Here is a 1,146,606-nt window from a genome sequence, read left to right on the forward strand (position 1 = left end):
AGAAGCGCTGGGTGCCCTGTCTGCCTGTCTGCCTGTGATCTGTTTACACAGTGACAGAAGACAGAAACACTCCCTTCCTTGTGGGCTTCTCGTCCCTTCCTCATGGGCTTCTCTCTTCCTTGTGGGCTTCTTCTCCCTTCCTTGTGGGCTTCTTCTCTGGCCCAGGAAATGGCTACCAGCACCCCTCCCTTTCGGGGAATCTCTTGCTTCAGAGGTCCGCCATGGTAGACCTGGGATCTCTACAGCAGTCACCTGAGGCTGCCCCAGCTGATAAAGATGGAGGCAGATGAAGGGGTACCAGGGAAGGCTCCATTAGTGTTAGTGGGCTGACCATGTTAGGGTGTAGGGGAGAGATGGGGGAGGGCTGGACACAGCTCTGATAGCGGCAGGGAACACTTAGTGAATGGACTTTATCTTGGTCACTTTTTTCCTGTCTCTTTTCGGTCATTCCTTATGAGTCTTAAGCTTCTGGGAAACAGAGCTTCCTCCAAATACCACACCACCCTCACTCCCGCCCCTTGCCCGTGCCTCCCTCCCGGCTGCCCTCTCCCTTGAGTCCCCACTCCTAGCTTCCCTATGAAGGGGTCCTGCCTCACAGGAGCCCGCATGGGAACAATGGTGATGAAGCTGGATCCGCTGCTGCCGGCCATGTGCTCCACCACGAACTAACCCAGCCTCAGGTGCAACTGGGAAATCACAAAATAAAATTCTTGTCACATTGGTGTCTCTGTGAGTGACACGCGCTGTTCATGGGTGGGAGCATCTGATATGGAAGGTGTGAGGGCATTTATACATAGGATTTGTGTGTGTGTTCACTTGTGTGCGTGCATTCAGGGCTTTGAAACAGCTCCCTCTGGAATCCAGGCTGACCTTGACTTTGAAAATTTCTTGCCAGGCTGAGGCAGCCTCCCTCGGGCTGGTCTTGGACATGGACCACCCGGCTTTGAACCAGGTTTGTTTGTGTATGTGGGGGTGGAATGGGGGCCAGAGTTTGATGTCAGTGTCTTCCTCAACTGCTCTGCGCAGGTTTTCAAGACTCTCTGCCCTGTTTGGCTGAGGTTCCAGAGATCCCATCTTCCCAGCACTGGAGTTACAAGCATTTTTTTTCAACCTGGCTTTATTTACTTGTTTGTTTGTTTATAATATAGATTCTGGGGATTGAACTCTAGGTTCTCTCTTGCTTGTATAGCAAGCACTTTGCTGACTGAGCCATCTCTCCATCTCCTGAGCTAAGGTTTTTTTTATTTTTTTAAAGATTTATTTATTTATTTATTTATTTATTATGTATACAACATTCCTTCCATGTATGCCCACGCGCCAGAGGAGGGCACCAGATCTCAGTACAGATGGTTGTGAGCCACCATGTGGTTGCTGGGAATTGAATTCAAGACCTCTGAAAGCATAGCCAGTGCTCTTAACCTCTGAGCCATCTCTCCAGCCCCCAAGGTTTTTTATTTTTATACCCATCCTGTAGCACCAATAATAAAAACCCAGAGACAGATATTGGGGTTCAACCTGAACATCAGAAAAGCAAAGTAGCCACTGGCTCTTATCTCTACCTCAGACCCAAAATGGGTGATCGTGCCTTCACGAATCCTCAGATTCAGAGTGAGAGAGATTTCCTGTCTCATCCCGCCTTATATTCATCTCTAGTGCTGGGATTAGAGGCGCGTACCACCGCCACCTGGCCTCTATGGCTAACAGTGTGGTTGCTTTGTGTTCTTGTCTTCAGGTAAGCTTTATTTATTAAAATACAAATGAAATATCACTACGCCATCCTACTAGATTCCCTCTTCTACCTGTAAGCGCCCCTAGTTAGGGTCACGTTCTGGTGGTAGTTGGTTTCCTACTTCACCTTGGTAGAGAAGCCAGAAACACAGAGCTCCAGGAGGGCCCTACCCATGCGTGTACAGATGTGGACAGCACTTCTGTCTCTAGAGGCCCCAGTCACCCACAAGCTATGAGCTCTTTCTCTTATTGCATCTCAGCACCTGCCATTGTCTGCAGGCTGCGGGTGCCTAGGGTACAGGATTGTCAAGAGTGATGGGCAGCTGCATGGGAGGCTGATGTGGTCATCAAAACCAGCTGCTAGGGCTGGAAGGGAAACCAGCCTGGGTCCAGGGCTGGCATGGTGCATGCCTTTAAACCCAGTCTAGGAGCCTGAGGTACGGGGCTGCACAGAGAGACTCTGTGCCCTAAAACAAGAAAGAAGAGAGAAAGGGGGAGGAGAAAATCCCATAGAGTGGCTAAAACTTAAAGCAGTTTGACATGGGAGTACCCCAAGATTTACTGATGTGTGTGTGTGTGTGTGTGTGTGTGTAAAACGCACTCACTCAGAATAAACTAAGTAGAAAAATTAGGATACAGTTGAGGCTTTCGTAAGAATGAACATTGGAGGTGAGAACTCACTGATCATGCTGTATCTTTTTGTAAAAAGAATTTATGTATATATAAATATATATATATATATATATATATATATATATATATATAAAAATGTATGTGTGGGTGGGTGGGTGAGTATACATCACACGTGGCAGGTGCCCACCGTAGAGGCCGGAAGAGCGTGTCAGACTCCCTGGAAGTGGAGTCGCAGGTAGTTGTGAGCTGCCGGGCATGGATGACGGGAACCCACACAACCAGGAGAGCCTGAAGTGCTCCTAACCACAGAGCCATCTCTCCAGCCCACTGTGCACTCTTCATACTATTAAGCATTTGCAGTAGGGGCTAGAGAAATGGCTCAGTGGTCAAAAACACCAGCTGTTTCAGAGGACCCAGGGGGTCCCCAGAATCCATAGGGCAGCTTACAACCATCTGGAACTCCAGCTCTAGGGGATCTGATGTCCTCTACAGGCACCAGGAACATATATGTAGTGATACATACATGGAGGCAAACACTCTTACACATAAAATGAAAATAAGCTAGGGCTGTTACAGAGAATCCCTGTCTCGAAAAACCAAAAATAAAATGAAATGAAAATAAATCTTTTTTAAAAATTGCAGTAATGCTTTCATAATTTTTTTCCAGAAGCCGGGGGCGATGGTGGCGCACATCTTTAATCCCAGCACTTGGGAGGCAGAGGCAGGTGGATCTCTGTGAGTTCGAGACCAGCCTGGTCTACAGAGCTAGTTCCAGGACAGGCTCCAAAGCCACAGAGAAACCCTGTCTCGAAAAAAACCAAAAAAAAAAAAAAAAAAAAAAAAAATTTCCAGAAAAGCAGGTTTTGTATCTGCTAAACAAGCAAGCCTTCTGCCAGTGTACCATGGCCCTGCCCTCAAAGCAGCTTTATTTTAAATAATACATAAATAAGAAAAATGGGGAGGAGAGAAAGGCATCCGGGCTCAAGCTTCTTGAAAAGCGAACAAGCCCTGGAAAACTGCCAGCTCCCCTTGCCACCTCTTAGACAACACATGGGCCAGTGCCTCTTCACCTGCAGGGTGTGTGTGTGTGTGTGTGTGTGTGTGTGTGTGTGTGTGTGAGAGAGAGAGAGAGAGAGAGAGAGAGAGAGAGAGAGAGAGAGACAAGGAGGGGAGGCCAGGGCTCAGCTCAGCAGTGAGTAGGGGCCATTTCCCTGTGTCTGTCTCCCTCCCCTTTCCTCTCTTGTCTGAACTTTCTTGGGCTCTTCTCCCCCACGCCCCCGCCCCCACTTGTGCATGTGGGGAGTTCCCCACAGCCCCTGCCTGAGGTCTGTGTCTCTGGTCAGAAGTGGCCATGCCTTCCCCTCTGCAGCTTCAGGCTGCCACAGTCCCCATGGTGCTGCGTGGAAACCTCACCGAGAGTCACCTTCCTTTCCAACAGCCTGTTTCCCACCTCAGTGACAGACTTAGCTGGGGACCAGGACTTGTCTTAAGCCCCTAGGGAGCCTGAGTGTCACAGCAGGCATGCTGGAGAAGTGCGGGAGTAAGGGTTTTAGTAAAATCTACCATTTGTTGAACATCTTCTAGATATATGCTTGCATAATGTTCTGCCCTCTTCCTGTCATATAGGTTAAATGACGGATTATTAAAAATAAATTAGCGTTATTCATATTCAAGCAAAGCTTTCATACTTACTGAATTTTAAGATAACTTTTTAATATGGGTAACATGGAAACGGAGGCTCAGGGAGCATCAATGGCTTCTCTAGGCTTCCACTGTCTCCATGCTGAATCACCAGGCCATCCCTTCTGCTCTTCCTTTGGGTTTGTGCTAACTAGAAATAGGAAGGGCTCAAGGCAGAAAACGGCAGGCTTTTGCTCATTTCTTTGTCTCTTCTCCCTGAGCACGGGCCACTTCGATTGTGCGGTCCCAGGCGCTTTAAGAATTTATATGGAGTCACGGGGCTTCTCTCCTGTTCAACTTGTCCCCACCCAGCTGCTTGCAGGGAAGCAGACCTCAGATCTCTGTGCAGACTTGTAACCGATTACAGCCGTCAGAATGTGGGGTACATTCAATCACTCAGCTTTTGATAGTTACTTGGAGCCAGGGGTTGAGCATACACTGTGGGATGGGGGGACAGTTCCTGCCCTTGGGAACCTGGTAGGAAGTACTGACTTTGGGGAAAGCAGACAACAAATATATAATAAATTCAGAAGGCCTTAAGTGTGATGAAGATAGACTCTACAGAGTGACAGGTGTCCAGGGGAAGTGTGTGTGTGTGTGTGCGCGTGTGTAGGGGGATTGGCTCCTTAGATGATGTGACCTGATGACCTTTGACATTACCTATCATCTGAATACCGAGAAGCCAGCCATACAAAGACCGGAAGGAAGAACAGTGGGGAGGCTGAACTGAAAATGGAGTGTTCAAGAGATAAACTAGAGTCAGGTGAGTAACAACATCGGGTTTGGAAAGGTGATCTGGGTGTGGCTTTGTGCCCCTGTGATTGAAGGATGTCCAAGCAGAAGTTAAGAACTTCCGCAGATTTTACAAGTGTTTAGGTCAGGAGAGCCATAAGGGCCCCTGTAGGTGAGACCCAGGGATGGACAGATGCTGCAGTTGGAACCCAGAGCCTCACACATGCTCGGGAAACACTCTGTCAAGTCCAAGGAAGTCACTACAGTCCTGCCTCAGCTGTCCTAGCCTTCAGCAGTAGGCATGGGGCAGCTGGAAGGAAAGGACCGGAGTCCACCGGGCCCACTTCCTGCTGCACCTCTGCATAAGGGGTCCTTCAGGGATAAACAGGAGGGTAAGCTGAGGGCAGGCTGGCATGAGCCAAATGTCCTAGTTTCAATTCATGTGTCCTACAACCCCAGGAAGCAGGAGGCAGCTCCATGAAAAGTATGAGAGTCATGGACATGTTGTCCAAAGTATGAGAGGGCTCATCTGGAATCGCTTTAAAAACAAAATCAACAAATGACTAACTGCAGCCATGGAGCAACGGGGCACTCCCTTCCCACAGGAGGCATTTGAGGAGAATGCCTAGCCGGTACCCGCAACCACATGGGAAGGCGTGTCCCATTATCTGGTCTTGCTTTCTGACAGTCAGCATGACTCTCAGGCCGTCCAGAGTCACCAATTTTGCCTTCCGGTGCTGATGCGTTAGGGAGGGCAAGCCCTCATCGTCCATTCCTGGCGCCCAGAAGACACAGCTGACAATCTTTTCTTCCACTTACCGGATCTTGTTTGGGTTTGTTTGTTCATTTGAGACAGAGTCTCACAACGCAGCCCTAGCAGGCCTGGAACTATGTAAACCAGGCTAGCCTTGAACTTAGAGATCTGCTGGCCTCTGCCTCCTGAGTGCTGGGATGACAGCACTAGCCAGGCTAGCTTTGAACTCTCAGCAACCCTCTTGCTACAAGCCTCCCGAGTGCTGGGGATATAGGTGTGGACCTGCACACGGGCTCATCTGGGTCCTGTCTTTGTTTGGAAAAAAAAATTAGCTAATAAAAGTTTGTTTTGGGGAGGTTACTGTTTATTGGATGGCTGGATTTGGTTGGGGACTTTTGCATCCATGTTTGTAGGTGAAATTTACATGGCTTTTGTTTTCATTATGTTATACCAGACTTAAAAACAAACAATTCTTTAGGCCATAAGATAGTTCATTATGTTAAGCACACACGTGTTGCCCATGCATGTAGAGGCCAGGGGTTGGTGGCAGACGTCTGCCTCTATTTTGGAGACAGTCTCATTGAGATATTTCTGCTGGACCGGCTGGCCAATGGCCCTCAGAATCCAGCCGTCTCCTGTAGCACAGACTGGTCTCAAACTTGCCGTATAGTCAAGGATGACCACAAATTCCTGATGTTGTTGTCCCTACTTCCTCCCCCAAATCTACAGCTACGGGCATCAGCTGCCACAGTCAAGTGTCCTTTTACTTACTTATTAAAAACTTGCCGAGTCTTACAAAAGATTTGTTACTCTTTAAAAAGAATTTTGGGCTTTGTGAATCCATTTAGCCTCTGTTGGTGTATCTTCCTTTGGGCTTAATCCTTTCTGATCCCTTTTGATATACACTTACATAACTAATCTAATTATAATTCAGGTTAAACTTCCTGTGATCATGAGTTAATTTTATTTATTTATTTATTTATTTATTTATTATGTATACAACATTCCTTCCATGTATGTTTACATGCCAGAAGAGGGCACCAGACCTCATTACAGATGGTTGTGAGCCACCATGTGGGTGCTGGGAATTGAACTCAGGACCTCTGGAAGAGCAGTCAGTGCTCTTAACCTCTGAGCCACCTCTCCAGCCCCATGAGTTAATTTTTAAAGATAGGGAACACACTTCAACCGGTCTTCTAATTTTGGTTCCTCGCCTAAGTGTCCTATGCTTGGAGTGTGTGCTATAAGGGTTGAATTTTTAAAAAGTTTCACATGTGGTCTGTGAACACAGCTCCGTAACAGCATTTGCTAGGGCAGGACCCAGGTTCAATCCTTGGTGCCAGAAAAAAAAAAAAAAGGTCTCACTCATGCTCAAAACATACATTTAGCTGTGAGATGAATCCCCACAGCATCCTCGTAGCAAACACACTGAATGCTGTTTCTTTTACGTACTCACCAGCTTTCCGTTGTTCAATCTCTGGTAATCATGAAGTTTCTTAAACTCCCATTATGATGTGGATTACTTGTGTTTTCAGTTTTTCATGTATTTTAAGGTGTTATTAGGAACACAGTAATTTAAGGTCTTCATAGTTTTCTGGGAATGGGTGAAGTCACACAACGAGTCCATGTCTATGGACGTTTCTGCTTCAGTACCTTTCCAGGGCCGCTGTGTTACCAACGCCAGGGAGGCATTCACACTGCAGCTGGACCGATGGGCTACTCTGAATGTCCCTCCTTCTGAGGCTTGTGGCTTCACCAGGCTTGTTTTGGTTTATACACTACCTGAGAGAGCTTTTGAGAAAGGCTGGATTGGACCTGGCTCTGTGGCTGAGGATGGCCTTGAATCTGGGTCCTTCTCCTCCACAGCCTTCCAGTTCACATGGCACCGCTATGCTGGGCAATGCATTTTTATATTGAAGGCCACCCATGTCTCTCTCTCTCTCTTTTTTTTGGTTTTTCGAGACAGGGTTTCTCTGTGGTTTTGGAGCCTGTCCTGGAACTAGCTCTTGTAGACCAGGCTGGTCTCGAACTCACAAAGATCCGCCTGCCTCTGCCTCCCGAGTGCTGGGATTAAAGGTGTGCGCCACCACCGCCCGGCCCACCCATGTCTCTCTCTTTTTTTTTTTAAATATTTATTTATTATGTATACAATGTTCTGTCTGTGTGTATGTCTGCAGGCCAGAAGAGGGCGCCAGACCTCATTACAGATGGTTGTGAGCCGCCATGTGGTTGCTGGGAATTGAACTCAGGACCTTTGGAAGAGCAGGCAATGCTCTTAACCGCTGAGCCATCTCTCCAGCCATGTCTCTTATACTCATATACTCCACCCATGTCTCTTATACTCAGCACATAGCTCAATTTCCTTTAAAAATGCAATTAAATATTTCTTTTCTTTCTTTTTTTTTTTTTATGGTTTTTTGAGACAGGGTTTCTCTGTGGCTTTGGAGCCTGTCCTGGAACTAGCTCTGTAGACCAGGCTGGTCTCGAACTCACAGAGATCCGCCTGCCTCTGCCTCCCGAGTGCTGGGATTAAAGGCTTGCGCCACCATCGCCCGGCAATTAAATATTTCTTAGAGGAACATAGAATCCATTTATATAAACTATGCCCTGACTTAGGCACACTTCTCTTTTATCCCACTGGACAGCCCTAGCTGTCCTTGAACTCAGAAACCCTCCGGTCTCCACCTCCTGGGTGCTGAGAGTCAAGTCAGGAGCCACCATCAAACCTGGTCACGTACCCTACCTTATTTTGATATTCTACTTTTCTTGCTATTTTCCCCCATCCTGCCTTCTTTTTAAATGTTTAGTACATGTTTATTATTGTGTGTCATGTGTAGGGCCATGTGATGTGTGTGGTTAAACACAGACATGCACATAACATTCGGAGGCCAGAGAACAACTTTCAGTTGGTCCTCTCCTTCCACCATGGGGCCTGAGGCCCGAACTCACTCACGTCAGGCTTGGCCAGCAAGCACTTCTCAGCAGAGCCATCTCAGGGGCCCGCACTGTCTTCTGTGGACTGTCTGTGTTTTCTTACTCTGTTCGCCCTTGGCTGGGAACTACCTTACATCTATCCCAGGAATCCACAAAGTTTAGCATCTGTGTTAACACACCAATACCTAAAATTAACACTTATATCTTCTTACCCAAATGATAAGACTTTCAACGAGTCAACCCAGTTACCTGCCTCTCCAGCTATCTTTATGACTTTGGGGATTTCTTTTTTTTTGGGGGGGGGGGGGGTTTGAGACCAGGCCTTACTGTGTAGCTGGTCTGGGCTTCCTTGTTTTAGTTTTCTTTTGAGCTCTGTCAGACTGGCGGGTCTGATTGTCTGGATGCCGCTATGCTTAGCAGGCTGTGCTCTCTGTTCACTGATGTGTTTAAGGATGCACGTAAGGATCACCTCCTTCTTTGGGGAAAAACTCAATTTTTCTTTTTCTTTTCTTTTTTTTTTTTGAAAAAATGTCCTTTATTTCATCCCAATCTTGAAAGGCAGTTTAACCGAGTACAGAGTTCTAGCTTTTGTTTTTCTCAAACATTTTTATTTGTTTTGTTCGAAACAGGCTCTTGGTCTCAGTCCATCCTAGTCTGGAACTCATCAGCTGACCTTGAGCTCTTGGCAATCCTCCTGACTCAGCCCTTCAGTGCCAGCGCCACTACCCTCCACCTCTCCTAGCACTCCCAAATGCACTCCAGGATTTCTGGTAAACGTAGTTAAAATGAGAAGGTAGCTGTCAGTTTCCTTGGCCTCAGTTTGGAGGTGACCCGAATTTTCAGATCTGTGAAGGGGTGACTATTACCCTAGACCAGCATGACTCGAATGCTGTGCACATACTGGCTAAGGTCTGAGTCTTTATCAGATTTGACAAACATCCCCTGCTAGGGCTAGGAACAATTGGGGAGCCACAAAAATCAGGGACGCAGACACTGATGTAAATGCTACATGGAAGCGCTGCTCAATGTTCACTGAAACAGATACAGTCTGTTTGCCGATGCTCATTAGCCCCTAAGGCCAGACCCATCAGAGGCCGCACCTTGAGAGAGACACTGGATCTGGGTGGGACGATGGCAGGGACACAGGCTCTCAGATCTGCAGAGGCCATGAGGATAAGGGTGGGCAGGCCCAGGATGGGTTGGATCCTGCAGGAAACCCTGAGCTCTGACCCTGGTTCTTCACTTTGATGAACCTCCACCATTGGCTGATCCCTTTGGAACTAAATACACACTTCTTAGAGTTTACAGATCAAACACGCTGGCTTATTCTCATTTAGCAAAGTATTTTATTCAAAAGCTTCTCAGCACCATCAAGTTATCAGAAGAAGGAGCATCGCTTCCTCTCCCCACCCAACCCCCAAGGCAGAGACACAAGTTAAACCTGTCAATGGGGCGCCCCAGTGACCACAGCTGACCCCACAAGGTTTTCTCTAAACCTGTTTAACCTGACCCAAGCCAAGCTGTGTCCCACAGGAAGGAATCATGTCAGACTGATCAACCTTCCCTTCTTGGGCTATCAGAATCACATGAAGCAACCCTGCAAAAGTTGAATTAGTGACCACAGTGTAGGAAGGACAATGACCTGTGAGGCAGCATGCAGCGCTGAGAGTTCGAATCCTAGCTAACCCTCCCCCAATCTACTCTAGAAACGAGGAGCACGGGTCTGTTTGTTCTCTGCACACCTTGGCGGCTCATCTTATTCTCTTACTACAAACACAAAGACCACGACAGTTAGGAGAATTACATCTGGTTAAAATGCTAAGAGACCCTGAGCCGGCAGAGATGAGGAGAGCAAACAGTGCTCTCCCTTTTTCTTTTCTTTTTTTTTTTCTTATGAATATTTGTTTCAGCATAAAGCATCTTTCCCAAGGAGGTTCCTGGAGGAGACTGGGAACCCAAGAGTCTGCCTGTGTCCTGTGGGAACAGCCACCCATGTAACTTTGGTTTCAGTCCCCGGATCTGTCCTTGGCAGCTATATCCGATCCCATGGGAGGAGGAAAGAGCTGGAAGCAGTGCCACTCACTCAGCCAAAGCCCCCATGGGGTCCCATGCCGGCAGGACAATGGGCTCCTGCTCTAAGACAGCCAGCACCTCTTCTGGGACATGCTTCCTGTCCACCACCACCTCGTAGACGTACTCGGAGAACCACTCATCAGTCATACATAGGTAACCTGGAAGAAGAGAAGAACCTCTGAGTTCCGAGGGCAGGCAAAGAGCAGGGAACCTCCTGCGGAAAGATCTTTTACCAAAGTGTTTTCCAGCTTTAATCTGCAATCGCATTTGAATCCCAGTCTTACTAGCAATTCCGTGAAGCAGACAGGATAGACATGGCTGTACTTTTACCAACTACGAAACGGGGACTCAGAGGAACTGATGTCCAGTACTAGGGAAATTTGGTTCAGAGAGGACCAATGGCTATGCAGGTCCATTCTCACCTCACCCACACTCCCAGTATCCTAGCTAAGCTGTTCCAGGCATGTAGATGGGCCACGTCACCATGCCCTCACTCACGCATTTGCAGTTGACAGTGAGTGATCACACAGCCCTTGCTTCTCTGAAAGGGAATGTGTAGTGCCCAAACACCGAGACAGCAAGTGTCCCACATTCCCCAGCAGGGCCCTTCCATGGAGAGCTGCATAGAGGCCCCCATACTAGCAGCCTGCCTCTTCCCATCAGAGAGATTGTCTGAATCTCAGCCTCTACAAGGTCACACAAGTTCCTCTTCAGGACCATACTTCCAGCAAGCTCCTGTGGGCAAATAATCCGCCTAAGCCACCAGCAGTATGAAAAACAAAGTGGAAATGAGAGACTGCTAAAGCGTGTGTTAAAACATGTTAAAAAGCATGATTATGAGCTACGGAGGGATGCACAAGCATACACAAAACATGTACCTAACAGGAGCACGGCAGACACATCAAAGGATTCGCAAGAAAGAGCATCCACTAGCTACAAGATGCAGCTGGCACCTGCTATAGACACTTAGCCACCTCTCTCTCTCTGTTTCTGTAAATCTGGGTTTGTGGTATTAATTCCCACGCAGGACCAAGAGTAAGGGAGAAGACACAGATGTTTCTTCCAAGAGGGTTCTCTAAAGTCAGGTATGATAGCACACTCTTATAACAGCAGCATTTTGGAAGAGAAGGCAAGAAGATCAAGATTTCAAAGCCATCTTCTGCTACATAGGGAGCTCAAAGTCAGCATGGGCTCCATGAGACCCTGTCTCAAAAACAAAGCAAAGCAAATAATACACAGAAAGATATATAGAAACAAATACACACACACACACACTCCCAAAACCAAGAGGGTTCTCTAGTTAAGCGGTTTCCAAACTTCTTTGGCCTCAAGATCTGTTTATACTTTTAAAATAATTAAAGATGGCTAGAGGGACGGCTCAGTGGTCTAGAGCACTTGCTGCTCTTGCTGAGGACCTAGGTTTGATTCCTGGTACCAACATGGTGACCAGCACTTGTGCTCCCGTTCCAGGGCATCCAATGCATTCTTCTGATCCCCAAGGGCACCAGATACATATGCAGAACACACCCATGCCTGCAGGAGAAACTCTCACACACAAAATGAAATAAATAAACCTAAAAAGTTAGCTTATGTGGGTTATATTACTATTTATTATACTAAAAATTAAGTTTAAACAGTTGAATTGGCTGGGGAGATGGCTCAGTGGGTAAAGTGCTTACTGTACATAAGGATTTAAGTTCAGATTACCAGCACCCACATAGAAAACTATGCATGATGGTAAGCTCCTAAAACCATGACCCGGGGGTATGGAGAGAGGTGGATCCCAGGGTCTTACTGGCAGTCACAGTAAGTTCCCGGTTCAGTGAGAAACACTGCCTCAAAAAATAAGGGTGGAGATAATAGAGGAAAATGCAGCTTGCTCACATATGTATACCAGCAAGCTCACCTCGTCACCTCATAAGAAAACGTTCTAATAAGCACTTGCTAGTTACTATGAAATGGTCTCTGGGTTCCTTTCCCCAGCATCACACTGGCAAGTACACACACGAGTGATCTCAGGGGTGCTGAACCAAGCCTTGTCAAGGGTTGCTCACCTGGTGAGTACCCTCTTGATGCTGGGCTGCTTCTTCCAACAGTGGGTAAGGAGCGAGCACAGAGCGTGGCCTGTGCTGCTTCTGATCTGCCCTGACACTGATTACCAACATCTGTATCAGTGCACCCAAATCCGAGCACTCCTGAGAAACTCACATTCGCCTTGTCAAAGACATGCACTGGCCAATGCCTGCAATCCTAGCACCTCAGAGGCTGAAGCAGGATTACTACAAGTTTGAGGTCAGGCTAGGCTACAGAGTGAGAGCACCATCTGAAACATTAGCCATTGTCCCCTACCACAGTGCAGCTGCGCATGTCTTGGAGCAGCTGTGGCAGTGAAGCAGGTAAAGGACGGAGCAGACTCCGTTAAGAAAGCTGAGCCCTAACAATACTATCGCACACAATCAAATGAGTCTCCCAAGACTGCCCCGAGAAAATGGACACAAAGTACATCTGCACGATCTTGTTCCAAAAGCAGATCAGATTAAGTCCTCACAAATTAAATCTCCTATCAATTGTAGCCCACCCTTTCCATGTCCCTGCAAGAGGACCGCCTTGATTAGCTTCTCTCTGCAGGATATGAGTTCTTCGAGGCCCACGACACCCTCACAGTGTGAAAGCTGCCAAGTAATTGCACCCTGGGAAGATAACAGACGTGGCAGCTCCAATTGTTGACACCGCATGTCTCAGAGTTTTACCAAGATTAGGATCAGTGAGGCTGAAACCAGGAGGGCTGACACAGTCTGGAGCCCCAGGGTGCTGTGGTGCACTCGGCAGCAGATTGTGGGTGCAGGGCTCTGAACTTCAGTTCCCAGCCCAAATGAGAACAGCAAATTAGGATCCCAAAGTTAACATTTAGGAAGACAGACAATGCAATGTATAATGAAGTCAACTTCAGAGATAAAATTTCACTGAAGCATTAATATCTTATTTATATTCTTTGAGCAAATAAAATAAAATAAGCAATTTCTAAGTATCTGGCAAAGTTTCTGAGTTTTGTATGGGGAAAGGTCAGGCAGGGTCTGGGATAAAGGTGCAGAGCCAGGTGCTGAGACTCACACGTGAAGAGCCCTGATCGGCAGCTTTACAGACAGGAGCGCATACCTGAGTTTCTGATTGCCTGCCGGGGTCTGAGAATTAAACCTTGCAGACTATATTAAAATAACAAAACATTATCATTTATTTTTTAACTGACTAATACATATTTTTAATTATTATTTTATTTCTAGTTATATGTATGTAGTAGGGTGTGTAGACGCAGTGTAGACCTATGGAGCCAGAAGAGGAACTTGGACGTCCTGGAGCTGGGGTTACAGGTGACTGTGGGCTGTCTGTCTGTCTGATCTGTAGTGGGTGCTGAGAACTGAACCTGGGTCCTCGGGAAGGGAGCCTGTGCTCTCAAGTTCTGAGCCAGCTCCAGCCCCAATACTGCCACTTATGAATTAGAAATATTTCCCAGTTTTTCTCATCTAGTTCTAAGACATACTGCACCTCACTGACAATTTGTAGTTAATTATTATTTTGCTATTAAAAAGGTGTGTGTGGCGGGGAGGCTGGAGAGATAGCTCAGTGGTTAAGAGCATTGGCAGCTCTTCCACAAGTCCGGAGTTCAATTCCCAGCACCCACATGGTAGCTCACAACCATCTGTAATGAAATCTGGTGCCCTCCTTCTGGTCTACAGATGTACATGTAGATAGAGCATCATATACTTAAGATAAATAAAACTTAAAAAATTCTTAAAAACAAACAAACAAGTGTAGGGAAAACGAAGTCATTAAATAGGTGTGGTAGTGCACACCTGTAATCCCAGCACAAGCAGCCAGACAGGAGGACCACACAGTTGAGGCTGTACATAGAAATAAACAGTGAGACATTGTCTGCTCAGCTCTGGTGAGTGTGTTCAGCTGCACTGACCTAAGGAAAGCAACTGTGACTCGACACCCTAGCTCAAGGGTGCAGCTAGGCTTCCAAACTGTCTAAGACAGAGTGAGAGACACCTTACAGACGCTAGCCAGCCACCGCAACGACACTGCAAAGAACACACAGCAACTGAGAAAGTACTTAAGAAAGCACACATAAGCGGTCTGTCATCTGAGGGCTTCACACAGTGCATGCACTGTACACACACAATCCAACACATAACAGTAACTAAACAGCATGTCATGCCGTGAGCTAATCCATGTTCTCTCCCAAGTATTTGAAATGTTCTATTATTTTTTGGCTCCTTTAAAAAGTTACCCAAATAATTCAAGTTTATTATAAGAAAATATTTTTAGAAACAGTAAGAAGAGAAGAAGAGAAGGAAGAGGTAATTTTAAAACGATCTGCACCTACTAGAGGAGCCTGTTACTTTTACATCACAGCTTCAGTAAGTCTCTACCTGCAGACTGCATCCTAGGAGACAAACCGCAACAACTGTCATCATAAGCGCCACCCCTACCACTGAAGTCTGGGCTGTTTGTTCATCTCAGGACCAATACTGTAATACTAACAATAGTTCTGGGACTGACTCTGGATCTGCATTCTCAATCTCCAGGTGTCTCTATTATTAAGACTTGTGTAGACAATTGCCAACTTTCTTTTACGGTTTGTCTGAGCCATTTTTAAGTTTTCTTTTACCTGATGCCTCTCAAGATGGCTTTTTGTGGGTAAAGGCACTGGCTGCTCAGCTCGGTAACCCAAGTGTGATACCTGGAACGCACACGGTAAAGGAGAGAACCAAGTCCTTCACGTAGCTCTCTTCCTCCCATATTCTGCCTGTGGCATGTACGCACACACAGATAAAAGTATGGAGAAACCGAAAGAGAAGCAGTAGAGGCTGGAGAGATGGCTGAACAGTTAAGAGCCCTTGCTGCTCTTCCAGGAGACCCGAGTTCAGTTCTCAGAACCCATGTTGGGGGGCTTACAACCATCTGTAACTAGCTCCAGGGGACCCAATACCCACCTTCTAGCCTCCAAAGGCACCTATACTATGTGCACATACACAGGACACACACATATTTAAAAACCTCTAACAAAAGGAAAGGCAATAAATTATCTGAGCGCTGTCTTACCCCTCATAAAGAGTTAATGTTTCATAAAGAAAAGGGGAGGTGACCAAATAACCACTTATGACTGTCACTTGGACAGTGATTTAAGAAGCTGCTTCTCCTCCAGACTAGACACAGATGTCTGGCTGGGCTGAGGACACATTCATGGTCACGAACCTTCGCTGATAACAGCTGAGATATGCACAGAGCCGGATATTATGGGTGGCCTCTCTCAGACACAAAGGCTAGAGAAGGTGAGGCGGCCCTGCTAAAGGCACAGGAAAAACGAGGCATGGTGAAACAGCAAACACAGTAAAGGAGGGCTGCTTGGGTATTTTTAAGTGTTTAAATTATATTTATTTGAATGTGCGAACATGCCATGGTATAGGAGTCAGAGGGCAACTTGTGGAAGATGGCTTTCTCCTACCACATGGGCCTCAGGAACCAATCTCACGGCGTAAGGTTTAGAAGCAAGGTCCTTTACCCAATTTCACTGCCCCATTCATACTCTTCCAACCCCATTTTTCTTGTTTTTTTTTTTTGATTTTTGAGATAAAGTTTTTCTGTATAGCCTTGGCTGTCCTAGCTGTCCTGGAACTCACTCTGTAGACCAGGCTGGCCGCAAACTCACAGAGATCCACCCGTCTCTGCCTCCTGAGTGCTGGGATTAAAGGTGTGCACCACCACTCCCAGTTTTCATTTGTACTTTTAAAAGCCATAACAAAATTCAAGAACCAAAAGTGCAGTCACCCCAAGAAGGTGCCCTTCCCTAAGTGGTCCAGAGACGGCAGCTTACTGCAGGGCTCGAGTCTCTTATCCCCAGAACCCAGGCAAGCCTAGACTATACATGACTGGGTCAGGCCAAGGTTTTTCCTGCCCAAGGGCCTGACTTCACAGGGAACTTTTCTCTGTCCCCCACAAACCATCACTCCTTGTTCTAGGGTAAGATCCTTGGATGGCAGGCCACGTTACTTCTTGGCCACACACCTCTTGTCCAAAGCATTCTCCAAATGCCAAGGACTGCTATCTGAGCTACCAACTCCCTAGCTAGCCTCTCTTTAGCCTTGGCAAGAAGCCCTACCCTTTATCAAGCTGCTTTCCTGGAGAACTCCTAAGTGGGGGCACAGTTCACTCTCCCTGCTCACCATTCTGTTACTGCACTTATTCTTGTATTTGTCACACACACATACACACACACACACACACACACACAACACACACACACTGTACTAGACTAGAAGACACAATAGTGAAAAGCTGGTTTGGCACAAAGGACACAGTGCTGGCACCCCGGTCTCCTAAAGTTTCCAAAACCACCCGTGTATCTAAGCCCAAAGCTCTTGCCTTGCTCTGACTGCTCCTTCATTACATTACTATGGCCCTCCCCCAATCTCCCACACCCTGACACCTGGCTGCTGAGGTAGGCTTTCCACCCTCACCTTCTCAGGAACCTCAGCCCTGCTTTCCCACATCCCCACACTGAGGGGCCATGCCCAGCCCTTCCTCTCTCCAGTCACCAGCCTTTGGAGCAATCACCTTTGCTCTTCTCGGTCTATTTGTCCTGTATCTTACAGTCTGAGGAGCACACCGTGAATGCCACTTCTGTTACATCACAGCCCTCTTCAGATCCTGTTCCCATGTCCCAGGAGATTAAGTATAAATTCCTCTGAGGGTCGGGGACATTCATTCCATCATGGTCTGTGCACGGGTCTCTGCATCCTGTTGATAAATGGGAGCTGACGCCACTGCTAATGGCTTTTCCTCAGCACTGGGTTTACCCATCTTCACTGCCTTTTCTCACGAAACCAAGCTTACACTGTAACTGTGACGTAGTAGCAGTCATGCTGAGAGCAGTATTCTCAAAGCTCTGAAGCCGTGGCAAGTGAGACAGTCCTTTCCAAACGAGGAAGTGAGCTCCCCGCTCCCGTCAGTCTAGAGCACTACCGACAGCAGCCAAGGCTGTGATGTGCTTCCTTTGCACTTCACACAACAGTTACACACCAGCCTTATAGATGAGAAAGTCACACTCAGACAGGCTCAATACCACACAACACCATGCACAGCCAATGGACGGTGGGACACTTGGAGGCGTCCATACAGCCTAGCTCCAGATTCTGTGCTTAACCATCCTTAAAATGGCATAAACATGCCTTAGGGCAAAGTAGAGTCTTTTACAAAAAAAGCAGAAATATACATATAACATTTTGTTAACTAGGAGAGGGATTCTCTCAGAAGCTGAGCCTGTTTACAGGTTTGAAGCCTTGGATCTGGAGTGTCCCTGTGCCCACACAGCAGCTGTCTCAAGTTCTGCATGTCAATAAAGACGCACCACTGGCCCCGACAGCCTGTGCTCCCTCTGCTCCACTCGCGTACTAGTTTTCAGTTAACAAAGATAAGCAGTGAAAAGTCCTTCTCAAAGAACTGCACTCCCAGGTGTCCCTGGCAAGAGCTGAATCGACCAATCGTGGGGAAACATGAAACCCTCTGCCATAAAGTAACGAGCTCTCCAGATCAAGGACCCCTCTGTCTGCTGTAAGCTATAAAACCACCCTTATTACAGCCAGTTCAGCTCACATCATTTATACTATTTGAGTTTCTAGCTCTCCAAGTGAATCCTAATCACACCAGCAAATACCGGTGGTTCTCTGTAAATTGTATATGACTAAGAAATCCATGAGATCTGAATCCCAACCCTGCCCCAATCCCGTGCAACATGCACACATCAAAATCTCTCAATAAGCTTCAACTGCTTCCACACACAGCACTGGCGCAACCACACAATCACATCCTGCCGTGACACGGTGCTGTGATAGGAACACACATACACATCAGCAAACCCATCTTGGGTACCTCTGACAGCTAACTCTGGAGAGTTTGAACGACTGTCACATACAGTCTGAACAAAGCTTTATGGGAAGAGCAGCAGCTGTGCTGCCGGGAGGGCAGCACAAAGGCCAGCGAGGCCCTGGGGGATCTATGCCCGGGAACCGATAAGCAGGCTTTCACCACAGCACACCAGCTTCCACGACAGAAAATCACAGGAACGGGTTTTGTACAAAACTCCGAATATACTGTTTTCAAAATTATGTGCTATCTGGCTAGTGAGAGACACTTATTGGTCATGATGTTGGATATAATAAAGGATGTAATATAAATTGGCAAGGAAGTTTCTTTTTGATTAATAGCCAACATGCTGATGTTTCTCTAACCAGAAACACAGAGTTCTTTTTTTGGAGGAAGTCTAGACATTTTACTAAAATTAAATCAGAAACAGGCAGATTTATTTGTAAGATAAAAATATGTGGTTTGGGGGCTGGAGAGATGGCTCAGTGGTTAAGAGCATTGCCTGTTCTTCCAAAGGTCCTGAGTTCAATTCCCGGCAACCACATGGTGGCTCACAACCATCTGTAATGAGATCTGGTGCCCTCTTCTGGTCTGTAGGCATACAGACAGAACATTGTATACTAAATAAATAAATAAATAAAATAAAATAAATAAATAAAAATAAAAAGGGCTTCATTTAAAAAAAAATATGTGGTTTAAAATCATTTTAAAAGCTCATGTACCTGAAAGATGCAAAACAATCTGAATGTGCAAAACTCATCTTGGCTCAAAACGAAAAATAAGGGATTTTTTTGTTTTGTTTTTCAAGACAGGGTTCTTTGTGTAGTCTTGGCTGTTCTAGAACTAGCTCTATAGACCAGGCTGGCCTTGAACTTGTAGAGATCCACCTACCTCTGTCTCCTGAGTGCTGGGATTAAAGGTGTGTAACACCACTGCCTGGTTAAGAGACAATTTTTAAAAGATAAAGATTTTTATCCAATGAAGAAAATTTGCAGTATTGGAAATATCCCCTCTCAAAAGTTACATTATCCTCTTACTTTCTCATGTAATCTTAGCTTAACAACAAAGAACAGAGTCTTATGTCCCTTCAGCCACTGTTTCTGGTCACCAAAGATCAATGAGAGCTCACAACTACCATGTGGTAGGGAGCACGGCAGCAGACAGCAAGGTGCTAGGGCTGTAGCTGGGACAACTACAAGGCTGAGAGCTAACTGGGAATGCTGCGGACTTCTGAAAACTCAAAACCCAGAGACACATCTTCCCCAATGAGGCCATACCTAATTCTTCCCAAACAGTTTCACTAACCGGAGACTAAGCATTCAAATATAACTGAATCACGCACTGTCTTGTGACTGGGCCAGATGCTTCTACAACATGAGTTCAGAGAAAGCATTGCTTACACTCAGGAAGCCGGTCTGCAGTCAGGGTGAGTGTGATCTGGCTCTGTCACACATCACTGTGGCCTGCAGTCATTCTGGTCTAAAGACTACACTCTCTCAGATAAGTTTCTGACTAAGGATGAGTGGAGTCAAGGGCGATTTCCTCTATTATTTTTTGGGGGGTGGGGGCTGATACTAGGTCTCATAAACACAGGATGACCTTGAACTCCTAATCTTCTCACCTCCACCTCCCAAGTACTGGGTTACAGTGTAGGCCACTATCCTCAGCACTACTTCCTTGAACTTACACTTCTGAACAGCTTCTAAAATATTTTATAAGATCACCTTTTTAAAATAAGAAATAAGGTAGCAAATCCCACAGCCTCTTTCTTCATATCACTATGAGATCCATTTCTGATACAATCCATAAACGAGGATCAAACGAGGCAGGATTTCACACAGGGCAGGCAACAGCTGTGGGATGCCTGCTCTACACGCGCTCCATTTCTAGTGCAGCAGACTGCCAGGACTCCACCCACCCACATATCCAACTTACCCTGGGCAGAAAATGCCAGGAACATGATCAAGGGAGAAGACTGAGGCCGAGCCAGGGCAGAGAGCGAGGACAGCCTGCCTAAGTATCTTTGCCTGTTTACCTCCAGTTTATACGATCAAAGCCACTTTTCAGAAATATGGATCTTAATGGACAGAAATCCCAAAGAGAACAATAATAAACTGTTAAAAATGTCTACAGAAACAAGACCCCAGGAGCCCACTTCACACATATTACAAGGTCTGCCTCCACAGGCCAGCCATGGATGACACACGAAGGGCCTTGCTGAAGTAAACATACATTGTCACCAGAGTAACACATTAGGTGCTCTCCAAAGGCCAGGCCAAGTGTGCCAATAAAATTAGATCATAGTTTCCTTTCTTCCTGTTAAGTTAGAAAGGACATTACCAAGAAACACATAAGAGTTATTTATTTTGGCTTTGAATGAACTACTCCTTGCCCATCTCCAATTCAATCTCTTATCTTTGTGGCTCTACAACCTCAGGCATTTTAGCTATTTGAGAATAACAGACAAAACAGTATTCAGCTTTCTCGAGACAGATTCCAGAGAGTGTGAGCATCAAGACCCTGGTTCTCTCAACATGACAGAGGCAGTGAGACTGAGAAGGTAACCTGCACTGCACTGGGAAAGAGGAAGCCAGCAAAGCGGCCAGAATCCTCTCTGGAGCAAGTATTTAGTTTTCGAGCAGTAACACACAAGACACAGAGCCTTCTCCTAGCTTTATGATTGTCCGGCCTTCCTTACAGCTGAAACCCAGTGACGTCACAGAATGAAACTGCCAAAAAAGCAAGCTGTATGTAACTTTAGTCCTTTTCTTGGACAAAGATGAGACAGAAGCCAGAGAGGTTCACCTGAAGCAAGAGAAAAGTAACTTGAACCCAGTATTTTAGATTTGCTACAAGTTATCCAATCCTTTAAAACATAAGCATCCCTTTCTTTTTTAAAAAATTAAAACGGGAGAAGCATGAACACAGTAAGTTTTCTGCATCTGGGGAAATTGGCAGCGGGTCAACACTGGAGGACAATGGATAAGTCTCACTCTGGGAAACCACCTTCATGCATTTCCCTGCCAGGTAACGTAAGTGCTCATTTGTTGCCAGACATTTGTACATTGTGTGAACATGTATTGCTGTGATTGGTATAATAAAAAGCTGAAAGACCAAATAGCTAGACAGAAGGTATAGGCGTGATTTCTGAGGAGACAAATCAAGATGAGGAGGAATCTAGGCATGTGGGAGGCATGGGGAGGAAACAGGAGGTGCAAGATAAAAGAAAGGTAATGCCACTTGATAGAACATAGATAAATATAAATGGGTTGAGGGGCTGGAGAGATGGCTCAGAGGTTAAGAGCATTGCCTGCTCTTCCAAAGGTCCTGAGTTCAATTCCCAGCAACCACATGGTGGCTCACAACCATCTGTAATGGGGTCTGGTGCCCTCTTCTGGCCTGCAGGCATACAGACAGAATATTGTATACATAATAAATAATAAAATTTAAAAACCCACTTTTTAAAGGCTGTTTATGCTTGAAATTTTAGAACTTCAAGCTGAAATGTGGTCTGGGGATACAGCTCAGTGGTCGAGTGCCTGCTTAACAGGCATAGGGCCTGAGCTAGTCAATCCTCAGTATGGACAGAGTGGGGAACAATGAAGAGGGAGAAAGAGAGGGGGAAGTCAGGTATAGTAGCACAGCCCTGTTACCTCAGCTGAAGGATTGAGAGTTCAGTCAGCTAGGGCAATTTAGTGAAGCCCTCTTTCAAAACAGAATTCCCAAAGTGGGCTGGGGAATATAGTTCAGTAGTAGAGTGCTTACCTATGCATAAGGCCCTACCTAGGACAGTCCTCAGTATCATTAAAAAAAAAAAAAAAAAGCAGTAGCTACAGTCACATGTGATAGGACCACATACATGTATGGACCGGTGTTTTGTGGTCACCTCTTTCTCAGCATCTGTCTTCCTTACTTTGAGAAAACATGAACCACACAGCCTACTAGACTAGTTATAAGAATGAAAAGAGTGTGGTGTGGAAGCCAGAGATGCAAGATAGACACTTAGGACCAAACTGAAGCATACATCTCACCCAACAGGGATCAAACAGCTGGAAGGAGGGACAAGGTTTGATCTCAGCCTTTCTTGCTGGGGCCCCATCTCTAATATGATGGTGCAGGGACAAGAATGTATGAAATGTCACATACCAAGGTCACTGAGAAGGACTCACCACTTTCATTCAACCTAGATGCTCTGTTACAGTCCTAACAACACATGTTGGTCTCAGTGAACTTGGGAGTTTAGGTACACATAAGGAACCAGTTTTTCCTGTAGAAGAGCTGAGCCTGAGGGATCAGTATTGACAAATCCCCTACACTGGAACACTCTTCTACCCAGAGAGGCAGAGTACAGCAGGTCCCAGGTTCGCTGAGTTAGTAGTTGAACCTTACCTTTGTGGCCGTGGTCTTCACCCCATGAATTCTCTACTCTCCATTTCACAAATACACCATCCTGATCATCCTGCCAGAAAGTGAACAACAGTGTAGTCTGAAATGAGAGTCTGTTAGCTGGTGTCACATCATCTAACTCATTGCAAGCTGCTTAGAGAACTGTAGAGCAGGGCCATGTTACCAAGACACTCGAAGACTAGGGGAATTTTAACCTCTTGGAAGTAAAAATACAGTAAAAAAGGAAATACTACTTCCTTTTTTATTTCAGAGATCTATGTTTTATTTACGTGTGTTGGTGTGCACACATGCACATACATATATGTGGGTGCTGTGAAGGCTAGAGGGTGTGAGGCCCTCTGGAGCTGGAGTTACAGAAAGGTTTCTGAGCCCCCTGCCCTCGGTGCTGGGATATAAAATCTTGTCCTCTAAAGAGCAATAAGCTCTCTTAACCACTGAGCATCCCCTCCCCATATTTCCTCCTTTATGTTCTACTCTATACAGAAAGAAAAGGCACCTAGGGCTGGCTGGAGGGCTCAGTGGGTGAGGTACCTGATACGCAAGTCTGACTACCTTACTTGGGTCTCTGGAACCCAGCAAAGGTGGATGGAAACAGCCAACTCCTCAAAGCACAAAGCTGTCCCCAGGGACTCTTGCTTTCACTCAAATTCTTTGAAAAGGCATCCCACTGCTTTAATTTTAGGAAATTCTAAGACCTGGTCAAAGTTTTTATAAAGCAAAACAAAAATACCCAGTTTTCTATTTAAGGAAGCTAAGTAATGATATCCTCCAAATATGTTCTTTTACTGATTCAGCTACATAAATACTGAATTTAAGAGATTGAATGGCAAAGCAAAAATAAAAAGCGCAATTTCATAAACAAAGCTCAGCCAGTTCAACTGTTCTCCCTCTTTTGTCTTCATTAATAAAGTAAATTTGATTTTCATCTTCTTAAAGAGGCAGTGATACTCACCATGATAACCCTCATTCACAGTCTTTATTAGAGACACGGAGAGGGACAAAAGGCAAACTCCATTTGGGAAAAAGGTTTTCCTCTGTGTCTACCGAGGACATTGCTGCTGTCAGAACAGCTCCCATCTCTGACCCTGTGTCATGCTCCAGTGACTTCACATGCCAGCTCCCACCTGCATATCACTGCCTGATGAGTGTCATCCACGTGGGATTCAGTTTCTTTTTTTTCTTTTTTTTTTTTTTTTTTGGTTTTTCGAGATAGGGTTTCTCTGTAGCTTTGGAGCCTGTCCTGGAACTCCCTTTGTAGACCAGGCTGGTCTCGAACTCACAGAGATCCACCTGCCTCTGCCTCCCAAGTGCTGGGATTACAGGCGTGCGCCACCACCACCTGGCGGGATTCAGTTTCTTCTGGCTTTGCCCACCCAAACATTTGCTATCTGCTCTTAGCAAAGGTTTCTTAGATCTCAGATTTAGCCAACAAACAAACCCACATCCAACACCTGTACTAACACCACCAAACTATCTATACTGGGTCCGGCTCGTTAAGTGTTAGCTTTTGTTCTCTACCCTGCCCACTGCAATGCCTCTTCTCTTCCTCTGAAACATCACGGCTACCATCACATCTGTTCATCTGTCAGTCTAAGTCTGATGATGTTTGCCATGGATTCCCGTGCAACCTAGATCAAGCTGTCCTCTAGATCACATACAAACTGAGAATGACACATGGTCCTGCTTCATAGAGAGTCCAAGAAACCACCAACACAGCAGGACCTTTTGGGAATTATCATTAGTGTGCATTTACCTCAGTATGACTATTAAAATAGAGTTCAAACTAGTTTTAGTGGCCAAAAACTTGTAGTGGTAGGAAAAAAAAAATTTTTCTTTTTTTTCTTCGAGATAAAGTCTCACGCTATAGCCAGGCTGGCCTCGAACTCATGGCAATCCTCCTGCCTCTATCTCTTGAATGTTAGAATTATAGGAATGAACTACAATGCTTGGCAAATGTTTTCCTTCTTAAAAACAAAACAAAAAAAAAAAACGTCTAAAGCTGTGTTGCTGCATGCTGCATGAATAGCTTTCCCAATCTACAAAGGCAACAGCGACTGTACTCCATCCATCTGTCTGTATCTTGGTGTGGGAACCTCTCTACCTACAGAGTTGAGAAGATACAATGATGAAGAACAGCTGCCTGGCTGTAAGACCTCACCTTCTAGCAATTTAGGAAAAGTACCTGAGGATCAGAAATGAGCACTGGCTGCCTAGTTAGTTCAGGGTGCTTTATACACCACAATGGGCTTGAACTCACATAAAACATCTAAGAGTCTTATTACTTAAAAGCCAAACCCTATAACTTACATAAATGTAATTAAACCAGTAAGATTAGGTTTTGGTTTTGGATTCTTCTGTTTTGAGCAGAGTCTTGAGATACAGACCAAACAGGGATCTAGCACTCAGCCTTCCTGCCTCAGGCTCCCCAGGGCTGGGACGGCAGGAGTGCACCTCTACAAGCAGCTAAGATCTGGATCTGAGTAAGAGAGCACAGGGTTCTGGAGCACTGTGAGGTCAAAGAATATCCTCTAATGAAGCAGCTGGAAGGGACGGGAGGAAAGCACAGTGAAAACTCCATCCCACTCTCAGTTCTGCCTAGAGAACACACAAAAAGATTCAGACAAATGCCTCAGAAACGTCAGGACTTCTAGGAGGACAGTTAAGTCAATATGCCAGCTATTTCTAAATGCTTTAGTGATCATAAATCTGGCAGGCAGCATAGCAAACCCAATGTAGGTAAGGGAGGGAGTGAGCCTGAGCGCCTTTCTGGCGAAGGTGCTGGACAGAGAACACGCTTGCTTGTGAGGGCAAAGGCCCAGCGCAGCTCACGCCTCCTCTCTTCTGTGCTTCCTGACCACTCCACAGCCTAGAATGGAGCTTATTTGTGAAAGGGTTCAAACAGCAGTTCCGCCATTGACAGGGAGCCTAAAGCATTCACATCCCAATTCCTACCGCTATGTATAAATCCAGTGATGGGCACAGAGGCCACAGTTATCGTGGACCGCAGCAGCTTGTGAATCGGAATGACCACAGCAAAGAAGGTGAGCAAGGCCATCAAGATACTTACTCTAAGAGCCCATTTCAGTTTCTGACATCTTTTCCTAGGTTCCTTTCCTAACCTTCCAAACCACGGAAAAGAAGTTACTGCTTTGCTTCTTGCTGACCCAAACTTTTATAAGTTTTAATTCTGTTTTAATTACCACTGAGCAAGTAGCCAAACACCGCGTGACACAGGAACATCTTAGTTGGAAGCTAACACTCAACAGAAATCAAATACAGAATGTCCATGGCTCTGCTGGACTGGCAGTCTGAGAAACTGAATTCACCTGTGCATCAGTGGACCCTTTAGTGGCATGCCGGGGACCTACCTTCTCTGAGACAGCAGTGAAGGTCATGGCGTGGGTCATGAGTGACTCACCGAAAGCCAACCTCTCGGCTTTATTCATGTTCTTCAAGGAGACACCAAACACTAACTCATGGTCGTAGCTGTAAAGAGAATGAGAGAGGAAAGTAAGGAGAGTGTAGCCAGCCCAGCAGCTCCAAAGGAGAGGCTGTGAGAGCACTGGCACACACAGAGCCAGTGCCAGTGGGCGCCCACTCCTTTCATGCCACTACAGCATGCAGGGCAAGCTCAATTTGTACTGTTGTTTTGGAAAGAAAACTTAATTTTTTTTCTTTGTTTTTGTTTGTTTGATCGATTTTATTTGAGACAGGGTCTCTCTACATAGCTCTGACTGTCCTGGAACTCACTCTGTAGCCCAAGCTGCCCTCTAATTCAGAGATCCACCTGCCTCTGCCTCCCAAGTGCTGGGATTAAAGCTGTGCACCTCCACATTAGGCAAAAAAAAACCCCCAAAAAACAAAAACAAAAAACCCCTTTATTTTAAGAAATTAAAGCTTTTGAAATAACTTCTTTACTATGAAAATGGTCTCTTTCAAGTTGGTAGACCCTCCTAGTTACTGAATCAAACCACTGACTGTGGAATTAATTAATTAGAGGCAGGGTCTTATATAGCTCAGGCTGGCTTTGGACTCACTATATAGCAGAGCTTCACTTAAACTCTTGATCCTTCCTGCCTCCACTCTCCAAGTGCTGGGGTTACAGTCCTGTGCAACTACACTGCTCTGAATGTGAAATTTAAATATATAAATGTTAAAACAATGGTGACTAATTTCAAATATAAAACCAAAAAGTTTAACCATTAGAAGTTCCTTTCCTTTTGTTAAGTATCAGGATATTACTCCTACTAGTAACAATTACTTATGAATAAATCTAAAAAAAAGTATTTTATTTTATTATTTTTATAAAGATTGCATGTGTGTGTCTGTAAACGCTGATGGAGGTCAGAAAAGAACATCAGATCCCTTGGAGCTGGAGTCACAGGTGGTTGTGAGCTATCTGACATTACCTGGGAACTGAACTCAGGTCCTCTGCAAGAGCGGCAAGTGCTTTTAAAACCATGCTCAGCCATCTCTCCAGTCCCTAAAACCTAGGAATCCTGCCTGATTCAGCTTGGAAATGAACCTTCAATGTCAGCAAAGATGAAGGAGAATGATTTAAGGTAAATATATAAATTAGCCTAACTGTCCTAAAGGAAAATATATAAGGCATCAAAGTAAGGGAAGCATTGAAAGAAAGATCAATAGAAGAGCTCCAGAAAGCCTCTTATTACACCGCAATGTGCTGAGCAGCTTTCCTGCCGGCCCGCTGCATGTTCAGTGTCTCTCCCACATAAGCCAGCATCTTAGGAACTCCAGTGAGTTCTGCTAGTGTGATCTTGGTTTCCTGGGTTACAGCAGTTACACTTGTGCGGCCTCTGCCAGGAGTCACAACTTCACAGATGCAGAGAAAGACCCACCCTCAGGCCAACCTCAATGTCTTGATGAACCTCAGCAGAGGATTTCCAACAGCAACAACCCACAGAGAACTTTCTATTTTGGATTCCGTGCACTCACACATTCATGTCACTGAGGCCCAGCTTGCCATTGAAGTGTTTTCCAACATCACAGCCAAACCACACAGCCTAGAAATAGAAGAAAGTCAACATAAACCAAAGCAGTGAAAAGGAAAGCAGCAGCTGTGTTCACACCCACGTGGGAGACAGAAACGTAAGGCAGTACTAACCTCTCCATCTTTGATGGAGGCAGCAACCATCTTTTTCAAGAAGTCAATGGGCTGGTTGTTATACAGCGTTTTTCTCCCTCCAACCATATTGCTCAAGTAGTCTACTGTGTACAATTTATTGTACTTGTGCTGGGGTCGTGGGTCATTCACAAAACAAATCTTTTGAGATCAAGAACATGTGTATTAGAACACAAGACCAAAGATGTCAAGCAAGACACAATCTTCACTGATAGGTTGCTATGGTTACAACAAGCTCATCACCTCTAACTACAAGAAGAAACACTATAGTCACAAGTAAAAGTAACAAATAAGCAAAAACTGGTCAAACACATATAAGGAAGGGTACTACGTATTCTAATTAGCACAAAGAGCACACTTGAGAGCTGTCTCTACCTGTCTCCCCTACTGGTAAAAACTGCCCCCAAATTAATTCTGTCATACTGCACATAACACATGAGGTAACACATTGTCACACACCCTTCCTCACAGTGCAAGAGAGGCTCAATGTGCAGCAATGCAATGTCTTGAAGAGGGTCAAAAAGCCCATTGAGGGAGGGGGCCCTGGTCATCCTGCTAGGCAGACGCAGAAGAAGGAAGCACAACACTGGATGCCTCCTTTAACAAGAAAGCTCCCAGCAAAGCCAGGAGATTGGGGTGCTCTAAGCTATTCATACTATCCAATATACCACCATCTATGTACCTGAGATTGATCTGGACCTAACTTATAGGGAAGAAGGGTGGGATATGGGAATAAGCTGACGCTTGGCCTAGAGTCAGGAAGCCTCTGAAGAGACACACTGAGGGAAAGTGACCCTGCTGTGCCTACTTCTGTCAGGTGCATATAAACTTCAGAGAATGAAAACAAAAAGTTTCTAGCATCCAGTTTGATGGATGTGCACATTAACCTGCGACTCTTACGTTCTCCATGTAAACAACAGACCTTAACCATTTACATAGTCAGCGGCTGCCGACATTAGTCTCTAACCTTATCTTCCATATTGAAGAGTGGCTTCACGTGTTCCTGGTAAAACTGCAAGGGAGTTATGGGGCCAATCTTGTGGTAGTTTTTGTCTTTGTCCCGATACTCCCAGGTGAAGGTCTCTGGTGGGTTACCCAAGCAGATGCACACCACTCGGAAGATCTGGAAGAGATGGGTGATTAAGGGCTTCATTTCCACAAGCCTCCAAAGTGCTCAGGAATTAACAGCTATGTTTCAACCCAGAAACTGCAAGAGAAATCTACTGCTGCTCCAAGACTCAAAAACTATCACAAGTCAACATCTTGTTCTCGAGCACTCGGAACAGCAAAGCTCTGAGATGTGAGTATATCAATATTCTTAGCCAAGTGCTGCAGATTTCCTTAGCTAAGAAACTTGTCCACACCAGGCATGGTGGCATGTTAACAATTAGAAGAGCAATTAGTGGGCTGGAGAGATGGCTCAGTGGTTAAGAGCACTGACTGCTCTTCCAGAGGTCCTGAGTTCAATTCCCAGCAACCACATGGTGGCTCACAACCATCTGTAATGAGACCTGGCGCCCCCTTCTGGCATGTGGGCACACAGGGAAGGAATGTTGTACACATAATAAAATAAATAAATACTAAAAAAAAAAAAATTAAAAAAAAAAAAAAGAAGAGCAATTAGTTTTAATCTCAGCACTTGGAAGGCAGAAGCAGGGGGATCTCTGTGGGTGGAAGGCCAGCCTGGTCTACATAGTGAGTTCCAGAACAGCCAGAGCAAACAGTAAGCCCCTGTCTCGAAAGGAAAGAAAGATAAATGCTCTAACACTAAACAATACCACCAATCCCCAAATAATGTATTTTTAAAATACTTGCTTACACTTTTAATCATGTGTATTTGTGTGTGTCTGTGTAGGGAGGCACAGGTGCTGGAGAAGACCAGGGATGCTGGATCCCTGTGAAATTGGTGATATAGGAACTTATAAACTGCCCCATATGGATACTGGGAATCAAACTCAGGTCCTCTGCAAGAGCTCTTAGCCAGTCCCAAATGATGTATTTTCTTTTTCTTTTTCAACTTTTTGAAAAATCTATTTATTTATTATGTATACAGTAGTCTCAGTATTCTGTCTGCATGTATGCCTGCAGGCCAGAAGAGGGCACCAGATCTCATTACAGATGGTTGTGAGCCACCATGTGGTTGCTGGGAACTGAACTCAGGACCTTTGGAAGGGCAGGCAGTGCTCTTAATCACTGAGCCATCTCTCCAGCCCATGATCTATTTTCTTAAAGTTATAAAAAGACCTTTGTGTTTGAGTTAATAAAATTGTAAAATATGCTTGTATTATTTTTACTTTATACAAAAAAAGAGGAATAAATACTTTGTACAAGGCCAGAATATACAAAATACTTCCTTTTCTTTCTTTCTTTTTACTTTGAGAATACTATTGTGGTTGTTTGGATAAGAATGGCCCCACAGGCTCATACATTTGAACACTTAGTCACCAGGGAGTGGCACTATTTGAAAGCATTAGAAGGATTTATATGTGTGGCCTTGTTGGAGGAAGTGTGTCACTAGGATTGGACTTTCCAAGGTTTCAAAAGCCCATTCCAAGCCCCAAATCTCACCTCTCCCTCTCTATGGATGAAAATGTATTTCTCAGCTACTGCTCCATGTCTACATGCATGCTGCCTTGCTTGCCATGATGATAATGAGCTAAACCCCTGAAATTATAAGCAAGCTCCCAAATAAATGCTGTAGTCCCTGGGCGTGGCAACTTCACAGAAATAGAACAGTGATGAAGACAGCTATTTTGGGTTCAGTGGCACACATTGTTAATCCCAGCACTTGGAAGGCAAGTGGATCTCTATGAGTTCAAGGCAAGTTCCAGACCAGCCAAAACTACAGAGTGAAACCCTCCCTCTCACTCTCCCTCACACACACACACACACACACACACACACACACACGCTCACAACATAACAATATGCCCCTTCTCTCTCTACCCTACTGTCACTACCCTGTTCCAGGCTCATCTCTAACTCAGCTTCACTGCTCGTTACACCCAAAAGAAGTGAGTCTTCTGCCTACTAAGTTTGTGTTGTGCCAGTGTCTATACACACTTACTAGGTTAACTGTAACACTCTCAAGGTAATCTACTCCTTCCCTCCTTTTTTCAGATGAGATTGTGACCCAAAAAAATGAAGTAACCAACTTCAAATCCTAGAGCCAGTGACTGTAAGATCAGGATCTGAGCTGAAGTCACGTGCTATTAAAGGAAAGCGTTCTACTGAGCTTTAAAAGGGGACCATCGGGGCTGGAGAGATGGCTCAGCGGTTAAGAGCATTGCCTGCTCTTCCAAAGGTCCTGAGTTCAATTCCCAGCAACCACATGGTGGCTCACAACCATCTGTAATAAGGTCTGGTGCCCTCTTCTGGCCTTCAGGCATACATGCAGGAAGAATATTGTATACATAATAAATAAATAAATATTAAAAAAAAATAAAAGGGGACCATCTACTGAAGGCCTACTCTGTTGTGCTATAATCTACCTACTGTAGCGCTCAATCCTCTCAACTAAGATGGCAGCTGTTACTGTCACTTGAGAGATAAAGTCCACAGCCTCAGGAAGTAAGCAGCGTGTTGGAAGTCCCAGAGCAAGTAAATGGCAGATCGGAACTGAGCTTAGACTAAACTTTCCAAAATACTGTAAATTCAGCTCATGGCTTTCTGGGTTTCATATAACTTTTCTCCTATAATGCAGTACAAGGCTTTTAAGAATAAAGGCCAGCAAACTGTCCTCTGACCTCCACACCTATGTCATGGGATGTTTGTGCCCACATGTTCATGTATGCGGCAAATGCACATTTTTGTTCTCTCTTTCTCTCTACTAAAGAAGAGAGGAATGACCTGGCTATACCAGCACACCTGGCTCATTTTCCACATCACCTCAGAGTAAATAATTTTAGAAGTACTCTCTTTGAGTCACTTCCCTGTTGAAAATTCAATAAAAGTTGCCTATTACTTCCCACAACAAATCCAAATTCCATGACCTAATTTCTTTTTCTTCTGTTTTGTTCATATGTTCAGGAAGTATAAATGTACTACTCTTAAACGTACAGCTCAATTCACTGTTTTTCACATACATGGAGGTAACCACCATCTAGAACAGAATATATTAAAAAGGGTCCCTGGTTCTTTTTTAGTAAATAACTCACATACTTGGCCAAGGTGACTATCATTTGACTCCTGCACTCTTGTCGATATGCCTGTGGGCTATGCTCACGTTCCCATGCATATAAGCGGTGTGCTCCTAGCTGCTGTGACTCCACTGTCTACAGAAGAGGCTCTGCTTGCCTTTCACCCTGCTCTGCTGTTTTTCAAGAGAACTGTCCTTTAGGAGGATTTTCTGTGTGCTTTATGAGCTTACACGGCTAACATCAACCACTGTCTTCTACTACTACATTCTCAAGCTGGTTTCCGCATAGCACAGAGAGAGGCAGAGCAGTTTACAAGCAAACAAGCAACTGTAATCGAGTTGTCCAGCCATGGACTATGATTTTTGCTTGGGATTCACATAGACCATACAGTGTCTTGGATTTGCTATAGAAGGCAACTTTAGGACTCTGTCGCCATGAGAACACTAGCATTGATGACTAAGGTAGAGACCACGATTTGTATGTTCAACTGTTAACTGTTAACATACATGTATGTATACCTATCAGTGAAATTGTTCTGGTCCACTCCAAATTATCCAAACGTGGTGAATCTACCAAGCTCTGGCCAAATAAAACAGAATGAAAGTTTAACACAACTTTCTGGTTTCACTTTCCTCTCTAAGGTGCACTGTACCTTATAGTATATTCTGTTCCCTTACCTGAATATCCAAAGCAAAAAGTATTAAATTACTACCTCCTCCCCAAAGCTGAACCTAAGGTAATACTCACAAATACACAATACACACACACACACACACACACACACACACACACGAAAGCATCAGAAGAAATTGGTACTGGCCAGATGGCTCAGCAGGTAAAGACACTGGCTGAATAAGCCTGAGGAGTTGAGCTCTGTTTTCAGAACCCATGTAAAAGTGGAAGGGATCAACCGCACAGAGCTGTCCCTTCTGGTCTCCTTATGTACACCATGGTATATGCACACCCACAAACACGCCATGCACAGAAGTAGTAATAAAATAGTTTTTTTTTTTTTTTTTTTTTTTTTTTTGTGGTTTTTCGAGACAGGGTTTCTCTGTGGTTTTGGAGCCTGTCCTGGAACTAGCTCTTGTAGACCAGGCTTAAAATAGTTTTTTAAACTTTTTAAAAAGAAACCTGCATTTACATATCAAACTGAATTCTCTAGTAAACCCCTTTGCAAGACAATAGTTGCTCACCCCTTATAAATCTAAAGATTTTAATCAAATATACTTGATATGGCTGAGAGCTCTTCCTTTTAGATTCTTCAACTTAAGACGCATAGTTTTGCAAGTCAGGAATAGCACACACTTTAATCCCAGCACTGGGAGGCAGAAGCAGGATATTTCTGAGAGTTTGAGGCAGGCCTGTTTTACACAGTGAATCCTAGGACAGTCAGAGCTACACAGTGAGAACCTGTCTCAAAAAACAAACAAACAAAAGCACATAAAGTTTTACTACTTAGTCATTACTTTGGATAATTTATAGCCCATCTATACCAATGGGCAGGGGACATCTGTCCCCAGTCAAGTAAGGATAAATAATTTTAAGGATTCCCAAGGTTCCTAAGACTGCATTTTCTTGAAATGTAAGAGTCTCTATTTTGAAATAACACTATTTTCAAAGGTACAAAAATGTTAATGTTGAACATCCAAGTCTGCTCTCTGGTGGACAAAACAGGAGTGTCACCTGATTCTCACAAAATTTAACTGACATTCATGACACGGAATATGCACAAAAGCACAACCATATCCCTCAGAATATAACTACATATGAGAAGCCACCATTAAGTCCCTGGGGAAATGCACTGGTGACCTTAGGGTTCTCTCTCTCAGCCCAGCACCTCTGCTCCTCCCTTTTCTCCACGGGAGATTACACTTGTTACAAACTACTACTATATGTATACTACTACTAGAAAGTAAATACACGGAGACAGGAATCCCTACCTGATTTGTTCACTGCTAAATCTCCAATGCCTAGACCGTACTAGGTACAGGTAACTTACTATTTGTGGCTTCTAATTGTGATTTCATAGTAAACTTAGTGTATAGTCCAACCTGACTTAAAACAAAACAAAACAAAACACTAACACAGTCAAGGGAATGAGCCTAGGCAATGCTGGCTTTCCAAACACTGCAAAGCCACAAGCTTTCCACACAGACGTCCAAGATTTGACTCTCCTTTCCCAAATCCCCAAGCCAATAATTACATGGTCTTGTTGGTTTTTATTTTTTTTTAATTTATTTATTTATTATGTATACAACATTCTGCCTCGATGTATGCCTGCACGCCAGATGAGGGTACCAGATCTCAGTTTAGATGGATGTGAGCCACCACGTGGTTGCTGGGTATTGAACTCTGGACCTCTGGAAGAGCAGCCAGTGCTCTTAACCTCTGAGCCATCTCTCCAGCCCCCTGGTTTTTATTTTTATTTTTAAAAAGAAGCCAATGCTTTTTAGCTATTCTCTCCTGTCTGTGGCCCACTGAGACCCTTTTCCCTCACAACTTTGGAAGAAGGCAGTCTAGAGAAACCATGCTGAGCATGGCTACACGTGCATCCTAGGCCATCTGGCTTTTAATTCTTGATTAATTTAACTGTAATTAAGTTGGAAATTTAAAGTACTCCTACTTTGGGAATGTGTAATCTTTGTCTACCAACATATAACCCTTCAGAAAAGCTGCAGTCTGTATAAGAAAGATCTAATTCCTATCTCTAGTTAAATACATCTTCTAAGGGGGCTCAAGAGTTGGCTCAGCGGTTAAGAACATTGGCTACTCTTGTAGAGTACCCAGGCTCAATTTTTAGCACCTACATGGCAGCTCATAACCATCTGTAACTCCAGTTTCAGGGGATCTGACACTCTTACACAAACATACATGTAGGCAAAACACCAACGCACATATATAAAAATAAACTAATTACAAAATACATTTTTCTGGGGCTGGAGAGATTGCTCAGCAGTTAAAGAGCACTGACTGTTCTTCCAGGAGGACTCGGGTTCAAATCCCAGTACCCACATGGTAGCTCACAACTGTCTGTAACTCCAAGATCTGACATATTCACAGACATACATGCAGGTAAAACACCAATGCACATAAAAAAATAAAATAAAAATATTTTTAATGATACATCTTCTAAGAAGACAGAGTCTAAGTTTCAAGTTTACTTTTGTTAAAAAAAAAAAAAACTATTTTAATTGGCTTCTAAAACTATTTCCCCTAGCAGAGATTTATTGATTTATTTTCATTGACTTGTCAAAGTCTAACATGGCAAATGGCATAAACAGCATAAGGAAAGGAAAAAGGAAACAAGGCACAAAAAGCATGGGATTCAGAACAAAAGCAAAGCCTACCTGGCCTAATTTAAAGACAAACAAATGGAGAAAGTCAGTTCTCACGCACATGACTATTCTGGCTTCATCAGGTGAGGAAGAGAGAATTTAAAGCCAGCCAGGGGTAGACAAGAAATGAATGAAAGGTTAGAAGGAAACAGCAGTTCAGAAAAAACGGGTAAATCTGAAGATTCCAGAGGTTAGAACTACATAGAGGTGGCACAATCTTAGAAGCAATGGTTGTTGAAAAAAAATTGAAAAAATCTAAAGCATGGTAAAACTTAGTTACTTCCATTGTTATAAAGGACAAAGCTACAATGCTGTTTGATTTTGAGATACTGTCTCACTATTTAGGCTAAAGTAGCTCAAATCTGTAATCCTCCTGCCTCAGCTTCTGAAGTGAAGAGATTACAGGTATGGATCGGTGTCCAGCTAGCTACAATGTTCTTAAGAAATCAATTACCTGAACTTCCTACTTTTACTGATGGAGAAACTAGGTTTAAAGGTAAAATGAACCACTGACCAGTCTGGCCACAAGCATCTTCATAAAAGCAGTGAACTCTGAAGGCAGTTCAGGAGTTCAGTGAACTAACTTCTGGAGAGGTATGTTATAGACCTTTATGACTGGGCTACAAAGAGAAAGGGGACAGGAGGAAGGCACTAGCTACGGCTCCCTGGTGTAAGATAGAATAAGATGCTTAAAAACAAAAATATCTCCCTAAGTAAAAAGGACAGATACATTAAATCTATCTTCAGACAGGAAAGGCATGCAAGGTGCATGCCGGCAAACACAAGGTATGGGCTGCTCTGAGATGCTAGGAGAGTGCGCTCGGTAACCGCAGTGTTCTTGAGATTGTTTCTAGAGTAATGTGTGAATTAAGGAACCAGAAATGCAGACTTTCCTTCCCATCTCACTGCAGACCCTCTTGACCTGTATTTTCTGTACTGCTTTACATAGACTTGAAAAGTCTGTTAAGTATTTCACTAGACCCTATCTTTCCCTCCTCTCAAATCTTCTCAATTATTATTTCTTTCCCACAGTTTCCCTACTCCTGATTGAACTGATAAAAAGCCTTTCCTCATATCTACAATCTTCCCTCAAGACATCATGACATCACCAAGATATCTCTCCTTCCCTGCCTTCCACAGAGCTCACTGGCAAGTCCTAACAGCAACCCTTCCAGATAAACCCAGAGATGTCGCTGCTCATGAGTCTCTCTAACCTGTGTGCTAACAACTAACTTTCCATCTAGTTTTCTGCTTCTACAATCTGTTCTTAAAATATCCAGAGTGAAGATGTCTTTCTGTCCTTGCCTCTCCGACCAACACACACACACACACACACACACACACACACACACACACACACACCTACCTTCCTTGAAACAGGGTTTCATATAGCCATACTGGCCCCAATCTTGTGATTCTCCTGTCTTAGCCTCCTTTGCACTACAATTACAAGTGTGTTTCACTACGCACAGCTTCAGAGTAAAACAAAACAAAACAAAACAAAAAAAAAACTAAGCAAAGTATTAGTTAAACTCCCTAAAAGCTACCTTACTTAGAATAAGATGTAAACTTTCACCACAGTTCTGGGCCCTGCATTAAGCCGGTTCCCATTTCATCTGCTTTCTGACCCACTCGCCCCCATCCTCCCTTCCCAGGCTCAAGCCACAGTGCCTTCTTTCTGTTACTCAGGAATGCCAGCTTCTTCCACCATGGGGCATTTGTCTTTGCTGTCCCCTGCCTGGCTCACTCTTATTATTCTTAGCTCAGTTCAGATTTTACCTCTGAAGACCTATTCAAAACAGGTAAAGTATGAATCCTGGGACTGTAAAGATGGTTCAGTGGTTAAGAGTGCTTGCTACACTTACAGAGGACCTGATCCAATCAATGGCTCATACCCACATGCAATGGCTCATGCCTACCATTATCTCCTCCAACACCCTCTTCCGGTATCCTCAGACACTGCACTCTTATGCACATATCCACACACACGGACACACACATGAACACATAATACAGTTTTTAACTAGTAAATTTTAGGACCTGGGCAGGTGATTCAATGGTTAAAAGCACTTGCTGCTTTTATGGAGAACCCCATCACTTCTAGCTCCTGTTTTAGGGGATTCAACAGCCTTTTCTGACCCCTGCAGGCTCCTTTATATACATGGTACACAAACATACACTCAAACACAGATACATACACATAAAATTAAAAATATATATCTAAACATGATTTTAGGATATTAATATAGTTCATAAAAATGCTCAGTCTCACTCAAAATCATATGTCATGAGATAATATTATTTACCTATCAGACTGACCCAAATCTAATTGTCACTGATGATAAGAATGGACATTAGTATAACCCCCAGATAATTTGGAATGTGTTATCAGCTCCTTCCACTTCCCCTCCTCTGGACATTAAAGACCTTAAGCATGTTACGCAAATACTATACCACTGAGCTATATCCTTAGCTCAATGTTTTATTTAAGGTTTATTTATCTTTATTTATTTATTTATTTATTTTGAGGCATCTGTGTAGCTCTGGCTATGCTGGAACTTGCTCTATAGACCAAGACTCTGGCCTCCACCTCAGAGACCTGCCTCTGGGATCAAAGGTGTGTGCCACCACTACTTGACAGGTTTTTTTTTTTTTTTGGTTTTTTCGAGACAGGGTTTCTCTGTAGCTTTGGAGTTGACAGGTTTATTTATTTTTATTTTATGTGCAGGAGTATTTGCCTGCATGTGTGCCAGATATTCAGAGGCCAGAAGAGGGTGTAGGATCTCCTGAAACTGAAATTACAGATGTTATGATCCACCATGTGGGCGTTAGGAACAGAACTGGGTCCTCTGGAAAAGCAGTCAGTGCTCTTAACCACTGGGCCATCTCTCCACTACCATTAATGTTGTTTTTAAGAACCCTGCTATAGAATTTCCTAAGCCATCAAAATTACTTCCTGTCCCTTTTCACAACCCTGACAAGTATTGGCTTTGGTCTTTGTTTCAGGGTTTATTTTTAATAGAGCATGTTTGGAAGAGTACACATTAGTAATCCTAAGGGATCTGGAGGCCCCAAGAGTGAGCACATGGACAACACCTGTAACTGAAGCAGCTGCAGGATTCCAGAAAGATCTGCTGAGTCTCCCACATCCACAAACCGCCTACGTTCTTCTCTGAAAGAATGCCTTTGGCATAAACAAGTTCCCTTACGCTACCTCGGCTTCACGGTTACTCACTGAGGTCATCACTGAGACTTGCCCATAAGGCTAGGTAAATCATAGGTATTAATTTGTAGCTTTAAGTAAAGCTAGACTCTTCATTACAAAAGAGTCAGGTTCAATAATAAGGAGTTATTTGGAAGATTGTAAAAATGTGAAAACCTACCACAGATTCTGTAGTAAACAGATGAAATAAGTCCCTAAGTAAACAACCCTACAAAACACCTAGACTCAGGACATGGCAACGTATTATCTTTGGATTTCAAGGCAGGGGTAGAAGAAAACAAAACAAAATGTAAAAATGTATAGCTATAATTCTGAGTCATTTATTGTCCCCTACTAATCTACGGTTAGGACATAAATCTTAAGACTATTATTAATTTGAGGAGGATCACTAAAACAATACCATAGGCCATGATACTTATGGTCTATAAGCAGAATATCTGGGGGCTGGAGAGCTGGCTCAGGCAGTTAAGAGCATTTGTTCCTGCAGAGCACCACGCCACCCACATGGCAGCTCACTAATGTCTGTAACTCCAGTTCACGGGATCAGATGTCTTCTGGCCTCTGTGGGCACTGCACTGCACTTCCTGCAATTTCATACAAGCAGGCAAAGCACTCAGAAGTAAAAATAAACCCTAAGAAAAAAGAAAGCAGGGAAGTGGTGATGCACACTTTTGATCTGAGCACTCAGGAGGCAGAAGCAGGTGGATCTCTGAGTTCAAGGCCAGCCTGGTCTACAGAGCGAGTTCCTGGACAGCCAAGGCTACACAGAGAAACCCTGTCTTGGGGAAAAAAATATACTCCTACTCCTACTCTTCCTACTGCTCTCTGGACCTTTTCATTAACCATTAGCACACAATCTCTCTAAGTTATTATATTCACTTATTTCTTTGTAATGCATGTGTAGAGGTCAGAGGATAACTAGCAGGAATCCATCTTTCCCTTCCACCACATGGGTCCCAAAGACTGAACTTAGGTCATCAAGCTTGGCGGCACTCAGTCAGTGCCTGCTCAATCACTTGTCGGCCGACTCACAGTCTTCATCCCTGCTACATTCCCATCACCTTAATCTAACCACAAGTTAAGGCAAACTGTCAGGAGAGATGGCCTCAGCAAGAGACACCATTCCAAATGGGAAGAGAAGTCAACAAACGACACAGGGCACTAGCACCTGGCATTCTGACATCAATTCCTTATTTGACATCCCTCCACCCCTGCCTCCTTACCATTCCAGCGAGGGAAGAATTTTAAATCCCAAACTGAGTCTCAGGTTAGTGAGCAGATCTCAGGATGAAGGTAACTAAGTCAGAATGTAAATCCATGATACATCGAACTCTAAAGTCTCTTTCCCTCTGTACTAAGAGACTGTTCTTTGATAGAATATTTAAGAAAGTTGAATATAATTTAAATGCAGTTAGCAAATAAATGCTATGCTTTCATCTATCCTAATGTATAAGAAACAGTTACCATGTCAAACACTAGATATGGAGCCCATGGACAAACTGAGACCTGAAGCAGTAAGGAACTTGTCCAGGCATGCAGTCAAGCAGGAAAGGTCATCGTTCTGACTGTAAACACGCTCCACTATGCTGCACTGCCTCCCTTAAGCAGAATTTTCCACTGAAGTGACAAAATGTGAAGCCACTCAGCTCCCATCTTAACCGTGGTCTCACCAATGTGCCCACAGGCTGAAGAAGGTAACATATGTTCTTTTCTCAGAGAATTTCTGCTTCATGTCTACTAGTACTGAACATGGAGATTACTAATACTTATCTGCCTTGATTCTAAACACTTATTTGGTGACTTTTCAATTTTCTAAGTGTCTCACACATATTACTATTAACAGATACAACCATCGCCAGCTCCTCATTAGAGAAGAAACCCAGATGCTCTGCTGTCCATCCACCTGCGTACAGTTTCCTACGCCTGGGGAGGTAGTCCCTGCTAGTCACACGGTAAATCCTACCGCTGGTTCAACTCTTCCCTGAGTTACTCCTTCCCTCCATGACCACAGAACTCTGTTACACATCTAGAACACAAATTATTATCATTATTCATGGTTTTCCTTTTGTCCAAAAGACCACACTTGTAAAGCCAGGGAAACAGCTCAGTGGCAGAGCAAGAAGCGCTGAGTTTCACCTCCAGTACCGGGAGAGGGAAGACAGGAGGGAACGCCACACAAAAACTGAGCTCTCTGAAAGCAGAAACTGCCTTCTCATCTTTATTCCCTCAGTGCCAAACTCACAGAAAGCGGTACTTATGAATGCGTAAAAAGTGGTTTTTATATAGAACCTAAACTAGGAATTAAGAAAGCTCAGTACAAGTCCTTAAAACGCAAGAAAGTGTATATTTAATTTTTTTCAGCTTTAAAATAAGTAGTTTTTGTTGTTTTCTTGAGACAGGGTTCCCTGTGGCCAAGGCTGACTGTGAACTCTCAATCTTCTGTCTCTACCTCTGAAGTGAAAAATAAGTAGTTTTCATTCAATTAAATATCCATGCAGTGACTGATTCCATAATCAGTTTAGTAGGAAATTCTGAGTGCTTTTTAGACGAGTCACAAAAAGTCCAAAGATTCTTATTACCTCCTCCATCATGGCATCTTGCGTAGATGAGATTTCCCCTTTGGTTGCTCCACTGTGTACCAGGTTCCGCAGCCGTATACAGAATTCTCTCATCTACAATAGAAACGTAATTCAGCATTCCAGTAGCTGCACAAGCTGTTAATAAGCCCAACAGATCATCACTAGCTATGCTTGGAAGTGTAACACAGCCAACACCCTGGGCAAAGTTTATAAAAACAAACTGATTTTCCCCAATCAGTCCACTTAAACAGATAGTGAAAAGTACTTTCAATAAGAGCACGGGATTACTCCTAAAGAACACTGGACAGAACTGATCTTCTGCAACTGACAGCCCGCTCTGCGCGTGCATGGGGCAATGTTTCCACCATCCTTGGAAAGTAGGAGACGGAGCATAGGAGCACTAAACACTTGCATACATCTCATTTAGAACCCTATTTGCTGTCCACTTGGCCTTCTCTGCCAATCACTGTGACTATACTAACCTCCAACATGTTTTTCTGTTTCTTTCAATTTTGGGAGAAGTCCCACGTTAAAAAGATTCTGAAACTGAACTTCAGTGCTAAAATGACTTGTTCTCAATCAGAATGAAATCCAAAGCTAAGATTCACGATCTTCTAGCCTTTGGATAAGAGACCCAAGAGTTCCCTAGGTAGGAAACAGCCTACATCCAATATTGGGGAAATAGAGCTATGCTTATTTTTAAATGCATTCTTTTCCTTGGAGATAACATCTAATTTCAGTCTTGTAGATGTGGGCGGCAGATTTTGGCAACGTCCAGTTCTCAAAAAAGAGATCTGGCAAGCAGAACACCACCGCACAGGGCTTATAATCATCCCTGGGAAAATGTGGAGGAGAAATGATTCATTAGGGTAACTTAAGCCATAAAAACAGCGCAGTGACTACATCAAATCCTCAGTGGGTGGCTAAACCACACTGATGTGGTCTGGGTAAGCCTAAGAACAAAGCACACTTTTAAGGAAGTCTTACAAATTGCTCTGCTGGCTTCTGCTAGTTCATGAAGTGGCCTCAGCACACCTCCACTAGAAGCCAGTGGGCAGCACAGAAGCCTGTGTGTTCAAGACCCAAGTTAACTGAACCTAGTACTTTTTTCCTTGAATATCTGTAAGAAAACACTAAAGTCAACAGAAACAAAACACAGTAATCTTAACGATTTCTTGAGGTTAATAATGTATAGCCACACTGCTTTTGATAGACCTTGACATCAATAGTTATCCTGTCTCTGTAAAAAGCCAGTTAGTTTAATGTCAAGTATACTAACCCAGTCCCTCCTACTCATATTCTGTACCTTGTGATTCAGAATATCATTCATTCTTCTGCTTGCCTCTGTCGTATGAGATTCAGGGAAGCATTTCTTAGGGACAACACCATATTTTTCTAAAAGACAACAATTTTAGTGTTCAATAAAGTGAAAATAATTTCTAGTATTAGAAATTCTGTCCAAACTATTGGCTACTTTAAACTAGGCTGTATTAATGAGCAAGGGTGGGGTTTGGTTTATTTGTTTGAGAAAGGGTGGCCTCAAAGTCTCTATGTAGCTAATAACCTTGAACTTCTAGTCTTTCTGCCTCGACCTCCTGAGTACTGGAGTTAGGGGCACATACCGGGCACAGAACACTAGACCTGGTTTATTCAGCGCTGGGGACGGAACTCAGAGCTCTGTGCACGCCAGGCAGCCCTCTACCACTGGACTTCATCCCCAGCCCTTACCAGTGTTGTTGGATTGTATGATTCTAAGGACTGAACCTAGGGCCTTGGGCATGCTGAGAAAGTGCCTTACTTCTGAGTTATCCCTCCAATCCCTTCAACAGACTTTTACCATGTAGCTATCTGCCTCAAAATTCAGTGTACTATTCCATCTATCGTAATCTATAAAACACTCAGCACGAGGTCTCCCACAAGAAAATGTTTGGATAAAGACATTTTCACACAGACGCAGGGTTTTGTTTGATTGTGTGCTTGCCCTGCTGGCTGGCTGTTGCTGTTTGCAGTGCTAGGGATCAGACCCAAGTGCTCGCCAGGCAGGCACTCTACCACAGATCTACAACACCAAACCACTTTTCTTTCCTTTTCAGATTTATTTTTGAGTATTTTCCCTGCATTTATGTATGTGCACCATGCGTGTCCCTGAGAAGGTCAGAAGAGTGTCTGTAGTTACGGATGGCTGTAAACCACCCCACAGGTACTAGGAACTTAACCTGGGTCTTCTGTAACAGGAGCAAGTGCTCTTAACTGCTTGCCTGTCCTTCAGTCATATTAATGTGCTTCTTAATTTCCGGGTGCTTTAAGATTACTTTAGTATGGGGCTGGCAAGATGGCTCAGCAGTTAAGAGCACTGACTGCTCTTCCAGAGGTCCTGAGTTCGATTCCCAGCAACCACATGGTGGCTCACAACCATCTGTACTGAGATCTGATGCTCCCTTCTGGTGTGCAGGTGTACATGGAAGAAATGTTGTATATATAATAAATAAATAAATCTTTAAAAAAAAAAAAAGATTACTTTAGTATGTATGGTGCTTTGCCTGCAGGTATGTCTGTGCACCATGTAAAGGCTAGAAGAAGATTTTAATACACTAGAATTGGAGTTACAGATGGCTATGGGCCACATCTAGCTGCTGGAAATTGAACCTGGGTCCTCTGAAAGAGCAATCAGTGCTTTTCAGTCACTGAGCCATCTCTCTAGCCCCTCAGTGCTTTTTATGAGACGTTACTTCTAATTAATTCTCAAGTCTTCATGGTATCTACTTCCTTATCAGTTATTTAAAGAAAGGGACTTCACATTGAGAATGAGAAGTAAAAATTTGTAGAGCTAACTATGCAGTCTTCTTGGAAGTCAGTTCCACTGTGTACATAACCACATAGAAATGGCCTATTCCTAACTGCAGAGCTTGCGATTCATTCGGGACAAGCTCTTACCAACGATGTTGACAAGCATGTCCCATTGTCCACCATCATTTGTAGGGTTCATAAGCAAATACTGCACCAGTCTCCCATCTTCAGGCTCTTTTTTCTGGGCTGTATCCACGAAAGCATTCAAGAAGAAATAACAGCGTTCAACCTAAAATAAAAGAAGATAAATAAAATTAAAGGCAAAGGGAGTCAATCACATCACTGGCATGCAAGATCAGAAGAATGGGAGCCCTGGGACAACTAAGAACGAAATATATAAGTTTTTTAAAACTGGTAATTAAATATCAGTACTTAGCTTCAAAAGAATATCTGGTCTTGTCTTATATTTGCATATATATTTAAACACACTGCATCCATGTACTGCATATACAGTCTAATGTTTAAATAAATCCTATTTTAGAGTCTTTACTCAGTAAACATCTAATGAACAGTTATATTTTAAGGATTTTTAAATGAAATAAAAATATTTACTGCTATTTTTTCCCCCAGAAAGGTGCTATCAAAAGAAACTGGGTGCTTAAAAATCCAACAACCTAAGTAAAGATGCTAGACAGGCAAACTGCTGAAAACAAAATTTTAATTTTTAAATAAAGAAAACACAAGCAGTGAGTCAATAAATTTGTTACTTCCTCAGAGAGCACAGCCACCTACCAAACAGAAAGCAGCTGCGGGGCTAGAGTTCAGGGTTAGAGCTTTGTCTGATCCTAGCCCTAGCACCACAAAAGGAAGGAAATATACTTCTGCCTTTGCTAAGATAGACTTCTGATTCTTGGGAAATCAGAATGGTATCACATCTGTAATAAAAAGGTACACTGTAACGAGAAAAGCAAAATAACATAAAGGCTGCCCCTAACTAGGTTCTATTGAAACAAAAAGAATCATGCAAGGTCAGTCCCCTACCTTGTCCCAAAAAAACAGGTAAGATTGACTAAACTCAAATTCTTCAATATTAAATTTTTTCATGAATGGAAGTCTCATAACATTCAAACAAGAAAAGATCCAGCATCGTCCTAAAATGAGAAAGCAAACCGAGAAGTTTATGACTATTTATGGATTACACCGCCCCAATTGTATTTCCAAACACCAAATCCCTAAGATCTGGACATTAAAGACTAAATAAGAAATAAAAGAAACATCAAATGTATTTGTTTTTGAGACAGTCTTATATAGCCCACTATATATAGCCAGGGTGGTCTTGAACACCTGATCCTCCTGCTTCATGTCTCAAGTATAATATAGACATATGTCACAATATTTGGTGTTATTTGATACTAGGAATTGCACCCAGGAATTTGTACATGCTAGACATTCTACCAGCTTAACTACATCTTCAGCCCAGAACAGAAATATTAAAAACAAATCAAAACAAAAGACATGTAGTGATTGCTACTATATAGTACACACACACTCAAAAACAAAATCACAACAAACGTAACAAAAAACCAACCAGAACCTTTTAGGTCGGGCATGGTGGCTCATACCTATAACCCCAGCACTTAGAGACTAAAGCAAGAAGACTGCTGTGAGTTCAAGGTCAGCCTCGATAATATACTGAGTTCTAGCATAGCCTAGAAACACTAAAAGAAAATGAACAGAAATCATGAATAAATTGTGTGATGTCCAAAAAGGACACAGAGGATAAAAAACTTTTGCTTTTTAAGTTCTTCATAAGACAGTAGTGAAGTGGGAGAACGTCCTTTTTCTTATCGATAATGCCCAGACTGGCAAGGACATGGAAAAACAAACATCCCCTTCTAAACAGGGAGCTGAGGAAATACAAGTCACCTGAGAACAATTCAGGAATCAAAATCTTAATTTGAAATTAACAAAAACCTTAATTTAGAATGGACAGGGCATCGACGCTTCAGTGAATGTGAAGATTAACATAAAGCTCTTGCCTACACTCCCAAAAGGAGTTGTTTTTAAAGGAGGTATTTGACTAACCAAGGTACATAAAAATTCAAACACAAATGAAAAGTTTGGGAGAGCTGGAGCAGGAAGATCACTTCAGCTCAAGAGTTAAAACACATATAATTTAAAAACTGAGACATAAATAAAACAGCAAACAGCCGGGCGGTGGTGGCGCACGCCTTTAATCCCAGCACTTGGGAGGCAGAGGCAGGCGGATCTTTGTGAGTTCGAGACCAGCCTGGTCTACAAGAGCTAGTTCCAGGACAGGCTCCAAAAAAAAAAAAAAAAAAAAAAAAAAAAAACAGCAAAGTGTTTTCCTCTTAAAATCACGTTAACACAGCAAATTAACTACTGTTCCAGGACAGAAATGTGGCTCGGTTGGTAGAATGCTTAATTAGCATGCAATGACCCTGGATTCATCCTCAGCACCATACAAAGTATAGTACCTGCCTGCAATCCTAGTCAGCACACAGGAAGTGGAGGCAGAAGGACGAGAAGTTCAAGGCCATTGTTGACTGCAAAGGAAGGACCATTTTTCTACTCTATTTTCACAGCTTCACTCTCTCCATACACCTGGCCATCAGGAGCTACGTTTCAAGCACAGCCCACCATCATTCTTCCATTTAGTATGTCTCTGACAGAGCGATGTTCTAAACCCAAGCATGATGCTGTCCCTCAAGACTTTATGACAAACAGTAAGGACATAAGCATGTCTTCATTTAAATGCATGACCAGAGCTTCTGTAGTTCCATACCAATGTGGGTTTTTAGAGGTCTTTTTCCAATGACACCAACATTTCTATGTGAGGTCATGTCCAGGACTTTCAAATGTTTTGCCTCTCAGAAACCGATGGAATCTAGTATCTGTAGGCATCCAAACTAGCGTGGACTAGAGCAGCTTCAGACTGATGCCACTACCAAAACACGGCTCTGCTGTAAGATAAACCCAGTGTGTCCATCCAGACCTTTGAGAGCCGAGACTAAAGAGAAATGCTCTTCAGGAGGAAAACGCAGGGAAATTTCCAACATATTTGGAGATAATGTTTTTACAGATATGAAACCATTTCTACAACATACAACAAACGAAGGTTTATAAAAAGGCACATGTAAAAATTCTTAAAGTATGATCTCATATTAAAAGCAATCATACAGGGAATAAAGACTTGATGGGTAAACAAATCTACTCTATGTACTTCACAGGTTTTCTACACTGGACAAGAACGTGTCTGTAACAAATGAAAAAACTTAAGTTATTTTTCTGAATAGTGACATCTTTGTTTTAGGCTGGCTTATTTGTACACTAGCTGTCTCCTGCACACTATTTCTGTTTCTGGGTGAACTCTCAGGATGAAAACATCACAAGAACAAACTACATTACTCATGCACTATTAGTATTTACAGTAAAGAGATACATCACATAAGACCTGATCTGTTCCAGGTTAACATTTCCAAGCTTACCCTAGACCACTGGGGCGATACTGTGATACATTAACTAGGTAAGTCTGTAGCCTGACAGACCTCACCATTCCAAACGCTTCTGAACTAAGGGCCTAGGCATGCTAGGTAAGACCTTTCTACGACATAGAAAGATTTTTGCAAGGTCATGATTTTTTTCCTTTAAAATTTAAAAAATCATTCTTACTAAGGTATAATTTACATACAGCAAAACATTACTCATGTTAAATGTAGCCTTATGAATTTTGAATTGCTCTAAGCAGCAATAATGTGTTTTCTGTAAGTACACATGGGCTTGGAGTAGTAGCAAAACAGCGAAAAATAATGGAAGGCCTCTTTAGTTCAATTTTCTTGTGAGACTATTTCTCCTCCTTGGATTCCTGGATAACCAATCTCTCAGTGTAGATGTATTTCTAACAGTGGTAAGTGGACAGCATACAGCAAAACAAGAATTCTCAGCCAGCAAGGAATGAGAACTCAAGAGTACTACGAAGGGACCTATGAGCACAGTAACTCCGGCTGTAGCCATGGAGCACATTTTAAAATAATAGCCAACGACATTCTATTGTAACCACATTACGGTTTTTGTTTTATATAGTTGGATTTTAGCACGATTTTGGGAAGTCTTCTAGAGTAAGGATATCTTTGGATGGACTACTTGTGACCAAGGGCATAGCTCGTCTTTGCTTTAGGTTTATCTGTATGCAATCTCTCTCCACATCTGTTTCTAGCTTCTGCTACTTCTAGATGAACTGTTAACATAAAAATTGCATGGGAACAAGTCACATATACCCAACATCACATAACATCAAGACAATATGGCGATAGGCATCCATTGGCCATCATCCATCTGTCACTTTAGTGTTCAAACTAATCGCTAACAGGCCACCGCACAAGCCTTGGGCCTGCGTTTTCTTGTGCCTCTCCTCTGGTTTATTATGACTTCTTTCAAGGTGTTACAAAGCTGCTCTCCCAAGGCCATTTTTAGGACAACAAAACAGACTGCTGTCAGTAAAGTAGGGAAGAAGTCGAAGACCTCACCAGAGCTCTTCTGGTTGGTAACTGGCTTGCCTTCCTGAGGCACAACGTGCTGGAACACATGCTGAGCACCCTGGACCGTGGCCCTCTTCAGACAGATGTCCAGCAGATCATGGGTGGTCCCGACATTCTGGGCAAGTACGAACTGAGGGTCTGAATTTAGTTTCTGGATCAGAGCAGTTACCTTCTCCGTATTCAGTCCTGTGGGGAGATCAAATGCCATTATAATCATAACATACCCCTTCCAAATAAATAAAGAGGCTGACGAGGGCAGCTTTCGGATAGGATCACTGTAGATCCTAGATTTAACTTCGCAAGAGCATCCTAGAGAGTGCAGAAGCCAGAAAGCCCTCCCACAGTGTCCTGAAAGACGCCGTCTTACTCCGCTCCCAGCCCCCCCGAAGAGCTACATCCCCGCCCTCGCCTAGGTCTCCCCACCACCACCACCACCCCCGGCCTTTCACCGCAGGGCCTCACGGTCCGCGGAGCCTGGGAGAAGACCCTGGAAAACATTCGGGGAAGAGCGGCGCCTCACCCGCGTTGTTCATGGCGCCCACGCTTCCTCGTGGGGAAACGTTAGTTTTCGGGGTCCTCAGGTGAGCTCTGGGGTTACACTACAGCCCGCTGCCTAGCTGGCCGGACCAAGTTCTCGCACCCGGAGAGCCGGAAAAAGGAAACCCGCTCAATGGTGGCCGAGAGAAACGGGGTCCGCGGAGGGACAAAACTCCCCCCTCGCGTTGCTGAGTCAGCGCCGTCGGGGGCTGGCCCCGCCCGGGGGAGGGCCAACGGGGGGCGGCCTCGCTGACGCTAGGGCGGGCATCCCAGCTCGGGCGCGGCCCGGCGAAGCCACCCACGTTGGCAGCCCCGGTCGCCAGCATTGCTCACTCTTCATCCCAGCGGCGCCCTCCGCCATCTGTGATCCCTCTTCCTTGCCACAAGGGCGTCCTCCCGGGATCCCAGGCTCACAGAGGAAGTAGGCTGAGGATTCCGTGCTGAGCCCAGATCCCTCACATTCTAACTTTGGGGAAACTAATGCCCAGAGGTTTTTTGAGAAGCCAAAGGGAGGCTCCAAGAGATGAGAAGGAATGAGGGTTCCAAAATTTGGCATGGGACCTTGGAATGGGTTGGCAGGTCTCAAGAAATCCACCCGAAAGCTTTTCCTGCGGACACTTATCTGACCAATTTGTTCATTTTTCAAGTGCAACTTGTTGCTTGGATTCTAGTGAGAACAAAGTTCTTGTATTTGAAAGGATTTTTGGAACCGATCTCTTTCCCACCCACCCATAAGCTACAACCACGGTTCTACAAATGCACATCTGCTCGTTTCATCTACACATTCTGGGCATCACAAGGCTCAGGAGCAGCTCCCACTCAGCCTGGCTTGTGCTAAGGAGAATGACTAGGTCAACTGTGTGCACCATCCCCTCGCCAGTATCTACAAGACCTGTGAAAGAAACACACACCCCTCAAGATAACTAATCAGTTTTCCAAGATTCGGTGGGTGGAGCAGTGCATATAAAATAAGTTCAACCGTGCCCTTACTAAGCTGTTTCCGTGAAGCCTAGAATCTAATTTTTTTGTTTTGTTTTGTTTTTCAAAACGGGGTTTCTCTGTGAAACAGCCCTGGATGTCCTGGAATTCCCTCTGTAGGCCAGGCTGGCTTTGAATTTACAGAGATTTCCCCTCCCTGCCTCTTTCTCCTGAGTGCTGGAATTAAAGGCGTGCGCCACCACCGCTCAGCCTAGAATCTTCGAGTCTTAAACTGATAATCGACCGTGGTTCAGAGGAATTCCAATGTTTGGAAAAAGTCAAATGCAAACATCCATCTGTCACTTGAGAATGCAGTCTCTGTGTCCCTGAGAGACTTCACTGAAGGCTGGCAACGTGACAAAGCCACCATCTTCAAGGGAGCCAGCCCATCAACTACCCTAGTCTGAGATTTTCTTCCCATTTTCTGAAAAAGAGAAACAAGCTAAAACTCAGGCTGAGAGAAAGCATCGCTGGTCTCACACAAACAAGTTCAAGCTTCCTGCCCAACGCAAATCATAAGCGTTTACTCAACATCTACCACAGAACAGATCCTTGGAAAGCTCCCGATGATATGAAGATTAAAAACGTTAATCTTGTCCCCAACAAACTCATGATGTAGGCCTGAGAGATGACTCAACAGATAAGAGCACTTGCTGCTTTTCCAGGGGACCCAAATATGGTTCCCAACACCCCAAATCACTCTGGGGGATCCAACACTCCCTTCTGGCTACCAGGGGCACTCTTCATGTGTGTACATATATACGCAGACACACACACATAAAAAAAAAATAAAATCTTTTTTTTTAATGTGGTGGGAAAGACATTGGACTTAATCTCTAATAACCACACGATAGAGCTCTATAAGTAGCAGCTAGTAGTTAGAGCCAGATGCAGGGAAGAAAAAAAAGGGGGGGAGGGGTGATAGGGTTAGGCTCAATAGTAGAACATTTGCCTAGCATGCATGGGGACCCTGGGTTTAGTCCCCAGCACCACAAAAAGAAAAAGGGGACAAGTGATCATAATTTTGAAGAGTGGATGGGATTTTACAAGACAGAGAATGAGAGAGATGGCATTCAATGTAACAGTGAAGACAAGGCGTGAACTGCACGACGCCGTCAGACTGGGGCCTCTGTGCATCACAATCTGATGTGGTTAAAAACAAAGGCTGTGTTGAGATCAGAGGCCAGATGCATACCCAGGAAGGTAGGTTTGGGCTGAGATGTGAAGGGTTTTATATGACACACCTGAGCACCTGGACTTTATTCTGGGCTTAATTAGGAATCAAAAATAGTTTTAAACAAAGGAGCAATGTTCTCAGATCTGTGTGAAGAGAAATCTGGTGGCTAAGGGAAAAGGAGAGACCTAGGTTCAATTCTCAGAATGCACACTGTGGCTCACAACCATCTGTAACTCCAGTTTCGGGGGATCTGATGCCTTTGTGGGCTCTCTGCTGTGTGACACAAAGACATACATACAAGTAAAGCATTCGTACACATAATATTTTAAGAACCAAATCTTTTGTTTAATTGGCAATTGCAAAATCCATTCAAAATCCAGCACTCAATGAATTTGAGATGCGTCTGGCAACACATACCTGTGTTGATTCATATGACATCACTGCAGCCTGGTATTTGGATACAGGATACGACACAAACATTGTCCTGTGTTTGCTGTCACACCAGGTAACATCAATGACACTGTCTGAGAAACCTCAGCAATAGATTATACACTGTTGTATTCTATGAATTGCAGTGTGCTGTACATACAAAATATTCTGCTTTTATTGAAATATAATGGTTTAATTACAAAAAACATTTTAAACATTTCCTATCATCATTTTCTTCATGTAAGTGTCAAATAGTATATCCTTAGAATATTTGATTTTAAAGACCGCTGTTTGAGTGGCTAACTTATGTTTCATTTTTAAAAAAAAAAATGCTGGCTGGGCAGTGGTGGTGCACACCTTTAATCCCAGCATTTGGGAAGCAGAAGCAGGTGGATCTCTGTGAGTTCAAGGCCAGCCTGGTGTACAAGAGTTAGTTCCACAACAGGCTCCAAAGCAACACAGAGAAACCCGATCTTGAAAAACCAAAAGAAAAAAAAAATTGCCAGAATTTTCTGACTTTTTTTCTTGGGGGGGTGTGCATAGGGTCTCACTATGTAGCTCTGGCTGCCTGGAACTCACAGAGATCCTCCTGCCTCTGCCTGGGATTAAAGGCCGACCCCCTGGCTCTCCCAGCAATTTCTGAAAAGGTCCTGAATGTACTTCTCCCATTGAAAGTTGTTTTACATTTATTTGTTATAGGCTTTTGTATGTGTATTGCATGCACTTGTCTGCTAAGCCACCTCACTAGCCCACTTCTGCCATTTTTCATTCTATATGTATGCAACGCATCATTCTCAGCATTGAAGATTATAAAACCAAGCTATTGATCAACTCTAAGAAATGCTGAGGATGGTTCATGCCCTGCAATATCGAGTTTTCATTCAATATTTAATTCTTTTGTAAAAATAAACAAACATCTCCATCTTCTCAGTATGAAAATTCACCTTGGTCTTACATGTATACCAAAGAGTTATATTAAAATAGCTTTATTATTTATTAATAATAAATTTTTGGCACATATACACATACCCCTGGGGTCACATAAAAAATACCTAGGTAACAAGGGACTGTAAGTGAAAAAAGTTTAAGAAACCCTGAATCAAGAGAGGGAATACAGAAAACCAGCCAGTTTGGGGTGTGGGGATATGGGGGTGTGGGAATATGGAGGTATGGGGTATGGGGGTATGGGGTGTGAGGGTATGGAGGTATGGGGGTGTGGGGGTGTGGAGGTATGGGAGTGTGGGGGTGTGGAGGTATGGGGTGTGGAGTATGGAGGTGTGGGGGTGTGGGGCATGTGAGTCTGAACTTTATTTGAGTCATGGCAACTTTGAGGTTCCTACAGGAAAACAAAGACAAGAACTGCAAAAGACATATGAAAGTCTAGAAACTAGGCAAGACACTCGAACTAGAGTTATAACCATGACGTTTGCAGGAGAGGCCAGAACCAGAAGGATCAGGGCCAAGGTAAGCACCGTGGACCTCAGCATATAACTGCACAAGGTGTTCAGGTCCTGAGGGCTCTAGGCTAAGTATGCTCAGACGGCTGCAATCCATTCTAAGCTCTGTTTGCTGTACCACAGCCCAGGGCTGTGCCAATCAGGTTATGACAAGTCTTTTACTGTTCCTTATAAGGATGCCAGTGGGCAAGGGGAACATCGGTGAAAGCCAAGGGGCTGGGAGAAAAGGACAGCTCAGGAAGTTGGAGATGGCCTTGCGAGTTCTATGCTCAAATTCCAGAAAGGCCAGAGGTGATGGCCATGCTTGTTGCCAACTTGACTAACACGCCAAGCCAATGAGACTGCTGGTGCTGGAAACTCTGTGAGATGAGAGGGCAGCTGCAGAGATAGAGCGTGGGGGAAAGCCTCACTGTAGCAAGTCGAGATGGAATTATGTCTGCTGGGGTTTGTGAGGAAGCAGCCAGCACAGATGAGAGACAGGACTCTGTGTCAGAAAGTGCAGTTGCTAACACACACACGCAGGACAAGAGAAGATGGGATCGGAATCACCCAGGAGGTGACAGGAACTTGGTTTACAGCTACTGCCACCCCTTTCCTGCCAGGAGTTCTATTTCTCCGCCCTATGCCTAGAGATTCCTATCATCATTTCCTCCCAGATCTCCTGCTCTGCCCTATTGTCAGGGTGACACCCTTTGTACTAGCTTTCCACCCATACACTCAACCCTCGTGTGGGCACGGAGGGGAGGTACACAGTAAACTGTTTTCCATTCCATCCTCCCCAAGGGAACCACCCAGGAAGACAAGTTCCCTCAAATAAAACTCTTAGGATTTCCCCCCTCTAACTCCAGCCAGAAGAAATGCAGTGGGGCCCAATGACATGTCGTGGTGGGACAGAGCTAAACCCTAGGGAGCAGCAGAGTGTGCCACTGCATTAGACTTTCTGCCCAGTGCTTCCATGGCAGAGCAAACAGGGCCAGTCTTCAGCAAACTGTCCATCGGGGCATATCTGCATGCCAAACTCTTGGCCAGCCCTCCCGGCCTAATCAGTGACTGCGAGCAAGGTTCAGTAAGAGACTGAAAATAAGGCAGGGACTGCTGTATGGGCAAAGGTGCTTGCAGCCAAGCCTGATCACCCAATTCAGTCCCCAGGACCTACAAGAGAAAAGGAAAGAACTGACTCTCACAAGCTGTCCTCTGATGTTTACATGTGTGCTGTGGCATGAGAAATACATGAAAAATAAAACACGATACAAACAAAATTTAAAAAAGAGATGAAGAGTGACAGAGGAAGGTACACAACATTGATCTCTGTCCTCTGGGTGCATGCACCCAGCACGGACATGTGTAAACATACAAAGGCATTCCTCACATACAAAATTGTCATTTTCCTCCAGAGAGTCCACATTTACACACACGCACATGCATGCATGCACACACCTGTGTGTGTATAACTTGCTTCACATTTATTTTGATGGCCTGTGGATCTAGGAGTTTTTTCAGTGTCTGATGCAGGGTTTCCTAAATGAATTATGGAGGCATTACTTCCCCTTTCCATCCTTTTCCTTACCATCATCCTTGGAACGAGAAAAACGACAAAGAACTGACGCTTGGAGATGCCGCACCTGGAACTTTCTGAGACAACAGAGCTTATATCCCTTCCCTACACTTTCTAGTTTCGTTTCTGTATTTTGAGACAGGGTATCATTAAGTAGCCCCTGCTGAGCTGGAGTGCTCTCTGTAGACCAGACTGTCCTCAGACTCACAGAGACCTGCCTGTGCCCTTCACTACAGTTTCAACACTTGAGCACAAGTGGACTGCTTTCTTAGGAGTTTTATGCTCCCTGCTTCTCCTAAGTCCCTTACAAGTTTAACCCAACACTTGACCTTTCTCTCCTGGCCCAAAGACTTGGCCTTTTGGCAAATTCAACACCAGTTGTAAATGATGTCTGGGTTTTTGCTTTGCTCTACTTCCTGAAAAATCGCCCAAGGATCTCGAATAAGGCTGTCCCTGCAAGTGTTTTCCCACCTCTGTCTAAGACACTGCTTGCAGCTGCCATTCTCCCAGGTGCTAGCCATCCACTGAACAGTCTAGAAAGGGGCGCATACAGAGACAGAGGCCTGGATGAATCCGGGTGTAATGCGGGAACAATGAGACAGTCTGGTCAAATCAGAGGGCAGCCCTCGGGTTCCACAGGGATACATCACATACGGGAAGGTCTCAAATGCTCAGGATGCTCGCTTCCTTTGTGTAACATCGCATAGTATTCACCCACCACCTATGCAATCCTCCCAGGAAGATTAAATTAGTTTAGATTGCTGATACTACCTAATGTAGTACTAGGTAAAAAGTTGTTACATCATATTGCTTAGGGAATAATAAGCAAAGCTGGTACATGTTCAGTAGAGGTGCATTTTTAAAGATTGTGTGTGTGTGTGTGTGTGTGTGTGAGTGCACACGTACATGCGTGTGCTTAAGTGCAGTGTGTAAGGATGTCAGAGGCATCAGATCCCCTCAAGCTGGAGGTACAGGCAGTTATGAGCTACATGACATGGGTGCTGAGAACTGAACTCAATTCCTCTGCAAGAGCAATACACTGTAACTGTAACTGTTGTGTCCTCTCTCCAGCTCCCAGGTGCACTACACACTGTAACTGTAACTGTTGTGTCCTCTCTCCAGCTCCCAGGTGCACTACACACTGTAACTGTAACTGTTGTGTTCTCTCTCCAGGTGCATTACACACTGTAACTGTTGTGTTCTCTCTCCAGGTGCATTACACATTGTAACTGTAACTGTTGTGTCCTCTCTCCGCTCCCAGGTGCATTTTTTAAAAACATTTTCAATCAGCAATCAGTTAAATTTTCAGATACAGAATCTGTAAATATGGGTGAAGGACCAACAATATTTGATGCTTCAGTAGCTATGATTGCTTGTTGCTCTTCTGGAGGAACCGAGATCAGTTTCCAGTACCCACATCAGAAGGTTTACCATTTATAATTCCATCTTCAGGGGATCTGATACGTCATATGACCTCCACTAGCACGCATACACGCCTATGCGCACGCACGCACACACAAATAAAATAAAAATAAATTTTAAAAGAAATGCATACTTTTGAAATTGGTAGTGGTGAAGTGAACTAGAAACTATCTGTGCTATTGCCACACGGCAGAGAATTTTAGCTAGGGAATAGTATCTGCTCTTCAATAAACTTATGCTTATTGCTAAGAGGAAATAGCCTTGAATTAAGAAAATTTTGTGTGGCGTGTGCGTGTGTGTGTGTGTGTGTGTGTGTGTGTGTGTGTAGGCTAAAGGTCTTCATCTATTGCTTTCCACCTTATTTCTTGAGACTGGGTTTCTCACTGAACCTGGAACTTACCACTTTAGCTAGTTCCCAGCCAGCTGGTTACCAGGAATCCCTCCTCCTGTCCCAGTGTTTGGGTTACAGGCACGCACTGCTACATCTTTTATGTGAATTTTAGGATCAAAACTCAGGTCCTCACTTGTACAGCAAACCCTATACTCGCCGAGCCATCTCTCTGGCTCTTGTCTGAAGGTTTAGGACCATATCCTTTCTATAAAACCAAATGCTCTGGAATTACTGTGACGAAGTTAGAGGAAATGGTGGGAAAAAGAAAACATTTAAAAAGTCAGAAATGAGGTTGAAGGATAGTTTATAGTCATATCATAAAGACTTTGAGGCATGTACACTTTTTTTAATTTTTTTATTCTGTGTGCATTGGTGTTTTGACTGCATATATGTCTGTGTGAGGGTGTTGGATCTCCTGCAACTGGAGTTACAGACGGTTGTGAGCTGCCATGTAGGTCCTGGGAATTGAACTCAGGTCCTCTGGAAGAGCAGTCAGTGCTCTTAACTGTGAGCCATCTCTCCAGCCCCTGGGATGTACCCTTTATTCTTTGGGATGTTTCTTTTCTGGTTTATCTTTTGTTTGTTTGTTTTGTTTTTGATGCAGGGTTTCTCTGTACATCCCTGGCTGTCCCAGAAATCTCTCTGTAGACCAGGCTAGCCTCAAATGCAGAGACCCACCTGCCTCTGCTTGCTGAGTGCTGGGACTAAAGGCGTACACCACCACACTCAACTCATTGGGATAGTTCTATCTGTACAAAATCTCCTAGTGAGAAAAATTCTCAAATAATTGCCGGAAGCAAAGACCTGTATTTTGAGGTCTGTATTTTGTTTACAGTCATTTTAAACTCACAAGATAAGTAAGATATTCGCTTTTGCAGGGCAAATTCCGGGCCTAGGAAATCAACTTGGTATCTTATCTCCTAGTGAGACCTGCAGGCCCCAGACTTTTAGAAACAATTAGCATTTCCTTTGTAAGTCAACAATCACAGAGCCTCAGTATTTCCTTATCAGCTAGGGACGGCTCCGGCTCCGGACCTGAATTCCAGCAGACCTGAACCCTCTCCTCCTCCTTGCCCATTTACTATATAATAGCTTCCAAGGAATAATAAATGTGCTTGATCAGAAATCCTGTTTCTTGCCCTTCCATTCCTCTCCTCCAGGTTTATCAGAGACCCCCCCCCCCCCGCCCCGGGTTTGTATCCCGCTGGCCAGGATAAATAATGTTGTTGCTGAACCAAGGCAGTTTTATCTGCTGTGTGGTGTGCCAACTGTTGAAATGACTTTTGCAAAAAGAGAGTTTAGGTACTGGAAAAACAGCTTAACAGCCAAGAGAGCCTGCTGCTTTTCCAGAGGACACAAGAGTTCCGATGCCGCTTACAACTGCCTCTGACTCTAGCTCCAGGGGATATGACATCCTCTTCTGGTCACACAGGCACCTACATACACATGACATACACACACCTATGAAAAAAATAAATGTTTATCCCCCCCACTCCCCTCGTGTGTGTGTGTGTGTGTGTGTGTGTGTGTGTCTGCCAAGTGGTCACACATGGAGACCAGGTAGCAAATTTCGAGTCTGCAGGATAGGGGTTAGTTTTGTGGAGTTTGTTTTTGTTTGTTTCTCAAGGTAGGATTTCTCTGTATAGCCCTGGCTGTCTCAGATTCTCCATCTGTAGACCAGGCTGGCCACAAACACAGAGATGAGCCTGCCTCTACCTCCTGAGTGCTGGATCAAAGACGTGTACCACCACCGCATGACAGGTGGGTGGTTTTCAAAGGTCAACTAAAAGCAGAGGAAAAGGGTTGAAAGAACTCTCTCTAGTTCCCCTCCCACCTCCACAAGCATGCGAGTGCACACATGTGTCCATAATGAATAAAATAATTAAATGTAATAAAAAATTTAAAAATAAGTCAAAAGAAAAAAGGTACCAAGACCTAAATAGGCAACACACAGAAAGGAAACAGATGGCAAGAATGATAGAGCTACAAATCAAAACTGAAATAAGATTTTATACCTCTCTAATAAAACAATTCAAAGAAAGAAACAAGCAAAAACAATTCTTTTTTTTAAAATATTTATTTATTTATTATGTATACAATATTCCTTCTGTGTGTATGCCTGCAGGCCAGAAGAGGGCACCAGAACCCATTACAGATGGTTGTGAGCCACCATGTGGTTGCTGGGAATTGAACTCAGGACCTTTGGAAGAGCAGGCAATGCTCTTAACCTCTGAGCCATCTCTCCAGCCCCCAAAACAATTCTTATACGCTGCTCATGAGAGCATAACTTAGTACTGTCAGCTTAAGAATACCCGTCAGTGCAGTCTCTGCTGCTGACCGACAGGAGTGCATCCTGACAACTGCATTGTTGACTTTATTGTTGTGCAAACACACAGTGAGCTTACACAAGCCTGGGTGGCATATGTCAATCTTTTGATATGGCCCTTTGATAAGATCAGGATGAGGTAAGCAGTAAAGAGGGGACCGACGATGCTAAAGCTAGTATACCACGGCATATGGTTGGGCGGTAAAACGTTCTACGGAAGTGGAAGGGGCATCCTGCAAATGAAGTATCATATCGTGAACAGGTAAATAGTCATGTGTCGTCAACCAGCATGTGCTGGCTCTGCTATGCTATCACGATGGCCTCCCAGCAGGCTTGCTCATAGCAACACCTCAGAAACTTGGACTCTGTTGTGCTGTAGCACTGGGGCGTGCGATCACTAGGCCATCGGAACTTTCCAGCTCCACCAAAATCTGGTAGAAACACTTTCTTGCACACTACCTGTCACTGACAGAAGCATCCTTATGTAGCACACGGCTATATTTCACAATATCCAAGGAGCACAAACTGTCTTACCCAGCCAGTCCAGTCTAGAGTCACTCTGGCTACTAGGAGCTTGTGGGCTACTTAAAGTAAAATTTCAAATGTAGATTAGGAATGTAGCTCGGTGGTAATCGTGAATGCCTCATAAGTGTGGGGCTCTGAGGTCAGCCCCTCGCAGGAAAACTAAAACAAAAATTCAGTTTTTCAATGGAGTAGTCACCTTCTATGTGTTCAATATCTGTATCTGGCTGGAGGCAAGGCCACTGGGTCAAGTGCTGTACAGCAGAAGGCTTTCAGCACCACAGTGAGTTCTACTGAACAACACTTCCCAGGAGAAACTGCTGCACTAGGAGTCATGGTTTATTTTAGCATCGCTGGTGATTGCATAAAATCCCCCCAAAAATCCACTAGTTCATTCATAGACACTTGCATAAAATACCACACAGAACTAAAACATTATTAATGCACATAGCAAATTATGAACACTATGCAGCCATTTTTAAGGGTTCAAAAACAAGACAAACTAAAGAATGAATTGGTTAGAGAGACATACAAAATGGCAAAATAATGAGGGTATATGTAGTTTGGTTGATCCCTATCAACACACACACAGGGAAGAGGAAGAGGGAGAGACAGAGATGAGATCCCAGCACATCAAAGGAGCCAAACAAATAGATAAAAAAGATAGACAAATAGACAAAGCAATGTTAATATCAAGACCAATATAGTTAACAAAGAGGAGACAATCTGAGCTTCAAAGGTATTTGTAATTCTTTATTTCTTTCTTTTTAAATTTTTATTTATTTACTTACTTATTTACTGTTTGTTTGTTTTACAAGACAGGGTTTCTCTGTGTAGTCCTGGCTGTTAGGAAACTCACTCTGTAGACCACGCTGGCCTTGGACTCAGAGATCCACCTTTCTCCGCCTCCGGCCTGAGCCATCACCACCTAGTTCTCTGTTTCCTAAGTCAGCTCACAGGCGCTCACCGTACTCATTATAACTAATTCTGTGCATTGTCTGAATTTTGTATAAGTGAAGTCTCTCTTCTTAAAAAGGTCACTGTGGCTGCAGTATAAATAATAAGTCTAAACAAAGGAAGGATTATAAGCTGTGTGTGTGGTGTACTCACTACTTAGGTGTGGGAACCAGAGTATTCTGAGTCAAAGCCAGCCTGGGAAACAGGGAGACATGGAGAGGAGGAGATGGGAGGAGAAGTGGGAGGGAGAGGAGTAGAGCGAGGGAAAGAGTGGGGATGGGAGGGGATAGTGCAGGGGTTGAGAGACATTTTAGGAGACAATTTTATCCAGACAAGATCAAGAAGGCAGTCCTATTTGGGCATGGTGGTGTAGGTAGGTATTTACTTCCAGTACTCAGGGGGCAGAAGCCGGAGGATCCCTGAGTTCGAGGTAAGATTAGTCTATGTAGCACTTTCCAGGCCAGCCAGAGCTACATAGTGAGACCCTGTTGTGGGGGTGCAGCACTGGAGGTGGAACTGGATGGAGATGGGACACACACTGGCAGTCATGTTTGCCTGATGTGACATGGAGCACGGAGAAAGAACTTCGAAGTCAGACTGGGAACTTTGGGGAGAGCTTTTCCTGGGAGACAAAGGACCACCACATCTAGTCCAACTTGGAATTCGTCAAGTGACAATGTCAGGGGGAGAGGAATTCTAGTTTGTCCAAGTTTGCTTTCGGCTCCTGGGATAAAACACCGACCAAAAGCAACTCTGGGAGGAAAGGGTTTGTGCTATTCCCAACCACAGCCCATCCTTGATGGCGGTCAGTGAGGGAATGTGAACAGGAGCAGAGGCAGGAACCGAGGAGGAAACGAAGGATTCACTTGGCCTCCAGGCTTACTCAGCCTTCTTTCTTGGTTTCCTTCATATATATATATATATATATATATATATATATATATATATATATTTATTATGTATACAGTGTTCTGTCTGTGTGTATGCCTGCAGGCCAGAAGAGGGCACCAGACCCCATTACAGATGGTTGTGAGCCACCATGTGGCTCCTGGGAATTGAACTCAGGACCTTTGGAAGAGCAGGCAATGCTCTTAACCTCTGAGCCATCTCTCCAGCCCCCTTGATTTCCTTTTTATGTGTAGGGGTGTTTTGCCTTCGAGTATGTCTGTGTAGGTGTGCATTCAGCACCCATGGAGGCCGAAGAGGGTATCAGATCTCCAGAAACTAGTTACAGACTATCGTGAGCTGCTGGGAACTGAACCCCAGTCCTCTGAAAGAGCAGCCAGCACTCTGAACAGCCGAGCCACCTCTCCAGCCTCTCATTTTCTTTTCTTACACAGCCTAGGACCACCTGCCCAACCCTATCATGTGTAAGCTGGGCCCCCCACATCAATTGTTAACCATGAAAATACCCCTCAGTCATGCCAATGGGCCAACCTATTGGAAGGGGATTTCTCAGTGGAGGTTCCCTGTTCTCAGATGTCTCTAGTCTGTGTCACACTGACAAGAATTGACCGGCACATGGAGGTTCCTTATGAGAAACAGGAAAATGGAGTGAGGATATAGCCCCATCAGTACAGCCCTTGCCAGCAGGAGGACCCGAGTTTAACCTTCAGTGCCCAGATAGAAAGCTACTAGGTGGACTTGTAATCCCAGTACTGAGGAAGTGGAGATGGGCGGGTCCCTGGGGCTTGCTGGCCAACCAGCCTAGCCTACTCTGCCAGTACTAAGTCCCAGTGAGAGGTTCTGCTTGAAAAACAAGGTAGATGGTTCCTGGGGTACACCACTATAAGAGAAGTCGTCTTCTGCCTCCCCGCAAGGTGCCCACCCACACCCCAAAAAGGAAAGGAAAACAGGATCAAGCACGTCCTCGGTATTGTGGGGATCAGGTAGAAGGGAGCCCTGCGAACGGTTCATGTATGAGCCCCTGAGGTAGGATGAGGTTAGGGGAGCACCTAATTCCTTGAATTAAATAAAGTTAACTCCCTGCTCTTACAAATCTCACCTACAGTCACCAAGACAGAAATTTTATTGAAATATAGAAAAGTTGGACTGAAGATTAAAAAGAAAAGAAGGGCAAATCACAGGAGCTAATACCGGAGAGTTTTTGACCTGTGGGAAAACAATAACTCGGTTCCACTGGAGACCACAGTCTTTGTTCCCTTTCAGGAATGCTGCTGGACTGGCTTTGCTTGGCTGCGGGAGCCAGGGTTTTAATTCTTCCTTTGATTATGAAGTGGATGCTCTCTAAAGCAAATAAATCTCCCAGAGCAATTACCATGTTGCTGTTTTCTTCCTTTCTTGGGACAAAAAGTGAAAACGTTACTACATAAAGCACACAGGAGAGGGTGGCTGGGTCCCACGCTTCCCAGCGTACGCCATTCTGCTATTTCCCCTGCGATGTCTAGCTTGCCTTCTCACTTTAGTTTCTCTTGTCTTTGTTCTACAAAAGGATGATTCATCAGATAGAAGTGAAACTGTGTTCATAGCCCAAACGAAAACCAAGAAAGATTTGCAGTATCTCACCCTGAAAGGGAAGGAAAAATAAGTTTCTCTTTTTAGGACTAAAAAAGAAAAAAGAAAAGAAAAGCAAAGAAAAGAAAAGAAAAGAAAAAAGAAAAGTAAGTGGGCTGGAGAGATGGCTCAGGGATTAAGAGCACTGACTGCTCTTCTAGAGGTCCTAATTGAATTCCCAGCACCCACAGGGTGGCTCACAACCATCTGTAGTGAGATCTGGTGCCCTCTTCTGGCCTGCAGGCATACGTGAGGCAGAACACTGTATATATACATAATAAATAAATCTTTTTTTTAAAAAGAAGTATTTCCTAAAACCCCTTAATTTAAAAACCTTGAGTTGCCTCTCAGTGGTGAGTGATCGCCCAGCAAGTCCAAGTCCCTGAATCGGTGGTCACGTGGTGAGAGGCCAGATTTCTTAAGGAATGCAGGCAGCACCCGGAGAGCTGGCCATGGTGGTACAAGCCTGTAATTCCATCCCTCAGGAACTGAAGCAGGAGAATTGCAAGGTTTGAGGGCTGGGCTACAGGGAAAAGGTCTGTCTCACAGAACAGCACCAGAAGGAAAGAAGCAGAGAGATAAAAAAAAAAAAAAGTCAATGTTTGAAATCCACTCAACCTGGCTTTTCCATTTAGAGGTGTGTACAGTCCGCTTCCTCATTCCTATTAAACACAAAATATCACGAGTAAAATGAGTCCTACACTAACTCTGTCACAGGCTTTGCTCAGTAGTCTGTGGTCATTTATTCCCCATTAATATCCCTATGCCAGAAGTGGGTTTGTCACTGATCCCACATCTTAGTTAGGGTTTCTATCGCCATGAAGAGACAACATGACCATGGTAACTCTTATAAAGGAAAACATTTAACTGAGGTGGAGGCTTAGAGTTTCAGAGGTTTAGTCTGGCGGCTGGGAGCATGGCAGCGGCGCACAGGCAGACGTGGAGGAGCTGAGAGTCCTCCATCCCGACTCACTGTGAGTCAGACCACTTCTTGCTGCCTGCAAGTCAAGATGTAGGCTGGCTCTCTGAATAGTTTAGGTTTCCGGATGCTGCTTCTCCAAGCTTTGACGGTCAGACAGAACACTGCTATCATGAAGCTTAGGCACGCGTGCGAAGCTGTGAAGTTCTCCCATTCATCTGATATAGGTGGAAAATAAGGATGGCCAGTCAGTGTTCACACAAGGAACACACAGCAGAGGCGTCAGTTAGAGAGTAGTGACTGTGAGATCAAAGAGCATCCTCCCCACCTTTGCAGCGATCAGAAGAAACTGTCAATTTAGCAGAAAGACAAAGCTGGCAATAAATCAGTCGGGATTTCCTTAGAAACAAACGCAACTCACATCTCCAATTGGAACAAAGTCCTTCAGCCAGGTGATTTCCAGGTGAGCCAAGTTTCGTTATCAAGCCATTTTATGAAGTCCCATAATTATAAAATCATTTCTGGAACTCAAGGTTATGGTGCCTCAGCAGCAACCAAGTTTATGCCCTCTTTGATGGAACTGTTTAACGATGCCCTTGAGCTGCCCATCAGACCCACAAGAGAAATGCCCTGCTTGGGACTGACACTTTGTTTTGGAAGGAACATGCAGTATGCAAAAATGACATCCAAGGGGGCAAAGCCAAGAATCATTATTGCTAAATACATACTTTTTAAATCGTGTAATACGGGGACTCATGGGACTGAACAGAGAATATTCCTGAATGGTCCGTCCGTTCTGAATCTATCAGAGATGATAGATTCTGTGCGGTGCAGTCAGGATGAGCGTCCAGCTTTTCAAAGCATCTGCTCATGTACTATACGTCATGAATGTCTGTCTGGCAGCTACAGCGTTCCCATGAGCGTTGTTGGCTGAGCATAACGGCGCAGCATGAAACCACGGGAATCTGGCTGCTCACTTCAGTAACCAACCTGACCAAAGCTCCAGGAGGAGCTGTGCCTTCCCTAAGGACAAGATTCCAAGACCCAGGGGTGTAAGTCAGCTTTCCACCACTGAGACAGAGTAAGTAAGATTCCTATCAGCTCACAGTTCCGAAGTTTCAGTCTGTGGCCGTTGCATCCTGTTGTTTTAGGTTGATGGCTGTGTAGAAAGGAAATTGCGATGGAGCGGTTGCTTTCTTCCACGATTGCTAAAAAGCAAGAGTCCCACAATTCCATTTGAGGACACACACCCCCACTGACTAAGACCGCCCACTAGACAGCACATCTTAAAGGTCCCATCACCCTCCAGTAGCCCCACAGGCTGGATCAAACCCAGGTACTAGGCAAGCACTCCATTGACCCACACCACTTGCGTTCCCTCTACAGCAAATCCTTGAACACAAGACTCAGCCTCAGTTCATGATCTCCTCACACTTTAAGAACCTTGAAGGACCCCAGCACCCGCTAGGGGACATAGTCCTCTTCTCACTCCCTTCAGGGCTCCCATTCTCTGGGTGAATGGGCGGAGCCTAGTCCCGGGCCTTTAAATCTTTCCATACCGCTTCGCCTTTTCTCTCATTCTGCGCTCCCTGTCTGTCCACATCTGTTTTTCTATTTGATGTTAAAAACATCGATCCTGGGTGTTTCCTTATATATCTGCGACACAGGAAGTACCTTATAGATGGTCATTTTTTTTTCTGGTTTTTCGAGACAGGGTTTCATTGTAGCTTTGGAGCCTGTAGCTCTTGACAGGCTGGCCTCGAACTCACAGAGGTCTGCCTGCCTCTGCCTCTCAAGTATTAGGATTAAAAACGTGAGCCATCACCACCCGGCTTAGATGTTCATTCTTGATGTAGGAGGCAGATGTGAACTGAGGTTTCTGTTGTCTGTATGAAATAAATATGCAGACTGCCCCTGGCTGACTTGTAGACAGATGGAACGTTGTAAGTTGAGATCCAAAATTCTCTTGATCTTATCGTGGACACTTAAAAACCTAACGACACCAAATGGAACAATTGGTGCCTATGTGTCATAGTCAAAATTTTTACTGTCTGTCTCCATTCCTCCTGCCAACTTGCCAAAGAGCTGAGCATCCTGTAAAACCAAGAATAATTGTGGTATTTAGGGCCCAAAAGGAAGTGATAGAATGGACTGGCCCTCCTTCCTAGTTGTGTGGCCTTGGACAGATCACTTCACCTTTCTGAACTTTAGTATCTCCAATCATAAATAATGCCAGCATTACCTACCAGAGTAGCTATGTGAGTCAAAAGCAAGCAAACAAACAAACAAGCAACCCCTCCCCCCAAAAAAACAGGCGTGAAACGTAAGAGGTTTTATAAATTACACGGTAACATGAAAATACAAGTGAAGGCCCTTCCTAACTTATTTAAACAGGGGCTAACATTTGCTGAGCGCATCGGAAGAAATAAAGGCCAGCAGTAAGTCATGAGTTTCCACAACAACACTTTCGGAATCCGACCCCGCCCCGAGCTGTACGCGTAAGTGTAGAAACCGCTCTGAGAACTACATGTTTGACAGCACAATGGAAGTGCGAACAACCCATGGTGCATGTCGGCTACACACCCACCTTGACGCTGTCAAGATAAACTCTCCTGCTGAGACACCTGTGCTTAGCGGGGAGAGCATGTCCTCGGCGGTCCCCGGCATGAAGGACCTTTGTTTTTCATAACATGAAACAAGCAGCTTGATTTTAGTTGGGCTCGCATTATTGCTGCCCTGTCTCCTCAAAGGTGTTCCTAATAGACATAAAACTACTCAAGGAGATAAACCTGATTTTGTGGCATGTCAGTCAGCACTTTCTATGACTCAGAGTCCATGGGGGTAGGAGACATGGGCTTATTAAGAAAACTGTCCTTGGGTTGGCAAGATGACCCAGAGGTTAAGGACACTTGCCACCATGCCTGATGACCTGAGTTTGATCCTTGGGACTGCATAGTAAAAAAGGAGAATTAATCCCTGTAAGTTGTCCTCTGATATAAGCAAGCTACCTCCCAACACAATAAATAAATATAATTTGAAAAATTAAAAAGAGGGCTGGAGAGATGGCTCAGTGGTTAAGAGCATTGCCTGCTCTTCCAAAGGTCCTGAGTTCAATTCCCAGCAACCACATGGTGGCTCACAACCATCTGTAATGAGGTCTGGTGCCCTCTTCTGGCCTGCAGGCATACACACAGATAGAATACTGTATACATAATAAATAAATAAATATTTAAAAAAAAAAAAAAAAAAAGAAAAATTAAAAAGAAACTTGTCTTGGAATTAAACATTATTTTAATTAAACTATTTTTTTTATTTGATGCACTGTTTTGATTTGCTTCGTTGCTGGAGATTGAACCCAGGTCCTTACACATCCTAGGAAGTGCTCCACCTCGGAGCTACACTATCCCTCTTGAGTTCTTATTGGGATGGAAATACCTGTATTAGTCAGAGGTTAATTTGTGTACAGTAACAACAGCAAATACCTCCCTAGTCTGGTGGCTTAACACAGAGACCTAGTTCTCATTTGCACATGAACAGGAAGCTCTGGTCCGGGCAAGTTATTAAGAACCTCAGGGTGGCAGGTGTCCTGACTTCTTGCCACAGTGGCCAAATCTGGGGACAGAGCCTAAAAAACTCATTCTGCTTTGCTATGCCCAGAAGTGGCCGTATTCAATTCCCCTCTAACCCTTTGACTAGAAGTCATGTAGACGGACAGACAGGAAACATGATGAGCACAGACACTCCGGAAGTATCGTTGCCACAGTCCTCAGCCCCCCAAAGGGCAGGAGGCTCTGGATAACTCACAGGCCTTCATCCTCATCTTCACACCACGGAACAAGCTTCTCTGCTTTAGACGCCCAGCTCATGCCACTTGCATGACTAAGCAAGTCATAGCCTCCATTTCCACACCTGTGGAGATTCCAACACCCACCTCTGCACAGGTGCAGGAGACACTTGATTGTCACCAGGAGGACACAGAATACCTAAGGCAGCAATTCTCCCCCAACAGTTCCAATTTGGCAGCCTATCTCAAATACTATGGTGACATTTTCCAAAGACATCATGACCTACCGATATTACTGTAAATTACTTAGAGATTCTCGGCAAGTCATAGGACACATCCCGATGCAATTCTCGGTATAATGGGAAGTGTAGTTTTCTGCTGTTGCCTTTTTCCCCTCTGTGACACGGTCCCCACTCCAGTGCCCAAGCTTTAGAGCAGCCTGGGTGTGAATGCCAGCTTAGTCACTTTCTTTAGTTAGCAAGCGTTCTGAGCCCAAGCGTCCTCATCTTTTTTTTTTTTTTTTTTTTGGTACTGAGATTGATTTGGGGCCTCTTAACACTGGGACAGTCACAACCGTTTCACAGGGCTGTCTCTAAGACTAAAAACATCATTCAGATCAAGTCCCCAGCACAGTATAGCGTAATTTTCTATCTTCTGATACATTCTACCTAACATTTCTGCATTTGGTACGAGAGCTTTGTGACAGAAACCTCAGTGAGTTGGTGAAAGCCCACGTCAACGCCAGGTTAGGATCTCTGTCAGGAAATGGCTCTGTTAGCAGGAGAGAACACATCCACTCCTAGACATTAAGGATCAAGCAAACAAACAACAAAACAAATTAAATATGGAGACTCAGACATACGAATACACATTTCTGACTTCTTTTAAAGAATCAATTCTCGCTGGGCGATGGTGGCACACGCCTTTAATCCCAGCACTCGGGAGGCAGAGGCAGGCGGCGGATCTCTGTGAGTTCGAGACCAGCCTGGTCTACAGAGCTAGTTCCAGGACAGGCTCCAAAGCCACAGAGAAACCTTGTCTCGAGGGCTGGAGAGATGGCTCAGTAGTTAAGAGCATTGCCTGCTCTTCCAAAGGTCCTGAGTTCAATTCCCAGCAACCACATGGTGGCTCACAACCATCTGTAAAGAGGTCTGGCGCCCTCTTCTGGCCTTCAGGCATAGAATACTGTATACATAATAAATGAATAAATATTTAAAAAAAAAAAAGAAACCTTGTCTCGAAAAACCAAAAAAAAAAAAAAAAAAAAAAAAGAAAAGAAAAGAATCAATTCTCTCTCCAGAGGTCAAAGTTAGCTTCTAACATACAGTCCTTGCCACTCCAAAATAGGGGCGACTGAAGGGGTAAAACTGGCAGGGAGGGGAAGCCATCTTCAACTATTCAGCCAGGCACTAATGATTATATTGGATATATATATGTGTGTGTGTGTATGTGTGTGTGTGCTCTTCCAGGGTTTTTTTTTTTAAATATTTATTTATTATGTATACAATATTCTGTCTGTGTGTATGCCTGCAGGCCAGCAGAGGGCACCAGACCCCATTATAGATGGTTGTGAGCCACCATGTGGTTGCTGGGAATTGAACTCAGGACCTTTGGAAGAGCAGGCAATGCTCTTAACCTCTGAGCCATCTCTCCAGCCCCCTCTTCCAGGGGTTTTGAGTTCAATTCCCAGCAACCATCTATAGTGGGATCTATGCTCTCTTCTGTCATAAAGGTGTACATGCAGATAGATAACACAAAGAAGTCTTAAAAAAAAAGAAAGAAATCCACCTATCTCTGCCTCCCGAGTGCTGGGACTAAAGGCATGCACCACTACTGTCCACTATATTGGGTATTTTTGCTGCTCCTTTTATTTTTAATTTTTTAATTCTTTGAAAATTTTATACAGTATATTTTTATCATAATGTTTCCCATCTCTATCCCCCAACACTATTCCTTTTGGGGTTTGGTAGTTGTTATTTGACATAGGGTCTCATCTAGCCCAGGCTACCCTCAAACTTACTATGTAGTTGAAGTGGACCTTGAACTCCTAACACTCCTGCCTTCATGTCTCAAGGACTGGAATATAGGCATTTTCTACTACCCCTGGCTTACACTGTTAACCTCTAAAAGACTGTAGAATTTAAATAAAGTACCATTTTCTTTGCTTTTAGGTGGAACTATATCGAATAGGTAATTGAATTATCCTAATGCAAATTCAGACTAACAAGTAAATATCATTGATAAATGTTTCTAAAGTTCAGAGGAGAGATTACTACAATAAGTAGAATTTGCTTGATAGATTAATTCTGGCAAAAACATGATGGGATAAAGGGTATAGGTTATTGGTGGAGCACTTGTCCTGGTTTCAATCCTCAGCAATGGGGACAGAGAGAGAGAGAGAGAGAGAGAGAGAGAGAGAGAGAGAGAGAGGGGCTGGAGAGTTGTTTCATCAGTTAAGGGCACAAATGCTCTTATAGAAGACCTAAGTTCAAGTCCCAAGACCCATGTTAGGTCACTCACAACCATTTGTAATGCCAGCTCCAGGGGATCTGATGCCCTTTGCTGGCCTCCATGTGCATTGCATTCACACACACACGCACACACACACACACACACACACACACACACACACATGCATGACACAACATTAAAAATAACAACAAAATCCTTAAAAAAAGAATGAAGCTCAAAAAGAAGAAAAATAACAATACAAGGTGTCCACGCTTATGGAAAGACAGAAAGGAGCAACTACATCTGTCTGTTCCACCCGAACTGGATCTCAAGTCAAAACTAGAAGTCTGAGACAGCCCTGGGGAAGAGACAACAGACGGGGCCTGCTTCTGAAGCCTGTAGTCTCATGGCCTAGGCAGGCTGACCGTGACTTTAACAGGAGACATAGTATTACTGATGACTCTGTCTTCTCTGAACAGAAAGGCAAATGAAGTGCAGTGTCCATTTGTGACTTTAACAGGAGACATAGTATTACTGATGACTCTGTCTTCTCTGAACAGAAAGGCAAATGAAGTGCAGTGTCCATTTATGACATTGCTGTGCGTGTGTAGGTCACGGTCTTGGTGCCAGTGTGCAAGGTCACTGTACTGTACACGGGTGAAGAAACTCTCTCCCGATGACCTGCAATTCTCAAGGATTGCTATGTGTCCTAGAACGTATTGTGATTCATAATTTTGCTATGTGGGGCAAAGGCATTACCTTTCCAGACCTCGTCGGCTCTTCCCCACATTTACCTAGAGCATGTGGAATCAGAATTGTCAAGCTAGTGAAAATGTAGTAAAGCTCTCCCAGTCCAGCCTCCTTGTTTTCCAAATGCCCAGGGAAGGGAAAAGGACTGCCCAAGACAACACAGTCAAGACCAGAGCCAGCTCTCCTGCCTTTGCCTCCATTTCTTTTCTTTTTTTTTGTTTGTTTGTTTGTTTTTCGAGACAGGGTTTCTCTGTGGCTTTGGAGCCTGTCCTGGCACTAGCTCTTGTAGACCAGGCTGGTCTCGAACTCACAGAGATCCGCCTGCCTCTGCCTCCCGAGTGCTGGGATTAAAGGCGTGCGCCACCACCGCCCGGCCTTTGCCTCCATTTCTATAAGAACATTTTACTTCCTTTTCCTTCTCAACCAAACTGCCGCAAGCACTCACTGCCTGAGACCTGTTGTCGCTATACATTCTAAGCTCCTATCTAATCACCCAAGCATTCCAACTTATCCCCAGTCCTCCTCCTTTACCCTTGTAGCATCTTACCAGGGCTTCCAGATTCTACTTGGAGAAATCCTGCAGGAAGCCAAATCATCTCTCTGCCCACCCATCCCTCTCCCCCTCCCTTTTCTGGTATATTTATTACACTAAACACATTCTGAAAAGGGGAGAGGCTCTGTTTCTTGTCTGGGATGTAAAGAGCACTAGAGTTAACGCCAAGGACTTAAAAATACGCAAAGGAACAAAGCAGAAAAGAAATTTCTTTCTATTAGAAGTGGATTTCTATAAAAATACTAAAGATGGTTCTGGCCAGTGCTGTCTCTTGCCTAGCTCACTCCGGTTGTATGGGAGAGGAGCAGAAAATTCTTATGAGGAAGAAAAAACCAGGAAGGAAAAGAATGAAAGTGGAGGGAGTCAATGATGAGCGGGAACTGAGTGATACACACAGCCCTAGCACAGGCTGAGTCCTAAGGAGCACAGAAAGAGCAAATGACCGCGGGAGAGCAGACAGAGGGCCGCCCTGCCCTTTGCACACTCCAGGCCTCACAGCAGTTTTATGACAGCGTCAGCCGTGTTGAGATAAGGAAAACAAGGACATACGCTGGAAATTTCATGATACTAAATTTATTCCATTTGAAATTAGATCCGGACTTCTATAGTCCTAAGACATTAAGGAGAGGGACGCTGAAATCGGGAGATAATTACAACTTCACGTGCTCCCTGGCAACCCAGGAATGTCATCCTATGTTGTTCTCTACTTTGATCTTCTTGATTTTTTTCTTTTTTTTCTTTTTCTTGGCTAATGCATTGATTTGGAAAACCCCAATGTCAGTTAGTCTCCTATCTAGAAAAATAAGTCAGATAGTAAATGGCTACCAATCTATTAGGAATAAATCACAATTAATTAACATATTCTTAAGGAGAGGGCTTAAACAGAATCTTCATTTTACAACCTCTTGCATAAAATAGCTCCATAAGTAGCTTGAATTAGTCCTAACAACCACTGTTCAGTAATTAATTAAATGCTTCTTCATAACCTCTGACAATTGGACCCCAGGGAATTTAAAAGCAGCAATAAATACAGATGTCAGTACACAAACTGAGGTGGTCCTGATGCAGAACTCTTCATGTGTCAGGTGGGGGCTCAACTTTCTCATCTGAAATGAAGCAAGATATTAATTCGAACCACGATTGTAGGAATAAGGGAAAAAAATCAAAACAAAGTCCATCCTCTCGGGCGGAACGCCTTGGTTTGTTGCCCACTGCCCACTTGCCACGTGCCAACAAGAGGTAACAGCATGGAGGGTGGGGCCATGTGCCCTGGCCTTGCTGTGTGAACAGAGGGCAGCAGTGACTCCTACCTGGACAAGCTCCCTCAGCTGCTTGTGTGGCAATGCAGTTGCGCAAGCCTTGGCCAAACCTGCTTAGAGAGTAGGCAGAAAGCCCCAAGGTGTTCCTGCTCTAGGCAACCTTCCCAACCCTTCCTCTAAAGTGGGGGTAGGTTTCTCCCACCGTCTGTTCTCCTCTGAACCCCTCTATCTTCCTGCACCCCCAGTCTCTGGAGAAGGTGAGCCTGCTGCCCCCCCATCCCCCACTCCCACCCCCCACCCTGCTCCCCCCATCCCCCACTCTCACCCCCCACCCTGCCAGAGTACTTACAGAGCTGTCTCTGAATTCTTGTTTTTCTCTTTCACGCAGAGCTACAAGGCAAGCACAGGTTCGTGAGTTTGCATCCTTTTCTAAGGTCAGGAGTGAGCATTTTGAATGTATCGTCATGGCAATGGGTGCTGCAAATAGATTTTAATGAATGATTTTATTGATCTTAATCAGAATGTTTCTAAAGTTCACAGTTAGGTTTTCATTTCATTTCATTATATTAAAAAAATCTTTGTGTATGTGTGTGTGTACACATACATGGTGGAGAAATATCATGCCATAGTGCATATACGGAGGACAGAAGACAACAACTGTAGGTTTCTGTTCCTCACGTGGGCTCTGGGAATTAAACTCAGATAGTCAGGCTTGGCTGCAAGTACCCTTACTTGCTAAACCATCTCTCTTATTCTCTCTCTCTCCTTCCCTTCCTCCCTCCTTCCCTCTCTCTTTCTCTTTTCCTCCTCCATCTCTTCTTCCCTCCCTCCCTCCCTCCCTCCCTCCCTTTCTTTCTTTGGAAATATGTTTTGGATTGGAATAGAGGGTGGGGCAAATTTCTCTTGGGAAACACTGTTGCCCTGAATCAGATCTAGTTACTGTTGAATGAAGAATGACTTGCTGACTGATGGATTCAACCTAGGGCATTCTGTCTCTCTTTAAAGGTTTTCTGCCACATGTGTGCCCTCTTTGGCTCTGAGTGATCTGCATGGCATTAACCTAAGCACGCACATATATTCTGAACCACAGTAAACAGCAATGCCAACCGTTGGACGGCTCAAACTCCAGCCCACAGGTACAGAGCATGTGGCTGTATTCAGGAGCAGAGAATGCAGGCATCTGTTCCTCCCCGGGTTTATTTATTGTACCAGGGGCACCATAGCAACAATGAAAGGGGAAGTTATTGATTGGGGCTTTTCTGCTTCCTACCTCTCCAGCACTGGGAAGACAGGTGTTCACTGCCACACTGGGCAGGAGAAATATAAAAGGAAGAGAAACCAACTCCAAAGCCCCCGCCCGTGATACCATAGGCATTTCCACCCCAGCTTTGTCCACATGTACTTCTCTTCTTGTAAAGCTCCACACAGGATAGATGCTGGAGCCTTGCGCGTGTGCTTCACAGTCTCTGCTAGAGCCTTGTGCATGTGCGTCACAGTCTCTGCTAGAGCCATAGCCCTGGCCTCTTAGATGAATTTTCACCCCAGTAACTTAGACTTAGGTACCTTCATTATTCTTTTTCTCCTAGCAAGCAGCCCAAAACCCAAAGTCAGGAAGACCACGACACAAGCAGCAATGATTGCCTCTATTGGGACGGCTGGAACTTTGTCTGTTGGGAAAGCAAACACAGGGAAGAGCAGCCAACTTCTAACTTACGTGTTTGTAATAGGAACATGGTCCCTTATATTTGCACACACCACTCTTTTAATTAAATCTTTGCAACAACCCCAAATGATGAGGAATAGGGGTCTTTGACAGGTTAGATTACTCACCCAAAATGTCAGAATTAACAAATGGCCCGGGGAGATTATGAGCCCCCTCCTTTGTGAAGGGAGTTTCTGAAATGTGAGTACCCCACCCCGAGTAGCCGTCCAGTCCATTTTGTGCTTTCTTTATTTTCCTTTATTTATTTTTTCCACAGAAAGCAGAAGCAAATTGAAGTCAAGACCTTTTCAAAAGCACAAAGGTTTTTAGGAGGACTCTCAGAAGAAGACAGAGGGAAGGAGGCTGGGAGAGCAAGAAGGCGGAAAGGGCTCCCTAGGCTAAGACAGATGGGAGACATGGCCGGGCCCAAGGAGCAGTGTGCACAGTGGTCCCATCTGTCCATACTGTGCTAGTGCCCTAGGCAGACAAGACACATAGAGAGTGGCTGCTTGGTGTCTGTCAGGAAGTAGAATTTCAGGCATCAGCCTTCCCACCCTTAGCAAAGATTTCCACAGTTCTCTAAATGACGAGGAAGGACAGTGAAGGAGCTGTGGCAGCCATGACAGCTTGGAGACAAAACTCACTAGAACGTTACGTTTACTTATTTGTGTTGCACTCCTTCACTTGTGTGTAGATGTGTGGGGTTCGGAGGATGACTTGTGGGAGGTAGTTCTCTCCCTCTTCCATGTGGGAAGCAGGGGCAGAAGTCAGGTTGGCAGGCTTGGCAGTGGGTACCCACTGAGCTTTCTTACTGGCCCAACCAATTATCTTTTAAATATTTTCTTCCAATTATATCCAGTTCCTGCTCAGATTAATTGCAGAGGGGACCTGGGGGGGGGGAATGGATTAAATATTCCTCATTTTGTGTGTGTGTGTGTGTGGGAATACTAGGGCTAGAACCCAGGGCCTAACACATGCTAAGCAGAAATTCTTTCTACCACTGAGCTATACCCTAAGCTCCAGAGTGTCCTTCACTTCTGCCCACTCCTAGCTCTTCCCCCAAAATTATTCTCATGTGTGTGGGAATACTAGGGCTAGAACCCAGGGCCTAACACATGCTAAGCAGAAATTCTTTCTACCACTGAGCTATACCCTAAGCTCCAGAGTGTCCTTCACTTCTGCCCACTCCTAGCTCTTCCCCCAAAATTATTCTCATGTAGGTGTGGGTAGGGTCAACCCTCTGTGGAGGGTGGCCTGAAGAGCCTTCTAGAAAACCCCAGCTGTATATTAATTAACTCTGGGATACATTGCAGTCTTTACCTTACTGGAGACCTCCACTTGCACATCAAGGAAGGCTATTATATTGGGACAGAGAGGAAGGGAAGACCGGGTGACTAGGAGAAGAAATCAGGGTGCTATCGTAGATAGGAAATATCTTTCACCAAACTGAAAACCGTGAAACCACATGTTACAACTTTCCTTCCACAAACCAAGCTGAAACAAACCGGCTGACCTACTGGCTCCCCTTGCACTTCAAGTTTCTGTTGAAAGTGACTCTGACACAGGCATCTAACTGCCTGGACTCCTCCCTTTGTCCTGTTTTGGTGGTCCTCTCCCTCGGACCATTCTGGTAAAATAGTTTTTAACACGTGGGCTGACTCTTGTGCTGGTGAGGGGCTTCAAGCCATTCCCAGCGCCTCGCGGTGCTTTAGAAACCGCCCCCACGGAGCAGGGGCGAGCCTGTGGGGGATCAGGCACCAAGCCCCAGGGAGCAACAGGAGCAGAGCAGAGCACATGCGCTCTAGAAGGCGAACGGGCAGCCTGGGAAGTAACGAAGCAAAAAAAGAAATAAGAAAACAAGCTGGTTTGGCAGACCTCCATCCGAAACAAGTTTCTGCCCACCTAAAAGGCAATTTGCTGATTGCCACAGAAGCCGTGTGATGTTTTTTTGTTTTTGTTTTTGTTTTTTAAAAAAAACATGGTCATAGAGCAATTATGCTTTCTTCCTAACCAAGAGGGATGCTATAATCACTCAGTCTCCGAGTGTGGTCTTATAGTTAATTAGAATAGTAGCACATGTGGCTCACTGTACCATGTTTTTGTAAAGGTTCTGGGTAAAGTCTAAAAAAAAGTCACAAGCGTCAAGGTGGTGTCCCTTCCATTGCTTCTACCCTTTGGACACAGGCTCTTTGGTAGGGTTTTGTTGTAGTTGTTGGTTTTAATCACGTAGCCCTGAGGCAGACTGTTTTTCTCTGCAGGACAAATTACTGAAAAACCCAGTAACCACAGTGATGGGGCAGTCAACCAGTAGCCACTCCCCCTCCTCATTGGCCACTGACTTTGTATCCTTGGCTCCCTAGTGTGGGGAGAAAAGAAACTACTGATGTCTGGTGACATCAGTCCGTTCAAGCAGGATTTGGCAAGCAGGTTGGTTTGTTTCCTGGGAAATGGCAAGGTTGGCAATGAATAGGTACAGTGGAGAATGTTCTAGCAGGATGCAGGAGCCTCAGCTTGTTTCCCTGCTCCCTGAATACCCGCCCAAGAGCAAATGTGCACGAAGGAATGGTGTACATTTGTGGCATTGGGCTTTTCAATTTCCTTTTTGTCTATGCAAGAAGCCCAAGGAGACTCATGCCTACAGGGCACGCATATGCATTCAGGCAAACACTCATACATGTAAAGCAAAATGAAATCTTTCAAAAGGGAATAAAATATCAGGAGAACACTTCAAATCTCACTGGTTCTCCGTGATCACAGGGGGATGAGCTTGAGCGAAGAGAACACAATGCTGAGGGAGAAGGCTCTGTGATTTACCTTGTTTCCCCACTCCCTCTGCTGATCAGGTAACAGGACAGAAGTCAAGAATTACGAGTGGACCGGGCAGTGGTGGCGCACGCCTTTAATCCCAGCACTTGGGAGGCAGAGGCAGGTGGATCTCTGTGAGTTCGAGGCCAGCCTGGTCTACAAGAGCTAGTTCCAGGACAGGCTCCAAAACCACAGAGAAACCCTGTCTCGAAAAACAAACAAACAAACAAACAAAAAAAAAATTACGAGTGGTTTCAACGATCTTTTCTTTTTTTTTTTAAAGATTTATTTATTTATTATGTATACAGCAGTCCTTCCATATATGCTTGCATGCCAGAAGAGGGCACCAGATCCCATTATGGATGGCTATGAGCCACCATGTGGTTGCTGGGAATTGAACTCAGGGCCTCTCTGGAAGAGCAGTCAGTGCTCTTAACCTCTGAGCCATCTCTCCAGCAGCCAAAGATCTTTTCTTAAAAAAATCTTATCAACATTTTTCTTTTGTGCATTTGTGAATTATCTTCTGTTACAGGCTGTGACTCAAATGGCTAGTTCCTACACATCGATGCTGAAGGGAAGTTGCGGAAGTTTCTTCAACAAAGTCACACCAGAATTGCTTTCTACCTTGGTCCCAGAATCTCTGCTCAAAAGTCAGAGGTCTATATGGAGTGAGTATATTCTTCTATATTAAAAACTTTTTTTTTGATAAGGTCTCACTGTATAACCCTGGCTGTCCTGGAACTCACTTTGTAGACCAGGCTGGTCCTGAACTCACAGAGATCTGCCTGCCTCTGCCTCCCAAGTTGTTGGCATTAAAGGTGTGCACCACCACACCAGGCTTAGATTTTTTTCTATTTAGAGCAAATACTCTACCTCTGAGCTATCCCAGCCCTTCTCAGTGTCCAGAATCAAACTCAAGACCCCCTGCACACAAGGAAAACACCACAGAGCTACAGCCCCAGCCTCTAGCCCTTTTTACTTTTTTATTCTGAACATGATCTCACTAAGTTACCAAGGCAGGACTTAAACTCACAACTTTCCTCCCCTAGCCTTCTGTATAGCTGATATTATAGGCTTGTGGTACCAAACCTGACTCAGACTAGAATTCCTAAGGAAAATTGTCCTGGATGGGGATAATTTTCCAATGAAAATCTTAGCTACAAAGCATAATGGTCACCACCAGTGGTTAGCCCTGATAATATTTACCAAGCCCATCTTCTGACTTATGCATCATGCTGAGCAATTACTTAAGAAGAATTACCTGTAACGACCAGGTGGAAGTCCAAGGTCTCCACTTTGAGAGTTGAGCTAGCAATACAGCTGTAGGTTCCATTGTCGGATTTCTTGACTTTGGTGATTGACAACTGAAAAGACTCACTTGTCTCTTGGATTTGGTGACGGCCTTTCTCTAAAACCAGGAAGTTGTTGTCTTTACGCCACTCCATTTGAGCTTGGGGGTTGGATTTCACGTTGCAAACCAAGCTTACGTCGCTGTCTTCCTCTACGGTTTGGAAGTTATCTCCGCTTAGAAGAGGAGGGACTGTAAGACTCAAGCATTTAAGATTAGTTAGAAGTGAACAGTAGTTAGTTCACGGTCAACAATTCAAGATCTCCTTTCCATCTTTCTCGGAGTATATTCACCCCATAGACAAAAATGTGTGGAGTGCTAAGCACACAGGCAGTAACCAGGGACATGAAAGTAAATGACGAACATTCAGGTCTAACTTCATAAGACTTGGAGGCTATAAAGATAGACCATGAGGGGCTGGAGAGGAGCTCAGTGGTTTAGAGTACTAGCTGCTCTTCCAGAGGTCCCAGGTTCAATTTCTGTGGCTCCCAGGGCAGCTCGCAACTTCCTCTAACTCCAGTTCCAGGCATTTAATGGCTTCTTCTGGCTTCTGTGGGTACTAGGCACATACAGTACACAGACATGCATGCAGGTAAAATATTCACACACATATAGTAATAAAATAAAATGATTTAAATGTAAAGATTTTTCTTAAAAAAAGATTATACCTAGCCGGGCGGTGGTGGCGTATGCCTTTAATCCCAGCACTCGGGAGGCAGAGGCAGGAGGATCTCTGGGAGTTCGAGGCCAGCCTGGTCTACAAGAGCTAGTTCCAGGACAGGAACCAAAAGCTACAAAGAAACCCTGTCTCGAAAAATAAAAAAAAAAACAAAAAACAAAAAGATTATACCTAAAGCTGTATAAGATAAGGAACATAATATATATAATAATAGCTGGGCATGGTCGCACACACCTTTAGTCCCAGCACTTGGGAGGTAGAAACAGGCAGGTCTCTATAAGTTTTAGACCAGCCTGGTCTACATAGCAAATTTCAGGTTGGCCAGGGCAACATAGTGGAACCCTTTTTCAAAAACAGTCCTTGCTCTCTTAGCGTATTATACTAATCCAATTTGTACAAGGGTTGGCTAAAACAGCACAACACTAAAAACAAGCATGGTAGCTAGCTCCAATTCCATACATGCCCTCTGTTGTGACTCTGAGACAGATACTCAACTGTTAAAGTTTCTGTTTCCTCTTTTAAAAAAAACAGAAACAAGGATTGGGATGCTGATCCCATTCTGCACTGTGAAGATTAATTGTGACAATGCCTGTGAAGAAGCTGGTAGCATGCTGACCACTATTACGAATGTGGTGGCGGTTTGGAAAGCTTTTCACACCCTCGGGTTTTGTATTTTGTCTGACCACATTTGCCTGGGCCACAAATTTGCATCGGCCCAGTGGCCTTTTACAAAGAAGGTCCTGCCTCAAGAAGTCTTCTAAGTGTGGTAAATCTTGCCTCTATGGGAGCTTAATAAATCCCCATGCCTCTCCTCTTACGTCCTCCACAGTGAGAGCAGTTGTAACCGGGGATAGTCGGACACATTCATATTCATCAATGATTCCAATCCTCCCCCTCCCCTACGTCCAGGAGGAGAAATGACCAAGCCATGTTTCCCTTCTCATCTACGCCCCTTGTGTTTATTGGCAGATGTTCCGGAAATTAATAAACAGCTAGAGTGGGCAGTAAGGAAGGAGGGAAACCTGGAGAAGGAGGGAAAAGGAGCTTGTCTCATCTGCACCCTGAATAATTAGACCCTGAGTGGGCTGTGTTATTAATAACTTTTGCAGAAGAATGACATTTTGTGAATTCTGTATCCATTTCCAACAAGGGTGGTGTGTGGTGTTCAGACACACAGGAAGCTGCTGGAATAGAGAACAGGATGGCCAAGCACAACAGTTCCATTTGTGGAGACATCCTATTAACCATTCCTTTAAACCATTTAACGTTAATAAAAGTTTAAACAAGTCCTCTATTCAGGGACACTGGCCCTTTAAGAAAAATTAAAATAAATAAAATAAAAATCAAATAAAGCTAAAACCTTCTCTTTGACTTGCAACCTAGTCACTTCCTGAATCCCTACTGCTTTTGTTATTGTTGCTGTTTGAGATAAGTTCTTTCCATGTAGCCCAGGCTGGCCTTTAACTGACAAGCCTCCTGCCTCAGGCTTCACACCAGCGCCAGCATTATGTAGCCTTGTACCACGGGGCCCTGTTGCTGATACAAATACCCAAATAGAAACATAGTTATAAGGCATGGGCAGACATCTCACAGAGAAAAAACATGCACGAAAGGGTGAATATCCTCATTTTTAGTTGAATAAGCCAGGTACAGTGGCTGACTTTGAAAGACTGAGATAGACCAACCAGTTGAGCTCATAAATCTGAAGCTAGCCTGGGCAACATTGTGAGATGAGAGACACACGTGTGGGAGGGTGGGTGTAGAATGCTCAATGTTACTGGCAGATACTTGGTGCTCCCGAGGGGATGGGAAAATTGAGGCATTCTGATGTTTCATATGGGGACATGAAATGAACAGTGTAGCCAAATCAAGATTGGGACTTCAGTTGTCACTTAACAAAATGCAGATGCCCAAGACTGTCAGCTTCTTTTCCCTCCACTCACAAGTAACATTCAGCACCACGGAGACCGACACTGTCTGATCCCTCTGCAGCTTGCAGGTAAAGCGAACTCCATCGTCATCTTCTCTGATGGGAGAGACACAGACAGAGCTGCTGTTGATTTTATTTCCAGTTTTCAGATCTACTATTCCATCTCCTCGGTACCAGAGAAGTTCTTCATCGCTGGTGTGGTTTTGAACTGCGCATTCCAGAGAGGCTTCAACACCAGATGGGGTGTCCAGGACATAGTTCTCAGTTCTGCCATTTACAGTTATAACAGAACCTGCGGATATAGGGGGAACAAACGATTAAGGTAGGCAAATGTCTAACCTAGATGTCCACCAGCAGAGGACTGGTTAAATGAATTATGTTGCATCAGTGCAATAAAATATACCGTCAACAATGAAAAGCTATTATATCAATTGACATGATTTTACAAGGAGTTAGATATAATGCTTTTCGTTTGGTTGTTTGTTTGGTTGGTTGATGAGTTGTTCTCAAACTGAAGATCCTCCTGCCTCAGCTTGCCAAGTGCTAGTATTCCTGTGTGAGAGCATGGCATAATGTATTATTAGCTAAAGTGAGAAAAATGGTAAAAAAAATTATGGCCACCAAATTTTGCTGCACATTGAAACCACCTAGCGACCTTTTATCTTCTAATGCTAGGCTCCTGGCCGTCTGATTGCTTGACAGGAGTACAACCTGGTTATTGGGCTATTTAAAAGTTTCCTGGGTGGTTCAAATGCACAGTGAAGTTTGACAACCACCAAGTTAAAAACAGTGTGTACAAAACAACTCCAGAATGAGCTGATAGAAAAAAATGGGGTTCTCATTAAGAAAAGCCTTGGGAAAATACCATGCATTTATATAGACTAGAGCTGGTAAATATAGGTAAGATGTAGAGAATGACCAGGTTGATGCGTTTGTTTTGATGGGGGGAGGGTAGAGTAGGAAAGCAAGAACCTGAAAAAGACTAGCAAAATGAAAAATTACCACAAACTTCAAAATTGAATATGTAGCCGGGCGGTGGTGGCGCACGCCTTTAATCCCAGCACTCGGGAGGCAGAGGCAGGCGGATCTCTGTGAGTTCGAGGCCAGCCTGGTCTACAAGAGCTAGTTCCAGGACAGGAACCAAAAAGCTACAGAGAAACTCTGTCTCGAAAATCAAAAAAAAAAAAATTGAATATGTATATGGACAAAAACTGACTTAAAATACCTGTTTGGTTAAGTGATAGGAATATGGATGAATCTATTCTTGTATGTCTCATGTTTTAAATTTGGACAGTAGAGTAAAATTTAAAAATGTTTAAATGATTATGATTCACGAGGTAGACAAGATTTTGTGGGGTGTAAAATATCTTTTGTCGTTTGAGTTTTTTTTTTGTTGTTGTTGTTTTGTTTGGGTTTTTGGTTTTCTGAAACACAGTTTTTCTGTGTAACAGCCCTAGCTGTCCTGGAACTTGCTCTGTAGACCAGGCTCAAACTCACTGAGATCCACCTGCCTCTGACTCCCAAGTGCTGGGACTAAGAGCATGTGCCACAACTGCTTGGCTGTTGTTTGTTTTTGGAGGCAGGGTCTCACCATATGCCCCTTGTTGCTTTGGAATTTGCTATGTAGACCAGGCTGGCCTCAAAGTCACAGAGATCCCCCTGCCTCTGTCTTCTGAATGCTGGGATTAAAAGCATTCACTCCCATGCCCCACAGGTTTGTTTTTTTTGTTTTTTTTTGTTTTTTTGGTTTTGCCTTTTTGCTCTGATTTTTTTTATTATGTTTAATGTTTATTTAACTTTATTTTATGTGCATTGGTGTGAAGTATCAGATCCCCTGGAACTGATCTTCAGACAGTTGTGAGCTGCCATGTGGGTGCTGGGAATTGAACCCGGGTCCTCTGGAAGAGCAGTCAGTGCTCTTAACCACTGAGCCATCTCTCCAGCCCCCTTTGCTCTGATTTTTAATAAGTTTTTTCTCATTACATTGTAACATACTCCTGAGTTTCCATTTTTATTTTCCTGATTCAGAAGCAGATAACAAAAGATGGAGCTTTGGCTGCTGCTAGGCCGTCCTCCCAAATGTTTGCACAGCCTCTAACTTGAATGTAAGTGTGCCAGTGCCTGCAACTGTACATACTCATGCAAAGGCCGGAGGACTCCAGGGGACACCCTCTATCTCGGCACCTTATTGCCTTGAGGCAGAGCCTTCCACTTCGGCTCTGCTGGCCAGTGAGTTCTCAGTCTCCACCAGTGTCCATGCCCCAGTGCTGGGGCTACACAAACACAGAGCCTTGCCAACTTTTACAATGCATGCTGAAGATGCCCATGCTGAAGATGCCTATGCTGAAGATGTCCATGCTGAAGATGCCAGCTAAGCCAGCAGCCCAGCCCCCTCGTCTTGTTTTCTGGCGTTTCCCATGGAACCCGGAGCCTTTAAGCTAATTAAACATTCACTTTACTACCAAACTACAGCTACAGCCTTTGGCCTAATTTGTTTTACCATGAATAAGTATTTTAAAATGTGAGGGAGGCCTTAAAGCCTCTTTAAGGCCGATATTGTCCTGTAGCTGACGTGTTCAAATAAACAGAGGATTACCTCTCTTGAAACTGGTACCTGAATATTAAAATTCGAGAAAATTCTGACTACAGCTCTAGAGACAACAACACACTTCATTCTCTTAGACAATCAGAGCCATAAAACGGTGTTATATCCCCCCCCCACTTTTTAAAATGTTTTCTGACTCCTATACCGTGAACCATTCATTGTATTGGGTAACCATTCCAAATGGGTACTTAAGGCTGTTTCCAATGTCCATAAATCATTATTTTTTTAACCTAAAAAGAGGTCATAGAGAATATTAACTTACTTGTCCTCCCCCGTGGCAAAGATACAATCACTAGGAGAAGGTTGCATGCTTGCAGTGGCCCCATGATCTTCCACACCATCCTTAATGAATGCAGGCTGGGTCTCCTGGAGGCAAAGAATGCAGTTGCTTCTGTACTTTGATCTACAATGAGTTTATGAACTTTCTTCCTATTAGACTCTTAAAAAAGTCCCAAGTGAGTCACCCCAGCTGTAACTGTACACTCTTTCTAGTTTTCAATTAAACATGTCTGATTAAGTTCTTTTAATTTTTAAGAATTTTTTTAATGACAACAAAAAGAAAACTACAATGATATAGACTAGTATCAGGTAGTCTTGAAGAGGGGGAACATGTCTTTCCTGGAAACAATGAGAAAACAGTCTCTAACCGAGAGAAATGAATTCTGCAGTCTCAGGCGTCGAAATGAGCAAAGCCACTCTCCTTTGAAAGTCTAACTTGGATCATACTTGGAAAGCTGTTCTCCACTCAGAGAAAATCTTTATTTTATGAATTTGGGAATCTTGCCAGCGTGTATGCCTGCACCACTTGTGAGCCTGGTATTGAAGGAGGTGAGGAAAATAATGTTGAGTCCCCTGGACTCAGAGCTGCATACGGTTGTTAGCTGCAGTGTGGGTGCTGAGAATTGAACCCAGACCCTCTGCATTAGCAGCAAGTGCTCTTGACCATCATGGAGAGTTCTTGAGATAGTTACAGATACAAAGGTGTCTCCTTGTAGCAAATATGGCCTCTTGTCTTAATATTCCCTCCCCTGGTCACATGTGGTCTATAAAGGCTAGATAATCAAAGCCTTCCTTTTCCCTTCTGCTCCATCCTTCTGAGATATTTCAGGTCTGTCTGGGAAAAACATGTATACACAGTTTCCCTCAGAGCTAGGGGCAAGGAGTATGGTAGAGTACCTGCCTCAAGTATGCAAAGTCCTGGGTTCGATGCCCAGAACTGCGGGCAGATGGACAGACAGAAAGAAAAAGGGTACTGTTGTGCTTATGTCAGAAACACATCTGGAATGACTTCTAGACTAAGTGACGTCTAAACACATCACATACATTTGTTCAATCACAGCTGAGCCCTATGACTTCCTATTTGTTTTGTTACTGAAACAGACTTTCTTTCTTTCTTTCTTTCTTTCTTTCTTCTTTCTCTTTCTCCTTTTTTATTTCCTTTATTCTTTCTTTCTTCCTCCCTCCATCCCCCTCTCGTTCTTTTTCCCTTCCTTCCTCCCTCCCTCCCTCCCTTCCTTTTTTCCTAAAGATGGGGCTTCTCTTTGTAGCCCTGGGTGTCCTGGAACTCCCTCTGTAGATCAGGCTGTCCTTGAACTCACAGAGATCCACTTGACTCTGCCTCCCGAGTGCTGGGAATAAAGGTGTGTACCACCACCCCACAATGCTGAGCCAGAGTCTTTGTAGATAGCCCAAACTGACTATACAAAAATTTATGATGCTCTTAGCTCAGCCTTCTAAACACTGGGATTACAGGTGTGTGCCACCATACTCAGCAACAACCAACCTGTTGATGCAATGACACAATTTGCCAAATACATTTGCCCAACATCAGTAAATGTTATGGTCAGTATTCAAACCCAAGACTGCCAAGGCTACACTCACAACCACTCTTCTGCCTAAATAAATATTCTTCCCCTTCACAAGATGCTTCTTGTCTCTTCTAGTCCTTTGTCCCTCCGCTAGCCTTAGCGACTTGGTATTTTGTCCCCTTACCATCAATATTAACTCTCAAGAGCAGGAATATATCTCTGACTAATTTGGGGTTCTTTCACTTTTCCCTTGCTCTAGTCCTGTCCCAACAGGAGCAAGAGTGCTTCCCACCAGACAGGGAGGCCCCTACCAACCTTAAGATGCAGTTTCTACTAAACTGAAAAATTTGTCATTGAAATCTTCTTGCCCAGTATCTCTTGGCAAGTGACAGTATCTCTGTCACTCTATAAGAGTGATGACCTCAGCCAGGCAGTGGTGGCGCACGCCTTTAATCCTAGCACTTGGGAGGCAGAGGTAGGCGGATTTCTGTGAGTTCGAGGTCAGCCTGGTCTACAAGAGCTAGTTCCAGGATAGGCTCCAAAGCTACAAAGAAACCCTGTTTCAAAAAACAAACAACAACAACAAAAAAGAGTGATGACCTCAGCACCAGCGAAATGATGGCTCAGCAGAGAAAAATGCTTGCTATGCAAAACTGACATCCTGAGTTTGATCCCATGTAAGAGAACAAACTTCCAAAAGGTGTCCTCTGACCTCCGCATGTGTGCCGTAGCCTGCATGAGCCCACTCCCCTCCACACTAATAATAAATACAATAAAAAGAGTGATGATTAGCCGGCTGGTGGTGGCGCACACCTTTAATCCCAGCATTCCGGAGGCAGAGGCAGGTGGATCTTTGTGAGTTTGAGGCCAGCCTGGTCTACAGAGTAAGTTCCAAAACAGCCAGGGCTGTTACACAGAGAAACCTGTCTCAAAAAAACCAAAATAAATAAGTTATTTAAATTAAAAAGTGGTAATTTCAGAATCTGATCACTAGTGGAGTTTTCTTAGCAGCTCAGTGAGAGAACACTGCCATAGCCTGCAAGATGCTCCAGCTTCAATCACTAGCACACCAAGGAAACAAGGAGGGTTAGAAAAAAGATGATAAAACAGTAACTTTTTTCAAGCACACCCTGCTATAGATCCTGAATAAATAAGTACTCAAAGGCGGTGGTGGTGCACACCTTTAATCCCAGCACACGGGAGGCAGAGGCAGGTAGAGTTCTGTGAGTTTGAGGCCAGCCTAGTCTACAGAGAGTTCCAGGACAGCCAGGGCTACACAGAGAAACCCAGTCTTGAAAAAGCAAGCAAGCAAGCAAGCAACCAACCAACCAACCAACCAAACAAACAAACAAACACAAAACCATCAAGAGTGTGAGGCTTCACCCTATTCTGTGAGGGGGATGAACACAAAATACCAATATCTCAAAGTCAAGCCCCCTCCCCTCACTGGATTTCACTTTCCATTAAAGACAAGCATGTCACTCACCTACTGAGCTCCGAGCAGCTGACCTCCTCAGCTGACTCTTCCTCTGCCCAGGAACCCTGAATTATTTCCCTGTTATGAACCTTTATAATGCTTGGATTTGAACACTTTATGACAGCGGTGTCAAGTAACAGAGATAAATTGGGTGCAAAGTCTGTTTCCCTTTCTGGATTCTTTGAGAAGACAGTAATTGGGAATGGCATCTTCACAAGATCTCAGCTTTTCTGTGTACCTAGGTTACTAGGTGGGGCCGGATATTACTAACAGGGGTGTATTGCTCAAGGGAAGCCTGAACTTGTGCAGAACCCTGTAGCCCATCTCACCTCACACGGTCACTCTCGACTGAGATGGCAGAGCCTGACGATCTGATAACTGGAGAACTGTGACGGGACACGTCTAAGGAGAGGTTTGGCTTTCACAATCGTCCTAACACTCGGAGAGTTCACATAACTTAATTCTGGAAAATTTTTAATCATCAGTAACCTGAGCCCAGTGCTGGAGCTGTGCCAAGCAACCAGAGACGGTTTTAGCACCTCGAGGCTCTCTCTGGATGGAGGAGCCATTGCATGAGACATCAAGAATGAGCTAAACTGATTTTATTCATGAAAATACTCAAGTTGGATTCAAGAAGTGGCTCAGCGGGTGTTACTTGCTGTGTAAGCATGAAATCCTGAATACAGCTCTCCAGAGCCCACGTAAGAGCCTGACTTAGTAGCTGTAACCCAGCACTCTGCAGGGAGATGGGAGGTTGAGATGTGGGGAAGAGACCAAAGAATTCCAGAAAAGCCCCTGCCTCAAACAAGGTGGAAGATGGGGACCAACACCCAAGGCTGTCCTCTGACCTCCGTACGTGCATGGATGCTCATGCACGTGCATGCACACAGCCCCACCCTCATACACTCATCTTTTCTGGTAGTATTACTAATGGATATTTTATCTGCCAAGTACTATTGTTCCTATTCACTAAAAAATAGAAGGATGTTTATGATTATCCATAACCCCTTTCTCTGTTGCTGGGAATCAAACCCAGAGTTTTATATATGCTGGGCAAGCACTCTACCACTGAGGTACACCCTCAACTCTCCTCATCTTTGTTTAGTGGTCGTTTGTTTATTATTTTTAGGCAGGGTCTCACATAGCCTAAGCTGGCTTTGAACTCACTATGTAGCTGTGGTTACTGTCACTCCTGTTTCTCCTGGCCCCACTCCAAATGTTAGGATTACAGGTGCATTCCACCACACTTGGCTCTTTCCCCGTATTTTAACACATTGGGTAACCACACCAGAGACCTATTTCTTACTGACTGTGTGACTCTGAAAAGGTATCTAACCCCTAGGAGCCTTTTGTTCCTGATGAACACAGTAGAATTACTATCAGCACCCTCCCTGTAGAGTCACTATGAGGATTGAATGAAATGGAGCATGCAAAGCTGCTGTACAGTAGCCTCTTCATAAGCTGTAATTATTATTGTTATGAAGATAGGCCGGGCATGGCCCAGCCTTGCTCCGGCATTGTTCAAGCAAGGATCATCATCGAGAATTGCTCCTGTGGGCTGGGTACAACCCTCTCACCCCAAGCAGGCGTGGAGTCTGTTCTCAATGGAAACAAGAGCAAGTATGTTCTACTATTATTATCTAAAGATGGTTCTCAGCAGTGCTGGAGAGGTGGTTAGGCTAGAAGTGCTTGTTGTTCTTGCAGAGGACCTGAGTTTGGTTTCAAGCACCCATGTCAGGCTGCTAACAATTGCCTTTAACACTAGCTCCAAGGAATCTGATGCCTTCTCCTGCCCCCACAGGTACCTGCACACATCCACATAGAGGCATAAATAACCCTTAAAGAACCATTTTTTAATGATTTATTTATTCTTATTCTATGTGCATTGGTGTTTTGGCTGCATGTATGTCTGTGTGAGGGTGTCAGATCCCCTGGCACTGGAGTTACAGACAGTTGCAGGTTACCATATGGGTGCCGGGAATTGAACCTGGCTCCTCTGGAAGAGCAGTCAGTGCTCTTAACCTCTGAGCTATCTCTCCAGCTCAATATAAATAACTTTTAAAGAGTGACTTTTTGCAAAGGTCTAATGCCTTTGGGTTTGGGATCTTAGGATAAAATAAAGCTTTGAGAGCAAATAGTTCATCTAACAACCATCCTAGGAGGCATCATAAGTAAGATGGGGAGAGAAGAGAATTCCAGAGGCCATGCTAGTGTGCAAATGACTACCGCGGAGCCTTCAAGGAGCTCTGTGTGACACAGTCCACAGTCAGTTCAGGCAGGGCAAGGAGCCTGGGCCACTATCCATCAGTGTCTTTCCATCTTTGGTTGGGAGGCAATGACTCCCCAGCACTTCCAGCCTGCCTGGTGAACCAGCTTAAAGACACACAAGAAGTTACTCGCTCTCTGGGAACTGTTTGTGGGTAACTACTATGTAGGCCATGAGGACATGGGTAGGGCACTATCAACAATTTCTATACCCAGATATTAGATAATATTAGGAAACAATAGTTGATTATTCATAGGGGTGATAATGGTGTTGCGGTAACATAGAAAGCATGCCCTAATTCTCAAGCTATGCCTGCAAACCATGTAGGGGTTAAGCGTCATGACAATTGCAGCTATCAAATGAGTCAGCAGAAACAGGACTGGGGGACCTGGCTCAGTGGGAGAGTGTGCTTTGGTTGCACTCTTCAGCAACACAAACAGTAAAGCAACAGAATGAAACGCAGTAAAAGTTAGCTGACATTTACTGAATCCACCTAGGGTTATACAGATTACCCTTTTAACGGCTATCCTTTTAACTTCTGTGTATGCTTGACAGTTTTAATATTAAAATGTTGAAGCAGTGTATTAAGCAAGTATTTATTGAGTAGCTATTGTATACTAAGTATTTGAAATACCAGTTCCATCCAAGCCAATTATGGTGGCTCCATCCTGAAAGGTGTCTTCTCAAGTCCCTCTACTGCCCTCTATGGAAGACTGTTGAAGTAACTCTACAAGGCTCCAATATCTCCTGGGGCAGGGGGCGGGGGAGGAGCGGGCTGCTCTGGGGACAACTCTCCCAACTCCAAGGTCGAAATGGCTCTAGTCATTCTAGAGAAACTAATAAGGAAGTTGGTGAACTCTGTAGAGGGCCTTCAGCCGACGAGGGATTCCCAACAAGAAAATGGTAGCATGGCGGTGTCCTGTTTGGAGAATCGGGGAAGTGATGTGACTGCCCAAAGTCATCTAAGCCCCTAGACCAGTCCCCGTCCTAGAACCAGGGAAAAGGAAAATTATCTTCCTGCAAACAATTGAGTCCAGCAGTTAACCTAAGCCTAAGCATATGGCTGCCCTGGACTGTTAGAGTTCAGGGCTTGGGGAGCGCAAGCAGCAGATCCTCTTTTGTATGCAGAGGATCCTGGATTTCATCGCAAGCCCTGAAAACATAGTTTAGTACACCGCAGCTTTCACAAGTCTCTCGGGCCCAGAGGAGAGGTAGTCTTAGTTTGAAAGTTCTAAGAATAGTGACCCATCTGCTCCACATTCCCCAGACACAGGCCTTTCGGGAAAGGTGCCAGAGAAGAAGTAAAGGACCAGGAAGTCGTGGCTTTCTCATTAAGGTGAGTATTACGGGGTTGGGGTGGGCAGAAGTGTGGCTTATCACTAGAAAGTATGCACTTAGCACAATCCTCAGTGATACACACACACTTACACAGACACATATATTCCCTACATACATAAACACTCTCTCACACATTTATATACCCCAGGCAACACACATATATGCCCCCATACACACATGCACACACACATACACACATGCACACATACACACATACACATACGTGTCCCCCACACCTTCCCATCCACATATTACACCCACACTCACACATACACACTCACTCAGGAACATCTCTAGGCACTTTTCCTTCGTCAGCTCTGAAGAGACGCGGGAATCTTACTTGAACAAGCCTCTCAGGTATCTCTGACACAGTGGCTTTTGAATCTCTTGAGAGCCATGGACTATAGAACGAGGTCTAGACCAGTGTGATAAGATGAAAACCCTTACCAAAGAGGAGGATCTGGTACAGTCTCCGCCGCGTGGCAGCCACTCAAAGACATGAGCAAGAGGAAGGGTCGGCAGGATGTTCATTCCGGAACCAATTAGAGGTGAGTTGGTGCCCTGCCATGGCATGGATGATAGATTCAGGGCTATGCTGTAGGTCCACAGCAACAGGGTCGCAGGTCAAGAGGGTTGCTTAGACAAGTCCCTGGGGATGTCACTGACTACTGTAGCGTGACAGAGAAGCAAGGAATCTGGCAGTCACACTCTAGTGACCAGAGAGCAGCTTTTGGACCAACACAGGGACCCAGTGTGTTACCCTTTCTACCCAGAATCCAACAGGGCCCACTAAACTGCTTTAAGTTAGTCACAGGAGTGATGTACATCTATGAGCCCTGCTACCTGAGGCTGAGGCCAGCCTGGAGGACATGGTGAGTTCAAGGCCAGTTTAGGCAAGTTAGCAAAGTCCTGTCTGAAAATGAAAATGAAGGGCTGGGCATGCAGGTCAGTGGTAGAGGACCTGCCTAGCCAGGCCCTGCTTCAGGCCCCTGTAGTGAAAAAAAAAAGTCATATGACCTCCAGAATTTCTAGCTTAAGCAACTCTCCATTCCCCATTAGGACTCCTCATCATAAAAACTATAGCCCTTGAATCAAGGCCTGAATTGCCACAGAGCTGTCGTTCAGTGGGATTAGAGAAAAAGCTTAGTCGTTGGAAGGCCCTTGGTTCAGGTCCTAAGACCAATGACCAACAATAACAATGCAGAGGTGGCTGGAGAGATGGCTCAGAGGAATAGAGCACTGGCTGCTCTTCCAGAGGTCCTGAGTTCAATTCCCAGTACCCACATGGTGGCTCACAGCCATCTGTAATAAGACTGGTGTCCTCTTCTGTACTGCAGGAGACAGGAAGGAAGAAACCTATATACATAATAAACAAAAATCTTAAAAAAAAAACAATGCAGAAAACGAGGACTTGAGGCTCAGATTCCGTGCCCAGCACCCACATGGTGGTTTACATTGGTCTGCAACTCCAGTTCTAATGGGTCCAGTGCCCTCTTTCGGCCTCTGTGGCACTAGGCATGTACATGGTGCACAAACATAAGTGGAGGAAAAACATTCAAACACATAAAATAAAAAATAAATAAATCAATAAGAAAAAAAAAAAAAAAAGACCGGGCTGGAGAGATGGCTCAGAGGTTAACAGCATTGCCTGCTCTTCCAAAGGTCCTGCCTGAGTTCAATTCCCAGCAACCACATGTTGGCTCACAATCATCTGTAATGGGGTCTGGTGCCCTCTTCTGTCCTACAGGCATACACACAGACAGAATATTGTATACATAATAAATAAATAAATATTAAAAAAAAACATTTAAAAAAAAAGAACAAAAAAGACCAAAGAAACCATGTGTACGGTTTCCAGATCTAGCCAGTGAAAAATACAGAACACACCCCACTGAATTTAAATTTTAGGTAAATAATACTTTTAAAATGCAGTTATGTCCAGTATAATGATTAATGTGCTAATTCACAAGGTCAACACTTGGTGTACACTAATACTTTAAAAAAAATCATTGTTTCTCTGAAATACAAATATAGTTAAGTTTCTTATCCTGCATCAGGCAACTTTACATCAGTTTAACCTTCACCTTTTTTTTAAAAAAATTGCTACTATTTTATACTTTATGTGTACGGGTATTTTGTCTGCATGGACGTCTGGGCACCACATGCATACAGTGCCCAAGGAGGCCAGAAGAGGGTGATAGATCCCTGGAGTTGGAACTACCCACAGCTACAAGCCACCATATGAGTTCTGTGTACAGAACCCAGATCCTCTGGTAGAGCAGCCAGTGCTCTTGACTGCGAAGCCACCTCTCCAGGCCCTCTTCACTTGTTTTTTGAGACCCAGTTGCACGTAACTCAGGTTGACCTCTTTCTCACTTCGTAACCAAGAATCACTGTGAACTCCCTTTAAAAATATATGGAACGGTTCACAAATTTGCAAGTCATCCTTGCGCAGGTGCCAGGCTAATCTTCTCTGTATTGTTCCGGGTTTTGTACATACGCTGCTGAGGTGAGCACAGTGTCAACTTCTGATCCTCCTGCCTCAGGCTCCTACGTGTTGGGATCACAGGTGTGGGCTGCCACGCCTGGTTTATGCCCGGCTGGGGATCAAACCCAGGGTTAGGCAAGTGTTTGAGGGACTGAGCCCCGCCCTCAGCTCCTCCCTTGTCTTTTAAAAGAGAGAGAGAGAGAGAGAGAGAGAGAGAGAGAGAGAGAGAGAGAAGATAAAGGAAAGGGACTTGTCTAAAGGGGCACACCTCTGTTCTTTTAAAAGAGAGAGAGAGGTCTGGAGAGATGGCTCAGAGGTTAAGAGCACTGACTGCTCTTCCAGAGGTCCTGAGTTCAATTCCCAGCAACCGCATGGTGGCTCACCGCCATCTATAATGAGATCTGGTGCCCTCTTCTGGTGGGCAAGCATACATGGAAGGAATGTTGTATACATAATAAATAAATAAATCTTTAAAAAAAAATAAAAAATAAGAGAGAGAGAGAGAGAGAGAGAGAGAAGATAAAGGAAAGGGACTTGTCTAAAGGGGCACACCTCTGTAGTGACCAACTGTGGACAGAATCCATTGAAAACTGCCCTCTGCACATATTTCTCAGATGTATTTAATTTTTCTTTAATTAAAAAAATTACATTTATTTTTCTTGGGGAATGGCATGCATGTGCCATGGCTCACATGCGAAGGTGAAACGATTTCTCCTTGTACCATGTGTAGCTGGGGATTGAACTCGGGTCTTGAGGCTTGGTAGCAAGTACCTTAATATGCTGAGCCGTCTCGTTGTTTCCTAGCGTGACTTCTCGAACTACTACAAACGAGTTTAGAGCACTGGGAAAACTGCCAGACCCGTAGGCTGTGTGTACACGTGTGAAGGTTTGTGTGAGGGAGTCTGCGTGTATGTGTGTACAGTTTCCTGGGAGATGCTCTCTCATCCTGGGCTGAACAGACTTAGACGTCACCTTACGCTCCACAGCCTATCTATACTAAAATCCAAACTCAGTCTCCCCCATCGGTCCTATCCCTTTCTTCCTTCTTCGCCCTCTATACATTTTGGATCCAAAGGAAGGACTGAGAAGTGATTTTTATCGAGGACCAATCACTTGCTGACCCTCTCCTTACACCTAACGCATGCTCTTTCAACCCATCTTTGCCTCCTTTTAAGAAGGTGCCCATGGGGCTGGAGAGATGGCTCAGAGGTTAGGAGCATTGCCTGCTCTTCCAAAGGTCCTGAGTTCAATTCCCAGCAACCACATGGTGGCTCACAGCCATCTGTAATGGGGTCTGGTGCCCTCTTCTGGCCTGCACACAGACAGAATATTGTATACATAATAAATAAATAAACATTAAAAAAAAAAAAAGAAGGTGCCCATGATGGTTACCGTTTCATTCGTAAGGATACTAAGCTTAGTGGGCTTTGGGTTAAAGATGATAAAACTAAGACGGTGCAGCGGCTGTGGCTCAGTGGCAGGGAGCTCGCCTAGCATGCATCGGCGATATAAAACCAAAACCAAAACAAGACCAACAAACAACAATACTAGAAACCCAGAAACCCAATTGCAAATGTTCCCACAATGCATGTCCCCTAAAATAGATAACATAGTAGTAACCACGCCAGTCTCCTTTTAATCATCTCTCTCTCTCTTTGATGTGTGTGTGTGTGTGTGTGTGTGTGTGTGTACATGCGCACATGCACGGATAGACGTTGGGTTTTAATACCAGACGTCTTTCTCTATCTTTCTTCACCTGTTTGTTTTGTTTTTTTAAGATAAAGTCTCCCTCTGTAGTCACAACTAGCCTAGAACTCACTGTGTAAACCAGGCTGACCTCAAACTCAGAGATCCTCTTGTCTCGTCCCAACCCTCAACTCCCTGTGCTGGGATCAAATGTGTACATCACTAAGCCAAGCTTCACGCTATTGCTGTTAAACAGCATTTCTTGCTGAATCTGGAGCTCACAATCACTAGCTAGACAAGCTAGTCAAAGAGTCCCCAGAGATGCCTGCCTCCCCACCCACCCAACCTTTGAGTGACAGGCGCATTCTTCACCCCTTGTTTTGACCTGGGTACTGGGGGTCTAAACTTAGGTCCTCACACTTGTACATCAAGCGCTTTACCCACTGAAGCATCTCCCTGCCTTTATCTTATCTTTGACAGAGGATCTTACTGCGCAACTCAGGCTGGCCTCCAACTCAAAACCTGCTTTGGCTACCAGCAACACTCTTCCTCCACTGGAGGGCGGGCACTGGTAAGAGCCATAGTACACCGGTGACCTTTGCGACTGACCACTAGAGGTCACTTCTTACCCACGTTGGTTCTTCCTCACAGGTCTCTCGCACTGGCCGGACTGGTCCAGTCAGCTCGAAGAGGGGAGGGGTGGAGTGGGAAAGGAGATGGGGGAGGGGACTGGGGATTTCGGGAGTGGAGGCCAGGGCACAGAAGGAGCAATGCAGAATAAAAGGAGGGAACAATGTCTTCTAGTATCAGTCTTGAGAGAAATGGAAAGAGCATTCTAAGACTTCCTTATCCAAAGGGGGAGAGGAAGAGGAGGTGGGGCGGCACCTCCTGATAAGCTAGTCCCCACCTGTAAACAGTCTCCTTCCCAGAACTGCCTCGTGGAAGTGGGTGGAGCTCCAGCCCAGGGCCCTGAGCACTAGTCGCTGAATATTTGTAATTTTGTACTCTTTTGTTTAAAGGGGCCTCTCCACATAAGCGTCAAGCCCCACAGGACCTGGCTTTTAGCCCCACTGGCTCCAGTACAGAGGATTTAAAGAGAGAGAGAGAAAAGAGGTCAGGAGTTCCAAAGGAAAGCACCCGCCTCAAGACTAACAAGGGAGGGTTCCCTGTTGGGGTAGGAGGGTTCATTCAAGGGCCAAAGACCCCCGATGATGAACTCCCGCCGCCGGCAGTCAAAGGTGAAGGGGTCCTTCCTCCTGCTGGTCTAAAGGTTCCTGTGGCTGGTAGTAGTTTGCCTGAATCTTAACAGACAGGTCTACAGCATCCTGTTAGCTGCTTTCTGAATAAACAGTGGTCTTGCCAACCATTGTGTCGATTTTGGAAAGGGAAAAAAAAAAAAAAACAAAAACCCAACACCGAAAGGATAGTCCCAGAATTCCTGTGCTGTGAACTTTGCAAAGAGACAAATGACAGGGTAGCAGGAAACCACCTGCTCACAGTTCCTGAATACCTGCTTTATCAGTTCTTGGTTAGCCGCCTCTCACCTTTCCCCACACACAGCCCCAAATCCCACCCTCCCAGAAGTGGATTTGAAACCTGAGTTCACTGGCTGCCCTGCCAGTAATCTCCTTTGGCAAAACTTGTCATTTTAGAATTTGGTATACTGTGTTGTGGGCAAATGGCCCTGGTTCTGTGAGTTCTTGGGGAAGAGCCCATGGCAGGAGGGGCCGGAGGGGAAGTGCTAACATTCCCCCATAACAGCTGAACTGCTCTGCTGCGGAACTGCTGCCTTCCGCGTCTCCCCGGGCTTAGGGCTTAGGGCTTAGGGCTTAGGGCTTAGGTCGGGGGCGGTGAGAGAGAAAAGAGGATCAGAAGAGGAGAGGGTCCTAATAAAAGGCCAGTCTAGCGCCCACTAAATGTTCTGCCGGCTCTGGAAACCCCACCCTTCCTGGCAGGGTGCTCTCTGCTTCTGCTTCAGTAAACACCTGTCTTCAGCTCTCCTGCGTCTTTACTTCCTTTGTACCCGGACCTTCAGTGCTTTATTCATCTCTGGAGAGACCTAGGATATCTGGGAAGCCAGCATGACTCTTGGTACAGTTCCATATCGAGATAGACAGTTCTATTTGGGAGATGTGATGGGTTCTGGGATAAAAGTTCAAGCAGTACCCATAAGGGCAGATGACATGAGGAACCTGGGTTTTGAAGCTCCCAGGCACTGCTGAGAACTGACTTCTCTCCCAGCTCCACATCCAGCAACTTCAATCGGGTAGCTTGAAATTGACCAAGGTGGAAGTATTTATATAATTGAAATTGGCAGCCACTGCAAATCCAGACCCTCCTGTCCGGAGCTGTCAGACATCTGCCAGAGCATTATTGTGCCACCCCTAACACACGTACCACACCGACTGCCTGCAGCCTCTGTGTTTGTCTATGTATGGGCTCACAGAGGAGACCTGCCAATGGTCCCCGGCAATCTTCCTTGTTCTGTTATGCAGATATTTTAAGTATTTTCCTGTTAATTACATCCCGATTCCAGACAGTTATCTCTTTTCTTTCTTTTATAACACATAATTGTTCTTGCGCCTCATTTGGAGGCCCTCCTTGCCTTAGGGATTAAATGCCTTCTTGTGAAACCTGGGGCAAGGATGCAGCCAGGACAGCAAATCACCCTTTCTTTCCAGGAGTGAGCAGTACAGCTGCCATCAACAACTGCACAGTACAATCCAGATGTACGCTGTGTCATGATTCGGTGTCTGTCTGGGCACCTTTGCAATGGTAGAGACTGTGCCATCCAGCTTCATCCTGGTAGACACGTGATTTACCAAGCTCCATCATGTGCCCTGACCAGTGTTCTTCCAAGAAGCTGGAGCTCCTTCCAGAGGTCCCATAATGAAATCCTGTCCTTTTAGGACACCGGGGAAATTTTATATGAGCGTATTTGCATCAGATAGAGAGAAACAGGCAAAGAGAAGTCACCCCGATGATGGAGGTCTCAGTGTGAAGACCATTAGCTGTAAGACATACCATGGAGAGATATACAGGAGGGAGAGGTCACCCACATGCCTACTTCCTACCAAGTTCTCCTATAATAAATAATTTGAGGTGCCAGAGGTACTTGGTGGTAGAATACTTGTCCCTAAGTTCAGAGTTTAGTCATCAGTAACACACACACACACACACACACACACACACACACACACACGGGTGGGAGGACACTGGGTGTGATGATATATCCCTAGGGGGCACTGGGTGTGATGGCACACCCCTGTAAATCCCACACTTGGGAGGCTTAGACAAGGCTAGTCTAAGCAATGAAGTGAGATGCTGTCTCGATAAACTAGAAAAAGAACAAAAAAAACCCACCATACAGCTCATAAATAGTTAATAATTTAAAATGTTTAAAACTTTAAATCAAGGTGCACAGCAGGACTAGTGAGGAAAAACAATCCCAGGCCACACCTCTGGCCATGGCTCCCCTCTTCTAAACCTGCTCCCCAAGGCATGTCATCGTCGTCGAGATTTGTTACCGTAATGACAAGTACAGTCACTTTGTTTTGTGTTCTTGGCGTATTTATATCTAGAACAGTGTTTGGCACATCGTAAATATCTGTTGAAAACACACTGTCCCTCCCATCTGGGCTGGGGTTTGAACCCAGTGCCTCTAAGCCACACTGCCAACCCTAATAATATTTTTACTCACTTATATATTAACCATGTTTCCCTTTTATGTCCTCAACTGCTTCAAGGTTTTGCCAAGGTTTATCACTTCTCTGTGACGCCGTTTACACCTTTGTTTCTTCTTCCACAGCTACAGATAATATCTCTGGACTCTTATCTTGGTTTCTGAGCCAATCTGCGTGACTTGAGGGCCATGCCCTTCCACACTACACTCAACATCGCACGCCGAGCAATCCTGAGCCAGAGCTCCTCTGTGTCATTAGGGGAAACATGTTTTACAACAATGCACAGGGGAAATGGATTTTGGACTAGCACATACCAAGGAAGAACAGAAAGAAGATAATGGAGGGAACCCTACTTAAGTTATTAAAGTAAGGTCAAGTGATAAGATTGAGGATATAGCTCAGTGGTAGAGTGTTTCCTTAGCATTCATGAGGTCCTGGGTTCAATTCCCAGCCCTGCATTAAGTATAGTTCAGAAGCATTGAGATATCAGCATATGTCCACAGCTCAGGGGCTGGGGATGGAGTTCAGCAGTAAAGCACAGGCTAAGCATGCACAACCTCCCCCCCTGTTAAGGGTCAGGGAGTTACATCAGTGAGTAGGGGTACAGTCTTCAAGCCTGATGACTTGAGTTTGGTCCCTGGAACACACATGGGAAAAGTTATGGACAAACTCCTCTGACTTCTACCTTCCCACGTAACACATGCACAGCACGCACACACACATACAAGCACAGTTTTTAATTTTAAAAAGCTCAGATTTTTACTAACAGTCTCCTGTTACCTAAAGTGCTCTCCTGACCTTTCTACAATACAGGACCTGCTTCATACAATAAGAATTCTTTGGGCCTAAGAAACTGGTAGGCACCTTGGGTTCACCTCTGCTATTGTTGAATCCTGCAAATGCCATCTGTGTGTTCTTGGCACGCCGTGAAAAGGAGGGTGGGAGGCGAACACAGCCCTGGCATAAGCCTGAGTGTGGGTTACACTAACAGCACAGGACCAGAGGAGAAAAGAAATCAGGCAGGGCTTTGTTTGCCAGGAGCCCCTGGCTAGCACTGTGCACACAAAGCAAACACTGTCCACATTGGTGCCTCAATACAGATTTCTTGTCTTTATCCTTTCTCCACCTACTTCCAGCAGTAGAAAAGCATCTCTTGTTTTTTATTGTACTTCCTCATCCCCAGCCCCTCCCACTCTTTGTTCTTAAAGGCACACACTGCCTCTGTGGATCTCAGGCCTTTGGACTCAGGCAGCACTCAGGACAGATAGCAGGGAATCAACAGCTTCCCATGGGGCTCCACATGTTGAAACCATAAGGATTAGCCCTTACTCTGCCTTCTACCCAGATGCTTCCCTGTGGCTCAGTAGGGGCATCTGGCTCTCTGCCAATTTCCCCACACAGCCAGCCAACTGCACATCTTGAGTTCTTACCCAAGGCCAGTGTTTGCTGTAGGAAGTAGTAGGGCTGCTTGGGCTATGACCTAGCTAGATTTGAACTGAATAAATTTAGCATTTGAACTTAAACAAAAAAACAAAATTGATACTATATTCTACTGGGAATAACAGAAAAATCGTAAAGTGGCTTTAGAAACTTTTTTTTTTAGTTATAAACTGATTGGTCCATTTGCTCAGGCTTCTTATTAACTCTTATCACATATTAGCCTATTATTCTTTTCTATGTAATTAGCCACATGGCTCGGTACCTTATTTTGTGAGGCAATCTCATCTTACTACCTCAATGGCCCCTTCATTTTAATTTTTATGTATTTATTTGTTTTACTTAATATTTTCATCAGTTTTAAAATATGTGCACATGTATGCATCTACGTATGAGTATGTACATGTGTGTGAAGGTGCCCTTAGAAGCCAGGATATACTGGAGCTGGAGTTACAAACAGTTGTGAGCTGTCATGTGGGTGCTAAGAAACAAACCCTGGTCCTCTGCAAGAGCAGCCAGTGCTCTTAATCACAGAGCTATCTCTCCCACCCCTGTTTATTTGCTTTTGAGGCAGAGTCTCACTCTGTAGCCCAGGCTGGCATGGAACTTATTATGTAGCCCAAGCTAACCTCCAACTCATGGCAATGCTCCTGCCTCCCAAGCACTGGGATTACGAACGTGAATCAACAGGTCACAGCACCGAGAGGTAGTTCTGCAGTGAACTACCTTACTGTTTTCCTGAGTTCTAGGAGCTACTTCAGAAGATGAACCAAAGATGAGAATGAGGCTAGGAGCTCTTCCTTAAAGTCTATATCACAAATGTAACAGCCTGGGAATAGTCGCTGCAGTGGGGGAGGGTAGCAGCATGGGGCATTGAGCCCGTGAGCAGTGAGTGTGGTCTAGCTACCTGGAGCACAGCAGAACCAGAGAATGTCTGTTACAGGAAGGAGCATTTGCTTGGTGTCTGTGAGAGAAAACCCAAATATGTGATCACACAACTCTTTCTTCAGTTGACTGTTGAGTAAGAGTAGAGGAACTGGGTTTGTTTGTTCCTGTATGTTCTGGGTGTCTTCACCCTGTGAGCTGTTAAACTGATGCAACAGCTGAGACTGTCATAAAAGATTTCAGTTCACTTTCTCCTCACACATGAGTCCTGTCTGCTTTGTAAACAGACTTATGCCATTTCAACAATAGACCGATTTACAGCCTTGTTTTGTCTTAATAGAATCAAATATCAGCGACGTTCCAGTGGTTTTGGTATTTACTAAGTCCATTAGTTAGAAGAATTCTCTGGAAAGCAAGATCTTGTTCTAGGAGGGGAAAAACATTTCCACACTAGACAAGTCTCTGTGGTTTGTTTGAAAATGACAGTAAAACAAAAACAAACAAACCAAGATGAACAGCCACGGTGGCACCCGGGGTATAGCTCAGTAGAAAACAAAAACAAAAACCTGGGCTCTATCTTCAGCACAAAGATAAAAGAATAAGAAGCAAAAGAGAGCCCAAGTGGTGGTGGCGCACTCCTTTAATCCCTGCACTTGGGAGGCAAAGGAAAGAAGACCTCTCTGAGTTCAAGGCCAACCTGGTGTTCAAAGTGAGTTCCAGGACAGCTAGGACTATTACACAGAGAAACTCTATCTCAAAACCCCTTCTGCTCCCCCCCCCAAAAGAAGGAAAGGAAAGAGAAATATAGATAGCTTCATGCTCATATTAAAATTTAACAATATATATTCAGAAATAAGGACAAATAAATTTTGAGCCTAGTATATCTGTCAGGGTTCTCCAGAGACATAGAACTAATAGTTTCAGTCTATGTTCCTGTCTATCTTTATCTGTCCGTGATGAGACTTCTGGGATTGGCTCATATCCCATGAAGGCCACCGAGTCCCATCGTCTGTTACCTGCAAGCTGAAACCCAGGAAAACTGGTACTATAACCATTCTGAGTCCAAGGTCCTGAAAAGCAGAAGAGCCTGGTGCAAGCAAGGAGGAGGGGGATGGTGCAGCCCAAACAGAGAAGATGGGGGCCTTGGCTGCCTTTGTTTCCTCAGTGGGTTGGATGATGGTCACCTGGATAACGGTAGGGACTGAGGATGGCTGGTCTTTTTCACTTGGTCTACTGATTAAAACTTTTCCAGAAGAGCATCTCCTAGATACCCTCAAATAATGTTTTTCCAGCTCTGTGGGCATCGACTAGCCCAATAACAGCAATGCAACACACAGGGAAGTGCAACTGTTTGTTTACACCATCCTTCTGTTATCTGTACTGGGTTTTTATTGCCTACTTCTGCATAACAATCACTTTTTATATCCTTATATTGAGTCACATTTCATTTTAACAACATCCTCTACACTATTTGGTTTTAGAATGCTATTCTGTTGTGTGACTTTTGCATTATGATAGCTATGATTTTATAAAAACTTTAATAACAGGTTTGATATACCATTCATATAAAACCGACCCTTTAAAATTACAGTTTTGTAGGGCTAGAGAGATGCCACAGAGGTTAAGAGTATTTGCTTTTGCAGAGGACCAAGTTTGGTTCCCAGCACCCTCACTGCAGCTCACAACCATCTATAACTCCATTTCCAGGGAATGTGACGCCCTCTCCTGACCTTCATGAACACCAGACACATACAAGGTGCGCACAAGTGCATGAGGGCAAAACAACAAACTTTTAGAAATTGTAGTCCTGTGCTGTTTGGTGTCTTCACAGAGCTGTACCGCTGTCACTAGTGTCTAATTTCAGAACGTTTTCACTGCCCCAGAAGAGATCCTCAGCAGCCAGTCCTTATCTCCTCCAAGTTTTCCAAAGCTGCTAATTGACTTCCTGGCTCTTTGGTTGCATACCTGAACATTTTAGGTGAGCATAACCTGCAAAATGGTGGATTTTTTGTTTTGTTTTTCAAGACAGGGTTTCTCTGGGTAACAGCCCTCACTGTTCTGGAACTAGCTCTTGTAGACCAGGCTGGCCTCAAGCTCACAGAGATCCGCCTGCCTCTGCCTCCCGAGTGCTGGGATTAAAGGCGTGCGCCACCACCGCCCAGCCCTAAGTCCCAGTTTTCTAAAGTGGAACTATTTTTATCACATCATCAATGTATTGGAGTTGCAATTTTTCCACCAATCTAACAGGCGAAAAGTGACATCTCAGTATGTGTGTGTGGGGGGCGGGGAGGTGTAGGAGGTCGTAATAGCTTTACTGAACTAGAGTTCACTGAAGTATAGTTCACCCTGGAACAGTCACAGCTCAATTTCTCTTTGGTTGGTTGGTTGCTATTTTTTTCTCCATTCACAAGTCCTGGTTGCAAATGCTACAATCTACTCCACAGCATTAACACTGCTATTCTCAAGGTGGTTTTCATTTGCTTTTCTTCAGTGGATAATAATACTGACTATCTTTTCATGGGCTTATTGGTCATTTGTATATTATTTTTCTTTATGGAAAATCTCTGTTAAAATCCTTTGCCTGTTTTTTAACTGGGCATTTAAATCGAACCATGAGAATCTTTATATATGCAAATTATATGTCCCTTATCATATATATGATATGCAAATGTTTTCCATCAGTTTGTAGGTTGCCTTTTAATTTCTTTCTAGTACTCTCTATGGAACAAACATTTTTAATTGTAAAGAAGTCTAAGCCAAGTAGAGTCAGGTGGTGCATGCGTATAGTCCCTGCCTACAAGGAAAACTGAGACACCTGAAGCCCATGACGCTCAAGATGTCCATCAGAAGACTTACTTTTGGAAAAGTCAGGGTCTCCTATGTAGCCATGGGTGTTCTGGAATTCACATAGACCAGGCTGACCTCAAACTCTCAGAGATTCGCCTGCCTCTGCCTCCCGAGTGCTGGGATTAAGGACACACGCCACCACACCTGACTGACTATTTTTTAGGAGAAGGGTGACGCAAAGACAGTTCAGAGGTCAAGAACACACAGGGCTCCCAGAGAACCCAAGTTCTCCTCCAGTACCTTGTCAGGTGTCCACACCACCTGTAACTGCAGTTCCAGGGGCTCCGGTGCCCTCTGTCCTCTGCAAATGTTTGCACTCACACTCCTCCCCGCACACATACATGTACATAACTTAAAATACAAAATAAAACAGAGGGCTGGCAAGATAACTCAGTGGGTTAAGGTGGTTGCAAGCTTGACAACCCAAGTTGGTTCACCAGAATCCACATGGAAAGAGAGAAAGGACTCCTGCAACTGTTTCTGACCTTCACATGTGAGTGGTGGCATGCGAGTCCATCCTTGTACACACACACACACACACACACACACACACACACACGTGTTTTAAAGGTTCAGCTGTTGTGTGGCTTTAGTGGGTTTGTATGTGTGTGGTGTGTGTGCTGTTTCCACCCTCACAGCATTCTGGTTGCCAGCATTCCTGGATTTTTATGTGGATTCTGAGATTCCAAACTGAGGCCCTAATGCTCGCACAACAAACAGTCTTATCACTGGACCCTATCCCTCCTAAGCCCTGTTCTAATTTTCATTTTGAGACCAAGTTTCCTGTAGCCAAGCTGGCTTTAGGCTTGCCAAGGAGCTGAGGATGACCTTGAACTTCCGATCTTTCTTTCACTTCCACTTCCCACCAGCCATTGCTATGGGTTTGTGAGACCATGCCTGTCTATTTTGTGTTACTTGTGGTTCTGAGGACATATCTAAGGCATTATTTTGTTCACCATCACAAAGTTTATTCCTATGTTTTCTTCTGAGAGTTTTATGGCTTCAGAATTGTGGTCCATTTGGTTGTATATAACATGAGATGGTTCAAATTCATTATTTTGCAAGTTACCATCTAGTTGACCCAGCACCATTTACTCAAAGGGCAATTTTTTCCCTTAGTGGTTTTAACAGCCTTGTTAAAAATTGGTTGACAAAAATTGGAAGCATGGGGACCATGGGAGAGGACTGAAGGGGAGTGGGGAGGAAGGGAGAGGAGCAGAGAAAACATATGTATAACTCAATAAAATCAATTAAATAAAAGAAAAAAGAAAGAAAGAAAATTGGTTGACAAGAACTGGGAGGGCTTTCTGGACACACAGTTCCAGTTCACTGATATCTATCCCTAGGCTACAGCCATTCTCTCCTCCGGGATTTAATGTACCCCACGCTGACCTCAAATTCACCACATATTTGAGGGTAACCTTCAACTTCTGACACTTCTGCTTCCACCTCCTGAATGGTGGAATTATGTGTGTGCACATCATGCCCAGTTTATGGAGGACTAGGGAAGCAAATTCTCAGTTACCTGTGCTTTTTCATAGGTTTGGTAGGTTTTAATATTTTCCAGATAATTTTGGCTATTTTGAGCCTTGCACTTTTCTATAAATGGTAGGAACAACTCACAAACTTTTGAAAGAAAAAAAAGAGTAAGAAGAAGCAGCCAAACATTAAGCGGCTGCTGCTGCTGGCATTTGACAGAGGTTGCACTGGATACAAAGAGGTTTGGAGTTAACACTATCCTGTCATTTCTCTGATCAGGAGCATGGGAACACTGTCTGTTTAGGGCCCAGTCTCTTTCAGTGAGGTTTCAAAGCTTTTCAATGTAAACATCTTGTACTTCTTTTGTTAAATATATTCCTAATCATCTTATTCTTTTGGACGCCATTATAAATGGCTGTCTTCTTCATTTTCTCATCCTACGAGTCGAGAGCACAGAAATACATTGAAACCAAGTGTGGTGGCACAGGTCCATAATCCCTGCATTTTAGAGGCTAAAGCAAGAGGATTGAGAGTTCAAGGTTAGCCTGGGCTACATAACAAGGCCCTATCTCAAAACAGAAAATTTAAAAAGTACAACTCATGCTCCTCTTGTTTTGTGCAGCCTTGCTGAACTTATTCTAGATTTTTAGTGGATACCTGGGCTTGTCTATTTAGAGATCAGATCATGTCATCTACAAATAGAGGTAGTTATATCTTTTTTTCTTATTTAGATGCCTTTTGTTAGTTTCTTTTTCCTCATTTAATTACCCTGACTGATGGATGTGCCCCCACATCCAGCTTTAAAATATGGAATGCCTCATGAATGTGCACAGAGGCCGTGCTAATTTCTGTATCATTCTGTTTTAGTATATGTGCTGTCAAAGGGAACACTTGTTTCTTATTCTAAGGAAAAGACTTCAGTCTTTCACCATTAAGAACCGTATTAATATAGTTATGATGCTGTAATAATCCATTATATAGGGATGAATTTAAAAAAAAAGATTTATTTATTGCATGCACAATGTTCCACCTGCATGTACGTCTGCATGCCAGAAGAGGACATCAGATCTCATTATGATCACATTATGGTTGTGAGCCACCATGTGGTTGCTGGGAATTGAACTCAGGACCTCTGGAAGAGCAGCCAGTGCTCTTAACTAACCTCTGAGCCATCTCTCCATCCCAGGAATAAATTCTTTTAAAGTTTTTTTGTTGTTGTTCAATTTTATGGCACACACGCACTGTGTTAGTAGCACGGAAAATGCAAAGTTGACCCTTGCTTAGCCTTGATAGTTATTACTATCAAGGAACAGAAAGTGACCCTCATTTATTTAAGCACAAAAGTGATCCACTGAAGAGGTACGGTTGAGGAAGATGGAGCAGCAGGCTCTGAGAACAGGTGAAGAAGAGGGCCCTGACAGCACCTAGACAGCAGTCTACATAACGCGTAAACCTGAGTGAGCAAGAGGGCTCTGTGACCTCCACTGCTTGGAGGAGGGTGACAGTGACTTTGGCTGTGTTATACTGTGGAAACTGAAGTTGCCCTGGGAATGGGTGTTTCTCTCGCCGTGGCTGCGGGTGGACACCGTCATTAGTTTTCCTCTCAATCTTCCTAATTGCTGTGAATTCAAAGTTGGAAGGGCTGAGGGTGTAGCTCAGTGGGTGAGTGCTTGCCTAGGTTCCGGTTCAGCCCTGCCAAACCAAACAGCAGAACAAGAGACTGCTGTTCTGGACTTACGGGTGCTCACGCTGGCCTCACTGTTGGCTGAATTCACGAAGACCTTTCAAGACTGCTGTAGGGGGAGGAAGGCTGGGATTTAGTAAAGCACTTTGGGTGCATTTGGTGCTTGTAACTAAGAATATTCTTCTCAGCTACGATGGCAGTTAAGACCTATTTTTAAAAATGAACTGAAATTAGAAGTGTACATGCGAGTTACTGCCTCACAAGTTGGCACGCCGGTGTGTTTTGAAAATAGCAGATGCTTCTCGATTATAGAAAGAACAAATAGTTTTGACCCCTAAAAACTAAAAAATGAAAATTAAAACAGACTGGGTATATAGATCAGCGATAGAATGGGACAGAATGTGATAGAATGAGGTAGAATATCAGAGGCCTTGGATTTACTCCTCAGTACTGGGGAGAGGGGAGTGTTCACTTTCTATTTCCTTTTAATTTCATGTTCATATATACGTGTACCTATTTTGTAATGTATATGTTTAGCCATCCAGGTACATAATTTAGAAATATATAATATGTAAAATACATATATGATACTAGAGATTTATGCTCAATCATTTTTATGGATACAGTATGCTTCGCCAAGGGTTTGGAGAACACTGCCTCAGAATAGCTCTGTGTCTATGTTTGAGAGAAGAGAGGAGGCAAGGCAAAGAGGACAAGAGGAGAGGGATTACCTCAGCAAGGCAGCATTCCAGGTCCACAGTAGGAAGAGGCTGAGTTAGGGTATTGGCTAAAAAGGAACAAGTCCCAGTGAATGTGGTAAAGGGAAGACAGAACCATCAACAGCCAGCAGTACATGGGCTAAGGAATGACATAGGATCAACTACTGGACTGAGAAGAAGAAAAAGTCATTAGGAGATAAGGAATGAATTTTTCTTTAACTATGTTGAATCAAAATGCCTCTGGGGACATCCTGTGAATGGACCCGTGGTGCAGTTGAGAAAGAGAAGCTGGATGGCAGCTGCCAAAAATTACTTTTAAGAGAAATTTAAAAATCCATGTTTTACAGTTCTACAGTGTGATACTAGAAAGATGCTGTTGTGGAATACTCTAACTGTGTAAAGGTGTGCTACATTTGTTTGTGCTGCAGAATACTACGTTAACTGTGTACAGGTGTGCTACATTTGTTTGGGCTACAGAATACTACGTTAACTGTGTACAGGTGTGCTACATTTGTTTGGGCTACAGAATACTCCTTTAACTGTGTAAAGGTGTGCTACATTTGTTTGTGCTGTAGAAAACTACGTTAACTGTGTAAAGGTGTGCTACATTTGTTTGTGCTGTAGAATACTCCTTTAACTGTGTAAAGGTGTGCTACATTTGTTTGTGCTGTAGAATACTCCTTTAACTGTGTAAAGGTGTGCTACATTTGTTTGTGCTGTAGAATACTCCTTTAACTGTGTAAAGGTGTGCTACATTTGTTTGTGCTGTAGAATACTCCTTTAACTGTGTAAAGGTGTGCTACATTTGTTTGTGCTGTAGAATACTCCTTTAACTGTGTAAAGGTGTGCTACATTTGCTTGGGCTACAGAATACTCCTTTAACTGTGTAAAGGTGTGCTACATTTGTTTGTGCTGTAGAAAACTACGTTAACTGTGTAAAGGTGTGCTACATTTGTTTGTGCTGTAGAATACTCCTTTAACTGTGTAAAGGTGTGCTACATTTGTTTGTGCTGTAGAATACTCCTTTAACTGTGTAAAGGTGTGCTACATTTGTTTGGGCTACAGAATACTCCTTTAACTGTGTAAAGGTGTGCTACATTTGTTTGGGCTACAGAATACTACGTTAACTGTGTAAAGGTGTGCTACATTTGTTTGTGCTGCCTCTACCTCTTTGCTGTTCCAATGGCAAACCCAGGTACACTTTCACCAAAGTTCACTTATGGAACACAGAGTTCATTGGGCTTACTTACAAAGCAATGGGTGAGACGTTAGTTACAGTACTGTGGGTGCTCCACCCCAGAAGACCACACTGGACAGTCTTTATATGGCAGGGGAAATGGGGTTCCCATAGCTGCCTAGATGGAGCCCCCTCCCCTAGTTCTGCCCCACTTATATCTTCTAACCCGTCCCCCAAGTCCCATTCTGTGTGCAGAATTAGGGCAGAATTGCATACAGCCAGTTGGTGGGGGCAGCTGGATACCCAGATGAGGGTCCCATGACCCAAACTGACCTCTCCTATGAGGGAAGGCAAACAGTCAACAAGCTCAGGTGAGATGATATTTGTGGAAATACCCAACCAAACTCCCAAAGGGTAACAGTTTGACTTGGGGTTTCATGCTATACAATAGGCATCTTGTATCACAGTCTACCTCATCATATCCTACACAATCACACTCACATAAGCTTACAAAGTAAAAGCAACTCACAGGTTCTTAGTACCCAAGACCTCAACTAACAAAGGGGATAAAGATCTCTATTCTTGGATCATTCCTGTGATGATAATTATCCTTACATCTATTAGAATTTGACAGTCACAAATATGAAGTGACTGAATATCATGAGCTAAGTAACTAATCCTTTAGGGTTATAGGCAGAAAACACCAGTTACTTATAGTAGGAATAGGTAAAGGTGAGTTCCAACCTAAATCACAGTAACAGTCAGTGATGTTTACCATTGAAAAGAGAAACTATTATGACCCAACAGTTTTATACCCAGCTAAATTTCCACTTGTGTATAAAGGCAAACAAAACACAATGTCAGAGCTGGGGAGATAGCTCAGACAGTAAAGTGCTCCTGATGCAAGCGTGAGGATTTGAGTTTTGATCTCAACCCACATAAAAAGCCAGGTACAACATGTGCCAGCGCTAGGGAGGCAGAGCCAGGAGGATCCCTGGGGCCTGCTGGCCAGCCAATTTAGCCAAGTCAGTGATTGCAAGTTCGATGAGAGATGCTATACTAAAAAATAAGACAGAGACATCTAGAATTGACTTCTAGAGTCTATACACGTGTGCATATGTACCTCTACACATGAGTACACACACACACGAACACACACATACACTTATATACACCTTTTCAAAAAAATCAGTTTCAAGCTCTTAAAAGTTTATACTGAAACACTTTTTGAAAGTTGTCTGATGGTGAAGTCCGGCCAATGAAGAAATTATAGGATGAAAAACTGAAGAATACAGAAAACATAGCCTGTCATGAAATGTCAGACTGCATAAATCTAGAAATGAGGGCAAAACAATTATAGATAACTTAAATTAGGATCCACATAGTTAAACAAGGAAGATCATCTACCAAGCAAACTGAGGTAGATTTCCATGTGGTGATGAGGACCAGGATGGAGCCTTCGAATCTAAGGAGAGAGAAGGGAACATTTGCTCAAGGGAATAGCTCAGCACAGGGTACCAGGGTCTGTCCCCATCCCTCTGTTGGAAGACAGCTTCAGAGTGGGGCGAGGCGATGTAAAGTAGTGGCGGTGGCTCAGTGTAAGATCAGAGTCTGAGTCAGATGAAACAAGTGTCTACACGGAAGGCAATGCTGTCAGGGCCTTGGCAGGGTAGGCATCCCCATGGGAACGTATCCTGGGCTGGAGCAAGACAGTTTGAGAAGGGTGACAACAGTGACGATGATGTCCTTGGAAAGGGGAATGAAAAGGTTTCTTTTTGTTTCATTTTTATGGACTGAGGTGGGGATTGCACTTGACTAGACTGTGCAAGGCCTTGGCTCTGATCTCTAGCATTATAGTTTTTAAAAGTTTCTGCTATTTCTTTGCCACTTTTCTTAAACTATAGGACTGATTTTTTAAAAAATATTTATTTATTTATTATGTATACAATATTCTGTCTGTGTGTATGCCTGCAGGCCAGAAGAGGGCACCAGACCTCATTACAGATGGTTGTGAGCCACCATGTGGTTGCTGGGAATTGAACTCAGGACCTTTGGAAGAGCAGGCAATGCTCTTAACCTCTGAGCCATCTCTCTAGCCCCTAGGACTGATTTTTAAAATATGCCTTGGGCTGGGGATGGGATGTATCTTAGTCGGCAGAGTGCTTTCCTGTATAAACCAGGTGTGGTGGCACTTACTTGTGTTCCTAGCACTAGAAAATCCAAGGTAGGAGGGTCAGAAGTTCAAGGTCATCCTCAACTACACAGTGAGTTCAAAGACAGCTTGGGATACATGATGCTCTTTCTCAACTAAAAAAAAAGTCTTGAATCAGCAGATATTTGTTTCTTCTTGATATTACAAATAACTATCTGGGAAAAAAACATTAATATATACCTAAAGTGCTATTTGATGCACATGTATAAAAATGCAAGTTATATTACATTATTAATACTAATTCCTTTCAACTTTGTCTTGCTTCCCTAATACATAATTTTAGGTGCACCAATGTGGAGATTTGTTATAAGCATTTAAAAACTACTCCAAGGGATCAAGGGGATACAAATTGGAAAAGAAGAAATCAAACTCTCACTGCTTGCTGATGATATGATAGTTTACATAAGTGATCCCAAAAATTCTACCAAGGAACTTCTACACTCATAAACACTTTCAGCAATGTAACAGGATACAAGATTAACTAAAAAAAAATCAGTATCCCTCCTATACACAGATGATAAAAGGGCTGGGGAAGAAATTAGAGAATCAACACTCTTCACAATAGCCACAAATAGCATAAAATATCTCAGAGTAACTCTAACCAAACAAGTGGAAGACTTGTATGACATGAACTTTAAACCTTTGGAGAAAGAAATTAAAAAAGACACCAGAAAGTGGAAAGACCTCCCATGCTCTTGGGTAGGCAGAATTAATATAGTAAAAATGGCAATCTTACCGAAAGCAATTACAGATTCAACGCAATGCCCATCAAAATCCCAGCAAAATTCTTCAACGACCTCAAAAGAACAGTACTCAACTTCATTTGGAAAAGCAGAAAATCCAGGATAGTCAAAACAATCCTGTGCAGTAAAAGAACTTCTGGAGGCATCACAATCCCTGACTTCAAACTCTACTACAGAGCTACAGTACTGAAAACAGCCTGGTACTGGCATAAGAACAGACAATGAAACAGAATAGAAGACCCGGATATCAATCCACACATCTTCGAACACCTGATCTTTGATAAAGAAGCAAAAAATATCAAATGGAAAAAAAGAAAGCATATTTAACAAGTGGTGCTGGCATAACTGGATATCAACATGTAGAAAAATGAAAATAGACCCATATCTATCGCCATGCACAAAACTCAAGTCCAAATGGATCAAAGACCTCAACATAAAACCAATCATGCTGAACCTCATAGAAGTGGGAAGTACACTTGAACACATTGGCACAGGGAACCACTTCCTAAATATAACCCCAGCAGCACAGACACTGAAACAAACAATAAATGGGACCTCCTGAAACTGAAGAGCTTCTATAAAGCAAAGGACACAGTCAACAAGACAAAACGACAGCCTACAGAATGGGAAAAGATCTTCACCAACCCCACATCAGAGAGGTCTGATCTCCAAAATATACAAAGAACTCAAGAAATTGGACACCAAAAGATCACATAATCTAATAAAAAAAAATGGAGTACAGACTTAAACAGAGAACTCTCAACAGAAGAATCTAAAATGGCTGAAAGACACTTAAGGAAATGCTCAACATCCTTAGTTATCAGAGAAATGCAAATCAAAACAACTCTTTGAGTCCATCTTACACCTGTAAGAATGGCCAAGATCAAAAACACTGATGACAACTTATGCTGGAGAGGTTGTCGGGGAAAGGGAACACTTCTGCATTGCTGGTGGGAATGCAAGTCGGTACAACCCCTTGAATGTCAGTGTGGCGATTTCTCAGAAAATTAGGGAACAACCTTCCTCAAGACCCAGTAATACCACTTTTGGGTATATATCCAAAAGATGCTCAATCATGCCACAAGGACATGTGCTCAACTATGTTCATAGCAGCTTTGTTTGTCATAGCCAGAACCTGGAAATAACCTAAATGCCCTCGACCGAAGAATGGATAAAGAAAATGTGGTACATTTAAACAATGGAGTACTACACAGCAGAAAAAAATAATGACATCTTGAATTTTTCAGGAAAATGGATGGAGCTAGAAAACATTGTTTTGAGTGAGGTAACCCAGACACAGAAAGACAATTATCACATGTATTTACTCCTAGGTGGTTTTTAAACATAAAGCAAAAAAAAAAAAAAAACAACGAGCCTACAAACCACAATCCCAGAGAATTAGGACAACAATGTGGACACTAAGAGAGACATACATAGATCTAATCTACATGGGAAGTAGAAAGTAGAAAAAGACAAGATCTCCTGGTTAAATTGGGAGCATGGGGACCTTGGGGGAGGGTTGAAGGGGGTAGGGGAGAGACAGAGAGGGGAGCAGAGAAAAATGTAGAGCTCAGTAAAAATAAATAAAAAAAAAACCCTACTCCAAGGGTATGGAAAGACAGACTGCACATACAGAACCTGAGATCTCTCAGGCCACCTCAGCCTGCCATATCCAGTTACCGAGTTCCTTGCCACTACTAATAGACACACAGAACTTAGTCACTGTGCCAACTTTCAGAATTTCACGGTTGAATGTTGGAACCAACTTTTAAATTCATTTGATTTCACACTTGTTATTTTCTTTCTTTTGTGGTAGAAGGCATCAAACCCAAGGCCTGCACATGCTAGACAAGCATTGTACCACTAAGCCACATCCCCAGCCCCCGCACTAGCTTTTCGTGCTACCTTGCCACCACCACATAGATGGAGCCCCGAACCTGCATCAAACTTGAGTTGCTTCATTTCCTGGCTTCTCGGAAGCCAAGGTTGCAAGGGCTTTGGCTGGGGAAGCTGGTGCCACATCAAAGGCACACACGGTAGACTCTAGATACAGGATAACCAGACGAGCACTTGTCTAAATGCTTTAGGCAAGAATGACCTATTTCCCCAGTTCTTACTCAGCGTCTGGAAGGGAGGCCTCTGTCTTCAGTCTTCCAGTAGCTGTCTGTGGGACAGTTTTGCATGTTTTTCTTCTATATCTGAATGAAAGCAGCTTCTAGGACATGGGGGAAAAGATACTTTGGGTCAAAGTCAAGTCCTACGGGCTCAGAATTTTTAATTGGTGGTAGTACCATCAACTCACTTTTTAATCTGTAATGGTTCCAAACTCTAATTCAAACTGAAGCTGATTGGAAAGATTTTTTTTTAGATTATTAACCTACAATGAAAAACAAGCAAACAAACCCAAGACACTGTAATAACATAGGAGAATATAGAATATATCCAGGTATATTAGTCAGGGTTCTCTAGAGTAACAGAACACACACACACACACACACACACACACACAAACACACATATGATGGGAATTTACTAGAATTAATTACAGACTGCAGTACAGCCAATCCAAGAGTGGTTGTCTTAAGTGAAAGTCCAAGAATCCAGTTGTTGTCCAGTCTGTGAGGCTGGATGTCTCAGCAGGTCTTCAGGATAGACGGGAATCCCAAAGAAGCAGACTCTAATGCCAGTTAAGGACTGGACAGATAGTGAAGGCAGGAGTGAGCCGGCAAAGAGCGGCTCTTCCTTCTTCCACTTCCTTATATAGGCTGCCAGCAGAAAGCAGGCCCAGATTAGAGGTGGATCTTCCCTCCTCAAAAGTTCTGAACTAAAGGTATGTCTTCTCACCTCAAAGATTCTGATTAGAAGTGATTTTTCCACTTCAAATGATTCAACTAAGTAAAAATCCCTACATTTTTTTTCAGCCATTTTTAAGTTTTACTTAATTCCAAATGTGACCAAGCTGACAACCAAACTAGCAGTCACACGGGGTGTCATTGGTAAGGAGCTACATTTATCGTGAGGCTATGTCCTCTGTATGTTTTTAGTATAAAAGACATCCCTTGTGCAATGAAATATAGGTAGAAGATATTGGGCGGACTGCTTCTGGAGTCCTCGTCCAGCAAAGTGAAAAACAGGCAAGCTGACCTTGTCCTGTGCAACTGCTTTTTAGTACTTTTTCCAATGTGGTAAAAATACACACAACTTAGAATTTTCCCTTTCAATCCCATTTAAGTATACGGTCAGTGGTGTTAAGTATGCATACATTGTTGTACAGGCTTCTCTACCACTTGTTTCCAAATTCCCATCATCTTGCCAAATCGGAAGTCTCTGCCTTCTGCTGGCAGCCTATATAAGGAAGTGAAAGCAAGAAGAATCGCTCTTTGCCGGCTCGCTCCTGCCTTCGCTATCAGTCCAGTCCTTCACTGGCATTAGAGTCTGCTTCTTGGGGATTCCCGTGTATCCTGAAGACCTGCTGAGACATCCAGCCTCACAGTCTGGACAGCTGCTGGATTCTTGGACTTTCCGTTAAGACAGCCACTCTTGGACAGTTGTGCTGTCTCCATCCTTTCACCACTGAGAATAACCTTGCTATAAACATGACTACATGAATACTCTTTTTTTTAAGACTGGACAATAATTTATATATACTCAAATGTATGGATTCCTTTCTTATTTCTAATTTGTTTGAGACAAGGTTTTAGACAGCCAACTGGACTCAAATTCCTGATCCTCCTGCCTCCACTTTTCCAGTGCTGAGCATGTTGCCATGTCTATCTAAAACATACACATGAGGAGTTTGATGAGTTTTGACACAGGTATTGATCAGTTTAACTGTCACCCAGAGTACAATACAAAATACCTAAATTGTCCTAGGAAGCCCCCTGGTGCCTCTTTTCAATCAGTATTCTCTCCCAAACAACCATGGTTATGACCTTTGTCACCGTGGATCAGTTATCTTGTTAACTTGCTACAGATGGAATTATAACAGCATGGAAGTACTTTCTTGAGTCTGGCTTCTGTAGTGATATTTGTTTGTATTTTAACAAATAAAGCTTGCCTGAGAGATCAGAGAAGCAGGGTGGCCAGCCACTAGAGAACCTTTTGCCTCTACCAATGTTCAGACCAAAGGGGCAATCCTGTCCTCAGACTTTGTACTCTAACTGCAGGGCGTTCCTCAGCCTACAACTGTCTCCATCAAACCTTACACTGCACTGAAATCCTGTCTCCTTCCAGTTTATATTCCTCTCTCTACCCAGTCATATCACTCCCGTTTCCAGCTCCCTAGTGCTGGGTTTAAAGGCGTATGAGCCCAAGTGCTCACCTTTGTGTAAGCTCTGTTTCTCTTTGAGACAGATTCAATCTTGTGCAGTCCAGGGTGGCCTTGAACTAAAAGAGACCTTTCTGCCTCTACTTCTGAGTCCTGGGATTAAAGGTGTGTGCAACCTTTCCCTGGCCTCTAGTAGCTTATCTCTGCACTCTGATCTTTAGGCAAACTTAATCTGTTAAAACATAAAGTATCACTACATTTCCCCTTTTTTGTCTAAAATAAAAAAGAAGGCTATACCTAATAAAAGAAAAACTATATATAGTAACTATATATAATATATAAAGCAATAAGTACATCAATAATGTCTAGTCAATTTGCATTTGTCAAATTCAGAGAAAATGCTCCATCATCTATCCTATCTTGATGAGTCCAAAGTCTTGTACCTAATTTGCTTTCTATCATAACTTGTATTTCCATCCAACTATGCTTTGATATCTCTCAACCTTGTACACTTTAGTGAGTTTCTTTTCTGCGTCTGATAAACAAAGAAAATTGTAACTATAACTATCTAGTCTTCAACTCCCTCAGAGACCCAAGAAGTAAATACTATTAACTGAGTAAGCAGGAAGTGCAAACAGTTAACTTCCAAAAAAAATTGAGAAATGACAGAAACAGATGGCTGCCTGAACAGTCACCCAAGTTTCCTCTGCAATGTTGGTGCATCCATATTCAGCCTACTGGCCTAGAATATTTGACAGACTTTTCTACAAAACAGGATTTAGGAAGGACTTTCCCACCTTGTCTTGGCAAGGTTTTGTAGTCATTCTCTTGTGAATTTTGCTTATCCAATTTGGACAGCATATCATCAGCAATTGAGGCAAGAGTACTTTCTTGCTCAATGACTTACTTTTGTCACAAAGAAAATAAACTCCACGTGGAGTTTTTTCAATGCCCATTATTCTTGCTGAAGTAGATTGGTGCTGCCAGAAACAGACATGTCTCATTGTCGTAAGAAAAAGAACCTAAAATGCCAGGCGGTGGTGGCGCACGCCTTTAATCCCAGCACTCGGGAGGCAGAGGCAGGCGGATCTCTGTGAGTTCGAGACCAGCCTGGTCTACAGAGCTAGTTCCAGGACAGGCTCCAAAACCACAGAGAAACCCTGTCTCGAAAACCAAAAAAAAAAAAAAAGAAAAAAAAAAAGAAAAAGAACCTATGTTATTAAAATACCTTGAATGTCATGTTCTGATAACTTTGAAGTGTTTGAAGATGATCTATTTAAAATATATGTCTGTTTGACCTTGTAAACATACCAAATATGACTTCAGGTTTGATTATTAATAGGTGACTAATTACTAGCCTGCATTTCTTATTATCCTAAATAGTTGGTAATAATAACTTTCAAGAACTAGAAATCTGCATTACATTGTTAAAAAAGTTGTATAGGTACAATACCTTGAACAAGAGTATAAATGTATGTATAGTGTGCTCTAACAAAATTAGTCTCAAATTTGTATCAATATATAAAACTTGTATACAGTATACAAAAATCCAATCCAATGTAAAATATTTAAAACTAGTAGTTGCTTTCTTGAAAGTAGATTCAATAATCTACCCTTTTTTCCTATCATATCTATATCATCTTTTTCCTTTTCAAAACAGAAACTCTGAATCTATTCTCCTTTGTTTAGTCTTTTTCCTGACTATTAACAATAACAACTTGTAATCAATCTCCCTAAACAATCACAAATATTTATAACCCAATGAAAGACCAAAAACCACCCACCCCACTTCTTGGGAATGTGGGTGTCATGTTCTTAAATTTACTTCCTTCTATCTGTGGGTGACAGCATCTTTAGGAGATCCTGAAAAGAAAAATTTGGGTTGTCAAGTCCTGGGAGAGGTAGCTGTATCACTTATTGTCCAGTCTCTGCATAATGGGAAAGTACTTGTCTTAATTCCTGGTTAGAGTAGTCTGTGAGGCTGGATCATCTCAGCTAGCTACCTTGAAATTGCTCTGAGAAGTTTGTAGTTCAAAGTCAATCTTTAGGTGGTGTTTTCCAGCTTAATGGTGTTATCACAGTCCTGGAGGAGTCATCATTGTGGGGCTCCATCCTTCTTTTGGGGACTTCAAAGGTCACTGTAGGCATGGTCATGGTTCACTGCAGAGAACTGATAGAGACTCAAACCCAAAGTAATGTACAGAAAGGTAGATGAAACCTTGTTTTAGAATTAGTTAGTACTCTATATGACCATTAATATCGTGACAAAAAGTTCAATATTATATATATATTAATCTTATACATTTTGAGATAATATTTATACCTTAAGGAAAGCTGTTAAAAAGTTGAAATAAAACCAAAAGTTTATGAGATTAGTGGTAACATAATAGCCCTTAAAATTTTGCTTTTCTTCTGTCCCATATCAGGTGACTCTTGACACTCTTTAATGTTTTTTGGATTCAGCTTCATGGTTATAATTCATACCTCCTCATTGAACACCATTTTTAAAACTCCATCTCATTTTGGTGGCTTCAGGGTTCAAGATATTATAAACTATACAAACTGTTTTTATATGTTAATGTGTGTGTGTCCACGTATATTACCACTGATTGAACCTAAGCACATGCTCTACCACTGAGCTACATCCCCAAACATTCTTGTAGATCTTTTTTTTTTGATGTATTTATCTTATTTTCTAGATATGAATGTTTTGCCTGTATGTCTTTAATTGTACCATATGTGTGCCTGGTGACAGTGGAGTTCAGAAGAGGGCCTAAAGTAGTTTTTTTGTAATTTATTTATTTTTATTTTATGTATACTGATATTTTGCATCCATGTATGTCTGTATGAGGATGTTGGATCTCCTGAAAAAGGAGTTACAGACAATTGTGAGCTGCCCTGTGTGTGCTGGGAATTGAACTCAGGTTCTCTGGAAGACCAGTCAGTGTTCTTAACCACTGAGCCATCTCTCCAGCCCCTAAAGTAGTTTTTTAAATATTTATTTTTAACATTTTAAAATTATGTGTGTGCCCGTACATGCCCATGGAAGCCAAAGGCACTGGATTCTCTGGAGTTGGGATTACAGGCAGTTGTGAGCCACTTGGCATGGGTACTGGGAACTGCATTTGGGACTTCTGCAACAATACTGCATTCTCAGAGTAGAAGGTCAAAGTAGTACATGCTACAGCCATGAAGCCTTCTCTCCAGCCACACCATTTTTTTTTTTTTTGGCGGGTTGAGGGGGGAATCTCACATAGTCAAGGCCAGCCCTGAATTCACTATATTGTCAAGGATGATCTCGAACTTCTGATCCTCCTGCTTTTACATCTTAAGTTCTAAGCTTACCACCATTTACCACTATGCCTGGATTTAAGCAGCACTGGGGTTCAAATCCAGGGTTTCCTGTATGCTACACAAGCACTCTACCAACTGAGCTACATGCCCAAACCACTCCAAAGGGCTTTTGTTTTTACCCGTTTATTCTCTTCTCGCCCAATTATAAGTAAGAATCTCATCCCCCTCCCCAAAGTTCACAATTTGGTATTGTCAGTTTTTAGAATTTTAACCATTTCAGTGTGTGTGTGTGTGTGTGTGTGTTTATTCCTGTGCATATTTTTATTGGTTTGCTCAAGTAATTATAAAAATAAATCTAGGGGATTTGCTAGAAAAGAACTCTTTGGACAGAAGTCAAAGAATCACAAATTAGTTTATGTGGAGACCAGAACTATTTGTCTCCTCAACCAAAGAGTAGAGGAGACACAGGCTTAGATGGTCTCTCTCTCTCTCTCTCTCTCTCTCTCTCTCTCTCTTTCTCTCTCTTCCTCCCTCCCTCCCTTCCTCCTTCCCTTCCTCCCTCCCTCCCCCCCCTCACACACACAGACACACAGACACACACACACGCCACTTCACTTTACCCACAAGCTCCATCCATATAAGCTCAGTTGGCTCCACGATCCTAGAAGCCTGTCTTGGGGGCAGGGCTAGGCTTTCTTCCACACGGTCTTCCACCTGCACAGAGAGGAGAGCTGCCCCCTCCACCAGTAATAGCTGGAAAACTCTGATTACCCTGGCCTAGGACAAGCTCCGAGTCCAGCATTTGGGGTGAAGGCTAGCCTTCAGCAGTCCTATTGGGAACTGTGTATAGAAGGTTCCCAAAGAAGTAGCATACTCTCTGAGGCAGGCAAGACAATAGATTTATTTAGCCTTCCTGTTGTTTTTAAAAAGAGGTTTTGTATTTCTGCAAACTCCAAAAGTTTTAGAATCTTGTTCTTTAATCCACGGGTCAGGGATGTAATGTGGACACTTGTAATCGCAATACAACATCTCAGCCCTGAACTTATCTAAACCATCCACAGACATGTAAAGTTCTGACTAGGATAACTTAAGAGCAGGAAAAGGAGCCTGGAGAGATGGCTCCTAGTTAAGAGTGTTTGCTGCTCTTCTAGAGGACCTGAATTCAGTTTCCAGGGCCAATTGAACAGCTCACAACCACCTGTAACTCCAGCTCCGGGATCCAGTACCCTCTTCTGTGACTCTGTTGGTATACATGTACACACACACACACACACACACACACACACACACACACACACTTAAAGAAAATTAACTGAGGGGAATGGCTACTCTTATGCAACATTTTGGGGCAGGGCTCTGATTCCATTGGGAATCAGATTCAAGTTTCAAGAAATGACTTCTAATTCTGGTGTTCTAGGTTACAGTGAGCAAGGACTCATTAGATGGAGGTGTAGCTTCATGATTTGGGTCCTGTTGCCTCCCAACTTCTATATTCTCAAAAGCGTTAATGAAAACTTTGACTCACCCTAAGGTGAAGTTCTTCTGTCGTCCGATAGTTCAATGATCTCAAAATCTTTTCCATTCTTGAAACACAGCCAGTAAACATCTTGCAGCATTGATTTTTGTCGTTCAGTAAACCGGTCCCCTTTTAAGAAAAGTAATTCCACCTCCTATTGCCACCTCTACTCATTAACAGCCAAGGTGGCTACCAGGGATTGAGAAAAAGGACAGCCAGAGTGGTCAGAAAGACAGAGTCCCCAAATTTGTTATTTGAGACGGGGTCATGCAATGTCGCGTAGTCTGGCCTTGAACACGATCCTTCTGTCTCAGCCGCCTGAGTGCCGGGATTACAGATGTGTGCCATCACGTCAGCTCCATGAGCTTTTAGTTCATTTTTTCTTCATGAACTTTTTCTAAAGGAGGGGAAATGTCTGTAGCTGGCCATCCCTTGAGGGAGAAAACAAGCGTGACAGAAATGCTTGTCTTTAAATAAAAAAATCTCAATTTCATAGCAGAGAAAGAAGTTATTTGATTTTAGCATATAGGTAAGTGTTTATGTCATCCTCAGCATAGCCGCTTTATCTAGAATGCGTTTGCTGGGAAGGGACACCCCCATCTTTACAGTGCGGAAAGTCCAAGGTTCTAATTGACCTGTCTTTTCTTCACTTCCATAAGCCCACAGAGAGACTGTGCTTACTGGAATCCACTGGGTGAGCCACTCTGTGGACGGGAGACCTTGTAGGGCACAAGTAAGAACCAAGAAAATGGTAAAGACAGAGCTGGGGAGCAGGGTGGAAGCCAACGTTGGAGACTTGACCGGAGCCTCAGTTGTCCCTGGAAATCTGCTACAGTTTCTGCCAATCTTGTCTTATCTTTGGTTTCACCAGTTTTCCTGATTTTTATCTAGATTCTTTATCTGGTCAGAGTTCCCACGCATAATGAGCAAGCAGGCAGTAATTATTTCCTATGAGGTACTTTGGCAAGCCTCTGCCCTGCTCTGGGAGGGGGTCTCCTTGGGTGCCCGGGCTCTCATGCAGGCTTGTGGTATGTGGGTAACTGCTTTCTCCAGGGCTCTAAGCATCACTTTTCCCCAGACCTGTGACAGAGAGGTGGCTGCAGAATGTCCCCATAAATAGCATCTGTTTCTTCACCTTCTGGTGCTTCAGCCTGTCCTCTTGAGACACAATCCAGCTGGCTCAGGGTGTGACTGTGCTTTATGCCAACTGAGTCTCGGCAAGCATTTTCATCAATGTTGGAGGCAGAGATTTTTGCCTACTGGAATATCAGTAGTAACTGAACTTTTTAATTTACTTATTTTTATTTTTTGGTGTGTGTAGTTTAAGGGTTGTGAGTCGTACTCTGGGTTCTGTATGCAGCAGAACACAGTTCTGATTTCTTGTCATTTTTCTTTCTTTGGAAAATGCCTTTGACTCTGGGCATACTTTGTTATATGTGGGCAAGAGAGCAAACACTTGGGACCATTTGAATTTGCTGCTAGAATCTAGGGCCAGTCTTTGGCAAATGTATAAAATAAATATAAGATACAACTGAAGTTGTAATCTAATTGCCTTGAGTCCTAACAGGAAAAGTCACATATAAAAAAAAAAAATCCAGTTCCACTCCTATAAAAACATTGAAAACTAAGTGCGATAGATGTTCACTGTGGTTATGTTCGGGATATCAAGAAGGAAGCTCTGGGGCCATCGAGATGGCTCAGTGGGTAAAGCCACCTTGCCTAGCTATGCCGGCCATTTTAAAGAGCATGATCCCGTGACATTCAGTATATTCAGACTAGCCCTACCAGGCTCTATAAAGTTTACCATTGGAACAGGAGAACTTAGGTAGCGTTGTCCCTTTATCTCCGCTTTCATTTTCAATAGTTTCAGTTACCATCATGAAGCAAGATTCAAAAATATGAGATGGAAAATTCTAGAAATAAGCAATCCACATGTTTTAAATCGCATGCCACCCTGAGAAATATGATGGAATCCTACAGTGTCCTGCTCTGCCCAGTGTGGAACATGAAATATCCTTTGTCCAGTCTCCACGTTGTATATGCTGCCTACCTAGGAGTGAGTTGATGGCCGTCTGTCTGGGTTATCAGATCCACTGTTGCAGGATTAAGGTGTTTGGGTCCAATAAACTTTTATTTTATTTTATTTAGTAGTTGTCCCAGAGCATGAGAGTAAGGACACTGGCATAATGCTTTAGTGAGGGAAGAACAAAACAAAAACAAAGAACCATCCAAAGCCAAGTGTGGGGAGATGGCTCAGTGGATAAAGCCACGCAAACAAGAGAACCGGAGTTCAGATCCCCAGGACCCTTGTAAGAGCTGGGTACAGCGGTATACATCTGTAACCCTAGTGTTGGAAGAGGCTGAGACAGGGATCCTGGAGCTTTTCTGGTTTTGGGCACCTACCAAGAGTCTTAGGATCTCTTTTTCAAGAACAAGGAGGACTAACCACTGAGCTGTCACTGGCCCACTGAACCTGGTTTTGTTTGTAATCACTTGATTAAATTCTCATGGATAACTAGGATGAGCACTGTCACTTGACAGTGATCTAGTCCGCCCCACCCCAGCCCACCCCTGGAGCCGAGGACCGAACCCAGGGCCTTGTGCTTACTAGGCAAGTGCTCTTCCACTGAGCTAAATCCCCAAACCACACATTTTTGCCCCCACCCATCCCTTACAATCTAGTCTTCTCTGAGGCGTTCCTACATAGAGCTCCACCCCTTTTCCGGACGATGGCCAGCCAAGCCAATGATCTACTTTAGAAATGGCAGACAAGTTCTGCTTGCCCGAGCCTCATAAGTAGCCGTGGCAACCAAACCCTTCTCCTTTTAGTATTTTCCCTCGTTCTGTGCGCTCTCCCTGCAGTCTACTCTCAGGGCTCTGGCTCCTATGCAGTCCATTAAATCCTCTCTGGGGTCAGAGGACTTAGAGGAATGCTGTCTTCAAAGCTAACCACCAGCGTTTCTTCATCAGAGGCAGCCGCGACTACTTGCCAGCACCCAGTCAAGATCCAGCCTGTTCATATGCTGGCATAGAGGCTTGGAAGAAGGGTGGGAAGGGTCATGACATCCTCACCTGAAATTCCTGACACCCCGCAGCTTCTCCTGTTCAGGCGGAGATAGTTCTGCCACAGCTGTGTGTGGTCTCAGGGTCTCAAAGAGGCTCGGTGTATTTTAAGTACCTGAAAGAGAGACTCCATCTACTCAGCTTTAGGAAAGTCATTATCCACACGGGGCTGAGACTTGGTGTATTGCCATTTGGACACTATCAGTAACTGCTCACCCATGCTCTGTAATTAAGCCCAACAAACTTGCTGTTTTACGACCTAGTGGGTTCTTATTAGAGGGTAAGTGGCTGCTTGTTCACACTTCCCCATTGAAAGGTCAAACGCAACACCGCATCCCTAGATATCAGCAGTCACATTCTCAGTCCCCGTGGAGTATTTGCTTCCCCCCTCCACCACTAGACAGGGTTTCTCTGTAGCTTTGGAGCCTGTGCTGGAACTCTCTCTGTAGACCAGGCTGGCCTCGAACTCACAGAGATCCACCTGTCTCTGCCTCCTGAGTGCGGGCTTAAAGGCTTGCTCCACCACTGCCTGGCCTTGCTTTTTTTAATAATATGTTTAGATTTATTTATGTGTGTGTTTTGCCTTCTTGTATGTATGTGCACTGTGTGCTTGCTTATTGCCCTTGGAGGTCAGAAGAAGGTGTCAAATTTCTTGGAGCAACAATTATAGAGTTGTGAGCACCATGTGGGTGCTGGGAATTGAACCCTAAGAGTAACAAGGGCTCGGACTGCTGAGCCATCTCTCCAGCTCATTTCCTTTTCCTTTTTTTCAACATAGTACTTTTATTGATTCTTTGGGAATTTCATATCATACACCCTGGTCACACTCATTTCCCAGTTCTTTCACGTTCACTCCCCCTCTCTTGTCATCCCCAATAGAAAAAGAAATAATAAAATAGTCCAATTTGTATTATCCATATACATGCCGGAGCATAGTCAACCTCTCAGTGGTCTGCCCCTCAAGCAGAACTGAGTCCTTCATCCTGCCCCCCGCCCGCCAGCAGCCATCAATTGTGAAGAGCTACACTTCGGCATCCTTACCATACTTTTAAACACTTCTCTCCAATGGCCTCTCATTTGCTTTTTTTTTTTTGGAAGAAAAACTCCAGAATGCTGAAGCCCTTTCCTAATGGTGGGCTTAGGTACCAGACAGACGGTGCAGCTAGGAAAGGGTGCTTTTTGGAAACAAAGGATCCTGTCCTGTTTACTCTTAACCTTGAGCAATGCATATGCTTAAAAAAAAAAAGAAGTGATGTCTGAAGTTTCCAGAGAAAGGTGACAAACATGATCCTAGGTGCCAGCTATTAATATCGTAGAACCTGTACTCTCTCCTGAAAAGTGAGACTAATTCAGTCCTCCAAGGATTGTGTTTCTGCAAGTCGCAGCCCCAAGAAACTAGTTCTGCTGTAAAACGCGTCCAGCACAAAGATAATGGCTGGCTGGGAGGTGGCCCTGATAGAGCACTTGCCTGGTATGCACAAGATTTGGCACTGCCCAAAAGAAGATAAAACATAAGCAAAATTTGTTTCTCTGTAAGTGGCCTGAGACGATCTGCAAAGAATACTTCACTATTTACTTGACTTGGAAAACCCCACAAAAATATGAATATCAAGAGGTTCAAATTATCCCTGAAGAGAAGGCTGCACAGGAAAAACACAAACAAACAAACATTCCAGAAGAAACCAAACCTATGGCAAGGTGTGTGTGTGTGTGTGTGTGTGTGTGTGTGTTAGCTTTTCATTGCTGTGCAAACTGAGGTTAAATCAGCCTAAACAGAGGAATGTCTCATTTGTGGCTCACGATTTCAGTTCCTGGTTGCCTGGGCCCTTGCTCTGGGCCAGCGGTGGTACAGCAGGGGCCTCTGTCAGCTCTTTGCTACTAGGGAACAAGAGCAGAAGAGGTCAGTGTTCCCATATCCCTTTTAAGGACAAGGCCTCAGTAACCTAGCTTTGTTCTACCGAATCCCTCCTCCTAAAGGTTCTGTCAGTTCCCAGCAGTGCTTCTGTCTGGTGACCAAGCCGTAACACATGGGACGCTATTTATGACCCACACTGTGACCACACACAAACACATCCAGCTGGAAATAAACACAAAGAAGATCAGAAAGACACTGACTCATTCATAGATTTGCCAGGACGTTGGACAGATTATACACGGATCAGAACAGTCGAAGTGGCCGAATTCAAGACACTGCGATCACTAAGTGCCATCTGTTGCGGCTTGTCCCACCATCACCTCTGGCTCTGGAAGTCAAGTGTCCTGTTTTCTGTGTTGCCCCAGAAACCGGATTTCTGCCTTCTCCATTCCACCCCAGCTAGAATTAGCCACAGCCTCTGCTTCACTGTGTCCCCAGCTCCCAATGTCAACTCTGTCACAGGTTCATCTGCTTGGCCAGAAGTAGGCTAATGAGCCCTGCGCAGGCAGGGCAAGCCTGACCTTTGCAGTTTGAGGAGTGACAGAAGACTCCTGGGGGGGGGGGGGCATTGCCTCAGCCGGGGAGGGGCCCAGATATTGAACAGCCAAGAACAGGACACTTGTTTCCTTTCAAACTGTGGCAATTATCAAGACGAACTGGATGACATGCAGATTGCAAACTAAATTGCCATGCGGGCCCTAGCTGTTAGCATTTGTTCTTATCGTTGCTAACTTCGCTGCAAGGCTCACTTCTCCGGTCCTTCGCTCAGTCACCCTAACCTCCAATCCAGGCAAGGCATCCTGGTAGATGGTCCGTGAAAAAGATGCTCTGCAGGTCGGGGTTTACAGGTGGTCTCCTCAGATTCTGCTCCCTGATGTCTCCTTGCCACAATCTTGATTTCCTCTGTGGATCCAGGTGGCTCGTGGGAATTAGACACCATCCCCAAGGCCCTCAAAGGTTACAGGTGTCTTCCCCTTGGTCACAGTGATTGCTTCATGGGTAGCCTAAATGAAACCAGATATTTGGCTGCACCAAGGGCACGATCTGTTTTTCTTGCCAGGTATGAATGAGAAGACACGTGGCACTGGGAGCTCCCAGCAACCTTCTTGGAATCACGTGGGGAGCCAAACTTGGAATAAAGTAAGCACTGTAGAAAGCAGGGCCAAGAGGCGAAAACAAACTGGGTGCTTGGATAAAGCAGTGCCTGGAACCAGATTTCTCCTTTGGACTTCTCAGTTATATGAGCCAATAAATTCCATTTATTATTTGAGCAAGACTGAGTCAGGTTTTCTAACACATACAACCGAAAGGGTCTGAAACCTGCTTGCTTTCCTGCCTGTCTTACAGAGACAGTACTGTCCCTGTTGTTGGCTCACAGTCTTTTGGAAATAAAGATCAAAATCACTAACCTGCTTTCATGATTCAGTACCAATGACCTATGCCCTAGACACTAGTTCTAACAGACATTTAAATAGGACTGGGAGTCTAGCTCAGTGGCAGGGCATTTGCCTAGCTCACTACATGGCCTTGGCTTCCATCTCCAGCACTGTAAAGAAAAAACACCTTTTAAATAGAACAGTACTACCTATGGTTCTGTTCTAGTGGTTTCAAGACCAGCCTGAGCTACAGTGTGAGATCTCGTCTCAAAACAAAACAAAGGAATAAATAGAATAGACCTACTTAGCCAAAACCAAATCTGAAACTTCAATAAACATATTTCATTTCCCTTTGGCACAGAAGGAAGAAGAATCAAAGAAACTAAGAATTCTGTAAAGCAAAAAAGCTACAGAAGCATAACATCACTAAAATAGAAAACAAACAAAACAAATTCCAGTTTTTAATTCTTTTACATGTATGAGTGTTTTCCTGCATGTGTGTACGCGTCCATGCACATGCCTGGTGCCAGCGGAGGCCAGAAGAGGGTGTTGGGTCATCTGGAACTGGAGTTACAGGCAGTTGTGAGGTGATAGGTGGGTACTGAGAACCAAAGTCAGGTCCTCTGCAAGAACTCTCAGCCTGAGCCCCCTCTCCAGGTCCACATGGGGCTCCCTAAATGCAGGTTCCTTAGAAGCAAATCCTGAGACAGGAAGCTGGCCTGAGGGATTTGCTGGGGGGAGTGTCTTGAGGAGAAACCTGTGGAGTTCTAAAGGAAACAAGCTAAAGGAAGAAGCTAAGCTAAAAGAGCTCTAAGTACAGTCTGGTCCCCCCAAAAAACAAGGAGGGGAACTGTAACCTGGAAGAAAAAAAAAAAAAGGTAGGTTGAAGGCAAAAGCCGCTCCTGTCAGACAGGAGAAATTTGCCTGCGAAAAGTTCGGGTGGAGCGAGGAGGTTGGTAAAGACAACAGCTGCAAGAATTGCAGCCCATCGTGAGTTTTTCCTTCATTAACACTTAACCCTCTGAATTACAATCACTTTATTTTCCGACTTGTAACATTCTGGCAAGTACATGAAAATTCTAGCTGTGCTGTACGGTTTCTGCCAGCTCCCCTGCTTCTTTAAGCTAGTGGGCCTCTGGAGTCCCGAGTCATTCTTCAGGTTTCTTCCTCCACAGGCTCTAACCACATACAAGCTCACCTACAGATTGTGTTGCATGCCTTTGTTAGCGATCAGTGAACCTTAGCATTACTCACACGTAGTTCTCCCGACATGCATCTCTGTTCTAGGCTTGCTTGTGACTATCCTTCACTTTTTCTCACCGTGAGCCACACACTTGTGCAATGTGCATGTGCCTGTGGAACAAAATGCAATGAAGTCCATGCTGCCATGACAGGAGCTTCGGAGAGTCTCCACAGATGTGGCAGTCTGCAGCTCCACTGGGTGTCTTGATGTATTCCTACCTGAGCTAGAGAGTGGCAACTTAAAGCTAGGACCCTCCAGGGTGACCCGCCAGCCTTCAGTGTTGCTGTGAGCATTGCTTGAGATGATGCACACAAGAGCACCATAAACATCAGGGGATGTTACTTTTATTATTATAAAATTTTTTATTTATTTTTACATACCAACCACACTTTCCCCTCCCTCCCCCCACCTCCCATCTACCTGCCCCTTTCTTTTCTCCTCCATTTTGAAAGGGGCAGGCCTCCCATGGCAGTCAACAAAGCATGGCATATCAAGCTGAGGCAGGACCAAGCTCCTTCCCCTGCAGCAAAGCTGTCTGAGGTATCCCGGGATGGAGAATAGGTTCCCAAAAGCCAGCTCAAGCACCAGGGCAGGCCCTGATCCCACTGCTAGGGGCCCCACAAACAAACCAAGTTACAACAGTCACCCACATTCAGAAGGCCTAGGTCGGCCCATGCAGGCTCCCTAGCTGTCGATCGGGAGTCTGTGAGCTCCCAGGAACTAGGGTCAGCTGTCTCTATGGGGTCAAGAGGATGCTAATACACAGACTATGACTGACATGATATTTTTCTTTCCTATCCCAAATTTGCTTTCAGACAGGTTGTTACTTATGGAACTACTTATCGAGTTTGAGGCCAACCTGGGCTACATGGTACCCTGTCTCATAAAACAAAAACAAAAGAAAATTCACCAGTAGTCTCTGCTTTGCTAAGCTCAATGACTGAATCATGGTTGAACCTGGCCCTGAGTAACATTTAACACAATTCCTTCTTTCTCCTTGTTTCCCCGATCCCTCTCCATCCCACCTTTTCTCTTCCTTCATCCCCCCCCACCTTTCTTTTTCTTTTCTGAGACAGGCAAGCTCTCTCTATCCTCCTGCCTTACCTCCCAGACACCCAGGACCACACTTGACAATGGCTTTCAAGAACTCCTGTTCTCTTGACCTTTCGCCCACTTACTGACCACCCAGAGGCTTTTCCTCTTTCATTCTTCTGTTTCCCACCTGCACACATCAAAAGGCCCCAGGGGGATAGGACCCAGTGTTCACATCTCTGTTTCCGGCTCTCTTCCTTCTTTCTTGCTCCTATGGTGATCCTGCCTTCCTGTTTAAATATTTCCTACCCTGAACTCAGATGAAGATCCTCCGCCCCGACCTCTCCTAGGACCTCAGATCTACATATCCGACTGCCTATTTCACCCCTTGGATGTCTAGTAGGAATCTCTATAAGCCCTGCTTCATCTATTTCTCCACAAACCTGCTCTTTCCCCAAACCTTCCTCTTCCAGTAAACAGTAGCCCTCTCTTTATTGTTAGTCGAGCAGCTTAAATCCTGGACTTAGCATCAATTCTTCTTGTTCCGTCACACTAATCCATCAGTGAGTTTTATCATTCTACTTTGAAGATATATTTAGAATACATCTACTTCTCAGCCACTCGACTTCTACCATGGCCTGTTCCATGTCATCCTCTGGCAGGGACCCTGTAGAGAAGGAGGAAGTGAGCTGAACACCGGCATTCATTTCTGCTCCTTGACTACAGTGATGACCGCTTTGCTCACACACATCTCCATGCCACCACCCCCCCCCGTGACAGAATGGATTCCTCTTACAACATCAACCCAAATAATTAATTTTTTTTTTCAGATGCTTCTGTCAAACGTGTCACAGTGGGGAGAAGAATAACTAATACGCTGTCTGAAACCCGTTTATTTTGAATATTCACTTTCCATCTGTTCATATTCATGCCTCTTGTATTATATAAGCTCTCCCAAAGGAAGGGATCGCTTTTTGTGGTGATGGTGATGAAATTCAGGGCCTCATGCATACATGTTAGGTAAGTACTCAGCCAATCAGCTGCAACCCTAGTCCAAGTATTTTCTTCTATTTTGCTTCTTGCTGTTAATTATGTCTGGCATGTCCATTTAAATATGCATAATCAATATTTATTGAATAGATGAATATAGTGTCTCACATTTAAGTTGAGAATTCTTAGATTGCGGCTTTGATCTGTAAAGAGATTCATTTGCATTCAGATGGGCCCCAGTGCTTCCTTTAGGGCCTCGGCTATGCGAGCTCAGATATCATCCAGCCTTACTGGAAGACAGACTTCTGGGATGCTGCTTCAGAAACTGTCCCCACTGCCTCTAAGTCATGGTCACCCCTCTGAGACCTGGTCTCACACACACACACACACACACACGTGTATCAGAAGTTAGAGGCAAGAAGAATAGGAGCTCAAGGCCATTCTCAGCCACATAGTTAGTTGGAGGCCAGCCTGGACTGCAGGAGACTGTCTCAAAAGGAAGAGCATACAATGACAGGCATGCCCACTCTGGATTTCACACAGGCACCTCAGATCTGAAAGGTCTCCAGCCTAAGACCCAATCCTTTTCCCTCACCCCAAGATCTGCCCACTTAGCTTCCTTTCTTCTGAAGTTTTTCTTTCTGATAACAGCAAAGCCACCCACCTGGTCACCCCCACTGGTTGTCATCTCTTTTTTCCTTCCTTCCTTCATTCTTATCCAGGCATTTGTTAAACCTTGTAAACCCGACAACCTAAACATCCTCCAAATTCCCCTCTCCTTCTTAAGTTTTGTTAATTTTATGTGTATGAGTGTTTTGCCTCCATGTACGTCATAAGGACACTTGTGTGCCTGGTGTCTGGGGAGGTCAGAAGAGGGCATCAAATCCCCTGGAACTGAATTTATGGGTGGTTGTGAACCACCTTGTAGGTACTGAAAACAGACTCATGTCTTCTACAAGAACAGCAAGTGCTCTTGGTTGCTAAGCCATCTCTCCAGCCCACTCTTTTTAAATTAATTTTATGTGCATAGGTGTTTTGCCTGCATGTAGTTATATACACCATACGCATGCAGTGCCATTGAAATCCAGAAGAGGGAGTCTGATTCCCTGAAACTGGAATTAAAGACAATTGTGAGTCACTGTACTGGTACTGGGAATTGAATCTGGGTCCTCTGAAAGAGCAACAATCTCTCCAGCTCCAAATTCTTTTTTCGTTCTGAATTTAGCAGAATCAGCTCTTGTCTAAACAGTGCTTTTATGCCCACTCCACACACTGGGCCCGCTCTTGCTAAAGCACAAATGTTGTCTATACCACCCTCACATAGAGCTCTGCAACTCTTCCATTTGATGTAGAATTAAAGAAACTCTTCTAGGCATGACATTCAAGATCGTTCATTATTTGACCATCCTACCTTGTGGTTTTGCCTTTTACTGCTTCTCCCAATGTGCCTTCTGTTTTTCACGTTGTTCCCTGCATACCTTGCTGGTCCCTCTCCCTGGAGTGCTTTTCTTCATCTTTTTTTTTTCTGTTTGAGATTTTTTTTATTACTATTAAAAACAACACTAGGCATATGACTTATTGGTACAGCATTTGTCTAGTATGCACAAAGCTGTGGGTTCAGTCCCCAGAGCACGCATGCACACATACAGAGAGATGACTTGTTATATAGTGTACACGTAAATCATCTCATTTGATTTTCATAAAAATAAAAGAACTTACTAAAGATGAAGAATCTAGAAAATGATTGTTGGAGGATAGAATCTCAGTACTGACATCAAAACCAATGGACTAACCACATGATGGAGGCTTTCTCTGACTCTTCATAAACGTTTTTTCTTTAGGGCTCCAAAAGCAAGCATTTGCTTTTCAGTTCATGACATTGAGACAATGTTTGTAACAGAGGTCAAACGCCCAGATTCTTGAAACAAGATTTCTAGAACTTGCACCTCACTGTCTTCATCTTGGAAGTGGAAATAGTACCTACCTCCTGAGTCCACCAGGGTTGTTGCAAAGTACGTGTTACTAGCTGGCCCTGATGACATGTTCTTGTCATTTGCTATGTCTGTGCTGGTCCTTCAGTAGATTCTGCCTCTGAGAGAGAAGAGATCTTCCCCATTCATCTCCCAATCCTGTTGTGACCGCAAAGCAGGACTTTCCTTAGCTTGTGAGCTCCATAAACAACTGTCACATTCAGTTTCTAAAAGTGTAGGTGTTATACCAGACAATGAGAAATTTACAAGTGCATGATTATACTGTTTTAATTATCTATAAATCTTTTGAAGAAAGTGGATTTTGACTAAGGCTGGCTGTCCACTGTCGTTTATTCTGTTTTTTTAAAAATCCAGGGATGGAGAGATGGCTCAGAGGTTAAGAGCACTGCCTGCTCTTCCTAAAGGTTCTGAGTTCAATTCCCAGCAACCACATGGTGGCTCACAACCATCTGTAATGGGGTCTGGTGCCGTCTTCTGGCCTGCAGGCATATACACAGACAGAATATTGTATACATAATAAATAAATAAATATAAAAAAAATAAAAATAAATAAAAATCCAGATTACTACTCAGTTACTGTAAACGGGAAGCCAGTTTTTTAAAACCTTTTTAAGCGTTCCCAAAGTTTGCTTCTTTGTGAGCCATTGCTTTTGTGGGAGGTGGGGTAGGAAAGGGACACCTGTCCCAAGCTCCTAGAGTCCTGGAACAGAGGGCGGTATTCAGCTGTGGGTAACTACAAAGCCAGCTCTGCACCCTACTATTCCACTTCACTGAACAGTGGGTGACCTGGTCTGCAGCTTTGAGTTTCATGACAGACCAAGCTGTACATGAAAAGAAAAAAGCTCCAGCCCTTTCAGAGCCCAGAAGTGCATCGTGGGAGGCCTAAGGTTGCCAGGGAGGGCACTGACTCAAGTTACATACTATTATTTCCTTGACACTTGTTAACTATGAAAATCAATTTACATTCTGTTATTTCACTGACACTTGTGGTTCAGCCACCCTTCCTAGGTGAAGCTGCTCTGCCAGGGTGAGGAGCAGTCAAAGAAGCCTGGACGTGCTAAGAGAAGGAAGCATGAGATTCGAGGTTAATGTGTCCCCTGGGCTCCTCCAATTTGGGCGATTGCAGAAATGCACAGTGGAATGATTAAGCATCCCCAGGGGAGAAGAGGGTCTCTGCATGCTGAGGGGCTTTATTTCTGAAGAGCTACAGCTGTTGCACGTGATGCAGTGTACGTGGGACATGGAGAAGAAGTGTTCCCAGAACCTGGATGATAGACAGTGTGTTGTGTAGCAGCTTCCTCTGAGATTAAACCCTTCCATCTTGGAGGAAATCTGATTAAGATGCAGAACGTCAAAAGGAGAGGAGAAACTTTCCATCCTGCCAGGAAGCTCCATTAGCTCCAGAAGTAAGCACTTCAGTGGCTTCAGGAAGGCCCTGAAACTGACCAGATTCAGTAGATTCCTCCCTCCCTAAGCATGTAAACCATAAAGACGGCTGAGAGAAACTCTTCAAACCTGCTGAGTTGCCTCAAGGAGGCTCAAAGCAACCGAAAGAGACAAAACACGGCAAGTTGTATCGTGCCCTCGTTTTCCAGTTTATGAACCGGCACTCAACTGTTGTCTTTGAGTCATTTCTGCTCCTGTAAGTAACCCCTCACCCATATTCCTGTAGCCTCGATAAAATTCACTAGTTCACCATGTTGTACTTTGGTGGTGTCCTTGCTTTGGCCTATCTTTGATTCCATATTTGGGGTGAGCAGACATTTGTTCATGTGTCTGTAGGAATAGTGTCACCCAATGCTTTCGTTACCATGGCGAAGTATTAGTTCAGTTTGGAGCCAGCCTACCATCCTCTCTGGGTTGGCAGGACCTGTCCCATTTCACTCCTTTGCATCCATTCCATTTTCCCCACTTTCACCAGCTCTGCCCTTGTTCAAGGCCTCATCATCTTCTTGGATGATGTGTTTCTTGCTGATCTCTCAGCCTCAGCTCGTAAGATTGCCTCTTCCATTCTCCAAGTTACTGCCAGAAGGGGATTTTTCTAATTAGCTTCAAACCCCTCCTTTGCTCTCCATGGGCTTCTGGACCAAATATAGTCCCCATGTCCTGGTTTGCAGGGTCTTTCCGTTTTGGCCCTACATATCGTGTTTGTTGTTTACTTCACATCTGGGAATCTCTTCACTAGTAACCTGGACTCACAAACAATTCTAGAACACACAGTCTCTGCTCTCAAACTTTGCAACCTTGTGTGTTGGCTCCTCTTTCTACCCAGAATTCTTTGCTTCTCATAGCGTCTTCCTTGTCTTCCTGTTTTCCTCCTACTCAGGCTGAATGAGTTTTTCCTCAGGAATGCCCCCACAGATGTACCGCAGCATTTATGACAAACTGCACGGAGTCTCTCCCTAGGCAGAGCTACGCACTGTTTCCCAGAATCCAGCACACACTAGTTACTCAATAGATATTTGGTAATCAGTGAATTCCACTGGTCCCGTGAAGAGTCAATTATACTTCAGAAGAGAGATCGTGAGATGTCCAGCACTGAAAGCAGGGGATAATGGTGATAATAGTAGTAGAGTAGTAATAATAGCTATCACAATTATGTTGTTAGATGGCTTAGAGATTCATTCTTCAAACTTCTTCAAGCTAAAGTGATTAACGTCTACTTAGAAGGATAGGTTTTCTGGATTTACCCAAACACCAGATTGGGGAAATTACGCTTGCCGAGCAGTTATTTCTAGAAATGCTAAGTCTATCTCTTAAAAACAGCATTCCAAAATTACAGTTAGAGCTGTACAGAGGTGATCCGGATGCTCCTACTCGAAAGAAGTGTGCGAGAAGGGAAGGATTACTAATAAAATGGTCTCTCCTCTATGAGGGTCGAGATCAGTACACACAGAAGACCAGTGGCAATCCAACACTTGCGGGTGTCCAATGAAACAGACGACATTACCGCAGGGGGAGCCTACTACAGTTTCCCCTTCAGAAAGGAGTCATCTAGCCACGCCGCAAATCAGAAATAGAATGAATTTATGCTTCATGAGGTATGCCAGGTGTTTCATTCTCTTCAATGGCATGCCGGCAGGTGGGCTCAAGCCCAGGCAGGAGGGGGGAAAAGGTGCAAAGAAGCAGGAACTAAGGAGGTCTTTGATTCTTCAACGTAGGTTCTTCCTAATTTACTAATTTTCTCAGGAGTCTTTTGCACTTTTGGAACCATTTAATTCTTTCGATTATCGGCTCGAAAGCGTTAAAGTGTAGCTGAGAAACGCTGCAACAAAGAAGGAGGCTAGTAAAAGCTCTCAGGGAAAAGGGGGTAAGAATTTTAGGTAAGAAGCCATAAAGAAGAGACTGCGCGAAAAGAGAAGCCCAAGAGCAGATGTAGAAGAAGAAATAAGAAGGAGGAGAACACAGAGAAGAGGACCTTACTGAAAGAAGGGAAAGTGACTCAAGTCCCTAGGGATTGGAGTGGAGAAGGCACGCCCAGAGGGAAATCGAGCACTTTAAGGAAAGCCCCGCCCCCTAGCCTGACGTCCAGACATTTCGGGCCACGATTGGCTGAGGCCGGAGGGCGGGATGGGGTTGCTAGGCGCGGAGGGGATCCGGCGGGCCGCCGCCGCCCGGAGTGCGGAGCCGCTGGAGCGGAGCGGTGTTAGCGGCGCTGCTGGAAGATGGCGAGCGGCAGGGATGAGCGGGCGCCCTGGCGGCTGGAACGCCTGCGGCGGCGGATGCGGTTGCCACCGCTGCTGTTGCTGCCGCTGTTGCTGCTCCTGAGGAGCTCGGCGCAGGCCGCGCACATCAAGAAGGCTGAGGCGACCACGACGACCGTCGCCGGCTCCGAGGCGGCCGAGGGCCAGTTCGACCACTACTACCACGAAGCGGCGCTGGGCGAGGCGCTGGAGGCGGCGGCGGCCGCGGGGCCGCCCGGCCTGGCCCGTCTCTTCAGCATCGGCAGCTCAGTGGAGGGTCGGCCGCTGTGGGTGCTGCGCCTCACGGCCGGTTTGGGGCCGCCGCCCACCGCCGCCGCCGCGGGACTGGACGCCGCGGGGCCGCTGCTGCCTGGCCGGCCGCAGGTGAAGCTGGTGGGCAACATGCACGGCGACGAGACGGTGTCGCGCCAGGTGCTGGTCTACCTGGCCCGTGAGCTGGCGTCGGGCTACCGCCGTGGGGACCCGCGCCTGGTCCGCCTGCTCAACACCACCGACGTGTATTTGCTGCCCAGCCTGAACCCTGATGGTTTCGAGCGCGCCCGCGAGGGCGACTGCGGCCTCGACGACAGCGACCCGCCGGGGACCAGCGGACGCTACAACAGCCGAGGCCGCGACCTCAACCGCAGCTTCCCGGACCAGTTTAGCACCGGCAAGCCCCCCTCCTTGGATGAGGTGCCAGAGGTGCGCGCCCTCATCGACTGGATCCGCAAGAACAAGTGAGTGTTGCCTGACCCTGCTCTCTCACCCGCGTGAGTGTTCAAGGGCAGGAGGCTGATTCCTGCACCCAGTAGGCGCTCAAGCAATGCTTGCCATCCTAAAGGGTGGGGGGCAGTCAGGGTGGAGAGTGACACCTTGTAACTGGAACGGAGGCCGGGCTGCAGTGCATCCTGGTCTTGCTAATTGTAAAGGAACCTGCCTGGAGCTGTCGTTTGTGCAGGGCATAGCCCTAGGGGAGACTTTCTGTCATTCTGTCCCGATTTTTGAAGGGCCGTCGTGTAGGAGCCCTGGGTAAGATTTGAAGGATTCTTAAGTTAGTACCTTGATTATGTAGCTAAGCTATCAATGTCATCACTAGAGACAGTGTGGCAAGCACTTTCTGTGACTGCATTATATCACTTGATGTTGACCACAGCCGGGCGACCTAGACACCACGCATATCCTCTAGACACTCACTCATACTCTTGTTTTGCATACGGGGAAATTGAGGGCAAACTGGTTAACTAGACTCAGGTAATCCAAGCCTGGTTCCTCAGTGCTCCACCGCCAGGGAGACAGAATGTAGCTCCGAAATAGCAAATGACACCTCCAGTACTTCTGATATTGGAAGGGAACAGTTCTCCTGTCTTTACTTCTGATTCTGCTTCGGGGAGAAAGGGATAAGGGCGAACTCCCACAGGTCGGAACTGTTTCCTTTCTGCGCACCTTCTTATTGGGGTAGCACAACTATTCATTTACATTGATCACATATTAGCCTTGTGTGGGATTTTAAAACTTAAGAACTGGAAGGACCTTCAGAAATTAGTTTCACTCGGGAGACAGAGGCAGGCGGATCTCTGTGAGTTCGAGACCAGCCTGGTCTACAGAGCTAGTTCCAGGACAGGCTCCAAAACCACAGAGAAACCCTGTCTCGAAAAACTAAAAAAAAAAAAAAAAAAAAAAAGAAATTAGTTTGTAACAAGAGCATGTTATAAATATATATGTGAGCCAAAGAGTACCTCTTGTGGAGAGGCAGAATGTGGTGTAGGGAGAGGAAGGAGAAATGAAGGAAGATAATACTCCAGCTGGAATCGGATCTGAGGTGAAGAAGGTGCCTCTTTCTCAAGCATCAGCTTTGCCAGCATGCTCCCATGCCTGTCTTCATAAGGCGTTTGAAGGCGTTAGTTAACGATCTTTGTGTCTTGAGTTAGTTTTTTTTTTTTTTTTTTGACTGGCAGATGAGGCAAAGGTAAAAATGAACAAAGAAGTTTCTCTGTGAGATTTGGAATCTTTTCTTATGTAGCCCAGGCTAGCCGCGAACTGACTCTGTAGCCAGGTGTGCCATGAGCTCCTGATCTTCCTGCTTCTGCTGTAGCTGGAATTACAGGCATGTGCCACCACCCTTGGTTTACACGGTGCCTGTGACTGAACCAAGGCTTCATGCATGCCAGCAAGCGGCGCACCAGCTGAGCTTCATTCTACCCTACTGAAATAATTTTTTGTAAGATTTCAGTCATATATTATAAGACCTAGAACATTTGTGGACATCTCGATGATTCCAAATGTTGTAATCCTCTGCCTTCCACTTTACTAGCATTTAGAAGGTCCCTTGTAATTCCTAATTGGTTTAAATGTTCTAGGACGATTTCCTTTCCTTGACCATGTCAGATCTCTGAACAGCTATAGAAATCTGATTTTGATATAATACTGCCATAAGCTATAGTGAGCAGGGATTTTTATTTTATTTTTTTTATTGTTGTTTTAAGACAAGGTCTCACTATGTAGCCCTGGCTGTCCTAAATTCGCAATGTAGACCAGACTGGCCTCAAACTCACAGAGATCCTCTTGCCTCTGCTGGGATTAAAGGTGCTTGTCATTGCCAGCTAGGACTTTTTTGAGAAAATGTACCAGCTGCACTGTTTCCATTGCTTGGGTTTAAACATGTCCCAGCATAACTCTTGTAGGGGTTTTTGTCTTCGATTGTGACCAATATGAAGAATTTCCCTTGGTATAAGTTACCTTAAAGTTGTCTTGATTTGCTTTGGCTATAGCCTAGGCAGTTTGGATGCTCACCTTACTAAACCTGGATGGAGGTGGGCGGTCCTTGGACTTCCCACAGATCAGGGAACCCTGATTGCTCTTCGAGCTGATGAGGGAGAGGGACTTGATTGGGGGAGGGGGAGGGAAATGGGAGGCGGTGGTGGGGAGGAGGCAGAAATCCTTAATAAATAAATTTAAAAAAAAAGTTACCTTGAGGCTATACTGAAGGTCTCAAACCAAAAAAAAAAAAAAAAAACCAAACCAAACAAAAAGAAACAAAAAAAAAAACAAAAAGTGAATTTTTTGCTTAACTCTTCCAAATTATTAGTATTATTTAATGATCATGAGTTACATCATGGTTTTGTAAAAGCTCATGGAGTCACCTGGTATTTACAGAGTTTTTTGCCTTGTGGCAGTGGTTTGGTTACTTTAGTCAATCCCCAGATATGTAGCTCTAGTCAAAAAGGAAAATTCAGTTATAAAAATTAACTCACAATATATGTTCATTAATGATTAATCAATAGCAAAGAATGTTGACATGTAAATAAAATTAGAAACACAATTAGAGATTGATGGATGGGAGTGATATTAAGAAAAACACAGACATTGTCTATATGAGAAAACTACTCTTTTGTTTGATTTTTGAGACAGGGTTTCTCTGTGTAGCCCTGGCTGTCTGTAGAGCAGACTGGCTTTGAACTCACAGAGATTCTTCTGCCTCTGCTTTCTGAGTGCTGGGATTAAAGACCTGTGCCACCACTGCCTGGCAAGATTCTTATATTTCATATTGTGTATTTAGCATTTTTTTAAAATCTAAATTAGCCGGGTGGTGGTGGCGCACGCCTTTAATCCCAGCACTCGGGAGGCAGAGGTAGGCGCATCTCTGTGAGTTCGAGGCCAGCCTGGTCTACAGAGCTAGTTCCAGGACAGGCTCCAAAAACCACAGAGAAACCCTGTCTCGAAAAACCAAAAAAAAAAAAAAAAAAAAAAATCTAATGAAATTGAAGTCAAGTATGAGAAATACTTGAGTATTTAAATGAAAATTTTAAGCTATCTTCCAAATAGGATTGGAATTGATACACAAAACTGCTTTGACAAAGATACTAAAGAGCAGTTTTACAGCTGCTGTGTGACCGATTGCTTTGTTTTGAAACTGGCCCCAGAAGAGTGACATTGTATTTTAAGGCTATGTAATTAGAATACAGAAAATAAAATTTAATCACGATCAGACACTACTATTGTTTCCCTGCTATAAAAGTAGTTGAAGTCTCAGGTCCTCTTTATGAAATTTCTGAGAAGTGTTGCAACAAATGTTGAACAAAATGATCTCCCATTTAGTGGAGTTTAAATTAAAATATATGAAGTGGCATGTCCACTTACACAGACTATTCAGAGCCTTTTCGTTGTTGCTCATAATGTATTCTTAGTGCCCACAATAGCATTCTGCTCACAGTTAATACTTTTAAAAAAATGCTTGTTGCTAAATGAAGTACCTGGCCTGGAAGAGCCTTTTTATAGTTTTCCCAAAGTAAGTAGAGGGGAAAAAATGCTCGAGTTGTTTTAGAAATGCAACCAGAAAGGAAAGAGTTAATACATTAGTGTAGGGAGGGTAGCTAGTGGAGTTAGGAAGCTGGAGTGTGACCTTCATTGTTGTTTCTGAGTTGCTCTGTCACTCAAGAGGTGGCAGTGAAAGTCAGAAGCGGAAAGTCAGCATGGAAGTTATTCTCTGACCAGGATGCTAGCGAGCTCCAGAGAAATGAGCGTTTGTTGAGAGGCTAGCAGGCAGTCATTGTGATCAGTGTTTCACGTGTGCTGTCTCCAGTTGTAACAGTCCCGAGTGGTAGGTAGAATATTCCCATTTTATAGATGAGAAAGAAATTGGGATTTAGAGGCAGCGACTTCTGATCATGTTACTGTTGGACAACAGCTCTGGGAGACATTTGCCCATTCCAGAGTTTGTACTAATGCCACTACACCAAACAGCAGTCTCTGGTGTCTGGAAGGGAGCTAATGAGAATTATAGTCATTAAAACTAATCTCCCTTACCATCAGCTGTTGTCTTAGTCATCACTGGCTAAGTTAGTTCTTCTGTTATAGTTTCCGTTGTTTGTTCACCTCAGAGATGGTACTGATGATGGTAAAGTGGCCTTTCAGATTACACAGATGATAATTTTAGTTTTCTGTCAAGCATATAGAGAGAAATGTGTAGACTCTCTAAAGGTCAGTTTATTTCAACTACAAGTAAGCAGGCACAGGAGAATTCTAGTTAGAATGCAAAGAGAAAAAATTTAACGTCAGTTTTAGTAATGGTTTGACCTGTTACATAAAGGAAAGATGTATAACTGGAATGTATGCCTTTACTTTTAGTTTTTTCCACAAAAGGAGCTCTTGTGATTTTTCCTCTATCTAGAAACTGGACCATATAAGTGGTTCATTTAGACATAGAAATGAAGCTGTGGTCATGGCTCAGTGTTAGGGCATATGGCTGCCATGAGCATGGAGTTTGAATCCCAGAGCCCACCTCTGCCTCAATTAGAAACATTTTAATAGATGCAGCCTTGTCTGTTGGTCAGTTGTTTTTTTTTTTTTTTTTTTTTTTGATTTTTCGAGACAGGGTTTCTCTGTAGCTTTTGGTTCCTGTCCTGGAACTAGCTCTTGTAGACCAGGCTGGCCTCGAACTCACAGAGATCCGCCTGCCTCTGCCTCCCGAGTGCTGGGATTAAAGGCGTGTGCCGCCACCGCCCGGCTGTTGGTCAGTTTTTTATTCAGTGGCCCAGTCAGCAGCCTTGGTGTAGCAGAGGCGGCTCTGTGGGGCTGGATTGGTTTGCTCTGAAAGAAGCTCACTGTATCATGTTCGTTCTTCCATTTCCTTCCCTCCTTCCTTCCTCCCTCCCTCCCTCCCTCCTTCCCTCTTTCTTTCTTTCTTTATTTCTTTCTTTCTTTCCGTTTTCCCTGAATATCTTCAACTTTGAAAATATAATTTGGTATAAGGATTTTATGAAATTGGAATCAGATAGAAAACGTGTTTTAAATTAGATGCCTTAATCTAAAATTTTTCTTTGGGCAGTAAGTATATAAAGCATGGTATTATTAACTTATCTCTTCTATTTATCAAGTATTTATTATGTTAGCTACTTCTCCTATGAAACTGAAACATTGTGAAACATAAGTTTGAGATTATGCTATATGGAATTGTCAGTTTTGTAGTTAGAGGGGAAAGGTTAAGTTCTGGCAAGCTCCTGAAGGTCAATCTAATTAATGAGTTTGAAATTCCTTATGCAACAAGACACTTCCTAAAACATTGGTTAATGCTGTATTATTCAGGAACATGTTCAGTAATAGAAAACTCTGTAAAGTACTTGTGTAAAGTGGAACGCACTTGAAATGTTACAGCAGCTTTATTTGTTTGTTTATTGGTTGATTGCTGGGGATCAAACCCAGGGCTTATGCATGCTAGGCAAGTACTCAGCCACTAAGTTATATCTTTAGTTCTGAAATTTTAAATAACTTTTTATATTTATTTATGGGGGATACATATGCCAAGTGTGCACGTGGCGGTCAGAAGACAACTTGTGGGTCTCAATTCTCCACTTCCACTATTGTGAAGGGCACAAGGCTCGGTGGCAGGCATTCACTGAGCTGTCTTGCTAACCCAAGATAGGTATTTATTTCATTTTTGGACCTGGAGGATGGAGTCAGCATTAACAACATACCTAGTATGTGGCCTGGCCCTGGGTTCATCTTCAGGATGGATGAATGAATGAATGAATGAATGAAAAAAAATGAAGAAAGAAAAAATTAGTTCATTTATGAAAGATCCTGTGGAATTTTTAAATGCTTAGTATTTCTGTATTGTTTAAAGGTGATATGTAATTTGATTGTGTTTTCAAAGGTTTGTGCTTTCTGGAAATCTACATGGTGGCTCAGTGGTAGCAAGTTATCCTTTTGATGATTCTCCCAAGCATGTGGCCACTGGAATCTATAGCAAGACCTCCGATGATGAAGTCTTTAGATACTTGGCAAAAGCTTATGCTTCTAACCACCCTATAATGAGAATTGGTCAACCCCACTGTCCAGGAGATGAAGACGAGACTTTCAAAGATGGCATCACAAACGGTGCACACTGGTACGATGTAGAAGGTATGCAAAGCCCTGAAACTGCTGTATTTCCCCTCGGTTGCTTTAGCTTTCTTATGTGTATTTTGAATACAAGACAAAACTGTAGCATTCCAATTTTTAAAAAGGTAATTTCTCTGTATTTTTGAGGTTTCCAAAGCTATGGTAAAATCAAAAGATGACCACAGAAACATGTATATATTCTTCATTTAAGTTCATCCGTTGTTCGTTGTCCCATATGCTCTACCTCCCCACTTCCATATGCCCACACATGCCATCTTTTCCCATGTCATCCAAAAATAAGCTGCTGACGAAGTATCTCTAAGTTCCTCAGCACTTATCTTACCAAGCCCAGAGACTTTCTTCTGTCATGCACCATTACCAGAACTGAGAAATCAACGTTCACTCAGTATTATCATCCACATACTGTCTATAGTTCGCTTCCCTCCTGGTCCCCAGTCATCCTCTCCACCTTCTTATTCTCCGAGTCCAGAATCTGATCCACGCTCAGCCATTGCATTTGATCTTATAAAGAGTCCAGGCTGGGATTAGCAAGACGGCCCAGTGGATAAAGGCTTCTGAAGCCACCAAGCCTAACACCTTGAGTTAGGTTTTTAGGACCTACATGGTAGAAGGAGAAAACCAACTCCTGAATGTTGTCCCCTTAACCTCTACCAAATGCACTGTTGTGTGCATGTAGCTACACACACACGAATAAATGTAATTGTAATTTAAAAAAAAGTCCAAGTTGCTGTCCAATAGAACATTTCAGTTTTTAGGTTTATCACTTTCCATATTATAATTCAACTCCAGTTTCCCAGTAAGATTATTCTATAGACCACATCACGTGTCAGAAGACATTGAAAGTCAAGTTATGTCTCTAAGTTGTTGGGTTAGAACACTGACCACCAATCTCACCTCTTACATAAAGGCACATTTGCTGTTGTGGGTTAATGGTGGAATTCTGGCTTGCTTTTTAGCATTTATCAGGAAGTTTGCCATATTGTTTTTTTTTCCTATTCCCATGCATGTGGGTGTGTGTTTTTATTATTTTTTTTGTGGTGCTGGGAATCAAACTCTAGTGGCCCATGCGACCTAGACAAGTACTTTACTACTGAACTACTCATTAGCCCAAGCACTCTAGCTTTTGTTGTGTTGGTTTTGAGGTAGAGTCTCACATGACTCAGGGTGGCCTTGAACATTTTATCATCTTGCCTTCAATCTTCTAAATACTGAGATTATGAGGTTATACCACAAGTCTGGCCAGTTTTCTAGGTGTAAGACTCCAGCGTTAATGACAACATTCACAGTGTATGTAACCATTACTAACTGTCTATTTTCGAAATATTCCCCTCACTTCAGACATTCTTTGATGATCAGGTAATAATTCCTGTTATTCCCCTCTCTCTACTTTCAGGAAACCACTAATCTATTTCTGTCTCTGTGACTCTGCCTATTGTAGATATTTTACATAACTGAAACCATAAAATATTTGTGCTTTGCATTTAGTGTGCTTTACTTAACATAATGTTCTCAGGGTTCATCCTTCCTTAGCATAGGTCAGGACATCATTCCTTTTTATAGTTATGCATATTCTCTCTATATAGAATATATGCATGTATGCACGGGTATGTAATAGATTGTGTCTATTCATTCTCCTAATGGCACTGAGTCATTCTCCTTCACTGTTGTGAATGATGCTGTAGTGAACACTGTTGTGTAAGTGAGTGTCTGCATCCTACTTGTCAATTCTTGGTATATATGGCTAGGAGTGGAATTGCTGGGTTGTGTATTAGTTCTTTATTTAGTTTTTAAGGGGACATCAAACCATTTTCCATAATAGCCATACTGTTTATTTTCCTAGCAGAAATGTGTGAGGCTACTATTTTTCATAGGATACTATGTTAACAGAATTATTAAGGTCTGGGTAGATGACTCAGTGGATAAAATGCTTGTGGAACAAATGTGAGGACTGGAGTTCAGATCTCCAAACCCCCCAATAACCTAGATGGGTGCCGTGGTCCATCTATAATCCCAGAGCTCCAGAGACATAGAAGGGGATTCCCTGGGCTAGCTAGGCTTGCTGAATTGGGTTCATCGAGAGACCCTTCCTCAGTAAATAAACTGGATTATGATTAAAGAGGACACCTGATGTCAGCTTCTGGTCTCCACACACATGCATGCACACCCACAGACATATGCACCCATATGCATGTCTGTCTGCAAACACATTTGCCTACGTGGATGCGCACCCCACTCTCCCAAAAAGTTATTAAAGCAAGCTTGAATTGATTGCCTTTCTTTTAAAACTCATGAAAGTGGGGCTCACTAAGTAAGAGCACTTACTGCTCCTCCAGAGGTTCGATTCCTAGTCTCTACATGGCAGCTCACAACTTCCCACAACTGTCTGTAACTCCAGTTCCAGGAGATGTGTAGTCCTCTTCTGGTCTCCATGTGCACCTGACACTCATGGAGTGCAAACATACATGCAGGCAAAAAAAACCTATACTCATGAAAGGTAAATACAAAAAAAATTTAAAAGTCCTGAGAGTAGCTATTATCTTAAAAACTTCAGTATACTATGAATAGTAAAGCATAAACTTAGAATTTTTTATTAAGAATATGCAGAAATGGGTCTAGGAAGTAAGAGCACTTTCTATGAAAGCAAAGGTACCTGAGTTCAAATCCCCAGCACCTACATAAGAGCCCTGCATGGTCATGTGTGCCTGTGACCTAGCCTTGTCAGATAGAGGCATGCAGATCCTGGAAACTTAACTGAAGAGTGAGAGACCCACTGTGGAGTGCTAGGGAGAAGATACTTGACATCCTCCTCTGTTGTCCTCATGCATGTACATGGGTGTGTACACCCTCTCTTCACACATACAGTGGCATACATCATACCCGCACATAAGTAATATGCAGAAAGAAGCTGGGCATGGTCGCACACATGTAATCCCAGCTCTCAGAAGACCAAGGCAGCAGGGTCACAAGTTTGAGGTTAGCCTGAGCCAGACTCTCTGAAAAATTCTTTAAATAGTAAGCAGAAGGGACAGGTGAACCTATAGGAATGTCATTAGACCCAATGGTGAGATGCTTTGGTGTCCTTGACCTTCCTGCTGGCACTCTCATTGTGAAATATCCCATGACATACCTGTTAACACACCTTTATTTAAGCCTTTGTTTTTTTTTTTGTCTTTGTCTTTTGTTTTGTTTTGTTTTGATACAGGGTCTCACTGTGTAGCCCTGGCTGTCCTGGAACTCACCAAGTAGTCCAGCCTGACCTCAAACTCACAGAGATCCACCTGCCTCTGCCTCCTGAGTGCTGGGATTAAAATTGTGTGCTGCTACCTGGTTAATTACTTATTTTACTTTTTATGTCCATCTGCATATACTAAAAATGAGTCCAAGTCTGAGGACTGAATTTCCTCCCTCCCCTGTAGTTTCTGTCCATATTTTATTTATAATAAATGCCCAGAAAAAAGGCTTGAAATATTCAGGAGCTAACCTTTGTCCACATTAGAGTGATTTTTTAAACCACTAACTTTTGATAAGGGGCATACATTAATGTGCAATCCTTACATTTCAGTCTTTGGTAAATATGTATATATTAAATCTAACTTTATCAACTAGTAGTTTTGTGAATTGGTTAAGTTACTTTATGAATGAGATATGATTTAAGATAATAGGATAAAAGATAACTTATCTTTGGGAAAAAATACCTTAAAAGGTTAAAAAATAATTTCTAATTGACCATTGATTGAAAAATATACTGAGACATATTGTTTAAAATTACCCATCCTGACTTCAGAGAGAAGAAGTGTACTTTGCTACATAGTCACAGTTTATTTGGTTAAACCAATTATTAAATTTTTCTGTTTCCTCCCACATCTGATGAAGCTAAGCTTTGTTGCTGCCATTGTTCATTGTTTTGGGAGCATCAACTCCACTCTTGTTTTAGCTTAGCAGTCAGATGTGCTGTGTTGTTTCTACAGTAGCTAGCTTCTCTTCCTGCCACAGCAACTGCTCCTTAAAGAGAAAGCTGTGCTGGCTCCAGTGGCTTGTACAGGCCAAAGTCATCTTGTTTATCTCACACAAGACTGCAGTGTGATATAAAAACCTGTGACTGGGCATATTTTCAAAGCCGATGACCTGGAATGATTTTACTAATACTCTATGTGGGATATTTATGAATTCCTGCTCAAGGAAGTTTAGATGTCTTAGAGCTGAATGAAGAAGGACGCTAAAAAGAAATGTCACACTAGCTCATAATTGTCGTCTTCTAGAATTACTTCCAGCTGTCATGGGGGCAATATTCTTTCTATAGGATCCTATGAAAGTAAAATGATGGTTAAGTTCCAAGATTACTGTCTGGTATAATTGCAAATAGTCTCTGAGTATTCCGTAGGGTTGTTTTTTTTTTTTTTTTTTTTTTTTTTTTTTTTTTTTTGAGGTTCCTATTTAAAGTTCTGGCCCGAACTTTGTAAAAAAAAAAAAAAAAAAGTACACCAGTTCAGCTAACCAAGTTGGAACCCATCTTGAGCAGCTGGTACCCAAAACAGGTCTTATAGTAGCACTATCAGCATCATGACGTCCTATCAACCAGGTGGAGTTGTTGTTGTGGGGCCCCATCTTCTTCCTAGAAACTTCAAAGATTACTACAGGAAAATTCATTTTTCATAGTGAAAAACTTAAACATTATTTATACAGACATATATTCAATGTAAGGTACAATAGAGACAAAAATATATATGAAGAAAAGTAAAAATTTTTTCTAAATTCCTTTTTTCTTTCTGTCCCATATCATGGCTCCTGATATAAGACAGAAACTCTGAATTTTTATTTTAACAGCATGTTTGGATTTAGAGAAGGGCAGAGCCATTGTCCAACCCCAAAGCCAGCTTTATATATTCATAAATATATATCTATATTTTTAAATTTATATGTTTTGATTATATGTCCTTATAAGTCATATTCCTTTTTCTTGATGATCCTTATTGGATAGTTATTTTTCCTTCTGTCAGTATCCAAACATCCAGGCCAGGGTCTCCTGAATTTTTGAAGATGTGTATTTTCCTTTAAAGACAAGAGCAGAACCCTGCCACAACCCTATATGGTTTCCTTAGCACCTGTATGGTTGTCACCTCTGTGGATGAGCTGGCATTTCTTTTTATCAAGAGATTTCTCTTCTTCAAACCGAATCTTTATTAATTTTGATAGTATCCATAACTTTTCTTCTCCTGTTGAAACAAAAGCAAAACCCCTTCCCCAAAATAGCACATCTCCTGGTTTCCATTATGAGGTCAACACATCCTTGAAATATACCGGCTGATTTAATTCAGAAAACTTTTCTATTAAATCCCAGTGCCTCTCTGCTACTGTTGTCCCTTTCTCATTAGTGTTAAGAAAATTCAAGGTCAATAAAGCATTATGTAATCTATTTTGGGGGATATTTTCCATCCCTTTATGTTTAACAATATCCTTTATAGTTTGATTTGATCTTTCTATAACTGCCTGATCTGTAGGATTGTGTGGTATACCTGTAATATATTTTATATTATAATAAGCAAAAAACTGTTTCATTTTCTTAGAGACAAATACTAGACCATTATCTGTATTTGTGCAGGTATACTCAGGATGGCCATAACTTCTAATAAACGTGTGATTACTGAATCAGCCTTTTCTGAGCTCAAAGCAGTTGCCCACCGAAAACCTGAAATAGTGTCAATGATGTGGTGTACATATTTTAACTTTCCAAATTCTGCAAAGTGAAACACATCCATCTGCCAGATTTCATCCCTTTGAGTACCCTTGGGGTTACTCCCTGGAGATAGCGGTGTTTGGTTATAGAAAGAGCAAATAGGGCATCTCTTAATAATCTCCTTAGCTTGTTGCCATGTAATACAAAACTCTTTCTTTAAACCTTTTCTGTTGACATGATGTTTCTTATAAAATTCTGAGGACTTCAACACATTTCTAATCAATAATTGATCAATTTCTGCATTATCTTGTGCTAGAGGACCTGGCAGACCCATATGGGATCAGATATGTGTTATGTATATGAGACAGAGCCTATTCCTGATTATATCTTGAAGATGTATAAATAATGAAGTCAATTCTGTATCATCTGGTATAAATTCGGCAGTTTCAATATGCAAGACAACTCTTTCTGCATATTGTGAATCAGTAATTATATTAAGAGGTTCCTTAAAATTCCTTAGTACCATGAGAACAGCATATAATTCTGCCTTATGGACAGAATTATAAGGGCATTGTTGCACTGTACTTAAATCTTCTGATTTGTAACCTACCTTTCCTGATTTATTTGCATCGGTATAGAATGTATGGCTCTAGTTATTCGTGTGTCCTGTACAATGCAGGGAAGGATCCAAGTAGCTCTATATGGTTAAATTTTATCACTTTTGGGATAATTGCTATTGATCTCTCCTAAAATTTAGCACAAGCTCTTTGCCAAGGTTCACTGTTTTCCCCTAATTTTTTTTTAAAATTTCAATCAGTAGTAAAAGGCACTATAATCTCTACTAGGTCTATACCTGCTAGTTGACAAAGTCTCAATTTTCCTTTTATGATTAATTCAGAGACTTTTTCATCATAAGTTTTTAATTTTTAAATTTGGTTTATATGGTAAAAAGATCCATTGTAAGATAATACCGTCCCTTTGCATTAAAATTCCTGTAAGAGAATATAGTAGGAGCAGCAGCAGGTTGCATCCCGCCACCCGGCTATCTTTACCTGAAACAATTACACAAAAACTGTATTCTTTTAAACACTGCTTGGCCCATTAGCTCTAGCCTCTCACTGGCCAACTCTCACATCTTGATTAACCCACCTCCAACAATCTGTGTAGCACCAGGAAGGATCCTAACCTGCGTCCATCTTGGCGAGGAGAGCTATAGCGTCTGCTTGGAGAGGAGAGGCATGGCGTCTAGCTCACTTCCCTTCTTCCCAGCATTCTGTTTCGTCTACTCGGTCTACCTAATTTTCTGTCCTATCAGGCCAAACAGTTTTCTTTATTAATTAACCAATGAAAGCAACAGATAGATACAAGACCCACCTCCATCAAGAGAAATTCTGGAAGGCAGTATTACTAAAATGCAATTAAGATTTGGATTCACCCTATCCACATGTGCCTCCTGTAATTTTTCTTCAACAACAATCAATTCCTTTTCCACTTCAACTGTTAATTCTCTGGGACTATTTAAGTCTTTGTTACCATCTAAGGTTTTGTTTAGATCAAGTGTTATCCCAACAGCTGGTTGTAGACTGGAAATGTCTCCTAACAATCTTTGAAAGTCATTCAGAATCTGCAATCAGTTTCTCCAAATTGTGCCTTTTGTGTTCTAATATTCTGTCAACCTATTTTATAACCTAGGTAATTGACAGAATCTCTTCTCTGTATTTTTTCAGGAACAATTTGTAATTCTTATTTTGGCAAAACTTTCTTTACTTCTTCAGACATTCTTCCTAAAATATCTATGTTTGAATCAGATAGCAAAATGTCATCCATGTAATGGTAAATTATAGATTTAGGAAATTTTTTATGTATTATTTCCAGTGGCTGACTTACAAAGTATTGGCATAGGGTGGGGCTATTGAGCATTTCCTGTGGGAGGAAAGTCCACTAGTATCTCCTAGTAGGTTGAGAATTATTATAAGTAGGCACTGTGAAGGCATTTTTTTCTCTGTCCTTTTCTTGTAAAGGTATAGTGAAGAAACAGTCTTTTAAACCAATAACTATGAGAGGCCATCCTTTTGGTAATAGAGAAGGCAGAGAAATTCCAGATTGTAGAAATCCCATAAATTGAATTACCTGCTAGATCTGTCACCATTCTCCAATTTACCAGATTTCTTTCTGACAACAAATACAGGAGGATTCTAAGGGCTGGTTGATTCTTCAATATGGTGAGCATGTAGTTGCTCCTGTACCAGCTGTTCTAACGCCTGCAGTTTATCTTTTGTTAACGGTCACTGTTTAACCCATGTTGGTTTCTCAGTTAACCATTTTAACAGTAAAGTAAACTTTTAAAGTAAGTTGGTACCTCTAAAGGTTTGCTTTGTGTTTTTGTACAGCCTGAATGGCTAGTGACCTTTGTGTATAGTACCTTATAATATTCTTCCCAGAATTATGAGTTTCTGGGACTGCAGAAATGTTAATCTGGGTATTCCATTGCTGCAGCAAGTCATGACCCCATAAACTCACTGCAGTATTAGCCACATATGGCCTTAGCCTTCTTCTCTGTCCTTCTAGCCTTATACATTTAACCCATCTCATGCTTTGTTTCACTTGAGATAGGGTTCTAATTCCTAGTGATTGAACATCTGACTCTTGAAGAGGCCAATTTGGATGCCAAGATTCTGGAGTAATGATATTCACATTCTCACCCATGTCTATCAAACCCACAATTACAATGCCATTTAAATGCACTGTTATCTTTGGTCTTTGATCATTTATAGAAGCCTTCCAGAATATATGTTTCCTATTTCCTATTGAAATTTTTGATTTATCTTCCATGTTTATTCCATCATCCAGAACAGTATGGTTTTTTACAGAAGGCTCTAGATTTTTTAATTTTCCTTATGAGACACTTCCTCCACAGTGACTGGGAATGACTGAACTACTTTTGACTTGTGGGCCTGCAAGAGGCCCCCCTCCCCCTGCCAAGGAGTTTCCCAATGTTATCAGGTTGTCTTGTCTGTCTTTTGTTGATCTGCATTCATTGGTCCAATGTCAGCCTTTGCCATACCTTCTACATATACCCGAAGGCTGAGTCCTCCTATTCTTGCCATTCCCAGAGGAGACATTATTCCTAGTAATTCTTTGTCTACAGTCCCTTTTCAGATGTCCTATTCTACCACAATTAAAACATTTGACATTTTGATGTCTCCTCATACGTTTGGAAATTGTTTCTCCTACCCAAGATTCAGTGTTATAGTCAAATATCTCAATGTTCATTGTATGCAGGATCCATTCATCCATAGGTGCTGATCTACCCTTTAAAGGCCCAAGTATCTTTTTGTATTCTAAGTTGGCATTTTCAAAAGCCAGAGATTCAATAAGTACTCATCTAGCATCTGGGTCTGTTACTTCTATTTGTACAGTCTTAGTTAATCTTTGTAAAAGGTCACTAATGGGTTCTCTCTGGCCCTGCTTAACCCTGGTATATGATTCAGTTTGTTTTCCTAGTTCTTGATTCCTATCCCAAGCATTTAATGCTGCTTTGTGGCATAGGGACAAGATTTGTTCATTGTAAATAGCTCGAGACTGTGGGTCAGCATAAGTGCCCTCACCAAGAATTTGATCTTGGGAAGTCTCAAGTCCTTTTGCTTTTCCCTGTTGTTCTAAAATTTTAGCCTCTTCTCTGAAATAGCATTTAAACATCAGTTGAGGCCCATCATCCTGAACTGCTGAAATTAACTGAAGCCAGTCGTGTGGTGCGGCTTTAATGCTAGAAGCCCATGTCTTTACCATCTTCCTAACAAATGCAGAATGCAAGCCATAAGTTACTACAGCTTGCTTAATTTCTTTTAGATCATTCATTCCTATAGGTATCCATCTACCTTTTTTGGATCCTTTTGGGCCTTTAGAACTTGATGCTTACTCAGAGTAGATTACAGAGTAGGAAGCTAAAATCCTGGGTAAATCGTCTCTGACAGCTACTGGTGATGTTAAATCCTGTCCTTGTACCTTCTTTCCCTACTCATCAGCTCCAATAATTTCCTCAATCTTTTCAAAACTTTTTACTGCTGTCTTTTGTAAAGCCTGAATCTCCTGACATGTATATATTTCTAGTGATTTCATTGAGGCACCTAACCTCTGGTCCTCATTCTGCACATGTGATTCCAAGGTCTGAAGTTTTTCCTTTAAAGATAACATCTCATCTTTGGACATTATTTGGATAATGTGCAGATTGCCTTCCTGCAGACATACTCTATCTGCTAACTTATCATAACTTTTTAACAAATTTTGATTGTCAAATTCAATGGTATGAATTCTTTCAGATAATTTGTCAGTATGAATTCTTATGATAATTTCTCAGTACCCTTAGACATGGATTCAATTTTGTCTGTCAAATTAATGTTACCATTTTCAATAGTATTAATTTTTTCAGGTAACTTTTGATTTTCGATGGTATTAATCCTGTCAGTTAGCTGTTCATTTTTAGTCTGTAAAGACTGTATCATTTCTAAAAGTGTCTCATTCTTGGCTCTATTATCAAACCTTTTTCTTAAGGATATAATATGAAGAAAAAACTGAGTCCCAATATCCAATAACTAGATGTATTACAATAACCATATAAACCGTTCAGAATACAATCCATAGTATTAGCAAAAAAGTTACTAAAATTTTCCATGGTAATGTTGTCTGCCATTATATATTGATTTATTAATTACCTGTTATAAGGTCTGGTAAATTGTTTTAGGTGTGATAATCTTTATGTCCAACATGTGTCGTGGTTGCAGAGTCATGACTAGCAGCAATGCAACTGGTGGTGAAAGGTACTGAGCCACTTTTTTTTTTTGCCTTGGTGTTGGTTACATACTAAGAAATATGCTTTGCTTCACAAATTAAAAGCAGTTAAATCAATTCTGTACATGGAACAAGAAGCCCTGAACTCACGGGCAGAAAGCACAAACTGGAAGCTGTACAAATTGCCATGTGCCAAGGAACACAGCAGTTGGGTAGGGGATGTGCACGAGCTTGGGAAATTTCAAAGTCGCTGCATGTAGTTAGCAGTTAGCTGTGGAGGAGGTTTTACCAAAAAAAAAAAAAAATGCTTAGGTAAAAGCAAGCCAGTGGGCGGGGTTGGGAGATTTTTCTGGGTTGTGAACCAGTTAGGTCCACCTGGTAGGTGTAGAGTCTGGATCCATGTGGGTGCCAGATGAAGAAAGACTCTAAAAAGAAATCCCACACTAGCTCAGAATTGAGTTTAATAAAGGATTATTTATTTAGGGGTAGACTCACAGATCACAATCCTCTGTACAAACGGGGAACAGGAACCGAATTACACTGCTGGAAGAGAGACCAGATACATGCTTTACATCGGTATATATAGTGTAAGAGGCCACGCCCAAGTGGATGGGTAACTTAAAGGCTACTGGCTGGAGGAATTCCTACAGCAGCTGAAAATGAATATAATGATCGAGTTCGGTTCTTTTTGCATTGTAGAAACTCAGGGACTAAGATGAAATAACTTACACAGTCTGACTATTCCCTTAGCAGATGGTTCTGACTATCTGCCACCTCCCATATTGTGCATTAGCTGACAGGGACACAGTAAGAATAGGGCAGAAACAGTTGTGCTTGCAAGGATCAAATAGCAGATAAGTAGTGTGGGAGTGGATGATTTGGCCACTGACACCTTTGCCTTCCTTGCTAAGGCTGACTCAACTGTCTAGCTGCCCAGGTGTAGTCCTTGCTTCTCTTAACATGCCTTTCAAACCCACAGGATCCAGTTAGGGAATGTCTGTCCTAATAGCCTGTGAATGGTTATACGCACCTGCCAAACCCTGGTGAGTGAGAGTCTAGCCAGAATGTCATTTTTAGACAGCACCATGCTGACTTCTATGCCTTTTGCATACCTTTCCCCACTCTTCCTTTGTTTTTCTGTTCTTGTTGCTGGACTGTGTATTTTTTCCAAACAGTACTAGAGATTGGAACCTCTTGTGCTTGCTAGCAGCATTTTGCCAGTGAGCTACATCCACAGCCCCTTTTAAAGTTTTACATTTTTTAAAAATATTTATTTCTTTATTATGTATACAATATTCTGTCTGTGTGTATGACTGCAGGCCAGAAGAGGGCACCAGACCTCATTACAGATGGTTGTGAGCCACCATGTGGTTGCTGGGAATTGAACTCAGGACCTTTGGAAGAGCAGGCAATGCTCTTAACCTCTGAGCCATCTCTCCAGCCCCCAAGTTTTACATTTTTTAAAGAAATTTTTGTTCTTTGTTTTTTTTTTACGATTTATTTATTTATTATGTATACAACATTCTGCCTCCATGTATGCCCACATGCCAGAAGAGGGCGCCAGATCTCATTACAGATGGTTGTGAGCCACCATGTGGTTGCTGGGAATTGAACTCATGACCTCTGGAAGAACAGCCAGTGCTCTTAACCACTGAGTCATCTCTCCAGCCCAGTTTTACATTTTTTTAAGATTTATTTTTATTTTATGTGTTCGTTTGCATGTATGTATGTGCACCACAGGCATGCCTCATGCCTTAGGAGGCCAAAGAATGAGTTGGATCCTCTGGAGCTAGCGTTGCGACAGTCGTGAGCTACTATGTAGGTACAGGGAAGTCAACGTCCGTCCTCTGTAAGAGCAGCAGATGCCCAGATCACCTCTAGCCACCTCTCTAGCCTCTAAATTTTATTTTAAAACAGGTTCTTACTAGGTTGCTAAGGCTGGCATTGAATTTGATCCTTCTATCTCTGCCACTTGAGTTTTTAAGACATAAAAATTAGCTGATGGTTTGGTATGTACATTCCAAGTCATAGACTGTAGATTATGTCACCTTTTAAAGAGTTTCCATCTTTAAGAACTGGGGAGATAGCGTGAGCCCCCGAGGTTTGTGTACTGGTGTGTGGCTTATCATCCCAGCATTGGGAAGACAGAGACAGGATGATCCTTAAGGCTGGCTGGGCAGCCACTGTAGCTCAGGTGGTGAGATCCAGACCAGTGAGAGACCTTTCTCAAAGAAGGTGGACCATGTTTTTGAGAATGAACTTGAGATCATTTTCTGGCCTCCACATATGCATACACACACATGCATGCACACACATGAACAGTTACTCAAATGTTTACACACACAAGAATCTTCTCTTTACATATATGAAGTTTAGAGTTTAGGAAAGGCAAGTAACCTGAGACTGTAATTGAAATGATATTTGCTAAAGTCACAATTCTGTATGCATTTTAAAAACAGTCCAGGAGCCAGGCAGTGGTGGCGCACGCCTTTAATCCCAGCACTTGGGAGGCAGAGGCAGGCAGATCTCTATGAGTTCGAGGCCAGCCTGGTCTACAAGAGCTAGTTCTAGAACAGGCTCTAAAACTACAGCGAAACCAAGAAAAAAAAAACAAGCAAACAACAACAAAAAAGAGTCTAGGGCAGGCATGGTTATATTTTATTTTCCTGCAGACACAGGCATAGAGGCTAAGAGCAGAGCCTTGGAATCCAACAGCTTAGGTTTGAGTCTCAGTTCTGTGTGTGCATGCGTGTGAGAGATTAGTTGATCTTGAACATGTTAATGAATTCTTTAACCCTCAATTCCTATATATAAAATAAAGATAAAACTATATGATCTACTTCATAGGAATGTGAGGTTTGACTCAGAACTATTTTAAGCACTTAGCTTTGCATTAAGCACTGAAACTATCTCTGCTAGAGTTTCCACTTCCTCAGGGCAGGGCTTGGATTTCATTTGTCTTTCTAGTCCCATGACTTAGACTCATGCCATGGATAGAGAAGGCAAACAGTACATTTCTTGTGAATAGTTGAACAAACAAATTCTTGTTATCACAAAGAAATGGGTACATAGTGTTTTTTTTTTTAAATATTAGATACAAGAACTTTTGGACTCAAAATTTATAAAAATATTCTTCCTTCCTTAAGAAAATAAGTTTGCCTTATGGTAGGCCACTGTGTTTTTAAAATTTTTAGTAGTATCCTGTAGTGTGAAATGCTTTTAACTTTTAAAAATTATGTGTATGCCTACGTGTCTGTGCACGAGAGTGCTATTGCCCATGGCGGCCAGAGAGAGTGTCTGGTCCCCTGAGCTGGAGTTACTGGTGGTTGTGAGCTGCCTGGCATGGGTGCTGGGAACCAAGCTGGGGTCCTTTACAAAAAGCAATATGCACTGTTGGCCACTGAGTATCTTTCCAGTCCCCTTTCTGGTTGCTTATATGCATTTCATCATGTGTATACATGTTAAGTCTTTATTTTAAACTTCATGAGACAAGCAGTGGTGGCACACACCTTTTATCCCAGCACTTGGGAGGCAGAGTCAGGGGGTTTCTGTGAGTTCCAGGCCAGCCAGGGCTACACAGAGAAACCCTGTCTCAAAACAACAACAAAAACCCAACCAATTAAAAAAAAAAACCCTTCATGAGCCAACACTTAAATGTGGGGCTAGGAATATAGCTCAATGGTAGAGCTAGCACACGGCAGGCCGTTGGTTCTGCTACAGAAAACTGATAAATGTCTATCATTGCAGAGAACTGATAACTTACCATTGTAATGTGTATGGTATTGTTTCTTCTAGTCTGCTCTATTTCATTTTATTTTAAAAGTATAGTAGTGTATCTTACAGCCCAGTAATAAGCAATGGCCTGCAGCTTGACACAGCGCTGCTCTTGATCTCTGCTACTATAGGAATGAATTTCTTTCAATTTTTTTCTAATAGTAACAAAACATCTTACAATTTGCATGTGATAGCTATTTTCTTTCCTTTTGTCCTGGCTTGTTTATATACTTCATTTATAGTCATTAATAGTGAAGACTGAGCTATAACTTATCATGGGTTGCTTTCCCTATAATTTGAATGAGTATGGACAGGAAATTAGTCAGCAATACAGCCAGCAGCCCCATGTGTTGTTCACTGTCTATGAGTACTGTTACTAGTTAAGACAGCTGGATGATGCTTTATATTTGTGGGGTTTTGTTTTGTTTCTTAAGCCGTTGCTAACATGGAGCTGAGCCTTTTCCAACTGGCAATTACATTTTTTTTCTTCCTTTAAAAGAAGGAAACATTCTGTTGATTTATCAACCCTTCTTCTCTATCTTTTTATACTTTTTGCAGAATTATGAAATGTGAGCAGATAGCACCTCATGTAACCAGAGCAGCCTGTGTAAGTGTGAGCTCCTATGATCATGTGGACATCATTCTTCCTCTAAAATGGCCATTACTGAGCAGCACTAATGAGCTCTCATCCTGAAGTGCACTGGCTTGAAGAGCTTGCTGCTGTGAGGAGAAGCACACAGAGAGTTTGTATTTCCTTAAATAGGGCATATGCCAGAAAAGTGGAGTCTAAAACAAGGAATTAAATAAGCAATGCATAACTGAAAAAAATCCACAGTATTTTATAGTAACAAAAGATGAGTTAAGTCGGGCAGTGGAGGCACACGCCTATAATCCCAATACTCTGGAGGCAGAGGCAGATGGATCTCTGTGAGTTTGAGGCCAGCCTGGTCCACAAAGCAAGTTCCAGGACAGCCAGTGCTGTTGCAAAGAATGAGTCCTTAAGGATGGTAAGGAGCATAGAGAAACCTGAAGACCTCGTGCAGAGACCTCTTCACAGCTTGTTTCCTGAAGTCTGTTTGCTAGTGGGTACAGTTGTAGGGCTTGGGAAAGGCGTGTCAGGGTCTAGTAAGTGTGACTTTGTTTTTTAAAACTATGTGGTAAGCAAAAAAAAAAAAAATACATGAAGGAAATGTTTAAGCGTTCCTCTGGCTCTGCTGGTTGCACGTTTCAGTAGGATCGGGTTGGAGCGGCAGTGGAGTCTCCGGGCTTTCCTGTGCAGTGGACGCCTTGTCCTTCCTGGGCAAACAGGACCTTTATAGGTCACTGCGCCTCTAGAAAGTCTCCCGTTTAGTAATTCTCCTGAACTCCTAGGACATTCTCTTCTTTTGAAATCAGAAATTTAAATCTTGCCCATGCGTGTTGGGCAGGGTGGTACTGCTTATTTCAGAGTTGCCTTTGTTTAGCATATGGGAAGGGACAGAGTCCTAGAAGGAAGGGTTTTTATTGCTATTTGGAGTGTGATCTCTTGATAAGGGCTTTAGCTACAGGTATATATGGAAATATGGAAACAAAAAGGGAATATGAGAGGTGTGAGAAATTGTGCAAGAAGAATCAAAGGACCAGCTCCTGTTAAGTGTCAAGGAGAGCCCATAGAAAAGACCCCCCACCCCGCGTTGCTGTGGAGAAGAGTGACAGCAGAGGTAGTACTTAGTGATCCAGCCACACATCCCAACAGAACTGTTAAGAAACAGCTTCTAGAGCTGGGTGGTGGTGGTGCATGCCTTTAATCCCAGCCCTCAGGAGGCAGAGGCAGGCGGATCTTTGTGAGTTCGAGGCTAGCCTGTTCTACAAGAGCTAGTTCCAGGACAGGGTTCAAAGCTACAGAGAACCCTGTCTCGAAAAACAAAAACAAAAAACAAAAACCCCGAAAAAAAAAAGTAATAAAGAAAGAGAAACAGCTTCTAGAGCATGGGGGGATCAAAGTGAAGAGGCTCAGGGTTATGTGACATGTGAAAGGCTTATGTTAGTCCACGGGTTTGAAAATTGACACTGTTTCCTGGAACAATTTAATTGCTTAGAATCACAATTCTACTAGAAAATAGTTGAACAGATGGGTGATTTTTCACCTCCAGAGTGAAAACGTTTGCAGCATTTAGTACCAGGATGTTTTCTTGAAGGAATGCTGACAATTCAAACAGTAATTCTGAGCCTGTTCATATTTCACAAGTACGACTGATAGTGAGGTGTGATGTGTCTTACTTCATCCTGGACATTAAAGACCTGGTTGAATTTTGCTTCCTTTTTCTTTCCCCTCTTTAGTCTGAGTGCTACCTAATGTTAAAGGTAAAGCCCTGTTCAAACAGAGCACTTGCTGCTGCTTGAATCATGAGTTTGCTTTTGTGAGCTGTAGTTCATCCTAGCATAGAGTTTGACCTTTAGGCTCAGCACACTTTGTAACCTGATGCTGGGCTCAGGAGAGCCAGATATGATAGTTAGGGTTCATTCATGTCTCAGGTTTTCAGAGCTTATAATTACAAATTAAATGTTTTCAGTCCATGACCTCTTTTCTGTATAATTCAGATGATCAAGAATAATTTTATAAGGATAAATACAATTCAGAGATGTGAGATGTTGACCAAATGGGAACCGAGAACAGGCAGAACTGTGTAATTAGTTTTGTTCTGTAGAATCATATCACTAGCAAATATATATCTAGTGGGAGTGGTGAGGAAACGGATGTTCACAGGAAGTTACCGGAGCACAAAGAACAAGTTCAGAGAGGAATTAGACAATTTGAACTTAAAGATTTAAGACTGGGGGTGGGGGTTAAGACCAATTTGTACTTTCCACTCATTTGGTTCAATGTTTCTCCTTAAACTTTTTAATGAATGTCATGTTTACTAACCTTTTAAAAGTAGCTTGGAGAATGCATAATTATTATTTATTGTACATAAAGAAATCAGAAGAAATAGAAATGAAAATTTCTTGCAACCTTTTGAAATGCTGAGAAGCCTGTCCTTCCTTATCTGAAGTTATGCTTCCTGAAGTTTCAGTTACTGGCTATCAATCATAATCTGAAAGTCTTAAATGGAAAATTTTAGACATAAGCAATTCATAAGCTTTAAATTATGCACTGCTTTGCGTAGCATGATGGAATCTTACATCATTCTGCTTATATCTTGCCTGGGACATGACTCATCCTTTTGATGAGATTATATACACTGTGTATGCTACCTGCCCAACAGTGTCTGGTTTTCACAGGACTTTTCAAATATTGTAGTGCCCTAGTTAAGTAATGCTCACATGTACACCAGCACTGTATGACATCTTATTACCTCCTCACAAGAGAAGTGAGTTCCAGAAGACACTGTGAGGAGGCCGCACATTCCTGTGGCTTGCAATTTGCTATATTGTTATACTTGTTTTAACCTGATGCTAATCTCTTATAGTATCTAACTTAAAAATTAAGCAGGTACTGTAAGAGTAACAACAACTGGTAAAATAAACCAAGTACAATCTTCTGGGTTGTTCCTTAACCCAGGAACTTGGAAGAGAAGGAAAGTTGTTCCGTTTTTTGTTGTTAGGGTTTTTTTGTTGTTTGGTTGGTTGGTTTTTCAAGGCAGGGTTTCTCTGTGTTGCCCTGGCTGTCCTGGAACTCACTCTGTAGCCCAGGCTGACCTTGAACTTAGATATCTGCCTGCCTCTTCACGTGCTGGGGTTAAAGGTAGGTGCTATCACATCCAGCTTTAGATAGTAGTTTGAACATGGAAGTTTTAACTGTATTCTTTCCATTAGCTTTCTGCTTAAGGTAGAAGAATATCTCCTTCCCTGCTCCCATATCCGTCCTTCATCTCAACCCTCCCACTCCCCAAGCTCTCCCCTCTCCCCTTCCCCCCACCCCACCCCTACCCCTATGCTCCCAACTTTTGCCTGGCAATCTTGTCTGCTTCCAATTTCCAGGAGGATCTATATATGTTTTTCTTTGGGCTCACCTTATTACTTAGCTTCTCTAGGAAGGAGATATCTTAATTAAGGGAGCCATTTTGGGGTTGGCAAGAGGCTTGGCTCTAGAGGGGTTCCCAGGTGTCCATGGGGATGTCCCCAGCTAGGACCCAGGGCAGTGCAGGAGAGGGTGCCTGAACTGGCCTTGTCCCATAGTCAGACTGATGACTATCTTGAATATCACCATAGAACCTTCATCCGGCAACGAATGGAGATAGAGACAGAGACCCACATTGGAGCACTGGACTGAGCTCCCAAGGTCCAGTTGAAGAGCAGAAGGAGGGAGAATATGAGCAAGGAAGTCAGGACTACAAGGGGTTGGTCCACCCACTGAGACAGTGTGCCTGAGCTAATGGGAGATCACCAAATCCAGCTGGACTGGGACTGAATGAGCATGGGATCAAACTGGACCCTCTGAATGTGGCTGACAATTGGGGCAGACTGAGAAGCCAATGATAATGGCACTGGGATTTGTCTCTACTGCATATACTGGCTTTTTGGGATCCTATTCTATTTGGATGCATACCTTCCTAAGCCTGGATGGAAGGGGAAGCCTTGGACTTCCCACAGGGCAGGGTACTATGCCCTCTCTTAGGACTGGAGGGAGAGGGGGAGTAGGAAAGTAGGGAAGTGGGAAAAGGAGAGGAAGTGGAAATTTTGATTGGTATTATTTATAAAGTAATAAAAAACAATCTGCTGAAAGAAGATATATAAAGCATAAATTATAAAAAAAAGGTAGAAGAGTAAATTGGTAGTGTCTTTCAGTAAGAAGTTGACCATATTGAAGTCTCTCTTCTCTTTAAAGCCAGATCTCTGTGCTAAATCAGTAACAAGGGCTTGTTCTGTTATAGAGGGAACTGAGTATCTTAAAGCATATGAAGATGAGTTGTGAGACAGTAGTGATTTTGAATAGATCATTTGATCAGAAACTTTAGCTACCTATAGCAATTAATACTGATATTGATAACAATTTGTTGTAGCACTGGATAGTTACTTTGGAGTCTGGAGAGATGGCTCAGTGGTTAAGGTTGTTCTTCCAAAATACTTGGGTTTGGTTCCCGGTCCCCACACATCAGCTCACAAACAGCATCCTCTGCCTCTGTGGGTATCTGCAATCATGTGATACAGATATAGATGAGCAGACACTCATATGTCACATACATTTTAAAAATTTAAGTTTCAAAAATAAATAAGTTGTTGAAAAATCAATAAAATAAGAGTCTGGGTAGATGACTGAGGGGCTAAGAGCACTGGCTGCTCTTCCAGAGGATCTGAGTTTCATTCCCAGCATCCACATGGTGGGTGGCTCACACCTGTCTATAGCTCCAGTTCCAGGGGATCTGAACTCTCTTTCCTCTGTGGCTTTGATTGTCAGCACCACAAAAACCAATAAATTGTGAGCTGCTGCTTAATTTTTAAGTTTAGTGTGAACAAGTTGAAGATCATTGGCTTGGATAGCTCCCTAAGAGATTAACTGATTATAGAAGCTTGCTTATTTACAGTTATTAATAAGACAAATGGTAGATCCCTTTTACTATTGTTAAAGTGTTTTATTACCCTGAGGAATGCCTATAGCCGACTATTTTATTTCCCAAATTAAAATTTTCCTTGCCTATAGAAGATGTTATTGTAAAGTCTGACATTTCTCCTTTATGTTGAGCCAGATTACATACTAGCCTAAAAAAAATACGTAAATGTCTCAACTGAATTTGGCAGTGACTGCTGGTGGCAACGTCAGATCTGTTTACGGAGAAGTGGTTGCTTCTTGTTAGAGTGAAGTCAGCCTTGTGTGGATCAGTATTGTGTTGCTGAAAAAAAATCAAGACAACAGATCCAAGCCAACTGCTTCTATTTCTCAGTTACTTTTGAGGTCTTTGACATTTAGTACTGGAAAAACAAATGTTAAATTTAACATAGATGTCAACTGATGCCTACTTGTGGTAACTCACAAAAAAAATTCTTAAATTATTCATGTCAGACAGTATCTCCATTTGTTTCTAGATAATTTTAGAAGAATTTCTAAATTATGAATTGAAGCTGATGGCTAAAGACTTTGATTTTTTTCTAAAGGTAGGATAGCTTTTGTGTTCTTTTACCTTGTGAAATAAGTTTGTTTTCTGTTTTTTTTAGCTGATAAATTATGAGTTTTAGAAAAATGTAGATTAAGGTATGGAATGCAATCCATGAATCAGCTTCTGAAGGCAGTTCTTAAAGGAAATATACTTTACTTTTATGAAGTTTTATCCAAAAAAAAGATACTTTCTTAGACCTCTTACTGGTTTCACACTTCCATCATGGCCAGAAAACATACTAGCCAACATTTTGTGTCCTTAAACCTGTGTTTGTTTCATGACCCAGGATGTGGTGCGTCTGGTGAGTGTGTGTGCTCTGCTGCCATTGGGTGGGGACCATATAAAGAGCCTTTAGACCTGGTTAGTTCCCATTGCTGTGGATTCCTGTCCTCTGCTGACCTCTGCTCCTTGGCATTACTGACAGATGCCGAAGTCTGCAACTGTAACTGTAGATTTGTGGATGTCTCTCCTTATTTTATCAGTTATTGTTTCCTTTATTTTGAAGACCTGTTTTAGGTACTCATGCAGTTAGTGCTATATTGTCTTAGTGAGGTGGCCCTTTTATCATTATATGATCTTATGCCTCACAATTTTCATTTCTGTGAGTTAATATAGCTGACTTCATTTTTCTTTTTCTTTCTTTTGTTTCCCTTCTCTCCTCACTCTCTCCCTTCCTCCCATTTTCTCTTTTTTCCCCTCTTCTTTCTCCTGTTCCTGTTCATCCTTGTGGTTCTAGGAATGTATCCTAAGGCCTTGCACATGCTCATCAAGTGGTCTACCAGTGACCCACATCTCAGGCCCTTCACCGCTTTTTCTTTCCTTCATCACTCTTTAATTGTGTCTACACGGTGTCTTTTTTCCAGGGTTTTTTATTGTTGTCATTTTGTTTTTACTTTAAACATATCTTTACCATATATATGAAGTGATCTGATCACCAACACTGAATGTTAATTAACTTTGACAAAGGTTATGGGTTATATCAACTAAAAGAAACTGTCAAAATGAATTATCCTAAGTTATGGGTTACCAGGTGTTACTATTGTTTTTGTGCTGTTTTGTTTGCAACATTTACAATGAATATATAATCACTGGTAGGTTTGGATTTCAATTTTAATTAGTTTTCCTGTTATGCCTCTGGTTTTGGGAGCTTGGGGTAAATTTTGAGATAGGATGTTTTTATGTAGCTCAGTCTGGCTTTAAATTTATGATCCTCCTGCCTTTTTGCTGAGAAAGCAAACTAGTCTTTCGTGGGTATGCCTACTGGGAACTGAACCCAGGGCCTTGTGCTTGTACTTGCTAGGCAAGTGTTCTACTGTGGAGGAACTTTCCTAGCCCTTGGTTGTTAAAGACAGGGTCTTCCTGCCTCTGCCTTCTGAGGGCTGGGATTACGGCATGTGCTACTCCACCTGACTAAAAATAGTTTATATAGTTATATAGTTACCCAGATAGTTACATCTACTGCTTTTTATTTGTTCTTTAAATACAACATCATTTTTCTTTTATCTGAGGAACTTTCTGGTTAATTTATGTTAAGGTCAGTTTGTTTAAGTAGATTCTCTGCTTTTGTCTTATTGGTTGTCTGTTCTTTCTTCCTGGAGGGTATTTTTTTATTGGATATTAAACCTCAGGCTGCCAGGTGTTATTGGTGTTTTGTTCTGTTTTCTTTAGCACTTTAAAATGTTTACCTCCTGCCACCTGACCTCTGTAGTTTCTGTTGACAAAGCCACAGTCACTTAAACTGTTCTTCCTGAACATTCCAGAAAACTTCCCCACATTGCTGCTGTCTGCTTTCAGGGATTTTTTTAAAATTTATGTTTAGTTTTTAGAAGTTTAGGAATAGATTTTTATTTTTTGATCTTTGCCAAATTTGTGAAGTGTTTGGCCATTATTCTATCAATTTCCTTTCCAGCATGGTAGTTTCTCTTAGCTGATACTCCAGTATAGTAATATTTTATTTGTTTTAATAAATAAAGCTTGCCTGAAGATTAGAAAGTAAATCTAAACCACTAGAGGCCAGGTAGTGGTGTCACACACCTTTAATCCCAGGATCTGGGAGACAAAGGCAGATGGATCTCTGTGAGTTCAAGGCTACCCTGGACTACACAAGATCAGTGCAGAAACAGATCCAGGTGGTGGTGTAGGAGGTTCTTCTGTTCATGTGTTGCTTTTTAAAATTATTCATTCTTTAATGAATAAAGAAACTGCTTTGGGCTTGATAGGGCAGAACTTAGGTAGGTGGAAAAGACAAAACTAAATGCTGGAAAAAAGGGCAGAGTAAGAAAAGCCATGGATCTTCTGCCTGAGATGGATGCTGGTTAGAATCTCTGGTTAGCCACTGGCATGTGGCGATACACAGATTAATGGAGATGGGTTAAACTAATATGTAAGAGTCAGCCAGCAAGAAGTTAGAGCTAATGGCCAAGCAGTGTTTTAATTAATACAGTTTCTGTGTGGTTATTTCTGGTGTAAGCTAGCTGGGTGGCCAGAACAAACAAGGGGCCCTCTCCTTGTAACAAGGTGGTGGTGGCTCATGCCTTTAATCTCGGTACTATGGCGTCACACACCTTTAATCCCAGCACTATAAGGGAATATAAGACAGAAGGAGACAGAGGCTCAGAGCTCAGTCTGCAGTCACTCAACCTTGGTAGACGTAAGACTTTTTTAGTAGCTTGGCTGTTTTGCTTTTCTTATCTTCAACTTGAACCCCAATATTTGTGTCTGGGTTTTTATTATTCATGCTACACTCCAGCAGCAACACTGCTTAAGCCTCTTGACCCATTGTCCATAAAACTCCCTCTCTCCCTCCCTCCTTCCTTCTGCTCCTTCTACCCTTCTTCCCAGCCTTGTTTATTTGCTTGTTCTAGCAGGAAGTGGCCTCATTAGACTTAACTGTAAGTTCTGACCCTCCTTAGGTGGAGTGTGATTCCAGTCTCAATTCAGTTTTCAAAGGCTGTCCTCTGTATCGCTCAAGTCAGTCTTGAAAATATTCTGGACTTCAGTTTACAGAGGTTTGGGTGTACTGTTTCAGGTCAGACAATACACTTCCGGAGTCTCGTTCAGGAGCCAGGACTTGATAGATAACCTTAGGAGACCCCTTTGTGAACATCCTCATATTTGTAACATTTCCGAGTCTGGCTTCTCAATTTTCTCAATATAAATGATATAAATGTAAGTGAAAGATGTCTCTTCTTGGGAAACGATGTGCAATTGTATCAGGGAAATACTAATTAAAATCAGAATGAGATACTACTACACATTCACGTATCTCCTAGAGCGCTCTCTACATCTGTACATCTACACATCGCCTAAGCTATTTAAAATTGGTCAGTGGCTTAAGAACTTGTCTAGATAATACAAAGCAGTTGAATATCTACCCGTTGCTTATGGGATTGTGAAAACAGTACTGCCACTTTGGAAAACAGACTTTACATCGTTAAAGTTATTTTATGATTTGTTCATGCCGTTTGAGGTTATTTACCCAGAGGCATGAAAATACTTCCACTATAAAATTGGTGTATAACTTTTTAAAAATTCATTTATTTTATGTATATGAGTGCTCTATCTGCATGTACACCTACACACCAGAAGAGAGTTTGAGATCCCACTATAGATGGCTGTGAGCCACTATGTGGTTGCTGGGAATTGACCTCAGGACCGCTGGGAGAGCATCCAGTGCTCTTAACCACTGAGCCATCTCTTCAGCATCCTCTTTTCTTTCCTTTTTTTTTTTTTTTTTTTTTTTGTTAAACAGTCACACACACCAAAAAAAAAAAAAAAAAAAAAAAAAAAACCAAACAAATTTGGACTGTTCATCCCTCACATGGAGACTGGGTAGACATATATCACTGTATTTACAAAATTGTTATTTTTATGCTAGTATTTTTAGAGATATTTTATAGGTTTTAGGTAACTAAACCTATTGTTCTTTAGTGATTTCATATTTTGATATCATAACTGGAAAGACTATTCATATTTTTCATTTTGGCTTCTACTTTTGTTTGTGATTTAATTTTTACATTAAATGCTATATAGATTAAGGCATTTATTTGATATGTTACAAGCTTTCATGCCTTTTGGGTAAATATCTTCAAACACATGTGAGAGAACATACGTTACTTCTGAGATTGTGTGACCTTGCCTGATATTATATTTAATATTTGCAAATTAAATTTGGAAATTTTTATATCTTTACAAGTTAGTTAATAAGCTTAAGATCTATGTCATTCAGTAAATTTCAGGATAATGATATGTGTCATACATTTTATTATATTTAATCCTACAATTTTTGTTGTTAGCCTTTTCTTTTTCATTTTGGCAGAAATGCTTACAGTCGAGCTTAGTCCCCAAAGTCTATCACAGTCTCTTAAAGGGTCAGGATAGACCATTACATTCCCATCTCTTTTTTATAATAAAAAAAAAAACAGGAGGTTAGGTACAACAGGTTAAAGGAATTGGAGCCAAGGATTCTCAAGACTGCTTCCTGCTTATTTGTGGGCATCGTCTTGGGGGGGTGACCTGAGAAAGCTGGGTGCTGGTCACATCCTGGGGTAGCTAGTCTCTTTGTTCCTGTCCAGTGTTTGTGGTTTGGAAATGTCTGATGTCTCTTATGCCTGTTTAAGGTATTGGCAGAACAGAGGACACGGTTAAGTTTAAGAAAAAAAAAATTAGGACCAGGGAATTGAGAGGGGTGTATCTGACCTGTTTAAGGTAAACTCTTCAATTCGGCTCCCTGGAACTCAAAAAATTTTTCTGGGTTTGTGAAAACGTAAGTTTTAGCATATTTATGTCAGAACGACTGTGACAGATGTTTTTGCACAATGAAAAGTTTAAACTGACAAAACCTGCCGGGCGGTGGTGGCGCACGCCTTTAATCCCAGCACTAGGGAGGCAGAGGCAGGCGGATCTCTGTGAGTTCGAGGCCAGCCTGGTCTACAAGAGCTAGTTCCAGGACAGGAACCAAAAGCTACGGAGAAACCCTGTCTCGAAATATCAAAAAAAAAAAAAAAAGGATTAAACTGACAAAACCTCTTAGCTGTCAAACTGCATCAGAGATCTTTGATAAGGAAAAAATTTTACTTGAGTTATTGATTAAAAAACGATGGAGAACTTACTTGGCTGGTACCTAGAACTACTCCTCAGGGTCCTCCATGGTCACTGAGGGTCATATTTTTCTTTTGCTGTTTAGCATAGGGCCTGCCAGACTCCAGAAGATGGTGTGGGCTAAGAGATTTATAGGAAGACAAGCCTACCTTAACCTGAGTAGCTAGGTTATCAATTCCAGCAATTCTGTCCACTGTTTGGTAATCTTCAGTTTAGATGAAAGGCAGTTTTGACCAATGGTCAGTGCTTGGCAGTTGAAATGAATTGTGGAAGGATATTGTTTTGTGCCCAACTGTTTTCTGTCTTCTTGGGAGGAAGTAGAGTGCTGCTACTAGGAGCCAACCTGTCTCTTTTTGTTATGAAAAAGTCTTTTAATAATTAAATATTTAAATGCCACATTCCTCAGATCTCTGAGCAGTTGAGGGCTGTTTACTGGGTATAGATGAGTTATAACTGAAGTATAGAATCTGCCTGGAGAGCTGTGTCCAAGCTTGACTGTACTGGCTCTCAACTTAACAGGTAAAGCAGGGTTGGATTAAATATACTTTATTTTTGTAAGAGACTTAAAAGTAATACCAGTTTAAAACATGAGATTTACTGTTTTGTAGTCTGAAATGAGATGCAATGAACAGACAATTATAACATATAACAGTAAACATGGGTACATTTAAGTTACATGTATGAACACACACACAGAATGAACAGGAATTGGGTGAAGTGGATGCTCTTGGTGGGCCCTACCAAAGGCATGCCACTGTGCAAAACACATATGCAACAGTGTCAGTTAGAGGAATGTAGAGACAAAAACATGAGTAAATGGGGGGGACCAGGTAGGGAATAACTCAGTAAAGATGGCAGAACTTGGTCACCTGACCTGGCTCTCATTTAAGATGGCGGCGAAGTCATCTGACCTCAGTTAAGATGGTGGTAAGGTCACCTGGCCTCAGTCAATAGGGCAGTGGGCATATGTTGTATAGAAGAGAGACCTAGAGGTGTGATCTGCCCTGTTGCCAAGCCGCTGCAGCGGGGAGCAAACGCCTCGTGGATCCGACCAATCTTGTTGGTAGCAGGACACCAGCAGAGTGAGCATTACAGTAATCCCCTGTAAAATAAAAATTAAAAAAAAAAAAAAACAGATCACATTCTTCTAACATATAATGGCACAGAATATAGATTACCATTTCAAAACATAGGGAAAGGAGCATAATAGCATAATGAGGAAGTACTGGACTAAAGCAAGACCGAAAAACAGATGGGCAAACTCCAAACTCTGCATCTCCATGTCTGATGTCAAAGCACTCTTCAGATCTCCTCCTCCTTACAGCTCTGTTGATTGCAAGATGCTCCTCTCTCTTGGGCTGGTTCCACTCCCTGTTAACAGTTCTCCTCAGCTGGTGCCCCACAACCCTGGCATCTCCAATGTCTTGGGTTCTCCAAGGCAATCCAGGCTTCAACTTGACAGCTTCACACAATGGCCTCTTTAGGCCTCCATTCAAGGACACCCTGACAGTCACACTCCTGGTCTCACTGCTCTCCTTAGTTGTGGAGGCAAATTCCATAGCCCCTTTCTTCTATCTTTAACCCTAAAGCCAGAACCACGTGGCTGAAGCTGCCAAGTTCTGCTGCTTTCTGGGGCTGAAACATGGTCCCCTTGTTCAATTACTTCTTCACCAGCTTTATGTTTCTATGATTCCCATCACTGTCTATGGTTGGCTGTCCTGGAACTTACTCTGTAGATCAGGCTGGCCTCACACTTAGAAATCACCTGCCTCTGCCACCTGAGTGCTGGGATTAGAGGTGTGCCACCACACCTGGCTCTGAGAATTTTTCTTTTTCATAAATTGGAAACTTAGCTGGATGGGATCTTGCCCCAAGGACACCACTCCCTTTATTCCAGTTCTTTATCCATTTATCTTCCTGAACACAGGATTTAGCTCTATTCCATTTCCTGGTGCCCCCTTTCTCAGTCTGTACATTTTGTATTTTTATTTGCTCAGATTGCTCCTTCTCATTATAAATCTTTATAAGCATGAGCACTAGTAACCACATGACAATCTGTACTAGGCTGTTTTGAGATTTTCTCTGCCAAAAATTAATTCAAATCTCTTCACTTTAGTTTCAGGCAGACTCTTCAGACATGGGCAAAAGACAGCCACATTCTTCACCAAAATATCACAAGAATGATATCTAAGCCACATATTAGTATTCTTTTCCTCTAAAACCACTTGAGCCAGCCCCCCACAGTTGAGATAACTCTTAGCACCACTGTCTTCCATGCTGCTACTACTGTGGCCCACTAAGCAGTGCTTAAAGCATTCCACTGCGTTCCTAATCTAAAATATCAAAGTCCAAATTCTTCCAAATAAAAATATCCTCAGGTCTATCACAACAATACCCCAGTCCCAGTACAAACTTGTATATTGCTGTGAAGAAACACCAAGACCATCCATGACAACTTTTTTTTTTTTTTTTTTTGGTTTTTTGAGACAGGGTTTCTCTGTAGCTTTGGTGCCTGTCCTGGAACTAGCTCTTGTAGACCAGGCTGGCCTCGAACTCCCAGAGATCCGCCTGCCTCTGCCTCCCAAGTGCTGGGATTAAAGGCGTGCGCCACCACCGCCCGGCTCCATGGCAACTCTTATAAAAGAAAACATTTAATTAAGGTGGCAGTTTACATTTTCAGAGATCTAGTCCGTTATCATGGTGGTGCTGTGCAGGCACACATGGTGCCGGAGAGGAGCTGTTTCATGTGGATTTGCAGGCAACAGGAAATAGACTGACACACTGGACAGTATCTTGAGCATAGGGAGACCTCAAAGCCTACCCTACAGTGATGTGCTTCTTCCAATAAGACCACACCTATGTCAACAAGGCCACACCTCCTAATTGTGCCACTCCCTTTAGGGGCCATTTTCTTTCAAACCACCACAGACCATTTCTTGAGAAAGTTCTACTCCATTCCAAAAGGCTTAAATTAGAATTTTAAATTTTTTTCTTGGATATTTCTATGTAAGTGTTCTGCCGATACCTCAGACACATATGTAGCCCACTCCAAACCTAGGTTGTCACACCCCTCTGCCCACTCTGCCAAGCTTCTGTCCGTAGAGGCCTTTCTGATTCTCTTCTCCCCCTCACCTCCCACTATTCAGCAGACTCTGCCAGTATTTCGTCTTACATCCCTCCCATCCAGTTGCCACCACCTTTAGGTCAAACTACTTTTGATTTGAACCCTTGTTAAAAGTGCCAAAATAGGCTGTTTATCTTCCCTGTCCTCTTCTCTCTTGTTTCTTCTCCTCTTTTTCTCTCCCTATTCTCCTTTTCTGGACCACCAGACATTCCATTCCTGATGCCATTTTTCTGTTCAAAACAAACAAAAGCAAAATAGTCTTTAAATGTAACCTTTTTTTCCATGTCCTTTAGACCCGCTCCCTCTCCAGCCTGACCTCTCACAGTATTCCCTGTTCCTGTTCATCTTGTAGCTTACTAGTCACTAGTTACTGCTTAACCAACATATGCCAGACCCTACCCCGCAGTTTTATAATTCCACTTCCACTTTTCTGACTCAGTTACCCATCTTTCTGTAAGACCTAACTAGAAAAATTGCAGCAACAAAACACCCCCCAAGAAGCCTTTTAGGTCTGTCCTCAATCCTAAAATTGAAACTGCCAGCATAGGCTCATAATCTCTCCATTGCTGGTTTTTAAAAATTTTGACAAATATACATAATAGAAAAATAACCATTTTTGTAGGCAGATATTTCCCTGACCCAACTGCCTGCTCCTACATAACCAAAATGGAAACCTAAGATTATTTATAAATGCTCGGCCCATAGCTCAGGTTTGTTACTAGCTAACTCTTACAATTAAATAACCCATATTTCTTATCTACACTCTTCCACATGGCTTGGTACCTTTTCTCAGTATGGCATGCCCATCTTGCTTCTCTGCATCTGCTGGTGACTCTTCTGACTCCGCCCTTCTTTCTCCCAGCATTTTCAATTTGGCTGTTTTGTCTATACTTTTTGTCTGGTTACTGGCCAGCCACCATTTTATTAAACCAATTTGAGTGACAAATAGTGTACAAAGGGAGTATCCCATAGCACATTTTAATAATTCTGAGTGTGCAACTCATTGGCATTAAGTATATTCACATTGTTGTGTAACCACCATGTGACCTGTATACTCATGCTTATAATTCATTTTTATGGCTGTTGTTGTCACCTCTAGATTGTAAACAAAGACTTGGCCTCTGCTTGGGATCAGAGGAGTGGTGTACTTGTCTATTCATTTAGGTCCTGGATTCATCTCCCAGCACCTCAAAATGATTTAGAATAAATGTGAAACTCAATGCTTTGTGTGCTAACCTTAAAATTAATTTTAAATCATTGTCCTTGTTTACAAGCATTTGATTAGCATGGATGGACATGTGTATATTGATAGCTTTCTTTATGTGTCCTGAGAGCAGATTGCATATATCCAGTTTCCATCTTTAGATTTCTTCTCTAACTGGATTTTTTTTCCTGATTCTTTTAAAAGTTCTTAGCTTAGTTTCTTTTATCATGAGTTTTCCTTACCCTAAATCTAGCTTTTTGCTGTTAATATTTAGTCTATAAATATGCCAGCAAAATGGAGCAGATTTTCTCAAAGCACATACTACAACCTCAGCTGAAATAAGCTAACACTTGAGCTTGTTTACTGTGTTGTCAGAGTTGTATCTTGTGCTAAATTACTTCTCTTTACTGGAGGGTAAGCCCTGCTTGATGGACATAGTAAGCTGTGCTTTGACAGTAACACTACTTCTCTACAGATCAATTTCAGAATTGTTTCTCTCTCCCAAGTGTTCTCTTCTCACCTCTCTTGTATAATCAGACTAGCATACACTCTTGAACACTGTAGAGTATGGAAGTCCTTTTGTGATCCTAACGCTCACATTTTGCAAATAAAGATCATGTTAATAATGCCCAAGGTTCTAGTCTGTAAGAGACAGAAGAGCTGTCACTCAAAGATAACTCTTGGTGCTGGGTCTATGAAAGGAACTGTGTCTTCCCCTTCTGAGTGCTGAAGGATCCTGTGTTTATCATCTAAGACAGTGGTTCTCAACCTTCCTAATGCTGTGACCCATTAATGCAGTTCCTCATTTATGGTAACCCCAACCATAAAATTATTTCTTTGCTACTTCATAGTTGTAATTTTGTTATGGTTATGACTCATAATGTAAATAAATATGCAGGGTCTCTGATATCCAACCCCTCCCACAGGCTGAGAACCACTGATCTAATCTAAGATTACCAAGAGTTAAAGAAAGATAACACTCAAAATGCATGTTTGTATTTTGTGTTGCCAGGGGGTGGAGCCAAGATCTCTGGGAACTGTTGAAAGAGGATGCTCACTTTGCCCGGTACAGGTACCTAGGAGGCTTTTGATGAATTCTAGTTATTGACTCAGCAAATTTAAGCTTTAAATGCCTTTCTCAGAGATAATGGTAATGTAAGGTTAGGGCCTATTTCACATGCAAGAAAGGGTGGAAGGCTTCTGTGTACATTTGCCTACCCACATTTTAGGAGCAAGGTGAACTTATAGAGAAGTTATGTATGCCTCCCTCTTTCTCCACTCTTTATTCATCCTCCTAAAACAAGATGTGAGAAAATCAAGTAGCAGGAATGACAAGTTAAAACACTTGTACAGAATGAGCCGTGGGCTTATGTAGGTGTGAAGTGGGCAAGGTGGTTGACTGTGGGTGCTTATTCTCTTTTCAGTTCTGTCTCCCATTAAGCACATTTTAAAAGGGTTTATTCTTTTATTTTTTTTTTTCCTGATTGATGTAGCTGCGCCACCCTACATGGAGTCTTTTTCTCTTGCTACCTTCTTGATACGGGACTACAGCTAGCATTGTAGGAGTTGAATGTCCTACAGGAATGTCCTTCATAGCTTCAGGATAGTGTGGCCTCTTTCTTCAGTGCATCATTCTATTTTAAATAGTAACATCTTTGTGCCTGATCTCTCACATGTGTAAGTGGGAAGAATAGTAATATCTGCATTTTACAGCTGCTAGAAACACTATGAATATACAAAAGAGAGCTGGTCTGATATTGTAAGCAACCGAAATAGCTGTTATTAGCTGATTTAGTAATATTTTTCACAGCTGCTCCTCCTACCAATTAAATGTATTTCTCATATGTGTATGTATATATTCCATATATATTTGGAAACGTACATAAACCTTCCTTCTTAGTTTATGTAATTGAAGGGCCTTCTTTCAATTTCAGACAACTTTATGGAAACAAAATGTAAACAAGGACAAACTGGGCGACTTAACTTCCTCAGTCTTTGGAGGGTGAAGTTCCTTCCCTTTGGCGAGTAAACTTGTTTTCCCATCACGTTGCAGGTGGTATGCAAGATTACAATTACGTGTGGGCCAACTGTTTTGAGATCACATTAGAATTATCTTGTTGCAAGTACCCACCTGCTTCTATGCTTCGACAAGAGTGGGAAAATAATCGAGAGTCTTTGATCACATTGATTGAAAAGGTAAAAATTGCTGCCTGGAAGGTTGGGATTTAGAAATAATGGGTTAAATAAGGGCAAAATTTGAATGCACAAGAATAACAATCCAAATAGCGTGTTCTTTATTTTATATGTTTTAATATTGTAGATGATCTCTAGAAATTATTAGTATGTAATCTATAAGAGTACATTAGGAATCACCTTTTCTATCCCCATGTCCAACCCTAGCACAGAAGCTTCCTCTGACAGTCTTAGAACACTTTTTTTTAAACATCATTCACTATATTTTATTCATCATTTGTATAACTTGCTACATTTATTGTCTATGAAAATCTAGACCATCTCAACACTTAGTTTCATTTGCCAAATTTCTTTCAGTTTGCAAAATATTCTCACATATTTTACATAATGATACTACATCCATATTAACAAACTTTCTAATTAAATGATGATTTCTGAACAAACATTATTTGAAATGTTATAAATTTGAGGGTTGGGCTTAGTGTGTAAATTGTAGCAATACCAAAAGTACCCATAGATGAAATTAAGTATGTGAGTCTCTGATCTCCAGGAAAATTCATTTTTAAGTTGCAATCAGACATTCAAAGACCAAAGAAGAAATATGTCTCAGAATTAAGTATATTTGAAGTATATTTAATCGAATGCTTTTAAAAAAATAAAAAAGAAACTAATGTCGCATATGTAATAAGACAGTAGCTCAGATTGTACTGTTAGCAAAATGTTTCTTAATTCTACATGAATCAACACAGTCCAGGCAGAGCCACCCTGGAAGATAATTTATCTCCTTTTCCCCCGTTTGGCTTTCAAATCTGTTTTCCTCATATTCTGATTTTCAACTATCATTCTAAATATTATGATAATTACTGTTTTAGGGTATTTGCTTGAAGCTAGCCTTGGGTTGTTATCCATTAGCATGATGATTCTAGGTGGAAGAAAAGGAAGAGAAACACAAAACAGATACTAAGAGAGGGAAAAACACTTTTTTAGTTTTGCTGTGGAATTGCCCTTTCCATTTTTATATTCACACCTGCACTCTGGCCTCCGCAAAACAACAGGTGCAAGCTCCAGATGGATCCTATCTCAGCTGCAGACAGACACATCTGCCACTGCTTACTTGAGTCCGAATTTGAAAGATGTCCAGCAGCAACCGGATTTGTGTCGTGGGGTGTCACTTAGAACACTTTTATAGATGGATATAATTGGCCAAATTTGTTCTGGGGGTTTGTGGGAAAGCTCAGTAGTAGAAGGAGTGTTTGGCACGAGTGAAGCTCTAAGTTCAATTCCTGGTACCAAGAAAACCCTATAAATCTGTACTGTCAGCTTGACAATGCCATTTGTTCATATTTGCCAGAGACCCTTTATCACTCAATGAACTGTGGACATCAGTGTAATGTAATCATCAGAAAAGCTCATACAACTATTGACTATGCCAGAAATTATAGTTTGGAGAGAAAATTAGAAGCTTGGCTTCAAAAAGAGAAAACTTCATAAACACTCCAGGACTATGGAAATTTTTACAGTTTAAATTTAAGAATTTAGTGATGGGGCTGGAAAGATGACTCAGTGTAAGAGCAATGGCTGTTCTTGCAGAGGACCTAGGTTTGGTTCCCAGCGCCAACACAGTAGTTCCCAACCAACTGTAATTCGAGATAATTCAAGGGATTAAAAATTCTTTTCTGGCCTCCGTGGAGTACCAGGCACACATGTGGTACACATACATACGTGCAGGCCACACACACACACACAAATTTTTTTCAATTCTTTAAAATAAAAAGAATTTTTACTTTAGTACTTGGTATATATTTTGTTTCAACCTCAGGGTTTAAAAAATACTTTGGAGGGGCTGGAGAGATGGCTCACTGGTTAAGAGTACTGACTGCTCTTCCAGAGGACTCGGGTTCAATTCCCAGCACCCACATGGCAGCTCACAACTGTCTGAAGATCCAGTTGCAGGGGATCTAACACCTTTGTACCAATGCACATAAAAAATAAAGTTAAATAAACCATAAAATATTTAAAAAAAATACTTTGGAAGTCAGGCTTTGGTGGCACATGGCTTTAATCCCAGTACTCGGGAGGCAGAGGCAGGAAGATCTCAGTGAGTTTGAAGCCAGCCTGGTCTACAGAGAGTTCTAGGACAGCCAGGACTGTTTCACAGAGAAACCCTGTCTTGAAAAACCAAAATATAAAAAATACTTTGGCTCCTGGACATGGTGGTGCACACTTTTAATCCCAGCACTCCAGAGGCAGATGAAGGTGGATCTCTATGATTTGAGGCCATCCTGGTCACTATAAAGAGTTCTGGGCAAGCCAGAGCTATGTAATGAGACCCTGTGCCAAAAATAAAGATAGAAATTGGAATCTAGTATAATAGTCTATTTAGAAACTCTGGCATCGTACTGATTTCTCTAGGTTTTGATTTTTGTCTTTTAGGTCCACATCGGAATTAAAGGATTTGTTAAAGATTCAGTAACAGGAGCTGGGTTAGAGAATGCAACCATCTCAGTGGCTGGTATTAATCATAATATCACAACTGGAAGATTTGGGGATTTCCATAGATTGCTCGTTCCTGGAATTTACAATCTTACAGCACTTTCAACTGGGTAAAAGTTTTAAACCTGACTCTTAATTACAATGCCAACCCTCTCTTTAGGTGTAAGACAGAAGGACTAGCTAAATGCTACTCATCAAATGTGGCTTTTGTTTTTCCTTGTTCTCTGATGCTTTGGTCCTTCAATAATGAGAAAGTACATCACGGGTGTTTTGTTATAGTCCACCCGTGTGAAGCATCATCGTAACACTGGGAGGAAGAACGATTGGAAAAGCTCTACAGGAGACTCGGCTGCTGGAAGCATTGCTCAGCTGATCGAGCCCGAGTAGAGGCAGCCAGGCTCTGTAGATGGAATCTGAAGGCCTGTCTTCACAGCCTTCTGATACATTAAAGCAGGGGTTTTTCACCTGTGCAAACCTTACTGCACGCTCACCTCATGGGAATTTTATTGCTAACCTTTAATTCTGAGCTTCTGTAATGGGAGGAACGTGGGAATGCTAGTCTGGCGATGCAAAGATGGAGAGCAGGAGTTACACGGGATAATTTGAATATCACAGCAGCTTTTTTGGGCAAACAGTCTAGTATGTGATACCTGGGAAGCTTTGAGAGAAATAACTCTTTAAAGACTTACTTACTGTCTTTCATGTACTGTGAAAAAGCATTCTAGGATGGCTAAATTTATACAGTTTTCTTGTTTAGTTTTGAGTTTTGATAAATCATTAAGTGCAGAAGTAAAGAAAAATTTATACAGTTTTCTTAGTTTAGTTTGAGTTTCAATAGATCATTAAATGCAGAAGTATGGAAGAAGGTCATTGTGTTTTTATAATGCTAATAAAATGTTGTGTGTCTTAAATCCATACCACTTCCATTTCCAATGTTTTAAGGTATATGCCACTGACTATTAATAATATACTGGTGAAAGAAGGACCAGCCACAGAGATGGATTTTCCTCTTCGACCAACTGTGATTTCAGTAATTCCTGACTCAACTGAGGCTGTAGCAACTCCTGGCACAGTTGCCTTCCCTAATATTCCTGCTGGAACACCATCCTCCCATCAGCCAATCCAGCCTAAAGACTTTCACCACCACCATTTCCCTGATATGGAAATCTTCTTGAGAAGATTTGCCAACGAATATCCTAATATCACTCGTCTTTATTCGCTGGGAAAATCAGTGGAGTCAAGAGAACTGTATGTGATGGAGATATCTGATAACCCAGGTGTCCATGAACCAGGTAATTCAATGGCCTTCACATGGTTTCAGTAGTGCCTCTCAAAGTTGTATCACTGTGCTTTGTCTAGAAATGTCATCTGTACACTGTGTGACTTCAATTAGGAACACATAGTCAAAAAAGAACATAGAGCCAAATCTGTTCCCGGAAGAGAAAATCCACTTGCTAATCTACATCTGCATGGTATTAGTGTGTTTATAGATTGGATTCATTCAGCTGAGTTCAGTTTGGTACATGGATATACATTTATGTGGATTGGAAAGATATATATATGTGATATGCAGATATATATGCTTTGAGCCTACCAGAGAGATATTCTTTTAAGGAAGCTATAATATGTTTATGTAGCTATTTCTTTTTTTTTATAAGTTTAAGCTCAAGTTTTTTTTTTAATATTTATTTATTTGTTATGTATACAATATTCTGTCTGTGTGTATGCCTGCAGGCCAGAAGAGGGCACCAGACCCCATTGCAGATGGTTGTGAGCCACCATGTGGTTGCTGGTAATTGAACTCAGGACCTTTGAAAGAGCAGGCAATGCTCTTAACCTCTGAGCCATTTCTCCAGCCCCTAGCTATTTCTTGATATTGGCTAATATATATTATTTAACATTTTGGTTTATGATTTTTATATAAGAGGAAAAAACAGACTTCATGTTAACTAAAGAAGAAAAGTCTTCCATGTAATTATTTGTTTTCAGGGGAGCCAGAATTTAAGTATATTGGAAATATGCATGGAAACGAAGTGGTTGGAAGAGAACTGCTATTAAACCTCATCGAATACCTTTGCAAGAACTTCGGAACAGACCCTGAAGTAACAGATTTGGTTCGCAACACTAGAATTCACCTTATGCCGTCCATGAACCCTGATGGGTATGAAAAGTCCCAGGAAGGTAAAGCAGAGCTGACTGGTAAAACCTAATCTGTTGGCTGTTGTATAGCATGCTTATTTTGGAATAGAGAAGACATTAAACTTTATTTTTATGATTTGTGAGTGTTTTTAGCTTTTATGTACTTAGAAAATAGGGCAGACTTTTCATTATATGATGAAACATATATATATATATATATATATATATATATATATATATATATATATAGTGTTTGTGTGTGTGTGTGTGTGTGTGTGGTATGTGTACACTAGTATGCTTGTGGGAGGTAGAGGTTGATATTGGGTTCTTATTCAATTGCTCTCATTTTCGAGAACCTGGAATTGGATTCAGATCAACTTGCAGATCAATGAGCTCCAGGGATCTATCTAACTCCACCCCCAAGCGCTGGATTACAGATGCACATTCAATGCCTAGCTTTTTTTTTTAATTATTTATTTATTATGTATACAATATTCTGTCTGTATGCCTGCAGGCCAGAAGAGGGCACCAGACCACACCACAGATGGTTGTGAGCCACCATGTGGTTGCTGGGAATTGAACTCAGGACCTTTGGAAGAGCAGGCAATGCTCTCAACCTCTGAGTCATCTCTCCAGCCCAATGCCTACCTTTTTAATGTAGGTGCCCAGGGTCCTAACAGGTCTTTTAGCTCTTAATCAAGATGTGGGATTCTTGTTTGGTTTTGTATTTCTGTAGTGGTTATTTGTTTTCATCAAGGTTCTCTAGAGGAACAGAACTGATAGAGGAGAGAGAGAGACCAAGACCATAAAAAGAGATTTGTTAGAATGATTAGAAGCTAGGCAATTCAACAGTGACCGTGTACATTAGAGAACTAGAGAACTTGGTAGCTGTTCAGAGCAAGAAGCTAGAAGCCTCAAAACAAGTAACCAATGACTCCGTCCAAGGCCAAAGCCCAGGCAGCTTCCTGGACCATGATGCAAGCCTCTAGTCTGAGGTTCGCAGCTGACTGCAGCAGTAGTGGATGCACTTGTCAGGAAGAAGGGAGCTGGCAGGTGCTAGCTTGCTTCCTCCTTCCCGTGTTCTGTGCTGTCTGGGTCCCCCAGCCTATTGGACGGTAGCACACGTGTTCAAGGCCAGTCTTTTTTCATCATACTGCTCCATGTGTGTGAAACACCCTGGAAGGCATACCCCACAATGTGCTTTCCTAATCTTGTAGGTGTCTAGATCCGGTCAAGTCGACAAGCAAGATTAACCATCATTTATTAAAAAATAATGGGGGGCTGGAGAGATGGCTCAGAGGTTAAGAGCATTGCCTGCTCTTCCAAAGGTCCTGAGTTCAATTCCCGGCAACCACATGGTGGCTCACAACCATCTGTCATGAAGTCTGGTGCCCTCTTCTGGCCTACAGACATACACACAGACAGAATATTGTATGCATAAGTAAATAAATATTAAAAAAAAATAATGGAATATTTTATAAATTGTTTCATTTTAACTGTTCTTATTAAGTTATTATATTTGTAACCTTACTTTATCATTGAAAAAGCAAACCAGATAATAGTTGGAGCCAGCGTCTTCCGTATTCATCCTATTCCATGCTTAAGTTACTGCTTTTTGTTTCTCTGCCTCCCCTAGGCAAGCCCATGTCTCTGAGGCAGTGCTGAAGGGGCTGGGAGGACAGGTTTACACAGGCCACCTTCTACAGAACCCTAGAAGAGTAAGAATCCATTGTCTCTCAATCGTGATCCCATAGGGAACTTTTAAATTTTTTCCCTTTAAAGGTTTGATAATTTTCATCTCGAATGAACTGCTAGTGGGTAGCTTAACAGGGAAAAATTAAATTTATTTATATCCAGAAACATGAGATTCATACAAGTAGAAAGAAGTCTCAAGGGAGAACTAAGCAGTTGATATTTATATACACCTAAGCTAGGGCTTGGGTTTGGTTGGGTGGGAGGTGGTTATGGGCTGTGGAAGTCTGAGAAGAGAATGTTCACAGCCAGTAAGGGTTGTTTCGTCAGGCAGATAAAGACTGCTAGGTGACAACTATCTATGATCATCTCTGGGTGAGGTGTCAGACCCCAAATTCTTTTATGTAAAGGAATGGCTGGCTTTCCTAGGAACAAAGTGGGGTGTCAGGTAGAAAAGCTTTTTTATAAAAGGACAGCTTTGCTGAGCTATTCTGTCTCTCTTTTTTTTTTTTTTTTTTTTTTTTTTTTTTTTTTTTTTTTTTGGTTTTTCGAGACAGGGTTTCCCTGTGGTTTTGGAGCCTGTCCTGGAACTAGCTCTTGTAGACCAGGCTGGTCTCGAACTCACAGAGATCCACCTGCCTCTGCCTCCCAAGTGCTGGGATTAAAGGCGTGCGCCACCACCACCCGGCTAGAGCTATTCTGTCTCTGCAGTCTCTCCGTAGCCAACTTGAAGGATATCCAGCCATCCGTTTTGGTGAGAGCCTTTGCTCTCCACAGTTGCTCCTAGCAATGCTCCCTGCCCGTGGAACAGGCACTGCAGTGTGGATGCACAGACAGGATGGAAAGCTCACACTGCGCTGACATGGCTCTCACACAGACAGGCTCTGGTTGATCTTAGCGTGTTCAGGTTCTTGTTCCTCACTGTTGCCAGCATCACACACACTCTCCCACCCTCCACCCCACCCCACACACCTGAAGGGAGAACCAGGTCCCACCAGGGAGCCCCAGTTGGCTCTTCCTCACTTGCAGTCCTCTGATTATGACAGCAGGTAGGCTCCTCGCTCATAGTAAGAATCCACACAATTTAATCTTGAATTGGACCTTCCTCTATTGGGTTAAACATCCAACAATGCTCTCTACTAATCGTAACTTTTTGTGACCATTTTAATGTCAGCATACCACAGTGTTCTTTTAGTTGGTCTGTTTTTTCATGACAAAGTCCCAACAACTCAAGAGGTTGCTTATGCCATTGTGTGTTTCTTATTAACACTTGAGCAATGCTTTAGTGTCATTTGTGTAATTTGGATTTTTTTCCTTTTAAAGGATGAGTAGAGGGCAAATGCTAAAGAGTAATGATCTATCTCTTTCCTTTACAGATCTAGAAGAGGTTTGTTTTTTAATATACAATGTTAAAAAAAAGATACATTTTACTCACAGTGGGATTGGTAGCAATGGACTTAATGTGCTTATACTTTAAGATGGCTGAAGGTGTGTGTCTGGCATTAAAATGTAGTAAAACATGCCTTAAATTTTGATCTTTTGTCCTGCAGGAGACTCAATGAGTGTAGTTGGTAGAAACAACAGCAACAACTTTGACCTAAACCGAAATTTCCCAGACCAGTTTGTTCCAATCACAGATCCTACCCAACCAGAGACCATCGCTGTGATGAGCTGGGTGAAGGCCTATCCGTTTGTGCTGTCAGCCAATCTGCATGGAGGTATGGCAGCTCTGTGTGGACTAAGTAGTTCTTGTTGAGAGCATTTGAAAACCCTGCTGGAGTTCTATCTGCTTATAGTCCTAGGCTAGTCAAGTGAGTATTCTATCACTGCCTTGTGACAGGGAACAGTTAAAGCCTTTCCTCCTTGCTCTCTAGGTCAATGTCCTGGCTGTACCCTCCCCCCCACACTCTTTCTTTCTTTCCTTTATTGTTGTTTTTCTTTTAGACAGGTCCTCACCAAGTACCCAGGCAGGCCTGGGGCTCACCATGCTGGCCTTGCCTTTCAGAGAACCTCCTCCTGCCTCTGCTTCCTTAGTGCTAAGATCACAAGCAAACAGCAAGCCCAGCGTCCCCTCATCTTTCTTCCACCTTTTCCTCTCATTTTTAATTTTAATGTTATTTATTACTGTGTATGTATGGTGTGTGTGTGGATATGTGCATGCTGTGGCGTGTGTGTGGAGGTCAGAGGACACCTTTCAGAGGTTGGTTCTCTCTTCCCACTGGATTTGAGGATCTAATTCAGGTTGTGAATTTGCCCACAAGTGCTTTTCTCCCACTAAGCCATCTCCCCCTCCCTTCTTCCCTTCCCACCAGAGTATATCAAAATATACTCCATTTTTATGATCTGAATATCATCAAAGTACTTTACACATTCACTAAAATCCAGTGTGAAGCTGCACAGCTCCAGCATGGCTGTGCAGTTCATTGAGCTGGGAGGCTTTGGGTCCATTTAATTTCACCATGTGGTATTTTTTAATTGCAACTTCTTTAAGACCTATTTAGTTAAGAGCACCTTTATATTTCATGCATGCGTATTATTTCCCCACTTGCTCACTTTGATTTTCAGTGGGGAAAGTAGTGGGGGTTTTTGTTGTTGTTGTTGTTTGGTTGGCTTTTGTTTCTTTTTAACAGGCTTGGGGATTGGCACCAAGGCCATGTGCATGCTAGACAAGCCCTCTGCCGTGGAGTCACGTCCCCAGTCTTTATTCTTCCTGTATGTAAAGATAACTGGCCTTGAAAGTCTCATGGATGCCCCTTCTGTCTTACTCTTTCTGCTGCTGTGATAAAGCACTCTGACAAACTCTAGCTAAGGGAGAAGGGTTCATTCATCTCACAGTTCCTTCCAGGGCACAGTCCATCCTGGCCGGGAAGTCTTGGCAGCAGAAGTTTGAGGCAACCTCTCATTTAGGAAGTGGAGAATGGCCAGTGCTTGAGTTCAGCTGGTTTCCAAGGAACGGTGCTGCTGTCCTGTGGGTCTTCCGGTTAGAATTAGCATAATCTAGATAATCCTTAAAGTATGTCTAGAGTCTAACCTAGTCTAAATAATGCTTCACAGGTATGTCAGAAGTCTTGCCTGCCGGGATTGTCTAAGTCACAGTCAGCACAATTCTGAAAAGCTTGTATCATGTTACTGATACATTTTAAAACAGTTAATGGTGCCTTTTCCTGTTTCCCTTGTAGGTTCTTTGGTAGTTAACTATCCATTTGATGATAATGAACAAGGAGTTGCTACATACAGTAGATCACCAGATGATGCTGTGTTTCAACAGATAGCACTTTCTTATTCCAAGGTATGTTTGTGTTTGAACAGCAGATGCTGGGAAGTTAATTCAGAAAAACTACCTTAAAATAAAGCATTCATAGTCAGACAGTGATGGTGTATGCCTTTAATACCAGAGGGAGATGATCTCTGTGAGTTCCAGGCCAACCGGCTCTACAGAGAAGTTCCAGGCAAGCCAGGGCTACACAGAGGGAAAAATAAAATAAAATAAAATAAAGCATTCAGGTCAAGTACTCTCATAGCTAAGATACCCATGATGCTTTGCGTTTCCTTTTTTTTCTTTATCCTGTTTCTCATCTCATTTTTGAACATTTATGTCTCTTTCTCCATTAGCTTTTAAACTCAAGTCATGCATTTTCATCTATGGTTTTTTGTTTGTTTGTTTGTTTTGTTTATTCTCCTTTTTATTCCTTTATCTCCTTTTTATTTATTATTTATTAGCTCCTCTTTATTCCTCTTAAATTTCATTTTGTTTTATTGGGGGGGTTGCAGGTGCAGAGGGTGGATACAAAGGGTTGGGAAAGTGAATGGGATGGAGATGCATGACATGAAAGACACAAAGAAAAATATTCCTCAAATTGTTCCACACAATAAAAACAGAAAGAACACTGCCAAACTCTTTTTATGAGGCTATAATTAGCCATGATCAAATTGGCTTCATCCCAGAGATTCAGGGATGGTTTAACATACGAAATCTGTCAATATAATCCACCATATAAACAAACTGGAAAAAAAACCCACGTCATCATCTCATTAGATGCTGGAAAAGCCTTTAACAAAATCCATCCCTTTATGATAAAGGTCTTGGAGAGAGCAGGGATACAAGGAACATACTTAAATAATAAAGGCAATATACAGCAAGCCAACAGCCAATATCAAACTAAATGGAGAGAAACTCACAGTGATCCCACTGAAATCAGGAATAAGACAAGGTTGTCCATACTCTCCATATTTATTCAATATAGTTGTTAAGGTCCTAGCTAGAGCAATAAGACAACAAAAGGAGGTTAAGGGGATACAAATTGGAAAAGAAGAAATCAAACTCTTACTATTTGATGATGATATGATAGTTTACATAAGTGATCCCAAAAATTCTATCAAGGAACTTCTACAACTCTTAAGGTAAAGTTTTACCACAATATAGAAAAGGTAAAGCATCTGTGTTTTCTAAACTTTCTATAATGAGCACGATTACTTTTCCAATTAGAAATATTAAGATAGGGACTGGGAAAGCTGCACAGCTCGTAACAAGCATGATGCTATGTTCAGATCACGACCCCATAACCCCAGCCCTGGGAAGACAGACAGGAAGACTCCTGGAGCACCCTGGCCAGCCTTGATGAATCCATGAGCTCCGAGCTCAAAAAATAAGGTGGAAAATGATTGGAGAGGACACTCTTCAATCTCTGTTCTCCACACACACTGGCATGATGAATTCCACTGACATTTTTAATTACATACACTCCCACCAAACATACAAAGAAGGGTCAGGGTGTGTGTGTGTGTGCAATTTAAAAATAGTTCTAAGAAAAAAATTCTATGTCACTTGAGTAGTCGGTGCAGCAATTTGCAATTTTGGGTACTGATTCTGTGATTTTATTGGTTCTGGATTATGAAGGTTATTACTGCAACTCTGTGTTCTCTAATTACAACCTTTTACCATTCCACCTTCATACGCCTTCCTTCTCTGTGAATGGACCTGTGAGATTCATAGTCAGAGTTGCTAATAAAAGAATGCAGCTGTTGATTTTACTTTTAAAAATTATTACCTTTTATTTGGGTATGGCATATCTGGGGAACATGCATACAGTAAAGAGAATGTATATTATTTCCACCTATCAGCATCAAAATTAATTGATCAGTTTTTTCACATATTCCCATCATACTTTGTACTTATTCACTCATTAATATTTTTTGTTGTTGTTGTTGTTTGTTTGTTTTTTGAGACAGGGTTTCTCTGCATAACAGCCCTGACTATCTTGGAACTCACTGTGTAGATAGGCTAGCCTCAAACTCACAGGGATTCACCTGCCTCCATGCCCACTCCAACAGTTCTTTACCTTAGTTTTATTTCTTTGAACTACTAAACTTTTCTTTTTAATTTATCTTCTCCCTGTAGCCATATCTCTCAGTGATATTTCTAGGGCTCGCGCACGCCCTTTGGTCATACCTGCTTTCCCAGTATCCAGTCCTCAGTAGTTAGCATTGTCTTCATTTGGTTTCTTTAGCTGTGATAAAGACCATGACCAAAAGCAACTTAGGGAGGAAAAGGTTTATTTGGCTTGCATTTCCTGGGTCACAGTCCATCGAGGGAAGCCAAGACAGGACTCAAGGCAGGAACCTGGAGGTAGGAGCTGAAGTAGAAACCATGGGGAAATGCTGCTTACTGGTTTGCTCCTCATGGCTTGCTCAGCCTGCTTTCTTATAGCCCCTGGGACCACCTGCCCATGGGGTGGCACCACCCACAGCAGTCTGGACCCTCCTACTTCAATCATTAACAACAACAAAAAAGTGCCCTACAGACCTGCCTACAGGCAGCCTGACTGAGGCCTCTTCTTAGCTGGAGTTCCTCTTCCCATCTTCCCAGATGTGGCTATGTTTATGTTGAGTTGACAAAAAACAAGCAGCACAACGACCAGCTTTCTCCTCCATTGCATTCTACAGCTAGGACACAGAACAGCCACACAGCTGTGGCACCCACAAAGCACAGCTGAGCCCTCAGTCTGGGGTGGCAATGTTTCACATTTTGCTCCTTGACTGCCAATTCATTTCCCACTGTGGTGATTCTAAGCCTTTCACCTGACTCCGTGTTTTCTTAGTAGGTGACTTTGTACTGAACAAAAGCAGACCTGCATAAACTGGTGTGAGTCATCCAGATTCCATCTTCGCAGCCATTTACGGGTGTCCTGCCTGGCCTATCTTCCTTTTCTGAATCCACTGCATCCTGCCACTGCTGGAGTCTTGTGTCTATCTGCTCTTGCTAATGGGAAGATGGTCATTAAAGTCCTCTGTCTTTGTTTATAGTCTCCTTTTTCTTGGATAGTAAGCAACTTGGGTAAAAGTAAGGACTTATATAAACCTTAATAAGCACCTGCAAAGCTGTCTCCCTGGAATTTCATCTTCACGCTTCTACATTTCTCCAGTATGAATAGTCTTGGGAGAGTTCTGAGTGACCAGACAGTGGTGGCTGTGTACTAGCCATCCTCTAGTATGTCTCCTCATCTGGTACAAGCAAACTTTGTAAGTACCAAAATTCTACCCCCAGTACTAGGAAAGATCTTGGAAAAGCAATTAACTGAGTTAAAAACAGCAGGGCTGGCAAGATAGCTCAACAGGCAAAGGTGCTGGCTGCTAAACCTGGTGACCTGAGATCAGTTCCTGGGATGGACCCAGATGGTGAAAGGAGATAACCAACTTCCACAAGGTGTTCTCTGACCTCCTCTATACATGCAAATAAGGAAATGGAAAACAATAATAAGATGACTTGTCATGCACCCATTCCACTTTACTCTATCAGGAGGGCTAGGCAGTGAGAAAGAGCTGATGAGACCTGTAGAAGGAGACAGGTTGTAGAGATCGGGGTGGGAAAGCACAGAACAGTGAAGTGCAGGCCAAAGGATGGAGCCCAAGATGCTAAACAAGCAGTGGAGCAAATGAGAGCACTGAGATACTGAGAACAGATTTCAAAATGCACTCAGTTTAAAAGGTCTAGTATTGCCAGGCGGTGGTGGTGCATGCCTTTAATTTAAAAGATCTAGTATTGCCAGGCGGTGGTGGTGCATGCCTTTAATTTAAAAGATCTAGTATTGCCAGGCGGTGGTGGCGCACGCCTTTAATTTAAAAGATCTAGTATTGCCAGGCGGTGGTGGCGCACGCCTTTAATCCCAGCACTGGGGAGGCAGGGGCAGGCTACTCTGTTAGTTCAACGCCAGCCTGGGCTACAGAGCAAGTTCCAGGAGAAACCCAGTTTCAAAACAAAAAACAAACAAAAGGATCTGGCATGATCCAAAGGGATAGACACAGTTTAAAAGGATAGGTACGTTAAAGGGGAGTCTTGAAATGCAGGGCTTCTGGAGGAGAAAGAAAGGGGAGAGAATTAAAGGGGCCTTCTGGCAGTTTGTTTAAGAGCAAGAAAAAGAAAAAGGGAAGTGTAGTGTTGTATGAGACAGAAAAGTAGTGCAGAATCCAAAGCCCTGTAATCTCCCACTTCCCAGCAGGGTGAGCAAATAAAACAACCTCATGCAAGTGTTGGACTTTGTTAGACTGGCAGGAATCATGTAAAAGAACCCCATAATAGAAAAAATGAGCAGAGAGAAATATCCATGGAGAACAGTTGTAAGAGTTAGGAACTGAATTGTCACGTATATAAACAAGGAAACCCTCTTACTCCAAAAAGGCAGTCAGCAGAAGAAAGTCGTAAGTTGGAACACCAAAGAAATTAAGTGTAACCCTGGTAAGTGCTGAGAATGCAAAGCAACGTCTTCAGTTGGTCAAACTGTGGAGGCGAGAGGAGGGAGAGGGAGTGATAAGGCTGAGAGTGTACGGTTTACTGATCTTCTTGTCATTTGTACTTCTGGTGTCATATCTACTAAACCCAAGGTCACAAATACTCATTCTTATACTGAGATTTAGAATCTATTTTTAACTGATTTGAGGTGTTGTGAGGAAGGGTTATGGATTTATTCTTTTGCATGTATTCATTGTTTTCATACTATTTGTAAAAGATATTCCTTGCCTGTTGAAGTGTTTTGGTGCCCTTGTGAAATATCAGTGACCAGAATAAACTTCCTAGGCCATTCATGTATCACATACCACCTTCACTGGCTCCTTACGGCTCTGAGAGTGAATCAGTATGCTGCCAGTTAGGGCCTAGAACAGTGGTGTCCATAGTGTGGTTTATACTAGATGATCTGAGAAGATGGAGGAAGAATGCTAGAAATCTAAATAGATTGCTCAGTGTCCTTTAACTTTTATAAATGTTTGTAATCTACATATTGGTCCATAGTAGAACAGTACTTCTGTGTAGTGTAATCTGATGGGTAGGTTGGCATGGAGGGACATGGATGTAGTCCAAAGGATAGCAGATTGTGATACCAGTCTTCAGCAGAAAACCAGAAAGCAAAGTATGGCTGGATGTGGTGATGCACACCTTTAAGCCCAGCACTTGGGAGATAGAGGCAACAGGATCTCCATGGTCTACATAGAGAGTTCCAGGACAATGAGGACTACACAGTAAGACCCACACCAAGAAAAGCACATGAACAATTATTACAGTGATCTAAAATCATGGTTTTTATGTGAGTGTGGTGGGATCATATGCCTTTAATGGGCATAGAAGGTTCTATTAGGAGCTTGTTTATATATTTTAAAGTTAAGTGGCTAATTCTCAAGGTGGTAGAAAATTTATATTTTTCTCTTCACTCTATTTTGTCCTTTTTAATTCCCAAGGAAGAAGATGAAACTTTAGCCATCTTTCAGAGTTTAATTTCTTCAGGAAAAAAATTTCCCCAGTCAAAAGCCATCTTCTCTCCTCTGGATTCCTGTAGCATTTATTTGTGCCCCCACGGAACTGTAAATAATTTCACATGTACTTATACCAGGTGCCAGGCTGCATACTGAAGACACCAAGACACGGATTGTTTCCAGGAGTGTTATTCTTTTTTTTTAAATCTTTTTTTTAATATTTATTTATTTGTTTATTATGTATACAGTATTCTTCCTGCAGGCCTCATTACGGATGGTTGTGAGCCACCATGTGGTTGCTGGGAATTGAACTCAGGACCTTTGGAAGAGCAGGCAATGCTCTTAACCGCTGAGCCATCTCTCCAGCCCAGGAGTGTTGTTCTAAAAGAAGGAAAATGGCTGGAGAAATGGCAATAAGAAAAAAATTCCAGTCTCCCCACTCCATCCTAGAATGTTGACTGGCTTGGTTTGTGTAGACAGCTGTTGCCACACCCAGCTCTTAATTTTTATTAATTCTTTTTTCTTATTATTGTATGCAAATGTATGTTGTAGGGCAGGAGAAAGGGGTTGCATGCCTTGGCATGTGTGGAGGTCAGAGGATGACTCTGGAGTCAATGTGGATTCCAGGGATCAAACTTAGGTCTCCAGGCTTGTGCAGCAAGTATACCTTTACCCACTGAATCATCTCAGTGGCCCTTCATTTTTATTTAAAAAAAAAATTCACACAGTGGAAATTCAACAGACATAGAATTGTATATATTGGAGTGTCTCAGACTTTATATGGCCGTGTTCTCCCACTTCACACCCCTTGTAATCTTTGAAAGCTTTTACCTGTATCCATCTAGCACTTTTTTTTAAATGTCGATGCAAACAAATAATAGTAAACATTCTCTTTTCTTTTTTAGGAAAATTCCCAGATGTTTCAAGGTAGACCTTGCAAAGATATGAGTGTCCTTAATGAGTATTTTCCTCATGGGATAACAAATGGAGCTAGCTGGTATAACGTCCCAGGTAAAGATCACGGCCTTACAGCTTGGGTTTTCTGTTCTCTTGGGTGTTGCTGCTTGTTAATGATCTTCTCCAGTTGTGAGAAAGAACGATTGTTTTTTAAAAAAACTCAAATGATTTGAGACATTGCAATAACATTTTCAACTGTTTTGCAGTTGGTGCCCTTGAGCTACATAGACATATTGCACTGCAGCCTGACCAGTGTACAGATTTTTACCTTCAAATCATTATGGATCTTTCATGTGCTAATGGGAAGACTGCAATACAATGAGTTCTTAATGAAAATACAGCATGTTAACTCTCCCATAAGTTACTACTATTTTTGAGTCATTGCAGAGACAAGATAATTTGGCTTTTTACTAGGAATGATTCTCACCCTGTAGAATCTAAACTATCTAAAATGTATTCCGAGTAATGTATTTTTAACTTCTTGTCTTTAGGTGGCATGCAGGACTGGAACTATTTACAGACAAATTGCTTTGAAGTAACTATCGAACTAGGCTGTGTGAAATACCCATTTGAGAATGAGCTGCCAAAGTACTGGGAACAAAATCGAAGATCTCTAATTCAGTTTATGAAACAGGTAACTACTAAGGAACAAATGGATTTCTTCCAAGACCAAAATGAGTTTTGTGTACATGTAGCTTTTATATAGTGAAGTTAGAATATGTCTTTAAAACGTTTGTACATTTTAAATGTTGTATGAGTATCTACATATATGTATATGCACCATGTGTGTAGTGTCCATGGCAGCCATGTGGGTGCTGGCAAGCAAATCCAGGTCCTCTGCAAGAGAGGCTAGTGTTCTTTAACCACTAGCTTCAGTCCCAGGATATTCCTTTTTTAATTCTAATTTGTTTTAGAATATTTGCCCAATTTCTATATTCCAGTTTGTTTTGTATATTTACCTAGAAAATTTGTGGGTGTAGATGAGTTTATTTGTCTGATTAGGGAAGAGGACAAAAGTTATTAAACAAAGTACCATTTGCTATAATGGTTAGTGATCCTTTTTTATTCTGCCTTTGTAAAATGTTGACATGAATTAGCTACTCACCAGCATTTGTTAGGTGATAGGAAGGATATTTTTTCTTATTGTCATTGATTGATTGATTTGATTGATTGTTTGATTGATTGTGTGTGTGTGTATACACAAGTGTGTAACAGTTTCCTTTTATTTGAATATGCACGGTGGCCAGCAGGTAAAGAGTCTTCAGAAATATGTGAGCGGTTAACTAGAATAACCTAATATGTTAGGGTACCACATTTCTATAGTTTTCCTGAGTTTATACACTAATATTAAAAACATTCTGTGTTATGTATTGACATGTATAGAGAAGGCAAACAGCTGGCACAAAAATCCTTGCTCCCCAGCTAGGTTTATAAAAGTGCTTTTACAGTTTGCTGTGTTTGCTTTCTATGAAAAATATACAGGTGGATGAACTATTTCAGTGAAAATTAGAGATGTTAGAATATTTTACCTTTAAATACCTGGACATCTATTTACTTTAATTATTCATTTATTTAAATTTTATACATATGGATGTTTTGCACATATGGGTGCTTATGGAAGCCAGAAGAAGTAATCAGATCCTCTGAACTGGAGTTACAGGCAGTTGTTAACTGCCATGTGGGTGCTGGGACATGAACCCAGGTCTGCTTTTAACTGTTGAGCCATCTCTCTAGCCCCTAGGCATCTATTTCCTAAAAATAAGAATATTCTCCTATATGACATCTTTAAATGCTATTATCTCACCTAAGAAAATTATACCAGTTCTCTAATATTACATAACATCTGCTCCATATTCAAATTCCTATGTTTTCTCCATGTAATCTTACAAAGATAATTTGATTGTTGTATCTCCTTACTCTTTTTTTTTAAATATTCTTTTTTTTAAAGATTTGTTTATTTATTATATACACAGTGTTCAGCCTCCATGTATGCCCTCAGGCCAGAAAAGGGCACCAGATCTCATTACAGATGGTTGTGAGCCACCATGTGGTTGCTGGGAATCAAATTCAGAACCTCCGGAAGAGCAGTCAAGTGCTCTTAACCTCTGAGCCATCTCTCCAGCCCCACCTCCTTACTCTTTTTAATTTAGAACATTCTTCTGTCTTAAAGCAGTCCATTTGGAACAGACCTGGCATGTTTTCTTTTGTAGTATCCTATATTCTGAAGTAGTCATAATGTCTTAAAATTTAAAATGTTGTTATGTTCTTCACATGGCCTCTGTTTTCAGACACAAATATACATTTTAATGAGCATTTACATTTAGCTTTACTCAGAACCCCAGAGTCCTGGTAGCTCCTTTGTTTGCATTATTAGTAATCTGTTATTTTGTATATGAACTCCCAAAGTATTTAGATGATCATTCCCCTTAAAATCTGGTAATCTTGTTCTTTACCCAGGTTCATCAGGGTGTGAAAGGGTTTGTCCTTGATGCCACAGATGGTCGGGGCATATTAAATGCCACCCTCAGTGTTGCTGAAATCAATCATCCAGTGACTACTTACAAAGCTGGAGATTACTGGCGCCTCTTGGTCCCAGGGACTTATAAAATCACAGCATCTGCTCAAGGGTAAGTGGTAAACACTTTCAGATTAGAGCTTGGGAGTAAGACAAACATGGCTCCCTTCTAGAAGGTTATTTCTAGAAAGTTCCAGAGAGCCTGCAACGTGCAGTTCAATGCATGGAGGCTTAGAGATAGTTTCACTGCTGAGCACTGCTGCCTTGGCACTGCCCCGTCAGACAGGTCTCTGAGGTCACGTTTCTGCTTTCCTGGCCCTGATCACCTGTCCTGCCCTGCGACTTCCCTCGCTGTTAGTAGTAGATCTGGGATGTACTTGTTGGAAGAAGGGGGAGAAAAGGCAAATGCTCTGCCAAGTAAATTCATGCTGCTCCACAGAGGACACTATTCTTTAGAAATATATTTGTTCCCTTTTATGACTTTTCCAAGCTCTCACATGCATTCATTTCTCTGTAATACATTTACATCATTGCTTCAGTGACAGTTTCTGCTGATTGCAAGCTCTGAGTAATGCTATTTTCCTCTTATGGGCTTGTTTACCTTTTTATCTGTCTATCTGAAAGACAGGGTCTCATGTAGCCCAGGCTGACCCCAAAACTCCTACTCCTCTCAAGTGCTTTCCCAACTGATTTATTTATTAAAAAGACGGTGAGCCTATGACCTGTTTTTTTCTTTTTTTTAGAAAACTAAAACAACCTGATTTTCTTTGTAGTCCTTTACAAGTGGCCTAGAATTGTAAACACTTATTTAATCTGAATCTTCTCTTGTTTTGAGGCAGGAGCTGGTGTAGTTCAGGTTGGGCTTTAAACGTCCCATGTAGTGGAGGTTGACCTTGCTTTTCTGATCCTCTTGGAATGCTAAGGTTACAGGCTTACCACACTCAGATGGTTTTCTTTGTTCTTGATTTAATAAGACCAAGCACTACTGCAGAACATTCCCCTTTCCTTTCTAGCCAACTTATTGGTGAAGCTAATCTACCCATCCATTGGAGGAAAGCTAAATATGCAGAGACACTTAGAGTTGTTGGTCCCTTTTCTTCTTTCTCACGAAGAACAGGTCTTTTAATATGTAGTGACTCATAACCAAGGTCAGACGTTCACACTAATGCATCTCAAAGTTATTCTGGTTTGTTTTTTTTAACTTGGCAGAATATTAGAGAAACTAGAACACCAGGTGTCTGAAAAGCAGGCAGAGTTATCTTTGGCAGAGAATGTCCTAAGTTGCTACCTCAGGCTTTTCCACCCACATACCTTAAAGGCTGATTAGTGGACTCAGACTTCAGGAGCCACTGGGGTTCTGCAGGAGTCTCAACCTGCCATTTGAAATCCCATTTTAATTTTTTATTATTTTAAGTGTATGAATATTTTGCCTGCATATATGCCTGCGTATGCCTGTTGCCCACAGCAGCCAGAAGAGGGTGTTCGGTCCCTAGAACTAGAATTACTGATGATTGTGAACTCCGTGTAGGTCCTGGGATTTGCACCCAGGGCCTCTGGAAGAGCAGCCCGTGAGTGAGTGATCTTAACCACTGAAATCCTTTTTGTTGTTATTGTTGTTTTATATTTGTTTTTGTTAGTTTTGAGACAGGGTCTCTCTACATAGCAGGGGCTGTCCTAGAATTCATAGCAACCAGACTGTCCTCAAACACAGAGAATCACCTCCCTATTCCGGAATTAAAGTTGTGTGCCACCATGTCCAGCATGAAATTCTAATTTAAATCTTAGACACACGTCCATATTATACTTTTACCTATGTTTGTTCTTTGTTATTATTTTTTTAATAGTAAGTTGCCTCAGAGTTGAAAACTTGACTCTTTTGGGAACTACATCACATGTATTCCATGGAGTCCTGTATTCTCTGTACACCTCTACTTCCCAGGGCTTGGATGCTAAGGAAGTACGGGTCTGACCCGTCTGCTTTATTCTAGGTATAACCCTGTTACCAAGAATGTGACCGTCAGGAGTGATGGTGCTGTTCAGGTCAACTTCACACTTGTTCGGTCTTCAACAGACGCAAACAATGAATCTAAGAAAGGAAAGGGGGATAGCACCAGCACCGACGATGCCAGTGACCCCACTACTAAAGAGTTTGAAGCATTAATCAAACACCTTTCTGCTGAGAATGGTTTGGAAGGCTTCATGCTGAGTTCATCCTCAGACCTGGCTCTGTATCGATACCACTCATACAAAGACTTATCCGAATTTCTGCGAGGACTGGTGATGAACTACCCACACATTACAAATCTTACCACGTAAGAATCACCTGGTTTTCTTTCACTTTCTTTAAGTGGATTCATTCATGCTTTGCCACATCCGATGGATCTTAGACTTACTTAGAGGCATTTGGGAGCTGAATGTACAAGAGTTGCAGTCTCACCATTTTCCAAGGAGATTTTTCTGATAGCACCGTCTCGGGTGTGTTGGTGGAAACTGCGTGCTGGGTTAGAGGTGCAGACTGAGCCTTCTAACAGTGAAAGCTTCTCTTCCTAGTGCCTCCTCTGAGTGATCTCACACACTTGCCATGTTCTAGCTGCAAATTTATATTCTGACTAAATGTTATTTAGCTTGTTTTATTTTGCTGAGGGCAGTGGACACATTTTGGAACTATGACCCTACCTGCCTGTGATCATGTATGAGACTTTTTGTCAAATAGAAAAGAGGCCTGGCTGCTGTCACTGCTGCACTCTGGTCTGTACATAATCTCTCACTGGACACTTTAAAGACATGCTTGGTTGTGACCCTGGAAAGTCACGGTACTAGCTCATGTCACAGTGGTGATTGGGACAGCTTTCCCTCCGTTCTGGGGTTTCTCTGCCCAGGTTTCTGTGTCATTCTAGGTCTTCGTGCCTTGATACAGCTACTCCAGAACTTCCACCATTGAGTTGACTGCTGTGCTTTGCCTGCTGCAGGGAGGACGTTTACCTCTGCCACGGGCTTACAAGCTGCCTTCTGCAGACCTCATGAGCATCGTTTAGACTTTACATTTTTTTTACTTGTCTCATTGCATTGATTCTTTCAATTTTTCCAGAAACTTTTGCTTCTTAAAGTCTAATATACACTGTTTATAGATGTAGAGCAGTATTTGCAGAACCAACTAACTTCCTTTATTCAACTGATTTTTTAGCATTTCTGCCTTTTTGGGCTCTAAAGTCATTACCCTACTACCATATACAGTTTAGTCTCCTTTTTAAAGATAAAACCCAAATTGAGCATTATTCTGCTAACTCAGCTCATTTAATTGTTTGTGTTTGTTTGTTTTAGCTCATTTAATTATTTTAATCCTTCTAATTGAAGGCTTTTTTATTCAAAGGTTTCTTTCTTTTCATTTTATTTTTGGTTTTACAAGACAGGGTTTTTTGTTTAGCTTTGGCTTTGGAGTCTGTCCTGGAACTCACCCTATAGGCCAGGCTGGCCTCATACTCACAGAGATCCACCTGCCTTTGCCTCCCAAGTGCTGGGTTTCAAAGCATGTGCCACCACTGCCAGGTGCTTTTGAAAATTAGATATTTCCTTAAAATGCAGCATATCTGCCATTGGTAGGGACAGACTTTTTTAGGCACTAAGTGTCACTGAATGGCATCATTAAAAACAATGACCTTTTCAATTTAATGCTAATCCATTACTTCTGGCCAGCTCTAATAAATCTTCTGTCGCAGGAAAGAAAGCCAGCTTTGAGCTCAAACCTCTTGTGAAAGTGGAAATTTGATAATTTATTTTGTTTTTATTGACTTAGCTTTTCCTGTCAAACTGATATTGCATTTATTATAAAGTGTATAAACTGTATTGTTCATATAGATTAATTTAGATTTTAAAGAGACATTCCTACATTTAGTATATTTAAATATTTCTATAATAAGAGTTGAAGTGGCTCAGTTAGAAGATAGACACCAGCTAGAGCAGTGTGGTGAGGCGTGAGGAGCAGAGTCTGCAGGGCTGCTCAGCAGAGTCATGGGCTCGAGTCTGGCGATGCTCTACTCTTGGTTTACTTCCTTCGCTCAAGGGAAACTATTCCTCCTAAGGTTTTCTGACACTGTGACTTACTCTTTAAAAGACTTTCAAGGGTTTTTGTGCTTTGTTTTCTTCATCTTCGTTTCTATTTTTAGAATCCATAAGTTAAGTTTAACATAACACTTGATTACTTGCTGACTTTTTGTTTCTGACTTATAAAAGTTTGGGACAGAGTGCTGAGTATCGTCACATTTGGTCCCTCGAAATCTCCAATAAACCCAACATGTCAGAACCTGAAGAACCAAAGATTCGTTTTGTTGCTGGTATCCATGGAAATGCTCCGGTTGGAACGGAACTGCTTTTGGCTCTGGCAGAATTTCTTTGCCTGAATTACAAAAAGAACCCAGTTGTTACCCAAGTAAGAGAATAGCCTGTTTTGCCATTCTTTGAAGACAAAGCTTTGGGATCATTGACTTCAAGGCACCATTTAAAAATTTTAAGTTTCTTACTAGATTTCACACAGAAGCACTTTTAGTACATGTGTCACTGTGAGAAAAAGAACGGCCTTTGGATACAGTCAGTGTTCATAGTGTCTTTCTAGTGTATTTCTTTATATTAGTCCTAAAAGTTTGCCTTCAGTCCCGTACTCCTTTAAGCTGAGGCTCCTTTTAACCTTGCCCACAATTCTGTGCAAATGAACTATACTGAAAAGTAGAGTGAAAGACGTAATTCTTTTTGCCTTTTTATATAATATATAAAATCATTGGGACTCTCGGTTGCAAGTAATTGTATATAAACTGATACAACATTATCTTATTTAGCGATCTGTGGCTGTAGAAAAGAAGTTTGTCTTTGGGGCTTAGGCATATATGACTAAGAAGCCTTGCTTTGTGTTGTCTTAAGGAAAGCAGGGCAAGAACACTCAGTAATTAGCACTGCCTGTACTGAATTTAGGAAAAGTGGGAAGAACTAATACTTTTTGAATGTACACTGACTGTGCCAAGCACTATTGCCCAGAACTTTGTACACATTGTTGTTCATTGTTCATCCTTTCAAGGATGGGGATCTCTAGTCCATAGAGTGAAGACAGAAATAGAGGTGTTTGTTAATTTACAAAACATCTGGAAGCCTGTAATTAAACCAACAAACATAAATCAACATATAAAGGCTGGTATTACTGTTCCTTTTCTTGTAATGAAAAACAAACACCAAGTGTATCTTGCTATAAAGGCCACACAGTGCAGCTATATTGCACCCTCCCCCAGAGAGACTGGGAAAGAACTGGTGTCTTGATTAGGGTCAAAAGGAACCTGTATCACGGGAGCACCGGACAGAAATCTCAAGGTCCAAATCAGGAGCAGAAGGAGACGGAGCACGAGCAAGGAACTCAGGACCACGAGGGGTGCACCCACACACTAAGACAATGGGGATGTTCTATTGGGATCTCACCAAGGCCAGCTGGCCTAGGTCTGAAAAAGCATGGGATAAATCCGGACTAGCTGAACATAGCGGACAATGAGGAATACTGAGAATTCAAGAACAATTGCAGTGGGTTTTTGATCCTACTGCACGTACTGGCTTTGTGGGAGCCTAGGCAGTTTGAATGCTCACCTTACGAGACCTGGATAGAGGTGGGCAGTCCTTGGGCTTCCCACAGGTCAGGGAACCCTGATTGCTCTTCGAGCAGATGAGGGGGGGGGACTTGATCGGGGGAGGGGGAGGGAAAGGGGAAGCGGTTGTGGGGACGAGGCAGAAATCCTTAATAAATAAATAAATTAAAAAAAAAAGGAACCTGTATGCCTAATTGAAATCAGACTTAATAAAAAATTAGTTTATCATCTCTAGCAAAGCAAATTTCATTAGCAACTTTTACAGGTTGCAAAAGTATCTCCCAGACACTTGTTTGTTATTTCTTAAAATGAGATAGTATAAGATAGTGAAACCCCTGGCTACATATTAGAAATACCCCAGAGCCTTTAAAAACACCAGTACTTGGACTTCATCCTCAGAAGGCATCAATATTTCTTTTATAACTTCTTAGGCGTCCCTCCCCACAAACAAACAAACAAAAACAATTGTCACAGCTTTTTAGACTGTTTATTTGTTTGAGACAGTTTTACTATATAGCCAAGGTTGGCTTTGAACTTGCTATATAGCCCAAGTTGGCTTCAAACTTAACATTGGCCCTTCTGGGGTACATAACATTGCCCCCTCTGGGGTTTAGGCATGTATAATCATACACTACAGATCAAAATCAGGACCTTGTACATGTTAGGCACATGTTCTACCACTGAGTTATACCCCAGCCCAGGTTGTTCTTATATATAGCTAAACTTGTACCTATTGGTCTTATGGTGATAAGGGACCATATCATAGGTAAAATACTTTAATAGGAATCACAAAGCTTTTGAAGCCAATTTGGGATACAGTAGAACCTGCCAAAAGGAGACAGGATTCAGAGATTCTGTTGAGTAGGTCTGTGTTGAATCATAAATTATCTTAGAAAGAATCGCCCAAAGGTAGAGATTTAGAAGCCAGTGAGTTAAAGGGTCTCATGTATTTTCAGGAAGAAAGGATTTAGTATGCCTCTTGCTTTGAGGGGATGGGAGCCTATATATAATTTCAGGAGAAGGAAGTGGCCAGTCAATGTGGGTCCAAAATCAGGAAGCACAGACATGAAGCAGTCTGCTTGCTTTCTCCTTTTTATTCTGAGACCCTGGTCTGTGGGATGGTGCCACGCTGAGGGTGGGTTCACTTAAACTTCTCTAAAAGCACCCCCACAGGCATTTCCAGAGGTATGTTCCTGAGGTGAGTCTAAATCTAGTCAAAATGATGGTGAAGATTAAGTATAGCACTATTAGAAATATGTAGAATGAAGCTCCTCAGAAATGACTTCATGTCACACATAGAGGTATTAATGCCTGTGGAGTATCTGGAGGAGAAATTATACCAAGGCAGATGAACCTACCTACCTACCTACCTTGAGTTTTTGGACATGCTATTTCAGCTCTCCTAGTCTAAGAAGGCATTGACATTTTCAGATTTTACATTCCCACTTTTTTTTTTTTTTTTTTTTTTTTTTTTTGGTTTTTCGAGACAGGGTTTCTCTGTGGTTTTGGAGCCTGTCCTGGAACTAGCTCTTGTAGACCAGGCTGGCCTCGAACTCACAGAGATCCGCCTGCCTCTGCCTCCCGAGTGCTGGGATTAAAGGTGTGCGCCACCACCGCCCGACTACATTCCCACTTTTAATCCAGAAGAGTTCGCCATTATTATTAAGTTAGTGACCAGCAATTGTTTTCTATTGGGGGCCAGATATATTTATATTTATACTTATATTTATAGGAGCAGACATCCTGTAGCTACTCAGTCCCGTCATTATAATGCACAAAAGTAAACATAAATGAATGGGTTTGACTATTCCAGTAAAAACTTAAACAGAAAAGCACCCAGCAATCTGGATTTTGCCTCCCTGAGGTGCTTCTATAACCCGTATTTGGTACCAAGACACATGAAGAACATTAATTATACAGTATTGTCTCATTTTTTTAAAAAAAATTGAAGCAAATGAGAATTCTATTATACATTTTAGTTTCTTTTAGTGTTCTGCCTTTTAAAATAACTATTTAAAGTGAACAATAAAGACTGTGTTTAGGGGGAAGTGTCTATCAGTTCCACATAGAGCTAATGAACTCTTGATTTCTTTTTCATTTTAGTTGGTTGACAGGACTAGAATTGTGATTGTACCTTCTCTGAATCCAGATGGGCGCGAGCGAGCACAAGAGAAAGAGTGCACCTCAAAGACTGGGCAAACCAATGCCCGTGGCAAAGACCTGGACACTGACTTCACAAGTAAGACTCAATTTTAGGTCATTAAAATACTTGGAGGATAACTTTCTATACTAGGAGACTGATCAGCCCCACTTCGTAGATGAGGAATGGGGTGGTACTTGTCTAAGTTATGAGTGTGAAATATAAATCAATACAGACATCCAGAAAATATCTTGAATTTTTTCCCTTTCACTTTGACAGACATCCAGAAAATATTTTCAATTTTTTGCCTTTCACTTTGATAAGTAATTGAAGCTTTGTATTTTATTTTTTGAAAAAACGCTAAGATTATTGGGGTGTTCTAATGTGTATAGAGGTAACAAAGGCCCTCTTTCTCTCTACCTTTCTGAACATGTGTATGTACACAGGGTATTTGCATGTTGTTATATATAATGTTACTAATGTGCACACATGATCTCAAACTATGCACAACTTAATAACTTGCCTGTGAGAACATGTCTTTTTTTGCTTGAGGTAGCATGTGGAGAGACAGTTGCCCACAAGTTTTGTAAGCGAGAGTTATATGGAATTCAAATACAGTATTTCTTTATGTTTTCACTAAAATTTAGAACTTGGTATTTAACTTTTCTCTTTTTTAGGTAATGCTTCCCAACCAGAGACCAAAGCTATCATTGAAAACTTGATTCAAAAACAGGACTTTAGCCTTTCCATTGCTTTAGACGGTGGTTCTGTGCTTGTCACATATCCCTATGACAAGCCAGTCCAGACAGGTATGTTCAGTATCAGGGCACACATGTAGTATTTAAGCCTTGTAGGAAATTCCAAGTCACCAAGTAATAACCCTTCTAAATGTTTCTCAGTAGTGAGAAACATTAGTAGTGGTTTGCCCTCTGCTCAAATGATCAACCTCAGATAATTGTCCATCCTGTACTTGAAGAATTGGGGCAGATTGGAGAGGGAAGGCCTGACCAAGGCCAAGCTACATGAGTAGCAGGATCTAGTCACTTCTGTTGAATGTGGTCTGCAGTCAGGTTTTGAGGAATTGGTGTTTGTAGAACATGAGAATAACAAAAGGAGTATGGCACAGTGCCAGATGCTCATGGTATCAGGCTAAGCACTCCCTCTCATGCTTGACACCTTGCCTAGTGGACTGTGCCTCGTGTTAAGCTAAACAGTTGCTTGTTGAAGTTCCGCCAGCTCACAGCATATGCAGAGAGTTCGAGTTATTTTCAATGCAGTTACAAGGGGCATTGCTGTTAGGCCCCAGCTGTCCATAGCTGAGGTATAATAAACTATAAGAAGAGTCTATCTCAGTATAGTAAGTAGCCTGTTGTATAAGCTCACTGTATTTTTTTTAATGTAAGGAAGATGATTGCTCCAAAGTATGATTATCTTGAACTAAACAAAACAATATTGTTATTTATGGTAGCTCCCGCATAAACTTCAGTGGGGTACAGAACTTACTAGAGGGAGAGGAAGAGGACTTGAATCTGCAATACTGAACTTGAACAAAATCTTTCCAATTTCTCCACTGACTTTCAAATTTTTCTTCTTGGTAGTGGAAAACAAAGAAACTTTAAAGCATTTGGCATCTCTTTATGCAAATAACCATCCATCGATGCACATGGGTCAGCCCAGTTGCCCAAATAAGTCAGGTAGGCATTTCCCTACCTTGTGCTGTTCATTTTAGTTGATTGCTTTGGGGAGAAGAGAGCCTGTTGGTCTTGTTGATCATACATCTCTCAATGGTTTTACAGATGAAAACATCCCAGGAGGAGTGATGCGTGGAGCAGAGTGGCACAGCCATCTGGGCAGCATGAAGGTATGTTCCCAAGAACACGGGTAGAGTGGGCTTCAGACTCGTGGTCATTGAATGAAAACACAGGTTCTTTTTCTAAGACAGGGAAATGATTGGCATCTGTCTTGTGACATTCTCAACATGGTTTCGCCTTAAATTAACCTGACAGTCATCTTCTATTTTAAACATTCTTTTTTTTGTTTGTTTGTTTGTTTTGTTTTTTGTTTTTTGAAACAGGGTTTCTCTGTGTAATAGTCCTGGCTGTCCTATTTTCACTTTGTGGACCAGGCTGGCCTTGAACTCACTGAGATCCACCTGCCTCTGCCTCCCAAGTGCTGGGATTAAAGATGTGTGCCACCACTACCATTCTTAACTACATAATTTAATAACATTAACTATAGTACAGTCTTGTACAACCACTACTAAATCTACTTCAATTCTTTTCATTATTTCAAACTGCATCTGTACCCGTTAAACAGTGACTCCCTGTTCTCCCTTTCCACAGCCCCTGGTAACCTCTACTTCTGTGTCTAGGAATTTGCCCATTCTAAATATCTCATAAAAAGACTTACATGGTAATCCTTTTATATCTAACTTCTTATATTAACATAATTTTTGAAGCTTATCCATTTCATACCATATATTATATACCTTTAGAACAAAAATTCTATTATACACAGCATATTTTGTTTATGTATTGATAGACATGGCATATAGTGTCCTTAACCCTAACTTTTCACTTTGAGTGGAGAACTAGGAATGGCATTGCTAGGTATTGTTTTGATTCCATTTTCAATGTTCTGAAGAACCAACCGCCAAGCTTTTCCACAGCATCTCTGCCATCTTACATCCTATCAGCAGTGTTCAAAGATTCCGTCTTCATCTTCTGTATATCCTGAACAACGCTTGTTATTTTAAATTTCTATCCTATGAGACATAGCATCATCTCATTGTGGTTTTGACTTTCATTTCCCTGATGGCAGATGATATTGGACTACTTCTTTATGTGCTTGTTGGCTATTTGTGTCACATCTCTGGAGAAGTATCTATCCAAATCTTATGTCCGTTTTACAGTCAGGTTTGGGCTAGCAGGGGGCACAAGTGCTTTTTGCCAAGCTTGACTCTCTGAGTTCAATTCCCAGAATGTACATAGTAGAAAGCAAGAACCAACTTGTCTCCTGACCTTCACACATGTAACATGACATGGATGCATACGCAATGTTAATTTTAAAAATTTAACTGGAGGCTGGAGAGATGACTTACTGGTTAAGAGCACTGGCCACTTTCAATGGACCCAGGTTTGATTCTTGGTACTCACACGGAAGCTAACAACCATCTGTAACTCCAGTCCTAGGGCGTCCAATGCCCTCTTCTGGACTTCTTGGATACTCTACACACATGGACAGACATACTTGCAGGCAGAACAGCATTCATACACATAAAATAAGAATGAAATTAAAACATTTTAGTTACTTGGGTTGTTAGTTTTCCACACTCTACATACTAAAGCCTTATCATGTATATGACTTGCAAATAGTTTCAACTACCATCCTATAGGCTGCCTTTTAACTTTAATAAAAATTACATCTACTTGGAGGTGGAAACAAGCACGTGCTACTTGTGGAAGCAAGAGAACAACTTGTGGGTGTCAGTTCTTTCCTTCCCCCACGTGGGTCCTAAGATGGAATTCCGCTGTCAGTCTTGGTGACAATTGCATTTACTTGCTGGGCCATCTCTCTGGACATTTTCCACTTTCTTTTTTCATTTGTTTGTTTTTTGATATTTTTTTATTTGTTTGGTTGTTATTGTTGTTTTTTCAAGATAGGGTTTCTCTGTGTATCCCAGGAACTCGCTCTGTAGACTGGGCTGGCCTCAAACTCAGAGATCTGCCTGCTCTGCCTCCCGAGTGCCGGGATTACAGGTGTCCACCACTACCGCCTGACCCTTTTTTACATTCTTGATCATGCCTTTTTGACAAAGTTTTTTTTTAATTGATGTCCAATTTATTCTTTCTAAGAATTTGTTGGCTATTAAGACTCTTATTTTTCTTGTCAGAGTTTATGGCTTTAGCTCTTGAGGCTGTTGAAGTTCATTTTGTGCATCGTGTGAGGCAGGAGTTTGGTTCTGTGGGAAGGTAGGGATCTAGTTGTCTTGTTGGAGGGAGGCCACTTATTCATTTCCCTGCTGCTCAGAACCCATATTATTTAAAACACTACTTGGCCCATTAGCTCTAGCTTCTTATTGGCTAACTCTTATATTATTTATTTAACCCATTTCTAGTAATCTGTGTATCCCATGAGGCTGTGGCTTACTGGATAAAGTTCCAGGCATCTGTCCAGCAGGACTACATGGCTTCTCTCTGACTTCACCTCCTTTCTCCCAGCATTCCATTTAGTTTTTCCCCACCTAGCTCTGTTCTGCTGTAGCTCTGCTGTAGGCCTAAAACAGTTCCTTTGTTCACCAATGATATTCACTGCATACAGAGGTGAATCCCATATCAGTCTTTTGTCAAAAATGTCTTTCCTCATTGGATGGTCTTGATGGCCTTTCAGAAAGCCTTTGAACACAGATGTGTGGGTTTCCCAGACTTGCTTTTCCCTGGGTCTACAGCCTGCCCTTTGGTTTGTTACAGCTTTGTAATAACATTCAGAACCAGGGTTCATAAGCCCTTTGGCTTTGTTCTTCTTAAGGATTGTTTAGGCTATTCAAGGGTCCTTGCAATTCTAGCTGAACCTGAAATTGACTTTTCTTTTTCTGTATAAAAGGCTGTTCGGATTTTACTTAGGAGTTGTGTTGAATCTATAGATCTTCTCTCTGACAGTTAGCAAGTGATTAACTGGTCATTGGTTCATGCGTGCAACATAAAATTGACTTCATTCCCATTTCTTTATTCCCTTATTTTTTTAAGAATTTACTATATGGGGGCGGGTGCTAGTGAGCTAGTTCATCAGTTAAGAACACTGACTGCTCTTCCAGAGGACCCAGCATGTGGGTGTTGGGAACATACTGGTTCACAGCCACCTGTAATTCCAGTTCCAGGACATCTGCTACATGATGACCTCTGTGGACACTTCATACATGTGGTGAATTTAGGTACATGCAGGCAAAACATACAAACACAAAAGATAAATTTTTTTTAAAGAATTTACTATGTAGGAGGCATTTGCTCTGTTAATGATAAATAAAATATTTTCCAAGGCCTATTGAACAAGTAGCTGTCCAGAATTAATTGGTTTGATCTAGAAGTGAGCATCTTTCCAGATGTTATGAAAATTTAAAGACAGAAAATATTATACCTAGTCAGAGCCCCAGCCTTCCCTTTCTTTGGAGATAGCATTTGTGATACAGAGGTGGTGAAGTGGGTGTTCAGAAAGGTTTAGGGCATACACTAAGGCCAGGAAGAAGTTCACTGAGCAGCCATTACCAGACAGAGACAAGAATGAAAAGAGTTTGGGACTTTGAATTAATGTGTTTTAATAAGGAATGGAAGACCACTGAAGGTTTTGAGCAAGGATATGGTGACATGATCTGAGCTGTGCTATTAAGAAATTAAGTTCAGGGCTGGAGAGATGGCTCAGTGGTTAAGAGCATTGCCTGCTCTTCCAAAAGTCATGAGTTCAATTCCCGGCAACCACATGGTGGCTCACAACCATCTGTAATGAGGTCTGGTGCCCTCTTCTGGCCTGCAGGCATACACACAGACAGACTATTGTATACATAATAAATAAATAAGTATTAAAAAAAGAAATTAAGTTCATAATAGTGGGCTAGAATACTTTCTTCAAAGTAGAATACTTTGGAAGGAGGAACTGCAAAGAAGCTGGTTTGAAATAGTCTAGACAAGAAGTAATTAAAGAAGGGTTTTGATTAGGGTAGTGACAATAAGCTAGGAACCAAGTGTTGAAAGTTTAGTCTTGGTATTGAAGTAGAGTTGGCAGGATCATGGATGATAGTGACACAAGTCAAAGATGAAGTTTCTGGACAATAACCCTAAGGGTTCAGTAGTGGCCTGAATACCTTGGCAGTGACCAACAGCTCTCCAGTTGGACTTAAGATGCGTTCAACAAAAGGGAAACCATGCCTAGTACGAGAAACCTAGGCTACTCAGGGCTAGTGAAGTCAAGGATCTTGGAAGAAAAACTACAACTATCACTTTACTAAACCAGCACAACCCCTAATTACATTCTAAGTACTTGTCCTAACACCCAGAGAGAAGTGTAGTCTTCAACCCTCATCAAGGAAACCTTTCCTTGCAACAGATGGAGACCATTACAGAAAACCACAACCAGTCAGAATGCAGAGTTGCAGTGCCCAGTCCCAATAGATAAATCTATAAAAACAACTCCAGCACCTATAGGCTTCGGGAACATTACAGAAGAGAGGGCAAGATTTCAAGAGCCAGAGGATCAAGGAGTTTGTGTGAGATTGTCTCTCCTAGTAATGTCAGAAGCTACACCCATAAAAATCTCACCAACATGACTACCTAAATATGAGCTAGCTGGACAAGGACAACCACAGTAAACATTGCTAAAGTGGATGGGGGAACCACAGAGCCTCAACCCTGTACGAGAACTACAGTGCCATGTCGGGTGGTGGTGGCACACACCTTTAATCCCAGCACCCAAGAGACAGAGGCAGGTGGATCTCTGCGAGTTTAAGGCCAGCCTGGTCTACAGCGTGCGTTCCAGGACAGCCAGAGCTACACAGAGAAACTGTCTTGAAAATCAAAAACAAACAAAAAAAGAACTACAGGCAACTAAGGAATGCTTAGAATGGAAGATATAGTAGTCCCCAAAGAACAGCACACCGACTGGTTCTCTAATACCATGCCAACTGGGTATATCCCAAATAGTTGGCCTTGGAAACACACATATTAGTAACATTATATAGACTGATAAGGTTATATTTCAATGAAAAAGAGGTCTTGGATTTTAAAGAGAGCAAGGAGTGGTCTATGGGAAGGTTTGTAAGAAGAAAAGAGAAGGGAGAAATGACATGATTACATTATAATCTCACAAAATAAGAGAAAAAATGGTATAACTGTAGAAATGATGAAGTTTCATGACAATGTGAGGAAGTTAGTTAATATCATTAGGTAAATGAAAAAAAGAACAAGTTGAGGGAGGAAGTGGCAAGTAAAGTTTGAAATCTGTCTGCACAAGTGGTTCCTGTACTTGACTAAGTTCTTGGCTCTGGCCATGGTCATTGTCACAGCAGGCTCATACTGACTGGTCAGGCCCAGGAGCTTGTCCTCTACCTCCAGTGCCGTGGCAGCAACAGGAGAGTTCTAGAGTTGAGAGGGAAGATGGCTGTCCACGTGGACCCATTTGTTCAGCAAACCCCAATAAACATCATCTATACTTAACAGCACTGTGGGAGAACTGCCACTTCAGAATGAACCAGACATAGTCACTGTCCTGTTTGTGACATTATTATTATTAATAATAATAATAATAATAATATTACTATTATTTTGGTTTTTTGAGACAGGGTTTCTCTGTGTATCTCTTACTGTCCTGGAACTCACTCTTTAGGACAGGCTGACCTCAAACTCACAGACATCTGCCTGCTTTTGCCTCCCCGAGTGCTGAGATTAAAGGCGTGTGCCATCATTGCCCAGCTTGTGACCCATTATTATATATGGTGATTTATTTATATTCTAAGATGCATCACAAATGCTACTTACATCATCCAGTTCTTTTTATTTCATTTTTTTACAAAGGTAATTTTTGCATGTACTAATCTGATTCTGAACTTTATATTTCAGGATTATAGTGTTACCTATGGCCATTGCCCAGAAATCACAGTGTACACAAGCTGCTGCTACTTCCCTAGTGCAGCTCAACTCCCTGCCTTGTGGGCAGAGAACAAGAGGTCTCTCCTTAGCATGTTGGTGGAGGTGAGCTTGTTTTGAGTTATTTGTTTCCCTCTGATACTGAGGATCAAACCCAAAGCCTCATACATGCTAGGCTTCATCTGAGGATAAAAATAAAAATCATTATTAAAACCTTTATAAAAATATAGAGAGAATGATTTTGTTCATGTTTGTGTGTGGTGTTGGGGTTTGTGTTTACATGCTGTTAATACATGGGCCATCATATACATGTGTACATGGGCAAGTGGATGTCAGAGGTTGAGCTCACTTTCCACTGTATGTACTGAGACAGGATGTCTCGCTGTGCCCAAAGCTCATTAGTCTAGCTAGTCTAGCCAGCCATCTTACCCCAGGGATCCCTGTCCCTGCCTCCTGAGCATTGGATCACAGGTAGGCTGTCATGTTCACCTGGCCTTTTACATGGGTTGTGGGGATCTGAACTCCAGCCCCCATCTCGCTGGGGTGGAAAGCACTCTCTTCCTCTGAGCCATCTCCCCAGCCTGAATTTTGTTCATCTTTTCATTGCCAAAATAGATGCCATGTGTGCAACATATCTTGAACCTGCTATACCTGAGAGCTTCATGTTCTTCCAGCTGAGGATCGCTGGTTACAGTCACTGTACCATGCGAGAAATAGTTCAAGGCATTTGAAGACTGGCTTCTAATGCTTTAGGCTTTCAGAGTTCTTTCTCTTACCTCTGGCTCTGAATCACTGACTGATGGGCAAATGATGGGAAAATGTGGTCAGGGTCAGTGGGGATGAAGGGTAACCTAGGCTGTGTGCAGTACCAAGAACCCTTTGCATACTCATTAAGCACACTACTACTGAACTATAATACACCATTAAACCCCTACTTCTTTTTAGACAGGGTTGCTAATTTGATGAGTAGCCTTAAACTCTGTTTCCTGTGTCTACCTACTAAGTAGCTAGGATTATAGGATGTGCCTCACTTATAACTACAAGGGTTTTGTTGTTGTTGTTTTGTGTAGCGAGTGTGTGTGTTTGTTTGGCTGATTTTGATCAAGCCTCAAGCAATCATCTGCTGATATTGTGAAAACATAAATTATGTTAATATTTTTTTCAGGTCCACAAAGGAGTTCATGGGTTGGTTAAAGACAAGGCTGGTAAACCAATCTCTAAAGCAGTCATTGTACTCAATGAAGGAATAAAAGTGCACACAAAAGAGGGGGGTTATTTCCATGTGCTTTTAGCTCCCGGTGTCCATAATATCAATGCCATTGCTGAAGGGTACCAGCAGCAGCATTCACAGGTGAGAGTGTGGGTAATAGCATTTATGTATTATTTTGAAACTCTTGTTAGAAAGCTTGAATGGAATAAAGAAATGAAAAGTGTCTCCATCTCTTGAGTACAGCAGCTGTCATCTTTTTGTTGCCAAAAGGTAGTTTTCTGTTCCTCAGCAACAAAGGAAAAACTTGCATAGCATTTTGTACAATGTAGATGACACTCAGCTGCCTTCCTGGTTTGGTTTATAAGCCCAAAAGCGTTAAGTGAAGCAGGGCTGTGGTATACCATAAGTGGCTTTTTAAATTTTAATTTTAATATTTGATGTGTATAGATGTTTGCATGCACATATGTCTGTGTACCATGCACATTCATTGCCAGCAGAGGCTAGAAGAGGGTTTGGATTCCTGGATTCTGTAGGGCTAGAGTTATGCCCAAGCTGGCCTCGAACTCGTGATCCTACTGCCTCTGCCTCCTTCAGCAAATCCTACCGGCATGCGCCACCACAACCGGCCGGGCTAGAGTTATGGATGGTTGTGAACTACCATGTGGATGCTAGGAACCAAACCCAGGTCTTCTGGAAGAGCAGCCAGTGTTCTTCAGTGCACAGCCATCTCTCCAGGCCCCATAATGACTTTTTTTGGATGTTTTTATTTACTTTTTTAAATTTATTTAACTTTATGTGTTGCTATGAAGGTATCAGATCCCTTGGAACTGGAGTTACAGACAGTTGTGAGCTGTATGTGGGTGCTGGGAATTGAACCCGGGTCCTCTGGAAGAACAACCAGTGTTCTTAACCACTGAGCCATCTCTCCAGCCCCAATAGTGACTTTTTTATAATTCTTACACTTTATCTTTCCAGGTCTTTGTGCATCATGATGCAGCCAGTTCAGTGCTAATAGTCTTTGATACAGATAACCGGATATTTGGTTTACCAAGGGAACTTGTGGTAACTGTGTCAGGTAAAGATTTTCAGTTTTTAGTACCCGTTCTGCTATTGTGCTTTGAGAGTGGCTAGCCCCCACAGACACCTCTAGGTAATTGTTTTTTCCCTAGAGTCTACTTGGCTAAATGTGGTTTCCCCAAGCTGTTGCCCTATATGTTCTCCTGGCTTGCCCTAATTTCTGCAGGTCCATACTCAAATTCACCTCCACTGAGAGGCCTTCCCTCATCACTCTAGCTAGCACAGTAGCCCTGTTATTATCCCTACCCTATGTTTTTTTCCAATCTAATATTCATCACTGATACCCTATGTACCTGTTCACTGTATTGACTACATTTAATGTCCACACCAAAATAAAAGCTCTAGACAGCAGAGCTGATCTGCATCCCCAGACCCTAGAACCATAGTTGGCACAAGTGGATCTTACTAGATGTTGTTAAATAAGCAAATGTTGCTCTATATCAAGATCACACTGACTGCTAGATCCAAGAACAAGGAAACACTTTCCCCTCTGGGTTAATTTGGGTCCTTGTTTGAATTACTGAAAGGTTAAGGGGAAAATATATGGAAAAGGCAATATTCTACTGTACCGCACCTGTTTGACACAATGATCTTCCGTTCATGTCTCAGTTCAGCTTGGACTTAAAGCAAAAACCCAAGCAGAGGTGGGGGTCTCAGGTGAATCTTGGGAAAATGGTATGGTCACAGGACCTCTTGTAGGGTTCTTAGCATTCTCATCTGAACCTGGCAAAACACAAAGAACTTGATGATTAAAGGCACTGGAGCCAGATTCAGCCATGGGTTAAATCTAGCTTTGCCAGCCAATTAGCTGTTGTGAACTTAATTTTTATTTCGTGACTATTATTTTTCGGCTGTTACTCCTAAGGATGTTGTGTTGGTGACCTTGTAAACAAGTCTAAAAGAGAGCTTAAGGCAGAAGGATCACTGCAAGTTAGAGTCCAGTCAGGTCTACATAGCAAGTCTCTGGCTGAGATCCAGTGAGATCCAGTCTAAATAAACAAATGCTGAGATGGCTTAGTGGGTAGAAGCTCTTGCTGCACAAGCCTGATGACCCAAGTTTAATTCCTGAAGCCCACATTAGAAAGAACCAATGCCTACAAGTTGTTCTCTGACCTCTATATGCATGCATTGTGCACACATGTGCATGCACACAATATAAATAAACAAAATGTAACTGAACTATTTTTAAGTTAATAAAAGAAAGAAAGAACAATCTGGGGAGCTGAGAGTGCAGCTCAGTGGTGGAGAGCTTGCCCTAGGATCAAGTCCAGCACAGGAAAAAAAGAAAAGAAAAAGAAAGAAGATCTGGGAATATAGCATTAAAGTAATTAGAAATTCTCTTCAGGTAGTAGAAATGTAGTGGTGTTGGGCTTTGATTCTTGCTGGGTTTGCTTACTGTTTTCTAACTTGCATACTGTACATGCGCTGCTTCTAGGGTAATGGGGGTGATTCTGTTGAGATACTAGAGATTCAAGCAATCTACCACAGAAGAACATATCAGACCAAGCAAATTGCTCTTAACTGCATGAAATGAAAGTAAATAACAGATTAAAAAGTGCCAATGGAAGTCGTTGCTTGTTCATAACATCCCTATGTGGTCTTGTTGGACAGGTGCCACAATGTCAGCATTGATCCTAACAGCCTGCATCATTTGGTGCATCTGCTCCATCAAGTCTAACAGACACAAAGATGGCTTCCATCGGCTCCGGCAGCATCATGATGAGTATGAAGATGAAATTCGCATGATGTCCACTGGCTCCAAGAAATCTCTCCTAAGCCATGAGTTCCAGGATGAAACGGACACAGAGGAGGAAACATTATATTCTAGCAAACATTGAAAACCATGTTTTGCATATCTCCCTGCATAAGCACCAAGCAAAATGACAGCTCCTCTTGGGAGACACTGCAGTAAGAAGAGAGATTCCTTCCTTCTTCAAAGAGCTTTGGGAAGTTAACCTGTTAAAGTCTTATTCTCTGAATATCACAGGCAGATTTAAACTTCCCTTCCTTAAAGAACTCTAAACCTTTTCTAAAAATCTGATTTCTATTTATGCAGCAGAAGATGGGACAGCCACTTTGTTTTCCTTTTTGACTTAAGATGAGCTGTTCAGAGCTTAGGCAGTAACAGCATAAAGCCATCGAGTAGACATTGTGTTTGCACAGCAGGTGTTTACTAGTGGCTTTAGTTTTGTTTCTCTTTACTTTAAAGGCCAAAAGAATCTAGAAACATTAAGGCAGGGACACCAGTCAGAGTCTGACAAAAAGCTTTAAACCTCAGCTTCTCCTCCATCTACTGAGGCGTTCGTTCTCTTCTCCAGTTAGCAAATAGCTGGGGATTCTCTTATTCAGGTAATGGAGGCTGGATGATTCTTTAACATATATGACATTAGAAAACGGAATAAACGAGCTTCCGTATTTGTCTTTCTACCTGTTTCTAAGCTGGATCAGAACTGGTAGGCTGTGCTGTAAGCAGGATTTTACTACCTCTCTTGTAAGGTTTATCAAGCTCTAAATAGCCTCGTCTTAGGGGGAACTCATTGGTTTTGCTGTGGAGGCACCAGGGGCCCCCGTGAGTAGAGGTGAGAGGGAGATGGAGCAGAAGTGAGGACTTGCCTGTCTTAACTCGGGAAAACCCACAGGTGCTGCTGCTTTATCTGTGAAGCACTCGCTCTTCTAGGGATGCCTGTTCCTTAGTGTTTCCTAAATCTCAGCCCTTTCCATGTTACACACCTACAGTTTCCAGATGATTCCACACCTGAAGGTCCTGAATTAATTGATGAAAATATCTAGGAATGGAAGAGACCTACTTGTACACTCTTAATACATTTGGATCCATAATGTCTACACTTGATGCTCCAGACCAAGCCTTCACCCTGTGATGGCATACTGTTATGGAAATACCGCGGCCTGTGTATGCAGGCCTCTGCCAGTCCTTAGCGATTCCTTTGACAGTCTTTTTTTTAATCAAGTAATTATGTTAAAACTTTGAGCTCAAAGCTTTTAAGTACGGCTCCCTCCATTTAAGAAAGTCAGCTAAAGGACTGCCGTGTGATGGGACAGTGGTGTGAAGGTGTCTCCTTCACTGTAGTCAGGCGACGGCCTGAAAGATTTGCAATTTATGGTGTCTCTTAATGCTGTTCAGTGGAATGATGCTTTTTGTGAGTATGAGTCTTACCAATGACATAACAGTTTAATATCTTTGAATGTTTTAATGGCCAAGTTGCTGCTGAACTTGTACTAAATCAGGGGATCAAAAAACTAGCTCTTACCTTTCCAAACTGTATTCATCCCACTACTGTATCAGTTACCCCAAAGCCTCGGCTCACCCGGGTCACTCAGCCATGCTTTGTGAGGAATGCATTCAAGTGGCTGTATGAAGTTGAGATCTCGGGTAGTGGAAGGGAATGATGAGATCATGATATTCGTTAGCTGTGGTCACTTAGGTAGCTTAGGTTCAGCCACGCTGGAATTGGTGATGGCATCAGCATAGCTGAATCCTTGTTTTGCCACATGAGAACAGTTCATGGAAGGCAACACTAATGAAGGGCACATTTCTTTTATAGTTTCATTTCTTCTAATAACACTTTGTGTTTTTCTAAATGATCTATATTGCCTTTCCAGCTTTATTTTTAAAAGTGCCAAGTCAGAAAACCAACAAGGGGCTTATGGCTGGGCCCTGCTTGGGATATTACAGCTAGAAACCAAGTTCATGTGGCAGCCTTTGCTTTACTAGCCTGGTGTTCACTAAGATACCTTTCCACGTATTCTCTGGAATTAAGTGTGTCTTTAACAGTACATCTCAGCAATCGGAGGCCATGCCTTTTAAAGTATGTATGAAATTTTTAGAGATGAATATACAGAATAGTTCTCTTGGTCATTTTTTCCTTAAATGAAACCCAAATTCTGCTCTAAGTTTCAAGTCTTTAACGAGCTTCTAATGCATAGAGCTGGAAAACCAGCCCTCCCCACCCTCTGTTACCAATGAACATGAATGTACACGATCCATGACTACTAAGACTGTGTTCTTAGCCCTGCCTTCCTTTATGTGTGGCTCGTATCTAATCTTGGACCACTTTGGCAGCAAAGGGCACTGAAGCCAAATGGGATGGGGAATGCATTCCTTCAGTGTTTCTCCTGGAGACTTTCCGTTTCTTTAGAGTCACGGACCCAAATAAGTGTCACAGTATTAGGACCTTTGCCCCAGTCTGAGATGTGCCTTTCCTCTGCTCGCAGGCATTGTTTGTCCTGGTGATGAGTTTAAGCCTTCTTCACTCCCTGCTCCTTAACAAAAGCAACACGATTGGTAGGCCGTGTTTAAAGTGTCCGCCTGTGAGGATGCACTTGTACTGATAAAGATTGGCAAGCTTTTGGAGCATCTGGTGGAACTCTGGGTGGTGCTGGGATCTGATCCAGTGGAGAGGACTTGCTGTCCTCACTGAAGGGAACTGGTTTTGGGACTCTTATCAGTCTTGAGGAAGGAAACATTGTATTTTTAGCTCAGTGTGCTTGGTTAATCTTTGGTGATTTCATCTGAATGAGATTTGCTGAATTAGTGAATATTAAATTCAAACTAATATGAGTGGAACAATAAAAAGGTAGTGCTTATGTCTGAACTTGCTGTGTTTTCGAGCTAGCACCAGGTTACCAGTAACCGAGACTCACTACTCCGTTTATTTCCATTTCTTCCCAGCATTAAATAGGTCTATTGTCTTGTCATACTCACACTTGTGCCAGGTCTGTCCCTGTTCTCTCAGGAGCTTCTTGGTTATGAACATGTCATGGTGTCCTGCGCTGTGGGTCTGGTGGGATTATTTTATGGTAGCAGCCCAGCATCTCCCCCAATTTTTTCCTTTATTATTATTAAAATTCCACTAATGGCTAAATATTCAATGATATTTCTGTATAGCAACTTGTTGATAACTTTAGGTTTTTGGTTTATTTTAATTATAGCAGTTTGGAGAGAGGGTGATTAGGGCCTTTGATTAATGTCAATTGAATTTGAATTTCTAGTTCTTGAAGAAAACCCTCCCAATACCCACTTCTCCTTTACATATGGCAAAACAAAATTCACTAATGGTTCCACTGACTCTTAGAATGCTCTCCTGGTTGGTTTGGAAATTTGAAAGTAGGTTACCATTTTGAGGCAACTTGATAAAATATGCGTAAATATAGACAACTTGTTTATCAATGGCATACCATGAATGTACTAGCTACATTCTGCGCTACAGATTTTTTGGAGGTATGACATGGAATTTTTTATGTTCTTTTCACCACCTCTCTGCCTTTTTTTCAGAATGATACTCCCCAGTTCCAAAACTGCCCGTAGCTATTTCTGTGACATGCTAACACCCTTTCCTCTCAAGTGCTTCAGTCTTGTTTTATTTCATGCACTGTGCCTTCAAAATGAAAACTTTAAAAGGAACTTTAAAAGAATTGAATAGTAGTTTTAAAAATAAATCTGTGTAATTTATGTGAAATCTAACTGTAATGAGGTCCTTTGTTTTTTATATGTAAACAGATCTACTAATCCTGTATAAAAGTTATTTTATGATGTTTGTCTTTCTTCGTGTGTTGTCTCATAATCTTTACTCAAAAACAATAGACCAAAGAAAGTTACTGCTCTAATCTTAAAAGTTTAAAGTTAAGTTTTTCTGCCTAACTTAAGCAGAAAATAGTACCAAAGTCAAAATGCCGGGAGTCACCTATAAAATGTTCCTGCCTATCTCAATGGACAAACAGAAACGTTTCAGAAGTGAGAGCATCACACAGCAGGCACAGATGTAGCTCGCCTAGAATGATGTCTTTGCCCACTCCACAGTGACACCACACATGGTAACAACGCAGGTTTTAACACTGCACCCACATCACATCTATTCTGTGTGCTATCTTTCGGAGCAGGAAAGCACAAGAGATTTATAGACCTGTGTTAAACTTGTTTGTTAAGATTATGGTCCCTGTTCCAGGTGAAGCCCAGTTAGAATAACCTGTCCTGGCATGTCAGGTGTGGTAATGGTGAATTCAGTGTTCTTGTTTTTTAACAGGTTTCTTCAATACTGTTGCTCTAACGGGTTGGGAAAACAGATTTATATAATAAACATGGGCTGTGCTGACAAGGAACTCAGTCCAGATTAGAGGGGTGGAAATGACAATAAACTGTGCTTCAGTAGCATTTAGCATCTCTCAGTAGAAAGTCTCTTGAGGATGTTCTGAAAGTTTTCAGCCTGGCCCAGTCTGTGACTGATGTCATTTGCAATATGGTCTTGAATTGCAGAAATCTCAGAACAGGCTCAGAGTCTCAGTTTCTGTAGTGTGGGTTGACGATGTGGAGTTAGCATGATATTTGACGCAAAACCAAATACCTGAGTATTATTTGCCTTCATTTGTTCTTTCCTGGACCATTTTTTCCCAGCAATATGAACAAAGATCTTTTAGAGGACAGCTTTTCAATTTAGAAAACATATTTAGATAGGAAAATTTGCTGGAACTTTCTTCCACTGTGTGGTTCAGTAGGTGGTCTAAATTATGACAGAAGTTTTAATCTTCTAGATGCCTCACACTGTCTTTAGGTGGAATTAGGTTGTATTTATTCCCCTTTGATAAAGGCTTGTTTAACTGCTTGAAGTCCTGCCCTGAGTTTTACCATTTTTTTTCATGCCTGAATCAAGAAGTCTTTTGGTTGGTTTTATAAACACAGTCTCCTGATTGTGTTCAGATGTCTAGGAGCTGTTACCACCACTGTGAATCCAGTGATCACCACTCGCATGCTTCTCAGTTATGGATAAATGCCAGCATGCAGGTCTGCACGTCTCAATCTCACTTGCATTTAAAATCCAGTTCTACTACTTGGAGTGAAGAGGCAATTGTAGAAGGAACAGAGGGCTGCGTTCCTGCCACCCAGCTCCTGGCCACCTGGCTAGCTTATGCCCCGAAATAATTACATGGAAACTGTATTCTTTTAAACACTGCTTGGCCCATTAGCTCTAGCCTCTTACGGGCTAACTCTCACATCTTGATTAACCCATATTTAGTAATCTGTGTAGCACCACGAGGTGGTGGCTTACTGGGAAGGATCTTAACCTGTGTCCATCTTGGAGAGGAGAACTATAGCGTCTGCCTCATTGCCTTCTTCCCAGCATTCAGTTCTGTCTACTCCGCCTACCTAATTTTCTGTCCTATCAAAGGGCCAAGGCAGTTTCTTTATTAACCAATGAAAGTAACACATAGACAGATGATCCTCCTCCATGAACAACTGATTCTGTATTACTTATCATAAATTTAAATAACTATTCCATTAGTGACCTAAAACTTAGAAAGCATTGGAATCTGATAAAGCATGACATTTAATATTACAGCTTCCACCTGCATTAACCAGTAATGGATCAAAAGCGAGCATGCCACTTCTTTAGCTCTTTTGACTAGGATCAGGTGGAGTTTGGTTCCCTGTTACTGTGTAAACAACTGAAATGAGGTGAGCAAGAACGGCAGGCTGATTTCAGTGGAGGAGAGTGGAACTGTGAGGTGTGTAGGAGTATAGTGCAATTTTGCATCAAAAGGCTACGAGTTTCATGAATAGATTGAAGGCAACATGGTGATTAAAAGTGATAGTATGGCTGGGCATAGTGTACACCTTTAATCCCAGCCTCCAGCAGGCAGAGGCAGGCTGACCTTGATGAGTTCGAGGCCACCCTGGTTTATATAGTAAACGCCTTATCTCCAAAGGCAGGGGCAGGAAGATTGGATACCTCGACTTTAGCACAAATCATGTATTCAAATAGAAGACTATGAAGAGACAAAGTAAAGTCAAAGCTGTAGTGGAAAATAAGAGAAATTTAAGGTGGAACATTTAGAAGCAGTACAAAATAATAAGAGTATTCCTAGTCTGGGATTGTTGCTGAGGTTGAGCCAAAGTGAAGGAGAAAGTTTAGGCTCCTAGAGCTATAGCTGGGGATGGACATAGCTCAGCGGCAAAGCAGCGGCCTACCATGCACAAGACCCAGGGTACCTGGTTCAGCCTGAGCACCACCACCTGTTAGCATTCCAGGTATTTCCCAAGACTCCAGCATCTGCACACACCGTCACTTGTGATGATCGTTGTTTCTGGAAGAGCCCAGCATCAGCCAAGCCTTTGGTTTAGGATATGAAAAGACATAGGAACCTAGAGTTAATCCTAAAGACAGAATGTGGCAGGAGTGAGATGTGGACAGGCTATGGTGATGGCTGAATTAGAGGAATGCTGGGTTTTGGGGAAATAACTTCAGGAGAGTTTCAGATACAAGAAGCTGCAAAGAGAATGAAGAATTAACTGCTGAATCTTAATATAGAGGATGTGGATGTTAGGATACAGGGAAGGACTATTTATTGTGTTCTATTTAACAGGACTTGAATGGGGTGCATTTGAGAAGGGACCAGGCATATAAAGTAGGATGCCTAGAAACTGACCAACTATGCAGAACGCAGTTTCTGGAAGGTATCTCCATCGTAGAGGCAGAGGGGACCTCATAACTTTTTCCCATCATAAGGGCAAATAGAAAAGCTTCTGCTCTTTTCAGGTGGCATTATCAAATATTGTAAATCAAGAAACAAAAGATAGTCAATGGGGACTATCACGAGAAACTATAAAATAAGAAACTTCTGGAAACAAAAGATACAAAAATAAAATTAGAGAGTTGTTTTGGCCAGAAGACAGACACGTAGACATTCTTAGAGACTTAAGAAATTTGAGCTAGACTTTCAGCCATGGAAGCTATCTTTCAATAACTCACCAAAATGCCAAACACAACAGGAAAGAGAAAGGGCACTCACTATATGTTCTCCAGGCCCTTTAGGAAACATGGAGTTGTTCCTTTGGCAATATACATAGCAATCTATAAGAAGGGTGATATTGTAGACATCAAGGGAATGGGCACTGTTCACAAAGAAATGCCCCATAAATGTTACCATGGCAAAACTGGAAGAGTCTGCAATGTCACCCAGTATGCTGTGGGCATCATTGTAAACAAGCAAGTTAAGGGCAAGATTCTTGCCAGAGAATTAATGTGCAGATTGAGCACATAGGCACTCAAAGAGCAGAGACAACTTCCTGAAGTGGGTGAAAGAGAATGACCAGAAATAAAAAGGAAGCCAAAGAGAAGGGCACCTGGGTTCAGCTGAAGCACCAGCCTGCTCCACCCAGAGAAGGACACTTTGTGAGGACTAACAGAAAGGAGCCTGAGCTGCCGGAGCCCATTCCATAAAAATTCATTGCCTGATATACAAAAAGAAATAAAAGACCTAGACTGTGAAGGGTTTTTCAAAAAAAGAAAGAAAAGAAGGAGAAATTTGAGCTAGGTGGTGGTGGAACACACCTTTAATCCGAGCATTCTGGAGGCAGGGACAGGCAGATCTCTGAGTTCAAGGTCAACCTTGTCTACAGAGATTGAGGACAGCAAGGGCTATGTAGAGAAATCCTGTCTTAAGAAAGGAGAGAGAGAAAAGGAAGAAAGAAAGGGAGAGGGAAGGAAGGAAGGAAGGAGAAAGGAAGGAAGGAGAAAGGAAGGAAGGAAGGAAGGAAGGAAGGAAGAGAAAGAGAAAGGACTCATTCCCAACAACAGCATGCACTGAAAGTCTACTTTCTTTTTTTTTAAGTATTTATTTATTATGTATACAATATTCTGTCTGTGTGTATGCTGCAGGCCAGAAGAAGGCACCAGATCCCATTACAGATGGTTGTGAGCCACCATGTGGTTGCTGGGAATTGAACTCAGGACCTTTGGAAGAGGAGGCAATGCTCTTAACCTCTGAGCCATCTCTCCAGCCTGAAAGTCCACTTTCAAAGCACTGACTAATGCCTGAGTGATTCCAACACAGAATATATAACATTCTTCAAGAATAGGGATGAATTTGCAGACAGCTGAAAACACCCTTAGCTGCCTCGCTGTCTGCCAGTATTTCATTACAGAATAATGCAAAACAGAAAGAGATGGGCATGGTGGCACACACCTGTAATCGCAATAATCTGAGTCAAGAAAGCAGGAAGACCACTAATTTGAGGCCAGCCTGTCTAAGTGAAAACTAAAATGTATATAGAAACCATACTCTTGATATAACTTGAAAGTAGAGAATATCAGAATCACATTTAATAATATGAGACCAATAACATCACAGCATTATTTGCTAATACCCTTCTACCCTCCCCACCCTCAGTCCCTCCACCTGGCTGGGAAGTGAACTGCAAAGAAGACAGAGGAATGTCAGCAAATGGATGTGACGCTTCAGTATTGATTTAGAATTACTGCCGGGCAATGGTGGCACGCGCCTTTAATCCCAGCACTCAGGAGGCAGAGACAGGCAGATCTCTGTGAGTTCGAGAGATTTAGAATTACTGCCTGAAAGATTAGCCTGATGCAGTCTGAAGGCTATAATAAGGCTGTTTACAATATTCACTTGTAGTCCAAGGAATTTTTACACAATCCTGGGTATACAAGAAATAAGCGTAGATATCCAAATCAAGCATTCATTGATAATACAATAAATTCATAAAGAATTCATTTTAATTCTTTGGTACACGTAATTTCACCATTAAAGACGAAAACATTTGCCTGCTAATGAGACAAATATTCTTGTTTATTTTTACCCAAATCTTGGTTGAGCATGTGATACTAACACAGCATCATCAATTTGTTTTGTTTTTCAAGACAGGGTTTCTTGGGGCTGGAGAGATGGCTCAGAGGTTAAGTGCACAGACTGCTCTTCCGGAGGTCCTGAGTTCAATTCCCAGCAACCACATGGTGGCTCACAACCATCTGTAATGAGATCTGGTGCCCTCTTCTGGCCTGCAGGCATGGAGGCTGAACACTTTGTACAAAATAAATAAATAAACCTTTAAAAAAAAAAAAAGACAGGGTTTTTAAAAAAAAAACAAAACAGCCCTAGCTGTTCTGGAACTCTCGCAGTATACTAGACTGGCCTTGAACTCACAGAGATCTACTGCCTCTGCCTCTTGAGTGCTTGGATTCAAGGCATCACTACCATACCCAGCTAAAACATGGAACTTTATAACATAGTCTCAAATCTGAGCTGGGTGTTTCAGGCAGCATTCATTCATTCCTTTTGTGTGGTGTGATGTCATGCTCAGTGCAAAGTCTGGGGCAGTGCGCTCACAGCCAAATCTCATGAAGTATTTTGAGAAAATGGAGGCAACCACAGCTCCAGATTCCTTGGAATCATTGCACATCTTATTGGGGGTGGCGTTTTGATAGCCCTTGCTGTCCTGGAACTCACTGTGTAGTCCAGGCTGGCCTGGAACTGAAGACATCCACCTGCCTCTGCCTTCTGAGTACTGGGATTACAAGCGTGTGCCACCACCACCCAGCATACAATTGATTTTGAATTAATTCTTAGTGATGGCATGTTCAGAAACTTCTTACCACTGCCAAATTTATAAAGCTTATGTTGGGTTAACATGTCAAAGTAGAGCAAACCACAGACTGGAGAGTGGGGGGGGGAGGCTTCAAAGTAAGCGTGATCTGACCTGGGTAGATGCGACTTGAGGCCATCTTTGAGACATAGCTTCTAATGGAACAGGAACACAAAGAAGAAGCAGCCTTTAGACAATGGGGGATGAAAAGAAATGCAAAGGACATGATTTAGAATCTTGTCAGAAACAGCAGAGTTGGAGGAGAACTTTCACCCTGTCACTAAAAGCACCAACTGAAGTATCCGAACGGTTCTCTGTCACAAGAAATCTCAGCATGAATATAACATGAATACCAGGGGCTGGGAGTTGGCTCAGTGGTTAAGAGCACTTGCTCTTGGACAGGACCCAGGTTCAGTATGCAGTGCCCACATGGTGGTTGACCATCCCTAACTCTAGTTCCTGGGGATCTGATACTCCCTCCTATCTTTGGACACCATGTATGCACACAGTGCACATACATGCAGGCAAAACACTCTTACATATAAAACTAAACTTTTTTTGAAAAATGGATACAGATTTTTTTAATTGCAGATAATATAATTATGTATAAAAATTACAAAGTAATTTACAAATAATATAATTTAGTCCTACTTGTAACTCTGGGTAGATTGAGTTGAAACAGACTTTATTAAGAGCAATTAGAAAAGCCGGGCTAGGCATGGTGACACACACTTCATCTCTGTAGCTAGGAAATAGGCAGGTGGACCTCTGTGAGTTCCAGGCCAGCTTAACCTAGGTATAGAATTTCAGGGCAGCCAGTGCAGCTTAGTGAGACCCATTGCATCCCCCCCCCCAAAAAAAAAGTTGGGATAGGAAAAATGAACACACACTAAAGAATTGGTGAACAACTAAGATCTTGGTAGCCTAAAGCAAAGTGAATTATGAACTGGATAATAAAATGTTTGCCTGCAGACATGTGTTGTTTCCTAGTGGAGTTAGGAGAAAGTATGCTATCTAATGTAAATGGAGTAGTTCGTTTCCCTGCCACCTATACCCAAATAATAACACAAAAATTGTATTAATTACAACACTGTTTGGCCAATAGCTTAGCCACATTCCTAGCTAGCTCTTTAATTAACCCATTTCTATTAATCTGTGTATCACCATGAGGATGTGGCCTACCAGGAAGGTTCCTGCATCCTTCTCCTCCTTCAGCAGCTGCACAGCATCTCCCTGACTCTGCCTACTCTCTCTGTATCTCTGTTCAGATTTCCCACCTGGCTTTACTCTGCTAAGCCACTGGCCGAAACAGTTTTATTCATCAACCAATAAAAGCAACATATACAGAAGGACGCCCCACATCAATCTAACAGCACAGAATCAAGTGCAGAGCATCCAGCAGGATTAGACCTTGTCACTGACTGAATGACAGTATTCCAGCATGTCACACAGTGGACACAGGTAAATAGGCTTTCTCTTAGAAAAGTAACAGCTTCCCAGTAAAAGTCAGGGCTAACCTAAAGTAAATCAAATTTAACAGAGAACCCCACCTGGCATCAGCTCCGCCCATAGTGGATTGGACTGATGTGTCCCTACTCCGACAGTGATAAATCTAGGTCAGAGAAATGGGGTAGTGGGGATTGTGGATTGAATTGGAATGACCCCCATAGTTCCATGTGTTTGAATGCTTGGCCCATAGAGAGTGGCACTATTAGGAGGTGTGGCCTTGTTGGAGGAAGTGTGTCACTGTGGGGACAGGCTTTGAGGTCTCATATATGCTCAAGCTATGCCCAGTGTGGCACACAGTCTCCTCCTGCTGCCTGTGGATCAAGATAGAGAACTCTCAGGCCTTCCTCAGCACCATGTGTGCCTGCATGCTGCCACGCTTCCTGCCATGATGATAATGGACCAAACCTCTGAAGCTGTGTGTCAGCCTCTGTTAAATGTTTTCCTTTATAAGAAAACATTTGCTGTGGTCACAGTGTCTCATCACAGCAATAGAAACCCTAACTGAGACAGTGGATAAAGCACTTGCCACACAGATCTGACTACCTGAGTTCCATCCCCAAAGTCTATGTTGTCCTCTGACCTCTCCATGCACACTGTGGCACTCGTGCCCACCCACACCCATGGTAATAGTAATCATAATAAATAAAAATTTTCAAAGGAAACAACAATTAAATTCTATTCAGTGGATGATAATAACCATCCAGGGCTACTTCTTAAAAGTTGTATCCACAATAGACTGCATTCTACCAAAAGTTACCTATCAAGAGAAAAAAAAAAATCAAAGAAAGCCTGTGTCAGGTAATCCCAGAAATTAGAAGACCAAGGCAGGAGGATCACTGCAAATTTGAGGCCGGCCTGGGTTACATAGCTCAAGGCCTCCTTATATTGCAGACTGAAACCATGCATCTCAGAAGGGGTGGGGTGGAGTGGGAGTAAGGCATGCTGGGGAGCAGGGGAGAGAGTTGCTCTGGTTACTGGAATGTCTGAAGCCAGAGCACCTAAATGTTGTGGGATGTGAGCAGGGTGGATGTCCGAGCTGTTTAAACAGAGCAGAAACATCTTCTAGAGGAACTCTGAGAATTCCTACAGGCCAGCCAGACTATAGGGCTATAGCTCCAGCCACTCAGGAGGATTAAGAGTTCAAGGCGCACGCCTTTAATCCCAGCACTTGGGAGGCAGAGGCAGGTGGATTTCTGTGAGTTCGAGGCCAGCCAGGTCTACTGAACTGTTTCCAAGACAGTTAAGACAGTTACACAGAGAAACCCTGTCTTAAAAAAAAAAAGTTCAAGGTTTATAGGGAACAAATATGTTCAAGGCCAGACCAGGCAATTTAGTGAGACTCTTGTCTCAAAAGTTAACAAGGATTGGTGAGGAAAGGGGAGGTGGAAATGGCTCATTCAGTACAGTGCAAGCACGAGGACCTGAGTTTGATTCCCCAGCACCCACATAAAAATGTTGGCTGAGCTGTATACACTCCCCATGCTGGGAGGGCAGAGACAAGACCATCCCTTGGGCTTGCTGGCCAGCCAATCCAGCCACATCAGCTTAGTTAGAGATCCTGTCTCCAAAAATAAAGCATAACGCAGATAATTGAGGAAAACACGGACTTCAACCTCTGGCCTACACACACACACACACACACGAGGGCTGGAGCTGCAGCTCAGCGGCAAAGCACATGCCTACATGCTTGGACCTAGAGCTTCCGCATGTAGTAGAAAAAATCCACCCTGAGATCTGAACCCATGTGGCTACCTGTTCAAAAACTAGAATTACACCGTGGAAGGTGCGAAAGCTACCACTAGGGATGTAACTCTTCTGCCAAGCCAAGGAATGCCCCAAACCATCGTGCCTTGCTACATTAACATATCATGTCCTACGCTACTGAAAACTTCGATCAGACTATCCCATAGCACTTATACCACGTCTGTAGGTTTGTCCAACATGGACCTCAGTGTCCTGGTGAGACCCCAACAATCTCAGTGACGGCTCCACAGAACACACCCAGCACCAGTGCCAGTTTCCTTAACTCCTGCCTCTGAGCCAGGCACTAGAGGATGCCATCATCAGTCAGGGGGCAGAGTTCTTGCTGTCTGTCTCATGCGACAGGGCTTCCATTACACGGTTAGTGTAAAGCCTTTGACTCCTACACCTTATCTACACGATAGATTAGGAAACTAGCCATGGCACGGGACAGGGTCACTTCTGGCAGGAGAGCAGGTCCTTGGATCAGAACCCTCTTTCCCTTTGGGCTCTTGCCAGTGGGTTTTCCCCACTATCAGCCTTATTTGTCATATGGTCTAGCCTTTGGTCCTCAGCTACTACCTGGAGATCCTGCTTCCTAGTCTGGAAGAGAATCCAGTTTCCCCCTCTACACATCATATCCTGTGGTGTTCTGAAAGAAAACGGCCCCCAAAGGGAGTGGCTCTATTATGAGGTGTGGCCTTGTTGGAGGAAGTGTGTCACTGTGGATGTGGGCTTGAGGTCTCCTATGCTCAAGCTACACTCAGTGACAGAGTTCACTTCCTGTGCTTGCAGATCAATGTGAAGAACTCTCAGTTCCTTCTCTAGCACCGTGTCTCCTTTGCATGCCACCATGTCCCACCATGATGACAATGGACTAAACCCCTGAACTGTAAGGCACCCCATTAAATGTTTTATAAGAGTTGCTGTGGCCATGATTGTCTCTACATAACAATAGAAACCCTAAGTCATTTCCCATTCATTCCCCCTGCCCAGTCTTCATTTCTCAGGTCCTCTAAGCCAGGTCAGGCCTTTCCTGGGTCCTCAATGGCACAGTCCAACAGTGTCTCCTCTCTTTGCATGAACTGTGAGTGTGTTGACAGCAAAGCTCCTGTCGGGGCTGGCACACCTCTGTGCTGCCCAACTGCCTGCTGTGGGTCTTTGGCACATCCAAAGAAACATGCCAAGAGCTCTCTGGAGGCAAACATTCTGAGTTCTGCATGATCTGATGCTGGGAGCTTTGATTAGAGATATTTTTCTAAACCTCTTGCACACCCTTAGAATAACTGGCTCTGTATTAAACACCTGCTATGTAATGCTGCTACACACACTTAGTGGAGGTATTTCTACGTTAGAGGAGTATAAATGCCTGTGTCATATGTAAGTGGGGCAGAGCATCTCATAAAGGAAGTACTGGTGGTGGAATAGCTTTTTGTTTCTCATTTCCGAATTAATGAGGTGTTTTTAGATGTTTTCACCTGAAAAGTGAAAAAGTGTTTTTACCTTTCTACAGGAAGCCTGCTTACACACTCACTCTGAAGCATGAAAAGGAACCTTCCAATCGGCTAAAGAGGGAGGGTTTAGAGGCTTCTATGTCTCCTACTTGATAAATTAGATTAACCTGAGCACTGCTTTCTTGTCAGACATGGTGTCCATACAACCTGGTGTCTATGTGTACACCTGTTTTGTAAGACCCTGCCTTTCGATGCAGACCAAGACTTTAGGAAACCCAGTGTCAATACCCTGTTGTCTCTTCCAAGAAGACACTCAGTTGGGAAGTCATGGCACATTTCTGGGCATTTAAAAAAAAGCTGTCTACCTCAAGAAATCTGCAGTTCGGCATGTCCACTAATAGCAGCAAATATGAAACTAAGATGTGGGCCCAGTCTGTAGGAGAAGATCCTCTAACTCACCAAAAAATACCATGGATTTGGGTTCATTCTTCTTTATTGCATGCCTATGTTGGTGGGATATCTGTGTGTGTATACATACATGTTTGCTTGTGTGGGCATACCTACACATGTGTGTGTGCATGTGTGCACTAGAGGTTCCTGTCAAGTCTCTTCCTCACTACACTCCACATTCTCTCACTTGGGCAAAGCTCACAGCCTAGGCAGCCAGCTTGCTTCAGAGATCTCCTGTCTCTGCCTCCCTAGTGCTGGGATTACAGGTGAGCAACCACCCTTGCCTGGCATCTATGTGAGTGCTGAGAATCTGAACTCAGGTCCTTACACTTGCACAGCACTTTGCCCACGGGCATCTCCCCCCCCTCCCCCAGCTCCTGGTTCACTCCTCTATGTCACATATCTCTAGTCTGAATATGGAAGTTTTCCGCTGGTCTTTGTCTGAGGTCTGAAGTGATAGTGGACTTTAGGCTTGTACACAGCTGCTGTGGGAAGAAGGGAGCCTCTTCCTGGGAACCTACCCGGGGAGAGCAAGCTCAGAAGCCTAGTAACTAGTGAACATGGGCTCATTTAGAAAAAACTATTTTTTCCTAACATGTTATTACTTTAAAGACTCAAATGTTAAGGTATATTTCATATCTACAATTTCTGCAATAAGGTCTCCCAGACTTCCCTGAATTGAGATCATCTAGTAGAGTTGGGAAGGAAGTTTGACCCAAACCTTCACTTGAGGGACCCGAAGAGCACACACCCACCTCACCAGTAAAACCAAACGCTTGTTTTCTTTCTTAAGCACAGAGTGTATTTCTAATAAAACTTTCCACAAAGTGAAATGCACTGTGTTGTGACTTATCAAAGTGAAATGTAAAAAAAATTTCATTATTTTCCCAGAGAAATATCAATAGTCCTGTGGGAGGTACAAGTTTTTTCAGCTGTCGATTAACCATTATTAAAATGGTGGCAACGAATACATTCAAGACTGTAGATAAGATAAAGAGATGAGATGAACTAGTGCAGAAAATTTAAATCTAACTGGAAAACTTCATTTTTGGACAAGATAGACATGTTTCTATTCTTCTTGCTAGGGACAGTGAAAGCTAAGGACTGTGTATAGAATAATTAGACGTCGGAAGGAAGAAAGGCCTCAGAGGCTAGAGACCTCAGGATCTAAAGAGCAAGATGCACATGAGTTCCCTGGGGGGTATTTTTGGTTTTATATATCTACATCTCACCATAAATGGCAAAAGGTACAGACAAGAAACACTCTAAAGCAGTGGTTCTCCGCCTTCCTAATGCTGCAACCCTCTAGTACAGTCCTTAATGTTATGGTGACCCCCAACCATAAAATTGTTTTGTTGCTACTTCATAACTGAAATTTTGCTACTGTTATAAATCATAAAATAATTATCTGATATGCAGGATATCTGATATGTGACCCCTATGAAGGGGTCATTTGACCCCCAAAGGGGGTCACAACCCACAGGTTGCTTAAGCAAAACCTTCTCTCTTAGGAAAAGAACCAAACAATGAATAGCCTAGCAAGTGAGGATATTGTTAGGTAATAAATGTGTGACTCAGCACAATGGCAAGCTGAGCTCTGCTCCACATCTTGACAGCAAAGGCTCGGAAGCGAGCCCTTTACTCTGGATTCCCTACAATAAACTCTTCTTGAAAACCTGAGCAATGTCATAGTGGGGGCAAGGCCTCCACTGAGCTTTCAGCAGCCACCTGGGGAGCAGTAAAAAGGCACTCCCCCAACCTGGAGTAAACGCCAGGCAGGCAGAACCGGGAATTCAGCTCCCTTCTAGAAGGATCAATGCAAGTCCCAGCCTCCCTACCAGTACAGTGTCAGAAGACATCTGCTTACACCGAAGACGGGAATAGGATCTGGAGTCTTGTCTTAGCTTCTTTCTTGTTGCCATAGTAAACTGCCCTCAACAAAAGCTACTTAAGGGAGAAGGGGTCATTTTGGCTTACAGTTCCAGGGGGACACAGTCCTTCACGGTGAGGAAGACAGAGGGCAGGAAAGGCATCGCAACAGGAGTAGGAGGCTGTCTACCACATTGCATTTGTTCTTAGAAAGCAGAAAATGAATAGGAAGTGGGGTTTGAAACCTCAAGGCCCACTTCTTGCAGCAATACTCCACCTCCTAAAGGGTTCCACAACCTAAATAGCACCACCAGCTGGAGACCAAGTGTTCAAATAAATGACCCTGTAGGGGACATTCCACATTCAAACCATGATACCTATCATACCTAAAATATCCACGATACATTTTTAATTTTTATTTTCTATCATGTGTGTAATACATTTATGTGTGTGTATCCATATGCACATGCAGGTAAGCATGCATTTGTGTGCATGTATAGGCCAGAAATGTATGCTCTATGTCCTCATCAATCATCCATTACCTTATTTTGAGACAGGGTCTTCCACTGCACCTTGAGCTTCACAGATTCCCTTAGGCTGGGGTGGGGGAGCAATGAGCTTCTGCAATCTGGCCATTTCCCCACTCTACCCGCACACTAGAGTCAGATTCAATCTGCTGTTCCTGGCTTATCTATTTTTAACGTGCGTGTATGGATACAGGGGATTTGAACCTATGTCCTCATGTTTGCATGGTAGGCACTTTACCCACTGATCCATCGTCCCCTGCCCTGAAATACTCAAGACACAAACATAGATAGATAGATATCACTCATATGCCAAGACCCCAGGAAATTTTAGCTAAAGAAGAAGCACAGCCAATGAACTCCAACATCTAGATGTTGGAATTATCTGACAAGTATTTAAAAACGCCTGAGATGAAAATAATTTGGTGAGCATTTATGAACAAACTTTTAAAAAATAATTTTGCTTTTTTTGTTTTGTTGTTGTTCTTTGAGACAGAGTCTCTCTTCACAGCACTGGCTGTCCTGGAACTCACTATGTAAGCCAGGTAGGTCATCCTCAGACTCACAGAGATCTACTTGCCTTTGCCTCCCAAGCACTGGGATTAAAGGTGAGCGCCAGCACACCCAGCTATAAACAAACTTGTAACAAAGGTTTTTAAACAGAGTCTCAGCAGGAAACAGTTTGCACAAAGAAAAGAACATGAGGAAGTGAGTGCAAGTTTTCAGATCTGAAAATTCAATAACTGAAACAAACTCACCAAAGGGGCTCAGCAGCAACATGGGGAGGCAAAGGAAGGACCCACTTGTTTGTCAATCAGCTTGAAGACAGAACAGTGGCTATTCTCCAACCAGAACAACTCTTAAGTTCTGGTTAAAAACTCTGGAAATAGATTTTTTAAAATGAGTACTGAGAGCCCTGGGGAGAGGGCTCGGTGTTCTGTGGGAAGAATGATCTGAATAGCCAGGCTACTCTCAAATGAATGCGCTTTTTAGGTAGGCAGCAAGCAGAAGAAAAAGAAGGAAACAGCCGAACAGGAAGGAGGCAGACACTTACGTCATCCAGCAGAAAGCCACGGGGAAGCCTGGACAACAGAAACAGTCATGGAGCCTCTGATCCACACGAGGGCTCCAGGAAGAATGTCTTCTAGTAGGTGAGACTGCAGATGAGCCGTCCCCACCACAGCCATCTTTCTGTAAGGAATGATTGGCCTTCCAGCTGTGATGGAGGACACATTGTTTAGACTCAAACACTTCACCCTCTTCTGTTCTTATGCACATGGTATTTTTATTCTTTTGGCCGGTTTGCTCTTCTTCTTCTCCTTTCTCACAGGGTCAGCCAGCCTGCCCATCCTCAGACAGGAAATCTTGTGAGACACTTAGAGAGACATGCTCGGGTATGCAGTGTGTGTATGTGTGGGGGCGGGGGTGGCAACCCTATATCCACAGCCAGCTTCTCAACGAACTTAGACAACACATTACAATTTATTAATAAAATGCATATTATATTCAGCCGGTAAAGGGCCTAGCATATAAGCATTAGGATGTGAGTTCAGATCCCTAGCACAAACCTGAAGTTAGGCATAGCTGCTAGGTCTGTAATTCCAACACTGGGAGCAGACCAGGGGCTTGCAGGCCAGCCAATCTCACCAAATCAGCAAAGAGCTTCAAGTTGTGGGCATATTAGGGAAGGCAAGGGAAACAGCACACCCTTGCTGACTAGAAAGGAAAGAGGGCCGAAGTGCTGCTGTAGACATAAGGACAACAGACAGTGGAGAAAGACTGGCATGCTGGAGAGTGAAGGACGGGCGGGCACAAGTGGAGGTAGGATGAGGAAGAGAGCAGCTACCTCCGAGAAAGGAAAATGGGAAATGCTGACCGAGATAATTTCTCTCTCTCTCTCTCTCTCTCTCTCTCCCTCACTCCTTTTTTCCCTCTCTCTCTTTCTTCTTCTTGAGACAGGGTTCCATTTATCCCTAGCCGCGAACTCCCTACGTAGCCGTGGATGAACTTAAATTTCGGATCCTCCTCTCCTCACCTGAGTACTAGGATTGAAGGCATGTGCTAGCACGTTCTGTTTATGGAGTGCTGGGGATCGAACCCAGAACATTTAGGCAGGCACCTTACACACTAAGCTACACCCTCCAAGTCCCAAAACATCTTATTTAAGGGGACATGAGGGAAACTGTGTGTCTCCTCTCAGTCACCTGCTGAAAGGAGGAACACGCCTAGACGAACGACTCGCAGACTGAGGCCGCAGAAAGATGATATGAACACCCAGAACAGAGACTTTCAGGCAAGCTAAACCCAAGTTTTCAACCGTGCCACTTAAAGCTGTAAAACAGCAAACTGTCCACCAGGTGACGGTATCTGCGGAGACTCGCATATCCCATCAGCCCTGGCGCTCTGGCTGGAAGAAGGCGTCGAGGTGACTCTCTGGCCCGCCACGCCTCTACTCTCCTGTCCCGACTGACGTTGGGCAACAAAGATGGCGGCGGGAACCAGCAATTACTGGGAAGGTGAGGGCAAGGCCTCCGGGTGGGTCCCTTCAGGCGCTGAGGGGACAGAGTGAGGCTGGGTCTTGAGGAGACAGCAGAGGGAAGACACAGACCTCAGGAACGGCCACGCTGCGGGATGAGGTTGTCCGAGAGGAGCCCCGGGCCTGGGAACTTGAGGAAGGGGCTGGGGCGGAGTGAACCGGATCTGGGAAGGGGTTGGGCCGAGTGGAGGGAGCCGGGGTGGAAAGGAAGAGGCGCCCGGGGCTCCGCGTGGACCTGTCGGAGGGGTGGTGAGACTCTGCGGATGGGACTTTGGGGACGAACTCTTGCGAGGAGACGAGTGCTGAGCCAGAAGCTCCAGAGCCCGGAAGACGAGTAGTCAGAGCCTTGGAGTTGCGGCCACTGTCAGAAAACTAGGAGTGAGGGAGGAGCTTGTGAGTCCCGGCCTTGGGGGGCTCCCAGACATTGGCCGTGGAACGTCTCTTCCTGGACCCCTATTGGCAATTTAAGAGCGAGACTTTATCGAAGATTGGGTGACAGAATGCTGAAAATAACTACCGTCTGTTCCGGAGTCCGAGATCAGTTTTGTTAAAATGATCAAGGATTCTAATTGATAAATTTGCTTTCCTCCCGCCAAGAGATCATTCGGGTTGCTGTTATTTAATTCCTGAAAATCTACTCTAATCAAGTGAGGTCATATAAAACATTCCTAGACCACGACGAGCCACAAAGATCAGAAATGGCTTCACCTTTTCATTTAACTGTTTGCTGCTTTACTTTTTTTTTAAACCTATTTCCTCTTTGCGAGCAATAAACCCCCGCAAAGTATGGCATTGTCATCATCAACCACTTGATGACTGAATTTTAAGTTCCCGTCTGCCATATTTTCAAAATGCTTTCTACTCGGTGTTTCCCATTAGACAAAAATTGCGAGCGTTACAGAGAAACATGCCTAGACCTTAAAACGTATTTTAAATACCCTTACCGTAGCTAAGATTTACCTTTAAATTATGTATAAGTGGCAGCTGGTATCTTTGATAGTCGTTAGGCTATGAAGAGCAAGCCGTTATTGGCAGTATACCTTGTGCCAGATGTTTTAAGCATGTATGGAAAACCCTGGAGGTAGAGGTTTAAAAACTGAGAGCTAAAGTTTTTAGATGAACTGAATCGTCAGTTAATCTCAAAGGCAGTAGGGGACCGAGCTGGCATTCGAAGTGGGATTTGGTCTCTGGGTACATTACTCCATCATCCAACTTCGCTTCCTGCCTTTCATTGCCTCCGTGTTCTTTAGTCCTGAGACATTCTCACCTTATCCCTGCCTGTATTTCAGTCCTGAACACTCAGATATGTCTAGGAGTTTCCCGGTATGGCTCCTTTCAGCCAGCCCGTTAGAAGCCAGGCTCGGACACCTGCTTACCTGTTTGCTTCTACTTTTAAGACATAGGCTTATAAAACACCTGTCACGTTTGTATTTTGTCCTGTTCATGGTGCATCGTTTTTAGCCTCTATTTTCCCCCAGTGTTTTTGAAGAGCAATTTTTAATTTTTTGTTGATTTGCTCTTTTTGTATGTTTGTTAAGGTATTTTACCTGTATGAAAAGAATCCCAAAGTCCTAACAAAACTGTGAAATGTAAAAAGAAAATTCTTTCGAAATGAATGCAGGCATCTTATCCAGTTAGCTGGTGAATTGATCTGCTGGTCATAACCATTTTCGTTTCTTCGGGCTTTATATTCTCTTCTTGTTTTCCTTCAAGTTACAACTTTGGGTTATTGCTGTAAAAGTAATCTCAGGTATGTCAGGGCATTGGTTGGTGGCAGGTTGTGTGTCTCCCACCACTGCTTCCCTTAGTACTCCTGTCTGAAGCTTAATTACGGGACTAATTTACTTTCTTGGGTAAGTCCTCAGTTTCCGGGGAAGTAGATCAGAGATCAATACATGATAGTTGGCTTTCTCCAAAATAGTCTTGTGATTTTTAATGTCTGTTAGTGGAAAATGATTTGTTTTTATAATTTCCTTGAAGATCTCAGGAAACAAGCTCGACAGCTGGAAAATGAACTTGACCTGAAACTAGTTTCCTTCAGCAAACTGTGCACGAGTTACAGTCACAGCAGTGCCCGGGATGGAGGACGCGATAGGTATAGGTACTACCGGCTTCTCTTTACCTTCAACTCGATGATGCTTTTAAAGTAAACTGAAATACAGAGCTCTCTGACCTGGTCTGCTGGATTGTTGATGTTTTAATTTCTTTGTTATTGTCTTTGTAGGGGGCGTTGTTTTATAAAAATTCTAATTCTTGAAACTAACATTAGGTCAGGGCTTTAGGCAAAGATTGTGATAGCTCAGAAAGAAACTTCTAGAGTTTAAAAATGAGTTTATATTGATGATGGTTTTGATGCCAGGCCGGTACACCTGTTACCCCAGCACTTGGAGGCTGAGACAGGAGACACACGATTGTACACTCACTTTGGGCTCCATGACATCCAAAGAAGTTTCAGTCTCAGTCCACAGAAACGTCTGATTAGCTCACAAAGATTTTGTTTTGCTTTTGTTTACTTTTGTTTTTCAAGACAAGGTTTCTTTGTGTAGTCCTGGCTGTCCTGGAACTCACTCTATAGACCAGGCTGGCCTCGAACTCACAGATTTGCCTGCCTCTTCCTCCCCAGTACTGAGATTAAAGGAGTGTGCCACCACCACCTGGCTGATTCTGTTTTCCAATTTCTGAATGAAACTGAGGAGTTACCTAAATGCAAAACATACAAACTGTTTTTCCGGTATTTATTCTTTTAGAATGAATCTAATGCAGGACGCTCCTCTTTCTTAAGGACATGGCCTGCAAAGTTAACAAGGCTGGTGTGTTGATTTGGGACCTAAAAATGTTAGGAGCATGCCCATGGACTCCAGTGCAAGACAGTGCTTTGCACACTCACTCATCAAGTAAGGAGAGTGAGGATTCTTTTTCAATAAATAAATTTGTCTTCAGAAAGCTTTTTCCCAGATTTAAAGCATGCGTTGGTTTTGCCAATGAGTATACAATTTGAAAACTCAAGTCTGTCAGGAAGTACTATTGCAGGGTGCTTTTTCTGTGTCTCTGCTTGGATTCCCTTTAAAAGAAACATTCTGAGTTCAGCTACAGACTGGGACTGATTGTGCTTTCGCCAGAGAACCTGGGGCTGTGAGGACACAGGCTGAGGCTGGAGCTCTATGGCAGGGACTTGCCTGGTGGCTATGAGGCCCTGCCTGTGATCCCAGCACTGGAAACTAAAGATGACTGTGCATGCTGAGGCTTTGGGTTGAAGCCCAGATGGGAAGCATGCCGCATGAGTAGTCAGCAACCACCAGAGCTTTTCTTTACAAATCTTGGGTTTTGCTTTGCTTTGTTTTGTTTGTTGTTACTATTGTTTTGGGGAGTCTTGGGTTATTTTCTTTGTTTTTTGCTTTGTTTTTCTGTATGTTGAGAATCAGAAGGTCTGTGGATCATCACACATTATCAAGTGAATTAGATTTTTTTAAAAGATTTATTTATTATGTATACAACATTCTGCCTCGATATATACCCGCACGCCAGAGGAGGGCGCCAGATCTCAGTACAGATTGGCTGTGAGCCACCATGTGGTTGCTGGGAATTGAACTCAGGACCTCTGGAAGAGCAGCCAGTGGAGTGCTCTTAACCTCTGAGCCATCTCTCCAGCCCCCAAGTGAATTAGATTGAACTGAATCCTAATAATGTAGAGAACAAGGTTTTGACCTGGACTTCTCTACTGTCCTAAGAATGATGAATATGGGATATCCCGTAGTAGAGATTGCCCTGTTACTCATTCATTCAACAAATATTTAAAGAACAGTAAACAGTCAACATTTGCCAGGTGTTAGGCATGTGGCCATAAAAAAGGCAGAGGCAGTTTCCTTCTCTGGTGTCTATGGGCCCACTGTTCTTTTAAATGTATGTGGTAGGGGGAGGGTTTATATCAGTGAGAAACAGCTTTTTGGTGGTTGCACATTCTAGGAGAAGCCTTCACAACTTTGTCTTAGCTGTGGCACAGTAAAGAAATGATCCCAACCTCCACACCACTCCTTTTATCACTGTGTAGCTCAGGCTGGACTCAACCCTCTCACCTTCCTGTCTTGGCCTCCCAAGTGCTGGAATTACAAACGTATGCCACCATGCCTGACTAAGAACTAGGTGTTTTTATGTCATGTTGCAAGGCATTTAAATGGGAATATTTATAGAACAAATAAGGCTTAAGACCTAGTTAAAGGTCTAAAGTAAGAATCCTTATTAAAGCCAGGCATAATCCTAGCACCTAGAGAATAGAGCAGAAAGATCACAAGTTCCAGGCTAGCCTGGCCTATGTATACAAAGCAAGCATCTGTCTTTAAGAAGTAACCATCTGGGGCTGGAAAGATGCTCAGCAGCTGTGCACTCTTTCTGCTCTTACAGAGTACCCAGGTTAGACGCTCAGCAACTACATGGCATGCTCACAACTGCCTGTAACTGAATGTCAAGGAAATCTGATGCCCTCTTCTGTTCTCTTCTGGCTCCTACATGCACATTATGCACATAAACTCACATAGGGAAACAAACGTACCCATAAATAATGTAAAATAAACAATCTTTTTTAAAATTCTTTTTTTTTCCATTTTGGTTTTTCGAGACAGGGTTTCTCTGTAGCTTTGGATCCTGTCCTGGAACTTGCTCTGTAGACCAGGCTGGCCTCAAATTCACAGAGATTGGCCTGCCTCCACCTTCCAGTGCTGGGATTAAAGGCGTGTGCCGCTGTCACTGGCTAAAAGGTTCTTATTAGCCATTTTTTGGCTATTTCACTGATTGCTTTTGTTGTGAATGTGAATCGGGAGCAGTGGAGGCTAAGGATCTCTTTGACGACAAATTGATGATGTAGTCTTTGAGTCGGCACATCCGAATGCTATACAAGGGCAGGAAAGGGTCTTCACTAAGGGTGGAGAATGTAATCCATTTTATTTGTGTGAAGAATAACTCGTCTGTAGTGAGGCGCATATGTGGGCTCCTGATAAAAGGGACTGGTTTTTCAGAGAGGTAAGTGAAACTGTCAGGATATGTGATTTTAAAATTGAAGTCTGCCAAACATCTTTCATCTGCAGAAGAGTCAGATTCTGACCGACTGTTGTGATACCGAAAGGCATTAAAGACGCTCCCGTGAAATAGGCTGAGGTGCATGCATGCCGTGTGGAGGTGTGGAGCCTGTGCGGCAGTGCGCTGCCCGGGGCTCTGTGGGCCTTCGTGCTCACTCCTGACTTCTTGATAACTGCTTGTCTAACCGGGTCATTTAAATCTCAAATCTCAGTATATTTCTTTTTCGGAATCTCTAGAGGAAGAGAGAATTTAAAGGCATAAGAAACTATAATTTTGGGGCTGGAGAGATGGCTCAGGGGTTAAGAGCTAGGCTGCTCTTCCAGAGGACCTGAGTTCAATTCCCAGCAACCACATGGTGGCTCACAATCATCTGCAATGAGATCTGGCGCGGCCACTTCTGGCCTGCGGGCAAACATGGAGGCAGAAAACTGTATACATAATAAATAAATAAATCTTAAAAAAAAGAAACTATAATTTTGGAGAAAAACTAAAGGTTATTTTTCACAGGCCCCAAATGGGATCTATAATCCATTTTTTTTCTTCACTATTTGAAGGAGTTTTTGGCTTCTTTCCCATTATTTGTTATTTCAGATTCAGAATTTTAGTTGCATAGACTGTTTTCTATCATTTGGGGAATAGTTCGTAGCATTCGAAATGTCTTTATAGTCATTTGTATTTTTAGGACACGTGGGATACTTTTAAAAAGAAAAGTGAATCATAGTTAAATTTTTTTAAAATTGCACTTATTTATGTAGAGGGGCTAGAGTGTGCACTGGCAGGGGACAACTTATAGGAGGAGTCAGGTCTCTCTTACCATGTGGATTCCAGGAATTGAACTCGGGGCATCAGGCTGGCTGCAGGCACGTTTAGCCACAGAGTCATCTTGCTGACCGTAAAAGCATAATCTTTAAAGAAGTAGAACAAATGTTTCAGGGTTCATTTGACCTCTTGAAGAAAATTATTGTCTTATTTTAAGGCTCTTTTAGATACTAAGTAATGGATTTTTAAATTAAACTTCTCTTTAGTTCAGACACAACGCCCCTCTTAAATGGATCAAGTCAAGACAGAATGTTTGAGACGATGGCAATTGAAATTGAACAGCTTTTGGCAAGAGTAAGTGCTTTTGGGTAAACAACTAGTTTGCCATTTGTTGGATATGTTGTTTATTGAAGTCGTCCATTCATTCAAGGTGTGTTCTTCCTCCAACCACTTGCATTTTAGTGGCAGCCATCCAGATTGTAGCAGATACCATTTGTGGGAACTGCTGACTAAGTCTTACCTTACTGTCAGCTAAGAGGACATATAGGCTTATAATTTACTTGAGTTATTTTTAGTTGTTTTTAAAATATTTTCTCCTTTTCTTCCTAGCTTACCGGGGTAAACGATAAAATGGCAGAATATACCAACAGTGCTGGAGTCCCCTCATTGAACGCAGCACTGATGCATACGTTGCAGCGACATAGAGACATTCTACAGGTGATGTGTTGGGCAAAACATTTATGTTATCAAGGTAACATGGGAGAGGGCTAGTTAACTCTGTTTAGAATGTCAAAAGTATAACAAAACACAGTAAATGTTTAAAGATTTATTAGGTGGTATTATAATACAGAAGTGCAAATTAGAAGGCAAAGTTTTTATTCTTATTTTTTAATTTTTTGGTTTTTCAAGGCAGGGTTTCTCCGTATAATAGCCCTGGCTGTCCTGGAACTCACTCTGTAGATCAAGCTGACCTTAAACTCACAGAGATCTGCCTGCCTCTGGCTCCCAAGTGTAGGGATTAAAGGCATGCGCCACCACCACCCGGTGGCAAACTTTTTTATTACTGAGAAAAGTAATCAGCCTTTATAACTTAAGAACTCTTTAATAATTTATTTATTTTTATTTTACGTGCATTTGTATTTTGCCTGCACGTATGTCTGTGAGGGTGCCAGATCCTCTGGAACTGGAGTTAAAGAGAGTTATGAGCTGCTCTGTGGGTGTTAGGAATTGAATCCAGGTCCTCTGGAAGAGCCCCTAGGCTCTTAACCACTGAGCCAATTCTCCAGCCCATTTAGACTCTTTAAAAATTGGTATATACTCAGGAGTCAGAGGCATTGGGGTGACTCACTTACAGTTCAGTGAGTTGAAGGCCAACCTGGTCTACGTAATGAGTTCCAGGTCAGCCAGGACTGTGGAGTGAGACCATGTCTGAAGGTGGTGGCGGCGGCAGTAGTCAGAGCCTGGAGAGATGGCTGGTTGGTCAGAGTACTTGCTATGAAAGCAAGAGGATCTGAGTTCACATCCCTAGGACCTGTATACAAGCCAGGCATGGCCACGTGTACCTCTAACTCCCAGCACTGTGGAGATGGACACAGATGATCCTATGAACTTGCTGGCCAACTCTCGAAGCCAAGACAGGAGAACAGTAGAAGAAGATACCCACATTCATTTCTGGCCTCTGCATACATGCATATAGGAAACACAAACGTGCATGCACACACACACACACACACACACACACACACAAAGAAAAATAGGAATATCTTTTTGAAAGTTTCCTTTCCTGCATTTATTATTTATTTGTGTGTGTGTGCATGCACGTGTGAGCTCTTGGGGTTGAACTCAGGCCATCAAGCTTGGCAGTAGTGCCCTTACCCACTAAGCCATATTGCTGGTCCACAAATAGGAATCTGAGTACGGTGGCACATAGCTATAATCCCAGCACCTACAAAGCAGAGGCAGGTGGATTGCCACAAGTTGAAAGTCAACCTGATCTGTGTAGTGAGTTCCAGGCTAGCCAGAGCTACCTAGTGAGACCCTGTCTTAAGGGGGAGAGGGGAAGAAAACAACAACAAAAAAATGAATAGAATTATAACTCAGTGGTAGAATTTGTGATTAGCATGCACAAGGCCCCAAGTTTAGTCTCCAGAAGTGCAAGTGTGCACCTTCGCTGCCTGAGATAGGGTTTCTTTTTGCTGTTTTTGTTCTGTTTTTCAAGACAGGGTTTCTCTGTAGCTTTGGAGCCTGTCCTGGAAACTTTTAGACCAGGCTGGCCTCGAACTCACAGAAATCTGCCTGCCTCTGCCTCCTGAGTGCTAGGATTAAAGGTGTGCGCCGCCACCACCCAGTTTAGTTAGGGTTTTTATTTGCTGTGAAGAGACACCATGATCACAGCAACTCTTATAAAAGGGAAAAATATTTAATTGGGGTGACTCACTTAGGGTTCAGAGATTTAGTCCATTATCATCATGGTGGGACAGGATAGCATGCAGGCAAACATGGTGCTGGAGAGATAGTTTTGAGTTCTGCATCTTGCAGAGGCAACAGGAAGTGGTCTGTCTCACTGGGCATGGCTTACACATATATGAGACCTCATAGCCCACCTCTACAGTGACACTTCCTCCAACAAGACCATACCTATTCCAACAAGGCTATACCTTCTAATAGTGCCACTCGCTTTTTTTCAGACTACCACACATGCATTCACAAACACACATAAAGAAGGACTAAAAATAATTTGCCTAATGCAAAAATATGAATGTCAGGTTGAGAACTAGGATTATGACCAATGATAAAACACTGAAAGCATTCTTACTAAAGAAAAGGGGACTCCAAAGTCACAGAGAAACCCTGTCTCGAAAAACAAAAAAAGGGGGGGGGGGAGCTGGGGATACAACTTAGGTGGCAGAATGCTTGCCTGTTATACACAAATCCCTGAGTTCAGTTCCCAACTCACATAGAACTAGATGTGCTGGTACGGGGCTATAGTGCCAGCACTTAGAAGGAAGAGCAGGAGAGTCAGAAGGTAAAGGCTGAAGTAGACTAAATTAGATTCTGACTCAAAGAAAGAAGGAAGGAAGGAAGGAAGGAAGGAAGGAAAGAAGGAAGGAAAGGGTGCTTATAACTACCATAAATGTCTGACTTGCTTTGGAGTTTGTTTGTACAGTTAGTAAAAACCTGAGAGATCAATATTTGAAAGGAAGAGGCAAAATTCCTAATATGTAGCCTCAGAAGATCATATATGTCTGATACACCAAGAAAGTTAGAAACAAATTCAGTAAAGATGATATATATAAAGCAAGCCATTATCCTCTATATAAATAATGACCTATTAGGAAATATAATTAAAGGGGCTTGGGAGCCAGGAACAGCACAGTAATAGTATAAATGAGGCCCTTATTCAGTCCTGAGCCCCAGAAAATGAAAATGAACCCCCCCCCTCTCTCTCTCACACACACACACACACACACACACACACACGCACAGAGCCAGATGTGATGCTGTACACCTGTAATCCTAGTACTTGGGAGGTAGAGTCAAGAGAATCAAGAGTTCAAAGCCCTCTTGTGGGGTAAATGAAACAACCTTACATACACATGTAAAGGTGTACTGGGGGGGAGGGGGCTGGAGAGATGGCTCAGTGGTTAAGAGCATTGCGTGTTCTTCTAAAGGACCCGAGTTCAATTCCCAGCAACCACATGGTGGCTCACAACCATCTGTAATGAGGTCTGCTGTCCTCTTCTAGCAGGCATATATGCAAACAGAATATTGTATCCATAATAAATAAATAAATATTTTTAAAAAAAAGGCATACATGGGAAGTGATTTTTTTTTTGTTTGGGGTAGTCTCTATGCTCTAGCTTTGTAGTCTAAACTTGCCCCTGACTTTCAGTCCTCCTGCCTCAGCCTCCAAATGCTGACATTACAGGTGTGTGACCATATAGCTCTTTATTTTCTTTCTTTCTTTCTTTCTTTCTTTCTTTTTTTTTTTAATTAATTGGTTTTATTTTGAGACAGAGTTTCTTTTAGCACAAACTGTCCTTGAATTCCTGATCTTGTTCCACCTCGCAAGCACTGGGATGGCAGGTGCGCACCAGCCAAGCCAGACGTCCTTTACTTACTTTAGAATGGTGAGACAATACCAGAGTTCATTTAGAATCCCAAGAATAACCAGGAATAAAGCTTAGTACAGTTCTGAAAGTGAAGATGAGCATTTGATTCTACCACATGTTAAGGCCTGTTTAAAACGAGGATAAAGCCGGGCGATGGTGGCGCACGCCTTTAATCCCAGCACTCGGGAGGCAGAGACAGGCGGATCTCTGTGAGTTCGAGACCAGCCTGGTCTACAGAACGAGTTCCAGGACAGGCTCCAAAGCCACAGAGAAACCCTGTCTCGAAAAACCAAAAAAAAAAAAAAAAAAAAAAAACGAGGATAATTGATAGTTTGTTTCTAGGGGCCAACCAAGTGACTCTGTGGGTAAAGGCACTGTCTGCCAAGCCTGCCAACCTGAGTTCAAACCTGGGTCACCACACGGTGGAGGGAGAGAACTAACACCTGCAAAAGAGATGTCCTCTGACCTGCACACATGCACCCCCACACACATGCATGCATGCATAAATTATAAAAACTCTCTGAAGATAGGTGCGTGTGCGTGTGCGTGTGTGTGTGTGTGTGTGTGTAGGTCAGTGGTCAACCTTTGTTAGTTAATTGTTCCTTAGCAGTTCTTTAGGTTTTTGAGGAAGGGTCTCACTAGGAACTGGGGCCTGCCAGTTTGGCTAGGATGACTGGCCAGTGAGCCCAAGGGCTCTTCTCTTCTCTGCCTCCTCACTGCTAGGATTACAGGCTACACTATCAAAACCTAGCTTTTTACAGCCTAGCAGGGATCAGATAGTGTTTAACTGGCAAATCTCTCTCTCCCTCTCTCCTGTCCTCCCTCTCCCCTCTCCTTCCAGCTCCCTCTTCCTCTCCCTCCCTCCTCTCCTCCCCTCCCCAACACCAAAGATTAAAAAGTAGAAAAAGTGTAAGAAAGGAGGGAGGACAGAAAAACTACTAAAGTTTTGAATAGAGCCTGGATGAAATTTGTAATTTCTGAGCAGTGATGAGCTAAGGAAGATCTAATGTCAGAAGCTACAACAAATGACTCATCTGTTTAATATACACAGAATTAATGTAAATAAGAGAGACAATAGGAAAATGGACAAAACTATAAACTTACTTGACAATGAAGTCAGGGTGTAGCTCAGTGGTAGAACATTTTTGCATTTGTAGCGTCCTAGGTTGGATCCCCAGCACTGAGAGGAAGGTGGGGATGGAGGCAAGGGTTTAAAAAAATAAACCATAAGTCTTATTAAGTACAACACTAAGTAGAAAAATCTCTCCCTTCTTTTACCCTATGCTACTTGAAGTCATTTTGTCTTAGTTTTACCTTTACAGTTTTATGTGATCAAGTACCAGGTGGTAGGGTGCTTAGTATTTGAAATGTGTAACCTGATGACCGTGCACAGCTACTTTAGAAGGATAAAAGCTCATCCATAGTTGTGTTGAGACTGGATGTTGATTTATTTCAGGATTATACACATGAATTCCATAAAACCAAAGCAAACTTTATGGCGGTACGGGAAAGGGAGAATCTGATGGGATCAGTACGAAAAGACATTGAGTAAGTTACCTTTCCTCTTACTGTTCAGAATGTTTATGTGGATTTAGGCTACATCTGTGGTTAATCACAAAGCAAGTAGCAAAACCAGGATTTAGGTTTTGTGGTTTCTGATTTCCATTCCATTGTCCTTTGTGCCTTTTTACAATATGGGCTGAATCTACTTTGCCACCTCCCAGTCTTCCCTTGCCAACCTTGATCTTAAGTCCAGCTTGAATGATCTCTTCCTGCCCATGCCAGGAATGGCATGATTGTCCGTTTCCCTGTCATTCACTTCTCTGTTGCCCTAGCTTTCTATATTCAGAAAGCTGTTAACATCCCTGAAACTCTGAAATGTGTTTGTATGTGAGCAAGTGTTTCCAGGTTTAATAAAAGTCAAAGCCTTATATGAAACTAAGAACCTTTAGCATTTTACAATGATCTTGGTCTTTTCTCCCATACCTTCACATCATCCTCTTTTTGTAGGCATTGGTACAGTTCAGGATTTTTAAAACATTTGTTCTTAAAGGACAGTTGTGGTGGCACACGCCGTTAATCTCAGCACTCGGGAGACAGAGACCAGTGGATCTCTGTAAGTTCAAGGCCAGCCTGTTCCACAGAGTGACTTCCAGGACAGCCAGTGCTACATAGAGAGACCCTGCCTCCCAAAAAGGAAGGAAGGAAGGAAAAGGAAAAAAAGAAACTAAGAAGGAAAATGAAAAAAAAGAAATTTTTATTACTAGTGGAAAGCAGGAAAATAATAATATTGGTAGAAGTAAATGTCACTTTTGTAACTTTATTGTGCTGGCAGTTAACGTGGAAATCCTAAAGCATGCATAGCTGGGTTCCAGTGCTCCTTGGGCTTGGGTGGTGAGGGACTGACCCTGCTGTGAAGGATGACACTGTTGGAGTAGCTCTCTTGCCTAGGGTGCCGGGTGCTGTGTGCTGATTAGTCTAAAGTTTTGCTTCTACTGGAGAAAATAATGCAGATCATACACAAAGGAAAAGTTGGATCCTCCTCAAGAAGAGTGGGTTAGTTTGAAAAACAGAAAACCCCGAAATCTAAACTGGAGAAACATATATCTTTTATATCTCTGGTAGTATTTTTCAAGAGAAATGGAAAACATTATATTCTGATTGTTGGAAATTATGGTCTAACTGGGGTTAGTTAGTCCCTTAACCTAATGGTACTGTATCTTCTAAAATGTTCTTGCCTTTTCTTGACATTGTTCTAGATCATATAAAAGTGGGTCTGGAGTAAACAACAGGAGAACTGAACTGTTTCTGAAAGAACATGACCACCTTCGAAAGTGAGTACTACCTGCTTTCTGTGCTTATAAAGACATTTTATTTATTATATTAATATAAATATTAATATAATATTTATTATATTAATTTCCGTGCTCCGAGTGGGTTCAGTAGAAATGGGTGGCAGCTCATCAGCCTTAATTAAAAGATGCCCTTCGAGGATTTTACTCTGCTCTTTGCTGCCTGCTGCTATGCTGCTGTTATCCTTACTGCAAGTTATTAACAGTATCCATAATAATGATACTGATAATTTATGTGGTCTTTTACCACTTTTTTATTGAAAAAGCTTTATAGAGAGTAGTAAGGCTAAATATCAAATGGAAAAAACAAACAAACAAAAAATTGTTTCCCAAGATTTCAGCAGAAAATGATTGGATGAAGGATATATGGTGTTGACAATAGCTCCTCTTCAGAGTTGGAACTTCACACCTAACTCCCCTGTCTGTGCTGGCATCTGGTCTGACTTGGGCTTGCATAGACCTTGTGCATATGTCACAACTGTTGTGAGCTCCTGTGTGTGCTTCCCCTGCTGCATTCAGAAAACACCGTTTCCTTGTCACCATCAACCAACTCTGGCTTTCACACTTTTCTGCCCTGTCTTCCACAGTGGAAGAGGGGTGTAGCATATATAATCCCTTTGGGGCTGAAAACTCTTATTCTCTGCATCTTGGCCAGTTTTGGGTCTGTTTTAATCATCACCTACTGCAAGCAGAAACTTTTTTGAGGATTGAGGGGTGCCTTAATCCATGGATATAGCCAGGTCATTAGGAGTTGCTTTAATATTATTAAGTCCTTTTGTCAGAATAATAGTAGTAAATTCTCTCCTGTAGCCTCTGATCTATCTAGCCATAAGTACTTAGCCTCATAATGGTGGCTGGTACAGATTTCATCTGGTGGAGCGGGCCTTAAATCCACTCAGAAAGTAGATGGTTACTCCTGTGGTGTTCATGCCACTGTTGCACCAGTGGCCATGTCTTGCTGGGCCAGTCATTATTGTGGCTTGCAGGCTTCACAGCTGGATATGATTAATGCTTTCTTTCTCTTCCAGTAGAGATGGAAGAGGGATTCTTCTGCTTGTTGGGCAAGCATACTGTCACTTAGTACACACCAGCCCTGTGACTGTGTGTGTGTATACACTATAATAACTATATTTCCTGTTGTAATAAGTATAATGAGATCTGTATGGGAGATTGAAATGTGTGGATTATAAATTTGAGGCAAGACTGAACAACATATTGAGACTTTGTCCTAAAATAGAAGCAGGGCTGGAGAAATGGCTCAGTGGATAAAGGTACTTGCCTGATGACATGAGATCAGTCCAAAGACCTGCATGGTGGAGGGAAAGAATCAACTCATATAAGCTGTCCTCTGACCTCTGCTTGTATGCTGTGACACCTGTGTACACACACACGTGCGTGTGCACATTCACACACATACGCATGGATGCACACAGAATAAATAAAAATGTAATTTTATGTGTGTGACTATTTTGCCTCCATGTATGTGTACTGCATGCACGCCTGGTGCCCAGAGAGGCCAGAAGAGGGTGCTAGACCTGTGGACTTGTATGAAAGGTTGTGAGACACCATGTGAGGATTGGGAACTGAACTCGAGTCCTCTGTATGGGTATCAGTTACTCTTAACTGCTGAGCCCTCTCCATCCCCTAATTATTATTATTTTTTAAAATAATATGTAAAGGGGGCTGGAGATATGGCTCAGTGGTTAAGAGCACTGACTGCTCTTCCAGAGGACCCGGGTTCAATTCCCAGCACCCACATGGCAGCTCACAACTGTCTGAAGATCCAGTTGAAGGGGATCTGACACCTTCACACCAATGCACATAAAATAAAGTTAAATAAAGCATAAAAATATTTAAAAAAAATATGTAAAGATTTATTTATATATGGTGCTCTATCTGCATATACACCTGCATGCCAGAAGAGGGCATCAGATCCCTTTACAGATAGCTGTGACCCACCATGTGGTTGCTGGGAATTGAACTCAGGACCTCTGGAAGAGCAGTCAGTGCTCTTAACTGCTGAACCATCTCTCCAGCCCCACCCCAACCCCTAATTTAAAAAAAATAGATATAAGATGGTTGGAGACTCCACAAATACTGTTTCTCCTCAAAATGTTGTCAATAAGTTTAGCATTCATATCTCAGCTTACTCAGACCGCAATGATCTTTCTCTTGGTGGTTTGGTTTCATCAGTCCTTCTTACATTGATTTTAGATCTGTAAGAAAGAGCTGTCTCTTAGTATGTTTTATTCTCTTCCTCAACATGGACTCAGATGCAAGTAGGGGTTTGTCTAGGACTATAGTTTCCTTGTTGCTCACATCACTGTACCTCATTGGGGTTAGCATCTGTCATGATGCTTTCCTGAGCTCGGCCACTTTATTAAGCATACTCAGTTTCTCTTATTAGCAAGTGTTACTCAGGAACTTAGATCCAAGTGTAAGGAAAGGTTCAGAAGGGTTCATTGTTGTTTTATTGCCATTGAGGTGATTGTTTCCAGGCTTCTTCTTGATAATAGTTTTTATCATTAATGGGGTTCAGTTTTTTAATTAATTAGTTAACTATTAAAGGGAATAATTGTTTCTCCTTAATTACTGTAATATGATGAATTACATTATTTTCAAACATTAAGCCAATATTAAATTCCTGGAATCCCACTTGATCATGAAATATTTCTTTTCTGTAATTGCTAGACTTATTTTAAGGAATTTTGCATTATTCTAATGAAATATAATCTAGTTTTCTATTCTGGAAATGTCATTGTGTGATTTTTATCACGAGTAATGTTGTCCCTTTTAAGTGACTTGGGATATATCCCCTTCCTGTTTTCTGAAAGAGCATGTTGTTTCCTTCTTAGGTATGTAGGGCTTACCAGTGAGTGCGTCCAGCTCAGGGGTTCCTTTGTGGTAAGGTTTTCCCGTTTTAAATTGTGTGGATATTTGTAGACAAAGGGCAAGCAGTCTGAATGTCCCTGGGCCAGTAGGTGGCTCACTATAATCAGCTCAACGAGAGGCATAAATCATTCTTGCTGCCAGAGGAGTTGGAAAACTACCAGAGAGAATGTGGTGTTCTCGGGGCCTCAGCGAAGTTCTTACCCACTGTTAGCATCCTTTTGGACTTTTCTGCTGTCTGCTAGACTACAGACTGTAAACAGATGGAGTGTGCTTAAGAGGGCCTTTTCACCTCATCCACTTACTGAAGGAAGTTTTACTTTAGTATTTCTTTCCTCCCCCGTTTCCTCAGGTGAATTAGCTTTTCCTAGGTCTGTAGTGCCCTCCATGTGGGCTCACCTTTCCTAACTGTCTTCACTCTGTTGCTTCATCGAATCATTTCTCCCTTGCAGCTGGCACCTGACGCACGGGCCTGTCTCCTTTTTCAGATACCAAGGCCTTTTCCTGTCTTCTTTGTGCCTTTACTTTGCTTGTCCACTTGTTTTCTTACTCTTCCAGAGAGCTTGTTTGTTGACAAGTTTAGGTTCTGTGCTTGCCTGTCCCTTCTAGGAAGCTGTTCCTACTCATTAACTCAGCCAGCCTCCCCTTGCTATGGCTTAATAAAGCTTCTTTCTTGTTTCCCTTGAAGCATTTATGACAATGTCTAATGGTTTGTTCTTTCTATCTTTTCCCTATCGGACCCTCCTTGATAAAAATTTCATAAGGCAAAACTTAGCCTGCTGTTAGCATGTTTGGTTCTCTGGCCCCATTGTGCTTGTTAACTTTTAATACCTGCTTCTATGAGTTGGTGGTTCTCAGCAAGGCTGGTCGTTCTGTTTTCTTAATGTATAATGTAATGTGAATATATACCATACCCTAGTGTAGAAGACTTACTTTATTCATTCGGTTATTCTCCAAATATTTATTGAATACTTACTATACACACTTAAATGTTAAATTAATTTTAAGAACTATAGGGAATATTAATGTAACCGGTTATGTTTTGCTTTGTAAAATGGATTCCTTGTGCAATCCTTTTGAAATGTTCAATTCTGGGGCTGGAGTGATAGCTTATGGTTAAGGTACTTGCTGCACAACCGTGAAGACCTAGATTTAGTCCCTTACACATCTGAGTCAGATGTGGTCCCACAGTTCAGTGACCCAGCACTGGAGCATGCAGCCAGGGTCACTGCGGCTTTCTGACACCAGCCTAGCTGGGAAACAGGAGCCCATGTTCAGGGAGAGACCCTACCTCAAAGGAACAGGCAGAGCGTGCTAGAAGGAGGACACCTGATACCCTGCCTGCTTCACGAGTCCACTGACACGTGTGCCCGCACACACAGAGAGAAAGGGTGAAGTTTAAATTCTTGAGTAAGTCTCTCAGAAGCCTCCCTCTGTGCAGAGGAAGAAACAAGACTCGGAGGGAATCATCACTGTTTAACAGTACAGCTTTACTCAGCACACATTTCCTATGTTTGGTATTTGTCCCACGCCTCATTGCCTTTCTTTCCTGTGAGTGTTTCTTTAAATTTTTATATTTGTTGTAACAAGGAACCGTCGTGGCCTAATTTTATAGAGAACTGAAAGACCAGTTACTCTGAAAGCACATTGCTTGGCTTCTCTTCAGTTTTTCACTTTTAAAATCGAATGAGAGCTGTGTTACATAAAGATGGATGCCATTAAAGTTAAGTCATTTTATAAAGTTAAATGCATTCTGGAGAGATGGCTCAGAGGTTAAGAGCACCGGTTGCTTTTCCAGAGGACCTGAGTTCAATTCCCAGCAACCACATGGTGGTTCCCAACCATCTAGAGTGAGATCTGGTGCCCTCTTCTGCAGGCATACATGCAGACAGAACACTGTATACATAATAAATAAATAGATAAATCTTTCTTAAAGCATTCTAAAATTCCAAAGAATTTATCTCCAGTAACTTTTCAGATATAGTGCCGTTATACAAAGCATGTCATACTTAAATAAGATTGATCACAGTATTTAGTTGATAACTTTCATTTGCTTTCATTTTGTTACCAACTCAGCAGACATTGAGAATATACACATTATCCGTTACCTTAGGTCTAACCATGTCTGTGAGTGAAGAAATAATTATTTTATTGCCTTTTAACTGTTGATTGTTTTCCATATGACATTATTCAGTTATGTTTAGGGTTTTGGTATTGTTAATTTCATTTTAAATTTTACCAACCATGTCATTTGTATACTCTAAAGTTTTTTGCAGAAATATTTTAGGTAGGCTCGATTTGTTTTGTGACAGGGTCTTGTATATCCTAGGCCAGCCTCGAAACCACTACCTAAAATATTTCTGCAAAAAACTTTAGAGTCAAAGACCTTGAACTTGTGCTTCTCCTGCCTATACTTAGTGCTGATTGCAGGTGTGTGCTTCCATGCCCAGCTTATGTAATACGGGGGTTGAACCCAGAGCTTCATGCATGCTTGGCAAGCACTCTACTAACCTAGTTATAGCCACAGTAGACTTTTTTTTCTTTCTTTTTTGAGACATGATATCACTGGGTAGTTAGTACTGGCTGGTCTGGAACTCACAGAGATTTGAGCCCAGGTCCGCTGATTTGATGTTCCTGTGCTGCTCCTCAAAGTAATGTGGATGGCATAGACTGCACAGGGTCGCTAAGATAATGCATGCCGAGACTTTGCCAGTCCTTCCTGCATACAGTACGTGTGTAAGATTAACAGACGTAAATAGTAGTAGGTCTGTACAGATAGCTCAGACATTGAAATTGAAGGCTAAGCTCACAACCAAAAAGACAAGAAAAGTAAATACTAAAAGAGAAAGAGACTACACTAAACAACCTTTTTATATGTGTGTGTTTAGGGGTCTGGAGAGATGGCTTAGCAGTTTAGAGTACATGCTGCTCTTGCAGAAGACTGGAATTTCATTTCCCAATCACTCATTAGGCAGTTCACAACTGCCAGTAACACTAACTACAAGAGAACCAATGCCTCTGGCCTTTGCAGGAACCTGCATTCAGGAACATGCACACATAATTAGCATAATTAATAATAAAAATAAGTCTCTAAAATTTTTCTACATGGTTGCATTTTAGGTTGTTTAATAAGTACCATAGAATTCAAGTTATATATAATTGTCAGCTATTATATCAATGAGTGAAGTAATGTAGATTCCTGGTATTTAAGGATCTGACCTTAGCTTTCTGGAGTGTTTATGAACTCCATTAACTCATGTAGTTTTGTTGAAAGGCTTGAGTGTTACTGAGTGTTACATGCTGTGGGGTTGCTGGCAGGGAAGCCTGGCTAACTGGTTAATAGTCACAGTCACCGTCTGGCAGCAGGCTTACACATCAGCCTTGCTCCTAAGTTCATATTTGCTGCTTGTTGTTATTCACATGTAGCTACAAGGAGGCAATTTATGTGCATGCATGCATGTTCTTTGGTTTTGTGTATGCATGTGTGAAATGTTACACCAGAGAGAAAATGTTTACAAAGCATTATTTGATTTAAAAAAAAAAAAGTGTTTATCATTGCTATGACCACACGCCAGACTGATAAAACTAAAAGGAAATAAAAACTTTAGTTTGGCTCCTAATTTCAGAGTCAATCAATGTTACAAGAAGGACATGATGATATTTAAGTCTTCCTCAGACAGCAGTGTTCTGAAGTGAAAATCTGGGAAGTACATTGAAGAAATTCTAAAGAATCTCTGAGCTGTGCCAGGGTCATTTGCATAGTAGAGAATTGGAATTTTAGCTTATGAGAACTGGTGGCATTTGTCTCATTATGTCTTTCATTCCATTCATGGGATAGCTCAAGGTTCCCTGCTACAGATTTGTCCCTAGTGATCCAGTTACCTACAATACTGAAATAAATGACAAAGCAGAATGATCAGGTTAGCCAAGATGACCTTGAACTTCTGATCCACTTGCCTTCACCACCCAAGAACTATGGGAAACTATAGGTTTGCCCCACAGCTGGTTCACAGTTGGAATCCTCCTGCCTCCACTTCCCAAGAGCTGTAGGCACACTGTAGTTTGCCCATAGCTGGCTCACAGTTAGGAGCTATGTTACACACGCTCGTTTTTCTTTATTTTGAACTTGTTAGATCAGTAGTGAAATCAAATCTGTTTTCAGTTGGCACATGATTTTCTTCCTTTTTTTTTTTTTGGCATACAACTTTCTTAAACAAGGCTTCAAATGGAGGAACTGTGTCACGAGGGATTATAAAATTGTGATTATAAAAATGTGTGTGTGTATCCTTCTGCAGAAAACTTATAAAGATTATAAGGATTATTTCATTGCTAATCCTGATTGATATTTTATTAGTACAAGAAGTGTCTGTTACTCGTTATTCATTCATTTATTAAGCATTTAATGAGCATCTCCTGTGTGCTAGGTACTGTACTAGACTCTGGGGAGTCAAAGATGCATCAGACTCAGTCCCTACCCCTGGGAACTCACACTGCTTAGAGAAGTAGTAAACAACACATCAGTGTGATATCCTGAGAGAGTGGGTTTTCAAGGTCTTACGTGAGAATTGATGTGAAAACCTTTTCTTTCTCTGTCGCACAATATCTGAAGTACATTATATTCCTGATTGAGTTGATGGGAGGGCATACTATTATGATGTAAAGAAGAATTGATTTTGCCTGTGTACACTGGTGTGTCTGGGGAAGCTTCAGAAAGATACAGCTTTCGGGCTAGACTTTGAGATGTGTAAGTTGTTAATGTTAAGCACGAGGGATTCGAGAGAGGCTGTGACTTAGAGTTCTTGCTGTTCTTTAGACCTGTGAAAGGAGACCCTAAACTAAAGAGCTGCTCAGGGACGTCAGAATGCTCAATGGAGATGAAGCATACCTTAGGTTCATGCCTTTGCCAGCAGCTTGCACTTAGATTATTGCTTGTGAGCTTTATGGTAGGAAAATTCCATGAGATCAGTTCGGACAGCTACATGCTTGAACCGTGACCGTAATGTAGGTTGAGCAGAAAAAAAAATGTATTTCTGGTTAGCTCTTACTCTCTATATAAGAGGAAGAAACCAATTACAAAGTGCTATTTAGTAGAATGTTGTGATTCATTTGGTTTTCTAGGTTCCCAGTCCTGTTTGTTTGTTTGTTTATTTGTTTGTTGGAGATAAGGTCTCTAGTATGCCAAGTTGGTCTAGAATTCTTTCTGTACCTAAGGATAACCATCAGCTTCCAATCCTCCTGCCTCTACTTTCCAAGTGTTGGAGTTCCAGGCATGTGCCACTGCACCCAGTCTGTACACCCTGAGTTACAATCCCAGCCCTCCAGACCTTTAAAACACAGTCATATAACAGAGAATAAACGGAGACTTGGGGGCATTTCATTTCTGCCACAGTTAAACACACCTGCTGACTCCAACTGCTCATTTTACTTACTACAATGTTTGATCAAATTAATTTGAAGTAAGCCAGGCATGATGGCACACACCTGTAATCCCAGCACTGAGGAGGCAGGGGCAGGTGGATCTCTGAGTTTGAGGCCAACCTGGTCTTTGTAGTGACATCCAGAACATCTGGCTTTTAGTCACTATCTTTGTTACTTTTTAAATTTTTAATTGTCTGACTTATGCAAGGTTTTTATGGCATCCTATGGAACTCATCTTTATTGAACTTCATGTCAGTGCTCTGTTTTACAGAGTGAACAGAGTCACTCTTTTGGAAGGAAGTAGCTGGGGAGAAGCAAGTGTTTATTTCTGTGCTAGAACATGCCTTACACCTGCCACACACGCTGAACTCTGGAAATTTGTTCTGTGCCTTCTGATGTTAAGCTTGGTAAAGGCCCATTACTAAGCCCCTAGCTTCTCTCCTGTGCGTTCCTCCTGGGTTGTCTCGTTCTTCCATGGTGTGAGGTGTTGGGCTTGTTTGTTCCTTATTCACACTCTTGGACTCTAAAGTTTCAGGAGCTGAGATTTGGTTTAGCTGTGTTTGTTCGTTAGTTTGTTTCAAAATAAACAAAACTATTTCCCCCAAAAGGAAGGAGCTGTGAGGTCTGAATACTGCTGCTTAGAGGCCTAGAGATGCGTTCATCTCCTCGGCTCAAGAAGTGGCTGTAATCCTTACCTTTTGAATGGATAGTAGTGACAGCTTTGAGTTATCTGGGCTGAAGAACTTTCACTTTTTAATGCTGTCATTAAAACTAGCCAGAATTTAATAATTAGGAATGTCATGAAAAAAACAGACGGTTTAAGTAGACCGGTAAGAAAGAGCAAAATGTAAATTACTTCACATGTGGCTGAATTAATTTCAAAGTTTAAGATTTTGTCTAGATGCACAAAAAAATGGATCTTCATTATTCTGTGTATAGAAAAGGCTGTAAAGTTTATAAACATAGAAAAAATAAATGTTTTTAAGTATATGTTTAATAATTCCAAATTTTGAATTTTCTTTCTTTTTTCAGCTCTGATCGTCTGATAGAAGAAACAATAAGGTAGGGATGGTTTTTGTTTTACTTCATTGCTGTTTGTTTGCACACTTAATTAACAGATCAAGTCAACGCTGTTCACTAGAGTAAAGGTCAAGTCATGCACCTTAAGAGATGAAAATTTCACTAGATGGTAATGCATTTCTGCTGTGGCCTTCCTTTATAAGGGACATTTAATCTTAGTAACTGGTTCATGAGATAGACATTGACCAGTAGAGTCCATCTCCAGAACGAAAAGAAATCAAGGCTATGCCTATGGTCACATGACTAATAAGTAATATTGAGGACTCAGATCCCCAGATCAGAATCTCTTTATAGCTCTAGAGCCACAGCATTTATACTAAACCAGCGTCTGAGACAGTGAGATGGCTCAGAGGATACAGGTGCCTGCCACCAAATCTGGTGACCGGACTGTGGGGCCTGTGTGGTGGAAGAAGAGAACCAGCTCCTGACAGTATTCCTCTGACCTGCCTGCACAGGTGGCACAGAAGCACTCACGTGTACACATGATATGTGCAGACACAGACACACACATATACACAAGGTAAATTAATGTTTAATATGTAAGGATGCTTAGTTTATGGTACTGGTAAGAAATCTGAAGTTCCAGTAAGCATATGAATGATGTATTGTTTTTAAAACATTATATATTATATGAAGCTTATGTTTTGTCTCTAAGTATTTGACACTTGAAATAATAGCCTTCATTTCACTCAACTCAGCTCCAGATGATGGGATGATTTGGGAAAATATGTCTAGATAGACTTTATGTGGTACTGGAAATCATGCATATTCAACAGGGTAATAATTTAATGTAATATCCATTCTCCAAGGAATACAAAGTGCTTTGTGGAAATTATTTTTTAATGTCTATCCACTTGTGAGTCAGAGTGCACATGAGATAATGGTAGTCCCCCTTTAAAAACAGAGGCCTGTGTATTTCAGACTGTCCTCCTTACTCAGCATGGGTTTGAATTCTGTTACTTTCTGTAAGACCACAAAGCTAGTTAAAGTAGGAGTGCTTTATTCAAGTCCCTTGTAATTTCAAGCAGAAGTTGGTCATTTTCTGATGCTCCTGCTGCTTTCATGTCTTCCTGATACTTTCAAAGGCTCCTCTGAGCCAAATGGCACATGCCTCTAATCTCAGCTCCTAAATGATGGCCTGGATTCTAGGATCTTCATGACATGGCCTGGCCTTCATCACACTCCTGGAACTGGCCATTTACAAGACCACCAGTGTGGAATTTGTGTGCTTTAGAGACAACTTGCCCGTAGCCTTCCTTGGCCAGAGCCCCACAACTAGCTTTCTGGTTGTGGCAGCATCAGAAAAGATAGTCAATTCTTCTGCCTCTTTTGACATATGGCCCCTTCGCCTGTCAGTAACTCTCATTGCCCTTCCTAGCTTGAGTGACCATCTCCTGACCAGCTCTTTGGACAACTACTCCCTGATTTTTCCAAATAGCCTGTCCCAAACTGAGCTCATCCTATGCCTTTCTGATTTTGTTCTTTGAGGTCACTGGCTTTGTAGGGTGCTTCTAATATTTTTGTTGCCTCCCCCCAACACACTATTCCAAAATGCTTCAGTAAATATTCTTCTAGGTGTCTCCTTACGCATTCCTTGTCTTCTCAGTCCTGAAGTTACAGTGTTGGTTAGTTTGTCATCCCTCTAGCGGCTCCCTTCATTGGACCACCTGGTGGTTTGTTCTGTGAGGCTGCCCACGAAGGGCCGGCAGTTTACCAGCAATGGGTGGCCCCTTGACTTGTCCCCTTCAAGAGCTGAGCATCTCACTAGTAGCCTCTAAGTCTTTCTGCAAGTACAGGAGCCAAGGGGAATTGAGCCCATTACTTCCAGCCTCGGGACACCTGATATGATAGGATAAGAGGGTAGAACCTACTTTGAAAAGAAAAAAAGGATAACATAGATATGATAAAAAGGTGTAGATTATTGCAACACCATTACAGACACATGGCTCACAGGTTCCTACTGTCAGATTCCCTGTATTTCTTGTAGGTATATGTAGCCCCTCCAGCCAACTGTCTTACTTAGAGCCTGCAAGGGAACCAGGGCTTCAGATGGTCCTTCCGCAGCGTGAGTGCTTTTGTCCCTGGAGATGGGTCAAAGCTAAGTCAGGAAATTGGATCTAGCTACTATTTTTCCCTAATTTCTGTTACTGATATCTGGGGCAATAAGACTTGAAAATACATGATCATGGAAGTGATAGCAAAAAGAGTATTATCTCCGATTCTCAACAGTATCTCAGAGTGATTTCATGAAGAGGCTGCATTCTATGAAAAAGCAACATTACCCCTTTCCCAGTTACATTTAGTGAGTCCCAGATCTGCCTCCTGATTCCCTAGAATTTCGAAACCTTGTTTGTTTATATGTTAAGAGCTGATTGAATGTGGATACATACTTGGGACACTGTTTTTATGGTTATGATTCTTCTTAGCAGTTTTTCCTGATTAAAATTGTTTTAATAGTTGGACCTTTTTAAAGCCATTAGAGCAGCTTTGTAATGTATGAATTGTCTCATAGCATCTCATTTCATTAGTTACTTCAAAGAAAACACAAGATGACTCATAACAAAGACTTTGTTGGGTAACAGCGGGTTAAGTGAGAAAAAGACAGTGGGAAGTTTGCCAGGCAGTGATTTGTACCCATTTCCTGCCTGGTCATTCCAGGATTGTTTGCTCACTGTGCTTTTAGAGATGTGATGGATTGAGCAAGGTAATTAATTCTCCATCGCCAACCCAGTTGTTTCTTTTCCTCCCCTCTTGAAGCATTGCTATGGCTACGAAAGAAAATATGACTTCTCAGAGAGGAATGCTCAAGTCCATTCACAGCAAAATGAACACTTTGGCCAGTATCCTTTTTGAAATCTGTTGGTGGGGTGAAAGTCCCTCTCCCCTCCCCCATTATATAGGGATAGAGGAGCAGGTCACCAGCATTGGTGGCTGAAGAGCTCCTTAGTAACCACATCATGTGAGGGCTTCCTGCTTTGTGGGAAACTTAGGTTTAGCACCATTTCTAGGGGACAGCATTCTGGAGGGTTAATACTAAAGATTTAGATTTGTAAAATTATTCACAGTATTTTTCTATCCTTAAAAGCTCTGGATCCAAGTTAGTACTCCCTGCTTGCGTTCTTAACCACCCAACACTGTGTCTCTGTTTTCTGATTTGCCACAGTGGAGGACAAGTCAGTCGCAGGAAGGGAGGGGACACTGTGCAGGTGTGTGTAACTGCGGTAGAATATGGTGACTGCACAAGCCCAGGTTCAGAGTAGTCTCTGCTTGTTAGTTTTTTGTTTTTGTTTTGTTTTGTTTTGGATTTTCGAAACAGGGTTTCTCTGTAGTTTTTGGTGCCTGTCCTGGAACTAGCTCTTGTAGACCAGGCTGGCCTCTAATTTACAGAGATCTGCCTGCCTCTGCCTCCCGATTGCTGGGATTAAAAGCGTGTGCCACCACCACCTGGCATCAGTTTTTAAATGTTTAGCTTCCCAACTCAAAATAGGATTGCTTCAAAGAAGTGGGGGGGGGGGGTCCCAAATGGATGTAGGAAGGACCTAAGATTTTTCAAAAGTTGGGTATCATCTGGCCAACAGTAATTAAGGATACTTTTATTCTGATAATCTATTTTCCCCACCTTATCCCCCCAAAAAGGATATACCTGGCATTGCTTGGCATTTTCCAGTCCTTTATCAATTTTCTGATAGTCTAGTATAAAAACCACAATCCCAAACCACTCAGGTTCATATAGTGCTGCACAGTTTATACAGTGCTGTTCTGTGACATCGTGTTTTGTAAGTCCCATAAAAGGAAAAAACAGGAACTTATTGACTTTGCAGAACTATTTTAAATTTTCATGCTTTTTCTTTCTTTGTGTGTATATATGCATGCATTCATTGCATATTTCTGTGGTACACATGTGTCCCTATCTTTTACCTAGACTGAGACAGGGTTTCTTGTATGAAGCTATATCCCTCCAGCTAGCTGACTCTTAAGCTTCTAGGGATTCTCTTGTCTCTACCTCCCATCTTCCCACATTTTATGTGAGTCCTGGGGATTCACACTCAGTTCCTCGTGCTTGTACAGCAAGCGCTTTTGTTCCCTGAGTCATCTCCTCAGCTCCCAGTGCATTTTTCATGCATTTCCATCAAATCAGATCATACCATAATGTCCCTTCCCTCAGGTGATATTTCTCTCTGTCACCCAGTGTGAGCTTGCATCTCCAGAACTCACATAAAAGGTGAAGACATAGTCATTCTGGGGTGATGCCAACACACTCATTTATTCACCCCATATATGGGACTACTCTAGACCGAAGTACAGATACCACCAAAGTGCAACTTGGTGAGCCAGTGACTTCTGTTGTTGTCACTTACAGGAATATGGATGCATGGTTACTTACGGTAGAAGTGACTCACAGACAGCAGCATTACCAGGGCCCACCCCAGCAGGGGTGACAGCTCACAAAAGCTGGGAAACTTAGAGCACACTGCACAGCCTGCAGGCAGCTCACAGGTTGGAGAGTGTCCTTTTCAAGTGGCTTTGGTCTAAACCTCGTATAGGTAGCTAATCTGTTTTAAGAGTCGTTTCATGTTAACTCTGCTTACTCTGGCAGGGAGGGGTCTAGTGAATCTGGTCAGTTTCAGGGACTTCCTAAAGCTATTTTGAGTTGTCTACCTTCTGGTTTAAGGAGCTTCCCTATATGATGGAATGTTTCAATCTCACAGGAAACTGTTACACAACATCCGGCTAGTAAGAACTCCTAGACTCTGATACTCCAACCTCAGCCCCAGAAGAACCCGAAACACTATATTTATTATAAGTTAGCAGCAAGAGCAGAGACAGCTTAGTAAATGTAAAAGGGTTTGTATTTTGTATGACCACTGAAAATAAGCCCCAAGTCCATAGCAGGCAATATGCTTGGCTTGGATACTGTTCCTTTAGGACTTGGGGCTTAGAGGACACATACTTTCAGAGAGAAGGCACAAAACAGAGGTAACAAATTTGAATGGAAAACTCAGTTTCAACTAGTATGTAAAGTAGCCCAGCTATCCAGCTGCCACTTCAATTTTTTATTTTAAGTTTTGAGAGAGGGTTCTACTGTGTAGCCCTGGCTGGCCTTAAACTTAAGAGATCTGTCTGCCTCTTCTTCCCAAATACTGGGCTTAAAAAGAAATTGTGCTACCACACCCCTGGTTTCTATTTTATTTTCAGTGTGTGCTCTCTCCTATCACAGATCTCTTCTTTCTCTGTGTTAGCCTGCCTCTCCCCTTATGACAGATGACTACAACACAGCTCGAAGACCATAGGAAAAGAACAAACTTGCCAACAGCTGTCAGCGTATCCCCTAGCCTAAACCAGTGCCCATTCAGAGCTAAGCTACTGCCAAGGGAAGGACTGTTTACTACCTGAGTATAGATGCTTCTCCCTGCAGAGCTTGAGAGGAGCAGGCAGTGGTGCCTTTAATCCCACCATCTGAGAGACAGGTGGATATCTGAGTTCAAAGCCAGCCTGGTCTACAAAGCAACTTCCAGGACAGCCGTAGGACTGTTGCACCAAGAAACCCCGTCTCAAAAAAAAAAAAAAAAAAAGAAAAAGAAAGAAAGAAAGAAACAAGAGAGGAATAGTTCCCAGAGATAAACTAAAAAAGAGTGTTCTTGACCACAGTCAAGGTTTTCTGATGCCACAGTTTTATGTTATTTTTTTTTATCTGTGTGTGTGTGCACTCATGCAGAGGCCAGACGGTTTAACTGAAGTTACAGGTGTTTGTGGGTTGTAGAAACAGAACTTAAGTCTTCTGGCAGAGCAGCAAGTGCTCCTGACCTCTAACCATCTCTCAAGCCCCTGATGATTTCTTTATCCCTGCATTGAACATAAAACAATGAAGACTTTTCTCTGGGAAGTTTTCACTTTGTAAAAGGTTTTGTCACTTTGATACATATGTCCTGTTCCTGACTTTTAAAACTGTTTCTCTGTCGGTTGTCCCTTTGGTCCTACTCAGAAATACACTGATGCCAGGAGTATGTGCTCAAGACAGTGAAGAAATTCTAGTTATGCTTATACGATGTGTAGAGTCTGCACATACACAAGTAATGTGTCCCTGTGAGAGTCCTAGAGGGACCAACACTGCACTTTTTATGAAGAGCGTGGTCGATGGTCTTTTTGAACTTGATGTATTGTCTCTACCAACATGGATAGTGCAGCTGCCCTGGTGTACACAGCAGGGAGTGTATTAATGACTTGAAGTACTAAAATACGGTTGGGATGGTTATCAAAGCCCAAAAAATTCAAATTTCTCTCTCTCTCTTTCTCTGTCTCTCTCTCTGTCTCTGTCTCTCTTTCTCTCTCTGTCTCTCTCTCTCCAGTTCCCAAATAGAGCAGCAAGAGCATTTAGCCCATTTTCCTGCTACAGTTGCTAATCACTGCAAAGCAAACCTAAAATTTTAAATAATTCTTAGTGCCCAACTACCTGAGTCCAAAAAGGATTCCTTCCTGGGGCAGAGAGGGGTCGGGTTTTCTTCAGAATTCCTGTCTCTGAGGGGAGGGCAAAGGACAGAAAGGGGAACTTCAGAGCCAGCCCAGAAGCCCTGGTGGACTCTGGCAGCTGTCCATAGTCTCTCCACTGATTTTCTTCCATTGTTCTTGCATGTGCACTTTGCAGACTAGGTGGATTGAGTTTGCTCCTATTTGGGAATGTGGGTTCCTTTCTCTTCCCCATGCTTTCTTGTCATTTGCTGGTTGGACTCCACTGATGGCTGTTTGTGAGTCCTGTGCCTTTTAAATACCCCTCTCAAGTATGACCTTAACTAAGTTTCAAAGACCGTTTTCCTGCTGTGAACAGCCTGATACAAAGGATCAACCTTAGGAAGCGACGTGACTCACTCATCCTTGGAGGGGTCATCGGCATCTGTACCATTCTGTTGCTGCTGTATGCATTCCACTGAAAGGATGGCCCCAGGACTCTGCCCACCACCTTCCTGCCCTGATCGGGAGTGGGGAAATGAGGAAGGAGAAAGACTGCCCTGGCCATGAACCTGCCAGCCAGACGAACTCTAAAACTGCATCCATGACTCGGACCTGGTCAGACTGAGCTGAAGCCAGTTTTTCTGTGCTATCTTTTCTAATGCACATTACTGTTTTTAATTTTAAAAACAACAACAAAAGGCTTTCAGTTGCTTGTGTTTCCCTGGAGGTAAGCAGGCAGAAGCCGAGAACCTGGGCTTCAGTAACTGGAGAGGCCTGATGGCCAGTGAGCCTCATCGCTGGCCTCCTCACAGTGCCAGGCTCTCCACATCCAAAGATGGCTTTGCCTTCAGCCGTGAGACTAGATGTGAATAAGAATAATTCTTGTCCTTTTATTTAACACTTGTGATGGGAAATCAGCTGTCCTCTGCTGACACTCTGATCTGGATTCTACTCTGTGGCCCTCACTCTTGGCAGTCAAGAACAATTCCATTTTGCACCAATTCTGTAGGATGCCAATGCTCAGCTTCATCACTGAGTTTTCTGAAACAGAGCACGGTAGAAAGGGTATGTCTCAGCCGGAGCTGGAAACACATCAAGAGTGCAGGCCTGGCACTGAGGAGCTGGTTATTGCTTGTTAGTTCTTCCATTGGGTTAATATTTGCTTCTATACGATAAAATCACATTTCCGCTCTGACAGACAACAGCCAGTGTCTGTCATTACCCCTAGTGGCCCCTTGTCATGTGAAGATCAATACTAGGAACCAGGGGAGGGAACTGTGGCTCTCAGTGAGATGGCTGTCCGTGTCATTCCATCTGACCACGTTCTACAGCCTGGAGTAAACCTGATTCCCAGGCACGCCTCCCTGTAAGGATCTAGTCACTCCTCATCCCTTAGGCTCCCCTGCATCCCCAGGCCGTGGTCTCATTGTTGAAGGTGCCTGTGATGCCTGTCCGCACCTGTTTATTGCTGTGGACAGTGACTGAGATGTAAATGCTTTTTAAGCTTAGCCATTCTCAGCATCTGAAATTGGTAACTTGTCTTACTAAACTAGCAGATATTTTAAAGGCCTCCAACATCTGTGTCCACCAAGAGAGAAGGCTGCGAGCCCCCACTAGAGTATCCTCTGGCACCACAGGCAATGAGAAGGAAGATAATCAGGGTGTAGCCTTCACCACCTCATGGTGTGGGAGTGGTGCCTCTGGGCAGACTTGATTACTTAGTGCTCACGGATGTCTGACATCTGATTTGGGACTGACTGAGGAGAGGTTTGTCATTCTGGTGTCGAAGTGTTAGTACATTCTGGGTATGAAAGGCATTTGATATATTTTTCTTAATTATGGGGTTTATTTTTCTAAATATGGGTTAATCAGCTTGTTGACTAGGCATGCCCTTAAAAGGAAATTAAATTTTCCACTGTGGGCCTTAAAGAATCAGGGAAGTTTGTTTGCTAAATTCTCTTTGGGAGAACAGAACTTCTCTTCTCTGACACTTTATTATCTTTGATTTTTTTTCAAAGGGCCCCAGTTGGTGGTTGTGCCTCAGCTAGGCTTTATGGGACTTTGGTTGTTATATAGTGGGCATACATAAAACTTGAAGTATCCTAAATAAAGTTATTTATTTAAATATACTGCCAGTCTTTTCTACTGGTTTGATTACTTGGTTCATCCACTAAAACTGCTGAAGGAGAGTAAGCTAGCCACAGCACAGCGTGCAGGTGGCAGTGGCTGCTCCAGGATGCTGTGCGCAGGTGAGAGGATGAATTATGTGTCTGTATTTTCCGAAAGTAAATCAGTTCTTCCGAGGACACTGCCGGGAACACTCACTGTGGATGCTGGAGCCTGTGGTCGCTGGGGTCCAGAGTCTGACTGACCTCCAGGTGTGGTGTCCCTGAGGGGGAGGCTGCTCCTTCCCTTCCGGTCCCGCTCTTTATAGGACTCTGTGGTTGCTGAATGGAACTTCAGTTTTATGACGTTGAAATTTTTTTAAGTCCTCTTTGTTTCCCCCTGTGGGCTATCCTTACATACCCAGTTTTCAGGCTCAGGAGCCGGCAGTTAGTTCTGGTCTGAGCCTGAGGTTAGAGGGTTTTTGTTTTGTAATCCCAATGAAATGTTGGCTTCTTAGGAAAGATTTGTTCTTTTTTTTTTTACATAATACTTTTTTAAAAAATATTTTTAGTAACCATTCAAAACTTCCCACTTAACTAAAAGATATGAAAAATGGAAACAAACAGCAGAAAATTTCAAATGTGTGTTTGTCTGGACAGTAGCTCACTGTTTAGCCCTCCCTGGCCTTTAACTTCTGCCTTGGCCTCCTGAGACCCTTGGACTATTGCTATCTGATGCATGCCACCACACCTGGTCCAACAGTATTTTTTTGTCTTGCTGTGTCCAGTGACTTAGTAAAGCTGCTCGGTCAGTTGTTACTGAGATCCACAGTGAGGTGGCTGTCCTGCAGTCTCTGGACTTGAGTGATGCCCAAGGAGTCTCTGCCACCTGTATTAGTCACCTTTGATTTTCCCTTCCCCTTGCTACCAAATCTACTTTTATTGAGAATGTCTTTTTCCTTTCTTCTGGTACTCAGATCAAATGTGGGAATCTTAGAAGTTAAGGATGGAGACAAGTAAGGAAAGAGCTACCACGAGGATGCTTTTGTACCTAGAATCAGATACTTACCTGGGCACTTCCATGTTGGGTGTGGACTGTGAGTGGAAATGCTCCCTGGTCCCCTGATGCAGTGACCTGGGACCGAGGAGTTGAGGGACCTTGATTTTCACCCCCGCCATTACTACCCTGTGTCATTGCTGATGTTTGGAACCCAAGGGAGTAGCATTTAAGAATGGGTCTAACCATTCTATCTTCTGTCATTAACTAGGTAAAAGTTTTGGAAATTCACTGAGTTTTCGAACTTGTAATGTTAAGTTGTTGGGATAAACGGCTGTACCCAAGCCATTTGTGGCAAAGGTGGCAGAGCAAACACACCTACTTACAAGACTGAGTGTTCTCTGTTCTCCATTTATAGTAGGGTCTCCAAAAGGGTGGAGAACTTCCCACTGTGGTCCCAAACTTGGCTGTTCATTCCTATGTGTGCCTGCACACCCCCTTCTTGGGGAATCAGGGACAAGAGCGGGATCTAAGCATGGTGTCAGGTGAGAAGTGAAGAAGCCAAGCCATGGCTTTAAGGGTCTTTCTGTCTCTCCTCTTTTTTCCTTTTGGTATCTGATCTAAAATCATAGCACCAGAATATTTGTGTCACACCCTTGTAGCTCTTAGAGATGGGAGCAGAATCAGTTCTGATCACACTTTATTCTCATGGGATACAGTCTTCATGGAAAATGCCAATACCAAGTTTTTTAATCTATTTTTTCCAGATGCACTTTCTAATGTTTTGCTTTTAAAACGGCTTCTTGGAACCAATATTATTGTATTTGTACTTAATTTTTGTTCTCATCTAAATGTGCATTTTCTGACTGTATAGAAGAAACTTTGTTATATAATTTAATAAATTAAATACCTAAATATCATGCCTGTGGTTATCTGTGCTGGCGAGACGACTGTGTGCCCCATCGGACTGTGTCGACCACTGCTGCAGAGGACTTCTCAGGATGTCCCAAGCCTTCGAATGAACAGTCGGGTGGTCGTTTGAGCTCAAGGATGAAGGAAAGGGGCTGGCAAGATGGCTCGGCAGTCAAGAGCACCGGCTGCTCTTCCAGAGGACCCAGGTTCAATTCCCAGAATGTTTGTGGTACAGACATACATAGTAAAGCACCCGTCCACATAAATTTTTTTAATGACTATCTTTATCATAAAATGTCAGGGGTTATGGCAAAAGTCTAAAAATGTGTATTTGTCAGAAATGTATATCCTCACCTTCTTAAATAACTATTTGACCTTGATTCTCCAGAAAATGGAAGCACATTTCCTGCCCATGAACCAGATGGTCTTAGTTTTCTGTCTCTTTTTAAGATGATACTGTCAGGGGCTGGAGAAATGGCTCAGAGGTTAAGAGCATTGCCTGCTCTTCCAAAGATCCTGAGTTCAATTCCCAGCAACCACATGGTGGCTCACAACCATCTGTAATGGGGTCTGGTGCCCTCTTCTGGCCATCAGGCATACACACAGACAGAATATTGTATACATAATAAATAAATATTTTAAAAAAAAAGATGATACTGTCAGGGCTGCCTATAGCTCAACAGGAGAGCACTCACTGAGCATGCAGGAAGCCCTGGCCTTTCGTCTCAGTACCACAAAAATCAACAAACAGTATAATGTGTGCAGTCCATGTAAAGTTTAGCCTTGTAAAGTGTACTCACGGGTTTTCATGTGCCCATTAGATAACCGCAAGACGAACCAGAGCATTGCCTCACTGCAGAAAGAAGCCCTGCCCCACACAGCAGCTTTTGTTTGCTTGTTTTGGTTTTGTTTTTTGAGACAGGGTTTCTCTGTAGCTTTGGAACCAGTCCTGGAACTTGCTCTGTAGACCAGGCTGGCCTTGACCTCACTCTGATGGGACTAAAGGTGTGCGCCACCACCGCCTGTCCCCTCTGCCCCTTTTATCTGAGCACATTGTTCTCCCTTTCTCAGCACTGCAGCCGTCCCCTCCTGACCAACATGGCTTCTAAAGTGCCACCTCTGCTCTTCCGTGGGCATCCTAACCTTACAACCCACTGTGTGCTGCGTGTGGTTGTGTGTGGGTGTGCGCACGCATGCACGTGTCTTGCGCACATCCAGTACCTTCATGTAGGTAGCCTTTCCATCTCATAGATAGGAAACAGCTGGAGCTTTGCTCAGTCACCAAGTGAGAGGTGAAAGGATCTGAGTGTTGAGGGCTTGTTTTTCCTGGGCTGGGGGTGGAAGCCAGGGTTCTGTGTATTCTAGGGAGTGTTCTACCACCAAGCTATGTCCCTAGTCTTGAGGGCTCTTTGATGTCAAATCTTAACACTAGTTTTACAAAATCTTTTTAACTCTAGTTGTCTGGTGAAGAAATAAGGGAAATAAAAATCATTGATTTTGCTTAAAAGTAATCATTTAGAGTTTTATAACATTATTTCAAAGGCATGCCATTGTCTAAGGGCTTCCTGAGGGGCCCCGTCTGTAAGTTACATTTGTGCATGAGTACTGGCGGGTTGCAGTGGAGTCAAAGAAAGTGCTTAGGTCACTGGTTTAGATGGCAGCTTCTCTGCCCGCTGGCACCCTCTCTAGCCCTCGGTTCTTCCTGGCCAGCACCAAGGCCTTGGATGAGAAGGCAGGGATACCATTCTGAAGGTGAGCCCTCTGTAGGCTGCTGTTGCTACTTGCCCAGCCCTTTCCTCACAAAAGGCCATGGCTCGGCCCAGGGCGCCCTGGTCTCATAGCAAGAGAGGGCTAGAAGTAGCAAGTCTGTTGCTGGAAGCTCACTAAAGATGTCTGCCATCAGGACATTTTCCTTAGCGTGAAAGCTGGGAGAAAAACAAGTCTGAGAATGGATTGAGTGGCTGAGATGTGGCCAACAGGATTCTTCACCTTGGCTACAGTTCCCCAGCTCAGCAATGCCGCTCCGTGGGCAAAGCTCTTTTCTATGCTAACTCTCAGTCGAATCTAAGAGGACCAGGTGTTGAAGTTTTAACTTCCTTCTTAGAAGAATTCCCACGATGGCCGGAAGACACCCCCTCAACGTGGTCCTTCGATAACTGTCACCCTGACATCTCTGGTTTTCTGTTTGCCTCCTTTTACAAGATGTGGCTTTTAGCAAATGGTCACATATCTTAATCCATTTATTCTGTATATTTTCAAACACCCAACCTTTTGCAGAAATGCCTTACGTCTTGAGCAGCACACTACTATGGTTGGTATTTAAGCCAGTGCCAGTAGGGTAAGGTTTAAACAATTCCCTAAAAATTAGACCCTTGAGGTGAAGGTGGCATCCTAGAATATGTCCACCATCCTCTTCGTTCCCCTCTCCCCATCGTGTCTCACAAACAAGCTAGTCCTCGCTGCCTGACTGGCAGCTTCTGTGGGCATGCCCTGCCTCCATCTAACCTCTTTGGCACCCTGCATATAGCAGCCTACCTTAGCTTCCTAACTACCCATGACCTGTCACGACTGTTGAAGAGCATTCCTAGCCTCTAACATGTGAAGGAATGATAAAATTCCTTCCCTGGATGAGACAAAACTGTCTACTCCTCCTGTGAACTCAACAACAAACTGAGGAACAATTCTTCCAGAATTGACCCTGGGGAGCCAATGGGTTGATGAGACTTGCTTACAAAGCAGTGGGCCGGGGGTTCTGGGCAGGAGCACGCGTGACCAAGCAGCCACACTGGATAACGAGACCCAGCATGACCTCCTCTGTGGTTCCATAGATGGAGCCCTTTCCCCTAGTTCTTCCCAGTCTGTGTACTCTAGCCCAACCCTTAGGCATGTGTCATTAGGGTAATCAGGACAGAGTTGTACATAACTGGTTAGGGGGGACTAGATACTTGGATGAGACTCCCGTGACCCCCTCCTGTGAGGGAACACAGCAGTCAGCAGGCCCAGCTGGAATAATCTTTTGTGATTAGGCCAGAAGAACTGAAGATGGTAGCAGTTTGGCTCAGAAGATGGCCCTAGACTAGTGGTTCTCAACCTGTGGGTTGCAACCCCTTTAGGGTCAAATAATCCTTTCACAGGGGTCCCCTGAGACTATCAGAAAACACAGATATTGACATTACGATTCCAACATTACGAAGTAGCAGTAAAAATAATTTTATGGTTGGGGTCACCACAACATGAGGAACTGTATGAAAGGGTCACAGCATTAGGAAGGTTGAGACCCACTGCCCTAGACAAACTCATCTTGTTCTTACATTATTTCTACAATCTCCCCAAGAAACCCCAAGCCTCAAAGGAGGTTAGATAAAAAGCCTGGGGCCCTATCTGTGATCCCTGTCTCTGACATATTTTGGAGAAGGAAATCCAATGTGAGGAGAAGGATGAAAACAGGTGGACATAGACTGTCCCCTCAGGCCCCGCGACCTGGGCATCATACATGGCTTTTCTCATAGCTGGTTCCCTCAGTAGTACCATCTGTCCCTTCTGTTCACTTCCTGCCCTGATATCCGTGGTGACCTCCTCTGCTAGTGATCAAGCTCCATGAGCGGGCCCATCGGTTGCCCTTGTATTAACCGCAGGTTCCATTGCTTGTGTCAAGGACAGGTGTGTGGTTACATTGTTTGCTTCTCTGTGTCCCCTGAACCCAAAGTGGTCTAGTCCTCTTCTTCCCCCACAACCTCATAAACCAGCCTGTGAGAGTCAGTCTCTGTTTGTGAAGCTCCTTCCTGACTCCCACAGCTCCAGCTCCGGTCCTTTCCTGAAGACGCCAGGCTGTCTTTAAGACCCTGACTACGTGCTTGGTCGGATTCTTCTTTTCTCTGTACCAGAGGCTGCACCTGAGGGTATCTCCTGTCACCTCTGTCACACCCTCTTCCCAGGGGCTCCAGGGAGGGCTCATTAATACAGATAATCTGTGTTCTTTTTACCCCTTGCCCCCCCCCCCAGTCTCGAGAAGCCCTATGCCAAAACCACATCATCCTCTTTTACCCGATTTCCTGCCGGTTCAGAGGCTAATGTGGAGAATGTTGGGCATGTGTGATTTATATTTCGATTTTCTAAACACACCATCTCCATGTGGACAGCCACCTCTGCCTGTCCTCTTGCTCTCCATAGCAGCAACCGGGCTGCCTCTGCAGCTCTTGCTGGTACCTCCGCCCTCAGTGTGCCACTCCTGGTCCTGACTGCTGTAGACATCCAGCCATTCTCAAAGTATCTCCATGCATATTGGTTTTTCGAGACAGGGTTTCTCTGTGTTGCTTTGGAGCCTGTCTTGGAACTAGCTCTTATAGATCAGGCTGACCTCGAACTCAGAGAGATCCGCCTGCCAAGTGCTGGGATTAAAGGTGTGTGCCACCACTGCCTGCTTGACTGTTAGAATATTTTATCATTTTCACAGATTGTTTTATGTGTAGAATACTAAGAAAGATATTCAAGAAACTGGTTTCAAAGTGGCCTAGGGGGAAAGAGTGATCGTCTGGATATCACAGACAGACATGGAGGACTTGATTCTATACACAACACAGATAGTATTTTTTAATAATCTTAATTAGATATATTTTAACTTTAATTTTTTTGTATGTTATATGTATGAGTGTCTTGCCTGCATGTGTGTCTGTGTGCCATGTTTGTCCAGTGCCTGAAAATACCAGAAGAGGACACCATAACCCTGGAACTGGAATCATAGGGGCTGTGGGGCGCCCTCTGGGTGCTGTGAACCAAATCCAGGTCCAGTGCAGGCAGGATCACTGAACTCTCTCTCCCTCCCTCCCTCCCTCCCTCCCTCCCTCCCTCCCTCCCTCCTTCCCTACCTATCTCTCTCTCTCTCTCTCTCCCCCTCCCTCCCTCCTTACCGCTCTCTCTCTCTCTCCCCCTCCCTCCCTCCCTCCTTACCCTCCCCCCTCTCTCCAGTCTTCTAAATTATATTTTTATAAAAAGAAACCAGCTGCTTTGAGAACATCGGTATTGAAGGCATGTCTCTTAATGGATCTATAGAGGTTGCCTGCTTAGCCAAGAGCGCTTCAGAAACTCCTCGCTGGTAGGAAATTGGAGCGCTGAGCCGTTAATGGAACCATGAGCTTCTTGCATCCGATCGTTTTCAATCATTTATGGTGCTGCACAGTTGGCAGATGCCTGGGCTAGGGCCCCTCTAAGACGTGGTATTTATACTGAAGGGAAGGCTGTTCCAGCCTTGCGATGTCGTGGCGTGTCCCTGCTGAAGATGACCTCTGAAATCTCAGAGACCCAGTTTGCTTCGACTTTAATAATAAAATAAAAAGGTTGGGTTGTTTTTCTTCTGATTCCTTGCAGAGGTGACAGACCTGGGAAGGTGTGGAAGACCCTGAGTTGGCAAGTACTTTGTCCAAGATCATGGTCTTTCTTTCTTTCTTGGTTGTCCCCCCCCCCCCCCCCCCCCCCCGAGGCAGGGTTTCTCTGTGTAGCCTTGACTGTCCTGGAACTCACTCTGTAGACCAGGCTGGTCTCAAACTCATAGAGATCTGCCTGCCTCTGCCTCCGAGTGCTGGGATTAAAGGAATTAGCCACCTAGCCACCACCGCCTGGCTAAGTTCATGGTCTTTTAAGAAAGCAAAGGAGAATTAATAGGGAATGTTTGCTCATCTAAGAACTCTTTGGGACTCTTTTCTGGCCCTGCTCTTTGATCCAACCCATTAATTAATTAGTTCATAAAAATTTCACATAAATTAAAATTCATCTCCTAGACGGAGTCTTTTTTTCCCTTCTTCTTTGAGACAGGCTCTTGTGGAGCCCAAGCTGAAGCCTTGACTGTTCCTACTGCCCCCCACTTTCTGAGTGCCCAGGGTTACAGGTGTACCCCACCATGCCCAGTTCACACAGTCCTGAAGATGGTAGACACTCTGCCAACTAAGCTACATCCCCATCCCTCAAATTCATATTTAATCTAAGGAAGTATTTGTGTCAAAGTTCTTTGTTCCGAGGTAGTACTGTACAGCCGTGAGGATGATTATAGCATGAAATTTAACCTCAGCCAAAAACTCTCTATAATCTGTTGGAAATGGCAAGTTCTTATGGACCAGGGCACTGTACAGCTCCTGTTTCAAATTACATTTTTCCTCACAAAAATGAATGTTTATTCATGACAGAATACATAGACTGAATAGAAAAGGGGAAAATATATATTTCCCAACATTTTGTAAAGACTATAATCACCTTACACATTTTATTTTTTTTATTTTTTAATTTTGTTGTATGGGTATATTATCTGCAAGCATGTCTGTACACTGTGTACGTGTACCCAGAAGAGGGCACTGGATCCCCTGGAACTAGGATTACAGATGGATATGAGCTTCCATGTAGATGGTGGGAATTGAACCTATTCTTCTGGGTGCATATCCAGTGTCCTTAACCACTGAGCCATCACTCTGGCCCTTTTGCAAAACTGGATCATATATCATTAAAAAAAAAGAATACTCCCCTCTCTCCCCCTTTCTTTCCCTCCATCTCTCCCCCTCCCTTCTCCCTCTCTCTCCTCCTTCCTTCCCCTCCCCCCTCCCTCTCTCTCTCCAGTGCTGAGTGTCAAATGCAGGGCATACTCACACACTGGTGAGCTCTCTGCCACTGAGAATCCCCGGCCCCACACTGCCCTGTGGCCAGAGTCTTTACATAACTTGATGCCCACAGCTTTCTGAGCCATTAGTTCTTCATCTGCATGCTGTTCTGCAAAAGCCGCACTGAGTTTCCTTCTGCAGATGGCCGAGCCTGATTAATTTTTCAAATCCACCCCCTCCCACACACACACTTTCGAAACTGTGGTTGCCAAGCTTCAGCCCATTATAAATAAATGAGCCACACTGACTTTTCCTTTTAAAAATCCTGAAAACATCATTCTGTTCACTCCTCCACTGCTAAGTGCACAGCCCTGTTCTTTCCTTCTGTCTGTTTTATGAATCGGACTGAGGGGCACCTTCAGTTTAATGAATGCTTAGCTATTTTTTGAGCTTGAGGATATACGGACAAAAGCCAAGGAGGAGGATCCCAAAATGAAAAGATGAGCACAGCCCCGTTTTAAAGTGGGCCAGAAAACCAGGTGTAATGATGTATACTTGTAATCCCAGCACCTGGGAAAGAGCTGCCTTGAGTTCAAGGCCAACCTGGGCTACATAGTGAATACAAATTGAATCTTCACTGCACAGCAAGACTGTGTCAATTAATTGGGCAAGGGATCAGTTACAGTAACTATTTAAAGGAATAGGCTCCTTTTAAACCCAAAGCCTCCAGCATTTAGAAAGTTGAAGTTAAAGGTCAGCCTGGGCTACATAGTGAGGCTTGTTGCAAAGATCAATAAATAAAAATAAAAGACAAACAGGTAGTTAACAAAGTGTCTAGCGTACATGAAGCTCTGAGTTCAAGCCTCAATACCACATATGCCTGTAATCTTAACACTCGGGAAATGGAGGCAGAAGGGTCAGGAGTTTAGGGACATTATTTCTTGGTTGGTTGGTTGTTTCTTGGTAAATAAGTTGATTGTTGGTTGGGTTTTTTGTTTTATTTGTTGAATGGGTGTGTGTATGTGTGACAGGATATTACTATGCAGCCAAGGCAGGCCTCAAATTTGTAGCAATCCTCCTGCCTCTGCCTCCAAGTTCTGAGTTTAAGGTGTGTGCCACCATGCCGAGCTTAGGCTGCCTTTTACTCTCAAATCCTATAAGCCATGCTGCTCTGAACATTCTAGAGAAGTGTTTTGTGAATATTCAGTCTCAGGATATACTATTAAACAGGTCTTTTTAAGTGGTCATCCCAGTTTCCATTTCGACCACCCATGGGTGAACACTCCGGCTCCAATATGCTCCATTGGTTCTTCCAGGAGCCGTCCTGTTTTGTTTTCCATGTTCAGGGGTGTTATTTTTCTTTTGTTGATTTCTGTCTCTGATGTGAAGACACCAGACTCACTTTCCTGTGGAGAGCCTTCCTGTCCTCACTGTGCAGGGCCACCCGCTGTGCCAAGAATCCAAGAACTGTGTATCTGTCTCCTTCTAGATGTTCCCATACTTCCCACTGGTTTATTTTTCTACTCCTGCATCAGCACCACACTATCAGAATTACTAAAATTGTATGGTGTATCTTGACATGTAGGGTTATAAGTCTTACAGATACGTTCATCTTCCTCAGGGCTGTCTGGGCTGCTTCTTGGTCCTTTGCAATTTTATTTACATTTCAGATCATTTTAGGTCCCTAGAAAACCCTGCTAGATTCTGGTTTGGATCTGCCTGAATATATGAATCAATTAGATCACCAGCTCCGTGATCCAGCCACTTACTATCCACACACGTGGTATTTCTCATTGCCTTAGATCTTGTTAGTACTTCATTGCCTTTCATTGGCAGAACTTGTTGTCTGACGGTGTCCACACACAACCCTTAATATCCTGCCTGTCAATGGGGACAACAGACATAAGCTTACAACTTGCACTCATTAGGATGGCTGCTATCAAAAGACATAAATGACAGGTGCTGGTAATGATGTGGACATTACCCTTGTGTAATGGTCTCTCCTGTCCCTTTAAGAGGCAAGCCATGTCCCCCCCACTTCCAAGGTAGGTGGATCCTCCTTCTGCTTCCAGTCTGAGTCCTTCCTTTCCAGCTGGCTCCCAAAGAGGTAGCTGCTGCCATGACTCCCCACTCCCCGCTTCTCCTTATCTCTCTCTCTTTCTCTCTCTCTCTCTCTCTCTCTCTCTCTCTCTTTCTCTCTGCCTCTCTCTGCTCTTTCACCTTCTCCCCTTTCCCTTCCATAACCCACTAAATAAATATCCAACCTCATTCTGCATGGCATGCCTATCCATCTTGCTCTCTCACCTGTCATATGGCACCCTACCTGGGACTTGCCTGTGGGCCACTCGGGGGCTCCCTGGCTGGGACTTGTTACCTTTGTGGCCCCCTGTGGTCTCATGCCCACTGTCCACTGCTGCCACTTGGGGACCTGCAGCATTTTATTTATTTAAACCATATACCTTGGACACTAGGGCCAGGTTTGATTGCACACATCTTTGATTCCAGAACTCAGGAGGCAGAGACAGGCAGATCTATGTGAGTTCAAGGCCTTCCGGGTCTACATAGTGAGATCCAGTACAGCCAGGGCCACAGAATGAAACACCACCCTGTGTCAAAATAGATAAAATAAAACAGAATGCATTTTGGGGGAAGGGATATATAGTTCAGTGGTACAATGCTTGCCTAGCGTGGACAAGGTCCTGGATTCAATCCCAATACTGCAAAAAGTGATAAGAATAAATAAAATAGTGAAACAATTTGAGATGGCTCAGTAGAGAAAAGCACTTGCCACACAAGGTGAATGACCTGAGTTCAAACCCTGGGGCCAGAACAGCCCTATTTGCTGGCAAGTACGTGTTATCTACAGGGGGTTGGGAGGTGAAGACAGAAGTGTAACAGGCTTTCGTGGACTACCAGCCCCCAAATTATGACACAGAGACATTTGTTATGAATGCTTAGCCTTAGCTTAGGCTTCTTCACCTCATCTACATTCTGCCCATCCTGCTTCCCTGCTTCCTCCATGGCTGGCTGGCCAGCCAACGCCCCTCTTCCCTCTGCCTGTCAGCTTCACCTATGCCTCCTTTGCCTAGCTGTTGGCCGTTCAGCTTTTTATTAGACCAATCAGATGTCTTAGGCAGGCAAGGTGAAACAGCAACACATCTTTACCCAGTTAAACAGATATTCTATTCCACAATACAGAAGTATTGCCTGCAGTATGAAAAGAGACAGAAACAAGAGAGACCAGACCAATAATGTGGAATGGAAAAAACTCCCCAAAATTGTCCTCTCTCCTCCATACTCAGACCAGTGAGTGTGTGCGTGTGCACGCACATGCAAATAACAAAAAATTTGCATATTCAAAAATAGCATAAAATACATAGTTATGATCCACCTGCCTCTGCCTCCTGAGTTCTGGGATTAAAGGCATGTGTCACTACACCTGATGAATGTGACTCTCTTAAAGAAAATCTGGGGCCAGTGAGATGGCTCAGTGGGGGAATGGGGCTTGCTGCCAAGGCTGATGACCTGAGTTTGACTCCCAGGCCCCACATGGTGGGAAGAGAGAACCGACTCTCACAAGCTGTTCTCAGGCCTCCACATACACACTCTGACAAGTACATGCTACACTCGCCCAGATGCACACACACCACACACAAGTACATGCTACACTCGCCCAGATGCGCACACAAACACCCAAATGAACACACACCACCACACACAAGTACATGCCACAACCACCCAAGTGCACACACACACACACACACATACCACACAGGACATGCCACACTCATCCAGATGCACACACACACCACCACACAGGACATGCCACACTAACCCAGATGCACACACACACACACACCACCACCACACACCACACAAATAAATAGATAAATGTAAAAAAATAGAAAACAAATCAAAATCTGATTTTAAAGACAATCAGAGCTTTTGGATGGAATGGCATTGACTAGGATTCTTGGTGAGAAAGATCTGCAGCTCACTATGGGCGTGACTCCCGGTGCCCACTGTCTCCCTCTCCTCCGCTGTAATAGGAAGGATCGGTTCATCTCTGCCCTCCAACCACATGCCCTGCCTGCCTCCACCCTAGGAGCTTCTTGATTCTGTGTCACTGCCTCCCTCCATCAGGGAGAAGGGGACTCTAAGGAGACTTTTTCCCCTGAAGGACCACATGTCTATCAGAGGATGAGCCTCCAGGGCCGGCTTTCCCATCATCTGCTTGGGGAGAAGCCTTTGGGCAAGGGAGGCAGGGCAGAGGACTCTGGGGCACCACCTGCTGCGTCACAAATTCTATGGGGACTCCCTTGGGCAGGCAGGACTCTGCCCCTGATTCAAATGGACCATTTGGGGCCACTAATTGGGCCAGGACTGAGCTCCCAGCTGCTAGGAACATGAGCAGGAATTCAGGGGTGAGAACACTAAACTTCTCATTAAAGCTGGGGACTAGGTTTGGTGATACAAACCTGGAATCCCAGCCCTGAAAACAAAATAAAACCAGAATTGGACTGGGGGACAGCTCAATGCAAAAGCCTGTGCCTAGCCTGTGTAAAGTTCTGGTTCAATAACCAGAACCAGAAGAAGAAACAAAGTGATGGTGCGGCCTGTGGAAGTGATCCAGCCCACACACAGCCCTGGCTGGGAGCAAATGACTGTTGGTGGCCAAAAAGGAGACTGGCAGCATTAGGGCTGATGGGGAGCGGGGAGGCGGGGAGAAGCCTGACTTGGTGTGTGTGTGTGTGTGTGTGTGTGTGTGTGTGTGTGTGTGGCTGAAAGACCTACCTGTGTGTTTCTTTTTAAGATTTATTCATTTATTTATTTATATGGGGACTGAAGAGATAGCTCCAGTTCCAGGGGATCCCATGCCCTCTTCTCCCCTCTGCTGGCAATAGGCATGCATATAGCATAGAGTGCACACGCATACATGCAGGCAAAACCCTTCAACGCATACATAGCGACTTGAACCTGGGTCTTCTGCAAGGTCAGTGACATTGTGTAGCCTCCTCCAGCCCCTGACCTATGGATTTTCAATTAGAACCTGTCAGGGGTTCTGTTCTCTGTTGAAGCATGGTCACCTCTTGGTGGAGCCTGCCCATTTCAGTGGCCATCTCTGAAGCCACTGAGAAATTTGTGAGTCTTGGAAGAATGAAGACCAAGAACTCTGGGAAGTTCTTTTTGAATTAGAAAGCATATTAATATTTGGTTTGAATGAGGTGGCGAGCATATATAATTGAGGGACTTTGGCCCACGCTGCCTCGATCGCACGTTCTCACAATGGCCTGTGCTCTACAGAGCTTTGCAGTTCAGATGGGCAAAGCCCACACACCGCAGCATGCGGCAAGCGTCCTTGTCTTCATGTGTCATACAGGAACAAGGGTCACCCCATCTTAAAGGCCTGGGAACTTTACCTCAGTTAATAGATCAGCTATCCAACCCTGGCCCCTGCAGTCAGTCTGATGAAATCCATTTCCTCACAGCCCCGACTAAGGCTTTCCACAGAGCAGAGTCCAGATGCAAAGGGCACTTAGCTCCTGAACCCTCTTCACAGTTCCTTTGTAATTGAAAGCCTCTTTACAACACATCTTAGATTTCTGGTTTGCTGTTTTCCTTAAGCAGTAGCTGTTATTATTGCATCTGCAGCTCCCATTCAACTTCGCTGCTGACTTACTGGGAGATCCTCTGTGCCGTATTACAGAACTGCCAGGGGCCCAGAGACAAAGACCCCAAAGGGCAGGTGACCCATCAGGGCCACAGGGAACCTGCTCCCACCTGGCTTTCAGCGGAGTTCTTGGCAACAGCTCTCTGTAATACTGCCTTTTGGGAACCCACCTTCTCTGTGCCCTCCTTGTCTGTCCTGAACCTAAGCCACTATTCTGGGCCTGTCCTCAGCCCATCCCACTTGGGGTGAAGAACCAAGTGGCATTTCAGGTACCGGAATGAGTATAGGGACAGGCAGTGTGGCTCAGCACTTGCCCCACTAGCCTGTGAACTGAAACCCACAAAGAGGTGGAAAGAGAGGACAGAATAACTCCGCAGACTTGTCCTCTGACCTCCGTCTGTGCACTGTGACACACATGTCCACACACATATCGTCTTGCACACATACACACACGCAATAATAATATTTAAATTAAAAAATACCAAAATGGCAGTCATGTGAGGAATAAATATAACAAATCACAAAAAATTAAAAGAAATTAGTGTAGGAAGCTGGGGGTAACAGTGTATACCTACAACCCCAGCGAATGGGAGGCTAAGACAAGATGATCGCAAGTCTGAGGCCAGCGGGACTAGCTAGTGAGCCACGGTAGAATCTGGGTTAGGGTTCCTATGGTTGTGATGAAACACTGCGGCCAAAGCGACTTGGGGAGGCATAGTGGCTTGAATAAAAATGGCCCTCGTAGGTTCATCTGTTTGAAAGCTTAGTCACCAGGGAGTGGAAATGTTTTAAAAGATTAGAAGGATTAGGAGGTGTGGCCTTGTTGGAGGAAGTAGGTCAGTGGAGGTGGGCTTTGAGGTTTTATCCACCATGACAGGTCCAGTCTCTCTCTCCCTGTCTTTGCCTGCAGATCAGGATGTAGCTCTCAGCTACTGCTCCAGCACTATGGGTACTGCTGTGGTCCAGCCATGCCCTTCCCATGATAATGGACTAAGTCTCTGAAACTGTAAGCAAGTCCCCAATTAAATTCTTTCTTTTATAAGAGTTGTGTTGGTCATGGTGTCTCTTCACAACAAGAGAACAGTGATGAAGACAGGAAGAAAAGGGTTTATTTCACTCACATTCCCATTCAACCGGTCATCATCAAAAGCAGTGAGGACAGGAACTCAAGAGGGTAGGAATGTGGAGGCAGGAGCTGATGCAGAGGCCATGGAGGAGTACTGCTTACTGTCCTGCTTCCCATGGTTTGCACAGCCTGTTTTTAGAACCCAGGACCACCAGCCCAGTGGTGGTTCCACCCACAATGGGCTGGGCCCTCCTGCATCAACCACTGATTAAGAAAATGCCCTACAGGCTTCTCTATAGCCCAATCTTATGGTAGCATTTTCTCAAATGAGACTCCCTCCCATCAGGTGACTCTAGCTTGTATCACTAGCTAGCACAGGAAGGAAGGGAGAGAGGGGAGGGGAGGAGAGGGGTGAGGGAAGGGGGAAGGGGTTGAAAGGGAAGGAATCCGTGTGCAAAATGGCAGGAACTGTGTGATCACCCCTGAGCACAAACACTCACTCTTCATCCACCATAGTAGGCACAGCAAAGCTCCTATTATGTGTTCTATCCCCAGCCAACACCAGATGGGGGTCTCGCTCTCACAGAATTTAGGATCACAGCAGGAAGAAGCTGGCAGTAAACAAGTCTGCAAGGCAAGCCGGCTGGTGGGAAGAGCTGTAGGCTCCCTGGAGTGAGGCGGTCTGGCCAAGGAAGTGGAAGAGTCCTTCTCGCCCTCTTTTATGTTCTCCCAGTTGGCTGCAGGGCGCGTATTAATGATGCAAGGAAAATGAAACCCGGGAAGAAACAAAACACCCCTCCCCCAGCCAGGCCTGAGAGAGAGGGAGATCACCAGTAGAGAGAGAGTATCCCCCTATGTCCCCAGGTTTGTCCTGCTGTCCTGTACTGTGCGATTAAACCCTCAGCACAGGGGGCCGTTCCTCTGTCACCCCGGCGTGTTTACCTCTTGCCTGTTTAACCATCCCAAGAACAACTCCCACAGGCCACCATCAAAACATGAGTTCATCCAGTGTGGTTCCCCCAGAGGACAGCCTGGCCTGCCTGGAACTGTGCGGTCCCCTCTCTAGGGAATGTCTCCATCTCCCAGCCAGGCCTAGGGCCTTCCAGCATCCCCAACCCCCAGCAGATGGGTGGGTACATTAGTTCCTGACAAAAGCAACCTCAGGAATAATGGGTTTGTTCTGGCTCAGTCTGATAGTACAGAGAAGGACATGGCAGCAGGAGGGTCAGGTCGCTGGAGTTCCGGAAGTGGAGATACCTGCTTGTGCTCAGCTCGCTTGCTCCCCTTTATTCAGCCAGGGGCCCCTGCCCATTGGGTGGGCTGCCCGCGTTCTGGTTGGGTCTTCCCCCTCAGTTAACCTTCTCTGGAAACACAGAGGTGTTTCCATGGTGAATTCAAATCCAGTCCTTAAAGGTGATGTGCATATTGAGGGGTCTCTGGAGTCTGACTTGGGGGAACGAAAGCCTCCGCTGCCTTGACCCTGTCCTAGTGACTGCTTCTCAGCCAAGGGGAGGGGTTCCGACATGGGCTTCTGTATCTGGGGTTGCAGTATTAAGACAAAGACAGAGTGGGGCCGAGGGGAAGCTGGAGACAAGAACTAGTCTGGGGCACTAACAGTCCCAGGCCATGAAATCCAAAGCAAGGGACTGGAGGATGACTCCTGCAGTGACCCTGGTGGGGAGATGGGGAGGCACTTCCCTGCAGTTTCTGCCCAGTGGGTAGAGCAGGCTGGCACTCAGCCTCTCTGACCTCTCCCAGGCTGTTTCACTTCCCAGGATTCCTCCTGCCTTTCAGTCTGGGAAGCGAACTTCTGAAGGAGGCCAGCTGCAGGGACAGAAGAGGCCTGCGGCTTAAAAGCTCCTTGAAGTCCAGCGGCCAGAGTGCACTTAGCCAAGTCCTGTTGCAAAGTGACTCTCACTATCTATGCAAAACAAAGCCCCTTTTAAAAGCCTGGAGACAAACACTCAGATATCACATTGATTGTCTCAGCTAATGGATCACGGGGACTAAGTCTTCCTCCCTCAGACATTCCTATTTCTTAAATTAAATTATGAATTATAAAAGTAATGTAGGAATAAAGGCTTGCTGTAAGTTTCTGATGATATGATGTATTTGCAATAAAAACCCAAAGGTTTCAAAAGGGTGTACTAAAAAATAAAAAGCTGGGCATGGTGGTACACACCTTTAATCCCTGCAGTGTCAGAGGCAGGCAGATCTCTGAGCTACAAACCTGGTTTACAAAGTGAGTTTCAGGACAGCCAGGGCTACACTGAGAAACTGTCTTGAAAAGCAAAAAAACCCAAAGGCTGGTTTCCTCATCTCTCCAGTGCCAAGCCTACCCCACGTGACCACAGCCAGTGGCTCGGTGAGTGGAACTTGCTTTGGTTTTGTTTGGTTTTAATTGTGAGGTGCTGGGACAGAGCCCTGAAACTCACACGCGTGAGGCAAGCATGTGAGCTGCACCCCCAGTCCCACCTCTGTACAGAACTGGACAGCTGTCTTAGAGCCAGGGTGAGGGTTGCACCACTTGACAGGGACCTCGGGGACATTGGTTCCCTGCTGACTTCTTTCCCAGAAGTGACCCAAGAGCACCAAGGTCTCCTCTTCCCCAGAAACATGGCAGTCAACTATGCAAAAGGGGATTCTGGTTACAAATTCCTGAAGAAACCCAGAATTTATACCAGATTGAACTATTTTTAGAAGAAAATCTCTTTGCAGAAAAAATAAATGCAGAGGGCGGGGCAAACCTTTAGGGACCAAGGGCACCCATGCCCTGAGTGGAGCGAAGGCTACTCAGCCCCAACCACTCAACCTCCCAGCCTGACCTTTGCCCCAGCAGGCATACTCAGGGAAAAACAAGGCTTCTAACTGAGACCCTGGTGGCCTGGCACTCTCCAAAGGCATGAGGAAAATGACAGCTATCATTCCCAGGGGATCCCCAGCAGTCTGGTCTAGACAGTCTCAGCGCCAGGCTCCTGGCTGCCTGGCATGGGCTTCCAACCCCATCCAAGAGCATCTTCCCCCTTCCTGACTCCTGGCTTGCCCTGGTGATGGGATCAACTGCCCCCTGGGAAACTGGGCTCCCTATGTCATCACTGGCCCAGAAGAGCATGGAACTCTGGTGTGAGCAGCAGGGGATGCCCTGAAGCACCTGCAGGGGTTTTTACCCTTGGTATTTAAGCTATAGACAGAAAAACAATTGGGGAGAGCAAAGCCAGATGGGGGAAGACCTAGCAGTGTGAGGGAAGGCAAGTCGGGGGGCAGGTATGGCTCACATAGTAGCTCAGCCACTTTAAAGGATGTGATCCCAGCACTTAGCTGAAACAGGAAGCTGTTAGGGTCAAAGCCAACCCGACCCATATAAGGGAGTCTCAAATATATAAATAAAGGGTGTTTACAAAGAGTTTTTAAATAAAATAGAGAAATACTTGGGATAGCAAATCTAAAATAGGTCGGGTGGGGGGAATGCCTCTCAAAGAAAGCTCAGTTTCCCATGAACTGAGGAATGCTGACTATTCTCTCTATTTGGAGAGTCTCCGGCCCCTCAGCCCACTAAAGCTCAGAGAAGTTTTCACCACTCAGGCCACTCCCTCAACTTGGGGAGTTGTTCTGTTGGGTGACAAAGCCCTTTTGTATAGGCCAGGGCTGCTGGGGAGCTCACAGTCCTTCTCTTCCAGTGATGTGTATTACGGCACGTCAATAGTCATTCAACCCACCCCTGTCATGGAGCCACCTACCCCAGGCTGTCACTGGACGGGCATGAGCCAAGGCCCTGCCCCCACACTGGCCCCGCTGGACCCTGACCTTTAGCCTGGCTCTGACCGAACACCTGCATCTTGCACACACCAGGATGGTCTAAGCATCTTCTTCGGGTCACTGATCAGCAGGTGGACCCCCAGAACACATGTTCCTAGATGCCTCCTAATCCCTGCATACACACATGCACTGTGAATATGTGTCCACCTGTCTCTCTCCAAACACTGGAGTGTAAGTTTGGAAGCTCGGCACAGGCTGTCACGCAGGAGACACTCTGCAAGTCTTCTCTCGGTTACCAACCCACGTCTTGGGTTAGTAACATGGCATATCAGGTCAGAGAACATAAAGCTCTTCAAAGGCCACCCACTCAGCTGCCATAGCCCTTATACCTTACCCCTTTCTTCCTTCTTGGACCTGCCTGAGCTGCCCGTGTATGAACCTTTTCTTCTTTCCTTTTGCAGTGGCAGGGATCAAACCCTGAGGCTTGGTGCAAAGTTCTCTACCACCGAAACCATACACTTGGGCATGGCCTTCTTGTTAAGCAAACACAGAATAATCCTATCATGTGTGCACCAGTGTTTGGAGGGCCTGTGCTGTGTGTGCTCAGCCAAACATGTTTCCTAATGGATTCAACTTGTCTCTGAGCAGGAGAGGGCAGAGCAGCAGTGTGGGGGCTTTACCAGGCTTTCTTTTGGGCCACCAACCAGCTCCCAAATCATGACTCAGAGCCTTACAATTGGTTATGGATGCTCTACCTTAGCTTAGGCCTGTTTCCTAGCTCTTAGGACTTAACCTGTTTTCCTTCATCTACGTTTTTCTTTGAGGCGTTTACCTTTCTTTCCTTTTGTACGTCTTACTTTCACGACTTCTCCAGGTCTGACTGGCGACTGCCCGGCTTCTGGCCCTGGGCGTGTCCCTGTCTTTCTCCCTCATTCTCTCCTCCTTCTCTTTTCTCTTGTTCTTCTTGAACCTAAATTTCTCTTCCTATTTATTCTGTCTGCCTGCCAGCCCTGACTATCCTTTCTCCTGTCTAGTTATTGGCTGTTCAGCTTTTTATTAGACCAATCAGGTGCCTTAGGCAGGCAAGGTGAAACAGATGTAACACATCTTTACAACGTTAACAAAGGCATTGGAAACAAATGTAACACACCCTCACATAGTTAAAGTAATATTCCACAACAGGGGCTGAAGATCAACTCAGCACCATCCACAGGTATTAAGGACAATGGGATGTTGACATCTTGGTGACAAAAGTAAGGGCCAAATCATTCCCACCTTAGCCACTCTCAGAGGCACCCACTCTCCGAGCTGAAGCACTGAGCTGTCCTGCATGTCCCCCTTCCCAAGCCCTTGGTGACACAGGAACTGGCATTAATTATAAACACCACGGGCAGCACACTTCACAACTGTGACCTACAGGGCAGGGGATGCCCCACTCATCCACATTACAGCATAGTCTCCGATATGGCCCTGAGGCTCAGAGGCTCAGAGGGGTGAGGCTCCCTGTGTCGGGGTTGCTGGCAGCTCCATCCTGAGTTAGACCAATTTCCAGCATAAGAGGCCATTCCCATGCCTCCCCCATAGGTGGGAGGAAAAGCCTGAGGTTCCGATAGACCCATTAGGACAAGGAAAGTAAATGCAAAACCGTGGGTGAGTGGGAAGAGCCGGGATGCCTCCAGTTGGTGAGCCTCTCGTTTCCTTGTCCTGTGAATTATTCATCCCGGAGGCCAGGCAGCACATCAATAATGCAGGAGGCAGCAGCCCGGGCAGGGCCCAGATTCCAGTTGACCCACTCAGCTGCTAAAGGCTCTGGGGAAAGAGCTGTGCACTGCTCCGGTTCTGGGGTGTTACCTGAGGCCTCTAAAACCCAACTGCCCTCGGTGGCCCCGGTCAGTGTCAGGGCCTGCAGACAGGATGGGCAGCCTGTTCAACACAGCCAGTATGTGGAAGACACAGCACGAAGCCCGTGTGCTTGGCTCCTGGGCATGCAGAGCTGGGGGTCAGAGGAGGAGGAAGGGTGAAAGACACCTGGGTGCAGGCAGCAGGTTCTGGGATGTGCGGGCCTTCAGACTGTGTCTCGGGACATCGCTATACCTGAGTCTCATATGTATGGACCTCTCACTGTGTCTCCCAGCCTCCTCGGGGTGGTGGGGACCCGTCGCCTCGTGCCCAGATGCTGCGTTAGTTACCTGTGTTGCTGTGATAAACCACTGTGACCAAAGCAGCTTAGGGAAGGAAGGGTTTATTAGGACTTACAGTTCCAGAGGGCTAAGAGTCTGTCATGGCAGGAATCATGACAGTGGACAGGCATAGTGACAGAAACTGGAAACATCAAGTTACATCTTGAACTGCAGCAAGAAACAGAGGGGACTAGCAGTGGTGGGAGCCTTTGAACTCTCAAAGCCCACTTCCAGGGACACACTTCCTCATCGAGGTCACATCTCCTAACCCTCCCCAAACACCAACCACCTCCAAGTAGGGGATTCAAATCCAGAGCCCATGGGAGACAAGGACAGCCCCTGTCCTCAGCACGTCTGTCATTTGAAGACTCAAGGGTTTGTGAGGACTTTAGATGTTTCCCCTTGCCGGTTCCAAAGTTCCTTCCGGTCGTCCACTCTTAAATTTCCGAAATTTGATTGTCTTAAGCAAGCGTTACTAGAGACACTTTCAGACCACAAACCAGGCCGAAGGGTAGCGTGCTCACCATTGTCTGAAACAGCCTAGAGAAGACACGACTTGGCCAGTGAATTTCCTGGGACACCAATGGACCAAAAGTTTATTGAAATATATTGCATGGGGGCAGTGGCTGAGTTCCAAGAGGGGATCACTTCCCTGAGTGGGGACATCACAATGAGAGGCTGTGTAGGTGCTTTCATAGCAGCTAAAGGGGAGATTCCCCATTCTCATCCGTGGACGATCATGCACCCCGGAATGACAGCCGTCTGGCTGTCCTGTTGAGTGGTGAATTTCTCAGCATGAGCCATTCTTCTTGAGACTGGCCATTTGTGTAAGATGCCTTGGGTCTTTGGGGTCAGACTCCAGATGTCTGTGTCAGACACCCCACTCGGGCTCCAGGTGGCCATGGCCTGGTCATTACAGTATGGGCTCTTGCCTTATGTTTGCCTTTTGTCTCTGTAGCCCTAATAATGGTGCCCATGTAAGTGGCATTTCTGCTTTCTGTGGCCCTTCAGGGTTTATGGTAATGCTCTTTAGAAGATGGCTGCCATGCAGCCCTAAGGCGGCAGCTGCGAGCAGTGTGGCAGTCATAGACAGAGCTGTGCAGTGAAGCGCTTTAAAGTGACCAGTCCTCCTGGAAGAGAGTGCAGGCTCCCCTGCTCCCCAGCCAGCAAATGGCTCCCATTAAAGGAAAGGAAGCGCACACATACAACAACACAGAGAGAAAGGTCTCCGAAGCAGAGGGCACGCAGGAAGCCCAGCCTCCTCTTGAAGGCTGGTGTTTTTCTTTGGTTTGGTTTCTGAAGTCTTTGAAGGATCTTCCTCCTCTAATCTAGGGTCGATCAGTTTGAAGCAAGTCTGGGTGGTCATTGACCCACAACCGAAGTGTGAATGTGTCCTGATCAGGCTTTGAACGTTTTGGACCAGTCGCAGGGCCCCTGTTCTGGGAGTTCTTTGTTTTAAGATGCTTCTGTCACAGCTCAGGAGGGTGGGGAAGAAGCTGCCACCACCCCCACCTTAGAAGTTGTCTTTTTTTCCTTTCCTTTTTTTTTTTTTGTGGGTTTTTTTTTTTTTTGGTTTTTCTAGATGGTTCCCTGTGGATCCTTGGCCGTCCTGGAACTAGCTCTGTAGACCAGGCACCAGCCTTGAACTCACAGAGATTCATCTGCCTCGCAAGTACTAGAATTAAAGGTGTGCCACCTCTGCCTGGCTGAAGATGTTGATCTTTATAGAGGCTTCTTAAGGCCCAGAGAGGCCCCTGTTACCCACACTCCTTTCATTTCCATTAAGAAGCAGCAGCAGCAGCCTGGAGTGGTGGCACACACCTTCAAGCCTAGCACTCCCATCGCACCTTGTGCCTCTCTGAGTCCTGCTTCACCTCAGGAATATGAACGAGCCCTCTCAGAGGCATTAGGCGGTTAAGATGATGCTGGTGCCCCCAAGTATGGGCATGGGCACTCCTCCTAAGGCATGAGAGAAAGCTGGACTTAGCCTCCGGTCTCATGGGTCCTGTCCCATGTGTACTCTGACTTCAGCTCTTGGGTGACAGGTAGATCTGAATTGATTGTGAAGGTCATGTTCTCATTTTGACATGGATTATTTCACTGAATGCTCACACTTCAGATCTGATAAGGCTGGGAGAAGTTAGGAGCCTCCCCAGGGGGCCCCAACTAGTAAATAGCCCGCTGAGATTTGAACCTATGACCGTGACCTGACCTACTTTGTCCTGCTCCTCCTGAGCCCTAGGACCCTCTCTCCCTCCCTCCCCCTCCCGTTTCTGTGCTCACAGCATTTCCTTCCATAACCATTGGTCGTCTAGCCTGGTGACCCTGGCAATGCTCCCTCCCCCCACCCAAGAAAACAGCCCCTGCCTGTGGCTCACAGCTGCTAGAAATCAGTTCTCCTCCCCCTCAAACCATCCCTGTCTGCCTTCCTTCCATTGGGCTTTTCCTTCTGGTAAGAAGCTGAGGATGGAATTACCTCACCAAAACGTCTTTAGGATCTTCTGTGTGTCAAGCATGGTGTGACTTTAGATAAAACCCGGAATATTTCTGAGCCTCAGTTTACCCATGTGAGTGCAGGGATAGTGATGCTAGCTACCCCACAGGGTGGCCATGAGATTTGCCATGCACAACAAAAGTTGGTTTCCTGCCTTCTTTCTCCAGCTCAAGATCTTGGACCATGAACAGGAAGGACAGAAGGGGTCTTGGGAGATGGCTCAGTTGGTAAAGTGCTTGCCATGCAAACACACGGACCTGAGTTCTATTCCCAACACTCAACGTAAAAATCCAGATGGGAAACCAGATGGTAGTGGTGCACGCCTTTAATCCTGGTACTTGGGAGGCAGAGGTAGATGGATCTCTGTGAGTTCAAGTCCAGCTAGAGCTTTTACACAAAGAACCCCTATCTCAAAAATAGATAGATAGATAGATAGATAGATAGATATTATAATTCAGATGTGGTGCTACACATTTGCAACCCCACTTCTGAGAGGTAGAAACAGGGGGGTCCCTGGGGCGGGCTGGCCAGCTATCCTAGCCTAATCAGCAAGCCCAGGTCCCAGTGAGAGACTCTGTCTCAAAACACAAGCTAGATGGCTCCCGAGGGACAACCCTGGAGGTTGACCTCTGGCCTCCACAAGCATGCACATACATCTGCATGTACACACATCTGTGTGCACACACGAACAAGACAGGGAAGGCGGGACCAGCCATTGCCCACCTGTAAAGCCAAGGCCTGGAGAGAATGGTGACTTGCCCACAGGAATGCCATGAATTGTTTGTGGAACCCCAATGACCACAGGATCCCCAGGCCCACAGCCCAGCCCAGTGATTGACAGCCTGGGTAGACTGCTTGGCCATTTGGAACCCCGACCTCAGCAGTACACATACAGGGAACACATATGTTCAGCTTTATTTCTTTCCATGCCAAGAAATACAGAGTCACTAGTGAGTGGTGGGGAGGGGCCGGTTCTTGCTGTTCACCAGGATGCCCAAGAGAGGCCAGGTCAGTGCCCTCAGCCACTGTGTTCATGCAGCTGGCCCCAAACCAAGACAGTGTTGGGACAGCCGTGCCCCTGTCCCTTCCAGCTTCGTGGGAACCGGGTTGTGAGAGAACCTCTCTCAGTCTTCTTCCACCCCAATGGCTCTCTCCTCCTGCCCTGTGCTCCCTTCTGCCCAGGGAACACCCGGGAATCTCTAGGCTGTGTTTCTGGAACCACGGGAAGGCTCTCAGGTTTCTCTTGCCCAAATGGAAGCCGTTCCCTGATGCAGAGACCCCAATTGTTCCAGGCTAAAGTGTGAATACGTGTGTGAGGATGTGAATGACAGACCTATTGTGCACTTGTGAGTAGGGGATGGGAAGGAATGGCTGGGTGTGGGCTGGACTCCAGCGATGCCGAGGCCGAAGATAAAGCTGCCTCTGCCTCTTCTCCCCTCGGGACAGTCCCTGGACAGTGTCTTTCCTTTCCCAAAACTTGACTCCCAGTGTGTGTGTGTGGGGGGGGGGACTTTAGGAGACGCCCACTCAGGATCAGGAGCCTGTGACAGGCTGTTTCCATAGACATCTCCCTTGACCCACTTACTTCCCACAGCAAATGGGGACAACTCTAGTTTGGCTTCAAAAATTCCATAAAGTGTGCATAGCCAGTCCTTGTTTTAGGAACATAAGCCCAAGTTTATTCCCCAAATAGGGACCTGATTTAGGTGCACCAAGCCTAATGAGACGCTCCCAACCCCTCAACCCTCCCAGCCACTACCCTGACCTTGTTGGGAGCCCCAGAGCATCTCCTAGAGGCCAGTGCTCTGTGCTAACCTGCTCTGCCCAGGGTCATCTCTGAGATTGTAGGGAGCCACGCAGGGAACCCTGGGGAGGAGGTATCAAGGTCCTAAATTTGCTCAGAGGAAATGAACTTTCAATCTCCAACCAGTGTGGTTGTGGCTTTGGACCTGTTCCCCAGTATCCCTAGCTGCTGGGCAGGAGAACCTGGATCATTTCTCACCTCCCAGATCTGAGGTGAAGATGGTGGTGGGGTGTGGCATTGGTTAGTGGGGACTCAGAGCAAGCAAGGCCAGCAGGTGAAGCCCCTATGGGCACAGCCTGTGTGCTCTGCCAGGCAGAAAACTGGAGATGCACAGAGGCAAAAAGCGGCGGCTATTCGTCAGAGGGCTCTGTCTAGTTCCTTCCCCGTGTTCCACTAGGTCCTAAGACAGAGGCTGTAGCTGGGCTCTTACTCCCTGTCCCAGTCCCCACTCTCTAGACTGAACCTTCAGCTGGGCCTTCCCTTCTAGACTCCTGGGAGTCTGGATCATGAACTAACAAGCCTTCCTAAGATTCTCTAGCCCCCTCCATTACAAACTGCCGCGAAGACTCCTGAGAAGCTATGAGTCAGGAAGTCCGTTAGGAGTCTCAGAGTTACCTCTAGGGAAGGCCTTTGTTCTGGGTATGGCCAGGGACACATGGTCAGGCACAGAGTATGCCTTAGAGCTGGGCTAACAGCCTCAGTCAGGCCCACCTCAGCTCTTCTGTGTAGGACTCCGAGTGCCCTACAGAGAGCCCCTGGGTCACTAGCGTGGGTACCAAGATGGAATCCCAGACCCCCAAAGAGAGAACTCAGGCTCTGTCCCTTCCTTATGGCTGACCGAGATCAGGTCAAGTTCTAAGACTTCCAAGTTGGTGTCCCAAGCTATAGCACAGATGGGAAGTAAGAGACAGACACCAGAGTTCTGGAAGATGCTCTCGGACCTGAGTCCTTGGTGGAGAAGCATTGAGGCTGAAGTTCAGTAAGGGCGCCAGGCGCGCCATGCCATCCCTATCCAGGCTTCAGTGGAAGGTTTCCATATGGCTCTTGCCTCTTTGACGATGGGTATCCAGGGCCCATGCTGAGTGACAGCTCCACCTTTGGGCTCAGGCTAGGATCACTGTGGATGCTCAGCACAAACCATGCAAAGAGTCTGTTTGCTCCCCACCAAGAAAATAGAAAAGACAGCGGCCCAGATTGTGCTCGTGTCCACACACCCAGGGTGTGTGGTGTTTCTTTCTTGGCTGTGAGGCTGGTTTTCTTCCCATTCTGGCAGTTGACGCTGCGTGTAAGTCCCAGGAATTGTGGGGATGAGAAACAAGCCTGAGAACTGAGGTCCAAAGGCGAGTGATGTATTTATGAGATTCAGCCTCATTATTCATTGGGTTCCCGGCCAACTTCATTCCAGATTTTCCTTCCCATCTGCCACGGGCTGACAATGGAGTGGTGTAGAGGTTTCCCTCTAAGTTTGTGCTTTTGGAGTTTGGGAACAGGTGGGGACTTGACAGCCACCATCCTGTCCTCTGTAATGTGTGGGGACGTGTGGGTTGGGAGCTCTCCAGCCGGCTGGCATCTGCCTCTGCTAGAATCAGCTCTGCGGTTACTTCTGAACTGTAAAGAAAAGAAGGGTTACAGTGAAATGACGCTGGGAACACTGGGTCTTCAGAGCCTTGACTTAAAGTCATGATCCCATGATGCATTGTCTCTTGGTGGGAAATGGTAGCCAGGATGAGGTACAGGGTCAGAGACATCTTTGGTTTGGGGCTCTTATGCAAGAACTCCCACCAATGAGATTTTGTGGCTTTGGTGATTGGTTAGAGAGTGGTCATGTGACACTAACCGGACCAATTAAAATCAACCCTGGGACCTTGATTCTGTAGTTAGAGACAATTTATCTATTTATTTTATTTCATTTTTTTAAATATTTATTTATTTATTTATTTATTATGCATACAATATTTTGTCTCTGTGTATGTCTGCTGGCCAGAAGAGGGCACCAGACCTCATTACAGATGGTTGTGAGCCACCATGTGGTTGCCGGGAATTGAACTCAGGACCTCTGGAAGAGCAGGCAATGCTCTTAACCACTGAGCCATATCTCCAGCCCCCTTCATTTTTTTTTTTAAAGACAGGGTTTCACCAAGTAGCCTTGGATAGTCTGGAGCTTGCATCAGGCCACTCGCCTCTGCCTCCCAAGTCCTGAAATTAAAGACACAAACTACCACACCCAGTCTTTAGGTAGCATCTCATATAACCTAGGACTGCTCCTAAACCCTCTGGCCTTAAACTCCTGATCCTCCAACATCCACCTCCCAAATTCTAGGATTATAGACACCTGCCACAATGCCCTACACATCACTTAAAAAAATCGTTATGCCAAGCAGTGGTGGCACATGCCTTTAATCCCAGCACTTGGGAGGCAGAGGCAGGCGGATCTCTCTGAGGCCAACCTGGTCTACAAGAGCTAGTTCCAGGACAGGATCCAAAGCTACAGAGAAATCTTGTCTCAAAAAACAAAACAAAAATTCGCTGCCTAATTACTGGACTGCTTTGCATGTTTGCCTCTCCCAGAACACTGTTATCCCTGGTGGTTGTCACCTGCCATCATAAGGAGAGAGCCTGCCTAGAAATGAGGCCAACACACTGGAAGCTGCACAAGAGCATGAGACAGACTCCTGTCACTTCCCCCCGAGTGTCTAGATGCAGCTTCACACCACACTAGGGAAGCCCATCCTGAAATGTCTTTATGAAAGCTACAAACTTCCTGTACCAAACTGAGCTCAAAACCTGTTCCAGCCACAATGACAAGCAGCAGAACAAGTCGACTGGGACACGGTAAGGGATATGGAACCCGGTGCCCCAGGCTGCTGGTTCCTGCTACTCACATTCCTGACCCGTCAAACTCCACACTAGTGGAGAAAGCGGAGGCTCAGAGCTTAGGAAACAGGAAGCTTCATTGACACTGGAAGTGAGTGGAGGGTCTGAACTCTGAGTGCAGTCAAGGCTTCTCCTGAGTAGACAAGACTTCCCATGACCCTACACTGGGCCCCAGGCTTTGAGCACTTCCCACTCTAGGTCAGCACCTCCCACACTGGTACCTGAGTTGGAAATCTTATTAGGATGTAGATTCTTGGCTGGTGGTTAGCTCGTGAGTGGCACCCTGAGCTCCATCCTCAGCACCACCGCAGAGAGGAAGAAAGAGTCAAAAGTGCAGGTTTGCCATTCAGGGGGTGCAGGGTGGAGTCTGAGAGTCTAAAACAGCCCCAGGTGATGCCCCTGCAGCAGGACCGTGGAGCACATTTTTTTTTTTTTTTTTTTTTTTTTTTTTTTTTTGTGGTTTTTCGAGACAGGGTTTCTCTGTGGTTTTGGAGCCTGTCCTGGAACTAGCTCTTGTAGACCAGGCTGGTCTCGAACTCACAGAGATCCGCCTGCCTCTGCCTCCCGAGTGCTGGGATTAAAGGCGTGCGCCACCACCGCCCGGCCCGTGGAGCACATTTTGAACGGCAGGGTCTTTATGGGAGAGGCTTAGATTGATTTCTGGAACAGAAGTGTCCCAGAGTGTCCCATGCTTGGGACAGCTCTGAGGTGAATGGCCTCCACACTCCCAAAGCTGTGGCTGACAGTGTCCACCTGGGACAAGTGCCCTGGGCCACCTTCGGGTACTAACAGCACTGCCTTCTGCCTTCTTCCGAATATGCCACTTGTTTCCGGTCTGCCCTGACTGTGCAGCAAGAAGGCCTATTCATCAGTCTCCAAAGCCATCACACCTGTTATCCAGAGTGATGCTCCTCCATGGTGGAGCCCTCCTCTCGGTACCTTATACTTGGAAATGCAAGGTTCGGTCAAATGTGGCACTGGCCCAGGTCCCAGGCCATCAAAGTTGAGACTGGAATTTGTGGCCTCTGATTCCTAGGCCGGTGCCCATTCTACACTTTTTCCCATTGATTCATAAGTTCAAGCTTAGGATGAGTCAGAAAACCCACTTCACCTAAATGGTCTTGACTGAAGTGGAAGGATACGGCTACACCCTCACCACTGCCCCATCCCCGGGCTCTGATTGCTCCATGCCCCTGTGCCTCACCTGTGAAGTTGACAGTGACAGCCACAATGATGATAACGATGCCCAGGATGATGAAGGTGATGCTGAGCAGCCGTGCCAGGCGCCCCAGCCTCCGTGCCCCATCCATGTCCCCCTGCTGCACGCTACTTCGAGACTGTGGAGAGAGGGCAGAGAAACCTCAGGAAGCTTGTCCCTCAGTCACGGGGAGATGGAAGCCATACAGTGGACTTGTGAACTTCCAGATACACCCCACCCCTCCTGCCACCCACAGTGCAGGACGCTCCTCCAGGACACAAGACCTGGGCTTCTTGTGCAGACCTCCCTCCCAGAGGACTGCTGGACAAAGAACCAAGCAATACCAGGTGTTTTTTCTCAGGGTAATGAAGGGCGGGGGCAGTGTGGCAGTGACAGGCAGTACAGTGGCGATCAAGGACCGGAGAGGGTGGACAAGTCCAGGCCAGCCTGCAGGAACAGATAAGCCAGAAACCCTGTGGACCCCTCCCAAGCACAATTTCACAGCCACGTGGGGACTGGAAGGCAGCCCAGTGATTGTCTCTACTCTCAGCCTGCCTGATATCCCTCTTCCATGACCCCTCCTTGCCACAAAACCAAGCAAAGACACTGGCCTCTCTCCTGGTTCCTTTCATGATGGTGACCTGGCAAAACACAGCCCACCTTTGTGAACCCACAAGAAAAGACAAGCTGGGTAACTCTGGGGCTCTCTTGGTAGTGAGTGTCAACTCTCTGGGGCCCGGTGAATCTGGTGAAATTGGTGAATGTGGGTGGAGTGGGGACCATAAGGACAGGAGGTCCCTGGATTAGCCCTGGCTGCTTTGGTAGGAGGTATATCCAAACATTTGCAAGGGGGATCCTGGGCCCCTTCTCTAATGGCCCAAGGCTATCCGCCAGCCAGGGCTGGCTCCAGGTCTTTGGGGTCCTTACCCTAGAGTCTCTCTGTCCCTCCTGGGCTCCATGTCCTTGCCCAAAATTCTAGGCTGCCCAGGCACAGAGAGTAAACCTGGTTGTAACTGCTTTCAGGGCCACAGACAAACTGAAGACTTCTTCTCAGTACTTTATACTTGAAAGCACAGGGTTCATCCAGGCAGGACACTGGTCCAGGTCCCTCTCCATCAGCGTTGAGACTGAACGTGTGACCTCTGTCTCTCAGCCCCTTTCTATTTTTCCTTCTATTAATCCAGCAAGTCCAGGCATGAGGTGAATTTGTTTTGGAGTTTGTAATGCTAAGGCTTAAACCCAGGGCTTTGCCTGTGCTCCACAAGCACTCTACTACTGAGCTGTATTTTCAGCCCTTAAACACACACACACACACACACACACACACACACACGTGAACTTGCAAGCACAGAAAGTGTTAAAGAGGAGGCACACATGACATATGAGAGTTTATGAAAGAGGATAAACAAGGACTTCTGGGAGGAAGGGCTTCAATGTTGATGTGAAGGATGGGTGGGAATTGCATAGACGCTTTCTATAAAGGAAGACAAGTGGCCCATAGGGCAGATGTGCACCAAGTCACTGCCTGAGCAAAGTAGAAGGTGCCAGAAAAAGGCCAGGTTGCCTAGAGCTGACAGAGTAGGGATACGAGACTAGAGGGTGGGAAGGGTGTCTTTGTTAGTTACTGGTGTCTTCCAGTAACTTCCAGAAGTCCCCCAAAATGTATCTTGGTTCAAGAAGCAGCTGGAACTGGTAGAGGAAGGGCAGGGATGGAATGACTGGAAACTCACATCCGAAAGGCCCCTCTGCTGTCAGTGAGGACTAGAATGGAGGTGGAGAGAGCATGGGGTGGCAGTGTATGCTCATCATCCTAGCGCTCAGGAAGCTGAGCCAGGAGAATCACCAGTTAAAGCTTAGCCTGCGTGTCATAGTGATGTCCTGTCTCAAGAATGATAATAACTTTTAAAAGGCTGGAGAGATGATTCAGTTCATAAAACACTTGCTTTGCCAGGCCCACAGCAGCCGTGCACAGGACCGGGCATGTTGGTATGCCTGAGCAGAAGGGTCAGATTTCTTTAGTCGGTGTGTGTGTGTATCTGTGTGAGAGTATGTCACATGTGTGAGTGCCTGTGGAAGCCAGAAGAGGGCAATAGACCCCTGCTGCTCGAGTTACTGGCAGTTGTGAACTGCTGGGTGTGGGTGCTGCGTCCTCCGGAAGAGCAGCAGGTACTCTTAGCCACCAGGCTGTCCCTCTAGCCTCTGCACAAGGTTTAATATGGAATCTGGAGTTTAAAACTTAAACATGTGTGTTTGTGTGTGTGTGTGTGTGTGTACATCAACACTTAGAAAATGGACAATTAAAAAATAAAAAGTGATTCAAACTCCTACTAAAATGTGTCCATTTAGCCAGGCGGTGGTGGTGCATGCCATTAATCCCAGCTCCCCAAGGCAGAGGCAGGCGAATCTCAGTGAGTCAAGGCCAGCCTGATCTGCAAAGTGAGTTCCAGGACAGCTCGGACTGTTGCACAGAGAAACCCTGTCTCAAAAAACAGACAAACAAATGTGTTCATTTAGCTCTGTTGAGATAATGAAAAGTTGGTAAAACTTAGTTTAAAATTTAAATTGCTAAGGCCGGGCGGTGGTGGCGCACGCCTTTAATCCCAGCACTCGGGAGGCAGAGGCAGGTGGATCTTTGTGAGTTCGAGGCCAGCCTGGTCTACAAGAGCTAGTTCCAGGACAGGCTCCAAAGCTACAGAGAAACCCTGTCTCGAAAAACCAAAATAAATAAATAAATAAATAAATAAATAAATAAATAAAATTTAAATTGCTAACTCCAAAAAAGAACAGTAAGGTGGAAAGTAACTAAGGAAGACACCAAAATTTGACCTCTGGACTCCACATGTCCATGTATACACCACACACACACACACACACACACACACAGTTCAGAGGTTAGGGAGATGGCTCAGTGGGTAATAGCACTGGTTCCTTCTCCAGAGGATCCAGGTTTAATTCCCAACACCCACATGGCAGCTCGTAACTTTCTGTAACAGTTCCATGGGGTCTGACGCTATCTTCTGGCCTCTGAGGGTTATGCATGAATGTTTCACACATATACACACAGGCAAAATACTATACATGTAAAATAATAATTTTTAAAGTTATTAGTTGCATGCCCGTCAGCCCAGCATTGGGAGAGGAGATGAAGAGGCAGATCCCAAGCTCACGTGCCAGCCAGTGTAGACAGAACAATGGCTTCTGGTTCTGTGAGACACTCTGTCGAAAGGCAGTAAGCCAACAATAGAGGAAGACACCACAAGTTCTCCTCTGGCTTCCACATGTACATAGACCTGCACACAAATGTGCATGCTCACATACACCACACACACACACACACACTCGCTTCCACATGCACATACACCTGCACACGAATGCTCATGCTCACACACACACACACACACACACTCGCTTCCACATGCACATACACCTGCACACAGTTGCAAATGCATACATACACCACACACACAACCTGGCTCCCACATGTACATACGCCTGCACACGGATATGCATGCGCACATACACCACACACAATGGTGGCTGAGCTGGTCCCATCGACACGGATCTCATAGGCTTCACATTATCCATAGAAAAATTCCCAATTCCAGTCAACTTTAAGCCCTTACCACTCTCTTCCACAAGCTCTAGAAGGTCACTCTATGCTCCCTGAGACACCTTTATTTCTTTCCAGTCTTCTGCTTCCTCTGATCCTGTGTAGCCAAATCCTCTCACCATTCAAGGGTAACACCCTCTTCCATGAAGCATGCCAAGATTCTTCCACGTCTGGAGTGTAAAAACAAACTCCTCCACTCTCTGGTGCTTACCTGTGTCATACTCTATACTGAGTCTATGCCTCCCTTCAGGGTATTTCATTCTCTGAATCCACTTATGAGGTGGGGATGGAGCCAGGGTGTAGAGCGCTGTGTGTGCATGGTGAGAGATGCCATCACCAGAGAAAGGCCACATCAGGAAGAGCTGCATAGAGTTTGGTGACATCTGCCTATAATCCTAGCACTCTGGGAGGGCCGAGTCAGGAAGACTGAGCTTGAGGCTAACCTGGGTTACACAGCCAATTTGAGGGTAGCCTGAGCTAAATAATGAGATCCCATGGAAGAGGAGGGCAAAGAAGAGGAGGAGAGAGAGGAGAAGCAGGAGGTGCTTTGACAGCTGTGTAACAGAGGTTGGATTTGGCCCTGGAGACCAATAAATGGGTTTATTTTGTTGTTGTTTATTTGAGACAGGGTTTCTCTGTTAGCCCTGGCTGTCCTGGAGAGATCCACTTGCCTCTGCCTCCCGAATGCTGGGATTAAAGGTGTGTGCCACCACAGCTGGCCTTGTTCTAATGAAGGACTTTAAATGTGGACAAACCCAGACTTGCATCTGGGGAATAGAAGTCTGATCACAGCATGGCAGCTGGGCTAGGCAGATGGGGGCAGATTCAAAGACCTGAAGTGAGTAATGACCTGGCCCAGAGCCCAGCCTGGAGAAGTGAAGAAGCTGGAGGTCACATACAGAGTGAGAAGAGACTGAGATGATGTGGGGGTCTCCCGCTGGACTGATGGAGAACTGGAATTGAGATGCCTGGGCACCATGAGTTTGTCTCAGTTTGAGACATAGTCCTGAATCCATGTCACCTCCAGCTGCCTGGATGGCTAGCCCAGGCCACGGAATCCATGACATCAATGATTAAGCAATATTAGAAGAGAGAGGGACTGGCGTCGTGGGGGGGATTTCCAGGAAGTTCAAGGTTAATAATTTCAGGACTGTCTGCCGAGCATGGTGGCACACACCTGTAATCCCAGCAACTCAAGAGTTAAAGCAAGGAAGGTGGAATATTAAAGGCCAGCCTGGACAACTCACAGACCGACCCTGTCTCAAAATAAAATGTTAAACGTGTTCAGTGGTGAATCACTAGCTCAGCATACCCAGGGCAGTGGATTCAGTCCCCAGCACTGCAGAGCAAGAGAGGAGAGGGAGGAACTCTGACGTGGCCTTGGGGAAGTTCCCAGGGCTCCATGCTGTAAACCTTTTGCGCAGGGAGGGCACAGGAGTGACAACAGGCTTTGCCAGGGGTCAAGTCACAACCTCACAGAGAAACAGCTGTGCGTGCAGTCATGGTTCAGGACCATGGAGAGAGACTAGTGTGGCGGCCTGAATGGGAGAGGTGAGAAGAGGAAAGGTTCCCACCCACCCCACCCCGCTTTGTCTTTCACTTATGCCCAGAGGCACAAGTCCCCAAAGCCCAGCTATGCGTGTGCTTTTGGGCCTGGGAGACACCAGCACATATCCCTGGATGGGGCTAGGCACATTTGCCCTCTAAGTAGATGGATGCACAAATGAACAGACCTAAGCATGACAAAACGTGCTGCTCCCACAACACACTACTCAACTGGCTCTGGAGCATGCCTATGAGAGCAGCGACGCATAAGTGCTTACCTAGCACGCAGGGAGCCCTGGGCTCTGCTCCCAGCACCACATAAATGAGGCAGAGCAATACACACCTCTAATCCCAGAGTTTGTGAGGAGGGGCAGGAGGGTCAAGAGTTTGGGTCAAGCTGGCCATGTTGGTTCATGCCTTTCAATCTAAGCACCTGGGACTCCGGGAGGCAGTTATCTGTGAGTTCAAAGGCAGCTTGGTCTAGTAGTAAGTTCCAGGTTACCCAAGACCACATAGTGAACTTCTCTCTCTCTCTCTCTCTCTCTCTCTCTCTCTCTCTCTCTCTCTCACACACACACACACACACACACACACACACAAAGTTGTCCTCAGGCTCCATGGAGTGTACAAAGCCAGGCTGGGTTACATGAGATTCTGTCTCTGGCAGGGGAAGCCTGAGGAAGATGTCACTCCGGACCCGTGAAGCACTGTAATGCGTTATAGGAAGAACCCACAAATAAGTGGCCATCCTGTGGCCACCACGACTGCAGATGGGGGTACCTCCCCAGAGGCAGTAATGCAATGTGGGACCTGATCATCTTCAACTGGAAAGAGTCAGAAATGACCATTCACAAGGGTTTTTTCCTTTCCCTGGCCTTGCAGTTCCATTTAGTGTCAGTAAGAACAGGGACCGATTGGTCCCCTGCATTAAACGTCTACTGTGTGCGGGTTTTGTGTAGGTGCTGCGGGTGCAGGTTAGCTCATTCAGTCCTCCCAACAGCCCTGCGAGATGGGTGTTTCTACTGTGTCCACTTTAAAAATAATATTTATTAATTCTCTGAGACAAGGTCTCATGTAGCCCAGACTGGCCAACAGGTTGCTGTGTAGCTGGTGTTGACCTCGAACTCCTATCCTCCTGTCCCAAGAGCTGGGATAAACCAGCAAGTGCCCTGTGCCCAGCTATTGCCTTGTTTTATCAGTGTTGCTCATAGAAGGCCCTTTGCCTGGGGTCTTATTCTGCTGACAGGAAGCCTTGCTACAAGAATGTGGCCTTTTCTCAGTCTGTCCTATGTTGGAGAGAGCAGGCCCTCAGACCCTGAATTTTCTGCGACTCCTTGCCTGCCGGAGTAAACAGCTTGTTTTCCTATGCTTGCAGCTGCTCTGGGCACAAGACCCTCATGAGTTCCTAATGGCAGGGGAGTGGTTTCTGGTGGGCTTGCAGCTGAAAAATCCCGAGAGCTAGGGCGTGGCCAGAGTCCTATATAAGCTACCCTGGAACACAATAAAATGGGCATTCTTGGGCATCCTTGTTTCAAGGATGGCGTGTGTGTGTGTGTGTGTGTGTGTGTGTGTGTGTGTGTGTTTCAATCTCCAGCCCCTTGTCCAACTCGCGAACCGTCCCGCAGTATACGGGCAGAACGATACAACCCTACTTGTCAAATCATGGAGGTTGCAGAACATACTAGAGTAGGGGCTGGACATCTGTAACCACTGCTCTTCAGACAAAGTCACTGACCCCACCTCCCTGGCCACAGTGGGCCCTGTCAGAGCTGTTTGTCTTCCTCTGATGGGCTTAATGGAGCGGGTGGATGACTAGGAGAAGGAAGATGGGTGGGAGGGGTGTGGCCCTTCCCTACACCCAGCAGATGGGATGGCTTTCCTGGAAGTGTCCTCAGACCCAGATATGGGGTGGGACTACGAGAGAACAATAGATTCAGTTTCCAGCTGATGGGCCTCTACCAGCTATGTGACCATAGGTCATCCATAGAATCCTTCTGCAGGCAGCAGCCTGCTCTGAGAGGCTGCCAGTGCTGAGGCCAAGAGCTTGGACCTGCGTCTACAGGGAATTCTAGTATCTTCTCCACTGCCTCCTGGGACTTGTTACCTGCTGCTGCCAGGACAGACATAGTATGGAACCCTGAGTGATTGTCTGACCCTTTGATCCCTGGGGCGTAGAAATGGCCCAGAAGATAGACTGGTTTTGAAGACAGAAGTAGCTGCAGGTGCACCCAAGAAGGCAAGAGGTGTGGTTGGGAGGAACAGGTGCTCTCATTCAAGACAGCCAGACTGGATTCCAACCCTAGGCTTCCCACTTCCTACCTTCTTGTCTCTGCATTTCAGGGTTGGGTTTTTTCCTTTTTCTTTGTTTGTTTGTTTGTTTTTCGTCTGTGCCATGAGAATAATATTAGCACCCAGGCCTCACAGGAGCACAGTCAGGGCTGAATGAGATAATACATCTAAACCATTTGGAGCTGTGCCTAACACTTAGTAAGCATCCATGGATTTTAGTAACTTCATCCTTCAATTTCCTCATCCCTGGTCCTGATGCTTCCCTTGAACATTCATCTTCACAACTGCATCCCACCCCTTGCCATCACTCCTCTGAAATCTGGACCACCAGCTTTTCCCTTAGCCTGTTACGCTGGAGGGACCTGCCCTTCTCTAAGCCCCTTCTCACCCTGGGTCATCAGCTGCTGCTTGTCCAGCCCAGTTCTTCTGCGTGACATGTCAACCACTCCTGCCCACATCTGCTGTGCCATCTGGCCCTGGTCAAGTGGCTCTTCTGCCACTCAGAGCCCAGTGTCTACAAACCGACACCTCATGCTGGAGCAAGTCACACCACCGCGGAAGCTGATGGCAGTCCCCACCCACAGTCTCTAGCTTTAGCAGAGCCATTATCTCTTTGTCCCTGGTCACATCCCATCCCCTGTGCCACGAGGCCTTTTTTGCTCAGCAAATGGAGACGCTGCCTTCCACTCCCTGGGAGCTCCCTTTCCTCTCAGTATTTCCCCTTCAAGGTCTTTCCTCTCCAGGGACCCTGCACACCCCTCCCTTCATCTATGCCTCTCCACCCAGACACCCAGAATCTAGGAATGGCCAGCCCAACAGACAAACCACTCTCCTTGACCCTAACCTCTCCAGGGCCTTGGCCCCTCCTGGCCCCTTTAGACTCTGCCCTTCATCCCCCCTTCCCTCTAGCCTTGTTTGCATCTTCTAGAGTCTCCTTCTCGAACCCCTTTTCTGTCTACTCCTTCAGTGCTTTCTGTTGTTCTTAATTTGGTTGGTTTGGGTTGGGTTTGATTTTTGAGACAGGATCTTGTTTTGTAGCCCAGGCTAGTTAATAGAACTCACTCTGTAGCCAAGACTGACCTTGAACTCATGACAGTCCTCTGGCCTTGACACCCTGGGTGCTAGGATGACAGGCCTGTGGCCCGTGTGTAGCTTTACTCTGTGAATATGGACATTCCCAGCTAGCTTTGAGAATACGCGTCAACATCCCTGAGTTGGAGGCTGAGCACATGCTACACACACACACACACACACACACACACACACCTTTGTGTTCTTAATCCATCCAGAACTCAGACATCCCCATCCCTTCCTGTACATGGGATCCCCTTCCAGTAACCCATTTCCCACAATGCACTTTGGAGTTGGTTTTACAATATGAACTGACCACATTGTGCTTCAATCTAAAACTCCCCAGGGGCTCTTCAGAGCCTTAAATTCCAAGAGTGAGTCCCTGCCTTGCAACAGCACCCAGCACACTCTAGTCCCCTCCTGCAGTGCCAAACAGCAACCACTTACCTTCGCCATCTACTCTGCTCCCTAAGACAGGCGCAGTCACCTATGTGAAGGAGGTTTCCTGTACTACTAAGTTCCTTCAAAACAAGCCACTGCCCTTCAAGATAAATTAATAAGTCAGTAACGAATCAAATAAATGAAAGATCGGTGAAGCCAAATCTCGTGAGCCTGGTGCAGAACTCAGACCTCTACCACTCTTCCTGCTGCTGTTGTTGCTGGGGATCAAACCCAGCACCTGGCGCGTGCAGGGCACTGTTCTATCACTGAACAATAGCCCAGCCCTTCAGAAAACTGGAAATTTTGAGACAGGGTATTCACAAGTCATTCAAGCTCGCCTTGAACTTACTCTGTGACCCTACAATCCTCCTGCCTTGGCCTCCTTAGCAGTTTGGCTATAGGCCTGCACCATCAGGCCCACTGAATGCCATGCTCAGCTGCACCCTTCAGTCTCTCTTATCCCCTCCCCCAGACATTGATGGAAATCTGGCCACACTGATGTGTATGCTGCCCCACAGATGACATATGAAGGCTGTGTGTGTGAAAGCAGTCAGTTACAAAGGGCCACATGTTATACAATTCCATTTTTGTATGTGTGTGTTTGTGTGTGTGTGTGCGCGCATGTTGGGGATTGAATATAAGGCCTTGAGCAAACTAAGCAAGTGCTCTACCACCGGGTTACATCCCCAGCCATCTTGCTTCTTGAGACAAGGTCTCTCCCTGCTTGAAGTTTGCCAAGTAGCCTGGGCTGGCTCCAATCCCAAGGGATCCACCCATTTCCACGTCCCCAGCACTGGGATCACAGATGTGTAATGTCCAGCTTTTTTTTTTTTATGTGAATTACGGGTTTGAACTCAGGTCCTTACCTTGCAAGGAAAGCACTTTACACATTAAGCTTACTCCCCAGCCCAATGCACTACAAATTTTTTGTTTGGTTAGTTGTTTTTGTTTTTGTTTTCAAGACAGGATTTCTCTGTGTAGCCTTGACAATCCTGGAACTCACTTTGTAGACCAGGCTGGCCTCGAACTCAGAGATCCATCTACCTCTGCCTCCCAACTACTGTATTAAAGGTGTGTGACACCACTGCCCAGTTTATACTTTTCTTTTAAAAACTAGAAGAAAGTATTTTGAAAGTTTCTACAGTAAGGAAATGATCAATGACTGAGCAGATATCTATGTTTAACCTAATTTAAATATTACACAGTGCATATATTGGAACAGTACATGGCATTTCATCCGTGTATGTATATACATGTGTGGTTTTGTGTTATTTTGTTTGTTTGTTAAGACAGGGTTTCACTACGTAATCCTGGCTGGGCTTGAACTCACAGGGATCCTCCGGCCTCTGCTTCCTTTAGAGGTGTGCACCATCACACCTGGCTAGTTTTTGTTTTTTATCTGAGAGGCAGAGGCAAGCATATCTCTGAGTTCATACAGCAAGTTCCAGGCTGTCCGGGGCTACATATGAGATAGAGTGGGGAGGGGGAAGGAGCCCATTACACCATGCACTTTAGGTGGGTGAGTTATGAGATATATGAATACATTAATAAAGCTATTTTGGAAACCCCATTAGCAAACAAAGGGTGCAGTGGCCCTCTCTTGTCACCTTAGCACTTGGGAGAGTAAATTAGGAGAGCTGGCATGAGTTTGAGGCTAGCCTGGGCTATACTGCAAGACCATGTCTCAAAAATCCAAAAAATAAATAAAGCCCACAGTGGCTTCCAATCCCCCAGAAGGTGAGACTCCCTGTGACACTTAGTCTCTGTGACCGCAGAACACACTTAGGTTGGGCGGGGCTCTGTTCCTAAGCACTTTGTAAGGACCCATCTCAGCTCTCCCTGCTCTTTAATGCATTATGCTTTTGCCCACTTTGCAGATGGATAAACTGATGGGAAGTTGAGCAACTTGCCCAAGATGACTTAATTCCCTTGTGTTTGTGTCTAGCTAGCTGGGCACTTGTTACAGTATGTCGTAAGGATCTGTTTAGAAGCTTCTCTGGCTTCTCAAAAGAGAAAGAAGTGCCAGAGATAGGTCCAGTGGTCTCATGGGTCTTCAACCCTGGCTTCTTTTGGGTAAGGACAACTCACCCTGCACCCAATTCTCAGAAGATACTTCTAGAATCTGTCCCTCGTCTCCCTTCCTGGGACCTTTTCCTGTAACCAAGAAGTTGGCTCTACCCAGAGCCATTAGCTACACCCTGGAGCCTGGCGTGGTCCCTGAGGGCAGCAGGAAGTTTAGTGGGCTCTGCCCAGGACTCTGCCTAACCCTGTCTCTTGAGATGCTGCCACTGCCCCCATGGCTTGTCAGGTGGCTCTGGATCCTATGGGAACCTAATGGGGTGGACAGAGACATCTGAAGAAGTACGGTAGGAGTGACCACAGTTCCTAGTGGCTTGGTAACCAATGACTCAGCAGTAGTGTCTCTCTAGAGGAGACAGTGTCACCCCACCCAGGCTTCTGGCTCTAACCTGCCTGTTTTCTCCCCCTGCCCCTAACCTCATTATGAAAGTCTCTGTGAGATCTGTAAGTAGCCGCCCTTCCCAGGGACTTGGCTTGAAGACAATCTAAGACAAAATATTCAGAATCCTGCAGAAGTGAAGACTAGTTCACATGACCCTCCTTGGCAAGGCTGGCCATGCCCTTTTACTTGTGCCCAGACCTCCAGCAAAAGCCCGCTGTGAAATCTGGGAAATCAGGAGAGAGATCCAGAACCTCAAGAACTCCATTATGCTCCAACCCCCAGCACCCTGACAACCCATACCCTCCCCATGTGCCCCAAGGGAAGTCAGGCCCCAGGGCTCCCAGTACAGCAAGGCCACTGTGGCTCTTGGAAACAGGCTGGAATAATGCCCTGGTGGCCCAGGTGGCTTGCCTCTCCTGGGGCAGTCAGAGCCCTTGGCCCTCTTCTGCCTGCATTCTCTTTTGATAGAGTTCTCGAACAGCCCTGCCTACACCAGGAAGAAAGAAAGAAAGAAAGAAAGAAAGAAAGAAAGAAAGAAAGAAAGAAAGAGGGAGGGAGGGAGGGAGGAAAAAGGAACAAACAAGGACTCCCCCCCAATTTGGCTGGCCCTCTCTTCTGCAGAATTTCATCCAGATGTACCCCTGAGTCTTCTGCCAGAAGGATCAGAAAGCAGTCTACCAGTGATACCCGGAGGCAGACATGAAGAACGAGCACACAGAACTGAGCTTTATGTCCCTCTAGAAGGGAAATTGGGAGATGAGAGTTTCCCACCAAGGTCCCAACATCCCATTCTTCTCTGCACTTTAAGTCCCTTCCCTGAAGACATGGCTGCCACGCTGGGGCAAACCCAAACCCATGCCCTGAACAAAAGCACAGGACTTACCATGATAGAAAAGATGAGGGGAATGAGGTTGAGGGGCCAGACTGGGCAGAAGCAAGAGGCAATGGCAAGGATCAGGTAATCTTTGGGGGCTTCTTGATCCTGGGCATAGGAGGTGGTGGCAACAGAGGATGCACGTCGAGAGCTGGCCCGGGAAGGGGAGCCAGGGAGGGAGTGCTGGCGGTGCCCCTCAGAGATGACCTTGAAGGGCAGGCTGTGGCCATTCTGCTCCAGGTCCAGAGCCCCTGACAGGGACTTGGACAGATTCAGGGCTTTGTCATCCTTGTTCTCCACTTTGGTGAGAAGCTTCTCCATCTCAGGTAGCTCCAGGGGCGAGGTGGAGCCTGGGTCTTGAAAAGGAGGCTGCACCGGGTTGGCCATGTTTGCTTGGGCCTTGGGTTTCTTCAGGTGCAGGTAGGAACAGGGACAGCGTGCTCCAGAGGGTCCTCAGCACACCATTCCCCAGCTCCGATTTCAAACCTCTAGGACAAGAGTGGATGTGTATTGTGGGGAGCTGGGGCCCAGCTGGGTGCTGGAAGACTCAGATGAGCGTCTCAAGATCAGCAGGGTTCACAACTGGAGTCTGATGCTGCTGCTGCTGCTGCTCCTGCTGCTGCTGTGAGAAGCTCCCAGGAAGCTAGAGGCTTCAGCTCCGTTCAAGTTTGAGGCCAACTTTGCTGGAGCTGCTGACTGCACAGATGGGCGGAGAAGCAAGAGAAAGTCGGGAGGGCAGAGAGAGGAAGAATGCTCTTCTCGCCTCTCTAATGAGTGAGACGAGGCTGAGGCGGGGAAGCTGTGTGTGTGTGTGTGTGTGTGTGTGTGCGTGCGAGAGAGAGAGAGAGAGAGAGAGAGAGAGAGAGAGAGAGAGAGAGACAACGACAACCTCCCTCCCTCTCCATCCTCCTTGGAGATGCCTCTCTTTTTCAATTCCCTTCTCCCCAGAGAATCACCCCAGCAGCATCTTGCCTCTGGCCCGGCCCAGCCTGGCAGAGTCCACAGGGACTTGGACCAGCCTCTGGTTTCCTCTGCAGTCCCACACCTGCTCCTCTGGGCAATGGGCTTAGATAGAGAAAAAGACAGGGATCACCAAAGCAAGTGCCTCCTGCCTCTCCTCCACTAAGCAGGCTTGTTCGTCCCATCATCTGTGGGCAAGTGCTGGGCCCTGGGCCCAACCCTTCCCACGTAGGCCATCATCTCCCCAGGCCGCCACCCTCAACACTTATCTGGGGAAAGAGACCTGTGTGGTTGGTCCCTGGCGGACCGTAGGACCTTAAGCCTAGGTTCCTAAACAGCTCACCAAGGGCCATGAAGGGACCTGTGGGGTAAATGCCTCTCTGTCTCATGCCTTCTGTGGCTTATGGTGCTGAACTGTAGACAGAGCCCCCCTTGGGATTTCTCTAACAGACGCCAGCTCTGAGTGTGACCCAGGCTCTGCCTGTCTTTCCTCTAGTGCTTTCTCCGTTTCTCCTCCTCGATTCTCTTCATCTTGTTTCCTTTCCCTTCCCTGTCTCCTCGTTTTGTTTCACCAGAGTGACCTAAAGTCACCAAGGGTACACAGAGAAAGTATAGCACACTTTCGATGGGGCACACGAAATCATTTAAAATTCCAGGGTCATGCATGATGTGGGAAACCAGAGTTGGAAGCACCGCAGAGATCATAAGTTCAAATCTGTTGCTTTCATAATTCCGAAATAGAGGCTCATAGAAGAAACTCTCATCTCAACGTCATTTCAAGCGGCTTTCCCTAGCCTATGTCCTGGGGCTGGGGAGGGGCAAAACTTGCCACAGGGTGGGGGCAAAACTAGCCTGCGGGGGGGGGGGGGGGGGGAGGGGGAGGAGCAAAACCAATCACAGAGGGAGGGGGCAGGGGGATGACTTTAGTTGGTTTCAAGTTTATTTCAGAAATATTGCTCCTAGCAGAGGTAGAAGGGGAGTTGACTTCACAGAGAGCTGGCAGGAGGAAGAGAGGAAGGGAGGGAGGAAGGGATGCCAGACCTGAGGAGCAGTCACTTGTGGGACCCACCTGAAGGGGCACCTGGGAGACTGAAAGCACACCTGGGAACTAGTAAGTTTAGAAATTCTTTGAGGAATTAAGGTGAATTTTCATGTTCGATAAATTGAATTTTTTATTCAAGGGTTAGGCGTAGTGGGTAAAATGCTTGCCAAGAAACAGCGAGGAGAACCAGGGGTCCCCCAGCTTGTGGATTAGTGGGATCCTGGTTCAGACAGAGCTGTGACTTAATATAAAGGGAAAGACACCACCGTCAACCTCTGGCCTCTGCGACACGTGCACAAACTGATGTGCAGCAGCAGACGTGCCCATCCCCCACGCACACGCGTGCTTCCCACCTCACGCACATACATATAAAAGAGGGACTTTTCTTCAGTAAGGCAAAGGCATTGTTATTTGCAAAGGCAGCCCTCTAGGCAGACACTGTCCATCTCAGACCTCGGAGTGACTCTCTCTATCTCAAGCCAGGAGGAAGGCGAGGGGAATGAACTGGGTGGGTGACCCTGCCTAGGAGTTTGGAAAACTAAGCTTACGCCTTTCAAATAGAAAAGGCCGTCCAAGGCAAGGAAATGAGGTCCCTGACAGTGATGGGGCTCCTCTCATAAGTATCCAGGTACAAAGGAGGCAGGTTCCAATGTGGGAACTGTCCCTTGGATAAAGGAACCCAGGCCCAGCCTAACCCAAGCAACTTGTGGCTCTGAACACTTGAAATATGACTAATTTAAATAAAAAATTGCGGGTAAAAAGAAATATTTCAAGTAAATAAATATTGGAGGGAATCAGACATAAAGAGACCTTTTTGACTTAATAAAAGATACAAGAAAAAAGGGAATCAAGATGCCCCCAGTGTGGTCTTGGGCAGGAGCAGGACAGGGGCCTGATGGACTGTGATGGGGGGGGGGGGCGCACCACCAAGTCAGGTTGACCAGTGTCAAATACTGAGTCTGCAGTGCCACCTAGTGGTTGACACTGATAGGTGACTGACCAGAGATGGGGGTGCGCAGAAAAGTAAATAGATGTTTTGGTATTCCCAGATGACTCCAACCTGGCCAGTGGCATAGTGCGCAGTAGTCCCAGATAGGGTCCCTTCCTGTTTCTGCCTCCCTAGAGCTGGGGTGACAGGGTGTGCACACCTGGTTTACATGGGTGCTGGAAGCTGAGCCCATATCCCCTGGTATTCACTAACTAAGGCATCTCCCAGGTCTCTAATGCATGGTGTTTTTTTCCTATCTCCCCCCCACCCATTTCCTTCTTTTCTTAAAACATATTCTTATAGCTGGGCAGTGGAGTTGCATGCCTTTAATCCCAGCACTTGAGAGGCAGAGGCAGGTGGAGCTCTGTGAGTTCAAGGCCAGCTTGGTCTACAGAGTTAGTTCCAGGACTGGCTCCAAAGTTATGCAGAGAAACCCTGTCTCAAAAAACAAAACAGAAAACTTCTTATTACATGTGTCTATTTTGTTGGGGGTGGGTGCATGTATGTACCATGCAAACGTGAAAGCCAGAGGACAACTTGCAGGAGTTGCTTCTCTTCTTCCACTATGGAGGCTCCAGAGGTCAAACTTAGGTTTTCAGGTTTGGCAACATGTGACTTTACCAACTGAGCCATCTCCCTAATCCTTAACAATTCTTTTTTGTTTTAACTTACTCCATATAAAAATGGGGGTTTCAGAATTTTAGTATAAAGATATTGGGACCTAAATAGTTTTGAACTCTGACCCACTCCTGTTCACGTGATCCAGCCTGCCTGAGGAGGAGAGTACTAAGCCCTGTCTCCGCTGGACAAGTAGATTGCTGGGCCCTCCTGATCTGTGAGGACACTAAAAGTACTGAGACATTTGTATTCTCTGCCTCTGGCAGGCTTGTGAGCTCAGCACTTCTGAGACTGAGGCAGGAGGATGGAGAATTCCTGGTCAAGCAGGTGCTCTCAGAAAACAAAACAACACACACACATACACACACATAGTAAAAACTGGGCATGGTGGTGCACACTTTTAATCCCAGCACTCAGGATTTAACTGTTAAGAGCCCTTTTGCTCTTGCAGGGGAGCTGGGCTCAACTCCCAGCGTGCACACGGTGGTCCGCAACCATTTGTAACTTTAGTTCTAGTGGATCTTCTGGTCTCTTTAGGCACCAAGCATGTACACGGTGCACATACATACATGCAGGCAGAACACACACACAAAATGAATAAATTACAAAAAAAAAAACTAGTAAGGCGGCTGGAGAGTGTGTGTGGCTCTTGCAGAGGACCAGGCGGCTGGAGAGTGTGTGTGCCTCTTGCAGAAGACCAGGGGGCTGGAGAGTGTGTGCGCTTCTTGCAGAGGACCAGGGGGCTGGAGAGTGTGTGTGCTTCTTGCAGAGGACCAGGGGGCTGAAGAGTGTGTGTGCTTCTTGCAGAGGACCAGGGGGCTGGAGAGTGTGTGTGCTTCTTGCAGAGGACCAGGGGGCTGGAGAGTGTGTGTGCCTCTTGCAGAAGACCAGGGGGCTGGAGAGTGTGTGTGGCTCGTGCAGAGGAGCAGGGGGCTGGAGAGTGTGTGTGGCTCGTGCAGAGGACCAGGGGGCTGGAGAGTGTGTGTGCCTCTTGCAGAAGACCAGGGGGCTGGAGAGTGTGTGTGCTTCTTGCAGAAGACCAGAGGGCTGGAGAGTGTGTGTGGCTCGTGCAGAAGACTAGGGGGCTGGAGAGTGTGTGTGCTTCTTGCAGAAGACCAGGGGGCTGGAGAGTGTGTGTGGCACGTGCAGAGGAGCAGGGGGCTGGAGAGTGTGCGTGCCGCGTGCAGAGGAGCAGAATTCAGCTCCCAGAACTCATATTAGGTCACTCACAACCACACTCAGCTCCAACTCCAGAGGATCTGGCACCTCGTCTGGATTCTAAGGGCACCTGCGCTCATGTGCTCACCCCCCACACACATAATTAAAAGTAATATGAATAAAACTTTTAAAAAATTCAGTCAAACTTTTAAAAGTACCAATACTTCTACTGCTAATAATAATGTAAAAATTATATTTTAAAAAATACCCTTGAGAGACTCTTTGGGGGATGTTTTCCACAATCTTGCATAGATAAGGAATTTCTTTGTCCATATCAGTTTTTATAACTTTTGGCCACAGCAGCACTATTGCAATGTGTGGTCCCTTTCTGGAATTTGCTTTTAATGTGCATTTTTAAGTCATACCATTATATTCTCTCTCTCTCTCTCTTTTTGCTATGTTTGGACAAACCCATCTGATCTTAGTTGATAAGCTTCATCTCTCTAATAAATCTCTAATTTATTGTTCTTTTATAGGAACACTCATCTAGGAGAATGGATATGATCTTGGGAAGCAATTTTTTTTTCAAAACTCATGCTAGAGTTGTAGAAAATTTTTGTAAAAAATTTATGTAGACACATAATTGAGACTCTTCTGGCTTAGGCTCTCCCTAAAGCACTGGGGAGAGGAGGCAGCTCCTGTTAGGTTGGTACACACACGCACGCACACATATTCTTGAAGTCATACATCTACATAAATACATATATAATAAGAATGTGCCAAAAGATTTCATGGTAGGCGAATACATATCAACATACCGGCACTCAAACACAGAGTCCTAATGAAGCAATAAGAGGACCCATGTCGCAGACTCCACGGCTTCTAAACACCTTCCCAAAACACAGTGTCTTAAGGCAACCTCGTGAACAGATTGATTAAATAGCCCCCAGTCAGGGCTTACGGCGGAGCTGAGCACTGCCAAGTGCTTTCAACGTGTCTCATTTGCTCTGCACAGCAGCTTGTGGTGTAGCTACTGACTGTGTAGCCATTATACAAAGAGGTTAAGTGGTTTGCTCAAGGCCGCTCAACTGCAGAGCTAGGAGAAGGCAGGCCGAGTTCATTCAACTCTTGCATGTGATGCATATCCTAATCCCACCCACAGGGGGCGCCATCGATGTCCTTAGGTGAAGAATGTGATGGGGGGGGGGATGTTATTATCTTAGAATTTAGAAAAATAGGATTTGTTATGTACTTATCTTATTTCCATTGAAAAAGTCCCTGAAGGTAAAACAAGGGTAAAGCGTTGTCTGGGCTGCCAGTAACAATTTGCAAACGACTCCTGGAAGCTACCTCAGCCTCCTGGAGGTGGCATCACTGTCCACATCAGAAGTGAAGTGGCAGGGAGGCCGATCCCAGGCAGGCCCAGGTTCGTTCCTTTTCCTGCGTCCATCTCCTGCTAGAGTCTCACGCTTCGCTCCTATCTAGGCCCAGAGCAGAAGCCTTCACGTGGACTGTTTCACAACCTTGGCTGTGGAAACAGGAGCCTTAAGGCTATGGCTGGAGACAAGACGTCACTGAAAGCAGAGGGCTTCAGTTGTGACCTTGAATTTCATCTCGACTGTGCTGAGAAACCTTCATTCTCTGTATCCATTCATGCCTGTGGCATCTGTCCAGCCTCCATTCAGAGGTGGCAACAGCCCAGCAAAGAGTGCCTGCCGCAATTAGCACCCCGCGCAGGAGCCCATCCTATAGACAGCTGGCCAGCTCTCCACAGTTCTCAGGGAAAGGTGTCCCTGTGTCTCCCTTGGCTTTGGCCTAAGACCACCACTCTTCCCCAACCCACTCCTCAAAATCCTTCCTGGATTCCTAGTCTATCTCTCTACGGAAGCGGGACGCTCTATTGGCCTATCGCTCTGGGTCCCTGACCGGACCTCTTGACCTTGCCCTCAACTTCCCCCTCCCTGCGACTTGCGCAGGCTCTCTTCTCAAGGCAGACTAGACTGAGGCTCACTGCAGACAGCAGTCCGGCAGGGAGACTCACAGGTAAGGCTGACAATGACCTTAGCATCTGATGCCCCGTTAACTTCCTCTAGCACAGGGAGGAATTTCTCCAATGGCTCTTTACCGGGGTCCTGATCTCATTGCGCCCAGCCATTCCCGGTCTTGCTATAAACCAGTGCATGGATGCCTACTGGGGGCTGCAGTCCCTACCCACCCTTCCAAAGTAACCCTCAGATTCCCAGGCTTTCCTATCACACTAGGTAACTGAACTCAGTGGAGACCTGGTGGCGGATGGACAAGACACTTTCCTTTTTATTTGGTCGTTTTTCCGGCCTCTCAGATCAACAGCATCCCAGACATGGTAAGAGGGCCACAGCATGTGCCCTCAGATCAGAGCAGCTGTCCACCACAAAATCCCACTAGTCCCACTGTCCTAATGCAGCAAGAGCAAAGAGGGTTCAGAGGCACAGAAAAGCAGAGGCCACTTTCCCGGAAGAAAAGGTTGGCCAAGTCCAAACCTAAGATCTCACTCCTTCAGCACCCCAGGCTAGGGTGTGGGAAGGCTGCCCTGGCCCCCAGAGTTCCTTCCCGCTGGTAAGGCAGCCACTCAAGTCTCACCCCATCCAGTTTTGCTCTGTCAGGGAAGACTTTTGCAGTCGTCATTCTGCCAGCTAACTTGGTTTCCCTCGGGGGGGGGGGGGGGGGGGGAGTCAGGAGTGCTGATAGCCCATCCCGGAGCCCCACCGCCACGGAATCGATCCAACAGGGGGAGTTCCGGGACATCGGCGCCAGCTTCCCCCGGAGGCCTGGGCCAAACCGGACCCTTCAGCCACCACTCTGGGCCGCCCCAAGTGCGCGTGCGGGGAGCACGAAGCGCAGCGCGGTGCAGGCGGCACTAAGGAGTTGGTGGCATCCCTGCGCAGGAGACCAGGCGCTGGGGGCGGCGGCGCGGACCGAGGAGTACTGAAGCCGGAGTCCCCTGCGCCTGGGCCTTGAGCAGCCTGGCCATGACACTCCAGGTGGCTGCAGGGCCAGCGGGGCGCCGGGCTGGCACGCAGGACCAGGGAGAGCGCAGTGATGCGGTGTATGGCCCTGCGCAGCGTGGCGATCTTGGAGAGCCGCTTGCCACCCAGGTCGTGCTGCAGCGCCCGGCGCAGTGCGTTGAACGCCTCGTTGTAATCCAGGATGCGCTTACGCTCCCGCACGTTGGCCGCCATGCGCCGCGCCTTGGACCGGGTGGGCCGCTCGCGCCTTCTGTCTGCCGCCTCCTCTGCCTCATCCAGGCTGCGATTCAGCGCTCCAAAGTTCCTGCCAGCCTTGGGGCAAGAGCGCCCCAAGTGCTCCACAGAACCCTCACTCCGCTTCAGTTCCCTGAGGCCTAGTCCTGGCGTGCCTCGGAGCATGGCCTATGCCCTGGCCCTGCAGCTTCTGCTTCGGGTCCAAAGGGCTGCTGGTCCACTCTGACTGTTGGCTCTCGCTGGCTGGACACTCTCTGGACAGGCCCTCTCTAGCCTGCCTTTATGACACCACGTGGCTCCCCGCCCTCCCAGTCCATCCATCTCCCTCCTCCTGCTTTATTACCTGCCCCCAGGTAAGATGGTGAGGGAGGAACTGAGAGGAAGGAAGGAAGCGAGGAAGGAAGCGTGCAGATTCTTGTACACAGGACCAGCTGGGTAGCCTGGCCATGCCCGAGGCGGTGCTCTAGTTGTCACAGGGAACATGCTTGTTCTGCTCACGGACCCTCTGGTACGTCTGGGTTCTGTTTCTGTCTCCTGTCCCCAGAGAGAATGCTATGTTTGCTTCTGGGCAAGAGCGCAGGCAGGCTTTCAGGAGAATAGTAATAGTGGATTGAGTGAGTTTTAAGAACCCCGGGTAAGGCACCTGCTGCCAATCTGTGGGCAACCAGAGTTGACACTAAGGTTTAGCATGACCATCCCAGAAGAATCCAGAAAGGAGGAGCAGATCGGATGCAGCAAGTAACCTTGAGCTACCACCATGAGGCTGGTACGGATTCTGGGTTGGGGTTTGGATTGAGCCCAGCATTTCCCCTACCTCTCTCGTGCCCCCCCCCCCCCCCCCCCCCCCCCCCCCCCCCCCCGTCTGCAGACAGAGCTGGGCTGAGTCAGAAGCAAAGACTGGGGAAGACTTTTATTTCTGGCTTGTCTTGCAGTATGGTCAGAGAGCAGCCCTTAAATTCCAGGGCCTTGGAACACCCCTATCCCACGACACAGTATGGTCAGGTTATGAATGCAGTGGACAATCCCATTGCCATCACCAGGACTGGGATTGTAAACAAGATCAAAAAAGAGAAGAAGAAGGAAGGAAGGATAATGCTTACTCCTAGAACACATCCCCAATGAAATTTTAGGAATGCATTCATGGCTTATCAGGAGCAACATATTAAGATTAATCTCATTCCCAGTCACATTCCAAATGTTGCGGCACCAGCCAGGATGGGCACACAGGTCACATTCATGTTGCCAATAACTTCATTACTTTAAGCTGAGTTTTCTCACAGAGGAAAAGAACAGGGGCCACCGGGAAACAAACTTCATGGATTTACATATCTGTCTTGGTCACTTGACTGAAAATAACCTAAAAACTGTATTTTTCAGGGTCAGTTGCTCCAAAATGTCCAATATATGTGGAATAGAAAGCAACTAAGTCCAGTATGTTGCCATCATCTATAATCCCAGCACTTGCTGGGTAGAGGCAAGATGGCCAGGAGCTGGATACCAGCTTCAGTTACATAGAAGTTTGATCCCAGCCTGGGCTATTTGAGACCTTGCCTCAAGAACAAAACAAAACAAAGTTTTAAAAAGTGGCTAGAAGCTAGGTGTAGTAGTGCATGCCTGTCATCTCGGTGCTCAGAAAGGCTGATCAAGATCACCAGTTTGAGGCCTGTTCGTGCTGCTTATAGGGACCTTGATTTAGAAACAGCTGGGGAGGAGGGAGTTTAGCTCAGTGGTAGAGTGTCTATGCATAAAACTCTGCTTCAAAGCCTCGTATCACAAAACAAAAACAAACAAATAATAAAACAGCAAAAAAGTATACCGCAGATATTCCCAGTGTCTGGGCACTACTTCCCACCATCACCACCACCACACTCAAACAACAGGATGCAAGTGTAGATGGACCTCAGAACAGAAGACAGGCCAGGCCAAAGCCCAGGCATCCAGCTCCAGAGTGCCACATTCCATGGGTGCTCTATCGTGTCTTTTCGCCTGCTGAAGGCCTGCTAGACTACCGAGTTGTGGCCCTGTTCATCCAGGTTGACTCAGGGACTCAAGGCCTTGCCTAGCCTCTAAGAAAAGCCTGACTCTAGGGTGGACAGCCTAGGACAGGGTGGTGCACTTCAACAGTTTGGTACCAAAGGATGCTTGGTGGTGATGGGGCTCTTCCTCCCATCTGCTCCAGCCAGTGACTCCTTGCTGAGCAAACCCGTGTCTGTCATCTCATCTGCTCACCTCAGTTCCTTTTGTTTTATGTGGAAGATACCTTCTCTGTGAGAGTTTAGCCAGGGGGCTGATGAGATGGCTCAGTCAGTAAAGTGTCCACTGCACAAGCAGAGAGACCTGTTCAGATCCTCAGCACCCATATCAAAGCTGGACATAGCATCTGTAATTCCAGTGCTGGCCAGACAGAGACAGGTGGACCCCTGGAGCTCACTGTCAAGCCAGCCTCCCCATACTGAGGAGCTCAGGTTCTGTGAGAGATCGCATCTCAGAGCTACGAGATGGAGAACAACTAAGGAAGACACTTGGTTAAACTGGGATTGATGGAGGGGGTGTGGAACTAAAGGAAAGCAGACAGATAGGCATCCCTGGCCACAGAATTATTCTAATCAGAACAACTAAAAGGTCACTCTCCGCTGGAGCAGGGACTGTTTGATGTGGGTTCCCCTCTGTATGCCATGAATACCATTGGTTAATAAAGAAACTGTCTTGGGCCTATGCAGGGAATAGAGGTGGTGGGGGGGCTAAACTGAGTGCTGGGAGAAAGGAGGTGGAGTCAGAGAGAAGCCATGTAGCCCCACGGACAGATGCTGGAACTTTAAGCCTGTAAGCCACAGACACGTGGCAATACACAGATTAATAAAAATGGGTTAAATTAATATGTAAGAACTAGCCAATAAGAAGCTAGAGCTAATGGGCCAAGATTTAATTAATACAGTTTCTGTGTGGTTATTTCGGGGCTGAGCTGCTAAGCAGCCAGGAACCAACAAGCAGCTAACAACTGTTCCTTCACACAAAGGGACAGGGAGTTTGGGGCTCTTTACAGGGTAGGAAAGGGTTGGATGAGAGATTTCATCTACAGGTCAGTTCCCCTGCAGTCTTAAAGCAGTGGACACCCCAAACAGGCACACGTCTTTAATATCAGCACTTGAGAGGCAGAAGCAGGTGGATCTCTGAGTCTGAGGCCAGCCTGGTCCACATAGAGAATTCCTGGACAGCCAGAACTACTTAGAGAAACCCTGTCTCAAACAAACGAAAAAGGGCAAACCCTACTGAAAGTGGTGTGTGCTTCCTCCTCTTGTCCTAAAAGCCCACAGCTGTCGTCAGTCACATCCACTGGCTCCGTCCAGCTGGGCTGTTAGGTCACCAACCCTCCATACTGATGTCAACCCCTAACTCCCACTTGTGTGCACAAACATGTGCACATGCTCTTGCCTGCACGGATACATATACTACACACAGGCACACCAGAAAAAGAGAGAGTCAGACAGGCAGACAAAAAGAGTGTAGACAGGACTATGCCACCTACCAGGCCAAGTGGGAAGCCAAATAAAAGTGTGGAACCCTTTCTCAAAATTATTAGGAATTTGAAGATGGGGGCAGACAGCATTTCACCAAGCCCTGGTGTTCGGAAACGCTGCCTCGTTCCCAGACCCACGAGGGTAGGAAAGAGCTCAAGTGTTAGGTAGACGCTCATCTGGATACCCAGCAAGACCTTCACTACAGCCAAAGATGGGCAAGCCCTGCACATTCCCGTCACCGTGGACAGATGGAGGGGACCAATCCAAACAAGCTGTCCTTCCTCCTCCATCTCCAGAGAGCTCCCCGGAAGCAAAGGGGAAGGTGCTAGTGGGTGATAAATAGGCTTAAATTGCTTCTGATGCCCTCCTTCCTCCAGTGACTCAGTATTCTAGAACTCACACTCTGCTACGGACACTATGCAGCTTAGTAATAATTAATCATAAAAATAATAATCTTAATAGTACTGATACCGACTTCTGCAAAGTGTTTACTGTAGCCAAGGCTTTGACTAAGTGCTTTTAAGCATACATTATCTTGGCCTCCCAGCAATCCTATATGGAAGGCCTATTATTATAATACCTATTTTACAGACTGCAAACAGAAACCCAGACAAGGAACTTAGGCCACTCCAGTGAATTGACCCAGAGTTTAGCTCCCTTCTGGCTGGGCCTGCACTCCCAGCTCCTGAGCACATGTAGTACCCAGAGTCCCCACTGACCACCTGTAGCTGTTAGAAGCCTGGCATTTATTTGTCTTTTGAAGTAAAATCTTTCAAAGAACCGGGGCTGGAACGCTGTGACAGAACACTTGCTTAGCATGAGCAAGGGCTGTGGATTGGTTCCCAGTGAGAATTCCTAGGAATCGCCTGCATGTCATTCCACACCAGCCCTCATGTGTGGTGGTACATACTGCAAATGTCAGCATAGGAAGGCCAAGGCTGGAGGATTGAGAGCTCAAGGCCAGCCTGGGCTACAGAGTGAGACCCTGTCTCTCTGTCTATCTATCTATCTACTATCTAACAATCTATCTATCTATCTACCCATCTTTCTATCTATCATCTATCTATCTATCTATCTACCTACCTACCTACCTACCTATCTATGTTTTTTTGAGACAGGGTTTCTCTGTAGCTTTGCAGCCTGTCGTGGAACTAGCTCTTGTAGACCAGGCAAGCCTCACAGAGATCCGCCTGCCTCTGCCTCCAAAGTGCTGGGATTAAAGGTGTGCGCCACCACCACCACCTGGCCTATTTTATTATTTTCAAGTATATATGTGTGTACATGATGCAGGTGCCCTCTGAGGCCAGAGACAGCAGATGCTTCTGGAGCTGGAATTACAGGTACTTGTGAGCTGTTTGTCCTGTTTTGATTTTTTTTATTTATTTTATTATGTATACAGTGTTCTGTCTGTTTGTATGCTTGCTGGACATGAAGAGGGCACCAGACCTCATTACAGATGGTTGTGAGCCACCATGTGGTTGCTGGGAATTGAACTCAGGACCTCTGGAAGAACAGTCAGTGCTCTTAACCTCTGAGCCATCTCTCCAGCCCCATCCTGTTTTGATTTTTAAAAGTTCTTTTCAACCAAGCCCTTGTATTCAGAACTGTCTCCAGAACAAAACAGTTTGAATGGTAGGTAAGATATACATCAAAGTATAGGTGCTGGAGAGATGGTTCAGCAGTTATGGCACCGTCTGCTTTTGTAGATGGGAGTTCAGCAATGTAAGTACCCGTGTGAGTGTGTGTGTGTGTGTGTGTGTGTGTGTGTGTGTGTAAGATGTGTTTTCCATCACCACCCGTGACTCCAGTGCCAAGGGATCCCATGCCTTCTTCTGGTCTCTGGAGACAGAATTGTAACTTTTATAACCAGCTGTGGTGAAGCACATCTGTAATCCCAGCACTTGAGAGACAGAGGCAGGAGGTTTGCTAAAACCACTTTGGTCCGCATAGCAGGGGACAGTCAGGGTCAGTCAGGGTCTTAACCACAGCAAAGTTTGCCTTGCATAAAAACATTGTTCAGGGGAGGCAGAGGCAGGCAGGTCTCGGTGAGTTTGAGGTCAGTCTGGTCTACAAAGTCAGTTCCAGGACAGGCTCCAAAGCCCAGGGTGACTGCAAACACAAGATACTACTGTCTTCTCTGCTCACTGAGCAGTGTGACTCCAGTGAGCAGAGAAAGTATCTCGTGTTTGCAGCTAGCCTGGGCAATTTAGTGGGACCCTGTCTCGGGAGGGAAAAAAAAAGGAATGGGGAGAAAGAGAAAAGAAAAAGAAGAGACCGCAGCTGTACGTCACTAACTTTGGGACCAAGCTTTCTTGATCTTTGGCTGCTGGGTGAGCACTTTGGGATCCCATCAGGGATCTTCAAAGCGCTTCCGCGGCACCTGCGGCGCTGGCCCTGGAGCCGCCCCTGCCGGCCGCTCTGTAGCTCCGCAGCTCCTGCTCGCCAGGAGGAGGAGCCCCTGCAGGTGATTTAGGGCGGGGAGGTTCCGCTGGCGGCCGCCAAAGTGCCTATTATCTCCCAGGCTGGGCTGGATTTCAGAAATTCTTCTCTGGCGTCGCTCCCTCGGGGGAGCACAGGATCCCACCTTGGAAGAAAACGGAGGAGCCACGCTTAAGAAGAGCACACTTAGGAGAAAGCCGCTGCGTGTCTACCCTACTACACCCAGGCCCCTCGCTTTGCCACTCCGACCATGGCTTAGAATAGGACATCATGCTGTTATTCAATAACAGAAGACAACAAAATCAGTATGAACCCAATGCTTTCTGCATGCCATACTAAGTACATACTCTATTACTGGCCCACGCTTCTGTCGCACAACTGCCAACAACAGAACTATTTTCAAAGGGTTTGATTCCCAGGACCCACACGGCAATCCAGTTCCAGGGGATCAGAAGCCCTCTTCTGAACTGCGCTGAATCACATAGTACATACAGGTGAAAACACCCATGTGCAAAATAAAATAATAGTTTTCAAAACTTTAAGAATTATTGACTTGGGTTTTACAGATGGTTTAGAGAAGAAACCGATATGGCCCAAAACCTACCCTGTTGGAATCCTGGACAGCAAATAATAATTGAGTAATTTGAGTATTGAGGGCTGGAGAAGCGGCTCAGTTCCTGGATGCTTGACTAGCATGCAGGAGGCCCTGCTATCATATAACAAGGTAGGTATGGTTACACATGCTTGTAATCCCAGCGTTCAGGAGGTGGAGGCAGACAAATAAGAAGTTTAAGGTCATCCTGGGCTTCAGAGGTTCAAGGCCAGTGTGGGCCACATAAGATTATATATATATATATACATATATATATATGTACACACACATATATATATTTAATGTTTTAAAGTAGAAAAAAATGTAAAAAGTTAGTAGCATACTAACGCATTTCTATAACAATCCAATAATAAAGCGAATCTTTAACCAACCTATGGGGTGCATGTGTTTTATCCCAGCACTCAAGAGGCAGAGGTAGATGGATCTCTGTGAGTTCAAGACCAGTGATAGAGGTGGGTCTTGTATCTTATCTGTTGCTTTCATTGATTAACTAATAAAGAAAACTGCTTGGCCTGATAGGACAAAAAATTAGGTAGGCGGAGTAGACAGAACAGAATGCTGGGAGAAAGAAGCCAAGTCAGGCAGTCGCCATGATTCTCCCGCCGACACAGACGCAGGTTAAGATCCTCCCTGGTAAGCCACCAGCTCGTGGTGCTACACAGATTATTAAAAATGGGTTAATCAAAGATGTAAAAACTAGCCAATAAGAGGCTAGAACTAATGGGCCAAGCAGTGTTTAAAAGAATATAGTTTCCGTGTAATTATTTCGGATAAAGCTAGCTGTGCGGGCGGCCGGGTGCCAGGAACGTAGCCCGCTGCTCCTATTACAACAGACCAGCCTGGTCTACATATTGAGCTCCAGGCCAAGTGACTACCTACTGAGACCCTGCCTCAAACACAAACAAACCACCACCACCAACTAAGACACACACACTAAATTATGTATTAAATAAGTATTGTCAAAACCGGCATAGTGACACATGACTCTCACCCCAGCACCCAGAAGGCCAGAGGATATCACATTTAAGGACAGTCTGGGTTACGTATTCACATCATGTAACGAAAAGAACGGAAGGAAGGAAAGAAGGAAGGAAGGAGACACAAATGGACGAATGATAAATTGCAAGTAGAGGAGACGTTGGGAGCTGGAGAGATGGCTGAGCTGTCTGCCCTGAAACTGAAGTTACAGACAGCCACGTAGGTGCTCGAGATCAAACCAGGGAGCTCTTGAAAAGTAAGCAGTGCTGCAAAGCAGACAGCTCAGGCATCTCCCCGGATGTCTGTGGGTACCTGCATGCAAGTGGTACTCAGGTGCATACAGGCAAAACACCCATATACATAATTTTAAGAGAAAATTAAGACAGGGTCTTTCTTTACAGCCCTGGCTGTTCTAGGGAGATCCGATGCCCTCTTCTGGCCTCCGGGGGCAGCAGGCACACGTGGTGCACAGACACACATCCAGGCAAAACACTCACACTCGCGAAAAATACAAAGAAATAAGTCTTTGACAAAACGGTTAGTTTTCAAATCCCTCTTTCTGGCAAAGCCAGCTTTCCAGGAGCGCCGACTTCTGCCCCTCCACCTCCCACCTCCCGCCTACTCAGCATCAACCCCTCAGTGGACCACCTCCTTCAGAGCCTCCGCTGGCTGCTCTGGCTCACTGGTCCCTAACAACAAGGTGCGCTGGTCTTTCTCCTCCATTCGCCTTCACTCTGCCTACAACCCACAGCCAGGTGTTGTTTTGGGCTGGAATCACTTTCTTTTTTTTTAGATCTACAACCTTGGATAAGATGCTTATCTACTTCAGGCTCCGGTTTCCTTGTCTGTCAAATGGGCTAATGTAACAGTACTGCCTCTGGAGATTTCTTGTTTGAGTTAAATACAGTGGAGTGTGAGAGAGAAGCGCTCAGCCCCCTCCTGGAGGTGCTCAGGGACTGAGCACTTCCTCTGCCTTGATTGTCCCCTCCCTGTCAAACCTTAAATCATCCATTTGACCAGGAACAGTCCTGGCCTCCCAGCCCAGCACTCCTCACCCCTCCACCCGCTAATGACAGGGCCATTGGCTCCTCATTAAGAAAATGACAATGAGGCCTCTGTGCTTAGCTGGGGTCCAATTTCGAGACTTGTCCCAGTAAGTGTGGAGTAAAGCAGGAACCAGGTCTAGGGGGGTGGCAGGAGGAAGGAGGGTTCTGCCCCCTGGGAGAAGCAGCTTCTGCTCTGACCAGGGCAATGAAGGTCAGGAGTCCTATGGAAAGGACTCTGCTTCCATGGTGAGGAAAAGCAGGGTTTCTTTCTATGGAGGGGAGGGGGGCCTTGAGTACCAGCCTCAGTACCCCCTCAGGGCTAAGAATTGGATATCTATGGCAGGGGAGGATCTGAGGGTAAAAAAAAATTAACTCAAGTACATTACCTCTGCATGTTCTTTATTTTCCGTGTGAGGGGAAAACGTGAAGTGAAGGGGCACAGAGAAGAAGAAAAATAAGGGGGAGAAGAAGAAGAGAAGGAGAAGGAAGAAGGAGAGTAAGGGAAAGAAGCAACAAGGAAAAGAAGAAAAAGAAAGTATGATCTCTACGATGTTTCTAGTTTTCACATAGTTGGAAAATTCCATAGGCAAGGACAATGATAATATGTATATCAAAATCACAAAAAGGGCAGGTAGAACCTGACAAAGCAGTACTCTGGAACAGGTGACAGACCCAGGAAGGAGCCAGCATCCAAGGGTAAGTACCTGCCATCCCAAACCATTAGATAAAGTTACCAAACACCCCAGAATCCTGGATTCACCCACTCTCCTCGTCCAGTCTCTTTTGTGATAACCAGCTTTGGGGCCACCCAGATTTGTTCGTTAACAAAGTTGAGGCATGCTGCCTTCCTGTTCAGTGCCTGTCTTTTATAGAAATTTCTCTGTGGTCTGTCAGCAGGTAATTTTGTAGGACTGTCTCTATGTAAATTTGACCCTTAGAACAAAGAGAGAATGTTTTTGCTCTAAGGCCTCATGGTGTGAGGAAATGGAGCAAGGTCACGCCATTGCCTGTGCAGAAGTTACATTGCTCAGGTGTTTTAGGAATGAACCCCATTTTAAAAGGAAGAATCACGGCTTCACAAGGTTTTTACAGATATGACAGTGACTTTTCCAAAAGACGAGTGTTCCCGCAGCTCTGCAAAATGGGGTGCCTCATAAGTTGTACCCTTGCAGGTCTGCCTTTATGAATCTGTCAGCTGTGCATTTACTGCATAGTCCCGTGGGCTCCAACACCTTTCCTGGGTTCAGAAGGCTGAACGATAGGGGTGGGCTCAGCTATGGAGATCCTCGCCCTCCCTCAATCTAGGGTCTGGTGAAGTAAGGTGGGGTAGACCAAAATAAGCTTCCAGTGCTTGTAGAAGTCCTTATATGAGCACAAGGGGAGTGTGACTGTTAGCTTCCTCACTGCTACCGGAAACCCGGTATCAACCGTTCAGTTCCGTTCACTGTCTCCAAAGGGGTCCAGTGCCACATCTCTGCCATTAACGAGCAACCATCTGTGTGGAAGGTCTGGCTGGCCAGGCTCATTCTTCAGAATTATCTTCAGATGTTCTTGGCCTTTACACTCTTGGCTTTTTTTTGGGGGGGGGGTGTTGTTTTTAATATGTAATTAAAACTTCAGGATGGAGAGATGACTCAAGAGTTAGAAGCGCTGCCGGCCCCTTCAGGGGACTCAGGTGGTGCCCCACAGCCATGTGTAACTCTAACTCCTGGCCTCTGACACCCTCTTCTGGCCTCTGAGGACACTACGTGCCCCACAGATCCACATGCAGGTAAAGCACCCATACACATAAAAATACATTTATACCAAAACCTTTATTGTAAAGAAATTTCAAATAAAAAAAAACCAAGCAAACAAAAAAATGCTAACCAGATCCAAAGTCTATGCATTTCAATGGACCTCTTTACAGTTAGAGGAGCCATCGGAAGTCATGGGAATGCACTCTACATTCTATACTTTCACTATCAATTATATTTTTATGTACTTAACCACTACACACACACAAAACGCACACCACACTCCCACACACATACACACTTGCACGCGTGCACACACATTGAAAAATCTGTGACGGTTAAAAGTAAAAGAATAATTAGCCTTATGTCCTCTTTCATGACGCAAGGGTCACTACCTGGATCCCAGCATTCCTCCTTACCCACCATTCACACCTTCACACATTCACAGAAATTTAAGAATCCCTTCATGTAGTTCCGTGACTACTGTATAATTAGAAAACGTTTTTTAAGTTGCTTGTTTAGTGTGCATGTGCGTGTCAGAAGACAACCCGTGGGCATTGTTTTCTTCCTTCCACTGTGTGGGATTGAACTTGGGTCACCAGATTTGGCAGCAAACACTGTTGAGCTCTCTCACTATTTCTAGTCTGTATTTTGTTTTTTGTTTTTTTGTTTTTTTTTTTCCTTTTTTCAAGACAGTTTCTCTGTAGCTTTGGAGCCTGTTCTGGAACTCACTCTGTAGACCAGGCTGGCCTCGAACTTACAGAGATCCGCCTGTCTCTGCCTCCCGAGTGCCGGATTAAAGACATGTGCCACTGTGGCTTCTTTTTAAATCCACTCCTATGCATCTTTCTTTCTCAAGATGACTTCTCTAGTGTTGAGAGAGAAAACAACGCCACGGTAATTCTATAGTTCACATGCATATGTCATTGTGCACGCAAGAGAGAGAGAATGACAGCTACCCTCCCCCTAAAATCTTGTTTTTGTTTTTGATTTTTCGAGACAGGGTTTCTCCGTAGCTTTTGGTTCCTGTCCTGGAACTAGCTCTTGTAGACCAGGCTGGCCTCGAACTCACAGAGATCCGCCTGCCTCTGCCTCCCGAGTGCTGGGATTAAAGGCGTGCGCCACCACCGCCCGGCTCCCCCTAAAATCTTGACCCATAAAGACTGCAAGCTAATGTGATTTCTTTTAAAAACAAGATTTACTTCTTTTTATTTTATGTGTGCAGGTGTTTTTGCCTGGATATGTGCCTGTGTACCGCATGAGTACAGTGCCCACAAGCCAGAAGAAGGCACGGGTAATAGACCATTGTGAGCCACAGTGGATGCTGGGAATTGAGCCCAGGTCCTCACTCTAGAAGATGACCCAGTGCTCTTAACCACTGAGCCACCTCTCCAATCTCTTGTTGCTTTTGTTTGTTAAGGTGGGGCCTCTGAGTAGGCCCTCTCCTACCTCAGTCTCGGGAGTGGGGAGGTTACAGGTTGCCCACCATGCTGGACTGGGTTTAAACCAGTAGGTGTGGCAAGAGTTGAGGAAATGAGCGGTCATCCCCAAGCCTTGCCTGCAGTACTCTGGAGTGTGATGTGCGCAGACTCAGTGGGCTCCCCTCCCGCCTGCCTCCATACATACTCGCTTCCCTCTTGCCCCTTGCCTTTCAGAGTTGCCCAGCCATGCCAACCCCAGGCTGGAAATGGCAGGACTACCCGACACTGAAGTCCAGACCTCATGATGTCCAGAAGAAACCTGACCAGGAAGAGTGATTGGCTGGAAATACCCTCATCAAAGGTGCATGGGTCTCAAATAACCTTTTATGTTCAAGTCACTGATACTGGGGACTGACCTATCACCACACCTAAAATTACCAGAACAGGGAAATGTTTAAATGTTTCCCCTAAATTTGATCCCAGCTCCTTGTGCAGTAGGCAAGGCAGAGTCCCCTTCAGCCAGTGAACAGTGCTGAGATTCAAAGAGACCGTGCATTTGCCCAAGGCACACAGTCACAACTGGAGCAGGACAGGGAAGGGTGGCGGCAAAGGGGCAGGATAATCTGGCCCAAAACACTCAGAGTTCTGGGACAGGTGGCCAGGAGTTTGAGTCCTGCAGGAGTCACTGCTTACCAGTCAAGTGACCTTGTTATTTAATGGCTTCCTTCTGCAAGAACAAACTTTCAGGGCTGTTAGTGGATGTTCGGGGGTAATACGTGTAAGACTCCTAGCACCTAACAGGCATTCAACAAACATTTGATAAAGGAATTAAAACAGTGTTTAGTACAACTCCCAGAACGTTACCCATTGCTTCTGTTTAGATTTACTTCAAATATAAACATACTACAGCGTTTTTCTCTCAGGGTTGTCTTCTCTACAAGATCCTGGAATTTGGAAGCCTCTCAAGCCCCCACCTCCCCAGGCTCCCCCAGACTTGCAGGCCTGTGCCTTTGCTTGCACCATAAATCAGGCCCCACAGGCCTGTAATTAAGGAACCACGAAGGCGGGCTGAGCCCACCCTGTCCCAGGGGCTTCCTGCACCCCGCCCTTCCATAGGGGGAGGGATGGGTTGGGAGCTGGGGGGTCCCTCCGCAGCCCCTAATTTATGGCCATTCTGTGTGAAGGAGATTTACGAGCAAAGACCTGGGGCTGGACCAAGTTGGAAACATGGGGAGCGCGGTGCAGGACACTTGGTGACAACCGTGGGTGTCCCGCGCCAAGTGGTCCCGTGGACAGGGTGACTGCTTGCAGAACACCGGCTCCTGGATCCCGGGGCAGCCCCTTGCCCTTGATGATTCTGTAGGACACCCAACCGTGTCCTTACATCTATCACCTTGATTTTCAGATGACAAAATAAACGTGAGATTGCGTTGCCATGACTGCAAAGCACAGAGGTCTCTGGAGAGCCAGTCACCCTCCCCCTTCGGCTTCCTCACACCCCTAGTGGCAGGATTTGGCTAGGACAGGGAACAAAAGAACATCTTCCAGGTCCCGCAGGCTCACTTAGATTTCAGTCCCTAATGCTTGACATATCTGTTTGTTTGTTTGTTTTGTATTTGGAGACGGGGGGGGGGGGGGGGAGGGGTCTCTTTTAACCCAGGCTGGCCTTGAACTCATCATATAGCTGAAGCTAATTTTGAAGCTCTGATCCCCTTGCCTCAACTTCCAAATGCTGGGATTCTAGGTACGCACCACAGTGTCGGGTCTTCGTGTACCTCATAGAAGTGGAAACAGCTTCCAGGTGGGCACGCAGCTCAAAGTGAGCAGGTGTCTGAGTAACTTTGGGTGTGGCTGGAAGAAACCTGGGGCTACTGGTAAGACAGAATACATTGAGAGACACAATTCATGGGAACTCCTGGGAGCAAAGGGCCTTGGGGCCTGGGGTGTCAGCAGCAGGAAGAGGCCAAGAGGCAGTTTAGCAGGTATAGCCAACCAGATCTCTCTCTTCTAGGAATATGCTCAACAGCCACACCTAGGGTGGGACCTGTTCGCTGATGTAGCATTTAACCCTTGCCAAACTGAAATATACCTGCTTCTGTAAGGGGTTGGGTTTTTCTGCCCAGCAGGGGTTGAGAACCCCCATAGGTGCTCAACAGGGGTTCAGAACCCCCATAGGTGCTCAGCAGGGGTTCAGAATCCCCCATAGGCCGGGCGATGGTGGCGCACACCTTTAATCCCAGCACTCGGGAGGCAGAGGCAGGTGGATCTCTGTGAGTTCGAGACCAGCCTGGTCTACAGAGCTAGTTCCAGGACAGGCTCCAAAAGTCACAGAGAAACCCTGTCTCGAAAAATCAAAAAAAAAAAAAAATCGTTTCAGAATCCCCCATAGGTGCTTAGCAGGGGTTGAGACCCCCACAGTCATGCTAGCAGGAATGGGCATGACCCTTGCTGACCAAGAAAGAAATGCTTTCCAACAGATTTTGTAAATGTTTTCTTTTACGCATGTGGGTGTTTTGCCAGCGTGCATGTCTGTGCACCACATGCCTGCCTGGTGTCCCTGGGTCTGACAGAGAGCACTGGATCCCCTGGAACTGAAAACACCACCCCTGTGCTTTGCCATGTGAGTGCTGGGAACTGCAGTCTGGAAGAGCACCGAGTGTCCTTAACCAACCAGTTGTTACTATCCAGCCACAACGGTTACCTCTTCATTCGCTTATTTTAGAAGGTAGCTCACGTGATAGCGCTGGTTGGCCTTGAACCTATAGAGATCTGTCCTGCCTTGCCTCCAGTGAGCTGAGATTGTAGGCGTGCACCACACCTGGCCATCTGTGAGTGGATGTCTGACTCGGACTCAGGTTTCATCTGAGGCAAGTGACTTCCCCTCTCAGACCCAGATTCCTCATTTGAACAATTAGGACAATAAAAGCATGTGGTGGGGGGAACCGCTGGGGAGATGGCTCAAAAGGCGAATGCTTGCTCTCTTAGTGTAAGGACCAGAGTTCAAATCCCTAGCAACCAACGGGGTGGGGCGTTTTCATCAGGAAAGAGTGCTTGCTGCCAAGCCCAACCACCTGAGTTCAATTCCTGAGACCCACAAAGTAGAAAAGAGAGCCCACTCCCCCAGATTGTTCCCTGACTTCCACGTGTGTACATAGCATGTATATGTATAGCATGTATATGTATAGCATGTATATGTGCACCCACACACAGACACAGTAAATAAATGTAACGAAAAATAAATAAGACAATTTGTGTGTGGCTATGCATGCCTATGACCCCACAATCGGCAAGGCAGAGACAAATGGAGTTGGAGTGTCCACTGGCCAGCTAGCTTAGCCAAAATGGTGAGCCTCCAGTTCAGTGAGGACCCTGTCTCAAGATGGTGAGGCTGAGGAGAGCATTAGAGGAAAACACTCTACATTCTGCTCCAGTTTCTACACGTGTGTGCACAGCATGTACACCTGCACACCCACAGAGCATTCCCACACGCAGCACACAAAACACACACACAGCCTGCACACTCACAGAGAGATGTGCCACACGCAGCACATAAAACACACACACACAGCCTGCACACTCACAGAGAGATGTGCCACACGCAGCACACAAAACACACACACACAGCCTGCACACTCACAGAGAAATGTGCCACACGCAGCACACAAAACACACACACACAGCCTGCACACATACAAAGCATGTGCTGCACACACCACACAAAACAAAACAAAAACTCAGGTGGCACCACATCAGTGAAAAAATAAAACTAAATCTTAAATAAACAAGGGCAGAGGGAATGGCCCAGTCATTAGCAGGCTTGTGCTCTCGACATGGTGGTGAGTGATGATGGTGCCGTTGACCCCTGATCTTTATACACACATACACACACATGAACATATGCACTTCCATCTCCTTAATATGCATATTTGCTTCTTTTTATTTTCTGGTTTTTCTTTTTTTAAGGTTTATTTATTTATTATGTATACAACATTCCTTCCATGTATGCTTGCATGCCAGAAGAAGGCACCAGATCTCATTATAGATGACTGTGAGTTGCTAGGAATTGAACTCAGGTCCTCTGGAAGAGCATCTCTCCAGCCTCTATTTTCTGTTTTTTCAAGACAGTGTCTCTCTGTGTAACAGCCCTGGCTGCTCTGGAACTCACCCTGTAGATCAGGCTGGCCTCGAACTCAGAAATTCGCCTACCTCTGCCTCCTGAGTGCTTGGAGTAAAGGCATACGTCACCACCACCCAGCTGTAAGTTTGCTTTTTAGTGTTTTAAAGTTTTTTACCTTTATTTTTTATTTTACATGTATGGGTGTTTTGCTTGTCCCTGACACATAGTTTATCAATTAAGGAAGAGCAGGGGCTGGAGAGATGGCTCAGTGGTTAAGCCCTGGCTGCTCTTCCAGAGGACCTGGATTTTATTTCCAGCACCTACATATTGGCTCACAACTGTCTGCAACTCCAGTTCCAGAGAATCTAATGCCCTCTTCTGATCTCCGTGGGTTACCAGGCATAAACATGGTGCATCAACACACATGTAGGAAGAACACTCAGACACACAAAATACTAAATAAGTGTAATTTTTTAAGAAATTAAATTTAAAAATAAATTACACACCAAAGAATTATTTTAAAATAATTTGTTTACAAAAGTTTAATATGTATACCTTTTACATATTTATATACCCAAAACATACAGATAAAATTTTCCAACGTGAAAAGGGGTCATGAGTGGAAAAAATGAGGGGGAGAGTGTTTGTGACAGGGTCTCACTATGTAACATTGGGGTGACTCAGAATTTGGTAAACCAGACTGGCCTCAAACTCACAGAGATCCACCTGCTTCTGCCTCTCTAGGCTGAAGTTAAAAGCATACACCACCACACTCATCTGAGTGCAAAGATTTTAAGCAGCCCTGTATGGATGATGTGCCCAAATATACATTCCCCAAACGAGCCCAGGAGCATCCTGCATCTCCTCACTGCCTACTCTGCCAAGCCTATGGCCCACCAAGGCAGCCAGCACCCATCCGGACTTGTTTTCCGGTTTGTCTGCTTCTCCACAAATGTTCCAACATACATACTTCCGTAGTAAACTAGTTACAGTCAGTTAGGAATACAACAGAACAGAGTGGGGGTGGGGGTTGTAAACGGAAGGCAAATCTCTCTGAGTCCCAGGCCAGCCTATATAGTGAGACTCTGTCTTTTAAAAAGGGGGTTTGGGGGAAGCAGGGGAATCCAGCTTAGTCCTGGCGCCAAGCAGACAGATCCCATGCGGCAACATCCAGAAATAATAAGACTCCGTTGACATGTCACCGTTGGTGTGACACTGAAAGCTACCATACAGAATCCGCAACCTACACAGAATGGGTCCTCTCCTTTGTCAGGAATTCTCAGCACGAAAAGTGGCGTAAGAAGCATGCGTCAATTCTTTCTTCTCGGAGCTGTCACTTAGGCTGATTCACCGAGTCTCTCGTCCTTTAAGCATGGGTAACTCATAAAACTTTTGCTCCTAAAATCGAAAGCTCTGGAATTCAGATGGCTCGCTTGCGCTCTCTGCTGGTCAGGATGTGGACCTTTAAAGCAATGAACAGTTTTTGTGCAGACACAGGCTCAGGGTCTTGAGAATCTCTCTGGGGTGACCGCAACTGTAGTTTATTCTCACAGGTTGCCTAGCTCCTGCAGCTTGGGGGAGGGACTCCTTCAATTCCTTGCAGAAGCTTTCCCTTCCCAATTTGTTTAAAAGGGATTGGGGGCGATGTAGTTTGGGGTTTTTATTACATACCTTTATTTACTGTGTGTGCACACATCCATGTGTGAGAGTCCCCACACTGCATGTGTAAAGGTCAAAGGACAATTGGCAGGGATTGGTTCTCTCTATCATGACCTTACCGGGGATCAAACTAAGGTCATCAGGCTTTCAAGGCAAGTGCATTTACCCACTGAGCCATCTTGTTGCTTTTGTGGTACTGTTAATCAAATCCGGGTTCTTGCCCATTTTTAAGATTTTAAAGAAATTGTGTGTATGTGAAACGGAGCCGTGGCGACACAAGCTTTTAATCCCAGCACTCAGGAGACAGAGGCAGGTAGATCTCTGTGAGTTCAAGGCCAGCCTGGTCTACAGAGCGAGTTACAGGACAGTTGAGGCTACACAAAGAAATCCTATATTGAAAAACCAAAGACTAAAATGCTGTGGGACCACATTCCGCTCCGTCAGCCAATAGCCTTTAAGATATCGACCCACTTGGGCGTGGTCTCTTATACTGTAAAAGCAGCGGGTGTGTGCCGGCTCTCTTGCTTCCGACTCCCACTTCCGGAAGCAAGACTTAACAGGCTTCTAGACTCTGTTCCTGTTCATGTAGAGGGCTGTTGTCTAGGACAGTGATCTGTAAGTTTTCCCCGTAAATAAATAACCCTTTAATTATCCATAATTCTGAACTGGTGTGGGATTGTTTTGTGACTTATGTCATACTAAAATATTCGTGGGGGGGGGGGTGAGGTGCATGTCAGTGCAGGTTCCCATGGAGGCCAGAAGGAGGCATTAGATCCCAGTAAAAAGTTATCAAGTTGAACTCCGGTCCATGGGGAAGATCAGCCAGTGTTCTTAACCACCAAGCCATCTATTCTTTTTATTTTAATATGGTACTAAAGATTGAACTCAGGGCTTTAAACATAATAGAAAAGCATTGTACCAGTTCCAGCCTCAGCAGCATCGACTTGCATATTAAAAATCGGACTAGGTGAAGTGGCTCATAACTGCAGTCCCAGTACTCCAGTATTCCAGAGGCTGAGGCAGGAGATTCTGAGCCAGTGACAAGAGACTGCCTCTCTTAAGAGCAAAAACAACCATGCAAAGAGAAAACACAGACATTGAGAGCCATGAATGGTGTCTGCACACATGGGAGGCTGAAGCAGGAGAATCACAAGTTCAAAGCCACCTTGGGCCACACACAGAGTTCAAGGCCAGAATAAGCTCTAGAACAAGACCCTATCTCAGGGGCAGGGGGCAGGGCTCAGCAGTTTAAAGCACTTGCTGTTCTTGCAGAGGATCTGGATTCAATTCCCAGCACTCACCACATCTGCAACTCCAGTTCCAGGAGATCTGGTGTCCTCTTCTGTCTCCTTCAGGTACCAGGCACCAACATGGTGCACAGACACACATGCACGCGATACACAGATTAATAGAAATGGGTTAAATTAATATTTAAGAGTTAGACAATAAAGAAGCTAGAGCTAATGGGCCAAGCAGGGATTTAAATAATATGGTTTCTGTGTGATTATTTCGGGGCTGAACAGCCAGGAACCAATAAGCAACTTCCTATAACACTCCTAGAAAGAAAAGTTAGTATTTAAACTTCTTTCCCCAGGACATAATATGGAACAGTAATGATAATATAAGTAATATTTACTAGGCTCTCACTGTGATCCAATCCTGCGCTAAGTTCTTGGACAGATGCTACTCTTGCCCCACTTTACAGATGGGGAAAGTGAGGCCCAGAGAGGCTTGGAGTGCGCTAGAACATAGCTGAAATAGAGTCAAACCCAGACACTTAGTCTTCTCATATTCCCTTGTCCGGACTCAGAACTTTTAATAACGTTGTCCTATTCGCATGACCTTGTCTTGTTCTTTGTAAATCTTTTTCTTGAACAATTTGAAGATGGCAGACATTCACCTTTCCCCCCAACACTTCGTTGGGAGTATCCTAAGAACAAAGACATCTTATCGTACAACCCTAGTAAGGGCCGTCAAAGTGACGGTGGTGTTCTTGGACACAGTCCATTTGAATAATCATGCCAGTAATGACCTCAATACCTCAACTCGCACCCTTCTGGGGCAGTGCCTGATCTGAAATCAGTACTGTGTGCGGTCGTCATAGGTGTTGCGTGTTGTCTCCCTCAATTGGAGACCAACTTTATCAGCTTTTTCTTTTTTTTGCCTTTGCCACACCCATCCCCATTTTGCCTCGCCATTCTGACACTGACTCAAGAAAAATAAGGGGCTGGGGAGGGGGCTGGAGAAATGGCTCAGAGGTTAAGAGCACTGGCTGTTCTTCCAGAGGTCCTGAGTTCAATTCCCATTTGGTGCTCTCTTCTGATGTTCAGACAGAACAGTGTATACACAATAAAGAAATATTTTTTTATAAAAAGTGGGGGGGCTGGGAAGATGGCTCAGCAGGAGAGCATTGGATGCTCTTCCAGAGGACCAGGGTTCCATTCCCAGAACCCACATGCTAATTCACAACCCTCCATAACTCCAGTTCTTGAGGACCCAATGCCTTTTTCTGATTCCAAATGCACCAGGCACGCCTGCGGCGCACATACATACACACAGGCAAAACACTCAGATACATAAAATTAAAAATAAATAAATTTTTAAAGCTCTTAAAGGAAATGTTATAGGGCCAGCAAAATGGCTCCCAGGTAAGGGTCTTGCCATCAAGCCCGACTATCTGGAACCCACGTGATGGAAGGAGAGAACTGACTCCTTCATGTTGTCCTCTGACCTCCACATGTGTGCCCTGGCGCATGTGCGGATCCAAAACACCAAGTACCTCACCCACACAGTCCCCCCCTCCTTTTTATTCCTCCTCCCTTCTTTTTTGAGACAGGGACTCACTGTGTAGTTTGGAACTCACTCTATAGCTCAGCTGGCTTTGAACTCACAAAGATCCACCTTCATCTGCCTTCTGTGTGCAGGGATTAAAAGTGTGTGCCAGGATGAACACATGATATTATGTATAATTTATAAACATATGTACGTGTTGGGGGGTACAGGAGTAAATGCCACACAGGAAGGTCACAGGAAGACTTCTGGTGCTCAGTGCACAACTTCCACTTGCAGGCTGGGGGCAGGGTCTGGGCTCTCTGGTCTCTGGACTTGCTGTTTACTCCAGACCAGCTGATCCAAGATGATTCTCTTGTCTCTCTCCCCTTTCTCCAGAGGGATTCTGGGATTGCAGATGTGTGCCTCCACAGCCAGCTTTGTAAGTGAGTTCTGGGGATGGAACTCTGGTTGGCAGGTCTGCATAGTTACTGCTTGTCCCTGCAGAGCCACCATCCTGGCCCTAGTTCCAGTTTCTTTGGGGGTTAAAGCAGAAGGACCCTTTGAGCCCAAAAGGCCTACAGCTTAATGGAGAAAAAATTCTGACTCTACAGAATCAGATGTTCCTAGGTCCTCAGAACATCCTGAAGGTTGAAAAGATAAAACACAGAGCAAATGCTGTCAAACAGCCTCTTTCGCATGGGACACAGAAGAATGGGAAACTGTCCCTAGGGCCCCAAGAGCTAGAAACATTTGCTTCTGCTCCTGTTTCCTGATGGTAAAAGACTATACTTTTTTCTTATTTTTATTTTGTTTGGTTTTGTTTGAGATAGGGCACCCTGTAGCCCACACTGGCTTCAGACTTACTGTGTAGCTGAAGATGACCTTGAACTTCTGATCCCTCTGCCTCCACCTCCCGAGTGCTGGCTAATTTTTCCTGTTGTTTTTGTTTTTTGAGACAGACAGGGTTTCACTGTGTAACCTTGGCTATCCTGGAACTCGCTCTGTAGACTGGGCTGACCTCAGATTCACAGATCTGCTGTGAGTCCTGCCAATTGCTAGTTATTTTCTACTTAAAAAAATGACTGTGTGTGTCCGCTGTATGTGTGGGGCACGCTCATGCCGTGGCATACAAGCGGAGGCCAGAGGACAACTCCGGGACGTTGATGCTCGCCTTCCACCTTTGTGTGGTTATGGGGATTGAACTCGGGACATCAGTTCAAGCATTTCTTACCATCCAGCCATTTCATCAGCTCTATTTTTGATTTTCCAAGACAGAGTTTCATGCAGCCAGGCTGGCCTCCATCAGCTGATCCTGCTGCCCCCACCTCCCACGTGCTGGGATTAGGGAGGTGTTAGCATTGCTAGACCTCTAAACTTCTTTTCCCTTTTTTAAAGATTAATTTTTATGGGGCCTGGAGGAATGGCTCAGTGGTTAAGAGCACTGACTGCTCTTCCAGAGGTCCTGAGTTCAATTCCCAGCAACCACATGGTGGCTCACAACCATCTATGATGAGACCTGGTGCCCCCTTCTGGCCTGCGGGCACACATGGAAGGAATGCTGTACACATAATAAATAAATAAAATAAATATTTTAAAAAAAAGATTAATTTTTATTTATCTGTACGTGCATGTATCTGTGTGGATGTATATGTCACATGTGAGCATACGCTCACGGAGGCCAGAAGGCATCAGATCCCCCGGCGGTGAGCTTTCAGGCAGGCGTGAGCCTCCTTGTGCACGTGCTGGGAACTGAGCTCCAGTCTTCTAGAAGATAAGCAAATGCTCCTTCCTTTGCAGGAAGAGGACCCTGAGGGGGGCAGGCACTCAGATAAGATGGCTCTTAGTCACTGAGTCATCTCTCCAGCTCTAGAAACTTTTATTCTTTATAAAGGAAGCCTGTCTCAATTACAATGATGAAAATCTAATGCAGGCCTGGATCTCAAGACCACCGTCTTTAGAGCAGCAGAATGAAATCTAATCTATCTAATTATTCTTCATCAATAAAAAATCGGGAGTCAGATATCAGGGTAAGAACCTGAATGATCAGAACAGTGGAGAAACCACCAATGACCTCCTCTCTCTCCAGTTCCTCAATGGGAAAGGGCTGAGATCCTATCCCTGCCCCGCGCCTTACTACTTCCTGTCTCCTATCTGTCCTGTCCTCTAAAACCTCTATAGTTAATTTTGGTCAGCTAGTGGCTAGCTCTGCCCTCTGACTCAAAGCGGACTTTACTGTCAGAATGAAATCAAAATATCCCACCACAGCAGAACCCTGACCCAGAGAGTGAAGTCGGTCTGTCCGCATCCCCTCCGAAACTAACAGCTGTGCACGGAAGCCGACCCTGAGGGGAACAGGCCCTCAGAGCTGGTTGGTGCCTGCAGCGTGGCTGTTTAGGAAAGAAACAGATCCAGAAAAAGGCTGGGAGAAAGCAAAAGGGATAAAAAGGTATACTTTCTGTTTTATGGTTGTTGAGACACAGTATCTCAACAGCTGGGCACCTTGTAAACATTGTAACACTGGGGATGAGGAGGTCAAAGACCTGGCAACTGGCTGGAGCCAGACTCTTGCGCAGGCCTTGCCTGCAGCCTTACAGATACAGCCAGGCTCCCTCTAAGATTGCTGTCTGTGGGTCTCCGGGGAACAGACTGTCATGTTTAGGGATTTCCCTGTGGAGGGAAATTGCAGGCTCCTGGATATCAAGGGCATCAAAAGGCTACTTCCTGAGGACCACACATCCTGTTCTCCATGCCCCCTCCCTGTTGCCTGGCTGCAGGCTTGCGCTGTGAAACACAACCCTTTCCTCGGAGACCTATAGTAAGGGACCCAGACTCCACCACAGGGGCCTGATTCCACTTTACAGTCTCTGCCTTCCGAGGGCTGGGATTAAAGTCGGGGCTCCCACCGCCAAGCTGATGTCCTTCTGACACTAACACATCTGAATGGAGGTAACCATCCAAGCTGAGATCCTGGGGCTAGGAATACAGTTTGCCTAGTTAGCTCGCACTATCATCTTGACACAGCCCAGGGTTTTTTTTTTTTTTTTTTTTTTTTTTTCTTTTTGGTTTTTTGAGACAGGGTTTCTCTGTAGCTTTGGGGCCTGGAACTAGCCCTTGTAGACCAGGCTGGCCTCGAACTCACAGAGACCCACCTGCCTCTGCCTCTGGAGTGTTGGGATTAAAGGTGTGCACCACCACTGCCTTGCAGCCCACAGTCATTTAAGAGGAAAACCACAACTGAAGAACTGTCTAGATTAGATTGTGGGAGACTGCTGTGGGAGAGTGCTTTGATTATTAATTGATGCAGGAGGGCCCAGCCGACTGTGGGCAGCACCGTCCCTAGGCAGGGGGCCCTGGGCTATATAAGAAAGCTAACTGAGCATGCGCCTGCAAGTGGGCTACCTAGGAAGCAGCATCTTTGGTGGTTTCTGCTGTGCTTTCTTGAGCTGCGCGTGCATTTCCGTGTCAGAAGTAGTACTTAATGAATTAGCAAGCGCTCCTCCCTTCAGGTTCCTACCTTGAGTTCCTTCCTGTCTTAACTTCCCTCAGTGAAGGACTTTGCAACCTGGATGTGTAAGATGAAATAAACCCTTTCCTCCCCGGGTTGCTTTTGATCCGAGAGTTTTGTTTACCACAGCAACAGAAAGGGAGCTGCCTTATTGAGCCAGCATTCAGACTGACCCTGGAGCTCTGGGCCTTGTATTCTGCTGGGTCTCACCTAGGGCTCACTCCTCATGCCTCAGCTTCACAAGGGAACCTTTGCCCCTCCCTGCTGCCTTCAGAGTCCCCAGTCTCCCTCTTGGGACTCCAGGGAAGGGGCCAGCGTTGGAGATCTTCCCGCCATGTAGAATGAGCGCCTGCCGAGCTCTGGGTGGCACAGGAGACTGGTGTGAGCTTGGGCAGCCGGGGAGGTTCTAGAACAAGGCTATTTTTAACCTGGCGCAGATGGCCTCGTCCTTGCTCAGGGAGGGGGTGTGGTAGGTGGGAAGCAGTCTTGCCTTCATGACTTTACTATTTTATTAACCACTTAGGAGGCTGATGCAGGGGCCATGGCCTGGGTTTGCAGACAGTTTTCCTTGCCACGACTCCTTGCTGCTGCTTCTCCAGCACCCTTCTCCCTGTAGAGGCCAGAGAAGGCCAGGGAGAAAACGATATTGACCGAGTGATGATGAATAAGGGTAGGGAAGGGGTAAACATTCTGTCTTTGCCGTCAGCAGTGGGAGTGGATCCAAAAAAACACTTAGCCCCTTGAATTGCTCACTTATCCTCTCTACAGTGAGTTTTCTCCAAATGGCTTGGAAACCCATTGCAGCTAATCAAAGGCAGCTGGCAGAAGGCCAGGCTGGACCCAGCAGGGGTCTGAATTGAGCCTGCATCCATTATCCTTATCTATCTAGTCCAACGTTTTAGTAGTGGGTTTTCGTTTGATTTCAGAGTGAGATGGTTAGGTCGTTATTTGTTAAATTATAGCTTTTAATTAGTGGATCTATTAAAATGAAAAGCCCGAGAGAGGCACACAAGCCTCCAGGTTTTTATTTGGAATTTATGATTATCACTGTTTAGAAAAGATTAGTTGGGGGCGTTAAAGTCTTTTAAGAAAATCCTGTTAACAGAGACGCCAATAAGCGGAATATAGACCCCACTGCCGCAGCTGCCTGCATCATTATCCATGTCTCATTACTGCAGGAAACGGAGGAGGAAAGGGCTGAGGTCGTGCTTGGGGCTAGAGCACTTCTCAGCGTGCTGGAGGCCCCGAGTCCCCGAGCTCCATCCCCAGCACTGCAACTATCATAGACTATTCTTTTTTTGGTGTTAGGGATGGAGTCCAGAGCCTTGCGAATGTCCACAAACATTACCGACCGATCCTCAAAGCCGGTCAGTACATTTCCTAAGAATGGGCCCAACTGGTTACCCATTCCTTATTACTCTGGGGTCTTGGGCAGTAGGGGAGTTGGTTGGCGGTTGAGAGAGCGACTGACTGGATCTGCCTGCGTAGATTTAGGCCTGGGGGATTTTGGCTTTGGAAGTAGCAGGACTGATGTAATCAGGACTATTTGGTTGAGAGCTTCCTTCCTGTCGCTGTCCAACCTAGCTCTGCAGACTCTGCTGGGTGCAGAACAGTCTTGTTCCAGCAGAGGGCGCGCCACCGTCTATTTTAGATGCTTTCGCCTCCAGGACAACACACTCCCACCGTCTGTGAGAGCATGGCTCTCTTTTGGACTGTGTAGTTTTTCCGTCTCTGCTAACAGCAAGGAAGCCGATCACAATCTCTGCGCACGTCTGGCTTCGGGCTATCAGAGGCTGCCAAGGCACATGCTCTGGCTTTCTTTATCTTTTTACATAAAAGCAGAACCTCGCTGCTCATTGCACCAGGGACTGAGACAACGAGGCTCCGGGCATCTAAGCCATTTCTTCCTAGACTTCCAGCTCCAAAAACCCTCCTTCCAGATGCTCTGTGTTCTGCAGGCCCCACTGACAGCAAGTGGAGCGCCTCTCCGCAGCCCGACGCGAGCCCTTGTCCACTGTCCCTTCTCCAGCCTACTAGGCTTCACCACCTAGCGCCTGTCAGGGACCACAAATCCCACCAGCACAGCCACTAGGGACATCTTCTGTCCTCTATCTCCAGGAATCAGCCCAGTGTCTGACACAGACACTCCAGAAACACTTAAGGAACAAATGAGTAGTCGTGTACTCACTTGAATCCAAATTCCAGTTCTTCCCCCCCCCCCCCCCCCCCCCCGCCCCTCCACCCCATACCATGCAGTAAGGAATCAGACGTAAAAGGCACAATTCCTGTCCTCAAAGAGACGGTAACCAGAGGAAGGCAGGCATGAATCCGGGCAGCTTGAATATCCAGCTTCCTCTGGGTTGGAGTTAATTTCACACCATCACAAAAGAAGGTTGCTGGTTGGCCAGACTAATGAAATTCGACCACCGTGAACTTGACTCCCAACCTCCGCCGGGGTTCTGTTACTCTGAAGCCCCAGCTTACACTCTGATCCTTCCTAGGAAACCAGACCACCTTGCCGAGGTCGTGTGACTGTGTATTGGGGTTTGTCTGGGTCTAGTCTCCTCACCAGGAACAATAAGAAAATCACCCACTGATGGTATGTGCTCTGAAGGGGGTGGGGCTTTCACTGTCTGTGGTGTGTGTTGTGGCTTCTTTGGTTTGTTTTGGTTGAGACAGGGTCTCGCTCTGTATCCCAGAATGGCCATGAATTCATAGTAATCCTCCTGCCTAAATGTCTCATATGAACCACCACACCCAGCCTGTTGGCTTGATGTTGCAGAATCTGCAGCTAGACCTGGTGTTTGCCTTTCCATGTGTTTGTCTCTATGCTTACTAACTGCTTATAGGAGCAGTCAAGAGAAACCTGCTCCCCCGGGGGGGGGGGGGCAACAGCAAAGACAGAGCCCACAGACTGGCATTGCTTTCTGATGAGCCAATGCCACACTCTGCAGATAAGCTTTGGGATAGGAGCAAGGCTGTTGTTATGGCCTGAAGCAACTCAGACTCATTTGCAGAGAGCAGAGTAAATGTTTGGGAAATGGTTTTATGCAAAAAATCTGGCTTCTGAAAAAAAGGCTGGAGCATGAAATGCATCAAAGATTTCAAAGTGGCTCCCTCTTCACTCAACAATTGGATCTTTTCAATATCACGGTATTGAAATTTTACCCCAAGTAAATGCTTTGCTTTTGTGGTTGGCATTGTTTTTCAACCACACAATTGTTCCAGCTACAGCTGTGTGCACTGGCGTGCATCAAATACTATCTGTCATTTGGATTCTATGTCTCCCCTCCGTAGCCCCCAGCAAGGGTCCCAAGGAACACAATTAAACCACTCACTGGATGGTTCACAGAGCAATTCTATCAAACCTTCGAAACGAACATAATTCTAAGGATTACTTAAAATGTTATAGACTAGAGAAGAAAGAATACATGAGCACAAGACAGATACAAAACTCTATGACTGTGAATTAACTCACTAACGAAGAGCAGTGCAAAAAGGTACAAATGAAACATTAATATATATTATAACACAGAGTATTATAGTTAATTCATGATAATTATATAGTATTTACCCCAGGAATTCAGGACTGGTTTAGCACAGGAACCTCTCCCACCATCACCTGAAACTCCTGGTCACTGCAGACTAAATTATTTGGTGTTTTGTTTTGCTTTTGCTTGAATTTTTAGCTATCATTAATGATTTTTGCATTGCTGTGATTTGAACTTAGGACCTTGTGTATGCCAGGCAAGTGTCCTACCACTGAGCTATATCACAGCCCACATAGATAATTTATGAAAGTCTTTTTCATGTATGAAAAGTCAGGAATTCACTTTGGTGACTAAAGGACCTGACACCACTTTTCCCAGGAATGTTGGATAAGGTTCTCAGGTATGTCAGACACAGTTTGCACCTGCAATCTCAGCGCTCAGAAGGCAGGGGCAGGAGGGTTGTGAGTTCGAGGTCCTCCTCAATTATATAGAAAATTCACGGCCCCCTTTGCTCCCCATGTCTAATGGCCTGAGTGCAGTTCCCAGGACCAGGACCAACATAGCGGGAGGAGAGGATGGACTGCCAATAATTATCCTCTGGCTGCTGCCACGTGTGCCCCACGGCAGGTGTGGGCGCACACACACAATTAATAAATAATAGGTGTCATTTTAAAAGTTTAAATGAAGATGCCTGGTAAGAACAAACCCAAGTAGCTGTCTGGATTAAACCAGAGGTGAGATAAACAAGTTCAGTTGTTTGCAGGAAAATGGAACCAGAGATAATTGAGTTAGTGAACTAAGTCTGTTTCAGAAAGATAAAGTTTTCTCTCTTGTGCTTTCTTGATTTTATGTAGATATATCAAATCATGCTATACATGGCATAGAGGCTGAGATGAAGCTGTCTGAGGGTTAGGGGGACAAAGAGGAGGAAAGAAGAGGGGCACAAAAAGGGAGGGTACTGGGCACTGAGGGAGTATATTTGATGTATAATAAATACTTTGCATAAACTTAAAAAAGAAAAGAGGAGAGAGGCTGGAGAGATGGCTCTGTAGTTAAAGTTCTGCTTCCCTTTCAGAGGACCAGAATTCAGGATTGGCACCCCCACCAGGCAGGTAACAACTATCTGCAACTCCAGCTTCAGGGGATCTGGCACCCTCTTTTGGCCTCCACAGGCACCCACATACATGTGCACATAACAGAAATAAACACACACCCATAAATCAATAAATAATAAATCTTAGAAAAAGAATCTCTGGGTATGGTGGCTCGCACCTAATTTAATCCCAGCACCTAGGAGGTAGAGGCAGGAGACTTTCTGTGAGTTTGAGGCCATCCTCGTCCATATAGTGAGTTCTAGGCCAGCAGAGACTACATAGGGAGACCGTGGTGGTTTAGATGACAATGGTCCCCATAGGCTCATATATTTGAATGTTTGGTTCCTAGTTGGTAGACTGTGTAGGAGGGATTAGGAGGTGTGGCGTTGTTGGAGGAGGTGTGTCCCCAGGGTTGGGCTTTGAGATCTCAGAAGTCCACAGTAAGCCCAGTCTTTGTCTCTCTGCCTGTGGGTCTCATCTTCTGTGCCAACCCATGCCTGCCTGCTGTCATGCTTCCCCCCATGATGATCGTGGGCCGTCCCTCTGAAACTGTAAACACCCACCCGCCCCGCCCCCGCCGTTAAATGCTTTATTCTATGAACTGCCTTGGTCATGGTGTTGTTCACGACAATAGAACAGTAACTAAGAAGGAGCCCCGTCTCAAAAAAGCAAACTAAACATTTACTTTAAAAATAAACTAAAAAGTATTTAAAAGAGGAGGGAGGAAACTAATATATTTTCATAGTAACTTGTATGTGATGCACATTTAAAATTCTCTAGCCGGGTAAATAAGAGACGGAGCAGGGTCACGGCACCCAGCGACGGAGGGGAGTGTAGACAGTGGGGGAGCTTTTACGACAGCATGCTTTGTTGGAGTTTGGGCCATGTGGGTGTCTTATCTTTCCCAGCTGCCCTGTGACCTCCTGTGTCACCTGCTTTTAAAGCAGCAGATGGACCTTATTTCCGAGCAACCAGGAGATGCTGCCCTGAAACAGGCTCTCTTCCAGCCAAAGGCATTGATTGTTCCTTTCATCGGCTGGGCTCCCTGGCCCGGGGTTTCTGAGAGAGAATGGAACTTGTTGGCCTCTCTTAACTGTTGTCTCTTTGACTTAAACATTTTTTGACTTAGGGTCTCTCTACACAACCCTGACTGGCCTAGAACCCACTCTGTAGACCAGATTGGCCTGAAACTCACAGGGTTCCTCCTGCCTCTGCCTTCTGAGTACTGGGATTAAAAGTGTGGGCTGCCATGCATGGTGACTTCAATTTTAAGTTGCAGTAAGGCACGCATAGAAGGTGGGGATGCCATCCCATTTAGAGAATGCTTCCCTAGCACACATAAAGCCGAGTTTAATCCTTAGCACCAAAACTAGGTTCAATAGTGCATATCTGTAATCCTGGCACTTAGGAGCTGGAAACAGGAGGATTATGAGTTGAGTTCAGCCTGGTCTACAGAGTGAGTTCTAGGACAGCCAGGGCTACACAGGGAAACCTGTCTCAGGTGGTGGGTTGATGTACAGTTTAGTTAAAGTACCCTCACAATGATATCCAACTATTCCCGCTCTCTCTAGAAGAGTGTTCTCAACCTGTGGGTCACGACTTCTTGGGGGGGGGGGTCAAGTGACCCTTACTCAGGGGTCGCATATCAGATATCCTGCATATCAGGTGTTTATATTATGATTCATAAGAGTAGCAAAATTACAGTTATGGAGTAACAGCAAAATAGTTTTATAGTTGATGTTCTCCATGACGTGATGTACTAAGGGTTGCGGCATTCAGGAGGCTGAGAACCATGCTCTAGAGCTTTCTCAAGGATTCCATACTGAAACTCCAGACTCTTTAAACAAACCCTCCACTTCCTCCTGCCCACCCCTTGGCCGCTTAGTTCCTGGTAACCACAGTGTCTGAAAAACGTGCCCGTGAAAGTGTGAGCACACAATGGCTGCTCTTTGTATCTGACACTTTCATTGCATGGCTCATCCACACCATAGCACACCTCAGGAGCGTTTCCTTATTCATGGCTGAATACTATCCCATTGTATAGGTGTATCCTGCTTTTTTTTTTATCCATTCATCCATTGATGGATATTTGGATCCTTTCCATCATTGACCTCTTAGGAATAATGCTGCTATGAATATTGATTCATACTTGCACAAGTAACTGTTCGAGTTCCAAATCTTTGGGATATGTGTACTTGAGAGTGCTCGTACTCTAATTTTGATTAATTGGCTGAAATAACCCAGAGTGATACATCTCTAAGATTAAAGAGGATGTTAAAAAGAGGGTACCAGCCGGGCGGTGGTGGCGCGCACCTTTAATCCCAGCACTCGGGAGGCAGAGACAGGCGGATCTCTGTGAGTTCAAGACCAGACTGGTCTACAAGAGCTAGTTCTAGGACAGGCTCCAAAGCCACAGAGGAACCCTGTCTCAAAAAACAAAAAACAAACAAACAAAAAAGAGGGTATCAGTTTTTCAAAAGTAACAGAAAATTGAGAAGGTGAAAATGCAGACAGCATAGCATAAACAAGCTTCTTCTCAATATAATGTATTCTAGGGGCCTGGAGACATGGCGTGGTGTTTACAGCTGAGTATCTCTCCTTCAGAGGATCCAGGGTTCACTTTCCAGCACCCACAGGCTAATCACAACCGCCTGCTAACTGCAGTTCCAGAGGATCTAATGCCCTCTTCTGGCCTCCATGGGCATTGCATGCATGTCATACATAAAGATACAATCATTCACTTAAATAAGTCTTTAAAAAGTTTTATAAGTAAATAAATCCCTTTTTTAAAAAAATGCATTAAAAGCTAGGCTTGGTGGCACACACCTTTAATACCAGAGCGTGAGAGGCATGTGAGTTCAAGGCCAGCCTGGTCTACATATAGAGACCCTGTCTCAAAAACAAACAAGTAAAATAAAGCATTACAGCCTAATGGTCACAGGCTGTACTATTTCACCACGGTTCCTTTGTTCCTACAGCCAAACCTGTGTGTTTGTATATCTCATGTCACCACTCATCCCCGGGGCCCAAGGATTTCAGAAGCCACCTGACACCCACCCCTTCCTGGCTTGCACGGGAAGGACAGATGACCTGCTGTGGCCACCTGCCAGTAAGTAACAGCAAGCAGAGCTACATCCCTAATGTCGCAGGTGCTATTGCTTTGGCACTTGTGAACTTGGCCTGTGGGAACACCAATATAGCTGTGTGCTAACAAGAGCTCTGGACAGGGCTGCGAGCTCAGTCATTGGCTGTCACTCTTGATCTCTGAGACGGCTTTTGGGAAGGGCACAGGCACTGGTGTTCTGAAAAGCGAGAGACTCCCTCTGCCCACTCCCTTCCCTGGCATTAGTTTCTCCTCACTCTGGGCATTTAGCCTGCCTGTTCCAAGGCTGTTTGCTCTAAACCTCTGTACAGTGGGTCACTCTTACCCTCCACCTTCAGCTGCACACCAGGCTGTCAAAGACAAGCCTGTTAGGTATATACACAGCTGCTCACTGTGACCACGGGGGCAGCATCCACATGGCAGGCAGATGGCAGAGCGAGGCTCACCATAACATCAAGAGCTAGCACACGGAAGCTGTGTGCATAGACAGTCTCCTCTGCCTAGACCAGGGACAGACAGGAGTGAGCCATCTTAGTTCAAGCCGTATGTTTTCTTTTTTAAAATATGTTTTACACTACATTTATTTATTTACATGTGTATTGTGGGGCACACACACATCACCACACATGCATGGAGGTCAGAGGACACACACCTTTCTGGAGTCCATTCTCTCCTTCCAATGTGAGTCCCCCAGGAATGGAACTCGGGTCCTCAGGCCTGGTGGCAGGCACCTTTACCCACCCACTGGTTCCTAACCTATCCATTTTTTTAAAAAAATATTATTTATTTTCATTTATGTGCATTGGTGTTTGCCTGCATGTATGTCTGTGTGAGGATGCCAGATCCCCTGGAGTTGGATTTACAGACAGTTGTGGGCTACTGTGTGGGTGCTGGGAATTGAACCTAGGTCCTCTTGAAAAGCAGGTGGTGCTCTTAACTGCTGAGTCATCTCTCCAGCCCCCTAAGCCATCCACTTTCATTTGTCATCCTTCTTTTCCTTTGCCAATATTGCCCTGATTTCTCATGGAGAAATTAACTTTCCCAGATAATAAGCCAGAGAATGGAAGATCTATTAGCCCAACCCCCAGGTCTACAGCTGGATCCTGATTGGTCTCAAATGGTGTCCTAACCTTTGACTGTGCAGATTGGTCATGAAATGCCACTTAAGGGGCCTGGAGAGATGGCTCAGGACAGGAGTTTGATTTGGTTCCCAGAACCCACATCAGGTGGCTCACTATCACTTGTAACCCCAGCTCTAGGTAACTGGACACTTTCTGGCCTCTGTAGGCACTGACAGTCACAGAAAAATACCTACACACATACACACACAAATATAATATAAATATAATATATAAATAATAAAAATAAATTTAAAAATAAAATGGCACTTAACTCAAACCAGTTAGAAGATGCTGGTGTTGCTGAGGAGGAAGGGCCTGATAAGACAGATAAGAGAAGTGTGCAGATAAGACAGGATGTAAGCCTGATGTAGAGGGTATAGGCACGTGTCTTTAATCCCAGCGCTCAGGAGGCAGAGGCAGCTGGAGCTCTGTGAGGTGAGGCCTGCCTGGTCTACAGAGCTAGTTCCAGGACAGGACAGCCAGTGTGATATAGTGAGACCCTGCTTCAGATATCAAAAAGAAAAGACAAAGGCAAAGAAAGGTACAGTAAAAGATAAGGGTGAAACAGTTCGAACTCATTCTGGGCTCAAGGCTTACCCAGAACTCTCTCTCTCTCTCTCTCTCTCTCTCTCTCTCTCTTTCTCTCTCCCTCCACCCCCACCCCCACCACCCCCATACACTGTTATTATTGTTGTTTAACTGTTTATATTTGGGCTTTTGAGAAGGGCGACTCACTAAGAAGCCTATGCTGGCCTTGAACTCCTGGCAATCCTTTTGCCATGACTTTCTAAGTGCTGGGATTGCAAGTGGAAACCATCACACCCAGCTTCCCAGCCATATAAACAAATTTTTAAGGACAGAGAGAGAGAGAGAGAGAGAGAGAGAGAGAGAGAGAGAGAGAGAGAGAGAATAAAGTGTACAATAGATCTCAAGATCTGTTTCATTGCTCAGCCTCCTCTGGGGCGGCTGAATGTTCCTGGGCTTGCGGTCTAAAACGTGTTGTCCGTGCCTAGTACTGTCACCAGCATCGGTTGGTTGGCACACGCGATGATCAAGCACTGACCATTTGTAAGTAGGCTTCATGCTGTAAGCAGGCCTGCTGACACACGCCTGTGTGAGCGCATCGTGTCCTATGTCCTCAGCTGTCACTCTTCTAGTGGCGTTGTCCTTATAACTCACTGTGGCGGTCGACAAACTCAGCTAAGCTGCAGCCGTTAGCACTATAGGTTTGCCTTCCTAAAAGATATGATCACAAGTGTTGGTGCATGCCTTTGATCCCCGCACTTGGGTATGAATCCAAGGATAAGTTGGTCTATAACACAGTGAGATCCAGGCCCAGCCATAGGCTATATAGTGAGACCCTGTCAGAACAAGGGGAAGAGGAGGAGGAAGGGGAAGAGGAAGAGAGGTAACTTGAATCTCCTCTTAAAACAGGTAAGATGAGTCTCACATGCCACTAAGTAATACATTCACATTTTGTTTATTTATTCTCTCTCTCTCTCTCTCTCTCTCTCTCTCTCTCTCTGTGTGTGTGTGTGTGTGTGTGTGTGTGTGTGTGTGTGTGTGCTGTTAGCATACTGTATGCAGATGCATGTACCTGTGCATGCCCATAGAGGCCAGAAGAAGGCATGGATGGGTGCTCACCTCCATCACTCTCCTCAATTTTTTTTAAAGGATTTTATTTATTTATTTATTATGTATACTACATTCTGCCTCCATGTATGCCTGCAGGCCAGAAGAGGGTGCCAGATCTCATTACAGATGGTTGTGAGCCACCATGTGGTTGCTGGGAGAGCAGGCAATGCTCTTAACCACTGAGCCATCTCTCCAGCCCTCTCCTCAATTTTTTTTCCTGGTTTTTTGAGGCAGGGTTTCTCTGTAGCTTTGGAACCTGTCTTGGAACTTGCTCTGTAGTCCAAGATAGCCTTGAACTCACAGAGATCCACCTGTCTTTGCCTCCTGAGTGCTGGGATTAAAGGCATGCACCACCACTTCCTGGCTACTCTTCCCTATTCTTTTGAGTCAGGATCTCTCCCTGAACCTAGAGCTGTTTCTCCACTAGGCTGAAAGCCAGTACACCCGAGATTCTCTTGTGGAAATCCCATTCCTGGGGTTAGAGGAATGCACAGGACATACACGGTGTTGTGCGGCTGCTGGAATCCAAATCTGGTCCTTGTTATTGTACAGCAAGACTGTCGAGCCATGTCTCCATATTTTGTTTTTGTTTTTGTTTTGTTTTGTTTGGAGGACTCATGCAGCCCACGGAAGGTTACTCTTGCATTTTGGATCCTCCTGCCTCTATGGAGTGCTGAGGTTAAAGGCATGTGCCACCTCATGTGGAGACCAAGCCCAGGACTGTGTACATGCCAAGCAAGTGCTCTGCCAACTGAGCTACACCCCGAGTCTGGCTTAGGGTTTGCTCTGTCTTCCACTTTGCTCTGTGAGAGAAGCTCACTGTGGGTAAGCCATGTTCTTTTCAGAGCTCAAAGCTACAGAGCCTCTCTCCACCCTGTTAGAGAAGCAGTTTTGATTACAGAACACATGAGCTGTTCATGATTACTGTGTTCCTCGTCTCTTGACTTTTAATCTTGACCACTTTCTTATAAAGTTGATAATATTACAATCCCTGTTTTACAAATGAGGAAACAGGCATAAGTCATGAAGTGGCTTCCTTAAGAATACAGTTAGTGTAAACAATGGTATCCAATCCCAGGCGCTCTCTCTCTCTCTCTCTCTCTCTCTCTCTCTCTCTCTCTGTTTCAGAGTCACTGTACTTTTCTGTTTCAATGGACACCACACATGCATGCATTCACATAGGCAGACAGCGAATGTGTTCATGTTCTGTACATGATGACCTGAAAGATGCTCAGTAAACAAACGTGTAGCATGTATAACCAGTAAATAAATGTATCAGGGATTCAAGGGTTGGAAAACACACTACACAGATGCCTGGAGTCTGGGAAGTGCTGGAGAATATCAACACTAGGGGAAGAGGCTTAACCCTGGGACTGGGTTAATGTAGACACACCTTCCAGACTCTCACTATCTAGGAAATGCTAAGTCAAACTCCGCAGAGCGTGGCTGCCCTATAAAGACCTCAGAGCGGAGCATGGCCGCCCTGTAAAGACCTCAGAGCGGAGCGTGGCAGCCCTGTAAAGACCTCAGAGCGGTCTCTTCCACTTCGGCAGCACACAGACAAAGCTGGAATGATCCAGAGCATCAGCACGGTCTGGAGTGACATATAGATAATGACAAACAAACCGCTCTGTGACTAATCGAGTTGGTATGCCTGAGAACAAGAGCTCCCCTCCAAGCAGAGAAAGTGAGAGCTTTGAGAGTAAGTCAAAACTCTGTCATCTTAAATACTAATTGGCAAATTCACCATACACTAATATAATATGCAAAATAGGTATCTCCTGGTTTTTTCTACTGAACCAACCAAGCAATACACACACCTCTAATATCCTGACTGAGGTCTCTAAAATCCACATCTCACTGAAAAATACCAGGGCTCTTTTGAGAATGGGGGATGTTTGGTCTGGAGAGAAATCGTACAGGATAAGCCAAGAACATCGTCCAAACCAGAAAGCCAGCGACAAATCTATTGAAGATGCAAGGGTGAGCTGGCCTTGAAAGCCAACTCAGAAAGCCTTCAGGAGCCGGGCGATGGTGGCGCACGCCTTTAATCCCAGCACTCGGGAGGCAGAGGCAGGCGGATCTCTGTGAGTTCGAGACCAGCCTGGTCTACAGAGCTATTTCCAGGACAGGCTCCAAAGCCACAGAGAAACCCTGTCTCGAAAAAAAACCAAAAAAAAAAAAAAAAAAAAAAAAAAAAAGAAAGCCTTCAGGAGCCAAAGATGGGACAATACAAATTTACATCATGAACAGAGCACATAAATATATTGTAGTGCCAAAGTTATTATTGTATTAAAAACAGTTCAGAACAAAGGAAAACCTCACTGATTGTCTTTCAGGAATACTAGTGAACCAACTCATTGTCTTAAAATGTATCTATTTAATTTATTTATTTTGTTTTCTTTGAGACAGAGTTTCTCTGTGTAACAGTGACCTGGGTGTCCCAGAACTCACTCTTGTAGACCAGGCTGGCCTCAAACTCATAGAAATCTGCCTGTGTCTGCCTCCTGAGTACTGGGACTAAAGGTGTGCATCACCATGGTGTGTATATATATGTCTCTGTGTGTGTGTGTGTGTGTGTGTACACATACACGGAGGGTTGGGGAGGTAGAAAAAAGAGGATCCCTGGAGCTCACTGGCTAGTCAGTCTAGCAAAAGTAACTGTGTTTTTAACCATTTAGCCATTTCTTCAGCTCTGGAACTCATTACATAGAGCATGAAGGCTGGCTTTGAACCTGCAGCAATCCTCCTTCCTCTGCCCTTTGACTGCTGGGAATTCTAGGTGTATGACACTGTGCCCAGCTCTCCCCATTTACTGTTTTTTTGTTTGTTTGTTTAACAACATCTTATGCAGCTCAAGCTAGCTTCACCTTCTGATCTTCCTGCCTCCACCCTCTGAGAGCTGGGATTACAGACATGTACTACCATGCTTAGTTTATGAGTGCTGAGGACTGAACTCATGACCTTGTGCATGCTAGGCAAGGACTCTATCAAGCTACATACCTTTCTATGTGTACAACAAAAATTATTTTTAGTTAAAAGTATCCAATATTGACGAAGATTTAGAGAAATGGTCTCTCTCATAACTCTGTATATGTGAGTGTGTCACTGGGGTTGAACCTTGCCCATGCTAGGGAAGTGCTGTACCACTGAACGATAGCCTCGATCCTCATTTACTTTTTAGTTTGTGACAGGGTCTTGTATTCCTCCTGGCAGGATGCTGATAAGAGACTTCAGGTCCTCTGCACGAGCAGTACACACTCTTAACTAGCCAGCTCTCTAGCTCCAGGAGACAGGTTATTTTAGAGAGACTTGCACTATCAGACTACAGAAGCAGTGGACTCCAGAGGGTTACATTTCCCCAGGAAGCCCATGCTGGAGGAAGAGAGGCTGAATTCCTTGTGCTCACCAGAGGAAGAACTTGTCTCTCAGAAAGGGATTTTACTCAGTTCTATGACAAGTCTGTCACCTTGCAGGATGCCCTGAACCCAAAACAATGATGGGTCAATGGTGGGCAGGACCACCCCTTCACCAGGACATGCCTCTTGTCCTTTCTTTAAGTCTAAATCTTTTGTCAATGCCCTGAATTGACCTGGTGGGTCACTGGGTCCCTTGTTCCTTGTCTCTATGTGGTCACATTGAATAGATCTCCTTTCTCTGCTATTCACTACTACTGTCTCTTTAATTGGCATTCTGGGGACAGACTGCTGAGCCTAGCCTATTAGAGCTGTCCAGGCTTTGACCCTAAAATCTCTGGTTTTGTGTGTCAACTTGACACAAGCTGGAGTCATCAGAGAGGAAGGAGCCTCAGTTGAGGAAATGCGTCCTTGAAATCCAACTATAAGGCCTTTTCTCAATTAGTGATCAATGGAGGAAGGCCCAGCCCATTGACCAACCCCTGGGCTGGTTGTCTTGGGTTCTATAAGAAAGCAGGTTGAACAGGGTGATGGTGCACACACCTTTAATCCTAGCACTCAGTGGCAGAGGTGGGTGGATCTCTGAGTTCAAGGCCAGCCTAGTCTACAGAGTGAGTTCCAGGTTAGGACCCTTACACAGAGAAATCGTGCCTCAAGCAAAACAAAGAAAAGAAAAAGAAAGAAAGAGAGAGAGAAAAAGAAAGAAAGCAGGTTGAGCAAGCCAAGGGAAGGAAGTCAGTAAGCAACTCCAGGGCCGCTGCATCAGATCCTGCTTGAGTGCCTGTCCTGACTTCCTTCAATGATGAACAGCAATGCTGAAGTGTAAGCCTAATAAACCCTTTCCTCCCCAACTTGCTTTTGGGCCATGGTGTTCCATCACAGCAATAGAAACCCTAACTAAACATTTAGTAACTGGCTTACTAAGATGCCCTGGCAGATCTTGAACTCTCTGTACCCCAAGTGGAGCTTAAACATGGGTTCTTCCTGCTTCAGGCTCCAGTGTACCTGGGACTACAGACCCATCTTCTTCATACACTGTTAATGAGACAACAGATTGGCCTAGTTTTGGGGGGGGGATGCAATTTAGCAGTGTCTGTCCAAGTGTCACAGTACATATTCTTTAACAGAGGAAGTCCTCTCTCTGTAACTTACAGTCAGACAGTGACGCTCTTGACAATGTTCTTTTTGTACTGGGGAAAACACCAACTCCAATGTCCATCAATGGGGGAGATTTAGTCAATCATCTTTGGTACTAGCAGGGATAGGCAAGTACCTGTGATTTATTATTATGCCTGTCAATAATAAATAAAGCAAGGTCCACTTATACCACAGAATTCCCTGAAGCTGAAAGAGGACTACCCCCACCTATGACACAGTGAAAAATAATATGTTCTGCCCTTTGTTGTGATATAGAATCCCTAGAAGTTTCGGAATTCACAGAACATTGTATTTTAATGAGGTGACTCACGGGGCTGGTTGGCTTCTGGGTGAGGTCTGATGGCCAGAAAAAACGAGCAGGTAGAAATTCCATGACTCTCAACCCCCAATCAACCATGAAATTTTCATGAAAATTCCCAAAGAAGTTCAGAGAGTTTTTGAGTTGTTGAACACACGTAGGAAGGAGACACATCCCAGTCTCCAGAAGCAATGGTATCCTACAGCCCTTTCCTAGGGTCCTCTTCTAGAGTCTGTAGTCTTTAAAATGCCCTGTCATTGAGACTAGCCTGTTTCTGTGAGCCATTCTAGTGGATTATCAAATCAGAGGAGGGCGGCTGTGGGAACTCTTAATATGGCTGGGCAGAGCTGTGGGGGTAATGAGGACACACCATTGGCTGCTGGTTCCTGAATAGATCAGTTGAAGGATCAAGGTTGGGGGTATCTGGAAGGGAGGGAGTGAAGGAAGAGGGAGTCAGGGAAAGAGTAAGGAAGGGAACAGAGAGACAGGGAGAGAAAAAAATCTTGATGAACTAGAATTAGTGCGATGTGCTGTTGGAACCGAGGTAAATCCTTCTGTAGAGGGTCGTGCCTAACTGGACCCGGGGAAGATCATGTCATGGGGGTGTCTGGGTGTCTTAGTTACTGTTCTATTGCTGTAAAGAGACACCACGACCAAGGCAACTCTTACAAAAGAAGCATTTATTAGGGGCTTGTGTACAGTTTCAGAGGGTTAGTTAGTCCATTATCGTCAAGGAAGAGAGCATAGTAGCAGGAATGGGGCTGAGAAGTCGGTGAGAGCTTTACATTTTGATTTGCAGGAAGAGAGAGAGAGAGAGAGAGAGAGAGAGAGAGAGAGAGAGAGAGACTGAGTGTGAGCCTGGCTTTTGGAATCTCAAAGTCCACTCCTAGAAACATGCCTCCTCCAATAAGGTGACACCTGCTCCAACAAGCCACACCTCCTAACTCTCCTCATCCTTCTCAAAGAGTTGCATTTTGGGTGAGTAGGCATTCAAATGTATGTGCCTCTGGGGGTCATTCTCTTTCAAACCACCACAATGGGTTTTTCAAAGGGATCTCTTTAGAAATAGAGGAGCCTGGTGAAGGTGGACAGGGGACACCAAGGAGGAGCTGGGCCAAGGACAGGGATGTGCATTATTATGGATATAGCAGAGAAAGTTTGGGGACACTGGGGGTGTCTTAGTGAGGGGAGTAAAGCAGAGCTGGGATGAGGATTTAGAATAAGGGAGAGAGAGACAGAACAAAGGGAAAGGCAACGAGAGCTCCTTGCTGATTGGGTCTCCCTGCTATGAGCAATAGGGCTCATTTCTGTTAGCAACTTCTTTATTTTATACAGGGTCTCAGTATGCAGTTCTAGCTGGCCTGGACCTCACTATGTAGACCAGGCTGGCCTCAAATTCACTAATCTCCTGGAGTGCTGGGATTAAAGGTATGCCTCAGAAAGACCCTCAAAGATAGGAGCCTAGCAGTATGGTGGTGCATGTCCCTAATCCCAGCACTTGGGAGGTAGAAGCAGGAGGACCAGGATCTCAAGGCCAGTCTTTGCTATCTAGAAAGCTCAAGGCCTGCCTGGAAGAAAGAAAGAGAGGGGGATAGGGGGAGACAGGAGCTGGGATCATTTACTAACCAATGCCTATTTTATGAGAACTTCCCCATGGAAATTTCTAGCTGGGCCACTCTTGAGAACTTTATGATTTCAGAGAATGAGAGAGAGAGAGAGAGAGAGAGAGAGAGAGAGAGAGAAATGGTGCTTAACCAGGGTGTTAGCACATGCCTTCAATCCCAGCACTGGGTATGGGGAATATTTTTGTTATAACAAAAGTAACAGGTTCCTTAAACTGCCCCCAAGAGAATGAACACGTGGTCTCTGGGTTTTGCGTGGTCTCCCCTTTCATCTCTTCTCCTCTCCACACTTTTCTGGGGCCACCTGGGAGCATTGCATTAAACATGGGTGTATTTTAATTTGGTTAAATTTGGTCTGATTGGAATTATTTGCGTCAGCAGAGAGGCTCCTCTTAAGAAAAACCTAACAGACAATACCCCCTTTACTTCCCCCTCTTCCTTTCTATTTCCCTCTTCTCCCCTCTACCTCCTTCTACTCCCTCTACCCCCTTCTACTCCCCTCTACCCTTCTCTACTCCCCTCTACTCCCTCTACTCCCCTCTACTCCCTTCTACTCCACTCTACTCCCCTCTACCCTCCTCTACTCCTCTCTACTCCCCTCTATTCCTTTCTACTCCCCTCTACTCTACTCCCCTCTACTCTCAGAAACTTGATGTCTTGGAGCTATGACCCCCTTCCTCTTCTTTCACTTGCTTTTTACCGATTCTTTCAAAACAAACTAGTCAATCTTGAAAGACTGTGAGGTTCATCTCCAGCCAATGCTGAAAAGACAAAGTCACCACCCCTGTTAGAATAGAACCCAAGTGAACCTCCTGCCCCAGTGTGCTTGCTAGCCCCGCTTGGGTTCTGGTGAATGGTTTTTGCAAAAAGGAATGGTCTTGCCTAGCTGCTTTCATTTTGTTCATATATTATTTTGAATAATACTGAGATTATTCATTATTCATTTCAAACATCAGAAGGCAGAGGCAGGCAGATCTCTTTGAGTTCAAAGCCAGTCTGGTCTACAGAGAGAGTTCCAGACAGTCTGGGGCGACGTAGTGGGATCTAGTAGCAAACTAAACAAATAATGTTGTGGGGGTTTGCATTTGAGGTGAGTTTACCAGCAGTCGGGGGGGGGCTGCCCACCACAGCTGCAGCAAAGACACCACCCTCGCCAGATAGACCAAGGGGAGGTGACATGGAACATAAAATCATCTGCGGAGAGAGAGGCATGCGGGTTGAAGATTGAATGGGTGCAGCAAGCCGAGAGCATGCAGGAAATGATGTGGGAAAACGGGCAGGCTTTAGAGAGCACACAGGGGAGAAGCTAACATGCCAGGTTATAAAGTTTAAACCTCATTTGCCTGGCCCTAGCGCCTCCCAGGGGCTCAGCACATTTTCACTGGGAGAAGAAAAGCCAAATGCAAAGTTGCTGGGCAGACAAGCCATGACCTTGAGCCTCTGTGACCTTCTCTCTCTAAAGGCAGCAGCAGTAACTCTTTCTTTGTAGGGTTGTTGTGAGGAATTAGACAAGATCAAAGCTGTGTGTCAACTGGACTTGTGGAGTTAATAAATGTCAGCCACCCTGCTCCTATCCTCGCCATAACCAAAAGCCAGGTAACAAAGCTGCACTACCCACCACCTAGAGACAATGGAGGCTGCTCCGGGACCTGTTTGTGGAAGATAAATGCTGTAGCTCCCAGCTATATAGGTCCTAGTGGGAAAAATTAGAGGTTTTGGTAACAACTTCCTTGACTCAAAAGGAAATCATAGCACTGCTTTAATTAAAGGGCAGAGTTGGAAGTATTCTCTCTGGGAATTTAGGCATTCAGAAATTGGTGTTTATGATGACTTACAGTTTTTCCTCTTCCCTTGTTCGTTTCAGTATACACACCGCAAGATCTTTGGATTAGTGTCTGGGGCCTTCCCTCTCTACTGAAATCTTCGCAGAGGCCACGATGCCTATAGATTCTGATGGAATGTCCCTGAATTGGTCGCTTGCGGGGATGGGGAATGCCTCAGCCTTCCCAGGAGACAAAGGAGGTTGCGGTGGCCTCTGTGACTTCAGGGTATAGAGGGAAGGTGAGTGAGATTGTAGCAGGGGGAATAACTAGGTGAAGGATTTCAAAGTCATCCCAACCGGGGATTATGAACTCCGTGTATTTTAAAAGCTATTCAGCCCTGTAATAGTCTGACATTGAAGACAAAGGCTATGATAATCTATGCCAGTGTCACACCAGATCAGGAAAAAAATAAAACAGAGAAGGAAGAGGAGACAGTAGTAAAATCAGTGAACACAGACTTCGACAAGAAAGAAAATTCCAGAGTGGCGAGCCTCTGAGGGAAGCACATTTGGCCCAGTTCTGAAGGCTGCAGAAAATGAGTTGAGCAGAAACAGAACGGTGTGTGTGTACATGTGCATGTATGTGTGTGTGTGCTTGAGTGTGCATATTTTGGCTGATAATTCCTTTATTCACCTTTTCCCGTCAACAATAATTGGCCATCTCTCTCACACCCTCCAAGAGGCAGCAGGGACACAAAGTGGGAAAGAAACAACCTGTGCCCTTGGGTACTTCTTCAGAGGAAACAAAAAGTGTCACTAAATGTAACACTTTTAGGAAGTCAAAGGCAGCCTTGTGTAGGATCCGGTGGGGATACAAGCACGCTGGGGAAGGCTGGAAAAAGCTTCACAGAGTTGGACGGACATCTTCAGCTGCAGGGAGGTGTGTGTGTGCGTGTGTGTGTGTGTGTGTGTGTGTGTGTGTGTGTTTGTGTGTGTGTTTCAAGAAGAAAAACCACACATAAAATAACTTTTAGGGGTGGGATGGAGACTGAAGAGATGGCTCAATGATAGAGTCCCCCTCTTTTCTGGTTGGACTTTAACTCACAGACATCCACCTGCCTCTGCTGTGCCACCATGCCCAGCCAAAAATAAATATTTTTTTTATTAAGGAAACTTTGGGAACAGCTAAAGTATAGGAGGAAGGCAGAGACAAAAACTGGCAGGGCCCTCCATGCCAGCCAATGAGTCTGGACTCCACCCTGCTGGTAACAGGGACCCTACCACTGAAAGAGCTGGGACCAAAGCATTGACAGGATCTTGTTTGTGGTTAGAACATATCTAGCCAGCCGGGAGATGGTTCAGTTTATAAAATATTTGCCTCCAAACACGAGGAACTTGAGTTCAGACTCCAGTACACCTTTAAACCCTGGGTTTAAAACCACAGGGGAGAACAAAATAGGCAGATGCGGGGGTGGGGGTGGGGATTACTGGCCAACATGTGGAGCAAAAGAATTGGGGAGCCCCAGGTTCAGTGAGCTGCCTGGTCTCAAAAAGTATGATGGAGGTGGAAAGTGATAGACACCAGCCTCTACAAGAGTAGGCCCTGAGCAGTATATATAGGTATACCCAGGCTTGTGCATGTGCACACATGTACACGTACACACACACACACACACACACACACACACACACACACACACACCAGGCGAAGGATAGATCTCAGAACCTGGAAGTATGAATTGGATTGAAAAGAGGGAGCTGGGTGGCCTGTGTGGTTCGTGGTTCAGGTGACAGTTGGAACAGCAGGAGGCTGGAAAGAAGCCCCCCCCCCCCCATGCTTTTGTTTATCTCCAATTCCCAAAGAGAGCCCCGAAAGGAAAACTCTCCAGCTCTGGAGTCCCTTTGCTTCTGTGTAGTGTCAATTTCCTCAGCCTTGAAGCGAAGGAACCATGAATCACTGATAAGGTCTCCTCTCTCCAGCAAGCACGAGACAAAATATCAGGGCCTCAACCGCAGGCTGTCAACCTCACCAGAGGGTTGAGCCCCTATGCGGTCACACTTGTGCCTTTCCCCAGCTCCTATTTTCGCTCCCCACCTTCAAGAGTGCTGTCTGAAACCACAGAGAGAAAGTGGAGTGAAGGACTAGCTACTAGTTTTAGGCCTCCACAACCACGGCTTGCCTCAGGTCACTGAGGAATGTCCTCAGCTTTGTGGTCACAGGACCATCACAATTTCCCTTCCGGAAAATCTCTAGGGAGCAGTGACGAGAACATTTAAAGGGATCCAAATACCAAAGTTTGGATCGAGCTGCTGTATGATCTTGGACAAATTAATCCAAGGCGATGGATAAATCCTGGCTCTGGGCAGCCCAAAGGAACTTGCCACATCGCCTTTCCCGCTTCTTTTTCTTCTCAGTTCCAGGTGCCACCCTGACCCAAGGCAGGGTCTTGGAGAGCTAGGAGAGCAGGGCAGGGTTGTGTGTGTCGCGGAGAGGGCTTAGCTGGGACCCAGGGCGCTCCGCGCGCTCCCTCTCCCCAGCACCCCCCCCCCACACCGCCCGGCCGCGCGCTTGGGTGCAGGGAGGGGGCGCGGACCAGGCGCTGCGGCTGGAGCTGCGCAAACCGGTTGGCTCTCCCGGAGGGTGAGAGCCGAGCAGCGGGCAGTGCCCGCACCTCAGAGGTGGGCCGCCCCGCCAGCCGGCTCCGGCGTAGCCCTCGCCAGGCTGCCTGCGCGGTTACGAGGCGCGCCCGCAGCCTCTGGCCCTGCGCCACCGAGGCTCCGCCTCCGCCGCGGTTCTCCGCGCGCCCGAGCCCACCGGGCCGAGCCGAGTGCCTGCGGACAGCGGTCTCCGCGCTAGCCGCCCCAGGCCCCCGCCCCCGCGGCCGGGTCGCTGCTTACGTCAGGGAGGCGAAACCCAGAAGAAGAAGAGGAAAGGGGAAAAAAAAAGGCACGAGGGCGGAAGGGGAAAACTTTATTTCTTTTTCTCCTCCAGGCACTGAAGCGAGGGGCAGGGACTCCGCCAGCGCGCGCTTCTGAGAGAGCTCCAGGCGCCACCGCAGCCTGCTGAGGCGCACGGGAGCCGGGCCCCGGAGGCCCGACGGCGCGGCCGGGATGTGGAACCCGCAGGAGTTTGAACGCCACTGGCAGGCCGAGTTCCCCGGGGAGGAGGCTCCAGTCATGAGGCTGGAGTCGGTGCTGGACATGGAGCGTGAGCTCGAGCGTTGCAAACTCAACCTGAAGAGGCTGCAACAGGTGTTGGCGGAGGAGAAGTTCAAAGTCTGGTACCTGCAGGCGGCCCTGAATGGAGAGAAGGTGGATCTACGGGGCGGCAGGCCCGAGGGCGGGGACGCCGGAGACTGCGGCGGCTGCGGCGGCGATAGAGGTAGCGGGGGAGCCTCGGTGGAGGAGCAGGAGCCAGCTGGGCCCTTGCACGCGCCGCCACTGCGCGACGAGGAGGGTGCAGCGGGCCGCGACCCAGATCCCCCAGGTCCGGAGGTGGCAACAGCGGCCGAGCCGGCTCCCTACGTGTGCCTGGACCTTCCTGCCTGGCCCGGAGCGATGGAAGGAGGGGGCGCCGTGCGCAGTCTGACCGCCGCCATCCACCAGCAGCTGGTGCAGCCTCGCCTGCTCTTCGGGCTCCGCGAGGACTGTGCGCCCCCCGGCCGCAATGGCACGGGGTCATCCGCACCTGGAGAGGAGCGCTCCTCCGGGACCCATGCAGGGCGGGGCTCGGAGGAAGGCGAACCGGACGCTTCAGGTGGGGATGATGGAGGCGACGGCAGTGACCACGACTTCGAGATGGTGGATTTGAATGAGAAATTCGTCCTCAGCCACCTACTTGTGGCCCCCTACCGGATTGGGACCCGCGATGAGGTCGAGAAGCCGGCGCGGCCGTGCAGCCCCCACCGGTGGATGCACTTGATCCCGGGAGGCTGGCGGCACCACCGGCGGAGTCGAGACCTGGAGCATCTGGAGGCGGAGGATGAGCCCCCCAGGCGCGGGGCGCGGGAGCATCTCGCCCAGTGGGGGCGCAAGAGGTTCCTGCGCGTGCCGGACCGAGACTCGCCCAGTCACAGCTCGCCTGAGAGAGGCAGTGACTGCAGCCACAACAGCTCAGACCACGAAGACGGCTTCTCCGCAGGTAGGCGTACCCCCTCTTAGGTACAAGAGCATGCGAAGTGACTCTGGGGTTCGGTTGAGTTTATGAAAATAAGCATGAGCAGGGACTGATGGGACGGCGCACTGGACCAGACCTTGGTAGGACCCTTCACTTTGGTCTCCAGCCCTCCTCACAGGTCCTCCGGACTCCTTTGCACCACCCTGATGCAGAAACTCCAGAAGTCCCCCAATTCCCCGGGATTCCTTAGTGTGGAAGTCTTACTCTTTCCCTAAATGTTCTGAAGTTATCTTGTGTTTTCTCGAGCTTGCGTCTCATGCTGGAGGCCTAGTTCACTCCAGGAGGTGCCCAGGGCTCCTCTTTGTAGGACTGTTCTCTTTGAGAAGGCTGCTTTGGGTCTGCTGGCTTCCCAGGAGCCCTAGAGGAGGGACAGGCTTGGCATCCCAGCTTCGAGCCTGCCTGGTTCTTAGAGAGCGGCTTTGATCCAATGCCTTCACCTGATAAAGAAGGAAACTGAATCTCAGATGTGTTCAAGCAGGTGACCTGAGACCTTTGCTGGTGTCCGCTGTCCTTTGCTTCCTCTCCTGTCTGCCTTCTTTCTTGAGAACAGGGTCTGGTCTTGTCTTTTAATCCTCTTGTGGTCTTCACAGTACTCAATAAATAATGTCTGAACTAATGAGTAGCTGCATTGAATTTGAAAGGCTGCCCAGCTCTTCATAGGTCAGGGAGTAGAAATAGATAAGGAGAAATAGTTAACGGGGCTGTGGGGTGGTATGCAACCTTTTGCTGAATTTCAGCACTGTTAAGGGCTCATCAGGCATGCAGAAAGCATGCGTTGGTGTCTGGTTTGATTGAGTTGCAGCAAGGAACTTAAGATGCCTTCTTGCTCCGTGAATGGGGTGGTGTTGGGGGGGGGGATACCAATGATTCTGGGATTGTTCCAAAATCTCCATTATTAGGTCTTATCTGGGTGAGTTTGCATTTGAATGAAAAACTGTCCACTCTGCTAAAAGCACACTTGGAAGATCCATCAAGTCATCTGTTTTGATCAATTACACTTATTCATTAGCAGATATTGGCTGCTGTTCCCATAGGCAATGCTTCTGCCACCCCTGCTAGCAATCATTTTTATGTTCCCCTTTCGTTTAAAGCAAGAGGTGAAGATTTTCCTCTCGTGCCAAGTTTCAAATGCCCTCCTCAGGGGCTAAAGTCTCCTCAGCTGCTGTGTAGTTGGCACCTGTCCCATCGCTCCCAGGGCCCACATCAGTCATTCTGTCAGGTAGGCTCAGTGCTCCGGATTGTCCCCAGGAGTGGTTGTTAAATCTGCAAGCGGTCTGTTCTTCAGCACCTTGATGCAAATTAGAAATAACGCAGGCTTAGGGCTAACGACACAGGTGGCTCCTCAGGATGGGTCAGGGATGAAAAGGATTCTCGTTCTTTTGGACTAAAGACTGCAGCCAGAGCACATAGTCTAGCACCAGTAGGCCTAGGCGTGTCAAGTCCAAATTCCTCTAGGCTCTCTTCAAGGCAAATTTGTATAGGAACCCTCCCCCACCCCACCCCCTGCACAGCTGCAGGTGGAGATCCTCCCTTCTCTGAAGGTCTGAAGGTATGCTCAGCATGCTCAAGGCCCTGGCTTCAGCCCCTAGGACCAAAAGCAAGAAGGAAGGGAGGGAGGAAAAGAGGAAGGGAGGAAGAATCACCGTGGTTAGTACCACTGTTCTACAATTTTGTTTCAATGACATAAATATTTGGGTAATTTGTATGCCAGGGGTGATGGCACACGCTTGCAATCCCAACATGCCAGAAGGCTGAGGCAGGAGGATGGAGAGTTCTTGGCCAGCCTAGACTACAAAGTAAGACCCGATCTAGAAAATGTGTCTGTATCCAGAGGACTTAACTGTAGGTCAGATTTTATTGGATAATGTATCAGGCTTTGCCTTAGCCACAGGGTTCTAAGGAGAGAAACTCATGAGGTAGCATATAAAAAAACTAAGGGGCTCCCCTCCATGGAATAGGGGTAGTCTTGAGGTTTAGAAAGCTTGAAGGATGCTCCACCAATCACCCAGCTTACAAAAGGAGTACGTAGGGTTTGAACCCAGGCAGTCTGGTTCCCAAGTTCATGCTTTCAAACGAATGCTAAGCGTCTTGCTACACATGTTAGTATGTACCTCCCAGAATAGTTGTGAAGATTGAATTCAGGAGACTGGGAAGCTATTTAGATGGGTTAATAGCACACTTCATGTATGACCATGAAGTCCATACATGTCTGTGTGGGTTGTTATAGCCTTCATTATCACTACAAGACCTGAGATCATCAGGAGCTGGGGTCCCTTCTCAGGGCTGCCACCTTTCTATGGAGCTCCTGTGAACTGGGCCTTGTGAGGTAGCAGGCCACATGTTAGATTTCAGACTTCCCCTCAGTGGCCAGCCAGTCCTGGGCTCATATAGCTGGATGTTCTTAAATGGAGGCTGGTATCCCCCTCTTGTGCTAGCGTGCTTCTGCACCACCTCTGCCTAGAGTCAGCGGATCTGTCCCCGGGATTCACAAGTTCCTTTTGGAGCCTGTGGTTTCCTCTGTGTGTCTGCACTCCTTATGGACCCAGATGCTGTCTCTTTAACAAAGCTCAGAGGTGGCCTTTCCACGTCCAGCATCCCTTTGACTGTTAGAAATTATGACTGATATTCTGGCTTCAGTTCAAATGCCAAAGTAAATATCATTAATATTGTATATAGGTGGCATTTCCTTCTTGCATTAATTTTGCTCAGTAGAGAGAGTTTTCTCCACACACCCTTCCCTTGCTTCTGAGATGGGGGATTGATCCCAGGGCCTTGTATGTACTGAATAAGCCCTCTACCACAGCTATAGTCCAGTTTCTCTATTTCTCTGTTTTTGTTGGCGCTTGGCCGTCCACACATCCACCCATCCATCTGTCCTACTCAGCAAGCATTTATCAAGGTCATGCTTCATGCGAGCAGTGTTCAGGACTAAAACTGCTTGGGTTGGTGGCCCAGCCTCATTATTTTTACTGTCTTTTTTCTGGGTAGAAACTGATTTTTCGGTAAAGCAACAGCTTTCTAATGGACGACTACTGTTAAATCCTGAGTTAAGGAACCAGACACAGGGCACATGCCTGTAATCCCAACAGTTTGGAGGCTAAAGCAGTCATGAGTTTGGGGCTACCATGGTTAGCCTGTTTCGGAAAAAGAAAACAATTCTAAAGAATTAGCTGGAGAGAGAGCTTAGTGGGCAAGGTGCTTGCAGCCAACTGTGGAAGCCTGGAGATCTGCACTTGATCCTGGAACCCGAGTCAAGGTAGAAGGAGAGAATCAACCCCACAGAACTGTCCTCTGTCCTCCCCATGTGTTCTGCCTCCCATTAGTAACAAAGTAAAGTACATTTAAAAAGTGTCTAGACCAGAAGAGAATCCTGAGTTTACCTGTGTTCCTGTCTGTCCCAGACAGGTGAGAACCCTGGACCATAAAAACAAGTTAAGGTCACGCTCAGGATCCTGAGGAGGTCTTAGGAATCAGAGTGGGGCTGTCCTGTGTGTCAATGGCCTTTTCTAGGAATCTAATCAGAGGACACTAAAGCTGTAGTCTGTGTGAGGCCAGGTGACAGAGCAACAGGACATCCAAGCCTCAGCAGATGGCAACGGTTAGCCCAATTTACAGGTGGCCAGCTCAGACTCTGAAGGAGCCAGTGAGAGCTATGGAGCTGGCATTGGGACACTGGTTGATCTAAGCTGGTTCAGAGCATACTGCTTACACTGTCACGCTGGGCCAGCTGTTCAGGGTCTGGTTTCTTTCTCTTTCTTTCTTTCTTTCTTTCTTTCTGTCTGTCTGTCTTTTTTTTTATTTTAGAGACAGGGTTTCTCTTTGTAGCTTTGGCTGTCCTGGAATTTGTTCTGTAGACCAGACTGGCCTTGAACTCAGAGATCTGCCTGCCTCTGCCTCTCAAGTGCTGGGGTTAAAAATGTGTGCCACAACTGCCCAGTTTAGGATCTCGTTTCTATACCGGGAGGCCTGGCTGTTGGATCTGCTGGCTTCTGATGGAGACCTTTTATTTTTAATCTTCATGGAAAATGCATTTCCTGTTGGATGCTCATGTTACCTCGCTCATTTGTAATCTGACAGTGTCCTTCCCCTCCTCCCCCCTCGCACTTTCTGGCAATGACTAATCAGATTGTTGCTCTGAGAAAAATTCCTTGCATTCAGGAATGTGACTGAATAACTTAATTCAAATTGAAATTTTAGCAGTAGCTGTAATAAAATAATTCTGTTATAGTCCCTGTCTTGGAGAGATATTAAAAAACCATTTCATGCCAAGTGTGGTGGTGCATGCCTGTAATCCTAGCATTTGTGAGGCTCAGTGGGAAGATTAGAAGCTCCATGCCAGCCTGTGCTGTGTCATGAACCCTGCCTCCAAAACAAAACTGCTTGAGACACATGCATTGGTGGTTTGTCATGGTTGATAGGTGACCAAAGTTGGCACTGAGTCACTGGCTTTTCCAGGCTTGCCTCATTCCACCACTTACCCTTGTCATTAACAGGTCCTTCAATACAAGCAGGAAATGCCACCAGCCTGGAACCCGTGATTCCTCTGGTCTCATTTCCTTCCAGTGGAGTGTTTTGTATTTGCCTCTGGATCCTTCTGTCACATATCAGGATTGTTCAGTGTGTGTGTACACGTATGTGTGTACACCATGTACATGCGTGGTGCTCATGGAGCCCGAAGAGGGCATAGAGTTCCCTAGAACTGTAGTTAAGGACTATTCTGAACCATCACGTGGAAGCTGAGAACCGAATCCAGGTCCTGTGTAAGAGCAGTAAGTGCTCGTAACTGCTGAGCCCTCTCTTCGGACCCACTTTCCTGTCTTTCCCTTAAACTCTTATCAACAAAACAAACCACCACAAGAGAACTCCACTTCTCTTGTCTGGGACAGCAAACAGGGCTTGAAGGCTGTGATACTTCCCTGGGATGATTTTTCTGACTTTCTCAAAGCTTCAGGTTCTTTGTCTGTGAGGTGGGGGTGGCAATATAGTAGGAGTACATCCTAGACTTGTGATGAAGCTGTAATGAGGTGATGTGAGGAAATCCCACAGCACAGCACTGGACGCACCGTGTTGAGCAGCTCTTAGATGGTTACTGTAACTGCAAATCCAGATTGTCAGTTGACTGAGCTGGGCTCTTATTTACAGCTTTGTCTCTCTTTCCTTCCCTCCCTGCCTCCCTCCCTCTCTCCCTTTCTTCCTTCCAGGTTGGACATGGAAGCCAGGCCTTAGTGCATGCTGGGCAAACACTCCATCGTGAGCTACACCCCCATATTTGCCTCACTTCACATAAAGAAGCTCTCACTTCTCTCTGCTTGTTTGTTTTCCCTTCTCCATTTTTACTCAGTCCGCATTTGTGTTGTTCCTTCAGAGGAGACCGACCTTCTTGGTTGTTTGTGGTCTCTGGCCCTTCTCTTTTCCCAAGCTTCTGCAAAGTTATCAGCTGGGCTTCCTGTGGCTCCTGCTCTCCCCTACCTGCTCCAGCTAACATTCTTGCCGATGATGCTTTTTCGTCCTGGCATTTGAAATGCATGCCCACTATTCCCCAGATCAACCCTTTGAGTCTTGCTTCTTCCTTAGAACCTGTGTTGGTTAAGATAGAGGGTTAGTAGATTTGATAGAATCCTACATTGGTTGGTACTTAAGCAAGATGAGAGTTTTAGTCCTCTCCCATGTGATGCACTCCAGAAGTAAACTGTATAGGGACGTTATGGTGACTGCGTAATCATCAGGGATTCAGGCTGGTTTTGATCTGTCAGTATCGTGATCCAGAATGGCGACTGGAGATCCACCCATCACATTTATGCTTCAGGCAAGGAATTTTCAGAGCAGGAAAAAGAGTGAGCGGTAGTTGTTGGGTCTGCTGTTTGCAGCACTTTCCTAGAAACCTCTCTTGACAGTTTAAATCCCATCAGCCACCTCTAGCTACCAGGGAGCCCGGGAAATAGAGTACTTTATCTGGGCATGCAGCCCTCAAATCAAATAGGGTCTCTGTTACGAGAACAAATGGAAGAATAGACAGTGAGCAAGCAGCTAGCAGCCTCTGGCACAAGCCTTTCGAAATACTCCATCCCGTCTGCGCTTCTTAGAGTGAGCCCACAGTGCACAATCGTTTTTATTATTACACCGTCTATTAATTCATTGACCCAGAGGACAAATGACAACAGAACCCCTTCTCTCTGCAAGGCACGATGCCTGTTATATTCTGAAGCATCGCTCTCAAGCCAAGGGTTGGCTGATTGCTGGAGGGCAGGGAACGGGGTCCATTTCTCTCGGCAGTGTCTTTCCCAAGACTGAGCATATGGCAGGCACTCAAAAAGCCACAAGTGAGAAGCTCAGGGTGAAAAACAACAACAAAAACCTCCTTGCCTTAGCTCTGTGGTAGACAAGTCTGGTGGTCTGCATTCCTTCTCGTTTTGAGTTAGGCCGTGAATCATCTCCAAACATTAGAGCTGTGTGCTACAGCCCAGTTGTCGATTTTGGACACTGAACTGCATAGCAAGCAAGAATTACGAGCAGAAGTCTCTGTGCCCACCTGCTTCCCTCACCACTGTGTTTCGCAGAGCTGTTTCTGCCTCGTGAATCTCCCTTGTGATCTCTGTGCCATGTAGCTGCAGAGAAAATCTGCAGTGTCTCCGAGAGAGTCTGCTTCGTTTCCCGTCCTGTCTTCCTGCTTGATTCTTGCTGTCATCTGCCTGAGACTTAACTGTCTGGAGGAAGGTTGCCTGGAGCTTGAGACACATTTTGTGATTGCTGAGCAAAAGATAGCTTTAAAGGCTTATTGGCACCTAGGAGAGAGGGAACTAAAATATATTTAGCACCCACTGTCTTCACTGTGTGAAGTGCGTTTCCCATTGTCATGGTTAATATTCAGAACAATCTGAAGGGCACTCTCCTGTACAGGCCTGAAATCCCAGCTACTCAGAAAACTGAGGCGGGAGGGTCAGAAGCTCAAGGCCACCCTGAATAATTTAATGAGATCCTATCTCAAAAGAAAAAGAAGACTGAGGGTATAGCTCAGTGGCTGAGTACTTACCCAGCATGCAAATGGGCCGAGGTTCAATTCCCAGGATGGCAAAAAACAGAAAAAGAGGATACTCTACTTCTCATTCTACAGATAAGGAAACTGGCTCCAATGGCTTAATTAGCCAGCCCAAAATTTCTCAGTGCTGTGATTAATTTTTTTATTGAGAATTCATATATTATTAAATTGGCTTCTTTATTGCATTCAGTGATAGACTTTAGAACATTCACAAAGTTATGAAATTACTACTTTTCTCATAATTTCAGATCCCCCCCCCCCCCCCCGCAAAGGACTTGGGCACACTTTGAGCATAGTCTCAAACCTCAAACCCTGCCATTGCATTTTTTCATTTGGCATGAGCTGTGATTTAAAATACCTTAAAACATTCACAAGACTCTAGGTTCAGTTCCAGCATCAGATGAATGTTAAATGGAGTCTCATGATTCACGGCCAGGGACCCCAGCTGTAAGGAGGTGGAGTCTGGAGGACCAGTCTTTCAAGGTCATCCTTGGTTCCATAGTATGCTTGAGGCCATGCTGGACTACAAGAGATTCTGTCTCAAGGAAAAATATAATAAAAAAAAAACCCTGATAAGTGGGAAAGTATCAGGACTTTTTGCTCTTTTCTTGGGTGATATATACACAAAAGGGCTGTTAGGGACCTGGAAAGATGGATCAGCAGTTAAGAGCTTAAGAGTATATATTTTTTTTTCAGAGGACATGAGTTTGATTCTTAGCACCCATGTTAGGTGGCTTACAAACACTTATAACCCCATTTCCGGGGGATCTGAAGCTGTCTTCTGGTCTCTGTGGGTCCCTAAACTCACATGTGCTCATACCCCTCTCCCCAAATACACACAATTAAAATTAAAAATTATTTTTTAAAGGGGGAGGCTGCTGTTACAGAAGACCCTGCCTGGGCCCCTTTCTATTGGGTAGGACTGCCTTCATTCTTCCAAGTCCCTTCCCTCCCTGTCTGTGTTTCAGGTCTGGGGGCAGGTGTCGTAGTGACCCAAACATGAGGTTCTTCCCCTGAATATCATTTATGCCTTGGGTTGTGGTTGTCATGCTGACAGGGGTCCTTATTCTGATCTTACTTTCTGCCTGGCCACATGGGAGGTGCTCAATAAATGTTTATGAGTAGCTGGCGGTCCATCATCCCCACCTACACTACCTCAAGGACGGATTGCATTGCCTCTACCCTTTCCTCTCCAACCTCAAATCACATTCACATTAAAGATAAACACTTGCTTAATGATCAGATTTGTACCTTTATTCACAATCTGCAGTGGCTATTCGTACACAGAGTAAGATCTGAGGCTTTTCCCAGGCTCTCTGGGAAATCCCTTTCCTTCCATACATACACACTTTGTGCCCCAGCAGCACTGAACTTTGTGTAGCTGCCTAACACTGAACACACCCTTCTCTCTCAAGGGTCATCCTTGGTTACATAGTATTTGTCTTGAATGCACCTTGTCTTCATCCCTCCTTCAAGCCTAAGCAAGGAGGCTCCCTGCTCTGTGAAGCCTTCTTTGTCTCCCCTAGGTAGAACTAGGATTTGGCTCTCAGTTAAGAGTGCACTTGAAGCCGGGCGGTGGTGGCGCACGCCTTTAATCCCAGCACTCGGGAGGCAGAGGCAGGCGGATCTCTGTGAGTTCGAGACCAGCCTGGTCTACAGAGCTAGTGCCAGGACAGGCTCCAAAGGCACAGAGAAATCCTGTCTCGAAAAACCAAAAAAAAAAAAAAAAAAGAGTGCATTTGAGGGGCTGGAGATGGTTTAGCAAGTAAGAGCACCTACTGCTCTTGGAAAGGTCCTGGGTTCAAGTCCCAGCCCTTGCATGATGGTTCACAGTTGTCTGTAACTCTACTTCCAAGGGATCCAATGTCCTCTTTTGGCCTTCACAGGTTCCAGGCATGTGTGTGGTGCACAGAAGACATACTTGCACTCATACTCGCACCGATACACATAGAACAAAATAAATATGCATTGGGCTTCAAGTAACCGGAAACTCCCTTCTGCAGTGCTTATTCTGTGCTACCTTGCACTTCCACAGTGGTCACGACAGGCAAAATCATGCTCCCCAAAGAGGACCCCTGTATATAACAAAGACACTTTACATATAAAAGTAAGCTAGGGACTTTGGGGGGAGTGTGTGTGTGTGTGTGTGTGTGTGTGTGTGTATTATCTCGGAGGATCTGGGTAGGTCCAGTATATTCACAAGGATCTTTATGTGTATGAGTGCTTTGCCTGTGTATGTATGTATGTATATATAATATGTATATATGTATGTGTTTATGTGTGTAGATAGAAAGAAAGACAGACAGACAGACAGATGATAGATAGATAGATAGATAGATAGATAACAGATATGCAGTGCTTGTGGAGGCTAAAAGAGGAAGCTGGATCCCTTGGAGTTCCAGAAGGTTCAGAGCTATTGTAGGAGTGCTGGGAACTGAAGTCAAGAGATTCCATTGAGCCTTAACTCCTGAGCCATCTCTTCAAACCCAGTCACAAAGATCTTAAATGTAACTTGAGAGAAGAGGCTGAAGAGGTCAGGGTGGTGTAACTCCTTGCTGCTAATTTTGACTGTGGAGAAAGAGGTGACTAGCCAAGAAATGTAAGTGGCCTCTAGAAGCCACAGAATGCAAGGAAATGACGACTTTTTCATTCTTCTCTGGCACCTCAGTGTTAGCCAGTAAATCCTAGGCTAGCCTGGGCTACAGAGTAAGAACCTCCTCAGGTTTCCAAGGTGCAGAACGCTAAGACAGTAAGTTGATGCTGTTGTAAGCCACTGTGTGCCGCAGTTGGTTAACAGCAGCCATGGGGTTTGCACAGTGACTTCATAAACTGGGGATTTGTTGTTCTCCCATTGCAAGGACTGTTTGGTGGGTTATTGCATCCCAGCAGGGCCTTTTGTTTCAGACCCTCCCATTGTCTTACAGTGGGAAGATGTTTGTCCGCTTGCTTGTGACATAGAGTTTGATATGTGTATATGCTATATTACCTTGTGTGTGCTTGGAATTTAGGGAGGAAGGGGGAATAAAGGACTCTGGGTGGTTGTTCCTGTAAGAATGGAGCCAAATATGGTGACTTATGCTCATAATCCTAGCAGGCAGGATTGGTCTCAGTTAGTTCTAGATCGGCCTGGGCTACAGAGTAAGACCCCATCTCAAACCTAAGTTTAAAAAAATAGTGATAGTGTCATGGAAGTCTTACCTAACAACTCCTGTTGTCCCACTTTTGGGTCAAACTGGGTCACATGGCCATCTTTAGCTGCAAGGGAGTCTGACCAGGAACTTCAGCCTCACCATGAAGGATGTTGGGTTGGGAGGAGGAGCTGTGAATGACTTTAGGAAAACAGCCCAGTGTGGGCTATGCCAGCCTTCCCTGGACTTTGCACACTGGTATGTTAGGGCAGCTATATAACTGTTTTTAAGTGATTCGTCACCCTCCCCACCCTCTGTGCACAAGTCAGTCCTTTTAATTGTGGTATTCTTAGACAATGCTGACATAATTTTTCTCGTCGACCAAGCAGAAAAATGATTGTATTTGTTTCAGTGTGTGTATATATTTTGAAGTAGGGTCTTATTATGTAACCCAGGCTAGACTTGAACTCAAGATCCTCCTGTTTCTGCCTCCATGGTGCTGGGATGACAGGTATGAGCTATAGCACCTGACTGATCATATATTTTCAAGTGAGGATTTATTTTTTTTTTTTTTTTTTTTTGGTTTTTCGAGACAGGGTTTCTCTGTGGTTTTGGAGCCTCTCCTGGAACTAGCTCTTGTAGACCAGGCTGGTCTCGAACTCACAGAGATCCGCCTGCCTCTGCCTCCCGAGTGCTGGGATTAAAGGCGTGCGCCACCACCGCCCGGCTGAGGATTTATTTTTACTTAATTTATTTTATGTGTATGGGTATTATGTCTGCTTGTATGTCTGGTGAGGACCTGCGGCTTAAGGAGGCCTGAAGGTGTTGTGAATTCCCTGGAGTTACAGATAGTTGTGAGCTGCCATTTGGTTGCTGGGAATCGAAGCCTGATCCTCTGTAAGAGAAAGAGTAGCAAGTGCTCTTAACTGCTGGGCCATCTACCCAGACTCTGATTGTTTACTTTTATATTTATGTATTATGGACAGTGTTGTGGTTGAAGAAGCTGTCTCATATAGGTCTCAGGCATTTCAAAACTTGGTTTCCAGTTGGTGGCTGTTTGGGGAGTATCAGGAGGTACTGGACCCACTGAGACTGGTGTTGCAGATGGTTGTGAGCTGTCATGTGGGTGCTGGGAATTGAACCCCAGTCTTCTGGAAGAGCAACCAGTGCTCTTAATCACAGCGCCATCTCTCCAGCCCTTCAAGCAAGGATTCTATGGGATCTGGAATACCTCAGCAGGCTGTTGATCTCTAAGAATTAAAAGACCTTTTCATTCTTCTCATCCCCATTTTTTCCTCCTCCTCTTCCTCCTGCTCCTGCAGCTCAGGCTATACCCCAAACTGTATAGCTAGGCTCTGGGATCACAGCAGTGTGACCCCCTGGCTTCCCTCTCCTTATTGCTGTTCATTTTCTTCATCTACATCTTCTCTTCTTCCTTTTTTGTACTGCTTGAGAGCTGTGGTGGATTTTTCTGTTTCCCTTTCTTCCTTTTTCCTTTCCTTCCTTTAATTTATTCTGTCTTTTGATAAGGACTCACTGTGTAGCCTGGGCTGGGATGGAACATGCTGTGTAGTCCAATCTGGTTTTGAACACACAGAAGTCTAATTGCCTCTTGGATGTTGGGACTAAAGGTATATACTAACATGCCTGGTTTATGGTGGATTTTTCCTATTTTGCCCTTTTCAGACTTTACTGCTCCCAGGTTTCTAATTTATTTATATAACTGCCCTGCCTTTAATAGAGCTGTTGGAATGTTGGCTTGATGATCAGAATACATTTACATCTGGAGGTTTCCTTGAACTGATTCTCTTTCTTGACCTCAAGGGCTGTGAGCAGGCATTTATCACACACTCTTGCATGTGTATGTAAGAGGTGAGCCTCACAAAATTGAAAAACCGTAGAAGTGGCTAAATTGTTTTTCCCGTTCAGTCTTTACCCCACCCTAATTGATTCTCATTCTTTCTTCTCTTTTGAAACAAGGTTTCACTGAGTTGTTATTTTTTCTGAAGATGTTCTCAAACTCCCCGCCAAAGACTTCCTCAACTTCCTAAGCACTGGGACTCAAGGCCTGCGCTGCTCCGGCAGTCTTGATTTGCTGCAGCCTCATTCAGTAATTTACTAGGACAATTACAATAATTCTGATAGCTGTGTGTGCATGTATAATATAATGTAACATTTTATTTATTTTGTTGTTGTTGGGTTAGTTTTTGTTTTGTTTTGTTTTTTGAGATAGAGTTTCTCTGTGTAGCCTTTACTGTCCCTGGAACGCCTTCTGTAGACAAGGCTGGCCTTGAACTCAGAGATCTACATGCCTCTATCTCCCAAGTACTGAAATTAAAGGTGTGCACTATCAACACCTGGCAATAAATTTTTATTTTTTTATGTATGTGGTTGTTTTGCATGCCTATGTCTGTGGGTTATATCCATGTGTAGATGGGAGGTCAGAAGAGGTTGTTGGAACTAGAACTGGAGGTGGTTTTGGGCTCCCTTGTGGGTGCTGGGAATTGAATCCTGGTCTCCTGGAAGAAAAGCCCGTGCTTTTCTGAGCCATCTCTCCAGCCCTGGTCTAAGTTTTAGTGTTGTTTAAAGGAATCTGACAAACCATTATGTCAAGGTTCATGGCCCCAAATATAAAATCACTAAATCACTAGCAGTAAAAAGATCCTAGAATTTAAAACCATGCAAACCTGTTTTGTTTGGCTCGACATGGGTCTCTTGGTATATTGTTTACTTGTGAGAGTGGAAGGTTTAAGTGCCCATTGTCCAGCTTGATGAGAAATGTGATTTCCTTGGGAATCTCACATATTTGGAAGTGGTGGAACTACAGACACGCAGTGCAAATGTTGGGGTCCTTGTCTAATAATTAGATTTTTTTAAAAATACAGGATCTTGCTGTATATCCCTGACTGGCCTCGAATTCACAGAGATCTACCTGCTTCTGCCTCCCAAACGTTGGGATTAAAGGCTTGCATTACCATACCCACTGTAGATTTTTGGAGTCATCCTGGGTGTATCCTTAGCTATCCTGAAACTTACTCTGTAGACCAAGCTGGCCTTGAACAAAAAGAGATCTGCTTGCCTCTATGCCTTGCCTCTGTGCTGGGATTAAAGGCATGGACAACCACTGCCTGGCCCTGACATTATTATTTCTAATCATAAAGAACAGACTTGTAAACAAAAGTATGGAAGCTATCAATCTGTAAGTTAGGGACTGCATTATCATTAAAAATATATTTTATACTCATACTTTTTTTATACTCATACTCTCTTTTGTTATTTTTTGTTTCTCACTTATGATAGCTATTAAACATCAATTACTCTCTTTGGTCTGTAGTTCTTTGAGATGGTGCTAGTGGCCTTGCCTGTTGGAGAGGAGTCAGGTGACTTATCCTTCATGACTACCCAGAGCTGTTTTGTTTTGTTAGTGAATGTGTGGTGGTACTGGTGGTGGTGATGGTGTTAGTAGTTCCTCATGTAGTCCAGGCTGGCCTCAAACTTGTTATGTAGCCAAGGATGGCCTCAAACTTCTGGTCCTTCTGCTTGTACCTCATGAGTCCTGGTGTTGCCATCATGATCCACCACGCCTGGTTTGCATTACTAAGGATCCTGCCAGGGCTTCATGCGTGCTAGGCAGATGCTCTCCCAGCTGAGCTGCATCTTCAACCCTTGCCACTAACTGTTAATTTCTCCAGACTGTAGGTCTGAAAAAATGTGACTGCACTTGATGATTTTCTAACCATAAATTTTATGAAATCCAGTAAGTTAAATGAGCTGGGACTCTGAACCTTGCAAGGTGGAGCCTGGCTTTGGATCAGAGGAACTTGAGTTATGGTGTAGACCTGAAATGTCCCCTACAAGTTCATGTTTTGAACTTTTGTTTCCCAGCTGGTGACACTATTTGTGGATGCTCTGGAACCTTTAATTTGTGGGCCATGGCTGGGTTGTGGTGGCGCAACCTTTAATGCCAGCATTCAGAAAGTAGAGGCAAGCTGATCTCTGTGAATTCAAAGCTAGAGTGAGTTTCAGGACAACCAAGGCTACACAGAGAAACCCTGTCCTAAAACAAAGACAAAAACAGAGGTGGGTGGGTCCTGGCTGAAGGAAGCAGGTCACGAGAGGAAGGCCATTGAAGATTATGATGGGGTTCCTAGTTCCCCATCACTTGCTGCTTCTCAGTTCATTGCTTTGTGAACAGCTGTATAAGACTGTGTTGTCTTGGACGAAGATTCTCCCAGTGCCTTCCTATGATGGGCTGCAACTCGCTGAGACTGTGAGCCAAAACAAGTTATTCCTAGTGTAACTAATGGACTAGCTTTACAGCCATGCCTCTGTAGCTATTTGTAAATTTGCTCCATGAACTAGATTACTTCTCCTCTCGGTAGAGATATTTTCTTTTCTGAACAATAGGGATGATTTTACCTCCTTTTGTGTTAAGATTAAGTGAAGCCTGGGGATGTAACTCAGGTGATAGGGGACTTGCCATAAATTTGTGTGAGGCCATAAATTTGATTCCCAACATCACACACACACACACACACACACACGAGTTTAAAAAAATAATGTACAAAAAGCAAGTGGCACAGGGCGTGACTTACAGTTAGAGCTGTGTAAACGCCAAGTCCCTAGTGCAGTATCAGGGTCTGGGGCTATATTACTTAGCCGCAAGTCCTAGCTCTTTCACGTAATTGTTGCCTGACCTTGATAAGTTTCTGGGCCTTTTTGTGTCTTAGTGTCTGTATCTGTACACCATGGCAACCATACTAATATAAAACCCATGTTTAATTAAGTTGGGTGAAGATTATACAAATCAGCATGTATTTATCAAGCCCTTTGGACAGTACCTGGTACATAGCAGGCTGGCTAACCTGGTCACTGTCATTACTAGTGTGGCCATGAGCATTGCTGAAATAAACTGCCAGGCTGAAAAATAGTATTATGCTCATCATGTTGCCTGGTCGTATTCTTAATTGAAACCCGAGGCTTCTGGAAATCCTGCACTTTGAATAATCTAAGAGCTGGAGCAATGAAGCATCCAATTACAGATGCCTCTCAGCTGGAGCCCGTCAGGGAGACCTCCACAAGGTCTAGCTGGGTTGTGATCCTATTATGGAGAAAGCCCTGCTTTGTATGCAGCTGCCTTGTCTTTGCTTGGCTGCATAATTGTGCCTTTTTGTCTTATTTTAAAGCATCTTGAGGAATCTGGAGCCCACTCACACTGACAGCAGTGAAAGCCACAGCATGTCACAGCGCTAATGAGTCTTGCAGACACCCTTAGACCCCACTGCGGCAACTAGACCAGAGGAGGTGCACGGGCTAGGCCAGTATCCACCCCTTCCTTTGAACACACGTAGCCTCACTAGATTTCAAGATGGGGCTCCCCCAAGGCGCCCCAGGATCTCCCACGCCTGTCTTCTTTATCTTAGAAGGGCATCAAGTTGCTTTCTGAATGTTGGGCTTGTTGGTAATCTTTGTGGGCAGCAATGCTAAAACTAATTATTCATATCAGTGGGCCTGAAAGAGCTATTGTTTGCAGAGGGAACTCCCTCTGGTCTCTAGACCCACAGTCCCCAACGGGGACCTTTGGTCAGGCAGGAGGCAGCTGTGGCAGTGCTCCAAGTTCAGAAGTATGGATGACCTGCTTTGTTTGAACTGCAGAGGGTTAAAATAAAATGGATTTTTTTTTAATTTGGAGATTTTTCTGTCAATATATGTACTTCTGTCTTTTCTTGACAGATGGGGAGATTGACAGATAGACTAGATGGAATTTTGCCAGGGATTCTAACCTTTTTCCCCTGACCCTTTTATCTACAAGGACTGAGGGTATGGAGGGCAGTGGGCAGAGCCAAACTCAAGGTGGGGGTCGCTTCCTGGCTTTGTGTCTGCCTCTGCTTGGTTTAGCTGCATGACCATGACCAAATTACAGAACTCAGTGGCCTCGCTTTCCTTCCCTAAAAAATGGGGTTTATAATAGTTTGCTTCACAAGTATGGAAATGGGTTAATGTGTGTTCAGTCTGGCGCATACTAAGTGTGACTTAGATATCTGTATCTACCAGTGTTACACTAGTCACTCTAGGCGCTTAAGGATACATTCCTTGTATTAAGGGTTTTTTCACGGAAGACAAAAATGTCTTTTTTTCCTAGTGTACCTCTGAGCTGGCTAATAAGCTTTTTCTCCATCACCTTGACTAGGTCTCAGACCTTGGAATGTAACAATCATGTCCCCGGATTGTAGTGATTATGTTAAGGTAATGTCATCTCAGGTAGCCAGACTTCCTCAGTGTTCTGGGAGCTGAACCTCATGTGTGTGTGTGTGTGTGTGTGTGTGTGTGTGTGTGTGTGTGTGTTCTGTTGCTGAGATAAAGGCTGTGACCAAAACAAGGTGGGGTGGAAAAATATTACACTTCCATGTCGTAGTCCATGATCGAGGGAAATCAGGACAGAAGCTCAAGGCAAGAACCTGGAGTCAGGACAAAGCCCTTGGGAGAACGATGGTTATTGGCTTGTTCATGGTATGCTTGTCTTGCTTCCTTACAGGTCCTAGGGCCACCTACCCAGTGATACCACGCACAGTGAGCTGGGCCCTCCCACATCAATCACTACTACCTAGCTTGTCCTTGAACTCACTATAGAGCCAGGGCTTATCCTCTTGCCTTCACTTTCCAAGTCCTGGGATCTCAGGCATATGCTACCATGCCTAAGTCCAGATGTCAACCTTTATTTGAAGTTGAAGACTCTCACCAACTGATCACTGGGTTTAAGGATGGCACTTCCCAGCTCCTGATGATTGGTAGGCACAGTGGTGTGCCTGACCACTGCCTATCACTAAGGGCAAGACAGAAGTGTTGCTGCGGCTTACCGTAGCCTCTGAGAAGCACAGAGGACAAACTCAATAATATGTATATCCACTAAAATGGCAGTAACTAAGCGTCCTCTTGCTCTGACGGTGACCCTGACCCTAGGTTTGCTGTTCGGGTCCCAGACCGACCGACAGCTTTCTCTGTCCTCTAAATCAACATCTAGGGGAGTCAGCTCCGGCACAGGTTATGGAAAAAGTCGGCAGAATCTGCAGTTTCATGGTTCACAGACTGGCTTGACTTCTTCCCTAGTACATGATGAAATCAAGAAGTTTTAGAAACTGACCTGTAGAAATGATGGGCCTTCTTCCTCTCGGGGCTGAAGCTCACTGGAAGAAACCCTGTGCCGTGCTTACATAGGATGAGCTCATTATTTGTAGCTCCGGTCAAGGAGAGTTGTTTGGCAAACAATTTAAAAAAATCCCAAGATGAGCAGTGGTGTCACACACCTTTAATCCAGCACCTGGGAGGCAGAGGCAAGAGGATCTCTGTGAATTGGAGGCTAGCCTGGTCTACAGAGTGAGTTCCAGGATAGCCACGGCTACACAGAGAAACCGTGTCTCAAAAAACAAAAAAAAACCCTCTTGAGTCAAACCACTATTCCGATTACCTATCTCTATATCTTGATTCTGCTTTACTGGGTTTTCTGGAAGCAGATCCTGGCCTCTGGTGATAAAGGCTGCAGGCTCTGGAGACAGACCACATACCTTTACAGCTGTCCTGCCACTTACTAGAGTTTACTTGTTTATCTGTAGGTTTGTTCTGAGACAGGGGCTCACTGTGTAGCTCAGGCTGCCCTCAAACTTGTTCTGAGCCTCCTAACTCTGCCCCTCAAAAACTGGGCTTACTACTGTGTGCTACCGTGCCTTGTTTACATTGTGCTGGGGGGCTGAACTCAGGTCTTCCTCTGTAGTCTTTGAAAGATGAATAATGCCTAACTGAAATATATCTCTATATATCTAGAAAATCTACTAACATGACTACAAGCTTGACTATTATCGATGATTATCCATTAACAACCTATATTTTCAATTATACATTACATTTGTAAATGAACTACACAATCACAATACCTTAATCAAGAGCAGAAATATATATATATATAAAGATTGACCTTAAATTTATATCAATAAAGCAAAATCCATACCAATGCAAATTATTCATTTCTATATCATATTTCCCTTTAAATGTAAAAGAATATTTATAAACAATATTTGGGAATATGGGTGCAGTTTTTTCTCTCCAAACTGCTTCTTGCTGTTTGGTGGTGCTGTTAATCAGGTCTTTCATGGTGTATCCTGTTTGCTAGGTTCATCTCAGTCGGCAGTTGAGCAAAGTAAGTTTTTGAGGTGGGCTTGGCCTGCCATACCATATTGGTGCAGAAGTAATCCACAGGGTCTCATCTTCTGTGAAAACAAAAGAAGAACCTAGAGTTTACTTATTTGTTTGTCCAGGTCTTCCTCGATGGTAGGCATGTGCTCTGCCGACTGAGCTACATTCCCCATCTTCAGTTGTGTAGCTGAGCTAGAGAACCCTTATCAGTAAATACCTATCAGTCACCTTTGTTTCCCTAGTAGCTACTGGAGCATCATTTGTCACCTGTCTACCTGGTAAGTGTTTGCTGATTAATCCTAAACAGAGATTGAGGAAATTATTAGACCATTAGTGTTCATCTGCTTCTGAAGTAGTCTAGATAAAGAACTGACTAGAGGCTAGGGAGATGGCTCAGATGTTAAGAGTGCTTCCTCTGCCATCATGAGGGCCAGACTTCTGACCCAGCACCCATGTAACAAGCCGGGTGTCCGGTGCACACCTGTAACTCCAGCTCTAAGTAAGTGTGGAGACAGGAGGATCACTGGGGCTTTCTGGGCTTAGCCAAGAAAAGTACAAGCCCTCATTTCAGAAAGAGACCCTACCTCAAAACAATTGGCAGAGAATTGACACTCATTACCATCTTCTGGCCTCTGAGTTGTCTGTCTCTGTCTCCTGCCCCCCCCCACACACACACAGATGAATACATTTTTTAAAAAGTTGACTGCTTGTTAAATCATCTGTAAGAGCATTCTAGGACAGGAACTTCAGAGGCTGGTGAGATGGCTCACTGGGTAAAGGCACTTGATGCTACGCTTACCAATTTGAGTTTGATTCCCAAGACCCTCATGGTGGAAGGAGAAAACTGACTCCTGTAAGTTGTCCTCTGATCTCTGCACGGAACCTTCCCCAAATAAGTGAGCAATGTGATTTTTTTTTTTTAAAGCAGCTTCCTAGGCAGGCATGATGATACACACCTATAATTCCAGCACTTGGAAAGCTGAGGCAGGAGATTTGCACTGTGTTTGTTTGTTTGTTTTAATTTGGGGGATGTTTTTTGTCTGCATGCATTTTGTCTGTGTATTGCATGTGTATTGTATACCTGAAGAGACCAGAAGAGGACATTAGATTCCCTGGAACTGGAGTTACAGATGGTTGAGAACCATTAGCAGTTGGGTGCTGGGAAATAAACATGGGTCCTCTGTAGGAGTAGCCTGTGCTTTTAACCTTGGAAACATCTCTCCATCCCTGGAATTAGAGTTTTGAGGCTAACTGGGTTACACAGTGTCCCAAAAAATTAATGAATGGACAGATTTCTTCTACCTGTATGTATGTATGTATGTACACACACATATAATTTGGGGGGTCAGATTATCTTTTATTGAAGTTCTTTTGCTACTTCTTAAGTAGCTGTGCATCCCATTGCACCGTTGCTGATGTCATCTGTGATGTCATTGAGGTATTGCCATCCACACAGCTGTCTACAAACTGTGAAGTGCTGAGGATCTCCTAAATAGTTCTAGAAAGTTCTCTGGCTAAAGACTGGTGTTAGAGGTGTGGTGTTGCATACTTTAATTCCACCACTCAGGAGGCAGAAACAGGATGATGTCTGTGATTTCAAAGTCAGCCTGGTCTACACAGCAAGCTTCAAGATAGCCAGTGCTACATAGAGAAAACCTGACCCAAACAAAAACCAAAACCAAACCAAACCAACAAAATAAAACAGGTGAAGGATCTGTTGGTCAGTGTTGTCAGTCTCATCAGAAGTGTTATTTCTGCTGTGTTTTATGTTTTTCTGCTGCTTTTTCTCTTGGTGGTTCCTCAGGGGCTCTGGTGATCAGGACAGGGCAGAAGGTGTCACCTCATCTGGGTCTGTCCTGAATGATCACCTTTACTGTATTCCTTAGACCTTTCCAATCACTGTTGCCTTGGCAGTATCATCATCATTTTTTTTAGACAGACCCAGGGGGACCAGTCTAGGGGCCAGGGTGGATGTGGACTGGAATCATCTCCCGTGAACTTCAGGAGCACGACTTTGACCTCACTGGGGTCATTTTTGGATGGCATGGTGGAGGCAGCTGGTGTTGGATGAACCAAGATTTGGGACTACTGAAGAAAACGTGTGTGTGTGTGTGTGTGTGTGTGTGTGTGTAAACATTTAAGAAGGTATTCATTTTGGGAATGTGCAAGTGCCACAGCCCATGAATGGAGGTCAGAGGACAACTGGTGGGGTTTGGTTCTCTCTGCCATGTGTGTCCTAGGGACCCAAGTCAGGTAAACACCTTTGCTCACTGAGCTGTTGTACTGCCCTCCCTTCCCCTTTAAAAGGAGTCTTGCTTTGTCTTCCATGCTGGCCCAGATCTTCCACCCTCAGGAAGCCACTTTTCTGCTTTAGCTTTTTGAAAGGCTGGGACTATAGGCGTATGCCATAGCACCAAACTCTGGAATCTGTATTTTTATCCACCCAGGGGATTCTGAATAGCCAAAGTCCAGACACTAGGGTTTGGCAGGCTTCCCTAAGGTTTCTGTCAGGTGGTAATGAATGTCTAGTGAGTTTAAATATAGGTCCCTTTCTGCCCCCACAACCCAAAGGTTGACATTGAAAAGGAGCCAAAAAGAAAAGAAAAAAGAAAAAGGCACCAATTTTCTTAAGAACTTAAAGCATTCCAAATAAAACAGGGTGGGAAAGTTCTTTTTGAATTGTGTGTGAGTAGATAAGGCATTGTGAGACAGCTGATAAAATAATCCACTTGTGTTTGGAGCCTGCAAGCGGGGGGGGGGGGCACAGTGACCTTTAGCTCTAGAGAAAACACAGTGGCCAGCCTCATGCTCAGCTTCTGTGACTATACCTACTCCCTCCCTCCTATCTGAGCCCCAGAGAAGGGGGATTCCCGGGTAGTGTCAGAGCTTTCTCTCCAGGTGACAAGTGATAGCCCCACAGTCCCAAGGTAACTGAGCTTCTGTGTCTGTTTTTCCCCCTTGCCCTGAAAAAAGTGCCTTCATTAATTTTGATGTGGGTGGCATGGAAAATGTGTGTGTATCGTTCAGGAGTGGAGATCTCTGTAGTTATGACTGCTTCGCTGTGGTTTCTAAGTTTGTTGAATTTATAAATAGTTGGGTGTACCTGCTGGACTTTGATAAATGGAACCTTTCCTGATGTTTTAAAAATTATTCTGTAGTGCTTATAGCCTCCAATCCAATCAATAAAAAGGTCAACAAAAGACTTTTTGTAGAGTTCTCAGTGTTGGTGGAGTAACCAAGCGACCAGGAATCAGAAGGTTAAAAAAGAAGGATGTAGACAATAAAACACACCCACTTCAGAACAGGTCCAGAGAGTAAAGCATTGTATGACTTTATGGCACATGGGAGGTCAATTCTGCACTACCATAAACTACTCATATCTAGGAACAGGGACGCAGGCACCGTTGACCCAAATATTACTGATCTCTGGTTGTGCTTGGCAGCACCACAGGGGCTACATTCTGCTTCAAGGACTGGGGGTCCTCCTGTGAGACTAGGTTGATAAATGGCATTCACTACATAAATGCTGTTCACAGAAACCTAAGAGCATGGATGCAGACAACATGATAAGGGCTTGCCATGTCTAGCTGGCTTGATTGACTCAAGGTTGCTCTTTATACACAGTTGGCAACCAACCACTGCTGTTCAAAAGACAGCAAATGGCACACCTTTGTTGGCGGACCAGAAGGCCTAGGAGTGGCAGTATCTGGTCCACTACTTTTCACACGTCCTTTGGGATTCTGCCATATTTCTTCAGCTCCCGTGTCCACAGAAAACTCAGTAGCCTCCCCCTGAAGCTCCTCTCTCTGTCAGAAAGGAAGCCACGTCAGTGCTGATGGTCTCCTAGGTTGGCAGAGAACCTGATCTTGCTAGGAGCCAGCCCCCCACTCCCACAGGGAGGTTCTAAGACTGCCTCTCACAGGCCAGCAAGTTTTGGTGGGGCATGCTGGTGAGAAACCCAGCACAGCTGCTGCTGTTAGAGAAGATACTGATTCCTCAGTGCTTCGGCAGCTTGGATGCCCTGGATGGCTGCTCCTCACACCTCCTTTGTTCCAGATTACACATGGAGCTGTCAAGTGACACCTTTCCCAGGAAAACCTCTCAAGGCAGCTTCTAGCATCCACCACATCCTAGGCACCCCAGGGACTCACTTGGTGCTCTGGATGCTTCTTTAAACCCTTAGAACTCAGTGCGTCTGCTCACACCTCTTTCCTAGACAGTAGCAGGGAGGTCAGTCTGATAGCAGTGGCCCCAAAGTGGCTCAAGTGGCTCATCTTCTAAGAGGTGCCACCTAAGAAATTATAAAATAATAAGGTTCCAAAAAAGCTACGGAGAAACCCTGTCTCAAAAATATAATAATAATAATAATAATAATAATAATAATAATAATAATAATAATGGGGTGGAGAGATGGCTCAGTGGTTAAGAGCATTGCCTGCTCTTCCAAAGGTCCTGAGTTCAATTCCCAGCAACCACATGGTGGCTCACAACCACCTGTAAAGAGGTCTGGCGCCCTCTTCTGGCCTTCAGGCATACAGACAGAATAGTGTATACATAATAAATAAATAAATATTAAAATAATAATAATAATCGATCTTTAAAAAATAAGACCTGGGAGCCAGGCGTGGTCTTTAGCCCCAGTATGAGGGTTGGCTTGGTGAGTTAACTGTTTGCTGTACAAGCGTCAGGACCTGAATCGGTGTCTTCGATATCGTGTAAAAGCCAGAAATGGCAGGGTGAGCCTGTTACCAAAGCGGGGAAAAAGTTAGCATGAAGATCTCAGTTTTGTTGTTGGAGGGGGTGGGTTTTTTTTTTTGTTGTTGTTGTTGTTTGTTTTTTTTGATAGGGTCATATTTAGCTCAGGCTAGACTTAAACTCTCAGAGATCCTCCCAAGTGCTCGAAGTTATGTTTCAAAACTCAACATCTCAGGACTGGAGAGATGGCTCAATGGCCAGGAGTGCTTGCTGCTCTTCTAGAGGGTCCACTTTTGGCTCCCAGCACCCACTGCAGCCTGCTCGCAAACGCTTTAACTCCGGCTCCAGAGGATCTGGGATCTGCTGGTACCTTTTCTGGCTTCTGGGAGCACCTGTACATATGTGTACTCTCTTGCATTCTGATTCATTCTCCTTCTCCCTCTCTCCCTCTCTCTTCCTTTCTCTCCCTTTCCACCCCCTCACTTAAATGAAGATAATAAAAGAAACGCACTAAGGGAGCTGGAGTGATTAAGAACACTGGCGGTGGTGGCACACGCTGTTAATCCTAGCACTCTCGAGGCAGAGGCAAGGTGGATCTCTATGAGTTCGAGGCCAGCCTGGTCTACTTCGTGAGTTCCATGACAGCCAGGGCTACAGAGAAACCCTGTCTTGAATCAAACAAACAAACAACAACAAAACCCCCCACTGGTTGCTCTTCCAAAGGACCTGAACTCAATTCCCAACACCTACATCATGCCCCACAACCACCAGTAACCACAGCTCTAGGGGATCTGATACGCTCTTCTGGTCTTCATGGGCACCTTACACATATTGGTACATAGATATAGATGCAGATACAGCACCCATACACTTAAAAGTAATTTAAATTTTATTTTTGTTTTTTTGAAGCAGGGTTTCTTGTGTAGCCCTGGCTGTCCTGAAACTTGGTCTGTAGACCAGGCTGGCCTTGAACTCAGATCCAAATGCCTGTCTCTGCAGTGCTGGGATTAAAGGCATGCACCACCACTGCCTAGTTATTGGGGGGAAAAAAGGTGTTTTAAATCAACTTCTGACTACCAAGGCAAAAGTCCTTTACTAAACACTCAAATTATTTTTTTCCAGAATAAAAATAAATAAATTACTGAAATACTTGCAATAGAACATGCCAGTTACCCCAGGGAACTTGAAGTTAATGGTGTGTTGTGTGCTGTTTATCCTTCATTTTGTCCTTCTATGGCACACTTTAAAGGATTTGTATCTAATCTGTGCACTGTTTGATTCTTACAACAACCATAAGAGGCAATAATTATTACTATTTAGTTTTGTTTTCTGAGATAAGGTGGCATTATAGAGCCCTGGCTAACCTGAACTCCCTATGCGGCACAGTCAGGTTCTTAAACTTCCAACCCTTCTGCCTCGGCCTCCAGGATGCTGGGTTAACATGTGTACTACACCCTGGTGAAAGTTTGTATTAGAAACCTGCTTTATAGTAGAGAAACCTGAGCCCCGACGTAACAAACTAATGGCCACCTCATTTTAAAGAGCTGGTGCCTTCTGAGAAGTAGTCCACAGCTCTTGAAAACACATGAAGAAGCCTTACTTAGGCAAATGTTTTGTGTGTGGCTGCCTGTGTTCGATCTGCTTTTTTTTTTCTTTGCCTTAGGGTTTCCCAACAGCTCAGAACTGCCTGAGTAGGCTAGGCTGGCCAGCTCTCGGCTGGCACCGGGATTACAGACTCACCACCACACCCAAGAGCTTTTTTGTTTTGTTTTTTGGTTTGTTTTTAACATGGATTATGGGGGTGGAACTGATTTCTTACTCTTGTAAGGCAAGCAGTAACAGCCCAGCACTCTCTCCAACCCCAGGAGTATAGTTCTTAAATGCTAAGATTGATCTGAGGCAGAGATACTGGGTGGGGCTGAGGCCTTCAACCTTGTTCCACTCTTTCCTCTCAGAGACCTGAGCTGGACAGGGCCTTGCTTGATTTGATCCAGTCAACCTTGCTTGGACTTAACCTTTCTCTTTGGCTGGGCCATTTTAAGCTCTACGTAAAGACATGTTTAACTTCTGCCAGGGAAGGTTGTACAAAATGGTTATTCCAACATGCCTCTAGGGGAAATCCGAGATTCAGATACCAGCCCAGTGAGCTGTAAGGGGGCCCAAGAGGATGTGGGCTGGCCCTGCCCCTGGCAGCTGGGGCTGTGCCTTCTCTTTCTTGCCTCTGCTCAAGAAAGCCGCCAACCCTACACTGGAGTCTAGGAAATGAAAACTTTACTTATTTTAAAACCTAAACAAAGTGTAATCTGGTGTCATCTCCCACTTCAGTTGGCACCTCCTGGAATGCCCCTTGCTGCCTGCCTGCTGGCCATTACTGTGGGAGGTGGCAGGGTACACCCCCGGGTCACATCTGCTTTCCCCTGGGCTTGTCACCTCACAAGACAGAGCCCCAAGAAGGTTGCTGCAGCTGCCTCTTAGGAAGGGTCCAAGCTATGACAGTGTTTGCATCTTGATTACTATCTAAATCCCAGAAAACAGGCTGCTTCCTCCATCCCCATATAGCAACAGGGCTTCTCCTTTGATGTTAGACTAGTCTTGAGTACAAAAGAAGGCAATTCTGCTTGCCCTCAATCATCCACTGTGGGTGCAGGATTTCATGTTTAAAAGCCACAGAGCCTTCACATGACCAGGACCTCCCTATCCTGCCAAGGGACCATTCACTGGCTCTGCTGGGGTTGGAAGCCATAGCCAAGAGTCCCCCTTGACCTGGCGACCTGACATTCAGCAGGACAAGTGGAGAAACTAGCTGGGGTAGGGGAGGCAACTGAGGCCTCTTGGTGACTTTGTCTCCAAACCATCAGTTTGATGTTCCTAAGATCAGCAACCTTGTGGAGATTTTCTCAAGGGGCTGCAGGTTAGAAATAGTGACTGGATTATCTTTCCTTTGCTAACAGGATCATCAAATCCCCCATAACATTTTCTAAGAGATAGCACATGGAAACGTGAAAAGAATGTTTCATACACCGAAGAGCTCAGGAGAGCTGGGATCCACTGAGAATCAGACCCGCTCATAGACGTGCCCTTAGCAGTGTGAGGCGGAGGCAAGGCACGCTTGTCTTTGAGGACTGTGCGCTGAGAAAATAGGAAGTAGCCAGGGATAGTCATTCAATCTGCAACTGAGAATGAGTGGCCACACTAAAATCTAACGTGAGTAACAGAAATAGAGATTTTCTTGTCTGTGTGTAGTGCTGGGGATTGAACTCTGAGCTTGTGCATGGCTGGCAGGCATCCTATCACTAGGTACATCCCTGGCAGTCCCCCCATCCCGTACCCCATTCCATAGTGCCTTTCTTTTAGTCTTTAATCTTTAAATGGTTTTGTTTAAGTAGGCTAATCTGCCCTTTAATTTACTATATAGCTTCCCAGGCTGGTCAGCAAACTTAGGTCCTCCATCCTCGATCTCCAAGCAGTCAAGATTAGATACGTGCCACACACCACAGAGATTTCTGTTGAATCTAAACTGTGGGGCTCTAGAATAGCGGAGTCTGATATCAAAGACATTCTTCTGGGAGCCAGGCCATGGGGAAACGTGCCTTTAATCCCAGCACTTTGGAGGCAGAGGCAGGTGGATCTTTGAGTTCAAGGTCAGTCTGGTCTATAAAGTGAGTTCCAGGACAGCTAGAGATCCATAGAGGAACCCTGTCTCAAAACTAAACCAAACCAAACAAACAAACAAGCAACAAATAAAAGACATTCCTCTGAGTTGAAACATGACCTTGCTCTAAAGTTCATGCCTATCCCAAGGGGTGTGTGTGTATTGGTGGGGAGGGGAGAGCTAGGGACCAAATCCAGGACATCATATATGCTAAGCATTCTAACTTTAAGGTTCAAACAATTTTTTTTAGATATATTTATTTGACTGTGTGTATGTCTATATACCACATTTGTGCCTGTTGCCCAAGGAGATCAGCAGAGCGTGTCAGACCCCCTGGAACTAGAGTTACTGATGGTTGTGAGCCACCAAGTGAGTACTGGGAATTAAATCTGGGTCTCTGCAAGAGCAACAAGTACTCTTAACCATTGAACCATCTGTTCAGGCCCCCTTTTTGTTTGTTTGTGTTTTGAAGATAATGCCTTGCTATGTAATCCATTCTGGCCTTGAACTTTATTTTATAAACAATTTTCTTTTGGCTTTTTGAGACAGGGTTTCTCTGTGTAACAGTCCTGGCTTTCCTGGAACTCATTCTGTAGAACAGGCTGGCCTCAAACTCACAGAGATCTGCCTGCCCTCTACCTCCCTAGTACTGGGATTAAAGGCTTGCGCCACCACCACTCAACTAAAAATTTTTAAAGATTATATGTTTGAATGTTTTGCCTACATGTATGTATGTGTACCCTATGTGTGCCATAGGTGCTTGGTGAGCAACATGTGGGTACTGGAAACCGAATCCTGGTCCTTTGCAAGAATAGCAAGTGCTCCTAACACCTGAGACATCCCATTGCCTTGAACGTTTGACCCTCCTGCATTAGCTTCCAGTGTTCTAGGATTGCAGGAATGCACCGTGTCTAATTTATGTGGTACCAGGGGCTGAACCCAGGACTTCATGCATTAGCAAACACTTTAGCAAGCCTATTACGTACCTCTCCCGCCCCAAAGTTTATATATTATAGAAAATGGTCTTCATATCTATTCTTTTTGAAAATATTTAGAAACTCTGAGTCTTTGGACTCAGAGTTTTTTTTTTTTTTTTTTTTTTTTTTTTTTTTTTTTTGGTTTTTCGAGACAGGGTTTCTCTGTGGTTTTGGAGCCTGTCCTGGAACTAGCTCTTGTAGACCAGGCTGGTCTTGAACTCACAGAGATCCGCCTGCCTCTGCCTCCCGAGTGCTGGGATTAAAGGCGTGCGCCACCACCGCCCGGCTGGACTCAGAGTTTTTGATTTGCTCTGAAAGGGCCTTCACTTCAGCACCCTGGAGAAAAATCACTTGTTGAGAAAGCTTATATTAAATTCAAATCTGTATCTTTTGTTGTCTTTAAAATTTTTCAGAGACCCTTGTCAATCTCAAGAAGCCCTTGCCTCTTTCAAACATGACAGCTCTGAAATTGAGGTGAAGGGTTTATGTTCCTTTTAGGTGGATCTTCTTATTCTAGTTACTCTTGAATACCAAAACAACAAAGGCAAGTGGTTCACAAGTTTGGGGCTAGCCTGAGCTATGTAGTGAGACCCTGCTTCACTCAATAACCCCCCCCCCAATAACGAGGAATGGCATGGTCGTGTGTGTGTGTGTGTGTGTGTGTGTGTGTGTGTGTGTGTGTGTGGCATGTGCAGTGTTTACGGAGGCCAGAGGCATTTGAACCCCCCTTGGGGCTGGAGTCACAGGCAGTTATAGCTGCCCTATGCGGATGCTGAGAACTGAACTCAGGTCCTCTGCAAGAGCAGTATGCACTCTTAGTCTCTGAGATACCTTTCCAGCCCCTATGCTGGAGGATGCCTGTGCTTGGTGTCTCTTATCAGTTACCTCATTTGTCCTCTCAACCATCTCAGTTGAGCCCATTACCACCATTACCATTTTATGTGTGTGTGCATGCATGTGGGTGCAGATGTTCAAGGAGGCCAGAGAGGGCGTCAGATTCCCTGAAGCTGGAGTTTCAGGTGCTTGTGAGCTGCTCAACACAGATTTTGGGAACTTAACTTGGATCCTATGTTGATTTGAATGAGAATGCCCTCATAGGCTCCTGTATTTGAATGCTTAGTCCCCAGTTGGCGGAACTGTTTGGAAAGGATTAGGAGGTGTGGCCTTATTGAGGAGGTGTGTTATCATTTCTAGTTAGCCCTTTCTCTGCCATGTGTTTGTGGATCATGGTATAAGCTCTCAGCTACTGCTCCAGTGTCATGTCTGCCTGCCTGATCTCATGCTCACTGCCATATGGTCACTGACTCAACCTCTGAAACTGCAAATTCCAATGACCTTTCTTCCATAAATTGCCTTGGTCATGGTGTCTTGTCACAGCAATAAAAAGTCATGAAGACAGTTCCTCTAGAAGAACAGTATGTGCTCTCTTAACCCTTGAGCAATCCTTCCATCTCCCCGCCACAGCACTTTTGAAGGGGGAGTCTTGGTTAGGGTTAATATATTGCTGTGAAATTTTGTTGAAATATTGTTGAAACATCATGACCAAAAGCAACCAGGACAGGAAAGGGTTTATTTGGCTTACATATCCTGAATCACAGTCTGTTGAGGTAAGTCAAAACAGGAACTCAAACTGAGCAGGAACCTGGAGGGAGGAGCTGATGATGCAGAGTCCACGGAGCTGATGCAGAGCCCACGGAGGAGTGCTGTTTACTGGGCTTGCTCCTCATGGCTTACTCCGTCTTTTTTACAGAACATAGGACCACAGCCCAGGGCATCCCCACCCACAATGGCTAGACCCTCTTATCCATCACTAATTAAGAAGATGCTCTACAGGCCTGCCCACAGCCTGATCTTATAAGGCATTTTTTCAACTGGGGATCCTTCCTCTCAGATGACTTTAGCTCACATAAAGTTGATATAAAACCAACCAAGAGGCGCAGGAGAGATGGCTCAGTGGTTAAGAGTACTGGCTGCTCTTCCAGAGGTCCTGAGTTCAACTCCCAGCAACCACATGGTGGCTCACAACCATCTGTAATGAGATCTGGTGCCCTCTTCTGGTGTGTGGTCATACATGAAGGCAGAATGTCGTATATTTAATAAATAAATAATAATAATAAACAACCAAGACAGGGGACATCATAGAAAGGACTATCCTCACTTTAAAAAAATTATTATTGTGTGTTATATGTGTGAGTGTGAATGTATGCTATTGTGTGTGTGTGTGTGTGTGTGTGTGTGTGTAAGTCAAAGAATAACTTTGTGGACTCTTGTCCTTCCACCTTAATATGGGTTCTGGGGATTAAACTCTGGTCATCAAACTTTAGTGGCAAGCACTTTTTTCTGCGGAGCCATCTCTCAAGTCCTGGTTTTTTTTTTTTTAACTCTTTGGGGCCCCCACCACTCAGCTCCCAAATAAATCACACACAGAGGCTTATTCTTTCTTATACATGCCCAGCTGTAGCTTGGTTTATTTCTAGCCAACTTTTCTTAAATTATCCCATCTACCTTTTGCCTCTGGGCTTTTTCCTTGTCTTACTGCTGTATATCTTACTTTCATTCTTACTCAGTGACTGGCTTGCCCCTCAAGTCTTCCTCTCCTTGTTTTCTTGCTTCTTGATCTCCCCTACCAGATTTCTCCTTCTGTGTATTCTCTCTGCCTGCCAGCCTGCCTATCCTTTCTCCTGCCTTGCTATTGGCCATTCAGCTCTTTGTTAGACAAATCAGGTGTTTTAGGCAGGCAAAGTAACATAGTTTCACAGAATTAAACAAATGCAACATAGAAGAATGCAACACATCTTTGCATCATTAAACAGATGTTCCACAGCATAAACAAATGTAACACGTCTTAAAATAATATTCTACAACATTGTTATCTTCATTTGAATGAAGTCAAAGTTCAGATAGTTTAAATTAAGATACAGCAGGTGTTGTAACTTTACACCTTTAAAGATGATGGTGGCACACACCTTTAATCCCAGCATTCAGGAGGCAGAGGCAGGTGGATCTCTGTGAGTTTGTGTCCAGCCTCGTCTACAAGTGCTAGTTCTAGGACAGCTCCAAAACTACAGAGAAACCCTTTCTTGAAAAACCAGGGAGAGAGAGAGAGAGAGAGAGAGAGAGAGAGAGAGAGAGAGCGCGCAGGTGTTGAGTCTTGATGTATTCTGTTTCTAGGACACACATCTTAGCTACACTGTTGAACTCTCCAGCTGCCTCAGCCTCAGCAGCAGCCCAGATGCTAGCTCAGTGAAGCTGGTATGAACAGCTGTGAGAGGGAACTACACAAGCTGCACATACACTGCAGTAGTACCCAGTGCAATTAGATGTGCACACTCCAACCGGGACGGGAGGGCCAGCTGAGCCAGGCCGGGAGAGTGAGAGGAGAGCCAATGCTGTGTTGGCATCCCTGCTTTTAAGATTAAAGAAACTATCAGTTCTGACCTTTGTACTGGGCTTGTAAACTCCTGACTTGGGGAGGGGGTGAGGATCATTTTTACAAGATTGCCTAATGTCTGGCACAGGCTGGGTTGAGGCATTCCCGGGCTATTAGTGAAGCTCTATCAGTAGCCACACTAGCAAGATCGTGTCCTCCTAGCAAGCGTGTCCTGTGCCTCATTATCTGTGTAGGTGAACTGACCTAGACACCGCCTCTTCCACTGCTGTGGGTTTGGGTAGCTGCCTTGGAGGATGTAATTGTGTGGAGGCTTCTGAAGTCAGAAATGCTGAGCAGAATGAGATGGCATATACCTGTTTGGAGTGGTGGCACACAACTTTTGTTAGTGTGTGCCAACATTTGGTAGGCAGAGGCAGATCTGTGAGTTGCAGGCCATCCTGGTCTACAGAGTGAGTTTTGGGCCAACCAGAACATTATAGGGAGACCCGGCCTTAAAAACAAACAAATAAATAAATAAATAAAATAAGCTATATTCCTGCAGTCCCAGAACTAGGGATGCTAAAGCAGGTGGAGCATGCGTTTAAGGCCAGCCTGGGCTGCTTGAGACTCTGTCTTTAAAAACTAAAATGAAAACGGATGTTTATGAAGCTTGCAGCCAATTGGAGTGATTAACTAACTAGGAGTTCAAGGTTTTTCTCTCCCAGAGTTTCCCCCAATGAACATGCCCAGAATATGTTGGAAATGTGTGGGTGTAAAGTTCCCCGCCCCTCATCTCATCTCTGACCACTAAGATCTGACTCAGCCTGAGGGTACTGAGCATATGCTGTCATTTCCTCATCTATAGAGCGACAAGAATGGAAGGCACCTCTGTCTTCTGTCAGGCTGGGACTGAGGTTTGTGTGGTGGACCCTGCCTGTTTTCACAACAGTGCTTCCTGCACCCCATCTCTCTCTGTTTCCATTGCTAACAAGCTCATGACCCTGAGACAGCCCTTACTGGGGGTGAGCCGTGGCAAGTGGATGGCAGAAGGCTATTTTCCAGTTAAATGCTAAAACTTTGAACTTCTTGCCTAAAGGAAGAAATAGCTCAAGGCTCTATCTGTCCCGAACAGTTGCTATCTTCTTATCAAGGGGTACTACAGATCAGACCTTACTCCTGGTGGCCTGGACAGTACTCCTCACCCTTCAAGGGCCACACACATCTCACACTGTGAGCAAATTTGGATGATGTACTAGAGTTTCCACACACAGTCTCATTTTTGCATCTGTGGCCAGACAGGCCCTGAACAACGCGAGGTGATTCCTCATTTATGTAGAAATCACCCGACTTGATGTAACAGGACAGTAGAAGAAAATGAAAGATGATGGTCTGCCCACGATCAGGCTGAGAAGCTCCGGGGCTGTCTGCAGAACCACTCTGATTTCAAGAGCGTGTTGTGTACTAAGTGGGGTGGTGCATTTGAGTCATAGTTTGCTCTTATTGTCTAAAAGAATTTTTTTCCTAGGGGCAGAGCTTTGTGTGTTAAGCAAGCTCTATCCCTGAGCTGAAGCCCCAGCCCCCATCAAGAGGAATTTTTGTTGTGACTCTATGACTTTTACAACAGAGAAAATTAAATTACTGAGTAAACATGCAGTTAAGACAATTATGGATGGGGTGTGGTAAGATGGCTCAGTGGACAGAGGCATGTTGGCCTGGTGACGTGAATTTAGTCCGTGGATTCCACAAGGTGGCAGGAGAGAACCAGCTCCTAAGAATCGTCCTCTGACCTCTGCTTGTGCACATACACACACACACACACACACACACACACACACACACACACACAGATAATAATAATAACAAAATATGGTCTAAGTCAGGGGGTTGGACATACAGCTCAGTGGTAGAGCATTTGCTCAGCAAGCACAAACACACAGCACCACAGAAAGGAAAAACCAAACAAAAAATGGCCAATATACTTCATACTCTCTGTGGCCTCCTGGCGAGACGTGAAATGCATACAAATATGCAAATGACAGGATGCTAATTGTGGTGTGGCTTCTGAGCCAGCAGCTTCGGCATTCTTGGGAGCGGGACCTTGGCACATTTTATCTGTCGGTCCTCCCTGACACCTGCAGAGCTGGAGAGAGGTTTTGTTCTCTAAAACAAGGTATCTGTAACTCTGATGATTCCCAAGCAGTATTGTCACCTCACTGGCTTGCTCAGAGGATGAGGGCTGGTTGGGAGTGGTTGCCTTGTGCTTGGACACTTGCATACTTTTGCTTCTATCAGGTGAGTTGTATGGAAAGCCAGCTTGTTTGTGTCTCGGGGCCATAATATTTTTTGGCAAGAGAAGAACCTCTTCCTTTTTTGGTCCTGAAGTCACACTGGAAATCCTCAGTAGCTCAGCTGTGGGTAGATGTCCCCGTGGGTACTGCTGTTGGGGTTTAGTGGTCTCTGCAGAAGTCAAGGTTCCTGTCAGGCCTGGGAGGAAGTGTGGCCTGTGTACAAGCACAGCTCTGTGTGTGGCTCCAGAGAGGGAGCCTCTCTGTGGTAAGCTTCCTCTTCTCTGCTTCGCTGTGGTGGGACACAGAGAGAGTCTCTCTTACAAAAATAACCCTGAACCCCCTGAAGAACTGACCCAAGCATTGAGGTTCCAGTCAGCCAGATGCAACAACAGCATGTTTTCGTCTCCTCAGCCTGCAGTATTTGATCTCATGGTCTTAGGGCACATTTGCCCCTCCGAGAGGAAGAGAGCATTTGAAGCCCAGGACCTCCCGAGTATGCAGAGGAAAGGAAGGACATTCTGGGGAACTGAAAGCTGAGCCATGATCTCGTCCTGGCTGTGGTGGTCCCCTGGGCTGAGCCAATACTTAGAATGATGGCTATGGGAAGGCACTACCCACAGTTTTGAGAATGGGATCCAGAATAGGACTTCTCAGCATCCTTCCTCCCTCTGCTGGTGGCCTGTGGCTACCATCGTGTGATAAACATGTGGCTTCCTAGGAGAGAAACTTGCACAATCACACAGAAATAGGAAACTGGGAGATAATTCGGCATGGCACATAAAGAATTAGGCAATGAGTTGTCTAGAAGACTTTGGGTCTTGAGAAGGGAGCCAGGTTTCCTCTGAGTCATGTCTGTGTCCCAGGAGGCCTCTGGAGCCTGAACTATCTGATTAGTCAAGAGGCACAGGCCCAGTGTCATCTGTCCTCTGCCTGTCAGATGAAAATTGGGCACAGGGCTGACCTGCTCAGGCAGAGGCAGCGGGGCAGAGATTGGAGCGCCACTGGGCTGTTGCTTCATCACCCCAGAGCAGATCAAGCTGGGCCCAGAGACGGCTGCTGCTTGTGAGAAGTGCCTCCCAAGGCAGGTAACTTCTGAGCACTGCACAGGGCCCCTGCCCAGCTGGCTCTGTAAGGGAGCCGCAATGCCTCACGGCCTCTGTGCTTCCAGTTCCTGTGTGCGGGTTTCTCAGAAGCACAGCTGCACCTCAGGAAAATGAGTCACGTGGTCTTGTCTTCTCCCAGAAAGGCACGCATCCCTGTTCATATGAACAGACACTGTTCCAGGAAGTTCAAGCTCTGAGCAGCAGAGCCATGGAAACTTGGGAAGGGGTCTGTGTGGGACAGGCTATAGAGCTATTACCTCAGTTTCCCCCCATGTTCCCCAAAGTGGGGGCCAGTGAGATGGCTCAGGCAGTACAAGTGCTTGCTCTTCAAGCCTGACCTGCTCAGTCTTCAGAACCTACAGCGGAAGGAGAGAATTGACTCCTGAAGTCATCCTCTGACCTCCGTGTGTGTGTGTGTGTGTGTGTGTGTGTGTGGTGGCACCTGTGTACCCACACACACCTCACATACACAAATCAAAATGCTCCTCACGGGCTGGAGAGATGGCCCAGTGGTTAAGAGCATTGCCTGCTCTTCCAAAGGTCCTGAGTTCAATTCCCAGCAACCACATGGTGGCTCACAACCATCTGTAAAGAGGTCTGGCACCCTCTTCTGGCCTTCAGGCATACAGACAGAATATTGTAAACATAATAAATAAATATTAAAAAAAATGCTCCTCATATGGGCTTGAGGGTGTGCTCAGTGGTAAAGCACTTAAAGGCCCTGAACTCTATCTCCGGTAACAAAAAAGGAGAAAAAGAAGGATCTTATTCTTTATAATCCTTACTTAGGCACCTGCCATGTTCAGACTGCCTATGTGAGGGAGATGCCTAGAGGCTAATTAACTCCAGAGTCGTTAAGTGTCCTTACCACCATGTAGTAATAAGGCAGCGGGGCTGCGTCCCCAGCACCCTGGCTGCCTGGCTAGCTTATGCCCGAAATAACAACACACAAACTGTATTCATTTAATCCCTGCTTGGCCCATTTCTATCTAGCCTCTTCTAGGCTAATTCTCACATATTAATTTAGCCCATTTCTAATCATCTGTGTAGCGCCCCTAGGTGCGCTTACCGGGAAGATTCTAGCCTATGTCCATCCTGGGTCGGAGCTTCATCGCATGCGTCTGCCTGGGAGCTGGGAGCATGGCGTCTCTCTCTGAGGCGTCTGCTCCCGAGAGGAGACCTGTGGAGTCTGAGCTCACTTCCTCTTCCTCCCAGCGTTCTGTTCTGTTTACTCCTCCCACCTATCTTCTAACCAATGAGGGCCAAGCAGTTTCTTTTTATTTAACCAATGACCTTCCTCCATCACCACCAGAGACTCTCTAAGCACAGGCACACGTCTGAAGACCCCAGGGCATATCAGACCTCCTTTTAAGGAGAAAAAATAGAAGTCTGTCTTTGTTCCTTTCTGGTCCTGCCAGTTCCCTGGACAAATAGCTTAAGAGCTCTGCCGGTGCTGGAGTGGAGGCACATCCTGTAAAATCCTAGCACTCAGGAAGCTGAGGCAGGAGGATTACAAGTTTGAAGCCAGTTTAGGAGGAGTGCCACTGTAGTCATGAACACACAGCAGCAGTGGATACACAGACAAGATTGGGCTTTCAGCATGGATAGGAGAGGTGCCCATGAGGCCTTGTCGCATCCTGAGGCGCTATTGATTGTTAATGGTTTCTGCAAGGGCTAGGGTGTGTCATTTTCTTAAATGATGTAGCCACTGGGGAACTAGATGGGAAGAAGAATGGCTACAGAGGAAAAGGAAATGGGATAACAGAGGGTAATGGAAAATGAATAGAATTGCATACATTGTATGGATGGATGGAACTGTCAGAAAATCAAAGAGAAATAAAACCTACAAAAAGCCCTGCTGGTAAATTCACATCAGCTTCTTGTACCTGTGCTGCCCAAAGTGCAGCTTCTCGCCAGCGATTATCAGCAGGGCATCTGGTGAGGATGCTTGCTGAAGCCTCATGACTGGTAGCCAAACCACAGTGTGAATATCACTCTGCCCTTTGCTGGTCTTGTGACCCAGGGCCTCTTCTTCAAAGTGGGGGAAATGATTCTGTCTTCCACAAGAGGTATTACGTACTAGAAAGGTGAAAGCAATGTGTTTAACACAGTCACAGTGTCTAGAACATAAATCTTGGTGACACTGGGGACATGTTAACTAAAGGGCTTTTCAGTAATTGAATAGTGGAAATTGCCTCTAAGGTCTGGTGTGCATTGAAGGGGAGAGGTCAGGTCTAAGAAGAGCTGCAAATTCTGTTGGGTATTGTCTTCATTACTTCCCTATTGCTGTGACAAAACACCATGACCAAGGCAGTTTATAGAAGAAACAGTTTGTCAGGGACTTAGTTTTGAGGACTAGTACCTGGCCCCTCATGGCATAGGATAGCAGGCAGACAGACATGGTGTTGGAGCAACAACTGAGGCAATAGCCACCAGGCAGAGAGAGCTAACTGGGATTGGTGTGGGATTTTGGAACCTCAAAGCCCACCTCCAGTGACATACCTCTTCTGACAAAACCACACCTCCCAATCCTATTCAAACATGAGCCTATGGGGGCCGTTCTCACTCAAACAGCCACAGGTCTCTGAGCTCATGTTATGGCAACACCCTTGAGTAGTGTCTTCATCAGGGACCCATTCTAGTTCCCGTATGCCTTTTCTTTTTCTCCTTCTTCCTCCTCTTCCTTCTTAGTTCATATATCTCAGGCTGGTCTCCAACTTGTTATGTAGCAAAGGATTACCTTGAATTTCTGACCTTCCTGCCTTTACCAGCCAAGAGCTGGGATTACAGGTGTATACCACCACATTGGGTTTTATGTGGTGCTGGGGCTCAAACCCAGGACTTTCTGCATTTTACCAAGTGGGCTACATCCATAGCCTTACACTAATCATTTTTTTTTTTGCTTTTTTTTTAAAAAAAAAATATTTATTATACATACAGTGTTTTGCCAGGATGTATGCTTACATGCCAGAAGAGGGCACCAGATCTCATTATAGATTGTTGTAAACCACCACGTGGTTGCTAGGACCTCTGAGCCATCTCCCCAGTCCCCCCCCTTTTTTTTAAAGATAATGTCTCACTGTGTTGTCTAGACTGGTCTCTAACTGGGCACAGGTGATCCCTGCCTCAGTCTTCCAAGTGCCTGGCTCATTTTTGCCTCTGCAATTGTTTACATTTTTCCTTCTTTCCCAGAGTGCCTTGCCTCTCCACTCTTTTATCTTTGCCAGTGAAACATTAATTGTCATTCCAGGCCTCAGTTCAAATTCCAGGCCTCTTTAGAAAGTGTGTTGGCTCGTTTATACCAATTTGAAACAAGCTAAACTTATCTGAAAAGAAGGGACCTTAATTAGAAAGTGCCTCCATTAGATCTGGCTGTAAGGTATTTTCTTAATTAGTGATTGATGGGGAGGGCCCATTGTGGGTGGTGCCAACCCAGGGCTGGTGGTCCTGGGTTCTATAAGAAAGTGCAGCCAGGGGAAGCAAGCCAGTGAACAGCACCCCTCACCCCTCTGTGGCCTCTGCTTCAGCTCCTGCCTCCAGATCCCTGCCCCAACAACATTGTGGAAGTGTAAGCCAAATTAATCCGTTCCTTCCTCACGTGCTTTATGGTTATGGTGTTTCATTGCAGTAATAGAAACCCTGACTAAGACAGAGGCATGTGGTTTTCTGCTCAGTTGGAAATGGTGACCACCTGCCCCATAACATACTGTCCAGGCTGAATCCACCTACAAGAGCTAGTTCCAGGACAGGAACCAAAAGCTACGGAGAAACCCTGTCTCGAAAAATCAAAAAAAAAAAAAAAAAGAAAGAAAGAAAACATATGTTGCTCTTCCTGTTCTCCCTCATGTCGCAAGATCAAGGTGAAAAGGAGAACCCCATGCGGGAACTTCGCATCCACAAGCTCTGCCTCAATATCTGTGTTGGGGAGAGCGGGGACAGACTGACCCGGGCAGCCAAGGTGTTGGAGCAACTCACAGGCCAGACACCTGTCTTTTCCAAAGCTAGGTACACGGTGAGGTCCTTGGCATCAGGAGAAATGAAAAGATTGCTGTTCATTGTACTGTCCGTGGAGCCAAGGCAGAAGAGATTCTGGAGAAAGGCCTGAAGGTGCAGGAGTATGAGTTGCGGAAAAATAACTTCTCAGACACTGGTAACTTCGGCTTTGGGATTCAAGAACACATTGACCTGGGCATCAAATATGACCCAAGCAATGGGATCTATGGCCTGGACTTGTATGTGGTGCTGGGCAGCCCAGGTTTCAGCATCGCAGACAAGAAGCGCAGGACAGGCTGCATTGGGGCCAAACACAGAATCAGCAAAGAGAAAGCCATGCGCTGGTTCCAGCAGAAGTATGATGGGATCATCCTTCCTGGCAAATAAATTTTATCCAAAAGGCCAATAAAATTTTTCTCAGAAATGCATGTTACTATTATGTGTTTGTGAAAGGAGTCTGACCACATACAAATCCTGGGATCTCACATGCTTAAGCCTCGAGGAGAATTGCTGTTGGCGTTCCTGGACTCCAGTGTTTCCCTGTGGCTCACAGCTGACCATTGTGCTTGCGTGTCCTGTGGGTGGGCTGTGACCCGGGTTAGATGGGTTTTGAGAGGTATGTGGGGGGTAGGGTTTGGATTTAGTTGTAATTAAAGGTGGGTGCAGCACCTCATGTCCCAGTGAGCATCCCTCGTTGGTGACTTAAGCTTCGGGTGTGGTGCTGAAAACTAAATTTTGACATCGCTGTTCAGAATTACGTTGCTATTAAAATGAGAAGGTTGGGTTAAAAAAAATAAAAAATAAAAAATTATTAAGTGTCTAGATATTTTTATATATAGGTATTTCTGCATGTATGTCTGTACACCATATGTGTGCAGTCCCCTCAGAAGCCAGAAGAAGACATCAGATCCCCTGAAACTGAAGTTACGGACAGGACAGTTGTGTGGTGTCATGTTGGTGCCTGGAATTGAACCTGGATCCTCTGAAAGAGCGGGCAGTGCTCTTAACCATGGAGCCATCTCTTTAGTTCCCAGAAACCCTGTCTGAATAGATAACTTTTCCAGTCTTCAACTCCATGGTATGCTTAGTTTAATGTTCTTTCCCTTCTGCTGGAGAGGGATGTGTCAGGAGATGTAGGAAAGGGAAGGCTGAGGCACTGGGGCATGGGTTCTGGAGTCCTGGGCTGCTGTGGCACCTGAATGTCTTAACACATATAAACTGCTTACAGCAGGACTAGCACATGAACCTTAGTATTCTTGGTGTGGCGTTATCCCACTCTTCTCATTATACCTCTCCCGCGTGCACTTTATGCAGTAAAGCTCCTGAGGCTGACCACTCATAGAGTGTTATTTGCCTCACAGCTTTGGAGGTTGCGTCCAAACGATAGGTTCTAAGGACATCCTGGCAGGAGCGCACACACATCTCTCTGTTGTCGCCCCTCCCTCGCTCCTTAAAGCCACTGGGATTCAATCATGAAGCTCTCCCTTAATGGCATAACCATTTCCCAAAGTTCTGTCTTTTGAACTTTTTGGCAGAGTGATTGTCCAGAATGTGAGGCCCTGGGTTCCAGTTCCATCCCTAACACTGCAAACAAACCATAAGACAAAGTCCCCACTTCTAAAGACCATATGCAGATTAAGTTTCTACCCTCTTTTAAAAAGGATTTAGTAGGGCTGGAGAGATGGCTCAGTGGTTAAGAGCATCGCCTGCTCTTCCAAAGGTCCTGCCTGAGTTCAATTTCCAGCAACCACATGGTGGCTCACAACCATCTGTAATGAGGTCTGGTGCCCCCTTCTGGCCTGTAGACATACACACAGACAGAATATTGTATACATAATAAATAAATAAATAAATAAATAAATAAATATTTTTAAAAAAAGGATTTAGTTAAATATGTATTTGAGTCTCTGTCTGGAGTGTGTGTGTGTGTGTGTGTGGGGAGAGAGAGAGAGAGAGAGAATGAGTGCTGGAGTTATAGGTTGTTTAGAGCTTTCAGATGTGGGTGCTAGGAACTAAACTCAGGTCTCCTCTGCAAGATTAATATACACAGTTAATAGCTGAGCCATCTCTTCAACCCTAAGTTTCTACAATCTTAATATTAACATATGTTCCTATACATCTAACCATCTGGAATACGGACTCTGATAACCTCAGGTGATTTTCTGGGGTAAAGGATCAATACACGAAACCTTGCAACCTCCAACAGACCAGGCGAGTCCTGTATTCTCTGGGACTCTGGCCAGCTCAGCAGTCACTAGGGATCTAGGCACTTAACGTTATAGAAGGACTCCTTGGCCAAGCTGCTGCCTGCTTCCTGGTCAGACTTCTTGTAGACCCTTTCAAGTGAGCAAGAGTCCAGAATCAGGTTCCACCAACTTCTCCCATCACTGAGCTGGAAAGCAGGATCAGTCTGCCCGGTGAGAAGGCCTCTGGAGATGTGAGTGTGAGTCACTCTGGGATGTTGTGTGATGTTTTCCTCTTTACTCCTTAGGCTTTTTGATCTTTTTGGGGGGGCCAGGGGAAGATCACCCAGCTCCCAGATAAATCACACACGGAGACTTATTCTTACTTATTAATGCCCGGTCTTAGCTTGGCTTGTTTCTTTCCAGCTTTTCTTAACTTAAATTATCCCGACTACCTTTCTGCCTCAGGCTTTTTCCTTTTCTTACTTCTGAATATCTTACTTTCATTCTTACTCCGTGGCTGGCTAGGTGACTGGCCCCTGACACCTCCTCCCTTTGTCCCCTCCCCCCCCCCCCCGCTCCTCTATTTATACTCTCTGCCTGCCAGCCCCACCTATTCTTTTTTTTTTTAAAATATTTATTTATTTATTATGTATACAATGTTCTGTCTGTATGCCTACAGGCCAGAAGAGGGCGCCAGACCTCATTACAGATGGTTGTGAGCCACCATGTGGTTGCTGGGAATTGAACTCAGGACCTTTGGAAGAGCAGGCACTGCTCTTAACCACTGAGCCATCTCTCCAGCCCCCAGCCCCACCTATTCTTGCTCCTGCCTCACTATTGGCCGTTCACCTCTTTATTAGATCATCAGGTGTTTTAGACAGGCACAGTAACACAGCTTCCCAGAGTTAAAAGCAGCAGAAACAAAAGTCACACACCTTAAAATAACATCCCCCAACACTGGGAGGTGTCCTGGTTCAGCCCGTAGTGCCCTAGGCAAAGCAGTTCAGCATCACTGCCAGCATCGGAATCTTCTCCCACAGATTCCCAGGGTTTCCACCCTACTGAGAACAGAGGACTCAGGCCAAACAGACTGCCTCTGGAAGCTGTCTTCCTCCATGAAAGCATCAGTTCATTTCCCTACTCCATAACCAAATTGCCTTGTAAATTTGGGGCAGATCTAGGAGAAAGACTCTAGCTACAGAGACTGAAATTCCCTTAGTGGGCTGAATCTTTTCTAGGTTTCTATTCTATTTCCATGTTGGAAGCTGATTGGGTGAAAAAGAGTACGACAAAGAATGTTGGCTGCTTAGCAGGGGAGGCTGTGCATTGGGGAGTTTTTAGTTGGGGCTTTGTGTGAGCAGTTAGAAAATAATTAGAGCAATAACTGTCCTGCTCCAAATCTGATTTTAGGTTCCCCCTGGAGTCATTACGTGAATGTGGACACATGTCAACCATCCAGGCCAGTTCATTTCCAGTTGGTGGAACTTGGCCAGCTAAATATGTATATTATTTAATTCTAGGCTCTTTGTTGCCATTCATTTGAACCAATATTTGAATGACATGTTGGAGTTGCCGAGAAGAGAACTCCCTGTTTAGCAAGAGATGGCTATGAATGATCTCTTTAAAAAAAAAAAAAGTAGGGGGTTGGAGAGATGGCTCAGTGGTTAAGAGCATTGCCTGTTCTTCCAAAGGTCCTGAGTTCAATTCCCAGCAACCACATGGTGGCTCACAACCATCTGTAAAGAGGTCTGGTGCCCTCTTCTGGCCTGCAGACATGCACGCAGACAGAATATTGTATGCATAATAAATAAATAAATATTAAAAAAGTAAAGCCTTTATTTTATGCATATGGGGATTTTGCCTGTGTATATATCTGGACACCACATGTGTGCCTGGTGTCCCTGGAGGCCTAAAGAAGATGTTGGATCCTTTGGAATTGGAATTACGGATGGTGGTTAACCACCATGTGGATGCTGAGAATCAAACCTGGGTCCTCTGGAAGAACAACCAGTACTCTTAACACCTGAGCCATATCTCCAGGCCCTGAATGATTTTATTTTATAAATCTTTTTTAAAAAGATTTATTTATTATGTATACAGTGTTCTGTCTGTATGTATGCTTGCTGGCCAGAAGAGGGCACCAGATCTCATTGCAGGTGGTGGTGAGCTATCATGTGGTTGTTGGGAATTGAACTCAGGACCTCTAGGAAGAGCAGTCAGTGTTCTTAACCTCTGAGCCATCACTCCAGGCCCTGAATGATTTTTAAGAGCAGCAAGGAATCAGACAAGAGAAGCAGGTCTCCTGGCTTGGTTGTTAGGGAAAGCACCTTAGAAGCCGTGATGTTTCAGTTCAACGCCACAAAGTAAATAGGAGATGCTCAGACAGGGTGTAGCAAACAGTATTTTGTTGTTTTCTTTTCTTCTTTTCTTTCTTCCTTTCTTTCTTTTTGTTGTTTGTTTTTGTTTTTTGAGACAAGGTTTCTTGTAGCTTTGGAGCCTGTTGGAATTCCCTCCATAGATCTCACTGGTCTCAAACTCACAAAGATCCACCTGTCTCTGCCTCCCGAGTGTTAGGATTAAAGGTGTGTGCCATCTCCCAGCTTGATTTGTTTTCTTGACAGAGTCTCATTATGTCAGTCAGGCTGACCTTGTGCTTACTGTGCCTTCCTGTTTCAGCCTCCCAAGTGTAGGAATAATGGGTATGTGCCACTATGTCAGCATAAGGAAAGAACATCTTTAACTTTTTAAAAGATTTATTTTATGTGTATGAGTGTTTTGCCTGCATGTGTGTATGTATACCACTTGTGTGCCTGGTGCCACAGAGATCAAAAGAGGACATCGGATCCCCTGGATCAGATATTTGTGAACCACCATGTAGATGCTGAAAATTGAACCCAGGTTCTCTGCAAGAGCAACAAGTGCTCTTAACCACGGAGCCAACTCTACAACCCTGAGGGCAGAACATTTTAACCAGTTATATCAACCCATGCAATAGTTCAAAGGCAGGCAACAACAGGATGGAGCAGGGTGGGTGTGCTAGGTGATCCAAAGGGGTCTGCAGGTAGGGCCACAGTGCCTGCCAGGCCACGAAAACAGTAATGGGTAGGGTTGTAGCTCAGTGGAAGAACACCTGCTCAGCCATGCACAAGACCCAGGGCTTGGTCCCTCATATCACGAAGAGAGAGAGAGAGAGAGAGAGAGAGAGAGAGAGAGAGAGAGAATAATGCGCTATCTACAGATAGTGCCATCGGTGTGCCTTAAGAAGAGGAGTGGCGTTAGAGTTGTGTCGCAGCATGCTGCCTGTGGCTTTGAGATGTAGACTTTCATCAGAACTTCAGTTCTGTGATGTCAGCCTAATGAGCCTGGGGCTGCTCAAGCCAACAGACTCTTCCACTGACTATTGCTACCTGTCCCATTCTTTCTCGGTTCCCCTCCACTAGGATCTCTGAGTCATGTGTGTGGTCTCTCCTATCAGCACCAGATTGTGTGTATGCCATGGAGCTGAGAATCTTAGAACAGGGTGTGGAGAGGAGATTCAGAGTCACGACACTCTGTCCTGGGAAGCTGAAAGCGCGCCGTGTGAGAAATGCACAACCCGGGACCGTTCCTGCACACAGAGCACGGCTGGGCTGAGTCAGCCCCTTCCACATTAAGATGTCGGGGTGGTCCTTTAGGGGATTGTGATGGGTGGTCTTGTGGTTTCTCAGTGATCATCTTTGGACTCCTGAGGATCTACCATATCAGCCTGTCTGTTTCTCCCTTCCAGAGGAGTGGTGAACCAGAGGGGGTTGACTGGATGCAGATTTAGGTGCTTGGCTTCCAGGCAGGGACAACCTTTAACACTGGCACTCCTTGTAGAAGTGGCCTGGGCCAGACCAACCCTCCCCCATCAACCCCTACATTTATAAAGACGATGTTGAGCCAACAAGATGGCAAACTCAGTGGGTAAAAGAGCTTGCTGGCCAGCCTAACAGCTTGAGTTGGATTCTCCAGGATCCATGGGGTAGAAGGAAAGAATCCAGAACTGGCTCTGGAAGTTTTCTCTGACCTGTTTGTGTTTGGTTAGGGAAGACACCAAAGGCAGCATTATGGGGGAAAGAAAGTGGGTTTTGGAATTTGCCAAGGAGCCATTCTCTTTCTGCTAACCCCAGAGTGTCATCAATACTGTTGACATTAAGGACATAATACTTTTGGCATTGCTGGCTTCTGCCCATTAAATTGCTCCTTCACGTTAAAAACAATACTGTTTGGTACTGCAATGGCAGCTGCTCCTCTCTCAGTTAGGACACTGTCTTCTGATGACAGGACAAGGTTATATTAGGCTACGTCTCAAGGCCCTATAGGGAAGCAAGGAAATCTCATTTAAGATGTTACCGGAGGAACGGGAAAGATGCCTTATCAGTTAAGGGCGCTTACTGCTCTTTAGAGGACCTGGGCTCAATTCCCAGCACCCACATGTCACAAGGCTTACAACTGCCTATTAACTCCCAGCTCCAAGAGAATCTGTTCTCCGTGGGCACCCACAGACACTTGCACATAACCCCACACAGATACTTAAGCATACACATAAGTAAAAATAAAAAGTATTCTTTAAGATGGTATTACTGGAGGATTTGTCCTCTGCTTACACCACTCTTGTTCCTCCTGGCCTTCTCAGACTCTTTGCTCACAGTGGTAACCTGCAGCCCTAGATAGAGTCTGGTAGAGAAGCTGAGATTTGAGTCCAAGTCCTTGGAGGCTGCCTATCTAGAACACCTCGTGAGGCTGAGGTGCTACTATGTTTGGCCACCAGATGGCACCTGAGAGTCCTTGTTTTCTGCCGCAGGACCAGTGGTAACAGGAGTTCACTGCAGAGAAAACTTGCCTTAAAAGAGGTCCGATGCTTAAAGAGACACCGCTACAAACCCTCGGGCCAAACCCTTAAATCTATAGAATGAGACTGCACCACTGCAAGCACCACTGTCCAGGGTCAGTAGCTTCTTTGTCTTTGGCTTGCTGGATGTTGTTCCAATCTCCTTGACCACTCTCAGTTCCTGCAACCACTCCTGAGCCTCAGGGGACAGAACCAGCCTAGAGGGTGGTGTCAGAGCTACTAGCAGAATGAACAATGTTGGTTGGCGCTGGGATGCATCTGCAGAACTCAGAATAAAAGAGTGGGAACCACAGCCACATTCAGGGCAGTGATGAGCACAGGAGGGCAGAGGGCCAGCTTGTGACTGACCTCTGCTGGACTTGACTCTGCTTCTTCGGAGTGAAGAGATTGGAGCCTTTGAATTTGATCTCTGGGTTTTGGGGATTTTGAGAATCCTTGTGTCTTCTTCCACTGGCATCTTTCCAAATGCTGATGGGGACTCAGAGGTAAGTACATGAGGGAAGGGGATCTAGACTTCACTGTGGAGTCATCTCACCAACTGTAGGAACCTTCCCGTGTTGACCCCTGGGTAGAGAGAGCTGACCACTGTTGGATGAGGACCACGTTAGCTGGAGCTTGGGAAGGGACCCTCTTCATCTAAGCCCGCTGCTCTGCCATGATGCTCTTTTTGGTGCTTGGAGGCAGGGATATAACCTGGGCCATATGGCATGAAACTTCTGTAGAGAAACGAGTTGGGTTTAGGGTGAGGAGGGGACTTGAAGGTAGTTTCTAGTTTCTGTTGTCTGTGGATCTCATTGTCTTCTGGGAAAAGCCAGGAGACTGGACAGGGACAGGTAGGAGGAGAGCAAAGGACAGAGTCTTAGGCCAAGTCTTCTTTAATTACTTTAAATTTACATTTGTTCATTCACTTACTCGTGTGTGTGTATGTGTGTGTGTGTGTGTGTGTGTGTACGCCTGTTCACATGCATATGAGTGCCACAGAACAAATGTGGACGTCAGGAGAGCTCAGAGGGCAACTTGGAGGGAGTCTGCTGCCTACCATGTGAGTCCCAAGGATCAAACTCAGGTTCGCAGGCTTGGTGGTAAGCACACCCCGGGAATTTTCTTCTTCCCAGACCTCAGAACTGAAGGTGCATTTTGAGAGCAGTAAATGCTGCTTTGCCTCTACCGAGGAAAATGAAATGAAGTAGGGAGTTAAAACAGGCTACTTGCCAGGCATGGCAACACATGCCTTTAATCCCAACACTTCCCTGTGTGTTTGAGACCAACCTGGTCTATCTACATAGTGATTTCTAGGCCAGCTAAGTGAGACTCTATCTCAAAAAAAAAAAAAAAAAACAGACAGAAAATCCAACCACATACATATTCACCAAACAAACAACAAAAACCTCATCTGGGAAACAGAAAATCAGACTACTCTTGGATCTTTTGGGAAGCAGAGTTTATAGTCTTTCAGGGCTAATAAGAGACCTGGAGGTCATGTACCTCACCTACCTGGGTGCCACCTCCTGCACCTGTGAAAACTAAGGCTGGAAAAGCTTAGGCATATAAGCCGAGGGCTAGGGACCTGGCCTAGCAGCCTGTCATTGGATCGCTGTCCAGCTTGTCTGCAGGGTCATCTGGCCTGTCGGAGATGTGGTTTTCTTTGGGAAACAGTTCTCTGTTTGCTTACATGTTGGTGGCTCCTGGGAGTTCTAGAATGACACCATCTTTTTTATGTAGCTCCAGTTTCTTCTTCCCTGGACTTAACTCTTCTGTTTATCCATTTGTTCATTCATAGGCTTGTATAGCACTACACACATGGACTCTTGGGCTCAGACTTGATTCATTTTCGAGTGCCACCTTCTGCGGGCTGGACAGTGGCTCAGCCTTTCTGTGGCTCTGTTTCTTTGTGAAATGGAACTAGTCGTAGGACCTCTCTTGCTCACTGCAAGGTTAGGCCAGAAGAAGCTAGTAAAGCTCACGGAGCAGCACCTGGCAGTTAAGAATCAGTGTTAGCTCTCACTAATTTTTATGACTCAATATGCATTTAAATATTTTTATCTTATGTGTATGAGTGTTTTGCCTTCATGTATATCTGTGCATTGTGTGTGTGTATGCCTACTGCCTGGAGAGGCCAGAAGGTGTCAGATCCCCTGGAACTGAAGTTACAGATGGTTGTGAGTCAGGATGTAGATACTGGAAATCAAACTTGGGTTCTTTCAGAATGGCTGCAATCACGAGTGTGCATGCACTGCTACACCTGGCTAAACATGCACTTTTGAGTGCCAATTGACTGAGCTTTTGGCAAAATCCTGTTTGTGTGTGAAGTCACTTGCTGTAATAGCATTTTTGGAGAGTTTACATACACAGATGCTCCCTGCGTGGCCCCAGCAACAGGACATTTTTCTTCTTTCTTTCTTTCTTCCTTCCTTCCTTCCTTCCCTTCCCTTCCCCTCCCCCTCCCCCTCCCTCCCTCCCTCCCTTCTTTCCTTTCCTTCCCTTCCCTTCCCCTTCCCTTCCCCTTCCCCTTCCCCTTCCTCTTCCTTTCTTTCTTTTTGGCCAGGAGTGACCACTGGGTGATCAAACAGACACCTCTGGGCCCTTCCTGTGGTGCACAGTGAAGCTGTGTTGCTAACACAAGAAGGGAAGAAAAAAGGAGCTACCTAGTTTGCTCTAGGGTGACATCCCCCTGTTTTCCCCCAGGCCAAGTGGTTCGTAGAGTGAGGTCTGGTTGTTAAGAGAAGCAATGAGTAGCACACCCCGGGAATAAAGGGGGGTGAGAGAGCTGCTGGTCTTCAGAACGAGGTGTATGTCTTTCTACTCAGCCCCTCAACACCAGCTCAACACTCAAGGCCATGTAGCTAACCTTAAATCCTATGATGAGGGAGGAGCAGGTAGGTAACCATGGAGATGGGGGCAGGATAAACTGAGTGAATAGGTTGGGGATATGGATAGGGAATGGTTGCTAGGGGCTTGGGGAAGTGGTGTACTGAATGCTGACTCAGCCTTGGGGTGAACCAGGCACTTAGCTGAAATCAGGGAGGTCTGTCCATGAGGATCCCTCCCTGCTGCTCTGACAAATCTGGCTGATAGCTGGGGTTAAGAGCCCTTCAGGATAGCAGGCTTTGGGCAAACTACAGAGACGATGCTCTTTAACCCCTTAGTTCCCAGAGTGTGTGTTGAGTTAGGATTTCCCCAGCCTTTCTCTGCCCTCAGTGCTCCTTGATCTAACTGGAGGCATTTGTTACAATCTCAAGTCACCCAGGTGGTCTAAAGCCCATCCACTTATCTCTGCAAACAATGTTAGAATCAGGCTGTGTGGTGGGATTCTTCAAGTAACTACCTTTCCCAAGACAGTGGGTCAGAAGTGGTGTGTGTGAGGAAACTTCCTGAAGAGACCTAACACGGCTACTCACCCCATACAGGAAGCCCATGACTGAGCAAAGTATAGATGAAAGGACCAGCATCTGCACAAGACACCCCAAGACCAAGTTCACCCCTCAAAGGGAAACCAGTTTGCCCCAGAGGAACAAAGGGCAGGGAGTAAGAGAGAAAAACAGGAGATAGAGGACAAGGGACAAGGGAGAAGGGGAAGGGATACTTGCCCCAGAGGGACGAAGGACTGCCTCTGGATAGAGAGGAGACAGATGTGGCCTGTGTGCAAATGGTAATTGATAAAGGCAAAAGGGGAAACCCTGTGTTGGGATGAGGTATTTAATTATGAATTAATTAAATTGGGAATACGAATTAGGGTAGTTTGAAGGTTTTTGTTTTTTTTTTTTTTTTTTTTTTTGGTTTTTCGAGACAGGGTTTCTTTTTTTTTTTTTTTTTGGTTTTTCGAGACAGGGTTTCTCTGTGGCTTTGGAGCCTGTCCTGGAACTAGCTCTGTAGACCAGGCTGGTCTCGAACTCACAGAGATCCGCCTACCTCTGCCTCCCGAGTGCTGGGATTAAAGGCGTGCGCCACCATCGCCCGGCTCGAGACAGGGTTTCTCTGTGGTTTTGGAGTGAAGGGGGTTTTTGATTGCTGGACATTAATACTTTGATAACTGGACCTTGGTAGTTAGCTTTGGGAGCAGGAAGGGAACAAATAAAGGACTAGACCTTGGTGACTAGTTTTAGGATTGCAATCTGACGGTTTCAGCAAGGCAGAGGGAATGGGGGAAGGGCAAAGCCTTCCAGAGCCGGGTTTGCTATGCTTAGGGCCCTTCAGTGGATACCACCAAAATCCAGCTTGGTGGTCCACGGGTTTTATTGGGGTTACTTACAGGAGCAGAAATGACTCCACCAAGGCCCACCCCAGCAGGGGTGACAGTTCACCAAAGTCTGTAGGTGGCTCAAAAGGATGGAGAGTCCTTTCCAAATGACTATGGTCTAAACCTCCTTGGGTAGCTGGACTGGTCTGAGTCTTCAGCTCAGCTTCCTTCCTTCTGAGGAGAATTCTCAGCTCTTATTGCTTATTCTATGGGGTCAGGGGTTTGGGGAAGTTGGGGGATGTGGGGAGGTGTCTAGTGAATCTGGTCAGTTTCTGGAACTTCCTGAAGCTGTTTTAAGTTGTTAAGGAGTTTCCCAGCAGGAAGGAATATTTCAGTCTTGGAGGAAACTGTTATGCAACAGTTGGGCAGATGGTTATGGAACAAAATTGAAAGGGTTATAGCAGATGGTCTCTCACTCATGGACCAGGAAAGATTTCCAGGGACCTTCAATGCCTAGGGTTACCAGTCAGCTGACAGAGAGGTGGCATGCATAGGATCCTAGCCATTGGGTCACTGAACTGTGCCTCAGTTTTCTCATCTGGAAAATTCAGAAAACTGAGATAAGAACTGGGTCTGGTAGCATAGGTCTCTAGTTCCAGCTTTTGAAACCTCAAAATTGGCCCTTAGTGACATACTTCCTCTAACAAGGCCACACCCTCTAATCCTCCCCAAACAGTTCCAAGGATTGAGCACCAAATATTCAAATATATGAGCCTGAGGAAAATATTCTCATTCAAACAACCACACTACCTCAAAAGATAAAAGGAGAGAGAGAGTTGGAAGCCAGGCAGTAGTAGTGCACACCTTTAATCCCAGCACTTGGGAGTCAGAGGCAGGTGGATCTCTGTGAGTTCGAGGCCAGCCTGGTCTGTGGAGGGAGTTCTAGGACAGGCTCCAAAGCTATACAGAAAAACCTTGTCTCAAAAAACCAAAAAAAGAAAAAAAAAGGACTGGAGATACAGCTTCAGGGTAGAGTGCATGAGTAAGATCCTGAGCTCAGTTCCTAGTGTGCAAAAAGAAAGTAGGGGCGGGGAGGAGGATAAGGGATAAGAAAGCAAGGAAACTGAAGTAACAGTGATATCCATAGAGAGATCATCCTTATGAAAAAAAAAAAAAAACCTCTTACGATCCAAGCTAGAAACAGCAAGTATTCTGTGTCAGATATTAGCACTGTGGTTTGCAAGGTTGTCTCTGTACCCTACACTGTATTGTGGAGGGGACAATCCTGAGCAAGACTGGACAGAATGTAGAAGAAAGCATCTGTGACAACACTAGGGAAAGCAACTGGAACGTTTTAGTTGTGTGTGTGGGGGCACTGAAAATAGCTTGCTCAAGTCTTCGTAGATAAAAATGTAAAATGTATGCAAATGTATGTGAGTCACATAGAAACATATATCCACGGCCTCCTCACAGTCAGCACCGGATATGGAGATGTGGGGCTGTGGCCCGCAGGAAAATCCCTCTGGTGTAGCAAGAGGGCCTGAGCTGCCTGGATATTGTGGGGAGGGGTCTGTAGTGCAGCCTTCAAGGGTTTGTAGCTGATAAGCTATCCCCAGCCAGGCACGGTTTTCCCTTTTTCCTGGGTTCTGTGCCTTCAGAGTGATGCATAAGAATAAGGAATATGCTTGTCCTTTCTCTGCTCCTCAGAAAGCCTGCTTGCTCCTTCGCCCATCCCGGAACTCTATTTCTGTATAGTATGGCTAGAGATTCATCACCCCCTCCCTTGCCATACTCCAGGTGTCGGCTTGGTCCTCCCAGCCAGGGACAGCGGGAGGGTAACAGTTGAACAGGGAGGGATGCAAGTCACAGAGCCAGAAGCTTGGGTTAGGACTGGAATCATGAGAGCTGAATGGGTACAGGAGGGCCTCCATGTCCTGTAGGGGCTCCGATACACAAGAGCATCTACCCTTGAGCCTCCCAGAGCTCCAGTGACTCTGTCTTGTGCTCTTCTTAGGCAGCTGTGGAGGCTGGTGTCCACACAGACAGCTGGGCAGGCTGGATACAGGTTCCCGTATGGAACTACCCTTCAGAACTAGACCTGTGCTTGTTTAGGATGAAGAGGAGTCCTCCTCTGTGCTCTGTAGGTGCCAACAACATTGCCTTCCATGGAGGTCATAGGGGAGCTTAACTCTTTGTAGATCTCTGTATTCCTGGAGTCCAAGAAGGTTTTTGCTAAGCTGTCTGCATATGAGATAGGATAGGATAGGAACTGTTCCTTTAGTAGAAATGCTATTACCCTGGCATAGAAAAGATCTAATACAGGTCTTCCTTGGTGGGTTTGCTTTCCTTCTTTCCTGGGAATTCAGGACACAGGCTTTGGCCTCTGCTGTCCTAGACCACCCTAGTCTGAGTCCCTTTTAGTCCAGTTCTGTCTCCAAGACACTTGGCCCAAGGAGATCTGTGTACCTGATCTATGGGAAAGTTGCCATGGGTCCTGTATCTTAGCCCCACTCCCCACCCCCAAGTCTTCAGTGCTGTTGAGGTCGCTGTTAGGAAGGAATTTTGTTTAAGGCTCTGTTCTCTGAGGCATCCGACCCCATCTTTCTTTAACCCTATGTGATTATGCACATACGACAGGCCTCCTGCACTAAGGCTCCTGGAGAGACTGAGGGACCCCCAGGACCTCAGTGCCCCAGTTTGCATGTCTGCGTTAAAGGGGCACCAGTGAGAGAAGGTCCTTCCTCAGATGCTTATGTTTGACCCTGACTCCTGCGGTCGACCCCTGGTGTGAGGCAGAAACTGAGGAGCTCTAAGGTCAAGGATGTTTTAATAGATGCGGTGCTTTAAGGTTTGGTAGGAAACAATCCCCGGGTGGCCCAGCCTTCCAGAGGGGTACAGGACACCATTGACCCATTTTTGTCTAGAGGTGGGGCCTGGCAACTGCACCAACCCTAAAATCGTGCTTAGAGATCCTGGGGTGGCAGGTGATGTCACCCCTGCGGGCCCATAGGTCTCCTTAGTCTGCAGGTTGCCAGAATTTCTGCTGAGCCCAACCGGAGGAGGAGGGGAGCCTCTGGCCCTGCGCCGCCGCCCGGAGACCCCGCGGGAGCTCTGTGCGCCGGCTGGAGGCCGTCGGTGGGGCTGCGGGCTGCTCTCACACCCCACCGGTCCTCTGCGGCTGGGGGTGGGCGCGCTGAGCCTCACGCCGATTGGCTGCCGCCTCCGCCCCCCGCCCCGGGCGCAGCGCAGCCCCGGGGAAGTTGCTAGTTGGCGCGCGGGCTGCGGGGCCGCGGCTCCCAGATCCGCAGCGGGTCCGCGGTGGCCGCAACGGCACACTGGACTCCCGGTGGCGCTCCCCCGCCCTCACTTCGGCAGCTCGGGCTTGCTCCTCCCTGCTACCTGTTTCCCTGGCGCGCCTTCCTCCACCCTGAGCTCTGCAACTTCGGCCTCCTAGTCTGGCCGCCCCTCCCGGCACCCCGCCCGCCGGCACCCTCCCTCCTTTGTTGTGCGATGAGGGTCGGGTTTCCCATCTGACCAAGGAGCCGCTGCCGCGCGGAGTCGCCGGCATGGAGCCGCTTAGCCACCGGGGCCTGCCGCGCCTCTCCTGGATCGACACCCTCTACAGCAGTACGTGTGCGCCTGGGCGAGAGGGGGCTAGGATGGGTGGGTGGGTGGGAGGGAGACCCTGCGCCCTCCCAGGATCCTTGAAACCCTCGGGGTCCCAGGTCCAACCAAGCAATGGCGAGGGTTTCCCGGCGCGGTCCTCCAGGTGTGCAGCCAGCCAGGAGGAGGAGCAGCAGCGGTGTGGGGTCCTTAATGTAGACTTCAGGTGGTGGTAGGGGACCTTGAGTGAACCCGTGCCAGGGGGAATTGTGCCACCCCTCCCACCTGTTGTGTAACCCAGCACTCCAGCGCTTTGGGAGTGGGGAGCGCCCTTTTTAGGGCGCCTCCTTGGCCTTCTGTCTTGGCAGCTTTTCTCCCCACATTGAGGCAGAAAGGCCATTTTGAGAAAAAGTCTTTGGCGCTCTAGTTTACTACCTCAGGGACATTCTGAAGCGTATGTGTGATTCGTGTAGATGATGGGATCAGGTTGGAAGAGAGACTGTAGGTACGGATCTCTGTGGGTTCATTTGGATGAAAGAGCCACCCCCAGCTCACCAGTCTTTCTTGCCAGCCTCATTGCCACCCCCATTATCATCACTACCACCACCACCCCAGAAAAGCAATGAAGAGAAGAAAAAAAAAAACCCTCCGGTACTCCACCCCCTCGTTCCCAAATCAGCTGCGATCATGTGATTGCTCTTGCACAGCCTGGGGGATGTGTAGTTGATCACTGGGACTTACTCAGAGGGGAACCATTTCTCCCCAGTCCTTGCCTTAGGTGGCAGTGCCATGCCGTTCCCCTCCCCCCTACTCATTGACATTCTGTGGTGTAGGGAGATGGTCCTTCTGGCCTCCAAGGAAGACAGTGGATTTTGCTTTTTCTTGTGAAAACGCTGGGAACCTTCCCACTCTCAGCACACCCCAGCCCTGAGGCAGGTAGAGCTAGATGGTGACTGAACGTTAGATACCACAGAACAAGGACATTTTGAAGGGTTAACCTGGCTTGAATTTTTATTTTAATAGTCACATTCTAGCGGTGAGAAGAGATGATGTTTTGAGCTTGGAGATCTTGCCTTGGTGTCTCTGCATTACCCAACACCCAGCTCTACCCTCTGCATTCCATTGGGTCTAGCCTCTGCCTTCTGCTCCCCGTGGGTCAAGCCTCTGCCCTCTGCTCCCTGTGGGTCCAGCCTCTGCCCTCTGCTCCCTTTGGTTCCTGTACTTCTCATAGCTTCTCCCCAGCCTGTAACCCAAGTTTTCTACCCCTCCTCCCAGGAACTCTCCTTATAATGATTCATTCTGCTTTGGGTTTTCAACATCAAAGAGGCAAATTTGGTTCCCCTGGGTGTCCATCCTGTCCAAACCCAGCCAGTCCATCTGCTCTTTTCCAGTAGAGGCCAGCATCACTGGGTGAAGGTCAGGGCTCACAGCTGTGTGGCGTGTGTGTACACGTGTGTCTGTGCAAATTGGGACACACATCTGTTCAGAGCCCTGATGCAGATCAGCTCCTGACTCAAAGGACGGATTAGTGACCTCTGCTTCGCTGAGCTCTTGCAAATGACAGTCATAACAATGCCTCATATTCATCTGCTGCTTACGCTCTTGGATATTTCTGGCTCTCTGAAAAAGCCATTCCTGGTTTCCTTATTTCCCAAAGCATAGTTTTCTCTCTATTACTAAGCCAATTCTATAACTTGGTCATCCAAACCCCAGCTCTAGCCCCAGCCTGGAGTTGAGAGGCAAAACTTCTTTGAGAATTCCTGACCAGAGGAATGCCAGAGTAGGGAGTTAGGTCAAGGGCCTCTTTGTGGGTATTCTATAAACCAATCCTCACTCCGAGAGCCTGGCACCTGAGCTGTCTAACCTGTCATAAGATCCTGGGCAGCCGGAGGGTGAGAGTGGTGGGCAGGGGCACTGACTTGATTTAGTGCGTGGTGTCCCTGCCTCACTTTTGGGAATGGTTTATTTGGGAGTCTGGAGCAGAAGGTTTCCTGGGAAGGTTCTATGCAGTCATATTTGGGCTATCAGCCATCAAGTTTTCTTTTTGACAGGAACCTAAGTTAAACAAATACCCAGGCTGTCATTTGCCTGGCAACATGGTTCTGTGGTTCCTAGGGAAGTTCCTCTGCCTCTGTTGGAAGCTTTCTGCTTACCAAGCTCACAGGCCCCCCACAAAAGCTAGATCCAGGAAATGTAAATGGGGGCACAAATGGCAGCCACTGTGACTGCTTAGAGATGTGAAATGGTACAGTGATAGAGGCTTGGTGTGGTGAAGTTCATGTACTCATGGCCTTTCTGGGTTGTGCAGTGTGCCAAGTACGTGCTAGGTCCTTTCTACCTCCCATTCCAAACCTCACAGCCCTGGACTCTCACGGTGTGTGTGTGTGTGTGTGTGTGTGTATGTGTAAACGTAAATCATTTCCTCCAAGTCACATAGCTGATAAAGGACAGACAGGAATTCAGATCATAGATCATACCCTGGCCAATGAGGAAACTCGAGTGCCTCCCAAATACGTCTGAGCTGTCTCAGGGCCCTGTGCTGTTGAGCAGTTGGGGATATCTGTCTCTTTAGCCCTCTCTTCAGATGTTTCCCTGAAGTACTCCAGCTGGGTGAGTGGTTCTGATAAGTGATAGGTGCCATGTTCTGTATCTGCACCTGGTTTTGGAGCCCATGCCAGGTTGACTGAGACTCCCTCTAAAGCTAGAGGGAGCTTTAACCACTAACTCCTTCCTCACAAACTTCTTGCTATTGGAGTCTTTGACCACTTTTTCCTGGTGGCAGCAGCTGTGCCAGGAGAGTGTCCACTTTATTCCAGGTTGTGATGGTGGTAGCAGCAAATCCCCTCTGCTTGTAGTTGGAGTCCTGAATGGCTGGGTCATGGAGATTGTTAGGCACAGTGTTAGATCATGGCTGCCAATGTGATCTGGGACTGATTGGGGCAGGATTCTTGGCTCCTATAGCCTGAAGTGGCAGCAGAGGGTTGCAACCACCTCAGGTTCCCGCCTCTTGTCATTTTCTGTATGGATACAATGTTGCCAGCTCCTTCCCTAATGCTTTGTCTTGGTTCTTCCCCAGCGGCTGGCATGGGTCTCTCTGTGGGCTTATCTTCTTTCTCACAATTCCTCTGTCTTTTCATCAGTCACCCTCTCCACCTTACATGGAGGTGATCTGGACTAAATTAGGTTCTGTGAGGGACAGCCCTGCAAGCAGATCTGGTCTGAGGCACATATGTGCGCCAGGCAGGCTCATCTTTTAGCTCCCCTGCAGTCGGGAAATCTTTAAACATGTGCTCTAGATTTGTGTAGAAGGGGCACAGGGCTGCATTCAGGTCTCTTTTGCCGTTTTAGCCTCCTTTATCCCTAGTAATTCAGTACAGATCCCAAACATACCTACCCTCCTGAGCTAAGCAGAAGCCATTCCTTTTCGGACTCCATAGGAGGCAGAACATGACCAGTAGTTACAGGAAACCCACCTTATGGAATTAATGTCTCTTACTCCAATAGCATTCAAAGACTAATTAGTCTCTTGGGATATTTTCATGCCTCTTATAGACCCAGCCCGTATGCCAGGGCCTATGAGGCTATAAACTCATTTCTGATCATCTTGAGCTCACCCCAGGGTCTCATCCAAGTCCAATGTTTGCTGGGTACCTTAGGACCAAGCCACTAGCACTGAGTTTGCTCAGTAGCTCGCTCAGCCAGGCTCCATCAGACTGTTCCTGATGTTCCAGTGAACACCTGCAGATGGGTGTTCTCTGCTGAGTAGTAATTTATTCCTCCTCAGCACCAGTCTGTATTGGTCAAGACAGTTGGAGTCTCAGAGGTAGATTAGGTCTACTAATAATAATTAAGTCATGTGTTCAATGAAAGTTTGGTGTTGTTGTTGTGACCGTTGCTGCTGTTTGGAAAAAGGAAGGAGTGGTGTTGGGAATTGGCTAGAAGATACTTCTTGGGGGTGGATGAGATGGTGGGGAGGATATTGAGAACATCCATTTTGCCTTTGTCATGGGGGCAGGATGGGATGCTTAGGCTGTTCTCTGAGGTGTGATATGTTTCCCGGGATGATTCTGTACCTTCCTTATACCCACTGCTCTGTGGAGTAATGTCTCTCAGGGGTGTCATGTGGATCAGTTAGTTAATGTCCGCTAACATCTGTGAGGATGAGGTACGCTACTGAACCGTCGGACTGTCCAGCTTATCACAGGCTCATCATCGAACAGGTTCTGCGAGAGCCTTACATCTGAGGAGATGGTGAGGGAACGGATAGGAACTGAGCACTGCGCGGATGTTCTGCCCAGCAATACCCAGAGAGTTCTAGGGAGTGCCTAAGCCGTCAGTAGTTTTGGGTGCTGTAAGTTTGAGAGGGAGCAAATATTTTACCCCCTGTGTATTTTTTGGCTCCTGTAACTCCTGACTCTACCAGAAATCCCAGAACATTATCTGTCACATTCATGAATTTCCGGGCATGTGTATTTGGTAATTGTAGCAGTGTGTAGTGAATTTGGAGACCCCCCAGGGGAGTCCTGTGCTTTGCCAGGGCCTGTGATTGGAAGACTTCTCTGCTGTGTTTGTGTTGCTGCTGTTTGACTAAGCTTAAGCCTTGTGGGGGAAATCTGGAGGTGACTTCAGAGGGCTCCAGGACAAGCCTGCTTCCTTTACCTCTGGTGAGATTCTAGGCTATGGTGGGCTAAGGTGATATGTGGGGATAGTGCCCACTATGTCCTTACAGGGTCTTAGCACTTTTCTCTGAGGGTTGCATGGATCTGTGAGAAAAGCGTGCAGGCCTGTCTCAGGAGCTGTTGGAAGGAGGACAAGGTCTCATGTATCTGATATAGGCCTTGACCTCACTGTGTAACTAAAATCTTGAACTCTTGATACTCCCCACAACACTTGGAATTATAGGCATTATGCAGCACTGGAGATCTAAACTGGCCTTTGATGCATTTTGTACAAGCATTCTACCAAGTAAAGCTGTATCTTGAGCCAGACTAGGTTGTTTTTGGTTTTTCGAGACAGGGTTTCTCTGTTGCTTTAGAGCCTGTCCTGGTACTAGCTCTTGTAGACCAGGCTGGCCTCGAACTCACAGAGATCTGCCCGTCTCTGCCTCCCGGGTGCTGGGATTAAAGGCGTGCGCCACCACTATGCATTTTCAACCTTATATTTCTTAAGGGAAGATTTAGCCATCTGGAGCTCTGAGGCCCGTGGTTGGTAGCAGGAGTCTTATGTTGGTCTTGAAGCTTGGCTAAAACTTTGTTTAGATCCTAGGTATTAGTGGGTAGGAAAAAAGAAACCAGAGCAATGGGCTGACTACACAGTACCCATGGAAGCTGATGACAGATGCTAGGTCCTGCTAGGCGTTTGGAAAGAGCCCTTTGAGGTGGTACCTTAGATGGTCCTAAGACTCTTTGTGGATGGGGCAGCCAGTTCTCTGGACCCTAAATTCAGACCTGCTTTAGTTTTCCTCAGTTCTCTGCCGCTGTACGTAGTTGATATATCCTTTTATGCCCCCACCACATGCCAGAACAAGAAGAATCTGGCTTTGTGGTTTGTATAGAGAAATTCAGGGTCACCTGGCCCTTGGAGATGAGGCTAAATGGGGTGAGTTCTGTAGTGACCTAGTTGGCCAGGTCCAATCCCGTCTTCCCTGTCTCTGCCTCAGTCGCATGCCTTTATGTGCCTTTAACCACATGACATGGAGATGTCACTTTGCCTCAAGTGAGCAAGGCCTGCAGAAGGAGTTGGGTACCTAGGAGAGCCTAGGATTGTTGAGGGATCTGTGGCTTTACTTAGGGCTCCCTGGGAAGGATATGGCTGTAATTATCTTCATGGGATTGAAGGGCTGATCCTGTTAGTGTGCTGAGCTAACCCCTTCCTCCTGGGCATTGCCTCCCAGGCAGCAGTAAGGGTTTAATGGATCCAGATTACACAGCATAAAGATGCCATGTGATTAAACTCAGTTACCTCCCTGGCTGGGGGACATCACCACACAGCACCAATTGAGTTCTTCCTTTGTGGTTACCTGGGTTGTTGGTGGCTATCCTGAGTGGTTTTTCTCTTCTTCTTTTTTTTTTCTTTTTCAGTGATTCTTTCCCTTGAAGGCACAATTCTAGGAGAAAGGCTCTTTTATGATGAGTTTTGGGGGTAGGTGGGAGTGTGTTCTGTGACGGCACAAGAGAAAAACTTGTCCTTGGGTCCCTGGATGACATTGTCCAATGAAAAGAATCTGTAGTCCTCCTGGACTCAGAGAAACTAGGCTTTTCCATTTGAGAATAATTTGTCTTCCAATTTTTTAAAATTTGGATTATTATTACTGAATGTATGTGTGCATGGTGGCTTGCATGCGGAGGTCAGAAAACAATTTATGGGGTCATTCTCTTTTCCACATTTTATGTGGATTCTGGGGGTTCAACTCAGTTTGGTAAGCTTGTTCGACAAGCACCTTTATGCAGTGAACCTTCTTGTTAGCCTGTTTTCTTCAGAACAACTGAAAGTGTGAGCTGGTGAGATAGCTCTGGGTAAGTGTGAGCTGGTGAAATAGCTCTGGGTAAGTGTGAGCTGGTGAGAGATAGCTCTGGGTAAGTGTGAGCTGCTGAGAGATAGCTCTGGGTAAGTGTGAGCTGCTGAGAGATAGCTCTGGGTAAGTGTGAGCTGCTCAGAGATAGCTCTGGGTAAGTGTGAGCTGGTGAGATAGCTCTGGGTAAAGTGTGAGCTGGTGAAATAGCTCTGGGTAAGTGTGAGCTGGTGAGAGATAGCTCTGGGTAAGTGTGAGCTGCTGAGAGATAGCTCTGGGTAAGTGTGAGCTGGTGAGAGATAGCTCTGGGTAAGTGTGAGCTGGTGAGAGATAGCTCTGGGTAAGTGTGAGCTGCTGAGAGATAGCTCTGGGTAAGTGTGAGCTGCTGAGAGATAGCTCTGGGTAAGTGTGAGCTGCTGAGAGATAGCTCTGGGTAAGTGTGAGCTGCTGAGAGATAGCTCTGGGTAAGTGTGAGCTGGTGAGATAGCTCTGGGTAAAGTGTGAGCTGGTGAAATAGCTCTGGGTAAGTGTGAGCTGGTGAGATAGCTCTGGGTAAGTGTGAGCTGCTGAGAGATAGCTCTGGGTAAGTGTGAGCTGCTGAGAGATAGCTCTGGGTAAGTGTGACCTGGTGACATAGCTCTGGGTAAAGTGTGACCTGGTGACATAGCTCTGGGTAAAGTGCTTGCCTGGGATTCACAACCTCACAAAATTTGAGTGCGGTGCCACCCTGGAGGATTCAAAATTCAAGGTTAGCCTTGGCTGTATAGGGCACGTGGACCACATGAAACCTTGTATCTTGGAGTTGGATGTGAGGTGTCATGCCTGTAAATCCAGCAACCGGAGACTGAGGCATGGTTTTGAGGCCAGCCTGGGCTACATAGTGAATTCCAGAGTAGTCTGGACTACTGAGTGAAACCCAGAGAAAAAGGTAAAGAAAACGTACAATTTAATGAGCCCTTGATGTTTTCTGTGTATTATCTAGAAAAACCCCAAACAGGTTAATTTATCATTTCCTGATAGAGATGAGTAAGTGGAGGATCTGCCGGGTGGTGGTGGTCCACGCCTTCAATCCCAACACTCAGGAGGCAGACAGGAGCATCTCCATGAGTTCGAGGCCAGCCTGGTCTACAAAGTGAGTTCCAGGCTCCAAAGCTAAAAAGAAAATGGAGGAGCTGAGAGAGTCAGTACTGGGGCAAGTATCCCAGCTTGGGCTTGACCAGATCTCAGTGTTCTGATTCCAACAACCACTCTGCTTCCTACACAGTATCAATACAGCAATGCTAGGCAGTCCATGCTGTGTGCCAGCCCTCGACACAAGCATTCCACACATCACCTCTGCTCTTCTAAGCACAACACGTGTGCAGGTGCAGTTCCTCTATTTGATAGGGAGAAAGCTGGACTTAAGTGGAAAGTAGGCACGGGGCTGGACTATCAGGTTGGCATGACCCTAAGATTGACCCTTAAAAACCTGCTCCACTTTCTACACTGGTCCCTTTCACGGTGGATCAGTGAGGGCCACAGCAGCTGCTGCGTCACTGAACTGCACAGATCTGGTTCTCTCTGACCACTGTGTCACTGTGAAGGTTTTCTTTCAGGGTGTGTGTCGGGTAGTGCTGATGGTTGGACCTAGGGCTTTATGTGTGGTAGGCAAGTGCTATACCACTGAGCTATATCGCCCCAGTCCTTCTTTACTTTTTAATTTGAGGCAGTCTATTCCTAGGTTAACAAGACTGGCCTTGAACCTTGATACTCCTGCCTCAGCTTCCCAGATAGCTGAGATTGTAGGCAGCACTTGAATCTTGTTTATCCACCAGCTCCTAGGGGTCCTTTATGTGCCTCACCAATTGGCTGCCTTTTCTGAGGGATGGTCCCCCCAATGGATATTTGGAGCTCCTATCCCTGCATGACCTCATTTTGGGGGTTATTGGCAAGAAATGGTACTTGGTAATGAGAGGGGCAAAGTGGGAGAGGGAGAGAGAGACTGACCATGAATCTATCTAGGCTTTGGAGGTGGGGATGGGATGTACTTGAGGCCTTGTTTACAGAGCACTTGGAGCTAGGGGTAAAGAAGTGGGAACTGGAAGAGAGGACTTGGCAGTGCCAGAGTGTGCTGGCCCTGCTCTTGGACCTTTTAAAATTCACCTCCACAGTTCCAGAAGGAGAATAAAGAGCCCTCAGCCATAAATCAGGCCACTGAGCACCAAGGTCCTTTGCCCAGGCCCAGGGCTGATGTCTGAACTTGCCCAGTACAGCATGTTAATTTTGGGTGGTGTGACGAGGGGTGGTAGCCTCCAGCCCCCCTCTCTACAACCATGGAGGTCCCCAAGTCCAGGGAGCCCCTTATTGTGGGGGCAGTCCTCAGGGAAAGGCTGAGCCTGGTGACTCAGACCTTTGTATACCCCCCTTTGGCTGGGGCCAAAAAGGCCTAAATAAGACTGAAGGCGTCCTTTCGCAAAGGGTTTGTGTGTGGTGCGCAAAGGAAAGAAAACCCGAGCAGGGATCAAACACGGAGGGCGGAAGCGCATCACACGCACACGCACGTGGATTGGGGAAAGCTCTCCCGTTCCATTCCTTCTTCCTGTTGGTGTTCAGAATTTCAAGGACAGCTCACATCCTGTATTGACTCAGCAGTATTTTTTTAGGAACCTCTGCTTGTGGTGTAGGGATATAGGGACCCCTGTATCTCGCCACATGTTTTCCTGTGGGAACACATGCAATTCCAGCTGCTTTGAAGGCCTCTCTCCCTCCTGACTCCACTTCTCCCACCACTCTGAAGCTGCCTCCTTCTGTGGTCCTGCTCCATTCCAGCCTCCTTGCCCTTCCCCCTTGATTCTAGAATGTAGCCAGCACAGAGGCTCAGCCTTGCCAAGTTCCCTCCTCCTCTAGGTCCCTCACCCAGAGCTTTCTTCTGTTCTTCTTGCCCTTCCCCTCCGCCCTCTTCACTTTCCTTCAAGGGAGCAGTGTCTCTCTGGGAAGACCCCCAACATAAGGCTACCAACTCCAAAAGTGATTTGAGGTCAGGGGAGCAGATCTTGGTGATGACATCCCAAGCCTCCAAAATACGCCCCCTCTCTGTGCAGTCGGAAACAGTGATTTGGTGGGAGCGGAGCAGGCTTGGGGAATACCCACTGATTGAGAATCTTGAGGCAGAGGCTGTTGTTCATTCTGTGTCAGGAGAGAAGAACCAGGGAGTTATGGGGGAAGTCCAGGATATAGCATTAAAAGGAATTTGGTCATGGGTGATCTTACCAAAGAAGTGAACATTACACCCTTGTGATTATTTTTTTTTTAAGTATTTAAGGATGATTGGTTTAAAAGAAAAAGGTATTTTATTTGTGTGTTGTATGTGAGGGTGCACATATTCCATCGTGTGTGTGTGTGTGTGTGTGGTGGGGTGGGGTGTCTGTCCTCATCTTCCACCCTGTTTGAGGCAGGGTCTTTTCTTGGTGGCCCTGTGCTACATACCGTAGACTAGCTGGCCCATACTGCAGGATAGTGGGCCCAAGAGCTGCTGTTTTTCTGTTTCTCCCCTGTGCATCTCACTCTAGGAGTGCTAGTTTGTAGTTCTATACAAACATCAGCCGCTGTGTTCAACCTTTACATGGGCTCCAGTACTCTGAACCCATGTCATCAGGCTTGCAGGACAAGTACCATTCTTATATTTAATAAAATCTAGGTGCCAGATAAGTGACTTGCTAGCTGTGTGGCAAAAGCCATCACCTAAAACATCTGGTTTACTCTGTGAGCCTGTGCATTCACAGAGAGCAAAAGTGTTGGTCGTGACCTCCAGTGTCTAAAACAAAATAGTGGTGCCGATGTTAAGGGGCTCTTTTAGCTGGGAGATAACTCAGCAGACTACATCATCACTGTACAGCTGCTGTGTGTTTTGCCACATTCACGGACTAATATTTTTCTTCCATTTGATTTATTGTCTAAGATATAACTTAGAAAACAAGTGAGAAATGCAGCATTTGTAATAAAGGTTAACTTATAAATAAACCTACTGAAAACTATACAGAATTATTAGTTTTGGTTTCTTGTTGCTGTTCTTGGAAGGTTCTGATTTTGAGCCCTCTTGGTTTTTTGTTAAAGGGGAGATGGAGGATAGGGAGACCTTAAAGGCATACTGGTTCTAAGTGGGGTCTTTCCCCCTTACAAATGGGGAAGATTAAAATTTTCTTAACTTGTGACTAGGTTTAACCATGCATGGTGACTAGCAAGCAGCTGCTAACCAAACACCTCCATCTACCCACAGATGGAGGCCCAGTGTTTCCTGTAGTGGCAACAGGGAGGGAAAGGGATGGTTTTCCCGAGGACCCTTCTGTTTCTCTAGAGCAGTGCTTCTTCTCCTTCCTAAGGCTGTGACCCTTTAATGCAGTTCCTCCTGTTGTGGGGACCTCAACCACAAAATTGTATCATTGTTACTTCATAACTGTAGTTTTGTTACTGTTGTGAACCGTAATGTAAATACCTGATATGTAGGATAACTGATAAGTGATTTCCCCAAATGGATCATGGCACACAGGTTAAGAACCACTGCTCTGGATTCTAGGTAAGTGAAAATAATAACCCTTGGATTGCCGTGGTGGTATACACTTGTAATCCTAGCATAGGGAGGGAGATGGCATGAGTTTAAGGCTAGTTTGGATTGTATAGTGGGTACCAATCAGGGATGCATAGGGAGACTCTGTCTTCGGTACCTTCTAGCCCCCACCCCCACGCACTCTCACATTCTTGATCTCTTTTCATCCTCACAGCGCATCAGTCAGCCTGTCTTTACTGTGACAAAATACTTTACAGAAATACCTGTGTGGGTGTGGTGTACACATGTGTGTACTCCAGCTTGTTTTTTCAGAGGGTGCTGGATAAGTGACTTAAATCCATGGGCTGCAAAGCCATTACATAAAGTGTACATTTTGCTTCATGACCACCAGGCTGGCCTTGAACTCACAGAGATCTGCCTACCTCCTGACTGCTGGTATTAAAAACATGCACCACATGTATGGTGAGACAGGGTCTCTTAATGAACCTGGCAGTCACAGATTGGGTAGATAGGCTGGCTCCAAGCCCCAGGGATCCTCCTGTTTCTGCTCCCCAGTGCTAGGATTACATGTGCACACCACCACCCTCGACTTTCTATGTGGATGTTGGAGATCTGGACTCAGGTCCTCGTGCTTACACAGCAAGTTCCCCAGTTCTACATGAACACCTTCAAAAAGACTTGTTTTTATTTTGCTCATGGTTTCAGAGCTTTAGTCCACTGGTCACTTGACCTCATGTTTCTGGGCCTGTGGGAGGCAGAGTACCACAGTAAAAGAATATGGCAGGGGAAGCTGAAATGAGACACACCCTTCAAAGACATGCCTCTGGTGACCTACCTCCTGCTGAACCATCTCCCAATAATGCCATCAAATTATGAATCCATCAGTGGATTAATCTACTCTTGAATTTAGAGTCCTCATGATCCAGTCACCTCCAAGAAGTCTGTCAGCTAGCAACCCAGCAAACCTTCATTCAACATGTGCGTCTGAGAGATGCTTCATACCCGAGCCCTAACACAGTGAGCCTATGGAAGTTTGTTACCCATGTTTTAAGTATTAAAAGGAGGCTGGCATCGTAATTAGCCACTGCTGATGACTTTTGCTTCGGGGGCACTCCCTTTAGGGGGCACACAGTCTCTGTCCTTCCTAAGTGTCAGCAATTCAGGGATCTCATCTTTATGAAGGCCTCTGTCTAGACAAAATGCTATATTCCACCCCCCCCCCCAGTCTCCCTATGATGGGCCAAGTATGGTGTTAATGGAGCAGAAATGGTGTTAATTTTATAGTGCATCATTGAGAGGGTTAATGAGAGACCATCTGGTCCACTACCCAGCTGCCTAGAGCAGCCCTTTCCCCTGGTTCAGGCTGACAAGCGTTTTGCAGACCCCGAGGCGTCTCCTGAGTTAACGTTCCCTGACTTGGAGGTTTGAGGGTGTCGACTGTGGTGTGCAGCAGGAGCTGTGCGCTATCCCTGGTCCAGAACCTTCAGTGAGTGGAAACAAAGCTGATTTCTTTCTGTAGCTCTGGGAGAAAGGATGGAACACAAGTTTGCGTTCAGAGCTGTGTGTGGCCTGAGGACCTTCTCGTGAGGTGCCTGCAAGCATCTTTAACCCTGCCACCAAGGCCTCGGCCTCACTCCTTTCCAGTTGGGAGTGCATTTGTAGATTCAACCAACGGCAGATTGCAGTTATTCAGGGGAAAATGCATATATTGAGCACACACTGACTTTTTTTTCTTGTCACAATTCCCTAAGCTAAAGAAGGAATAATGAAGTTAGCTCGATCCATCTGCCTCTCTTTCTCTCAGAATATTCAGTGGGACCATTCTGTTCCCACCATAACTGGTCCAAACTGCCTTTATGTCCCCCCCCCCCCACCCCATGCCTAGAGATCCCGGGTTATCTACACTGATTCCCCACCATCTTGGCACACTCCCCATGCTGTGGCCATGGAGACACTGCACTATCCCACAGCAAACCCGTGCTTCTAGAGAAACTCCTCAGTGTCTTGCCTCACCTCAGTCACCACTACCTCCAGGAAGCCCTCCTGGCTTGACTGTAATACTCATCCTAGGATGATAACTGCTTGCTCTGAGCCATACCATTTAGCACTTCCTTATCTGCTGTCTTACAGTGCTGGGGTGGTTGATGTCAGTTACCGGTTCTTCATCGTTGAGAGTGACAAAGGCTGTATTTGTAGGATGCTAGACACTGTTCTCCGCTCTTTACCGACAATGTACCATTTAATTTCGCTTGTCCACCAAAGTCCCAATTGTTCCTGGTCTTTTTTAATGGAGGAGGTCTATGTGCCCAGATCTGTCTGGGGGCATCCATTCTGCAGGTTCCCAGAGTCTGGGGCTTTCTGGAGAACCTTGTCAGTGTTTAGGAAGGTCCTTCACTTTTCCAGACAGATTTGGACATCAGGACACTTTAACTATTTAACTCACTCTGTCCTTCTGTCTCCCTTTCCTCTACCCATCCTAGGATCTGTGGCTGAGCCACAAATTCATGACATGAGACAGATGAACAGGCGCAAAGTGGCTTTAATTCAGTGCCTATGCAATGAGTCCTGCAGAATATGATATCAGAATGCTCAGATGGCTGCGGTGTGCACATATGGTCCTCTGTGGCTTCTACATCCGGGGATTCAAACATTCAGCAGAATGGCCATTTCACAATATCTATGTTCTATGTACTGTAATGACCGTTTAGAGGATGTTGGGCAGAGGCTGAACCTAGGGTCTTGAGAATACAGAACATGAATTGCTGAGCTACAGTCTAGCCCCTCCTTGTGTCTTATTTACTTTGTGTAGTACTTGGAATGAAACCTGGGGCCTTGAGAAGGCCCTTTGTGGTCAAACTGTAACTACCTCGTATGCCATTTTATACAAAGCATTTCAGCACCCAGGGGTTTTGAGATCCCTGCCCCCACATCAGTACAGATTCCTGAGCTTCATAAAGGAGTAAAGGCTTGGGGCTTCTGGGGATGATGACAGTACAAACTGTGGGAGGGGTGGGGGTAGGGCCCTGTTTAGTGAGCCCAGGATCTTTTGTCATGCGTTAGACATCTGATGGTAGTAGCTGTCTGGACCAGTCCTCCTCCTGTCACAGACACTTCACTAACAGATTTCCATTGTAGATGTAAATGTATTTTAAAATGACAATTTATCAGAGCTGTTTCCTTATCTGAGTTGTCTTAGAGTAACTAGATCAAAACATGACAGAGAAGGAGCCAGCCCAAATTCATTCCCTGGGACCCCCCTGGAGGAAGGAGAGAACTGGCTCCTGCAGGCTCCCTCTGACCTTAACATGCTGGTTATGACCCAGGATGCACCACTGCTTGTGAGTGTGCATATATAATAAATAAATGTAGTTAAAATGTAAAAAGAAAATTTGACACCCCCCCCCCCCAATTTGGGGCGGCATATTCTTGGTCTCCGACAGTCATATTTTGGGAAGGGTGCCCTGAGCTGAGCAGGTGGGAGGTTTGGGAATGCTTTGTGATTGTTTGGGGGTCGGGTAAAAAGAAGACGCATGCTGGAGGCTGAGATGTGTTTTTCTAGCACAGGAGCGTCCAAGAGAATTGTGAGCAAGGAGGATGCCAAGAGGAGGGTGAGAGCTGGGTCCCAGGAGGGCAGAGGGCAACTGGGAAAGACTGCAGAGCCCAGTCATGACCCTCTTTTTGTCCTGGCTGTAACTCGGTGTTGGCCTTAACCAAAGCTCTGAATCACCTGCGTGTCTGTGAGCATGAACGTTCTTACTGTACCTGCACAGTTAGCCTCCTGGTCTGCATTTGTAAGGAGCTCCCAGTGATGCCTCTGATGCCCGCCTGCGTGAGAAGGACCTCGACCCCAGTACCCACGGCAGCACTCATTCAGCCAGTGACTGCCCTTTACCTCCCAGCTCCCCGATTCCCATAGGCTAGGATCTCAGTTCCTCGGAGTGACATAGGAGCCCAGCTCCTTTGCTTCTTGGACTGGAGCTACTCATCTCGGCACAGCCTTTCCTGGTACCCCATCCACAGTAGAGACCTCTCACCTCCTGGTTCAGACCCCACCGTGCATCTGAGTAAATTCTGCTCTTTTGCCTGTAGGCCTGTCTTTGGACCTTTCTGAGCCAGGCCAAGGTGAGGCTGAAGGTCGCCTTAGCAGTAATTACTGGTGGAATGGAGTCTAGACCTAGAAGTTTCTGGAACCTTTCCCCATCCCTCCTCACAGTCAGCCACAGACCTTGGGCTTGCAGGGAGAGGTGAAATCAGGTGACTCAGTTGTCTTGCTTTGAACATTTGTCGTTCTCGACACCTTTGAGTAAAAATAGAGTGGAGAATGACTGAAGTGAAGTGCTGCTGCGGGGTCCTGGAGAGCAGAGGTGGAGAGGTGGAGCCTCCTGGGGAAGGTGTGAAGGTGACCTGAGCCAGAGGGGGCCTTCTGAGCCGGTGCCAGGAGGTGGGCCTGCCTTGGTCTAAGGCTCTAGAGCAGAGCTGTACTTGCTGGCGTTTTCTGTCTTCACTGTGGACCGGAGCAGGGCTGTATCCACTGTGGAATGGTTACAGGACTTGCTGTAGGAATTCCTCTGGGGCTTCCTGAGTTTTCTTTTGAACTTTCTGCGATCAAGTCCTGGCGTCACAGGGATGGTCTCAGAAGGGCTGTGACCACCACCCAGGCTACCCCACTACTGAAGGTTTCCTGATAGTCTAGTTTTGGGGACCGGTAGCACCCTCTCGCCATGTAGTTGGGCAGGCTGGGGCACAGTTCTTTGCCTGTGTCCTCCTCTGGAAAGGGCAGATGCTGCTGATTCCCTCAGCATGGGCCCTGGAGGGACTGTTTCCTCCACTGTTCCCTCCACCTATAAAATGGCCAGGGAGGGAAGAAAACATGTCTGCTTGGCACTTTATCCTTTATCAAGTCCAGGAAAGGGTTGCTAACGTTTTTAGCAAATAAAAGTAGAAGATGCTTTCAAGTTTGAGGCCTGCGTAGACCATGTAGAGCCTTTAAGCCAGTGTGGGCAATTTATTGAGACACTGAAAGGGGGAGGAGAGAGAAGAGGAAAAAAGAAGAAGGAAGAGAGGGGAGGGGAAGAGAGGAGGAGAGGGGAGAGGAAAGGAGAGGAGAGGGGAGGAGAGGGAAGCGGAGGGGAGGGGAGAGGAGAGGGGCTGGTATGTAGTTCCTTGGTAGAGAACTTGCCCAGTATTTGCAAGGCACTGCCTTGAATTATCAGCATTGCAAGATGTTATGATCCAGCCATTCTGCAGGCTGAAGCAGGAGGGTCTCATGAGCCCAGGAGTTCTAGACCAGCCTTGGCAACATAACAAGACTCCCTTCACCCAGACAACAGTAGCAGTAGCAGCTACCAGACAAAACCCCCAACCCAGAAAACAAGCCAGTTAGAATTTTAGATCATTAATGTGTTTGCTATTGTTTTGTTTTTTGTCAATTTAATACAAAATGTTTTGCCACAGCAATAGGAAGCAAACTTAAGCCGGGCAGTAGTGGTGCACACGTTTAATCCCAGCACTCGGGAGGCAGAGTCAGGTGGATCTCTGTGAGTTTGATGCCAGCCTGGTCTACAAAGCGAGTTCCAAGACAGCTAGGACTGTAACACAGAGAAACCCTGACTCAAAAAAAAAAAAAAAAAAAAAAAGGGAAGCAAGCTAAGACAGTAATGAAGAAGTTAAATATATTATACCATGTAAAATGTGGGACATGTATATACTCTTAAAACCTATTTGTTTTTTATCCAAAATTTATATTTAGGTGGGTCCTCACTTTCATTTTTCTTTTTTTTTAAACTTTATTTTATGTGCATTGGTGTGAAGGTGTCAGATTCCCTGGAACTGGAATTACAGACAGGTGTGACTGACATGTAGGTGCTGGGAATTGAACCCAGGTCCTCTGGAAGAGCAGTCAGTGTTCTTAACCACTGAGCCATCTCTCCAGCCCTCATTTTTCTTTTTAAAGACAGTCCCACTATGTAGCCTTGACTGGCCTGGAACTTGCTATGTAGATCTGGTTGGCCTTGAACTCAGAAACGTGCCTGCCTCCTGCCTCCTGAGTGCTGGGATTAAAGGGTGCACTACTGTGCCGTGGTATATCGTGTTTAATCTGCTATCCCTACCATTGTGTGGGATATAACACTTTTCGAGGATCTCTCTTCTATGTTCTACTCTCCCCTTATGCCCAGAGACCAAGCTGATTAAAAAAAAAAAGTTCTGGGAGTTGTCATAGAAATATTGAGATTGTTTTTGTAGAGTTGACACAAAAATAATGATGGGATTTCTGGAAAGATGCCAGTGAAATTGCTGAGCAATTTAGCACTTGCTGTGGGCCCCACATGGTTCCTGGGACTTTTTAAGTGTGAATGCCTTTATTTACAACAGACCCATGAAAGAGAAAAGTAAGCAATCCTGTTTTTTTGTTTTTGTTTTCCAAGACCGGGTTTCTCTGTGTTATATAGCCCTGGCTGTCCTGGAACTCACTTTGTAGACCAGTCTGGCCTCAAACTCACAGAGATCCGCTTGCTTCTGCCTCTGGAGTGCTGGGACTAAAGGTGTGCGCCACCATCGCCCCAGCTGCAATTCCTGTTCTTGTTCTTTCCTCTCTTTCTTTGGTGTATGGTACTGGGGCTAGAACCTAGGGCCTGGGGCCTCTACTGAGCTACCACTGAGCTACACCCCCAGTCCTGTGTTCTTGCTCTTAACCAGGATTCTGTATTGCTCTGTCTTGTTTACCCAACTGCAGGAGTTTAAAGACTTAACATTGTTTTCCAAGGTCAAGGATGAGGAAACTTATGGGGAGGGCTTTGGAGAGCAGGTAATAGACAGCAAGCTCCCAGAAGGAGACGTGATTTACTGCCTGGGTTCCCTTTGGTCTTTACATGGTTTAAGAACAGCAACATGGGAGATTACATTTTCCTGCCTATCACCCATGACTGTCGCGGACACACCTGCTGTATGTTAGCCCATCCCAGGTGCAGTAAACTCAGCAGCTCCCTGAATGTTTACTGAGAGTATCCCTGAAGTGAGGCTCCCCAACAGGCTGACCTCAGGCTTCTCTGAAATCCGTGCTGGCAAGTCCTCTTGTTTGCTCCACTTCAGACTTACTAATTCGCAAAGACTGGTGCCACTATGTCTTCCTTCTAGAGACTCAGTAATTCTCCAAGGCAAATATTTCTCTCTTTAAGAAATGAGTTGTAGGGGCTGAAGAGATGGCTCAGTGGTTAAGAGCACTGGTTGCTCTTGTACAGGACCAAACCAAGGTTCAGTTCCCAGCACCCACATCATGGCTCACAGCCATCTACAACTCCAGTTCCAAGGGATCCGATGTCCTCTTCTGGCTTCTGTGAGCACTGCATGCACATGATATACAGACATACGTGCAGGCAAATCACCCATACACAGAAAATTTTTAAAACTAAAAAAAAAACGAGATATAGCTGGGAATGGTGGCATACACCTTCAGTACCAGCACTTGGGAGGCAGAGGCAGGTGGATCTCTGAGTTCGAGGCCAGCCTCATCTACAGAGTGAGTTCCAGGACAGCCAGGGCTACACAGAGAAACACTGTCTCAAACAAAACAAACAAAATAAAAGTGTGGGGAGAGGGAAAATAAGCTGTATAGACCAGGGCAGAGTTGGAGGACAGTACTCAGGTATTATCTGTATAGACAAGGGCAGAGATGGAGAATGGTACTCAGGTATTATCTGTATAGACCAGGGCAGAGATGGAGGACAGTACTCAGGTATTAGCTGTATAGACCAGGGCAGAGATAGAGAATGGTACTCAGGTATTAGCTGTATAGACAAGGGCATAGATGGAGAATGGTACTCAGGTATTAGCTGTATAGACAAGGGCATAGATGGAGAATGGTACTCAGGTATTAGCTGTATAGACAAGGGCATAGATGGAGAATGGTACTCAGGTATTAGCTGTATAGACAAGGGCATAGATGGAGAATGGTACTCAGGTATTAGCTGTATAGACAAGGGCAGAGGTGGAGGACGGTACTCAGGTATTAGCTGTATAGACAAGGGCAGAGATGAAGGACGGTACTCAGGTATTAGCTGTATAGACAAGGGCATAGATAGAGAATGGTACTCAGGTATTAGCTGTATAGACAAGGGCAGAGGTGGAGGACGGTACTCAGGTATTAGCTGTATAGACAAGGGCATAGATAGAGAATGGTACTCAGGTATTAGCTGTATAGACAAGGGCAGAGGTGGAGGACGGTACTCAGGTATTAGCTGTATAGACAAGGGCAGAGATGAAGGACGGTACTCAGGTATTAGCTGTATAGACAAGGGCATAGATGGAGAATGGTACTCAGGTATTATCTGTATAGACAAGGGCATAGATGGAGGACGGTACTCGGGTATTAGCTGTACAGACAAGGGCAGAGGTGGAGGACTGTACTCAGGTATTAGCTGTATAGACAAGGGCAGAGATAGAGAATGGTACTCAGGTATTAGCTGTATAGACAAGGGCAGAGATGAAGGATGGTACTCAGGTATTAGCTGTATAGACAAGGGCAGAGATGAAGGACGGTACTCAGGCATTAGCTGTATAGACAAGGGCGGAGGTGGAAGACAGTACTCAGGTATTATCTGTATAGACAAGGGCATAGATGGAGGATGGTACTCTGGTATTAGCCATATAGACAAGGGCAGAGATGAAGGACGGTACTCAGGCATTAGGTCCCCCCCCCAAATGAAGTACATGTATAGAGTGAAGATTAGGAAAATCTAGAGTCCTAGGGTATCACTGTCAGCCCTGGTTGCCCTGAAGCCCAGATTCCTCTCCTCTCCCACCTCAGGCCTTCCTAACTCAGCCTCTTAGCTCCTTTCTGCTCCCAGTCCCTTCCATCCTCATTTCTCCCTGTCCCTCTCCCTGGTCCACTCACCAGGAGACCAGGTTCTTGCCCGGTTATTCGCTTCCTCATCATGGGAGTGAGCAGGAGGCAAGTGGCACGGTTAGATGGAAGTTTGAGGACTTCTACTAAGGACTGTGAGCACTGTGTGGCCAGCATGAGGGCAGGGTCTGGCTTCCAGAGCTGGACATGGAGGCAGTGAGGTCAGGGCTTCCAGGAAGGGACCGTAACATTCAGTGGATCCACAGCCTGGGGTGGATCACAGGGAGGGAAGGGGAAGAGAACAGGATGTGGGTCCAGGAAGCCAGCCCGTGTCTAGATGAAATGCATGCCGAACTTCCCATCACCATGCTGGTATAAGGGACGTAAATACCCACCTCCGTGTGTCCTGGTCTGTGTGGAAACCAGCCAAAACGATGACTGCACTGGTGTTAACTGCACTGTTTTATTCCACAGCAAGGGATCGTTGGCATTAGTGATGTCTGCTGGCTAGGTTCTCAGCTCCAGTGAATCTTAAACATCCTCATTTCTATTCTGGTGCCTCTAGCCTCCAAAGGATTGTAGGTAAATGAAAGAGAAATCACACAGCTGCAAAGCCTAAATTTAAATCCCTACTCTCCCACTTAATGTCCAAGTAGCAGCATAAAGCAGGTTAGACTGGTGGTCTCTCCCTCCCTTTCCCTCTCTCTTCCATTTCTCCCTATCCCCTCCTTTTCTCTCCCCTATCCTCTCTTCCTCCTTCTCTCCTCTTTCCCTCCCTCCCTCCCTCCCTCCCTCCCTCCCTCCCTCCTTCTCTGTCTCTCTTACGATCTCACAGAGGGTGCCTTGCCTCTATTCTCTTGAGTGCTGAAATTAAAGGTGTGCACCACTAGCTGGGTGGTGGCGCACACCTTCAATCCCAGCACTCAGGAGACAGAGGAAAATAGATCTCTGTGAGTCTGAGGCCAACCTGGTCTGCAGAGTGAGCTTCAGGACAGCCAGAGCTACACAGCACAGTGAAACCCTGTCTTTGAAAAACCAGACAAACAAACAGAAAATGTGTGCACCACTATGCCCAGCCCAAGCAAGTCTATTTTATGACCCTCTCTCATCAGTGGAATGAACCTCACAAGGCTGGAGTCTCAGAGGATTGGACAGTACTAGCTGGTGACACAGGGTAGTTGGAGGACCCAGTGGGTATCCTCAACTCAGTTTTTAAAAGGCCTTGATGTCTGGATTGTTGGGGCTTCTGAAAAACCTAGGTGAAGTGCTAGACAGGTGAGCTTTGTGGACCTCAGTTCTGTATCCTTGGTTGGGTCTGTAGAAGGCTGGGGCACAGCCACCTCCTGCAGTCTTCTCTCAGCAGCAGCACCCCCTGGAGGCTACAAAGTAAACAACAGTTCCGTTAAGCAGCAGTGTGTCTTCACTTGAAGAGCTTGTTAAAGCGTCAGGATTTACAGAGTGGGTTCTGTCTGTCCTTTGCTGTTTCCGTGGGGAAGGGTAACTTACTGGCCGGGCTGTGGGCTCCACAGGGCAGCTGTTGTCCCAATCATCTGCCCACCTACCCCAGGAGTCTGGTTGGTGTTCACACCCTGTGTGTTGGTTATGTAAACTTGATATCAGTTTGGTTCTCTGACATACCTGCAGCTTCTGCGATAGTGTCTGAGACACAAGAATTACATCAAGAGGGAGAAAGGTAGGGTGTGAGGTAGAGAAGGTGGGTGATTCTGCATTCAGTATTTTCCTTAGAGCCAGAGAGGTGTGGATATATGCCCTTTCTCGGTTCTACAAGATCAAGGTTGACATCAGTGGGACTGGTTCCTTCTGAGAGTTGAGAATCTTTACTGCCTTCCTATGGCAGTTGCTGAATGTCTTTATAGACAGCCACCAAAATGTGGTGTCTTTGTCTTCTCCACCTTTCTCTCTGCGTCTGTTAGGATTTCTTTTGTGTAGAAAGATTCCAGGCACATTGGAGTAAGGGCTGCCCGTAGCACGATTAATAAAAACCCAGAGACAGAAATTGGGGTTCAACCTGAAGGTCAGAAAAGCAAAACAGCCAGCCACTGGCTCTTCCTTTTACTTCAGTCTGAAATGGTGATCCTGCCTCCAGGAATCTCAGAATGAGACCGTGTCTGAGAGCTGTCTCCTCCTGTCTTATATTCCTCTGGGCTGGGATCAAAGTGTATACCACTGCCAGGCGGTGGTGGCACATGCCTAAAGGTACTCCCAGCACTCAGGAGGCAGAGGCAGGCAGATCTCTGTGAGTTCAAGGCCAGCCTGGTCTACAAGAGCTAGTTCCAGGACTGGCTCCAAAGCAACACAGAGAAACCCTGTCTCGAAAAACAAACAAAATAAAAAAGGCGTGCACCTGGGTTCTATGGCAAACAGGTGTGGCTTCTGGGATTGAAGGTCCCCCTGCCTGGTCTGTAAGGCTGACCAGTGGGGTGTTTTACTCTCTGATCTTCAGGCAAGCTTTATTTATTAAAATACAAATGAAATATCACTACAGCTGCCCACAGGACTTCATGTCAATTTTGTTGCCAATAAAAAGTTCCTGTTTTGCTGGATGGTGCTAGTGCATGCCTTTAATCCCAGCACTCAGAAGGCAGAGGCAGGAATATGAGGCTAGCATGGCCTACAGAGCGAGTTCCAGGACAGCCAGGGATACACAGAAAAACTGTCTTGAAAAACAAAACAAATTTTTTTTTGTTTGTCTTTGTTTTTGCCTATAGTTCTGAATTATTCATTGCCAAAGCTGCCTGGAATTTTGTAGTAGAAATGAACTACAGCTTGTTTAGTGCTAATAATGTTATTCCCACAAATATGTGTATATTTAATATATTCATATTTAATATGAATGGAGCAGTCTTTACAAAACAGCACCTCCCCATAGCAAGTAAGATATTTTGCAGAGTTCAGCGATAGAGCCAGTACCATAGAAAGAGAAATTCCTTTACAATCTGTTCCAAGAAGCGACTACCGGATTGATTATGCAGCCCACTAACGAGCCAACCTGCTGTTTGAAAGAGCTGAAGTCTGATGCACCCGTGGCGTATCATGTGTCTGCCTCGGTGGCTCTGTGGTTCCCTGCCTGGCAGGTGAGCTGGGCCATGGTCCTGCTGGTCTCACCAGCTGTCTGTCTGCACACCCACTGAGGCGAGACCACATGTCTGCAGGTTTTCATCCTCCATCTGTCACCAGTGGCTTCTCACTGTTCCTGCGGAGTCCGTTCTAGTTGTGGCCTTGTCCTTGTAGCTGCTGTAACCTTAGAGAGCACATACATGCATACACTCCCCTCTCTCCCCAGACACACTCGCTGTGTGTGCTGTGGTGGTACTGACTTAGCTTATAAGAGCGAGGATCGCACCTGGAGCCAGGCTGCCTGAGGTTCTAACTTGGCTGCTCAGCGGCTGTGTGACTCCGAGGAGATAACTGATCACTCTGCTCCAGTTCCTTCATCTCCATAAGATGGGAAGAGTAATTATGCCCATGGGACTGTATATGGGTGAAGTGGGCTCAGTTGTGTCTGCCTTGGCACCAGAACCTGAAATTATTCTTTTTACTAGGTATCTCTGGACACAGTGGCTTCCTTGGCAAGAGGTTAAAAGTCAAACGCCTGGTGGAGGTGGGGAGAAAAGCAGATTCTGCATTCAGGCTGCTGCAGTGGGTTTCCAGGTCTAAGTTCACTGCCTGGCTGTGATGAGCAAGTTGCCTTGACTTCTTGCAGAGTGAGGTGATGGGGAAGCGGGGCGAATAGTCCTTGAGAGGGTGGAGTGCGATAGTTCACATAAAGCTTCTGCTTCCACAGTTTATCCAGGCAGAGTCAGGGGAGATGGAAAAGAGAAGGAAAAGGACACTGACCCTGTGTGTAGGGAGGGAGCAGCCACCTGGCCAACATGATTTCCTTCGTAAAGATTCAGTTCTCAGAGCCATCCCCTTGAGTGGAGGTCTGGACTCTTTCCCACTGGCCTCTGCTCCTCAGACACACAGCCTCTTTTCTTTTCTTTTCTTTTTTTTTTTTTAAATATTTATTTATTTATTTATTTATTTATTTATTATTTATATAGTATTCTGTCTGCTTGTATGCCTGCAGGCCAGAAGAGGGCACCAGACCTCATTACAGATGGTTGTGAGCCACCATGTGGTTGCTGGGAATTGAACTCAGGACCTTTGGAAGAGCAGGCAGTGCTCTTAACCACTGAGCCACCTCTCCAGCCCCCTCTTTTCTTTGCAGGCAAGTGACAGCTGTCTGCATTTAGATCCGTAGAGGGTTCAGTGAGGATCCTGTAAGTGGAGTTGAACCAGAGGTCATTCCATCACCCGGCATGCTGTGCCCCACAGTGGGGCACCTTCCTCCCCACCATGCCAGTATTCTGACTGTCCCTGCCCCTCTGTTCCAGTTACAACCATAGATGGAGTGGAAGACAGTCTGTCTGCACACGTTGGTCCTCGTTTGTCCCCAGCTTCCATTGTTAACCACAGCTGCCCATCCTTTGCTCTTCCTTGGTTCTCATGACCTGCTTAAACCAGATTCTGCTTAGTTCTCCTTGCTTACAACCTTTAAGACCCCCTCTTTTGGGAGAGTCAGGCACAGTAGTAACCTGCCTGCAATTCCAGCCTTTGGGAGATAGGGAGGTCAGAGGTTCAGAGTCATTCTTGACTACAGAGCTGGTTCAAGGCCAGCCTGAGCTACCTGAGACCCTGTCTCAAAAAATAGGGGGGGGAAAGCCATGAACCATTTCATGGCTCTCTGTTGCTCTGTGGGTATCTGGCACTGTCTTCTGAGCTTCATGAGTGTGGTCTACTGTTCTGTCTTCTCCCACCTGGTCACTCACCCTACCCCTGACATTTATACCTCAGTGTTCCCCAAATTCTGCACATCACCTTCCCTTGTTGGTTTTTGTGGGAGGGCCTAGCCCAGTGTGGGCAGTGCAGCCCCTGGGTAGTGGTCCTGGGAGGTATAAGAAAGAAGCCTGAACATGAGAACCTGGATGTGAGCCTGGGAACGGTTTTCCTTGTGGTCCCTGCCTTTGCTTCCTGCCCTGCCTTTTTCCTCAGCCATCCACTGTGATCAGGACATGTAAACCAATTAAATCCTTTCCTCCCCAAGTTGTTTTTGGTAATGATGTTTATCTCGGCAGTAGAAGCCAAACTAAGACACATAGGAACTGAGGATTAAAAGAGCCACTGCCCATTTGAAGCACCTAATACATGTATTTGGTTTCTGTCCATCATGAGCGCAGGGGTTGAGTCTGCTTTGCTTCCCGGCTTTGTTTCTATTCTCTAGCGCCTCTCCACCCTGGCACCCCGAGTGCACGTTGGACATCTGCCAGTGGAATCCAGAAAGACCCTTTCTCCTTTGGGAGAAGTAGGTCTTAGATCCTTTGCCTATTTTTCACTTGGGTTGTGTGTCTTTTTTTTTCTTCTGAATTGTGAGATTTATTTAGATGTTCTAGATTCAAAGCTCTTGGCAGATGAATAGTTCGTAGATATTTTCGTTCTGTGGATGACCTTTCCACTTTTTGCTTGTTTTTGTTTTTGTTTTTTTGAGGCAGGGTTTCTCTTGTGTAGCTTTGGAGCCTGTCCTGGACCTTACTTTGTAGTCTGGGCTGGCCTCAAACTCACAGAGATTCACCTGCCTCTGCCTCCCAAGTGCTGGGATTAAAGGCGTGTACCACCACCACCTGGGGACCTATTCACTTTCTTGGTGATGTCCCTAGATGTATAAAAAATTTAATTTTGATGATTACAGTTCTCTGTTTTCCTTTGTTGCTTTTTGTCAGTTACTTTTCTATTGCAGTGAAGAGACACCATGAGCAAGGCAACTTACAAAATAAAGCTTTCAGTTGGAGGCTTGCTTACAGTTTCAGAACATGGCAGCAGGTGGGTAGGCAGGAAGGGAGGCAGGGCCCTGGAGCTGTAGTTGAGAACTCACATACTGAGGCAACATTGAGGCAAAGTTGGGGGGCAGTGCACACAGGATGAATGGACTCGGCGCTTTTGAAACCTCGAAGTCCACTCCAGTGACACACCTCCTCCAACAAGGCCACACCTCCTAATCCTTCCTACACAGGCCACCAACTGGGAACCAAACATTCAAATACACTAAACTATGGCAGCCATTCTCATTCAAACCACACTTCTGCTTTCGTTATCCAAGAATCCTTTGTCCAACCCAAGGTTATGAAGAGCTATTGGTGGATTTTCTTCTAAACATTTCATAGCTGCAATTCTTACATATAGGTCTTTAATTCTTTCTTTCTTTCTTTTTTCCTTTATGTGCATGAATGTTTTACCTGCATGTATGTGCACCATATGCCTGCCTAGAGGCCAGAAGAGGGCATCAGGTCCTCTGGAACTGAAGTTACAGATGGTTGTGAATCGCCATGTGGGTACTGGGTCTCAGAACCAACCCCTCTGGAAGAGAACCAGTGTTCTTCACTACTGAGCCATCTCTCGCTCCTTTTAATTAATGTTTAATAAATGTTTTTGTTGTTTTGTAGAGACAGGTTCTCACTATGTAGTTTAGGGTAGCCTCAAATTCCTGCCTCAGCCTCTTACTAAGTGGTGAGATTACAGGTATGAGCCACTATACCTGTTCCAGTTAATAGTGTTGTGGTTTTGTTTTATATTTCAGTGTCTTTCTCTGTAGCCCTCGCTGGCCTGGAACTCACTGTATAGATTGGGCTGGCCTTAAATTCACAGATATCTGTTTGCCTCTGCCTCTCTCGAGAGCTGGGGTCAATTGCATGTGCCACCATGTCCAATCAGGCAAAAGTTTCTTGTATGCTTTACCAATGAGTGACATCTCCAGCCCTGAGTTAAATTTAAAATCATCATTATTATGTACACATGTGTGGGCACGCGTATGCTACAGTTCATGTGTGTGGAGGTCAGAGGACAATTTTGTGGGGTTCTCTCCTTCTACTTTTATGTGGGTCCCAGGGGTTGAACTTGGGTTACCATGCAAGTTCCTTTATTGGCTGAGCCACCTTGATTGATGGCCCCTGAGTTTTGAAATGAGTTCCACTTCACTCTCTTCCATTTGATGATCTAGTCGTGCTGGTACCATTTGTTGAAAAGACTGTTCTTTCCCTGTTGAGTTTGGTAACTCTTGTCAGAAATCAGTTGTTTGGAGGCAGTGCTTGCCTTACGTGCCCAGGGTCCAGGGTTTGATCCCAGTACAAAGAAAGTGTCCCCTTTAGGAGGCAAAGGCAGAGGTGTTAGGTTTGAGGCCAGTTAGGCCACAGAGAGAGACTGAAAAACAAAAGAAAATTCCTTGAGCATAGATATACAGGTTTATTTCTGGACTTCTCAGAGCTGCCCTGGAGATGTTTGTTGGAAGCCACCACCAGCAGTTTTCCACCTCTCTGTAGTCCTGGAAGTTCCCACAGGACAGCGTTACTGGGCATCCCATGGTGAATGCTTCTCCCAGGAGGCTCCCACAGCTAATCACTTCCCGCATCTGTCCGGGTGATCACTGGGAGGTTGCAGTGGGGCGCCCCAGTGCAGGCCTCTGCCAGGGTGCAGGTCCCAGGGCAGGGCCTGTTTGTGTGAAACCCGGCTACTGATTGGGCGGATTCCCTGAATGCCGCAGGTAGGAGAGCTCCAAGGACAAGGTGGGAAAGAGAGCCGGGCTACTGGAACTAGAGGCATTTGCACTGACATTGGCCTGCGAGGGAGGGTGAGCCCCGCATCCATGGGTAGGCACTCGGATGGGATACTAGCCTGCCTTGCCAGCTCTTCTGTAAACATGGGCCTTTGCGGGGGGGGGGGGCTGGGAATTGACCCCTCCATTTTCTGAGTACTTATTCCATGAGGTTGGAGGTGTTGGGTGGATCTTGGCAGGCAGGCGCGTCTTAGATGTAGAGTGAATAGAACTCTCTGGGAAGCGGGAACCCCGCAGAGTGGGGCGGAAAGTTTGGCAGCATCAGGGCGACATGTTAGCTTGCAAGAGAGTCCTGAGATTATGGGTGCTTTGATGCAACTAATACGGAGAGTCCGGCTGACCGAGAGCTATGAGCTACATCTGTCGAGTTCTAACTTGTTTTGTTTTTTGTTGGTTTGTTTTGCTGTGTTGGAGATGGAACACAGGGCTGTGTGCATGCTTAGCAAATGCTCTGTTACTGAGCCCCACCCCCACCCCTTAGCCTGTTGACTCCCGAAGAGTTGGGCTACCTGTGGGACCAGAGAAGGGGTGGGTTGCAGGATGTTGGCTCAGCAGGTGGGGAAGGAGTCTTATGAGAGTAGAGAGTACCACGACACAGTCTGTCTTTCCATATCTCCCAAGGCCTCTGAGGTGCATCTTCCACAGGTGGCATCCACAGGCAGTGACAGACACTATGTTCATTAGGGATATGGGGAGAGAACCCACTGCTCACTTCATGGTCTTGGTACCTTAGAGTCAGCCTTGAATGGCGGGGGGAGCAGAATGTCTGAAGGCTGTGAACCCATCTCCTCCCTCCTCATTTGTTCTCCCCACTCACCCACCCCCAAGTGAGAACAGAACTGTGTGCGTGAGTCGGAGTTGCTCACTGCCTGAGAATTGCATCAGCCCGGTCTGGCAGGCTGGAGCGGGAGCCTGTTGCTATGGTGACTACCGGGCTTCAAACCAGAGGGAAGGATGAGGTAGTGGCAGGGTGTGTTTTCTCACCTTGTGATGATGCAGTGTGATAGGCACCACCAGTTCTGGTGGGCCTGCATTCCCACCGCTTCATGGAGGTGTCATCTACTTCGACAGGCAGCATGGCACTGTGCCAAAAGCTGGTGGGCATCGGGTGTGTTTAACCAAAGAACACAGGTGTCCCCTTCATGGGTCCTCTGCCTAGTTGTGAGGTTGGGGTGAGGCTGGAATTTGACTAAGTGACCTAGATTCTGAGGAAAGAGAGAGGTCTGGGTGTATCACCATCGCACAGAACCCCAAATCCTGGGTGATAAACCCACTTGGGCTTTGTGCAGCTGCTGCTTCTTCATCTTCCTCTTCTTCCTCCTTATTCTTCCCCCCAACTGCATATCATCTGACTGGTTATAACAGACTTGGGCAAGCAGCCAGATCCGTCTCTCATCCTTGTCTTCAGTGGGAAAGGAGACAAAGCTCCGTTCTAGCGCACTGAGCACCTGTGAGGTGTTAGCAGCACGGTAGACCCAGCCATCCTTCTGGGTGGCCTGGACTCGGCTCTGCTCAGGAAATGCCTCTGTGTGGCAAAACAGCAGAGAGCGTAAGAACTTAAGGCCTTGCGACATCACAATCCTGGGTCTCTGTGTCCTGTGGTTTTTGGATTCCAGAGACCTCTGTAAGTCACAAACCCGTAGTGTCCAGTGAAGAAACGCACAATCCGTCCTCGGGTGGAAAAGTCACAGTGTTGTCTCCGCAGATCTGTGTGGGGTGTGACACACAGAAGGCTGCTGGTGACAAGTGTCGGAACTGCACGGCACAGCACAGCCTGGAGGCAGACGAAACTCTGTTCGGGCAGGACATTGACAGTACTTGTGCTTATGGCAAAGCCCAAGCTTGGGGCTCTCACAGACCCTCAGGACCCTTTGGGGATAAGGACCAGTTGTCAGGTGAATTCCTGGAGTGATTAGGAGTGAATAAGATGTCTGGATCTGGAGGAGAACCTGGGCCTATTGAGAGCTCAGGAATCGGATCCACCTCACTGAGCTGAGCGTCTGTGGAATAACAATCATAGCTGGCACTCCTAAGTTCACTCAGGATGTACTTACTTATCCCTCCTTACAGAAACCCTTTGCAGAGGGATGCTATTATTAACCCATTTTGAAGGCAAAACAGAGGCACTGAGAGGTTACAGTGACTTGCCAAGGTCACACGGCTGATAGGCGGAGCCTGGGATTCAAGCCAGGCAGTCTGGTTCCAGAGTTGAGTTCTTACTGAATGTTCGCTGACTCTTACCTTCCAGAAAGATGATTGTGAGTCAACTCATGTGGCCTCCTCCCCTCAGGAGAGACAAAGAGGAAGGAGCGAGTGTACAAGTTCACGCCAACCTACTAGTGCTGGGGGTACAGCTGGGGACAGTGCTGTGAGCTGTGTTTTGGTGGCTGTACTTTGTATTTTTGTAGGAGTATGGGGGTAGGGAGCCCTCTTCTCCCCTCCTCCCTCCTTGAATGGGTTTGCGTGGACCACATGCCTAGTCAGCTTGCCCAACTCTGTGGAAGAGTCCAGGGCTAGGATTGAGAGTGAGTGACAGTCACAGAGGGAGCAGGCTGTCAGACTGGGGAGCGCAGCTACCATGTGTGAGGTCCATCCTGTTGTGCCTCTGTTATACTTGGCAGTGTGTGCACGCTACCCACACAGCATGCAGCTGGCCTTCTTGGACTCTTTCCCAAGGCCAAGACAGTGAAGAAATAACAACAACAACAATAACAACAGTGGTGATAATAATAGCCGCAACATCACTTGTTATGTGCCAGGCACTGTTCTTAGGTCTTTACTAACTCGTTAAATGGTCACAAAAACTCTTGAGATTTGAGTGCTACTGTTATCTCATTTTATATACAGAGAAGTTAAGCAGTTTGTTCAAAGTCACACAGCTAAAGGTGGGGTTTGAATTCAGGGAGCCTGGAAGTCTGTATACCATCTACCATGTCCTCTTGTGGCTCCTGGAGAAACACCTGGCACTGAAGGCTTCCTCTGGCCTTCTGTTCAGAACCTCACATTCCTTTTTCCCCGAGAGGCTGGGATGTGTCATTTACCTGCCCTTCTGCCCCATGTGTGAAAAGTGATTTATCTTATTAGCCAGGCCCTGGATTTTGTGGGAGCTGTGTCCTTGTCCTCATGTCCAGACATGGAAGGGACATTTCCAGCTCTCTTTGGAGCAGAGGTGGCTGCCCCTATAGCCCTACTGGTCTACCTAGAGCAAGGCAGGTCCACCAACCTGGAGGCCTCGTGTCCCGTGTCTCTTGGCCTCTTACATCTGTATGGTCTGTTCTCTGTAGCTATCCTTGCTGTGGCAGCTAAGCAGAGACATCTGATATCCTCATCATGTCTAGCCTTGTGCTTGGTTCCTGCTGGAGACTGCTAGCCTCTGGAGGTGCAGCTGGCATATCTTACTGGCAGGTGGGAGGGTGGGGCTCTCCAGACTGAGTGGGGAACCTAGTGATATCAGAGAGGTGGGGATCAGAGCCAGGACAGGTAATATCACTGGGAAGTCCGCTTCCTTGCCATAAGCAGGTCTGTTCAGCATGCTCCCAGAGACACTGCCGCTGGCATCAACCTGACGTGGAGATAGATTGGGCTCTGGGGTGGGAGCTGAGCTGCTGCCTGATGTGAGGGAATACTAGAGTTAGAGCCCACAAATGCCTGGCAGCCCTGCTTAGAGCTGAGCCAGGCTTTCTTGTGCCGCGATGCTCATCACAAAGCAGAATGCATTTGCTAATGTCACCTGCCTTTGCAAGCTACCTTCAAAGGGCTCTTTTTAAAAAAAAAAAAAAAAAGATTTATTTTTATTTTATGCCATGAGAGTTCTGTCTTCATTTGAAGTGCAACGTGTGCATGCAGTGCCTGTAAAGGCCAGAAGAGGGCATCACAGATTCCTCTGGAACTGTAGTTAGGGACAGTTTTGAGTCTTGTGAGTCCCCAGTGCATCCTAGAATCTAACTCAGTGCTCTTCAACACTGAGGCATCTCTTCATTCCCCTACAAGGGTTCTTATCCCTGGTATTGATCCCTCTCTGTCTTATAAAATACATATTTTAGTCAGGTGTGGTAGTACACACCTTTAGTCTGAACATTCAGGAGGCAGGAGGATCTCTGTGAGTTCCAGGCCAGCCAGGGTTAATATAGTAAGACCATGTCTTCATATATTTTTTAAAAAGCGTTTTATTTTACTTTTCAGATAGTATGATATAAATGTATATATCCATTAAATTTGCCATTATTTTAAGTGCACAGTTCATTGGGCTTAAATCCATTCACATGATTGTACACTGCCAGTCACCCCAGGGCTCTTCTCGTTTTGCGGAATAAAATTGCTCCATTAATCACCAACTCTCACTCCTCTCTCCTAGCACCAGCAACTCCCACTTTACTTTGTGTCTCCACAAGGGGACACTACATTTATTTATTGGTTGGTTTGTTTGTTTATTGAGACCAGCTTATTTAATATAGCATAAAGTCCTCAGAATTCACTGGGATTATAGCATGAGTCTGAATTGTTTCCATCTCGAGCCAGAAGATACTCGATTGCTTATAGGTGCCACATTTGTTTATCTTTTCACTCCTGAGCGACTTTGTGTTGCTCCTACCTTTTGGCTTTTGTGAATAATGTTTCTGTGAACAGGGGTGTTTCCCTACCTACTTTTGGGCTATCCTTGAATCTTGGTCTCGGCTGGGTCTGTGGGCCTGGGGTAGGGGTAATGGCAGAGGGCAGGAGTGGCATAACCTTGCATAGAGGGCCTGGCTCTGTGAAATCAATGGCTACTCAGCTATTATAAGCCTGGCATGGTAATACCTGCTTGAAATCCCAGTCTCGGGCACAGAGAGTTCAAGTCCAGCCAGGGCTACATAGTTTCTGGATAGCCGGATCTATATAAATCCCCCATCTCAACAAAACAAAGCCAATTCTTAAGGCTTGGGGGCTCCTGGAACCAGCACCTGCTGGAGGATATTCCAGATTCCCTTCCCCTCAGCACCCAGAACGAACTGTTGAGTTCCCGGTTCTCTCTGTAGAAGGGTATCTATCTGTAGCTTACCATGAGCTGGCATAGGCCTTGTTAGGAACGGGGGAAGTGTGGGTGGAGCACCCATGAGCCTGGGATTGGTCAGATGACCACAGAAGAGCTGGATTCCCAGGTTAGGGTTGGTGGTTATGTTATAGGACCAAGTAAACTTCCAAAGTCCTGACTTAACACAGAGAAGGCTGCCTCTTGTGTGCAGGTTCATTGCAGGTAGGCAGGGTTCTTTGTGGTTATTCAGGGACCTGACTGATGGAGACTTGGTTATCTGGAACCCTGGCCTCCAACCCATGACCTCAGGGGATAAGGAAGAGTGAATTATGTGTGGCCTCTCACTGCTTTAGTCTGATCTCCACTTAAATTTTGGTGGCCAGAATTGATCATATGGCCTTGTCCACCTGCAGAACAGCTGGAAAACAGTGATCCTCAGAGCATCCAGGAGAGGAGAATGGGATATCGTTGAGTGCTGGTCATGTTGGGCATTCTGGGGCCATCATACTTGTGTGAAGGAGGAAGGCCCTCAAGCCCACTCTGTGAGGGGGGTGATCCTGGCAGGTGGGTTTCTGTGTTGCTGGGCTGAGCTTTTTACTGTCATTGTCCCCTGGAATCCTCGCAATGAACTTGTTCCATTTCATTGTTGAGGAAGCTATAGCTTCAGGCCACAGACTCAGCCAAGGCCACCTGCTCCTGTGCTTGCCACCTGTGCAGGGCCTGATTAGAGGTGACAGGGCCACAGGAAGTGGGTGGATATGCCTGTGTGTGCGCCGCACGTGTGTAAGGACCTGGGCTTTGCTTTGTCTGGGCTCAGACCTCACCTGTCTTTGCCTCCACATGCCCAGAAGGTAATGCCGCTGTCAGTCTGAGTGAATCTTCTTGTCTCTCTGAAGCAGCAAAATCACTGTCATTCTGGAGCCAGGGGAGGGCTCCAGAAATTTGAAATTTGAAGGACCTCTTTTAGTTCTCTTCAGTAGAAAAAGAATTTCTTTAAAGGCTGGGAACTGAGTCCAGGTGCTTGCTATGCTAGGCAAATGTCCCACCACTGAGCCGGAGCCTCTGCTTCAATGGTAGAGTTCCCTTTAAGGTCTGGGTGGGGAGCCAGCAGCTGGACTGAATGCCATAGAGTGGCCTCCTAGACACATTGGGCACAAGTGCCTTTGTGTGTGAGGGTGTGCAGGAGTAAACAAGTTGGGGATGCCTTTGTTGACTTCTGTAGGGCAGTGTGGACGTGTGGAGCCCTGTGCCTTTGGAGACTCTGTCCTGGTGACTCCCGCTCTCGGGCTCTTACTGACTCCTCCCTGAACTGCCCCTTACTGCTTCTCAGCACCAGATTGAGAATCATTTAATTTTTCATGAATACCCTAAGGACTTATGAAACCATTTAATGGGCAAGGGGCTCTGAGGGAGTACATTGCAGGCAGGTGATAAAGAGCCTTTGGATTTGAAGATCATCACCACAATGGTCTCTTGACTCCCCCGTTATGCCTCCTGGCTGCTCGCCCCTTTGTGGCTTTGTAGCTGAACATTTTCCACTGGAGACAAGGTCAGAAGAGAAATCAAACCAGTCCACGTTTCCTACTTGTTACTACTTACTGAGAAAGGTTCAGAAGGGACTGTTAACTCTAATGGGGTTAGAATTCCTAAAGGTCTGTCAGAGCAACCTTCTACTCCTACCCCTTAAATAATCAAATCGGTTGTCCTGAGGAGGGCTTAGGAAGCTTTTTAGGGAGTTGTGACAGCCAGCCAGCAGCTTATGAGCATGTGCAATGTTAATCCGGGCCCCCAGTGCCGGAGTAACAGGGTTTACAAACCAAGGCTGTTTTTGCCTTCTAGTCTTCTGCCACCTAGTGGAGAAAACAGAACATGCCAGCGGCAGCCAACAAACAACACTGTACAGATAGATTTATCACTGTTATTTTGGTCTGATTGACCAAATGATTTATTGTCTGCGAAATGTCCTCTTCGTTGAGTGTCTCTTATTGTTCTCCTGGATATAGTAAACATTCCAGGTACAGATGAGGAATTGGAGATGCCAAGAGAGAGAGGAATTTACAGAAAACGTGCAGAGCTAGGACCTGGACCAGGTCTGTCAGGTCCCTGTCTTGGCCTGGGTCTCATTGACTAGGCTGCAGTAATGGAGCTGGGGTCAGCTCCTACCCCTGCATCTAGCATGTGATGTCTTATGAGGTGTTTGCTGATTGGCAGGATTGTTCACACATGCTGTAAGCTTCCCTTCCAATATGCAAGGAAGGACATATGTTTGGTAGTGTCTGTCCTATCTGCTCAGTACACATGTAACTGCCTTTCCTATAGGGTAATTGGCTTTGTTTTTTTTTTTTGTTTGTTTGTTTTGTTTTGGCTAGGTGTGATGTTGCATGCCTATAATCCTAGCACTCAGCAGGCAGAAGCAGGGGATCATATTATCAAGGCCAGTCTGGGCTATATAATGAAACTCCGCTTCTACAAAAGAGATCTAGGAACTGGTGGGATGGTTTGATGGGGTAAGAGCACTTGCTGCACAAGCATGAGGACCTGAGTTTGATCCCTGGTACCCTTGTGAATAGCCAGGAGTTGCTGCACACACCTGTGACCCTAGCATGGCAGCTGTTGGGGTGTGGGGATTAGAGACAGGAGAATCACAAAGATCTGCTGGCCAGTCTAACTGGAAAATGTGAGCTCAGCGAAAGACCCTGCCTCCAGGGAATAAGGTAGAGGTGCACATGCTTGGGTACCTGCCTGTGTGTCTGTGTGCACATGACACAGATGTATTTCAGAGAAGTTGTGAATTTTAGTTTGCCTGAGAAGGGGATTATGTCAGAGCATAAAGAAAAATCAGACTTAGTTTGAAGAGCAGGCTTTAAGTTGCAGCTCGGTTGTTTCTTACCCGATGGCCTTGGTTGATGGCTGCCTCAGTTTACGTCCCGGTTATGTACAAAGGGGTAGATAAAGCCGAGTGACAGTACTCTGACAGCCTCCCTGGCTAGCAAGGATCAGATGAGCTCCTGGCTGTAGGCTTGCTGTGTCCACTAACAGGGTGCAGATTCCAGTCAGCGTTTCTGTCCCCTCTCAGAGCCTGGAAACTGGAGAAGATGTTCCCTCTTCTACCCAGAGCCAGTTGGCATACCTCCTTCCCCATGTCCAAGACCCGAGATTCTTTTTTGTCTCTGACTTTGGAGACTTGGCTTTCTCCAAGCAGCCACGGTCTCTGCCTTCCCTTCCCAGAGGAATCCTGGAGGTGGATGATCAGATCACCATCTCCATGGCAACCAGAGAGGTCCTTCTGCACTCCCACAGAGGGCCTGGAGTCTGTTCCCAGCAGTGGGGGCAGAGACAGAAAGGAGAACTCCAGTGACATTAGCCACACATCTGTCCGTTAGCTGCCACGTGTCTTTGGCCAGGTGACCAGCTGCCCCTGTGCTGATTTAGTGCTTAGATGCAGATAGGTGCTCTTCTGTGCTCCAGTTAGTTGCTGCGTGCTGACTCAAGGGACCTGGGTGAAGGAGCCATGGGCTACCCTTCATGCCTGGTCACAGTATACGATCAGGTCAAAGCAAAACTCTGCTTGTCCACTGCCTCCTTCTCTATCCCCAGGCAAACCCTGAATCCCTTAAGACCTGTGTAAGCCCTGCTTCTTACCACCAGCCTTCCCCGTGCTTAGGGAGTTGATAGTGTGCTGAGCTGACAGTGCTGCGGAAGGCATCGGAGGGTTGCTTCAAAATCTGAGCTCCGTTGGGCTTGCGGAATTCTTACCTTAAGCTGGAGAAGTAGAATTGCCCAGGGTCTGGCAGTGTTAACAACCCTGGTGCTCCACCTACCCACATGGATTCAGCTTGAGTCTCTGGGATGGAAGCTAGTTATCAGGAACTTCCAGCACATGTGAAGTTAGGAACTTCTGTCTTAAAAACTCAGCATATGAACCACAGTGGTCCTTGATGCCTTCCTCCACGCTGAGGCTACTTACAGGAGAGTGATCACTTGCAACTGATGGAAGTTTGCTGTGACCTTCTCAGCTGTCAGTTTCACCAAAGCCCTGGTTTTTGTAGTTTAAGAACCAGGAGATCCTTGAGGGCACTTATCACTGGGATGCAGTCAGGGTTGTACTGATAATAGCTGTTGTTTATTTAGTGCTTGCCCTGGGCACTGTATGTATTTTTCCCATTACAAGTCCATGAAAATTTGATGAGCATTGGGTTTAGAGGTGTATACATAGTTTCCCGGCACTTGGGAATGTGGAGGCAGCAGGATCCGGAGTTCAAAGCCCATCTTGGCCAAATAGCAAGTTCATGGCCAGCCTGGGCTGAATGAGACCCAGTCTCAAAAGAAAAAAGTAACTAGGAATGTATTTTAAAAATTAAAAAACCCACACAAGTTGATTAAAGTGCCCTTGAAAAGAAAAACTTAAGGGTGATGGAGAGATGACTCAGTGATTAAGAACACTGTTGCTCTTGCAGAGGACCTGGGTTTGGTTCCCAGCACCCACATAATGGCTTACAAATGCCTGAAGCTCCAGTTTTAGAGGATCTGACATCCTTTCCTGACCTCCACGGGTGCCAGGCATGCACATAGTGCAATACATACGTGATGTAAGCAAAATACATGTACATAAAAATTCAATATTCAATTTGTAGAGAGCATCCCCTGGACTCAGCCCCCAACACCCCATAAGCAGTGGTATATATCTATAATTCCAAAACTCAGGAAGTGGAGACAGAAGGACCAGAGAGGCTTCAAATCATCCTCAGCTACATAAAAGGAGGTTATGCAAGACCCTATCTCAAAGGAGGGGAGGAAGAGAAAAGCAAAGTGAGGCTCATGAAGTGAGTACAGATATTATTAATCATCTATTTTACAGATAGGAAAACTGAGGCTCTGCATGGTTAAGTAGCATGTCCAAAGTCTCATGGCTGGTAAGAAGATTGAGAGTAGAAATGGTGTCTGATTCCATAGCCTGTGCCCTTGACCACTGCGTTGTCCCAGCCTCCCCGCCATCATTTATGGGACATCAGGCGCTGAGAGGAAGAGGCTTGTGCCAGGAGAATACCTCATCCTGATGTTAGGCCATGGCCAAGGGCTCCAAGTGTTATCACCTGTTCAACACAGGTCCCTTGGGCTTTGTAGGTGCCAGCCCCCCACTCTTCTGTGATCCCTGGCTGTCACCTTCGCCATTTTCTATTTACCACACCAAGTTCTTGAATGTCATTCTGTCAGCCACTCTGTTGTGTGGGCATTGTCCTTATCTCACAGAGACACACTGACGCTCAGAGAGGCTGTGACTCAAAGAAACCCAAAGCCAACCAGCTGGTAATCTACATCTGGTGTTTAAATCCAGGCTCCCAGCTTCATGGCAGCTCAGCTTTGGCATAGGCAAGAAGACACTGGATTGTTTGTGTGCCTTGGGAACTGGCTCTCCATCAGGGTAGAGGGAGCCAAGGACAAGCCCGTAGCAGAGGGGGACAGAAGACTGAAACTGGGTTTGCATTTGACGGACTTGGGGGTTCTGTAGAGACTGTTCTATTAGAGCAGATGGTAGGAAGGAACTCTGGTTACCCATGAGGCTACTCCTGCCCCCGGGAGGCCATGGACAGAAGTCCAAGCGTTTCTGGGGCTCAGAAGCAAGCCCTGTGTTAGTAGGAGAATGCAGACACCCAGAACACAGTGTCCATTTGGAGCAGTATGATGCAGGGGCGGGTAGGCCACTCAGTGCTCAGAGGCTGTGGATTCTGTCATAGCCTCCTTCCTGACAGTACCCTGAAACTCTGCCACCTTGAGGCGTCCTGAGCTCAGAACTATAGTGACCAGCCCAGACTTAACCTCTGACTCTAACATTCTAGACCTCTGTTCTGCTGTTTAGTTTGGGGACTGGGAAATGGCTGCTCACTCGACAGGAGGAAGGGTCTAGCACTTCTGGCAGCCCCTGCCTAACAAGACTGTTCTCTGTGCCCTGCTCCCCTGGAGCGGGCAGTGGCATAGCCTCTGGCTCTGCATTAGTTCACCTGCTCAGCTCAGACTCTCCTGGCCTTTGCGTGGAAGAGTAACTCTCTTTCACTGTCTCTCTCCTCGTTCCCCTTGCTAATGAATTTGGCCTTTGCTCCCCCCCCCATGTGCTGTTCCAGAATGCCTGGGGTTCCCATGTTCCCAAATCAGGGCACCCAACCATCTTAATTCTCTTCTAGACCTGTACAGCTCTTGCTCTCTAGATTTTAACTTCATAGGCTCCCATGACAGCCATCCATCATCCTTTTTAGTCCTCAGCAACCCCTTCTTGGACTTGGGTGCCTTCTTTGCTCTGCTTGCTCTATTATTCATTTTGTTTTGTTTTTCTAGACAGGACTTCTCTGTGTAATAGCTATGACTGTCCTGGAATTCTGTAGACCAGGCTGGTCTCAAACTCACAGAGATTCACCTACCTCTGCCTCCCAAGTGCTGGGATTAAAGGCGTGTGCCACCACTGCCCAGCTCACTCTTTCCTTCATCTAGAATGGTTTGTAGAGTCTAGCCTCATTCCAGCTTCTTTCTGCCCTCTTTCCCTGACCTGTGGGCTGCTGTGCACCGGTTCCCAAAGATGTCCTAGGTGCTGTCATTGTCTCCTATATCTGAATAGACTAGAAAGTGACAGGAAGGTCAGATCTTTCACCATATAGTGCTTACTTACATGAGGGTTCTCACTCTTTTTAATCATTCATTCATTCATTCATGGGATCAATGTTGTAATATTGTTATAAACACTGGAGATGCAACAGGGCATAAAATGTGTAAGAATCCATGTCCTTCTAGAATTTACCTCCTCATCATGAGGAGACAAGGAATAGTTTGAACCTCAGAATAAATGATCTAATATGTTAGGAGATGGAGTAAGAGCCATCTGCCACGTGGAGATGGTTACTGCTTGTGATTTCAGGGTGGAGCTGCCCAATGAAGGTTTGTAGGAAGTGGAGAGTTGGCCATGAGATAAATAAAGGTCTGAGGTGCCACCAGAAGTCCAGTTTGGAAAATTGACAATATACAGGGTGTGGTGGCTCACACCTGTAATTCTGACATTTAGAAGGCTGAGACAGGGTAGCTTGCTGAGAGTCTAGACCAGCCTTGGATGTGAGGTGAGACCCTGTCATAACATAAAACAAGAACACTTTGCTGGGACCAGGGGGAGATGGACCATTTTGTGGCTCTTGGGTAGGAGGAGTGCTTAACTAGCATGCATAAGGCCCTGGGTTTAATCCTCAGCACTAAACAGAAAAGAACGCAGAGGTGGGATACACTGTAGGGGAAAGGGCAAGAGCAGAGAGATCCACCCAGAAGGGGTGTCTCTGAGAACATATGCTACTCAGGCCAGCTGGGAGTAGTGCTAAGAGGTGAACTCTTCCTCAGGGAGAGCCGACAGGAATTTCTGCTGGAGTGGATGTGGGTGTGTGAGAACCTGAATGAGTGGCAGGAGGATGATACCTGTAGCTGAGTCTGGGAAGCTGTGATACAGCAGCTGCGTAGCACTTTGGTTAGATGTCTTACATTGGGATGTCTCTTAGACATTGAACTTGAACAGGCAGGCACTCTGCGTAAAGGAGGAGACGTGGGCTGAATATATATCTGAGCGTTGTCAGCATTAGAAGGTGTTTCGGAGTAAGAGCCTGGGTGAGGGTGCAACGCGTTGGGAAGAAGTCTTAAGTTTCCAAGTTCTCAAGTCCCGGGCCAGGGAGGCAGGAGCACTCAGCTCCTACGCTGAGATAAGTGTTGGGCCAGGAGGACTAAACACCTGGAACAATTCGTGGAAACCAAATGGAAGGAGAGTGGTCCACTACCCTGAATGCTGCTGGTTTAAGTGAGGACTGAGCTCTGACCGTGCTTTGATCTAAGGCCCTCCCCTCTGGATGGTAGGTGAGAGTTGTTGCCTGTTTCTTCTTGGGTTCTAACTTTATTCCTCCCCAGGGCATGGGACAGCAGTGAAGACTGGTCCTGGGCTCTGATATAGCTTAGTTTCAGCCTAGTCTCCATCTTGGTTTCTGACCCCAAGACCAGTTGTTGCAGCTGTCATATTTCATGCAATAAGGGACTAGGATCCTGTCTTTGTAGGTTTAATGTCAGATCCATATCTGATGTACCATCCCACTGCTATCATTGCAGAGAGCCAGGGAATAGCCACTGAGCATCATCTAGCTGATTCTAGCCTACATCCCTCTTGGGTCGGAGCTTCATCACATCTGCCTCAGAGAGCAGAGCTATGGCGTCTGAGCTCACTTCCTCTTCCTCCCAGCATTCTGTTCTGTTTACTCCACCTACCTATGTTCTAACCTATCAGGCCAAGCAGTTTCTTTATTAATTAACCAATGAAAGCAACGGATATATGATACTCCCACATCAATATAAGCCACAGGCGGATCAAGATAAGGAAAGTTCCCATCACCCATGAAAGTTCCTTTGGGCCTCTCCCAGTCAGTACACTGCCTGCCTCCAGCCCTGGGTTTCATTTGTTCTTAAATTCTGTGCCACAGGGTCCTTTGCTGTGTACTTTCCTGTTAGGCTGTTTCTGTTCCTCATGGTGTCTGTCAGGTGGACCTTTGCGGATGAAATGAAGTGGCAGGTTCAGTGCTGCACGGTGTGAACCACAGTGTGTAAGCTTTGGTTGCAGGAGCTCCTGGGGCAGGACAGCTCTCTGGAAGGTTCAGTGCCGCATGCACGGTGTGAACCACAGTGTATAAGGTCGCAGGAGCTCCTGGGGCAGGACAGCTCTCTGGCAGGTTCAGTGTCACATGCACGGTGTGAACCACAGTGTGTAAGCTTTGGTTGCAGGAGCTCCTGGGGCAGGACCACTCTTTTGCTGTTGCTCTGGTAGGACCAATGGTTATAGGCTTGGGCTTTCCTTCATGCTACTTCCTGCCTATTTGCCCCCTATTGGTTCCCAGGTAGAAAATAAATGTATAGCTTTTATTATTACTTAGTTAGCCTTGATGTCACCCCTGTTGGGATATCAGGGCCACTCTGTACCTGGAATTTTACCCTGTACCTGTAAGTTCTTAGGTCCCCAGAAGAGGAAGAGAGGACCCCACACCTTTTTTCAGCGTGAAACTTGAAGCCCCAAGTGTTTATGTCTAGCTATGCCTTTTGGTCCTTGGTTCAGGACAGCCTCAAAACAAAATTGTACACAGTGATCTCCCCCAGTGGGCACCCGAGGTAGGAGGAATGAAGTCTAGCCACTTGGGTGAACTTACCTCTCACTGGCCAGTTCTCTTCATTGCATGAATTAGTGTTTGAGCGCCTGTCATCTGGCATCTCTCAAGTATACTGGTTTCGTTACAGGCTGAAAATAGAATAGCTCACATTCGTAGGTGATGTCTTCTCTGAGTGGTACAGGATTCTGCCTGCATAGTGACTCCACACGGGAGCGTGTGTCTGAGAGGTAGCTATGTTCTGTGAAACCACAGCTGGGGTCCCTGGGCTAGTGGGCTTTCTCAGCAGAGCCCCCAGTCTGCTCCACCTCCAGCTTGACTCAGGATGTAGTCTGTGCCCCCTTCTGTCGTGCCATTCCCCTCACTCCCTTGCTCACTCAGTGTTCCAGCCATGGTGGCTATTTATACTCCTCTTAAGGGGCCCTGCTGTTTCCTACTTGTGCTGTTTCCAAGCCTCCTCCTTGCCTAGAGCTCTGCTCCCGGCCCCCACCCACCTGACAAGCAACCACACATTGTTCAAGAGTCAATTAATAATATTAACAGTAGCAGCTAAGATTTATTGGGTGCTTGCTATGTGCTAGGTGCTGCGCACATACCATCCAGCTGAATCCCCTTACTGTCCCTCTTTCTAGTCACTCAGCCAGTATTGTTGAGAAGTGGCTACCTGGTGCTAGGCACAGAGAGGTTTGAGAAGTGACAGAGAATGGATGGGATCTGAGTCTGTCCTCTCCATCCCTTGCTCTCTGGAAGTGATAATCCCTCAAGTACTTGATCCTCTCACCCCTCTTCTCTGCTTTACCGTGCCTGGGAATTTCATTGTCTTCCTCTTTACTGGGAGGGAGGGTGTCACTTAGAAATGTGTTCATTTTATGTGGCAGAAAACCTGATATTCTAGGGCTTTCATTTCCTGCTTAGCAAGAAATGAGGTGGACCTGCTGATTGTCATTGGCTCGGTAGCTCACAGAGTCATCATTTTCTCCCATGGCAGCAGTATGGCTATCCTGGCTCCTGTCATCATCGCATCCAAGTTCAAGGCAAACAATCAAACCAAAGGTCTTTCAGATTCTCATGGGCCAGATAGTGATTGCTTCTTCTTGTAGTAGACATCTTTCTGAGAATAAGGTCCATTTCTGCTTCATAGAAACCAAGCAGGGAAGAAGATATGGTAGAAAGCTAACAGTGTTTGTTAGTGTCCTGGGAGCAGCGGGACCACAAATTAATTCCTTCCAGGTTTCCAGAACATGAATGCTCAATAATGTTTTTTTCCTTATAATTTGCTTTTTTTTTTTTTGTTCTTTGAATGGGCAGGGAGGAGCACAAGGTCTTGCTGTTTAGTCCAGGCTGATCTTGAACTCATGATTCTGTTGCCCCAGCCTCCAAAGTGCTAGTATTATAGATGTGAGTCATTGTGTCCAGTTTCTATAATCATGTTATATGTAGTCTCCCCAGCTTTGTGTACACATCAGACATACTACCATGCTTCTGTTACTCTTTTCACTTACATGATGACTTATGTCACCCACATAATGTTAAGTGGTTGTACATTAGTCTGTCTTGAAGACATATCATAATTTATTTAGCCAGTTCCCTATACTCAATCACTCAGATTGTTTTAAATATAATTTTGCAATCATAAACAGTCTTGTAGGTCTATCCAAAATATTTAAAAAATTTTAATAGGCTGAGTGTGTTTTTTGGTTGTTTTGGGGTTTTTATATTTATGTTGCTTTTTGAGACAGGGCCTCATTATTTGCTCTGGCTGTCCCAGAACCCACTATGTAGACCAGGCTGGCCTCAAACACAACAGAGATCGCTTGTTTCTGCCTCCCTAGTGCTGGGATTAAAGTTTATGCCACCACACTTGTCCTTGTATGGGTGTTTTGCCTGCATGCCTGGTGCCCACAGAGACCAGAAGAGGATGTCAGATCCCTGCGCCTGGACTGGTTGTGAGTTACCATGTGGGTGCTGGGACTCGAGCCTAGGCCCTCTGGAAGAGCAGTCAGCACTCTTAACCACTTATCCAACTCTCCACAGCCCCATGCAAGTATATTTTATGAGTATTTATAATTAATTATATATTCTTATCTTAGGGCACAGTTTTGAATTATGCTGGGTAGTTGGAGCAGTTAAACACACCTTCAGGATCTCAGAGTGTGTCCCTTTACAGCTCTGGCTTTATTAATTAATACTATTCTTTTGTGGTGCTGGCCTTCACCCTCAGGGCTTCACACATCCTAGACAAGAAGCCTATCATTATTTTTAAGTTCTTGTTAATTTGATAGGAAAATTACACCAAGGCGGAAGGGAAAGTAGGTTGCGTTTTCTTTTATTGCAGTGAGGTTAACCTTTAAAAAGAGTATCTCTGGCCGTTTGCTGTTCTATTTTAAGTTTTCTTCTCCTTTCCCTAGCTCATTAGAATATGATGTAATTATCCTTTTCTCATCCGTTTGTAAAAGTGCTTTATCTACCTGGAAACACAGGGAAGTTCATAGGAGCTGACTTTGAGGGCTAAAGAGGTCTCCTTGATGGACAAAGAGCCGAGGACAGGGTTTTAGGAGTCATAGCAGCAGGTGTGGTGGTCTAGGGGTGGTACAGGGATGAGGATTCATGGAATGCTTTCCTTGCTGTACACATTATCACAAATATTGGTGGCTTTAAGCCACAGAAAGTTATCTTCATTGTGTGCATTATAGGCCCCAGATCAGGGCCTGTTGGGAAGCCCTTTTTTCCAGGCTTTAGGGGTCGAATTCCTGCGTGCTCTTCTCAGCTAGTGCTGGCTGTACGTGTTCCCTCCCTGTCTTTAAGGGTCTGTTCTGTCTGTGTTCTCCCCTTGCGTCTCCTAAGGACTTCAGGGGATTTAGTTCCTATATGGTTCATCCAAGATAATTTTGTTTTGCGATCTTCAACATCTTCAAGTATCTTTTCTTTCAATTAAGGTCGTATTTACAGGTGCCAGGGCTTAAGACTAGACTCTCCGGCTATATTCAGACAGTTGTAGGAACTGGAAATGATCCTATACTACAGGGCAGGAGATGACCATGTAAAGGGGAAGCAGATGTGTACTATGAGGAGTCTTCAGCTAGCAAGTTAGGCTGTTTGAGCCATTAGGCTTGGCAGAGAACTGTGAGGTGTGATTGGGTTTTAGCTTGGCTGCCGTGGGGAGAAAATTATTGGCAAGAGTGGGGATTTGAGGAGATCCATGCAGACTGGGAAGGGGAGGTTCTGGAGAGACTTGGAGGTCTTCCATCATCTGCTGAACTAACCTCAGGTTAAAGTTGGTGACTGGAAGATAGGTGTCCAGGGAGTAATCAGAGATGGATATGCAGTCCAGACCTCTCAGCGGAGAGTTAAAAAAAATGGGAGAAGACACAGAGGAAAGGGTGGCAATGATCTGGAGAGCACTGGCCCCTGTCCCGTCATTTTATTATGAGAACTATCAGACATGGAGAAAGGTTGAGGACATCGCACACTGAACAGCCCACTTACTGTTAGCTAGAGTCCGTACTTATTCATGGCTGCCCCCTTTCACGTCGATCCATCGCCTGTCCCGTTCCCTCTTATGTTTTATGTATTTCAGAATTGCAGATGACTCCTTCAGCCTGGCGTTATCATCAACGAGTGTTCAGTATTTAGTGAACTGCATAAATATTAACTGTACTAAGATTTGGTAAATTCTGGTGATTGCATCTGTCTTTGTACCTCAGATCCCTGGCAAGGTAGGGGATGGTTCCATTGGCCCAGAAGTACCTTTGTGCCTACTGTCATTAGCTCCTGTCCACACCCCATGCCCAGAGGCCACCAGTGTTTTTATGGTTAGTATTTCCAAACATTGGTCAGCTTTGTCTGTGCTGAAACATTATACATGCTGAAACATTCAAGCTGAGCACTTGTACTTAGCGTCATTCACTTAGCATAGTATGTTCAGAGATCACTAATACAGCTCCTTTCTGTTCCCTGGTGGTAGTCTATTTTAAGAGTCTATACGGAACAGCAGTTTTTAAGAGATGGGTGGTGAAAGACTTCACCAAGGAGATCAAGAACAGTGAAGGTGGTAGGAGAAAACTAAATATAGTAGTGGTTCAGATAACATGGACTTCTCTTTCTCTCCCTGCTCCCAAGCCCCCTCATTTCTTGATTCTCATTTTATAAAAAAAAAAAAAAAGAAGTCTAAGGGTAGATCATTCCAGAGTCAAAAGGTGGCTTCTTTATCTCATCAGTGACTCAGACTTCCAGTATTCTGTTCTGCCATCTTCAATTCTTTCTTCATCTTCAAAGTCATCTCATGGTTTAGCATGGCTGCTGCAGTTCCAGCCATGCAAACTGGCAACAAAAGGAAGAACAGTGAGCAGGGGGCATTGTACTTCTTACCATTATTATTATTAAATTATATGTATGTGGTGTGTTGTATACGTGTTTTGTGAGTGTGTGTGTATGTGTACATGTGTGCCAAAAGTCCAGTTCAAATGCTTTTGCATTGACACTCTCCACTTTTAATTTTTTAAAATTTGTGTGTGTGTGTGTGTGTGCACACATGTATGCACATGAGTGCATGGGTATGCCAGAAAATGGCATTAGATCCCCTGGAGTTGGTTGTAAGCTGCCTGACATGAATGCTAGACACTGAACTTGGTCTTCCAGAAGAGCAGGTGTGTGTGTGTGTGTGTGTGTTGTCTCTCTCTCTCTCTCTCTCTCTCTCTCTTTCTCTCTCTCTCTCTATCTCCTGTCTTCATGCACACCATATACCAGTGCTGAGGTTATAGGCATGTGCCACCATCCCTGGCTTGGATGGCAGGCATTTTACCAACTGAGCCATCTCTCCAGCCTCCTTAACCAAAAGCAGCCATCTTCAAAGTCTCTTAACTTCCACCTAACACCCCTACCTTTAGACAGGGTCTTGCTATGTATTCCAGGCTGGTCTTGAACTCCTAATGACCCTCCTGCCTTGACCTCCCAAGTGCTAGGGTTCCAGGTCTAGGCTCTTATGCTCAGCTATTCCTCTTGTTCATTAGTGAGGACTTAATTACATGCTACTAAGAAATGGGGTCCCTGTACTAGCCACTGAGTGTAGTGCCACTCCGAATACTGTGGGGTTTCTGCTACCAAGAGGGGAAATGGAGCTGACTGTCAGCAACTGCATCGTCTCACTTTCTTTTTAGACTAGTGGCCAGGCCACGGCCACTTAGTGTTCTCCTCTGTGGCCTTCGGAGACCAAAGCTTGTCTGTGCCTGGTGGGTTTCTTTTTCAGCCCTCTACTCCCCTAGAGAGTTGATTTCTCCATCCTTTTATGTATCCCTTTTCCTAATAGAAGTGTCCCACACTCCCAGAATTTTATGAAAGGCACGAACAAGAAAGGAATGACCTAGAAATGCTTGTAGAGGACATTGGGCCAGTCCCCATGTCTGTACCCTGTGCTCCTCTCATTGGTCAACCATGAGGAGGGCCAAAAGCAGGGTGCTGGGATTTCTTTGGAGTGAACTTCAAACAGGACAGGATAGCCCTTGAAGACTCATAAGGACCCAGGGTCAGATCCTTACCTTGATCTTAGGCAGATGTCTGAGGCCCAGTGGCCTCTTCTGTGAGTACTGCCTTGAAGAGGTGGTTAGATTGACCAGGATTTGGCCAGGTCTGATTGTGCACACAGAGGAATGGCTGCCAGAGACCTGGGGCATGCCAGGTATTGCATTAGAAGTGAACCAGGACATACTCTCTTTTGGCCTATATGTGAACTCTGCCCTTAGGTAATACCTTCATTCCCCTGCTGCCCAATCGGGTCAGGCCAGCTGTTGGCTAGACCAGGTTTACCATAGTTCATTTGCGCACACTCTTAGCTTCAGCATGACCAGGGAGATCCAGAGCTCCTGTAGGAGTAAAGAGGACTGTGGGTTTTCATGTACACGCCTGTCCTGAGGAGATACAGCCTATGTCCTCAGACAGCTTAATGGGCACCTGCTAAGCCCTGGGGTAGGAAGTCGGCAGAAGCAGGTGCAGAGAGCCCAGGGAAAGCTATCGACTGCCAACAGCCAGATTGGACTGAGTGTAGCCGTGGCCTGCCTGGCGCTCCATTGACCTGGTGACACCATTCTCAGCCTGCTGGCTGCCTGTGGGCTGGTGTGTTATGACAGAGGAGGAGGAGCCAGAGACCCCACAGAGAGCTTGACTCACTGGGGCCTTCCTGGCTTAGACCTCGGGTTTGAGGTGGATGGTGCATCCTTCTTATTCACTTGGCTACTCCTGCTTTCCAAGAGCTTGTTATGTGTCATTTGTGGGTGCTGGGCACTTGGCCACAGCTGAAACACTTAGTTCTTGCCCCTGAGGCTTCCGGGAGGCCAGGTGCTATTGGTAAATTGGGTTCCCAGGGAGAACATCCTGGAGGAAGTGATGTCTGAGCAGATAATGGGACAGACCCAGCCAGTCTCCTCTGACATACTGGCCACAGTCCCAAAACCCAGGTCTCTGCCAAGGTTTAGGAACCATATGACAAATTCCTGTGTTTTCAGCAGGTCCAGGGTGCAGGGCACTGGCTGCCAGCAGTGACTCCAAGACTCCCTGTTTGCGTTCCTCTGTGAGACATGGTACCAGCTCCTTCTGGCCCCTCCTCACTTAGGACTCCTTCCCTGAACCAGGGTTCAGGTTGGAGGAGACCTTGCATCTTGCTTACAGCAACCCCACTGTACTCTCAGATATCGTGATAGTGGACTGGGATGTTAGGAACAGCAACACCCAATTCACTGGCCATTCACTGACTGGGAATGGTTGCAAGGGTCTTAGTGAGGTGCAAACCCTGGTGGCCTAACTTATTGCCCCCAGGAGGGCATCTGTGTGGGCGCTGGAGCTTGTGTGGCACTGGGAGGGGTTAATACAGCTTTCCTTTCTGTCCCTTTCCCTCCCTCCTGCTCTGAAGGAAACTGCGTTGGAATTGTAGACTTAAGTGCTGGCTTTTGAGGAGACTGCTGCTCACCCAGTCCCTGCCAGGCCTGGGCACAGCCCTCTCTCCCACGCCTGCCTTCCTTGGCCTCTGTCCTGCTTGCAGGGTCTCATTCAAAGGACTGAGGGCCTCCTAGGGCACACTTTCTGGGTCCTTCCTACCCCCAAACCTGCCCTGCTCACCCCCTAGGGATTGAGCTCAGTGCACAATGGTACCCAAGGAGGAGGGACCGAGGAAGTGACATCGCTTGGCCCGCCCCCACCTCCTTATTCCCTATAAAAAGCAAAATGGTGACTCAGAGAGAAGTTGGAAGCGTCCTGCCTCCTTCTCCCACTGTTAATTTTTAGACGTGGAATTAGGCAGGAGGCAAGGGAAACACAGATCCACATACGCAGCTGACATGCTATTAGGCGGGTGGCAACAGCAGCTCCGCTCCTCCCTGACTCCCAGCAGCCTCTGACGGACTCAGCAGAGCCTGTGCCTGCTGGAGCTCCCACCCTCCTCCCCAGGCCTGGCCTTGCAGCCCCTGCCCTGGCCCAGGGTGCATGGTGCAGCAGGGACCATGGCAGCTGGGGGCCGGCGCCGGCGCCCACTGCGCTACCAGTCCCTGGCAGCCTTGGTGGAAGACTCTCAGTGGCCTTTCTTGTTCCTTGTCTCAGACTTCAGCTACGGTGCCGAGGACTACGACGCAGAGGGGCATGAGGAGCAGAAGGGGCCCCCCGAGGGCTCGGAGACCATGCCATACATCGACGAATCACCCACCATGTCGCCCCAGCTCAGCGCCCGCAGCCAGGGTGGTGGGGACAGCATCTCACCCACCCCACCTGAGGGGTTGGCACCTGGGGTAGGTACTCCTGTTTCCTCTTCTGGGGAGGGGAGGGGAGATAAGACAACTTGTGTGAAAAGTGGGCCAGGGTCTGCTTAGGACAGTGTTAGCAGTGGGGCTGGGGGAGGGTGGGCCTGGACCCCTGGTGCCCTGTCATGTAGGTCCTCTTCTGCTACCCCTCCCCTGTTCCCCTGCTCTGCCAGCTGTTGATTTTGTCCAGGGCACCCTCATGCCCCTTTCAGCATCTCTTAGTCTCTCAACAGGATGGGGAGGGGACCCTGGAAGGACCAGACTTTCCTCTCTGTACCTGGCTGAATGCACAGTGGCCTGTGGGGACAAGTGCCCCACAAAGCCGGGACTGGTGGGGTAAAACACGGTGCTTCTGTAGTGTTCCCCAGGGCTGAGAGCCTCCAGCCTTGTTCCGTTCCACAGGAAAGGATAAGCCTGAGATGCCTGTCTTCCCTGCTTCCCGGAGAGGCAGGGGCTCCCTCTCAGAAATCTTTTGGAAGAAAGATTAAGTACACTTAGACAGGGCAGGGAGTTAGGAATGGGGGGGGGGTTGTAGTACTTAGAATCAGTGCTGTTCCTGGTAACAGGTACTGACACTGGGCACAGCTCATGAGTGTGCGCATCTGAAATACATGAGCCAGCCAGGCAGAGAGATTCCCTGGGGCTTTTTTTCTGGAGTTGGGAGAAAGAATCATAGCTGTTTGTTTTGGTGGTGGGAGCTCGGTTTCATGGGTCCTTGGTTCAGCTTGTCCAGGTATTTGTGGGGTTCTCTTTCCTCTCTGAAGCCCCCAGGGAGCGTTAGCAATGCTATGCAATGCATTTCCCTTCTCTAATGCCTAACCCCTCCACCCCACCTGGAGACTGCCTGGACTCTACCATTTGGAAGAACCCCTGCTCCTTTCTACCCTCTGCGGGCTCTCACCCCCTCTTCACACACTGGGGTGGCTGCTATAGCCTTTGGCAACAAGGGCCTTGGCAACCAGCATCCCACTTGGGGGAAGCCACATTGTTGCCATAGCAACAAAGGCCTAGGCAGAGCTCAGCGGCTGCCAGGTGGTGCAAGTTTGGGAAGGGATAGTGGGGGGCAGGTAAGAGGTAGAGGGGCTGGATGTGGGTGTTGACCAGCCTCAGGCTCCCCACAGCCAGCATTCTTGGGTGTTGTTGCCCTAAGGAGGGGTGGTGGATTAGAGACAGCCATTTTGGCCGTGTCGAGGCAGTGTTTGGACCAATGGAGGAGAGGCTGTTCTGCAATTTGGACTCAGGCCAACCAGGAGAAAGAAGAGAGAGAGAACTCTGGCTCCCCATCTCTCTGCTTTCTGGTTGTATGTCAGTGGGGTTCAGATCTCGCCTAGGGACTTAGCCCATAAGTCCCACTGTAAGCAGGTGCACGATGATGCCCTGTGTAACCTCCGTGCGGGGCCTGGCCTCCCTCTTGTCTCTGCCGTTGTCTCCTTTCCTCTCCTTCCCTTGACTACCTTGTAGGAGCATTCATCCATGGGTATTCGGATTCCCTGGTGAAAAGTACTGCCCATGCTCTATGCATAGCAGGACCATATCCCTGCCTTGTGTTCTTTGCTCTGGGTAGCAGCTTCACTTTGTTCCCATTGTTCTTGGTGGTCAGAAGGGAATAACTTGAGTGGAAGATTTTGAAATGTTTAATATTTTACAGAGAGAACAGTCATCTGAAGTACTTGGGGCCCTCAGTACCAGTTTGCACTGCATTGGATAGATAGGGAGATCACTGATGCCAGTTGGGAATGGCTGGAACAGTTCTAGCTTCAAGCTGCTCTGCTCCTGCCTGCCTGGAGCTAGCTTCCTTTCTGCTTTTTCTGTTGCATTACTGGCCCCATCTAGTGGACCCTGCAAGTATTGCCATTTGCAATAGGGTGCCTGAAAGGTGTAAACCCCCTTTCCCAGTACTAAGGTTGGTTTGTTTTTGTTTTTTAAAGGGTGTGTTCATGTGCTCTCTCTCTCTCTCTGTGTGTGTGTGTGTGTGTGTGTGTGTGTTTTATATTCCTGCTACTTGGCTGTGCTCACTTGGCCAGGCAGTCTCCTCCCCTGCCAGGCTTCCTGTTAGGAACTTGGAAACAGAGGGGACTTTTGGACCAAATCAGACAATTGTTCTAGATATTCAGATATCTAGCCTTTGGCACAGCCTGGCAGCTGAGCTTTCCACACCCAAACATACAGCCAAGCTGTACCTGTGAGGTCATAACCCAAATGGGTGGTGTGTGTGTGTGTGTGTGTGTGTGTGTGTGTGTGTGTGTGTGTATAGAGAGATTTGGTAGAAGGAACTGACTTGTGGGTATGGAGACTAAGAAGTCCTACCCTCTGCAGTGAATACTGGAGTTTCAGGAGAGCCAATGTATAGTTTTAGTTCTAGTTCAAAGGCCCAAGAATCAGGTGATCAAAGGTAAAAGACTCTAGGTGAAAAACCAGTAGACTTAAACTCAAGAACTCCCAGTGTTCAGTCTGAGTCCAAAGGCTAGAAAAGACCAGCGCTAGCAGCCATGCGGGTGGAGCCTCTGTCTTTCTGAGACAGGGTCTCTATGTTTCCAAGGCTGTCCTGAAATTTACTTTGTAGTCCTTAGCTGGCCTGGTACTTATAATGCTGCCTGGGCCTGGGCCCTGACTCACACATGCTGGCTGAGTGGAGCCCCTCTTTCTTGGCCATTTTGATCTTGGGTTTTCAATCGACTGGATGAGGCAAAGCAGGCTCACCTTGGGGAGAGAGAGCATCTGCTTTGCTCAGTCTGTAGATTGAGATGTTCATCTCATTGTGAACCACCCCACAGACACCCGGGATAATGTTTAGACACCCTAAAATTAACACACAGAGTTAACTATCAGTACCTTGGGTCAGTGACCTAGAGTCTGGAAATAATATAATCTTTGCACAGATGAAATCTGCTTTCTGGCTGTAGGACACTGAACAAGGGTCATAATTCCATGGAGCCCCATGTCCCCAGGTCTGAACAGCATTGGCTCCTCTGAAGGCAAGTGTGAGGAGTGGCTGGGGTTTGCTCACACAGATCCTTGTTTGTAGTGACTACATTCGGTTCCAGCACTCGGAAGGTGCAGAAGAATTGTGGCATCTAGGCCAGACTGGGCTATATAGTGAGCCCCTGTCTCAAAATAAACCCACAAGACTTTTGTCATTGGTTTTTAGAGGGCTGGAACCAGCAGCATTGCAAGGACTCAGTCTGGTAAATAACCTGTTGGGAAATTAATCTGCCTTTGAGGGCCACCTCCTTTCTGGGTCTGTTCTCCCAAGTGTGATAGCCTCAGCCAAGACATGATCTCCTCACTCCCCAGTATAGATTTGCTGTGAAATTTTCATCTTGGTTTGTGCCCCAGGGGTGACAGGTGAACCCAAACAGGCCTTTCCCAAACCTAGACTGGGCAGGGTACCCTGGCACAGGGTCAGGGGTTATCAATTGCTGGAGGCTCGATTCAACTGAGAGAGTGTAGTTTCCCTTGGGAGATAGGGTGAGAATACTCCCACTCAGCTGCAACTTCCTGTTTCAGAACCACAGTCTTATGGAAACCCTCATTCCTATAGACCCCAATTCCTGCCTTCTCTCTGGATGGCTGCAGCAAAAGGGACCCCAAGACAGAAGACGTCTGGGTTCTGTCTGTCTTCTGCCACTTTGAAGATGTGTCGCCCAAGAGATGTCACCCTCTCTGAGATCATTTGTCCATCAGTAAATGGAAGATTCGGAGGATTTCCTCCTATGTGACCTGACACAGCTACCACAGGTCTGCCATGAGATGTCACTAAGGGCCAGAATACCATGTAATTTGTAATATCTGAGCCAGGCAGTGGTGTGCACACCTTTAATCCCAGCACTCGAGAGGCAGAGGCAGGCGGATCTACAAGAGCTAGTTCCAGGAAAGGCTCGAAAAAACAACAACAAAAAAACCCCCCACAAAAACCAGTTTGTAATGTCTGTGGGTGCAGACCTCAGCTGGCACGAGGATCCAGAGGTGAAAGTGGAGGTGAAGTGAAGAAGTGACTGTCATTGTCTTAGTTAGGGTGTCTATTGCTGTGAAGAGACACCGTGGCCACGGCAACTCTAGTTGGGACTGGCTTACAGTTTCAGAGGTTCAGTCTGTTATTGCCATGACAGGAAACATGGCAGCTTGCAGGCAGACGTAGTACTGAATAGGGCTGAGAGTTCTCTATGTGGACTGGCAGGCAGCAGGAAGAGTGTATGTTGCTTGAGCATCTGAGACCTTAAAGCCCACTCCCCCCCCCCCCCCGACACATTTCCTCTTCCAACAAGGCCACACCCCCTAATAATGGCACTCCCTATCGGGGCAGTCCATGATGTCTCTGCATGGTATGTGCCCTGCTGTCATTTTACCGTTGGGGAAACTGAAGCTTACGGAGTTGACATAATTTGCCAGAGACTGGTGTATCCCGTGGTACCAGGACACATTTCAATTTGGGGTCTCGTGAAGCTTAAGCCTGGTTGGTGCTGCCAGACCCCTCTCAGTCTCTCCTGGGTGAAGCTCTGATAGCCCCGCTGGCCCCCAGTTCTTGGGGCTTGAGTCTGCCATTGTAGATAAGGAGCACCATTCTTGGTCATGCCTTTGTGCACCCCTTAGATCCCCATGTAAACTCACAGGCTCCTCTGGGTTCCTGATTGGTATTTGGGATTGAATTGTGTAGTTCTGGAACCTGGGGTGGGGGTAGGAAGAGTGGGGAACAGAGCTAGGCAGAATCGCTGTCTGCTCTCCCTTCTGTCTCAGGTTGGAGCCGAGAGGGTCATCCCTAAGTGAACAGACATGTGGAGAGATTGCAGCTCCAGGGCCTGCACATTGTTCTGTGTTCTAATCTGGCGGTGGTGGGTGCCCTGGTAGTGACTCAGCAGCCCAGTGCATCTTCTGCCTGTCTCTGCTGCAGAGAGCATACTAACCATCCCCTCCTCTGCATTCTGCTGTGCTTTGTTGCCATCACTTCCAGCTGCTAGTAGAGCTCTTCTTACATACATGAAAAAAACCTAGGGCTCAGGTGCTTTGTGCCTTGTCCACACTGGGCAGGAGGCAAATACAGTACCTTACTTAGGATACTGTCCACTCTCTAGTGAACTCTTCTTACCCTCTCCAGGCCGTGCACCCCCTCTCACACCCCATAGTAGCTTCCTTGGTGTCTTCCCTGATGGGCTGCACCCGACTGGCCTGGCTACCTTTTCCGTGTCTCTCTTCTCCCACTAGCCTGCTGGGACCACAGTTCGTGAATGTGTTTCTTACCTGCAAACAAGGCTACTCCCAAAGTCATATTTATTTGGTAAAGGTATGCTAATTGACAGGTGCCCAGGGTACTGTGGGTAGGAGGGTGGGCCCAGACAGAACAGTTCTCTGCCCTAGATATCCTGAAATTGGAAGGAAGGCAGGAGGGAGAAAAGAGGCGACTGATGAAAATAATGATTTCAGTGGGTGTTAATTGCCCACGAAACAAGCGTGGCTGTTACCACTAGTGTTCTCAAGTTGGGTGTGATAGCCCATTTCTCTAGCTAGTACTTAGGAAATTGAAGCAGAAAGATATTTGAGTTTGAGGCCAGCTTGGACTCATTGTGAGTTCTAGGCTAGCCTAGACCAAATAGGGAGACAGGGTCTTTTTTTTTTTTTCAAATGTCCTTATGGATGGCACAGAGGTGAACCGCTGGGGTCAGAGGCTCTGCTTGTCTCTGTGTTCTCCCAGGGGCTCAGAAGGGTTCTGAAGAACCCTGCAGACTGTTCTCTACTGTACTATTTTCTGTTGTTGTTACTGAGTTTCTCCACCGGTGGGCGCTAGCAAGGCCAGCGCTGTTTTCTTCCCTTCCCAGAGAGGATGCCGTGCCAGTGTGGTAGGTGGTCCATTCAGCCCTCACCTGCTGCCTGCATGGCAGGAAGACGTGGAGGAAGGCTATACACACTTAGCAACCATAGTACTTTATGGGCAGCTCCAGTCTTCTGCGCTGCCTTTAGGGTGGGCCTTACCGAGGGTGCACTGATGCTGTGGAATGTAGTATATAGCAGGGTACCTGTAAGCACAGTCCTCTGCTCCTCCCCAGACAGGAGCCTTTAGTACCCATTTTGCCTCTTCTGAGGCAGTTCTCATTATGAAACCAGGCTGGCCTTGAGTTTGCAGTCATCCTGCCTGGGCCTCTTGTGTGCCGGGATTGCAAGCGTGAGCTACCGTGTTTGTTTAAGTTTTACCCCGTGCCATGTGACATTGGCCAGTTCACCCAGCATCATTCCCCTCTACTGTAAATGGGGGATAAACAATCCCATTTGGAGGGGTTTCTGCAGGAACCGGGTAACAGTGTGACAAGGTAAACTGCCATGCCATCAGTGGACTGCTCTGGAGATTAGTTGAACTTGAATCCCTGTGGGATGTAAGTACTACTTTATCTTGGGCTTCTGCCTCTGGAGTGCTGAGATTACAGACCTGTGCCACTGAGAGACCTGGTGTTTGAGTAAAGCAAAACATATTACTCCATTAAAATGAAAACTAAATGTCTCCCCCCCCCCAAAGGGCTTTAGAAAATCATTTATTTGGGATGAGATGTTTGAAATGGTGGAGTGGCATAGTAGAGAATACAGTTGTTTCACTTAGCTCCCTGACGTTCATAGCTGTTCATGTAGCTGTACGCACTGAGAAACGTCTTCACAGTTGTACTAATGCATTAAGTAAGGCTGCTTCTTTTCTTTGTGTATGTTGTAGTGAAGGCTGTTTGTTTGTTTTCCTGGCCGCCCAGACTCCCGAAATAATCCCACAGAAACTATATTATTTAAATCACTGCTTGGCCAATCACTTAAGAGTATTGCTAGTTAGCACTTACATCTAGTATTAACCCATTTTCAGTATTTTATATTTTACCATGAGGCTCGTGGCCTCCTGGCAAGGTTTCAGCTGTCTCTGGCTACGGCTCCATGGCTTCTCCCCAACTCCGCCTTCCTTCTTCCAGCATTCAGTTTAGTTTTCCCTGCCTACCTAAGTTCTGCCCTATCAACAGGCCAAGGCAGTTTCTTTATTCACCAATGGTATCCACAGCATACAGAGGGGAATCCCACATCATCTGTATATGCGTGTTCCTTTGTATGTGTGCGCACATGTGTGTCGAGGTCAAAGCTTGATGTCTTCCTTGACTGCTTTCTGTTTTAGTTTTTGAGACCCAGCATCTCTTTTTCTATCTTTGTCTCTCTGTTTCCCACAGCCATATGCCACCAGGTGCTTTCTGACTTAGCTAGATAGGCAGCTCAATGAACTCCAGGAATCTTTCACCTCTGCTCACCCAGTTCTTGGATGACAGGCATGTGCCACCACATCCAGCTTTTTACATGGGTGCTAGGAATGAAATTCATACACAGCCAGGACACTGTGGGTGACCATGTTTACTGAGCAGGCTGGAATCATCTACTCTGGGTCCTCACAGGTTAGTGGCCTGCACACAGCAGCCTTAGATCTGCATCATGGCTTCTTTGGCTGTTTCTCTGCCACCCAAAACCTCAGGGGACTCTGTCATGAGCACAGGAGGCTGTTTAATCTGGGAACTCAGCTTGTTTATTATATACAGAGGAAATAGATGTAGATGGTTTAAAACATTTCCTAGAAATGTGGGGAGCAAATGAAGTCCTAAGTGAATGTGTGTCATTGAAATGAGTAGGGCCAGGTAAAGGACCCCAATGCCTGAGACACATGGGCGTTCTGAAGCCTTCCCCTGGTCTAAGCACACATACTGACACTGTATGCACAAACTCTCAGTGGCAGCTCCTTCGTCCCAAGTGACTACAACCTGAGACTTCTTCCCTGACACTAAACGTTACTTTAGAGGACAGAAAGAGAGCAGAGAGCAGTTACTGTGAGGTAAGATTTGAGTTGGTGGCATGGGCCTTTAATCCCAGCATTTGAGAGGCAGAGGCAGGTGGATCTCTGTGAGTTCAAGGCCAACCTGATCTACAGAGCTAGTTCTAGGATAGCCAGTACTACACAGAGAAACCCTGTCTCCAACAACAAAACAAACAACAAACATTTGAGTTCAGCTGTTAACTGTCTAGCGAGCCAGTTATGGCGGTACATGCCTGTAATCTTAGCATTTAGGAGGTTGAGGCAGGGGGGTTGTAAGTTCCAAGCTGGGCTGGGCTTCTTATTAAGACCCTGTCTGGGGGTGGTGGTGGGAGGAGATGAGGAGGATAAGAAACAGCCCTCTAGGGGCTGGAGAGATGGCTCAGTGGTTAAGAGCACTAGTTGCTCTTCTGGAGGTCCTGAGTTCAATTCCCAGCATCCACATGGTGGCTGACAATCATCTGGAGTTAGGTCTGGCGCCCTCCTCTGGCGTGCGGGCATACATGGAGGCAGAATGTTGTGTATACATAATATTTTTTTTAATAAATAAATAAATCTTTAAAAAAAAAGAAGGAACGAAACAGCTATCTAGCATTTGTACAGGTAATGAGCTTCCTGTTCTTGGAAGGATCCCAGAAGAGGCTCCTGTTGGAACAGATTCCTCCCCTGGTAGTTATCTTCTGGGTTGCCTTTTGTGCTAGGATACCACTTCATTGACTGAGTTCTTAAGCTGAGCCCTCTTTTTATCTGATTCTTGGGAGACCCAGGGCTATGTATATGCTAAGCAGGTACTGTGTCACCAAGCCACACCCCAAGTCCCAGAGTCGCCTATACTAAGGCCATCCATGCAGCATTTTTAAGAGATGCACGATACCCACAAGCCAGGCGGTGGTGGCGCACGCCTTTAATCCTGGCCTTGGAAGGCAGAGGCAGGCGGAGCTCTGGGAGTTCGAGACCAGCCTGGTCTACAGAGTGAGTTCCAAGACAGCCAAGGCTACAAAGAAAAACCCTGTCTTGAAAGACAACAACAAAAAAGAAAAAAAAAAAGAGCTGTACAATATCCTCAAAAGAAAGTCTTGTGACCTTGGGTGGGTTCTTAGGGAATGGGTCATGGAAGAGGTAGAGGTAAGGGAGCTGCATAACCATTGAGTGTGAAAAAGGCCTTCGAGGTTTGAGAAACACAGTGGTCTGGTGTGAGTGAGTTACTGGGTCCTCTGGAAGAGGCTGGAGGTGGCTCTGGTGGGTCTTCCCTCCACACACATCTGCTGAAGGAAGAAGGGGAGAAGAAGAGCTGGTGCTTGCTAAACACTTAGTGCAGGTCATTTAGCTGCCCTGGGTGCACCAGGCCTTCTGGCAGCCCTAGAGATGAAGTAACGATCCCCATTTTATGGAGTCAGACACACTACCTTTGCACAGCAAGGCTATTCCCGTTTTATAGATGAGGAAAACACAGCATGTTTAAATGCTTTGCCCAGTGTTACGAGCTGGCAAGAGGCAAAAACTAGAATTCAAATCCAGAATTCAATGGAATATATTCTCTGTGTGTGTGTCTGTCTCTCTCTCTCTGTCTCTCTCCCTCTCGTGTGTGTGTGTGTGTGTGTGTGTGTGTGCGTGTGCTGCCACCATGCATGTGGTCAGAGGACAACTTTGGATGTTAGTCTTTGTCTTCTGTCCTGTTCTTTTACTGTTTTCTGTGTATGACAAGCTAGCTGAACTGCAAGCTTCTGGAGACTTCATCTCAGCCTCCCATCTCCATGTAGAAACACGCTGGGATTACAGATAGCTGCATTACTGCTGTGGACTATTAGGCAGGCTCTGGGGATCCATACTCAGATGATCAGGATCATGTTCCATGCACTGAATTCCCTGAGCCATCTCCTGAATCCTGAGTGCTTTTGTTACATTTTATAAAGCAACTTATTTGGCGTGTGTGTGTGTGTGTGTGTGTGTGTGTGTGTGTGTGAAATGCAGATGCTTTCATGAAATTATGTGCTTCACAAGTGTGTAGGAGCCCATAGAGGCCAAAAGTGGGTCTTGGATCCCCTAGGACTGGGGTTATAGTCAGTTGTGAGCTACCGTGTGGGTGCTGGAACTGAGTCCAGATCCTCTAGAAGAGCAGTTAGCACTCTTAACCATTGAGCCTTCTCTCCAGTCCCTGATTTTGTTAGTTTTACCATATAAACAGCATTGACTTATACCCAATAGCTTTATGCTATTAAATTCTACGTGAGTTTTGTTTTGAGACAGTGTCACACTGTAGCCCAGGCTAGCCTTGAACCTATGGCAGTTCTTCTGTCTCCTTCTCCCTAGAACTTGACAGCCATGAGCCACCATGCCAGATTCATGTCTGCTATGATGGAAAGAGGGAGGAGCAAGGGTATGGAGGGCGAGAGTTTGGTTCTTGACTCCACCTGCCTTGGCACTGCTCCAGGGGCCTGCCAGGCTCCCCAGCCTCGTAGTGGGGCTTGAGCTTCTGCCGGAAGAGTTGGGTGAACATCTTCACACCAAGGAAACTGTGTTTGGCAAATCCTGGAGATGGGAATGTGCCTGGCCCTTGTCACCAGTGTGATGGATTGAGTCAGCTGCCCTTGTTTGGTCTGACTTAGTGGCTTCCTGTTGAGCACAGAGTGAGCAGTGTTTGAGAATGAGTGACGTGTTGTCAGATGAGGGGTGCACCAGAGAATGGTCATGCGACTCGCCTGGAATCCTTCCCCACCTCCCCTGCGGCTATAATGGTGAAATCCAGAGCCTCCCACCCTGTCAGGCTCGATCACTTGATTCTTTGCTGGCCTCTGAAGCTTCACTACCAACCTCCAACTTGGAATATAACTCCACAAGACTTCCCTGACTGTCTCCCAGTCTCCATCAGTGTGGCCTGCTCATTCCTTCATTGTTACTTTATTGTGTTCTGAGGCTTGAAGGTAAGGACGTAATGTGAAAGAAGCATTCTACTACCAAGCTACGTCCCTTGCCCTTGTTTCTTTGAGACAGAGTCTCCCTATGTAGCCCAGTTTGGTTTTGAACTTGTAACCCTCGTCTTGGCCTCCAAGTGCTAGAATTTCAAGCAAGTATTGCCATGCTCAGCTAGGGCTGGGTTCTCGTGTCACCACCTCCAGGGAGTCTCCCATGGCTTCTCACTTATTACATCAGTTGCACCTGCTTGTGCCCTCCCAGCTCATTCTAAATTCCCGCCATAGCACCGTGCGTATGTGTGGGAGGGGGAAGTTATATAGCCTTGAGAATGCCAAGTACCCGCTCTGTGACTGAGCTACACCCCAGCCCCCACGTTTCTTTTTATAACTTCATTTTCTCTGATTACATACTCAAAATTCTCACTGATCAGAAATACATTATCTAGTATGTAAAAGCTCACATCCTACAGAGAGCTACTGGGTTTATTTATTTCTTATTTTTTCCATATGTAGAATATGTATTAAAATGAGATCATACTATTGGTAGGTATCTTGTTATTTTACTTTTGTGGCTGTGTGGTATTTCATTCTATGGCTATACCAAAATCCATTTAACCAGCTCCCCTTTCCCTCTCTCTGCTTTTTTTTTAAAGGTGAGGTACGGAAGAGGGACAGTTCTTGGGATTGAACCTGGGTCTTGCACAGTTGGGCAAATACTCTGCCACTGAGTTACAGTTCTAGTCCTAATCAAGCCACTGTTTTGTGTTGTTTGAGATTGGTGTGTGTGTGGGGGGGGGGTGCATGTGTGCGTGTAGACCACTGTATAGCTCAGACAGGCCTAGGACTCAAACTCTTCCTGCCTTCGTGAACCATCACAGCAGATTCGGCTCCACTCTCAGGCATTTGGACTTGTGGCAGCCTTTGCTGCCTTCTCACGTCAGCCAACATTTTATACACACACCTTTGTGCCCTTCCAGCAGGGCTTTTTTCAGGCAATTCCCTAGAGTGGGATTGCTGAGTCAGAGGGTGTGAACGTTTAAAATCACAATAGCCATTTCCATGTTACCCTTTCTGGAGCTGTACCACAACAGCATAACTAAAATGTGCCCCTCCCCAGTCCTGCCTTTCCCTTGGCACAGCCTTAGGAGTCAATCGCTTGGTCACAAAGGGCACGGCTCCCTGTTTGCAACTACATTCTGAATGTGAGCACAATGCCTGGTATACAGTAGGCAGTTAGTAAGTGCTGGATAATTGAGTTGGTAAGGGAGTGCAGGTGGAGATTTAAGTGTAAGGAAAGCCCTCCGTGTGTGTGTCTGTCTCTGTCTGTCTGTGTGTGTCTCTGTGTGTGTGAGAGACAGAGATGGAGACAGAGAGACAGAGACAACCCACTGTGTACTTACCTCCTGCTTATTTTCTCTTCTGTCCCTAACTTCTTCTGAAGCTCTTTAAGAAACCATCCCTAGTGCTGGAGTGTGATGTAGCTTAAACAAGGCTCTGAGTTCCAGCTTCAGCACCAGAAAGGAAAGAAAGGAAGAAACTCTTTAATGTGGGCTTTCCTCCCTTTGCCTGGAAAGACATCCCTGTTTCCAGGTGCTATTCAGAAGCCCACCAGGTTCCCTTCTCAAAGCCTGCAGTCTTCAGCTCCCCACACATGGCCTTCTCCTTCCTCTCACCCCCTTACAGATTTAATTAGCAGACAAAAATGAAGTTTTTCCTCGGTATGGATGCCTTTGTTCACTCCATCCTGTTTTTCATACGTCCCTCACCTCAGTTCTTTGAGAGTATACCAGTGGTAGGGGTTTGTTCTCACATGCCAGGCCAATGCACATGGACCAGTGAGCAGACAGAGAGAATGAAGAGTCTCAATGCAATGTTATTAGGGCTGTATAGGTGTAAGGTGTTGCAAAGCCTAGCTGGGTTGTGGTTTGGAAGAGGGAAAAATGGAAGAACCAAAGAATTTAGTAAAAGGGATGTGTGGGGCCACAGGCACAAGGAACCATAAGATGACAGCCCACTGATGGAAGTGGCAAGTCCAGAAGAGGAAGCTGGGATGGGGAAGAGGAGAGACTTACTGGTCTGGATTTGAGGAGCTGAGGGGTTGCTGTTCTGACTTCTAGGTGAGGAGATCCAGCTGCCTATGCAGGTCTCAGGCCTAGAGGTGGCAGAGGGTGACATTGGTAGAATAGTGAGATGGGATCAGTTCTCCCAAGGCTGTGAGCACAAGGGCTGTGGGAAAGGACCTTGAGCCATGACGTCATATGTACAGAAGGCAGGAGGAAAGATTGGCCTTAACCCACTGTGTGGCCCCAGAAGCCCGAGGACTTAGAGAAAATCAGAGGGCAGGGGTCATATTGGCTTTTCTCTAGAGAGAAGAGTCTGGAACCAGGCTTAGCAGTCAAAGTAGGAAGGAAACCTAGGTCTGGGGCCTTCTTGAACATTTGAGAGGGAAAGGGAGGGAACACCCTGGGGATTTGTGAGTCACTTCCCCTCCAGAGGGAGGACTGAGGGCCTGCGAATGGAGCCTCTGTGTCCACTGAAGGGGACATTTTTGTTACTCACTGGAATTTCCAACAAGTTGGAGTGGGTGGGGTAGTTTAAGCCTTGGATGTTTGGGGAGCAGCTTCTGTGAGGCTCAAGGGTTTAGGGAAGAAGTGGGTGCTGAGTCTACTGTGAGTAGAACTGTGGAGAAGTTAAGGTACTCAAAAACTAGGCTGCTTCAAGGTAGCTCAGGTTCTCTTGGATTGGCTATCATCCTGTACTGCCCGCTGCTCTGACCAGTTTGGGCACAGCACGCTGTGCATGTAGAGCCCCCAGGGTAAAAGGCAGAAGAACCTGTAACTCCGGGCCCTGAGCTGGCACGCTTGTGCCCTAGGGAATGTCCAGCCTGGCTGTTCCCAAACCAAATGAGGGATTGTGGCTTGAGAGGGCCCTTCAGATATCTGGCTATTTATAACCCAGTCAGAGCAAATCTGGACCGAGAGAGAGAGCAGTGGATGATGGGTAGGAGATGCCTTTGCAAGGCACTGGTGGGACAGACCTGGACTGGCCCGGGCCCCAGAGAGCCCATCATACCTTTCTCAGACTGTTTCAGCTTTGGTGGCAGGATGGAGCCTGTATCTGGTGAGGGCACATTTTCTATTATTGACAGAATGACAAGAGCCTCCTCCGGACTTCAGAGTTCCAGAAATATTTTTTAAAGAGTAGGATAAGAAACTATACTCATTCCCTTTCATTTCCCCTCCTTCCTCAGCCAAGGTGCCCAGTGGAGTTGAGAGGAGTTGGCATGGTGGGTCCCAACTGGGACGGTTTGCCTTTCTTTGGAAATGGCCTCAATAGTTTGACTCTGCCCTATGGCCATATGGTTGCCACTGATAAGTAAATATGTTGTGTATGAAAGGCTGGTCATAAACGGCACATGAGATTTTGATGGACAGATTCAGAAACCGTACCACCTGGTTGGTGGTACCTGTTACACAGGTTTACAAAGATAAAGTATTGGTAGATTGGTATATGAAGCCGAATTTTATTCCAAGCTGCCAAATCTTCTAAGAGGAGATGGGACAGAGAGACCCTTAGGGGAAACTCCTCCGACATAACCACAGCTGGCAACCAATTGCAAAAATAAAGACAGTGTGGCCATCCTTAAGCCTAGCTCAGAGCAAAGATGTGGTTTAGTGTGCTGTGCTTTTTGTTTGTTTGTTTGTTTGTTTTCTAGACAGGGTTTCTCTGTAGCTTTGGAGCCTGTCCTGGAACTAGCTCTGTAGACCAGGCTGGTCTCGAACTCACAGAGATCCGCCTGCCTCTGCCTCCCGAGTGCTGGGATTAAAGGCGTGCGCCACCACCGCCCGGCTTTTTTTTTTTTTTTTAATGTAGGTCTGGAGAGATGGCTCAGCCGTTAAAGGCTAGGCTCACAACCAAAAATATAAGAAATGTAGATTACTTGCTTTCATTTTAAAGTTAGGAGATTTTATTTAACCATTCATATTTTCCCTTGTGTGTGGTGACACAGGATGAAGCAGAGCCAGGCAGGTCTCTGAGTTTCAGGCCAGTCTGACCTACATAGCAGGTTCCAGGACGGCCAGAGCCACACTGAGAGATCCTCTCTCAAAAACAACTGTAGGGGGCTGGAGAGATGGCTCAGAGGTTAAGAGCATTTCCTGTTCTTCCAGTGGTCCTGAGTTCAATTCCCAGCAACCACATGGTGGCTCACAACCATCTGTAATGAGGTCTGGTGCCCTCTTCTGGCCTGCAGGCATACACACAGACAGAATATTGTATACATAATAAATAAATAAATAAATAAATAAATAAATAATAAATAAATATTTTTTAAAAAACAACTCTAGGGAGCTGGAGAGATGGCTCAGTGGTTACAGGTACATGCTAATCTTACAGAAAACCCGAGTTTAGTTCCTAGCACCTACATGGCGGCTCACACCCATCTGTAACTACTGTTCAGGGGATTTGATCTGAATCTGATGCCTTTTGACCACTGCTAGCATGAGACACACAATTGGCACCCATATCCACTTCCCTACACCCCCCATGCACACACACAGTGGGGGGTAAAGAGGGGGGAGAGAGGCAGGCAGGCAGCAAAACAATCATACATGTACAGTAAAAAGAAAAACAACAAAAAGAACAAACAAGTCTAGCTTGGCTACGTATAGAGATCCTGCCTCAAAACAAAACTAAAACCATAAAGACTACAGGTTTTGCAAACTTGAGCCTGTGTTGCTTTTGGGGAACACTAATTGGCTGGAGCTGCCGTGGTTTCTTCAGCTCCTTTAGGCCCTCTGGGGCTAGGTGCTTGCCCTACCTGAACTTTGAATGAGTGCTAAAGATGTGCCCACGGTTAGCTGCCTTGGATGTTGAGTTGTGAAAGAGTTGCTGCTGCTGGCCCTAGACTCCTCCCCCACTGGGGGGGGGTGTCCCTTAGGGTCAGGGTGAGCCTGGGAGGTGAGCCTCACCCTCTACATGAATTTGGAATGTGGAAGACTCTGAGGGAAGCAGTCTGGAAGCAGGGAGGGTGGGTAATGCACCTGTCCTAGATTGTGTATCCTGGCCTTGTAGGGCTGGCCCTCCCCTTGTGAGGAGCAGAAATACTCCAAGAAAGTGGAAAGTGGCGTTGCCAGTAGCACCTGACCTTAATGTGGCTCCCGGGTATTCCCCGGTGCCCAGTGACGTGTGCTTAGGACCCTGTCTGGCACTATGCTCGGGTTGGGCATAAAGCAGGCCAGTGCCTTCCTGTATAAGTACAATGCCTCGTTTACTCTACCGTGGTGCAATGGCAACTGCGGTTTCTCACCGGCAGTGGGCCTCCCCTCTGCGAAGGTGCTGGATCCTGAGGCCGGGGTGCGAAGGGGGCTCTGGCTTGTGACATCCCATGGGAACCTAGACTGAGTGGATGAAGGGTGACTTCTGGGGGGAAGCCTCTGCTGCTCCCCCTTGCCCAAGGGCTCCAGCGAGAAGTTGTAAATAAAGCTTGTCTCTGGGAAGCAGACCTCCCCCTGCGCCCGCCCGGCCTGTCTGCGGCCTCCTCCCTCCCTCCTCCTCCGCTCCAGAAGCCTCCGCCAGCCTCTCGCCCGCCCGGTGACCACAGAAGGAACGAGCAGCTCCACCTCGCAAGTCAAGACGTGCGTTTCCTGTGCTTTTGGAGCAATCGGGCCTCCGGGTCCAGAAAGGGCGGGCTCTGTGTGGCCAGCAGCGCAGCGGCAGGGCGCCTGGACGAACCCGGCAGCGGGCCTGGGGCGAGCAGAGCAGCGACTGAGGAAGGAACGAACCGCGGAGGGTGCTGGCTGTCGCCCCTGCCCTGCATTCGTCCACGAGCCGCTTCCCGGAGGCCCCGCTTCCCCTTTCGCAGGGTGGGGACGCGCGGGAGGCGGGCCCGGCGCGCAGGACGGCTGGAAAGCGGCAGCAGGAAAAGGTTCATAATGGATCCTTTCATCGCGAGCCGGTGGCCAGGTGCCAGGACCGACTCCGCGGAGGCCAACATGCTGGTGTAGGCCTGCCCTGAGCTCTTCCCCGCCCGCCCGTCCCCTGCCTGCCTCCCTCCCTGCTGGGGCGCGCGCGGCTGCTGCTGCCGCCGCCGCTGCTGCCACCGCTGCGTGGACCCTGCTTCCTGTTTGCCCTCTGCAGCTCTGGCTGCCATGGAAGAGGAAGAGGAGGCAATAGGCTTTTTGGACAAGGTTCTGGAGGATGAAGATGTGTTTCTCCTGGAGGAGTGTGAACTGGGAACCCCGACCAGCCCTGGCTCAGGGTCCCCCTTCTTGGTGGCTGTGAAGGTGGGAATGTGACACGCCCTGGATGCTTGTGGGGAGGGGGCAGGGCTGGCAGCTCTTGACTGATGCTGAAACCGTGTTTGGAGAGAAATGGCTGATGTGTGCACAAGCCTCATGGCTGAGTGGAAGAGCCCAACTCAGCATGAGATGGGCTGGCACGTTCCTGCCAGAGGATTGAGGGCTTATGCTCTTTGAGCAGCTGTTCTTGAGGGAGAGGTGGAGTGCCTGCTTGCCCTGCACCAGCTGTCCTCAGGGGCAGTGACTGCTGGCTTTCCCCTCAGTCAGCTGTGTTAGGGGATCTTTTTGGCTGTGACATGAGTCACCTGGTGGCCTGTCACTGATGTGAGTCTATTGCCCCCAGAGGAGCTGACTGACTTGAAACTGGTGGGCAATAATTCATTGTTTCCATGGCAACCAGAGGATAAGGGTATTTGTAAAGTGTGGCCATGGGAGCTACCCCTTTTCCAAGGAGGAAACTGGAGACTTGGTGCGTCTTGACTAATGCAAGTGGTCATTTAGGAAGATCAAGAGTCTGAGGTCACTTGGGCTTTCTTGAAGGAAAATAATTGAATCAGCTGGAGAAGGGGCGGGAACAACTGTCAGGTAGGTAAGCAGTTTCCCCAAGGTGGGCAGAGGCAGGACCGGCCCATTTCCTCTAGGGTTGTAACCCTGCAGCAGAGCTCCTAGAGAGGTACATCAGGAGGGAAGGGGCTGTGCCAATCGTTTTGCCTCTTCCTTGTCTGTCCTTTCCCCAGGGGTACAGCTTCCCCTGGGAATCTGGAGAAATACATTGGTTTCTCACCCTCACCTACCTCTAAGAACTTCAGCCACAGCCAGTCGTTTCTCTCTTCTGTGTCTGGAGGGAGGGCCTGTGAGGACTGTAGCAGGGAGTATGCACACTGCAAAGCCAGCTACCTAACCACATGGGCCCCGGAGGGTGTGGTGTTCAATGCATTACCAGGACTAGGTGTCTGAGTCGCCCTGAGTCTTCCCTTACCATAGGATGATCACCGCCTCACCCTGCCCACACTCTGGTGTGGCTCCAAGAAGGAACTAATGCAGACTAAGAATAGACTGTAGACCCAGGTTAGGTAGGTGGCAGGCAGGCTGGGTTGGGGTGGAGCAGTGGTGCAGACTTAGGTGGGAGCTGCAATGGGATCCTGGCACCTCATCTCTGTTTGGTAATCTGGCGCGAGTTTAGAGCACCGGATTAAGTCGTGTCCCTCGTTGGACCCACAAAACCTCTGTACTTAGGTTTTCCAGTCTTCCCACCAGTCTCTCTATGAGCCAAGAAGCATGCTGGGAGTTCCAGTCATGGGATGACCAGTCAGTAAGGTTCCCGATGAACCTCCGGGGCCCTCCCAACACAGGTCTCAATACCACTCATGCTGCCTCCTAGGCGCATCCTTTCTCTGGGTCGTCACTGCTGACCACTGCGTGGTACTGGGTGTATGACTGGGACCAGTGAGAATTGTTGGAATGACTGAGGTTTGTTGGGACACACAAAAGCTGTGCCATGTTCCTGACCTTGATAGGTGGCACATGGTTGCCACAGGGGTCCTGGACACACAGCATGCCTGAAAGCATCCTTCCTTCCAAGTCCCATAATGCCTGGATAGAGCCCTTCCTTCCTTCCTTCCCACTTCTCTTCCCTGCTTCCGTGTTTATGGAGGTAGCTTCAGCCTGGGAGCTTCTTGCTCCTCTGTAATGCCTCCCTCACACCTGCTTCCTCCATCAGGCTTGGCCGTAGCCCAGGGCTGCAGAGAGGTGGAAAGCAAGCCCATCATTTCATTCAGCACGTGCCGTCAGGTTGTGTTCTAGCCTAAGCCCTCGCCCTGGCACTGTGGAGGAGACAAGGCATGGTCCTTCCTCCCAGAGGCGAGGATCACGTTCACAGGGGATAGATAGGAAAGTGAAGTAAGAAAGCATTCAAGCCGTGAGAAGTGTTCTGATCAGAGAATACCAGCATCCAACTGTGGTGGTGACTGCCTGTAATACTAGCCTTCAGGAGGTTGAGGCAGGAGAAACACCAGGAGTTCAAGGCCAGCCTGAACTACTTAGTGAGTTCCAAGTCAGTGTGGGTTATGAGTAGTTTCAGAACCATAAGCCGAATCAAGAAGACTCCCAGATTGAGAGGAAGAGAGAGACCACTTCTGATTGAGTCAGGGCTGGACCAAGTACATGTTTGCACACGTGGAGGGACCAAAGGGACTTTCTAGGTGATGCTCCAGCGTCCTGGCTGCAGATGGGCTTGGCTCGCTCCTCCGCTCCTCCGTGGCAGCTGGTAGGAATCCAAGGCAATTTGCTCTTTGCTATTACTTTACTTCAGGAGTACTTACCTTAAACAGTAGTTGTGCTACTGTGCATTTGCCCAAATGCCAGCCCTATAAATCAATCCTGCTTTCGCTGTAATTTCCGAGGTGCTTCATCTTCCTAAGGGACAGATGCAAACCTGACTGGTCGTTTTCTCCAGAGCCGTAGCTGGAGCTTGCTACATCTCACACACAACCCAGCTTCCTTTCAGGAGTTAACGATCTGTAAACTCATAATGCAGATACTGATAGCAACATCACATCCCATCTGTAAAACGGTGCATACTTTTCCAAAAAGATTTTCACACAGTTCTATTTAAAGGTAGATAGGGCTGACGGGTGGGGCCTGGTAGAAGCTGCTATTTCAAGGAACTCATTTGTCAGGAATAAAAAGCCCTTTTGTATTCCATATTAACTCTTCAGGTATTATTCTGTGCTTAAAGAGAATGGGTTGTCTGAAATGCCTGTATTCCTGTTTGAATGACCATTCAGGTCTTTTCTTAGGCTCCAGCACCTTTGCTGCAGGGAGGCCCATCACCCTATTGGTGTTTCCTGAAGTATGGGCCTCATAGGTGGTGACTTGAGGGACAGTTTTAGGTGACATCTTGATATATATGTTTTAAAGAAGTATATGTTTTTAATGTAGATGAGGAAAAATCGGACTAATACATCATTCCTATGATTTGGTATAAGGCTTAGGATAAGATTGCATTTAAGAAAAATTAGTACTTAGCAGGGCATGGTAGATCATGCCTTTTATACCAACACTTGGGAGGCAGAGGCAGGCAGATCTCTGTGAGTTCAAGGCCAGTCTGGCCCACATGGTGAGAACTTGTCTCAAAAAAGAAAGAAAGAGAAAGCAAGCAAATCAACACTGCTGCATTTAGTGGTGCATACCTCTAATCCCAATGCTTGGAGGCTGAGGCAGAGGAGTACAAATCTGAGGTCATGTAGAAGGACTCTGTCTCAAAAAAAAAATTGATTGTAAAGAATGATATTAAGAGCCGGGCGATGGTGGCGCACGCCTTTAATCCCAGCACTCAGGAGGCAGAGGCAGGCAGATCTCTGTGAGTTCCAGACCAGCCTGGTCTACAGAGTTAGTTCCAGGACAGTCTTCAAAGCCACAGAGAAACCCTGTCTTGAAAAAAACCAAAAAAAAAAAAAAAAAAGAATGATATTATGATATTAAGTAGCTAACATGCCAGTGTGGCAAGGCTGTAATGGTGGGACATGAGCAACTAAGGTTCTTAAACATGTATGGAGTATGTGAATCTGCTCCAAATTTTAGGTAGCAGTAAGGTGAAAGATGAAAATCCACCACCAAGAGAAGGGGCATTTGGGGAGACGAAAGACTCCGTGTACTGTGCTCTCTTAGGTATGACAGGCCAGCTGTGCTGAGTGTCCCTTGCAGACTGGTGTGGCCCTTGGGCTAACTGGTGCTGTCTGTGAAGTCTGAGACCCTCGCTGCTTAGCTTGTGGCTTGACAGCACAGCTAGAACCGGCCCCGCCTGCTCAGCCCTCACTGTTGCCTTGGAAAAGATAAAGGGCATGGAAAGAGTGTTTCTTGACTTGGCCTAGAACCAAACCTTAGGAGGCTTTATTTAGCCCCTGAACGCTGCGGCAGCCCAGGCCAGAGCTGGCCACAGCTTATCCATAGATGCTACCGTAGTGACCTGGGGGCCTCGAGATGACGAGCTTTCAGCCTAGCAGACTGTAAATTGCTGGGGATAAAGGGGTTCACTAGGGCTGCAGTTTGTAAGCCCTGGTTGGAGAGAAAGAGGTGTCATCCCTCCTGTGTTGGGGAAAGGCTAGCTAGCTGTGCGTCAGAGCCAAGGGGCTTCGGTGCACATGGGCCTCTCTGGAAAGCATGCCTAGAGCAACCATCTCTGCATTTGTGTTACCATTGTCCAGCATGTAGTAGCGAAGGAGGAAATGAATGCTGAGCCCTGGTATTTTAGAGACAAGCAAATCCCCAATAAGGACTAAAGAAACAGCTGTCAATACAGCTATTTGTTTGTTTGTTTGTTTGAAGTTTATTGATTACATCGCAAGAGGGCAGAAGCCGGGCAGTAACTCAAGAACCATGTGCATCTATATCCAGAATGTCCCAACACAGAAACACATATGATCTCGAGAAATCCGTCCCTTGTCCAAAGATGGAAGTCTCTTCAGTGCTAGCTGTTAGTAAAATTTACAGAGCTTAACTTCACATCACTAAATTCTCAGGTGCCTACACCCCATCCTAGCTTGAATTTTAGGAGTGTAGCCCAGCGAGGAGACTCTTGGGGGTGACTGATTATTACCTTTTAAGAGTGAGTCTTCCAGATCTCGTTTCAAAAAACCAGTTTTAGGGATAGGATTATGAGGTGAGGGTCTTGTTAAGATGGACTGTTAGGAGGCAAAGGGTCTTGCTCCAGGGCAAAAGAAGGCTTCATTGGAGCAGGATCCAGATCTCCAGAATCTAAGGAGCACTAAGGAGCTCACCTCTCTACAAGATGTTTGCCATATGCTCAGGTAAATCCTTGGATGCCAGGGTACAAGTGAGGAATGTAGGGGAGCAGTGGTTTCCAGCACGGAGGGCAAGTGCAAGTCAGGTTTGGGAAGCAGCTGGCAGGGGGGTGGAAGGGGACAGGGGGAGGCACTGTGCATCTGACTTGAGGGCTAGAGCCCAATTGCAAACTCCAATCGATACTCCAGTGTGTGCTGGAGGCCAGGCTGTCTCCAAGCAGCCATTTGCACCCTCTGTGCCTCAGGGCCCTAATGGTTACACCTACCAGACTGTGAGATGCCAGTGAGGAGCACTTAGCACAGGTCCTGGTAGTTGTGAAACCGTCAATAAATAACTGCCCTTCCTTAGCGTGGAGTTTGCCCTGGGTTCCTACTGCTGCCGAAACAAATCGGCACAAACTCACAGCTAGAAACATCCCTGATTTAGTGTCTTGCTTAGCTTCTGGAAGCTTTCAAAGACTAAATCCATTTCACCTTTCCCCTACATTCCCCGGCTACAGGTCCCATTCTCTAGCCAGCAATTTAGTGCCCACCACCTCGTTGTCACATTGTCTGCTCTCTTACTTCCCTCTATCTATAAGGACCCTCTGACTCCTAAGGGTCCACTTAGGAATCTTCGTATATTTAATCATATTCACCGAGGCCCTTAGTAACACGGTCATAGGTTTGAGGGAGCCACGTGTGGACACCTGTGGAGTCATTGTTCTCTTTACTTTAGGGTGAGATAACAATTTGGAGAGTTGGAGGCCTGGCAGCCTTCAGACATTTGAACCACTCAGGAAATGGTATGAAGAATACCCTTTCAGAAAACCATCAGGGACACTGGGGTGGGTTTTCTTTGTGGCCTGAGAGGTTTCTGGTGGCTTGATAAACTTTTCTAGCTTACATTAAGGGTGTGCATTTGATGCCAGAAGGGAGCTATTTGAGACAAAAGGTATATAAGTACAAGCTTGGAAAAGGTGTAGGGAGGGAGGAAATCATCCCAAGGGTGAACGATGCGGAGGACATGGGGTGGGTCCTAGCTCCGCCTCTTTACAGTCTAGGTTGTTTCTGTTGTATAATGAGGAAATTTAGAACCCATTTCAGTGTGGGTGCCTGAGGGCCAAAAGACAAGTATGGAGAGGGGTTAGAGCCTCTTTTGTAAAGGTGAGGTGTGATGTGGGATGGAGGCTTGGGGAAGAAGAGTGTAATGCAGTTGTTGCAAAGGCCTGAGGGAGATCACCCACTAGCCAGGCAGGTACCATCAAGGCTGTGCAAGTTTTAGGTGCTGAGGCTGAGGGAGGAAGTGAGACTTCAGCTGTGCTGTGAAGAAGAGGTGTCACTTAGCTAAGAGAAGAATTCATCAGGCACCATCAACAGGGAAAACCCAGCTTCAGGGACTGAGCATGCCTGGCTTTGGACCTGGAAGAGATTGGGAGTTGGGGAAGACCCTGAGGCCACTGCGATACGCTGCAGCCCAAGTCGTAGTTTGTGACCTCTTTATTTATCTTTGTTTCTTTCTATGTCTTTCTCTCCTACTAGATTATAAACCAGGCAACAGCAGACACAGGGCTTTGCTTGTTTCCTGTGTAGCCATTGAGGTTGCCATGCGTTCGTTCAGTAACTGGTTTGTTTGTTTGTTTTTTGGTTTTTTTTTCGAGACAGGGTTTCTCTGTGCTACTTTGGAGCCTGTCCTGGAACTAGCTCTTGTCGATCAGGCTGGCCTTGAACTCACAGAGATCCACCTGCCTCTGCCTCCCAAGTGCTGGGATTAAAGGCGTTTGTTGAATGGACAGTTTTAAGTGAACCTATCTCTTCTAATTAAATTTTGTAGTATTTATATTAAGTCTTTGAAAAGAAGGTGTTCTTGGGAGATTGATCTTACTGCAGTTGGCTGGAGAGAGAGAGAAAGAATTCAGAGATCAGTTATAAAAACTTAGGTGGGAGGAACCAGACCTGGAGATAGCCAAGAAGACTTCCAAAGATGGCAGAGGGGAGGGAGAAAGACTGGCAAGCAGCCAGGAATAAACTTGAGGGTTCTACATGATGAAAATTAGATGTTTTTCACTGAAGGTAAATTTTTAACACTCTCTTTGTACCAACCACTGTGCTGATTGGTGGCATCTGGCTTAACAAGGCATGATTGACACCACAGGGAAGAGGAATTCAAGAGGGAGGGAAATCGAGCACGGGTCTGCGCCTTACATCCTAAGGAATGGCTGAGGTGAGCACGGGCGGGCCACAGCTGACACCTGTGCTAAGTCTCTAGGACTGAAGACACCAGCACAGGTGCCCTAAGGCCAGGGTTCTCATACTCATTTCCGTCCCATTCTCTCTAGCCCATTCTCTCAGTTTATAGATCACTTCCTGGGGGGTGGGGGAGTGGGGGTGGGGGTGTCTGTCCTTTGCTGTTCCGTCCATAACCGAACTCAACCTTCGTCATGAAAGAATGTCTATATCCGCTCTTCCCTCTGCAGAGCAGATGTAAAGCAGGTCCTTGGTGACCCTAGTTACCCCTGGGAAGTTGGCTAGGTGGAGAATGCTGAGAGCAGAGGTGCTGAGAAAGCAAGGCTGGGGGAGAAACAGCACAAGACGGTAGCAGGAATATGCTTTTTCCTTGACATTTCAGTGTTTTCAAAAATTTCTATAATATAGTATCTGGCACCACACGGAGACTGATGACATCAGCCTCAGCCCTTGAGATGTTGAGGCAGGAGTATTGCTGTGGGCTCCAGACCAGCTTGGACTAGAGAATGGCATTCTGTGTGAAAACAGACAGCAATAATAATGCTAACCATATGACTTTTTACCGCCTTTGCACATGTTGGTTAAAAGAAGAGAAAAAAAGGCAGAGAGAGGGTCTGGAGAGATGGCTTGGTGATTGAGAGCACTGGTTGTTCTTCCAGAGGACCCCGGTTCAATTCCCGGCACCCACATGGCAGCTCACAGCTGTCTGTAACTCCAGTTTTAGGGGACCTGACACCTTCATACCAATGCACATGAAATAAATTCAAATAAATTATTTTTTTAAGAATGCAGAGAGACCGGTGTCTTGAGCTTTGGCACCCCTTTCATGAGCTTTTGGCTTACTTTCTTGCAGGTGGAGGCAGGGAAGGGCCTGGAGATGAGGAAGCTCGTTCTCTCAGGCTTTCTGGCCAGTGAAGAAATCTACATTAACCAGCTGGAAGCCCTGTTGCTGGTGAGTACCTGAAGGAGGGTGTTGCTCAAACACTGCTCTTGGCATTGGAGAGGAAGGGGACCCATACAGAACAGACACACCAGTGTTCACAGCTGGACATCTGAGAACCGGCTCAGTTGCTGTCACGTTTTCATGACTGTGAGAGGCAGGGAAAGACACACAGGTGTGGGAGGACAAGCTCTCTCATGGATGGTGATGACTGTGACGTTGTATGACGAACTGATACAGTGCTGTGTACTGTGGACACTTTGTTACCTCCCCATCACTGTACTCTGGGTAGTGTCTACCAGTCCATAAAGCCGAGACTTCTTCGTCGCCCTGGGTCCAAGTCCTTCCTCTTCCCTAGGAAAGGAGAGCATTAGCACCGTCCTGAAGGCTCTCTGTCGGGAAATGTGAGATGGAAGGTGTCTGTTTTTAAAAGTGCTGTAGCTCAGAAGCGTTAGACCCGCCTGAGCTCTCGGTAAAGACGAAGGTGGTGTTGTGTGAATCAGATTGGGTGGTGACTATTAAAACAGCCTCCAGAGATAAAAGCACCACACAGATGCGTTTGCCTTTGAGGGAAGTGCTTATTAGATGCGTCTGGGTATTATGCAGAGTGATTGTGCAGTGTAAATTCTTTTCTCTGGGTGTTGTATAGTCAGGTGGCATAAAATACTGTTTAAAAAAAATCTGAAGCAGGAGGATCATCGTGAGTTTGAAGCCACTGTGGGCTATAAAATGAGTTCAAGCCAGCCTGAAAACCTTGTCTCAAAAAACAAAGCAAAGCAAACAGATAAAACTCCCCCAGAGAATCAGAGATAAATGTAGACCGGGAGACGATGGTCCTCTTAAGTAAGATAACGTTTATATACTTGCTGTAATATGAGGTATCGCTCAGTGTCTTGACGTTTATGACCCAAGGAATGGCTATTGAATTGTAAAGCTATTTTGCAGGGCACTGTGCTGAACTTGTTTCGGGGTCTCCTTGGTAAGTCATGACTTCCAGATGGGAGACAGTGGCAGATAGGAGTCTGGTCTGAATCTAGAGCCAGGACTAGGACACAGCCTTACCCTGCTGTTCATGGAGGGCTAGTGCATTGTTTCCACACTGTGCGTCTCGGCCCCTTGGTGGGTTGTGAAAGCGTAGAGGTTTGAATCATTTTTTTAAAACAAATGGGAAAAGAGTGTTTGTGTGCATCATCAGCAATAAAGGTTAGGTGCTGTCAGGATGTGTGTGTATAGGTGATGTACAGGGGCCCTTAACCTTTTGTTATTGCCCTTCGTCTTCCCCCTACCCCTGGCTCTTTCTCCCCTTTCTCATGCAGCCCGCAGCCCAAGCTGGTCTTGAACTCACTCTGTAGCTGAGGCTAGCTTTGAACACCTGATCCTTTACCTCCACCTCCCAAATGCTAAGGTTACAATTATATGTTGGCCCACTACATTATTTCTTAAAATGTTTTGTAGATTCCGCAGGTAGTGGTGGGGCACACCTCTATTCCCAGCACTCAGAAGGCAGAGGCAGGCTGATCTCTATGAGTTTGAGGCCGGCCTTGATCTACAGTGCAAGTTCCAGGACTGCCAGGGCTACACAGAGAAAAACAAACAAAAAACAAAAACAAAAAAATGTTTTGTGGATTCAAAAACCACTGCTCTGCCAGATGTGAGAGTGTATGCTTATAATCCAAGCATTCCATAGGCTGAGGCAGAACAGTCATGAGTCAGATGCCAGCCTGAGCTAGAAAATGCGACCTTGTCTCAGAACAAACAGGTGAGACAAGCTTTGGAAAGCTATGCATAGACTCTTTGGTCCTTAGTTTTCTTGTCTGAAGATGATACAGTCGCCCCTCCCTTCTCTTGAGGATCTATCCCAAGACCCATTGTGAATGCCTGCAAAACCCAGGATAGCACTGAATCCTAGGTATACTATGTATTTTCCTATGAGTACAAATCTGTAGGCAGATTAGGTACCTTAAGTTATTAACAAGCCGGGCGGTGGTGGCGCACACCTTTAATCCCAGCACTCGGGAGGCAGAGGCAGGCGGATCTTTGTGAGTTCGAGACCAGCCTGGTCTACAAGAGCTAGTTCCAGGACAGGCTCCACAACCACAGAGAAACCCTGTTTCGAAAAAAAAAAAAAAAACAACAAAAAAAAGTTATTAACAATAATTAATAAAGTTGAACAATGGTAACCATATACCATAATAAAAATCATAACATGGCTTCTGCCTTGGAAAGTCCGAACACTAGTGTTTTCAGAGCATGGATGACCACAGCTAACTAATAGTAGCAAAACATTGCTACATTGACACCTGTCTCCCTCTCTGGGTTGAGTAGGCCAGGTGATCCTACAGAACGTAGCTGGGTACTAAAGATAGGAGGCAGACAGACCTGTACCCCAAACTGTATTACTAGCAGAGTGCAGATCTGAAAGGACTGGACCACCTGGCTGTGAGCCCCCACTTCACACTCTACCTGCGTGCAGTGGGAAGACTGTGTTTCATTGTTTCTGTCTGAAGTCTGGGTTCACAAATATCACTCTGCATGGGACTGTAGTGAAGATAATCCATTGTACTCAGTTCTTAGAAAAAGGCCTGTATGTTACCTGGCACAGTTACTATTTCCTACAGAGCTGAGCAAAGACAGGTGAAAGCTTCTGTGTTCTTTTTGGTTTTGTTTTGAGACAGGGTCTTGCTATGTAGATCAGGCTGACCCCCAAACTCTGAACTATCTTCCTGCTTCTGCCTCCTGTGTTCTAGATAACAGTGAGTTTGAAAATCCATGTCTTGCCAAGTATAATGGTAAGTGCCTGAAATCCCAGCACTCCAGAGGCTGTAGGAGTCTTTGGGTTCCCCCAACCCCCAGTGGAGGAGGATGTACTCCTGAGAGGTGTGCCTCCTTGCATTCCAACTTCCTTTATCAGATGTTCTCATCTGGGCAAAGATAGATTTGGGAGGAGTCTCCCTGCCACATCTTCCGCACAGCTCCTATCCCAAAGGCACAAGGACTGCTGTGTGGTCGCACACCCCTCCACTCCCACCCCATTCACTCTGGCCATTCAGGACGGGGAGAGACCGGTGGGAAGGTTTATTGCTGGAAGGCCCAGGGAATGGGTGGGCTGGGCTCTCCGCAACCTCTGACTCTCAGTCTCTCCTATACCTTCACAGATTTGGAGGCCTTCCCTTTCAGTCACTGGGGAGATCGATGCTGCTTTTCCTGGGTGGTCTAGCTTAGAGGCAAAACTGTTTCTTTGGCTTTCTTTCCCTCTCCTCTTAACCACAGATGCCCTTATCCATCAGGGAGTGACTTGGAAGTGCAGTGTGTCTGTTTTCCTCTCAGTACTTCCTGTTGTGCGAAGGACTAGGCCTGTGTACCTAAGACTGTACACAGACTGTTCACGCAGACAGAAAGAGAGAAAGAGAAAGCCACACCAGGCTCTGTCCCGAGTCCTTGGGTGTTGACTAGGGCCATAGTTAGTAATCTTTTCGAGGCCACTGTTCCTGATGCACGTCTGTTACTCCTGAAGCCCAGGAGCCCAGGTTTGGGGATAGAGGATGGAGCTGTAAAAGAAAGAAGAGAAAACTAGATGGGTTGTAGTTGTACATAGGTCCTGTGCAGGTGTGGACTGTTGCTCCAGTCCATCTCACCTTGGAGCCGTGGTGGCCACAGCTAGCCCCATTGCCTCCTTCTCTTAGCCTTTCATTTTTGCTGTTTCCATCTGTCTTAGTCCTGGGGCGTCTCCCCTTGCTTATCTGCATGATAGGTTAACTACACCTCCTCCCTGAGCATGCGGCTAGGTTAGTAACTAACTGTGCCTGGCAGGGGACAAACCTTCATGGCTAGGAGGTGGAGGAAGTGGGCAGATTTCTTTCTCCTGTTTCGAAAGACCACTTGCTGGAGGACAAAGCAGACATGACTGTGTGAGATCAGAACTGGCCCAGCCCTATCTCTGGGAGAAGCTCCCAGGGTTGGAGTTGAGATCACCCAGGGGTTCTCTCTGAGAACAACCTTGCCATACAGCTGTACCGGGGAGGAGAGTTGAGGTGGCCGGTGTGTGTGCTAGCTCCCTGGCCCTAATGGCAGTGTCGGGTCAAAGCTCAGTGAGAGGGGACTGGCCTAGAGGCCAATATGTAAGTCTTGAGATAAAAATAGCTGACAGAGGACCAGTCAGCCTTTCCCCCTTCCCCGTGGAGAATGGGGGTGAGAGCAAAAGTCGCTCATCTGGTGAGAAAGTCTCATGCCTCCAGTGCAGGCTGGTCCGTGTGACTGGTCCTGGTTAGAGTACTTTTCTTCCCCTTTTGTAGACAGTGGGAAGTTTAGGAGGAAGCAGAGCTGTTGGGCCTGTCTTGGTGTAGGAGGTAGATGAGTGTGTGCTTCCCCAGCAGCCAGCTTCTGAGAAATCTTGGCCTTCCCAGGACTGTTCTATTTACTTTGCTCCCTCCACACTGGGGGTTGTGCCAAGTTGCAAGGATGAGTGTCTTTGGAGTTCTGTGGCAATTTGTACCTGTCCATTGGGTCTTAGAGATGAAGAGGGTAGCTAGCCTGTGATGTCACATCTGAAGGGGAGTCTCCTGTATCCTTCCACCTAGGCATGGGAGAGTAGTGGCCTTTCTCCTGGTTCCCCTGCTCCCTTGTCTGTGTGATCATGCAGCTCTCCCCCTGCTCAGCTCTCTCCAGCTTCAGAGGCCCCATTAGATGTCCCTTCTCCTTGAAACCCTAACTTCGCTGCTCCAGTATAGTCTTCTATTTTTGGTTGTGGGCCTAGCCTTTAACGGCTGAGCCATCTCTCCAGCCCTCCAGCATAGTCTTGAAACCACTTGGTTGGGATTTTATGATCCAAGTTGGGATTATCCTGCCTTACACTGGCTACCATGTTGTTTGATTTGTTTCAATCCATTTTTCAAATACAGTCTAATTTTTTTAAGAAAGGAGATCAGGGATCATCAAAATGTTCCCCCACATCCTAGGCTTCTGTTGCTCCCTCCACTGAAATCCCTCTGCAGAATGCCGGGTCATTGCATGGTCAGCGGTGTGGTCAAAGCTGTGCTCCCTCTGCTTGACCCCACCCTGTGGTCCATCCAGCCCCGCCTCAGCTCCTCTCCTCTCCTTTCCCACTGCAAGTAGACTTGACAACCTTCAGCTCCTGTCTCTCACCAAGTGTGTTTCTGTTTCCAGATCAGCCATCAAGGAAATCTTGGTGAGTGCAATTCCCTTAGGCCTCCCTGTTTCTGAGAGTCATTGTTCCCTCTTTGGAGAAGCCATCTGACTGCCCTGCCTCAGGGGGTCCTTTACCTATTTTCTTCATTACATTTACTGGTGTGTATAATTAGATGCTGGATCATTGGCTTGTGTTTCATTTGTCTCCTCTACTAGACTGGAAACCCCATGAGAACTGGGATTGTATGTGTCCCAGGCATTCCAATGGGTATTAGGGATTGTCCTTATGTCTGGGACTTGGTTCATTTTTCACAGGATGAATAACAGTATTGCTTATCTTCTATATGCCAAACATGTACTAGATACTTTATTATCCTTAAAGATTTTTAATTATTTTTTTGTGTATGCATGCATATCCGAATGAGTTTATGCACACCACATGCATGTACCAGCTAGAGGCAAGAAGAGGGCAGGAGATCCTCTGGAACTGGAGTTACAGATGGTTGTGAACCATCATGTGGGTGCTGAGGACTGAACTCAGGTCTTCTGCAAGAGCAGGAAGCAATCTTAACCACTGAGCCATCTCTCCAGGCCCTAGGTACATTATGTAATGTGTGACGTTTGATATTTGATCTACCGTTTCAGTTCCGCAGAAACCTGCCGGTAAAGTGACGATACACCCAGAAATGGGGTATCGACTATTAAATGACAGACTCAGGGCTCCAGGCCATACTGCCTGGCCCGACCCAGGTTGACTCCCATCCTGTTTTCTAGTGAGAACTTGGTATGGAAGGTCACTTGGTTCTGGTGTCAAGAGGGTCAGTGGGTCTTCTTGACCCTGGCTTTGTCATTGTATCTGGACTTTATAGAATGTGGAGGACAAAGATTCAGAAGTCAGATACTGTCTGGGTATTTGAGGCATCCTCTTGTGAGCAGATAGGGGAAGCTGGAGTACAGTGGGGCTGGAAGGCTGGCTCCTGTGGCCCCCTGAGGCTGGCTGTCACAGCACAGAAGGAGCCAGGGAGAGCTGGTTTCCCTCAGTGTAGGTGATCTCATCAGGCCAGCTCTTTCAGCAGTTGACTCAGCCACGCTCTCTTGTTAGACAGCTCAGGCCTCCTCCTGTGAGAGTCGACAGCCTGGTAAGCCCAGACTAGATCCGTCATCTCCCCACTGCTCCTAGGTCTGCAGGGAAACACAGGCTATTGGAGACCCCTTTCCGTACTGCCATCAGATGGAAGAATATTAGTCATATCTTCCGTAGGCTGCTTTCTTGGTTATGTGTGCCCTCCCTGCCCATATTTCTATGCCCTGTCTCCTAGCCCACTGTAGTATAGTGTGTATTCATTTTTTAACATTCGAGATGGGGGTTTTCCTTTGTTTTCCAGGCTGTTATCAAGCTCCTATAGTGGTGCAGCCCTTCTGCCGCAGCTTCCTGGGCAGCTAGGACCACAGGCATGCACCCAGAGCCCATTGTCCCGAGGCAGTGCTTAGGGATGGGGCTTAGTTACCATCTACGCTGTCCCTTCCACTTGTGGGCCCTGATGATCTTGGTGCAATAAGCAAGGATGACAGTTTGCTTTCATTTTCATATCAGCAGGCATTGAGAAAGAGTCTTGAGGCCAAAACCACACACACTCAGTGGGAAAGATCCTGCTCGCTTAGCGATGTCTGCATGTCTGCCACGGATGTGGGAAGCGGGAGGGTGGCATGTGTGTCCTTGCTCCTCTCCCTCACCAAGTGAGAACTGAGACACCAGTGAACCTCAGCCAGTTGTTCCGTTTTGTTTTGAGATAGACTCTCACAGCCTCTGCTGCCCAGGCTGGTTTGCAGTCTTCCTGCCTCGGCCTTGCTGCACACAGTCCTACTGTTACAGACCGGCTTGAGCTGGTCTTGAGTCTCTTCAGGGTTTTACCTCCTGAGTGCTAGAACTGCCTTCTTTTTCTCAAAAGGAAGCAGCCGAGGAGCTGGACTCCCAGGCAACACTCCCGTCCACTGAAGCATGACAAAGAGGCTTATGACTGGGACATGAGGCCATTGTGGAAGAGACTAGGGACATGTTAAATGGACCAGTGAACGCATAGGGGCCAAGGGCTAGAGGTTGTGAGCTCATATGGGGGAAGGGACAAGCTGTGGCTGCTGTGGCAGATTGCTGCTGTCAGGTTCCCTCTGCATATGGCTTGTTGGGACCTGTGACAACAGCTTTGAGACAGAAACTGTGTTTCAGGTGCTCTGCCTTTAGCAGCAGCCATGTCTAGGCAGGACTTGGGCGTCACTGCGTGTCAATCAGTGTCACAATCGCCTGGGACCTGCCAACACTCTGGTTTATTCATCCCCACCTTTGCACTTGGTTCCTCTTCTTCTTCAGCCCATGAAACCCCTGAAGGCCACAGCCACCACCTCCCAGCCCGTGCTCACCATCCAGCAGATTGAGACCATCTTTTACAAGATACAGGATATTTACGAGATCCACAAGGAGTTCTACGACAACCTCTGCCCCAAGGTGCAGCAATGGGACAGCCAAGTCACCATGGGCCACCTTTTCCAGAAGCTGGTGAGTCTCCATAACAGACTGGTGCTTGAATAGGGCCTTGGGAAAGGATTGCTCACTGGCTTTCTTGGCTCTCTGGAGGCCTGGATTATCGCTGAGCTCTTGGAGGCCAGTCTAGGCCTGTGTTCTTTCAGTCAACTGGGCCCATCCTAGAGGAGCCCTGAAAGTGTTTCTAGGGATAGAAGTGGAGACGGGTCAAGTGTGTGAGTGTTTTGGGGGAATGCTGCTTCATATGTATGGGGATGGGGGTGTCCTTTGAGAATTGGAATGGAGCTTCCTCTGCCAGGATGCAGGTCCTCTATCTCTCTGTGGACAAAGAGGCATTATGACAGGCTTCAGGAGAAGGACCATTCACCTGAGACCTTGGGGGGTGGGGGGGCTATTGCATCCTAGAGCTGTCTTTGCAAAACGAAGCAGTTGGACTGCTATGGTGATGACTGATGGTTGATCCCAGAGCAGAGAGCACCAGCAGCCAGCCAGCTTTCCGTGCTGCTGCTCAGAGGGGAAGAGCAAAGCTTAGTGTTGAAGATGTTCTCAGAAGTCCTCTGGTCGCCAAGGCTTCCATGACACTCTCTCCCCTAGCTCTGTCTGAGACCCTCTTATGCCAACACACTTCCTGACCGCTACAGACTTGTGGCTTTGTCTACATAAAAAGGCCTTCCTCATCTACCTCAGCTTTCCTTGGTCTGTTCCCAAGTTAGAATGACCTTAGAGAAGCTTTTCCACGCCCTGTGTTTGTCCTTTATGAACACATAACTAGCTGTCCACCCGAAGCAATAAACTTGGGAACAGTCTGTATTTTCTTCTCATTAGACTTCCAGAACCACCTCAGTGATGGATGAGTGAATGAGTGGATGGATAGACGCATTGTGACCTTGACTGGGGCTGGGGAGAACCTGAGTGTTGAAGGAGATACAGCCAAGTCCTAAGTCACAAGTGTTGTGGGGCAAGTACAACAGAGCCACAGCTGGCTTTGAATCCCATCTCTGCTGTAGAAGCCCCGTGACAGCTTACCCTGCCTCCTGTTTTCAGCGTCCTCCTCTATAAAGAGAGGTATTAATAGTCAACTGGATTATTGGCAGGAGTGAATTAGGAACTGGAAACGCCTGCTGTTTTTGCTGTTGTCATTACTGCTGTTTTAGGCAAAGGTACTCAGGAGGTGTTGTTTTCCAGAATGCCATCCTTCTGGTTGTAGAGGACCCTGAACTGCTTCGCTTAGTGCAGGGATGGTAAACACATCCTTCCCTGTTCACAGAATATGAGATGACTGGTTTGAGGCAACCACTTCTCAACCTTCACAGGTATAGAGAACCATAAGCCCTGATGGGAAGGCAGGTAGTGAGAGTGGAGAGGCAGAGTTCTCCAGTTTGATGTTTTTGTTGCTTTTTGGTGCAGGGTCTCTGTAACCAGGCTGACCTTGAACCAGCTACTCTCTGTCTGCCTCAACCTCCCAAGTGCTGGGATTGCAGTTGTGAGCTACCAAGCATAGCTTTACCATTCTTTCTGTGTTATTCGAACCCAGAGTCCCCTTGGTCTTAGCTCCACTGGTCCAGTTAGGAATTTGCTTCCCACTGTCCCCAAACCCCAGCATCATGGATGGATGTCTGCCATCCTGAGGCTGCTTGCTCGGCAAGGCCTGGGTGGAGCCAGAGCAAGCTAGGCATCTGGAGACAGTTTATTTCAGATGAAGTCTCTGGGTATTTGATTATCCATTACCAAGAGAAGGAAATTAGCATCTCTGCTGTTTGTTTTATGAGATCACTCCAGTGCCAAACTCCTGTTTCCAAGCAACCTGCACTTCCCAGTTAATGACCCCCGGCAGGCTGAGCCTCTGGCCTTCCAGTCGAGGGTAACTATGGAGATGAAAGTACCTGGCAGGGCTCATGACCCCTGCACACAGGTGGCTTCTGGGTTACTAGAGGGTAGCAGCACAGGTCCCATGCTTTGTCTTTCTCACGGTAATAGAGGAGACCAGGGTGTAGCTCAGCTGCTTGAGTGTTTACCTAGCTTGCAGAGAGCCCTGAGTTCAGTCCCTTTCTCTAAATAAAACTGGGTGTGGTCGGACACACCTGTAGTCCTTGCACTCTTGAGGCAAAAGACACCTTAGCGACACAGTGAGTTTGAGACCAGGCTGGGGTATGGGAGACTCTGAAACAAAGAAAAGAAAAATCCTGAGAACAGAGGGAGAGGAACCCTTCCTGGAAGACTGTGCTGACTTTGGAAGTGTCTGTCTGGGACATCTCCTGCGGCGTGGAGCTCCTGGGGAAAAGTGCATTTGAGCCCTCTACCAGGAACTTTCCTTGGACCTTTCTCCTCCTCAGTGGCCCAGTTCATGCTCTCCCCTCTGGCTTCCCTGTACCAAGGGCAGCCGCACCAGCTTCCATGAAGGGCAGCCCCCTCCCTACAGCCTGGCCCCCCGCCCAGCCTTTGTGTCCTGAAGGAACAGAGCGAACCTGAGTGGGGCACAGGAGCAACATACTTTCCCAGCACCTTAGTTGGAAGCAGAAGCTTCCAAGGAAGCCTGCAGCAGCTGTGTCCTGTCGCTACTTCAGTGGGAAAAAAAATCTAAACCAGAAAATCTAGAGGATAATGCAGTCGACAACTGTGCCTGCAGCTCTGAGTAACAGATGTGGGAATCAGCAGAGACATTTTTCCTTTTTTCTCTTATTTTATTTTTACTTGTCCTTTTCTTCCTCTTCCCTCCCTCTTATAAAACATTTATTATTATTATTATTAGTTATTATCTGTATGAGTGCATAGTGTGTATGGGCGATTGGGGAAGGGTGTATAGAATCTGTTCTCTTCTTCCACTATTACGTGGATTCTGGGATCATATTCCAGTCAGCAAGCAATGTGGCAAGTGCCTGTACCCGATGAGTCATCTTACAAGCCCCTCCCCCAGGGAAACTGTCTAATAAAAGTTAAGTTTTAGCCAGGAGGCTGAGACAGTAGAACTACAAGTTCAAGGCCAGACTGGGCAACTTAGTGAAGTCTTACTTCAAAATGAAAAGTAAAAAGAGGAGTCAGGTGTAGGTCCAGTGATGCCCGTCTGTAATTCCAGCCCTCGGGAGGCAGAAACAGAAAGATCAGGAGTTCAGGGTCATCCTTGGCTACATAGGGAATTTGAGACTAGCCTGAGCTACATAACACCCTGACTCATAAACAATAAACAAAATTTTAAAAAAATACGAAGTATTATAAACAGAGGTGAAGTCTGCTCCTCTTTTCTCTTTTTCTTTTGAAGCAGCCTGCTGGGAATTATATGGAGCTGTGTAGACTGCAATTTGTTTGTTTGTTTGTTTGTTTTTGGTATTTCATATTCTTATGATACTGCATGTTCTTTTCTAAAAATTTCATTAATTTATTTTTACGTACCAGTCCCAGTTCCCCCTCCCTCCCTGCATGCACTTTTAAAATGTGCAGGTGCGTATGTGTATGCATTTTGCTATTTAGTCACCACTGGGTTTGATACATGCCAGTGTTCATTCATCTGAACCATGTCTGTCAGAGTTCCTGTGTTTGTGGGCATTTGCTCACCTCTCTTACCGTGAGGATCCTTGCTCAGGCCTCCTTGGGCACAGTCATGTCCAGGTTTTCCAAGAGCATTATTAGCCAATGGAAATAGGTCGTGAGTAGCATATAATTTTTTAATTATTTTATTAATTGAGAGAGACTTTAGATGTGAGGGCAGCCGTGGTGCGTGTGTAGAGGTCAGAGGGCAACTTTCAGGAGTTGATTCTCACCTACCGTGGCTTTAGAAAGTGAACTCAGTGCAATAAGCTATTTTGCCCGCTGAGCTGTCTTCTGGACCCACATATATACATTGAAATGTCCTAGTAGCCAATTTTTAAAAAAGCAGTAGTGGGGTTTGAACCCAGGGCCTCACATATATAGGCAAACCCTAACACTTAGCTATGTTCCCAGTACTAGGAACCATAGTTTTTAAAAGTAAAGACTGGAAATAGTTCCATGGTAAGGTGGTTGTGTCCCATACCCAAAGCTCTGGGTTTGATCTCCAGGAAGATGGAAAACAAACAAATACAAGGTGGGCGTGGCAGTGCTTGCTTGGACTCAGGCTGCCAGGGAGACTGAGGCCAAAGGGTTACTTGAACTTAGGTGTTTGAGGCTAGGTGAACAGTACAGTAAGACCAGAGAGAAAAGGGAGAGGGAGACTCACAGACACACAGCTGGTGAGATGACTCGGGCTAACACCCAACAACCTGAGTTCAGTCCCTGGATTCCACAATAATAGAAAGATATAACTGACTGCTGACTGTTTTATGCATATAAGTGTTTGTACACCACATAGGTGCCCGCTGAGGCTAGAAAAGGGCTTTAGATCACCTGGAACTGGAGTCAGCCAGTTGTGAGCCACTGTGTGTGTGCGAGGAATTGAACCTGGGTCCTCTGGAAGAGCAGCCAGTACTCTTAACTGCCAAGCCATCTCTCCAGCCCCTGAAATGTCTCCTAGCCTGAATGCTGTGGCACATGGGCACTTGAACTCAACATACTTCCATCATACACATACAGATAATAAAAATTCTTTTAAAGGGTTGGGATAATTGGCTGGGCAGTTAAGAGTGCTTCCTGCTCTTGCAGACAAACCAGAATTGGTTTCCAGTTCCCACAAAGTGTGGCTTACAACTGCCTATAATGTGGTGCACAGACGTAGATGCAGGTAAAACACTCACACATACAAAATAAAATAAACTTAAAAAAAATAATGGGGGGGGACTGTGAGACTAGGCACGATGACACCTGCCTGTAGTCTCAGGACTCAGAAGGTGGAGGCAAATGGGTAAGAGTTCAAGGTCATTCTCAACTACGTAGCAAGTCTGAGGCCAGCCTCGAAGCCTGAGACACTGTTTCAAAAAACAAATTTAAAAAGGTATGTTTATGTAGGGGATAATTTATATACTCTCTTTATATACCAGGTCTTTGGAATTCAGTGTGGATTTGTTATTGTTTTGTTGAGACAGGGTCTCACTGTGTATTCTTGGCTGTCCTGGAAGTGGCTGTGTTGACCATGTTGGCTTTGAGACCCATCTGCCTCTGCTTCCTGAATGCCTCCAATGTGGGGTTCTTACATGTAACATACGTCAATTTTGCACTGGCCACATTGTACATGTTCAGTATTTATATATTTCTCACAGCCACTGTATTAGACAACATAGGTTTGTGTTAATTTGCTAAGTCATAGGCTGAAGCTGTGCCTGTGGTCAATTTGATTAGTCACTGACAAATTAGCTGTTTTGACATAACTATAGTCTGTGGTCTCAAACCAAAGCTTAATGCTATCAGATTCTAAATTTTGAATCTTCAAATGGACATAGCATGAAATTGTAGCTTTAATTTTCACGCCTACTCTTTGTTCTCTCCAGAGGAAATACTTGTAAACAGCCGAAAGAAATAGTTGAGCAACCATAAATATTTAAGCAATTAAATTAGCAAGCCTCAGTTTTCCTTTTTGAAGAAAGGATAATAGCCCCATCCTCGCCTCATAATGGCAATGAGACTTTGCCAATCAGGACAGGTGTGTTAGGATCCAGGTGGCATGTAGGCATATAGTAAAGGCAGGGGATCTGGCTCCTTGGTGGCTGAGGAAGTGGGACTCAGAATGGAGAAGGGGCCTGAGGCTACTTTGTCTCCCCTGTTCTGGTTTAATTCTAAGGTGTGAAAGAAGTACAAGGGATTAAAAACTTCAAGTCCTGAAAGACCTTGATGGTACTAAAGGAAAAAACAAAAAGACTAACAAAAAAAATAGTAAAAAAAAAAAAAAAGCAAGTGTTATGTAGAATTTCTGGCATGCCAACAAAAGCCCTGCCCTGCCCTCCCCACTCCCAGTACCCACTTGCTAACCTAGTTTCCATGGAAACTGTCAAGTTCAAAGGGATACTGTAGTATATTCATCTCTGCCTTTCCCCTGGTTTCCAGCAAGTCTTGTGGAGCTGAGCTAGAGGTTCTGAGTGCTAAGGGGGCTTCAGGAACTCGGGTGATTCCTCCGTTCAGTAATCCTTTCTCCATCCCATTCCCACCCTCCACTCCCCACATCTCTGTCTCCTCCCTGCAGGCCAGCCAGCTTGGTGTGTACAAAGCATTTGTGGATAACTATAAAGTCGCTCTGGAGACAGCTGAGAAGTGCAGCCAGTCCAACAACCAGTTCCAGAAGATCTCTGAGGTAGGCAGCTCTCCTACAGGCGCCCCCATCCGTCCTGGGCTCTGGTAACAGTTTGAGAAGCTTCTAAGTCTATGGATTCCTTCCTTGCTTGCTCCAGGGAACCTGTTCACCACAATAATGCTCAACCTGACATTTGCTTTCTTGCAACTGACATTTTTCCTCTTAATACAAGAATATCGATTAGTTTGATTTCTTTTTTTCAGGTTAGAAAGTAGAACAGAGGAAGCAATAAATACATAAATAAATAAAGGGGGCAATTTTCCCCATGATGTTTCCAGGTGACTTCCTGACCCTTGGCTTCTATTTCTTCTCTTGTGGAAAGAGCTGTTTGAACTTTCCCAGCACATCTCAAAACACTCAGTGCTGATGAGGGTTAGGTTGGAACGATGATGGGCCTGCAGCCATTAAGTGCCGCTGCTATTTAGAAGATCTGAGTTTGGTTCCTAGCACCCAAGTTAGGTGACCATTTGTAATTCCAGCTGCAGATCCGGTGCCTCTGGCTTCCTCAGGCACCCACATTCGTGTACATACCCACACACAGTTACGTACGTGTACACACAGTTAAAAAAAGAAGTCACCAGAGGCACTGTTTAAAGTGCAGGTGTCCAGGCTCCTCTTTCTCAGACAGCTCGCTCCTTTTCTCTTCTCTCTCCGGCATCTCCTCTGTCTTGTAACTCTCTCTCACTCTGTGCAGCTCAGGCCACAATCCCCTTGAGTTCTGGGATTACAGATGTATGCCCCGATAGCTCGGATCTTAATATTTGTGTGGGGGATTGTTTGGGGGTGGGGGTTAGGGGATGGATAAGAGACAAGAGCTTACATTCTCCGGGCTCATGACTTACTGTCGGGAATGGAAGTCTGAGGAATTCTGGACTAAGCACGTAGTTTTGAAAGGTACTTACAAGTCCAATACTCCAGTCTCATGGAATCAGCCAGGGTCAGTTAAGGACAGAAGAAGCCCTTAGACCCCTTTGGCCGGGAGCATGTCTGCTGCTACTCTGCAGCTAAGCCTTCCCCTCCTGTGCCTATGTATGGTAGAGCTATGAAAAGCCCTGCCATTGGTACTTCTTTTGTTACTGTTATTGTTGTTTTTTTTTGTTTGTTTGTTTGTTTTGTTTTTTCAAGACAGGGTTTCTCTGTGGCTTTGGAGCCTGTCCTGGAACTAGCTCTTGTAGACCAGGCTGGTCTCGAACTCACAGAGATCCACCTGCCTCTGCCTCCCGAGTGCTGGGATTAAAGGCGTGCGCCACCTTGTTGTTTTGTTTTTGAGACAAGGTCTTGCCACATAGTCTTGGCTGGCCTGGAACTCACTGTTTAACCCTGGCTGGCCGCAAACTTGCAGTAGTCCTATTGGGTGCCCGGATTATAGATAAGCACCTCTGCACCCCACTTGGCTTTGGCACTTCTATCTAGAATGTGGTAGGGAGAGGCTGGTCCTCTAGGATCGGCTCAGTTCATTCTTTATCCAGAAAGACCCCTGTAACACTCCTAAGCTACCAGCCTTGGAGGAAGTACCTGTTTGAGCTCAGGGCAATAGAGCCCAGTTTTAGAGGGACCTGGTGTGTTGGGGGCTAGAGGTGCTTCTGTAGTTTTGGAAGTCCTGCCTTGCAGTACCCCTTTTACCAGCTCTGGTGCTAGAAGAGTAAGGGAGACACATAATTCCCTGAAACTGCTGGGATTCCACATTGTACCTAAGTCGGAGTCAGTCTAGGACCACGAAGCAGTTGGGCAGGTGGAGATGACAATGTGAAGTCCGGGTGTGATGACACACACCTTTAATCCCAGCACTCAGAAGGCAGAGTCGAGTCTCTGAGTACAAGACCAGTCTGTTTTATATAGCCACCTCCAGGTCAGCCAGGGCTACATAGATAGTGAGACCCTGTCTTAAGAAGGGGGAGAAGGAGAGAAATGGGAGAAGGGAGTGAGGGCCTAAATAATCAAAATAAAAATTTTTTTAAAATTTCCCAACTTGGAGGAGGGAAGATTTTTTTTAAAATATTTATTTATTTATTATGTTTACAATATTCCGTCTGTGTGTATGCCTGCAGGCCAGAAAAGGGCATCAGACCCCATTACAGATGGTTGTGAGCCACCATGTGGTTGCTGGGAATTGAACTCAGGACCTTTGGAAGAGTAGGCAATGCTCTTAACCTCTGAGCCATCTCTCCAGCCCCTCAAAATAAATTTTTAAAGAGGAAAAAAATGGCAGTTTGATTACTAGAAAAAGCAGATCTGAACCTGTAGGTTTGGGTGCCTCACCTCTGGGAACACGTGTTCTGTTCCGTTTCCAGAGGAGGCTTGTGCCCAGTTTCTTCTCCCAAGCCTCTGGGAGGACAGGACAAGGCTGGGGAAGTCCCTCTTGGTGAAGCCATGGAGCTGCAGAAATGATGCCTCCTTTCATCTTCCCGCCTTGTCTGGGAAAGAAGACTCTGGTGTGTGTTCACAGTGGCTGTAATGGGCCCTGGGTATCCAGAGGTCAGCATGGTCTAGAGAGTGTCCGGAGACTGTGCAGTCCCCTCTTAGCCTGGCTGACTGCTTGTTCTCTGTGCATCCACGCATTTAGTACCCCCTACCCCCAAAGCCTATTGCAGAGGACAGAGTCAGGCCCATGGCCCTCTGCCAGGTGGCTGCTCATCTTGACTCACTCACTGAAAATGACGCTGATGCTTCCTGCTGGCGCTGCCACTTAATTACTGCAATTAGGCCCTTCTCCTCTGCAGCAGCAGTGATTTCATACCTCTGGGCTGCACTGGAGGGGGTGTGGACCAAAATCCCGTAAAGCAGGGAATCCAGGCACCCTCGAGAGACAGACTGGGTCTAGAGAAGCTGAGTTAACCACCACCCCCACGTGCCAGGCTCATCTCCTGGGGGTTTTCTCTGTCTAGGAACAGCTGGAGATGGTGCAGGAAATGAGCTCCTACTGTGTGGGCTTTGACCCCCCCTCCCCAGGCAGAGCAGGCGGCACCACGTGGGCAAGTGACCTTGGCCTTACCTTGCCCCTTGCTTCCCAGGAGGACGTCCCTCTCCTAGACTCATCTTGCCTAGGGAGGATTGCACTGCAGCTCCATTTGCGGGCTGCACTGTCCTGTTGGCAAAGCCTGGGGTAGCTCTCGTCTAAAGCAAGTGGAAGAGGTTTAGATCTGATGATCTCTGTTCCCGAAGTCTGTTTCCAGCACCCATTCCTGGGTCACTTGTCGTAGGTTCTAGGAGAGGCAGTGGGGGAGGGCACAGCTTAGACTGGCCTGTGGACTCCACACCCATCTCCACCCCGCTTATTGCTCAGGTGTGTGGATCTCCTCTGTCTTGGCTCAGGGGTGTTCATTCCCAGAGGTCAGCCGGCATACCTAATACTTACTGACTTCAGCCCTGGCTTCCCAGGGTTAATGTGCACACATCCCAGAGGAGTGGTTGGCAGTGGGGAGGGTCCCTGCATGTGGTCTCACTCATCCTCTAGAGGCAAGGTATCAGGGGGCAGGTCTTAGTTCTTCTTGCCACAGGACTTTCTAACAATCAGTCCAAACTCTGATTCCCAGAGTCTGCCTTTCTGTCTCTTTATTACTTATGCCCTGGTCTTTGGGGCCCTTCTTCCCTCCAAGCTGGGGGATAGGCCAGTGATTTTTCTCCTCCCTCTTACAGGAACTCAAAGTAAAAGGACCCAAGGACTCTAAGGACAGCCACACGTCAGTCACCATGGAAGGTACTTTGGGGAGTGGACTGGATTACAGTTGTCTGCCTTTGTTTTAGTGAACTATGGACTGTGTGAATGTGGTGGCCTCCTGCCTCGTGTGTGTGTGTGTGTGTGTGTGTGTGTGTGTGTGTGTGCATGCGCGCCTGCGTGCCTGCCTCTCCTCCCTAGGCAGCAGGCCAGCTACAAACGTGCTCCTCCTTAGGATGCCAGCAGGCATTTGGTCCCTCCTCCCTCCTCCCCTCCCTTCCTCCTGCCTCTCCACACTCCTGCCCTCCCCCTTGTTGGATGAGCACTCGGAAGGAAGCGGCTGCTTGATTCTGGAGGTTGTGCAGCAGCAGCCAGCGAGGTGGCCGAGTGGCGGGACTGCTTTGGAGAGTCAGGAGCCTGGAGCAATGGCTGCAGGTCCCTGCTACAGTGATAGAGGCTGCCATGGAAATCCTGCTCATCATTCGCTTCTGCTGTAACTGCACCTATGGTAACCCAGGCCCTCTTCGTGGGAAATGGCATGCCTTAAGCCATCTGGGGACTGACTAGAATGGACTTCAATTGGTCTGCAGGATTTAGGGGCTGCAGGGAAGGGAGGATGGCCATGGGGTTGAACCAACTTGGATTTGCTTTGTGGTCAGTCTGGAGTTGAAATCCAGAGGCTGCACAGCAGAGGGGCAGAATATCTTTGAAATGGAAGGATCAGGCTAGAAAGGTCCAGGTACTCCTGAGGCTGTGTGTGAAACTGGTGGTTTAGCATGTGCGTGCATGAGACGCATTGAGCAACTTCCTAAAGAGGCTCAGGAAGGTGACAGACTGTAGCTGAAGGCCTGAGGTGGGGCGAGGGACAGCCTGGACAGATGCACCTCAAGGCAAGAGGGTGCCAGCCCGGGCTGGAGAGAAGTTGGGAGTTTCTTTGTTTCGTGAGCAGAGAGGATTCTGAGCAGCCAGTGCATTGTGTGCTAGGTGCACATGCTGCCTCCTCTCTGGACAGCTCTGGGAGAATGGGGAGTAGCTGGTTGTTCTCCGGAGCAGTGTTTCCAGCCCTTAAAGACCCTGAGCCCAGGTCCCAGCATTCAGTGCAGAAGGTCCACGGGAGAGGGGGGTGTGGCCGGCTGCTGCTTTGTGAAGGTCACACGCCCACTTCAGTGGAAGGACCTGGAACATCTTCTGTGTCACTTCTTCACTTGGGGTGAGGAGATGTCCTAGGACAGACACATGCTGTTAGCCAGGCTCCTGCTCATAGGATACCAAATCAGGTGCAGGCAGGGAGTTGTCCAGACCTGCTGGGTGACCTAAGCTGCCTCCGGCAGGGTGTGAGGGACACGTGCTGCCTCCAGGCTCCGCTGCTGTGGGCCCATGTGTACCAAGGAGGCAGGTAGCTGGTTAAGGACCTTCCTCTTCCCTCCCACCAGGCGTTTTATCTGCACCCTTCTCAGTCACTTTGCGTGCCTATCTCCGTGGTAACCTGGGGCTCCCGCTACAAGCTGAACTGAGTGGAGGGGAGGGTGGCAGTTTGCTGGAGGAAAGATGCTCGATCAGGTTTCCAGCTCTTTCCTAAAGGCCTGTATGTCGGGGAGCTAGCTGTTCAGGACCATTGTCCCCGTCGTGTTCCTCGGGTTGCTCTGTGTCCTGTGCTGATGCTGGAAGTGCCTTTGTGTGCTGCACTATCGCTGATTCCAACAGACTGGGGCCCAGTGAAGAGTGAGACTTGAAGCCCTGTCAGAGGTCAGGGAGGGAATGCTGGGTCTGGCTGAGGGGCTACTTAAGTATCCGTGCTGGTTTTCTAACAGCTCTCTGCCCCCTCTCCCCTCCTGAGAAGGAGGCTTAGTCTTATGGCAGCAGGCCCCTGAGGCCTGGAGTCTAGGGTCTCTTTGGTTCTCATGATACCACACTCTTTGAAGTCTGCTTCAAAGTGGGAAGTAGGGTGAGGAGCTGCCTCTACAGCCAGCACTCACCTAGGTAGATGGAGTCTTTCCCAGAACTCTTAAGTGTGGAGTTCCGCCGGCCACTCTCTCTTGAAGAAGACACATGGGTGAACCAAAATTCAAAACCCCTAGCATCCTCACGGCTTTGTGACATGTGCAAGTACCGTGTGCCTGGGTTTCTGCACGGTAAAAATGGACTAGTGAAAATTGTCTCGTTCTAAAGACAAGGCAGTTCCTTGAAACATGGGAAAAGACCAGTGTGTCCATAGTGGTGATCTGACTTTGGTGTTTATAAAGTTGTGGTCAGGGAAGGCTTCCTGGAGGAGGGAGAGAGACAAGCAAGACAACTTATTGGAGGGCACCTATCCCAGGAAGAGTGTGGTAGCAGGATGCAGGAGTAGACAGAGGGCTGCCCTGCAGAGCACAGGAACAAGGAAGGGGCAGGGGCTGGGGGAGCAAGGGCACTGGGGGTACCCTTCCTTGCCTGATCCCCCTTGACCAATGCCAAGACTGCAGAATTTGGTCCATGGCCCCGTCAGATGGACTCTTGAGGTGACTTCAGGCATATTAATACCCCCATCCGAAACCTGATCCACCATTTCTGCAGACTCTGAGCTTAGTCAGAAACCTTTTCCTCCTGGGACCCAGAGAGGGCTGCAGAGGATGGTGATGCAGTGTCGGCTTTCCTGGGGGATGGGACTCTCCCACCCCCAAGCCTGTCTGTTGACCTTGTGCCTGCCATCAGGTCTCAGCAGTTCTGGTATCCGCTTTCCTGCTGTGGTGCTGAGGCTTGAGCCACAGGTGGGTGGGGTGCCTTAGATATCCTCAGACCCATGCACACGCCCCAGCTTTTCTGCCACTGTCTCAGTACACCCCAAACCCATGGATCTGCCTATTCCATCTCCTATGGGACGTCAGGGGGTTGCAAGAAATGGCTGGTTAGGAAAGGGCTACAAAAAAGTTACAGCTGTTGTGTTTGCGTAAAACACTGTTTTCCAGCTGCTAATACATGTCCATGTCAGCAAAATAGCTATTTGTCCTTTGGAGGTTTTGGTTTCGTCGCTGGAGTGTAGAGGGGGCATCTGTTTCTTTTATGGGCAGCAAAGCAAGAGCTATGGATAGGGTGCCTTAATACATCTTAAGAACACATCCTCAGATCAGCAGGATGTTCCCTGAAGTGTTTGCTTAGCATTTCACAAGGTTTCTAGGGCTCTGGGAGACTTTGCTTTGGGGGCTGTCCAAGTGTGAAGTGTCTAGGATCTGGCCAGCTTCTATGGGCTCTTCACTCAGGGTTCTAGTTCTTCAACCAGCATTTTGCCTCTTAGAGCCCCTATGACAGAACTCCAAAGGTCCTGGTCCCGGGACTTGAAGATCCAGGTGTAGGGCCAGCACTGAGCTACCAGGTTGGGAAGACCAGTACACTGGAAGTGTTGGGCTGCTGTCTGTAGCCTCTACTGTCCCTGATGAATCTTGGTGATCGTTATTCATTGTCTGGGTCACAAAGGAGTGTGGCACATGGGACCTGGCTCACCTTGCATTTTTCCAGCTTCTTGGGAGACTTCTATAGCAAGACTCAACTGCAATTCCTTCAGGAAGTCTTTGCTCCTCAGTTTGCCACTGTCCTGAGGATGGAGCATTTTGGTGGTGATCTGGCTTGCCTTTTGGCCCCTGAGTTGATCCTGTCAATGGGGTTGAGGACATGAAGAGTTTTGTTTTGTTTCTTAGAGCTGAGGCCAAATATGTGAGAATGAATGCAGCATGCCCTCCCCAGCTGGGTGTAGCAGCCCTTAGACTGGAAAAGCATGAGAATGATTGGCATGAGGGAGGTATCCTTTCTGGAAAAGTGCCAGGTGCCTCCTGCCACCCTGAAGTCCGAGGGCACCACAGTGTGTTGAACTCTTTCAGGGTCTACCTGGGTGTGTCTGTGTGGTGGTGGACAGGGCCCAGGGATGCTTCAGCTGTGAGAACCTGGCCAGCACAGGACTGGGTGAGGAGAGGAAGGTGGGAGAGGGAGCCGGAGTGGACAGAGCTTACGTGTCTCCTACTCCTCTTACTTGGCCTGTACAGGAGTAAAAACAGAGGTGTGGGTTGCCACAGAACCTACTTGGCTTCCGAGTGAGTGTTCATTTGGAGAAACAAGAGAGATTAAAGGTAAAAAGTGCACCTCTATGATCCAGAGTTTATACTTCATTGTCCTGTTTCCTTTCTTGGCCTTCCTTACAGCTCTGCTCTACAAGCCTATTGATCGAGTCACTCGGAGTACCCTGGTCCTACACGTGAGTGTGGAGCCCCAGAGTGGCCAGGGGTGGGGTGGGAATTTTATGTGAAGGCATTGGAGTCACAGGCAGAGGGTCCCTGGGCCCTGATTGTGCCTGCCTAGCCTATGGTAACCATGCCAACAGGGCCAGGTCCTAAATATAGCTTGGCTAGTGAGCTTGATATTTGGCCAAATGCTCCCTAGGAGGCAGACACTTGCTGCTGCTTCATCCCCTGCCTTGTGGTCTCTAGGGTCCTGGGAGCAGCTGTGCAGTGGGCAGATGAACATTCCCCAGCTGCTTGGTGAGATAAGGCTTGACCCACCTGCTACCCCTAGGGAAAAGAGTCATGACCATAGCAGAAATCAAAGGGGCATTGCCTTCACTACTGCTGCTTTGACCCTGGTTTTTCAGTTCCGATTTCCCAGGCATAGCTGGGTTAGATTGTGGGTCCTAGCGTATCCCCTTAGACTTCTTTTGAATTCTCAGAATTCTTTGGAGGATTGCATGCTCCCCACTGTCTTCTCATTTAACTTGAACCACTCCTCTCAACTCATCCACCCACATCCTTTCCCAGGATCTGTTGAAGCACACACCTGTGGACCATCCAGACTACCCACTGCTTCAGGATGCCCTCCGAATCTCCCAGAATTTCCTGTCTAGCATTAATGAGGACATTGATCCCCGCCGGACTGCAGTCACAACCCCCAAGGGGGAGGTGAGTTCTGGGCTCTCACAATTTCACACCTAGACTGAGGAGCAGACAGTTAACCAGGTCCCTTGTCCCTGATGTCCTTGGTGCCGGACCATCATGTTGAGTGTCCTGTGTGCCCGCAGCTGAAGGGAATCGAATCCTGCAGCCCTTGGCCATATCTATAGCATGTCAGGTCCTATTGAAGAAGTTTAAGGCTATTGTCTCATTGGTCCCTATAATAACCTGGTAAGATAGAAAAGGAAACTGAGTCTAACCAATCTCTGAGGCTGGCATAGAGATCCTCAAACAGAAGGGTTGGAATAAGATGCTTACTGGGCTGTAAAACTCGACACATTGCCCCCACCAGAAGCTGGGCCTCTGGTTACCTCATTCTTAACACACCTTGTTCCCATTGGGATGATGCTCTCAGGGAGCCCCTGAGAGAAGCCAGAGCAAGGCAATGGGCCTAACAACAGAAAACACTGGACCTAGAGATGGTATAGGCCACCCAGCTGCTGTAACGTCCTTGAAAACACCTAGATGTGACCTTTCGGCTCCCCCGGGGTGGTGTGGGAAGCTTCCTGATAGACAAGTGGGAAAGCAGTGTGAAGAATTGGGGAGACTGTGACCCTCAGGGGTCACCGGTCTGGCCTAGATGCAGTACCTTCTGTCTAATCGAGATAATTAAGGAACATTTGGAAGGAAAGGCTGACTGGGTTTATGTTCCCGTGTTACATTATGGGCCGCCCATGTCTGCTGGGAAGGGAAGTAATGAGGGACAGGGTCTGGAGCATGACTAATGGGGCATGGAGCTGTCTGTGCGCAGTTCCCAGACCTGGTTTGCAGCACCTCAGAAAATGGCACCAGTTTGTCTTTCTCTGGGGATATCTGAAAACAATCTCTAGAAGGCATAGAGCACTATCAGTCTCGGGTTGTCTTAATCATATCCTCTCAGCAGGCTCTCCCACAGACAAAATAGAGTATGTAGGTCACACAGTATATAGTGCACACAGAGAAGGCTGGAATAAATGATGACGGCTCCCAAGAAGCCCGCCAGCTCTGAGGGCGGCAGGGAGGAAACAGTACATGTCTCATGTGCAGCGAAATGCTTCTGACTGGCCTGATCACTGCAGTCCCCACCCCCACCCCCTTGGGGAATCCCAGGGTCTGTCACCCCTACGTTGAAGAACCTGCTGAGAAGTAGCACAGACGAATCTGAGTGGGTTGACTGGGCAAGATGAGCTGAAACTGGATCAAACTCTCCATTGGGAGGGACTGTGAGGCTGGAGGCGTTCATGGCCAAGGATGGAGAAACCAAGTCATTCCGGAGAGTTTTTATCCAGGGGAAGCTGGGAGAGGGTGCTGCGGTTATGGAGTTACGTTAAACACATACTGTGTGCCCCTGCACTGTGCTGTTCCACGGTGAACTCCCCTTCACCAGGCAGATGCCACCCTCTTAGCTGTACAGACAGTAGATCTGAGATTAGAGGGGAGCACAGCTGAGAAGGGCAGGGTCTGGGCTCTGAGCAGGTGGGGGTGTCCTGTCTCCCTCAGACTCGGCAGCTGGTGAAGGACGGCTTCCTGGTAGAGATGTCTGAGAGCTCCCGGAAGCTGCGGCACGTCTTTCTCTTCACGGATGTCCTACTGTGTGCCAAGCTGAAGAAGACCTCTGCAGGGTAAGAATGTGGGGGGTGGGGCCACAGTTGGGGACAACTGGAGTGCCCCACATGGAATCCTCAGCAGCTTGCACCGTCTGTCAGGCATGTTAGCCAGCCAGGAGTGGTGGCTCCTGTCTGTAGGAAGGCTAACACAGAAAGATCACAATAAGCTGAAGGCTTCCAGGGCAATTCAGTTTTACTCTGTAGTCTCTTCTAACAAGAAATCCTGTTGTTTTAATTATAAAGGTAATATATTACAGGAGAAAATAACCTACTTGAATGTAAGCATTAAGTCTTCTGTGACTATATTTCTTTCCTGTATTTTTTTTTAATGGTCTTGTGCGTTTTCTCATAGTTGTGCTAACAGAATGCCCAATTTGGGGATCTGCTTTTTAATTTTTTGGTATTTTCAAGACAGTATCTCACTATGTAGCTCTGACTGTCCTGGAACTCAATATGTAGGCCTTGAACTCAGAGAGCTGCTGCCTCTGCCTCCTGAGTACTTAGGTTACAGGTGTGCGCCACTTCATCTAGCTTGGCCTCTGCCTTTTCTATCCCTTGCCATAAAAGCATTTTTCTTACTGCTGCTGGATGTCACAACCACTGCTTTACTTTTCTGCGTGATATTAAGTGGCTGTGCCATAATTTACTCAAGAATTTGACAAAGTTTTGTTTTGTTTTTGTTTTTCGAGGCAGGGTTTCTTTGTATAGCCCTGACTGTCCTGGAACTCACTCTGTAGACCAGACTGGCCTCCAACTCAGAGATCTGCCTGCCTCTGCCTCTCAGGTGCTGGGATTAAAGGCGTGGGCTACCATTCCTGGCTTGACAAAGTTTGTGCTAGCTACAATTCTGTGACTATTCATTACATCTGCTGCCATTTATTGAGGGTTTCGGCCACTCCAGGTGCTGTGACAAATGCCTCAGATACATTGTTTCTAATCTATCATCTTCACAAAGTGGTTACTATTTCCTCTCTCACAGTCAGCAGTCATAGAGAAGGCAAGTAAGTTGCCTAAGGTCATACAGCTAGAAATGGAGGAGATGGAATTTGAACCCTACTCTAACTTGGAAGCTCTTTTTCAACTCCTGTTTAGTCTTGTGGATACACTCTGTGCTCATGACCAGAAAAAGTTGCTCCATATTTATACACATATTTTTCCATCTGCATTTATAACCTATTATGTGCTAAGTATGTTGCCTCACACTATAGAGGAAGATCTGTGTGCTTATTGAAACATAAGGGACTAGAATTGGGAACAAATCTATTTCTCAGAGGAAGTCAAAGCAGGGAGGAGGTTATTATGGTTGAGGACGTGACTCCTAAGTAGACCACAGAGAAGCTGATAGTAAGCAGTGCACTGGGTTTATGCTCCTGTCTTACGTTTATGAGCCCAGTGTCTGTGGGAAGGGAGCGGGGAAGGGACAGGGTCTGCAGCATGACCAGCAAGACATGGAGCTCCCTCTACCTTCAGTCCTTTTCCCACAGCAGCTATTAATAATCAACCATAGCACCCTTCCCCACTAGGTGTAGGTGTAGCTAGCTTGTTTGCTTGACCAATTGACTGATCAACTATAGCCTTGCCTGACCTGGCATGGTCTATGTAGACCAGGCTGGCCTTGAATTTATGGAGATCCACTTGCCTCTGTCTCTGAGTGCAGGGGTTAAAGTCATGTGCCACCAAGTCGTTTTGTAACCCTCAACTCAGGGCTCTGTATGATCCCTGTGGATCAGAACTGGCATTCAGAATAGCATCTGTAGCCCATCCCTGCTGTAAAGGACAATGAATATAAGCTTCAGGACAAATAGACTGAGGAGCTGGCAGGGTGGGCGGCTCGTGATAGGAAAGCATGAGCCCCGCCCGCACGGCTTCTTTCTTATACACAGTGATTTAGGTATTTAGAAGCATCAGTCCTACTGGCTGAAAGACTATCAAGGTGAAGAACAGGCCTCACGGCTGGCTCACCCAGATCTGATTCTCAATGCTCCCGCGCGTGCTTGAAGTCCTCAAGGGCAGGGAGTGTTCCTGCCTCCCATGAGTCTCAGCAGTTCCCTTTGTGGGTAGATTTTTGCTCTGGGTGAGCAGTTTGCATTGAAGAGGCTGCTTTGCTTAGCTCATGTCTCCTGCTTGCTTACAGAAAGCATCAGCAGTATGACTGTAAGTGGTACATCCCCCTGGCTGACTTAGTGTTCCCATCCCCTGAGGAGTCAGAGGCCAGTCCCCAGGTCCACCCCTTCCCAGACCACGAGCTAGAGGACATGAAAATGAAGATCTCTGCCCTTAAGAGTGAGATTCAGAAGGAGGTAAGTGCATGGCCTGGGTGTTCTGGGGAGGTGGGGGTGGGTGGGCTGCAAGCTCGAGGGTGTGATAAAGGGGAGGCAGGGTTCAAGAATGGGAGCCCCTGCCTGTGTGTGTCAGTGCTGAGGGGAGGCCAAGGACCGCTGCTTAGAACCAAGTGGGTTTAATTATGGAAGGTTTCCTCAGTACCTGTGTTTGTTGAACATGTAGAAAAGGAGAGAAAGAAGAGGGATGAGAGGCTTTCTTGGGAAAAAAACATCTTGAAGAGCACAGGAGGCCCCGTGAGAAGCTGACACCTCTAAACGGCAAATAAATAGGGAGAAGGAACCTGGGCACCGCAGTTGGCCACCCTCCTCTGTTAGGACTGAAGTGAATGCTAAGAAAGAAAGCGGAGATTCCTGGGCTGGAGAGATGGCTCAGCATTCAAGAGCTTTGGTTGCTCTTCCAGAGGACCTGGGTTCAATTCCCAGCCCCCATATGGCAGCTCACAACTGTCTATAACTCCAGTTCCAGGGGCTCTGATAACTTCACAGACATACATGCAGGCAAAACACCGATGCACATAAAAGAAAAAATAAATCTTAAAAACAAAAAAAGATCCTGAGATTGTTACTACACATAGACTCATGTTTAAAAACACGATAAAGCCCGTGGGTCATATTCACAGACAGGCTGCAGGAAAGTTGTACAAAGCCCGTGGGTCATATTCACAAACAGGCTGCAGGAAAGTTGTACAAAGCCCGTGGGTCGTATTCACAGACAGGCTTCAGGAAAGTTGTACAAAGCCCGTGGGTCATATTCACAGACAGGCTGCAGGAAAGTTGTAAAGGGGATCAAAATAGAAACTGAAAACTATTTACAAGTGCATAAAAAATCAAATTATGGGCTGGAGAAATGGCAGTTAAGATTCTAGAGGTCCAGAGTTCAATTCCAAGCAACCACATGGTGGCTCACAGCCATCTATAATGAGATCTGGTGCCCTCTTCTGGCCTGCAGGCATACATGTAGGCAGAACCCTGTATACATAATAAATAAATCTTTTTATAAAATATTAAATTACTGCAAACCAAAAACAGTGGAATGAGACCAAAGCGGTGGTTTCAAGGAAAATGCATAGCCTTACATTTGTGGGGAGGGGAGGTGTCTCAGTAGGGAAAAGCACTTGCCCAAGCCTGAACACCAGAGTTCAGTCCCCAGGACCCACACGATGGAAGGGAAAGAGTGGACTCCTTCAAGTTTACCCTCTGAGCCATCTTGCTGGCCACACTAATAATTTTTAATCCAGATGGCAGTGGTGTGCGCCTTTAATCCCAGAACTTGGGAGGCAGAGGCAGACAGATCTCTGAGTTTGAGGCCAGCCTGGTGTATAGAGTCAGTTCTAGATCATCCAGGACTGTTACACAGAGAAACCCTGTCTCAAAAAATCAAAAGTAAGTAAATAAATAAAATATAACAGCAGTTTTTAAAACTAATTTTTCTAGTTGCCAATGTAATAAGTGCCCACAGTACTAATAGGTAGAGTAAAATTGATTCTCACTCCCCTTACATTGTTAACAACACGAAGTGTAGGGGGAGGCGTCACAAGGACAATACGTGTCCTGTTCTGGCAGTTTCTGAGCTCCTCACAGAATTACACCTGGAACTCCAGACTGTCAGATTCCCTTTAGCAGCTACAGTGTATTCCATCTCCACAGTCAGGCATATATTTGTGCACGTGGATGGTTCCTGGTTCCTTCTCTGTAGGAGGCGGGTCTACAGTGCACATCACTGCCCTGTGTCTGGAGTCTCTGCAGGTGACATGGCTGGGCAGATGCGTGTATGCATTTGGCAGAGCCACCTCTGAGAAAGTTGGCTACTTTCTTCCTACAGGATATGTGAGAGCCGCTGCCAACGGGGCCGGCTGTGGGGTTTGTCAGAGTTTTGCCAGACTATTATGTTAAGGGCTGGGGGGGATGGCTCAGTGGTTAAAGTGCTTGCCATGCAAGCAAGAAAACCAGAGTTCAGGTGAATAGAACCCATTTACAGACTGGCTGAGTAGAGTGGCCCTTCTGTAATTCCAGCTCTTGGAATTACCAAGAACTAGCTGGCTTGAGACCGACTTGAAGCCGACACATGCATGTGAGCACACGTGATCACACACATGCACATCATACACATCCACGAAGGAAAAAGGACGAGGTTAATCCAAACTAAAGAGCTTAGGGATTTCAGGGACCCTGAGATTCTAAGCACAGGAAACTTCCTTGATGAAATAGAAAGTTGGAAAATTGGAGCAAACTTGTTAGCGAGCAGGGCAAGCTTTGGCAGTTTGTGGGACCACAGACCAGGCTTAGAGGCCCTGCAGTCAGGCCAGCAGCTGGGATTCAGTGCTGAAAGGTATCTGAGGACTTGCTAATAGAGGCCATTGAGTCACAAGGTAGAGTATGGGAGGTCTCTTACAGAATCTGTGAGAAGAGCCCTTACTTTGGGGGGCTATGGCTTTGGGGTAGTCTAGTTGTCTGGCCTGCCAGTGGATGTTCTGTAAATGGGCTTGGGACTGGGGCCACATTGTGTCAGCTGCGTGTAATTGATAACTCACAGAAGGGTTAGTTAGGAGTTAGCTGGCTCTTGGGAGGTGCCATACCTAGCCTCTAGATATCAAAACCTCATGAAATATAGCAAATAAACCCAATGAACACACAGGAGAATGTTGTGCTTAGTGCAGCTGAGTGAGATGTGAAGTCTTTGTATGAGGGAGAACACCTGTGTCTTGTCTCCCGCAGAAAGCCAACAAGGGACAGAGCCGAGCCATTGAGCGCCTAAAAAAGAAGATGTTTGAGAATGAGTTCTTGCTGCTGCTCAATTCCCCCACAATCCCGTTCCGGATACACAATCGGAATGGAAAGGTCAGGAGGAGAAGGGTGGAGGGTTACCTGTTTCAGGGCTGCCCACTCTCCGAGGCTTCTGGCAATGACCCATGGGAATCAGGGTCAGACGCTGGGACCCCCATATCCCAAGAAAGCTGCCACAGCTCTAGCCCTTAGACGCGCTCTCCGTGCTAACAGGAACCTACTGCCCTCTGCTGGCCACTATTGGTACTGCCGCTGCCACTCTTGTTACTTATTGGCTTCCTACAAGGACAGCCCCACCCTCGCTGCCTCCTTCAGCCTCTGAGGAGCCTGAGTGAGAAGAGGCTTTGATGGGAAGCCTAGAAGTTGGGGGTACACTTTGTCCAGCTGTGGTCACTGTGCAGAACTCTTGTCTCTCCCTCCAGAGTTACCTGTTTCTTCTGTCCTCTGACTACGAGAGGTCAGAGTGGAGAGAGGCCATCCAGAAGCTACAGAAGAAGGGTAAAGTCCCACCCAGTCCCACACTGTTCTGAAGGCATCCTTGGCAGCAGAAGGCCTGTGTCTTTCCCATCTTATCATGTCCAGTGTCTCTTCAGCCCTCATAGTTACCTCTTAAGATGCCAGGAGATAGCATTCTTGGGATATTACTCTTAGTTTAGGCCTGATTAAGGCACACAGCGCATTCCTAACAGGCTACGCAGGGCTCTGGGTGGGTGTCCTCCCTCCTCTTGCTTCCCACTCACGCACATGAGCTCCTTTCCTTACTGCTGCCTCTCACGGCACCCACAGCTGTGCTCATGTGAATACCTGCAGGACTTCCCCTCTGCACAGAGAAGCAGCTCCCACACCAGAAACACAGCTGATTTCCTGAAGCATCTTCAAGGAAGAGCAGCAGGTCCTATGGACCTGTAGTGAAACTCTGTCCCCTCTTGGCTCCTCCCACAGATCTCCAGGCTTTTGTCCTGAGTTCTGTGGAGCTCCAGGTGCTCACGGGATCCTGTTTCAAGCTTAGGACTGTGCACAACATCCCTGTTACCAGCAATAAAGATGGTAAGACTTGGAACTCCAGGCTACTGGAGCCTTGCTAAGGGCCTTCTACAAGGACGAAGGAGGATAGACATGGCTGCTAATGGCTGATCGCTGCCCAGTGTGGCTGGTACACAGGGATTTAAAATGGGATGTACTCTCTCAAGGGCTCAGGTATTCTTGGCCCCATCTAGTCTGAGAAAAATCTGTGCCGTGGAGCACTGGGGTGGTGTTGAGTTCCTGAGGAAGTCTCCCAATAAGCAAAAGGCTGCAGGATGGGGTGGGGTGGGGGGACAAGACAGTAGACAGACTGGAGAAGGACATGAGAAATCAGGACAGGTGTTTTTGGAGGTAGATTTGGAAGGTCCTGAGTACCAAGCAAGGGAGTTTGGGGGGGGGGGGTACCTACAGGAGGGATCTAAGCAGGAAGAGCTATGATGAGACTGGAAACTGGCCCAAAGCACTCTCTGCTGGAAGGGTGTCTGTTTTTCCCAGTGCTGGGATTTCAGGCTCACCTGGGGACCTTTGTGTCCCAGACAAGGCCCAAGACTTCCTCTGAGCCTTTTCTTTTTCATTAGAACAAAGTGACTCAAATCGGTTCATTTCCATTTTTAAAGATTAGGGCAGAGGAGGGCAGCCTTGGGATAAGCTACGTTCTGAGGGAGGGAAGGTACTAAATGACTGGCCTAAGATTTGTTCTAGTTCCCGATCTGAACAGAAGGGAGAAGGGCCCCTCTCTTCCTAGGTCACACTGTGGGGAAACAGTGGGCTTTGACCTTGTTTCCCAGATGGCCACCAGGTGGCGCTGTGGACCAAGGCCCCTTGTTGGCCTTCCTTCTGACACCGCCATCCTCCAGTCTTTGCTCTCTTGCAGATGACGAGTCTCCAGGATTGTATGGCTTCCTTCATGTCATCGTCCACTCCGCCAAGGGGTTTAAACAATCAGCCAGTAAGTGCCCCCTCGACCCTAGAAAGAAGTTGAGTGGCCCCTGTCCATTTTTCATAGCAAGTCCCTATGGTCCCACTATGTAAAGCTCCCTCCCCTCAGCTGCTCAACTCTGATCTCCCCAAGCTGGGGCGCACTTGTTGCTCCTGCGGAAGACCTGGGTTCAGTTCCCAGCATCCACACGGTGGGCCACCACCATCTGTAACTCCAGTCCCAGGGGATCTGACACCGCCTTCTGGCCTCCACAAGCACTAGGTACATGTGTGGTACATAGACATACGTGCAGGCAAAACACTCATATAGATAAAATAAATAGAAAACATAATATTTCTTCTAAATTTTGTTTGAGACCATCTTTATGTAGCCCTGATTGACCTAGAACTTGCTATGTAGACCAGGCTGGCTTCAAACTCACAGAGATCCCTCTACCTCTGCCTCCTGAGTGCTGGGATTAAAGGAATATATTACCATGTCCTCAAAAAAAAAATAAGGTAATTACATTTGTTTTTATTGGCCTAATTATTATTGTATGTGTATGCAGTGTTTGAGGCTTCTGGAAATGGAGCCTCATTTCCTGCACATACTGGACAAATGTTTGGCCCTTATTCTTTTTTTTTTTTTTTTTTTTTTTGTTTTTCGAGTCAGGGTTTCTCTGTGGTTTTGGAGCCTGTCCTGGAACTAGCTCTGTAGACCAGGCTGGTCTCGAACTCACAGAGATCCGCCTGCCTCTGCCTCCCGAGTGCTGGGATTAAAGGCGTGCGCCACCACCGCCCGGCCTTGGCCCTTATTCTTATCTTGGACATTTTTTTCTTTAGACAAGGTCTCACTATGTAGCTCTGGCTGGCCTGGAACTTGCTAGTAGACCAGGCTGACCTCAAACTCGCAGAGATCCGCCTGCCTCTGCCTCCTGAGTGCTGGGATTAAAGGCGTGCACCACCACACCTATCTTCAATTACACTTCTCATGCTTCTTCTGTCCAATCAGTTTATAGTTCCTGTTTGCTGGATGAGGAACTGTGAGTCACAGGAATGTGAAATGACCTAATATAGCACACAGGCTCAGAAATTCAGGGCTCTTGGCTCCTGCTTCTTCATAACAAGTTCATGCTATTGGACTATAAACAGTCATTCATTCAGTCAGCGTGGCTGGGAAACCTCCCCATGCTACCAGGGTGAACAAGCCTCCCCTTTGTGTCCCCAGCAGGGTGAAGTGAGTCTTGGCACCTGCCTTGTTGTTGTGTTCCTTATAATCTCCCTCTCCTGCTGTGAGTACTTCAAAGAAAGGGACACTGAATTTACAGAACACATACAGCATACCCAGAGAAAAGCAAGAGAGTGGCCAGGGCCTTGGCATGTTCGAGGCCTTTGTAGGCTAATTTCCTGCCCTGGTCTCCTGGCATCTCCCTGTGGTCACTAATACAATTTCTCTTTTGTACATGGGAAGCTGAAGCTCCAAGGACTGCCCAGGTTGCGTAGTCCATAGAGACGCTGTAGGTTCCATGTACCCTGGATACCAAAGCTCTGGTCCTGCCCTTTAGAACCTGTACCTGTCCCCCTTCCTTCCTGGCTGTTCGGGCCTCACTTGGTATGTCTGTCCTTCCCCTACAGATCTGTACTGTACTCTGGAAGTGGATTCCTTTGGCTACTTTGTCAGCAAAGCCAAAACCAGGGTGTTTCGGGACACGACAGAGCCCAAGTGGGATGAGGTGAGTAGAGGAGGCTCGTGTCCCAGCTCCCTGCTGGGGGTGTCTGTACCACTGGCTGGACCAGCTGTGTGTCCCTTACTTCCCACTAGTCATCTGCCTAGACCATTGTTTAGGGCAGTGGGTCCTGGGGGTTTTAGCTAAGGCTCCCATACCCTACTCTGCCCATCACATAGAGGTCTCTAGGTCCTCTAGAAAGTACCAGTGCCCCTCTGTGTCTTGGGATGTGGCCCTCCAGGGTCCTGTTTACCTTAGCCTTGCAAAGCTAAGGCCCATACACGCTGGGAAGCCAGGAAGCTACAAGTCTTTCAGAGTCTCAAGGCCCTTTGTTCCTTCCATCTGTCACCAGGAGTTTGAAATTGAGCTGGAGGGGTCCCAGTCCCTGAGGATCCTGTGCTATGAGAAGTGCTATGACAAGACCAAGGTCAACAAAGACAACAACGAGATTGTGGACAAGATCATGGGCAAGGGGCAGATCCAGGTAAGGAGCCAGGGTGAGACCTGGAGAGCTGTGGGCCAGGGTTGTACAGTGGAGGAGTCCTTCTCGTCCATCAGAGTTGAGACACATTCCCCAAAGTTGGCTCCTTGATGTGTCCTAGCTGCCCATAGATACTGGTCCCTAGGCCCCTATACCTGGCCCAGGTAGACCACTGTGTTTCTACAAGATAGATAAGAAGGGGGGTTTGTTCTCACGGTTGCCTTCAGGCTCTTGGTGGCTTTTTGTGCGACACTGTGTGGGCAAGCGTCCCGACGACGACGTTGTAAGCAGGAAAAGAGATGGCTGTTTGTAATGAGCTGTGTTTGCTGTGAGCATGAGACGGGAGAGTCCCGTGTCCTCCGCTGTCGCTCTTCTATCAAATGGCTGCCGTGTCCAACCTGTGTTGGGAGGCGCTGTCCCAGGGTGGGGCCTTGGAATATCAGTAGAGTCAGATCCTCAGGGTGAATGCACGGGGTTCAGTTGTGTTCCTTGGTGCTCTGAAGATGGAAATAAGGAAAAGGTTCTTGTGTGTAATTTCATCTCTGGAACATTGTGCCAGTTTTGAAGATGGCTGCTACCTACTTAGGGATAACATTTAACGTGGAGCCATTCACTCTGTGGCCTCATGTTTAAGACACACTGGTTGTAGATTCTGTGGCCATGAAATCGAGGGAGGTAATGGCAAGGCTGAGCCACGGGCATGGGTGCTCCAGGTCTCTTAACCCTTGACCCCAGCAGGCACACTGAGTTAGTCTTGATCGGGGAACTTCACATTTTTTAAAATGTTTGTTTTTATTTTATGTTTATTTATATTTTGTCCGCATGGTGTGTGTTCACCATGAATGTGCCCGGTGCCCACAGAACCGAAGGAGGGTGTTGGATCCCTGAAGTTAAGGACAGTTGTGAGCTGCCATGTGGGTGCTGGGAACTGAGCCTGGGTCCTCTAAGTGGTCTTAACCACTGAGTCATCTCTCTAGGCCTTTTTTTTAGGAAACAATTGTTCTCTGGTACATGTTGAAGCTGAAGTTTTATACCTGGGTTTTGATTGGGTGCCATTGGGAACTGTGGGTGTCCCCATCCCCCACCTGTATTGCTCTTGCATTTTGTGTCTGAGGAGAGGGGTGGTGCCCTCCAGTAGAGGCCCAGCCCATCTGCCTCATGTTCCTAAGCACGGATTTCCTGACACTGAGGGGTCTGTACCCTGTTCCTTGGTGCTGTCTCCAGGGAGACAGTGCTGCTAGGCAACCATGTGCCAGCCCTTCATTGTTTTAGAAATGGGGATGACAGAAAGCTCTTTAAATTCAATCCCTGTCACATGTCCTCTTAAGTAGCAGGAATCCCATCTCTGCTCCCTTGGGCAAGGCCCAAGGAATAGGCAGGGAACGAGTTCCAGGCTGGCCTGGCCAGCCTTAGGAGACAGGCAGCCAAGAGCTATGAGAAGCTGCCATGCTGCCTGGGCCACTGACGGCTGTGAAAAGAAAGGGCGGCAGGAGCAGCCAGCTCAGGGAGCATCATGACCCATGGCCTCTCTACAATCCAGATATCAGAGCCAGGAGTCTCCCACTGGATGGCATCCCTGCTGCTCTGCCCTCACTGTGCTCCTCAGATCGAGAGGAAACGCCATAAATCATTGACTCTTGCACACAGGAGCAGATGGAGGTAGTGGGGGAAGGGGGCTGCCAGGTTGTGTTTGGCAAAGTAGAGAGCACATTCTGCTAAGGGAAATGTTTCTGTGTTTAAGCTTCGAGGAATGTTAAATGCCTGGGAGTTGATATTAAAAGAAACACAAACGTCCCTGCTGCCAGCTTACCAGGCCAGTGAGTGGGCAGCGGCTCAAAGCCTCCAGAGGCCTTTGAAGTTGTCCAGCTCTCAGCCTCCCGAGCACAGCCCTGGGCTCTGAGCTGTGGAGCCACCTCACCAGTCTCCCGTGCTCTGGGGAGGATGTGCTGTGGCTTATACCTCAGAGCCGCTCAGGGGAGCCAGGCTGGATGGAGAGTCTGCACTGAACAGTCCCACATAGCCAGGCCCCACCGAGCTGTAGAGCAACCTGTCCCCATAGCTGCCTCATGTCTAAGGAAGGTAACCCACCTAGCTCCTTTCAGTAGACCGCGGCAGGGGGCAGAACCAGAGGTGGTGTTACCATGGAGCTAGGGCCCAAGGATGCGCAATGGGAAGGTGGAGAGAAAACCCGCTTTTGTGCCCCTTTCTCCCTAGGTCCTCTCCACACAGCCCAGCCAGGGACTGAGCACTAAGCACTTGCTCTTAGGATGAGTTGCTCTCTTCTGTCCGTGATGGTAGCAGAGCGTGGAGACTGGGTCAGGGGCAGCATTTAGTACAGACACATGGCAGCACTAGTCACTACCAAGTGTTGTCTGATGTGGTCCTGCTGCAGCCCTGTCCTACTTCACAGATGAGGACCCTCAGGCCAAGGAGCCTCTGCAGACAGTATGGAGAGAAGGCACGTTGTCTGCTTGGTGCTGTGTCTCTGCATCTTAGTCCTTTATCGAGAAGTCTTGCAGCCCAGGTGAAAGGTCTTGGCATGGCTACTGGCCTGGTCAAGGAGCTGGAGTGATGGTCCGCTGTCTGGCAGAAGAAGAGCCTCAGGGGCTGGAGAGATGGCTCAGTGGTTAAGAGCATTGCCTGCTCTTCCAAAGGTCCTGAGTTCAATTCCCAGCAACCACATGGTGGCTCACAACCATCTGTAATGAGGTCTGGTGCCCTCTTCTGGCCTGCAGATATACACACAGACAGAACATTGTATACATAATAAATAAATATAAAAAAAAAAAAAGAAGAGCCTCAGGCTGCCTTTGGTTGGAGTACTGTCACTTCTGGGCTCAGGACATTTCTGCCTAGTACACCTAGAACTTGGCATGGAAAAGAGCCAATCATTATAAATTTGGAGGTGGGAGATCACAGTGCCCCTGCAGTGAGCACCACACTACAGGGTGCCCTGTCAGATTGAAGGGCTGGTATGCCATTATATGCCAGGTCAGCAGAGAGCAGTACAAGACGCCAACAGGGCACTGATGAAGAATCCAGCCCTTAGCTATGGCCTCGAGTCTTCATAGTGCCCTGTGGGCAGGAAGGGTTGTACAGATGAGGACATCGAGGAGTGGCGGTAAATAACCTGTCCAAGGTGAAGGCAAGAGAGTCAGCCGTGAGCGTCAGCCTCTGCCACCAGAGCCCACTGCCAGGGTGCTCTTCTGCCCCCACTGCTCTGTGGAAGGAATGGGGTAGAAACTTTACAAGGGGAAAGTCATCGTGGGCTGGAGGTGGGCAGAGGGATCTGAGAGTACCGAATCTTTTAATTCCAAAAACAGGATGTTTGTATTAAAAAATTGCAGTCATGGTAAAGACACTGAACAATCAAGAGCCTTCTCATCTACAGCCCTGGAGTAGACCCTTTATTATGTAATTCTGTGCCTTTTCCTTTTCCCTCCCTTGGATGTGTCCACCTTTAAATAGGCTTAACCATAGAGTGTGTTTTTTATGTTTTTTATATTTTCATGGCATAGTATCACAAACCCCTGTCTAGGCCTGTCTGTAGTCTATCTTAGATATACCCTTTAAAAGCACATCATCGAAAATACTTTTCGTTAGTTTATATAGAGCCACGGTAATTACCCTCTTAAGGCTTTGTTGCTTTAGCAAGTGGGAAGGTCCTGGGTCAGCAGAAGTGAGGCAGGCAAGCATTTGGGGGAGGGACCCTCATGGCAAGAGCGGGGCAGGAATGTGCAGGGAGTGGCCCAGGAAATGAAGACATCCAGCTTGTCCTGAACAGGAGGGGCTGTGAGCCAAGCACGTGGGAGGGGTTGGAGGCCTCCTGTGACCAAAAATGATGAGTGACATGCCTGCCACCACACAACCTGTCTGAGGGGTTCAGGGACCCCATGGAGAGTTGGCCAAGGTGGTTGGCTACTGGGTGGAAGAGTGCGTAGCAGTGCTCACCCACAGGTACAGTGGTGACTGTGTGCTTCTCGGCATCTGCCCTTTGCCACAGGAGATTCATTGAAACTCCTTAGCAGCTTGGTCCATCTCTCTTCAGGCTTAGGGGTCGTCCCTTTCTTTCCAGACCCACGGGGTCATTCCTAGTGGATTTTCTGTACAGCCTCCCCACTGTCTGTCTCCCTGCTGGCCTCCCCAGTCCAGCCAGGCCAGGGTAACAGCTCCCCTGAAGCATCCCAGGGTTTTCTGCTCTCGGGGGACTCTATGTTTATCCTAGTCTATTTCCAGCTACACCACTCCAGACTCCAGATGTGATCTCCCCAACTGAGACCTGCCCTCTGGCTGATTAGCATATTCCCAGGGTCCAACATGTCATGGCTGGTGGGTCTAAAGGGGAAAGGCAAGCTAGGGGGATTTCTTTGACATTTATGACCAGGCTACTTAAGAGGGATCAGAGCTCTAATAAATAAACGGAGGAAGTCATGAAGGCCGGCCCCCTACTTCCAGTGCTCAAATCGGCAAATCTGACAGTATCTAAACATTCGTAATTTTCTTTTCCCTCATACTGGGGTTCATATAGCCCAGACTGACCTCAGATTTTCTGTGTAGCCAAGGCTGGCTTTGGATTTCTGATCCTCTTGCCTCTATCTCTGCAGAATTATAGGAATGTTCTGCTGGGGAGAGAGAGGTAGGTAGGAAGGAGTGTGCTCGCCACAGCACCTCTGCGTAGGTCAGAGGACAACCTGTGGGACTCCGCTCACACTTTTTCTTATAGCGGGCCCCACCGTGTGGAACTTTTCGCCTTCTCTGACAGCTGCACACCCATGAAGCACTCACTGCCCCCCTCCCCTCCCCCAGCCTCTGACAACCACCATTCTTCTCTCCTCATTTGACCGCTTAGCGGAAGGCCTTCAGGGTCCACGCGTGCTGTTGCCTGTCCCATTCGCCTTCCCCTCTCCTTCTTTTGGTGCTGAGTAATACTTCACTGTTACGACGTACTGCATTTTATAAATGGATCTGTCACTTGTCCATCTGTGGACATTTGCACTTGCTCCACGTTAGACTCTCACAGTTTTTTGTTTTTTTTTTTTTTTTTTTTTTTTTTTGATTTTTCGAGACAGGGTTTCTCCGTAGCTTTTGTTTGGTTCCTGTCCTGGAACTAGCTCTTGTAGACCAGGCTGGCCTCGAACTCACAGAGATCCGCCTGCCTCTGCCTCCCGAGTGCTGGGATTAAAGGCGTGCACCACCACCGCCCGGCGACTCTCACAGTTTTAAGTGGAAAAGAAACCAAAGCCTCGTCCTTGTAGGTGGGGATTTCATGGTCTCCTAGCCTCACGCATGATTGTTGCTTCGCCTGTGAAAAGACAGCAGCATTTTATGCCCCTAGGAAACGGAAACTAGGAACTTGGTGCAGTTAACCCACCTCTGACCTTCAGCCCCCTAAGGAGCACTTCCTTCCCTTTCCTTTCCTTCCTCAGCTCTCCTGTCCATTCTCCCCTTGTTATTGAGTGTGGTGTCCACGACCTGGGCTGTGGGTCAGAGAACTAATTCCTGGTTCCTTGGCCTTGTGAGCCTCCGTTTCCTCCCCAGTTAAGTAGGAATTATTCCCATTCTTCACTGCCACCTTGTAAGATGCAGGGACTGGAGTCCCACCTGGAGGAGCAGGTGGTCAGAGCTCTGGGTGCACATCCATGCTTTCACTGCTTCATTCTTGAATTGTCTGCTGGGCACCCTGTACGTGACAAGCACAGATCAGAGGATCCTGACATAGTAAAGACGCCATGAGAGGATTTGTCCCTTTCTGCTTTCAGCCAGCGTTGCAGGGGCCTCGAGGCCAGACAGATCCGAGGCTCTGTGTCTTGCTCCTTCTGTTCATTATTTGGGAGAGCTGGGTGAGTTCTTCCATGTGTCCCAGCCTCGGCTTCCTTGCCTGTAAACCGGGCCGTGATGAGACCTGACTGAGAGTTCCTGATGCCCTTGGGACGGGGCCTGAAACATTTACTACTTGGGTGATGACGAGGGCCTGTGCCCTGGGCTGGCAAGCTCACCTGCTCCCACTCCAGGATTCTGAGTATATCTTGTCAAGAAGTCGCCTCCTGAGGCTGCTACCTGCGAGGTTCCTCTGTGTTTGAGCTGGAGTGGCAGCATCAGGGGCGTTCTCTTCAGGTGACGGGGTTAGACCAGCTGTAGTAGAGGATCTGAGGTAGCCCTGTTTTATGTAGAGCAGCTGGGCTCTTCTCTCAGGGCAGCTCTCTCTGCTGGCTCAGAGAACAGTCTGAGGAGCCCTGGAACAAGGGCTATGGGAGAGCTGCTCTGGTCTCAATTACTCTGCAGAGGGAGAGCTTGAAGGGAGCATGGGTCAGGAGCCCTCTGGAGCAGCAGTCAAGGGTTCCCCTACTGACGCCTACCCTCTGGCCCCCGAAGGGTCTGTTGTCCCCATCTGACTCTCTCTAATAGCCATGTGGGCCATCTCTTGCCCTGGTAGCCTGGTTCTGGGACACTGCCCAGGTGACCTATCGTCTTTCCCTGAGTAGATGACGCGGCTGTTAATGAAACTCCTTGACACTTTGTTCTATTTGTCCGCCAGGCTGTGTTTATAAACACGATGACCACAGCCAGTTCCCTGTTCCCTGGGAGAGGGCATGTTTTAATTGGAAGTCAGGGGGCCAGGGAGGGGAAGCTTCGGCCAGTGGCCCTCTTTCCCTCTTGTCCCTTCGCTCTATCTGGTACACACATCACAGCCTCCCATAGCTCCCTGCCCTAGAACATAGGTATAGCTTTTCTGAAAGATAGACTCCCTCCCTGCCTCCTGCCTGTGCCAGATACGAGTGTCCAGGCAGCTTCCAAACTCTCTTCCTCCCTGTCCCAAGTTCACGTTTTATGGCCCTGCTGCTCTCAGTGCTGCCCCAGGTGGGGTGCCTTCCTTTGCCACGGTCACTACCCCTTGATCATCCTGGAGGCACATGGGAACAGGCTTGGCTTTGCTCCTTGCCTCGTACACCACCCCCTGGAAGGATCTAGGTGACCATTGTCCTGCCAGGAACTCATCTGCTCCAGCTGTTGTAGATTCCTTTCCCCTGGCCTGGTGGCCCCACTGTCACTGTTCAAGGCTGGTCTGGCTGGTGTGCATGGAGAATGGGTAGAGGTACATTTGTTGTGGGGGCATGGGCAGACCTGTGAGAGTGTGAGCCTCAACTGAACTGCTTCCATTGCCCGGGTGACCCAAAGACAGGAGAGACAGGATGCACTTGACAGAAAAGCTCCCCTCCCCCCGTTCCTCTCTATGTGGGAATTCCTTCTTGGCATGTAGGCTTGATGCCACTCCTAGCCCCATGTCTGAGGGTAGGAGGCACACTAGGAAATGAGGCCAGAAAGGATCTCGCTACCTCCTTCCTTCAGGCCCTCGGAACACCCTTGCAAACCATGGGAAGGGTGCTGTCCCCTCAGCTCTGGTTTGGGGGCCCCCAGGCTCAGAAGCAGAAGGCGGGTTCGATGCCAACAATTGGGCATAGATACCTCTCAGAGCATGTCTCCTCAGACCTGGATGAACACCTGGAGGCTTCCCTTCAGGTGGGGGCTGCTGCTTTGCCCTCCTAGAAATCAAAATATCCGATCTAGTTCCTACTTTAATTTGTTCCAAAGCTTTAAGAAAAGGACTCAGTAGAAAAACTCCAAAGAACTCCCTGAGTTATGGCTGAAACTGCCTATGTGTGCCCGTACAGGGTACCCGTAGAGTGGATTCTGTCGCCTTCTCCAAGATGCTCTGGGTGTATATGCTTGCTATTCGGTGAGTCCTCACCCTGTGAGATTAGGTATTTGGATTTGTCCACGTACTCCACATGCAGCCTCCTCACACCCTTGAAGGTAATTACGGCTTCCAGGCAGACCCCAGAGTGACTGGAGAATCCAAGATGGCCTAGAAAACACCGATCTGAATGAATGGATAAGTGTTAGCTCATCGGAATCCCTATAGAGGTAGGAGGCACCTACAGTTTTCCCAAAGTAGAGCTAAGAATTGAGCTCTGAAGCAAACACTCTACTTGAGAATAAGAGCTCCTAACCTGGGCAGGACGCGGTTGCCTCAACCTTTAATTCCAACACTCAGGAGGTAGATACAAGTAGATCTTTGTGAATTTAAGGCCAACCTGGTTTACATAGTAAGTTCCAGGCCACCCAGAGCTACAAAGTGAGGCCCTGCCATCAAAAAGAAGGGTTAGACAGGTTCTTAATCTCTGTAACTCCTCATTTCCCCTACCCTGAGGGGGGAGCGAGAGCCAGTGGCAGCTGTCAGAGGAGAACTATGACTCTGCTCAAGAGAACTTTAGCTCTGAACCATAGATACTGGGAAGGAGAATCTAGGGCCATGTGGTTCAGCCTGTAGAGCTTGGGAACTTGCAACGGGACCGTGCATGGCCCTGAGATGGGTGAGGGCTAGAGAACAGAGCAGGTGTGTTCCCTGTCCAGTCGCAGCCAGACTCACTGCTCTTGGCATTTTTTTAAATCTGATTTTGAGATGGGAAAATTGGGGCATAAATTTTCATATGAGGTACTGAAAAGAGATGACTCAGCAGTTAGGAGCTTTTACTACCCTTGCTGAGTACCTGGCTTCAATTCCCAACACCCATGTGTAACTCACAGCTATCTGTAACTCCAGTTTCAGGATACTGTCTACTGTAGTGTGACCTGAGAGGTCCCATGTGTCCAAAGCACATCTCTAAGGTTCCCTGCTCACTGGCTTTGCCAGGAGGTCTGGTGATACCTTCCAGTGACAAGGAACAGGCAAATGACGCCGGGGGTCTCATCTGTGTGTGCCTCTGGCTGCGTCCTGGGTCCCGTCCTGAAGTCAGGGTGGAAGAGATGGGCATGTAGGGGTGGTGTTCTTCCCACCGTGCCCTTCAGTGGGTTTAGTTCTAAATGATCAAAATGTTCCCAAAGGATCAAGTGAATTTTCCACCCTTTCCACGGTCAAATGTGCCGTGAGAAACACAAGGGATTGCCAGGGACATGCTGTCCATCCAGTCTTTCCACATGAGATAAACTCTTAGGCTATTTCCGCCTCTCTTATGCACCTACAGCCACTGTGAGCTCTGGGAACAGAAACCTGGGGTGGTCAGGCCGCGTAAAGAGAGGCTCCATAGGAGTCAGTACTTTGGACCATCCATGAACCAGTACAGGCTTCTGAGGAGACAGCAGGAGATCAGATCACCCTGAGTGGGCTTGGTAGTTTTGCATCCTAGCTAGAGTGTATTTTTTAAACTTGGGCCGATCCTGAAACCTGCTTCAAGCCCTTACCCTGGACATCTGTCTATAGCTACTGATACCTGCTTAGGAACAAAGATGTGGGGTTCCAGAGCTTACATTGCTATAACCATATATGGATGTTCATCAGGCAGGGGAAAGGCACTTGAGAAGCTCTGGAGCCTGGGAGGGCAGCAGACTCCCTAAAGAGCCCTGATTGCTTCTATTGAGCCGGGGCATGGGGTACTCACTGGGGAGGCCAGGGTGCCATTGGCTGAGTTCTGCTTTGAGCTGTAAGAAGGGCCTCTGCCCAGCATGTAGTGAGTATCTGTTCAGTGGCGGATGAATAAATGGGTGAAAAGTAGCTTCTTGGCTTAGCTCTGCTAATGGACTGCCTGCTGACTTTGAGCTAGGGGCTCCCATTGCTGGGCCTAGCGAAGGTCTGAACATTGCAGATACTAAGGACTTATTGAGCGGGTTATAACCTCAGAAACGGGTCTTGATTGCTCTTCCTGGGGAGACTGCTAACTATCAGTACATGTGTTTTAGCTAGGGTGGTGTCTTAGGGTTACTATTTCTGTGATGAAACACCACGACTAAAAACAATTTGAGGAGAAAAGGGTTTTTTTGGCTTACACTTCCAAATCACTGTTGATAATTTTTTTTATGTTTTTATTGTTTGTTTGTTTTGTTTTTCAAGATAGGGTTTATTTGTGTAACAGCCCTAGCTGTCCTGGAACTCACTCTGTAGACCAGGCTGGCCTTGAACTCACTAGAGATCTACCTGCCTCTGCTTCCCCGAATGCTGGGATTAAAGTCATGTGCCACTATCACCTGGCTTATTTTTTTTCTTCTAAGATTTATTTATTATATATACAGTGTTCTGCTTGCACACCAGAAGAGGGCACCAGATCTCATTACAGATGGTTATTAGCCACCATTTGGTTACTGGGAATAGAACATAGAACTTCTGGAAGAGCACTCCTTGCTTAAGAGCAACCTCTAAGCCATCTCTCCAACTGCCTTTTTTATGTTTGTTTTTTTTTGGTTTTTGTTTTTGTTTTTTAAAGACTGGGTTTCTCTGTGCAACAGCCGTGGCTGTTCTGGAATTCACTTTGTAGACCATGCTAACCTAGAACTCACAGAGCTCCATCTGCCTTTGCCTCCCAAGTGTTGGGATTAAAGGCCTGTCCCACAACCACCTAGCCTCACTATTCATCTTTGAAGAAATTCAGTACAGGAACTCAAGCAGGACAGAAACCTGGAAGATGGAGCTGATACAGAGGTGATGGAGGAGTGTAGCCAGAGTTTTTCTGTCCTGCCTGTCAGCTCCATCCCACCAGCTGGCTCCTAAATAACCACACAGAGACTTAATATTAATTATAAATGCCCGACTGATAACTTAGGCTTGTTACTAACTGGCTCTTACATCTTAAATTAACCCCTCTTATCTACGCTCTACCATGTGCTGGTACCATTTTTCAGTACAACATGTTTATCTCCTACTTCCTCTGCATCTGGCTGGTGACCTCCCCTTCTTTTTTTCTCTGTCCGTAAGTCCCACCTTACCACCTAACCTCTTCCTGCCCAGCCACTGACCATTAGCTCTTCATTAATCCAGTCAGAAGGAACCTTGGCAAAGACACATCTTCACAGTGTACAAAAAGATTATAACATTTTGTCTAATTAGAAAAGGTTTTAACTTTTAGAAAGTAAAACTACATATAACCAAAACAGTAATCAATAATTATAGCTATAATATCCAGTCCATTTGTATTTGGAAAAAATTAGAGAAAATATTATCTACTTTACCTTTGTGAGTCTAGAGTTTTATACCTAATTTACCTTTTATCATAACTAAGGAAAATTTAAGTCTAATCATTTAATAGGTAACTTCATCAAAGGACCCCAGAAGGGTGTAATGTTACTTAACAACAGGAACATTTGGCTGCCATGACCAATAATAATTTGCAACCAACTCTCCTAAACAAAGACAAACATCCATAATCTATCTTTTGGGAATGTAGGCGTTATTTTCTCTAGACTGCTTCCTGTTGTCTTGGGGTGCTAGCATCTGAGAAAATATAGGATAATGGTTAAATCTTTGCTGGAGTAGTGTGTGACCCTGGACCATCTCAGCTTGCAACCTGAAAGCTATCCTGGATGCAGAACTCTGAGAAAACTGCAACAGAGGTATTCTGAGATGTTAGATCACCTACGCTATTTGTTTTTATTGGTGTCTTGTTCCCTTACTCTGAAAACACGTAAACTTTTAAAGGTAACATACATATCTGCATTCATTCAAGTATAGACTATGTGTTGTAACAAGTCAGCCACGGATGATTTTTGTTGTATGTTTGAGCAGGTTAAATTATGTTACATGTTTTGTGGGTGTTTTTTGTTGTTGTTGTTGTTGTTGTTGTTGTTTTTGTTTTTTTGAGACAGGGTTTCTATGTAGGCTTGGCTGTCCTGGAACTCACTCTGTAGACCAGGGTGGCCTCAAACTTACAGTGTTTGGCTGCCCCTGTCTCCTGAGTGCTGGGACTAAGGCATGGCACTGCCCAGCAGGATATTTTTTATGTTTATTTCTTTGAGGGTCTTCCCCTATCAAACCTGATCATCTTCAACTTTGAACAAATCTATAGCCTTTTATTTTCTCTGGGAAGAAAAGCACAACCTCTTTCCCAAAGCAATGTATCTTTTGACTTCCATTTTGAGGTTAAGATATTTTTAAAATATGTAGGTTGGTTTAATCCAGCAGTTTTCATAATCCAGTGTCTTTTAGCAGCTATGTCTCAGTCATCAGCAGTCAGAAAATTTAAAGACAGCACAGTACCATACAGGATCCAGACTCCTTGTGTATTTTCTATCTCTATGTGACTTTTTTTAAACTTCTCTCTTTAAAGATTTTATTATTTTTAAACTATTTTTTCTATGACTATCTATATCCTTTCTCTTGTCTCTCCCAAGCGTATGTGCATTTTAACACACTGTAACCCGTTCAGAGTTTTTAGATCTGTCTTTTACTGCATATCTGTAGTCTTTTCTGTTTGCATGAGCAAAACTTAAACCCACCATGCAGGTTAGCTCATGGTGTGCTGGTGGGGCTCCCATGGGTGGTTCAAGTCCATAGGCAGCGGCTGGAAGACACCTTTCTGTATTGAGGCACTGTGGGACTGAGAAACTGTGTTTGGCTCCATTTTTGTGTTTGGAACTTTTTCTTAAGCTTTCTTAGGCTTTATGTGGATATACATAGGCTCTCATTGGGCACCCTTTGTAAGTGGGGTGTTTTCTGTCTCACCAGTCAATTGTTTCACCAGTAGGCTACCAAATAACAACACTGCGACTTACTCTTAACTATAAATGCTCGGTTGATAGTTTAGACTTGTTACTAACGAGCTCTTACATCTTAAATTAACCCATGTTTCTTATCTACGCTCTACCATGTGATGGTACCTTTTTTTGGTAGGACATTTTTTTCTCCTGCTTTCTCAGTGTCTGACTGATGACCCTGCTTCCCCCCATGCTGTCTTTCCCTGTCCGTAAGTCCCACCTAACCTCTTCTTGCCCAGCTATTGACCATTAACTCTTTATTAATCCGATAAGAAGGCACCTTGGCTTAGACACATCTTCACACTGTACAAAAGATTATTCTGTAGCAGAGGGGAGCTGCCTACTGGCTTGCTTCCCATGGCTTGCTCAGCCTGTTTTCTTATAGCATCCAGGACACCCATTGTCATCACCCACAATGAGTGGGTGAAAGACCCTCCCCCATCAATCATTAATTGAGAAAATGCTCCACAGGTTTGCCACAGCCAGATTTTTATTGTTTGTTTGTTTGGTTGGTTGGTTTTGGTATTTAAGACAGGGTTTCTCTGTATAGCCCTGGCTGTCCTGAAACTCACTCCATAGACCAGGTTGGCCTCGAACTCAGAGATCTGCCTGCTTCTGCCTCCTGAGTGCTGGGATTTAAAGGCATGTACCGCTATCACTGGGCATGCACCCAGATCTTACGGAGACATTTTCTTAATTGAGGTTCTCTTCTCTCAGATGACTTTAGCTTGGGCCAAGTTGATATAAAGCTATCCAGGACAAATGGGTACCTGTCAAGATAAGAGCACACAGGAATGTAGGACCTACCTGCAGAGCCATCATGAGGGGCCAGGGCCCTCTCCTGTTCTCCGCTGTTTTCTCCTGTGATGTGCCGTCTCTCTCCCAACTGGCATGGCCTTTCCATAGGACCTGGTCTCTGGACTTAGTGGTTGTCTTAAGTCCTCCTCTGTTCCCTGAAACCTCAGCCTGCCTTGCCCTCCATTAGTCTGCCTTCCAGCTACTTCCAGCTTCGTTCCTTTAGGCCCATGCCACATTGTTGTCTTCTCAGACCTAGATGCTCCCTCCCTATTCTCCTCCCCCAGGCTCCTGTGTTCTACCAGGATTCTCAGAATGGCCCGTTTTGAGGAGCTTCTCCTATCACTTAGGAGTCCCCAGTAGGGGGAGCTGGCATTTTGAGGAATCGGGGTCCCAGTCTGGGCTGGGAGAAGATAAAAGTTGTTCTGAGAAAATGGAAGTCACTCTAGAGAGGCAGCCTCCACATTCTGAGTTCTGAGTAAGAACCTTCCTGCTGTGTTCATAGGCCAAAGGACTTGTGTGAATGTTGTTCCACCCATAGCTGTTAGCAAGGTAGTATTGTGGGAGACCCTGTTCCTCTGTGGAGACCCTGTCCCTCTGAGGGAGACCCTGTCCCTCTGCGGGAGACCCTGTTTCTCTGTGGAGACCCTGTTCCTCTGTGGAGACCCTGTTCCTCTGTGGAGACCCTGTTCCTCTGTGGAGACCCTGTCCCTCTGAGGGAGACCCTGTCCCTCTGAGGGAGACCCTGTCCCTCTGCGGGAGACCCTGTTTCTCTGTGGAGACCCCGTCCCTCTGTGGGAGACCCCGTTCCTCTGTGGAGACCCTGTCCCTCTGTGGGAGACCCTGTTCCTCTGTGGAGACCCTGTTCCTCTGTGGAGACCCTGTTCCTCTGTGGAGACCCTGTCCCTCTGTGGAGACCCTGTCCCTCTGTGGAGACCCCGTCCCTCTGTGGGAGACCCCGTTCCTCTGTGGAGACCCCGTTCCTCTGTGGAGACCCCGTTCCTCTGTGGAGACCCTGTCCCTCTGCGGAGACCCTGTCCCTCTGCGGAGACCCTGTTCCTCTGTGGGAGATCCTGTTCCTCTGTGGGAGACCCTGTTCCTCTGTGGAGACCCTGTCCTTCTGCGGGAGAAGCAGCCCGTGCTGTGTTTGGGGATTGGGCATTATCCCTTTTGACCTCTTTTCCCTCTGCAAAGTTACTCTGATCATCTACCCCAATTTTGCTCAGTCACATCTGTGCTGGTTGCAGGCATCCCTCTCTCTACATATAGCCTAGGGTCCTGCTCACCTTGCCCTGGGGACAACTACTCTTTGCTCTGGCCAAGAGCCAAAGGAAGGGATGAGGGAAAATATGACAGTCCACGAGGAATGTTTTTAATTCCGAAGGCAGTGACATCTGTTCATTCATGAGTCTTTACCACCCAAGCTCTGTTTATCCAGACACAGAGGCCCTCCACGTCCTCAGAGGCGGTTCTGCCAGGTGTGGCTGAATGGACAGGGAGGACACAGCCAGGGGGAACGTCATTACTTCCTGGGTGGCCAGGCTGGTGTGAGCTTTGCCTATGTAACAGAAATGAGGACCGACTGTAATTGGCTATGGAGACCACTGTTCATACTGCTGCTTTTGAGGGACACGCTGGGATGTTCATCCTGCACACCCCTTCCTCTACCCTGCTTTCAAGAAGGCCTGAGTGAGGCTTGGAGAAGAGAAGGCAAATTTGTCCCATCTCCAGAGGAGGGCCCAGTCCTTAGGGAGAAAAGAAAATCTGAGTATCTCCAGGGAAGAGGCTCCCAACTCAGCTACCCATCTGCTAAGGCACCTTTGTCACCATGGAGACCAGTTGGCCATTGCTTATCCAATCAGAGCTTGCTTTACCCAGACAAGTGTTGAGCCTAGGGTTCTTAAGACAGACAAGTGTAAGACTTTGGGAACAGGATTTTTCCTGCCCCTTTTCTCCCACACACCCATGGGGAGGAGCAGTACATGATTCCCCGAGGCTGCACTCTGTGGCATTTGACCCAGCTAGAGGGAAGAGAACCTTAGGAAGTCAGCGTCAGCCGTTCTGGGATTAACCAGCCAGCACCAAATACCAGCTGTGCGTGAGCAGCAGGTGAATGAGGTGAGCAGTTCAGAAGGTACCTTCCCGGCTAGTTATGCAACCAGCCATTGCACCTCTGTGAAGAGGATGCTGAGCACAGCAGGGACCTGTGGGAGCGATGGAGCGACTTCACCCATGCACATAGTTCCTCCTTTCCACAGAGCGTCCCTCAGTCCTTCCTGCCAAGAGTGATCTTTCTCTCAATTTTGTTGGTACTTCATCTTCACTGTCCTGGTCGTATAACCCTGGGCAGAATGTAGGCAGAGAGAGGACATCTCAGTCCTCATGTGCTACATAGTAGGTGCACGAAAGTGCTTCTGCCTCCTGCTGAGAGTTGAGTCCCATCTCCTCCCTGCTGCCCTCAGGCTGCAGCTTTGTCCTGGCCGGCTTTTGCTTCCTCTGATTTCTTAGCCCTTACTCCAGGATCAGGCACTTAGCCAGGCCTTCCTCATGGAACCCAGGTCAAAATGAATAGTGTCACGTGCACTTCCCAAAGTGTCATTCCTTCGAAGTGAGGAGAGCAGAGGTGCCGCACTAACCCCAGTCTACTCTCGTGGCTCCGTTTCCTCAAATGTCAAGCAGGAATGCTTGTTTTTTATAAGGTTGGGGGGAAGTTTTTAGTTCTTACAGGTCAGTGTGGTGCTATCCACTCAAAGAAGAGCAGTCTTTCTCTGACCAGTTCTTGGCTGGCTCTGCAGTTAAACTGCCCCTTTCCCAAAAAGGTGCCGAGGGCAGGAATAGAAAACCCCAAGGACTGACATTGTTGAGAACCAGCGGGGTATTCAGAGGGCCGGCTGGTTCCTAAACATCAATCCGGTCACTTTTCACCATATCCTGAGAACTATCCATACTTCAGCCAGGCAGTGATTGTGACCCACAGGGGGCTTTGGGGGCCCCTGCTGTCCCTTCCTTGCTGCAGCTATATCTGTAACTCAGGCCAGAATGCTGCTTCTCTGAGCTCCAGTTCTCACAATTCTGAAACGGAAGCGTGAGCGGCACTGCCATGTAGGTGCAGTGTTGAAACCACTGTGCGTGGTACCTGGCTCATGGTTGGCACTGTGTGGCTCGAGGTTTCCTTCCTACACGCTCAGCTTTGCAGTGGTGGGATGGCCAGGATAGCTGGGTTGCATATACCCTAGCCATCTAGGGTTCTGGCGTTTCTCTTACCTTACTCTATAAGTTGCATGGTTAGCTTGAAATAGGAGTCACCTCTCGTTCTTCAATTAGAACAAGAGCTTGCTGGGCCTGGGCACGGTGTTGCCTTTAATCCCAGCACTGGGGGGACGGGGGCAGAGTCAGGAAGAGCTCTTGAGTTTGAGGCCAGCCCCGTCTATGTAGCCAATGCTACATTAAGAGATTCTGTCTCAGGAAAACAAAACAAACAAGGAAAAAAAAAATCAAACCAAGCACTTATGAGTCTGTCTACCAAGATACTGCAGTTGCTTCTGTGCTGTTGGGCATCCTCTGCCCCCTGGAGCAGAAGTCTTGGTTGGTGAGGTACACAGGGCTGCAGGTAAGAGCAGCCGTGGAGGAGCACCTCCATGTCAGACACCCATGACCAGAGCTACATCTGCTTTCTCACGGTGACTGCTGAGGGTCACAGGCACCCTAATACCTGCTGGGACTGCTTCCTTATTCTGCACATTTGCCACAGGAGACTTGGGAGAACACAGGTGTCTGGCTCTGCCACCGAGCTGGCATTGAGGAACTTGCCTTGGGGCGGGAACTGAGTGAGTAGAGAAGTGGAACTCCAAAGCAGTCCTTTGCAAGGGAGGCAGGCAGCTCTTCGTGGCCACGTGCAGCTTTACCCACAACTCTGGCCACTGGAAGTCTCTACTGACTTGCCCCCAAGTCCTGATGCCTACCCAAGCCCCAGGAGCAGCCTGGTGGTGAAGGAGTTAATGACTAGGAACTGGCTTGTGCTTAGCTGCTTGTCAAACTTTTATTTAGTAGAGGCTGGAAGGAGAGATAGAGGGTGGGTGAGGAGGAGCCCCAACTTGCCAAGAGTTAAACCCCAGGCCTGCATGGTTTTTGGAAAGGGCAGCTCCGAATTCTACTTGGAGTCACTTTCTTCCGTGGGGCGGGAGTGTTTGCGCACTGTCTGCAGCTGGCTGTGGTGCACACCCGCACTCCGCGTCCTGGGAGCTGCAGCTCACCTGAGAGGGCAGCAGGCTGCCTGAGGGGAGGCACTGAGCCCTGGTGGTAAGCTCAGCTCAGACTCCGCTGCTTCCTGGCTGCAGTCTCTAGGGAGGGGGAAGGAGGAGGAGGAGGACGCAGAGGGAGGGGAGGAGAAACCCGAGCCCCACACCCGCTGCTGCTTCGGGACTGCCCCACTAACAGTCCCTGCTAAGCACTAGTGTGAAGAAGGCAGCTCTCTCCAGAGCTGTGCGCCTCTCCGCATTTCTGCCTGGAGCTGGACCGGCAGGCTGGTCACCAGCATGACGGACATCCTGCCTCAGCCCGACTGCAGCCTGAAGGCAGTGTGTGAATCCCTGGAGCATTGCTGCCTGGATCAGCTGGAGGAGCCAGGGAGCAAGCGTGTACCCAATACAGGCGCCCGGCTCTGGGGCCGAGTGCGCAGTAAGCTGCTCCGACACAAGGTGCTAGCCGGGGCTGGCGGGGTGGCTGCAGGGTTGCGGGAAGGCTGGGGCTGCTGGGGACTCTGTCTACCTCTGCACTGCTGCTCCTGCTGGATCCCAGAAGTCCCAAGATAGGCTGGAATATGGGTATGAGTATGCTTTAAGTGGCTTGAACTTAGTGATAAATGCTAGTGGTGACCTCCACCCTAGCCCTGGCTGCCTTCTCTGTATCTGTCTAATGCTCAGCAGAAAGAGGTTTGTGTCCCTAAGTAGACTCTGTCTGGCTTCCTCCTGAATATAAGCTGGCAGGAATAGGAATAGACAGGCAGCCTCACTGGGTCTTATTGTTCTCTCAGGAGCCCAGCACAAGCATGATTACCCCCAACCATCTCTTACGGATATCAGCTCTCTATTCCTTTGCTGATGGGCACCTCAGCATGGCCTGCCATGTGAGCTTTCTTTATGAAAGCTGAAAGGATCATTGCCACCCGGGAAGAAGGACTGGTGGCGGCGGATGGGGAGTAATGTGCTGAGTCTGGGGGCTCTAGACTGCTTCTTCAGGGACCACCCAGACAACTGTTGGCCTGGTGCCAACTGGTTATCCAGCAACTCACACAGCATGCCAGGGGGTTCCTGACCGAGCTATGCCAGGGCAAGCTGCCTGCATGGTCTTGTCTACAGCCCCAGACCTGAGTTGGGATTAAAGTCTGAGATGGAAGTTGGCTGTCCTGCAGCTGGGTGGGCTGCCTTGGGGCTGGCTGTAGGCCCGGCCTCAGGCGGTCAAGGAGAAGCCAGACCCAGTGCCCAGCACACAGTAAGCGTTTGATAACTCCACAGATGCCTAAGTTGTTACAGGGTGCCGGTTCCGGTTGGCCAGAGCCTTGGTAATCCTTCAGTTTGGTTGAAGAACATGGAGTCTGTGATGGGACTTGCAAGTCTCCTTGTGGCTCAGAGGAAGATCCTCAGCTGAGATCTGTGCCAGCCGGCACCTGACAAGAAGGATGGTCTTGGGCCCATTGGTTCCTGCTTGGTTTGATCTCTGGCCAGTGAGGCATATTTGACCCTATAGAGGTGACATCAGTCCTGGAAAGTGCTGGGCAGGGCAGCAACTTGAGCTGTCCTGCTTTGGCCCCTGTGTCACCTTCAGTCTCCCTGGGGACCAAGCAAGCAGAGCCCTACTGGCCCTGGCAGCTCCCAGAGCCCCTCTGTGCTGAGGCAGCTGTCTGTTGCCGGCAGCTTGGAGCCATCCCCACCCTGTCCTCCTCTCCTAGTGCTTGCTGAGGCCAGCAGACACCATTCCCATACCTCAAGGCTGGCCAGAAACCGCTTTAGCAGGTTCCTGACCTAAAACTAAGCCAGTCAGATCCTTATACTGTCTACCTGCCTCCTTGGGTGCCTGGCAGGTAGGGTTAAAATTCTAAACCTTGAAAGCCACGCTTTCACTTCTCCTTTCATTTGTGGCTGGCAGAACAGAAGCCACTTTAGGAACTCATTGGCTGGCTCGACTCTCGGTGGTATCTGACAGTTGTTTCTCTTGTGATCTCTGGCTGAGGGTGACCGGCCAGCTAGGTGCTGGGCTGCGAGCTTGTTGGTGTCAGTGTGGACTGCAGGATGGCCATGGCGCAGGGCTGTGCCGTGTAGCTGGTGATTCAGTCCCCTAGCACATGCTGTGTGACGAAGGGTGTCGGTGTCATTGATACTGCAGGTGACAGAGGGACATCCGCCCTCCTGAGCCTACCTCGTTGTGCATAGGCCAGTAGGTTAGGGGGGGTGACACCTGTTCTTCCCTTCCTTCTGGAGCCGAGTTAGCCTACTTATTTCAGAGTGGCTCACTGCCAGGCTAAAGGTGCTGAGATTGATTATGCAGGACTTCAGGTGGGGCGGGGGAAAGGTTCTGCCCAGCCTGGCATGAGCGACCACATTATTAATTCATTAACCATACCTTAAGAATTTGATGTCATGGATGCTGAGATACCTGTGGGCTCCTGCTCCCCTCTAACCAAAACCATTAAAAGCCAGAGGGGAGAGAAGGGTGACTCCTCTGGGACCCGACACTGGGGCCGAAAAGTCTGTTCGGATAGAAAGGTCCTGATATTACAATGGAGTGTGAAACCTCTGTTTGCTGGAGGGATGGAGGCAGAGGTACAGGGACTCGCCTAGGGGCAGTGCTGGAGTAGGTTCCTCTTGTCCTGTCTGCAAGGAGAGTTCTGGGGCTGAAGCTTCATTCTAGGCCCTGGCTTGGCAGTTGGTTTGTTGTGCAAGCATTTAGCAGAGGACACACGTGGCATTTGGCTTTGTGGGTTCTGCCAGGACGTGCAGTATTTAACTTGCATTTCAGTTTGCATTTTTCTTTTCTTTCCTTCCATCTTTCCTTCCTTCCTTTTACTTCCTCTTTCCAATCATATTCAAGTAGAGCAAGTTCAAAGGTTTTGCCCTTCCTCCTATCCTGCCTGGGTCTAGATTCTTAAGTTGAACCCAAGAGGCGAAGGGACTGAAGGAGGAATTCCATTCCTAATCCTGGAACAGCCAAAGGTTTTAATAGGGTCCCTTGTGGGAATCATAGAGGCTAAGTAAGAGGCCCAAAGCAAGCCAGGCCAGAGACATTTGTCTGGTGAGGAAATGAAGACTCTTAATATTTCACTCACCCACGACAAAGATGCTTCTCATTCAGACCAGATACTGGCCAGAAGTGGAGATTCAGGTTGAACTGAAGATAGGGACAACAGAGGAGACTTAAGGAAAGCCTCTGGGGCCTTTGTCTCTGTTTCAAAGAGTGGCCATGTGGGCCTGAGAAGTCCAGAAGAGCTTCTCTAGGCAAGAGTGGGGCTGGTGTTGCTAAGTATACCTGTTCTGTGATGGCCATTAATCCACGCTGCTTACATAAAGGGTCAGAGTGGTCCATGCCTGAGAAAAGACAAGATACAGGGCCTTGAGGTCACTTGTCTGGGTGACTTTAGCGCTTAAGAGGGCCATAGAAGAGGATTCCATTGTTAGGACAGGGCAGCTCCTTAGTCCTCTCTAGCATGTCATTTAGCTTGACAGATCTTTCCGGCATAGGTGTGCATACAATATGCACATCCCAAGACATTCACTTAGCCATTCCTAGCTGTCGCTTACATTGAGGGTTCAAGAGTACAGGATATAAGATACACACATTGGACTCATTCATTCATTGTGGCTCTGAAGGTGAAGAGAGACCTTAACACTGCGTGTGGCGGCCCAAGCCTGTAGTCCTAGTCTGCAAAGCTGAGAAAGACCAGCACATGTTTGAGTCTAGCTTGTGCTTCATACTAAGACCCTTTTTAAGAAGGAGGAGAGATGTTAAAAGCTTCTGCCCTGGCTGTGGCTGCTGATGCTCTACCCTACTGCCATCCTCCCTAACTTCTTATCAAAGAGAAGAAACTTGTGAGTGTGCCTTTGCCATTCACGGACCCAGCCGTGTCCCTGTAGTATTCCTTCAACCATGGCCAGAAGAACAAGAGCACTTCCCCCAGGACTAGAGACCCTGCAGCCCTCTGTGGGCACAGGACTGTGGTCAGACCAGTGGGACCCTGGGACCCTGTGCTTACACCTCCTGAAGTGAGCAGCTCTGGAACCACATGAATAGTCTTTCAACCCCAGTTCCCCCACCTTTCCACTGAGCTGTCTCTCCAGAGTCCCTGACTCTGCATATCTGCTGCACTGTAGCCCCATGCAGATGGAGATGCAGATGCAGAGCCACCTGTACACAGTGTGCATTGCACAAGATTCATACACCCTGCGATGGAAGCCCTTGCTTAGGATGAACTTGTCAAATTTTTTGGCACCTGGAATGTCTTAGCTCTTGGTACTGTATGAAGTAAGTGCCAGGCCTCCCTGGTGCTCTCCAACATGTCTCCAACACAGAGTGACCAGTTGTCCCTCCTGGGCTTGGTGCCCTGCTTTTAGATGGTCTTGGATGAGGGATTGCTGAGCCTGCCAACCAGAGTGGTTCCTCAAAGGCCAGAGTTGCTGGCTTCCAGGGCTGCAGTAGTCCAGAGATAGTGAGGTCCCAGGCCCAGAAGGACAGTGCTATGAAGAGAATTAAGAAGGATCTCTAAAACCTCTGCATATGCTGTCTGGGGGTGTTGCCACATGTTGGCGAAGGGCACTCATATACAGGGACTTAGCCTTCTGCTGAGCTGACAAGGGACTGTTTGTCTTCCTTTCCTCTGTCACAGCATGCTGGGTACAGGAAAGAACACTGGCGTTCTGTCAGCTCCCTGGTGGCCTAGAGGAACACACACACACCCTGCTCCTGGGACCTGCTCAATGCCCAGGAGAAAGCCCATATCAGTCTTGGGTTTCCAGGAGCCATAGACCAGGTGTATTGTCCTTGGTCTCACAGGAGCCATAGGAGCTATTCCTGGGCTTCTGCAGAAAGGGAAAGGTGCCTGAGGAAATGTCCCCTAGCCCGGCCTCGCTTGAAACATGTCCTGGGTTGGTAGGAGCCAAGGGGCTTCATTTTTTTTCAGTCCTGGAAAAATAGCTTAACTTGCTGCGAGACCTTGGATAAACCTCTTCCTTCTGGTGTCGGTGCAGAGAAGGAGCTGAATGGGTTGATCTCTGTGAATCCAGCTCATATGATGGTCTTGGCTAGAACTTTATCCCTAAGCTTTAAACCCTCACACGCAGCAGAGTCTAGCTGGGAGAGGTCACATGGGTGCACATGGGCCATGGCCAGCCATTCACTGAACAGGAAAAGAGAGGCAAATGGGAGTGTTTGGCTTCTGTCTTGAAGGAAGCCTGGTAGAAAGCTATAAGCTGTCTCTACCCTACATCCTGGGGCACGGATGTTGATGGAGTACTTTCTTTGTACAGGGCCCAGGGATATAGAGGGCCAGGCAGGGAGGCCTGATCTAAAGAAGTCAGTCGGTGAGGAGGGTCATTTCAGGCTGTATGGTTTGTAAAAAGAAAATAGGGTAATGGAATAGAATGGAAGGGTTGGGAGGTTTAGCCTGGAGAATTTAATTGATGGACTCTGATGGGTTTAGCTATGAAAGATCTAGGGACAGTGCAGACTAAGTAATCTACAGGACTAAAGCCCTAGTTCACAAGCAGGCAAAGGTTATGCAGAGTGGAGGGAACACAGTTGAAGGCATAGGGGCTTGTCAGCAGCCAGAAGGAAGCCACTAGAGTCTTTCAGCACAACTTAGTGATGTTGATGTGTTTTGAGCGTGACCGGGGTACCGGCATCAGTCTTAGCTCTTGATCTTCTCTGAGGTAATGCTAGTATTATCCTTGCCATTTTATATATGAGGGAACAGAGGCTTAGAGAATGACCTAGATGATGTCACTTGGTGCTTAACAGAGGAGCTGGCTCTTAAATCCAAGCAGCTGGGCTCTATATATAGGATCTCACCTATACCACCAGCCTTATGTGGCCTCCAAGGAGGAAGCCCAGAACTTCCTCAGGCCCTGGGGCTGCTTCTCAGATGTCCAGTTATCAGGGTGGCCATGCAGCCAGTTGATAACCTAGATGGGAACTTGTGGAGGTGCAGGGTTCCTGCCCATCAAGCTGCCTGGTGGGTAGGATGTGCTACTTGGCCCAACATGCTGTATCTCAGCGGTCACAGGGATGCTGTTGATGATGTATGTGAACAGGAGACTCGGAGCAGATGAGAGGCCTGGAGAGGAGTCTGTTCAGAGCTGCACAGTGGAATTGCCAGTGTCCCCATTTTCACTAGAAGTAGGCTCTATACCTAGGAAAAAAAAATGTTCCTAGTCAGGGTGGAGAGATAAAGTCAGTTTTAGAAAATGACTTTATAATTCTTATGAAACCACTGCAAGTCAAGGCCTTTGAGCCATGGTGGTCTTCTAGACCCTTGGCATTTCAACAGCAGCCAGCATGGACTTTGGAAAGCCTTCTGCCTCAGGCAGCTGAGAGCCGCCTCTGCTGCTTTGGCCCTAAACACCTCCAGACAGGGCTGCTGCCCCTGCTCTTTCTGCCCTGCTGACCGCAGCATGGCCCTGGCAAGGGCGGGGTAAAATACTTTCTTTTCACTTGAAGCTTGGCCCTGAGTAGGGGAGGCCCTGGCAGAGCCCCAGGGCTAGGGAAAAGGTGAAGGTCCAGAAGTGGTCCGGTTTTGAGTTTTGTTTGCTTCTCCTGAAAGTTCAGCCATGCCCAACCAGAAGCTAAGAGTGTGGTCTACACAGGATAGGCTGAGCGCACTGAGTGGAGCGCTGGAAAAGGCAGGTTGCTATGGGACTAAGAAGCTAACCTGGCTTCAATAAAAGCCTCCTTTAGAGCTGCTAAACCCTTTCCATATGTGGGCCCTGGGAACTTCAAAGTCCTTGAGAGGGGGAGGGGAAGCAAGTAGAAGCAAAGGGGCCTCATCCAGGCATCTTAGGATGGGAGTCACCTTAGCACCTGTGGCTGGCTTGGAGCAGATGGGCAGACTGGCCACAGAGCACCTTCGGAGCAGCCTGGCCAGCCCCGCTGTGCCTGTTCCAGAGGGAGAGGGCTAGAAAGGCAGAACTGGCTGGGCTTCACAGTGAGGCTGCCAGGCCACTGGGAAGATGAAGTGACAATTTCCTGAACCTGACCCTGCTCTTTTCTGACCCAATTGCTGAGCTGGAAGGCAGGATAGAGGCATGTTCCTCTGCCCTTCCCTGAGCTCAGCAGCCACGTTGACAGAATCTTAAGTGCCCTGCTGCAGGAAGGCGAGGCTGTCTCTTGGCAGATTCCTCTCCCCACTGCCTGCCCTGCTGTGCCTCTCACGCCTGTGGTATGTCCCAATGACAGGCTGGCTCAGTTTCCCAAGGGATCCAGCCCTAAGCCTGTGACTGTACTGCAGGCAAGGAACAGTCATCCCGAGGCCGCCACTGTGGCCCCTGGTATCAGAGCCATACCCACAGCAAACATGGTACCTCCATGGCCTGGTCCCCCAGGGACACCCAGACTTCCTTTTGTTAGACCTCGCTGCAGCTGATCTTACTGAGGTTCTTGATGTGGTGTGGCGCTTGCACGCCTCTAGCAGAGCGGCTTTAGCACACTGGATCTACTGCCCTGGTTAGAGAGCAGGTCATTTTTATAAATCTCTAAGACTTGGAGGGGGGGTCTGTTCCCTTCCAGAAAAGGGCAAGGGTGGGTCTCAGTCTCAGGAGGCCACAGGCAGAGTAAGTAGGAATAGCAGGAACAACGTTCCTGGGGGTAAGAAGTCAGGGGCTTGTGCAGGAGACTAAACTCCTCATAGCCTTTGGTCTCAAGTGCTGTGGTAATGATAGGAGGGGGCTCATAGAAAGGGGGTTCCACTTTCAGAGGTGGAGGCCTAGAGCCTTGCTGAACATTGTCATCAGGGCGTGCATCATCCACTGAACCCCTGGGTGCGTCCCAGGGCTCTGCTTCCTGAGGACTGCCCATACCTCTGCTGCTCTCCATGGAAGCCAGACCTTCTCTTGGTCCCCAGCTGCTCCTAGACAGGCATCTTAGCGAAGACTAAGCAGCCCACGTGAGGGCATGTGAGAAGGTGAAGCAACCACACTCATCACTCCCTGGTGGGCTAACTGTGTGGTAGAGGACATGTGGCATAGTGGAACGTGGTCCAGCCGTCGGGAGGATTCGGGCCTGAAGATGGCTTTATCAACTGGTAGAGACTAGCAAAAGAGACGCCAGTGGTGAGAGAAGGGCAGAACTGCTTTGTGCCTTCTAAGCCAGCACTGGGAAGTAGCCAAGAAGTGATGTGGTTACCTGCCCAGACTGGTGAAAACTGGGCCCGGGGAGAAAGGGCTTTCACGTCTGAGGATGTTCCCCAAACTCATACTGCGTGTCCCCTGGCCTTGGAGCCTCTGAGCCTCACCCTTCTAAGACCATGTTGGTGCTTCCTATGCTAAATACAGGCCCCTTTGGTCTAAAAAGAGTGACAGCTAGCGGGGATTCTAGCAGAGCCCCTGCATTTTGTGGCTCATGGGCTGGAGCACTCTTGGACAGTAGTCTAAAGGCCTCCACTTCTCTCAGGGACAGGGCAGGATGTGTGGCCCCAGTGGGGACTGATGCTAAATGCACAGACAGCTGGACTGCTGTGTGTGTGTGACCACTGCTTAACAACATCCTCTAAGGCGTTTGGGGACCTGTTTCTCCTTTGCCTAGCTCCACCCTGGAGGAGCCTCACTGCAGGTTTGTTACCTGTGGATCTCCCCCACCTAGCCCCTCGTAAGCCCCATCTGCCTTTCTCCTTCAGATGGTCTGATATCTTCCACTCAGCGCCTGTGCCTGGGACCCATGGATGGCACCTGTCTTCTGGGACTAATGGTTGTCCCCTCTGACTGACATCCCTGGGGCTGGCTCCTGCACCCTGAGCACTAATCTAATCAGGAAATAGCAGAGTCCACAGTTCCCAGGGGTTATAAATAGTCACAGCAGCTCAGGCAGCATCATTTCTCTGGAAAATGTGCCATGTCCCTTTCAGCTCCCCACCCTCCCTTCTCTGTATTTAAATGGCATCCTGAAATAGACTTGGTTTCTTGTGGCTGCAGGCCTCCTGGGAAACTGAGCATCATTGTCAGGGTACCGAGAAGCTGAGCAGGTCTTTCTAAGGGGCTACTAGGGGCACACCTGTGGCAGGAACCAAGGACATGGTAGTAGTGGGAACTCAAAGAAAACAAGACCGGCGTCTTAACCACAGCTGTCCTGAAAGGTTGGAGCACGTGAACCCACCACAAGCTAGTGCTAGACCTTAGCATCAGCAGGTACTTTACCTGTTTCAGCTCCCAGGTGCTGGGGGTGGCACCTTTAATCCCAGCACTAGGGAGGCAGAGGCAGGTGGATCTCTGTGAGTTCAAAGCCAGCCTGGTCTACAGAGCAAGTCCCAGGACAGCCAGGGCTACACAGAGAAACCCTGTCTCGGAAAAAAACAAAATAACAAAAAAGGCTTCCAGGAAAGCAGACTCATGTGGGGAAGAGAGGAAACAGGAAGTTTGTTCTAGAAGCAGCTAGACACCAGACTCTACTCCAAGAGGCCCGTTGTTGCTTCTGAGAGAATCATGCTGCCACCAGCCACCACTCCAAAGTGCAGGGGTCAGGTTAGGCATGGGACATGATATCCTACAGATTGAGCAAAGAGAGTAAGTCAGGGAGACTTGCCTGCACCCAGCGCACATTCCCTAGGTCTTAAATACTGGGTAGGTTTCTTGTAGTGTTTGAGTCTCTATGTCTTCGTCTTCAGATTGGGAACAACTATGAAAGCTTAAACCACACTAGTGGGTTATGATGATTAACTGAGATGTGTGTACAAAAGATTTGTCAAAGTGTCAGACATAACACAGAATGCTCACACTTTGTCAGGCAGCCCTGTGAGGTAGGCATGGCTACCACTATGAGGAGGTCAAGGCTCGTGGAGTCTTGGTGATCCACCCAAATTCATGAGGTAGAATGGGAGCCCCAGGTCAGCCATGACCACTAATCCCTGTTATTTCTAAACTCAGGGAAAGTCCAGATGCCACTCTAGGGGTTGGGAGCCATTGGCTCTGTCAAGAGGCGGTGCCAGGCCTTAGGGTACTAAGACAGGAAAGGGATATATGGTGTCAGGACCATCAAACAGCCTGAGACTTCCACCAGTGCTTAGACTTACTTTCAAAAGAATTGGTCGTTAAGTAGACGAGAATGTATGCATCTGAAGTCTCAGCACTCAAGAGGCTGAGGCAGGAGGATTGAGAATTCCAGAGCAGCCAGGGTCACAGAGCAAGACCCTGTCTCAGAAATCTCCAAAGAAAGGGATGCATCTGTCTCAGTCAGCTGGGGAAGGACAATTGAGATCCCTCTACCCTGTGTGGCCACTTCTGGGAGATAGAATCAGGTCAGACAGAGGTCCTGATTCTACCACCCAGCAGTCCAGATGTAGTAAAGGAACTGGGAAAAAGCAGGCCGTGCTGCAGGTCGGGGATTTGGGGGCAAAAGTTAAGCAAGAACGGAAATTCAGGAAAGTAAGGCCAAAGTTGGGGCTTCTTTCTGTTGGGACTGTCTGGAGTCATTGGCGTCAGGCCTTCTGAATGAGAGGGCCTAGGCAGCAATCAGGCTGGCAGCTGTCCCACTGTGGGCAGGGGCTCTGCCCAAGGAAGATCTCCACATGCTGCATTCTAGTCTCAGTCCCATTCCTCCTCTGTGCACACACTGCTGGGCACAGGGCTCGAGCCTCTGCAGCCTAGATGCAGGCCCAGAGCCAGCCAGGTATATCCCAGACCTCATCAGAGGTCACCGACGCTGGAGGACCTGGGCTGACCTGCATGCGTCATTTCTTTTTTCTGTGGGTACAGTGTCCTGTTTAGGCACATGTACCCCTGAAGAGACTTGCCCAGGAAAAAGGTGGGCAGGGGGAGTTGCATCAGCTCTGATCCCTTGAAGGAGAGGGGCCTTGTCACCTCAAAAGATGAGCTCATTCTTGTGTTTAAGTGGATGATGGTGGGTGTTGAATCACTATGGTAATTAGATTCCACTGCATACACTTAAAGAATGATGTCATCATTTTTAAGATGTCAATATTTACATTATCCTGGAAATGATATTCTTTATAGCTACTTAAACTTGCCATAGTAATGTTGAGTTTAAAACATGCAGGGGTTAGGGGTGTCTGGGATATATAATGCATGGGCACAGTGTGGTTTTAGTGTTCCATTCTTCTGGTAGGTGCCAGGAAATCGGGAAGCCCTGGTATCCCCTCATTCCCATGCTCATCTAAGTGTGCCGTATGTGTTGTGTTCTCTTAGTGTGCAGTTGTTGTGTCTGTGACATGAAGTGACAAGGCCCATCTGACTGTAGTGGTAGTCAGGAGCCAGCATGGTGAATCAGGGGTCCTTCCCTAGGGAAGACTGGGGGGAGGGAACTGCGGGCTCAGGCTACTTCAACAGGTTGATTTCAAGATCAGCATCTAGCCTTCTGCCTTTTCCACCCTTTACCTGTCTTGTGAAGCAATTGCTGACCAATGGGGAAGCTGGGCTCTGACCTGTCCTCCTTCCTTTCTTCCCCCGCAGCTGGATCCACAGACTGTGGAAACCAAGAACTGGCATACAGATGTGATTGAAATGAATGGGGTAAGGACATCTGAGCCATCGTGGGCATCCTCCTGCCACCTTCCCCTGGGTGCTAGGCAGCTTGTACCTCCCTCAGTCCAGTGTCCTCTCTTTGGCCACACCCTTCCCTATCCCAATTGCAGGTGTGCATGGAGCCCTACCAGCTTAAGGGTAGCCCTCTTTACAGTCCTGGGGAAAGAGACCCTATGTTTGGTGACACTCATGCCCTGGGGGATTTGTACCTACTCCACCCCCTGACCAGATCAAAGTGGAATTCTCCATGAAATTTACCAGCCGTGACATGAGCCTGAAGAGGACCCCATCCAAAAAGCAGACTGGTGTCTTCGGAGTGAAGATCAGCGTGGTGACCAAGTAGGTGCTGCCTTGGAGACTGAATAGCTTGGGTACCTGGGTGCCAGCCACATCCCACCTTCCAGCCCCTGCCCGTGCCAGCAGCCTAGTCAGTCACCACAGGCAAGCAGTGTGAAGGCCAGAAATGGCCCCCAGGATGTTTTAGAAATAAGGAGTCCAACATGGAAACAGTGGACAGTCCCAAGGGAGGCCAGAGTGTTTTCCTGCACTAAACAAGTGACAGTGACCGTGGGCCCACATGTGGGCTTGGCAGCAGTAAGCTGGAGTCAGAGGGTGGCCGGCTGGGAAAGGGCCACGCCCGTTAGGTCACTCTGCCCCTCTGGGCGCTTTGTTCCCAGCTCTTGACCTACCCTGGTCATATGAATTAGCTGCTTAGCCTCCCCGTGAACATTTTTGTTTGCTGTTTTTCCTTTCCCCTGGAGGATTTTTTTATTGCATTGCTAGGGTGCGGACCCAGGGTCTCACGCTTGCTACTGCAGTGCTCTGCCACTGAACTGCTCCTGCCACAAGTGTCTGAACCCAGTGGGGTGGTTTTTCACCAGTCTTTGAGACTTCTTCCCCATGCTCATTGCCATACCTCAGCAAGCAGGCTCTAGGGAATGGGAAAACCTCTTCTCCAGGCCTTCTTTGCCTTGACTCCTGACCCAAGGGGCTAGTGCTGCTGTGGGAACTAGAGGGCACAGCCAGTGTGAGAAGCTCCCTCCCTCCATCTCCTATGCACCCATGTCCTACAGGCGGGAGCGCTCCAAGGTGCCCTACATCGTAAGACAATGTGTGGAAGAGGTGGAGAAGAGGGGCATCGAGGAGGTTGGCATCTACAGGATATCAGGGGTGGCCACGGACATCCAGGCACTGAAGGCCGTCTTTGATGCCAGTGAGTAGGGAGGCCCAGTGGGCATGGGTGGAGAGCAGGGAAGTCTTGGCCTATAGTTTGTTGTAGAATGAAGGAAGCTGTTTCCGAGTCCTCTGACAAGTTACATGTTCTACGTCTTTCACTTAGTCTCCCTCCACTCAGTTTCTTACCCACTGCTACAAATAAGGATAGCATTCAGAGAGGTCGGGTCCCTTACTCCGGGTTACCCATCTCGTAAGGTTTTGAACCTCAACTGAAACTGAGACCTTTTTGACTTCAGAGTATATACTGCTGGCTCAGGCTCCTCCCTGCTGGCTCTGGGTCCTATTACCCTGGGGCAGGTCTTCTCGGCACAGCCCTTCCGTGGTGCGGTCTGGCCCTTGGTTTCCTCTTCTCCATCCTACTGGGTCAGGCTGAGGCAATGGTAGCATATCTAGTGCTCAGGGTGCCTGAACTAGGCCAGCAGCAATGAGTCCAGCTAGACAAGTTATGTCCCTCCCCTCTTCTGGGAAAGCCTGTCCCCTGCTGTCCTTTCCTACAGATAACAAGTGAGCTGACATAACAGAGCTGGTGGGCACCATGGATGGGAAGCCAAAGGCTGAAGTGCAGTGGGTAGAGGTTTGAGGGACAGATGTACTGAGGGCTGCCACTGAGGAGAAGCTGTCTTAGGTCAGTGTAGCCTCAGACTTTGCCCCCTCCTGTACAGATAACAAGGACATCCTACTGATGCTGAGTGACATGGACATCAACGCCATCGCTGGTACCCTCAAGCTCTACTTTCGGGAACTGCCTGAGCCACTCCTCACAGACCGACTTTACCCAGCCTTCATGGAGGGCATCGGTGAGGTTTCCGGCATCCTGGGAGAGTTAACTGGGCTGAGTCTAGGCTGCTGAAATGACAGGCAGGAAGAGATGCCCCGGGAACTACTGCCAGTGATGTGTCCAGTGCACTTTCTGTCACTGTGGCTGAAGGACCCGAGAGTGTGGTGGGCTCTTGCTATCTGCCTGTTTGTCCCCTTTGTGGCTCCTCTTTATGTAGTGATCTGTTTCCTAGAGACACAGACATTTAGGGAAGAAGGCCCTGAGCTGGTAGCTACCAGGACCAGAGAAGAAGTGGGTTTAAACTGTAATATAGTGGGGACAGCTACCCTGATCCCCACAGAATGGCTCTTCTGATTGCTCAGGTACTAGCCAGTGGACCTCTGTGCCCACCTACATGGGCCACTTCCAGGCCTGGCACAATGCTCCCATCTTCTCCTGAGGCAGACAAGGCTTCAGACCCCATGGGGAATGTGAAAGCTAGGGGAGGCTGTTGAGTCTAGGTGCCAGCATCAGAAGTGTTTGACAGGAAATATCCCCACCCCTAGTAAGAATGTGCAGCTCCTCGGTTGAACTAGCACCGAGTACGGCTTGTGCGGCATTGGGATAATGGCTAGTTCACGAGGGAAGGAGGAGGCCGCTCCCCCAGCCTGCTTTCTAGCCACGTTACCCATGGTGGGACATCCCAGGGGAACCTGCTGCTTACAGCCCCTCCAGCCAAGCCCTGCCCTAGCCCTTTCTCCTCCTGCAGCCCTGTCAGACCCTGCTGCCAAGGAGAACTGCATGATGCACCTACTTCGCTCCCTGCCAGACCCCAACCTCATCACCTTCCTTTTCCTGCTGGAACACTTGAAAAGGTAAGGAGGAGAGGCGGGGCTCAGCCAGAGCTGTCACCTGTCCTGCCAAGACCCATCTTCTCAACTCCACCTCCTGGGTACTGACCTGTGCTAGGCCACCCACAGAAGCCTGAGTGATTGTTTTCAACCTCCTAATTGTAGCCTAAAGTAATTGGCCATGGCACAGTGACACATGCCTGTTGTCAGGATACTGAAGCAGGGGGATTGCTTGAACAATCAAGAATAGCTTGGAAAACATAAGGGGACCCTCTTAGAGTGGTGGGTGAAGCACAGACCTCAGGTTGGTTTTAATCTGTGGGCTTCAGATGCAGCCATGCAGTCGGTGTAGTTTTTGGTTTGTTTGCATTTACATAGTGTGTGTGTGTGTGTGTGTGTGTGTGTGTGTGTGTACACACATATGTGTATGTGCCATGGCTTGCATGTGGACGTCAGAGGACAACTTGTAGAAGTTGGTTCTCTCCTTGCTGAACTCAGCCCATCAGAACTGGCAGCAAGGACCTTTAACCACTGAGCCATTTCACCAGCCCAGTGTAGCATTTTTTAAGTGAAACAGAAAGGGCAGTAACAGGGTGGGTATACTCATCACTCACTTTTCAGCCCAGGACTAACACAGACACCGACTTGGTGTTCCTAAATTCACCTGCTACATTAGACCTGCTCCTCTGAGCTCATCCCCTTACCCAGGTGCTGGCCATAGTTCAGTCAGGCCAGCCTCTGGAAGGCCAGTGGGGACTCAGACACAGCTGAGGCTGCTGCCTTGTTTTTCCCATCATGAGACAATGTTCCTCCCTCTGGTTTGGCGAGGAGCAGAGTCCCAACTAGTTCCCAAATAGTTTGGTGAACATTGTGGGAGGACACACTAAGGGGGAATAGGAAGGGAAAATTCATTAGGTTTTCCACCCTGGGAACTGGGCCCACATCTGGGTTCGTGTGTGTGTGTGTGTCTGTGTGTGTGCTAACCAGCTGCATAGCTCCCTGCTGGCATTGAAGCATTTGCCCGTTTCCAAAGCAGTCAGCAGGCACATTTGTGACTCTTCCCTAGAGGAGTTGCATTGAGAGTAGGATGAGAGGCCCTGGCCAGGGTGTGTGTGTCAGAGCCTCAGAAACATCTAGTATGGAGTCAGGGGAGGCCCAGGATTTGTGTTTGATGATACTGAGCCTGCCTGGGCAGTAGCCACAGATGGCAGCTCCCACTGTCACTCGGGACATGTCAGTGGAGTACCTGGTCTGTTGGTAAAAGAAGCAGGGAAACTCTAGAAAGAGCAGGGAAACTCTAGAAAGAGCTAGAATGAGCCTGTGCGCATACCCTTCAGAGGCAATGGGGAATTCAGGCCTCAGACTTGCCTCTGGTTACAGCTGCTCCTGCTACAACACAGCCTGCATAACTGCAGGCCAGGCTAGCCACTGCCTCTGGGCAGCACGTCCTCCCTGCCATGCCCTGCCCTGCCCACTGTTGACTCCCCATAACTGTACTACTGTACTCCTGGGGAGACTGCTCAGAGTTCAGAAGCCAGCTCTAGCACCTATTAGCTGTGTGACTCTGAATAAATCACTTAACTTCTCTGTACTTGGTTTCCTCACCTCTACAGTGGAGAGGATAATGTTACTTGCCTCAAAATGGCTGGCAGTATACAGTATTACAGGAAGAGTTCTTAGAACAGTAGTATTTGCCATCTTTTTGTTGTTGTTGTTTTGGTTTGGTTTAGTTTTGTTTTTTTTTTTGTTTTTTTTTTTTTTTTTTTGGTTTTTCGAGACAGGGTTTCCCTGTGGCTTTGGAGCCTGTCCTGGAACTAGCTCTGTAGACCAGGCTGGTCTCGAACTCATAGAGATCCGCCTGCCTCTGCCTCCCGAGTGCTGGGATTAAAGGCGTGCGCCACCATCGCCCGGCCCCTAGTTTTGGTTTTTCAAGGCAGGGTTTTGCTGTGTAACAACAGCCCTGGCTGCCCTGGAATTCACTCAATAGACCAGACTGGCCTCGAACTCACAGAGACTGACCTGCCTCCCGAGTGCTGAGATTAAAGATATGCACCACCACACCCAGTGTATTCTCCATCTTACTGCAATGATTTTATCTAAGCCAGGGGTGGTGCCATTGATAGTTATTAGTCCTGACTTGGCAGTTTCCCATCAGTTTGGCACATAGCCTAGGAGCTAGGGGTATGTTATATACTGGGGTGCATCTGGGACTTCAGTCCCTAGTCTAACGTCCTTCTCTTCTGTCGGAAGGGAAGCTAGGTGACTACTCCCTTGATGCCTGAGGGAGCTTCTTCAGGTGCCTTGAGCTTCCTGGCACCCCAGGTCTCCTGGGGCTGCTGAAGAGGGATTTACTTCTCTGTTCTCCTTCCTTTTCCCAGGGTTGCTGAGAAGGAACCCATCAACAAGATGTCACTTCACAACCTGGCCACTGTGTTTGGCCCCACGTTACTGAGACCCTCAGAAGTGGAGAGCAAAGCACATCTCACATCAGCTGCAGACATCTGGTCCCATGATGTCATGGCCCAGGTACTACCAGCACTGTGCAGGCCTCCAGGCAGTTCAGAGGCCCCGCTTCCCCCCCCTAGGCAACTGAACTGGTGGGATATAGGGTGCCCGAGCACAGTGCTGCAGAGCTCCCGCTCTGCTATGTCAGAGTTGAGGAATGCCTGTCCAGGTGCTAGCTGCTTTCCTGCGAGGGCCTCAGTCTCGGGTACAGAAGATTTCGGGACTGAGAGTTGACCTCATGTATAAAAGATCTGGCATTGCTTTGAGGGTCAGACTTTCCTGGGCTACCTTTAACACCAGGATAGGCTGTCCAACCAAAGCTGATGTCAGGCCCCCTTTTGACTTAGGCATGGAAGTGGCTCCCTGACCCTTGGCCCTGCAGCACCCTCTAGTGCTGTAAATGAGTGAAGGAACCTGGGCTTCCTAAAAAGGAGAAGAAGCCAGAATGGGCCTGGGATGGATGTGACCTGGGCAACAACAGACTTGGTTGCAGCTCGGGAGTCATTTCTTCTGAGCATAGCAGGTGAAAGGGGTCTGGAACATGAGGACCCCAACCTCAGTCTCCTTGTTTCCCCACAGGTCCAGGTCCTACTTTACTACCTGCAGCACCCCCCCATCTCCTTCGCAGAACTGAAGCGGAACACACTGTACTTCTCTACAGATGTGTAGCCTGAGGTGGGCAGCTGTGGGGGTGGCCAGAGCCAGCCCTCCAGCCAGGGCCCAACATAGACTTGAAAGACTGCAACAGAAACTCCCCAGCCTAGCACTCCAGAGTCCAAGGGAAGCCACCTTCCGAGAACTGGAACCCGTGCAGCTTTTGTACCACCTTGTACAAAGCCAGCTGACCAGCCCCCAGCCTCCTCACCACACCCCAGCTCCTACCCTCTGTACCTTTGCGTGTGTCTGATGCTCCGTGCTGTCCAAGATTGTTTTATGTATATTTGTGATGCAGAAAAGGTAGTGGCCAAGCTGGTGTGGGCACAGACAGCCTGCTTTGTTCTTTCATTTCTCCCAACACTTTCTTTCTGCCTGAGTCCAGTTTGGGGACTTTTATTTTGCACTGTGTAACTGCTGCCAGCTTCTCCTCTCCTGGCCTTGCTCCCAGATTGCAGCCTCCCTGCAGTGTCTCTGCCCTCTCCATCTTCCCAGTCTGCTGCATGCATGTGCAGCATGGGGATTTGCTCCATCACTGCAAAGTTCTGCAGAGGCCCTGGGCAGTGGTGGCCTGTCTGATGTGCTGTGTGCCACCCTTGGCCTCATTGCTCTCCACCTATGGAAGCACACCTGCTTCCTTTGCTGTCTGTGCAAATGTTGAACAAGGAGACAGACACACACTAATTCTCAGCTTAGCACAGAGCTGGAGAGCTGATTTCTGGAATGTTCTATTTGAGAATTGCCCTTTCTGGGGTTTTGTCTATTCTATCTCCTGCCTACCATGAGGCATCTTCAATTGTTTCTTCGACTGCTGGATTTTCTGTTTCCTTTTCCCTGGTGTTGTTTTAAGTGTAATGACTCACACGTGTCCTGCTATCGAGAGAGGTCAGGAATGCACCTGAGGATGTGGTGGGCACCCAGGCTGTGAACCAAGACGGATGGAGTGGACAGCAAGTCAAGGGAAGCCAGTCTTCACCGTAAAAACCTGCAGAGGCTATCCTAGTGGATGGAGCATGACCTCCTGAAGGGCAACATCTGTGGCTGAGTCAGGTGTCCAGATGACAGCAGGCTTTGTCCTGGAACCTCATATACCTCGTGGTACTTTTGCCTTAGATTTTACACCCTCAACAGCCAAGCACTGCCACGGGGCAGCCACCTTGTCATGTGTGCTCCAGAGCCTAGGAATAATAGAAGGAACAACGCAGCTGGAACAGCCCTGCCCTGGCACTGGCCCAGCTTCTAAATAGAACCCTGTGGGTAATCCCAAGTATTCTAGAAGTTGGGGGGCAGGCTGCCTCCCTTGTGTGTTCTGCTGGGGCTCCAGAGCATGGGGTCAGCAGGTGTCATTCCCAGCTTGGCAACCTATTGCTTGGTACTAGAAAGAGACTTATTCCCAAAGCACCATTTCCAGTCCGTGGCAGTTAGCAGGGAAAGGTGCTCCTGGCACAGGGGCTTGAGCTAGGCGCAGCTTCCTGGATCTTCTGTGTGGCAGAGTTGATTCTTGGCCCTCAGGATTGGGGAGACCAGCTCTCATTGTGTGTGCTCAGGGCTAAGTCTAAAGATGGGTTTGCTGGCCCCCAAGCTGTTGTTTGCTAGGTGAAAGGTAGGGCTTTCAGGTCTTGTTCATACCTGTTGCCTTTGACAGAACGGTACAGTTTGTGCATACAGGAGAAAGGAATGCCAACTTCCCAACTGCTTATTAGCAGTTTAACAAGGAGCCTTGCTGTCTCAAACAGGTGAAAGAGAATGCCTCTGAGTATAGAGGTCACATCATCTAGCCACGGTCTTGGCACTCAGGTGCTGGTGTGTGGCATTCTTGCTTCCAAAGAATTGACAGTAACAAATTATCAAAGCCCATCAAAACAGTGCCTCCTGTCTCTTTGAAACAAGGAATGTTGGCTTCTGGGCATTAGCTACTGCAGCCCCCAGGTTGCTTAGACAATGTAACAGCAGGAAGGCTGGAGGAGGAGCTGCGAAATATTAAAGGTTGCTATTATTTATAAATTCCACCCCAAGTGGGGCAAGTCAGGTGCCAGACCTGAACTGAGGTGCACCAAGGAAATATCTGGTGTTTCTTCTGAGATGGGGGCCATGCAGCCCCATCACTACCAGCAGGGCACCAGGAGACAGGGTCCAGGAACCCCAGGCATGCCTGTGCTTGCTTGGGCAGTGAATGAGGGCTGCCAGCTTTTGCTGATAAGGTAGGATGGGACCCCTAATAAGTTGGTATGGATATATTTTTTTTGTCTCTGTTCCGTTTAAACTTAATGTAGATTATTATAAATTGATGTAAACCATGTGAGAGGGAAATGTTAATAAAAAAAATAACTGCAAAGCCCCAACATTTGCACAAAACTCAGCCCTGTGGTGTGGATGTTTGTGTTCTTAGTCGTCTAGGGAAGATCACCAATCTAAATATTTAAACCCTTCCAGCTGCACCCACATGCTTCCAGGAACCTGTTTATCTGTCTATCCTTGAACCTCTGACTTTTGGGGTTTGTGGCAGTTGTGGGGAAAGTCTCTTCTCGCTCTCTACACATTCCCAAGTCCTTGCTGCTGTAATTCCCTTCATGGGACACTCTCTATGGATTTGGTCATCAGTGTGCCTGGGAAAAATGGCAGAAATGGGCCATTGGCTTCCCACTTAGCTGTATTTTCCCCTCAAAATTGGCATGTTATGGCAGCCTTTGGTTGAATTTGCTTATCAGGGACCTGCATTCCCCACCAAGAACCCACTCTCTCCTTCAGGACAGCCAGTAGGGCTTGTGTGGGACTTCCACCAGCCAAAGCCATTGGACACTGTTTATTCTGGAGATGAGGAACAGATGTGTCTGCAAATTGCTGTTTAGTTTATGAGCTCATACTGACCCCCCAGCCATCTAAAACAGGAAGCTATTCATCTCCCCTTGATTGAATAGTCCACGTGGACAAGGCCTGGCTTGTTCAGCTGATGTCTACTGTCAGCCCTGAGGCTCCTCTTTGCCAAGACAGTTGTGATGGCAACATTTCTTGTATTGAGGCTCATGTGGAAGACCAGCTGGTCAAAGACCTCAGATACCTGAGCACTTTGTCAGGTGCCAGCTAGAAACCATTTTTGTTTCAAGGTGTTCCTAGATGAAGAATTTACAGACCGTGTAGGAAACACTCCTGTGCTTCTTCCGGTCTCAGTGATGAAGCCTCATGCTTACAAAAACAAGGCAGGCATCATAAAGAATTCACTGGGGCCTATAGGCAGGGAGAGAGTCACTAATAGAGTCCTCGCCTAGCATGTTGGAAGCCTTGGGTTAAAATTTTTCGTTTTTTGAGACAGTAGCTCTGGCTGTCCTGGAATTCTCTCAGGCTGTCCCAGGTTGGCCTCAAAATCAAAGAGATTTTCGCCTGCCTCTGTCTCCCAAGTACTGGGATTAAAGGCGTGGACTACCCAAGCCTTGGGTTTTTTCCTCAGCAGATGAGGAATGAAAAGGATTCAGCAGAGAAGAACATGAGCCCTGTGCACTAGCTCACACCCATTCCAAGGGACTTTGTGCTAGTGCACAAAGGCAATGCTCTGGATTTGATGTCATCATTCACATAAAGGACTCTCTGAATTCCGCTTAAGGGTGAGTAGAGATGAGGACGCAAGCAAAGAAAACGTGGAAGGGTTCTTAGTATACAGCAGGGAAAAGACTGACTGTTGGCTGAAGGCAGTCATTACAGGTCTTTCCTGGGCCTTATACACAGCTGACGGGAGGGCAGAACTGAGTCCATTGATTCCATTGCAGTAACGTAGTCCAGTGGCACAGAACAAGGATGGTGTGCGCAGGCCTTCAACATTTGACTTGGGCTGGTAGTTACTGAATGACTGAGCTGGCAGTATAACCACAGCAAACACTCACGCATCTTTAACCTGGGCTGGGGTCTGAAGCCACTGGTTCAGCAAGCTGCAGGCATGACCACCAGCCCAATGGGGTTCTCTACAGAGGCAGAAGAGTTACCAGCATCTTGCAGTGCACCTGAGAACATGGCTAGACTGCTTCTGGGGAGAGGCCGAGCTGACAGTGGCTGGTGACAAAGGTGCAGTTTCCACAAGCCCTGTTTTCCAATCTCTCCACATCTGTGGGAGATACAAAAGCTAAAAAAATAAACTCTTTGTAACAGTACATATGCTCTTTAAAACAGAAAACCAAGAAATGGGAATTTTGCCTACATGTATGAGCAGTGGTGCCTGGTGCCCTCAGAGGGCCTTGGACCCCTGGGATTAGAGTTACAGACTGTTGCGAGCCAGAATGTGAACCAAACCTGGGACCTCTGGAAGAGCAGCTAGTGCTCTTAACCACTGAGCCATCTTACCAGCCCCCATATACTTATTTTTAACAAGGACAGCAAAGACACTAACTGAAATGCTATACTTGCCTGGATGGCATAAGTTTACTTTGCCCTGCCCTGGTACTCAAGACGAATGCTTACACAGTCTCAAGGAAGAAGAGCTTCCTAGCTATGGGCAAACATACTGCCGCCTCCCTGTTCACAACGAGCTGAGTGAAGTCAGGACTGAGCCTGGGTCGAGCTCAATTCTTAACAGTCAACACGCTGCCTCCTGATCTTTTCACTGCAAGGAGGCATACCTTCTACACTGAAAAACCTGGTTGGAATTCAGAAGTAGAAAAGTTGGCTGCTCCAGTGGCTGGAAGCAGAGAACAGTGAGGTGGTTCTCTCACACAACCAACTGTAGAGGAAACAACTGGCTTCGCCCCTGAAGCAATGCCAAGCGTGTAGAAACTGCTCCATAGAAGAGCCCTGAAAGTGGCCGGCATCCTCCTTCCTTTCAGGCCATTTCTTTCACCGTAGGTAGTAATCGATTGCAGCAGAGAAAGCAGCAAAACCTCCGCAACCTATGGCCCCGGCCTTCACACCAGCTGCAAAGCAAACGGGCAGTGTTACCATAGTAACAGGTGCTATACTAGACTTCCAAAAATTTTGCACTACAGATGCAAAGAAACCAATTTAAGCATGTTCAATCATTCAAACTCAGTGTCTCATTAAGATTTCAATGAAGCAGCATATTCCATCCAAATCACTGTGCTTCATTTAACTATACATTTGCTTGGTTCTCATTCCAGACAATTACTGTTTCCAGTTGTATAGAACTAGCCCCTCAAAGTGAAGAAAACTGGTTGAGGGAAGTGGCCCTTGAAATCAAATGAAAGCATAAGGCCTTATACCCTAATGTGTTTATGGGATAAATTCCTGGGAAGGTGATCAAAGCAGCCCTGAAAAAGCTACACTATAGGAAGACCAAAAGCTGCTCTGCCAACCACGCATGGCAGTGAGGAGCCAGTGCAGCTTTACTGACAGCACACCACTGGCTCTCAGAGGATACGAAGCTTCTGCTTCGGGTAAGTCAAACTGAGTGGAGAGCGGCCCAACAATACGTGCTGCTTCTAGGAAAAGTTCAAGTCCTTGAGGCCAATGCTCCACACTGGAACAAGGAGGAAGTCAGGGCTGGCTTCTTTCCAGCTGATAGTCTAACATTCGAGGATGGCTGCACTTAGCTTTCCTCTGTCGTTCCCTCTGCCCCTTGTAGTTGAAATTTGTGTGTGAGTGTGTAAATGCCATGTGTACACAGGTGTCGGATCCTCTGAAGCCACAGCTGCAGAGAGCTGTGAGGCTGAGGAACTGAACTCTGTAAGAATAGTACATGCTCTTAACCACTGGGCCAAGCCACTTCTTCAACCAGCCCCCCCCACCTTGGTCTTTAGAGACAAGGTCTCTTGACTCCTCCTGAGTGATGGGCTTATATGCATATATCATCATGCCCAGTGTGTACTTAGATTCCTATCAGCAGGAATTTAAGAGTCCCCAACTGCAAAAAGACACAGCTGTTAAAATTCATATACAAAATTAACACTGACCACTGGGGCTGGGGCTGTAGCTCAGTACTAGAATTTATGCTTAGTGTTTACAAGGACCTGGGGGTTCCCAGGACTGTAAAACAAGCAAAACCCTGAAAACAGTATTCAATTAAGAAAAATGTTCAGACACTTGAAATGGCAGGAAATGAATTCTCAGCACAACCTGCAGGTGCGGACAAATGGAGTGCTCGGGGCTGTGACTTAGCTAGGCTTCTGCACCATCCTGCATGCCAACATACTACTTCCCATGAGAACATCATCATCTCACACACTCAATATGGAAGATCTAGCTCTATGGTTAATCATGGGTAATTTCCCCATGCTTTTGAGAACAGCAGGGGACACTTTCAGTCATCCCATCCTCAAAAGCTATAAGCATCTGGCCACAATGCAAATGATCTCATTCCACACATCAGCAAAGATTTATCGGGGGCTGGAGAGATGCTCAGCAGTTAAAAGAGCATTTGTTCCTCCTGTAGAGGACCCAGGTCTAGTTCCCACCAGCCACATGTAGTTCCAGCCCAGGGAACCTGATGCCCTCTTCTGGCACCAGGCACACATGTGGTACACAGACAAATTCATGCAGGCAAAACACCCATACAAATAAAAATAAATAGTTTTTAAAAAGGAAGATTTGATCTGGTCCAAAATCTCTGGAGTGCCAAGGATTAGACAGCCTAATGTAGATGGATATATATTAAAGTTCCTAGAACCAAGTGAACATGGAAGCAGCCAGGATTTATTTGTCAGAGGGAAGAATATCAAGCATCCTTAGAACACTCATGCTGAGAAATGTCAACATCAGCACGTTGTCCTGGACCACAAAAGAAAGCCACTCGAGAGCTGTTTACCAACCTCTGAAACCAATGGCTCCACCAGTGATGCAGCCGCTGATGACGCTGTTCTTCCAGTCTGACTTTCCCCGGTACTGTGGGCGGAGAGATGCTGTTTAGAGCCAGGGAAACAAGCCAGGCCAGGCGGCTGAGGAAGGGCTTCCTGCTGCCTAGTTTACTCCTACCCAAAGGAAACCCTTAGTTTTCAAAAGGGCAGCTCCTAAGAGTTACATGTGCTTATACATGTTTCCTGCAGGTGGCACCAGAGGGTTGAAGTCAAGTCTAGCATTTGGGGGATAGTTCTCCAGTATAATTTTTTAAATCTTACTTCTTTATTTACTTTTTGTGTGTGTGAGCACGTGTGAAGGTCAGAGACCTTCTTCCACAGTGTGGATTCCAGGGATTGAACTCCGTGGCAAGTGCTTTAACCCTTTGAGCCATCTCACTGGCCCTCTCCAGTATAAAACATGAACTACAATGACCTGGGTGGAGATGTGGCTCAGTGGTAGAGCACTTGCCTATTGTGCATAAAACCCCAAATTCAATCCCCAGCACCAAATAAATAGGGGAAAAAGATGACTTTTTGCCTACAGAAGATTAAAAAAAAAAAAAAAGAAGCAAACCCCATATTATAAATATGTAAAGAGTTCAATTAGAGACTAATCTAGAACAAACTTTAACATTTTAAAATGCTTGTTTTGAGGCAAAGTGTTCCTATGTAGCCCAGGCTGGCCCAGATCTCATGCTCCTCTGCTTCAGCTCCTCTGGGAAGTGACAAACACAGAGCACATCTCTCTAAGGCTTGACATTGCTAATCTGCAATCCAGGAAGAACACGAGGAACACTGCTCCTGTGTGACGGGCTGCGAATGGTGGCACACGCCTTTAATCCCAGCACTCGGGAGGCAGAGTCAGGCGGCTCTCTGTGAGTCTGAGGCAGCTTGGTCTATGGAGCCATTCTAGGGCAGCCACTGCTACAGAGAGATTGTAACTTGAAGACAGAAAAGGTGTGTGACGGCAGCAGAGGGATTTCTTAGGAAGGAAGAGGCACTTACAGATTCTACCAGACACTCAGTACACGAGAACATGGCGCCCACGATGGCAAAATTCTTGGCGTATGACATTCCTCTTTGTCCCATGTCTTTCAGAACTTCCTTTGCGGTTGGTGTCCGGTAAGGGTCCTTAGGGTCAAAGCCTACATTAGTATCAATGCCGGCTGTAAAGACCCCAAATGCACCTCCCAAGACAAATCCTAGGAACAAGCAGAGACAAGAGTTCTTCACACTCCGGACTACCATTTTGGGATACTTGAAGAGGGCCTTTTTAGTCTCTTACTACTCAGTCTCAGCCCTGCTTCCTCCACAGTCACACTTGCAGCCCCCCCCCCCAACTCTTCTAGGTTTTCTTCTTCATTTTCCAGTCTTTCAGCTTTAACCCTGTTTCTCTGTAGAGCAGCCACTCTCAAGCTCAGCTACCGACTTTGCATACCATTCCCTTACCCATGCCAACATTCGTCACCGTCACCTATGGTGTCACCACACACTCTGGAAAACTCTTTGTCACAGCAAGTTGGGAAGTAGGTGTTATTGTTCTCTTTGTCTAGCCTTTTTTTTATAATTTATTTAACTTTATTTTATGTGCATTGGTATGAAGGTATCATATCCCCTGAACTGGAGCCACAGACAGCTGTGAGCCGCCATGTGGGTGCTGGGAACCGAACCTAGGTCCTCTGGAAGAAGAGTCAGTGCTTTCAATCCACTGAGCCATCCCTCCAGCCCCTGTCTAGCTTTTTTGTTTGTTTGAAACAGGGTCTCACTATGTAGTCCTGACTGACCTGGAACTCTGTAGAAGAGGCTAGCTCAAACTCAAGAGATCCACCTGCCTCTGTCTCCCAGGTGCCTGGATTAAAAGTGTGTGTCACTATCACCCAGCTGTCCTCTCTAAAGTTCAGAGAAGTAACTGTCTCCAAAGCTGCATGACTATCATCTATCTATCTATCTATCTATCTATCTATCTATTAATTTGAGACATAGTCTATATAGTCTATATAGCTGTCCTGAAGCTTGCTATGTAGACCAGGCTGACCTCAAATTCATCTAGTGCTAGGAGTAGAGGCCTGAGCCACCTCCCCCGCCATACCTGGCTTTTACAGGGAGGCTGGGTATTGAACTGAGATCTTCATGCATGCACAGCAAGCCCTTTACCATCTGCACTTTCTGCCTCGCCATTTCTGCATGGATGTCTTACAAGATCAACGTAAGTTCAGTGAAATTAGACACCACCTCCCCTCCCAAAATGTCTTACTTTCCAATCCCTCCAGCTCCAAACCTGTCTCTTCTGTCTACTACACTTGAGATTTGCTTTTTGTTTGTTTGGTCTGTTTTTTGTTTTGATTTTATTTTTGAGATAGTGTCTGCGTCATGTAATTCCTGGCTGTCCTGGAATTCACTATATATTCTAGGTTGGCCTGGAACTCAGATCGGATTGCCTCTTTATCCCCACGTTTTAAGACTTGAACTCCTGCTATTCGGATTTCTTAAATGTTTTTCATTCCCGAGAAATGTGAACTCATCTACAATTACAGTTAACCCTTTTCCCTGCACACTGGAAGAGTGCTGGACGTTCTCAAATCCCCCAGGTTAATTAGTGGGTTTTTGTTTGTTTTTCTAATGTCCCATTCCACCCCACGCCGACTGTCTAATTACACTGGCCTTTAGTTTTTCATTTGTTGTTGGTTTTTGGTTTGGTTTGGTTTTTGAGACAGGGTATAACGTAGAACTGGCCGTCCTGGAACACTCTTTGTCGACCAGGCTAGCCTCGAACTCACAGAAATCCATCTGCCTCCGCCTCCCGAGTGCTGGGATTAACCTCAAACTTCTGGCTTGAGGACCTTTGCATTTGCAATGCCCTATGTGTCTGCAGCACTTTTCTGCCCAGGGTCCAGAAATTCTCTACCAGGGCTCCTGTCACTGTCACCCATATTCCCACTGTCCAGCACACGACAGTTGCTTAAGTCACAACTGTTTGAATGGATAAATGAATGAACAAAAGCAGGTACTTAACAATCTGCAGGCCCTGGCTGTAGTTCTGATTCTCCGTTCCGATTCCCAACAGTGAATGTTAACCCCAGGATTAAGAGAGGCATCTTCGGGTTCATTGAGGCAGTCGGGGGGCAATCAAGGTCGAGACCCACACGTGATTCGTCTCCCAGGCGCGGGGTCTTAGCAAAGAACCCCAAGGCCCTCCAAGTCCTCAGCCTCCCAGGGGTCCCTCGCCTCACCTCCCACGCAGGCTAGCACAGCCTTGAAAGCGCAACTTTCCATCGCCCTCTCGATCATCTTCTGCTCCTCGCTCTTGGAGGGACTCGGGATCCCGCCCAGGCTGCCAGGCTCCAGGAGCCGGGGCTGACGCTTGTCACCCACCAGGTACTGCAGAAGAAGGCTGTACTGCAGCGGAGCTTCGGCGGAAGCTGCCGCTTCGGGAGCTGAAGCCCCGGCCTTTGGGGCAGCCGCCGCCATGACGGTAGGAGCTCTAGAACCTTTCGCGTCCTACTTCCCCCAGCAGATTCCACACGCTTGCCTAGGTGTCCAGCCATCGTGACGCAGCGGCAGATTCGCCACATTGAGGAAGCTGCGGTAGCAAAAGTTGGCCTGTGCACCAGCGTCAAGGAGGTTACAATGTTTCCCCAAAGCCTCTTGTAAATACTGACTCGAGTCTGTAAGGCATTGCTAAAAGACTGACAACAAGATTCAGGGTCTCCAGAACACCCCTATCAACTAGGTGACTCCAGTGCAGTGCGTGCCGGGATTTGTAGTTCTAACTTCAAACATCTAAATACATTTCCCAGAAAGCTGTGCGTGCGCTCGCCCGGCCGCTTCCTCTAGAAAGAAGCTCTAGTTGGTAGCAGACGAAGAAAGGCCGGGCTCCCGCTAGACTGCAGTTTGTTGAACATCCAGCAGGAGGCGTGCGTGCCCGCTTTGTTGCCATGCCAAGCTGCAGAGATCCTGCCACCTCAGTCAGGTAGAACTACAGGCTGGTTGGTATTCTGTGATCAAATAATGGTACGTGCTTTGCAAGCAAATGTTGAACCATGGCATAAAGGTGTTTAATAGATATTTTATTATATAGTTAAACCTTTGAGGAGAAAGAAGGGACCAACAAAGAGCTGGGTGGTGGTGGCACATGTAATCCCAGCAGAGGCAGTTAGATCTCTGAGTTCGAGGCCAGCCTGGTCTGCAGAGCCACACAGAGAAACCCTGTTCTGAAAGAACTAACTAACTAACTAACTAAACATTGGGGATTGTGGAGGGGGTGAGGAGGAGGGGAAGAGAACATGAGGGAATGGCAGACTGTGGTAGCTGTGATTCTGATCCATGCACAGCAAAAGCTCTGCCACCACACTACGCCTTCAGTCTCAGGCTGACAGTTCCTTTCTCTGCTTTAGCTAAGACAAGCACTCATAAAACCAGAAATGATTACAGATGCATGTTTGGTGTCTAAAAACCTCTGAGTTCTTGCTTCTGCCCCCACCAGGCCATCAAGCAAGCTAAGTCTGAAGTTTCCAGTGGTTTCTTAGCTGTCAAATTGTCCTAAACCTCTCGGCTGTATGTGACACATCGGCCACTCTCTCCTTTGATGTTTTGTCAGGGCTGTTTTTGAAACATTAAAGTATGTGTGGTGCGTGCGCGTGTGTGTGTGTGTGTGGCGCGCACACGCGTGTGAGTGTGTGCGTGTGCAGGTGCCCACAGAGACCAGAAAAGAGTATCAGATCCCCTGGAGCTGGAATTCAGGTGGTTATGAGCCACAGATTCGTGCTGGGGACTAAATTTGGTGGACGAACAGCAAGTCTTCTTTATCGCTGCACCATCTCTCCAGCCTGATCTCCTCAATTTTGATTGAGCTTTCTCTCCTACTTTTGCGGCAGCCTCTCCAGTTGCTCTTAGACTTCTTCGTACACAACTCTGACACTTTGCTATTCTTCCTGGTTCATCCTCTGTTGATTAGTGTTTAGTCACTTCTAAACAACTGTGAGCCAGGGCTCCAGTTCATGCAAAGATTTTAAGAGTCAAAGTTGGATCTGGGAAGTGGTGGTGCGCGCCTTTAATCCCAGCACTCAGGAGGCAGAGACAGGTGGATCTCTGTGAGTTTGAGGCCAGCCTGGTATATTGGGGAATATTATTTTAAGATATGTTACTTTTGTTTATGTTGTATTTGCTTAACTCTGTGAAGCGGTGTTACTGTGCCTGTCTAATATACCCAATGGTCTACTAAAGAGCTGAATGGCCAATAGCGAGGCGAGAGAGAGAAATAGGTGGGACTAGCAGCCAGAGAATATAAACATGAGGAAAAATCTGGGAGAGAAAAGAATCTGGGAACAAGAGAGGAAGGTTGAGGACTTCAGGGGCCAGGCACCCAGCTGCACAGCCAGACGTGGAGTAAGAAGGAAAGAAAAAGTATTCAGGAATAGAGAAAGAAAAAAGTCCCAAGCTGGGCGGTGGTGGCACACACCTTTAGTCCCAGCACTTGGGAGGCAGAAGGAGGCAGATCTCTGTGAGTTCGAGACCAGCCTGGTCTACAAGAGCTAGTTCCAGGACAGGCTCCAACACTACAGAGAAACTCTGTTTCGAAAAACCAAAAAAGAAAACTCAAGATGGTGGGTGGCTCAGGGACCATGTGGTGAATTAGGAGAAAGCCTAATTATGTCTTCCCCGATGTCTATAAGCCCCTAGCTGATCTGTGATTCTCTTGGGTGCTGTCTGCTGCTGGGGCTCAGAAAGAAAAGAAATAGCTCAAGTTGAGAGAATCCATGTTGGACCGGCTCTGGTGGTGCATGCCATTAATCCCAGAACTCAAGAGGTAGAAGCAGATGGATCTCTGAGTTTGAAGTTAGCCTGGTCTACAAATCAAATTCATGCTTAAAACAAAAACAAGAGAGGGGGTAAGTGGGGAGAGAGGGGAGGAAAAGCCCAGGTTGAGTGCAGAGTATTGCATTTGGGCGTGAGCTACGTATGCCTATGCTATCAATGGAATGTTTCACAAGCCCCGTGACTGGCAGAAGGTAGGTGCCAGCTGATGCTGCCTCGCTGACTAAGCTGTTGTAGACAGTTGGTATTGGGCAAGTGCCTTTAGTTTTAGATTTTATTTATTTTAATTTTATGCCTATATGTGTTTACTTGAATGTACATCTGTGCACCAAGTGTGTGTAGTACCCTGGAGGCCAGAAGATGGCACCAGATCTCCTGGGACTGGCATTATATAGATGGTTGTGAAGCCAGGAACTATGGAAGAGCAGCTAGGGATCTCAACTGCTGAGCCATCTCTCCAGTCCCTGGACAGATGATTTTTTCACTTAATGTCCTCTGACACTGGAGAAAAAACGGGTGCTACAGGAGAACTAAGAACTTTTTTCACACAAACGCATACACACACACCCTTCCATACCTGCCCTCCCTGATGCCGTCTAGACAAATCATACTTTCCTTGCATTGCGTGCACACACACACACTGATTTTTTGAGTCCACTCCTTTGCTTTGGTACCCATTGGCATGGAAGGTGTGTTATCCCCCATCATTTCATGGTCAATAGACTGCTACTTTCTTGCCTCCTGCCCAAGTCTTCAAACCATTCCCAGAAACATCTTTTATCACCCAAATGAAATTGCATCTGCTGCTTCAGATTCTTGTTGCAGAATATTTCTTTACACTGTGTGAAGATGTGTCACTGTGATTGGGTTAATAAAGAGCTGAAATGGACAACAGGCAGGCAGGGAGAGATAGGTGTCTCTTCCAGGGACAGAGAGGACTCTGGGAAGAAGAAAGGTGGAGTCGTGGGTGAGACAGAAAGAGGAAACAGGAGGTTCAAGATGGAAAAGGGGTGATGTCAAGTGGCAGAGCATAAATTAATATAAATGATTTAATTTAAGTTGTAAGAGCTAGTGGGACCAGCCTAAGGTAATGGCTAAGCTTTTATAATTAATAAGAAGTCTCCATGTCACTATTATTATTAGTTTTTCGAGACGGAGTTTCTCTGTGAAACAGTCTTGACTGTCCTGGAACTCACTCTGTTGGCCAGGCTGGCCTCAAACTCACAGAGATCCACCTGCCTCTGCCTCCAGAGTTCTGGGATTGAAGGCGTGTGCCACCACCACTTGGCTCCATATTCTTTTTTTTAAAGATTTATTTATTTATTAAGCATACAATATACTGCTGGCAAGGAACGCACCAGGTCTCATTACAGATGGCTGTGAGCCACCATGTGGTTGCTGGGAATTGAACTCAGGATTTCTGGAAGAGCAGCCAGTGCTCTTACCCTCTGAGCCATCTCTCCAGCCCCCTGGCTCCATATTCTTAATTAGACTCCATATTCTTAATTAGAAGTGATCTGTCAGAATCATTCTTGTTTTTTGCTGGGTGTCCTGACACTAGAGAGGCAGAAGCAGGCAGGTCTCTGAGTTCAAGATCAGCCTGGTTACACAGTGTGTGCATATGTGTGTGTGTGCGTGTGTGTATGTGTGTGTGTGTGCACATGAAGGTGCCCACAGAGGACAGAAGAATGATTCTCAGGACTGGAGTCTGGAGTCAGAAGTGGTTTGAGACATCCAATGTAGGTGCTGGAAATGCCCTCAGGTCCTCTAGAAAAGCAGCAAGTGCTCTTGCTCACTGAACTCGCTGAACCCCAGCCCTCTCAGAATCATTTTTGGGGTTTTGCTTGTTTTTGAGACAGAGTCTCACTGTATAGTTCTCGCTGATTTGGAACTCCCTATGTAAACCACACTGCTCCTCATCTCACAGAGATCTGCCTTCCTCTGAAGGGCTGGGGTCAAAGGCATGTGCCACTATGCTTGGAACTCAGACTCATTAATGTTTCATGGTCTTTGGTGTGAGAGAAGTAAGTCTGAACTTCCGGAACTTTCTTTGTAGGCGCCATTCTTGTACTGAGCCAATGGTCAGGTGTTAGAAAATGATGCTCCCGTGACATTCTCTTTTTTAAAAAAATATTTATTTATTATGTATAATTTATCTATTTATTATGTATACAATATTCTGTCTGTATGCCTGAAGGCCAGAAGAGGGCGCCAGACCTCTTTACAGATGGTTGTGAGCCACCATGTGGTTGCTGGGAATTGAACTCAGGACCTTTGGAAGAGCAGGCAATGCTCTTAACCATTGAGCCATCTCTCCAGCCCCCATAACATTCTCTTTTTGACCCTAGCCTTACTAGTGGATCCATGCTTTCCTCACTGGGAACAAAGGTTTCCTGGGCTGCTCAGTGGCAGACCCTTAGATTCTAGCCTGTTTCTGGTGGCTGGTCTAATATCCCTGGATCAGAATACCAGAATGACTTGAGAGGTTTTTTGTTCATTTTTCGTGTGTGAATGTGTCCACGCTATATGAATGTGGATGCCTGAGAAAGCTAGAAGAGGGCACTGGATGCGGTGGGACACCCTTTAATCCCGGTACTCGGGGAGGCACTGGATGCCGTGGGACACCCTTTAATCCCGGTACTCGGGGAGGCACTGGGTGCGGTGGGACACCCTTTAATTCCGGTAGTCAGGAGGGAGGATCAGTAAGGCTGAGTTAAAGGTCAGCCTAGTCTATTTAGCTAGTCCCATGCTAGACAAGGCTGTACAGCAAGAGCTTGGTTCCAAATAGATAGATAGATAGATAGATAGATAGATAGATAGATAGATAGACAGACAGATAGACAGACAGACTCAGAATGATTAATTTTATGAGTCATTTGAGGAGGCCATGGAGTTCCAGATCATTGGTTCAACTTGATTCTGAGTATTCCTGGATGAGATTAATATTTGAATTAGTGGACCGAGGAATGTTGGAAGCTATTGGGGGCTGTAGACCCCCGGACCCTGAATTCCCTGTGAGCGGCTTGGTTTCCCAGTGTTTGCAGTTGCTCTGAGGAAAACAGCACTGAGCAGCCTACAGCTGCTCTGAGCACGAGCCCCTGATGGCGGGCTGGTGGGTCTGCAGCTGATCCCGAGAGCTGGGGCGTGGCCAGAGCCCTATATAAGCTGCCCCTGAGCACAATAAACTTGGCATTCTTGTATCAGGGATGGCATGTGTCCTCGTGTCTCTGTCTGTCTGTGTGTGCGTGTGACTTTAAATCTCCAGGCCAGTTCCTGGCTCGCGCAGCGGGTCCTGTGGTGCAGGCGCTACAGGACCTTCGGTTTTTACAGAGGAAAGCTCAAACCCTCCCAGATGTGGGTGTATCTTATTCATCCCTACTGAAGTCTGAATGGGCAAAAAGGCAGAGAAAGGGAAGTCACCCTGCTTTTTTGAATCTGGGGCATCTGCCTTTGGACTTGAAGTCTGAGGAACTTATATCATTGTCTCTCTTGGGTCTCCATCTGGCTGACTGAGGGTCTCTAGAGACTTCTGAACTTTCTATAACCAGGGAGTCAGCTCCTTAAGGTACATCAGTACCCTCCCCCTCTCTAACCCAGACAAACAGAGATCAGTTCTTTCCAATAACCAAACTGTATTTCAAATGACGAATGTCTCAGGAGACTTGTTTGTTTTGTTGCTCTGAGACCACCAGTGGCGTTAAACTTTGATTCAGAGGGTGGAATCCACATCCAGCTGGCTGGAATACATCATAGAATTTTATGGCTAACTGAGATGAAGATAGATACAGAGAGGAAGACGGAGGGGCTTGGAAGATTTGAGGGCCCTTTTGACCTGGGAAGGTGGAGAGGAGGGCGGCTGATCTCTTTCTCTGTTGCTCAGTGGATCTATCAGGGTTATACCCTAATATCTGACTCCCGAGCTTTATTTATTAATAAAACAATAAAAGAAGTCATTATAGATGAATGTGTCATAATTTAATTATCCTTATTGATACACAATTAAGCCTTTTCTAGTCTTTCCAATGAGCAATAAATATGCACATAACCATTGTGCACATGCATGTGTTAGCACACTGAAGACCAAGAACTGTGATATAAATTATCTAAAATATTCTGCCGGGTGGGACGTGGCGGCTTACACCTTTAGTCTCAGTACTCTGGAGGCAGAAGCAGGTGGATCTATATTAGTTCAAGGCCAGCCTGGTCTATAAAGCAAGTTTTGGGACAGCCAGGGCTGTCTTGAGAAAAAATATCATTTTTGAAATAAGATCTTACTGGCCTTGAACTCAGGATCCTCCTGCCTGGCTTTACTAAGTGCTGGGATTATAGGTGTGTGCTACCATGCTGACTTATGGATCTTTAATTGTCTACTTTTTTTCTGAGATAGGGTTTCTCTGTGTAGCCCTGGCTGTCCTGGAACTTGCTCTAATTTAAACCAGGCTAGTCTCAGAGTCACAGAGATCCTTCTATCTCTGCCTCCTGAGTGCTGAGTTTAAAGATGTGTGCCACCACTGCCCCAGCAGGATCTGTAATTTTCAAAAATTATTTTTTGTGTATGGGTGTTTTGCCTGTATACATTTCTGTGTACCATCTGTATGACTGGTGCCCGAGGAGACCAGAAGAGTGCATCAGATCCCTTGGAAAGGAGTTATAATTAGTTATGAGCCATCATATGAGTGCTAGGATTTGAACCTAGGTCCTCTAGAAGAGCAGCAAGCACCCCTAACTGCTGACTAAGTCATCTCTCCAACCCCCAAATTTTAATGTTTTAAAAATTTGTGTGTTTATATAAGTATGTATAATGTATATATGCATGATGTGTGTGTGTGTGTGTGTGTGTGTGTGTGTGTGTGTGTGTGTGTGAGTATAGGCATGCACGTGCAAGTCAGGAGACAACTTTGTGGCAACAATTCTCTCCTTCCAGTTTTACATAGGTTCCAGGGACCAGACTCAGGTGTCTAGGTTTCTGTGGTGTGCTGGCTAGTTTCATGTCAACTTGATACATACTGAAGTCATTTGGGAAGAGGGACTCTCAGCTGAGATCGAAATCCTAACCAAGACACATGGCAAGCTCCTTTGCCTGTTCAGCCATGGTGGCAGCCCTGATTTATGAAACTTATTTTTGTAGTACTAGGTAATGAACTTAGGTTCTCCGGCAGGCTGCACAGCCACTCTGCCACTGAGCCACCCCTTAGCCTTGAAGATGTATGAATCCTAAAGGTGGCAAACATATATTTGTTCCGTATGTATTCTGAATGATGTCATATGCCTCCGATTGTAATTTTTCAAAAGAAACTGGTATTCATCCCTTACAAAATCAGGCATGTTGTGGCTCTTTAACACAAAATTTAAAACTTGCGGAATATAATTAGTCAAATCCTGGCTGCAACAGCTTCTTCAAGTGTGTCTCTTATTCTCCACACAGAAGACAGTGGCACTTCCCACAGGCCAGAGAACATCAGCTAATTCTTTACAGGGAGCCAAATGAGTTTTGTTGGACTTCTAGTAACAAGCACCGCTGGGGTTGTGAGTTTGGAGTAATCTCCACTGCAAATCCCCTCTTTCCGCACCCTTTGAAAGGCAGCTGCACACTTTGGCTTCTCACCAATGCATGCTGCACCAACAATTCTCCAAATCATATTCGTATTTCATGTGCAGTATGTTCGAACTCTCGCTTTCCCAGGTGCCAGATGCTGATTTGGACGCATTCCAGTGGAAACTGCTTTCCCGAAAAGTAACGAAAGGAAACGCTCAACAAATCACCTCTTTGCATCACCCTTACACCTAGCTTACCCATGCTAAGCACTCAATAATGACGTCACTATTTCCCCCACCTCCCACTCCCCCAGAGCCCCTCTTCGCCCTTGTCTGATCCTGGTGCTCTGTTCCTCGGCTTGCATGAGATGCAAGTGCTGACAGTCTTTTCACATTTCATTTTTTAAAATATTTATTTATTATATATACAATATTCTGTCTACATGTGTGCCTATAGGCCAGAAAAGGGCACCAGACTCCATTACAGATGGTTGTGAGCCACCATGTGGTTGCTGGGAATTGAACTCAGGACCTTTGGAAGAGCCGGCAATGCTCTTAACCTCTGAGCCATCTCTCCAGTCCTCACATTTCATTTTTTGAGACAGGGATTCACTATGTAGCCCTGGTGGGCCTAGACCTTGTTACATATACCAGGCTGGCCTTGAACTCACAGAGATCGGCCTGCCTCTGCCTCCCGAGTGCTGGGATTAAAAGTGTGCGCCACCATGCCTGGCCTTCTCACGTGTTTTTAGAAATTGCCTGATGATGTCTGAGCATAGATGTCTGTCTGTCTGTCTGACATGTTTTCAAAAACATGAAACCATATACCCACTCAGGAACATTTCAAATATAACTCAGGTTGGAAGAGAGAACATTTTAATCCACAGGATTTATTTTGAAACAGAAACTCCCTCTGTCACACAAGCTAGCCTGGAATTTAGGATCCTCCTGCTTTCGACCCCCAAAGGGTGGAATTACAGGAATGCACCATCACATCCATCCATTTAAGGCTTTAAAAGCAGGATTATAGGGGTGCCAGAGAGATGGCTTGGTGGTTAAGAGAATTCATGTTTGGGTCCCTACATTTACATGGGGTGGCTCACAATGCCCTATACTACCAGACACATGCGCACACATGAATAAGACAATATTTATTTAGTGTTTTGAGGCAGGTGCCCCTGCGTAGCCCTAGTTATTGTAGACCAGGTTGGCTTCAAACTCACAAAGATCTGCCTCCTGGGTGCTTGGATTAAAGACATGAGCCACCATTTCTGGCACCAGTATGTAGAGATTGCCAGGTCACTCTGCCTTTGTCTTAACGACTGTCACTGGTTTGTGTGAAGACATTTTATGGACCTGACCACTTACACAAGTCTTCCTTCTACATTGGGAACCTTGGGGGCATCTGTACCAGAGCTCAGGGTTGTGTTCTGACGTTTAGTCACACCCTTTGTGTGTGTGTGTGTGTGTGTGTGTGCTGTAGTGGAGGAAACCTGTGTAATTAAAGTATTCTTCTATGTTCAGCTAGTCAATCTTTGGCCCCTTATGTGTGCTGTGCTGCTAGGAGCTTCGCTCTTTCACTCCTCCATTAGATGGCGGCAGATGCGAAAGAAATAACTTCCAAGCCTTGGAGGGTGGCCGCTGGTTGGGTTTCCTTTTTAAAATGTTCTTGGTTGCTGAGCTGATACACGCCAGTGGTCCTCTTTTGTGTGTGTGTGTATGTGTGATGGTATACATTTTGTCCTGTGTGCGGTGCATAGGGGTAATGGGAGGTCAGGAGACTTGCCATAAGGCCAATTGTTGAATCAAGGTTCTTCCCAAGCATTGGAAAGCATCTTTCAACATGGGGGGGGGGGGGGAAGATTCTTAGAATTTTCTCAACTACCAGCAGACCTGAGATAAGCTATGGAGCCGAGTCAGGAGAGCAGCCAACGCTGATTCGGAGACGCTGCGCCATCTGTTGCATACATTTAAGGAAATGGAAGAGAGCCATTTCCCATCAGGGAATGGTTCCAGCGACCTGTGGACTGAAATCCCACACTGGGACTTGTAATCAGCCCACAAGTATTTATGAATTCTCTCTCTTGTGCCTGGCACAAGAAACAGAGGTGGCGCCCACCAGTCTACTTATAGTAGTAGCAAGCACAAAGCACACATATGACTGCTCAACAAGACCTAGCCTGATACAGTGCTATTGGACGGTGAAGACGTTAAATACTACAAGTTTTATACGAGGTCACTGGGGTTTGATATGGCTTAAGGGTTAGTTTAGGGAAGGGAGCAGGAGAGGCGGGAAGAGAGCAAGAACCTGTGCAGAACTCCAGTGTGGAGAGGGTTTAGAAGTGGAAGGCAAGAGGAATTAGGGGCTGGGGTGCGGCAGCCTCGAAAAGCGCCAGTTCGGGGGACCCTTCTCGTGCTTTAGGTCCGGGCATTCTGGTCCTGGTGTAGAACCCGGGTCAGGTTTCTTACTTTGGCCACGTACCGGAGGCCCCCCGCCAAGGCACCAGCTGTTGGACCTGCCTGCACAGCGCGGGCCAGCCTCGAAGGGGGCGTGGCTATGGAGGGGAGTGGTTGGGCGGCCCGGTGGGCGGGGCTCCCCTCCCAGCAGCCGCGGCCGCCTCTCTGCCTCCGCCCGCCGCGCGGACCAGCGAGCCGGGTCGCTGCCGTGAGCCTGCCCGCCCGCCCGCCCGCGTGCCGGGGCTGCGGTGGGCCAGGATGTCGGTCTTCCTGGAGGAGCTGCTGGGCGACAAGCTGGTGACGGGCGGCGGCGAGGAGGTGGACGTGCACTCGCTGGGAGCCCGCGGCATCGCGCTGCTGGGGCTCTACTTCGGGTGCAGCCTGAGCGCCCCCTGCGCGCAGCTCAGCGCCAGCCTGGCCGCCTTCTACGGCCGCCTGCGAGGGGACACGGCCGCTGGGCCGGGGGCCGGGGCGGGGGCGGGCGCGGCCGCTGAGCCAGAGCCCCCGCACCGCCTGGAGATCGTCTTCGTGTCCTCGGACCAGGACCAGCGGCAGTGGCAGGACTTCGTGCGGGACATGCCATGGCTGGCGCTGCCCTACAAGGAGAAGCACCGGAAGGTGAGTAGCGCGGGCCCGGCGGCGCCCCCGGCCTGCAGGCGCGTACCACGCTCCGGGAGCCAGCTGCTCGCCGTCCCCACCCGCTGTCCTCAGGCCTGCCTTCTCTGTCTTGGCTGACTCCCCCCTCTTGCCCCATCCAGGACCCCGCCGGGTTAGGGCGCTCGCGGCAACTCCTAGGTGCCAGTGCCTGACTGCGCCCACGCTAGGAAGTTTGACACCCCTCAGGTCCACGCGTTGGGAATCGCGTAGGGGTGGCGGTGCTCTGCCCTCCCCACTCCCCGACCACCACCACCCTCCTCCAGCTACTTGACTCCCCGCAGATACCTGTAGTGTGTGGGTGGGAGGGCACTAGCCCCCCTTCCCATAATGCCCACACCAGGAAGTTTCCTTTCTTTCCCAGAGAGATCTTGCCTTCCTAGGGCCCCCTCCCCTATGGCCAGGGACCCGGAGGGGTCTGCTGACCGTGTACTCAGGGAGAGAGGGGAGCTCAATCCTTTCCCCCCTTTCTTCCCTTTCCCCCCCGCCCCGCCCCCTGGGCTGAGTTAGTGGCCACCGGGGAGCTTTTCATTGTCTGGCTGTCCAGCGATCTTCCCAGGCCCAGAACAGCCCCGTCCTTGTAGATGCCGTAGTTTCGTGGTGGGCCGTTTGCTGTCTTGGTAGACTTCGAATTAGATGCAGAACTGATCCCATCCGTACAGATGAATGACAAGACAGCAAATGGCTCACCGGTTTGCTGATGAAATTAGTTTGGGTTTCAGAGTGTATCTGTTGGGTGAAGGCGTCTGTTTAATAAAATAAATTCAAGACGTTTTGTAATGAGTGGTAGCTGGAAAAGTTTCGGCGTGCCCTTGTTTAATTCGCGTGGCTAATGCAACGTATGAATCCGGCCCTTTCGTTTTCCGAGGGGTGTCTCAATTGATGGGGCACACAGGAGAAAGGCTATTCTGGGGGCATTTAGGTTCCTCCAGGGAGGGTGGTAACACATGCCACGTGTTCCTTTTATGTGTACAGAATCATGTTGAGACGAATGATTTAGATTTAGTGAGAGCAAACGGCTTATAATTTGACCTCAAAATGTCCTGAGTAAATCATTCATCTCAAAACAGTGTAAGGCACAGATGTGAGATTTAAAGTTTGAAATATAGTTTAAGAAATACAGTTGATAAATTTAACATTGAGAAAACATCAGCCCACTAACCACACAGAAGCAAGACTTTGCATCTTAACTATTTTTTCAAGTTATTACACCCTTATTTGATTTCTATGCCTGCTAGGCTATGAATATGCATGAATAGTACTTTTTGCTTAAAAATGTGGAAATCCTTCTTTTTGGTGGTTGTTTTGATGATCCTTTAGGGAAGAAATAATATTTATTGAAAAAAAATTTCATTGTCATGGCGTGTTTCTGTTGTAGACTAAAATCTGTTTAAAACAATGTCTTTTTTGGGCACTACAAATGATTTCTAGCTTTTGAAAATATACAATGTATGGCAGAATGTTCCAGACTTACGGCCTATTGTAGTTTTTCCAGAAGGGGAAATAAAACTGCTGGGCAAAAATACTATGGAGCAAACTGAGATGTTTTGGAAATGCCTAATGCTCCCCCTCCCCCAAAGTAGGGATATATTTGATATGACAGAGGCTTACTCTATGCTGGCTTACCCCTTTGCATGGAAAAAAGTGTTCCGTAGCCTTCGCCTGGTCTGCCTGGTCCCACTCAGATGAACATCTGGATGACATGGGTCTGCAGGCTCTTATTTGAAAATACAGTTCAGAATCCTGGATGTGCCTAAATCCTAAGCCAACATCTTAAACATTTAGTTTTATTTTATTTATTTATGTATTTATTCATTTATTTATTTTTCTGTGGTGCTAGGCATGAAATCCTTGCACATGCTAAGCAAGCATTCCTTCTACCCCTGGGCTTCACAGACCCTGCTTCCCAAATTCATTTTTGTGCCATTGTCCCAACTCACACCTTTCAGTTCATTTCTTTAGGGACCAGTCCTAAAGCCCTCTCATGGTGGAGAGTAGGCGACTCGGTGTCTGGCCCCAGAAATATCTGTGTTGTGGTGATATAGCAGGTAACGCAGGTCCCCCATGGGTTTCTTGTAGAAAACATCCTTGGAGATTGGAAGGAAGGTCCCTTCCTCACTGTGGAAGGGACCATGTCCCACCTTGGAGATTGGAAGGGCTATGTCCTTACTGTGGACGGGACCATGTCCCGCCTTGAAAGCAGAGAGGTTTAAATAAAACGCAATTGCTTTTCTGTGGCCGAGTCTCTGTCTTCTGCAGCTTGAAATCGGAGTGCACAGAAATCAGTGAGTTTGCAATTCCAATTCACCCTAAGGAAAGTGGAAAATGAGGGTGCCCCAGCTCTGAACACTTGTGGGTGGACACTTAACTTTTGTTGAGGGACCTGGCCAGGCCGTTTCCCCAACTGTAAGAATAGCTTTAAAGAAGAGCGCTTTTTTTTTTTTTTGCTTTGTTTGTTTGTTTGTTTGTTTTTCGAGACAGGGTTTCTCTGTAGCTTTAGAGGTTGTCCTGGAACTAGCTCTTGTAGACCAGGCTGGCCTCGAACTCACAGAGATTCACCTACCTCTGCCTCCCAAGTGCTGGGATTAAAGGCATGCGCCACCACCGCCCGGCTAAGAGCGCTTTGTTTTATACTGAAGGGAAACCCAAGTTCCAGATTACATTTTTTTTAAGGTTCTCATTAACATTTGGTCCTTAAAACCATTTGTGTGTTTCTTCCCATTGGGATAACAAAGGATATGGTTCTAATTAGTTATTGGCTGGCATTTCTCTACAGAAAATTGAAAAATTATGGTGGGGAATGAAAATGCTGTATGGTATTTCTTTTTCTTCTTTTATTAATTTGTCCTCTATGTAGTAAGAAAGTCTGGGGCTGGCCATGTATGTTCAGCCTGCATTTTGCCTAGTTCCCTCACCTCCAGTGGAGGGGTGAGAACACATGATGCCAAGGAAACCAGTATCTTTTCTTCCTCCCTCCTTTTTCTTTACGGAAAGTCATCTTTCCTGTTTCTGTTTGTTTTAGTGGTAGGACTATAGCAATAGAAGCTTTTCTTTTTTCTCCCAGAACACGCACATTATTACATAGCTGTATGGAAATTGTAATTAGATGATAACCAAACTTTGAATGCGCTTATGGGAGCGGCTGTGTCAGGAAGCCTGTAATCCTCACGTTAAGGCGGTTGGGCTTGTTTTACTAAGTAGGCTAGTGGACTTTTTTCAGATTTCTGAAGAACCAGAACGTGATGAACAGTTGGAAATTGGTGATGATTTAGACTTTTAAGTTAATTGTTGAAACTGGAGATCTGGCTCCAGGATCATCTTAGTCATGTCAGGAGTGAACACCAAGTTTTGGTTTTAAAGCCACAGGCCCTGGCTGGATGGCTAGTGCAAAGCATTTGGTCACGGGTGCTCTGACATCAGGGGAGCAAAACCACTGATGTTTGGACTGGACAGATGTATTGGACTTGGATTTGGTCTGTAAATTTTCTGAATGACAGGAACGTGTAGAGGAAGTTGGAACGGGGAAAAGGAAGTCAGATGGTAAAGCAGTAGAGTTGGGGGTGAATCTGGCCCAGCCTCCGACTTTACTTGCTTTAAACAGAGTCAATGGAGTCACTCTGCAGCCGTCCACGGCGGGCTGCTTGCTCTGGCTGTTCTGGATGGTTCTTTTGGTGTAGTATAAATCAGAGCCATGGCCTGGACTTCTGTTGAACTCTGTGGGTACTTTGGATGTGACAAGATCTCGTGCCAACCCAGTCTCTAAGCGCTATGTCTTCTGGTCTTCCTGCTATGCCCAGGTGAGAGAACACCGACACACACTCTGGCTTTGCCTCTCACCCCCTGTCAGGACAGTGAAAAATGCCCCCAAAGATACAGCTCTGCATGTTAAGAGGCTTTTGCCTTGTTCCTAAAGAACCTCAGCCAGCCAGGACAGGCTCTCATTGGGGACTGTGTTTCCATCTGAATCGTTCTAATAACAGACAACAGTCCAATTAAAGCAATCAGAGTCCTATTCTTGGAGAGGCTTTTCCCCTCTTTTATTATTTATAATGTGTGTTTTAATCTTCTCCATGTAATGATATAGTCTAGTGGCTAAGAATCAAAGTTCTTTTGCCTTTCTGCCTGGGTCCAGGGCCGAATCTGCTATTTATTAGCTGTGTGTCCCTGTGCAGGACCCTGCATCTCTGTGCCATCGTTCCTTGTTGATAAAATGGGGACAACAGCACCTGCCTTATAGGATTGTTGTAGAGGCTGTGTGGCAATATGCCCATGCCTGACATAATGGTACATGCTCAATAAGTGCTGCTATCAGTTATTAATAAATTACTACAACATTGAATAATCCATTATACAGCTTGGCTCTGGCCTGTGTCACGTCACAGAATTGCAAACCCGTTGTGAGGTCTTTCTTTTTCCTCCCTTTCTTCCTTTTTTTGAGATAGGGTTTCTCTGTGTAGCCCAGGCTATCCTGGCACTTGCTCTGTAGACCAGGGTGGTCTTAAACTCAGAGATCCACCTGCCTCCTGAGTGCTGGGATTAAAGGCAAGGACTACCACAGCCCAGCTTTTCTTTTCTTCCTTCCTATGGTCCCACTGCAGCTCAAGCGGTTCTTGAACTCACTGAGTAGCTGACTGTGACTCTAAACTTCGCACCCTCCTGCCTTGGCCTCCCTAGTGTTGGGATCACAGGCTTGTGTGATGCCCGGGATGGAGGCGGAGGCTTAGTGCATTCAAGGCAAGCGCTCTGCATTATAACTGCACATCTCACATCTCCTATGATGCACTTTTTAAACTCCTCAAGCCTCTCACTTTGGGGAAAGTGGTTTGAGACAAGGTTTCTCTGTAGCTCTGGCTGTTCTGGAACTCGCAGTGTAGAGCAGGCTGACCTCTAACTCAGAAATCCACCTGCCTCTGCTTCCCAGGTGCTGGGATAAAAGGTGTGTGCCACCACCTCCAGGCCAAACCTATGCCTTATAACCATAGAAGGGGATGTAGTGAAGGAATTGAAAGAATTGCCCTGTAAGTGGTAACAACCAAGGAGAAAGATTTGAAAGAATGAAAACTGCAAAAGCAAATGAATGTCAGATATCCCTTCTGGAAGGTACCGAGGGTCGCTGGTCTCAGTTCCTGTAGTTGCCCGCGCCTGTGGTTGGTTGATCCCTGGAGCCTCAATATGGTGAAGGCTGTCAGCTCAGAGATAACCAGGTTGCCACTCTGGAAGAAAGAATGAATGTCGGTTTTGTTTTGTGATTTACCAAAGCTGCTAGGCACCTCTTTTGGCTGGCCCTAGCCACCCAGTGTAGGCAGTGTGGGGATGCTCTTTCACGTGGGAAATGGACAGTGGGCCTCTGAGCTGTAGGCACTCACCTCTCCGGGAGTCATCTCCCTTTCCTGCTCTGGAATTCTGTAGGCTACGTGAGCCCAGACTCCTCTCCATGGCCGGATCAGTCCCATCTTCCAGGTGATGACTGTGCACAGTTCTTTTTAATGGGTTTGTCTCCCCATTTGGGTTGGAGTGGGAACCAGAGCACAGAGCAAGGCAGTGAGGTTGAAGTTAGGACCACTGATTTCACTCGCCCTGGTTTCTCTCCAACCCTGTGTGTCATGCTTCCTTTCGATAGGAGGCTCATTTCACTATTTGCACGAATTGGAAGGATGCTCTGTATTGTTTGTAGCTGGGGCAGGGCTTGAGAAGGTCCCGTGGCAGGCTTTTTTTCTAAATAGGGCTTGAGGATTCTGAAGCTCCAGCTGCCCCTGTTCTGAACTAGGTGTGGCTCCTGGCAGCACGGCTTCGTTTGGGGGAGAGTGTAGACTTGGCCTAGGCTGTGTTTTTCTTTCTTCGCAGTCTGAATTCCCAGTGGTACCCAGTGTTATCCACCAGGGGCTGTGTTTGTGCACTTCATTAATTTGCCATTATGCTTATTCCAAGGCACTCGGGGAACAGCTCTGAATCTGGAATCCCGTGAACCCTCAAGTTCTTACGAATTCTTGCTGCATATCTTGCCATGGTTCTCGAAGTTATGGAGAAGTTTTGAATACCCAGAGCCACCTTTCTTTATCTTCTACAGCTCGTGCCCTGAAGGCATGGGCTCTGGCTAATCTGAGCTCTTTATTAACTGGTAGCTCTGACCCCTGCTCCCATCTCTCCATTCCTGCAGTCAACAGGTTCTGAGTTCCCATTTCCTGTGGTAGGTAATGAACCTTTACCTACCAGCTGCCTTCTCTAGGAGACCCTGCTTCTAATCTTCACCCCTCAAATCATTTTCCAGATCAGAACATTTTACAAGGTCTATGCAAGCATCCTTTTTACATAAATACATTTTCAGTCATTCATACACTGGTCCGACCTCACACAGTATATACCGGCTGCTGTCCTGTTTCAGCGGATGAGACCACGGATCACCAACTTGTATGCCGATGTTTTGATGATGCGCCGTAAGCATTTCTAACCGTCTGCTCACCATTTCTGTACTTTACCTTCTTGGGGACCACTGTGCAAATGCCAGTTGAACAAGCAAGTGCCAGGCCTCTGTCACTGTCTCGAGCAGGACCGCTCTAGGCCGTTCCAGAACAGAATGACAAGTTCAGATCTACAGTTCCTGGCTGGACCTGTGTAGCTTATCTAACATTCAGGAGGCTCTGGGCTCAACCCCAGGACCCCTATAGTCCCTGAAAAAAGAAACAACTTCACAACGCCTCAAGTCCAAAGTCTGGCTGCTCGTCTCTCACTCCGTGGTGCCACAGGCCTCCCTCATTTGCATTTCTGGGCTATGCCATGGTTTTCTCCGCCTAGACTGGGCTTGGAGCTTCCTGAGGTCCATCTTTTAGAAGCTTTCCTATCCGTATCAATTTGTCTTAATGAATTAGTATCTTGTGGTGTGCTCTGTAGCATGTGGAAGATACTTGTGCCAGTTGGCTCTGGCCTTCCACTGTGTGGGCCTTAGGGATGGAGCTTAGGTCATCAGGCTTGGTGGTAATCACCATGACCCTCTGGGACATCCTGCCAGCCTTTATTGTGTCTTACAAGTGTTTCTCAGATCGGTGTATTTGGGGCTTCCATTTCTACTCGGTGACTTTTACAGGTTTCCCCTTCACTTCACTCAGATGGCCATTCAAGGTCCTACATGAAAGGTGGTCATCTTGAATGGACCCCAACCATCACAAGATGGACCGCGAGTCCTGGATTCTCTGATACTGCCTCATTACTGTCATGCCTCCAGAGACACGTAGTAATAACACACATCCATGGGTGTGGTGTGATGTTCCCTGTCACTTTTCCCTCTAGGTAGACTGTTCTCCTGGAACTCATTATGTAGACCAGGCTGGCTTCGAACTCAGCCTGCCCTCTGAGTGCTGTGATTAAAGGCATCTGCCACTACCCCATTGAACCCATAGACCTTATACATGGATTTTTGGAAGATTTTCTAGTGTTTTCCATCAGACTATTAGCTCCATGAAGACAGGATCCAAATGAAGGAAGGGGAGGGTCATCTGTGCTAGGTGCTGGGAAACAGGATGATGTCATAGAAAGCAGGTCTCTGACTTTTCAGATTGATAACTCATGGTGGTTTCCAGATTGTGTGAATTGAGATATGACAGTTTGCCAGGTGTGGTGGCGCATACCTGTTATCCCAACACTTGGGAGGCAGAGGCAGGTGGATCTCTGTGAGTTCGAGGCCAGTCTGGTCTACAGAGCGAGTTCCAAGACAGCTAACACAAAAACAACAAAAACAAATGTGCATTTATTTCTGCTACTACGTAACTTCATTCTTAGTATTTGATGTTAACAAGTGGGCCTTACCTGAACAAAGTAAATTGTGTATACGCTGTACAGTTTGTAGTGGTTTTTTTATTTGTTGGTTTGTTTGTTTTTAGTATTTTGGGCTTTTGTTTCTTTCTCTTTTTTAAGGAAAGGACTGTCTGTAAACTCTGGATCCTCCTGCTTCTGCCTCCTGGATGCGGGAATTCTCATTTTATTTATTTATTTATTTACTTACTTACTTATTTAAGTCTCTAGCATCCCTCTTTTAAAAAGATTTATTTATTTATTATGCATACAGTGTTCTGTCTGCATGTGTGCCTTCAGGCCAGAAGAGCGTGCTAGATCTTATTATAAATGATTGTGAGCCACCATGTGGTTGTTGGGAATTGAACTCCGGACCTCTGGAAGTACAGTTAAGATGCTCTTAACCTTTGAGCCATCTCTCCAGCCCTTGTTTGGTTTTTGTTTTTTTTTGAAACAAGGTCATGTTGCCTAGCCTCAGCTGGTCTAGAACCTAATATTTAGACCAGGCTGGCCTTGCACTCATAAAGATCAGCTTGCCTCTGCTTCCTGCCTCCTGTGTCTGGGATTAAAGGCGTTTGCCAGTACATGTAGTCTTTTTTTCTAATTTTAATGTTTTTATACATATATGTATACATATATGTATGTATAAGACATATATGTGTGTCTTAGTGTATATTTGTGTGCTATGTGGATGCAAGAGCCCCTAAAGGTCAGAAAAGTGCATTAGATTCCCTCAACTGAAGTTACAAACAGTTGTGAGCTGCCCCGTGGTTGATGGGACCAGGTCTTCTCTGCAAGTAAGCACTCCCTTCACTGTTGAGCCATCTTTCCAGCCCTTTTGTTTGTTTGAGTCTTAATGAACTTTAAAGTGTGTGTGTGTGTGTGTCTGTGTGTGTGTGTGTCCGTGTGTGTGTCTGTGTCTGTTACTAGAGATCAGATCGAGGGCCTTGCTCACTCTAAGCAAACACTATCACCGAGATTTCAAAAAGTCTTTGATGGGCAAATAGATGTCCCAGCCAGGAGAGTCAGCAGCTTCTTGTGCAACTGCTTTGCCCTGTAATTCTGCGTTCAAAAATAGGAAAAAGCATGACTCTCCCTCTTTGAAACGTTGACTTAATGCATTAAAATAGTCTCATATGCAGACCTATCATTTGATGCTTTTATATTTCATAAATGCGTTTCTCTAGCGCCGTCCTTCCCAGGAGCTCAAAATGCATGTCTAGTCCTCTGCCAGCTACTAGTAATCAGGGTGGTGGATACTTAGCTTTAAACATTTCCAAGTGAGTTAAGGATCGGAGAATTAAAGTAAAGAGAACCAGTGATGAGAACTGGGCTCACAGTGTTGGGCAAAAGTTTCCCTGATCTCTCTTCAGTTTGAGTCTTTTCTTTCTGTTCGTGAAAATCTTTCTTGTGAAACATTTGCCTCAGACACGCCTCGTGTGGCCCGGGAGGAGGTGGACTGAACTGATGAGTGTCCACTTTGCGTGTGCACGGAGCACAGGGAGGCGGACTGGACTGATGAGCGTCCACTCTGAGAGTGCACAGAGCACTCCTGGATGAGCCGGGCGCAGTTTAACTACTTAACACATTTGCTAGCAGTTGGCAAGGCAGGAGAGCCCAGCTGTCTCTTCCGCTGCTGCCCTTCTGTGGCGGTGATTTCTAAGCCCCCTCTCCCTTCTTCCCCCCTCTTTCTTTAATGATTTGGCTTTTTTTAGTTCAGCCAGTGAAGTACCCCCATCTCCCCTTCATCCTATACAAAGCCTGCGGGGCGGCTTTAGTGCTTTTGTGCAGTGACAAAATTGAACTTGAGGTGTCCTGTGGAGATCTAGGACTAAATCAGTCCTCCCCTTTATGAGGCTTTCAGCAACGGCTGCTCCAACTTCCAGCGGAACCTCAAACATGCGCTCTCCGCTTTATGACAAGGAGAAGTATAGCAATTGCATGTTGTCCTACACGGTTCTTCTGGAGGGAAACCCGGCGATGGACATATTTGTTCTGAGGCATCTGTGATTAAAAGCAAAATGTAAATATTCTGTTGCTCTCTGGTCACAACTCTCAGGCCAGAGAGATGGTGTACTTTTTTTTTCTTTGTATGAGCTACACATCAGAAAAATCCTTCTTCAGAAACAGTTTAAAATTAACATTCAGCTTTCCCTTCTATTGATCTGTTACCCGCACCCCTTACTCCCCACATGACTATGTCTGTAAAGGTGCCAAGTTCAAATAAATCCAAGCACTATTTCCACATTAAGGGTGCCTTCGTCTGAGATCGTTCGTGAAGTCACGAAGCAGGGTGTGGCGGGGTCCGCTGGACTGTGTGGCAGGGGTCTTTTTTGCATTACTTGGAGAATTTTCTTCAGGTACATCCTTCTCTATGGCTTTTGTTTGTCTTTTTGAGTCAGTATCCCTGGGATAAAAATCTGAATGGATCTAGTCTGCTTAAAATCCCGGATGTGTTGCCTTTTTTCCTTTTAGCCGTGATCAGGTCAGAGAACTTTCATTTGCTCGTGGTGGCTCTGAGCGTAGCGCCTCATCTCTTACTCATTTCTAAGTTTGATGTAAAATCTAAAGATTGGGCCGAACAACTCACAACAGGAAAAAAAAAATCACAGCATGGCCCTGGGAGCTCTGGAGGGGGCGGGATGTGGGTATGAGTGCAGGGATTTTCAGTTTTAGGCGTGACTTGCCTGTTACTTCCAAGGTCATTTATACTGGTGGGCTTTCAGGAATGCCCCATCACTATATGTGAGCTTTTAAAGTATAACAGAAAGAATACAGACTCGGGATTCAGGTTCTCTAAGTTTGTGTCCTGGCTTCCACTTTAGCTTCGTGACTTTGGGGCAGGTTACATGGTTTCTGTGTCTCATGTTTCCTGGTCAGTAAATGCAGTTAGCTGTAGCCATTGAGTACATTGGGCTGTTTCTGAGGGTTAAAGAAATTCATGTACCGGAGGTGTGAACAGTGGCTGGCATGGAGTATTCCCACTTAGGTGTTTATCCCAGGCGTTTCATGGTTTTTTCTATACTTTATGCTTATTCTGATTCTAGATGGGAGAAATTTGTCTTTCCTTAGGCACACCTCCTCCTTCCAAAGCATCCAGCGCTCTGTCATGGTACCTAGTTTCTCTCTAGTTCTGTGACTGGCTTGTCTGTTGTTATTCTGGTGACATACTGATATGTTTGTGTGTGCTGGGGATTGGACTCAGGGCCTCATGCATGTCAAGCATAGACTGTACACTTACCCTATATCCTTATTTTAAATTGAGATTTACTTAATTTTTGCTTATGTATGTGTGTCTGAGTATATGCCTCGTGAGTGCAGTTGCCTTCCAAGGCCAGAAGAGGACATTGGATCCCCTTGGAGCCAGAGTGCAGGCAGTTTTGAGCTGCCTAATGTTCCTGGACTAAACTCCAGTCCTCTGGAAGGGCCACAAGTGTTCTTAACTGCTGAGCCATATATCTGGTAGTCTGTATCCCTAACCTTGAATGTGACTGTATTTCTAGACCAAGTCTATGATAATGCAATCACATACTTCGTTCTATTGAATGGGTCTTGTTTCCTCTTCCACATTGGACATGAGCAGAAGAGACCCTGGGCACATTTCTCTTGTTCTTTATTTGTAAACTTTCTGTTATAGCAATCCTTACACATCATACAGGTAAGGAAAAGTGGGGCTGGAGAGATGGATAAGTGCTGGCCTCGTAAGCGTGAGGACTGGAGATCCTCAGTAGCCATGTGGTCCTTGCCTGTGGTCTCCGTGCTGGGAAGGTAGGGACAAGAGGATCCTGGGGGTTGTGGGCCAACCAACTAGCAGAGTTTGCAACCTCCAGATTCAGGGAGAGGCTCTGTGTCAAAAAATAAAGTGTTGGATCATTAAGGAAGATACCCAGTGTTGACTTCTGGCCTCTACCTGGGTGCATACACCCACAACGACACACAAGAATACACACACAAAACAGAACAGTGAATTTCCATGTCAAAAAAAAATGTTGTGGACGTTTTCATTGTGTTTATTTACTGTGTGTGGTATTTATTTGTGACCTAAGGAGGCTCCCAATCATTCGTCATGTCCCCCACCTAACTTCCCTTCTCTTCCCTTCTCCCTCCTGTCGCTTAGTCCCCTTTCTTCCCCTGGACTGTTTTACTTCCATGTCCCTGTCCTGTGTACACAAGTGATTTTATGTATCTCTATAAAATCTAGGACGCACAAATGGGAGGAAGCATTCCATGCCTGTTTTTCCGAGACGGGCCTAATTCATGTAATATGGTTATCTCCAGTTGCATCCACTTCCCTACAGACTCCATTCTTCCCGATGGCCGGAAAAAAAGAGAAGTCCACTGTATATACAAACCACATTTTCTCCGTCCAGCCCTTGTTGGCGGACATCTGGATTGGTTCCGTGCCGTAGCATTACGAGCAGTGTTCAGCGCTGCCGTGAACGTGCATGTGCAAGTTCTCAGTGCTGTGTCTTTTGGAGTCCTCTTGGGGAATGCCTCGCCGATTCTTTAATGGTGTAGCTACAATATCATTTCTCATAAATTGTACCCTCCCCACTCCATTTGCTTGGCTCCAGGGAAGGTCCACGGCTGACATCTTATCTGTTTCCTCCGTCCCTTAACCCATAGTCTCCCCCATCTTCATGCAGTTTGTTCGTTCTTCTCTTCCACGTCCTCTGGCTCTGCCTCCTTGCCACGCTCCTGAGCTTTTCAGTGCTTCCTTCTTTTTCTCAGGGTGGTCAGTAACCCCTGGTTGGAAAGGATGCTTCTTAGCCCCCAGAGCTGAGCAGCGCAGGTGTGCTTTGCTTTGCCGCCTAATGGCTTCCCACCCTCCACTCTGCTGTCTGTTTGAACTTTGGGCTGGGGTGGGCCGTTCCTCATAGTGACATCACAGCCACCAGCAGCTCAGCTATGCCAGGACATTTCTGGTGACCACATTACCATCTCCTCAAGAAGCCTGTCCTCTCTCAGATGACCTCCTAGCCTGCAGAACCATCTGCAGCCATCTGGAAGTGGTGCACGTATTTAATCGCAGCACTCAGGAGACAAAGGCAGGCAGATCTCTGGTTCGAGGCCAGCCTGGTCTCTAGAGTTCTAGGACAACCAGGGATACACAGAGAAACCCTGTCTCAAGAAACAAAACAAAATGAAAAAGAACACAGGCAAATACAGAGGCAAGCCAATCACATCACCCTTTGTCCAGATCTTTTTAGACTTGCCCAGAGCATGAAATACACCTGACATCCTTCTATCTCTCTTTCCTTTGTGTGTGTGTGTGTTTATGTGTGTGGTGTATGTGTCTGTGGGACATACACATGTGTGTGGGGGGGTACATGTGTCATAGAGACCTGAGGAAGATGTTGGCCTCCTGCTCTATCACTGTCTGCCGTATTCCTTTGAGACATGATCTCTCACGGAATCTGAAGCGAGGCTGCTGCCAGCAAGCCCCAGCAAGCTTCTTGTCTCTGCCCCGTACAGCACAAAGGTTACAGATGTGTGGTTCCCTAGCAGATTTTTGCATGGGTGCCCAGGATTTGGACTCAAGTCATTATGATCATGCAATAGCGCTCATACCCCCTGAGTGATCTCCCCAACTCTTGTGTTTGCTCCCCTGTCAGTCACATCTGGCTGGAGATCGACACAATGACCTTTTCAGGTGACTAGGCTTCTTTACCAGCCAGACGACTGGACACATCAGGGCCGAATCCAAACTCTCAGACCTCTCATTTTCAAGTCAGGTTAGATGTCATCCGTGTTCACAGTCTGTTGAGTTCGTTTTGTATGCTGACGTGTCCACTACATGTTTGAGTTATGTATGATCCCCTGACCTTTCTCCACGGGGTTAATAACATGCTGGCTAAGCCAGGGTGATAGACTCCCAGGACACAGAGACCCCCCCTCCAGGATAATTACAGCCTTTGCTTGTTCAGCGGGTCCTCTTCTCCCTTGGTTAGCCTGTGAAGGACGGAGAACTTGGGAGCCCTTTGCTTCCTCTTCAGGAAAGATGGCGTGAGATGGCTTGCACTTGGTAAACCGCATTTGCTCCTAAGTGATCACTTCTCCCGCATAAGCTGTCAGATCTGCTGAGGAGCACCCGACAATCTGCAGTCTGGGGTTTGCAAAGCTCCCCCTGTCTGCTGGTTGCAGGTCACAACAATGGCTGGCGATCTTATCGCACTTTTCCTTCCTCTTGGCCAAAATTCCCACCTTAAAGGAGCAGAATTGCGGTGCCGGAGGGGCACGCAGGGCATGCTGGCACATTTGCTTCCTGCGGAGGACCTTGTAGCTAATCCATGGACACTTGGTAGCTGGCAGGTAGCTGAGGGTACTCCTTTGTCCCGGGAGGCCCAGAGCCTATACATTCTGAGGGTCACGTGACAATACTGAGTGCCTTGTTCCTACCCCAGAGCCCCCTTCACCTGCTCATTAGAGCCCTGACAGAGCTTGAGGGAGTCTTTTTCTCGCTGCTCCCTCCCCAGGGTGAGACCCACTAGCTACTGAAGTGTGGCATTTACTTTCAGAATTAACTGTAAGATGCTACAGCTTACAAAGAGACCTAGGGCTTTGTTGTAGACAGGTTTGTATTTTCTTAATATTTGACTTTGTAGGATAAATCAGTACATGCATTTTAAGAATTTTATCTTATCCTGAAAAGGATTTGTTTTCTGCCAAACTATATCTGCCCCTTTATGATTGCCCACATAATCACAGCATTTGGGAAACGGAGGCAGAAGGAACAAGAGTTCAAAACCACCGTGAGCTACTTAACAAAACCTTTTCGCTAAAACAAAAACAAAAAGATTGCACACGAATCCCTTAGATTCAGTTCAGCTTGGCGCAGAAGAATCCTAACTGTTCGCACGTTAGGCCAGGGGTAAGCTGGAGTTAAGTAGCCCAGAGCACTTTCGGGGGAAATGAGCTTCCTCGGTTTGCACAAGGCCCCCAGATCTCATCCTGAGACATATTGTTCTAAGCTTGTACAAATATTCTTAAGAGTAAAGTACTACTTAATACCACTTGGACGCCCTGCTTTTCTCTAGGATTTAGGGGAAGTATGCATTTGCAGAGACTGGCAGAACACTGGCTTCGCATCACTCTGCCACAGAGCCAGACTCAGTGGTTCCAGGCCAGTGTAGATCCCTGGAAGACATGGTAACCCGTCTTATCCAGCACAAATAGCAGCTTTCTGCTGACCGTGACATTAAAAGCCACGATATTCCTTGATTTAGCATATGAACTCCTTTCCATTTGCAAGGGAAAGCGTTTCAGCTTTTAACCATAAAATAGTCTTCGTCCCCCAAATAACTTACGATGATAGTGTTTTGCACTCTTCCAGAAAAGATTGTATGTGTGTGTGTGTGTGAGAGAGAGAGAGAGATGCAGATAGAAATGTGTGCTTAAGTACTTATTACACAATGGATTTAGCATCTGAAATCAATATATTTTCTTGAAGGGTAGCACATTAAAAAATTCTGGTCTTGGGATGTGACTCAGAGGAGACCACTTTGGCTGGTATGCTCCGAGCCCTGAGTTTAGTCAGTCCTCAGCACCACACAAATAATGCTGATTACACACGGGCTCTGTATTAAATACAACAACAATCACATTAATCACAAGTCAAATAAAATGAAGGACATACAGAGAAAAAAATCTCAACTGTCATTGCTGACCCATGACCACTCCCACCATCAGAGAATGTCTCTTCAGTGGCCTTTTGGACACCTACAGACATGTATATGTGCATATAGCTGTCCTATACCTACTTTAAGTGGTTCCCATTTACTATTATTTATACAACCCCCACTGTGCTTCCTATAATACTGGCCTAGAACTCACTGTGCAGTACCAGGCTAGCCTTGAACCCACAGAGATGTGCCTGCCTCTGTCTCCAGGATGCTGGCATTAAAGGTGTGCACTAGCACATCCAGCTATTATAATTCTTGACTTTACTAACAGGTGACAAAATTCTTTTTGGTGGTGGTGCATTCCTTTAGTCCCAGCGCTCGGAAGACAGAGGCAGGTGGATCTCTGTGAGTTCAAGGCCAGCCTGGTCTACATAGTGAGTTCCAGAACAGCAAGGACTGTTTCACAGAGAAACCCTGTCTCCAAAAACAAAACAAAAGAAAAAAAAATTTGGAGACAAAAGATTGAGTTCTGTCTAACTTTGTATGAAGTCTGCCTTGGCACAGAGACGGCTTCAGACTGAAGCACAGAACCCCAGGATCACACTGTGCTTAGAAGTAAAAGGTCTGGCGTGGCGTGCTCCACTGTGCAGTGGCTGGAACGCTTGGAAGACAGTTTTGCACTCCTCCATGAAGGCCCCCTCCTGGACTGACACAAAGCAGTGAGATCCCCACTGCCCATTTGGATAAATTCAGAAGTTCGTTTTCTAAAGCTGTCAGTCGCCTTCACTCCTAGAAGCGTACTGATTTACCCAGGAACAAAAGATTTCCCCATGCTGGGCATTTGTATTATGCCTGGTCTTTTGTGGTAACTGGTATCAGGTAGCTGTAGCTTGTGTTTAATCCAGATTTTTATGTGCTAAAGTGTACTATAGTTTCAGAAAACCCAACACCTCTCAAATCTGAAGATCTGAAACAGGAAAACGTAGGGGCAATTCTTTTCATTATTGAAGTCTCTTGGTTTTAGGGTCTGGTGTTCACAGTGTAATTTCTTCCACTTAGAGCCCTCTCCCCTGCCATCTGAGGAATGCATCTGTTGCTTTGGGAAAAATGTGCAAGGGTTACATCAAAGTCTTCTCACGGAAGATTGAGCATCTTCCCCCTTCCCCAGAACCTTCCTTGTTCTTTTCTGCATGGAGTAGCTGAGAAAAGCTAAGATTAATTTTCTTAGGGTCATGTAGTTGGTTGCTTATGAAAGAACAAAAGGGTTGCTCTGAGAATGTTTATTAAATGGATGGCGAATAGTAGTTAGGAAAGGTGAATTTTGCAAAGATCCAATGAATTGTAAAATGGACCGTGCACAGCAAACATGAGAACCTGAATCCGTGCCCCAGCATCCCTGTGACTGCTGGGCTTGGTGGCCGTTTGGTGGCCATGCCTGTTGGCTTAAGAATGGAAAGAGTTTGACGGCTCTAACCCAAGGACAGCAGCGCTCCTCTGTGTAAACCCTACACATGATCACCAGCCACGGAGTAGCTCCATAAGTCACCGTACCTCAGAAGGTGTGGAACCGCCATTGAAAACACAGCCTTTGCTGAGCCGTAGCGCTGGCAATACTTCTGCTGTGTGCAGAAAGGCAAGATCCCAAGCTACATATACAGTTTGATTCCAGCACAGTATTAAGCAGATACATAAAAAGAAAGATTGGAATAAATATGTCAGAGTGATCGTTGTTACGACAATGGCATCTATGAGCGGTAGGTCTCTGATTTCCAGATGTGCCACATAGAATCAGTTTTATGATAAAAATCTGTGGTTGTGAAGAAAATGAAGTGTATTCTGCTGGAAAGAGCTTGCATCTCATTTGTGGAGCTTGCCGGAGTATTTGCTCTGTCCATCTAGTTAGCGGCTGAGGAGCCTCGCTCATCCTCGCCTCTTAACATGAGGACCGGGGGTGGGGGAGAACCCCAGCTTGAAGCCAGGGACTTCAAGAAAGCCTTCTGGGAAGAATAACTTGAAAGTGACCTTTTCAAATGAGGGGGCGGGTAGTCCAGTGGATTAGGAAAGAAAGATGTTCCAGATATAAATAAGCACGTGGGAACGGAGAAGAAAGCTGAGAAGAGACGGTTCATCTGATCCTGCTGGAGAACTGGAGTGCGGGGCAGAGGAGGTGATGCGGGTTTGGAGACGGCTGGGTGACATGGCTGTCTTCCATCAGCGGGGACGGTTTTACCTTGTTAAGGAAGAAGCATCAGCTCCTTTGTCAGATTGTCTGGAAATACATCTGGGGAGGTGTGATTTTGTGGGTGATGATGCTCAGAAGTAGGTGGCTGTGGTCTTTGGGTTTGGAAGGACAAAGGTCTCACTTGTGAACATGCCACAGAAGAAGACCAGGTCTCTTTGGACCAAACTCCAGGGCTGTGAGGATGACTCAGTGGAAGAGCTCTCTTTGTGCAAGCGTGAGAGCTCGAGTTCAGATCCTCAGCACCAGTCAGAGCTGGGTTCAGTGATGCACACTGGACCCCAGAGCTGTGGGGCAGAGATAGGCAGATTTCTGGAGCTCCTTGGCCAGCTGGTGAGATGCCCACCCCCCACTGCCACACACTCAAATCAGTGAACCTTGGTCAGGGCCAGATTGCAGGAAGGTGTTTTTGCTTGTTTTGAGACAGGGTTTCCCTGTGTAGTCCTGGCTGCCCTGGAACTTGCTTTGTAGACCAGGCTGACCTTGAACTCACAGAGATCTACCTGCCTCTGCTTCCCAAGAGCTAGGATTAAAGGTGAGTGGTACCACTGCCTGGCTAGGAATGTTTTCCTTTCCTTTCCTTTCCTTTCCCTCCCTTTCCTCTCCCTCTCCCTCTTCCTCTCCATTTCTTCTTTCTTTCTTACTTTTTTTCTTTCGTTTTTCAAAGCAGGGTTTCTCTGTGTAGCCCTGGCTGTCCTGGAACTCACTCTGTAGACCAGGCTGGTCTCGAACTCACAGAGATCTGCCTGCTTTTGTCTCCCAAGTGCTGGGATTAAAGGCATGTGCCACCACTACCCAGCTAGGAATACATTTTTAATAAACTTACTTAGAGTGTAATGAAGGTTGATTCTATTCATTAAATAAGACAAAGGAAATTAGTGTATGGTGGTGTGTGCACCCCATGGTGTGCACGTAGAGATTAGAAGACAATCCAATGCTGTCTGCCCTCCCCTTCGATACTGCTGTCCACTGCACTTAGGACTTAGCTGGGGAGATAATGCATGAAATGTGTGTGTGTATATGTGTGTGTGTGTGTATATATGTGTGTGTGTGTGTGTATATATGTGTGTGTGTGTATGTGTGTATGTGTGTGTATGTGTGTATATATGTATGTGTGTGTATGTGTGTGTGTATGTGTGTATATGTGTGTGTATGCTTTGTAGCCACAGTATACATTCTATTAGTGTTTATATATGGGTTCAAGTAGAGATACAATTGGTAGCAGAAACGTTAAAAACCCAGAGTCATCTGAGAAGCCACCATCTCTTAAATCCCTGCCTGTGTCTCCTCCTAGCTCTGAGAGCTCGGTCACGTCCTACCTTGCTGGGTGACTGTGGCCCTGTGAGCTGATGGAAAATAGATAGCCCTTCCTGCTATGCCTACCTCCATGGCGCTTGGTCAGATGATGGGGACCAGTGCTGTGCTCTAGACTAGGAAGTGTCCTGGGCTTGGGAACCCTACTCCTCATTATGTCCTTATTTGACTCATTTGTGTTCATGATCTCGATTGCCCCACCCTATCCTGGGGGGACTGTTCCTCACCTATACACCAGGCTGGCCTTGAACTCACAGAGGTCTGCCTGCCTCTGCCTCCAGAGTGCTGGGTTTAAATAAGGTGTGTGCACCACCACTCCTGGCTATCATCTCTTATTAATAAATATTTGTTACAAGTACTTGTTGAGATAAAGTGCGAGAGATAAAGTGCTTAAAGGACCAGAAAAGTGAAAAGAAGAAAGGGATTCTCATAACTGAGTGTGGCGTGTGTCTGCAGTTCTGGCTACTTGGTAAGCTCAGGCAGGTGGATTACTTGAGTTTCCAGTTTGGGACCTGAGCAACATACAACATAGACTTCATGTTTGGGGAGGGGGAGTGAGTCTCAAAGTTTAATGACACAGACTCGTCTATTATTGTGTTTAATCAAAATTAACCAAGTGTATAGTATTGGGCAATGTGGCTATAGGGAGCTACCCTGGACGCTTGTTGAGGGTCCTCTGCCTTTACCAGTGAGGAAGTTGAGGCTCAGAGGAGATGGCCACCTAGCTGGGCTTCTTCTCTTCTTGTTGTCTTCTCATGCTGTTGCTTAGCATCTGTCCTAACAGTCCTTAAAAATGTCCACCCAAGCCGGGCGGTGGTGGTGCACGCCTTTAATCCCAGCACTCGAGGGCAGAGGCAGGCAGATCTCTGTGAGTTTGAGGTTAGCATGGTCTACAACAGAGTGAGTTCCAGGACAGTCAGGATTATTTCACAGATAAATGATCTCTCAAAAAAACGAAAAACAACAAAAAAGTCCACCCAGTATCTGTGAGCCGTTGCCAAATTTTATTTTGTCTGTAGGCTTGAGAGATAAGCTTGCGGAAAAGAGGGAAATGCCACAGTGCTGTTTTCCCATGTGAGTTTATATGTCCTGGTCTCTAGAAAATGGGCCACTTTCCTGGTCCCTGGAGCCTGTTCCTGAGAGCCCAGCAGCCTTCCTGTGGCAAGGCCAGGGTCAGGCTGGGGACACAGGTCGGACCTCCTATGTGGAAAGCCTCAAGTGGCTGTAACTCATATAGAGAAAACAAACGTGATCCGCTTCCGCCCTGCGAGCAGCTCAGAGTTCGTCAGGCCAGAGCTCAGGCTGAAGCCTGTGAGATGTAAAGACAGGGATGGAAGAAGAGCCAGGTGCCCCACCGTGAGCCCACTGTGTCAGAGAGAAGAAATTCCCCTCAGACGGCCCCGGGGGGGCGGGGGGGGCGGTATATTTTTTCCTGTTGGCCTCTCAGGAAGGGAGAGGATGCGCTCTCCTGCTGCCTGTCCAGGCAGTTAATGTCCTTGCAGCATTGTGTTGAGAGATAGCTGTGACCCAAGAGAGCCCTTGGCACTAGTCCCTGGGCCTGAGGTCACGGGAACTTGGCCTGTTGCTTTCAGGACGTCTTTCTAACCTGAGCAGGAACATAGGAAAACAGGAATTTAGCACATCGTTGGCCTGAGCTCAGGCCTTTGAAGGGGGGACTGTGGGGTCACACCTGTGACTTTATGAGGGGTGGGAATACAGATGTTCTGAAATTTAGGAGTTCAAGTCCATTCCAAAGCCGCTTACTATTTTATTTGTAGACAGGGTCTTATATAACCCAGGCTGCCCTCAGACTTGCCGTGTGGCTGAGTATAACCTGGACTCCCATTACTTTACCTCTGCCTCCCTCCCAAGCGCTGGGAATACAGGCGAGTGCTGTTAGGCCTGCTTTGTGTAGTGCTAGGAGTCAAACCCGGAGCTTCGCGTACACCAGGCAAGCACTCCACCAACTGAACTACATCCCTACCTCCCTAAAACTAGTTATTTGTTTCTTTTTAAGAACTTATCTTTGGGCCAGGCGTGGTGGTACACGCCTTTAATCTCAGTGCTTGGGAGGCAGAGGTAGGAAGATCTCTGAGTTAAAGGCCAGCCTGTTTAACATAGTGAGTTCCAGGACAGCCAGGCTATGTAGAGATATCTTGTCTCAACACCATCCCCCAATTATTTTTAATTGTGTGTGTGTGTGTGTGTGTGTGTGTGTGTGTGTGTAGATGTCTGAGTGTGAAGGTATATGTACGGGAGTATGTGAACCTGCAGAGGCCGGAGGTGTCACTTTCCCCTGGAGTTGGAATTGCAGATGGTTGTAAGCTTCTGTGTGTGGGTGCTGGGAACAAACTCAGGTCCTCTGGAAGAATCTCTGAGCCATCTTTCCTGCCCCTGCTGAGAGTTCTTGTCCATTGCGTGTCCTGGTATATAGCTTCATGTACTCAATGCAGCCCTAATACATCTCTTAGGAGTGTGATTTGAAGTTTGTGGTACAAAGAGGAAACAGAGTATGAAGCCCCAAGACCACGTGTGACTGTGGTTGTCTGCCACCAGGAGACCATGTCTAGGCACAGTTGTCGCCTCCATTCTGGATTCTTTAGCATGGGCACCAATTCTTTATGAAGTAATACTTACAACCTCCTACTTTACAGTTTGATAATGTTGTGTAGTGTTCAGCTGGAGCATTCTAACAAGTTCACTGCTGGGGGATGAAATCACACAAAAGCTTAACCTTGCCGTGTGTTCCTGAGAAATGGTACCCAAGGGGGTCGGGGAGAGGCTGGTGTGCTGCATCCCGCATCCAAGATAGCCTGTCCCTCTTATGTCTGTGATAGAGTCCAGAGCATCTCCTGAGCTAGAGTGCACTGTTATCATTAACGTTATCACCCACTGAGCTCCTACTAGGCTCCAGGGACCCTGATACTAGGTGCTGCTTGCCTACTATCTTATTGGCCCTTCTAACAGTCCATGAAGTAGGTACAGTAATCCTTCCTTAGCCAGTTTTGCTTTGCATGGTTTCAGTTACCCATGGTCAGCTGTGGTCTGAAAATACTAAATGGAAAATTTCACAGATAGACAATTTGTTAGTTTTAAATTACATGCTAGGGGCCTAAGGATATAGCTTAGTGGTAGAGTGCTTGCCAAGCATACACGAAGCCCTAGGTTCAATTCCTACTGAACAAAACAGAAATTACACACGGTGAGTAGCTTGCTAAAATCTCACACCGTGCTCCTCTACCCATCACATAGTCGTCCTTGGTGCAGTGTATCCATGCTGTATATGCTACCACCTGTTGGTCCAGTAAATAGCCTTCTTGTTATTTTTATTCCACGATGCCCTGGAAGCACACGAGTAGTGGCTCAAAGGAGGGTCAAGGCAACCCACATCATACACACATACTATAAATGATGGATTAGTGCTACCTGGGGCTTTAGGCTAGTCTCCAAGTGTGTCCTCTGTGGTTGAGGGACCTACAGAAGCACTCGAAACAGGTTCTATATGGACCAATTGATGACAGCATTGCAAATAGAGCTCCCAGGATGCTAGCCCTAAGCATCCCCTAGGAGCAGTGCTCCACCATTGCTAATTCATGGCTGCAGCGGCTTTTCAAACTAACTGCTGCGAATTAGGACGGTACTTACTGTCCTCATTTGTACAAGAGGATGCTAGGCAACTAGCTTGAGTGTGGAACTGGATTTTCACCTCCTGGCTGCGACCCCCGAAGTTAGCCCACCAGTCTCTGCATCTACAGTGTGCTGTGTTCTGCAGCTCTGCTGCAGTCATCCCCATGCCCAGGCTTCCAGGCAGGGGTCTGCCTGCCTGTGGATCCCTTTGTCCCCATAGATCTGGGCTCAGCGCCACACCCAAACTGCGTCAATTTCTTTTTCTCTCTAATTTTCTTGTGGCTTCCCACATTATGAACTGTGAAACCAGGGCTCACTTGACTGTTGTTGGGCATGGTACTTTTGTTGTATAGAGTTCTTACAGACAGCGATTTAGCTAACATTTTTAGGGGATACTTGTTTAGGATGTGAGCTCTATTCAGCGTTTTCATCAGCGGCCCAAATATAACCTTGTTTCCTGTGTGCTTCTGTTTGAACACTTTTGCTTTTGCCCAAAATCTGTATGTTTCACTAACAGAAAAATTAACTAGCATAATTTTTTTAAGATTTATTATTTTATTATGTATACAGTGTTCTATCTGCAAGCTAGAAGAGGGCATCAGATCTCATTATAGATGGCTGTGAGCCACCATGTGGTTGCCGGGAATTGAACTGAGGACCTCTGGAAGAACAAGCAGTGCTCTTAACCTTTGAGCCATCTCTCCAGCCCACTAGCATAAATTTTATATTCATACTTTATTTAAATTATTCATGTGTGTATAATTTATTAACATTGGGCTGAGCTCATTGCCAACAGCACTATAGCTCATGATTGAACAAAACTTATCTATGGGACCAGTGAGACGGCTCAGAGGTAAAGGCACTTGCTGTGCAAGTCTGACTGCCTAAGTTCATCCTTGGAATCCGCGTAAGGTGGAAGGAGAGAACTGACTCTGTAAGGTTTTCCTGTGATCTCCACGTTTGTGCTGTGGCACATTCCTCTGCACACACGTCATCTACATCTATCCAATGAAAATTAAGTTAATTATTGGCTAATGAATTAATGGCTAGATGTGGAAGATCTGGGTGGGAGGCAAAGGGATGCTGGGACTTGGTGAGAGTAGCCAGGTGGTAGCCGTGTGCACAGTGGACTGGAGCCACACCGTCCAGTAGGGTAAGCTGCCAGCCAAGTGCTTTGCCAGGTGACCAGTTGTGATTAGGGTGTGCAGTGATAATTGCATGCTAGACATCAAAGGTTCGGCGTGAGAATAAGAATATAAATAACTCATTAATAGTTTTTATTTAATTACATGTTGAAGTGATAATCTTGGGAAATGTTGGGATATTGAATTAAGTAAATTCCAGTTCTAAGACAGGCTTCCTTCCATTTCTTTCCCTTTTATTTTATTTTTTTTTTATTTTGGTTTTTTTGAGACAGGGTTTCTCTGTATAGTCCTGGCTGTCCTGGAACTTGCTCTGTAGATCAGGCTGGCCCTGAACTCAGAGCTCCACCTGCCTCTGTCTCCTGAGTGCTGGGATTAAAGATATGCGCCATCACCACTACCCAGCTTTTTTTTTTTCAAATGAGTGTCTTGCTTGTTGTGTAGCCCAGCCTGTTTTTGAATTCATAATTCTCCTGCCTTAACCTTCTGAGTGCTGGGATTATAGACATGTGTCAGTATTCCTGGCTACTTTCCTTCTTTTTGGTTTTGTTTTGTTTTGTCTTGTTTTCCAAGGCAGGGTTTCTTTGTGTGGCCCTGTTGTCCTGGAACTCACTCTGTAGACCAGGCTGGCCTTGAACTTACAGAGATCCGTCTGCCTCTGTCTCCCGAGTGCTGGGATTAAAGGCGTGCACCACCATCGTCTGACCTACTTTTTAAATTTTAAGGTGGCTACAAATAGAGTTCTTGTGGACAGCACTGGGGAAAGGGGGGAGAGGAGGTGCTGAGCGCCACCCCAGAACAGCTGGGTAAAGGCGGGGAAGAGGGGGGAGTGGTTTGAGATGGATGGGGTATATGGATGGAGACTGTATCCTGGCTTTGGTGGGCGCTGCAAAAAAAGCCTTCATGACGGTGAGGTGTGGCACTAATGTTCCCAGCCGAGGAGGTTTATGGGGCATCTAGGACAATGTCTATAAAGAGGTAGGTCTGTGCCTGAGAGCATCCGAATCTTCAGCAGATGAACCCTGAGCTGGACTGAGAGTCCCATATAGTGGTATATTATTTGCGTTCTGATAAATAAAGCTTGCCTGAAGATCAGTGCACAGCAACCACACTAGTCAGCCATAGAGGCCAGGTGGTGGTGGCACACACCTTTAACCCCAGCAGCCGCTAGTCAGCCATGAAGCCAGGTGGTGGTGGCGCACACCCAGCCCTAGAGAGGAATATAAAACGGGAGCAGACGGGTCTCACTCTCAATCTCAATCTGACTTTTCCTGGAGGCAGGATTGGCCATTTTCGATCTGAGGCAGAGGTAAGAGCCAGTGGCTGGCTGCTTTGCTTTTCTAATCTTTTTTTTTTTTTTTTTTTTTTTTTTGCTTTTCTGATCTTAAGGTTGAACCCCAATATCTGTTTCAGGGTTTCTATTATCCGCGCTACAGAGGAGGTGGCCCGAGGGAAGGCTGCTGGGGAGTATGAGCAAGGCCCTGTGACAGCACAGAGGCTGAGGCCAAGGGAAGGTGCTTCACGGTGCCCTCTGTCTGGACGTGGGCTGTACCAAAGCTTGGAGACATCACTTCCATTTCTGTTAAGCAGGGCAGCAAGGCGGTAGAAATCATTGAGCAATTTGCCTGCTTGCTTTTTGTTTGTTTTTGAGTCTCATGTAGCTCTTATTGGCCCTTAGCTGAAGATGAACTTGAACTTCTGGTCCTTCTTCCCTGCTGCTAGGGTTACTGTGATGGGCAACCACATCTGGTTTATGCAGTGCTGGGGACTGGAACCCATAGCCTCGTGTATGCATTCTACCCACTACATCCCCAGTCTCCTAGAGCAGTGTTTATACTTTATTATTGTTAATAAAATGCCTGGCATTTTCTATATATATACTGTTTCTATGCCAGGCACATCTCTAAAGCCTCACAGGGTACCTCCCCGCCTTACAGGTGTGTACACCGAGATCAGTGTCACAAAGTGTCTTGTTAAAGTCACCTGGTCAGTAGCACCTGCTTGGCACTAACTTCTGTCTTCCCCAGCTTGGTAGTCTGACTTAGCCTTCTTGGCAGGCCTGAGACGGGCCCTGGCGAGAAGTAACTGCCTTGAGTTTCTCAGACCACAGAAACAAAACAAACCAGAAGCTCCCCTTCTAAGAGCGGGCCTTGAGGGAGTTCTGGTGATGGATGGCAAGTTGTGGAGTATTCTGCATTCCAGGGGGCTGAGGTCAGAGTGTGTGTGCACGAGCTGTATGGCCCTGGCTTCCAGCGCTCAGCCTGGCTCCTGCGCCCGGGACCTTCTGCGTCTTGGGCACCTTCTTGCTCAAGTGTTCTGTACCCGTGTTCTCCTGCTTTTTATCCTTTCTGCCTTCTCAGCCTTTTCTACTGAAGAGTCCTCGGTTCCCCAAGTAAGGAGAACCCCGTTGCCCACCCTTCTGGCCCAGTTCAGGCCCTGCTGGAAGGAACGCACCCCCCCTCCCACCAGCCTGTCCAGACTCCTGCCTGAGGTTTTTACAGTGTGCGTCCACTTCCATACATGGAAGTAGCTTGCCAGCTTGCAGAAGAGCCTGCAGTGGGAAGCTGTTTCGCCACAGCTGACGACAAATGTAAAAGGCCAAGCTCTCACCACACATGTCTGTAAGAAGGAGAACTCTGCTATCTCACGGAGAGCAGGCCCTAAGCACTGCAACACTGCAAGTTAGGCCTGATGCCGAGCTTCCTGCACTGACCTGCAGCTTGGGGCTAGAGAAGGATGTGCTGATGTTAGAGTCCTTTGGAGGGAAAAACTGTGTGTGTGTGTTTATACGCGTATGCATATGCATGTGTGTGCGCATATATGCGTATGCATATTTGTGTGCATGTGTGCGCGCGCATGCATGTGTGTGTGTGTGTGTGTGTGTGTGTGTATTGTAACATGCATACGCTTTCTTCCCTCCAGTGCTTGGGGTGGAGCCCGAGCCCCCCACATCCTGGACAGGTACTGCACCACTGAGACACAGCCCCAGTCCATCGGTGCCCCTTTGTTTTCCGATTTGATGGAGAAGAAAGTCTGAGGGCCCCGCCGGAATGCCATATGGGATGAACTAACTGAAATGGCTAAGCCAGCGCAGACCCCGGCCTGAGTCTTAATGTATGTAGACCGTGAAATCGCTAAGAAGTGTCTCTTTTGTTTGAGGACTTTAGCTTCCTCCCGGATTTGCTTTCTATAATGCAAAGAACTAGGATTTGTCCGAGTTTTCATTTGCTTTAGGCCCTTGTAGAACCTGAGGATGTAGGGAGCACCTTCAAGTACTGCACAGCGAGAGATCCTAGAGTAGCCTGGGAAACTGGGTGCCGAGGATGTACCACGACGCTGAGGAGGAGCTAAGTTTGAGAGTAGCCTGGGCTATATATACACTTCGACACACCACACCATTATAGAAAAGAGTAAAGAAAAAATAACAACGTGGATTTCTTACACTGCCGTGTTTCCCCGGTGAGAACCAGGTACTAACCCCCTCGTGCCAGATTCTCACCATGCCCATGGTTCTCTCTTCATTTTCTATCTAGTGGCGCACAGCTAGTTACGGGTGGTCTCTGGGCTTCATTAGAGTGAAATCTGAATTATTTAAAAGCCATCATTCAAGACTAAAATTCTGGAAGTACACGCTGAACTCTGCTTTCGGGTGGGGGGTGAGGCTCCTGCTAGCCCAGCGGGTCTTGTCCACTCGACACCAGCAGCAGTCTCTGCCTCCGATAAGATCTTGAAAGGAAAACCATACCTGCTAGGCCTTTCCCTTCATGACTTATTTTGAGCTTAAAATAGCAAACCTTAAACTCCATCTCTCTGCCTGCTCCCTTCCCCCACCGGATCCTTTCTTTAATTGTATAAAAAGATTTTGAAATTTTTCCTTGATTCTTCCTGCCTCAGGGGAAAAGGGTGAAGCTACCAGTTTTTCTGTGGGATGTTGATCTGGATTCTTCCTCTAGCGCGCGCGTGCGCGCGCTCTCTCTTTCTCTCTCTTTCTAGTTAAAAGATTCCCCACTGTGACAGGTGTGGATTGAGGGGCCTTGGATTTGTAAGGCAGTTGGGCCTATCTCCCAAGTTAAAAGGGCTCTTTTCAACAATTCCTTTCCTTCCTTCCTTTCTTCCTTCCTTCCTTCCTTCCTTCCTTCTTTCCTTCCTTCCTAAGAAATGACTTCTCAAGCATCAAGCTGTCCTCAACCTCCTCATTGTTTTGACTCTAAGCAGGCCTGATACTTGCAGCAGATTACTCCTGGCTCTTGAGACTCCGTGTTCTCCCCACCGCAGAAGCTGCAGGCCAAAATGGCCATGATCACAGGGTATGTGGCCTGGATGCCAGAGCCGAAGGATGGATTATGTCTGCCTGTCAAAGCCCTGGTGGCCACAACCAGGCTGAGTCTCAGAGTCCGGAGGCTGGCCAGGGACTTGGAGGCCCTGCGGGGGTGGCGCCTTTCCGGCTTCAGTGAGGGAAGTGGGACCATGGCCAAGGAGGCCAGCGGAGGGAAGGAAGATGAGGCTGTCTCCACATCTGCTGTTTCTCCATTTTGAGGTGTGACTTTAACACATCTGTGGGGGGAAGGAATATAGCTCTCAACCACAGAGTGAGCGATCGGCAGGGGAGAGGTGTGGAGCTTGTTCTGATGCAAATATCATTGGTTGATTTCCAATGAGAGCCAGTGTACCCTGAGGAGCTGTTCAAGTGAGCATTCCCAGGCCTCTGGCCCACTTATGTGCCCAGCTTAGAGCACGGTTTGGCATCTCAGAGTTGCGTGCTGGGCTACAGCAAGTCTGCTCACAGTGCTTAGGTGCAGTCTCTAGCCGGTCTTACGCAGCTCAGCAGCATTGTCCTCAATGTCCAGGAGGCTCCTTCACACCTGGGAGCTCAGCTCAGTGGGCCCAGAGGTTACCTGTGTTCACGTGTTTCTAACTTGCTGCTGCAGGCAATGGGGGGGGGGTGGTACTGAGAGTAATTATGCAAATGAGTAGAACCCTAAGGGCTCCGCCTTTCCTTGACTTGGGTTTCCTTCTCCTGCCTAAAGCTGCATACACACCAGGCACCAGCTGTCCTCACACAGCTCTGGAGGGAAGCAGTGTTGGGCTGACTATTTTCTGCAGTCACTCTGACAAGTGTTGGAGCCAGAATTTGAACTCTGGCCCCGAAGCTGTGCTGGACTGTCTAATTGACTAAGGCTGTCACTGAAAGAGGCATCGTCTATGGGACAGGAGATGCTTTGCATACACAGTCTCGCTTAATCACCCCCATTTTACAGAGAGGAAAACCGAGGCTCAGAGAGATTTAGAGGTCTGCCCACTGAGCTAGTGCATGGTGGAGTCACAGGGCTGTGGATCTTCCCTCCACATCCTGTTCTTCCCTAGGCACAGCCATGCTTGCTGGGAGCATGGAAGAGTTGTATTCAGGAAGTAAATGTGGGAGCTGGAGAGATGGCTAAGTGGTTAAGGGTTCTTCCTGGGGACCTGAATTCAGTTTCTAGCACCCATGCCAGGTATGCGGGGTCAGAATGTCTGTGGCTCCAACTCCAGGAAATCTGATGCCCTCTTCTGACCTCTGTGGGTATCTACATCATGTTTACACATACAGAGACACATACTTGTAATTAAAAATTAAATCTTTGATAGAAAACAAGAGAAGCAGGTACTTGGCCCCCGTGTTTTGGCAGGGGTTTCTCAGCCTGGGTGTAGTGGGAGACGGGGAGAAGGGGAAATTGTGTTCCAGGCACTGAGCACACCAGCCAGACTCTTGTCCGAGGGAGCTCAGGAAAGGGGCTCCAAAGCTCAGTTTCCTAAAAATGGCTGCCATATGGCCCAGGTGTTCCCTTAAAGGCTCCTGAGCCGGTGACTTGGTCCACACAGTTGTGCAGCTGGGGCGGGGGCAGAACCTTTAAGGGTTTGTTCCTGCTGTAAGGTAGGGAGCACTGCTCAGGACAGGGCTTGCCACAGTCTTGTGAGTGAAAGGTTGTTAGAAAGTGAGGCCATGCCTGGTCTGGCCACTTTTCCATGTGGTTGTCTCCTTTCCTGCCTTCCCACCGGGCTGTGATTGGGAGTGGGGTACCATCAGAGTCGGCAGCAGCCTGACCTTGGACTTGTAAACCTTTCCTTTGTGAGGACTCAGCCTCAGGTATTTCGTTATGGCAACAGAAATCAGACGCATACAATGGCCTTCTGAATCTCAAAATCCATCAGAGCCTTGTTTTCCACTTAGACCAGCTCCCTTCAACACATACCATCTCTCCCTACCCCAGGGAGTGTCCTTGGCAGCAAAGAAAGAGCCCTTTGAGCAACCACCAGGGTGAAAACAGCCAAGGTCCCGGGACCCCAAGGACATTTCCAGCCTGTGGTTTGCTGGCCTAACCTAAAGGAACTCCTGATTGGCTGGTTATTGCTGACAGATGAATGTTTCTGTGCAAAGGCAGAATAGCCAAGATTCAAGTGAGAGATGGCAGCAAGAACAGGGAGAGAGTCACCCCGGACACTGTGGGAAGCGTTACTATAACAGCTGTGTGCTGGACCCAATGGGTAGGTGGAGGTTAAAGATATGAAACCTTTTTAAAGACAGAGTTTCATGTCTGCCAGGCTGGCCTTGAACTGCTACATAGTAAGGATGACCTTACATTTCTGATACTCCTGCTGCATAGGTCTGTGTGGTGCTAGAGATGGAACTCAGAGCCTCAGGCATGTTAGGCAAACTCTCTCTTCACACCCCAGCCCAAGGGTTTAACTTCCAAGGATACTCTTGTCTGTTCTGCAGGGTTTCTTTAAAGACCAACGATGCAGGTCAGTGTGCTTCCGACGCTGTCTCCCCAGTGCATTTTAACACATGTCTGTGTGTGCTTATGAAACAGGGCCAGTGACTCTTCCACAACACACACACAGTCTTTCTCTTACTGTTAGTTTTCCTGGAAGCAGACATTCTTTTTAGTGAATCTTCTGTTGTCTAACCTTTGAGGGAGACCTAGGAATAAAAAGCAGCTCACTTGTTCAGCTCTCTTCTGGCAGACTCACTGATGGGAGTGTAAGTCAGAAGGTGCCAGGGAGTGCAGGTGCAGACTGGTACAGTCTTCCTCGATGGTTTTTCTTCTTCTTTATATGTGTGCACACGTGAGCACCTGTGCGTGTGGGTGAGGATGTGCACATGTGAGCACCTGTGCGTGTGGATGAGGATGTGCACATGTGAGCACCTGTGCGTGTGGATGAGGATGTGCACATCTGTGCGTGTGGATGAGGATGTGCACATCTGTGCGTGTGGATGAGGATGTGCACATCTGTGCGTGTGGATGAGGATGTGCACATCTGTGCGTGTGGATGAGGATGTGCACATCTGTGTGTGTGGATGAGGATGTGCACATGTGAGCACCTGTGCGTGTGGATGAGGATGTGCACATGTGAGCACCTGTGCGTGTGGATGAGGATGTGCACATGTGAGCACCTGTGCGTGTGGATGAGGATGTGCACATCTGTGTGTGTGGATGAGGATGTGCACATGTGAGCACCTGTGCGTGTGGATGAGGATGTGCACATCTGTGTGTGTGGATGAGGATGTACACATGTAAGCATCCGTGCGTGTGGGTGAGGATGTACAGAGAACAAGTTCAGATGTTCTTTCACCTTATTTGAGACAGGATTTTTGGCCTTTTTCTGTTGCATTTGCCAGACTGGTGGGGATATGAGTTTCTAGGATTTTTCTGCTTCCCCCTCTCGTTTTTCCAAGGAGTTTTGGGATTGCAACTACTTGTGCTATGCATCCAACCTTTCTGGGAAATGGGGATTTGAACTCAGGTACTCAGGCTTTCATGGCAAGTGCTTCTATCCACTGAACTACCCTCCCCGCACCAGCCCTCTGAAGGAAATGTTGATGAGATGTGATACCTGATTTCTACAAGTTATCAGCCAATTCTCCTTTCAGACAGTTCATCAGATGGCATGTTTGAGGTCCTAGCTTCTTCCTTGGGTGGCCTATTGGTGGTGGTGACCCTAAGCCCTACTTCTGTGTTTGTACCTGGTAATCTAGGCACCTATGGAGATTTGCACAGAAAGGCAGAAGCACTCTGGAGTTGGGTGTGGCTTCCTGGCAGTTCATGGGCTTGCTTACAGAGACCAGGCTCAGCCTGATTGGGGAAGGTACTGAAGAGGGCTTTGGCCAGGCAGGATGGTATAGAAAGAGGCACAGGGCAACAGTTTCTCGAGTTATCTGGTGAACCCTGTGGGCATCTGAGAGTATTTTGGAAAAGCCCACTTCTGTTTGACACCCCCATTCCTCCTCGTGAGTTCCGCAGTCGGCAGGCATTTTGTTATTGCTAATTTAAAATATCTCCCCAGTGCGGGGCTTGCTTGCAAGGCGGCACAGACTCCAGGGGCTGTAATTTTTTAAATGTTGACCTCTGCCTGAACTTTTCTGGATTTTTCTATCGCTTCAGTGTCTACGAGTAAACAGTGCTAAGAGTCCTAAAGCAGAAGTTGGTGATTAGGGTGAGAGAAGGGATCCCCTTCGCACTCACCAGCTGATGGCTGTTTCAGGGCCGGTGACTTTCCCAAGAAGAGAGAAAAGCTCTGGCCACCGGTAGCTATTTGCTATAAACACCAAACAGAAACAGTGTAGCACGTTTCTGGTCCGTTGCCACCCAGTGTTTAAGACCCAAGCAGGAAACAGCAAGGAGAGCCAGCGCTGGCTCTGTGTGGACCCAGGGGAGCCTCTGCGGCTGATGGACAGTAATCCCTCCGGAGGACAGCGCAGGGGCTGTCTGCGGACCTCAAATTTTGGAGTCAGAAATCTGTGTGATCTCCTAGGAGTTTATGACTAATAAGGATGCGATGTGGATGAGAACTAGTTACCTTGCTAGATCGTGAGGTCTACTTATTTATTTATTTATTTACTTACTTACTTACTTATTTTGAGACAATGTCTCACTGTGTAGCCTAGGCTGGCTTTGAATTCACAGAGATCCACCTGCCTCTGCCTCCCAAATCCCGGGATTAAAGGCTTGTCTGACCAGCTTGCTCTCTTTGTTAAGGAGGCATAAGCAAGCTACAAAGCTTGTGAAATTATGTGTGTAATTTTCAGGTGAGTAGATAATTGAATTAAATGTTTTATTTAAAAAAGCCAGGCATGGTGGCACACAACTATAATCAACACTAAGGAGGCAGAGGCAGGAGGACCGTAAGTTCCAGGAAGTGTTGGCTATAAGGTGAGACCATTATAAAAACAAGTGGTATAACATTCATGGCCTAGTTTAACCAGTTTTCATCTTCTTGTTTCCTTAGGCTGGCTTTGAGCCTGCAGCCCTCTGTCCTAGCTTGCAGCCTCCGATGCTGGGATTAGAGGCTTATCCAGCAGAGTTGACCCCTTCTCAGCACAGTTCAGTGGCATCTGTAGCTGTCACCGCTGTCATCCCCAGGGTGTTTTCATCATAGTACCTGAAGTGTTTACTCATTCTGACAGCAGTTTGCCATTTTCCTCTGCTTAGCCCGTGATAGTCGCCACTTTCTACACTCAGGGGTCTGACTGCACCGACAGTCTCAGATAACTGCAATCACACGCTACTTGTCTTTCTGTGTTTGGCTTGTGTCATTTAGCTGAGAGCCTCCAAAGTTGATGTTGTAATGTGTATCAGAACTCCCTTTTTATGGCTAGGTAGTATTCTATTGTGCATATAAAATGTATTGTCCTTATCTGATATCTGTTGGTATAGTATATATCTGTTGGACTTTTTTCTTCCCAGTTCTGAGGATTAAACCTTGATCTTTGTGTGTGCTAAACAGGAGCTCAGCTACTGAGTACATCTCAGTTCATCATCCAAGAAACAAGGTTGCTTTGTGGCTTTTGTAAATCGCTTTGTGACTTTTGTGAATCTTATTTTCCTTTGCAACCTCCTTTTCTCTTTTTCTGTACATAAAATAGACTAGTGGCTATGTACAACCTTCTCTCTTTATCTTTAATGAAGGATCTTAGAGATTCTTTAGAAAACTTTTTTAGATTTATTTATGTATATGAGTGTTTGCCTGCGTGTATATTTGGGTACCACATGCACACCTGGTGCCCACAGAAGCCAGAAGAGGTGGATTAGATCCCCTTGAACTAGAGGTACAGATGGCTCCAAGCCACCATGTGTCCTCTGTGAAAGCACCAAGCTCTCTTAACTGCTGAACCATCTCTCCAGCCCTGCTTGTGAATTCTCTGCAGGCAGTTAGCTAAAACGATCGTTAGTGATGTTCTTTTGAGGAAAGAGCTTGGACTTCAGGACAAGGTGTGATCGCCAGTGTCTGAAGACTGGACGAGGCAGCGAGACTGTGTACTCTGGAGGAGAACAGTCTTGCAGGGAGGGGGCAGTGACTCTGGACCCTGCTTGGGCATCTTTGAGGTCTTCATGTGAGCTAAGGACCCCCTGGCCGGCACAGTTCCATGGAGCCTCCCTTTCCCTATCTGTTACTTCTCTTGGAGGTCTTTGGAATTGGATTGCTAATGTAGGTTCAGCGGGTCCCTTCCCACAGGACAAGTGCCTCAGTTGAGAGATGTAAAATCTGGAAACATTTTCGTCAAGAGAGAATTATGGTGCTGGAGAAGAAGCTAATGCTAATATTTACCTTTAGACATTGACAGGTTGTTTTAAAGCAGTGAAGTATGCTGGCGAGAACAGGGAGGATGGGGCTAGATCGGCTAACCCTGGAGTAAATCCCAGAGTGGGGCGAACGGACTGTGGATTTACAGCTCGGCCCTAAGTCCTGTTTAAGGTCCTGAAGAGTCTTGGGGGTGTCAAGTGAGACAGGCTGTAAGGGGCCCCTCCCACGTAGGGAGGGAGATTGGTCCAGGAGTAGCTTCATGAGGAAAGTTGCCTTTGGTTTCCATCCAGTTGGCTTTCCATAGACCTGTTGTATTTTAAGGTTGCGCCAGGCTCTTTCCCTAAAAAGAAAGAAAGAAAGAAAGATTTTTTTATCAAAAGATTTATTATGATATTTGCCGTTTAAAATCTAAATGTTACTAACATGCCTTTAACCTTAGCACTTGGGAGGCAGAGACAGGAGGATCTCTGTGAGTTTGTGGTAAGCATTGTCTATATTGTGAGTTCCAGTCCATGATGTCTCAATATAAATAAACAAATAAAACCAAACACTAGCATTGGATCGCTGAGGAAAATTGACACACACACACACACACACACACACACACACACATCTGACGTAAGCTTTTCACTGAATGCTAGCCCGTGCATACAGAGTATATTTTGAGCTCATTCCCATGTAAGGCTGTATTCTTCTGAAAGAGGCTCTCTGATGGCGACAAGGTGTTTCACCACACACATGCACTCTGATTTAATATTTCTCTGTGAAGGAAAACTAAGGCCAGTTTCATACCTAGCTGTCATCATCAGGGAAGTTACAAACATTTCTGTTTACTCTGTGTGTGTCTTCAGTTTCTAGGGTAAGTTCCTAGAAGTGTTGCTACGACAGCGGTCCAGACATAGCTCAGGGGTAGAGGATTTGCCTAGCATGCACAAGACCCTGAGTTTGATCCCAGCACAGGGGAAAGAGGATCACTTTCCTTCCTGTTTCCCTCTCATTTCTTCTAAATTTCATCCTTTTGTTTGTTGTAAACCTGCCCCCCAGCACTGTTATTCCTCCTAGCGTTGACCCTTGTACGGCTTTCTTACTGTTGTTGTCGGGTACATACGTGCATGCTAGGCAGAGACTGTCTCTGAGTTACATCCCAGCCTCAACTGCATTTTTATTAGTTCACTGGCCATTATTTCTTCTTTATTTGGCTTGAAAATTTTTTTTTTTAGGTTACAGGCAAACATACAGTTTTCTAGATTTCCTGGCGTTCTGCTCTGTATCTCAGCGCCGCGTTTTGCTTTTGTTTCTACTGCTTCTCGCAGCTTCGTGCTCTTCACTGTGTCTTCTTGAGTGGAGAAAGTTTTGTCAGGTCCTAGGTCTGCCCACAGGCAGGGCATGTCTCTTCTTTGTCCCACTTCACCTTGGTGCGCATTGACTTTTCTTTCAGATCTTTATTAGTTAGTATATATTCACGTCATCATCTCAGCTCCTAAGTGTCCTGATGGGAACGTGTGTCTGTGTGTGTGTGTCTGTGTGTGTGTGTCTGTGTGTGTGTCTGTGTGTGTGTGTGTGTCTGTGTGTGTGTGTGTGTGTCTGTGTGTCTGTGTCTGTGTCTGTGGAAGCTGCTGAGATAGGGTCACGTTAAGCCTTCCTACTGACCATGCCCGCATGCCGGCTGGTCACGTGCTCTTTGCCCACCTGTGACCACATTACTCCCCTGTGCCCACCCCACCCTTTCAAATACTGCTTTCAAGAGCCGAAGCACTAGGTGAGTGGTCTCTGTTCCAACAAGTCTGGTCTCCCTGTGCTTACCCCTCCAAGTCAGGGGACATTAGTGGGGCCTCGCTGGAGTCTCCGTGATCAAACCACATACATGTCTGCAAGGCTCCCCAGGCCCTTCTAAGCCTGGCCTGGCGACTTTCAAATCTGGTCCCAGCTACACCAGTTTTATCTAGCAGCAATTCCTTTTCCTTCCTCATGTCCTTAAGCCAAGTGCAAGGCTTCTGGGTTATTATTTATCGAGGAGAGACCAGCCCACAAGCCAGTGTTGGATGCCTCTGGCTTTTTCCACTGGATGCTGCGGGTTTTCTTCCCTGGCTGTCCTGTCACTAAGTGCTGCCCTGGGCTGTGTGACTTCAAAGCTGTTTCCTGCTGTCCTTAAACTAAAACTAAAGCGCGAGACATTTCTGAGCTCTTTAAATAATAATAGTGGTAATAATAATAATAAATAGGAATAATAAAGTGCCCTGTGGCTTCTCAGCTTTTCATGTGCTTCTAGCGCTCCCCTGCCAGTGTGACCTGTTTGGGGGCTGCCAGCTTTCCTCCCTTTGATGTCTGTCTCCAGGATGCTGTCCCTGGAATCTGCTGAGAAATTGTTGCTGTGAGTTGGAGGGGAGGGAAGGGGTCAGGGACCACAGGAACTTTGTGGGTGTGTGCTGAAGGAAGTCAGATTGAACCGGCAGAGACCCCTGGAGTGGCAAGTGTCCCTCCTGATTATGGGGAATATTTCAGATCTTCCTCCCTTTCGCTCATTTCCTCTTAAGCTGCGGCTGTTGGTGCTCACGGTATGGAGATCAGTGCCCAGTGACCTTGAAGTAGTCCTTGTCCCCCCAGTTTCTCAAAGCAACTTGTGGGTGACGTGGACGTGGATTTCTCTGTTTGCTCTGGCCACTTCCTTCTTGGAACGCTTTTAGCCATGCCCCGCTGTGCTTTCGGGAAAACATAAGTTACAGAGATGTTAATACATAGGGTGAGCACCCCTTACTTGAAGGGCTTAGACCAGGAAGTGTCTCTGGTTCTGTTTGGAATCTGGGAATACTTCCATAGACTTTGCTGCTTGAACATCCCAGATCACTCCAAAAGCAAAACTTTACCAATCTTAGAAAGGAGATGATTGATTAGGATCCATAAATGAAGGATTTCAGATTTTATTAGAGCTATCCCATCATTATTGTGTGTGTGTAAATTTACGAACGTGGTGTTTTTATGATCTGTGTACATATGTGTGGCATATATGTACATTGTGTGTGTGGCGTATGTACGTGTGTGTGCAGGTACGTAAGGATATACTAGAGGAGGACACTGGGTGCCCTGCGCTATGACTCTGTCTTATTCCCTTGGGACAGGATCTTTCACTAAACCTGGAGCTGAGCAGGGCAGCCAGCAAGCCCTGGCAATCCTCCTGTTTCTGTCCCCCACCTCCCTAGTGCTGGGGTTACAGGTGTAGCAGGACCATGCCTGGCTTTTGACATGGGTTCTGCGGATCCAAACTTAGGTCCCCTTGCTTGCACTGCAAGTGTTCTCACCTGCTGAGCAATGGACACTCCCAGTAGCTGACTGATACGTACATCCTGTGAGATAGATGTTACGGCCAAGCCTGTTAGCCCACACATTATTTTTCATCTCGACCATCTTTTTTGATTAACTTTTAAGATCATTTGTCTTAGTTAGTCTTAAGCCTTCTTCTGTTTGAAGAGAACTGTAATTAAGCTTCACACCGAGGGAGCCAGACAAGAGCAGTGAAGGGCAGCCCATGGTGAGGATGCTTGATTTGCTACTCTCTGTCAGAGGGCCCAGCTGGAGCCTGGACCTGCTTCTCCTCAGGACTGGGAGGCTCTGGAAGACGTAGACATTTTCCTCATCAACCTTGAGTCAGAGGTCACAGCAAATTTTGTTGTTTTTTTTTTTTTACTTTTTGTATTTATTTTTTTTTTTTTATTTTGTCTGGGCAGTGGTAGTGCATGCCTTTAGTCCCAGCACTGGGGAGGCAGAGGCAGGCAGATCTCTGAGTCAAGGCCAGCCTGTTCTACAGAGTGAGTTCCGGGACAGTCAGTGCTGCATAGAGAAACCCTGTCTCAGAAAAAGAAAAACAAAATTTTTATTTTATGTGCTCGTGTGTGTGTGTGTGTGTGTGTGTGTGTGTGTGCTTGCCTTGGTGCATGTGTGGAGGTCAGAGGGCAATTTACCAGAGTTGATTTTCTTCTTCTACCTAGTGGGTCCCACGGGTCAAATCCAGGCTTGGTGGCAAGTGCCCTTAACTACTGAACCACCTCGCTAACCCTCTTATATACTTTGAGATAAAATTTTGCTAGGCAACTTTGGCTGGATTGAAGTCCATACAGGTTGAAACTCAGGGCAATCTTGCTGCTTCCCCCTATTCCCAGGGCTGGGATACAGGAGTGAGCCACCATAAGTGTGTTTTGTAGGGAACAAGAGATGTTACTCAGGGGCTGGAGAGAGATGACTTGCTAACTGCTCTTCCAGAGGTCCTGAGTTCAATTCCCAGCAACCATATGATGGTTCACAACCATCTGTAATGAGATCTGGTGCCCTCTTCTGACCTGCAGGCTTACGTGCAGACTGAACACTGTATATCCATAATAAATAAATCTTGAGAAGGAGAGAGAGAGAGAGAGAGAGAGAGAGAGAGAGATATGGAGAGAGAGATATGGAGAGAGAGAGAGAGAGAGAGAGAGAGGCCACTCAGTGGTAGAATGTGTGTTAATATACCCAAGGAAGGTCGGGGCCAATCTCTAACCCCAAGGTAACTAAGTTGTGTGAAACAATAGCATTTTAAAATGTTATTTTTGTTATTTTAAACCTCTTATTGTGCTCACTGTTTCTCATAGTCTTAGATGTTTATAAATATTAGCTCATTAATTCTCACACAGCCTTTAAAGGTGAATTTCTAGTCTCCAGTTAGAGACACACCATCAGGCCTTCACAGCGTGGGAAGGACACTTGGGCAAGGGCGTCATCAAAGCCATCTGGGGTGCTGTCCTTCGGCTCTTCTCTGTCAGTGGGCATTACATGTTAACTCCAAGTCCTCCAATTTGGTAGGGATACTCCCAATGCTTGAAACCTGTATTCTTTCATTAAAAGTGAAGTTGTAGGAATGCAACTTTAATTTGTTTATATTTGAAAGTTAGAAGAAAAATATCCACCATAAGCCCCAGGTTCTGAAGACCTAGACAGACCATGGTTCTGATGCCTGATTAAAATAACAACTATCTGGGCATGGTGGTGCACCCCTTTAATTCCAGCCCTTGGGAGGCAGAGGCAGATAGATACCTGTGAGTTCAAGACCAGCCTGGTCTATAGCATGAGTTCCAGATGGCCAAGGCTACACAGAGAAATCCTGTCTTGAAAAGCAAACAAATAAACAAAAACAAACAAAAGAAGAAAAGCTGCTGTGATGTGTGCATGTGAGTGTGTGTGTGTGCGTGTAAGTTTGAGCATGTGTGTGTGAGCATGTGAGTGTGTGAGCATGTATGTGAACATGTGAGTGTGTGTGAGTGTGTGAGCATGAGTGTATGTGTGCGTGTGAGCGTGTGTCTGAGCATTTGAGCGTGTGTCTGAGAGTGTGAGTGTGGGGGGGAGGGGGGCGATGTGTTCATTGGTGGGAGGCACTCAGAAGACAATTGCAGGTGCCAGCCCCCCTCCCCGTTCACTTTCTTTGATTCAGGATCTGACATCCCTGCAGAGGCTGTTCTAGCTGGCCCATGAGCCTCTGCCTCCCGTTTTGCTGTAGGAGTGCTGAGATTACAATTGCACAGTGATGACTCCAGCTCTAGGTAGGTTCTGGGATTTGAACTCAGGTCCTCACACTTGTGCAGCAAGCACTTTACCCACTGAGCCATCTCTCCATGTTTGTACCCCTGCATGTGGACACTGGAGGACAGCCTCAGGTATCAGTCCTCTTCTTCCACCCTGCTTGAGACAGGGTCTCTTCTTATTGTTTGTTTGTTGTGTTAGGGCATTCTCCTGTCTCTGCCCCATCTCACGGTAGGAGTCCTGGGGTTATAGACAAACCCTGCTTTATGTGGCTTCTAAGGATGCAAAATCAGGTCCATAGCAAGCACCGTACCCCACCTTCCCAGTCCAGTCCTTGATTTATTTTTATTTATTTATTTATTTATTTATTTATTTATTTATGCATAACAGAAAAAGATTTGAAAAATCGTTCAATGTAAAGGCCCTCCAGTGGCAAATGTTCATACAGGGCTGACACCTGAATATGTGACTTCTGCGGTAGGCGGGATCTGAGTGGCCTGCTGGTGATGCAGGAGGATGGGGCGGGGGCAGACCCCGGCCACCCTTTGGAGAGCAACATAAGCAAGAGGGAGACAGTGTGGCCTGGTTTTATCTGGGATGGTTTGAAGGATGTAGCTGGCGCAGAGTGGGTGGCGTGGAGTGGAGTGGTTGTGTTCAGAAGGGTTGCAGCGGTGAGTCCCCACTGGGCGTCTGCCCCTAACTCTGTTAGACAGCTCCTCTGTAGCTCACCGTCGTGTGGGGAGTCAACAGACAGAGCAAATGGACCGGCAGGTGCTTCACCGCCGAGGGCTCGAGTGCTGCAGCCAGCCTGAAGCTGCAACCATTCTCATTAACCCCCGTCCTTTTTCTGCCTCCCCCAGAAGCTTCCAGGACTTTCTAGGCTTCCTGCGCCCAGATCATATACCCTGGCCTGATTTCATAGCTCTCTGTTCCTCAAAATTGCCCTTTCGCGAACATTCTTGCCGGTTGTCTGCCCACAAGTAGCCTCTGGTTGACACTGTAATAATCCGGTGGTACCCCTGAACCCCACTTCTCAGGATTCATAAGCCCAGAGGATTCTGGCTTCTCCACAGACCACAAAATATAGACGAGGTGGTAACTTTTACAAGAGAATCCCCAGAAGCTTGGGAATTGGTGTGGAGTCCTGCGGTGGTTTTAAAGAACACAGCAAAGACGATGTAATGATGAGTGACAGCCGGCAGCGACGCCATCCAGCTCGGAATCGGGAGAGAAGAATGTTCTAACTTGGACTGGAAGTTGGCCAGCCGTGGGGTTTTATTGACCATAAGTTGCTAATTCAAAGGCTTTTCCAGCCATGACCCCTGGTTCTCTTCTTACTGCACTTCCTACATTTCCCGGAGTCTGCATTTATGACTTTTATCATCATAAAGTTCAAAATGAAATACCTACTTAAAAATTAATTGAAGCCCGTGAACATCACGTCATTTGTTAACGTGCATAGTGAGCGTGCGCCCCCCATCTCCCCCATCTGTTTATCTTGCGATTAATAAAGGCAAGGCATGTTTGTGCTTGAGGCTGGAGGATCTTGGCTGCCTGTGTTGGAATCTGTGAATTGAGCCCAAATTGATAATGTCCTGCTATTTGTGGAAGCTTTTATTTATTTATTTTAGAAAAAAAAGCTGCTTAAATGAAGGCGCTTTTCTAAAGCTGACCACAGAGAGTTCAGAATAAACAGCTTTCTAGTAAGACGTTTGTGAAGAAGGAGGATATGGATTTACCGTAGGGGTCTCGAGTGTGTTTTCAAGGCATTGTTTTAAGTTGGTGGGAGGCCCAGATGAAAGGAGGGCTTCATGATAAGCCCCCATGAGTCATTTTGCGCTGCAGTGAGAAGCTGAGACGTGGGATTTGCTCACGGTCCTTCTGCAGAAAGTTCCTGCTGGCAGAAGGGTATGAAGGCTGCCCTGCCCTGCCCTGCGGCAGTACAAGGCCTTTATTTGGCCTGGGATTTGGGGGGGATGGAGCCTACAGGGAGGCTCACACTAGAAAATTAGTCCTTCTCCCCTCTGTCTTCTTTCTGTGCCTGTCATAAGGTGGGCATTGCGTCTTTCCCCCTCCTTCCTTTGTGCGTTTCCCCCCCTGTGAACAGCCATTTAATTTATTCTTGCTGCTTATCATTTTATTAATCAGACTTTTCTCCCTGGGCCAGGCTCTTCTCCCGAGCCCGTGTCTCTGTTTCGTGGTGTGCATTCATCAGCAAACATTGGCTTCTGTGACGGCAAGCCAGAATCTGGAGTACGACATCAGAAAACCAGAATTTTTTATGCGCCTGGTCATTAGGGCTGGAGCCTGCTCCCTGGGAGCCCTAACATGCTAGGCTCAGCCTCCCTTCCTCAGCATGCCAGTCAGAGAGCCAAGTAGTAGCGAGAAACAGAAAGGAGGATGATCCAATGTGGTCACATTGGGAAGAAAAACAAATAAAGGGGTCCAGTGACCCCCCAAGCCCATCTTCAGGGTCATTCCGTGGGAGTTAGAGTTTAATCGAGGACACAGGGACATAGCCAAATGGTCCTGGTCAAGATGTGGTCCCATCCATCTCTGTCCAGGTGGGCCATAGTCTCTCCTGCAAGGTGGTCTAGTGTTATCAGGACCGTGAGCCTTTTTCCTGAGACACAATTTCCCCATCTGACTAACACTAGGCTTAGCCATTTCATCCTCTCAGCTTGAGACGTCTGGGAGAAATCCAGTCTCTCTGGGACCATCGTTTTATTAGTCTGATAGCCAGAGGGAGCGGCCAAGTGTCCCTGCCAGGACAGTCACACCTGGGTTCCAGACGCTGGTTGTTCTTGAAGACTGAACTGGACTGGTTAAAGCTGAAGGGCCTTGGCTCTTCCTCTCTAATTTTCTTTACAATCTTAAGTATTTCCTGATAGTGGCAAGACAGTGTTTACTGTGTGCTAATGAGTGTGTGCTAATGGGGTAAGCCAGGAATGCCTGCTTACCTGGTACATAGGAGTCAGGAGGCTCATGAGTTTGAGGCCAGGCGGCATAGATTGGAAGGTGGGGAGTTGGTGGAAGAATGAAGAGAGTTGGAGTAAATCATTCTTGTTGCGCTTCAAATTTTTATGGGAAAAATCAGGTTGTTTTTTATATACCTGATGACTGTGTGGCTGGACAGACACAGTGGGTCGCTAGGAAAACTGACCCACTAGATTATGGAGGTTGAGAAGACCCTAGGATGCCGCTGGCATGGTACAGTCCAGGCTGGAAAACCTCAGAGGCTGGGAACAGGTCTCAGTCCAAGGGCAGAAACTTGAGAAACTTGTGGGTCATTTGTGAGGGTCCTAGAGTTCAAAGACAGGAAAGCCCAGAGTTTGTACCTTCCAAAGACCAGGAGAGATGGAGATAGCTTTCTTCCCTGTCAGTTTGTTCTCTGCCAAGGCCTCTGATGGGTTGGTACCTGCCCTCACGGAGGGTGACTCTCTCCCACTCAGCTCACTGGTTCGCATACCAGACTTCTGAAAACACACAGAGATGTGCTCTATTTGTTATCTTCATGCTCCTTACTTGGGATGTCCACCAAGCTAACCATCTTTATCTCCCTAGGGCCCCTCACCAATTTCACAGCCTGAGGTAATTGGCTGGCTTCTCCAGGTGCTCGGCTTGATTGGTAACACAGCTGGAGGACATGGGGTGCGTGGGTCTTTTGCTAAGTGCTCATCAGTTGTAACAAAAGCAAGTGAGGGTTGTTGGGTGGTTAGTGTCAGCTGCAGCTTGACAAAAATCTAAAGTCACTTGGGAGGTGGGCCTCTGAACAGGGAGGAACCTGCGCAGTGAGGGCAGCACCATTTCCCTGGCTGGGATCCTGGGCCGTGTGGATGGAAAAAGGGAGCTGAGCAGCAGCCTGCATCCATTGCTCTGTTTCTTGACTGTGGGTGCAAGGTGACCAGCGTGTCCAGCTCCTGTCACCCTGGCCTCCCCGCCAAGGTGGACTGTACTCTGAACTGGGAGCCAAAAGAAACCCCTTCCCCTCATAAATTGCTTTTCTCACAGTTGGTTTTTGTTTGTTTGTTTTTTATCACAGCAAGATGGAAAGAAACTAAGGCAGCTTTGAAAAAGGCTGACAGAGATATAGCACCAGGGGCATTCATTATTTAAGAGGTGTGGGAACAATTTGGGATATGGGATAAAAGACACAATGCTAAAAGTGGTGGCTGCGAGGCACCTGGAAACCCAGAATTCAGGAGGTGGAGGCAGGAAGATCAGGGAGTTAAAGGCTAGCCTGGGCTACCTAAGAATCCGTCGGAATCCTATCCCCCAAAACAACGGTAGCTTTGGGAATGAAAAGAAACAGAAAAGAACCCCCACTTTACTACAATTCTGCATGAACGACTTCGTTTGTTTTATACCAAAGGTATTAGCTAAATCATACTATTTTTAAATACATTATTATTATTTTTTTAAAATACATTATTTTTTAATCCAGGCAGTGGCACACATCTGAGGTCCCAGCGGTCTGGAGGCCGAGAGGAGGATAGGAGGGTCACTTGAACGCAGTAGTTTAGCAGCAGTGTGAGCAATTCAGCAAGACCCTGTGCACGCCGGTGTGGTGGCTCACACCTGGGGTCCGGCGTTTAGTCGGATGCTCTTGTCATGCTAGATCCCGACCTCGAGTTCTAGGCCGTGCTTCACCTCAAAACCAAAACCCAAAACCCGACAACAACCAAACCAGCAGGCAAACAAAACATCTTTAATCTATTTGGAAGCCTAGTAAGGAAGAGAGACTGGGAAAGAGGGACTGAAAGGTTCATCTCCCTGTGCGTGGCGCTGAGGAGTGGTCCTGAAAGCCTGGACTCGGCACCAACTGACAATGTATTCAAGCTGCAGCCCAGCCTGCCTTCCCTTCTGAATCAGAATCTGCCTTAGGACCCAGGAACTGTCATCTTAACAAGCTCTTCCGGCTTCCTCTTGCCTCACCTTGCTGGGGATGGGTGGGTGGGACTCAGACATCCCGGGCAAAGTGCTCTACCACTGAGCAGCAGCCCCAGTCCTCTAGGTGACTCTGATGCGGCTCCGTGTTGAGAGGAACAGGCCTTGAGCAAAACAGACAAGGCTGGTTTCCGACACCAGCACGTCCTGAGATAAGTGCTAAGCGCCCGGGACCCTTTTAAGAACATACAGACAGGGCCAGTGAGACAGCTCCGTGGGTCAAGAAAGGGGTTTGCCACTAAGCATGACCACCTGAGTTTGATTTTGATTCCTGGGACCCACAAGGTGGGAGGAGAGAAGTGACTCCCCAAAATTGTCCCCTGACCTCTACACGTAACACGCTGTGTGTACCCACAATTCACCTACTAGTGTGCACATACCACATAAATAAATATACTAAAAAATTTTAAAAGAATCTCTAAAGCTAGCTAACTACTCTGGCGTTAGGACCAGAAAGAAAGGCCGCCCCTATGTGAGTGCTAGGATGGAGGACAGCAGAAGGGAAGAGGTTGCTGCAAATTTTCCATCTGCCACAGCCATGTGGGGCAGCGAGAAGGCAGGGTGACTCTTGGCCAAGCAGCTGAGGTGGGGAGCGTCCGGCTGTGGCTGGCTTCTCCTAAGTCATTTGCTATTATAGGGAAACCAGAAGCCCTTCACTCCTGGCCTCTGACAAGGGCTCAGTGGGGCTCTCAGGTGTCCTGTGGCTATTTCTGACTTAGAAGGAAAGAGCAAGGAGGAAGTATCTTGCCTCCTGTGTATCTTGGTAGTGAGTACCCAGGTCTTAGCCAATGGCTGGATCCTCACTTCCGCCTCCACTTGAACTGACTGAGAGGACCAGCCTCATGTTGGATGACAGTTCCAGAAAAGGTGGTGATCCTTACAGAACCACTGCCTGCCCTTCCACAGAGTGAGCAGGAGACGCGGTGACCAGCCAGCCTCAGAGTCCTCAACACAGCTCGCAAAGCCACTGCTAATTGATCATGGTTGGCAGGCGAAGTGAAATCTGCCACGCCTAGCTTTGTACATCGGATGATTGTTATTAGCAGACGCCCCGAAGAACAGCGAAGTACCTAATGTCTTAGTGGGAACAGCTGCTGTCACTAATGACTTACAATTTTACGCGTGTTTTTCTTCTTAGGTAACGCATTCCCTAAATTTGTTACCAGCTCCATGCAATAGCTGAACAATGTTAGCTGCTCTGTAGACAGACCGCTGATAGCATCCCCGAAAAAGGAAGGGAAGGGAATTAAAGCCTGAAGTTCCAGGAACTGAGTTGAAATTGGTCCTTCTGCCAAAAAGAAAAGGTAGACTCTCTGTCTCCTTTCCTCTGAAGCGCCTGCCATGCGGGCGAGAAAGCAAAGTGGAAAATACAAAGGTTTGGGGTGGAATCCTGAAGCGGGACCTCCAAGAGTGCTAGAGTGGATTTTGTGGTGGTTGGATTGGACCTGCTTGCGGGTGCAGAGGGAAGGCGTCCTGGGTGCTAACACCGACCAAGAAAGAGGAGGTCAAAGGAAGGACCGTAGGTTGGGTTCCCTGAGGAGATGCTTCCAGCCAGGGCTGCCTTCTAGAGAACACTGGGAATGGAAAAGGGTGGCAAGACGGAGTGGTGCCCAGCTCAGCCTTCGCGTGGGAGCTTGAGTGTAAAGGTGTTTGAGAAAGATTAGTGTCACGGTGGAAAAGGAGGAAGCCTGAGGAACTGAAATGGGGCAGACAAATCATGTTCTTTTTTCTTTTTCTTTCTCTCTTTCTTTTTTTTTGGGGGGGGGGTTGGTTTTTCGAGACAGGGTTTCTCTGTGTGACATTCCTGGCTGACCTGGAACTCAGTTTGTAGACCAGGCTGGCCTCGATCGAACTCACTGAGATCCACCTGCCTCTGCCTCCCGATTGCTGAAATTAAAGGTGTGCACCACCACTGCCCAGCTCATTCTTTCTTAAGGTAATATTAGGTAGGTCTCCCTGTCTACCTTTGACACTTAAAGTCAGACTTTATTCTCCTTATTCTTTTGATGACTGTGTCGCTATTTATAGTTTTCCTGGTTAGACCTGTGTTGTTTGGGTCATGTGGCGTGTGTGGCATGTGCATACCTATGGGTGTTGGTGTGCTTGATATGAAAGCCAAATGACATTGAGTGTCTTCCTCTCTTCCTCCACCATCTTTTCTTTCTTTCTTTCTTTCTTTCTTTCTTTCTTTCTTTCTTTTGAGACAGGTTTTCACTCTGTAGTCCTGGTTGTTCCAGAACTCATATGTAGACCAGGCTAGCCCCAAACTCACAGAGCTCTTTCCACCTCTGCCTCGCAGGTGCTGGGACTGAAAGTGTGCCACCATGTCTGCCTCTACTTGCCCCGCTTGTTTTATATGGCTGTGTCCCTAGTCCTCACCCTTTCTTCCCCTAACACTTGCTATTTTGAGAAGGTCTCTCTTTGTAGGGGAGTGCTGGCCTCGAACTCATAATCCTCTTGCCTCTGTTTTCAAGTGCTGAGATTACAGGTGTGTGCATTGTGCCTGACTCTTCCTCTGAACTCAAAATTCAACGATGTATTTTACTGCTGGAACTTTCCAGTCCTCCACCATTCTAGATTGGACCTGCCTGCCACACAGCTGTCATCCTGGAACATTCTCCAAGCGTTTTCCTGAGTTGGCTTTCCAATGGGTTTGGTTCTCACCCTAGTCACTTGGTTCAATCATTTTTCTTTCTTTTTTGCCCATAGACTTAAAAGCGTTACCAAGGAGAGCTTACAGAACAGAACGAGTTTTTGAAGGCAGGACTTTAAATTTTAGTGTGTGAGCTCAGCGTAGGTTAAGTGTAAATGAGAATCAGCTGTCTTTGGACGACACACTACTACACAGTTGTTTGCTTTTTTGGAAGATTAAAAACGGAAATGAAGCCAGGATCCCAAATGTGGCTTTTTCCAGAGTGGCCCAGCTGCTTTCCAGTCTACATGACAGCCTCTTCCGTTTGGATCACCCTGGAATTGGAGCTGCCCGTAGGGGCTGAGGGGTACAGGGTATGGTGGGAAATGCTCCATCAGGATTAACACAGATCCTGAGTTGAAATCCTGGCTTTGGTTCCTGCTAGTCAGTTGATTTCCCTCACACTCTGCTCCGGAAGCCCACCCCTGCCAGACTGTCAGGAGGATTAAGTTAACCAGAGAGGCTAGGGAGGTGCACTGCAAAGACAGGGACAGCACCTGCGCAGGGAGCCACACTGCAAACACAGGCAGTGTGCCTGCATCTGCACAGAGAGGTGCCCTGCAAATACTAGGACGGTGTCTGCCAGAGGTTTAATCCCCGCACTAGAGAGGCAGAGGCAGGCAGATCTCTGTGAGTTTGAGGCCAGCCTACTCTATGGAGCTAGTTCCAAGACAGCAAGCCGAGAGTGAGAGAGGACTGACCTGGAGCTTACGGCACAGATTAAACGGGTAGTTAATTGGATGCATCTAACCGTGAGAACCCGCATTTCACTACAGGGCCCACCAGCTCAAAAGCCAGGAGAGGGCCAGCTAGGGCCAGCTAGGTAGGTGAAGCGAAGGAACTGGGCCATGTGGCCACGGAGAGTCTGTGAGACATACACGTGTAGGGGCAAGTGTGTGAGGGTGGCGGTCGGTCCCAGGGCAGAACGTCCTTGCACACACCTGCTGCTCATCACTGCCCTGGGAGCCCACAGGTTCTCTAAGCTTTAAAATCTGTTTGTTTGCTTTGTATTCAAAGGTGAAATCAGTTAATTTTTACATGCTGTTGTTCAGGTTAAATATTTTTTTTTTTTCTCAGCGTCGTGCAAGCCAGACAAAGCTCATACACAGCTCACCAATGTGCAGCCTCAGTGTAAATGGCAAACAGATCCTAAAGCTGAGTCTTCGTGTTGCCTTTACCCAGCTGGTCCTAATGCAGGGTGGAAACGGTGTGCTCCTCCCCTGGGTTAGTGGTACCTGCACAGGTAATCCGTGCGCCTGGCACCTTTCTTCCCAGGGGAATTAAGGATAACGCTGAGCTAGCTGAGCAATGACCAGCATGAAACTGTTCCTAACACAGTGAGAAAGTTCCCTCTGTTAGCAGAAACTGAGGTTTATAGCTTGATCTGCAAGAGTGCATGGGGTTCAGCTAATTATCGGTTCACCCTGCCTTCTAGGTCTCTGTCTTTCCACAGGGACTCCGTGGGAATCTCATTGCCAGCCTCCCTTATGAAGTCAAATATGACAGGAATCCTACATGCTTCGAAAAGGAGGCAGTTAGATGTCACTTGTACAAGAATTGTTAAGGCACCCTCCCCTCCCGCCCCACACTCACTACACCCTGCCTGGGTTCATGAACACATTCCTCCTAAGCAGCAGGGCTTCGCTGGCGCTGGCGGGAGCCGGTCATCAGCACCCTCTTCATCCCCCCCCCCCAGTCCTCGGCACCCTCTTCATCCCCCCACAGTCCTCTTCAGCTCCCCCCACAGTCCACTGCACCCTCTTCATCCCCCCCACAGTCTTCTGCACCCTCTTCAGCTCCCCCCACCCCCCCCCCGTCCTCTGCACCCTCTTCAGCTCCCCCCACAATCCTCTGCACCCTCTTCAGCTCCCCCCACAATCCTCTGCACCCTCTTCAGCTCCCCCAGTCCTCTGCACCCTCTTCAGCTCCCCCATCCCCCCGTCCTCTGCACCCTCTTCAGCTCCCCCCTAGTCCTCTGCACCCTCTTCATCCCCCCCACCGTCCTCTGCACCCTCTTCAGCTCCCCCCCAGTCCTCTGCACCTTCTTCACCTCCCCCCCAGTCCTCTGCACCCTCTTCAGCTCCCCCCCAGTCCTCTGCACCCTCTTCAGCTCCCCCCCAGTCCTCTGCACCCTCTTCAGCTCCCCCCCGTCCTCTGCACCCTCTTCAGCTCCCCCCCAGTCCTCTGCACCCTCTTCAGCTCCCCCCAGTCCTCTGCACCCTCTTCAGCTCCCCCCCAGTCCTCTGCACCCTCTTCAGCTCCCCCCCAGTCCTCTGCACCCTCTTCAGCTCCCCCCCAGTCCTCTGCACCCTCTTCAGCTCCCCCCCAGTCCTCTGCACCCTCTTCAGCTCCCCCCCAGTCCTCTGCACCCTCTTCAGCTCCCCCCCAGTCCTCTGCACCCTCTTCAGCTCCCCCCAGTCCTCTGCACCCTCTTCAGCTCCCCCAGTCCTCTGCACCCTCTTCAGCTCCCCACAGTCCTCTGCGTTCAGTCATTCCCACAGAGGCTGGGTACCCAGTACTTCAGGCTTCCGGTCCGTGGTTTCCTTGACTTGTGCGGGGTCTATCCTCTTCTCCCCGGTTCAGTTCCCAGCAGCCCAGCTCTCAGAGGAGATGACTTTGGTGACACAGGATGGTAGGTGGTATAGGAAGCATGCAGGTGTGACCCTGAGAGGAAGTTGTCTGTCTTTGGGGATTGAGCCAAGGGCCGTGTGCTAGAAGCATTCCGTTGAAGAACTGATCCCCCTACTTCTAGACTGTTTCTTCATTTCCCCCTTGCTTTTGTTCTCTGCCTCCAGAAGCCTCATGGCTCCAGACTGGCGTGTAGAACCTCGGTGGGAATAGCCTGCCCTCCACGGAGTAGCCCTGGCCATCATTTCTTTTATTTTACTTTTATTTTGTTTTGAGACAAGGTGTCTCTTTGTAGCTTTGACTTCACTGGCTTTGAACTCACAGAGATCCACCTGCCTCTGCCTCTCAAGGGCGGGGATTAAAAGGCTATATTTTATTTTTTAAATTATACTTGAGTGTATGTGTGTGTCTGCTACAGCGTGAGTGTGGGGGTCAGAGGACATCTGGCAGGATGCATCCTAGGGATGAAGCTAGGCCGTCAGACAGTGAATCCCTTTCCCCATGGAGCCATCTTGCCTGCCCTTGCCTTTGTTTCTTTCACCTTCTCCCTCTCCCAGGCTCCTCTCCCCATCAGATCACAAGTTCGCCTCCTAGAGTCTCAGAAACAGTTTTCTTGCTGTGCGGGGTAGAAGACAGATGAAGTCTGGCTCAGCACACCTTCCCATTGTCCAGAACCAGGCTCTGAAGATAGCAGGGATTTATGGGGCGGTGCTGTCGGCAGAGGGGTAGGAGGAGGGATGAGCAGTTGACAGACAGCATGTGCTTAGAATCTGCAGCTGCACCACCATCTCGACTCTTGGAGAGCCTCAAGCGTCCCTGAAGGGTCCTGACAGGTAGTCATTTGTAATTTTGCTGAGACAGGTTTGAGCTGTGGCTCTGTTGTAACTCCTAAGTAATTAAAACCTCCTTTGTGGAAAATGGCTTTTTTTCAAAAAAGAAGCTGCTGCCGGTATTCAATGGGGGTGGGGGGTGGGGAAGCAGAGATAGCCAAAGAAGTTATCTGTAGGAGCCAGAGAAAGGGAGTTTGGTACACACTGAAAGCTAAAATGATGGATTTTGCTGTGTTGGGTATTAGGGCCACCCTCATACTTCCTCCCTGGGGAATAAGGGTGTTTATAAAACTTGTTGCAGTGGCTGGAGCCAGGGAAGAATTTACTGGGGAGGGGGGGAGCTAGTTCTAGAGAAAGCTTAACGTGGGGCTGACTTAGATGGAATATGAACATGCTAAAAAAAAATCAGTAAAAGCTGATTTATGTGATCTGAGGAGAAAGTGTTGAGAACCCAGGAGGACATGGCCCACAGAATCAACTAAGCAGGGCTTATAGGGGCTCACAGGGACTGAACCAACAATGACAGAGCCTGTGTGGGTCTGCATTAGGACCCTGCATATGTTATGAGGCCTGGTGTTCTTGTGGACTCCTGACAGTGGGAGTGGGGCCCGACTCTGGCTCTTTTGCCTGTGCTTTGGACCCTCTTCCTCCTCCTGGACTGTCCTGTTCAGCCTTGATAGGAGGGTTTTTGCCATATTGTCACCTGTTATGCCATGTTCGGTGGGTATCCCTGAGAGGCCTGCTCTTTCCTGAGAGGGGAGGTGGGAAGGGTGGCTGTGGTCAGGATGTATCGTATGAGAGAACTATAGTCATAAAAACAAACAAACCCAGGAGGCCGGAGCTACTGTTCAGTGATTAACTCTTATGTTGACACACTAGTCATGAGAGGGGGTGGGGGCAGAGGAGATCCGGGGACTTCCAAAGCCATCTGGATGCGCTGCTTGAGAATGTCAGGCTCTGCATGCCCCCGTCAGTGGACACGTTCAGGCAGGTGCAGCCGTGGCCAGCTGTCAAGAGTACTGTGGGGGAAATTCCTCCTTTGAGTTCTGGAAGGCCGCGAAGCCAGGGCAGGTGTTCTGCCCCCGGACTCCACCTCGATTCCTCTTTCCCTTCTTGTGCCCTAGGTCAGTCGGAGACACTGTGGGGCTGAAAGCAGTGGTGGTCCTCACCTGAAGCCTCCGGCTGTCCCCACGGCCCTGGGCTCGCTTCAGAGCAGCCCATTTCCCTCCCCATCTCTGTTGAGAGCAGCATTGCCCGCTCCCCTCCTGTCTTCAGCTCTGTGTAACTGTAGCTCTTGCCTGCTTAGCTCAGCCAGGCTTTTTTGAGTTTTGGATGGTTAACAGGTGAAAGTAATTGACGTCTAAAGTGTGAATGAGGCTAGTTCTTTGATGAATGTTTGCGGTTTAAAATGAGCCGAGGCTTGAGGGTTGCTAGGGGCGGCCAGGGAAGCAGGGGAATGGGGGAGTTAGTGTTTGATGGAGACGGGGTTTCCGGCTGGGAAGATGGGTCGCTCTGGAGCAGATGGCACTGCCAATACACAATACACAATGTCACTGGGCTGTGCACATCTCAGTGGTGAGAATTGCGTTATGTGTATTTTGTCACAAAAATTTTAAAACTCAGCCAGACATGGTGGAGTGTGCCTGTCATCTGGCTGGAGGATTCGGGGTTTCAGGTCATTTCCAGCTACAAAGTGAATTTGAGGTCCACCTGGGATACATGAGACGTAGTCTCAAAAAATGAGGGAGGGAGGGGAGGGAGGGAGGGCGAGGAAAAGGGAGGGAGGGGGAGAGAGATAGCTCACTCACATTATCAAGAGATCACAGAATTGTAGGGAGGCAAGCCCTCTTCAAACACCTGTCTCTAGCACCCCTCCCCCATACATCGAGCTGCGGAAGTAAGCAGGTAGAAACAGCAGCCAGTGGCAGTTTCTAATATTAGTCTCTGTGCCAGCTTCCCATATCCTGACCCTTGGCAGCAGCCAGCTTTACGGCTCAACCTCGGGTCTGAGACCCTGGGCCCTGAACTGTCTGGACTGCTGGTGACCAGGGTCTGCACATGGTCCTCTCTTCCTTCCTGTCAGCTTTCCACTCTCCTGCTTCCACCTCCTTTCTTCATGCCCTGTCTACGTGTTAACTGTTCAGCGGTTCCTCCAGGCGTCAGTGGCCACTGCTAGGTTGCTTGGGGTTTTTGCCTCTGTCAGGTGGGACCAGTTTGGGTGTCAGTATTCTAGGGAGCTGTTTGGGAAAGGACGAGTTTGGGTGTTGGGATACTAGAGGGCTGTTTGGGAAAGAGGTATTGGCTGTGGCCTGGCTTGTTCCGCCGCAGGCATCTCACCGGAAGGAGGGTCCCTGGGATAGGTGGGGTAGCGGCACCACGGCACCACACTTGTGCTTCCCGGCAGGTTCAGGTGCTGGGGGTGAGTGGGTCTGAGGCCCACGTGGGCTGCCACCCCTTTAACTGAAGAGCAGCTGCACCCAGCACCTGCCTTACCGATTCTTCAGCAGGCCAACAGTGGTTCCTTGGAGGCCAGGGCTGGACGCGGGTTGCAAGCAGGGCTGTTTGGGTACCTGTGTTGGGTCCTGGGAGCCAGGTCCTAGCAGCTAGGCCTGTGTTGCTGGTTGACCTCCCCAACTGTGAAGCAGTTGCAGATTCTTTTGTGCACTGTTTAGGAACACATCCCGGGCTGTTGAGAAAGCTCAGTTTTGGGGTCAGGAGGTGGGCCCAGAGTGGCTGTAGTGGCAATCCCTGCCGGGATAAGCTCACACTATACCAGGCCATGGGCACTTTGCCTGGAATTCAGGCCTGGGGATGCCATGCGTTCAGGTTTGCCCTCGGCTCTTGCTCAGTGGTGAAGGTGCTGTGGTGCCCTTGGCACCCTGCTGCCACCACCTCCACTGTGTCGTTTCCAGTTCAGCCTACGCTGCTAGTGAAGGTAGGCAAGGAAAGACCACTTCGGAGTCTGATGGTCCTGGTTCTAGTTTAATTTCTGTGACTGTGATGAAACACCCTGGCTAAAGAGCAACATAGGGGAGGAAGGGCTTATTTGACCTGCAGATCCAGAGTGCAGCCCATTACTGCGGGGAAGACAAGGCTGGGACTTACAAACGTCACATCACAGTCGACAGAATAAACACGTGCATCCTGGCTAGCTAGCTTCATATATTAGCGTGTGCATGCATGCATGTATGTGTGGGAGGTGCATGTGCGCATGCGTGTGTGCGTGCATGTCCATACGTCCATGGAGGCATAGAAAAGAGAAAGGTTTGGGGACTGGTAGATCAGATGACAGCTCGGGGGACTCAGTTCTCCCCTTTTACCACGTGGGCCCCAAGGCCCGAACTTGGGCAGTCACACTAGCTGCAAGGCCTTTTACCCGCTCAGTCATCTTACTGGCCCTAGCCTTCTTTACTCTTGCACATCCAGGGACCTAGCCATGAAATCGTGCCACCAACATGCAGGGTGGGCCTCCCTACCTCAACCAACAATCAAGAGAATCCCCACAGACCAAGCTGATCTAGATAATTCCTCAGAAAGCTTTTCCCCAGCTGATTCTAAGTTGAATCAAGTTGACAGCTAAAACTAACCAGCACAGCTCCATTGTCGCTATGCCAGGGGAGGTAGCATAGAGTCCTTGCAGCTGACCCACAGGGTGAGCCTAAGCAACCTGCTTATGTAGCCCAAGAAGAGCTATTTGGGCCACACCGTCATTTGTTTGCCCAAGCACAGTTCGGCATCTAGCACCAATCATGGCAACTGAGGCTTGTGTTGTGGACCGAGCATGGCCTTGCTACCGGCCATAGCATGCACTCAGCCAGGGGGGCGGGTTTCTCTCTGATTGAAGTGGGCATGGCTCATGGAGGCTTGTGATAGCAAAAAGATTGATTAGACTGTTCAGACCGTCCTGGCTGGGGCTGTGCTGTCAGGGGCCCAGGCAATCAGCTGCAGTGTTTTGCATAGTTGTCTCAAAGCGCTGGTGTGGTGTTCCAGACGGCCGATGGTGTAGGGTGGCCTGGCTGGCTATTGGGCTGATACTCCTTTTGCTCTAGGTCATTTGGGCAAGAAGGAAGAGTCCAGTAGTTGCTGATTAGGGAGCCAAGCTAGCCAAGGGTTTTCTTATTTAAAGCAAATGAACATCGGGGTTGCTTGCAGTACACACAGAAGGGGCATTGTTAAGAGCTGTTCTGACAGATTTTAATGCTGTTTTCCCAGTGCCTAACACCTGCTCAGTGCTGGGAGAGGAGCGTTTTTGCCGCCATATCTCAGTGGTGCTTCCCTGGAAGGCAAACCTCCAGCATATGGGCCTGTGGGAAGATATCCCAGATCCAAACCTCAACAATGACTCTTTAAAAATTCAAGAGCAGGGCTAAGCTACACGAACTATTGCATAGTTTTTGGCTACTGTATATGAGGATCCTGAGTCATCACATATGCATTGACATCGTCATTAGTTCACACAGCCATATACTCACATCTGATCCCAGTGCTGAGTGTACCTGAGGTTCCTGGACAGTTCTCTCGGGAGCTTTTTTTTTTTTTTTAATATTTATTTATTTATTATGTATACAATATTCTTTCTGCGTGTATGTCTGAAGGCCAGAAGAGGGCACTAGACCTCATTACAGATGGTTGTGAGCCACCATGTGGTTGCTGGGAATTGAACTCAGGACCTTTGGAAGAGCAGGCAATGCTCTTAACCTCTGAGCCATCTCTCCAGCCCCCTCTCGGGAGCTTTTGACAGTATGTGTTGGAGGTAGTCTGGCATCTCTCTCTGGGTGAGAGCGTAAACTCTTTGAAGTTAGGCACCATGGGTCCCTGAATCTCCATTTCATCCCTGGGGTACCATGCAGTATCCAGAAGACTGTAGGCGAATTCTCAAACAGTGAATTAGAGTACATTGTTGAAGGTCTCATTTTCTGATTCTCATTCAGAAACAACGTCTCTTAAAACTGCAAATTCAAAGTTGTTTCCTTTTTTTTTTTTTTTTTTTTTTTTTTTGGTTTTTCGAGACAGGGTTTCTCTGTGGCTTTGGAGCCTGTCCTGGAACTAGCTCTGTAGACCAGGCTGGTCTCGAACTCACAGAGATCCGCCTGCCTCTGCCTCCTGAGTGCTGGGATTAAAGGCGTGCACCACCATCGCCCGGCCCCACAGTTGTTTCCTTTGAAGTCACTAACTGGGGGCTGGAGAGATGGCTGAGTGGTTAGCAGTGCACAGCTCTCTTCCGGCAGACCTGTTGGATTCCCAGCACCCACATCCAGAGGCTGACAGCCACCTGGAACTCCAGCGCTAGGGATCTGGTACCCTTCTCTGGTCTCCAGGCATCGACATTCATGTGGATGTACACACACACACAGCTGCACACGTATACACACAATTCAAAACAAAACAGAAAACCAAGATACATAGTTTTTAAAACTCCCCAAACTGGCCATTGTGGTACATGCCTATTTTCCCAATACTCAGGAAAGCAGAGGTAGGAGAAATTTGAGTTCCAGGTCAGTGTGGGCCATGGAATATGTAAATGAGTAAATATCCCTAAGTATATACAATTCCATGTCAGCTACAAATAACTATATATCAAAAGGGTAGTGGTGTACAACCCACTCCTAGCACTCTGGAGGCAAAGGTAGGAGTTCAAGGCCAGCCTGGTGCCTTCTAAGATAGCTGGTCTCCTCCTCCTCCTCCTTCTTCCCTCCTATCTCCTTCCTTCTTCACTTCCTCCTCCTTCTTTTATTTATTATGTATACAGTGTTCTGCCTGCATGTATCCCTGCAGGCCAGAAGAGGGTACCAGATCTTATTATAGATGGTTGTGAGCCACCATGTGGTTGCTGGAAATTGAACTCAGGACCTCTGAAAGAACAAGCTGTGCTCTTAACTTCTGAGCCATTGATAACTGGTCTTTTTAATTTTATTGTAAGCCAGGTATGGTAGCGTACACTTTTAATTTCAGCATTCAGGAGGCATCGGCAGAGATGGAATTCCGTGAGTTTGAGGCTAGTGTAGTCTACATAGCAAGATGCAGTGTATTAGTCAGGGTTCTCTAGAGTCACAGAACTTATGGAATGATATCTCTCTCTCTCTACATATATATATATATATGTATATATGTATACATATGTATGTATGTATATATGAATTTATTGGAAATACTTACAGGCTGCAATCCAGCTAATCCAGCAATGGCTAGCTTTGAATGGAAAGGTCAAGAATCTAGTAGTTGGTCAGTCCCATGAAGCTGGGTGTCTCAGCTGGTCTTCTGATTATGCTAGAAGCCCAAAGAAGTAGGCTCCAACACCACTAAAGAAATGGATATGGCTGCGCAGTGGTGGTGCATGCCTTTAATCCCAGCACTCAGGAGGCAGAGGCAGGTGCATCTCTGAATTCAAGGCCAACCTGGTCTACAAAGTGATTCGGGACAGCTGGGACTACAAAGAGAAACATTGTCTCAAAAAAGAAACAAAAAAGAAAGAAAGGAAGGAAGATAGGAAGGAGGAATGGAAGGAAGGAAGGAAGGAAGGAAGGAAGATAGGAAGGAGGAATGGAAGGAAGGAAGGAAGGAAAGAAGGAAGGAAGGAAGATAGGAAGGAGGAATGGAAGGAAGGAAGGAAGGAAGATAGGAAGGAGGAATGGAAGGAAGGAAAGAAGGAAGGAAGGAAGATAGGAAGGAGGAATGGAAGGAAGGAAGGAAGATAGGAAGGAGGAATGGAAGGAAGGAAGGAAGGAAGATAGGAAGGAGGAATGGAAGGAAGGAAGGAAGGAAGATAGGAAGGAGGAATGGAAGGAAGGAAGGAAGGAAGATAGGAAGGAGGAATGGAAGGAAGGAAGATAGGAAGGAGGAATGGAAGGAAGGAAGGAAGGAAGGAAAGAAGGAAGGAAGATAGGAAGGAGGAATGGAAGGAAGGAAGGAAGGAAGATAGGAAGGAGGAATGGAAGGAAGGAAGGAAGGAAGATAGGAAGGAGGAATGGAAGGAAGGAAGGAAGGAAGATAGGAAGGAGGAATGGAAGGAAGGAAGGAAGATAGGAAGGAGGAATGGAAGGAAGGAAGATAGGAAGGAGGAATGGAAGGAAGGAAGGAAAGAAGATAGGAAGGAGGAATGGAAGGAAGGAAGGAAGATAGGAAGGAAGGAAGGAAGGAGGAAAGGAAGGAAGGAAGGAAGGAGGAAAGGAAGGAAGGAAGGAAGGAAAGAAGGAAGGAAGGAAGATAGGAAGGAAGATAGGAAGGAGGAATGGAAGAAAGGAAGGAAGATAGGAAGGAAGGAAGGAAGGAAGGAAGATAGGAAGGAGGAATGGAAGGAGGAATGGAAGGAAGGAAGGAAGGAAAGAAAGAAGAGTAAAGAAATGGATGTGCTAGCGACGCAAGGCCAAGCAGGTGAAGAGCAAACCCTTCCTTCTTCCCTTGTCCTTAAGTCGGCTTCCAGCAGAAGGTGTGGCCTGGATTACAGGTGTGCCTTCTCACCTCAAAATCTGGAATTAAAGGTGTGTGTTATTCCACTTCAAGATCCGGGTCAAAAGCTTGTACCTTCCATTCTCAAGATCCAGCTCAAAGGCATGTCCTCTTTCCGCCTCTTGATCCAGATCACAGGTGTGCCCTTCGTTTCTGGATTGTAGTTCATTCCAGATATAGTCACGTTGACAGCCATGAATAGCCATCACACCCAGCCTCAAAAACAAAACGATTGTTTTATTTATGTGAATGAGTGTTTTGCCTAATGTGTACCATGTATGTCTGGTACCCACAGGAACCAGAGAGGGTGTCAGATCCTCTGGAACTCAAGTTACAGGCGGCTGTGAGCTGCTATGTGGGTGCTGGGAATCAAACCAGGTCCTCTGGAAAAGCAGCCAGTGCTCTTAACCACTGAACCATCTCTTCAGTCCCCACCCCCTTTAAGCATATATTAAAAGATGCAACTGGGATCAGCAAGATGGCTCAGTGGATGGAGATGCCTGTGATCAAACCTGATGACCACAGTTTGATCCCAGAAATCCGTGTAAAGGACAGAACTAACTCCTTCAAGTTGTCTGCTGCTTTCCTTATGTACCATGGCACAACATATGTGCATGTCCATATGCCTACACCCAAATAAATAAATACACTTAAGAAATCAGTTGTCTATAAAAATACCTTAGGGGCTGGAGAGATGGCTCCATGGTTAAGATTAACATTTGCTACTCTTCCAGAAGACCCAAGTTCAGGTCCCGGCACCCGTGGCAAGTGGCTTGACATCACTTGTAACTCCAGTTCTAGGGGATCCAATACATACATGTGGTATACAGACATACACACATAAATAAAAATAATTTTAAAAACTTGAAAGTTAATACTTTTAGTATGTTTTCAATTTTTGAAATAATATATACTTTCTGTAGAACTTTTTGGGCTTTAAAATTATTTAAATAGCATGATAATTAATGTTTCTTAGCAATTGGAAAGAAAATATCCATGAAACTGTCTGATCCTGGTGCATTTTTCGGCAGGTGATAATTTGACATTGTATGGACAGTCTGTGAATTTTTATTCTTAAGTTTTTCTTTTTTCTCTTAAATTAGTTTTGTTTTGGTTTTTGTTTTTTCAAGAAAGGCTTCTCTGTGTAGCCCTGGCTGTCCTGGAACTCACTCTGTAGACTAGGCTGGCCTCAAACTCAGAGATCTGCCTACCTCTGCCTACTGAATGCTGGGATTAAAGGCGAGCGACACAATACCCAGACAGTTTTTATTCTTTTATATTTCCTTCTGAGATGATCCTTTTCATCTAAATGAACCCCTGCTGGTAGAATTTTGATTACAATTTTGTGAATTTTGAGAACAGTTTTATAAGTGGGGTTTTCAGGCTTAGCCAGGCTATGAAAGAAGGGATTGATGTGGCAGGACCCAGGTGACTGGAGATGCAGGACCCTAATCTGGGGGGAGTAAAAAGGGATGTGTTAACAAGCACATCCCACATAAGAACCTGAGACTCTTCTGGAATGAGTAAGGCTTTAGGTCATATGTGGAAATGGCCCGGAGCTCCTGTTTTCTCACAGACCCAGCCTTATCCAAAGTTTCTTTAAAGGCTGCAGTACAGATAGCCATTGCTGCTAAGTCATGCCAGCCTATCATCTGGGGGCTGGAGCTATGCTCCTGGCCAGCCTTGCTTAACTCACTTAGGTAATGGTGATGGCTAGTGCCTACCTCGGGGTTCTTGGGATTAGATGACATGGTCCTAGCAAAAGTCCCCACGCCCACCTAATGGCTTTCCATACTGAATACTGGAAAAGCACCCACTGGGGATACATTGAACAACTGGTCAGAGGCTCTGCTTGGAGGTCTCCTTGCGTATGGTGAAGACACAGAAGCAGAGTGAGTTCAGGGAGCCCATAACTTGGAGAGTCCCCTGGGTGTAGCAGGCAGAGACAGTGGGACAGACTGAGTTCAGAACACCATAGGAGCCTTGTGTGAAGTCATGAACTATCCAGGTATTGTCTGAGTTGGGGCATAGATGAATTCACCTATAAATAAAAAAAGGCCAGGACTGTCCCCGGCAGCCTCAGCCTTTGGGGATGGGCAGAGGGGCAGTTGTGGGAGCCAGGAGAAGTGAGGGGGCCATTTCTTGAAGAGTGGAGGGTGGTGCTTCCAGGTGGCAGAGTGGGCTTTGCCATGAGATGGCATTGGTAGCCTCATGGAGAGAAGATGACCATAGGCCACATCACCCAAGAACAGAAGTCCACCCGCCAGGCGCAGCAGAGAAAGCTGAAGAGAGAAGAGGCTGTAGGGAAGGAGAAAGAAAACTAGAAGGGCCCAGGTCTCATTAGGGCTTTTCATCCCAGCGTCGCTGTTTCTCCGAGCTGGATTTAGGGAGCCTTTAAGCTGCCATCTTCTCTCGCTTTCCTCCTGACGGAATGTAACAAAAGAAAATAACCTTCATCAAGACCAGCCGTCTGGCCCTGAGTTTGGCATCTTTGTTTGTGGCACAAAAGACCAGGTCCAGCACAACCCCCTTTCATTCTTTGATTACCAGGAAGGAAAAGGCCCTGGTGTTTGAGGAGAGGCGACAGTGTGTTTTCTGGTGGCTCGTTTGTTTGCTTTTGGCTCGTCTTTCTATAGGCTGTTTGCTGATTTAGACACGAACCTTGTTTTGTTTTGTTTTAAAATGACAGCAATTCTTCACTTAAGCTATAAGTAAATTCCTGTTATGTGCCAGGCCCTTTCCATGAAGCAAGAGCCCCATAAACGTCTTATTATTCATGAGGAGCTGATGCCAGCATGTCGACATTTTCCACCACTGCGTGCTCTTCTCTTTGTTTGGGATGTGAGTTCCACCCTTGTCTGTTCTGTGTCCCTGAGACTAAGCTTAGCCATCACGTTCTCACAGCCTCGGGAGCTGGGCTTGGTGGCCTGTGCTTACAATTATAGCACTCAGGAGGCTAAAGCAAGAGGATCTAAGTTTGAGGCCAGCCTGGGCTGCATACTGAAGCCCTACATAAGATAAAATAATGTAAACAATTTTTTAAAAAGGAACATTAGCCCCTCCTTCCTGTATCACCAGTGACATTCTCTAACAGAGGTGGGACCTGGGTCTTTTTCTCCAGGACATTGAACGGAGCAGAAAAATCCTTTTGCAGTAGGTGAAATAGTGAGGTGGGTCTGTGCCAAGTCCTTGACAGCCTGTAGCCATCATCAGCCCTTTCGTTCAGAAAGGACAGAGAGTGACGATGCCTCAGAAGTAAGATGGCGGCCTGATCAGAGAGATTAGGAGCAGGCTCAGGAGGGCCAGTCAGAGCGGGGCGGTTGCCACAAATGTCACCTGTGGCCTGACTTTAGTTTTAGGTATTCAGAGACTCGGAGCCACAGACACGGAGCACCCCGTCGCCATGTTCACGCGCACGCAAACCAGCCATTCGTTGGAGGCAAAGTCGGTTTGATTTGTTACTCCGGCATGTATCTCAGAATACACAGGAGTGTCTAATAAATGTGATTCATGGCCAAAGATAAAGACCACTGAAAAGATCTGCTTGCAGCTTGGTTTGCAAACTTCCAGGGAAGAGATTAGAGTGGTGACCAGCCTTGACGCCTGTTGGCTGCTGTAATTTACGAGCGTACCATGGAGGTCTTCCTGCTGTTCAGCCCTCCGGGACAGTAAACTGGGGGGTCTTTGGGTGCTTGGTAGCTCAGGTAGCTGGGGTGTAATTTTGCGTTCACCAGGAGGGGCTGTCTCCTGTCCACTTCCTGGAATCCTTCTGGTTTGATTTGATTTGTATGGGTTTTGTCATAGAACAGGACTGAGATTTTAACCCAGGACCTTGCACATGCGTGCATGCTCCAACACTGAACTACATTCTCCGCCTTCCTTAGTTTTAAAGTTTTGGGTGTTTGTTCCATTGCCTGTTTTTTTTTTTCAGTTCAGTAAATTTGAAATTTAATACGTTGATCTTACTTAAAACAAGAGCTTTAACCTTTAGTCATTTCCAAAAGCTCTTGCAAGGGAAGGTAGTTTCTAAGCTCCTTTCACTTCCGCGGAGTAAGAGCAGAAAAGGCTAAGACGCATCCCGAGCCACAGGGACCGCGGTGCTTATCGCTTCTTGTGGTTGCTTCTGTGTGATACCGTGCTTTCTGGAAGATGCAATTTTCTGCTTCCATTTTTGTTGTCGACGTGCCAGGGTTTCCAGCAGAGTGGGCCTCGAGTTTCGCCGGCGGTTACTTTTCTTTGGAAGCAATTCAAATAAAATCACCATTCTGCTTCTCCCCTTTCATTTGACATTTGACTAAAACAATGCTTTGGCAGCTAGACAGGGGCTCTTAAGAGCGTCAGTATTTCTCCTCCCAATCTTTGCCTTTCAAGAAGTGCTTTTTTTTAAAAATGTGGTTTAAAATTGAGCATAGAAATAAAAACACAGAACTGATTGCTTGGAGACCAAAACTCCAAGGGACAAGGATAAAACAAGTTGGGGGTATGTGGATAAGCCTGGAAGTCAGCTCTGACCTGTGAGTGGTCACTCACTTGGGTCCCCCTTGCTTAGCTTATTGTCGTGTTCTGTTTCCAGCCCTGGGGGTACCCTTGTTATCTAATTGGAGCGCAAGTTCATGTTTTTTCAGCAGGGACTTTCATTTAACCATATCCTGAGATCTGTTTAATTTTATTCTATATTACTATTATAATAAAATCCAGATAAATGGCAGACACTTAGGAAAATTCTTCTTCTTCTTCTTCTTCTTCTTCTTCTTCTTCTTCTTCTTCTTCTTCTCCTCCTCCTCCTCCTCCTCCTCCTCCTCCTCTTCCTCCTCCTCCTCCCCCTCTTCTTCCTCCTCCTTCTTCTCCTTCTTCCTCCTCCTTCATTAGTGTTTGGCCTGCATGTATGTCTGTGTGAGGGTGTCAGATCCCCTGGAACTGGAGTTAAAGACAATTTTGAGCTGCCATGTGAATGCTGGGAATTGAACCCAGGTCCTCTGGAAGAACAGCCAGTGCTCTTAACCACTGAGCCATCTCTCCAACCCCGAGAAATTTTTCTTAAATAATTAAGTAAAGTAGGGGACAGGGAGCTGGTTAAAGTGCTTGCTGCTCAATATGGGGACCCGAGTTTGATTTCCAGTACTTGTGCAAAAACCACGTGTAGCTGGCAGTAGTGGCACACACCTTTAATCCTAGCACTCAGGAGAGAGAGACAGATAGACCTCTGAATTCAAGGCCAGCCTGGTCTACAGAGTAAGTTCCAGAACAGGCTCAAAAAAAAAAAAAATGCAGTGTGTGGTGGTAAAATGCCTGTAATCCCAGTGTGGGGAAATGGAGGCAGGAGGATCCCTGAGACTTGCTGGCAAACTGGTCTAGCCAAATCTGTCACACCCCATGTTCAGTGAGAGACTCTGTCTCAAAAATAAGATGGAATGGGCCATCAAGATAGCTTAGTGGAGGGCCAGGCATGGTGGCACATACATGCTTTTCATCCCAGCACTCAGTAGGCTGAGGCAGATCTCTGTGAGTTCACTTGCCACTAATCCTGGCAACTTGAGTTTGAGCCCCAGGTGAACCAATATGACCATGATAATTGCTTCTTGTGTGTACACGGCATGTCTCTTCCTCCATTTCTCTCCACCTCACCTTTTGAGACAATCTGTGAAGCTGGAGCTAATCTTTTTTAACTACATTGGCTGGCCGGGGTCCCCCAGGATCACCATCTCTACTATGTAGCACTAGGATTCCCGCTGAGCCCTGTCATACCCAGACTTCATATGGTTTCTGGGGACCCCAGCTCAAGTCTTTTGCTTGCACCCGCTTGAGTCATCTCCCGGCTTACCACCGTTTTTGGTAGTAGTGGTAGTAATACCCGTTCCTACTTCTGGAAGGACCAAGGAAAAGATGCCAGGCCAGAAGAGCTCTGTGACGACGTCTGTCATCTGCTCAGAGCACGTGGACGTCGTGGACATTAGAGCACATATTCCATTTTACTTTCTCCTTTGTTTTCATGTTGAGCCGTGGTATCGCTGGGACACTGACCAAATCTTCCTTACCCATGTGTACTGGCTTGTGTCCTATAGTCTCTAGAGGCAGGACACGGGCCAAAAGCTTTATCTGTAGTCACTTCTGTTTTGAATCAGCTAAGCTGAGGGCCAAGGTCTTGAGGCAAAGAGTGCACTGGGAGCCAGAAAGCTGATAAGCAAATGGATTTCCAAAATGCAACAGGAAACCTTGCTGTTCCGGAGGTAGGGCTCCAGATGTTATTTTGGTTTTATTTGATTATTATTTTTAAAATCTGTTTTATTTTAACTATTTTTAAAAACTCTTTCTTGATTATTTATTTATTACATATACAATGTTCGGTCTGCATGTGTGCCTGCAGGCCAGAAGAGGGCACCAGATCTCATTACAGATGGTTGTGAGCCACCATGTGGTTGCTGGGAATTGAATCCAGGTCCTCTGGAAGAACAGCCAATGCTCTTAACTGCTGAGCCTTCTCTCCAGCTCCTTGATTATTATTTTTTTTTATACACCCCCTTAAAAGCCATCTGGAAGCAACTAGGCGGTGGTGGCACACGCCTTTAATTCTAGCACGTGGGAGGCAGTGGCAGGTGAATTTCCGTGAGTTTGAAGTTATCCTAATCTACCTTGATTATTATTTTCATTCCCCCACCTCCATAAATGCAGGTGTACTCCACCATGTCTGGTTTTATGTGTTGTTGGGAGATTGAAGCCAAGGCTTCATGCATGCTCAGCAAGCAGTTTACCAATGGGAGCTACACACAGCCTTTAGATGTCCTCTTGATGACTGGTCTTACAGGGCCCTGGCAATGACTTGATTAGTAGCTGTTTGCTCTTCCATGTTTTATAAAACCAAGGGAAGGATTTTTGGTGATTCTACATTTTCTTTTCAACCACTTCTCTCTGGAAAGAAATTAGTGCATACAGTCTTTACATTCTTGATTCAACAAGTGTCAGGTCAAAGATGTGTAGGAATTTACAGAAGGACCTGGTAGGTTTTGTTTGGTTTTGGACTTTTGTTTTCTTCTTCAAGACAGGGTTTCTCTGTGTTGTCCTGGAACTCACTCTGCAGGCCAGGCTAGCCTTAAACTCACAGAGATTCACCTGCCTCTGCCTTCCGAGTGCCGGGATTAAAGATGTGTGCCACTACTGCCCAGCTAAGGACCTGGTAGTTTTTAATCTGTGATCCCAGAGTTTGAGAGGCTGAGGCAGGAGGATTGATGCCAGTCTATGGCCAGCCCGGCTACATAGTGAGTTCTCAGTGTGAGACAGTGTCTAGGAAAACAAGAAAAAAAAGATAAATGGAGAGAAAATCTTATCTGTACAGCATGTACGGATTTTGTCCTTACCAGTGTTTGTTTAGCAATAAAACCACATTCATAGTATTTCCATTGTATTAAGTAGTGTAAATAATTTAGAGAGGATTAAGGTATGTGGGGAGATGGGAGATTAAAGTATTTGGGGGCACGTGAAAGCACGATGTCATTTTATATGAAGCACTTGAATGTCTCCAGAGTTGGGTATTTCCTGCACTGGGGAACCCATCCCCTGTGGATCCTGAGAGATGATGGTATTTGTGTTCAGAACGTTTATCCAGATTGTTCTGGTGACCCTAAACGTGTAACTCCAACATAAATCTTCCATATGTTCAGAATGCCAAAAACCAGATCAAATGATAAACCAGGGGTTGGGAATGATATTTCTAACATATATGACAGAGATTAGGGCTGCTTGGTTTTTTTTTCCCTTGAGGCATTGAAAGCTTTTAAAGTCAATTTGAGTAAAGAATTTGAACAAAGAAATATAAACCTACTTATAAAAGATACCTGGTTCTACTTAGAATGAAAGAAGTGTAACTAATGAAATACAATATGTGACTATTGGGTTGGCAAAAGGAGCATTTGATGACATACAGAGCTGGCAAGAGTCTGGAGAGGCAGGCGCGCACGGGTAGAGCATAAACTGACACGGATTCTTTGGCAACGCTGCTCAGAATTAAAAATCTATGTAATCTGAACTACTAGTGCAATTTCTAGGGGTTTATCCAACACATCTTACAAATATAAACAAAAGTGTCTACAGCAATGTTCATAGATGTGGAATGTTCAAAGTGTTTATGGAAGCAACGTTTGCAGCTGAAAAAAACTGTGGAGCAAACGTGCCTGCTAGTAAAGGATTTGCTAGTGAGCTGGGGGTGGACCACAGCGCTAACGCACTTGTACCCCATGCAGAAGGCTTGGGTGTGGATTTGCTAGTGAGCTGGGGGTGGACCACAGCGCTAACACACTTGTACCCCATGCAGAAGGCTTGGGTGTGGATTTGCTAGTGAGCTGGGGGTGGACCACAGCGCTAACGCGCTTTCACCCCATGCAAAAGGCCCTGGGTTTGATTCCCGAACTGAGAGAGGATAAAGAGGTCTCTATAAATTATAGTGTGTCCACAGAGTGGAATCCTGTTTGTTCGGTAAAAGATAAGCATCTCTCAGCCCTAGATACACACTTTGTTGCCTGACCTATATATGCAAATGGATTTGTGACCTTTTTTAAAAAATGTATTGAATTTTCTATCTGTGGGAGTTCTGCCTGCATGAGTGTTTTACCTGCTGTGTGTTCCTGATGCCTGAGGGGCGGAGAAGAGAACTTTGGATCCTCTGGACCTGGAGCTACAGAAGCTTGTGAGCTGCCATGGGGTGCCAGCAGTTGAGCCAGGATCCCTCAGCAAGAGCAGCCAGTGCTCTTAACTACTGAGCCATCTCCAGCCCTAAATCTGGGACCTTTAAATGTTTTTTCTTTGTCAGCATAGCGATAATAAGTTGGTAACTATTTAAAAGGTTAAGGCAAAGGATAATTATGCGTGTGTGTGTGTGTGTGTGCGTGTGTGTGTGTGTGTGTGCATGTGTGTGTGTTGTATGCAGGGCCAGCTATATAAGAAGCTAACGAGGGGGTTGCCTCTGAGTGTTGAACTTGGATCTGGGGAGACAAAAAGAATTTAACATGAAAGTTTTTACCATGTTTATTCTTTGTGTTTATAATTAGGAAAAATTACAAAAATTAATTAATTTGTAGACTTAATGTAGTCATAGTTAAAAAAAAATCCCAAAGAGAAGGCAAGGCCTGGCTTTTATTGTTAAAAAGTTTAGGGTAGGCAGGGCATTGGTGGCTCGCGTCTTTAATCTCAGCACTTGGGAGACAGAGGCAGGCTGAACTCTGAGCTCAAGGCCAGCCCGGTCTACAGAACAAGTTTCAGGCCAGCCAGGGCTACGCAGAGGAACCGTGACTTGAAAAACAAAAACAAAACAAGAATCTTGGGTGCCACGGGGGAGACAGAAACATAACGTTCACACAAAAATGCCTTGAACAGTCTCAAAGCTACATACCAAGTGCAGAGCAATAAAATTGAACACACATGTACTGTGGGAACTCAGCGTCCTTTGAGAGTACGCAGAATGGAGTTAACTGGCAAATATGCTTTAAAAAACTTCTTTAAAACTAAAAAAGATAAGTGTGAAAAGGGTGCTTTCTTTAGGTCCAGAGCCCCTCAGAATGTGGACACTGACCTCCCCAGGACTTCTGCTGCCAGTCAGGGAGCTGTTCTTTTGCTAGTTTCCCCCACAGCGAGGCTGTGTGGGAAAGAGGGAAGGCCCCGCCCACATTGCCCATTCGACAGCTGATCAGAGGGGCCCAGATGAACCCCCTTCCCGTTTCCATGTGAAAAAGCCAGTCTGAGTTTGCAAGTGACTACAGATGAAGTAATCGAGGACAGAAATGATTGCCCTGACCCTCACAGGCAATAGGATTGCCAGAAGAATCTGGAAACAATACTGGCCACATTTGTTGGCCTCCATTCATCAAAGCAATATTGTTGTATGTAGAAAGCATTTTTTGAGAAAAAAAATCATCAATTCTGAGTATTTGTAGCAACTGAATGCTTAACTTGGAACCAATGATAAATTCCTTAAAAAGAAAAAGAAAAAGACAGCATCACGCTCTGGGGGCTTTAAAGACATTCCCACAGCATTTGGAAGACATTTCACCATCGGTCCATGCCACTTAGAAAGATTAAAATTGGAGTCATGGGTTGTTTGATTTAAAAGATGTGACATGCGGTTACAACCTAGAACCGGACTCCTTAGAAGAAACACTGGTTTTTGTACGTCTTCTCTGGGAACGCTTCCCAGTGGGTAGGTAAAATGCCATTTAAGATGATTTTTCTCTTGTCGAGTAACCTGCCTGTATGACGGGACTGTCTCAGAGATGCTGTTGTACAATATCTGTGTAGAAAGAAATGTAGCCCATGGTGGAGGGGCATCACTTGCTAACATCTCCTAAGACAGGTGTCATTTGCTGTGGGCTGCTTTGTGTTAACCCCCTTCATCTGTGGTCCCCATGGGAGTTCAAGACTCGTGTCCTTTGGAACCCAGCTATCAAACCTTCGTGTTTCATCCCCGCCAAACCACAGCAGGAGCAGAGCAGCGCTGTGTTCTGTGTGCAGTCAGTTTCACAGCAGGATCTCCATGCCTTTATTGTTTCTCTCTTGAGTGCAGGGCTGTCAAAATGTTATTTAGAGGCTGTATTCAAAGGCACACAATAACTCCATCCCTTTGGTATCACTGAGAAAGGAATACAATGTCTTCTACTCTTTGATGCTGAATAGTGGCACATTCTAGGATTCCAATAGGATTGGGGGATATTTGTATTGGGAGTATTTTTGTTGTGGCTAGTTTAGTCTCGTTATGTAGGGCTGGCTGGTCAGGAACTTGCTGTATAGACCTGGTTGGCCATGAACTCATAGGGATCCACCTGTCTGCCTCCCACAGTGCTGGGATTAAAGGCGTGAGCCACAGCCTTAGAATTTGGTCCATAGAGCTCAGGTTAGCCATGTTTTCATAATCCTCCTGCCTCTGCATCCAGAGAGCTAGGAGCACAGGGAAGGCGCATTTGCAGTGTTAGATTTTACTATGCCTTATTGATGTGAAAACAGAAAGACAAATCCTCCAGGATGTTTTAAAATGTGTGTGTGTGTGTGTGTGTGTGTGTGTGTAGGACAACCTGGGGGAATTGGTTCTCTCTTGGGGATCGACCAGGTCATCAGGCTTGGTGGCAGGCACTTTTAACTACTGAGCCATCTTACTGGTCCCAAATCTAAGACTTGTACAATTTCTTTTTTTCTGTAACTTAAACTATTTTGATATATGTTCTCTTCTGAACAGCAGAATTACTGGCAGTGAATACATTAAAAGTTCTAGACTGGTTTACAGTTTTTAAAATGTGATCCTCCCCTCTCTCTCTCTCCCTCCCTTTCTTTGTTTTTTATTGTTTTTGAGACAGGATTTCTCTGTGTAACAACCCTGGCTGTCCTGGAACTCACTCTGTAGACCAGACTGCCTCAAACTCACAAAGATCCGCCTGCCTCTGCCTCCCAAGTGCTGGGATTAAAGGTGTGCGCCACCACCTCCTGACTAAGACGTGATCTCTTTTAACATACAAAGATTTTTCCAGACCCCTTTTGCTTTTGAGGTTTGGTTCGGTCACAGTGTTCCGTTCCCTCGTGACTGAAGGACCTTTCTGCTGACCCTGCAGGCCTCCCCAGGGAGTGGCCTGTGTTTGGGACTGCTCTGCCCTGTACTATGCAGGTTTAGCTGTGATGGTTTCTCCTGAAGGTTTTGTCACATGGGTCACTGTGACAAAACGTGAGAAAAAAATGAAAGATTTATTTTGGCTCCCACTTTCTTTTCTTTCTTTTTTTTTAAATATTTATTTATTTATTACGTATACAATATTCTGTTTTGCGTGTATGTCTCCAGGCCAGAAGAGGGCACCAGACCTCATTACAGATGGTTGTGAGCCACCATATGGTTGCTGGAAATTGAACTCAGGACCTTTGGAAGAGCAGGCGATGCTCTTAACCACTGAGCCATCTCTCCAGCCCCTGGCTCCCACTTTCAAATAATTCATTTGATGACTATTTGGCCCTGTTGCCCGTTGTGAGGCAGCATGTCCTTGAGGGAAAGGGGACAACCTGTATAATGAAGGCAAACAGCTCACCTCATAGCTGCCAGGGAACAGGCAGAGAGAAGGGAGAGGTGAGGTGCTGGAGACAGATCCAGCTCCTGTTAGAGTTTCTGTCTGAGTTGTCCCCACAGGTTCATGCTTTGGGTACATGTTCTTCAATTGGGATGCTCATTTTGGAGGCTGTGGAACCTTCGGGGGATGGGACTTGGCTGGCAGAAGTAGGTTACTAGGGATGGATACAACATGACCAGCTGCCCCATCTTCTTATCACCATGCCGTCCATGAGGGACTCTACTCTCAGACTGTGAGCTAAAACAAACGCGTCCTTCCTGAAGGTGCTTTCTTAGGGTGTTTTGTCACATTAGTGAGAAAGTAACAAATGCACCCTTAACAGGTACCAGATAAGCCTGGAGAAGTTCTGTTGATCAGGATTCCCTAACACTGATCTGGATATGCAAGTTGCATTCACTCTTCCCTTTGTGAGACACCCGTGAGGATCCCGTGGGCACTTGGTGAGGATCCTGCGGGCACCTGTGAGGATCCCGTGGGCACGCGTGAGGATTCCATGGCCATCTGTGAGGATCCAGTGGGCACTGGTGAGGATCCCGTGAGGATCCCGTGGCCACCGGTGAGGATCCCATGGGCACCGGTGAGGATCCCGTGGGCACCCGTGAGGATTCAGTGGGCACTGGTGAGGATCCTGTGAGGATCCCGTGGGGCACCCGTGGGCACCCATGAAGATCCCGTGAGACACCCATGAGGATCCCGTGGGCACCTGTGAGAAAGGATGATTTTGGCTGTAGGTGAGGATGCTGTTGTTGATGGTCTTCATGAGCTCCTCTAGAGCTGGTGTTCTGTCCTCTTCTTCCTGGAGTGGCGTTAGTGTCAAGTATTGTGTGTTCTCTAGCTACAGTTAGTTCTCCCCTTGTGGTATTGGGGGGCCCCTGTGCATGCTGGGCAAACAGTCTCCCACTAAGCACACTCCAGCCCTACAATTAATTCTTGAAGACAAAAGCTTTTTTTTTTTCTTTAAGTTTCTCTTCATAAAATGATCACTAGGCACTTAGGCACTTAATTGCTGCTCCAAACTTGCATTGCTGTCTCTGTTCCATAAAAAATGGGGAAGGTATAATAGGTCTTTTGTTCAGTTAGTAAGAAATATTTAGACTTTCAATTTTCTTCCCAGCCCTAAAATATTGCAGACAGAAACAATCATCTAAATTAATAGGTAATTTTCTGGGTGTCGTAGATTCAGAGGCAACAGAAAGAGGATGAGTAGGGGTGGGAGCAGATGTCCTCCTCCATCTTAATTACTTTTAGATGAGTCCTTTGTACCTTCATGTCACCGTTGCTGGCTCCCTCCAGAATTTGCTGACCATGACCAGTGGTATGATTTTCAATCATGATGTTCTTTTTAAAAAAAATTAATGTATTTTAAATTTGGTGTGTGCATGCTTGTCTGTATGTGCACCATATGCTTACGGTACCCTGGGAGGCCAGAAGAGGGCACCAGATCCCCAGGAACTGGAGTTACAGATGGTTGTAAGCTGACAACATAGGTGCTGGGAACTGAAACTAGGTCCTTAAGAGCAGCAAGTGTTCTTATCTGCTGAGCCATCTTTCCAGCCCCTCCCTCCCTCCCTTCCTTCATCCTTCATTGGTTTGTTGGTTTGTTAAGTGCTTTCTGAGACAGAATTTTGCTATCTAGCTCTGGCTGGGTTGTACATTATTATATAGACCAGGCTGTTTATGATATGTAGAATTTGTAATGGTGCTCCTGCTTCTGCCCACAAAATGCCACCTTACTCAGCCTCCAGAGCACTTGCAGCTATCCAACAAAAGCAATTTGAGGGTCTGGAGAGATGGCTCAGTGGTTAAGAGCTGACTGTTTTTCCCAAGAACCCTGGTTCAATTCCCAGCACCCACAGCAGGCAGCTGACACTTTTCTTCTGGTTTCCATAGACACCTGCACTGACATGCACATATGTAAGTGTAATTTAAAAAACAACAGTTCGATTGTCACTCAGAAACCATAGTGGATTTTTTTCTTATAATGTAGGTTTCTGGCTTCAATACTAGGGATTTATTTGTTTGTTTAACAGGTTCTTACTAAGTTGCCCAGGCTATCCTTGAACTTACTCTGTAGCTCAGGCAGACCTTGAACTTGAAATCCCCCTGCCTTGGGTATTCAAGCCTGTGTTTCCAAGCCTGGCTTGCTAGGGAACTATTGACTTGGTTTTGTTTTTATGCATCAGGGATGGAAGGGCAGGTGTCTGGGAAGTGTTTGTAGAGCTCAGGGGGTGGGCACTACTGCTCCGTAAGGATGGTGCCCTCATGTAAGGCAGCCATAATAACAGTCATTAGCCGTGCACAGCCCCGCAGCCACTTTCGTAACCAGTGCTGTGTGTGCCCCTTGTAGCAGCTCTGAGAGGGGCGACGTCTTGGCAGGTTTTACTTTCCTTCAGCTTTGCATTTGAAGAAGCTGAAACTCAGGGCTGTTGGGTAGCAAATGGTCAGGAATAAACTGCGTGTATGTGTGTGTGTGTGTTTGTGTGTGTGTGTATGTGTATACCAGTACTCAAAGGGTGGAGGTAGGAAGATTGTGAGTTTGAGGCTACTCTGGGCTACCTAGGGAGACTCTGTCTCAAAACCAAAAATGAAGCCCCTTTTATTTTTGTTTCTCGGTGCTGGAGACGGAATCCAGGACCGTGCAGATGCTACAGCAGCACACTGCTACTGAGACCCACGCCAGGCCTGCTCCTTATCACTTTACTATAATCCCTGTGATCTGAGTAACACAACCTTTTGATATCTAGTCCACACTGCAGGTCACTTCCCCTTAGCAAAATGCCACTGCATGGACGAGCCCGCTACTCTGTACCAGCATGGGGATAAAGGCGGAAATGACCTTAAAACAAATACGTTACACCCACAGCTTGGGGTGGAAAGGCCGAGGAAAGGGCTGCTTTTATGCCTGACCCTCCCCTCATCTGCACGTCCCTCTCTCTAGTCCGAGGTGGCTGTGGGCTAGGACACAGCCAGCACAGGTGCTGGTTGGGTTGAGGCTATAATGCAGGTAGAAACGGGCAGGTGCTCTCAGGGCTGACCTGCAGTGCCTGGCACTCCCCGGGTCCAGCCGCCCTTCCCCAGGCTCGGTACAGCTCCCGGGTCCCTGTCAGATCACCAGATGTTGCTGGGCATGTCTGGACAGAGGTTGAGCTAATTCTGTCTAATTATTAAAATTCTTGGCAGGAATTCTATGTGGATCACGTCCAAAAAAATTTACATTAAAGTTAATGTTATAAATCTGACTGGAGCCCACAAAACTGAGAAAGCTTGCAGTTCTGAGTCTTAACTCCTCGTTGTCCAGGGAGAAAGGACTCATCCACAGACGAAGAGAATGTTAACAGGTAGTCGTTAGGGGGTTCTGAGGGCTCAGCCCAGGAGGGAGCTATTCTAATCTTTGAGTTAAGGCAGATGTCTGACTCTGTGACTGTGGCAACAGCCTGAGTTCAAATCCTGCCAAGCCACTCACAGGCTGACTTTTAGTCAGGGCCATCCTTCTCCTCATCATTTTTTTGGTATGTGGGTTCTTGTGCATTTTCCCCAAGAAACCCATTAATTATTAACCTCTTTGAACCTAGTGTCCATCTAGAAAGTGGAGCTCATAGAGTTCCAAGAGTTGGCCTGAGTGTTAAATGAGCTATTAGTCAAAAACCAGGGACTGGAGAATGGTTCAGGGGTTAAGAGCAGTTGATGCTCTTGCAGAGGCCCAGGTTCAATGTCCGGCACCCACATGGTCGCTCACAACCATTCATACCCCCAGATCCAAGGGATTCAATAGGCACACACTTTCATGCATGCAGATGAAACATTCATATACAGAAAATAAAAATAAACCTTAAAAAAGAGCCAAACACCTGATCGAGTAGAGGAGTGGGTACCTAATATCTATGATGCTCTTCTGGCCTGGAGCTCAGCGATTAAGCTGGCCAGCGAGTTTCAGGAATCCTTCTGTCTTGGCCTCTCTCCGCACTGGGAGTACAGTGTGTGCCACCACACTCAGCAGTGTCTTACGTGGGCTCCGTGGGTTGACTTCAGGTCCTCGTGCTTGGGAGGCAGGCATTCTTCTGGCTGGGCTGTTACAGCCCCAGTGTTAATTTTTTTTTTCCTTAAGGGGCCATGGGTGTAGCTCAGTGACAGAACACTTACCGGGTGGGTGCAAGGCCCTGGGCTCCATCTCTGGCCCGCGAGTGAACTCAACGAGGAGTGGGTAGACAGCAGAAGTACTTCCTCTGGTTCGGGTTCAACCTTGACTCACAGCCTGGAGCTGAAAGGCTAGGGATGTGTTGGGAGATGGCAGAGAAGGGCCGGAGCCCCTGCTGGGTATCACTGCCCAACTTCCAGACAGCTGGCAATGCACGGGGACACCTAGTCCAGGGCAAAACTTCATGCTGAATATTTATAGGACCCTGAATTGATTCGGATCAAACCTCCAGGCACTGTGTCGGCTTCCCCCAACACCGTAACTGCTGAGGGGGGGGGGGGGGGACTGCTCTCCGTGTTTTAGCATCGGGGAAGCTGGAGTGCCGGAATTAGAGTCTAGGCAGAGCTGGCTGTTGAGTCTGGGTCTCGTGTCTCCATGAGAGGTGTAAGTCAGACCAGGTTTCTTCCCTGCACTAAAATGCGGAAGGAAAAGACTGGCATGTTTAGTTTAGATGCATTCCCGCCCACTTTCCTGTATTTTATGGGCGGTGAGGTTGGGTTTGAGGTTAAGTGCGCCAAAGCAGGAGAAAGGGTTCATCTCTTCCTGAAGTCCATGTGTCCTCCTGCCTCTCAGAAGATGTGTCCGGCCCAGCAGCTGGAGTCCCGTGAACATGGCTGCAGAATGAGCCTGAGTGCTTAAACACCCCAGGCCTCTCTGTCCTTTAAGAGAAAAAGCATGAATTTGTTGGCCACCATCTTTATGGTTTTTGAGTGATTTTTGACCTTGTTAATAAAGTGCTGATGTTGAGGCCCTTCCCAGTGGCAAGGATCTGAAAAATGAATGCTATTTGCTTTTCTTCTCCTTGAACCAGCAGATTCGTTTGTCTTGTAAATAAATCCACCATCTTCCCCTTCCCTCCGAGGGAGGCTCTCAAGTGCTAGCCATGGCCTGCCAGTGGCCTTTCGGGGGCAGAGAGAGCTCTCTGGACGTTTTTGCCTAGGCTATGTCTGTTCCTACAGGAGACCGTAATGTGTGGCGAGAAAAACATGGACCCAGGAGCTCATCTTCATGGCCAGGAGCAAATCATTGTTCCCCAGCCTCGGTTTTCCTATTTATTGACTGGCTAATGTACTTAAAATCTCTCTCTCTCTCTCTCTCTCTCTCTCTCTCTCTCTCTCTCTCTCTCGGTGTGTGTGTGTGTCCACTGTATATGTGGAGGTCAGAGGACACCGGAGTCAATTCTCTCCTGCCTTTATGTAAGCTTTAGGGATTGAACTCAGGTTGCCAGGCTCCTGCAGCAAGTGTCTTTAGGAGGAAGCCTAGCCATCTCACCAACCCCTCTGTTTTCTTTATGGCTCTAATAGCCACTGCTCTCTTGTATGCTGTTGTTTACTGACTCTCGCCTCTGAAAGCAGGAGCCCAAGTGTCCCCAACACTTCACCATGTGTTAACACCATGAGCTAACAAATGGGCAGATGGGCTCTTTCATGAAGGAAGGAGGTGTTGGTGATGCTGTGACCGAGGCGCTGTGGAACCAGGTGCGCGCACTGAGCCTAGTGCACGTGCATGCACGGTGCCAGGTGTGTGAGCCGAGAGAGCCAGAGAGCCGGGAGCATGTGTAGCGTCGGCAGCCCAGCCCTGCCCATCGTTTGGAAGGGAGAGTGGAGAAAGAAAAGCCGTTTTTCCAAGGTGGCAACGTCCTAACAGTTTCTGTTGACTTGAGAGGCAAAGGCGGGACCAGTGTGTCCCAGGCAGTGGGGGACTGGGAGGAGTATCTTTTCCTTAAGGAACATAATGTGCAGGACCAGGTCAGTGCCTCTCAAGTTGCCGCTTGGGGATGTTTGTCTGGCCGCTGGGAGGCAAGGGTGATGAACGACAGGAGTGCTGTAAATGGCCTGCAATGTGCAGAGAGCCACTGCCACCAAGGAATGGAAGCCCTGAGCCCTGCGCGAGGGCAACCGCCCACTCAGAGAGGTTAGAGGGGCTGATAGGCGCACAGATGAATGTCAGGGAGGGAAGAAATTCCTGTCAGCAGGTGGGTACTTATCTGAAAATTACATATTGCCCAGCAAGCAGAGCACTCAGAGAACTTTCTAGATGCAGAGTGTCAAGTTGTCCTTAAGTAATAGTGAACGAGGAAGTCATTTAACAGCGAGCTGAAGAAGTCTTTGCTGGTCACCAGGGACGAGGCATTAGGGAGCTAATAGGTTACACTGTCTGTAATTTCTCTATTCCGCTTCCGTGACAGCAGAAGCATGCAGGATACCAGCGAGGCTGCCTGGCACTTTCCTTCCCTTGTTAAATCATTGGTTTTTTTTTTTTTTTTTTTTTTTTCCTGATGGATAAGGCTAAGCTAAAAATGCCGCTGACCCTGCAAGGTGCTTTGAAGAAGAAATTGAGCCCCGACCCCCAAACACGTGATTCCTTTTGTTAGTTGTTTGTCTTTTGTTAAAAAGCCAGCCCTTAGAGACTGGAGAGATGGTGGGGGGCTGGAGAGATGGCTCAGCGGTTAAGAGCTCTGGCTGCTCTTTCAGAGGACCCAGGTACCTATATGACAGCTCACAACTGTCTGTAACTCCAGTTCCAGGGGATCTGACACTCTCATACAGACATGCACATAATAAATAAAAAGTTTAAATTATTCTGTTGAAAAAGCAAGCCTGAATGTTACCGTTTGCCTGCCTTCCTCCATTGCAGCGACAGAATTTGGACTCAGTCACACACGTGCCAAACAAGTACTGTCCCACGGAGCCACATGCCCAGCCCAGTGCGGCATCTCTGAGTCCCCTCCCAATTTCCTTTTCCCACCAAAACCCTCACTTCTGCTTTCTTGCTCTCAGGTGAGCCTGGCTTGGGCTTGCCTGGGGCCTGCCAGGAACTGACAGGCTGTTTTCATTCTCCCACAGCAGTTTTCCTGGCCACAGCAGCCCTGGGTTACCAGTGGCCTCCCTGAAAGCGTGAGCGTGCATGCGTGCGTGTGTGCGTGTGTGCGTGTGTGTGTGTGTGTGTGTGTGTGTGTGACCGTGGCTATGGTAGGTTGCAGTTCAGTTGACTGATCAGTGTTTATCTGCGGTGGGAACTTCTCCGGGAGAGGTGTCAGTTAAACAGTCAAACCTAGAGAAAGACCAGTCTGAAGAAAGGGAGAGAATGTTCTGTGGTGTGTAGCATTTGAAGGTAAGAAGGCCGCACGTGAACAGTCAGGACAGGTGTGTCCATCATACTGTCCCAGTGGGAAAGCCCCAGTGTCTGCTGGTCTTACAGCATAGAGTTTGAAACTGGGTGATAAATTCCATCACTGGGAAACAGCGTGCTCTGCAAACAATGCCAGTTCCATAGCAACGCCCTGGGCTAGTGCCAGTGAGATGGGAAGCAGAGGACTGGCGGTAACTCCAGATTTCAGTTGAAAGTGAAGTGAAACACCAAGACAACAGCAAACACCGGCTGGCTTTAAGCCTGTTCTGCGTGCCAGACCCCGTGTTAAAAGGTGTGCACACACAAGCTGACTTAACCTTCCCAGCAGCCCTGGGAGGTGGTAGGTGTAGCTCATATAGGCCTGCTACCCCAAAAGTTTTGTGTTGGAAGGTACAGACAGTGCTGTGAACAATGAGTGATCTTGGGGAAGATGAGTTCTTTCTGAACCATGTGTTAGCTTTCCATTGCCGTAACAAAATGCCCGACAGAATCAGTTTAATGATGCATTGTTGCAGATGTTTGTGCTTGGCTGACTCCGTTTCTGGTCCTTAAGAAAGGGAGAGCATCCTGGAGAGAGGCGGGGCGCTCTGGAGAGAGGCGGGGCGTCCTAGAGTGAGGCGGGGCGTCCTGGAGAGAGGAGGGGCGTCCTGGAGAGAGGCGGGGTGTCCTATAGTGAGACAGGTCGTCCTAGAGAGAGTTGGGGCGTACTGGAGAGAGGCGGGGCGTCCTGAAGAAAAGGTGTGGCAAAGGGAAAGTACTCAAGCTGCCAGGGAGCAGAATGGGAGTGTCTTTGCCAGTGGGCCTCCTCCTTTATCCTTCAGTCCACAATATGGGGGTGAGTGGGTACTGGCCCACATTCAGGACTGATCTTTCTCCCTGGAATTGCTTCTACACCCACACACATCTCGTCGGTGTGTCGGTATGCCTTACTCATCTGGGCACTCCTCCGTGCAGTTTGGTTGACAACCAGGATTAACCATTAGGAGCTGGGTCCTTTCATTGTAGCCGCTTTAGGCAATGTTTGCTGGCCTGTCCTCATCCCTGCCTTGTATGGCGGTTAGCGACCCTCCACATTTCTCCTGATGTGCGTGCTGTTGGCCCTCACTTTTTCTTCTTAAAGAAAGGTCTTCTTTCTTTCTTTGGAGGAGGTAAAGTTATAAAGGGCCCTGGAAAAAGGAAAGGAAACCAGGCAGAAAGGAGAGCGAAGGTTTGGGGACAGCACTCAGGGGACCCAGCAGATGGATTTGAGCTTGCTGTGGTTACATCTTAACCGTGTGTTCTGGCGGACGCGAGTGTCTTCCGGCAACTCTTAGAAAGCAGGAGTTGGTGTTTGTTGGGATGCTTGTTTCAGAGAGACAGAAAAAGCTGTTACCTCAGGCTTTCTCTTCTCCAGAGCCTGTGGATAACTGAACACAAAACAGCATTCTACTGTGGAGATCCCTAGTTCCATTCTCTCTGGAATGTTCCCAAGGGCCCACGTGTCAAAGGCTAAACCCCAGCTGGGTACTAGAGACTGTGGGGAAATTGTAAAAGGAAGGACCTTGTGGGGGACCTTCCTGTCCTGGGCTGGGATGGAGCACCTTTCAAGGGCATCTTTGTACTCCGGCCCCTCCTTTTTCCTCTGGCTTCCCGGGCACCCCAAGGTGAGCTTCCTCCACTATCCACTCCCACTATTGAAGTATTGCCTCCCATGGGCCCAAAGCAAAGGGCCAGCTGACCGTTGTGTAATACCTCTAAAGCTGGGAGCCAAAGCCAGCTCCCCCTTTGTAAGCTGATTATCTGAGGTGCTTTGTCACAGCACCAGAGAGGCAACAACACAGATAACATGTACTCGCTGTGGTCGTATACAGAGGCGTCTCGCTGTTTCAGCCACTGTACTGCCAGCAGCATGTTTGGTTGTCACAAAGTGTCACAACTACAGCCCGTCACAGCACAACGTCCCAGTGCCAGCGCTGTGAGACCTTGCAGAGCAAGCGCTGGCTCAGGAGGGTTGGGTGCGTGGTGGGGGCGGGAATGAGCAGTGTAAGGCTCCATCACTGCTAAGGCCACCTCCAGCCCCTGGTCTCTGGATTGCAGAAGAGCACCTGGGGACCGACGAGAGAATCATCAAGGAGAACGTGACTGATTTGTGGCCAACACTCCAGCTGCAATCCGCCATGCATTCTTTTAAGGTTTTCCCTTAAATTTAATGAAAACACCCAAATCGTAATGAACGAGTTGCACACAGTGGTGTCTCTTAGGTTACTCTCAAATGGAACGCACTCTCTGGTCCATTGAGAGCCAGAAGCCCATGTCATCAGATCAGGTCCCCCATGTTTAAGTAGCCTAGTCAGTTTCTCACTGCCTGGGCTCCTTTCCCATATGTGTGTCACCACCCCAGGCGTGACCATTAACTTTCCCAGTGCCAGCCTTGCGTTAGGGCTGGATCTGGTGAGTAAAAGTATCCAAGAAGAGGTAGCTTTTCTGTGTCGGGAAGGGGACACTGAGCTGTCAGACGAGTGCTGTCAAAGCGGCTTTAGAGGGGACAGTGCAGACCTTCCACATCAGCACGTGGAGCCGCCTTGTGCTGGGGGAGGCAGCAGCCTTCGCGGCAGCCCTAGACCGCTCATTGCTCCGTGAATCTTGTCAAATGGGAGCAAGGATTCCATTCCCCTGATAGGCATGGGAAGAGAGTCCAGAAAGCAAACTCACTCCCTCATAGAATGTAAATATGAATAAAAAGAAATAGCCCTTTTCATAAATTACCTCCTCCACCCTCATCTGTCTCAAGTCATAAAACCCCAAATGTAACCAGAAAAACATTCTTTTGAGAGAGAAAAAAAAATCCTTTCTTTATGGGTTCCTCTTTAGACCGGAGAGGGAAGAGCTTTATGGAAGAACAGAAAGGTTCCAACTGAGGCATGTAAAACAAGTTTTATGAAAACTTTAATTATCTCCCACCTGCTGGCGCTTTGTGAAGTTCACAGGAAAAGGGGATAATTGAGAACAGCTTCCGATGCGCACGAGACTCGCTGAGTTCTTTGCTCTTCTTAAGAGGGATTTGTTCTTAATCAAGTTTATTTCATAATAATCAGGTCTAGACACTGAGTTTGCATTGGCATATTTGACTCTGCTTGATGGAGCCACTCTGCACACAAGGCGTTGACTTCTGTTGTTTTGAAGTTCCTGTCTTCCGGAGCTTAGGGTATTTAGTGAGAAGGATCATGACTGGCCATGTTCCTACATGCCCTTTGTGTGTGGGGGCTGGGGTGGGGGTGAGTATTCTATGTGCTGTGTGGTGGAGCAGAGATGGAATGTTCTGGTGCTCTGCTCCTCGCTGGCCTTAAACTTGAAATCCCAGGCACCACCTTTCTTTCGCCCTCTGCAGCCCCTACAGACGGAGCTGTGTGTGTCTCTCTTTTCACCTTCAGTTGCATTATCACTACAGGCGTCGTGGCTCAGGGCCCCTCTGCAGCAACAGTGGTGGCTTCATCACTAATTCAGCATTTCCACATGCGGGAAGCAGTCTCTGCACTCTGTATTCTCACTTAGTCCAGAGAGGCCTCGGGTCACCTCGCTGGTAAGCTAAGCTGAGACTCGAACCCAGTTCTTACCCTAGTCCGTCCGTCATTTGTAGCAATGCTGCTTTCCTTTTTGTCCTCCAAGAAATAGAATAACTCGTAACCTTCTGGATTTCCATTTCTTTGGTTTTAATTTTTTTTTTTTGAGTCTGGAATTTCAAATAGATGTCAGTGTTTATGTGAGTATCAGTTTATCTGGGAAGTCCTCTGGCTTTTTGTCTGTATTTTTTCAGTATGAATGGTCATAGAACCAACCACTCCATGGCTTTTTTGAGTTTTTTTAAAGTAAAAAAAAAAAAATTTAAATCGTGCTGGACTTCCCTCCACTCCATCCTGTTGCAAGACACATTTACCCTGCTTCTTGCATTTGAAATTCCTTGAGCCCAAACCCCTGTCTCTTTTAAAGCATTGCAACATCCTCCACGTATCCAGGGAGCCCAAGTTGAATCACTGAGACCATTCCTAAATACATATGCTGTGGGCCACATGCTTTCTCCCCCAGGATGAGCCCCCCGCCCCCCGCCTTGCTCCCTGTAGTTACCTTGGTGACCTGAGTCAGGGTGACTGATGTGTCTGATTTGTGAATGAGGGCGCCCATGCTTAGAAACAAGGGTTCAAACCCAGGCCTCTGTGACATCAAAGGTTCTTTTCTGCTCTTCTTCCTTGCTGCCGACTGGGAATTAGGTGAGAAGAAGCTTGCCTTTTTTTCCATGCAGGAGGTGCGGTGGGCTTGTCGCAGAGTAGGGAAAGCCTCCTCCCCAGCCAAACACAGTCGGGTGGCTCACGCCCATGCAGTGAATGGAAAAACTGGGTCACGTCTCTGCCAGAGCCTGCATTCCTGCTTAATCGGCCAGCACACACTTTCTTTGTGTTTGTTTACCTTATGGCTAGTTCTGACAAATAAAAACGGATTCTTTTCTCAGCCTCTTCACACAGGAGAAGCAAGCTCCAAGGATTTACTTACTTATTTTGGAATAAAGTCTCACTGTGTAGACCAGGCTGACCTCAAGCTCACAGAGATCTGCCTGCCTCTGCCTCCCAAGAGGTGGGGGTTAGAGGTATGCACCACCACTGCCCAAAGACTTTTAGTAAAAGGAAGACAGGATTGACACCTGCCTACGGTTTAGAAACTCTCCATATAGATGGTGCCAAAGAAGGTATTGCTGTCGGCAACACTTGCAGGCCCTGCCCTGTTGCTGTGCAGCTCCGTGCCATCTTCCCAACCTCACTCCCAGCACTTCATCTCCGTGGTCTTTCCTGGAAAGGTCCTGTCAGTCAGCCAGCGGGGGGGAGCTTCTACCGTGTAGAGTTCAGTTGTTGCCCCGAGATCACCAGGCAAAAATGTTAGAATAAATAGAAGGAAATCAAGTTTCTTCTCCTGCCTCTCCCTCCTGTTGCTCTCTATCTTTGTCATGTCTCCCGCCCCCCCCCCACACACACACCAGTGGAACCCTAGGCTTCATGCGTACGAGGCAAATGTTCTATACCCTAGCCCCACCCACCACGGGTCCTTTTATTTCTATATTCCTTTATGTCCGATTAGGATGATTGGAAAGAGTTTCAGAAATACCTTCTAGAACTGAAACTTTCAACAGCCAGTCATCACTCTTCTGTCCTTAAGGTTGTTGTTCAGGTGGCTTTGTATTTCCTGTCCTGCTTTTTGCTGATGTTTTTCCCCACCCCCACATCCTATGTCCCTGGCTATTCCTTAGCCACTTTGTTTGCTGGTAGCTTAGCAACATTGATTCTCATGTAGCACAGGCTCCCTGGGCACCACTGGCCTCCCGAGCAAAAGCCATGTGAGAGTGTCAGGTATCCAGCAGGCTGTATCTCCTTGGACTGAATATTCCCCTTGGCTCAGGAAAGGCCAAACACTTTAGTTGAGCCTGGGTGTTAGGGGAACTTCTGCTTGCTGTATTTATTGACTTTCTAAAGCCAAAGCAATGTGAGCAGAGCCAAGAATAATGTTGGCAAGATTCTGAACAAGACCATAGCCTTGCATAGTTTTCGTGACTGCAGTCTGGCCAGCCTGACACTGGGGACCCGGGAGCTGCATTTGTTGAGAAGCCCGGCACGCTGGTCAGATGGGATGGGTCCTTGAAGCAGATGCTTTAGGTTGGGATGGGCCCCACCTTGCCCCAGCCTCTTTCCGCCTTTCGTGTGATCCTGTGCCAGGATCTTGAGCTGTATTTGCAGCCCTGGTTTAAAACTGTCCAAGAGCATCCAAGGCCAGCATTGTCCCCCAGGGGGCAGGGAGCCTTTTCCTCAGAATGGGCATGAGCAAAGGGAAAAGGAAACAGCCATTCATTTCAAATGATGGCTTGTGTCTTAAGAAGTGAACAGGCGAAATAGAGGACTGGAGAAGAAAATAGGCTGCATCCTTAACCCTTTCTAGAGCTTTCCTCCCACTCTGACACAAAGGACTGGGTGTGTGACACAGGGACAGAAGAACACTTGCTTAGCACAAGGCTCCGAACTCCATCCCCAGTACCACACATGCACACAAAACAATAGCAAAAGTAAAGTCACGCATTTCTTGTTAGTACAGCTTTTATGCAAACCTTGCTCAATTGTTATGGGACATGTTGTCCTGAACAAACCCCTAGTCCCAGAATTCTCTCTCTTGTCCCTTTTCATCCCACCAGGAGACGCGGTGCAGCGCTGCTTTGGTAATGCTATCCCTTATCCTCTATACATTTCTCGGCATTCTTAGGGGTCCTCAGCTAAATATGTGAGAAACCCTGCAAGCTTTGCCTGTCCCCTCTTCTTTTAGATCAGCAGTTGGGGTGTAGGTGCTTAAGACCTGTTCACATTTTAGAAATGTCTGTGACCAGGACATCCAGAGGTGCTGAGACACTTGGGGTCACACGTGAGACTAGTTTATTAATTCTGTGGGCATGGGGGTGTTTCTCCCTTTTCTAGTACTCCTTCTCAATGACATCACATTTCCCCTTTAGCTGGATGAGTGGAAAGCCAAACTAAGAGCCAGGAAGTGAGGCTAGAGAGCCGACTTCGTGATTAATAACACCTGCTCTCCCAGAGGACTCTTGTTGGGTTCTCAGTGCCCCATCAGCTGACTCACAACTGTCTGTAACTCCAGCTCCGGGGAATCCCACACCTCTGGCCTCCAAGGGTACCTGCACTCCTGTGCAATTGCACATAATCACACACACACATGCATTTTCTCTCTCTCTCTCTCTCTCTCTCTCTCTCTGTCTCTCTCTCTCTCTCTCTCTCTCTCACACACACACACACACACACACACACCTGCATCTGACTAAAAACAATAAAGATAAATTTTGAACAAAGAAACAGAGAATATTTTTAGATGTGGATGGGCCTATTTTACTCAAGTCCCTGGGTTTGATTTTCCAGCATTTAAGACATTTGGGGCCAGGGCAGGGGGTGTTGGAAAGACAGCTCGAAGGTTAAGAGCATCTGCTGCTGCTAGTCCAGAGAACCTGGGTTTGCTTCACAACACCTATATATCCTGTAACAATGGTTCCAGGGGATCCAGTGCACTCTTCTGGTCTCTGCGGATACGTTATGTATGTATACATGTGCATACAAAATATCCATACATATTTTTTAAAAGATTTAAAAAAGGGGAAGAGAGAAGGAATCAGAGGAGGAAGGATTGGGGAAAAAGGAAAGAGAGAGAAAGGAAACAGAAGCCAGGCATGGTGGCACCTTTTGTAAATCCCAGCACAGGAGAGGCTGAGTAGGGGGATCTGGAGTTTCCAGATACTCAGCCACATACTCAGCACTTAGCTCATGCACCACTCCAGAAGGAAGGGGAAATGAGAGCCAGCGGGTAGATTCCATCCCAGTCTATCTCCTGCTTGGCTGACTTTCCAATGTGCGTCCCTTCCATGTTCATCTAAAGTGTTGTCTCTGCCCGGAACAGTGCCCACCAGGTGTCCGCAACCTGCTTGCACAGCCCTTGGTGTCTGTCATGTTTGGCTGACCATGTCTGCCATCCTCACGGGCACCCCGTAGTCTGCCTTTAGAGTGCTTCTTCAGAGGAGGTCATGCTGTCTCCATTTCAGTACACTGCCCTGTGTGGGGCAGCTGCCTGTGTCTTTGGCAAGTGAGCCCCTCTGCACGCTTGCGGGCATTTCTTGTTGCCCACCCCCAACCCCTACCGTGTCTAGCTTTTTGGGGAATCCAGCAGAAAGTCACCCCAGTAGAAGAGATCCCAGGAGAGGCACTGCCTTGGCTTGGATGGCCTGCCTGGCCTGTTCCTCTCTCTCTTTAGCCTGAGGTCACAAAGGTGGGGTAGGAAGCATGGAGGGCTGGACTGGAAACTTGAGGCCTGTGCTGGTTAAACTCCAAGAACAAAGGCTACTTATACCACAGCCAGCAAGGAGCAAGCCACTTCTTCTGCCAGGGTGGTAAGGGCAGGCAGGGGAAGCCTGGGTCAAGACATGGTGAACATGAGTCTGCCTCAATCCTTTTCCTCAAGGTTTTACCTCTCAGGCTTCAGTGGTCAGCCCTGCCTGTGCTGGCGTGCCGATGGAAGGAGAGACACATGGCAGCTTCATGGCTATTTTTTTGCTTTGTTTTGTTTTTTAAATTTTTAAGTCTTTGGTCTTTTCCATTTAAAAAGATTTGGGAAGATTTGTGTTCTGTAGGTTGATCCAGCCAGCACTGTTGTCGTCGAGGAAGAGGCTGGGCCAGGCAGTAGCAATTCTCACCCCACCCTTTCTCAGGAGAGGGGAAGGGTGGAACCCACACACTCTCCAGTTTTCTCCTAGTACTGCGTGCCCTGGGGACCCTGCTGGCTTCCATCCTAGGGTACTCACAGCTAGGCAGAGTCCGTGTCACTCCGCTCCCATTAATATGGATTTTGAGACTGCGCACCCCGTGGTTTCCCTCGCATTAGCACAGACCTCTCTGGCACCTCTCAGGAGGCTCACAGCCCATCACGTCTCCTCCATGTCCCGGATGGCTGTCAGCCCAGCTCTGAGCTCAAGGCTTCCTGCGAGGGTCTTCCAGGTCCTGTCACTTTGCATTCTCTCTCTGCAGAGTCGCCTGTGGCGCACACACATATCCATCACCCAGGGCGTCCTTCCTACAGCGTATCCTAGCCGCAGTCCTGCGTGTGCTTTAACTGCAAACAGTTGGGTTTTTAGAGATTTTGTTTTAGCTTTATTTTAATCCTGACCCACTGGAGATTATAAACACACCGTGGTCTTTGCCCCCATTCTGAACGTTAAGATCAACTCTCCCCTGTGTTCGAACGCCCCTCCCACAGAATGTTCAGGTAACAGTGTGACTTGTGCGGCCAAGTGTTTGGTAGCAGGGTCTCTTGCTCCATTGCTGGCAGCTCTGTCCTTTGCCACTTATGTGGCTCTATGGACCCCAGTTCTGACTCCCTGGCTACGTGGACCCCACTTCCACCTCCTCTCCTGCCTCTGAATTGCCCCAACAGGACTGGAGTCTCTTGAATCCTGGTGTCTATCCAAGGCTGTTTGTACTGTGATGAAATTCTTGAGTACTTGCTGTGCCAACATGAGAACCTGATGAGGGAATCACGTGATGAGGCAGACTGGCAAGTATCAGCCCAGGCTGCTTCTCCATTTATTTGTTAAGTTTGTTTGTCTGACTGTTTTCAGGCAAGATTGCAGGATCACATAGATTCCCTGGCCTTTCCCTCCTAAGTATGTCACCACACCCAGCTTTTCCTCCTTTTACAAGTCTCAAGTCCGTCCGCGATGCCCTTCCCTGATGACCCTGTAGCATCTCAGTTTGCAGCAGCATGTGAATTTGGAGGTTAGCATTCTGGTGTGTGGTTTGGGGGATATGTTCCAATCATGGTAGAGTCCCACTGTAGGAAGTGGACGTGTCTCTATGCCAGCAGCTCAGAACACAGGTATCAGGGCAGTAGGGGAGGTCCATGGGCGTTTGCGATGGGAGAGTATCTTTCAGTCCCCCCCGGAGGAGGACGGAGGCTCTGATGCCCTCATCAGAGTGACCAAGCCTCTCTTTTCCTCATGTGTGAAGCTGGGAGCGATGATGATGAAGATGTCCCCTTTGGGGGCACTTGGGGATTAAATGTGAGAGACCAGGACAGTGCACTGTGTGGCCAGCTCTTCCTAAGAGCGGAGCTTTACAGCTGCAGAGGAAGTGAAGGCAGCAGAGACACTGAAGTGACCTAGCCTTAAGAAATAGTACTCATGCAGCTGGGTTTTGCTGCAGCCTGCTAGGTAGAAACCTCAGTACATCACCCGTCCAAGATGGCCACTTTGCTTATTGAAAAGCAAAATGAAACACAGGCCATTTGGGGCCTTAACCATCATGGCCCTCCTTCATCCAGCAAATATTTGTTAAGCTCTAGCACCTTCAATTTTCCCAGTGTCTGAGGAAATACTAGAGAAACATTGAACAAAATGGCCTCTGCTTATGGTTTAGGCAGGGAGGAAAAATAGAAATCTGTCTGGTCATTATTCTGCAGAGCGATAATTGCTATCAAACAAGCTGACACCTGTCATGTGGTTGTATTGGAGCTTGGCCCTGTCACAGAAAGCCATCAGTTAAGTGTGGGAGCCTTCTCTTGAGTGTACGGGTGGGAGGGAGGGAGAGAGGGAAGCAGAGGGCACCTAGGAGAGAGACTTCTTAAAACAGTCATGCAGATTAAAGTCCCGAGGAAGGTTATGAGGCAGGTGGGATGTTTATGGGGTGAGGAGAGGACAGTAAGGGGAGGGTGGGTAGAGGATGCTGTAGATGCCTTCAAGAGAGGGAGAGCACTGCTGTTGAGCATCTGGCTAAGGAATTTGGTCATTATCACTGAAGTGATAGAGAACACCAGAAGGACCTTAGCAGGGAGGCTGTATTGTATATGATGGATGTCACGGTCACTGGGCAGGACAGCAGCTTGGGTCCAGACTAGGATGCAGATGAGAAGGATCGATTTAGAAGATGCCCATGGGATTGCAGATGTGAGCAAGAAGGTCGAAGGAATCCTAATTTTCTGGTTTGGGCAACTGGGTGGAGTGTAGTTGGTGTCATTCACTGAGACAAAGAACAATAGCAAAGACAGACAGGGAAGGAGGTGGCAGCCGTGTGGGAACAATACCCAGGAGACAGGCACCCTGGAGACACTCTAGGATTCTTAGTTACCTATATTCTCGGAGAGCGGGACAAATGTTTTGGTGTTGGTTTTAAGACAGGGTCTCATGGTCTGGGACAGGCTATGTAGACCAGGCAGGCTCTGTGCTCTTGCCTCTCCAGTGCAGGGATTAGGGGTATACTTCCCCATACCTTACAAATCATAGTTCTTCAGTGTGTACAGTATGTTCGGACAACTGGTATACCTATAGAAAGATCCTAAACAAGATGCAAAGTGTTCCATATCTCTGCAGAATCCCCTCATACTCCTTTCCAGTTTACTTATAAGACTGATTTGGAATCTTTTTATAGCTCGTGTCCATATAAAGATAAAGCAGCCATTCAGCTTTGCCTGTCTGCTCTGTCCTAACCCTGGCCCCATGTGCGCTCCCCAAGCACATGCCAAGGCATAGTAGAAAGGAAGGGAGAGCTCTGGGCCACAAGAGTTTGGTCCAGCCAGCCTCTTGGAGCTTAGGCCCAGGCTGTGGGGTTTGCAGACAAGAGCCTCGCTTGATGTCTCTTCTGCTGTCAGACCAGCAGCTCTGCTTGCTTTCAACTTGGAAGTTAACTGCTCTTCACAGTCAGCTTACCCGGCACTCACTCACCCCCCCCCCCCCTTCCTTCCTTTTGAGAAGGGTCTTGCCATGTAGTTCCGGTTGCTTTGGGACCTACTCTTACGCCTCAGCCTCTCCAGTGCTGAGATTGTGGGCCTGCACCCATGATTGGCACAGTCAGCCTTGACCATTGGGCCCCAAAGATGTTCTGCTCTAAAACTGTGTAAAGAAACTGAGTGACAGATGCCTAGCTCCGCCCCCTTAGTGACTAGGCAGCTGCCCTTCCTTTTCACCACTGTTTACTTTGCCTTCAGTAGGGGCGGGGGGTGGGGGGTGGGATGGGGAGGGTGGAGGGGAGATCTTGCCAGCTTGGGTCCTCCTGAAGAGTCTGGGTTTTCTTTCCGTGGCCTCTCTATTTTCAGAAAATACTTACTTTTAATTTTCTTCCTGGCCAAGCTAAGCTAGATTCATTTTTTTTAAGCTCTCACATGTGTGAATGAAAGGAAATGCTGCCCTGTTGGGGAAATGGGTCATTTCCAAGATTTTTCTCTCAAGGAAAAGTGTAACTCATTAGTTTACTAAGAAAGGCTTTGAAAAGAGCGGAGACATGATTCCGAGGCGCTTTCCTCCTTCCGTGTTCCTAGTCAGGACTGTGGTGGACCACAGCTTTGGTAGTCAGTGCAGAGTGATGCCCATCGCTCGTGTGCGCAGATGCAGGAAGACCCTTCTCCCCGAGAGAGAGCTATGTGCTCCAGGGAACAGGGTTTGTGCCCTAAGGAAGCTGAAGGTATCTTGGGTTTCAGTACCAAAATCACTTCTTAGAGGTGTGGCCGGGCGTCAGCCTGTATGCGCAAGGCCCTGGGTTCCACACCAGCACTGGAAAAATCGCTTCAACAAAACCCACTATGATCTCACTGCTTTTTATTTATTGGATTAAAAATAAATAAATTCCTTCAGTGAAACCTCACCCTTGAACTTGGTACTTTTGAAAATGTGTTTGGAATGAGAGTGGAGTTCCTTTTTAACCAAACCAAACATAGCTTGGAATTCTTTGGCCAGCATCGATCGTCCTCGGTGTCTTTTGTTCGTGGCGTTCTTCTTGGCTCAACACTTGATTCGCCACCACAGGCATTGTGGTTGGATTCCTTACCTGTGAGAAGTTTCTAGAGACCTTTGGCTTGGACCGCACATACTTTCTTTGAATCATTCTTCTGCCCCCTGCTGGTTGCCAGGAAGAGCCGCCTACAGAGCCAGTCTCTACTGACTTTAGCCAGGAACCAAAAACCAAGTTCATCCAACTCCAGCCAACTGAGGTGAGGTTTTATTGTTGGGTAACCCTGTCATTAGTTAACAAGTGATGTCTTGTCAGCTTGCCAGAGGGGCCTCGAGTTTGCTGAGCCCCAAAACCCAAATCATTACCCACCACTTTTTTCCCTCAAAACACTTTGCTCACTTTTCCCCTCCTCCCTCCCTCCTCATTCATTCATTCATTCATACATTCCAGAAATATATGAAGCCTTGACTAGAGAACTCATTTTTTTTATTTTTAAAAATTTAAGTTTATTTTTATTTTATACCTATGGTTGTTTTTGCCTGCGTGCCTATGTGTACGCTGTGTGTGCAGTGCCTGTGGAGGCCAGAAGAGGGCATTGAATCCTCTGGGACTGGAGTTAGAGATGGTTGTGAGCTGCCATGTGGATGCTGGGAATTTAACCCTGGCCCTGGAAGAGTGGCCAGTGCTTTTAACCTCTGAGCCATCTCTCCAGCCCCTGGTCAGTTCAGGGTCACACTGATGCATTTAGCAGAGCGATATTCTGTATTGTTTTTCAACTTGCTTTTCCCTGTGATTTGAACATAACTAGGTCAGGGCTCAGGTCCTTAATGAATCCACCAACTTCCACTCCCTCCTCCTCTACACTGTCTCCTAATGACCTTTCTCTACCGTCATCTGTTTTGTGGCTTGACATAAATTTCACTGTGGTAGGTTGGCTGAGACTTCAAGGCCTCCCACCACCAAGCCTACCTGGCTCTCTGCCGCTTTCCCGTGGACACACCTTTGCGCTCCATTCTTAGCACGCTGATCACCAGGGCTCCCTAAACACACCGCCCACTCTTGCACCTGTGGGTCCTGTGCAGATGGTGCCGCCCTGTGTGCTGTCCCTTCTTTGTCTCGTGAGGTTGTGCTGTAGACAGTGGTCCTTCAGACACCCCATTACAAGACCTTCTTTCCACCGTGCAGTTGTCACGTGGCGTGACATCCGTGGCGTGACATCCGTGACGTGACATCCATGACGTTACATCCATCACTGATACTGTTATGATTATTTTCACTTTTGCTTTGGTTCTTTTTTTCCTTTCTTCCCTGCCCCCTTATTCTTTCTTTCTTTCTTTCTTTCTTTCTTTCCTTCTTTCTTTCGATACAGGGTCTCATTGTCTCACCCAGGCTGGCCTCAAACTCCTGATCCTCCTGCCTCTGCCCCTTAAGTGCTCAAAAACAAAAACTTAAAAACCACATTTATTGCCAGGCACAGTGGCGCATGCCTTTAATCCCAGCACTCAGAAGCAGAGACAGATAGATCTCTGAGTTCAAGGCTTGCACGGTCTACAGAGCCAAGGTCACGGGGAGCAACTATGTCTCAAAAACCAAAAGTAACCAAAACAACAACAACAAAAACCCTGTATCTATTTGTGTGTGTATGTTGTGTGTGTTGTATTGTATATGTACACACATGTTACAGCACACGTGTGGAAGTCAGAGGGCAAGTGGCAGGAGTCAGTCCTCCCTTCCCACTGTCTGTCCCTGGGATAGAACTCAGGTAGTCAGGCTCAGGGGCAAGCACCTTTTCCTGCTGAGCCTTCCCACTGGTCCAGCTTTTGACTTTTCTGTCTGCTACTCCAGTGTCCCCAGGTCCAGATCAAGCTTTCTAGTCTAGGTCTAACCTTGTTTCCAATAGTTCTATCAACAGTGTCACAAATCGGGCACGATGAGCAGGCCACATGGCCCCTGTGTCGCCATCTCCACAGCTCCCCTGCCATGTCTGACAGCCTCCAGGTGCATTATTCCACAGTCCTCGAAAGTTTGCGATTTCCTGAGTGCATGGGGCTCCCTGCCCCTTGCTCTGTCTTGGATGCCTTCCTCTCCTCTTTCCTACCTCCAGATCTGTGCAGCTCATTCAGATGCTGCGGCTCCCTTCTTGCTTGCCCTGACTTGCTTAGGATTGAATAATGAAAGGAGCTGGAGCCTATTTAGCGTGACTCATAAGCCCCAGACATTGTTCTCGGCATTTTAGGTGTATTAACCGATTTCCCTTGCCGTCTTACAGCATTATAATGCTTACATTCTCCTGCATCCTAACAGTTTATTTACGCATGTCTTCCTTACTGGCTCAGGGCTTCCTTAAGGGTAAGCCCCCCCCCCCCCGCCCCCATGTATCAGTTGTTTATGACCCAGCCTTTCGCACAGGGTTTCACATGTAGGAAGAACCCGGAGATGCTTGGTAAATCTATGTTTTAATGCAGTCCCCGGTCACCTGCTCTTGTTTAGCATAGATGAAGTGTTTTGATTGTGTAGAATGTGCGGTGGGCTGGAATTACCCCGTGTAAATGAGGAACAAAGGTAAAATCAATGAACGAAGCTGGCAGGAGGTGCTGTTGTAGGCCTAGCCAGTGAATTGATTCTTGGGCCTAAGACGTGATTTCAGAGGACACAGCCCTTATTTTCTATCCTCATGTACCTTCTCTGTGGAAGGAGAGCTAGGCATAGAGCGTGTCTAGAGAACGGGACATGCAGTATGTGAGCGGTGGCCAAAATAAGACATGCTCAAGAACCCACCATGGCCGAGAAGCCTTCCCTGACCTCAGAGTGTCAGCATTCCCTCGGAGTCTGTTTGTCTGGGCCTCCATTCTTGTCTGCAGCTCCCACCTCCAATGAAAACCGTTAACCCCATGTTTGCCCGCTGATATTTAATTCCCTCATGCTCCTTTCATGTTTTCACGTGGACTGGCTTATATTTAAAACTTCTACTTGAGTTCTGTGAGCCACTGGAGCAAAATGGTTGACTGAGCTCAAGAAGAGGGGTTCCAGTCAGAAGCACAGGTAGAATAATGTGGGGTTCTCAGATGGCATGGAGGGGTAGTCAGTCTTCTCTGCCTCTCTCTCTCCTCTCTCCTCTCTCTTCTTTCTCTTCTCTCTGTCTCTGTCTCTCTCTGTCTCTCTCTGTCTCTCTCTCTCTCTCTCTCTCTCTCTCGTCTCTCTCTCCCTCTCTAGTGGTTCTGTGTTCTGGCTCTGAGTTCTTGTCAGCATGGCTGAAAGGCTACACCTCTATCCTGGAACTTTCCACCGTGCCTGCTTCCTTTGCTTGCAGCTGGTATTACTTCAGGCCCCCTTTGTTCTGTATTGGAACCACAGCTCTCAACTCATTTGCTCTTTCCCCCCTCACGGCACACATGGCATATAGAATTCCATGCATAACATACTTCTATGGGCATGTCCAGATCTTCACATTCCTCTCTCATACCCCCGCCCCCAAATATCATGGAAATAGAGCAAACAGCACCACAGATGCTTTGAGGCGTGTTGCTTGGAAAAGCATTTACAAGCCTGGGGTTAGCTGCTATGTGCAGCACGCCTAGCCAGGCTGGGGTGCAGTTCTTGATTAGCCATCGCAACCTCCTCCTTTTCCAGTCTAAGAAGCTTCCCGAAGCAAGTCCACATGTTAGGGTTTGCCCGACAGCTGAGTGATGTATAGACTTCCCTTTAAGTGATGTCTTGTCAGCTCTAGACCGGTCCCTCATGCTGGGACTGCAGATGCAGCCCTTCAGTTATGGGTGGCTTATGTGTGGCTGTGAAGGTTGCTGTGCTTAAAATCAAAACACACAGTCTGAGAATTCGGGTAACTCCAAACTCCTTCCTCAGAACGCGGTGGAGAGAGGAATTTGTATCTACTCAGCCCTTCTCATCCCACGATGTTTCTGCGGGTGATGGTAATAACGAAAAGAAGAACTGGTGAGGTCGCCGTGTAGATCTTCGGAAGTTCAAAGTGCTTTTGGCATCACTGGGTCCCGGCCCCTGGCTGAGTGAACCTTCCCGGTTGTTTCACTGATCTCTCATTATTGTGCCGTCAGGTGGAAACTAAAGAAGTGCCTGGAGGCTGAACGGACCAAGAATTCCAGGAGCTTAGGGCCACTTTTGAACCTTAGCACTGCTGACATTTTTTTTGAACCAGGTCGTTTTTCACTGTGGGTCCTGTGCTTTGTAGAATGTTCCCCAGCACGGCTAGCTCGTGCCTATTAGGTGCCAGGAACAGCCCCATCTCCAGCTGTGGCAAACAGAAATTGCCCCTAGACATTGCTAAATGTCCCCCGGGAAGCAAAATCACCCCAGCTGAGAACCAGTGACTTAAAGCGTGCATCCAGGACAGTCCCTCTGCCGGGACGTCTGAATGAAGCTACAGGGAAGCAGCTCGCCAGTTCCTGGCTGAGATCAAGGGTGAAGTATGCGCTTCCAGAGTCCCTCGGAGAACTGGGAGGACTCAGACGGTCATTGTCCATGGAATGAAAAAGCCTCCAGAAATAAAAAAAATCAACAGTGTTTGATCTCAGCTTGCTGACGTGTTTTCATATTTTCTTCCTTTTCACTAATTTGTCCAAGTCATTCACAGAGCGGGTATCATCCCAAGAGTCTTTCTAGGAGCTGCAGTGTTTCTGCTAAAGTCTGCATATGATCATTTTTAGGGCATCGTTCTAACGGATCCATTCAAATGCTGCAGAAATGGAGCTCTGAGAAGATACATGAAGAGGGGCAGGGCCTTTGGCCAGAATTCCTTGAGCACATGTCACATTGGTAACTCGGGTACCTGAGGCTCCCACCAGCCTTTAGTCACTATGGGTTTGTGGCCCTTGCCAGAGCAGAGCAGAGCTGTGTCGGGAAGCCTGCTGGAAACCTAAGCTGCTCCCAGAGCTCCCTGACCATAGAACATGAGCTGGTGTGTGCTGAGTCAGTGTCTGTCCTGGTGGCCTCTGCAAGGCATTCTGGCCTTTGATGTCACCCCGTGTGCCTCACGACTGCCTGCCCTTTAAAAAGAAGCAGATGTGTGCTGGGGAGTTAAACGATGGAACGGGGGAGAAATGAGACAGAGGGGGCTCTTTGGATGGGACACTCCAAACGCAGACGTTCGTCTGGGAGGAGGCCAGACTTGGCCGATGCCTTGCTTCTGGGGAGACTGAAATGGGTTTGGCAGGACCCTCCACTTCTGGCTTTTGATGCAGTAACTTGGGCCTGCATGTTCTGTACTCTGGACTGAGTGCAGTGCCTTCTAAGATAAAGGAAAGTGTCTTCCTGACGTCCTTTCTCAGTTCAGTTATTCCCACAACTGCAGTACCTGATCCAAGCCAGTAACAGTCCGTGTCTGCAGCACAACAGCCAGAAATATTCTCGGATGTTGTCATCCCCTCGTTAGCAAAATTGCCCTATTGAGGACTAGTGGCTTATAGCATGCCCCAAGTGCCTGGCTCCCTTTGCCCCTCTGGAAGACCTCTTCCCAGATAGTCTAGCGATGGTGAGCCCAGCACAGGGCTTGTTCTGCCACTGGGGTGCTGTTCTGAAGAGGCTAAAGACTCTAGGTATATGGGGGGTAAATGGGGCAGCCTTAGTCCTCAGGTGTGATGAGAGCTGAAGGAAGATGTGGGGTGGGGTAGTCCCTGAAAGGCTCAGAAGGTCTTGAGGAAGAAAGACGGTTTGGGAAACAGCAGACAGAGGGAGAAGTCCAGCTGTGAGGCGCCCTCAGTCCCTGCCTACAGCACACCCACATCCCCACTGTGACCCCCAATGGTCAGGTTCCTAGAACTCTGCAGATAATTCATGACTAACTAGGACATTCACTTGTGCAGTTTTGTTTTGTTCTATTGCCACAGGAGCTTACTGTATAGTCTTGGCTGGCCCCAAACTTGGTATGTTGCCCAGGCTAACTTTTAACTCATGATCTTTCGGTTTCTACTTCCTTAATGCTGCAAGTTCAAGCCTGCACCACGTCTAGATTCACCGACATCATTGTGTTTTGTATTTTTTTTTCTGTTTTGGGAGGTGGGAGGGGTCAGAACTGGGTGTCTTCCTTGACTACTTTCCACCTTTTAAAAATAATTTTAATGACATTTTATTATGACAAGGATATTGGTGTACTCCTTTAATCCCAGCCAAGCTCTATGAGTTCAAGGCCAGCCTAGCTTAAGTAGAGTTTCAGGCCAGCCAAGGCTATCTCATAGACGTTGTCTCAAAGCAACAGCAGCAACAGTAATTTTATTTATTCTTTGAAATTCCCATCCATGTATACAATGTATCTTGATCATACTCATCCTCCACTGCCTCCTTAAACTCTTCCTGAGACCCGCCAACCCATCTGCCTTCTTTAAAAATCTTTGCTATTATTTTTAATAACCTTCTGGATCCAATTATTCTACCAATAATTCTCCCTCCATCAGCAACCATCAGCTTCCAGTTCCAGAGTTGGGAGTGGGGCCTTGGGAGCACCTCCCTCTCCCATGCTGAAATTCTGATTTGCTTCGCTTGATTTTGTGCAGCAACTAAGGCTGCCGTGGAGTGATGAGTATATCACCATATCATGTCCCAAAGAGTGTTTCCTAACTCTCCTGCCCACCCCTTCATTCTTACATTCTTTCTGTCCCCTTTTCTAATGTTCCCTGGGCCTTGGATGGAGCAGGCTGACTGACAGATGAGCTGTCTACCACTGAGCACTCAGTCACTTATTCTCGGTACTTTAACCAGCTGTGAGTCTCTGCAGTAACTTCCTGATGAAGTCTTTTCCCCAGCGCCCTTTCGGTCTTAAAGGTTCCGCCCACCATTTCCCACTTAATTGGATGCTTAGATACTTGTTTAGACTCTTTGGCCTCCAAGTATTTGAATTTGTCTTACTCTTAGGAATCACAAATTTGGGATTGTTTTAAAGATCAACTTTCTGTTCCCTCAGGCTTGGAGAAAAACTCTTAGTGTTGCTTAGCTATGTGGGTTTGTTAGATTTTCCTGCCAAAGAGGGGAGCAAGCAAAGCCCAGTGTTGAGGATTGCGTTAAGGACCTGGAAAGAATGGCCCAACGCACCCAGGGAGCTTGCTGATGAGCCTGGCATCAGCTTTCTGTCCTGTAAAATGTTTCCACCCCTGTGTTCTGACTGCAGCCTAAGGCTACCCGCAGCTGAGGGTTTACAGAAAAGCGGCGTTCAAATGCTGCCCTTGCCCTGACCCATGCTCAAATCATTTGTTTTGCTAAGAACATGTATTTTGAGATAGCAACCAGATTAGTTCACATCCAACCTTTAATTGCTGATTCAGTTAAGGAGGAAAAAAATTTACTTGCTAAGGTGTGGGCTGAAATGGAGTGACTTGAGGTGGTCAGGGCCTTTCTTAGAGAGGCCGTCCTCCTACTCCAGTTTTCCCTTAATTATAAAAACAGCTACGTGTATATGGTTAAACACAGCAGAAGCTGTGCAAGAGGAATAGCAAGGCTTAACTTCTCAGATGACATCGCTCAAGTTTTTTCCACACTCTTCTGATTATTCTTTTGCTATATACAGATAAATGGTGTCTGTTCTCTTTACAAAAACACTTAATTTTTTAAAAAATATTGATGTAGTGCCGGAGAGATGGCTCAGTGGATAAGAGTATGAATGGTGCTTGCCGGGGACCCAAGTTCAGCTCTCAACACCCACAACTGCCTGCTACTCGAGCTCCAGGGGCACACGATGCCTCTGGCCTCTGCAGGCACTGGGACTTAAGCATGCATGCACGCATGCATATTCACACACAAAAATAAATCTTAAAAATATTAATGTAAGGGCTGGGGAGATGGCTTAGCGTTTAAGAGCACTAGCTGTGCTTCCAGAGGACCCAGGCTCTAGTCTCAACACCCATGTGGTGGCTCACAACCTCCTGTAATTTCATTTCCAAAGGATCTAAAGCCACCCTCTGACCTCAGTGAGTACAGGAGATTACATGGTGCACAGACATACCTGCAGATGAAACATACACATACACACACACACACACACACACACACACACACTAAACCTTGAAAACACATTAGTGTGTTTTGCTGATCTTTATCAGTGCGCAGTGATCCGCTTCTGTCCTCACAATGCCAAAGCGTTTCACTGGATGGATGTAGTATAATTTACCTATCTGTGGTGCTTCACCCTTTCCCCAGGCTTGAGCTATTTTAAATAATGCTACGATAAGCATTCTTGCACAGCCATGCATGCATATCTAGAGACTAGCTTTCCAGAATTGAAATTGCTAACCCAGAGGGTGTGTACATTGTTAACTTTGAGAGACGCTGCTAGGATGGTTCTTGCAGGGGATGAGTAGGACTGTGTTACAGAAAATGTGTAATTCCTGCTTTAGACAGCCAATGTAAAACGCGAATTTTTCTCGTGACTCCGTCATACAGAAGAAATAAGCAAATGCCATATCATGTAAGTGAACCACAGGACACGGACCATGAGTGGCATTTGGGAATGTAGGACTTCTGGGCACCTCAACTTTCTGATCTTCTCAATAAACAATGGGCAAGGTGACATGTTTAATCCTATCGAGTAATTTTGTATAAGCTGATATGACCGTACATCTGAGACTTAGGAGAAGCAGGAGCCAGAGGTGAAATGCTGGAAAGAGTTCTTTAGTTTCTAGATCTTTGTCTCTTCATTGCTTCAAATGTGGCAAGGCTTCAGGGCACGCAAGCCTTCCCAGCAGACAACTCCTGGCTCGTGCCCATGCTTGGAAGACTGTAGGGCAAGTTGATGGCTGTGCCTCCCTGCCTTGCCCCATTAATGCCACCTGCATTCCTTGGGTACACAATTGATTAGAAGGGTCTGCTTGGGAGAGATTGGGAGAATCGTGGCTTCTTTTGCAAATTCCCTTGGAAATTGTTTCTGGTAGAAGTGTGGTCAAAAGTCTTCTGAGATGCTGGGCCAGAGAATTCTCTGGAGAGGGATGAATTACAAGCGGTGTCCCTCTGGAGCCTCCCACTCGCCTCTTACACACACTTAATGAGGGAAGACAGCCCGTCCCAGAGGCGGCAGCTCTTCTGCTTTGTTTCTTCTGTGCAGCTAGCCACACTGACCTGATTCCTTTAAGGTTGATGTCATATCCCATGCCGTACAGAGAACCAGAGAACACAGATGGCTCTAATGTACCATTCCCTTGTACATTTACAAGTTCAAGAAGCAGCATCGTGATGAACTGTGTTTAAGTCCCTGAGAAGGAAAATAGATTAAGATTTATTCTGTGGGCTGGCAAAATGACTCAGTGGGTAAAGGCGTTTTCTATGCAAGCCGGATGACTTGAGTTTGACCCTGAAACCCATGCAAAGGTAGAGGAGAAAATTTACTTCAACTTACTTCAAAAAGTTGTCCGCCTGGCAATGATGGTGCATGCCTTTAATTCTAGCACTCAGGAGGCAGAGACAGGTAAATCTCTGTGAGTTCAAGTCCAGCCTGATCTACAGAGTGAGTTCCACAAGTTTCAAAGCTACAGAGAAATCCTGTCTCAAAAAAAGAAAAGAAAAAAAGAAAAGAAAAGAATGAAAAAAAGAAAGTAAAGGAAAGGTCTCACTACATAGCCCTGACTGGTCTGAAATTGAAAGATCCACCTACTTCTGCCTCCTGAGTGCTGGGATTAAAGGCATGCATCACCCTGCCCAGCACTCCCAACTTAAATTTTTTTTAAATTCATTGTTAGTGTATATGGGTGGCTTGCATCTGTGCATGAATGCTGTGTATTCAGGCATGCGTGAACCATGTTGTGTATACAGATACAGAGGTCAAAGGACAACTTGTAGGGGTCATTCTCTCCTTCCTCTGTGTCTGGAAGATTGAACTCAGGTCTCAGCAGCCAGCACTTCACCCACTGAGCTATCTTGCCGACCCAACTCCCAACTTTTTCATCTGAGGAACTTTCAAACCTGAGCAGTGCAAACCCACAGTGTGCCCCTCACCTCTGGTCACCAGCTCTAAATGGTTGCTACCCTGCTTTCTGAGATGCTGCTGTACCAGCCAGGGAACAAGCTCTCTGAACCTCTGGTTATGGCTTTCCCCCAAAGTCTCTGAAAATGGAATGCGTATTTCATGATGTTTTCCTCATAAACATTTCAGCATGTAACTTCCCAGAGCAAGTGTGTCCCATTCCCAGTGTCCTTAGCATATCCAGGAAGTTCAACATCACATGAAGGGTGTAGGTCAGTTGTCTTGTAGAATTTTCCACATTCTAAATTTATTATGTTGTTTCTTTGAGATGGGATCCAGGTCAAATACTTTTGTTTATTTTATTTTATTTTTTTTGTCAAGAAGATCAGAGGGGAAAACCTTCCTGGTGGGACACACTTGTTATCTCAGCCCCAGAGAGACTGGAGCAGGGTCATGAGTTCCAGGTCAGCTTGAGCTGCATAGTGAGAGCTTGTGGGATTTTTTATTTTTCAAAGGGGGTGGAGTGCTCAGACTTTAGGTCATAGGATTATTCCAGCATTTAGGAGGCAGAGGCAGGCCAATACCTGACTTCTACTATGTACATAGTGAGACCCTGGAGGCAATGTGTACATCTCCCGGTTTTTTGTTGTTCTTCAGTGATGGCCAGTGGAAGTGCTCGGTTGAGGTGTTGTCTCTGGAGTCACAGGCAGTTGGTGCTGTGGGACTTTAAGCCACAGAATATTCCGTTCCCAGTGTGATCTTCAGTCTGTTTTCCGTGGGTCACTGCAGAACGTTGCTGCTCGCGCACGCATCAGCTTGCGGTTTACAAAGGCCCCTGGGCCCCTCTCTTGTCACTTTGGACTCATGGGTTGTTTTTTGTTTTTTTTTTTTTAACTAGTATTATTCAGTTGCTATAGCCCATTAATTTCAATATATTTTATTGCTCTAATTATCTCAAATTTGGACAGAAAGAGTCCTTTCAGGGTGGCCCTTGAACCCTTTAACTTGTCCCTAGCAGTCTCAAAGCACTGTGCTTTTCTGGCTTCTCACACCCAGTGGAATGTTCTTGCCCTGATCCCAGCCTGGGAATCAATTCTTTCTCTAGGAAAATCTGCGTGGTTTGATGAACCTGTTCTTAACCCAGGAATTACATAGGTGGAGGCTCACTCTTAGGTTCGCCGCTGCTTCCAGACATGGGAGAAAGTGCTAAGAAAATTAAATATTGTCTCAAAGCTTAAACCCGTCCTGAGATGTCCAGTTCAGAGCCAGCGCCCCAGGGACTCTCCTTGCTCTCCTTTCTGTGTTTCTGTGCTCCTTCCGCCATGGTGAGAACCTTGAACAGCACCCATCAGTAACCCAGCCAGGGAAAGTGCAAGACTCATTCAGCTCTTTGTGCTGAATGTCATGTAAACCTAGGTTCAAGTGATAGAGCAGTGTCCACAGGACCCCCTGCTCTGTGCATTGTGCGGCGGCGGCTTTCACAGTCAGGTTGATAACATGCTGCTCCTACTCGACTTTACAGTTTGTTTTTCTCCCTAATGATTTTATCTTTGTTCTTATAACACGAAATACCTATGAAGTTCAAAAGCCCAGGGGCTGGAGAGATGGCTCAGTGGTTAAGAGTACTTGCTACTCTTCCACGGGACCCAGGTTCAATTCCCAGCACTAACTTCAGGCATCCTACAACTGCCTGTAACTCCAGCTCCAGGCAATCCAATGCCTGCCATGCGCATGCGCACATACAAGTCAGACACACGCATATGCATAAATAAAAGGTTTCAAATCGGTTGTTTAAGTCATAGCTGCATGCTGCAATATGCTAATGTGCTAAGAGAAACTTCTCCTGCTCGAAATAGATGCGACCACTGCCCTTAGCTTCTGATTTATCTTTTGTGGCCTTATGTGTCCTTGGTCGATCCCTGTGCGGGGGGGGCTCATTCTTTGTGGCACACACAGGGTCTGCCTCTTGCTCACTGGTGACCAGAGGAAACTTGCGAGAAGTAACCCCCCATGGTCCCCCACTCAGTCTGTTCATTAGCATGGTAACTGTTTGGATGGTAGACAATCCTGCAGGACAGTTGGAGAACATTAGGCAAGCGCTTCAGGTCGAGCCAAGCTTTGGGGTCGGCTTTGGATGGTCCCTTCAGTCACCTTTGATGAACTGACTGCTGTGGCCCCAGCAGATCTGCGAGGCTGGTGATGGATTGCGACCGAGTGGGGAAATGGCTTCTCCCGAGGGCTGGAGTGCAGCTGCTGGTTTGTGTTTGAGCAATTTAGGTTTCTCTTTCCTCCCCCTCCAACGTCTAGTTTTAATTCCCTCCTGCCTAAGTGTTACAGGGAACAAATTTTTATCTTTTGAATAAACATCTCAGGGAAGTTAACTTTTCACATTCTTGTTCTTTATTTGACATTTAGGAGCTCTTACAAGCAATTAAAACCCAAACCAAAAATCCCCTAAACTCCAAGTGACCTCATTGGAGACTGCCTCTTGTTCTGATCTTGGCTCTTTTGGTGATTTAGGGAGTGTCTTTATCCTCTTCCCTGTGTCCCTTCCAAACAGCAGTCCATGTGGTTATCTGTCTACACCTAAGCTATCTGTCTACACCTAAGCTATCTAGCTACACCTAAGCTATCTTTTTATATCTAAGCAGATTCCATTATTAATTAACAGATTAAATATGGTTCGGGGCCAGCTGAGCCTGGTGGTGTTTTAATCCTAGCACTTGGAGGCAGAAGCAGGTGGATCTCTGAGTTCCAGGACAGCCTGGGCTACATAGTGAGACCTGGGGAGTGGGGTCACATTCAGGGGTTCTCATCTTAAAAGCACCGTGGAGATGAGGCACTGCATCCGGACATATTTCCTGGAACAATTTGGTCTTTTTCTTGAGTGACAACTTTTCTTTGTTAAAAACAAAATAAAACAAGAACCCAAACTCTCCCTCTCCCCTTGGAGAGGACTAGGGACCCTGATTGCTTTCCCATCTCTCACTTCCTGGTCCCAAGTTGAATGGCTACGCTCTGCATGTGCTCCCAGCTTCCACTTAGATGACATGGTATAACACTGAACAGATTCTGAGTGCGGGCCACCAAGATGATGCAGCAGGTTAAGGTGCTTGCTATGCAAGCCTGGTGACCTCGGTTTAATTTTCAGAACCCATGTGAAAACGGAAGGGGAGAACTGGCTCCACAGAGCTGTCCTCTACCCTCCACAGTGCCCCTGCCCCCAGTAATAATTTTTTTTCCCAGTAATAATTTTTAAAAAATGTAGAGTGTAAAAGTGTTTGGTCACTTTTCAGCAAGAAAGAAAACCCTTAACAGACTGCCTTGCTCTGATCCTGATTCCCTGTGGACTCTTAGAGATAAATTATTTATGGTGTGATTAAAGGAAGTGGTGGGCCCGTAAGATGCTTCAGTGGGTAAAGGTGCTTTGCAGCCAAGCCTGAGGACCTGTGTTCAATACCCACAGCCCGCATGGTGGAAGGAGAGAACAGACTCACAAAAGCTGTCCTCTGATTCCCATGCACGCACGTGCATGTGCGCAGGCACACACACACCACACACACACACACACACTCTTACATGCAAAAGCTGATTTTTAGGCATAGGAAGGAGCTTTTGGGGATTGTTGCTTCACTTACAGCTTAAGCCAAAATCAAGTAAAAGTCGGGCAAGTGTCAAGTGAAGGTCATTACTCTTCTTTAGAATACTGGTGGTGACCCTTTCTGACGTAGTCAGCAAGGTCAGTTGTCCCCCTGGAAAGGCCAAACTTTTTTCACATGTGATAAGATTTCCCTACACGGTTGGTTGTTGAATGGTGCCGCTCTTGGGTCCTTACAAACCAGTTTCGAAGGAAAGAAACTGGGATGGAAACCTGTTTGAATCTGCTTGAGGCCTGCCCTCCAGCATAAAATCTGTGTGCCCACAGCTCTACGGAGGATTGCATCCTGGGTCACAGCCTCAGTAGCCTTGAGATGAAGTCGTACCCTCTGCTCATGACCTTTCCCTGCCCAAAGGTGCAAAGATCCATAAAATCTATAGCATAGCCACTGGTATCTGGTGGTTAAAGGCGGCGGCGGGGGGGGGGGGGTACCACAAAAGCATGAGATAGCCTGCCCCACATAAAACATCAGCCTGGGAAGCCCCCACTGACAAACCAGGTGTCAGGCAAGCACCTGAGAGGCTGAGGCAGAAGGATCAGGACTTAGAGGCCATGGCTCTTAAAAACAATGACGAACTCACCAAAATAAAGAAAAACCCAAAACAAAAACACCCCACACCCCTAAAAGAAGGGAAAGAAACAATAATAAAATTAAAAAGAAACCGTTCCCAATTGGCAGAGTAGCCAGTCAGCATTACTGGCATCCCTTCTGTCAGGGCTGGGTTCCCCCACCTTAGAGAAGTCCTGGGCTCCTGTGGATATGTGACTGGGCTTCGGAGACTTAATCAGCTAGCATCTGCCTTGGTTCATGTAAACTTGACCACCCAGAGGCAGGGCAGGCTCAGTCACAGAAGTGCGAATTGCAGGAAAAAGCCAGATCTGTGGCGCTGTACGTCCCATCTGGTAGGTTCCCTTCGGAGATCCTGTCCTACAGTCACTTTGGATTCTTCAGAAGACGAGTCCAGTCAGAGTCCCAAGCTTCCCTGGGGCATCTCGTGTTGGCGTTGTGCTCACAAAACCAGAGCCTTGGGCTGTCCATCCGCTGCTGGTCAGGGTTTGAGGCCTTGCCATTCCTCGGCCTCACGGAGAGGAACTTTGGCAGATGCAAGGTGAGGTTGGCCCCCCCGTGTCTGCATCTCCCCAAGAAGCAGCCTCGAAGCTGTCTGCCTCTCTGACAGGAATCATTTTCTCTGGTTTTGATTGAGCTCTCTGGCTCGCTGGATGTATCTGTTGTAACACACACGTTCCCTGCCAAGGTACACAGTCTGTAGGCGCAGAGGCTTGTTTTATGATTTTCCCCCCTAAACTTAATTTATTCTACATATCCCATGGCAGAGCTAAACATTTGTGGGTATTTTGGCTGCCAGAACTGGTGGTGGATCCGAAGGGACCAGGCCTGTACTTGTTGAAGAATGAGAGGATTGCTTTCTTCTGGGACATATTTTCAGAAAGAAAGAAACAGACAGACAGACAGAGACTAATTCAACAAAGCTTATGGGATCTGGGGAAATTCTATCCATGTTTCAATCCTGAGGTAATAGGCAAGTTTTCACTAGCCTTTGAGAAGCTGTCTTGGGGTTTAGAGAGAAAATGTTCCCTTTCCGATTCTTGACCTCGGAGAGTGAGCTCCCGGGTCACCGTAGGACCTCGCGCACTTGTTCCGCAGACTCTGAAGCCCTAGTGCACAATCAGACCTGAGCTAGCAGGGATTGCCTCTCTTTTTGTTCTTTTAGAATATAAAATACCTTCAGAGCTTGAAACCCCGCTCAGGCGAGCATGGGAGGATCAGAACTTTATGGGATTCAAAGCTCCCTCCGCAGTGGGCCGCTTCTCTCGGGGACTCGCTACCACAAGGACTTTTCAAACACCCACAGGACTTCCCTGACAATGAGGTGTGTGTCAGCATGGTGGCTCATACCTATAGTCTGAGCTCCTCTGGAGGCAGAAATGGGGGATCACAAATTTGAGGCCAGCCTGGGCCACTTAGCAAGGTTCTGTTCAAGATTAAAGTTTAAGGGGTGGAGAGATGGCTCAGAGCTTCGCTGTGCCTGCAGAGGATTGGGTTCTGTTCCCAGCACCCACGTGACAGCCCACAAGTGTCTGTAATCCTGTTCCTGGGAAGCTGATGCTATCTTCCGGCCTCCTCTGGCGCCAGACATACACACGGTGCGCATAAACACGTGCCTACAAAGCATTCGTATGTGTAAAATAAAAAATAGATCTTTGTTTAAAATGTTTTAAAAAAAGGTATAGATTAAAATATGAAATAAAATTTTCGCCGGGCATGGTGGCCCCTGCTTTAGTCCCAGCATTCGGCAGAGGCAGGTGGAACTCTGTGAATCCAAGGCCAGCCTGGTCTATACAGCAAATTTCAAGGCTACACTGTAAGACCCTGTCTCAAAAATAAAATGAGAATTTAAAAAGGGGCCAGTAGAGAGACTCCAGGTAGAGCACTTGCTAGGTGTGTGAGTGCGAGGCCCTGAGGCCCTGAGCGCCACTCCCTGCCCTTGAGGAGAAAGGGGAGGGAAGAGGGAGTGAGGTGGGAAGCAGAGTAGAAATGGCCTCTTAGGACTCATTTATCTCATACGCAGGTATTTTCACTGTCCCCGTGGGCTGAGGCTGGGGGCTAAGAAACATGGGTGAGGAAGGGTTCCCACAGGGTTCTGTAGCCCAGCAAGGAAGACCCTGGACCACCAAGTGACACTGAGTAGGAGGTAGAACTGCTATAAACCATAGAGAACAGGGCCTGCGTAGCTAGAGGGGCCTGATCGGACTCAGCTCAGGCAGCAGGCAGGCGGAGAAGGCTGCCCCAAAGAAGAGGTGCCTGACCTCAGATCTTCAGATGGGTGGAAGCTAACCAGAGGACAGGAAGCCAGGAACTATTAAAGGGGCCCATGCACCAAAGAGCCTGTGGGGCTCAGACTTAGTGGGTCTGAGACTCACTTGGGACCTTACTTAAATTTTATAATTTTGAGATTCACCCTGGCCCCAGAATGAGATTATGGGGAGCTTAGAAATCTATGTGCCCCATTCCTGGGGATTCTGATGCGGGGACCCCTTCGGGAAAAGGTTTTAAACATTGTTAGTGAAACCCTTTCCTGTTCTTTTGTGCCAGAGATAATGCCAAGCCTTGGGGTCGGGGGGCACAGTATAGACCAATTCTAAACTCTGGGAGCTCCCTGAGGGAAGAAAGAAAGTGGGATTTTTGCTCCTCAAGTATTTTGGACTTCAGATAGAAGTTTGTCTACCTATTCCCGCCTAGATTTTTCTGGAGGTAAAGAGAGAACAATAAAAGTGTTAGGGAACAAAACACAGCTGTGGGCAGGAGGGACCCTGGCGCACTTCCTGACGGGTGAGTTTATCAGGTTTCTTCATGGTGACCTGACAGTGGCTGTGATGGGCTCCAAGTGATGTGGGGAGGTGGTGTTGGGTGCCCCAAGTGGGCGGCAGAGCTCAGACTGATTCCACAGGCTTCACTCCTTGGGCAGCCCACCAGATTCTTCTTCCCTTCACCACAGCCTGGGTTGGCACCAGGCCTCAGGAGTTTAAGGTGGAGGGCTATTACTGGGATTGGCACCCCTGCCTGGACTACAACATGCTCTTTCCACTCTGCATGTCCAAGTCTCTGCTTCTATCACCAGAAAATCTTGACGAGCTGCTTCATCGTTAAACTCCTGGAGAACTCAGCAATCTCTCCCTAGTTCGGAAAGGCAACTCCACAGTGCCTTCTGCAGGCGACAGGGGCCAACTCTCCTGTTTTTATTTTGGCATTAATCCTCTCTCTGTTCAGGATAAGCAGTGCAAAGTTTTCTTTCAGATAAATTTTGTATTTTAGAAAGAATCTATTTAAAGCAAAATAAGTAAGTGAGAGTGAGGGTCGTGGTGCAGACTGTGCGTGTGACTGTGCCCGGGCAGTGTCGTGGTGCAGACTGTGCATGTGACTGTGCCCGGGGAGGGTCGTGGTGCAGACTGTGCGTGTGACTGTGCCCGGGGAGGGTCGTGGTGCAGACTGTGCGTGTGACTGTGCCCGGGGAGGGTCGTGGTGCAGACTGTGCGTGTGACTGTGCCCGGGGAGGGTCGTGGTGTAGACTGTACGTGTGACTGTGCCCAGTGACTGGGGCACTGGAGTAGGGGCAGCATCTGGATTTTGCATCTGGTTTAAGTGGCACAGTAAGCCAATACGGGATGATGGTTTCCCCAGCTGACTGGTGTGGGGAGGTAGGGGGGGCACTCTCAGGGAAGTGAAAATATATTGAAGCCCAGTGATTTCACCCCTCTGTCCTCCTATCGCCCTTCATGAAGTGGGGACAAGGGGACCCTGTTGTTGTTTATTTGAATTTTTAATAGATTGATTTTATGTGTGTGAGAGTTTTGTCACACATATGTACATCAGGTGTGTGCCTGGTACCTGCAGAGGTCAGAAGGTTTCAGAGCCTCTGGGACTGGAGTCATGGATGGTTGTGAACCATCATAGGGAAACTGGGAACCAAACCCAAGTTCCCGGCAAGAGTAGCGCCTGCCCCTACCCACTGGAGGCGTCTCCCTGCTGTTGTTTTTCAGTCACAGCCTCTCTCCTTGCTCTCAGATTTCTAAGCACTCCTTGTATGGGGGCCTCCAGGGGGCTCAGCTCACCCCGCTCCCTGCCTTTCGGCATTGCTCTCTCAGCTTGAAAGCCCAGAGGAGCACAGGGGCCCCTGCTGTTCAATCAGCAGAACTTGAGGGTGCCAGCGCCTCGATTTCCCACCAAATTTCCCTGCTTTTGGACACAAGACTCTAGTATGGGTGGTCCAGAGAATGGTTGGAAATGTGTTGACATTTAACAGTTCGGTTCTGCTGAAAGCTGACAGGATTATTGTGCTCTTTAAAATGACCAGCGTGTCCCAGAAAGCCAGCGTTCCTCATGGAGAACTCATTTGTGTGTGGTTTCTGCTCAGAAGGCCACAGCACTTGGTTTGCTAAGCAACTGATTTGCGGCAGTATCCAAGGTCTGATTCATGGGGACGTTCCTCTCATGGAGGAGAAAGTGGCTTCTGTCTCAATCTCGGAAACTATGTGCTGTCCATGTGGGTTCTGTGGCACCCATGGCTTCTGGAACCAACCTACGGGAAGGTGCTGGCACACTTGGCCTGGACCTTTAACACTGAAGTTGGGGACCTGCCGTGCCTGCCACTGGATGTCCTGCATGCTGTCACATGTTGAGCATATGTTGGGCTGGGGATGTAACTGAGGGGTAGAGCGCGCTCTCATGATACCTGCAAGGCTCTGTAGTCCGTCCCCAGCGTCACAACAGAAGCCATCTTGCGAGTGTGTTGTAGAAGACATGCATTGATTTGTTTGTTTGTTGAGGAGCGGTCTTTCTAGACAGTGCTGGCTTACCTGGTACTCACTATGTAGCCCAGGTTGGCTGAACTCATGGCTATCTTACAGTGTCAGCCTCTTTGAGTTGCTGGGATTATAGGCATGAGCCTATCTCCCTGGGTTTTTGGTTGGTTGGTTGGTTGGTTTTGCTTTATTTTTTGTAATTGTGTATTCATCTTGTCTGTGAAAGAAGCCCCTGCCTTGCTTACCTCCATCCTCAGCGTTAGGGTGGCACACCTTGGGGACAGAGCTGTCTGGAGGAGGATTCACAATTGGGGACATAAAGGAATAGTTTTTCTTGGCAAGTTGGGGTTCGTTCACAGCCACCTTCCCATGGAGCCTCAGTCTGAGAGGAGACTGATTTTTCTCACATCTGCACACATACGACATGCAAATTGTAATTTCAGCTTACATTTTAAAAGTACTGCGTTTCTAGGGCTGGTGGTTGGCACAGAGTGAAGTGGTCCTGGGACTAATTTGTTCTATCGTCTTAGGCAAATCATCTTGTACCCCCAGCATGAGGAAGGGCGTCTTCCTTAGAGCCCCAGTCACACAGAAGACTAATATAGTGGTCCTTCGTATCAGAAGCTTTGCCTTCCCTAAGTTTCAGTTACCCACAATCTGAAACATTACATGGAGAATTCTAAAAGGGAGCAGCTGTCTTAAACTACACGCTCTTCTGAAGTTGCATGATGACATTTTGTACGATCTCATCTGTTACCCCGCACATCCACGTTGTATATGCTACCCTCCCGTTAGTCTCTTCAGAACCCCCTTTGTCAGCAGGCAGATTGTTGGGGACAGCCTAACCCTTACTTTAGTTAATAATTGCCCTAAAGCACCCCAGTAGTAATTCAGATACACCAAGGAGAAGAAGCTTCATGGTGCTTTTTTTAAGTGAAAAGTGAAAATTTGTTAATAAGGAAAGACAAAAACAAATCCCCAAGTCGTCAAGATCCATCAGGGGAGTGAGTCCGCTCTTGGTGAACTTTTGGAGGGAAATGAATACAAGGTATGCTTTGGAGCCTCAAATTGCAAAACTGTGCACAAAGCATATGGTAAATTATTAGTTAAGATGGAGAGGGCATTAAATTTGTGTACAAAAAGAAAAATTAACAAAAATCTCATAGTATGCATAAGGCTTGGCGTATTTAGGATGTGTCTGAAATGGATGGGGGAGAAGGGCTGCTTTATGCCAGAAGGGCCTTTGAGAGCTCCCAGAGTGCTGGTAGTTTGGGCTATCCTTCACCGCTGCATGAAGCAGGGAGGACTTCTTTCTCCACACATATCCCCCATGTCTGTCTGTCTAAGAAGTTCTCTCTACACTGACATCCCCCATATCTGTCTGAGGACTTCTCCCTCCACGGATACCCCCCATGTCTGTCTGAGGAGTTCTCCCTCCACGGACATCCCCCATGTCTGTCTGAGGAGCTCTCCCTCCACGGACACCCCCCATGTCTGTCTAAGGAGTTCTCCCTCCACGGACATCCCCCATGTCTGTCTGAGGAGCTCTCCCTCCACGGACACCCCCCATGTCTGTCTAAGGAGTTCTTCCTACTCGGACACCCCCCATGTCTGTCTGAGGAGCTCTCCCTCCACGGACACCCCCCATGTCTGTCTAAGGAGTTCTCCCTCCACGGACATCCCCCATGTCTGTCTGAGGAGCTCTCCTTCCACGGACACCCCCCATGTCTGTCTGAGGAGTTCTCCCTCCACGGACATCCCCCATGTCTGTCTAAGGAGTTCTCCCTCCACGGACATCCCCCATGTCTGTCTGAGGAGCTCTCCCTCCACGGACACCCCCCATGTCTGTCTAAGGAGTTCTCCCTCCACGGACACCCCCCATGTTTGTCTGAAGAGCTCTCCCTCCACGGACATCCCCCATGTCTGTCTGAGGACTTCTCCCTCCACAGACACCCCCATGTCTGTCTGAGGAGTTGTTTACAAGGAACAGACACTTACTCTAGCTGGCAGAAGCAGATTGGGTTAGACTCTTCGTCATCAACCCCACGGGTATCCAGATCAGGAAATGGAGTGCAGCTGGGACCCAGCAGGACCAGACACCAGGTCTGGCTTCCACCCTGTTGGGGCTGCAGTCTCTGCCTCTGCTCCTCTCTATTCTCTTCCTCTCTAAGGTCTTGATGCCACCCCTCCCTCCTGCTGTTTCCTGTCTGTCCTGTCTGCCCTTACCCTGAGCGTTGGCCTGTCTTCCTCTTCCTGGCATCTACCAGCATCTCCCTTGCTCCTGTGCCCACTACACTTAGGAAATGATCATTCGCTGGAGATAAACTCGCTGCAAGAGGCCAAGAGCTTGGAGGGAGAGTTTGTCCCAAGGCCAAAAGGATCAATGTGGTGTCCTCCGGCAGCCTGCAATACCTCTGATCTTTTTTTAAATTTATTTTTGTTTCATGTGTTTGAGTACTTTGCATGCATTTATGTCTGTGCACCACCGGCAGGCAGAGAGGGTGCTGAGCCACCTGGGACTGGAGCCACAGACAATTGTGAGCGTCATGTACATGCTGGGGACTGAACCCTGAGCCATCTCCCCAACCCCCACACCTCTCATCTTACTGAATTCATCTTTGTTTCCTTGTCTACATTCCCAGGAGAGAGAATGATCCCATTTAAGTCCAAGTGTCCATATATGTACCTGCTCTAGTCACCTGTGGCCTGGGCTGGAGCTCAGGGAAGAAGTGAGTAGCTGGGCTCTCGCTGCTGGTGGTGTGACTTGGGGCAGGAAGGACAGACACCTCATAGAAAGTGGCTAAGAGGAAACCGGCTTACATACTTGTTAGGCTCTACTCTTCCCTTAAAGGCTGAGAGTCCCGTCTACATTTCTGTCCCCACACCGTCTGGCGCAAATAGTTGGATTTAGTAGTTCATTAAATACCTATTGATGGCAAAGCATAAGGCGTTTGCATGGCACGGACTGGAGTTTCCGCCAACCGCATCCTGAGATGCGGTGCTCGATCGTCCAGGTGAACCCTGTCCCCTTCTCGTCACCTTCATCCTAAACAGAGAGACATTAACCGGGGGAATTGGCTACTTATGTTCTCTTTCTCTCCATGGGGCATTTGGAAGCAACTCTATGTGTGTGTGGCAGGGGGTGGGGGGCGGCTTTGAGTTAGCTGTTTACTGCATTGTAAAAATGGCTTTCCGGCCTGAGTCTGAAATGTTTATGTCTTGATGGAAACGCCCATTTAAATTTCCTGCTTGGTCATGGCTAGGCATGAACCTGGCAAATACTATTATTTGCATCAGTGCCTTTTAGAGATTCAAAACAACAACACTCAGTAATTGGAAATAAATTGTTGGTGGTTGACATCCTTTTGAGAGTGACAGGGACTGAGTCAACCTCTGCTTCGTTACCAGTGTTTCATCGTCGATCCTTCTCAGACTCTATTTTTAGGATGGCATCATTTAGCAAAAAGAGAGAAGTAAATTGATGTTTCTTTGTGAGAAGAGGGGAGCGCAACACCACATTCCACACTTACTCCTGTATTTGTTTCTGTATTTATTTCTGTATTTCGTACATTGCTCTTTTCCCCTTATTCTACACGAATCCCTTGGATGCATCGATTCGAGGACATATGTTTGTGGCTCACACACATCTGTCTTGAATTTCATCTTTTCCACCCCGTCTTCTAGTTTCCAAACAATTTACCTCCCTCTCTTTCTCCCTGCTGTTCCTTATTTCATTGTGCTGTGGAACCTTTCAAGGACTGGGAAAGGGGAACAATGCAGGCCACAGTCTGTTTCTATATAAAGGCATCTTGGGACGTGGCAATCACAGCTTCTTAGGATGGGATCTGAGCTTTTCACTCTGGACACAGCTGGCCCGTGGCAGTGTGGCTGATGGTGTTTTCAGAGCCGAGGAGGCACCTAGCATGCTGGCTTCTCAGTGAGGTGATGTTACCATCTTGGACCAATCCAGCCCAGTTTATGGAGGGCCTTCACATGCCAGGCTCCTCGCAGACCCAGCATTTAGGATTATCTTTGATCTCCATCCCTGCAGACGGGGGAATTTCTCACATCATTGTAAATGCTTCCCCTCCTTGTCATTTGGCCTGTGCTCAGTGGGGACTTCCTGAAGCAGGAAAGTGGTAACAAGGGATTTATAACTGGGTACTCAGAAAGTTCTGCCAAGAAAACAGAGCTCTGTGAGCAGCCAGAGAAGGCAGAGGGGACAGATTTTGTCCCCTGATGACATAACAATCAAGAAGGAGATTGGAAAGAGTGCCGCACTGAGTGCTAATGGCTCCACGGTGGGACAGGTATGGGTGGCGCTGAAAGGATAAACCTCGCTGCCATTCACACAAACCACGCTTCCTGCTCTTACTTTCATTTTGGAGAGCCGACATGGAAAAGCTGGGCCCGCTGGCTTGTAATTTATAGCATTTGGTTTAGGAGGCGTTATGCAATCGCATTCCTGATCTCCTGGAAGCTGCACAACTTGGTGAGGCTATCTGCTCCATTTCTGGTTTGGAGTGCAGCTCAGTGAGTAGCTGTTTAGGAACCATGGTGAATGTGTGAAGTGCTATAGTGGCTCGCGTGGTTCTCGGGCTTCGTCTGTGGAGTCATGTGTGCGAAGCAGCTAGCACACTCTGTAGGCCTGAAGACGACATCTCAAGTGTTTCTTAAGCACCTTCCACAGAAGGAACTAAAGATGAAGGGATTGGTCCCCTGTAGGTACTTGTTCTGATGAAGCTTCACTCCAGCCCCGGGCACCCAGATACCCAAAGAGTCTGCAATGTTCGGGTGGAAGCTTCGCCACGAGCCCCTGGCATCCATATACCCAGAGTCTGGAATGTTCTAGTGGAAGTTCCACCCTAAACCCCCTCCTGCATTCCTCTCCAAACCCTGCCAACATCTCAGAAAGCCAGCCAAGTGATGACCCCTCCTCTAGAGATGCTCAAGACCACTCCCACAGGGTATTTAAACTGTACCCCAGAAAACAGACACTTGTTTTTTTGGTCCCTCTTTTCCCGTCTCCTCTCCGGCAGGGCAGGGGGAGGTGTGTGTGTGTGAAGAGGTGTGGAAAGCCATCTTGGAGAGTTTTACCCATTAAACCTGGACTTTTTATAATTTGGTTTGATTTGGTCAGTTTTGATTGTTGCATCGGTGGAGAGGCTTATCAGGGCGCGGAACTTCTCAGTACTCTTTCAATGAGGACTGAAATGGACTTACAGCGGCAAGCTCTGCGTGATGGTGGGCGCATTCTGGAAGGATGGGATTTCCTCTCCCTGTTGACTTGGTGGATCACAGCTAAAGATCCCTCGCCTCCAGTTTGTCCTGTGTCTCCTTCCCCGGCGGCAGTGGAGTGGCTGAGGGGCAGCAGAACATGAGACATGCTCCCTGCAAGTGCTGGGCTCTTTGAAGGTTCGTAGGAAATCAGCCCGCAGCGGTGAGGCCCTGGCTTGTCAGTGGGTGAGAACTGAGGCATCTGGGAGAGCCCTGTGGTGCTGTCCCCAGAGCTAACACTGTTTCTGAGAGGAAACAGATGGGTGTCTGTTTTCAGACACAGGTTTCTTGGTATGATTTATTTTTCAATTTAAAATGCTGGAAGAGCTGAAGAGATGGCTCAGTGGTTAAAAGCACTGGCTGCCTTTCTAGAAGATGGAGGTTTGATTCCCAGCACCCTTATGGCAGCTCACAGCTGTCCCTTACTCCAGTTCCAGGAATCTGATGCCCTCTTCTGGCCCTTGGGCCACCAGGCACACACGTGTTTCTTAGACATACATGCTAGCAAAACACCCATATATGTAAAATAAAAGTAAATCTTAAAAACAAAAACAACTAACAGAGAAGCCTCACTGGCCCATTTTTTGCAAAGCCTTTTTACTTGCTCTTATAAATGTTTGCCGGATCCTTACTATGGAGCCTCAAGGGCTGGGTCATTTGGGGTAAATGGGTTCCATCTACCACCTTCCAGCTAAGGGGGAACAGGTAGGAGGTAACCTTGCCTGGACAAGCAGATCCCCAAATCTGCAAGGCATGGTCCTCTTTCAAAATGGTCGTCCATCATTCTCAGGGTTTCTCTGTATAGCCAGGCTCTGTAGACCAGGCTGGCATCAAACTCAGAGATCCGCCTGCCTCTGCCTTCCAAGTGCTGGGATTAAAGGTGTGCACCACTACTACCTGGTGGTGACCTGTCTTTTAAAGAAGGATACAGACCAAGGTCCTCATGTCTAAGCAATAGAGTACTGCTTGGTGTGAATGTCGGGAACATGAACACTCTTCCAGTTCTATCAGCAGATCCGCAATGACACAAGCCACAGAAATTCTATCCCCCACTAGACGTGACTGCCCTTGGGGCCTCAGACTGGCTATTTGTCCTGTTGTCAGAGGAAACTTATGGCCATTTCTTTAGCTTTTCCAGCCTGTTATTAAAAGGGTGTTCCAAACCACTCTGCCCAACAGAGGTTTGGGGACCAGATGGGCTGTCGGCAACCCCTCTGTCAGCTTGTGGGAACTGCAGCATGGGGAAGCCCGGCCACTTCCCCTAGGCTGCATCTGCGGTGTTGGCTGCTGGCGGGGAAGATCCTGGAAGCCATATGCCCCTTTGTAGTCTCAGAACACTGAGCCTCCCCAGTCATCGAGTCGTTCAGGCAGGAAATCGGACAGATTGGTAAATAAATGGCTCTCCTTAAATGCTGGAAATGATGCCATATTCCAAGAATTAGGTGATGAGTGTTCCAAGCTAGCCCTCAACTGGAGGAATTCAGAGGGGTTTGAATTTTAGCATCTTTATTTTCTTTTCCTGAAAGTGTCTTCCTATACAGCTCTGGCTGTCCTGGAACTCGCTTTGTAGATCAAGATGGCCTCAGACTCACAGAGATCTTGTGCCTCCTAAATACTGGGATCAAAGGCATGTGCCACCATGATCCAGCAAATGTTAGCACATTTAAAAGGGACCTTTAGCCTAGCCAGGTGTGGTGGCACAGCCTTTAATCCCAGCACTTTGGAGGCAGAGTTTGAGGCCAGCCTAGTCTACAAAGTGAGCAATGGGAGGCCACTGAGTTCTCACAGGGCAGTGGTGGATCTGACTAGCCTGGCCCCATCTATACGCATCTTTTCCTTGGTCTTACATGCTGTTTGTTTTCTGGGCCAGCTCCAGACAAAGGAAGGATGCAAAGGGCATCGGGTACAGGGGCAAAGTACCCTGTATCTCTCCCTCCCTCCTTCTATTCCATCCCTCTGTCAGTTCACCCGCCTCTCATTGAATACACAACACACTGAGCACTGTTCTTGGCTACCAGCTCTACCAGGCTGTTCAGATTCCAGCCATCATCCAAGTCACATCCTGGGGATCATGCTGTAGGAACAAGGAGATCAAAAATCTGCTCTGAGCTCTGGGACTAGAACAAAGTCTCCAGGAGCAGTTAGAGGCGGTGTTGGGATTGCAGCGGTGAGATCCATGTGAAGTCAGGTGTGAGCCTCCGTCTTTTCCACACCCACTCACCTGGGCCAGGCTGTGGTCTGAGCACTCAGCGTAACTCATCCATTCTTCACCACAGTCCGTACCTGCAGGCTCTGCTAACCCATTTTACAGATGAGGACGCTCAGGGAGAGGTTAGCTGCTTTGCCCTGAGATCACTGAGAGGCTAAGCTGCTTCAGACACAGGCATCTTAGCTCCAGAATCTGTAAGGTAGGTGGGAGGCGGGGTATTTTACTCTTGGCCCCTTTCCTAGCCTTGGGTTGTGTTTGTTTAGGAAGGTGGGTCGTGCAGGCAAGGCTCTGTTTTTGAGTGCCCTAAAGGGTGGGCTTGACTGCAGTCAGCAGGGGGTGGAAGGGCAGGGGGCGTTTTCCTGAGAAGGCTCCAGCTGACCTGACCACGCAGCTTGCTGATTAATCCTACATCTGTGTTAGCTTTGGCTTCATCCCATAGATTTGCAGCAGCTGTTGAGAAAGAAAAGCCTCAGCCCCTCTGTCAAGTGCAAGAGCCAGTCCTCAGCTTAGCAGATCCGGGGTCACACTGTGAGCTGGGCCTTCTCCGAAATCACCAAGTCTCATTTCCCAGAAGCGTCCTCAGCACGGCTAATGGAGTGGCTTAAATGAGCTCTCTTCCTGCTTGCATCTTCACAGGCTGACCAGTCCCGGGCCTGCCCCTTGTGATGGTTACTGCATTGCTTCACGGCTCGCTATCAGAGATTTTCTGGCCAGCATCCCTGGGCTGATAGTTCCAACCACAACCTTGGAACCAGAACCTGCCATCAGGCCCAGTACTGGAATTTTCTAGAAACTGGATCGCCTATTTGGTCATCCCTTGTGATTCCTGCCAAGTTGAGCTAATGTTGCCTCTTTGTTCCTTTCCTGCATTGCTTTGTGTTTCCTTGCTTCTGAGTTTGGCTAACTAATCATTTGATATTTGTTTATTTGTGTGTGTGGGGGGGGGTTAAGGATCAAGCCTTCAGGTGATGTTTATATGTGTGAGAAGGAAGGGTTGCATGTGCCTATACACATGTGCGTGCGTGTGTGTGAGTGCATGCACTCGTGTGCCTGTATAGGCCAGAGAAGCATGTCAGGTGTCCTGCTCTATCACGTCCCACCTTACTCTATTAAGTCAGGGACTCTCCCAGAAATGGATCATGCAGGTGTTTTGTCTAGACTGGCTGGCCAACATGACCAACGATCCTCTGTGGATCCCCGTGCTGAAACTACACCTGCCTGTAGTCCCACGGATGCCGGGGATCCTGTCGCAGGTCATCATGCTTATGCATCAGGTGCTGTTGCTCAGTGAACCATCTCCCCAGTCCTAATCATTAATGTCTCAACATTTAGATCTCTAAGGGCTAGGGGTTTACTGTGACCTATTCTATTGCAGTCACCTGGCCTTTAGGAAACGGGAAGGAAAAGATCCTATGAGTGGCAGACGCCATTGGAATGAACCTAGGGTAGACTCATGGCCAGGATAGTCACCAGAGAGAGGACAGATGTGGCTGGGAAAAGTCCCTGGCACTTTCCAACTGCAGCAGTGACCGTGGATGTGACCCTTTTTAAATTCACACGTTGCCTTGGGGATGTAACTCAGGAGTACTGTTGTCTGACATAACTAAGGCCCCAAGTTTGACCACCAGCACCAACTTAAAAGCATTAAAATGCTTACTTTGCCATTGACTGGCTCCAAAAATCTCCCGAATCCAGTGGCATGTGAGCTCTTACCCTCCATCCAGCCTTCAGGTTCAGAGGCAGCTGGACGGGGAGAACCTGACTCAGCACGCCCTCCCTCCTACGCCTGCCTGCATCAGATTGCGCTGTTTCCATGCCTTCAGTCGTTTGAGCCAGAGGCAGGAAACGAAGTAGGAATTCCTTCCAGAGTCAGATGTGGTGGCAGGGTTCACGTAGCAAAACCACAGAGACAAAAGCCAAAAGGATTCCAGCAGGGCATGAAGACACATGCCTGTAGTCCCAGCTACATGGGAGGATGAGGCAGGAAGACGACTTGAGACCAGGAGTTCAAGGTTAGCCTGAGCAACATAGTATCACTCTGTTTTTGAAAAGAAAATCACACACACACACACACACACACACACACACACAATTAGAAAATCTGAAAGTAAGGCTGAGTTAAGAGGCAACTACAAATAGCTGACGTAAAACAGGGCCTCCAAGTGTCTCCTGTTGCCTAAGGTGCTCCTGGCAGAATAGCCGCTTTGGGAAGAGACCCCCATCCCCTAAGTCATCTCATTTACAGCCTACTAATTGTGCACTCGATTGATGAACTGTAAAACAAAGCTGACGAAGCAGCGTTCTTCGAAGAGGACGCTGACAAGACAAGGGGGAAGTGAGCCTAAATTGGATCCCAATGTTAATGAAGCATAGCATGTATATCCGGCTCTTACAGTGAAAGTGTTTCCACATGTGACACCTTCCTTGGGCTCACGCACGATGAGGTGAGGGTATATGGTGTGCTCTTAAGAAGGTGTGACCTGCCCACTGAAGAGGAGTGAGGTTCCCGGCCAGCAGGTGGCCTGTTTTCTCTCTGTGCTGACATGTTTCCTCCTCAGATGAAACTTTAGATGATGAACTACTGAGGATTCAATCTTGGGGTTTTGGGGGCTCTGGGGGTTCTGGGGCTCTGGGGGTTCTGGGGGCTCTGGGGCTCCGTAGCAGGGCCCTTGGCCTGGAGTAAATGAAACCCTCGGTTCAGTCCTCAGCACACACACACACACACACACACACACACACACCACCTACTCGATTGTAATACTGACAAGAATATGAGCTCACTTTTGGAGGTGCTTTCTTTGGGAAGATGGGTTTGGAGATAGGGGTCTCTCTTTGTAGCCCTGGCTGTCCTAGAACTCCGTGTAGACCGGGGCTGGTCTCAGACTCTCAGAGATCCACCTGCTTCTACCTCCTGAGTGCTAGGATCAAAGGTGTGCACCACTATTCATGGCTGCCGGGGTGCTTTTTTAAAAGTGCACTCAGCTCACCGCAGCACGTTATCTAAATATCACCACTGCCCTGAGATGAAGGAGCTAGCCGCAGCACGTTATCTAGGTATCACTACTGCCCTGAGACAAAGGAGCTAGCAGCAGTATGTTATCTAGATATCACCACTGCCCTGAGACGAGGTCTGGACACTGTGGTCACTCATTAGGCACTGACAGCAGAACCTTGGCATTTACCACCCACTTCATGCTAGCGGCTTAGGTTTTAGGCAGGTGCTGCTTCTGTTTGACATTTGAATGGCGGGCGTAAAGGTGGTCCCTGTTGTATCAGAGTCAAGATCGGTCCAGTATGAACTCTGTTAACACAAAGAGTCTTTGTTGGGGCCCCACAGACATACTGTAGCTCTGCAGGTCCCACCAGTGGACTTCAGGATTCTTGAGCTCCGTGATATTACCCACAGACTTCCAGTGTGTGCACTTCTTTTTCTCTCTCTCTTTCTTTCTCTCTCTTCCTTCCTTCCCTCCCCCACTCCCTCATTCCTTCCTTTCTTTTTGTTTGGTTAGTTTGGTTTTGAGACAGGGTTTCTCTATGTAACAGTCCTTGCTGTTCTGGAACTTACTCTGTAGTTCCAGGCTGGCCTCGAACTCAGATCCGCCTACCTCTGCCTCCCAAATGTATATTTTTCTACAATGGAAGTGTATGCATGACCTCCCCTTCCAATGGTTAAGAAGCCTGTTTTTAGAGGCTTCTGAGAAACCTTTAATGGACCTTAAGGCACAGTGAATAATTCTTTTTTTTTTTTTTTTTGAGACAGGATTTCTCTGTAGGTTTAGAGCCTGTCCTGTCCTGGAACTCTCTCTGTAAACCAGGTTGGCCTCGAACTCACAGAGATACATCTGTCTCTGCCTCCTGAGTGCTGGGATTAAAGGCGTGCCCCACCACTGCCTAGCAAGTGAATGCGTCTTGAAGCTCAAGCTTTTCTCATATCCTTCAGTGTGGTAAAAGCCCTCAGCAGAGGCAAAGATGACCACTTCAACCTAAGGGCCAGCTTTCTAGTCAGGTATTAAGATCTGATTCAGGTGTGGGGGCGAGGTGCTGTAGAGATGGCACATTGGTTAAGAGGGTCTTCTAGAGGATGTTGAGTGTGACTCCAGCACCCACATCTGGAGACCCCCAACTCCCTGTACTCCAGCTTCAGGGCATCTGATGCCCTCGTCAGGCCTCCATGGGCACAGCACACAAGTCGTGCACAATCACAGATGTGGGCATGTGCGTGGGAATTCTAAAAAAAGAAAAGAATGGCTGGAGAGATAGCTCAGTGGTTAAGAGCGCTGCCTGTCCTTCTAGAGGACCTGGGTTCGATTCCCAGCACCCACTTGAAAGTACACTACATTCTGGAACTCCAGTTCCTAGAGATCTGGCACCCTCTCTGTTCTCCAAGGGGAATCAGACACACATGTTGTACACAGACATAAATGGCATGCAAAAAAAAACCTCATACACAAATAAATTCATTAATTAATAAAATTTAAATATTGAAAAAGAAAAGGTCAGACTGATTGTTTCTGGGCCTTCTGCACTGTTTCTAAGCCGAGCGACCTTGGTCTTGGCCTGAGAAAGCCTGTGCTGGGCCACAGACAGAGCTCACTGATGAGGAAGTTCCTAAATAAATCACTGTCCTAAACTAGAGCACGATGGGTTAGGCTGTGAAAGGATCGGCTCTTCAATCCCTTCTAAGCATGGAAGCAGCAGATGTTCCCCTAAGCCAGGCCTGCACTTGGAAGAAAGACCCAACAATCATTGGGAATAGGAGTCACGACCTGCTACCCTCCTGCCCTCCCGAGACCCAAGGAAGGAACACTTCCCACTAGGTAGGAGGGAAGACTAGGGTTATCAGAGTTCTTAGTTCCCCATGATGGATCCTTCGAGAAAACCTATCTGTGCTGACAGGGGGCAGAACAGTGTGCACTGAGTTCTTCTTGTCTGGCAGTACACCATCTCTACCAAGCATTTAGAGCCCAGGTTGCCTGGACACTGATGTCACTCTTTCTTTTTGCTTTCATTGTTAGTTTTTTATACCCCCCCCCCCCAAAAAAAAACTCACAAGGGTAGGACCGGGGAAATGGTTCAGTAGTTAAGAGCACTTGCTTAAGTTCTTAGCACCCATGTCAGGCATCTTACAGCCACCTGTGCTCCAGTACCAGGAGATCTGACACCCTCTTGTGGCTTCCAAAGGTACCTGCATACATGTGACACACATACAAACACATACACAAAATTAAAATAAATATATGATTGGACTCCAGGTGGTTGGTCAGTCAGCCTGTCTGTTAATCTGTCTACCTACCTGTCTGTCTATTACCACTGAGATACACCCTGGCCCTCTTTTCCTAAGATACCTAGGTAGGGGACTAGGGCTGTAGCTCTGACTGCATCTCCTCTGGGCCTTGCAGCCAGCCTCCTGCCTTTTTACAGGTTCCTTTGGCTGCAGGTGGCCTTCTCTATGTGTGTAACTTGCTTTGTTAGAAGTCTGCGTCCTCGTGTCATTCATCATACATGTGTACTTGTGTGTGTGTATGTATGTTTGTCTGTGTGTCTGTATATGTATGGAGATAGTGCCTCTCACTAAAATATGGTCCATTCTTCTAAGCTTGCCTTTACTCTTTCTCTGCAAGGATTTCTTTCCAGTCCCTACAAGTGTCTAAAATTATTGTTCCATTTTTATTCTTATTTATCGTCTTTTTCACCCATGAGAATAGAAGCTCTACTCAGGGCAGCAACTTCATCGGCCTTGTTCTTTCTCATGCCTCCTGTGTTTAGAAAAGACCTCGCACATAGTAAGCACTCAGTTTATAGCCGCATAGTGAATCTCAGCCTTGCCAGTTCTAAAACACAGAAAAAGAAAGCCCGATGAGTCGTTAGCTTTACATGAGCCGACAGTTCGTTACTAGCCATGTGCGTGCTAACATCAGTTAGAATAAAATAGCTATAGGCAGGCTTTTCTGTCCCACCAGCCAGTTCCCAAATAACCATGTAGAGACTACTTGCTAATTATAAATGCTCGGCCGCTAGCTTAGACTTGCTGCTAACTCTTATAGGTTAAATTAACCCGTGTTTCTTACTACCCTCTGCCACACGGCGGTTCCTTCTTTCAGCACAGCACATTCATCTTGGTTCTCTCCCTGCCTGATCACGATTCTGAGTCTCCTCCCCTTCTTCACGCCCTTTTTGTCTGCAAGTCCCGCCTAACCTCTACCTGTCCAGTTGTTGGCCAGTCAGCTTCTTTATTAACCCAGCCACAGTGACATATATTCACACAGTGTAAAGAAATATTTCCCAGGTAGCCAGGAAAGTGAGGTGCATTTTCTCTATCAGATTGGAAACGCTGGCATCAGTGATAGCACTGGCACGGGAGCTAGGAAACAGACTGGCTCTCTCCCTTGCTGCTGCCAGGAGAGAGTGTGGTCTCAGCTTTCCCAAGCGATGGATCCTGGGTTAACTCTTCATTTTTGTTATTGGCTCTTTTCCAATTTTTTGAAGTGGCTGACTTCCCCCCCTCAAAAATTACATTTTAAACAATAAAAATTTCAATTCAGTGATCTCAACCTTTCTGTTTAAATTTTTTTCTCCTCCCTCTCCCTCCCTCCCTCCCTCCGTCCCTCCCTCCCTCCCTCCCTCCCTTCCTCCCTGTGTATGTATGGGCAGAGAATGTGTGGGTATGTGTTCCCACAAGGAAGAAGGTATTGTGTCCCTCCCCTGTTGTTCACTTATCTCTTTGAGGGAGGGCCTCTCTCTATACCTGGGGCTCGAGTCTCATCTAGGCTGGAAACCAGCAAGCCCCACGATCCTTCTGTCTGCTCCCACTGGAATTATAGTTACAGGTATTTATCTAAGGATAGCAGGCTTGTCACATGGATGCTAGGGTCTGAAATCCAGTCCTCACAATCGTGAAGCCAAGCCATCGCTCTAGTGCACAACCCTCCCCTGCCTTGGACACCTTTAGGGAGCCTGGTTGGCCTCTGGCACAGGAAGTTTAAGTTAATAATCCCAGTGGAGTGTCTTGTTTGTTGTCAATCTCTGAAGTGTCTCATAAATATCCTGGGTGCCATTTAGGAGGCAGAGGCAGGTGGACCTCAGAATTCCAGGTCAGCCTGGTCTATAGAGTGAGTGTCAGGACAGCCAGTGCTACACAGAGAAACTCTGCCTCAGAAAATCGGGGTGATGTGGGGTGGGGAATCTCATCAATGGCTAGGACTGGTGCGGGAAGATCAGAGTTCAAGGCTAGCCTGAGTTTCATCACTAACGCTAAGTCAACCTCAGCTACGTGCTGAGACCTGGTCTCAAAACAATAACAATAAAGGATGCTCGATCTGAGCCCAGGTCAGGCTTCTGTGCAGTGACGCAGTGGTGGTCGGAAGCTGCGCACAGCTGCTCACAGCCACCCTTGTGAAGAGGTTGCTTTTGAGCCCCCACCGGAAATGTGGGGCTGGTAAGCAATCAAGCACGGCCACCCAGTTTGAAGCAGGATCCAATAACCCTTCCGCCAAGCCATGTGTCTCTATAGGCTGAGAAGCCTCCGTTTCTTGGCAGATCCTCCGCCTGCAATTGTACTAAATGCCATCTGAGCCCCAACCGCTCACCCCTTTCCTTGCTATGTGCAACCACCTTCACCTCTGGGGCTGTTACCCTTCTACACATCCCTGCCCTGCTTGGCCAGTGGCTAAACCTCCCTGCCTGGACTCCCAGATCCCCCACAAGGGAGTCCTACAACCCTTGTGCACCTGTCTTTTGCTTCTTTCTGTTTGGAGCTCTTCATGGTGTTGGCGCTCGGGCCTGGTAGCTACATCTCAGAGCACGCAGCAGCCCACTGAAAGGGTGTTCACCCCATGGCCATGAACAAGCAATAGAGCCTGCAAAAATCTGGCTTCTTCCAGGGCTTTGATGTTCCCAGGTTCTCAGTGTCCTTCTTAGACCTAAAGGTTCTCCCTGCCAACATCAACACTCAGCCAGCAGCCTGGAGGCTGTTTGGAGTGGCACTGAGAGCTGAGGGCTGGGACCAGTTTTTTGCCTGCGTTCCACAAGACAAATGGTACACATATATAGCAAGGATGCTATTCCAATCACAGGCCTGGACAAGTGCAGAGAGTGGCGCACGTTTGAACGATTTGTCTTTGCTGGGAAACTTGTTCCCTTCTCCCTGGCTGGTGACCGGCTGCTGCTTGCTGCCTGCTGCTGGGTGGAGCTGATTCCCTTCCTTCCCAGGTCACCTGGGAGAAGTCCCACTGCTCTCCAGAGATGGAAGTTCTTTATTGTGACTGTCAGATGTTCCCTGGGGACCGATAAGAGACTAAATGTCCCTCTACCAATGTTCCACCTTTGTCACAGCACAAACCTTCTAGGCCCCCACACCCTACAGGACCACAGGGGCACCTGGGGTTATAATTTAACCCAGCCCTGTTGCCCGGCAGCTCTGATTTGAGTCAGTTATTCCCGTATCGTTTTTCCCTTCTAATGCTTTTCCACTCATCTCTTCCTGGGGCTGAGGGACTTGAAAGAACTCTGCAATTAATTTGGATTGGGTTTAACCACCTTATCCTGCTTTTCTTTTTATAGCTTAAACTTTGGAACAAATACCGAATCTCCAACATTCCATCGCTGATATTCCTAAATGCTACCACAGGGAAGGTTGTGTGCAGAAATGGGCTCCTGGTGATCCGAGACGACCCAGAAGGTAGGTTGGATGTGCCTGACGCCCCCTCCCCAGCCCCACTCTATCCCCTCCTGGACATCAGTACTAATGAAGTGCTTTAAGTAGGTTTACATGACTAGAGAATATTGTCGGGACGAAATTACTCTATTCTCCAGGTCATGGTTAAGATTTTTAAAGGCTCAGAATGTCCCTCCAGGGTGACATTAATTCCTGGGCCAAAGCAGATGGGATCTGGGAAGGAGTGCTCAGCTGGAGGGCTGAGGAGGCTGTTGAAAAGCGGCAAGAGCCCAGATACTGAACCTAGTGCTGTTTCTGTGGCCGCGGCCACGTTAACAAGAAGAGTCTGCATATGTATAGGAGGAGTCCTCTTAAAATATAAGAGTAGCTGGGCGTGGCAGTGTATAATTTAATCCCAGCACTCAGAAGGCAGACGCAGGTGGGTTTCTGTGAGTTCAAGACCTGCATGGTCTGCACAGCAAGTTCCAGATAAGCCAGGGATACACAATGACACCCTGTTTCAACAAAAACAAAACAAAACATATAACACACACACACATACATATATAGGTATATATACACACACACACACACACACACACACACACACACACGCGCGCCACATCCACACACAGAGCAAAGGGCTGACGACTTACTGGGTAAAGGCGCTTGTCACCAAGCCTGACACCCTGAATTCCATTCCTATGGTGAAAGGAGAGAAAACCACCATGGTGGAAGGAGAGAACCAACCCCCATCAGCTGTCCACTGTCCTTCCACGTTCACGATATATAGATACAGGGAAATAAAAAATAAAATATAGAGTGTCCTTTATCCAAAGTCCTTGAGTGTACAGCAGGCGCCTTTACCTGCCCAACAATCTCACTGGCCCTCCCCACTTGAGAATCCTGGGATGACGTGGTGGAATTGAATCCATCCTGGGTAGTACCCGAGGCGGGTATTCCTAGGTTCGGTCCTCAGTTGGATTGGGAACAGAAAGACTTGGATTTGGGGATTTCTTAGATTTGGGGATATTTGCATATATGTCACTAATGACTGTCCTTAACCTCCAAAATAAAACCTTGGGGCTTTGTTTGTTTGTTTGTTTTGTTTTTTGAGACAGGGTCTCTCTGTGTAACAACCCAGGCTGGCCTCAAACTCACAGCGATCCGCCTGCCTCTGCCTCCCGAGTGCTGGGATTAAAGGTGTGCTACCACAGCCCAGCATTCATTCATTCATTTAGTCAAGAATTCATTATTTACCCAAGCTACCTTGAAACTTGCTACATAGCCCAGGCTGCTCCAAATCCGTGCCCTTTTCCTGTCTCAGTCTCTTGATCACTGAGGCCTGAAATCTGAAATTTCATGACTGTCAAAAAAGTTTGGAGCCAGACAGAGGTATCACATGCCTTTAATCCCAGCACTTAGGCTTTTTTTTTTTTTTTTTTTTTTTTGTAGTGGTTTTACTCTTTGGAGGGCCTGCCACTCAGCTCCCAAATAAATCACACATGGATTCTTTCTTAGGAATGACTAGATTTAGCTTGGCTTATTTCTAGCCATATTTTCTTATCGTAATTATACCGGCCACCTTTTGCCTCTTGTAGTAATAAGAGCGGCGGGGCTGCGTCCCCGGCACCCGGCCGCCCCCACGGCTAGCTTTACCCAACTTCACAAAGTTAAACAAATGCAACATAAAAAAATGCAACACATCTTTGCATCATTAAGTAAATATAACACATCTTAAAATAATATTCTGCAACTCTCAAAAGGCAGAGGCAGGCAGATCTCCTGTGATTTCAAGACTAGCCTGGTCTACACAGTGCCCTCCAGGACAGCCAGGGTTACCCAGAGGAACCAACCCTATCTGGGGCACAGGGGGGGGGGGGGTTGAATCTCAGATTTGGATTCAGAATGCTTCACCACGTCACTGACATCTCCATCTCTGTATTGTTCTCTTGGCCTCAGTGGTGAGTGCACTGCCTTGCCTGATGTGGTTTAAGTCCCAGTTCCCAATGGCCCTGCTCATGCTGACCTGCTGGCTGCTGGCCATGCACCGGAAGTCTGCCTGGACCACATAGTCGGGGTCTGGCCAAGGTCGGCACTTCTCTTCTTGCGCTACCCAAATACGAGCTGCAAGGATTCATCCTTGGTCACAAAGTTTTACAATAACCCCCCCCACACACACACACAGAGAGAGAGAGAGAGAGAGAGAGAGAGAGAGAGAGAGAGAGAGAGATCTGGATATAGTGGTATATACCTGAAGCCCTGATATTCTGGAGGCTATGAAGATTCTGAGTTCAAAGTCAACCTGAGCTTTGATAGCAAGGCCAGTGTGGTAGGGCACCTTTTAATCCCAGCACTTGGGAGACAGAGGCACATGGTGGCACTCTGTAAAATGAGACCAACTTGATCTGTATAGTGAGGTCCAGGCTAGTCAGAACTGTGTCGTGAGGCTTGAGAAAGGAAGGGGGTGGGTAGAGGGAGATTTCCTATGTAGGAGAATTGCCCTTTGTAAAAGTCAGGACACGGTGAACTCATACCCCACCAACTCCCAAGATTAGCAGTCTAGGCAGCCTCACCACCGGCTTCTTGGTGTTTTGTGTCCTCTGGTTTCCGGGTGGGCATGGACACCTGCATTTTTAACTGGGCTCTCATCCCTGGCCCCTCAGGCGATTTTGAGGCAGTGGGCCTTGGACCACCCTGTGAGCTGGGAACACGCTAGCTCCTCCTCCTGCTGGGAGCCTAAGTGTCAGTGCTGACCATCTGGGTTTTGGAAGTGTCCATTTTTATTACATTTCAGTTTTCACTGGTTCCCTAGGCCCCAGCCCAGGCTGTTGCTTTAGAGTCTCTGGGGGCGTGGCCTACAGTGGGTTCTGGTATACATTCCGGGCTGGGAACCGTGGAGCTGGCAGGATGGGATTGAATAGCTATCTGGGTGGGGTAGTATCTGATGTAGGTACCAGAGACCCAGCCTTCTGTCAGTTACCTAGGAGGTCGGCTCTGGTCTGGTCTCCTTTCTGTTCTGCTTGTCCGTCTGTAACCTTGCTTCTGCATCTGCAGCTAGCCGTTTGGAGAGGGGCCTTCTTACCCTCCCGGCGCAGGAACCACTGCTTAGGCGGTAATGAAGCTGTGCTATGGACGAGTTTCTGGTTTTTTAATTACATTTCCTAACAGCTTGTTTGGTGTATGTTTGTATTGTGTTTGTTGGCGCACACATGCCCCTGCATACATGTAGAGATCAGAGGTTATTACTTGAGAGCCTGTTCTCTCTTTCCTTCACATGTACCAGGGATTGAACCCAGGCTGTGAGGCCTGGCTCCAGACACCCTTAGCCACGGAGCCATCTTGCTAGCCTGAGTTCCTTTGTTTCTGCGTTGGCTGCAGATCCTCTGGCTAGGCTAATAAATACTTTATGGTGGCAAAGCTGTGCCTGTAGTCCTGAGGACTCCTAGGTCCCAGGCCACCGCAAAGAGCCTTGACATTCTCGCAATCTGTTGCCTGTTTCAGGTCTGGAATTCCCTTGGGGACCTAAGCCCTTCCGGGAAGTTGTTGCAGGGCCCCTGCTTAGAAATAACGGGCAGTCACTGGAGAGCAGCAGCCTGGAGGGGTCTCACGTGGGCGTCTATTTCTCTGCGCACTGGGTGAGTGTTTGGTCTCTCCTTAGTTTAGACTGAAGGAAGTGAGCGAGTCACCACTGGGTCAAGAGTGCTAGTCTTTGCAAGATGGGGAACTCTGACAGACATTCCCTGGCTTTGCCTTTCCTTGCTCATCGATGACAGTAAATGCTCAAGCTATGGATGGTGGCAGCAAGAAAACGACCTCTTGGGCTGGAGAACAGCGGTTAAGAGAACTAGCTGTTCTTCCAATCTTGAGTTCAACTCCTAGCAACCACACAGTGACTCACAACCGTTTGTATCGAGATCTGGTGCCTTCTTATGGCCTGCAGGCATACATGCAGTCAGAACACTGTATATATAATAAAGAAATAGATCTTTAAAAAAAAGAAAAGAAAAGAAAAGAAAAAGAAAACGACCTCTCCGCAGCTATCCTGATTAGATTTCTCAGGCTCCCTAAGGGGAGGTATCTCACAGCTAACTGCTGCACACTGCCTAGGCTGGCCTGTGTGTGTGCCTACTGATTGCTAGGAAGAGATGCAAGCTTACTTAGCTCTTGCATAAACTGGATTTTGCTGTCCCAGCCCTACCCTTCTCACCTGGCCCCCAGTGGCCAGTGCTGGAAGTAGAGACTTGTAATATGGCAGGGGCTCTTGTCTTTCAGTGTCCACCCTGCCGGAGCCTCACCCGAGTGCTGGTGGAATCCTACCGGAAGATCAAGGAAGCAGGCCAGAAGTTCGAGATCATCTTCGTCAGCGCAGACAGGTACTGTGTACCCCTGAAGTGTCCGCGCTACGCCGCTTTTCCGATAATGGCTTCTCCCCATTTCTTTTATGTCATATGTCTTCCTCAGTGTAGGCCATAGAGTAGAGCCCAGGGAAGACCAATCTGGGATAGTAAGTAACTCAGATAAACCTTACAGCAAACACTGAGGCACGTCTCAGTCCAGGTTGTGGTCAGCTGAAATCAAGATTGCAGTTTTGGTTCAGCTTTCTAGATCGTGAAGGGGAAATATGGAGGATGGAAGCAAGCTAGAGACTAGCATGATGTGATTGTTTTGTGAGGATATGTATTCATTTTCTTCAACCTGGCCACACACTCTATCTAAGGCTACTTTAATGCATGTGGAAAAGAAATCACGTAAGTCAAGCAGTGGTGGCGCACGCCTTTAATCCCAGCACTCTGGGATGCAGAGGCAGGCAGATCTCTGAGTTCAAGACTAGCCTGGTATACAAAGTGAGTTTCAGGACAGCCAGGGCTACACAGTGAAACTCTGTCTAGGAAAAACAAATGAAAGAGACGGGAGGGGGTGGGGGGAGGAAAGAAGGAAGGAATCAATCAATCAATCACCCAACTGAGGACGGTGTAGTTTTTCATTCCAGAGCCTTGTCTCGTTAGCCTCAGTGGTTTCTGCTGCTCACCTGTCCATTCATTGATACATAGTCTTCAGCTTAGCGCTCCAATCAGGATCCGGACCGACATCAGGAGTTTCTGCCTCTTGAAGTCCTGGCCACATAGACTCTCAAGATGCCACATTGTAGCTTTGACATTGTACTTCCTGTGCTATTTCTTGGCTCATGGTCCCACCCCACAGTTCCTGGTCTCAGTGCAATGGACTGGAGACAAGCCTGAAGACATTTAAAGCTTTAAACTGTATCATCTTTATTGAACACAATGTCTATACAAATAAATTGCATCCATTTTAGGTTTGTAGTTCCCTGAGCTTTGCCCCACATGCTTACCCATGTCACTATTGTCAGAGAGTCAAGATACAGACATTTCCATCATGTAGAAGGCTCCCTTTTGCCCTTCCTGGTCATCGCACATGGCCGTAGCCAGCCCTAATGTGCTTCTGTAGCTTCAGTGTCTTTACCTTCCCGAACATTTCTCGTACGTACAGTCATAGGTGTAGGCTTGGTTCCGAGTGCCTAGTTCTGTGCACACCGCAGCTCTGCATGCAAACTAGGGGTACACGGGAACACAATCGTGGTGTGTATTCAGTCTGAACCTTTTAAAAACCAAACATGTCTGTGCTGATGATGAAAAGTTGTGCATAGGCATAGTTGTAGGATGCTGGCATGGCCTGGCATGGTTTGGGAGCCACCTCGTGGGTGGACTCATTTGCTTCTTGGTGAACAGCAGAATGGGTAGAATAGCGAACACCTGTATTCTGGTGCCTGCGGCGCTAGGTTAGGAGCTTGATGTTAGGAACCTCAACCCTTGTAGGTGCTGGTATGACAGTAATGGCAGGAAGGACCGAGTAGAAATACACACAAGAGAAAGACATTTTCTCCACATCTTTCTGTAGGTCGGAGGAGTCTTTCAAGCAGTACTTCAGTGAGATGCCATGGCTCGCTGTCCCCTACACTGATGAGGCCCGACGGTCACGTCTCAACCGACTGTATGGGATCCAAGGTAAGCATCCCAGCCTGAACTCTGTGCAGCCTGGATGGAAACCTGCCCATCTGGGCTTCCATATCCTGGCCTCCTTTTTAGCAGAGAAAGAATATCTTTGAAACAAAGCATGGTGGTGCATGCCTGTAACCCGAGCATCTAGAAGTCAGAGGCAGGAGGAGCGCCAGTGCTGTAACACCCGATTTTGTGTTACACCCTTGGTACAGTTTGCGCGCCATTGTACCGAACGCGAGTCGAGCAAGGGCCTGGAGATTGAAAGAACACACAGAGAGACCAGGGTCATTCGAAAGGAGATCAGCCGAATGCCAGTTTATTCAGACTTGGGGAAATCCTTATGTATCTAACTGCTGCACAAGGATCTCTGCCCAGGCAGGTGGGAAATTACCATATTAACAATGGAGTAAATGCCCTGCAGTTAACCTCCAGGTGGAGAGCACAGAAACACACAGGAAGCTTAGCTGATCATAAACTGTCCCCGCGAATGCACCCCAGGAATAAGGGAGACCAGGGCCCTACAAGTGCCATGGTAGTCTAAGCTATATAGGGAGACTCGGTTTCAGTAAGACCAAAGCAACCAAACAAAAAACTAGGTTTTACTTTCTGAGTGTTCATGTTCCTCACATGTTTTAAAAATTACTTGGACCAGGCAGTGGTGGTGCACACCTTTAATTTCTGCACTCAGGAGGCAGAGGCAAGCTGATCTCTGGATTACTTGGGCCTAGGGACTGGAAAGATGGCTCCGCGGTTAAGAGTTTGCACTGTTCTTATAAAGAGTCCAAGTTCAGTTCCCAGAATCCATATCAGGAGGCTCACAGGAACCAAAAAGCTACGGAGAAACCCTGTCTCGAAAAATAAAATAAAAAATAAAATAAAAAATAAAGTAAATCTTTTTAAAGAGAACTTGGGGTGAATTTTATGGCATATAAGATGACTTATACCTCATTACTGCTGCTCACTTTGGGGTTCTGGGGTGGGGTAGTGTTTTTAAGTGCTTGCTCCAGTAAAACAGTGCTTCTCGTCCCCTCGAATGGTGCTTCTGATGTGGATGGCACATGCTTCCAAATCTGCTGGACCAGCATCTCCCCTCCAAGGTGTCACTGTCATGCAGGCTAAAGGATAATCTTTGGTTCTGTCGCTTGGAGTCCCTGAGCTTCCGTTTCCTCCTCGGCAAATTTGGCATGATGAACCTCTGACAGAAAATTGCTGAGAAGTAATATAGATGAAACACTCCTAACAAGTCTGTGTCCGTGTCCGCGTGTCCGCGTGTCCGTGTTTGTGTCTGCATGTCCGTGTCTGCGTGTCCGTGTCTTTATGTGTGAGTTACACTCATACTATCTTTCAGCTGAAGACGTTTCTTCAAGGTGTTGACCACTGGATTTGCCTTACAGTGTTGTTCAGAAATAAATAATAATATCACAGAAACAAGCTAGACTCTTCCCTATGCTAGATAAAACAGCTCCTTCCTGTAGCTCAATAGGTTCTTTCTTGGAAAAGACAAGGGTAGGTGCTTGCTTAGGCTCCCTCCCTGCACTACAAAAACAAACAGAAATATATGGGGTTGAGTTTTGACTTTTCCACCATTGGGATTAAGTTTCCTCGCTCTAAAAGTGACTCAGTTTTCTACTTAAAGGAGACATGGCTGTCTCTTTGTGACTGTTCATAGTCCTCAAAGCCATGCCATAGGCCCTAACTTGTGACTGAGACCTTTCTTTCTTTCTTTCTTTCTTTCTTTCTTTCTTTTTTTTTTTTTTGATTTTCGAGACAGAGTTTCTCCATAGCTTTTTGGTTCCTGTCCTGTTCTAGACCAGGCTGGCCTCAAACTCACAGAGATCCACCTGCCTCTGCCTCCCGAGTGCTGGGATTAAAGGCGTGCACCACCACCGCCCGGCAACTGAGGCCTTTCTTGAGACTACAGGCAAGACGTACTGATAGGCTGGTTGAGCCCCAGGGATGATGTTGTCCTCCAGTGGCAGCCTCTTCTGGTGACATTGAGTGTTCCATCTTCATCTGTGTTAACGGTTCATCAGTGTGACAGACAGCGTAAGGAGGACCAGTTACCTAGGCTCTCAGCTTCAGACAGGTGATAAGGAAGGCGTGGCCAAGCCACTCAATTCACAGCCCCATGGCTCAGGTGGTGGAGAAGGAGGGATGGTGACACACTGTTGACTTTTGCCCTTTCTCCACTTCAGTCTGTCCTGGTCGTAGCCCATGGGATGGTCTGTCCATATTCAGAATGAGTCTTCTAGTTAGCCCTCTATAGACATGCCCTCACAGATACACGGAGAGCGGTGGTCCCTGTCTCCCGGGTGATTCCAAACCCGGCCAAGTTGATGGTGAAGATTACTATCACGTGGCTTTAGCATCAGGCTTTTGAGAATTCCTGTTCTTCATATACAGCAGTGAGTGTGGATGAATAGATCTTTAAAAACGTAATAATAAATTTAAAAAGAAGAAATCCCACTTTATAGGGATTTATTCTAGGAAATTATCTCATAGCACCTCTTAGAAGCTGAGCTTCTCAAGCAGGTGGTATATTTGAATTTCTCTTTATTTATTTGTTTGTTTGTTTGCTATATATTTATTTATTGAACTTCTACTTATTTATTTTTAGAAGGTTTTTCCTAAAGTTTTTTTTAATTTATTTATTTATTATGTATACAGTGTTCTGTTTGCATGTATACCTGCAGGCCAGAAGAGGGACCAGATCTCATTACAGATAGTTGTGAGCCACCATGTGGTTGCTGAGAACCGAACTCAGGACCTCTGGAAGAGCAGTCAGTGCTCTTAACCTCTGAGCCATCTCTCCAGCCCTTTCCTAAAGTTTGTTGTATATGGGAGTATTTTGCTAGTACACATGTCTGTGCACCACATGTGTACATGGTGCCTTCAGAGGCAGGAAGAGGGAGTCAGATTCTGTGGAATCAGAGTTGCGGATGACTGTCAATCACCATGCAGATTCTGGAACTCAAGTCTGGGTCCACTGGAATTATGCCAGTGCTCTTAACCGCTGAGCCAGCTCTCCCATGGTTGGTTGTTTTGTTTCGGTTTGTTTTGAGACAAGGCATTACTCTACGGCCTAGGCTGGACTGGAATTCACCATGTAACCCAGGCTCGCCTAAAAATCATAGTAACCTTTCTTTTCTTTTCTTTTTTTTTTTTTTTTTTTTTTTGGTTTTTCAAGACAGGGTTTCTCTGTGGCTTTGGAGCCTGTCCTGGAACTAGCTCTGTAGACCAGGCTGGTCTCGAACTCACAGAGATCCACCTGCCTCTGCCTCCCGAGTGCTGGGATTAAAGGCGTGCGCCACCATCGCCCGGCCATAGTAACCTTTCTATGTCAGCCTTCCTGTGCTGAGATCACAGGCACAGGGCACACACCTTTATTATTTACCTATTTATTTATTTATGTTTTGTTTTTAAGCAGGGTCTCATTATGTAACCTTGGCTGGCCTGGAACTTGCTATGTAGACCAGGCTGGCTTCAGACTTACAGTAATATTCCACTTGCTTCTGCCTCCCAGGTGCTAGGGTTATAGGTGTGTGCTGCCATGCCATGCCAGGCTGATGAAATAGCTTTACAGAGAAGTGCTAGAACATTCCCTAAGCGGTACCCAGGCTGAGCTACCTCCACCTGGTCTTTGTTAGAGAGAGGAGAGAGAGAGAGAGAGAGAGAGAGAGAGAGAGACTGAGACTTGATCTGACAGTCACCCAGGTCCTCCCTATTGTCTTGACTGGCTTGGGTGAAAATACCTAATACAAAAGGAGCATGGCCTCCGAGTGTCTTGGGATCTATGCCCAGAGTGTCCCTATACCAGAGAGAGAGAAAGAGTCTTCCAGTCTTCCTCCAGAGTGGCCTGTCCACATGCTGACAGTTAGCTGAGGTGTCACAGGCAGTGAGGCGCCCTGGCACAGGGTAGCTATGTCTCAGGTCTTGACAAGTTTGCCCTATGCTAGATGGACCAAAGGCTGGCAGCTGCCAGTGGCCTGGTCACTGGCCCCCTTTAGATGCCTTGGACTCAGCCCTGGGTTTGTGTGAAGTCATCATGGGGCCACCCCGGCTCACTGAGGATTTGGCATTTGGCTTCCCTCCATCGCCTTTGTCTCCCTGAAAGAGCTGGGTTCCCCCACAGGCCTCCCTGCTCCCAGTACTCTGTACAGTCTGGGGAATTGGGGGCCCTATAAGCTGTTTAAAAATGCCTTTCTAAGGGAACCATTTAGACACACTTGGCAAAAGGCAAATCCCATTAGCCATTGTCTAAGTAACCCGGGGCTGCTGGAGAGTATCGCAGAACACCATGTTCTTTTGCAAGGAGGCTTAGGGGCCCTTCTGTCTTGGGCGAGGGACCCAGGCGCTTTTGTCCTTTCTCTCTATCCTTCATACCCAGCCTGTGGGAGGCAGGAACTGGGTGGCTAATACGTAGAGCCTTGCTGTCGCCGACATAGAGCGTTGTGTTTCTTTTTCCTCTTGCTCAATCCGTCTTTCACTCTTCCTCTCCCACTTCCCCCCTCCCCTCTCTGCCCCTTACTTTGCCCTCTTCCTTACTTCCTTCAGAAAATGGACTTGAAGCATTCTGTAAACATAAAAACGACATTTTCAGAGCTGTGTCTTTTCAATCAGTAGAGGGCAAGTGGCTGAGCTGGCGTGGTTTTTTTTTTTCTTTCTTTCTTTCTTTCTTTTTTTTTTTTTTGTAGACAAATCTTCGTATTCAAAAGGCTGGCGCCTCTGTGTAGATCTGCCTGTCTGCTGGCGGAGGGCAGCCAGGGCAGCCTGGGAATCCACTATGCGGCCTTGGTGTTCTGTTTTGTTTGTTGCATTTAATTGTGAGCACAGAAAAAGGAAAAAAGATAGGGGCAAGAACAGAGGACAATGTAATAAACACCCATTCTGCACCAAGAAGACTTGGTTCAGATATTTAGAATAGAATTCAGGTCCTGTGTCTATTCCTCAGCATACCCAACTCTCTCAAAAAGGAGAAAAGAAAGAAGGAAGAGTAAAGAAAGCATTACAGACAAAGACAAGGCCCTTGCGCTCCTCTGCCTCCCTTCCCCTGGGAATCACCACCGTGTATCTAGTGTATCTACTTCATAACCTCATAAGCCGCTTCCGCATTTCCCTGCATGCATATGAACCCATGAATAATGTATCGCTTCCTTGGTGCGTCTTTTAGGAGCATACTCTAAATGCCGTCATAATGTAATTTTCCAACTTGATTTTTTTCACTTACATTATGGTCTTAAAATGTATCCCCACTAATATTCACATCTAGTTGGTTTATTTTCAGGCCTGCGAAGGGCTCCATGGGTTAATTGTGCTGACTGACTTATCTGCTCCCGTGTTGGTGGGCAGTTTGACTGAGCTTGGCAGATCTGCTCCACTCTTGACTGACGGTTTTTTTCTTTCTTTCTTTCTTTCTTTCTTTCTCTTTCTTTCTTTCTTTCTTTTTCTTCAGGTTTTTCAAGACAGGGTTTCTCTGGAAACTAGCTTCAGGGTTCCTGGAACTAGCTCTTATAGACCAGGCTGGCTTCAAACTCACAGAGATCCGCCTGCCTCTGCCTCCCATATGCTGGGATTAAAGGTGTGCACCACCACCACCCAGCTGTTTTCTGGATTTCTAAGAACATAGCCATACATGTCTCTTGGTGCAGACTGAGCAGCTTTTGTATCCTCTGGCAAAGTCCTAGTTGGGCCAAACCCATCTCTCTAACCTGAGTTGAGTTTTTCTGGGCTTTGCCACCTATACCAGATGCCCCTGCCCTCTCCTGAGCTCTCTGCTTTGGAGCTGGGCGCAGCAGGAGAGACATCTGATGAGTGGAACTGGCTGCTGGTTTTGCCGGGGTTTGATTTGGTTTCTCATCCCCACCCCAGCCCTACTGCCCTTCAGTTCTGATTTCCGTTTTAAACATAGAGCCCACATTTTACATCACTTAAACTCAGCTGCTCTCCCATCTCATCTGGCCTCCTGGTTTACTCTGAAACTGTTCCCACTTTGCTGAGTCCCTTCGGTCACTGTTCGCATGCATACACATAGCTACAATGTACTCGCACATGTAGCCCTGTGCAGTCTGAGTCTTTCTCTTAGCTGTGTATCACAACCCTTTCCAACTGTCTGCACCCCCTGGCAGCCATTTCTACCCTCTCTCAGCATCGTGCCCTGCAGTGTGCCCTAGCTTACATTTCTTCTTTTCTCCAGTTTCTCTTCCTGCTCCCATTGGTCTTTAGGGTCTGGAAGCCCCTTTGGATGCTGCCATCCGGATGCAGACAGAGCTAGGTGCTACTCCTCCTAGCTCCTTTCTTCCTCCAGTGCCTGGACCACTTCAGCTTCTTTGTCCCACCTCCACCCTCCCATCCCCACAAAACTGTTTCCTTAGCAACAGAGAAACAACCAGACTAAACTGTAGGATGGACTCTATGCATTGTTTTGAGGTTGTTTTAAACTCCAGTGAGTCTCCCTAGGAGGAAGGTGTAGGCCTTGTTCTTTCTCTGTGCTTTGAGAGGGATTGTGGAGGGGAGTCCAGCACCGGCTCCCTGGAGCTGAAGGCTTAGGCTGAGTCCTCTCTGGGAATGGTGGTGTGTATGTCTTCCCAGCTCACAAGGGGAGCTTGCTTGGCAGACATTGCTGTTGCTGGGACTTTTACTCATACCTCCCATTCCTTAGCTAACGTTCTCCACCCTGGCTGAGGTTTCTGCTTCTCTCTTACCCGGCTCCCACCCTCTGTGCCTTCTCTGGGAGGGTTTTTAAAACCATGAGTGGGCTTATAATATTTGCTATTACTTATGGAACATGTACAATATCCCCAGGACTCTGCTGAAATGTTTTACATTTTATCTTTTTATTCCTCTCCATAATCAAGTAAGATAGAATCTGGCATCCCCATTTGGCAGTTTTTGGAAATGAGGCTGAAAGAAGTTAAGGGACCGCGGGATCTTCTTAGAACTCCAGGAATCTGCACCTTTCCCCCAACAGTCCCAGCTGGCTTTGCTGGGAAACAAGTCTGGGCCCAGCAGTGATTAGCTGCCTCCTTTGTTCCCCCAGAAGCCCCTCGCTGAGGGGAAGGGATTTTTGCATGACCGCATTGATGAAAAATTTGATGTTCCCTTGAAGTTTCTCAAGGCTGCACCCTGTTTTCTCTGAAGTAGTGACTTGGAAAAGCCTGATTTAGGGACTAAATGCCCAAGAAGGGAAAAATGGGGTGCTGACACCCCCAGCATCCGCCACCACTCCAGGGAGGGAAGTTGAGAGAGGCAAGTAGTTTGGGAAACTATGGTTCTCAGAACCTCCCTGGCCCAAGCCAGGTGCTGGGAGAGGAGCCCTCAGCAAAGACCATGTGTATCCTGGAGACAGAGCCACAGCCCACTGGGACTGGCTGGGTGGTCTTGTAGTGGTCCCCAAAGCTTGTGAGGATGATTAAGTAGGTGGCAATTATGTTGTGCCCAGCAGAGCAGACACTGCAGAGGCAAGCTCCCCTTCTCTAGGCCAGCCCTCTGACTCAGCAGCAGAGTCCACCCTTAGAGGGGTCTATGGTCAAGCCCAAGGTCACCAAAAGGGAAAGGTAGACACAAAGGTGAACACAGGAACACGGGTGCTGCTTGGGTCTGATTGGGTGTGTCCCATGCACCGTAATCACACTCCTCACACTGCCCTATCCCGGGACCTCACAGGCTTCGGTGAAGCTCAAAGAACCGAAGCTAAGAGAGGTACTTCTTAGTTTTTCAGAGCTAAGGGGATGGAGAGGAGAGAGCCTGGCCAGAGGGCTTCCCCACAGCCAGCCTGAGTCCTTGCTCTCCTGTGCTGGTCCCCACAGGACTCAACAGAGGAGCAGTTGAATCTCACCACGGAGAGACAGAGGAAGCAGACTCCCTGCTGGCAGGCTTGTCTGCCCTTCCCTTCCCCAGCTCTGCGCCTGTCTGCCCTTCCTAGATCCACTCTGCATCCTGAGTCCAGGCTAAAAACAGGGCCGCTGCTGTGTTTAATCATAGCAGTGGGCGGGCGCTGGTTTACCCAGTGCTCAGAATTGCCCAATTTCTGAAATACCAGTTTAAATTAAAGACCTGTGCCAAGGCTTTTTAGGGATGGGGACGTGGCAGTGTGGATCACTCATGTGTCCCAGGCTGTCCCGTGTGGCCTCCTGCTCCAGGCTCCCTTTGGGCTACTGACTTAAATCCTCTGTGTGGAGACAGCCAACATGGGTCCAGGCCTCTGGGTAGTCATTAGGACAACTTCCCAGGACTCCTGTTCAAGACTTAAAAGAACATAGAAATGGTAACCACGAGCGGGGCTCTCTTCCCATGTTCCCCTTTACACCCATCCAGCTACTTCTTCTAATAGGTGTGAACCAAACAGACCGTTTATTCCATTTGAACACATGCCCACCACTGCGTACCCACTGGGCCCACTGCCACAGCAGGTTACAGAACACCAGGGACATACTTCTGGTACCTCGCTGCACACCCCATGGAGAAGTAAAATGTCAGTGGAGCAAATTACTGACCAAATATTTCAGAGCTTATAAATATTAAATTGCTGCGGCTTTCATATAAAATTCAGGCTCTGGTCTGCCCCCAAGGGGGGGTACCTGGAGAGCTCTACTGGGGAGGGGACCAGATACCAGTGGCGAGACAAGTGTCCCCAAAGGTCAGGGCAGAGGCAGACTCTGTGTGTGTGGTAGCTCTGGCCAGAAGAGCAGCAGTGGGGAGCGGGGTACGAAGAGCAAGGAGGTGGCAAGCCCAGATGTAGCTATAAAGCAGGTTCGGATTTCCTCCCAGGTGGTCATTTGGGGATTTATAGGGAGAGTGTATGTGCTACAAAGGCAAGTGGTCTGTGTATTCGCTGCTCCAGTCCAGATGCACACGTCCTGCTCCTTCTGGGGACTGCTCTTAGCGTGTATTGGATTCTCCTCAGGCAGCAGGGCTATGGCCCAGCTGTCCTCTGCCTCCTAATTTGGGCTGTGGCCTGAAGCAAGCTCCTCCCTTTCCTGCACATCCCTGCTCACTGGGGCTCTTGGGGTGGCCTTGGTGACTGTATAAGGACCCTGCTCACATCTATTGTCTTGCTCTGTGTGTGTATCCATGCACTGTGTGGGAGGGTCTGTGGGTGTCTTTATGCCACCTCTGTCTGCTTTAGACTCTCTGCCAACTCGGGGGGCCTGCTGTACCTTTGGGGGTCTCTTTAGGGTGTGCCCACCACTGACTGATAGGCTGCACCTATGTGCCAAGACCCTGTGCTCAGTTCCGTGTGTGTGTGTGTGTATGTGTGTGTGTGTGTGTGTGTGTATACACGTGCGTGTACGTGTGCGCGCGCATGTGTCTTTGACCCCAAACCTTGTGCACACTGCAGGAGTGCTGGCTCCTGTGTTTTGTCGCTCAGTTGCTGTTGCTGGAGCTGGGAAAGATGGGGGCTCCAGTTCCTTCACAGTATTACCCCCAAGAACTCGCAAGACCCAGGCTTGCTCTGCACTCCACGGAGTGACCCCACACAGACCCGGAGCTGTTCTGGAGCTAGTCAGCAACCACACTTAGTTTCAGCCCTGGGCTTCCCGGGAATCCTGCTGTGACTACGTCTGTGTATGTCCCCGGTCTGGAAGACAGGCTCCACACTGTCTCAGGACAGCGGCCTCCTCGTAAGTGCTCTGTCTTTCTTGCAGGCATCCCCACTCTCATCGTGCTGGACCCCCAGGGGGAGGTGATCACTCGGCAGGGCCGGGTGGAGGTGCTCAATGATGAGGACTGCAGGGAGTTCCCGTGGCACCCGAAGCCCGTGCTGGAGCTCTCGGACTCCAACGCTGTGCAGCTCAACGAAGGCCCCTGCCTCGTCCTTTTTGTAGGTATGGAGCAGAGGGGGACAGGTCAGAATGGACCTCTCATGGGAGGTGGCTATCCCTGCAGCCTCTGTCATTAACAGTGCTGAGCTGGGGGTCTTTGTCTCCCCAGGAACCTTGCTTTTGACCCCAATGATTTATTCATGGCTATCCCCCTGCGGGGCGGTGATCTGGAGCAACTACTGCTCAGTTTTCCCTCTGTGCTGCTCCTGCTGCCAGCTGGGCAAACAGGTCAGGCAGGAGGATGCTCCCAGCCCCCCATGAACGGAACCTTTGTTGGGAAAGGAGGGGGGGTTGCTTGCATAGCAGCTGCAGGGGGTGGGGCCCCCTCAGGCTAAGGCTCATCCAGAGCTGCTTCTGCTACTCTTTCATGCTCTAATGAACAACTCCAGGGGGCCACTAGAGCTGGCCCAGGTTCACTGGGCTGGGTGGGGGGGGGGGTGCCCCTGTTCCTCCTCCAGCCTCAGAAGCTATGCCTCTTGACCAAGTAGAAAGACAGAAAAGTATCCCTGCATTCTGGTAGGATGACCCAGGATGGGAACACCCTATGGCCCAGAACTACGGGACTTTGCTGGTCACCTCCAACTGAACTGCTCCATTAGGTCTATGGTTAGGGTATCGCCACCGGCTTTTCTGAGGGAGGACACTCACACCCTGCTCCATTCTCTGGGGTCTGGTTGTCTGGTCCCCAGCATGGGAACTGCTAAGCAGACTGGTCTGGTTTTGGGTAGGAAGGCCGGCTGGGAAGAAGCAGCCTTGGGAAACCTTTGCTGTGGGCAGTGGGGCTGTCTAGCCTGCTGTGGGTCTTCACACCCACATCCTGGACCGTGTTTGGAAAGTGCTTTGAACTTGGGGGCAATTAGGACCCTTTTGGTCTTCTCCAGAAATGTGGAAACAAAGTCGGAGAGGCAAGCAAGTTGGGCAGCGGCACAGAGTGAATCAGATAGGTCCCGTGGGCAGTGCGGCCTTTCTGGGTAGACTCCTGTTCTCTCCCTGCTTTACCAGCCAAGGAAGCCGCACATTGGCAGCCTGAGCCTTGTGTGTGGCTCTTCCTCGCAATCTCCCGTGCCCCCTTCTGGGCAGGCCTGGCCAGCACTTGTGGAGGTCTTGGTAGCAGTTGTGGTGTCCCATCGCCACCAGAGCTGCCGAGGGGACCATGTCCTCGCTTCCTTGCTGCAGTCATGATTCTCCTTCTGGGACTGGGAGAAAAGCTGCCAGGGGCTCAGGCGATGGTGTGGGAGCCGCTCAGCTTCCTGGATAGCTTTGTGAGAATTCCGCCTGCGTGCTGGCAGGTGGGCTTGGACCCGTGCCCAGAGCCTGTCTGTACCTGTGAGTCCAGTGAGGCCCAGGCCCAGCACTGGGGTCATCCCAGGTACCACTTGTTGACAATTCAGAGTTTCTTGTTCTTTCCTCCCGTGTCACAGATTCTGAGGATGATGGAGAGTCTGAGGCAGCCAAACAGCTGATCCAGCCAATAGCTGAGAAGATCATTGCCAAGTACAAAGCCAAAGAAGAGGAGGCCCCACTGCTGTTCTTTGTGGCTGGGGAGGTAAGTACAGATAGACCTGGTCCCTGGCAGGGCTGGCAGCGGGCACTTTCAGGACATGAGTAATCTTGGCCTCCCTCCAGAGGTTTGAAGGGACCTCTGGGTCTGAGCTGATTGTGCCCCATAGGGATGTAAGAGGAAAGGTGTGTCCTTAGTCATCAGACACCATTTCCTAGCCCTGGTCCCTCCTCCCCTTCCTTCTCACTCAGCAGCCTCAGAATATTAGGAGACCTTCCCAGGACTGTTCCCCACGCACTGGGAGAGAACAGTGTCACAAACATCTCCCATCGCGGTGCCGGGTCCCAACCAGCCCTGGGGGTTTGCCAAGTGTCAGCCTGGCTAGTCCCACTGCACCCCTGCTTGAACACGGACTTAGGCATCCCAGGGCTCCTGGCTTAGGACACAGCTGAGACCCAAGGTCACTCACGCAGCCGAAGGTGCTTGGGGAGGTTGGAAGCTGCCGCTGTTCCCCATCTCTTGTGCCCAGGCATTAGTCCTCGAAGGCCCTCACTGTGCCAGACTGAGCAAGGGACTTTCCCATGGTCATAAAGTGGGTTCTTAAAGAGTAGAGAGTCCCTGTGTTGGTGCTTGACCACCCTGGAGCGTGGGAGCTTGCATCCTCTAGGCACCCGTGTTCTGCAAGATGGCCGTCCGTGATCAGCAGCGCAGGTGCTCTTCTGGCTCCTTCTGCACATGCTCATTATCTCCCTACCCCACCCCAGCACCCCTCTGAGGCTTACATCAATGGACTCTATGAGACCACCCCGCAGCCCTATCTGCACAGGTCTGAACCTTCAGTTGGCCAGAGCCTGTGCACTGTGTTTGGATCCCAGTAGAAGCCCAGAAAGACAAACAGGAGAAGCCAGACACCCTAAGCCACCCATTCATCATCTCCTCAATAGCTGCCCCTGGCCGCCCTGCTGGCAGCTCCAGTTGCCCTGCTCAGCCCTGGGGTGGAGGGGAACAAAGAGGGTTCACAGGCTCTTGCCTGGGCTCCCAGCTACTCCGCACAAAGCCCAGCAAGGCTGCTCTGCATGTCTTAAACTCTAACCCCTGGAGAATGACTCCTAAGAAAAGATGGGTGCAGAAGAGGAAGGGCCAGGCTGGGGGCAGGGCAGGGATTCAGGAGCACAGCTGAAAAGTTTTTGTGACTGTTCTGTGCCCTTGGCGCCTTGCCTGGAACTTCACCTGCTAGTCTCCATTGTACCTCACCTCTCTGACGAGGACCGTACACTTACTATCTTGTTTCCTAGATGAGGAAAGGGAAGGACAGACTCTCCCCAGGCAGGGCTGGGAGCACAGCGGACTGGTTTAGCATCCTAGGCATTAGGGATGGGGCCTGGACTGCATGATGCCCCTTACCAAGGCCACATAGAAAGTAGTAGCAGAGAAAGAACTGGTGAGGTTGCTGTGAGTCCAGCAGATGGACCAGTTGATGCTTAGAAGGACAGGTACTGGGGGCATTATCCATGGACCGGAAAGCTAGGCAGAGCCCCCGTATCACCCATTGCTCAACCCAGACTCTAGTCCCGGCTGACTTGGTTCAACCCTCTGTCCTTCTGCACAATAACCTGGAACAGGGTAGGAGTGGGGGGAGGGCACAGGACAGGGAGCTGGAACATATGGGACATGGACATCAATTAACTGAGCTGTGGCCCAGGGCTAAGAGAGTCCTGTTATTGTTGCTTTTCTGTCCCAGTCCTGTCCCTTGGGACAAGAAGTGGTTAATCTGAAGCCTTCATGGCCATTAAACTTCATCTCTCTCTGGTTTGTTCCAAGGGAGCCAGAGGAGGCACTGGCACTCTTGGCTTGGTCCAGGCCTCCTAAAGGGATAAGAGGAACAGTATTTGTCCAGCTGCTTCCCTCTGTTTATGATGAAGGATTTTTATTAAGATGAGGGCTGAATCCATGTAAGTACCCATGATGTGGAAGCACCCAGCATTACTGGGAGGCACAAGCTATTTTATGAGGAAGGAAGATGTCACTGACAGCCCTCCTCAGGGTCTGTACAAGTAATGGATTTTATCTGAGGAACCAGTGAGCTTACGTTTTATGGCTCCTGTTCACTCCCATTTAAGGCCAGGAAGACCCCAAGTCCTTTCTCTGCAGGGTAACTCAAAATTTTTCGTTAGAATATTATATGTTGTGTAGTGTAAGTCCCGTGTCCTGTTAGCCATCACCTGTGGTCTGTAGCGTGAAAGAAAGGTCTTCTCAAATTGTTACCTCTCCACAAAAGCGTTTCCTTGTCTTCTGTGTTTGCCTGTCTGGATGAGGGGTGTCTGTTCCCAGGGAACTCACTGGGACAGCAGCCGGGGATGCATGGCAGAGCACTGGCTTCCTTCGCAGAAAATGCAGTGAAGTAGCTTCCAGGCTGACTGGGTACCTCTGCCTTCCTTCCGTGTAGGGCACAGGAGATAGTCAGCTGGTTTTGTTGAAAATCTTTCCAGAGTTGAGATCCTGACTGGCCTCAGAGAGCAGATTGCAAGTTAGAATTTGACGATCTTAAAAAGCAGATGGCATGTTAAAGTTCCCTTTGTGCTTGGTGAAAGGTGGCTTGCCTCCTGGATGGGGGTGCAGGAAAATGAACAGCCTTCTGCCTAAGACTGGTGGAGCCCTTATCCTTCCGCTAGGAGTCCATCACTCCAGGATGCTGGCACTGCTCCCTTCCATGCTCTCTGGCAACTGGGTTCCAGAAACTCTCTTGTTAAAGCTTTCTGGTTTTCTTGCCCCTCTGGTGACTTCCAGGATGACATGACTGACTCCCTGCGAGATTACACCAACCTGCCTGAGGCGGCACCTTTGCTCACCATTCTGGACATGTCAGCCCGGGCCAAATACGTGATGGATGTGGAAGAGATCACCCCAGCCATTGTGGAGACTTTTGTGAATGACTTCCTAGCAGAAAAGCTCAAACCAGAGCCCATCTAGTGGGCTCTGGCCTCCTGAGACAGTATTTAAGACTCAATCTTCTCCTCCCCTTCCTCCCCTCTGCCCTTGGACTGTTCCAGCGCGTCCTGAATCACACAACCCAAGTGTCCAAACTCTGTGGTGCCTTGTTTCTGCATTAACAACTCAGCTAGCACCCAAGGGTGCACATCCTCACGGCGGCAGCAGAACCCGTGTCTGGAGACTGCTCGGGATATGTGAGGCTGGCACGGCCGGCTAACACAGCTGGCTAGCACCAAGACGGCCACACTCTCCTGGTCACTAGCTCCTGGTGAAGGACCTTCCAGAGCCTTCTGCAGAGTGAACAAGCAAGGACAATGGATTGGGGCTCTGACTCTGGGGTCAGTACACACACCCCAAGCCAGAGGGGACTTCCTTGTGACACTCATACCTATGGGAGTTACAGAGGAAGGCCCATGACCTCAGCGGACATCAGCTGAGAGCTGTTGGTGAAAGCGTGCTTTGGAAGGACCTATTATTCTTTCTTGGTCTGAGGGAAAAACAGTGTGTCAGTGGGTTCTTGGGCAGGGGACCTCCAAATCTATAAGGAAACTTATGGGTGTTTGTTTTAGTGGGAAAATGACTAGCTATGCTAACAGTTCATAGAATGCTTACTGTGTGATTAGTTTCTTGATCTCCCCAACCTTCTTCCTTGCTCTTGACCATCCCCATGTTTCTGCCCATATGAACAGCTCCCACTGGCTTGGAATTTTGGCAATGAATTCTTCCCTTTGGACATCGTCCCAAGACTGAACCCTGAGTTCCCGGAGAAGTGCTATCAGCTGTCAGGGGTCTCTCTGGGCTGGTTCTGTGCCCAAGGCCGCTGGCCCTCTGGGGAGGCACCAGCAGCTCCTTCCTATTCTATTTTCTTTTCAAATGGACCCAAAAGGCATTGAAAGTTTTCTTTTCCCTAGGAAGCTGCAGAAAGGGCTGTGCTTTAGTGGAGTGAGGGCAGAGGGCATGTCAGCTGGGGTCAGCCTTCACCTCCCTTGCTCAGCCCAGGTAGCTGAACTCACCACAAAAAGGAAAAAGGCAGCTATGTCCTTAGAATCTGGGCTTTCACCTAGAGATCCCCAGGAGTTTAGTCTGTCACAGTTGGCTGCCGGGGGTGGGAGGGCTTCAGAGCCCTTGGGCCTCACCCTCAGCTCCACTCAACACTTTACCAACCCAAGCCATTCATTTTGGAAAATCCAGCCATCCTCCCCAACAAGCTATTGACACAGTTGTTCCTTGCTGAATTGGATTGTTGATTTGTAGTTCAGAGGTACAACATTAGTTGGTACTTAGTCGGTTGGATGTTGGCAGCCTGAAATGCAATCACCTAGAAAGAAATAAAGCAGGCCTCTCTGGACCTTAACCTTCACACTGTTCTTCCTGTCCCTGCCCTGAATGAAGATCTTTTCACTTGAGTGCTCTATTTGGGATGGGAGGGGGAATATTCTAGAACTTTTAAGAATCTAATAAACTGGGACTGGGGACAGAGTTTGGTGGTAGGATGCTTGTTCAAGCATGTGTAAGGCCTTGAGTTCAACACACACACACAGGCGCGCGCACGCACACACACACATGCACACACACACGCACACATCCCTTAAACATAAACATGGCCATCTGTTTCTCTAATTGGCTTTTAGAAGGCAGGAAGCTGATTGGAGGCTCAGTTCTCCAACTGAAGACCTTGTCACAGACTTTGCTGTGTCCTTCCTTACAGGGAAGCTGAGCACTGACCCCTCCAAGGGGAGATATGGGAATCACCATGGACCTCACCTTGAAGAGTAGAGCAAGGGATGGGATGCCCAAGCCTAGCTCTTTCCTGGGGTTAGGGGCTTCTCTGCCAGTGTCCCTGAGAGGGGGATAAGGAACAAGACAAACTCTCTCCCTTGGAAAATGAACGGGCTTTCTGTCTGTGCTCTGTGTCTGATTGCTTGGAAGGAAGGGATGGTGGCCCTCTCGTCAGCTAATTCCCTTTGAGGGCAGAAGAGAGGTCAGTCAGGAGGCGCTGCCAGTCTCTATTCTGTCTTGGTGGCCTGGGCTGGGCTGGCTCCCCGGAAGCACTAGCTCCTCCTGTCAGTTGGCTACACCAGCAGAGCTCCCTTTTAGAGTGGACGTGGGGGTTAGCCAGGACCACTGGGAAGGCTTAGTTCTGTACGGCTGCTACAGTGGGAGGAAAGTGCCGTGGATGGAACCTTTCATACGCACCAGTGAGCAATCCCTAAAGGTTACTGCAGCAGACCAAGTGGGTGGCATGCTAGCTCCCACCAAGCAGCTCCAAGATACCTTCAAATTCTCCTTGCTAATTGGAAACAGGCTAAAACACCAGCTGTGACACATCCACAGGCTTCCGCCGGCAGCAAGGGAAACGCCATGCCCTGCAGTTCAACGTGGGAAGGTAGCTATAAAAATGCCACTGTATAATTCCCAGGTCTGTGTTCAAAATGACCTCCGGAGCCCATTCCCACAGTAGACATCCTCCTTTTTTCCCTTTTTTTTTTCCTTTGGTTTTCCGAGACAGGGTTTTTCTGTGTAGCCTTGCTATCCTGGAACTTGCTGTGTAGACCAGGCTGGCCTCAAACTCACAGAGATCCACGTGCCTCTGCCTCTTGAGTGCTGGGATTAAAGGTGTGTGCCACCATCTCCTGGCACACTTTTTCTTTGTTTCTTTTCTTTTTTTTTTTTTTTTTTCGTTTTCGAGACAGGGTTTCTCTGTGGTTTTTGGAGCCTGTCCTGGAACTAGCTCTTGTAGACCAGGCTGGTCTCGAACTCACAGAGATCCACCTGCCTCTGCCTCCCGAGTGCTGGGATTAAAGGCGTGCGCCACCACCGCCTGGCTTTTTCTTTGTTTCTTGAGACCAAGTCTTACTCTAAAGCCTAGGCTGGCCCAGAAAACCCCTTGTAGCTTCAGCCACTGTGTAGGCTCGCTTCAGATTCATGGCAGTGTTCCTGCTGCAAGCTCCCAAGTGTTGGGAAGGCATGAGCTACAATACCCAGCAAGAGAAGACATTTCACCTGCCTTCATACATAAAAGATCAAAGGATAGTCTGGAATCCAAGCACCAGGGAGAGAGAAAGGAGGGTCATAAGTTCAAAACCAGCCTGGACTTCAAGGCAACACTGTCTCAAAACGCCAAAAATAATAAACAAATGCATACGAGGAAAAGGACATGTGTGAGGATAATGATGGAAAGGGGCAGATGGAACCAGCTTCCTCTCCAGGAGTCAGGTGGTGTCTCTTCCCTCCTGCCCCCCCCCCCCCCCCCCGCGTGGTTTTGAAACCAGTGGCCATCGCATACTCCAGCATACAGAGCTTTTTGGCAAGCTTCAAGTAGTAATTTTTTGCCAGACTTTGTTTTTTCCTGTTGCCTAATTAAAGGCACTAAAAAGCTGTTCCCCTCCTGCTCCCATGCTCGGAGCAGCAAGCGGAAGCCAGCAAGGAGAGCGACAGCAGAACAGGGCTGGAAACGGGGCTGTAGGACTCGCAATGGCAGTTTTTAAGGGGAGCGGAGAGAAAACATGGACATGTGAGGACATGTGAAAATGCTACACAGGGAGTAGCCTGAGCTAACATCTGGCCCCATGTGCGGAAGTGGTCACATTCTATACACAGGAACATGTCTTCTGCCAGCTTGCCTCAGCACCAGAACGCCACAGAGGTACAAATGCCCAGGGCTGCAAAGGTTCAGGAGTGCCCCTCTCCACTCTCACTGTGGGGCAAGGGGCTGACAGGAGACCCCAAGCTCACCAGGACCTTACAAAGTTTGATCCACAATGGTTATACTAACGAGATTACCTCATTGGCATTCCTTATTGTCAAAGCCTCTAAGCAGGCTGCTTAGGGAACTTTCTCGGGCATCACTGTTTACTGACTTCATTATTAACAGCAGCGGCCTGTGGGCATATGTGGTAGGCTTTCCAGGAACAAAAGGTTGTACCTGCAATTATATCGTGGTTCTGCTTTGTGGCTGTGAACTCCACTTCAGGGGAATCGGAACATAAGAATTCTCCATACTCTTTCTGGTGAAAAGATGAAGGCAAGTTTCCTGGGTTCATTCCTGTAGCTCTGATAAAAAAAAAAAAAAAAAAACAAAAACAAAAACAAAAAAAACACCCTGACAAAACAACTGACAGAAGAGATCCAGGGTGCAGTCCGTCAGAGCCGGAAGTCATTCCTATAACACAGGATCCCATGCAGACACCCATGGGCGCATCTAGACATGCACATAGGCCGACCTTATCTAGGTCATTGAGATTCCTTTCCCAGGTGACCATAGATAGTGAGTGGACATTTGAAAGTAACCACTGTGGAGTGTGTGTGTGTGTGTGTTGGGGGGGGGGGAGCTGTAGTGTTTTGGAATCCTTCCCAAGCCAGGAAATGTATTAGCTGATGTGGGTAGAACTCATTCTGAAGAACAGTTGAGATTTTCTTTATGAGTATCAACTCTTAAAAGCTACCATCCCTACAGGCAAATGTGCTGCCCGAAGAAGGCTTCGGTGGTGCTAGGGCTGGGCTCTGGATGCTCAGACATCAAATATCAAGCATATGGACTACAGTTAAAAATGCAGTCTTCCACACACACTCAGGGTTTCGTCTGTGTGTCTGTCTGTCCCTCCTCATCCCAGATGAGTGAGGAGGAAGGCCGAGTGGAGTGACCCCTGCTGCAGCTCTCACTAGCTCCACCTCCCGACTTTTGATGGATTCCACTCACTGAGCGAGCAGCAGCCCTGGTGAGGGACCACCCCAACTCTGGGTTACACAGCTGGGAGTCTCTATACAAAGCAGAGGAAGCTCAGGGCCGGGCCCCTGAGCATCAACAGTGTCTCCCGAGACTCCAGCTTGCAGCTGTGACCGCAGCTGCTCAGATGGGACATGGTTCCATTCACAAACAGTTCATCTGTTAATCTGTCTCCTAGATTATTTCACTTGTGTGTTCGCTCATTCATGGAGTGAAAGGGAGAAGAGGACAGTGTTGTAGTTTAACAGCAGCATACGTTCTTAAACCAAACAAGATGAGCCCAAGGGACAGGAGCTCCACAGAGCAGCTGGGGAGGTAGCTGGGTGGAGGCAGGGGCCTCGTGGCCTCTAGTACAACCCATGGTCAGAGGATTCTGGGTAGATGCTGTTTCTGGGACTTTGGCACATGATGAAGTCCAGCTTGGGTGGCAGAGAATCGGGGGTTTCTGTGAACTCCAGAGCAAGCAGTGGAAGATCTTCAGTAGTGTTCTACCTCATGTCCAAGTGACCAGATTCTCACCAATTAGCAGCTGGATGAGGGAAGGGATGAAGGAGTGGCTTCCCTCCCCTGCCCTGCAGCTCTGGCCAGCTCCCCGTGACAGGAGTGCACTGGGATACCAGTGTTCTCCCAGAGACTAGACATGGAAACTGTGCCAATTTTGCCACTTCTTGTTAATGTCCACGTTCTCTTGACTTCAGATGAGCTGAGATCCAAGCTTGCAATGATCTTTGGCAGAGAGAGACAGGACTCCATTTAACAACTTAAACCCAGGGCAAGCCTTCTCTTTGGTTTGAGAAACCCTTTCTGAGGTGGTGCTCGCCACCTTGTGGCCAGAGCCACTGCTACAGCTAGGCTCCCTGCAAAGCCAGGCTGGAGCCTTGGCCACATGTCACAATGCTTCTCTTGCAGCCATTGGCAGTTTTCATATCATGGACTGCTGCTCAGTTTTATTCCTGATTCCTTGGGAAACAATGATAGAACCATTCCTTGTTCTCAAAAATGAGAATTCATAATAGTGATTTTTCCATTTTCAATCAGCAAGAACTAGTTTTTTTTTTTTCCAAAAAGACTATTTTGTTATTGTTGTTATGTTTTTCTAGAGAGGGTTTCTCTGTGTAGCTCTGGCTGCCCTGAAACTCTATCTGTAGACCAGGCTGGCCTCAAACTCACAAAGATCCGCTTGCCTCTGCCTCCCGAGTGCTGGGATTAAAGGTGTGCGCCACCACTGCCTGGCTCCAAAAGACAATTTTATCTAGACAGAAACCTTTAAAGAACACAGAGAAATTGGGCATCATTAAAATGCATTCCTGCCAAGTGATTTAACATTAGAATAAATGGGGGAACAGGAAACAGCAACTCACCCACTGGAGGGTAAATGAGGATGCCATGGGCAGGCAAAGGTTAACCTTTTCCCCCAGATTTCTACCTCCCCCCAGTGTCTACTCTTCCCCAGCACCCTCAGAGCAAGAAGAGAAACAGGTGGCACCCAGGCCATTTGTTCTACCTCAAGTGCCAGCAACAGACTGGATCTGTGGGAGAGCTCTGTGGCAGCAGGAAAATTCCATGGGCAGACCACTCTGGGGGAGGGGAAAGTCTAAGGCCTTTGGCTAGCAGCATGCAGAGAAATCGGCAGGTACAGCATCCAGTGCTGATTCTGGAAGCCATAGTACACACCCCTCCCCATATTCAGCAAGAACTTAGCCACAAGTGCTCCCCGTAGTCACAGTCACTTAAAAGGACAATTTGCTCCTCCTCCTCCCTACCCCCACTTCTGATAGTGACCACTATCAGATGACAGGTACACCTCTCACCCCTCCTGTGCCCAGGACGGCAAAGGGCCTCAGGTTGCGCTGAGCCAGTGTCTCTGCATTCTCCCATTCTTTTTTTTAAAAAAATAATTTATTTGTATTTTATGCACATTGGTGTTTTGCCTGCATGTGTGTCTGTGTGAGGGTGTCAGATTCCCTGGAACAGGAGTTATAGACAGTTGTGAACTGCCGTGTGGGTGCTGGGAATTGAACCTGGGTCCTCTGGAAGAATAGCTAGTACTCTTAACCCCTGAGCCATCTCTCCAGCCCCTCTCCCATTCTTCTTGAAGATGTAAAGCACTATCATTGATTTTTATTTTGTAACACAATACAGGGAGACAAACTGCAGGAAAGGCTTTGTGCTAGCTAGATGTACTGCCTTCCTTCTAGTGCTTCCTGCTTTAGCAATTTCTAAGGTGTTGAGGGGGAGACATGTCAGCAAGCTTGGTGGAATGGGGTGACTCTCCCAGCTGCCTTCTAGACCCAGCCTGCTGTGACAGTGGCTGTGACAGCCATTACAGTCCTCCTCAGCTGCTATTTCTACCAACTGTGTTCCAGCCTTTGTGGGCAACAGTAAAGTAAAAGGCTTTAGGCTCTTCTAGTTTCTAAAAGCGGACTGGAACTGAGGGCCTCAAGAACCAAATGTGTGTGCAGTACCCTGGGCAGGCAGGGCCAGACAGTGTTCACCCTGGAGGACACAGCCAACAAACTGAAAACTGCTGATACTCTCTCCTGAAGCACCCCAAAGCCAGGCCTCTGCCACTGAGCACAGGGACTCTGCTTGCTCACTTGATTCTCCCAGCGTTTTACTAGAGCTTACGGATCAGAAAGGAACAGGGGCTCTGATTTCTCTTGGGCATGCAGCACCTTGTTCAGCCTCCCTAGAATAAGCAGCTAAAGGAATCCAGTCATTGGAGCCTGTCGCTGTGCCTGAGGGATATGGTACAATTACTTTCTGGGATCCTCAATACCAAACCTTCCCCCCCCCCCCGAAACAGAGTTTCTCTGTGCAGTCCTGGCTGTCCTGGATCTCACTCTGTAGACCAGGCTGGCCTCTAACTCAGAGATCCTCCTGGCTCTGCCTCCTGAGTGCTGTATCACCATCGCCCGGCTCAAATCTATTCTTCGAGGTTGCAGTATTGTTTAGAATGGATCCCAGTCTCCAGCATACCCACCCTTCCCATGGTCATTCAGCAGGTGCTACTACCTGCGTTGGTCTTCTCCTCCCTGGCTGCATTCTGGGAGGTTAAGGACCTTGCCTGTCCCTGGGGATCTGAGGGCATGTACTCATCACTACAAAGATGAAAGGAGACACTAAGGGACTGGGAATGTGGCTCAGTTGGCAGAGTCTAATCTAGTGCACATGGAAGCTCTGTTTGAGCCCCAGCACTGCATTTATTGGGCATAGTGTTCCCACAGCTGTAATCCCAGCTCTCAGAAGGTGGAGTCAGGAGGACTAAGAGTTAAAGGAGGCCATCCTTACATACAGTCTTTGAAGCCAGCCTGGGCTACATGGCATTCTATCTCAAACTAAAGAGAGACATAGAGAAAGAGGAAAAGGCATCTATTGGCCACACTTAAATGTAACCTTTGGGGGGGGGGGTTGAGTCTAGCCTTTAATTGCTGAGCCATCTCTCCAAACCTAAATGTAACTTTTTGATGTAGTCCTATATTTAATAGGAATTTATTTTCCACTCTCCTGCAATCAGACACAGAGACGGTGACTAGGACATGACCTATACAGAGGATGTATAGGTAAAAATGCTCCTTTTTGGCTTGTTATTATTATTATTATGTTTTTAAAAGGTTTATTTATTATATATACAGTGTTCTGCTTGCATGTGTCCTTGCAGGTCAGAAGATGGTATCAGATCTCATTAGAGATGGTTGTGAGCCTCCCTGTGTGACCCGTCCAGCAGGCCAGGTTATTCGTGGGCCTCGAGTTCGGGATCACCTGGGTAGGAAGGGGGGGAAAGAGAAAGAGAACCAAGCGCGAGCAAAGAATGACAGAGTCAATCTGAAATGCGTCAAGGTTCCTTTTATTGCAAGCAGTGATTTATTCTTATAGGGCAGTTTTGGCAGGGAGGGGTAAGGTTGGAGGGGAAGGAAAACTATAATGCTCAAGGCCAAAGGGGAAGTAGTAATTTTTCACAAAATACCCTAACCACAAGACGCTTCAAACGTCACCAACTAAATTTGTACTATCGGTAATGTCTCTTGACCACGGGACGTGTCAAAAGACAACAGCTATATGTGTAATGTCTCATTAAAAGGTCTGTGTCCCCCCCAGTTCTTGTCCCAAGACCCACTGCTGATTGTGCAGTAGGCTGTTTTTGCAGCAATCTATTTTTGCAGAGGGAATGGGGAAGAGTGGTCAGCACTTTGGATCAGGGGGCTTCTTGGTCCCCAACACCTGTGGTTGCTGGGAACTGAACTCAGAACTTCTGGAAGAATAGTCAGTGCTTTTAACCACTGAGCCATCTCTACAGACCCTTGTGGATGATTTTTAAAAACAGGTACTTACAAAGCCATGGGGATCATCTATTGGTATTGTCACCCTTATTCAACCTCAGAAAAGTTACAATCTCAAAACCAGTGGAGATGTGAGATCTTAGGAAGAATTTTGATGGGGCGAGAGTTGGCTCAGTGGTTCCCTGCACCCACACGGTGGTTCACGGCCATCCATAACTCCAGTTCCAGGGCATCTGACACCCTCTTCAGACCTCTCCTGGTAACAGGCATACACATAGTGCACATACATGCAGATATACACTCATATAAGAAAAATAAAGGAGAGCCATGTAGCCCCGCCGGAGACAGACGCCAGAACTCTACCTGGATCAGGATCCTGAAAACCAGTCAGAATGGGTAGCCAGGCCCCACCCACACTCATGCAGCTGGCAAAACAGACACTGCTGAGGGAGGAAGCTTGTTTATTTCTGTTCTGGAGGACCTGCCTGTGGGGCTGTTCCAGTGATGTTTGAGGGTGCCTTCACTGACAGACGTACAAACATCCTGAGGGCCGTGGTGTGTGCCTGGCTGTTCCCATGTCTTCCTGCAGGAGCCCTGATAAAGGACCCCTACCTGGAGACTTTGAAAGCTCTGCTTGCTAGACTATATGTGTTGACTACAGAGGTTTGTCCCAGGACGTCGAAACTCAGAGTGCTTGATTTGAGGAATGTGCGCCTTGACTTCTGGAACTTTAGGGCTGGAACTCACGAAGGTGACTGCCCACCAAACATCATGAGTCAAATGCAGTCAGTGGAGATCTGGCCAAACTCTGGGGTGAAGAAACATTTTATGGTAGTAACTGATCCTGAACTCATGAAGGCCAGTTTCAGTGAATGGGACCCATATTTGTGGTGGGCCTAGCATCGAAAGATTGTATTCATTTATGCTGCAGAAAGCTAAAAAGTTGGAATTCACCTGTCTTCACTGCCGTATAGATCTTCAGAATGGTAGATGTAGACTATATTCTGGAGCTAGCTGAGCCAGTGGTGGCTTGAATCCATGGCACACCTCTTCCCTTACCTGGGCAGATGAGAAATCTTCACATGCTTGTGCTAGAGGGAATTCAGAAGCCCTTCAGGTTTGCTGCTTCTGCAGAGCAGGAATTTGTTGTCAGAGGTTTCTGTCCTGCCCGGTCCCACAGCCGTTTAGTCCCAAAATAAACACACAGAGGCTACGTTATAAACTGATTGGCCTATTAGCTCATGCTCCTTATTAACTAATTCTAACATCTTACACTAACCCATTATTCTTGTCTGTTTTCATCACATGGCTTGGTACCTTTTTCGGCGAGGCAGTCACATCTTGTGTCCTGTGTCTGGGTCATGACTGCTGAGTCTTTCCTATTCCCAGAATCCTCTTGTTCTTGTTGCCTCGCCTATACTTCCTGCCTAGTATAATCAGTGTTTTATTATGAATAATACAAGTGATAGGATAAAAGACCATTGTCCATTGTCCCACAGTAGGAATTGGTAAGCATGTTGCTTTCTCAGTCCTCCAAACTCTCCTGTCTCCGGAATCTCTACATAAGTGATTGCTACTTCTTCTTTTTTTTTTTTTTAGATGCTAAAAAGCTTTTTTTTTAAATTTATTTATTTATTAAGGATTTCTGCCTCCTCCCCGCCACCGCCTCCCATTTCCCTCCTCCTCCCTCGATCAAGTCCCCCTCCCTCATCAGCTTGAATAGCAATCAGGGTTCCCTGACCTGTGGGAAGCCCAAGGACCGCCCACCTCTATCCAGGTCTAATAAGGTGAGCATCCAAACTGCCTAGGCTCCCCCAAAGCCAGTACGTGCAGTAGGATCAAAAAGGAGCACATCTCAAAGATTGCTACTTCTTATAAGGCCACCTTGAAGAGTGGCTCAGGTGCCTGAAGACCCCTTTAGAGACCCTACCCATCACTGGCTGCTGCCTCTCACAGTCAGACTTGGGTTACCTGAGTCAGTGCCTGAACATCTGTGAGCTCAGACATCTGAACCTGAGTGCCCTAAGCCCCTTGGGGTTCTCTCTAAGAGAATCACAAGTACCCTGCAAACCCTGGAGTTGGAGTGTGGCATGAGGGACTGCCATTTCAATGTGATCATGTCTGCCCTGAGCCAATGCTTCCAGCTTACCAAGGTCATTGCTATCATAATGATATCTCTCTGCTTGTCCCAAAGAACCTTCTACATCACACAGCCAAGCTGAGCAAGCTGACCCCTCTGGAATGCTATGACTCCATGACAATACTTAGATTCAAGCAACTTTGTCCCGAGCTGCTGGATATACTCAGGACCAAAAGGCAGGCGAAGAAAGTTTCCTTTGCTACAAGAACCTGCTGGGTCTGGAGGACAGACTTTGCCTGTCATTAAGGAGGATAAGGTTGCTTCTGGTACTGGGAATCAGAGCCCTAGTGTAAGGAGTGTGTGTGCACTGTGTGCATCCTTGATTGAACATAAGAAATGTGCTGAGTTTGTAGATTGCTAGTGTGTCTGCAGCACACAGCCCACGTATTCCCAGTATTATAACTCCCATTTCTTTCCCCATCACCCTAAAAAGGTACATGTCATGGAATCTTATGCACAGGTCTCTCATGAAGAGGATCTAGAGCACATGATTCACAATGTTCAATATATTGGAAAGGCAATGGTGTGCAAAGGGTTCAGACCACAGGGACTGTGGTTGACATGGAGAACAGTAAGATGAGGGGACAGGAGACAGGTGGAGTAAGAGACAATTATGCGTTTCTAAATGATCTGACATCAAAGAGACAATTCTTCTAAATGCTTTTCTGGTGACTATTAAGGTACAGTGGGACCCTGGGAGCCTGGAGGAGTACTGTCTGGTTTGTTTCATAATTAGTGATTGTTGGGGACACAGAAAGGATGTTTTGTGTTCACAGAGCATTAATAATATCAGGAATTTAGATGGTCAGTTGTGGCACATGCCTTGGCAGAAGCAGGTAGATCTCTGAGTTCAGGGCCAGCCTGGTCTACAGAGTGAGTTCCAGGATAGCCAGGACTGTTAAGTAGAGAAACCCTGTCTCAAAAAAAAAAAAAAAAAAAAAAAAGGAATGCCAGGAATCTTAATCATGCAGGGTGTCTCCTAAATGGAGATAAAAAAAATCAATGCCTACATTCCATTTAGAAAACCCAGAGTGGAGTTAGTTAAGGACCTGCTGCTAAGTTTTTGCTATCTGTGTGGGCAGATATGCTGGAATCAAATAAGCTTTCAGTGGTTTTCCTTACAACACTGAGGACATGCTTTTAGTGTACTCATAATTTTAAATCCACTGCTCGTGGGGAAGCTATTCAAAACTGTTTATTTATTTACATTCCAAATAAAGGCAAACACACTTTTCAATTAAAAAATATTTTTTTAACCTTTGTTAATGAGGAACAGCAGAAACTAATAGACATTCATATTTTTCCAGTAACCACATAATGGTGGCAATGCCTACCTCCTAGCTCCTATGTTATCACCTCGGCAGGCCTCCTAACATTATTCCAGTGCAGCAGGCGCTGGAGACACCCTCCCACTGAGGATTTCTGTGGTCCTTCAGTGGTAACTCCTGTCCCTGCTCAAGTCTTCCACCTTTATCCTCAGCTGCCTTTTCCCTTCAAAGAGCAGGATGCTCGCAGCCATGGCTGAATTCAGGCTGTCCACTCCAGGTACAACAGGGATCAGCAGTCTCCTGCCACCAGTACTCTCTGCCAATTGCAGGGATTCCAGGCTCACTCCATGTGTCTCCCCACCTATCACCACAGCTGCTGGTGCTTCTGTCCAGTCCAAGTCGTAACTCTGGACCTCGAGTTTGGGAAGCCATTCTTTTCTGGTTTCAGTGTCTAGGTCCTCTTCTTCATACTTGTGAAACTTCAGGAATCGTCGATCACATGTCCAGTCACGGTCACTAGCTTTATTAGATGTCTGAACCTGAGCATGGAGACCACAGTTGTCCGCCACATGGACTCGGGTGTCAGGGGGCAAGTGATCGGGCACTGTTTCCCATTCCAGATTGTTTACAATGGGCACCTGGAAATGTGCTCCCATGCCTGCCCGGATCACTTTAGGCTCCCAAGCATCCACACAGCCTAGAAAACAAAAGATATAATTGTGACTTTACAAACCCTTCCTACACTACAAAGGGAACTCTGAAGTAAATCCCTTTCATTCTAACCAGGAGATAAACCAAGAGTTTTCCATTAGAGCCTTCTGCATTGCTGGGAGCAAGAATGTCCCATTTAATGACACTGAGCAGCAAAGGGGAAGACTGACTGCTCCTAGTGCTGGAAACAGACTTTGTTCATCTCATTGTGCACAGTGCCGGGCACTGCAGAGGATGCAACAGGGACTAGAATATCACCACAGACCTCTGGGGACTCAAGATGTCAACTGGGTGATGGTACTGGCAAAACACTGAATCAGGTGACTGCAGTATCAGTGAGAAAGCATGAATGGGGTAAAAGATAACTCTAAAACAAAGTCAAGTTTATCAGAAAAAACACTAAACATCTAAGAGACCCTGACACAGAGATGGCTCCTACAGGACAGAGGATCTTGCTGGAGAGAGGTCCAGGCAGAGGACAAAGAGACAGGGAGGGAGCAAGCATGCCTCTGATAGGCAGGGTGGGGTGGAACAGGAAGCAGGAGCCAGACAGTAGCCAGCATAATGAAAGTAGAGTGTATTAGACGGAGGAGTACAGAATTTTAGTAAGAGTATGCCACCAAAGGATTTGAGCAAACCAGTGACAGATCTGACTTTTTTAGAAATACCCATTGACTTCAGTGTTCAGTCTGGACAAGAGCAGACTCCTTCTACTAACAATGGGCAAATCAGGTAGAAAGTTCATGTAGCAATCCAGGAGGAAGCAGGAGCCCAAACTAAGTGGTAGCTCTGTCCCTGCCTCAGGCCGTCCCCATATGGCAGTGAGAAGGCCAGAGGAACCTATTCTGACACAGTCACATCCAGTAAGGGCTCCTCTGTGTTGGCTGCCCAGCAGATACTGACTTCTCCTTGTGCCTATTCTCACCACAGGCAAACTGAAGGAGGGCATCTCACCATCTCATAAGGTTTCCTTGTGACAAGTTATTTTAAGAGTTAACTTGTCAAACTTAAGGTAGTATCACTCAGACTAACTCTCAGAGGAGGCCAAGACACAGAGAATGTACCCAGGCCTAGACATATCCCCCACCTATATGGGCTTTGCCATGCACTACAGGGAACCAGAGATGGGAGCTGGGCTATAGGCCAAGGTGAAGAAAGGGACTAGATGGGCCTAGATTTGAGAGAGCAGCTGTCTGGTTTTATTCCTTCATCCAGTATGGAGTAAGGAAAAGATGAGAGCCCCTCCCCATATCCTCAACACCGGCATTACACCCGGTGAAGAATATCCTGTTCTTCCCACCTCCTTCATACCGGCCAATGGAAACAAGTGAAAATGGTACAGGCTATATGAACACATCCCCAGAACCACAACTGCTATCAGAGCACTCGGCAGCGGAGTGAGTGGGGCACTGAAAATGGAGCACCAGCAACTAGGTCTCACACTGCCACAGAACTGTACTTGGACAGTGTGAGTCCCAGGAGAATTGAAAGGAGCAATTTAGGCAAGTCTCAGCAATGGCTGTACTATTAGTTTATATTTAATAGCAGCTTGGGTGTTTCTGATGAGTGATATGCTCCCTCCCCTCCCAGGGTATAACAGGCATTTTTGACATGTCTCAACTGCTAGCCAGGTTTGTTTAAAAACACGCCTCTTAATCCCCTCCTGGTGAGAAAAGACACACACGTAATAAGGTTAATTTGTGTGTGACTTGTGTAACTACATTTCCCCACGGCTAAGAAAGATGTAGCAGGACACATAATCACTCTGGTGACAGCTTTCCTTCCCCAAGACTCAGAACTCAAGGGTCAGGAAGGTGTCGTGGGGTACTTGTACACCTTATGAAAATGTATTGCTATGACTGGTGTAATAAAAAGCTGAATGGTCAATAGCTAGATAGGAGGTATAGGGAAAAAGAAGACGGTGTCACTAGCCAGATGCAGAGGATGGAGCATGGGTAGCACTGAGAGATGAGGTAGCAAGCCATGTGACAGAACATAGATTAAAATAAACGGGTTAATTTAAGTTATAAGAGCTAGTGGGACAAGCCGAGCTAAGGCCAAGTTTTTATAATTAATAAGTCTCCATGTTGTTATTTGTGAGCTGGATGCCCCCCCAATCCTACTACAGAGAGCTCACATACCCAACACTTTGAGAACTCAAGATAAACACAGGATCTGAAACTAAGTGCTAAATTCGGCATATAAATAATTAATGTACATTTATAGAATTGGAATCTATTTCTTCACTCCAATGACTTAAAACTCTGAAACAGTTCAGCAGGTCTCAAAATAATTTTAAAGGAGAAGCATTTACTGAATCCTTATTTGCATCATTTCAAGAAATCTTAAAAAACAAACAAACACCAACGATGAGGAAGATTTTATTATTCCCACTTTACAGATGAGGGATTGACATTTAGCTTATTGTACACAGTTAGCCCAGAGCAGATCAAAGAGCCAGAGCCATGAGTGTCTGTCAGGAATCCGAACTCACTTAGAAGTGGCCAGCGAAACCACTGGAGAAGAGATGCTTTCTCCTTGCTGGAGAGATGGCTCAGCATTTAAGAGTGCATACTGCTCCTACAGAGAACCTTACAAACGGGGCTTGACTCCCAGAACCCAAGTGGACAGCTCACAACTGCCTACCTACAGCTCCAGGGGATCCTGTACCTCTCACTTCTGCAGGCACCTGCACTTGCCCACACACAGACATACACATAATTAAATTATGTACACATAATAAAAAATAAAATAAACCTTAAAAAAAAGAGGTGTCCTTACCTTTGGTGAGTAAGACTTTACTGCAGCCTGCTCCAGCTGCAGATCTCAGAATTGTCCCCAGGTTCCCAGGGTCACGGAGATTGTCACAAATCAACACTAAAGGCAGTGAATGGTGAAGCTGAGTCTTTGGATATGTCATCTTAACAGGGTCAGGTTTGGCAAAAATCCCTGAAGAAACAACATAAGAAATTTGCTTGTCTTGAGTGGGTGATGGAGGAAGGTCATTGGCTAATAAAGGCACTGCCCTGGCCCATTTTATTGGTTAGAGGATAGGTGGGAGGAGTAAACAGAACAAAATGCTGGGAGGAAGAGGAAGTGAGCTCAGAGACTCCACAGCTCTGCTCTCTCGGGAGCAGACGCCTCAACAGAGACGCCATGCCCCGCTCCCGGCATGAAGCTCCGACCCAGGATGGACCTGGCTAGAATCTTCCCGGTAAGACCGGTTCTCACAGATTATTAGAGATGGGTTGATCGGGATGTGAGAATTAGCCTGTAAGTGCTAGAGCTAAAGGGCCAAGCAGTGCTTAAAAAAATACAGTGTCTGTGTAATTATTTTGGGGCATAAGCTAGCCATGTGGGCGGCCGGGTGTGGGGGACGCAGCCCTGCCGCCCCATATTACTACAAGTGGGCATGAGAATGGCTTGACTTTTTTGTGTATTTATCTTTCTTTATATAGTCACAATGACCTCTTCTGACCTCAGTAGCCCCAGGCACACACATGGTACACATACATACATGCAGCAAAGCACTCATACATATAACATTTTAAAATTAAAAATATCATCTATATAACCTATTTATCTATAAGCAAATAAACTCTCATTTTGTAATCTGCTCACCTTACTCAATGTATCTTTAAAAACTGTACCATGACAGTATATTTGCAGCTACTGTATTTTTCTATATGTTGTAATATTTTGTAATATGATGTGTCAAAGTTTAGCTCTTTTCATATTGACAGATTAAGATTTAAAATTTTCCCCCTTTTAACAAAATCGCTACAGTGAGAGTGCCCACAGAGGACTCCCTCTATAGAAGTCTGGAAACTTCTCTGAGACAACCTCCTGTAAGTGAAATGCAGAAACAGTGCATGTATTCTCTTAATGTTAACAAATGGCATGAACTGCTATGGCACTCTATCCATATTCAATGATAAATATCTGCCGCCTCGCTCAAAGCCTTCTTAACAAAGGACATATTTACTTTCAACTCTTGCCACGTTGATAGGAAAAAATCCCACTTCACTATTTTAATTTGCATTGCCCTGATTCCTAGGGAGGTGAACGTCTTCTGCACGCACTGGCTACTTGTGACCCCTTTACATTAGGTGTCTTTATGTTTTCTTTTCCCCAAACTGTCTTGCTGCTGTAACCTTTCTCCATTTTCCTATGGGGGTTTTGTTTTACTTAATTTGTAGACTTAGCCTAAATATTTAAACATTAGCCACATAGCTGTCCTTTATTGCACTGTCTTAAAATTTAAAAAACTATTCTCAGGAAATAAGTTTGTTAAAGTAATGACTCTCCTTTTAAACAGCCCAGCCCAGAGAATCACTGCCTCAGAGACGCGTGCAAGGGCTGCATCCTGACGGACCTGAGGGGCTGGAGGACTGAGCCGTTTGTGAGGTCTGCTGGGGTCAGAAGCATGGCAAGTCTAAGTAGAGCAGAATTGATTCCTACAGTGACCGTTCTAGCCTCACTCTAACACACAGACACGAACAGTTAGGGAGCTTAGAACAATGAAAGCCCCGAGTGGTTTCCCTGATGAAAATTCTCTCATTTAATGATCTCTGCACTGCTTATGAAAGTATACAGTTGTGAGGGCAGTATCTGGGGGAAAGAGAGAAACTGGACAAGTAATTGAAGATGAACTTGCAGTAATTCTCCAAGATTGTTTAGCAGGTAAAGGTACCTGCTGTCATGCCTGATAACCTGAGAGGAATGTCCAGGACTCACACAGCGGAGAGAAAAACTGATTCTCACAGATTGTCTTCTGACCCATGCACATATAAACACAAGGTAAGTAAAATGGTTTTTTGTTTTTCGATTTTTGTTTGTTTGTTGTTTTGAGACAGGGTTTCACTATGTAGTTCTGGCTGTCCTGGAACTCACTCTGTAGACCAGGCTGGCCTCAACCTCACAGAGATTCGACTGCCTCTACCTCTACCTCTCGAGTGCTGCAATTAAAGGTCATAAAGCAAGCAAACAAACAACTGGGCACAGTGGTACACACGCCTGTGATTCCCCCGGAAGGAGGCAGAAGCAGCAGTATTAGTGTTTCAGTTATCCTCAGTTACACACGCAGTCTTACGCCAGCCTGGACTACATGAAACTTTGTCAAAAATAAACAAAAAGCACTACAACAAAAACCAGTGAGAAAGTAGGGCGATGGTGATGCACACCTTTAATCCTAGCACTGAGGCTGAGGCAGGTGGATCTCTGAGTTCAAGGCCAGTCTGGTCTACAAAACAAGTTCTAGGACAGCTAGGGCTACACACACACAAAAACAAACCAGTGAGAAACTGAATCAGTTGCCAGTAAAAATACAATTAAAACAAGCCTGAGAACTCCTATATTTTCAGATATCTAAGATTAGCCAATATCATTTTAAATTTGATTTAAATAAAATTTGTTGCCCTAAGGCAAGTATGAAGAAGAAAGCCTAGGATAGTACACTTGTACGAAAAAGAAATTCTGGATATTGATATGCTGTAAATCACTGACCCATTATTCCTTGCGGCGTTACTAGGTCGGACCAATCCTTGATATCGTCAAATTTCACTTTAATGAGGCTGACACCTTTCAGTTTATCCACCGGCAACTCCTTGACGTATTCCAGACGGCTGAAAAAGAACACCTTCGGCACAGCTCCAGCCTTGAGAGCGTCTGCAATCAGCCTGCGACCTTCCAGGAGGATCTTCCCTTGCTTTTCCCGAAAAGACCTGGATTTAACTATTGTCATGACACTGCTGCAGATAGAAACGGAGAAGAGCGATTATTAACGTTCTCGCCCTGGGACACATGTAGTTCTAACAGACACGCAGAGCTTGGCGGAGGCACAGACCTCAAACCTCCACCACACCCCCCCCCCTTTTTTTTCCCCACAGTAGAAACCTAAGAGCCAGAGGCTCCGCTGTGGGGCAGGAAGAGAAGCGGGAATGGTCGACAAGCCTCAAGACACATTACCTTAGCCTCCTGTCCCCGGGAATGGCCTTGTCATAGCGAAGCCCTGTTTCTTCCCAGGAGTGAGGTGTCTGGGATGGGGATGTCTCAAGAGGGTGTTTAAGTCGCTGCTCCTGAGAAGCGGCCTCAGGGACCGCCTTGCGAGGCTGCTTGTCAGGAGCACGCTTCCGTTCCTCCACCTGTCCAGAGGGAAGCAGCACTCTCACCGGGCTGCGCCGCAGCGCCCGGACCCAGCGCCGCGCCTCGAGGTCCCGAGCCTGGACCACCCGCAGCAATGGTCTCATGGAATACCACGTAACCTTCGCAGGCGCGGCCATCTTGGCTACACCGCGCGCGACCTCACGCGAGCGCGCTGTCGCGTACTAGTGACGTCACGCGACGGTCTTCTCGGTCCGTGAACGGGGTGGCGCTCTGCCTGGGGACTCAGTCTTCGCGGTGGGAGTCATGGCCACTCGTCGAGCTCTGCATTTCGTATTCAAAGTGGGGAACCGCTTCCAGACGGTGCATTTCTTTCGAGATGTCCTGGGGATGCAGGTGCAGAGCGGGGCGAGCGGGGCTGGCGCAAGCCGCACCGGGGAGGGAGGACGAGCTGCGGGTGAGGCCACTTCAGCCGCCTGGCCCATGGCTCTGGGTCGGCACTGCGGGTTTTTCAACTTTTGCGAGCCCTCGTTTTCGGGTTGGGAAGCCTTTCAAGGACACTGATCTACCAGCTGTGTTGTCTACGCACGTTCCGTCTTCTACAGGCCGTCACAAATATGTCCTGTCTTTGGGGAGCTTATAGTCTATCGTGAAGGAGCATTGGCAGGCAAAACGTTATTAAAGTCCCTTCCAGTTCACGACAGTGTTAGGAAAAAAATCCTAACACGAGCCGCACCGCCGGCACGTAGAAATCCAATTAGGTCAAATTAAACCGAATTAAAATGCCCGTGTTTTATTAGGCAGAGCGCTCTCAGGACCCCGGGGCGGGGTCAGGACCTGGCATGCTGGGATTTGGAGTCCAGACCAATGCAACTCCCAGGCAGGGGCCTGGGATGGATGCCAGGGGCTAGGGTGCCCAACTTAACATTCCAGACTCTTTGGATATAGGGGTGACAGGAAGTTGAAGTGATAATTATGACCAACATTTTAGGCTCTCTTTAGAAAAAAGGCATAGACTCAAGTCTGGCTACTCTCTGTGGCATGGGACAATGTGGGAGGGGGAGAGCTGAAAGTTGGTGGCTCAGCAAGGAGGTGTGGCTGGAAAGGCATTCTGTTCATTGTCATCCTGGAGATGCCAGGCATCTGTTTCTTGAGGGAGGTAATAAGGCAGGTGTCTAGGAGAAAAAAAAAATACTGTTATTACTGGCCCTATGAAACGAGGCTAGCCATGGGATGAGACACAATAGCAGAGGAAACCTGATTTTACTTGGCAGGTGTCCTTGATCTAGGAGAGCTGGTACCAACGATGAAGTCCCAGGAGCTGGTACAGGTGTTTTTGGTGTTGTCCTGGGAGCACTTTTGTAGCTTGATCTTGGCTTAGGCAGCAGGAGTGACCTACAAAATATGCTTAAAACTGGCTGGGGTTAGTGTAACAGTAAATAACAGTAAAACAATTAAAAAATTAAAAATCCTGGATTTTTACCGAACCTGATTCTGATGTAGCAATAGAACTTTTCCAGGAACCTGTAAGAGAACTGGAACAGATTTTATATCTTGGTGTCATAGCAAAAGGCTACTGCTTTAGGTTAGAAGGCAATTAGAGGAAATTGGGAACTCTGAACCTCTGAAGATTGAAACCTGTTAATCCTGGACTATGAAGCCTGTTAAAGAACAGTACCTTGAGTTGTCAAATGCCTTTAGACAGATCTGGGAGGAATAAATGAGCAAAACATGAAACAGCTTTTTAGCTAGCAGGCAATCCCAAATCCTCTCTCCTTGTCTTGGGAGAACATCAATCTTAGATGAGCAGATCGATTCCCGGGTGAAGCATCCAGGAAGCTGGAGTGGTAAAAGGCCTCTTTTGCTTCTGTGTGAGTGGCTTTGCTAAACCCAGAGCAAGCCTGGAGACAGCCGATCTTCTGTCTTCTTGGAGAAGCCAAGGGTGCTGCAAAAGCTGACATGTCTCTGTGTTAGAAGCTCTATTATTATTAAAGTGCCATGATCTCAGATCTATAAAGGCACTTGAGAACCAGGTACCATTTTCTGATATTTAAAGCTGGGCATATAAGCTGAATTTTTAGATCTGTTGTAATCTGGAAACACACATGTACATAAAACTTAAATTCACAGCATGAAAACACAGTTACACACTTATATAAACACATTGTGGTCACATTATTTTAACAGAGAAACAAATAGAACACCTTTAGAAACCTGTGTCAGCTGACTAGGCATTGGAAGAGGAAATAGAAACATGCAGATGAAACATTTCAGAGTTTTAGATTAGAAGGACGGGGTGGGGGGGACGGATTTGTCCTAGAGACTTAACAGGGAAGGGGGCTTGGAGCAGCGGAGGTGCCAGCATGGTCCCTGTGTAGAAGGCAGAGACCAGGGAAACAGCTATGGAGAACACAAGGCCGAGTATCTGGCCTGTTCTGATTTGACACATTTGGGTGTGATCAGCATATTCAAAATTCGGCTTCAGTCAGGGCTGGCGATTTAAAGTTTAGGTTCTGGGAATGGAACCCATGGTCTTGTGCATGCTAAGCAAGCGCTCCACCGTCTCACTACATGAACGTCATGTCAGGGCAAGATCGAATGGGCTCTTTAGTAAAGTTACTCAGGCCCTCTGTGTCAATATCTGACTGTCCTCTGGACAGCCCAGATTTAAGCATGAGGTCAGTATTTAGTCTTCTTCCTAGTCCCTGGAAACATTCTGGGACGCTGCGGTTCTAAAGGGGCCACTGAAAGTGTCGTGAGGTTTATGGAGGAGCTCTTGGTAAGTCAGGGAAGTAGGGACACACCAGTGCAGAATACTTTGTAGGCACAGAATTCAGCTTAGTGCAGAGATGTTCCAGAAGGTGAGGAGTACAAAGGGAGCTACACAATCAATCAGTCAACACGAATTAATCATTCATAGGAATATCTGCTGTGTATGGGCTGGAGAGATGGCCCGGCCTTTATGAGTAGTTAATGTTCTTCCAGAGGATCCATGGTGCATTCCCAACACCGGTGTTGGGTGGCTCACAATCATTGTAAATCCAGCTCCAGATCTGACATGTGGCAGACAGACAGACAGACACACACCCCTACCCCTACCTGCTGTTTCAGAGTACCATATTAAGGTTTGTCAACAAAGGTACAAGTAACTTTGGTGTTTGTTCCCATTTAGAGCACATGATGTGGGAAATGAGATTTGTAACTAACAATCCCGGAAGTCAGAGTTAGTGGCACTAGATGTCATTATTGTGTTTCTTCGTTGATCCAAAGGTTGTTGTGAGGATTAAACAGGTTATTGTATAGTGGTACTTGACTCATATATAGTTCTGTAAAGTATTAGCAACCTTTATGCTAAAATAACAGGAGAGATTTACCAACCTGGGTTATCAGGAGATAATTAATGGGGGCCTGTGTTCAAGATGACCTTGGAAGGTAGGGTTTCCACATACCAAGATTAGGGGAAGAGTTACTCAAGGAGACCTGAATAGGTGATGTGGAGGTATTTGGGAACTGACACTGATTTTATGTACATTTAGCTAGCTCAAGAGACGGGATGTGAGAGCGTACAGGTTGGGATTGTTCCTGGTTTTATCTTGAATGCTGTGCGTGCAAAGCACTTTGAGGTTTGTGCTGAAGTGAGGGGAGCTTGTGATGCCATGAAAGCCATGCTTTAGGGCTAGATTTTTATGGTAGTATTAAGAAAAGGGATCAGTAAGTTTCCGTGGGGTTTTTTTTTGGGGGGGGGGCAGTAAGTAGCTCAGGTTGCCTTCGAACTTGGTATGCTTCTGCCTCAGTGCCTGTACCCACGTGCGGCTAATAAAGTGGATTTTGTAATTTTTGAGGGAAGTAATGGAACTTCAATAGGAGCAGTAGGAATCAAAAATGAAAAATAGCTGAGTGTGTTGTGGCTTATTCCTGCAGTCCCAGCAGTTGGGAGGCTCAAGGCCAGCCTACACTACACAACAAGTCTAAAGCCAAATTGTGCTACATAATGAGTCAGTGTCTCAGGGGGGAAAGCAGGGTGGGGAGCATACGCTAAGACACTGAGAGCCTCCTGTATCCTAGGTTCTGTCTTAGGTGCTCAAACAGGTTATCCATTTTCACCAGATAGTTGTGCTCACACTCAGTCTGACACTAGAACCTAAAACAACTTGCTCAACCATTGCATGCTGCAGTCAGACTTCTCTAGGGCTGACCTTGCTTTTCTACCACGGGTGGCTTCCTACCCCAAAGAGATTTCATACCTGTTTGAGAGCACAACTCTTTTTCGAGACAGGGTTTCTCTGTGGTTTTGGAGCCTATCCTGGAACTAGCTCTTGTAGACCAGGCTGGTCTCGAACTCACAGAAATCCGCCTGCCTCTGCCTCCCAAGTGCTGGGATTAAAGGCGTGCGCCACCACCGCCCGGCTTGAGAGCACAACTCTTTTTGGGGGAAGAGGGTCACAGGATCTCATTATGTATCCTTGGCTGTCCTTGAATTCACCCTGTAGATCAAGGTGACTTTGAACTCACAGAGATCCTCCTGCCTGTGTCTCCTGAGTATTGGTATTAAAGGTGTGGTCTACCATGCTCATCTTAAGATGTTTTTACCTCTGCTACATCTAACCTGGAAGTTCTGTTTGTTTCTCTTAGTAAAACTGGCAAATTATAATATTTATATCTGCCCTTTTAGTTTGTATAAATGCACCATCTACAATACTAATGCACCTGAAATCCCAGCATGTAGATAGCTGAGGCAGGAGGATTATAGTTGGAGACCAGCTGGGCTACACAGCCTACGACAGTGAGGCTGTTTTTAAAAGTCAAGGGCCACGAGTGTTGCTCAGCAATAGAGCACTGGTGTAACACATTCCTTGGATTCCCGGCACTCCAGAGAAGTAACATTTATAATTTAGTCTATTTCTTTACTAGGTTCTGCGCCATGAGGAATTTGAAGAAGGCTGCAAAGCTGCATGTAATGGGTATGGAACCTTGTGTCTTAAAATCTTAGGTTCTAAATAGCTCCCAAACAGAACACTTTCACAGAATTGAGTATACAACAGTGGGATAAATTTTGAAATAAATAAATACGTAATTTTTAAAAGGAGGCAAGAAATAAAAGCTACCTGAACAGCAGTGGGGACTCACTCACCCTTTGTTTCTCGGTGTTTCACACAGCACTTCAGATCCAGCAAGCAGTTCTCCAGTACTTCAGATTCAGCCAGTTATCTATTTAACTCAGCTCCTTGTCTCTGGAGGTATATGAGACCAGCTACAGATCGTAGTCGGCCCTGTCCCTGACCTCAGGGAAACACTGCTTACATTCGCTGACTTATTATAGAGAAGACAGCTCAGAAAGAGCCAAGCAGAAGAGCTGTGTACAGAAAGGCTGAGAGAGAAGAGGGACAGCACTTCCAATGGCTTCCACGGTCCCAGCACCTCTATGGCTTCAACAAACTTATCAAATCAAATAGCTTTTACACAGATTTATAGTGTTTACTCTCCACCCCTCCCCTTCCCAAAGGTGCGTGTGGCTGAACATTCTAATCTTTTGGTCTTTTTGACAACCAGGCAAATTCTTGAGCTATCCAGCCTCACCTTCAGTCAGCTCATTTGGTGAACTCAGGCATTCCAGAAGTTGCTCATGAATACAAGACTCGCTTAGCAGGGAATCCCAAGGCTTAACGAACTCTATACCAGAGACAGAAATTTTTTTCATATTTTACTACAAGCATAAATAAGTACGAGCCGTGGGTAAAGCAATGGCTTATTGTCTCCTGAGCTAAGTATCCACAGCAAGTTGAAAGCTTCCAAGATCCCTTGGGATTTGTGTGCTTACTGATATGCAAGGACGTTTTCTGAGGTTAGACTCGAGAGCTGCCTTTAGGATTCCTTTCCCTACATTTTTTTAAAGGTAACTAAATCTTTCCCTTAAATACATGCCAAATGGACGGTGTGTGGGGTGTGCGGTTGTGGGGTGTGCGGTTGTGGTGCTTGAGTACTGTCCATAACTGCTGTCAGCACCTTCAAAGGTCATCTCATCCTTGTTTAGAATTTATGGGACCCAAAGGGACTGGCTACCTTTCTGTATCCAGAAGTAGGAAGCAGATTTTTCCTGTGGCCCCTGAGTTCATTTACTTTCTTTCTTTCTTTCTTTTTTTTTCAGGCCTTATGATGGGAAGTGGAGTAAAACAATGGTGGGCTTTGGGCCTGAGGATGATCATTTTGTTGCAGAACTGACGTACAATTATGGCATTGGAGACTACAAGCTTGGCAATGACTTCATGGTAAATATCACTGCATATCTAGATGAGGCAGAGACAGCTATAATAGTCCAGGTTAGAAACAAAGCTGGCTTTAAAAGAAGTGAGCAGCAGGCAGTTTACAACCGCCTGTAACTCTAGCTCCTGGAGGGATCTGAAGCCTGCAGCCTCCACTGGTACCTGTACTTACATGCACACACATACACATCTAAACATAATTAAAACTAATAAAAATAAACCTTAAGGAAATAGAGGAGTGTTTGTCTTCATGTATGTGTGTATACCATTTGCATGCAGTATCTGAAGAGGTCAGAAGAGGGTATTGGATCCACTTGAACTGCAGTTAGGGATGGTTGTGAGCTGCCATCTGGGTGCTGGGAACTGAACCCAGGTCCTCTGCAAGACCTGTCAGTACTCTTAACTGCTGAGCCATCCCTCCCGCTCTAGATGACTCTTTAAATTTGAAGTTGAGAAGGTTGTTAGTGAGGAGGTGACAATGGAGCAAGAGTTCAGAGGAGGCCAGGTGGGAGTAGCACACCTTTAATCCCAGCACTCGGGAGGCAGAGGCAGGCGGATCTCAGTGAGTTCGAGGCCAGCCTGGTCTATGAAGTAAGTTCCAGGACAGCCAGAGAACCCCGTCTTTAAAAAAAAAGAACAAAAAACAAACAACAACAACAAAAAAGAGTTCAGAGGAGGGAAGGGAGTGAGGCATGAGGAGAGAGGAGAATTCTAGGTAGAGAGGCCTCAGACAACACCTGCTTTGAGAAAATGCAAGAAAACGCTGTCACAGAGGATGAGGGAAGGTGGCAGGAGCTGGGATAGAAATGACATGATAACTGGGTATGGCAGCACATGACTGCGATCCCAGCATTCAGAAGACTGAAGCAGGAGGGTATTGAGTTCTTGAGCCCAGCCAGGGGTACATGGTTAAGACCCTGCCTCAAAGGGGAAAAGTACATAATGCTGTGTTTTCTCAGAGCCGTCAAGGGAAGACAAAGCCTGTGAGCTGCTTGAGAGTAAGCTATAGGCTCCTTTTGATCCGTGTACTCTGGCTGCAGAGTAGAAGACGGATCGACAGAACAGAGGCAGTTAGGCCAGGGTGAACAAGGATGGCCTTCCCAGAAGGCAGAATTATAGGCTATTGGGAACTTTGATTAAAGAATGCCTTCAAAGTAAAAGTATTTGTGTTTAAAATCCAAAACTGGGCTGTTGATATAGGTAGTACACTTACCAGAATTAGCAAAGCTCCATTTGAAGGTCAGCCTAGTAAGTGAATAACAAATAAGTAAATCCAAATTGTCTCAAATGGTTAGCTGGCCAGCCCAAGGAAGATCAAGATTTTTCTGCTTAGGTCTTAAAAACTGAGGAGATTGTCGTTGGTATTAAATGGATCACATAACACCAACATTTAAATTGTTTTGCTGTGATTTGTAAAGTCTGAATCTGGGGAATTTGGAGAAAACATCTAAAAACCCTCTTTAAAATCACTGTAAGAAAATGCCAATTAAATCTTGGGTGGTTTACCAAAGGCACTGGGGTTTTGGTTCCTTATCTCGTCCTATAAGAGCTCTGTTGTAATGATATATGTGGATGCTATCTGTCACAGGGAATCACACTTGCTTCCAGCCAGGCTGTCAGCAATGCCAGGAAGCTCGAGTGGCCACTCAGTAAAGTTGCAGAAGGAGTTTTTGAAACTGAGGCCCCAGGAGGATATAAGTTCTATCTGCAAGATCGAAGTCTCTCCCAGTCAGGTAATTATACTAGGCCAGGCAGAAGCCTGGCTAAAGGCACATTTGATAAAGACGGAAGGGAGCAGGGGCACAGTTCTTTCTCTTTGTAGTTTTTCTGTATTGATAGGATGTGTCTTTCCCAAGCCAGAGTTCTTTACCTGTATTCTGGGTAAGGTATACCCTTACATATGCATTAGGAATACATTAGTACAGAGCTACAGAGAATCTAGACTGGTTTTGTTCTGCAGATAATGCATCTTTTTAGAGTTGGTTTTTTGTTTTTTTGTTTTCTGTTTGATTTGTTTTGTTTTTCCAAGAGCAAATAACCCAAACAACAAACCCAACTCGCACTAGTTTGAACAATAAGAATGTGTTTTAAATTCACAGAGCAGGTAGACTGAGGGTTAGTAGACTCAGCAGATCAGCCATAGCGAGACCCCAGGTTTTCTCTCTGTGTTGTCCTCTCATGCTGTTAGAGCTAGTTCCCAAACCAGTATGAGATGCTGGGAGCAGGTGAGGCTCCATGCTTCCATATTCATTTTGGGAAGGAACCTTCGAACAAACCTTGTCTGGAGTCTACCAGGTGACTCTCTGATCAGATTTAATATACTCTGTCTGCTTAATACAGGTTGAGTGTACCTATTCCAAAATTCCAAAATAGCAGATTTAAAATTTTTGTTTGTTTGTTAAGACTGTCTTAGAATTGGATATAGTGATGCACACCTTTAGTCCTAGCATTTGGAGGCAGAAGAAGGCAGATCTCTTGGTTCTGGGACAGCCAGGGCCACATAGAGAAACCATGTCTCAAAAACAACAACAAAAACTATGTCTTAACCCGTAGTTCTGGCTAACCTAGAGCTCAGAGATCCTACTGCCTCAGCCTCCCAAGTGCTGGTGTCTCAGCCTTGTGCAACTATGCTCTGTAAGCTTGACATTCTAGTGTTTGGATTTTCAGATTAGGGATGCTCAACCAGGAAAATCCATGCAAGGTTTCCAAATTCTGAAATACTTCAGGTCCCAAGCTTTTCAAATAGGTACTCAGCCTGGACTTAAGTAATGGTGAGTTCCACGTTCCGAAGATGCTTTTGTCCTTTACCTTGCTAAGTCCTCTAAGGCATTAATTCCCTGCTGATCCATTTGGACCGTACCTGTGCCTGTCCTGAAGGTCTTCTGGCTCTGGGGAGAGTTTGTGCTATTTGCTCAATTCTAGGGAGTAAACTGAAGGTCTCAGGCATGCTAGGCAAGCATTTTATCACTGAACTCAGGTTCTTGATTATCTTGGATTTGGTGATTTTGCAATCAGTGGAGAAAAATAAACTTGAGTCTGCCGGGAGGAGGCCCTGTGAAAAGCACTATGGTTAGTCTTGGCATCGCTAGTTCTCGGGTGGAGGTGATGAAAGCCACAGGAAATACACTGAGTTTGTCATAGTTAGATGAGTCAGATGTAGTTGTAAACTGTTCTTTAGGAAGTTCCCTTGGCCACACCCAGGGGCACAGACCTATAATCACAGCTAGCAGGAGGGCTATAGGCTAAGGTAAGGCCTTAAGGCCTACTTGGGCTACAGAGCAAAGCCAATCTGGGCAACTTGTTGAGAGCCAGTCTCAAAATCTAAAGTGGACAAAAAAGTTTCAGTGATGCAATGCTTGCTTAGCATGTGTGAAGCCCTAGGTAAAGTTCCTGTATTACAATAAATTAAAAAGGAAGGGAAGAAGAAGAAAGAAAAGGAAAACTACTTACTACACAGGTGGAGAGAGTCCTTGTCGAATGTTCAAGGGCCTGGATTCAGACTCTGGCACCAGCGCTGGGGTTGGGATCAGAAAATCAGCACACAGGATGACATGTTTCTATGATATGCTCACTGCTTGGTAGATTTTTTTGTTTTTCTTTTTGTTTTTTAAGTTATAGTGTATAGGGGGAGGGGGATTTTTTTTAACCCTAGAATAGAAGATAAGTAAACAGGGTGGAGGACAATAAGGAGGAAAGGGGAAAAAAGTAGTGCCCATATGTCCAAAGATAACTACTGTGAACATTCTAGAGTCTATGTTTCAGATCTTTTATTCAAAATAATGCATGCATATATATATAAATGTACCCTGCATAAGCTGTTTTAGGAATTCCATGGCAGCATTTCTTTACAGAAAATAAGCAGCCTCTGTTGTTGGTGTTTTGTTGTTCCTAGTGTTTCATTGTTCTGAGCAACACTGTTGAATGCCTTTGTGATAAAAAGCCCTTCACACAGCCACAGTTGCTTTCTGAGTTGCTGAGAGTGGACTTGCTTTTTCAGTACATTTTTAAAACTTTTGGTACATTCTGTCAAATCCTTTCCCACAATTTTCTAATTTACATTCTGTCAGTACTTTTTGTTTCAATTCCCTTCCCTGCAATAAAACAGTTAACATTGCTAGTTTGTCAAGACAACAAAAATTAAATAATGAGAAACAAATTATTTGTAAGTATTTCCTTAGTTTATTCTTTAAATTTAATTCTTTAACCCATTAAAGATTATTTATTATTTATTGAAGCATGTAGCTTTTTTCCACCAAATGATTATCTTATTGCCATTTATTTGGATCATGTTGTTTCTTTTCATATTGATTTAAAATTCTTTCCTTATAAACTAAATTCTTTAGCTAAGAAGAGAGTTGCTGGAAATCCAGTGAAAAGTCTTGCTAGGCACACACCCCCTCCAGCCTAAGCTGAATTCTACATACACTTTACCCATTTGCGCCTCCTTATCCCATCCCACTGAAGTGACCTCATTCATCCATTTCCTTACTTTACAGATCCTGTATTAAAAGTCACTCTAGCAGTGACTGATTTCCAGAAGTCCTTGAACTACTGGTCTAATCTCCTGGGAATAAAAATTTATGAGCAGGACAAGGAGAAGCAGAGGGCTCTGCTGGGCTATGCTGATAACCAGGTGAGTGACCTTGCAGAGGAACAGCTTGTTTGCTACCCTGAGTTTGGTTCATAAATCGGGTTAACATGAAAGTTTCTTCATAGTGAATCAGTGTTTACCCAGATGAACAGAAGAAAATAAATCCCACTAATAACATTTACTACTTGATACTGCCTCCGTTTTTATTTATGGTAGCTAACCTGTAAACTTGGGGGTTTTCCTGTCTCTGCCTCCTGACACACTTTAGGAATGGTAGGGTCATGTACCCAGCTACCATATCCAGCTTTATGCTGGCGTCTGTACTGAGGTCCTCACGCTTGCATGGCAAGCACCTTACGAAGCATGGTAGACGTGTGTAATATGTCAGAAAGCATCAGCCCACTTTCTTTTTTCTCTGCAGTGTAAGCTGGAGCTACAGGGTATCAAGGGTGCAGTTGATCATGCAGCAGCCTTTGGAAGAATTGCCTTTTCTTGTCCTCAGAACGAGGTACTATTTGATAATTGCTTGTTTTTAAAAATTCATTATTTTTAATATGTGTACGCATATATGTCTATATGCATGCTGGTGCAGGTGTCTGTGGCAACTGTCAGATTCCCTGAACTTGGACTTACAGGGAGTTGTGAGACCTTGAAGTGAGTGTGTAGCCATCTCTCTGGCTCCTTTTCTTTCCTTTTAAAATGTGTGTGTGTGTGTATGTGTGTTTGTGCACACATGAGTGCAGGTACCCACATTGGATTCCCCCTGGAGCTGGAGTTACCAGCTTGTGTGAACCCTCTGACGTGGTTGCTGGGAACTAAACTTGGGTCCTCTATAAGAGTAGTACTTGTTCTTGGTTGTTGAGCCCTTTCTTCAGCCCCTGACCTGATTGTGTAAACTCTGTCACTGTCTGGTTACAACCCAGCTAAGAATCTTGGACTTCCTTTCTGAGTTCATTCTGATTGTGGCTTTGTTATCAGCTTTCCCATTCTTTTAAGAACCACTGAGATAATAAAATAAAAGTGGTGCCTTGATCAAATGAGGACCATGCCATAGAAGTGGTATGTGACTCTTGCTCACTTGTCTTTTTGTGTTCTTTAAGTTATCAGACATAGAAGCCTTGATGAAAAGGGAGAACCAGTCGATCCTGACTCCACTGGTGAGTCTGGATACCCCAGGGAAGGCGACAGTACAAGTAGTCATCCTGGCTGACCCTGTAAGTGCTGCCTAGGGAGGGGACAGCTGTCCTGGGGCTTTCTTCAAAGATTTTTTTTTTTCACATTACTGTTCTCTTTTTTGGTATAGGATGGACATGAAATTTGCTTTGTTGGGGACGAAGCTTTTCGAGAACTTTCTAAGAGGGATCCCAAAGGAAACAAGTTATTGGATGATGTGAGTATTATTTCTTTTCTTTCTTTTTTCCTTTTTTTGTTTTTGAGACAGAGTTTTTCTGTGTAGCTTTGGAGTCTGTCCTGGAACTTGTTTTGTAGACCAGGCTGACCTCCAACTCATAGAGATCCTCCTGCTCCTGCCTCCCGAGTTCTGGGATTAAAGGTGTGCACCACCACCACCCGGTGTGAATCTTATTTTTATATTGATGTCACTATAGGCCACAGCAGAATAGTATAAAGGAGGTACAGGGTCCAGGTGCTGTTAAGCATGTCCTTTCCCTGTTGCAATAACTTTTAATCAGAGACCAACATCTTTAGTATCACCTACATTACTCCTTAGGACTTTCCATCTTCCCTCTGCCCCAGGTGGACTAGAAAGGAATCCACAACTGCTGTGAACATCACTGTTCAGCTCAGTGGATGAAAGTACCTGGGTTCCATCCCCTTCTGTTTCCTTGGTTATTTGGTTTCCATTTGACATCATTCTTTTCCTTTTTCCTTCCCATTTGTTCTTGTTATCACATCAAGAAATCCAGTAGCTCTTTCACCGGGTGGTGATGGCACACACCTTTATTCCCAGCACTCGAGAGGCAGAGGCAGGCGGATCTATGTGAGTTCGAGGCCAGTCTGGTCTACAAGAGCTAGTTCCAGGACAGGCTCCAAAGCTACAGAGAAACCCTTTCTCAAAATAAATAAATAAAAAAGAAAAGAAAAGAAAAAGAAATCCAGTAGTTCTCATCTCTTAAAAGCTCTTCTTGGGAGGCAGAGATAGAAGATCTCTGTGAATGCAAGGCTAGCTGGTCTGCATAGTAAGTTCCAAGCCAACCAGCGCTACATAGTGAGACCTTGTCTCATAAAGACAAAAAACAATTGCTGGAGACATGGGTTAGTGGTTAAGAGACCTTACTGCTCTTAGAGAGGACACAGGTTCAGTTCCCAGCACCCGCATGGTGGTTTGCAACCTTTTCTGATCCCTTCAAGGGATCTGATGCCCTCTTCTGACCTCCACGTGCTCCTGCATGCACATGATGAACATGCATACACTCAGGCACACACATGCACAATAAAGTAAATAAAAAACAAAACACCCAAATCAAACCCTTTGAATTCCATATTCCATCACCAGATACTTGTTTTTTCTGTTTTTGAGATATGAGTCTGTGTCTCCAAACTGACTACAAACTACTGATCCTCCTGCCTCAGCTTCCTAAGTTTTAGGACTGTATCACCGGGTTTCTTTAATTAGATTTCTGTTTCAGAGATCTATGTACACATAGTTTCTACTTCTTGTCTGAAATGTGTACTTCATCTGTTCTGTGCTAGACATTGGCAGCAAGTAGTGTTCATGTTGACATTGTTGGTGATCTCATCTTGCCAAATGCAGCAAGCAGCTTCTGTTCCCATCAAACCTGATTTTTCATCAGGAAGCAGTAGCTCATTGTTGTACTCCAACTTCTAACATAGACCTAGTGTGAAACAGACATTCTCTGAATACTTTGGACTTCTGAGACAGGGACTTCGTTGTCCTCAAGTTCCTGGGCTCAAGGGACCTTCCTGCTTTAACCTTCGATGTAGATAGGACTGTAGGCCCGACCACTAGGCCTCACTCACTTCTGAATACCTAATCGAGTGACAGAAGGAATCAATCTATCCCAGTTCTATCATTTTTAATCTATATAACTAGCCTTTAAATGGTTTATTAAAATTCTCTGAATTTCTAAAAGTTCATTTTGAAATTTATCTTAAAATGGTGAAATAAAATTAAAATACTCATTTCTTGGAGCTATGATGTGCTTTATGGAAGATAATTAACCATAGACATAAGAACAGTCATTGTGAATTAAAACAAAAATATGTAGAAGATACCTTTTGAAGCTTTATCATGAAAGAAAATAGAATGTTGAGTAAGCTTTTGATTGACAAATATGCCGCTCTTTCCTTCTTTGCTCTTTGATGCACTGGCGGCTCCCTGTCCTCTGAGCTCTTCTATGGAACTGAGACCTTGCCTTCTTCATATCTCCCCGATGTTTCTCCAGAGCCAGCTGCTGTTCTGATTTCCAGCACAGTAGATCAGTCTTATTTTTGGATTTTAAACAAATGAATCCATTTAGTAGGTATTTCTCTGTGCTTGGTTTCTTTCTCTCAAGATAACATTTTGAGACTCCACCGTGTAATTGCATGTATCATCTTTTGTATTGCTTTTATTAGATAACACCTGGTTTATCCATTCCCATGGTAGCAAACATTTAGGTTGTTTTTAATCTACTTAAGGAAGGGTGCTGTGAGCATTCTTGTTTAAATATGCTTGTAGCTGCATGTTTCATGTCTCTAAGGTCATAGGAGAATTGCTTTTACTGGACAGGAAAGTGCCGGACAGTTGACAAGAAGACTTATATTGTAGTGAATCTCTTAGCCAATCTCTCTCTTCGTAGTTGGTTATATAGTTGTATAGTCAACCATGTCTGAAAATATTAAATGCGAACTTCAGAAGTAACTCATCCATTTTAGATTGTACCCTGCTTTGAGTGGCATAATCAAATCACTTGTTCTCTTGCCTGACCCCTTGGGACAGGAATCATCTCTTTGGACAGTGTATCCATAGTGTGTGCACAACTGAATATACAGTCCTGGAGTCACCTAGTAGCTAATTGTTATTAGATTAACTCTCAGGATCTCAATGCTTGGGTTCAAAACCTTTATTTGCTTAATAATGCCTCCAAATGGCAAAAATAGCAGTTTAACTATGACAAAGAGTAGCTGCGGACTGGCAGGATGGCTCAGTGGGTAAAGGTACTTGCTGCCAAGCCTGACAAACCTGAGTTCAGTCCCTGGGACCCACATGATGAAAGGAGAGACTGGACTCCTGCAAATTGCCCTCTAATCTACTCCTGTACTGTGGCATGTGTGTGCCCACACATACATACACTCAATAAATAAAGAAACGTAATGTAAAAAAAGGGGAGTCACAAATGATTATCTTTTATATGAGAAGGTGAAGTTCTTGGCTTAATAAACCAAAGAAATTGGTTAAGGGGATTAAAGTATAGTCACATAACCCTAGAAAGATTTTTCTATTCCCCCCCACCCCCACAAGGTTTCTCTCTGTAGTCCTGGCTGTCCTCTGTCCTGGAACTGGCTTTGTAGATCAGGCTGACCTCAAACTCAGAGAGATCCTCCTGCCTCTGCCTCCTGAGTGCTGGGATTAAAGGTGTGCATCACCACCTCCTAGCTAGCTTTTTTTATTTTCATGTAAAATAAATGCTAAGTTGCTAAGATCAAACATGAGAACAAATCTAAGACATTGGAAAGAAGGAAAACCATGTCCTGGGTTACTACTGTTGTGCTTCAGAATGAGCAGAAGGTACAGCACTTGGTGAGTCCTTAGTTAAGATGAGCAGCAGAGCTGCGGGAAGCTCAGTGCACGAGCACTTGCCTAGCAGCCCTACAGCCAGCTCAGTCCCAGGTCCCTAAAATCAAGCCTGGAAGGTGTCAGTTACTAGACGGGGCCTATTCAGGCCTCTGGAGTATTGGAACCCTCTCCAAGGAACATGGGGAGTTGCTGGGTCTGTGCAGGTGTACTTGTTTACTTTCTCCCCAGCATTTTTTTTTGTTATTGCTTCTTTGATTCTGGTAGCTGTTCTAAGAAATGGAGAATAGTTTCTTGTTGTGGTTTGAATTTGTATTTCCCTAATGACTAATGATGAATAGCACCTATAGATAAACTTCTTAGTTTATACTTTTATAAATTAAATATTCAAGTCTTGTCTATTTTTACATAATAGTTTTGGTTTATGTTATGTGATATTTCATGGATAAAATTTCAAATACACACCAAACAAGAGCACAGCTGTGCCTCCCATGTTTCCGTGCCATACACTTTCAGCGTTCCTTCCCGTCACTCCGACTCTCTCTTCCTTTTTCTTCTTTTTGCTTGGGGATGCTCAGGAAAATCTCAGGCATCATAACATTTACCCTAAAATACTCAAGAGTATTTTGTGTTTAAAGTCATTTAAAGGAAGTAGGAATTAAGCAATTTCCTTATGTACCATACACTTTAAGAAAAACAAGACTGTGTATGTACATATATATGTATATACACACACACGCACTATGTAGAGTTTTATCTTTGTGTGTGTATGTCTGGCGTGTGTTTAGATGTGTGTGTGCACTTGTGTGAGTGGAGTGTGAGTACGTGTTGCAATGCCACAGTGCATATGTGCACGTCAGAGGACAGCATTCAATCTTCTGTCTTCTTTGAGATAGGATCTTGTCAGAGCTCCTTCAGCAGTTGACTTTGAGCTCCCAGACATTCTCCCTCTGTCTCCATTCTGCCGTAACTGGGGTTACAGATACCTGATTGCACCAGCTATTTCACAGGGCCTGAGGATTTGAACTCTTTCTTGTCCATCAAGCTTACATGGAGAGTGCACTTTAACTACTGAGCAATCTCCCCACGCCCAACCTCTCAAATTTTTGTTTCTTTTGTTATGTATTGTCTTTTGAGGCAATATTTCTCTGCAAACCTGGCTGTCCTGGAACTCTCTATGTCAAAGAGACTGGCCTTGAACTTGATATGTAGCTGAGGATGACCTTGAATTTCAAGATCTCTCTCTCTCTCTCTCTCCACGTCAGATTCAGATTCTGCTTGTGTGTGCGTGTGTGTGCATGTGAGAAGCCAACGCAGCCGAAGCAGGGCACTATGTGTCTTCCTCTATCACTCTCCACCACGTTTCCTTGAGAACTAGAAGTTTGTGATTTCTGATAGCTAGCTGGCCAGCCTACCAGCCAGCAAGTTCTTATATCAGCCTATCTCCGCCTCACAGCACTGTGGGAACAGCAAAGTGCAGTCATGCTTTTTACTAGGGTATCTGAATTCAGGTCTTCATGTTTGCAGAGCAAGTGCTCTTATCATTGAGTTATCTCCCTATCCCTGTTGGCTTATTTCTTTAGACAGGGTCTTAGAACTCAGTGTGGTTAATAGGTTGTTCTCAAATTCTAAGCATTCACCATGCCTTAACTTCCCAAGTAGTGGGATTGCAGGTTTGAGCTACTATGCCTAGCTTTGGCATGTTCTTTTATTCTTTGGTTTTGGTTTTTTCAAGACAGGGCCTCAGTATGTAGCCCTGGCTGTCCTGGCACTCACTATTGTTGTGGGGTATTCACCAGAGAAGACTGCTCAAACATAGTTAGTTTAAGCCAATAGAAAGTCTTTTAACTGGCTGGCAACTACATTGAGTGTTCGGAATCCCAGTATAGCCCCGAGCCTTTCTCAGAATGAGCTTTTAAGCACAAAAAACATGTCCTGGGTTGACATACTTCATTGTCAGTTAACAAGAACAGTTATCCAGAAGCAGAACTGCAGAAGCCAAAAAAGCAAGGATAGTACATTTAGAGACTTTCTCAGAACTGTGGACTTTGATGGATTAGGCCTTTGTTTTAGTGTTGGCTGGCGGTGCTGTTTGCTGAGTTTTACAGCCTTCTGCCATGGAATCAGTTGTGCTAAGGTCTCCAGCCCTGTTATACTATGTAGACCAGGCTAGCCTGGAACTCAGAGAGAACCACCTGCCTCTTCAGTGCTGGGACTGAAAGAGTACACCACCACACCTGGTGTGCTTTGACATGTCCGTAAGTGCTGTGTGTATACTCTCTAACTCTAGATTCTGTGAGTCACAGCCTATAATTAGTCACTCATGGCTGTCAGGTATTCAGTAAATGGGAGACAGGGACTTGGATGGAGCTCTTTGAGGATTTTATAATCAATTCTTTCCTTTCTATGCACCCTGGTCCTTTCTGTGGGCAAAAGAGATTCCAACACTTGGGAGGCAGAGATAGGAGAATCACTGTGAATTCAAAGCCAGCTTGGTCTACATAGCAAGTTCCAGGACAGCTAGGGCTATAGAGAGAGAGATCCTTCCTCAAAAACAAACAAAGAATGATATCTCCTAATACCCCAGCTGTTCAAGCTAAGACTTCTCAGAGCTGTTTCTGTTTTGCTTTGAATCTACTTTTTACTCTACAGTAGTTTTAGTCTTTGAAGATTTTTTTACATTTTATTTATTCGCTACACATGCAGGCCATGGCATGTGATGGAGGTCAGAGAGCACTTGTGTTCTCTCCCTCGACTATGTGAGTCCTGGGGATCGAACTCAAAAAGTATCTTTACCTCATGAGCCAGCTTGCCAGCCCTAGGATAGTTTTCAGTTTCTATACACTTTGATGCGGTTTCTTCTCACTTATTTTGGTTTTCTCTTAAATTCTGTTTGCCATTATTCACCAAAAACTGAGTTCTATTTCTGAGATATCTCTCGTCTTTTGACACTGCTTTTGAAATCCAGTGAATTTTAAACTAATCTTCCAATTCTCTGCTGCCTCCCAGATACATTCTTCACTTGACTGGCCCTTATCTACTCTCTGACCTGTCTTTATCTCTTGAAAGCCCTTAGCTCAGCCCTATTCCCATCTCACTGCACTGCTTATAGTAACAAAAATACTCGTCTCCACCCAAAGTGTTTTTCTCTTTTTGAGCTGGTCTTTTAGAATGGAGAGGTTCTCTTGGATCCTCCTAGCCAGAGTTAATTGTTCTTTCCCCCATCCTTTATGACTGCTAAAACAGAAACATCTCTTCCAGCTCTCAGGAGGTTGTTGGGTTATTTGTTTGTTTTTGATTTTTCAAGACAGGGTTTCTTTGTGTAAACAGCTCCAACTGTCTTGGAACTCACTATATAGACCAGGCTGACCTTGAATTCCCAGAGATCCACCTGCCTCTGCTTCCTGAGTACTGGGATTAAAGATGTGTGCCACCACCCCCTGGCAGGGAGTTGTTTTTTAATATTGCTTTAAGGTTTAAGTTCTTTATATTTTCATTCAAATAGTAAAAACTTGATTATTACTTATTTAGGCAAGGATTTATGAAGTAACTGGCAATTTTCCTACTCCTCCCCTGAGTGCTGGCATTGCAGGTGTCCACCACCAGGCTGGCTAGATCTAAGATTTCATGTAAAGAAATATAGCCATGCTCTTTGGACTGGAGAGGGAGGGGGAGGGGAGTGAGGGGAGGGGGAGGGAAAAGGGAGGCGGGGAGGAGACAGAAATTTTTAATAAAAAAAAAAAAGGAAAAAACAAAACAACAAAAAAGAAATATAGCCATATCTTAGCCCATTTTTTAAGTCCACTGCCAAGGTTAGTCACCTTCAGCTTCACTATTGCTAAATCACATTTATTTATTTATTTAATTTTTCTGTTATGTTTCCTGATATAAACATTATCTTGTCATTTCCTCCTGGTGTAGATGAGTATTTTTGACACACTATTTTTCCAACTATTTATTGTTTCCTACCCTTTAATCTGATAGGACTTTATGGGTCTTTTACAGTAAATACCTCAAAGCACATATACTTTTTTTTGAAAAGTAACTTTTAAAAAATAATTTATTTAAATTTATTTTATGTGCATTGGTATGAAAGTGTCAGATTCCCTGAAACTGGAGTTATAGACTGTTGTGAGCTGCCATGTGGGTGCTGAGAATTGACCCAGGGCCTCTGGAAGAGCAGCCAGTGCTCTTAACTGCTGAGCCATCTCTCCAGTCCCCCAAAAGTAACTTTCTCTGTAATTCCATAGCTGTTCAGTATAGTTCCTAAAATCTAGATTGTCACTCCTGTCATACCTGGACTCAGTATTTTTATTACCATTTCCTTGTGTGTGTGTGTATGAGCATATGGCACACATGCAGGTGCCTCTGTGGTGCAGGATACAGTGTTAGTTCCCCTGGAGTTAGAGTTACTGGTGGCTGTGAGCATCTTTACATGGATGCTGGGACATGAACTCCAGCCCTCTGCAAGAACAATACATATGCTTACCTGCTGAGCCATCTCTCCAGCCCCCAAAAGACAGGGTTCTTTGTGTAACAGCTCTGGCTGTCCTGGAGCTCACTTTGTAGACTAGGCTGGTCTCAAACTTACAGACATTCCCCTGTCTCTGCCTTCTGAGTGTTAGGATTAAATGTGTGGACCACCACTACCCGGCTCATATTTGCTTTTTGATTGAATAAAAGTTTTCTTACCAAACATCTAAATGACTTATAGAGGCAAACATTTTGTTTTTTCAAGACAGGGTTTCTTTGTAGCTTTGGAGCCTGTCCTGGAACTAGCTTTTGTAGACCAGGCTGGCCTCGAACTCACAGAGGTTCACCTACTTCTGCCTCCCGAGCACTGGGATTAAAGACGTGAGCCACCACCCGACTTTGTTTTGTTTTTTGTTTTTTTGTTTGTTTGTTTGTTTATTTGTTTTTTAAAGACTGGGTTTCTCTGTATAGCCCTGGCCATCCTGAAACTCGCTTTGTAGACCAGGCTGACTTTGAACTCAGAGATTCCTCTGCCTCTGTTTCCCAAGTGCTGGGGTTAAAGGTGTATTCCACCATGCCTGGCTGTGACACTTTTTGGTGGTGATACTGGGGCTTGAACTGGAATCACCAAGCACCTGCTTGGTACACACTAGCTCTCCTGTTACAGTGAACAACACTCTCTACACAGATGAACTTGCTTTAGTGCTATTATCACGGTGGAGAATGCAGACTTGGAGTGATGTCTGTCCCTCTGTTTCCATAGGCAATGGCTGCAGACAAAAGTGATGAGTGGTTTGCCACGAGAAATAAACCAAAGGCTTCGGGTTAATGGAAGCCATGCGAGAGCAGCGCTTAAACTCCAGTCTGGCGTCTGAGTCCTGTGCGGCTGTTTACAATGAACACTGTGTCCAACCCAGACAAGAGGCTCATGGGGTAGTTTCACTCTTCAAAGCTTTATGTTCTAGAAATGAAATGTTTTTTTATCATTCTCAGTAGTGGTGAACTCCTGTATGTAATTGTATGAAATTTGGTAACAACTTAATGTCCAGCCTGAGATAGCTCTATGGAACATTACCCTTGGCTAAGGGTAGTGGAAAATTTGATTAGCTGTGAATCATGTAGATAATATTGGAACAAATGTTCAGATGAAAGCCAAACTAGCTGGGCATGGTGGCGCATGCCTTTAGTTCCAGCACTTGGGAGGTAGAGTCAAGGATCTCGGAGTTCAAGGCCAGTCAGGACTATAGAGAAAGACCCTGTCTATAAACAAATCCAAAAAAGCCGAACCAACTGCTTAGAGTGCTCATGTTTCCAGGTCTTGATGGATCTTCCTATGGAAGTCTTGGCATTTAAAGAAGCCTTTCCTTTCAAGTTCCAAGATAGTCTCTCCTGATATGCAGGGAGACACAGTGTCACTTCACCATGGAACTCAAGGCAGCTTTTAACTTTGTAGCCCTGACTGACCTGCAGCTATGTCAGCTAGATGGCCTCAAACTCAGAGACCTACCTGTCTCTGCCTCCTGCTGGGATCAAAGGCACAAGCCACTTTACCCTTTGAACTTTTGATCTTCCTACCTCAGCCTCCAGTGCTGGGATTATAGATGGATGTTACTAGTCCAGGCTTTTGATGTTTCTTTCTTTCTTTGTTTTTAAGAAATTTTATCCTGGGTCCAAAGAGATGGCTTAGTGCTTCAGAGTACTGGTCACTCTTCTAGAGGACCGAGTTTGATCCCAGCACCCACATGTCTGTTCTTTCTGTAATTCTAGAACCAGGGGTTCCAGTACTCTCTTAATGCCTCTGAAGGCGCCGCAAATCCATGTTACACAGACATATATGCAGGGGAAACACCCATAAAGATTAAGAAAAATTACCCTTTGGATAAAAAATATCTGGGAGCTGGGTGGTAGTAGCACATACCTTTTTTTTTTTTTTTTTTTTTTTTTTTGGTTTTTCGAGACAGGGTTTCTCTGTGGCTTTGGAGCCTGTCCTGGAACTAGCTCTGTAGACCAGGCTGGTCTCGAACTCACAGAGATCCGCCTGCCTCTGCCTCCCAAGTGCTGGGATTAAAGGCGTGCGCCACCACCGCCCGGCAGTAGCACATACCTTGAATCCCAGTCCTCTGTGAGTTGAGGCTAGCTTGTTCTACAAAGCTAGTTCTAGGACAGCCAGGACTACACAGGGAAACCCTGTCTCAAAACAAAACAAAAAAACAGCCAAAAAACCAGATCTGGGTAATGTCCTCACTTTGATTTGATTTTACATTTTGAATAACCAGAGGAAACAGGAGATGTTTAATGAACAAAGTATTCAGTGAGTCACATTTCTGTATGCTTGGGTCTGTACTACTTTGTAAAGTGGTCTTAGTTCTCTAAAATGGAGTAGATTATTTCTTCAGCCTGGAGAAATGTTTTCTGTTTAGGCTCATATCATTATATCATTAAAAACAGTTTTATTGAGTACATTTGTCATTAAAGATTTTTTGGTTTTGAAGCAAGGTCTCATATTGTCCCTGCTAGTCTGAAACTATGTAGACCCTCTAATTCATAAAAAAAAAAAAAGGACTATTTAAAAATGTGCTGACTTGTCTTGGTGGTGCACACCTTTAATCCCAGCACTTGGGAGGCAGAGGCAGAGTTCAAGACCAGCCTGGTCTCCAAAGCAAGTTCTAGGATAGTCAGGGCTGTTACACAGAGAAACCCTGTCTCAAAAAAACAAAAATAAAGAAAAAAAAACCCACAACACTTTAGGACCCACAAGATAGTTCTGTAGGTAAAGGTGGCGGCACTTACCACAAAAACCTGGCAATCTGAGTTTTCTCTTATGAACCTAAGTAAAGGTCAGAGGAGAGAACCAACTCAATAAAGCTGTGTTCTGACCTCCACGTACACTCTTAGCACACTCACTCCAGCCACACCTACACATATGCACACACAATAATAAAATATACTTTAGAGCCATGATGGGTGGTTTATACTTGTTATCCTAACACGCATGAAGAAGTAGATGGATCTCTGAAAGTTGAGGCCAGCCTGGGTTTACACAGTGAATTCCAGACCAGTCAGGCCCTATCCCAAAAATCAGAATAATCAAAACACAAAACAAACCACACACACATACAAAAAAACACCTTTAGAAATTTGCTGTTATGTGAATAGATTTGCCAGGCAGTGACTGTATCTCAGAAGACAAGTTTTAAAGAAAAGTGTAGGAAAATGTCATGCTACTGTAGAGTCCTTTAAGAACTCTATTTAACCCTTCATATGCAAGCTTCAGGCACCGTGGTAGCATACTGATGTCTCTGAAATGACTGACCAAGACCCACATGTGCCTATATACATACTGTCCAGCAGGGCCCAAGCAGAGACCTAGATTAAGAACACCAATCCTAAGTACATTTAGGTTGCTAAGCCTCCGATGAGTCTTGTGGAGCCTAAGATCCTGAAACCATCTTGCTCCATTGTCCCTCAACTGCTGTGTTGTGATGCATGAGCTACTTCATCACTGTGTCACTGAAGTTTGAGTTCCATCAAAATCCTAACTTCACTGGGCCTATGTTCTAGATGAGCACTTTTCTGTTTGATTTTAGTGTTAAGACAGAGCCCCTTTCTCTTCTGTATTGTTACAGATCCAAGGTCCTGCCTCCACTTCCAGCCTTGGTCATTTTCATGGCATGACGCACCCCACCCATCTCCACTTCTGTATGCCATCGATCCACATAGGTAGGATGGGTATTGGTGCCAGTCAGACCACACAGAACCAGATTAAAGGAGTTTTACCCAGCAGAGCTGCTTTTACATTTGAACCCCTTTTCAGACCCCTCACAGTTTCTTTTTTTGTAACAGACTCCACTCTCCTGCGGTTAAGGTGATTTATTGATGTCTCCGCTAACCTTGCTACCCTTTCAGTGTGTTCCAGCCATCAGAACTCTTAAGCCCATTCCCTACCAGTGAAACCATGTGACTTCCTTGTGTTGGCCAACATGTCCTTAGCCACACTCGTTTTTCTTCAGCTCCTCCACTTTGGCAATATAGATCCTCATGGCATCCAACTTGGACATCCCTTTGTTCACATTCCACGCCTCCCATTTGGCCTTTGCTCTCACATCTGTGGCTGGAGGGACAGGGATGTTACAGTCGCCCTGGGTGGCCTGTTTGTAGAAGCTGTACACCAGCAGTTTCTCCTGATCGCTGACAGGACCCTTCAGCTGCTTGAGGGACGCGCAGGCCATTTCAAACTCCACTTGGCTCATTGGCACACCAGAGGCTGAGCCTCTCTGTTCTGAGTGATACCTAGTACTAGAAGAGAGTTGGAAATAAGCAAAGCGGGTGATTGATTATTAGACCTTGGAAAGAAAGGGCAAAGTGATAATGTGTGTGTTTGATAAAGTACAAGTTGCAGCCCAGGAATCCATTCTATTGGTCCTATCCCACAGTGCTTTTTCCAGTGTGAATGCCCTTCATAGTTACAAAGGCGCCTATGAGCCCTGAAAATTGACGTTGCTGTTGCCTATAGAAGACAGTGCAGCATGAAAAGCATTTGAGTATTTGTACGTGTCTCAGAGGCTGGACAGGGAGGGGTGAGCCCCGTGGATCCACTGCCGGTTAGCGGGCAGCTCGGGGAAAGGCTATTCCGTAGGGATGAATTATGGGCGGGAGCTGCCCGGGGTTCCTGGGTGAAGGTGAGAGGTCTGGACTAAGGAATTGGACCTCCTGGCTTCAAGAGGACAGATTCCGCCAGGAGCCTGCTTATGGTACCTGAGGGTAGACGGCTGGGAAGCCTAGGGTCGAAAGGGGGCGCTGTGGACTTGGGCGGCCCCCGACGCCGCGAGTTCGTTGAGGAGGAGTGCGGAGGGCGCGGAGGGCGCGTGCGCACGGGGCGGCAGCCGGTCAGCGGAGTGCCTCTCGGAAGCCCAGACGCGCTGTGGGCGGTGCCTGTGACGCGCCTGTAGCTCCGCCCTTTATGCCGTGGCGCTGCGTTCGCGGTCTCGGAGTGGGAGGGGCAGTCTAGTCCCGCCGCCAGCTTCGCCGCCATGGACCTAGGTGGGTTCGCGTTTCCCTACTCCGGCCCTCGGGCCGCGCCCCGCAAAGCACATCCAGGGTGGGCCGAGGCCTGCGCTCCTCCAGTGGCGCTATTCAGAGCCCGCTTTGGAGACTGGGGGTCTGAGGAGTCTTTGGAGTCCCACTGCCGCGAGGACGGCCTCCAGCCCGCGGCCCCGCCTGGTGTTGGCCCTCCGTCCCTCGTGGTCTCTTCCCACTAGAAAACAGCGGGCGAATGTAGCCTTGGCGCCCCTGAAAGTGCACAGGGCTACTGCTGCACGTGTTTCGGAAATGCCGGGCTGGGAGGGACGGACGTCCGGACCGTTCTTCCTTATTGGGTGACTGCCGAGTCAGTGAACAAGTTTCTTATCAGGTCTCCTGGTCCACACAACAGAGATGCTGATACCTGTCTTCCTCCCAGAGGCGTGGAGTTTCATTTTAAGATCACGTGCATAACTGGGCGCCTTATGGTGCCTTGTGCACACCTGTGACCCCCAGCCCTCGCTTGCGCGCGGGGTTGCAGCAGCTAAGGTGGCACTTTTGAATCTGAGGTTTGGAGTCTCCTCCCAGGCGAGGACTGGAAGGAGAGCGGTGTTGATAGAAATCTGTGGCCATCTGCCAAGCCTCCCCACCCTGCTAGGTGTACTCTTTAGAGGGTAAGATGGGGAGGCCGTCCTGGGAGGTACTCCAAGATTTGCAAATAATACGCTGTGGAGAAATGTCTTCGTCCCTAGCCAGCTCTTTAGTTTGGAATGGTAGTTTCGTGCCCCGCAGCTGTGAAGAGTTGTGCCATGGCTTGACTCCGCTGGTTTAGACACCCATCATAAATTGTGTCTGGGCCTCGAGGTTCCCGCTCTAAAACAGGATAATCCTCAAGACGTTACTTTGATGATGAAATGATTTTATAGGTGTAAAGCTGGGTGCGGTGGCCTATGTCTTAACCAGTACTCTGGAGGCAGACGCAGGAAGATCTCAAGAATTCTAGGCCAGCCTGGTCTATATAGTTTTAGCCATTCCTGGCTACATAACAAGATCCTATCTCGAAAAAAAAAAGTATGCCACCAAGCCCAGCCCAGTGCCTACCAGAGTAAGCAGTCACTTCCTAGCACCAGCTACTGATAAAGCCTTTCAGTTTCCCCTAGCCATGAACCAAGCCTGCGACTTTGTCGGGCCGCGTGTACACAAGTGTCGGAAAGGTACATGTTTGGCGGCAGACATCTGTTCAGCTAAGCTGATAAATACAATAAAATTGAATTTACAATCATAAGGGAATGGTGTTGGGGGAAGGCAGAACAACCTGAACCAGAAAGAACCCTGCCACAGGAACCTAGCCTGGAGCCTGACTGCTACTGTGGAAGCCAAGGTGCCCTGCCTTCGGGCCTGAGTTAACAGGCAGGCTGATCCTTGACTTTTTTTTCTTTTCCTTTATTTTATTTTATTTTTTTAAAACTTTTTTTTATTTATTTACTTAACTTTATTATGTTTGTTGGTGTGAAGGTGTTATTTTATTTGTGTGTGTGTGTGTGTGTGTGTGTGTGTGTGTGTGTGTAAATGGTTAGTGGCCAAGAGATTTGTTATTGCCTGGAGTCAGTATCCCCCCCGTAGGGAAGGTTTGAGACAGGGTCACGATGTACCTTGGCTGACCTCACAGAAATCTGCCTCCCTAGAGCTGGGATTAGAAGCAGGGGCCACCACAACTAGCCACTGGAGTCAGTGTTTTTGCTGTTGACCCCGTGGCTAACGAGAATGGGGGAGAGATGTTCCTGGGAGCATGAGGGACTGAGGGAAGGGTTGGGCACCTCTGAGGCCTGGGAATGGGTGGGGGTTATCAGGAGCAATGACCATGACCTGTTAATTGTTACACTCTTGCTGTGGTTTCTAGGCCAAATTACACACTTTGATAAAGACCTGTGCCCTTTTGTTTCTGCACTGGTGGAGACAGAAGAGTGGGGAGACTGGTCCTGCCAACAATTGTGCCTTTAAGTCAGGCTCTTGGTAGTCTGATTATTGTTGAGATTTCTTTTATAACCCTTCCATTCTCCCATCCCTGAAAGATGTTTCCAGAAGGTAACAGTTCCAAATTATTTCCGAAAGTGTGATTAGTGTATGTGGTGTGTCATGTGATTTTCATGGTTATACCATGAAGATTGTAGTCTCACATATGCAGACAGACTCGGTAATGTGTAAAGTCACGTTTTTGAATGACTGAGCTTGAATTTAAATCCACTGATTAAATTCCAATATTGCCTTCCTTTAAATGTATCAGTTCTTAGCTCAGTGAATGAATGACCACTTTCCTGGTTCCTGCCAGAGAGCCAGAACCTTTGGTAGCTTCTCCTTTTTGTCTGGAAGAAACCACTGGGTGAACCTTTTTCCTGTAAGATCCAGAATGGTGAAATCCATTAGCAGGAGTGTACTTAGAAAGAAGGAAGGCAGAGCAGGGGAAACAGCTCAGTGGTAGAGCTTGCCTAGTATATATGTAAGGCTCTGGGCTCAAAAACAAAGGCTTGACTGGGTGTGATGGTGTATGCCTTTAATCCCAGTGCATAGGAAGTAGAGGCAGGCAGATCTCTGAGTTCAAAGCCAGTAAGTTCATAGTGAGACCCTGTCTCAAACAGAAAAAGTAAAATAAAATAGTAAAACCACCCAGAAGACTGCTCATCGTCCAGTGTTGGACCTGCCGTCTGTCATCACATCCAACAGAGCTCAGGTTTTGTTTTGTATTTATTACATTCTGTGTGTGTATTTGTGGGTACCATCAGTGGAGGTCAGAAGACAGCTTCTAGGAATTGGTTCTCTCTTGCTGAATTAGGCTTAGGGATCAAACTCGGGTCATCAGGCTTGGTGCACTGAGTCATGTCACTGTCCTTTGTCAAGTCTTCTAATGCATACTTGGTGGCACTGTCACCTCAGCAGTCTGGCTTTCCTTGTCACTTTGCTGAGGGACCTTAGTCACTTCCTTGGTTTCCATCAACTTGTCTGTGTTGGCACTGCCCATACTCACATCAGGCCTTTTCTCCTCAACTCGCTCCATTGCTGAAGGACATCACTACATGTTCTGTCAGACTCCAAATAACCAGAACTGAACTTTTCTCCCCTTTAAATCTGTCCTGGGGGCTGGAGAGAGCTCAGTGGTTAAGAACATGGAAGGGTCTTATAAAGGACTTGGAATTTAGTCCCCAGCACCTGCAGCAGGTGGCTCTCAATCACCTGTAACTCTAGCTCCAGTGAATTCAGATAACTAAAATACTTAAAAAGACATTTAGAAGCCTGTTCTGAATCCCTCTCTGCTTGCTTTTAATTTTTTATTTGGGGGGTATTTTTAATTTATTTGTTTTTGTTGTTGTTTTGGTTTTTTTGAGACAGGGTTTCTCTGTAGCTTTGGAGCCGGTCCTGGAACTAGATCATGTAGATCAGGATGGCCTCGAACTCACAGAGATTCTCCTGCCACTGCCTCCTGAGTACTGGGATTAAAGGCGTGCGCCACCACCGCCCAGTTCTCTCTGCCTGTTTTTAGTGGTACGATCGTCCTCCTAATTTTCAGGCTAGAGATCTTGGAAACTGGGTTTTTTTCCTCAGTCAAGTTCCCTTCGGGAGCTCTTACTAACCACATCTTCCTCTCCCATTGAAGTCAAGGTCGTCCTTAACCTTGATAATGATAGACAACACTGGCTGTTTCTCTTAGCCTCTGCTAAACTTCTGAAAACTTCATTAGCTCTTGGCTTCTCTGTGCAGGACCTCTGAATATTTGTGAGGAAATGACTATTCTGCATGGGGGCTTCTTGATGGCCGAGCGGCTGTTCCACCCCAAAGACCTGGTACAGCTGACAAAGTCTGACTGGGAACATGTAGGGCAGCCCATTGTGGAGGCCTTGAAGGAGATCTCCTCAGCCACAGCACATTCCCAGCCATTTGCCTGGAAGAAGAAAGCCCTGATCATCATCTGGGCGAAGGTTCTTCAGCCCTCCCCCGTCAGTCCTTCTGACACTGACACTCGGTGGCAGGAAGATGTGTTCTTCTCTGTGGGCAACATGATTCCTACCATCAACCACACAGTCCTTTTTGAGCTACTTAAGTCTCTGGAAGCTTCTGGACTCTTCATTCAGCTCCTAATGTCCCTGCCTACCACCATCTGCCGCTCAGAACTACAGAACTTTCTGGAACACATGGCTATTGATACTTCTTCCAAGGATGTCGCCTTCTTCCTGGATGTCTGGTGGGAAATGATGAAGCACAAGGGTGACCAGCAGGACCCCTTGCTTTCCCAGTTCAGGACGATGGCCCATAAATACTTGCCGTCTTCAGATGAGTTTTCCCATCCTCCAAAGAGGTTTAAGTCTGACCCAGACATAGGTCCCACCATGCCACTGTTGGCCATGCTGCTCAATGGGCTGAAACAAATCCAAAATAGAATTCTGTGCCTCGGCATGAAGTCTTGTGCACTAGCTAACTTGGCTGACATGCTGAATGTGTTTGCATTGATGGAGGATGACCCCCAGGAGGTATCTGCCACCATATACCTAGACAAACTAGCCACAGTGATCTCTGTATGGAATTCGGACACGCAGAACCCATACCATCAACAGGCCCTGGCCGACAAGGTAAAGGAGGCAGAGCGGGACGTGAGCCTCACCTCGCTGGCCAAACTCCCCAGTGAGACTGTTTTCATGGGGTTTGAGCTCATGCACAACTTGCTGCAGGAGTGGGGTACAGAACTGCAAGACATGCTCAACAGCAGTCAGGGGACAAACTATGACACCTACCGGCTGTGTGACAGTCTGACTTCCTTCAGCCAGAACTTGAAGCACTACCTGGATACTGCCAGCATGTCCAAGGAGGAGAGGCAGGTGGTCTGTGAACTGGCTGAGTGTGTCAGGGACTTCCTGAGAAAAACCAGCAAAGTCCTGAATGACAAGGGCCTCGAGGACATCACTGCCTCCATTGCCATGGCCATCATTGAGCAGAAGATGGACCGGCACATGGAAATGTGCTACATTTTTGCTTCTGAGAAGAAGTGGGCCTTTTCAGATGAGTGGGTTGCCTGCCTGGTTAACAACAGATCTCTCTTCAGGGAACCTGACTTGGTCTTGAGTCTGCTGGAAACAGTGATGGAAGTCATCAACTCTAACAGGGTTATCCCCCAGTCTCAGATCAAGCAGGTGATTTGCTTGACCTTGGAATGTTACGCAGAACTCTCCCTACCAGACAAAAATAAAGTCCTTTCTGGCGTCCTGCATTGTTGGGGGCCAAAGGGCCTCTCAGACAGGTTGTCTGTTTACGTGGAGGGTTTTCAAGAAGACCTCAACACAACATTTAACCAGCTCGCACAGAGCAGCTCTGAACAGGGCCTGGCCAAAGCAGTGACCTCCATGGCCCGCCTGGTGATCTTCTACCCAGAAGTAGTGGTAAAGAAGATGTGCAGCATAGCTGTGACCAATCTTGGCACTCACAGGTTCCTGGCTCAGATTCTCACTGCCTTCCCTGCGCTGAAGTTCACAGAAACACAAGGGCCAAAGCCACATAGCAGTTTCATGGTGTCCTGCCTCAAAGAAACTGTCTGGACAAAGTTCTCTACACCCAAAGAAGAGAAGCAATTTCTGGAGCTGGTGAGCTGCCTGATGAACCCCGTGAAACCTCAGGGAATCCCAGTTGCTGCTCTTCTGGAGCCTGATGAGGTGCTGAAGGAGTTTGTCCTGCCCTTCTTGATGCTAGACATGGAGGAGGTAGGCCTGAGTCTGAAGCTCTTCATCCAGACCCTTGAAGCCAATGCAGGCTTGGAGGAGTATTGGCTGCAAACCTGCTCCCCATTTCCGCTGCTCTTCAGCTTGTGCCGACTCCTGGATAGCTTTAGCAAGTTCTGGCAGCTCCCCCGGGAGAAGCGCTGCCTCACTCTGGACAGCAAGGATCTTGTGATCTACATCCTGAAGCTCCTCTGTGAGATAGTGCTGGCCAATGCAGAGACCTTCTCCCCAGACACCTGGGCCAAGTCCCTGTCCTGGCTTCACCGCAAGTTAGACCAGCTAGACTGGACTGTGGGCCTGAGACTGAAGAACTTCTTTGAAGGACACTTCAAGTGTGAGGTGCCGGCAACCCTTTTTGAGATCTGTAAGCTCTCTGAGGCCCAGTGGACCTCTCAGGCCCATGAAGGGTATGGGCCTGGCACGGGGCTTCTCGCCTGGATGGAGTGCTGCTCCATCTCCAGCAGTGTCTCTGAAGAGATGCTCTCCCTCTTAGTGGTGGATGTGTGCAATCCCGAGGAGGTCAGATTATTTAGCAAGGGCTTTCTGGTGGCCCTGGTACAAGTCATGCCTTGGTGTAGTCCCCAGGAATGGCAGTACCTTCAGCAGCTGACAAGGAAGCTGTTGGAGAAACAGCTCCTTCATGTCCCTTACAGCCTGGAGTATATTCAGTTTGTTCCCCTACTCAACCTGAGGCCCTTTGCCCAAGAGCTTCAACTCTCTGTTCTCTCCTTGAGAGTGTTCCAGTTTCTCTGCAGCCAGAGCTGTTGTAACTGGCTTCCTATGGACGGTTGGAGCCATGTGGTCAGACTCCTCTGTAGCAGTCTGACCGGTATCCTGGATGCAATCAGGCTGATGCAGTTGGAGGGCCAGGGACGAAAGGGGGACCTGACTCAGGAAACCCTGTTTGTATATACCCAGATGTTCTGTCATGTTCTGCACATCATGGCCATGCTCCCCCAGGAGGTCTGTGAGCCCCTGTACGTGCTGGCTTTGGAAATCCTTACCTGTTATGAAACCCTAAGCAAGACCAACCCTTCTGTCAGCTTCTTGCTCCAGAAGGTCGATGAGCAGCGCTTCCTAAAGTCTATAGCGAAGAACATTAGCCCCGAGGAGCGGCGCCAAACCCTGCTACAGAAGATCAACAACTTCTGACCTGTGGAGGGCAGAACAGGTGCTGTACCTCCAACATGGTGTTTCTGCAGGGCCCAGAACTGAGAACAGACCTGACGGTTAGTGAGGATGTGCACACCAGGAACAGAGAACACTGAAAAAAGTAGTTTCTTAGGGACTTGCCACATACTACAATAAAACTCTTTTGGGTTTCATCTTGTCTTGAGCCTTTCTCAGAAGTTTGGGCTTAAATATGCTCCAAAGTTAGGCTGAGGTAATCTTTAAGATCAAGTCAAGCCAGTGGAGCAGGTGTGGGAGTGCACACCTGAAACGCCAGCCTTTGGGAGGCTGAGGGTGGCAGCCTGGACGGCATAGTAAGATCTGAAAGTTTAAAAAAGTCCAGCTGGGGAGGAACATGTTTGTAACTGAAATTCTCCACCTAGATTTGGCAATAAGCCCAAAGGTGGAGCTACCTACTAGGAAAAAAAAAAAAATACAAGGTTCTATTTTCTTTTCAGCTAGTCTTGGTAACAGTACACTCCTATAATCCCAGCATTTGGGTGGCTGAAGAGAGGGATCTTAAGTTCAAGGCCAGCCTGAGATGCGTAAGCATTTAGTATTTCATCTTTTTTTCCCCAAGGTTTTCTCAAAAAAAAAAAAAAAAAAAAAAGGCCCATGTGGAAAGGGGCTCATTTGGCACTGGTTCTAACTTATGTGCCAGAGAGGCCTGCACCTTTGTGAGAGGATCTAACCAAGAACACTGTTAAGGGTTAGCCATCCATTCAGCACACCCAGGTGAACAGCTGATAACCCTGGAGGTGGGGTGTGATTACCTTCTGCCTGGAGAGGCGCCTTGGTTTTGATGAATGAATGGCAGAGGTAACAATGCATGCAGAAGCTTAAAAAAAGAGTTTCTAGGGTGGTATTACACAACTCTTAAGAACTGGTTAGGGAGGTATCATTTAGGGGGATGAGAGAAAAGCTCCCATCACGTCCTGCATATCCACACCCTCATTTTAAATGGCTTATTTTCTCCCACCTAAAGTAAACTGTTCTGTGGTCAACAGGCAGGCTTCCACCCTCCCAACTCCTAATTGGAATTCACCAGGGGAAGAAGTTACAAGTGAACACTGAGCTTGAACTCTCGGCACGCTCTGTGAATCCTTTGGTACCTTGAACCAACATGTTGGACTAAGGTATGAGTAAGGCCTGCCTGGAAGTCAGTCACATTCCATGATTAGACTAGGAAGTACCCCACACAGTAGTCAGTCTGGCTGGATCTCAGGATGTTTGAGGAAGCCAGTGCCAATACACTTGACAATAAACAGAATTTAGTGCAATTTAATCACCACATGGATGACTTATGGATACAATGACAGTAAACAAAACACAAAACAGCATTTTTATGGTTTTTTAAGTGGCACCTATTAAAAACTGAAACTCAAAATTTGAGACATAATCATCCAGTCCTTTAAAAGTCCATGGACAGTGAATTATAAGGCACTTGTAGTGTTTTTGCTGCCACCTGGAAGTGGCAGCAGGTCCTCTCATACCCAGCCTGTGGCGAGGGATGATCCTGCTGTACACAGCTACCACATTGGTCCACAGGACATGTTCTGGCCAGCTCGGCTGCCCCCGTGTTCTCTAGTCTTCTGTGGCTGAATGGCTGCACATTCAGCACAAATGGGTCTCTTCAGGAAGCGCTAGAACACTGGCCTGGCTGAGAGCTCAAGGGCTGGAGTGGACATCGGTATCCGCCTTGAATTAAAAAGGCAGTGTCAGAGTGGGATGACCCGGTAATCCACTACAGAAGCCATCACTTTACTTTGTCCCTGGAGTTTTAGGCCAGCTTTCTATGTGGGCACAGAAAACGGTATGAGAGGTTGTGCGAAAAAGGGAATGGTGTTGGTGAGTGCTTGCAACAAGCTCCCAAGTTTGTGCTACTGGTCTTTATACCAAGTGAGCCAGCGGAGCTGCGGGCCTCTGCTGGCCTCCTGACCTACTCAAGTGCTTCAGGTTCTCAGCCCTGCCTCTTGCCCATTGTCAGCGAGCCCTTCTGACTGGAAGTCAGTAGGATGAGAATTCATTGTTGATATACCAATGAGAGGACCAGGGCTGTCTAGTAAACAGTAAAAGACTACACACCCACAATGTTTTTCCTAGTGTTGGAAAAAATGACACTATTTCAAGAACCAAGCTGTCACTTGCTTTTGGCCCAGTATTATGGATGTTGCCCTGAGTGAGGATAGCAGTGCTTCACCTCCCAGAGCTCTTACCATAGGCCCAAGGAAGGCTCCTCAGGCTTGCATTAAGACTACTTTGCTGCAGTGGAGGTTTGACAGGATCCAAGTTACCACTGGGGGAAGGGAGGTGCTTTTGCAAAAGGAGCAGGTTAGAGGGGAAGGTACTGGGGATTCTTAGAAAACCTCAAATCCAGAGGCTCATCAATATCCAGAAGGCAGAAGCTCCCCCAGGCACAATTTGGTCCTTGGAATACTGAGTAGAGGCAGCAGCTAGTGTGAGAGCCTGACTCCTGAGAGTAGTTAACCATCCTTTTTGGCTTTGGCAGTGTCAAAGAGCCGGGCTGCCTTCTTGCACAGCAGTGAGAACCAGTAGAGCTGGGGAGAGATGAGGACGGCATTGGCCACGTTGCAGTGTAAAGGGATATTAAATGGTACTCGGAGCAGGCTTATTCCTTTGTGTTGGGCATAGGACCAGTACATGAAGGGGAAAAGAAGGATCCGGCAGAACAGAAAGGTGGTCAGCGTGAGGATTCCGTTGACCTTGTAAAGGAGGGTATGCTGCTGCTTTAGCTGCGAGAGAAAAACAAGGAGAACGCAAGGTCACCAGGAGTATGGGTCATCATGGAACCCAGCCTCACCGCAGTCAAGCAGGTTCTTGCGCTAGTCAAGGCCCATGGTGCTACGTTGCTAGGCACTCGGACACACAAAAGCAGGTGTACAGGCCCATGCATGTGCTTGTGGAGGCCAGACGTTGGGTGCCATCCCCTCACTCTGGGGACAGGGTCTCTTACTGAATCCAGAGCTCACCCTTTCAGCCAGGCTGCGCACACAGCTATGCCCGGCTTACAAGAACCAAGCTGTCACTTGCTTCTGGCTTGGTATTTGGATGTTGCCCTGCGTGGGTGGAGGGGATAACACTGCTTCTGTGCAGCAAGCTGTCTTGCCTACTGAGCTGTCAGTCACCATCTACAGCTTCGTCATTTTACCAAAAGTGATGCTGGATTTGACCTAAGCTTATATACTCTTATAGGTGTATAAGAACAAGTGATTAAATTGTAGCCAGGTGTCTGTGTAACTCGGGTCAGATCAAGTCTCATGCGCCTGCTTTGGACCCATGTCAAAGGGTCTCATCTCCTAGCACTGAGATCTCTCCAAGGCAGTGCAGGTCTCTTCCCCTGCCTCACATCTGCTGCTTCACTCATACGCACCTGAATCAGAACTCTGCCCAGCGACACAAATGGAGTGCTCAGTTCTGCTGTGAAGATGCAGCCGACAAAGAAGTCTCCAAGTTCTCCCCTGAGCTTCTGCAGAGAGAAGAAAAGGGACTGAGAGGTGGAGGTTAAGAAAGCACCGGAAGGAAAATCCTAACTAAGGCTCTAGGGAAAAGAGAACCTTGAGACCCTGAAGGGAGAAAGTTGTTAATAGGCAAGTGGCCATCCAGTTAAGTATCCTGCTGCTTCCCTGGCAATCACTTGGAGAGGATCCAAAGACAAAGGCGGACAGGCTCACTGAGTCCTACAGCAGGCTTCACCTGATTTTAGCGATAACAGGGAGGAACTCAGTAGCCTGCTTCTGTGTGTCAAAGGCACTGGGCTTATTCAGCACAACAAAGTATGTGCTGGAAGGCAAAGTCCTTACAAAATGGAGTACCTTTTATTCTTCCTACAGTAGCAGCCTACCTGATGGAACAACCTGCTCAATAGCGCTGGGATAAGAAGACTTGGAGCAAAAGAGATGGCTCAGCTGGTAAAGGCAATGGCCTATAAGCCTCACGACTTAAGTCTGACCCCCCATACCACCTATAGGACCCATATGGTACAAGGAGAGAACTGGCTCTTCCAAGTTGTCCCTTGACCTCCACCCTTGTGCCAATACACAGACATACAAAATAATTAAGAAAATAGAATGCTGGATGTGGTAGTGCATGCTTTTAACCTCAGCACTCAAGAGACAGGAAGATTGCTACACATTTGAGAACAGCCTGGTCTGCATAGTGAGACCCTGTCTCAAAATTAAACAGATAGGGCTGGACAGATGGCTCATGGTTAAGAGCACTTGCTACTCTTCCAGGGGACAAGTTTGGTTACCAGCACCCATGTCAGGCAATTCAGAACTAATCGGATTTCTAGCCACTTCTGACCTCCACAGGTACTTGTACATTCACTTAAATAAAATAAAGCACATAATCTCTAAAAGAAATAATGCTGAAGCCTATTGGTAGTGCAGGTCCATAATTCCAGCTATATGGGAAACTGGGGTGGGAAGACTACAAGTTCAAGGTCAAGCTGAGCAACTTAAGACTGTCTCAAAACAGTAAAAAGAGAGCTGGGGGTAGGATGAGGGGTAGACTGCTTTCCTAGCATGAGTGAGGCGCTAGTTTAATTACTTGTACTAAAAACAAATAATAAAAAAACAAGCCTGAAAACAGCTCAGGGGTTAAGAGCATGGGCTGCTCTTCAAGAGGACCCAGGTTTAATTCCCATCACCTGTATGGTGGCTCAAACCATCAATAACTCCAGTTCCAGGGAATCAACAGTTCTGGCCCCTGCAGCCTCCAGTCCAGCAAGTGGTACACAGACATACATGCAGGCAAAACACCCATACATATACAATAGAAACAAATCTTTTACAAACTAACAATGAAGGCCAGGAGTCACAAACATTTCAGGTGGTATGGTTTTCCTCCACTACTTGCATGGAAGACTGAACCCAACGAAGTAATTAGCAGGAGGGCCAGCATAGTACAAAAGGGAAGAAAGGGCTCCCCAACTCCTAAGGAATGACCAAGGCACCCGGCTCAGTGACTGAGGCTGCGGTCCTGAGAGGCCATACCTGTGAAACAGGTACAAGGACAAACAGGATGACCACATGATGTGTGACCATTAGGCGGTTTTCAATCAGGAAGTTGCGGAAAATGGTGGCACGTCTGAGTTTCTGGTCTCTGGTTCGGCACCATTCGCAGAGGTACATGGCATAGCAGTCATAGATCATGTATGGGATCAGAAACCAGACATACTCTCTGGCAAGCCAGTGCCTAAAAGAAAACACAGGGAGAGAGAATAGCCACGAATATCGATGCAGCACAAAGTGTCTCCTCTCTGGCGCTCTTCTCTTCTCAATCAGCCATTACTTTGGACAGTTCACAGTGAAGAGGGTGAGACAGTTAAGGAGGGGGTCTCTAAATTACAAAGCAAATTTATGAGGGCCAAGAGTAGAAGTAGGAATCCATTCTGCCTATATAGACATGTAGTTTATCGTAACCAGTTGCCTGGCTCAGCTCCTTATCTACAGTAGACTTCAAGCATTTTGATAGAAACTGACTTTGATGGAGATAAACTTCCAAATGATTCAGCAGCTCCACCAAGGAACTGGTTTGGAAGGCGTTTTAAATCACAAGTCCAACCTTTCCAGTTTAACTCCTCAGTTGCTCAACAGCTGGAGTTTCAGAGTTCTCGATCTACACATTTTCTCTTGCTTCTCCATGCCCCACTGTAGAGTTCGTAGGAAGCACCCGGCCATGTTATTTCCTTACCTATGGTTAACCCTGAGTTCCATTCATTCATAAAAGGATGCCTGGGACCAGCTAGATGGCCTAGTGGGTTAATATGCCTGATGACCCCTGAATGGCCATGGTGGAAGGAGAGAAATCAATTCCTGCAAGTTGTCTGACCTCCACAAGTACAACATGGTTCGCACACACACACTAAATGAATAAATTTACTTAAATTCTTTTTAAATGTGTGTCTAAAAATGGGCTTGGACTTCAAGGACCACATTATAGCAACTAAATTCCAAGAGAGGCTGGGCCAAAAGATGTTCATTTCCTCGACTGATTTGGGGCATATGTGTTCCTATTAATTTGCCCAGTGTGAGTGAAACATTTGCTGAGCCAAAATGATGGTCTATTACTGTTCTAGCATACATGCCTGTACTTTCCAGCATCATACAGAAACTTAAAGAAACATTTAAATTAGAATCTGTCCTATGCTAGAGAGGATTAGATTCACATAGTACATTTTTTTTTAAATATTTATTATGTATACAATATTCTGTCTGTGTGTATGTCTGCAGGCCAGAAGAGGGCACCAGACCTCATTCCAGATGGTTGTGAGCCACCATGTGGTTGCCGGGAATTGAACTCAGGACCTTTGGAAGAGCAGGCAATGCTCTTAACCACTGAGCCATCTCTCCAGCCCCACATAGTACATTTTTGAGCGATCGTATTAGAAGAGGAAACACGCTGTACAGTTCTCAGACTACCTAACCATCAGGTCGCCTGCAGTACTTGGGAAGCACTCTGTTCCCCAGAGAGTCTAAATCCATGTCTAGGATCCAGTCTGTACTTTTCACCTTGTCTTGGGTGATCTCCCAAGTAGCCAGTCCACTGAAAAGCAGAACTGGGAATCTAGGGAGGGTGCCATGTGAGAGTCTATTCCGAACTAGCTCCACACTTATCACAACATGGCTCATCTAAAAAAGAATGGAATAAAGGCAAGTAAATAGTAATGGCACATATACTACACTTGTAGGCAAACTGATTAGCCAACATCTATCTGGGCCCAAATATCCAAGACCTATTCTAATGCCCATCAATGGACTCATTGCTTGTTAGAGACATTTCAAGTAAAATAACTACCAAGAGCAGGCATAGTGGCCCACACCTTTAATCCCAGCACTGAGGAGGCAGAGGCAGGGAGATCTCGGTGAGTTTGAGGCCAATCCAAAGTACAGAATGAGACCGTGTCTCAAAAGGAAAAAGAGACATTGAGAGGGCAAACAGGAAATGGTGACAGCACGATCAATCCCAAGTAAGATCCCAGGCCAGCATGAGACAGTTTTGTTCTCTCTGGTTCCTCTTCCAGCAGGGAAACAGGACACTGCAGGGTGGAAAATCAGGAAAAGCTACCCAACTTTCTCTGGACGTCTGCCTGTCCTTTAAACTTCTCTGGAAGAAAGAGTGGTTCAAAGAGCCAAGTGGGAAGATAAATAAATAAATAAATAAATAAATCGGTCGTGGTGTGGTGGCACATATCTGTTATTCTGCCCTTGAGAGACAGATGGAGGAGGGTTGCCACATGTTCCAAGCTAGTCAGGTCTACAGATAAAGCAAAAGCACTGCCACTACTCATGTTTAAACAGGATGGCCCACTCTGGTCTTAATTTGTCTCACTGAAGCGCCATAGAAGCCCATTTGTCTGACCTGACTTTGGGCACAAATGTGTCAGTTTTCTGAAAGCACCAGAAACCGCTTCATTATCTTGAGCAAAGGAAAAGCAAGAGCAGCATCTGCAGGGAATGCGAGGGTGGACTTAGGCTGCCAATAGAAGGGGTTGGCTACAGTCACTGCTACTCTCTCTGCTAAGAATGTTCCAGAGAGAGAACTCAGTGAAAGCATTTAAACGAACCAAAAACCATACTCCTCCTTATAAAGAGGGACCGTTGGACCACACTGTCCTCTAACGCGGCAGTCTTCAGTCAGGCCCAGTTTCTCGCTCTAGCATTTTTCCACACTCTCCTCGCTTCCCCTAAGCTGGAATGATGGAAGCAGTGCGAGGAGGACACTAATTAGGGTGCACAGGTTTTTCCACCAGGAAGTCAAAGGCAGTGCCTGTGAGCCACTAAAATGTGAAAATGCTGGGGAGGGGGCCCTCAGCCCGGGTATTTTTGCTTCCACCTGTGATCGAGACTTTACCTGTCTGAGACCACGTTGCTGCAGGAGCAGATGATGATGAGCCCCGCCCCGGTAGCCAGCACTGCCTGCACGGAGGACACCAGCCTGAGGTGGGGCAGAGAAGAGAAAGCAAAGAAAGCAGAAAGCGTTCTTACTCCAGGACTGCGGACAGCACAAAGCCCCACTCTCCAACCTGCCTCTCCCGGGCAGCCATGGCGTCGCGATGCCCCAAGTAGGAGCAGCAGGCGGGGAGAAGCACACGCCCTTCCCGATCAGGCCCGCCCCGCACCGAGGGGCGCTTCCCGTCGCCCCCTTTCCGCCCTACGCAGGCCCGGAGCGGAGGGCAGCGCCCCGCCAGAGCGGGTAGCCCGGCCCGCGGTACCTGGTGCCGACAGTCAGGCAGTCGTCGTCCGTCCATCCCGGCCGCGAGCGGCGCAGCGCCCAGGTGCTGAGCGCGAAGAGCCCTGGGAAGAAGAGGGCGCCGCTGGCCAGCGTCAGCAGCATGGGTGCGGGTGCGGGTGCGAGTGCGGCGGCTCGCTGCGCAGCGTGCTCGGGGCTGGCGGCTCGGCCCGCTCTCCCTATTTCTAACCTCCGCCGGCCCCGCCCGGCCGCCGCCACCCGGGCCCCGCCAGCACTGGCCGCCAGCCCGCGGCGCTCCCCCGCGTGACCAACGCGCCGGCCGCGATAGGCGCGGGCAGGAGCTGGGGCGGGGTCTCGCCGCGAGGCTGCCCGGTCCCCTCTCTGTCACCGCGGGCGCGTGCAGGGGCCTCCCTGCAGGACGTGCACCCGGGCGCGATGCGCGCCACGGCGCCCACGTCTCTGGCCGAAGGATCGGGCGGGTTGTGGCCGTCTGCCCTCATCCACCGAGCATCGTCGTTTCCTAAGGGAGTCCTAAATGGCCTTTCTGCCCATCAGGGAGTGGCTTCTCAGGAATCGCCAAGAAGGCTTGAAAGCCTGCGTTCCCTCCCTCCCTGTTGTGGTACTAGTAGACCTCTTGACTTTGGGTCCAGATACTACGCGAATCTCGGCAACTGTGCTGAGGATGACAGTTGTGCCCTTTATTTAACAGTTCTTGGGCCAGATGATTCTACTTTCGCTTAGCATCTTGAAACTCTCTGGACAGTCCAGTCGTTTCAGTATCGCCGAAATGACTCTCTCTTAGGAGAGACTGCTTTGGTTTGTAGCTTCTAACCTAAATGCGGGATTATGTGGGAAGGAGGGGTGAGAAGGTGGGTGTTAAGATTCATTAATGCCCAGGACAATTGGAAGACACTACAGGTCTCTTTAAGTCACCAGCATCAAAAATGCTCTCTAAAGTCTCGTTAGAGAGATTTGGCAGGAACAGCTGAGCTCGGCCTCTCTCAGCTGAGCCTCGATTTCCTCAATTGTGGAATGAGGAGGAAGCTGGATACAAACCCTTCAAAGCTTTTCCAACTCTTTTGATACCGGGATCTCTATAAAATAAATAGCAGATGATTTCTGCTAGATGCCAATAAATTAACATTCAGTTAATGATGTAGAAATACAGCGAACATAGCTTTTGCTTGTTTCAATTTGTATATAATTGATTACTGAGTCTGAGATTTTCTTAACTTTAAAGGTAATTTCCCTAGCCGGGCAGTGGTGGCGCACTCGGGAGTCTGGAGGCAGGCGAATCTCTGAGTTCAAAGCCAGCCTGGTCTACAAGAGCTAGTTTCCAGGACAGGCTCCAAAAGCTATGTATTGAGCTCCCCGTCCCCCCAAAAAGGTAATGTCCCTTTTTACTTTTATTTTTACTATTTTTAACTATTGCTAGGCTGTGATCATTCGGGAGAAGACAACTCTTCATATCTCTCTACATGTTGCTAATGCGAATTTAGTTAACATTAAAGTAACAAAGCTCAAAGAGAATCGGGAGTTTTGTCCACTTAGGGCAGGCTGCATCTCTGCTTCCTCAGTGTACAGCTGACATAAATGGTAAATAAAAAGGACTCCAGTTTGGTACCAGGGTGTCTCACAAATAAGACTCTTACGTGGGGGGCTGGAGAGATGGCTCAGTGGTTAAGAGCATTGCCTGCTCTTCCAAAGGTCCTGAGTTCAATTCCCAGCAACCACATGGTGGCTCACAACCATCTGTAAAGACGTCTGGCGCCCTCATCTGGCCTTCAGGCATATAGACAGAATACTGTATACATAATAAATAAATATTTAAAAAAAAAAAGACTCTCACGTGAACAAAGAACATCCACCTGTGAGCTTTCCATTCTCTCCGGAAAACATCTTTCTGCATCCCACTTTCTATACCCTATCCATGCATCCTGGTCACCTCCGCTCGCCCGGTGACAAGTGGTTCTAAGTCCTCCATACCTTGGCTAGGAGAGGTTAGCACAAGTAACAAGTATGCTAGCAATGTCCAGTGGTCAGGACAGTGCACCACACAGGAGGCTGGCCACTAAACCCTTAGTATGCCTTCATGAAATGAATACAAAACAACAGGTGTATCATATGTAGAAATAGGAGAAAAATAACTTTCCAACATTGTGCCCACAGAAGCCACCACAATGTTTAGATTGATTTGGTATAGAGCGAACAAGCATTGATTTGAACTTGACTTTCCAGTAATCAAACTTCTGTGAGAAATGATAAAGCTAAACCAAAAGCACCAAGCCCTAAGGGAATGGGAGGAGGGGGCACCAAAGTATAAACAAACAAACAAGTAGATCTAAAATGCTGTTCATCCCTCAAAGGATGCTTCCCATGTTGTGTATCTAACCCAGAGTCTTGCACTTGTTGGGTGGGCGTGTGTTCCACCACCAAGCTACACTCCCAGCCCACTTCAAGCCTTGCCAGACATCTCCTCTGCAAAGGTTTCTGTTTCCTTCCAGGCAGATTTATAAATTCATTTTCTAATGGGCTTGTCTTTCGCCTTGGACAAGGTCTCTCTAAAATGTAGCCCTGGCTAGCCTGGCACTCTCTATGTATTCCAGGCTGGACTCACACTCAAGAGATCTACCTGCCTCTGCCTCCCCAGAGCTGTCTTTGTATTTTATTGTCCAGTTAAGCTGGGCACCTTTCAAGGGTTGCACGATTGAAATTTTAAACTGTTATGTTGAGAACTATACTGTATGCCAGGCACCACATCAAACACTTTGATTGTGTTAATTAAATCCTCAAAGCTGTTGCTGTGTGAGAGAGCGGAGGGGAAGGGAGAGTCAGGCCGGAGCAATTTAAAAATTACTTGTGGTCACATTGCTGGCAGCAGAATTGGGATTGAGTTTAGTACTTTCTACCTTCAAGGTCAACGTGCTTAATGACTATTTGCTTTCAAACTTGATAATGAAGAGTAATAGCCTTTCTCAATATGCTTTCAGAGTAAAAGCTATGTAACTACTGTTCCTCATTGTTTACTCGCAAGTTTAATCCTCATTGTTTACTCACAAGTTTAAGCATGGAATATGGAGTTTATGGGCTCAAATGCTACTTTTTAAAAATGTGCACATGTGTAGTGTATTTGCTTGCACGTGCACCCACATAACACATCGGCACAGCCAGAGGAATTACAAAGTCCTGCTCTGTCACTCTCTGCCATTTTCCTTTGAGACAGGATCTCTCCTTGAACCTGGAGTGAGGCTGGCTGCCAGCAAGTCCTGTAATCCTCCTGGCTTGCTCTGTGGGCGCTGGGGATTCGAACTCAGGTCATCATGCTTGCACAGCAAGCACTCTCAGCCCCTGCGCTTTTCCCCCAGCCTGCATATTACTATTAACAGCAAAGGTAAGCATATGATTAATTACTTTTCCTACACTAAGAAACCTCAGTGTGGATGGGAAGCTGACTTGCCACCCTGTGAAATGAAAGGACTCCACTTAAAACCTGGACCTCCTGACTTGAGTTCCAGGGTTATTTCAACAGCTTCACACCACAGTGGTGGGGTTTCTGAAGTTTACAATTTGCTGCTTATATGGATTTCCAGAGTGAAATGTGGGTCAGATGTGATGGTACACACTTGTAATCCTAGCACTTGGGAGGCTGAGGCAGAAGGATTGCAGTAAGTCTGAGACAAGCCTGAAATACATAGCAAGTTCCAGGTGAACAGGGGCCATGGAACGAGACTGTTTCAAAAAAAGCAAGACTGAAACTCAGATGCTAGATGCTAGGTTAAGACTCCTATGCCAGATTCAGAGTCTCAGGGCAGCTGGGGAGACAGCTGGGTAAAGTGTAAAGCACCTGTTGCATAATTCTAAGGATCTGAATTCCACCCTCAGAGCCCCTGGTCAAACATCAACTAGGCAGGTGGTGAGCTTGAAGCCCAGCTCTAGAGAGGCAGGGCAATCAGAGAGGCCTAGACCAATGAAAAAATCTATCTTAAAAACACAAGCTGAAAGGCACTGGAGGAATGACATTTGAGGTTGTCTTCTGGCCTCGACAAACAGACAGACAGACAGACAGACAGACAGACAGACAGACAGTGTGAGCCACACACAGTCTCCCTCTTTGAACTGGAAATTCATAAAGATCTAGTTTGGGAGGGCTGTGTGAGGAGTACATTGTCTTCCATTTTGGATTTTCTATCCCGTTCCTTAGGCTGCTCGGACATCATTAGGAGACAGGATACAGAAGCTCTCCCCACTCTCCCCATGACTGCTTCCCAGATATAAACTGAAAATATCTGCTTCATTGTGAAATATTTGTGAATTCCCAGGTGACTACCGTATATGTGCTGTGTGGGCTACTCCCCTTCATCAAAGAGATCAGCTTCCTGTCCAGGAAAATGTTCCTACAAGGAAACAGTTGAGATACACACACAAACACCTTTACTTTGAACTCCAGAATGAGAACTTGGAGGTCTCATCCATACATAAGCTTTTCGTTGTTGTTTTGTTTTGCAGCCCTGGCTGTCTTGGAACTCACTCTATAGACCAGGATGTCCTGGAACTCCCAGAGATCTACCTGCCCTCTGACTCCCGAGTGCTGGGATTAAAGGCCTGAGCCACCCCTGTCTTCATATTATCCTTTTAAAACCCTAATACAGAACATGGAATCTTGAAGTCAGTTATAGATGGAATCTTAAGTCAGTCAGTTATAGATGGAATCTTGAAGTCAGTTACTTTGTTTGGGGCCACATTTCTTTGTTACTTAGGGACTGGTGAAACAGAGAAAGAGTAGGAAGGAGGATCAGAAGATGAACTGATGGGAAGAGGCCAGGAGATAAAGGTACAGGAAGACAATCAAGAGAGACCAAGTTGGGCTGGAGAGACCGCTAAGTGGTTAAGAGCACACACTGCTCCTGCAGAATACATGAGGTCAGTTTCCAGAACCTACATAGGGCAGTTCACAGCCATCTGTACCTTCAGTTGCAGCTCTTTTGGCCTCTGAGGGCACCTGCATCACATGCACACAAACGCATGCGTGCGTGCGCACACACATGTACACACACACAATTAAAATAAATATATATATTTTTAGAGAGACAAAAATAGAGTTTTAGGGAATAAACCAAGGTCTGTTTCAAGTCAAGGGCAAGTAGACACAGAGAGATAATTACAACAATTGAGAGCAAAGGGTTGGAGCCACCAAGAAAGATGCAGTGAGGCACACAAGGAGGAAGAGGGTGACAGCCTTTTGTAAACCATTGTTTCCTTTAGGTGAACACCCATAAAAAGCCACATGGCAGAAATGAGGTGACTTGCCATTCGGGCTGAGGGTGTGGCTAGGAAGAAATTAATCACTCTCCTCTTAGTTTCTCCTGCGCGCTGCACTCAATAAACACCGGGTCAGTACAGCCCTGCCCTGATGGACGCCTGTTGTTTGCGCAGGTGGTAGTGACTATCTGGGAGGAATTCATGGCAGACGCACTGAGGTTGGGTTCAGAGAACCTGAATCCTGTTCTGGCTTTGGAACTAACTAATAAGCTGTGTAACATGGAGAAAACAATTTCAGCTCCACTATAACATGGTGTGTGGGTGGGTGGAGGGGTCTCTACCTGCTCACAGGGTGGCTTGGACAACCAAGTCATGAATCAGAACTTCATGTGCTGGGCACAACAAGGGATTATTGTTCCTGGCTGCCCGAAGCACAGTTCTCTGCTGTTAAACTTCTCAGTAAGTACTCTGGCTTGAGTGCGGGACACCGTGAGAGGCTTGTGTGGAAGGCAGGGTGCTTAGTACAGTAATGTGGAGAGGTGGGCCCTTCGGCTCTGACCTTATCCAGGGATTAATCCACGGATGAACTTAGAGTTTAGTGGACTTCTGGGTGTGCTGGGAACTTTAGGAGGGAGGGCTTAGCTATAAGGTCACCATAAGGCTGTATTTTATTTGAAAACTCTCTCTTTCTCTCCCTCCCTCCCTCTCCTTCTCCTTCTCCCTCTCTGGACCCCCCCCCCCCACCCCCATGAATGAGCAGCTTTGCTAGGCTGTGTACTCCCTTCCTCTCCACAAGCCCGAGCACAGTGGTGCCAAATGACCCTGAGTGGAAACTCTGAAACTGTGAGCCAACACGAATCCTCCTTTAGGATTGCCTTGACCTTTTTGGGGTTTTGGTTTTTACAGTGACAGAGGCTGACTAACATAATAAGCACCTGTTAGATTAAAGATATCTTTGATTGGCCTTAACCTGCCTAAACCAGTTCCAGACTTCGGCTTCCTGGGTTCTAGCGTGGTCTATTTGCAGAAGCAAACAGCCAGTCCTCTAGGAAGCACGGTCACACCCCGGGTCCATGGTTTCTGTATACAGTGTCCAGAGCCACACACCACAGGCAGTCTTAGCTCTTGTGCACCGTGATCCTGTCGATAACACCATAACTTCCACAAAGAGCTGCTTATAAAGTGCTTGCCTTTGGCTATTAGTTCCTATTTTGGGGACTTTCACATACATGTTTCTTTGTAAAAAGTGAAAAATATAGATTGCTAAGCAAGCACTTCTGAATTCATGCTTTAAAACTGTTCAAGGACATTGAGCCAGTAGGGAAATTACCTTGAAGTGAGAAGAGCCAGAAAATTCCTATGTGCAGATTCAGCTGCCTTCCTGAATTAAAAAAAAGACTAACAAGATTGGATGTCTTCATTTTCACAGGTAACTCCACAACAGGGTGACTGTTTGCTTAAGTCAGATGACATTTTGTATTGTTTTCCGATTATAAAGTGGATTATATTAAAAAATAAAACATTCCCATTACAGATAATAATCCCAAACAATAAAGCCATATTTTGGTAGAATTCTCCGCAGTCATATTCTTCGCTTTATTTGTTTTATTTTTTGAGACAAAATCTCTCTATGTAGCCCAGACTGGTCTGGAGCTCTCTATGTAGATCAGGCTGACCTCAAACTCATAGAGATATACTTAGCTCTACCTCTTGAGAGCTGGGATCAAAAGTGTGCGCCATCACCTGGTGTGGTTTGAGTTCTGGAGCTCGAACCCAGGACCTCGCATCTGCATAGCAGACGCTTGATCAGCTGTGCACCTCTCTCCAGTCCTGTTTGTTTCACTATGTAGTCAGGTCGACCCCAAACTCTTAATTCTCCTGATTTAGCTTGCTGAGCACTAGAATTAAAGGCACCACCACACTGAGCTGACTGGGTTCCACCTTTATTCACAGACCGATAGAATCAAGGCTTCTTCTTCTGTCTGGTAACTTTAATCTTAAAAATAGAGTCCCTTCCTTACGAGCATCTGGCAACTGAGTGATCATCACTTGTCCTACAGAAAGCCAAGCTTCTTTTTAAGTAGCTAATTTGTTCCTTATACAAGCAGAACTCCACCAATGTGTAGGAAGTAAGTGGTATATTTATTTTAGCACTTGATATTTAATGAAGAGATGAATGAAGAAAAAGCCATTCTTTATAAGACAAAGTCTACAGCTTTTGCTACACACAGCTAATTTTAATCATAAAAGTCATATTTTACCAAAACTGCAGGTAAGTGGCTCAAAACTAAATACAGGGTTGAGAAAGCTGATTAGCTATAAATACTTAGACATCTTAAATTTTCTTTTGTGTACGAGTGTTTTGTCTGCATGAACAGGGTACCACGTGTATGGCTGGTGCCTGTGGAAGTCAGAAGACATCATTTCCCCCAGAACTGGAGTTACAGATGATTGGGAGTCACCATGTGAGTGTTGGGAACTGAACCCAGGTCCTCTGCAAGAGCAACAAGTGCTCTTAACCGCCGAGCCATCTCTCCAGCCCATAAATATTTAAACGTCTTATTTGGGGAGGAGCCATCATGGAGAGCAGCAAGGTCACCATGGGGGTGGGGGGTGAATGTGGCCACGCTCACTGGGCTCAGAGAGTGTTAAATGGTCAGTTCACAGATTGAACTGTGAGGTGGGAGCCAGGCTGAAATACCTTTACCCACATTGCCAGGAAGCATGAAGGAGCTGTCTGGCAGAGGCCTTACAAAGATCTGGAAAGTTTTAAGTAGTATTAGTGCAGGGTGCAGGCCAGAGAGCCTGCAATAATCAAGGTGTTGCTCCCCCTCAACCCGTGGTTTATTTTGTTTCATTCTGAGGTTTTATCTTTGCCTTGATGGTACTTCATGTTTTCCTATATTATCATTATCGTGTGTATGAACCATGTACACATGCTCATGTGCATGTCAAAGGGTAACCTTCAAGAGTCTGTTCTCTCCTTCCACTGTGGATTCCAGGGATGGAACTCAGGTAGTTAGGCTTGTAAATACTTTCTTTACCCACTGGGACATGTCACCAGGCCTTATATGTGTTCTTCTATGTTGACTGTCAAGTGCAGGGCTCACTCTATCTGCCGCTGTTTAATTTCTACTATTAGCGCTTTTGAGGGGAGGGTATTTAGACACAGGGTTTCCCTGTGTAACAGCTCTGGGTGTCCTGGAGTTTGCTTTGTAGACCAGGCTGGCCTTGAACTCACAGAGATCTGCCTGTCTCTGCTTCTAGAGTGCTGACATTAAAGGTGTGTGCCACCACCGCCTGGCTACTATTAGCACTTTTATAAAACTATAATTTCTGCTATAATAGTGTATGTGTATAATAAACTCTCAGAAGAGCATCAACACTACAAAGAAAAATATTTATTGAGATCACTGTTTTCTACTAACATTAATTTAGCAAGAAAAATAAAAAAATCAGTTGAAACACAGTAAGATGGCTAGATACAAGATCAGTATACAAATATAAATGGTTTTCCATATGAGCAATGAATATCAATTAGAAAATACAATGGAAGAAGGACTATTTAAAACTTGGTTAGCTGGGCTTAGTGGTATGTGGTGATATTTTGTTTGTGCTCTAACAAATAAAGCTTGTCAGAAGATCAGAGAGTGGAGCTAGCCACTAGTTAACCATAGAGGTCTGGAGGTCTATACAGCCAGACAGGAAGTGATATGGCTTGGTGGAGAGAGGAATATAAGGTGGGAGGAGACAGTAGCTCGCTCCTTTTATCAGCTGAGGAGTTAGCAAGTAAGAGTTGGCTGTGGCTTGTTCCTTTGTTTCTCTAATCTTTCTGCATTTCCCCCATATCCGGCTCCGGGATTTTAATATTAAGACCAATTAGAACTCGTGCAACAGTGGTGCACACCTTTAATCTCAGCACTCAGGAGGCAGAGGCAAGCGGATTTTTGTGAGTTCAAAGCCAGCTTGATCTATATATATCGAGTTCCAGAAAAGCCAGGGCTACATAGAGACACCTAGACTCAAACAAACAAAAAATGGTATAAAACAGTCTAAGTGTGACAGCAACACTTATAATTCTAGCACTTGGGAAGCAGAAACAGGAGGATCAGTATTTTGGGGGGATTATAATCTAATTACATTTCTCCCTCTCCTTTCTTCCCTCCAGACCCTTCAATAGACTCTTCTCTACTCTCCTTCAAATTCACGGCCTCCTTTTCCCCTTGGAGGATCAACTTCCTAAGATCATCATTGGTTTCATGTTGAGTTGAAGACCAGTCTGAGGTACCTGAGATACTGACCCAAACCCCCATGCATACATATACCGTGTGTGTGTGTATAGACTAGTTTTAGGCCTAACAGAAATTATGCAAGATTTATATGAAAGCAACTGTATAACTTCACCAAATAGATGAATGCCTGAGCAAATAGACAACATGGCCCTATAACAAAAGATTCAATATGATAAACATTGATTTCCCCTAAATTGTTGTATAAACTCAATGTGATCTCAATCAAAACCCAACTTTTGCAAATTAGAGATAATGAATTTTTTTTAAAAGCCAAGAAATACTTGAATTGAGTAAAAGGGCATGGGGAAAGAAAAGGAATTTGGCTAGAATATATCAAAACACTCCACAACCAATCATAATTGAACCAGTAAGGAAGAAGCAAAGACATCAAGGGAACAAGACAGTCTTGAATGGTTTTCGTTTTTCTGAGACAGGATTCTGTGTATCTTAGATTGCCCTCCAACTCATGTAGCCGAGGATGATTTTGAACGTTACCCTCCTGTCTCTGTTCCAGGATCACAGCCTGTCCCACCAGGTTTCAAGCCAGCACTTTACTAAGTGAGTTATATCTCCAACCCTGTTTTTTGTTGTTTGTTTGTTTTGAGACAGGATCACAAATGGGCCACGTTGGTCTGGATGTGTAGCTGAAGATGACTCTGAACTCCTGATCTTTCTGCTTCTACCTCCTGAATATTGAGATTACAGATATGCTATGCTACACCCAGTTTATGGGGTGCTGAAGACTGGGCCCACAGTTTTGTACAATACATGCAGGCCAGTGTTCTACCAACTGAGCTACAACCCAGGCCCAAATGTATTTGTGGCAACTATGTCAGAACTAGCTAGAAAACTATAGAAATCATTAACTTCCCATCTGGAAAACTCCTAATTCTAACATTACAAGTTGAAATTTGTTTGTTTGAGACATAGTTTCACTCTGTAGCCCAGGCTGGCTATCCTCCTGCCTCGGTCTCTCTGGTGGGGAATTATGGTATGAGCGCCCATACGGGGCACATTTTGTGGTATCAGGGATTGAACATGAGCCTTGTGCACACTAAGCAGGTGAGCTTAGCCTCAGCCCTGGAAGCTGAATAGCCCATCATGAGTCATGTCCCCCCAGAGCCTCCAATGGGCACTCCTTGGGAACTAAAGGAAGGACTAAGACGAGGCCATATTAATTAAAGTGGAGCCTGCCCCTGAGACAATGATTAGCCCAAGAATCTCCTTGGAACAGACAGGGATGGGAAAGTGGTGCGAGACGGGAATGCCAAGACTATAGGCAGTTGAGGCCCAGAGCTGCTGCTAGCCCAGCTGCTGGGGAGGGATGCTGTGCAAAGGCATCGCCCTCAGAGCCTCCAAGATAGAGCCAAGCCTCCAACATGCTGTTTCAAGGCTCTGGGCTCTAGGACTGTGAACAAATGTCTATAGTCATCTTCCCCAGCTATGGCCATGCATTGTGCCAGCTCTAGGAAACAAATGCAACACTGGCGCACACTAGGAAGAAAGAAGTTCCCAGTGTACTAAACATTAAACACTAAAGACAGGCGAAGACATTTCAAAAATTATTTTTATAATTTATAGGCTTGAGAAAATTTTCCCAAGAAAGACATAAAACCCAGATGTGGAAAAAAAAATAGATGTGACAGAGTAGGATGAACAGATATGTATGCATCTAAAATCAAACAGTGGGGCCGGGGAGATGGCTTAGCTGCTTAACGTGCTTGCCACCAAGCCTGGCAACCTAAATTCCACCTCCGGGACCCACATGGTGTAGAGAGATCCGACTGCCACACTGAGTCCTCTACACACGCGTGCGCGCGCGCGCGCACACACACACTCGCTTGTATGCAAGCAAGCACACACACACACACACACACACACACACACACTAATAAATATCTTTAAAATTTTTACGAATAGTTATTCAAATTATAAGACCAGAGATAGAAGAAAGGCAAACAAGCTAATACAAACTTTATAATATTTAAACCATCGATACTATCTGGTATGCTAAGGATTAAAAGATAGGCATTCTATTATAGTGCTAATGTAAGATAAATATACATTAAAAGAATTTTTGTGCCAGGCAAGTGGTATGTACTTCTAATTTCAGGAGCAGCACTTGGAAGGCTGAGGCAGGAGGAGCATGAATTTGAGGCCATCCTGGGGTAAACAGTAAGAACTTGTCTTAAAACAAAAAAAAGAATATTGCTATAGTAGCAGAAATATTTTTAAAACTCTAAATAACTAGTACCATGGCGATTAAATATTTTTCAGTATGTTCTAACTATGGAATACTATATTTATCTGTAGATATTAAAAAGAGAACTGTGAATAGGGTGTACCTCTGTGGTACAATGCTCATGTAGCATACATGAGACCTTGGGTTCCACCTTCTCCATTGGAGAGACAGAAAAAGAGAGACAGACAGCCAAACAGACTAGGCCAACTATACAGAAAAGGATTTCCAGAATATACTAAGGGGGATAAATGGATGAGAACAAATTACTGAACAATAAACGTAATGCAATATAATTTGTGGTCATAGTGGTTAAAATGTGATGGGCGCCCGCTGTGGTGTATAATCATAGAAGGCTCACCGGGAAGAACATCTAAGTGCTGGCACTGTTGCCTCTGCAGAAGGCTGCACACGTGCTGGTTCTGAATGTGTATACGTGATGGTGGAATGAAGGAGGACTTCTTCATTTTCTTCCATGTTCTATGAGTTTTTCCAATAAATGTGACTTGCTCTTTATTACATAAGTAGGAGGGAAAGACAAAATAAGCGAAAGTGATGGAGCTAATTGCAAGTTAGCAGGATGCTGGAAAATACTTTTCGGTATCATGACCATGTGTTTTGAAATCTAGTTAGAAAATGGAATTTAGTACTTCCAGAACAGACACACGCATAGCACGTGCTTTTGCCAGCCATGAGGGTCTCATCATTTTCTGAAGTGTGAAAACATCATATAAGTGCCTATGAAGAAATCATTCTGATTTTTCCAAGAAGGCTGAAATAGGAGAAGTCCAAAGACAAACAGTGCTCAGACAGGTGCAGAGCCAACCTTGGTGTCAGGCCTCTCATTTTATTACCCTGTCTCATCTCCGGCACTAGGGTAAAGGCTAAGGAATAATATACGTGGAAACATTTAGTTATGCACTAAATACCGTCTGCACTCACTCTATTGTATTGCTCCCAAACCGTTTGTTATTGAATAGTATAGTGTGCTGTCGTGTCTGCCCACAAGCTGCTAAACTATAAACACAGCATGTTAATGTGCAAGGCAAGGCAAAAGAAGAGAGAACAAAGAAAAACTCAGAAAAAGCTAAGATTTTATAGGTTGTTGAGAATGTGTGACTGTCACGAAGGAGCAAAGTCCATGTTTTCTGATATTAAGGATTTAGAAACCAAGTGAGATGAATATGAGAATGGCCTCTTTTCTCTTTTTCTTTTTGAGAAGGTGTCTCATGTAGGCTGGCCTCGAATCCACTATGTGGCTGAGTATGACTTAGAACTTCTGATCTTCCTGCCTTGGAATTACAGGTCTGTATCACAGTGCTTGGCTTTTTGGGCTGCTGGGATCTCAAGGGAATAATGCATCAGAATCCAACAGGCACTGGGCTGAAGACATAGCTATACACAAAGGTCTGAATTCAATCTCCAGCATCCCATAAAACCAGATGTGGTAGTGCACACCTGTAATTCCAGTACATGGGAGGAGATAAAGGTAGGAAGATCAGAGGGCCAAGATCACCTTTAGTTCCATGGGGGCTTTGAGGCCCACCTAGAGTACATGAGATATTATGTTTTATCTTTCTGTTGTTTCTTTGTTTTTGAAGAATTCAACAGGTGGAAAAGATCCAAAGAAACAGAAAAAAGGTCTGAAATAGCCATAGTACTGGTAAGAAATTGAAGGGTTCATTGGTTTGTTTGGTTTGGGGATAGAACCCAGGACCTCATGCATTCTAGGCAAGTGCTCTACCACTGAGCTACCTCCCCAGCTGAGCTGCCAGCCTAGCCTGTAAGTGATTTTTGTAGAAGAAATTACTCTACTATTGTAGCTCTACTGCAATGATTGTACTAATTAACATCAATTTTATGAAGCAAGTGTTTTTTATACTTAAGTCTACAACTTGCACACATGGGGCAGTTATTCTCATCTATACAACTGCTACTTGAATGAGGATGTGGAAAGTGATCTCAGTGTAGCCAATGGGAAGTCTAAGTTTGAAACATCTGGGAGCTTGCATATATGCATGACTGAGTGCCTCTGTTGTGACCGTGGGAATGGGAGCTGCTGAAGCTAACTGGAGATTATGATCTTCTTTGCAAGAATGGGCATGCACAGTGAGCCACAGTACCAATCAAAACAAAACTGGTGTCTAGGATGTAACATTTGGAACCATCCAAATGTCAATCAAAACAAATGCCAAGGTGTTACGTTGGATTCAAGAATAATGGACAGAAAAAGAACTGGTTATCCTGACAAGCCATGAACTAAAACAGCTGGTAAAGACAGAGATTGGCTGGGTGTGATGGGTTGGGCATGATGGCTCACATGTTTAATTCCGGCATTCAGGAGGCAGAGGCAGGTAGATCTCTGTGAGTTTGACGCCAGTTTAGTTTATGTAGTGAGTTCCAGGACAGCCAGGGATACAAAGTGAGGCCCTGTCTAAAAAAAAAAAAAAAAAAGGGGGGTGGGGAGAGGGAGAGAGAGAAAAGAAGAAAGAAAGAAAGAAAGAAAGAGAGAGAGAGAGAGAGAGAGAAAAGAAAAAGAAGTATCAAGAAGACTGGAGGGGGCTTGAGAGATTGGCTGCTCTTCTAGAGGTCCTAAATTGAATTCCTAGCAACCACATGATAGCTCACAATCATCTATAATGAGATCTGATGCCCTCTTCTGGTATGCAGGAGTACATGCAGACAGAATACTGTATGCATAAAATATAAATAAATCTTAAAAAGAGGGAGCGAGAGAAGGCTGGAGAGATTACTCAGAGATTAAGAGCACTGGCTACTCTTGCAGAATACCCTGGGATCAATACCTAGCACCCACATGGTGGCTCACAAAAGTCTGTAACTCCAGTTCCAGAGGATCTGATGCCCCTTCTGGCTTGTTCAGCTACTATATGTACATACATGCATACATATCCACACACATAAAAATAAAACATCCTTTTTTTGGTAAGCACTAATTAAGAATAAGATTTGGCATAAGAACTAAACTACAGTATATTCTGTGCTCCCTAGCTGTTCTGGAACTTGCTCTGTAGACCAAGCTAGCTACAACTCAGCTCTGTCTGTCTCTTCTGAACGCTGGAATTCAAGGCATGGGCCACCACCCTGGATCAATATATTTTTCTATTTCACGACTGTTGTAGAAAACTGGGTATGGTGGCACATGTTTTCCAGGATGGAAGCGGGAGGACTGTGGATTTGTGCCAGCCTGGACTACATATCTGGTTGCAGGCCAGGCTAAACAATATGGTGAGACCCTACCTCAAACAAACAAACAAACAAACAAACAAAAATGCTAATATCACCTACTTCTAAAACTAGTGTAGCCAAAGGCCACACACCATTTCCATAAAGGTCCTTAGGGCTCTTAAGCACCATCACATTCGATTTGGTCATTATGGGTGACAAAACCTTCACAGAGACCCACCTGCCTCTTGCTCCTGCATTCTGGGATTAAAGGCTTGTACCACCCGCCCAGGGAGAAGGAGGTGCTATTAACATTTAATGGGCATAGACCAGTAATTTTGACATCCTGTACTTTTACTTACTTGTTTGTTGTAGTGCTGGGCTCAGACCTTTAGGAGGTTATAGAGAGGGGAGCCGTCATGGAATAACAATTTTTGGTCGAGCCTAGTGGTGCAGGACGATAATTCCAAATACTCTGGGGGCTAGTGTAGGAAGACCACAAGTTCAGTGCTTGCCTGGATTGTAGAGAGAGATCAATGCCAGCCGGGCAAATTAATGAGACCCTGTCTTAAAATAAAAAGTAAATACAGGGCTGGGGTGTAGCTCCATGGCAGAGTAGTGGCCTAGCATGCATGAGGTTCTGGGTTTAATCCCCAGGGTGGACACTGGGCTCACTCTCCCTCTGTGTGTATGGAATGTGTGTGCAGTCTGCATGGGTGCACATGGAGGCCAGTCAAGGACTTCGGGTGGCCTGCCCCAACACTTTCTGCATTCTTCCGTTGAGACAGGGTCTCTCACTGAAATGAAACTTGGCATTTCATCTAGGCTGGCTACCCATGGAGCCCTCAATCTGCCTGCCCCAATCCCACCATGCTGTACTGGCATGACAGCCATGCCCAGCTTTTTCCATGGGTGCTGGGGATTTGAACTCAGGTCCTCATGTTTGCATAGCAAGTGCTCTTACTCCCTGAGCCATCTTCCCAGCCCAAGACCCTGTCTTGATCTTATAAAAAGAACACAGGCTATTAATAAAGTATAGCTCCCTCAAAACAGTAGAACTTCGAAACACTAAATTGACAGGAAGGGGTTAGCTGAGCTCACCAGCTCTCACTAGCAAAGACTGTCCAAATCACTTCCTGTATCCTTAGCACCACTTTCTACTGACACAGCAGGAAACATTATGGGGATCCCTCTTGAGAGATTTCTGTTATCTTTCCACCTCACTCTTACGTTTCCTCAGAGAGGGACCACACAGTTCCCTCACAGCCTGCTGGCCCACTCCCTTTATTTATGTCTCTTTTGAAATAGGATCTCACTGGGTAGTTCAGATGAAGCTCAACTTGCCATCTTCCTACCTGGCCCTCCCAAGTACCAACAGAGGTTACGGGTGTGTGCCACCACACCTAGCTTCCAGTCACCTGTCAAAGGGTGTGTTCCTCAAGCTTTAGTTTTGTTTCATTGATTGTCTTTTGTATCAAAGACTGACTTTAAGTTCAACATGCAGCTGAAGGTGACCTTCAATTTCTAATCCTCCTGCTTCCACCTCCCAAATGCTGGGAAGACAGTTATGTACCAGCACACCCAGTGTGTGCTGTGCTAGGGATCAACTCCAAGGCTTTGTGCTCCGCCAACTGAGCTACATCCCCAGCTCCTTTTCCGAGTGCATGCCTTATGTGTGGGATTTGTGGTATTATTCAGTTCTCTATAATACCTTGTACCACCTGTACCCCATGCCACAGAATAACAGGAAATTATCTTTAAAAGCCCCGTTCATTTGTGAGAGTATCACAAACTCATTTGCATATCCAAATCCCTCTTCTCTATAAACTTCCGCACTAAATTTCTATGAAGAGCATGCCATCTGTTTTTCTCCAGCCAAAGGTATTTTTCCCTCTTTGCTTATTATAAACAGCTTGGCCTGTCATTGCTTATCCTATTTTTTTTTGTTTTGTTTTTGAGACAGTGTTTCTCTCTGTATCTTTGGCTGTCCTAGAACTTGATTTATGGGCCAAGCTGGCCTTGAACTCATAGAGATCCACCTGCCACTGCCTCCCAAGTGCTGGGATTAAAGACATGTGCCACTATTTTTTTTAAATTGTTACATTTATTTATTTATTGTGTGTGTGTGTGTGTGTGTGTGTGTGTGTGTGCACGTAGGTCTGAAGATGGCAATTGGAGCTCCCTAAATTGCATGTCGAGGCCCTGTCCAGTGGATCAGCAGACCGTTGGGGACTGTGTGCAGCCTGTCCCTGAAGAAGAAAGAGTGAGGTGGAGGAGTGCGTGGGATTAGTTTTTCTCCTTTTACCATGTGGGTGCCAGGGACTCGGGCCATTAGGCTTAGTGGCAAGTGTCTTTCCCGCTGAGCCATCAAGCCAGCCACAATGCAGGTTTTAAACTAGTATCTACCTGGACTCTTTTAAAGAGCCCACATGTTTTTGTACTGTACAAATCCCCTAAGTTGAACTTGCATTTAATATATTATTAATATTGGAGTTGGGGACTTCAGAAGGAAGAATGGTTTTGAGTGGTGGCAGATAGTGACCACAGACAATGGGTACAAAGGACAGCCAGCAATAAGCAGACAGTATGAATCTGGCCTGGACACGGACATCTTGGCTCTAGATTCTCTGTAACAATACAGGTAGCTCAGAAACAAAGAGAGGAAAACAGGACAAGCGTTGATGACAGGAGGGAACCTGGTGTCACCACTCCTCTGCCTCCAGTCCTTCAAAGGCTATCCGTTCCCTTAGGACAGTGCTCCACCCAATTCTCCAGCCTCTACTTGTACCACTCTGGCCCTGACTTTCAAAACCCCACATCCTAGCCAGGTCCTTTCTTCCTCATAGCTCTGCACACACTGTTACTTTGGTTCGCCATCCCTTTGCTTCCGCATCGTTGCAGCTTAAGAATCACTTCCGGAGAGAAAGCTTCCCCAGCGGCGTCCACACCCTTGATCTCTTAGTACATCTCTCAGTGTGCGCTGTTGTTGTCTGGCTTTGGACCTATCACAATTACATCTTTATTTGTATGAATACTATCTCCTTCCATGCAGTTAACTTTGTGGTGGCAGGCACTTGGTGGATCCGGTTCTTCGCTGAACTCAGCACCCAGCCTAGCTGCCTGTCGCCAGTAGGAAGGTGTTGAATAGTAATTGAATGAGTGGATGAATGACAGAAACACTTATGAATGACATAGGATCTAGGCTGTTTTGTTTGAACCGGCCCTCCATTCCCTCAACTGTTAAATTGGGATTAGGGTAATTACAAACTTCAGAATTGCTCTGTGGATTAAGAGTCAAGGTATGTAGTATGCTTGGTATGTGTATGACATATAATAAGCATTAGGAAACATTAGCCATTATCATCATTAAAAAGCAACTATCTAAGTAGCCGAAACTCTTAAACATTGTCAGTAGGAATGTGAACATAATACCCTTTCTTACAGCTGTAAACACAGGTAGATCAGACCACTTAGCAATCTTACCTCTAGGTATACACTTTGGTGAATTAAAAACTTACACAAAAATGTAGACAGGAATGTTTATAGCAGCTTTATTCACAACTCCTCAGAACTGAAAACAACCCAAATGTTTTCAAATCAGTGAGTAGATAAATCAGTGGAGTACTCATGGCAAGAAACAAATTGAGGACACAAGTAATAACCTGGAGGACTCACAAATCCACTATGTTAAGTGAGGGAAGACTCAAAAGGTGACATACTGTATGATTCCACTTATATGGAATTTATATGACATTCTGGAAAAGTCAAAACTCTAAAACTCAGGCCAGTGGTTTCCAGGCACTAGAATGGATGTGAAGAAAAGTAGGGGGAAGATGGCAATGTCCTAACTGGGTTGTGGTGTGCTTACATGACTATGTGCATTTATCAAAGCTCATGGCATTGGAAACAGAGAAGAGCTAATTTTACTGTATGCAAATTATACCTAATTTGCAATAGAAAACTAAATTGATAAGGTAAAGCTGTGCTTTCCTTCAGGAATGGTGCACATGGTTTCCTCTCTCTTTCTACTCATACTCCCTTTCTTATCTTGTTTATCTTATTTTCTTAATTTTATGTGCATGGGTGTTTTGCCTGCATGTACATCTGTGCACCATGTGCATGCCTGGTGTCCAAGGAAGCCAGAAAAGCCCTTGGAGCTGGAGTTTCAGACTATTGTGAGCGGCCACATGGGTGCTGGGACTTGAATCCAGTTCCTCTGGGAAAGCAGCCAGTGTTCTTAACTGCTGAGCCATCTCTCTAACCCCTGTATTTGTTTGTTTGTTTTGTTTTGTTTTGTTTTTAAGACAGGGTTTCTCTGTGTAGCACTGGCTGTTCTGGAACTCACTCTAGACCAGGCCGGGCTCAACTCACAGACATCTGTCTGCCTTTGCCTCCTAAGTGTTGGGATTAAGGCATGTGCCTACACTACCACCCCAGACCTAGCCCCTTTATTTTCTTAATTATGTATATGTCTGTCTGCCTTCTGTTTGTGAGAGCTCTTGGGAGGCCAGAGAGGATGCTTTATGCCCTGGAGCTGGAGTTGCATTTGGTTGTGAGTTGCTCAATGAAAGTACTGGGAACTAAACTCGGGTCCTGGATCCTCTGGAGGAACAGAAAGCACCTTTAACTGCTGAGCCATCTCTCCAGCCTTTGTTTTTGATTTTGTTGTTGTTGTTATTGTTTTTTTGTTTTGTTTTTTTTTCGAGACAGGGTTTCTCTGTAACTTTGGAACCTGTCCCAGAACTTGAACTCACAGAGATCTGCCTACCTCTGCATCCCGAGTGCTGGGATTAAAGGTGTGTGCCAACCACCCACCCAGCTATTTTTGAATTTTGAGACACAGTTTCACCACATAATCCAGCTGGCCTCAACTCCATCTTCCTACTTCAGTTTCAGAGTACCAGTATTTACAGGTATGTGCTACCACTGCCAGGTGGCACCTATATTTTCTGATAATAAAAGCTGGTACCTAAGATTTCTGATAATACTATATGTTCATTGTAGACATGTGGAGAAATGCAGAAAAAAATATTTCTTTGTCATTGACATTTGGTTGAGACAGGGTCTCATGTAACCCAGGCTGGCCTCGAACTCACTCCTTGTCCTCAGCCTCCACCTTCATCCATCTGTGATTATAGGCTAGTGCCATCACACACAGCCAATTTTGCTCTCAGAAATATATATTCTACTTTCTGAAACGCACTGTGTGTACATTCCTATGGCATTAAATAATTTTCAAAACCATAGTTTTATGAGTCAACAATCTGTGTGCGCCAGATGCACGGAGGTCAGAGGACAACATGTGAGAGTCAGGACTCTGTCCACATGTGGATTCCAGGCAGAATTCAGCCGTGGTGCTTGGGGCAAGTGCTCTACTGGTTGAGACATCTCACTGACCCCGACTCTCCTCCTGCAGTGTAAATTTTTAAGCATTTCTTTGTGGCTAAAAATTATATTGCTTACACAAATATTTTTTGGCAAACTAAAATTACAATCAAGTTCCATCCCCAACACTACAACTTTTTTTAAATGAAAAAAGCCAATTATATATATTCCTGAAGCAATTTCGAAAAATAATAGAAGTTCAAGCAGGACCAGAGACTCCTCCATCGAGGGTTTCACAATGTTGAACTGGCAAGGCAACCTTCCCTTGGCTGCAACTCCCTCATTGTTCCAGAGGCTGCTGGAAAAGTGGTTCCACAGGGTGATCTGGCTCCTCTCTTTGTGATGTACAAGGTTAGACATCCTAACATTTCCTGTACTACCAGCTTCAATTTGCATAATACTTCCAATATTTAATGCTCACCTCACCCCACCTAACGTGGCAGTAAGCAGGGCAGATGGGAGTACTTTGTTCAAGATCATAGGCTTATCAAGAGTGTAAATACGGATGTACATGCAGCCCAGATATTATTCAGTCTCAAAAAACAATTCCCAGCGTTGGGTCGCTTTGTCCCCCAACCCCCACCCACAACTCTGTCCAGTGGATCCTTATCTAAGGAGCAGGTGCTCTCCCAACCTCAAATGTCGTTGGCAACGCTGCCACTTACCAGCTGGGGTCATTTCACTCCCGATGGCAGGGGGACACATACTGTCCCTTACCAAGGGTGCCCAGCGAGCGAGTGGCACGTTGGTTTCATGGCCCGCGGGGCTTGCTGCCCATCCGTCGCGCCTCTGCTGGGGCTGCGGCTCTCTGGGGCGCTCCACTACGCCGAGGCGCCGGTAGGGGGGGAGGGGACGCGCCCTGGGAGAGGTGGAAAAGGCCTCCACCGGTGGAAGGACCAGCAACGGGCGACCAGGAACCTGTGGTTAAGGGCTGTCTGGGAATAATCCTGGGACTTGACAGCCATGCCTCCAGAGGTCAGTCCTCCGCTATCCCAGAGTCCCCCGGTTCCCGGAAGTGCCTGGCTCTCCGGAAGTGCCCGGCTAGCTGAAGGAGTAGCGGCTTTCTCGAGCGCTGTACCTGGTGGGTTGCAGGTCTGGGGTCCTGGTGACAGCACAGGAGCAGGGTTGGAGCGGGCCGTCGGGGCTGAGCGGCGGGATGATGGAGGAGGAGGAACTGGAGTTTGTGGAGGAGCTGGAGGCCGTGCTGCAGCTCACGCCTGAGGTGCAACTAGCCATCGAGCAGGTGAGCGCTCCACCCCCTCGGAGGGAGCTCTGGAGGACCGAGCGACTTGGGGTCCGGGCGGAACCCACCCTCCTAGGCTGGACAGGTGGCAGCCCAGCGCGCAGAGGGGGTCTGGATTTTGGTGGAGGTGGGAACGGGCTTCTCAGCTCATGGATCGAACACGTCCTCTCTAGGCTCGGGTTGTCACGCTCTGCCGGGTTTGGGCCTTTGACAAGGATGAACCTAGGACAAACTGCGTGACTGGATAATTCAGGTTATGGGAGATTGTGAGACCTCATTCATTTTCCAGACTAGTGCTCCTTCTGTCTTTTCTCAAGCCTTTGCAGTGGTTTGGAATTGGCAGCAGGAGACTTTCATTCCAGAAGAAAATGGCAGAATGGGGTGGTGTGTGGTGTATGTGTGTGTGTGTGTGTGTGTGTGTCTGTCTGTCTGTGTGTGTGTCTGTCTGTGTGTGTGTCTGTGTGTGTGAAAAAGAGAGAGAGAGCGAGCAAGAGAGGCACACGCTGGAGTTATCTGGGAAGAGGAAGCCTCAGTTGAGGAATTACCTCCATCTGATTGGCCCACGGGCGGGTCAGTGGGCATTACCTTGATTGATGATGTAGAATGGCCCAGCCCACTGTGCGAGATACCACCCCTGGGCAGCTGGGCCCAGGCTGTGTAGAAAAGCAAGCTGAGCCAACCAGTAAGCAGCGTTCCTATGGTTTCTGCTGAGATGCACTGTAACTTGTAAATAAACTCTTTTTTTCCCCCCAAGTTGCTTTTGGTCATGGTGTGTTATCACAGCAATGGGAAAGCAAGCGAAGACAGGCCTTTACCATAATTAAAAGGTTGAGGGCCAGCGATCTGGTTCAGTGGGTAGAGGCGCATTGTCACTATGCCTGATAGCCTGAGTCTGTCCCCCAGGAACCCCAGAGTAGAGGGCGAGAACATGTGTCCATCAGTCGCCCCTGTTGCGCACCCCCCACCCCAACATACATAGGCCACACACACATAAATACAGTAAAAATGTCAAAAGGTTAAGAATATCTGCTATTTGGCTTACATTGGAGAATATTTCTAAGAGTCCTTTCATCCTGACAAGAAATTCTCTTTGCCTGCATTCCAGTTGTGCTTTAGACTTCCTGGGATCTGATGGCAGAAACAGTACAGTTGAAATGGATTAATAAAAATGCTGCAGGTCCCCAAGTGGTGGCAGCGGGCTATGTGGAGAGCAGCCAGTCCCAGGCAGGGACAGCTGCAGGCCCTGGAGCGGTGGCTGATACAGGGCAGGGAGACAGAATGGCGGCAGGCAAGAGACAGAGACATGGAGAGGCATGCCATGCAGAGTAAGGTTGGATATTTATTCAGTGGATTATGGAAGTACGGAAGGGAAGAGGGAGAAGGGGAGAAGAGCAGAGAGAGGGACAGAGAGAGAAGAGAGACAGAAGCTGCCTCTTCAAGAGGGAGATGGAAAAGAGAGGGAACTCAGCTGGAAGCTGAAGATCAGCCTGTCTCAGCAGACAGGGGAGGGAGTGGGGGTGGCTTGTCTCTTAAAGAGACAGAACAGATCATTACATCAGTCAATTACTGTTTGAACTGGAAATATCAGAATATCACATTGTTATTATCATTTATGATACATTTATTTTTTATCTTTTCTTTTATCTTTTTTTTGATTTCCAAGACAAGAATTTTCTATGTAGCCCTGGCTGTCCTGGAACTCACTCTATAGACCAGGCTGGCCTCGAACTCAGAATTCAGATAGCTGCCTACCTCTGCCTCCTGAGTGTTTGTTAAAGGCATGTGCTACCACTGCTCCGCTACATTTTCTAGTCTCACGTTTTCAAGGTTTAGTCAGCAAACACTTGATTTCAAGATGAATTTAGATTTTTTCCTCATTTTTAATTGTTCAAAATCCTAAAAATCCTGCAACTAGTTAAACAATAGCATTATAAAGAGCAAGTTATAAGGGTTGATATAACAGAATCACATTTTACCTGGAGGTGAATTCCAGAGGCATTGCATAAAATGAGTACCACCACAGCCATGTTCCTCTTGAAATCCTCTAAACGACCCATGAAATACAGTGTCTAAATAAAGGTTGTCTGATAAGTCTGGTGCTTTCTCTGCCACACTGGGGCCAGGCATTCTCTTTATAGGTGTCACCGGATGAAGGAGCTTAAGTCAAGGATAGTGTTGTGTGGAATCTTATTAATGCCTGGGATGACACCCAGGGACAGGAAGAGAGGAATGAAGAAACTGGGAGCAGTTAGAGGAAGTGGATAATTCATTTACTTCCTCATACCCCTCACAATGGCGGGCACTGTTTGCAGCACTCCCTCTGCTGAGGGCATGTAATTAATTGTGTACTCACATTTATGCGTGGTGTATTCCCACCATAGGTGTACAGTACGGAACTGAAAATGCTAAGCTTTTAAGGAAAATACTAAGCTTCATCTCTCACTGACTTTGCCTCTTCATGGAAGTCATAAATTCCTTTCTTAGCAAGACTTTTTGATTCGTTCATTTTTATTCTTAAATCAAAACAATTACTTATTTACTATTTTGTGTATATATGTGAGCCCGAGTGAGTTTCTGTGCACCACAGACGGCATCAGATTCCCTGGGACAGGACTTACAGACAGTTGCCAGTAGCTACTGTGTGGTTCTAGGAACTGGACCCAAGTCTTCTGCAAGAGCAGCAAGTGTTCTTAACTTTGAGCCATCTCTCTGATTCTTTTTTGTTTGTTTGTATTTGTTTTGCTTTTTGAGACAGAGTTGCTCTGTGTACCCCTGGCTGCCCTACAACTCACTGTGTAGACCAGGTTGGCCTCAAACTCACAGGTGTGTGTCATCACCACCTGGCCATGATTCTTTCACCCTTTTCATAGGAAACTGTTCCTCTCAAGATTGCTTTACAGAGTTTTATATGTCTTGAGCTGGTAGAATTTGGTTCCCAGAGGATCACCGACTTTTCTGTTGTTTTTATTGTTATTGTTGTTTGTTTTTTAATTATCACATTTGTGTGTGCGTGCGTGTGCGTGTGTGTGTGTGTGTGTGTGTGTGTGTGCATCTGCACCACAGAGTGCTCGTGGAGGTCAGAGGATAACTTGCAGGAGTCAAGTCAGTTCTCTTCTGCAACACGTGGGACCTAGGAACTGAGTTCAGGTCCTCAAGCTTGGTGTAAGTGGTTTTACCTGCTGAGATAATCTTGCCAGTCTCTGACCCCACATACTGTGTTGGAAACAGTCTTCTGTAGCCTTCACTCACTGTCCAGCTGATTGACCTTGAGTTCCGGTCCTCCCAGCACTCTGGTACATGGGCACACACTCACCACCTTTCAATTGCAGGCTTACACCATGCCCCAGCCTTTATTAACCCACCTGTTACCTGTTTTTCAAGTTGTGACTTTTGAGGAGACTTAGTTATATTTCTTAGAAGATAGTTTTCTTTTACTAACCAGAATGCCAGTTCTCCATCTTTTGTTGTTATCTGAAGCATAAAGATTCCTCAGGGCAAGCTGAGCCTGTAGCTTAAGTGGTAGAGGATTGCCTAGCACAGATGAGGCATGGGGGCTTGGTCCCCAGCACCACGATATATACATATATATGCACATACTTATTGTTTTTGTGTGCAGAGGTCCCACGTTTTTTCTTTCTTTTTTTTCTTTTTTCTTTCTTTTTTGCAATATTGGGGATTGAACCTGGGGCCTCTGGATAGACAACATTTCACCAGAGTTATATAAAAAGAGAGTCCTTTCCTTCCTTCCTTCCTCCCTTCCTTCCTTCCTCCCTCCCTCCCTCCCTCCCTTCCTCCCTCCCTCCCTCCCTCCCTCCCTTCCTTTTTGAGCCAGAGTCTCCTATAATTCACTCAGGCTACTTCAGACTTGCTGTGTAACTGACGGTGACCTTGAATGCCCCTTGCTTGGGCTGCAGGCTTTGTGACACAACATGTGACTGCACAGACATAAATAAGAAAATAGTGAACGGTGAAATTCACGTGACTGCGGCTGCCCAGGAGAGGGTTTCTGTGTCCTCTACTGTGGGAGGGCTGACATTGCAATCTTCAGTGTGTAATACCCAGCACTGCAGGTGTTAAAGGAAATCATCGTGTCCTCATCCCAGAACTGGTTTCTTCTGACATACAACTGTGTGTGTGTGTGTATATATCTTTTTTTCTGTCGCAGTTTTGGAAGTCTGAAATCTTGAATCAAAAATATTAGCAGGAGCCAGGCATTCTAGCATACCCCTGTAATCCAAGTATTTGGGAGGCTAAGGCAGGAAGGAGGACCAGTTCAAAGCCAGCCTGGGCCTTATAATGAGTTGCAGGGTAGCCTGAACTACGTAGTTCATCTCTCAAAGACCAAAACAACAAACAGCGTCAAAAAAACAGCATTTGCAGGCATGTACTTGCTCAGAAGACTCAGAAAGACTCTTGGTTGGCTCTTCTTGCTTCTGATGGTTGCCGGCACTGCTTGATGCTTCTTGGCCCCTGTCTTCTTGTGGCTTTCCTCTCGTGTTTCCTCAATACCTGTGTCCCATATTTTCTTGAGTATCCATTGTATGTGAAGCATTATAAAATGAAAAAGTTGGAAATTTGGAGCCAGGCAATAGTGGTGCTCGCCTTTAATCCCAGCACTTGGGAGGCAGAAACAGGTGAATCTCTGTGAGTTTGAGGCCAGCCTGGTCTACAGAGCAAGTTCCAGGACAGACTCCAAAGCTACAGAGAAACTGTCTTGAAAAATCAAAAAAAAAAAAAAAAGGTGAAATTTTGTTTTTGCTTTGTCTTCAAGAACCTGCTGTTTAATACAAAGATTGAATTTTGAATCCCCTATTTTTATAATTTTATTCCCTTGTTTTAGTAGTATTCTCTGTGTGTACGTGATGTGATGTGTGGGTGCTCATGTCATAGCATTTATGTGGAGGTCAGAGGACAACTTTGTGAGGTTGGATTCTGGGGCTCCAACTCCGGTTGCTAGGCTTGCTTGACTAGTACCTTTGCTCCTGAGTCATCTTGCTGGTCCTGTTCCTTCTAATTGGAACAAAAACCAAAACAAAAAAAGCCCAAATAAACCTGTGCTTATCTGTGGTGTCGACCATGGTTTTAATCAATAACCTTCTGTTAATACGTAGGTATTTCCAAGCCAGGATCCTCTTGATCAAGCTGACTTCAATGCCGTTGAGTACATCAATACTCTGTTTCCAACAGAGCAAGTAAGTAAACAGCTTTAGGTTTTCCTTCTTCCTGATGGCTTTGTGTGTTGTGATTGGTGTGATAAACAAATGACATTAAGTTCAGATCACTTAAGTTCAAGTGTAACTAACTGGATCAATTAGCCAAGTAGCATGGGCTTCTTTGTTTGCTGAGCATAGTTTGAGAAGTTTGGCACCTCTAGTTTGTGAGAGTCTCCCTCAGCCCTCACTGAAGTCTGTGTTATAAATTGGGGACTTATAGGAGGGAAAAGTGGGAGCAAGGCAGGCAGGATAAACTCCAACTTACAAAGCAACATTTAAAATGTAAAGTTGTAGACATTTTGCTTATATTCTCTTGTGTGATTTGCCTAGATGGGGTTTTCTTACAATAATCCAGAGTTAGAAGCCAGAAAATTTAGGGAAGACCAGGTAGACTTTGGCTCACCCGCCCACCTTCTCTCCCTCCCTTCTTCCTTCCTGCCATCCTTTTTCTCTCTTTCTTTCTAGACAGGGTCTAATATAGCCCAGCGTGGTCTTCACTGTATAGCCAGAATGCTCCTATTGCCTCTGCCTCACTGGCACTGGGTGACAGATGACTTTGGGTTTACTGGGCAGCTGTCATGTGCTGTCAGTCACTGTTCTAGGCACGGGAACGCATCATTGCCACCGAGGTGTGTGTGATCAAAGCGGAAGGGACACTGGAGTGCGGTGCAGAGACAAGAACTTTCTTAGGAAGATCAGAACCCAGGAGCTGTCAGCCAGTTCTCGAAGGGTCCATTTATTCAGCCAGCCAGCCAGCCAGACAGACTCCCAGTCATTTATGGAGTACGCTAGGTACTGGAGACTGTTTAAGAAACTAGAGAGAAATGGGCAACATGCACGTTAGTTCTGGTCTCATGGGGTGTAGTGTGGGAAGGAAGACAAGGAATAAATCAACAAGAAGTGATCCAGTAAGGCTGACGATCTGTTGGGAGCAAGTGTAGCTGCCAAACATGGTGGCATGGACGGGGCCTTTTAAAAGAGCCTAAAGGGAGGCTCGCTCTGAGGCGGCTCCTCTTATACCAAGACCTAAGAGACAGAGGAGCAGGCCTGTGGCAGTCTAGTGAAACACTGCTGTAGCCAGAGGTAAAGGCAGGAAGACAGGGAAGCAGGTCATTCTACAGGAGGAGCCGGAGGACAAGTAAGGAGTGATGCAGAGACCATCAGAGATGCGGAGAGCCTCGTGAAGAGGCTGGATGGAGAGATCACAACATGACATGGAGCCGCCCAGTGTGTGCGTGAAGGGACTAAGTAGAGGCCTATGTAGGTAAAATGCATTCATTCATTTACTCAGTAAAAGTGCTTCCTCTGCCTAATTTGGTGGGGCTGGAGGAGAGAAGTTTATCTGAAGATGCGGACACATTAAATAAACCAAATAAACAAACTTTTTTGACATTTTAACTCTGGTACACACCTGGAACCCTACTGTAGGAGGGTCATGAATTTAAGGCCAGCCTTGCCTAATGGCAAAATCATGTCTAAAAAAAAAATTACAAAAAGAGAAGTTTTACTGATCTCAAGATGCTCTGAGTCTTTGTTATCAAGAAAAAAGAGAAAAGGAAAAAAAAAAAAAAAGAACAAACAAACCCCACGTGACAAGTTCCTCGGATTCGTATCTTAAAGCATCAGTTTTCCTAGAAAGAAGACCAGGACTGAATATGCACAGCACGTACACCTTCCCGAGGAAACGGCCATTTTCCTGGATTATCAGAATGAAGGAAATGTGTTTCAGTAATGGATACATTTAGCAGTACAACCCCATTACCATCAAACCAGATGGATCGTCAGAGAAGATGTATATCTTCCAGTGATGTGTGCAGTCGCTGCATTCCCTCGGGCCTTTCCTCCAGCTCCAGGGAAGACTCCCATGTCATTGAAGGCTGTGCTGAATTTGGGGCTTGTCAGCTCTCTCAGACACTGGTGGAAAGGAAGGTCAATCATTGCACCTAGGTAGTATGCCCTGGGGGTGTAGCTCAGTGTGCACCAGGCACCAGCACCTAAAACAAGCCCAAGGATGGATCTGTCTGTCTGTCTGTCTATCCGATCTATTGATATCTAGATATCGATGTAGATATGTATGAACAGTGAATAGAATGAGATCTCCACAACTTTAGACAAAGGTCTGTCCTGTCAGAATCGACTTCCTGAATTTTATTAACCAACCTGGAGGAGGAGGATTGTGTGCCTCATTCAGCTCAGGGGGTCAAGGAAAAGAATTTCTGTGAAGTGACCACACTAAAGGTTAACACTCTTTCCTCTCCCTCACACCTGTCCATAGGAAGACTGTGAGTTTATCAGCTAATGAAGTGTAGGATCTTTTTGAGTGAGTGACAGAGAAAGGGGGCAGGAGAATTAGGGATTGAATCTAGGACTTCATGCATGCTAGCCAAGTGTTCTACCACTGAGCTATGCCCTGACTCCTCTTTTCTGTTCTTTTGATGACCGTGGACTGCCAGGTCCTTGTTGTCTTCTAACCTGCCTGTCCAGTGTTTCTAGGGATGGCCGAAGGGCCATCAGATAAATATGCCCTTATGACCTAATCTTTTTCTTGCAATGGGCCTTGTCTCCAGGTCTTTGCTGTTTATTTTTGTATGCATGTGTGTGTGCAGGTTTATTTGCTCCAGTGTGCTCCTGGAGGTCAGAGGTCAGCTTTTGGAGTTCATTCTCCCCATCCACTGGAGGGACCGGGAATCACACTTGGCAGGCTTGCACAGCAAGTTCTTTTGCCTGCTGAGCCGTCTCACTGCCCCTCTGATTTTAAAATGCAGGTGTGCACCTGCATAATTATTTTGGGTGACTCTTAGAAAACAGTGTTATGGTTTAACCAAGACTCCTGTCTCAGGACTATCAAATTCAAGAAATGGCACTGCGGTGCAGTCAGTATCACTGGTGTGAAGTGTCCTCCCAGCACGTGGCTGAGTGAAAAGGCACGGAGCAGTCTACCCTTGGGTGGATGTGCTCTTTACTCAGACTGAGAAAGTGGAGAAGCTGCGGTCGGGCAGCACAGGGCAAGCGGAAGCCTGCATTCACTGCACGCTCTTACCGTCTAGATTTTTGGTCATGTATATGTTTTAACAATTTTAAATACCTTATAAATATTTTATATTTGTAATTAAAACAATTTTATAATGTATAATTATATCCACTATATACATAATTATACATGAGTATATAAACCATATTAATTTTGGTAGTGTCCCTGATTTAGAAAGGTGTGATGACAAATTCCTAACTGCTATCATTCAGATTTCTCAAATACTAATTAAAAATACTTTGATTTTATGTATATAAGTGTTATGCCTGCATGTAAGTACACCACATGTGTCAGAGCCCAGAAGACAGTATTGAGAGAGGGTGTGGTATCCCCTGGAACTAGAGCTACAGATGTGGGGAGCCACCAGTGTGGATGCTGGGAACCAAATCTGGGTCCTCTGCAAGAGAAGCCAGTGCTCTTAATCACAAGCCATCTCTCCAGCCCCTTAGTACTAACATAAATTGTTGTTGGTGGTGTTTTTGGTTTTTTTGAGATAGAATTTCTCTGTGTAACAACCTTGACTGTCCTAGAACAGGATTTGTAGATCAGGCTGGCCTTGAACTCACAGAGATATTCCTGCCTCTGCCTCTTGAGTGCTGGGATTAAAGGCATGCACTACCACAACCAGGTTTTAAAACATTTTTTAAAACTTGTGTGTGTGTGTGTGTGTGTGTGTGTGTGAGAGAGAGAGAGAGAGAGAGAGAGAGAGAGAGAGAGACAAAGAGACAGAGACAGAGGAAGAGAAAAGAAGAGATTATATACATGGACTGGTGAGAAGGCTCAGCAGGGAAAGACACCTGCCACTAAGTCTGAGGACCCACATAACAGAAGAGAACAGACTCACAAACTGTCCTTTGACCTTTACACTTAAGCCATAGTACTTGTGCGCATGTGCACATGCACACACAAGTAAATTAAATTTAATAATGTTTATTTTTTATTTATGCATGTATGTGTGTCTCTGTGTATATTATGTGTGCTCGGTGCCTGCAGTGGTCAGAAGTGGTTGTCAGAGTCCCTTGAGCCGGATTTACAGGCTATTATGAGGTGCCTGACATGGTGCTGGGAACTGAATTCAGGTCTTCTGGAAGAGCAGCCAGTGCATCTAACTGATGAGCTATCTCTCCAGTTCCCCCCACCCCTACAAAATATTTTAAAGACTCTATACACATTTCTTGAATGTGATAGTCCTTAGACAAGAAGTTCTTGGTTAAACTACAGCATTGTTTTCTAAGAATCACCCAAGATAATTATGCAGATGTACAGTAGCATTTTAAAACATAATAGAAAGAATATATACTGAAATATAATATAGTATATATTTGATATAATATGGTATATTATATTAAAATATAAAAATATTTTAAAGAATATATGCACACCTAATCCCAGCACTCAAGAGACAGTCATTGTTGTTGTTTTAAGAGTGGGTTCCAGCAGAGTTAGCAGGCCAGGAACTGTTACACCCATTTTTTTCCCTTTTAGAAACTCAGGGAGGTTGAAGAGCTGCCCTTTAGCGAGTTGGCAGTGGCAGGGGTGGGCCAGGCACAGGTCCTGGGCAGCTCATTGGCTGTTCCTACAGTGATGGTGATTTAAATCACACCCAGTCACAAGCATCCCAGTTTGAGGAGATGAACCTAACAATAGGACTAAACTCACCCCATTGCCTTGGATTGCCCATTTAAAGTCCTAACAACAGGACTAAACTCACCCTATTGCCTTGGATTGCCCATTTAAAGTCCTAACAATAGGACTAAACTCACCCCATTGCCTTGGATTGCTCATTTAAAGTCCTAACAATAGGACTAAACTCACCCCATTGCCTTGGATTGCCCATTTAAAGCAGCTTTTCTTTTCTGAATTTCACCTTCTCTCTCTGACTGCTCTTGGATTTCTGAAAGTTGAGAGTAAACCTTGGCTTAAAAGGAGAGATGTGGATAGACTACTGTGGCGCCTCAGGTCTGTTCCTGGAAGGCTTCTGGCTTCCTCCTGTCAGCAGAGAGCCAGAAGCAATTTATAAGCATAGTTCCTCCTGAGAAAGTTTCTGTTGGAGAAGAAAGGGGAATTAGAAAATTGCTGTCCTTTCCATCTTCCACCAGGGGGCACCATTGCACCACATTTTCTCTCTAGGTCCATTTGTTTTACTATTCTGTGACAGTCATTCTAACCGAATCAGAATGTAGGCAAATACTCAGAGGCAAAAAAGAAGAAACATTGAAATTATTCCTTTCCTTAAGCTACTAATTCAGATTTTCTAGATTCCATCCACTGGTATGTTACAGTATATGGTTTTCCAGACATTTTCCTAACGCATATACATCCATAAAAATAACTTATTTTTTTAGTGAAGGGTAACGTATTATAGAGAGGTATGTAATTTGTTTGTTTGTTTGAGACAGGGTTTCTCTTGCCACGCTGTCTGTCCTGGAACTCATGTAGACACTGAGCATGATGGTAATCTCAACACTCAGGAGGTGGAGACAGGGGTCTCCAGAGCAAGCTAGAAGGGAAGACTAGATGAATTGCTGAGCTCTGGGTCCAGTGAGAGACCTTGCCTCAACATGTAAGGTGGAGAGTGACTGAGGAAGACTGCACATCTGTGTGCTCACAGGCTGTGCAAACATGCATATGTACATACACACATGTGCACATATACACAAAACAAAAGTCAATTTTTAAAATAGGATGATTTTTTTTTAAAGAATTAAATGTAGGATCAAGATTAAACTTTGAGGTATCACCATTTCCCTGTGAAAGAGAACCCCAGGAAGTGGACTAACAGCCAGCACTCTCTTTTCTTCATTGTAGTCTCTGGCAAACATAGATGATGTCGTGAACAAAATTAGACTGAAAATAAGGTAAGTAACACCATATGATTGTTAATTAAAAAAGCATGTTAATTTATTCATATCTGAATCACATTTTTTTGATGAAAGCTCTAAAATCTCAAATTTAAAAATAATTGTTTCTTGTGGGTTTTCATGCAAACTCTATGGCAAGGAGCTCAGTTCTTTGGCCAGGGTTTAACTTCCCACACATAGTGAAGGAAACTGGAACAGACTGTTAAAAAAGTGGTCATCAGACAGGCTGTGGTGGTGCACACCGTTCACCCCAGCATTTGGGAGTAAACGCAAGGGGATCTCTGAGATCCAAGTCACCCTGTTTTATATAGTTAGTTCCCAGCCAGCCAGGACCGTACAGTGAGACCCTGTTCTAAAACAAAACGAAACAAATCAGTTCATCGGGGCTGGCGATGTAATTCAGTAGAGTGCTAACCCGGCATCCATGAAGCCCTGGATTTAGTCCTAAGCATGCCACAAACCCATAAACCAGGAGTGGGTGCACACACCTCTAGTCCTAGCATGTGGGAGCTAGAGGAGAGACAGTCAGAAGTTCAAGGTTTGAGACCTGCCTGGGATACATGAGTCCTTATTAAAAAAAAAAAAGAAAGAAAGAAAGAAAGAAGAAGGAGGAGGAGGAGGAAGAGGAGGAGGAGGAGGAGAGAGAGTTAATTTTCAAAGGAGGCAAGAACTTTTCTACAATATTTAATAGTTTTATTCTTTACTAGGCCTACCTTTTGTAGTGCTATGACTCAGAATTGGAGATGGGGTTATACTGGATTTGCCGGTTGACTTGAATGTGGTCCAGAATTAAGGACCCTGTCCATGTTATCATCAGGTTCCTCCTGCCCAGTGGCCTTGTTCTGGCTTATCCAGGTCTAGGTTTAGGAATTTATATTATCTAAGTATGCTTCAAATATATTTTGGAGATTTTTTTTTTTTAATTGAGACAGGGTCTTTCTGTGAAGTCCCTGGCTGTACTGGAACTCACTCTGTAGACCAATTCAGAGCACTGCCTGCTTCTTCTGCCTGCTTCTGCCTCCCGAATGCTGGAATTAAGGTGTGTGCCACCACGTCCATCTTATTTTTGTTTGATTTTTGGTGAGAAAACTCATTTTGAAAATGGAAAACATTCATTTTGAGCCTGGAAGATAAGTTTGTTTCCCTAACATTCTTTAGATCTTTCAGTATAGGGCACTTACCTATAAATGTATTGTCCTAGTGGTGCCTTAGGAAACACAAGGGTAAGCTAGAGAGAAGGCTCAGGGGTTAAGATCACTTGTTGCTCTTGCAGAGGACCTGGGTTTGGTTACCAGTATCCACATTGCTACTCACAACCATCTGTAATTCCAGTCCCAGGGATTTGACTGACACCTTCTGACCTCTAAATGCACTAGGCATGCACATGGTACACATACATACATGCAGGCAAAACATTCACACACATAAAATAATAAAATAAGTAAATTTTTTAAAAAAAGCCTTGTTTTGTTGGCTTCAGCTGTAATGACTCTAGAAGAGACCTCAAAGTTACCAGAGTCTATATAGAAAGTAGAAATATCCTGGCAATCCAGAGAGCCCTGTCAGCTAGCTATTTCCTGCATTCCTGCTACCATACCTTAAATAGATTCTTCAAGTGCAAAATGAAGCCGGCTGATAGAAATTCCTCTGGTGGAGGCGCCATGCAGAAGCCCTTGCTGAGCCCCTGGGAAAAGACATCCTGGAAGCCATAGATCTACCTCTGACAGGCTGCACATCAGGGCATGAAGAGCAAGCACTGATTGCATGAATTACACCAGCTCTTTACTTCTTTTAGGTCACCAAAGCAGGGATTTTGCGGTTGCTAATTTGGATTTGCTGGCTTATTTCTCTAAAACATCTGTAACTTTGTCATTGTTGATTTACTCTGTGAAAACCATTTACAGTTTTATTGGTCCTTTCAGCCAGCTTCTGAATATGAACTCACTCACCAGTTTTTAAGCAAAGGTAATCCTAAATCTGCACTGGTGGTGACTTCTTGTATTGTGGTGCCCCCTGGTCCGAGGCCTCATTCTTCTGTTGCCTGTGCTCATGTGATTTCCTGCGTTAAATAGTTGCAATCAGCGAAAGTTGATGAGTGAATTACTGATTTACTGTTTCTTTTGGTTTACCCAGAGTTGAGTTTGTTTGAATGACTTGTATCCTACCTTTTTTCTTTCCAGGAGACTGGATGACAATATCCGGACTGTTGTAAGAGGTCAGACAAATGTGGGGCAGGATGGAAGGCAAGTAAGTGACGCATTCCTTTGCATTAGTTACCATCCTCAATTTCATAGAGACTAAAACCCCACGTGACCAAAATGTTGCTCAGTTTGTTTACACTTTATTAGTCTGTCCATATACAGCAGGAAGCCTCACCATGACAAGGGTCTCCAGGCCAGCCATGATCTCTCACTCAGTGTCCTCCAGACCAGACCATGTATTAATACACAGCTCACTCAGGAACAGCAGCCTGCAGGCTATAATGGACAAATGGAAGGGTCCTAGTTTTTCACCCTCACAGACACGACATGCCCTATGTCCTGGGCCTACCTCTAGCCCCTGCTTTTGTCTGTCAGTTTGGTTGCTGCGAGGCAGCCATGGTTCCTCATGCCTGTCCCACCATCCAGCAGGGCTACGTTCATTTATTTCAGTGTGGTGTATTTCCTTCCTCCTCACTACAGAGGACCGTTGTGAGGGGGTAAAGGGGGAAGAAGCCTGTGGAGAGGAGGTACTCTTCTCTTCCAAGGGCAGATGTTACCTGGAGTCTGTATGTCAGAGGTGGCCGTCATGGCAACAGGGCTGAGCACACCTTTCCCCTCTGCGGTGTCAGCTGTGCGCTGTTGGGATGTCCACTCCTCTCGCTTGTCCTCCTCAGCTTTTTGCAGCACTGGGGATCAAACCTAGGGCCTTGTGCACACTAGATCACTGAGCCACGGCCCAGCCCTTGGTGTTTTTGAGACAGTGTTAACTGCATCGCCGAGGCTGGCCTCAAACTCCCAGTTCTCCCACTTTGGCCTGCTGAGTTCTTGGGATTACAACTGCAGCCTGCCGTGACCAGCTCTGTGACAGTTTATAGTACAGTATAGTGTAGTACAACTTCTGAAAACAGCTCTTAGACTGCTCAGGGTTAGAGTGTAAGACAGGGTCCAATTCTAGGTACACATTTCCTCAGCAGCAACATCCCCGTTCCTGCTGCTAAGGGCTCAAAGGTGTCTTTTTTTTTTTATATTTATTTATTATGTATACAATATTCTGTCTGTGTGTATGTCTGCAGGCCAGAAGAGGGCACCAGACCTCATTACAGATGGCTGTGAGCCACCATGTGGTTGCTGGGAGTTGAACTCAGGACCTTTGGAAGAGCAGGCAATGCTCTTAACCTCTGAGCCATCTCTCCAGCCCTCAAAGGTGTCTTGACTCTTACATTTTTTAGTTGGTTTTGTTGTTGTTGTTATTGTTGCTTTTTATTTATTTGAAGTTTTTTATATTTATTTTTATTTTATGTGCATGAATGTTTTGCCTCACGTATGTGCATCATGTATGTACCTGGTGCACATGTGTCAGTCAGAAGAGGGTGTCACACCCCTTGAATGGAGCTACAGATGGTTGTAAGCCACCAGATGGGTGCTGGAAACTGGACTCAGTGAAAGGAAGAGTATCAGCTCCAGACCCCCACAACCAAGTTCTCAGCAATAAGATTTATTTGTCCCAGAGGGACAGAGGGCAGGAAACAAGAGACAAAAACAGAAGATAGAGGACAAGGGAGAAGGGGAAGGGAACAAGAGAGACAGGGCAGGGATATTTGTCCAGAAAGACAAAGAACTGTCTGGATAGAGAGGAGACAGACTTAGCCCATAGGCAAATGGTGGTTTATAAAGGTAAAATGGGAAGCCCCGTGTCAGGATGAAGTGTTTAATTTTGATTGGGCACATTAATTAAATGAGTTGAAGGGGGCTTTTGATTGCTGGACTTCAATACATTGATTGCTGGACCTTGGTAGTTAGCCTTAGAAGAAGGAAGTGGCCAAAGAAGGGACTGGCTCCAGGAATGTAACCTAACTGTCTAAAACAGGCAGAGGGGATGGGAGAGAAGGGCAAGACCTGTCAGAGCCGTGTTTGCCAGCTTCTTGGGTCCTCTTCAAGAGCATTAAGTGCTCCTAACCGCTGAGCCATCTTCAGCCCCCTTGTGTGGCAGAGCAGCTCACGGAACCTTGAGCTCACCAATTGACTAAACTGGCCAGCAAGACCGCACAGATCCTTCTGTCTCTGCACCCCAGTGCGGGGATGGCAAGTGTGCGTTCCTGCACCTGGCTTTTCCGTGGGTGCTGGGGACTGAGAACCAAGTACCTTACCTGTTGAGCCGTTGCCCCAGCCCCATTGTTAGTTTTATCCATTTCTGCTTTCCTACATTTTATGGCTGTCATTCTTTTCCCTCTTGACATACCCTTCTGTTTTCTGCCAGCATGTAGCCCGTCTTCATCCTTTTTCTCATCACCACTGTCTGTTGCTGTGTTAACTCCTTAAGACATCCTGTTTCCTGGACTCTCCCAGGATCTTAGTGTTCACTACTTTGTTCTCGTCTATCAGGTCCTATGTAAATAGGACCTTAGAAGTATAGAGAGGAGGAAGGTTCCCTCATTTTGCTGATTAGCTTCCATTTCTCATGTCTGGTCATGGCATTGGCCTCTCAGAACACGCTATCTTCTGACATGCCAGTGAAGTTGGGCACATTCCCTTACTTGCTGCTTGAGGCTGCCGTCGACATTTCCAACTGTCTCTTCCTTTGTTCTAAGCAAGGAAAACTTCCTGCTCCACCACATGCCGCCTGCTTTCTGACCCATGCCTGTGTAGTTCTCTGGTCCTGTGTTCATTATCACCACTGTGGCGAAACACCCAACAGGGAGCAATTTAAGGGAGGAAGGGATTATTCTGACTCCAGTCGGAGGGGATCCAGTCCATCCTGACCTGGAAGCCATGGCAGCAGGAACTGAGTCACACTGCATCCACAGTCAGGCAGAGAGGGGTCATTGCTGTTACTGAGTTCAGTTTCTACTCTATTCAGTCTAGCACCCCAGCCCATAGAATTTAGGGTGGGTCTTCCTGGTTTATTAGCCTGGTCTAGACAATCCCTCTCAAGTTTGCCTCTCAGCAGGGAATCCAGACCTGTCAGATCAATAATCACTTCTCACTACTAAGGCCTGAAGTGGGCTTTTTTGGTTTGGTTTTGTCTCCCTTTCTTCCAGTTTTTAAATTTCAAAACTTTACGCATTAAGGGCTAACTCAAATGCTAATTTTTTCATAATATTTTATTTATCCCATCTGAAAAACACCCAAGGATTCAGAATTTTGGGCCCACGGAGACTTGACCTTCATCTGACCCTCTCTTCATCTGCAGAGGAGAAACAGATGTGTGTACTTCTGCTTGTCACTTGTCACCCCCAGCCTCCGCTGTGCCTGGCCTCCTGAGTCCGTGGTCTCCCTTGACTTACTAATGAATAGCTCTTGGCCCCTTGGCTCTTTTGTAGGCTCCTTGAAAGCAGGAACCATCGTTTTCATCTTACACTTGAGTCCAGGCAGTCCTTCATGCAACTGCAGTGAACATTTGGTATGTCTTAGATCATTCATTGCGAATAGACAAACACTCTTGCCCTTGGCTGCAAAAGCTTCATTTTAGTCATGCTTTAGGTGGTATAAAGTTTGATTTGGTGAGGGGTATTCAGTGCTCGGGATAAGACTGGGGCTTCCTGAATGCTAGGCAACTGTGCATAGTTCTATCACCAAGTTGCATCTCCAGCCCATGGTTTGTGTGTGAATAGGCCCAGTTTACTGCTGCTTGGAATAGCACTGCTGTATTTTGTGATTCAGCCTACATTTAGAAGGGCTTGCTGAAACCTTAAAACACTTGGGAGAGTCCCAGGTGTTGAAGGTCCTCAGAACATGAAAAGAGAGCTGGTGATTCATTGGAACTTCTTGTTGGGTCATGCTATGTCCGTACATGTCCTAGCTGCTTATATTTTAACTTGTGAGCCATGAAAGAGCAGCATGGGGGAGCAATGGGGAGCAAGCCCCAGAAGGGGTAGGCCTCAGGAATGCCTCTCCCCACCTTCCCTTGGAAAAGGGTCACAGGTTGTCAGCCGGGCAGCTCGTGTTTCAGAGAGCAAGATCACATTTTCAAGAATGTTTAGATCGCATTTCAGTCTATGATGGAATTTTGTGTTGTTTCCTTAGAATCCAGACAGAGAGGAAGCCCAGAAGAAATAATCACTCTTCCTGTCATCCCCTCCATCTGTCTCTTCCAGCAGATTGAAATGCCAGCTCAAATGGAGACTTTCTTCAGCAGAGTGCGCTTGGTTCTGTCCTTGTCAGCTCCTAGGAATGACAGCTTGACTCCAGAGGGTGGCTTGCTGAAGGGAGTCTCCAGCTGACCGGCCCAAAGTAGGGGATTATGGATATGCCAGAATATTGGGTTTTATAGGTCAGGAGGCCCCATGCTCCCCTCTTCCGTGGAACATGAGCAGTTTGCTTTCAGAACTTGTTTCTTCAGAGGCTGAGAACACTCAGGAGAGCAGCAGTGGGAACAAAGGGAAGCTTCCCTTCCTAGATGGAATCTCTGCAGCCCCCTGAGCAGCTTGTCAACCTGTGTAAAGCAAGCATTTGGCCTTATTGCACATCATGGGGTCTTCTTTGAGCTTTTTTGCTTTTTTATTTGGGTTTTTTGTTTGTTCCTTTGGTTTTTTTTTTGTTGTTGTTGTTTTGGTTTTTTTTTTGAGACTGGGTCTCATGCAATACTTTCTGGCCTTAAAACTCTCTTACTTCCACCTTTCAAGTGCTAGGGTTACAGGTTCATGCCTCCAGACATGCCTTTCACGAGCTCTTAGAAGACGTTTTAAGTGATTTATTGTTGTGGAGGAGGGTAGTGGGTTCCAGTATTGATCTCAGCTCGTTAGGCCTTCGTGCCGCTGCTGGTTAGCAGGAATGTTCTTTTGTGTTGGTGTATGTATTGTGCATGTGTGTGGTGTGTGCACTACTGTGTGGTGGTCTTGCTTTTGATGCAAGGTCCTCTCACTGAACCTGGAGCTCATTGATTGAGCTAGGCCGGCTAGGCAGCAAGCCCCAGATACCCACCTCCCCAGCACTGGGGTCACAGATACATTTGGGAGTGCTAGAGGTCAAACTCAGGTCCTCATGTCCCTTCACTGAAACTTTACCAATGGAGTCATCTCCCCAACCCTGAGAACACTTCTTTTTTATTGTTTGGGGCTGGGCGTGGTAGCACACCTTTTAATCCCAGCACTCAGGAAACAGAAGTAGGAGGATCTCTGAATCCAAGACCAGCCTGTTTCTGGGCCAGTCAGGACTACATAATGACACCTTGTCTTGGAAATGAATACCTAATAAATAAATAAATCATGGGCTGGAGTGATGATTCCGTGGTTAGGAGTGCTTGTTGATCTTTCAGAGGACCTGAGGTTCCTAGTACCCAACTTGGGCAGCTCACAACCACCTATAACTCCAACTGTGGGGAATCTGATGCCTCTAGTGGGCACTGTACTCCCTATACAAACCTACACATAGACACAGGCACATGCACATAAATAATTAAAAATATTTGGACAGATTTTTAAATTGAAGATCCAATAAGGCTGTTTTTTAGTTTCTGGAATACCAGCTGCTTGGTTAGCAATCTGCTTACTAAACATTTTGGAGAGCCTTTGGTTGTTGACCACCTCTCCTGTGGGCCAGCATGTAGTGATCTAGCCTGTGACCTATTCTTACCAAACTACAATGCTCTTACAAAGTTCCTGTGGCACTTAGTCCTCCCCATTTTCGTCTGTTGAGATCATCAGTCCAAAACCTTAATTTGATGTTCAAATGTTGGAAATGTGTGGATAAAGTGAGCCAGTTCATGCTCTGATGTGCTCAGAAATTCATGCAGCTTCCCAAGAATGGAAGCAGACAACTGGAAAGTAGCTAGTGGTGAATTTCAGAGCAGGTTAGGGGAGGGAAAGGCTGGCACTGAAATCAAGAGGGGCCAAAGCTTGAGCAGTTCCCAGGAAGCTCACTGAGAATCACCAATGCCGGGTCAACCTGTGCTATTGTTTCTTTGTGCAGCTTGGGTACAGCATGGCTGTTTGTTTGAGCAGAGCCTGGCTGAGGTTTAGGAAGGGAACAGAATTATTACCACCCTCCCCAGTGCCTCTGCTCACTGAAATTCACATGTGGAAAAAGCTGTAGACAATTGTGGTGTGAGCTTCCACCCAATTGAAAATACTTTAGATAGCTTCTCTGACAGTTTCTGATTCTGCAGAAGTATGGATATATGTGAGATGGGGAGATGACAACTGCATCGGCCCACAGAACACACTCTTCCAGATGTGTTCAGCTTTAATTGGAATAAACTTCTCTCTTAGACTGAACTGAATAGGGAAGTATATTTGCTGTGGCCCTCATCAGTTTCAGTTCTGCCAGCTGGACCGTGGTACACCTAATCCTTGTCCCTAGTACAGCTTCTTCCATTTAGAATGACTGTCGTGTTCCTTTTCTAACATAGCCATCCTGAACTTCCTTAACTCTGATGTAATTTCCAGAGCGTTCACTGTTCTGTTCTTTGCTCTGAATGGGGTTTGTCAGCATCCCCTTTAATGTGTGATCCCTAGGAATAGACATTGTGGGAACATGCAGAGGAGTGCTCTATCTCCCTGTTGTGAGAATTCCTTCTCTGGGGAGGCACGGGCCACAATCTACCCCTCCTCGTAAGGTCCCCAGAGTTCACCCTGGGGAACAGATGAGTTTATTGAATTTATGTACAGTGCATGGATGAGGGGTTACTGGCAGGAGTGTGGGTGACCCAAAGCATCCACACTTGAAAGTCTTCATCTAACACAGATGATGGCTTCCCCATAGCAACATATGTTGAAGCATCACTTTAATTAACCGTCACCAGCCTATATTCTCTGCCTCCTCCTGAGATCCTCAAGCCACGTGCAGTTGTGGCAGAATTCCAGGCAGATGGCTGGGAAGACCAGCTAGTCTCTCAGGTGAGGGTGATGGAGTCTAGCAGGCAGCCACACCTGGCCTGATGAAGATTGAGGTGTTTCATTCAGATAACTCCTTTCCATTACCATCGGGTTTGTCAATACCCTGAAGTTAACTACATTTTTATATGGATAAGCATGTTTCTGAAGGGAAGACAGTGATTTTTCTAGATTCTCTGGGGGTGGAGGGTGCAGCTCCTCAGAAGTTAAGTGGCACCCCTGAAGATACTGTTCTCCTGCTCCCTGGGGGTTTCATAGGCTTCCTGGCAGCCACATCACCTTGTTGACCTCACTGATTGTCAGTGTCCTGCAGCTCTCATGTTGAGGGTTGCAAGGATGGCCTTCCTTGAAGATAAGGAAGCAGTCTAAGCAGAGTATGTGATTCATGTCTGTCTCCTTTGGGAGAGTGAATGCCAGGTCTCAACGGGACAGCCACATGTCGATTGTAGCCCACTTGTGGTCAGGTCTGAATGTAGACCCACAGTTGCCAGATCTATCAGTTTTTCAAGAGAAGCCAGGAATCTGGGTTTTTCTGTGCCTCTTCTAGCTCTTAAATGTTGGCTTGGTGTTTTTCCTAAACACTGCAAAGGCCAAACCAAACACATCTGTGGCCCAGCGCTCTGCACCACTGCCCCAGGTCTTTTTCATACGAGCCTCATTTAACTCTCTTCTCTATTTGTGCAGTAGATTCTTTAAAATCTGCACCAGGCTTTGTGCCCCACCCTTAGTTGTACCTTGTGTTTTACCCGATCATTTCAACCTATCAAGATCTTTGTAATCTCAGAGGCTTCCCATTTTATCACCATCAAACCTGCCATGTGTGCCCTCTCTTCACTCAAGCTGTAGATGAGAAAGTGGAACAGGTTGGGTTCAGAGCCGTGTGCTTTGCCAACAGAGACTTCTGTTCTCCTCATCTTGACTCCAGTCTAAAGTGCCAGGCCCAGAAAACATATGGTTCTTACCTGTTCTTGGTTATTTTCCAGGGCGCTCTCTCTCTCTCTCTCTCTCTCTCTCTCTCTCTCTCTCTCTCTCTGTGTGTGTGTGTGTGTGTTGGTTTGATTGCTTGTTTCTCTTTTTAAAGATTTATTTTTATTTATGTGTGTGTCTGTGTAAGTGTGTGCTCTGGAAATTGCAAGCAGTTGTGAGCTTCCTGACTTGAGTGCTGGTCAGGTCCTCTGGAAGTGCAGTGTAGTTCTTGACTATGATCCATTTCTCCAGCCCCCCCCCCCTTTTTTAAAGACAATATCTCACACTATGGACCATGCTATGCTAGAACTCACTATGTAGCCCAGATTAGTCTTGAACTCCTGATCCTCCTGCCTCTGCCTCCTAAATGCTAGAATGTCAGGCAAGGCAACACCTCACTGGTCCAGGGCCATGCTTCCTAATCATTCTGTTTCTGTTTTCTCTAGAAGAGGCAGTTAATAATACTTCACTTGTCATAGGGATGTCATGAAGACACATGAACCAAATCAGAAAAGTGTGTTACTTTCCAGGGAGAAAATATTCACTGCTTTTCATCACAAAAATTAGCACCTCATCTAATTCAAGTATTAGAACAGAAACAGTGTTTCCCAAACTGAACCAGGTTGGGTTTAAGGCTCTACTGTATGTGGCTGAGTTTGTTCTCAACAGTGAAATGGTAGGAGTGTTTATATTTTACTTTCTACCACTTTTTAAAAAAATATTTATTTATTTATTATGTATACAATATTCTGTCTGTGTGTATGCCTGCAGGCCAGAAGAGGACACCAGACCCCATACAGATGGTTGTGAGCCACCATGTGGTTGCTGGGAATTGAACTCAGGTCCTTTGGAAGAGCAGGCAATGCTCTTAACCTCTGAGCCATCTTTCCAGCCCCTACTTTCTACCACTTTTAGTTTATAAATTCTTTCATCCTTTCTTAGGAAGAAAATTGTCTTAATTAGGGTTTCTGTTGCTGTGAAGAGAGACCATGACCGTGGCAACTCTTATAAAAAAAAAACATTTAATTGGGAATGGCCTACAGCTCAGACATTTAGTCCATAATCATCATGGCAGGAAACAAGGCAGCATGCAGGCAGACATGGTGCTGGAGAGGGAGCTGAGAGCTCTGGATCTGGATCAGCAGGAGATGGAAGAGAGTGACCCTGGCCTGACTTGAGCCTCTGAAACCTCAAAGCCCACCGTCAGTGATATACTTTCTCCAACAAAGCCATACGTCCTAATAGTGCTACTCCCTATAGGCCTGTGGGGGCCATTTTCTTTCAAACTACCATAAATTAAGCCCATTGATTGATAAAAATTAATTAAGGAAGTAAATGGCAATAGTTTTAAAGGACATATACATACATGAGCACACATCGTGCCAGCGGGGTATGCCCATGCACATCTGCAATCCCAGCACTTGAGAATCCGAGGTAAGGAGATTATGAGTTTGATGCTTGTGGGCTGCGTACTGAGAATCTGTCCATAATAAATAAGTAAATGAATGAATAAATAAATAACAACTGCTATTTGTTTTCTCCTCCTAAATATACCACCTTAAAAATGATAAGTGTTTTGAAGTTTAAGCTATTATTTCCCATTAGTAACTAAGAACGGCTAAACATTTCTCTGCCTCAGCCTCCCTAGTAGCTGAGACTACAGGTGAAAACCATAGCACCTGCCTCCACCTTCTGGTGTGTGTGTGTGTGTGTGTGTGTGTGTGTCTGTCTGTCTGTCTGTCTGTATATCTGTGTCTCTTTTTTGTATTGTACTTTTCAGAATGTTTTCAGGCTAACATTGCTGTGGTCTGAACATGTCTCTGGAATGCAGACAACACTGATTCATGGAACAGTCTGGCTGTCAGCCTTCTGTAAGCATAGTGTCTCTCATATTGCTTGAGCCTTGCTGCCATTCCCTAACTAGGACTTCTTACATCTGGTGCAGTGGCTGAGGGTGCCTGTCTTTAGCTGACAAGTTGAATCCATGTGACTATTCTAGAACACTTAGCTGTAGCCTAAGCAAGGGTTCTTGATTAGCTTGTAGTGTGGCTGGGATTAATCTGATTACGGCAACATATCCTCTTACTGCACCTGAAGCTTGATTGCACATTGTCTTCCTCTCTGGTGTTTTGAGACGGGGTCTCTTTAAGTAGCCCAGGCTGACTTTGGTCTAAGTCCTCCTGCCTCAGCTTCTCACATGCTGGGATTGCAGGTAAGGCCACCGTACTTGGCCTATCCTGGTGGTGCTGTAATTAATCTGCTTTAACTCTCTTTATACTATTCAGAATCATTTGCTATAGTTCATTATTAATGTGGAAAATTCATAGAACGTATGCAGCGCTGCCAAGCATGGCTGCTCTCTATGTTTTGTTCACCCCCATCAGAAACTCTAACCATTAAGCAGAAGCTCCCATAGCCTCCTGGGCCTCTAATAATCTTTCCCCATGGATTTCCCTTTTCTAGGTATGCCATGTAAATGGAATCCAACAATATCTGACCTAAGTTAGAGTCATCAGAGAGGAAGGAGCCTCAGTTGAGGAACGCCTCTATGAGATCCAGCATTAAGGTGTTTTTAGTGAGTAGTGGAAGAGGACCCAACCCATGGTGGGTGGTGCCATCCCAGAGCTGGTGGTCCTGGGTTCTGGTAGAAAGCGGGCCGAGCAAGCCAGAGGAAGCGACCCAGTAAGTAGCTCCCCTCCATGGCCTCTGCATCAGCTCCTGCCTCCAGGATCCTGCCCTGTTTGAGTTCCTGTCCTGACTTCCTTCAGTGATGACTAGCAATGTGGAAGTGTAAGCCAAATAAACCCTTTCCTCCCTAACTTGCTTTTCAGTCAGTGTTGCTTGAGGACCAGCCTTCAGCATTTCGGGAATTGAAGGGGAGCCATGGAATTGGCCAACTAATTACTCATCTTGACTTTTCTGAGGGAATAAAACTTAATTCTCTGGGATTGATGAAAAAGGAAAACACACACACCATGTCAGGATCTCACCTAAGGTGCTGATACGTGGTAAACCTTCAGCAGGTCAGACAAAACTGAGGAGGAAATGTAGAGCAGGCAAGCTGCTTGGACAGACAAACACACACGAGGCCTTTGCTGAGGACCAAAGCTCATCTTCATTTTATTATTCTTTCTGTTGCTTGTTCTACTCTATTCTTTTTCTGTTCTGTTCTTCTTTCCTGATGTTTTCCTTCTGCATCTTTCCTGATGATTTCCTTCTTACTACTTCCTGGTGAGTTCCTTCTCACTGTTTCCTGATGACTTCCTTATCACTATTTCCTAGTGACTTCCTTCTCTCTTCTTTATTTTTTCTCTTACAGCTTCTATATCCCAGCAAAATCTTTTAAGCAATATAAAAATTAAAATGTGGTTACATTCTACCTTTTAAATAAATGATTACAATGAATGCAGGTAAAAACCTGCATGTTTCCCTTTTCCCTTACATGATTAAACATTTTATGAATTACAGGTGAAAAATAAATTATCCCCAAGAACCCACATACATTCATGCCCAAGCAACTTGTTATAGATTAACAAAGTGTAAGCAAGCAAGGTACTTTTCTCAGCCATATTTTTGCAGCTATAAAGAAAGGACCAATCCTTTTATTATTTTTCTCAAAAGGTAATCTTATAAAAAATCTTAAAAGAATCATAAATCTAAACTTTATGAAAAACAATCAATCAACTCTACTTTAAATCCTCAGGGTGCATACCCATTCATCAACAGTTTTTATATCAGGAAGCTGAGGGCAGAAATGGATACAAGGAATTAGTTACCAGCCCATCCTAGCAAGAAAGGTACATCAGCCAACAATAGCCAGGCTGCCATTGTTTTTGTTCCCTGACCTCAATGAGTCCCTCACTCAACTATTAAAAGTGTGCCTTTCTAAACTTTAAATTGTTCCCCAAGATTTTCTACCTCAAAGTCATTAACAAAAACATCTTAACCTTAAGTCATATTTAAAGCTTTGTTTTAGCTATGATGCACACCGAAACCTGTGAACACATCTCTCAATATTAAGATTAAAAGAACTTGAGCTAGCCTAACTTCTGGAACTCGGTTGTTTTCCTTAATCATTAACCTAAGCCACAGTCAAAATGGCTCCTTAAGAGAAACTCAAAAGTTCTAGCTGTGTGACATTTCCTTGTTCTTATTTTTTAACGTCTGCAGCCCCTGCTTTATCAGGGGCAGGGGCAACACTATATCCTACCTTTGTCTATATTAATTTTCTTACTAAACTAACCTCTATCATAATCCCTTACTATATTTGTTAAAAACCCTTAATCATCAAAATTCTATTTAAACTAACACTATTATTGTATAAAACCATTACTTCAATTAAACAGTACAGCTTATGAGGAAATTATCTTCATGATAATCCACAGGTAAAAATGCTCAGTACATTGTGATAGTTCCATGAGATAATTGTACTACGTTAAAGTCAGTGAGGATTCCGCCACACCCTTCACACCATTGCAGATACCAGAGAAAAATGGCAGAGGCAAACATGTAAAGACACAGCAGTAGCAAGAGACATTCTGGAATCGAAGCCTTCAGGGTCTTGCTTATCTGAGTGAGATTCACCCATCAGTGCCTTGCTGATCTGGCAGGCCAATCAGTTGCCATCTGCTGCTCCACTGACATTGCTATCAGCATAGTGTTTTGTCACAACAATAGAAACCATAAGACATCCAGGGTTCATTCGTATTAATGCCATGTATCAGAACTTCATCTCCTTTATGACTGAGTAATGTTACATTGTATGGACCTACCACATTTTTTCTTTTCATCTGCTCAGGGCTCTCCTTTCAATTCATTTCAGTACCTGAAAGTAGAACTACTGGATAATTTACCTTAATATTTAAGCTCTTAAAGACATTTTCCATATTGTTCAAAATGTTAGTATTTTTCTTTTTGTCTAAACACAAAGTGCATTAACATGAATGTGCTATTTTGCCTTCATTTAATACATGAAACTGTATTTCAGATAAGCTATACATAGTTGTGGTAGTTTGAATGAAAATGATCCACATAGGCCCATAGGAAGTGGCACTATTAGGAGGTATGGCCTTGTTAGAGTAGGGTGTGGCCTTGAGGAAGCGCGTTACTGGGGATGGACCTTGAGGTTTCATTATGCTCAAACCAGGCCCAATGTCTGGCTCTTTCTGCTGTCTGCCTAGCTGGATGTAGAACTGTCAGCTACCTTTTTAGCACCATGTCTGCCTGCATGTTGCCACACTTCCCACCATGATGATAATGGACTAAATAAGCCTTTGAACTGTACGTCAGCCCCAGTTAAATGTTTTCCTTTATAAGAGTTGCCGTGGTCATGGTGTCTCTTCACAGCATTAGAAACCCTAACTAAGCAATAGTTTTAAGCTTTTGTGTCCGTGCCTAATAACAGAGATGCTCTCCCTACACCAGCTAAAACCACCCTGCATTTCTCTTTGATTTAGTTAACAAGTCCAGCCATCAGGCTGTTTCCTTCATGAGCATTGGAGCACAAGTCTCACTTGTCTGTGATGTGGTTATTAAAAATAGCTTTAGAAAGCCAGTATGCCAAGAAGGAACAGAGATGTTTACTCTTCCAAGCCATCCGCATAAATTGACACTTAGAGGAGCCTGCAAGAAAAGCCCGGCAGAACCCTTGCCACCTCCTTTTCCACTTTCAAAGCAGTCAGTTACAGGTTGAAACCGGAGTCTACATCTAAAGAGGAAATGGCACTCATCACTACTGTAACTGTCACTCTTGCTTTGATTGCTGATAGCTAGAGGCTTTGCAAGGAAATTTTACTTTCAGGTTGAAAATTTCAACTTTGCCTTAGGAAAAAAATGGCAGTAACTCTGCCAGCAGACAGAGCTTTCCTGGGTCTCAAATCTTTGACACGAGAAGTCATTCAGCTGTGTGAAAACAATGGATGGGAATTTGAAACCCTGTCTTCATGTAAGAACTTGGCCTCATTTTCCCTTCCCCCCTTAGCCACAGAAATCCAGTACTCAGAGCAGTCTGGGCTGGCTGCGGGTCTTCTGTCAGCATTTCCCAGTTGTTGGGGTCTGCAATAAAGCTGTAACATCTCCTTTGCTCTGATTTGGACTCCCTAATCTCCTCTGGGGAGATTAATTTGCAGAACAAAGACAATGCCTTTCTAGTCTGTTTTGGTTTGGTGTTTTGAGTTGTCTTTATTAAACTTTTTTTTTAAATATTTATTTATTTATTATTTATTATGTATACAGTATTCTGGTGCGAGCACCAGACCTCATTACAGATGGTTGTGAGCCACCATGTGGTTGCTGGGAATTGAACTCAGGACCTTTGGAAGAGCAGGCAATGCTCTTAACCACTGAGCCATCTCTCCAGCCCTTTATTAAACTTTTTAAGGACAAGAAATTTGTTATTCTCTTAGTAGTGTTGAATCACATGACAGGATTCAAATTTCTTTTACATTTTTATTTACTTTTTTGAGACAGGGTTTCATGTAGCCCAGGCTGGCCTCAAACTTTCTGTGTAGCAAGGATGACCATGACCTCCTGAACTTCCTGCCTCCACCTGTGAAAATGCTGATTTCTGTTTCCCTGTTGTATTATGGAGTCTAGAAAGATCTGGGTTCCTCTTTGGTTCTGATTCTGATACCTACATTGTGAGTATTGAGCAGTACAGTTGAGTGCACTCACTTCATAGCCTCCCTTTAGCATACAAGATTTAATGATGCCTTGTTTTGTTTTTTAGTAAATCAGGAGACGAGAGTAAAGAAGGGGGGGATGGCTCAGTGGGTGAGGGTTTGCTCTGCAGGCATGAGGACCTGAGTTCAAATCCCCAGCACTGATATGAAAATCCATGTGTGATCATGTGCATGGTTGTAACCCTAGTGCTTTTCTGTGGCAAGTAGAGGGTGGCCGGGGCTTTCTGACTGCCAGCCTAACTCCATGTTCGTGAGTGACCATGCGGTGCTGGGAACTAAACATGAGTCCTCTGAAAGAGCAGCATGTGCTCTTAACTGCTCAGCCATCTCTCCAGCCCCTCATTCTTTATTTTTATAATGATGAGTGTGGTACACACAACCTCAATGTGCCAGGCAAGTGCTCTGCGTCTGAGCTATGACTCTGGTCCCCAGTTGTCTTTCGAAATAACAACAAATACAAGCAGGTTTGGGAGCCACTTTTTCTTGCTACAGAGCCCGAGAAGCTAACTGGTACATATGCATGTCCCAACAGTAGTGGTGACTGTGATGGCATTCCCTAGGCTGGGGTCTGCCAGCACAGTGGAGACATGACTGAAGGAGAAACCCTAGGATGAGAAGTGGGCCATTGTATGCCCCACTAGTGGTACAAAATAACGGGAATTGCTGAGTTCCCAAAGGGAATAAGGGGAGCAGGAAGAGTTTCCAGGACATCACTTCAAATCCTTTGACAAGATGTCTACTGTTGCCACAATATGATGCTTTCTCCTGAACAAACGCCCGTAGCGTGGATGACAGTCACGCAGTAGCTAAAATTAGAAGTGATGGTAAGATACAGGGAATCAGGATGAAGTAAGGACCCCTGACTTGGCACTGGAAGTCTGGCTGTTTGTGGGAAGCCGTCCTTTGTTACACTTGGACAAGCTGTTCTCTCAATACGCCTGTTTCCTAAAGTATTGAATCTCTGTACCTTTTATTCAGCAAAAGCAGCTGAGTTTTTTTTTTTTTCTTAAACATTTCCTTTTCTTTTGCCATTTGACTGGCTGCTTTGAATGCTTTCCTCAACAAGGGTTACATGCCATCCAGGGAAGCTGTGCAGACAGCTCAGGCCACGCCTGCAAGTTCAGGACTGGTGTGTTGTGAGCTGTGGGCGCTATAGAAACAGAACTTGAAATATAAACGTTTAGTCTTGTTGGGGACTGCTGAGTGGGCCCCGGCCTTGTCTTAGGATTTTAACTTCTGGCTTGGGTCCCAAAAATAATAAAAACGATCTCATTGGTTCACATTTTTCAGTGGATGTGGTTTGCAGAAATCATAAATAAAAGTAACTTATGTGGAACAGAGCATTTTAGCAAATAAAGTGAGAATTACTCCCTTTGCTCGGCACATTCTTTTGGTTCACAGACCTGGAAAGAAACCTGTGCTGTAAATAAAACCCCTTTATACTCTGGGTTTCTGAATGGGCTACAGAGGAATAAGTGTGATCTTCAGTGATTCTCATCTGATGGGTGCCCCCATGGCCCCTGGCCAGTGCTGCTAGCCAGTGTGTTGTAGGATTCAAGGAAAACATAATGCTATGGGGCCGGGGCAGCGGGGAGAGTTCTGTAGCCTCTGCAGCTGGTGAACGTCTTTCTGGAGGAGCTACGCTGTTACCATTGCTGAGGCTTCTTGGAGCGCCTCTGCTCCAGCTGAGGATGCCTTGTTTCCATAGCAACAGGTCTGAATGGTACAGGATGGCCTGCAGTTTCAGAAAGGACTTTCTATAAATAGAAGCTACTTACTTGGATGTTTCTACCACCAGTGGATGTCATCAGGGCCTCTGTGTAGGACTCAGATGTATCCCTTGCTAGTTTCTGCTTTCTAGAAGGTTATCTTATTAATGCTGAGGAATGATTCTTTTTTTTTTTTTTTTTTTTTTTTTTGGTTTTTCAAGTCAGGGTTTCTCTATGGTTTTGGAGCCTGTCCTGGAACTAGCTCTTGTAGACCAGGCTGGTCTCGAACTCACAGAGATCCGCCTGCCTCTGCCTCCCGAGTGCTGGGATTAAAGGCGTGCGCCACCACCGCCCGGCCAGGAATGATTCTTTTATCATTTTTCTCTTCCAGTTACATTTCTGTGGGGTGGGAGTGGGGTGCACATGTATGTACATGTATATGTCTAGACCAGATGTTGATGCCTGGGATCTCCCTCAGTTGCTCTACACTTTTTAAGAGAGTTAATTTAGAGGGCAGTGCATGAAGAGCAGAAGATGAGTTGTGAGAGTCAGTTCTCTTCTTCCTCCTGTGGGTTCTGGGAGTCAAACTCCTCGGGGTTAACAGGCTTGGCAGCATGAGCTCTTATATGCTGAGCCATCTTGTAGTCCCCTGGTTTTTTGAGGCAGAGTCTCTCATTAAACCTGGAGCTTAACAGTTTGAGCTAGGCAGCTGACTAGCAAGCCCTGGGGATCCTTTTCTCTCTGCTTCCCCAGTGCCAGGATTATAGGTGCAGCAGAGAAATTTTAATTGTTTGTTTTGTTATTGTCTTTTGAGATAGGGTTTGCAGTGTAACCCAGGCTAGTATCAAGCTTGAGTTGTCCAAACTCTTGAGTGCTAAGATGATCACCATACCCAGCAGGCACTCAGGTTTATTAAAGATAATAAACAAGCAAACAAGAGTCAGACTTTTCTGAAGCAAGCCTGACTTTCAGCATGCTTGGAAGATGTCATTCTCATCGCCCTCCAGGACACCTTCAGGTACTAGACTTTGCCAGCTTATTTGCAAAGCTCTTTCCAGAAAGATCACTGATGACCTTTGTATTACATCAGAGCAGACAGGGACCAATGTTCTGATTTCCATTCAATGAGCCCCTTCTATGAGCATGGCACTCATATACCCACCCAGGTTACAAAGACAAAGTCCTGATTTAAATTGTCTTAAACAAACAAACAAACATGGAGGAAGAAGTGCTGGGGAGAACCTCACGTAGCTTGTTGTGAAGGAAGTTGAACAGTTTGCCCTGGGAAATGTCTCCTTAGACCTTGTCAAATAGCCAAGGCTCAGACCTGGAGTAGTGCCTGTGTCTGTCTCTCTCTGTTGGCTTTGTCTCTCCCAAGAGGCTAATCTCCTTCCTTTACTAGAGAACTTTGCTGCTGTCTAACTTAGCCTCACATCTTCCAGCTTTTCTTCCCAATTCCAGTTCTGGAAAAATCATAATTGCAGCATAGGACTGGTCTGCTCCTTTAACAGAGGACTCTGTAAAAACACCATGAGATGGAACCTGCAGGTTTTGGGGTGTATTGGGTCAACAATTCCAAAGATTTCTTCCCCAATCCCAGGATTCGTCCTAACAAAACTCAATGGAAAGGTGCTATTTTTTCTGTTCTAGTAATGGCAAAACTGTGCCTCCTGGAGGTCACGTGACTCGACAGAGATCACATGGTTAAGGCCAAGCCTCCAACTTCAGTCTCTGGCTCCAGAGTGTGTGCTTTTACCCAGTACAGCTTGTTTTTTTCCCATGCAATAGAAAAGAAAGGGGAACCAGCAGATAAATGTCAATGTAAAATAGCAATGGTGGCAAAATGGCAGGAAATCTGATTTCCTTTCCAGAAACCTTAAATGTTACTACTTTAAGTATTTTAAAACAACCTAAATCATGCAAGATCTCCCCCTCCATCCCCAACAGGGTTTCTCTGTGTAGTCCTAGCTTCCTGGAACTCATTCTATAAGACCTCAAATTGGGAGATCTGCCTACCTCTGCCTTCCAAGTGCTGGGATTAAAGGCTTGCACCACCACTACCTGGCTTTTACAAGATCTTTTAAAAATGGACAGCAGCAACAAATGGTAGCAAATGGGATTTCAGTTTCTGAAGACTGCCTGTGGGCTCAGCAGAAAGTGATATAATTCTCTGGTTACGCTAACTGCCCACTTGGATCTTTGAGCCAGAGGAGGGGCTTAATGACCAAGAGCATTGCCATGGGATCCAGCCCTTCTGTCTGTACAGGTGACACATGACTGGTCTGCAAAAAAGAAACAGGAAGGGAAGGAAGAAAGTAGAGACAATTGTGCAAGGTCCCTGCTGCTTCTCTGCTGTGCCAGTGACCTGACATGGCCAGGATTTGGCTCAAAGTGTATCTCAGGAGACAGGACACTTGAAGGTCATGGCTATAGTTGGTGGTGTGCAGAAGCACAAAGATACTGTCATGACTTTTGCTGAGTCTTGGAAGCAAATTCAGTGTGTCACTTTGTGTCTCTGAGTGCAAGTGTTGAGTTGCCAAAGAGGGTCACAGTAGAAACTGCTGTCCCGTGATACCCCAGCTGCAGCCTGCCACCACACTGCAGTGTTCCTCTCAGAGACACCAGTAGAGAAGGTCACAGTAGAAACTGCTGTCCCGTGATACCCCAGGCTCAGCCTGCCACCACACTGCAGTGTTCCTCTCAGAGACACCAGCAGAGAAGGTCACAGTAGAAACTGCTGTCCCGTGATACCCCAGCTGCAGCCTGCCACCACACTGCAGTGTTCCTCTCAGAGACACCAGCAGAGAGTGTCACAGTAGAAACTGCTGTCCCGAGATACCCCAGGCTCAGCCTGCCACTACACTGCAGTGTTCCGCTCAGAGACACCAGGCAGAGAAAAGGTTTTGGGTGATGGAAACAGACATTTTGGGTGATTCATTCTGCTTTTAATCTGGATCCAGTTTGAAATGGGAAAGTGCCATATTTAAATGGTGTCCAGGAATGGAACTAGAATCTTCCAGGGCATTTTCTGATTATCTGTCTCAGATGAGCATGTTAATGTCTTTATTTTAAGAAGAATTTTCTCCTTCCATAGCCCTTGCACTTCTCCCAGGAAAGAAATGTTCTGTGATGCAGTTGACTAAACACTGGGTCTAGTTGAGAAGGGACTTCCTCTGTAGAGTGAAAACTTCAGAGGGAGCATTTGACTCTGGAAAACGAATTACATTAACTTTCATGTGCTTCTGTACATTCTTATAGCAAGCAAAGGCTGAAAACTGGCAGACCATTTATCTTTCTTGAAGTCTGTGAAATATAAGATTGTGTGGGTCTTGTTTTTCTGGAAAAGGAAAGCGATGCCCTCAGCAGAAGCAGACTGGAGAAGATACAGGACAGGAGTCTCCTTAGTGTATAACCTGCCCTTTTGTCTTCGGTTTTAAGGTGTTTAGCTATATCCCATCAACATGTCACTGTAGCGTGGCACACTTTAAACATCACAGAACGCCACACAAGCCATGACCAAGAAGGAAAGTCCTTTTTGACAGTCTGTTGCCTGTAAGGACTCTATGGTATTCTGACATCATGACTCAAAAGCATGTTTAGAAGCCTTCAGTGAGTTTAGGGTGCCCTGACCCCTCTCCTGGAACGGCACCTTGGCATTCAACTTGGTTACCCAGGCAAATGCTATCAGGCTGAAGTGGGGGGCTGTGATTGATTTTGAAACACTGCTTGTGGTTGTTCCTGAAGTTAGGGATGGTAGACCACAGCACCCTGATGCAGAATAGTCTTAGCACTATCACTCAGTGCTGACATTTTAAATTATTTGGCAAATATTTGTTGAATTTTAGCTGTGCTATATATAGCTTTATCTAGACACTCTTGGTAAAGTGACCATATGACCAGCTTTATTTATTTATTTACTTAATTATTTCTTCGTGTGGGTGTGTGTGGGGGGGTGTTTTGCATATCACCTGGAACTGGAGTTGCAGACAATGTGAGTTGTCATGCTAGTGCTGGGAATTGAACCTGGGTCCTCTACAAGAGCATCCAGGGCTCAACTGCTGAGACATCTTGCCAGACCCACTAGGGCCACTTTTGAGGGTGGGAGTGAGCTATCTATCCATAATTACACTGAGCAACACTATAGCCCCCACACTTGGGGGCAGAGGCAGAATCATAGTTTAAGGCCAACCTCAACTGCATAGTGAGTCTATGTCTTAAAAATCTAAAGTAGGGGCTGGGGATCCGGCTCAGTAGAGTGCTTGCCTGTCATGAGGGAAGCACATGCATGGTAGTAATTACATGTCTGTAATCTTGGCACTAGAGGCAGGAGGATTAGAAGTTTAAGGTCCTCCTAGGGTACAAAGTGAGTTCTAGGGAAGTCTAGGCTCCATGAGATCATCCCCCTCAAAAACAAAACAGTGCAAGCCAACCTAAAATAACAATAACAGTAATAACTTTAGCATCCATGATGCAGTCATCACATGGTGGGACTATCCTAGCTAACCCTGAATGGCCAGTTTCCATGCATATTCATGGCCTTGGGTATGTACAACTGTTAGACAGCTAGTCGTTCCATAGCAAATCAAGAACTTTATAAAGGTCCTGGGTTCTATTCTTAGCACTACATAAACAAACAAAAAATTATAATTATCCCAGGACTTCACAGCCTATTCCCCCACTTCTGAACTATTTACATAGCAGAGTGTTCAAGCATCTCACACTTCATTTTTTGCTGTGTTTCCACGCTTCATTAGTCATAGCAAAAACTTGTCAAAGGTAGTCTGCTGGAGTCCAACAAGCCTTTTCCTTCCTTCTTTCCTTCCTTTCTTCCTCCCTCCTTCCCTCCCTCCCTCCTTCCTTCCTTCCTTCCTTCCTTTTTTTTTAAGGTCTCCTTAAGTAGCTCAGGCTCACTTCCAACTCATGGCAATCCTCCTGCTTCAGACTCCCAAGTACTGAGATTATAGGCATGTGTCACTATGTCTAGCTCAATCAGCTAAGGTCCAGATGGCAATTATTTTCATCTTTGTGGGCCATGTGATGTTGTAGCTGTCCCTTGCTGACATTGTATGATGAAAATGAGCACGTTAGGCTGTGTTCCCAAACCTCATCATTTTCCTATGCAAGTGGCAGGCGAATCCAGGCCGTTGTTTGCCAGCCAGCTTTGTATCACTCTCCTCCCGATGTCATCACTGTATGCTTCCCTCTCCCTGTCTCCCTGTAATCTGCTTCTGCCACAGTTTCTAGCATCTTCCCATTGCTGGTGGCAGTCCTCTGTCTTAATCCAGTGTAAGGAGTGAGTGCTCTTTCTCATCTGTATGCACTTGTTTGGTTCTGGTGATGTCATAGTCCTTGGTTTATCTGTTGATGGTGGTTTTCTCTCTTGAAAATTTGCCGCTGCCTTTTCTTCCAGACAGCTGGAATATACAAGGGCTCAGTTCTCCCTCCCTCACCTCGCCTTCCCTCTCCCCTCATACAGGCACCTAATCAGGATGTGCTTGAGTGACTGAAAGAGGGAGTGAAATTCTGACTGACATGACTGAACAGCTGTGGGTTATCACAACCCCAGTCCACCAGTCCTCCACATGTGTAGCTGTAGCGCTCTTCCGCCTTCCTCCTATTCCCTCCTATAGGCGATGTGTAAGCTATAATGTCGTTTGTGTGTCCCATCCATCTTGGTGGGGATTTATTTCCTTAGAAACATTTGGCTCACTACTAGCTTCTGACTTCATTTCATTGGTTTCTAAGTAGGACACCATAAATTTCTAAGATTTGCCACAAAATTGGAGTCCCCATACCAGTCTTGATTTTGTTGTTGGTGGTGATAGTTGACATAGTCTTTTAGAGTCATTTTGTCGATGAGGAAACTGATACTCAACCAGTACTTAGAGCTTACTCACTTCTAACTTGGAGCCACTGCTGTCTTCACAGGTGTGAAAGTTCATGCAGACATTGAGAGAAAGATGTGTATGTTTTTGTTATCAGTAACATGCATAGTAATCACCAAAATAGTGAGACTAGTTTAGTTTTAAATAGAAACTTTATGTCTAGCACAGTAGCACTGGGAAAGGCAAAGGCAGAAGGATTACTGCAAGTATGAAATCAGCCTGATTTGCAGAGAGTTCTAGTCCAACCATGGCTACATAATAAGGCTCTGTCTCAGAACACCAAAAACCGACTTTAAATTTTATGATGTAGATTGCTAAGAGTTCTTAGAATTTGCTTGTGCTCACATGCAAGGCTTTATCTAACTCTCCTGCTCTGATACAGTGAAACCATAGTGCAAGAACAATGAATCAAGAGAGTTTCTGGTCAAAATTTTTGGGAGACTGAAATCAATTATAGCATAGTGCCTGGTGCCTCCTCTCCTTGCTCCTCATTTTTTACCTACTTCTCTTATTCTAGGCACTCGAAGAGGCCCAGAAAGCCATTCAGCAGCTCTTTGGCAAAATCAAGGATATCAAAGACAAAGCAGAAAAATCAGAGCAAATGGTGAGTTTAGGTTTCTTCCTTATGTGTTTGCACCCAGAGTGGGAAGTTAGTGTTTCATCCAGTCACAGTAATTAGGTCCTTTCTCACCCTGCCTGCCAGCTGCAGTCATGCACTCCTCCCTGTGAGTGCATCCTGACTGCCTCAGAGGAGCCGCTAGACAGGGGTGACTCACGGGCCTTGCTGCCCTACATTTGCAGCCGCTTTCAAGTAGGAAACAATCTGCTACCACCCCTCACCACAAAGAGTTTCCTAGTCATTTTGGTTGTCTTTCTCTAGCGTGTTTCTAGCCTGTGTTCCCCAGTTAAGGTATCTGCGATGTAATCTGGTAAGTAGCTCACTAACACTGTTCCCGGGTCTGGGGTGAGGGAACCATGCCCAGGATGCATGCACACAGCTTTCATTAGTTCCCACTCTCTGAATTTGTAGGTGATGAGCTCAGAAGCGCCCTGATGACCAGGAACCTAGCCTTCACCACAGCTGCTCCTCAGGAGCCACCAGGCTGTGCTGGGTTTTTGGGCTGAGATTCTGAGTCATCTGATACATCTAAATGACCGTTTTCTCAGCTATGAAATAATAATAATGTCTGCCTCACAGGATCCCTGAGCAGAGCGCCTAAGGATCTGCATTTTCTCAGGAGTACAGTACATACCACCAAGCAGTATAATTGTCAGGTGACCCTAGCGGAGATGACATTTGCTAGAGTTTATTGTACTTAAGTTTGTTTGCTTTCTAGACAGGGTTTTACTATGAAGCTCCTGCCTGGAACTCTGTTAGATCAGGCTGGCCTTGAATTCATAGAGATCCGCTTGCCTCTGCCTCTCAAACACCTAGCAGATATACTCAGCTTTTATGCTCAACAAGGACATTATGATTCTAAGCTGCTGTTCTGGGCTATGCACCCTCTTCCAGCCAAGTGGGACACAATGATAGGCAAAATCTCTCGAGGTGCCAAGCACAGTGCCAATTCCTTTATACAACTGATTTGATGTAGTCCTCTTGACAATCTTACGGTGAGATTTAGTATCATTGTTCTTATTTTATTTATTTACTTAGATTACTCATTTTGTAGATGAGGAAACTGATATTCAACAAGAAAATTGTTCTAAGACACAGAATGTGTAAGTGGTAGAGCTGTATGATTCAGCCTTATATTTGTCTGAATCTGAACCCACCATATCCTGCTCTGACCTTAAACTCAATGTGTAGCCCAGGCTGTTTCTGAACTTGTGATCTCATGGCTCAGCCTCTCAAGTGGGTAGGTAGGATTATAGGCATAATGCCACCACACACAGCCCAAAAGGGGTCATTTACATGTGGTAGATCTAGACCAAAGGGACAGAGCTGGGTACAGTGGTACATGCCTATAATCTCAGCACTTGGGAAGCAGAGGCAGGAAGATTGCCACAAATCAAGGCCAGCCTGGTTTACATAGCAAGTTCAAGGACAGCCAGAGCTACTTAGCAAGACCTTGCCTCTAAAAAGAAAGAAGCTCAGGACTGGAGAGATGGCAGTAAAAACTTGCTGCTCTTGCAGGGGACCTGGTTTGGTTCCCAGCACTCACATCAGACTGCTCACAGCCATCTTAACTCCAGCTCCAGGGACCCAGTGCCCTCTTCTGGCCTCTGTGGGCCTTCGTATACATACATAGACATAAAATAAGGAAAATAAATCTTTTCTTTTTTGCTTTTTTGCCCTTAAAGACAGTGTCTCTCTACCTAGCCCTGGCTGTCCTGAAACTCACGATGTAGAACAGGCTGGCCTTGAACTCACAGAGATCTGCCTGCCTCTGCTTTGTAAGTACTGGGATTAAAGGTGTGCATGTATCACCTAGCCCAAAAATAAATCTTTAAAAAAGAGAAATAAGCAAACAAAGCATGAAAAGGGCAAATTATTGTATATTGTGAGGGTATTTTATTTTCTCTAGGGACTAACCTGAGGTTGCTTTAGATGATTTTATGTGTATGATTTTGTTAAACAGTAGCTGAAGGTTTACAGCTCCCTTACCTTCCCCCTTTCTTCCTGTTGTTTTCAATGTTTAGGTGAAGGAAATCACCCGAGATATTAAGCAGTTAGACCATGCCAAGCGCCACCTGACCACCTCAATCACGACACTGAACCACCTACATATGCTCGCTGGTGGGGTCGACTCCCTGGAGTAAGTGAGCAGTGTGAACTTTCTCAGGGGCCCATGGGAAATGCTCCACGGAAGGACAGTGACTTTATGGAGTTATTCACTTCCAAGTCAAGCCAGCCTCACCGTTCTGCCTCACTTTTGGAGCATTCATCACGAGTGTTCAGTCACTTTTGATGTTCACAACTTAAGTAAGAAAAGAGCTGGGAATGGATATAGCTGAGTGACAGAGTACCTACTTGACATGCTCAAAGCCCTGGGTTCCTCTCAAAGCCCTGGGTTCCGCTCCCAGCACTGCAAAAGACGGCAAACATCTGCTTTAATGAAAAAAAAAAGATGGGCAGGTGACCTGAGGAGGCCACAGAAAGCCCATGAGAATGACCCTGAGAAGTGGGTCATTTGGTGTGGTAGATCTAGACTAGTAAGTCAGAAGGTGATTCAGCTCAGTCACTCCCTAGGACTTCTGCCTTGGCAGCTGCTCCTCCTTCTCTTGGGTTGAGTTGTACCAAACCAAAGTGACCATTTGTAAACAAATCTTTGATGTATCATTCAACCCACTTTTTCCTGAAACCCATGTTTCCAAGATTGTAGCTTTCTGTTTAGCACATTTGGAAACAGTATTAAAAGAAGTTGCTGGTTATTTACCACAAAGCCCTGATTCAAAGCCTCCTCCTCTAGCAGTCCAGCTCCTCGGGTGGGGGTGGGGCTGTTCAGGCTGATTCCCCTGCCCTAGTCATAGTGGACAGACCAGCCATCTTCACAGAAATGCAAGTGTGGCAGAATATCCCCAGAAGGAAGGAGGAGGGGCTATACCATGTCTAGCCTCTGCTATATCATGGATGACAGAGACTCCCTGGTCCATTGCAGGACAGCCAGCCAGTGGGACTGGAAGAATCTTCCTCCTTCTCCTTCCTTCCCACCAGGCATTTTGTATTAGCAGGTAGAGATGACATTGGAGCACCATGGCTTGAACCTGAGCCTTTCCTTGAAATGTCTTGTAAGGGAAGTCTTGAATCACACAATTAATGTGAAAGCCAACCCCAGTGAAAACTTTAGACTTAATAATTGGCACTTCACTGCCATGTATAACTGTTGACTTTTTAAAAGTAATTTATTTATTTTTATTTTATGTACTGTTAGGGTCTGAGAGGAGCCCCCAAAGAAGACTTATCAGTCACGTATGCAGTAACAAGAGCACAATGCCGGGCGGTGGTGGCGCACGCCTGTAATCCCAGCACTCGGGAGGCAGAGGCAGGCGGATCTCTGTGAGTTCGAGACCAGCCTGGTCTACAGAGCTAGTTCCAGGACAGGCTCCAAAACCACAGAGAAACCTTGTCTCGAAAAAACCAAAAAAAAAAAAAAAAAAAAAACAACAAGAGCACTTTATTAATGCCAATGTTGGGGTGACATTTGGCAACCCCTAGAGAAGGTCACACCTTTTAAGCGGAGTTAAGGGATTTCCAGAGAGGAGGGATTAATCTGGGGCTGATTGGTGGAGGAAAGATTAGTATGGGGGCTGATTGGTGGAAGATCCTAATGGTTAGGATCCAGCAGCAGGGAAGGAAAAGCTATCTTTAGTTATCAGGAGACTGGGCGGGGGGGGGTGCCTGCTGAGCCAGCAGAAGGTTGTGTTTTTTGAGGACTGTCTGTTTGACTCTGTCCCTTTTTAATGAGCCGAAACTAAGGCTTAGATTTCTGTCGGCTCCTAGGAGATCCTGGTTTCCCTCCCCAAGTTTTCTCATTCCCCCTACCCCTTGAATAGTGAGTCATCTCGAATCCTGGAGATGCTTTTCCTGGATCTACAGGCTCATATTGCTGTCTCAGAACCATCAGCTGGACCGTAGAGATCTGTGATGGGCATCAGGTCTCCTGGTCGGAACCCGTGGGGCACAGAGGTGGTGTCTTCTCACAGACTTCGCACAACCGAGGCCAGAGTTGTTTCTGCACCTGAGACAGAGCTTATAAGGAGGAAAGAAATCTCTGGTCATCAAAACCAGTCAGCAGTTCTGCCCTAAGATTGGCAGAATGGGCGGTGGCCTGACATACATGATCTCAAATGGGATCAGGCCTAGGGTATAAGGAGAATTGTGAACTCTATAGAGAGCAAAGGGGAGGAGAGACACCCGATCATCACCAGTCTCAAAGGTTAGGTTGGGTAAGGTCTTCTTTAGGGTCCAGTTCATCCTTTCTACCTGGCCTGAACTTTGGGGACAATAAGCATAATGAAGTTCTCGTAGCCTTAACTAGTCTTTGTGTTACCTGAGAGATGAATGCAGGTCCGTTATCTGAGCCCAAGAGCACAGGGAGGCCATACCTCAGGATAATTTCTTCCAGTAGCTTCTTGTCCACCATGGCAGCCATCTCATGCTTAGTTGGGAAAGCCTCAGTCCATCCTGAAAAAGTATAAAAACTGGCAAATATTTATAGCCATACAGGCCTGGCTTTACCTCTGTGAAGTCAGTTTCCCAGTTGGCACCGGGCCAAGTTATTCTTTCCCAGTGTCCAGTCTCGTGACTCCACTTATTCCATTGACGAGACGGCATGTGGGACATTGGCCTACAGCTTCTGCTGTGTTGGCCTCAAGGTCAAAGACCTTAAGATGTGCTCTTTTCAAGAGGCCCTGTATTTTCCCTTCTCCCAAGTGCGTACTTTGCTGTACTTGTCGGACTGGTTGAATGACAAAGTCTGGTGAGGATCCGTTCATCGAGGGTCCTGAACCATCCTTCCTCCTTGTAAGTGTTTGTGCACAAGTTGATTCTTTGAAGATCTTGGTCAGTGTAAGCTGGAAATTCTGGCAACGTGGTGTTACCATCTTTGGTTGTGTGGCCATCAGAATGGCTGCTGTCTGGAGGGCTGCCTCCTTTGCTGCCGTGTCTGCCTGGCTGTTTCCCCTTGACATTGGGTCCTCTCCTTTCTGGTACCCAGAGCAGTGTATGACAGCTATCTCTTAGGGGCAGCCATCGGGCCTGTAAGAGGTCTAAAATCTCCTGTTTGTTTTTAGTAGTCTTTCCTTCTGCAGTCAACAATCCCCTCTCGCTGTAGATGGCACCGTGGACTTGTATCTTGGCAAACACATTCTAGCTATTGGTAAAGAGCTGCCTTAATTTTATCCAAGGCCCTTTCCATCTGTGGGATCCAATCAAGGGGAGTCTTCCTTCCCCACCTTGTGGCCTCGTACAGAGGCTGAGCTAATTCAGCAAACCCAGGGATCTAGAGCCTACATAACCCAGCAGACCCTAGGAATTCACTCACCTCTTGGCAGTTGCTAGGTCTAGAGATCCTTAGGATGGTCTCTTTTCTTGCTTTTGCCCCCCTTGAGTATGTACCCCCAGTAAGTTACCTCAGTCTGGCTGATTTGAGCCTTCTTTGCTGATACATGATACCCCAAGTCTCCCAATGTTTTAAGTAGCTCTTTAGTGGCAGCTTTGCAGGATTTCAAGGTGGCAGCTGCTATCAGGAGGTTGTCCACATACTGTAATAAACTGATGTTGGGGTGGGCTAGTCGGTACTTACCCATGTCTTCGTGGAGTGTTTCATCAAAGATGGTAGGAGAGTTCTTTAACCCTTGCACCCAGGATTGTTTTGGTGACATTTTGCCTAGGGGTTGTTTGGAATGGAGTGTTGTGCTCCCGTATCTACCAGAAAATCTACAGGTTTCTCCTCCCCTTTAGGGTTACCCAAGGCTCAGGGAGGGGCTCGATACCTGTCACCTTTAATCACTTATTTCTTTTAGTTTTAGTACTTTTACTTTTGAGCCCTGTCATTTAGGGCCTTTATTCTTTCAGTGACCCAACTCCCTACAGTAGGCACATTGGTCTTTTTGCAAACTAGGCCTATCCCTGCTTTAGGCCTTTCCCTTTACATGGTGAGTCTCCAAAGGCCAGTGCCTGTCTTCTAACCTGTGGACTGCCTGCGCTTCTAGAAGGACTTTGATGAGCCCCCGTGTCTGTCTTTTTAAAGCTTTTGTGAGCCCCTTAGTCTGTCTGTCTTCTGGGATCTCCCTATTATTGAATACTGTCTCAGCAACCACAATGAGTTCAGCCAACCCCTTACCTTTAAAACCTTTTAGTCTCTGCAACTTACAGTGGTTATCTGGTGCTGACTAGTTGACAAAAGCCAGGCTGATTGTAGACCTATTCTCTGGTGCTTCCCGATCCAAGGGTGTATAGGTCTTATAATCTTCCATCAGCCTCTCTAGGAATACTTTTGGTGTTTCTTCACACCCCTGGCGTATCTGACTAACTTTGGACAAATTTGTGGGCTACCTGTGGCAGCCCAGAGCCCTCCCCATTAGAGTCTGGTGGTAGACTTTCAGCCTCTTCCTACCTTTCTCTATGCTGAAATCCCAATTGGGTTACATCATAGGAAACCCAACATTTATGAGGTCTGTATTGGTGGCTGGTCTTCCATCTGGGCCTGGAACCAATTTCCAAGCCTCTCTTCTGATTGGCCCCTCTCCTCAGTAGTCAAGAGGACCTGGAGCTGTTGGAAACAATTATCCCACGTGGTCTGCTGAATGAAAAGGACAGAATCCATCAGGTCAACTAGCCTTGCAGGCTTCTCTGCTTTAGCCAGACATTCTTTTTTTTTTTTTTTTAAATATTTATTTATTTATTTATTACGTATACAGTATTCTTCCTGCAGGCCTCATTATAGATGGTTGTGAGCCACCATGTGGTTGCTGGGAATTGAACTCAAGACCTTTGGAAGAGCAGGCAATGCTCTTAACCGCTGAGCCATCTCTCCAGCCCTAGCCAGACATTCTTACTCAGACAATCTTCTCTTTCCTTTCTCTTCTCTTTATTATTTTAGTTTTCTGCATTTTTTTCAGATAACATGAAAACTTTTATCAAAGTCCTTCTTGTGGTTTCCTTTAGTAATCTAGAATATTGCATACCTATAATACTTTAAACAAGAAAGGCAGTGTCAGAACACTAAAGGGTTAGGGCGAAGTAACTGGCAGCAAGGACCTTGAACCATAGTGAAGAATTGGGCTCAGGAAGGAAGGGAGAGGGGAGCGCAGTAGTTACACCAGCTCGCAGGCAGAGTGCTGCCTGGCAGTCAGTATCCTGCAGGTTCTCTGTCAGGCACCCAAAGTCCTGCCATGTCCTTATCAAACATGCCTCCACCCCTTCAGACAATGAGCCCCAAGTCAGCAGCTTGGGTTTGAAAGTCCCTGGAATGCTCCAAAATAAGATTTAGGGGAAGAAGTTGAGTTTTACTGACCTGCTCCTAGGAGAAGTAGCGAGGTAACATTACAAACAGAAGACACAAAAATAACACTGACAGAAATGTACCATGAAAAAGAAACCAGGAACCAGAACGGGCTGATGGCATGTCTCCTTAGGGAGTTCTGTGGGTGCTGGGAATTGAATCTGGGTCCTCTGAAAGATCCCAGTGCTCTTAACCACAATCCTCTCGCCCGCCTGTAGCTGTTGGTTTTATCAGCATCTTTTACTTAAGTTTCATGTTACCCTTGGCAGTAGAGCAAGCCGGCCTCTCTGGTGCCATTGTTTATCATTGGCTTAAAGCTGCAGATTGTAGTTAGCTTGGAATCACAAACAGTCATCCCCTTTTGTATTCTAGAAAAATGGCTTGGTTCTCCCATGCACCACAATCCTCAGTGACATACAACGCTCCCTTAAAATCTCGCTTCTGACACAATGCCAGCTCAAACCAATAGTCTGCCCAGAGTCCCCTCTTGCCACCCAGTGAGCACCCAACAGACACATTCCTTTGTGCCCCATGGCATATAGCTTACACTGCTGTCGTAGTTTACCTTCCTTCAGTGCTTACTTGACACTCCCTTACTTGAGTGATGCCACCTGGAGAGTTGGAGTTAAGTCCTTGTCTTTTTCCTTCCCCAGTGCTCAGCACCATATATATCCAGCACTTGGGACGTTTCATTAAATCTGGCTGCTGCCTGTTTTAGAGGTCATCCCACATCTCTATCTTGTGTCTTCAGTGTTTGGTTTCTAGTTCTCAACTTCTATCCTTGCAGAGCCATGACCAGGCGCAGACAGTATGGAGAAGTTGCCAACCTCCTTCAGGGCGTGATGAATGTTCTGGAGCACTTTCACAAGTATATGGGAATCCCACAGATCCGGCAGCTTTCTGAAAGGTAAGATGTCCTTACAGACAATGCTTTTTCCATAAGAAAAGATGGCTCCACATGTTTTCCCCCTTATTCTGGTAAGCAGCTTCAAATGTTACGTGAGCTCACTCTCCGATACCCTTTAACTCGCCTTTGGAGGCTGCCTGGGTCAGAAAGTCCACTCGTGTGTATGTTAATATGCGCAGCTCTCCGTCGTCTACAGAACTTGTTGGACTAAAGCAGTTATTTTGCTCATGAAACTTGGCCAGGCTTGGGTAATAATTCATGTCTGCTCCATGCACCATCAGTTAGGGCAGCTGATGACGGGACCCGAGGAGCCATTGGCTGCTATGGCTGGCACTTGGTGTTCACTGTCACCTCAGCCAGGCTGTGGACCGGGATCCCTGTTCTCATGAGCTACTCAGGCATTCTCGTAGTGAGGCAGCTGGGGCACTGTTGTTATCCCGTCCTCTTAGGCAGGCCTGCCTGTTACGTATTTCTCTTCTCTTATGTTTCTTTATCTAACTATACAAGTAATATAAATATGCATTTTCTTTTATTTAAAAAGTCTAAACTAGATGTGGGTGGCTCACATCTATAACCCCAGGACCCAGGTGGTTGAGCTCGAGAACTGGCCTGAGTTTGAGGCCAGCCTAGGCCTTAGGATGAGAAGACAAAAAGTGAACAAACAGGTGTGTCAGAATTCCTTTAGCTTCATTTCGAATGCTCTGGCACTTCCTGGAAGGAGTAACTGCTATCAGCTTATTGGGTCTCCCTTTAGATTGTCGCCTGTCCACTACACTGTGTTTGTAGAACTGCCTCTTTCCGCGTGTGGACTGCCATAGGATAGCTTGTCCCAGGCTAGTTAGCTGTTTCCATATCCCTGAATTCCTTATTCTGATTCTCAGGAAATACCTCCTTTCACACATGTGCAAGTAGAGTAGATTCTGGGTCCTCAGGTTATATGGATTTGAAGTTTTAAGAACCATAGCTCATTTTTTTTTCCAAAAAAAAAAAAAAGCTTAATAGGTACACAGAACCATCTGGAAGTGCTTGAGGACCTGTTTCTCCATCCCTCACCAAATTAGGTGTTGTTTGTTTTCATTTTATTCAGTCTGGTAGATGAAAGTCATTACCTGCTCCCTTTAATTTTAATTTCCTCAATAACTCATGATCGACTCTTTATATTTTCTTTGTGAAGTATCTTTTTCTTTGCTTTGTTTTGTTCAGTGTCTTACTGAGCATGTAGGGTAAGGATGCAGATACTACTCCTGGCAATCACATTACTGTGATTTGAGCCAAGTAGAGGTTACCTTCAGAGCTCCCTTCTTGTCTTTATATTTTCTTAGGTTTTAGATTTATTTTTTTTCATTTTATTTGTACGAGTATTTTACCTCTGTCTATGTGTGTGCACTATGTGTGTTCCTGGTACCTGTGTTGGTCAGAAGAGGACTTTGGAAGTATAGGTAATTGTAAGCCACCGTGTGGGTGTTGGGAACTGAACCCAGGTTCAATGCAGGAAGAACAAAGTGCTCTTAACTGCTGAGCATCTCTCCAGTCTCTGTCTTTTCATTTTTGAGTAGGTTTTGTTATTTTCTCCTTTAGTCTTCTTCTACCAGGAAACCCACAGACTACCTAGTCTATCACCCACTTTCTTGTCTGACTTTTGACTTCTGTTTAAATCCTTTCATAATTTCTAAGAATTTGAGGCAGGCAGGCTGGATGGTGGTGGTGCACGCCTTTAATCCCAGCACTCAGGAGGCAGAGGCCTCTGTGAGTTCGAGGCCAGCCTGGTCTACAGAGAGAATTCCAGGACAGGTTCCAAGCAACACGGAGAAACCCTGCCTCGAAAAACCAAAAAAAAAAAAAAAAAAGAAAGAAAGAAAGAAAGAAAAAAAAGAAATGAGGTATGAGGTAGGCAGGGGAGGTTGCTTCATATGCTGGGTATACTGTCTTACAGTGGAGATGTCGAGGGATTGTTAAGGAATGTCGGAATAGGTTGGCAAAGCGCTAGGGAAATCACCACCCTTTCCCTCATCCTTCCTAACCTCTTTACACTTAGAGGTGGCTGATTGCCATATCAGACTGGGAATGTGAACAGCCAAGAATGTCCATGAGCAAGACTTGATGAGCTTAGGAAAGGACCCACGGATGGAGGAAGCAAGCCTGCTCTCAGTGGGTAGGGAGGAGCAGGAAGGGAGCACAACATGCTCTAGTCTTGGGGTGACTCAGAGTGATCTGTTGCCGTTCCTGTCTTCTGTCTTTCATCCCCCTAGCATACATGTACTGTGTGCTTACTGTAGTCTAGGCCCTGCGGATACTAAGCACATGCTCTTCCACTGAGCCATAGCCCAGCCCTTCCAGCCCCCCCCCCCCCAATTTTTCTGATCCATAGTTAGATTGATATGGCAGTGCAGGCCCGTGGCCACTGAGAGCAGCTGTATTTGACTTTAGATTTTAAGAGCCTGCACCTAAGAGAGATCTCACCATATTTATCTTTCTGTGTCTGGTTTATTTCATTTACTCTTAAGTCCTCCAGGTTTATCCATGTTGTTGCAGATGTCAGCATCTTCTTTTAAAAAGCTCTTTAAAAGCTGGATAAAATCCCACTGCATGTATGCACCACAGTTCTTTAACCCATATTTGTCCATCAAAAGACACGTTTGTTTCTGTGTCTTAGCTGTTACAAACTTATTGCTGTGAACCAGGCAGGGCAGCTATCTGTAAAGAGGGCGGATTTCATCTCCTTTGGGTAGATTCATTTGGGAGTTTTTGAGAACTTCATATCATTTTCTGTAATAGCCTCACACTTAAGGTCTCTGCCAGTTGTATTAAAGTGTTCCCATCCCACACCCTCATCAACACTCACCGTTTTTCCTTTCAAGGTTAGTCATTCTGGTGGCCTGTAGTCTCAGATTTGGAGGCAAAGATGGGAGGGTCAGAATTCGCTACAAGTGAGACTTTATCTCAGCGAGGCTGGTTTTCCTAAATTTATTTGTGTGTATGTCTGTGTGAGTGTATGTGCACATGCATGTGTGGGTACTTGTTGGATCCCTTAGAACTGGAATTAATGATGAGCTGCCCAGAATGGGTGCTGGGATCTGAGCTCAGTCCTCATGACTGAGCAGCAAGTGCTCTTAACCACTGAGCTATCTCTCCAGCCCCTCATTGGTTTTAATTTTTATTTATTTGCTTATTTATTTGTTTGGTTTTGGTTTTTTTCCTATTTACTAATTTTTTTTGTTGCCTTTATTGTGCTATACATTTTTCTCCGCTCCTCTCTTTTCCTCCCCTTCCCCCTTTTACCCTCTTCCACGACCCCCATGTTCCCAGTTTACTCATGAGATCTTGTACTTTTCTCTTTTCTGTTTAGATCCTGGTTTTGGTTTTTTTGAACAGGGTCTCTCTATGTAGTTCAGCCAGGAACTTGCTTTGTAGACCAGGCTGACCTCGAACTCACAGACATCCGCCTGCCTCTGCTTCCCAAGTGCTGGAATTAAAGGCATGCAGCACCACAACTGGCTTCTTTTTTGGGATTTTGTCTTGCACATCTCTGGAGATGAAGTAATGTTGGACATTTTTTTCATATACCCTATTGATTTTTTATGTCTGCCTTGAAAACAGTGCCTATTTAGATCATTTGTCTGGTTTTAAGAATTACATTTATTTTATTTTGAGGTTGGTGGTGTTTGTGAGTCATGGCATGCAACAGAGGCCAGAGGATAACTTTTGGGAGTCAATCCTCTTCTTCCATAGTGTGAGTTCCTTGGGTAGGACTCAGATTCTTGGGTTTGTGTCAGAAACCTTTTCCTAAATGACTGACAGGCCTCTGTCTGTCTGTCTCTCTTTTTCCTTCCTCCCTTCTTCCTTCCTTTTTTTTTTTTTAAAGACAGGGTCTTAGAAATTCCAGGATAGCCTCAGACTCTCTATGTAACTGAATATGATCTTGATTTTCTGATCCTTCCCCCCAGCACCTTCTGAGTGCTGCAACTCAGACCTGTGCTCCCACGCCTGGTCATGAGGTGCTGGAGCCTGAACCCAGGAGCAGCTGGCTATTCAGGCACTCCACCCACCAAGTATATCTGACCCCATTTGTTGTCTTTATTTGGTCATACCCAAGCTCTTTCTATATTTTGGATACTAACCTTAGTGAGCTATGCAGTTCCCAATGTTTTCTCCTGATTCTTTGGCTGCCTGTTCATTTTGTGGATTCTCACCTTTGCTGCACACAAGCTCTCTTTACTTTGAGACAATTCTATTGCTTTGTTCTTTTTCCTTTTTGCCTGTGTTCTTGGTGTACTATTTACTTTTCCAAAAAAAAAAAAATGTTGGTTTTTTTTTCAGGCTGGAAAGTTGGCTCAGTGATTAAGAGCATTTATTGCTCTTGCAGATGACCTAGGTTCAATTTCAAGTACCCACATGGCAACTCATACCAAGTATGCATTTGGTGCACAGATAAACATGCAAAAATAAAGAAAAAAAGGAAAACATGTACACACAATAACAATAGACTAAATAAATCTTTAATTTCTCAAAGGTATAGTTTTATAAATTCGAAGAGACTTAGGACTGTTGAGTGACATTTTCTTAAAACAGTGGTTCTCAACCTTCCTAATGCTACATCCCCTTAATACAGTTCTTCATATTGTGATGACCCAACCATAAAATTATTTTCATTGCAGCTTTATAACTGTAATTTTGCTAGTGTTATAATTGTAATGTAAATTTCCAATGGTCTTAAGCAACCCCAGTGAAAGGATTATTTGACAACCCCTGAAGGGGTCTTGACCCACAGGTTGAGAACCATGTCTTAAAGCGAGGGCTGGAGGGAAGGAGCCCTTTAATCCATCCTGCAAACTTTGAGTTTGTTCTTAGTTTAAACCTGTGTTTGTGATAGTCTGTCAGCACAGCACGCCCTAGTCTGCAGCTCCAAGAGGAATGCGGTGGGAGAGCTGCTTGCTTGCAGTGCTCCGCTGCCGTCAGCTTTCAAAGAGGTGCTAACATTTGGAGCCAACTCCAGACTTCCTATTTTTAGCATCATTCTGGTGAATTGTCCTCCCTTATGTTTATATAGTGATGGTGGAACCATCTGGAAATAATCGAAATAGCTGTTCAGAGGGAGGCAGGAAAGCTGAGTGACCCTGTGCATTGCTCAGTGTAATGCCTTCTGTCTATAAATTGCAGAAGTCATATGCAGGGTTGCATTCTCCAGTCTTTGCCTGTACATTTGAAGTATGAAGTTTATGGGTCTTGATTTGCTATTTCTTTCAACTACCCTTCTGGCAAATGCCTAGATATTTATGTAGTATTAAAGGAAAGATTTTTTTCTTTAATATCTTTACATTTCAAATTCTCTTGGCTTAAGCATATCTATGAAAGCAAATGCTTCTAGTCAGTCAGTATTTCCTAAGAAAGAATGGGAGATTCTTGCATTTCTTTATAAAAACAAAACAAAACTTTGAAATCCTTAAGTTCCCCCCCACCCGCCCCCAGAGCTATGTCTAACCTCTTACTTGAGAGAGAAGCCTGGCAGGTTGGGAAGTCACATGATGTGGTAGGAAAAAGAATGGAGAGGTCTGACTAGTGTTTGACAGTTCTGTCTGGGCCTCCTCAGATTAAGCTGTGAGGGCCACATTACAGGATCTCAGTGCCTCCGGCCAGGTCTCTGTGTCATTCTAGGCTGAGAGTCTTGGTAGCACTATTACATTGTAGTGTTTGACTAATCCCTTCCATTCTGTGAAGGCATCAGGTGGGGGTCAGTCCACTTATTTCAGGGCCGTGGAGAGGATTTCCTAGACTGTCAGAAGATAATGGATATACCCTGCTATTTCCTGCTATTCTTTTCTGTAAAACTCTACTTTTCCTACTTTGTTGTCCTTCTGTCACCACTGCTTCCTTTTTTGTTATTGTTGGGTTTTTTTGTTTTGTTTTGTTTTTCAAGACAGAGTTTTTCTGTAGCTTTGGAGCCTGTCCTGGAACTCACTGTGTAGACCAGGTTGGCCTCAAACTCATAGAGATCTGCCTGCCTCTGCCTCCTGAGTGCCAGGAGTAAAGGCGGGCACCACCACACTCAGCTGCTGGAAGGACCTTTTAATCCTTCCTGCTGCACATTAGTTGGTGGGCTGATGATGAGTCTGTCGGCTTATTTCTAGGATCCTGTGTAGACAATTGATTGTTGCGTTAGTTTCTATTACTGTGAGGAAATAACAAAGAAAAGCAGCTTAAAAGAGGTAATGGTTGCTGGACTAGTGATGTGATGCATGTTTTTAGTCCCAGCACTCTGAGCCAGAGGCAGGTAGATCTCTTTGAGTTTGAGGTCAACTTGATAGGGCGCCACTCTGTTGTAATAAAAGCAGCGGGCCGCTTCCCGCCACCCGGCTAGCTTTACCCAAAATAATTACACGGAAACTGTATTCTTTTAAACACTGCCTGGCCCATTAGTTCCAGCCTCTTATTGGCTAGCTCTTACATATTAATCTAACCCATTTCTAATAATCTGTGTAGCCCACGAGGTGGCTTACCAGGGAAGATCATAACCTGCGTCTGTCTGGAGTGGGAGAATCATGGCGACTCTGACTCAGCTTCTTTCTCCCAGCATTCTGTTCTGTTTACTCCGCCTACCTAATTTTATGTCCTATTAAAGGGCCAAGGCAGTCTCTTTATTTAACCAATGAAATTAACATAAAACAGAAGACTCTCCCCCATCACTGATATACATAGCAAGTTACAGACCAGCAAAGGCTACTTGGAGACCCTATCTCAAAAAAAGAAAAGAAGAAGTAAGGCTTATTTTGTTTCATGGTTTCAGTCCATGGTCACTGACTATGATGCTTCTGGGCAACATAGATAAGGCAGAGCATCATGTAGGGAGTGCATGGTAGAGCAGGGTGGCTCACCAAGGATCTGAGAACAAAATACACGCCCATTTTACTGGCTCAGCCTGACATGCCCACCCCAGCCAGAGACAGACTTCTTCAAACCATGCTCCATTTCCCTGCTCCATCATTTCTCAATAACCCCATCAACGATGAATCTCTCAGTGGTTTAGTTCGGTGGTGAAGTTCATCTTCATGGTCCAATCACCTCTCAGTAACACCACCTGAAGACTAAGCCCTCAACACAGGAGCCTTTTGTTACTCATTCATAAGCTGTAACCATTATAGAAGCTGTGGCTCAGCAGAAAATATCTGTGTATGTGATCTCTCTTTGTCAGTAATGTCTCTAGGGGATAGCTGCTCCTTCATCTCAGTCACTGGGAGACAACCATGGCTGCAAACAGTTCTAGGCGGAAGCTTATTTTTCTGCCCTAATGTTAATGATAAATCCCTCTTGCTACCACTTGTAAAAGTGAGTACTGTTGCCAGCTAAAACAGTAAGCTGGTTGTTGTGAAATTATCAGTACTGGAAACACACTGAAGTCCTCTAGCACAGGCCTCTATCCTCACCCCCTTCTCCTTCCCTCCCTCCCTCCCTCCCTCCCTCCCTCCCTCCCTCCCTCCTTCCCTCTTTATGTATATTTGCCCTCAGAGGCCAGAAAAGACTGTCAACTCCCCTGGAATCATAGTTACAGACAGTTGTGAGTCACCTGGTATGGGTCCTAGGAACCAACTTTGGTCCTCTGGAAGAGCAGCAGTTTCTTAACTGCTGAACCATCTCTCCAGCCCCTTTCACAATGGTTCTTAGTTGTGGCCCACTTAGAGGAAGTAACTTATTACATGCAGTTTTTTAGTGGCACAGCTAAGTCTATCTGGTCTCAAAGGTAACTTTAAACATTAGAAATCATTACAGATGGGAACCTGGAATTCCCTTTCCTTTGTACTCCAGTGCCAAGACCGTATGTACTTTGGTTGTCTTTCCAGCCACTGTAAGAACATAGAGGTTGGGACTGTAGTAGAGTAGAGTGGAGGTAGCAGAGAAAGAGCTGAGCCCAGCAGCCTCATGGAGGGTCAGTGGCCCTGACCATGCATACATCTGGTCAGGGGTGGGCCTCACCTACAGGATTTGTCCTGTGCCTCAAGAAAGAACTGGTGCTGTCTTTGCAGTTCCAAGAAGAGGGTCAGAACAGAGGGGCGTGAGCATCCGGATCTCTGCCTTGTGACCAGGCCCACCGGAGACAGCCTGCTGGCTCACTCTGGGGAGTGGCAAGATGCTCCGAGGAGCAGTTTTATGAAAGCGCATTCTTTTCTCTCACATCAGACTTCACACTCAGGAGGTTTCCAGACGTCTCCTGGGCAACTCCAGGTGGGGGTGGGGTGGATTCCAGCATTGCCTTATCTTGAACACAAACTTAAAAGAATACAAACTCACCTGTAGTAACGGTTTGGAACATTTGAAGACAGTGGAAAACCCTGGAAAGTATTTGGGATCAGACTTGATTATAACTATGGCACAGGAAGAAACTGAGTGTTCTGGGTCATGTCTATGCTCTCGTTAAAACATAAGATCTCAGCCACTTGCCAGGTTCTCCTCAATAGCCAAAGAACTTGTGGTTTTAGATTGTTCACTATTTCTAGAAACTTTATAAAATCGATCCAGAAGTTGCAGGGTGGAGTTCAAGCAAGGAGGCATGCTGTTTCATGGTGCTTTTGGCAAAGCACACCTTTACGTCAGGCTCAGGGAGGTCCAGAGCTGCCCAGGAGCCTGGACAAGCCGGGCGTCACTAGCAGAGGCAGCTGGCGGGTACAAGGAGGACACAATGGCAGCGCTTGCTGATGTGCACTTCCTGTTTCAGCCGAGCTGCTTCTCCTTTTCTCCTTTCAGTCAGGCTGGCTGTTTCTTGAGCACCAGCATTGGTCCTGCAGATCCATCAAGAAGCAGCCCACCCCAGCCCTCTACGCGTTTTCCCTCACATTCTCCTGAAGCTCCATCTCCACCCAGTGTACATCACTTGTTTGGCCTGTCTTGTCTTGTTTTGCTGTGTGAGAGAGACATGGTCTTGAAGTACATTTCCTTGGTCAGGCTTTCAACTTGCGACCCTCCTGCCTCGGCTTTTTCAGTGCTGGGATTACAGATGGTGCCCTTTGCTCTTAAACAATAGTTTATTGATCAACTGGCTCTTTTTCTTTCACCTTAGAGATTTCTTTTTGTAATTTGCTTTAAATATTAGGTTTCTGAATTAAAATATAAGAAGCAAATATAAAGTCACTCTGAAACAGTCTGAACCACTCTTCCCACTCTGTGCCTGTAGGATGGGAAACAGTTGTTTTAGTAATCTGACAGATTTATGTACGCTTGGGGTGCTGGTATATAATATTTCCCTGCAGTATAACCACCCCCAAATGAAATTTTGTGAGGCTCAGCATATATACATATACATATATATATACATATATGTATACACAGTAGGTAAAGGTGACCTAGAACTGTATCCTGAAGGGCTGAGAGCATAGCTCAGTGGCAGAGCACTTACCTCTCATGTTCAAGGTCATAGGTTCAATCCTTAGCACTGCAAAAAAAAAAAAAATCCATTCTGAGATGCCTGTATCCCTGCTTCTGTGTAACCTCTCTTGCTTCTGCGTGACCTCTCTTACCTAGCTGTACATCTCTTTTCCTTCTTTCCCAGGTGATCACCTACGGAGTCCTAGAGACTTTAACAGTTCCTGACCCCGTGGATCCATTGTATACAGGAATTTGAAAATGTTGTCAGTTGTTAATACAGTCCCTTTTTCCCCCAGGGTGAAGGCTGCGCAGACTGAGCTAGGACAGCAGATCCTGGCTGATTTTGAAGAGGCGTTTCCTTCACAGGGTACCAAGGTACTGGTCTGCGTTTTCCCTCCAGTCTTTAGTTTTCCCACTGCTCATACTCCATCTGGTAGTGTGAGATGTGTGAGTGGTGATGCACGTGGTTTGATCCCAGAGGTGCTGGCTGGCACAGGCCAGCTGTCTGCCGACTCTGTTTTAAGTATCACGATGCAATGCTGACCATTGATCTGTGTCCTTCCAGCCTCAGAAAGAGGACTTGGGCCAGGAGTGTAATTTGGGTGGTAGAGTACCTACCTAAGCTCGCATGAAACCTGAATTTGATCACTAGCCTACATAAATTGGGTATGGTGATGCATGTCTGTAATCTAAGCCCTAGAAAGATGGAGGCAAGAGAATCACAAGTTCATCCTTGCCTACATACTGAGCTTGAGGCCAGCCTGGGCTACATGAGATCCTCCCTCTGAGGGAAAAAAATATGAGGATTCTTTTGGTTTAATTTAATGTTTGTCAAATCTTGCATTTTATCTGCTCTATAAATTCACATTTTTCCCTCATAGCTGTGCTTAAAAAAAACAAAAAACCTTCAAACCACAGTGTTTTTTAGAATTGTTACATAACACTGGCTTTGGTTTGGTGAGTAGACAACTGGGAGGCGTGTCTAGGAGCTTATGTAACTCATGACACAATCCAGAGATCACTTTTAACGATGGGAATCCTCTTCTCTGGGATCTTCGAGCTCGCTGGTGGTGGAGCTGTCTCTGTTGTGTCTGCGAGGCCTTCGCTTTCACTTGGGAGCTGTTGGGTGGATATCTCACACAGGCTTCCCTCCCTTGGCTGCCATTGTGCTGGGAAACTGCTGTTAGCTCCATCCTTCACATTGCAGCAGATGTCATCTTAATGCCTTGCATGTGTCGGGGAGGGCAGAGCCCGCAGAAGCTTGTTTTCTCTATTATTTGAGCTGTTTCAAGAGAAAGCATTGTTGAAGGCAGAAGCGAAGCCGAGCACATGGCCAGCAGCATTCCTCACCGGGCTATGTGGGTGGAGATGGGGATGGATATACATTCACTCGTGAGCCAAGGAGCATTTCCTGCATTTGCTCCAGAATTCAATAACTGGAAATATCTTAATCGCTTTTCCTTTGTGCTCTGTATTAGGAAGTAGGTGGGGATGGCAACCCTGGCTCTGATAGACTGCTTTCTGTAGGCGACCAGCTCCTAACCTTAATGCCTTTGTGTTTTCCAGCTGACTGCCAGGAATCTGATAATCATTTGTGAAGCACTTTGCTTCTTTTAGTCACCTGATGTAACTCAGGAAAGGCATAGATTGGAAAGCCATTATTCCTCATGGCCCTCTGAGGAAAACGAAGTTCTCAGAAGCAAAAAGGGATTGCCTGGCTGGTGGCTGCTATTTTAGACTAGTGCTAGTTGTAAATAGTAGACTTCCCAGGCAACTGCTTTCGTGTGCTCGCTGCCCCATCCCATTGCACGGTGTTTCAGAAGGATGTGGGTGAAGGGTCTTTACTGTTTGCCCATCATCTGACTATGGCCTGCTTTCTACCTTTCTCCCAGGTCCCAGGGGGCATATGAAGTTAAAAGGGTTTAACGACCCGACTTCCTTTTCTGACTGTTACTTAATGGGATATTGTTAAGTTTTCTTTTTCCGTTTTTAAAGACTATTGATTTTTCTAAAAGGCCTTGTGTTTGAAAATCCTGGTTTGAAAATTTGAACCAAAACTTTTTTTTTAAAGTATTGATTAGTGGTGTGCCTGTCATGCCAGCCAGCATCCTAGAGATTGAGGCAGGAGGATCATGAGTTAGCTCAGACTATACAGCAAGGTCTATGCCAGTCTGAGCTACACAGGAAATATTCTTCCTTAAGAAAAAAAATTAATTAACAATTTAAAATGAAATATCCAAATGTGGTGGTTTGAAGGAGAATGGTCCCCATAGGCTCATGTGTTTGAATACTGGTCCCTGGTTGGTGGAAGTGTTGTGAAGGATTAGGAGGTGTGACCTTGTTGGAGGAGATGTGCCCACTGGGTGAGGGTTTTGTGGTTTCAAAAGTTCGTGCCATTCCTGGCTCCCTCTTCACCTCCTGCTTTTGAATGAGGATGTAAAGTCTCCTGCTCCAGTGCCGGGCCTTCCTACCTGCTGCCATGCTGGAGCCATGAACACCAATCAGCTCTCTCTTCTCTGAGTTCCCTTGTTTATGGCGTCTCTTCACAACAATAGAAAAGTAACTAAGACACCAAGATAATTTAGTAACTTTTTTTTTTTTTGTAAATGAGAAAATTTGAACCTCTGAACCTCTATGTTTTGGTGTCCATGACTTGTCAGTGAGTTCAAGCATTTTCATCCTGAACCCAGAGTTAAACATTCTGTGTATTCAGAGGGCAGCAGGGTTCAGAGTAGAGCAGGTCACATTGTAACAGTTTGGGTCTAGGCACCTTGTCTGATATTTGAACATCAATTGAGATGGACAGACTTGATAGAAACAAACAATCAGGAAGGCTTTGGAAGAACTTCTGCTCATCCTGATTTAAGCCAATTGCTTTTCAGGTGAGGCTGAGTAACTTCTGCCAAGTCACCAGGCTATGTAGTAAACCAAGAGCTTCCAAGGGTTCTTTGTACTATAGGGATCCTGGTCAGCACATATATTCAGTGATGCATTAGCAGCAGGTCAATGAGATGCAGTTGCTCTGGTAGTAAACAAGGCCCTTCTTAGCTGCTGTATCCTTACAGCCCTTCCCCACCTCCACCCTTCAGGTCAGGGAACCAGTGTCTCAGTATTTCACCTTTGGCAGTCTGTCTGGGTGATTGGCCATCAGTGAAACGAGTCTGGTGGTTTGGAATTTAGTGTGAGTTTTTTAAACCACCACCCTCTTTGTCGCAATTATAGCTCTTTTTTTTTTTTTTTTTTTTTTTTTTTGGTTTATCAAGGCAGGATTTCTCAGTAGCTTTGGAGCCTGTCCTGGAACTAGCTCTTGTATGCCAGGCTGGTCTCGAACTCACTGAGATCTGCCTGTCCCTGCCTCCCAAGTGCTGGGATTAAAGGCGTGCACCACCACTGCCTGGCCGCAATTATAGCTCTTTAAGAACAGGAATAACAGCTGGGCATAGTAGGGCATGCCTGTGATCCCAGCACTTGGCAAGCTGAAGGAGAAGGACCCTGAGTTTGAGGCCAGCCTGGGCTACATAGCAAGGCCTTGTCTCAAAGCTGGCAAGCAGGCAGGCCAGCTAGCAATAGCAGACAAAACAACAGGGAGCCTAGGAAGGTTGGAAGCAGGAAAAATGGTACATGAGAGCCACAATGACTTTGGGGACCCTTCAATATAATCTCTGTTGTCATTCTGGCTTTTTAGGTCATTTCGGTTTTGCTACACGGAAAGTAAAATTTCCTGTGATCTTTGCTGGCTCTGTTTTCTTGAATGTCTCACTGTTGAGTCACAGGCTGGCTTTTAGGTTGGCTACTGTTCTTTTCTCGAAGAACCGGTGACTAAGATATCAATCTACTGAAGCAAGACTGGATGTCCAAGGAGAGGAGTACTAACTCCCTTGTGAGAGACAAGGAAGAAGCAGCTGTTACAGGCCAGGAGAGAGAGGTGCAGGTACTTCTGCTGTTTAACTGGTATATGCTGTTTGTTTTACCAGAGGCCAGGAGGACCCAGCAATGTCCTGAGAGACGCATGCCTGGTGGCTAATATCTTGGACCCCAGAATCAAACAGGAAATCATCAAAAAGTTTATTAAACAGCATCTATCAGAGTATCTAGTACTTTTTCAAGAAAACCAAGATGTAAGTATTGGCCATATGAAACGATTTAATTTTACTGAAAAGGAAACTAATGCTGCCAAGCCTCCTGACTTATGCTTTACTAGTACAATTAACTATTGGATAGCCTTGTGCCCTGAGCCACAGATCCCCAGGCTGACTTTACAGGCTAGAGGATCTTCACTGACCATTCGGAAAAATTAATGAAAGCTGTCTTCTCCCCCAGAAGAATGCACTTGTGTGTAACACTTTCCATACAGAAAAAGCACTCAGAGCCCTGGTGCCAGCCATGGACCCTAGGTGGAGAACTAAATCCAGTTAAAGTAAATAGCATGGTATAGATTCTCTTAAGTGGGAGAAAGATGGAGGTCGGCTGCCTTTCTTGGGTCCTAGTTTTTGCTTGTTATTCTGAGCACTGAGTGGTTTTGCTCCTCCCTTCATGAGGTCGCCTGGCTGGACAAAATTGACAGACGTTATGCCTGGGTGAAGCGCCAGCTTGTGGACTATGAGGAGAAGTATGGTCGGATGTTTCCGCGGGAGTGGCACATGACGGAGAGGATCTCAGTGGAATTCTGCCATGTGACGAGGTAACTCTCAGCTGTCTCCTGCTCACAGGCCTGACGTACGGTTTCATGTGATTGAAAATTTGAAACTATGGGTCAGATATTGGTGCCCACCTTTAATCTCAGCATTTGGGAGGCGGAGGCAGGCAGATCACTGGGTTTGAGACCCTGGGCTACATAACAAGTTCCAGGCCAGCCAGGAACTTTTTTTTTTTGTCTTTTTTTGGGGGGGGGCATGTCTCAGAACAAACACATAGAGATGTAAATATAGTAATAACCACATTATCAGATTTATATTGTAAATCTTGATGCATTTTTACTGGGAAATAACTTCACCAAAATTTTTATTTATGGTGTGTATAGTCTCCCTATGTCTCTCCATGGTTGATGCTAGAAAGAAACAATTCATGAGTTTTAAAGTAACTTTTATTACAATTTATTGTTATAATTGTTGATTTATCATAAATTATAAATTATGCTCTTATTGTGCCTCATTTATAAATTAAACCCCTCCATAGAGACATGTGTGGAAAAAGCATAGCATGTGTAGGGCTGTGTACTACCTAGGTTTCAAGTGTCTGAGGAATGTTCTTAGACTGTGTCCCCTGCAGAAGGAAAACTGGTACCTTTCTAGTCCCAAGGCTTTGACTGAGTTGGTAATAGACTTCAACGTTTGAAATGATCCTGTACATTTTTTCCTAAATGAAAGGTATTTCCTTTCACACACATATACACATGCTTGTATTTTGTATTTTATTTTAAATTTTATTATATTTTATTTTTTTTGTTTCTGTGTGTAGCCCTAGCTGTCCCTGGAACTTGCTATGTAGACCAGACTGGCCTCGAATTCACAGAGATCTGTCTGCCTCTGCCTTCTAAGTGCTGGGAGCATGTATTTTTTAAAATACATATTTCTTTTTGATTTATGTGTATATGTATATCCTGCATGTAATATGTGCCCATGTGCATGTTTGGTGTCATGGAGGCCATAAGAGGGCAGCAATTCCTTTGGAACTGGAGTTATAGATGGTTGTGAGCTATCATGTGGTGCTGGCAACTGAACTGGGTCTTGTGCAAGAACAGCAAGTGCTCTTAGCTGACTAACCATCTCTCCAGCCCCTTTGTCATAAATGAATAAAAGATGTCTTTTTGATGGCAGTCTTCTCTCTTTACTTTGAAGGACAGAACTTTCCAAAATCATGCGAGCCAGAGCTAAGGAAATTGAAGTGAAATTGCTTCTTTTTGCAATTCAGAGGACAACTAACTTTGAGGGGTTTCTTGCAAAACGCTTCTCCGGTTGCACCCTGACAGATGGAACCCTGGTAAGAACTTCCTGAGGGAGCTGGATCTGGGTACCAGAGGCTGGGGTAGCCTGACTTCATTCACTGTTTCTCTGTAAAGTGTGAACATCATCATCCTTGGCTCTGGTCTCTAGTGACCCTTTCCTCTCCACTCCCCGAGCTGGGGCCACAGACACATGCCACTGTGCTCAGTGACCCTTTCCTCTCCGCTCCAAAGGAGCTGGGGCCACAGACACATGCCACTGTGCTCAGGTGTAGTTATTTTTAACAAGGGACGTAGACCAAATAAATGATTTCCAAAACTCCTAACAAAACGATGGGGAATCTAAACTTGACACGATTGTTTTGTTTTTAATTCCCGCCATATGTTCCACACTGAGCTGTGTGCATTTCTCTGCCGTCAGTTACTTTGATTCATCCCTGTAGAAGGTTCCTACTATGTTCATTTTACTTCAGAAGTCATAGAGATAATCATACAAACAGAATTGCAGCCACTCTGGTGGAAGAATAGAGCTGGAGTCAGGCCAAGAGCACCACTCACCTGTCTATCCCTCACCCTGCAATGTTCTCTAGCTCCCAGGTTTCCCGTCTTAAGGTCCTGGCACTTTGGTAGAATCCTCTGTAGGTGAGGGCCGCAAACACTGAAGAGGACCACTCCATGTGTAGGAGACAAGCTGTGAGTGTTCCATGGGAGTAGAGAGCAGCAGCCCAGCTGGGAGAGCAGGTGGGCTTCACGGGGTCCTGAAGGCTTAGAGCAGACCCCGCCCTCTCTATAGCAGGGTCCCTGGGCCAAGCCTACCAGGAGGGATCTGTGCCTGGTGTAGTCAGGCCAGTTTGTCGGCAGCAGGCCATTTAGGGAGGAGAGGAAATCTGATGAACAAGGTCCTTGAATCACAGAGTTTCTGAGAAATGCTGGGGCTTAAGTTTCTGTTTCCTCATGGCCGTCTCCCCCGGCTAAGCTCAGGGAGCCACTGTAGGGTATTGGCAACTATGTGCCATCTTAGAAACCCACTTTGTGATATAAAAATGATGACGGTCCTATTTTAAGGCAATAGCTCAAGCCTCTTTCTGCTTATACTCACTCATGATCTCATTAAAGACAACTGGACTCACAAAATAGTTTCCATGCTTAAGATGTGTAGAAACTGGGTGTGGTGGCACAGACCTGTGATCCTGCTTGGGAGGTGAAGGCAGGAGGATGAGAAGTTCAGGGTTATTCCCAACTACAAATTAAGTTTGAGGCCATCATGGGCTCTATGAGCTCTGACAGAAAAAACAAGCAAGGAAAGAATAACACAAAACCTTCACATTAAATAAGTAAATAAGATATGTAGACAGTCCTCTGCATACTAACTCATTTTCAAAAGTGATTTTATTTTAGTAATAGAGTAAAAAACAGGCCACAAATGGATGAAAGTGTCCATGTATTAGTTACTTTCCTGTTTCTGCAGTGAAACTCATGGCTTTAAGGAGGAAAGGTTATTCGGGCCTATGAGGGGGATGAGAGTCCATTGTCATCCTGGCAGAAGGCATGGCGGCTTGAAGGCACGGCGGCTAGAATAGTAGCAGATGGCTCCCAACTTGAAGCAGAGGCAGAGAGCAAACTGGGCATGGCCTATGGTTTTTGAAACTTCAAGGCCTGCTCCCTGAGACACACTTTCTCCAGCAAAGCCACACCTCTAAAGCCTATTCAGCTAGAACCACCAACCAGGGAACAAGTATTCAATTTCCTGAAATTATAGAGAATATCTCATTCAAGCCACCATAGTCGTTAAAGAAAGTAAGGTCAGAAAAGCCACAGAAAGAAGTGTGTGACTGGGGCTATGGCTATAGCTGGGTGATAGAGTGCTTGTTTTGCATGCTTAAGGCCCTGGGTTCACTCTGTAGTACTGTCAAAAATACAAACAAAAAAACAAACCCCAGGGAAATGTGTGTACCTGCCGAGAAGCCTTTGCCTGGCGTCACATGCCAGATGATCAAGCCTGCGCTCCTCCCCACAGTGCTACCTGAGCCCTCTTCTCAGCAGCAGCTTAGACAGCCTGCTTCAGCCTCACAGGACAGAGAATTTTCAGCACTAAGTACCAGGCCCACCCTGGATGTCGTACACGAGCTCTCATGGTTTCCAGCTAGCCAAGCTGGGTCGCGCACAAGGATGGCTTCTGTGGATCAGAAATCCAACTATGTGAACAAGACATAGGCCCCAGCAACAGATTCTGGAATATCATTTAGCCAATGCCTGTTTTGAGCCATACCCACCCCTGTCAACAGGACCCCACTCCTGGTGATTTCTGCTACTGTTAGATCGCGTTAGGATCACAGATGACTGTGCTGTAGTTGATAACCAGGGAAGTCTGCAAACCTAGGTCTGTCCAGGACACATGACACTGGTGACACCAATCCAAGAAATCCCCCAAGGGTCAACAGTGCTAGGGTGGGGGCTTGAAGGAGGACAAGACAGGAAAAGGCTGTGTGGAGTGGATATGGTCAAAGTACATGCAGATACTTGAACAAGAATGTCATCCTGAAAGCATCACTTTGTAGGAGGAGTATGCTGAAACTAGGAAGTAAATCATATGGCGAGGCCTGTAGACAGGCTGATGCTGCTGAGCAGATCAATAAGCAGAGACCCTAGGAAGCCGGCCTGAGCTCTGCTCCTGCTTGTGAGGATGGTGCCCTTTTTGGTTTGGTTTTATTGTAGACAACAGGATAGCAATATCACGGTGGCACTTGACTGATTGCAGCCACCTCTGTCTGGAGGGGTAGGCTCGGGCGCTTGTTTCTCAGGATCGTACTGCACTTCTTCACCTTGATTCCTTTAGCTGGGGCTGGCTCCTGGCCTGAAACCTTGTCATCCTGGAATTGCTGTGCTCCTCAGATAGGAGCTCTCTTCCCCAGGCCTTGCCTTTCTTGTCATGTGACTTTTAAATTTTTTTGGCAGAACTGGTTTGTCAATCTCCCTTCTAATCATTCAGACCTTGCTTCTCTTGCCTGTTAGGCTCCCAAGGGAGTTTCACATCACAAATCCTTGATCAGGGAGATGCGCGCGCACACATATAGGACACACACACACACAGGGACACACACACAGGGACACACCGACCCTGCAGGACATCACAAGCTCTTTATTTACTTTTCTTCGCGGTGGTCAGCTGCCCCCACACACTTCTTCAAGTCAGGCAGCTTCTAACAAGAGTTCACTGTCTTCTTCCGGACCGTTGTCTCTTGCAATTACTAAGCCTCAACAGCCGATCTGCACTTGACAGTGGGCTCCTGTAGTCAGCAAAGGTTTTCTTTTTAACAAGACTTTTAGAACACCAACAGACTACCATGGCCTCTTCAGCTCGGTTCCCAGTATCGAGGCCAGGTTCTCAGACCCCTAGCTTTGGAGTGCTGGGAAGGTTCTTACTTTAGATGATATTCATGCTGGGCCTGATTCCTGCCATCACCTCACTCTGGACCAACAGGGGCCATCCATTCTGTTTGTGATCTGTCATCCTTGATGGGAGGGATTCTGGTGAACCAGTCATGACTCCTGACAATACTTGTAGCAATGACCCTGAAAAGAGGCCCTAGCTCCCAGGCTGAGTGACCTGACCTGCTGTGCCCTGGTCCTGTCCCTCCTCCTTTGCTGCTTGCCTCCAGGAAAGACCTTTTGAAAAAAATCTTTTTTTGACTACCATTTTGTTTTAGGATCTCAGAATAAACTACAAAATGGATCCAGGTATATCTTGACACTATGTAATACACATCAGATTTTATAGAACTTTAGCAGACTCCTTGGAAAACAAATCAGGGAGACTGCCTGCTGTTAGTTTGTTATACCACCTCTAACTCTCTCTCTCTTCCTTTCCCTCTACCCCCCCCCCCCCAACTCACACACGCATATACACACCATCCCTGGCTTCTTTGTATCACTTTAAGCCCTTGGTGACGTTGACAGTAAAGGGGGCATGATACACTTTTGACTGGAAGAATCCTGAGGATAGGCTTGCTTTGTCTGTCTGTACTAGTGCTCCCAAGTTCAATCCCCATCCTTCCTTCAGCTCTTTCTGCAACACGCGAACAGTCAGTGTGTTTGCCTCTTACCTCAACTTCTGACCCTGCAGGAGGGATTTAAGGAAGTCTAAGGCTCACTTGCCTTGAAATTAAAAGCAAATGTCTGTATGTGGTTTAACTGTATCCATATGCATTTTTAGTGACCTGATGATTAGATTGAAGGTGAGCAAATTCTATCCAGCCTTCTGCTGAAAGAAGAGTAGATTGGGGTTAACTGCCTCTCTGAGTTTGAGTTTTCTTTTTCTTTGTCTTTTTTAAAAATACGAATCCTCCCTACATTCTGCTGCTGGAGTCCATTTCCTCTTGGCCTTTCAAACAGAATTGCCATTTAGTTTAAGGGTCATTTTAACATAAAATGTATTTTCTCAGCTTAAAAAAATAACATTTTAAAAACAGAAAGTTGTGGAAACAATGTTCTGTTCCATCTTGTTTTGGGTTTTGGATACAGGGTCGCATAGCCCAGCCAGACCTAGATAGAACATGAGGTCCTCCTGCTCCCACCTCCCGGGCTTGGGGATATAGACATGCACCACTACACCCGCTTGCACTTGGCAGCCTTGATGCTCACACACAGAGCATGCCACCCCACACTTCAGCCTTCTGGCAACTTAATGCTTGCCTAAGGAAGACCGTCAGAAGTGGAGGGGATCTAACGTGAGCAAGGAAGTAGTTTTGTCATGTCCAAGGAATTCCTGTCGGTGTTTGAAAATATTTATGAGTGGTTTCTTTTTAAAACTTTTCTGAAGGTTTAGTAGGTGTGTGTGTACGTGTGTGTGCCTGGTACCCAAGGAGGTCAGAAGAGACTGTCAGATTCCCTGGGAACTGGAGTTAAGGATGACTGTGAACACCACATGAAGCTGGATTGAATCTTGATTCTCTGTAAGATCAAAAGGAGCTCTTAGCCACTGAGTCATTGTCACTGTGGCCCCTATAAATGATTCCTTGATGCTAAAAAAACATGTTCTTCTATTTGAATAGCATCCTAAAGGAGAGTTAGGTTGTGTCTATTCCTTTTTTTAATTAATTATTTTTTAAAATTTTATTATTGATTTTATTGAGCTATGCATTTTTCTCTGCTCCCTTCCCTTTTTCTCCCCTCCCCTTAAACCCTCTCTTGTGGTCCCCATGTTCCCAATTTACTCAGCAGATCTTGTCTTTTTTTACTTCCCTTGTACATTAGATCCATGTATGTCTCTCTTAGTGTCCTCATTGTTGTCTAGGTTCTCTGGGAGTGTGAATTATAGGCTTGTTTTTCTTTGCTTTATGTCTAAAGGCCACTTATGAGTGAGTACATATGATATTTTGTCTTTCTGGGTCTGGGTTACCTCACTCAATATGATGTTTTCTAGATCTATCCATCCATTTGCCCACAAATTTCAAGATGGCATTATTTTTTTTCTGCTGTACATTTCTGTGTGAATGTACCACATTTTCCTTATCCATTCTTTGGTCGAGGGGAATTTAGGCCATTTCCAGGTTCTGGCTATGACAAGCAATGCTCTTATGAACATAGTTGAGCACATGTCCTTGTGGTACAATTAAACATCCTTTGGGTATATACCCCAAAGTGGTATTGCTGGGTCTTGAGGTAGGTTGTTTCCTAATTTCTGAGAAATTGTTATACTGATATTTAAAGGGGCTGTACCAGTTTTTACTCTTACCAGCAACGGAAGAATATTCCCTTTACCCCACATCCTCTCCAGCATAAGATGTCATAAGTGTGTTTTTGATCTTGGCCATTCTTACAGGTGTAAGATGGAACCTCAGAGTTGTTTTGATTTGCATTTCTCTGATTGCTAAGGATCTGAGCACTTCCTTAAGTGTCTTTCAACCATTTTAGATTCCTCTGTTGAGAGTTCTCTGCTTAGGTCTGTACCCCCTTTTTCTTTTTATTGGATTATTTGTTCTTTTGATGTCCAATTTCTTGAGTTCTTTGTATATTTTGGAGATCAGCCCTCTGTCCAATGTGTGGTTGGTGAAGATCTTTTCCCATTCTGTAGGCTGCTGTTTTGTCTTGTTGACCATGTCCTTTGCTTTACAAAAGCTTCTCAGTTTCAGGAGGTCTCATTTATTAATTGTTTCTCTCAGTGTCTGTACTACTGGGGTTATATTTAGGAAGCGGTCTCCTGTGCCAATGCATTCAAGTGGACTTCCCACTTTCTCTTCTGTGAGGTTCAGCATGATTGGTTTTATGTTGAGGTCTTTGATCCATTTGGACTTGAGTTTTGTGCATGGCGATAGATATGGGTCTATTTTCATTCTTCTACATGTTGATATCCAGTTATGCCAGCACCATTTGTTGAATATGCTTTCTTTTTTCCATTTTATATTTTTTGCTTCTTTGTCAAAAATCAGGTGTTTGTAGGTATACATATTGATATTGGGGTCTTTGATTTGGCTCCATTGGTCCTCCTGTCTGTTCTTATGCCAATACCAGGCTGTTTTCAGTACTGTAGCTCTGTAGTAGAGTTTGAAGTCAGGGACAGTGATATCTCAGAAGATCCTTTATTGTACAGGGTTGTTTTGGCTATCCTGGGTTTTTTGCTTTTCCATATGAAGTTGAATACCATTCTCTCAAGGTCTGTGAATAATTTTGTTGGGATTTTGATGGGCATTGCATTGAATCTGTAGATTACTTTTGGTAAGATTGCCATTTTTACTATGTTAATTCTACCTACCCAAGAACATGGGTCTTAGCCGGGCGTTGGTGGCGCACGCCTTTAATCCCAGCACTCGGGAGGCAGAGGCAGGCGGATCTCTGTGAGTTCGAGACCAGCCTGGTCTACAGAGCTAGTTCCAGGACAGGCTCCAAAGCCGCAGAGAAACCCTGTCTCGAAAAACCAAAAAAAAAAAAAAGAACATGGGTCTTTCCATTTTTTGGTGATTTCTTCAATTTCTTTCTTCAAAGATTTAAAGTTCTTGTCATACAGGTCTTCTACTTGTTTGTTTTGAGTTACTCCGAGATATTTTATGCTACTTGTGGCTATTGTGAAGGATGATGTTTCTCTGATTTCTTTCTCAGCCCATTTATCATCTTTGTAAAGGAGGGCTACTGATTTTTTTTTTTTTTTAGTTAATCTTGTATCCTGCTACATCCCTGAAGGTATTTATGAGTTGTAGAACTTCCTTGGTAGAATTTTTTGGGGTCACTTATATAAACTATCATATCAGCAGCAGTGAGAGTTTGACTTCTTTTCTGATTTGTATCCCCTTGATCTACATTTGTTGCTTTATTGCTCTACATATGACCTCAAGAACTATATTGAATAGATGTGGAGAGAGTGGACAACCTTGTCTTGTTCCTGATTTCAGTGGAATCTCTGTGAGTTTCTCTCCATTTAGTTTGATGTTGGCTGTTGGCTTGCTGTATATTGCCTTTATTATGTGTAGGTAAGTTCCTTGTATCCCTGCTCTCTCCAAGACTTTTATCATGAAGGGGTGTTGTATTTTGCCAAAGGCTTTTTCAATATCTAGTGAGATGATCGTATGTTTGTTTGTTTGTTTTTCAGTTTGTTTATATGGTGGATTACATAGACAGATTTTTTTTTTGTATGTTGAACCATCCCTGCATCTCTGGGATGAAGCCTACTTGATCATGGTGGATGATGTTTCTGATGTGTTCTGGCTTGAGTCTGCTCCCTCGGTGGTCTCTCCCTTGGCATTTTCTCCCTGTACCTGCTCCTGTGGAGGTCACTGGCTCAGATCCCAACCTTAGTTTTCTTTTCTTTTTTTTTTTTTTTTTTTTTTGGTTTTTCGAGACAGGGTTTCTCTGTAGCTTTGGTGCCTGTCCTGGAACTAGCTCTTGTAGACCAGGCTGGCCTCTAACTCCCAGAGATCCGCCTGCCTCTGCCTCCCAAGTGTTGGGATTAAAGGTGCGCACCACCACCGCCTGGCCAATCTTAGTTTTCTTAACCAAGGCTGAAGCCACAGCCTCTCATTTCCTCCTTGCTCTCTGGGCAGGCAAGCCAAGTGTTCACAGGTTCACAGCAACCTTTCTCTCTGGTCTAACTCTCATCTTCTGTTCTCTCGACCTCAGTCTAAAAGGGCGATCCTGCCTCCAGGAGTCTCAGAATGAGACTGTGTGTCTGTGCCTATTTCTAAGGGGAAAATAATACTTAGTCAATATAGAAAATTTGGAAATGATAGGTAAGAATGAAGAAACACAAAAGAAGGGCTCCATTTTCCCATCAAAAGTGAGGACTGTGTGTTGCTTATGCATTTTGTATTTTGTAACTAAAGGTTTTTTTTCTCTGTCCCATCCAGTCCCACTGGATCAGTTTCTCTCCTGCCAGCTGGGCCCCACAGCCACTTAGGAAATAATTACTCAGAGGCTTAATATTATTATAATTGCTTGGCTAATGGCTCAGGCTTATTACTAACTAGCTTTTAAATCTTAAGTTAACCCATTTTCTAGTAATCTGTGTATTGCTGTGTGACTGTGGTGTTACCTCACATCTTGCTTCTCTGGTGGCCACTGGTGTCTCCCTGAACTCTGCCTTCTTTTAGTTCGGCTTTCCAGCTCTATTCTGCCTTGCCATATGCCAAAGCAGCTTCTTTATTAACCAGTGGTAATAAAACATATTCACAGCATCCAGAGGGTCATCTCACATCAGTAATTGACTGCATGTCATGTCTGAAGAGAGTCTGACATTCTAGTCACTGGAGAAAAGACCGCTGCCAATGCCTGGGCTTTCCCAAATTACATTGTATGATAAATTCTGCCCCTGGGGTGTTCTTATAACAAAATTGTAAAGCCCTCACCTTTTCAAGTGTGCAATTTAGTGCATTCACAAGGTTACTCCATCATTCCCACTGTGAAGTTCCAAGACATTTCATCACCCTGGCTCAGAAGTTAAGAGCACTGTCTGTTCTCCCAGGGGTCCTGAGTTCAGTTCCCAGTAACCACATGGTGGCTCACAACCATCTGTAATGAGATCTGGTTCACTTTTCTGGCCTGCAAGTGACATGCAGGCAGAACACTCTATACATAATAAGAAAGAAAGGAAGGAAGGAGGAGGAATGGAAGAAAAAAATAAGAAAGAAAGAAAGTACAGAAGGGAGAAAGAAAGAGAAAAAGGAAGGAAAAGAAAGAAAGAAAGGAAAAGAGGTGAAGGAGGAGAAAGAGAAAAGAAGAAAAAAGAAAAGAAAGAAAACTCTTTTACCAATCACTTCCAGTTACCTCCGTCCCTCAGCTCTGGGAGAAAATGCTAATCTCCTTTTTATCTTTAGGGATCTGTTTATTCTGGACATTTCTCATTCCATAAACACACAGTGAGTGGCCTTTTATGTCTGCTCTACTTCACTTGTGGTATTCTAAAGGCTCACCTGTGCTCTACCGTGCATCAGTACTTTGATCTTTTTATGCCTGAGTAATATGAGTGTGGGTTATAAATATTTGTTATCTCTTCATCTGCTGGACATTTGGTTTTATTCTATTTTTTAGTTACTATGAATAAATAATGAATGAATATTTCTGGATTGCAGCTCACTTATAAATGTTGAATTTTATGTTATATGAATTATTCTGTACTTTAAATAGTTTTATCTCAGATAAATAGCCTCTTCACCTCCCCACCACCCAACCCCTCAAGTAATACCTGCTTGGTATTTTGTTAGTTTTTGTTGTTGTTGTTGTTGTTCAAAACAGGGACTTATGTAACCCAGACTTGGACTCAAACTTTCTTCAGTGCATATATAAAATCTTTCACCTTTTGCAAACTCACTATGTAGCAGAAGCTGACCTTGAACACTCAATCTTCTGCTTGTCTCCCAAGTGCTGGGATTAATTACATGTGTGCACCTTCACCCTCAGCTATTACCTACATGTTGGAGGTTAGTAGAGAATATTTTTAAAGTAAGTTCTTTTTCTTCTTACCTGGAGCTTTCCAGTATGTTTTTCCTTATGAACACACACACACACACACACACACACACACACACACACACACAGAGTGTACACATTTTCTGTACAGAAAACAAAAACCTGTGTGTGGAAAACATTTGTGAAGAAGTGTTGGACAAGAAAATCCTCAAGTGTGTTCTGTGCAGAGGCTAAGAAAAAGTTGAGAAGTTGGATCAGACAGGTGCTTACGGTTTATCAGGAGAAAGAAACCTGTAATAGCATTAATGTGAGGTACGAACATGTGGCAGCAAGAGTGGTGGAGGATAGTAAACACCAGGTGTGAGCAGCCCTGCCTGCAATCTTGATTGTCAGCTAAGGCCCACAGGCTACCTCTTAAAGTACCAATCAGGAACTGACCTGGTGCAAAGTGTTTATGGAATGAGAACTGTGGAGAATGTGGGGCTTTCATCTCATAGCTGAAGGCTTTCTTCTTCAGGGAAGGGGGAAATGGCCTTACATTTCAGTGTTCTTTCTTTGATAATGTAACGTGTCCAGCCAGGGCCTCCAAAGGGGATTTGTGTGTGCAGGCCCAGATGCGGAAACACACCTGGCTGAAGCCACACTCTTCTCACAGTAAATGAGACAGCTTGGCTGGCCCATGTGTGGCCCCTTCTGTTTTGAAGGTGCTGGGAATCCCATGTGAGCCAATCAGAGGCAATTAAGTTGCTATATGAAGAACTTTAGCTTCCCATGTGGACTTGAGATACACTGTCATCATCGCCAAGAGAATGGATTCTTTTAAAATTGAAAATCCTTTCCCTTCTTGGCAAATACTTCATTTCATCTAGCTCCGCAGAGTTTATAGGATATGTCACTCCAGTTATTTAAAGTCCAATCCAGACTAGCAGTTCTCTGTGGTCCCCAGCAGCTGCCGAGCAGGAAGGAGAAGTGCGACCCGGATGGCTGACAGCAGGCTGTCACCCAGAAGCTATCCTGCACCAGCGGTTGCTGTTGGCAAAGACTTGTTTTCACCATAGCAGATGAATAGGAGAAGCAGCATGGCCCTCGGCACCCGCTCTTGGGCTTAGTACAACAGCATTTTTCAGCCGGGTAATTAGTGCACAGTGCCGGGGCTGGGAAAGGAAGCATCTGCTGTGCCTTTCACACTGGTAAGCTGACAGCCCGCTGCTCCCGTTTCCTCGGGAGATCCCAGAGAGTCAGTGGGCCAGGCTGTCTGTGTGATGTTGGGAAGAAACCGGTTTCAGAAGACTTTCAGTCTTGTGCCCCTGCTGCTTTCTTTCCAGCGAAGTACGTGCTATGTACACCTGTGATCCCAGTGTTGAGAAGGCAGAGGCAGGAAGATGGCAAGTTTAAGGCCTGGCCACCTCTTTAAGAGGTAGAGGCACAAGGATGGGAGGGTGGATCTAGGAGGAATGGGAGTGAGTGTGATGGCATACATTGTATGAAATTCCCAAATAATTAATAAGAATATTATGTTTTTGGGGAAAAGATATTTGTGATTATAAAAGAAAATATTTTTTGTATTAGTCCCAGATACTTGAGAGGCTAAGGAAGATCATTTGAGTCCAAGAGTTCACAGCTAGTCTGAGAAACATAGTGAAACCCAGTTTAAAAAAAAATCCAAATTAAAATAGGCAGAGTTTTTTCTGTGTTCTGGCAGCCATTCCCAAATAACCACTTAGAGACTTAATATTAATTATGAGTGCTAATACAGTCACCATCAGGCTTTCTTCATGTACAGAAGCCATTGTCTGACTACAAAACAGCACCTGAGTATTTTGAATAAGAATTTAATATTTTAAATGTGAGTAAACAGAATTATCTTAAAGTTGATAGCAGATACCTCAGGGGTTTTGGTTTTTTGTTGTAGTTCACTTTTGGTTTCTTTCTAATACCTTTGAATGATGTGGGTACTTGGCAGCCATTCCCATAATCATCCAACTGTGGCCATTCTCCTGGTTTCAGCAATTATATCAGCTTGCGCTACTGGTAGATGCTAAAATATCACAAATACATTTGGAAACTTCCTTTCCACTTAGCCTCTTGTCTCCTTTTGTCCTGCTTGCCATTTGACTTCCTTTCTGCTGAAACTCTCAGCACCTAAGCATAAAAGACTCCTTTGGTTCAGAAATCCTAAAATGTTCCCAAGACTTGTGTGGGCTCTGCACTGCGATGGAGTTAGCATCGTCGGTGAGCCTGTACTTACTTGTGCTCTGCTTGGTTTCCGCACATTGATTACATTTGATCCTTGAAGCAGTCTTGTGACTGTAGCGTCACTCAGAGATGCAGCTCCCGTGGCTCAGAGACGCTAGATGGTTTGACCATCACTGCAGAGCTGGAGCTAAAACCCAATCTCCTGCCCCCAGCTTTCCCAGAGCCTGTGACTCCCTCATTGATGTATTTTGAAACAGTTATCTCATTCCAGAGATGAGGAATACTTGTTCTCAAGGAACTTTCTGTTGTGATCATTATAATGGGACTTGACCTGGGAATGGATTTCTGGCTTTAATCTAGAACATGTGAGGTTAGCTCTGTGGTTCTTGAATTCAAACTCATCTGGCATTTGGATTCATCCATATTTATTGAGCACCTATTACATGAAAGGCACCAAAGACACATGGAGACCAGCAGCTACATGATTCTAGCCACCACAGTCTCTCCCACTCTCCTCCTCTCCCCTCTCCCACTCCCCCTTCTCGTGAGTCTGCCGGTGTGTGTGTACTTACATGTGGAGGCCAGAAGAGGATGTTGGAATTCTTTCTAAGCCACATTCCCTTGAGAAAGGGTTACTATCATCCAGACTAGCCAGCAAGCTCCCGTGATCTATCTGTCTCTACCTTATAACATTAGGGTTACAGCACAGGCAACTTACGCCCAGCTTCATATGTACCCATAAAGCTTACACACATCGCCCAAACTTGGCAGATGAGGAAGCTTCCCAAAGGAGACCGCTCAAGTGAAGACTAAAGGATGAGTGAGAGCTCTAGCCAGCTAAGAACTGCAGTAGGGTACCTGGTCTACACAGTGAGTTCTAGGACAGTCAGGGCTAGATAGACAGACCTGTCTTTAAAAGAAAGAATTGAAGTAGGGTGGGCAGTGCAGGTTCTAGAAAATGCAAGAGGAAATTGGGCAGTGGTGGCGCACGCCTTTAATCCTAGCATTCGGGAGGCAGAGGCAGGCGGATCTCTGTGAGTTCGAGGCTAGCCTTGTCTACAGAGCTAGTTCCAGGACAGCTAGGGCTACACAGAGAAACCCTGTCTCAAAAAAGAAAAACAAAACAAAACAAAAAAAGTACAAGAGGAATATGAAGACATGCAGATGAGAATGTGGCCCCTATGCCTCTGTTCTTGTTATAAGGGCAGATCCAATGATCCAGCTGTTAGGAAGAGTTGGATAAAGTAAGTTGTTGCAAGGCTCATGCTCAGAAAATAACCTCTTTTTTGTTTCTTAATAGAAAAAGCTGGAGTCCCCACCGCCATCTACCAATCCCTTCCTGGAAGAGGAGACAACACCAGAGATGGAGGAGCTGGCGCTGGAGAAAGGAGAATTAGAGCAAGTGAGTCTGCTTGTGTCGTAGTGTGTAACCAACTCAGATTGCTTGTGTTGTAGTGTGTAACCAACTCAGATTGTTTGTGTTGTAGCGTGTAACCAACTCAGATTGCTTGTGTTGTAGTGTGTAACCAACTCAGATTGCTTGTGTCATAGTGTGTAACCAACTCAGATTGCTTGTGTCATAGTGTGTAACCAACTCAGATTGCTTGTGTTGTAGTGTGTAACCAACTCAGATTGCTTGTGTTATAGTGTGTAACCAACTCAGATTGCTTGTGTCGTAGTGTGTAACTACTCATGCACCTTTCTGGAAGTGAGCTAGGGACCACACTTAGAGATCACAGTGGTGATGGGCTTTACAGAAGACCTGGCATGAGGGCCTGGCCAGATAACAAAGAGTTCTTCCTTGTTCAGCATCTGGGTCTGTCAGGAAGCTTTCCTTCCTCTTATCCAACACCATGATGATGTGAGACACTGTGGGGTTAGCAGTGTCATGGGCTGGGAGAGGCCTCCACACAGCAAGTCAACATGGAAACCACTGGAGAGGCCTTGGAAACATCAGAGTAACCAGAAGCATCTTTGGAGAGTTCTTTTCAGAGCACACCAGTACTTTAATTTCCTTCAGCACTTTCTGTCTAGCTCGAAACTTCCTCTCCCTTCTTCCTGCAGAATGGTGTTTTTGTTTCATTGCTATTTTATGTCAAGAGAGGTTGAGCAGTAAGTCAGCCATTTCCTTTCTGGATTAGTGCTCCTTTTTAATTTTCTGCACGTGGCTGCTGGAGGATTATTTGGTGGCATTGTTTCTCTCCAGACACCAGCCAGAGGGAGGTGGCTGGGACACCAGCCTGAGGAAGCCCCCAGCCACACACTGTGCTGCTGCTAGAGCTGTGTTCCTAGTGTGGCGAGGTTGTGTGAATTCTGGCAGGAGTCAGACAGCAGAATTCTTAAGGGCCATAAAAAAGTGTCTGTTCCCTTGAATAAGTAGTTGTAATAACACAGATACCTCACATTTGAGGCACTTTATAATTTCAAACTCTTTACTCGCTGTCTTTCATTTCACTTTCACAGTGGCTCCCTCTGGTTCTACAGGTGATCAGAGTACAGCTCTGAGAAGCCCAACAGCTTGCTCCAGGCAGTGAGTTTGGAAGTGGAGGGGCCAGGTCTAGCAGATACAAGCTGGAATTCCTTACCTAGCCCACACCGACCCCTAACATGCACACACTTCATGTCTTATTAAAAAGTGAAGGCCATAGAAATTAAGTTTATAGGCAAAAGTAAATAATTTGTCCAGGAAAGTGAGGCTAGCTGTAACTGACTTACAGCCACTGAATCACTGAGCAGCACAGAAAGGGGGAATACTGCTTCTCACCCCAGAGCAGTTCTCAGTGTGGGAGCAAGGACTAGGGCTGGAGGGACCTCATTTTCCCTGTAAATTCCTTTCTCTGGGCTGTCTGCCCAGCAGAATCATGCCTTGTAGTCATGCCTTGCATGGGCCCCTGCAGTCTCCCCATGCCTTCGTCATGATTAGAAGCATGCAGTTGGAGCACTCATGTGCTCTATGGTGGCTGGTCACCTCTGAGTGTCACTGCACTGAATTAGCAGAGTCCCTTCAAACCTTTGCACAGTTTTGCTACGTAAAATATGATCTTGCTTTTGTCTTGGAGCTTTTCCTCTTTGTAAAAGCCTGAAGTGATTGTGGTAAGACCAAGACCTGCTGGATCTAAGGACCGTGAACACTGACCTGGCCAGGCAGGTGTAAAACAGAACTCTGTGGTGAGGAAAATGCTGGACCTGTATCTGCTACTCAGAGCCACGTGGTCTCACATAGGTTTAGGTTCTCAGTTCCCTGCTGTCTACGTCATGACGCTGTATTCTTTGATGGTCCATCAGACGTGGGGAGTTAGGAGAGAAAAGGTCCAAGGTGTCTTAGCCAGAGCAGCAACATTCTGAGTCACTTTATACATGGACTTTCCAGATCAAGCTTGTTTTAAACCTGAAATTTTACGTGTATTTAAAAAAAAAACTAATAAAAAAATCTCTGAATCAGATGATTTCCCCATACATCAAGGCTGTTCTTTAGTAGCAGTAACACTCACACAGTGACTTATGCCCCCACATGTCACTCTCACCGCTGACTGAGTAGCTGGAGTCTCAGATCTCAGCCAGTTGTCTTTTGGGGTCTTGTACCAGAAGAACAGGCTCTCTTGGAGTGCAGAGAAGAGACTCCACAGCATTAGTAGGGAGCGAGCCCAAGTGTGTGTGTGTTGGGGGCGGGGGGGGGGGGGGGCCCTACCTGTTGCCCTGGGCTACTCTAACCAGCTCTAGCTACAGCCAAATACGCAATTGACCTCCAAGGTCAAGGTCATCCCTTGCTCCCCACTGCTGCTGTTTGTGCCTTGCCACTGGGAAGGGAGTGTGAACTTGAAAAGCAGTGTTCACTTCTTGAGGAAGACTTGAGTGCTTAGTTGCCAAGATAGTCCCAGCGATTAAAAAAGCAAGGGACTGAGGGCACAGGAGGAGAGAGAAGAAATCAGGAATTTCTGGTTTAAAAATGTACCCTTGTAGTGATCTGAGCAGTTAGATTTAATCTGTTTACATTGGATAGTAATAAAAGGAAATGGGGCCAGCTGCAGACCTCCTTACTGTGACAACAGTAACCTTTTATTATTCCATCAAACTCGGGAGGAAATAGCTTAAACATCTGCAGCGTTTGGACAGAATTCACACACTCAGCAGTCCAGCCTGAATGCTACTGCTAAATGACTTAGTGTGTTCTTTAAGCTACAGAGCAGCTCTTTGGGGAGCTGCCTGGTGCAAAGGGAGACACCAGTGTGAGCTGAAATTCCAGCACCTACTCGTTACACATGAGCACATCCGTAGAGGAGCTGTGGGCATGGGCATCCCTGTGAACAAGAAGTGAAAGAAAGAAACCTGGCCAGTCTCTCCTGTTATCTCCATCTTGCTTCTGCTCCTGATAAAAATGCATCAACAGGAACTAGGAACTGTGGTGGCAAGACCAATGACAGACAAGACAGAGGTAGATCAGTCACCTAAGGTGGAGTTGGGACACCTGCCTATCTAGTAATGAAACTTTCTATGCGTTCGGTGGGGCCTTGCCATGCATAGCCCCTGTGAAGATCAGGCTTGATGACTTGTAAACCTAACACTAAAGAAGTTGAGGATTATGGTTCAAGGCCAGCCTGAGATACAGAGTTCAAGACTAGGCTGGTATACGTGGCAACGCCCTGTCTCAAACCAAGCAAAATGAGCCAATAAGATGGCTCACTGAGTAAGGGTGCTTCTGTGCAAGCGTGGAAAATTGAGTATAATCCCCAGAACCTGTATAAAGATGTGTTGCGGGGGATCCATCAGAAAAGACTGCTCAGACAAGGGTTTAAGCCAATATTACATCTTTACTAGTCACCCGATAACTGCTTTGGGTGTTAGGGGTCCTAGTATAGCCCTGAGTCTTTATTGAGGTGAGCTTCTAAGCACAAACAAATAAACAAACAAAACAAAAATCCACATCCTTGCTTGACATATTTCAGTTAACAAGAACAATTATCGAGAAACAGAACTACAAAAGCCAAAAAGCAAGGATAGAACATTTAGAGACTTTCCCAGAACTATGGGCTTTGATGGGTTAGGCCTTTGTTTTTGTTTGGCTGGTGGTGGTGTCGGTGTGCTAAGTTATGGGCTGAATGGAACTTCCATCATGGTGGCAGTTGTGCTAAGGTCTGGAGTTCTGAGGGTATGTTATAGATGGAAGGAGAGAACTGACTCCACAGAGTTGTCCTCCAACTTCCATAAACTTGCCATGTATGTGTGTGTGTGTGTGTGTGTGTACACGTGCACATGTACACACACACACACTAATAAATAATGATAATTATAAGCAAAACAAAGCACAAGATGAACAGTACGTGTTGGGGAGGTATCCTGGTCAGTAAAACTCTCGCCTCTGTAAGTGTGAGGCCCTGAGTATGGCTCTCCAGAATCCATGTCAAAAGCTGGGAGTGGTGGGATGCGCCTATAATCCCAGTCATGTGAGACAAGACTGAAACAGACAGACCCCTGCTACCCACTGGCCGCCCAGCCTAGCCTGCTTGACAAAGTCCTGACCAAAACATGGAAGGCACCAGAGGATGACTCCCTAGGTTAAACTCCTCTCCACACCTCTCCCCACCCCGTGCAGCACATCTACATGAGCATGTACCTCCCCAACACACACAGAGAAAGGGGTAATACTCATGATTATGTTTAAATCACTGAACAGGTACTTGGTGGCAATAGCCATGATTTTCCAATCTACAGTCAGGTTTATCTAGTCCTATAAAGACAGATTGAGTCACATTTTTCTGTATTAATAAATCACCTTATCAAAAAGAATATATTAAATAAACAGATAGAATGGGGTCTGGAGAGATGGCCCAGCATGTAAAATTCTTGTTGTACAAGAACAAAGACCTGAGTTCAGATCCCCAGCACCCATATAAAAGCGAGATGTGGTGTACACACCTTTAACTTCAGCACTGGGGGAGCAAAGACAGTGGATCCAGAGGCCTTACTGGCCACTCATTCTAGCTGAAATGACAAACTCAAGGTTCAGTGAGAGGTGACTCTCTCAGAAAGAAAGTGAGGTGGAGAGCAATAGAGGAAGACGTCTGAAATCAAGCTCTGCCACCCCCACACACAGGTGAACACACCCCCACACAGGTGAACATGCCCCCACACGCAGGTGAACACACTCCCACACGCAGGTGAACACACCCCCACACACAGGTGAACATGCCCCCCCACAGGTGAACACACCCCACACAGGTGAACACACCCCCACACAGGTGAACATGCCCCCCCATAGGTGAACACACCCCCACACGCAGGTGAACACACCCCATACAGGTGAATACACCTCACACAGGTGAACACACCCCCACACGGAGGTGAACACCCCCCAACAGGTGAACACACCCCCACACGCAGGTGAACACCCCCCCACATGCAGGTGAACACACCCCACATGTAGGTGAACACACCCCACACGCAGGTGAACACACATAGAACAAAGGGGTAAGAATCCCCACAGCCTTCGTTCTTCGTGGCGGGTCATCTGTGTTAACTAGTGGAAGCCAAGAACAACGCCTGGCACCCGTGTTCTGAGGGGAGCAGCTATGGACTGGATAAAACCCCGTGTTTTCCCAGAGGCCCTCTCATCGTCCCGCCCAGGGCCCAGCATTGGCAGTAGTTTAGTTTCCAGACGACAAGATACATAGGCACCTGGTGTGGGTTTGCCTAAAGAAGGGCCAGAATTTTGAGCAGGTGTGGTGGCATGTTCCTGTAACTTCAGTACTTAGGAGGTAGAGGACTTCTGGAAAACAGTGAGACTGTCTTAGAGAACAAAACCAGAAGGGCAGTTTCTATCTGACCTCAAATTTTAAAACATGAAACTCATGGAAGGTGAAAGAAAGATGAAATTATAGGATATATGTAAAGTTGACTTTTCTCTCTTCTTTTTTTTTTCTTTCTGTAGCCTTGGCTAGCCCAGAACTCAATAGATATCCCCCTGCATCTGCCTCCCAAATGCTGGGATTAAAGGCATGAGCCATCACACCCAACAACATTTAATTTTTGTAGAAAATTACTCATTTTTAAATGTTTGGGGGTTTTATTTTTTATTTTTTGTTTTTGAGATGGACTCTCTGTGTGTAGCCCTGACTGGCTGAGAGCTTGCTCTGTAGACCAGGATAGCCTTGAACTCACAGAGATTCGCCTGGGATTAAAGCAACTACATCAGCTAAAAGACAATTTTAACCCGTTACAGTGGTTTGTAAGGGACCAGATGCTAAAAAGAAGGTGGATGTATTTTTGTATATCACTGGGTGGCAGCTTTTCCAGTATTTGGCAGTTATTTTTAGTCTTAATATTTTTTATTGTTTTATTTATTTAGAGTGGAGGGAAGGGAGCACACACCTTGATGCTTGTCTGGAGGTCAGAGGACAGCTTGTGACAGTTGCTTCTCTTCTTCCACTGTGTGGGCTCTGTGGGTTCTTGTAGACCAGGCTGGCCTCGAACTCAGAGATCCACCTGCCTTTGCCTCCCGAGTGCTGGGAATAAAGGCGTGTGCCACCAGCACCCGGCTTTGTTTTTGTTTTTTTTTTTTTAATATACCAATGGAGTCATATCTCTAGCCCCTCGCCCCTCTCTGGAATGATATCTAATTACGGAGCCCAGGCTGACCTGAGACTCTAGCTCTGGTGCTCTGGAGTGCTGAGATAGCAGGAGCACAGCACAGTGCCCGCTCAGGCTGCTGTGCAGTGTCGTCCCTCATTAAGCCAGTTAATGGAGTGTGGTGGTAGAGCGCTGGCTGATGTGCAGCACCTTGGGTTTGATCTCTGCAGAAAGGAGGAAAGGGCCTAAGAGTTCTGATCAGCAAGGATGTTGCAGGCATGGCTTATGTTAAATTTGAACTTCATGTCTTTGGCTCAGAGTCCTTTTGCTGACATTTGACAGTAGACAGAGTAACATTTTTTTAAGGAGTAGAAAGTAACAGGGAGATTCTTATTTTTTAGATACTTGGAGATAAATTGGGAAGAAAATATAGCTTTTAATCATCTGCTGCCTAGTAACCTGTTCGCCAGTGGTTTTCAAGTATCAGTGTCCCCACTATAGTCTCCAGCCATGCTTTTCTAGACAAGATGCCCCAAGCCACAGCATTGTAAATGGTGAGGCTAGAAGGTAGAGAACAAGGTGGCAACCCCTCCTTGGCCTCCCGCTCCTCTCTTCTCTTACGTTATTCGTTAATGTAAGTCCAAAGTCCAGGGAGCTCTGCAGGAGGAGCCGGTCTGACCATGTGCCTTGGAGTTGCTGGTAGAGGAGCTCAGCACCTTGCTTTCCTGGGCTGTGTATTAGTAGCAGGAACACCACCATGAAGGAAAGATGAGAAGGTGTCTAGCATGGAGGTGAATAGCAACAAGCAGAGACTACCAATACAAAATTCAGCCCGGACTTAATATTTGAGAACATCATGATGATGAGCTTCCAAATCAAAGATGCATGTAATATCAGAGTGGCAGAAAATCTTCCGGCACTCACAGCAAGTCAGAGATCTGGACAAGAGCTGTGCTGGCTCCCTGGATGGTCATGGCATGATGCAGCCCTATGTCCACTGCTCCTATGAGCTAGGAATGAACTCTGATGTTTTCTTTGAAATTGCTTAAAATCTTGCAGAGGTTGCCCAAACATGGGGTTCATGTTCATTCATATTTTTTCCTCCTCTCTTTCCAGCCAAAGAAGCCGAAAGCCCCAGACAATCCATTTCATGGTATTGTTTCCAAGTGTTTTGAGCCTCATCTCTACGTGTACATTGAGTCCCAGGACAAGTGAGTGACAAGCATTTTGCTGTTTTCTGTTTGTGTTTCTAGCCTCTGATCTGTTGCATCCTGCACAAGAACAGAGCTCATTAAGGATATTGTATCTTCTGCTTGTAACTGTTTATTTTGCCTATAACTTGTTCCTTTGAGATAAGATATGTAGCTTGACTAACTCATAGAGATATGCCTGCCTCTGCCTCCCAACTGCTGAGACTAAAGTTATATGCCACTACACTGGCATATTTTCCTCATCAATCTAAGCTGCTTGAGCTTGCTGTATAAGCCTCCATGTGGATCTGAACACCTCTCACCGCCACCCCCATCTGGGTGCTAAGCTTTTGAGCACTGAGTGTCAGGCACCCAGACATTGTAAGAAAGTCTAGTCCCTGAAGTATATACTTTCAATTATAATTTGGCTTTTCATTGTGAGGTAATTTTGGCTGTCAAAAAAGCTTTAAAAAAACACAAAAATTTTCCAGTAACCTTCCCCAAGCCCATGGACATCATAATGTAAACATAATTATCAAAATCAGAAAGTAAGACTGATCCTTTTTCTGGTCCAGGACCCAATAATTGCGCAATTAGCTGTGCTCTCTGGAGTCTCCTTTAATCCTGCTTCCTTATTTTCTCTTAGTCTTTCTGACCTTAAAGGGTTGATCGGATGTTTCAGATACCTTGTGAGATGCCACCAGTTTCCATTTGCCTGATGTTGCCCCCCACATGCCCTCTTTTGAAACAGTTTCTATGTTGCCCAGGCTGCAACTGGGATCAAGCAAGCAATCCTCCCACCTCAGCTCTCTGACTACTGGAAATACACACACCCTATAGATTAGTGTATTGTCTTTCTGAAACCCACGTTATGAGCTAGCGTAATAGCACACATTATAATCCGTCACTTAGGTGGTGGAGGTAGGACAGTTTCAAGTTCAGAGCCGGCCTGAGCTGTGATGTGACCATGTCCCCAAACAACAAAATCAGTGCTGCTATATCCTTCTCGGTGTAGGTCAGGGGCTGGTGCAGACTCTGTTGGCTAAGGTGAAGCCTGCCAACCTTCCTAAGTGCTGGGGTTAAAGGTGTGCGCCTTCACCTCTCAGCTGGTATTCTACTTTAAATAAAAAGGTTTTACTTCTTTTTTTTTCTTCCCTAAAGCAGGGCCTCCCTGGCCTCTGCCTCTTGTCTTCCGAGTGCTGGGATAAAAGGAGCATAAGGAGTATGCCACCATGCAGGCAAACGCTTTTATCCTGATTTTATATATCATAAATTTTATATTTTATATATATAAATTTTATACATGTCATAAATTTTATGTGTGTGTGAGGGGGGGAGAGAGAGAGAATATATAAACATGGCCACAAATTTTGATTTTATTCAATGGATTATCTCCCACCCATTTTTCTTTATATTAGAATTAATTTATACCTTTAGAAAGATTATGTAGATTTCCCATATTTCATACCCTACACGCTCTTTAATATTAATGTCTTATATAGCCATAGCAAAGTTATCAAAACTAGCATGTGATGTGTATGATGGCAGGTTCTTATGATCCATCACTCAGGTGCTGAGACAGGAGGATCATAAGTTCCAGGCAGCCTGGGCTACATGGCAAAGTCCTGTCTCAAAACCTAAACAACAAAGTCTGGAAGTTAAAAGTTGATACACTACTATTACCAGTGTCCAGGCCTTACTTGGCTCCTGCCAGTTTTCCCACTATGGCCCTTTTTCTCCCTAGGATTTGTTGTTTTAATGCTCAGGTTACTTGTGATAGGACCAGTGTGAGCCTCTTGAGCTGGCCCTTCATCTTTTTATGTGCCACTATCATTTCCTGAGCATGCCCCTTTCTTTCTGGCACAGTAAAATGCACCAGGCTTATCTTGTGTTCCAAGTCCAGCCCCAGGGTTAATGCTTCCAGCCAGGCTCCCCATTTCCTCTGTGTGGAGCTACTGCAGACACCAAACTCTAGAGTGACTGAGCTGAGTGCTGCTGGTGCCATTGCTCACAGGCACTCACCCGAGACAACTAGGAAACGTGTGTCTTCATGAACATTTATGCATCCACACACCACTGTACACTAAAGCCTGTGTTCATGCCAACAGCTCCATTCTAACCTAACCCCACAGGAGCTCCCATGCTGATGGCTGCTTCAATAACACAATAGTGAAAATATGCTTGGCTCCTGGCATCCTTGCTACATTTACTAGCGTCCTCCATTTCTTCATGTATGGCCCATTTCTCAGTTTCCTTCCAAGCCCACTGCTCACCCCAGAGCCAAGTCCATAGCCCCAGGCCAAGAGAAGTGAAAGGGTGCTTCTTAGTGGGTGCAGCCCTGAGAGCACATGTGCTGAATCTGTGGGGCTCCTGGGCCACCTCCCCCCCAGTGCTACTGCTACATTGCTTTCCAGTCTGACTTCCTATTTCTGATGCTCACTGCAGATCCATCAGCAGTACCATGCTAAGCCCAGTCTGCCATGAATGATTGTTTCTCCTCCAGTGGCTTAATCCTTCCCACACTGACGCCACCCTGCAATATGCTTTACTCCTCGTGCGTTTTTAACTTAATCAGCAGAACTTCCAACAGTGTGGCACGTGAAGCCTCAAATGCTCACCCAGTTCTTGGGGACAAAGCTCAAGCTGCAGAGAAGAGGCAAGAAGAAACAACATATCCATGATGCTTCTCTCAGCTAGGGAGTCAGGAATAGCAGTATGGCATGTATCTAGATGTTTAGCGCTCCAGGGACCAGAGGTCAAAGTGTGAGGTAGTGGAACACCAGGATTCAAGTCAGCACCAATAAATCTATGACCTTTGGCAAAGGCACTAACCTTGGTTTCTTCACCTTTAAAACAATGATAATAACATCTCTGATTTAAAGCTTTTTGGGAGGAATAAATGAGATTGTATTTATAACACATTTTATAAGGAGAAAAAGACCAAAATGAAAAGAGGACAAAAAGTGTGTGTTGTGCAGCATTATAGATACAAGGGTTGGAGAGTTGGCTCAGCAGTTATGTATTGGCTACACTCACGTGGGGGCTTACATCTATAACGATAATCCCAGGGGGTCCAGCACCCTCTTCTGGCCTTTTCAGGTACTGCATGCACATGCTGCACAGACATATATGCAGGCACTCATTCACATAAAATGAATAAAATCTCAAAAAAAGATAAATCTCTGAGGGGATTGCAGTGAGAATTCAGAGGAATGTTGCTGCCACACTCAAGATTAGACATTTTTCTTTGCATCTCCACCCTCAGCCAAGTTCTTTCTCTCCTTCACATCTTCTCCCTCATGTGTTGTCTGTATTCCTTTGTTTATGGCTTCTGGGGAGACTCTCATGTAGCCCAGGCTGGCCTCACCTTGTGTAGCCGAGAATGACCTCCCAGTCCTTCTGGTTCTGTGTCTCACCTCTGACTGCGTACTCTTGTTCTCTCCCTGAACCTGCTGCAGTCTTTCTCTGCGGCAGACTTTCTCTGCAGCCTGCTCTGACAGCATTTTCTCACTGTCTTGAAATGTGAATATTCTAAGCATTCAGGGATTCTCAGTTCTCCACAGCCTCCTGATCAGAACTTGATCATTTGTAAACTCTTACTTGATTGTACTTACTTTGGGGTTAAAAAAAGATTCCCTTGTGGTTCCAAGTGTATAAATCATTGTGCAACAAATTCGTTTCTCCATTAATTCTGCACGAAGATCTTGCCAAAATGTCTGGAAGCAGTGATCACCTTTTTGAAGTTAAATTTACTTGTATCTTACTCTTACAGCCCTCGAGCCTTGCATACAGTGAGTGTGTAGTTAGTATTTGGTTGGGCAGTGACCCCACAGGTTCCCGCTGGGGCACCGTCTACTCCTCCTCTACAAAGCTCACTATCTCGTGTCTTACATAGCATGGGTGCACGTGATGCAGAGGATGAGAAGAGAGCACAGGGAAGCGTCCTCATCAGGCTCCTTTCTTGTCTGCAATGGAGAACACTGTCAAAAGTGACTTGGTAGAGCTTTAGAGGGTTTTTTGTGAACAATTTCTCCATGCTGTATGGTCATAATCAACTGTGATCTTACTATCAGGTTGACTCTGAAATAGGAAGTGGATGTGGATAGTTATGGTGCTAAGGGACGATGAGCAGTTACAGTACATCACTGCAGAGTCCCACCTGCCACAGTCGGCAGCATCTGTGTGCAGACTAGACTCCTCAGCAGACTCTAGTGCATTCTTACCCACATTTTACCTCCTCCTCCACTGCCCCAGCCCCTGTCCATCTCTGCTTCTTCCCCATTTTATTCCCATCTCTAGGAACAGAAGCGGAGGATGATCAACTAAGCATGCATTGAGTACTGACATGAAGGTTAGCCTGACACACCAGCCTGCACAGAAGGCTGAGGGCGCATGAACAAATACACCCCCAAAGGGAAACCCAGTAGTGGACACAGAGGATGAGGCCTTCCTGCTATAATGCAGTAGCTGTCTCTACACCAGATGCCTGGAGTACTGTCCCCAGCACATCACACACCATGATGAAGTGTTAACTCAAGTCACACATACATGTCATTCCAGCCCTGGGGAGACTGAGGCAAGATGTTCACAAGTTTCAACTCTACCTGGAAAAAAAAATAGTAAGATCCAGTTGTATAGCATACACTATAATCCAACACTCAGGAGGCTAATACAAAAAGAAAGTCATAAGTTTAAAGACAGCCTGGGCTATAGAGTAGACCCTATCTCAAAATAGGTGGACAAACCAAAACCAAATCATGTAGCAGTGAGTGACTGGTGATGACAGTTCCAGTTGAGGGAGCAGGTATTAGTTTGAGTTGTGCAGTGAAGCCTGGGACTAGGAATCAAGAGGAAGGAGATAACAGGTAAAGGCCAAGAAAAGGGGCCACAGAGTGACTGGCCTAGGCACCTGGCTGGCACAGAGGCCTGCCCTGCAGAGAGTTGTGAAGGTCCATGGGAAAGTAGGGCAAGAAGAGTTTGTGCGGAGTGGGGGAGGTGGCCAGGACACTTCCCAAGGTCAACAAAAGAGGCCCTTCTTTCCATAGGCAGAGACCTCGCCTGGGTGAAGCAGCCACATCTGGATGTCATAAACTTCAACTAACAAAAGCATTGGAGTAAATGTCAATTGTTTCCTACCCCTGCTAATCAATGCTGTGTGTGGTTCTTGCCTTTTTCTTCTTATTGTATAAATATAGTTTTAAAACACAGCTGGATTCTTATAGCCTTAGCCAGCAAATTAACAAGGTGCTGCATGTCAAGAATGGGGCCTCCCATTGTCCACACAGCACAGCTGTGCAGAGGACAGTAGTTATGGCCCTGCTAGATTTCAGTTCCCGGTGACTCAGGGTGACTGGGGCAAATTGAGGGATGTTTGCCTGGGAAAGTGGAGACAGACCAGAGCCGCCATCACCACCATGACCAGGCCTAGAGCTGTTCCCAGCCACTCTTATTCCAAGATATTTTTGCATCTCTGATTCTGAAAGTTATAAGAAAAAACCCGTTCTTCTTAAGGAAGGCATTTGGTCTTTAAACAGCATCTCTTTATTCAGGCATTTGTCCTTGGACACATTTAGGTTCACAAACTCACTAAAGTTATTAGAATTTATGAGATTATCAAGGTTTCTCTCTATATGATAAACATATGAAGTATTAGCCTTTATATCAATAATCATGTAAAGTATGAAAGGAAATAACATTTTAAAAAAAAAAATAAGTTCTATGAAACAGCCCGATAAATGCTAAGTTTCTCACATAGGAAGGATTCTTTCTCAAAAGACTAAAAACAAGCTCTGAGTTAGACCATGCTTTTCTTCTCACTTTTCTTGCTATTGTGAGAAGATATTTAACAGAAACACCCTAGGAAGGAAGGACTTGTTTGGACTCAAGGATTCTGGGACTTCCAACCATCATGGCAGGCAATGTCCACATCTTTGCTGCCACCAGAACCTTTGTAGAGGCTGGTAAAAAGCATGACGCTTGGGTCCAGGCTGCTGGGGTTTGCATCCTGGTTCCCATGCTTGTCCTGGACAAGGTGCTTAACTTTTCTGCACCTGGCTTTTGGAGAAGAGGGAATATAAAATTGGTGCTTCCGAAGGTTACTGTTGGAAACTTGATTATTTGATATTAACATGACATGATTATACAGCACAGCCATGACTGCTGGGCCACCACAGTGTTTAGGAAGTGGTCACCATAGTTAGTGTTTAGGGCTGTCGTGTGGGAAAGGGCCGCTGGTGCTCAGCATTCTGGGGTGGACAGTGTCAGGTGTCGATTTTCTCACTTTCTAGAGGAGCAGGAGTGCTCTGTCTCTCAGGGGACCTGGGGTCAGACATGCTGATGAGATGCCTTGGAACAAAGCAGGGTACAAATGTCAGATGTTATTGCTGCCATTTTTTTTTAAGCAGGGAGGTGAGTAGTGACATGGATAAAATGCACCCACTTGTAAGTGTGGGTAGCACTTGTGGGAAGTGCTTATGTCCACTGCAGACAGCACCCCTGCCTGATCTCTCCATGTGAAACAGCATTTCTGCTCTTCCAGAAACCTCAGCGAGCTGATAGACCGGTTTGTGACAGACTTCAAAGCCCAGGGTCCACCGAAACCGAACACTGACGAAGGGGGTGCTGTACTCCCCAGCTGTGCTGACCTCTTTGTCTACTACAAGAAGTGCATGGTGCAGTGCTCACAGCTCAGCACAGGCGAGCCCATGATCGCCCTGACTACCATATTCCAGAAGTACCTCCGAGAATACGCCTGGAAAATCCTCTCTGGCAATCTGCCTAAGTGAGTCCTTTTCCCCTTACTCTCAGCAGGAAAGCGAGACTCTAACATCCCTAAATATGGGAGTCTTTAAGGAAAGCCACCCTGGGCTTGTTTACTGAGCCACTAAGAATGTCGAGGAGGAAAACACTACTTCTGGGCTCCCAGGGGCCTGACGCACTGCTGTCTTCTTTAATGACAGTCCACAGCTGACCATGGCTGTCAGCAGGCGTGTTCCCTGACCACCAGTGAAGGTCACAGTGCATCACTGAGTTGGGCCTATTATATGCATGAACACAGTGCACATGGGCTCAACACAGAAAGAATATTACTCAATAGAGAGAAGTGTCGCTCCAGCCTGCTCAGTGTGTCCATGCCTTGAGTTCCAGATGGACAAGCCCCCCCCCCATTATCTCCACAGCCTCTGATGCTGTGTGCAGTCTTATGTTTAAAGATAGGGATGGATTGGGGCTGAGGAGAAGGCTGAGTGGGTTAAGTGTCTCCTTCACAAGCATGAGGACCCAAGTTCAGATCCCCAGGACGCACATAGAAAGCTGGATTTGACAACACCCACTTGTAATCATTAAACTAGGAGTCCAGGGCCTTAACGGCAGCCGGTCAGGCCAACTCTGGCAAGCTCCAAGTTTAATGAGAGATCGTATCCCAAAACAAGACACAGAACGATAGAGGAGTACACCCACTGTCCCCCTTTGCTCCCAGCCGGTGTGCACGGACACACGTGTGTACTGTCCGACTGTCTTCCTCTGCTTGTTCACATATGAACTGCTCCACATGTACGCATCTCACCTGAGAAAGATGGGTGGGAAACAGCTTTCATGCTGCAGATGCTTCCCCCCCCCCCCCCCCCCCCCCCGCCCCTGAGAGCTGCACTCAGGGAATCTCAACAAGGCACTGGGCTGAACAGCGTCCTTGGTGAGAATGGGGCCATCCCAGGTGAGGACTGCTCACCACCGCCTTTCTCTTGGCGTGTCTCTTCCTGTTCCTGTGGTGAGAGGGTCTAACAGATGACAGTCAAGGTAAGGGCTGGAGCAGAGGGGCCCATTGTATGTTGATTCATTTGTACTGCAGCCAGCCTTTCCTCCCCTTTCTTCTTTGTCATAAAATACACAGCTTCAGGAAGTAAATTAGCAGCTGCAGCCTGACTAGTTCCTGTCCTTTTCCTCAGGACCAGCAGCAGCAGTGGGGGGCTGACCATCAGCAGCCTCCTCAAAGAGAAGGAGGGCTCCGAAGTGGCCAGGTTCACTCTGGAGGAGCTCTGCCTCATCTGCAGCATCCTCAGCACAGCCGAGTACTGTCTGGCCACCACCCAGCAGGTGAGCCCCCAGCTGAGCAGGCTGCCTTCCTGGAGCTCTCAGCTGGACCTGGAACGGGCTGCGAGCGCCACTAAGCTCCACTGAGTTGACCTGCAGCAGGCCGGTTGGCCTCACAGGAAGACACTCACCATTGTAGTCAGAGATGCCCCGGCAGCCATCTAGCAGGAGAAGTATGGCCAGCCCACACCCTCAAGTTATGTAAGCCGCCAGCCAGGCAGGACCTCTTAAAAGTAGGTCAGTAGTGCAGTGTCCATAATGAGAAGAGATCAATAAACTCCTTTGGTGGGTGAGTTTCCCAGTGGCTCCATTCTTAGCCTGTTAATAAGCAAAGTCCTTCAGGATTTTATGTGTCTCCTGACATTTTCTAGTGTTCTCTGTCCACTGTAACAACCACTGTTTGAGATGTAGCCTGTGAAGCAGAAAGGGTGGGGCCTCTGCTGGAGCCGCTGGAGGCTTTTTACCAGCTTGCAGGAGGAGGAGCAACTGGCTACTCAGCCCGCCATAGGACTGGAGGCTCTTTTTCCCCCATTTGTCCAGGGGTCCCCCTGAGGCTAAGAGCAAGAAAGTGACCATGGAGAGAGAGCCTTGCTCTTCCTGATGTTGACGCTTATTTCCTAAGCTTTTAAGAAGTCAGTCACAAGGGACAGTTCAGACATGACAGCTTGGACCCCTATGTGCCAGGGTGTGAACACAGGAAGTGTCCAGCGGCTTCCTTGAGAGTCAGAAAACTGGGCCCAGATGCCAAGACCAAGGCTGTAGTAGCACGCTCTGCTTTGGGGCATGGTCACATAGACATACTTGAGGACCACTTTGGCCTTGGAGCCAGAAGTACATGCATGCACATGCACGAACACACACACACACACACACACACACACACACACACACACCTCATGCCGAACATAGGCATTTAAAGTGTGTGAGAAAGACATATAATGTCTCTGTGATTGAGACAAGGTCTCAGTGTGTAGACCAGGCTGGTCTAAAACTCAGAGAGACCCATCTGCCTTTGCTTCCCAGTGCTGGGATTAAAGGCATATGCTACCATGCCAGACTTTGAATACAGAATCTTAAAAGTAAAGTGACCAAAGTAGCATAAAACAAAACACGGCACTTAGGACTCCTTTAAACCTGGCCCACATTCTCAGCTGTGTCTGTCTCACTTTCTTCTTAAGCACTTTGCTTAAAATACGTAATAAAATGTCTTCATAAGCACACACACACACCAAACCGGCAGCTTGAGTTATTTTATAAACATAGTTTTGTATGCAGTTAACTTAGTTCACTTGTACATCCTCTTGTTAGTGTTAGTGTCTTAGCGTTCTCCTGTTACTAAACTATTTTTATTATTATTACTTATGGTTATATAATATTCCATTAAAGGATTAGTAGATATTTAATAATAGCCCTGGTATTTATTTATACTGCTTTAAAGTTTTGCTGCTTTAAATAATCTTACAAAATTATCCTTCTGAATATAGCATCTTACAAGTTTTATATTGTGTTTCTAGAACAGATTCTTAGGTATTTTAGAAGTATGAATAAATCAAAGAACATTTTGATGACTTGTATAGCCATTTTTTAATTTAATGAAAATCATCTTACTGATTATAAAAGCGTATGCATTCTTAGTCACCTATGAGCTGGTCTGAATGCCCTGTTCCTTTAGAAGAAGCAGAGATTTCCTGGAGAAGTGATTAGTTCCAGGGTGAGGGGGTAGGGTGGCTAGGGATGCAACACAGTTGGTCCAGGCCTTGCCTAGCGTGTGTGCAGCCCTGGCTTTCATCCCTCGCTCCACATAAACTGGGCGTGGTGGTGCACACTTGAATTGAAATCCCCATCTTTGGGAGTGGAAGAGGAGACTCAGAAGTTCAGGGTCTCCCTGAGCTTCAAGCGCACTTCACTAGACACTTCCCATAGCAGGCACTTCCACGGGTCATGGCATAGTGAGGACAGGCGTCTGTCTCTCAGGAGACTCAGACTGATGGAAAGCAGAAAGCAAGCAGGCAAGCCAGGGTTTCACTGCCGTTTTGTGTTAAGTGGGGGAGAAGAAGAAGCAGATGCCAAGAGAGGAGTTGGAAGGGCACGGAAATGGGAGTCTGGTCAGGAGGATGAGCAGGGGCATTTTAGAGGGAGGACGTATAGAGTGTGAAGGTCCTGAGAGACAAAGACTCTGAAACTGTAAATGCCATAGGCAAGGCAGGAGTAGCAAAATGAAACCAGAAAGGTAGACAGGACCCATGTCGTGCTTAAAGTTAGCATTTATCTTTAATGAAATGGTAGGGGCCACTGGAGCATGCAAATGCTGTCTCATCCTCCCTCATAGGTGTCCGTGTAGACTGCTCCCTGGTTTCCAGTAATAAAAACCCCTTCTGGATAGAACTTTACAGATACAGGATCTGACCCTTTGAGTTCTTTGAGTGGCCCCTCGCTCCTTTAAACAGCCTGGCACAAAGCAGGCTTCCGTAAGTGGTGGTGGAATTAACGCTGCCTAGAGTCCTTGCATAGCTCTGCAAGGACTCATGATTATTCTCATGATTTCAAAATTATTCTCATTATTTCAAAAAAATACATTTCTAAATGAAATTACCAGGTGCAGTTTATAAATTGCCTTCTAAAAAGGTTACCCTCATTTGCACACATTTTAAGAATAATTTTGTTTTTAAGTTTTTTAATACGTGTGTGTGTGCGCACGCCTATGTGCTTTATGTGCACCACATTCATTCAGTGCCCATGAAGGTCAGAAGAGGGTGATGGATTCCCTTAAGCCATAGTTACAGGTTGTGGTGAGCCACCGTGCAGGTGCTGGGAACAGAACCATCTGTCCAGTCCTCTAAGAGCACCTACATTTTAATGTAGCGCATTCATCTTCTTAGACTGAGTGTGATTGATTTATCAATTCCCAGGGCATGTTTAGGTCCTTCCAGACCCTGGCCAATTGTCTTATGTCAGTGATCCTACCCTGTACCCTAAGCTGACCAAGGTGAAGATGTATTTCCAGTCCACCGCTTGAGACATCTGGCACTTTGGCAAGCTAGTGACCACAGAAACACTTGGCAAAGGTCCGCTGATTTTACTGTCACTCAGAGTAGAAGTTCCTGACACTAATGAGCGAGACTAAGGCTCCTGGGGCACTCAGGGAGACCATACTTGTTAGTTCTCACAGACACAACAAAGGCAGAAAAGGTGATTGCAGTCTGGCACCATGGGGAGGAGCCCAGTGCTCCTGGCTGTGAGGTCATGAGCAGAGGCTTCTTGCATGCTAGCGGCCGGGAAGCAGAGTTTTCCTGTAACTTTGAAAAGTCCTCACTCACCCAGCTTCCGAGATCTAGACTCCATCTCATGAAGGCGTCACAGCCTCCAGAATAGCACCACCACTAGGAGCGAACACTCCAAGCATGAGCCTGTGAAGGACGAACCTCATGATCTATTGCTATGTGGTTAGAAGTAAGCCCAGTGTAGTGACAAAGGGGCTGGGTCCTCGGAAGCTGATTTTGGCTCTACCACCTGCTGGGAGGGCTACTGCAGTCCTCGTCTGTGAAGTGAGGGTGGTGGGACTTCCCTCACATCCTGATGAGAAGGAAATGTGTCTCATGTTGTGTCTGGACCTGTCTGGCTCATCCCCTTTGAGCCTCAGTTAGTGTATGGAACACCTTTGTATAATCATTAAACATGCTTCTGATTTATCGCTTTCCTAACAGCTAGAAGAAAAACTCAAAGAAAAAGTGGATGTGAGTCTGACTGAACGAATTAATCTCACTGGAGAAATGGACACATTCAGCACGTATGTACCTTCCAGGCGCTTACTCCAGGCCAACCTTCCTTTTCCAAAGGCAGTGTGTGCTTTAGTCCCTACAGAATCTAAGCGTTCCCCAGGCATTCTCTTCCTCCTCCTCATTCTACTTAAATAAGTTTTCAACACAGATGCTTTTGGAGGAGACCTTGAAGATACTCTAGGGTTAGCAATTATGGGAGTAGCCATGGAAGTTTGGGTCCTAACTGGATAAGACACACACAAATAAGAACAGGACAAAAAGAGCCAGTTCTTCATTGTCAGTGATTAAAACCCAAGATTTCATAAAGAAATGACAAATTTCAATTTTGCACACAAGCCAAAAGCACCTGAAGAGGCCCATAGCCATCATCCCGTCCCTTTCTGGAGCAGTGACCGCAGCCGTCTGTTTCTTTGCAGTGTCATCTCCAGCAGCATCCAGCTGTTGGTTCAGGATCTGGATGCAGCCTGCGATCCTGCCCTGATTGCCATGAGCAAGGTGAGGTCGTAGGAGCTGGCGTCCTACCAGAGTGACGATGTGCCATTCCTTATGTGTTTCCAACCCTGCTTAGTGTCAGCTGAGGGGATGGGGAGACCTCCCAGAGTTCCTGCTAGGCACCTGGGGCTGTTGCTGACCCTTCTGTGGGGTGGGGATGGGTTCTTGGGTCAGCATCTAGCTCCTGCTGAAACCTGTCCGTGCTCTTGCTGAATAAGCAGTTTGCTGAGCTCTGCAGTGCTGACTCTTGACTCTTTGCTTCATCCTGCCCACTGAGAGGTTCTGGCTTTTCCTGAGCTTTGGCGATTAGATTAATTTGATCACATAGTGGGCTCTGGTTTTAATGTACCCTCAGACCTATGGCCCTTTCATGCTCACCACGTACTGCTTTTTGGGGTTTTGCTTGCCTGTCTTTTCTTCCCCAGAGTGTAAATTCCTGAGGAACGTGATGGCTCTGTGTATAACCTCAGGATTTAGAAGGCTGAGGCAAGAGGATTTCAAGTTCAAGGCCTGCCTGTACTACACAGGAAGAACAAGAGTATCCCTACATGTCTAGACCATATTGGAGCCTTCATGTTTATTGATTAAGTAGAAAGTAGGCAATTCTTTGTTGACTTTTAAGCCCAGCAAGCCTTGTAGAGCAAGGGATAACAAACCATAGCCTGCAGCCAAATGTGGCCCACCACTTGTTCCTGCAAGTCTTAGTGGAACATAGCCATGTTCGTTCCCTTATGCACCCTCTATGGCTGTCTCTGTGCTGTGACTGTAGAAATTAGTGGTTAGAAAGAGACCTTATAGCCCACAAGGCAAAAACACTGACTAGCTGACCCTGTTCAGAAAAAGCTTGCCAACATTTATCTAGTCATGGGCTCTTGGAAGACTCACTTGTCTGGGGAAAACTAGGCAGGATTTATGACAGAGGGCAGTGGGAGGAACCTTGACACTGGGGTCAGACAGCCCTGCATTCTCTGGTTTCTTCTGAGAGCACTGCACACATGACTTAGACTGTGCAGGCCCGTCTCCTCTATGTGAAATGCATCTGGCTGGCTGTCTCCCAGAGCTGTGAGACTGGACAGCAATGAGTGCCTGGTGGTGCCAGTCAAGTGCTCAGAAAGCCTTGGTTCCTCCCTCTTGACAAGAGGAATGTCATGCCTCAGGAAGCAGACATTTGGTCTGAGTTTGGTTTTATAGTAGATTATAACTATTTAACAAAAGTAGGATTAAAACCAAAACTTTGGCTTTAGGGTTTAAGGAGTGAAGTAGGAAGTTATGAAGCAGCTGATGATCCAAAGCTCCTGTTCCCAAGGCCAGTCCTATGCCCGGCCGGGATCCCCAGCCACACACTGTCAGCAGGCAGCTGGAGGCTAGGCTGTTCTCTTAAAGAAGCAGGCTGTGAGGATTCGTTTCCTGGGCTCTGGCTATTCCCTCACTGCTGGAAAACACTCTATGCATCCTGAGTTTGATCCGTTCCAGCTGCCATCTCCTGAACCGCCACACACCGCAGCCTGGAACGCAGCTGCCAAAAGATTTTCACACTGACCAAAGGATGAGTGGAATCTTTTTTTTCCCTCAGTAAAATAACACATGGAATGGGTTTAACACTGCAGGTGTTGCTTATATGAACTGTCAGTTCATTAGGCAGACTGCCCTCAAGTTCCCCTTCCTCACCGTCCATTTCTCCCTAGATGCACACCAGCAAATATAGCCAGACCTCCAGAATCTTGTGTTTATATCATAGGAAAATCCTAGGTTTGGGAGCATAGCAGTTGGAAGGCCATTCCTTTGTGTCGGAGTCTTCTGGAGTTCTAGTAAAATGAGATCCGTGTGATTAAACATGGCAGTGGTCATGGGCTGCCTCGGTATGCACCCCGTTGGTGTCTGCAGCCTGTTTCATGGAGTTTCTTCTAGAATTTCTCCAAACCTTTGTGATGGCGATTATTTCCGCCTCTGATTCCATCATTGTTTGCTGCTGGCTGACTAGTCCAGCTTGGACTCTGCCTAGCACGAGGCTGGGAAAGGCCTAGGCATTGTCTCCAGGTGTCTCATCTGGTGGGCGGAGGCAGGAGATGTGGGCAGAGTGTGCGGAGAACTGTGGTGGGGGTGAGAGGAGAAAAGCAGAATCCAGCAGTTAGCATGAGAATCCGACGGGGGGGGGGGGTGGAATGAGGAGGCTGTTCCCAACAGGACTACAGTGGGAAGCAAAGCTTCTTAAGTTAGGAAAGTCATTTTTGTCAAAAATTACCAATCCCACTCACTGCCCTACGAAGTTGCAGAATACTCTGGATTCAAGCAAGACTTGTTTTCAAGTTTATGCTGTGTGGGAGAAAACTCCAAATAACAGTCGAATAAATAGATGTATTTCATAAATAGTGAGGACAGTGTGGAGTGGGCTTCCGGTAGCGGAACCCAGGGCTGGCTCTGAGGAGAGGGACCCAAGCTCCTTGACAAGGTGGCTGGAGCCCAGCAACTCCATTGTCCTGGGAGGCCAAAGCAAGCTCTAGATCCTCCTCAGTTGCCATATTTCCTGTCAGTACCTCGGATCTCTTGACTGCACAGTTGGTACTGCTCTTGTGCCAACACTGTGCACCCCAGGTCCCAGCCGGTCCCACTAGCCTGAGTGTGCTCTGCCTTCTGGTGGTTTCCTTGCCCTCCCTCCCTCTGACCTTTTTGTGTAGAATTCTCTTCCCATCGTGGTCTATCCAAAAAAAAAAAAATGTGCGACCTTTTTAAGAGCGAGCTTGATTATTTGTCCCCCTTGTAAAAGTTACAGTGTAATTCCTGTCTTAGTTAAGGTTTCTGTTGACTATCTGTCCCCCTTGTAAAAGTTACAGTGTAATTCCTGTCTTAGTTAAGGTTTCTGTTGACTATCTGTCCCCCTTGTACAAGTTACGGTGTAATCCTGTCATACTCCATTACCTAAGGAAGTCAGGGTAGGAACCTGGAGTCAGGTTGACAAAAACAAAACAAACCACCACCAACAACAACAAAAAAAACCCTAACCAGAACAAATCCCAGAGCACAGTTCGCTCCTTAAAGTGTCCAAATTAATAGAATTTGGTACACATATGAGGCCACATGTCCACCAGGACTGTCTCATTCCAGGGTAGCCTTATCACCCTAGAAAGAAGCCCATCCCTCTCAGCAGTCCCCCCCACACACACCCACCATATTCCCTCAAAGCCATTAGTCTACTTCCTGTCTGTATAGATTACTATTCTAGACACTTTACATGTGGTTGTGTGTAGCTTTTCCTGCTGGGCTTCCTTCACTGCACATTATTTTCAAGGTTCATTCATGATAGTCCATGTGTTCATACCGCACATTTCTGGTTTTTTGTGAATTTTGTTTGTTTTTATTTCCAGATAGGGTCTTGCTGTATAGCCCTGGCTGGCCTAAAACTTACTATGTAGACCAGGTTGCTCTAAAACCCACAAGTGATCCACCTGCTCTGTCTCCCTAGTACTAAGATTAAAGATGTACACCTCCACATCTGGATGTACTCCATTTTAAAGCAATGCTAGGGCTTGAACTCAAGACTTTGCAGAGGCCAAGCCTCTAGTTCATTCCTTTTAATGACTGAGTGATATTCCATTATTTCCTTGTTAGAGTTATTTCCAGCTAGTGTGAACAATGATGTAAACATCTGTGTGAGTGTATGTTCTCAGTTCTCTTCAGTGCACACCTAGAAGAGGAAGTGCTGAATCTCAAGCTAGCTTCGATGTTACTGCTCCCGGCACTGCCTCATGGTTTCCCACATCTACCAATTTGACATTCCCACCAGCACAGTATAAGCTCCTAATCTTCCCACATTTCCACCAGTATTTACTTTGCATTTATTAAAATCATGGCCATCCTTGTAGGTATGAAGAAGTACCTTCTTGTGGCCTCACTGCATTTCCCTGATGACTAAGATAAAGTGACAATAGGGATCTCTTTGGGGTTGGCAATCTGAGTGTCCTCCTTAAAGAAATATTAACTGAACTGTCACCATTGTAAACTTGGGTTTTCTGTTACAGAGTTATAGAAGTTCTTCATCTTCTCTTTCTCTTTTATTTTTTAGTGTTTTGCTTTTGATTTTCTTTTCTTTCTTTCTTTTTTTTTTGGTTATTTTTTTGGGGGGTGGGGTTTTTTGTTTTGTTTTTTCAAGACAGGGTTTCCCTGTGTATCCCTGACTGTCCTGGAACTTACTCTGTAGATCAGGCTGGCCTCGAACTCAGATCCACCTGCCTCTGCATCCTGAGTGCTGGCATTCAAGATGTGTGTTAGCTCAGGGTAGTGTCAATCTATCTGTCCCGCTGCTGCAGCCTCCCAAGTGATGAAAGTTCCTTTTAGAGCCTATAGCAGCTCTGTGTTGTGTTCACTCGTCCTGGGGACTGACTTTTCATTCCTGCATAATGTGTCCTTATATCACTGAAGTCTAATTTATTATCTTTGTTCTTATTCTTATGCTCTTAGTGTCATAACAAGGATAGATTCCCTAAGGACGAATCAGCTTTATAGGTTAGGCTCTTATGTCCAAGTCTTCAATCCAGTTAGAGTTAATTCTGCGTGTGGTGTGAGGAGAGCACTCACTGCATCCCTCTGCATGCAGGTATCCAGCTTTCCCACCCGTGTGCTCAAGAGACAGTTTCCCTTATTGGGTGGTCTTGTTACTCTCTGCAAAAATCCTAAGAGAGGCTGGAGTGGTGGCTCAGCAGTTAAGCACTTACTGCTCTTGGTTTCTAGAACCCCACTGGGGACTTACAACCCCCTGTAACTCTAGCTCCAGGGACCAGGCACACATGCAGTACACATATATGCAAGCAGGACTTGCATACACATAAAATATAAGTGCATCTTTTTAAAAAATGAGAATAAGCCAGGTGGTTGCTACACTCCTTTAATCCCAGCACTCAGGAGGCAGAGGCAGGTGGATCTCTGAATATGAGGCCAGTCTGGTCTACAAAACAGTTCCAGGACAGCCAGAACTGTTACTGTTACTGTTACTGGAAGGGAAAGACAGAACAAGGAAGCAGTTCAACGTAGATGCATGGTTTTTTGCAGACTTGGTTAAGCCTGTCCTTGTGCCCTGTTTGGGTTCTGAGCTTGCTAAAGTGATTTTAGAGTAGGTTACTGCAGGTCCCCCAGCTTTGTTCTTTCTTGACATTGTGTTAGTTATTCTGAGTCCCTTACCATCTCACCATTTCTTATCTTGGCCAGAAAATGTTTTTCTCCCTCAAAATACTCTAGTACCAAACTCCCTCTCTATTACACAGTTCTTTTCTAATCTCCATCTTCCTCTTAATCTTTGAACACCTCGAGGTCTGTGTCTTGTCTCTTGTAGAATGCCATGCATAGGCCAGACCTTGCTCTATAGCAGTGCACTGCAGTGACCTCAAAGGCAAAGAAGGGAGGAAGAAACCAGAAATAAGGACCAAAGATTCCCATTTGACCAAAGGATGTGGAGAAGTGGAGATGATACTGGGATGACTGAGCTGCGTGAAGCAGGAGGTTGTATATCTCTGTGGAGGTGGCAGATCATAAGCCCCCTGTTCTCTCCAGCTGAGAATGAGGCCTGGGTTCTTCCCCCATGCTTAAATAGCTGAGCCCCCTCAGCGCAAGTGACTGGGAATGGTCAGAATTGGGAACACACTTTCACCCTGCTTCTGGGTAGGTGAGAAAGTACAGAGTGACCAGGTCAGCAGAAATCTTACAGGTGGTAATCCCAGCACTGCAAAGGCTGAGCCAGGTATCAAGTTCCAGGCCAGCCTGGCCTATTAATGAGACTCTCAAAGATGATGGATGGGTTGGGTGGGTGGGTGGGTGGATGGATGGATGGATGGATGGATGATAGCTGAAGTAACATACATAGTGAGTATGTGCCGGGCTCTGGCTTATCCTTGGTCATGAGTGCACCAGGCATTCAAACTCCTTTTAGATCCATATCCAGCTTTTCATAGGGATGACTATCCTATAAAACAAGATACTTGTTGAGTAGCCAGACCAAGTGTTTAAGTATGGCTGTATTCTCTCCTGAAAATGGCGGAACTGTCCTGGCCTGCTTATCATCTGTTTGTTTTTCGTATTACGCCCAACATGCATAGCTCTTCAGAGCTGTTCCATGACCAGAAATCATCAAGCTCCCTTTCCACTCATGATCAAGATGCATCTTTCTTTCTCATGAAAAATAGGAAACCATCCTCTGATTCTTAGGAAGGGGTTATTTGGGGAATTTGGGTGGAAACATGAGAAGTTTGTCTTCTAGCTGTAAATTCCACAGATTCTTAGGAACCAGTATGTCCAATTATAGTCTTCCAACTAGAATTGAGATAAAAATCTGCCTCCTTAAAAGGGTGCCCTCTTTACTGGTTTTTGGGGTTTTTTTTCCAGAACTGATCACTGGGTTGAAAGAATTAAAGTTTCTATCCAAGGTCAAACACACTTAGCTTTTCCTGTTAATACTAATTTTAGAAAAAGCAAGGAAAAAATAGAGTAAGTTCAATTTCCTTCTAGTCCAGTGTGTATCTTCTATTAGGTTTCAGAATTGTGACCATGCACTGATTTAGGAAACTGAAGACAGTTTGAGGCAGCTAGCACCAGCCTAGATCTGCTCCCATTCTCCTCATTAAAATGTATCCTGTGTCAGCAGATCTACAGAGCATGGGCCACCAGGACCCTCCCGACTCACTTTCCACATATGACCAAGATGCGTCTTCCTTTTCATGAAAAATATTTTTATTATGATGAAGGCAGATAACCCTCATTATTATTAGAAAATACAGATTTATTTATTTATTCATTCATTCACTTATTTTGAGGTGAGGTCTCATGTAGCTCAGGCTGGCCTGGAACTCACTGTGTAGATCAGGCTGGCCTCTTATATCACAGAGATCCACCTGCCTCCGCCTCCCAAGTGCACCACCACACCTGACATTTATTTTTATTTATTTTGATTGATGTATGTATGAGTGTGTGTGTGTGTGTGTGTGAGAGAGAGAGAGAGAGAGAGAGCGCGCATTACACGTGGAGGCCAGAGTCACTGGATCCTTTTGGAACTGGGTTATGTGCGGTTGTGAGCTGGCCAACCTGAGTACTGGAAACTGGCCGTGGGTCCTCAGGAAGGAAGAGCAGTGCATACCCTTAACTCCTGAGCCACCTCTCCAGCCCCCCAACCCCGATATTTAAAAGAAGACAGTAATCACCTGTAATTACAATAATCAGATTTGTTCCCTTTTCTTTTTATGCTAATATGTTTATAAATAAATAAATAGAAAGATGGCCCAGCAGTTAAAGGAGCTTGCTGCCAAGCCCAAGGACTGAAGTTTGATCCTTGGGTCTTACATAGTCGAAAGTGAATTGCAAGTTGTCCTCAGACCTCTACACAGATGCAGTGGCACAAACACTCACACACAGCACACAAATAGGCGGTGCTGCAGCCTTTAATCCCAGCACTTGGGAGGCAGAAGCAGGTGGATCTCGTGAGTTCCAGGCCAGCTTGGTCTACCTATCAATCTCCAAACCAGCAAGGGCTGCACAGAGAAACCCTGTCTCAGCTTCCGAAAAAAGCTGTATTATAGCTGAGTGGTAGAGCAATGATTGCCTAGCCAATATGACACCCCGAGTTCTAGTCCTAGTACCACTCACACCAAAAACCATGAAAAGTTCTCTAAGGCCACCCCCATCCCAGTCTGGTGTGGTGTCACCACTGGGAAGTGTGTGCCAGCCCTTGGGAGGTGGAAGCAGGAAGATCAGGAGTGCACAGTCATCCTCAGCTCCATAGTTTAAGGCCAGCCTGAATACATGAGCCCTTGTCTGAAAAAAAACAAGACAAAAGTAAAAATCACTTCCCTGTTGATGAGCCGTATGTACACCTACATGCCTAACTCCTTAAGACCTTTTGTGCTCCACTGTCAGTCCCAGGTCATCCTGCCTTTCCCTGGGAGTTATCTCTGAGCATAGTTGCAGTGAGTCATCAGTTCTTCCTCCCCTGCACACCCCACCTCTACCCAGCTATCTGCATGTCTGCACTCCTAGCCGGGAGTACATTTTACTAAGCTAAAGTCTCCCAACTGTCCTCATGTTAATTGAAGATAGTCTTTCTAGAAGTAACATGGTAAAGTGGAAAGACCATGGGGTTTGGGATAGGACAAGCCAGAATCTGTGTCTCCCACCTGCCAGCTGGTTGGCCTCACTGGACAGGTCACCGCTGTCCTGAAGCTCATGTTTCCGTCTGTGAAGTGTGGTAATACCATCATACGCAGGAGCTGGTGTGACAGTGTCAGTCAGTGCTGAGAACATAGTAGGTGATCATGAGTAGTTCTCCTTGTCTTCTCACCAAGGCTTACTCCAGTGCTGAGCATGCGGAGGTGCCTATAAATAATGCAGAGGCTTGCAGGAGTGAGTGCCCGGTGTGTGTATGAAGTCCAGGACTTGGTGCCCGTGGCTCAGAAGCCCAAATCACAGCCCTAGACTACAGCTGCTGGAGTCCAAACATGTGGGACTGTGCTTCCTATCAATCTAACTTGGGGCAGGGATTTAGGTTTTCAGTTGAGGATCAGGTTGTCAGGAGGCCTTTCAGAGCCTTGTGCAGAAGAGGACAGGCAAGGTCTGCAGTGAGCTCTCTGCAGGGCTGCAGCGGGCCCTCTGTAACAATGTGATGATCTCCTAGCCTGCTGTGGGAAGTAGCAGCATGGACCACACACCTCCAACAGCAGAAGTAGAACTCCACAGATGGGCTGGGCTCCACAATGCCACCTCTGGTTAAACACGAGTCCTGGGCACTTCTGTCATTGCTTTTTTAATTTTCTTGCTTGTTCTTTCTGTCAACACTACATCTGATGTACAAGTTTTTCGTGAACTATTTCTTGTTATTTATATAGTACCAGATGGTATTCAACCCAATTCACCTCACCCCCAAACAGAGGGCACAAAAGAAAAATCTCATTATAAAAGGGTAACTTAAATGCTGAGTGCCAGAATTTAGCTGGAAGTCCTGGAATTTTACTTTTTGCTGTGCTCATTCTAGCACGGATGCCATTTGTGCCCTTTGCTGAGATTTGCCTGACAGCCGCATGCACCCAAACAGAGGTGCTTTTCTCTTTCTGACAAGTGTCTCACAAGCGCACTTGTGTAGGGCAGGGCTTTAGATGAGCCTGCCTGTCTGAGCGGTGGCATTGGAGTGTCCTGTTCTATCAGACTATCAGAACTAAACGACATCACACACACACCACACGCACAGCCATCAGACTGTTCTTACTGCTACCTAGTTTCTTTCTTGTTTTAGGGAACATGGTCTTGATGTTCAAGCCAGGGTACCCGTTAGTTTATGGTAGTCCTCCCACATGTTACCACACCCAGTTTTTTGACAATTTACATTACAGCTAAGACCAGAAATGGTGGTGCAGGCCTTTGAGCCCAGCACTTGGAAGATAGAGACAAATCTCTGAGTTCCAGGCCAGCCTGGGCCACATGGTAAGATCTTGTACCCCCAAAATACACAGCAACCTAAGCCATAACCATCTGGGGTAGTTGAGGGCAGGCGTCAACCAACTGGAGTGGTATCAAGGCACAGGCACTGCTGACTGTCTTTTGTACATTTTTTTTTTTTAGTAATAGAAATGGGCTGGTTGCTGAGCATAGTGGTGTGTGTTAGTGATCGGCACTTGTGGAGCTGAGGCAGAAGAATTACCAGGAGTTCAAAGCTAGCCTGGCCTAGATAGGCAGGGCTACAGGGCGAGACCCTGTCTCAAAACACCAGAAAGCATGAGGTTGAGAAACAAGGACTGGGACTGAAGCTCACAGGTAGAGCACGGAGACCCTGGGTTCCTTTCCCAACACAAGAAAATAAAAACGGGCTGAGGAGATAATTCAGTCAGTAAAGTGACTGCCATGATAAGCACCCAAGTAAAACGCCTGGTGCTGTGGCACTGGGGAAGTACAGACAAGCAGATCCTTGGCATGTGGTGGCCAACCCCCACAACTAGTGAGAGACCTGTCTCAAAACAAAGTAGACTCCTGAGAAACAGTACCCAGGGTTGGCCTCTGGCCTCCACTCACGCATGCACACACATGTACACATACATAAACACATACAATAAGAACAATGTCAGTTCTCATTATTTCCCAGTACTGTAAATTATTTTCTTCATTAAGCTAACTAAAGTTTAAAACCATGAATACTTGCTAAACTTCTTTCAATTTGACTGTACTTGACTAAAACTTAAAGCAGGTGGGAATCTCCTCACATGATATATGTGAACATCAGTGTGATATCCATCTAGCTAACTAGCAAGAACTTGAAGCAGCCACGCAGCTACAATCTGCCTTGCATCAGAGATGCTTTATAACCAGTGACAGAACATGTCACCACTTCTCTTTATAGCTGTGTTCTTCGAGTGGGGAGCTGTCATCTTTAAATCATTGTTTATAAACTACACTAAGATCGTAAACTATCCAGTGCCGTCAGCTTGGGAGGCACTTGTCATTTGTATGTTGATTCGAGGTGGGACATGAAATTCCCTCTGCCCAATTCCCCATGTTTGTTCCCCATGTTTGCTCATGCCTGTGTTCCAAGCTTTGCTATAGAACTGGGAAGAGGAAGATGAAGGGTGTCAGTTTGGGCCTTACCCTATGAGTTCACTGGGAATCAGGACGTTCATTGTTTGGTAGGATCAGATCTTTAAAATGGGATGAAAGAAAAGCCTCTCAAATAAGGTAACAGATAATGAGGAAAACATTACACATAGCTCACTGTACAGGCAGCTCCTGTTGGAGCTTTAACTGTTTCTCCATTGTTTCTATGTTTTCCCAGATAATTTTTTTTTTCTTTTACTACCAAACAAGGCTGTACTTCCAGCTACTAGAGAGGCTGAGCTAGGAAGCGCTCTCAAGTTCAGAAGTCATGAGAGCAGCCTGAACAACACAATGCAGTTCTGTCTCAGTCAATCAACAGATCCATAAATAAGATTTCCTCTTTCTTTTTTTAGAGATCTTTAAAAATGTATTTATTTTGTATGTGTGTGTGCGCACATATGCCATAGGCATGTGTGGAGGTCAGAGGACAAGTTACAATCATCAGTAGTCTTCCTTCTACCACGTAGGTCCCAGGTAGGGAACGCAGGGCGTCAGGCTTGGCAACAAGTGCCTTTACTTGCTGACAGAGTTCCCCTTCTCTATCTGGAGCCTGTGTTTGTTTACTTGGGTTTTGTTTGTTTGTTTTGGTAGAGACAGAGTGCTACTTAAATGGTCCAGGCTGGCCCCAAGCTCACAAACCTCAGCCTATAAATGTTGGGATCACAGGCATACACCATCACGCTCAGCTTCAAAAGCTGATTTGAAGTTTTGCAAGAGGCTCTTCACATTATTTGTAAAATGAAGGTGGGGGGGGGCGGGTAGAGAGCTGACTCAGAGATTAAGAGAACATGTTGCTTTTGAGATAACCTAGATTCACTTCTATAAAAATAAGTGTTTTCTTGCCAGAGACATGAAAGCCTTAGAGCTGCTGACCTCCCTTCTGAATGGATCCAAAGGGTTGGTTTGGCTTAAGAGGGCTTTGAACAGGCGTCCCTCTTAGGCTGTGAGAGGCCAGCTCAGCAGGGCTCCTTCAAGACAGGGTCAGGAATGAGTACATGCTAGATGACATAAGCTGAGAGCCCCCAGCCCTCCTGCGTTCCACTAAACGACAGAGTCTACACTGTTAATTCTTCCTGCCTTCCAGGCCATGCCCCTGCTTCTCCCTTGGGTGTGCAAGCTTGAACTCCATTTTATTTGTTTATTTTGGGGTTTTTGTTCTGTTTTGTTTTTGTTATTATTTTACTTTGTTTTGTTTGAGACAGGGTCTATATAACCCTGGCTGTCCTAAAACTCACTAGGTAGATCAGGCTGGTCTCCAATTCATGGAGATCCCCCTGACTTTGCCTTCTGAGTGCTGAGATTAAAGGTGTGTATCACCACTCTCAGCCTTATTTTTGTTCTTTTTATGTTTGTTTTGGTTTTGGTTGTTTGTTTGTTTGTTTGTTTAAGACAGGGCTTCTCTGTGTAAGAGCCCTGGCTGCCCTGGAACTCACTCTGTAGATCAAGCTGGCCTTAAACTCACAAAATCCATCTGCCTCCCAAGTGCAGGAGTTAGAGGCATGAGCCACCACCACCCAGCTCATTTTTGTTGTTCTTAACTAGTCAAAGATCACATCAGCCACACATGTACTTGTGTGTGTGTACTTGTATGTATTAGGGGGAGAGGGGAAGGTTGTAGCTAGGAGACTGAGTCAGGAAGATTGTTGTAAGTTTAAGACCCACCTAAGTTACATAGTAAGTTCCAGGCCAGCCTGGACTACAAAGTAAGACCCTGTCTCAAGAAACCAATAAATAACAATAATAAAATCCCAAACTCTTCCCAGTTGACTTGGAAAAGGGTGTCTAAGTTAAATCTCTTCTACTTGTTTCTGGTTTTCACCACATTGAGCCCAACTGCTAAATCTCTCCAGTCTCTCAAGCTACAAGTACCTGGAGTAAACACTCCTGCCCGTTCTTCAGTCCTGGTGGTTGTGTCTCTCTATGGCAGTGATTCTCAACCTTCCTAATGCTGTGATCCTTTAACATCTCATGTTGTGTTGGCTCTCAGCCATAAAATTATTTTTGTTGTTGGGCGGTGGTGGTAAACGCCTTTAGTCCCAGCACTCAGGAGGCAGAGGACAGCCTGGTCTATAAGAGCTAGTTCCAGGACAGGCTCCAAAGCTACAGAGAAACCCTGTCTCGAACGCCCCCCCCCAAAAAAAAACAACAAAAAGCTATTTTTGTTGCTACTTCATAACTATAATTTTGCTAGTTATGAATCATAATATAAATATTTGATATTTAGCCCCTGTGAAAGGTCATTCAATCCCAAAGGGGTTGCAGCCCACAAGTTGAGAACCACTATTCTCTGGGTTTAGACAGATTCTTACCCTCTGCCTAGTGATGTGGTGAGCATCCCTTACACAGCTTTGCTTAGGTGGGAACAGTAGGAAAAGAAACAGAGCCTGCACTCCATGCCACCGGTGAGGCTTGTTCTTATTCAGAGCAGCCTGTGTCACAGAGCTAGTATGTTGGCCGAGGCCAATCCCTGTAGCACCAAGTGACCTAATTTCCACCCCCACACCCCTTCCTTGGTACTAGATAACACTGTTCCCCGGTAGCATCTCTAAAACCTGGGCCTGTCCTGTCTCTGTTTCAGATGCCATGGCAGAATGTGGAGCATGTTGGTGACCAGAGCCCTTACGTCACTTCTGTTATTCTCCACATTAAGCAGAACGTCCCTATCATCCGAGACAACCTGGCTTCCACACGGAAATACTTCACGCAGTTCTGCATTAAATTCGCAAAGTAAGTCCTGAGTTGTTTCTTGACTCACTTCTTGTTTTCATCTCCCAGGATAAATGAGCAGGAGATGCCCATGGCCATTTCCCTGCCAGGAATTGTGCAGTTCATGAGCCGCACTGGCAGTCGACCCCGGGATCGCTCTCCAGGTGTACCTCTCTGAGTGGGGAGAGACCTATGATGGCCCTGGTGTCATTCTCAGTGGACTTACTTTACTGCTCTACTTTCTACCCAGCATGCCCAGTTTCTAGCTGGGCTCATCTGGGGCCTCCAGGAAAACTAACATTCTTCTGTCCTCCGAAGGGCTATAGTGGTAGGAGCGAATGGGTCACTTTAGGACACGTGCGTGCTTAGAGCAGCAGGCTTCAGCCATGGCAGACAGGAACAATTTGGGGTATCTTGCTCTTCTCAGTTCTGTACATGAAACCTCTCCTTGCTCAGGTTTTTGTTTCTCAGTAAGTTCATGCGAGCATTTTATCTGACTAGAGTCTGAACTCAGGAGTTGGACCATCGGTTGTGCCTTTGAGCCTTTGCTTCTTCTTCCTCCTCCATAGGACTTGTTATTGTAGCTGCCAGAGATTATCCGCTTGTGGGTGTCGTTACGTCCAGGCAAAGTACTAGAAATTAGGAGCAGCAAGTTGTTGAGCTCCAGTGCCGAAGTGATAGAGCAAGCGCCACGTTCCCTGCCTTCTGGTCATGTCCTCGTGTGTGGCCATTTCTGCCTTGAATTTTGAAGCAAGGAAGTAGTTTGGTTCTTTGCCAGTCAACATCTGGCTCCGGCCCTGTTTCCCCAGAGGCCAGGCAGTGATGAGGGCCAGTGTCTCCTTTGACCAATTATCAGACACACAGTTTGGCAAGTTGCTTCAGGAAGGTCAGTGCTGTCCAAGCTACCGTATTTGGATTGTTCTCATCCAGGTCCCAACTGGTGACTCAGGCTTCTGAGTTGCTCTTTTCCCCAAATCTCTCCCGGTTTGTATTCAATTAGATTCCCCCATCTGACATAAATAAACCCCAAGGAACAACAGTGACAGAGTAGCTGTAGAGTTAATTTTAATTTCAAGCTCATCAGCAAGGCTTGGGCTGACTCCCCAGGGAGCACTTATGTTTGCAGGCCGCAGATGGACCAGAGCTGACATTCCCTTCCCTCTCTGGGTGCTCATTAATGTGTACTAAAAGCACTGCTGATAAATCACAGTGACGTTCCCTGTAACCACTGCTACATTATCTCTGTAAAACTCTGCTGTGACTCAAAACCTCCACTGTGGGCACCCAGGGGTCCGATTGAGCTAAGGTTGAAGTGAATGAGGAGTCCGTTGCTCAGCCCGTCCAGTGTCAACCTCACATTCTGTCACCGCCTTTTCATTTTATTACTAAGCTCATTCTGAGTGATCTGGGAATAGGGTGCCCATCCCCCACATCTGGAAAAGTTTGGCTGTAGACCTAGAAAGTTTAGAAAGTTTTGTGCTTTAACTCTTGGTACCCTCCCTTGATTATAAAATCTCAGCCCAGACCAGTAGCCACTGTTTCCATCCTGGTGACCCTTGGCAATGACACATCACATTGCTGGTTTTTCTTCTCCAAAGACTTGTGCCTGGATTATCCCCGTGTTTCTCCTGATCACCCAGCATGGACTAGTCAGGGCAAGGGCAAGGGCACAGCCTCAGCACTCCAGTGTGAAGGAGCTTCCGTTACAAGCCGGGTGTGCAGGTGTGAGTAGTCCCAAGTTTAGCCTCGCTTTACCTGGCTGGCTCAGGTTAAGGGCCAAGAACCCCTCCAGACCCTCTTATTCACACTCCCTCTAGATTAGTAGGCCCACTCCTCCCTGGACTGTGGGTTCTCTTCCATTGCTTCCTTTCCTTCTCCACAATTGTTAGTCCATCTGTGGCTGCATTGCCTCCGACATAATAACTTAACAAGGCCACTCCTGGTTGAAAATGCAGTTTGGATTACAGATGACTTCTCTCACCCACTAAACTGGAATACCTCTATTCCATGAAATTGTCCCAGAAGTCCTTAGTTAGCAACGTGATTGCAGTGTGCAGAGAAGATGTGGCGAGACAGAAGGACCCGGACAAAGCATGGAGGAGGGAGGAGACAGATGGCAGCCAGCCTTGGTGGAAACCTTGCCCCTTTCCGTCTTTCCTCCGTGGTCCAGGGCCCTGGGGCACCGCCTGCTCAGCACACTCTGGATCTTATCTAGTCATGCACGTGTCTACTTTCCACAGCTTTTGAACTACAGCAGCACAACAGCCTCCTTGACTCAGGCCCTGACTTGCTGGACTGTCACTGTCCTTCACCCTAAACAGCGTTACCAGGCCCCCTGGCCTAAGTTGTCTCCCAGTGCTTGGCAGATTTTTTTTAAAATCTTGTAATTTTTGTTTGGTAAGAGAATTACTGCCTTAGCTAGATACCCTCACACTGCCCATGTAGCTTCAGCTCTTGCCACTATTCGGATATTTTCACTCACTGGTACTCAAATGGGCTTGAATGGCAAGGTGGATTTTTTTTGTTTGTTTTGGTTTGGTTTTTTTGTTTGTTTGTTTGTTTGGTTGGTTGGTTGGTTTTTTTTTTTTTTTTTTTTTTTTTTAAGGTAGTGTTTCTCTGTAGCTTTGGAGCCTATCCTGGAATTCTCTCTGTAGACCAGACCAGGCTGGCCTTGAACTCACAGAGATCCGCCTGTCTCTGCTCCCATGTGCCACCACTGCCCTGCTTGTTTTTGTTTTTTTGAGACAGGGTTGCACTATGTAGCTCTGGATGTCCTAGAATTCATTATGTAGACTAGGCTGACTTTGAACTCACAAGAAATCTGCCTGCCTGTTTCCTGAGTGCTAGTATTAAAGGCATGTGCCACCACACTTGGCACAAGATGGATTTTTAAAACTTTATATAACTTCAAGTCTAGAGGAAGTTAGGGCTCTAGAGTGGTTGGTTTAGGCTGGAGAGATGGCTTTGTAGTTAAGAGCACATGCTGCTTCTGCAGAGACCTCCAGTTCAGTTCTCAGTACTCACATAGAACAGCTCACAACAGCCTGTAACTCCAGCTCCCAGGGATCCAATGTCCTCTTCTAGCCTCCCTGGAACCTGCACACATGGTTACATGCACACACACAGACACATATACTAAAATAAAAATATATATACTTGAGCCGGGTGGTGGTGGCGCACGCCTTTAATCCCAGCACTCGGGAGGCAGAGGCAGGCGGATCTCTGTGAGTTCGAGACCAGCCTGGTCTACAAGAGCTAGTTCCAGGACAGGCTCCAAAACCACAGAGAAACCCTGTCTCAAAAAACCAATTGCTTTAGTGTTTTGATGGCTTTTGACCTGGGATATTCTCTTGGACACTGGCCACCTCCTCAGAATGATGGTAGAATGACAAGTGTAGGTGTTTATCTAGCTCAACAGTGCCCTAAGCAGGAAGAGGGAGTCTCACACCAGCCTTGCTGTGAGGTCCTTTCCTCCAGGTTATTAGACTGCCATAGGGTAATTCTCCCTCTTAGGACCTGAAACAGTCACCAGTGGAACTGGCTGAAGCTCAGTAGTATTGACCTCTGTAGGACTGGCGTGTGGCTCAGTGCTAGAGTTCTTGCCACCTGAGTTCCATCCCCAACACCACAAACAAAAATAATTCACCTCTCCAGCTTAAGATGGGGTGAGCTTTCTGCAGAATCCCAGGCTGTTCTTCCTAAACAAAACTGGAGCTGAAGTTAGAAGGAAAGAGTAGGCTGTGTGGGGGGTATAGGGGAATATAGTGTCCACCCGGAGTCTCGGTTTCCTCATGAAAGGAAGTAGAGCCTTAAAAAGTTTCTGCCATTTGCCACCTTTAATACCCACACTCGGGAACAGAGGCAGGCAGAGCTCTGTAAGTTTGAGGCCAGCCTGGTCTACAGAGAAAATTTCAGGGTTACACAGAGAAGCCCTGCCTCAAATAAATAAATAAATAAGTTTCTACAGCCCTTTACTACAAGGAGAATAAGCTTAACTTGTCACTTTTCTATCAACAGCTCATTCATCCCCAAATTTATCACCCACCTCTTCAAGTGCAAGCCAATCAGCATGGTGGGAGCAGAGCAGGTAAGGAGAACTTCCTGCAGTACTTTATTAAGGATCCAGCATATGGGCTCAGGCAGATTCAGTCTAAAGAGACCGCGACAGGTTTCCCTGAAGTACAGAAATATGGTTGCTTGGCCACTCCTTTTGCTTCCTTGTTTTAATTTTTGAGATAGGTTCTCATATTGTAGCCCAGATGGGACTCAGATCAGTTAGATAATCACAACCTCAGTCACATGTACAGAAGGTCACAAAACAAGTTAGGGGAAACTGTCTTAGGGACATAAGACTGAATGTTTCAGATTTCTCCGAGGACTGGTATTGGAGGGATAAGGGTCAGTGTTCTAAGTCCAGCAGAGGCTCTGAGTGGCTGGGTAGAGGGCCTGTGAGACTGAGCAGGGAGAGTCAGAACTCACCTCCCCAGGAAGCTCCTCAGCTGATTCTCTGCTGGAGCATGATGACACATGCCTGTAGTCCCAGCACTTAGGAGACTAAAACAATAGGATTTAGAGCTCACGGCCAATGTACAGTATATAGTGAGACTCCGACCTAAGGAAACAAAGACTTAGTTCATGTCATCTGAGCCCTGACGAACTGAGTTGTATGTTACGGCAAAGTCACTTCTTTTCATCTCTCACCTGTTCAGACTCTGAAATTTGGGCATTTTGAGTTCAGGGAACACTCTGATTGATTTTGAAAATAAAAACAGATATTAGAAAGATTGTTCTGTGGTAAACATTAACCAAAGGCAACTTGAGAAAGAAGAGGTTTATTTGACTTATGCATCATCAAGGGAAACCAAGGCAGGAATTCAAGGCAGAAACTGAAACAGAGACCATGGAGGAAGCTGCTTACTGGCTGGCTCTCCATGGCTTGCTCAGTCTGCTCTTTCATACAACCCAGGACCACCAGTCCAGGAGTGGCACCACCCACAATGGCCAGTCTGTTGGAGGCAGTTCCCCAGTTGAGGTTCCCTCATCCCAGATCACTCCACTGTGTATCAAGTCAGAAAACTAATCAGCACACTCTGCAAGGATATGGATCTGAGTTTGATCCCTATAAGAATCACCCGCAAGCCGGGCGGAGGTGGCGCACGCCTTTAATCCCAGCACTCGGGAGGCAGAGACAGGCAGATCTCTGGGAGTTCGAGGCCATCCTGGTCTACAAAAGCTAGTTCCGGGACGGGCACCAAAGCTACAGAGAAATCCTGTCTCCAAAAAAAAAAAAAAAAAAAAATCACCCGCATAAAAAACCAAGAATAAGGGAATAGAGAGATGACTCAACTTTTTCTGCTCTTGCAAAAAAAAAAAAAAAAAAAAACTGGCTTCTGGTCCCAGAACCCATACTAGGCAGTTTACAACTGTCTTTAACTCCAGTTCCAGGGGGATCTGATACCCTCTTCTGTCCTCCTTAGGCACTACACACACATGGCATACATATAGACAGGCAGAAACACACACATACACACAGACACACGCATACACAAACACACAAATAAAAGCAAATTTAAAAAAAACAAGCAAGAACAGTAATGTGTTCTTATACCCCCAGTAGTGGGGAGGTGGAAACAAGAGGATCCCTGGGGCTTGCTGCCCAGTTGGCCTAACTGGATTGGCAAGTCCCAAATTCAGTGAGAGACCCTGCCTCAAAAATAAAGTGGAGAGCAATTGAGGAAGACACCCAGTGTCAACATTGGCCTTCTTTCATACACACACACACACACACACACACACACACACACACACAGAGGCGTGCACGCATGTGTACACAGGCACACACAAAATAAAAAAAAATATTCATTCCTCCAATCTCTGAGAATACCACTTAAGGTATAAATTATTCTTAAAATGTCTTCCCTAGACCTCTATCTGTAAACACTTAGACAACATGTAAAAAGATCATGTAATTCATTTCCATAGATCCTGCTCTGTACCATATGAGACAATGCAGTAGAGGCTCAGGTCTTTGCCAGCTCAGTTTCCTGTCTTCATGGCTCCTTGGCTGTGTTGACATCCCTTCTGCCCCAGTCCCCACTCCCCTCAGTAAGATGGTTAGTTAGCATGTACTTGATGGAGTACCTTGGAGTCACTCATGAAGTGTCAAAGGCAGACAGGAACATCATGAATAGTAAGGTCTCCTGAATTGAAGTGCAGTATGATTTGTCCTCTATTAGCAAGTGCAGGACAGTGTGAGCGCTCATGTCCTGAGCTCTGGAATGACGTGGGCAGAAGCTAGATCCTGTGCCTGCAACACTGCATAAGTTTGTCCATAGACAAGTTACTCTGTGGGGCCTCCATTTCCTTGTCTCTGAAATAGGAATTCTTGGTGCCACCTCAAGCTGTTAGGATCAAACAAATCAGAGAGCCATGTGTGGTGGCACACACCCAGTAATCCCAGCACTTAGGAAGCTGATATAGGAGGATTGTAAGTTCGAGGCCAGTCTGAGCTACATAGCTAGACTTTGTCTCAAAATAAAATAAAATAGAAATGGAAATAGTAAAAACCAAAGCCAGTACCCATAAGTAATACACATGTCTGGCCCAGAGCCAGCCCTCATTAAATACCAGCTCCTGCTCACTGTAAGCTTCCTGAGACCTGGACGTGACCTTATTTCTGTTTCATTGCTCATCTTCCCTAATACTTCTTCCACATGCCGCCTGCATAAAGACTTCTAGTCAGTGCTTGCCCTCGGCTGTCTGCCTGACCTGCTCTAGCTGGAGTCAAAAATGTTGTCTTGGAAAACTCCCTGGGAGGTTGCACGACTCAGACACCAGCTGGGCCTGACTGTAGCAGTCAAAGTGTTCTGAATCCCTGACCCTGGCATGTCTAGGGTGCGGATCTCATTCTCTCCGTCGGAAGTGGCAGAGGGATGCCCTCACATGCCAGCTCCAGTTTCATTAGTGCGTGTTTACCCGGCGCTCCCTCTGTTCACCTCATTACACTGTGCCATCTGAGAGGATATGGAGAGATTAAGATCTGTGTCTGGAGTGCCTTAGAGTTCTCAGTTACATTTCTGTCTACAGACTTGACCAAGCCTGGAATCCAAAGCTGACTCATGGGAACACAGTTTCATGTTTTTGGAACCTTGCTCAGGCCTCCAAGACTGCCGTAGTGTCTGATAGCCATGAAAGTTTTGATGTCACATAAGTCCTATATCATGAGTGTTTTCTTCAGATTTTCTCGTTTATAAACAATGTTAGCTAGTGGAGAGTAGGGGCACACCTGCCACCCCAGCATTCAGCCAGCAGAGGCAGAAGGATCAAGGCCAGTGTGGGCTACTTAGTAAGACCCTGTCTCAAATAATAGAACAGAGTGGAACACTAGCAGAATCAGCCCAGACAGACCACGGGCTTCTATCAAAGAAACAGGATCCATCTGCTTTTAGATGTCAGGGAAAGCCCATTTTCTAGAACTAAAGTTTCGCTTCCCAGACCCTGTGCAAAGACGAGTGAGTAGTAGGCTGTCTACAGACCCAGCCTTGTGGAGGCTTCAGGGAGGAATGAAGGGCAATAGAGTCCTAGATTGGTTCCCGTTTAGTTGAGGTTTATGTGGGTAAGGTTAGCCCTGGCATCTGGACTCTGAAATCCCAGCCATGCTGTAGCCAGAGGCCTGTGCACTCAGGCAGCAGGGTCCTAGGACTGAAGACGTTAACCACAGGGCTGGTGAGAGCCTGACTGCTTGTGTAGAGGACTCGAGCTGTTCACAGCCACCTGTCATTCTAGCTGCGTGAGTCTGAGCTTTGGTCTCTGTGGGCTGGCTAGCGCTGTCTCTCTTGCTCTCTCTCTCTCTCTCTCTCTCTCTCTCTCTCAAACACACATAAATAATATAATAAAATCAGTTTTTAAAAGAAAGTTAGTAGAAAGCTGCTTTGAATACAATCACATTCCAACACACCCACACCCTGCCTTGCATCACGTCCCTAACCCAAGCTTTAACTAGAGCTGTAGAATTCAAAGCTGCGACTGTGCCTCGTCTGGGCTGCGTCTCTTCTGCCAAAAGGTGCTCAATGCCAAGCTGAGGTTAGGCTCGAATACTGATGTGAAAATTTAAAAAAGGAGGCTCTTTCTGCTCTTCATTCCCGCCGTGATTAGTACATACAGTGAGTTATTTGTCTCCGGGCCCCAGAGTCCTCTTGAGCAGTTGCGAGGGCACGTGGAATTGAAGCATTCCTGTATTGTAATGCCTCTTGCTAGTTTGTGATTTTCAGAGGGCCTTGTGGGATTGCAGGGTCATTAATTAGTCTTACAACTGAGGTCATCTCTGACTGAACACACGGCAGAAATAAAATCCATTTGCCTAAACTTACCCTAGAGAAAACAGCACAGTGTGGTGCTGGAAGAGACTCACAGCCCAGTCCTTGCTCTGCTGCCGATGGCCCCCTGCTCACAAACAGTGCCTGCCTACTCCGGTGCTCAGTGTCCTCTTTAGATACACGCACTAAACCAGGCACACTTCAGGTGCCTTGTAGACCTTTCCTATGGCTCCAAACTTCATCTTTGTCAAGTTACTTTTTTCCCTTCGTGTATTTTCTTCCTTTTAATTGTTTGGTTTGGTTTGGTTTCAGTACCCTACTGTGTAACCTATGGGTGTCTTCAGTTTCACAAACCTTGCATGGGAGGCAAGGGGAGGCAGGTCCCAGGCCTTTAATCCCAGGCAGAGGCAGGCGAATCTCTGAGTTCAAGGCCAGACTGATCTACACAGAGCTAGTTTCAGGACAACCATGGCTATACAAGAAAACTGTCTTGAAAAACAAAAACAAACAAGCCAACAAATTGACAAATCTGGCTCTGTCTGCTGGATGATGAAATGATAGCATGCACTAGCTCTATATTCGGTCTCTTGTGTTGACTTTATATAAATCAATGGGATGGGAAGATGGCTTAATGCTAAAGTGCATGCTTTATATATACAAGATCCTGGGTTCAATCCTTAGCACCTTAAAAAAGGAATATTTCTAGATATGTACATAGGAACATTTTGAAGTTGCATGTAACAAAATGTGTCAATTAGCCGTCTTCTGGTGTGCAGCACGTTGGCATTAAGTATAGACTCTGCTTCAAAATAAACCTCTGCACCTGGCTAAGTATTGCTCCCCACCTCAGCCCTGGGCAGTCATATGTTACTGTCTCTGAATTCGACTATTCCTCAAATACCAAATAAGTGGGAATTGTCTTTTGTGTCTGGCTTCTTTCACCTACACTAATGTCATCAGAAGTTCCTTCCTTTTAAGGCTCAATAATATCTCATCATATGTATTAAAATATACTACATTTTTATCACATTGGCTTTTAGACTCTTCTAGTTCAAAATCATCTGGATTAAAGCAATTTGGGGGCGTGCAGGGGCTTATTGTTGTTGAGACAAACTCTCACTATATATAGCCATGACTGGCCTCAAACTCACAGAAATCCATCTTCTTCTTCCTCTGTCTCCTGAATGCTCGCATTAAAAGTGTGCACCACCATGCCCAACATTAAAGCAGATTTGAAAGTACACTCATCACTATTACCATGGTCTAGTGTGTATCATCACAGTTGGAAAAGAGAAAAGGTAAGACGTTATTCTTGGGCACACCTCTTCTATGTAACCTTTAGACAGCAGGACTTCTTCATAAACAGAAAAGGGCCGGAAAGGTACCTCAGCGGTTAAGAGCACTTACTGCTCTTGCAGAGGACCCAGGTTCAGTGCCCAGTGCCCACATGACAGCTCACAGCCATCTGTGTAACCCAGATTCAGGATCAATGCCTCTTCCAACCTCTGTGGGCTCTTGTGTGCGTGTGGTACATGTACACACTCAGGTGCGCACATTCACATAAAATAACCAAGTACTTTTCCAAAAAGAGGCCAGGGATGGTGGTGTACCTCTAATCTCAGCACTGGAGAGAGGGGGCCGACAGACCTCTGTGAGTTTTGAAAACTGATCACAGTCCATTTGTTTCAGCATGAGGCACTGGGTGAGAAATGCCACATTTATTTGCACTTCAGAGATAATTTTAGGGGCCTGAAGACTGGCCAAGTAGCTATGCCTAGGACAGATTATCAAGTAAAGGAAACTTTCAGGAGGAGTTCCCCTACTTTCTTCCATCTGATTGATGGCTCGAGGCCAGGTCTTACCCTGTAGCCTAGGCTGGCTGGAATTCCCTACAAAACCAAACAGGCCTCAGGCTCTTCACTTTCCCACCTTAGCCTCCTGAGTCCTGGGGCTGTGGGCCTGCATCACCAGGCCCAGCTAAAATGGCTCCTTAGTGCTCTACAGTTTCTCCTGCAGAATGCTTGTACAGTTTTTGATAAATTTACTTCAAGAGAGTCAGTGTTTTATGGTGCTACCAGAAATGGGTTTTGTTTTCTTGAGATAGGTTCCTGGTCTGTTGCCTAGGCTAGCCCTGAATTTATGAATATCCTGTCTGAGTGTTCCAACTAGCTGTAAGCATAGGTGCGCACATAGACACACACATTATACCACACTCAACTACAAATGGCTTCATTAAAAATTAAACATTTTTTATGGGTCTGGCAAGTGCTCACATATTCTACCACTGAGTCCATCCCCATGCCCTAGAAACACTTTTCTAATGTAGACTTAGCTCCAGCAGCCTTCCTAAATTTATATGGGCTGTGATCAGTTTTCAAAATGAAACCAGAAGGTAGTGGTGATCAGTGGGGCCTTTATCTTCCCACAGCACCAGTTCTCATCTTCCCCGATCACATTGCTTCATGCAGTAGCAAGAATGAGGTTCCCATCTCTTCAGCTAGCTAGCAAGATGGGATTTTCTGGTGAAAAAGGTGTTATACCCCTTTAAGGTATGGAATAAACTAGAAAATTATGTCTGGCTCATCCACATATATCTCTCGGAAGCAGAAAAAGTAGCAAATATCTCCAATTCCTCCCAACAGATAAATGCTAGGCCATGGTTTTGATTTTGATAGCCCAGGCTCTTATAACTACTATGTGGTAGATGAAGTTGAATCTTTGCCAGGCCTCAAAAGACACACCTAAAGAAGAAAGAAAGATTGATTTCCTGTTAACAAATATATAGAAAATAAATCAAAAGAATAGTGACCAGTCAGTGAAATTTGTACCATGTTCCCACGTTTGCCCTACATCCCTGCAAATTTGAAGTAGGTCATTACGGTTTTGCTGAAGCCCCCAGTGGATTTCCACCCTTCCCTCATCCCCTCCCCATTCCCAGAAGCGAACACTATTCTGATCTAGGTTTCTAGGTTGATATATGTATTTGGGTGTTCCGTAATGTATATATCCCCAAGTGATACATGGATTGTTTTGCTTGTTTCTAAGCTTTATATAAATTGTACTATACATGTCATTTCCTCTCCTGCCTTTTCCCCCTACTTAACATTTTTTTGAGATTTATTTGTGTTGATATATGTCATTTGTGTCCGCTCATTTTGGCGTCAGTATCTTTCCCATTGCATAAATACGCCATCATTCGTTTATTCTTTCTTGCTTTTATGGACAGCGAGCTGTTTCCAGTCCTTGCTTTTGCAAAGAGCGGGTACAGGGAAGGTCTTTTTAACATGAGTGTTATGAATTAAATATGAAAGTCACCTTTGGCTTGTGTATTAAATGCTTATTAGTTCCTAGCTGGCTACACTGTTTTGAAAGGTTCTGGAAAGTTCAGGAGGTACAGGCTAATTGGGGGAAGTACATCACTGGGGGCGTGAGTTGAAGACTATATCTTGTCGTGGCCTTCTCTCTGCTTCTTCTCTGTAATGAGGTGAAGAAACTTCCACCACACACTGCTGTCACCACAATGTTCTGTCAAAACACATGGGGCCAGGCAACTTAGACTGACCACTCCAAGACGGTGCTTCTAAACAAATCTTCTGTCCCTTATAAGTTTAGGTATTTGGTCATAGCAACCAAAAAGTTAAAAACTGACAGCCAAGAACCTGTTATGTAAGTAAAGGAGCTATCCCCGTAGTTTAGCCATTCTACCTTGTGCTTGTTTTGAACAGTCTCTTTATATAGCCCTAGTGCTGTTCTGGAAGTGGTAGGTAGCCTAGGTTGGTCCCATATTGCCACAATCCTCCTGCCTCTGCCTGCCAAGGGCTGTTATAAATGCCCAGCACCATGCCATGTGGGTTATGTGGCTCTTCAAGGAAAAAAATGCTCCTGAGCTTCCCCCAGAGGAACCAATTCACTCTGTCTCCACGAGTTCTTAGCCAGCACCTCTGGGTGTTGGAACCCAGGGCCTAGTGCATGCTAAGCAGATACTCTGCACTAAACTACACCCGGCCCTGGTCATCCTCTTACTCCGTGGGAATCTATGTGCCCCGCGTCTCATTCCCTTGTCAGAGCAGCACCAGGGTCTGTGTTTTACTGTGAGTCTCATGTAACTTATCTTAGAGTAATATAATTTTCAATCTTTCCCATATTTGACATTCTTTTCTACCCACAAGGAGTAAAAACAATCCCTGTGTTTTCTACTGAAAGTTTGAAAGTCTTGGGGTGTTAGAGGTGGCTCTGCAGCAGAGCACTTGCCAGAGGACTGGGCTTGCGTTCCCAACATCTGTATCAGGCAGCTCACAACCGCCTGGAACTCTAACTCTGGAGGCTCTGATGTTTCTCCGGCCTTCATGGGCATACACGCACACACACAAAGTAGTAAAATCAGTCTTTAGTCATGGTGCCAAATGCCTCTAATCCCAGCAGTTGGGAGGCAGAGTCAGGCAGATTTAAGTTTGCAGGCAGCCTGATCTCTGTAGTGAGTTCTAGTCCAGCCAGAGCAACATAGTGAGACCCTGTCTCAAAAAGAAGTTTTAAATTTTTTTCTTTTTCTTCTCTTAGATTCGAGACAGGATTTCTCTGTAACTTTAGGACTTGTCCTGGAACTAGCTCTTGTAGACCAGGCTGGCCTTGAAATCACAGAGATATGCCTGCCTCTGCCTCCCAAGTTCTGAGATTAGACTCCTAAGTGCTGGGATTAAAGGCATGTGCCACCACCACCCGGCCTTCTATTAGATTCTAAGCGATGTTCATTTTCTTTAAGACAGAGTTTTGCTATTTCACCCAGCGTGGCCTTGAACTCCTGGGTCCAAGTGACCCTCCACCTCAGCTTTCCAAGTTGCTGGGACTGTAGGGTACACACTATGGGGCTTGGATCCAGCATGCTTGTTCTTTAGGGGTATGGGGGCAGCAATGCAAATTCCATGGACTTTAGGGAGTATGCTAACCCTGGGCTCTTGGTATTCTGTGCCATTCTCTCAGATGCTAAACACACTTCTGTGAACTCATGGCTTTTTTCAAAAACCAAACACTATGGTGGTAAGAGTTCATCTTGAACCTGAATTGGGATCCCCAGAATGCACATAGAAAGCCAGCATCCTTGTAGCCCCAGTACTAGGGTTGGAGACACAACAGACAGATCCTGGAGACTTGCTAGCCAGCCAGTTAGTGAACTCCAGGTCCAGTGAGAGATTCTATCAGATAAGATAGGGAGCAACAGGAAGACATCTAAGATTGACGTCCAGCCTCCACAGTCATATGAGTGCACACACATAAACCCGGGGACATGTACACACACCTGACTTCAATGACATTCTAAAACAAACGTAACAAGATTGCTGTGCTGCCCGCAGCAGAATAGTTTAGGGAGTTTAGACTCTGGGGGCTGGGGAGATGGCTCAGAGGACAAAAGCACTTGCCCTCAAGCATGAAAGAGCTGAGTTGAAGTAGCCAAAACACACATAAAGCTGGGGACGGTAGTGCACATCTCTAATCCCAGCACTCCGAAGGCAAGCGAGGAGATCAAGAAAGGATAATCCTGGGAAGTTCACAGGCAGCTAGCCTGGCACCAGGTAGGTACACAGTGCAGTGGGGAAAAAAATCAAAGAGACCCTGCTTCCAAACAAGGTGGATGGTGAGAACCAACACTCAGGGTTTTCCTCTGGCTTCCACACACATGCTGTGGCATGCACATGCCATGTGCACACATGCACGTTATACACAAACAGAAAGTGTAGGCTTTCACTAGTCCCATTCCTTCATGAAATTACTGTCATCAGGATAGCCTTCTTTGCCAATCGTGTGATGTGTCGTAGTTATCTGAAGTAAGCATTAACATTCCCCAAATTTCTGTAATATTGTCAGAATTGTACTCACCGTAACGATTAGTTCTCCCAGCCAGAGTCCAGGAGTAAATAAAGGATGCAGAGGGTCAGAGCCTTAAGGACACCCACTCCTTGCCAACTAGCTGTAATTGTGAAAGGCTGTCCAACAGGTCATCGAACCTTGTCCTGAAAGTCTTGATCACTATCATCTGAATTTAGTGGAGTCGAGAGATCTGTCATCCCGCTACTGGCTCTATCTTATTGGTGCCATAAGTGATTCTATTCTCTCAAACCGTTGGAACAGACCAAGACTACCCTACTTCAGCCATTTCGTTCCTAGTTCACTCGTTCTTTCACTTTCTACAGTGCCTGAGATCAAAGTCAGTCTGTGACTGAGTAAGTGCTCTTATACTGAGCTGTAAGCCCAGCCCCTGGCCTCAGGCATGTCTGTGCCCTGGCCATCAGTGCCTAGAGGCATCTAATCAAGCATCCTGAAGCACATGTGGCTGCTTATTAAACCTCCGGAGTACTGATGTTCTCTTCTGTAAAACTGGGAACAATGAGCTCATGAGGGTGGACCTCAGAGAGACAATGTGAAAGAACTTGTAGTATCCCTTCTAGCCATTGGTGATCCATGAGGAAAGCTGATCTCTTTCCAGATAATTGGCATTCAAGAAGTCCAGAACAAACAAAGTGGGTTGTTGCCAAGATACGATTAAACGTGGTTAAAATGTCATCAGACAGCATCTAGAGAGGTCCTAAGTACAGCAATAACAAGTTACCAGTTTTTTGCCTTATGAATAAGTAAGATACTTTGTGGTAGTTTTTTCGTGCTGATGAGGGTGCAGTCTACAATTTCTGTGATGCTGATAGCTATGTAAACAGGTGCATTGTGGGTGGAAAGAGGTTCAGACATGTCCTGGGAACATCCAAGATAAGCTATGCTTTGGCCTGTTCTGGAGACTGTTCCCTAAGGAGATGCCACTGTTGAGGCTAGAAGCCATGAAGAGGCTATCTGCCTCAGCATCTGCCTTTTGGTTTTGTTATTTTATTTTTTAAGATTATTTTTCTCATATGTGTATGAATGTTTTGTCTGCAAGTATGCATGTGTACCATATGCATGCCTAGTACCTGAGGAGGTCAAAAGAGGGCATAGGATCTGTAATTGGAGTTACCAATGGCTGTGAGTCACCTTGTGGGTGCTGGGAACCAAACCAGTTAACTGCTGAGCTGTCCCTCCAGACCCTCAGCATCTGTTGCTAACAACCAAAATCTAAGGAGTGAATTACGTGGGAGAATGCTACCATAACTTAAACAATATAGCCTGTATTACAAAGCCATTAAAAACAGTAATTCTTTAAGACTGTAATGATGGGAAATAAAATGCAAACCCTTCATGTGTCTACTAGAAAAGGCAGGGTATGAAGCCATACGCACACTCAGTATGATTCCAGCTAGGTTTTCATCCACACACTAGTTAATAGAAACTATACCCACATTTCACTGTGGTCTCTTAAGGAAGCTTTTCCTGGACAGTGGAAACTGTGGTCTTTCCTTTAAAGTTCTATTTTCCAAATTTTCTGTAATGGGAAAGGATCACACGTACAGTGAGTAGCACACACCTCCTCAGAGTGGACACGCTAGGTGCTCGGTGCACAGCGTGGCCATAACGCTCTGCTTGTTCTGCAGCTGCTGCTGGACACGCACTCCCTGAAGATGGTCCTGCTCGATCTCCCATCCATCGGCTCCCAGGTGGTGAGGAAGGCACCTGCCAGTTACACTAAGATTGTCGTGAAAGGCATGACCCGGGCTGAAATGATCCTCAAGGTATGTCTTCTCTGGGGACTCTGTTCACAAAGGCTGGCCCCATCTTAGATCCCTTGTTCCAGAGAGTTTGGCTTTTACAAACACAGAGTCTGCCCTGTCCCCTCTAACCCCCGGGGACTGCCCACACTCTGTGATGTTGAAAATCAGTGCGCAGTTACCTGGGGATCAGCAATCCTTTCTGACAGGTGATTTCTGTTTAATAAGCTCTAGCAGCTGAGAGCCAGGTGGCAAATCAGGAGAGAAGCCCAGGGATCTCTTGCCTCTCAGCAGGAATTTTAGGCCCAGATGTCACTCCCTTCCCCAGAAGCCTTTTGGCTTTTGTGTTTTGCACCTTTAAGTGAACTCTGAACAGATGTTGTAGTAACTGAATCTAATTGGCAAATGGGCTTTTTAAAGCCTTGTTTGACAAGCGATTGGACGTGGTGCCCTGGTGGAGCAGCACCTGCCTCTGATCTCCACCCGGGCCTTTCAGAAAAGGCTGGCAGTGGGGAAGCAGAGGCTCCGTTCTCTTGACCTGAGAGCCCAGTGCCTGCGGGCTCCTCAGGCCCATTTCCCAGGGTGACTCAAGTGATGGCAGGGCTTTATTAAGCTGCAGTGTCCTGGCCTGGCTGCAGACTTCAGGATCTGGACCACATGAGGGGCCTGAGGAAACTACATCCTCCCGTGCTGGTCTGCTCAAAGGAGGAGAGCTGCATTCTGGAAATAGCTGCTAAGGCCCTTGAAAGGAACTGCTCCTTGCCACTTTCCGGTACATTCTCAGGAATTCAAAACAAAACCAGCCCACGAGGGAAGAAACATCAGCATATTCCAGAACCAAATGAAACGAATCTGAGGCTGGTGTGGCCATTTGTCTATGTACTAATTGTTAAATGGATGTGGCCACACAAAGTGTCAGGTTTCAGGTCTTCAAAAGAGTAAGGCCAGTTCAGGATTTTTGTTTCTGAGGATATCTATGGGCTTCTGCCCCCTCTCAGTGACAGACAGAAGGAGTGGATGCCCCACCACCCATGAAATCCCCCAGCAGATGGTCTCTTCCATGCCTTCTGGGAGAATTAGGAGCCTCAGATGTTGGGGGACCAGGAATCCATATGTTAAAAGACAATCTGGGTAATAATGGTGATTCAGCCACGCTTGGGAATACTGTAATTGGACATCAAGTTGAAAATGAACCATCAGCATTTCTGAGCACAGTCTTGGATGGCAGTAGGCCCCTTTGTGGTCAACTGACAAGTGAGAAGAGCTGACCCTGCCCTCCAGCCTGAGGGCTCCTAAGGACCTATTCTTGTTTCCTCTGTTGGTAGGTGGTGATGGCCCCTCATGAGCCATTGGTGGTATTTGTTGACAACTACATCAAACTCCTCACGGATTGCAACACAGAAACCTTCCAGAAAATACTGGACATGAAGGTGAGCCCTCTTGTTATTTATAGCCCATCCACCCTAAGGCATGGAATGTGCATATAGAATGTGGGGACTGCCTCAAAGTCACCCTGCATCCCAGATTGCAGAGAGCCTTTCCTGGAGGCCGATCCTGGCCATATAGGCTGCAGCATCCTGAGGACCGCCCTGCCCAAGGGATGGCCACTGCCCAGGGGAGGTTGGAGCAATCCAAGGAAGAACAGGGATGGTCCTTCCCTCTTCTGTTGTTCCTCTCTTCTCTTTTCAGCCCTTCTTTCTCTCCTGTCCTGTTAGTTCTTTTTCTTGCCTCAATTTTACCTTCCAGGCCGCCCTCTAGGACCAGTACTTGCCCTGGAGAAATTGAGGTCCTTGGGTTCTAGCCATTACACAGTTAGCCCAGCGGAGCTCAGGCTGGGCAGACTTCAGGACCAAAGTATGCTTTCTGCTCCTGCCGTTGATTGTGGGACCATCCCTGACCACCTCTCCCTCTCCTCTCAGGGGCTGAAGAGGAGCGAGCAGAGCGGCGTGCTGGAACTCTTTCGACAGAGGCTCCCCGCCCCACCCTCAGGGGCAGAAAATTCCAGCACACTGTCCCTAATGGCTCCAACACCAGAGCAGGAATCATCCCGCATCCGCAAACTTGAGAAACTGATTAAGAAGAGACTGTAAGGAATATACAGACATTGCCAGGGACCCTGAGCTACTGATTTCTGGAAACCCTCACTCTTAGGACTCTTAGGTCCTCAGTCTTGAAACCTCTAGGGGCATTATGGTTATTAAACTATCTCTCCCATTCCCTGTCTTCGCTCTATGCCAATCAGGGAAACTGAGTGAAACCGGGTTGTAAAAAGGCATTTTTAGATTACCTACCATTCTGAAGCTGGGTCAGCATTGGGTGAAAGGTCCCTGTGGCTCACTTCTATCTCCAGGCTGCCGTGATGGTTGAGTTGCCATGTCACCTCCCCACATAGCCCTCCTCACCAGCTCTGGACCCCACCAGCCTGGACCTGCAGCTTGACTGAGGAAGCATGGATCTCACCCCTTCCTCCCTCTGCATTTGAGGTCAAAGCCTCTGCAATCAGGGGTGCCTTTTCCCTCCTTGTCTCTGGAATTGGCTTGGGGCCTGAGTGGACTTAGTGACAGATGACAGAGTGGGATACTGGCCTCTCTCTATCAGGACCCTGCCAGGATTGGCACATCCCGTGTTACCTGCTGCTTTCTGGGGCTTCAATCTGACCTCCATGACATGGCCAAATTACCCCCGGGTCCTCCCACGTCTCTGTACTCCCCAGGAGAGCAATGCACACCGCTTATCTTACACATGAGGAGGCAGACTAAGGATGCTGGCATGCCCAGCCTGGGCATCAGGTGTCTTGCCTGTGATGGGCTCCTGAGCTGGTGTGGAAGCAGACCTAGAGCTGACTTAGAGACTGCATGGCGCTCTCCCTGAACATGAACACATTGTCCTGCCCACTTTGCTCCTGGATCCGAGGGAGGGGACTGTCTTCTGAGACACCAGGAAGTTCCCTTGGAAGGGCTTTCTTTGGCTTTTTTGGCAGAAGCTGTGAGAAGGAAGACACAGGAAATCTGGCCGCCTGACTTCCCACTCCCTGGTACATTGCAAGTCTGGAGTACTTTCCAGAGCCCCTGAAACATGGTGGCCGCATGTAGCACCTCAGTGGCGCAGCACTGCCACCAAGAGAGACACCTAGGAACGTGATTATTGACCTTGCACCCCAGATTCAGAGCCTGGAAGAGCCCAGAGCATAGCTCAGCCCTGTCCTGACCATGCTGCCGACCACTAACTCCCGAAATCAAGCCCTGCAATGGGGAATCGCCCCACCTCCAGGGAATGGCACCTCACCAGGGCAGCCATACCCTGCTCTCTTGGCTCAATTACATGACCACTACCTCAGTGTGACACCATTAGTGACAGCTTTCGGCAGCTGGGAACATGTCATCCAGTAGGACAGTCAGATCCCAGATCCCAGGGCCACCCCTTCCATCACCACCACAGCAACAAACCTCGTCTGCTTATTTCTGGATACCCATAGTGCTCAGCTTGCATCCTGGGCCCTATGTCTCTTCTCTTTTTCTTTTCTTTTTTATTCTTTTGGCCACGAAGCTACACCCCAGTCCTAGAGCCTCATATCTTCATCAGCATCTAAAACATTCTTACTAGTCACTAAAGCTCTTCTGTATTGAGCATTTTGAAACTCTAAGCAGGAAGAAAACAAGTGGCAGGAAAAAGGCATGTCACTTGTGGTCGAGATGTATCATAACTTAGACAAGCACAGCCCACTGGTGCTCAGCAGAAGGATTCCTCTGTGCTGCCCTGTGGGTCCAGTAGTTGTGTGGCTTGCCCTGTTTTGGAAAAGAGGGGCTGCCTCAAAACAGCACAACCAGTTCAGCACCTGCCACCCACCTAGGGGAGCCAAGGAAGCCAGCGGGCTCTTCCCACACCAGGCCACTGTCACCAGACTCACACAGCTTACTGCGCTTCTCCTTCCAGCCCTCCCTGTGATGGCATTGAGATGTCAAGCTGCCATTCCTCCCAGTCGGTGGTCACAGCCAGCAAAGTGACTTCCTTGATGTATTGCACTGTTGGTAATCACCGAGGAGCCAGCAGATAGATGTCAGTAGGAGTTATGTTAAATGTCTTCTTGATGAGGACTGAATATGGTGTGTTCTGCAGAGACAGCCTATTCCTCACCTGGGGAATGCATTAGAGTCCCCTGGGGCCCTTTGAAAAATGCAGATGTCTGAAGGCTTAGCTCTGTAAGTCTGTAATAAGGCCTGGCGTGTATATGTTTAGAAGCTGTCAGTATCCACGGGAGACTAGTTCCAGGACCACACACACCCCATGCAGATGTTCTGTCCCTTCTGTTAAATGGCAGTGTATGTAAATAATCTAAGCACATCCTCTCATTGACACTAAATATTCTAGAGTATGCATAATGCCTCATATGATGTAAATACTACATAAATAATTAGGTTGTTAAATAGTTAGGTTTCGGGCGGTTTTATTGTTTTTGGGTTTTGGTAGTGGTTTTGTTTTGTTTGTTTGTTTGTTTAAAGATTTATTTATTTTGTACACAGTGTTTTGCCTGCATGTATGCCTGCAGGCCAGAAGAGGGCACCAGATCTCATAACAGATGGTTGAAAGCCACCATGTGGTTGCTGGGAATTGAACTCAGGACCTCTGGAAGAGCAGTCAGTGCTCTTAACCGCTGAGCCATCTCTCCAGCCCTTTTTGTTTTGTTTTTAAGACAATTTCAGTAGCTATGTGGTCCAGGCTGACCTTAAACTCATAACCTAATCTGGCTTCCCAGCTACTGGCAGTATAGGTATGCACTGCCATACCTCAAAGTCAGCAGTTGTTACACCGGATGGCTTAGGAACTAATCACAATTGAGAAACTAGTCTGCATGTGTTCGAACAGGTTCTTTTTTTCTCCCCAAATATTGTTATTGCCTTTGATTGAAACACTACATGCATGACCCATAGATACAAAGGATCAACTGTAGACTGCTCACTCCCTGCTCTCAGCCCTTGCACTGAAAAGAGAAAGGTCATTTGAAATGGAGTTCTAAACCCCATTTTCACAAATGTGTGTTTCTCTGACTGTCTAACTCAAGGCTGGTACCAGCATGGCCTTTTTTGTGGCTAGCAGCTTTCATCTGAAGCTTGTTTAGATGATGAGGACTCTTCCCATAGTGGTCAGGGTTCTTGTTTTTATGCCTGTGGCTCAGCCTTTATTTATTATTGTCACTTCAAAACAATATACATAACTAGGTGTTATGTATATTTAATTCTTTAATTCCAACACTGGGGAGGCAGAAACAGGCAGACTTCTGAATTAGAGGCCAGCTTGGTCTACATAGGGAGTTCCAGGCCAGCCAAGGCTACACAGAGAGATGCTCTTGAAGAACAACAGGACAAAAGCAGCAGCACCAGATGTGAAGAGTTCCCTGTGACTCTTGTTAGGATGGATATCTGGCTCAGAGGGGCAAGGCTAGAGAAGGCTTTGTTTAGACTGTACCTGCAGTGCAGAAACCATGAAGAACCTCTAGCCTCTTGGAGAGCCTTGTAGGTGCAAGGCCTTGGGCACACACCCTATCATGAAAAAGAAAATTCCTCTCTGGCAGAACAAAGAGTAAGCACCAAGACTCTGCCCAGCACCCAGGAAGGTGCCCACTTCACATGCATCTCAAGTGGCCCTTTGGTGCAGATGAAATGACGGAGAGCAGAGAACACAGGTCCCGGCTGCTGCCTGGTGGGGGCATTACACAGGCCCATCCTGAGTCGCTGTTGGACAAGGAAACCTGGCTCCCTGTTTACAGCAGGCTAAAGGAAATTGCCAGAAGTACGCAGCTGGAAATGTCATTCCACTCCCTAGGAAGAGAAGTCTCAAAATAACCTTAGCTTGCTTGAGAGGGGAAGGCAAGTTCCACATATATTGTCTACTCCAAGTTGGTTTCCCAAAAATAAAATTGTTAGGGCTGACTGCATCGGGCCATTTAAGCATTAACCTTGGAAACAGGCTCGTGAAAAGCCAGCTGACGTGAAGAGAACCATTACATTTTACATATGAAATAAAAATTTCCAGTCCCATCCTAACTGTCCATCAACAAAGCCTGTTGGGCCCGCCGAGTTCCGCACCTTGGGGAGATGTAAATTTCTTTCAAATAAAAGAATCATTCTTTTGTGTAAGTGTCTTTCGTCTTCCCCATCTGGAATTGATTTCTTGCTGCATCTTGAAATACAAAATACTGCAGTTAATTAAAGCATTACTGAATGTCATTTGCTAGGATGTCTTTGCCTACTGCTGACAGAAAACAGAAGGAACCCTAAGAAGGAGCCTGAGCTTCCCTCCCCACTGCCACCACACTTCTCACGGAGGCAGGTGAAGGGACATGCCCTGCTTTCCTGACAGTCTAAGGAGGCTGCGCCCAAGGAGAACGTGGCAGCCCGGGGCCGCCGCCGGCTGGCCAGCCACAGTGGCACCCTCTGTCTGAATGTGTGGCAAGTGTACTGCTCCTGGTTTGGATTCCACTTGGCGCTGAGTTTCCATCTGTTGGCTCTCCCCTCCCCTTGCCGTTCCACTCTCAGCCAGATTCCCATGCGGCTGCCCAGAGAGCTCTCGCCTGTACACAGCAAGTTATTCCTGCTTCCTTCACAGCTGGGTGGGCATTTTGTACTGAGATCTTTGAGGGAATTCTGATTTTCCTTCAACAGTGGAAAATCTGCCGTAGCACTTCCATTAGGCTGGCCTGGGAGCTTTACCTAGTTTCCATCCATCGTCACCGGCTCCTGCTTCCAGGGGATAGCCAGGGAAAGCTCTCATGAGAAAAGAAGCACTTCCGATTACCCACCCCAGAGGGCCTCGTGCAAGATGATTTTCCTACCAGCCCTCTGCCTTCTCACCTCCATAGCCAGGCAGAGGAAGCTTTGGTGAGCAGTGTGTCCACTATGAAGAGTGTGTCCACTGGAAACAAAAGCAGCCCGGGATGGAAACTTCCACAGAAGCCCTGCTCTGCAGGTCTGGTCCTAGCACTTTGACATGGGGCCAGTCATTGACTCTCTGAGCCTCCTTTTGCAACATCTGTGAAAAAGGATTATAAACTTTCCCAGTAATCCTTGTGTTGTTTTTTTTTTTTTTAATTCATTTTAATGAGACAGGTTCAGGCTGTTAGTCCTGCTTCCGTGTCCCAAATGCTGGGATTGCAGGTGTGTGCCATTAAGCCTGGCTCTCCCCAGTGACCTGAGGCAGAAGGATTTCTGTGAGTTTGAAGCTGGCCTGGACTACATAGTCCCAGACCAACCTGATTTGCAGAGTGAGACTGTCTCAGACACAAAGAGTCAATGAAGCTGTACAATTCTCACTGGCTGAAGCGTGGGTCTGTCTCTGGGCCATGGGGGAATGTCTGACTGGAGGGCCTGGGGGGGTGGGGGGGTGGGGGGTGGAGGTGTAACCTCCTGGGCCAACCCGCCTTCCCTGGGCAGAGTGTGAATCCTGCTTCTCTGTCCCAGCTGCATCCCCAGGGAGCAGCAGAATGTCATCTTTGCCCTTTTTAGGTCGCGATGGTGATGTCCATCTCACTCAAGAGTTCTCAAATTCTGCGCCCCTCCTGCCCTGGCAGCAGCCACTTCCCTAGCAGTTAGGAATAAGCCTACAGACGCGGAAGAGAGTTTCCTCTCCCGGCGGTGTTGGCCAGGCCGCCCACTTTGGAGAGCAGGACACATTTCCTGTGAATGCTTGGCTAGGGTCCAAAAGAATGCTTTGCGTATGGTGTCTAGTCCGCGGCTCCACTCTCCAGTGATTCTTGCCTGGACGCCTTCTGATGTCTTCTGGGGTTTTATGAGGTTTGTTTTTTGACCTATAGTAACCCCCAAATTATGGAGAGACAAGCAGTCCTAATTGGGAAAGCTGTGGTTGGCTCACAGAATGGAATCCATTAAATGCCTGTCAAAGAATCTTAGATTTTTCCCAAGGCTGCCTAATTACCTGCATTCAGGGGCAAAGTTCCTACCTATCCCTGATGACTCACATACTGTGAAGAAGTTAGAGTGATTATAAATTAAAAATTGTGGTGGGCAGGGTTTACTGGAAGACTCCTAGAGCCCTAGCACTGGGGAAGCGGAGGCAGGGTGATCAGGAGGTAGACGCCGCCCTTATAGCTGGGGATATGGCCTAAGTAGAACACTTGCCTGGCAGCGCAGGAACCTAGATCCATCTGCAGCACTGCCAAAGCTTTGTTTGTTTGTTTGTTTTTTGTTTTTACCAAAACAAAACAAATTTTGGAAGAAAACGTAGTGTGAAACGCTCAGTCTGCTAAAATTGCTTCCCACTTAATCTGAGATGTCTTTCAGCTTCTGCTCCATAATCAAGGGGAATTTGCACAATTTCCACGCCTCCTTCTGTTCAGGATAATTTTTCAACGAGACAGAAATTAAGAACAGCTTCTCAGCAAACTCCCCTTTCTTTCTGAGGCCAAGGAAAGTCTTTACATAGGGTGCAGAAGCTTTCCAGATTGGAGTGGCGAGCAACTCGCTGCTTCTGCCCCTTGGTATGTGTTAAGGTGCAAGTAGACCACAATCTGCGGGTGCACTGAACGAAGTACTGTGGCTGCCGAGCCGAGGCAGCCACTGAGACGCTTTCCCAGGCAAACCGAAGGATAGCTCATCCACAGAGAAACAATCGTTCACAGACACACTTGCCACCACAGATCCAAGCCCGGGAGTCCTGACACCATGTTTAACTCTACTGTTTTTATTGATATTTATTGAGCTCTACATTTTTCTCTGCTCCCTTCCCTGCCTCTCCCCTCCCCACTTCATTCCTTCCCTAAGGTCACCATGCTCCCAATTTACTCAGGAGATCTTGTCTTTTTCTACTTTCTACTTCCCATGTAGATTAGATTTATGTAAGTCTCTCTTAGTGTTGCATTGTTGTCTAAGTTCTCTGGGATTGTGGTTTGTAGGCTGGCTTTCTTTGCTTTATGTTTAAAAACCACTTATGAGTGAGTACATGTGATAATTGTCTTTCTGTGTCTGGGTTACCTCACTCGAAATGATGTTTTCTAGCTCCATCCATTTTCCTGCAAAATTCAAGCTGTCATTAATTTTTTCTGCTGTGTAGTACTCCATTGAGTAAATCTACCACATTTTTCTTATCCATTCTTTGGTCGAGGGGCATTTAGGTTGTTTCCAGGTTCTGGCTATGACAAAGCTAATATGAACATAGTTGAGCACATGTCCTTGTTGCACGATTGAGCATCCTTTGGATATATACCCAAAAGTGGTATTACTGGGTCTTGAGGAAGGTTGTTTCCTAATTTTCTGAGAAATTGCCACACTGACATCCAAAGGGGTTGCACCAGCTTGCATCAGCAATGCAGAAGTGTTCCCTTTTCCCCACAACCTCTCCAGCATAAGTTGTCATCAGTGTTTTTTTTTAATATTTATTTATTTATTATTTATACAGTATTCTGTCTGCTTGTATGCCTGCAGACCAGAAGAGGGCACCAGACCTCATTACAGATGGTTGGGAGCCACCATGTGGTTGCTGGGAATTGAACTCAGGACCTTTGGAAGAGCAGGCAATGCTCCCAACCGCTGAGCCATCTCTCCAGCCCATGTCATCAGTGTTTTTGATCTTGGTCATTCTTACAGGTGTAAGATGGAATCTCAGAGTTGTTTTGATTTGCATTTCTCTGATGACTAAGGATGTTGAACATTTCCTGAAGTGTCTTTCAGCCATTTTAGATTCCTCTGTTGAGAATTCTCTGTTTAGGTCTGTACTTCATTTTTTTATTGGATTATGTGATCTTTTGGTGTCCAATTTCTTGAGTTCTTTGTATATTTTGGAGATCAGACCTCTTTCTCATGTGGGGTTAGTGAAGATCTTTTTCCATTCTGTAGACTGTCATTTTGTCTTGTTGACCGTGTCCTTTGCTTTACAGAAGCTTTTCAGTTTCAGGAGGTCCCATTATTAAATGTTTCTCTCAGTGTCTGTGCTGCTGGGGTTCTGTTTAGGAAGTGGTTCCCTGTGCCAATGCATTCAAGTGTACTTCCCACTTTCTCTTCTATAAGGTTTAGTGTGGCTGATTTATGTCGAGGCCTTTGAACCATTTGGACTTGAGTTTTGTGCATGGTGATAGATATGGGTCTATTTTCATTTTTCTACATGTTGATATCCAGTTATGCCAGCACCACTTGTTAAATATGCTTTCTTTTTTTCATTTGATATTTTTTGTTTCTTTATCAAAGACCAGGTGTTCGAAGATGTGTGGATTGATATCTGGGTCTTCTATTCGGTTCCATTGGTCCTCCTGTCTGTTCTTATGCCAGTACCAGGCTGTTTTCAGTACTGTAGCTCTGTAGTAGAGTTTGAAGTCAGGGATTGTGGTGCCTCCAGAAGTTCTTTTATTGTACAGGATTGTTTTGACTACCCTGGGTTTTTTGCTTTTCCAAATGAAGTTGAGTACTGTTCTTTCGAGGTCTTTGAAGAATTTTTGCTGGGATTTTGATGGGCATTGCGTTGAATTTGTAGATTGCTTTCAGTAAGATTGCCATTTTTACTATGTTAATTCTACCTACCCAGGAGCATGGGAGATCTTTCCATTTTCTGGTGTCTTCAATTTCTTTCTTCAAAGATTTAAAGTTCTTGTCATACAAGTCTTCCACTTGTTTGGTTAGAGTTATTCCGAGATATTTTATGCTATTTGTGGCTATTGTGAAGGGTGTTGATTCTCTGATTTCTTCTCCAGCCCTTTTATCATCTGTGTACAGGAGGGCTACTGGTTCAGTCCCACTCGGGTTCCAGTGGAGGTCGCAGACTCTGAGTCAGGTCATTGGCTCAATCCTAGTCTGCCAGTGTCCCAGGACTGGGTTGGCTCCCAGGACTGGATTTGCTCCTGGCTTCTGCTCTGGGTGGAGCTTGTTTCCTCAGGCCCTCTCTGTCCTAGGGGTCCAGTTCTACTCCTGTGGAATTTGTTGCCCAAGGTGGAGTTCCTTGCCTCAGGGCAACTTTGGTTTAGGTTACCGGCTTTGACCTGTATCTGTAAATCCTGGTCTGGATTCCCTCCGGCAGAAGTCCCTGGGTTGGAGTTGGACCTGGAAAGGTTTCTGGTTCCCATCTACTGCCTCAGAAGTTCCAGGTTCTGGAGCACCCGAACCCACAGAGGACCTGCTTACTTCCTCAGAGGTCTCAAACTCACGCTCGGACCCACAGGTTCCTGCCTAATTCCTTTGATGTCCCAGACCAATGCTCAAACCCACAGAGGACCTGGCTCAGGCCTACTCTCTCTGAGGTCCCAGACTCGCTCCTGGCCCCGCTGAGATCTCTGGTTGCTGCCTATTACCTCGGAGGACTCAGGTTCACTCACACCCAGGCTGACAGAGGTCCTGGCTCCTGCCTAGTTCCTGGAAGGTCCTAGACTCTCGCCCAGACCCACTGGGGTCTTGGCTTAGGTCTACTCCCTTGAAGGTCCGGGATTCGCGTTCAGACCCTCAGCAGTCTCTGGCTCAGGCTCACTTGCTCAGCGGTTTCTCCCTTGTACCTGTTCCAGTGGAGATCTTGACTCTGGATCTGGTCGCTGGGTCAATCCTGATCTGCCCGTGTCCTGGGACTGGATTTGCTCCTGGCTTCTCCTGGTGGAGCTTGTTCTCTCTGTGTTTAACTGTACTTTTAAGATTTATTTTGGGGTGTGTATGTGTGTGTGTCCAGAGAGCACATTGGATCCCCTGGAACTGTAGTTACAGATGGTTGTGAGCTGCCATGTGGGTGCTGGGAATCTACCCAGTGCTGTGGAATAGCAGCCAGGGCTCTTGACCACTGCGCTGTCTCTCCAGCCCTCCCTCCTCTTTTTGAAGTAGAGTTTTTCATTCTGTAGTCCAAGCTGATCTCAAAGTTGTGACAGTCCTGTCTCAGCCTCCCAAGTGCAAGGATTACATACAACAGCCATACCTATCTTGTTCTCTTCTAACTTGGAATTATATGTTTTTTCAAATTTATTTTCATGTGCACACACAGTTCAGCAGTGCATGTGTGGAGGTCAGAGGACAATTTTAAGGAATTAATTTGCTTCTGCTGTGTGGGTCCTGCTGATGACTCAGACAGCAAATGCCTACCACTGAGCCTTCTTGCCAGCCCTTGTCCTAGGTACTGGCTCTGAGGCTGGCAAGCTTTGCTGTCGGAGGGGATGCAAGGAGTAGGTCCCAGCTGGCTAGGTCCTGGCCCCTAGCTATGGGGCCAACGTGTCTTCCACCGTGAAAGGGAAGATGGCAAATTCAGGCTAGACAGGCCACGGAGCAAGACCTACTCTTAAAACTGTTTAAGTAGGTTGGATCCTTGTCGTGTAGGGGACCGGGAGGCTCAGAGAGCAAGATTGATGTGCCAGGTGTGTGGTGGTGGTGGTGGGGGAATGCACTGCATGGTGACCACTGCTGCTTGACAGAGTTCCAGCATCCTGACACTGGGAACCACACCCAGGAAGGGATGGAGCCAGGACCTGACCAAAAGCCTCCTTCCATTTTCCAGGTCCCATGTACATCATCAGTGCTTTTCAAATCTATAAGCTGTAAGATTCTTGCTATACAAAATAGGCGTGGAGACTTTATTATAAATAACATGTTTTTTTTTAAAATGTTTATTTATTCATTTATTATGTATACAACATTCTGCCTCCATGTATGCCCACATGTCAGAAGAGAGCAACAGATCTCATTACAGATGGTTGTGAGCCACCATGTGGTTGCTGGGAATTGAACTCAGGACCTCTGGAAGAGCAGCCAGTGCTCTTAACCACTGAGCCATCTCTCCAGCCCCTAAATAACATGTTTTGATTTGAAATCTTTTCAAAGAAAATCAGAGAGCATGTTGAAAATGTTTCAGTAAGTGGAAAATATTTGGGGATCAGTGGCACGTAGCTGCAGACAGGAGGGTCAAGGGACACCCTCCACTGCCTGGCAAGATGAGCCAGTGGTCACAGCTGCTCTTCTAGGGGATGTTAGCTTTCCGGCACCACTATTTCCAGAGGGTCTGCTGCCCTCTTCTTGCCTCGTTGGGCTCCAGGCATGTGAGGTCAGCCTGGTCTACATAGTGAGTTACTGAGACTGTTGTCTTTTTTTTTAAGGCATGCCTGGTGCACACTCGAGGCAGAGGCAAGTGGATCTCTGAAAGTTTGAGTCTGGTCTATATAGCGAATTCCAAGGGAGCTACATAGTGAGACTCTGTCTCAAAAAGAAGAGGAGGAGGATGAAGAAAGGGAAAAGTACTTTACATCTAAGGTCATAAATGATGATTTATAATTTATGTTTCAGCCCAGCATCTACTCGATTGCTTTATTGCTATTGCAAGAATCTAGACATCTTAGCCGGGCGGTGGTGGCGCACGCCTTTAATCCCAGCACTCGGGAGGCAGAGGCAGGCGGATCTCTGTGAGTTCGAGACCAGCCTGGTCTACAAGAGCTAGTGCCAGGACAGGCTCCAAAGCCACAGAGAAACCCTGTCTCAAAAAACCAAAAAAAAAAAAAAAAAAAGGGGGGGCTGGAGAGATGGCTCAGTGGTTAAGAGCATTGCCCGCTCTTCCAAAGGTTCTGAGTTCAATTCCCAGCAACCACATGGTGGCTCACAACCATCTGTAATGAGGTCTGGTGCCCTCTTGTGGCCTGAAGACATACACACAGACAGAATATTGTATACATAATAAATAAATAAATATTAAAAAAAAAAAAAGAATCTAGACATCTTGATTTGAAAATTTGTGAACAAGCCAGGAGGTGGCGATGCAGACCTTTAATCTCAGCACTCAGGAGTCTGAGGCAGGCAGATCTCTAAGTTGGAGGCCAGCCTGGTCTACAGAGTGAGTTCAGGACAGCTGGGATAGACCCTGTCGAGAGAGAGAGAGAGAGAGAGAGAGAGAGAGAGAGAGAGAGAGAGAGAGAGGTCTTCCAACCACAGATACTCTTTCTCTCCCCCTCCCCACTCTGTGTGTGCCACAGCGCCTATGTGAAGGTCAGAACAGCACTCGGTGTTGATCTCCCCTCCACCTTTGAGACAGTGTCTCGTGCTGCTTGCTGCTGTCTACACCAGGCCAGCTAGCTCTCCAAGCTGCCTGTGAGTCCCATTTCTTTGCCCCTTATCCCCTGACAGGGCCACGCTGGGACTACAGATGCAGGTGAACTCTGCTGTGTTGGATTTCTATGTGGGTTCTAAGGATCTCAACTCAAGTTGTTAAGCTGGTGTAGCAAGCACTTTACTCATCAAGCCATCTCCTCATCCCAAATACATCTTAGTACACACACACACACACACACACACCCCACATGTATACACATCATTTGTTTGTTTGACCTTTTTTGAGCTCAGACTCACCTCAAACCCTCAATCTTCCTGCCCCACAGCCCCCTGCCCAGCCTGAGTTGCTGGGGCTGCAGCATGGATACTCTAATTAAACAGAAGTACCAGGGGCTGGAGAGGTGGCTCAGAGGTTAAGAGCACTGGTTCCTCTTCCAGAGGTCCTGAGGGAGGGACAGGCTGCCCTGAGGCAGACATGGTGCCCATCTCCATCTGTTGATCTCCTGAGGTAACAGCACACATCATCATGCCTATTTCAAGTCCTAAGAAAGCTGGAAAGTGCACACTCGGGCTTTGGTTATAAAGCCCTGAGGGGATCAATAGCTGGGCACTTGCTATGCCACTTCAGTAAATCCTTCCTCCCTCCAGGTGGAAAGTTCTGAATTGGAGCACCAGGGTTCAGTGTTCGTTTTTGGTTTGGGGCTTTGGCCAAAGTCCCTCATTTTGCAGAGAGGATACTAACTAAGGTCCTGTTGAGATCAGGCTGGTCTCTAAGCTACCTCATATTGTGTAGAACGGTGGATTTTCAGCCTGTGCCTTGTCTGGAGGAACTCGGTTTGAGGGTGGAGGATGACTGCACCCGGGTGGACTTGTGACCAGCAGTGGATGTTCAGTACCGTCTACCAGCACAGACTGATAAATGGTTTATTCCCAGTGGACAAAGGGCACCACTCTGTAAATGTATCAGGCTGAATTGGGGCTATAGGAGCATAAGAGAGCCATGTCCAAGGATTCATGGGAAAAGAGCCGCTTCCTCATCTGGGCCACCTCAGGAGGAAGATGCCTAATACTCTCATGGTGAAGGATCCCACTGACCTGTCATCGGGTCACCTCATGTGCATGTCAATCAAGTGACCAGTAGGCAGAGAACTCCTGGTTGTCCCAGGGACGTCAGCACCTCTGAGTCCCAGCCTACTCAATTGTTATGTGTTTTATTCATCTGTCTGGACCCACTGTCCACCACCCTCTTGTTTGGTCCCGCCCTTCCACCTGCATAGCCAGATTCAGCTCCATAGCTCCTCTCAAACCTGTAACTGGGCCTTAACAGACCCATCGTTCCTTCTTTCACTGGCTGCTGTTTCACAAGGACCAGGGCCTAGTATAGCTTCATTTCCATTTATTTCCAAATTTATTTAAAGTCTGTTTTATTTATTTTATTTATCCAATTTTTGTGCATGTGTGGGTATGTTCCTACTGTGTGAAGGTCAAAGGATAACTTTCCCGAGTCAATTTCTTTATCCACCTGTGGTACCTGAGAGATCAAACTCAGGTTACCAGGTCTAGCCTTGGGCACCTTTACCTGCTCATCCAGCTCTCTGGCTCCCGTTTTTTTATTCTGAGACAGAGATTTACCAGGATGACCTTGAACTTTCCATGTAGCCCAGGCTGGCCCCCAGTTCCCAACCCTCCTGTTTTAGACTACCCCGCAACTGTAATTGCAGATTGTGATTCAGGAGGCAGAGACAGACAGATCTGTGTGGGCAGGTTGGAGGCCAGCCTGGTCTACATAGTGAGGTCCAGGCCAGCCAGAGCTCCGTAGTGCGACCCTGTCTCAAAATAAGAAAACAAAACAAACAAAACCCCAGCTACCAGGGATGGGGAAATGCTTCAGCCTGTAAAACACTTTTCTCCCCTCCCATGAGAACTAAAATTAGGATCCGAGGTGCCCACACAAAGCCCAGAAGGCATAGAGGTTTGTCTGTAACCCTAACTCTCAGGAGGTGAAGTAGAGGATCTTGGGAGCAAGGTAAATACAGAGAAATCCAGGAAGATATATGACCTCCACACACATTTTTTTTAAAGGGTGTTGCCTGTTTCTTGCATCCGCAAGGTGGTTTTACTGACATTCCCTTTGATGGTGTGTTCGTACCTACTTCTCCACATCCCCATTGGCCACAGCCGTGATGTTTTTTCCGGCATTGTGGGCTAGAGGGTGTAATTGCAGCTCTATCTGTCGAAACCCAGAAGGGAGAAGTTCCTCTTTTATTTTCATTGCACAAAACCAAATGTGGCCCAACCTATGCTGCATCTTGCAAGAAAGCTTGCTTAGTCCAAGTTGGTTGTGTAAAAGACCCAGGCCCTTCTGCCCGGGGCTTCCTTGGTTCAACCATGAAATCGATGGTCATGCTTCCTTTCCCTCCTTTTCTTTTTCCTGGGAAAAGGTCTCATATAACCCAGCTGGCCAGAGACTTGATCTGCAGCCAACAATGACCTTGAACATCTAATCTGCCTGCTTCCACCTCCCCAGTGCTGGGATAACAGGCACATACTTCCGTGCCCAGTTTTCTGCAGCACAGGGGATCGAATCCAGGGCTTCATTCATGCTAGACAGGCGAGACGGGCAAGACTACCCACTGAGGTGTATCCCTGCCCCCGTGGTCTTCCTTTCTGCCTGCAGAGTGGTGAGATAATAACAGTAAGTGAAGTAGTTCTTCCTCTGCTTCCTGGCCACCTCTGCTCTTCCTCCACAGCGGCACTGGTCAAACAATACGAGCTATGGGGACTCAGATGGCTGCAGTTCTGTAGCAGAGATGAGGTTTGAAAGCCTGGCTCTCCGTGGAAGAGTCCCAGGGTGCTGTTTTGGTTGTCCTGCTTTTGGTTCTTATTCAAAAGGTGCTTTTCAGTTTTAAGCCCCACACTCCTGGAGGACTTTGTAACTCCACTCCCAACAGACCCGGCACCCCTTCTAAACTCTGAGGACACGCATATGGGGCACATACATACAGGAAAAATACTCACATAAAGCAAATAAATCTAAAACTTTAAATTAATATATAAAGCCAAGCATGGTGGTGCATAACTATAATCCCAGCACTTGGCAGCTGGAGGTAGAAGGATCAGGTGTTCAGTTCAAAGTCATTCTCAGCTACATAAGAATAAAAGAGAGCCAGGCGGTGGTGGCGCGCGCCTTTAATCCCAGCACTTGGGAGGCAGAGGCAGGCGCATCTCTGTGAGTTCGAGACCAGCCTGGTCTACAAGAGCTAGTTCCAGGACAGGCACCAAAACCACAGAGAAACCCTGTCTCGAAAAACAAACAAACAAACAAAAGAATAAAAGAGAAAAAAATCTAACAAAGGAAAGCATGAGATAAAATCTGGGGGTGTTTGGTGAGGTCTACTGGATTGGAGGTGCCAGGCCATAGAGGATGCCTGATCCCCAAAGACTGGAGTCACAGAAAGTCGTGACACTCTGTAGATACTAGGAATCAAACCCAGGACTTCTGATAGAACAGCCTGCGGTTTCAGCCCCTAAGCTGTCTCTCCAACCCCAGCAGTTGTCATGTGAGGAGCAGCTGGGTGCACGCGAAGACTCCCATTCTCCGTCCTGTCTCAGGCAGTCATACAGCGCTGGGCCCTCTGTGGTCTTGAAGCACCTTGGAGACCTTTGAGGTGGCCTTGCCGTGTGGCCCCACAGGCCAGCTGTTTGTCTAAGGGACAGTGACAGCATATCTTTCTATTTGTCAGGCAAGGAACCAAGAGTGTGACCTTCAGTTGCTTAACCAAAGTCCATTTTCCCAGCTCGCAAGCCCTTATCCAGTCTGAATGTGCCAAACAGAGCCAGAAGTACAAATACATTGATGTAGCCCTCTGCAAAATCCCATCTGGTGTAGTCTGCAAAGGCCAGCAGTGGGCCTTTTCAAGTGTAACTAGGGAGCACTTGGGAAAGTCAGCTCTGAGTTTGCAGATGGGAGCATCCAGGTAGGGCCAGAGTTCACAGGGCTTGTGGGGGCTCCCTGCACAGGGAGCCTTTGCCTGATTACACACCAGCTGCACTTGGTCCCTGGGTTAATGTTGCCCTCTGGCTTGAGCAAACCTCCATTCAAACTGGTGAGCTCCCAGGCGAGAGGCTGGAAAAGGGGCCTGCTGATGATCCTTCAGGCCTGTTTAGCTCTGAAATTGCCAAACAAGCCCCTGGATATTCCTCTGACTCTGTGCCACCCTGTGAATCCCAAGGGCTCCTGGTTATCAGCCCATCCCTGCCCGCAACACCAGAGCCCACACTCGGGTGGGATGTGTTGGGTCTCTCACCCTTAGAGCGTGTCTTTGTCCTGTGTGCTGGGGTTTTACAGCTATGCACCACATAATTCCTGGCTCCTGGCTAAAGCACGTCTTTTTCATTCAGCCCTGCTCCCTTAAAAAAAAAGTGGGGGGGGGTTGCCTCAAATGTCTAGGTAGTCAAGGATGGTCGTCAATTCGTGAATTCCTGATCCCGTGTCTCCACCTCCCGAGTGCTGATATTGCTGGCCTGTGCCACTTACTCCTCCCTTCTTTACTACATATGGCAGATTCCTTTCAATGTCCTTTGAAAACAAGGGTCTTAATCTTCAGATACTTAAAGAACAAAATTAAATTATATTTTTGAAAACATTTTGTTGGCATTAATACAAATGAAGGAGGAAGAGATACGATTGGACAGTGAGGCAGATCCTCTACAGTGTGGACCAGAGAACAACCTGGAACCCTGGCGGCTGGAGACTGCAAGGTGCCATGGACATGGGCACGAGCCAGCAGACTAAGCCAAGAGTGGTTTTAATCCACTGGCTGGCTTTTGCTGAAGACAGGCTGTTCCACAGAAATAAGAGGCAACCGTGAGGGGTCCGGCCTTGCCCTTGCCTGACTTGATTCCCAGTTGGGCATCAGTGCAAAACCCCCAACAAAAAATGCAGGATTGGTACCCATTGTCAGGCAACTTGTGTTCCTGGGCCCTGCTGGGAGAGCCTCAGGCTGGAAGCCAAGCTCTGTGAGGACATGGTGCCTCTGATCTAGGCCTCGGGGTCATGGCCCCTCTCTGAAAGGACAGCTTTGAGATGAAGCCAGTCTCTCTCTGGGCTCTGTGGTTTCTCTGGGCTCTGCTTGCTTTGTCTAACTTACCTCCTGGTTTCTACAGACACCCCAACTACTCCTCAAATAAAAAAAAAAAAAAGCCTGTCTCCAAAGCCGGGATAGGGTGGCTTAGGGCAGAAGCAGGTACCTTCTCCTCTTCCCTGCTGGCTTTACTTTAATTTTTAAACAAGGCCTTGTTATGTAGCCCTGACTGACCTGGAATTTCCCTCCAGCTTGAATTAGAAATTTCTGAGCAACATCCTGGGGGAAACATCTGGAATAAGATGTCGGATCATGAATTTGAAGGCTCCGGTAAGTGTACAATTTGAAGCTGGATATTTGGTTCATACCATAACCCTAGCACTCTAGTGTGGTAGGGTGAAGCAGGAGAATTGTCTAGAATTTCAGGCCAGTCTGTAAGACTTGAACTTAAAAACAAAACATTTTAAGTCTAAACTCACTACTCAGGCCTCCAGAGACAGAGCCCATTTCCAGGATCTGAGCTTCAAGGTTCACACCTGGTTACACTGGAAGTCCCCTTCTGGGGGTGGGGTGCTGAGCCAGTGGTTTGGCTCTCTCTCTTTCCAAGAGCACCTCTGCCCTCACCCTATCCCAGCTTTGGAGACAGCGGGGAAGAGAGGGAGAGAAGGAAGGGAGGGAGGGAGGGAGGGAGGAAGGGAGGGAGAGAAGGGAGGGAGGGAGGGAGGGAGGGAGGGAGGAAGGAAGGAAGGAAGGAAGGAAGGACAGACTGCAGACTGGTGGATCACTCAGCTTATGCTTTGAGAGTTACTTGGTAGTTCTCCAGAGGCAGGAGGATGCCCTGTTTGGTCTGTGCCTAAAAGAGTTGGGAGAGGTTGTTCTTGGTGGTCAGGTTGTAGCCCAGCTACTCCCTGTGTCCAGTTTGATGACAGCTTCTCCTGGGGTCCAGAAGCTGCTGTGACACCCTGGGCCAGCTGCTGGTGATGATTCTGGTGCCTGTGAGAACGTGGACCAAAAAGAGTGCTCTGGATCCCCTTGACCCCTCCAAGGCTGGACGCTTCATCTTCTCTTTCTCACGCTGGCAGCTTTGCTGTCCCCACGAGTCTTCTGACAGAATGTAGCTAAGTGTTCAGAGTACAGCTCAGAGGGTGCAATGTGGCTTCTCCAGCTCTGGAGTCAGCAAGTCCCAAAGCAGGCAAACTCCCCACAACAATCGGCACCGAGATGGAATGTGGTTGTTGGGGCCCAGCATGCTGAGCTTTCTCGGTCTCGTCCTCCAGCTCTTCGGACTTACCATCTCCTTAGAGCGATTGCCACCTTCCTGGTCATCTTTCCCAATGTGAGCAGCCCACCTTCCACACCCTCGGAAAGTACAGGGATTCCTCCTCTAATGCCAGGGGCACAGCACTGCTGAGGTGTGCAGATGTTGGGAAAAACAGGAGTGGGGAAGTGTGACGGCACAGCATGTCCTTGCAGTAGACATTTGTCAGGCACCATACACCGTGCATCTCGTAACCTATCCCCACGTGCCCTGAACGAATGAACAACGTCCTGATACAGCCCGCTCCAGAATGTATCCTCTGGAGAAGGGATGATGCTGGCTTCCGGTTCAGAGCAAGCTGCCTTCTCCCTACCATGTGACTGGAAGGCAAGGCAAGTTCCTCTGTTTGCTTATCTGAAAATGATGAGCAGAGAGAAAGGAGGACTGAACTGAGCCACTCTAGGTCAGACCGTCAGGACAGATGGGCTTTGTCTTTGCCGAGTTGTGTACAGGTGGGCCAGGGGTGTCCTCTGTGGGGTATGTGACACTTGCTCAGAGCTGACACGGAGTAGGTCTGGCGGAGGTCACAGTTCCAGGATCTCAGAGAGCAGCCTCACGATTCACAGTCAGGGAAGTGTGATGACTGTATGTACTGTGTGTACTCGGTGGTGACCGTGGACATTGAGATGAGAAAAAAAGCAATGAATTTGGGCAGCCCCCCAACCCCCGCTCCACCCCATGCAACTAGTTCCCACTAAAGAAGGGTCTTCTCTGTCAACTAACAGGAAGGACAGTCTGCTTTGTTGTTGTTGTGTTTTGGTTTTGTCTTGTTTTTAGAAGGGATCCCCTCAGATGGCACGGAAGGAAAGTTCCTGTGAGTGAAAAGAAAAATGCGGCCTCCATAAGGGGATCTTGGGCCCTAAGACAGCCAACCGCTGGGCAGCTTGCTTGCTGGTCTCTCTTGGAAATCCAAGCCTGTGACACCCTTAGAACGTTCCTGCCTGGCCTGGCCACAGCCTGTTCAGCTAAGCACCCGTCCAGGGAGTGATCAACGCCTCCCGGGAGTCCGGAGGAGTAGGCCGCCTCTCCTCCGGGGCAGACGTGAGAGCCAGAGCCGGCCCTGCTGAGCCAACAGGCGGCCGGAGCCAGACGAGGCGCATTAAGTATTAATAATTTCCAGTTGTTTGCTCGTCCCCCCCAGGCCTCTGCAGGCTGGGACTCGGCTCTGGCTCTGGACTGCCAGATCTAGAGATATTAGCACCTCCCGGGGTCCGAGGGACAGGGCAAGGATCCCCGCGCACCCCAGAGACAGGGTGGGGGGCTGGACGGAGGCCGGCAGCCTTGTCAGCGGGAGACGCGGTTGCCGGTAGGAGGGGTGCGGAAGGGGCGTCGCGGGAAGATCGGGGCGCGAAGACTAAGGGCGGCGCGCGGCGGTAGTGCAGCGGCCCCTGGTGCACGGCCTCTTGGCGGTCACCACGGCTGGGCCGGCCCCTGGGGCGGGGCGGAAGGCGGGGCCTCAAGCGAGCGCGGCCGCCGGCGACACCCGGACAACGCGCCGGCGGCGGGGCAAGGAGGGCGGCCCGGAGGGCAGCAGCCCTGGCCCGCGTGTGCGGCCCTCTCTCGCACTCCGATCTGGCTGTGCCCCGGCCACGCCAAACGCGCAGCCATGGTGGGCCGGCTGAGCCTGCAGGATGTCCCCGAGCTCGTGGACACGAAGAAGAAGGGCGACGGCGTCCTGGACAGCCCGGACTCGGGGCTGCCCCCAAGCCCTAGCCCCAGCCACTGGGGGCTCGCGGCGGGCGGCGGTGGGGAACGCGCTCCGGTCCCGGGGACGCTGGAGCCCGACGCGGCGGCGACCCCAGCCATCCCGGTGAGTTGCCTAGTGCACAGACTTCTCCCCTTGCTGGCCCACCTGGAGCCCGCCCCAGGACTCCCCAGCGCTCGCAGTCGGTTGTCGGTGCAGCCACCCGCCCGTCGAGACGGCGTGGCTATAGCCGGGAGCCGGGGCGGGAGCGCAGCGAGAGAGCCTGGCCAGCTGGAGCCAGTGGCTGGAAAATTGTCATCGCCTGGGAGGCGCGGGAGCCCCGGGAGAGGCGAGCCGCGGTCTCCTCCCTTCGAGGTGGTGGCCCCCGGGGCTGCCAAGCTGCGGCTCGACCACATTCCTGCCGGGGCGGGCTGGGTGGGGCTCCTGGGACACGGACAGGGAACCCAGCCCTCCCCACCCGGGGGCCTACGCCCCGAGGCTTTGCTCCCTAGGCGGCCTCCCTCTGCCGGGACCTGGGAGAGGGGTGTGTTCTGGGCTCTCGGCACAAGGCCGGCCAACCTTTGGGAGACCTGAGGAGTCACACCATGAGCCTTCGGTGTGCTGTCGGGGCCCCTGTCCTGAATACCTAACTCAGCCAGAGTTCTGATCTCAATGATATCGGAGTCCTCTAGGTGGCCAGGGCTTTGAAAGTTTTAATCCTTTTACTTTCAACTTTTTGTAAGAAAAACTCCAAGTCTCTTTTGCCCTGGGATCTGTCTGTTCAGGTGGTGGTTTGCAGGCGAGTCTCAGGAGAGGCCACATCCTGCCTACAGTTGAAACTCAATGTGTATATGACTTAGGGATGGCTGTTGACTGGACCTCCCGTGGGGTAGACAGTGGCAGTGTTATTTTTAAGGACCATGGTGGGACTTTGGTGGTGTGGGCCCTCTTTTGACCTATTGACCGTGTCTCAGCAAGCATCAGCACCTCATACTTCATTCCAAGGTGAAGTTTGCTTCAGCTTGGCCTTTTGGCCTTTCAGCCTCATCTTACCTGCTCTGACCATAGACCAGACACTCACGGCTGTTTCGGATGTCCCTTCTTCTACCTGACCTGAACCTTGACCCTCACCTTTCCCATCCAAGTCCTGGTGGCCTTTCCATGCTCGGCTGTGTCACCTCCTTTGAGAGCTTTCTCAGACGTGTTCCAGAGCCTATGGCTTGGTATCCATCCTTCTGGTCTCCTTGTGCATTTGTCTCTCGTTACTGCTAAGCCACCTCATCTCCCTCCCACACCCAGATACCCAGGGAGTGTCTGTCTGGTGGGCAGGAATGAGAGGCGGGGAAAGGGAAGCCAAATGGACCCCGAATGAAAGTTGTCTTGAGAGTGTGGGAGAACAAACTGGGGTGACCACATAACCCTGCAGCTTCCAGGGCTGCCTGGCATGTGTCCCCCTGATGCGGAGACTCTGGCAGCCAGAGAGTGGAGCAGGACCCACTGTTTCTGCTCCCGCTGTGCCCACATCTCATTACTGACCTTGGCTTGAACTGTATCTGTTCCCCCAACCCCGAGTCACCAAGCTCCATTCTAGCCCTGGAGCAGTACCCCAGGACACTCCGCCAGTCCTTTTGGCTTTTGCGTCTTGTCCTGGTAACACAATAAAGATCTCAGCCAACCTTTTAGAAATATTTGCCTTCTTTGTCCTGGGGGTTGGTCCGTCTGCCACCTCCACACCCTGGCACAGATGTAGCTCTCGCTCTTAAATTAAGCAAAGAAAATGACAGATCTCAGAAAGCCAGAGAGCACAAAGGGCTGTGAAGGGCCCTCTGCGCTGTGTTTATCTCTGCACACAAGCACAGAGGGCCGATTCTACCAAACTGGGTGACCAGAGACTGTCTGTCACCTGAGCTTCCCTGACGGATTCAAAGATTGCGCTCTGCCCCGGAGCTTTCTGGCTAGTGGAAGCTGACGTGGAGCAAAAACATCCCTGAGTCCACTGCCACAGAGTTGTAGGAACCTCTGTCATGGATGGCTGCTGCCCTGTCAACCCCAGAAGCAGAGGAGGTAGGGAAGTAGGAGTGGGTTTTTACCTAAAAAAAAAAAAAAAAAAATCCGGAAGCTTTTCTTTCTTGCAGAAGTCATGGCCTTTCTCTAACTATTGCTGAGACAATAAGGGGACGGGGGGGGGGGGGGGGGGGCACTCTGCATAATTGAAGGGTCTGAAGAGCTTTTTACCGCAGGGCTCTTGTGGTACAGCAGCCTCTGACTCTGGCCTCAGGCCTGATGTGGAGTTCATCCTTCCTGTCAGCTTGCTCTTCTGCACAAGCCTTCCCCAGTGTGCAGCGAGAGACAGGACCTGGGACAACTCCACTGAGCACAGAGCACACGCAGGACGGACCTCACCTAATGTGCTCATGAGTGCAAGGCACACCCCTGAAACATGAGCGGCAGGGTTGATCTGGGATTTGAACCCCGACCGACCGTTCTGCCTTGTCTAGTGCACTTCCCATGCCAGTGGCTAGGCCTGTCCTTTGTAGGGCCAGGCTGTGGTCCCCGTGTGACCCCTCCCTGGAGGCTCAGAGGCTCAGCCTTCTGTGGAGTGTGTTTTGGCCGGTCAGTCGTAGATCTAACCACTCTCTCCTCTCTCCCCGAAGAATCCAGCACCTCTGACCCACTCGCTGGCTGCCGGCTGCTCACCACGGCTCTGTCCCCTGTCCTTCGGCGAAGGAGTTGAGTTTGATCCCTTACCGCCGAAGGAAATAAAGTGAGTGAACTGACCCTGATATTATTTTTCTTAAAATGTTTTTAAATTCCAGGTCTGATTGCTATTGTTTTAAAAAGTTAATTATGAAAATGTCCCGAAGACTGTCAGTAGTTTGACTTGTTCTCTTGCATGATGTCTAGTTAAATATGTAGATACACCATTTATTTATGCAGATAGTTAGTTAGTTTCCGGACAAGACTTTGCTATGTTGAGTCAGCTGGCTTGGCATTCATTATGTAGGCCAGGTTATCATCCAAGCTTTGGTGATATTTCTGTCTCAGCTTCCTGAGTGTCAGGATTACAGGTGTGCAACACTATGTCTACTAGACACTTGATAAAGGTGAAATTTTGAGATGAAGTTCTACCGCATGCTTTATGCATTTCATACACCATGCCTTTGGGTGCCAAGGATTTTGTTGAACATCACTTCTTTCCTGAAGCCACTCATCCCCCTCTGTCCCACCCGTAAGGTGCTATGACCCTGTCTCATGTTAGCCACTGGACAGGTCCTCTGGGAATGACCTCACCCGGGATGATTGGGGGGCAAAGAGTCCTGGAGAGGTTCCAGCAAAGGGCTGTCTTTTTAGCGAAAGGAATTTTACTTTTGGCGACTGGGGTTTTGTAGCTGGAGTTTCAGCTGCCTGAACACAAAGGGGCCTTTGATATGGAACAGAGGGAGGTTCATCCATTTAGAGGTGGGCAGGTTAGCCTTTTATTCCCTGGGAGCTTGTGTTTCTGACAAAGCTGGGACATGACTTCGTGACACTGGCTCCCGTCAGTGTCTCGTGACTTCAGCGAGAAGAGACAAAATGCTGGGTCTCACCCACGTGATGCTCATGGAGATGCTAACATCTGTGAAGCTGCAGTATTAATGTAGCCAAGTTGTCACTGTGATGCTTCTAGAACACACCAGCCCCCAGCCGTGAAGGGTGTGTACACCTACAGTCCCAGCCAGCACTCAGGAGGCAGAGGCGGGAGCAGAGAATTCTAGGCTAGGCTGGCCTACTTAGCAAGACCTTGTCCCGAAACAACAACAATAATAGTAGTTAGTAGTAGTAATAGTAGTGGTGGTGGTGGTAGAGGAGGAGGTGGTGGTGATGGTGGTGGTGGTAGAGGAGGAGGTGGTAGTGATGGTGGTGATGGTGGTGGTGGTGGTGGTGGTGGGTGGTGGTGGGTGGTGGTGGTGGTGGAGGAGGAGGTGGTAATGATGGTGGTGGTGGTGGTGGTGGAGGTGGTGGAGGTGGTAGTCGTGGTAGAAAAGCAACTGAGGGATGTAAATGGCGAGTTCGTTTGTGGCCACCAGGGATGCACTTGGCTTTCATTTACAGGGTCAGGTCCCTGGTCTCCCAGAGTTGGGAGGTTTCCAAACCATAGTTGAGGCCATGGCATAGCACTTGGCAGTTCTAGAATTCTTCTTCTCATTCAAGAGCTGGCTGCTCATGGAGCAGATGGAGAAGCTCTTTACCCCAGAGAGCAGCTGACTCCACTTTATTCCATGACTCAGCTCTGCCCAACGACAGAGCTGTTCAGAGCAGGTCCTCAGGTAATGTCACCGCACGACGTCTTAGTTCACATCATAAAGGGAAGTCAAGGCAAGAACCCGGAGGTAGGAACAATGGAGGAGCACTGCTTACTGGCTCACTCCTCCGAGTTTGCTCAGCTTGCTTTCTTACACACCCTGGGACCACCTACCCAGGGATGGCGCTGCCCACAGTGGGCTGCTCTCATCCACATCAACCACCAGTGGCGAAAATGTCACACCGACTTGCCCTCGGGCTAAACTTCTGGAGGCATTTTCTCAATCGAGGTTCCTTCTTCTCAGATGACTCTAACGTGTGTCAAGTCATCACATGCCAGCATGCACTTGGGCATAATAAGAAGGTGCTATGTCACTGGGTGATATAATCCGTGGGACCACTGTCGTATATGTGGCCAGTCAATGACCAAACCCAAAATGGCTATGTGCTGTGAATGACTTAATTACCCCTGCAGCACTTGGCTGCATGTAGACCCTTTGTCATAAGAGAGGATTCGAGGCGTAGGCAAGTTAAGTTGTTAGGCTGAGGGCTTCTAGCTTATGTAAATGGGAATGGAATTCAGGGCTGTGGCCTGCTGCTGGAAATGGTAAACTTCAGAAGCCTGTGTGCTGCATTTAGGTCCCAGCTCAGGCCTGGGCGCTTAGCTCAGGGGTAGAGATCTTGCTTAGCACTCAAGGCTGTGGTTTGTATCCCCAGCCCTGCAAATGCATCTGTCAGTCCGTCCGTCCATCCATCCATTCAACCACCCATCTACCCACCCAGGTCCTTCATTCACGGACACTGAGACCTTCATCTCTTCATCTCTCTTTCCTCCTCCAGGATGCTTGGGAAGATCCATTTAGGTCCTGAGATAGAAGTAGCTGGAGTAACATGCCTCCCATAAAACACTCCCGTAGACTCTTGCTGCTTCTCCCTGATGCACCCCAGGAGAGATGAGCCGTCACACTTGGGACCCCATGCTCCTAGCTCAGGACAGCTTCATGCTGGCTTGTGTCTCCCTACAGGTATACTTCCTCGGTCAAGTACGACTCTGAAAGACACTTCATTGACGATGTGCAGATGCCCCTGGGCCTGGTGGTGGCTTCCTGCAGCCAGACAGTCACCTGTATCCCCAATTGCACTTGGCGAAACTATAAGGCCGAGGTGCGCTTCGAGCCCCGCCACAAGGCCACGCGCTTCCTCAGCACCACCATCGTCTACCCCAAGTACCCCAAGACCGTCTACACCACCACTCTGGATTACAACTGCCACAAGAAGCTGAGGAGGTTTCTATCCAGCGTGGAGCTCGAGGCCACGGAGTTCCTGGGTAGTGACAGTCTCTCGGATGAATGCTGACTCAAGCTAGCTACTCGGGGTTGGGCCAGCTGTTCACACACTGCCCTGGCCCCCAGACCATCCTGGACAAGCTGGGTGACACTTTGCTCTTGCACGTCACCCCAGCCCCAGGGGAGTCTAACCTGGAGATACCTCTAAGCCTAGCCAGGGGAAGGAGAAAAAAAAAATCACTGCATCTTAAAATAATAGAGAAACTTGGCTTCGTTTAAAATTTTTCGGATAGTTTCTTTTAAAGGAGCAGGTATATATATGTTCTGGTTGGTTGATGCAGTTTCCCCAAAGTCTCTGTTTGGGGGAAAACAAAGATAGGCAGAACAAAAGGACGACACCATCAGGACGGACTGAGGTGAGCTTGTCCTCCATTTTCTGATGAAGAAAGTGGGACCGTCTCTGGAGTAGAAAGAGTGAATTCTAAGAAATTTCAGCCATGCATATCTTCATCGCTGAACAAAAGGAAAGGGAGCTGCCTCTGGGGGCTGTGATGCACAGATGTGCCCAATCTGGGGAGACTCCCGTGCTGGACCAGTTTTTTGTTTCCACTTCCTTTTTTCCCCCTGCTAATCCAAATTCTTAGTATTATCAAAATCTTTTTCATGATATTAGAGGAGAAAAACAAAAACCACAAAAGGAGATGCCTGTGAAACATAAGCTCTCTGCCCGTTCCGCCGTCGTTGGATTGGGTAAACAGCTAGCCCGGTCTGGGGCACTACCCGTCTGGTTCTCAAAGGTTGGTTCCAGGCGTGGGCTCTGGGGCAGCCCTAGCATGCTTGGCATCTGGTTAACATCTCCCTAGACTTGTGTAATTCTGCTCATAGGTATTTTGGGGTTTTGAAATACTTTCCTTTTTTTTTTTTTTTTCACAAGGCAAAAATGCAGCAGAGGGCTCTTTTTGAGAGAAACGGCCTTTTGAAAGAATGCTTTGGAAAAAAACGCATGTTGGAAGTGCATGAAAAGGGACCCCGCTGTGGGCCGCCATGCCTAAGAGCAGCTGCAGTAGGAGGAGGCAGACTCGGATGTGACTGGGGGGAATTGGGTTTAACCCAAAAAAGCAAGCAATATTGCTTACCATCCAGAGGAAGCTAAGATGAATTCAGGAATGGGAAAGTGACACCTCAAACAACAGCCTTGCCTCTGTGGCCATGGGGGACATTTCTTCTGTACCACTGCACCCCAGAAATGACGAATCAAAGGTGTTTCCCGGCCAACTTAGAGAGTCCAGCTGAGCCAACCGCAGCAGCAGGGACAATGCTGACCCAGTGGGTGCTGTGCACCAGGCTGCCCCTGCTCCCCTGCCCCTTAGAACTCCCTGCCAGGACCCACAGTGCTGCAGGAAAGAAAGTGGCACACTGGGTTTGATTCCAGCACTGGAAAGAACGAGCTGTACATATTTCCTCTGAATACATCCAAATCATGTCAAGTGGGTCACAGTGGCTCTGTCTTATGTGATGTCTCTGGGTCTCTGAGCATGGTTTCCATCTGTCCAGAAAGCAGAATTGAGAACACGCTGGCTCCCCTGGGGCTACAGCAGAGACTTGTTAGTATGGTAAAGAGATGCAAAGATAATCACTCTCGTTTGAAGACTGTGAAGCTGTCTGGAGCCACAGCCGTCTAGTCCATGCCCCCTGTCTGGAGCCACAGCCGTCTAGTCCATGCCCCCTGTCTGGAGCCACAGCCGTCTAGTCCATGCCCCCTGTCTGGAGCCACAGCCGTCTAGTCCATGCCCCCTGTCTGGAGCCACAGCCGTCTAGTCCATGCCCCCTGTCTGGAGCCACAGCCGTCTAGTCCATGCCCCCTGTCTGGAGCCACAGCCGTCTAGTCCATGCCCCCGTCTGGAGCCACAGCCGTCTAGTCCATGCCCCTGCGGACGGCAGTGCTGGGTCTGTTGTGCTTTTAACTCATCTCGCTGGGCAGAGAGGTTGCTGGCTTCAGGGTCTCAGCTGACTAGGGTGCAGCTCAGTTGGAGACACTGGGGCACACAAGCTCCTCAGTTGAAGTCAGAGTAACAAATGCTGCTTGGCTTTGGGAAAGCAGTTATTGGCAAAAGTGGGTTTTCTATCTGACTTTATAATGTCACTGAAGTGGGAAATACAATTTTTTCCCAGCACTCGGGAGGCAGAGGCAGGTAGATCTCTGTGAGTTCAAGGTCAGCCTGGTCTATAAGAGCTAGTTCCAGGACAAGGCTCCAAAGCTACAGAGAAACCCTGTCTCGGGACAAAAAAAAAAAAAGCAAATACAATTTTTTTTGGGGGGGGGTGTTGGTTTTCCAAGACAGGGTTTCTCCTGGCTGTCCTGGAACTCACTCTGTAGACCAGGATGGCCTCAAACTCACAGAGATTCACTTGCCTCTGCCTCCTGAGTGCTGGGATTAAAGGTGTGCACAACCCCCAAGCATAAATAAAATCTTTTTTTGCTTGGTTGTTTTTTTTTTTGTTTGTTTGTTTTTTTCTGAGACAGGGATTCTCAGTAGCTATGGAGCCAGTCCTGGAGTGTGCTCTGTAGACCAGACTGGCTTTGAACTCAGAGATCCACCTGCCTCTGACTCGTGTGTGCTAGTGCTGGAATTAAAGGTGTGTGCCACCACCGCCAGGTGCAATGCAATTTTTAAATTAGGGAAATCACCAACGCTTTGCTCTGCCCCTTTGGAGACACATATTTTGGGTTCAGAATGATACCTTAAGAATTCTCTCCCTCTCTGTCTCTCTCTCTCTGGTCTTAGTTAAGTTGGATCATGTTAAGTTCAGGCAGAACATTCTAGGTGTGGATGGAACCAGAACTGTATCAGTAAGTAGAAGCAAGTGACTGTGGATGTCTACTGGGGATGGAAAGGCGGGTTTTGCGCCGTGAGGTTCTTCTTCCGAAGCCAGCTCTCATTCTCGAAAGCTGCCTCGAAAGCTGCAGGCCCGGAAGCTGCAGGCATCCCGGAGCACCCTGATGGAGGTGTCGCCAGCCGAGAGCAGATTCCCAATAGTTGGCGAAGTGGAAGAGGAGATTTTAAAAACTCACTCACTTGACATTCCTAAGTGTGCGTGAGAGACCGGGTGTGTTCATTATGAAGATTTTTGCTCTGATTCTTAAGTTATGGCTGTTGCGGATGCTGTGTATTTCTGGAGAAAGGTAGTCTTTCTTTCAACCGTCTAAAAGCAGACTTCATTTGAACAAGTATCTTTTCATTTCACGTGTTCCCTGTTTTTAAACTTAGAAAATATTTGACACACAGCAAAAGACAAAAAAAAAAAAGTTTTAAAATTACCTTTGACTTCTGTCCCACTCCATTTTTGCTTTGTGACTTCTCCATTTAACAATAAATTATCTAAAACATAAAACCCAGGGATGCTTGCTTGCTTTATTTATTTTTCATTCATTTTGGTTTTTTTTAGTTTTTTTTTTTTGTGGTTTTGGTGTTTTAGGTAGTTTTAATAAGCAGGCTCATTGTGCAGCCCTGGCTGGCCTGGAACTCACCCTGTAGACTGGGCTGGCCTTAAACTCACGAAGACAAGCCAGTCTCTGTCTCCCAGGCTGGAATTAAAGGCTGTGCCACCATGCCTGGGCTGCTTTTATTTTTATTAAGTAAAATTATGATGTTGGAATCAGCACACTGAGGAAAGCCCCTCATCTTGAGACCCTCCCACCCCGCCCAGACTGCTAACATGCAGATGGGAGGAGCCTTTCTTGTGGGGGAGGGATATTGATTGCTGGGCACACTTTTAGTAAGGGAATTGGATTCCAGAATCAATGTGTACTCTTCCCTGACATTGATCCTCCTGGAAATGTAGCCGTTACCTGGGATGTCTGTTCACCTCTCTCCACAGCACCTCCCACTCTGCGTGCCTGGTGGAATCCACCTTGCTTTCCTTGCTGTTCGAGGCTCTGGGCTGGAAACCCCTGCGGGTGCTGGACAACACACAGAGTAGAATCTATGAAGAGCCCTCCGGAGGCTTTCTGTCCAGGACTGTCGGATGGAGGGAGTGTCGGGGGCACAACACGGCTATCTTGAGTTGAGCTGTCGCCCTCGCTGCCAGGATCTCTAAATGAGGTGGCGGAGGCAATGACATTTTCAAGTCTAAAAAGAAAGATTCACACCGTCTGATGAGGTAAAGCCCTATGGAGAAGGAGAGTAATGACTTTCTGTCGCCTGTCTCCAGCTGACCCTATAGCAAAAGATGACCGATGAGCAAGAGGGAAACATCCAGATTGATGTAATATGTGCTTTCTGAGATGCAGGGCTTGCAGGACCCAGTCATGACAAGTTCAATAGAGACCCAAGTCTCAGTAGTTTACCTTAAGGCAATACCTGGTTCCAGAAAAGACCACTGAGTCCACTCAGGCACCACCCAGAAACAGATCATACAAAGGAAATTCCTAACGTTCCAACAATTGTAGATAGGATCACCTGCCAGCACACACCCCGACCACTTTTCACCAGGGCACCCCTAGACAAATGTCAGTGAATCAGGGGTCCTGAACCTTAGCGATCCCTCACCCCTCTACTATAAAACCCCAATCCTAACTGAGCTCAGGGCTCTCTGACCACTCCAATAAGTTGAACACACAGAGAGTCCGAGTTTGCAGACTTGTGTAAGAACAAAGGCTCTTTGCTTTTACATACAGGACTCGGTCTCCTAGTTGGTTTTGGGGGGACTCCTTGATCTGGGCATAACAGGACTAGCAGAAGTAAAAACCTGAAGGGCGGCTGCCCCTGTTGCCCTGCACCTGTAACCCCAGCTCACAGCTGATGGAAGCAGGAAGATTGAGAATTTGAGGCTAGCCTGACTTCCATAATGAAGACCCAGCCATCAACCCTGAGTGATACACACACACATACGTGCACACACATACACACACACCAAATGTACTGGGAGTGGGAGGTGCTTGGCATTCTACATGGCATTCCTTCCTAGGAGTTTAGGGCAGGATGCATGTCCCAATAAGGGCTTAAGGAAGTGTTTCTCAACTTGTGGCTCTATATCTCTGTTGAGGTTGAAAGACCCTTTCACAAGGGTTGCCTAAAACCACAGGAAACACGGGTATATACATTACTTTTCATAACAGTAGCAAAATTACAGTTATGAAGTAGTAACAAAAAAATGTATGGTCGGGAATCACCCCAACATGAGGAACTGCATTTAAAAGGGCCGCAGCGTTAGGAAGATTGAGAACCACTGGGGAGAGAGGTCAGAGGGCGGACTACCTAGGTTTTTTGTTGTTGTTGTTTATTTTATTTTTTTAGTTGTTGCAAAAAAAAATTTCCGCCTCCTCCCCGTTTCCCATTTCCCTCCCCCTCCTCGCACACATCGCCCCTCCCCCCACTCCCCTACTCCTCTCCCCCTCCCCCCACTCCATTCCTCCCTCCCTCTCAAGAATGAAGAGCAGTCCAGATTCCCTGCCCTGCGGGAAGTCCAAGGTCCTCCCACTTCTATCCAGGACCAGGAAGGTGAGCATCCAAATAGGCTAGGCTCCCACAAAGCCAGTTCATGTATTAGGATCGAAACCTAGTGCCATTGTCCTTGGCTTCTCAACAGCCTTCATTGTCTGCCATGTTCAGAGAGTCCAGTTTCATCCCATGCTTATTCAGTCCCAGTCCCGCTGGCCTTGGTGAGCTCCCAAAAGATCAGTTCCACTGTCACAGTGGGTGGGTGCACCCCTCGTGGTCCTGACTTCCTTGCTCATGTTCACCCTCCTTCTGCTCCTCATTTGGATCTTAAGAGCTCAGTCCGGTGCTCCAATTTGGGTCTCTGTCTCTATCTCGATCCATCGCCAGATGAAGGTTCTAAGGTGATATGCAAGATATTAATCAGTATGGCTATAGGATAGGGTCATTTCAGGTTCCCTCTCCTCAGTTGCTCAAGATACTAGCTGGGGACATCTCTCTGGACACCTGCGAGCCACTCTAGAGTCAAGTCTCTTGCCAACCCTAAGAAGGCTCCCTTAATTAGGATATATATTTCTCTGCTCCCATGTCCACCCTTCCTTTATCCCAACCATCCCATTCTACCTAGGGTTTTGTTTGCTGGGTCTTCTGAGACAGGGTTTCCAGATGTGGCTCAGGCTAGCCCTGAATTTACAATCATCTCTAACTGGTATTCGCCCTGGTATTCCAGGCCCTCCTTGGTTTTATGGCTTGCCTCTGGCCAGAAAGTGAAGGGAAGGTGTTTCACAGTCGGCTGCTGGGAAGGCGAGGAGCGTCAGGAAGAGACCGTCCTTCTCTTCCCCTATTCCTACTGCCACAACTAGATGCCAAAGTTCCACATTTTGGGATAGCATTTTCTCTAACTCACTGATCTTTTGGGGCAAAGCAGAGAAGAGAGGGATAGGAAAGACTGAAATGGAGGCCCTTTAAACCAGGTTTGGTTGTTCAAGGCTATAATTCTGTCACTTGTGTGGCTGAGGCAGAGAGATCTTGGGCTCAGGGTTGGCCTGGGCTGTGTAGCCAGTTCCAGGCCATGGCAAACTACAGGTTGTGGAAAAGACTCGGTCAAGTGGGAGGAGCTCCCCAGGACCCGTGTGAAAAGCTGGAGGCTGGGGTACCCACATCTGCAATCCTAGCTCCAGGAGCCAAGCAGGACATCTCTGGAGCTCGCTGGCCAGCAAATCGGTGAGCTCAGTGAGAGACCTTGCCTCCGAAAACAAGATGGAGAACTGACTGAGAAAGACGCTCAGTGTCAACCTCTGGCCTCCACATACATGTACACAGAGAGAGAGAGAAAGAGAGAGAGAAAGAGAGAGAGAGAGAGAGAGAGAGATATCTTTAAAGGACACACAGAGCATGGGGGCCTTGTGAGCTGCTCACTGGAAAGAAAGGCTGAGACTTATCTATTTGCCTTAGAGCTATGACTCAGAAATAAACACTCAGGAATGCATCGTATCATTCCTATGATTCTTTCTCTAGTCTCTCCTATTATTTTAAGAGCAGGAGATTGAACTCAGGGTTTCCCGTGTGCTCAGCTATTACCATTTACCATAAGCTGGCCTCTAAAAATAAAATAAATATTAACATTGGACTTAAAGCAGAAATGGCACTTTCATCGTTGTCTAAAGGTCTTCACCAGCATAAGGCAAGAAAAATAAACAGCCTTGTTGTGGGATATCTGTACACTGTGTGAAGATGTATTGCTGGGATTGGCCTAATAAAAAGCTGAATGGCCAATAGCTAGGCAGGAAGTATAGGTGGGACTTCTGAGCAGAGACGGAAACAGGAAGGAGGAATCTAGGCACACAGCAGACTCGGAGCAAGTCAGATGTAACCGGGCCATGTGGCAGAATGTAGATATTAAAAAATATATGGATTAATTAAGTTTTAAGAGCTTGAGGGCTGGAGAGATGGCTCAGAGGTTAAGAGCACCGGCTGCTCTTCCAGAGGTCCTGAGTTCAAGTCCCAGCAACCACATGGTGGCTCACAACCATCTGTACTGAGATCCGGTGGTGCCCTCTTCTAGTGAGCAGGCAGAACACAGTATACATAATAAATTTTTAAAAGTCTGTAAAAAAAATAAGAACTAGTTGTAAAAAAGTCTAAGCTAAGGACAAGCTTTAATAATTAATAATAAATCTCTAGGTCCGCCGGGCGGTGGTGGCGCATGCCTTTAATCCCAGCACTCGGGAGGCAGAGGCAGGCAGATCTCTGTGAGTTCGAGGCCAGCCTGGTCTACAAGAGCTAGTTCCAGGACAGGCTCCAAAAAAACCACAGAGAAACCCTGTCTCAAAAAACCAAAATAAATAAATAAATAAATAAATCTCTAGGTCCAAAGATAGTCCGACGAGAAAGCTTTCTGCATAGCTTGGTATGGTAACCTCAGAACTAGCAAGACAGAGGCAGGCTGATCTCTCTGAGTTGCAGGCCAGCTAGGGCTACAAAGACAGGTCTTGTCTCATAAAAAAATAAGAGAGAGCAAAGAAGGAATGAAGGGAGAAAGGAAGGGAAGGAAGGAGAGAGAGAGGGAGGGGGGGAGAATGGGAAAGAAAAGAAAAAAAATGAAGATTGGAATGAAAGCAGTAAAACTGTCCCTATCAGAGGTGTTTATATAGAAAACTTTATAATAACTTTAGAACTTTACCAGGGATTGTTGAGTGAGAACTGACTACATCAAGGTCTCAGAGTATACACAGCTAAGAATCAGTTGTGAGCCTAGCACGGTGGCCCACATCTTTAGTCACAACACTTGAGAGGTCAATCTCTGTGAGTTCTAGGCTAGCCTGGTCTACATAGCAAGTTCCAGACTAACCAGGGCTACATAGTGAGAAGAATCAGTTGCAATCAAATAGTGGTGCACACCTGTGAGGCCAGCACCTGGGAGGCCAAAGCCGGGTTTTGAGTTAAGGCCAGCCTGGGCTCCGTAATGATTGAGGTCCCTTACAGCACATGGCGTTGATTGTGCTAGAATTCTGATTCTCAGCTAGTGGCAGGCTTCAGTTTTAGGGGCAGGATCCTTCACTTCCTCTCTGTGTCCCCACAATTACCCTTGTCTTTCTATCCTGCTTGAAGTATTAGCAAAAAGAGAAATTCCCCGGAGACAAAGCACGGTAGAGAACACTCTTTGGGTGGTGGGATCCTGATGCACAGAAGAGTAAGAGTGGTAGGGGCTGAAGAGACATTGCTGTCCACCCGAGGACTGGATTTGGGATCCCAGTACCCACATGAAGCAATTCACAAGTTTGCACACACACACACACACACACACACACACTAAAATAAAACACATAACTTTTTACTTCAAAAAAAATTTTTTAGGCCAGGAGGTGGTGGCGCACGCCTTTAATCCCAGCACTGAAGAGGCAGAGGCAGGCAGATCTTTGTGAGTTCGAGGCCAGCCTGGTCTATAGAGTGAGTTCCAGGTTGACCAGAGCTACACAAAGAAATAAAAAAAAATGTATTTTTAGATTTATTCATTTTATTTTACATATGAGTATTTTGCTGCAGGTATGCATGTACACCATGTTCATGCCTGGTATCCTTGGAGATCAGAAGAGGCCCTTGGATCCCCTGGAACTGAATTCATGGAGGTTGTGACTCACCATGTGGGTGCTAGGAATCGATCCCAGGCCCTCTGCAAGAGCAGCAAGGGCTCTTAACTGCTGAGCCGACTCTCCAGTCTGTCAAGATTTGTGCTTTAGAGGCTGGAGAGATGGCTCAGCAGTTAAGAGCACTTACTATTCTTGCAGAGAACCTGAATTTGGTTCCTAGTACCCATATCAGACAATTCCCACCTGCCTGTAACTCCTGTTACAGTAACCTGTAACCTGCCTGTTTCCAGTGAATCTAACACCCTGTAGCCTTCCTGTGTACCTGTACACACATGATGACCGTCAATTCATACACACACACGCACACACACATCAATAAAAGGATATGAAAAACAAGAAGAAAGATTTTTGCGCAGAGCATGGTAGCATAAGCTGGTAACTCCAGCGATGGAGAGATGGAGGCAGGACAATCACAAAGTCCAGGCCGGTCTGCACTACTCAGGAGTCGGGCTGACTTTCAACACAAGTTTCTTTCATATTAACTGTGGTGGTTTGAATATGAATGACTTCTATAGGCTCCTGTGTTTGAATGCTTGGTCTCCAGTTGGTGGAACTGTTTGATACGGATTAGTGGGTGTGGCCTTGTTGGGGGAGGCGTGTCACTGGAGGTTTTAAAAACCCATGACATGCCCCATTAGCTGGCTCTCTGCCACCAACTTGCTGATAAGATGTAAGCTACTATGCCAGCACTATGCCTGTCTTCCTGCCACCATGCTCCTGGCCATGATGGTAATGGACTCAACCTCTGAAATTGTAAGCAAGCCTCCAATTAAATATTTTCTTTTTATAAGTTGCCTCATATGCCTTTTTATGAACAATAACTATGACACTGTGTGTGTGTATGTGTGTGTGTTTTGTGGGTCGGCTTTCTCTTTTGCAGTGTTGGGGATTGAACTCAAGGCCTCACACATGCTAGGCAAGGCACTGTTTGTAAATGGTGGGAGCATGAATCCAGGCTTTAGCCTTACAGAATAGGCTCTGGACCACATGAAGTGTGAGCAGACAGCTTCTGTTCCCTTTTGCAAGCCGCTGGTTCAGAATGAGTATTCGGGGATCTTGGCTGTGTCGAAACAATTGCTACTGATGACAAATGACTGTCCTCCTGTGCTGCCTAAGAGCTTTGTTTAGCTAGTTAAGCCAGGTAAAGAAAATTAATAGGATCTTCTGAGTGCCAGCACCACGCCTCCTACCGCCACCACCAAAGAAGTCTCGGAGCGAGGAAGGCCCTGAAAAGTTAGCTTACATGAACTTTCTTGCTCGTACTTACTTAGCTTTTATTTGGATCCAGTTGCTTTGAAGAAAGGGCAGGCATGACTACATTAAAAGGCAGCAGGTGAAAGAATAAAGGCCAGCAGGAGAGGGATGCATCGTGAGTAAGGCCATCACCAAGAGCCATACAACAGCGAGCTGATAGGAGAGCAAGACTCGGTCCTGAGCTTCACCACAAGCACGCCAGAGCAAGGAGCAGCCTGGGCGACACCAGCCTGAAAGGACAGGTTTCCAGCTGGCATCAGGTTCCCAGAGGATTCTACCAGCACCTGGTGGTGGAGAGGAGCAGAAATCAAAGGCACACAAGTTCTTCCGGGCTACTTCCGGTTTGGTTCTCAGGAAATCAGGAAGCCAACTAGAGGGGCAGGTAAGTCCACACAGACGCCGAGCCAGAAGGCCTGGGTTCAAATCGCAGCTTTGTCACCTGTTAGCCATGCTACCTCCTGTTCCTCAAACTCTATAAACTGGAGAGAACAAGAGCTCTTCCCACTCAGAGACGATGCCAGGATTAAAGGCACCGCTGAGTGAGAAGAGCTTCCAACAGTCCCGGCCTGAGTTAGCAGCTATGCAACGTGTTTGTTTTAATTATCTTCTAGCTTGTAATTTTACTCCCAAGAATGCATCCGAAGCACTGGAACTTTTCATAAAATGTACATATAAGGGTATTCACTGCAGAGTTGTTTAGAACAGCCAGAAGAACAGGAAACCAACCCAATGTTCAGAAACGAGGGGGGAATGAACCGTCTCTGTAGTGATCTCCGGTCCCTAGCAAGCGGATTGTAGATAGAGTTTAGTGGCTTGGGGAGATGATCATGTTGTGTTTTTACTGTCGCTGTTGGGCTGTTTGTTGTTTGGCTAGTTAAGGCAAAGTATCCTGTAGTCCAGGCTGGCCTTGAACCTCAAACTCACAATCCGCCTGCCTCAGTTTCCTGAGCGCTGTGGTATAGATGTGCACCACAACAAAAAGAATTTGTAGCTGTATTTCTTTTTTGTTTGTTTTGTTTTGTTTTTAAAGATAGGGTTTCTCTGTGTAGCCCCGGCTGTCCTGGAACTCGCTCTGTGGAGCAGGCTGGTCTCTGGCTCAGAGATCCACCTGCCTCTGCACCCCATCCCCACCCCGAGTGCTGGGAGTAAAGGTGTATCCCACCACACCTGGTTTGGTTTTATTTTTTGAGACAAGATCTCCCTATATAGCTGTGGATGTCCTGGGACTCAATAAATATGTAGACCAGGCTGACCTTGAACCTACAGAGTTCTGCCTGTCTCTGCCTCCTGAGTGTTGGACTTTCATGTACCACAATGCCAGGTCATAGACACATTTTCTAATTTGCTTGTGAAACTCAGGTATTTCTTGAGAAAAGCCTGTGGGACTTAATTTTGTCAACTTGATTAAACTAAGGAACACCTAGGGAGGGCTGGGGATGCGGCTCAGCTGGCAGTGCTTGCCTAACACTCATGACTCTCTTGGGTTTGGTCCCTTACCTCCTCGTAAAATGGGCCTGCTGGTGTGGTGAGACCGGAAGCTGAGGCCATCCTCAGCTGTATAGTGGGGCTGAGGCCAACCTAGGCTCGTAAATCCACATCTAAGTAAACAAACTCCTGGGGAATCCCGGGGTACATGTTTGAGTGTATCTGTGAGGGTGTTACCTGAAGGGACAAGACATGCCCTGAATGTTGGTGGCACCATCCCAAGGGCTGGAGTTCCAGACAGAGAAAGGAGGAGGCCAGCTTAGGACCAGCGTTCATCTTTCTCTGCCATCACCAGGCATGTTGTCACAGTGCCGAGACGAATAGCTAGCACACAGTCTGCCCTCGTTTCATTACGCCACCCACAGAGGGTGGGCTTAGTCACAGCTGCAGCAGTAGCTGGCCTGTGAGCAACTGTAGGGTTCCCCAGCCGTGTTTCCCATAGGAGATGCTGAGAACTTCCGGGTAGCGCGGAGCCATAAGAGGCTGTCATAGAAAGGCCACTCCGACCAGGACAGCAGGAATCTTTTATAACAAGTAGCTGTCAAGCCTGCCCTTCGCTCTGGAGACAGGTCATCTCCATCCCCTGAGGCTGTGTGTCACACACACGTCCTTCAACAGATACTTTGAGACAAAGGTAGACTGTGACTGTCCTCACCAGACCTCCCGAAACATGAGAATTCATCTGGGGACCAGTCGGAGTCCAAATCAGCTAGGGATCTTTATGCTGCAAATCCTGACCCAGCTGCTTCAGCTGGGGGCAGCACCAAGACACTGTCTGCTTCTAAGTTGTGCCCAGGGCCTGAGAGTTGACTCAGCCATTAAGAACACTGGCTGCTCTTCTGGAGGCCCCAGGTTCTATTCCCAGCGCCCACGTGGTGGGTGGGGCACACCCATCTGTAACTCCAGTGCTAGGGGGTCTGAGGCTCTCTTCTGACCTCCACAAGCACCACGCCTCTCTGTGGTGCACAGACACAGGCATTCGGAGCCTGAAGTATCAGTTTGAATTGTGACTGAGTGGGGATGGTGCAATGAGTTAGGATCCCTTTCTGGGGGCAATCGGAAGGGAACAAGGCAATGTGTTCAAAGGCTGAATGTGCCCATGGACAAGTGCATAGGGAGGCAAGGAGACACCTGGAAACTTCTAGCACCTTAGGGGTCTTCTGTTGCTGGTTAACGGGTCTTCCCAGACAACTGTCCCCACCTCCGGGTAGTCACAGTCCCAGGAAAGACCCCTTCTTTCCAATACCGTCAGTTCCAGCGACAAGGTTGCCAAGGACTAGTGGGTGCCAGGCCATCTTAGTCCCTCTCCTGTTGTACTCCGGAAGTGTGAGCATTGTGGGTCCCCCCTGCTTAGATCCCCTGGATCTCTGGGACAAGCACACCTGGGCTGGACGTCCCAGCACCTCCTCTTCCACCCTGGGTAAGTCCTTTTCCCTCTCTGCCAGCTTCCTTGTGTATAAATGGAAATCACAACACCCTCCTCCCTCAGAGATAACTATGCAGAGAAAACGAGATCATGTTTGTTGAATGACTAACACTATGCTGGGCAGTGGAGGTGCCTGATACACCTTACAGTTGCTATCAGGATTCTGGCAATTACCTGAAGTGAACCCCATCTGTAGCAGTCGTTTGACTGAGGTTTCCTCAAAAGACTTTGAGTCCTTTTTGCCAATCTCTTAGGAGTGGTGTGGGTGTCGCCTCGTGTCTCCAAAGTGCAGTTGTAGAACGGATATAATTCCCATTGCTCAGGGAGCAAACATGCAAGAATTTAGAAACAATAAAGTTGCTATAAAGTGTCGCAATCTTAAGTAAGGTGGGACCTAGAAGGAATACACACACACCAGGGTGGCAGCTCAGGAATGCACAGAGAGAGCAAAAATGGTCAGGCTTTTCCTCCTTCCCGGTTTTATTGCCCTGTAATTAGCAAAAACAGGGAAGCTGGAGGGGTCCATTCAGTCTTATCTTAAACCACCCAGGAGCCACACAGCACCACGGTGGAATTGTGAAAGCCCTCTTAGGGCTGACATGCTCTGCAGGTAAAGGGCCTTAGCGTCAAAGCAAGAAGACCTGAGTCTGAACCCCCCCCCCCCCCCGACCATGGAGAAAAGAGAGAACCAACTCCAAAAAGTTGGCTCCTCACAGGAATTCAGAAGGGCTCATGTACATCCCCCAACACAAGTATATATTAAAAAATAAAATTAAATAAAAGCTTTCTGGGCTTGTATGTCTGTGATGCCCAGATAAAATGTCACTTTTTTTAAAAAAAATTATTTATTTATTATGTATACAATATTCTGTCTGTGTGTATGCCTGCAGGCCAGAAGAGGGCACCAGACCCCATTACAGATGGTTGTGAGCCACCATGTGGTTGCTGGGAATTGAACTCAGGACCTTTGGAAGAGCAGATAATGCTCCTACCTCTGAGCCATCTCTCCAGCCCAAACCGTCACTTTTTTAAGCAAGATTTTTTTCTTTTGTGACAGGATCTCACTGTGTTGCCTCTGACTGTCCTGGGATTCAATTTGTAGACCAGGTTGGCCTTGAACTCACAGAGATCCGCTTGCCTCTGCCTCCCTAGTTCTGGGAGCCAGGTGTGCAAAACCACCCCTGGCTAGTGTGTGTGTGTGTGTGTGTGTGTGTGTGTGTGTGAGCGCACACGCGCGCGCACTTCAACCTTAGTGGGCTGGTGATAGTTCACACCTTTAATCCCAGTACTCAGGAGGCGGAGGCAGGCAGATCTCTGAGTTCAAGGTCAGGTTAGTCTACTAGTCTACAGAACAACCAGGGACACACAGAGAAAACTTGTCTTGAAAAACCAAAAACAAACAAACAACAAAAGCATACTTATTAAGCCTAGCTGTAGACCCAGGCCTGTAGTTCCAGCTACTTGGGAGAGTGAGGTGGGAAGGTCACCTGAGTCCAAGAGTTGGAGACTGGTGGTCTCTCTTGCCCTGTTCTTCCCTTGCCTCCCTTTGCATTCAGACTGGTGGTCTCTCTTGCCCTGTTCTTCCCTTGCCTCCCTTTGCATTCAGACTGGTGGTCTCTCTTGCCCTGTTAGCAGGTATCTGGAGAGAATATGTGGGTTAAGCAACACAGAAAAAAATAACAAAAACATATAAATGTGTATATTTATATGTGTGTGTGTGTGTGTGTGTGTGTGTGTAGAAATGGCGTCTCATATAACCCAGACTGGACTCAAATCCATTAAATAGCTGAGGATGACCTTGAACTCCAGATCCTCTTACTGCTACTTCCCAAGTGGTGGAGTTCTTGCTAGCAAGACATTTTGTAATGTTCCAGAATTTTGCTTAAAGTTCAGCCTGGTGACACAGACCTGTAATCCCAGCTACTAGGGAAGTTGAAGCTGGAAGAGATGCAGGTTCAAAGCCCACTTGGGCATCTTAAAGAGACTCTGACTCAAAATAAAAGACACCAATGGGCTGGAGAGATGGCTCCGTGGTTGAAAGTATGCTGCCCTTGCAGAGACCTGGGTTCTGTTCCCACATCAGGTGGCTCACAGTCAGTGTAACTCCAGCTCCAGAGGATCTGATGTCCTCTTCTGGCCTTCATAGGCACCCATGCCCACACACAGAGACACCAATATACATATAATTTAAAAAGTAAAAAGATGGGACTGGAGAGACTGCTCTTCCAAAGAATCTGGGTTCAGTTCCCAGCGCCTACGTGGTGCTCAACAACTGTCTGTTAAATCCAGAAGAGGATTTTACACCCTCTTCTGGCCTCTGAGGAGGACACCAGGCACACATGTGAAGCACAGACAGACACATAGGCAAAGCATTCATACACATAAAATAATTCTTAAATAAAAAGTAAAAAGAGGGGGCTGGAGAGATGGCTCAGAGGTTAAGAGCATTGCCTGCTCTTCCAAAGGTCCTGAGTTCAATTCCCAGCAACCACATGGTGGCTCACAACCATCTGTAATGAGGTCTGGGGCCCTCTTCTGGCCTGCAGGCATACACAGACAGAATATTGTATACTAAATAAATAAATCTTTAAAAAAAAAAAAGTAAAAAGAGGGCTACTACGGGCAGAGCTTGGCAGTGGGGTGCTTGCCTGGCATGCTCAGTTTCAATCCCAGTACTGAAAAACTTGAAAAGTAAAACTATCTTTATAAAATTAAAGAGAGAGAGAGAGAGAGAGAGACTCTATATATATTCCTGGCTGTTCTAGAGCTTGCTTTGTAGACCAGGCTGACCTCAAACTCACAGAGATCTTTGTGCCTCTGACTCCCAAGTGCTGGGATTGAAGGTGTGCGCCACCACAGCTGGGGATATGAGCTCAATGGCAGTGTATACACGCATCAGACCCTAGCTTCAATCCTCAGTAACACACACACACACACACACACACACACACACACACACAGAGCACACACACAAATGTCTATTAAAAGAAACAACCTTGCTTTGGGGATCTCACATAATTATTTCCCAGGGATGACATTTTAGATTTTTTTGTTAATTTTTAAAACTAATATTGCATGCATATGGGTGTTTTGCCTGCATATAAATCTGCGCACCACAAGCTAATACCTGAGGAGGTCAGAAGTTGTCGTTGAATCCCCCGGAACTGGGAGTACACACAGTTGTGAGCGATCATGTGGGTGCTGGGAATCAAGCCCAGGTCCTCTGTAAGAACAAATGCTCTTAACCACTGAGCCATCTCTCCGGCCCCCTGCTTTACTCTTTTTTTTTTAATATTTTATTTATTTATTATGTATACAATATCCGGTCTGTGTGTATGTCTGCAGGCCAGAAGAGGGCACCAGACCTCATTACAGATGGTTGTGAGCCACCATGTGGTTGCTGGGAATTGAACTCAGGACCTTTGGAAGAACAGGCAATGCTCTTAACCACTGAGCCATCTCTCCAGCCCCCCCCCTGCTTTACTTAAGATTTATCTGCTTATTATTTTATGTGTGTGTATGTTTTGCCTGTATGTATGTGTACCACGCACATACCTGGTATCTGTGGAGACCAGAAAAGGGCATTAGATCTCCTGAAACTAGAGTTACAAAGAGTTGTGAGCACCCATGTGGGTGCTGGGGATTGAATCTGGGTCCTCTGGAAGACCTAGGCCCCTAGCACCCAAATTTTAAACAACACAGAAGAGCAAGTAGTGTATTTAGTTAAAAGAAAAAGACCTCCAGCTGAGTATGGAGCTGCATGAGAAATCCAGCCCTTGGGAGGCAGGAGGATCAGGAGTTTAATGCCAAACTGGGCTGCATAGACCTGTGGATGCGCACTCTGTAGGACTTTTATTCAGGATCAGCTTATGATTCAGGATATATGCAGCTACACATACTCTGTTTTTTTTTTCTGAACAACTTACAAACGTCAAAGTGTTGAGAAATTAAATTACAGAGATGACAGCTTACTTAAGAAAAAGGAAATTCCGATAGGCACAGCACTGTGCTCACAAAAGGAATGCTTACCTTTAAAATTAAATTTTTACCATTTTAACCGTGTGTGTCTGTGTGTGTGTGTGTGTGTGTGTGTGTGTGTGTGTGTGTGTACCTGCTTATGAAGGAGGCCAGAAGCATCAAATTCCCCTGCTGCTGAGGGTTGTGAGCAGCCTGATGTGGGTGCTGGGAATAGAACTCAGGTTCTCTGGAAAAGCAGTACCATCCTAACCGCTGAGCCATCTCTTCAGTCCCAGGGGTACCTTTCGAATAGGGATGGTGACTCCTTGGTACCTGGGCACCAACCCCACACTACAAGCATAGGCTTACTTTGGGTTCTGGTCTCATTTCTTTTTATTATGATTCTTTTTAAACATATAAACGTGTGGCAAGGAGGAGCATGGTAGCGGGGTGGACTGATGTCACTCTGCTGCAGTGGTGGCTAATTCGGGGTGCAAGAGCTTTGTGGCCTCAAAGTAGCTATGCACGTGGTCACCCTTGGAGCTGGGCTGTTTGCTGCTCAGACCACAGTCTTTGTCTGAGAGGTAGGGCAGGTTCTCCACGCTCTCCTCCATGCTGGGATCCGAGTGGAAGCCCTTGAGGGCCACGAGCCGGTACCGCTTCCTCCGGTTCATCTTGTAGATGCGGATCCTTTCCTTTTCTGCCTCGGGGTCGGTCAGAACCCCATCCCAACGCAGACTCTCATTGATCTGGTTCGAAAGGCTCTCTTCTATTTCGGTAAAGTAGGGGTGACTCATGCTGCACGAATAGGGAAGGCCGTGCCGACTTTCCTCTTTATCTCTGGGCTCTGCTCTTGAGCCATGATCTTTGTGGGGATTTAAGATGTCATGGAAAGATGAAGAAAGCGGCTGACTCTTCCGACCTCGACTGTGATGTTTATCTGCTGAGGAGGTGAGGAGACAAATGTTTGTGCCTGCTAGAATGCCCTTGTGCCCGCTAGAATGCCTAATGAACCAGTGATGTAAGGGACGGGGCCTGCCCTTAGCCAGGGTTCAGATGGCAGGAACCTGGGACATCGCCACTGCCTGGATGCTTTCATCAAGGTATTTTAGTGCCAGAGGCACCTTTTTCTTTTTGTGGGTGCACTCACGCCTTGTGCATGCTAAACATAAGCTCTGCCACGACCTACACCCCAACCAGGGAACCAAGAGACTCTAAAGAGACCCCAAAGTTTCATTAACCGTTAGTGTCAAGCGACAAAAGGAGAAGCCAGATCTGAAGGCCCGTATGACTCCTGGTGTCCTGTTCTTACTGCATCTGCTATCCCTCAACTTAACCTCATACCTGCACACCAAATACTCTTCCCACGTCTGTGACTCTACACCCGTCCACACACTGTAGTAAGGGGGGGGGAATGGAGGGGACACGGGGGAAATTACAAATATTGTAATCAGTAGTGTATGGAACCAGGAAATGCTCTTTATTTTCCTTAAAGTGTTTTAAAAGATTTATTTACTTTTTGTATATAAGTGCTTTGCTTGAATGTTGTTTGTGCACCATGTGCATTCTGGTGCCCAGAAAAGTCAGAAGAGGGCATCAGATCCCTTGGAACTGGAGTTACAAACGGTTGTGAACCACCATGTGGGTGCTGAGAATTGAACCTGGGTCTCTGAAGGAACAAGTATTCTTAACCATGGAGCCATCTCTCCAGCCCCTCTTTTTTCTTTTCCTTTTTCCCCCCCTCTTCTTTTTCCCCCCTGGTTTTTCAAGATAGGGTTTCTCTGTGTAACAGTTCTGGCTATCCTTGGAACTCGCTCTGCAGACCAGGTTGACCACCTTGAACTCACAGAGATCTGCCTGTCTCTGCCTCCTGAGTGCTGGGGTTAAAGGCCTGAGGCACCACTGCCTGGATTTTTTTTTTCTCTCTTTTTTTGAGATGGATTCTCACATATCTCCAGGCTGGCTTCAAGCTCCCTAAATAGCCTAGGATGAGCTTGAACTTCTGCCTGCAACTCCCAATGATAGAACTCCAAGCATAAACCAGTACCCCTGGTTTCTGGTGTGATGGACTCCAGGGCTCTGTGGGTGCTAGGCAAACCTTCTATCAACTGAGCTACAAAGAGCCCAGGGGCCGGGCGGTGGTGGCGCACGCCTTTAATCCCAGCACTCGGGAGGCAGAGACAGGTGGATCTCTGTGAGTTCGAGGCCAGCCTGGTCTACAAGAGTTAGTTCCAGGACAGGCTCCAATACCACAGAGAAACCCTGTCTCGAAAAACCAAAAAAAAAAAAAAAAAGAGCCCAGGTTCACTTATGTACCTTTGCACGTTCCTTTCTTCCCTTCCCTCCCTTTCCCTCTCCTTTCTTCTCCCTTCCCCTCCCTTTTTCTCTGTTCACATCTCTAGCACTGCAGAATTGCTTGTAAATGCTATAAATGCTAATTTTTTTTAAAGATTTATTTATTTAGTATACAATATTCTGTCTGTGTATGCCTGCAGGCCAGAAGAGGGCCCCATACCTCATTACAGATGGTTGTGAGCCACCATATGGTTACTGGGAATTGAACTCAGGACCTTTGGAAGAGCAGGCAATGCTCTTAACCTCTGAGCCATCTCTCCAGCCCTAAATGCTAATTTTTCATCAGCTCCTCTTTCGTTTATATCTCCTCAAGAAAGGCAAGTTGTGGGAGGATTAAGGTGGTAATAATAATAATAATAATAATAATAATAATACGATTCAGTCTTGACATTTCCTCACCCTCCTATTCTCTGAAAACTATCTGCTGGCCCCTGCTAACAGTTTGATTTCCACAGTCAAAAGTTGCACCAAAAAGACAAAGCGAACTACTCCGTGTTTTGCTGGTACACCGGGAATCCATTGCCTTTTCCTCCCTTTAGCTCCATTCTGCCTGCAGAAGTCACCATAACCCCCATTGCCCCTTCCCCAAACCACAGCACTGTGGGAAGCCTGTAGTCCCTTCCACTACCCACACTGCATGTGCAGCCAATGCCCAACACCTGAGCCCATGTCTAGCCATGCCAGAAGTTAGGGCCACTTCCTGCTGGCCAAAGCCACACAGGTGACACCGGCGTCACATCACTGCCGGGTGGAGTCATCCTGTTTCACCGCCGCATTCTTCATTAGAGTGGGCACTTGGTGTCTTTGCTAGAATATCTGGGGGTTCTATGATTGAACTTAGGGAGAGGCAGGGACTCTGGGTTCCTGGAAGGCTGGTGTACGTGTTCACAGGTGAAGGTCTTGGTGAGCAAGACTAGAGTTACCTGTTGTGGGTGTGATATTTGTGCATGTCTATGAATGTAAGTGCCTAGCACACCTGTGTGGGTATAATGTTTTGGAGGGGGGTATCTGCTAAGTATTTTTGGATATTCCCAGTTGTGGTTTTTTCCACCTATGCAATAAACCAAATCCAGCCGAATTAATAAAACTAGACTTAATCTGAGCAAAGCAATTCCTGGGTGACTCTCGGGGAAGAAAGCAGGAGAGAAATCACGTGGCTGGTCTATGGGCAGGGTCTTAACTACCCTGTAGGTGTGATCTTGAACATCTCAGGGGAAGGAGCCACAGCTAGGTGGGGTTACTCCAGGGCGGGACTGGCAAGAGAGAGAGAGGTGGTACCGAGGTGGGGCTTTCACCTAAACAGTATCTATGCCTGTGAGCGTCTAGAGTACCTGCATGGGTATGATATACGGGTATATCTATTCGTGTGAGCGTCTAGAGTACCTGCATGGGTATGATAGATGGGTATATCTATGTGTGTGTCTAGAGTACCTGTATGAGTATGATATATGGATATCTATGCATGTGAGTGTCTAGAGTACCTGCATGGGTATGATATATGGGTGTATCTATGCATGAACGTGTCTAGTATCTAGTTGTGCAATTTGTGTTGGCATCTATGCATCTACGTAAGTACCTAACCAAATCCACATGTGTGCAGCCTACATGTGTATGCATGAAGGTGCCACCATACTTTAGATTAGTTGAATAGTGTCAAATTGCTATAAGAAGGCAGTGTAAAGAGTGTTAGTGATGTTAGGTGGTGGTGGCGGCGGTACACGCCGCTTTTAATCCCAGAATTTGGTAGGCAGATCTCTGAGCTCAAGCCCAGCTTGGTCTACAGAGCAAGTTCCAGGACAGTCACAGCTCCAAAGAGAAACACTGTCTTGGAAATCCAAAACCAAAACAACAAAGTGTGGGTGGTGATGGCAGGATGAGAAGGGTCGGCCATGAGTTTCCACACTATATAGCTGTCCCTTGGTGGAGTCCATTCACGGAAGAGTCTGTCTACGTCTAGTTACACGGGGCTGATTCCTACTAGAGGGGAGAGAGCCTGAAGTCTGTCTGTTCCTCTGTGGGAGTATCAACTAATACCTTTGCTTCTGGGCTAGTCTCTTTGAGAAGTCTGGAAGGGTGTGTTTGCCTGAGGAGCTAGGAAGTTGAAAGGAGGTGGGTATACATAAATTAGGTGTAAGGTTCTTGGGGTCGGTATCTGTGGGGGTATCTGTGTGGGGTGGAAGATCCTTAGATATTGAGGGTTCTCGGTGGAGGGGGTCTTTGGATATATTGGGACTAAAATTGGTAGAGACTTCCTTTGTGATTAAGGGGTCTCTGTGGTGGTGGGCATAGTCTTATGGGTAGGGCTGGGCATCTCTGGGCTGCCCCAAAGTGTCCTGTGTCACTGTCGGGGTGTGGTGTCTGTTTCTGGCCTGAGGTGACTTCCAGGTAGAAGGGGCATCTGTATGAGGAATCTCAGGTCCAAGAGCCGAAGCAGCCTCGCTAGCTGCTCCTCTTACCGTCGCCCTTGCCCGAACCTTTGGTCTTTTTCTTCTTCTTTTTCTTCTTCACCTTCCGTTTGGCCAGATCCGAGGTGGTGCCCACGATGGGGGGCAGCTTGGAACTCGGGGAGCCCTCAGCGCCTCCTTCCCGCGCCTCCTCCTCGTCGTCGTCCTCTCCCTCCTCGCCGTACTCCGCCGCTCCGGTCCCACCACGGCCGGCCATCCGCCCGCCCCGCGGGACCGCGACCTGCGCCGGGAACAGCCGAGGACCCGCGCCAGGCGGGCTCCAGGCGCTCACTGCTCGCCTGGCCACGCGTCTCCATGGCGACCGCTCCTAGTCGCAAGCTCAACTACGAAGTCGCCGCTAGGGGCCGCCTGCGCCCCTAGCCTTACGCATGCGTGTTTCGATTTGTTTGAGACCTGGTAAATCAAGGTGACCAGTGCGAAGCAGGATAGAGGTTGTTCATGCTTGGGCTGACAGTGATATATCTTAGTCACTTCTGTGCCATTTTAAATGACAGCCCTTTTTTTCTCTTTTTCTATTTTCTTATTTTATTTATCAAAAGAGAAATTTTATCTGTTTTGGACACGGTCTCATAAAGTTCGAGCTGGCTGACCTGGAATTAATTCCTCATTCTCTTGTACCTGCTCCCAAGGACTGGGATTACAGGCATGAGCTATTGCTATCTGCACACCCCCCCCCATACACACTTTAATAAATTGTCCAGGGTGGTCTGAAACTCTCACTGTATCCCAGCAGGCCTGGAACTCACGGTTTTCCTGCGTTAGCCTCCCAGTAACTAGGATTACAGGTATGAGACACCAGTCCTGGAACCTCATAAAATTGGTTTTCTGTCAGGCAGTGGTGGCATTAAAATCCCAGTACTCGGGAGGCAGAGGCAGGCGGTTCTCTGTGAGTTCCAGGACAGCCAGGACTAATACACAGAGAAACCCTGTTTTGAAAAACAAACAAAACAAATTTGTTTTCTTTAAAAAGAGAATTTATTAATTAATGTTTATTTTGTGTATATTTCACCTGAGTGTATGTGTACCTCTTGTTGAGCTTGTATGCATGTGTTTTATGTTGTATGCATGCGTTTCATGTTGTATGCATGCGTTTTATGTTGTATGCATGTGTTTTTAATTTACTGGAGCTTTGCTGTGAGCCAGAGTACACAGGGCAAGACCAAGTAGAGATGGTTATATCTCCTTCACTCCTGTGCTGTCTCAGAGGTAAGAAGGGCACACCAGAACCCCAGGAACGGAGTTAAAGATGTCTGTGAGCTGTGGTGCTGGGAACCCGGATTGGGTCCTCTGCAAGAGCATCAAGTGCTGCAAGCTGCTAGCCACCTCCTCAGCACCCCCCCCCACCCCATGGCAATTCTTATCAAGACTATACTAGCAGGCTGGGGAATATAGTTCAATGGTAGGATGCTTAAACAGCAAGTGGGAGACCCATGTGTCCCATCAACCCAGCACCACAGTTTTAGGAAGACCAAGCTCATTAATATAATTCGAAAGCCTGATATGATCTGTTGCTTACTTTTCTTTCAGGTTTAGCCACCACAGGATATATTATCCAAATATGATTGCCAAAAGCCTGAGGTGTAGCTTAGATGGCACCATGCTTGCCTAACATACATCAAGTCCTGTGTTTGATCACCAGCACCCCATATACTGGGCAGGGTGGCACTCGCCTCTAATCCCAGCACTCGGGAGGTGAGGATAAATGAGGAAAGTCAAGATCATCCTTGGCTTCAATCTGACTCTGAGGCCAGCCAGATTACAGGGGACACTGTCTAAAACCACAACAACCAAACCCAAGTATGATTGCCATAATATTTCTTATCTCATAAGCGCTTCTGGAATCTCAGCATTCCCACAGAAGGAGGCCATTAGACTCTTCCCCTTCGGTCTGGGTGGTTTTGTTGACGTTCTTGTCATGAATAATCTGTGTCACGTCTGTGATGTAGCTCATTTGTTGGAGTGCTTGCCTTATACGCACGGACCCGGGGCTTCCTACCTTCATGTCCCCTCCTACTCTCAGCCCTATCTTCCTTGCTTGCTTTATTTAAAGGTGAGTTTAAAATTTTAAACTTCTCTGAGTTCAAGAACAGCCTGGTCTACAGAGTGAGTTTCATGTTTCTGCTGTGGCAGCACATTTCTGCAGCTGAGATCGCCCACCCCAGCTATTATATGGCTTAAGATGAAGCCCCTTCTTTAAAATGGAGTTTGCAAAGTCAAGTCCTCACACCCTGTCTCGAGCTCCTCCCCAGAGGAAAAAAAAAAAAAGAAGCTATGTTTCCTTGAGTCTTAAGGTTAGGTTCAAAACCCATCTCAAATTAATTTGTGAGCAAAGTTAGATAGAGATCAACAAATAAATTTCCAGTTGTTCCCCAAACTCCCATCAAGAAGACATTCTTTTCTTCATGGACTTCATTCAATACTTTTTTTTTTTTTGAGAAAAGGTCTTGCTATATAGCCCAGGCTAGCCTCCAACTCACAATCCTCCTCCTGCCTCAGCCTCCCAAGTGCTAGGATTACAGGAACCATGCCTAGCTTAACTCAGAACATTTTTAGAAACCTATGTATGTGTGTGTATATATGTATATATACATATATGTATATATATACACACACATACATATACGACTATTTCTGGACCCTCTATTATATTTCTTGTTCCATATGACTGTACTTGTATTAATATCACACTGTCTAGATAATATAGCTTTGTAATTAGTATTTTTTATTTTATTATCTTTATGTGTATGGGTATCTTACCTTTCTTTATATATATCTATGTATGCCTGGTGCCCATGGAGGCCAGAAAAGGATGTCAGGCCTCCTGAAACTGGAGTTACAGAAGGTTGTAACCCACCATGTGGGTGCTGGGAGTCAAACCTGTGTCCTCTAGAAGAGCAGCAGTGCTCCTAGGTACTGAGCCATCTCTCCAGCCCCTATAATTAAGTCTTGATCTCACATAGTCCAAATATTCCAATAAGGTTCATTTTTAATATTATTTTGATTCTCATAACTCTCTTGTTCTTGTATATACATTTCAAATCTTCTTGTCTTTTTTCATTGGGTTTCTGTTTTGTTTTTTGTTGTTCCTCTGTAGCTTTGGAGCCTGCCCTGGAACTCACTCTGTAGACCAGGCTGGCCTTGAACTCAGAGAGATCTGTCTGCTTCTGCCTCTGGAATTAAAGGTGTGCACCACCACTGCCAGGCTTTTCATTATTTTTAGGTAGCCTGCTGAGATTTTGATGGGATTGCATCCTATCTATGGACTTAGCACTCAGTGAATGCCAGTTATTAGAACTGATCTGTGCACTTGCACCGGGCTCAGGGATGCGCTGCTCTGCAAAGGGCCCTCCAGCCAACCTGGCAAACTCCCTCATATGTGAGCATTCAGCCTCTGCCTCTTGCCTGTCTGGTTCTGTCCTTAAGAAGCAGGGGGCTGGTGGGGTGGCTCAGCAGTGAAGGCACTGAGCACGGAGTCTGGCAAGTGGAATTCCATCCCGGGACTCACATGGTAGAAGGAGGGCACAGACTAGAAAGTTGGCCTTGGACCTCCTCCTACATTCCTGTATTTGCGCACATATGCAGGCACACACGCTAAGTAAATGGCATGGGAAAAGAGGCGTGTAGAGATAAACCACAGCTATCCTTTGCTTGCAGCTGACCACTGCTAGCTGTGTCTGGAGTTTGCTTACAGATCTCCATCTTTACTCAAAAACAAACATCTCAGCATTGGAAAGCTGAGGTAGGAGGATTTCCACAAGTTTGAGGCCAGCCTGGGCTACATAATATGTGCCAGGCCATCCCAGACTAAGGAATGACACCTTGTCTCAAAACAGCAAAATAGGTTTCAGAGGTTTTGGCCCAGAATCAGTAGATACATTGTTCTGGGCCGGTGGGGAGACGTCCTATTGTGGTGCAAGCCCAAGGTGGGTAAAAATCTCCCCTTATGGATGGGGAGAGGAAGAGAAAAGGGAAGGAACTGGCTTCTCACAAGCCTCTTGGGGGAAGCTAAAGGCTTCACACTGGCCCCACCTCAGAGTTTTTGGCACCCGTGATTAGTGCCACTCTGGAGAGCAAGCCTGGGGCTGGGGAGACAATCAGCCCTGAGCAGCATTGTCTACTCAGGATAGCCCTCTCTTCCCTGTCACCAAACCCTGGGCTTCTTCAGTTCTTGAGGTCGTTCCTATATTTTTTTTTCTTGTCTCCTCCCCCTCAGTTTTTAAAGACAAGATTTCCTTATTACCCCACGTGGAACTGCTGTGGGACAGTCTTTTCATACAATCTGAATATGTATTACTGTCATTGGTTGATAAAGAGCTGACGTCCTGATAACTAGGCAGGATTTCGGAGCAGAGGAATGCTGGGAAGAAGGGAGTGGAGTCAGGAAGAATCGTGAGGAGATTGGAGGGAGATGAATTTACCGTACTGAGAAAAGGTAGCAAGCCACGTGGCAGAGGATAAGAAATATGAGTTCATTTGAGTTATAAGAACTAGCTAAAAATAAACATAAGCTATCAACTGAGCATTTATAATTAATATTAAGTCTCTGAATGATGATTTGGGATCGGCTGCTGAGACACAGAGAAACTCCGCCTATATGGAACTATCTATGTAGCCCAGGAAGGCCTCAAACTCGCAAAATCCTCCTGCACCAGTCTTCTTTCAGCTGGGATTACAGGTGTGGACTCCTGTGCCCAGCACAGTTTTCCAAGCCATCCCAGTCTCCTCATAAGTTTACACCACTCTCTGTGCTGTGGATTTCCAGTGGTTTTGTTGTTATTGTTGTTGTTTTTCTTTATTCGAGACAGGGTTTCTCTGTAGCTTTGGTGCCTGTCCTGGAACTAGCTCTTGTAGACCAGGCTGGCCTCGAACTCACAGAGATTCAATGTTCTGTCCTTAGCCTGGAGCTCACATCACCCACTTATCCCACATCCAGCGTCCAGCCTAACTGCCCACTGCACAGATTCACCGGAACAGGCTGCATCAGTTACTGGGTTGCTTACTGTGTCAATTTGAGATCCACCCCCGCTCCCAAACAAGCATCAAGGCAAGAAATTGAGTGGAAAGAGTTTACTCGGGAGGAAATCCCAGGAAATACTAGTAGAAAAGAAAGAATGAGTGAGCCCAGAGATGGGACAGATTACAAAAGGCCACTGCCCTGTCAGGTACTTCTGCACAGCCAAAGTGCAATCCTCCCAGAGAACTCTGGGTAGTGCTGTCAAAACATGCCCAGAGTGATCCCAACTGAGACACCAAGACGCAGCTAGAGATTATCCACCAGTGCCAGGAAATGGTTCAATTTCCAGTGAGTCTGGCTTGCTTTGGCAGGCCCCATATGTTCCACTCAAGATAGGGATTGTTTTTTTGTTTGTTTTTTGTTTTTCCTGTTTTTTTTTGTTTTTTTTTTTTTTTTTTTGGTTTTTCGAGACAGGGTTTCTCTGTGGCTTTGGAGCCTGTCCTGGAACTAGCTCTTGTAGACCAGGCTGGTCTCTAACTCCCAGAGATCCGCCTGCCTCTGCCTCCTGAGTGCTGGAATTAAAGGCATGCGCCACCACTGCCCGACTCACGCAAGATAGAGGTGAGGGGCTGGAGAGATGTCTTGGTAGTTAAGAGTGCTGTTATTCCAGATGACCCAGCTTCGATTCCTAGCACCTACCTGGCGGCTCACAACTACCTGTTAACTATGCATGTGGTACACAGATGTATATGTAGGCTAAATACACAGATACATAAAACAAACAAAAAAATTTTGGAAGTGTTCACCCAGCCCTCAGGAGGCAGAGGCAGGTGGATTTCTGTGAGTTTGAGGCCAACTTGGTCTACAGTGTGAGTTTTTTTTTTAAAGATTATTTATTTATTTATTATATACACAGTGTTCAGCCTCCATGTATGCCTGCAGGCCAGATCTCATTACAGATGGTTGTGAGCCACCATGTAGTTGCTGGGATTTGAACTCAGGACCTCTGGAAGAGCAGTCAGTACTCTTAACCTCTGAGCCATCTCTCCAGCCCCTACAGTGTGAATTTTAAGATACCCATGGCTATACACAGAGAAACCCCATCTCAGAAAAAAAAAATTAAAAAGTCCAGGTAAAAAGTCTTCGGCACATGGAGGTAAGTGGCAGAGCTAGGGGTGGAGGGGACAGTCTACTGCAATGGCCACTCCTCTTCATCCCCCTGTTCTCCTGCTGCAGAGTGCAGTAGTCTGGTTTGGGTACCTGCTGCAAAGACCATCTGTTTCCTGACCTCAGGGTGGAATCCAGCAGGGCCACTGTGACAACCCTAGTTATTTGCCTCATAGAAGAAATTTAGGACCCACTCCAGGCCTCGGCTGGAGGTCCCTGGAAGGTGCCAGGCCCTGTTGTGTGTGGATATGGGGCCAGGTCATGGCCAACATCTTCCATGTGATGAGCGTTAGCCCGAGGACAAGCCAATGCTCCAAATGGGAGAGACTCTTTGGGAACCCAACCTTTGAGATACACCCAGATTTAAGTTTTCATGCCAGAGGGGTGGGGAGCAAGGGAGCATTGTGCGTGTGTGTGTGTAGGTGTGTGTGTAGGTATGCGTGTGTGTGTAGGTTGCGTGTATGTGTAGGTGTGCGTGTGTGTGGGTGTGCGTGTGTGTGTAGGTGTGCGTGTGTGTAGGTATGCGTGTGTGTGTAGGTGTGTGCGTGTGTGTAGCTGTGCACGTGTGTGTAGGTGTGCGTGTGTGTAGGTGTGTGTGTAGGTTGCATGTGTGTGTAGGTGTGCATGTGTGTGTAGGTGTGCGTGTGTGTGTAGGTTGCGTGTGTGTGTAGGTTGCATGTGTGTGTAGGTTGTGTGTGTATAGGTGTGCGTGTGTGTAGGTGTGCGCGTGTGTATAGGTGTGCACATGTGTGTGTAGGTGTGCGCGTGTGTGTAGGTATGCGTGTGTGTAGGTTGCGTGTGTGTATAGGTGTGCGTGTGTGTAGGTGTGCGCGTGTGTATAGGTGTGCACATGTGTGTGTAGGTGTGCGCGTGTGTGTAGGTGTGCGTGTGTGTAGGTTGCGTGTGTGTGTAGGTGTGTGTGTAGTTGTGCACGTGTGTATAGGTGTGCACATGTGTGTGTAGGTGTGCACGTGTGTGTAGGTGTGCGTGTGTGTAGGTTGCGTGTGTGTATAGGTGTGTGTGTGTAGGTGTGCACGTGTGTATAGGTGTGCACATGTGTGTGTAGGTGTGCGCGTGTGTAGGTTGCGTGTGTGTGTGTAGGTTGCGTTGTGTGTAGGTGTGCGTGTGTGTAGGTGTGCGCATGTGTGTAGGTGTGCACGTGTGTGTAGTGTGCGTGTGTGTGTGTAGGTTGCGTGTGTGTGTAGGTGTGCGTGTGTGTGTGTGTGTGTAGGTTGCGTGTGTGTAGGTTGCGTGTGTGTGTAGGTTGCGTGTGTGTGTAGGTTGCGTGTGTGTGTGTAGGTTGCGTGTGTGTGTAGGTTGCGTGTGTGTGTAGGTTGCGTGTGTGTAGGTTGCGTGTGTGTAGGTGTGCGTGTGTGTGTAGGTTGCGTGTGTGTAGGTGTGTGTGTAGGTTGCGTGTGTGTAGGTGTGCGCATGTGTGTAGGTGTGCCCGTGTGTGTAGTGTGCGCGTGTGTGTAGGTTGCGTGTGTATGTAGGTTGCGTGTGTGTGTAGGTGTGCTAAGAAGCCACATGTGTCAGGTCCTCTCTCTGCTGGGATTACAGGCAGCTGTGAGTTGTGCAACATGGATGCTGGGAACTGAACCCAGGTCTTCCGCAGAAGCAGCAAGTGCTTCTAACTGCTGAGCCATCTCTCCAACCCCTCGAGAGAAATAAATCTTAACAGCTATAACCTTAGCACTTGGGAGGTGGAGGCAGGAGGAGGAGTTCAAGGTTAGCCTCAATGACGTATAGAGATCAAGGCCAGCCTGGTTTACACGTGAGCCTGTTTATTGAAGGTGGATCTAGTGATGGTTCCTGCTCTCTCTTTTGTCCTTCTAACCTGTCTTCTAACTCATTTCTTCATCCTGGCTTCCTGACAGCAGCCAGGTGTTAAGAGCAGAGACATGGCTCCCGCATCAGCAGTGGCAGGAGGCTGACACTGGCATTCTGTAGTGTCCTGCGACCGAGCCTTACCACACAAGTTTAGTCCTTGGAACCCACGTGATGATCAGAGAAAACCAATTCCCAAAAATTGTCTTCTGAGTCCCTCTCCCCCCACACTAGTTAAGTAGAAATTCGGAAAGATCTAGCTGGGGTGGGCGGCACCCGTTATCACAGCTGCTCAGGAGGCTGAGGAGAGAGGCTCAGCTGAGCCGACAGTTGCAACACGGTAAGACTCCAGCTGAATCAGCTTGGCCTTAGCTCCCATTTATTTGTCTTATAAATAATTCCCACCATGAAGAAGGGCAGTGGGCAATGGGCAACTCTCAGAGAACCTTGCTTGCGTGCCTCCTCTGCCCGGCCTGGTTCCTTGAGGTCAGAGCCTGTGGCGTGTTTAGCTGTGTTCTCCCTGCAGAGCCCAGCTCCTGGCACAGCTGAAATGCTATATATACATGAATGAACATGTAGGATAATGGGACTTGGTGTCGTCTCTGTGAGGGATGTACCTGTCGGTGTGTCCCTGTCTGAGAGACAGAAACAAGCACAGACTCAAAGTGACTTGTTCAAACTTTTCATGTTAATCAAGTAAGTGTTCCTGGAACCCACTGTTCCAGATCTACATATCTCTATGTTTGTCTGTCTGTCTGTGGGCATGTGTGTGGGGGCAGTGGTGGTGAGGAGTTGGGATCCATGCGCTCAGCATGCTCCCTGCCACTGAGTGCCCCCCCCCCCCCCAACGGAGCTCTGTGGCTTCTTTCAAAACACAGTAGGCTTCCCAAGTTCACTGACCCTCAGGGGAGCTGGTGGGTATTTTCATGGTCGTTGTTGGCTTCCTTGTTGACACTTTCTCCCCGAGGTAAGTGGCTGAGAGCTGTGCAGGATCAGGTTTTTCCCCTTTGGCCCCGGTTGCCATGGGTAGGGTTTGTGGCTTTGCGGCTTCCTGTTGCCTGCACAGCCTGGCTCCCTCAGCAGGCTGCTATGCTAAGCGCTGTCCTGCCCAAGCTCTCTGTGTTTTCCCCAAGGAGGGCAGGCTGTTTTATCAGTACCGACCTGAGCTTTGGGTCAAAGGAGCCCCCGATGCTGGTCTCGTGTTTCACAGAATCCAGCTCAGCCTCTGCTCCAGTGACCTCTCCTTAAGGGACAGAGATGCTGCAGCCCAGGTTCCTGTCCACCAGCAGTTGTCTCCCTCCTAGCCTACAGTCTGAGTACCTGGACCTTTCTGATTTCTTATCCACACAGCCGTGGCCTGCTTGGAGAAACCATGTGGACTCCTTCCTTGGTCCACCTTCCTTGGGCCCCTCCAGGCTGAAGGCAACATGGGTAGAACCTGGAAAAGCAGGTCAAAGTTTCCAAACTTGTGTGCTCAAGGGACCTTTTCAGAGTAAGCTGGGAACAGGAGGGGAGGGGGCAGGCTGTGGGATGGCACAGAATCCCCGCGAGCCTGAGATCCGAAACTGAAATCTGGCCTGCCAGATTGAAGCGAAGGTACATTTGTCAAGGTAGGCGAATAGTGCATATTTTACTTAACACTTTGTCAATTTAATTTCTAACATTTAATATTTACGCATACGGTGCGTGGGTCCCCATGTCTGTTCTTGCCCTGGGGTTTGCAACTGCTAAAGGCAGGCCTGGGGCTAAGGATGTATCTCAGTGGTAGTATGCTTGCATAACACATAGGGTACCCTAAATTCAACCCCTCATACAGAAGGGGGAAAGAGAGAGGGTAATGTTAGCATTCATTCTGGGGGCTGGGGTTGTAGCTCAGTTGGTAGAGTGCTTGCCTAACTAGCATGTGAAGCCTGATGCCCCAAAGTCCTGAGTTCGATTCCCAGCACCATATAAACTGGTTGTGGTGGTGCAGACCTGTAATCCTAGCACTTGGCGGGTAGAGGCAGGAGTTCAAAGTCACCCTTGGCCAGCATGGGCTATAACAGATCCTTTCTGAAAAATAAAATAAAATGAGGAGGGACTGGAGAGATGGCCCACAGGATAAGAGTGCTGTTCCCTTCCCAGCAGCAGCACTGGATGCCCCAGCAGCCTATAGCTCTAGCTCCAGGGGATCCAATACCTTCTCCTGGCCTCCATTGTCCTGTCCCCCTGGACCCCCTGCACAGACACATGGGGAAAAATAAAATCTTTAAGAGAAATTAAAAAAAAGTAACAAAAGTATCCCCTCCTGTTAAAATAGGTTTGAGACTGTTTGAGCAATAAAGCAAGAACCTGCTTCAAAGGGGATGGGGGCTGATGATAAGGTTACTTCATGGGCCTGAATCCTGTCCTAAAAGAAAAAGAGATTAGACCCAGGAGATAAAAGGGCAGACAGCCATCAGCAAGGTAAGCAAGACCTCAGAAGAAGCCCGCCTGTGGCCCCTCCATCTCAGGCTTCCAGACTAGAGGGCTCAGAGCCGACATAACTCTTGTTTAGCAAGTGCTGTCGCACTCGTCTGTACCCTGTCTATGGGGCTTCCTTGTGGCCCCAAATACAGCTCCTTTGTCCTCCTCCTTCTCCGCCTGGGGACCACACTTTACTTGCTGCTTCCTGTTCTCCACCTGAGACCTGGCTCACCCCGTGACTTCCTGGTGTTTGAGTCACCAGAGCAGAGACGCTCAGCATACTTAACGGTGGGTACGGAGGATTCAGTCACCTCTCTTCATCTCTAGATTTTGACATTTCCAAACCCCATCTTTGTGGGTGTGGGTCTTAGCTACGCAGGAGCTGGGGCTCCAGAAAGCGATGGAGACAGTAAAATTTGACCAGGCTTGTGAAGAAGGGGTGAGAGTGGGTTTGTGCGGGAAGTCACCAGCTGCCCACTGGTCCCATCTGGAGGCTGCGTCCTGCTCAGCTATGTGCAGGTTTGAGTCTAGTTCTGCTGTTTATTTGCTATGTTGTTAAGAATTTAAGGTTACTGGGGATTTTTACCCAGTTCAAGGCCCCCAACAATCTAGTCTAAGCCACCAATCACAACATACCAATGAAAGGGATAACTAGTTGGGATTGTTATAAAAGTAAATCTGCCGGCCTTGCCTGTCCCCTGGGTACCCTGTCCCTTTAAGGGACAAGCCCTGTCCACTCCCTATCTACCCCTTCCTGCCTAGGCAAGCAGATCTCCTGCCTCCTGTCTTTCCGAGAGGCTCTCTCTCTCTCCTTTTTTTCCCTTAGATTTATTTATTTATTATGCATACAGTATTGTCTGCAGGCCAGAAGAGGGCACCATATGTCATTATAGATGGTTGTGAGCCGGGAATGCCCGAGCTCTGACTGGGCTGTTGCTGAGGAGTCAAGAGCCCATCCTGGAGACTTCATACTTGGAATCCAGAAACTAGCATTTATGAGCTTTGTCACGTTGGGTCAGTAACCTCTGGAGACCTCAGCCCTGCTTCCTCTACCTGTAAAACAGGTGGCTTTGTGAGGTTGAGATGGGGTCAACCAGAGTGTGATGGATGCAGGTTCTCATGTTGCCCTCTGAACCATTTCTGGAGGCCTTTTCTCACTGCAAGTCCCAGGAGGCTGGGACTCACTCACCTGCAATTGGGTTAGTTGTTTACCCCAGCCTGCTTCACTGTGTGTGGTTAAGAGGAAGCTGGGACCTCTTTGAACCTCAGCTACCTTCAGCATGTGGGTTGCTGTGCCCGCTCCATCACCCAACCCCTACGGAGGTGGCTTCTGGCACAGATTTATCTCAAATAGTTGTTATTGATTTATGTTCCTGTTCCCATAGGATGTCTCCAGAAGAGGAAATAGAATCAGGCCTTGCTGGGGACAGCTGCTGTGTGCCTGAACTCTGCAGGTTGTTGGTTCTCAGTCAGTGAGGGAGCCCCAAAAGGCTTGTTTCCCAGAAAAAAATCCTGGAAAGTGTTAAGAAAAACAAAGCTGCAGGCTGGAGGCTCCAGGTGCCATGGCCTTCCTAATCTCTAGAATGGGGAGAGGGAAGACTGGGAGTTCAATACCTACAAAGAGTTGAATGCCTTCCCAGGATGCAAGAGATCCCATTTGTTAAAACCACACACACGCATGCATTCACAGGCACGCATGCACACATGCACGCACACACACACACACACACACACGCACGCACGCATTCATAGGCACACATGCACACACACACACACACACACACACATGCATTCACAGGCACGCATGCACACATGCACACACATACACACATAGCCCAGACCTGGTGGCATAGGCCTGTAATCTCAACTACTTTTGAGACTGAGGCAGGAGGATTACAAGTTCAAAGAGCCTGCTTGGGTACTGAACAAGATCCTAGCTTAAAGGGCTGGAGAGATGGTTCAGCAGCTAAGAACACTGCCTGCTCTACTCTTCCAGAGGTCCTGAGTTCAACTCCCACATAGCAGCCCACAACTGTCTATAATGGGTCCGATGCCCTCTTCTGTGTGCAGGTATACATGCAGACAAAGCACTCATATACATAAATACATAAACAAATAAGCCTTTTGAGGCAAAGGTAGTGGATCTCTGTGAGTTTGAGGCCAGACTGGTCTACATAGAGCATGACCCTGTCTTAAAACAAACAAGTGGAAACAAAACGAAAAGACTCTGTCCTTACATTTTTTGTTTTAGTTTGGTTAGGTTTGGTTTTTCAAGACACTATTTCTCTGGATGTCCTGGAACTGACCCTGTCAACCAGCCTGGCCTTGAACTCAAAGAGACTTATCTGCCTCTGCCTCCCAAGTGCTGAAATTAAAAGTGTGTGCTGCCACTGCCTGACCTGTCTTCAAAATTTTAAAGTTAATAAAAAAATAGGGTAGGGAGGCTGAGGCTTTAGCTCAGTGGTACAGCACTGGTTTAGTATAAACAAATCTCCATCAATGAAAAAAGAAAACTTAGGAAGAGAGAATTTAAAGTATAGACAGTCTCTCAAATAGATATGCTGTGGAATAATCTTGTAAATGTAAAGATTTGTCACTCAAATTGGTTTAATAAAACGCTGGTTGGCCAGTAGCCAGGCAGGAAGTATAGGCGGGTTGACCAAACTAAGGATGATGGGAAGGAGAAGGGCAGAATCAGGGGTCTGTAGGTAGATGTAGAGGGAGCAGGAGATGCACATGCCATGCTAAGAAAGGCACTACCATGTGGCAGGATATAAATAAAGGGATATGGGTTAATTTTCAAAAATGATTTGTTTTTATTTATTTTTATTTTATGTGTATTAGTGTTTTGCCATGTATGTCTGTGAGAGTGTTGGATACCCTGGAGGAAGAGTTATAGGCAGTTGTAAGCTACCATGTGGGTGCTGGGAATTGAACCCAGGTCTTCTGGAAGAGCAACCAGCACTCTTAACCACTTAGTCTTCACTCCAGACCCAGAATAGGCGTTAATTTAAGAGTAAGAATTCGGCCGGGCATTTATATTTCATATTCAACCTTTGAGTCGGTTATTTGGGACCAGGCAGGTGGAATAGAAAGCATCCCCTTACATAGATTCATGCACAATCAATAGGCATCCTCAGCCAAGCACCTTGGTCCTGATGTCACATCCTAGGATGCCTGTGGGCCCTGCTGTTTTTCTCCTGGGATCACTTATCTTCAGGCTCTCTCCTTTTTTTTTTTTTTTTTTAGATTTATTTATTATGTACACAGTGTTCAGCCTCCATGCCTGAAGGCCAGAAGAGGGTGCCAGATCTCGTTACAGATGGTTGAGAGCCACCATGTGGTTGCTGGGAATTGAACTCAGGACCTCCGGAAGAGCAGTCAGTGCTCTTAACCACTGAGCCATCTCTCCAGCCCCCAGGCTCTCTCCTTTTGCCTTCTCTGACTGGATGGATGTCCGTGGCCATCTCAGAAGCACCATACCTTCATCTTGGCCTGGAAGATCACTCTGACTGCTTCTTCAGCATGCTGGGAGACTGAGTCCATCTTCCCATTCCATACTTCCCTTCCAAGGCCTGGAATTCAAGGCTCTTTGGAGCCTGATTCCAAGCACTGATCCCCAAGAGACAAGACCATGTACTGGGCAGACTAAACCTTGCCTTGGCCTGCTGTAACTGATGAAGGAAAGCAGACAGGGCTGGGGTGTAGCTCACTAGGAGGTGTGCTAAATGTGCATGAGGCCCTGGGTTTGGTCCCCAGAACTGAGGGGTAAAAGTAGATCCGCTAGCAATGAGCACATCCACGTTAGTGTCATTCTCCAATAAACTAATCCCAGCTCCTTGAAAATATGGCAGATTCTAGAATCAGGGGAGGAAAACAAAATGAGTGAGTACATCCCATGTTCATCTTTTTGGGTCTGGGACACCTCACTCGGGATAGTGTTTTCTATTTCCATCCATTTGCATGCAAAATTCGAGAAGTCATTTTTTTTTTTTTTACTGCTGAGTAGTACTCTAATGGAGCCTCAAGCATCTTATAATGCCAGAAAGTAAAGAAGTTGCCAAGATCCCATCTTCAAACTCCTCCAAGTCCCCACATTGATAAAGATGAATCAAAGGCCATGGGAACCAGGTAAGAGACTGCTTAACAGTCAAAACTGGAAGAATAGGAGCAAAAAATCAAAACAGAATTGGAATAAAACCCAAACTACACGATAAATGTCCACGAAAGCATGAAGACACACCGGTGACTGAGTAAACGAGCAGAGAGGAGACAGAGGTGCCAACAGTGTGTGTGGATCCTCCCTTCAAGGAGGCGAACACCAGGCTGGGCATGGTGGTGCACACCTTTAATCTCAGCACTTGGAAGGCAGAGGCTGGCAGATTTCTATGAGTTTGGGACCAGCCTGCTCTACAGAGCGACTTCCAGGATAGCCAGAGTTACACAGAGAGATCCTGTTTCAAAAAACAAACCAAAACCAAAACCAAAAACATATAAAGCAAATAAATTAATAGGGGAACACCTCTGTTCTCTCAATGTAGGCTGAGTGGGGCTTCTTTCCAAAGAACACGCTATGGAAAGTGGGGACAGAGTGATCTTGCAGTGGCAAAGTCTGACAGACATCTCAGCCAGCAAATCAAGTGATCAAGGCCATCTATAGCAAAAAAACAAAAACAAAAACCCCTACACTCTTTGTTTTGTGTATGTGTGTGCACATGCATGTGCATGTGTGCACGTGTGTGTGCAGTGCCCATGGAGACCAGAAGAGGGCATCAGACCTCCTGGGATTACAGGTGCTTATGAGCCATGCAATGTGGAAGCAAATTCAGGTTTTCTGTAAGAGCAATACCTGCTGTTAACCATTGAGTCATCTCTCTAACCCAATAGTGTACACTTCTATGATATACATATATAAAGGCTCTTCACTTCTAAATCTGTATTTCTAGTCTAATGATGAGAGAGCTCTCTGGTGGATTCTAATAGAGACAGCTCTGCTACATCTCAACCGGGGAAGGTCATCAGAGGCAGCAAGTTTAAGAAACCGTCACAGCCAGGAGGCCACCAAGGAGACATGATGACTAAATTAACTGATATCTTGGAAGGGATCTTGGGACAGGAAATGGAATTAGGCTCCATCAAAAGAACATCTGAATGAACTGTGAGTTCCAGTTAGTAAACATGTTTCAAAGTTTGAATCATTCATTATCACAGATGTGAACTGGGTGCCATGGCCCGAGTCTGGAGTCTCATTACTCAGGAGGTGAAGGCAGGAAGGTCATGAGTTCAAAGCCTTCCTCAGCTATGTAATGAGTTCCAAGACAACCTGTACTATATGAGACACTGTAAAACAAAGCAAAAATGATGACAAATGTGCCATCCTAATGATAGGGAGTTCTCAATAAGTCTCTCTCTCTCTCTCTCTCTCTCTCTGTGTGTGTGTGTGTGTGTGTGTGTGTGTGAGTAGGTGGTACATACAGAAGTTCTATGCTGTCTTCTCACTTCTTTTCTATATATTCACAGCTGCTCTAAAAATAAAGATAAGCCTGGAAGAAAAGCCTGGGATTCCAGCTGTACCAGGGCTATGGGATTGCAGGGAAGGTAGGCAAGGTCGCTCTCCTCACACCAGCTCTATGGGGAGCTATACAGCTCTGCCTGCTCTGTGCCCTGGGCTGCCTGCACCCCTGCTGTTCCAAGGCAGCCTAAAGGGGCTTCTGAGGCCAGTGTGCTGGTGACTGGTGACTGAGTGGGGCCGTTAGTCAGTGCGGCCCTGCGTCATTGAAGGTCTAGAGACTCCCACACTCTTGCGGTGTCCTGTGTCTGCCAAGTCGCCTACCCTGACTGCTCCCACCTCCAGTCTTCTGGACAGGGAAGCCTGAGCCCAGGTCCATTAAGGGATTAAAGGATTTCATTTCCCTGGGTGTCACTCCTTGTTTGCACGGGGTGGAAACTGAAGTTCTTACTGTAGGAAGAAGCCAGGGCGACTCCTGTCTCTTGGTCTGCAACACCCTGGTACAGTGTGAATGGCAGCTGCAGGGTTGTAGTGAGAGTGCAGTCTCTTCTGTGACAATTTTTAAAGATTTATGCTCTTATGTGTAATGTGTATGTTATGTGTATGTGTGAGTGCTTGCATATATGTAAGTGTCCATGTGCATGCCTGGTGCCTGCAGAGGGCAGAAGAGGGTTTCTCATGCCCCAGAATTAGTGTTATATGGGAAATTGTGAGCCTCCATGTGATTGATGGGAACTGAACTCTGGTCTTTGAAATAGCAGCAAGTGCTCATAACTGCTGAGTCACCTCTCCAGTCCCTCTGAAACAACTTTTGTGTTTTTTTTTCTGAAGGCTTATTGTCTTTGTTGCTGTTGTGATTGCTCCATTTTTATTTTTTATTTATTTTTATAAACAAGGCCTAATAGCTCAAACAATCTGAACTCACTATTTAGCTGAGGATGGCCTTGAACTCCTGATCCTTGTGCTGGGACTCCAGATATGTACCACCATGCCTGGCTCTGACTCTTGCTATTCCTCTCCCTTTCGTCTGTCTACCAAGCCAGAGTCCTCGAAACTAGAGAGGAAGGAGGCCCCTGCACCCGGCAGAGCAACTGCTCCATACGAGATGCTCTAGGAACGTTGTAGAACAAATCGGCTGTCACAGGCGGTGCTTCCTGTCAGCCCCAAATGAAGACAGAGCTTGAGCCAGTGGACTGGAGACCCAGGTAAATAGGCAGCTTCACCTGACTATTTGAAACATGAAAAAGAGATTACTGATTCCTTTTCCATTGTGGTGTGTGTGTGTGTGTGTGTGTGTGTGTGTGTGTGTGTGTGTGTGATGTGCCATAGGCAGTATATAGAAGGAGGCTTATTTGTTTACTGGACCAAAAGGGTGTCAAGTTCCTTGAGGCAAGGTGAAGGAGCGTTCAAGGCACAATCACTAAATTCTAAGTGTGTCTCTGCTCATAGGAGCATGTCTCTAAGCTGACGCATGGGTATCTGTACACAGATTGTATGTGACTTAAATCAAGAGCTCTTGGGAATACATGAAACTCTGTAATGAGGATGTGTTTGTCTTCTATGAATATTCATGGTCTTAGCAAGAGTTAGCAAGAGGTTCCACCTGTGGGATCTGATAAGTATTTATCTACATCATCTGATAAGTATTTATCCTTGTCTTGTGGATAAATTCAATAGGAAAGAGGCAGCTTGCGTGCGCACACGCGCGCATACACACACACACACACACACACACACACACACACTACTGGTTCTCTTCTTTGAGACAAGATTTCAAGTAGCCCAGGCTGGCCTCCAACTCTCTATGTAGCTGAGGATGACCTTGGACTCCTGACCCTCCCAGGTCTACTTCCTGAGCACTGAGATTACAGGCACTTGCCACCAGGCCTTGTTTTATTCGGGGCTGTGAATGAACTCAGGATTCTGTACACAATAGGCAAGCATTCTATTGGCTGAGCCTCAGCCCTGATATTTTTTGCTGGCACCTCAAACTTTAAGTGTCTAGGCTAGAGGCCATTGGTTATTAGGGTCTCTCACATTAGCTCCCTCTGCTGTCTGCCCATTCTCTTCAACTTTCCAACATTCTCCGTATTAGCCCCGATATTTCATGTCCTTCCCCACATTCGCAGACTCCTGTTCACCCTTCATGTCTGCCCCCGGGTTCGCTAGGGGAAACTCCTCATGTCCTGCTACACTGAGGCTTATGTTTGTACCTTTGCCTCTGTCCCCCAGCACTAGGATGGCAGGAACGCACTGCCTCTGCCAGCTTTTAAATGTGCCATGGACTGAACTTCTCATGATCAGGTGACAACATCTCCCTCACCACCACCGCCACTTAAAATAAAAATACATTATGTGGAGAAGTGTGTGTGTATCTGTGTGGTTCCACGCATGTGAGTGCCGGTGCCTTCAGGGGACAGAGCCATCAGGTACCCGCGGAGTAGTTGCCAACCCCCCCCCCCCCGTCGTCGTCATTGTTGTTGTGTGTGTCCTCCCCCACTTAAATTTTGAGAAGGGTTTTACTCAGCACCTCAGAATGGCCTTGAACTCATGGCAGCCCTCCCCCATGCTGAGGTTACAGCACGAGCCACTCTCCCGGCTCCTCCCAGCTCTTGGTAGTGTCTTCATCCCTTGAGTGTCTGTCTCCCTTCATATGCACTGCCCTCATATGTGAGCCTTCTCATGGGGGTCACGGCTTATAAAATACTGACAATATCTCACTGTGAAATCTTTAATTTAAGTTCTGCCAAAAAATGTTTTTAAGACGGGGTACTCTGTGTTGCCCTGTCTGTCCTAGAACTCACTCTGCAGACCAGGCTGGCCTCGAACTCAGAGATCCACCTGCCTCTGCCTCCCAAGTGCCGGGATTAAAGGTGTATGCCACCACATCTGGCTCATATATATATATATATATATATATATATATATATATATATGTATATATAACAGGTCAGTCACAAGTATGGCATGGACATATTTTTTCCCAGCCCTCATTTAATCACGCAGATTTGTAACTCTAAGTTCTATTGTCTTCCAATTTCATTTCTTTCCCCTGAAGCAGAGGGAAAGATGGCTTTCCCCTTCCTCATTCTTTTCTCTCCTCCAGACTTCCACTTTTGCAGGGCTTTTCAAGAGCCCCTGAGATAGCTGCAGGACTCCTTCTGAACACTTGCCTATAGAGGTCATCCCTCGGCCTCTACAGCCAGGAGTTTCCTGGGACCCAGGCACCTTCTTGACTTGGGATCTCCCAGGACTGCTAGGCCCCCAGCTGCAGTTGGCAGATCTTTCTTGGCCTTGGGTATCTCTCTGGAGATGCAGGCCTCCCCTCCTCTCCCTGCCCTGCCTTGCTTTGTCCTGCACTGCGAGTTGCCCAGCTCCTTGCCTTCCTTTTCATGCTCTGCTAGGCTGGAAAACAGCCCTGGGTACTTGGTTCTCACTGGGAAGAGGGTGTTGATGTGGGAGGAAGGTGATCTTCAAGGACACTTAGTGATGTCTGGAGACACTTTTCATTGTCACAAGTGAGTGACAGAAGTCTGTACTACTAGTTAGTAAGTAAAGGCTAAGGGGGCTGCTAAATAACCCATTATGAGCAGGATAACCCTCTAATAAAGGAGTCCCTTGATGAACACAAAAGCAGTCTGGTGGCCGAGTGACTCTGCTTTACCTCCATGCTCTCCTAAACTTAAGGACGAAGGCCCAATTCTCAAGAAACGCCTTCTCCCCATAGACTCTGCCCCTCCAGGGGCAGATGTTCTGCCTGGGAGCTGCCCTCTCGCGGGCATCCTGGATGGCCTGGAAGGGTCTTCTGTGTGGCATGATGGTAAAGGAGGAGGCACAGAGGGTGTTGAAGAGGAGATGGCTTTCTCCTAACTCCCTCCCATGGAACTCAGCAGTTCTCAGTGGCCGTGGGGACCAACTCTCTCTCTTAGGGAGTCTTGGCCAGGGTCCTTATCTATCCATCTCCCTGGGAGGTTCCAGTTGGAGCTGTGAGCTGAGAGGAAGCGTAATAGCCAGCCGACACCAGAGATCCCTTTCCTGTCTAAGTTCATTCTCCTCTCTGCTGGGAAAGCCCTGGTGAGGCAGAAGATCTTCCAGCTTCACCTGTGTCCCCCGGACGTCAACATAATCACTCTGTTGCAATACAATGGCCTCTGTTGACAGTGAATGAAGTCTGCCTTATTTGGAGTTCTCCAAATAAGGTGGACTTGCAGCTGGTGAGGATATGGGCTGGGGATGGGATTCGGGTGGTAAGGTGCTTGCTTGGTACACACAAGACTCTGTGTTTGATCCCAAGCATGACATAAACCAGGTGTGGGGGCGCAGGCCGGAAACCTCAACACTTAGAAGGTAGAGGATCAAGAGTTCAAGAACACCCTCTGCTACGTATAGAGTCTGAAGCCAGCCTGGGATACAGGGCCTTAAAAACAGACCTGTGATCTTTTTAACAAGGTCTTTGCTGTATTTCTCAGTTTGTCCAGGATGACATCGATGGCCTTGAACCTGTGATCTTTCTGCCTTTTCTGCCGAGTAGCTGGAACTTCAGATGGACACCATACCCTACTTTGTGTTTGTTTTCTCAAGCAGAGGATCAAAGGCAGGTGCACTCTGCCCCTGAGCTATACCCTGACCCCATCCGTAACCCATGTTATGAAAGAAGAGAGTTGGCTTGGATCAAAGAGCAAAAACGAACTGTGTCAAGTGGCTGTGGAGGAGGCTCTTCCCTACAACAGGAGATGAAGAGCCGGCAAGAAGAAAAGGACCTGGGAGCAAGAGCCCATGCTGTTGGCGACTGGCCTATAGTGGTGCATGTATTCACATGTATGGGCATTCGCACACAGACAGACATACAGACATGTGGAAGTGTGCCTCCCTAATCAGTGGGGCAGGACAGGATGCCTAGGCTGGTCTCCTTTCATATACAGGATGCCCCCAGGTAACAGCCACACCAGGGCAGTTGGTTGTGTTGCTGCTGGGAGCCGTGTGGGGGAGACTTAGGAAACAAAGCTTAATGAAACTGGCAAGGGTCCTCAGTCCAAGCTGGGCGGTGGTGGCGCACGCCTTTAATCCCAGAACTCGGGAGGCAGAGGCAGGCGGGTCTCTGGGAGTTCGAGGCCAGCCTGGTCTACAAGAGCTAGTTCTAGGACAGGCTCCAAAGCTACAGAGAAACTCAGTCTCAAAAAAACCAAAATAAATAAATAAATAAACAAACAAACAAGCAAAATAAGAGTCCCCAGTCCAACCCAAGTACACCGCTGAAGTACCTGCCACAAGCACCCACCAGGAGCTTTGCTAGCTGCAGGTTGAAGCTCCAGCTAAAGCAAGGCACTACACAAGGCAATTGGGGTATCGATCAATTTCTCCTGGAGAGTCTTCCAAAGAGAGGCTGGGTCACCTCAGAGACCGAGTGTGCTGTAACAGGCTATGCATACAGTCCCGTGAGCAGCTGCTGGAAGCTAGCTTGTGAGTGGACTGGAAGCTACTGCCCTGCATCCTTGAGATCTGGGGGTTAGTTCAAATTTCTGTACCATGGAAAGTTTCCTGGCAAGTCTCACTTACAGATTCACACAAGATCACATTTCCCATGGGGGAAGATCTAGAACCCAGATGAAAGTCGATATGACCTGGGGACTAACCGGGGCTGCTGATTTGATGTGGTAACCAGGTGTCCCAGGCTTTTCACTGGACTGATTTCCAAGGCCATCTCGGGAATATTTTTTCATAACCGTTTTGTCTTGGGGGCTGGAGAGATGGCTCCACTCTACTTGGATGCCCAGGCACCATTCAGGCTCATCGCTGCTGGAAATGAATACAGCTTGATTTGTTTTGAACTGGTGGAGCCAAGCACTTAGGCTCTGTGCAACTGCTTCTTTTGCAGACCGTAGCATGCTCCCTCCATTTGTGCCTCCCCCAGCCATCCATTCATTCAACAAACACATTGGGCTCCAGCTAGTGTTAGGCACCGCGGCAGTTTCCAGAAACCCTATCTTTTGTCTTCTGGGGTTGCTAGAAGGGGTTTGAAGCTCCCCAAAGAAAAGACAGACCTGCAATAAATGGAGCCCTCACAATCTATTCTGTACCAAGAAGAGCCATCTAAAGGGGATGGTACCTATCAGATGGCTTCAGGCCATCTTCAGCTGGCAGGAACAGGTCCCAGGTCAGAGGGGGCGGACCGGGGCGGGGCGCGTGCCCGGTACCTGCAGTGGCCGCCAGAGGGCAGCCAGGGAGCGCGCCCGGCCGGGGTGAACCCCCCAGGTAAGTGTGGCTAAAGTGGGGCCGCCCCCCTTTCGGGGCCCAGTCTCTCGGGGCCTGTGTGTGTGTGTGTGTTTGGCTCCAAGATGGGGGCCAGAGCACATGCAGCGGATGGCCCCGTAGCTAGAGCTCAGATCCTAGAGATGTTGGAACCCGAGGTGGGGACGGTCCCTGGTCACCGTTGGGGCGCGGACAGGGCCTGGTGCCGAGCTTGCTCCCGGGCTTGCTCGCCCTCTCTCTTCCATGCCCGAGACTCCGGGCTGTACGCAAGCTGTCCCGGGACAGCTCCGCGATCTGCTCCGTCACCTCGCTCTCACTCCTGGGATCTGACCCACACCCCGGAGGGTGGGTTGAGCCTCGTGTCGCCCCGAATGTGTCCCCGGCACGGGGCGGGGGCGGCCGGTGGGGGAGGGGCGCGCGGGCGGCGCGGACAGCAGGCGGCGCTGGGGCGAGCGCGCCGGCGAGCGAGTCAACAAGTGCGGAGCTCAGCGAGCGCGCACGTGCGGCGGGAGTGGCCTGCGGGTGCCGCTGTCCCTCAGTGCCCCTCCTGGTCAGGGTCAGGGATCCAATGCTTTCGGTGTTCGGTGTGTGTGTGGTGGTGGTGGGGTGTCCTTGACCCTGGACTTAGATTCAAGCCCACTGGTGGGCGTTCGGGAGTGGGAATCCGAAAGCACGTGGAGCCTTTTAGTGTGCAGGTGCAAGGTGGCAGCTCTCCGCCGTGGCGAACCGGTTCTGCCCCTGAAAACCCCTTCCCCGCTGTCATTCAGGTTTGGGGGAATGTTTCAAACCACACCGGACGCCCCCGTGCGCTCAGAATGGTGACACCCCAACCGGCTCCCAGGGGTCTCAGTCCGTTTGCTCACTCCGAGGTGGTTACCTCCCGCCTGGCTGCTCTAGGGCAGAGCGACCCGATTTTCCACCCGTGTGTTCGGCTACACTTTAGCGGTCGCCCTGGGAGAAGGTGGGATGCTGAAGGTGGAAACCCGATCTCCGTGACATTTGAGCCCGTGGGATCCAGGTCGCTGACTGTGGCATTGTGCAGCGGGGAAGCTTTGATCCCAGAGGGCACGGGAGGGAAAGGGGCGTCCCTGAGGCCCCAGAGTGGGAGCATCTTGGAGAAGCCAGCCCTGTAGGTCAGGGTCCGTCCAGCCCCCCACCTGAAGAGATTGCGCCCTCCAGCGCTGCCTTTGTCAGCCACTTGGCGGCTCCCGTCTGAAGAAAAAAAAAAAAAAAAAAAGGCTGAACCGTGAGGTGAGCTGTAAGCTTTGCTCTCCCTGTCACATTTTCTCCACAAGTGAGCTCTGCACCTGCCGCCCTGTCCTCTCCCTAATCCCGCAGCCTGACTGCTGCCCTGCTAGTTAGCTGAAGCTAACTGGCTTTCCTGCCAGCCTCCTGCCCTCCTGTTCCCACTCCCTAACCATCCCCGGGTGCCCACTTTGCCACCTTCCTTACCCACTGGTGATCTTTATTTCCGTTTTGTTCTCCGGTTGTTTCTTTTCTGAGCCCTCTTTCCTTGTTTCTGGTTTCCAGACCCAGTTCACGGCTTCTCATGCAATGGCCTCGGAGAGGCTTCTGGGTCACACTGTCTGGTGTCTAGTACTGTCCAGGCTTGCATTGGGCTGCCCCACAGTCCCTCAGAGAGAGTCTGAGTCTGGACAAGTGTCTCAGACAACAGCCCTTCTCGTTCTGTAAGGCCACCCTTGCCTCTGAGGGGTCTTCCCTCTTCCTCTGGGACAAGCTTGCCCTGTACTGAATCATTGTAGGCCAGAATACAGACTTCTGCTGCCAGCCCCACCTCTAGAATGAGCGGCCCTTGACGCTTTCACTGGCTCTTAAGAACTCCTCTGAGTCTCTGGATTTCCTTAGACCTTTCAGGGTTCCGCTCCTTTGCTGAGTTTACAGGCTCTCAGTCCTGGCACTGAACCTTCTCACTTCCCTACACCGTTCCCCTTGTCCTTCCCTGTACTGCCTGGCTCAGGTGCAATGGCCTGAGAAAACTCGACCCCCCTGCATTTTCCAAATCCCACTGGTCCAGGACCCCCTTTCCTGGCCCTGTGTCTTTATCCATTGCTATCATGCGGTTCTCTGACGGCAGTGTCTTCCTTTTTTCCCCCTGGAGTCTTAGCACTGTGCATCCTGTAAACTACCCCCAGATTTCTGAGAACTCTCCATCTCATGACCTGGAGCCCTGTTCAAATCAAGTCTCCCTCCAGGAGTTACTGATTCTTCCAGCTTCAGGGCCTTCTGCCTCTCTGGGCTCATGGGTGGCTTGGTTTCAGGGTGCTCTGTGCAGTGTAATCTCGAGTGTTCTCTGCTGTTAGCTTCTTAGCCACAGCAGTACTATCCGGATGAGTGGCCATTCTGTGTCCTGTGTTGGGCAGTGTACCAGGGTCCAGGTGTTCTTGAAGTACCCAGAGAGGTGGATATCAGGATTATTGTCTTCTTTCTGCCCTTCAGATACAAAATCAGAGAGGGCCTGGAGCCTGTCTGAATTACACAGCTTGCCATTGGGCAGAGCTGAGATGGAACTCAGTCCGGCAGTCTCAAAGGTGTCTTAAAATATAAGGGTTTGTTGTTTATCCCAAAAGTGTATTCTTCCACGTCTCCAGTGTCCCCTCAGTGTCTGATCCTGGTGTGCAGGGCATATTGGTGGCTTGGGACTCTCCTGGACTCTAGGAAAAAAAATAACAGACAAAAGGGTAACGGGATCCCTGACTCCAGAGGCTGTGACATCAGTCAGGGATCCCTGGAAACATGCTGTTGTCCCATCTGGCTTTAGAGTTACCGAGTAGAGAGCGGTGTGGGTTGGGGGTCCCCTTAGATCTGCCCTCCCAGAGTTTCCTAAGTGCCCAGCCTCTAAGGACACTTCCAGTGGTCCTTTTGGAACCTTCAGCTAAGTTTCTTTAGAAGGCGCCCTTCCCTTCTGTTGCAGGCCACTGTCACATGAAAATGAACTCCTGCTGTGAAATCCCGTTACCATAGCAACCAGTAGTGCTCGTCCCAGCCCTCCTGCTCCTAGGTCTCTGCACTGTATGCGTGAAGGGGCTTTTTCTGTGTTTGCTGCCTGGAGAAATTAAGTATTCCCCTTCACGTTCTTTTTGTGTAGCTATTAAATTCTTTTTGCCTCTTCAAACCAGTGGCTTCTGACATCGTGGGTGTCCCAGCCGGTCACCAGGCAGCTTGCTCGCCATGGTGATGACCCCAGGGTAATGACCCTGGTTTAGGTCATCTTTTGAGTGATACCCACTACTCATGCGTAAGAGCTATTCTGCCTCTGATCTCGGATGCTTGTCAGGAAGAGGTAAAGCAGGTGCTCGAGGGGTGGGCAAGCCAGTTTTCTTCATCAGCTCCCGGGTGGGCAAGCCAGTTTTCTTCATCTGCCCCCGGGTGGGCAAGCCAGTTTTCTTCATCAGCTCCACGGTGGGCAAGCCAGTTTTCTTCTTCAGCCCCACAGTGGGCAAGCCAGTTTTCTTCAGTTGTCAGAGGCCTTGTTCATAGTTATGACCTAGAACAGGGCATCTCAGAGGTGTGAAGGGAGACAAGGATGCCTTTGGCAGCAGCCACAAGCTATTAATATAGACCAAGTGTGGGCCTGGAGAGATGACTCAGCAGTTAATAGCATGGCTGCTCTTCCAGAGGGCCAGGGCTCAATTCCCAGCACCAATATGGCAGCTCACAGCTGTCTGTGACTGCAGTTCCAGGGGATCCAGCCCCCTCATATAGACATACAAGCAGGCAAAACACCAGTGCACATAAAAATAAATAAATCTCTAAAAATACTTTTAAAAAAACCAAAAACAAACAAAAAAGAAAGAGAAAAGTATGGGTCAAGAACTTCCAGATGCAGTTTCCTTATTTAATTCCCGACCAAGGAAAGTTAAAAAGTATTACTATTACCCCCATTTTCCAGGTCAGAAACTGATGCCCAGAGAAGTAGCGTTTGTCAGGTGACGCACGGGTCCGCAATGGAAAGTTTGTCCTCTGTGTCTTAGCCCTGTGTGGTGCGGATGGACAGTGAAAGACTATGATTTAAGAATGAATGGGGGAACTGGAGAGGAACAGACCGGCTTTTCTAAGATTCAAGGCCTAGAGCAGGTATTTTCAACATTGTATAAGTCTCTCTGAGTGGACAAGTAGCTATAGTGGAAAGGAATGTTACATTCACACAGGCGCTGTTAATACCCAGTTAAACTGGGAAGGACTCAGAGTCCCCAGCGGGACTGGACGTAGAAGTGGGGGCAAATGTAGGGACTGGAGCTCCGCTGTGGAGAGAATGGGCACTCCACAGCCGCAGCTGCACCCTGAATCAGTCATGCTGGCTGAAATCTGAGGCAGCCGTAAGTCAGCATAGTGCTACTCCAGAGGCAGGAGGATAGCTGAAAACCTGCTGTGTTCCCCGGGCTGGCCCTGAACTCGGGTTCAAATGGTCCTCCTGCAACCGCCTTATCTGGCTCTTTTTTTTAAAATCTGGTTGGTCACATGTTTTGTTCATGCTGTCAGAATCCATCAGTCCCCACCCCACCCCACCCTGTGGCGCTGAGGACAGGGCTCAGAGCCTCATCATGTAAGAAAGGAGTCAACATCTGAGCTGGACCCTAAACCCAGAATTTACTCATGGGGCTTGGTGCGTCCTTCCCTGTATGTATTATATGCCAATAGAATGTTCTAAAACAGAAAAGGGGCTGCCGTGAGCCTGACGCTAGGGTGTGGTGGACGCAACACTCTCTTCCCTTATAGAAGGGTCACACACCTGACACCTCACTGACTTTTCCTGGAATCTTGGCTTTTCAGTGACAAGCAGGAGGTGACTTGAGAATGGACTTCCATGTTCTAGAAGGAGTTGGTTTGGAGGTTGAGGGAGAGCCAGGGTTAGCTCTGCTCATGCCCCTTGCTCGGCACTGACTCTGCCAGAGAGCTCACATAACTAGCAGGTAGCTACTGGGCTTGGACACTGTCCCCGTTCTGCTCCCTGGATGGGCCAGGGGTGAGTGAGCGAGGGCACGTGTGTTTCCAATGGCTAGTTGCCAGGCATTGGGTCTTCCTGGGTGTTACAGCAGCCCCAGCCCAGACCTCGGTCTTCAGCAGCGAGCTGCCAACAAAAGAGCATCATCGCAAGGCCCGGGCCGGCTGCAGAGCCCAGCATGTGCACTGAGAGCGCCGCTCTGTTCACACTGCATTTCCATGCTGCTAAAAATACCAGCGCGCCTTATGTAAGACTGCAGGTACCGTGTAGACGCCTTATATAAAAGCACTCCTCAGACCCTGGACAGTTAGCCGCATGTCCCCATGACCGTTAGGGCGCAGTTATGAAGCTGGTGCTCCTCAGACCCTGGACAGTCAGCCACATGTCCCCATGACTGTTAGGGTGCAGTTATGAAGCTGGGGGTGGGTTTGCCTGTCAAGGAAGAGAGCTGTCATTGGTGCCCTGCCCTGTCAGCAGTGTTTCTGCCTCATTCACATGTTGGTGTGTTTGTGTCTTTGGGTGTGGCCCATCTGAGCAGTCGGGTTGATGCTAGACTCTGTGAGATTTGCCCTTTCTCTGGTCCCAAGTCACTGACAGTGGATCCTCTGCTTCACCAAGATGCAGCATCTTAGAATTAAGGGACTCCTCTAGGAGCCACTTTCATCATGACTAGGTGACCTTTTTGATTTGCCTCGAATGCTCATGGTGATGGGGACAGCCCATCTTATTGGTTGGCCATGATTTAATAGGAAGAAGAAACAATAAAAACTAAGGTATATAGTGCTAGGCTGAAACCAGGGAGAAATTTTATAGGGGTCTGACCTGTATGTCCATGGGTCCTGAGGCTTGGACAGGGGGATCTCTGTAGGGGTGTGTGTGTGTGTGTGTGTGTGTGTGTGTGTGTGTGTATAGGTCAGAGGAAAACTCATGAGAGTTTCTTCTCTCATTTGTGTCCTGGGATGGCACCTAGACTGTCAGGCTTGGTGGTGAGTGCCATTGCTCGCTAAGTCATCTTGTCAACCCCCGTTGGATTTTTGAAGCAGCGTTTTGCTTATATAGCTCAGGTTGGCCTGGAACTCACAATCCTGCAGCCTCAGTTCCTAAGTGCTTTGGTTGCAGCCATATGCCTCCATGGCATGCCTAGGCCCTGGGTTCAATCCCCAGCCCCGTAAGGTGGGGGAGGGATAAGAGGTGGGAATACATGGCGGCTCTGGGGCAGCCTCTCTGCATGCTGTAAGCGGTGGAAAACGATATAGCTTACTGGAAGCCTGGTGGCAGACTGGGCACATGAGCTTGAGTTTTCGTACCTTGGAGTAATGTGCAGCCTGAGAAGCGGTAGGTCTTTGCAGCACTACACCTGTAAATGTCGTAGGCTTGTCCGAAAGAGAGAGGATGAGTGATCAATGTCATCTAGTGCCTTTGCAGAAATGTACATATAGGGGCTGGGCAGGTGGCTCAGCAGTGAAGGACACTTGCTGCTCTTGCAGAGGACCTGGGGTCGCTTCCAGGTACCCGTATGGCAGTTCACTGTCTATAACCATATGTAACTCCAGTTTCAGAGAATCTGATGCCCCCTTCTGGCTTCATGGACACCAGGCATACACACAGTATATATAATGACAAAACAATCATTCATGTAAAATAAAATAAGTCAATAGTAAAAACAGAAATAATATGTAGCTCAATTGTAGATTACTTGTCTAGCATATTCAAGGTCACGGATTCCATCTCTAGCACATATGTGCTCTCTCCACTAATATATGCACATATATACATATATATACAGGAATATGAATGCATGTTCTACATGTGGAAGAAAATAAGATCTAGTATAATAACTACTATCTACAGGCCCTGCACGCATGATGCAGACATGCATGTAGGTAAAACACCCATATATATATATATATATATATAATAAAAAGAATGAAAAATGCATTTTTTGGTGTGTATGAGCCTGTAGGAGTTTTGTGCACCACATATGTCCGTGAGCCCTAGGAGGCTAGAAGACATCAGCAGGGCCTTGGAGCTGGAGTTACAGGCGCTGTGAGCTACTGTGTGGGCGCTGAGGACTGAATGTGGATTCTCTATAGAAAGAGCAAGTGCCCTTAACTACTGAGCCGTCTCTTCAGCCCGTAACTTTGCTTTGCTTTTTTTTTTTTTTTTTTTGAAACAAGGTCTCATGTCGCTCAGACTGGCTTCAGCTTTGCTATGTAGCAGAGGATGACCTTGAACTTCTGATCTGCCTTTCTGTATCCCAAATGCTAGGATTATAGATTATAGGCATGCACTATGCTAGGCTTATTTAATGCTAGAGAGTGAAGGCAAGGCTTCACGGATGTAGACAACCACTTTAACAACAGGGCTACATCCAGCACTATGCCACCCAACCCTATACTTTTAATTTAAAAACATAATTTTATTGAAGTTGTGTGTGTGTGATAAAAATTCAGACTCAGCCCCGACACTGTGCCAGGCAGACACTGTACTACTCAGTTCGTCTTTGATATGTGCAGTACAAAGTTCGTCCATTTAAGAGCATGTCTTAATTAGGGTTTCTATTGCTGTGAAGAGACACCACGACCACAGCAACTCTTAGAAGGAAAGCATTTAATTGGGGTTGGCTTGCAGTTAAGAGGTTTAGTCCATTATTATCATGGCAGGAAGCATGGTGGCATGCAGGCAGACATGGTGCTGGAAAGGGAGCTGGGAGTTTCACATCTGATCTGCAGGCAGCAGGAAGAGAGAGTGAGCTACCAAGCTTGGCTTGAGCTTCTGAAACCTCCAACCCCCAGTGACACACTTCCTCCAACAAGGCCACAACTTCTCCAAGGCCACACTTCCTAATAGTGCCACATCGTATGGGTCTGTGGGGGCCATTTATTCAAACCACCACATTCTACTCCCTGGTCCTCATAGGCTTGCAGCCATGTCATAATGCAAAATGCATTTAGTCCTACTTCAAAGTCCCCGTAGTCTATCACAGTCTCAAATGTGTTTATTTTTTTTAAATATTTATTCATTTATTATGTATACAGTATTCTGTGTGTATGCCTGAAGGCCAGAAGAGGGCGCCAGACCTCTTTACAGATGGTTGTGAGCCACCATGTGGTTGCTGGGAATTGAACTCAGGACCTTTGGAAGAGCAGGCAATGCTCTTAACTACTGAGCCATCTCTCCAGCCCTCTCAAATGTGTTTAAAAGTCCAAAGTCTCTTCCAAGACTCATGGCATCTCTTAACTGTTGCCCCTGTGAAATCAAAATGAAAAAGCAGATCACACATTTCCTACATATAATGGCACAGGATACACGTTACCATTCCAAAAGGGAGGAAAGGGAGCATAGTGAGGAAACGCTGGACCAAAGCAAGACCTGGAACCAACTGGGAAAACTCCAAAGTCCGCATCTTCATGTGTGATGTCAAAGCGCTCTTCAGATGCCCAACTCCTTCAGCTTTGTTGACTGCAGCACACTTCTCTCTCTTGTTCTGGTTCCACTCCCTGTTAGCAGCTCTCCTCGGCAGGTATCCCTCAGCTCCAGCATCTCAACATTTGGGGTCTTCAAGGCAATCCAGGTTTCACAGTTTCACACAATGGCTTAAGGGACACAGTTGGCTTGTCTCTAACCCCAGCTTGAGGGACGGAAGGAAAGCGGTGAGTTCAGTTTCCAGCCTGTGCGTGGTAGTGAGCAAGCCAGTCTGGGATACAGCCAGCACCTGTGGCAAAAACCAAAGAGCCAACAACAGAACTTAAAACAGTTTATATGTTCACTTCTTCAGAGTGTTGACTGACATGTGATGAACAGTTTTCTTTTAGTTTGATGTTTTTCTTTATTATTGTTATCATCATTATTATAACAGAGACGTAAATGTTCATAGACTGACTAAATGTCTGTGTTCCCCAGAGTTCATTGTCAAGACCCTATCTAAGTTAGGATTTGCTGTGATAAAACACCATAACCAAAAGCAACATGGGGAGGGAGGGGATAATTTCAGCTTAAGTTTCCAGGTAGCAGTCCATCACTGAGGGAAGTCAGGGCAGGAACTCAAACAGGGCAGGAACCTGGAGGCAGGAACTGAAGCAGAAGCCATAGAAGAGTGCCGCTTACTGGCTCTTTCTCAGCCTGCTTGCTTGCTTCCTTCCTTTCTTCTTCCTTCCTTTCTTCTTTCTTTCCTTTTTTTATTTTTAGACAGGGTTTCTCTGTGTATCCTTGACTGTCCTGGAACTTACTCTGTAGACCAGTTTGGCCTCAAACTCAGAGAAATCCACCTGCCTCTGCCTCCCGAGTGCTGGGATTAAAGGCGTGCACCACTGTGGCCCAACTAGTTGCTTATAGCACCCAAGACCACCAACCCAGGGTGGCATCACCCACAGTGAACTGGGCCCTCCCACATCAACCATCAATCAAGAAAATGCACTGCCTGTCAATCTGGTTCCTGTCATTTCCTCAATGGAGGGGCTTTCTTCCCAAATGACTCTAGCCAGCAAACTGTCCAGGGCCTCTAACCAAGTGCATGCAGTAAGGAGTTCATAAAAGCCCTGGAAGGTTGGATCTTAGAATGCTTACCCAGCATTCCTGGAGCTCTGGGCCCTGCGTTCAATGTTCTTTATCAGAAAGAAAAAGGAAGGAGGGATGGGCGAAATAAGGGTCAAACTCCTGTTGGGTGGGATTGTTGTCCAAGGAAGAGACAGCAGCTTCCTTGTGCTTCCTGCCTCCATACCCCTCATGACCTACCAGAAGGTCCTGAAGACACAGGTAATGTAGCTATCTACCCCCACCCCACCCTCAGGACGTGAGCGCTCAGCAGGAACCCAGTCAGCAGGCTTCTTGACCTCAGAGAAACCAATGCCCAATTTACGCCCTCCATCTATGGTACTGTGTTATGGAAGCCCAGGCGGACCAGCACAGGTGGTGCCTGTGGTTGGATCCATTAGTCCTTCCCCTGTTTCAACAGCTCTTCCTTTGCTTTCGGGTTGAAAGGTTGTCCCTGTTCTAAGGTTGGTTAAGTATTCTCTGCCATTTTCTCCTGTTTCTTTCTGTTCCGTGTTTTCTCTCTAGTTCTGTCAGAATTTATTTTGGTTTAGGATGGGAGGTTAGACTCTTCCTCGATTTTATATCTGAAATATCATTAGCCAGGCCTCAAAACTCCCACCAGACTGGCCTGTTAACTGTCGCTCACAGTATTTGAGGGCTTTCATAGCCCAGGTTCCGGACTCTACGTTACTCCTACAAGCCGGTTCCAAAGGCTTAAGATCCACACTTACCACAGCAGTGGTCTGACTTCTGGTACCAGTTTTCTGAATTGATAGCGTTTCGGGTTGCTTCAGAAAAATGTCCAACAAAAACCACTTAAGGTTAAGGAAGTTAGCTCACGGTTTGAGTTTGCTGTCTGTGTTGGCGGAAAGGGAGTGGCTGAGGAGTTTGAAGCAGCTGGTCACATGATATCTGTAGGCAGAAACATGAAGTGATCAGTGCTTGGTGCTCAGCTAGCTTCCTCTCTCTCTCTCTCTCTCTCTCTCTCTCTCTCTCTCTCTCTCTCTCTCCCAGGACCTGAGCCTAGGGAATGTTAACACCCACATTTAAGAGGATCTTTCCACCTCAGTTAACCCAGTCAAGGTGATCTCCCACAGATGTGCCCAGAAGCATCTCCATCATGATTCCAGCGCTTGTCAAGCTGACAGGACTGTTTAGTCTGAATAGCCACACTGTTAAAAATTCAAGGTATAAAAGGCAGATGTTGAGAGTTCCCTTCCTCCCATATCCCTCAGCCCCTGAGTGCAGTAACCAGGTCTACTCATCTGACAGGTCCTTTCCCCTTTCTTCTTACTGACATTGAAAGTCAGCTTTACTATAGGAAACAAACACGCAAGTGTCTGGGTTTTCTATTTTTTTCTTTAATCTCTCTCCTTTTCCCTCCTCTGTTACTTTTATTTTTTGTTGTTGTTTTTTGTTTTGAGACAGGATCTCACTGTGCAGCTCAGGATGGCCTGGAACTCACTATGTAGCAGATGATGGCTCTCAACTCTGTCCTCCTGTGTGTACCTCTTAAGTGCTAGGATCACAGACATGTACCACCATGCCTTGCTTTACTGTTGCACTTTTATTATGACTTTATATATGTTAATGTCTGGACATGCAAACCCTTGTTCTTAATTTCCTTGGTTATGCTTGCCTATGTATTCATTAATCTTTATGAAGCCCTATGATTATTTCATTGCATTTTCTAAAAGTATCATTAAAATCCCATTTGGAATTGCATTTGTGAAATAATGAATAGGTAAGAGTTTTCCAGTCCAGGAACACAGTCTTTCTTTAAGTCATGTCTTCTTTCTGTCATCGCCTGTTATGATTGTTTTTAATGGGGGCGGTGCACATTTCTTCTTAGGCGTTTTAAAGACAATTTGAAAATTACATATTTGTTCAGCATGTGAATGTGCAGGTGGCTCTGCTTTCTATCATGCGGGTCCCAGGGATCGTACACAGGTTTGGTGGTAAGCCTCTTGATTCATGGAGCCATCTGTCAGCCTCAAGTTTGTAGGTTGTGTTGCTTTTGGTAATGGAGTGCTTTTTCTCAGCTGCCCATTCAGACCTCCCTCCCTTCCACTTTCTCCCTCCCTCCCTCCCTCCCTCCCTCCCTCCCTCCCTCCCTCTCTTCCTTTTTTTGGTGCTGGGATGGAACCTAGGGCCTCAGTTTACTATTGAATTATCCTTCCATCCTCATTTTCTTGGTGATTAAATATTTTTGAAATAAAAGAAAGTTACTGATTTCTTTTTCCTTCTTCTCAGTCTTACTATGTTGCTTAGGCTGGTCTTGAACTCACCAACTTAAGGTATCTTCCTCAGCCTCTAAAGTTGCTGGAACACAGGTATCCATCACAGTGCCTAGGTAGAAGTTATTAATTTTTAAATAATTATCAAATCCACACACACAGAGGCACACGGACACATGTGAGCAGTTTGAGCAGAATGATAAGGCAGCCATGTGCCTGACCAACTTTACACACTGATTTTATACCTCTCCTTAAACAGATTTGTCCACCCTGTCTCCAGGGGACACTCTGGCCCTAATGCTATTTAATCATTAACTGCTCTTTATAGCTTAACCACATAGGTTTATAGCTTTATTGTCCTGTTTGATTTTTGCATGCATTTAAGCTTTTGTAAGTGGGGCCATACATAATCCACTTTCTTAATAGCCACATGGTGTGCGTGTGTATTGTGGGGCTTACCCACTACTTGCTTGTTGCTGTGGTTTCTTCTGTGTCTCTCGGTAAAATGTCCACCTTATTTGTCCCTTCCACTTGCAGATGGACACTGGGCTGTTTGCACCTTCTTAGGCTATGGCCAGCATCCTTTCCAAGTGCAAGTTTCCCTGGGCTGTTGTTCCCAGGAATGAAGGACAGGGGTCACATACTGTTGCTCCTTGAAGTCTGAAGCTCCGGGTGTGCCTCTGCGTTCTCCCAGTCCTCCCTGCACTCGCATTATCCACGCTTTTAGTTCCTGCCGCCTGGCCTGGCGTGCTGATCTGTTTAGTGTGGGGTGGCGTGTGTTTGTGGGTTGTGTTTCCTCATTTACTCTCCTGTATTTTCCTTTACCTCCCACCCCACCCGCTTTAGATTTACATCTTCACACGTCCCATGGTGGCACTAACCGACACTTGTTTCTGTGTCGCAGTCTTCTCTGGGATGTGGCTTTCCACTGAATTAGTAGCTCCCTTTGAAGAATCCAACAGTTGGGTTCTTCGGTGAGCCTGCTCCAACCCTTGTTTCTGGTCCTGTTCTGTGGTTTTGAGGCTCAGATCCCACCATTTGCACAACGCTGCACATATAATAAAGTCCCCAAACCTGGCTTGTCCCTTCCGATGAGCTCAGATAGAGGAGACTTTTTATTTGTTTGTTTATTTATTTTTGAGATGAAGTTTCACTTGGTAGCTCAGGCTGGTTTTAAGCTCATGAGCCTCCTTAATGCTGGCATTGCAAGTGTGGGCCATCATGCCTGGCTTCTTTTGTCGGGTTTGCCTCTGTTAGGAGCTGAATTGCTGGTTCCTAGGCTAGGTGCAGGAGGGTGTGTGCACTGTGTGTTCACATATGTGCTTGCATGTGCACAGATACAGAAGCTGATGTCAGGTACCGTTCTCTTCCACCTCCACTCTAGTTGTTGAGACAAGGTCACTGTTTGAGCTACACTGACTCCGGCATCCATCCCACTCTAGGATTATTGGTGGTTGCTGGGGATTGAACTGAGGTCCTCACTCTGGCACAGTAAGCCCCTTTGCTTGCTGAACCATCTTCCCAGTCCGACTACTTTACTAGTTGAAGCATAGCATCCACTCAGGAAGCTGCAATGTCACCAATGTACTGTGGATCTCATTTTACAAAGTGAGTGTACCTCTGAGGCCGTGTCCCAGGTCGTCAAGGGACCTTGGCCCCCACTGTCATGCATCCCTGGCCTGTCCCTGCGCTGAGTCCTGGCTTGGTAATGCTGGCAGGGGGAAGATATTGGGGCTGATATTCCCATCATGGCAGCTGATGAGCTCGGGACTCAGCGCATTGCAGTCTGCAGGGTGCCTGTTTTAATGTCAGAATCGTTCATCTTCCCATGGATAGCTGAACTACAACTTCTCTAGGAAGTTTGTACATTTGTCAACCCAACTTGATTCCTGTTGTTCACAACTAAAGATCCCTGTTGAATATAGTGTGTCCAGCTGTCAACTGGAACTAAAGACAATGGAATGTGTCTCTCACATCGCTAAGTGCTGACCATAAGTCAGTTGCCTAACAGTTGATTAAGATCAAACCCGAAGTTTTTATTTATCTGACCCTGTTAGAGTCTCTCTGTATGTATGGCCTTTGTTTGTTTGTTTGTTTGTTTGTTTGTTTTATGTTCGATGCTGGGGAGTGAACCTAGGGCCTTGTACACGCTAGACAAGTGCTCTACCACTGGACTGTGTCCAGAGGCCTATTACTCTATTTGGATGGTTGGTTTTTTGGGCTGACTAGCGAAACTCTCAAGTAGGCAGTCTCTTAGTTAACTGGAGGGGCTGGAGAGATTGCTCAGTGGTCAGGGCACTTGTTCTTACAGAAGACCTGGGTTCAATTCCTGGCATACACATGGTAGCTTTCAACTATCTGTAACTCCAGTCCCAGGCCATCAGACACCGTCTTCTGTCCTCTATGGATACTAAGTACACGTATGGCAGACACACATGCACAGAAGCAAAACACTGGTACACATAAAATAAATAAATATAAAGGAGAAAAGAGTTAACTGGAGGCTGGCTTTGAATGGTAGCACACGTCTTTACTCCCAGCACTGTAGAGGTTGAAGCAGGTGGATTGCTGTGAGTCAAAGGCCAGCCTGGTCCACACAGTGAGTTTTCAGCCAGCCAGGGCTCTGCAGTGAGACCCTGTTCTAGCTCCCAGGTCAGCGACCTACAACACTCCAATTACAGGGGACCTGACACCCTCTTCTTTGCTCTGTGGGCACCTCTCCACACACATACACACACACACACACACACACACACACACACACACACACGTGACAGACACTCACACAGAAACTCAAATAAAACATAATCTTTTTAAAAAGAAAGCTAACCAGAAAAGTTTGCAGCCAGCGGGAAAGAATTGGTGGATATGCTTGTCTAGTGTGTGCAAGCTCTGGGTTTGATTTTAGTTTCCCTCCAGTGTCCCCAAAAGTTAGTGGCAAACTGTGTTAAACATCTGGTCTTGATGTTTTGGGGGTTCCCCTGCTCCTTACTTTAAATTCAGTTCTGAGTTTTGAGGCACTGTCCCCTCAGTCCCCTGTGGCAAGCTGATGAAGAACGCTGGCTTAGTTTAGCAGGAGAAATGGAGGAGGAGCCTGTGTTATTTTTCAGACTTTAGTTTTGGGAGCCTAGGTTCACCCCTGTTGTTCCCTGATGGACAGCATATTAGGTGAGGGGGTGTTAGGGTCAGGGGACAGAAAGCCAGGGTTCCAGACAAAGCAGTTCCCCCACCATCACAGGGACTGCGCGTTCTAGAAGGTTCCTGTCTATATTGCTGTGCTCTCAGCACAGTCTCATCCGAAAGTAAAAAAGGAAATGAATTCTTTCTTTCTTTCTTTTTTTCTTTCTTTCTTTTTTTCTTTTTTTCTTTCTTTCTTTCTTCTTTTTTTTTTAACGTCATTGACTCACACAGATTAGTGACAGGGAACGACCCACTTTCAACTGGTCTCTGAATTGTCACAGTGCTTGTCCTTGTTAATGTCAAGGTCTGGGAGAGTATTTGATCAAGGGGAAGGGACCACGGGTGAGGCTGGCAAAGGAAAGGTCAGAGATGGATGTGACATTATCTCCAGCCCCCCACGGTAAGCAGCCCAGGCTGTCTGGCAGCTCACACAGCTGTGGTTCCAGGGTTCGTTCCCCAGTCCCTGACGGTTCCTTTCAGAGCTGGTTGCTGTGGTGACCTTTCTAATTCTGCTGCAGGGCCTCCTCATTTTCACAAGTACTTCTTCAAGTCCCTTGCCCTCAGTTTAGGCACAAAGACTTCTCTCCCCTTGCTTTGACCATACACACTTGACTTGAGCTAAGCAGCAGCGAGACATAATTCTCAGGAAGTCTCTGCCTTTGTCCCTGTGGACAGCTGTATGCACACATCACAAGCCCCGTGTGTTGCTCATAAATGGCGGAAATGTGTTTCTCATCGTCCTGGAGGCTGAGGGATTTAAGACGAAAGACCTGGGCAGATTCTGTGAGTGGCGAGGGTCCCCTTCCTGCTTCGTAGACAGTGTTTTCGCACTCTGTCCACATGGCAGGGAGGGCCACTGAACTCCAGAGGGCATCTGGGGCTTTTGTTGTTGTTTGCTTTGGGGGGACCCTGGTGGAAGGGGTGAATGAAATCCAAGGCTTTACTGAGCTGCATCCAGCTCTGGGGGACCTCTTCATTTGTTTAATCCTTTCTCCTGTGTGTGTGTGTGTGTGTGTGTGTGTGTGTGTGTGTGTGTGTGCGTGCGTGCGCGCGCGCGCGCGCACGCACACACGCACACGCATCTAGGCTAGAATTTGACTTTAGGTCTCTTCTTCAGTTTCTTTCCAAATTCATGGCCTCTTTTTTTCACTAATAGTGTTGTTATATACATATATGTGTATGTATATACATACATATTTCCAAATACAACATGCTCAGTCTATTTAATATTACTCCTGTGATTCTTCAGGGCTGACCATTTGGTGTTGGATAAGCAGGCGCTGTGCTCTTCCCTGAGGAAGACTGTTTCTCCCACTCTTAGAATTCCTTAGTTGCCTGTAACTCTTTGTGTAGGGCTGAGGTCCCATGAACTTTCCCCATCCACTTTGGATTGTCCTTGTTCAGCTCATGTTTAGACAGTCATGTTGGTGAGATTGTATGGCTAAAGCTTCTGATATTATTAGAAGACACCGTAAATTCCCTGATCCTCTCCCCTCTCTTCCAGAATGTTCCCCCGAGCCTTTGGTTAGGGATTGTGCTGGTTAATACAATGGTAACTGTAGGTTCTTCTCCAAGATCCATAACTTTGCTAGCCCTTCACGGTTGTCTAGGTTTGCAGTACCAGGCATGATTTCCCTCTTGTTGAACAGGTCTGAAGTCCAACTAGAGAGCTGTTGGTAGCTAGCACATTGTGTGCACCACTACTGCACCCTTAGCGTGTCAAGCCAGGCTGGTTGTCTTGAGTCACATGAGTTATAGCTAGGTAGGGCTGTTGGTTGCTTCCCTTCTTTGGAAGCTTGCACAGCACTGACTTGTACCATGAAGCTGGTCTTCAGGTCAGTTCCAGTTAAGGAACCTCTGTGTCTGAAGTGATGGTGTCTCACTTCTGAGGGACAGCCAAGGGCAATAGCAATAGGCGGTATAAACAATCATACCCTTAGCAAATTATCTTTTAAAAAGAACCCTATAATACATGATTCTGTGTGTAAATATGGATGTATAATTTAAATGAAGTTTAATTATCTGAGCTGACAGTGCTCCTTCTAAAAGCCAAAGACCCCCTAACAAAACCACCAAGGCCAGACATGAGCAGCTGCCTTTGGGGCTGTTGGTGAAGTTGTCCAAGAGACTCCCAAAGCACCTTAGTTTTTGAGATGGGGGTCTCTCCCTGAACCTGAAGCTTGTTGATTTTGCTAGACTGATTGGCCAATAACCCCCAGAAATCCTCCTGTCTCTGCATTTACCAACAGTGGGGTTACAGATGGGCTCTGCAACTCTTTGCTTTTTCTCGTGGATGCTATCATGTTTGCGTGACAAGTGCTTTACCAGCCCCTGGGGCATCTTTTGTAGGATCATTAATCTCATCATGAGGGCCCTACCCTCATGGTCTGATCACCTCCCAAAGACCCAGCATCCTAGTACTGTCGCTTAGTGGTTCGGATTTCAATGTGATCCGAACCCAGCAGTCTGTCAGGTACGACTACATAGGTTTCTGCTGTGAACATTTTGTTCCGCTAGAGCTGCCAATGGTTGTGGACATGGTGGGCGTGCCAAAGTCACTTCTGTAGGTTGTGTGCCCTGTGGGGACCTCATGTGGAAGAGAGCTTTGGCCTGAGTGGTTTATTGTGGCAGTTTGCTAACAAAGGAAGAGGAGTGCATGGAGTACCTTGTCTTAATCTTTGTCTTTTCCATTTTTTGGTCTTGTTTTTCGAGGCAGGTTTTCTCTGTATAGCTTTGGAGCCTGTCCTGGAGCTCGCTCTGTAGAACAAACTGGCCTCGAAATCACAGAGAATTACCTGCCTCTGCCTCCCGAGTGCCAGGATTAGTGGTGTGTGCCACCACAGCTTGGCTCCTTTTTAGTGTTTTATGGTGATCACTTTTGTTTGGGGAGATAGGATCTTGTGAACCAGGCTGGCCTGGAGCTTATAGTCTTGCTCAGCCTCTCTAGTGTTGGTTATAGAGATGTACCACCATGCCTGGTTACTATGGTTTCTAAGTGGCCAGGGCAGTGATGTCCCCGGAGAAACATCTCTTACGGTTGTGCCCTGTGGACTGGTCTGGCCTTAAGACACTGCCCCCCACCAATCCATCTTAAGTTCTGGTGTCAAGGGGAAGTGAGTCACTCTTGGTAGAATGATCAGGGAATATTAATAATTCAGCAAAATGGAATAGTTGAGAATGCAGAGACTCCGCATGGAGTTGAAACTGCCATTGTAGACTTGAAAGTCCCCATCCAGCTCACACAGTGAGGGCAGGCGGGGAAGAATAGGCCAGGGGACAGCCAGGATGAACTCTATGCCGACTCTGTACTGTGCTGTGTCCAGAGCCTGGGCCTGTGTGGTAGCTGAGGACAGTCAGAGGCATACACATGGCCTCCACTGCTGTAAGAGAGAGCACTGTGTGACAATGTCAGATGTGAGCACTTCTAACAGGTGCAGAACAGGGACCCTTAGGGTGGATGTGGCCTGGGGGACACATAGCGCGTGGAAACAGCCAGAAGAGCACACACAGCAGAAGACTGCTGGAAATAGAACCTGCTCGGGGTATATGAGTCGAGAAGAGATATATTTGTAAAACACGACAGGCGGGGGTCCCTGCAGCCATTTGCAGGGGCCACCAGAGGGTAACAGAATCCCAGCACTGGCTGTCTCAGGACAGACGCTTAGGAATGAAGAGAAGGAAGCCTCTGTGGGAAGGGCTGGACTGGAGGGGCCTGGTGCTCTGGTCTGGTGGTGTGGGCAGTGCGAGCACAGTTGAGGGGTCACAAGAAGAGGGCCCCGTCTAGAGCTTTCACCTTGGTTCTCTTGCTTCCATTCTCTGCGGCCCTCTGTGAACCCCGGCTTCCTCAGCTGACAAGGGGGTATCCATGGTATTGTGGTAGGCATCATGAGAAATTATATACAACAGTTAGAAGAACTGCTCCATGCCTTGGGGTGGCTTGTGTTAGTATCAGGGTGTCCCCAGCTTGCCCCAGGAATGTCCTTTTGCACCTGGGATCACTGTGAATGGGATTCATACTCAGAACCACCTCTGTCTGATTGTAAGCGTTGTTGCATGGCCTTAGTGCTCACCTTATTTCTGGGGCGGCCAAGTGCTCTGAGTCAGACATGATGCCCAGCTAAATCGTGGAGTTTCCAGAGTAGTCTCTTCAGCTTGGTTCCTGTTTGTTTGTTTTTTTTTTTAAATCCTCGTTTTGTTTTTTTTATAACATTTAGCCCCCAAATTTTCTTCAGCCCTCCTCGAAATAGGCAGTTGTACATTTGTACTGCATAAGTACATTCCCCACCACGCATTCACTCAATAGAAGTGAGAGAGCCGCCTGCCCGTATCCTGTTATACCTCAGAGGAGGTATAAGCGTAAAAGTTTTGCCCTTGAACAGGGGAGGGTGTGCAGCCTTCCCCACACCCACATTCGAACCTACAGCCCTGTGCATTCTGTGTGAACTTCCTGCCAGTGAGTTTTGTCCCCAGCCCCAGTCCAGTCATGCCCCTGTAGTATGCCTGGCACCATGCTAGGTCCTTAGTAAATGCAAGACTGCTGTTAGGGATGCAGTAGCGGGACCATAGAATTCTGGGAAGCGGACCCTGTGAGCTTTGCTAATGTGTTCTGGGAATACAGACCCTAGGATGCTTTGGGCTTCTGGGATGGGTCTGGGGACATCCTAGGGGAAGGATCTGGGAGCTCAGGTGGCAGGGGATAACTGGGGGTGTAGGACTGCCTGGGGAATCAATCTGTAGCCCAATGGAGCCATATGAAGGACCCACAGACAAGGCGTCCCTAGGACAGTCTCCCAGTCTGCAGGCTCCCAGCGCAAGTGTCCTGGTCATCTCATGCTACAGGAGTGTAGCACAACCCTCCGATGTTTTCATCCCAGCACTCAAGCACTTTGGCAGCCAGTGCTTATTTCTCAGTCAGGGAGTCAAATGAGCTGTCACCGATCTGGGCTGTTTCCAGTGAGCTCTGGTTGACTTTGTAGTGTGACTGGGTTTTAAAAAAATCTATCCCATGTGACCAGTGACCACACAGGGCCTGTCTGACTTGGGGCGATGGGATCTGAGTGCAAGGAGCTAACTCAGTCATACAGTATGTCAAGTCATTTATTTAGTATTTAGTATTGTTTCAGGAGTGAAAACTTGAATGGAGTAATTCAGCCTCCTCGGTGGTGGGTGTCATTCATTCCCTGAGCAAACATTTATTGGGAGTCCTCCGTGTGCCAGGCTCTGCTGCTGCCAGGGGGAGAGATGGGTCTTGTCTTCAGGAAGTTAGAACACACTGACAGCTGCATCTGCCATTCGTCATTTAGCTACACTTGAGATCATCACTGCAAAGAGGATTACAACATGCGAGCCTCCAGCTGTCAAAGAGCCTAGCCTTGTCTATCGGGGAAGAGATGACTGAACTCAAACTGAAGAGTTAAAGTTCCTGAGAATTAGGGAGGAGCAGGGTGGTGGTGGTGTTTGCCTTTCATCCCAGCACTCAAGAGTTAGAGGCAGGTGGATCTCTGAGTTCAAAGCCAGCCTGGTCTACAGAATGAGTTCCAGAATAGTCATGACTGTTTTACAGAGAAACCCTATCTCAAAAAAACAAAACAAAACAAAAAATTAAGCAGGAAAGTTGGGTCTGCTTGTACACACTAACCACTCTAATGCTGAGGCAGGAGGATTACAAGTGCAAGGTTAGCCTGGGCTACATAGTGAGTGAGACCCTGGTTCAAAAAAATGTATGTGATATAATAAAGTCAAAAAAGAAAGAAAGGCATGTAATCCTTAAGAAGTTTATACTGGGCTAGCAAGATGGATGGCTCAGAGGGTCATCTTGCCACCAAGCCAGATAACCTGAGTTCAATTCCCAGATGGTGGAAGGAGAGAACTGATCCCTACAAGTTGTCCTCTGGCCTCCATATGTGTACCATGATGTTCATGTATGTATGCACACATGTAAATAAACAAATGTTTTAAAAAATAAAGCCACAGGAAAAGTTTAAGAAGCTTAGTGCTAGCCAAGCTGTCCTTCAAAGTGAAGGAATGGCTAAGGGGCTGGAGAGGTGGCTCAGTAGTCAGGATCTTCCAGAGAACCCAGGTTCTAGTTCCAGAACCCACGTGGTGACTCACAACCATAGGCAATTCTGGGTCCAGAGAATCTAGTGCCCTCTTCCGGCCTCTTTTGACGCCAGGCCCACTTATGGTGCACAGACATGCATGGAGGCAAAACACACATACACCTAAAATAAAAAATAAATAACATGCAGGAGAAATTAAAACATTTCAAATAACTTATTTTTAAAAAAAATAATGGGTAGCCGGGTGGTGGTGGCGCACGCCTTTAATCCCAGCACTCGGGAGGCAGAGGCAGGCGGATCTCTGTGAGTTCGAGGCCAGCCTGGTCTAGTTCCAGCTAGTTCCAGGACAGGAACCAAAAGCTACGGAGAAACCCTGTCTCAAAAAAAAAATGGTTAGGGGCTGGAGAGATGGCTCAGAGGTTGAGAGTATTGCCTGCTCTTCCAGGGGTCCTGAGTTCAATTCCCAGCAACCACATGGTGGCTCACAACCATCTGTAATGGGGTCTGGTGCCTTCTTCTGGCCTGCAGGCATACACACAGACAGAATATTGTATGCATAATAAATAAATATAAAAAAATTAAAAAATAATGGGTAGTAGGGGGACTGGAGAGATGGCTTAGCAGTTAAGAGCACTGGCTGATCTTCCAGAGGACCAGGGTTCAATTCCCAGCACTCACATGACAGCTCCCAACTGTCTGTAATTCCAGTTCCAGGGGCTTTGATGCCAATGCACATAAAAAAATTTTTTTTAATAAAAAAAAAAGAGAATTGGCTGGGTAATGGTGGCATGTGCTTTTATTCCCGGCATTTAGGAGGCAGAGGCAGGCGCATCTCTTGAGTTTGAGGCCAGCCAAGGCTACACAGAGAAATCCTATTTCAAAAAACAAAAAAAGAAAGAGAAAGAAAAAAAGGAAGGAAGGAAGAAAGGAAGGAAGGAAGAAAGAAAGGGAAGATTTGAGAAAATGTGTGATTAGTAGATATATCCTGTAAGAAATTCTAAAATGAATCCTTGGGCCGTGTTATAAATGATACTACAGAATGACTCAAATCTATGTGAGAAGATAAAGAACATGTTGCAAGACATAAATTTTGTTTATAATTCTCCTTTCTGATTAGTAAAACCACTGTATAAAGAAATAATTATAAAACTGCTAATAGGCTTATGCCATAAAAAGCTAATTTGTATAACAAGAATAGCCCAGGGAAGAGGAAGGGAAGAAAATTAAGTCGTGTTCCACTCGACAGGGGCAGGCTTGAGAAGTCATTGCTAGGTAGTTCATCAGTGTGCAGACATTATGGGGCATGCACCCTGAGTTTATCAGTTCATCAGTGTGCAGACATTATGGGGCATGCGCCCTGAGTTTATCAGTTCATCAGTGTGCAGACATTATGGGGCATGCGCCCTGAGATGGCTGCAGTCTCACTAGGTGACGTGGCTTCATGAGACGGCTGTGGTGTGTGTGATCCTTGTCGGCTGAAGCAACATTATGCAGCATGTGACTGTGTAGTGGAGCAAAGATTCTGTATTTTATTGAAACTCAATCAGTGTTAATCTAAGCTAGGTGGTTGTGAATTAAAATGTTAATTAAACGGACTGGGGATGTGGCTCAGTGATAGAGAAATTGCCTATCATGTGTATGGGCCTGGGTTTGATCCCTAGCACCACACACACACACACACACACACACACACACACACACTGTAATTAGCATTATAATCTCGTAACCAGTTAGGAATTAGCTTAAGATGTAATAAACGATGGTTAATGAACAGTTAGGTTAGAAAATATCTAACAAGGGGCCCAATTAGATGACTCTGGTAAAATCCCTTGGCTCAAGGCCTGACCACCTCACTTCCGTCCTCACGGGTGGAGGGAGAGAAACAGTTCTTGGAAGATGTCCTCTCTCTGACTGCCACATGCCTGCCATGGAATGCACGTGTTCATGTGCAACTATGTGTACGTGCACACATGCATATACAATGCATGTAAAAGAGAGATGAAATGCCTATAAAATAGCAGATAAAATAAACTTTAAGACAAAAAGTGTAACTGGGAACATAGTGCAGTGGTGGGGTGCTTGCCTCGCATGAACAACACCTGTAGCGTGGCAGGGGTGGGAGTGGCCAAGGCTGGTCAACACCTGTACTGTGGCAGGAGTGGGAGTGGCCAAGGCTGGTCAACACCTGTACTGTGGCAGGGGTGGGAGTGGCCAAGGCTAGTTACTAGAGGGACTAGGAAGATGTCTTAGTGGGTGGGATGCTTTTGCTACAAAGATGAGGGCTTGAGTTCGCTCCCCAACCCTCATGTAAAAGCTTGGCATGACCATGCATGCCTAGAACCCCAGTGCTGGGTGGTAGAGAAAGGAAGATCTTGGGGTTCACTGGCCTTGCCTAAATGGAGAACTTCAGGTTCAGCGGGAGACCTTCAGCCTCAAGAGAATAAAGTGGAGAACATTAGAGGAAGACGCTTGATGTCCTCCTCTTGGCCTCCCATGTATGCACTTGGGTGTGTGTGCACAGTGATTTGTGCACACATACATTACATATACATCATTACTGAAGTGAATAAGGACATTTAAGATGCTAAAAAGTCAATGTATCAGGAAACTGTAATATACATACATATAATATATATATATATATATATATATATAAAATATCTCAATAACTGACCCCCAAACTACTATAGAGAGCAAAATTAACAGCGAAGATGGGAGAAATGGGAAATCCAACAATGATAGTTGCAGGCTTCAAGGTCTTTTGCTTTATATTTAGTTAATTATTTTATTATTTTTGAGACAGTATCTCACACTAGGTAGTGCTCATTGGCCTGGAACTCCCTATATAGACCAGGCTGGCCTCAAACTCACAGAGATCCACCTGCTTCTGCCTCCTGAATGCTGGGATTAAAGACACCACCACTACACCCTTGTTGTATGGCACAGTCTGGCCTTGAACTTGCAACCCTCTTACCTCACCCTCCTGAATGCTGGGGTTACAGGCATGTGCCACCATTGCTAGATTTGAGGTCTTGTTTGCAATGGTGGATGCACATATAGGCAGAGGATCAATAAGGAAAAAAGACTTGACATTATAAACCAATGAGGCTTAACAGACATCTATAGAGTACCCTACCCACGGCAGCTGGGGCTTCATAATCGTACACAAAGCATCGTCCAGGAGAGACTACATGTTAGGCTTGAGAACACATCTCAATAAATTTTCTTATTTTTTTTAAATATTTTTATGGTTTATTTAACTTTATTTTATGTGCATTGGTGTGAAGTGTCAGATCCCCTGGAACTGATCTTCAGACAGTTGTGAGCTGCCATGTGGGTGCTGGGAATTGAACCCGGGTCCTCTGGAAGAGTAGTCAGGGCTCCAGCCCCCACATCTCAATAAATTTAAAGGGATTGAAGACATATAAAGCATGTTCTCTAACTCTCCTGGAATATAAGTTAGGGCATCAAAGCTGAAGAAAATTGGGGAATTCATAAACATGTAGAATGTAACTTCCTCCAAATACTAAAAGGAGAACTCACAAGTGAAATTAGAAAGTGCTTTAAGGAGAGGGGAGGGGAGGGAGGGAGAAAGAAAGGAGGGAGGGAGGGAGGGAAGGAAGGAAGGAAGGAAGGAAGGAAGGAAGGAAGGAAAGCAGAAAATGTAACATGTTAAAGGGCTGGAGAAATGGCTCAGCAGTCAAGAGCTCTTGCTGCTTTTCTAGGGCAGGGTTCGGTTGCTAGCACCCAGGTTAGGTTGCTCACAACTGTAACTCCAGATGCAGGGGATCTGATGCCTCTGCCGTTACTTGGGCTCTTGCACTCACAGACACACATGTACTTACAGATATTTAAAAATAAAAAATCTTTAGAGCTTACATAATATATAGTTGTAGATGTCTATATTAAAAGGGAGAAAAGGCCTTAGGTCAATAATCTTGCACTGTAAGAAACCAGCAAAGGAGCAGAAACTAACCCCAAAGCAAGCAAAAGAGAGAAGTAATAAAGATTAGAACAGGAGAAAATGAAATAGCGGCTAGAAAGGTCATGTATTGTATGACTCCATTTATATGCAGCTCCCAGAATATGCAAATCCACAGACAGAAAGTAGATCAGTCTTTTTCAGGGGCTGAGAAGAGAGACTGGAGTGACTGCTAATGCTTTTTTTCTGGGGCGTTGAAAATGTCCTGAAATTCAACACTGGTGGTGGTTGCACAGCCCTGTAACTGTGCAGAAACCCACTGGGCTGTGAATCTTAAAAGGACGACTTTTATGATTTGTGAATTGTATCTCCACGATGGTACTAACAACAAAAACAAACATTTTTTTTTAACAGAAATAATTAGGTGAAAGAGATTGCATCAGGGTTCCTGCAGGTCTGGGGGAAGAGTGTGTCATTAAAGGAGGTATGGGGCCCCAGGTAAGCAAGAAAGTTTTGGTATTGTATAAAGAGCAATAGGAAGCCACTGGGGTGATTTCCAGCCGGTTGCATGCTAGCTCTGGCCTTTTGCAAAGCTCACTGTGACAGAAGCTAGGACGACCAGCTGGGGTGGTAACAGCTGTAACCAGCACAAGGGATCGCATTTCAAAATGTTTTGTGTTCAAGGTCACCCTACTAGATGGAGACAGACCTGACAGCCTGCCTGACGCCTCTGCTCCCCCAGTGCTGGGCTGAACCCCGCTCCCAGGTCTTCTTTGCTCAGGGTTGTAAGGGGAGCAGGAAAATGTATGTTCTATGAGGCAGGCTGCTGGGTACCTGTGGCTGACCTGGGCCAGTTGCAAATGGTAAGGAGTGAACAGAAAGAAGAATCCACTATCCAGGCACTGGAGCAGCTCCCCGAAGTAGAGGGTGTCTGCCCACCCAGACCTTGGAAGACTGAATGAGGCTCGTGTTCTAGAAGGAGGCCTGGTGTCTGCTTCCATCTGTGGCTCCCTGTTCCCTTAACCCTGCAGACCCGTTTCTCATAGATGACACATGGTTCGGTCTCAACCCATTCCCCTAGCCCCCTGCTTTTGCTGCTGGATATTTAACCTGGGGCTTCATGCCCACTCAGCTTGTGCTCTGCCACTGACTGTGCCCTAGCTCCCACCATCATCCCCCATTTTCTCAGGTTATCAAGGGGGGCCCTTAGATGTGCTAACTTGGCCTGGGTATGGCCTGAGGGGACTGGGTGGTCACAGTGTAAACACAGAGCTCCTGGTGCCATGCTAGGTGGTGGCTAGGCCATCAGACAGGATGCCAGGTGACCTTACTTTAAAAGGTTCTTCCTCACCCCTATTTGATAAGTTCAACATTCCCGTCAGTCTCCCCCAGAGGCTAACTACACAGGCTCTGTCACTTGAGTTCATTTGCGGACACGGCCTTTCATCTCCCATCCTCCCCCTTTCAGCCCTTAACTGGGCAGCTAAGAGTCTAGAACATCAACCATCTTCCTTCCTATGCAAAATTGTCGGTTATCCCCAAAAAGAAAGGCCTGGCCTATGTCCCCCTGAAAAACTTGTTGAAAGGACCCTCAGTCTCCTTTTTTGCCTGCTGTTTGCAATGCAGAGCCCTGGCGATCTTGGGATAAATAGACTTATAACTGGGGACTGGAGGGGATGGGGACGGGCTCTGAAGTCTGTGGGAGGCTCTGGGAGGGGCACCTGCCCACACTGCCCTGCTGTTTCCTGCCCTGGCTCATACTCCTCTTTCAGCTGGCCCACGGGGACTGCATGCTGTGCCACCCTTTCTGTGGGGACACTGGGGTCAGGGGGCCCGCATCTCAGGTCCTGAGCAGTATGATTGATCTTGGCTGGGGTTTCCTCCCTTGCTGGGAGAAGCAAAGCGTGGAAGTCCTGCAGTCGGCGGCTGCTCTCAGACATCAGAGGGGGACGGGGGCAGTCTGAATGCAGATGCAGCTTGCGAGGGGCTCTTTTACCCGCAGCGTTTATGAAGAAGCCACGCAGTTTGCTGTCTCATTATTCATGGCCCAGTGCTGTTGTCTTTCTAGAACGTTGTCTCCAATGCTAATTGCCAGCCCTGTGCACGGAGCCGTGGTCGATGCACTCAGCCACTAACCTCTGCATTTAATTTGCTGTCGCTGAGCAGAGAGAGTGGGGCAGGCTGTGTTAGAGGCCTCTAATAGTTGATAAAACCTCAGGGTGGCTGGGCAGGCGGGGGTGGGTGTATGGGTCATCTTCTCCTTCCCATACAGTACAGCTAGCTGACAAGAGCTTCGGCAGTAGCCTGGCTTCTGATGGCTGGTACTGTGCTCCTCCCAGGGCCCGATTGTACTCCAGCCCTTCAGGCAGAGGCTGTGCCCTGCTTGGTTGTGTTCTCTGATATCCATCTGTGTACTGATCCATCCACTCAGTACTCCATCATATTGTACATGGAAGTCGAGGATCCTCGAGCATGTTTCCCTACATGTCGTATATAAGAAATGTACAGATATTTGTGATAAATGGATAAAGTAGGGTGCTATGTACCAGGCCTGTGTATAGATAATGGTATGTGTACAGACATACATTTAGATTATCTGTTTACATGAGCCTGTGTAATTAAATAGAAGCCCATAAAAATAAGATCAGAAAAAATATAGATTAACTAAAATGTCAAACCCAGGGGGAGGCAGAATATATATTCAGGCCATTGAGTTCAATACATTTCGCTATATTTGAATCAGAATTAGTGGTGTGGTTCGTGTAGTGTGTAAGGAGGACACCAAGCATGTTAGATCTGAAGGAAATGTCTCACTTTGGTGGTCACCTATTGGAGCCTCAGTGAGGAAGAAGATGCGGCAGAAAACATAGAAAGCACGGCCATCCAGGTGCTCTCCTCCGGCACCGCGGTAGACATCACTAATTGATCACTTCCGCTCTGAGACTGGGGATGCCTCGCTGCTCTTCAGGGCCTAATACTCCAGGCAAAACGTCGCTACTTCCTTAGAATCTACATGCTATATAAAACCCACTTGCTCTGCCGGTATAAGGGATGGTGGCAGGATCAGGGGACTGCTGTGGGGGATTGAGTGGAGAGCCACCTTAAGCTGTGGGCTGCTCTTTGGGTATGGTGGGACAGAGCTGGGAAACGGGGCTTAGGAGTGACAGGGACCTTACCCCAGCAGAATGCGTCCTGACCTCCCTGCACCCACTGGACTGAGGAGTGACTCTATCTACAGTGGGCTCTAGTCCTGCCATGCCAGCTGCTCCTCCACTGACCTAGATTACACCCTGCAGGAGGACTTCGTACAGGTAGTTCACAGAGAAAACACGTTTTGGCTTAAAACATGTGTTTGTAATATGTCTTCACGGAAGTTTCTTTTAACTTGTAATTGTGACTTTTTCTTATTTCCCTCCTTTAAGTTTTTGTTTTCTGTTTCCCCCTTTCTCTTTCTTTTTCCCTCTCTCTCTTCCTCCGTCCCTTCCTTGCTTTCATGACAAGGTCTTACGTAGCCCAGGCTGGTTTTGAACTCACTGTGTAGCAAAGCATGACCTTGAGCTCCTGGTCCTCCTGCCTCTACCTCCCAGGTTACTGGCATGCATCACCATACTCAATGTTCTTGAGTGTTTGTGTGTGTGTGGACATTCATTGTGTGTAGGAATGTGGGTGCAGGCGTGCCGTGTGTGTGTGTGTGTGTGTGTGTGTGTGCATGCTCATCTGTGTGTAGGAATGTGGGTGCAGGTGTGCCGTGTGTGTGTGTGCATATTCATCTGTGTGTAGGAATGTGGGTGCAGACGTGCTGTATGTGTGTGCATGCTCATCTGTGTGTAGGAATGTGGGTGCAGGCATGCCATGGCATGCATGTGGAGCCCCAAAGACAGCCTTGGGTATCAATCTTCACTCACCTTTCACTTTGGTTGAGATGGGTGTTTTGTTTTTCCACTTACTACCCCAGGCTAGAGTGCCTTGGTACACAAGGTTAGATGACCTGAGAGCTTCCTGGGTTTGATGTTGAGTACTGATTGTCAACCTGGCAGGATTTGGAAGCCCCAGGAGACATGCCTTCAGGCAGGCTTGGAAGGGATTATTTAGGTTAAGTTAGTTTCTGACCATGCTACTGAGAAATTATATAGATGATCTTAATTGAGGTAGAAAAACCCATCCAAATAGTGAACGGCACCATTCCCTGGGCTTGGGTCCTCAACTTCATTAAGAAAACAAGGCTAATGGCATTAGCTTGCCTCTTCCCACCTCTTGAGGATAGATACAAAGTGACCGCAGCCTCAAGCTCTTGCATCATTCCTCCGCCAGGATGGACTGTACCCTTGGACTGTGAGCCAAACACACCTTTCCTGTTATAAGTTGCTTCTTGTCAGTATTTAGGCTCTGACTTTTTTTTTCTAAATTTTTTTTTATTTATTATGTATACAATACAGTGTTCTACCTCCACGTATGTCTGCATGCCAGAAGAGGGCACCAGATCTCATTACAGATGGTTGTGAGCCACCATGTGGTTGCTGGGAATTGAACTTAGGACCTCTGGAAGAGCAGTCAGCATCCTCAACCTCTGAGCCATCTCTGCAGCCTGACTTTTCTATTGCTGTGATAAGACACTGTGACCAAGGCAACTTACAGAAGAAAGAGTTTATTGGCTTTCAGTTTCAGAGGGTGAATCCATGACCATCATGGCAGGGAACATGGCGGCAGGCAGGTATGGTGCTGGAGCAGTAGCTGAGAGCTTACATTCTTTTTTGTTTTGTTTTGTTTTTCGAGACAGGGTTTCTGTCCTAGAACTAGCTCTTGTAGACCAGGCTGGCCTCGAACTCCCAGAGATCTGCCTGCCTCTGCCTCCCCAGTGCTGGGATTAAAGGGGTGCACCACCACCGCCCGGCTGAGAGCTTACATTCTTATCTGCACGTAGAAGGCAGAGAGCTAAATTGGGAAATGGCATGGGTTTGTAAAACCTCATAGCCCCACTCCCCATGACATATCCCCTTCAATAAGGCCACACCCTCTAATCCTTCCCAAACAGTTCCACCAAGTGGACCCCAGCATTCAAATGTATGAGCCTTTGGGGGTTGTTCTCATTCAAATCACCATAGGAATTTTGCTGCAACATTGAGATAAATAACTAAGATACGGGGATGTAGGAGCTCCAGAATTATAGATGATTTCACTGCTGTGTCTGGCCTTTATGTGGGTTCTGGGGATTCAAACTCCAGGCCTCAGGCTTACATGACAGGTGATTTTCACTCACTGAGCCGTCTTCTCGGGCTTCTTCTGAGCGTTTTAAAATGCCTTAGTCACTAAGTTAGCAACTTCATTTGCTGTGTGTATTAATTATCAAACTGCTTATTTTCCTGTGTGAATCACTGTTTATCATCCTTGCCTCCCTCTTGCAAACTTTGCCCGTTCATGGATTAAACAATTTAGCATTTACTTCCCTGCTTAGAGAGCAAGGAAGCAGTGACAGAGCCCTGCGCTGTGACTCCTGGCCTGACCGGTTCTTAAGCCAGTGTGTTAAGCCAGGAACTCTCAGGACCCTGCTGAGGGTGCTCATGTCGGCAAGACGCCTTCTTTCTCATGATCATTCTGGATGCACTCGTCTGGAAGGGCAGAGATGGTCAGAGGTGGATGACACAGTCTCAGTGTATAGCCTGGGGCCAGGGTCTGGGATGAGCTGGGGCAGGATCTCTCTGGGGGAATCACTGAACTGGAGACACAGATAGGTGTGATTTAAAGAGAGTAGATCACACTCGGTGACCAACACACCATCCAGGGACCATAGAGAAAGCAAATGGAGCCAGGGTTCCCTGTGAGACCCACAGCTACAGCAGAAGAGAAGTCAGCCAAGGAGAGAATGCTGGAGATTGGAAGGAAGGCAGTCTGGCCCTGGCTCTTCTGGGCCAGAATGCTGCTGAGCCAGGCCTCAAAGGACAGTTAGCTGCAGGAGCAGACAGCTCCCCCCAGGGCTGAATCTATTTAGCTTGTGCATGAGTTCTGCAGAGGTGATTTTCTCAGAGTTCATGACTGCAAGTCAGGGCCCCGTTGAAACTACCTGAAGCAAAAATGGGACCCCATGAGCCTGGCAACCTGGGAGCCATAAAAGTGGGTCAGACTTGGCTGCACTCAGCGACTGACAGTATCTTCAGGAATATTTACTTCCATCTGTTGACTCCCTAAGCATCATTTCCAGACTGGCTGTTTCTGAGAGACAGCAAGATGGCTATGGGATTTCCAACACTAGCACCGCTGGCACCGTTTCCCTTCCACACCACCGCTCTACCCATTGCTCACTTCCCATGCCGTCTCTACCCAGCACTCACTTCCTGTTATTAAAGGTAGAAACCTCAGTACCAACAACTGCTACATCTTAATACCTGTGGGAACACACAAGCTTCTTAATAGGGCTCCTGTCCTTTCTCTACACCCTATGTCAGCACATATTCCCCACCCGCTTAACTTTCAAATCATCTTCGAAACACTTTCGAACCTTTGTAACCATGTGGGCACTGCACACATCAAGATGCCATCTGTAGTGCTTGCTCCCCATGACAATATTACCTCCGCTCACTGTCATGAGAGGTATATTTCTCAGTAATCCAGGGAAGACATACCTTGTCCTGGGTCACATGCCCAGCCTTAAGCCAGTCATTCTCCAAGAAGTGGAGGAGGATGGTGGATATTTTAATAGGTCGCCAGTCACTCCTCAGGACATGTCCACTTCCTCAGGAGGAAGAAGCAGGGGCCAGTTTATCTTTTTCCAGAAGGATCACATGATTACTTAAGCCTGGAGAAGGAAGCTGGACAGCAAGGTGGATGTCCATCACATGAGGCCAGCAGAGGCCCAGGGCCTGTGCTTTGCTAAAGGGTAGAATTATCTTCTGAGTCCAAAATGCACAGCTGTCTGGACCTTGGTGCTGCGGGGTTAAGGCTACCGTCTACAGGTGTGGTGGCATCCCTACAGTTCTGGTTCACACAGAATGTGAACACCAGCTCTCTTCACACCTTCCTGTAAGAGGCATCCTGGACTTTCTGATGGCGGTTTCCCACATCCCTGTACGGGAACTCCTAGCGTTCCTATCTAGTTCCCTCATGTGCAAGTAAGCTACTTTGTGCGGGGGAGGGGGAACAGCTTTTCCCTGGCATGCTTAAATCCCAGGATGCTCCAGTGCCTCTCCTTGCCAGGGTTAGTCTCTCTGGGATGCTCAGCTCAGCTCAGATCTTGACCAGAAGTTGTTGTCACTTGCAGTTTGTGACCAGGTCCAGCTGGTGCCTGGTCCTGCAGGGACTAGACAGAGCAGCCAGGCTGGGCCCTGACACAGGACTTCTGAGCTCAGTACATGCGCACGGCTGCTTCTGAGAACAGCTGCCCTGTGGCAGCGGCACCCCACAAGCCTTGGGAACTTCTGCCACTTCCCCTCTTTCAGTACTTCACCGAGTTTTTTATTTTCCTTTTTCATTTTAGTATTAGCTGCTTCCCTCTTGCTGCTATAGCAAATGTCCAAGGAAAACAACTTAAAGGGGGAATTGTTTATCCGAGCTCATGGTTTCTGAGGGCTCAGTGTGCCATCCTTCCATCCCATGGATGGAACATCATGGCAGTGGAAGCATGTGGCAGAAGCAGGGGCAGAGATGAGAAGGCAATGCGTCAGGGCAAGACGTAACCCCCAGGACACAACCTGTGTGACCTGCTTCGTCTAGTGAGGCCCCACTTCCCACTATAGTGTCATCATATTTTAAATCTATAGATGGATTAATCCATCAGTAAATCAGAGCTCCCATGATCCAAACTGTCTGGGAAAATCATCACAGACACACCCTGAGGGGTGCCTTCCTAATCCAGTTTCTTAATCCACAGCTTGCGGCTTGCCAACCAAGACTGCTCTTTTCTATTTCTCTGAGCTGGGGATGGAACTTTGCTTTGCTTACTAGGGCTAGGCTCTGCCTGCTGGGCTGCACCCCAGCCCACTGGTATGCACTGTAAACCGCAGACTCTTTTCTTCAAATGGAGTCTTACCTGGAAGGCTGAGTTGTACTGGCCAGCTTGTTCAGTTTTTACTTTGTTTTGTTTTTAAGACAAGGTCTCACTATACAGCCTGGAAACTGGCCTCAGACTCACAAAGATCTGTCTGCTTCTGCCTCTCAAGTGCTGGAATTAAGGCATGTGCCACCACACATGGCTCTCTGGTTGGGTCGGAAAGTTGCCCACTCCCCTCCCACCTACCACAGCATCCCTGAATTATATCAGTGTCCTCCGGCCCCTCAGAACCCCATCTGAGAAGCCCTGGGTGATTGATTATGTCCACTGGACACTCTTCTTAACATTTTTTTTTTTTTTTTTGGTTTTTCGAGACAGGGTTTCTCTGTGGTTTTTATCTCCATGGGGATAAGGTCGCTGTGCTTTGACCGTCAAAACATTTTCTTCCTTTACTAGATTGTTTGTGCTCTGAAAAGGTCAGTAGTGAGCCCTTTGTCATCCCCGTCCTTGAATGCAGACATCGGCCTGGACCACGCTCTGGCTGCAACAGGCTTTTTCCATTGCCATTTTGCTCAGGTGACTGCCTTTGGGAGGCTGTTCTTCTACAGTAGCACTGGTCAAATTATCAGGGCTACAGTTTACGGTCTTCCCAAGAAACCACAGTCAGAGGCCCCACTCCTGGCATTGGAGCATCTGGGAGACTCTGTGATGCTTGGGTTCCCACCATGACTTTTGAGAAATGTCTACAATCTATGCCCTTCCTAACAGCAACAGACAGACAAGCCCTCCAGCGCTGGCATGGTGGCACATGCTTATAATTCCAGTTACTTGCAAGGTTGAAGCAATAGGACCCTGAGTTCAAGGCCAGCCTGGAATATACAGCAAGACCCTATTTCAAAAAATGACAATTTTTTTATGTATCCAGACTGAAAACACATTTCCCGGAGGATGTAAACCTCCCCCCACCCCGGGGCCCTGCCTTGGAGGGGAATCGTCTGCATCTGTCTGTCTGCTACTGTCTCTGTGGCACTTGGTCTCTGGTATGGTTGTGGGATGGCCTGGGCCAGCTTCCCTGCACGAGGGAGAGAATCCAGGCCTGAGTTTGGCTCCAGCTGGGCCTTCCACCAGAGCTGTTACTTATTGAGTTAAGTCAGAGTGGTTCAAATGTTGATTTGCAGCACCTGGGTCGCCCTTGACAACCATAGCGGAAGGGAGGCCCTCCTTCTGCTGGGGCTCTGCGTAACCCTGTCTCGGCTGGGCCCATTGCTTCCTGGTAGGTGCTGCTGACTCTCGGGGCTCTAAGGACCCAGGAAGCTCTCTCTTTGTATGTCTTTCCTGACTGGTGCCTGCAGGGGCTTTTCCAGACTTTATTGTGGGGAAGGGATGCAGCACGCTGGGCAAGTGTTCCTTCCGGTAATGGTTCACGGAGACTTGCCTGGCGGTGGAAAGGTAGTGGACTGGAGGCCGGCCAGGAACCTCCGCCTCGGACGCTGCCTTCTGCTTGTACCATGCTTCATTCTACTGCCCACTAAGGACAGGACCGGGGCAAGGTCCCATGTGATGGCTTCTGAGTTTGGGTGGAAAGTTGGACAACAGGTGGACCAAGGGCCAGGCAGAGAATGGGACTATGCAGCTGGCAAGTCACACTCCTCTGTTGCTTGCACACTTGTGACAAGCCCGGCTCTGTACAGTAGCACTGGTCAAATTATCAGGGCTACAGTTTACTGTCTTCCCAAGAAACCACAGCCAGAGGCCCCACCCCTGGCATTGGAGAATCTGGGAGACTTTGTGATGCTTGGGTTCCCACCATGACTTTTGAGAAATGTCTACATCTATGCCCTTTCTAACAACAACAGGAGAGAGAGGGAGTAGGATGTCTGTCTGTGCCTGGTGTTCACTTGTGAGGTCAGCTAGCATAAAACTGGAAAAAAGTCTCCAGATAACCACAAGGCAGGGCCAAACCCCAGGAGTCCCAGAGACAAAAATAAATACGCAGAGAAAAGCTGTATTTCTTAGAATACGTCTAGGTTTGAAATGCTGGAGAGATGGGCTTTTAAAGCATTCTTCTGATTGATTTGCTACCGTGGGTGTTGTGTTTTGCTGTACTGAGATTTGAACCCAGGACCTTGTATTTTAATGTATATTAGAAAAAAAAACCCATAGCCTTTCTTTATGCAGGTAATGTGGTTTTTCTACTTATGATAAAGATGGAAAGTTTCCTTTTCAAATGAATTTGAGCAAAAGCATGAACTGATACAGGAAAATATGAAGTGGAGAATAGTCTCCGAACCCTCCTAGGCTTGGGAGCAGCCTTCTAGAATGCAGTGAGAAAGAAAGGGTTCATGGGAGAGTGAAGTGGGCCCAGGAGGCGCAGGATGTGGGCCTGGAAGGAGAGAAACTGGATTCCTAGGTCCAGAGATGTGGCCGCAGATCTCGATGTAGTTCATTTGCGTTGTAATGGAGAAGACCATAGCGGCTGGAGGGCCTGGAGGACCAGGCTCAGGGTGTAGACTTTTAATTCAGGAGGCATTGGGAGCCATAGAAGGAGTCTGAGGAGAAGAGTGGTTCATGATTGTCCTTGAAGAGTCTCTTCTGTGATAGGTACCAGGACTTGGAGTCAGGATGACCAGGCTGAGGCTTAAGTAAAAGTATTATTATGCGGTCACACTAGGCCACAGCCCCACAACTCATCACCTGCTGACTGGTTTACAGCCAGCTGTATCAGAAAGAGTCAGGTCTGAGGCAGATGAAACCAGCCTTGGTCCATTACAGAGAATGCTGAACTGTGCATGATGGTAGATCAGAAGCTGATGACGGACACCTGGGGCAGGGATGGGGGTGGGGAGGTGCTGTCTGGGTGTCCTGTTCTGGATGTCCTGGGAGAGTAATGGGGAAGAAAACCCTGCATGGCCCCAGTGCCTCCTGGCCTAGCACAGAATGTTCTGGAATGCTGTAAGGGAAGTAGGTGGGGTGAGCTGAAGGAAGCTTTTCTGTGGCCAGACCAGGAAGTGTGCAGTTTCCTGCCTGGGTTTGGTTCAGCCGGCCCTGGCTGACAGCCCAGGGTCAGGGATTCATTCATCAGCACGACCTGTGAGCACCCGGGTCACCTAGTTTGTTTATGACTGTCCCGTTACTTCCTTCCCGCATGAGAAGTCCATCAGTTCAAACACCAACTTTGTTTCAAACCCCAGGCATTCACCCTTTGAGGGCCTTCTCAGTCCCAGGCGGCTAGGGGAGGCCTGCCTAGGTGGTACGGTAGGTGGGATGTCCCTAGCAGCCAGATCCCAGGCAAATCTACCTGGGAACACAAATCATTCCGTTCCTCTGTGAATGTGGGGCAGCCCCTGTAGGGTGTGGGGCTGGAGAGCGCCAGTGCTCTCAGTCCTGGGCAGCAACATTTTGGAGCATTGATTCTGCCCGTGCTATGAGTACAAGGTAAGGGCGGTGTCAGCATGAGCCTGCGGTCCGCACAGGCCTGACCACTCCTTTATGGAAGATGTTTCGGGGTGTGGATGCCTCAGGGCGGGAAAAAGCATTCTTTTAAATTTATTTATGTATTTGTGGTCTTTTAATTTTTAAAATAACTTCAGCATCTAAGAGGGTTGTTCTTAACCTTCCTAATGCTGTGACCCTTTAATACAGTTCCTCATGTTGTGGTGACCCCCAACCATAACTTTATTTCTTGCTACTTCATAATTGTAATTTTGCTACTGTTATGAATCCTAACGTAAATATCTGATATGCGACCCCCAAAGGGGTCGCGACCCACAGGTTGAGAACTGCCGGTGTAAGAATTCGCTCTTTGGGAAGGTGTATGATCACTTAGCCACTGGCCTTGGCCTGGATATTGGGTGACCATGCACAGTAGCTGCCTAAGCAGCCCTACTTCTGGGGAAACTTGAGAATTCATTGCTGTTTTCATAGCTGTCTGGAGCCCCTGCTCTGTCCAGAGTTGGTGCTAGGAACCGTGTGAACTCGGGTGGGTACAATCACTCCCCTGTCCAACAAGTCTTCTTCCTATCCGCCAATCTGGTTCTGTGTTCCTTTCTGGCCCAGCCATCAGGAGGCCACCAGCAGGTTTCCTCCTTGGCGCCTCTGGGAGGACAGTCCCAGGCAAGCCGGCCCACTGCTGGATGCCTTCCAGACTCCTCCACTCCAAGGAAGCCCTCCCCCTCCTCCTGGGACTGCCACAGGATCGGCTGTCACTGTGCTGTCGTCCCTGAACCCCTGCCTTAGTTCGCACAATCCCAGCATTAGTCACACTATTGACTGGTTCGTTCCAGATGCATCCCACGCTCCTTGTGACACGATAGAGGTGTCCCTTCTCCCTGGGGGACCACGTGGAAATTAACAAGTAAAGAAATGCGTCTCTGTGTCCCTAGGGAGGGCACGTGGGCCTCAGAGAAATAGACACAAAGCATTGCCAGCCTAGTAATGAGGGCCTATTGGCCATCACCGTACGAGCTCTCAGAGTGGGGTGACAGTGTGGAGGGGTGTGTTGGTGACAGCTGGGACACTCATGTTGGGAAGATTGCAGTTTTTGTCTGTGGTGCAGGAAAAAAAATGGTTTTGATCAGAAAAGTTTAAAGTTTATTTTCTTTTCTGAGAAAAGCCCTCGGGTAGCCCAAGCTGGCCCTGAATTTGTGACCTTCCTGTCTCTGGCTCTGGACGGCTGAGACTACAGTCATATGCTACCATGCCTGAATAAGTGATTTGTACAAGGACATGTGCTATATTGTTAAAAAGTAATTACTTAGAAAAACACTTTTAGAAAGGAAGTGAAATAAGATTAAATTTAAGATGGTGATGATCTTATTTTTTTAAAAGACTTTGCCACCCAGCCTCTCTTTTTAAATATGTTCTAGGGAGGGGCTCACAAGCAGTTGCAAACGTGTTGTAGCCTTAAGGCTTCACAAGGTAGCATTTTGTCAGTTCCGAGGCTCCTATCTGCTGGAAGACATAAGTTGTGGGTGGACCTTGTAAATTAAAAGTTAAAGTTAAGTGGGTCATCACTTGGCACACACTAGCATGGGTCTGCCCAGCAAAGTCACAACATTCATTTCCCAATGCTGTGTGTGCTATTTACCATGTGACAAACTTCCTAGGAAAAAGCTTGTGCTAAACGCAAGACAGGAGCCAGGAGATTCTGATCCAGGAGCCCACAGGGACCAGAAGTAGGCCCTCTGTCCTTATGGAAGGACTGTGAGTGTTCATGGAAAGAGGAGTCTGACTCAGAAACAGACTGAGGGCTCCTCCCCCAAGAGGAACCTACCCTAGAGAAAGGACCACATGTAACATGGAGAAAAAAACGGCTTACCACTTCTCTAGGATGCTGTAGGATGAAGACTAAAAAATAAAAGGCTAAAATCTTGGGGAAATGATACTCTTTGGACTGTAGGAGGTGGGTTCACTGCAGGTGGCCTCCCGAATACGATGGGGGCGGTGATTGGCATGTGTGAGGGTTGAGGATGGCAGGAAGGAGAGCATAGCAGTGGCAGCTGCTGGGCATGGATGAGGCACCTGGTCCTTAATCTTTGGGGGCTCAGATGAAACACCTGGGAATGTTTGACTGCCATGACGTTCAGATGAAATCCTTGTTTGTGTTTGCTGCTTAGAATTGAACTCCTGGTCTTGAACATGCTAGGAAAATATTCTACCCTTGCCACATTTTTGGAGGAGGGAGAGGGCTTTCTTTTGTTTGCAGTGCTGCTGCTTGAACCCAGGGTGTTTACATGGCAGGCAAGCCCTCTATCACTAAGCTACATCTGTACCCCCTATTTAACTTTCATTTTGAGGCTGGATATTTTGAAGCTGCCCAGGCTGACGTGGACTTACTCAGGCTGCCTCTAACATGAACTAACTTTCTTTCTTTCTCTTTTCTCTTTTCTTTTCTTTTCCTTTCCTTTCTCTTTCTTTTCTTTCTTTCTTTCTTTCTTTCTTTCGACAGGGTCTCACTATATAGCCCTGGTTGTCCTAGAACTCACTATGTAGACCAGGCTGACCTCAAACTCACAGAGATCCACCCACCTTTACCTCGCAAGTGCCCAGAACACAAGTATGTGCCACCACACCCAGCATGAACTCTTTTAAACACACAAAAGTCTTTCATTTGCATTTATCTTATGCTGAATCTCTTCCCACATCCTAGGTTTCTCTTTCATCAGCTGCTTCTGGGATAGCTTTTGTTCTGTGTTGGCTCCTCTTCTGGTCTGGGACAGTGGCTCTTTTCAGTGAGGAGCTCTCTATGTGACAGGGCGTTCATGGATGCTAATCCCACCTGGAGCTCTCTCTGTGACTAAAGAGGCACCTCTTGGGGCTCTGTTCACCTGGAGATGCTGAGCCAGAGAATCTGCCTCCAGACCTGACACTAAGCTGCTGCAGACATTCAGTACTATTTGGGGGGCTACTGACCCTGTGTCCAGCTGGGGCACACACCCCATGGCTCCACTGGAATGGTCCGCGGTGCTTCTGTGGAACGACATCCTTTGCTTTGGTGGCCTTTCAGATATGCATGTTTTGCGTTCTGGATGGCCCAGACAACTCCCAGGTGGAGTGTGTGTGTGTGTGTGTGTGTGTGTGTGTGTGTGTGTGGTTTTTTGAGACAGGGTTTCTCTGTTTAACCTCTCTGACTGTCCTGGAACTCACATTGTAGACCAGGCTGGCGTCAAAGTTACAGTAATCTGCCTGCTTCTGGCCCCTAAATGCTGGGATTAAAGGCTTGTGCTGTCAGCCCGACCTCACAGGTGTTCTTAAAGTGAACAGGAAAACCTGACGCTCTTGATGGCATGAATCTGTAGGGTTTTCAGAGGGAAAGTAGGTGTCCTGGTTAGTTTTTTGCCAAATAGAGACATACACAAGAATCCTCTAAGAAGAGGGACCTCCGTTGCGTAAATTCCTGGGGCAAGCCAGTGGGGCATTTTCTTGATTAATGACAGATGTGGGGGAGTCCAGGCCCCTGTGGATGGGGCCACTCCTGTGCAGGTAGTCCTGGTGCTATAAGAAAGCAGGCCGAGAAAGCCGCGTGGAAAGCCAGGTGGCAGTGTTTCTTCATGCCCTCTGTGTCAGTTCTTGCCTTGACTTCCTGCCTCAGCTTCCCTCAATAGACTATGGTCTGGCATATGGAAGCCAAACAAGTCCTTCCATCCCTACATTGTGTGTGTGTGTGTTTGCTTTTGGGGGGGTCATGGTCTTTATCAGGGTGACAGACACCGATCTAAGGCAGTGGGCCACGTCAGGCTTCTTATAGAAAAAGCCTGGCAGTTAAACATGTGATTTGTATTATTTCAAGGTGATGAGGGGAATTAAAGCTGGGGTTGTAGACAGTGAGAGTGATACTCACTAGGAGTGATAGCTGTTTAGAGGTGTGTGTGTGTGTTGTGTTTGTGCAGTCATGTGTGTGTCCATGTAAATGTGTGTCATAAATGTGATGAGACAGAACAGAGAGAGTTTGGTTGTCTGCTCCCTCTCCCCCCCCCTTTTTTCCCTACCCTCCTCCTGCCCCCAACCTGGCCTCAAACTTACTTTATATAATTGAGGATGACCTTAACTTCTGATTTTCATGTCTCCACCTCCCAAGTTCTGGGTGAGAATTACAGGAATGTGCTAACGGGCTGGGTTTATACAGTGCTGGCCATCCAACCCAGGGCAAGCGCTCTACCAACCCCCCTACACCCTCAGCCACTGCTTTGTGTGTGCATGTGTGTGTTCTAGGATTGAACCCCAGGCCCTATACATACCAAACAAGTGTTCTACCACTGAGGCACGTAATTGTATTTTGAAAAGTTATGAAAGCATCTCTTCAACGATATCGGCACAGCTGACTGCTACAGAAAGCTAAATTGTTACTTAGGTCAATGCTCCGCATTTGGGAGGAAGGCTTTCTGCAGTGGATGGTCACTTGCTCCTGAGCTGGACGGCGGTTGCTTTGTTGTCTGGTTAGTGAAATGAGATAAGATCCGTACAGGCTGTCATGTCCCGAGTTGTCCCTCGGTGCCTTACCTTCAGAGTGGCCTGATGGGATGGAGAAACCTGATTTCCTGTCCCTGCACTCAGGAGATGCATTCCCAGGGAGGCCTCAGCCAGGCACAACAGGGTGACCAGCTCCTCCTACCTCTTATGTCTCCCTTGAAGGCCTGGCCATGTTTTGTTTACAAAAGGCTATTTCGGTTGTTTTCCATTTATGAGCAAAGCTTCTATATATATGAGTGTGATGTGGGTGTAACGTTTCTATGTGTGTGTGTGTGTGTGTGAACACCACAAAGTGCAGTAAGGCTGTAATCGTCTAGTGTTCTCTCCAGTGTACCATGTTATCATTTTCAGTCTCCAGTGGAGGACAGTCATATACCCTTTATTATAGTATACTGTTACAAACTATTTATTTATGTAGTTAGTTAGTTAGTTAGTTTTTCAAGGCAGGGTTTTTCTGTGTAACAGCCCTGGCTGTCCTGGAATTCACTCAGTAGATGAGGCTGGCCTCAGACTCACAGAGATCCACCTGCCTCTGCCTCCTGAGAGCTGGGATTAAAGATGTGCACCACTACCACCAGCTTATTTTAAAAATATTTTAAGATTTATTTTTATTTATATGTATGTCACATGTGCAGGTGCCTATGAAATCTAGAAGAAGGTGTCACATCTCCTGGAGAGGGAGGTACAGGCAGTTTTGAGCTCCTTGGTGTGAGTGCTGGGAACCAAATTTGGATCTCCTGGAATCCTCTGGAAGAACAGCAAACATTTCTAACCACTGACCTATCTCAGAATCTGAGCTCTAATCTCATACTCGCATAGTAAACACCTTATCTGCTGATCCACTCCCAGTTTATTCTGTTCATTAGTAGCCTAGTCAAACCCCCTCTGTAATTCTGCTTCATCATCACACGGTCCAGGCTGGCCTTGAACTCCCATCTTAACCTCCCAGGTGATGGGATTATAGTACAGTGCTATCACACCTTGCTTGTTGCTAATCTCTTACTAGACTTAATTTCTAAATTAAACTATCACAGCTTGGTCTGTATAGGATTGAAAACACCCTGTGAGCCATCTCGGTGAGTTCTGGGGACTGAACCCGCATTGCCAGGCTAGCCCTACCAGTACCGCACCCTCTGAGCCACCTCTGTGCTTCTCGTCATAAATTTTCTTCAGTGTTCGGATTTTTTCACTGTTTTTACTTTATTCTATTGGGGTGCTGACACCCCGAGGACGCTTCTGCCACTGAATGATACTACTAGCCCCTGCTCAGAGCTTATGTCTACTTTCAGCTGGCTCGTGTGTTCTCACCTTTGGAAAAAAGTATTCTGCATTTAATATTTTAATCATTGCTTCTAACTTATTCAACAGTATAGAGCAGTGGTCCTCAGCCCTCCTAATGCTGCAGCCCTTTAACACAGTTCCTCATGCTGTGGTGACCCCAACCATAAAATTATTTTCATTGCTACTCCATAACTGTAATTTTGCCACCGTTATGAGTCCAAATGTAAATAATATGCAGTGTATCTGCTATGGGACCCCAGTGAGAGGGTCATACAACTCTCAAAGGGGCTGCAACCCACAGGTTGAGAACCCCTGCTCTAGATGTTCCAACTCCTGCTCCTTTAGAGATGGCCTAGTGGTTTTTGTTTTGTTTTTTTTGTTCTGCCCTGTTCTTGTCTTGAGATAGACTCTCACCATATAGCCTAGATTGGCCTAGAACTTTCAGCCCTGTCACCTTGGCCTCTTGAGTGCTTGTTGGTTGGATTTTACCCGTATCACCATGCCCACCTGTTGGTTGTTTTTTTTTTTTTTTTTTTTTTTAAATTATACTTATGTATATATGTGTGAGGTGGGGAGTGTACTCAAGAGTGCAGGAGTCAGGGAGGACAGAGGCATCTGATCCCCTGGAGCTGGCGTTAACAGGCAGTTGTGAGCTGCATGGGTCTAGGGACTGGACGCGGGTCCTCTGTGAGAGCAGTACACCTCAACTGAGCCGTCCTCTTTCTGGCCTCACAGCACATCACCTGTCCCTTTTAGGAAGGTCATGTTACTGGTCCCTTTAGCTGAGTCTTCTTCCCGTAGATATGGAAATGGCCCTTGCTGGGAAGTTCCCAAGAGTGGAAAAGGGAAGGCCTAGAAACTGCCTTCTTGGAGCCTGGCCCATGCTCTGGAGCGCCTCGTGCGGTGGTCAGGGGAACAGCAGGGCTGGTCTCCTCACATCCGCACTTTGCAAATGTCTTCTTCCATCCTGCCAGTTCTCTTGTCGCATTCTTCACATCGTTGCTCAGGATTTTTATTCTGATGAAGTTCAGTTGTCTTTCTGCTGTTGCTTACACTGCCACTAAGTCACCAAGTGAGGCAGTGAGTATGGGGCAGGGGGAGGCACAGACTGGGACACGGGGCACGACACCAGCTGTTCCTGAGATGCGCATTGGCAGGACAGGTGTTCCATGGTCCAGGGAAAGACCGTGAACTCTCAGGTGAGGACACTGGACTTGATCCTAAACAGCTGTCTGAGCAACGTGGGGCCCTCCGAAGGCTGCCTGGGGAGGACACTAGGCTGACCGAGGCCTGGAGAAGCAGTATCCCTTTCAGAGACATATATCTGGGCCCACGAGCGACCACAGCAGCAGGCAAGCTAGCAGAGGTCCCCGCTGCCTATCTGGCACCTCTCATCCCAGCCACTGCTCACTGTTTGCAAGCCAAGACACAGCCTACCTCCTCAGCAGCACCCTCCAGTCTGCTCTGGCCTTTGGCCACCTCCCGCCCCACTCAGGTTCTGAGAGCCCCTGGCAGAGTGTTTGGTAGGTGCTTGACAGCTCCCCCGCCCTCCTCTAGTTTATTACCTTTGTGAGGCACCATCTGCCAGCAGCCAGGTCTTCCTGGAGGCAGGGAAAGCGGGGCGAAAGCCCCAGGGCTCAGCCCAACTCAGATCAAAGTAGGCCACTTGTGGTAGCTATGGACACCAAGTGGTGGCTGCAGCTCTCTGGGGTTGGTTCCTTTGTCTCTGTAAGACAAGAGTGGTCCTCTCATCCCCATGGACTTGCTCTGAGTGCCAGCTATCAGGCTGTGGCAAATCCCCAGCGGACAGGCAACATCTGTAAAGCTGGCTGCTTTGTCTTCCCTCTTTGGTAACGCAGGGTCACGGTGAACATGTGTACATGTGGTTTTCATGTGGGAGCATCTTACGAACCCTGAAGACGCCTGGCTAGGTGCCACCGGTTTTGTCTGGACGCTCCTTCTACTCATCTTCTCTGTACCAGGTCCTATTCTGGGGTAGCCCCCACTGTTGCATGGAGCCTAGGCAGTTGACACCGGGGATGTCATGGTGGGCATCTTTGTTTACTTGGGATCCTAGGTAGCCTGCAGAGAAGCTGACAGCTGGCTCCTCGGCAGTATGGCACTTAACCTTGGAGCTGGAACAGAGAAACGTCTGTTTGTGTTTCCAGGAACAAGAGGGGACAGCTGGCCCGCAGATAGCAGGCTAGGTCAGCTGAGGGTTGCCTTGGCATCTGGCTTTAAGCAAACACCCAGGGCCAGGAGCTTGGGCGGAAGAAGGATGGAGAAGTGCCTGGCGGGACTGAGAACAACCTGAAAGGTACTTTCTGTCTGGGAGAGGCAGGGTGAAGGAGGTTACTCCTGGGACCCGCAGGACCACGTACCAGGCAGCTGAGAGTCAGGCCTCTACCTGGCAGGTAAGGAGAGGGGAGCTTCCTTTCAGGGGTTCTGTCTCCTGGTGAATTTTGTCCAGCTCCTTCAATAAGCAGTACCTGAGCAGGAACTAAAACCATATTTCTTTTGCAGAAATTATGTTTGCCTGGGCTTTCAAGGTCCCTTAAGTTATATAACAGAGGCAGGTTGATTTTTGGATGGAGAGTTCCAGGTGTGATGATGGCTCACGCCTACAATCCCGCACTCGGGAAACACAGGCAGGATTGTAGAGAGTTCCAGGCCAACTTGGATTATAAAGTGAGTTCCAGGCTCATATAGATTACAGGGTAAAACTGAAGACACAGAGAGAGACAGAGACATAGAGACAGAGAAGGACAAACAGAGGGAGAGATGGGGAGATGGGAGGGAGACACACAGAGGCACAGAACGACACGCGCACACGCACGCACACCCACAGGAGATCCCCATACACAGAGATCCACAGAGACCCAGATAGACCCAAACATATACACACACAAGGACACACAAACATTACAGAGACACCCAGATACACACATAGAGAGAACCAGGCGCACACACACATGCACGCAGAGACAGAGGCACATACACACAGACACACACAAACACTACAGAGACACCCAGACACACACTCAGACTCTGGCACATGTATCCGGAGACCCCACACACTTACACAGACCCACAGAGACTCAGGCACACACATAGAGACAAGACACACACAGAGAAGGACACACACACATATACAGAAAGATACCCACAGAGGCACACACCCACACAGAGACACACAGACACCTACACAGAGACTTACAGACAAGCAGACACCACAGACACACAATGACCAGAGACAGACACCCACACCCACAGACAAACACCCACAGAGACACACATAGACACATACACACACACACAGACCCGACAGAGACACAGACTTAGAGATAGAGACACACAGACACAGAGACACAGGGACATATGGACACAGGGACAGACACACAGACACATAAACACAGACATACACACAGACATGCACACACTGAGACATACAGAGACACACACATAGACACAGATGTACAGACAGACACACATAGACACATACAGACAGATACACACACAGCATCAATACACTTCAGTGCATGACTCAAGCCAGGTTTTGGAGCCCCTGGAGGACATAGCATTTTCTGGGCAGACACTTGCTTTCCCTGACAACGTGATGTTATTCCTATAACTGTTGAGACAAATTCTGCTTCCACTTCCATATGTATGTACTCTACTTTTTGACAATCTGGTTAATGTTTTTATTTTGTTTACTGGGTTTTTTTTTTTTAATTACATGTATTCACTCAGTGTGTAAGCCTGTGCATAGCCTTGCCACGTACATGCATAGGGACAGCTTTTAGAAGTCTGTCCTCTTCTTGCATCATATGAATCCCAGGGTTTGAACCCAGGCTGTCAGGCTTGGCAGCAAGTACCCTAATTTGCTGACCCATCATGTAGGCTCTGTGTGCGTGTGTGTATGTGTGTGTGTATAAACAGGTTTATTTCTTTTATCATGAGAAAAATTATAGACTGCTGGGGTTCCCGAGTGTGTCACTGCACCTGACTAAACCAATGGCTTAAGTGCACAGACAGGATAATTGAGGGAAAATAGTTGTGTTTGTTCACAGTGATCGCAGTGGGTTTGAAAGCCGTGTTGTAGTGAATCCATGAGCTGTTTTGCTGATTCACGAGAGAAACAGCTTTACAGTGGGGTTAAACCACTGCTGTAGTGTGTGTGTGTGTGCACATGTATATTATGTGTGTCCATGCCTACAGAGCTCAGAATTCATTGTTCAGTGTCTTCCTTGTTTTGTCTTATTTTTTAAGGCAGGTATAGGCTGGCTAGCCCGTGTGCGCTGGGGCTCTGCCTGTCTGGCCAGCTCTCCTAGCACAGCGGCTATAGATTTGAGTGCCGCCCCATCACACACACCGCCATCTTTTGTTTGTTTTATTTTTCGAGACAGGATTTCTCCTTATAACAGTCCTGGCTGTCTCCTGGAACTCACTCTGTAGACCAGACTGGCCTCAAACTCACAGAGATCCACCTGCCTCTGCCTCCCGAGCGCTAGGATTAAAGGTGTGTTCCGCCCACCACCTGGCTATCCAAAACCTGCTGCTATGTGGGTGCTGAAGATGAGAATTCAGGTCCTCATGTTCATCCAGCAGGCACTTTAGAGTCAGCCTTCCCCAACCCCCACGGCTGTAATTTAAAGTAGAGAGGAGTATTTTGAGATATCTGCAGTTCTACACTGTGTTGGGAAAATATCTGATCTTATGATAAAGACACCACAACGTGACCGTGATATGCCATCTATATTCATAGTGAAAGGGAATGCAACATTCAGTTGTAGGTTAATGAAAAAAAGTCCTTTTTTTTTTCTGATTTAAATTCACAGATTCCTTCTTTAACCCCCAGGGGATGCAATAACCAAAAGGGGATGTTTCATGCTCCCTCCCTTCCCCCACTTTCCCCTCTTCCTCCCCCCCCCCCCCGCCCTCTTTTCTTTAGAGACAGTGCTACTGTGGAAGCCAGGTTGGCTTGTCATCTCTGTTTCCTTCTCCCAAATGCACACTGCCACACCCAGCATGGAATCCTCTTTGTGTGTGTGTGTGTGTGTGTCAACTGTGACTTCTTTGTTCCAGAAGTTGGAACCCTTTCTAGGTCCTTAGTACTGCAGGAGATCCACAGACGGGACACTGTGAAACACCTTACACATCCATGCACATAGTCGGATGGACCCATGGTGCCTCATGTCCCACCCCCATGACAAGACCGAGGCTATTATCCTAGTGTGTTGTGGTTGAACTGTGTCCCTCAAAAGGACATATTGATGTCCGACCTCTCAGTGCCCTTGAATGTGGAAACGGAGTCATTCCAGGTGTAATGATTAGATTGAGAGTCTTCTGGAGTGAGATGCTGTCTGAGTCTGGCATGCTTGCAATCCCAGGACCCAGGCAGAAGAGGGAGGAGGAATGCAGGTTCTAGGCTAGCTTGGGCTATATAGTAAGTTCTGGGCTAGCCCGAGCTCTCTAATAGCAAGCTCCAGCCTTGAAAACAAAACAAAGAAAACATGGGCATGGAATATAGTTAAAGGGTCCCGGGTTCAGTCCCCAGGACAAAAGGAAAAGGGAAAAGTCAAACTGAGGCTGGGTTATATTAGCCCAGTGGCAGCACTGTGTTCTCTGCTCAGCACTGGGGAGGGAGAGCAGGGAAGGGGCCCGGGGAGAAGGAGAGAGAGAAGGAGGACAGCTTCTGAGTGAAGGCAGACAGACAGACAGACAAGAGCCCCTTGCAGTGCAGACAGAACTCAGAGAGTGGCAGCTTCAGGCTTGGGGGTGCTGAGGAGCCAGCAGGCACCAGTGTGGGACACCTGCCCCTGAGGCTGCAGCCGACACTCAGCCCTGCCTTTCCCTGCTTTCAGACTTGCTCTAGCAACTTCGTGGCGGCACCCCTAGGACACCGCCTTGGCCTGGTGCCAGCCGGAACAAGTGCTACGTTGGGGCTGGAGATGAACTGCACTGGCCTGCGCTGGCCTGCACTGGCCTGCACGGCTTCCCTCCTGCGCCTTCACGGGTGATTTTTACCCAAGGAGTATAGTTAGTTACCCTGTGATTGCCACAATCCGAGTGTTCCTACCTGCCCCGTGTCAGGCCTTTTCGAAATGTCAAGATCAAGCTGAGCCTCTGGGGATGCGTGGGCAGAGCTTGTGGCTTGAAAGGTGGGGGAAGAATGAAGATATTTTGCATCTCATTTCAAGTGAAAGCTTTTCACACTGGAAGATGAAAAGCATTTGTTTCAAGTTAGACAAAGAGGCAGGCAGGGGCTTGGGGGGTCACTGGCCTGGGCATCCCAGCTATGTAAAGGATCCAAGGATTAAGTAAAAGAAGACACCATTCTATTAAGGTGTCTTGTGAGTACACGAGGGAGGCCTGCGGGATTATGGAGGAGAGCTGCCTCTGCCAGGCCCCCAGTGCGTCTGTTGAGTTGACGGTGAGGTGGGACCGCATGCTGTTCTGTCTTGCTTGGTGAGAGGACATGGATGGACCCTTTGCTCTGTAACTTAAGTGGGATAGATGTGTCAGGACACAGGCGTAGGAGCCCCACTACATAGCTGTGGGGCACAGGGAATGAGCCTGGAAGAAACAGAGCAGGGTCCTCGGGTCCTCCGGGACAGTTAGGGCACGCTCATCTGTTTACTGGCCTCAAGTCTTCCCCTGAAGGTGACCGGAAAACTCAGTTCCCTACTCTCCTGTGAAGCCTGTGCCAGGTCTAGGAGGGCTCCGCTGTCATTCTTTACGTGTCTGTCTCCTCCTCTTTCCTTATCTGTGCTTAAATACATCGAAATCTTTAAAGCATTGGCTGACCTGAAACTCACTGTATAGGCCAGGATGTCTATGAATCCATGAAAATTACCTGCCTCTGCCTCCCGGTGCTGGCATTAAATGTGTGTATCATCACATCTGGCCATATTTTTTTTTCAAAAAAACAAAACAAAACAACTCCTTTTTACTGTATGTGTGATGGGGCAGACAGTTGAAAACGTTGATGTGGGATTCATAGGGTAACTTGAAGGAACCAGTTTTCTCTTCCTCCACGTAGGGTTGGGGATCAAAATCTGGTCCTCAGGCTTAGCAAGCACCTTTTCCTGCTGAGCCATTTTACCAGCCCATTAACATCTTTTTATTGTTTTAAAGCTAGGTGTAGTAGTTCATACCTGTAATCCCAGTACTTGGGAGACTGAGCAAGGAGGACTGCCATCAATTTGAGGCCAGCTTTTGTTGTAACCTGGGCTACAGGGAGAGTGACTCACAATAAGACTGAGGGAAGGGTAAAATAAAGCAATAACAAATGTCTTTATAAACTCCAACTTTTCTTCATTTGATTGAAAAAAAGCTCATTAATAATTCCAAATGGCACCCTGCCATGTTAACACACAAGTCCCATATTGCATCACGCATCCCTCTGCCTGCTGTTTGGTTCCTCTTCTGCAGCTAACTTGCTGTGATGACTTTTCCGGGTCACCTGTCAGTTTTGACATTAACTGACCTTTGCCAGGTTGTATCATTAATCATTCCTCAAGCGTCAGGGTCCTTTTTGGGTTTCTAGTTGGTGTGAACCACCTTGACGTGGCCAGAGACAGGACACCCAGAGCTGGGTCTAGTCATAGCTGGGGACACTGGGTGTCCAGGAGGCGAGGCGGCTAGCCAGCCTTGTTTCGTGGGCTGTGGTGTGTTGCTTCTTTGAGGGTGTGCCAGATATCAGCATGTTCTGGTACTGTGCTAGTCCAGGGACACGGAGGGACATCTTCAGAGTTGTCTTCCTAGGGACAGCAGAGACAACCTGGAGGAGACAGAAAGCAAGGTGGGGTCAGTCCAAATGTTGGCTAGGGAGAATCTGCAGAGAAGATGGGGCTGGCTATCTGTAGGAAGACAACAGGAAGAAAGTGTCCCAGGTAAAGGGTGGTGAGATGGGTCAGTGGGTAAAGCCTAATTAAACACACACAACATACACAAAGAGAGAGAGAGAGAGAGAGAGAGAGAGAGAGAGAGAGAGAGAGAGAGAAAGAGAGAGAGAGAGAATAATAACTTTAAAATTTTTTAAACATGGGCCTGAGGAGATGGCTCAATGGCTAAACCCTTGCTGCATAAGGATGTGGACTTGAATCCAGATCCCCAAGACCCATATAAACACTAAATGAGCCTGGCCCCCCCCCCCCATTATTCTGGCCTTGGAAGGAGAATCACAGGCTGAGTTAATGGAGATGGTGAGCCCCAGAGTAAGTTGACTAGGGAGGCCAGGCATATTCCGTGAGCTCTGGGCTTGAGAGGTCGGCCTACTGAATAAGGCAGAGGAACAACAGAGGATGTGCATGCGTGTGCTTGCGTACATATGCACACACACATGTGCTCACACGTCAGCTTGTGGTGGCACGTGCCCTTGATCCCAGCACTTGGGAGGCAGAGGCAGGTGGATCTTTGAGTTTGAAGCCAGCCTGGTCTACAGAGTGAGTTCCAGGACAGCCAGAATTACACAGTGAGATCTTAGTGTCCAAACAACAGAAAATGTCCTAGGTGAAAGGATGTGGGAGACAGGGCCGAGCACCTGGGGTGTGTCTGAATTCTAGTGCCCAAAATCTGGTCTTTTAAAGGAATGTGGTAATAGATAAAACTCCAGGTGTATTCATGGACTCTCTTGAGCACAGTGTGGGGTCCCCCCCCCCGTGGTAGTGTGGTAGTGTGGCGTTTTTTGAGCACACTCTGACTTATGCTACTAAGGAAGAGCTCTCTGGTTCCACGGGAAGGGTTTGGGTGTGAGCCAAAGTCTGGTTAGGAAAGCATTGCTAGAGTGTTGGCAAGAGAAGGGGCAGCACCTGGAGCCTAGGAGGAAGAGGGGAGTTTCCCCAAGCTGGCAGATCTGGCAGGAAGGTGATGACAGGGAAAAGTTACGCAGGCTTCCAGGGGCTCTTTTCTCGTCTTGAATCCTCAGGTCATTCCAAGATGAGTGAGCCTGCTCCTGGGTTCAGGGCTGGTCTTAGAGGCCTCCAAGCCTCCTGTCTGAGTCTTCCTTCCTCCCAGCGCAGCCTGACAGGTAGGGATGTTAATGTTTGGGCTCCCCTCATTTGGTAGCTATCATCCTGTTTCTTGTATCATAGTAACAGAGCAGATGTCAGGGCCCATTGCTAAGGACTCCTGGATATTAATGCCTGGGTGTAGAGTCAAGGGCTTTCCCGCAGTGCCCCAGGCCTCAGCAAGCACTAGTATAGGCACAAGTATTCTTTTCTTTGTCCCAGCTTTTCCTCCCTCCCTGAGGGGTCCCCTGACCCCATGTCCTCTCTCACCCTCAGCCTATGCACAGCTGCCTATCTTGAGGGTGACAGACTTGACAATAGCAAGCGTGCCCCCACTCCCCCTCCCCCACCAGGACAGACATGACTAATGGATCACAGTATTCTTCTATGGGGGCTGGATGGGGAAGCCCTCTGCGTGCTGGCTCAGATTCTGCACTCAGAATGAGGCCTCTTTCCCAGTCTCACCCAAAACCACCCAAAACCAAAACCACCTCCTACCCCTGCTTCTTGGGGCTTGTCGTTTGTCATGTGACCTTTATCTCGCATTTACTTCCTCCACCTAGACTTTCGATTTTTCCACAAGTGGAAAATCAAACCTGAGCTGGTAAGGGGTTTGATTGGCAGTTCAGGTCAAGTCCAAAGGTTTTATTTGCTAAATACTATTAGTATGTGTTATGTGTTGCTACATCAATGTGCAAAACAACCATCCTAGACTCTGCGGTTCAACACAACCGTTTTCAACCTTCCTGAACCTTTCTGCCTGGTGGTTCTGCCACCCACGCTGGGCCTTGTGTTTTATCTAAGTGCCATGTGACTCTTTAAGTGGCCATGAGGAGGCACAGCCTGCACTGGCTGGGGCCCACGGTGGGAAGGACTTTGTAGAAGGGGGCAACCTCTTCTCCCTTTTGCATAAATCCTCTTGGTTTGCCTACTTGTTTTTATGGTACTGGGGGTGAAACCAGGGCCGTATTCAATCACTTTACCATTGAGCCACACCCCTAGCCCTTACTCCTTTTATAGAACATCCTACTGGCCAGCTGGTGCAGTACCTGCCTAGGCCCATCGACCAAGATGCTGAAACAGCACCGATCCTACCAACTCCGAGATAAGGAGCCAGAAGGCTTTTGTTTTAAGTAGATGCAAAGATTTGCAAAGAGGGGACTTTGTGGGAGTCATTTACTCTTGAACCCACTAATTGAAGATCTATAGGTAGGCCCTTCAGAAAACACAACGTTGACATTAGGCTGACGGGACCCTGCTGCTTCCAACAAATGTCTCCTGATGGACAATTCTAGACACACTTCTGAGAGAGCAGGCAAGAGGCCCACAGTTCACAGCCTTGAGTGGCTGTGAACTCTGCTGTAGCTAAGCTGACTCAAAATGTGTTTCCCAAAAAATGCCCATTCCACATCTCTTTTGAGAATTTATCCTGAGGAACTCATCAGAGATGGCTGATGGAACTCATCAGAGGAACTCATCAGAGATCCACTGGGATGGATCTCTCCAGACACCCACTTTTGTGTTGAGTATACAGAGAAAACTCGGAAGTCACCAGTGTGTCCCGAATGATGGAGCATGTCTAGAATACTCAGTTGTCATAGTTATAATGTTAAGGAACTTTGGAAAGCACAGCATATAGTGGTAACCTGAATAAACAAGGTAGGCAATAAGAACCCAGTTTTACTTAAAATCTGTGTATAACACCCTCAGACACCTCATAAGGCCCTTACTCTGTTAAGATGCCGAGCATTGTCATGGGGGAGGAGGGAGGGTGTGGTGCTTTTTCTTCAGGGTATTGAGGCGAGGGAGCATGTCGGAGGACAACTTGCAGGAGGTGGTTCTCTCCATCCTCTGGCTCCTAGGTATCAAACAGGTTGTCAGGTTTGAAAGCAAACACCTTTTCCCACTAAAAACAACTCTGTGGCTCTTGCTTTCTCTTTATCACACAACAGCCCTTGGAGGCCAGGGCATGACGTTCTCAATGGGACAAGTCCCTGGGGATGTGGGCAGTGGACCCCCCGGATGACCAGCTTTTGAATTTGGAGAGATCCTGATCTCTTGACAACAGTGTTTGTTTTTTACAGATCTTGCTCAGAGAGTTGGCGGGGGCTTATGAACCTTCTGTCCCCTAGGAATTTTCTCAAGGAGTTGGCATAAGCCAGTCCTGTCCCTGCCTGCCCCTCAGCACACTGTAGCCTCCCTGAAGGGCCTCTGAGAATGTCTACTGAATGCAGTTTCTGCTCAGCTTGTCTCACCCAGCATAGGATGAGAGACGCAAGGAGGCAGCTGCCTCCCTGCAAAGGACCCGTGGGTGCCTCAGCACCCCCCCCCCCCAGGGAAATCAGCTGAGCTGTCAGAGCCACCCACTGCCACGTGGCAGCCAACCCACGAGGAATCTTGAGAAATAAACTGCCTATGAACCAACCAGCTGCAGAGCCTGGCTAGAACCTGTCCTGTCGGCTTTTTGCACATCTGGGTTTTTGACTCAGTGTCTCTTATTTGGGAAGAGCCGTCTCTCCATGAAGTATAGCTCAGCTTAGCAGGTAGTTGCTGCAGCAGACCCTGTGCTGGGCAACAAGGGATAGAGAGGAGAGGACACAGGGCCCCAGGAGCCACAGTGGAGGGGGACAGAGGATAGAGATGTCATTGTGGCCAGGCAAGGACCCCTGAGCCAGTCTCCAGGGTTGAACTCCCTCCCCCAGCGGCAGTCTTGACTTGAGTCCTTGGATGTGCACAGCCATCCTACATGTTACACACTTCCACCCTTACACACTTACCTCTACGGCCTTGCCTGTCACTGCTAAGACGACCTTAGAGAACCTGTGCACGCACACTCTCTCTGTGTGATTAATAGAGGAAGAGACCAGAGCCCCACACAGCCATCTTTCTTTCTGTCCAGGCTAGTTCTACCCTTCTTCCTGGATAGGCAGGCAGCGTCACCCTCCTGCTTCCTCCTCTTTTGTGAACCCTTGTTTTGTTCCCTCATAAGTTATCAATAAATAGGCAGGGCACACATTTAACACACACAGTGCTGTTGGAAGCTGGGAGGCCCCAATTCCATGTGTGTGCGCGTGCGCGCGCGCACGCATATGTGTGTGTGTGTGTGGAGGGGCTTTGAGTGTGTACACTAGGCAGGTTCACTACCACTGAAATATACACTACTAGCCTTTAGTTTGGTTTGGTTTTGTTGTTGTTTTTTTGAGACAAGATCTTTCTAACTATCCCAGGCTGGCCTTGAACTCTTAAGGAGGTGTGGACTGTAACCCTCCCTGAGGCCCTCAGTGAGGAGCAGGGCAGACGCGTCGGGTGGTGTGTAATACAGTTCAGCAGAGAAGTGCTTAGGTAGCGGGGGGATGGGGGCATGGTGAGGCTCAACTGCCAAGTCAGGGGGCTGGCAGCTAGCTCAGCCCGAAGAGGTTTGGCACACCCGAGCTGGCTCTGCAGCAGGTTCCTAAAATGGACCTCCTCGAGTTGCACTTCCTGTCCCCCATCTGTCCCGAGGCCGCTCTGTGTGAAGGACGGACAGCTGTGCTTGCGGAGGTGCTAGCCGCAGCCTAGGGTAGGGACAGCGGCCCCTGTGTTCTTGTCTCTGACCTTCCTTCTGAACCACCTCTGAGTATGCGCACTATGGACTTACCATCCAAGCGTCCCTGCCCAGCTGGTGCCGTGACCCCTTGCTCGGGAAGTAACGTCGCTCCATCTCTCCTGACCTCCACATAGACTGTAGTTCTGTCTGTCTTACAGTGGCTCCTGTCTCTCTATCCTGTGGACTGGCTGGTGCAGGAGTGTAGGTCTGTCTGTCTTACAGTGACTCGCGTCTCTCTCTCCTGTGGACTGGGCTGGCTCAGGGGTTCCATCTAGGGTCCTCCGTCCCTGGACCCGCCAGTAACCGTGTCATACACCCACTGTGAGACTCAGGGCAGCCTACAGGCCATCCATCCCTCGAGTACCATCAGCAGACAGCCCCCGGGAGGACCACTGACTTGTCCTGCACCTTTAGGAAATTTGCATGAGCACCATTTTTTGTTTGCTTTTGCTTCTATTTGCTTCTGTGGACCTTTTTTCCAATTTCCTCACTGCCATAAAGGCCGCCCTCTGTGCTTAGATGGGAAGTGACAGGAGGTGGGGAACAGTGCCCTCCACAGGTAACCGCGTGGTCCTTTCATGGCCTCTCTACCCTCTCTTCTGATCTAACAGGAAAGAATACTGATTAGGTTAGGAAGGGCAGAACAGAATGGCCCATGGGCTCCACAAACTACATAGATTTGTAGCGGGTCAGCGGACAGCTGTGTGGCAGTCTAAGGGTTCCCTGGCTTGTGGTCCCTAAAGCTGTGGCCCTGGGGTGTGACCTAAAGGCAGTGCGTTCATTCCCTAGAGATGTTTTAGGGGTTGACTTGAAGCTCTGAGGAGCTCTCTTACGTTCTCTGCCATCACAGAAGTAAGGATGTCAATACCAGGTCCTTCTCCGGTTTCCCTGATTGTCCTCCCTGCTCATCCTGTCACGGGCTTCAGGTTAGAAGCTTCTGCAGAAAGTTAAGGTCTTCCCAGTGCAGAGCCCCAAGGTTCCCTGGCTTGCTTCTGTCTCCCAGGGTCACCCTGACTACGCCTCTGCCTCTGTACAGTGGCCAGCAGAGCACAGGGGGGCACCTCCCTGCTGTGTCCAGTCACAGAAGAACTGGGCTGTCAGACTCGGGGTTGCTGTCCTGGACACCGGTCTGGGCATAGCGCCCCCTGCAGGTTAGGGGCAGAGCTGGGCAGCCTGTGTAGAACCTGTCTACCTGGATCATTAATTACCCTTCCATGTCTTGACACTTGCAGATTGTTAGAAGGGGAAAAAAGAACATATGAGTCACGTGTTCTAAATATTTACTTTGAGCAGAGTGTACCGCATTTCACACTTCTGTAGCAGTGTGACCACGCCGTTCACAAGCTTAACAGAAACCGAAACAAAAATAACAACCCCACAGTGCACTAGGGGCTAGGAATGGGGCACAGACAGGTTTAAGTTTTCTAATGGGCATGGCAATCCTATTGCATTGTATTTATTTGGAGGAACAGCACATGCTACAGTACGCCTGTGGAGGTCAGAGGACAGCCTGAGGGAGCTAGTTCTCTCCTACCACCACGCGGGGCCTGGGGTCACCTTTATGCGATGAGCCGGCTCTCCATCCTTGAACTAGTCTTTTTTGCGCCTCCCTGTTTTTCTAGACTATATTAGCTCCATTTGGGAGAAGGTCCAGAGGTGCCTGGCTTGCCCATGGAGCCCATATGCCTGGCTGAATGGGGATCTTACATGAAATGTGGATCAAGGTCGGATGTCAAGTCCACCTGAAGCTCAGGTGCATAGACCCGTGGGGTGACAGTGCATGACCGCCAGGTAGCTCCAGCCCACACACTGCCCCCTGGTGGTCATCATGGACATGGGCTACGTTGGCCTGGAAGAGCAATTCTCTAAGCATGGTTCAGGGATCCCTGAGGGTCCCCAACACTTTTCAGAGACCCCTAAGACCAAAACTATTTCTCCTCACCATGTGACCTTTGGCCTCTTCCGCAAACACTGAGAAACAGGAAGTACTCAGATGTGGCTTCAGAAGCTGGGCTGGAACTAGTTTTTAAGCGAGTGCCATCTGTTGAGTTTCAGTGCGGAAAAGCACACACCATTATCTGGGAAAGCTATTAGACTACTCCTCCGCCTTCCAGCCATCCTCCACAGCCGCGAGAGCCTGGGTGTCTTCCACGTGCTTCACCGGAACAACAGCTCAAAGGTTGAAAGAAAAGGCCAACAAGAATGCCCAGCTGTCTTTAAACCCCAAAGCAAAGTGAACTGTAAAAATATAAAAGCAATCTCTTTAATTGGAGTTTTTAGATTTCTCAGTAAAATATCAATAGATGTAACTCATATTTTGGAATATTCAAAAGTTTACATTTATTTTTCATCATGTGTGTAAGATGATGTGTACCACGGCACAACTCTCTGGAGTTGGTTCTCGTCATCCACCAGATGTGGGTCCTGGGGATTTGAACTTGGGTCATCAGTCAGGCTCGTGCAGAGAGCTCTTTACCTCCTGAACCGTCTCACTAGCCCCCAGAGATTGCTTTGTGATATCTATTGAGTTGGACTCCTCCTATTGGAATTATCACCCTGTCTAATGCCAGAATATTTCATCAGCCCACAAAGAAACCCTAAAGTCGTTAGCTGTCACTGTCCTCCTGTGCCAACTAATGACCGCTAATCTCCTATCTACCTGTAAATTTGCCCGTTCCAGACACGTCCATAACCAGCCTCATTCAGTATGTGATCTCTTGTACAAGCCTGCCTTTTCCACTTAGCTTCGCGTTTTCAGGGTTCAACCATGTTAGAGCAGGTGGAGAACTCTTTCATAGCAAACTAACATTCTGATGTATGGACAGGGCACACGTTATACCTTTATTAGCTGGTGGATGTTTTAGCTGCTCCTGCTGTAGGGGCTGTCAGGAATAACGTGACTAAGAACGTTTGTACACATGTGTTTGTAAGGACATATGTTCTCAGTCCATTGTAGTTGACATCTAGGACAGCTGAGTTGTTGGGTCATGTGGCAAGTCTGTGGTTAACATATTGAGGAAATAGCAAACAAATTTCCAACCTTGCTGTTTTTTCCCCTCTACTTAATTCAATTACACAACTTTATTGGTAGCACGTAAACATACATTTCTTTATTTACTGTTTTTATTGTGCTATACATTTTTCTCCTCTTCCCTCCCTTCCTCCCCTGTCGTCTTCTACCCTTTTCTGGGACCCCCACACTCCCAATTTACTCAGGAGATCTTGTCTTTTTACCCTTCTTATTTAGATCCATGTGTGTCTCTTAAGGTCATCTTTGTTGTCTAGGTTCTCTGGGGTTGTGGACTGTAGGCTTGTTTTTCTTTGCTTTATGTCTAATAATTTCTTACGAACATACTACATTTGTCTTTCTGGGTCTGGGTTACCTCATTCAATATGTTTTCTTCTAGATCCATTCATTTGCCTGCAAATTTCAAGATGTCATTATTTTTTTTTTACCGCTGAATAGTACTTCATTGTATAAATGTACCACATTTTCTTTATCCATTCTTCATTTGAGAGGCATCTAGGTTATTTCCAGGTTCTGGATATTACGAGTAATGCTGCTATGAACATAGTTGAGCATATGTCCTTGTGGAAAGATTGAACATCCTTTGGGTATATACCCAAAAGTGGTATTGCTGGATCTTGAGGTAGATTGTTTCCTAATTTTCTGAGAAATTGACATACTGATTTCCAAAGCAGCTGTACAAGTTTGCACTCCCATCAGCAATGCAGGAGTGTTCCCCTTACCCCACAACCTCTCCAGCATAAGCTGTCATCAGTGTTTTTTATCTTGGCCATTCTGACAGGTGTAAGATGGAATCTCAGAGTTGTTTTGATTTGCATTTCTCTGATGGCTGAGGATGTTGAGCATTTCCTGAAGTGTCTTTCAGCCACTGAGATTTTTCTGTTGAGAGCTCTCTGTAAACATTTATTTTTAACACATTGCTATAATGTAGGGAAATTGTATTGATAGGGATGAGGAACTCGTAGCAGTCACTCTCCTGCCAAGCCCATTGTATGTTCACATATGTGTCAGTGTGGTTTTGACCAATAAAGATAGAATTGTAGCATCCATACAACTTTTATCTCAGGGCAGGAGGAATTCAGTAAGTGCGAAATTTTATTCTGAGTTAATATCCATGCGTTGTTTCCAGACAAAGCTCCTGTAGTGTGATGCAGTAGTGTCTCCTTCTCAGGAGAAGAAACCACCCCAAAGGCAATTGGAAAGCTTGGAGAGCAGAGCGAAGCCTTGATGACAGCACCGCCCCCCCCTCCAATATCTATGCTTTAAAAAATTATTCTCATGCATACATGTACTACATGCATGCAGTGCCTATGGCAGCCAGAAGAGGGCACCAGACTCCCTGAGAGTGGACTTGTCGACTGCCCTGTTAGTGCTGGGAATTGAACTTGGGTCCTCTGGAAGAGCAGCCAGTCCTCTTAACTACTGAACCATTTCTTCAGCTTTCCCCCTTAATAATTTTTATAGAATATAAATGGATTCTGAATTTGCAGTGCACTGGACTAGATTCACTTAAAGCTCATCCTTGTGAACACTGACCCAAGTTCATCTCTTTTCCTCCCCAGCGTGTGCGCACACACAAAAGTGCACACGCACACTCGCTCCCTTTAGAAGGCACAGACAACATCTTCGTAATAAACAGTCCTCTGGAGGAAGTAGCGGGAGTGCTTTCTCTTCCGGTCTCTTTGGCCTCGGCGGCAGAAGCGAGATGACGAAAGGAACGTCATCCTTCGGAAAGCGTCGCAACAAGACGCACACGTTGTGCCGCCGCTGTGGCTCTAAGGCCTACCACCTTCAGAAGTCTACCTGTGGCAAATGCGGCTACCCTGCCAAGCGCAAGAGAAAGTATAACTGGAGTGCCAAGGCTAAGAGACGAAACACTACCGGGACTGGGCGGATGAGGCATCTAAAAATTGTCTACCGAAGATTAAGATTCAGGCATGGATTCCGTGAAGGGACAACCCCTAAACCTAAGAGGGCAGCTGTTGCAGCATCCAGTTCATCTTAAGGATTTCAATCTGTCATAAAATAAATGTTCTGGTTTCCAAAAAAAAACAAAAAAAACAAAAACCAGTCCTCTGTTCAGTAACGCACAGAAAGCCGGCTAAAGGGTCCCTTCCCTGCAGAATTTTCAAGGATAGCCCTGTGGACAATGACTTTTAAAACTGTGCCTAGTGGAGGTGCTGGCGCCTCCTTAGGCCTTGGCCTCAGAAGAACACTGTGGCTTTGGTGGGGACTTTTTGGGGAGCAGAGCATAGCACTGTGAGCTGCCTTTCCAATCCCACGGGGGAAGGCGGAGAATCATGGGTTTGCCTTGGTGTCTTGCTGTCTCCTCATGGGCTGGCCCTTGGGGGTGCACTGTGTGAGAAAGGCAGGGGTTGGATGCCCCGCGGGCTACAACGAAAGTTGCTGAGATGACAATTAAGATAGTCATCAATCTGGCTGCAGGGCAAGGCCAGTTCAGGTACCCTCTCCACTATTGCTTAGGGTCTTTGCTGGGGTCATCCTGTGGATTCCTGGGAATTTCCCTAATGCTAGGTTTCTCGTGAGTCCTACAATGGTTCCCTCAATCAAGGTATCTCTTTCCTTGCTGTCCCTCTCTGCCTTCCCCCATCTCAGCCAATATGTTCCCTCATGTTCTCCTCCCCACTTCCCTTCTCCTCTCCCTCTCCCCTTCCACCCTTGCTTCTCCCCACTCCATGCTCCCAATTTTCTCAGGAGTTCTTGTCTATTTCCCCTTCCTAGGGGAATCCATGTATATCTCTCTTAGGGTTCTCCTTATTACCTAGATTTTCTGGGGATTTTGGACTATATGCTGGTTATCTTTTGCTTTACATCTAATATCCAGCAACTGATGGAAGCAGAGGCAGAGATCCACAGCCAGCTCCCAGAGTCCAGTTTGAAGAGAGGGAGGAGCGATAATATGAGCAAAGGGGTCAAGACCATGATGGGGATACCCATAGAAACAGCTATCCTGAGCTAGTGGGAGCTCACTGACTCCAGACTGACCGACTGGGAGCTTGCAGAGACCCAAACTAGGCCCTTGGAATGTGGGTGACAGTTGTGTGCCTTGGGCAGTCTATAGGGCTACTGGCAGTGGGACCAGGATTAATCCTTACAGTTTGAACTGACTTTTTGGAGCCCATTCTCTTTGGAGGAATAGATATATAAGATATAAGGGGAGAGGGCCTTGGTCCTGCCTTAAAGTGACATGCCAGACTGTTGACTCCACATGGGAAATCTTACCTTCTCTGAGAAGTGGATGCAGGGTGGGGTGGGTAGAAGGTGGGGGGAGCAGAAGAGGGAAGGGAGAGGAAACTGGGATTGGTATGTAAAATGAGAAAAGATGGTTTTAAAAAAAAATACAAAAAGTTGCTGAGTGCGTACCTTCTCGTTGTTGTCTTTCTGATTCTTGCCCTCTGATGTCCCTTCTGCTCTGGGCTCTTTGTCACGTGATGTACCTGGCCACCTAGTCCAGGAGCTTTGCCGAAGGCCCTTGCTGGAGGAGGGAGTACAGTGGTCAGGGGGACCCCGCCTGCCATCAGCTTCCGGCCTCTGACGTGCTCTTTCCTGTCCTCCTTGTCTCAGATGTAACTCCCGCCTCAGGCTGTGCTCCCTGCCATGGCTGACACCATCTTCAGCAGTGGAAATGACCAATGGGTTTGCCCCAACGATCGGCAGCTTGCTCTGCGAGCCAAGTAAGTAGTTTGTGGCGTGCAGGGTGGCCCTTCCTTCTCCACCTGCTGCCATCCTCCCAGGCCTTTGCAAGGTCTCTTCCCAGAAGGACGTTTGGAGAGAGACGGCGGGTACGTGCACACCACTCGTGGCCCACGCTCATTTATTACCCACGGTGGAGAACTGACTTGTCCCTATTTCTCAGGAAAGGGAAGTGAGGCCTGAACGTCTTGCCCATGTCACTGATGAGCGGCTGGGTTGGGACCCACATCTGAGTTAGCTGATCCCAAACCTGTGCTATAACACAGCAACCCACAGGGAACAAGGCCTCCCCCATTGGCTCTGCTCCTGTCCCTGATGTCATAGTGGGACAACACGGATCACAGGCTTGTTCCCTGGATGAATGGATCTCTTTGGCAGAGACCATAGCTAGTCCACAGCATCACTCCTTACCCTTAGCAGGCTTTCTGTCCCTCTGTGGTTCCCTTGTTCCCTTTGGGGTTGGGGGGTGTCTTGACTTTCCTGTTAATCCTCAGCCTAGTGACCATTCAGTTCCAGTTAGGTCTGCTTCCCACCACACCCCACACACACTGTGCACCTGTCACTGAGCCTTCCAGATGTCCTCTTGCCTCCCAGTCTCTTTCAGCTCTCTGGTGGGTGCTGTCCCTGGCTCTGATAGGCAAGGAGCACCCTGCAGCTGTTAGGCTGTGCCGTACCAGGAGCCAGCATCTCCCAACTGGGACCAAGTTTAAGAAATTTGCAATTAGACAGTATGAGCCTGCGGGGGACAGGGCTGAGACATCAAAGGCAGACGAAGCTAATCTGAGCCGCTCAGGAAGAGTGGTGTCACGTGTTACATGTGAGCATCCTTGCTTCGCAGCTGACTTGTTCCTCTCCTCTGGGTGCCTCAGCACCCCCCACACAGGGAGAGTGACAAGGGATGCGCATGGTCCCTCTACCTAATCTCTGATGCCAGGCTGTTGCCGTGTCCTCCCTGGCAGGGCCCAGCTGTCCCTTGACCCTCCAGTGTCCCCTTCATTTCCAACTTCAACTCTTGCTCAGCAGCTGCTGAGAGCCGCCATAGCCTTTCAGAAAAGCCAGTGTGAGGGTCTCCTCCTGGGTGTGTGTCTAAGGGACAGCTGTAACGACACCCCACTGCAGAGCTGGGAGTCGAGTCCAGGGAACCCCTCAGGAAATCTGAAGAGTTTTCCAACTCACGCTCTTCCTACCAGGCACCCAGGAGTCCCTGAACATCCCTGAACTCATTTGGCCCTTTGAAATAGAGCAGAGATGGGGAGGGGTGAAGCTTGCTGTGGTTACCTAGGGATGTGCAGTTCAAAAGATTGCAATGATTGACAGTGGGCTAGGGGCAGGATACTAACTGGGTGCAAGACCAAGAGAGACTTCCCTTTGAGTGTGATGCTTCTGTTGTGAGAGAAGTAAATGTTGTGAGGAAACAGGGAACGTTCCAGGCCTAGGAAATAACATACGCAAAGGCCCTGAGGTGGAAGAACCACGGCATACAGAGAGGCTGACAGAAGGCAGGTGTGGTTTGAGTGCAGAGTGTGGGGGTACACAGTGAAAAAGGCGAAGAAGTGGCTGTTACCAGACAGGATATGGCCTGACCCTCCAAGACCCCCCTACAAGACTGGGAAATGGTGGGTCCCACCTTGCCTCCTAACAATGCTGACACCGGCGATGGGCACAAATCCACACTTTACAGGAATTCTCATTATGGACTCCGAACCACAGTGCCCAGGCTGTGTCTCCACCATTCTCATGGGGGCTTTGTGGGCACCCCGGGGTCCTGCCGCAGTGGGCAGCCTCGTCTCCAGCCTCACTTTTCCTCCTAAGGCTGCAGACAGGCTGGTCTGTACACACCTACCAGACGGAGAAGCAAAGGAGGAGCCAGTGTCTGAGCCCCGCGGAGCTGGAGGTCATCCTGCAGGTTATTCAGAGAGCAGAGCGGCTGGACATCCTGGAGCAGCAGAGGATCGGGTGAGCCAGTCAGCAGCTCCAGCAAGAAAGCCAGGGCATTGAGCAGGGAGGCTGCAGGGCGTCTGCGGGGTACCAGTCAGCCACAGTCAGCTTCTCATCCGGCCCCCTGGAATGTAGACAGCTGGGAACTGGGTATTATACTGATCCAGGACCCCCAGGGCTGTGGGAATGAGCCCAGGGAGCAGTTTGGATTTGGTCTCTGCGTATCCCCTGCCAGCTGCAGCTCAGTCAAGGGATGCACTCAAGTGGAGGCTGTTCATTGCCTCGCCCTACCATGGGCCCAGCAGGAGGAGCCCTCCAGTATGTCCTCAGCTCCTCTCCTGGTCGCTAACACCCAGGACTCAGCCATCCACCCTTTTGGTGTGCCTTTTTATTGCTGTTTGATTTGGAAGACCTCAGGAAAGTGCAATTGCACTCCGCTGCTTTGGGCAGGAGCTCGGTTTGTCCTGATCTTGTTATTTTTCTGTTCATCTTTTCCCATTAGTTCCATGATCATTTTTTAAAATCAGACACAGTAGAAAGGCCGCTTTAGATGGCGCTGGTCCCACTAGAAAGATGACTGCCGCGCCAGCGGCCTCTTGTATGAGCCTCAATCACACAGACAGGCCATTATCGTGTCAGTGCAAATAGGGATTACGTCAGAACGGCTGGGTCTTTTTTTCATCTAACCTGACTTCTCGCAGATCGCTTCCCCAAGGGTCCTGCCAGGCTCTGAGCTAGCAATAAATGCTGGAGATCGACCCCCACCCCATTTCCAGGATAGTGAGCAGGGGAGGCTCCTACCAGCTCCCCCAGGTTGTGGAAGCACTTTTAGATGCCCTCAGCCAGCAGGCCATTGTCTCAGGAAGTCCCTTTCATGGTCTGGTGTCACCCTAAGGGCTGAGCTGCAGGCATTAGGCCCAGAAGCAATACTGCATGCCGAGTCGTGTAGAGAAAGTGTGTCCTCTATGTGAAGCTTGGATACATGACATGGATTGACAAGAGGGTTCCTAAGAGCAAGCGGGTCATGCCAGGCTAGAACTGGGTTTTCCCCCAGGCCCTACAGGTCCCCAGATGAACAACAATGCCAATATATGGAAACCAGAGGTGGTCACTGTGGGGCATGCAAATGGTAGTGGCCTCACCGTGGGGCGCAGAGGGGAATGGCTGCACTGATGAGCTAGATATCCTGTGTCCCCCTTAGCAACATCCTATCACCTCAAGAAAGTACAGGCCTGTGGTGAGGGGGGCCCTTACCAGGCAGGTTTGGAGGTGGACCCAGGCTCTTCTTCTTGGGAGCTTCATGACTCAGCAAGCCACTTCCTGTTTCCTCGACTCCAGTCTTCTCCGAAGCAGGAAGTGTAGTTTCCTCCTCCTAGGGTAGGGGTGGCCGTCAGAGGGTTTGATGTGGCCACACACTACTCTTCATCCATTCAGGAGTTTCCACTGAGCATCCGCTGGGTACCAGAAATAGAGTGGCTGGCAAACCAAACAGTTCCGTGGAGGCTGTAGTTACATAGCAGGAGGTGGGGGAGGAGAGGGGGTCTCGGTGGAAGGGGTACCCATCCAGGCCCATCTGGGCCCCAGGTGCTCAGCATTGGACAATTTCAAAGAAGAGTTTTGTTGTTTTGGTTTTGTTTTTGTTTTTCTCTGCTGCTGTAGCTTCTGACCCACCCGGGTGCTCTGACCCAAAGCCAACAGTCCCTCCCCTACCAGGCCTTCAATACTGCCCTCTGGGATGAAGCTCCAGGCCGCCAGCCTTCTGAGAGAGGTTCTCCTCCTCCTGGCTTCTTCCTCATTATCCCAGATTTCCACAGGAGCTTAGAAAAATGTCACTTGGGTCAAATCCCCTTTAAACTCTTCAGTGGCTTCAGATTGGAACCAAACTCCAGCCTGTGACCTGAAAATCTCTGGGATCCGCCTTAGCCCCTGCTCTTCTCTGGCTTCTGGGACATTTCTCAGGCCTCTGTGTTTTCAGAGTGCCCTTCCCTGCTCTCCACCTACTGCTTACTGGGTCTCTGGCCCCTCTTCTGTCTTCTTGTCCCCTCACTCTTGGCTTGCTCTCTTGCTCGTGATTTCTCCTTTTGTCGAATCTAAGTTCCAGGAGAGCTGGGGCTGTGTGCGCTATCTGTCCTGTTTGCTACCATTTTCCCAGTGTCCTGCGCATCCTAGGTGTTCAGTTAATGGCAAGTTAACAAGTGACTGGGAGTTAGCCAGGGCTTGAAGGGGTGAGGGAACGGCACATATGCTTGGACGCCAGCAGCAGCTGTGCCTGTGTAGTCTCCGGGTTAGGGACAGGGAGGACATTCCCTCTGACTCTGTACCCTGTGTTGCAGGCGTCTGGTGGAGAGGCTGGAGACGATGCAGCGGAACGTGTTGGGCAATGGCCTCTCCCAGTGTCTGCTCTGCGGGGAGGTCTTGGGCTTCCTGGGCAGCGCCTCTGTGTTCTGCAAAGACTGCAGGAAGGTAAGCCCCACTCTAGCCTTGCTGATCAGCTCCCCAGCACAGGTTGGCTTTGCCGCCCCGTGGCTTTGCGTCCCCCGTTTCCCACATGTGCAGGTGTATGTTTTTGCATGTGGTGATTTCGTTTGCTTTTTGGCAAGAAGAGTGGATGGTTTGGCTTCTAGAGATAGCTCTGAGAAGAGTGAGAGCTGGGTATGAATCCCACTCCTATTCCAACCATCAGACCTCAAAGAATTGGTCTGGTATCTCATGCCTTGTCTTCTCAATCTGGAAAATAGGGGCAATTATCACATGTACTCCAGTGAACTGAGGATCAGATACATCAGGTGCAAAACTCATAAAGCCTTACCTAGTGTCCTGCTGTGGTGTGCACGCCTTTAGTCCCAACATTCAGGGGCCAGAGGCAGGCAGATCTACAGAGGGAGTTCCAGAACAACCAAGACTACAAAGAGAAACCCTGTCTCAAAAAACAAAAACCCTTGCCTAGTCTAGACAGCCAGGAAATGTTAGGCACAATGTCTCAAAAAACAAAGACAAAAACCCTTACCTATCATAGACAGTCAGGAAATGTTAGTAGCACTAGGCCTGTGCTTCTGTTCTGGCTGCTGTTCTCCTGATGCCAGGGAGAAAGGCCTTCGCAAGAGCAAATAGATTTTCTCCATTTCTTACATTAAACTGTGCCACATATTAAATCACTTCGTAATGAGAGCAAGACTTTTTTTTCAATTTTATTTTATGTGCATTAGTGTTTTGCCATGGGTTTCGGGTCCCCTGGAACTGGAGTTACAGACGGCTGCAAGCTGTCATGTGGGTGCTGGGAACTGAACCCAGGTCCTGTGCAAGAGCAGTCAGTGTTCTTAACTGCTGAGCCATCTTTCCAGTCCCCGAGCCCAAGACTTTTTACTAGTCTGACTTTAGTTTATTATTTCCCAGAGAATAATGTACCTTCCAATGTTCACATTTATTTCGGATCTCAGTTTTACTTGCTGTCCTTTGGGGCCTGTTATTTTTTCTCCCTGGCAGAAACTCTTCTAGATTATTCCTCTTCCATCTGTAACTGTGCTGTGCAGTGATAAGCACCTGGCTCCCCTTTGCTGCCTCCCCAGCTCAGAGACGCTGTTGCCTCCCCACCACCCCGGCCCTCCCCCCCACCCCCGCACCTTCTCCGGCTTCCCCCTCGTTTTGCTGGCTCCCCCACACACCCTCCATCCCCCCTCCCCCCGCCCCCCACCTTTTCCGGCTTCCCCCTTGTTTTGCTGGCCCCACCCTCAAGCAGCTCCATTTGCATCGGTCATTGTTTTGAGCTTGAAGTTATTTATTATTATTATTAATTGTATTTATTTATATCTTATGCGTATTGGTGTTTTCTCTGCATCTATGCCTGTGTGAGAGTGTTGGATCCCCTGGAACTTACAGATGGTTAAGAACTGCCATGAGGGTGCTGGGAATTGAACCTGGGTCCTCTGGAAGAGCAGACAGTGCTCTTAACCACTGAGCCATCTCTCCAGCTCCAAGCTTGGAGTTTTTAAAGTAAACAAGATGGAGGAAAAAGAATCTTTTCTCTTAAGATGACAAGCCGCTGTCAACTAAGATGGTTTGGGGATTAATCAGTCTTGGGAAGGACAAACAGGATAGAAACCGAGGGGTGGGGTGGGTGGTGAACACCGAGAAGACAGTAGAGGTGGACAGGCCGGAGCAGGAAACATGGACTGGAAACACTAAGTCTTTTGCAGCCTTGACAAGGGCATCTTCAGTGGCATCCCAAAGCTAACTGTGAAAGAGGTTAATATACCAGGTGATTAAGTGGGAAAGCTGGGGTTGGAGGCACAGACCCTCCCCACTTTCTATTGCCTGTGGTAATCCTAGTCTAATGGGCATGACTGATCATCCGAGCACAGCAGAGGGTGGTGGAGACCACACGTGGTGGCCTGGAAACCTGGGAATGCCTTGCTCCCAGGACTGGGGCCAGGTGTGTGATGTTTTGTGACTTCTCCTCCCCGCCTCTGCGGCCCCAGCAGCAGGTTTCCTCCTCTCTCTCCACCTCACAACGACTCTAAAGAGTCCAGGTTTGAGGGACCATGACGGGCAGTGCCGTATCTCTTTCCCTGGGAACGACCTGGCCTCTTCCACAGAGCAAGCTGCGGTCCCTACCCTAGTTATCAAAGAGTTAATGCCAGCTGCTCCTCAGAGAGCCATTGCCTAGGCAACGGACTGTCCCAGGGGAGGGCCTCAGCTGGATGAGGGCTGTAGGAGAGATGCTCTCCCGACTCCCCTCCCCCTCTGCCCAGTGCCCTGGGGCTGGACTGGTCGCTGGCTAGAGGGCATTTATCCATTCTGTGTTCTTACTCTGCCAGCAGGAAGGAGACTGAGTGCTCGTCTGACAGAAATTTGTTCAGGGTAAAGGTGGGGGAGGGGATAGTAGATTGAGGGCATTGGGAGGTTTGGACGAGTTTCTTCTTATGTCCTCAAGAAGACTGGGCTATCCAATCATAGGTAACCATTTATTTAAGTTTTGAGTTTTTGAGACAGGGTCTCTTTGTGTAGCTCTGACTGTCCTAGAACTCTCTCCGTAGACCAGGCTGGCCTCAAACTCACAGAGATCCACCTGACTCTGCCTCCCGAGTGCTGGGGTTAGAGGGATGTGCCGCCGCCGCCGCCGCCGCCGCCGCCGCCTGGCTGACCATTCTTTAATAGTAGAGGGTCCACCGTGCACAGGCTGGTTTCAGGGATAGACAGACCCTTGCTGTCATTGAAAATGTTTTCCCAGGCAAATTTTAAGTGAGTAAACACAAAATAATGCAGGAAGACTGAGGGCTGTGTACCAGGTGGGGACAACGATGTGACTTTGGCTGTGAAGGGGGCACTTCTCTGAACTGAGCCTGGTCACAGGCAAGAGTCAGTCCTGTAAGGATCTGTGTGGACAGATCTGGGCAGAGGGAACTGCAGGCACAAAGATTCTGGGGCAGAAGTAGCTTAAGGAGCTAATTAAAGTATCTGGAACAGAGGAGGCGAGGGATGCGCTTGGGCCAGGTCCCACAGAACCTCAGGGCCAGGAGCTGGAATTCTCTTAGGAGACTGAGTATTGAACATGGCATGCAGCACGGAGGAGTGGGATACAGTCTAAGTGTCTCTTCGTGTTTGCCCCTATGTGTCTGTGTGTTCTGTGAGTGCAAGTGCCGCACCGGCCAGCAGAGGGCAGAAGATCCTCTAGAGTGTTAAGTTGTGAGCCGCATACAGTCCCTGGGACTTGAACCCTGGTCCTGTGGAAGAGCAGCCAGTGCTCTTAACCACCGAGCCACCTCTCCAGCCCCTGCTGTATGTTTTTAAGGGATGGTTCTAGTTGCTGAAGGCCAAATAGACTACAGAGAGACCCAGATGGACTTAGGGGATGAGGCATCATGGGATGGAGGCTTGTGTTAACAGAGCATCCATGTCATTGGTGTGTTCTAAACAGATGAGGAAAGATTAGAGGTTCTAAATGAGGGTTCCCCGATGGAGAGAAGAGTCCTAGCCTGCAGAAGGCCAGAGCAAAGGCCGCTTGAGCCACCCTATGTCTCAAAATTGCCAGTATGCTGCTTCCGCACCAGCCCTGGACAGTGCTTAGAACTCCTGACTGGGTGTGGCCACTGGGGGAGGGGTGTTTCTCTCCCTCACAGCAGGAACAGAGGTGCCCAGAGCTGTAGGGTCAGCTTGGGTTGTGTTCCCAGCTTGTCTGCCATGGAGTGGTCTGGTAAAAAATCACTTCACCTCTCTGGGCCTTCATTTCTTTATCTGTAGGTCAAGGTCACAGAGCAGCCCTTGGCACCAGGTGCTTGTGAAGTACGGATTGGCTGGTACGGGAAGCCTTTCACAGGCTGGTCCTTCACTAGCACCTAGCAAAGACATGGAGACCTATCACTGTCCTTGTGACTGGGCTGCCCCAGGTGCTCCCTGCTCAGACTGGACACTTGCCACAGAGCATGGACCTGACCTTCCTGGACCACAAGAGAGACACGGTGACACCACAGTCAGCCAGGGCTATGCCCCTTAACAAAAGATCTTTACTTCCCCATTGCTTGGAGAACTGGGAAGTCCAAGGCAATTCAGCATCTTCCTGGCCTGCCAGTTGGTGGCTTCTCCTATGTCCTCATATGGCACCGGGCAGAAGCCGGATGTCTCTTCCTCTACAGACATAATCATATCAGATAACGGTTTCACACTTTGGGCCTCATTTAACCTTAATTCTTTACTTTCAGAGTACTCCTTTTCCCAGCATAGTCACAATGGGAGTTGGGGTTCAACGTTGGAATTTTGAGGAATCTAGTTCAGTCATTGTCACCTATGTTTTCTTTATTAGAATTCATGCTATTTTTTTTAAGATGGAGTTTCAATATGTAGCCCATGGTGGCCTCAAACTCAACCCTTCTTCCTCTGCCTTTGGAATGCTGGGTTCTAGGCAGTACCACCATACCTAGAAGAATCCGTTCTTTCTCGAACTTTGAATTGAAGCTGCCATCGTTAGTCAGTTGCTTTCCAAAGTTTAGGTAACTGAGTTGAGAACTTGGGTACCTTTGCAATTCTCAGTATTGGTGTTGGGCTGGCAGGGACCTTGTTAGGATGCTGATGCCTGTGAGCCCTACAGCACCCAGGAACAGTCTGTGTGGTACCCGGGGTGAGGGGACTCTAGAAGGGGAATTCTTCTCTCAGGTCCTGACTGCCGGATGGGCAGTATTCACTAGAGTGACAGACATGTCACCAACACCCCACTGCTATTGTGACCTAGAGTTCTCGGGACTTAGCAGCCAGGATTGCTGTCTGGAAGAGATAGTCTCCTAAGAACAAAAGGTGCATGTGCTTGGGCAGGCTGAAGAGAAAGGATGCTGGGGAGATCCCTGGAATTGGAAGTGTCCAAGCCAGACTTCTTGAGGGAGGACAGATCCTCAGGTGCTTCTGGGGACACTGATGCACGGACAGGTGGGAGGCACAGCAGCCCTGGGCTGCAGTCCTCTATAATTGGGCGCTCTCTCTCTCTCTCTCTCTCTCTCTCTCTCTCTCTCTCACACACACACACACACACACACACACACACACACACACACACACACGGGGTGGGGTGCTGGCTGCCTGCCCTCATTTCCCCCACTGTTGTGGGAAGGGAGAGGGGCTGACTGGTTAATTAAATAGGTCTGGTACTCCTAATTGCCTCCGATCTGAGTCAGCCAGCCTTCAGCCTAATTGAGAGACTGACTTTCTAGCCATGGGAGGTTGCGCTTGTCTACAGGATGACCATCTGAGGCCAGGACACTTCTGTCACCAGTCTAAGGAAGCAGTCGGAGCTTTCCTGGTCTCCGCCAAATGGGTCTCACAGTGTGGGTCCAGGAGAGTCAGCCTGACACAGCCTAGATGCCATGCGCTGAGTAGGGGAAGCAGTCTGAGGTTAGCCTGCGTTTTTCTCCAGTCCCTGAGCAAAAGTGGCCCCAGCCCAGCATAGGGGAACACTGTGGGGCAGGGCATGGGCCACACCTGATCCCTCCTGCCACAGGCTCCAGACTATTTTGCTCCAAGGAGGATCTGTGTCTTGCTGCAGAGACTGGCAGTAACCCCCCAGGCTGGGTAGATGCTGTGCCCTTTCCCCTGAGCCACAGACTCCATTCTGTTCAGGATGAGGGACTTGTGGCTGCTGAGCAAGGGAGGAACAGATGGCACTTCCTTGTCACCCTCCTGCCTGCCAGTAGCCTGGGCAGTCTAAGGAAGCAGAGTCCCTTCCTGCCCTCCCCATCACCATTTTATATCTGTTCCCAGCCTTCCTCTCTTAGATGCCCAGGTATTTTCCACCGGCTGGTGGTAGCACTTCCTGTAAAGTCTGCTGACTCTGAGCAGGGACTCGTGTGCTCCTGTCAAGATTTAGGAGTCCTCCCTAGTTAGTCCTCAGAGAGCACCTCCTAAAGGAGTCAAAGAATTCAGGTGCTGGCTGCTCAAAGTGCAGACTGAGGACCAGAGGCACAGACATTCCCCCTGCATCCCCGCCGAGAGTGCAAACTCTCAGCCCCCCCCCCCCCACTCCCACCCCCACCCCCGTCCCCTGAGCAGCCAGAATCCACTTTCCACCAGATTCATTAAGCACGTCTTCAAGTGTTATCCGTACCACAGCGTGTGCCTGTTGGAATTCCTCTCCCTTGTGAAGGGACCGACCTTCCCAGGCGTCTATCTGACCATACTTGGTTGATGGATTCATCTGTGATGGACACTTGGTGGGGGGGGGGGGTCCCACATTGTGAAAAAGTGGCTTTGTATGGGGCTGTGCAGATCTCTTTGAGATCCCCCTCCCAAGGCCCTGGGAGTACATACCCAACAGAGGCCTTGCTGAATCCCGCAGTAGTTCACATGGTTTTCTGAGAAGTCGCCATACTGCTCTGCACAGTGGCCGACTGAATGATTTGACCTCCCGCCACCCATGTGCGAGAGTCAGGAGGTAGCCAAGGTTTTTCGTTTTGTTTTGTTTTAAGCAGGGAGTTGGGAGTGTGCTGAAAGTTCCTAGTGGCTCCCATCCTGGACTACCTTTCCAAGCCTGGTGTTAAACACCTCGGCCCCTGATAAGGAAGGAGAGAAACATGGCGGCGGCAGCCAGCCGCCTTGAGTGATTGGCATATTTATCCTCATTGCCTCCAGATTGGCCTCACTGTGTCCTTTCTCCTCCTCGGCCTAATTCAATGCGGAAGACGCGTGTTTTCTGCCTTATTACAAAGATGGATTCTTTCATTGAGCGGCTGATGTTTCCTAAATTCCCGGAAAAAGTCACTTAATTCCTCCGCCCTGAGGGGCCGCTCTGGCTGCTTGCCTGTCGCCAAGGCTGTTTGGCAGGAATTGACTTGGCTCCTGTTGTCAGGATCAGAGGATTGGACTAGACACCAAGCTACATCTTGGAACATCCACCTAGCCTGGGGTTGGCAAGCAGAACATCTCCATTAAGGGGCACTCGTCTTGCCTGGTGCCTGCAGCCAGGCTTTTCTTCCCCTAAATATAGGAACTGTCACTCAGTTCAGTTCAGAGCTCATTCTATCCACCCTGTCCTGCCGCCAGCACACCGCTGACCTTCTACTCTGGGTCATCTAGACAGAAGCAGGTGGCTGTGGCCCAGTGGGCCAGTTAATGCCCATACCTCCATGAATGCCCACATGTCAGTTCTGCAACTCTGGACATTGTGCCCATCTGACTTCCAGGGGGGAGGCGGGGATGCCAGCCTGCCCGACCCCCCCCATCTCATATGGGTGAGGGAGAGCTGTAGAAGAGGAAGGCAAAAGGAGGCCCGAGAATAGATAACGGGGGGAAGCTGAGCAGCCTCCACTGATGGGGAGCAATGCTAGGCGGGGTGAGAAAGGTGCCCAGCAGGGCCTGGCTAGAGCAGCCATGGCTCTGGAGAGACATAGGGATGATGGGCACTTGGTCTAGTTGGTGGTTTGGGTAACTGGGAGACTGAGATGAGAAGGGAGAAAGGCAGACTGAGGTTGGGGGAGAGAGGATGACAAGGGGCGGGAGGATGGCATCAGAAAACAGAGGGAGGGGCCAGGCTGAGGGCCTCAATAGAGCCACCCAGGGAAGCCCAGCAGTTCTGAGGTCTTTAGAGAGGCCAAGTCCACACAAACCTCTCCGGGAGATTCGGGGGGACTGTGGTGCACTGGCAGAAACACCAGGATAGACACTAAGAAATAAGGAAGAACAGTTATGAAACAAGTTCAAGTTATTGGGGGCTGGGGATGAGACTCAGCTGCCAGAGTTTTTGACTAGTATGCCCAGCGGTACATAAAAGTTGTCATGGTGGTCATCTTCAGTTATACTGCAAGTTCAAGGCCAGTCTGGGCTACATAAGACTCTCTCTCTCTCTCTCTCTCTCTCTCTCTCTCTCACTCTCTCTGGCTTTTATAAAGTCAAGGAAATTTATTTCCTGAGGTCATGAGACAGGAATTCTGCTCCTAGCCACTGGAGCTCTGGTGTGAAGGTCAGGGTGCTGACTACATGCTGGGTGGACCAGGAAGCTGGAGTCTGTGATCACAAAATGCTCGATTACCTTACTTAGTGTTTCACACAGCAGTGTGCCTGTCTCTGAGCCTGCTGGGTGCTGACCAGGCCTGCAGAAGCAGCCACACGAGGCCAGCCCACCAGGCTGCGAGACCTCAGGGAGGAGGAAGAGCATCAACAATTTACGAGGAATTTACTGTCTTTTTAAAAAAGCTTCCAATGTCTCCGTGCCAGGCCCCCTTACCCACTATATCACCAGAGCCACCTTGGGAGTCAGGTGAAGAAAGGGACACAAGTGGAGGGTGAAGTTCTTCTCCAAGTAGGGTGTTAACGGCCTCACCTAGTGGACTGTGTCTGAGCACAGGTAGGGTCTTAACGGCCTCACCTAGCGGACTGTGTCTGAGCACAGGTAGGGTGTTAACGGCCTCACCTAGTGGACTGTGTCTGAGCACAGGTAGGGTGTTAACGGCCTCACCTAGCGGACTGTGTCTGAGCACAGGTGCCTGCTGTGCAAAGGTCAAGGCAAGAGAAGTAAGCAAGGGCATGTGGCCTGCCAGTTGACATTTCCATGACGTGATATCTTAAAGGATCCAATGTTGCAGTGTCAGCTTCTCAACACAGTAAGTAAGCTAGGACCAGTTGCTGGGCACCTGTCGTGTGTGGCTGTGCCACCCAGGTTGGGGTGGGGCAAAATTGAGAAGGGACCACCCTGTGACCCCACAAATCTGTCCAGTGGGGCATGAGGAATAGAGGAATAAAAACAGACCATGCGCTGAGCCTTCTTCCCTGCCTAGCACCTTCTCAGCACCTAGGAGCTGTCCTCGGCAGCAAGCAGGCTGCCCCTGGCTTGGCCACCAAAACCGAAAGGCAGACTCTTACTAGCCTGAGCTTTCAGACTAAGTCCCAATCCCACCAATGCCTGTACTCCAGCTTCAACTCTGTTTCCAAAACCTGTGACCCCTGCCACCTCCCTGGCCATATGCCAGCTAGTCAGAGTCTGCTGTGGACAGGCTGCTGGACCTGGTCCTCCCCTACACCAGGGACCAAGAGCTGGTAGCGCTACATCAGGGGTCCCTCTTGCTTTGGACGAGCCATGAGCTAGAGTGGATTTGACAAGAATTGAAAACAAATACAGAGAGAAGCTTGAGAGGGGAGAACATTATCTCTCTGGGCTTATCAGAGCACAGTCAGGCCTACATTGCATATTGTCCTTGACGGCAGTAGCAGAGCTGAGCAGTGACCGACTTGCTTCCTGATCCTCCCTTTCCTAGCCTAGAGCCCCTGGTGGCTCCAGAAGGTAAGAAGGGGTCTTGCCCAGCATGAGACCCTGACTTCATCATCAGTACTGCAGAAAACAAAAGAGATGTGGAAAGGGAGGAGCCTTCTCCCCTGGTTATGTCATCGGTGGGGCCTAGGCAAGCGGTGCAAGTCGGATGGTTGAGCCCCAGCAGCTTAAAGACTCAGTGAGGTAGTGCTTGAGACTTGTGTTTTCCCAGATTCCATACTATGCACGGTATGGGACGCAGGACCTCAAGCTTGCTAGACAAGCCCGCTGTCACTGAGCTACACTCCTGGCTTCTCTTCCTGGACTCTTACAAGATAATTGATACTGTTGCCTACTAGTTAGAGCACTGGGTTCAGTTGCCTATATTCTCCTGTCTCCATTTTCTCACCTGGAAATTGGGGGGTAATCGAAGTTCCTGCCCTGGGCTGGGGTTATGGGGGTTGAAATGAGCTAGGCATGCCATCTGATCTTAGAGACGGTGTCTCATGCACAGCAGCCACAGCTGGAGAATTGTAAAGCATTTGTAGGTAAAATATTAACCCAACCCAGACCCTGGGGGGCTTCCTTTCCAAATGGTTGGCCTGGAACTTACTGTGTGGCCGAGGATGGGCTTGAGTTTCTAATCTTCCCACCCCCACCTCCCGTGCAGTGCCGTGGAATTACAGGCCTCTGCCTACCTCTACTCTAGTGCCTGTTTTCTTTTTTCTTTTCTTTTTTTAAAATGTTTATTTATTTATTTATTTATTTATTTATTATGTATACAATATTCTGTTTTGCGTGTATGCCTGCAGGCCAGAAGAGGGCACCAGACCTCATTACAGATGGCTGTGAGCCACTATGTGGTTGCTGGGAATTGAACTCAGGACCTTTGGAAGAGCAGGCAGTGCTCTTAACCTCTGAGCCATCTCTCCAGCCCCCTAGTGCCTGTTTTCTTGATGGAACTAAATGTATTCCTCATTTTGTGATTCCCTTTGTTTATATTTTCACTTCGTACCACATCAGAATCCCCCCCACACACACAAACACACACAGGGAAAAAAATAATCTGATTCTGTTTTTAGGAACTATGTAATAATTATAAGGGAATTTTACACCCTTCTCTGTAGCCACTCTTTCCCAGGCTACTCACAGCCTGCTGGTGATGGAGGTGGGTCTTGTATCTTATCTGTTGCTTTCATTGGTTAACTAATAAAGAAAACTGCTTGGCCTGATAGGACAGAAAATTAGATAGGCAGAGTAAACAGAACAGAATGCTGGGAGAAAGAAGCCGAGTCAGGCAGTGCCATGATTCTCCCACTCCAGACAGACGCAGGTTAAGATCTTTCCTGGTAAGCCAGCTCGTGGTGCTACACAGAATATTAGAAATGGGTTAGGTCAATATGTAAGAGCTAGCCAATAAGAGGTTAAAACTAATGAGCCAGGCAGTGATTAAAAGAATACAGTTTCCGTGTAATTATTTCAGGTAAAGCTAACCGGGTGGCGGGAAGCGGCCCGCTGCTCCCTCAACATGCTGGGGCCCGGACTGGAGTGTACTGAATAGATGAATAAATGCCCACCCTCTTTGCTGATGCTTTCTCTTTTTCTTCTTCTTCTTCGAGACAGGGTTCCTCTGTGCCTTTGGAGCCTGTCCTGGAACTAGCTCTTGTAGACCAGGCTGGCCTCAAACTCCCAGAGATCCGCCTGCCTCTGCCTCCCAAGTGCTGGGATTAAAGGCGTGCTCCACCACCGCCCAGCAAGGCAGTGTTTAGAATGGAGACGCTCAGCTCAGTTTAGATGTTGCTACCATAGCTTGTGATAAGGGAAGAGAGTAGAAGGCATACAGGAGACCTCTGAAAGAGGGAGCCATGCGTGCTAGTGCCACCTTGTAGATGGGGTTCCCCAATGCCAGAAGCAACCACAGCACCCATGGCAGATTATAGAGTAGGGAGTGGCGCCCAACTCTGACTCCCTAAGGCAGTGCCTCTCACAAAGCAGACCTGAGGCCTTGCCCTGGTTTGTCACAATGATCTGCACGTGTCTGGACAACAGATAGACTTTGCAGAGATCTGGTTTGAGTCATTCCGAGGCTCAGGCCCTCACCAAGTGGATAAGTGATCATATGGCCCAAGGGTGGGAAGCAGAACCTGCCTGGCTCTGTGGGTCTCTCTGCTGGGTCACAGTAACGCCCTGCTGCGCCCACCATCCAGTGGCCTCTGGCTGCTGCAGACGCAGCCCCTTCCTCCAGGTCTGGTGGGTAGAGTCGCATAAGGGCTTCAGCAGCAGGAAGAGCACTGGCCAATCTATTTAGCAGCTCTTAGCGAGGTAATTTTGTGCATTCGCTTGTCCTCTGTTGTGGTAAATAGCAGATAATGACGTTCCCATTCGACAATGTGGCTCAGTGCCAGGCACTGCCCCTCTCCAGTGGCCTTGCCAGCTGCCACACATCAGCGGCCTGCACTTCTTCCTTGCTCTCTCATCGCCCCTTAGTTCTGGAGACTTCTCCCTATCGCTGTCAGCTGCTCACTGACCACAGCTCAGGGATGTTTAGCCATCTGGGGGTACCAGAGTAGCTCTGCGGATGGGGAGCCGAGAGTGGGGAAAGAACTGGTTCTCGTCCTCTAGGCTCCCTGTACCCCTGGCCTCAAAATCAGACAAGATCGGGTACATTCAGAATGGTATCGCTGGAGACCCTAGCCTCAAAATAAAAAATCAAGGCCTGGGAACAGCTCAATGGTAAATGGCTTTCCTCGCATGAAAGAGGCCCTTAGCTCCATCCCTGACCCCACCTAAAAACAAGACAAAGAATTAGGGCTTTATGAGACATTTTCGGGGTTCTCTAGCCCCTTTCCTTCAAAACTTTTTTCCTCCCTTTTATCCACCTCCGATGAGAGGGGCATTTCTTCCCAGGGATGTAGATGGAGAATCTGAGGCTGAGCGGAGAAGCTGGGCTTTTCCTTCTGAGAAACCACATTCAAATTCGAATAGGAGTATAGTTGGTCTTATAGAGCCCAGAGAAGGGCCATGCTGCTGCAGTAGGGTGCCATTCCAGGCTCCAGTCACCGGAAGGGACTGTGCTGCTGCAGTAGGGTACCCTTCCAGACTCCAATCACCTGCGGGCCCTCTCCCGCCTTGCCCTCTTGCATCTTCCTCTCCCCACCTCCCTGAAGTGTTCAGTGGCTCCCTGCTGCTTACAGGATAAAGTCCAAATGCCTCCACATGGTGTCATGGCCTCCAGTTCCTTCCCTGGCAGCGGCATGTTGGTAATTGGCACTAATTCCACCCAGGGGGCCCTGTCTCCACCTGACCCTGATTGTCATTGCTTTCCATGGAACTCTAGGCCTGCCACCTCCAGGGCCCCTAATTAGCCATTAGTGCCGTTGCCCCAAGATTGTTAGAAGCTCTGGGGTGTTTGTCTAGTCTGCTGAATTTTTCACAGGGAAACAAACAGTTCCCAAAAAGGCACCCACTGGTCGCGTCAGCAGAGCTGGAAAGAGCTAGAGGGGGAGGATTAGTGTAATCTCTGGAGACCAGAGGGGCCCTTGCTGTTCCTCTAGGGCAAGGTAGAGCTGACAAAGAAGACTGCCATGCTGGGGGCCTGGGGACTGGGGACTTTACCCAGGGGTCTATGCTGGCTTTGTTTTGGGGGGTGCTATGAATTGGTCATTTTGGCCCACATCCACACTCTTCACTCTGCCCTCTGTGGTCCAGCCTCTTTGGTCTAGCAGGCCTAGGGCTGCCCGACGGTGCTCTGGGTTCCACCTGCCTCCCCAGATCCTGGACCCAGCAGTAGTGGCCCTTCCCCCTTTTACATTGTCCATCCTATCAGCTGCATCCCTGTTTCCTCGAGTCTGGGACACACACACACACACACACACACACACACACACACACACGCCGGCTCAAGCTGTCGCTGGTGCCTAGTGGGCCTCTGGAAGCGAGGCTAAGCTGTGCCTTCTCCCATCCCACCTGCCATCAAGCCTTTCTGCTACCTCTTCGTGGTCCCCAGAGTGCCATTTCCCTACAGTCTGCCCGCAGCTGCCTCTTACTGTTTCCTTTCCCTCACATAAGCTTGACGTCTCTGTCGGGGGGGGGGGGGGGGAAGGGTGATTCCCCAGATGTGTGGGGATCAGCTAGACAACAGATTCTCTAGTTGGAAGGTCTCCAGGCAGGGCCTGCAGGTCAGGGATGGGTTCTACAAGGCTGCACCCCACCTCTGGAGCACCAGGCCAGCAGCCACATTCATCTCTTGGACTGATGCTGAGACAGCTCGGAGTTCAGGGAGATGTACTCCCTGGTTTGTTAGGAAGGACATTACAAAGCATTCAGATGAAAAGGTTTGGAGGGGGGTACAAAGCCTCTTTGTAGGAACTTCAGATGTTCCACCGTCCAGAAGCCTAGACCCCCACCCTTCTGGTTTCTGTGGAGGCCGACACTGACTGAATACATTGTTGGTCATGACACCTGATTTGATTTTCAGCTCTTTCCTCTGAGTCTGAGTGAGGTGTGGGGAACACAGTCCCAACCCTCTAACCATGCCCTGTCTTTTTGGTGACCAGCCCATTTCTGAGTTGTCTTAGAAGTCGCCAGCCACCTCTTTAGCATATGAAAAGATTTTTCTCTTTCATTTCCTTTTTTCTTAGTACATAGCCCAGACTGTGCTCTTGCTTCCAACCTCCCCAGTGCTGGGATTATGTGTGGGCGTGCCACCAGGCCCAGTTTCAAAAGCTGCTCTTGGGCTACCGTGGTGGCTCGGTGGGTAAAAGCCTTTGCCGTACGAGCCTGAAAACCTGAGTTTAGCTCCCCAGAACCCACGCTGAAAACCAGAAACAGTAATCCCAGTGCACCTACCGTGAGCTAGGAGGTGCCTCTTGGTGAGAGATTGCCAGAGGGAGGCCTGAGTCACCAGGACCTGAGGCCGGATTAGCCTTGGGTAGGGATCACTTTCCTTTTGTGGGCAATGTCTATCTGCGAAGTTTTTCTTCAACTTATCCACTTGTGTTCCCTGGCCCCCTAAGAACCAGCGGCACCCAGCTCTGAGCACAGAAGCATCCTGCTTAGTGCACCAGAGCTCAGGTGAGAGGCAAGATTGCCCTTCCCTTCCTAACCCACGTGACCCTGACAAATATCCCAGCACCTGGACATCAACGCCATAAGGTTGAGCTGGGTGTAACACAAAGCACAGTTTATGGAAGTGCCCACCCCACCCCCGTCTGCACTCACTTCTCCCTGTGCTGGATCGAATCAGGGCTTTCATGTTACTCTGTCGCTGAGTTGCACCCACAACCCAAGCTCTTACTTTGGTATTACCCACCGGGGTCTCAGGGTCCCAATTTAGTTCTGCCCTCTCCTCCATGTGTGAACTTGGCTGAGCAGCCCAGCATCTGGGGCCTTCAGCTCCTCATCCGTGATATTCAGATCATGAAAGCCTCCCTGGCAGGGTTGTTGTGAAAGTCACTAAGATTAAATTTGATAAAGATAATGTATGCTGAGTGCTGAATGTGGCACCAGGCACGAGCTACGTGCTCAATCAGTGGTGGCTGTTATCAGTGTTAGGAGTTGTAACTCTAAGTAACCACATGGCAGGGGGCAAGATTGACGTGAGCCTCTATCACCTGGGCCTTCCCCCCCACCCCACCCTCACTGCCTCCAGGCCAGAAAGTCATTTGAATTGCATAGGTGAAACTGGGCTGGAGAGTGACTTGCCACTGCTGGTCCCCAAGGTGACTGGCTTAAGCCTTAGTCCTTTGGGGATTCAGACAGGGTATCTGTGCCTTAGTCTAAGGGAACAGGGAGGGGCCCAAGGGAGTCTGGGAAGCTTGCTTTCAGGAATCCAGGGTGGCATGATCCAGTGCTTGCTCACCCCTGGGGAGAGCCAGTGTCATCACATGCCCCCCCTTTATGCACACTGTGAGACTCAGGCGTCTCCCTTTGATGTTTGAAGCAGAGTCTCCCACCAGCTCCTCACCAGGAACTCCTGAGTTCTTATTGCTTCTGGGAGGCTCTGGAGTACTGTCTAACTGTTCAAACCCCAAATAGGGTTCCTGTCAGTAAATATAGGACCCTTCCATATTCTTTCTTCATGCTGTTAAAATGGTATCAAACCTGCCCCACACCTATTTCCTGCGCTCTTGCCGAATACCCCTCTTCCCTGCCCCCTCACTGCACCCCTCTTCCCTGCCCCCTCACTGCACCCCTCTTCCCTGCCCCCTCACTGCACCCCTCTTCCCTGCCCCCTCACTGCATTCCTCTTCCCTGTCCCTCACTGCACCCCTCTTCCCTGACCCCTCACTGCACCCCTCTTCCCTGCCCCCTCACTGCACCCCTCTTCCCTGTCCCTCACTGCACCCCTCTTCCCTGACCCCACACTGCACCCCTCTTCTCTGACCCCTCACTGCACCCCTCTTCCCTGCCCCCTCACTGCACCCCTCTTCCCTGCCCCCTCACTGCACCCCTCTTCCCTGCCCCTCACTGCACCCCTCTTCCCTGCCCCCTCACTGCACACCCCTCTTCCCTGCCCCCACACTGCACACCTCTTCCCTGCCCCCACACTGCACACCTCTTCCCTGCCCCCACACTGCACACCCCCTGATTCTCTGACTCACCAGAAAGAAGACAGAAACCCCAAATTCAATCTTTCAGTCTGAAATGGGATGAAGAGATTTACTGGGTCCAGAAAGGGTTAAAAAGGGCGTGGCGGTGCTGGGCACTGTCCTTGGCACCCACCCTGCCCACATCAGTCAGGGCCTCAGATTGTTAGAGAATCTCAATGCCGTGGTCAGATGCTCAACACAGAGCCACAAAGGCACAGAAACAACCTAAGCCGAATCTAGCCACGGTTTCTTTTTATGACTGTGTGAATGATAACTGAGAGCTGGTACTGTTGCCGTTTTTTTTAACCCTCCCCTCTGCTGGGGACGCCATGGTGACTGTGAGTGGCAGGTAGAGGGAGGAGGACTTTGGAAGCCTAGTCCTAAAATCATCAGGAGAGGTGGGGGCAGGGGGCTGGCGCAGGTCTGGGAGTTGCACATGGTCCCTGCAAATGGAGGGGAGCCTATGTGGCTGGTTCTCCTGGCTGAGAGGGGTTGCAACTGCAGGGTCCCCAGTGGGGCATCAGGGTAGGAAGCCCTTCTGCAGGGCTGTTTCAACTGCCTCCTGGCTTCTGTCTTAGTTCCTGTTTGTGACAGTATTTGAAGATGATCGATCAGGATGAAGTCTGGAATCTTTAGCCTTGTCCACAGCCTGAGCTATGTCCTGGTGAGTGGGAAGGGCAAGGCTGGCCCTCTGCCAGGTGAGGCTCGACCTTGTTTGTGTCTCTGGATGAGGTGTGGGGTTCCGGGAGCCAGCCCTGCCTTAATACTAGGTGGAGAAGGCAAAGTTGGGTCCTGTAGTAGGAAAAGTGCCCTGCCCCAAAAGGTCTGTCAGCCGCAACTAACTTCTATGTCTCAGACAAAACAAGGTTCACATTCTCGCTCCCCACGGCTCGGTTATTCAGATTATCCTTTGTGCATAAGACAGGACCCCAAATCCCGGCTTCACAGAGACGCTATGAAAGTTAAATGAGTCTACATAAAGCAGCGCCCTCAGTGCCTGGTGCAGTATAAGCGCCTCATGAAGGGTTTAAATATTTATAACACGTACATCAATATCTGAACTGTATGTGTTAAGCTGCCTGGCAGTGGAACCTGGGGTCTTAGCACTGAATCTATGGCAACAAGGCTGTTCTCGGCTCCTCCGCCTAACAAGATTGGTGGTGTGGCTGCAGGCCCTGCTGGTAACGATGTGAGGGTCAAGCAAGGCTAGGGGACCCAGTGATACCACCTGACCAGTAAGCCAGCCTTCCACGCTGTGTGCCGTCAGCTTCACCCTAGCCTGCAGAAGTCCAGATCTCATGACATAAAGGACAAGTTTTTCCCAAAGTGTTCAACATAGACTTTGTTTTTTGAGACTTCTCTGTGTAGCCCTGGCTGTCCTGGAACTCACTCTGTAGACCAGGCTGGCCTCGAACTCAAAGATCCACCTGCTTCTGTCTCCCAGATGCTGAGATTAAAGGTGTTTGCTACCCCTGCCTGACTAGCATAGACTTCTTTTAGGAACTCTGGACTTAGGGATGGCACTCAGTGACAGAGCACTTACTGCTGTAGCATGCATGAGGTCCTGGGCTCCATCCACAGCCCAGAAGGAAGGGAGAGAGGAAGGAGGGAAGAACGGAGAGGAATTCTATCTTGGTGCTAGGGATTGATCTCGAGGCATCACACATGCTAGGCAAGTGTTCGGCCACTTAGCTATAGCCCAAGCCCTATTGTTTATGTATTTAAAATAGCTTCTGAGGCCAGTAAAATGGCTCAGTAGATACAGGCACTTGCCACCATGCCTGATGACCCAAGTTGGAGTCATAGTGCCCAAATGGAAGAAGGAAAGTAGTGACTCCCACAAGTTGTCTTCTGGCCTTCTCACGTGTGCTGCGTGGCTCACATGCACGTGTACGCACGCGGGCAGTTTACATTTTGATTGATACCTTCCCAGCAGTCTCCTGTGTGTAGATAGACTTCTGAAAGCATTACGCACACATACATAGTCATACGGCAGCGTGCCTACACCAAGCGATGCCGTATGTTTACAAGCTATTTTTAACTTACTGTGTGAATCCCCCGTTTCATTACCTATGCAGCTTTGTCGGTATTTCTGTCACCTGTTCTGTTTACATCGTCATCATTTTCATTGCTGGCACGGCTTCCCCAAGTACAATATGATTTAGTTGTCTTTTGTGGCCTTGCTTTCAAGCTTCAGGCACAGCATGGTAAGTGGCACACTTGGAGGCCCACACTTCGTGTGACCTGTCCACATGCTGAGACCGCACGGTGTGGCCACTGCTTCTCCCTGCTTCCTTGGGGTGTATGGGCAGTGTCACCCGCAGTGTGTCGTCACCGGCAGCGTAGCGCCTACGTAGAAACAGTCCCATTCATCAGCTTCAGTGCACTGGATCTTTTGAGAAATGACTGACCCATTTTTTTGTAGCATTGTGTATATGTGGGTGGTGCTCATATATGTGGGGGTGCACTTGTACCATGGCATGAGTGTGGAGGTCAGGTTCTCTCTTTCCACTGTGTGGGTTCTGGGAGCACAGAATCAGGTCGTCAGGTTTAGTAGGAAGTGTCTTTACCTACCCAGCCACTGTAGCACCAGGATGCAAGGAGACTTTCCTTATTTGCAGACCACCCCCCCCCCCCCATTTGAAAAGGTACCGCTGTGTCGTTTTATTCTCAGAGTGTCTAAAACAGCACCTTTATATGCAATATTAATCGTATGCTGAGGCACCAAATACCTTTCAATGAACTGTTCTAAATGGCTTGTCCCTGTAGTCCCAGCTGCTCGTGAGGCCGACATAGGAAGGATTTGGATACACCCTGGGCAACCAAGCAAGACCTCATGTCTAAAAAATAAAGCAAATACGTACTTGCTAGCTGCCGTTACCATCATTTCGACAGCAGGTTTAGGTTGCTCAGACCTCCTGGTGTGTATAGTCTCAGAGGTGACCTCACCTCTTGGGCTGATGAAGCACCATGAGCATGAGTTTCTATGGTGACAGTCCTTAGAACACCCAGGCCCTTCCAGGTGTGTGTGGCCATTTGCCCCATTCTAAATGGCTCCAGACAGCTGTCCCGAAGGTGGAGGGCCTGCCGTTGGGGCAGTTTCTTTCCTTCCAGTCCGCTCTAGCTCCTCACTCCAGGCAGCTGGCTGAGTACCCTGCGTAGTGTAGTGGGGTTGGCACGTCAGGACACCAGTGAGAACCCACAGGGATGTAGGCAGAGGCACCTGGGCTTTGGTCTTCCCATCTTTGAAAGCCTTTTAATTTTTTTTTTTTTTTTTTTTTTTTTTTTTTTTTTTTGAGAAAGGGTCTCTTGTAGCCTGAGTTGTCTTAGCTTGTTGTTGAGGATGGCCCTGGACTCCCAGTACTCCTGCCTCTGCCTCACAAGGGCTGGAGTTACAGGAATGTTCCCCCACCCCTGGTTTGTGCAGGGCTGGGTGATAGACAAGCACTCTGCCAGCTGGGTTCCATGTCTGTCCCTTGAAGGCCTTTTGTCAGGCTCTCTGGCTCTTGGATGTGGTCTGGGAGGGGGACATGTGGTACTGGTTTCCTGGACATAACTGAAGTATTAAGAGAACATTCTGGCGGGACACCAGACCCAGCCTCAGAACAGATATTATGCACATAGGCAGCCTACGGGATGCACCATGGGAGTGCTCTTGTGAGGTAAGATGGGTATCCCTGCTGCATACCCTGGCAAAGGATGCTCCATGTCACTTCTGAGGCCTGCCCTGCTGGATTCATGTTTCTCCCTTCAGAACAAACCCCTCCTCACAGCTCATGGTGCTACCTCCTCTGGGGACCCCACACTATCTGTGCCTTTCCCAGGGTCCCACTCATCAGCACCACTTGGCATGAACCTTGTGTGTGGACCTGGCTGGTGGTGCCAAATGTGTGTTTCTGTGTCTTGCCTCCCAGAGCTTCGGCATATTCCAAGGGAGACCACACCTCACCTTGTCGGTTGCAGTACTAAAGGGAACTCCCGTGTGTTCCCTTGAGGATTCCGCAGATAGTTGTGGTAGAACTGGGAACCACAAAGCGGGCAACCATATTCATGGCCTGTGCCCTGTCTGACAGGGGTGTCTGGTGGGGGCAATGGCAGTAACGCATCACACAGAGCAGAGGACAAACAACCCTGACAGGGGGGAGGAAGAGGCAAGGGCCCGCAGTGGGGTTTCTTCTGGGTAAAGGCGGCAGAGCAGCCTGCCTTGAAGAAGTGGTGCTTCTGCTCGAGTCTGAAGGACATGCCAGTGAGTGAGGAAGACGTGTGGTCACATGCATCCCAGCCAAGGCCCAGTACCTAGTAAGATCCTGGGGCAGAGGCAGAACAATGACTAGGCACTGAAGGAAAGCCAATGCGGCCCAAGTGCAGAGGGGAGAGAGCAAGGCTGTAAATGGGAGGCAGGTAAGAAGAGAGGCCAGCGAGGAGAGGGGTCCATCCCGAGCACCCTTCAGCATGCAAAGGGGTGGTGGTCTTCACTCAAATGCAACGGGAAACCTCTGAAGGCCCCCTAGGCTGGCAGGGGTGGGAGAGATGACATCTTGCAGAGATCCATCAGCTGCATGCCGTGATCTAATTGGGGGCCTAGCTGGTATAGGGGGACACTGCTGTGGGGCCCATGGTGTAGGCTAGGCATGGTGGTGACAGTGTGGCTCACGCGAAGGTGATAGAGGGAAGTTTATAGCTCAGACACCATTTGGGTAATAACCCTGGGGAGGGGATCGTTGAGTGGGGGCGGAGATAGGAGAAGGGTGTCTGCTGGGTCAGGGCTGTACTAAATGTATCATTCACTGAGAAAGGTGTGCTGGACGTCATGCACGGTGCTAAGAACCTTCCTTGGTCTTCACAATGGGGCACAGGTTGTCTCTTACCACTGACGTAGGGGGAGGAAAAATAGAGGTTAGAAGAGCAAAGTCCAAGGCTGCCTCCAAAGGGCACCGTCTGTTTCTGGCATGCCCAAAGCCTGTGTCCTATTGACTGTCCCCAAGCTGGCCCCTTCTCTGTGTTTTAGGGGCTGGAACACACACCTGCGAAGGGATACACAAGTGGATTGAGAAGAGTGACACACAGGGCACATCATCTGAAGGCTTAGAGTGTTGTCGCCTCTGATCCGAGTCAGGTGTGATTTCCTTAGCCCAGATGGATTGCAGGCTGCAGAATGCATGAGGCAGCCAGGCCCCCAGAAGCCAGTGCTCCACTGTAGATGGCCATTCTGCTCCTGGGAAGCCCATCTGGGCAGAAAGCCAGTGGCTTCCCCCAGGACCAGGCTCCCCTTGCCAGTTGGAGAGGCTGCCTTACTCTTTCTTGCACTTTTTTTTCTCTTTCATTCTCTTTGAATACTGACTGCTTAATTTTCTGTATTGGAATCTGAAAACAAAGACCAAACTCATAAAAGGAAATGGAAATTATTCGTTATTTCCCTCTTGATCTGAGATTTAATAGAGCAGCAATTCTATTTGACGTGAAGCATGTTATCTTTTGGTAGCCCTAGTCTCTAAGGAATACCCTACACCCCTGCCAGTCAGGCACGCTTCAGACATGTGAATTTGCCTGGGCTCATTGTGGCTTCCATCAGTGATGCTATAACTTGGCAATAGGGTGTGCACACATAGGTGGGTGTGTCCCATCCTGCCACCTCTCTGATCCCCTAGAGAAAACTCTAAAAGGCAAAAGGTAGAGGAGACAAACTCCAAGAAAACCCTCCCTTCCTCCCTTTCTGCCTGAAGTAGGGTGGGAGCGACTTTCTCTCCACCTGGCTGCCCTCAGTCCTACTTGGCACGTAGAGAGCAGGCAGCGTTGAGTTCTCTGCTGGAGAAAGTGGGGTGTGCATACCCCAATGTGGATGGACTACCTGCCCCTCTTCTCTTCCTCCTTCACCTGACCAGAGCTAACCCTACTGTCTTCAGTCCATGGGGGTGACTGCATGCCACTTCTATCTGCAGACTCAGTGTCCCAGGTCTGTGCGTGGAGGATGGGACAATTCTTGTGAGCTTTTTTTTCTTATTTTCTTCCCTGGACCTACAGCATGGATGCACCATCTATCAGATGGTTTAACAAGACATGTGCACCCTGTCTTTCAAAACCCTGCTTAGGGGCCAGTGAGAGGACTCGGCCAATAAAGTCTCTTACTGTCAAGCCTGCTGCCTTTGAGTTTGACCCCTGGAGCTCACATGTAGAAGGAGAGAACTCATTGCCCCTCTAAGTTGTCCTCTGACCCTTCCCACAATAAGTAAGTGTTAAAATTTGAAAACAAATATCCCATTTAACTGACCCCCCACCTCTCTCTTGGTGCAGCTGAGCCACCTCTACCTTGGCAGGGTGACTCCTGAGTAAGCCCCAGCACTTTGACAGGTACACGGCCCTGCCTATCCACATGTGTTATCCAACCTACGCTGGCATCCCATACACACTGGGCATATGGATGGGCAGGTTTTGCTAGGCAAATATTCTATCACTGAGCCAATTCCCTGGTCCCTAGTTTTACTTTAAGTGATCATCCATGGCTGCTAGACACTGTACCAAACGATGCAGAGCTTTAGGAGAATCACGTGGGCGTTTAGAACAGGGTGCAACAGGTGCCACTAATAAAGACGGTGCTGGGCACTGAGTGCTGCTTCTATAGCAGCCGCGTTTCACATCAATCTCCGCTAATTCTCCAAGCGATGAATGGTGAACTTGTCGTAGACATGAGAACATCTGAGACGTGGACTGGCTTGGGCAGCCTACTCAGGAGTCCACCCAAGGGCTCACCCCATCTTGCCCCAATCAAAACCTTTGTCCCAGCATCATGAGCCACTGACTCTGCAGGAACCAGGAGCAGGGTTACAGGATCATCAAATTGGTGACTGAGTGCTGGGTGGTGTAGGGTGGAACACAGTGACTCCAAGTAATACCAAGGATTTCCAACATGCAATAGCAGAAAAAGACCCAGTCCTGGCTGGAGGCCACAGTGGACTGAATATTTGTGTCCCCTCAACCTGTGTTCTGATGCCCTTGCCCATGGGACACTTGGAGGTGACGTCTTTGGGAAGTGCTAGACTTACAGGCAGTCACAGGGTTGAGCCCATGTGGTGGGGCTGGGGACTTCATAAGAGGAGAAAGAGGCCAGCGCTCCGTCGTCTGTCACTTGGGAATACTCTAGAAGGCTGCTACCCATCTTTCTCCCTTGCCACTACTGTGGAAGAATCTTCTGTGACGTGAGCCAGGAGCCATGGTACAATCATATCAAACTGAGCTGCTGTAGACAGGGCCTACGGCTGCATTGTTCTCTCCTAGGGACTGTGACCGCCATGTTTCCCGGGGCTTGCAGGGAACCAGTGGAGGTTTCTAGGCTGAGAGAGAACAAAGAGCAGAACCAGATGGCCAAGAACCAGCCAGGGGGCATGTGTGAGTGTGTCCCGGCTACACCCCCATCCCCTGTGAACCCCAGGTCTCAGAATCAGTCTGTGCTGGGTCTCGGGGCAGCTAGTTAGGACTTCTAATCATACCCCAGGTCCTTGCTGGAACAGAGCCAGCCCTCAATTGCTGTGGGTAGCAGGCAGCCCCTGGGGGAAGGGCTTGATTGCTCTGGTTGTTGACACTGCTCCACGGCTCACAAGATGGGCAGTCTGCAGGATCTCAGCCTCCGTTTCTCCATCTTCCCAGGGATCCCATCACATATCTCCTCCACACTTTGTGGCCGGGGTCTCTGTACCTGGTACACATAATTGCTCCATAAATGGTAGTCATTGGTATTTTAATCAGGCCTGATTTTCAAGAGCATGGTCGCATTCAACAGCCGTGGGAGGGCAGAACGCTCTGTATTACAGGGTGAACTATAAGGAAAGCCACAGCAACCTCTGACCCCTCTAAGACCTAGCCCAGAGATGGTGGTCTAGCACCGTGGTTCTCAACCTGTGGGTCACGACCCCTCTGGAGGTTGAATGACCCTTTTATAGGATCGCCTAAGACCAGCAGAAAACACAGTTTATATAACAATTCATAACAGTAGCAAAATTACAGTTATAAACTAGCAATGAAAATAATTTTATGGTCGGGGGGGCACCATAACACGAGGAACTGTATTAAAAGGGCACAGTATTAGGAAGTTCAAGAACCATTGATCTAGGAGATGAGCTGCCAATCCCTGGAGAGGCTTACTGTCCCCAGCCTGCAAAGATCACAAAGCCAAGGCCGACACTTAGGCAGCTGCCTCTCCCTTTAGACCCTGGGAGCTGAGGGCACCCCCGGGGCGCAGTCTGCAGAGACCCTGCCTTGGTGTGCTTGACCATAATGCTGCAGACTCCGTACCTTCCTGAGAGGAAGCCCTGTGCTGCCTGGGTCCTGAGAGGGGGCCTTCCCGTTAGCTCAGAGAGACTTGACCTGAGAGCAGATTCCACTTTGTTTAGAAACCCAGAGAAGTGATGTCGGATGGTGGCCAATCCAGGCCCCCACAAATGTGTCATAGCTTCCCTCCAGAGTATGCTGGCTCCTGCCACTCCTGCCGAGCTCAGGCTCAGCCACCCAATCAGGCTGGTGACACACGCTTAGAGAAGCCAAGTTGGTGACATTTCCCTCTCCGTGGAGAGATGTGTCTCTTGCTCAGTTGGCAGCCTGCAGAAAAGGCCAAACAACAGATCTGTCCCTCCTTTCAGTGGAAGCCCCCACCCTGTAGGGACAGGAGCCTCTGTACCCCCCCCCCCCCCCACACACACACGAAGAAAAAATAGCCATTGCTGAATCACACACCCCTGGTAGGCTGGGAAGCAACCTTAGCCCCAACAAATCCACCTCTGCCTCCCAGTGTTTATCCTGGCCTTCCCCACCATTGCTTGTTGCTGTGTCTCTCGGGAAAGCAAAGTGTGTGTTTAGATGTTAGGACTTAAACAACTCAGTAGAAGAAAAAACACTGGAGCCTGTGGTCTGGCTATTTATGTCGGGAGGGAGGAATGGGAGGGCTCCAGAGTCATTGCCCTCCTCCAAGTTCTCCTTTGCCATCAACCCTCTGTTCCACACCTGCGCAGCGAGCTTACCACCTCACTGATGAGGTCCTGGAACCCTCACACGAGAATCGTGGCACCAAGCACATGTGCTTAGGCTGTCGCTCATATTTCTCACCACGGCTCCTAACCTGTCAGGCACACATGGGAGTCTCTGGCCTGCTCCTGAGAGAGTGTGTACTTTCTTTGGGAGAGGACCGTGTTTCCCACCCACATCTGCAGGTAGCCACAGTCCGCTGTAGGAAAGCAGCGTCTCCTCCTGCCTTGTTTGCCTGGATCCTTCCCAGGTATTAGGCATTTGGGTGATTTCCAGTTCTTTGCTGCTAAACGCTCTGGCACTGTGGGGATCTGCTAGCTGGCTTTGATGCGGTCCCCTCACAGAGCAGAATCATGGGATGCGCAGTCTGTAGCATGGAGAGCCATCCGTGAGACAGCTACAGTACAAAGGCATCCAAAGCATCCTCGATTGGCTTTCGGGAGCCCTGCCCTTAGCTCAAAGCAATCTGTCCTCTTAGAAGATGCCAGAGCATCCCTTGGAGACCACTGCCCTGGCCCCGTAGTCCAGGCGGAAGCGGCCAGAATATTGACACGTATGTGTCCTCTCTCTTGTAGAAAGTCTGCACCAAATGCGGGATCGAGGCCTCCCCCTCCCCTGGCCAGAAGCGGCCCCTGTGGCTGTGTAAGATCTGCAGTGAGCAAAGAGAGGTAGGGATCCTGAAGTGGGCGGGGCTTGGGCGGGGCAGGGGCCTCAGCATTGAGGTGCTGGCAGGAACTTCTCCAGAGGGAAGGTCCCAAGGAGGATTGCCCAGGATGGCCTCACTGGTGGAGAGGTGCGAGTCAGCCCGGTTCTTGGGCTTTGGGGCCTGTGGTTTCCGTGGGTGGCCTCCGTGTGAGCCTGTGACAGTTGGGGACTGCGACGGATGTCCTCTGAGTACGTGACACCTCACTGAACTACTGACATCTGTCCATTCGTTTCTCCTTTTACATCCCCTCTGGTGGGTGTCATTTCCCCCTTCCGGTGGAAAACACCGGAGGCCTGATAGCCTGTGTATATGGAGCTAGTGGTAGGGGGATGGGTGAGCTATTGAGGGCAGCCCCAGCCCGCCGTGATGCTGCCATCCAGAGTCATTTCTGCTGCCAGTGTTCTGTGGGTGGAGCTTGACCCCTTTCTGGGGAAATAAATCATACTGGGGGGTATGATAAGGCCCCCAAGGGGATGGGGCCTGGAAATGTCTCTCCTTCCCCCAAACTTGGGTTTTCCTGTCTGTCCAAGGTCAGGATGGAACCCGAGCAGGCCAAGGCAGGCAGCTTCCGGGGAGGCAAAGGGAACCTTTAGCTTTCCAGAGACGGTTTGGCCTTTCAGTTATTTTGCTTGGCACTTTTTATCTGAGTTTATAAAATGCCTTCTGTTCTGGAAAATTCTGCTGTCCTCGGATATCTCTGTGTTGTCATTCCATCCTCCTCCCAGGCATCTTAAATTTTAGCCCCCCTTCCTCCCCAGTCCATCCTCTGCGTGTCTAGATTCTTGAGCAATTCCTTTCACTGAGTCCTTGACTCCGTGGGGCAGAGCCAGGCATCCTGGGTGTGGGGTGAGCAGGGAGACATGCATGCCCCAGCCCTGCTGTGTGCATTTGCCCCTCTTCTCCAGGCATTCCAGGTGTGAAGGCATGCATGCTCCAGCCCTGCTGTGTGCATTTGCCCCTCTCCTCTGGGCATCCCAGGTTGAGGGCATGGAGGCATGCATGCCCCAGCCCTGCTGTGTGCATTTGCCCCTCTCCTTCAGGCATGCTTCCTTTCACGTGCTCCTGCTTTGGGACTGGGTCCTACAGTTTGCACCCCTCTCTCCCGGGTGAGAAACCCTCTCTCTAGCCTCATTTTTAGTGACTTGGCTGTGGTCCCTCACCTCCTGTAGGAGGCTTTAAGTTCTCATATCGAAGAAGACCAACTTCCCAGCTGTCTCCACCCACTGGGCTCCATGGGTAGCGCATTTGGATACTCAAAATAGTAAGCAGCTAGGCACAGCGGCATACACCCGTAATCCTAAGCTCTCAGGAGGAGGCAGGAGGATCATAAGTTGGAGGCTAGCCTAGAGACTACCTAGACAAGATCATATGTGTAATTTTTTTTAAAGGAATAAGTAGTTGAGCCTCTGGTCTACTGAGGTATACATCTTGCTTTTAAGCACAAACAAGCTTCCATGTTGCTTTTAAAATATTTCTACCTGTCGTTACTGGGCATCTAGAAGACAAAGATGCAGGGCCTTGGTGTGTGAGATGGCATTTAGACCTCCCTGGAGGTCCCTTCTTCCCAAATGGTGATGATTATGGCCCTTCATGGAATGACTGGGTAGGGGCAAGTGTTTGCAAGCTTAGGAAGTGTACCTACCGACTGTCTCACACTCCGGAAGTGTTAGAAGCTGCCCCTTCCTCAAAGTCAGAGCCCCCTCTTTGAGCCGAAGTCTCTCTGGTCTTCAAGGGACCCCTTTTAAAACACAGATAAGATCCCAGCACTCAGGAGGCAGAGGCAGATGGATCTCTGTGAGTTCGAGGCCAGCCTGGTCTACAAAGTGAGTTCCAGGACAGCCAGAGCAAATAGTGAATGAGAGAGAGAGAGAGAGAGAGGGGGGGGGGAGGAGAGGAGAGGAGAGGAGAAGAGAAGAGAAGAGAAGAGAAGAGAAGAGAAGAGAAGAAGAGAGGAGATAAGTAAGGAAGAAATTTCTCTAAATGGCGTCTTCACGAAGGATGCTTCTGTGTAGAATAATGGTCACACCTGAGCTGATATTGGAAGTCAAGTTGCCACAAGGGAAACCAAGTGAATGGGAGGAAAGGAAGATTCCACAGCTGATCATCTCATTACAAGTTAACTATACACGCCTTAAGAGTTCTGAACTCCCTGACAGACAGAGGGACATAGGGAGGGCCTCTTAGCCCATCCTAACCTCTAGGATGCCCCAGACCCAGAAAAGTCTAGAATAGCTGCAGATGAATTTTCTTATCTTTCCTAAGGCAAAGAATGCAAGACTGTGCTGTATGCTATCAACTTGTCCTTGAATTTTAGGAGCCGATAAAAGCTTAGCAAGATGGACAAGGTCCTCCTCTGCGGCTCCAGGCAGCGTTGCTCGGACACTCGCTGCGGGTAAACAGGGTCATGAACAGGGTTGTGAACACGCTGGTTTATCATCTGTGGGTTCTATGCCCACATACTGGAGTCTGCTGTCTGCCATGGGCAGGGAGTGGGGGCAGGGCAATGGGTTTCCAGATGCCTTTATTCTCTTCAAGAAGTATCTAATCATAACAAGGAGAGAGTTAGAGAGAAAGGACATTTAAGCTGCCGTGTTCTAAGCACTGAGTGGAGCCGCTTGGGAGACTGTGATGGGAATTTGGAGTTCTGTCCAGCGTTGGAAGGCAGATCGTGACAGAACTTGGGTTGCTGATGGACTGTCTTGTGCCTCTCTGCCCGGGCAATCTTATCTCCCTCTCCTCCCGGCTAGCTTCCATCAGCCCTTGCTGTAATTGCAAGTCATTTCTCTTGAGTGGGCCGAATGCTGGCTGAATGTCCTAGGGCGGGCAGCTTGGCATTCCTATCTGTCTAACGCACGTGAGCAGCAATGTGCATCTCCGCCTGTCAGGTTTGGAGTTTCCCACCTCATGTATTCATTCACTTGGGCACTTGATGCATATTTATTAAGCATCTTCCAGGTGCCAGGTATGACAGCTCTTATGAGAGGAGAGAGAAGCCACAAACCCAGGAAGGTCCGTGCTGTAACTTCACAGATGGTGATAATCTGATCCAGGGAAACGGGCAAGAGGTAGTGGGAACAATGACCCCTATCCTTCACAGGGGCTGGGGAGGGGACCCCTGAGAACATGACCTTTGCGCAAAGATCTGAGGTATACTCTGGCTGTGGAGGGGAAGCATGGCAGAGCGTGCAGGAGGCGAAGTGTGTGCAAAGGCCCTGAGGTGGGTGTGCATTGAGCAGGGTGACTAAGGTGAAAGGAGCAGGGTCAAGGTTGAGGAGAGGTTAAAGATGCAGAGGGAGGTCAGACTGTGGTAGTTGTATACTCCATTGAGAGACTCAGGCTGCTCTAGTCAGGAAAATGGTGGCTTTTGGAGGATCTTGAGTATCGGAGTGACATGTCCTAAGCTCATGTTCTGGCTGTTGTGTGACATAAATTGTAGGTTACAGTCGCAGCATGCTTTGTTCTCCATGTTTATTTTTTTTAAAATTTTATTTAATTTTATGTATGAGTACTCTCTGCGTGTACACCTGTGTGCCAGAAGAGGGCATCAGATCCCATTGTAGATGGCTGTGAGCCACCATGTGGGTGCTGGGAATTGAACTCAGGACCTCTGGAAGAGCAGGCAGTGCTCCCAACCGCTGAGCCATCTCTCCAGCCCCTGTTCTCCATGTTTAATATTGCTCAGGGTACCCGAGTTATCTCTTGGTAGCCTTGCAAGTGTTCATACACACACATACACACGCACACATACATACACACAGGCATGTACACGCATATGTACATACATGCATGCACAGGCATGCACACATGCACATAGAGAGATGGAGGGCGTGCACTAGCTATGTTGGTGGCATGCACCTGTGAGCCCAGCACTTGGGAAGTAGAGGCAGGGGGATCAGAATTCAAGGCAAGGCGTTATGAAGCCCTGTCTTAAAAACAAAACAAAACAAAAAAGGTATATTTTACTGTTTTTTATAACAGTTAATGTGGATAATTGAAGAATGGTGACAATACGTAGAAACGTATAAGACGTACACACAAAAGCATATTCTGAGTCTCTGGGAGCAACCACTATTAATATTTTAGCATATTACTTCCAACCTCTTTGCTGGTTTACCCCCTCTAGTTTGTCAAAACTGTTTTAAATTAACGTTCTATTCTAAGTTATTTCACAATGTAATCAAAAACTCTGTGGAGATGGAGTCTCAATGGTGTTCTGTCTCAAACAGCTGGCCCTCCAGTTCAGGACATGTGAGCTATGTTTTGTGACAGTATCTCATGTAGCCCAGGCTAGCTTCATATTTCCTATGCGGCTAGGATTAAGGATGTTCTGGAACTTCTGATTCCCCTGCCTCTACCATTTAAATGGTTTCCAGTTCTTCTCTAACTAGTAACTATGTGTCGTTCTTTGATTACATGCCCTTGCAAGCTGGGACAGGACTCCCACCCTGGTGCATGGGAAGCCAGCAGTCGGCTGCCATCCCCACTCCCCACCCTTCCCCTGCCTGTAGTTTATATATAGCTCACAGTGGATTCCTAGGCCCAGAGGACAAGAGAGCTCCACACAGCTGGGACATGGCTATCCAAAAGAGACAATGGAAGAGAAAAGACAGAAGTCACACTGAATACACAGGAAAAAGTACAGGCAAGGTGGAAACGGAACTAAATGGAAAGTATTATTAAGGTATTATTGGTCTATGAAGTTCAAGTGACTGCTAGCCATTCCTACAGCAGGGAAGCTGGTGGTCCCTAGAGGTGGTCACACTGGTTGCCTTTTCCATTGTATATAGATTTTTTTAAAAATATTTATTTATTTATTATGTATACAATATTCTGTCTGTGTGTATGTCTGCAGGCCAGAAGAGGGCACCAGACCTCATTACAGATGGTTGTGAGCCACCATGTGGTTGCTGGGAATTGAACTCAGGACCTTTGGAAGAGCAGGCAATGCTCTTAACCACTGAGCCATCTCTCCAGCCCCTAGATTTTTTTTTTTTAATTTCCTGGTCGGTACTTCTAAGCCTCTTGCCAACTATCTCCTGTTTAAACTGTTACTTGAGATTCTCCTGCCTCAGCCTCCCAAGCCCTGAGATTTCACATGTAACCTGACTGTGCATCCCAGCTGTCCTTACGGGTCTCCAAGGCCCCTGCACCCTGCCAAGATGCTTTCCTTGCTGACGAGCGCAAGATGTAAAGAAACAAGCTAGGGCACAGACCAGGCCCCGGTGGACTTAAGAGCACGTTGAATGCGCTCAGGGAGGAGGGAGAGAGAGACTGGATACACTCCAAGCATGTGACGAAGGCTGGCAAGCTGAGGAGAACCAGGCTGTGCCATGCAGAGGAAGAGGAAGTGGGATGGGAATCAGTGCGTGGCATGCAGCGTTCTCCCAGCGGACAGTAGGCACTCAGGAGAAGACTGCAGCAGGCTGTGCTTGCTTTCTGCTGTAATAACCAGTTGAAACTTTATTATATTTTGCAATTAATATTTCTACTGGCAGCACTGGGTAGGGGGTTGCTCAGTGGGTAAAGTGCTTGCTGTACAAGCCTGAGGACCTGAGTTCAAATCCCCAGCATGCATGTAAAATGTTGGGCGTGTTGCCTGGCTGATTCCCAGTGTTGGAGGACAGGGAGAAGAAGATTCCTAGAGCTCACGAGTCAGTTGGCCCAGCCCATCAGTGAGCTCCAGGCTCGAGGAGAGACCCTGTTTCAAAACATAAGGAAGAGAGTGATAGAGGAAGGCCCTGATGTTGACCCCTGATCTCCTGCATACAGAACCACACACACACACTTTCGTCTGGATAGCCTAGAACAAGCATTCAGTATTTAGACATTTGATCCAGGAAAGCTTTTCAGTTATATTTTTGATTATTGCTTTATGCCCACCACTTCCTCAAGTCGCTGTCAGCTGCTTTCGTGTTTCCCTCCAGCCCGGAAAACCTTAAAGCTTTCCACCCACAACACCGATTTCTTTGTTTTTTTTTTAAATGTCTGATTTAAATACTTTGCTAGATTTTACATTGATATGTGTGTGTGCGCGTGTGTGCGTGTGTGTGTGTGAACAATCAAAATAGAAAAGAGCCTTGAGGGCTAAGGATGTAGCTTAGTGGTTGATAGTAACAGCACATGCAAGGTCCTGGGCACAGTGCCCACACTGCAAACAAATTATATACATACATGCATATGTACATACATGCAAACATAAACACATTGGGGCTGGAAAGATGGCTCAGCAGTTAAGAGCATGCACGGACTGCTATTGTAGATGACCCAAGTCCAGCTTCCAGCATCCAGGACAGGCAGTTCACGACCGCTCGTAATTCCAGCTCCTGAGGACGTGTGACATCTCTAGCATTTGTAGGTACTTGAACTGTGTGCATATACCCATAGTCGCACACATAGTTCAAGATAAAAAGTAAGTCTTTAAAAAATAAGAGAATCTTGACATCTCCTTATGGAGGATGGCCACAGCGGCATTCATCCATACTTCTAACCACTCAGGAGGCTAAAGGAGGAGGATCGCTTAAGTCCAGAAGCTAAAGCCTTTTTTGAACAGCATAGGAAGACTCGATCTCAAGAAACATTTTAAAAAGACATTTATGTCTAGAGAACTATAATAAAACTGATAGGAACTAGCCCCTGCCCAAGTCAAGCCCTGCTCATGACCACACCTGCCCTTGAGTGCAGCATCCTGCCTTCATTTTCTGGGCTTGGCTGCTTTTACTGAAGCTGTGATTCTGAAACTGACCGTGTCAACACATGCAGACGTATTTGTCCGTCCTGTCTCTGTTCTCCTGCTGTGGACCCTCCCCCTCTGTCTTCCTCTTTCTTTTCTCCCCCACTGGTGGATTCAGGGTCTCTGTTCCTTTGCCGTTCAGAACAATTCTTCCCCTAGCCGCTCATGCGTCCCTGAGCACAGAGGACGGAGTTTCTCTCGGGCCATGATATGTGCTCATGTTCGACCCCTTCATGGGGCTCCCAGGTATTTCCCAGGGGAGCCAACTGATGACCTAGGAGCAGCGGGCACTGTCCCTCTCCTCGATCGTGCCCAGAGCAGACTCGGCTGCTGCCCCCTCCTCCCATTTCCCCCATGTTTTTTTTTTTTTTTTTGCTTCCAACTTTCAATCCTCCTGCCTCACCCTCTTGACTGCTTGGTTTTAAAGAAGCACCCCTGCTCGCCGCCACCTGATTTGTTCTCCAGACTCTGTTTCCTGAGCCATTCTTCATCTTTTCAAGACACTAAATGCTGTCCATTTCCCCTGAAACCTGGTATGCGTAGCCATGGAGTTTCCAGGTTTCCCGTGTATTGATCTCTAGAGCAGTCCCCAGCCTGCTGGCTTCTATGGCTGTTTTACAGGGCCACATTCCCCCTGATCATTAGTCTTCAGAGAGAGGGACCAGGGTGGACCTGGAAACAATATGAAAACTTCTCACAATCCTCTCGGCTGGGAAATTTTGCCTGTGACACTTTGCATCTCAGAGGTGGCATCTGTGACTCTCTGTGACCATTGGAAAGGATCAAGGTCCTAGCGGGCAGAAGCCCACTCTGCACCATCTTCTTGGCACTGCTTGGCTCTGCTCTCCCCTGTGGGAGCCTGACTGAAAGACGTCCACCTCCCAGATGCAGTCTACATGGCCAGCCTGACTGTCTGGGAGTCTCTCATCTCTTGAGAATAGTGGCAGGGTTGGAAGACAGAAGAATGGTTCTGTGTGCCACAGAGACCTAGCGCTCTGCTGGGCAAGGAAGGCAGACAAGGCCTGGGTGTGACCTAACACATTAGTCCCCTCTGTCACCTGCAGTATAGTCCCTGCGGGTGGTCTCAGTGGGTATGTCTCTTGGGGTTGGAAGAGACTGCACTGGGGGCTTCTAAACATGGGACCCACAGTAGCAAATGGAAAATTCATTTATTGTTCAGCCTCTCTTCCTCATCCATTCAAAACAAAACAAAACAAAGCCCGTGACTCACCAAAGTTGTCCTGCAATCAGTGGAAAGGTTAATTAGAATCCAGATTCCCCCGGATTCTAGAAAGCAGAGCCCCAACCTCTACCGGGTAGAAGGCGTCTGGAGCGTTGTTATCCAAGCGGGGAGAGCGAGGAAGGGGTGAAGACCAATTTGTAAGTAATTGGAAGCTGATTAATACAATTAGAGCACTCTTCTTCAGCCTGGCCTTTCTCCTGTGCTTTCCCACACATCCTGATGAGACCCGGGGAGAGCCTGCGCCAGACACGTGCTGAGGCTCCCGCAGTGTTCTACAGAGAAAGGGGCTGGGGAGGTGCTTGTTGATCCAAGGGGAAATTTGCCAAGGAAAGTCCTGATCATCTCAGAGCATCTCCCCAGCAGCGTGCCTGTGATCTGACTCCCTAGTGATCCTGACTGGGGCCCACTGAGGTTGGGGTAGACCCCCTTCCCCTCTTTCCTGTTTGTTGATGGACAGAAAGAGAAATCTGTGACTTGGGGGAGGGAGGAGTGAAGCTCGGAGAGCACCTTTTGCCTCAGCCCACCGGGCCTGGAGGTGAGTGGTACCCCAACAGGGTCATTCACCCTCCCCGCCCCCCGGGCAGAGCCACCCCTCCTCCGGACCTCACAGACCTGACGAATGGATGGGAGGACCCAGGACTTCCTCCTCCCCATCAAATTGCCCCATGACTGCTGAGCCCAGAAGCTCAGCACCTGCCTCCCTGGCTGGCAGCCTGTGTCACTGCAGGCTGCCATCTGCCTCACCATGCTGGGTGTCTCCATTGCTTGCAGTTTGGATTTTTGCTGCAAACAGCTTTGCCTGAGGGCCCCTTTCACAGGCCCATGAGCGCACTGAGGAGTGGGTGGCTGGTGCCGGGACAGGTGGCTGCCTGCGTACCCTGCCATCTGTGCCTGGCTTGCTCTAGCTGCTGTAGTGACATTCCTGGGGGACCTGGATGACCACACTTCCTCAGCATGTTGTCGCTCACCTCCCACACTGCTTCGGCTCTGTCAAACAGCCCCTGTCGCTGCAATCTCCTGGCCTCCCACACGGGCACAAGCGGCAGCAGGAGGCTCCTGGCACCCACCAGGTCCCAGAGCAGTTTGCCTATCTGGTCGCCCCCACCAGTAGCGTCCTCACAGACAGACTGAACCATTCCCACCCCCCTATCACTTGCTTGAAGTGCCAGTCTGAGCCCTGCACAGGAAACTGTACCCTGAGATGCCAGCAGACCCTAAAGGGAAAAGACTTCATTACCGCCCCAACGCAGTCCTCCACGCTAACTGTACACATGCTCGAGCAGGCACGCATGCATGCGCACGTCATGTGCCAATATCAGCAGTGGATGTTGGTCACATCCAAGGAGTGAGCATTCATCTTCCCATAGGAGCCCAGCAAGGGACTGAGGGTCTTTTGTCCCCATGACAGATGGAATAACTGAGGCTCAGAGGAAGGTTGTCACTTTCCCATAGACCCAAGGAACCAGGAGTTGAAGCTAGATGTGCCTTTCTCCAAAACACCTAACAAGACAGCCTTCTAGTCATTCATTCATTTACATAACACCCCTGGGTGTTTTCTGTGTGTCTGGCACTGTTTCAGACACATAAGAAATGGGAATGAGCAAAGCATCCAAATGTTGCTTTCCCTTGCTCTTACTCTAGCAGGGGTGGCCCAGGTAAAGAATTACGATGAAACATGGACAGACAGTAAATAAGGAAGAATGTCATGGGGTCACTACTGCCGTGACGAAACATCAGAACCAAAGCAAGCTGGGAGGAGAAAGGTTTATTTGGCTTACACTTCCAAATCACTGTCTTAGAGTCTCCACTGTTGTGACGACACCATGACCATAGCAACTCTCATAAAGGAAAAGCACTTAATTGGGGTGGCTTACATTTTCTGAGGTTTAGACCGTTATCTTCATGGTGTGACATGGTGGCGTGCAGGCAGACATGGTGCTGGAACTGAGAGTCCTACATCTTGGCTTGCAGGCAACAGGAAGTGGTCTGAGACACTGGGTGGTATCTTGAGCATATATGAGACCTCAAAGCCCACCTCCACAGTGACATACTTCTTCCAACAAGGCCACAGCTCCTAATAGTGTCACTTTCTTTGTAGGCCATTTTCTTTCAAACCACCACATTCTACTCCTAGGCCTCCAAAGGCTTGTAGCCATATCATAACACAAAACTGCATTCAGTCCAACTTCAAAAGGCCCCATAGTCTATTGCAGTCTCAACAACGTTTAAAAGTCCAAAGTCTTTTCTGAGATTCACGCAATGTCTTAACTGTAATCCCCTATAAAATGAAAATCAAAAAGCAGATCATATACTTCTAACATATAATGAAACAGGATATACATTACTATCCCAAAACATTAGGAGGGAGCATAGTGAGGAAATACTGAACCAATGCAAGGCCAAAAACCAGTGGGCAAACTCCAAGCTCTGCATCTCCACGTCTGATGTCAAAGCGCCCTTCAGATTTCTTTCAGTTTTGCTGACTACAACCCGCTTGTCTCTCTTGGGCTGGCTCCACTCCCTGTCAGCAGCTCTCCTCAGCAGGTGTCCCATGACTCTGGCATCTCCAGTGTCTTGGGGGTCTTCAAGGCAATCCAGGCTTCAACTTGACAGCTTCACACAATGGCCTCTCTAGGCCTCCATTCAAGGACACCCTGACAGTCACACTCCTGGTCTCTCTGTTCTCCTTAGTTGTGGAGGCAAATTCCATAGCCCCTTTCTTCTATCTTTAACTATAAAGCCGGAACCACGTGGCTGAAGCTGCCAAGTTCTGCTGCTTTCTGGGGCTGAAACATGGTCCCCTTGTTCAATGACTTCTTCACCAGCTTTCTGCTTTTGATAGTTACCTCCACTGCCTAAGCTTGGCTGTCCTTGAACTTGCTCTGTAGACCAGGCTGCCCTCAAACTCAGCGTTCGCCGGCCTCTGCCCTGGAGTGCTGGGATTAAAGGTGTGCACTACCACACCTGGCTCTGAGCTTCTCTTTATTTCCTTTCCACAAGTTAGAAACTTAGCTGGGGGGATCTTGCCCTAAGATCACCACTCCCTTTATTCCAGTTCTTAATCCGTTTATCTCCTTGAACACGGGATTTAGCTCTATTCCACTTCCTGGTGCCCCTTTTCTCGTTTTGTATTTTTATTTGTTCAGCTTGCTGCTCTTCATTATAAATCTTCATCATAGTTAACACTAATAAACACACTACAGAGTCTATACTAGGCTGTTTTGGGATTTCCTCCGCCAGCAGAATTAATCCAGATCTCTTCACGTTAGCCTCAGGCAGACTCTTTGGGCAAAAGGCAGCCACATTCTTCACCAAAATATCACGAGAATGATATCTAGGCCACATATTAATATTCTCCTCTGAACCTTGAGCCAGCCACCCACAATTCAAATCCTACTGAGCACCACTATTTTCCATTCTTCTACTGGGATGGCCTAGTAAGCAGAATTTAAAGCAGTCAACTGCTTTTCTAATCCACAGTCCCAAGGTCCCTCAAACAGAAGCATGGTTAGGCTTATCACAGCAATACCCTATCCCTGGTACCAAATTCAGTCTTAGTTGGGGTTTCTACTGCTCTGAAGAGACACCATGATCACAGCAACTCTTATAAAGGAAAAACTTTTAATTGGGTGGCTTACATTTTCAGAGGTTTAGTCTGTTTTCTTCATGGTGCAACATGGTGGCTTACAGACAGACATGGTGCTGGAGAAGTAGCTGAGTGACCTACATCTTGGCTTGCAGGCAACAGGAAGTGGTCTGTCTCACTGGACATGGCTTGAGCATATATGAGACCTCAAAGCCCACCTCCACAGTGACACACTTCGTCCAACAAGACTACACCTACTCCAACAAGGCCACACCTCCTAATAGTGCCACTCCCTTTGGGGCCATCTCCCTTCAAACAGCCACACTATTTGTCATCAAATAAAGTCAGAGCAGGAATTCAAACAGGCCAGGAACTTAGAGGGTGATGGAGAGGCCATAGGGGGAGTGCTGCTGACCGACTTGTCCCCTCATGGCTTGCTCAGCCTGCTTCCTTATAGCACCCAGGGGTGGCACCACCTATAATGGGCCAGGCCCTCTCACATCAACCACTAAGAAAATGCCTTGCAGGATTACCTACGGCCAGTGATGGAGACATTTTCTCAGTTGAGGTTCCCTCCTCTGATGATTCTAGCTTATGTCAAGTTGACATAAAAATCAGCTAGTACAAATGACGAAATCTGTTGGATACCGAAAGGGAAAGATAGAACAACGTGGAGGAGCCACGACAAAGCAGGAAGAATGCCGTGGTGGCACATCCATTAGGGAGGCAGTTCTAAGAGGGCGGAACATCCCCAATGTTGGTGAGGGGGTGGGAAACCGGACCACTGTGCCCTGCTGGTAAAAAACACAAAGCAGTGTGGTTGTCATAGAGAAGAATGTGGCCAATTCTTAACACATTTAAGTAGACGTACCTATTATCTAGTATTTCTACATAATGGATACTTATATTTGTAATGTTAAGTTGGGAGCGTCATCCCAGTCCCTGGCAGCCATCCCAGCCCCCTGGCCTGGGAGTTGCATTGGTCTAGACTCCAAATCCCAAGATGCCAGGTCCTGACCCCTCCCGGGGGAAGGTCAGGACCACTCCCACAGGGTATTTAAGTGGGCGCCCAGAGGAGGATCGTGTGGTCCCAGGTTTTGCCTGTGCTCCCTGGTTTTCTGTCTGCCCTGCCATGATCTCAGCCACCCGAGAGCGCTGCATTTATTAAAACATGGGCATTTTAATTCGGTTTAATTTGGCTTGATTGGATTTCTGTGCGCCGGCGGAGAGGACTTTCTTAACAATATCCATTTATTCAGGTAAAATATCGAGAGTTATTTCACCTAAGTGTAAAGCAGGGACTCAAACAGATGCTGTACACACATACGCACGGCAGCGGTGTTCAGAGCAGTTGCCACCCGAGTGCCCACGGGACAAATGGTTAAATGAAGCATGTTGCATCTCTCGCCTTATGTGGCCTCCAAGAGGCATGAAATTGTGACACAGCCTACACATGGGTGAACCTTGAGGTTCTGATGCTGGATGACAGAAACCCAGTCACACCCAGACACTGTGGGACTCCACTCCAGTAAGGCACCGAGAGTGAGCAGATCCAGGGAGACAGACAGGGAATGGCAGTTGCCAGTGGCTGGATGTGGGGTAGCTGGTGTGTCATGAGCTTCAGCTTGCGGGGTGGAAAAGAGTTCTTCTGGCAGAAATGGAGGGTGGTATCACAGCAGTGGTGGTGACAGTGGCAAATTTTATTGTTACCACAGTTGAGAAAATAACCGGATGGGGCCAATGTGTATGCTGGTTACTTTTCTTGCGGCTATGACTAAATTACCTGACCAAAGCAACTTATCAAAGGAAAAGGGGCTATTTTATCTCACAGTTTGAGTCCATCGTGGTGTGGAGGAAGACAAGGCAGCTAGAATGTGAAGTGACTAGTCACACTGCCTGTAGTCAGGAAGCAAAGAAAAGAATTCTGGTGGTGCCCAGTAATTTTATCAGTTTGGGACCCTAGCCTGTGGGATGGTACCACCCACATTTAAGGTTCAATGTCAGTTAAAGCTCTCTAGAAAACCCTCGCTGTGTCTCCTAGGTGACTCCAAGTCTAGTCAAGGACAATGAAGATAAACCTCAGGGGGTCCTTTCAAGAAGGTGGGATTGTAGCATAGACTTGAGGCAGGTGTAATGGGGAGGAAAATGGCATCTGGGCAAAGAGCATTGAACAACAGAGTGGAAACCCCCAAGTGTGCATTATAGAGCTGAGGTTCCCTACCTGTAGTGCTGGGGTCCCCTGAGGCAAGTACTGGGGCATGGTCCCCAAAGTCTCAGCTGGTGTGACTCCATCCCGATGCTGCATCTCATCTGGTTCCTCCCACCCCGCCTATCAGGCCTGTGTTGTCATGGTTTGGCTCCGTCCAATGCACACCTACAGGGAGGCAGGTAAAACGCTAAGGCAGAAGTATCTGAATTTGGTCTCTCTCTTGCCAATTTGAATAGAATGTGATCCAAGTTTCCAAGTTGTTTGTCAGATGCCAAATGACACTGGCTGGCACAGTTGTACCCCCCCCCCCCGGGCCAGCTGTCTCCCAGATGGGATTCAGAAGCTGAGGGTGGGCCCTCACTTTAGGAAGTATTTACTGAGCTCCTAGGCGGTGCCCAGCCCTGGAGCAAGAAACAATTAGGACACACACCCCATAGGGCTACCAGAAAGTCCTTCTGGCACAGAGAAGCAGGAAAGGATGACCTTTGCTGAGGTCTTCCCACAGGGTTGGCACAAGGCTCAAACCTTTGGTGACAAGTGTAAAGTCACACTGCCAGGAATGGAGCGCTGTCGTGTGATCTTGGAATGCCAGTGTCGTTTCCACACAGGGGTTCCTGCGATTCAGTGATATTTGGTCTCCTCACGAGTTTATCCTTATTTTGTTTTCATTAATGCTTTGCCTGCGTGTGTGAGGGCGTCAGAAGCCCTAGAACTGGATTTACAGACAGTTGTGAGCTGCCATGTGGGTGCTGGGAATTGAACCCAGGTCCTTTGGAGGAATAGTCAGCACTCTTAACTGCTGAGCCATCGCTCCAGCCCCTCAGTCTCCTGACGAGTTTATAAATGTTATTTGAAGATAGTTCTTAAACTGTACTAGGTATGGAATATACCTCATGTGCATGTTAGGTGTCATGGGCACACACAGGAAATCACCCAAATTAAGCAAAATAAGAAGCTTGAATTCGTGATCCGGAGAAATATCGGTAACATCTCCTAGAAATCAGGATTTAAAAAAAAAAAACAAAAGGAAGAAGATGAGGAAGATGAAGGGGAAGAAGAAGAAATAATAGCCAGACAGGATGAGGGATAAATGAGTGGCAAAGAGAGAGGGGCCATGGGCCTCAGAATTAGAGGTTTTCCCAAGAGGAACAAAACAGATTGAAAATGAAGCAATCGCCACACACACCATTGAGAAGCACATCCCAGCACTAAAGACCCCGTCATCCCCGTCCTGAGAGCTCTGCCACCCAGGGCCAGTGGTGTCACTTCTACTGGGATTGTGTTTAAACACCGGTGTATTTGTTGTTCTGGGAATTGAATCAAAACTGAGGCTCTCCTCTGAGAAGACCGAGCTTGCTATAATTGGCCTGTGCAATTTTCTGCTCACAGCCTCTATTCATTTCCTGTGTGCAGCCCACTCCATCTGGGGCCAAACACCACCTGAACATCCTCCCCCAGACCTGCGGCAGAAAAGGGAGGGGAGGTCAGTGTGGAGATTCAGAAGGATTTCATGCTGCTTATGAATTCAGAGTAAAGGGAAGCATTTGCAAAGTGTCGACAATCCAGTGGTGGCTAAGGCGCAGGAAGCTTTATCCCTGTGGCTTTGCTGATGTAGCAGGAACAGTCAGGATAGAGAGCGGAGTCAGCACTGGGGGCTAGAGGGAGCCAGCGGTCCTTTGGGGGTTTATGAGGATCTTCCCACATCCCAGTTAGCATGGGAGCCACAGGCCTGGAGGGATAATCCTGCGGGTGGGCTGCAAGACTACAGAGAGAAGTTAGGGCTAAGCCAAGGCCAGCAAGCCTACCCCTGATGCAGGGGTGTAGCCCTCTGCCTGCCCATCAGGACCCTTTGGTACCACCACCCTGTGACACTGGCAAGTGCCCCTCTTTTATTACAAGTAGGTAATTGTTATATATGAGCAGCCCCTCACCATAGGCTGCTTCGTGGAAACCGGAGCGTTCCCTCTGGTTCTGAAATAATCCAGCCACAGTGTTTGAATTATCTACCCAGAAAAATAGGCAGCACCCTCACAGTGTGTTTTTTCTCACTGCAGCTTTCCCTTCCCACTGGGCTGGCTGTTGCTAGTCTTCCAAGCTGACCTGGTTGCTCAAACCCCACTTGAATTGAAGAGGAGGCTTGCTCAGACCCTGGGAATTTAGGGCTCCTCGGTGCTGAATTCAGTTTCCTGCCCCCAGGGCTCAGAGTAGAGAGCCTCCTGAGGGCTCCGCCTTAGTTTCCAGTGTCCTGGTGAGGTTGTGACTTTGCACCCCAGACACAGAGCCCTGAGAGGAGATAAGCCATTCACAAGGGAGACCCAGGGGGCAAGAGAGTCTGCATTCTTGATGTCTGCATGCTCCCACTGGGGTTAAGGGTAGGCAGAAGCCTAAGCATGTTGGAGCTTTCTTCCTGACCCATCAACACACACGTATGCACACATACACACACACACACATGTGCAAACACACAGTGCACTTTAAATTATTATCCTGACACTGATGGCCTTGCTGTGGGGAAGAGATGGCTCTCAGTGATCCAGCCCTTGCCTGTCATGCAAGGGCTCCATCCCCAACACCACCAAAGAAGAGGAAAAAAATAGGTGTCATCTTCAAAATGCAAACTGTGCTAATAGCCCCTGGGAAGGGTCTCAGCCTTCAGTTAACACCTCAGCTGGGAGCTGGCACTTTGGGAAGCTGTCTTGGTAGGGAGGGGAGCAGCCAGGGAGAGGCTGGCCCTGGTTCTCCCACACCCCTCCTGTGGGTGCAGACTCCATTTGTGCAGAACACTGAGGGCCCTGCGCAGGAGGGATGGCTCATGGTTTGTGGGGGAGCGGAGAGGGGGGCAGGAGGAGGGGAAGCAGCCTGTCTCCAAGAACACTTGGTTTTGTCCCCCAAGCTCAGTCTGAACACACAAGAGGTGGTTGGTCAATGCTACCTGAACAGTACCCACAGCTCCCTCTCTAGAGGCGATGGAGCACGCAGCACGGCAAGATGGCTCGCCACTCTGTCCACATAACAGTCTGCAGCAGAGAACAACTTAAAGAAGGCGGGCTGGGGGAGCACCTCCTGGACAAGCATGGGACCCATGTAAAACCAAACAGTGCTGGAGAGGCAGACAGGTGAACCCCTGTGGCTCACTGGCTGGACTCTGGCCAGGGCCAGCAAGGTGGCTCAGCAGGTAAAGGCACTTGCTGCCAAGTCTGAATATTCAGAGTTCACATCCTGTAGCCCACATGGTGTAGGGAGAGAACTGACTCCTGCAGATTGTCCTCTGACCCCCACAAGGGTGTTCTGTCACAAACACAGTAAGTGTTTTCTTTTAAGAAACACAGCTGGTTCCTTGGGAATGTTTTTTGTACCTGCAGTTGTTCATCTGACTACACACACACACACACACACACACACACACACCTGCTTACATTCATGCACATTTGCAAACACAAGTGCACTGACACATAGCTGCTCACACACACACAGAGGTGTGTGAGAGTCCAGAGGTGGCGGGGAAAGAGACAGACAGGGTAAGAAAATTAAAGGTGTGGCGGCGCACGCCTTTAATCCCAGCACTGGGGAGGCAGAGGCAAGCCAGTCTCTGTGAGTTCGAGGCCAGCCTGGGCTACATAGTGAGACCTTTTTTTTTTTTCCCTTGAGACACTACGGTCTCACTATGTAACCCCGGCTGTCCTGAAACTCACTATGTAGACCAAGCTGGTCTTGAACTCATTGAAATCAGCCTGCCTCTGCCCCCTGAGTACTGAGATTAAAGGCAGGCTCCCTTATGTCCAGGAATACCTTGTCTTTAACAAAGGTAAGAAAATTAAGCACGCGAGAATGACAAACTTGCCAGGTTTCAGTTTTGCAGCTTGTCACAGATCGAAGATTGACTGACTTACTGACGGATACAAAGTATACATTATAACTTTTCAAATATTCAAAGCAGTACTGTTTTATCACTTACATTATAATAGAAAAATAATTAACTCCACCATCACCATGCAAAATGAGGTTTAATTTGTAGCCATTTGGTTTTTTTGTTTTTTGTTTTTTGTTTTTTTTCCGAGACAGGGTTTCTCCCTAGCTTTTGGTTCCTGTCCTGGAACTAGCTCTTGTAGACCAGGCTGGCCTCGAACTCACAGAGATCCGCCTGCCTCTGCCTCCCGAGTGCTGGGATTAAAGGCGTGCGCCACCACAGCCCGGCAGCCATTTGGTTTTTAATGATACAGTCTAGAACTTTGGAACCAATTGTTCGCCAATTCTTTTACAGCTGCTGCTAAAACATAATTTTTTCATATTATCATATTTTGTAGCTCTGTTCATGTTAGCTATTTAAACCACATCCTGCCTTTATCTCCTTGGGTACTGAATTTTCTAGTACCACAGTCCCCTCCCCCACCTTCTCGCTTTTGACCCTTTTATTTTTAATTCCTTTGGGTCAGCTGAGCAACCACACCTTTGAGCAATGGTTTTGTTTTGTTGTTATTTTGTTTTGTTTTTGTTTTTGCGTTGTCTTTTTCTTGCTAGCTAGTTCATAGCGTCTGCTGTGGGTCAGAATCACAGTCCTTCTGAACTGAAGAATAGAGAGGGCTCCAATTTGACCCTAAGAAGGGCAGATGCCAACCTCTTCCGTGCTTACAAATGTGGCCACCAGGTCATGTGACCTGCTTTACACTCCTTCTCAGAGAGAAACAGCTCTGAGCAAGATTTGGTCAGATGCTCAGCTGGTAAAGGTGCTCGCCCTGATGGGCTGAGTTCCATCCATGGATCCCACACCATATAGGGAAAGAAGAACTCCTGCTCGCTGTCCTCTGACCTCTACACACACAAATAATAAAGGTGTGGTTTTATTTTAATTTTTGAAAAGCAAACCCGAAGGGCTGGAGAAATAGCTCAGTGACTATAAGATACTTTTTATAGAGAACCTGAGTTCAGTTCCCAGCATCCACATCGGGCAAGTCATCGTCCTCTGTAAGTCCAGCTGCAGGGGACCCAGCACCCTCTTTTGACCTCCAGGAGCAGCAGCACTCACACGCATACACGCACACACACGCACACACACGCACACACACACAACACACACACACACACAGTGTTAGAGTTGAAATACATTTTTTAGAGAAGAAAAGAAAACCTGAGCAAATACCCAGCAGTGTCTCACTAGGACCCTGGGTCTCTGTCCAGCTTGAACAGGCCCGAAAGGCCGTGAGACAGCAGGTGATTCAGCTGTTAGAAGTTTGGGCTTGGGTGGGCCTGACCTGGTTTGAGCAATAGAGCTTTCCTAGCAGAAAAGTACTTAGGACAAACGTGTCTGCCCCGTCAGCCCATCTCCCACGGACCGCTATGCTGGTCAGCCTTTTGTTACTGTAACAGATGGGAGCTATGATCCCCTGTGAGGAAGAAAGGGCCGTGACTCACCATTTTGAAGGTTTCTGTCTGTGATGAGACAGACCTGTGCTGAGCAGGAAGTAGTAGGAAACAAAACAAAACTGCCCACCTCGTGGCTAGGAGAGGAGCAGGTTCTGGACTCTGGATCCACTATCTGCTGCAAGCATTGCCACACTGATCTGAAGACCACCTTCTAGGTCCCACCTCTTAAGGTCCTCCCACCTTCCAATGGCACCATGGATGGGGGACCATGCCTTTAATACATGGGTTTTTAAAGGACGGACAAATCCAAATGAAGCAAGCCCAGCTTGACACTCTTGGCTGTCACTGTGCCTTTCCCTTCCCTTTCTCCTTCCTCCCTCCTTCCTTTATCTTGTTAGTTTACACCCATGCCTGGAGATTTTTGCATGTGGTAGAAGGAACGCTGCAGAGCATGCTCAGTGACTCCTCAGATGCGCAGAGCATTTTGGACAATGCACACAGATACGACCTAGAATGTTCTTTGTTCTGTCCATGTGCACACTGTGGCTCCCATCTGTGGGGCAAATCTCTCCAAGTGCCAAGGGCGCTTCCAGAAGCCTGCTCCTCAGGGACACTGAGAATGGTCAACATCGTGTTGAGGGCAGGTTGGCTCTTCATGTTCTTACCAATTTCTTTGCAGGAACCCATCTTCCAGGCCCAAAGGTGGAAAGTGCTAGGGATTGTGGGAGGGAAAGCCACAGTGCAAGTACAACTTCTGGGTCACTGAGTTGGGGCAAGGGACTAGATTCACCATGGCTTTGCTTTTACTTGAGATTCATTTATCCAGTTATGTGTATGTGTGTGTGCCTGTGTGAGTGTATGTATACCGTGTACAGTCAGGGGCCCTAGGAGGCCAGAGGGGATGTTGGAGCCCCTGGAACTGGGGTTACAGGCAGTTGTGAACCACCGAGAACCAAACTTGGGTCCTCCACAAGAGCAGCATTTGCTCTTAACTTCTGAGCCACCTCTCCAGCCCCTCCCCATGGCTTTTCATACCTGCTCATCACCACAGAAACCTGGCTAGAGGTTACTACCCAACAGCCTCAGGGAGTAACATGGCTTCCTCCAGGTTTGTGACACCCAGGCTTTTCTCTTTCCTCCCTCCGGCCTTAGCTTTGCTAACCTTCCTCTGTGTTTCCCACTGTCAAAGTCCTGTCTCCTGGCGGCTGGGTGGGACAGCAATGGGGGGGGGGGGGGCGTGCATTCCTTCCCTCTCCTGTGCTGTTAGCTTCTCTCCCTGAAGCCACATTGAGATTCAGCGTTCCAGCCAGACACAGATCGAGCCCCCAACATGTGGACCTGCCAGGCAGCTCGGGGATTGAATAACATCCACATTCAATTACAGACCCGTTATGTTTTCACTTCAATCAGAGGAATGCATGCGGTTTAAAAGAAAGGAAAATCAAATTGTTTGGCCAAGCGTCAGCCAGTAGAGGCAGTCACTCACCTAGCCCAGCATTCCCTGTTCACAGGCTGGGTCCTGTCTCTCTCCCTGTGATCCCTCGACACGCCCAGATGCCTGCTGTTGACTCACGCTGTGATAGGTGAGGAGCCTGGCCTCAGCCGTTCTGTTTCCTCTCCCCCTTCCTAGTTTTCGAACATTTTAATATTTTTGGCACTTTAATTACATTTGTAACTTTGTGATATTGTGCCCCCTTCCATGGCATTGTATGCCCCCCCCCCACCCGGGAGCTCTGACTGTGGGGGCTCCTATCCCTCCCTCCCCATGCTCACCTCCCTGCTATTCCAGATCTTACCTTCACTGGCAGGTTGAAATTCTATTATTCAACTGGCATTAATTCTTTCGTGTTCAGTGATTTATATGTTGGCCCTAATTTACAGAGGTGGCTATGTGATCCCATGCAAAAAAGGGTTTATTACTTACAGATTCCCAGGCCTCAGGAGCAGCCAAGGGAAGTCACGGGCCATAGAGATTTGACTAGTTTGAGTATATCCAGCAGCCTTTGGCCCTTTTCCTGGAGTTCTTGTCTGGTACCTGGGTGGAGGTTACTTAGGACAGAGGAAATACCAGGTTGGTGTGATGGATCTCTCTATGAGTCTTCTCATCCCAAAGGCTTCCGGGGGATGGTGGGGGAGGCTCAGTGGCTCCTGCTGTCTCAGAAACTTCCACCAGGCTCTCTGTCTTACACTGGAGAGGGGGTGGGGCTTTCTCTTTGTGGAACATTCTAGATAAAAGTGATTCCCCCTAGTGGAATAAGAGCTTATCTGGGGTAACAGGTACTGCCAGTGTTGGGAAGAGCAAGTATAAAGGCCAGAGTGCCCCTGCCCTGGGCAAGCCAGTGAAGACAGTGAGATACACCAGGAACATGAACGCCATGTGATACCCACAAAGAACTAAACAGCGGGCAGACCCGGGTCTTCGGCCTCCCTTCTCCATCCTTGCCAACAGCCGCTTCCCCAGACTGTCCCCTTCCTACCACCAGAGCCTGGGCAATTACCACCTGCTCCTGCCACAGCCGTTTAGGAAATGCTGGTGATTAGCGATTGTTACTGTGGTAATTAAAATTCCCTGGGAGCAGCTTGGCTAATATCCATCAGTATCTGCAGTCAGGTTGGCCGTGAGCTGAAATGGTAATGAAAACCTCGAAACCTAGCACAAAGCGGTGGTACCAGGGAGCGGTAAGTGCTGCCAGACACCCCCTACAAGCACCATGGCAGCCGTGTGGGTCTTTTCTCATTAAATGGCATTTTCAAGGCTGGCTGCTTTGCTGGCCTTATCATAGCAAACCACACTTGGGGAGCAGCAACACTTGGCTTCCGCAGAAGGGAGTGTTCTCCTGTCTGTGGACCTAGCCCAGGGTGGGGGTTCGACCCCGGAGAGGGCTTGTCCTGACCCTGTTCTTGGGGAGGGGCCAAGTGTTGGTGCCAGGCAGTGAGTGATGAACCTGGATGCCCTGGGCAGAAGTCACATGATTGGAGGCTATTGTTATGCAGGTTGTAGGGTTGGAGCGGGGTGATGAGGCAAGAGAGGGTCAGGAAATGCAGTGGCCAGGCTTGGATGGGATTGCTGCTCAGAACTTGGCCCTCTGGCATTCCCACCACTTGCTCAGCCATGCAGAAAGTGATTTCCAAAATACTGACAGTGTGTTTTGGGGACACATGCAGAGGCACGCTCCTGTGCTGAGTGAGGCACCTAAGCTCCGGACCCTCTGATGGGGGCAAGGGGCTCAGGAATTGCTGCTCCCACACTGGTTCAGTATCCCAACCATTCTGAGTGGCAGTGTAAGCCAGCAGACCATCCACCCACAGGACAGTGACAACAAGATTAGTAGCAGACCAGAATCTTTCAGAAACGGCCATTTCATTGGCTGGTCGCAGACTTGCCCACTGAGTCCTGGGGGAGACAATCCTGGCTGGCCGGAGGGCTGTGCACATGGAGCACAGATACTGGATTGAAACTGATATGGTTTGTATAGGGTTTGGGGGTGACTAGCCCCCTGAAAGGCAGACTCCTGGCAGTTGTAAGCTATTCAGCCTTGTACTTCAGATCCTGTGTTCTTTATCCCATCTTCATTTTTTCTCTTTTTTTTAAAGATTGTATTTATTTATTAAGTATACAGTGTTCTGCCTGCATATATGCCTTCATGCCAGAAGAGGGCACCAGATCCCATTGTAGATAGTTGTGAACCACCATGTGGGTGCTGGGAATTGAACTCGGGACCTCTGGAGGAGCAGCCGGTGCTCTTAACCTCTGAGCCATCTCTGTAGCCTCTTATCCCATCTTCATAAAGCACTTGGTTGCGAGTATTTTGAAGGGAGGTGGGATAGATGGATTGTTGTAGTAGATGGTGGAACTGAAGCGTGGCTTCTGGTAGCTGTGCTAGGGAGCAGATGGAGGGCTGGAGTGGGCACCACTGGGAAGATGCCCAGGGACTCGCTCTTCACCAGCACACTGCTGAGTGCTTCCTCTCATCCCTCTTTGAATCTGAAATAGTAAGTCCATCTGGTCAACAATAAGGACATGGGTGAGGGGCTGGATGGATGGCTCAGCAGTTAAGAGCACTGGCTGTTCTTCCAGAGGACCCAGGTTCAATTCCAAGCACCCTCATGCTCATAAATGCCTGTAACTCCAATTTCAGAACCTTCACACAGAGATATATGGACATAAAATAAAAATAAATTACATACAAAAATCTGTTTAAAAAACTCGGTGACCTCAAGACCCAACAATGCCTCTCCCATGGAAACTGCTCCTAAGCAAAGGTACAGTCCTTGTCCTGTGTCTCTGTGCACGGGGTGGATGTTCTCTCGTGAGGCATCTCATCTAAAGGTGGAGAGATGCCTTAGGTCCTTGAGCGTGATCTGAGGCTGTAGCCAGTATGAATTCATGGGTACACTGTGAAGAGACCTAGCCCGGTTCCAAGGAAGCAAAGAGCAGGAACAGTTCCAATGTCCGCAGCAGGGGCTGGATTCATCAGGTTGAACCTGAACACAGCCGATCTGATCTGGGAGGTGAGGGACAGATGTGTTGGTGGAGACCATTTTTGTTTTTTTTTGTTTGTTTGTTTGTTTGTTTTTGTTTTTTGAGACGGGGTTTCTCTGTGTAACCCTGACTGTACTGGAACTCACTCTATAGATCTGACTGGCCTTGAACTCACAGAGATACTTCTGCCTTTGCCTCCTGAGTGCTGGGTTTAAAGACAATGTCTGCACCACCACCGCCTGGCTCCCATTTCTTATTAACACAGAGCAATTGCTGTGATACATGGTGGGGAAGAGGCCAGCCTGGATGCATGAGACCCTGTCTGAAAAATAAGATTATGCTGCATAGACTTTAGGCAAGTGGCTGAGCTTGTTGAAGCCTCAGTTTTCCATCTGAAAACTGGGGTTGATCAACTTCCTCAAGGAACTTTTGGCACTCTATGCCCTGAGAAGAGGGAAGGAGATTCCATTCCTGTGCTTTGTGGGTTTTAGGCCAGTGTGCACTACTGTCTTGGTCCGTTTTCTGTTGTGATAACAAAACACCCGAGATACAGAGCAGTTAGTAAAGTACAGAGGTTTCTTTGGCTCCTTTCTAGGCACTAGGAATTCCTAGAGCAAGGTGCCTGTGTCTGGTGAGGGCCTCCGTGCTGTGTCTTGTGGCGAGACTTGGTTTTGCATTTTTGCTTTCTTTTGCATACAGGATGCATAGAGAAGTCAGAGGACAACTTCTATGAGTTGGCTCTCTCCTTCCACTGTGGGACAGGTCCTCAGACTTGGCCATCTCACCAGCTCCCCGACCCCTTTTACAAAAATTTATTTAATTTTGTGTGCATGAATGCTGCTAATATGTATGTATGTATGTATGTATGTATGCCGTGTCCATACAGGACCCCACAGATCCCAGAAGACAGCATTGTACACCCTGAACTAGAGTTACAGGTGGTGGTGAGCCAGCACGTGGGTGCTGGGAACTGAACCTGAGTCCTCCGCCAGAGCAGCAAGTGCTCTTAACTGCTGAGCCGTCTCTCTAGTCCCAGATTTTTAAAGTTGTGTGTGTGTGTGTGTGTGTGTGTGTGTGTGTGAGAGAGAGAGAGAGAGAGAGAGAGAGAGAGAGAGAGAGAAGGGGGCACAGGTGTTGCAGGACATGTGGGGGGTCAGAGGACAACTTTGTGAAGTCAGTTCTCTGCTCCCACCATCACATGGGTTCTGGGAATTGAGCTCAGGTTGCAACAAGTGCCTTTTACCCCGAGCCATCTTGCCAGATCAGCACTCCACCCTTGGTCCTAGAGATGAGACCCAGAGGCTTAGGGAAGCACTCTGCCACCAAGCAATATTCTCAGCCCTCTTTTTGTTTTTAATTTTGAGACAGTCTAAATTGCCCAGGCTATCCTTGAACTCACTCTAGCCTAGACAGGCCTGGAACTAGAGATCTTCCTGCCTCTGCCTCCTGAGCTGCTAGGATCACAGGCCCGGGCCAGCAGACACAGCTTCCTCTTCCTCTGATAAAGCCACTGACGCCTCCGCAGAGGACCCACCTCCGGGACCACACCTAATCCGTCTCCCAAAGGCCCTACCACTGAATGCAATCACCGTACATGGAGATCAAGCTTTCTCCAGAGAAAAGACAAGAATTCAAACCGCAGTAGTTTCCAGTCCTGAGAAATCAAAACGTGGGAGGTTTTCTCATAGGGATGCCAGAGAACATTCCTCCCACGGTCTGTGTTGGGTGAGAGACTACGCCCTGGTGAGCCTCGGTGCTAGAGTGCTGCCTAGCATGCTTTCCGCATGGACCCCATGGCCCTGGGTCCCATCCCGTAGCACCACCTAAGAAACAAAACTGTAACAGGGCCATCCAAGGGCAGGCCCTTCTGTACAGGCAGCAGTGGCTGAGTGATGTACACTGTGCTATGTTCTGGACCTGGGAGTCCCATGACCTCTTGTCTGCCTGAGAGAACCGTCTGTACCTCCCTCAGCAAGCGCTGGCTGTGGTCAGCGTATTATCGTTCTATTTCTGCAGCAGACATGGGAGTGAGGAGTGAGGTTGCGTGCTGGGTAAGGATGGGGTGGGGTGCTGGATAAGGATGGTGGGTGCAGAGAGTGCGGGATAAGGATGGGTGAGTTATAGGGTAAAGATAGGGGTGTAAGCCGGGCGATGGTGGCGCACGCCTTTAATCCCAGCACTCGGGAGGCAGAGTCAGGTGGATCTCTGTGAGTTCGAGACCAGCCTGGTCTACAGAGCTAGTTCCAGGACAGGCTCCAAAGCCACAGAGAAACCCTGTCTCGAAAAACCAAAAAAAAAAAAAAAAAAAAGGGTGTGGGGATAAGGATGAGGTAGTGGTGTGTGCGTGCGTGTGTGCGTGTGTGTGCACGCACGTGCATATGCACGCATGTATAAGGTGGATGGAGGGTGGGTAGTTAGAAAGCCAACCAGGCAGATTCTAAGTAGAGAGCCTGGTGTGTGCTTTTGTCCAGCTGGAGAATGCTGAGCGCATTTGTTCTTTAAAGGCTCGGAGAAGCCCTTCAGTGACATCCTAGTTCTTCCCAACTGTGCGTGGCCTGGGACAGTGTGCTCGTGCCTCTGCCACCCTCCCTTTCCCTCCTCCCCTCTCTTTCTCAGCTTTTACTCTAATATGCCACAGTTCAGATGTGGCTCCGTGGACACTTAGGGAGTAAGAAGCCACTTCACAGTCAGCCAGCCCTGGAATTCTGATTCCAGCTCTTCATTTTAAATAGGATGTTTGGCCCCTGGAGGATAACATCATTAGTGCTTGTCACACAGGGTGACCGAGGTGACAACCATTATCTATGGGCACCTGTTTTGAGGTCTTCAGTCCACTCACGAGTCTGATCCACTCTGTGAGACAGTGCCACCCCAGATCTGCTTGCTGGTGGGGACACTGAAGGTCCGCATCACACAACAGCTGGGCCACGGCCCCAGGACTGACTCTGAATGTCTGCCTGGAACCGGCCAAGCCTGGCTTTTCTCTGGGAAGGTGACCCCAGCCCTCCCCCGCTCCAGTCCTCCTTACTCAGTAATCTAAGCACATTCCCGTCACAGAAAAAGAGATTATGCAGCTCTTGGCTGTTCCTGAAGTAGGTATCAAGGGTTTGGGGGGCCTTATCTCAGCTGCTGCTCTGAATTCTAATCTGAGGCTCTTGGAGATTCCAGTCTTTCCGTGTCTGTAGAGAATCCCTCAAGGGAGAGCTTCCAGATACTGTGATGTGGCCTAGCCTGGCTTTTCCTTAAGCCCTCTGTCACCCTTCCCAGAACTCTAGGAGGAAGGCACGTGTGGGGTGCTGGACGCAGTGCTGGGCACTCCCAGCCTAGCAAGCTTTACTTTGCTTCACCAATGAAACGAGCAAAGCTCAGAGAGGTTGGTAGTCACCCAACACTGCAGCCAGTACACATGGGATCTGTGGTTGGTTGTGCTACACATGGGATCTGTGGTTGGTTGTGCCTTGATCAAACAGCCTCGTTTCAGTCACTTGATTCTCCTGCCATTGATTTTTCCAATGAGCAAGAAAGGGGAGCCAGGGGAGCCATCCTGGAGATGACAGGACTCAGAGGGATTCCCAGAGGTTTCCGTAACTGTCATTCCTGTTCTGAACAAGGGTGGCCACCCTCAACTTCTAGGGATTCATCCAGCTTTCTGAGTACCCTTCTCAACCATCCCTGTTTTCTTTACACTTCTTCCCACTTTAGTTCTTCTCCAAGGGGGAAGAGATGGGACCCAGCCAGCATCATCTACCTGTCCCCTCCCAGCAGCTCTGAGAGGCCCTGATGGCTGCATGGAATAGGGGGGCTCATGGGAGGCTGGGACCCTCAAAAGCACAAAGCTGAGGTGGAAAAGGAGGAGGAAACAATATGTTTGTGCTGTAGGAGCAGCCTCACCAGGCCGGAGACACTGCTGAGAGACAATGATGTGAGCCAGAGAGATGCTATATGGGAGCTAGCTTAGAATAGTGGGGATGGGGACATTCTCCTTGAGAAGCTGGAGCTCGAACATGGGATTGTGGGAGGATCCATGACTGAGTGGCACTGGAGCAGCTGATTGCAGCTGCTTAAGACTGGATCGGTCTGTCCTGTTCAGCCTCAGCCTCAGAGACAGAGAAGGTGCTGGTGAGGCAGCTGGCGATGGGGGGCCCAGCCCAGGTGGATGAGTCAGGAACTTCCTGCTTGTGTACTAGAAGTGGAGAAGGGTTGAGCTGGGCAGGAAGTAGCTAGGCAGGCTCTTGGATTCTGGTGGGTGATGGGACAGACACAGTAGCAATGGATGGTTTTCCTAACATCCCTACAAGCAGGAAATGAGGAGCAGCAGGGCTGTGTGAGGGGAGCACGCAGGGGCAAGGCAGTGCCACTTCCTGTACTCTAAGCATGTGTCTCTCCTTCACAGGTCTGGAAGAGGTCGGGGGCCTGGTTCTACAAAGGGCTCCCCAAGTACATCTTGCCCCTGAAGACCCCTGGCCGGGCTGATGATCCCCATTTCCGACCTCTGCCCGTGGAGCCCACAGAACCCCAGCCTCAGAGCGCTGAAGCCACCCGTGTCTATACTTGGGCCCGAGGGAGAGGTAAGATGTTCTCCGTGGAGCTCCCAGAGTCCTCAGCTCCAGCTTGCTCCTGAACAGAGCGTATCTCTGATCACAAGTGCAGTGACTTCTTGCTCAGTAGAGGCAGTCAGAGAGGATCCTTCTGGGATTGCTTTCCCAGCAAGGCAGTAACTCAGGTGCAAGAGCAGCACCATGGCTCTTTGCAGGAATGGCTTGTCACTCCAAAAGCTTTTGTTTATTTTTATTTTGTGCGCATCGGTGTTTTGCCTGCGTGTATGTCTGTGCAAGGGTGTCCGATCTTGGAGTTACAGACAGTTTTGAGTTATGTGGGTGCTGAGAATTGAACCCAGGTCCACTGGAAACGCATCCAGTTCTCTTAACCACTGAGCCATTTCTCCAGCCCCAGTGTTTGTCTTGTTCTTGCTTGTGGTGCTGAGACTGGAACCCAAGGCCTTGTACACAGTAGGCAAGCATCTCCCTAGGGAGTCGTCAACCCTTAGGGAGTCAGCAGGAGTATTGGGATCGTCTCTCTCAGGCCTGCAGTACCTCCTCCCTTCGCCTGTTTGTTTCTCAAGAGTGGGAGATCCTAGTGAGCAGGGTGACTTGGTGTCAGGGTGGCTGTCCAGAGGTGAATGTGTCCTGCTATGATGGCAGTTGGTGCTGTAGAGGGCTCCTGCTGTCTTGTGGGTGTTTTTGTGTTTCTGGTTGATTTTCAAAGTCCCTGTCTCACAGAGACTGCAGGAGGCTCTCAAAGTAGATATTCAGTAACACCATCTTTTGTTTGTTTGTTTTTCGAGACAGGGTTTCTCTGTAGCTTTGGAGCCTGTTCTAGAACTGGCTCTTGTAGACCAGCCTGGCCTTGAACTCACAGAGATCCGCCTGCCTCTGTCTCCTGAGTGCTGGGATTAAAGGCGTGTGCCACCACCACCCGACTTCAGTAGCACCATCTTATAGCCACATAGACTGAGGAGCAGAGCTGGGCTCTAGGGCAGACCCTTCCCCTTTGGGTCTGGCTGCTTCTGCCCTGCAGTGGCCACACTTCAGCCCAATGGGAGAGGGGTCACCTGCTGGTGGCTTGTCTCAGAAAGGGTGGCCTCAAGATCACAGGCCTGGCAGCAGCTTTGAAAGGGCTTTGGGAGATGACCCGACTGTCTTCATGTCTTGTAGGCTGTTCTTTCCTTATCAAAAGGGTAACACATGTTTGTGATAGAAAAGTAAAGGTCACTACGCAGCAGGCCTCGGAAGGTGAAACCCCTGTGAGCCGCCCTCACAAACAAACCGTGTTGGGCACGCGCTGTCCCTTCTTAGGGAATTTCCGCCCTTGTGTCCCTTGGCACTTTCCTCACAGCCGTCCCTCCCTCCATCCTGCTGCTGCAGCTCTCCCTGGCATCTAGCTTCTCTGATGCCACAAACGGGTGAGCGGGGCACAGGGCTGCAGGGGAAGACCTAGCATGTATGTATGTCCTGTTCTTGAATGTAGGGGGACTTGGGGAGCAGCCTGGCTGGGACACTGTCTCACAGAGATGTCATGACCACTGAACCTGAGGAAGTAACCATCTTCCATCCTGACATGCTCTCTGGATATATCCTTATCCCACAGTCTAAAGAAGGGGATGTGACCTCAGAAATGGCAGCAAATGGACCAGCAGGTTCAGAATGTTGCCCTGGATGGCTGTGAAGAGGCCTTTGTGGACAGACAGGACCCAAGTGCCCACTGTAGAGTCCTCACCACACATCTGCTTCCAATAACCACACACACACATGCATGCATATGATCACAGGTGCGCACATATGCATGCATATGATCACAGGTGCGCACATATGCATGCATATGATCACAGGTTGCGCACATATGCATGCATATGATCACAGGTTGCGCACATATGCATGCATATGATCACAGGTGCGCACATATGCATGCATATGATCACAGGTTGTGCACATATGCATGCATATGATCACAGGTGCGCACATATGATATTATCACAGGTGCACACATATGCATGCATATGATCACAGGTGCGCATATATGCATGCATATGATCACAGGTGCGCACATATGCATGCATATGATCACAGGTGCGCACATATGCATGCATATGATCACAGGTGCGCACATATGCATGCATATGATCACAGGTTGCGCACATATGCATGCATATGATCACAGGTGCGCACATATGCATGCATATGATCACAGGTGCGCACATATGCATGCATATGATCACAGGTGCACACATTCATACAGTCACAGACACATATGTTCACTTGCATATAGACTGGCATATATGCTCATACACACAGACACACGTATATCCTGGACACAGGTGCACTCCCAGCACCTCCTCCACTGTGGAGACACAGGTGGCCTTTTGACTGCACAGGTGCGGAGGCCAGCATTCCCGCACACTTGGAAGAGAGGCAGCATAGAGGCTCTCTGCAGGAACTGACTCTCCCTCTGAGGTGATGAGGGGCAGAGCCCTCAGGCTGCTATGTCAGGCCTGTTGGAGCCCCGTGGTCCCCAAGTGACTTGCAGCATGAAGGCCCACAGGCAGCAAGCAGGGAAGGGAAGGAAAGCTGCTGGTGATCACATCTGTGCCCACACTGAGAGACGCCCTAGGGTGTGTGGTGCTGGGGAGGGCAGGGCTGTACTCGGAAGGCAGAGAAGAGCCTAGGAGAGGACAGGAGAGTCCTGTCAGCATAGAAACCACAGTGCAGGGTTGGCCAGAGCTGCGAATGGACCCGCTGTGGCCGCTGCTGGGCAGTGTCTGGACCCGCTCTGGTTAGTCTCTGCGTTCTGGCTGAGGGCAGTCCCCTGACTACCCCAGGTCTGGCCATGTCCTCACAGGGTGTAACCTCGGCTACTATACCTGAGTGAGACTAGACCAGCTGGTGTGTGGGAGCCATCCTTACCTAAGGACATTCTTTTTTTTTTTTTTTTTGGTTTTTCGAGACAGGGTTTCTCTGTAGCTTTGGTGCCTGTCCCAGAACTAGCTCTTGTAGACCAGGCTGGCTTGAACTCCCAGAGATCCACCTGCCTCTGCCTCCTGAGTGCTGGGATTAAAGGCCTGCACCACCACCGCCCGGCTAACCTAAGGACATTCTTGAGTTATGGACTGAGATGAGGGAGCTTCCAATCCCTTCCTGTGTCTTTGTAGTAGCTCATGTAAACCTCAAGGCAAGGTTCATGGCAACCTATGGGCACGGTGCTGTCACTCCTGCCTCAAGGAATCCTGGGAGCTGGCAGAGGCTGCTGTTCTGGCCCCCGTGTCTGTTGGACTCCAGGGAGCAGAGGGCCCTCATCAGGCAGCCGTGGGAGTATAGCATGGGGCTGTCTCATCTGTCCGGTCCTCTAAAGACTGTATCCCCATGGTGCTCTCCAGTTCTGAAAGGGACTTTCCCACCCTCCCCCTAGCACACCATCAGGTGCCCAAGGTCATGGCAGCTGGCTGGGCTCACAGCTCTGGCTGTGACCTAGGGCCAGCTAGTGTTCATAGCTCTTGCAGCCTCACGATTGGGCTGAGTTCAGGAGGGGTCAGAGTAGCCATCACTGTGGGTCCCATTCCTACCACCCTGCAAACTCCTGTGGCAAGGCCACATGTGTCCTCAGCAGGCCAGTGCCTTAGCACATAGCACAGGAGCAAGGTAGATGAGAGGCTCCACAGATAGGCGAGCAACTGAGCGAGCCTGAGCCTGCAAAGGAGGCCATAGGGGGCTTTCATTCTATCACAGGCGCCTCTGGTCCATGAGATGCCAGGTGGACCCAAGAGATGCTTGAAGGCTGGTAAAGCCACCTGCTCTCACCATGAAGTTCTCTTCCTGCCTCAGGGACTCCAGGCCACCCTTCTCCTGTCACCCTTCCTCCCACAGGCATGGAGCTGAGGCTAGTCCCATCTCACCCCATCTTCAGCCTGTCTGTGACCCTCTTCCTCACCCTCCACCCCGATCCCAAGCCTTGGGCTCCAGCACCTATGTCTCCCACCCCCTCTTGCTCACCTCCTAGTCCTCTCTCACTTCCTTTCTCATGCCCTGTTGGGAATGTAGAGGTAAACAATGCGATGGGTTAGGAATGGTTTTGGTTTTAATTTTATTTGTGTGCATGCACGTATGTACGCTATTTGTGTGTGCAAGCGCACACGTGCCACGATGCGCATGCGGAGGCTGGAGGGGTGTGATCTCTCCTTCCACCTTTTCACGGGTGTCACCAGCCCTGCACAGCAAGTGCACAGAGACATCTCACTGGCCCCAAGCTTTTTAATATGCACAGGGATCTAGGAGTTAATAGATGTTTGTGAGATAGGTGCCCTCCCTTCCACCTCCATGGTTTTATTAATTTTTAATAATATAAAAATACAAGTTGAATAATTCAGCAAGGAATGAAAACCAGTAACGTCTTCTGTTTGTCCTTATACCGTAGACCTTAACCAAACACCCACTGAATGTAGGCGTTTCAGTTTGCTTTGGAACAGAAACAGGCTCTTTCTGGCCAGTGCCTCCATCACTATTTTGCAGTCACATTTGTTTGATTGTTTTGAGACTGCCTCACTGTGTAGCCCTGGCTAGCCTGCTGTGTAGCCCTGGCTAGTCTGGACTTTTTGTGCAGATCAGGCTAGCTTCAAAATCACAGAGGTCTGACCACCTCTGTCTCTAATGATAGGATCAAAGGTGTGTGCCATCATGCCAGCCTGTCACAAGAAGGTCATGAGCTACTTCTACTTGGATCTAGGTTGTACTTCACTTCTGTGGCTGAGTAAAATCCCATGAGCATTGGGGTATGTTCTCATTGTTCTCTTAAATGGACCTTACTGTTTCTAGATTTTACCTTGAATTATCTTTCGGCCTGGAAGCTGCAAACTGAAGCTCGGGACCATGTAATAACCTAGCCATCTACGCTGCAGCAGTGAGGCTATGCATCTTTGCTGCTGGTGACACTATTGAGGGTTCTAATCGGGGCCGATGCACAGGGAGGAAAAACATTTCATCGTTTTTCTGTCCACAGCCGAGTAGTTCTCCCTACGTCTATTATTTACCGATTTTAATTCAGATGTCCTGTTTTTCCAATTGTTTCCTGAAGCCAGGCCCTGTGGCGCATGCTCTCATTACATCACAGATGCCTCTGGTCCAGGAGCGGCTAGAGGGGACCCAGTTCTTGGGAGGTAGAGGCGGGAGGCCTCTGAGTTCAAGACTGTCCTGAGCTACAGAGTAAGCCTGTGTCTAAAAACAAAAGCAAATCTTATTAACCGATAAAGCCCTGGGGCCATGCTCAATCAAAATTCAAATTAAGACTCTCCACCATTTGATCCTATTTGAGAGTTTGGCCTTGTATGGTTCTGTGTCGCGTTTTTCTGTCAGGCGCTTGGGATAAACCCTGGCCCTGAGTGAACGAGGCAAGTGCCCCTGCCAACACCTATGCTCTGGCCTTCGTTACGTGTTTTTGTTGTAGGTTTATTTTATGTATGTAAGTGTTTTGCCTGCATGTGTATCTGTGTACCGTGAGTGTGTCTGGTGCCCACAGAAGCCAGATTTGGTGTAAGATCCCAAGTAGCTGGAGTTACAGACAGTTGCAAGCCACCATGTGGGTGCTGGGAACTGAACTCAAGTCCTCTGCAAGAGCAGCTAGTGCTCTTAACCTCTAAGCCATCTCTCCTGCCCCTTGCTAGTTATTAATTAATGCAGTAAAGCAAGAAGTAAGCAGCTTTCTCTTAATAGTGGAAGTGAACAAAAGAATCTACCTTCTTTGTAGCCAATGTATGCAATCAATCAACTCCAAATAAAGCCCTAGGATTAATTTTAAAAATCTAGAAATTGACAAGACTGAAAATAAATCAATTTAGCTGAGTGGTGATGGCACACACCTTTAGTCCTGGCGCTCACTTCGGATGCAGAGGCAGGCAGATCTCTGAGTCTGAAGTCAGCCTGATCTACAGAGCAAGTTCCAGGGCAGCCAGGGCTACACAGAGAAACCCTGTCTCAAAAAAAACAAAAAGATAAATCAATTTTAAAAATCAGTAGCTTTAATCCGTACTGAGTAACTAAAAGCCGAAGTAAGAAGACCTGTTTGTAATTGCAACATGAAATTATTTTATGCCTGGAAGCAGACTTTAAATGGAAATTCTAGGGACCAGCATGAAGAAAATTAAAGTGTTATTGTATTAGTATGCTTCGGCTGCTGTAACAAAGTACCACAGACTGGGTGTGCGCCTCAAGCTACAGAAATTGTTTTGCTTAAATGTCTGGCTGGCAGAGTGAGATCAAGGTCCTGACAAGTCTTGTCTGGTGACCCTTGTGCCCCCGGTAGCTGCCTTGTTCAGCGCGTGCACGTGAGGGCAGTGGGGTGGAACACTCTCTGGTCTCTGCTCAGGAGAACGTTCATCCTGTTGACTCAGCCCCACCCTAGGCTTCACTCAACTCTTCCAAATCCCTGGGCTTTTGAGCTCCAACATGAACTAAGGTTGGGGAAACAAACATTCCCCCCACAAAAAGGATGAAAAAAAATGAGCCCTGAGCAGAAAATCAGGTGAAACTCCTCAATTGTGCCAGGTGCTTAATCCCAGCACTCGGGAGGCAGAGGAAGCCTCGTGGGTTCAAGACCAGCCTGGTCTACATAGCAAGTTCCACACCAACCAGGGCCACATAGCAAGACGCTGTCCCAAAAAGGAAAAAAAAAACCTTAATTCTTCCATTTTTTATAGTTATATAAGATCTACCTCTGTGTGTGTGTGCGTCGTGTGCGCGCGCGTGCGTGTGTGTGTGTGTGTAGACAGATAATATAAATGTGTGTGTGCGTCCTGTAACATGGATGAGCCTGGAAAACTTCATGCTAAGTTAAGGAAGCCAGAGTCAAAGGCTACGCATTATATGATCCCTTTCATAGGAAATAACCAGGCTAGGTAAACCCATAGACATCAAGATGAATGCGCCGGGGAGTGGGGAGGATGGGGGGAAGGGGAGAGACCGCCAGTGAGGACAGAGTATGAACATATTCTGAAATCGAGTAGTGCTGGCAATTACCCAGTGTTATGACTGCACTAAAAACTACTGCATTGTATTCCCCCTGAAGAGTGAACTTTATAGGGTATGAATTATGTCTCAATTTAAAAGCTTGTGCGGAACTTAGAGTAGCTATTATAGAATACACAAATAGATGAATGGACGGGAATTAAGGTAAAATAGGCCCAAGAAGGCATGGAAAGCCCAACATAGGGACTTTTCAGCTCTGAGGGAAAAGGCATATTGATTTAATAACCAGAGCTAGTGGGATTCAACTTCCGTGTGCATGCAGGGACACATTACAGACCTAAATGCTAAGAATAAAATAGTGGGCCGGATGGGGTGGTCTGTGCCTTTACTCCCTGCTACTCAAGAGGCTGAGGCAGGAGGATCATCTGACCACAGAGTTCAAGACCAGCCTAGGCACCACAGTAAGACCCTGTCTCAAAATCAGTCAGTCGTTGGGAATATTAGGGGTGGAGTAGATGTCGCCTTCTGGGGACAGCTGTCGGACATGTGGGCTGACCTCCTGGGCCTTGGGTACTGAGCTGAGACAAGGATGCCTGTTAGTGACTCCGGGGAGCCTCATCTATGAGGAGACACTGATTCTCACCCCAGAGGGCTGCAAGGACACGCATGGCCGAGGGCAGCCCCAGGGCCAATGGAACCAGCCACTGTGTACCACCTGGTTTCAAGCAGCAGAGCCAGTGCTAAGGGCTCATGGCTCATTGCTCCTTCAGCAGCGCCTACCCCTCTCCCCCACCCACAAGATACACATACTCTCTGCCTCTCCATCCCCTTAGAGATGGCAGACAGCAAAAAGGCCGGGGCTTGGCACAGCTGCATTTGCCTGAAGCTCCCTGAAGCTCAGAGGCTAGTATGTTCCCTCTCTAGGAAGCCTGTCTCTGGAATCCTCTGGTTCCACCTCCCCCCAGCCCCGGTCCACCTGATCCAAGCATTTCTTTCTGGATGATGTACTGGCTGCCTTCAAGATCTACCCTAGAAAGTACTTCAGGGTCTTGGATTTGTTCCATTTGGTAATTTCAAGAAGAAAAAAAATGGGGTTTTGATGCCACCTCATCAGCTACCAGGTTTTAAGCAATGTTTTTAGATCCTGAACCGAAGCAGGAGGGATCTGGAGTCCTGAGGAAGCAAGCATTGGGGTTCCATCTGGGGTGAGCAGTGTGTCTCAGCTGATCTGCAGAGTTTTTCCAGGGTGGCCCGCCCCCTCCCTCAGCTGACTTATTGTCTGCCCCTGGGGCCAGCACCTCCTAGAGAAAAGTAGTCACTGGGGCTGCAGCTGGCCTTGACCAGGGCACTCCGAGATAAGCCAAGTCACTGGGGCTGCAGCTGGCCTTGACCAGGGCACCTCCTGGAGAAGCCAAGTCACTGGGGCTGCAGCTGGCCTTGACCAGGGCACCCTGTGAATCATGGTCATTATCTCATTTGAAGCTCAAGGCAGCTGCAGACGGTGAAATTGACTCTTGGTGATGGATGAGGAGGGATGTCGCACAGGTCACGTAGCCTGTCTGCGGCACCGAGGGCCGAGGACCAGGCTCTTCCCATGAGTGCAGCCCCTAGTGAAGCTCTTGTCTCCATCACCACACAGCTGGCTTTGTCCTGTCTGATGGCTCAGAGGGCTTTTCAAGGGAGGGAGTTACTGCCAGGCTACTGAAGGAGGGGGTCTTGTGGCAAAAGGGCAGCCAGAGCTATTCTACCTGTCTGTGCTCTTGGCCACTCCCTCTCAGGCTAAGTCTGCATGCTCTAAGTTTCTGTACCTGCTTGCATCCCATCCACACTCATGGACCCACACCCACAATCAGGAGGGAGGCAACTGGTCCCTCATTTCTGCCCAGAGCACCCTTTAAGCATCCAGCCGCCGTCAGACATAATGGATGGCACCCAGTGTCTTCCAATTAATTACCATCCAGCCACAGCACTGAGGGTTTTATAGCTGACAGGGTAGTGAGCTGCTAGTCAGAGAAGGCGTTTGGGGGAGGCTGGATATTACAGTGAGGGATCTGCTGTACCAGACACTGGGGGAAGCCAACTGTGGGCTACTAGTGTGTTTCCTGTCATGCCCCCATGTTAGCTCCAGTCCTGGGGCGGGGGAGGTAACTGTGGCCTGAGGCTGGGAAAGCCACACGGTCCGTGAGGCTTTGAACCTGTGACCTCTGTCTCGTTAGCACAGAGCAGCAGCCGACTGAGCTAATAAGCAGGTTCCATAGCCACTGATTTTCCATCGAGCGCATATGCCGCTTCCTGACTTCTTAACGCAGCAAGCTATTTATACCAGTCGATCCATTCATTCTTAATGAGCCTCGGTTGTGGATTGTAAAATGTTTTATTTTCAGACAGGATTGCTCACTGCCCAGAGCCAGCTGTTGCTATGCCTCCTTCCTTCCCTTCTCTGTTCCTGAGAAATTAGCGCTTTGGAAGCTCCTTGGAGTGCGTGCGCACACACACACACAGTAACACACTTCCTCTGTGGACTCTGAACTGTCCTGTACCTGGTACCTGAGTCCCCCACAGCCTTCCGAGTGCCTAGAAGGATATGTTAGGTGCTGGGGCCCCAGATGAAAGGAGACTGCCACCTGTCCTTGGGGACTAAGACTCTGCCTGTATCACAGGTCACAGTCTGGTGAGGGTGTGACCAGAGCTAGCTGGATCTAGCTGGCTGCTTAAAATGCACTGTTAAATATTTTAACTGCAGAGGGTTCTCACTTTTTTGAAAAAAAAAAAAAATGGAGTTCTGGCTTGTCTTTTAAAACTCAGAAGGTCGGCCAATGCCGCCCTCTCAGAGACAGTGGCAGCCTCTCCTTTCGGTGATGGAGTGTTCTGGTTTGCCCCAGTCCGCGGCCCCCCTCGTGGTCTCTGTCAGTCTTCCAGTATTGCCCTGCGTGATTACTAAGGAGGGAACCTGGGGTGCAGCTCAATGGTGGGGTGCTTACCTTGCAATGCACCAGGCCCCGGCTCCCAGCGCCAGACCACAAAGGAAAAAGAAAAGTAGAAATTCCTCTGGGGTTTGTCTTTCTGTGAAGAGAAAGAAAACAGAGGGCACGCGTTGTAAGAAAAATGAGCAGACCCCCATGGCTTCCCATGTCAGCCACCTAGTTCGCTGTAGTAGAAGGCAGGGCCTGGCCATATCACATGTGAGTCCCTACACCTAATTCTGACACATGGCCTTTGCCCATAGCAGCTCTGTGCCTGCTGTGAGCATAGAGGAGACTACATAGCCACCTCCCTAGCCTTCTGGCCAGGGCTCCCTGGGCCAGCCTGTAGCTCTTGGGGCCTGTGGGGTTAGGATGATGGTGGAGGGGCTAGGTCAGGGTCTGTTCTCTTCCAGTTTTCTTATCTTGGAGTTCAAGGACCCCTCCAAGGGTAAGGACCCTAACAGAGGAATTTTAAACAGGCCAGGCCGTAGAGCAATGTGAAGATCAGAGAGGCCACCCACACAGTGAAGGCCAGCCTCTGTGTGTCAGCTAACATTGTCACACCCCACACACACACCAGTGCCACCATCATTCATCATTGCCATGTCCCATCTCATTACAGGGATTTTATGGCCCTGGGATGCTGTGGGAGGTAACTGGGATTTTTTTTTTTTAATGTAAAGATATCTGAAGCTACCAAACATACACAAGGGCATACAGACCAGGAAGGTCCAATCAGAGAGAGGATGAAGAGCCAGTGTGAGCCATCTAAGAAGTGCCTCCAAGTCACTGGCCCTGGTCTTCCTAGCGCAGGACTGCCATTTGTGTCAACAAAGTTTGCCTCAGCTGGGGCGGGGGACTTGAATGTCAGAGGCTTGGGAGGAGAAACCGGTTCCCAAGCCCACTGTGACCTCACCAAAGGCAACCCCTGGCTCTGAGCCAGCTGCCCATCTTCTGCCTTTCTACCAGTCCAGCAGAGGGCTTAGGACCGGTAGCTTTTGTCCTGTGCAGGTAGAAGGTACAGAAGTCAGCGGTGGTAGTCAGCAGCTCCGGTTGCATGGATTCAGGGTTGCTCATGGTAGTCTGTAAGGGGGCTGGAACTTCTGGAACGTCAAGAGGACAGTCTGGAATGGGCACTGCGCTTGCTCACTTATAGGAGGGAACACAGGATACAGAGTCCAAATAGCGTGTGCGGCAGTCTTAAGTACAGAGGCGAAGGAACATGCCTGCAGCCTTCTGGGGCTGTGTCTCAGCTAGCTCTCGGGGACACAGAGGCCACCATTCTTGTTTGGCCATGGCCATAGTTGTGCTTAGAAGGAAAGCCCATGCATATGGTCTCATCCTGCCTTTTGAGCCCTTGGTTCTGCTGAACGGCAGTCTCAAAATGGGGACTGGAAACAGGGAAGAGCCTCCTCTCCATGCCTCCTCCTTCCCCCCAGTAGCCCCCTTCCTGTCCCAACGTCTGTGCTGGCTTAGAAATTGATTTCCTAGAGCAGAAGGCCCTCATTAGCCACACCACGAAGGTTAGGGGCATGGCTGTCGCCTCTAATTTGCCCAAACCCAATGATGGACTCAGCGGACTCGTCAATTCCAGATGCAAGGTGAGGTCTTGAGGTGCCGTGCCCTTGTGGAAGCTGTGTCTGATTCAAGTGCAGCCCAGGGGTACAGAGCCGCCCCTGGGGCCAGCTGGGCTGAGCTCTCTGTACACAGCACAGTATAACCCTCTGCCGCCGCCCATCTGCCTTGCTGGCTAAACCTACAACTTAATTCCACACGCTCCAGACTGGATGGCCTTTGGGAATGTGGGTAAAGTGAGTGAGCCAGGCCTCCCGCCTTCCTGGTTCCAAGAAAGCCCCGGAGGAAACAGTGTGGACTCTGCTCTACACAGTTCCTCTCCTAGACTGCCTGCCCATGCCAGAGCAAGGCTGGCGTCGCAGAGGGTGCCCAGCTGATTCCTCACCCCACCCCCCACCCCCGAGCAGGGCAGAGAAGACGACTCACCAGGGAAGAGGCTTGTCCTGCCTCGGTTGCCTCCAGAGGACTCATCAGATCCAGGCAAGGCAGGTGTCCCATCCTCTAAACGTGGAGGGCGAGAGACAGATGATAGAAACAGAGACCCGAGGGAACTCCTCACACATGGAGCCCAGAAGAGAGAGAGGCTTAAAAGGGTGTGAGAACACACGTGGCGATGCACATCTTAGGAATCTGAGGCAGGAGGGTGTTGAGTAGCCTAGGTCACGTGGCAAAATCCAGTTTTCTTTATCCCTATTCCTGTGTGTGGAGTCAGAGGACAACTCACAGGACCGGGTGTTCACCTTCCATCATGAGCATCCTGAATCTCAAGCTCAGGTCATCAGGTTGGTGGCAAGCGCCTTTAACCTGCTGAGCCATCTCATCAGCCCCAGTGAGACCATTTTCAAAATAATACATCCATGGAAGAGGCACAAGTTGAAGTCAGAAGGAAACAAAGGCTTGTGTCACCTGCCAACCAAGAAGGGCAGGAGAGACAAACTCCTGCTTTGTGTCCGCTAGAAACCAGAGCAGTCACCTGTGCCCTAACAGAGCAGAGCATACCCATGCCAGCTCATCACCCCCCACCCTCCTCAGGGCCTCTGCCAAAGAGCTTCCTGATCCATAAAGAGCCCACTGCCCAGTCTTGACTGTCCCTCCACTCTGTCTGGGAGGCCTGGCATAACCCAGGTCTACTTTTGTAGCTGCTTAAATGACATCCATTTGTAAATCCCTCCTCTTTCAGGGAGCTCTCTCTGACTTCTCTCCCTGAACGCTGTTTCTCCCACGCTGTCATGCCCTCCCCATCCTCTGTATCCCGTTCTCTCTGGAGGGAGCAGCTCTTGGACCTACCCATCCATCTCCTCTCCAGAGCTCCTCATTCGAGGTCAGGGACCACAGGGTTTCCACACCGGCAACCACATTTCTATTGATCTGTGGATTTATCTTCATTAGCCGGTGCCTCCTATCTGTCTGTGAGCCTGAAGGAGAGAGAAAATTAAAATCGATGTGAACGAATAAGCCAGCACTGGGACCCCATCTTGCCCCAGCTCGGACTCGTCAGTGAGCTCTGTGCTTTCCCACCGCTCCTTCCTGTCTGGGGTCAGCCTGGAAGGGGTACCAGGGAAGGAAACACCCCAGTACCTCATCTAGTATTCCATGCGGTCATGTGACTGCCCCTGGCTACACACGAGGTCAAGTTGGAAGCATACAATGACATCCTGTCACCTGGTCCCAAGAAGAAAGGACAAGTAGGCACTGAACCTTTTCTGGCTGCCAACGGGCCCTCCTGGGAGAACAGGCTCCCCCCAGCCTTGGGCCATCTTCCTTCCTGGCTGGAGCCTTGGGGACAAACCAGAGGATGAGCTCACTATTCCCCTCCCATCTCCAAGAGCAGCATGCTTCCCTCGGGGCCCACTTATCCTATGTCCATGGCGAGGGGCTTCCCACCCTAGTCCCTTGTCCAGGCTGAGACCTGGCATTTTCCCTTTGACTGACTTCCAGGGAGGCATATGAGGTGATCTAGGGGCTCTAAGGTCATTTGTCCTGCTGGCCTGGTGAACTACCCCCTTGCTGACCTCGCTGCCATGCAGAACTGCCCCCCCCCACCCCCCCTGAAAAGGTTTTCAAAGTACAATCAATAGGTGGCTTTATCTAGGACTGGGGCAGGCGCAGGGAAGGAAATGGATTCTGGTCACAAACTGGCCTTCCCCTGGGGAAGCTCCTGGCAAGGTGAGGTCAGAGCAGGAAAAGCAGGAAGTGGAGGCAGCCAGATGGGTGGGCTATATCTTCTGTTCCTGGGACGGAGGGCTCTGGGCAGTAGAAACAAGGGTTGAAGGGACCCCCCCATCAGCTTGTATAGTATTTCTTTTCCCTGCTGGATCAAGTCTTATTGAGAATTGCTCCTTCACTTCTTCCTCCTGTACATTTCACAGATGAGACAACTGAGTCTCAGAGTGAGGTATTTGCCCAGAGTTATTCAAAGCAGAACCAGAGTTCAAGCCAAGGCAGTGGGCATGCATGAGACAGCCTCCCCCATGCCAGGGCCCCTAGTTCTGGCAGCAAAAAACTCAGAGGCCACAGAAGAGCCCTTTGTGGAGAGAGAGACGAACCAGCTATCTGCAGCAGGAGGGTTCCTGAGAGGTAAGACAGGAACATGGTGGCCGTGTACGCTCTGGGCAAGGTGGGAGAGCGAGGATCCCACCCAGAGATGGGCAGGGGTTTAGATCCCAGCTCAGCCTCTAAACATCCCCTGAAGGCAGGCAGCGCTCTCCTCCTCCTATGAAACATGGATTGAGCGTCCATACTCCCTCAGGAGAGTCAGCCTCACCCCTGTGAAGTGGGCCCAGGCCCAGAGCATGGAAACTAGCTCCATGCTAGGGCCGTGAGCCTCTGATGTAGGCCCCTGCTCTCTCTGAATGCTCGTAGCCACTAGAAGGGAACCATGATTCAACCATGGCCCCACTGAGCACAGCCTAAAGGTGCACAGCTGGGAAGTGACAGCAGGACACAAACCCGAGTCTGTGCCTCAGCAGCCCCCCTTCAGCATCCCAGGAGCCCCGGCTGCTGCCACCAAAACAGGGACCCCCACACACACACCTATTCTTGAATTATGGGTGCCACAGCCATCCCGGTCAACTGCATCTGGGCTATGTCAGCCTGGTAGCCCGGGAGGACTCACAGGGGGTGCCTGTGCCCTCCCCAAGGCCTGGTTGTCGTTCCTTTACGTTAAAAATATTTTTTGTTGTTTTTAGTATGTGAAATTTTCCACCATCTGCCGCTTCTTGGCAGGATGTTGGAAATATCTCCCTACTTCCCTAACTCCCATAGCTTCTGGAGACTTCGGGCTCCTTGGAGCAGAACAGCCACTGCTCCCGAAGGTGCTCCAAGCTCACAGCCTGCTGCCATCTTTGCACCCAGCAGGTGGATGTGGTGTGGTCCAGGATGAGGGAAAGTGTCCCCATCTCTCAATCAGAGTGTAACAGCAGATGCTTGTCTGCTACTGGCCTGACCTCACACCCAGGGAGCTGCTGGGTCGGTCTCTGGGTTTTTGCCATGAATCTTGAAGAGGTCCCTGGGAGCATAGAGAGAGGTGATGGCTAAGCAGAGCTGGGGGAGAGGTCCCCAGGCCCTAGTCCCCACCCCTGTCCCCTGAGCCATCCCAGCTAGGTGGCTTGACAGGGCAGCAGCTGCCACATGTGTCCTATGAGACATCCAAGGGAGATTTTCCAAAAAGGAAGAGTTCCCCCCCCACACCCCGCCTCATGTACCAAAACTCAAGAGTTTCCATGGTGACAGTCAAATTGCAAATCCATCCAAGAATGAGCTGGGAGGGGGATAAAACTGCCCATCCCCAGAGAAACAGGCCTGGCTGGCTCTAAGCTGCCCATCCGCTGCTGAGGATGAGGGCCCAGCATGATGGGGAAATCTCAGGGATGCCAGGGCCTTCAGTAAGTGGAGTCAGAAGTCAGGTGGCCGTGAAGGAAATCAAGATGGGAGCCCCCCCCTCCCGCCTTGTGGGGGAGCCCTATGCGGGAGAGGATACATCCCACAGGCTCTCAGACCAGTGAGTGTCTCCCAGGGCTTTCCTACCTTCTGGCGGGAAGCCAAAGCATGGCAGAATACAGCACTTGTTCCCGACCTGACCCAGATCTGGTCCCTTGCCACTCCTGGCATCTTGTAGAGGATGGAAGCGCAGAAGCCAAAGATTTATGAGCCCGAAAACTTCATTTAGATTCTGGAAGGTTTGCAATTCCAGGCAGTTCGGAGGGAAGGCAGCACTGGTTCCTGGTGGCAAATTAACCGAGATTTGGGTTTTATGGGAGCAGGAGAAAGAAAAGGCTGCTTTCTTAACCACAGGAAGAAGCCATGGCTACTTGGGTGACATACCTGTGAGACCTACGTGTACTCAGCCTCTTCGGGGTCTCTTTCCCTAGTGACTGTAAGTGACCAGCCACCGGCCAACGCTGCCTCCTTTAGCTTCCTGAGAGCAGATTGGAGATGGGATTTGAGTCTTTAGCACAACAGCCTAGCCCCAGCTTAAAGCCCCCAGGCACAGTGCTGGGCACGTGGTCAGCAAAGTGTTTGCGCACAAGCCTGGGGACCCAGAGGTCTGCTGCCTGGCACCCATGTGAAAAGCTGGTGCAGTGACACACACCTGTAAACCCAGCACTGTAAACACCTGTAAACCCAGCGGCGATGGGCAGGTCCTGGCCACTGAGTCTTAAAAGAGAAGTAGAGGGTGACAGAGGAGGACATCCAGTGCCAACCTCGGGCTTCTGTGTATGCACACACACACTTGATACCAGAGTCTGACCCAGCTTAAAACCCTGGGTAGAAGGAGCAAAGAGGCCGTGCAAGGGGACAGTATGCCTGAAAGACACTCATATCTGGGACAGCCGGATGGTCCCTGCTCTGTGATCCCTTTGGGGTTCACAGGAGACAAAGAACGACTCAGATGAGAGTAACTGGGGAAAGCTTTCTGGGATCTGTTTTGTTTTTGTGATTTCTTTTAACCCTTGTACAGCACAGGTGCCCTTGGAGATAAGGTGATAGGCACCCTCCCCCACCTCCAGGGCTGTGCAGTTTTTGGTCAAGACATACAACTCTTCATAAATCTGGCACCTTGAGCCTGTCCCAAGCCTACTCTTGGAACATGTACCATAGATGACAGAGTGCAAGGGATGACACCATAACCAGCTCCTGGGACATCCAATCCCACCGTCCCTGCTGAGCCCCTTGGCATCTGTCACACCGCATCTCAGAGTCCTGTGCCCAGCCCAGCTCCTAACTATAAAGTCCCCAGATCAGTCACAAGGAAGATGGAATATTCCAGGTAAGGAAGCATTGATAGATCACGCATAAATGTCTGCCGGAGAGACCAGTGTGGGTATTAGTCACCAGCTCCTCCTAGGTACTGTCCTACCCCCATTAGCAAGCTCCCATCCTGTGTTCCTTTACTGCCCCAAAGGGGAACACAGGGAGCTACTTGCTCCAGGTGTTTTAACAGCAGCCCACTTCCTGCCGGCCTCCCACCTCCTGTGACTGGGGCCCTGTGGGGTTAGTGTTTAGTCAGCCCAGCAATGAGTCAAAACAGCGTGTTTGCAGCACGATGCCTTTGGGATCTGGTCTCCGTGGATTCATGTTCAGTTCAGACCTGAAAAGGAACTACAACGTAAGTCAGGTTCTTACCTACGACTCTCATGAGCCATGAAGGGGCGTGTAAACCCACCCCCATCTCTCTTCACCCCCACTTCCTCTTGGTTCTGCCAGAAAAGGCCAAATCAGAAGTCTTGCCCGTGGCATGAGAGAGAAAAGCAGAGCAGCAAAGGGGAAGAGGCTGGGGCAGAGGAAGCAAGGCCAGCGACAGTCACATAGTCACACTCAGCGATGCACACGAGCCTCTTGGTGAACAGGACTGTGGGCTTGGCCCTCTAGAGGATGTGTGTTGGCTGGCACACCCTGACGATGCAGAGGGAGAGCTGACACTGTGACAGTCATCCTGGCGGGATGAGGAGAGGTTTCGGGTGGAGGAAGGAAGTCAGTGACGATGGTGAGGAGGGAACAGATTCAACCTCTGCTGAAGGGGGGTTGGCGAGTGCCCAGTTGGTGGGTGCTTGCCTGGCACGCACAAAGATCTGGGTATGGGCCCAGCATCATAAGACTGGGCATGGCAAGGGCTGGAAAGATGGCTGTGTCAAGCCTGGTACTGCTCTTGTAGAGGGCACAAAGTGCAGTTCTATACCCATGTCAGATGGCTCACAACCTCCTAGAACTCCAACCTCAGGAGGATCCAATGCCTCTGGCTTTTATGGGTACCTGCACTCGTGTGCGCATGCGCGCGCGCACACACACACACGCGCACGCGCACACACACACACACACACACACACACACACACACACACACACCCTTAAGCAAACAGAAACTTAGGCATGATGGCACATACCCAAATACCGAGCATGTAAGTGGTAGAGGAAGGCAAGTCCATAATTCAAAGTCATCCTTGCCTACAAAGCAATCCAAGGCCATCCTGTCCCATTTCGGTGGTCGCACTGACAGGAGTGACAAAGCAAGGCGAACACTATGTTGCTATCAGACCTTACCTACTGTGTGCTGCCTAATAATCTCTTCAGGCTAAAATGGTTAGCCAGCTCCAGCTTTGGCTACTTGTTTCTATTAACCTGAATCCCTCAGCCAGAAGGTAACATACACTAAGACACAAAGGCCCTGGATCCAGGCAGAAGGGTCCATTTCCTCCCCTTGTTCCCACAAGAATTCCCCTCATTGCCCAGCACTTCTCCGATGGTGCCTCAGTGCCCTCTCAGGAGACAGCACAGCCCCAGAAAGAGCTCTGTGGTGGTCAGCTGGAGCCTGGTAGCCAGCCTTGACAGGGAGCCATTGTGTTCCTCTTCCCAGAGGGAACCGCTGGCTCGCCTCACTTGCCTAGTGAAGACCTCAATCCACCCTCCTCCCACCCACACCAGTGCTTGGCATTCGAAAGGAAAGCCTCAGCTCCGCCCCTCCTGCCGGCGACCCACCTGTGAGAGAGAGCTGTTTACCTTTGATCCCACACCTACTTATTATCTTCATTATCACTTAGTTACCGTGCTATGTAAATTAACAAGAGAGTCAGAAAAGAGACCAGGGCTGTTTCGTCAACACCAAGACTTTGTAAAACTTGAAGACGCAATTTTCCTTTTTTTTTTAAATCTATTGAATTAGGCGTGGGCAGGACAACTGTGAAAAGCAGAAGGAAGATATGGAAAAATCTAGGAAGATCCTGCTGTCAGGTCTTATTTGCCATGGTCGTTAAGCTCCAGTGACAAGAACACAAGCCAGAGTCACAGGCCATGGTACAGGTTGGGCCCCCCTGAGCCGGTCCTCAGAGAAGCCCCTGGGCTCAGAAGCACCTCGGAAGGCTGGCACACGGATGTACATCCCTGCTTCAAATTAAAATAGACTGAAGGATGAATATATCCTGTATTACAACGCCCACAGTCGATGAACCAGCAACTATGGAGTCGAGTGCAGAAAAGAGGGTGTTCGCTCGGAGCCCCCCTTGCTCTTTATGGTTCACGACACCCCACTGTGTATGGCTAGCTCTTGCTGACTGTTAAGTGGTCAGGAACCACAGCCAGCCTTCCAGGGTTAGGAGTCCACCTTCTGACTGCCAGGGGCAGAGGCCCCTGCCTGTGCGGTGGGGCAGGGCTATTCCCTTCCGCTGTGATGCTTTTGTGAGTGCAGTCTGGAAAAGCATGCTGATTACTGCCTGAGGGTCAGCTCTGGTGGGTGGTCGGTTTCCTGTCTGTGAAGCCATGGCCTTGGTGTTTACTGTGGCCAGGCAGAGGCCTCAGAGTCCCTGTGCCTACCTCAAAAGTGGCCATCCACTCTTACCAAGCAAAACGACCTTCCCTAATGGTGCCAGGCATGCAGGGTCCATGTCCTCACGACAGGTCTCACCTCCTTAGCTGGTGGGAGGTTTCTCATGCCCCAAACAAAAGAGCTAACTGAAATTCCTGGCCACTTGGTGGTGGCAGATGGCCAGAGGGAGGCCTACCCTGGCCCACTCTGTCCAAGCAGCAGAAAATAACCATGCCCTCCCTGCTCTTGTCTGTTCCAGTGGTCTCCAGTGACAGCGACTCGGATCTCAGCTCCTCTAGCCTGGAGGACAGTGCCATGCCCACAGCGGTCAAGGGCACAAAAGGTGACAAGCCTAGAGGGGACTCGGGTAAGTGAGAAGTCAGCTGTTTGCTGCCAGAGATGCTAAGTGGCTTTTTGGTTTCTTTGGTGGCAGCTTCTCCACTGGTGTCTGCAAAGTGTCCTAGGTCCATAGGAAGAAATGAGCGTAGAGGCTCAGGAGAACAGGGGAGGCCAGGCTTGTCTCTGTGTGAGGGATAGGAGGGATAAGGAAGAAGGGCAGGACAAGACACAAGTCACTCCCTCTGCACTCTCTTCCTAGGGAACACCCTGGTCAACACTGTTCATTTTACCTTGTGAACAGCAAAGGGATTCGGAAGTCAGGTACAGTTCCCTGAGTCGCCATCCTTCTGCTGTACAACTGCAGTGGCGTCCCCAGCATGTGCCATCACCTCCTGACGGCACTGCCTTCTCCTCAACACAGATGAGGTGGAACAGGCCTTCTCCGGAGTCCCTTCTCACTCTGAGCCCACTTTGTGACTCCTGACATGGATTAACCTGGGCAACGAGGCAGGAACAGAGAGGGAAAGGAAGATGGAAGACTTTCCTCTCTTTGAGCACAGGAAGGGCGTCTGTGTCCTTTTGGGTCAGAACTAGGACCTTCGAAGGAAGTTCCAGGGAGGCTGATTTTGGTGTGGAAAGAGGAAGTTTTATAATATCTGTCCCAAGCTGGACGGTGGTGGTGCACACTGTTAGTCCCAGCACTTGGAAGGCAGAGGCAGGCGGGTCATTAGGACAGCCAAGGCTACACAGAGAAACCCTGTCTCAACAAGACAAAACCAACAATATCTGCCCCGAACTGGAATAAAATGACTCGAGGTGCTGTCCTGTAGCACCCAAAGAGGACGTGGCAGGAATCCTTGTTGGGAACAAAGATTTGGGCTTAGTCAGAGTAGCAACTGTCTGGCACACACACTACCACCTTTCTGTCCAGTGCCACGGCAGACATTACTAGTGGACTATGATGCTCTTTCTCACCGAGCCCTAATGTGCCTTCGGAATCCTCCTTAGCAGTTTCCCAAGTGGTCAGTATGGAGAAATGGGGCAAGAGGTGAGAACTAGTCTTGGACTTGGCACCAGGTACCCCGAGGCTCCACCTGGAGAATGTTGTACAAATTGCCTGCCAACCCTGCCAACGGGCTTCTCCCTCCTTCTACATAGTGGCCCGTCTCCTCCCTCCATACCGGCTGAGTAGGACCGTCTTGAAGAACCACGTCATCTGCTCTCCTCCCCCACTGCCCTCCTCCTCCGTGTTTTATTGTTTTTATTTATTGGCTTGGAGGCCACAGCGCATGTGTGAAGGCCCTAGACAACTATGGGAGTCAGTTTTCTCCTTCCGCCTGTGGGTCTGGAGATCAAACCCAGAGTGTCAAGCACCTTTGATCCATTCTCCAGCCCCATTGTGCTTTTCTAGAAGCTGCAGTGCGTTGCCTAGTTCCCATCTTCCTCAAGGTCTCTCCCTTCCCACTCCAGTTTCAACACTGGCGCACAAAACCACAAATGCACACATAGATGGCTCCAGGGTCGTAGTAGTAAAGGTAGCGAATGTTACCTTGGTGCATTCTCCCCCTCACTGAGTTCCGGACACACACAGTCCCTTCCCACCCCTCACTGAGTTAGGGACACACAGTCCTTCCCTCCCCTCACTGAGTTCCAGACACACACAGTCCCCTCCTCATCCCTCATTGAGTTACAGACACACACAGTCCCTTCCCTCCCCTCACTGTGAAGGGGGAAAAGCTACCAATTGCCAATTTTCATATCAGTAATCCATTACTTAGGGAAAGAGCCCATTCTATTATTGCTCTAGTGTGTCATGGGTCAATCAGCAGAGGGTAGAGGACTGGCTGGAATGGGAGGGCATGTGGGTGGGGACTGCTGGGCAGACGGTCCACAGTTACCACCCACAACTCCAGATAAAATCTAGCTGGCTGTTTGCTAGCGAGCTCAGTAACATCTCCATTCCCATCCACACATGTCTCTTGCAGGTGGCATCATGGAGTCTCCCAGGATTGGGCCTGCCTGCCCACCCAGCCGTCTCTCAGGCAGCCAGAGCAGCCTGGCCAGTGAGACTGGGACAAGTGCCCCAGACCCACAGGGAGGCACCCCATCCCGGCCTGAGCCTAGGGTGCCCGGTGAGTCCTGCCTTGGCTCTGCTTGTCCGGCAGCGTCTTTATCCCCTCCTCCCTCCCTGAGTGACTGATGGCATTTTCAGTTCATGTTTAGTGAGCTCTATGCCAGGCAGTGGGGAACAAAGGCCAGCCTGACCCAGCCCTAACCCGAGGGACTCAGAATGGTGCCACCGTCTTCTGTTCCTGTTCTTTGTCAGTCTTCCCTTGCTCCTGACAGCTGCAGTGTTCCTGGCCTGGGAAAAGGGGAGTGGGGTCTGTCCTTATCCTCCAGATAAGGAGCCTGCCACCTCTAAGGCTGGCTTTCTGGGCGCCTTGATGCACACCTGTGGTAGGTGGAGAAAACAATGCTCTCACCTTGCCTTGTACTCATGGGCCCAGCACGGGAGCATCATGACAAGGTGCCTCTCATTCTCAAACCAGAGGAGGCACCAACTCCTTTAAATACCAGCCGCAGCTAGGCTGGGCAACCCTGGCCGACGGCCCATAGGCACACACATGCAACAGCATCTGATGAGCCCCTTAGGGCCTCCTTCAAATAGCCTGTGTTCACCCCACTAACCATCCCATTCCCTGTTCCATGGTCCCCCAAAAACCACAGGGCGCTGAGAGGGAGACAAGAGTAGGCAAGTCTGGGGAGTGGATCCTGTCCCCTCTCTTTAGCCTCCTGCAGTCCTCTATAGGATACATTAGTTCTGGCCCCAACACTGTGAGTCTGAGCATAGCAGCAGTGACCCTACAGGGGGCACTGCCTTAGAGATGACCTAGGTTTGGAGAAACTGAAACATGGGTGCGCAGATAACAAGCCTCTGCGTACACAGCGTGGAGGACAGTGAAGGTTCATATGCAGGCTCCCCTGGGCCCTGGAGGGCCTGTCCTCATATCTGCTTCACCCTCACATCTGCTTCTCTTGGGTTGTCACTGGGGAGGAAGCCACCCCCACTCACTGTTCAGTGATCTTTTTCTCTCTCCGTCAAAGGTAAAAGACATACACGGACAACTCCCCGGTGCTGATGCGGTCACCTGACATCCCTAGGCTGAGGCAGACCTCCAGAGGAAGATTCAGAGAGAGAAGACAGGGCCAGGCTCCCTGGCTCCTTTCTGAGGGTCCTTGAGGCCTCACAAGCACCCTGATGGCCGTGACCAACTCAACAAACCAGTGTTTGGGGACTGCGTGTGCTTTACCCCCACCCAGTGCCTTACTGCACCGTCTTGGCAGAAAGCCCCCTTATCTACCACCTCACTCAGCACCCCCACCTTTATTTATTGCCCTACCCACCCACCCTAGTCACCCCCATGTTTTGATTTGCTTGGGTCTTGGACTGGGCTGGAAGGGCCTTCCTATATGCACTGAAATTTCAGAGGGGCAACAAAGGACATTCTTTTTACTAATGGTGAAAAGAAATCGCAGAGCTAAGCGACCCCTCAGTATGAAGCAGTGTCCTGTTTGCCCTAGGCTAGCCCAGGAGCTGGGCTTCACCCAGCTTTGAGGTTTCCTTGAAACCCTTATTGGCCCCCAGGTTCTTTCTCAGCATGGGCACGGATCCCTTACATTAAAACGTTTTGCTCTTCAATGGAAAACAAGGCTCCCACCCTGTCTCGTGCTCACTGACCCAGCCTGGGAGTTTCACATTCTCAACCCAAAGAAGGCAGAAAAATACTCAAAATATAAATGCTTCTAGAAAACCCTCCCCTGGAGTGTTGGGGGGGGGGTGTCTATGTCCTTCCTTCCCTCCTAGTCCAGGTCCATCCTTCCCCACCACCATCCCTTCCTCTTTGGAGTGTTTTCTCTCCAAGGCCACCACTGTTAGCCTTTTGTCCTTGCTGCTGGCAGAAGATAAAAACTCACGGTTTCCCTGTGACATGTACTACTTCAGCATTAAAATAATCAACATGAGAATTTCCATGGAGCCACTCTTGATCCAAAGACCACAATCGCCGCATCCCAACCTATATTGAAATGGCAGTGGATGGATTAAAAATTTTAAATGTATTGCTGATTCACTGAAACTCTTGCTAAAGCCTGGGGTAGAGAAAACAGCTAGATCAGGTCTCACAATGCAACTCCTTAAAGCAAGCCCATCTATACAAAAACTAGTTAAAATGGGCTCAACAGACCTGTACAAAAATGTTTTCTGAACAGAGACTGACTTCTCGGTATCTGTGATCGACTGGGCACATGCACCGTTTCTTCTGTGCCACTCAACACTAAAGGAGGGAAAATGGAGTAAACTGCAAAGACAAAAGGATGGGAGGGGGATGAGAGCTATTTGGAAAACTAAAACGATGGCACAGTAATATTCATTCACTGTCAGCCTCCCTAACGCCCAAGACTCCGGTGGGAGGAGCCAATCACAAGCCAGCCCACTTGCTCTGCATCTTCCCTAGAAACTCAGACTTGGAGAGACCAGGAAGTTCAGCAAGGGTCTCAAAAGCACTGTATTTTTAAATGATCGGGGTTGTGTTTCAGTGGTAAAGAGCTTACCTAGCATGTAGGAGCCCCGGCACTCAATCCCCAACACTGCAAAACAGAATGAACAGTGAGCCCTGGCCTTATCCCCATACCTCCCCCCATGGACTCTTGGCCCACATGGCCGGGTGACTGCCCTCCCGTGACCCTGGGAACAGGTTTAGTGCTGGCCAGAGTTGAACTTGAAAAGCAACCAAAGGCTGGGTAAGGTCCCTTGCTCAAATCTAGAATGGTCAGGAAAAAAAATCATCCTTTTGCCTGATAACAGTCAGGCCTATTCCTTGCCCTCCCCCAAAGCAAGCTGCTTACATTTCTGTGGGGGAACTGATGATGGGCCCTGGCATTAGGGAGTCCCCGGCATCCAGTCTCCACTCATTCTTTACTGGTGAGGACCATGGTCCCTAAGCTCCAGCCATGTGCAGAGAGCAGTCTGCCTTGCTCACATGGTGGGAACAGGCCCAGGCACCCAGAGCCTGGTGGAGCTAAAAAACAAACAAAAACCATAAAACCTAGAGCATCCAGCTCATAGGAGGAAGAATTTAGGCCTTTTGAAGATGCTACTGCACAAAACAAGAAAATGCAGGAGCGGGGACCAGAGGCAGCTCACTCTCTCTATTATGCAAGGCCCCAGGTTCCATCACTAGGGCTACCAAAAATTAAGTTAATGACAACAGTGCTACTTTTTAGAAAAGAAGTTATGTTCTTCAAAATTAAAACTGTAAGAGCACGGGCTATGGAGATGGGTTGGTTAGTACGGGGACCTCAGTTTGATCTCTAGAACCCATGTAAAACAGCTGAGCGTGGTGGCTTGCCTTGGTATTCCCAGAGCCAGGGAGGCAGACAGGCAGGTCCCGAGGGCTTGCTAGCCTGCCTACCTAGCCTACTTATCAAATCAAAAAACAAGATGAAGAGCACATAAGAAACAATCCACCTGAAACTGGCCTCTGTGTGTAATAAGATAGATTTTAAAGTGGAAGTTGGGAGGGCAAGATAAGGTCCCTGGAAGCAAAGCACAAAACCCAGAAATAGGAAAGTGCTGAGGATGGAGCCCAGTGGTGGATACTTCGGTCTTTCCCTAGCTGGGTGTCAAACTGGGCATCGGTGGTGCATGCCGGTAATCCCAGCATTCAGAAAGCAGGGCAGGAGAAGCTCAAGACCATCCTCAACCACATTAACAAGTATGAGCCTACGTTGGGCTACATGAGACTGTCTAGGGGGGTGGTAGAGAGAAAAGAGACCCCCAGAAAAACTCTAGCAAGCCGGGCGATGGTGGCACATACCTTTAATCCCAGCACTCGGGAGGCAGAGGCAGGCAGATCTCTGTGAGTTCGAGACCAGCCTGGTCTACAGAACTAGTTCCAGGACAGGCTCCAAAGCCACAGAGAAACCCTGTCTCAAAAAAGCAAAACAAAAAACAAACAAACAAACAAAAAAACCCCTCTAGCAATATAGAAGGTTCAACTTCCAGCTAAGGGAACTTTCAAACAAAAAATAACGGAAGAGAGAAAAGTGAGGAGAGGGACCCGTGCGCGCTGGGGGCTGGACAGATGGCGCCATGTTCAGAGCACTTGCCTGAGTTCGGTGCCCAGCACCCATGCCCAGCAGCCCACAACCTCCAACTCCGAGGGCTCTGGTGCCCTCTGCTGGCCTCGGTGGACACCCTCATACAATGTGACATGTGCGCACGCGCGCGCGCACACACACAAAGCAAATCAAAAAGAAAACTAACAGAGGAGAGGACAGCGATGAGAGAACTCATTCCCAGCTGGGCATTAGCTGGTGGAGGGGAGCCCCAGCAGGAGCTGCACAGCAGGGTGACTGCAGAGAGACCCCACAGTTCCAAAGACTAGAAGCAACGTTTGCATCATTGGGAACTGGTAAGGAAGCTGGAGGGATGGCTCAGCATTGACTGCTCTTCCAGAGGCCCTCGGTCCATTCCCAGCACCCATGTCAGGTGGCTCACAACCACCGGTAACCTCAGCTCCAGGGGGATCCAACGCCACAGCACCTGCACTCATGCACACACACATGTACATGAGTTCCCCTATATATTTTCATATATCTGCTTAAAAAATAAAGTTTAAAGACCAAATGACTGGCTGAGGATATAGCTCGGTGATAGAGCATGTACCTATCAAACATGAAGCCCCAGGTTCAATCCTCAGCACTACACAATTAACTAATTTACTAATGTAATCATTATTTCTCTTACTACTGTGACCAAAAATAATGACAAAAGCTATCTTAAGGGAGGAAAATGTATGATTAGCTCATAGGTTCCAGAGGTTTCAGTCCATGGTGGCAGCAACGCATGGCAGAGCTGGTGCTGGCCACTTGGAACTAGGAGCCCTGATGTTGTGTTCATGGAAACAGACAGACACACAGACACACAGACAGACAGACAGACAGACACACACACACACACACACACACACGGAAGGTGGAGGGAGCAAAAAGGAGGAGGAGGTAAGAGAGGATAATGGGATAATATGGTCAAAGTACATTCTATGTATATATGAAATTGTGAAAAAAATAATTTTTTAAAAATTGAAAGCCAGGACACAGAGAAGTCATATATTCTGAATGCTAACGGGAAGCGATTCCTGATCCAGACATACCCAGCCTAAGGTCTGCCAAGAGTGACGGGAGAATGAAGGTGTCCTCAGGCATATGTGTTCTGAGTTTTTCACCTTTCATGCACGCTTAGCTACTGTAGGATGTGCTTCAGACAGGAGATGGAACCAAAAAGAGGATGCGGGCAACACAGGAGAGAGGCAGGGAAGCCCCAGGGTCATCTGGAGCCATGTGGTTTTACTGGGTTGGAGCATGTGGACAGAAGAGATGGACAGGAATATGAATGAAGTCTGCAAGAATGGAGGGGGTTATCCATAAGCGCTAAAGTATGGCACACATAAGAAAACCGGAAGATCAAAAACTAAAACTAGTAGACATGAAGACGGGGACACAAGGGAGCTAAAAGTCCCCAAGGTTGTCTAGAGAGGCACTTGGTTTTTTTTTTATTTTTTTTTTATTTTTTTTTTAAATATTTATTTATTTATTATGTATACAATATTCTGTCTGTGTATATGCCTGCAGGCCAGAAGAGGGCACCAAACCCCATTACAGATGGTTGAGAGCCACCATGTGGTTGCTGGGAATTGAACTCAGGACCTTTGGAAGATCAGGCAATGTTCTTAACCTCTGAGCCATCTCTCCAGCCCCTAGAGAGGCACTTGGGATGGACTGGGATTGCCATATATTTGGCGAGTCTCATGGGACACTGGAAATACTGGAATGTTTAGTATGGTATGTACTATGATGGGGTGGTGCATGTACCACAGCACACATGTGGAGGTCAGAGGGCAACCTTGTGGGTCTGTTCTATTTTTATGTGAGCTCAAACTCCATTACCCTTGCCCGGCAAGGGCTTTACCCACTAGACTGCCTTGCTGGGCCCTAGTCTTTTAGTGGGAAGCATACCTATCAAACATTACAAACCCAGGGAGGGTGGCTGGTGGCAGCAAGGAGCTCTCAGCCTCTAGCAGGGGTGAGGTGGAGGAGTTGCCAGGCAGAGAGAATAATCCGTGAGCCACACTGCAGCCTCCTATGCAGACCTCTGAGACTTTAGTGCCATCAGCTCAGGACTGCTTGGCAAGGGTGCAAAAGCCCACATTCACGGAGACCATTATGCAAATTATGCCAGTCTCACAAAGGCAGACGCTCTATCTACATGGTCTCTCATTGTGGTTCCTAGATTGTATACAGTCACATAAAAACATGTGTGTTTATGGTAACGCAAGGAGAAGTGGGATTGTCTTCTAAGGCAGTGGTTCTCAACCTTCTTAACGCTACAACCCTTTAATACAGTTCCTCAGGTTTCAATGACCCCCAACCATAAAATTATTTTCATTCCCACTTCATAACCGAAATCTTGCTCCTGTTATGAATTGTAAATATTTTTGGAGATAGAGGTTTGCTAAAGGGGTTGTGACCTGGAGATTGGGAACCAATGGTCTAAGGGAACAAGAGAGACTCCTGGGCAAAAAGAGGAGAGGCAAGAAGCGGGGATAGGGAAGGGAAGGCAAATACATTCAACATACAATATGTACGCATGGGCTGATGAGGGTGAGTAGTTAAGGCAGCATTGAGAGGACCTGAGCTCAATTCCTAGCACCTATGTCAGGCAGCTCCAGGAGGGCCTGGCCTCCCGCAGCACCTGTATGCATATGTACATACCTACACCAGCAAATTAAAAATAAAAATAGTATATACTTGTGAGAAAACTTTCAGAAAAAGATTTTCCAGCACTCCACGTTTAGTAGAAACTTAGCAGGGGAGTTGTTTTAGTAGGGGAGTAAGTTGCTCATACTTTACATGTATGAACATCTTGCCTACACATATGTCTGTGCAACATGTGCATGTAGTGCCCAAGGCAGCTAGAAGAGGGCAGCAGATCCCCTGGGGCTGGAGGTTATGAATCACTGGTGGGTGCTGGAATCAAGCCGGGCCCTCTGGAAGAGCAGCCAGTGCTCTTAACTGATAAGCCATCTCTCCAGCCCAAAAACTTTGAGTTTTGTTTTTTGCTTTCTATTTTGGTGTTTTTAATCCCCCACACTAGTTAACTCTAGACAGTCCGGTTCCTCTTGTAACGACGGGTGGCAGCAGTCAGCAGCTGCAGCAGGCCAGCGCTGAGAACATGAGGGGAATACCCCCGACCCACAGCCTACTCTGCTGCAAGCCATGGTGTTCAGAAGGTCAGGTGGACACCATACATTTCACCTTAGGGTAGCTCATAAGACAGGCTTGGAGGGACAGAAGCTATCCTAGATCTAGGGGCCCCTGCACCTACACCCCAGCCTGTAGGGGGCCATCCCCTTACTCCTACTCTAAGCTACAAGACTCTTTCCATGCCTCCAAGAATGGCCAAAGGCCTCCCAGCCCACTGCAGCACACATGCCCCTCCAGACCTCAGACCTAGGCCTCCCAGCCCAGTGTAGCACACATACCCCTGCAGACCTCAGATCTGGGCCCTCCAGTCCCCCACATCCTGCAGCTCCTAAGGCAAACTACAAATGTGCTCCCTGAAGACAGTTCACCCCAAATTAATCCTGGACAGTTTGGCTTTCCAGCTGAGATGGACTCTAGACCCTTCTACAAAAGGTCAGGGGCTGCTCCAGAGTCCAGGGTCCTCTCAGCTGCTAGAGGACCAACAGATCAATTCTTTGCAGAATGCGTTCAGGGTCCCCAGCCAAGTTGGAACTGAGCTTGTCATGCTGAGGAGTGGAGAGTGGATCTACACTGTCTGTCAAAAT

At 46.9% G+C, this 1,146,606-nt stretch overlaps 19 protein-coding genes, 2 long non-coding RNA genes, 1 other non-coding gene and 2 pseudogenes across 37 annotated transcripts; 12 read left to right on the forward strand and 12 right to left on the reverse strand.

The window, feature by feature from the left end:
- Positions 1 to 9,777: 9,777 nt before the first annotated feature.
- Blmh (bleomycin hydrolase) lies at positions 9,778 to 49,375 on the reverse strand. Of its 2 annotated transcripts, none has more exons than XM_041665779.1 (12): positions 49,156 to 49,375; positions 48,624 to 48,821; positions 45,118 to 45,227; positions 44,224 to 44,365; positions 42,596 to 42,684; positions 41,290 to 41,382; positions 28,978 to 29,133; positions 27,993 to 28,151; positions 27,824 to 27,891; positions 26,236 to 26,353; positions 22,850 to 22,919; positions 9,778 to 10,692 (listed from the first exon to the last, which is right to left on the reverse strand). In XM_041665779.1, the coding sequence occupies exons 1-12, from the start codon at positions 49,166 to 49,168 to the stop codon at positions 10,541 to 10,543; spliced, it is 1,368 nt and encodes a 455-aa protein (XP_041521713.1). In that variant the 5' UTR covers positions 49,169 to 49,375; the 3' UTR covers positions 9,778 to 10,540. The 2 variants fall into 2 exon arrangements, with proteins under 2 accessions (XP_041521713.1, XP_041521714.1); XM_041665780.1 differs by having other exon boundaries at positions 48,805 to 48,821; positions 49,156 to 49,374.
- A 22,539-nt stretch (positions 49,376 to 71,914) lies between these two features.
- On the reverse strand, positions 71,915 to 87,052 carry Tmigd1 (transmembrane and immunoglobulin domain containing 1). Of its 3 annotated transcripts, XM_041665060.1 has the most exons (8): positions 86,980 to 87,052; positions 83,948 to 84,051; positions 81,094 to 81,372; positions 78,385 to 78,663; positions 74,180 to 74,283; positions 72,966 to 73,006; positions 72,668 to 72,726; positions 71,915 to 72,463 (listed from the first exon to the last, which is right to left on the reverse strand). In XM_041665060.1, the coding sequence occupies exons 2-8, from the start codon at positions 84,024 to 84,026 to the stop codon at positions 72,432 to 72,434; spliced, it is 873 nt and encodes a 290-aa protein (XP_041520994.1). In that variant the 5' UTR covers positions 84,027 to 84,051; positions 86,980 to 87,052; the 3' UTR covers positions 71,915 to 72,431. The 3 variants fall into 3 exon arrangements, with proteins under 3 accessions (XP_041520994.1, XP_041520996.1, XP_041520995.1); XM_041665062.1 differs by lacking the exon at positions 72,668 to 72,726 and having other exon boundaries at positions 71,915 to 72,150; XM_041665061.1 differs by lacking the exon at positions 72,668 to 72,726.
- Positions 87,053 to 92,984: 5,932 nt separating this feature from the next.
- Positions 92,985 to 93,091, reverse strand: LOC121457246. Its single transcript, XR_005975738.1, has one exon. It is a non-coding gene; the product is annotated as a U6 spliceosomal RNA (small nuclear RNA).
- A 42,812-nt stretch (positions 93,092 to 135,903) lies between these two features.
- Cpd (carboxypeptidase D) lies at positions 135,904 to 216,577 on the forward strand. Its single transcript, XM_041664086.1, has 21 exons — positions 135,904 to 136,721; positions 142,634 to 142,881; positions 174,673 to 174,815; positions 177,246 to 177,415; positions 178,248 to 178,597; positions 179,295 to 179,486; positions 182,687 to 182,854; positions 184,316 to 184,425; positions 190,784 to 190,889; positions 191,327 to 191,469; positions 193,293 to 193,462; positions 195,339 to 195,662; positions 197,581 to 197,776; positions 201,072 to 201,207; positions 201,786 to 201,917; positions 202,707 to 202,802; positions 202,905 to 202,969; positions 208,713 to 208,844; positions 209,905 to 210,090; positions 210,925 to 211,024; positions 212,638 to 216,577. The coding sequence occupies exons 1-21, from the start codon at positions 135,967 to 135,969 to the stop codon at positions 212,862 to 212,864; spliced, it is 4,149 nt and encodes a 1,382-aa protein (XP_041520020.1). The 5' UTR covers positions 135,904 to 135,966; the 3' UTR covers positions 212,865 to 216,577.
- A 15,815-nt stretch (positions 216,578 to 232,392) lies between these two features.
- Gosr1 (golgi SNAP receptor complex member 1) lies at positions 232,393 to 265,146 on the forward strand. 3 transcript variants are annotated; one of them, XM_041664614.1, is made up of 9 exons: positions 232,393 to 232,483; positions 234,484 to 234,604; positions 238,599 to 238,686; positions 238,942 to 239,049; positions 243,901 to 243,992; positions 245,204 to 245,278; positions 254,636 to 254,665; positions 257,441 to 257,523; positions 261,485 to 265,146. In XM_041664614.1, the coding sequence occupies exons 1-9, from the start codon at positions 232,453 to 232,455 to the stop codon at positions 261,607 to 261,609; spliced, it is 753 nt and encodes a 250-aa protein (XP_041520548.1). In that variant the 5' UTR covers positions 232,393 to 232,452; the 3' UTR covers positions 261,610 to 265,146. The 3 variants fall into 3 exon arrangements, with proteins under 3 accessions (XP_041520548.1, XP_041520549.1, XP_041520550.1); XM_041664615.1 differs by having other exon boundaries at positions 234,484 to 234,598; XM_041664616.1 differs by lacking the exon at positions 232,393 to 232,483 and adding an exon at positions 232,689 to 232,896.
- Positions 265,147 to 290,279: 25,133 nt separating this feature from the next.
- Trarg1 (trafficking regulator of GLUT4 (SLC2A4) 1) lies at positions 290,280 to 305,446 on the reverse strand. Its single transcript, XM_041663903.1, has 3 exons — positions 305,069 to 305,446; positions 292,775 to 292,907; positions 290,280 to 290,304 (listed from the first exon to the last, which is right to left on the reverse strand). Exons 1-3 carry the CDS (start codon positions 305,444 to 305,446, stop codon positions 290,294 to 290,296), a joined length of 522 nt encoding a protein of 173 aa, XP_041519837.1. The 3' UTR covers positions 290,280 to 290,293.
- Positions 305,447 to 312,536: 7,090 nt separating this feature from the next.
- Positions 312,537 to 313,229, reverse strand: Bhlha9 (basic helix-loop-helix family member a9). Its single transcript, XM_041663895.1, has one exon. The coding sequence runs from the start codon at positions 313,227 to 313,229 to the stop codon at positions 312,537 to 312,539; it is 693 nt and encodes a 230-aa protein (XP_041519829.1).
- An 84,485-nt stretch (positions 313,230 to 397,714) lies between these two features.
- Positions 397,715 to 398,607, forward strand: LOC121457035 (annotated as a pseudogene).
- Positions 398,608 to 412,484: 13,877 nt separating this feature from the next.
- Abr (ABR activator of RhoGEF and GTPase) lies at positions 412,485 to 558,260 on the forward strand. Of its 4 annotated transcripts, XM_041665666.1 has the most exons (23): positions 412,485 to 413,037; positions 462,332 to 462,516; positions 487,434 to 487,532; positions 495,031 to 495,216; positions 501,284 to 501,391; positions 505,028 to 505,088; positions 509,216 to 509,268; positions 509,825 to 509,965; positions 511,496 to 511,617; positions 513,737 to 513,902; positions 516,660 to 516,782; positions 517,151 to 517,226; positions 517,671 to 517,775; positions 518,626 to 518,700; positions 520,305 to 520,402; positions 520,749 to 520,880; positions 549,851 to 549,910; positions 550,152 to 550,261; positions 550,996 to 551,135; positions 551,821 to 551,955; positions 552,685 to 552,790; positions 555,145 to 555,292; positions 555,851 to 558,260. In XM_041665666.1, the coding sequence occupies exons 1-23, from the start codon at positions 412,977 to 412,979 to the stop codon at positions 555,938 to 555,940; spliced, it is 2,580 nt and encodes an 859-aa protein (XP_041521600.1). In that variant the 5' UTR covers positions 412,485 to 412,976; the 3' UTR covers positions 555,941 to 558,260. The 4 variants fall into 4 exon arrangements, with proteins under 4 accessions (XP_041521600.1, XP_041521599.1, XP_041521601.1 ...); XM_041665665.1 differs by lacking the exon at positions 412,485 to 413,037 and having other exon boundaries at positions 461,985 to 462,516; XM_041665667.1 differs by lacking the exons at positions 412,485 to 413,037; positions 462,332 to 462,516 and adding an exon at positions 479,054 to 479,537.
- On the reverse strand, positions 477,447 to 479,059 carry LOC121457036. Its single transcript, XR_005975675.1, has 3 exons — positions 478,875 to 479,059; positions 478,562 to 478,652; positions 477,447 to 477,499 (listed from the first exon to the last, which is right to left on the reverse strand). It is a non-coding gene; the product is annotated as an uncharacterized LOC121457036 (long non-coding RNA).
- A 2,045-nt stretch (positions 558,261 to 560,305) lies between the features above and the next one.
- On the reverse strand, positions 560,306 to 566,381 carry Timm22 (translocase of inner mitochondrial membrane 22). Its single transcript, XM_041665897.1, has 4 exons — positions 565,929 to 566,381; positions 563,704 to 563,900; positions 562,672 to 562,744; positions 560,306 to 560,820 (listed from the first exon to the last, which is right to left on the reverse strand). Exons 1-4 carry the CDS (start codon positions 566,164 to 566,166, stop codon positions 560,744 to 560,746), a joined length of 585 nt encoding a protein of 194 aa, XP_041521831.1. The 5' UTR covers positions 566,167 to 566,381; the 3' UTR covers positions 560,306 to 560,743.
- A 10,276-nt stretch (positions 566,382 to 576,657) lies between these two features.
- Positions 576,658 to 723,950, forward strand: Nxn (nucleoredoxin). The gene is made up of 8 exons (XM_041665704.1): positions 576,658 to 577,122; positions 702,164 to 702,281; positions 705,762 to 705,895; positions 706,533 to 706,633; positions 708,177 to 708,283; positions 717,922 to 718,101; positions 719,520 to 719,644; positions 722,387 to 723,950. Exons 1-8 carry the CDS (start codon positions 576,763 to 576,765, stop codon positions 722,567 to 722,569), a joined length of 1,308 nt encoding a protein of 435 aa, XP_041521638.1. The 5' UTR covers positions 576,658 to 576,762; the 3' UTR covers positions 722,570 to 723,950.
- A 2,114-nt stretch (positions 723,951 to 726,064) lies between these two features.
- LOC121456219 lies at positions 726,065 to 733,982 on the forward strand (annotated as a pseudogene).
- A 931-nt stretch (positions 733,983 to 734,913) lies between these two features.
- Mrm3 (mitochondrial rRNA methyltransferase 3) lies at positions 734,914 to 742,027 on the reverse strand. Its single transcript, XM_041664858.1, has 4 exons — positions 741,683 to 742,027; positions 741,221 to 741,465; positions 738,497 to 738,664; positions 734,914 to 735,701 (listed from the first exon to the last, which is right to left on the reverse strand). The coding sequence occupies exons 1-4, from the start codon at positions 741,994 to 741,996 to the stop codon at positions 735,169 to 735,171; spliced, it is 1,260 nt and encodes a 419-aa protein (XP_041520792.1). The 5' UTR covers positions 741,997 to 742,027; the 3' UTR covers positions 734,914 to 735,168.
- A 14-nt stretch (positions 742,028 to 742,041) lies between these two features.
- Glod4 (glyoxalase domain containing 4) lies at positions 742,042 to 763,089 on the forward strand. The gene is made up of 9 exons (XM_041664859.1): positions 742,042 to 742,213; positions 746,729 to 746,778; positions 747,963 to 748,083; positions 749,666 to 749,810; positions 752,574 to 752,710; positions 753,090 to 753,176; positions 753,769 to 753,882; positions 753,972 to 754,058; positions 762,661 to 763,089. The coding sequence occupies exons 1-9, from the start codon at positions 742,124 to 742,126 to the stop codon at positions 762,724 to 762,726; spliced, it is 897 nt and encodes a 298-aa protein (XP_041520793.1). The 5' UTR covers positions 742,042 to 742,123; the 3' UTR covers positions 762,727 to 763,089.
- Positions 763,090 to 765,747: 2,658 nt separating this feature from the next.
- On the reverse strand, positions 765,748 to 766,763 carry LOC121457171 (diazepam-binding inhibitor-like 5). The gene is made up of 2 exons (XM_041665913.1): positions 766,653 to 766,763; positions 765,748 to 766,193 (listed from the first exon to the last, which is right to left on the reverse strand). The coding sequence occupies exon 2, from the start codon at positions 766,145 to 766,147 to the stop codon at positions 765,884 to 765,886; it is 264 nt and encodes an 87-aa protein (XP_041521847.1). The 5' UTR covers positions 766,148 to 766,193; positions 766,653 to 766,763; the 3' UTR covers positions 765,748 to 765,883.
- A 115-nt stretch (positions 766,764 to 766,878) lies between these two features.
- Positions 766,879 to 774,000, forward strand: Gemin4 (gem nuclear organelle associated protein 4). Its single transcript, XM_041665794.1, has 2 exons — positions 766,879 to 766,937; positions 770,670 to 774,000. The coding sequence occupies exons 1-2, from the start codon at positions 766,928 to 766,930 to the stop codon at positions 773,825 to 773,827; spliced, it is 3,168 nt and encodes a 1,055-aa protein (XP_041521728.1). The 5' UTR covers positions 766,879 to 766,927; the 3' UTR covers positions 773,828 to 774,000.
- Positions 774,001 to 775,110: 1,110 nt separating this feature from the next.
- Tlcd3a (TLC domain containing 3A) lies at positions 775,111 to 803,341 on the reverse strand. 4 transcript variants are annotated; one of them, XM_041663871.1, is made up of 5 exons: positions 803,083 to 803,341; positions 781,721 to 781,804; positions 778,861 to 779,062; positions 777,237 to 777,332; positions 775,111 to 776,598 (listed from the first exon to the last, which is right to left on the reverse strand). In XM_041663871.1, exons 3-5 carry the CDS (start codon positions 779,017 to 779,019, stop codon positions 776,329 to 776,331), a joined length of 525 nt encoding a protein of 174 aa, XP_041519805.1. In that variant the 5' UTR covers positions 779,020 to 779,062; positions 781,721 to 781,804; positions 803,083 to 803,341; the 3' UTR covers positions 775,111 to 776,328. The 4 variants fall into 4 exon arrangements, with proteins under 4 accessions (XP_041519805.1, XP_041519804.1, XP_041519803.1 ...); XM_041663870.1 differs by lacking the exon at positions 803,083 to 803,341 and adding an exon at positions 782,082 to 782,447 and having other exon boundaries at positions 777,237 to 777,329; XM_041663869.1 differs by lacking the exon at positions 803,083 to 803,341 and adding an exon at positions 782,082 to 782,447.
- Positions 803,342 to 803,459: 118 nt separating this feature from the next.
- Vps53 (VPS53 subunit of GARP complex) lies at positions 803,460 to 930,180 on the forward strand. The gene is made up of 22 exons (XM_041665156.1): positions 803,460 to 803,660; positions 808,772 to 808,852; positions 814,713 to 814,762; positions 816,946 to 817,012; positions 839,554 to 839,640; positions 841,680 to 841,795; positions 847,773 to 847,892; positions 857,540 to 857,618; positions 861,218 to 861,361; positions 861,782 to 861,924; positions 863,081 to 863,222; positions 876,575 to 876,676; positions 883,954 to 884,048; positions 890,566 to 890,808; positions 891,971 to 892,118; positions 895,820 to 895,902; positions 896,311 to 896,389; positions 909,576 to 909,724; positions 913,721 to 913,790; positions 925,527 to 925,664; positions 926,966 to 927,070; positions 927,560 to 930,180. Exons 1-22 carry the CDS (start codon positions 803,574 to 803,576, stop codon positions 927,728 to 927,730), a joined length of 2,499 nt encoding a protein of 832 aa, XP_041521090.1. The 5' UTR covers positions 803,460 to 803,573; the 3' UTR covers positions 927,731 to 930,180.
- Positions 930,181 to 947,493: 17,313 nt separating this feature from the next.
- On the forward strand, positions 947,494 to 954,223 carry Rflnb (refilin B). The gene is made up of 3 exons (XM_041665781.1): positions 947,494 to 947,855; positions 950,384 to 950,493; positions 953,036 to 954,223. The coding sequence occupies exons 1-3, from the start codon at positions 947,652 to 947,654 to the stop codon at positions 953,364 to 953,366; spliced, it is 645 nt and encodes a 214-aa protein (XP_041521715.1). The 5' UTR covers positions 947,494 to 947,651; the 3' UTR covers positions 953,367 to 954,223.
- Positions 954,224 to 970,940: 16,717 nt separating this feature from the next.
- Positions 970,941 to 975,588, reverse strand: CUNH17orf97 (chromosome unknown C17orf97 homolog). 2 transcript variants are annotated; one of them, XM_041665739.1, is made up of 2 exons: positions 975,318 to 975,588; positions 970,941 to 971,446 (listed from the first exon to the last, which is right to left on the reverse strand). In XM_041665739.1, exons 1-2 carry the CDS (start codon positions 975,520 to 975,522, stop codon positions 970,968 to 970,970), a joined length of 684 nt encoding a protein of 227 aa, XP_041521673.1. In that variant the 5' UTR covers positions 975,523 to 975,588; the 3' UTR covers positions 970,941 to 970,967. The 2 variants fall into 2 exon arrangements, with proteins under 2 accessions (XP_041521673.1, XP_041521672.1); XM_041665738.1 differs by having other exon boundaries at positions 970,941 to 971,449.
- Positions 975,589 to 997,435: 21,847 nt separating this feature from the next.
- Rph3al (rabphilin 3A like (without C2 domains)) lies at positions 997,436 to 1,140,792 on the forward strand. 4 transcript variants are annotated; one of them, XM_041664388.1, is made up of 9 exons: positions 997,436 to 997,480; positions 1,058,812 to 1,058,921; positions 1,060,753 to 1,060,896; positions 1,063,212 to 1,063,341; positions 1,088,775 to 1,088,867; positions 1,116,911 to 1,117,085; positions 1,136,619 to 1,136,726; positions 1,138,684 to 1,138,830; positions 1,139,804 to 1,140,792. In XM_041664388.1, exons 2-9 carry the CDS (start codon positions 1,058,845 to 1,058,847, stop codon positions 1,139,836 to 1,139,838), a joined length of 909 nt encoding a protein of 302 aa, XP_041520322.1. In that variant the 5' UTR covers positions 997,436 to 997,480; positions 1,058,812 to 1,058,844; the 3' UTR covers positions 1,139,839 to 1,140,792. The 4 variants fall into 4 exon arrangements, with proteins under 4 accessions (XP_041520322.1, XP_041520321.1, XP_041520320.1 ...); XM_041664387.1 differs by lacking the exon at positions 997,436 to 997,480 and adding an exon at positions 1,031,533 to 1,031,625; XM_041664386.1 differs by lacking the exon at positions 997,436 to 997,480 and adding an exon at positions 1,041,891 to 1,042,015.
- Positions 1,005,561 to 1,009,721, reverse strand: LOC121456319. The gene is made up of 5 exons (XR_005975630.1): positions 1,009,670 to 1,009,721; positions 1,009,262 to 1,009,322; positions 1,008,018 to 1,008,145; positions 1,007,705 to 1,007,885; positions 1,005,561 to 1,006,155 (listed from the first exon to the last, which is right to left on the reverse strand). It is a non-coding gene; the product is annotated as an uncharacterized LOC121456319 (long non-coding RNA).
- On the forward strand, positions 1,056,900 to 1,057,232 carry LOC121456316 (60S ribosomal protein L37-like). Its single transcript, XM_041664390.1, has one exon. The coding sequence runs from the start codon at positions 1,056,932 to 1,056,934 to the stop codon at positions 1,057,229 to 1,057,231; it is 300 nt and encodes a 99-aa protein (XP_041520324.1). The 5' UTR covers positions 1,056,900 to 1,056,931; the 3' UTR covers position 1,057,232.
- Positions 1,140,793 to 1,146,606: the final 5,814 nt, after the last annotated feature.

Source organism: Microtus oregoni, unplaced genomic scaffold (genome assembly GCF_018167655.1).
Source record: "Microtus oregoni isolate MIOR12 unplaced genomic scaffold, Mior012 000015F_ref0000493, whole genome shotgun sequence".
Taxonomy (NCBI): Eukaryota; Metazoa; Chordata; class Mammalia; order Rodentia; family Cricetidae; genus Microtus; species Microtus oregoni.

Coding starts and splice junctions, on each gene's coding strand:
- Vps53 (XM_041665156.1), top strand. CDS start 803,574: ATGATGGAGGAGGAGGAACTGGAGTTTGTGGAGGAGCTGGAGGCCGTG. Junction 841,796..847,772: donor GGTGGGGTCGACTCCCTGGA/GTAAGTGAGCAG, acceptor CTATCCTTGCAG/AGCCATGACCAGGCGCAGAC. Junction 927,071..927,559: donor AGAAAATACTGGACATGAAG/GTGAGCCCTCTT, acceptor CTCTCCTCTCAG/GGGCTGAAGAGGAGCGAGCA.
- Rph3al (XM_041664388.1), top strand. CDS start 1,058,845: ATGGCTGACACCATCTTCAGCAGTGGAAATGACCAATGGGTTTGCCCC. Junction 1,088,868..1,116,910: donor TCTGCAGTGAGCAAAGAGAG/GTAGGGATCCTG, acceptor TCTCCTTCACAG/GTCTGGAAGAGGTCGGGGGC. Junction 1,136,727..1,138,683: donor CAAGCCTAGAGGGGACTCGG/GTAAGTGAGAAG, acceptor TGTCTCTTGCAG/GTGGCATCATGGAGTCTCCC.
- Abr (XM_041665665.1), top strand. CDS start 462,235: ATGGCAGCTGGGGGCCGGCGCCGGCGCCCACTGCGCTACCAGTCCCTG. Junction 516,783..517,150: donor TACACAATCGGAATGGAAAG/GTCAGGAGGAGA, acceptor CTCTCCCTCCAG/AGTTACCTGTTTCTTCTGTC. Junction 518,701..520,304: donor GGGGTTTAAACAATCAGCCA/GTAAGTGCCCCC, acceptor CTTCCCCTACAG/ATCTGTACTGTACTCTGGAA.
- Trarg1 (XM_041663903.1), bottom strand. CDS start 305,446: ATGGCCAACCCGGTGCAGCCTCCTTTTCAAGACCCAGGCTCCACCTCG. Junction 292,908..305,068: donor CCCTCATCTTTTCTATCATG/GTAAGTCCTGTG, acceptor CTCTCTCCACAG/TCTCGAAGTAGCGTGCAGCA.
- Cpd (XM_041664086.1), top strand. CDS start 135,967: ATGGCGAGCGGCAGGGATGAGCGGGCGCCCTGGCGGCTGGAACGCCTG. Junction 195,663..197,580: donor CACATTACAAATCTTACCAC/GTAAGAATCACC, acceptor GACTTATAAAAG/TTTGGGACAGAGTGCTGAGT. Junction 197,777..201,071: donor AGAACCCAGTTGTTACCCAA/GTAAGAGAATAG, acceptor TTTTCATTTTAG/TTGGTTGACAGGACTAGAAT.
- Tmigd1 (XM_041665060.1), bottom strand. CDS start 84,026: ATGGTGTGGAAGATCATGGGGCCACTGCAAGCATGCAACCTTCTCCTA. Junction 81,373..83,947: donor TTTGCCACGGGGGAGGACAA/GTAAGTTAATAT, acceptor CTATATCCGCAG/GTTCTGTTATAACTGTAAAT. Junction 78,664..81,093: donor CGTGGTGCTGAATGTTACTT/GTGAGTGGAGGG, acceptor TGAGTCTTACAG/TCCCTCCTCTTCTAAGCGGA.
- CUNH17orf97 (XM_041665738.1), bottom strand. CDS start 975,522: ATGGCCGGCCGTGGTGGGACCGGAGCGGCGGAGTACGGCGAGGAGGGA. Junction 971,450..975,317: donor AGGTTCGGGCAAGGGCGACG/GTAAGAGGAGCA, acceptor TCACCTCCTCAG/CAGATAAACATCACAGTCGA.
- Gosr1 (XM_041664614.1), top strand. CDS start 232,453: ATGGCGGCGGGAACCAGCAATTACTGGGAAG. Junction 234,605..238,598: donor GGAGGACGCGATAGGTATAG/GTACTACCGGCT, acceptor ACTTCTCTTTAG/TTCAGACACAACGCCCCTCT. Junction 238,687..238,941: donor TTGAACAGCTTTTGGCAAGA/GTAAGTGCTTTT, acceptor TTTTCTTCCTAG/CTTACCGGGGTAAACGATAA.
- Blmh (XM_041665779.1), bottom strand. Junction 41,383..42,595: donor ATGATATTCTGAATCACAAG/GTACAGAATATG, acceptor TTTCTATTGTAG/ATGAGAGAATTCTGTATACG. Junction 28,152..28,977: donor TCTTCAATATGGAAGATAAG/GTTAGAGACTAA, acceptor TGATCTCAAAAG/ATTTGTTTTGTGAATGACCC.
- LOC121457171 (XM_041665913.1), bottom strand. CDS start 766,147: ATGAGCCAAGTGGAGTTTGAAATGGCCTGCGCGTCCCTCAAGCAGCTG.
- Tlcd3a (XM_041663869.1), bottom strand. CDS start 782,203: ATGCTGCTGACGCTGGCCAGCGGCGCCCTCTTCTTCCCAGGGCTCTTC. Junction 781,805..782,081: donor TGCCTGACTGTCGGCACCAG/GTACCGCGGGCC, acceptor GCCCCACCTCAG/GCTGGTGTCCTCCGTGCAGG. Junction 777,333..778,860: donor TCCTTGTACCTGTTTCACAG/GTATGGCCTCTC, acceptor TTCTCTCTGCAG/AAGCTCAGGGGAGAACTTGG.
- Rflnb (XM_041665781.1), top strand. CDS start 947,652: ATGGTGGGCCGGCTGAGCCTGCAGGATGTCCCCGAGCTCGTGGACACG. Junction 947,856..950,383: donor CGGCGACCCCAGCCATCCCG/GTGAGTTGCCTA, acceptor CTCTCCCCGAAG/AATCCAGCACCTCTGACCCA. Junction 950,494..953,035: donor TTACCGCCGAAGGAAATAAA/GTGAGTGAACTG, acceptor GTCTCCCTACAG/GTATACTTCCTCGGTCAAGT.
- Mrm3 (XM_041664858.1), bottom strand. CDS start 741,996: ATGGCCGCGCCTGCGAAGGTTACGTGGTATTCCATGAGACCATTGCTG. Junction 741,466..741,682: donor CCCGGGGACAGGAGGCTAAG/GTAATGTGTCTT, acceptor TTCTATCTGCAG/CAGTGTCATGACAATAGTTA. Junction 735,702..738,496: donor TAAAGTCTTACTCACCAAAG/GTAAGGACACCT, acceptor TTTGTTTTCTAG/GCTGTGTGGATGCTTGGGAG.
- Timm22 (XM_041665897.1), bottom strand. CDS start 566,166: ATGGCGGCGGCTGCCCCAAAGGCCGGGGCTTCAGCTCCCGAAGCGGCA. Junction 563,901..565,928: donor TGTGCTAGCCTGCGTGGGAG/GTGAGGCGAGGG, acceptor GCTTGTTCCTAG/GATTTGTCTTGGGAGGTGCA. Junction 560,821..562,671: donor TGGAGCCATTGGTTTCAGAG/GTTGGTAAACAG, acceptor TTTGCTTTGCAG/CTGGTGTGAAGGCCGGGGCC.
- Bhlha9 (XM_041663895.1), bottom strand. CDS start 313,229: ATGCTCCGAGGCACGCCAGGACTAGGCCTCAGGGAACTGAAGCGGAGT.
- LOC121456316 (XM_041664390.1), top strand. CDS start 1,056,932: ATGACGAAAGGAACGTCATCCTTCGGAAAGCGTCGCAACAAGACGCAC.
- Nxn (XM_041665704.1), top strand. CDS start 576,763: ATGTCGGTCTTCCTGGAGGAGCTGCTGGGCGACAAGCTGGTGACGGGC. Junction 705,896..706,532: donor TCTATTTCTCTGCGCACTGG/GTGAGTGTTTGG, acceptor CTTGTCTTTCAG/TGTCCACCCTGCCGGAGCCT. Junction 718,102..719,519: donor CTGCCTCGTCCTTTTTGTAG/GTATGGAGCAGA, acceptor CCCGTGTCACAG/ATTCTGAGGATGATGGAGAG.
- Glod4 (XM_041664859.1), top strand. CDS start 742,124: ATGGCCACTCGTCGAGCTCTGCATTTCGTATTCAAAGTGGGGAACCGC. Junction 748,084..749,665: donor AGCTTGGCAATGACTTCATG/GTAAATATCACT, acceptor TATCTGTCACAG/GGAATCACACTTGCTTCCAG. Junction 749,811..752,573: donor TCGAAGTCTCTCCCAGTCAG/GTAATTATACTA, acceptor CTTACTTTACAG/ATCCTGTATTAAAAGTCACT.